The sequence below is a fragment of the Sminthopsis crassicaudata genome, chromosome 1, assembly GCF_048593235.1.
Source record: "Sminthopsis crassicaudata isolate SCR6 chromosome 1, ASM4859323v1, whole genome shotgun sequence".
In the NCBI taxonomy this organism is placed as follows: domain Eukaryota; kingdom Metazoa; phylum Chordata; class Mammalia; order Dasyuromorphia; family Dasyuridae; genus Sminthopsis; species Sminthopsis crassicaudata.
Window position 1 is genome coordinate 132,606,094 of NC_133617.1, and position 1,129,665 is coordinate 133,735,758.

Here is a 1,129,665-nt window from a genome sequence, read left to right on the forward strand (position 1 = left end):
AATTATAGATATACAATGTACAGATTCTATTCTAAGACCATAAACTTTACCTAATCTTTGATCCAGGATATACAAGCAGGATAGTCTCCAGAAGAGAACATCGATCAAACCTAAAGCCTCTCTAAACCCTGCCTTACCCTCTTACTCTCTATCATCTCACTCTCTGCTGTATTCAAATTTCAGAATCAAATTTTAGAATTGTAAGAGACCTCAACAGTCACTTAATAGAATCTCAATTTTTTTATCTTGGGATCTCTTAAGAATTTCTAAGGACACCCTCCCATGGAGGCTGTGCCTATGTAGGTTATATTTATTGAGAATTGAAATATTAGAATTTAAAATATCTTAATGTTATGAAAAATAGTTTTGACCTTATGTACCCCAAAAAATAAAAGGTCTCAGAGACCACCAGGGATCCCTGGACCATAGTTTGAGAATCACTGAATAGTTTATATCCATAAAGGAATCTCAGTTATAACCTAATTTATAAGTGATTATTCATATTGTTGAAGACTACAAATGAGGGAGAAACTGCTTTTTGCTTTTTGAATTGTTAAGTAATTTTGCTTGTTTCCAAAGGAAGGTTATGAATTTGTTTCTTTGTAGTTTTTATCTATTGTCTCTGGTTCTGCTTTCCAGGATCAAATAATACAAATTTAATACCTATTCTTCTTTCAAATGTCCTTCAAATGTTTGAAAATATTTAATACATTTCTCCTGATTGTTCTCTTTTCTAAGTTCCATATTCTTGCATCTTTAAATCTTATATTCATCATGAACTCAAGGGCAGTTACCATCATTATTCCCCTGGATGTTTTCCACTTTATCATTATTTCTCAAAAACCATTGTGAAAGAACTAAACAAGATGTTCTGGGGATAGTGTAATAGGTTTGGAGGTAGGTAGATGAGGCAGTGAAAAAATCTCATGGTTGGACAAATTTATATCTTGCCTCGGATACTAATATACTATGTAACACTGAGCAAGTCACTTAACCTTTTGCAGCTGAATTTCCTATTCTGCAAATTGAAGGGATTGAACCCGTCTAGCTCCAAATCTAATTTCTTATGAATATTAACTCATTACAATTGCAAGCTATACCTCTCTAATGCAGCTTAAGATAGCCCTAGACTTTTTCATTGACATTGCTTTGTAATCGTTATCAATTCACAATAAATTATCAAAACTTTTTCAGGCAATATTTTATCTAGATGCCTTTTCCAGTCCCTACTTGTAAAATTGATTTTTTAATTCAAATGTTAAAATTTATATTTGTTCTAGACCTTTAAAATCATCTCCTTAATTTCTTTTATTACTCAGATTGAGTGGATTTGTTACTGTCCTAATATTCTTCTATAGTTTCATTTTTTTTGCTTCTCTATTCTTTAAAGGATGTTTCAAGTAAGCTTTTCAAAAATGATTTATATATGCATATATACATACACACATATATGATATATATTAGCAAAAATATGTATCTTCTCTCTTTTCACAGCCCAAATCTCACCAATTGAGAATGAAAGAAAAACGAACTATTTTAACAAACATGAATATCTAAACAAGGCAATTTTTCACATTGTCCCCCTCCCAAAGTCTCATTCTGAACTCTGAATCTTTTACCCCTCTACCTGAAGTTATGTAGTGTTTCAATATTAATCCACGGTTGATCATTGCATTGATCAGAGTGTCCAAAATTGTTTCTTTTTATTATATTGCTCTCACAGTAAAAACTATTCTCCTTGTTTTGTTTATTTCACTCTGCATCAGTTCATGTAAGTTTATGAATTTTCTCTGAACCCATCTCCTTTAGTCTTTCTTTCAGCACAATAATATTCCATTATATTTATGTACTACATACAACTTGTTGAGTCATTTGTTAGTGTGTAGACATCACTGTGGGTTCCTATTTTTTATCACCTCAGAAAAAGTTATAAAAATTTTTGTATATCATTTGTTTTGATGAAGATTAAGCTCTGCCATATAATACTCCCCTTCCAAAAATAAAATCCTCGTTGCATTTTTTTTCATTTCACTATTGAGTGAGATTTATTTTTATATCCAACTGTGTGTGCATTCTTTCCTTCTTTGAATAATTAATATGAAATTAATGGAAATTAAAATGAAAGTGAAATTCAAATGCCATTTACTCTCCCCACCACTTGTAGTATTTGTTTGTATAAATACCTTCTTATACACTGTGATTATGTGAGGTTTTCCTTATCCTTCCTTTCACAACCACCACCCCCATCAATTGCTCTTTTCATTGTTCTCTTAAGATCATTATGACATTTTAAAAATGCCCTCTTTGCCACTTGATATATTCAGTAGAAACATTTATTATCTCTTCATATTTGAATGTAGCCCTTAATCTTTGTTTATTCCTTCAACATTGCTAGTTCATATTTACTTTTTTGTGCTTCCTTTAATTCTTGTATTTGAATGTTAAAGCTGCTGTGAAGCTATAGTTTTTTCTTAAGAAATACTTGGAAATCTATTTCATTATGGGTCCATCTTTCTCATTAAGACAATATTTTGTTTTGTTGGGTAAGTTATTTGTGGCTAAAAGTCATATCCTTTGTCTTATGGAATATAGTATTGCAATCTTGAAGGTTAAGGCTTCTAAATCATATGTTATCTTCACTGTCACTCCATGGAACTTGAACTATTTGTGAGATATATACATGTATGTGTGCATACATGCATATATGCATGTGTGTGCATATATACATATAATTTATAGGTGTGTATGTATGTGTTTGCATGTATGCATGCACATGTATATGTTTGCATGTGTGTGTATATGTGTGGGTGTAATTGGAATCCTTGGGCTATAATGTTCCTGAAACTTTCTTCTCTGTTTTTACTTTCTATTCTGGTTTTAAGGGCTCTCGGCTGGGTTTTTTTTCCTAACATGTTTTTAAAAATATGATGACTAAGCTCTTGCTTTAGTTATGACATTCAGGTAATCCAATTGTTCTTACAATTTTTCTTTTATTTTTTCAGTATTTTTTAAAAATGAGATATTGTATTTTCTATTCTTTTCAATATTTTGATTTTGTTATTTCATTCTGTGTCATGTAGCCATTGGCTTCTATTATTTTCAAGAAATGTCTTGCTTAGGCAAAGTTTTGTACCTCTTGTGACAAACTATTAATTTTAACTGTCTTATGCAGTTCTAATTCTTTTTTCTTTTTTTCCATTTTTTGCCTAGTGCTCTCATTTCACTGACAAAATTTTTTTCATTCTTTTATTTTTAACTCTTGTTTCATATTTTCCAAGAATCTAGTAAAAATCTTTGCCTATGCTATGTTTTTTTTTGTTTTGTTTTGTTTTGTTTTGTTGTTGATACTTTGCTTTGGAGTCATTCACTTCTAGATTTGTCTTCCTGTCATCAAAATAACTTTTTATGATGAGATTTTGTTTTTATTTGCTTCTTCTTTCATCTTACTTTCTAATTTGGGATCTGCTGTTAGTACCAGATTCTACACATCTCAAGAGAGAAGATCCTTTTGTTGCTCTTTTCGGTTACTGAATATTGCATTTTTCCACGACCTCAGAAATAGTTATTTGAGGCCTGATAAGTGTTAGTGCTCCCAAAGTGGCATAATCCAGGATAAATTCTGATCAGTATTTCCTGTTTGAGTATTGAAATTTCCTCATCTAGATTTGGTCGAATAATAGTAGACTTTTTCCTGGACTCAGCCACTATTAACCATATGAAAAACTCTCCTAATTCAAAGGGAAAGAACTGCAGGTTCCCTTTTGGTCTGAATTTTTTGCTCCAATTATTTCTCTGCAGACTTCAGAGACACAATTTCTGCCTACTTCTGATTTTTTTTTTCTTTCTTGGGATATCATCCAAGATCCCCTTATTCAAAAAAATCTCTACCTAGGTCCCCTCATCAGTCCACCCTGAATCTGTAATTCACCATTGAAGAGTGGGCAATAAAGAAGCCAGTTGCTACCTATCAAAAGTTCTGGGAACTTTTTTATTCTGCTATAATCTCTTTTTTTTCATTGGAATATTCTGCTACCAGAACTCCTGATCACACTCTGTTCCCAGTGTCCATAGACCTCTCTGTCTGTCTCCCTTTAACAAACTCAGCTGGAAAAATTACTGACTGTGACTTGTGACGATTCAGGCTAGTACAATTTCTATATCTGTTTGGAAGAGTTTTAATATAGAGCTTGCTAAACTACTTCTGTGCATTCTACCATCTTCTACTTCTCCTTAGTATCAAAAAAAAAAAAAAAGTTAAAACCCTTTCTCAGTGGAAATACAACAATAAAATTCTAGGTATTCAAGTATGCCAATTTCCTTGGTATTGTCCATGAGAGTGCAATGTCTATGAAGATAGGGGATATTTTCTATTTTTCCTCACATTCTGCAGAGCTTAGGTTAGGGCTTACCAAACAGTGAGTAATTTAAGTACTGGTCAATTGATTGACTGAAGTAATTTTGCCTGTTAGTACTAAATAACTGACAGTAGATATTTGGATGAAAATATATCAATTACACAAGTATTTTAAATATTCAAATATTTGACATTGTTAACAAATATCCAAGTATATTTGGAGATTGTTGCTTTTTTCAGCACATTTTGCAGTTTTGAACAGGATAGTTGGCTTATCAGACACACAAAAAAGAAAATCTTTTCAATTTCTCATTGCTGAGAAATAATTAAGCCACTAAGAACAGTTTCAAAGTGGTGCATGGAAGACAAGAAAGTTCCTTTCCAAGAAGATTGACTTGGAATACTTAAAATTCTAATAGAAGTCTAAGTGTCTGAAAACCCAGCTGTCTTTAGTTAGCTACTGTGTGCCTCCCAAGACACACACACATACACACACACACATATGTACTCATACCCTCTATCTCCCATTGCTTTGGGATCTCAAGAGATAGAACTCTACTAAGAAAGCATGTTTGTTTTCCTGGTGCCTTGAGTTCCTAGGATAACTGTGGTAACTTAAAACAAGGTAAACTTAAGCCAGGTTTCATGGCATCAAGATGCAAAAGAGAGAAAAAAACATTTGCACTTCTGCAAATCTATTCAAGTTTTGTTTCTTTTTCTTTTTTATATATATTTAGGGAACTCATTTAACCTATGACCAGGATTATCCTTTTCCTCCTGGCTGACAGGAGCCAACATTTTCTTTGACCATAAAGTGCATTTTACTTTCCTAAGCTTATACTGTGCATGATCCATTCTTACATTTGAGATGAGCAATGTGTCTTTGTTTCTATTTTTAGAATGTCAGAGAAAGGCTAAATTCAACTGTATCCAATGAAAGATAGAACCTGTTTGTGAAGCACAATCCTTTTAAAATTAAGTTCCTTTAAGATGGATAAGGATATCCAGAGGCTTCAAAACCATATTGTTGAACACTGAGGAGAAGAGTATTACTAATTCAGAAAAATGGAGGAAGGAAAAATAGGCTGAAAATTGAAAAAAGCAGTTTAAAAAGTGAAAGCAGGACATAACATCAAGAAATTAAATTCTTACAATGTGAAACCACAATAAGCTACAAGACATTCAAACAAAGAGACGGAAATTAAGAAAATAAGAGAAAGATTTCTTTGAATGTGAGAAGAAACCACTAACAAATGAATGAAAAAGGTTACATTTTAAAATAATATTTTAGTATAAAATAGTTGCAGCTAGTTGAGATAGATATCATATGTTTCATTTAATGTTATAATACAAATTTAGGAATCAATAGAAGTAAAACTAATGTAGTAAATTCCTATAAAAAAGTTAGAGAAAACTATGTGTCAATCTGGCTAGAGTGCTATATATGAAATAAGGAAAATCTGAATCCAGATTCCATCTCATTCATTTATTGTATGACTCTGAAAATCACTTAAACTGTCTCAATTTTATCATCTATAAAATAGGGAAAATAATAACATCTATCTTCTAGATTTACTGTGAAGAAAAAAAATGAAATTTGTTCACTACTTTGCATACATTAAAGCCCTATTTAAATACTGTTATTCTTAATATTATATTATAGCAAGAAAACAAAAACTAGTATCTAATAACCTTTCACCCTAAAGCATAGGTCTCAGTGGTTAGACTTGGAACAAGGAAGATTCATCTTTGTGAGTTCAAATCTGGCTTCAGACACTGTGACTCTGGACAAGTCACCTAATCTCCTGTTTACCTCAATTTTGCATCTAAAATGAACTGGAAAAAGACATGACAAACCATTGTAGTATTGTTGCCAAAAACATCCCAAAATGGAGTCAGGAAGAGTCAGACACAATTAAAATAATTGAATAACAACAATACCCTCAGCTGACTTTTAATATTACAAAGGTCCATGATTTAGGCAGGAGAAGAACCATAAGATTACATAGTTTAGTGTTCTTTTGATCCAACTGTCCTTTTTATCATGTACACAAAATTTAAATTTTGGATATCTAACTTTATAATATAGTAGTATTTGAGAGTCACCATGTGGGTGGCTTTGTGAGCAAACTAAAGCTTTCAGACAGTGAGACCTCAGTTCTTTCTATCACTTCACTAATGTTCTACCGATGCAGATTCAGTACTTGACAAGAGATGACAATCACTTTAAGGCTACATGTATATAATCGAAGTGTTTTACTGCTATAGCATGCCTAACAGATTTGGTAGGTACAATTTTCTGTTGCCAATTATGTGATTTTCTTGATCACCCTGAAGTATACTTTCCTCCTATACATCAAGCAATTTTCTAAGCTCCAGAAGATAGAAGAATTATATATAGATGATTGTGGGAATAATGGAGTACAAAAACACATTGCAATTTTCATGTTAGAACAAGTGTTTATTGTCATCTTCCTGGTCTATTGCAATCACCTTCTTACAGGCTTTCTGGTGTCTTTTTTCTCTGCTTCCAATATTACTATCAGAATAATCTTTCATTTACATAGGAGTGATGGCACTCTTTTGTTCAAATGATTTTTAGTTTCTTTTTATTATTTAGAGTGAAGAAGCAATGTATTATAGTAGAAAGAAGGTAATTTTTGCTATTAGATATTGAGAAGAAAAGAAGGGTGAGGATTTAAAAAACATTAAATTTTGCAATTAAGAGATTATTAATGACAGGGGAAAAGATAGTTAAAGTCGAATCATGAGATCAACAGCTAAACTGTCAAGGGTTTAGAAGACTATGAAAAAAGAAGTGGAAGTGATGATGGTGGATGATTTTTATAAGAAGTTTATCCATAAAAAAAGAGAAATATACAGTATGATAGCTGACAGGGAAAAAACATAAAATGAGGGGTATTTCTTTAGAAGATAGTAGACATGAATGTATTTGTAAGTACAGAGAAGTAAATAGTATGGTATATTGATTAGGTAATTATAAAAGCATTGCCTTGCTTCAGTGAGGGCTCTTTGAAATTATGCAATGTGAAATTATAGGGGGAACCAATCAGGCAGTTTCATGATTTTCTCAAACTTGGTGTAGCAGCATATGAATAGGAGTGATGGGTAATAATGAGGGGTAAAATCCAAAGTGAGATTTTTAGATGTATGATCAATGATAAGATAAGGAAAAAGTACCTCTAGTTTAGAGGACAGTGTAGAGTTGAATTGGTTCAGCGAGGCGTCATGTTAGAGAAGAGAATAGAGTATGGCCCTTGAAGAGATGATGACCTGGGAAAAAACTGAAAGAAAGATGAATTTAAAGTCAACACTATTCTGAAACTGCCATACAAACCACCTGTTGAAAGTCTCTTTAACAATTCTGTATTGCTTTGAATGAAGATCATATGTAGATTCTTAGCACACAATTAAAAGCAACCAGGGATAATCAGGAATTAAGGGGAAATGGTTGAAAATAATGTTTGGAGGAAAGAAAGAAATTGTTTGTTGGGGACATAAATAATAGACTTATAGAACAATTTGATCAGCATGATGGGAAATGAAATTGATATTAAAGTCATATTAATAGAAACTTTAGACAAAATATTTTTATACTAGAGAATGACGGTTCCATGCCTAAAATGCTTTAAATCACTTCAGAAGTCAATCTATTCAAACCTGTATCATTATTCTAGAAGAATAACTACATCATATTAGAAAGATTTGTTTAAAAAAAAGATAGCAAGATCAAGGAAAGGCTTCCAACCATGGAAATTCAGAAATAAAGTAAGCATCAGAGCCAAGAAGTTAAAACATTAAAGAGTTGCTAATAGTATGGGCAGGAATAGTGCTAGTGAGCTAAATTTGTGCATTCAGGATTTTCTGATTTGTGAAAAGATCGCAAGTGAAAACATCATCAGTAGTTGTGCTGGTGCTTCTATCATATCAATGGGGCCTAAAAAAGAATTAGCAAAGTCTTTCCAAAATAAATTATGAGTCAGAAGAAAATTACCTTGGATTATATGCAGTGAAATGAACTCCTCTTGTAATCAATAGTATTTGACATCTGTCCTTGCTCGAGATTGCCTTTGCCATTGATAAACGGGGCTGTACAAGTCACATCTAATGTTGCTTCACTTGCGTAGTTCTGGTCTTATTTGATACCTCAAATGACCTGTTATTGATCTGAAAGAATCAATGCATTTCTATGGATGACATTTGCTACTGTAGTGTCACAACGTGGGGAGAATAGAACCTTTTGTGTTTCTGTTTTACTTGAGATAAAATAATTATAATCTCTTCAGCAACCTCATAGTATGCTGGGTTTTTGTTTAATAGCAGCTGACTGAGCTATTTTGGAAAATGCTATGTCTCTATGGAACTAAGGGCAAACCATGTATTATTGTACTAAGACATTTTTCCTTCTAATGAAGTCTTTTTAGGCTCATTTGTTGGTGTCCTTCCAAGAAACATAATCTATGAACAAAATGTGTGCTTTCTCCCAAAGGTCAGTTTAAGATTGCACAGAATGTTTGTGAGTACATCTAGTGGAGAATTGGAGGATGTTTCCTGAGTTATGTCAAGTCATTCTCAAGACTGCTCATCCCAGAACACAATGGAGATGAGTCCAAAGAATATGATTTTCATTTCTCTGAGATCTAATCTTCTGCTATCCATAGCATAGTTGTTAACTAACTACTATTGAAGGTTTGGAAACTGTATTTACCTAAGAGAAACAAGGTTAAACAGAAATATAAAATCATAAGAATTTAGATAGAATACAAGAACCAAAATATGCAATAGCCATATTTTTTGGAAAGAATAGAAATAAATATCTATGGATAACTTTGCATAAATATTTTTAGAAAATGAAAAAATAAGAAAGCATAATGTGATGTTCCCCAGGAAAGAGCTTACTAATAGAAACACATTTTAATACTTGAAATAGATTATTCCCATCAGAGGAAATAATGGCAACTCAACCTGTTAGGATTACTAGGTGCTAACTTGGTTGTCTAATTTAGCATGGTATTAACAATTCTCTAGCTCAGAATTCACACCTTTTGTTCACACCTTTAAAAGGAGTTTCCACCTTTAGTCTTCTGAAAGGAGTTTCCACCTTTAAAGGAATTTACACCTTTGGAATACCCACAAACCCATTCTCTGGGAGGATAAAAAGAGCCAGGATTCAGGAAGAAGAGGATTTAAGATTCTACCTTCGCACTCCAGAAGTCTCTCAAGAAACCCGCTCACAGAGAAAAGGATTTACAGAAAAGAAACCTTCTCCCAGAGAAGGATTACAATTGAGAGACAACAGGACACTACATCAACCACTGCTCATTCTATGTTAATCTCCTCCATAAGGCCTCCCTAGGGGAGCCATCCACAATACCGTGAACCTTTCCTCATCATCTTTTAATACTTCATGGATAGCTGGCTTCAAAGAAAATGACATAAGAAGACACTACATCCCCATGTGGCAATTACACACTTTTTCAAGTGTTTTTCAATGTGTTGATCAGTTTTGCTAATTTCTTTCCTTTTTTGTACTTAAAACGTTTTTATATTTAAAATATTATGTTAAATGTTATGGGTCTCTAGAATGAAAGAAAGAAAGGGTATAGGGGAAATTTTTGGTGAAATTAAAAAAGATGCATCAATAAAAATGTATTTTAAGGACTATTCAGTGGACATCAATATAGGCCTAAGGATTTTGTATGCCTTATCTCTCTCCTTACATCCATATATAGTCAACATAATGAATTTATGCAGTATAGAATTGAGCTTCTGAACCTACAATTCTACTATCTTTCCATTGCCTCATCCATCAAGAGGGTAAATGGCAGCAGGGAGCAGCTTCCTGTGGCTATGTGAGTTGGAGAGTGGGTTAGAGAGAAGGGAGACACCATGAAGAAGGGAGCTGGGGAGGAGTTGCTTCCTGTGGAGTTATGACCCTCTCAGCAGAGAGAGGAATTCAGAGAAAGAGCTTACCCTGGTCATTTTTTCTGCCCTTTAAAACTCCTAATTAAATTATATACAATATGATCCAGAGTTTCAACAGTTTAAAAAACAAGAACATTGATTTTTTTTTCCTAAATAAGGGACATTTTCAGACCTCCTACCTGAAACCAAACCTTGCAACTACCAACAGAATTGCAGAGGTAAAGAAAATTACTATGCAATTGATATCTCTAGTTATTCCATGTAGACCAGTGTTTCTAAATTTTGAAAAATAATAACTAACATTTACATAGTGCTCTAGGTTTTATAAAAAATTTCAAAGACTTACATGTGAATTCTACCAAATATATAAAGAACAACTAACTACAATGCTATATAAAATATTTGAAAAAATAGAGATTGAAGGAGTCCTACTAAATTCCTTTTATGACACAGACATGGTACTGATACCTAAACCAGGTAGATTGAAAACTGAGAAAGAAAACTATAGACCAATCTCCTTAATGAATATTGATGCTAAAATCTTAAATAAGATATTAGCAAAAAGACTTCAGAAAATCATCCCCAGGATAATACACTATGATCAAGTAGGATTTATACCAGGAATGCAGGGCTGGTTTAATATTAGGAAAATTATTAGTATAATTGATCACATTAATAATCAAATTAATAAAAACCATATGATTATCTCAATAGATGCAGAAAAAGCATTTGATAAAATCCAACATCCATTTCTACTAAAAACGCTTGAGAGTATAGGAATAAATGGACTATCCCTTAAAATAATAAGGAGCATATATTTAAAACCGCCAGTAAACATCATATGTAATGGCAATAAACTGGAACCTTTCCCTGTAAGATCAGGAGTGAAACAAGGTTGCCCACTATCACCATTATTATTCAATATAGACTAGAAACGGTAGCCTTGGCAATAAAAGCTGAGAAAGAGATTCAAAGAATTAGAGTAGGAAATGAGGAAATCAAACTATCACTCTTTGCAGATGACACGATGGTATACTAAGAGAACCCCAAAGACTCTGCTAAAAAATCTATTAGAAATAATTCAGAAATTTAGCAAAGTGGCAGGATACAAAATAAGTCCACATAAATCCTCAGCATTTTTATACATTACCAACACAATCCAAGAGCAAGAGATACAAAGAGAAATTCCATTCAATATAAATGTTGATAGTATAAAATATTTGGGAATATATCTACCAAAGGAAAGTCAGGAATTATATGAGCAAAATTATGAAATACTTGCCACAAAAATAAAGTCAGATTTAAATAATTGGAAAGACATTCAGTGCTCTTGGATAGGCCAAGTGAATATAATTAAGATGACAATACTCCTTAAACCAATCTATTTATTTAATGCTATACAAATCAGATTCCCAAGAAACTTTTTTAATGACCTAGAAAAAAATAACAGAATTCATATGGAACAACAAAAGGTTGAGAATTTCAAGGGAAGTAATGAAAAAAAAAATTAAATGAAGGTGGTCTAGCTGTACCTGATCTAGAACTATATTATAAAGCAACAGTCACCAAAACCATTTGGTATTGGTTAAGAAATAGACTAGTTGATCAGTGGAATACGTTAGGTTCACAGGGCAAGATAGTGAATAAAAATAGCAATCTGGTGTTTGACAAACCCAAAGATCCCAACTTTTGGAATAAGAATTTATTATTTGACAAAAACTTCTGGGAAAACTGGAAATTAGTATGGCAGAAACTAGGCATGGACCCACATTTAACACCACATACTAAGAGAAGATCAAAATGGGTCCAAGATTTAGGCATAAAGAACTAGATCATAAATAAATTAGAGGAACATAGGATAGTTTGCCTCTCAGACTTGTCGAGGAGGAAGGAATTTGTGTCCAAAGGAGAACTAGAGAGCATTATTGATCACAAAATAGAAAATTTTGATTACATCAAATTAAAAAGTTTTTGCACAAACAAAACTAATTGAAACAAGATTAGAAGGGAAGTAACAAATTGGGAAAACATTTTTACAGTTAAAGGTTCTGATAAAGGCCTCATCTCCAAAATATACAGAGAATTGACTTTAATTTGTAAGAAATCAAGCCACTCTCCCATTGATAAATGGTCAAAGGATATGAAGAGACAATTTTCAGATGAAGAAGTTTAAACTATTTCCACTCATATAAAAGAGTGTTACAAGTCACTATTGATCAGAGGAATGCAAACTAAGACAACTCTGAGAAACCACTACACACCTGTCAGATTGGCTAAGATGACAGGAACAAATAATGATGAATGATGGAGGGGCTGTGAGAAAACTGGGACACTGATGCGTTGATGGTGGAGTTGTGAAAGAATCCAACCATTCTGGAGAGTAATCTGGAATTATGCCCAAAAAGTTGTCAAAATGTGCATACCCTTTGACCCAGCAGTGCTACTACTGGGCTTATATCCCAAGGAAATACTAAAAAAGGGAAAGGGACCTGTATGTGCCAAAATGTTTGTGGCAGCCATTTTTGTGGTGGCTAGAAACTGGAAAATGAATGGATGTCCATCAATTGGAGAATGGTTGGGTAAATTATTGTATATAAATGTTATGGAATATTATTGTTCCATAAGAAATGACCAACAGGAGGAATACAAAGAGGCTTGGAGAGGCTTACATCAACTGATGCTGAGTGAAATGAGCAGAACTAGGAAATCATTATACACTTCAACAATGATACTGTATGAGGATGTATTCTGATGCAAGTGGATATCTTCAACATAGAGAAGAGCTAATCTAATTCCAATTGATCAATGATGGACAGAATCAGCTACACCCAGAAAAGGAACACTGAGAAATGAGTGTAAACTGTGAGCATTGTTTTTTGTTTTTGTTTTTCTCCCCAGATTATTTTTACCTTCCGAATACAATTCTTCCTTTGCAACAACAACAACAAAATTCGGTTCTGCACATATATATTGTACCTAGGATATACTATAAGATATTTAATATGTATGGGAATGCCTGCCATCTAGGGGAGGGGGTGGAGGGAAGGAGGGGAAAAATTCAGAACAGAAGGGAGTACAAGGGATAATTTTGTAAAAACAAAAAAACCTAGGCATATGTACTGTCAAAAATGTTATAATTATAAAATTAATAAAAAATAAATAGATTAAATTAAAAAGAATTCAAAGACAAAAAGGAAGAATATCGGTTTAGGGCCTTCTATGTGTGGACCTCTGTGCTAAGTAATTTACAGTTATCTCATTTGACCCTTGTAATATCCTATGAAGTAGGTGCCATTATTCTTCTTATTTTATAACTGAGCAAAGAGACATAAAGCTCAGGTTCTAAGTATCAGTGGCAAGATTTGAACTCAGGTCTTCTTGATTTGAGTGTTCTATGCACTATGCCTCTTAAAATTATTGTTTCAGCAGCAGGGGAAAAATTCCAAACAAGATGCAATCATCCCAACAATTGCTACTAGGAGTGACATTCGTCAATAGTATTAAGAAATTGGGTTGAAACTAATAAGGTGATATTGAATGAGGATAAATGTAAAGTTGTACCATTAAGGTAGAGAAGTCAATTACACAAAAAACCTGTAGATAGTGGAGTCATGACTAGAAAACTGAGGATTTTCATGGATTCCAAATACTAAATAGGATAGCAGCTTGTTATGACAAATAAAATTAATTAATAAAAAGATCATGAGAGACAATTTTCAGGAATAAGAAAGTATTCTATATTGTACTCTGATTTGGTCAGATTATGTCTAAAGTATTATTTTTTTAACTCTGGGTAACAAAGTGGTTTCTCTAAATCCCAGGTCCTATTTTGTTATTACTCTACTTCATAAGCTACAAAGACTTCTTGTGACTTCTAGGGCCAAATATAAAGTCTTCTGTTTATCATTCAAAGCCCTTCAGAAGCTGACTCTCAACTAACTTTACACTCTATTTATTCCAACCCTCTTTCTGTTGCTGATGCACACTCCATCTTACAATACCATAATTTTACAGTTGCTCTGTCTCTAATCAAGAATACAGTCCTTCCTTCTATCCACCTATTAAGACCCATAATTTCTTTCAATGCCACTATAATATTATACATGAGGTCTTACTAGATCTCAAATAAAGTTTTTACTTTTCTCCAAACAATTATTTTTATATAAAGATAGTTTGTATCTAGAGATCATTACTTATCATAAAATAGATAATTTTGATTATATTAAGTTTAAAAGTTTTTGTACAAACAAAACTAATGCAAACAAGATTAAAAGGGAAGCAATAAACTGGGAAAACATTTTTACATCCAAAGGATCTGATAAAGTCCTCATTTCAAAAATATATAGAAAATTGGCTCAAATTTATAGTAGATCAAGCCATTCTCCAATTGATAAATGGTCAAAGGATATGAAAAGACAATTTTCAGATGAAGTTTAAACTATTTGTAGCTACATAAAAAGGTGCTCCAAATTATTATTAATCAGAGAAATGCAAACTAAGACAACTCTGAGATACCACTACACACCTCTCAGATTGGCTAAAATGACAAGAAAAGATAACAATGAATGTTGGAGGGGTTGAGGGAAAATTGGGACACTGATACATTGTTGGTGGAACTGTGAACAGATCCAAACATCCTGGACAGCAATTTCGAACTATGCTCAAAAAGTTATCAAACTGTGTATACCCTTTGATCCAGCAGTATTTCTACTGGGCTTATATCCCAAAGAGATCCTAAGGGAGGGAAAGGGACCCACATGTGCAAAAATATTTGTGGCAGCTTTCTTTGTAGTGGCAAGAAACTGGATGCCCATCGATTGGAGAATGGCTGAATAAATTATGGTATATGAATGCTATGAAATACTATTGTTCTGGAAGAATTGACCAACAGGATGATTTTAGAGATGCTTGGAGAGACCTACATGAACTGATGCTAAGTGAAATGGCAGAACCAGGAGATCATTATACATGGCAAAAAGAAGACTATACAATGATCAATTCTTATGGTAGTGGTTCTCTTCAATATTGAGATGATTCAAACCATTTCTACTCGTGCAGTGATGAAGAGAGCCATCTACACCCAGAGAGAGAACTGTGGGAACAGAGTGTTGAACACAACATAGTATTCTCACTTTTTCTGTTGTTATTTGCTTGCATTGTGTTTTCTTTCTCAGTTTTTCTTTTTCTTCCTTCTTGATCTGATTTTTCTTGTGCAACAAGATAACTATATAAATATGTATACATATATTGGATCTAACATGTATTTCAATATATTTAACATGACTACCTGCCAAGAATAGGGGATGGGGGGAAGGAGGGGAAAATTTGCAACAAAAGGTTATGCAAATTCAATATTGGAAAAATTACCCATGCATATGCTTTGTAAATGAAAAGCTTCAATAAAAAGAGAGAAGAAAAAGAAAAAAATAAAAATAAACAAACAAACAAACAAATAAATAAATAATTAAATAATTAAAAGACTTTATGACCAAATGGATATGATCATCAAAAGAGAAAAAAAAGTCAAGCATGCTTCTTAGGATGTACACCTGGAATCTTGAAAACATTGTGTTTCTTTAAGTAACAATGAGGAAACTTGGAGAAAGGATGGATATGGAGGAGGGAAGATAGGAGTCTTTATATATATATATATATATATATATATATATATATATATATATATATATATATATATATATATATATATATATATATGTCTGAAATGCCTCTGGCACATTTGAGTAAGCATATAGCCTGCAATTAGTCATACACAATTAGAGCAAAAGCAATCTGCTGGCAGCTACTTTCCAAAATTTGTCTTTAAAAAGTCTACACCTTTGACCCCTGACTCTCTATCCATAGTAATAACTTGGTAACATATATTAAAATACATTAAATAACCTTGTCTTAGCTGTATCCTAGAGCAGCAATGTAGTACTATACCTGGAATTAAAAAGACAAGTTCAAATTTGACCCCAGATAATTGCTAGCTGTTTGATCCCAGGCAAGTCACTTAATATCTGTCTGCCTCCATTTCCTCAACTATAAAATGGGGACAATAATGGCATCTACCTCCCATCATTGTTGTGAAGATAATATTTGAACAAAGCACTTAGTTACTCTCTGGCACATAGTAGGCACTTAATAAATGTTTGTTACCTTATCTTTATTCTAGAGCTACCACCTGCAGAATGGGAGCATAGTTGGAATTCAGAGGACAATGATCTCCCTTAATAAAATATAATCTCAAGATCAGATATTGTTTTCACTTACTAAAAGTTTCTGTGTTCTTAATATTAATGTCTGGCACATAGTAGATGCTTACTAAATGCTCATTAATTGTTTTTTTGACAATAAAAAACCCTCTCTATATCCCCTTAAAGAAGAAGCATTACAAGGTCTGAGATAACTTTCCAGATAATTTATCCAGTAAGAAGCAGTTCCAAATGGAAAATTCCTCCAAGCAGTTATTCCAAGAAGCACAGTTTCAAATGGGGCCAGTTCCTATAGATACAACTACATATAAGTAGTACTTTGTGTGTTTAGTGTCCTGTACTTAGAGCATTTATCTCTTCAGTCATTCAAATATCTTAGCATCTTGTCACCTGCACTGTGAAGTCTGGACTAGCTCCCTGGAGGCCTCAGGGTCAGCCAGAGTCAGGATAAGCAAAAGTCCTTGGTCTTTAAGGGGAGGATTGAAGGAGATGGAAAAAACTGCAAGGAGTTTTGCCAAGGATCTAGAGTTCAGAATCTCCACACTTTTCTCCTCTCCATACTGTAACCAAGTGATTCTGGCTCTTCTCACTCCACTCTCTAATCCCTCCTATGATTATCTATATACACCAAAAGATGGAGCCAGCCCAAAATAATGAGAAGGGCCATTTTTATAAGCATATGTTAATAGAGTTATTGTCCAATAGGTAATTAGCCTTAAATGCTTGGTTATCTGATTCAAGAACACCTTTTAAGAGTTTCAGCCCTTTACACTACACATACGGAAAAATAATAAATGCTATTAAGCTTTTTGAGTGCTTTCTTCTAAGAATGCATAAAATTTCACATATATAATAGTTATATTATTTATTAACTTTAAGCAGGATGACATTTATCTCTTTGATAAAGTTTGATAAAGTAAACTTTATAATTTTATTATGGTTATTTTTGTTATTGTTTTATTCATTCATTCATTTATTTTTCAATGATTCCCTTGAACATATAGGTACTTTCTTTAATTCTTTCTCTATTTGTATTATTGACACTAAGAAAAATTATCCTAAAAACATACCTACCTCAAAGGAGTTAATACTGTCATCTTATAACCCAGGAATTCTTCTGAAACTTAACCCAGAGCAACATCCTCTGACAGAAATCTAACAGGCTAGTCATTCCAATTTATTTATAATATGAGAAAGCCCATAAAAACTACACTCAGAAAATAAAACTTCCTAAAGAGTCTTTTCAAAGAATCAGTTGTTCAAAAATAGTTACACAAAACCAAGCAACATAATGTTTTGTTTTCTTTTGGTTTGTTTTTAGTGTGAATTCAGCCCAGTAATTATTAATACAAAATAAATCTTTCAGTCCCTAAAGCAGAGTAGCCAGTCAATAAGATTTAGGGTTTTTTTTTTTGTTTGTTTGCTCCCATTAAAGATAATTTCATGCAGTTAAATAATTTTTCTGATATTATTTGCTGTTTGTCATGCCTAGCATTGCTTGGTCCTTCCTTAAAGATAGAATTCTTAAGAAACAGGTACACAATTTCTATCTTAAACACCTTTGCCTCTTTCATCTTTTGCTCCTGAGTTACATTTGCAGGTATATTCCCCATCCTCCCCTCCATTTTCCCTTATGTTTCCATATTCCCTTTCCATTTAGAATGGAGAATGTTGACAATTTTACAGGTCTGATCAAGTTCTTTATCTACATTATGTAATTAGTCACTTCAACAGCATTTAGAACATAATCTGCCAAAATACGAGTAGTTTTTACAACTGCTTATTATGCTAACTACCACAATAAGGCAACCAAGAGTCATATAAAAAGTTATTTTTGGTTGTCTCCAGATATATAATGTCATCTCCTTTATTGGCCTCTTAAAGCAATTACCTACAGAGGAGTTTCTTCCTGTGCACCATTAGGCAAATTGCATAAGTGCCCAGAGCTTCCAATTCCTCATTGGTAAAACAAAGAGTTTGCATTAGAAATCCTGAGGTCTTCTTTCCATTCTAGTTCTGTAATGTGCATTAGTGAACATTTCTCTATTTAGCTATAACCTCCTTTTTGCTTTCTAGTTTCCCTTATAGTGAGAATGGCAAAATTAATGTGATTTAATTTTTCTAATTAAGGTCTTCTAATACAGGAGTTTTTAACCTAGGGTCTAGATTCTTTGAGGGAATGGATTCTATGGAGAGATTTCAAGTAGTCTGTAAAATGCATTTTATTTTCATTCACCTGTGATTTCCTTTGTTATATCATATATTTTATTTTATTCATTTAAAAACTTTATTTTTGAAAAAGGGTTCTAAAGTGGCACCAGACTACTAAAAAGAGATAAATGATACACAAAGGATTAAGAAACCCTGACCTAGTAGCATGCCCATTCATTGATCACTGAACAAGGATGTCCAGACTACAGAAAGTTAATTAAATGTTACTAAGTGACTTTAAAAACAGGGTCTTATTAATGTTTTCTGTCCTGTCTTTTGGATTTCTGCAACTCTTATTCTGGAAGCATGTAAGTGCTTCATAGGACTAAAGGTTATTTTGAATATTTTTCTTTTTTTCATATCAAATCATTCATCTTTGGGTCACCAGATTACTGGTGATGAACTTTTTTGTATTCAAGGAGTTTGATCCTCAAAAATTAGGCATGATCTTTTATCCCATATCATTTCTACTTTCTCCCCTCAAAAACTCTTCCCCTGAATTCACCCTGAGAGGTCTGCTTTGGCTTGATCTTGTCTGGATTGATGCCTCCACAGCATTTTTCTAGGATTTATATGCTTTCCCAGGGCACAACACCCTCCAGCCTTCTATTCCTAATTATCTCATCTATTTAAGCTCCTTAAGTACAAGGACTATCTTGCTTTCTTGTTTTAATTTCCCTAGAGCTTAGCATAGTTCCAGCACATAGCAAGTGCTTAGTGAATACTTACTCTTTCACTCACTCTTTCTATACATCTTTAACCCCAATTATTTTATATATGTGAAAAAAAATGAGAATCAGACTGAAAAACACTGAAGACCAAGATATTAGATGGAGAAATAACACCCCTCTCTTTTCTCTTTCTCTCTGTCTCTTTCTCTATGTCTCTGTCTCTCTCTCTGTCTCTATTTCTCTATCTGTGTGTGTGTGTGTCTTTCTGTGCCTTTGTCTACCTCTGTCTCCATTTATATGATTTTCTTTTTTTTTTCCAATTTGTTTTCTCTCCATATTCTCTGATCTTTTTCCTACATTGCTTTACCTTGTCTTCAGTAGTACTGACTTTAATACTGAAATGACAAGGTTCATATATGAAGCAAAAATTTGCTTGGTACTTCAAGGTATTATCCATTGAGGGTCCATAAGCTTATAGGAGTCACTGACTCTCCTTTACTTTTGTTAGTGAACTAAGGTCTTATTGATTTTTTTATTATCTCTAAGCTTTTAACTATTTTCAACAAATTCTGCTGCTCTAGCTCTTTCTACCTTTTTTACTTTCATCCAAGTTCATACCATGTATAGTAGCTGATCTGATTTATAGGTAAATGAGACATTACTGGTCAATAAGACTCTAAATTTTACAAAGTGGTGGGAGGGAACATTTTATAGTTGGTGATTTTTTTTTTTAATTGGGCATAATAGGACCATACAAACATGAAAGAAATTTTCTCCTAAGAAATGTTGTTTTTTTCAACATTTAGTGATAGAAAAAAAAAGCATCCCCCCCATAACTAGCTTTGATGTCTAAAAGACTTGCCATCTTCTCTTTCATTAGCATTCCATTTTACAAAATGACTTCTTAAAAAGATTTCTTTATTTTAGAATGTGTACATCTGTAAGTGTAATCAGATGCCTTGGGGCATTTTACAAAATCCTTGGGGGAAGGGGTGTCTTTTTTTTTTTTTTTTTAAGGAAAAGAGCAACCACAAGTAAGTAAAGCAGCATGCTTGTGACAAGAGTCCTCAGTTTAAGAGCTATGCCAAGTCAACCACCTGTCAACTTAAACAAAACTTCCCAGTCAACAGACTTCCTCCAGTCAAAATTCTAATTAACTGTGACCTTGCTTTCTTCCTTTCCACTCCTTATTCACTTAGAAAGAATTTAAAATAATTGGCACAAAGCCATTTATTGGTTCCATCTACTCTGCTACTATAACTATCACGGACAACCCAAAGAACACCAAAATTGAAGAAAAATGAGACATCTTTACATAGTGACATGGATTTAGGATCCCAGGAAGACGATGCCAAGGCAGTTCTCTGTCCACATAGAAAAATTGCCTAGAAAATATATATACAAAGTAAATATAGCTGTTTAGTGAGAGGGCACTAACATTTGGGAGAGTCAGGAAAAAATTTCTTGTTGGGAATCTGTGAATCTATGACATGTTGGAACTAAATCTTTGAAGAAGAAAAAAAGTCAAGGAGAAAGGGCATTCTAGGAATGGGGGACAGCCTGTGTAGATGCATGTATATCTAGAACATAAAATGTGTGAAGGGAATAAAAATATAAAGTAAAACAGTCTTACAAGACTGAAGAGTAGCTAAGTGATGCAATGGATAGAGTGTTGTGTGTGGCCTGAGTTTAAATTTGGTTTCAGACACTTACTTGCTTTATGACCATGGACAAATGACGTAACTTTGCCTCAGTTTATGTCAGCTATATATTATTATTTAAATAATAATATAAAGTTTTAAAATATATATAAATTATCTCATTATCAAAGAAATGATAAACCATGCCAATATCTTTTTCAGTGACTCCAAATGAGGTCATGAAGAGTTGGATACAACTAAAAAAATAATGACTAATCAACAACAAAAACAAGGTTGAAAGGACAATAACAATAACCCATTAGTCAATCAGTAGTCTTTGCACAAAACCTGTCAGCTAAGTGATTGCCTTTTAATGTGTTTGTTTTTTTTTCACAAAGAATTGATAAATTCAACTGGAATATGTCTGGAATATTTGTCTCACTCTTTTACTATGTGTTCTTATGAAATATTGAGGAAAAATAAAGTTCCAGAAATTACAAAACTTGACTATAAAATAAACAAAGAGCAAATATGTCCACATTGGCATATGGGAAAACAAATCCTCTGACCTTTGAATTTTTAGCCACTGTCTCATAGAAATAATTTATCAATTACTCCAACACTGTATCTAAGAAAAAGAGATACGCAGAGAAACAGAAAGAGAGAAAAAGAGAGACACAGACAGAGCCACAGAGAGAAAAGCTCAGAGAAACAGAGATAGACAGAGATCAAAAGAGGCAATTCTTCCCAATAATTGAATTCTCTAACCCACTCATATTTTATAGTAATCATGAAACAAAGACAAAATTTCATCAAAAAGATAAAATAAGATTTCAAGTTTCAGCTTTAGAGCTTATAATTTGCTTAATTAGAATGATATTCATTTTGATTTTGCAAACCTCTTGGAGAATTATCTTCCTGAAACCATTTAATCTGATCAAGAGTGAACAATATACTATCCTTAAATGGAATAATCAAAATATGTTCTTGGTCTTAGTTTTGTCACCATTCAAATCTTAGTTTCAGTGAGATAGGATTCCTGTGAACTGACTTAACTGTGTACAGCAAGAATCAATTAAGTAAAGGACATAGGAGAGAAGACACTCTCTGCATCTACAGAATTGATAAATAGAACTTGTATAGAATTATATATATGTATATAAACATATATACATATATATAGTCACACATTCACACACATGTAATACACACAAGCAATCCCAGAAAAAAGTAATATGGCAACTGCTCCTATATGTGCTACAGTCACAATAATAGAAGACCCTGAAAAAAAATGCTTTCTCTACCAATGACCTTGATAATATCAAATAATTTAATATTAGACAATGATATTATTTATTTGGAAGAAATCACACTAAAGAAGAGGCATTATCACTGACTTTTGCCACTGTACAGTATGGACTATCAGAATTTCCACCCAACTTACAGTTGAAGGACAAGCTTTAGCATATGTAGTTTCTCAAGAGAACATTGTACACAGCAACAAGAAGATTGTACGATGATCAATTCTGATGGATATGTCTCTTTTCAACAATGAGGTGGTTCAGGCCAACTCCAAAAGACTTGTGATGAAGCGAGCCTTTTGCATCCAGAAAGAGCACTGTAGGTTCTCAATGTGGATCACAACATAGTATTTTCATATTTTTTGTTGTTGTTTGTTTGCTTTTTGTTTTCTTTCTTATTTTTTCCTTTTTTGATCTGATTTTTTTCTTGTGCAGCATGATAAATTGAAAATATGTATAGAAGAATCATACATTTTTAATATATATTGGATTACTTCCTGTGTAAGTGATGAGGTGGGGAGAAGGGAGGAAGAAAAATCTGGAACAAAAAGTTTTGCAAGGATGAATGTTGAAAACTATCTATGCCTATATTTTGGGGAAAAAAAGCTCTCATTAAAAAAAGGATATGTGGTTTATCTTCTGATGGAATCTAATTTTCTTAGATGCAGGAACTAATTTTCTCTTGATACTTCCAATATCTAGCACAGCGCACAGATACAGAATAGGCACTTTATAATTATTTTTGGCTACTAAATTGATTGGTACATCACTGTATGTGTATCCCAAACTACACTCCAAAACAAAGATTCATCTTTTAAAGTAATAAATCTCTCTGAAAATACCTGAGTTTTGTCTATTCCCCTTCAAAAATTAAAAAAAAAAAAGCCCTTACATGCTGGAGAGATGTATGGTTGATGTGAGTGAGCATTGATCCATAATCAAGAAAAAATTGAGCAACAACAACAACAAAAAATCATCAAATATGTTATCAGAAAAATATATAATCAGAAAAAATGTCAATAAACTATGTACAAGAACACATGGCCAATGAAGAAAACCATGCAATTCATGGTTATCCATAAAATGTCAAGACATCTATAGGAAGACTGTGAATATTGCGAATAACTACCATTTTAAGCAAAGCAACTAAGGCGTTCCTGAATCCATAGACAGCAATGATTAATACTTTTCTGAAGTGTTTGCCAACAGTGTTGACAGGTATAATTCTTGATATGTAAACAATGTTGAAGTGTTGCATGTCAGAACTTAATATTTTTGTAAGAAAAGAAAAATTACACCATCAAATAAAACTGCCTGGCAACTCTCACCCATTTGCTCTGAAGACATACATTATTTTAACTGACATGAAATCCCTGTTGTTCAAAACAGCTTCTTGAAGACTCCATATATTTGCTGTTTGCTCAGAAAGATGTGTAGATATAGACTTTTTCACCTCCTTATCAATCATTTCATGAGCCAGAATTTTTTAGCATTTAATGCTATCTTGAATCATAGCCACACAAAATGTATTCCCACCCCACCAGTCTTCCTCCTGCACTCTCTTTCTCTCTGTCTCTGTCTCTCTCTCTCTATCTCTAGGTCTTTCTGTCTCTCTGTCTCTGTCTCTGTCTCTGTCTCTGTCTCTGTCTCTCTGTCTCTGTCTCTGTCTCTGTCTCTCTGTCTCTGTCTCTCTGTGTCTCTCTCTCTCTCTCTCTCTCTCTCTCTCTCTCTCTCTCTCTCTCTCTCTCTCTCTCTCTCTCTCTGTTTCTCTGTCTCTGTCTCTCCCATACACACACAAATATATATACACACACTTGCCATATGTGAACAGGACACTGATGAAATGAATGTTACTATTCTTATGCATGATACGTATTTGTCATAGCCAAGTCCAAAGTATGCCTGATTTATAAGGCTTTCTGGCTTTGCTATGTCATTCATTTACTGGCTAGTAATTTTTTTAAAGAGCCCATTGTTGTTTCTTGGGGCTTTTTCTCCTTGATTCACAATCTGAAAACTTAATTGGCTATAAAGTAGGCTGGTCACTCCTTGGCTGTTACTTCTCAAAGCTTCTCTTGAATGGTTGATCTTTTGGAACCTCCTCTTTGGTAAGTTCCTCCAATGTTTCTCTAACATAAATCCAACCACTTTTATCTTGAAATATTGGAGCTATTCTTAAATATATGTCAAGCTCATCAAATTTGGATTTTAGTCAGCATGGGTAAGATTCTGGTATACTGGCTATGATCCAGGACTTCAATTTCAATAATACCATTCTGTAACCTGATGTTAAGTATATTATGTAGATGATAGTGACAAAATGACTCAAATCCCTGGATATTTCAACAATGACATGGAAATACTAGCCTTCACAATTTATTACCATTAAATTTTCTAGAAGTTTATGCATCTGGACACATCCAAATTTTGCTTCCTTATTTAAAGTGCAAATATGGATTACCATCAATGCATTCAGTTTTACTTGGCTCACAATTAATTTGATTCAAATTTACACACACACACACACACACACACACACACACATATTCACTATCTACTGTGTGTCAAACATCATGCTAATTCAACAGAATCGATAAATGGACTCTATTGTGCAGAACCTTGAAATCTAATGGGAAGATGAACCTTTGATTCAGAAAATGAATCCAAAATATACATAGAAATATATCAAATATATATATATATACACATTATATATAAATATACACATAGAAATATATCAAATGAAACAAAATGTGAGACATGTACAATAGAGGTATAAAGTACCATGATAAACTTGCAGCTGGGGAAATCATATAGTGCCTTCAACTTTTATGGAGGTAATTTTAAAAATTATATTTGAAGAATATTTTTGGCTCTTTTACAAAGTTTTCATCTGAGTCATTGCTCATAACTTAACCTACTAACACTTATGTAAGGATGCACATGATAAATTCCTACTAGAATTCAATGCCAGGAAAAAGTCTCTTTTTAGACAAAATTGTATATTTTCTTTCATCAGACAATGACAACTACATAACCAAGATATTTATATTTTGCCTTAGTTTCCAGGAAGAAAATGTGGCACTTGACTTCAGAAACTAACTCATCCCAGGTGCCTAGTACATCTATATCTTTGCTCTTCTTGGTTTGTTTGTTTTTTCAGTATTTAATTAAATAGTTTGAAGTCCTTTCCTGGAAGCAAGCTGACTACATTTAAGAAAAAGAAAACTTTCTAACAGAGGTATACAAAATGAAGTTCATCAAAAAGAAAGAAATAGGTATTCTATTCACCCTTCCCCTTCTTCCATTATAAATGTTCAATCAAATAAGTATTTATTGGGTATTTTATAATAGAGAGTATTTTCCAGGTATAGATTGGTATAGATAACTATGATGTTTCTTTCACCTCTGAAATCCTAAAGAAAAAAAAGGTTTTGGGGAAATAGATGAAAACATAAATTATGCAAATATTTAAACATTTATATACATACACACATATATATGCCTTTCTGAAAGGCAGCTCATAGAACTGAACCTAATGGGCCTGTTTTGGTCTGCTGACAGACTTCAAGTCTACCTCTATGTAAAAACTAGCTAGTCTAATAGAAAAAATCAATTCAGAGGTAGTATTGAGGATATAACTAACTTTCTATTTAAGGATTCTCAATATCATCTTATAGATAATTGAGAAAGTAGTAAAAGTTTTGAAGTAACATGATGAAATCAATGTTTTTGTAAGAAATCATACTAGCAAATATTTGCAAATGAAATTGGAGAAGAAAGAGACATGTTAGCCAGTTTTTACAATAATACAGCAATGGCATTGATGAGGGTCTGGACCAGACAAAGGAGATAAAAAGAGAATACTCTTTAAGAATTAGTGAAATTATGGGAGTAGTCCCTGCTTGTTAATACTCTTAACTCATTTTATACTTGACCATATGGCAACAAAATAGGAGGTAGACATAGAAATATAATATCATTAGTTATAAACCTAACATATGAACATCAAGAGATAATGAGAAAATATGTGAGAGAGCTTCAATAGGGAGCTGTGATTCTAATAAGTCATTTATATCCTTTCTCCTTATGTTTTCCTTTAACAAAGATCAGTATCAGCTGTACCTTTTCTTCCACAGCATTATGGATCTTTCCCGCTTAAGTCAAGGATCGTTATAGCAAATGTAGAGCACATTTACAAAAAGTATCTAGCATAAATATAACCATCTGTGCTAGTCATTTTATTTTATCTAATGACTATTTTGTGAATTATTAAATGCATTTGCCATAACACATGGCACTAGAGAGTATTCATCTTACCATCTAGGAGAAAAACTATAGACTTAATAAAAATGATTTACTAGAATTAGCTTTATATTTCTTAAAATGTTCATTGTTATAACCCTAATCTTCCATAGAAAAATTATTCTCTCGTGCTTTTTCTTCCTTTTAATTTCTCAATTAAATGCAATTTTGTCAATAATAACTGAATGTGAAGCTAGAAGACATCACAATATTCCGTTTTAAAGTGAGGTGATTTTTTTAAAAAATTAACAAAGTTTTTTTTTGAAAATATCTTTAGACATTACACAAACTAATTCCCAAATTTTCATAAAGCTACTAAAATATGTTATTTTCTGGGGAGAGGGGAACAGGACATCATTTAGAATTTCCAAAATTAACATTAAGAAGTATACAATGTTTAGTTGTAGGTTAAGTATTACACCTCTGAAGAAAATCCTACTGTCCCAAGATGTAAATTTTATGTTTTTCATTGTACAGAGCCATCTCTAATTATGAAGAAACAATTTCTACTTACAAATTTCAATATAAAGAAATGAATGTTATTTCTGTTTTTACTGCTTCATTTCTGTTATATCCAATCCTATTCCATATCATTTTTGATGAGATAATCACTTAAATGTTTCTATAATTCTTCTTGTTCTCTAAGACTTGGAATTTATGTCACCAACCTAAATGTGAATATACAACAGCTCAGTGAGATAAATGACTACTTCCTAGAAATTTCATATAAAAGAAATATGTATGTCATTAAGGCAGCTTAGCTAACTTTCTGGTTAATGTTAAGCACTAATCTGTTCAGAGCCTCTTCATTGGATAAGCAGTCTTATTGAAAGTCAGTCCTCCCAAACTAGTGTTCATAATAATAAAAAAGCAAATACTTGAAAATCAAAGGCCTCTTTTAAAATCTTATTTGAATCAACTAAGCTGGTTATCCCATGGAAGAAATGCTTCTGAGACTAGAAGGAAACAAGAAGAGATCAGAAAAATGTATACATTAAAAATAAAACTTACTTATTCATATTTTTGTTTGGGGTATGTTCCTGTGTAAAATAGATAGAAGCAAACAATTTAACTAATTTTCCTCCCAGTGATCTTTCTAAAAAAAGAAATGATTATCAGTACCAATGACTTGATATCTGTCAAATGATCTGTTGGAATAGTTTTCAATACTTAAATATTCATAGAAGATAACAAAGGTAAAAAAACTAATTAGAATAGGATTAAGAGATGATGTATAGTTAAGCAATCAAAACTCTATGAGATTTAAATTTTTGCTTTTGGGTTGACAGGATGAGGCCTAGATTGAGCAATAGGAAATTGAAAGGAAGATATTTTAAGAATTAGCAAAAATGATTCATGCAGTCATTATTTTGCTAATAAAACTTGGTTCATTTATTATTATTCTATCTTATTGATAAAAGTATGCTAGAGTCAACTTGAATGATCTTAGAACAACTGATTGTTAAATTTTCTCTTTGGAATTTAAGAGATGCTGATCAAGATTTGATTTATTGTTTTGCTGATTGTCTATATTTAAGAAAGTAATGGAGAAAATATTAATGCAGATTAAATTTAAAAGTGTTATCGTAGATATATTTCCCCCCCTTGGAGATACAGTTGTTAACACTTACCAGTATACTCACAGAGGGTTGTTAAGAGGATCAAATAAGGTTATTATCATTAACTAAACTAGTAATTAAAATTAGTATTGACTAATAAGATAACTAGAAAAGTAACTAATTATAATGCATATTCATCTTTCAATGGAATAGCATGCAACTTTATATTTCATTAAATTTTATTAGAATTACAAAGAGCACACTGAATAGAAGCTATACCTGAACAGAAATCTCACGAACAATATCTCAAAAAAAAAAAATGATCAATTAAGATGCACTGAAAGATATCTAATTAAAGAGAAAGTTGATATTCCCTAAGGCTCCCATCCTGCTTTAAGATGTTTCCAACTTTAAGATGGAGTTTTCTAACAAACTCCTCATATTAAATTAAATCTAGTTTAAACTAAATTAAACTAAATCTAGAGGAGAATTTTCTCCTCTTTGCTACTTTTTACAAATGGAACCAAGAAAAGCAGGCTAATCCCCTTCTCACAAGAAAGTACTTCAAATTCATGAAGACAGGTATACATCTTCATTTCTTTCAACTATCCATCTCCATAAAGTACAATGTGCAAACACTCTGATACTTCTGCTGGTCACTACCCTTCTGAAATGTGATGCCCAGAACTGAATATAGTATTCCATGAACAGGGAAGGATACAGTCGAAATATCATTTCCCTAGCTTTGGAAATCATACTTTTAATAATTGTCATTTGATATTACATTACTTTTAAATTTTGTATGGTACCTATCAAGCTTGAAATCCAATAAAACTCACAAGTCTTTTTTTTTTTTAAATCTTTATGGAAGATTAATATAATACAGAAATAATATAGAAATCTGATTCAAATGCTGTCCAAATCAATGCATTAGCATGCAATATAATCTCAGACAGAGAATATATTAGTCTGTGTTCATATGTGAACCAGGTAGAAAATACAGGAACTTGTTAGAACTATCCACATACCAATTAACAGAGAGAGACACAGACAGGCAGATAGAGACACGGACTCAAAGGCAGAGAGAGACAGGCAGAGACAGAGAGACACACACAGAGAGAAACAGAGACAGAGACACAGAGAGAAAGACAGAGACACAGAGAGAAACTTATAAGATTCTCCTACCAAACACCTATATGAGCATGTGATTATGTTGCAAATTGGAAGAACTTCTTCCTCTTCTTACCTCTTGAACTCCACCCACAAAGAAATTATCACTTCCTTCAAATGCACAATATTTTGTATTTCATAGCAATAGCCAATAAGTGACTTCTTTGAATCCTCCATTGCAGTAAAGCACATTAAAAATAAACAGGGAATTTCAAAAAACAAAACAAGACAAGACAAGACAAGACAAGACCAAAAAAAAAAAAAAAAAAAAAAAAACCTGAATTGGGCTATATTATATCTTCAGTGGGTGGTGGATAATTGCATATAAAATGTTCTGCTCTCATCTCCCTCTATTAAATGTACATATTAATCCATTTCCCTTTAGGGTGGGGAAAGAACTAGATGATAAAGCAGCCTTTCAAAACATCTGGTATAGGAAAGTTAAGTATCTGGAATTGTTACCTAAGGTGTAAAATCATCCACTGCCATGTAATACAATCAGGATGGCCATGGGAGAAACTTTTCTAGCTGATGGAACTTTGGAAAACACTACTGAGTCAATCAGACAAAAGAACATACATGTTCCCCTAGACCTACTGAGTAAAGCAAATTAAATATATTGGCCTAGTTCAGCATCCTATTTTTTGCCCAGAAAAGACCTTTCACAGCTTGAACTCTAGATCTTGATTCTTGTACCCCTCTTCCTAGATCTTTCAATGGTAACCAATTTTGATTCTCCTTACAATCTATACGTAACCTTCTACCAGTACCCTTACAACTCCCTGACCATTTCTCTCTCCTTATTTGTTTCTCTGAAATTTTAACATATACCTGTATATAAGTTTTAGTGTGGGACAGACATGGAGGATAGTATATAAATCACCAAGGGTTGTCCAATTATTACTCATATTATATCATATCATTTGAAATCATTTAATCATATCAAGCTAGATAAAATCTAGTAGTAGTAGTTTAATAAAAAACTGCCTATGTAGTGCTAAAAGGCAACCATCAAACACCTAAGGTGATCTGGAATTCATTTGAGATCACCAGAGACTTGTTAAATGATGGTCTTCAGGACTGCTGGAGATTTCTGAGTTAACACCCTGCAGGAAACTGACAGGGGACAGGTTACACACAGCTTTATCTTCAAACAGGTTTTAGAAGGAAGGAGAAGTAGGAGGGAGATTACAAACACCTCTGGTGAGAATTCTTGATATGTAAGAGAGTTTCTACCCTGCTGTCAGAACTTTCCATTCCTGACACTTTACCCTATCAAAATAGAGTCTTCTTTAGAGTGTAAAAATGACAGGATATGGTGTTTCTATCAAAGAAAGGGGGTAAATCTTGGCAGAGACCCTCAATTCCTGCAATCTGACACTTAGCCAAAATTTAAAAAGAACCAGTCCTAGCATTAAAAAGTGGGGGCTTTTGGGGGGTTGGCACATGAACGAATTCATCCTGCTAACATTAAAGTTAGCCAAAATAAATACCAACTCTCCTCTGCCCTATACCTCTCCCTATCATGTGTGATTATACTGAAAACCAAGAAGAATATACCATCTTTCCACCTAATCTCTTAAAATCACAAATGAATCTTTCACTTGGAGGAGGCAAGAAGTTAACTTTACAGTGGCTTTACTTACAAAAAAAAAATGTTTGTCTTTAACTTCTCATTGTTAGTACTATTGTCAAAAGAGAAAGGAGATACTATTACATTGCTTGCAGCAACCTGAATTAAGGCTGTGTTTACAAGACAGAAAACATTCTAGGAAAATATAAAATGATGTGATTGAATATGGATTTGCATTGTCTAAACCTGCTTTAGTATTCTCTCATTTTACTCCCTCTGTGACCTTCTGAGTTCCAGAAAAAAAAAAAAAAAAACAACTTCACGGTTAGTTGACAGGGGGCCTGGTCCACATTCTGCCTCATTTTTCTCTCTGTTTCTAACTCCACAGAACAGAAAGTTTCTACCTTGTAATTGTTATTTCAGCAAATGATGATAATGATGATGATGGTGATAATGATGATACTTATAAACTAAACCTAATATAAAGCTTAGTGAACTTTATATCTAATATCTGAATAGAGAAACTCATTAAAAACCTAAAAGAATGATGATGGGATAATAGTTTTAGAATTGGAAGAACTTTAGTGGCTATCTCATTGGATCCCTTGATTTTACACATAAAATACCTGAAGCCCATGAGAGTTGAATGAGTTGCCTAATGTCCCACAGGTAGTAAGCTGTAGAATCAGGATTCAAAGACAAGAATTCTGATTCCAAATCCAGCACCAATACTTGTCTTTGATGTCATGAAGCATTTGGAGATATGGCAATAGGTACTCAATTGATTTTTTTAAAAGTATTTGAATAGGTCAGTAAAATACTAGTCAAAACTGAAATAACCAATTTCCTTACTAGTATGAGTTCCTTCATACCCTTCTCCATCCTTTTTTCTATAATCTTATTTGATTCCAACTAGTTTATTGATCCATGCTCTGTTTTGTTAGAGAGACAAGAAGTGATTAGGATCAGTAACTGAGTCATATGTAAGGAAGGAAAATAGAAGAAGAGGGAGCCTGACCATTCTCTACCCTCAGTCTTATTGTCTTAGCTCAGTTCTCACCTCTGGCAAACATGAAGACCTGAATCTCATGAGGAGATTAATTGAGAAATATTTATAATAAGACATCTTAAGGTTAAATATTTTTGAGATTGAGTAGCATAAATAAAAAGACCTGGATTTAGGAATGGAAGGCTTTATATTCTGTCTTTTTGGTAACACTATGTATTAGTCCCAAGCATAGTCCCTGTGCCTATTATCCTAGAAAACAACCATGTGAAGATATAGGCCACAAATTACTTCTGTGGATACTGCAGTAGCCACAGCTACTGAAAATCCAGAAAACAAAAATTTTATCTCTATAATTCTCGTTAACCAAAATTAGTGCCACTATTAAATTGTTCAGCATTAGAAACAGATATGATCTTATTAGCAAAAATGATGCTATAGATTAATAATTGTTTGCTACTGCATCCTAAGCATCATCAGGATTTCCTTCTGGCTTATATATGGAACCTTCCAATACATACTATCCTTCTCATTAGAATGGGAGTTCCTTGAAAGCTAGTATTGTCCTTCTCTTTCAACTCCAGTATTTAACATAATGTTTTGTGGATAATAAGAATTAATTCATTTATTCATAGATAATTCCACAATGAGTTTTTAAAGTTCTTGCCTATTCTTTGTGTTCTTAATTTTGACATCCTCAAAAAAAGCATTTGTTGATTAGGATAGAGCAGGGGTTCTCAAACTATGGTCCGTGGGCCAGATGCAGCTCTCTGTGGTGGGCCGGGTTATGGCAAATGGGCTGAGGGGTGGAGACAGAGTGGGAGGTTTGTTTTTACTATAGTCTGGCCCTCCAACAATCTGAGGACAGTGAACTGGCCCCCTATTTAAAAAGTTTGAGGACCACTGGGATAGAGAATAAGCATTTATATTGCACCTAATATAAGCTAGACATTGTGCTAAGTGCTTTTTTGCAAATATAATTTCATTTGATCTTTACAACAATCCTATAAGGTGGATGCTGTAATTATCCCAATTTCAGAGTTAAAGAAACTGAGATATGCTGAGTGAAACGAGCAGAACCAGAAGATCATTATACACTTCAACAATGATACTGTACGAGGATGTATGCTGATGGAAGTGGATTTCTTCAACATAGAGAAGAGCTAATCCAATTCCAATTGATTAATGATGGACAGAACCAGCTACATCCAGAAAAGGACTGGGAAATGAATGTAAACTGTTATTTTTACCTTCTGAATCCAATTCTTCCTGTGCAACAAAAAATTCGGTTCTACACACATATATTGTATCTAAATTATACTGTAATATATTTAACATATATAAGACTGCTTGCCATCAGGGGGAGGGGGTTGGGGGAGGAAGGGAAAAAATCTGAATAGAAGTAAGTGCAAGGGATAATGTTGTAAAAAATTACCCATGCATATGTACTGTCAAAAAATGTTATAATTATAAAATAAAATAAAAAATTAAAAAAAAAAAAAAAAAAAAAAAAAAAAGAAACTGAGATAGACAGAGGGTTAAATGATTTGGTCATGGTCACAAAACTGATAAGTGTCAGGTCTTGTTATATTTCAACTCAGATCTTGTTAACTTTAGGCCCTGAGTTCTCTGTAGTGTGCTACAAAGCTGCCTTTAAACAGAATGAGTTTTAAGGCCACTGTCACCTAATCATGTAAAGCATCTTCAAATGTACCATTAAAGATGATCAAAGGATCCTGGTTTTCTTTGGTACCATGGGAAAAAGAAGTATTCTAAACTACCAATGAACAAATTGAGGTAGGGACTAGAATGATGTTGTTGGGGTAGAGAATTCCTAAATGATAAACCCTCTACAATAGTAGCTTGGCTTCTTCTTTACAGCTTATAGAGTTGCCTCCTAATGAAATAATTGCCAACATAAATGTGATTTTTGTTTACTTTAAAATGGACATAGAAAGTGGGGAGGTAAAAGTTTTATATTTTGTGAAAATACTGTGTGGTCTATGTGACTCAAGGCTATAATGGAGAATGACAGTCCTTTAAAGCTAATGCTGCCATGATGTCTCTAGGTGTAAATCAGCAACATGAATAGTGAGACCAATAATTCAAGAACTTTAAGAATTTTTTAAAAAGGAAGTATTAAGCTTTTTCCAGCTCAAAGTCCATGGTCCTTTGATTGATTGTTTCTTTTCTCCTTTTTGTGTTTACCTTCTTGTCATTAGCTCTGAATCTTAGCAGTGAATTGGCTCTCCATCCTGGCAAGAGAAAGAGATATTTGTTTCTGTTTAGTGAACAACAGGGCAAATTTTTCCATTTTATATTAGTTACTTTTGGCTTGAAGTTTCTCATAAATCATTTGAAGGAAAGGATTTTAGAAGCTTCTAGATGACACCACAGTGAATAGAACATTGAATTTAGAGTCAGGAAGGTCTGAGTTAAAATCAAGTCTAAAATACTTGTTAATGGTATTGATCAAATTATTTTAAATCCCTGGGTCTCAGTTTCCTCAATTATAAAATAAACTGCAGTTGAATTAGATGGCATCTGATATCTCTTTCAGTTCTAGATTTTTATTTCTATATTTCAACTTTAAGAGTTCTACCAAGTTGAAAAGGCTTCAAATATAGTCCTGGTGATGAGCTTTATGAATAGCTATCATCTGAGATTCAGTTGAGCTCATTTCATAAATGTTCATTACCAAGCTGGTTGCAGGATGATGAATGTTTGATCGAAGAGCCTCTTCTGATCTCTCTTCCAGGATCATAAGAGAGTTATGATCCACATTGGTAGAAGGATTATCCAGACCAATACTTGTTACTAAAAATCCTGAAATATTACAGGGTAAAGATATATCATAAAATCTTGAAAGGGACCTTAGAGGTCATCTAGTTTGACTTGAACCAGAACAAAAATCCTCTTCTTCATTATACCATGAAAGCTATTGAATAATCTATTTCCTGAAGAATTCCAGTATGTGAAAATTCACCAACTCCAAAGACAGGCCATTGACCCTTATGGCAGCTATATCTATCTGGAAGTTTTCCCTTTAATTAAGCTGAAATCAGCCACATCTTGGGAAATTTTCACCCATTGCTTCTATTTTTGTCTTCTAAAGCAAAGCAGAATGAAGCTATTTCTTCTTCCATGTAAGTCCTCCAAATGCAAGAAGACAACTATTCTGTCTCCTTTAGTTCTTTTTGAATACATTTTATTTACCTATTTTCCCCCCAAATTAAGCCTCATATCATGATTTGGAAAGTATAGATATATCTTTGAGAGGGCTAAAATATTTTATTTTATGTTTTTTACAAAATAGGAGTTAATCCTACACATTTCATAAAATCCATCTTTAACATCCATAGTTCTGTGCTGTCATTCATGACTCTACTCTCTAATAGGAAGTACAGGTTATACCTTGATGGCTTCTACTACAGGAAGCAATAGTGGTTATAGTGCTAAATGTGGAGTGAGGAAGATCTGAGTTTGAATTCTGCCTCAGACATGTACTAGTTATCACATGACCTCTCAATTTAGGTTTCAACATCTATAAGATGAAGATAATAGTAGTGTCTACCTTACAGGATTGTTATAAAAATCAAAAGAGTTAATGTGTTTAAAGTGCTTTACAAACCTTAAAATGATATAGAAATATATTTTAATATAATGTCACATCATTCAATGCAATACAACATAATGTACTGTAACATAACATTATAATATGATACATGATATTATGTGACATGTTTTATCATTAATATATATGCTGTAACTAATAGTATGATAATTATTTTTTAGTTATATGGTCCTTGACTGCATAAATCATGTATGTAGCTCTGTATTCCAGCACACTTATAGTTCCATGATCTTAGAGGATTCTCAATAAGTATTTCTGGAAGGAACAAATGAATGTTTGGTCTTTGGTTTAACTTCTAAACTCTCTTACTATTATCTAGCATCTGGTTTGTTTTACCCCTTTAGCATTTTTCATCTTGACCTTCATGTCTCCCTTGTCACAGAAGGGCAGCCTGGTAGACAGTATCGGACAACTATCTAGCAGGGGGATTTCTGAGTTGTTGTCAGAGGCTTGTATCCAGCAGCTTAGTTAGACACTCAGTCTGATTAGCACCTTTGGACATTTTTCCGCACATCTTTTTATTGTCACTGCAATGCTGGTGAGGTCCTGCTTCATGTCTTTTGAATGGTATGTAAGTGATGAGAGGCCTCTTCTCTTTGAGGTATAGTCACATATCACACAAAGGCACCGGGTTTCTGATATTAACATAGTCTCACTGAACTGAAAATAACTGATTCAATGCTGTTAAGCCTAACTCAAGCTGAGCCAATCAAGACTCAGTCAATTAAGCTAAGGCATATGAGAGCATTTCCTTCCTTTGGAAATGCCAGAATGTCTTCTTATGCATATAAAGGAATGATAGAATTATTTTGCTATAATTTACACTAAATAATTCCTCCAAGGGATATAAAAAGTTTTTGAAGGTCTTAATTTTAATATATACATATATATTTAAACATATGTACATACATAAATACATAATATATTCACATATGTTTTATGCATGTGTTATATATGTATATATATATATATATTTTGCAACAAACTGTGACATCATGAATTATTCAATCTAGGATTGCATTTTGATTCAGTGATAGTGCACAGTAGTTAGAGTAATACTTGGAGTCATGCTTACTAGTTAGTTTAAGTCCTTAGGTGTGTAATCACAAGAAAGTCACTTGGACTCTATAGACATCAATTTTTCATCAGTAAAATGAGAATAATACCTACAGCATTTACCTTGTGGGGTAAGACTCAAATGATAGAAAGAAGGGAATGTGCTATGAAAGCTTTAACATCATATATTTCTACTGTGCCCCAAAATTTAGTGCAGTTTTAACCTATTAAATTAGATACCTTATTAAGAACATAAGCTATTGATGTTTTAAATTGCACTGAGACTTTTGGGACACTCCATATAGCACTTTATATAAGTGGCCAATTATTATTAGTAACATCTGTTGGCTATTGTTAGTGGTAGCAGCAGTAGTAAGCACTAGGGATGAAGACTGTTAAGAAACCACAGGAGGGGAAAAAACAACAAAGACAAATGAATAAATGACTTCCCACCTGCTGGATTCATCTACCACCTCATTTATTTTTGCTTTTGCTTGTTTTCTGTAGTCTGGAGAATAATTATGTTATAGCCAATTACTGTATGTCTCCTTTTCATTGAAAATTTCCACAGACAAGGAAGATTGGGCTTTCCATCTGTAAAGCAAATTTAGTTTGGAGGATATTGAAGAGAAAGAAAAAAATATCTCTCTAAAGTAATTTAGGCCAGCACAAAAAGAAAAATTAGAAAACTAAATTTCAATTGATCTGTGAGTTCTTGCCTCACAGAGTTGTTGTGAGAAAATAAATGAGAAAATATTTTTTAAGTATTTATGCCAGTGCCTGGAACATAGCATTATATACTTGTTGCTTTCTCTCTTTCCAATTAGTTGTTTGAATCCATGAATATCATAGCAGATACACCTGTCCCATAAGTTCATCACTTGAAATCTCATCATCTTAGAGGTTGATTAATCTTTCATCTGCAACACTTTCTTATCACCCTCAGTTCTCTCTCTTCTGATTAGAAAACTGAAAGGCAGAGCAATGAATTCCTGCCAAGGCCTTCCTTTATACAGGGCTGAGACTTTTCTAGCTAACTTTATTATCTATCATCTGCTCTGCTTGATTTCAATTGTATAAATATCATAACACCACTACCACCATCATATCCTCTAACTAGTGTCCTCTGATGGTCCCCTTCAAGCCTTTTTTCATCTTCCTTTTGTGTTTTTCTTGTCACATTAGATTACAAGTTTCTTGAGGGAATAGTTCCCTATCTTTCTTATTTATTTCCTGGAGTACTTAGGATAGGATAACTTCTTAGTCAAAATCTTTTAATTTTTTTCTCCTTCAACAATAGTTGAAAATACAGCATGGAGTATTTGCATTTTATGCAAATAAATAGAAAGGTATTATCTGAAAAATAATTTGTGAATACTAGACTTTCAAGAATAATTATCTTGCCCCTATCCAAATTGATCTTTCAGGTTCAACATCATGGTTCTTACTAATTCCATATGAAATATATACCTTTATCTTTAAGATCATCTGCTATTTGACCATCACATTTACCCAACAATATATGTAATTCAAATGTCACTTGTCAAATGATGATGTGGATTACTCTTCAAGTTCAGAATAGTATAATTATCCTCCATGTAATGACAGGAAATTCCTCATTAATCAACAAAACTCATGGCATTAATAGAAAAAATTTAGTATGAGTTGAATTGTAGTAGTCTTACTTCCCATCTATCTTACAAAAGTTTGCAGTATTTCCCAACAATCATATATTTTAAATAAATAAACAAGAAATGTACCAGGAATACAACCTTCCTGGAAGCATGGCCACCCTGGTTGTTATAGTACCCTTCCCAAGTCTTGACATATGAACAAAACTAACTGAAAAACAAAATTTCAAACATTGGATGAGATGAAATGAGTTAATTAAAAGGAAGGTATTTTAATATTTTGATGAATCTATCATGTTGTTCTTGTCATAACTCATCTATGTCTCTCTTCCTTCCTGGTTTCAGAAGGCTTTCTAAATTGCTTTTCTATTGCCAAGAAGGTCAAACTACTATCACCACTTGGCTGCCATCTCCTCTTAGACCCCAGTAGTGATAGTTTGGGGCCATGAACCCAAAAACTTTAGGAATCATTATATTTTTGACTAGTGTCCTTTACCTTCAAACTGGGAAGCAAATGGCTCTACTAAAGAGAACTGCCTCAAAAAAAAACTATCTGTTATCTTCTCATACTTTTATCAAGAATAATTTTCATTCACAAATAGGTTATTCTCATTAACATTCTATAAAGTTGAAAAAATAAGCAATAGGTCAGTAGTATTTTATTCTTTTCCTTTGTTTCCTTCCACCCCTCTTTTTCCCTCCTTTGCTTACTCCCTCCCTTCTTCCCTTCCTTCATTCCTTCTTTCTTTCTTTCTTCCTTTGGTAATAATGATGTTTAAGATTTTTTTCTCATTTATTTAAGGGGTAGTTTTAGATCACCTAAATTCTCTTGATGAATTTAAGTCATTTGACACAAAGAACTATCTTAAGGTACTGAATGAACTGGAAGTTGACAATTGCTGTATCATCATGGTCAATGATTGTGAAGAAAGGGAAAGAAAGAACTGCAGAAGACAAACTTTCTATTTTTTTTCAAAGGTAGAAAACAGAGTAATTGGAATAATCCAAGTGTTGCAGATGCCTCAGGATGAAGTACCTTCCTATAATTTGAAGTTTTCAAGCAAAATCTTGAAAGATGTGATCGAAAAAGTTTCTGTGTTGAGTATGACTACTTAGGTCCTTGTGACTGTGAGATTCTTTGATTACATGTTCTTTGCTCTTTGAAGTATTTCAAATAACTAGGCCTACTTGCTGTTGCTCACAGATTGCATGTCCTGTCTCCTTTGTACTAATTGTCCTTCATGCTTAGAATGTTTTCACTCCTTACCTCCACTTCTTAATTTTGCTGCATTCTTTCAATATTTAGCTGAAATTTCATCTTCTGGAAATTTCTTCTGTTACTTAATGCCTTTAAAACTGTGTCAAATCAAGCAGAATAGAAAGGGGGAAATGCTATAAAGGACAATGTGAAGTATTACCATAAAAGACAACTGTGGAATTCTGAGAAACCAATACCAACAGACAAAAATGTTTAAAATTAAGGCCTTAGAAACTAGAGCACTGTTTTTAAGCAACAGTAAGAAGGCCTCAAATGAGCATCTATCCATTAAACCAGTGGTTTTTGATTCATGGACCTCTTTTTGTAGTCTAGTAAATATACAGATCTTTTTCACAAAAAATATCATTCATTGCTTATATTCATAATTGATGAAATGCTTAATTTCAGTTAGAGGTTAATGAAAAAAGGTATATTTTTCCCTATTCAAGTTGACAGCCTCCCTGAGATATATTCATGTCTCCAGGTTATGAACCTATACAATGCCTTGAACATAATAGATACTTAATGGTTTGTAGACATGACTTGATAATAATAAACCATTGGGGAAACTTCTATGTAGATGCAAATTAGCTAGCTAAATAGATCCATACATTCCATACATGTGGAAATGAATACATATATGTATACACATGAGCATGTGTATATCATTTACTTAGCACTTAAGGTTTGCTAACTACTATACTAAGGACTGGAGATATATTTACAAGCAAGATAGCCCCAGCCCTCAAGAAGTTTATATCCTTTGAAGAATGAAAGAATGGCAATATATAAAAGGATAATTAAAAAGATGAGTCAAAAAGTAGGATTGATGGCTTAGGTCTCCACAAGGTAAGACAAGTGGTGGCAGAGCTAAATTCTGGTAGAAGATGAGGATGATATAATGTATTGTTCACACATTAGTCATTAACATCATTGTTACCACAACCATCATCCTAACAACTGAAATATATGTGTATAGCCTTAAACCATTCTTTTCTAATTCCTTACATCTCCTGACACTCTTTGAGACTTGGATAATTTCTGAAGATATTTCTTCCTTTGTCAACCTTTCCAACCCATCCCTTACTTTCCCATCTTCCCCAGATTTAGCTCATTTTCTCCATTAATCATATCTCACTATCTAATAACTTTTTCTTTCTGCCAAAAAATATATCAATGTGTCCTACAATCTTAAAGAACCTTTACTGGGTTCTACCATCGTTTTTATGTATCATCTTATCTCTTTTTTCCCCTTTGTAACTAAACATTTAATGAAAAAAGTATTTCAATTGCTTCTCCTTTTAAACTCTTCTAAACTCTTTACAATCTGGTTTCTGGCTCTTCAGCTAAAGCTATTCTTTCCAAAATTATCAACAATCTTTACTCCCCAAATCTAATGAGAATTTAATCTCATCATTTTCTTAATACCCATTCTTCTTAACCTCTCTGTAGCCTTTCTTACTCTTGAGCACCTTTTTCTGCATGCTATCTTCTCTTTAGGGATATATGACCTAATCTATCCTGATTTTTATTCAATCTGAACATTTTTTCAGTTTCTTTTGTTGATTCGTCTTTGTCAGGCTCAATAAAAATCCTCCTGGCACCTTTGTCCTGGGACTTTTACTCATATTATTGATATTATTGTATTATTATTATTATTTAATTATTATTATAGAAAAGATAATGTATAAAATACATAGGATTACCAAAGAAATGATTGAAATACAAATTTCAGTGTATTTATTTGAAACACAAATAAGAAAATAGTAAAAACAAACAACAAAAATGCACAACTCCCTTGAAATATATCAACAAATTCTCTGTGTGAACTCTGGCTAAAGAGCCATGATATAGTCTATCTCATGTAGTAATCTAATTTAGTACTCATTTATTAATTATTATCTCTATTCAGATGATTCAAAGATTTCTTTTTCTAGTTCTATTCTCTCTCCTAAGCTATCATTCAGCATTAATAGGTATCTTTTGAATTTCTCAAATAAGACATTCTATAAGTACCTCAAACTCAAACAAGATGAAACTCATCTTTCTCCTCAAACTTCATCCTCTTTCAAATTCCTTTATTAATAATTAGCATCCTCTCAATTATTCATAACCTTTCTATCATCCTTGACTCTTTAGTTTGACTCACTCCTGTTTACCAATTCTTGTTGTATATATCTTCACAACATCTCTACTATATACTCTCTTCTCTCTACTTAACCTTGTTTAAGTCACCACAATGATAATCTCTATAAATATTCTCTCATTTTCTGCTAGTGCCTTCTTTATTTACATAATGTTTCTCCATTTAAACTTCCTGCCCTTTGAGAGAAGGAATTATTTTTCTCTTTCTTTATATCCCCAATGATTAGCATAATGCCTGACATATAGAAAGTGATTAAAAATGTTTATTAACTGACTGACAATCCATCACAACAACCCTATGAAATCAGGTCTTAATCCATTCAGTGATAATACAACTAAAAGTAACATGCCTGAAAACTAAGCAAAAATTGTGTACATTTCCCCACAGTAATTACAATGAGACTCAAGATTTGAGATTTTCTCAGTGGGGATACAGATTTTAATCTTTTAACAATCATAGTGATATAGAGGATTCCATATTCTCAGAATCTTAGAGATCATTTAATTGTACCCATATTTGAATATCTCCATGACAGATTGGCAAGTGGTCAAGCCAGCATTTGCTTAAAGATTTTGAGGGAATATAAATCAATTAACTTCCCTACGCAACCCATTGGACTTACTAATTATGTATATTGAATAATGTTTTGTTGCAGAGCCTATATAAACTTATCTAGAGTGGACATGCAGTATATAATTCTACTCCCCTATGATTCTACTTACTATCTCTGTAGTTTTACATACTAATATTCTCTTTCTAGGCCACTATTCTTCCATATATATATATATATATATATATATATATATATATATATATATATATATATATATTTCTCCTCTTTAGAACACAAACTCAGGGACAGGCACCAGCTTTTATTTATATTTTTATACCTAGTGCTATAATAGTAATTACATAATAATAATGTAATGAATTTTTTTCTTTTATCCATTTTAGTTTTCAACTGAATCAAAGATAATTATTTAATTGGATCACTATTTCAAAAGCAATTTGCAGTCCCTTTATTCAAATGAACAGGCTTCCCTTACATATGTGGAAACAACTAATTTGGACGTTTTTATAACTGATTCAGTACTAGCCTAAGACATATCTTTTAGCTATAGCAGCAACGGTAACATTTACTTCAAGAGGTAATTGTGTGTATAGGGAATCCAGCATAGAATGAACAATGTCAGTACGACATCTGGTGGTTCCCAGATAATGTTACATCCACCTTTTTGGGAGTCTGAGCAGTGAGGCTGTAATGTGAGCACATTAGCCTGAACTCTTTGTCAACTTGAATTCATGTATAAAATGAACCCAGCCAAGTCTATGTATTAGGGCTGTGAGAAGGGCAGTGACTGCAGTTGACTATACTACCAACTGTGATGAGCATAAGTGCCCCTAGTTTGCAAATCCTTTGATTTATACTACTTGCAGAGTAATAACATCTAGCCAATTAGGCAGTCCATATCTGGGCTTCTGGCCAATTCTATGTCAAGGAAGGTGATAAGACCTATTAAACACAAGTTTTAAATTAAGCAGGAAAGATGCCAATAGAATAACATTGTCAAAAGTGTTATTTGTCCCCCCCATACATCCCCAATTCCAACAATCCATTATCCTGCCACTCTTATAATCTCATTCCATCATTTATCCCAATGATAAAAAATTATCTTCATTACTCTGTTGATTTATGCCAGAAGTTTTGACTAGTCCAGATAGACTTAGAGAACTAGCATATTTCTGACAGATTTTTTGGTTAACTACTGATGAAATTCAATAAATGAGATATTTTTAAAAATAAATACAGATAGGATAAAATGTGGTAAAGATTTATACAGACATCCAATATCCATGAAGCAGAAAAAATTTGAACAAGTGTGACTTAATAAGATATGATACTTCCATATATGCAGAAATCACTAAATCCATATTCATGTCTGTGGACATGTGAATCCATGCTCACCCATGCTCAGGATATGATATTGATGATAACTTTTAAAAAAATAATGATATTAGCTTTTATTTTTGTAGCACCTACTATGTCCAGGCACTAAGTGCTTTCTATATATTATTTCTTTTTAATCTTTGCAACAACCCTCTGAGGTAAATGCTAATATTATCCCTGTTTTTAAAGACAAGGAAACTAAAGGTTTATATAGGTTAAGTGGGTTGACCAGGTTCATATAGCTTGTAAGTTCTGAGGCAAGATTTGAACTCAGTTCTTCCTGATTCTAGTTATGGTGTTCTGTCTACTATACTATCTGGCTGCCCCTAACACATGCTGAGGACCAATTCTTTTGACCTATTAATAAAAATGTTTGGAAAAAAGAGAAGTAAGTTTTAAAGTACATCTTTGTGTACATGGCTCTTTTCAACAATGAGATAAACCAAATCAGTTCCATTTGTTCAATAATGAAGAGAACCAGCTATACCAAGCAAAAGAACTATGTGAAATGAGTGTGATCCACAACATAGCATTTCCATTCCTTATGTTTTTGTCCACTTGCATTTTTGATTTCCTTCTCATGTTATTTTTATGTTATTTCTAAGTCCGATTTTTCTTGTGCAGCAAAATAATTATGGCTATGTATACATATATTGTATTTAACATATATTTTAATATAGTTATCATGTATTGGTCTACCTGCCATCTAGGGAAGAGGGTGGGGGGAAGAAGGGGAAAAGTTGGAACCGAAGGTTTTACAAAGATCAATGCTGAAAAATTACCCATGCATATATCTTGTAAATAAAAAACTATAATAAAAATAATAATTAAAGTACAACTTTGCCTTAGGTCTCCAAATAATTAAAATAAAGATCTTGGGAGAATGAGGAAGGGGGAATTGAGTTGAATAACTGGATTTCATATTTTCCTTTCCATTCAATCCCAGCTTTAGTTGGACATTGAGTAGAAATATTTCTAGAAAGAACTGATGATTACAGATGGTACATAAGACTGGTGAGTAGGGAGGAAAGATCCCAAATTCAAATTTGAATAAAGCATGAAAAGTTCTTTGGGACTACATATGAAACAAAATTTCCATTACGTTAAAAATATATATGCTTTTCCTAGCTATACATAATTGTAATGAGTTACATTTTTCTTGTTTTGTCAAGAAATGGGGAGTGGGAAATGGAAGAGAATTTAGAACTGAAGAGAGAGTAATAGTGAATTTTTCAAACAATAGAGAGTGTACATGTATTTTAGGATGGTCTATAACAATATGAAACTGTAGCTGTATTTTTCTAGTATAAATTCTCAAAAATAAGAAGTGACAAAAGGGCTCAATAAATTAAAATTCCTATGAAAATCTGAGCAATTTTATTTATTTTAAAGTATAGAGTATAAGGTGATTAAAGTGAACATTAACATTCCAGAAAGAAGGCATTCCGTGTTTCTAATACTTAAAGATGAATTGATTTTCAATATGTTTTGCTGACAAAATATTCAGTATAGTCTTGTTCCATTACATTTTTGTAATATGAAAAATAATATTTTTAATCCAAATAGGTTGCCTGGAAATGACATCTTTATTAGTTTTCATCTGGACACAAGGAATGTCTGAATTAGCATTACTAGAATTGATTAAACATGGTTCACAGAAAAACCCAGAGGTTTTCTTGGTCTAGTGGTAAGTAGGCTCAAGTTACCTTAAGTCATTTTATTCAACTTGATTTATGAAGACTCACAAATAATCTCATGACTACAGAGTTTGCTATAAGAAATTCAGTTAGTCAAGAAAGATATTAGACCACATTATTTTTGTTTCTAACGATAATGATACTCAGCATATACTTTGCAACTTTTCAGTCTTTTTTTTTTTTCATGTCTATAGTCCAGACTTTTCTCCTATCAATTTTTGTATAGAGATTAACATCTTTTTCAGAGATGTAAAATTTCCTTTTTTGGAAAAAATGCTTATAAACTTGAAATTCATAAACTTATAAACATTGATTTGTATTTATAATTTTCACACTTTATCTCATATAATAAAATTTTCCCACTAAAATATATCTCTCACAGACAATAACATTCAGCATAACAATAATATTAATGTGAACTTTTTAAGCAGAAGTAAAGTACTGTGGAAGAGACCCGGCATGCAAAGAGATATAAGATACAGTAACTACCATGAAGGAGTTTATAGTATACTATAGAGAGATCAGGCATATGAATGAAAAGAAAATAACAATATGAAATAACTATGTGTCAGCCAATCTGGCAACAAGTTACACATTAAATGTATACCACATGCCAGGAACTGTGCTAAGTGCTGAGAGTATAAAAAATAAACCTGAAAATGTTGTCTATTCTTAAGAAGCTGAGAGTCTAGTGAGGGAGATAACATTTGTTTAAAGATATATACATTTAAGCTATATTCAGAAGAATTGAAAAATAATCTTAAGTTGGGAAGGGGGTAGGGATATTTAAAAATCCTCTTGCAGAAATTACGTTTTGAATTGAGTCTTGAAGAAAATCAAAGAAATGGAGAGACAAAAAGAAGGGAACTCCAACAAGGAATGACATATCAGTGCAAAAGTGCTGATATGGGCAGTTGATATGTCTTAGAAAAAAAAAAAAAGGAAAAAAGCAATTGTATCTATATTGGAGAGCATATGAAGAGAAGTAAAAGTAAGAAGTTTGAAAAATAAGAAGGAACCAGGTAACCAAAGATCAAATATATATTCTTTATGACATTTAAAGCTCTTTATAATCTGGGCCTTAACATTTTTTAAATTCAGGAAATGGGTGATATAGACAGACGTGAGCTTTATGTCTTTGGCAACTGAGTGAAGGTTGGATTGGACTAGGCAGAGACTGAGATAGGGAGACCAATAAAAATGCAGTATTAGATGAGAGAAGGATATTTATAAGAAAGATGTTCAGGGAGAAGTAGCACAATTTAGTAATGGCATGGACATGTTGGATGAGTGAGAACGGAATCTAGAATGACATCAATATTGATCCTGCATGACTAAATGAATTATGGTACTCTTGACAGTAATGGAAAAGTTAGAAAAAGGAAAAGTTTTAAGAGAGTAAAATAATGGATTTTGTTGAATTTGAGATGTCTGCAGCACATGCAATTCAAGATGTGCAAAAGGCAGTTGGTAATGCTGGATGGAAGGTCAGGAAAGAAACTATAGTTGAATATATAAATTTTAGGAAAAATGTATACACAAAAATTAAATTCATGGGAGTTTATAAAATTGGCAGAGGGAAAAAAGAAGTGAACTCGGGACAAAGACATGGAGGGCATCCATCATATATAGGCACAACATGGATGAGGAATAGCAAAGGAAGTTGAGGAGTAGTCAGATAAAATCTAGAGAGAATAGCATCATATAAACATTGAGAGAAAGTGGACAAAAGTGTCAAGATGTCAACAAGGATGTGGAGAGACAAAAGATCATTAGATTTGTTAATTAGGAGATCATAAGTAACATTGAAGAGAGAAGTTGAGTTGAATTATGAGGTCAAAAGCTAGACTTCAGAGAGTTTTGAGGACAATAAGAGGAGAGAACATGAAGGCACTTGTATAGATGGTTTTCCCAAGAATTTTAGTCAAAAAGAGAGGAAAAATATAGAAAAATAGCTGTTGGAAATAAGTAAGGATTGGGGAAACATAGTTATATTTTTAAACAGCAGTGCAAGAGCTGGTTGAAAGGGACAAATTAAAGATCAGAGAGAAAATAGGGGTGGTGGCACATATGATCTGATGAAGAGGGGATGATATCAGGGGTATATATAGATGACTTGGCAAGGAGACATGTAGATAACTTGGCAAAGAGAAGGAATACTTTTTAAGAGAGAAAAAATGAAGGAGGTGGTAATGGAGAAAGATTACTGAGCTATGTTAAAAAGGCAAGAGGGAGAGAAAAGAGAGCTCACAGTAAAAAGTTTAAAATCTTTTGAAAACGTCTTGCCTAAAATGGTGAGTGAAAGAGATGCTGTGGGAACTTAGAGGAAAGAAAACAAGGTCTGTAACAATTTTTTTCTGGTGAATGAGTTAGAACATAAATTAGGAAATAAAAAGATTGTCTTGTTACAGTGATAGCCCTATTGTGATTAGGAAATATAAGTATATAGTAGTTACATTTAGAGATATAAGTCCTGAGGGCAATTGAGGGAAAATTCATCAGGCCCCTCTGGTAACCTAGAATAGATAGCATCTACATCTGGCATAGATATCCAGTTTTCTCTAACTAAAGGATTTAATTACCCTAAAAACTAGAGAAACAAATAAAGAATTCTGGGACATTTTTGCTTCAGTAGTACTTTTGAAAAATCAATAGAATTAATCAGAAACTTGTTTTCTATGGCTTCTGGTATTGTTATGTTCTTTTCTATTGTTATCTTACTCACCATGTTTGTAGCTCCCTTTGGCCAGAACTCCATTTTTATCTAGTGACACTATTGATCTTTCATTCCCATACAATTTGTGTGAATTCAGAAATGGAAATATGTTGTGCAACAATACACATACATTATGCATATACATGTTTCTTTAAACAAAACTATTTGTAATGTTTGATAATATATTTATAGAAATCATTTTGGAATGACACATAATACTTCTTTCATGAGACTTTTCACAATTTTCCTAGTTCATTACCCTCCCCCAACTAAATTTATTTTGTTTATAACTTTATTTACTTACCTGTAAATGTGCTCTATCCCAAAAATAGAATGTAAACTTCTTCAGAGCTATGATTGTACCACTTTTCTACATCTATACTTAGTGCCTTGTATGGAAAGATACTTAATTGAAGCTTGTGCTTTTGTATACATACTTGAATGTGTGCATCTACATGTAAATACAAACATGTTTATGTGTGTATATATATATTGCCCTGTAATGTTGGTGCCTTCCCTTTGAGATTATGCCTAATTTATCATGTCTTGTCTATACCTAATTATTTTCCTATTGTCTCAATCTGTGAGCTCCTTGAAAGAAAGGATTGTCTTCCCCCCCCTTTTTTTTTTGCATCCCTGGCATTTATCATAATACCTGGCATATAGTAAGTACTTAATAAATGTTTTTTGGCTGATACAGAAATACATGTATCTTTATATACAAATATACATAAATAAATTTGCTATTTATATGCATAAATTTCCTTTAAGCTAAACATTCTTTCTTTAGATGAAATCTCCAGAAGTTAAAGTTTTTGATTATCTTTAAAAAAAAAAAAAAATGAAAATATCTCTGTCAATTTTCTAAAATTAATAACAGAATCACTTTAGATTTTAATCTATAAAATTGAGACTGACTTCATGATAGTAAATGTTAGGGAGTTATTTTATGGAGTGTCAGAGTGATAAACTAAAATTCTATTCATTTTAACTAGATTTACAATAGCTTTTACTGTACTTTGTATCTGGAAACCATTTGAAGGAATTTATTAACTCTTTTGATTCTTAGTTTAGAAACAGGACTCCAAATAATTATCTACACCTCATCTTCTCACATTGTCCCAACATTCATAACAACTACAGATCTGGAACATCCTTTGAGATTTCTTCTAATCAAATCCTAGAATGCTTGTGTGCATGTCTTTTTTTATTTATCTTTATTTAAAAGTGGCTAAATTTTGTTCCACTTTTGTAAAAATACTTTAAGGATAAGAATGCAATGCAAATCATCTCCCATTGTGAGAGATAAAACTGTGGATTACATGTCTAAGTAACATTGGAAAGAAATTAGTCCCATCTATACATAACAAATATGCATGTTTTCTTTTAGTGATAAAATTTATCATTTAGAAAATTGGAAATATTTTATTTGCTATTTTCATTAATTTGGCAATAATGGTTAAATGTGTATCTACTAGAATTTGTCAGGAAATATATTATTGAAATGAGGAGAATGTGCACAAAAACATAGAAAATGGTAATAGTAATATGAATATAAAGCTTTACAAAAAGACTGCTCACAACATTTCTGTGAAAGAGGTAGAGCTGATATTATTTATATTTGAGAGGTAATGAGACTGCAGCTAAGTGAAATTGTTTCTTACAAAAGCACATACAGAATATGTGTAGCACACAAGATTTAATCCCATTTCTGACCTCACATTCAGTTAAATTCCATAAGCATTTTTTCATAAGATTGTAGATTTAGAATTATGAACAACCTTGAACGTGATTTGATCTAATCTCTTTTTTTAAAAAAATCAAAGAAATTGTAATCCTTACTAAAAGTTAAATGATTTGTCCAAGTCATAAATAGAAGCAGTCAGAATTTCAATACAAATCCTTTAATTCTACAATTAATTCTCTTTCCACAGTATCTTGCTACCTTTGTTTGGTTCCCTAAGATAGAAGCAGGACCATATGATAAAAATTGCAAAAAGTTAAGTATAAGCTTGATGTAAAGGGAAAAATTAGTAATAATTTGATTTATCCAAAGTGGAATGAGCTTCCTCAGGAATTCACTCTACTAAAGGCTTTCAGGCAAAATCTGGATGACCACTTGTTAGATATGTTATAGTTTATTGTTTAGAGTTAAATTATGGTTCTGTTCTTGGATCTCTTGTCTTTCTCCACAAACTCTCTCTTGATGATCTTGGTGACTATGGATTTAACTTATACTATTATACATATGACTCCCAGATGTAGATCTGTAGTACCAATTTCTTTCCTTAATGCTAATCACCCATCATTAATTCCTGTGGACACTTTTAACACATTTCAAATTAAACATATATAATAACTACTTCAATGCTTAATATACAATATGCCCTTGATAAATGATTATTTAATCAAGATGTTTAATTAAAACAAATAAAGTGGAATTATAAAGATGGCAAGAGAAGGAATATTTCCAGATTATTATCACCACATTTTAGAAACTGATTTGATATAAAGAGAAAGACTCAGGGAGAAATCAAAATGAAAAATTCCTCAATAATCAGCTTGTAATTCTTATAAAAAGCCATCATCTTTATGCCCTTTGTTATTTTAATTCTAAATTATTTTATGATGATATAAAATGAGTTAGAGCCTATATCTCTAGGCTCCAAATGAAATGAATAGCTGTATGTGATCCACTCATTCCAATCATCTTATTCCTATAGATGGATTTCTGAATAATCATTTTAATCACAGAGTTTGAGGTGGATAAAGAAGCAAGTCTTAGAGAGATTAGCTTTGGGGAAGGAAAAACCTCCTCTCACTGCCAGAAATGTGGATCTGACTAAATCATTTTTGTCCCCAAAATTTTACCCCAATGGAAGAAGAAAATTTTATAATTTTATGAAAAGCTTAGACATTACAAATAATTCTTGTGCTATTAGTACATAATTGTCCCACTGCTATTTATTCTACAATTAAAACTATTTCTCTTTGGTCTTTTCAACATTGAGGGTTGAAGTCTATTTTAGAAGTCTATTGAATATCATTAAAGGACATAAGCAAATGACATTAGGTTATAGTGTTGAGGAAAGAGCTTTGTAGAAAAAAAAAAACTGCAATGTAGGACAAACTTTTTTTTTTTTTCAAATTCACAGGTGTTAATTTATGTAAATTTGTTTACATCACTTACTACCTGTCTCTTAAAACCCAGCCATCTCCTATTTTCCATAGTTCTATCTAGGGCACTATCATCTTTTAATAAGCCAAGACTACAACTTTGACTGCTGTATCACCTCCACCCATATTTAATTTATTGGCAAGTGATGTCCACTGTATCCTAATAGCATCTCATTTATCCACTTCTCAACCTTACATGACAATCTCCTAGATTTAGGCCACATTTGCTTTGACCTAGATTACATCAACAATCTACTGATTGATCTCCCTGACTCCATGTTCTCCTCCCTCTAATCCGGACAATTGCCAAATTGATAATGCTATAGACCCTTCTGACTACATTGATCCCCTACTCAAGAAGTACTGTTCGGTCATGTTTAATTCTGTGACTTTATTTAATGTTTTCTTGGAAAAAATATTGCTCTGCTACTTCCTTCTCCAGCTTATTTACAAATGAGTAAACTAGAGTAAACAGGATTAAGTGACTTGCCCAGGTTCACACAGTTCTGCCTGTACCTGAGGCCAGATTTGAACTAAAGAAAATGAGTCTTCTTGACTAGGTCTGGAATGAGTGCCAGCACACTCTATTCACTGTACCTCCTATTGACTAATAAAATAAATAGAGCAAAATAAAACTTTTTCTGCCTAGCTTTTTACTCTTTTCAATATGTTTCTAGGTTGTCTTTTCAGTCTGATTTCATATTAGTCATCCTCACAAATTCTACATTTCCCAAACTGGTTGGCTTGCTTTTCTATTTACATAATATTCAATTCCCCATGTCTACAATTTTGTTTAGATTGTTCCCCATGCTTAAAATATTATCTATCTTTGCTCCTGTTTCTTAGATTTACTAATCCCCTTTAAAGATGAACCCAAACAGGCCATCATTGCTTGATTCAATCTATACTTATTTTATATAGCATTAACTTATCAATTGGTTAATTTGTTAACTAAATTGTTTGTTTCCATGTTCTTTCCATCTAGGGAATTATCCTTGAAGACAAGGATTGATCTCCCTTTTCTTCGATTTAACCTTAAGTACTTTATATAAAATATTATCAAATTGAATTGATGTGGGAAAGTTAAAAATGACTCGATTATTTCATAAGTTGAAAAAATATCATTAGAGTAAAAATCATTATGATAAATAAGAATCAATGGCTAGAGAGTTGGTCTAAGATTCAGATTCAAGTAACATTTCTAACATATACTGAATGAATGATCCAACATAAATCACTACACTCATTATTTCCCTAAAACTACTGATTGCAGAACAACTGTCAATCTGTGTAGATAAACAGAATTTCTTCACTGGGAGTCTATAATACTGATAAAATTGAAAAGCTATACCAAAAGAAGGAAATACAAAAAGCATTACCCAGAGTTTTCTGGTCAGATACCAGCAATATCTAAAGCTTTTACCTGGGGATAAAGGCAATGCTTATCAATGGGAAACAATCCAAGAAATCAGTACCATAACTCCTAGTCTTTTATTGCAAAACCATGAGAAAAGTTGATTATTTCATCAATAATGATACTTCCCTCCTTGGTTCTCATATAAAAACTTCTTTGAATCTCTCAGATAAACTTTTAAAATGCTTTTAAAATTTGCAAAGTAACTTCCTCACATATTATAGTTAGTGTAAGTTTCATTCTGCACCAAAATGTGTCCTTGAAAAAGAAGGAATGATCACATGCCATGATTGAACAAACAAACAAAAATGGAAGATAATTATTGGACAGACCTAATTGTAGGCTAGTGTTTTAGCAGATAGGAAAAGTTAGGAAGGCCACTACCACATTTACTAATGACCTTGTGTCAAGCTTAAGAAAGCACATGGGCAGTAGTTACACTGGATGGGCAGAGCATGGCTGGGTTGTGACCCTCCTGGTCATTCAGAATGATGAGTTTATAGACATATTTGAGTATTTGAGATTTCAGAATTTATCACAGTGCTTTATGCCGAATAAATGCTGTTAGGTTTGATTTCATCTGTGCTCACATTTGTATGACTCTTAACAGGTATTCCTCTGGATCAATCCTAATAAGTACATTCAACTTCCTTGGAGGCTTTTGCTGGTCTCCAGATAATGTGTGGCTAACAATGGAACAAATGGGCTGCTCATTAGTGAACATGCTAAGAATCTTGATTTCAGGATGGCAAAGAAACACCATATAGCCAGTTCTCATTGTCTCTCTGGATTTCAGATTCAGAAGAGGGACAGGGAAAGTAGAAAAAAAGCATTGGTTCTGAAGTCAAAGAACATGAATTCAAAATGAAAGGATTTGAACTCAATCCTTGCTAACCATGTAATACATGGTTGAGTTAACTTAATCTCGATTTTCCTGTTTCTTTATCTTTAAATCAAGGATCTCTAAGGTCTCTTCTTGATCTAATTCAGGTCATTATAGGCTGGATTCAAATTCCAATTCAGCTACTAAATACCTGTGTGACCTTGATTAAATCACAATCTCTTTAGCTTCAGTTTTCTCATATGTTGAAAAAAAAAAAATTGGATTACTGTGGTTCCATCTAGAGCTAAAGTTATCATTCTATTGGAGAATTCAGACTAATTCTCTCAATCTACAAAATTTGAAGCTTTATGTAGCAAATACACTTTGGAGAGCCATCATTTTGGAATCTGAAAAATAAAATTTAAAGGAGCAGAAGAAATACAATTTCAGCTTTTAGGTGAGATTGACCTTGTTAAAAATATATATGCATTTTAAGTTTATACTTATTGTAGTCAGTTATTTTTCAAGATAATCGTATATTATCTTTATTTTAATGGTTGCTTTTTAAACTATTTGATATATTTTTGCTGAATTTGTGGAAAATATAATGGCATATGAATGCTAATCAAGAAATCTGCTTCCCATTTCAAAGGAATTTGGTTCTAGCCTAATGTAGGTTATTTTTTGTTTTCTATAAGTTTTTTTTCCATCACTAAGAAGATTATAGATAATTATTTTATAATAGAAAAAGGGTTCAAATGATGAAGAAAATCACCCCTATAAAATATTTATATGAAAATATGAAGTTTATACTATATCTGTATTTGAGGCAAGTAAGCCATTAAGTTATCATATTGAATTAGAATGAATTAACATTAGCTTGTTCTCTTGAGGATTCATAGATAACCACCAAATATGGAAATTTAAGCAGAAGAAAGTGACTTGATCAGCTGCCAGACACTAGATCACCATCATTTGATGATTTTATTGACTTTTTTTTTCCAATTTAGCTAGGCATTGCATCAGATTTGCTAAGGTTGAAGAGAATCTAATATTACCAAATCTCAAACCATAATATTCCAAACCATATTTAAAGTAGTAGTCATCAATGTTTAAGAAGGGGTGAGGGGGGTAGATCAGTGGCACATACTAGATAAGCAAGATGCAGAAGTAAACAAACATATGGCACAGTATTTAATAATGCTAAGAATACATATTATTGGGAGTGATTCCATTAATAATTCTTGAGGGAAAAGGGAAAGAAAATTGACATTATATAAATTTAGATCAGTATCTTTCAATTACCATTATTGTTGTTGTTCAGTAATTTCAGTTATGTCCAAATCTGTGAATCTATTTGGAGTGTTCTTAGCAAAGAGTGTTTTGATATTTCTTTTTTCTGATCATTTTACATATGAGGAAACTGAGGCAAAAAAGATTAAGTGATTTGCCCGGGGTCACAGAGCTAGTAAGTGTCAGGTACCAAATTTTAACACAAGATCAGACTTCCTGACTCCAATCCCAGAGCTCTATCCACTCTATCTAGAAGCCTATTTCTTACATACCATTAAGTTCCAAATTGATTCTTGAATTTAAAGCAAAAGGTTAAATAATATTTTTTCAATGAAAGAATATAGAATATGATTCCCTACAGATGTTTGGTTAGGGAGAGAAATTTGAACCAAACATATGATCATCTAATTTTCTAACTGCTGCACTCCTTTTGGACATTACCTTCTCTACTATGCCCCAAGCAACTTCACCATTGGGAAATCTTATCATCTTGTAAAATCAAATCATCATTGACACACACACCATCAGCATCTTCTATCCTTCTGGTTGGAGAACAAAGTCATAAATTCCAAAAACCTCTATTTAAGAAGAGAGCTCAGGATACCATCTCCTCATTTTCCTATTATTTATGCTCCTTCTAGATTTGGACTTCTCCTGCTATCTTCTAACATCCCCTCTCTTGTTTTTAAAGTTTTATTTTGTGTGTCATTTTCTCTCATTAAAATGTAATCTTCTTGAAGACAAGGAGTAAGAATTTTTTTTCACATTTATAGCCATAGTACCTTACACAATACCTGAAACATGATAGGTTCTCATTATTGACAATTGTTAGAAATGACTGCCTAATTGCCAATTTAAATAGTCTTTAATCAATTCCATATTTCTTGACCTTTCTGTAGCATTTGACATTTTTGAATATCTTTCCTCCTGTAGACAGTTTCTTTACTGGTCTATGTATGTGACATTGCAAAACTTATTCTCTTCCTATTTTTCATATAATTCTTTATTTTGTGGTATCTTCACATATCATTACTCCTATGAGCATACTATAAGAGTCTATCTTGGGTTCTCTTCTCTTGGTGATCTCATCTACTTCCAAGGATTCAATTAACAATACTATGCAGCTAACTTCTATATCTACATACTTAAATCCTTCATCAACAACTACCTATTAAGTATTTTTCAACCAGATGTCCTTTAAGGATCTCAAGTTCAACATTTTAAAAATATCATCTATTTCTCTGAAATCCTTACCTTTCAGAACTTCCATATTTGGAGCTGAGGGTTTCATAACTATTATAAAGGTTCATAAACATGTTGTCATCCCTCCATCATAGCTTTTACTCATCCTGTATATTCAATCTTTGTTGAATCCTGTTATTTCTACACCCAAAATTTTTTTTGCATATGACCCCTTATCTCAACTCATTCAGTTATTAGTTTTCTTAAAGCTTTCATCACCTTTCACATGTCTCTAATTGGTCTCCCAGCTTCAAAATCACTCCCCTTTTCAATCTATCCTATACAAATTTGCTAAAATTATTTTCTTAAAGTTTGTGTGGCCATGTCATCCCTTACAAACACATAAACAAGCACTCAATAAACTCTAACAGGTTTTCATTATTTCTAGGATAAAAAATAATGATCTCTGTAGCTTAAAGTTCTTCATATCTCTGCCCCTTCCTACTGTAAGAGGATTGTCATCATGCATAGATATCTAATTTGTGTAACTAACAAGATTCTCCATGGTCTAATCTTTATCAGTTTATTATGCCTTTTGGAGTGAATTACAGAATCAATTAACCAAAGCTGAAAATAGATGTGAACAATTCCTAGATATCTCCATTAAAACATTCAAATAAAGGTGTAAACCAGATACAAACAAATCTTCTATCAATTTGGAAATTGACTAGAGTCATTGAATGAAAGTAAATTATGACTATGGCAGAAACTAGGCATTAACCAACAGCTAACAGAAAATGGGTCTATGATTTAAACATAAAGCAAGATATTGTATATTAGGGGGAAAAAAAGGTAAAATATACCTTTCAAATCTGTGGTGAAAGAAGGAATTTATGGCCAAAGAAAACTAGAGTGCATTATGAAATGCAAAATGGACAATTTTGATTACATTGTTTACATTACATTAAAAAGTGTTTGTACAAACAAAACCAATGCAGAAAAGATTAGAAGGGAAGCAGAAGACTGGGAAAACCATCTGCACCCAAAGAGAAAACTATGGGAACTGAGTGTAGATCATAGATCAGTATTTTCATTTTTTCATGTTGTTTTTTGCTCTCATTTTTTTTCCTTTTCTATCTGACTTTTTTTTGTGCAACATGATAAATGTAGAAATATGTATTAAAAAATTACACATGTTTAACATATATTGGAATATTTTTCATCTAGTGGAGGGGGTATTGGGACAGAAGGGAGAAAAAAAAAATATAACAGTTTTATAAGGGTGAACATTGAAAACTATGCAAATGTTTTGAAAATAAAAAAGCTTTAAAAATAAAAAATCACATCAAAATTTTAAAAATCATATAAATATTATCTATGTTCTATTATGTTTTTATTTACCTTGTTAAATTCAGTATATATTTCTCCTGCTCTGATAAAAACAATATTTGTTTTTAAGGTAAAAATAAAATGAAATGAAATGATTATTCGAAAGACAAGACCAGTCTTTTCTCAGACTTATCAAATACTCTCACCAGTTAAAATTATTAAACAGAACATTTTATTTTTCATATGTGCTCATTATAATACTGTACTTATTGAATGTTATTATTTAAAGATGTGACTCTTATGTATATTGTAGTTACTCTCTATTCAGTTTCACATTCTCCCTTTGAGAGGCCAGCTGATGCAGTGGGAACAGTACTGTTATGAGGAGTTAGAGAAACCGGGTTCATTACTGCAATATTTACTCTTGGGGAAGTCACAACACTTTGCTTTAGGATCCTCAATGATGAACTAAGAGAGTCAGATTAGATGACCTCAGATGTTTTTTCTGTTTCTTTATGGTTTTTTTCCTGAAAATTGTTTAAGGGCATAATAAATCCTAACAGATGTGATTTTTAAAAATCTTTATGTGTATATATACACACACACACACACACACACACACACACACACACACACACACTCATATACACACACACATACATGAGGAAGGAAAATAATTGATTTTACATTGACATTTCACAGCTAAGAAATTAGAAGTAAAATGGCTTTGAACTGGCTCCTCATTTAGGAGTTTCCTATATCAATGAAATTACTTGTCTAGTTAAATACTTATTATGAAGTAGATCCATATTTAACAGTACTGCCAGCTTTGGATTTTCCTGCTTATGTGGCTAAAATATACAATAAGGTAAGTTTCATGAGAAAAATGATTTTTTTATTCCCTCCATGGTGTGAAATATGCCTCATTTACAGAAGATTATTAATTTATATTTGTTGAATTGAATTAAATCAAACTGAATAGAATTGAATTGTTGGTGTGCTAACAGGTCCTGTTCATTACTATAGTTAATACCACAGGCAGATTTGGGGTCAATGAGCTATACAATTACACTAAAAGAAGGTGGTGTCTTAACTGGAATATTTTCCATTAAGATGAAATATATAAGGAGGCAAAATACTAAATCTGAAGTAATTTCTACTGTAATGAATGTATCAGGTACTAATACATAAATCATGTACTTAGATATATTTTTAAAACTTCTGAATTCGAGTCTACAAGCAAAAATTTCCATATGGCTACTTTTATTGGGTTTCTTCCAAGAAAAGTATGGACATTCCCAATTTGGAACTAATTTAATTGTTGCATTCCCCTCTTAAAAATTTTTGGAAATCTCTCGGCATTCTATTGGAATAAAATCCAAGCTTTGGAATAGGATGATCTTAGTAATGTTACCACATTAATAAAATCAAACAATAAGACATATATAAAGTTATTTGAAGTAAAGAACAATGGCTGCTGCTAACAGATGGTGCAAAAATGTGATGACTTAACTAAGAATATAAACTACTCTTTTCCCTGGATATCAAATCATGAGGGGCAAAAAACTGCCTTTATTTGCACTAAAATTAAGATTCATAAAGTCTAAAAGTTTCAGGGCTACTCATGGGTCTAATGCCACTACTGTTGATCATTGGACCAGATCTTTGATCAGCTCTTACCTTCACTATTGGTCTCTCCTTAGGCAATCCTGTGGCTCCTACTTGTCTGATACTCACCATACTGATACCAAATTTATTGTAAACTCTTGTTCAATAGAGCCCACTGTGGTCTAAAATCTTTAAGCTCAAGAAATTCATCAACTCCCACCTCTCAGTAGATATTTGAGATTGCAGATATCTGTTGCCACATGTAGTCCAAAAGAGTATTCTTAATGATGATGTTTTTTTCTTCATATTAACATTTTTCATAAGGTGAAGCAGTTTAAGAACATTCTATAATACTATATGTATCCTAAATGCCATTCATTTATACTTCTGAAAAGGCAAATATGCAAAAAAAAAAAAAAACACTAGCGTTTTTAAATAGCTAAAAATACATGAGCAAATTGGTAAATATCTTCTCACTTTTTCTTGTCATAATTCTTTTCAGGAAATGTCAAAGCATATATATTTTTAATTCTCTGCTTTCAGCATTAAATTAGGTAATATATATATATATACATATATACACACATATATATAAACACACATACATTTACATATATGCATATACATATATATATATATTCATATATAAAATGTCATCTAGGACCATAACATCTTAGACTACCACAATACATAGAAGAACTATTACTCTGATCCAGAAAATATGTGGAGAGAGCAAAAGGAACAATGAGAAAAACTCAGTGTAAGCATATATAGAAGCACATAAATATTTAGTGGTTTTTCAACATGTAATAACATTAAACTTCTCTGAACATTCAGTTTTAGAATTTAACCTAGACACAATCATGTATTCTGAGAGGAAAGATGCTGAACCCACAAGTTCTTGGCACCAGTTTTGGGAAATAATATTGTAACCTCTAAACCTGAGAACTGGCAACTACATGAGATATAACAATAGTTAAGTGATGAGAGTTCCTGATCTCTTGGCCTTCTGGAAAAGGAAAGGAAAGGTCCCATGAAAGTACAATCTCAGGATCGAAACTTATAGGAAAAAGAATTATTTCCTGGGCTATGCCAATCTTTTGGAGAAAGAAGAATACACATATACAATAAAAGTAATTGTATACATAGGACTGATGATTAATGGTGGGCAGGGTAATTAAGGAAAAGGGAAAGACAGGGGACTAAAGACATAAAATGAGAGCAAAGACCTGGACTTTTTCTTCTTAAATTACCCTGAATAATTTGGACATTGAATTCTGCTTGTAAAGGAGGATGCTTGTCTAGTAACTCTAAATTCACTTCCCATCTGAAAATAGGCCAAACCACATGGTAGTACCATAATAAGCCTGGAAGGCTTTATGCCTTTGGGATAAATAGAGGGATTTGCCAAAATGTCAAGTGGTTTCTTGTTTAATAAGTCTGATTTCAATTCTTTTAATTGGGGAGTCTTCATAGAAATACATAAGGCTAGACTTGTGTAGGTTCCTGAGGTAAAAGGTGAGATTCACCAGAATGAGGGAAATGGTTTGACCCTCTAGCAATTACAAGTTCATTTTTCTTCAACAGCAAAGTTCAATCACAAAGAGAGTCACTTAAGAACAAAAGAAAAGTATATCAATTATGTATAGTGAACTGTGAGTCTCTAGGTGTTTGTTTTGGATTTTTTTTAAATTTTATGTAGGGTAGAATCAACAGTCCTATTACTTCCATAAACAATATTTCCTTCACTACATAAATGATATCTGTGGTTTTTCAGTTATGTCTTACTTTCTTCATGACCTCATTTGTGATTTTCTTGGCAAAGATACTGCAGTACTTTGATATGTTATTCTCCAGCTCATTTTACACAAATGAGGAAACTGAGGCAAACATATTCATGTGACTTGTCCAGAGTCACACATCTGATAAGTAGCTGAGTTTAGATTTGGAGTCATGAAAATGGTTTGTCCTGATTCTAAGTCTACTCCACCATTTTTATCCATATTTATCTTCAGAGATTTCATATAACCAACTCTGAATGGAAACAATATGTGCCAAGGATTGAGTGTTTTTGTAGGTGGCATCTAAGATTAAACACATGTAAAACTAACTTGGGACACTAGACTATGGATTACAGTTGAGATATCAATATTTGAAAGTTGTTCTTGAGAATTTTGGAGTTTTGTGAATTTCAGGAAACAAGAAGTATCAAGGTAATATGATTTTCAGTAACAATATTTACTCCTTTGGTTGATTTAGTTGATTCTTTATTTAATTCAATTCAACAAATATTCATTTAGTCCATAATTTTAGTTATGGACTGTGTTATGTGCTAGAAATATGAACAAAGGTTCATTTCTGTTCTCAAAGATTTTTACTATTTATTAGAAATCATGGGAGGTGAAGTTTACAACATGTACACAAATCAGTGGCGTATAAAGAAAATTAAAGTGAGACTAACCATTAACACTAAAGAGTTTGGAATGACATGAAGAAAAACTTGAAATAAAAGATGGGATGTGTCATACAAAGTTAGCATTAGTTTATGAGATTTCTGATATATTATCTTAAACTAATCCCATTTCATGACAAAAAAAAATCCATCTGATCCACTTTCTTAACTTACATAGTATTGACTTGGGACTTCTATTTTCAGACTTTCCCATGATTAGGGCCATTATGCCTTTCTTCTTTCTAAGTTTCTTCTTCTTATAGCATAATACTAAATTAATCAAGAAAGTGTCTCTGAAATTTTATTTGTTTCTTCTAATATAATATCATAAATCATGAATCTTTACTTTGGCACTTCAATAATAAAGGATTTAAAATATCTTAGCAGGACTTTTGATCCTTTATTTTTTCTACTACTAGTGTTCATGATATTCTTTCTTTATTCATTAATATTTTATTACACTCTGATATTACTGATTATTACATATATAAACATGTATGTGTAATTTTCCTAATTTGTTATACATATATGTATATATTATGTATACATGTGTCTATATATAAAAGGAATTTTCTAAACAACATAGCTGTAAAGGGCAAGAACTCTGGAGAAATATACTTGAAACAAGGATACATACAACAATGTGTTAACTTCTCTGTTTTTAAAGAGTACTATAAGCACCTTAGGTTATACTTCATATCCTAAGCATTGAAAAGGAGCTTGTCTTTGAATTTTTTCTGGAGTTATATGCAATTCATAGTTCCTTAGTGTTTCTATGATATTTTGTAGATATGCGTCTAACATTTGCCCCTCAGGTGCACACTCCAAGATGTCATCCATGTAATGTAATAAAGTAACTTTTGGAAATGCTTTTCTTACTGGAGTAAGAGCACAGCAGCAACACAGATTTGACACATAGTAGGGCTATTCCTCATTCCCTGTCGCAAAACTGTCCATTCATATCTTTTATAAGGCTCAGCTAAGTTAACACTGGGCACTGAAAAGGCAAATCTTTTCATATCCTCCATCTAGAGGGATAGAATAAAAAGTGGAGTATGAGAGAAAGAGAGAGAAATGCATACTAGCCACCAATTTCACAACTGATAATTTTTTTTCACAAAAATGGGAAAAGCACTACAAAATAACACTTTGAAAAACATTTAGTATAATGCTATAAGTTGAAAAGATTTGAATTGGTTCATTGACTAGAGGCCACTCAAATTAAGACTTTGAGTAATCATCTCTTTTTCAAAGTTGGTTGCTTTTTTTTAAGCCATCATTACAAATTGGATTTTTTAAAATTACTGAGTGTTAATTAAAAGAAAACAAAACACATAGACAATAATATTCCTTCATTGATGTAGTTATCCCACAAAAATTAAATATCAAATTTTGTTCCACCTTAGTATATTTTTTCTATTTTTTGTTGGGATGAAGTCAGGAAGTTACCAGCTGTTATGATCCAGGGCATGTTGTTAAACTCTCAGGCTCAGTTTCATGTTAAATGGGAATAATAGGACTTACCTCACAGGGGTATCTTAAGGATCAATAGTATAATGGGCATTAAATTCTTTGCAAACTATAAAGTGCCCTATAAATTTTAGCTATTACTATCAGTATTATTTATTCAACATTCCATGATCTTTCATTTCTGTGATAAAAAGAGCATTGGACAGAATGTAAGGAAAACTGGTTTCTAGGCCCACATTGTGAATTAACAAGTTTTATGACCTTGAGCAAACCACCATCTCTGAGAACTTCATTTCCTCGTTGATTAAAGGACAGTAGATTAGATGCACTCTATGCTTCCTTCAGCTCTAAAAATGTTATGTCACTATTCTGAATGACTGTCTTCTCTTTTTTTTTTTAGTATAATCGATGAAAATTATATTTTTTTTCTTATATACAATCCTAGATTTAGAATCAAGAGTAAGCTCAGAGTTCATTTAATCCAACTCCCTCATTTTGCAGATCAGGATATTGAGAGACAAAAAAGCAAATGATTTTAGAAAAACGTGGAAAGACTTGCATGAAATAATGAATAAAATGAAAAGAACTAAGATAACTTTGTATATAGTGAAGTATATATTATACAATATTGTTTTAATATTGAGTTTGAGTGAATAAGATATTTCAATTATTATAAACACCCAAATTAACTACAAAAGTCATATGTAGAAAGACATTATCTGCATCCAGAGAAAATATAATTTTACATATCTATATTTATGTCTAAATCTCTCTTTCATATATATGTGTATGTATATTTATACATACATATATATGTACATGTGGGTGTGTGGGTATGTGTGTATATATATACATATATATATATGTGTGTGTGTGTGTGTGTGTGTGTGTGTGTGTGTATACACACATATACATCCTGATGCTTATTTGTATCTAAATGGTGTCCATAGCAGGAAGGAGAAATGAAAATAAAAAAGAAATTTACCTGATAACTTTGTTGTATGTTTAAAAGAAAAAAGCAAGTTGAGCATAATATATTTGCAGTTTCATGTGCAATCATTTTTATTATGTTGTTATAGCAATCCATGTTTTATTCCATAAATTAAAGTTTAAAATGGATCATCCAAAGTATAAGATTACAGGTCCTATGTAAGATTTAGGTTCTCTGACTCCAAACCCAGTGCCCATTTCACTTATAGTATAACACACTATAACACAGAAATCGGCAGCAAGTTTTTGACAGATGTAGCTACCTCACACTAATGTTGCTGTCAAAATTGGTTACTGAAGAACCTGACTTTAAAGAAAGTCTGAAAAGTTTTCATTTTGAGCACTTATGCAAAAAAAAAAAAGAAATATATTTCAAATTTATTTTAAAGCAACTAAAAACAATCCTGTTTCACTTTTACCAAAAGCCAGGAAGGACAAGATGTCAGCAATTGCTAATAAAAGACACAAAGCAGGTTTTGAAAAGAGCTCTTTCACACTGAAGAATAATAGCAATGAAATTTAAGTGAAGTCAGACATGTGATAAAAAAGTGAAAAAAATGACAAAAATATAAATGAATGACAATGCAATATAATACAACATTTTAGAAAAAAAAAGAATTAGAAAGCCAACAACAACCAAAAAAAAAAATTAAATATAGCTGTATTTACACAACTCACAGTAGCTGATTGTGAGAGATTTACCAGAAATACTGAACTAATCCGCAATGTGTTTATCAGCCTACTTCTTCATTGACTCATCTGTCTGGAGTCTGACTTGGACTCTTATAAATTTAATTAGGATTCAGGAGTTCAAAAGAGACCTTTACTACATCAAATAAAGGGATTTTTATTAGACTAAATGCATTCTGGAATGAATTAATAAGTTTTATCTGCCTTTCTGTTTATTAACTAACATTTTCCAATAATATCAAATTTCTAAAATAAAAATACATAATTTTAAGGAAGAAGAAAAATGTAAACCCCAAATAGAAACTTCCACTTAAGATCAATAGCAACGGCATGGACAAAACTCAACACCAAACTCTGTAATTTGGTTTGTTTGTAGGCTAGGCAAATTGGAATTTTTGTTGTTGCTAATTAGAGAGCTGAATTTTCATAGTAAAAAAAAAAAACTATCAAAATCTTTATCTATGCATCAGTCTGTATCTGTTGTTCATATTACAGAGTTACTCGATGGTTTTGACAATGATATTCTTTTTGCCCTGAAAATGGTAGGTTTTATATGCACTCTAAACCAGTCGTATGGCATAAAGCCAATCTAAGGCAAGAAGAAATTAAGTTCTAGTTGAATATCATTTTCCTATCATTTGCCAGTAAATGATCTTCATTTCATCATGAAAGTCAATGAAGTAATAACAAAAAAAAAGCCATTATACTTTTTTCTCATGTATTGCAAGTTTTTAATCAACCATGCCTATAGATCCAAGCACTAGTGGAGGGGCAGAGGAAAGAGAAAGTAGTTAAGAATAAAGCTGTGGCATTTTCCCAGTGATTGCCTATTATTTTAATGTGTTTCACCCTTTTGGGTTTCCACATGGATCTCTTAACACCATTTAAGACTTGGAGGTTATTTACTTAATGAAGTAGCTAATTCATCTAATTCAATGCAATAAACATTTGGTAAATTCCTATTGCTATTTATAAAATAATGGGGCTACAGTTTGTCTGCTGATAAGCAAATACAAGATAATTCTAGGATTTATTGGACTTGGAGTCAAAAAACTTTATTTCAAATCTGACTTCAGACATTGGCTATGTGACCCAGAATAAGTCAAGCACCACTGTTTGCCTTGGTTCCTCATCTGTACAATGGGCATTATAACAACACTCACCTTGCAAATTTGTTATGAGGATCAAATAGATCTTTTTAAAAGTGCTTAGCACAGTGTCTAATATATAATAGGTGCTGTATAAATAATAATTATTTTTCCGTTTCTCCCTCACGAAAAAGATATATAGGAGGGAAAAAAAAAACAATTTCCAAAGGTAGGGAGGAGGTGGATGTTGGATTGTTGAAGCTTTAAACATTTGACTAAGGATTTTATATTTTGTCCTAGAAATAATAGGGAATCACTAAAGCTTTTGGAAGCCATGTGGAAGAGGTCTAGAAGAACACAGAAACTAGATTAATTAATTAGCAGGTGAAAAGCAATGGACACTTAAGGAAATGGACATATGAGTAGACAGAAGGGATCAAACACGAAAGATTAGAGTAGACAGAGACAGAGACAGAGAGAGACCAGAGACAGAGAAATATATAACCTACAAGGAATATCCAGAAGAAAAGAATGGTTGAAAGTGTCAAATGCTGCAGAAAGGTTAAATAGTGAGAGTTCCTAGGATATATAAAATTTGAGAACACTGGTTACCTTAAAAAAGGAAGGAAGGGAGAATGGAATGGAAAGGAGGAAGGAAGAAGTTTAGCTGTAACATTCAGAAGAGTAAAGAATTATTATTGGGATACTACTTGAGAAAATTAAGTAGAAATTTATTTTGTTTTACTTTGTTTTGAGATTAAAAAAAAAGCAAAAACAAAATTTGAGTGTGCTTACAGGTATCAGAAGAAGTAGATAAGGAGAAATTGAAGATGAAAAAGGGGAGGAACACTACAGGGAGAATCCTCCCAAAGAAGACAGGAAGGACCTGGATAATGAGCACAAATAGAGGACTTGACCTTGGAAAGCAAGAGTCACTTAATTTAAAATTTTAAAAAGCTTTTTGACATTAAGTATTAATGCAGATTTTTAATATGATTGAACATTTTAAAAAGCTTTGTTTCTATTGACAGATATTATCATATCATGGGAAAAGTAGTGTGGATGAAGTTAAAGTATCGCTAAGATCATGTTCTGGATATTTATTGACCTGGAATAAGCCACTTAACCTATTTTTCCTTAACTCATTTTTCCTCCTCTTTAAAATTAATAGATTCAAATAGAAAAATTCCATGGTTCATTCTAGTTACAAATATAATGATTTTTCCTTAAATTTAAATTAATTTGACTCAGAATTACAGAATTCAGGAGTTGTAAGGGACTTTCCAACTCGCACTCTAAAGGCATCCCCACTAAAAGATACTTGACAAGTGCTCATCCAACCTCATATTGAAAATCTCCAAGGAGCAGGAACCCACCCCTCATGAAGTAGTCTGGGTCAGACTATGACAGACACAGATTGTGAAGGAAACAATAAAGACTTTGGACTCTATTCTTTTTTTTCCCCTCCTTCTCCTCCCCCACCCCCCCACCAATGGCAGGTTGACCAATACATGTTAAATATATTAGAGTATAAATTAAATACAGTATACGTATATAGTCTTCTTGTTGCCATGTATAATGATCTCCTGGTTCTGATCATTTCACTTAGCATCAGTTCATGTAAGTCTCTTCAGGCCTCTCTGAAATCATCCTGGTAGACGTTTCTTACAGAACAATAATATTCCATAACATTCATATACCATAATTTATTGAGCCATTCTCCAATTGATGAGCATCCACTCAGTTTCCAGTTTCTTGACATTAGAGAGGGCTGCCACAAATATTTATGGACATGTGGGTCCATTTCCCTCCATTAGGACCTCTTTGGGATATAATCCCAGTAGAAACACTGATGGATCAAAGGGTATGCACAGTTTGATAATAACTTTTTGAGCATAGTTCCAAATTGCTGTCCATAATGGTTAGATCTATTCATAGTTCCACCAATAATACATCACTGTCCCAGTTTTCCCACATCCTTCCAAAATTCATCACTATCTTTTCCTGTCATCTTAGCCAATCTGAGAAGTGTATAATAGTATCTCAGAGTTGTCTTAATTTGCATTTCTCTGATCAATAGTGATTTGGAGCACCTTTTCATATGACCACAAATAGTTTCAATTTCTTCATCTGAAAATTGTCTGTTTATATCCTTTGACCAAATGGTCAAATCAATTGGATAATGACTTGAACCATTATAAATTTGGGTCAATTCTCTATATATTTAAGAAATGAGGCCTTTATCAGATCCTTAGGATATACAAAAAAAAGTTTTCCCAATTTATTGCTTCCCTTTTAATCTTTTCTGCATTTGTTTTGTTTGTACAAAAACATTTTAACTTAATGTAATCAAAATTATCCATTTTGTGATCAATAATGATCTATGGTTTTTCTTTAGTCACAAAGTCCTTCTTCCTTCACAGATCTGAGAGGTAAACTATCTTATGTTCTTCTAATTTGTTTATAATATCATTTGTTATATCTAGATCATGAACCCATTTTGACCTTATCTTGGTATATGATGTTAAGTGTGGGTCTATGCCTACTTTCTGCCATACTAGTTTCCAATTTTCCCAGTAGTTTTTGTCAAATAGTGAATTCTTATCCCAAAAGGTCAAATATTAAATTGCTATAGTCATTAACTATTTTTTTATGAACCTAACCTATTCCACTGATCAACTGCTCTACTTCTTAGCCAGTAGCAAATGGTTTTGATGACCGCTGCTTTTTAATATAGTTTTAGATCAGGTACAGGTAGAGTACCCTTTATTTGCTTTTTTCTCCATTAATTCCTAAAATTCTTGACTTTTTGTTCTTCCATATGAATTTTGTTGTTATTTTTTCTAGGTCAATAAAATAGTTTCTTGGGAGTTTGATTGGTATAGCTGTAAATAAATAGATTAGTTTAGGGAGTATTGTCATCTTTATTATATTTTCTTAACCTATCTAAGAGCACTTGATATTTTTCCAATTACTTAGATCTGACTTTATTTGTGTGTAAAGTATTTTATAGTTTTTGTCATATACTTAACTGACTTTCCCTTGGCAGATAGATTTCCAAATATTTTATACTATTGACAGTTAGTTTAAATGGAATTTTTCTTTGTATCTCTTGCATCAGATTTTGTTAGTGATATATAAGAATGCTGATGATTTATGTGGGTTTGCATCCTGCAACTTTGCTGAAGTTGTGCATTATTTCAAATTGGTTTTTTTGTTGATTCTTTAGGGTTCCCTAAGTATACCATCACATCATCTGCAAAGAGTGATAATTTGATTTCCTTGTTACCTGCTCTAATTCCTTCAATCATTTTTTCTTCTCTTATTGTCAAAGCTAACATTTCTAAGACAATATTGAATAGTAATTGTAATGTTTGGGCTAGCTTTCTGAAGGTCCTCTACCAGGCTTTTGTTTCAGCAGGATAGTCACCATGACGATGGACAAGAATAGAGTCCAAAAAACTACATGGATGCCCATCAATTGGAGATTGTCTGAATAAATTGTGATATATGAATATTATGAAATATTATTGTTCTGTAAGAAATGACCATCAGGATGATTTCAGAAAAGCCTGGAGAGACTTACATGAACTGATGCTGAGTGAAATGGGCAGGACCAGGAGATCGTTGTATACTTCAACAACAGTACTCTATGATGATCAATTCTGATGGATGTGGCCATTTTCAACAATGAGATGAACCAAATCAGTTCCAATAGAGCAGTAATGAACTGAACCAACTACATCCAGCGAAAGAACTCTAGGAGATGATTATGAACCACTACATAGAATTTCCAATCCCTCTAATTTTGTTAGCCTGCATTTTGGATTTCCTTCACAGGCTAATTGTACAGTATTTCAAAGTATGATTTTTTTTGTACAGCAAAACAACTGTTTGGACATGTATACGTATACTGTATTTAATTTATACTCTAACATATTTAACATGTATTGGTCAACCTGCCATTGGTGGGGGGGGGGCGGGGGAGGAGAAGGAGGGGAAAAAAAAGAATAGAGTCCAAAGTCTTTATTGTTTCCTTCACAATCTGTGTCTGTCATAGTCTGACCCAGTCTCAGTCTGATCCAGTCTCCTCCAGCAGTCTGGCAGTCTGACAGTCTCAACCAGTCTCAGTCTGAGTCTGACTTTGTCCCCAGTTCTCTCAGCCCTAAAACACCCTATTACAATTACAACATTACAGTATACTGAGTATAAGCCAATCTAGAATGATTAAATCATTATATCAAACTAGAGTGACTATATTATTATGTCATACTAGATATATGTGAACTAGAGAACCATTATCTCATCAATTCCACTGAGTTAACACCTTGTTTCAAGCATATTTCTTCCAAAAATACTTCTCCAAAGTTCTGGCCCTCTACAGTAATGGTGATAGTGGGCAACCTTGTCCCACTACTGATCTTACTGGGAATGATTCCATTTATGCCCATTACATATGATGCTTGCTCTTGGTTTTAAATAGATGCTACTGGCACTGGCTGTGTTTTTTTTTTAAGTCCATTTATTACTATACTCTTTAGTGTTTTTATTAGGAATGGGTGTTGGATTTTATCAAAGGCTTTTTCTGCATCTATTAAGATAATCATATGGCTTTTTGTTAATTTGGTTATTTATATAGTCAATTATGCTAATAGTTTTCCTAATATTGCACCAGGCCTGCATTCCTGGTATAAATCCTACTTGGTCATGGTGTATTATCCTGGGGACAATTTTCTGTAATCTCTTTGCTAATATTTCATTTAAGATTTTAGCATCAATATTCATTAGGTAGATTGGTCTATAATTTTCTTTCTCTGTTTTCAGCCTACCTGGTTTAGGTATCAGTACCATGTTTGTGTCATAAATGGAATTTGGTAGGAGTCCTTCAATCCCTATTTTTTCAAATAGTTTATATAGCATTGGAGTTAGTTGTTCTTTAAATGTTTGGTAGAATTCACATGTAAGTCTTTGAAATTTTTTATAAAACCTAGAGCACTATGTAGATGTTAGTTTTTATTTTTCAAAATTTAGAAACACTGGTCTATATGGAATAACTAGAGATATCAATTGCCAGAATAATTGGGCAGGGTCATCCTCCAAGCATATGTTAATAGAGTATTGTCCAATTGGTAATTCGCCTCAAGTGCTTGGTGGGACTCAGTGCAACTCAGATTTTCAGCCCTTTACATATATCCATAACAGAAATACAGTTCTCAAGAGTTCTTTTCTTTTTACCTTTTTATGCTTCTCTTGAGTTCTATATTTGGAGGTCAAATTTTTTTCTTTAGCTCTGGTCTTTTCATCATAAATAAATGGAATTCACCTGTTTCATTGAATATCAATCTTCTTCCCTGAAAGAAAATGCTCAGTTTAGCAGGGTAATTTATTCTTGGCTGGAATATCAGATTTTAGGCCCTTAGGCCTTTAACATAGAAGCTGCTAGGTCCTGGTTAATCCCAATTGTGGCTCCTTAGTATTTGAATTATTTCTTTCTGGCTGCTTGTAATATTTCTTTTTTGGTTTGATAGTTCTGTAATTTAGCCATAATATTCCTTGGGGTTTTAATTTTGGGATCTCTTTCAGGAGGTGTTCAGTGAATTCTTTCAATAGCTATTTTACCTTCTGATTCTAGGACATTAGGGCAGTTCTCTTTGATGATTTCCTAAAAAAATAGTGTCTAGATTCTTTTTTCATCATAGTTTTCAGGGAGTCCAATAATCCTTAGATTGTCTCTTCTAGATCTATTTTCCAGGCCAGTTGTTTTCCCAATCAGATATTTTACATTTTTTTTTCTATTTTTGCTTGATTGATTCTTGTTGTCTCATTGAGTTATTCATTTCCATTTGTTCAGTTCTGAATTTTAATGAATTTTTTTTTCATTTTTTTTGGTATTTCTTTTTGTGTTTGTCCAATTGAATTTTTAAATGAGTTGTTTTGTTCTATGGATTTTTTTCCATTTCACAAATTCTATTTTATGGTGTTATTTTCTTTTTCTCTTTCACAAATTCTGTTTTTTAAGAAGTTAGTTATTTTCTTTTTCTGTTTCACAAATTCTGTTCTTCCATAAGTCGTTTTCTTTTTCCATTTTATCAAATCTTTTATATGCCTTTTCCAAACCCTCTTTTGCAAGAGATTTTCATTTCCTTGCCCATTTTTCATCTAGCTCTCTTTTAAGATCCTTTTAAATTTCTTCTGGGAGAGCCTTATGTGATTGGAACCAGGTTATATCACCCTTTGGGGCTTCATCTGGAAACAATCTGCTTTTAGTCTCCTCAAGGTTTGCTCTCTTTCATCAGAAAAAACTGTCTATGGTCAGAGTTCTCTGTGCTTTTTAACTCATTTTTTTTAAAAGTTAAGGTCTGCTTTTAGGGAAAGGCAGATTTTCCATACTTCTTCCAAAAACAGCTTTAGCTGCACTGGATCAGTGCTGACTCACTCACGGTGCTGGGTGGACATGGCCAGGTCCTGTGAAATTATAGTGTTTTGGGGTTCACTATTTATCTTTTATGTTTGTGTTAGATATTTTATAACTTCTCTGCTGATTTACTAGGTTGCAGCCATGGCAGGTAGCCAACATTGCTGCCGATTTCATCCCATAGATTCTCCGACCCACAGAGTCTGCACCACCCTGAGACTCTGTGCTGTCTGTGCTGGTGTCTGTGCTCAGTCTGCTTGCTCTTGGCCTGCCTCTCTCCGTTCCTGATTTAAATAGACTTTTTCTGGAGATCTGCAAAATTATCTTCTGCTGGTAATTTGTTGTACTCCCAATGTTCATGGATTCTGCTAGTCCAAAACTAATTCAGAGACTGGATTTGCTAATTAGTCTGAGAGTTGTAGGAGGTCAGAAAGAACCATGTGTCCTCTCCACCAACTTAGCTCCACCCCCAGAAGTCCCTAAACACAATTTTTAAGTAATATTTGATTTGGGTAAAATATAGTGGGCTATCAAGTCCTTATTCATCTAAGTAATGTGCCTCTTAATATAGCTATTATCTATACATGCTTTACCCATCTTATACTTGTGAAATGGTATTTTTTTGCACTTGAGTTTAAATCATTACATTTGTCCCTATTCAGACAGTCAGCAAGCATTTGTTGAGCAGCTTCTTTGTGTTAAGGACTATATCAAGTGCAAGGGATACAAAATAAAAATGTCACTTCTCAAGAGTATCATAATCTAAAGAGGGATACAGAATAAACAGAACAAATAAGAAGTAATCTCAGAGGAAAAGCACTATTGAATTTTATCTAATTAGATTCAGCTCAATGCTCTCCCCTGTCCAAAAAAAAAAATTTTTTTTGAAACCCAACAACCTCATAGGATCTGCAGATTGAATGAATTTGTCATTTATACTTTTAGTCAAGTCATTGATATAAATGTTTAAAAGCACACACCACAGGAGTCCTCCTTCCACATTAGCATTGAACTATTAATAACTATTTTAAGAGAATTGTTTTTCTCAACTGACAAGTTCCTTCTAAGACTTTACACTTAACATTGTTTTATAACTTGTGTACTTTTAAAAAATATTTTGTATTATAATTATTTTGATGGTGTTTTATTCTTCTGCTAGATTATAAAAATAACTTAAAAGGAGAGTCCATGTGTTAGCTATATTTTATATATTTCTAAATCCTAGAACAGTGCTCTATACATAATAAATGTACTATAAAGATTTCTAGAGGAAAGAAGGAAAGAGATCTCTCCATAGTCTGGTTTCTTTGCTGCTAGGAATTATTTTTCTTGGAGATTTGCTCCTTTGTCTATCTTTCTGATCTATGTCTGCTACTTGAGAATGTGTCTCTATTTTCTACTGCATGACGTGTCTCCTGCTAATCAAGCAACTTTCCTTTGAAGCAACATGGCCAATGTGAGAATAGAAGAAAAAAAGAAAAAAAAAATCATCTTCCCTTATTCTCCTCTTCACTTCCCCTTCCTACCAAGAGCTATCCCTTCTTCAGGGCTTGATTCTTCCTCAAATTCTTGTTTGAATTGGAACTATCCAGTGATCTACTCTATAAGTCCTTCAAGATGTGGTTGGCTTAATTACTCAAGTTAGTGAACCTGTTCCCTTTTTTGACCCAATTAAAAAAATGATTGAAGCTGATAATGGATCAGAGCCTTAGATATATCTTAAGATTTCACCATATGTGACTACATTTCTTGACTACATCAACTAAGGTAGGGAGTAGAATTCCCTGACATACTGGTTATATTATATGTCTTCTGTAAGTCTATGAATATAGACTGGAAAGGGAACACTATTCCTCTCTGCCTTGCACTATCAACTGAAACATTATGGTTACCCAAAACACTAGACCAATATTCTCCTCACTACACGAATTGGTGCCTTTGGTCAGCTGAAGCATATTAGAGAAGTTTAGCCTAGAATAATAGAATCAATGCTATTGATACTAGAGGTATTTAATTTAACAAAAGAAGTAGTAAGAGTAAAAGTAAATAGGAAATTTTAAAGTGATAGTTAAGGAATATAATATTTGACTGTAGATGAAGATTTTTCTAAACATATCTACTATAATTAAATCAAATTAATTGCTCCACAGAGTTTAGACATCTGTATGTCGGTACAAACACTGAAAAGACATTTCCTCTACCTTCACTGCCACAGGAGCAGAATTCACTTTCTAGTATGAAAAAAGTCGTTGTCAGAACAGTACAGAGAACCAGTCTGTCACCACACCTGTAGATTCAAGCTATATCAAAATAAATCACGTTGGCTGTATGTTAAATCTCTGCTTTCTCTTGTTCTTATTATACATGCTGAAGTGATTAGTTGGTTATATTCTAAATGGAATTGGGGAAATTCTGTTACAGGGAGTTGATTTTGAAGTTTTCCATATGGCAATAAGTCAGAGAAGACTCCTTAAATGTTGATCAGGCACGATAAAAGTGCTTTGTAAAAGATAGATCACAAATGGCTTGTCTAATGAGACTCTTCTTTTTCTTTCAGTAGTTTCTGCCTTATAGTTCTGGCCTTTAACTGTCATGAAGATATTTCCAAGATCATACCTTCACTCAGTTTTTAAAGCCATATTTCCTCTGGAGGAAGAAAATATTTAGGGAATAGGAACCTTCCTTACCTCCTATTCATTTATCTCCTAAATGTCCTTACTTAGGCTCTATATTAAAATTTTCTAGGGCATAATCAAAGAATTGATTATTCAAGCATGCTGTTTCTTTTGGTTGAACTAGATAGTCTGTTTGCCTTTCCAACTCTGAGATTCTGGTATTCTGTGAATAAGCAGAAATGTTCAGGGTATGCAAACACATTATTTCCCTTCTCTGAGTTCTTGCAAGGTTCAACTGTGTACCTCACTGAGACATGGTATCAACAATGATCAGGTTTAGCCATAAAGGCCGGAAGCCAGCAATTTCCTGGCTAAGACAGATGAAAGAGTGTGATTCTGCATGTTTCTCATTACTTCTTGGCTCTCTATCATTGTCCATAGCACCTTTTCCCAGCCCCTGAAATACAATGGCACCAGAAAGCTATGATTCTCAGAGATACAACACCATTAAAATTTAATTCTCTTTCTTGAATTCATGCTATGGGACATGATTCTAAATCATTTACTCTATTTGACATGCAGAAATTTTTTGTAAATGGATGCTAAAAACACCCATCCTGAGTATCGATCCTGTTTCTGTTCCACATAAGAAATCAAACCCACTATATTCCACACCATAAACAAAAAATATAAAATTCACTTCATGTTAGACTCACAAGGTGTTTCCTAAAGAAAGAAGAAATTCATACCATTGGAAACTTCAAGGAAAATAAATAAAGTTAAAATCTTGATTAATTCAGATGTTGAACAAGAGAAGGCCAAATGCTAATGTAAGAACTATAAATTTTAAGGGCAAAGCTGCCAGAGGAATTCAATTTTAAAACTAGTGTTGACAGGAGACCAGCAGTGCTAGATCACAGGAAGCAAGCAAGCATATAATTAGATATTTGATCTGTAACATGGTAAACTAAAGTAAAGATGATGTTAACCAAGTTATGGCATAATATTTGACAGGCCTACCAGGGAACCAGGGGCAAGAACAAAGGAATCTCATCACTGAGAATATCAAAAGCAACAGATAAATCAAAAGCTATTCTAGAAACCAAGAATGATGTTCCTGCTGGTAAAGAGGCACAGGTCACTATAAAATCCCCACTGATTCCCTGCTAACCTTTACTCAGATGTGTATGTTAAAAACAAGCCCATTTCCTTCAGACTTTAAATGTAAGAACTTCTATTTCAAATCGACCCAAAACTTGTAGCCTTAGGAAAATAACTGCTTTGTGCTGAAGACTAAAGTTTAAAAAATACCAAACCTTAATATGAAACCAAGTCACTAGATCCCAATGCAAGTTAAATCATAACATATGTAGCAAGTAAAAACTTGAGGTGTCTTCCCCCAAAAAGTCACAGAGCTGGATTTTGGATGAGCAACAAAAATCAGATAATTTTCTATAGAGAGTAAGCACTTATGAGCAGAGCTAGAATATTCACCTCCATAAGAGTTCAAGAAGTATATTGGGAGCACTTAAATTTTTTAGTTGATTCATTAAGTGGAAAAGAGTTTCTCACTTGAGTTGGCTTTAAAGGCCTTACCAAGAACTGAGGCACTAACATGTGTAACTATAATAATAAAAAGGAAAACAACACTGAAATGCAGCTAAACTCAGATCCATTGCAATGATCATTCTTGCTCCCAGAGAAAATAAGAAGTGTTAGGATTACTAAGTGAGAACTCGGGTTGTCTGGATAGTGACAAGGTGAGAATTCAGGTTGGACAATTACAAGGTGAGAACTCAGGTTGACTTGATGGAAGGAGCAGGCTCATTGGCTGAGGTGGTTCTTCCCAGAAGCCCTTGCATTATCCCACGCCCATTCTCTGGGAGAATAAAAGAGAGGACTCCCAGAGATAAAAAGAGACTCTCTGCATTGCATCAGGCTTGACGGGGCTCTCTGCAGGAAGGGAAGTCACTTCTCTGGACAAGAGTTAACAGCAACTGCCTGGAAACAATGGTTCGTTACAGGAAGAAGAATCTGTCGGAGAGATTTGAGTAGAAGACACAGCAGATCTCTTCCCAGAGAGTGATCCGGCAGCTTCTGGAGACGACAGCTCGCTACAAAGAAGAAATATATTTTTCTTTATGCAGAGAGGTGGACGATCCTGAGAGGATTCAGATTACCTTGAAAACCAAATGTAATAGCAAACTACATCAAATGGATGGGAATAGGGATGGAGAGAGGATCTATAATGTGAATTGTTATTTCACAATTCTGTGGGGGATTTTTTTTATCTTCATCATTTGGGTCAGGGTTCACTCTCATTTAACAGGTTTTGAAATAGAAATTGATAAGAAGCAAAGATATTTTCTTTCAAATATACATTCTTCTACTCTATATGTTTTATACATGAATTACACTTGAGTCTATAACTGTAGATAGTAAAGCAGAGTGTGGGTTTAGAGTTAGAAGTTCAGGGGTGATGCATAGTTCTACCAAAATGTCACAATCATTGCTTTCTTGGGGCATTTTATTCATTTGTTGTTTTTTTTGTTTTGTTTTGTTTTGTTTTTGTTTTTTGTTTTTTTTTTTGTTTTGTTTTGTTTTTGTTTTGTTTTAATACCAAGAGATTAACTGGTTAGATAACAGTACATGACTATGAAGTTAAAAAAAAAAATCATCCTCAATCACTCTCTCTCATCCCATACATCCAATCAGTTGCCAAATCTGATCTTTTATACTTTTATTGCATTTCTCATATATGTATGCTTTTTATCAGAAATATCACATAAATATTTATATATAAAATAAAACATAAAGTTCTCTTGCATTTAAAGTTATTCATAAGGTAACTCTATCTTTCCAGGCATTTATACTTTCCTTTCTTCTATATACTCTGAAATTCAGCTACACAGACTTATTTGCTGTTCTTCATATAGGATACTTAATATCCTTTCTCCTGGATATCTTCCACACCTAGAATGATTATCTATTTCAGTTTTACTATTTAAGGTCCTTGTCTTTCAAGCTTCAGCTCAAATCTCACCTTCTTGTTCTCCATACTGTTATTATCTGAGATTTCCTTCTATCTACACTGTAACATTTTGTATGTGCCTGGTTCTTATATATTGTTTTTCTTCTTAGACTATGAATCCTGTAAGGTCATGAACTGATTTTTCATTTTATATATATGTATTTATATATATACATATATATGTATATAATCCTAGTGCTTAGAATAGTGCAATGTTTATTAAGTGACTCAATTTACCTTTAATACAATGGATTCAATATTTTTTTAAAAATAGCTAGGAATATCCTGTCAAATATTTAATGACAGTCAAGTCAATAAGTTTTAATAACTTTAATAAAAAGGAATATTAAGGAAATTTAATAGATATATTTCTGAATCCTTTTAGCCTAGAAACTTAGCAATGGAATTAAATGAAAATGAATCCCTTTGGACCTAAATATAATATAGAATCATGTCTTAAGAGTCAAATCCTCAAGGCTACAAATGAAAAGGAAGCACTTCCTACAATTCTAGAAGGTAGAATAATCTAATTCTGATTCTTTTTACTTTTTAAGTCCCTTTCCCCACAGAGCAAAATGTAACCACTTTCTATAGCAAATATATTACAGTCGATAGCTGCTAGCTAACACCATAGTGCACAGGGCACTAGGCTAAAGATAGGAAGATCATCTATGTGAGTTCAAATCTAGCCTCAGACACTAGCTGTGTGACCCTGGGCAAGCCATTTAACCCTATTTGCCTCAGTTCCTCATTTATAAAATAAGATGGGGAAGGATGGCAAACCCATCCAGTATCTTTGCCGAGAAAACCCCAAATGAGGTCAAGAGTCAGACATAACTGAAAATGACTGCACAATTTGAATTAGCTGCAAACAGTATGTTCTCATCTGTGCTCTGCTGGGTGATAGAAGAGTAATGCAATATGATTTCAGCCTTCAAAAGAGAAATACAATAGAAAGAAAACCTCATTAAAATAATGAGCCCTAAACCAACACAAGTTTTATGACCTTAAACAAGACTCTTAAGGTTCCTGGATTGCTTCAAAGGTAAAAATAAATAAATAAATAAACATAGGACATAAATGGGATGGGGACTAAGGTTCCTTTCAAACTTCAAGTTTTGTGACTTCTCTGAATCCACTTCATTATCTCCATAATACAATAAATAGAGATATTCAAAATGACGACTGAGACACCACAAGATTATAAAATGCTTTTTATTGTTTGTCCTTCATTATCCAACAGGTCAAAAGGATATGATATCAGAGAAGTGATGCCATAATTTGTACATGAATTGGATTTAAGTTAAGGAAGGCTGTGCAAGGTCACCTGCCTCATTTTCCTCTCCAGAGTCATCTGAGTCCAGTGACCAAATTTAGATCTTTTGCCTAAAATAGAAGCTCTTGATATTTACATTTACTCTGAACCAGTCCAGGCTCAAACAAAGCTCAAAAGGGTCATGGTTTGGAACCTATTGTAGGTCCATCAAAGACAACCACAGTGACTTGAATTTAAGGCAAAATCCTTAAGAAAGAAATCTAGCCAATAAACTTCAAGATATCTTAGTATGTTTAGTGATCAAAAAATAAAATGTATCTTCTCTAGGATAGAATATCTGAAAAAGTACTATTCTAATAATCAAAGAAAGGTTATTTTAGTATTGTGTATTTTAATGTACTTTTTCAAAAATTGGGATCGATATGATATATTTAGATTAACACTACATTGCCTAAATATTTGATTAAAAGAGAAACTTCACATTCCCCAATAATGTCAGGTAACTGAAAAGAAAACAAAGAGAATACACCTTTGAATTTCAAAAATATAATCATCCAATCTAAGTAAATAATAGGGCCATTTAGTAGATGTCAGTATAGAAGAATAGTGACAGAGCAGCACTATTCCCCCATTCCTTTGAGGAAAAGGATGAAATTGGTTCTTCTTAACTATACAATCTCCACCCACTGGGGGCAAATGGATTTTGACTTTCTTTGTAGGTTGAAGATCTCTTCTACTTCCACTCCAATTTCTTGCCTTAGGGTTAAGAGTAGAAATATAGAGAAAAATCAAAGGTTTGGGGGCATAGTAGGCCTGCTCAAGGAAAGTTTTTAGCATAACAAAAGGGTATCAGCTTCTTATAGTTTCTGTCCTCTATGAAATAAGAAGCCTAAAAGTGCATATAATTAGTAAAATTTATAAAGCTCTATTCCCCTAGACAATATTTATTGCCAGGCCAAAAAGATGATTTCTTGGGCAATTAAATTTGGTCAATCATTTATCCACAGATCTCTCCCTTTTATCACATCCTCTACACCAAAACAAACAACTTGGGGCACAGCTCAAATTACCTTAGTTTCATCTATAAAATCATCATTAAAAATACAAATAGCTAGTAAGCAAATGTTAAAATATCAGAAAAATACCTAATGAACCATGCTGCCTGTTACATGCAATATTAAGACAAGGCATAAACAGAGAGTGGAATAAATTCAACATTGCTCAAATAGAGAAACAAACATTTCTCTAGGTAAACATAGTTTAATCATTCTCTGCTATGTTCTTATAATAATCTGTATGTTGACCTGGGAGAAGAAAATATTCCAACAACCATGAGTCTTAGAGTAATTTCCATGGAAAGATCCTTCTTCTGCTACTACTCCCTGCTGTTGCTGCTGCTGTGTATTGTCTACCTTTTTCAATGCATCTCTCATCAAAAAGATTTTAAAACTGCTGTTTCAGTTGAAATTTTAACCTCCACTCACAATCCAATAATTGTTTTTTTTTTCCTTCTTTACATACACAAGCACACACACACACACACACACACACACACACACACACACACACACACACGTGTGGCAAAATACCTATTATACTAGTAAAGTAACTAAATTCCAGTGAATCTAATAAGGAAATAAATCCAACAGAGGCCCACCAATGAACTGATAACTGATATAGAAAAATAGGAAAATACATTCCTCTAGGGCTTAGCATTTACCATAGTTTAAAAAATAGGAAAATATACAAATATAGCATAAATAGTCTTTCTAAAAGCAATGATTCTTTATGGAAACAGTTGTACAGAACAGAGCTAAAAGGTCACATTGCCAAAGCAGAGATGGCATTGATAACAAACAAAAGAATATTTTATTCCCTCATTTTCCTCAGGTCTTACAAGCTTATAGGTTTTGGTAAAGCAGTTGAACAGGGAATGGTCAACTTTCTCAATAGAACACCTTTTTTCCCCTTTAAATTCAAGCTTTATGTTTAGCATTATTATTGCTATTCATTTCTGATCTGTTCTTAGATCAATCACATTCCAAAATAATTTGGGACTAATAACGGGAGATAGAAATGCATATGAGAGAATTCTTACTTTTCCCCACTACTGACATCTCATTAGGAAAAGTCAAAGTGGGGTGTCTTAATTTCTGAGTGCCTAGAGACAATGAAACCTTGTATCTTGTATCATCTCCATATTTCTTCTGTATCTCCATGAATTTTTAATACATATCTATTTAGAATATTTATTTAATACATACATATACATCTTAACATGCAATTGTAGCATTGGATATATAGTGGTATTTAGTTTTCTTTTGTTCCACTGAACATATTCATATTTGAATTTTGTTTACCATCTTTTCAATTTTCAGAGTTCAGTAAAATTCAGATTAATACAAGAAGTATGGAAAGTAATGGTAATTATGCTATATGAATGAGGTACGATAGCAAGAACCAACACAGAGGAATGAGATGGGAGAGAAATGCTGGAAATGGGTTAAAAAGGGAATGATGCTCTTGGACACACACACACACACACATACACACACACACACACACACATACACACACACACACACACACACACACACACACACACACACACACACACGCGCGCGCGCGCGCACGTAAGAAGGGTATAACTCTCTCCAAAATCTATAAGAACATAAGGGGGTAGCGAATGGGATAACGTGAGGTATGGAAGAATGTTTAGATTAACTGGAGTGAGGAAGGAAAGGATGGGGGGGAGAAGATGAAAATTCCAAGGATGAGAGGGATGGCAGAGAAGCTAAATAATATCAAGACAAGTCAACCCCAGAAGCAAAGTAGAAGAGTTGGCATAGATAGGAAATAAAAGATATACACAAACATAAAAATAATGATGAGTAGTAGAGTTAGTAATTATTGAGCTCAGACGAAGTCAAACTTTAAAAACATTCAATCAATGGGGTAGTTAGGTGCTATAATGGATTGAGCAGCAGGTTTCAAATCAGGGGAATCTAAGTTCAAAAGTGGCTTCAGACACTTAACAATTACTAGCTGTGTGACCCTTGGCAAGTTACTTAACCCCATACAAAAAAAGGAGAGAAAAATCTACATTACACATCAGCCATATTAATAATGTTTTAGATGCATGTGTATATCTGTATAGCACATGTGTATATATAAGTGTATATAGGCATGTAGGTACAAATATATGTATATATGTATGTATGTGTGTATATAGATATGTGCATATGTATATGTATATATAAATCTATCCATGGGAACAGCTAGCTGATGCAATCAATAGGGTACCCATCACTGGAGTCAAGAGGTTCTGAGTTTAAATATGGTCTCAGACACTTAACACTAGTTGTGTAACCCTGGGCAAATCACCTAAACCCAATTGCCTCAAAAAAAGAAAAAAAGGAAGGAAGGAAAAAAGGAAGGAAATATCTGTGCTTAACTGTAGCCTACTTGGGGGAAATGGGGAAGGGGAGCAGAGAGGAAAAGGGAGAAGGGGGAAAAGAATAAAATAAAAAGTTCCCAATAGAAAACAAAAGAAAACCTACAAGGAATTAAGATGGACAGCAATGAATACAACTTCTGCTCTTATATATGTTTCTTGAAATGGAAATTTATTGTTATATATTTTGAATCCTTCCTGATGTTTTTCTGGACAAATGACAATTTTGGTTTGTTTGTTTTTTTTTTCTATTTTTCTTTTGCTATTCATTTTCTTATTTTTCATTTGAAGTTTAAATAATAAATACAATTAAAAATTTAAAGAAAAAAACTTAAAGAAAAAAAGAACTAGGGAAAATGGATTGGCTTGATTTTAGGATAATACAAATGGCTTTGAGCTACATCCCCAAGCTTTTATTGGAAAAATGTGGCAAATATTGAGAAATGACTACATTGAATAAATAACACGTCCATCAGAATATCAGACTTCTCAGAAACCATAAAACATTAAAAATATATCATATATATTATTTCATGCCAACATAAAAGACTACTTTGACTCACCCTACCTAAAGGCTAATAACATTTATTTTTTACCAGTCCACCCAGGATCCTCCAGGATTCTTAAGAAAGTTTGAGGATGCAAGATTGCCATTGGCTCAAAGCCCCATGAGTCTTGTTTCCCCATTTGGTCTTCTATATTTCATGCCAGTTCCATTTAATGACTTAATAATAAGATTTACACAGGAATATTTACTTCAAAACTATATCAAGAATAAACATGCAAAAGAATCACCCTTTTCTCCAATATAAGGGGGACATAATTCCCACATACATATAACTTTAGTCATTATGGAGGGGAAATTGGATCACCTTCATGGTTTGGCTCAGTTTCTTTATAATTTGATCCCACAACTTCTGGAAACTTGGTTTTATAAATATTTAGCTATTTCATAGGCAAGATAAGAAAGAAAGTGGTTATTAAGCATATACTATATGTGGCTTAATGGATAGAGTGCCTGAGCCTAAAGTCAAGAAGTTGCATTTTATTGAGTTCAAATACAACCTCAATCACTTGCTAGCAATGTGACTCTGGGCAAGTCACTTAATCCTGTTTGCCTCAGTTTCCTTGTCTATAAAATGAGTTGCAAAGGAAATGGCAAAGCACTCCACTATCTTTGCCAAAAAAAAGTGAAACAAAACCCAAATGACTCAGGAAGATTCAGAAATGATTGAATAACCAAAGAAAAAAAAAGTTAAATTTAAGCTATAGCAAAACTCTTAAAGAATTTCTGTTGAGATTCAAAAAGAAGATTCCAAAAAATTGAGGTCACAGATTGTGTCAAGGAGGAAAGTTTATTGTAATTGAATTGAGTTAAGTTGAATTCCCTATAAATTTGACTTCTTTCTCTTGGTTGTTTGCTAAATTCTTTTGGAACTTAACTTGCTTCAATTGGTATTACAATAACAATAAACTTTGTCCCTTTACTTGGAGAGGGTTCAAACCTGCATTTTTTTTTTTTTTGGCTGAGACAATTGGGGTTAAGTGACTTGCCCAAAGTCACACAGTTAAGAAGTATTAAGTGTCTGAAATCAGATTTGAACTCAGGTCCAATCTGATTTCAGTGCTGGTGCTCTATCCACTGCACCACCTAGTTGCCCAGGAAATTCTTTTGAGACACCTCATGACACTGACCTATGATCCCAAACTTTTTGAGTCTCCTTTCTGAATCTTAACATTTCTTATGGATCTGTTTTCTCATCCAGCATTTTTGTCTACTAGTCATTATTATAAATAGATATAGACTACTGATAACAAAGCAGTAATGACTAGAGTTGATTTTCAGAAGGAAATCTCACCTCATCAAAACTTACTCTTCATCCAAAAAGCTTAATTTTTCCAATTAACTAGCCTTCTTTCTCACATTAAACTGTATTTGTTATAGTACTCATTAGGGTGCCAAACTGGCCTTCATACTATTCTTTGAACTTAACATGATTATCTTTTGCCTCCACACCTTTGTAAAGGTTTTTTTGTTTGTTTTTTTGTTTTTTGTTTTTTGTTTTTCTTTATTACAAATGCATTCCCTCCTGGACTCCACTACTTTAAATCCCAGGCTTCTTTCAAGATTGTTCATGTGTCACCTCTCATGTTCACATGAAATTCCCCATGATTCCCCAAATTGTTTTTTCCCTGTTCCAATAATAACCAGGTACATTTTTTAAACATGTTGTATCTCCCCTGTTAGAGACAACCAAGATACAGTGAGTAGACATGGAGCTAACCTCAGAGTCATAATAACTGGGATTTTTGCCTCTGACACATACTTTTGTATTATTATTGACAGCTTTTTAAGACTATAGAAGTTGTAGTAAAAGTGTCCAATTTCATTGGAAAAGAAGTTTCCTCACAGGGAGTTGTCTAAAACTTGAAATTCCAGGTTCCCTTCCTTACCCTAGAGAATACAAACTCCTTGAAGACAGGGACTGCTTTATTTTATATTTGCATCCCCTATCATTTAGCATAATGCCTTGAGTGTAATAGTCAGATAATCATTGTTTGTTATATTGGTCTGAGTTTTCCATAAAAATATGTAGAGGGTCGTAGATAGAGGGGGAACTATGGGTGAGATAAAAGATCTTCCCCAGACCAGCAAGGGAACCTGCTGATGTAGCTAGTTTGGCTCCCATCACTCCCAAGGATGTCTCAGACTTCCTAAGAAGTCAGGGGGCATGAAAACCTGTGTTGTAATTAAAGCAGAATTTTACTAAAGTGGCAAGTAGACATCTGCACACAACAGCAAGTTGTTTATGTGTTCCTGCATGTGCAATGTGCTATAGTTATGTATGTATTAGGGTATATAAGGTTGAGAGAATTTTGAATAAAAGAATTCCTGTTTTGATCATCTTCAAGAATCCCCCCCCTTCACTCCTCACCCATGATTAGGATTCTGGCTGGTACTGAAATCCTCCAATGAGTAGGTCCTTTCAAAAATATGCCTTAGAAGCTCCTACATTATCCTAGAAAAAAATAGCCTGATATAAAGAAGATTTTTTCCCTAGGGTTGCTTCATACTCTTGTGATCATATATGATCTAAAGATAAGTAAAACCCCATGACCACTCACCTTGCAATTCCCCTGTTAAGTACCATCTAAATTGATTGATAAATGACACTTGAACTATCCATAGATCAAGCCTATATGTGACATAAAAAACTTAACTCTAAATTGTCTATCAAAACTTATCAATTGTCTACTCTAGCAACACTCCCGTGTTAACTGCATCTAGAATTATTTATGATTTCTTCCTACATATTGAGAACTTTTTTCCATGTCATTTACTCCATGGAATAAATGACTAGCTTCCACTCACAAGAAGGCTGGTATTGTGAGCAATCAGGTTTTTTTGTTTGTTTTAGACAGATCTAAGAAAAATATTTCTATGCGCAGATATTCACAGACAGACATTAATCTCTTTACAAAGCCCTAGAAATGACTCCTAGTAACAAGGCTCCTCTATCTTAATTCTTCCAGAAAAGAGCTACCATAAAAGAGCTGTCACTAAATTGTTTCAATTGATACAACAACTCAGTGTTTGTCTCTAAAAGGCATTAAACACTTCAGCACTACTAAGTGGAAATGATTTCCAACCTCTAAAAAAGAACAATAAAAATACAATAGAAGTTCACATTGTAACTTGCAGGAAGTTTCATTTATTAGCACCCTCTCACAATTCTAAAATGAATGTAGTATAAACATAAATATTGTCATTTCATAAGTTGAAAGAATTTAAAGCTGGATTTAAGTCTGGAAAGGGAACTTGGACAATATCTACTATAAACTATCTAATTTTAATGATACGGAAACTGAGGCTCTAATCTTATTGTAAAATAGCCCAGCCAAAATTTTCAAGCCTGGAGTAGCTCAGAGCATGTACCAAGCAAAACTTGGTTTATTGTTTTTTTTTTTTTTCCAACTCTTAAGAATGGCCTATGACCAAGTTTATTGGAAAGGAAAAGAAATACAGTCTTATCCTGAAATCCATAAAGAAATAAGTGAATAACAGCCTTTCAAGACACTGACTTCATCATTGACAAAATGAGTTCCTTACCATTGGTACTTTCCAACAGAAAGTTAACATTGGTATAACATATAGTGTCCAAGTTCAATAATATCATGATAACAAACAGAAGGGTTGAAGTTGGAGGCAAGGAAAAGAATTATGATGTAAGATCAATAAGACAAATTATAAATTAGCTTTAAAATAGGTCAGTTAAAATATAATCTATGTAATAAGGAAGCAAAATATAATCTCAGAAAATATACAAAATTGAAAATTACACTGATTATAAGTTCTTTAACTAAGTAGTAACTTCCATAAAAGAAAATATTATTTCTTGATTCTCTTTTTATCTGTTCAGCTATCTAACAATGTTTTGTACGTGGTAGGTATTTCATAAATGATTGAAGAATAAATGAAAAATGGAAGAAAATATTTCAAGTCTGATCAATGGATTAAATGAGATTTGAATCATTGATTAGAAAAAAATTCACTTAAAAATAATATTTAAATTGTTAGCACTACTGTCTATCTACCCAAGTTCCTTATATCTTCGGAATCTAATACTTAATGTGCAACAAGAAAATGGTATTTACACACATATATTGTATCTGGGTTATATTGTAACATATGTAAAATGTATGGGATTGCCTGTCATCGGGGGGAGAGTGTAGAGGGAGGGGGGGATAATTTGGAAAAATTAATACAAGGGATAATATTATTTAAAAAATTACTAATGCATATATACTGTGGAAAAAATCTAAATAAAAAAAATAATAATAATATTTAAACCCAAAGATTCATCTTTGTGTGAATTTATTTGAAATTTATTGGGGGGGGTACTATTTCCCAAATGCTAAAGGTAATACATTACCTTTGAAAAGAAATTGATTCATATTGTTTTGTACACTCTATCTTCCTGTAGAGGGAAAGAAAGGTAGGAAGAAAGAGTCAGAAACAGAAAGCCTTGATTAAATGCTCACTTTCTGCTATGTTTACAACAAAAATTAAAAGAGAAGTTCATCATATTACTTTTATATCTCTGGGTAGGAGTGAATTCTGAAGCCAAAAAGGAATACAGTTATTAGAGATAAATTACTTTTGTTACCTAAAATTGAAAATTTTCTGTGCAAATAAAATTTATGCATCTAAGATGATAAGCATCTAAATGATCAATATTGAAGCTATATTAGAAAAACAACTGTTATTTACAAAACCACAAGCCATTTCCTGATAGGAAAGTTGTACAATGATAGGAACAAACAATCCTCAAAAGAAGTATTGCAAACATATTAATAGCTATATGAAAATGTTATCAATAACAAGAGAAATAGAAAACAAAACATGTGCTATTATACCATCATTAATATCCTTTCTATTGGAGGAAAAGTAAAATTCTTTTTCTTAATTGTTCTGTGATCTACTAATACCTCATTTCATTCCAGTATTCAATCTGAATTGGCTCAAATCAGATCCAAATTTAACACACTGCCTTTTTTCTCATTTGAAATGGTGACCAATCATTGATAAGGAACACTGCACATAACAAAGGATATTTTTCACTATGTTGATTGTTTGGGTTAAACATATTTTTCAAATTTGAACTTATATCTTCCTGACTCCAAGCCCAGTGCTCTATCTACTATGCCTACTAGCTGCCTTTATATTATTCTATTACTGTAGCAGTATAATATATCACTTTGTAGTACAGTTTGAGCTGTGCCAACCCCTGCATCCTAATTTTTTTCACTTTATGTCATGATATATTTAACCTTTTATTCTTCAAAATGACTTTTTTTATCAAATTCATATAAATATTCCTTTGATAATTTAATAATTTAAATTATAATTTAATAACATTAATTTTTATATTTTAATAGTATCATCATTTTTTATTATATTGGCATGATCCAGTCATGAATATTCAGTGACATTCCAATTATTGAGGTTTTCTTTGACTTCTATAAAAATCTATTTATGGTTGCTCTTACAAAAATATCAAAAATGTCTTGCTAGGTTAATTCCTAGGAATTTAAAGCATTATGTGTTTCTAAATGGAATTATTCTTCCTTTTTGTTTTTGCTAGCAACAAAAGCTTCTGATGTTTGATGGATTTATTTTGTATCCTACTTTAGAAATTTATTAATCATCTCAATTTCTTTCACTGATTTGAATTTTATAAACAAAGCACAATAATTATGCAAATAGGTATAACTGTGGCTATTCTTTACCTATACAAATTTTCTCAAATTATTTTATTATCCTATTGCTATAACTAGCAATCCTAATATTGTGAGAAATAAAATGTGGGGGAGGGAAAGATCATTCTTTCTCTTACTGCAAAATATTCCTGTATTTCTAGAATACAACTAATGCTAAATTCTTTTGATCCTGCTAAGTTGTGGGCCACTATTCTAATATTTTGGTATTTTAACATGAATAATTCAAATATTTTGTCTAGAATTTTTTTTACTTTTATAAAATATAATTATTTTAATATATAATGTCAAACTTCATATTCTAGTATAAATTCAACAAGGTTTTAGTGAACAGTTCTAAACATTCAACTATAGTTTTTCTTGCAAATTTTTTGTTAAATGCTTTTATTAGAGGTAGCTAGGTGGCACAGTGAATAGAGCACCAGCCCTGAAGTCAGGAATTTAAATCTGTACCTCAGATACTTAGCACTTGTGACCCTGGGCAAGTCATTTAATCCCAATTGCCTAAGCCAAAAAAAAAAAAAAAAAAAAAAAAAAGCTTTTGTTATATACTTAAATCTCTGTGAAATATATCTCAAAGTTCAAATTCAATCTACCATATATTTTTGTACAACCTGGCTAGCCAAGAATAGTTTTTGCAACTTCAAATAAAATTAGACATTATTTTATGTTTATATGTTATTATGTTTGATAGAATTCACTTATAAAATAATCTTAAGCATAGTTTAACTATTTTCACCCTTTTCATTGCATTTCTGATTTCTTCAATTTCACTTTCTGAGATTAGGTTTTATTTAAATTCTTTATCTCTTAATATGTTAATTTAGTCATTTAAAATTTTATAACCATTGATTCCATTTAAGTTTACTCTTTGTAAGCATATATCATGGTATAAAAGTTTCTAATGATTATCTTTTTTTGATTCTCAAATAGTTGTTAATCTTCCATTCTCATTTTAATAATTTCACTTCTTTTAAATAAATAAAATTAGATGCTTAAATGAATGTTTTAAATATCTTTCAAAAGGTCATGCCATTTGTTACACACACACACACACACACACAAACACACACATATATATAATTTTTATATTTTTGATCAGCAAGCATTTAATTTATCTATTTCTTACTCTATGATACCATGAATCTAATTAAAATAAGATAACCTTTAATACATAGCTATATAATAAAACCAATTCTTTTTTAAGCAAGATCAAAAATATGTTTCAGCATTTAAAGTTCATCATCTTTGTCTGGAAATGTGTCATATTTTATCTTTTTATTCTTGTAGATTCATGGTTTATCATATTGCACAATTATATTCCACTACATCCATATACCACAATATGTTTACCTATTCTCCAATACAACAACATTCTCCTAGTTTGCAATACTTAGCTATCACAAAAACACATGCTGTAAATACTTTTGTATGTAGAACATTTTTGTATATATAATTCTTTTTTCTTTTTTGATACCATTAGAGTATAGGACTAGTCATAATATAACTGTTTTAAAGATTTTGTGAACAGTCTGGTGACTTTCTTGCCACAGTTCCAAATGATTTTCCAGAAAATTGGACCAATTCACTGATTGAACAACCATACATGGTATGCTTAAAAGCATGTATGTTGAAACATTTATTATTTTCCACTTTTACCTACTTTGCCTAAAAGTACTTGTATAGTAAAACAAAAAAGCCACTTAATTAGAATTTTTGTAATTTTTAGTAACAGAATATTTTTTCTATGGTTATAGATCATTTAGATTTCTTTTGAAAAGTTGTTCATATACTTTGAGCATTTATCTGTTTGAAAATGGCTTAGTCAGAGAAACTTTTTAGGTCTTCTCAGTTAATTGTTTCCTTTTTGATTTTTGCTATAGTACATTGGTTTGTGCAAAATCTTATTAATTTTACATAACCAAAATTTTTTATTTTTTGTGCTATCCTCTCTGTCATTGTTTACTCATGAACCCTATGCCCATTCATAGATCTGAAAGACACTTTCTACCTTGATCCTCTAATTTTTTTATGATGTGATTTTTTTTACATCTGGTTCATGGCTCCTTTTGGCATTTATCTGGCTAAATGGAATGAAGTGTTGATCTAAAGCTAATTTCTGCCAGATTGCTATTGAGTTTTTCCAGCAGCTTTTTTTTTGATCAAGTAGTGAGTCCTTCCCCATCAACTAAGGCATTTGGGTTTATAAAACATTATGCTATTATACTTGTTTGCCTCTATCTATTGTATACCTAACCTGTTATACTTACTGACTTCTCTTTTTTTTTTTTCTAACCAGCACCACATTAAAACAAATATTACTGCTTTGAAGAATAGAGAGAAACACAAACAAAGGAATCCTGATAATCTTTTGTGGATTTCTCTTATATCAAAATTTATTTGAAGTTTTTAATTATTTCAATTAATTTTAGTTAGGTTATCTAAGTATATTATCATATTATTTGCAAAATGTATTTCCTTTTCTCCTTACCCATGTATATCCCATCAATTTTTTTTCTTGTCATATTGTTTTAGTTAGCATTTAAAAGCTGTATTGAATAACAGTGATGATAATAGTTATTCTTGCTTTTCCTCTGATTTTATTGGAAAATTCACAAAATTTTCTTCATTAATATAATGTTTGCTTTTGCATTTAAAAAGATATTATTTATTTTATTAAATAAGAATTCATTAATTACTATGATATCTAGAGTTTTTAATAGAAAAAAATGTTGGATTCTTACCAAATGACTTTTCAGCATCTAATGATATAATCTTATCATTTTTATAATTTATAACTGGAAACAATGCTAATATTGGCATTATTAACATTGTTTCCAGTTTTCTTCATGTTGATTTAATTCTAAATTCTTGACAATCCTAACTTCTTTATGGTATATAATTTTTCTAATGTGTTAACAAAATCTACTTGCTAATATTTTATTTAAATTTTTCATCAACATTCATTGGGGATAGTCATCTAGATTTTTATCTCTATTTTACATTTTCCTGATTTAGGAACACAGATAATATTTGCATCATAGAAAGATAATGAAAAAATGTTTTCTTATTATTAAAAGGGATTGAGGTAGTAGTAAAATTAATTGTTCTTTGAACAGTTAATACAATTCACCTGTAAATGCATCTTTTTCCTGAAGTCCTTCCCCCAAATGTATTACTTTATGACTTATTTTATTTCCTTTTGTATAATTGGATTATTTAGAAGTCTATTTTATCCATTTCCTCTAAATTATCAGTTTTGTTAGCATATAATTGAACAAAATAGTTGCATAAGTATTTAATGTAGTAGTTACATCTTATGGTGAGATCAAGTAAGTATGCAAAGGTAAAATTACATATAATGGAAATTATTCTCTCTCCTGGAAAATTCCCCAAGGCAAATAGTCTTTGATATATTAAAACAAGATAGGAAAGGGAATTAGGCAAGAAATAAAATTTTTAAAAGTAAAAAGAATTGGTCTAAAGCACAGAATCAATTGGTTAAGTGTGAAGGAGGCAGGGCAAGACATAAATGAAATGGTCTTTTAATATTTTCTTACTTTGTGTCTTATGTTATCTTCTTCTCCTCCTTCTCAATGAGAGGCCCTAGATTAAAGAAAGGTTATCAAGGTTGGGAGGGTATACTGAAGATTGGTAGCAGATACATATTCTCTGCTTTTTACTTATTTCAGTTTTATGTTCATGACTGGTAAAATGAACAACATTATAAATTGTTCTACTACTCCTCTCCATCTCTGTCTCTTTTTCTCATTCCTTTCTTCTTCATCCTCCTTTTCCCCTTCTTTTAGCATTTATAAGAAAAAAATGTGTTTATGATGTGACTTGACTAGATATTACACATTTGTTAAATCAGGCATGGTGACTTTAAGTGAAGCACAATTTATCTATTTTCCAATATATCCTTATCTAATCTGGTTTTGTGATTGACGTTCCTCTCTGCTTAGATTCATCTAAGGCATAATAAATTTTATTCTAGCACTTAATTTTCACAATGTTTTAATATGTCTTATTTATATAAAATTTTCTAATCATTCTATAATTCTTTTTTATTTTATGGGTGAGTTCATTTTAACCAAATAATATTATAATATTCATTTCCTCATTTCTGATATGTAGTCTTGAATAATTATGACTAGTACTTCTTATCACATGGTATATTGTTCTTTTTCTTTTTTTTTTTTTTTTTAGGAGGGGGAAGTGGGATGATTGGGGCTAAAGTGACTTGATGATGGTCCCACAGCTAGGAAGTGTAAGTGTCTAAGGCCAAATTTGAACTCAGATTCTACTGAATTCAGGACCTTTTTCTATATTCACTATTCCATCTAGCTACTGCTGATGTTTTTCACAACAAACTTCAGTATATTCTCTTTTACCTATGAATTCTGGAGTTTAACAATTACATTTCTTAGTGAATGTCAAGAACTCTGGTACATAATGGTGATACAAAAACAAAAATTAAACTATTGCTACTCTTAAGGCATTTACATTTTGAAAGAATACAAAATATATATAAATATGTTTTGAAGAAAGTTCAAGAAAAAGTTTCTAGCCACTGTCTTGAGGAAGGATTAATAAGACAAAAAGTGATATGTAAGTTTATTCTCAAAAATAAGTTTCCTAAAATGATTATCATGAAATTATAAATTTTAGAGCTATAAAATTAACTAGAGATTATTTAGGCTAACCTCTTCATTTTTTCTTTTAACCGATGAGGGACATGAGTGATGAGGGTTGAGGTCCCTTTAAGATTCCTTTCTGATTCCCAACCCCACCATGACTGAAGAAGCTAGGATCTTTGAATTCACAAATCCTGGTCAAAAAGCATCCTTTTTGAATTCCAATGAACTTGGGCTTTCCAAGCCCCCACCAGATCTGAGCTAACTTGGGCTTTCCCAGCCCCCCACTATCTGCTCAGGTTCCCAACCCCCACAAATAGCTTCTTCCTTATCTAAAAACCCATTGAATTCTATTCAATGCTGACCCTGGCCAAAACCAGCCAGGAGCCTGGGATTCCACCCACCTTCAAGATTATAAAAACGGGAACCCTGGAAGTCCACTCTTTGTAGGAGCCCCCCCAAACATGGTATCCTTCCAGCCATGTAAGGGTTCCTGTCTGCCTGGCAACCACCTCTGGTCCTGGAATCTTTCTACCTTTACCCTTACTTCCAAACTCCTACAATAAACCTTTTTTATCAATCTAGGTTTTGGGGCCTGTAAATTCCTTTACAGGGGACTCTGAGCCATCACTAGACTATCCTGCCGAACCAAAAGTGGTTCCCCTTTTCCTGACTCTTATCATGTGGTAGCCCGCACAGTGAACCCTGAAAACTGAAACCCTGAAAAATGGAACCCTAAAAACTAATCTTAACCATTTCAGGTCTCTCAGAACCAATCTGGGTTCTCAGCTGCTCCCACAGTATTCTTCTGAGAAATCTATGTACCTACCAGGGAATCCAGAACTCTGGATAAGGTAAAAGACTTTTTTTTTCTTTCCTTGTCTTTGAGTGAACATCCAAGCCACTTTAGGCTTGGGTCACTGTTAGAGCTCTACCTCACTCCGGCACAATTCCTTACCAATTGCTGTGGTTGACAAAAGGCTTCCTTTTGTCTCCCTCTTTGTCTCTAGAGATACAAGAAAAGCTGCAAGAATTTGGAAAACTAAAAGCTTTTACCTGTCCACAATCTAGACACACCTCTGCCTCTTAAAAAACCCTTTCTTAACAGATGCTTGCTTTGAAGAAACTCCCTCCAAAAGACAAAAGACCTTCTTTTCCAAGGCATTTCTAATCCCTTTTCTCTCACCAGAAAGCTGGCTCCAAATTCTGAGACACATGGGAGAAAGTGTCTCTTCTTCACCCTCCCCCCCACCACATGGCCATTCTGAGGACCCCATCCCTCTTGGGGGTCCCAGGCCAGCAGTCTCTTTGATCTGTGATGGGGGAGAAATCTATGTTTGAGTCCCTCTTGCACTCCACTGTAGTGATCAGGCTGTAGCCACATAAAGAAAGGTCTCTGGATCGGGGTGAACTTGGAGATGTGTCTCTACCCGGCACAAAAGTACAAGCTACCCTGAAGTTCTGGCATGAGCCCTCACCACCACCATCCAGAAAGCATTGGGTAAGATAACATCTCTCCCTTCCCCCATCCTCTCTCTTCTCGACCCTCTCCCATGTGGCTTGGCAATCTGCCATTTAACTGTACATCAGGGAATTGGGGATTCAAAACTTTTAAAATAGGAGCAGAGGCTTTCAGCTCTCTCAGAAATCAAGCTCATCTCGTACATTATAAAGCTTGCTACATACATTTTAAAATGGGACTCGGTTTCCCTGATTTGGTCATCCTGCATTAGAGCAATGCCTCCCGTCATAGCTTTTCACTATAGAAGGCTTAGAATTACGCTTTTCCATGCTCTCCAGGTTGTCTACAAAGATAAAGGATTTTAAAACTGCTCACTTTTTTTTCCTTAAGCCTCAGGGCACTTGAGTGGACAAATAAAGCCTAGATATCTGTTCTGCCTTTCTCTGTCTCACTAACCTTGCAGGTGGGAACCCCTGACTTTTCTCTGAGTCCAGGACTTTTAGATCCTAGCACACTCTCCTATTTTCTCGATTGGCATTCTATGCCCCCTGCTAACAATTAAAGCTTTCTTTTCTAAGCTTCAGCCTTGGCCACATTGTAGCTTCCAAAAAAACCTTTGTAATGTTGGCTGGGGAACAAAATTCAAAATCAAGGCAAATTAGATTGTTAAGAGAGTAAATATGACTTCTGTCTCCATCTTATTCTCTGAACTGCAGTAGTGAATAACTTGGGAAGACAGAGACTATTTGAAACTCCTTAACTACTTTCAATTTGGCACCTCTCTAGAATCTTTCTCTGTTTTGTTCTGCCACAGTTCTCTTTTACTGCCTCAGTTTCCCTAAACTGATTTCTATTTTGCCTCAGCTTCTCTGGCATTTCAGTCCAAGGAGCCCAGGGACTATAGAATATGAATAGATTCTTCTTTAAGCTGTCTATTAATGCAGAGACAAACTGTGGGCTTGAGGAAAATAGCTTACTTAACACCTGAACTCTGGGTAGAATTCCAATCTCTCTCCTCTCTCTCTCTCTCTCTCTCTCTCTCTCTCTCTCTCTCTCTCTCTCTCTCACCCAATCCCCAACTTTCTTTTCGGGAGTCACGTATCTCCAATTAGGATCTGACTTTTCTAAATGCTCCAACGCCCCCACACTCAACCCACTAAAGGTTGGGTGAGACAATCTTTTGTCTTTCAACTGACTCACTGTTCACTAGTCACTAGACTATCCTTGCACCAAAACAAAAGGGGTTCTCCCTTTCCTAACTCTCATCATGAGGAGTTTAAATAACCTGCCTAAAGTCACAAAGGTAATAAGCATCAGGGCATTGGTTTGCACCAAGTTCTCTAACTACAAATCTGAAGAGAGTGCATTCCAGGAATGGGGATGGCTATTGTGAATACAGAGAAGAAGGATAAGAAGTAATAGGATCTAAGAGTTAATAGTTCACTTGGGCTATAATATGGAGTTCTTAAAGGGGCATAGTGTAAAATAAACTTGAAAATGTAGATTGAGTTCAGATTGTATCAGGTCTTAAATAACAAGTTAAAAAATAAATGAAACCAAAAAAATTTATTGTCCTTTTCACAAGGCATATAGTACTAAACTTGATAGATTAAATTTTAATTTAAAAATGTATAGAGATAAATTGACATCCAAGTGAGATGACTATGATTGAAGCTCACAGGGATAACAGTGGAGCACAGGGTTAATGAAATAATCAGTATTTTGCTTACTAACTGCTAACAATTCAGAAGTCTATATTTATCACAGAGATAGACCTATATGAACTGCATAAGCAACTTTGGCCTTGCTGTGAACTTTTTCCAGGCCAAAAAGTGACCCAACTTTGGTTTGAGAGACTTCAAATCAAACGATGGTTGTCAATGATTTGAATGTGTTTAAGAGATTTTCTTTAATTATTTTAGCTGAATTTGTATCCAGAATCTCAAAAAATGACAAAAATAAATACTTTTAATATAACTTTTCTGACCTTTTCAGACTTCCAAAAGGGTTTCCTTTTGAGTTAGACTGCAATTCTAGCCCCCATAACCACTTGGATTCAATTTTATTTTCTCTGAGCCAGTTTCATCTAATTCTAACTCTGAGAAGCAAAAGGAGAAAAGTCACAGTAAAAGATTCCCAGATTCCTTACTGCAAAGAAAGGAATGATTCTAGTTGAATTAATTTCCAGAAACTGAGAACAAGGAAGACATATAAACATTTCTGGAATCAATAACAAAATGTATTTTAACAACATATAACATGAGAAACTTTTAATGTAGCCAACTTGTGATGTCAGCCAAATATTGCACAATGAGGAAAGGGGCAGTAAAGTTTTAAAATGAAAATAATAGATGTCATAAACAAAAAGAGAACATACAAGTTCCCATAATCTAATTAGATCTGAGAGAATGTAGATAAAAAGCAAAGAGTAAAAAACAGTGATCTTAGATAGCACATTTGTATATGTTAACTATTATCAAAGTATGTACATTTTAAGAAATAGATATTACAGTTCAAATTTCAATTCAACAGAACATTTGTTTTGTACCCATAACATATTAAACATTGTGATAGGTGCCAGAGAGTCACAAAGGTGAATAAAAAAGGGTCACTGCTCTCAAGGAACATATTTATAGGGATTTAGGGATAAATATGTGGAGAGACTAAGGTTTTCATTGACCAAAATATACCAAGGAAAGCTAATAAAAACCACAAAACAATCAGGTTTTACTATTATATCTTGGCCAAAAATTTATTTTGGATACAGAACAATGGAAAGAGAATTGGATTTGAAGTCAGAGTACCTGAATTCAAATCTTACCTCTTTATGTATGATTCAGGGCAACTGAATTACCTGCTCTAGGCAGTCCAATGGAAAGAGAGTTGGGTTTGAATTCCTGAGTTCAAATCTGACCTCTGATACCACTAGCTGTACAATCCTGGGAAAATCACATAACCCTGTTTGCCTCAGTTTCCTCAACTGTAAAATGAGCTAAAGGAGGAAATACCAAACTACTCTTATGTCTTTGTCAAGAAAACCCCAAAATGAGATCATAAAGAACCACATGTGACTGAAAAAACTGAACAACAACTAAATGAAAAGATTGTAAAAAATGGATTCTAAGTCTCCTTTAGCTTTAGATATATGGTTTTAATATAACATAGCACATATAATTAGCAAGAATGATAAAAAATGGGAAAAGTGTCTGTAATAAGACAGGCTTCACTAATACACTATGGATGTTTTTGTGAACTGATGCAGCAATTCAGGAAAACATGTGGGGATTCTGTGATAAAATTGAATAACTTGTCTATATTACTTGATAACAGAAAGTTCCCTAATGAAGACATAGTCCACTGAGACTATAGACAAAAAGATAGCCACCCCGGTATAAGACAATATTTAAAGAGGCAAAGAACTAGAAATAAAACAAAGTCCATATATAAGAAATGGATTAAGAAAATATGGTACCAAAATGCAATGAAATATTATTTCATGCTAAAAATGACAATTATGATGAAGCTAGAGAATCATGAGAATATTTGTATTTATAAAATGATACAGAGTGAAATCAGAAAAAAAGAAAAACAACATGAACAGTGGGTATAACAATGAAATTAGAAAAATATTAAAAAAGAAAGCTGAAGTCTAGATTTAGTCTTGAGCATGAAGAAAACATAAGAAAATAAAAGCACATCACTCCTTTTATTGATGAGAAACTACTCCAGCAAGTGAGGTTGCATTCATTTTTTAAAACTTTTTCATTGCATAATAAAATTCTTTGAGTAGAGGGTGAAATAAGGAGAAATTTATAGGGAAATATCTGTGATTTGAAAACAAATGTTTTTAATAGTAGAGATAACAAATAGTATGGTATGAGAATGACAAAGAAAGTAAGGTGTTTTTTTTTTTGGACTAGAATAAAATAAGAAGGTTCACTTAGTAGATGGCATCTAATCCATGCCTTCAAAGATGGGAAGATAGAGATGGAGGAAGAGATGGACTGAAGAAGGCATTCCCTCCTAAGCCATAATGAGCATGAATAAAAGGATGGGGAAAGGGCAAAAAAATCTTAGATGATAGAAATTAATTCAGTTTGAAAAGTTATGTAAGATAAGTCTGGAAAAGAAAAGCCAGATATTTAGAACTGGCAAATGCCACATAGTAGTGATGAGGAAACTGAGACAAATAGAAGTTAAGCGAGTTGCCCAATATTGTTCAGCTAATATACCCATGGTGAAATCTGAATCCAGATCCTTCTAATTTCAACTTCAGTGCTCAATCTAATATACCTGATCACCTCTATTAGACTGAATATTCATTGTAGAAAGCTATGGATACTAGACTTAGGAATCTGAACTATGTTCAATGGGCAACTGGATGCCATTGAAAGTATTTTAAGAAGGAGAATTATCTGATGAGAGCTGTACATGATATACTAGTAATAATATGATTTTTTTTTTTGCTGGATTTACTGGATTGGAGTGGAACATGGAAAAGGAGGTAAAAAAAACTGTTAAGGCTATTTAAATAGTTCAGAGAAGAAGAAATGAGAGCTTGAACTTTGGAGCAGTGGTGGGAATGAAAAAGAGAATGGAAAAGAAGGATACTTCAGAGACAAAATCATGTTATATAGGTGACAGGGTTAACATCTCATGAAAAACATATAATTTTACATTTTAGATTGAAGACTTGGAAAAAAATCTTTAAGGCTGAAGTTAATCCATGATCTTATAAAATCTTTTAATTTGAAAAAATGGATCCATAATATTTGTTATTTTGTTTTTAAGTTTTCTTTCTCTTTAAAATTTCACTAAGACTGTTTTCTGGACAATCGTTACTTCTCAGCTGCTTACCTCAGTGGGGGTCAACTGGTTTCTTACCTTCCCCAGGTCTTTGGATGTCTCCGGCTCTGATTATCTGAATCAGAGAGCTACCTCTTTAGAGGTTCCCCCCCAGAATATCCGACTCACTCAAGTATGCGGCAACAGGTCTTTATTCTAACTCTTTACATAGTGTTCCCTAACTCTAGCCTTCCTTCTGGAGTTCCGATATTTCTTCCTCAGAGTTCTCTCCAGTTCCCTCCAGTTCCCTCCAGTTCCCTCTCCCGCCTTCTGCAACCTCCTTTTTATAGTCCCTGGTCACATGACTGAGAATGCCTGAGTTTGAGCATGATCAGCAAGAGTGAGGAGGCTTTTCCTCATTAATGAGGCTTACTCAATACCTTTAATGCCCAGTTTATTAGGCTCAGGCAGAATAAGCCTCCAAATGCCTCTTATACTCTGTTCTTGAGATCTACCCCTGATTCTAATGGAAAATAAAGAACAAATGCTATTTATTATACATTTTTAGATTTCTCTATCATGCTTTGAATTAATAATAACCAGTCCCTCTAGAGAGAGTTATAATGCAAGGAACATGTCATCTTAGAGGGTTACAGAATTGAGATTCTTCCTCATCCCCAATCCTTGTTCAATCCACACAGCAAAGTAACAAAGAGAACCTAAAAAAAAATCTTCCATGTCCATATACACATGCTCTATCTTACATACCTACATACCCCATAGCACACATACACTATCACTTCTGTACTATAAACAAGATTCTGAAAATGAGAATTTGTGCCATCAAATTCTACCTTGGAATTGAAAACTCAGAAAGTCCATAATCTAAAGCACATTTACCAGAAATCTATCCTTATTTCTCTCCATTTTCACCCTGTATAATATTTATACATTTGTGGAATCAGCAAGATAACATGCAATAGAACTCAAGTTCCAAGTTAAATCCAGCTTTCTCCATTTAGATTGATTACAACAAAGCCTTTGAAGTAACTGAATGGGAAAAAATACAAAAACAAATTCAGCAGTATACTTCATTCCTTTCATTTGTTTTTTTTTTTGTTTTTTTTTGTTCTTTTGGTTACATTCTCACTTTGATTTTTCTTTAATAATGACCACATTAAGGAGAACAGTTTTTGGCAAGGGTTTTCTCTTCTTTTTTCTATTACTTTAGATTATCAAATACAAGTCAAAAGTATCCCCCAAAATTATTTCTCCAGTAATGTTATTTAATTGAGATGGTAGGGAAGGGGGATTCCAATGAGTAAACTTCCTCTACCAATACAGATTGTGGATTATATTGCATTTCCTATGCTTGGATTCTTTCTCCTTTGCTTTCTCATTTTGTAGCAGATGGTTGATATAATCACTTGATTAATAGTCTTGAAGTATAGGGAATTGTGGGTGCTTCTGGTTTCAGGTACTCCTTCAGTTATCCCCTTTGGCTTGGATCCCAAAGAACTCCACTCTTATGTAAGTGCCTGCAGTGTTTCTGCTCCATGGCTTCTGCACTCACCAGAGTGCTGGTTTCTTCATATCCAAAGCCACTACTTGACAGCACAGCTGGGTCTGACATTTCTTATCTGCAGTGGTTCCCTCAAGTCTTTCCTGGCTTAGAATCTTACCCTCCACACTATTCCAGAAGTGAAAATTTCTATGGCTGGGGCCAAGAGTACTTCCCAGCCCAGCTAGCCCAAGGACTCCCTGCTCACTTTTTCAGGGGAACTAGCTTAGAGGTGTTTACACTTTACTGAGGTCAAATCTCATTCCTGATATTTTTCTTTGGATCTTGCATTGTCTCAGGAGTAGCACCATTCTGCCCCAACTTTTATTTGTTTTTGTTTTGTTTTGTTTTGTTTTTAAACATTCTATATTCTCCCTGAGGCACAATTTTGACTTGTTTGGGGGAAATACAGAGAGCTTGGAATTTTTTGATTTACTTGACAATCTTCCCAGAATCCTCCTCCCCCAATTTCATGATAGGAAAATGATTACATAGACATCGTAATGCTATTATCTGGTAGCCACTGTGTCTATACATTATAAAATAGCACTCAAGCAAAAGAGGAAGTTTTATAATCAAATAAGACAACTCAACTACTACTTCTATGTGACTGCCCTTCTAGAGCTTGGAGTCAGTTACTGTTCCTCCCCTATATCTTCTCTTCTCCAGGCTAAACAAATGCTCTTCCTGTGGCATAAGTTGAACACATATCACTACCCATATCACTCTCCTCTGGGTCCTGTCCAAAATATCACAATCATTCATAAAATATAGTGCCTAAAATTAAACTCAAGGGTCCATGTATGATTTTATCAGGGCAGAATACAACAGATTATGACCTCAGGTATAGCTTCCTTAATGAAGCTTAAGCTTTCTTGACTGACTCATTGACCTTTTGGGATTTTGTTTTGCTGGGTAGGACCAGTGATTTTATTGAAATAAGGTACTGCTGGTTAATAAATTACCTGTAACAATGTATTTTGTTTCTGTTTTGTGACAGTGTCTTTCTTAGAAAATTGCCAGGATCACTAAGAAAACAAGTGCTTTGCCCAAGATTACAAAGTCAGAATGTTTCTGTTAGCATTTGAATTTAAATATTCCTGCCTGGATACCCAAGCAGCTAGGTGATGCAGTGGATAGAATTCTGGCCCTGAAATCAGAAAGATTTGTCTTTCTGAGTTCAAATATGGCCTCAGATGTATCTTTGCCAAGAAAAATCCTAAATTGGGTCCTGAAGTAAAAAATAACTGAAAAACAAACAACAAATGCCTATCTAAGCTCAGCACTCTTCCTATTATAAATTCTTCTTCTCCTATCGCACTTCTTGTTTAATTAATTGAATGTTGCTAATTAGCTCATGCAAGGAACTGAATGAAATAACAAAAATTGTTTCTGACCTTCAAAAATCCATATGTGCATAAAAGAATAAAATGAAGAACAGTATGTGATAATGAGTTTAAATGCTTCTCTCAAGTAATAAATGTTTATAATGTGTTTTGTTTATAAGGAGAAATTAATGTAGATTAAAGTAGCTTTTGGAAGATCAATCAAGGAATTTTAACTTAGCCCTAAATTCTGGGAAAGAGTTGACTAATTTGGCAAAAGGTAGAGATATGGAAAACTGGAAAAGATTAGTAAAATGAACAAATCCATGGAGTTGAGAATGAGAAAAGCATATTTAGAGAATGGTAAGGACATAATTAATTAAGTAAACAGGCAAGGTAAATAAATTGGGGAATAAAATGAAAAATTATATAGGAAAGCTCATAGCATATAAGATCCAAAGTGATAAGTTAAAGAATTTTAAGTTTATCCTATAGGTAAAAGCTGCTAGAGAGATTTTATAATGAAATTGATATTTTAAAATGACTGGTGTAGTTTATAGAATGAATTGGAAAGAGAAGCTAGAAGTGAGATGTCATTTCCTAACCCTGATGACCCAAAGAAATGGCCATCAGATAGATCCCAGACTCAGAGAATCCCTATCTAGTCTTTCTGCTAATTTGTTAGTCACCCAATTCATTGCAAAAGTCAAGACTACTCACAAGGCTTCATTTGGCAGTAATATTCAACATCTTCTACACATAAATATATATATATATTTGAATATTGGATTCTCTAACTAAAAAGAAGAAAGTAAAAAGTACACAAATGCCAATTTATAAGTTCTCATAACAATGGAAGAAGAGAAAAAACAAAAGAATGAACAAAGGAATGAAGAGAGGAAGAAGTAATATGGAAGGAGAGAGGGAGGAGAGAAATTTCACTTCTTTTCTAAAAAATACTAGTAAATAATATGTGATTAAAATAGAATCAAAGATGCATATTCTTATTAATATAGCGGTCTTAATTCATGATAGTCATCTGTCTCTTAAGCATTAGGCATGTTGTGTGGGAGAATGGGAGGGAGATAGAAAAGGAAGAGGAGAGTAGGGAATTTTAAAAAGATAAATCAAGTTTGACATAGAGCTAGGAAATCTGGATTTAAATCTCAGTTCCAATACTTTTTAGTTGTGTGATGTTCAATTAACATCATTTCTCTGAGCCTATTCCTTTTTTAAAATTAATAATAATAACAATAATAATGATAATATCTGGCCTGCCTATCTACTTCACAGAGGACTTGTGAAGATAAAATGAAAAGTTATGTAGGGCTTTTTGTAAAGCACAAAGTGCCTTGTAAATGTTAACTATTATTTGAAAGGGCCTTTTGAGATCAGATTTTATTCTGATTTGCAATCAGAGAAAGATATCACCAGAGGAAAGAAGTTGATGACAGATGAGGTAAGTCTCTTATCAGAAATTTCGAGTTTTGGCTATGGACTGACCTGAAGCCTAAGTGGCACTAGGGATTTGCACCACAATAAGACAGGAAAAGCCAAAAAGAACAGATCCAGGAACTTAACTAGACTATGGAGAAATGGCTGAGACTACAGGCCAAATGGGTCCAAAGTTAATCCCAGAGAATACAAAAAAAGGCAGGTAAAAGAAAGCAGCCATCACATGTTCAACAGCAAAAACACCAGGGAGATCAGGCAATAGGGATCATAAATATAAGCTAGAAAAGGGGAGAACAAAGTGTTAGGGACTCAAACAGAAGTTAATATTAGTTCAGAGGTCTTAGTCAAAGATTCTGGGCAATGAGTCAAAATTCAGGCAGGGGAGCTGAGTAACATTCATGGGCCACAAGCAATCATAAGAATGGGGCTCAGCACTATGAGCAGAATCTCTGAATCTATGCCACATTCCTTTAAATATCTAAACTTTTAGTAAGTTAGTATCCTTTGATGGAATATTTGGATTTTAGAAATGCAAAAGCATATCAAGTCTGGTGAATTAAAGTTGTTAATGAAGCAAGGCAGCAACATTTTTTGGTTTAGAAAAATGAGGTTTAACTATAATAAAATGGAATTTTTTGAGTGGTTCATAAGCAGGCTCTGAAGGCAATTGCAAAGGGAGTTCCAGAAGCATCTTGAGCAATGACCGCATCAGTGGAATGAGTGAGAAGCCAGCTGAGGATTTTGATGGATAATACTTATATTTACAAGCTCTGGTTCATTTGCTTCAGTCCTTTTGGTTTATAATCATATTTCTAGACATATTACTTGTTGCTCAAAATAACCTTCCTTTTTATTCTGTTTAAAGTTATGCCACAAAGTACCATAATTCATTACACACCTACTAGGTGACAAGCACTATGTCAAGCCCTGGAGAAGCAATTAGTGCCCCTGAAGGCATTTTACTCTAATCCACAAAAGTAATGAGTGACAGTTTTTGATATTTGGGCCATGGCAATATTTTGGAGCTGGTTTGAAACAAGTTGCAAAGGCTCAAGATGACAGCAGCTGGTACTGAGAAATATAAAATCTCTGTTCTCTGTTCTAAGAAACAAGGTATTCCCTTGAACAGTTTGTCTCGATAGTATAAGGACCTGAAAGTTCTTGCAACTTGCACATGTAGTCTTTATGTCTCTGGAAGAAAACAGAAACCTATGAGCAATATTCTAACAGTGATATAGCATTAAGACAGGCTATGTAGGAATCAGAAATCTTCCACATTTGAAAGAAAGATTTCTCTGGTTATGTTTTCCTGCAAGGATCTATTTATACTAAAATTAAGTAATGCAAACAAACTGCCTAAGAACTATAGGTTTTAGCAGGGAAAAAAGACATCTAAAATTATGCTTATGCCTTAAGAAGACCCATAGAATTTTCTTTTATCGTGTTATGGATCCTTAGACTTAAGAAAAAGACAAAGATAAGGAGAAATACTAGTGCATTCATGTAATTCCATTAATGATACTACTACAGGATAAATCTCATATTTGTTGCTATTGAGACAAGAGGCACATTTCATCTTCTAACACTGCGTTTTTGAGTCAAGGATGTGGAAAATATTGTCATCATCCTAGTAGCATTTATGTAGCATTTTAAGATCTTCAAAGTGCTTTACAAACATTATCACATATTATCCTCTCAATAATTCTGAAAGATAGATACTATTGTCCCCATTTGATAGATAAGGAAACTGAGGCAGGCAGAAGTTAAGTGACTTGCCTAGAGTCACACAGCTTATGAGCATTTGAAAATTGATATGAATTTTCAGAGTCTTCTTCACTCCAAGTTATCTATAACCTATGACAGCCAACCACTTCTGACTTAATGTTATCTAAAGACTTGCATAGACTCATAATGAGTATGCCTTTCTTTTGAGAGATAGCTTATAGAGTCTTTTCATCTAGCTATGATCTCAATCAGAAAAATTCAGTGAAATGAAAGTGATATGTTGCTGAAATTTTCTGTCAGAAACTCTACCAGGAGGATAGTGTTCTACCTAGGAAACTGGTAAAAAGGTATTCAGGAAAAACACAAAATAGTGAATTACTAAAAAACTATCTCATATCAAGTAATTAAAAGACTTGGCAATTGAATAGCCTAGAAAATAGTTCCAGTGAACTCCCAACACCTTCAAATATAATGTGACTACCTGACGCCAATATAGAATTAATCAAATTTCACCAAAATCATCAGGAAAAGGGCAATAAGAAAATCACACATATAAGAACATATAGTTATATATGAGGGAGATAGGTCAGCTATCATTTTCTTTTTTATTTTACAGATGAGGAAATAGAAAAATGGTGTTAATCCAAAATTATTCACCTAAAAAGTGTTGGAAGTGAGATTTCTTGACTTTATGTCTAATACAATTTTTCTAATTAAAATTCCCCGCTCTTCTCTTTCTTTTCTATCTCCTTCCCTTTTATGTGACCAACATGGCTGATGAATAAAAAGAGAGATCACTGTTTTATAAGTACATATATCATATAAGACCACCCATCACTTGTAGATGTACTACATAATGGCTCACATATGTAAGATAAGATCTATGATTCAAGTAAAGAGGAAATGTCATGCAGGGACTCTACTAAGGATTAGGAAAGTGAAGAAAGAGTTCTCTAGACTAAAGATAGAAAAGGATTGAATTCAAAAGATAGCTCCTTTCCCTGACTAATACTCTTGTTACTCAGGCCTCTAACACTTAGTTTTGTTGGAAAGATCAAGGATAGTCTAGGTTAATCTCATAAACCTTTAATAATCAATATTATATGTTCATGATTATTTAATAATTCTCATCAATTATTATCCCACTGATATTATGCCAATAGATATAAATGCACAAAATATGTATAACAAATAAGATAAGTAAGGCATCTTTCTCTGTATAAGTTGGTAAATTTAAACTCATAAGTATCCCAATGAAATCTGGTAATATGAGATTCATGGCTGGTATATGTATCTGGAAAGTTTTATTTAGTTCAAGAACAAAATAGGAAAATGATAGAAATTCAATTTAATACCTAATATTAAGAAATAATATGATTATGAGGAAATCCAGAAATCAAAAAAGAGGTATAAAAATGAAGGAGAGCATTTAGATTATAAACAGTAAAGTCAGAAGCAGATATGATATTATCAGGCACTAATATAGACCATACAGGCAGAAAGAAGAAATAAACTTAGATTTTGTGAAACATATTAAAAATTTGTCACATACATGGGGGCTTTAACTATTTGGACATTTGTGAGGATTCTTTCTCTGTCAAAAGCAAAGCTGTTAATGATGTCTTTATTTGCCTTGATGATAGTTCCATCTTTCAAAAAGTAGAGAAAACAAAGAATAATTACATTCAGCACTCAATTCTCACCAACAAGGAAAAACTGTTAGTTATGGAAGAAATGATAGAAACTATGGAATGAAATGATTAATTGATCTTATAATTTGTGATCAAGAGCATGAAAATTAGATAATGATCTGACATATACTATATATTTTGAAGGAAACAAAAAAAAACAGATTTCAGAAGATTTGACAGGATAGGAAAAATACCAATGGAGTAAATTCTACAATTAAAATAAGTCCAGGAAAAATGGGAACTCTCAAAAATACAATTTTAACTAGACAAAAAGGAACAATTTCAGTGAAAATATAAAAGAGAAGTTGTATAAAGAAATTAACATAGATAGATGTAGTATTCACAAACCAGGTTAGTTTGTATAAAAAAAAAAAGGACAAAAGATGGAAACAATGACAGATGTTGAAAGAGAAGTACAAAAAAAGTGGCACAATTCTATATAAATGTGTTAGGAAACGAAAACTCAAAATCAGTTGAGCTTGGCTAGGAAACTTAAGACAAGTTGCCCAAAAGGGCATTATTCAAAAGTTATAATGGAAGAAAAAAAACAAAAACCAAAAAAAAGTTATAATGGGGGAAAAACACCCACTATTCACAGTATATGGGAGGATGCTAAAAGACAACAGATTACAACTTTTTCTTTGCTTTGTTTTCTTCTTCCAAAGAAAATGATCTCTGGACTGGAAAGGATAAAATAAAAATGACTAATACATAACTAATATCTCAAATTAGTAAGAATCATTTATTGGTTAAATACAGAACTCTAAATGGCAGATACAAAACTTTTTTGGAAAGCTGGAAGTATTCTCCAAGTAGGCAACCTGGGAAGGCACTGTCTTAAAAGAAGACATGGGTACAGGAAAGCATAAGTGGAAATTTTAAAAAAAAAATTTAAACCCATCAACTGGATATAATGGAAACCTGGAAGATGGAAAAGAAAAAGTTTAAGCAAAAAGGCTAACCATGATCTAGTTCTGAATCATATCCTTGGCCAAGTAATCCATAACCACTGGAAAGGATGTGGTTCATACATTGCTAACACTCAATGCAATATCTATTTCTTTCATGTGCCTATGTTTGATGTCAGTTTTGTGTATATGTATTCTGTTTCTCCACTAGATTATTAGCATCCTTGTATTATTTGTTTAAAGTTAATCTACATAATGAATACTGAACAGAATTATTAAGGTAGGAAACTAACTTTTTTGTAGAGTACCTGAAACTTGAACTAAAAAAAAGTTTTAGGGTACAGTGGAATAATCTGCATCACTAGTTCGAATCCCTTATTCTATAATTCAGGAAAGTGAGGCCTAAAGATATTAAATGACTTGACTGAACTCACATAAGTAGTAAGGGTCAGAATATAGACTTAAAGAAATTAAGTAATTTGCCCGGGTTCACATAGTCCGTGATATCTCTGACTAAAGCTGGCTTTCTTTGTCTGATGCCTGTTCAGTTAAGCATTAAAGACGTTTTGTTTACAGGAGGAGAAAACTGATGACCTAAAACTCCTAGTATGGAAGCAAAGAATCTACAGGCATGGGGGCGGGGGGGGGGGGGGATGGCTATTGGCTCTTTGTTATGAGCAGAATCAGAGGAATCAAAATAAAGTTATGCTCTTGGTGTCAAGAGAAGCCTATAAGGTCTGAAACTGCTACCAAAAAAATCAATGTATGTAAATGAATATCATTGTGCTACAGAAAAAATATATATATATATATATGTAGGATATATATGCATAGGAATATACACTCATATATACATATGAATATATACATATGAAAATACAGAAAATCAAGAGAAAACTTCCATGATCTGCTGGAAACTGCATTTGATTATCCCTCAGGCAATAACTATCTATATAACACTGGGCAAGCTACCTAACCTCTTTAGGTCTAACTTTCCATGAAGGTAAAATGGAATTGAACTTAATTGTCTGAAAGATCTCATCTAGCTCTATATCTATGATCCTATATACTTATGAAGTAAAGAGAACCCAGAAAGCAAAATACATAATGATCAGGAGAATAAATAGAGAGAACTACACAACACAATAAACCAGGCTGAAGGCTGTGAGATTGTTATATCCCATTTTCCCATCCACAACATCTTCTAATATCTAATTCCTTTCCTCTGCTCTCACAGACACTACTTCAGTCCAGAGCCCCATCACATCTCACCTAGATTATTACAATGGCCTCCTAAGGGGATTCCTCACCTCCAGTCTCACCCCACTTCAATCCAGCCTCCACAAAGCTAGCAAAAAGAATGACTTTAAACAAGCTCTGAGGATATGACTTTCTTACTAAGTCAATTCCGTTGCCTTACAATTGCCTTGAGGAAAAATCAAAATACTCTATTTACTTTTAAAACTTTTAACAATAAATCTTAACCTATTTTTTTCAACCTTCTTATAGATTATTCTCCCTCCCATACTGTATTCTAGTTAAATCAGCCTCTCAACGTTCTTCTTTCAGGATATTCCATCTGTCCTCTTTGAGCTTTTCATTGGCCATCCCACATGACTGGAATATAATCCCTCCTTAAAAATATATCTGACAGGGGCAGCTAGGTGGCACAGTGGATAGAGCATCAGCCCTGAAGTCAGGAGGACCTGAGTTCAAATGTGTTCTCAAACACTTAACATTTCCTAGCTGTAAGACCCTGGGCAAGTCATTAAAAATATATATATATATATATATATGTATTATATATATATGTGTGTGTGTGTGTGTGTGTGTATTCAAATACTTATTGACTATATGATCCTGAGAAAGTCACTTAAATTCTGTCTGCCTTAATTTCCTCATTTATAAAATTGGAATTAAAGAAACACCTATTTCCCAGAGTCTTGTGAGTGTAAAATGAGAGATTGGTAAAATATTTTGCAATGATATGTGCTAGATATTATGATTAGCTTAAACACCATCTTCTGCATGAAACCTTCCTTCATTTCTCCAGCTGATAGAGTCTTTCCCTTGCATTTAACTACTTTGTATAAATTGATGTTTATCCAAATATAATTTTATATACATTTATATTCTGTATATGCTCTTAGTGTCCAAAGAAAGCTACAAGATCTGAAATGGCTACCAAAAAACATCAATGTTTGTGAATGAATATCACTGTGCTATAGAAAAAAGTTAATATAAATAATACAGGAAATGAACCTGAAATCAGGAAGACCAGAATTTGAATTCCCCCTCAGATAATTACTAGCTATGTAATACTGGGCAAGTTACTTAAACTCTCCAAGTCTGATTTTCCATGAAGGTAAAATAAGAAGGCTGAAAGATCTCTTCTACCTCTATACCTATGATCATATGAACCTACAAAGAGAAGCAGTAAAGCAAAATGCATAATGATTAGAAGGATAAATAGAATTACAGCAAAATAAGCAAGCCTGAATGCTGGATGTATGTGTGTGTATGTGTGTGTGTATGTTTAAATATGTACTTCTGGTCTCTGACATTAGAACATGGGAATTGTTTCATTCTTTTATCCACAGTGTCTAAAAGAATGCCTGCCACATGGTAATCACTTTAAAAATGCTTGTAGATTTATTGATTGATTGATTGAGAAATAAATTTAACTACAAGTTCACAATACTAAATTGTGTAAAACACTTTTAAATGTGAGCTATTATGATGGTGATCAATGCATACATATTTATAAAATATGTAAAGTATATAATACATTCTCTATTCCAGGTATATAAATAACCTCTTTGTTTATGGGTTCTGGATAAAGTATCTCCAAATTTAAAGTACAGAAGTCATTTGTTTTTGCTAATGTTTAATGCAGTTGTAGAATATGTATGCAGATGCTCATATGCTTTCAGAAAGTGAATAAAAAGGCTACTCTCTACCTAAATTATCTAGTAGTACTCTCTGATGATCTTTTGTCTTTCCTAGGACATTTCCTGACAATAGTCATCATAATAGTCACAGCTTACGTTTGTATTAGTATCATAAGGTTTTACTAACTGCTTTCTATATAGTAACTCAATTGATTCTCACACCACACTCTGTGAAGTAATTCTCTCTCTCTCTCTCTCTCTCTCTCTCTCTCTCTCTCTCTCTCTCTCTCTCTCTCTCTCTCTCTCTCTCTCTCTCTCTCTCTCTCTCTCTCTCTCCCTCCCTCCCCACCCTCCTCTCTCTCATTCTCTCTTTTTATAAATGAGGAAACTGAGATTTAGAAAAATTAAATAATTTGCCCAGTTACAGAGCTGGTAAATATCTATGTCAGGATTTGAAATTCAGATCAATGTGCCTATAAGTTTAGTCCTATACCTACCTTATTATGATATCATTCTAAAGCAAGAGTTTCTTAAACACTTTATCCCTATCTAAAATTGATATATTAAGAATCATTAACTTGATCTTTTTTAATATTTTTCTATCGTTTAAGATATTTACCTACTTAAATATTTAATTCAATATTTTATTAAATATTGAATTAAATATCATAAATATTCAAAGTACTTATTTCTTTTTACTATTTTGATAACAATTTTTCGATATAATTGGTTTCCCTTGTAGTGTTATGAATCATTTTACGTATTTAAATTATTCTGCTGAGAACGAATCCATAAGTTTCACCACAAAGTGGTCTGTGAGACAATTAAAGGTTAAGAACCACTGAGACATGATAAAGATTTCTGCCTCCTATGCAAACCTCATTAATTGCCACCTCCTTGCTTGTGATGTCAGAAGTCAAAGACCATTCAGATATATTAAGTTCCTGCCCCATCTATACAACTTCTGATCTTCTGCATCCCTGAGCTGCCCTGATACTCCAGGTGACTATGTGTCCAGCAACCTCACTCATTGAATCTGGGCTGTTTTCAGAGGAAATAGTGTGTCAAGTATGCCAAAGAGCAGCCTCTTAAAAAACAGTAATGAATGCCTCCTTTCAAATCTCCACCCTTACCATACCCTCATACCCTGATGATCTTTTTTTTTTTTTCCCTGAAGCTGAGGAATTATCCCTGTTAATATCCATTCCCCCCTATATTTTCCTGTTCTGATTTTAGAAGTATATAGTTTCGTGGGAGGGGAAATTAGGTGGCATAGTGGATAGAACACTAGGCTTGGAATCAAGAAGAGTTATCTTTCATGAATTCAAATCTGGCCTCAGACACTATCTGTCTGGCGCCAAGCACCTTCTTTGCCTCTGTGTCTTCAGTGTAAAATGAACTTGGAGAAGAAATTGCGAAGCACTTTAGTATCTTTGCCAAGAAAACCCCAAATGATATTACAAAGAGTCAGACATAACTGAAAAATGACTGAACATCCTCATCATTTTCATGGAACCATAGAAACAAAGATCTAGAACTTAAAGGAATCCTTCAGTTTGATACAGTCATTTTACAGATGAACAAATTGAGGGCTGGGGGGGGGGGTTAAGGAATGTCCCCAAAATGACACAGATTGCAACATTAGAGATGGAATATGAGTCAGGGTCCTCTGATTTCAAAGCCAATATTCTTTACACTCTTTCATGCTGCTTCCCAGAGGCAAACTTGTCAATCCTTATCTTCTCATGCTTACCTCTATTCCCAGTTTTGAATTTAAAACCATTTTTTTCCTTAAGTGAATGAGATAACCACATACAATGGAAACCACATCAGATTTCCTTAATACTAAATATTGGCTGATACCTATAGTTTGAGAACTGAGTGAAGCCCTTACTTTTTAGATAAAAGCCATGTCATATTTTGGAGGGTGGGTGTGCTCCTAATATTCTTCCCTTATGTCTTATGAATCATATATACTCCCACCCCTCAGTGTCTCAAGGAAACCAGATAGCCTTCCCCTGGATATGATAAAAACATTGTGTTTTCAGCATTAACTGTCTGGTCTAACTCTTCTAAGCTTCCTTTAAATTCTAAAACCTTTGCAAAGTAGGTCAGTGCCTATTAAGGAATATATAGAGTCTACCTATATCTATGTCTTTCTATGTTTGCACATACATACACACATATGTATACATGGATATATACATGTTTTTTTCTGTGGATCTAGGTAATGTAGACACTCCCTTCTCATCATGTATTTAACAAATCCTTACCTCTTCTCAACCTATGTGATTCTTGTCCACATCTTTTTTTTTTTTACAAATCCCTAATAGAAGAATCCAAGCCCTAGTTTTTTGGGTTTTTTTTACTATTTTGTAAATATCATTTCAACACTCAGACTGACTTTCTAGTATCCTTTTTTTCTCACTATAAAATGTTATCCTATGAAACAGAATCTATACTACTTGTAAAAGCTTTCCTAGCTTCCAGGGGAAATGGGAATGTGAGGTGGGACAGAGTTCCAAAAAAAATGATCTTTTTCTGATTATATTTTGAAAGAAATAGAAATTCAAGAAAGTATTCTCAAATCTTCAGAACCATTTCACCTGCAATCATCTGTCATTGCTAGGGAATCTTAGTTGGCCCTTTTTCCACCTGGACAAGTAATGAAAGATAATTGCCCTGTGGGTGTTCCAAATGCAGATGTGCAATTCAAGATGGCTGTTTCATCAGTGACAAATTGGCATCAAGGGAAACACGACCCCATTGGGAAAATGCCAGGTATCCTTAAAGTGCCAACAGTATTCAGTTTAAAGTATTTCCCTATCCTAAATATCTAAGTAAATTCTGTTAAAATAAATATTGGGAGAAAATTATTTCACAAACCCTTACCCCAAACACTTTCTTAATTGGATTTAAAGAAATCCCCTCTAGGATAAGATTACAGTTTTAAGTAACCCGCTAATCAACTCTTCCATTTTTTATGGCAATAAAATTATTGGCAGTCCTTTGCAAAATTTCTCCTTGGCATGAGCCATAAAGCTTTGTTTATAACTGCACATTATCACATTAGGGGCATATTGTTTTGATTTGGAGAAGATTCCATTGAAGTCCTAAAACTGCCCTGATCTGATTATTATTTCTCTTCTTATAGGGATTTCACTCCATTTTCAACAATACTCGATGAGATCAGTGTAAATGTTCCATCTAAGACCCAGGACAGTAAGTACTTGTGATGAGTGTTACAAGGAACAACAAGACCAATGAGAAGAATGGGGGGAAAAAAAGACAAAAAACAGGAAAGGATTTACAGTCATAAAAGGATTATCTATATCTTCTTCCAAAGTCCCCATAGTCTCAACAATGGCCCCTGACAGAGACATAAGCAGAAACTTAGTTCAGGAATTGATTATAAGCATGTCACTTATGCTCTCTAGAACTTAAGTTTCATCATCTGTAAAAAGGCTGGAATAATAATGACTATCTCAATAGCTTGTATAATGATCAAATGATATATCACTTTTTTCTATTTATTTTCAATATATTTCTCTCTGTACATGTTATTCTCCAGTAGAATGAAATTTCCTGGATGCTAAACAATTTTCTCTTTGTCTCTCTAGAACCTCTCTTAGTCCCTGGAACAAAATAATATGTTTAATAAATGCTTGTTGAATTGAACTGAATTGCAATAGATTTTATAGACTTTTCACCAAGGAAACATGCTTACCCCAAGGCCATATACATCAATCACGTTACCTACTATTGATGGATATTGTTGAGAAATTAGGGAAGATTTTCTCCAATGGGAGGGGCTATACATGTCAATTATCAGATTATATATAGTTGATTACTTATTTGATATAAATGGATTGCATGGAAATGACCTGCTTCATTCTGAGTAAACTCCCAATGTTCTTTTTTTTGATGGGCCAAGTATTATCATGGGTCATCATAAATAGAAAGAAGTGTGGGAACAGGATTTTTTTTTTTTTTTGCTTTATATTGCTGCAAAAGGCTCTGGTATAATGCCTTCTGGGAAAATGCCTTTCTCCTGGGAAACTTGGCTATTTCTAATTAGATTAGAGGAATATACCTGTGCAACTTGCTGCAACCATTTACTATTATGCCTTTCTCCAGACATGTTCCCACCACAGGCTGGTCACTGTGCCATATTAATCCTATTCTGCATTACTGTCATTTGTTTTCTTGTCTTATCTAGCCAGTGACTGTAAAAAGCAAATTTTTACGCAGCTAAAGAACCTGGTAATGCTTTCTGCACTATATCTGTAGTCTACATCTTCCCCTACAACTGATAGAATAAAGAATACTTTGCCTAAATAAGAAACACAGTTCATGTTTTGTTCTTCTATAGGAGACAAGCAAGCTGAATTATATAGAAGCATGATATGGGATGATATACTGAAGAAAAAACTGGACCTAGACTCAAATTCAAATTCAGTCTCAGAAACTTGCTAACTGTGGGATCCTGGGTAAGTCATTTAATCTCTGTGTTAGTTTCCTTAATTTATAAAATAGAGTTTATAATAACACCTATCTGCCAAATGTTTTGTGATGATAAAGTAAATATTTGTACAGTGCTTTGCAAACCTTAAAGCACTATATAAATGAGAACTATATTATTATTATCAAGATATCAAGGGATGCTGCTCCCTAATACAAAACATCAACTTCATTATATGCCAATAGTTTTCTAGTGATGCAACATATGGCTGTGAATCATGGAGATCCACAGTCTCTGAAGAATAGAGAGCATGGATTATTCAGAAAGTTATGGAACACATGGTAGCATCCCACATACATGTATCATAATGATAACAGAAAATGTTATATAAAAGATATGTAAGACTAGAAGAAGTGGGCCACTCACACAATGAGATTGAAGAATAACAGATAGGCAGCCCAAATACTATACAAATATTCCCTTTTTTTTTTTGCTGAGGCAATTGGGGTTAGACTTGATCAGGGTCATATCACATTATGTTTAAAGACGGAGAAGGATCTCCAGCAAGTTTCATCTGTCATCTGTGGATTTTTTAAAATAGTCAAGAAGCACGAATTTCAATTTGCACTATAATAGCGATCCCAAATCAATGAAATAGCAGATGCATCAAAATGTCAGAATAATTGTCATTTCTTTGAGGTTATTATTTGAACTCAGAGAAAACTTCAATCCAGTTCAATTCATTGAACATTTATAAAGTTTCTATTAGATCTACAGCATTGTGTAGGTTTTAGAGAAGATAAAACATAAAGTCATGAGAAAAATGTCACAGGAAATTTGAGGGAAAGCTACATGAGCTCTTCCTCAAGTCAACCTGAACTCTTACATTCCTATAGCTAAATATTAGGCAATTCTTGTATACTCTACCTCTCTTAGATATGCCTTGCTGCCTAGTTTAAGCCATTGCCATTAAGTTCTTGGGTGAACTAAAAATCTACAAATTAGTTGTCCTTCTTTCAATCCCTCTCTCTAAAACATCTTCCATACTACTGCTAAATAACTTTTCTAAAACAGGTCTGTCTATATCACTTCCCTGCTAAAGAAGCTTCAGTAGCTTCTTATTGCCTCTAGGATAAAATATGTTACTTTGTTGGGAAATTAAGGACCAAATGATAATACACTATGTCAACCTGGAGATATAGTGTATCACCAATAAAACTACCAAGAAGATGTTTTACAAAACTAGAAAAATAATCCTACTCATTTGATTATACAAATATTCAGAATATCAAGTGGTATAGTAAGAATGTAGGAATTAAGTATATTGACAATTATAAAATCATGATCATCAAAATTGCTAGTTGTTAGTTAAAAACAGAAATATCAAGAAAGAGATCAGACAAGGAAGAATGAGAAATAAATGTTTAGTAAATCCCAAAGCATAATTCTCTAGAAAAAATTTCCCTTTTAATATGAATTTCTGGGAGAACTAGAAAGCAATTTGGCAGAAATTAATGTTAGACCAACACCTTTTACCACACACTAAAATAAATTCAATATATATAATATACATACACAACATGAATATTGAAGATCACACAATTAAAAATCTGGAAGACAAGCATATCATTTATATCTTTTATACCAAGGCTTAGAGAGGTAAATCCCAAACAAAACAAAGAGTAGAAGTCACTACAAAAATAAATATTTAAATTACTTGAAATTGAAAAGTTGTTGCATAAACAAGTACAAAATAATGCAATTATGATCAGAAAAGAAGAGGTCAATTAAGGGAAAAGGCTACATCAATTGTCTTTAGTAAGGGCCTCATCTCCAAGACATATAGCCAAAAAATTTATTTTAAATCCAAAATCAATTTGTGAACAAAGTTCACACAGTAATTACAAAGTATTAACCAAATAAAATAATGTTCCAAATCACTAGTAAGAGAAATGCAAATTAAAATTACTTTACAGCAAGCAATTGTCAAAAATGACAAATGATGGAAGTATTCAATGGAGATTGTGGAAAGTACATTCATTCTTGGCAAAGTATGAATTTTTCCATCCATTTTATAAAATAATTTTAAATTATTTGAAGAAAATAACTAGAATATCCATGCCCTTTATGAGATCACGTTATTTGGCTTATAACCAAGAAGTTCAGTGACAAAAAAAAGACCAATGTTCCAAAATATTCATAACAGCAATTTTTTGTGTACTAGCAAAGAACCAGAGATGAAGTAAATGCTTATCATTTGGAGAACAGCTAAGCAAATTGTGGAACAATAATATGATGGGACTATTAGTGAAGAAATGATGAAAACAAGGAAGTGAAGAAAAAGATAAATGAAGTAATGTAAAGCAAAATAAGTAAAGACAAGAAAATAATATACATAAAAACTATAGCAACGTCAAAGAATACCACAAAACCAATGAAAATTGAAAACTACAAAATTGTAATAACCAAAATTGGTCCCAAAGAAGAGATTAGAGATGACATTCTCTTCTTTATTTGACAGGATGGGGAACTTTAGAATGCTGTATATAATGTTAGGATTTTTTTAAATGTGTTGATTAGTTTTGCAGAACGAAGTACTACTCTTCTATTATTCTTTATTTTAAGGGATGATTCTCTGGGATAAAGTAAGAGAAGAAATATATTGAAAAATGTAAAGATTGTAAAAATAAAAAAAAATCAATAAAATTTTCTTTCAGAAAATAAAAAATTTTAGCATCTTTCCAAAAATTATGTTAAATATTCAAATGGCTACTTTTAGGAAGTTGAGTATTTCTGGTATAAATAATTCTCAGTTGTTGTTATTTTTAATAAAGACTTTTTTTTCAGGCTCCATTGATTTTTTTTTTATAGGTGTGTGTGTGTTACTTTAGAAAATGAGCAAACATAAAACTTTCTTCTTCCTGTTTAATTGTCTCTGACTCTTTGTGACTCCATTTGGGGTTTTCTTGGCAGAGGCAGAGATATTGGAGTGGTTTGTCATTTTGTTTTCTAACCCATTTTACAAATGAAGAAATTGAGGCAAATAAAGTTAAGTAACTTTCCTAAGGTCACACAACTAGTGTTTAAGAGTGAATTTGAACTCAGGAAGAAGAGTCTTCCTGACTGCAGTCCAGGTGCTCTCTCCACTATGCCACTTAGGTAAAAACTTTCCTTCTTGATAAACCCATTTTTCAAGAATTGTACAAACAGATAGTATAAACAAGAGAAGAGGAGGAGATACTTTAAGTACTTAATAGGGAAATTGTTTTCAGATAATTAATTAATTAATGAGCATTTGTTAAGTGATGTGATGTCATATTCCAGATACTGTTCTAGCCTCTGAGGATACAAAGACAGAAATGAAACAGTACCTGTCCTCAAGGAAAGTACATTCTACTTAGAGAAACAAAATGGCCAGATAGTATATAAGAATATAAAGAATGAATGCAAAATATATGCACGCAAAGTAGCAACTAGTGGATCAGAAAGGGCTTTACATATATATATTCATATATATTTTATTTTCTCCAAAATATTTTCTCTTCATTTAAATTCCATGAGAACAGGAAATGTTTTTTTCCTCCAACCAACCTCACAATATCTGGCACATAGTAAGCATTGATTTAGTGTTTACTGATTGAGTCTTGAAGAAAGCAAAAAGTTTGGTTTTGTTTGGTTTTATTTTTTGAGGGAGAGGTAAAGAAGGAGGATATTCTAGGTATGGAAGACAGCTAGTGTAAAGACACAGAAATGGAAAATGGAGTTTCATGTGTGAGGATCTGTCAGATGTCCAACTGAGCAAGAAATCAGGAAAATACAGTCAAGTACTTCCGAAGCATCCAGAGTCACACACAACTGAAATTTAACAATATCTGAAGAATCCATCAAATTCTTTCAACCAATGCAAATTGAAACTGATCAATGATTCATTATATACTAAAATATATATACTAAAAGTTCAACAGTATCAGCGGCAGTATTTAAACACACATAGCTCTTAATCTACTAAATCACATCGCCTTTATAAGTGGAATTATAAAGGAATTATAATTCATTTTAATCTGTTCTTTGAAGCTAATTCCCTATGGAGTTCTATGTGAAAATCCATTTTGAGCCATTACATGAACCTAAAAGTAATAAAACATTGATTTTTTTTTTCAAATCCAAGATTCAGACTTTTCACTAAATTCAATAGCTTTTTCTCTGGGCAGACCAAATCGATTAAGACTTAGCATAGTACTTTCCAAAATACAGCAAGAGCAATGTGAAATAATCTCTCTGGCCTCCATTTCCCCTGATAATCCAAGCACATAGACTGAGAGCACCAAAATCATGACAAATTTGTTCCATGGCTTATATAATTATCTGAAAATATTGCCAAATTACAAAAATCTTTCAATTTAACCCAACCCTGATCTCCAATACTGTGTTAGTATTATACCTCCCAATATTCTAGAACAATAGATATCTTCATTTTACAAATAAACTCTCCTCATTCTTGTTTGGGGCAAGGAAGGGAGAGATATAGAAAGTCTTTCCCCTTCCACAATGTTTTACATCAGATGAGTTTTGATTAAGTTTTTTCTTTTGACAATATTTGGCAAAGTGCCTTCAAAAGAAGTTTATAAGACTAACCAGATGATTTATTTGCTGTGATATGTCATTCTCTAAAAAAAGATTACCATACGTGCATTTGTGATGAAAATAAATGCCAATTGGGAACTACAGATGAATTAACAAATGCTGATCCATTTGTGTCTAATATTCACATGGAAACTCAAATCTCCGGGGCCCAAAGTATCTTTCAATAGATTTTTAGCCTAATAAGAACTAAAATGAAAGCTTTTGGCTTTGTTAAAGTGAAATATAAAAAGAATAATGTTTGGGGAAAATAATATTCTGTCAGAATTTTTAAAAATGTTGATCCTAAGAAATGAATTCTTAAATAGTGTATTTAAAAGACAAAGAGGATTTGTTCATGTAAAAATTCATAGGAAAGATAAGCAAAGACAGGAGGAACCACTGGATTTTCCTCTGCTTCCTAAAATATATCCAAATTTCCTCATTTTTAAAAACCTCACTATGGCTCTCTAAATTTATCTGTTTCCCTCTTCTCTCTGTGTGCCTCCATCTCCTTCTCCCTACCAGTCAAAGTGTGTCTCTGTCTCTTTTTGTATCTCTTTATCTCTCTTCATTTTCCCCCTCTTTTCTTTTTTTCCTCTCTTTGCCTCTTTTATTGTTGTTGTAAATTTGACTCTTCAAATTTATCAAGAAATCATCTTATAGCTCTCTTCCATTTCAGATTTGAACTCTTAGGAGAAAAAAAAAATAAATTAGGTTTGGCTCCTAATAGGTATTAGTTCTTACTTTACCAGAAAAGTAAAATACATTGACTAAAATGAGCAATAAGGAACATACCTATTCAGGTGAACCGTGTAGATGATTATTTGGTCCTCTCCACCTCCAAATCCTAAGATTCTATAATGAAAAATATGAACCTTTAAAAAAAAAAATAATTCAAGGAGGCAAATACATTGATTAACTTTCTTAAGAAGGATATGAATAAGCTAAGTCTATATGCACCATTTGAATTATCTGAATATAAACCCAGATGAATAATTCAATTCAATAAGCATTTATGAAACAAACATTTAGGCAGGTCAACATTTTGACCTATCCTATGAAAGGCATTTTCGGTAGATGATGAAAAACACAAAACAAATACCTCAAAAGGTCTTACATTTACGGAGTTTTAGAGAGAGATTATCAATGACAAAGATAATATATATAAATAAAAACAAGATAATTTGAGAAGGAAAAAGCATTGATGATTGTTAGGAAGTTTGGGTGGGGTTTTAGTTCCCCTTTACATCTGATTTAATTCTACTTCTTTGCAACTTCTACTAATTGCTCCTTTTTTCATTTTGGAGTTGAGAAACATGCCCAAATCTCATGAATGAATGAAACACATGTATTAAGTGCTTAGTAGGTACAAAGTACAATGTTTAGCTCTGAGCATTCAAATAGAAAAGTGAGACAATTCCTGTTCTCAAGGGGCTCACTGTAGAACAATTATCATGCTCCTTTTATTTATTCTTTTGTCCAGATTAAACATTTCCAGGTTCTTGAACCAATTCTTGGAAGGCCTGACCTCCATTTCCCTTCTACCTTAATATCCCTCAACACCAGAGATTGCTTGTTAATATATCTCCTAAAATATAACTCCCAGAAATTGAAAGCCAGAGTGGGGAGAGGGTTTTCCCAAAGATACACGGATTAAAAATCTCAGAACTGGACTTAAAATCTAGGTCTTTTAGATTCAAGTTCAAATGAGCCAAATGACTAAAACTAATTAAGGGACACATTGCTCATCTGTAGTATAAACTCTTCTTGATAGTTTTCTTTATTAATCATTTCTGGCATACAAATATCTCTACCAATGTTAGAAAATCTGGTTCTAGGGAAAAAAAAAAAAAAAAAAAAAGCTAAAAAGTCATAAGTACTTAATTAATGTCCTTGTGTTTTTTTTTTTCAATTTGGTTACATCATTAATGTCAATATTATTTCTGAAACATCAAAAAAAAAAAAGTTTGACTCATTCATATTAAGAATAAACAACTCTGGCATATTTGTAATCTTTAATATAATTTACTCTACCATGATGGATTAAATTTCTTTCAGTTGGTCATTTTACTTAATTTGTTGATGATTATCTTAGCTTAATTTAAATTTTCTCCTGAATGTTTGTTCAAATCAAGTTGAAACCTTTTTTATTTGCTTGTTTTATTGTTCCATAGCTTTTATTTTTTTTAATTCCATTATTAAATTTATTAAATACTTGGAATGTCCCATAATGTTTGAAAACTTTGCAAAAATCTTTTCAAATTATGAACTTCTATATTATGAAATATACTTGGAAAGAACATTTTAAAATAAAACAAAATATATACTAAAACCCACCCAACATTGTTTAACCAAGGATCTATTTATTCTTTTTTCTTACCAAAGATGGGAGAAATTCATCTTAGTGTCTGCAATAGTTTTAACCTGGAAATGTTAGCAAACTCAATACTCTCCATTTTCCATCAAGATTCCATCAAGATACTAGAAAGACTGCCAAAGCTCAGAGGGGAGTACACTTGCAGACTTCTCTAGATACAGAAAGAGTTTCAAATCAGAGTACTGCTAGTTTAATTCTCCTTTTTTGGACAGAGAAACAAAACACAGTATATTGATACATATATAAAACAAATAAACTACTAAGAAGGCAAGCTTCTACAATATGCAAAATAACAGAACTGAAACATTTTTACAGAAAATCAAATTAAAAACATAGATCCTAAAAAATTCAGCTATTTGAAATGGAGTATTCTTTTTTTTTTAATTATTTTGATTATCCATACAAAATTTCCCATGTACATAATACATGGGAAGTACATAGAAATAATAAGAATATAAATCTATAACTAGAAACAATCTAATCCAACACACAATTTTCAGTCACATAGTAATTGGTTCATAATCACTGCTTTTTCCTGACTCATTCAATCTGACAAAACACAATCATGATATATAAAGTAATGAATTTAGAATCAGAAAGTCTGGGATTCAAATCTCTCCGCAGATATTTTCTTACTTTCATCTTGGGCAAGTTATTTAACATCTCTTTACCACAATTTCTTCATCTCTAAAATTTATATCCCTTTAAGTTCTGTATCTATAACTCAATGACAATGTAATAATAACTTTTATGTGGAATTTTAAGTTTTGCAAAATTCTTTACAAATATCATCTCACTTGATTTTCACAACAATTCTGGAAGAGAAATGCTTTTATTATCCCCATTTTACAAATGAGGAAACTGAATCAAATAATGGCTAAAGAATTATCTACTACATTTGAAAACAAGTCTTTTTGATTCTGGGGGTGGAGCCAAGATAGTAAAGAAAATTCAGGAAGCTGTTTGAACTCTTCTTGCATGTGGTTATGAATGAACTCTGATGTGATGACATCAAAGAAAAAGGCATTAAGGGATGAGAAAAGGTCTGCACTGGAAAAACAGGAAAAGGGAGGTATAATGGGACAACTAGTTCACATGAAGAGGTACAAAAGATTTTTTATAATGGAGGGAAAGAAGGGAGGAGGATAAGCATTGTCTGAAGCTTGATCTCATCAGTTTGGGCTTTAAGAGGGAATAATTTAAACATTCAATTGGGTATTTATTTATTTTATATATAAGACATATATATAATATTTATTTATATGTTGGGCAATTTATTTATTTATCTAATCCTACAAAGAAGTAGGAGGAGAAAGAGAAAAAGAAAAAGGAGGGGCTGGATAGAAGGGAAGGCAAAAACACTAGGAAAAAAGATAAAAGAAGATGGAAGGGGTGATAGAAGTTAAGGTGGTAGATGGAGTGGGTTACAAAAAAATAGTAAGAGAAGGGGTGTTAAGGACCACACCTATGAAACCCAGAAAGTTTGTAAAGGTTTAAAGGGGACTGTACTATTTAGGGAAAGGTAGGTTCTCCAAAAGTCCCCAGATCAGTGAATCTTAGCACACTTGAAGGAATTGTAAATCAGCCTTTACTTATGCAGATATTGCTTGTGAATTAGGAATGAAATAAATTGAAGTCTAGAGGGAAGAGGAGATCCCCAACAGCCACTAGTAGGTGGTTCCCATAACAAAGGGAGGAGGGGTGATAGGAGATAAGGTAGTGGGTAGGGTGAGTAAAAAAAAAAAAAAAAAAATGCGGGCCCCCCCCCCCCCCACAAGCACAGACACACACACACACCACTAATGACAGGATGGAAAGAGAGAATAAAAGAATATACAAGGGAGAAAATAGAATGGAGGGAAATATAGAGCTAGTAATCATAATTGCTAATGTGAATAGAATGAATTCTCCCACAAAACAGAAGTAAATAACAATAGATTAAAAATGAATCCTATATTATGCTGTTTATAAGAAACACATTTGACAGAGAGACACATATAGAATAAAGGTAAAAATCTGAAACAAAACTTATGTTTCAGCTGAAGTAAAAAAAAGCAGGGGTAGCAATTCTGATCTCAGATAAAACAAAAGTAAAAACAGATCTTATTAAAAGGGATTAGTAGGAAAAGTAAATAAAGGGTATAGTAAATAAAGAAGTAGTAATGAAACTAAATGTGTATGCACCAAGTGGTAGAGCAACCAAATCACTAGAGAAGATTTTAAGCCAGTTACAGGAAGAAATAGACAGCAAAAGTATTCTAGTAGGGAACCTCAACCTTCCCTTCTCAGAATCAGACAAATCAAAACACAAAATAAACAAGAAAGAAACTAGGGAGGTTAATAGGATCTTAGAAAACCTATATATGACAGACCTCTGCAGACAACTGAACAGGGACAGAAAGGAATACACCTTTTTCTCAGCAGTATATAGCATCTTGACAAAAATTGACCATTAGGACATAAAAACTTCACAATCATAAGCAAAAAGGCAGAAATAGTAAATTCTTCCTTTTCAGACCACAATGTAATAAAAATTATATTCAATGAAGGACCAGGGAAAGATAGATTAAAAACCAATTGGAAATTGAATAATCTAATTCAAAAGAATGAGTGGGTCAAACAATAATTCACAGAAATAATCTGTAATTTCATTCAAGAAATGATAATAATGACAAAGCATAGCAAAATCTACAAAATGCACCCAAAGCAGTTCATAGGAGTAATTTTATACTTTTAAATAGCTAGATAAATAAAGTAGAGAAAGAGGAGAATGATGAATTAGGCATCTAAAAAAGCTAGAAAAAGAACAAGTTAAAAAAACCCCATTAAATACCAAATTAGAAATTTTGAAACTCAAAGGAGAGATTAATAAAACAGAAACCAAGAAAACTATTAAATTAATAAACAAAACTAAGAGTTGATTTTATGAAAAAAAAATTTAACAAACTAGATAAACCTTTAATTAATTTCATCAGAAAAAGGATAGAAAAAAACCCAAATTAGTAGCACCAAAAATGAAAGGGGTGAACTTATCACCAATTAAAAATAAATTAAAGAATTAATTAGGGATTATTTTGCCAAACTCCATGGCAGCAAGTATGACAATATAACTACAATGGATTAATATTTACAAAAAATATTAATTCCCCAGGTTAAGAGAAAAAGAAATAAATTATTTAAATAGTCTTATTTTAGAAAAAGAAATTGAACAAGTCATTAAAGAACTCCCTAAGAAAAAATCTCCAGGGCCAGAGGAAATAAAACTATCACTCTTTGGAGATGATATCATGATATACTTAGAGAATACTAAAAAAAATCATCCAAAAATCTACTGGCAATAATTCATAGCTTCAGCAAAGTTGCAGGATAGGATGTAAAATAATCCCACACAAATCATCAGCATTTCTATATATTACAAAGTCCACCAGCAAGAGATATCTGAAAAAAGAAATTCCATTTAAAATTACTGTAGACAAAATCAAATATTTGGGGGTCTACCTGCCAAGACAAAGCCAAGAACTATATGAACACAATTATAAAACATTTTTCACACAAATAAAGTCAGATCTAAACAATTGGGAAAATATCAATTGTTCATGGCTAGGCTGAGCTTATAATATAATAAAAATGACAATTCTGCCTAAATTGGTCTACTTGTTCAGTGGCATACCAATAAAACTGCCAACACATTACTTAACAGAACTAGTAAAAATAATAAGAAAATCCATCTGGAAGAACAAAAGGTCAAAAATGTCAAGGCAATTAATGAAAAAAAAAATACAAAGGATTGTGGCTTTAGCAATATCAAATCTAAAACTATATTATAAAGAAGTCATCAAAACCCTTTGATGGCTAAGAAATAGAATGATGGATCAGTGGAATAGATTACATACACATGGCACAATAATCAAGATATACAGCAATCTAGTATTTGAAAAACTCCTGAACTCCAGCTTCTGGAATAAGAGCTCACTATTTGACAAAAATTGCTGGGAAAACTGGAAAACAATATGCCAGAAACTCAGCATAGACATACATCTCACATCATCTACCAAAATAAGGTCAAAATGGGTACATGATTTGGTCATAAAGGAGGATACAATAAACAAATTAGAAGAACAAGGGATAATTTCCCTATCAAATTTTTGGAGAAGGGAGAAATATATGACCAAAGAAGAACTAGAGAACATTATGAAAGGCAAAATGGACAATTCTGATTACATTAAATTAAAAAGGTTTTGCACAAACAAAACCAACAGAAACAAGATAAAAAGAGAAGTATAAAGCTGGGGAAAAACCTTTACAGATAGTATTTCTAATAAAGGTTGCATTTCTAAAATATATAAAATAAAATATATAAAGAACTGTATCAAATTTATAAGAATACAAGTCATTCCCCAATTGATAAATGGTAAAAGGATATAAACAATTCTAAGATGATGAAATTAAAGTCACTTATATTTTTAGGAAATAATGCTCTAAATCACTATTGATTAGAGAAATGCAAATTAAAACAACTCCAAGGTACTACCTCACATCTCTCAGATTGGTTAAGATGACTGGAAAAGAAAATGATAAATGTTGGAGGGGATATGGGAAAATTGGGACACTAATGCATTGTTGGTGGAGTTGTGAAGTGATTCAATCTTTCTGGAGAAAAATATGCCCAAAGGTCTTTAAGACTGTGCATACCCTTTAATCCAAGGAAATCATTAAGGGGGGAAAAGGATCCACATGTGCAAAAATATTTGTAGCAGCTCTTTTTGTAGTAGCAAAGAATTGGAAAAGTAGTAGATGCTTATCAATTGAAAAATAACTGAACAAGTTGTGGTATATGAGGGTAATGGAATATTATTGTTCTTTAAAAAATGATAAGCTGATTTTAGAAAACCCTGAAAAGATTTACATGAACTTATGCTGAACAAAAGAAGTAGAATCAGGAATACATTATACATAGTAACAGCATAAATGTGTGATGATCAACTATGAAAGATTTGCTTCTTCTCAGTGGTTCAATGATACAAAGAAATCCCAATAGACTTTGGACAGAAAATGCCATTTGCATCCAGATAAAGGGCTTAGACTTAAGGTAAATCAACACATGCTAGGGTTCACTTCTTTTTTTCTGTTTGTTTTTTTTTTAATCTCTTTCAAGGTTTTTCCTTTTTCCTCTGATTTTTCTCTGCCAATATGATTCATAAAACAATGTGTATTAAAAATAAATAAAATTATTGCAACAAAAAAGAAAACAAGTCTTTATGATTTAACTGCTTGTACTACTCAATCTCTGTAGATGAGAGCTACTAGGATATTTTTCAGATAAATTTTATTATACATATAAAATTTTCCCTAAGGACTCACTAATTGAAATAAAAATATCTCTAACAATTTTAATTCAATAATTATTTACTAGGTACTTATCATTCAGAATTATATTAACATATGGTCCTACTACTGGTACCATACTAAGATTAGAGTTTACAAAGACAAAAATCAAGTCAACAAGCATTTATTAGGAATTTATTCATTCCAGTTACTATGCTGAGCACTAGTAATATAAAGAAAAGCAAAAACAAAGTTCTTGCCCTGGGGGAGTTTACAGCCTAATAAGGGAGGCCACATACAAGCAATTAAATGTAATCAAAATATATATAGAAAAAATTGGAAATAATCTCAGAGAGAAGCAAAATGAATAATCCCTGCATCAAAAATTGTCTGCTCTACTGGAAGTGTTAATGAAGCATAGTAGGCATATAAATAAGTTTTTAAAAAAAGTAACACCATGAGGGAAAGAATATTAACAATGCAAGGAACAAGAAAAGCTTCCTGTAGAGCTCAGAACTCACTAGACCTGAGACATGAAGACAGCAATTCTAAAAAGAAGAATTATTTCAGGCATGGATGACAGATAAAAGATGACATGGTATGTCCTAGAAACAATTAACATGCCAAATTTGGATGACATGTAAAATATATGAATGAGAATAATATGAAATGTCTAGAAGAATAGATGGGAATCAATTTATGGAGATCTAAAAGATGAAGGATTCTTCATTCACATGATAATTTCTAGGTGATCATTATTTCAGCATTCGCTAACTTTAAACCCTGAATCAGCCCACTGTACACTCAGAAGACAGCAAAAGGAGAAAAATTTTAATTTATACTATTACAGAAGAAAGATACAGGCTAAACAATAATCAGGAATCTAAAGAAAAGTATAAATTCTATTTCATAGTCACTGGAAGGGTCACAAAGAAAACTTTACTGTCATAAAACTGAGATTCCTGAAAAAGACTAGAGACAAATAGAACTTTAGAACAGAGGCAACACTATTCTACAGTTAAATATATAACAAGGAAACTTATTCTTAAGGAGTTTACAACTATAAATGCTATAGCTAAATTATACAATTGTTTCCATTATTATTCCCTCCATTACCTCAACTTTCCAAATTTTCTTTGGGATTGGAAATTTCCAAGATTTTTCTCAGCTCAAAATGATTATTTTTAGAACATTTTGAAAAATAAAATTAAGCAATACTTGTTAGGAGAATTTGATTGGGGGTAAAAGTAAAGAATAAACTGTATTGGACTTTGTTGTAGTTTATTTTTTGCTTTTTAGAGGGCCTTGCAGGGCTTTCAGTCTTACTTTCTACTTGGGTAATTCAACATTCTCTAATATATATTCACTCTTCATGTCTCTAACTCTGACACAAACACACTTTGAAAAAGCTAAATTTAAATAATGACCTACATATTAAGGTCAAATCTTTGCTGTTCATAGAATCTAGAGAGAGAGAGGTATTCTTCATCATTCACACTTCATAGTTTAGGACTGAGAATAGAAACTTTAAAGCTGATTGATCACTCCCTCCCTATTCTTAAAAAAATAACTTGGGTCCAATTGGCATTATTTGTCCATGTCCTCAATGTGAGACCAAAACATATCACTCTTATGTGTTTGCCCTTTTTTAATGAAGGGAAAGTCACTTTCAGAATTATTTTCTGTTTTGTTTTCTTTTTGTTTTTGTTTTGTTTTTTGGTGAGGCATTTGGGGTTAAGTGACTTGCCCAGGGTCAACAGCTAGGAAGTGTTAAGTGCCTGAGACTAGATTTGAACTCAAGTCCTCCTGACTTCAGGTCTGATGGTTACTTTCATAATTAAAAAAGAAAAAAGAAAAACTTTATCCCTTTCTAGTTGCTTTGAGGGTAAACTGAGTTTTCATGGAAATTCCCTTGGAGAACTGGAGGCTTAAATTACCAAACTAGAAAATTTAAGGATAACATAACTTTTCAACCAAAAAAGTTTACTTCAATTACCTTCAAAATAAAACTCTTAAGGATACCACCTATGCCTTTACATCTGTCTCTCCTTGTTGAATGATCACAGACAGTTTATTCTCTAATCTCCCTCTAGGTACCTTTGAGGGGTAGAAGTCTTCACCAAAAATGCCACCAGAAAAATGAGGATCAATGTGGACATAGCTTCTTCTGTATTGCCCATTCTCCACTTCATTGAGATCATCTTGTTCGAAACCTTCACAATTATATCAATTTTTGTAGGGTGAGGGTAACCAAAATTAGTCCACTGATTGTTGATATTTGATATCAAAATGAAATGAGATGTTATATGATGATCCAACAGGTAACAAATGGAATTTTAATAAGCCATAGAAGACAGATATTTAGTAAGAATTTGTATTGAGAACATGGCAAGTTGAATCAGCTCAGTGAGACTCCTTTGCCTGAGTTGCTCATCATGTTCTAGAACCCAAGCTTATAGAAGAGCTTTAACTCATTCCAGCAGTTTTGTACTAAGACAATCAGGAAGTGGTCATTATCATAATGCTCATTATCATGATCCTTAGGAATTCCCTGAATTAAACAAGTCTTGAGAATGATTTCAATATCTACTAACTGTATAACCCAGAGCAATTCATTTAACCTCTGATTGTGTCAGTTTCCCCCTCTGTAAAATGGACATAATAATGACATTTACTTCGAAGGTTGCTGTGAGAATTAAATGACATAATAATTATTAGGAAAGCACAATTAGAATCATGCAAGACCAGCAACAACTACATTAAAAAACACTAAATCAAAGAACAAAAGAACTAGGGTTGCAGCTAAAAATAGCATACTAAGCAAAGTTAAACATAATACCAAATTTTAAAAATAGACATTCAATTAAGTGCTAGACTTTCTGGATTTTGTTGCAAAAAAAAAAAAAAAAAGACCTGAACTTAATAGAAAATTTGACCCTACAAATTCAAAGATAAACATAAGTTAAACATCAAAGACTAATCACAAGGGATTCAATAAGGACAAATGGAAGAAATATAGACTGTATGTCTAAGATTATTATTAGTAATTGAATAATTTGAGAAAAAAAAAAGATTGAGGTAGATCTGAATATGTGATTCTAAGAATTAAAACCATAAACAAGAGAGTAAAAGGATGGACAGCTCTGAATACAATGTATTATATTGATTATGTAGGATTTTTTGAAATGGAAATTGTTGCTTTATATGTTGAATACTCATGTGTTCTGCTATGCACATGGCAATGTGTTTTTTTTTTTCTTTTCCTGTTTTCTATTTAAGTTTAAAATTAAAAAAAAAGATTTTTAAGAATATGATAATAATTATAAAGCATTTAACACAGTGGCTGACACATAGTGAATGGTAAATAAATGTTAGCTTTCTTTAACATTAAAGAATAGCCTAACTTGCAGAAGATTAGGGATTGTATATTGCTCCCACTATACTTTTCTATCAGAATGAGATAAGGCCTTGACTCTAAAAGTTTATACATAATCAACAAAATGAAAATAGTTAGTCAAATTACTATATTATTAGATTCTTTAACCTGGGAAGGGAGTATCAAAATCCTGTCCCTCCCTTCCTCACTCCCTTTCTCTCCATTTCTGTCTCTGTCTGTCTCTGTTTTTCTGTGTCTGTCTTTCTGTCTATCTCTGTCTCTGTGTGTGTCTCTGTCTCTCTGTGCTTCTGCTTCCCTCTCTCTCTCTCTCTCTCTCTCTCTCTCTCTCTCTCTCTCTCTCTCTCTCTCTCATCTCTCTCTCTCCTCTCTCCTCTCTCTCTCTCTCTCTCTCTCTCTCTCTCTCTCCTCTCTCTCTCTCTCTCTCTCTCTCTCTCTCTCTCTCTCTCTCTCTCTCTCTCTCTCTTTCCTACACAGTAGGTTTACTTTCCCTTTTGAGTCAATAGTGTCAGAGGATTTGGACCCCACTGGAAGGAATGGAATTCAGGCTTTCAATAGGAAAAAAATCACTATATTCCAGAAACAATCTCTTCCATTAAATATTCTCAAGAATTATATTGCCACCTAGTGGTGTATACTCCCCTCAAAGATAAATACCTTTTGGGGGCCATGGAACAGATATCTAACCTATCACACCTGCACTTTCCAAAAAACAATAGCTATCATTTATATAATGCCTTAAGCTCTTTTTAAATATTGTGTTGTTTTTATCCTCATAATTTCTCTGAAAGTTGTTATTATATTATTATTATCCCCATTTTGCAGATGAAGAAAATTAAGGCAGACTGATTCAGTCCATCAATCATTGAATAAATCCCTACTTAATATCAAGTACATTATCAAATAAATACTGGCATAGGTGAAATGACTTATTCAGAGTCACATAGCAAACAAATATGTGAATCAAGATTTGAAATCTTCCTGATTTCAGGTCTAGCACCCTATGCACAAGAACCACATAGTCTTTAACTCATAGGCCCAGTTGGCCAATTCCTCTATTTTACAAGTTCAGGTTTGAGGAAGTGATCATGTCAAATATGTTAATACACTCATCCCTCTTCAAACTTTGCTCCTATTTCTCCACTATGCTCCCTCATAATTATCTTTATCTACCTTTCAGCTTTTTTAAAGTATTGTCTTCCTTGTTAGAATGTAAGTTCCTTGAAGATAAAGATTGTCTTTTTGCTTATATTTGTATTCTAGGTGTTTAAATCAGTGCCCAAGACAAAGCATATGATTAATAAATGTTTAATTATTTGACTTGCCTATAATATTGGAGGACAATGTCCATGTTCTCTGTTTTGCAATATTGTGGATTTAATCCCTTACAGCTTTTGTAGAACTGTACTCTAGTTCCAGTTTTGAAGAACCACATTGACAAATCTTATTTTTTTCAAGGAAATGGTTCTTAGGACCATCCTTTCTATCTCTAGAAAGTCATATACTTGTTCAAGGATCAAACTGACAAGGAAACCCTGAAAGCTACAGTTGTCCCAGAATTGTCCTTCTGGCTAGAAGGCTAAAAAAATCTGTTTGACACCATACTTTCTAGGAAATCTCTCATAAATAGGAGATCGGCATTTAGGAACAGAATTATCCATGAAATTTCTTCTCAGGTCATTTGGCTATCAAATTCATCAGCATGTGCCATAAGGCAATAATGTGCCTCTAAGAATTCTTGGTATTCCATTCATTTTCTTGCTGTTGTCATCTCTTAGACAAAGAAAGTCCACTCTCGGGAACATTTCAGTCTAGCCAGGTGGGTAAACACAGGTAGTTCCCATCCACTTTTGCCCCAAAGCCATCATTAAAAACTTCTAGAGGAAGGGAATTATTTCTCCCCATGCTTTCTATCATTTTCTCCTTAGCATCTGGTTTTTCCCTGTTGGTGATTATCAGACCCAGGATATATTTTTCCCTTGTTAGTTCTCTCGCTTCTTGATGAATGATATTATCGTGAAAGCAACTCCAGTATAAGAATTTTAAAACTGAGAAGATTCATTTCTTTAGGACTGGGACAGAGATTCTGGAAGTCTAATGTAGAGAATGCTGTATCAAATGATGAAAAGGAAAGCATATGATTAGATGACTCCATTTAATGTGTGCTTTCCAATGTTTCTCTAATTCTTCATACTTGTCATTTCTTATGGCACAATAATATTCCATTATATTTGTGTAGGATAATATTTGTGTAGAATAATTTATCTAGGCACTTACCAGTCATTGACTACATTCTTTGTTTTTAGTTCTTTGGTACACTAAAAAATGATTCAATGAATGCTTTGTGTACATGGGACATTTTTCATTTCCTTGGGATATATACCTAGGAGCTGAATCTCCAAGTTAAAGATCATAGACAAATGACGTTCCTTTTTAGAATTTTAATAAAAAATTAATATAAAATTTTATCCAATTTATAGCTCCACCAACAGTGTATTAGTCCATTGACTTTTCACAACCTCCCTTCCTTTGTATTATTTCCATTTTTTGTCATCTTTGTCAATTTGCTGTAATGTGATGTGAAAGCCTAGAGTTATTTTAAATAGGGAAACAGAAACAGTGGGAGGAGGGGTGGGTTAGGTCAAAAGAAATGAATTACTAATATTACTATATATTAGATAATCTAAGTTATTTCTATATACATTTTTTTTAAACCTGAGTAGTTTTCCTTGGAAAAAATGGAGCCCATTTTATGAACCCTGAACAATATAGTGAAACTATATATTTTCCACCAAAGATTTCTAAAGTCATTTTGAACTCAGAACAGCACTAAAATTTTTCTGGCTGTATCTTAGAACTTTCATGAGAGCAAGAAAAAAGGGGATAGAGGGGATTACAAAAGTCAGACATTCCAATATTTGAATGAACAAATTGTGGGAAAGAGGAACTAAAATTTTACTGTGTTTTTCTGGGTTCTTATTAAACAATAAAAAGTCTATGTAAATATTAATGTTTTTCTACCATTATAATGATAATACTGGCAGTACATTAGTTGTTATTGCATGGCAATGCTTTGTTATGATATTGAAAAATATCTTACTGTGAAATTATCAACCTATTTATCAACCTATATTGATAAATATATCAACCTATATATATATATATATATATATATATATATATATATCTCCAAATCTCTATATGGAGAGCCTTCTTTGTACACCTGGCTTGCTCCAGAATGAGCAAGTATGGCTTCTCTAGAATGGGGGAGAGTGGAAATGAGCCCTTGTCTTTGTAGCTTGATTTTAAAAACTGCATTATTAGCTTTGAGAGAACTCTACCACTGTGCCAGTATTCAAACATTGCTGCTGCCTACTCCAAAGCTCACTTAGCCCCTTCAAATTTAAACATTTACCTTTCATTTAGTCCTTATCCCAGGCCAGTTAGGCTGAAAAGTATTGCCATTTTTAAACATCTGGGACTCATCATACCAGTCCTTTTAACCAATGGACCTGGGTAATCAGTTCCAGATGTTGAAGAACTAAAGTTACACAGGCATTGTTAGCATTTTTGAGTTACAGGCAAATCTTGCTTCCCATATCTTGAAAGAGCTTAATTTAAATAGGTGGGAGTTATATTTACAGTCGTCATCTTTTTTTTTTTTTAAACTTAGCAGAGATGATCTAGATGGATTCATCCTGAAAGAGAATAGATACTTTTAAATAACCAGATATCAATGGAAAGGTGACATATTTAGTCCCATTCATTCAAATATATGGTGGGAACTATTTACAAAAATGATATTGTATTCTTGGAAAATGGGATCAGGAAGTAAAGATTTAAGAATTATTTTTAATTAACTATCCATCAGATTGCCTCAATACTGTTTTCCCAGAAGACAATCACTAAATTAAAAAGCCATCTCTATTTTATTATTTCATTTCTATTAGTGTTTGAATTGTTTCCAATGTGTTTTTCTACATGTTGGAGGAAATAAAACTCAGAGATCCAAGTTTTCACAAAAGCACCCAAAGATTCTACAAGTTAATAAGATTGTAAAAAGGAGAGTATCTTGTCACTGCAGTTGCTCCTGCTTAGTCCAATATGTGGAAGGAAGTCTTCACATCTAGTGATGTCCCTTTACTTTTCTAATAAACCTGTACTTGCTTTTCAGAGGAGGCAAATTGAGTTGATTTAGTAGACAAGTATTTGGTCAAAAGGTGAAAGTCAGTAATTCTCTTATCAAGTAATGTATAGAATCGGTTTGAGAGTGTATAAAGTAAAGTTTTGTTTTTTTCCCCCATTTCCTGAAATAAGAATTAAGTGATATTATGAAAAGAAAGCAACACATAGCAATGATATTTGAGGAGTTTAAGTAGATTCTGTATAGACTTTTGTTGTACCTAACTTTCAGCTCATAATCACCTGCAGTTGTGTTAGCAAATTATTTTGCAAACCTTATATGACCTGCAGAGTGGGTGTTCCTCACCCCCGTTTGATTTATCTGGTCTAGGAAGGTGATATATAGTCCCATTGCAATCTTCCCTAGTGAGATTACATTAGGAACATGGTGCTCAATTCCAAGGAATTTATTTTAGAAGGACATTGAGAAGCTAATACATAGGAGAGCAATCAGGATAGTGAAGGGCTTCAAGAATATGCTATACAAGGATTCTTTGAAAGAAAGTTAAAGTTTTTATTTGTTTGAGACTGGTTCTACTTATTTCACTTATAGGCCAGCAGTATAGCTACTACTTATGGATCAATTCTATCACTAAAGGATGCAAAAGCTGTGACCTTCTCTATTTCTGTCCTTGAGTATTCTACCTCTTCTTAGGCAGTCTAATTGATTCTTCATCCTTGGGATACTAGAATTAATGATCAGCTTTGCTCATTGCAATTCAGAAATCCTGAGCTCAAACAATACATCAGCCTTAGACTCCTTGGGAACAAATATTATAGTTCTATACCACCACCATGCCCAATTAAACATTGACCTCTTTTCTTAATGTCCTCAGCTGCAAGTGCCATTCTTCTCAAGCTATCTTATACTTAACCAGTTTGTACTGGTTAAGTACAAACTATTTGTTCTGTCTATACTTATGTCCATCCTTCTTTCTTCACAAATGACAATGCAGATTCCTTATAAATAGGGATTGTAGCATCTGACATTTTGCAAGTTCCTGGAGAAGAAAAGATTTGGGGTAAGGGGTAGCTGTAAAAACACAGTTTAAGTATTTTACAGATTGTGATTTGAAAGGGATATTTGATTTGTTCTGTTTGGCCCAGGGAGTAAAACTAGTAGTAATGGGCAGCAATCACAAAATGGCAAATTTATGCTTTATAAAAGGAAATATTTCCTAATTGTTATCATAGTTAATCAAAAGGGCTGTCTCTAGAGGTAGTATATTCCCTCTTATTGGCTATCTCCAAGCAGTAGCTGAAAGGTCACTTGCAAAGAATATGATAAAAGTTGCTCCTGCTCTGGTATGTAAAATTGAATCTATGAGTTCTGAGATCCCTTCCAAACCTGTGTTAGGAGACAACTGCCTACTAATTACAATCACATACATTACAAGAGACATCACTAGTCAACAATGTTTTCAATAATCCACAGTTTTGATGTGTACAGATTCAGTATATAAAGTCATAGCTGGGCCTCTCCTTAGCAGTGAGAAAACTTGTTTAGTCTTGGGAATTTTGGCTCTGTTATCATTAAATTGCTTTTAGAACTTTTAAATGATTTTCCAACTCTTGGAGCCAGGAGTTCCTAGAGCTAGATTTCTACTCCTTCTCTGTTCACCATGACTCTCAAAGCAAACTATTAAATATTTAACTACTTAGATGATTTTATTGTTGGAATAAACAGGCCTTTGGTGAGAAAGAAAAGGTAGGGAACTGAGAAGAAGGCACAATAATTTATGAAGTTGGGAGAAGGCACAACAATTTATGAAACCATCTATTAAGGCAAGGATGGATGGCTATCTGCTTTGGTGGAAGGAGTATTAATGAAGAGATCATGAATGCTTTCAAGTATTGAAGGAAGTATGCCAAAGAAGCTGTTTCTTTCCTGGAAATTTGCCATTATAGATTTCACTAACGCATAACTGCCCATTAAGTCACATCGCAAATTCCTTTCTCAAAGGTAAATATAAGTTTGTCCCTCTGAATTTTGGTCTAGGCAAAAAGCCAAGCCTAGACTAAGAAAAGCCATCTGTATCCATTTGAGACAAAGTTTCCTAAACAAACAGGGATATCTTCAGCTAATGAAACTGACTTCTTCAATCTGTCTTGATGGATAGTGAGAATGAAATGGTTAGACTGATTTTTTTTTTATTTCCAAACACTGCTTTGTAAAAGAAAAAACTAAAAAATTACAATATTTTAAAAATTCCAAAGTTAACTTAAAACCTTTTAAAGGACAAAGTATTATAATAATATCCTCTGACAATGTTTAATAGTTTTCTGCTCATTAAAAAGTGCTGAAATTGTACTTATCAGATTCCTTTCCATGAAAAAAGAAAGAATATGGGAAAGAAGAGAAGAGAAGGAAAGGAGAGAAGAAAGGAGAGGAAATGAAGGGAGAGAAGGTGAAGAAAAAAAGGAAGGTAGGGCCTTCCTGCACTTTTTCTTCCCAGATCCTATCAGATCAAAAACTTCTGGATAGGGGAAGAGCAGCAGCTTTACCTATCTCAGCTCCCCTCCACATGTCACACATCCCTGAATGCAGAGTTTCTGTTTGTGTTCTGTTTATTCTTTCCTAATCTTCATTAAAGGAGTTTTATGATATGGGAGCATCAAGGCAATCAATATTAGGAGATTCATAAAAAGCATCAGAGATCACGCCAACCATCTGATCACTCAAACTAGTTGCAGCAGTAAAATTCAACGAAGAGAAAGCACAGATAGCAATCTGTTTCACTCATTCTGGACATGGATTGATCCATAATCCAGAATTCTGAGGCCCATGAAACAATTAATCTGAATAAGAGAGCAATTTATTCTTCAGATGATATCACACATAGAATTAAAGTTGATGGGAACTCCAAGAAGAGAGAAAATTACTTCTCAACCGAAAAGCCTCCTCAGCTTTTTGTTCCCTTAATAAATAAATGCTCCAACACCTTTGTACTTTAACTTTGAGCCTACTTTCCCTGAGGATCAAGTATACGCAAGTATACTGTTATATCCTTGCTTATACTGAACTCATTATTAGAAGATTTTTTGCTGTAATTTTTCTTCTTGCTCTTCTTCTCAGTAAGTTTCCATTTGAAAAGGTAGATTGAAATAAACTGATTACTCAATGTGGGAAAGATATAATTAACTGATATTAGGGAGAAAGCACCGAATTGGGGCTATGGCCTATGGTATTAGAAAGCCTAATCCCTAAAGACTGGCCTCAGAATTCCAAAGGAAAAAGCAGTCTCTTTGAAGACCTGAGCTAACAGTTGAGTTGAGAGTTAGCCCATAGGAATTTCTACATAAAATGAACATATATACACATGCATGCATTTTTACACACATATGGCATTTATATCCTTTATCCATTCTGGTCTCTCTTTGAGCCTAGAGAAAATGCAAATGACCAAGTTTCTATAGAGTTAGTTTTAGGATTCATCTTTGATTTAATTACACTTGGTAGCCCACCACAAAAAAAAAAAAAAAAAAAAAAGATTATTTACATTTAATCACAGAAAATAAATTGTCAAGAAAGCACTCATACAAATCTATAATTTTCTTTTCTAGGAAAGCATTTGAAAGTTTCAAGAATTAAAAGCTCTAAAGAACTATGAACAATGTTTAGTGAACTAATTAGCATTTCACTGGGTAATAAGAACCCTAAAGTACAGAACAGGGTGGAAGGAACAAAAAAGCCCATGAGCTCTCCTTCAGGAATTTACCCTTTATATCATTTTTTTCACACTCTCTTCTTCTCTGTCTCTCCCCTTTCCCAAGGCTTTCAGATGGGGTTGATTCCTCTCAGGAGAGGCAGTGTTACACAGGAAAAAAGAGCATTAAAGCTAGAATCAGAATCCCACCTCAGATGCTTACTACTTCTACAACCCTGGACAAGTCCCTTTGCTCCAAAATCTTCAGTTTATCCATTTGTAAAAAATGGGAGAAGGCTGAACTAGGATGAAATTATATCCTAGCTTCCTTCCAAGAATAGATCTGAACTGTGTTTAGCAGAGGGTGACCTAGATAATAGCAGAATTAGAGACAGTGCCATAAAAGGCTCCAGGGAAAGAACTGGGAATATTTAGCATTAAAAAGAAATATTAAGAATATGTATTTGCAGTCTTTAAGTATCTTAAGGGCAATGATAAAATTAAGGAATTTTACTTATTCCATTGGACTACAGAGGGCAGAATAAGGAACAATGAATGGATGTGACAAAGAGGCAGATTTAGGCTTGATATAAGGAAAAACTTTCTAATAATTTAAGCTTTCTAAAACCTTCCACAAAGTTGTTTTGGGAGACAGTGTGATCTAGCTATAGGTTGTTTGGATAAAAATGAAATGATGTCTTTCTGTGACCATGGGAGAAAGAATTATTGCTCTGGTACAGGTTGGAGCCAGATGGTGACTAGATGGTCCAGTGGATCTATAGAGTTATATTTGGAATCCAAAAGACTTCTTTTCTGTTCTTGCCTCAGACACTAGATAGTAGACTCCAGGCAATTTCTTTAATCTCCCTTTGCTTTGATTTACTTATCTGTAAAATAGGAATAATTATACTATTTAGATCATGGATGAGATTGTTATAAAGCTCAAATAGGATAGCATATGAAAAGCATTTTGCAAATTCTGAAATCCAAATTAAAAACTAGGTATTATTGAAATATTAATTATGATTTCTGAGTTGTTTTCCAGATCAGATTTAATGATTAATGACCTTATTTTGACTGTAACAACTTTTGCCTTTTAAAAAAAAAGAGAGAGGTTCATGAATGGAATTTAGAAAAAATAAGCTTATGTGATTATTCTTGCCAAAATTTTAAACTCTATTGTTAAAGTACGCTGAGCAAACAGATTGAAAGGAAGTAGTGATCAAAAAGAACCATCATGACCTCAAAAACAACAGGGTTATAAAGGCTAAGTTTATTTTGTTTGTTTTTTTTTACAAGGTTGACAAGGTAATGATCATGACAATAGTGAAGACTATTCACCATTTATTAAGCAGATTGCACATGCTATAGATACTTAATAAATGCTTGTTTAAGTAATGTAAAAGTATTTCCTGTTATTCCTGTTGAAAAGCTAGAGAAAAATTGATTACAAAATAATACAGCCAGGAGTTTTCAGAATTGGGTAATTGATTGAGCTAAGAGTAGTTGTTATTATTCTGTCAACTTGGAAGGAAACATCCAATAGAGTACCCCAGGGATCAGTTTTTTTTTTTTTCTATTTGACACTTTTATCAATGCCTTAGACAAAGATATAGATAGCAAGCTTGTCAAATTTAAAACTATAATGGAGAGGGAAGAGTTGTTATAAAACTATAATGAAAAGAGCCCTGGCTCCAATATCAAAGGATCTGAGTTCACAGCCCAGCTATGTAGTTACTACATGTGTGGCTTTAAGCAGGTCACCTGTTCTCCCTTCCTGGGCTTCAAATTCTTCATCTATAAAATGAGACTTAGAACTAAGTGGCCCCTGGGTTCCTTCCAGCTCTTCATAGCTTCTAGCTACAAGCCTATTAGCTACTGAGGAAGATGTACCATCTAAAGTAGCTGGTTCTAATTGTGCAAAGTTTTGGTCTTTCAGAAGTCTTGCCCTATACCCAATCTACTACTTTGAATTCCACCCCTTGCTTCTTGATTTGCCTTCTGGGACTACGTGGGACAGGTAGCCTCTTCCATATAATGATCTTTTCCAGTATTTGAAAATGGCTGTATGGAGGCAGCTAGATGCTTCGTGGATAGAACACGACAATTGGAATCAGGAAGACCTGAGTTCAAATTTGGCCTCAGACACTTACCACCTATGTGATCTGGGCAAGACTTTTAGCCTTTATTGGAGAAGAAAATGGCAAACCATTCCAGAATCTTTGCCAAGAAAACCCCATGAACAGTATGGTCCATGGAGTCACAAAGAATCACACATGACTGAACAGTAACAACTGTGTCCTCTGGGACTGTTTTTGTCTTTGTATACCTACCTGTACCTAGCACAGTTAATACATGGGTGGTATTAAGATTTATTGAATACATTTGAAGCAAGCTCTTAAATTTAAAATCATGTCAGCAATCTATTCTTCTCTCTGTCTCATCTCTCTGTTTCTCTGTCTGGATCTTTCTCTTTGTGTGGGTATATTTTGCATGTGTTTCTTTGTCTCTGCCTTTTTCCCTATTTCTCCCTGTGTCTCTCTGTCTCTATCTCTCTCTTTGTGTGCATGTATTTGCATGTGTTTCTGTCTCTGTCTCTCTGTATGTGTCTTTTTCTCTGCCTCTCTGTCTCTTTCTGTCTCTCTGTGTGTATGTTTGCATGTGTGTGTATGTTTGCTTTGGTTTCTGTTCCTATCTCTGTTATGTCTGTTTCTCTCTATATATCTCTTTCTCTCCCCCTCCCTTCTTCTTCCCTCTTCCCTTTTCCAACAAGTAAGCATGAATTACTTTTGACTGAGTTTTCCCATGGGTATTGGAAGGCAGTTTAGAAAAGTTTCTTCAGTCCTAGCCTAAAAAAAAAAAAAACAAAACCTTACGTTACAAACAGAAATAAATTGAGAAGGGCAAGTTTAATTTGGGGATAGGAAGGAAGTGGGAAATGGAATAAAAAAGCTTGGGATTTTGAACAAGTACTCCCCCAGCACACTCTTGTTTCAGCCAAACTGATCTACTTTCTCTTCTGCCTACATAACCTTCTTTCTCCTGCCTCTATTTTGCACAACCTGTTCTCTGTGTCTGTTGTTTTTTCTCCTCACATTCCCCATCTTGGAATCTTTATATCTCTTCAAGGTTCAGATTGTAAGATGTCCTACAAGAAGTCTTTCTTGATTCACCCAGTTGTTACTACTTTCTTTGAAATGTGTGTGTGTTATTTAACATGTATGGGACTGCCTGCCATCTAGGGGAGGGGGTGGAGGGAAGAAGGGGAAAATTTGGAACAGAAGTGAGTACAAGGGATAATGTTGTAAAAAAAATTACCCATGCATATGTACTATCAAAAATTATAATTATGTAATTAATTTTAAAAATATCTTAAAAAGAAATAAAAAAGCATTTTTATGTGTATAAAGAGAGAGTGGATGGAGGACAGCTATAGAAGACACAAATTTCTAACAATCTTTGTTAGCACATGTGCATGTTCATTGAAGTATACATATAAATGTATACACACATGTGTATCAACATATTTCTGTGTATATGTTTTGTCACATGTATATACACACATATATAAACACTTATACATTGAAGTTCATTAAAAAATGTGTATGTGTCCACAGAGTATATGTATAAATTTATTTCTTTGCACATGTTCTTTTCAGTAGAACATAAGCTTCCTGAAGACAAGGAAATGTTTGTTTTTTGTTTTGCAACTCCAGTACTTAGAGCAAAGTTTCACACATAGATGCTTAATAAGGGCAGCTAGATGGAGAAGTTGTTAGAATGTAGGACCTGAAAACTCATCTTTGTGAGTTCAAATGTGGTCTTAGATAATTTCCAGTTTTATGATCCTAAATAAGTCATTTAACACCTCATCTATAAAATAAATTGGATAAGGAAATGACAAATCCTGTATCTTTGACAAGAAAACCTCAAATGTAACTACAGAATTGGACATAACTAAAGAAACTGAATAACAACAAAATGCTTTATAAATATTTGCTTCATTGAATTGAACATAATAAAGACCACCCAGAAAAAGCTTCTTTCCCCTTACCTAGAAAGTATTTCAATAAAGCTCATTTTTCATCATCTGAAGAACAAAGAGCAATGACCTAAAAATATTAGAATGTGAACTGGGAAAAGAATGCAATCAGGTTATGGCATGTAATACCAAAGGACATGATCAGGGTTCCATCACACTGCTAATAATTACTAGTAATTATTTAACTTCCTCTCTTATCAAGGCCCTTTGGCAATGGTTATAAATAACAGTCAGGTAACATTAATGTGTAGAAATCTCTAGAGTGAATAACACCATCCATTTTTTTCCTGAATAACTCATCTGTTAATTTCAGAGCTGTATGGTACAATATAATTGATGAATTCCTTGGAGAAGTCTGAACAAATTCAAAAATTGTTATCAATGATCACTTGTCTATGGTAATTAAACTGAAAATTCAATAAATATTATGTGAAATATATTTTATTATAAGTAGGAATAAAGAGATGAAAATCTGATCAAATGACTACTCAAAAGGAGTTTAAAATGCAGCGGGATGCTAGGATATATACATAAATAATTCAATGCAAATTATAAGATGAATAAGTGTCAAATGAAGTAGTTTAAAAGATTTACAATGAGAAGAGTCATTCTTGGCTCAACCCTGGGTGGTCATAGAGAAGAAAGGGGGATGTTTTATAATAGAGAAGGTAATACTTGAGCCAGGCTTGAAGGAAGGAAAGGAGGTCAAAAGGTAGAAATTAAGGGGGAGGGCAAGGGAAGAAGAGAGGAATTCATTGCTAACTTAGATGATATAACACTGCTTTACCACCAGTAGTCATGTCTTATGACACTCCCAACTTCCTAACTCTAACTCCCATTCTAGGCACATTGGCTTCTGACTGATGAAGGTTCTCCATGTCTATCCCAGACCCCTGTCTGCCTCCCTGCTTTTTGGCCATCTTAATGACCCTCCTATCTAGCTAAGTGAAACAATAGACAGAATGTTGACTGAGGGATCAAGAAAATCTGAATTCAAATTCTGCCTAGATAACTTACTGTCCATATGTCTGGCTAAATCATTTAACCACTCAGTCTCAGCTTCCTTATCTGTAAAATGGAGGTAACATTAGTACCTCAAAGGGAACTTATGAAAATGACATATGCAAAGTGCATTGCAAATCTTAAAACACTATAAACATATTAGATATTATTATTATATTGCCCCATTCTTATATTTTCCTGCTCTTCTGTACCTCCTAGGGGTAGTTGTCTACCACTAATTCTGATTTAAAAAATAACCAAATAAACACTTTCTGTACTAGAAGGAACGAATTAGTCTCTCCACTGCTACAACTTTTCAGACCAAAACACACCTCTAGCCACTTCTTCTGTATTGTATCTTCCCTAGTTAGAATGTAACTTTCGTGAGGGTTGAGATTGTTTTGATTTTTATGTTTGTGCTCTCAGCATTTAGTAAAGTGCCCAGCACATAGTAAGCACTTTTTGCTATTGTTTTATCAGTTACTTGTACCTGACTTTTCATGATCTCCCTTGGGTTTTCTTAGCAAAGACACTGGAGTAGTTTGCCATTCCCTTCTCTAGCCATTTTGCAGATGAAGAAACTGAGACAAAGATGGTTAAGTAATCATACAACGAATTAGTATCTAAGGTCAAATTCAAACTCAGGTCCTCTTGACTCTAGGACCAACATTTAAACTACTATAATAGTAAGCAGCCCTAGAAAGCATTTAATATATGCTTTTTCATAGTAAAAGAGAGCATATCAACTAGTCTTATTTGTTTATAATTTATGAGCTTAAGGAGAAGCACCAGAAAGTTATGTTGGAAAGCTAAATTATAGAAAGATTGAGTTGGGCATTAAATGCCCTAGTAAAGAATTTGCATTTTATCCCCATTGAATGCTTTTTGAGCAGGGGAATGAAGTATACATTCAGAAAATTACTTTGCTATAAACGATGAGCTGGAAAGGGGTGAGAATGGAGGCAGAGAGATCTGTCGGGAAACTATTAGAATAGTTCAGGAGTAAAATTATAAAGGCCCGCATTAGCCTTCTGTAACAGCATGAATGGAAAGGAAGGAAACAGATGTATAAGATATTATAAATATATGATAAATAGGACTCATGAATGGTTGGATGTAGAGTAGATTGAGGTAGAGGAGAGAGCTTATGTAATTGAGAGGGGGACAATTCAAACCAAAGAAATAAAAAATAGTAGGGAAAAATGGATGAATTTAGTCTTGGAAAAGATATCCTACATCTGTAAACCAAAAACATAGGAAAAAGGAAACCAGATTGAATTCATTTGAAAAATACTGTAGTAATTTGAATGGTACCAAACTCTCTGTCATTAAAAAAGTCCATTTTTTAAAAATTACGATTCTCTTAACAATGCTACAGGGATACTAATCATAATATGTAATTATTACATAGATCCAAAACTGCAAATACAATAGTGAACAATTAAAACAGAGATTGTTTCAGCATATAATCCTTGACAATTTATGCATAAGAAGAATATTAAAAGATATTACTGAAGCCATATTTGACCAGAAAGGGAAGTGAGCTTGTTATATAGCCAGAATATAGAAAATGAACCCTTGTATCATTGTGGTAGAAAGAAAGAACAATAAAGTCTTCAGAAAATTGGGAGGAATTTCATATTGAAAAGATACGGGTGACTTGAAATATGTTAATGAAGAAAGTATCCCACCAAAGAAATCAGAGATTATTACAGAAATTTTCTAAATAGTTTTTGTTTGTTTCCCAAGAGTAATACAAAATGGAAAATTGAGGTAATTCTGGTTAAATCTACTCAAGTAGCTATTTTCAAAAATAAATTCTTAATTTAAATTCTTTTGTTGACTCTGTGTGTGTAGCCAATGTATCATTTCAATTCATCATTTACCTGGTATAATTTAAACAAATGGACACTAATTTCTTCTTATCACAAACTTTTCTTGACCATTGAGTAAAACCATCTCTAGACTTGCCAATACTATGCTAATACTACAGACATCATAAAGCTTAGATGAGGAAAAAAGAAAACCTAATTAGTGCTACTGTCAAGATGAGAAGCCTTTAAATCATAATAATTGCTAGAGGATTGCCAGAAATTTAGGATTTGTAGTTCAGATTATGCTACAGTTGTAAATCCAAAGTACAGAGCTCAGAAAGAAGATCTAGGAAACTACCAAGAAAAGTTATTGCAGCCTGCAATAAGCATAACAAAGAAATCTGCTAAAGATACATGATCCCAGGAATTCTGCATGCTGGAGCAATGAGCAGCAGATGGTATTCAATCCAAAGAACATCTGTAAATAAAAATAGCCAATGGTTTCAATCATATGAAAAACTGGAATGTTACTTCAAATTTTATGTAAAACAGTTTTTCATAGTTTTTTTTTTAACAAGTAAAAACATATTTGCATTTATATGACACATGCCTTCCTAGCATCTCAAAGCATTGACTCTCAATAGTCCAGGAGCATATTTCCTGTGTAATAGGTCATCCAGGTCAAACTTTGCTTTCAAGGCTTTATTCTCATTGTCACCTAATCATAAACCATTTTTGTTAATATAAAGAGCACATCTGTTTATGTTTGCCCAGCATGGATTAGAAAAAAAAAATACTTTAAAAACCAAGCAATCTATGTGTTGAATTCCCTACCCTTAGAAAGTTATACCGCACAGAAATCAGAGATGGGCTAACTCTGCTTTGGGCTGGTGTTTTGGATTAGTCTGAGTTAAGTTGTAGCTACTTCTTGCATGGGAGGTTTCTGTGGAAGTACAGATCATGGCCTTCAGATGGCACAATAGTGCACAGAGTGCCAGGCCTGAAATCAGGAAGATTCATCTTCCTGAGTTCAAATCCTACCTCAGACGCTAGCTATATGTCTGGGAAAGTCACTTAACCATTCACATCAGTTATGTCATTTGTAAAATGAGCTGGAGAAGGAAATGGCAAACATACTCTGCCAAGAAAACCACGGAGTCACAAATTCAGACACAAATGAAAAATAATTGAACAAAAGTGGAAAAGGAAAGCTGGATCTTCATAGAGGCAGTCTCATTTTTTTGTCTGACATTATAACTAATATCAGACACATCTGATTGCATGTCAGATATATAAAGGCAAATACAATATATTTGTGAACATATGTTTTATATACATAAATACAAACACAAAATATATAAACATAAATACAAAAACTATTTAGCATTGATTATAAATTAGTTATGGATACTATGTTATTTTCATCAATTACTGTTCTCATTAATGAACACAGGAAATCCATTCACCCTATATGATATATATAATATGTAAATATATATATATATACATATGTATATGTATATATATATTTATATGTAGGATATTAACAATTAAGAGCTAGAAAATCTTACCCACTCATTTTACAGATGAAAAAAAAAAAAAAACTGGGACCCATGAAGATAAAATGATTCACACAAAATAAATACAGGTAAGTAACAGAGTCAGAATTTAAAAATAGTCAGAGGACTATTTTATCAATAATTACTTTTTCCACAAGACAATATTTCTCATTATAATCATCTTGGTGTTTCTTCCTCCCTTAAGAGTTCCATGGAGTAGACATATATACTTTTTAAATTCAATTTTCTGTATCTTCCATATTTTTAAAGATGGTAGTATTCACATTCCTGCCTTCATGTGACGATCAACCTCTTGCATTCCATTTTTAACAAGGTAAGATGTATGCAGCATTTCATTGACATGAATTCATATGACTCAAAAGCATCCTTGAGAGATGGGTGTGCCATTTAACAGATGAAGAAACTGAGGCTCAGAGACATTGCCATTCATTTAGAATCTCATGGCTCATAAATGTCTAAGGCAAGATTCCATCTTGGGGCTTTTAAACTCTTAGATCAGTTCTTTATACATACACTACACATTAAGTTTATCTAACATTTTATCATTATTTATCTGTCCATCTTAATTTCTTGAGTGGCAAAGAACTTTAGCTCATATAGAGAATGCAGACTTTGAGAGGACTGTATGACGTGTTTGACCCTTCCTGCATATACACACAAGTTTCCAGCTTATGAATTGGTTCTGCTCCAAAAGTTCACTTGTGAGTCAGTTGTTTAGATCCCAGAGTACATTTTCCCATAGAATCAATGTTATAAATGGTGACTAGGTTCCCAGGAAAGTCTACAAAAGTCTACTTAACCTATAATGCTCCCGAAATCATGACCTTTTATAATTTGAAAAAAATCACTGGAAACCATTTCATGGAATCACCTTTTGCTTTTAAGCATCATAAAATGTATTTGAACATATGGAACACATCGAGAGAGTTTTTAAACCTATATACAGTAGTTTTCCAGTATGCTACACTAGGAATAATAAAACAGAAAACAAGAAAATTCAGTGAGGAATCCTATTTTTATTCATTTTGAATGATAGTCCTTGAGGTAATAAAGGTTAAAGTCAAAAAAAGAAAGTGGGGGTTGGCTAAGAACTGAGAACATTCTGAAAGGACTTCCCAGAACTGAGAGTTTTAAGAATCTGCATACCCTGTTCCATTATAACATTTAACTCTACTTTAGATTTGGAACGGGATAGGATACTTGGTGATCCTCTAATCCAAACCCCTCATTTTACAGAGTGAGAGTGACTGAGACCCAGAGAGTCCAAATGTCTTGCCCATAGTGACAAAGATAGCTGACAGGGAATCTGGGTTTTGAAGCAAGTCCATTTGACTCCCTATCCAGTGCCTATTCCACTATTCCAGCTGTTTCCCATTGCATTTATCAGTCAAGATCAAACTTCACTCTCTCTTTTTTTTTTAAGTTTAATCTACATTATTAATATTTTCCACATCACTTTTTTATGTCTAGACAATTAAAAAACAAAACAAAATAAAAAACAACAAATCAATAAGTCAAGTCCTGATTTCTTAGTGTTTAACAATTTCAGAGATATAAATGCCTGCACTGAAAAATTTAATAATGGCTCTCAAAAGCCAGTTTGAGCTGGCTCCACATATATCTTCCTGTAACCACCTAGATATAACATTGATTCATAAAAATTTAATAACAGCATTTTTTCTCAATAGGATTTTATTTTTCCAAATAACAAATAGTTTCCAACATTCATTTATGTAAAACTTGTATTCCAAATTTTTCTCCCTCTTCCTATACCCTCTCCTCCAAGACAGCAAAATTTTATTCTTATACTTGCAAATAAGTGAACTTATTACTCTCAAGCAAGCCAGTTGATTTCTTTAACCAACTCTCAAAGAAACTATTTACTTTTGTAGAAAAATTACTGAAAATGTAATCAAAACAGTTCTTTGACATTTCTTATTCTTTAATTTATCAGTTCTATGACTTTGGGCAAGGGATCTAAGTTTTGAGCCTGTTTTCTTATCTGTAGTATAGATATAATTGCATTATCTACATTAATAGTATACTATTAACTAGCAATGTTGGTGCCTTGAGAAAATAGGAAGAAATCCATTCTCATATCAGATTTGTAATACTTTTGGTAAAGAGTGAGCAAATAGTAATTAAGACAAAGTCAGTTGAGGAAAAAAGGGAATTTTTTAGTATATCTTCTCAAGGAGCTATGACAAAAAAAAAGGCAAACATTCTAATTAAAAGATAACACAAGTAATATGAAAATATGTTTAACATGATTGTATATATATATATGTATGTATGTATATATACATATATATATCCTATATTAGATTGCTTGCTGTCTTGGGGAGAGGGAAGGGAAAGGAGGAAGGGAGAACAAGTTGGAGTTCAAAATCTTAAAAAAATGAATGTTGAAAATTATCTTTACATGTAATTGGAAAAAATGAAATATTTTAAGTAAAAAAAAGAATCACAAAAAAATTTAAGTAATTAATTGATCGTCTCAATCTAATAAATTATAATATTGGACTACATGTGCTATTTACATGTAAATAGTATAAATTTTTTAATCACATAATATTTAATATTCATTTTTTAAGTTTTATGCCCTTTAAATTTCATTGATCTGGAGCAAAGAATTAATCTAAAACTAATCTGAAATTACAAACAATCCAAATCAAATGTCTTTTCCTCAATCCATATCCTTCTTGATCTCTCTTTGCCTCTGACTCCCTTGATCACCCTTTTCTCCTGGCTACTCTTTCCTTTCCAGATTCTCACATTATTCTGCTCTGGTTTTCATCTTAACTATTTTATTTCTTCTTCTCAGACTTTTATGCTTCATTTTCAACAATGCCAGATCCACTAACTGTGAGTGTCCTCACTATCTGTCCTGTACTATCTTCTCTTCTCCTTCTACTATATCCCTTAGTGATATCATGTGCTTTTATGATTTCAAATGCTATCTCTATGCAGCTAATTCATATATATATATTGCAAAATTAATTAGAACTCAGAATCCAACAATATGTTGTTAAGAAACACACTTGAAATAGAAAGATAAACAAAATATTAAAATAAGACATGAATGTAAATATACTTTATCTGAAGCAAAAAAGCAAGGGTAGAAATTACTATTTAAGACAAAGCAACAACAAAAATAGACTCAATTAAAAGAGATAAATAGGAAAACTGTATATTTTAAAGGTTATCACATATGATGAATTAATACTTATTCTAAACATATATGTACCAAATGACATAATATCTAAATTCTTAAAGGAAAATTTGAGTTACATTGACCAATAAACACTGGAACCATTTATCCTTCTCAGAACTAAATAAATATAACCAAATAATAAATTTAAATGTTATTTGCACATAAGTATTGGTATACTACAAATACATATTTATTACATGTGAATATGTATATGTATATATATAAATTTATGTATATACACACATATACACACAAAGCCATTTTTAGTCTAACTTTAAAAATAAGTGTAATCCCAAAAAGTAGCTCATATTAGAGTGTCTTACTCAAAGTGGCTGATAAGGGGCACTCTGAGCTTTCCCTTATACCCCTACTTCAGGGTATCACAGACACGTAAACTTCTTTAAATATTCAGAGATTTTAGCTTCTGGAAATCACCATTCACATATTAAGATTCTATGTATCCTAAAGGTCTTTTTCAAGGATCTTTAGGTTTTCTTTGACAACATTAAATACCAAGCTAAGTTCAACCAAAAGATCATTTCACTTCCTGGTAGCTTGCTGATACCTATGTCCAAGTCCCAGATGATCTTATAAATTCATTAAGAACTTAAAGAAAATGCAGGTTTTCAATAACCCTTCAAAAAAGACTTACATAGAAAGTATTCTTTCTTCTATGATAAAGGAAGTGAAAAATTAAGTTTGTAATATTTTCTATGGAATATTACAAACTTAATTTTCCACTATTATTTTACCATAAAAGAAAATATAATCAATGAATCCCTTTAAAATAACCAAACAGGAATAGCTAGATGGTATAGTGGATAAAGCACTGACCCTAGAATCAGGAGGATCTGAGTTCAAATTTGGCTTTAAATACTTGATACGTTACTACTGCATGACCCAAAGCAAGTAACCCTGAAAGAAAGGAAAGAAGAAAAAACAATCAAAGATTCCAAATTAAGTGCAAAACTGAACAAAGTATTTTAAAGGTTTTGGAGAATGGAATCTCCAAACTGCCTTATTACTTTTGTTTTGGTCATTTAATTGATGATCAACTCAAATAATATACTATGGTATTCTCTTGCTATTCTCAATTATATGTTTTAGATGATTAAAAATTATAGACATCTAAGTCTGGCTGTAATAGCATAATAAATGAAAAGGATTTGAAACTGAGTTAAATTTATTGCTTTTCTATTTAAAAAAATGAAATAATGATGGATTCCTCTAATACATTTTGTCATTATGGTTTACAAATACTTCTACTAGACTAACATGTACTTTCTAAAATTACCAATGTTTGGTTTCAGTCCAAATATTATCTCTTTAAATTCTAAGAGCCAGAGAGACATTATGAATGAAATATTAAATTTTAATAGTTATCATTTTTATAATGCCCTAAGCATTTTAAAATATCTCATTTGATTGATAACAAAAAAATAAATATTCAAAGAGTTTAAGAAATACTTGTTTAGAAAATTAGTTTGGCTGATCCAACCATTCTACACCCAAAGGACTCTAAAACTATATACCCTTTATCTGAAGTTTCACTACTAAACCTGTATCCCAAAAAGTTCCCTCTAAAGAGGAGGCAGATGGAAAACCTATTTATAGAAAATATTCATAACAGCTCTTTTTGTGTGATGGCAAAGAATTGGAAATTGGTAGATGCCCAGCAGTTTGGGAATAGTCAAACATGTTGAGTTATATGAATGTAATGGAATACTATTGTGTTATAAGAAATGACAAGCCGGATGATTTCAGAGAAACCTAAAATAACATCATGAACTGATGCAAAATGAAGTAAGAAAAAATAAGAGAACATTGTACAAAGTAAAAGCAATATATGATGAACAACTCTGAATGACTTAGCTATTCTCAGCAATACAATGATCCAACACAATTCTAAAGGACTTATGATGAAAAATATTATCTACCTCCAGAGAAAGAATTAATGGAATCTGAATGCAGATCAAAGCATACTTTATTTACATTTTTTCTTTCTTTTGGTTCAAGTTTTTTTTTCACCAAAATGATTAATATGAATTTATGTTTTATATGATTACACATGTATAACATATCAGATTGCTTACTGACTCAGGGAGGAAGAAAAAGAAAGATAGAGTCAGAGAATTTGGAAATTAATTTGTTTTTTTAAAAATGAATGTTAAAAATTGTTTTTCCATGTAATTTGAGAAAAATAAAACATTTAAAAGGCAGCAATAAACCCTTTTAAAAAGGAAAATGAGTTTAAATGCATCTCTCCTCTCTTAATCTCTATCTCTATTTCTGTCTCTGACATTCTGGGAGTTTTAAGTACCCATGTCTAGACTTCCACACACTTGTTTTTTCCTTCATTCTTGGCCACCCTTGCCATATCCTTGTACTTCTATCATGACATGAGGTTTGGAATTTTATTTATATCTTGTCAGAAATTTCTCAATCTAATAGCTACCAAAACCAACAAACAAACACAAACAAATATCTATCCTGGAAGGAGGCTGGGGGGAAATCCAATTGTTTCCTTCTCTTCCTGGGCAGGAGTTTCTCCTTCACTGTTTCTTTTTTCCCCCTGCAAAAAATAATGAGGCTTCATTTCACATTGCCTTTCAGTAACTTTTGCCCAAAACTCTCCTCATGTACAAAGAGCAATCTTCCTGGTTTGCCCAGCAAGTGATGAAGAAAGCATTATCATTTCAATGTTGCATTTAGGTGGGTCAACAGAGGTTAACAATCTTATACCCGCAGCAAAATAAAATATTTTCATAGTACATTAATGTTACTGAAGGAGTTTGCTGATTAGAAACAATTGATTATAAGAAATCCCCTTGCATCATATTCCATATTCAGAAAATTAAGACTACTATATCCTGTCAATGACCTATACCCATAACATCTAAAAAATCTTTTAACAGCTCTTCTAAAATATTTTTAACAATTTCTTTACAGTTCCTGTGGAACAAGAAGTCAGTGTGCGCCTCACTAACTACTTAGAGTAACTATTTTTCCAGTTGTCTTATGTTAATTATCTCTTTCACTATAATTGCTTGGTTCTCTTCTCAACACTCCCCCTTCAATATGTTTCTGTCATTACTGGTCAGAAGGTTCAGTCTGTCTACCTTCTATAGACATTCACCTTAGAGTGAACAGTAGCCAGAGTGGTCAAAGTTTTACTTGCATTGGTCTAAAAAATTTCCAAGGGTGGGAAACCCCTTAGCTCCCAAAGCAGTCCATTGAAATTTGAGACAGCTCTAAATATAAATTTTTTCCCTGATATTGGCCTAAATTTTCCTCTTTGCAAATAATCCTGGTTCTATGCTTTATTTTAAAACAGAACAAATTTATCCCCTTTCAACATCCAGGGATTCTCAAACTACGCCCGTGGGCCAGATGCAGCCCGCTGAGGACTTTTATGTGGCCCGCCGGGTTATGGCAAATGGGCTGAGGGGCAAGATAGAGTGTGAGCTTTGCTTTTACTGTAGTCCAGCCCTCCAACAGTCTGAGGGACAGTGAACTGGCCCCTATTTAAAAAGTTTGAGGACCACTGTAAAATAATCCTATCTATTATGATTCCACTGAGTCTTTTCTTCTATAGGCTATAGTTCTCATTTGTTTTTTTGGTTTAAATATTACTGAAAACCGCAAAAGTACAAGGAAGAGAGTGGACTATATATGCTGTATCTCTTAATGTTTTCTATATTAGAAATATTTATTGATATATTGATAAATATTTAAAATATATATTTATTAATAAAATTTTAAATAATGCAAACTGTTGTGCCCACGTTAGTACCCTGGATCTTAAAATCAGCCAAAGTTAGGATAAACAAAAGTTTTTATTCTTGGTCTTTTGATGTTGCCATCAGGGGATTAGATATAGGAATCTCCACACCTCCTTTCTCTCTCTCCACTGCCAAAGAATGATCCTGCTTGTCCTATTCCACCCTCTCATCTCTCTCTTTTCCTACTTTGTCCACACCCACCGATCAATGGATCAACACAGAATAGTTGGAGAGGGTCATTCTCCAAGCATATGTTGATAGAGAATTGTCCAATTAGTAATTAGCCTTAAGTGCTAGGTTATTTCCGTTAAGTGCATCTGCTCAGTTCTAGCCCTTTACAGCAAACATATATATTAATACAGGTAACAGAATTTATGAAAAATTTCTGTATTTTTAGAAACAGAAAAAATTGTGCTAAGAATAGCACTGTTTTCCGTATTTTAGCAGATCTCTATAATGTCTGGCCTAATAGAAGATGGCCATATCCTCAAATCTGCTTCTGCATTTTATCTGTTGTGATAAATTGTTTAGTTTGAAGTATATGAAGAAAATCTGGTCTTGTAAAGATGTAGTTGAAAAAGAATATTTAAGTAGGCAGATAATGTGTAAGTACTGTTATAAAAATAGTTTTGACCCTGGGGATTCCCTGAAAAGTATCTTAGGAACCTCCAGTGGTTTGCAGACCATATTTTGAGAATCACTGTTTTAATTTAAATTGATCTTCATGTGACATGGACTCAAATCTTTTCCCCATTTTACCATATATCCTGGCAGATTAACAGGAGATGGAACTGAGAATCCCTCTAGCATATGATGGGGGTAAGTGGTGAGTGGTTTTTATACTCTTTGATCCTTAGATCAAAAACACTTTGTAGCAGTTCTTTACTAAAATGTCTGGTGCATCTAATCCTGATATAAAGTTAATACTTCCCATAGAAAGGGTTGGAATATTCTGATCCTGTATGGACTTAAGAGATTTAGAGGACTTTTTTCATCTCCTCAGACAAGGAAATTTGTTGTGTTTACAACTCAGGCAGGCCTAAAAGGGGAGCCCAAGACAGAGAAGGAAAGAGAATACATTGAGAGAAAGGAGGCAGTAGGGTTTCCATTCTCTGGATGATTAGTGAATAAAAGCTAAAGGGGAAAACAGCATGCTATAAAACTTTTTTTTAAATTAAATAACTAGCACTAGGTCAGGTGGTTGGAATACTGAGGAAAGAAAGAAAGAAAAAAGAAAATAATTGTGTTAAGGAGAACTCCTTAACCCCCTTGACTTTTTCAGGTGCTGCTGGTAAACTTGTCCTTTACCAACTTTGTCCTTTCCAAACTTGTCCTTTACTTCACTGAATACTATATCTGACAGATCTAACAGTATTTATCATCAACACTATAGTTGACCATGTTAGTTGCATTTCCTTGTGTTCCTGTGTTCATAGAATCTTTCAGGAAGCAATGTGGCAGACAATGGCCTTTCTTAGCACAGGACTAGAATCCAAATATGCCAGTTAATTGTTAGAGAGTCTTCTCTCTCTAGGGGGTATAATCAAAAGTTCTTCATGTGAATAATAACTATATTTTGAAAGGCAAAATTACTATACAATAGGGGCCTTTACATCTGCTCCATCAGAATGTCTAAATATGTTATGCTCCCTCGATATTGCACAAGAAAGGACTAGACTCAGAAGAGAGGATGAGAAGAACTAAACATTTAAATTTTACCAAAAGAAGCAAGATGCTAATTAATTAAATTTTAAAGCCATTATATTTTACATCTGATTTCAACTTTTAATTTATATTGAGAAAGAAAAAAAGTTTGGGTAAGTGAAGGCAATAGAAACCAAAGAGAGTTATTATTTTAAAGATAAAGTGATTCATAACTCTACTTATACATACAAACCTATAACATTAGGGATTATCCAAAGATAAGAAACCTTGGACAGTATATAATATTGATAGAACTGGTGTGTGCTCAAGTTGTTTGAACTGTTGTAATACAAACTTCAAACACCACCTGGTGTCTCACACAGGTTTTACTAACATGCTCCAGCTGCTCAAGAGCTCATTTCAAGGGAGAAACATCTTGCATGAAAATCACAGATTCTGCACATTAGTATCATGAAAGTGTTTCACAATAAATGTTTTCTTAATTGAAATAAAATTGAAAATGAATTGAAGATTCATTTCCAGCAAATAAACTAAAAATAACTGAATTTATTTTGCTAAGTAAAGCAAATATTGGTTTAAGTTGCAATATATCAACAAGTAATGTAACCACTTGTTTTCAACAAGCTCTTAAGACCAAAAAAAAAAAAAAAACCCAAAAAAACAAAAACAAAAACAAAAACTCTTGGCAACCTATTATTGGGAAATATCATTTCCCAAGAACATTGAAGTAAAGCATTAACAGCAGATTTCTGCAAAAGATTGAAAGGAAAAACTTTTGAGTTTTACATGTATTTATATATTCTTTAAAACGAATCTTATCTTATCTAAATAAAGGCACCACTTCTGTGAATTTGTTCTATCCCCTTCGCTGCTAGTATCCTTTGCTTCCTCAAATTATTTTATATGTATTTATCTGCTTACCTAATGTACACATTAGAATATAATAAGTAAGAATGTAGACTTGTTGAAAAAATGTAATGCTTTTCATTTTTTGATTAAATCCCAATCATTTTGCATATTACACAGTGTCTTGCTTGTTGCCAATCTTGAAAGCTTGATGAATTGAATTTAATCAAACTATATTCCAACAATGAGGTGGCTAATGGTCCATTGGGTAGAGTACTGGGGATTGGAGTCTGGAATGTCTAAGTTAAATCCAATCTTAGACATATATAAGTTGTGTGAAGCTGGATAAATCATCTTTAAAAGATTTCTTTGCCTCAAGTTCCTCAATTGTTAAAAAAAAAAAACAAAAAAATTGGGGATAGAAATGGTACCTTCCTACCCTGCAGGGCTATCAAAAAGATCAACTGACATAATATTTGTAAGGAGTGCTTAGTACAATGTCTGAAACATACTAGGTGCTATATATATGCTAATTCCCTCATCCCTTCCCAAAGTATAATCTTCTTCCCCAAGTTCTTTTTCTATAACTAAGTGGTAAACATAGATGCACTGAATTAATCGCATTGAGGTGGGCCAATGTCAGATCATGCATGCAGTATGGCCTGCCCAAGTCAAACTAGAGTCTACATAAAGTCTACATAAATATATAAGATTTACATCGAACCAATCAGCATCAGAGTAAATATCAATCTTGCTTGTGTTGAGTGAATATTCAGTATCACAATTATTCCATTGTGGAGAGCCACTGAAATCAGCACTCATTCTCCCAGTGAGCATTTTAAAATAATAATACTTATTGTTGTTAGAATTTATATAGCCCTTTAATGTTTACAAAACATTTTATAGATTTTGCCCCATTTTACTTCCACAATAGCCCTGGGAGATAAATATTATTATTCCCATTTTATAAATGAAGAAAAGGAAGGAGGCAGAAGTTAAATATCTGAACGGGTTACATAGATAGTAAGTGTCTCAAGCCAAATTTGACTTTAGATCTTTCTGACTAAATGTCCAGGCCTCTGGTATGCCATTTTGTGATTGTTGCTGAGTCCTTTTTAAACTTATCTGACTTTTCATGACCCCATTTCTTAGCAGATACTAGAATGTTTTGCCATTTCCTTCTCCAATTCATTTTCCAGTTTGGGAAACTGAGACAATCAAGGTCAGGATTACAGTTAGTATCTAAATGCACCACAACTACTTTCATTATTTCAAATAGTTGTTTCATTTAATTATTTAATCAACCAATCAACCAGTATTTATCAAGTACTTGCTATTTGTGAAGCACTGTGCTGAGTACTATGAAAACAAAAAGTTGGTTTCTAAAGGTAAGAGAGGAGATAAGAGTGATGAAAGTATGTATATAAATAGATGTATACACAATATACAAGAGTAAATGGAAAGTAAGAGGAAGGCATTATCAGCTAGAAAAAGTGGAATTAAATTCTGAAGGAAGTCAAGGATTCTATGAGATAGAAAGAGATAATAGAACATTCCCAACATGGGAGAGCAACTGTTACAAAGGCAATTATAAATGGGTTATTTATCTCATATATCACCAGTATATGGTCTATGAGAAAAAATGGCAGCATAGTGCTTGAAAATGAGTAATTGAAAAAATAATTAGTGTCCAGGTTGTAAAAAGCTTGAAATACCCCCAAAATAACATATTTTATCCTAAAAATAAAAGAAAGCTACTAAATTTTATTGTAAAATTTATTATGCTGCATATATATGCACACATAGTTTGTATATATTCACATATATAGGCATACATATTTATCATGTTATACACATAATTTACATATGTACATTATATATGTAAATATATATGTTTATAAAAGCAAGTTATAAAAAAAATAAAGATCCAGAATTCCACTCATAATCATCTTTTTTTCTGTTCTACTTTCTGTTACTTTGCTTGAAGATGATTATGCATGTAATGCAACTTTTGAGGTTGAAATGCAGCAAAGTATTGATTCTCTGTCATTTGTGTTCATTTTGGTCTAATAATGCCAAGGACAAAAGAGGCTCTCCACCAGCCAGCACCATATCATCCATACATGGAATCACCTGTTCCAGTAAATGGAGAAATTTTGAATGCTGTGAATAAGTTCACTTACTTTGGCAGAATACTTTCCAGAGATGTTACATATAGATGATGAAATTAATGCATACATTGCCAGAGCTAGCTCAGCATTTGGGAGACTCCAAAAGTATATGTAGGAGAGAAGAGTTATTATACTGCTTATCAAACTGAAAGTATACAGAATTGTTCTGACTTCACTATTGTATGCCTTCGAGACCTGGACAGTCTACCAGCACTATGCCAAAAATTGAACTGCTTCCATTTGAAGAAAAATTCTGAAGATTCCCTGTCAGAGTAAGGTACTAGGGGAAAAATATATCAGTAAAAATCAAGCCTAAAAATTGGAGAACATTGCTTATTAACATCAAAGAAGAGGGTTTCCTCATCAGGAATTCCATACACTGATTAAAATACAAAATCAGAGAAAGGGAAGGGAGATAAGATAGAATAATAAAATTAAGCATTAGGGATGAAATTAAAAACCAACAAATTTATGGCTGGAAGAGTATTCAAGTATCATAAACCCTAACCTATTAATTATTTCTTATATGTGAACAAACTGAAGCTCAGATAAATTAAATAACTCACTTGAGATCACATAATAGCAATGTCAAGATGTAGATCTAAAATATGTGACTTCAAATTCATTATTCCCACCATACTTTGTAATGCATTGTTAGAAAGGCAGTTAAGTACATTGAAGAGCCTAAATATTTATTAATTATTTAAGTTATCATTTATAACATCTAGAATACCATTGTTTCCAAAGAACCAAACATAGAGATAAGTGAAGAAATGTACCATAACTGTGATAAACTGGAGCATATAACCAATGAGGAATTCCAAAGAAGAACAAAAGTAAAGAACATTCTCAAGGAACAGTATGACAGAAAAAGAAGATAGGCTGGTTATGTGATAAGAGTGAAGAAAGACAGGTAGATAACCAGTGCTCCACTGGTAACCTTATGGTGTCAGGGGAAATCAAGTACCCCTTAAGGCAAACTTTCAAGAGAATGAGAAGAAATATCCCAAATTATGGGCAATCATGGATGAGCCTTGATCTAAATCTTTAGAAGGACCTGGCAAATTGATGAGTTCACAGACCTACTTGAATATTTGAGAAAGAATTAGTAATTATTCTAAGAGGTAAAAAAGCTAGGTAATAAAAATTTTTAATTGATGGAATGTCTGATAAACCAGCTTTAATTTAAAGCATATCTTTGGAATTAGGATAAGATATCAATATTAATGAAGAAAAGTATAAAGCAAATGTTTTTATAACCTCTATATTAACAATCACACTCATTTCTAATAGAAGTCAACCAATATTCTCAAAACATGCAAATTGAGCTTAAATTAGCTCATTTGTAACCTTTAAATTATGCATCACAAAAGGAATCTCCTTAAAAATTGCTTCAATAACTAATGAAGTAATCAAGTCTAATGATAATGGTCCATATTCTCAACCCAGTCAATTTTATGAGTATAAAAGATTTATTATATTATAGCTATCATTTTCTAGGTCAACAGTGATTAATCAGGAGTAGGGAAGAGACAGAAGTTACTCTAATGATTGTTAATTATCTTCCATTTTCCCCCTCAACCTCCTAAATATCCAGGAAGCAATTTGCAAAGAAAACAATATGTTTAATATATAAGAAAATAACATCCCATTACACAAAATTCTTCATCAGTCCTATATAACATTAGCAGAAATCTAAAGTGTTTTAAAAACAAAAAAAGATAAAGGGACTGCCTTAAAAAACATGTAGATATGAATAAAAATAAAAGCCTAGAAATGATAATTGTCAGATATTACATTTGTAAAAGGGAACTATAATGGATAATACTTAATGATTTCACTGATGTGGGTACTTCCTCCAACAATGAAGATTGTAAACTCACACCATGCCTGGCAATTCTTGTCCAGATCAGGTAGGTGACACAGTGGATCAAACATCAGGCCCAGAATAAGAAAAACCCAAGTTCAAATCTGGCCTCATATACTTATTAGTTTTATTATTTGGGGAAAAACACAACCTCTGCTGCCTCAGTTTCCTTATCTATAAAATGGGGGTAATAATAGTACCTAACTTTCAAAATTATTTTGAAGCTCAAATTAGATAATATTTGTGAAATGCTTAATACACTGACTGGCACATTATACATGGTTTATAAATATTAACTATTATCATATCCTCAAGTAAGGAAAATGTTCAATATGCTCAATACCACTCAGATATCTTCAAATTTTGTCCCAGAATAATTAAAGTTATATATCACAGATTTCTCACTTAACATTGTATCTGATGTTTTTACTGATGTCAATTTATTTTTGCACTGCCTTATAGAGACAACAATTTTCAGTCTCTATTTTAATGTGGCTAGAGGAAAAAACTCCTTGGTCAGTTGTTCTAGAATAGTGCAATTTCTTTCATTAATAATTCTCTCTTCGGATGTATTCTGATGGAAGTGGAAATCTTCAACATAAAGAAGATCCAACTCACTTCCAGTTGATCAATAATGGACAGAAATAACTACACCCAGAGAAGGAACACTGGGAAGCGAATGTAAATTGTTAGCACTACTGTCTATCTACCCAGGTTACTTATACCTTCGGAAGCTAATAATTAATGTGCAACAAGAAAATGGTATTTACACACATATATTGTATCTAGGTTATATTGTAACACATGTAAAATGTATGGGATTACTTGCCATCGGGGGGAGGGAGTGGAGGGAGGGAGGGGATAATTTGGAAAAATGAATTTAAAAAATAATAATAATAATTCTCTCTTCCTTTCCTTCCTCCCCTATTTCCTCTCTTCCTTCCTTTCCTCCTTCTATAATTCTTTCCTTTGCTGTTTCCTTTCTTCTTTCCTTCTTTTCTGGATCTTTTTGGGATGTAGACATAGTAGCATTATTGCTAGATCAAAGGAAAGATTATGGTTTTTATGGCATAGTTCCAAATTTTTCTCCAGAATAGTTGGATCAGTTCACTATTCCACCAATATTGCATGATCAATATATTTTCCAAAGATTAATACTATTACAATTATTCATTTAATATATATATAATACATATTAATATATATATATAAACATAAAGAGCAATAACCATAATCAAATATGAATGTTCCAAAAATTGAGCACAAAAGAACTCAGGCACAAAAAAGAGATAATATGGGGTAACATACTATTGTGGAGGGATCCATAGGTATGAAACACTATATGTAGTATTGTTGTTTGAGAAAAGGAAGAAGGAAGTGAGAATAAAGATTGTTTGATATAAACAATTGTGAGAAAATCCCTTAAGATTTATGATTATCAGAAAATCCATGGCATCCATCTTCAGATCTGATTGGATGTTGCTCAGCCTAAGTAGGGTCTTTAGTTAAGGTAGAAGTGAATTAGCTTCCCAATTATTCAGGGTTATGTTCAAACAGTGTAATAAATAAAAACCCATAATGGAATGCAACTTTTCCCAAGACAGAAAGTTGAGTAGATGGTAAATAATTGAATAGAAAGGGAACTGAGGTAGTTCCAGTTGATGCCAATGTTACTCCATTGAGTCACAAGATGGAGCGAGAGTAGTTCACTTACTTCCCATGATTCCCTTAATTGGGAGAATGGGCCATGTTGCTTTGTTCCTGCCTTTCCTAGGGAAGAAAAACTTCTAACATTTCTCCTTTACATATACTTTTTAAAAATAATTTATTCAAATAAATGACGTGAAAAGCAGATCTAAAATGCCCTCTTAGCAGTCCATTATGAATCAGAATTGTTATGTTTATTCAGTCCCCACATTTCTTAAAATTAATTGAATTGAATAATGATGTGTTCTTTTTTGTTATTTATATTTTAAAAGTTTTATTAATGCCTTTTGTTTTTATATTATACTCATTTTCTAATATATCTATTTCCTTTTAAATTGAATTTCTCCTTATAATAATAAATAATAATAATAAAGAAAATAATAAAGCAAACAAAAGGTTACTATATTGGGCAATGTATACAACATTATACACAGACATGCAAAATACTTCTCTACCAAAAAAGGAGAGGAGTTGCATCATCTTTTCCCTAGGAACAAGATTGGTCCTTATAGTTAATTAAAAACCAATTTTTCTACTTTTAATGTTGTGTTTGCTTAAATCTTGTGGTCATCATGTTAATTTACTATTTCTATTTATTCATGTATTTTGCACCATTACATTGAAAGAAATATGAGAAAACTTAAAGCAGAGCTGGTGATGAAGACAAATAAAAATAGGAAGGATTAATAATGTCTTCCCATACCTTGGACATTTGAACATTCTTTTTGTAATCCTATAAAAATTAGTATTAAGAAGAATACATTTTTTTTCAAGATTGGTCAATTTTGCCCCCATTCGCAAGATATCATTTGGTGAAATTGCTATTGACCTCTGATAGTTCAGACAATTATTTTGCTTTGCCATTCTCCCTTACATTATAAAAAACTTCAAGCCAAAAAATATTTAGAGAGTCAATGATAAATCTGCTGTCATACCTACAAGTAGTTCATTACCAATACCATCTATTGCTGTGCTTATCCTCTCCAAAGAAGGCAATTTTCCTGATTCCTTCATTTTTAACAAATCTTAGCTTTCAAGAACATTCTCCAAGACTTTTTTTCTCTTGTTCCATCCCACTATGTTAGTACTCTTTATTTTTTTTTTTGCATCTCTTTATTATCTGGGATTCTGTTAAATAATTTCTACTCTTTACCACTAGAAACAGGAATGTGCTGATAATCATTTAACAACCAGCTTCCCCACCCCTAAAAAGAATAGTACAAACTATACAGGATAGACTTTTAAGTGTAATCTTAATGCTTCTCCATTATTTTTTTTAATCTAGAAATCAACAAAACTATAAATCAATCCCTGATTTATAGTGTTTGTAATGTCTTCAAGTGTAAATATTCATACTGAGAATTTAACAATTGACTCTCTGACTATCCCAGCTAGTTCAACTTTATATCAGATTTGCCCAGAGAACATACAAAGCATTGAGATACACAGATAAAAATATAAAAATATATTTGTCTACAGGGGCAACTAGGTCATGCAGTGGATAGAGTGCTGGCCCTGGTGTCAAGAATACCTGAGTTCATATCTGTGCTCAGATATTTGACATTAGCTGTGTGACCCTGGGAAAGTCACCAATTGCCTTGCAAATAGATATATACCCACATGCACAAATATAAACGCATATGTATATAAATAGGTAGATAGATAGATAGATAGATAGATAGATAGATAGATAGATAGACAGACAGACAAACAGACAGATAGATAGAGGGGTGGTTACTATTTATTCTTTGTAGTCAATTCAATTCTATTAAAAAATTTATCAAAGGGTACCACTACACACCTCTCAGATTGGCTAAGATGACAGGAAAAGATAATGATAAATGTTGGAGGGGATGTGGGAAAACTGAAACACTAATATCTTGTTGGTGAAGTTGCACTCTGGAGAGCAAACTAGAACAATGGCCAAAGGGCTATCAGACTGTGCATACCCTTTGATTCAGCAATGTTTCTATTGGATCTATATCCCAAAGAGATTATATAAAAAGGAAAGAAAACTCATATGTGCAAAAATGTTTGTAGCAATTCTTTTTGTAGTGGCAAGGAACTGGAAACTGAGTGGATGCCCATCAGTTGGGAAATGGCTGAATAAGTTATGCTCTATGTATGTTATGGAATAACATACATATTCTGGATAAGAAACTATCAGCATGATGATTTCAGAAAGGCCTAGAGAAACTTACATGAACTGATACTAAGTGAAGTGAGTGGAACCAAGAGAATATTAAAAACCTAATATCAACAAGAAGAATATGTGATTATTAACTCGAATAGATGTGCTATGTGCAATTTCAACAATGAGCTGATTCAAGCCAATTCTAATAGACTTGTGATGGAGAGAACCGTCTGTATCCAGAGAGAGGACTATTGGGATGAATGTGGATGGATAACATAATATTTTCACCTTTTTTGTTGTTTGCTTGCTTTTTTCTCTTTCTTTTTTTCTCTTTTTTTCTGATTTTTCTTGTGCAGCATGACAAATGGGGAAATATGTATAGAAGAATTGTGTATGCTTAATATACATTGGATTACTTGCTGTCTAGGGCAGGAAGAGAGGGGATGGGAAGGAGAAACATTTGAAACAAGGATTTACAAGGGTGAATATTGAAAACTTTGCATCTATTTTGAAAATAAAAAGCTATGATTTAAAAAATTATCAAGGTTTTCCTTTATTATATATGAGATGCCATACATGGTGGATACAGATTTCTGTCTCAGAAAAGCATACAATATATGCCCAGAGAAGTAAATACAAAAAAAAATACCAACTAATGTAAAGAAAAATAAAGCATTAATTGGGAAGAGAGAAAGATCTGTAAAAAAAACTTATACAGAAGTTATTAGGAATTCCAAAAAATGGAGATAAAGAAAGAATGCATCCCAGACTTGGAGAACTGTCTGTTCAAACGTATGGATAGAGCCATGAAACAGAATTCAACGCATGAGGAAAAGCTAGCTGGCCAGTCTGAAATGGAATGGAGAGTATGTGAAGTGGATTAATAGAAAATAAAATTAGAAAAGTACATAGAAACCAGATTTTGGAGATCCTTAAATAACTACTCAAGGATCTTTTTAAATTGTGTCTAGTGTATATGGGGAATCACTGATGATTTTTAAAAAAGGGTAAGAAGAGGACAAAACCAAATGTATATTTTAGGAATAACAGTTTGACACCTATGCAAAGGATGAAATGAATACAATAGTATTACTATTGTGTAATACTACCTACACAAGGTAGAATAATCAGTGAGGGCAGAGTATGGATACTGGACAAATGTATTTCTCACAATGTCAAGCTAACACAATAACAACTAGTAGGGAATATCCATCTCACAGAAGTGTTTGACTGCCAAGGTTGAATTGACAGGGTATTCAATCCACTCAATGGATTGAACACGCTTTACCACAAAGTCCTCTAATGGAAAACTTGGAAGAAAAGAAGAAATTGCTAGAGAGATTTTTAAATGAAACTAGATAAGGAGGAAAGTATATGGTTTCAAGTATCACAGACCCTAAATTTGAGCCTGAATTGCCAAGAGCTTAACCCAAATGTACCAGTCCCTCCCTGCTCTCTGATTTGGAGTCATCAATTCATTAATGCAGGTAGAGATTCTGCTTAGCTTAGCAATCTGGATGACCGTGACTTGAAACGAGGAGGAAGGCTGTGGTTTCAGTTTGGCAGTCTTGTTTGAATACCAAATGCTGAATTGATCTTGGTGCCAAAGCTTTTACACATAAGTGGATGGGAAAAATGTCTGGAGGATCACTTCTTTCTCCCTTCCCCACCCCCTCCTCAACCAACAGAGAGGTTGTCCATTTCCAAAAGCATTTGTGCTTCCTCATCTAGTAGCCTTCTATCCTTTTGCATGCTTTGGGACAAATTGAACTCTAAACAAGGTAGATTCCTCAGATTACAAAAGGAGACTTTCTTTAAAGTAGCTACTAAAACAGAGCTGTAATTTCAGAGACATTATCAACAACAACAAAAAAGTGTTGCGTCTCCATGCACAGAGCTAAATAAGGTAACAACTAAGAAATCACAGTCTCTGTGGATGTTCTATGGGAAAAGGCATCCCAAATGCATACATATAACCATCTCTTTTATTTCTTTTTCCTTTTTCAGATGCTGCCTTAAAAAGAGAATGAAAAGGAAATTAGAGAATAGTTGCTCTCTGAAATTCTGTTAGAGAATCACATACTGAAATTTCTCAAATTTTCATTGTTAAATAGGGTTTCTCAACAGAAAAAGGAGAGAGCTTTGCAAGATTTTTCAAGATTTAATTTGTGGAAAACTACAGCTATGTGCAATTCAATAAGTTCCCCTCTCTGAAGTCCTCCTTGATCACTCCAAGTGAACATGACTTCTCTTGCCTTTGAACCCCTACAGTTCTTTGACTGAACCACTAGTGTGATATATTTAAGTTAACACATTCTGTCTTTCTGTCTGTCTGTCTGTATGCATGTATATATGCATGTATGTATGGTGTTTATTTGTATGTGTCTTGTCTTTACTTGCTTGGTCATACCAATTAATGAGGTTAAAGGATGAAATTTTGGAGAGGAACTTTGATTAAATCTACTTGAGAGGTGCAAACATTCCCCATTACACATCATGTAGGACTTTGGTCAAAAAGAAGTAGGAAATAGCCTTAGCCTATGTAAATCATGATTGTCTCTAGTTCAATTTGATTCTATACAATTCTATATTCTATTCACCTTTATTAAGCAGCTTCTAGCTATGCTAGTTCTGGGATCAAAAGAAACAGTCAAAAAATTCTTGGTTTTTAGATGCTTTCTTTCTATTGGAGGGAATCATTAAGATTATTGATTAGAAGTTCTAAATTCTGGAATGATTTGTTTGAGTAGTTGTTGTGGTTGAGTCATTTCACTAATGTCTGACTCTTTGTAACCCCATTTGGGGTTTTCTTGGCAAAGATACTGGAGTGATTTGCCATTTCTTTCTCCAGTTCATTTCACTGATGAAGAACTGAAACATAGGGAATAAGTGACATACAGGGTTATACAGCTAGTAAGTGTGGAAGGCATGATTTGAAACCAGGAAGATGAGTTCTCCAAGCATTGAGTTCTATTCACTGCATCATCTAGTTGTCTACTTGATTAAGTTAGGTTAAATTAATCTGAATTTACCCTGAAATTCAGATATATTAAATGGGACAAAAAGATTTGCCAAAGAACCAGATGGAGATTAATGAAAGCACTGACGGAGAGTGGGAACAGAAGTTGTTTTTCTGGTCCTACATGCAGCATTTATAAACTTTGGAGGTCAGTCATAAAGTCATATAATAATTTGAATCTTTCATACTGCTTGGCTCAATAACTGATACATAATTAATGAGAGCTCAATAAATATTTATTGAACAGATTAATGAATCACTCACAATCCCTGATGCTTTCCCTCTGCTGGCCTTCACCAGTCATATAATGAAACTGTTCTTTAAGATTCTGTACATCATGGACAACTCACAGCTGATTCTGCTATAGTAGAGAACCTCTCCTCTTTTTTCTCTCCTCTTCCTTCCTTCATCCACCCACTCAGATACTGATGGGTTTCTAGCCTTGTCCCCTGAATTTCCTTTCCCCTAAGGATACAAAGGAGGGAAGTGATAGATCAGAGTTCAGGATCTACTCAAAACTGCTTATCTAGCTAAAAAATGTGGAGCAATTAAAAAATCTTCTTATCTGTTGCTTCTTATTTGTGTCTTGCAAAAATCCCATCCTATCTGATTAATAATTCCTTGCTGAAAAGATATCCTGGCCCCTTACTTGGATAAAAAGATCTCCTGGCTTCTCCTTTATCTGAACCTTGTCTTTCCCAGAAAGACTGTTTTAACTGCTAGCTAAGTCCCAATTTTCAGGGTATACAAACTTCCAAACTTCCTCTAATCGCTAGTTTCTTAAGAGACTAGTCCATCACCCATGGCATAAATAAACTCTTGTGACCAAAGGAGAATGATTCTGAATTCTTTAAAACTAACTATGAACCATGACTCTCGTACCCTTCAATATTCTGAAATCAAATGAGGTTACAAAATGGAGATAACAAGAAGAAAAAGATCCAGACAAATATTGTTCTAAGTGCCTGAATTCTCTTCTGTCAGACCACAATGGAGGAGCTATAGCATCCATAAATAGTACCCAAGACCCCATAAATGTTCTTGGCACATATCAGACGTTCTCATGGAATTTATAATACTGACAATTACAATACGCATATAACTCTTGAGGCGTGGAAAAATAAGGTTCCATGGTTCAGCCAAAAGAGTTTGGGGTTGGAGATATGGGAAGAAAGGGAGTAAGTGTAGGACTATTAGTAATTTCAAAAAGTACCATCACCAGAAAATTGATTCACTTTCCTTAACCTCAGCTGACCAGTACAAATCCCTGACAATCATACCACACATAGAGCAGCTGAAATTGAATAAAATCTATGCACTCTTTCTAAAGATTTCTGCAGTTTACATTAGTATTCTTGGACTAAACATCTGAGCAAGAGTCTATTGAGTCAGAAGGAAGGGTCTGACCACTTGCAGTGATGGGAATTCTCAGGTTTCAAAGACCCTGAAACATAGCCCATCCTGAGCACAGAGGAACATGTCATCGTCACTCTACCAACATTACCAGTGTACATCATGTGGAATGTGAGGTTAACTGGACCTTTCCTCTAACCACTAATGAAGTCTGTACTGTCTGTACTATGTTACGGTACTAGCTAAGATAAAGCAGAGTAAGATATATGTCAAAATTCTCTGTCTCACCTCCCTACTGCTTAGTATATTCATGGCAGAAAGGAAGATGGCAAAGCTATCAATTAGGAATGGAAATTGAGACTAGAAAAAAGTATTCACTGTTCAGTAGACTAGTGGTGAAGCCTGCCTTTCACCACTTGTTGGGGAGTTGTTAAACGATGGGTAAAGAAAAGAGCATTTCTTAAAAAACAGGATCACTTCATCTATTTGTTTTGCTGGACTATTTGTTTCAAGGGATAGAACAAATATCTGTTAAATGCCTATAATAGACCAGGCACTTAGCACTTTACAAATTCTACCTCATTTAAATCTCATAATAATCCTAGGAGGTCAGTATTATTATCATCTTTATTTTACATCTGAGGAAACTAAGGTGGACAAAAATTTTAGTAACTTGTCTGGAATCACACAGCCACGTAGTTTCTGAGGCTAATTTGAATTCAGATCTTCTTGAAAAGAATAATTATTGAAGTCAGGTCTTTAATAAGAAGTCATGGGAAGTAACAGCAAATTTGTATTTTAAAGATAATAAATTAAATATTTTTAAAGAAAATTTAAAAAGCACTGTGGAAATATAAGAAATGCAAACATTTCTTCTATCTTTCCATGGATCAAGAGACTAAGGAACTTTGCCTAGCTCTATGACCTTGGCACAATAATTTAACTTTCAGAAGTGCCATTTATTCAATCTGTTAAGTAAGAATGGCACTTTTCCATTTTTTCCTTCCCAGTGATGCCATAAAGATTAATTAGGCTCTATCTGCCAAAACAGCTTCAATTTCAGCTTCAGGGATGAGGGAATGTTTAAATGCTAAAGTACTCTACAAAGTCATATACAAAAAAATATGCCCACCTGCTGTTTAATTTTTTTGCCAACTGACAGCTAGCAGGAGGCCTTGGAATTGGGGAAATTTTGTCAGAAAGCTGCAGGGGTCCAAAGTCATGCAACCTCAGCACCAGATGCTTCCTTTTAACTATTGAAAATAAGTTAAATTCTGACCTCCCAAGTAAAGCATTGGCAAGGACCTTCTTTAATGAGGACTTAGTAAATAGAGGAGAAAATATGGTATAGCATAAAATACACTGGACCCATAACCAGAAGGCCTGCTTTAAGTTCCCAGTTCTGCCATTTATTATCTGGGTGAACTTGAGCAAGTCATTTAACTTGTTGCCTTCATTTTCTTCAACTAAAAATTAAGGTTTTGGATTATATGGCCCCTAAGGTATGTCCCAGATCAATATTTCTGGTCCTACATTTTTTTTTCAGATAGGCTCTGAGTTGCTGTAAGACCTAGTGCAACAACATAACTATACCTATACTTGTGGCCTTGGCAAAATACATTGTAAAAAAACAGGAGCAAGGCCATTGCAATTAAGAAACATTTTCTGAATCTCTCCTGTCTGGAACCGAGACTGTTTGCTTGAAAGCATTAAGATGAAATCTCTGTAAAGAGAAAGTATTGGCTCCATTGGATTGTAGATTTAAAGCTAAAAAAGACTTTAGAGATCATTTCATCTAATTTTTTATTTTGCAGATGAGGAAACTGAGGCCCAGAGTCATACCTACATTCAGCCAGGTAGTAGTACATAGTAATTTTTGTTGATTTTCAATGTTTTGATTATTTGATTCTTCATGACCCCATTTGTTTTGTTCTTGAAAAAGTGCTCAGGGGGCAGCTAGGTGGCCCAGTGGATAGAGCACCAGCCTTGAATTCAGGAGGACCCGAGTTCAAATCTGATCTCAGACACTTAACACTTTCTAGCTGTGTGACCCTGGGCAAGTCACTTAACCCCAGCCTCAGGTTAAAAAAAAAAAAAAGAAAAAAGAAAAAGTACTTTGCACTTTCCTTCCCTATTGCATTTTACAGAAGCAAAAACTGAGTAAACAGGATTAAGTAGCTTACTCAGGGACACACCACTAGTGTCTGAGGCTAGATTTGAACTCAGGAAGATGAATTCTCCTGATTTCAGTCCCAGAGCTCTGTGCACAAATGCCCATATAACAGTGGTTGGTTTTAAACACGGTGCCCCACTCTGATTCCCTTTGATTGCTGGAAATCCCTTCAAGATTTACAATGCTAGCACCCTGATCTATCAACATGTTGTAAAACAAAGATCGGGCACTGGAAATCAGCATCTATTATTATATTACTCCCTAGACATAACAAATAGGCCAGGGCTTCTAGGAGACATGGCGCCTCCTTTAGGCAATTAAATTTCAAAGTCTGGATCTTGTTTCTTTTTTTTATTGAAAAGAAACTATCTTGTATCTCCAAATTTCTGTTGCTGATTACATCAACATCCTCAAAAGTCTCTGCAGACCAGAGCCAAGCTTTAGCTTAGTATATTTTCTTTCTCTGCTCACCTCTGTGATCACTGGATGGGGCCTCTAGAGAAAAAAAACAAAAACACCATAACAGAACAATACAAATCAGGTGGTCAAAAATAATAGTCAAGAGCCTTCTGACATCTGTTTTATGTCAGAAAGAGAAAACAGTCATTGAATCCCAATCACAGCTCTGTCAGTTCACTGTACTAACAGCAAATTTTCCAGCACATAAGCCAAGCATGAGGACAGAAATTCACATCAACCCTCCCATCAACTTGTGACCTATGTGTGTGTCCTGGGATGCTCAATATATCTGCTAGTTCCCTATCTTCTTCCAGCAAATCTTTTCACAGTCTTTTTGGTTTGAAAAGTTACCATCTTAACCAACAGATGGGTTAAGAAGAAGAAAGAGATTGGGAGCCAGGAAATAAGTCATAAGACTCTATCTGGATCCCACAGTCTATATTTTCTGCTGAAAGTACATCTGTATATACTTTATGTATATATTGTAGACAGATTCACCTTACTCGAAAACCCATAAAATTTTTCTTTCATAATAATCAACACTTTATAAAAATGTATTTGATATACTTAGACACTTTTAGACCACACCTATGAGTTCATTGGTAGAGGAAGTTTCTGATAAAGTACTTCCTAACCTTAATCCAGACTTCTTATAATTTATAATCTTGGGCACATAGATATCAAATGATTTCCATAGATTTACTTAGCCAGTTATGTATCAGAGGTGACAACTGAACCCAGATTTTCCTAACTCCAAGATTAATTCCTTATCTACTATGCCATGCAGCCTATATTAGACATAAGTTGTTAATATGTTCTTCCATGTTTTCATTCCTTCCAGTTCAGCCATAGTTTCTCATATGCAGTTTTTACTTATGACCCCCCCAAAAAAATCCTCTCCAAGGGATCTGTCCAACATGTTAAGCAGTTTCTTACCTCTCTTGACATATGGTATCAATGGATCCCATGAATGCCCACCAGTAATCTTTTATTTTCATTCCCTGACTAGTCCACTTTCCTTTCTCATACCTCTCATATCAGAAAAAGTTCATCAGAGAGGTTCATGAATATTAAAAATAGATAAACCCACACAATTTCATCTACCAAATACTAAGTGAGGGATCCATCATTTCAGTGAGATTCTTCAAGGAGACAATTATTAAATGTAAACTTCTAAATAATTTAAGAATATTAATTGCACATGCTAAAAAAATCATAGAATAAAACCTGTATTTATAGTGGTAATCAAGTCATACTGACTAACTCTGACTATAAGTCTCATATTAGTTGCTGATTTGCCTTGGTAAAAGAAAAAGGAAAAAGAATAAGTATTTATTAAGCACCTACTATGTGTCTGGTACAATGCCAAGCATGTATTATCTCACTTCATTTCCATAACCCTGTGAGATGGGGGTTATTATTATTATTATTATCCTCATTTTATAGCTGAAGAAACTGAGGAATAATAACAGCTTACACTCATATAGCCCTTTATTGTTTACAAATTATTATGTACATATTATGTATCATCAGAGTACCTTGAATATGTTGCCATGATTGCAAAATAGCTTTGTAGACCATACAAGAACATAAGCATCCCATAGCTGATTGACTCACTCTTCATAGGGTGAAAGACTATCTTGGAGCTATTTTGGGGGATCTTGATTTGATTCATGCATGCTCTGATTGATATTCTGGGAAATTTAATCTTGCACAATATTTCCTTCAGCTAGTTTTATTAAATTTCACAACTAATCTCCCTACTAAGTATTTCTACTACATTCCAGCTTCTTCTGTATTTTAGACTCTTCTGACAAGATATGTAGAGTTATGATTTTTTGAAGATAGTCTAATGTAGTTATAAGTCAAAATATTAATGCATTATATCATTGCAATAACCTTCATAAAATTTCTATCTGTTGGTCACCTATATTACCTCTCTTGGTTTGCCTCACTCTTAAGTTAATAACATTGGCAATGCTAAGAATAACAATTCACATTTATGTAGTGTTTTTAAAGCTTTCAAAGCACTCTTTGTAATGATCCCTCAAGGTAGGTTAGTTAAGGATAGATGAAGACATATGCCTTTATAATAAGCCATAAGTTGTTTTAAAATATCACCTTACATCAATTATCAAGGTCAGGATAACGGCAAATAGGGAATGGAAAAGGAACTGCAGTCTAAAGCATCCAATTATCAAATCTTTTCAGTAATTATAGATCATTGAATTTATCAGTGAGTTCCACAAAGCACTCTATGATAAATAGCAGAGTTGTACAATTGTCCTTCTGCACTTTGGTGAATATATGGGGTTGGAGAGAGGAAATAAAGGGCTAGTTTAGTAGTTATTGTGTTTTCAGAGGGCACTTCTGTAAATACAACCAATTTTGCCTTCAAGGGTGTAAATGCATGAAGTGAACCAGATTTGTTGATTGCAAGACTGGAAAATTTTTTCCAACTCTTGGGAGGTACTAATAGGCTCTATTTTCATCTTACATACCTTTTATATTAGAATAAAAGAAATACAGAATACATAAAATTAGTCACATTATCATAAGAACAACAGGGGAAATAGTGAGGCATTGAGTAATGGGAAGAACAAGTAGAATTAGAACTCAGATTTTCTTAATTCCAAGTCTAATACTCCACTCTAATTACTGCTCTCCAGAGTTGTCTATATGTAAAGCATTTTCCAAGTCTTAAAACTTTATATATAAATATTAGCTATTATTATTATCATCAATAGTAATATATCATAATAAAGTTTTTTAAGATTCTAAGGTGGTTCTGATTCCCTAAGGATAACTAATAAAATTTTCCAGTGACCTCTAAACTTCACACATTAGCCTTTCAGATAGAATAGTGAGGAGGACTAGCAATTCTTGTGAGAGGGCTGCTCATCTGCTTTGGTGTCCATCTGATACACAATTCTCATCTGTGGCTACAAGAAGCTGTAGCATGCACAATAGCAAATACAGTAAAACTTCTCAGCAGATAAACTAACCCAGGCTAAGGATAAACAATAGGCCTCAAATGTCAGTAAATTAAGGGATATCTACCCCAAACAAGTGAACATTCCATGAATGAGAACATTTTGTCCTAGGGCCACTGAATGAAGGAGCTTCTTTGGAGTACCTAGAGCTAGGACAGACACCAAGGTCTGCCCAGCATCTTGGGCAATCTAAATGATTAGTATCACCTAATCTTTTGTCTTGCCAATGGATTTTTATGATTCAGGAAGAGATAATAAGGTAGAAAACTATGTAGTCTGCCTCACTTAAATCCAATTCATATGCAAGTTAAGACATCACCCAATAAAGTCATTGGTCTTTTTTGAGAAAGAAGGACAAAAAACAGCCTTATAGATAATACTTACTTTGGCAACTTTCCTTTTTCTCCAGGACATTCAGGAAATATTCATTGAACTTAATATTGTTTTTATCTGCAAGAAAAAAAATGAAAAAAAAATGGACAGCTGAAGTAAGGGACTTTCCAGGTGTCTCTTTTTTCTTTTCCTATAGAAGTAAATGATGACCAAAGAGAGAACTGAAGAACTCAGTGGATACTAAACCATACTTTTCCTCATTTATTTTATTTTTTTTGCATTTTTTTGCCAACATAGCTAATATGGAAATATATTTTGCATGACTTTATAATTAATAATTTACTTATAATTTATATAATTGTTTGCCTTCTCAATGGTTATGAGAGGAGTTGGAGGAAGGAAGAATATTTGGAACTCAAAAATTTAAGTGTTTGTAAAAATTATACATGCATTTGGAACATAATAAACTAAATAAAATTATGTATAAAAAGAGGAAAGATAAAACTCTCTTTAACATCAGGCCAATATGACTGACAACATGAGAAGCATACCACACAGTTCCCATAAACCTTCTCTAGAAATATCTTGAAATTTGCACCAAAATAAAAAATGGTCAGGAAATCCAATAAGAAACTTACAGTGAATTCTACCTTCATAGAACTGACTAAGAAGTCAGCCAAAGACCCAAAGGAAATAGGAAGAAAAAAAGACTGCTAGTAAATCCAGCATCAACTCAGAGAACTGTCAGCAAAAATCAGAGACAGACCAGGAATACATTTCTGAAAAGGAACTGCAGTAGGAGCTCTATACCCTGTCTTGAGACTCCAGAAAGCATCCTGAAGATGCAGTCTTATGAATCTTAAAGTTCTAGGGGGTACTAACATTAGAAGGTAGTAATCAGAGAAAGAACCCAAGGGACCCAAGGTGAGACCATAGATGGACAACCATCCAAAATGTACTGCAGGGGATAGAATCTGGCTCTAGCACAAAGTCCCTTTTCAGTAATTAAAACTAGAGAGACAGGTAAATTAAAGAAAATAGTATGAAAAAATTACAGTAAATCCAGTACTAGATAAGACTGAAAAAGAGTGAATCTGTAATAACTATAATTAAAAACTCAAACCTGGTGGGAGGGAGGAGAGAAAGTATACTTTCCACAAGGAATTTGTGATAAAGCAAGAACTGAAAAATGAAATATAAGCTTTTGAATTGTGGATTTGAAGGAGAATAAATGACTTCCAAGAGAAAGTAGTAAATCTTGCATAAGTAGCCAACTCCCTGAAAACTACAATAGAAATCAGTGATTCCATGAAACAAAAGGAAGCATTAGAATAAAAGAAAAAGATTGAAAAATAGAAGAAAATGGAAGATATATTAACCTGGAAAATAGGTAAAGGAAGAAAAAGATTATTTAATGTTATGGGCCAGAACTCTGAAACAAAGACTCTTACAAGGTGTTGTCAGTGGAATTGATAAAGGCAATGGTTGTTTAGCATGGTACTTAATAAGTTCTCTAGTTCAGTACATGTACTTAGTACTTAATATAGTTCCACAAGATTCACACCTATATGATAATGGAGTATATAACCGCCAGCAAAGGCTGAGACAGACTCATTCCATAGTCCACCTTTGTGATGGTTAGAGGCTGAAGCACAGGCCCTTGGATTCAGAGAGATTCAGAGAGCAGAGAAGACAGTTGAGAGTTCAAGCTCTCAGAACCAAGGAGAGAGGTAGGCCTCTAAGAAAACTAGCTGAGCCTCAAGTGAAGGAAATAAGAATTTGTAAGATATAAAGGATTTGGACTTTAACCCTTGGCTATTCATGTGGTGATTACTGAATTGAAATGAAGACTGCTCCCAGAGTCCCCAAGAAAACTGAACCAGAAAACATTACAATTTAAGAATTATTGGACTTGTTGTAAACTATGATTTTATAATCCAAAATTAAAACTTCTTGTATCTATTAAAAACCAAAGAGAATATTAAATCACTTCCTAAAAGAAACCCCCAAAAAGAAAAGATATAGCAACATTATAGGCAAAAAAAGCATCTCAAAGAACTCCAGGTACAAGTAACAACTGGTCATCTAATATAAATTTGGTAGCCTCTAATATAAATATAAGGGTAACTCAGGTGGTTAACTGGATAGAATACCAGACTCAGAATCAGGAAAACTCATCCTCCTGAGTTCAAATCCAATCTCAGACACTTAATAGCTGTGTTACTGAGCAAGTTACTTAACCCTGTTCCCTCAGTTCCTCATCTGTAAAATGATCTGGTAAAAGAAATGGCAAACCACCCTAATAGTTTTATCAAGAAAACTCTAGAAAAGGTCATGAAGCATTAGTCAGTACTGAAATGACTGAACAACTACAAAATACAGAAAAATGACAGAAGATACTGGAAGACAGTATTCCAAAAAGCAAAAGATTTAGGCATACAACCAAGAATAACTCACTGTGCAGCGCTGAGTATAATACTATTGGAGTCGAGAGGGTGAACCCTTAATGAAACAGAAGATGTTCAGTAATCTCTGATAAAATTCCCATAGTTAAGTAGGAACTTTAAAAATAGAGTTCAAAGAACCTAGAGCGGCTAATTTGTTTGAACAAATAAAGAATTGTATGATGATACCATGTTAACATTCTAATGGTGGAGCCAAAATATTATTCCTTCAAAATCTTAATATTTCCTTAATGTAAGAATACATTAAAGTAAAAGAAAAGCTTGGATCAGAGGGGACTTGAAAGGAAGAGAATATAAGAAATGAACTAAGTGCATAAACTTCCTGAGATAACTATAAAAAGGGGAAAATAGGAAATCAAAAGAAGTAGAATTTAAAGAGAGGGAAAGTTGCCTTGGATTACCTCTTAGATAACTGGAGAAGGGTGAACAAACTGTGATATCTGAATATAATAGAATAGTATCACACCATAAGGAATAAATTTCTCATAAGAAATAATTAAGATCTCAGAGAATCTTGAGCTATATGAATTGATACAAAGTGAAAAGACTAGAATCAGGAGAATTGTAAATAGAAGGATTCCAACATTGTAAAGAAAAAATAATTTGAAAAACTTAAAAATTCTAATCAATGAAATGACCAACAATATCTCTAGAGGATGCATGATGAAGCATATTATCTCTATGCCCTGACAAAGAAGTAATGTTCACATAAAGTACATACATTTTTAGACATAATCAATATGTGATTTTACTTGTGAATGATTTTTTTTTCTTTTTTTAAATTAATTTTTATAGTTATAACATTTTTTGACAGTACATATGCATAGGTAATTTTTTTTACAACATTATCCGTTGTACTCCCTTCTGTTCTGAATTTTTCCCCTCCTTCCCTCCACCCCCTACCCTAAATGGCAGGCACTCCCATACATATTAAATATTTTATAGTTTATCCCAGGTACAATATATATGTGCAGAACCGAATTTTATTGTTGTTGTTGTTGTTGCAAAGGAAGAATTGTATTCTGAAGGTAAAAATAATCTGGGAAGAAAAACAAACAAACAAACAAAATGCTCTCAGTTTACACTCATTTCCCAGTGTTCCTTTTCCAGGTGTAGCTGATTCTGTCCTTCATTAATCAATTGGAATTGAATTAGATCTTCTCTTTGTTGAAGATATCCACTTCCATCAGAATACATCCTCGTATAGTATTGTTGTTGAAATGTATAATGATCTCCTGGTTCTGCTCATTTCACGTAGCATCAGTTCATTTAAGTCTCTCCAAGCCTCTCTGTATTCCTCCTGCTGGTCATGTCTTACAGAACAATAATATTCCATAACATTCATATACCATAATTTACCCAACCATTCTCCAATTGATGGGCATCCATTCATCTTCCAGTTTCTGGCCACTACAAAAAGGGCTGCCACAAACATTTGGCACATTTCCCTTCTTTAGAATTTCCTTGTTATATAAGCCCAGTAGTACCACTGCTGGGTCAAAGAGTATGTACATTTTGATAACTTTTGGGGCATAATTCCAGATTGCTCTCCAGAATGGTTGGATTCTTTCACAACTCCACCAACAATGCATCAGTGTTCCAGTTTTCTCACAGCCCTTCCAACATTCATCATTATTTGTTCCTGTCATCTTAGCCAATCTGACAGGTGTGCAATGATATCTCAGAGTTGTCTTAATTTGCATTTCTCTGATCAATAGTGATTTTGAACACTCTTTCATATAAATAGAAATAGTTTTAATTTCATCATCTGAAAATTGTTCATATACTCTGACCATTTATCAATTGGAGAATAGCTTGATTTCTTATAAATTAAAGTCAATTCTCTGTATATTTTGGAGATGAGGCCTTTATCAGAACCTTTAACTGTAAAAATGTTTTCCTAATTTGTTACTTCCCTTCTAATTTTGTTTGCATTAGTTTTTTTGTGCAGAAACTTTTTAATTTGGTATAATCAAAAGTTTCTATTTTGTGATCAATAATGGTCTCTGGTTCTCCTTTGGACACAAATTCCTTCCTCCTCCACAAGTCTGAGAGGTAAACTATCCTATCTTCCTCTAATTTATTTATGATTTCGTTCTTTATGCCTAAATCTTGGACCCATTTTGATCTTATCTTAGTATGTGGTGTTAAATGTGGGTCCATGCCTAGTTTCTGCCATACTAATTTCCAGTTTTCCCAGCAGTTTTTGTCAAATAATGAATTCTTATCCCAAAAGTTGGGATCTTTGGGTTTGTCAAACACTAGATTGCTATTTTTATTCACTCTCTTGCCCTGTGAACCTAACCTATGCCACTGATCAAGTAGTCTATTTCTTAGCCAATACCAAATGGTTTTGGTGACTGTTGCTTTATAATATAGTTCTAGATCAGGCACAGCTAAACCACCTTCATTTAATTTTTTTTCATTACTTCCCTTGAAATTCTCGGCTTTTTGTTGTTCCATATGAATTCTGTTGTTATTTTTTCTAGGTCATTAAAATAGTTTCTTGGGAGTCTGATTGGTATAGCACTAAATAAATAGATTAGTTTAGGGAGTATTGTCATCTTAATTATATTCGCTCCGCCTATCCAAGAGCACTCAATATCTTTCCAAATATTTAAATCTGACCTTTTTTTGTGGCAAGTGTTTTGTAATTTTGCTCATATAGTTCCTGACTTTCCTTTGGTAGATATATTCCCAAATAGTTTATATTATTGACAGTTATTTTGAATGGAATTTCTCTTTGTATCTCTTGCTCTTAGATTGTGTTGGTAATGTATAAAAATGCTGAGGATTTATGTGGATTTATTTTGTATCCTGCAACTTTGCTAAAATTCTGAATTATTTCTAATAGCTTTTTAGCAAAGTCTTTGGGGTTCTCTAAGTATACCATCATGTCATCTGCAAAGAGTGATAATTTGATTTCCTCATTTCCTACTCTAATTCCTTGAATCTCTTTCTTGGCTCTTATTTCTGAGGCTAGTGTTTCTAGTACTATATTGAATAGTAATGGTGATAGTGGGCAACCTTGTTTCACTCCTGATCTTACAGGGAAAGGTTCCATTTTATCGCCATTACATATGATGTTTACTGATGGTTTTAAATATATGCTCCTTATTATTTTAAGGAATAGTCCATTTATTCCTATACTCTCAAGCGTTTTTAGTAGGAATGGATGTTGGATTTTGTCAAATGCTTTTTCTGCATCTATTGAGATGACCATATGGTTTTTAGTAATTTGATTATTAATATGGCCAATTATACTAATAGTTTTCCTAATATTAAACCAGCCCTGCATTCCTGGTATAAATCCTACTTGATCATAGTGTATTATCCTGGGGATGATTTTCTGAAGTCTTTTTGCTAATATCTTATTTAAGATTTTAGCATCAGTATTCATTAAGGAGATTGGTCTATAGTTTTCTTTCTCAGTTTTCAATCTACCTTTTTTAGGTATCAGTACCATGTCTGTGTCATTGAAGGAATTTAGTAGGACTCCTTCAATCCCTATTTTTTCAAATAGTTTATATAGCATTGGAGTTAGTTATTCTTTATATATTTGGTAGAATTCACATGTAAATCCATATGGTCCTGGGTTTTTTTTCTTAGGGAGTTGGTTAATAGCTTGTTCTATTTCTTTTTCTGAGATGGGACTATTTAGACTACTTACTTCTTCCTCTGTTAATCTGGGCAAGTTATATTTTTGAAGATATTCTTCCATTTCATTTAAGTTATCGAACTTATTGGCATAAAGTTAAGCAAAGTAGCTCCTAACTATTGTTCTAATTTCCTCTTCATTAGTGGTGAGTTCTCATTTTTCATTTTCAAGACTAACAATTTGCTTTTTCTCTTTACTTTTTTAAAATCAGGTTTACTAAGCGTTTTTCTATTTTGTTGTTTTTTTCATAGAACCAACTCTTAGTTTTATTAATTAATTCAATAGTTGTTTTTTTTTTTTTTACTTTCAATTTTATTAATCTCACCTTTTATTTTTAGAATTTCAAGTTTTGTGTTTGTCTGGGGTTTTTTAATTTGTTCCTTTTCTAGCAATTTTAGTTGTAAGCCCAATTTGTTGGCCCTCTCTTTCTATATTTTATGCAAGTAGGCCTGTAGAGATATAAAACTTCCCCTTAATATTGCTTTGGCTGTATCCCACACATTTTGGCATGATGTCTCTTTACTGTCATTTTCTTGGGTGAAGTTATTAATTATGTCTATGATTTGCTGTTTTACCCAATCATTCTTTAGTATAAGATTATTTAGTTTCCAATTATTTTTCGGTCTATTTTTCCTCTGGCTTTTTATTAAATGTAATTTTAATTGCATTGTGGTCTGAAAAGGATGCATTTACTATTTCTGCCTTACTGCATTTGATTTTGAGGTTTTATGCCCTAGTATATGATCAATTTTTGTATAGGTTCCATGAACTGCTGAGAAGAAAGTGTACTCCTTTCTGTCTCCATTTAGCTTTCGCCAAAGATCTATCATATCAAACTTTTCTAGTATTCTATTTACCTCTTTTACTTCTTTCTTATTTATTTTGTGGTTTGATTTATCTAATTCTGAGAGTGCAAGGTTGAGGTCTCCCACTATTATAGTTTTGCTGTCTTTCTTCTTGCAGTTCTCTTAATTTCTCTTTTAAGAATTTAGATGCTGCACCACTTGGTGTGTATATGTTTAATACTGATATTGCTTCATTATTGATGCTACCCATTAGCAGGATATAATGCCCTTCCTTATCTCTTTTAATTAGATCAATTTTTGTTTTTGCTTGATCTGAGATGAGGATGGCTACCCCTGCTTTTTTTACTTTGCCTGAAGCATAGTAGATTCTGCTCCACCCTTTTACTTTTAGTTTGAATGTATCACCCTGTTTCAGGTGTGTTTCCTGTAAACAACATATAGTAGGATTCTGACTTTTAATCTAGTCTGCTAACTGCTTCCTCTTTATGAGGGAGTTTACCCCATTCACATTTATGTTTAGAATGACTAATTCTATATTGCTTGCCATCCTGTTAACCCCTGCTTATGCTTTTCTCCTTTCTTTCCCTCTTACCCCCCTACCCAGTATTAAACTTGTGAACACCACTTGTTTTTCACAGCCCTCCCTTTTTAGTATCCCTCCCCCACATTAAAGTTCCTCCCCTTATTTTACCCCTTTTCCTCACAATTTCTGTATTCCTTTCCCCTTAGCTTACTCCTTCCCTCTCACTTTTCAATGAAGTAGAAGAAGTTTCACCATAAATCGAATATGTCTATTGATACACACTATGTTCATCTCCCTCCTTTCTTTCTCTCAGATATAATAGGTTACCTTTGCCTCTTCATGAGATGTAGTACCATCACTTTACACTTTTTTATGATATAATTTCCTTTCCACCTCTAGTTTCTAGGACAAATTATACATGTGTTCTTTACATATCTTTATGGCAGAAATATAGTTCTCAAGATTTCTTTTTACCTTTTTAGAAATCTCTTGAGTTCTGTATTTGAAGATCAAACATTTTGTGTAGATCTGGTTTTTTCATCAAGAATAGATGGAATTCATTTATTTCTTTAAATGTCCATCTTCTTCCCTGGAAAATGATGCTCATTTTTGCTGGGTAAGTCATTCTTGGCTGCATACCAAGTTCCTTAGCCTTTTGGAATATCATGTTCCAGGCCCTTCGTTTTTTTGATGTGGATGCTGCTAGATCCTGGGTTATCCTTATTGTGGCTCCTCCATATCTGAATTGCTTTTTTCTAGCAGCTTCCAGTATTTTTTCCTTTGTCTGATGGTTCTTGAACTTGTTCACTATATTTCTTGGCATTTTGATTTTAGGGTCCCTTTCAGTAGGTGATCGATGAATTTTTCCAATGTCTATTTTACCCTCTGTTTCCAAAACATTTGGGCAGTTCTCTTTAATAATTTCCTGGAAAATAGTGTCCAGGCTCTTTTTTTCCTCACATTTCTCAGGGAGTCCCATTATTCTCAAATTGTCTCTCCTGGATCTGTTTTCCAGGTCTGTTGTCTTTCTAATAAGGTACTTGACATTCTTTTCAATTGTTTCATTTTTCTGGTTTTGCTTGACTACTTCTTGGTTTCTCCTTGAGTCATTCATTTCTACTTGTTCAAGTCTAATTTTCAATGATGTATTTTCTTCACTCACTTTTTTTATATCTTTTTGTAATTGTCCAATTGTGTTTTTAAGTGAGTTTTTTTCTTCTATGGAATTTTTTTTCTTTTCATCCATTTTATTTTTTAGAGAGCTGTTTTCTTTTTCCAGCTCACTAATTTTGTTTCTCAATGATTTGATTTCTTTATCCACTCTGTCTTTAAATGCATGGAATGACTTCTCCAGACTCTCTTGCCAAGCTTCCCTTTCATTTTCCCATTTCTCTTGTAGCTCTCTTGTGAGAGCCTTTTTGATTTCCTCTATCAGATTCTTTTGTATTGAGGAGCAGATCATAACACCCTTAGGGAATTCCTCTGGAGACAATCTGCCTTTAGTCTCCTCAGGGTTTGAAGTCTGCTCTCTCTCCATACAGAAGCTGTCAATGGTTAGAGCCCTTTTGAATTTTTTGTTCATTTTGTCAGAGCGGGAATCAAAGAAAAAAAATTGACAAGAGAAACAATTGGTCTGTTTTGGGGAGGGGATGGGGCTGGATGTTGTTAACGAGCTTCCTCTACAGACAGGGGGGAGGGAGGCAGCAAGCCACTAACAGGACAGTGATGGCTGTGCTGCGTCTGCGCTCTGAGGCTCTGAGAACTCTAAGAGTCACTCCTGGTGTGGGTGGGGGTGGCCAGGTTCCAAGAGACGCTAACTTTCCAGGGTTTTATTCTTCACCTCTGGTGTTACACCTTCTCTGCTGCTCCTAGCTTGCTGCCAAGACAGAGTATCCACACTGGGGTAAAAGTCTTTTGGCAGAAACAGAAGAGATCTCACCGCTCCCCCTCTGGTCTGACCTGTGTGAGCTGCCTCCCTTGCTCTGGCTTGCCTGCCCTCAGTCTGCGCCCAGTCTGTTCGACCCTTCCCCGAGCAAACACAGACCTTCTCTGGCGAATTTCAAGGATGTTGTCTGTTGGTGATTATTTGTGGGTTTCTTTTCCGGTCAAGCATTAACTCCGAGGCTTGTTGTGAAGTAAGTCCTGAGAGAAAAGGCAGGGCTGAAGCAGCTGTCTGCCTCCACGCCGCCATCTTGGACGGAAGTCTGATTATTTCTTATTAGATCTTTTTTTTTTTCTTTTTCTCAGTTAATGGACAAAAGAGGCCAAGTTATTAACACTACTTATATTGAAAAAAGATCATTGATACTTTTTTAATGTACAGAAGAGAACAGAAGGAAGTTCTGAAGATAATGTGTAGAATGTTTATACATATGTATATATATATATATATATATATGTATATATTTATATATGTATGTGTATATATATTTATGCACATAGACATATATATCAATATGATCTAAAAGGAGAGGTATGAAATGAAGTTTTATAATTTCATAGTTTTCTAAGTGTGGAATATTCTATAAGTGGAAATATTCTTTCTTCAGTATATAAATTTAGAAATAAAACATTTTTTAAAATATAAGACAGTGCTATTATTTCAGGGGAATAGATATAGAGAGGCAAAGGTACAATAACAAAGGAGTATGTTTAAGATGATGGTTTTGCCCATTAATTTTCAAATCTCCTCATTTGATCACCAAAAGACCTCCATTTCTAAAATATACAGGTGAATACCAACTATGTGGCAACCTTATCAACTATTCAAAGTTGCCCCACCAAAATTATATATTATACCTTTAAATTGTGGGGAGTATCTAAAGGTAGAAAATGTTTGGTTTTTGGAAGGTTCTTGAAGGTATGGATTTTAAAAAGAACCAGAAAAAAGAAACAAGACAACTAGAGGCAGTTAAGCCAATTTTTGTAATAATAATAAATATTTATTACTTAAGAAATTTCATATGTAATATTTTATTGATCATAGTCTCATAGTTTTAGAATTAGAAGAGATTTTAGGACTTTTTATTGTTTTTGGGGGGGTTGTTTGTGTGTATTTGGTTTTGTTTTACAAATAAAGATATTAAGGCACAGAGAGGTTAAAAAATGCTAAGATCACAAAAGTAATAAATGACAAAGACACAATTTGAACTCAGGTTCTCTTACTCTAAACTCAGTATATTTTTTGTCTTCCCATTTTTCCCTTTCTTCTTTTTCAGAAATAAGAATACTTTTGAGTGCTAATTTCATGGAAACAAATTTGAAGTCTGTTTCTACACACTGTAAGCACAAAGTGACCTATTGTTTGGCCTTATAATATTTCCCTTCTACTGTGAGCATCCAAATTTAATGTGAACAAATAACCAAAGAAGAAAAACAAAAACAATGAACAATTTGAGAAGGAAGGCAAAGATCTATTTCACAATATATAATTGCTTAAGATGTGCACTATACCACAGTTGGACCCCATCTGCCCACATTTCATTCCATTTGCACAAAGGAAGCCTTGTCATGGACAAGTGTGAACAATTCTAACCAGTAAGTTTTCATGTCAGCCCTGGAGCATTCTGGGATATTTGATTCATCCATAATGGCCACTATTCAGAGAAAGTATTCTACATCAAATCTGTCTCCAGTGACATGTGCTAAAGCAAATCTACATAGTCCCTAAATTAGACACATAAAATCACAAGAATCTCATGTATATCTCTCTGCTCCATTTAACAAACATAACTTTTTCTACCTTCTGAAAGACTGGTACTTGTTTCATTTTCTCCCTGCCTATCAATCAGCCCTACAAGACAACTGCAATTGTATTGCCTTAATAAGGACATAAATCTTGTCAGCATTTCCTGACATTCATCTCAAGTACTGGGCTAAATTGCCTCTGTCGGACTGGAAATAGAGAAAAAAAAAAAAAAAAACTCCATTCTCATTTAATTAAAGCAAGGGATTTTCCAACAAGTTAGAAGACTGAACATCTTGTCCATTTGAATGCCTCACTGGCTGCACTTTACTCAAAAAATAAATCACTAATCAATTCTTGACGCCATCTCTCTTAATTGCTATCTTTATTTTCTTTGCTTTCATTCATACTGTCTCTTGCAGATAAGAAGGGAAAGTATTCGTGATTAGCTCTTAGATTGATTATAGGACATGACATGTTGCTACAATGTCATAGCCCAACAATGATGCCACTTTTATTTGAGGTCCAGGCCAGACTACAGATTGAAGGGACTATACTTCATGTGGTCTTCTCTAGGATATTTTACAATCCAAGTTTTAATCCACATAAGAGCCATTGGGACACAATATCTCAGTTCTAAACACTATATAACCACAAAAAAATTATTTTATTTCATACTTTCCCTGAAGCCTAACTTGTTTGTTTTTTGTTTTTGTTTAAATCCATAAAGAATTAAATTGAGGATTAATTACATTAAATGAAAGAAGCATGGCATACTGGTCAAAATTGAGATTGGGAAATTTTGGGTTCAAATTCTATAACTAATATTTAGCTGTGTGATCAGAAGAAGTCATTTAATCTCTATTAGCCTTAGAAAACTCTTGGGTGCTCCCAATCTATGAAATCAGTGGTTCTTAATTTGCCAATTCATTTTTACCAAATTTTTAAAAAAGTACCATTTTCTTGATTTGTTTGCCACTCTGAAACCAGAAATCTAAATCTGCAAATCGTATTCACACTAGAAGAAAGTAATTTACCAGAAAGTTCTTATATCATGAGATTGATCCACAGGATCACAAAGTCAGAGCTCATGGGGCCTCAAAATAATTTAATTTGACTGATGAAGAACTGAAGCTCAAGGAGATTTAAAGAGTTGTATAACATTTCTCCATATAAATAAGAGTCCAATGAAGTTTTTCTGATTAAAATTATTTTGCCTCCAATAGGAAAGAAATGATTACTAAAGAAGGGGATGAATATAATCTAAAAAAGAAAGTAAGAGACCATTTTAGAATTTGTGGATGGATATAAAAGAGCAAGTTAAGAACAGTGTGATACATGCCCCAGATTTTGGTGGAGGATAGGGTGAGGTGGAAGGTTTAAAGAATTTAGAGGCAATATCCAAAAGCTACCTTGACCTAAATTCTACATAGGGTAGTAGCTAAAGGGGGAGAAAGTGATCCCAAGATCTATATTTGATGGCACTAAAAACCAAAAATTGTGATTAACTAAAAAGAGAGAGGATCGTCTAAAATTGCCAACATAAGTTGCGCATGAAATTCATTGACCAATTTAGCTTTATTTTTTTAAAGTTATGCATAGAAAATAGAAGAAAAGGTAGATAACTGAGGATGTATATAATGGAATGATATCATCTTATATCAGGAAAATTAAAACAGGCACAATAAAAAAGCCCTTTTTTAGCTATGCTTTGAAAGATTCAATTAGGGAACGGAACTCTTGGGATGGAAATGTTAGGATAATGGATAAGAATAAGAATAAATACAAAGTCCTATTCCTGGATTCAAAATATCAGCTATAATTATAGGATGATAAAGGAGGCAAAATTAGACAACAATTCATGTGAAAAATAATCTAGGTGTTTAATGATCTACAAAATCATCTCTAAATCAACAGTCTTGTGGAGAAGTCAAAAAAACAATGTCATGTTTGACTCCATTAACAGACCCTCTTTTGTAGCAGGCATACTTTTCTGCACTGGTCAGAACATATCTAATATATTATCTTCAGTTTCGGGCAACCACATTTTTCACAGATTCACAGAATTTGAAAGCTAAAAAGAACCTCAATAATTATCTAATCTAAAATACACACCAAAGAATCCCCACTACAACACATAGAAGCAGAAACTATTAGTTCATTCCACTTTTGGACAATTCTAATTGTTAACAAATTTTGTTATTGTTGCTGCTATTGATTTTCTTTCTGACATCAAACCTAAATGTGATTTTTTGCAAGCCCCTTCCATTGTTCTTCATTCTGCTGGGGCCAAACAGTGCAAATTTAGTTTCTTAAGGAACACCTTACTTGGAGATAACTATCAGTCTCATTGTATCTTTTCTTCTTAAGGCTAAACCAATCCTCATGAGATGTGATTTCAAGCTCCTTCTGCACCCTGCTTACAGTCCTCCAGTTGCTTTCCAGATTCAAAGTATTTTTTTTGCTTTTTTTTTTTAAGTGAAAAACACAGATTGAATGAATACTCCAAAATAGGTGTGATAAAAACAAAGTACAATGAGGCTATCACCTCACTTTTCCTAATAGGCCAAGATCTAGTAAGCTTGTTTGACTACCAAGTCACATTGAGATTGCAGGCTACCAAATTCTCTAGATTGCTTTCTGAAGTAATTATCTTATTATTCCTACCATATCTTTTACTTGTGAAATTCTGTGTGTGTATTTGTATATCTGTATCTGTGTGTGTGTTGTATGAGTGTGAGAGTGAAAATGAATTTGTTAATGATTGCTATGTGTCAGGGCTGTGCTAAGTACTAGAGATACATATTAAAAAAGATGTAATACTTGCTCTCAAGTAGCTTATATTTTATTAAGGAGACATATACAGGATTTAGAATTGAGTTACCATTGAAAATCTGTTTTGACTCAGACCAATCTAGTGGTTCGCTTTTGGACAGAAAGAGATAGTTTTATTTCTATCAGAAAATCAAAGAAAGTTTACTTAATCATAACATATAAAGGCTTTAAGTATAATTCATTGTTTAATTGGGCTTGATTTCCATTTCTTTTACTGGCCATGCTGTTAGAGTAGTCAAAAGCATGAGATAGGAGAACCTGGTGACCACTGTACTTAAGTCACAAGGAAGTTACACCAATGGTCTAAGTTAATCCCCTGAGTCAATTTAGTCTTGAGGACAATATCATTGACTTTTTAGGGAGCAACTTGTCTAGTCCAAGACATAGGTGTTGGAATATTATTCCTACAATATCCCACTTCTTCATGTCAAGATCCTAAAATCTTTAATTAATTAAATAGTCTTATTGTTTTTACTTAATGATCCTGATCTTAAGGCATAGGTAGCACAGGAGGAGGAAAAGAAAAAAAAACCATAAAGATAGCAAAAATAATAGATGATGTAATGATTTCCTGAAGGAGCAATGATGGACAAAATGTGAAGGAAACAAAAATTAGATATCCTAGATTTCATCTCTCTGCTTCATAAGGTCCAAATTCTAAATTTTAATAGTACATGTGTTTACCAGATAGATAATGTCTAATATTTACAATTAACATATGTCCCCTAATATAAAACAATGACATTGAGCAGGCTTAGCATCAGGAATTTTAGGGCCAAAATGCAGATGGTGGTACCTTTGAAATGTATCAGAATCAACCCTATTAAAGAAGTGAAGGGGTTATTAGTGTCTTGCAATTCAGTTCGTCCTGGTGACTCTATCAATTCTGAAAGTCTCCTTGTATCACTCCTACTAAATGTTTCCTAATCAAGCAATCAGGACTTCCCCTTTATTGGGCTCCCACAGAAAATACCAATCAAGGGCTATTCTGTTTTTTCCTCAGAGCTTGGGTAGAAAATTTTGCCACTCTCCCCTTTGGTTGCCAGAAAGTAAAATCATTCCAATATTTCTGACTTTGGTCCTCTAAACCATCCCTAGAAGGAACTGTCTGTTGATCAGTGCATTAGCAGCAAGCAGTACAGATAATAGAAGAGCTACAATGGTCCTATTTGTACTGATGTCCATGCTAAGACCCACTCTTTTAAGTCCTATCTTGCTATCCTCTAACTAGCCCATTCTTCTGACTCTGGGGCCCACTGCTTCCTGTAGTTAGGGCTCATGACACTGCTCATTGCTGTCATAGTTAGTTTATGGGTGCTGCTACTGCTCCCTCTGCCAGGACTTGAGTATTGTCCATCTGTAACAGGTTCATGCATTTTTCCTTTGTATTGTGGCCTAGAAATGGTCTCCAAAGGGTTAGGTCTAAAGATTATTGTGCAAATGTTGTAGGCCTGGTGTGACACACTGCCAGTCAGGTGATTCAGGATTGAGATTAGAACAGAAAAAAAAAGTCACTTGTAGATCATATAACAATTAACTAGAAACAGTTTTCTTAACCATAGTATGAAAAGGACACTCAGGAAGAGTTTCTAATTGGCAATGCAGGTATGCCAGTCAGACAACACAAGACAAGAGTTCATTACTCCTTCTGCAATGGTTTTTACATTTAGGCCAAGAGGGAACTACATTAATGTCTGCTGGTGTGAATTGTTTCAAGAATAATTTTACTACCTTTATACCCTGTATGTCAGGGACTTTAATATGTCAATTAACAAGTTTACTCTCTTCTCTACATATCTATGCCTATCACAGATATGTAGAAAAGAGATTAAATTTGTTTTACTCAAACCCAGAAGGACAAACCAAAAGCAATGGTTAAAGATTGCAGAGAAGAAAATTTTAGTCTAATATTAGGGAAATTTTCTTAATAATTAGGTTTGCCTAAAAGTAAAATATTCTCCTTCAGGAAATAATAAGCTCCAAAATAGTACAAAGGCATCCAACTTAATCTGAATGAAGATTTACTGTGGAAGTTGAAACGAAGAAAGTCCTGACCTCTCAGATCATTTTCAATTGTCAATGTCTCCGGGTCTTTGTATTGTTCTTAAGTACTTGAAAATAAACTATTTACCTTTTACACTATATTTACACTATATATGTGTTTGGGGCAAGAGGATAGGAGTTCTCAAATCTAAAGTGTTATAAATCCTTGGTGATTGAAAATATAGAAAATGAAGAAAAAAAAATGACTCCCTGAAATTGAAACTCAATGGCAATAAATAATTATTCTTTCCCTCTCCTACTCTGGCCCCATTTTAACTTTAGACATACTGAAAATGTCACTGTAGGGAAAGAAATAAAATATTTCACTTTATTTTAATATTTTGCTGATTTAACTGACAAGACATGAAAGATGAAAAAGATGATTTTGGAATGATAATCCTTAATAACCTGGAGAAAAAAATAATTTAGATTATATTGACATCCTGTGACATATGGTTTGGTAGAGCATCACTGATTTATTTTCTCTAAAGTATTCCCCCTTTCAAATGTAAACTCAGTTTCTTCTTCTGAATGAAATGGGGATAATAATAAATTATATGTTTTATGTGGCTGTTTTGAAGACTTAATAAGGTAACACATAACTATAAAGCACAATGTAATTTTGTTTGGTATTGAAAGCAACATGACATTGATTCCAAGAGTCTTTAGTTTCAGAAGATTAATATTACAGTCTAGGTTCCACCATTCCTTATGTGATTTGGGGTAAGGCCCATAATCTGACTAAACCTTAGTTTCCTTGTGTGAAAAATGGAATCTGAAATCATCACACCAAATATTAGGGTTAGGATGAGGGTCAAATGAAATAATTTAAGCAAATCCACATATCATAAATAGTGATGAAAATGTAAGTAGTTTGGTTTAGTTTGATCTGAAACTGTGATTTCATTAATAGAGGAAATTCCTAATGTAGAAATTCCCTTCCTTGGTACAGAAATCATTCATTTAAAACTAGAGAACCACATAAAACACAGGGGCTTTAAAGCAAATCTATTTCTACTATGACACTCTGCCTCTTATAAATTATAATCCTTATATATTTATTGCAAAAATTAAGTTGAAGCAAATAAATATGTTGTCTTGAATTATAATTCTCTCAAATCAAAATCTCCACACAAGTGCATTACTATTTATGAAGAATAGACAATCTTTAGCTACATGTTGATTGAATTTAGATTTTAATTATGTTGGATATTCTCAGGTTCATTAAAACTCAAAACATATTTTTGTCAAATGTTTTTTCCATTTCATTTTTGAAACCATGTGTATTTCAAAGAGAAGCTCAATTCCTCTGTCTATGTAGCTAGAAAACAAAATACAATTTGTGTTACTTGCATAAGTGTTTTTAGAAACCAATTAGAATTTTGTCCCCCCAAAATTGTGTTGGATAAGATTATATAGAAAGAAATTTTAATATTCTACAGAATGTAAATTTCCTGTGGATAAGGCATTATTTTGTTTCTGCTTTGACATTTCAGGCCTCTAGCCCAGGTGGTGTTTCATAAACTAGAAATGAATTTAATTAAGTTGAAACTAGCAGATCAATTAGTTGACTGGTGAAATAATCTAAATGATAAAGGCTTAAACTAAAGTGGTAGTTGTGTGAGTAGAGAAAAGGGGTTGAATTCAAGGCATATTTTGAAGAGAAAAGCAGGCATTAAAAACAGAAGTCATCTGAGATAGAATCTAAGTTTTCTGTTTAACTGAACATGTTCAGGGCAGTGATGAAATATGAAATTGTTAATTAAGAGAATTAACAAGGAAGGAAACAAGCACCTAATAGGTGACAAACATTGTGCTAACCAATTTTCAAATAGCATGTTGTCACCTGATCATAAATTCTGAATTCTGTATAAATTATTCTGTTAAAGCATGTTATACTCCTTTTATTTTTAGCATACTTTTTTCAGTATAGTAATGAACTACCAATCCCAGGGGCACCTTGGTGGTACAATGAGGAAGACTCATTTTCCTGAGTACAAATCTGGCAGCAGATATTTACTAGCTTTGTAATGCTAGAGAAAACACAATCCTATTTGCCTCAGTTTTGTCATCTGGAGAAGAAAATGGCAAACTATTCCAGTGTTTTTGCCAAGAAAATTACAGATGGGGTCAAAAAGAGTTAAATATGACAGAATAACAATAACTATTCTATATATGACTAATGTTTATAAATTGGTTAGTTTGTTGTTGTTTTTTTAAATGGATTCCCACTTAGAGAAACTCTAAAATGAAGTTCTAAATAGAATTGTCCTAAACATAACCAGGATTGGGCTGATGTGCCAAGGAATATGAAAATGGAGAGTGCAATCCCTGGAGAAGTCAGGATTCCTTACCATTGAACCCCAGCACACCAAAACACAGAAGGGTACTCAACTCCCTCTAAGTCCCAAGCAGCAACTGCCTTACACTATTCTAGACAGCTTATCTAAAGACTAACTTTAATATACGACTTGTACATATACTTAAGAATCTTGCATTCACTAAGATGATAACAGAAAATGTGGTCATTTAATAATCTCAAAACAGCAGGTGTCATTAAATATTTGGAATCTTGTGAATCATCTTGTAATATAGACAACATTAGCTTCATTCACTGGGTCAGGAAGGATAAAACAAAGAAAAAGAAATAAAGAAAATCATGCTATATGGACTAGGCTATATACTTAGGAGCAGAATTGGGGTACCAGTTTATCTATTAATGTCTCTCAACCACCCAGCAATGCTCAATAAATGACTTTTGAATCAATGAACTAGCTTATAAGCCAGAATGATCTATGTGGGATAAAATCATTTTCCTTGTATAAGGGTAGGGCTTGAGGTATCAGTCAAAGGTCTCTGACTTAGGACTTTCTTACATGACCTGACCCATTTTATAAATGCAAAAGTAGTTCTAACTTAAAATCAACTTCTTTTACTACATGTTCTCTGGTGGGACGTAGTAACAACTAATTTATTTTAGCAACATTTATTAGCATGTGTTCGATGAATGTGTTATGGTTTTACCTCCTAACCTTAACCCATCTATTAAATACTAACAATGCCACATAATGATGTCTCCTATTTAAGGGCATCTTCATGTTGAGTATACACTCAATTGGGTATCCTACCAATTTGAAACGGTACTGTTGAGATTCCTAATCAGTCTATGTTAGACTAGATGATCATTGAAATCCCTTACATTTCTGAGATTCTGTGATTTTTCTGTAATAGTACAAGTGAAAGGGAATTAGGCCCTCTTTTAGGGTGGTGGCAATGTGAATAGAGAGGAAGAAATATATTAAAGAGATGGGGCAGACACATAATTGATAGTACCTGGTACTTAATTGTATACGAAAATATACAAGAAATAAATAAAAAATTAAAGTTTGTCCTGGAGTTTAATATTTAGAAAATAATTGCAAATTTTAGCAAATAGTTTTGTAACTGCTCAGTTCTACAATATATTCTTGTTTGTACTTATAATCCTTGATATGCAAACCACAGTAAGTACACACAATGGAATTGTCATGAAAAAGTCTATTTCAATAATTCAAGGGATCTGTCATCTTATCAATGTGTGTATTACCTCTGGTGATTTAGTTTTAGTTCCATCCATTGGAACTCATCAATGCTATCCCATTAAGGTCTCATCTTTATGTTGAAATGCCAGTGGGTTTCAAAAGGTTATGCCTATAGATTTGCAAGTTTAGACAAGTTCTACTAAACTGGAATAAATTCAAAGTATGATCCCAGCAGCAAAAGTGCTTCATTTTCTAGAACCAGAAATAATTTGTTCAGAAAAAGTTTCTCTCTTATACACCAGTCACTTATTGATGTATTCTTTGGCACAGGTAACCCAAATTTCCATTTAAAACTAGATTTAGTCCTTTTTTTCTTTAAGTTCTTTCAATAATTCCTGGATTTTCTGTTCATCTGGGCTAGGACTTTCTATTTATCTGAATGACAGTTTAAATATTAGCAATTAGATGGCACAATGGATAGAGCATTAGACCTGCAATCAGGGAAAACTTGAGTTCTTAACTGGCATTAGACACTTGCTTGCAGTATACCCCATTAATTTTTCTGGTCTGTAAAATGGTGATAATAAAAGTATCTATAAGGATAAATGCTATTACAGCAGAGTTGATGTGAGAATCAAATAAGATAATAGTTGTTAAGTGCTTAACACTGTGTCTGACACATAGTATTACATAGCTTTTAGCTATTACTGGCATGTCCTTCAATGGGATGCTAGTTCTTTTCCTTCCTTTTGCATTAAATATATTTGTATTTTGTTTCTCCAATTAGAGGGTAAATTCCTTTAGGGCAGGATCTATATTCTTTTCTTTCTTTGTATTTCTAGTATTTAGAATAATGATAGATACTTATTATTTAATATATTTTTCTTGAATGCCTTTCCATAGTTACAACAATTTTCACAGAGTTACTATGAGGCAAATGAAATAGTGTAGGCAGCACTTAGTAAGTGCTTATTGACTGAATGGTTCCCTAAACCTTCGATTTTGCCATCTTTGTGTTATAATGATATTGTGTATACCATTTATGAACCAAAACACAAAGTTCAAAATTGAGTTCCAGTTGACATAATAAGTCGAGTTATTATGAAATAAGAATTGTTGAAGAGATTTTAAGTCTTTTTTTAAAAATTTCTATAAATTCAAACATTTGCAGAATACTCTCTTCCTTCCTAAGAGTAGTTGTTTTTTCAGTGGCTTTACATGCTTTCTTTTCAGCATCCTGTTCCTGGTTTCTAATTCAGTTGTTTTCATAGGCATCTCCAATTTCATGGTTGTTTGTTTTGATTTTATGAAGTAATTCCTTGGGATCCCTCTCTTCATTCTGTAATTGATAAATGACTAGTTGTACCCTTTATTTGATATGGAAAACATTTGGCATAGGACACTCTGTTCTTAATTAGTGGTGCAATCCATTTACCAATACCCTCTATTTACATTCATTTGATGAGCATGGTATGATATTATCTTCCATTGTTTCATTGCCACAACTGCCTCTGGCTGTCCTGGTCACCCTTGCTCCCCCTAGTATTTTCAGTGTGTCCTATCATAAGCCTGATTCTCAGTTGGTGTCATCAGTCAACAATAATCTCCAGAGAAGCAAGAGAAGACTAGAATGTCATTCAAATCTATGAGTGCATGCGTAACATTCTCTTTAAAATATTATACATGGCCTGGCTTGGTATAGCAGCCATCCAATGCCACAATGAATTTACTGCAATTCAATAAACTTTTATTGAGTACCTACTATTTGCAAGTCAGGTCAATAGGCACTATGGGATTTAGAAAGATTAATACCACATGGCCAAAGCACTCAAGAAGTTTATTGTCTATTTCAGAGAAATAAAGCACAAAAACAAATATAAGACAATGTAGAAAGAAATAAACAATATAAGAGAGTTACAAAGTTATATGGAAACTTAGGCAGATCTTGAGTTCTACACTATTCATTTATGAAAATTTTCTTACTCTTCTTATTTGAAGTCATCCCAAATTTCCTCTTAAAAATATCTTTTTGAACATGAATAGTTTTCAAATGATGCTATGTGGGGGAGTCAATGAAAAACACAACCTCCAAAGAAATCAGTTACAAGAGTGGCCAAAGAGCAGCAGAGAGAAAGATGGTGACCATCAAGACTGTGCGCATTACCAATAATGACTTATATGCAATTAGTGACAACAAAACATAGCACCTGGAAAATGTCCAATGAGAAAGTGGTAGGGAAATGATTATAATAAGGAATGTTACATGTCTTGTGGAAATAAGACATATAATGAGAATAATAGAGAATGGTTAGACAGTAACAGATATTCAAAGACTCTCGATATTTATAATCAAAGTACCTTGGCTGAATACATTCCTATGGTGAGGTCATGGAAGGATTGGCTGAATAAGAAAGTATAGATGTTTTACAACCTTCACAGTTGGAGAGCATATTCAAACTCTCCAAGTATATCATATTTCAGGATATATTTCATTACCAAAATATCTTTCAATGGATTGATGATCCCATCAGTGTAGATATTTCCCCTGGATAATGAAGATCATAATCTTTATCCAAATTATTTTAGAAAACCCTCTATAAGAAGATTCACTCAGTGCACTTAATGCCTTCATAATTATCAATTACATCATACTTTAAAGTTTACAAAACACTTTAAATGTTATCTCATTTGATCTTTATAACAATCCTGAGATAAAAATGTTATTGTTTCCTATTTGAAGATAAGGAAACTGAAGCTGAAAGAAATTACATGATTTGCAAAGGGTTGAAGTCCCTAAATATTTAAGCCAGAAGTTGAACTTAGGTCTTCCTGATTCCACATCTAGTCTTCTATTCACCATCATCACCATACTACCTCCCATACAATTCATTTTACTCTCTTTTGTCACACAATAAGCATGTCCCAATTCAAATGTGATTTAGTATGAGAACCTCACTTTAGAAGAGGGAGAGGAGATATTGGATAATATTTCATAAGTCAGAGTTACAAGTGGCCCAAAAAGTCAATATCATATACTCACATTCCCTATTAACTAATGTTTATAACATGCATTGAGCTGAATTTAAGAGAAGTAGATTTCTGAACACAAAAATTAGAATCATGCAATTTTATAGAGGGACTTTAGTAATCAACTAGTTTAATCCCTTCATTTTTATAGGACCCAATGAAACCTGATTTGAGTCATACAGTCTGGTGAGAGAAATAAGGCTATAAGTCATAGACTAGTAGATTTCAAGTTAGAAAGAATATGAAAGGTCTTTGAGTTGTAAGAGTGGGAATAGTTATTTACTTGAGTCTATCCTTCTTAAAGTAAATCAATCAATATCATAATTTTAGTCTATGTGTATAAAAGTGACTTCTTCAATTTTTACACAAGAAATAGATTTGTGGTCAAAGAAACTCAGCCATGCATCTATGGTTATTATCACAATAACTAGTGTCATTCATTCAAAATGGGGGGTTTTTTTGGAATTTTTTTTGTTTGTTTTATGTTTGTTTTAAGCAAATATGGCTCTCCAACACAATTTTACAGAACAAAGGAAGGAACTGCATTATGGCACAGAAAGGAGATATTAAGGAGATATCTATAGATTTCTTAGAAGTAAGGGAAGACCAGAGAGCTCTAACTCTGTCCTTTATCTGACTTTTTTTCCTGGTGCCCTTTTCTTCACAGATGTTATACTATCATCTGATGCTTTGTTACCCAAACATTTCCAATAAACTGAATTTTGTCTCAATGACAGAGGCCATAGATTAACAAGGGATAGACATAAATGTAAAATTAAGCAGAGAGCTCAAACTTTGCCTAAATATTAGGAATTTTACTAACCAATGGCTTGAGTAATTTTGATTGGACTCATAGCTCATCATCTAAAATAAACTCCCTAAAATTGAAAATGCCAAGTGATATTTAACCCCTCCCAGGTTTAAAGTAAATTAGTTATTGTAACAGGATATTATAGTATCCAACCTCTTTCTTTAACATACAAGGAAACTGAAGCCAAAAGGGATTAAATGACTTTCCCAGAATTACACAGAATTAATATCTAAGGCTGAGTTCAAACTGAGGTTTTCCTGCCATCAAATTTAGCATGATTTTCATGTCAAGTAATTAAATATAAAGAAATTTTAGAAATATTTATACTTGTTACTTTTGTAACTTTTATAAGAAATACCTATACTTGTCACTTTTTAAATTTGCCACAAAATATCTATAAAATTATCATTTAATTTAAAATGGAATATAATTTTAATTAAAGAGCATCAGAGTTGGAAAAGACCTTGATAGCCATAAAACCAATTCCTTACCAAAATAAGAATACCCTCTATTTCATGGTTAACAAATGGTCCTTGAAACTTTCCTTGAAGACCTACAGTGATAGGATACTCACCACTTCACTAAACAGCTCATTTTATTCTGGAATCCCTAATTCCTTGGAAAGTTTCCTCATATAGAGCTAAAATTTGCCACTGTATATTCTACCCCTTCCTCTTAAGCCTGACATTTAAGACCAAGTAAAATAAGCCTCTTCGCATTTTACATGAAAACCCTTCGAACATTGTAAAACTTCTATCATACTATACTTGTCTTCTTCAGACAAAACATTTCCACTTCTTTCAATAACTCCTTCTAAGCAACAGTTTTATCTGTTACTTCCAGGTCACCCTTCTCTATTGTTCAACTTGTCAATGCCTTGTCCTCAATCTGGCACTTAGAACTAAATCCAATGTACCAGATGTGATTCTATCAGATTTTGTACACTAAAGATGCATCTATCAGTACATCTAAGAATCTTTTAGGTTTTCCAACCGCCTAGTTCTTAACTGATAATGAATTTGTATTCTACCAAAATCTCCAAATTCTGTTTTCATTAAGATTAGTTCTCCAAGTAAGAAGAAATTTATTAAAATAAAGTTGTTGGTGTTCCTATTTTCAGCTTGGTGTGTTATATTTCTCACAGAACTCATGCTGAAATTCTGCTAGTGTTCCTGAAATGTATTTGTTCAAATCTTTATCATGTTCTGTGTTTATAGAAATAAAGACCCAAGAAAATATGAAGACTGATTTTTTTTTTAAATCCCACAGTTTACAGACATTTATAGAAGACTTTTATATGGTACATTTGCTTTGACCATCCATTTTTTTTTCTTTTTGGCAGACAGAAATTTGACTAGTTGAGATATTTGTTCTCTGACCAAAAGTTCACTTAATAACAGTCGAACTTCAACATAATCCAAAATTTTTTGAGTAAATGTAGTTATTTACAGCCCCTATTCTGAAACATGGAGTTTTGTCTCTAAGATACATGGAATAAATGTTTCCTGGGTGTTACTCTGAATCAGAAATACCTTGTAGCTCACTAAAAAGCATGAACTCAAGAAAATTCAACCTGGAAACGAACACATATTTGAAAGTTCTTCCATTTATGTATGGTAGATCTGGTCATATAGGTTCAATATGTATGTAGAAACCTAGTTCAGTGATGACATGGAATAAAAAGATGCAAAGAAAGAGTGACTTTGCGCAAAAAGCATTGAGATACAAATGGAAAAGAAAAGCAGTGTTGAGATTAAATGATATTACTGAAATATTCTCACATGAAGAGTGACAAATTTTATGACTGCAATACATTTTCAAAAACACTCAACAGGGCAGGTAAAATGCTTTGTAAATAAGAAAAATGGCATAAAATGCCATTCTACACTTTCTAAATAATTGGCTTCAAAGTTTACAATCCTTCATTGCATTTAAAATATAAAGTGGGTTCTTTTAAAATAGCTTCATTTTGTTGAGAACCTTTGATTCTTCCTTTCCACCAAAGTGTATACCAAGGCTTAAGAGTGATTTTTAGAAAATAGCTTCACTAACTATTCACAGCACCTTCTGTTAGACCAGGTGTCTCTGAGTTGGTACAAATTATAAAGAAACTGCTATTTTGTTGATCCAGTTCTGAATTAGAAGCCTAGCTAATTGCTCAGTAATGGTACTTTTCACCATCTGAGATCATAAATGTCAACCATCTGTTCAGAATTTGTCAGAAAAATATGAGAAAGAAAAAAAAAAACTACCCTAGGGGCTGGCATGACAATTCTGAACAAATTGTGACCATTTCTCTCACTCTCTTTTTTCTTAATTGTTTATGATATTCCATGCTTTCTATTTAATTTTTAAATTTTAATTTCTTCATACATATAGAGAAAGAACTCTTAGAAAGACTGATGAATTTCATTATTCATAATAAAAGTGGAAAGAGAAGCAATATGGCATAGTGAAAAAGACCCTAGTTCTAGAAACAGGCAGTCTTATGCAAGACATTGAAATTATTTGGACCTTCATTTCCTAATTCATAAAATGAGAGGATTGAACTGTAAAAAATTCTTGAGATTTCTTCAAATTCTAAATTTATAATCCTATAAATGATGTCTAGAATATAGAAATAGCTAAATCAATGCCTAGGAACCAGATGAGAAGATACTGGGGCAGAATGTCAAAAAAGAAATCTACTTTTAAAAAATAAACAGTTATAATTGTATCAGTCCAGAAAAAAATAAGCAACAGTAAGAAAAAAAAAACCAGGAAAAATCAAAGAAACATGGGACAAGTGAAACTTCTCCTAATTTTTTTATTTAGAAAATTTTGTAGAAAGATGACTTATTGGTTCCAAAATCCACTGCAAATCTAAATTGTGTGTGTGTGTGTGTTCTGCCATCATTTAAATTCTTATTTTCTTTGTTTTTTCAGAAGTTCCTATAGAAGATGGCTATCTATGAATGTATTGTTCCTGCCATCAGCCAGAGAAAAATCTCACACTAAATTCAGCCTTGGCCTGAGATTGAAAACCATTCATTTGTTCAAGAAGTATAAATGATTACCCTTTATCTTTAGAATAATATATAAATCTCTCCTTTCACATGAAAAGCCTTGTGCTATTTCACTCCAAGCTATCTTTCTATGATAATCACATATATCTCTTCATATGTTGTTCCTCACGTATGACATTCCATCTCCAAAATCTGTAATTTTGCTCAGACAAAATTCCCTTACCTGGAATATCTCCTGTTTTTTTCTGCCTCTTGGAACCCCTAACTTATTTCAAAATTAACCTCAAATGTCACTTTCTTCAAGGTACTTGGTGTTTCTCTCCAAAACTAAACATATGTCTATTTTAGATATACCCAATATTGACTTATTTGTAAGCAGAATGTAAGTTTCTTGAGTATTTGAATCCTTTGAATCTAGCAATGTGCATGGCACAGTCTTAATAAGTTATAATTGATTAATTTGCTGATTGATTATGTTCATCCAAGCTGGGTACTGATAGGGCCCCTGTAGTCATAAGGAAGAGAGGGAAGAAAAGAAGAGGAGAGGGAAAGAGGGCAGGGAGAGCTTAATTTATTGTTTTGTTCATTTTCTTGAAAAAAATAGATAGAAAAATATTAATAATACAAAATAAACTTAAAATTATGTACTTTTGGGGAGGTATCATTTAAATGTTTACCTGAATATCTCTTTATACAGGACAAATTAGAGACAATCAACATTATGGGAGATTGGGAAAGGCTTTTTGTATAAGATAGTGTGGATTTGAAGGAAGAGGGAGGTAAAAATGAGAGAAAAGGGAATTCCAATCATGGAGGACAGCCAGTGAAATTCTGTCAGGAAATGGGGTATCTTGTGTGAGAAGCAGCAGAGGCCAGTATCTCTGCTGAGCAGAATAACATAAAAGGAGACTGGAAGGTAGGTCAGGAAATAAAGGGTTTAAAAACAAAGTAGAGGATTTTGTATTTAATCCTAGAAGTAATAGGGGGTCACTGGAATTTAGGATGGGTGGGGGATAAACTGTTGATATGATTAGACCTGCTCTTCAGGAAGCTGAAAATTTTAATAGAAAATGGACTGGAACTGGGGGAGAGGGAAGGGGAGCAAGAGTCAAAGTGTGATATAAAGTGGATTAGAAAGGAAAGAAGCATTTATATAGCTTCTACAAAGTGCCAGGCACCATGCTAAGCATTTTACACTTCACAAAAGACCTCATTTGATCTTTACAACAACCCTACAAGGAATGTGTTGTTATTATCCTCTTTCCTCATTTTACTGAGGTAAAGAGATTAAATGATTTGCCAGGGATCACACAGTCACTAAGAAGCTGAGGCAGGATTTGAACTCAGTCCTTCCTGACTCCAGGCCCAGAGCACTAGCCATTGTACTACCTGGCTGCTTGGAGTAAGGGATACAAGAGTACAGGTAAAGAAGGCCTGCACCATGGTGTCAATTATGTCAGAGAAGATAAGAGGGTACAGATAGAAGTAAATTTAAATAATCACTTAAATGAACAATAAAGTTTAAAAATAAAACAAAGCAGCATTTCTCCATATTTTATTAATGGAATTTGAGAGGTAACTTCTTAACCTTCAATACAGGAATGTCAATGAAAGTGCCAAAAATTGTCCACTGGGACAGTAATTTGCAATAGGTTATATTTTATACTGTCTCTCAACTCATAGTCAATAGGTCTTAAGTTACTGAGAAGGCAATAGAATCAGCAAGATTTCCATGGACCAATAAAGTTGTCTTTCACGTAAGTGATTACCAGAATATATCTAACTCAAAATAAATTAAAAGTGACAGAGACCAAATAAAAGAGTAACGTTGATAATGGCATACTAACTCTCCTCAGATTGCCCCCTGAGATTCAGCTTCTCTGAAGTAAAGCCAGAACTTCCAGAGTGGTACTAACCTGACATAAGCAATAGATGAAGGCTAGAAATGCACCCAAATATATCTATGCCATAAGGAGTTAGATAGATGACAGTCAGAGAGAACACTTAGTTTAAGCTCCTTTCAAGCATTGTGTTTGGCCTCTTTTGGAGGCTACATTGTTTTTACTAAGGATGCATGGAAGCATGAGAACTGAGCCTGCTGATTCTAAGGAATGGCAAAGACTTGACTAAATTCTACTGCCTAAGACTGCTGCCTTCATAAAAACTTCATATTTTCTCCTAAACATGTTAAGGCATTTTTATTCCAAATGGAAATTTAATCATTGCTTATTTGTTGTTGCTTTTTCTAATTTAGTATTATCAACAATTTTTTTTAAAAAGTATCATAGTTGATTCTATTCAAAGACAGAGTGTACAATTTTGTATAAAGTGTGACATGAAGGTCCATCTGTGTTCAAATATACTACCTTATCACCTGGACCAAAGTTTGTCATTTAATTCACTGCTAGAAGGATACTAGCAAAATCCAAATATCACACAAACACACACTATAATGGGATAATTCTTTATCACAATGCATGTCAAAGAACCTTGAAATCAGGAAATCCTAGATTTAAGTCCCACCTCTGAGACTTACGACTATATGAAAAGTGAATGATCTCTCAGAGATCTAGTCAATAATAGAAGTTTCAGAAGAGTGGACAATCTGTGCTGATAGAGGAAGTTTCTTTACTGAGAATCAGTGTATCTTTGGTCAGGTCACTTAACCTGAAACAGAGAAAGAAAGAGAAAGGGGGAGGAATGAAGGGAGAGAAAGGCAGAAAGGTGGGGGGAAAGGGGAGAACAGAAAACAAAATGGGGAAGAGAAGGGGAAGTCTCAACTATATAAGTTCAGTTGTGGCTGTATGATATTTCTTGTGAAAAAAAAAAAAACTCTAGGGGTTTAATGAACTTCCAGATAAGTAAAATCCACATGAAGGTTTATAAAATTCTGTATGCACATTATTTCATCTGATCCTGACAATGACTTGATGAAGTAGATTATTACCATTTTATGGATGAAGAATGAAAAGCTCAGAAAGGTTAAGAAATGTGCCCATAAGCACAGTCAGATTTCAAGCCCTGAATCCTCCTGTGTCCAAATCTAAACTAATCTGACTCTCTAGGAAATCAGCACTGACAGCATGGTGGCCATAGCAGCTGACAAGAACCGAAGCTGTATTAATAAGAAGGCTGTGTCCTGATCCTAGAAACTATATTCCTTTCTTCACTATGGTGAAAATACTTCTCAAATATTATGTTCCATTGTAGGTACTGCCTTTTAGGAAGGTCTTTTAAAAAATGTTAGACAATGACTCAAGGATATTTATGTACTACTTATGTAGTTGACTTTTTGAACCTATATATTAGCATTGACATTTATATACATTACATTTTTATATTATAAGATTTAGCTAACAGTATAGCATATTGAGATCTTCTGGTTACCGATTTTTCTGACAAATTAGAAACCCTTTCTAATTTCATATTACATGTAATATGATAAGCCTGACATTTTTCATTTATCTGACTTATTGATTGACGTATTGAACAACAACAACAAAAGACCAGGAATCCAATAACTTCATAGGAGACAGTGGTAGGAAAAGTGAAGGAGCTAAGGAAATATATAATTTAATTGCAATAGTAAGAGAAAAGTGATGAAAGGAAGAAGAAAATGGACAAATTATATTGGCAAGAGTTGTAAGAAATCAGAATGGAGACTCAGAGGACATTATTTCATTTGTCTCAGATCTGTTTTGTTCTCCATGTGAGGTCAACCTTATACAAAATATCAGAATTGAAAGAGGATTAGGAATGAGGGACATAGAATAATCAGTTGAATTAGAGACATTTAACCCGAGGAAGAGAAAACTTAGGAGGGACATTATAGTTATATTGAAACTTTCAAAAGGTCATTATGTAGAAAAGTAATTAGATTCTTTTTGTTGAGTCAGAAGAGTCAGAAGAAAAGAAGGGTGCATAAAATAAAAAATATAAAAATTTTAAAATTTAAAAAATATAAAAATTTATAAAAAATTAAAAAAATAAATAGAATTCAGCTCCTTATTAAGATCAACCTCCTAAGTTTTAGAGTAGTGCATAAGCAGAATGGGATTCACCAAATGATAGGGGTTCTCCTTAATTTGAAATCCTCAAGCACAGATTTGACTAAATTACTTCTGAAGTCCTTTTTAGTTCTTTGATATTGTAGACCTGACAGATCAAAGAATCAATAAATATCTACTAAGCAGCTTCAGTGAACCAGGTTCTGTATTAAGCACTAATAGAAAGACAAAAGTAAAAAAAAGTCCCTGCCTTCAACAAGCCTGCACTGTGTTGATGGTGCTTTCTTGAGTATTTGTATATGCATCAACATGCTCTGAACTTACTCTCTCACCCACTCATTAACAACACAGGTCCCCATTGGGTGACTAGTTACATTTCTTCATCACTATTCTAAGGGGTACCTTAGAGGACATGAAGGGTTCTTCTGGTATAAGAACTAGTAGAAGAATCTATTTTTTATCTTTCCAAGTCTGAACTCCCAATATCAATCACCAAGTTATTAGTGCCTCTGTTCCCTCAAAATTATTGAGAAGTAAAGTTAGTTTTTACAAAGGAATATTTACAGAGAAATTAAAGTAAAAATCTGAAGAATTAAAATATCTCAAAAAATCTAGTTACAATCTTCCCTTTACCACATATGCCTCTGAGGACAGCGGGCTTAAAATTATATTGGTTGCCAATAATAATAGCTAACCTTCATATAATACTTTCTATATGCCAAGCATTGTGCTTTATAATTATTATTTCATTTGTTATTACAACAACCATAGAAGATAGATGACATTATATCCCCATTTTACAAATGAGGAAACTGAGGTAAACAAAAGTGACTTGCTCAGGGTCACACAACTGGTAGAAATCTGAGATCATATTTAAATTCAGTCATCTTAGCTTCAAGCCCATTGCCTTATCAATAGTGCCACCTAGCTGCTTTCAAATATCTTCATAATTGCATTCACTCCCATATATGGCATAGCCAATGGATGAGTAGCTCATTTAAATACATGGTCTTTCAAGTGTCAAGTTGATTCATGCTAAGGTCAATTAGATCACTCGCTGAGACTTACATTGTCTCCTTTTTAGGCTAAGCTACTGGAACTTTAGTTTTCTGAACTCTTAACAATGTATCATGAAAGAAAACACAGATTTCAGTCCCATTAGAAACAGACTGGTTTTAGACTTATATATACTCACTAATCAAGGCAGTGATGGGGAAGGGCACTCTCTTCAATGATCACCTCAAAGTCAGAGACTCGTGCTTACATGTTGTGGCTAATAAAGGAAAAACAATTTGATCAGTTCATCCCTTTCGTATACACTCAGTTACAGCTTAGTTAAAAAGATTTGGCATAATCCCACAGTAAACCAACAGAAAAGAGTCACAGAATACCTCTATATTTATAGAAGTGAAGGCCAAGCCACTTTTTCCTTTTTTTTTTGGGGGGGGGGGAGATCAGTTTCCTCAAGCATCCATAGTGGTTGACACTAGGCAAGTCAGATTTTGCATGTTCCTGAGACAAGACACTTATTTGTCAGTCCCCATTACAAAAAGATAAATAAAAAACAAATACAAGGAACTTTTTAGCAGGTAAGGTATTAACAAATGTGAGAATTCACAGTTTTTTTGCTGCTAAATAATTTAGATTAACTTTGGATAGGGGAAGAATAATTTAGTACAGTGAATAAGAAAGTTAGATGGCACAGTGGATAGAGTACTGTCCCTGAAGTCAAGAAGATTCATCTTGATGAGCTCAAATCAGATACTTATTAGCTGTGTGATCCTGGGCAAGTCACTTAACTCTCCTTGCCTCAGTTTCCTCATCTATGAAATAAGTTGGAGAAGGAAATGGCAAACCATCCAGTGACTTTGCCAAGAAGATCTCAAATGGGGTCAAAAACATTTGGGCTTGACTAAAACAATGGGACCACTATGGAAGAAAAGGGAATCACAATCATAAGAAGTCTGACATGTCAAGTAGGAAAGTCAAATCAACAAGCATTTATTAAGTATTTGCTACATGTTGAGCACTGTTCTAAGTATTAGAAATACAAATACAAGCAAAAATAAAGATAACCTCTTGCCTTAAGGTATTTACATTCAAAAGGCTTACACACAAAAGGAAGCTGAAAAGTATAAGTGAGAGGAGAAAGGGGAAGATGGTAGCAAAGTCCAAAATCAGGAACAGAACCTACAGATGAATGAAAGAGTGGACATTGCTTGCATGAGGACTTTATTTAAGACTGAAATTCTAAGAGAAACCAACCAATCAAAGGAAGGAGCTATTGGGAAAAATGTTCTTCCTGGATGAAAAGGCTGGTTGGGGAAATGGTAATAAGTCAGTATTGGAGACTAGCGAAAAATGTTTAAAGATCCTGAGAGGCTGGAGGCTAACCCCAACCAGTTCCTACCCAGTTATGCCAATGTACAATAGTACTATCCCTCTAGAGTTTTTGGTTCAAATAGAAGATTAGTCTACTGCACCAGAAATAAGGGATACCTAAAAGGGAAAGGAATTCATTGCCCTTCTCTTTTTTATGCCACAGATAAGAGAATGAGTAGAGCTCTGATGACATGATGATGAATGGTTCTTAGTTACCCTTTCACTGACTAAACTGCATGACCTTTGAATAGTTAAGGCTACTTTTAGAATCTGGATTTTTAGAATTCTCAGTATCTTGAACAAATACCAAGAACCAAATTCATAATTCCCAGAATGAAAAGCACATGCTTGAAAAATTCCTGGTGCATTTACCATTCTCCAACCCTGGGCAGACTCTTTAAGCAGAATAATATAACATGGTATTTTAGTGCCTATTTTGCTAAGCCCAAGAGTGGATGAATATAAAATGACAGAATGATGGATTTGAAAATGATGTTTTAAAAGAAAAAAACTACCAGTATAGAAGTTTCATTCAAGATGTACACTAAAAATAAATAGTTTATTCTTCTGTACTATATTTTAGTGACATTCTTTTAAAAGAGTTGAGGGAGGCAATGGGAACTCATTCTGATGATGTCCAGTCTTTGGTAACAACCCTATGACCAGGTTCTTTTGAAGAGTTTGAGGGAGACACATATGGACCACATAGATTTAAATACAGTTTTTTCAATTGGTGGAGTTCTTGAAATGCAACAAAGTAGCACTTATTTTAAAGAATGCCTTTTTTAAAGCAATATATTTCTTTCCCAATCTGGTTTTAGAGAACAAAATTGGGAATTAAGTATTTCATTTTAAAAAACCTGACCAAATTTTTGAGAAAAAAATAAATTCCCTGTCCTTTGAAAATGTTGACATCTTTCTATGGTAAAGAAAACTGAAGCCATATTTGAGTTTGATTTGCCATAGTCAGGTGAATATCTTTTAAATCTACTTGGCTTTATCTTTGTAAAAACCCTCCTCTTGAAAGTATTTCACTAAATGTACTCTATCATGTAATTTTCATTGAGAAAAAAACATTATGGGGCTGATATTTTCTTGTAAAAATTATAGGAAAATCACGTTTCACTTAAAAGTGCTGAAATTCTCATTGAAAGCACACTTTTTAAAAGTACTTGGACTGCTGGAAGCTCTTCAATAACTTGAAACTGGTGAAAGTTCAGTTTCTAACTGGCCCCCTGGGATCAACTTCACATTCAAAAAATCCAACTGTGTTATGTGAAGTGAAATCCATTTATATGTCAACCTTGAAGAGATGGCATTTTTCATTTGGCTTGGGAATCTGATAGGAAGAACATAAGCTGGGAACGCATTTTAACCCAGTTCCCACCCTAAAGTTTTAATCCAAATGAATCCCTCCCAAGTCTTTATCTGACTGGTACAAGAGAGAAACTGTCAAATTAAAAGAAACTTGTGGCATGAGAGAGTCTGAGCTGGATCCTCCCCCAAAGGAAGAATGAAAGTGCCAAGATATTGGCATTCTACTGGGATAACTCTAGTTCACTCCAGTACTTTTCTGTCATGCTCCCTTTCTCTGCTCCCATAATCCCTCTGTGTTCTGAAACTTTTCAGAAGACACACTATTATATCACTCAGGAATCTGACCACTGTCAGTTTCCAATTCCTCCTGAAAAATCATTCTTTCTTTCACAATCCATCTGTTCCATTTCACCTGGCAACCATTCTTTCCACTTCCCTACCTCCTTTCTTACATTTTTTATCCCCTTTTTTAATCCCTTTGGATATTGGATGACAATTTTCCTCATTGAGAAGGGTGATGAGAGGCAGAATAGGAAGTCTAATTGCCAGATTTTGCATCACACTTTATTCATAACAATTCTCTGTGTTAGATATTAATTACCGTTAATAATAATGACAATAATAACAGACATTTATGTGGCAGTTAAAATTTTGAAAGGGGATTTGCATATGTGAATCTATTCCATTCTCATAATAACCCTGGGAGTCCCACTTTGCAGATGAAGAAAATGAATCATATAGAGTTTAAGGGAGCTGTCCTTGGACTACAAATTGATAACTATCTAAAGCAGGATTACATCAAGTTCTTCTTGACTCCAAATCCATGTTCTGGCTGCATGCTATCTAATTTGCCCTAAATCATGCAAATAATATTGTGTTCCTTTTTACAGGTAAGAAAAAAAGTTCCTAAAAGTTCAACTAACTTTCCCAGTGTCGCAAGATTATAAGTACCAATTTAAAGACAATCAGTCAATAAGAATCTATTCAGTATATAGCAGTCATTTTGAGTAAAAATAGCAAAAAAAAATAGCAAATATTATAATCCCTACTCTTAAGGAACTCACATTCTGGCTAGAGAAATATTACACCAATAATATTGAAAACACAAGGTCTGTACAATGTGAACAGAAAGTATCTTAAAAGGAAAGGCACTGGATGAGCAAGAGAAGGGGAATCACAAGAAGTCTCTTTCAAAAGGTAGGATTTGAGCTAAGCCTAAAAGGAAGATAGGGAAATTATGTGCCTCTATGTAATTCAGTTTCTTCATGTGCAAAATGGAACTAATAATAACACCTATATCTAGGGTGTTATGAGGATGGAATGAGTTAACATATGCAAAGCATTGAGAGTAGCCAGTGCAAATGTACAGAAATGGTGAGAGGATGTCATATGTGAAGAATAACAGGCCAGTGTTGCTAGATTGTAGTATACATGAAGAATAAAATGTAAGAAGGTTGGAAGGGTGGAAAGGGATCATTATATGAAAGATCTCTGGAATTTGTTTAAAGGTTGAATCTACAGGTCCTGTTAGAATACAGTCTATGAGACAAGTAGGTACTAGGTTTTCTGAAATCAGCTTGCTCATCATTTCTTATAAAACAATAATATACCATGACTTTCGTATACTATAATTTATTCAGCCATCCCCCAATTTATGGGCATCTACTCAGTTTCCAATTATTATGATCCTTTTTAAAGGTGAGAAAATTTTTGTGATATGTCAATAATAGTATTCCAAAGAAAAAAGATGCTATTATCATAGCCATAGATATGGTTATCTATGAATTGAGCAGGCAGGAAAGAGATGAAGATATAGGGAAAGAAAGGCTTCAAGTAGCTCTTTAGCCATTACAACTGACATTTCTATTCACTACTACTCTTCCATAGTAATTTCATAAATTCATATTCCTAATATACTTTTCAGGTTGCAAAGGGATTTATCCACAATAATCCTGTATAGTAGTACAAATAGTAACATTTAAAATTTTTTCAATAGTATTTTATTTTTACAAATATAAACATAGTTTTCAGCATTAATTTTATGAGATAGTTTTCTAAATTTTTCCCTCCCTTTCTTACCAAGACAGTAAGAAGTCTAATATCAGTTAAATATGTACAATACTTTTAAACATATTTCCATATTTGTGATGTTGTACAAGAAAATCAGACCAAAAGGGGAAAATAGCACAAGAAAGGAAAAAAATCACAAAAAGTGAAAATGCTATGCTTCAATCCACCTTCAGATTCCATAATTCTCTTTCTGGATGTGATTGGCATTTTCTGTCCCAAGCCTACTGGAATTGCCTTGAATCATTACATTGAGAAGGGCCAAATCCACCACAACTGATCATCACACAATTTTGCCATTACTATGTATACTGTTCTCCAGCTTTTGCTCACTTCACTCAATATCAACTCATAAAAATCTTTCCAAGCTTTTCTGAAATCAGCCTGCTCATCATTTCTTATGAAACAATAATATTTCATGACTTTCATATAACATAAGTTATTCAGCCATTCCCCAATTTACAGGTATCCACTCAGTTTCCAGTTATTGTGCTCCTTTTGAAAGGTGAGAAAATTAAGGCTCTTAGAAGTTAAATAACTTTTCCAAAGTCATTAAGAATTTAAGTGGCAGTTTAAAGAAAGGAACTTTCAGATTCACAGTAAGTGAATTACATTGCTTTGATCAATAAACATTAAGTGCCTACTGTGTGCCAGGTATTATGCTAAGCACTGAAGCTACAAAGAGGCAAAAAGCAGAACCTGGCCTCAAAGAACTTACAATCTAATGAAAAAGACAATGAACAAATATACGTGCACAAGTTATATTCAGAAGAAATAAGAAATAATTTACAGAGAGAGAAAGCATTAGAATAAGGAGGATTTGGGGAAAGCTTCCTATAGTGGTTGGCTTTAGTTGGGATTTAAATGAATACCAAGAAGCCAATAGGTAAGAGATAAGAAGGAGCATTACAGGTATAAAGATTTAAGTTCACCAATCTTCAGGTCACAGAAGAAAGAAATAGTGGAGTTGCCCTCCCGTTCATCTTATCTAGTCTAAACCAAGTTCCTACTATTAATCTTGTTCATGGATGGATAGGAATCAAAGTCTTTTGTTACTTCTTCCTCGGGTTCTCTGAATGAAACAGTTGTAGGCTGTAGGTTTTATGGTGAAAAGTCAGGATCACATTTAGGTAGGTCAAAAGTTGATTTTTCTAATATCATAGGAAAGGAAATATAGAAACTGACCATTTAAAGACCCTACTGTGCAAATATGAGACATGAAATTTCAAGGACAGGTTAGGATTATGGAAAGATGTTCAGAAACAGGTATTCATTTTAAATTGTTATTGATGCCTTTTGCTTTTTTTTTTTTTTCAGTTTTCCCAATTATATACCTTTTTCAATCTCCCCATTCAGTAAGCCTCATCTAGTAACAAAGAAAAAATATTCAGCAAAACTAACCATAAGAATGACCATGTTTGGCATGTGTGCAATGTTTTGTTCTCAGAGTCCTTCAGCTCTTGCAACAAAAGGAAAAGGGTACAAATTCCATGTCCAAAAATGTATATTTTATTTTGTCTCTTGAGTACCTCACTTCTCTGTCAGGAGGTGATACTTCTCTGTTCAGGGAGCAGTTAGATGGCACAGTGAATAGAGTACTGGCTCTGAAGTCAGGATGACCTGAGTTCAAATCGGACCTTACACATTTAACACTTCCTAGCTGTGTGACCCTGGGTAAATCACTTAAGTCTGATTGCCTGAGAAAAAAGAAAGGGAAGGAAGAAAGGAAGGAAAGAAGGAAGGAAGGAAGGAAGGAAGGAAGGAAGGAAGGAAGGAAGGAAGGAAGGAAGGAAGGAAGGAAGGAAGGAAGGAAGGAAGGAAGGAAGGAAGGAAGGAAGGAAGGAAGGAAGGAAGGAAGGAAGGAAGGAAGGAAGGAAGGGAGGGAGGGAGGGAGGGAGGGAGGGAGGGAGGGAGGAAGGGAGGAAGGGAGGAAGGGAGGAAGGGAGGAAGGGAGGAAGGGAGGAAGGGAGGAAGGAAAGAGAGAAAGAGAGAAGGAAAGAGAGAAAAAGAGAAAGAAAGAAAGAAAGAAAGAAAGAAAGAAAGAAAGAAAGAAAGAAAGAAAGAAAGAAAGAAAGAAAGAAAGAAAGAAAGAAAGAAAGAAAGAAAGAAAGAAAGAAAGAAAGAAAGAAAGAAAGAAAGAGAAAGAAAGAAAGAAAGAAAGAAAGAAAGAAAGAAAGAAAGAAAGAAAGAAAGAAAGAAAGAAAGAAAGAAAGAAAGAAAGAAAGAAAGAAAGAAAGAAAGAAAGAAAGAAAGAAAGAAAGAAAGAAACAACACATATAGAGTAGTGATTTCCAGATAGAAATGTTTTGGACAGGGAAGTCATATCTACAGTATTTGACATTATAGGTCAATTGACTGACATTCTTTCTAGTGCAATAGTTTTGATCAGATTTCTTATCTTAGAACTAGAGTTGGAAAGGTGATAGAGGATTTATAATATATAAATGTATAAATATAATAACATGAAAATTTCTGAGAAGTGATATGGTAGGTCTGGAACCTGATTATATAGAGAATGTTCAGCAATCAAATCCTAAGGTGTCAGGATTGAACTTATTAGGGTGAAAATGTATACTGAAACCTTGCTGAGAGGACAAAAAGACATCTTATTAAGTGTCAGTGAATAGAGCTTCCCCCAAGTTGAATTATTTAATAAGGAATTGCTCTATGGCAACTCATTGATGAGAGTTGTTCCAAAAATGAATAAGTTGGCTCAAATTCTTATGAAGGTGGACTCTTTTTATCAAAGTTGTAATCCTCTTTCTGGCCTATGAAAGTCATTTTCATCCAGGACTTAGATGTCCTTTTCACTTTCTTTTTTGTACTTTATTTTTCCTTGAAAAACCAGTTAAAACGCAAGAGATCGTAGGGTAGGAGATTATCCCTCCAAAAGTCACTAATTTCTGTAATGCATGAGAAACCTAGAGAGTTTGAGTGAAAAAAATAGCTAATCACATCTAAAAAAATAGTTTTTTTTCCTTTTCTGAATACAGAGATCAGAGATATGAGAATAAATTTTATGAGTCCACAAGATTATAGCCTCTAGATCAGTGCTAGTGTCAAGTGTCTTGTGTTGATAACTTTGCCTAGAAAATGCCAAGCTATAGGACCATAGGCAAGTTACTTAATTCTCACAATCTATTTTCTCCCTAGTAAAATGATGATAATAGCACCTTCTTCACTATAATACAGATTAAGTGAGAAAAGATATGTAAAACACTTCACAAACCTAAAAAAGAAAGATACATGCACATATATACATATATATGCCTCAACTCAAGATCTTTGAGGGAAGTTCTGAGGATCATTTTCCTAGTGATTCCAAGTTCAAGAGATATTGAATCCATAGATACTTTACTCAGAGAAAGAAGATTTTTTTAAGTAATGTAATCTGACAATCTAGCCTTTTAACTAGGAGAAGAAGATTTTTAGGGGGAACTGCCAATCTTGCAAATTGCCTTGTGTGTAACCCAAATTTGAAAGTTTGGATATCTGGCATTCTATCAAGGGAAGGGGAAATTCTCTTATCTGTAGTTATCTTAGATAAAGGCATCTAAACTCTTCATCCCCTCTTAAAATAATTTACTTAATTGGTGTATGTTTAACCAGAAGGAAGGCTGCCAATCTAGTATCTCAATATATGTATGTCCTTGGGGAGCAGAGGATCAAAACTACAAGATTTTCAGTGTATTTTTAAAAGGAGAAGATGAATTATATGTATTGCTTATTTTAACATCAGTTCTTTTACATGTTTTTATACATTTGTTTATTGGATCCATCTGCATTTTTCTAGGTGGTAAAATGAAACCCATCCTGTACCTGATATGTACTTGTTAACTTGAATGTTTTTATAAGTTCTAGGAATACAATGCACATTTGGAGAAATCTAAACACAAGTTATTAATAAGCTATTTGTGCTTGTTTCCCATAGTAATTGCTGGGCAATAACATAAAAGTATAATTTTTTAGAATAGTATGTGGAAACAATTTTGACAAGTACCACAGTATTATCATACCCATTTTGTAGATCAGCAACCTTGGGCTCAATGAAATTATCATACTTTCCCATTGTTTCCTAGGTAGCATTCAAGTCAGAATTTAAATCTAGCTCTTCCTAACCATGCCATGGTACAATTGACATTTGATTCTTACGATGGTGGTGGAGATAGTGCTTGAAATTCACAGTATCATAGATGAGGAAAGGACCATAAATGTTTGCACCCTCATTTCACAGATGAAAATACTGAGGACCAGAAAGGTGAAGTGATTCAAATTCAGGTTGTATGACTTTAAATTTAGCACTCTGTAGCGAGCTGTCGTCTCCAGAAGCTGCTGGATCGCTCTCTGGGAAGAGATCTGCTGTGTCTACTCAAATCTCTCAGACAGATTCTTCTTCCTGTAGTGAACCGTTGTCTCCAGGCAGTTGCTGTTAACTCTTGTCCAGAGAAGTGACTTCCCTTCCTGCAGAGAGCCGACTTCCCTTCCTGCAGAGAGCTGTGTCAAGCCAGATGTAGTGCAGAGTCTTCTCCTCTTTAACTCTTGTCCTTCTCCAGTCCAATCTGCTCTCCAGGCCCAATGTTGTCTCTTTTATCCTCCCAGAGAATGGGCGTGGGATAATGCAAGGACTTCTGGGAAGAACCACTTCAGCCAATGAGCTTGCTCCTTCTATCAAGTCAACCTGAGTTCTCACCTTGTAATTGTCCAGACAACCTGAATTCTCACCTTGTCACTGTCCAGACAACCTGAGTTCTCACCTAGTAATCCTAACAGCACTCTATGTTCCAAATCACTACTGATCAGAGAAATGCAAATTAAGACAACTGAGATACCACTACACACCTGTCAGATTGGCTAAGATGACAGGAACAAATAATGATGAATGTTGGAGGGGATGTGGGAAAACTGGGACACTGATACGTTGTTGGTGGAGTTGTGAAAGAATCCAGCCATTCTGGAGAGCAATTTGGAATTATGCCCAAAAAGTTATCAAACTGTGCATACCCTTTGATCCAGCAGTGTTACTACTGGGCTTACATCCCAAAGAAATACTGAGGAGGGGAAAGGGACCTGTATGTGCCAAAATGTTTGTGGCAGCCCTTTTCGTAGTGGCCAGAAACTGGAAGATGAATGGATGTCCATCAATTGGAGAATGGTTGGGTAAATTATGGTATATGAAGGTCATGGAATATTATTGCTCTGTAAGAAATGACCAGCAGGAGGAATACAGAGAGGCTTGGAGAGACTTACATCAACTGATGCTGAGTGAAATGAATAGAACCAGAAGATCACTGTACACTTCAATGCTGTATGAAGAGGTATTCTGATGGAAGTGGATATCTTCAACATAAAGAAGATCCAACTCACTTCCAGTTGATCAATGATGGACAGAAATAACTACACCCAGAGAAGGAACACTGGGAAGTGAATGTAAACTGTTAGAACTACTGTGTATCTACCCAGGTTACTTATACCTTCGGAATCTAATACTTAATGTGCAACAAGAAAATGGTATTTACACACATATATTGTATCTAGATTATATTGTAACATATGTAAAATATATGGGATTGCCTGTCATCAAGGGGAGGGAGTAGAGGGAGGGAGGGGATAATTTGGAAAAATGAATACAAGGGATAATGTTATTTAAAAAAATTACTCATGCATTTATAATGTCAAAAAATTTATAAATAAAATTTTTAAAAAATCAGCACTCTATCCACTATAATTTATTACCCTAGTTGAGATACAAGAAAACTGAGGCTCATACTGGTTTTGTGACCTGTCCAACAATGAAAGAATTGGCATCTACTCAGATTTTCTGCACTCAAATCCAGGGCTCTTTCCTCTACATCAAAGTTGCCTCCCCATCAGACTTTAAAGTTTTGTAACTACATGACTTTAGCAAAATAGTTCATCACTGTGGTGACAATATGGCAGAAAAGTACTTTAGCATGGGCCCACTGAAGGCATGTAAGGACTTTTATAAAGAATTCCAAGAAAAGCAATACCTGAATTATTCATTTAGTTGCCATGAAATCTCATTTTTCTCTCTCTACAAGCAACATGACACATGTACACAGATACATCCATCATTTCATCTTTAATATCTGTCAGTATCTACTGATTGACCTTGAAACAATGTTCACTGAAAGGTGTGCTTTCATTTAAAGAGACCACTTGAAACATTACCTTTTCCCACTGCCTCCCCAATTCCATGAGAGCCCACACAAGTTCACCTTTTCAAAGAAAAGAGATTGACAAGGGCCTGATCTTTTCTCGAGTTCCCACCATAGGAATAAGAGAAAAGCCCCAGGAAGGTTACCTCAGATATGCAATCAATAACTGAGTCTAGAGGGTAAATGTCTTATCACCACTGACATTTTCCTCATTGATTATATTGCTCAGCCTCTAGTATAGTTCTCTCACTCTGACAAGTAGAGTACGCTACTCTGAGAGTAGAATAAGTATACTCTCTCAGGTCACATAAACACAACATTCTACCCCCTAGGTTTCTAAATAAGCCAAGCAAAGGCCCATAGAGGCAGAAACACAATAGAGCTAAGACCTGGGAATCTCAGACACCATTATATAACATTCTGGCAGGTCAACCCTGAAACTACTTCCCATGGACACATATGGCACCCAACCATTTTCTATATTTAGTCTTGTCAAGGGTCTAGAAAATTGCATTTACTGACTCTACTGTGTTAACTTGACTGAACTTTATTTTTATTTTTTCTTTGTTATAAGAAATTTCATTTTGAGGAAGGAAAGGAGATAAATGTGGAAATGCAGCAATATACAACCAAAGATATGAATTTTAAAGTCCCTAACAAACATGAAAAAATTAAACTCCAGTGGGTCCACACACTATACCTTCACAAGGCAGAGATGTCCACTAACACCTGGAGGAAAGCCTTATTGACACATGTATGTCAAAGAACTAAGAGCAAATTTGAATTATTCTCCAGGTGACTGAAAATAGCTCCTTATGACCAATGCTTCAACCATTAAAGCTATTTTAGGCCTGGCCCCATTTTACTAATGTGGTCACAGCTAATCCCCAGTATCCTCCTTGGGACTTTGTTGTATAGTCTGAATTTAATTTCTGCCTCTCCAGAGTGCAATTTCCTATGAGAATTATATCTACAAAAGAGATAACTTACTAGAGTCCATTTTACTTTTCCTATCCACAAAAAAAAAAAAAAAATTGTGGTAAAGGAACAAGAGTGTGAATTGAAAGAAGAAGCTAGGCTAAATTTTCAGGAGGAAATTGCTGTTTGCTGCCTGCTTATCAAAGAAACAATGTGGTATCTCAGTGGATAGGTTAATCCTGGGAATCAGGAAGATCCATAGATTCAGATATCACCTCTAAAAGTTGCAAGTTAATTTTTCTGACTCTCAATCTATTTATCTTCAAAACAATGATAATAATATCTGTAGTTGTAAAATTCAAATTAGATGATATATACAAAGTTATCCTTTTCATCAGCAGAAAGGTAGTTAGAATATAGCAAAGAGGATACAGTACTTAGAGTTAAAAAGACCTGGCTCAAATTCCACTTCTGATATTTATTTACTAGTTATATCATTATGAACAATCAAGTTGCTTAACCTTGCTAAGCCTCAGGTCATGTTAATATATGCTAAAACACAGTTATGACTGTGTTTGAATCTACCTTTATATAGGAAATTTCTAAACTGATAAAAATTAAGATCAGGATTAATCAAGAGTAATTCACTTCTACAAATATTTAAATGCCAACTATATACCAGGGAATGTAGGAGGCCTTGGGGATTCAGAGAAAAAGAGCAAAATACTCTAGCATCTTCCATTTGATTATTCCTTAAGGTATCAAAATATTTTTATCAATGAACCAACTCTAGTGAGTCAAGCACTAATATTTAATTATCAGTGAACTAGTTAAGCAAATCAGTCCCCATTTTCATAGGATATAAATCAAAGTAAATTATTTCCTGAGATACCATCAGTATTTTGATAAGTTTTTTTAATTTTTCATATATTATGTGGCAAAGAATATCATATGAAAACCATAACTTGAAATATTTCTGGGAGCACAAGATAATGTTGAGTCAATTAATTATTAAGTATTGACAGTAAGCAACTATACTATATGTAGGAACTAGACAAAAAAAAGCAAAAATGAAACATTATTTACCTTCAAGGAGATTAAATTATGTCAAAAAATAAATTGCATAGTGTGTGTATGTATTGTGTATGTGTCAATTTAGAGAGAAAGGCACTAAAAATTGGAAAAATTGAAAAATAACTCATGGAAGGAGGTTAGCCTTGAGCTAAGCTTTGAAGGAAATCAAAAATTCCAAGACATAGAGATGAGCAAGATTTTGATATGCTTACTCAATTCAAGTCAATTTTAACATACTGATTTTCATATGAAGATAACTTTATGAAAGAGAAAACAGAAGTCGAGCTCTTTTCAAAAATCTATAAATAACCTAGATAAGTTACAGCAATAAATTTTAGTAACAGCTCATTTTGGCCAAATCATACATGATAGATAAGGAATTTATTATCATTAATGGCATTATTTTGTAGAACATGACATTAAACATGATAAGAAAATGGGATCTGTGGAGCTGAAAGAGTTGACATCTCAAAACCACTAAATTTCATTTCTAGTTCTAGGTTCCAGAAATAATCAAGGAAAATGGCCTGGCCAATATGGCATCTATCTGATTTGCAACTTTAAACACAACTAATCCGTGTTATATCAAGAGCTCCAACATTATCTTTTAAATTTACCACCAAAATCCAATGATTGGCATTGTCTGCTTTCCAAGGAGAGATATGTATATCCAAGCACCAGCATGAGTGGTAATTGGGTACAGATGGGAGGATTATTTGACAAATAATCATAACAAATAATTGCCACTTCCTTGTTGAGAAACCACTAATTTAAAACATGTGCTCACTGACCTAACAGCACCAATACACATCCCTCAACACTGCAATTTTCAAAACTGCTATCTTTTTGACCAGAGTGATCTCCTTTATTCTCTTGTTTTAGCTATCCATCAATCTTCTGGAAGGAAGAAATGAGCTTCTGTTTTTTCAGTTCTAACAACCTCCAAGGTACATTGTGAAGAAAGATAACTTAGTAGGCTGCTGAAATTAGATGCTCATTGATTATGTTCTAGAAGTAATTGTTGCTTTGTACTCTTACCAGGTAAGGACGCATTGGAGTTTCCATTGGAGTTACCACATTTTAGAAAATACACTGTTAAACTAAAAAGTATCCAGATGAGGACAACCAGCATGCATTGTAGCATCATATGAGCATCAATTGAAGGGACTGAGGATATTGGATAATGAAATATCTTGCGTGAGGAACATCAAGAATGCCAGCAATCACAGGATATGAGTATGTAGAAGGAACAAAGGTCTACAAATAGTATGAAGGATCCAGGTCATGAGGGGCTTTAAAAGTCAAATAGAAGATTGTATAGAATCTTGGAGATGATAGGAACAGCTGGCTTTTGTTAAATGTGGAGTGGAGGGAGACATTATTGGGAAAAGGGAATCTAAGAAGAGATATGATCACTATCTCTAAGAATTTAAGACATTAATATTAAAAATGAGTTACACTTGTCTCAGGGGAGAGCTACAATAGAAACGAGATGAACATTTCAAAAATGTATATAAAAAGCATAAAAAAAGGAAAACTTTCCAAAAAATGAAATGACATGCATCTAGGATTAATAGGTTTGTTCTCATTGGAAGTCTTCAAGTAAAGGTGGTCTGACTACTTGTAAGGTTTGTTAAATAAAGGAATTTTAATAAACTACCTGGTCACTATAGGGCTTTACAACTTAGAGATTTTATGATTTAGGAATTATATGAGTTTCTTCCACATCAGTGAGAAATGTAACAACCTTCTAAAAGATCATCAAATGATAGATTTAGTTCCAAAAAGATCTAGAGAGAGTACAGTCCTGGCTTTGGAAACAGATGATCCACTTTGCCATTGTCATATTCCAGCTTTGCCATTCCTACCTGTGTGATATATGACAGATTACTTTGCTTCTCTGTGCTTCAGTTTCCTCATCTACAATAGTTTGTATCAATGATGTAAAACTCAAAGAGAAATGGAAAGAATCTCGTAGCTCTATATCTACTATGACTGTTGATTTTTAAAATAAGGAAACATAGACACAGATATTCTCCTAGTTACATAGCTAAGAAGAGTCTAAAGTGTGATGTGAAGCCAATTTCCCAATTACAGGTCCATTCTCCTCTCTACAGTTAAATATAGTTAGGCAAAATCATTCATTAGCTCTGTCTGACTAGAAAATGCTGTGTCTGGCATAAGCCAAATTTGATATGGGGATTTCAGTTTGGTATTAATATAATTTTATATGATAGTGTTTATGATAAAAATTATGCATGGAGTGCTTTTATTCTTTTATCCATTGGTTTTAGAGAAAAAATAGCACCCTGGGGTACCATCATCCTTCCAGTTACCCAGGCTTACAATTTAGGTGTCATGCTTGACTACTCATTCTTACAACCTCCATCTTCAATCAGTTGCTAAGTCTTGCTATTTCTACTTGCATAACATCCCTCATATAGAGATCCATTGATACTGCCACCACCCTGGCACAGGCCTTAGTTACCTGGAAATAGTCTTCTTATTGATCTCCCTTATGCAAGTCTCCCCCCCCTCCAGTCACTTTAGCTGTCAAATTAATCTTTCTAAAGTATAGCTCCGACCATGCCTTCACTGCTCCCCATTTAACAAATTCCAGATGTTTCCCATTATTTCCAAGATCAAATATAAAATCTTCTATTTAGCTTTTAAAGTTGTTCATAACTTGGCCCTTTCACATTATTCCTATGCCTAAGTTCCATATGCCCAGCTCCAGTGAGACCAGCCTCTTTACTATTTCTCACACAAAATACACTATCAACCAACTCTGGGCATTTCATTGACTGTTTCCCATCCCTGGAATTCCCTTTCTCCTCTTCTCTACTTTTTAACTTCCTTTGAAATCCAGATAAAATCCTATTTTCCCACAAAAAGCCTTTCAATTCTCCATAGACTTGTAACTTCTGTCTTGTAAATTATCTCCAAATTATCTTGTATATATCTTGTTTGTACATTGTTGTTTGTATTTTATCTCCCCATTACACTATGAGGTCTTTGAGAGTAGAGTTTATATTTTTATTTGTTTTACTTGCTTTGCCTAATATCCACCAGGAATTCTAGTTAAATTTGTGCCCAAACTATGTTTTCTTTGAAGCTTTGCTCATAGATGTTTTGGAGATATTTTCTTCTGGATTTATGTCTTGAATGTCCCTACCACCATAATAGTTTTTTATGTTGGGATTATTCTTTTGTTTTTTCATTCCTTTAGACTATTTCCTTAGTTCAGATTTAATGTTTGGGGCCAGATTCTGTGTACTTCTAGTGGAAAGACCTGTGCTTATTCTGTAGCTGCATTTTTGGAGTACTGAATGTTACGCTATTCCAGGATTGCAGAGGTAGCTCAGGAAAGGGACCTGCAAACTTTCAGTGATCCCAAATGATCTGATTGTTATCCACCCCTCACCCTGCTCTAAGATCTGCAAGTTCCTGACCTGATTCTGCAACTGAGCAACAATAGATTGATGCTGGACTCAGCCACTATCAAATAGCTGGGAAACTGTTGATTCAGAATGAAAGCATTTCAAGCTCTCCTTTGGCCTGAGATTCCTATCCTGGTTATTTTTAAAGAATTTTTAAAATTATAAAAGAAATAAAAATACTAGAGAAAAAAATTGAAAACAACTGAGATCTAGAGAAGCAAGAAGTTAAAAAGGAATTAACAGCTTGACACAAAAATAAAAAAAAACTTTGTCCAAGCAATAAACTCTCTGAAAATTAAAACTGGCCAAAGAAAAGCTAATTATTCCATAAGAAACAAAAAAATATATTAAACCAAAGTTAAAAAAAGAAAATGACAGTTACCTCAAAGCACAAAAAAATGACCTAAAATCAAATTGAGGGGAAAATGTAAGAATCATTGTACTACTTTAATATCATGACCAAAAAGAAAAAGATGCAGATGCAGACATTGGGTTTCAAAGAAATCTTAAAAGAGGGCAACTAGGTAGTATACTGGATAGATCATTGGTCCTGGAGTCAGGAGAACCTGAGTTTAAATTTGACCTCAAATATCTAATACTTACTAGCTATGTGAGCTTGGGGCAAGTCACTTAATCCCCCAATTGCCTCACCAAAAAAAAAGAAAAAGAAAGAAAAAAATCTTTAAAAAAAAAACAGACCAGATATCTTAGAAATAGAGGGCAAAGTATAAGTAGAAAGAATCAACTTATCATCTACCAAAAGAAATCCCAAAATAAAAATTCCTAGGAATATGACTGCCAATACTATTAAGAAAGGAAAAACTTGGAATATGATATTTCAAAAGGCAAAGGACATAAACTTAATAATACTGAATAACTTACTTAAGAAAACTAAGTAAGTTTCTTCAGGGGAAAATTGGCCTTTAATTAATTAGAGCAGAAATGACCATATGTTCTCTGCAAATAATGCCTAAACCAGATTAAAATGTATTAGGAAAATGTTTTTAAATTAATTAAAATACAACACAAAAAAGATGATATTGATTTGTGATTTTCTCAGTCAATATGTGACCTACAGATTTGTGATTCTCATTGATTTTGACATAGCTGAAATAAAAAACTTGCAAACATTTTTGATGAAAAAACCAAAACTGTATTGAAGCTTCAACATAGGAGTTAGGAGAATATAGACATGATACATGTGTTCTTTATGAACTATATTATACTCAGAAGTCATAAGAAGAGTCTAATAAGATCTGGGAATGGTACTGTTATGTCTGAATGTTCTTAAGAGAAGAATAGAAGGAAATGGGAAAGAAAAATGTATTAGGCAGGGAAGACGAAAAAAGATTAAGTAAAATTATTTCAGTAGACAATCATGAAAAAAAGAATAGGAAGTGGGAATGGATGATGAAGCTGTGATATAGAAAAGTTATGGAATACTATTGGCTATAAGAAATGGTGAAGGCTATGTTTTCAGAGCAATCTGGTAAGACTTATATGAATTGATATAGATTAAAGTGAAAAGAATCAAGAAAATCATTTTTACAATGACAATACAGTAAAGATGAACTTTGAAGAAATTAAGAATTCTGATCAATATAATGAACAACCGATAAGACCAATAGATTAATAATGGAAAATGCTACACATCCTAATAAGCAGGTGAAAGACTCAGAATTCAGAATGAGACATGTTTTGGGGGCATTGTCAAGATAAAAATGTGTTTTGCTGTGTTATACATATTTGTAATAGAAGTTTTGTTTTTCTTTTCATAACAATTGTGGAAAGAATGTAGAAAAAAAGAAAAAGTAGCTTTTTGCTGTTTGAAATGATATATATTTACTTAGTGAACCATTGATATTCAACTAATACAATTGAAACAATTATTGTCCTCAGCAAAGTAACTAGATAAAATATAAACTCATATCACTTTACCTAAAAAAACTCAGCAAGAAAATATGGAATGAAAAATCCCATTCAATATAAATACAGAATATGTAAACTATCTAGGAGTTCACCTACCAAGATACTCACAAGAATTATATGAATGCAATTATAAAACATTTTTTAAAAACTAAAGATAATAATTAGATACATACTGAGTGATCATACCCAATATACTATGCTAACATTACTATGTAAATTATATTTTTATTCAGTATCCTATCAATTAAGCTGCCAATTGGGTTGTTTTATAGAATTATGAAAAATAGCAGTCAAATTCATTTAGGGAAAAAGTTCAAAATGCTCAAAGAAAACAATGAAAATAGTGGGAAGTGAGGATGCTAAGTAATATGAGGTATGGAAATAAATTAGTTAAAAATAACTGTAAAAACTGTGGCACTGACTTCAAAATTAAAAAATCAATAAGCTGAATAGTTTTTAAACATAAGATCAAAAAGCAAACAGAAAAAGGAGCAAAATATTTAATAAACCAAAGAATAAAAATTACTGAATAAAGAATTTTTTCACAAAAACTACTAGGAATATTAAAAAAAAATTACAGAAATTGGGTTTAGACTAACATTTCATACCATATGCTAAAATAAGCTCTAAATGGATGCAAGATCTATATAAAATTACATATCTTAAACAAATTAGAGGGGAGAAAAGGGATAACTTTAAAAAATCTGGATAGGAAAAAATTATTCACCAAACAAGGAATAGAAAAAACCATAGAAGATAAAAAGAATTGTATAACATTAAGAGGGATTTATATAAACAAAATTAATTCAGATAAATTTAGAAAACATCACTGAGGGAAATATTTGGATTAACCTTCTCTTATACAAGATAATATTCAATTTATGTAGGTAATTTATTTGAACTTATTAAAACAAGAAACATTTCTCAAAATATAAATGGGCAAAGAATATGAATAGCCAATTCTCAAAATAAATGTAAGCAAATAATAATCATATAAAAAATCACAAAAAAATAAAAGAAATGAAAACCAAGATGATAGTTATAGCAACATTTTAAAAGGAGAGAAAAAAAATTGTTAATGAAATATAGATAAACCATTTATTAAGAGCTTACTATGTATCATTTATTCTGCCAAAGGTATAATTACAAGCAAATATCAGCGCTAACTTTCTATAAAAGAAGACATGATACAATGAAAAAGTAGGACTAGGAAAGAAGTGAACAGGGCTGTAGCCTTTCATTAAATTGTAATACTGGCTAAACACTCACTAATTGCGAGAATAATCCTAAGAACAGAGGCATTTATAAGAAGGCAACACTCCTGGTAAGATAAAGTCCACAGAGGGAAATGAACTGGGAGAGAAGTGAGCAAGGCTGGAGACCCTCTTGAAAGGGACCCAAATAAGGATTCACCAATAAGGAGACAGACATTGGATAGAAGAGGCTTGTCAAAGGGGACTAGGCTTCTACTTTAAAAAAAAATAAACAAACAAAAAAAAAAAAAGAAGAAGAAAAGGAAGTTCAGAAAAATATAAATAAGCATAAAGCCATTGGAATTAACATGTTAAATTTTTTTCTAGGCTTTAATAAACAAGCTGCACAAAAAATACATGCACAAGTAAATAAAAGCTATATGCAAAATACTGCAATGTGTTTGGGGAAGGGATTATTAAAAACAGAACAAGAAATGGTATATTGAAGGTAACAGTTAAACCAAACTTTAAAGAGGGGTAGGAGTTCCAAAAAGCAAGTACATTAATGTGATTTTTTCCTACAACCCAACCAACATTTATTTTCCTTTTTTATCACATTACAGTTCAGAAATGTGAGTTAGAATCTCATGATTGCTTCATTTGCATTACTCTAATTAGTAGTGATTTAAAGATTTTTCATATGAGTACAGATAGCCTTGTTTTCTTCCCTTGAGAATTGCCTGTTCACAACCTTAGACTATTTATCAATTGGAAAATGGCTTTTATTTTTTTTAATTTGAATTATTTCTTCACAGATCAAGTAAACAAAAAAGGCTTTATCAGAGAAATTTGTTGTACATTTTTCTTGTTTCCCCTCTGTTCTTACCTTTATTGGAGTTGTTTGTGCAAAAGCTGTTACATTTTATACAATCAAAATTAGCCATTTTATCTTCTGTGATCATCTCTAGGCTTTGTTTTGTCATAAACCCTAATAGGCAGTTTTCCCCCCATTTTTCTCCAATTTACTTATGATGTGATCTTTTTTATTTTTAATTTTTTTTTTATCTAGGTCACATTTGGAGCCTGTCACAAAATAAGATATGTGGGGTTGGATTAAAACTTTCTTCCATTCTTCTGTACAACTTTTTAATAGCTTTTTGTCACATGGTAAGTCTTTATCATAATAATTCTAGTCTTTTATGTTTATCAAATACTAGGGTACTAGATATATTTTACTCTGAATGTCACATAATCTAGTCCACTAATCAATCTCCATATAATTTTAACTAGTACCAAATTGCTGTTTTGAAGTATAATATTATCTGGCACTATTATGCCTCTTTCATGCTAACTTTTTACTATTTCCATTTATATTCTTGACTATTTTTGCATCTATATGATTTTTTTGACTTTTTTCTAGTTCTGTAAAGCAATCCTTTGGAAGTTTGATCAGCATGGAACTAAATAGGTAGATAGATAGGTAGATAGATAGATAAAAATGTAGTTTTTATTGTAATTTTATTGTCATGAATCCTACCTATGAACAATTAATATTTTTCCAATTTTTGTCTTTATTTCTTTAAATAGTGATTCATAATTGTATTTATATAATGCTTGTGTTTACATACTGTTAGATAAGTTTTCAAGTTATTTATATATTTTGAAGCAATTTTATATTGAATTTATCTTTGTACATTGCCTTTCTAGGTTTTCTTGGAATATACAAAAACTAATGATTTACATGGATTTATTTATAACCTGCCAATTTTGTTGAATGTGATGATATTAGTTAAAGTTTTAGATTTCTTTAAAGTAAACCATCATATAATGTATAAAAGAAGATAATTTCATTTCCTCTTTGCTTACCTATATTCCCTTCTTTTTCTTATTTTATTGCTATAGTCAATATTTCTAGCACTATGTCAAATAGAAATAGTGCTTCACCCTAATTTATTGGAAAAGAATTCTAGTTTATCTATAACATATAATGATAGCTCATCTTTTTTGTTATTCAGCTGTTTTAATCATGTTTAACTCTTCATGACTCCCTTTGGGGTTTTCTGGGCAAAAGATACTGGAATAGTTTGCCATTTCCTTCTCCAGCTCATTTTACAGATGAGGAAACTGGAACAAGCAGACTAAATAACTTGCCCAGAGTCACACAGCTAATAATTTTCTGAAGCCAGATTTGAACTTTCATCTTCTTGACTCTAGCTTCATACTCTACCCACTGCACCACTTACCTTTCAGGATTCTTATTTTAAATAAATACCATTTAAAACTTTAAGAAAAGGTCTATTAATTCCTATATTTTCTAGTGTATGTTTTTTTTTAAACAAAAATGGGTGTTTTATTTTGTCAAAAGTTTTTTTTTCCTGAATCTATTGATATATTGTCTATAACAAACACACTTGAAACACAGACTCACAGAATTAAAATAAAGGCATGTAGAAAATCTCATTTCTTATGAACACAAAAACAATGAGCAGAAAATATTATTTCAGACAAGGTAATAGAAAAAGTTTTGCTTAATAGAGATAGAAATGAACTATATTTTGCTGAAAGATAACATAGAAAATTAACTTATCTCAAAATTTAACATATATATCCCAAATAGCATAAATTCTAAATACTTAAAGGGAAAATTAATGAATTTCAAAAAGAAATCACTAAACTATAATAGTGAAGAAACCTAATTTATCCCAATAATCCCTCAATAAATCTAACCGAAAACTTAGCAAAAAAATTATAATGGCCTAAAGAGAATTTTAGAGAAATTGTTATGAAAGAACTGTGGCAATTATCCAATAGAAATAAAATGGAGTTTACATATTCTTCTGCTGTACAAAACACATATTCTTCTGCTGTACAAAACACTTAGATGAATCAGTAATGTTTTTTAAAGGACAGAAAAAGTCTCACAAACAAATGCAGAGAAGCAGAAATGTTATGCACATCCTTTTCTGGTTACAATGCAATAAAAATTATAGCAAATTAACTGCTGCTGCAAAAAAATCATTAAAAATCATTGGAAAGTAATCTAATTCTACAGAACTGGTAGGGTCAAAGAATAAATCATAAAAATGATAATTTCATTAAAGATAATGACCAACAGTTGTAGCCATACAAATTTTGAGAGGAGAGAAACACTTTCATATCAAAAAAGAAAAAAATGGATTAATGAATTGGGAATGTAACTAGTACATAAAGAAACAATAAATTAAAAAACAATTAACTATAACAATATAAATTTAAAAAACCAAAGAAGAGATTAACAAAATTGAAAAAAGATAAATATTAAATTAATAAATTAAACTAGGACTTTTAAAATAAATTACTACTATCAATATGAAAAAGGTGAATTCATAACAAATAAAGAATAAAAGGTGCTAGTTAAAATTAATTTTGTTCTACTAAATACCAGTAAAACTAAACAACCTAAATTAAATATTTATGTACATAAATTAACAAAACAAAAAATATGCATATACTTTTCTTATTGCAGTGCAATAAAATTATATCAAATTAAGTGCTGCTGAATTTTATTAAACAACTCTTTTCAAAGGAAGAAATTGAAGAAATTATAAATAAACTAAAAGAAAAATGCAGAACTAAGTGGATTCCATCAAACCTTTAAAACTATTGCAATTCTACATTAACTGTTTGCAAAAATATCAAAATAAGGCTTCCTTGAATATTCCTTGTATGATACAAATATGGTCATGAAACATAACCTAGGGAAAATCAAAACAGAAAAAGGAAACCATAGACTAATATCCCTAATAAGTACTGATTCAAATATATATAAATAAAATATTAGCAAAGCCTAAAACAACATGTCAAAACAATTATATATTATGATCAGGTTGGGTTTGTATTAGGAACACAGGGTTTATTTAAGATTAGAAAAATTTAATTTAAATATAACAATAGCAAAACCAAGAAAAGTAGTTCTGATAAGGTTTAAATATCAATTTTCCCAAGACAGTGTTCTTATAGTTGTCAGTAATGATACTAAATCTTGTTTTTTCTTTTTTTTTCTTTTTTTGGGGGGGGGTCAAGATAATTTTAGTTGTGTATTTTAGCAACACACTGAGAAAAAAAGAGTAGAGGAGTCACAGTGACCACTGTAGGTATGGGGCACAGAGCATGTTGATGTAAGAAAGAGCTGTTAGACATGGAGGAAGAGAATGAAAGTAGTGGGAAAAATCAAGAGAAGAGGGAGAATTCAGAAAGCAGGATGGTCCATAGTGTCAAATGTTGATGAGAAGTCAAGATGAATTAGCACTAGAAAAAGACCATTGGGTTTGGCAATTGAGAGATTTTTCTAGTTTTTGTTTAAATTCTATATAAGATTACTCTGTATACCAAGCCCTTCTTTAGCATTTAATGTAGTTTTGAAGTAATTCAATTCATATACAACATTTTCAAAGGCACACTAGTTATTTAAAGCAAGATACATTTTTTTCAAATACCTGTGATTTTGTTGATCCTCTATAAATAATGATTGACTAAGTGAATTTAATGTCTTGAATGAAAAACTTGATAGGAGATAGATCACACAACCTTCCTAAGTTTGAACTGGTCTTGAAATTTTGTCTCTAGCCATGGTGACCTCTTAGTGAGAACCACAGATACATCTTAGCATTTTTGGCTGAATAAATCCTGCCTGCCTTCCAGGCAAGTTAAAATAGAAGATCCAAATGGCTTGTCTGAAATGAAGTGAAGCATGAGACAAGAAAATGGAGATGGATTCTCATTTCCATCTCCACACTAAAAAAAAACAGCAAAATTTCAGGGAAGGTATAGCTCTAGGGTACTCCTCAGAAAGAAATCCAAGTATTTTTTAATCTCGCCCGCAACACATTTCTCTCTTTTCATAATAACCTTTTCCAGGAATGTTTTTCTGTCCATTTCCATGAATTGTTGAGGGGCCACTGAACTATATCATGGTAGGCAGCAGAACTCTTCCAAGTAGGAAAGAGGGAGATTGGGGAGGGGTAGTCTCTGCTGCTTGTCTTCTCTGAGATGTGTTCTGAAAGGGGAAACTGGCTACTGCACAAGGATCTAATGTCTCTGCAAAAAAAAAAAAATGGGGAAGGAAAGCACTTAGGGAAAAGTTTTGACATTTCTTGGCTTTTACCCAACAGGTGTCAAAGCAATACCTAGTGGAAGAATAAATAAAGTGAGTTTTTAATTTGGCACAATAGTCATATAAAATTGAGGAGTGAACATTCTCACAGAACCTAATAAATTATACTAAAAGGGCATATGACAGGATAACTAAGGAGACAAAAAGAAATAAAAAAAAATACCACTCATATCCCTCGAAGTTCTTATGGATAAAGTAGAACATTCTATAAACTCTGCAAATGCAAATGTTTGAATCTCATCAAAATCCCTGGCCTGTGGACAGGCTGCCTGTGTGGTGACAAATCTGGATGGGAATGTGTAATCGGCCTCAATTATTCACAGGGCTTTGCTCTGTTTGAGCAGCCTATGGAAAACGAAAATCCAATTATACACAGACTTAGGAAAACTAAGAACTTTTCACTCCCAGCGAGTCAATTCCTTTAAAAAAGTCAACTTTGTTATGCAATTGAGCATTGAAGTTTGGTTGGAGTGGAGAAGGGCAGACACAAAGGTCGGCCACTTGGACCTCAGCTTTTATATAAAATTTTGGTTTGATGGCATCAATTTAGATAAAAAAGAAAAAACAATAACCCTTTTTGTCAATCATTTGATAATCATGTTTATCCTTGCAGCTTTATACATATGCCTAGAAATAGTACTTGATAAAGTCCACCCAGTTTTTCAACTCGATATACACAGAGAGAAAATGACCTCAATATTTAAGACTCTTCATACATAGAACTAGGATATGATCCTAGTAAATGTGGTCAATATTGGTGAAAGTTTGCATCTTTATTCATACCAACTGATAGAGATTTTGAACAACTTAGAGAACTACAGGTATCTTGGCTAAGTATTCTTCACAGGAAGAATGGGAAGTAGAAAATAAAAAAATGCTACCAGTTTTCAATAGGTCATGATTTTAATGGGCAGGAGGTGGGTACCATTGGTAGGAGGATTGTAGGAATGTTTGTAACTATATAATGCAGAGCAATCATATACATAAATTGATAACTTATTCTTGAAGCTTTTCAAAAATTATTTTGGGCTCAATTATACAACTATATTTTATCTTTTTTTTTCAACAAACATTCAGTAACTCACTATAACAACAATTAAAAGCAGTTTTAGAATGTTTCTTCATCAACAGGAATTAAAGAAATACTTTTATTCAGACATTATTGTTGTTTAGTCAAGTCCAATTCTTTATGAACTTGTGGACCAACTGTCCATGGGGTTTTCTTAGCAAAGATACTATGTGGTTTGTCATTTCCTTCTTTAGTTTTAGGCAGGGTATAAGTGACTTTCCCAAGATCACACAGCTAGCAAGTATCTGAATTACTTCTTTCTGACAGGAAATGTCACCAGGGCAAATGTATCTCTCTGACACCAAGATCAGTGCTCTATCTATTGCACCACCTATAAGAAGACTGGACCTGTCTAGTGTCTGTGAGATAGTCTGTGAGACTGCTCCTAGACACTGTCAAACTAACAAGTCCAACCTAGGGATATTTGGACTTGTTAGTTTGGCAGTGTCTAGGAGCAGTCTGCATGTGATTGGATAAAGGGTATTTGAGGACCCAATCATCCCAATTTTCTCTTTTATAAGTGTTTCTATTAGGGAGGAGAGAGAACGCACCTTCTGAAATAGTCATATATAGTAATGGCCTTAATCACTGAATTACCTTAGCTTAAAAAGGCCAAGATCCCCCATTGCATTTAGGGCCATCTCCAGTGATCCATACCTAGCCACTGGACCCAGAAAGTTCTGGAGGGGAAAGTGAGGCAGGTAACCTTGCACAGTCTTCCCTCACTTAAATCCAATTCACTTGCATGTCATGGCATCACCTCCTTGATGTCATGATCTTTGAAAATGAATAACAAACAAACAACAATAACAACCTCTTGGAATAGACAGGACTACACTGAGAGTGAATAAAGTATCATCATCATAATAATAACAGCAGTCTTAGATAGCATTTATATGATGTTTAAAGGTTTGTAAAGTGCTTTATAAGTATTGTTTCATTTAATCTTTACAACAAAAGGTACTATTATTCTCTCTGTTGTTCTAAATGAGGAAATTAATACACAAATTAAATGCTTTCCCATACTCATACAAATAATAAGTATTTAAAGATATTGGAACTCAGTTCTTCCTAATTGCAGGTCCAGCACTCTACCCACTAGGGTATCTTTGATATGATAGACAGGATCCTGGAGGGCAAGAATTGTTTCCTTTTTTGTCTTCATATTCTTAGTAGATGGTTTAGTAGATGCTTAATTAAGTGTTTATTAAGTTGAATTGAAGAAGGCATCTTAGTGAATTAGTTGGGGTATTGAGATAAGATTTACAGTAAAACATGAACAAAAATTCCCCAAAGTAATATGGTGGCAAGGTTGTAGTCTGCATTGGTAGTATAAATATCCCTAACAGTGATATCACAGACTTATCAAAGTCTTGAGTAATTTCTCTAAAGGACAAAAAGAGAAGGTGAAGTATTACCAATACTTGGGTCATTTTGACACTAGTAATTCTCTTGTTTCCAGTCTTTTACCTCATTGGCTTTAGTTTATCTCTCACCCATTCCCTCTCTTCTTCCCTCTCTTTCTGTTATTCTCCTTCTTCTTATCCATTCCTCTCCTTTTTCATATGTAACACTGTGTTAGCAGAGCTTCCACCAGCTGCCTTGCAAGGTGACCTTGGTTGCTCAAGACCCTGAGAATTATATATCTTCCCATTCTGGAAGAGAAACTAATGGAAGGTCAGAATGAAAGAGCAGTGTTTTCCACTGCAGTATTATGGGGTCTTTTGTTTGTTTATTTTTAATCTCTTGAGAAAAAAGAAGGAAAGAGAAAAAGCACAAAGGAGGGAGATAGAAGAGCTTCCTCTAATTTCAAGGAGTAGTATAAGACTTTTTATCACAAGTTTTTACTTAGGTCACTGGAATATTGAGAAAAAAAGACCAATACAGAGGAACTGATGGTCTTCATCCTTTTCCCTTGCTGGATGAGACTAGTACCTATTTCTTTCATTCTACACCTGGGGAAACTAAGTGGTGCAATAGATAGAGGACTAAGCTTAGAGCCAGGAAAACAGGAGTTCAAATTCAGCCTCAAAAACTTGGCACGTGCTAGCTGTGTGAATCTGAGCAAATTACTTAATCCTGATTGCCCCACCAAAAAATAAGCAAACCTCTCTCCCCCTAAAAAAAAAAATCCCCAATAACCCTACCCTTGACTAACCTAATCTTTTTTTTTTCCTTTAGGCAGCTAGAGTAAGAAGACAAGCTATAGAGGGCTTTTGGCTAATATTAGACCTTACTCTTTGCATTTCTTTTCCCTTTGAGAGCATAAAAAAGCCCTGACAGCCAAACAGGAGAGTGCAACATCCCCATATAATTTAATGTCAAACCTGAAAGGCCCCTGGAAGGGGCCTAACAAATTGTGCACATGGATAGAAATCTCCTTTTCATCTTATTCAACTAATGGTCATATGAACTTTTGGGGAAGTCTTCTACTGAGGAGAAAGTCACTGCTTCTAACCCTAACCCTAACTCATTTCTCTTTGGGAATTTACAAATCAAAAGCAGCTAGGCCATACAGTAGTAGATAATGTTTGGACTTGTAGTTGGGAAAATTTGAATTCAACTCTAGCCTCAGACATTTGGCAACGATAATACTAGGAAAGTTACTTAACCTCCATATTCCTCAGTTTAATCATCTTTAAAATGAAGATAAAAATAGCGCCTACTTCCAAGGGTTGTTGTAAGGATAAAATATGATCATATTTATAAAGCACTTTACAAACATTAAATGCTATGTGAAAGCTAGCAAATTTTTTTTATTAGACTAAGCCTAAGTCTATCTTTTCTTCATTTCCACTCTTTTTTCCTTAATTCTCCCAGAGAACAAATTTAGTCCATCTTGAACATAATAGCCCTTGAAATATTTTTCATTTAGCACAGAATAGTATTATTTGCAAGCCTTCCACTGAAGCTTCCATTAGATTGTAAGATCCTTGAAGTTAAGCAATTATCTTTTGTCTCTTTTAGTATTCCCAGAGCTAACACACTGCCTGACATATAATAAATGTTTATTGCTTTATTGACTGAAATATCCTGAGTTTCATAAAGCCCTCTGATTTCCAAAAAAACTTCAATATCATAACATTAGCATCCAGAAACGAACATAATGTACCCAATGTAGCCAGAACATGGTGGGACCTGAGATTTATTATCCAAAAGTCCTCTATAGCTTATCTTCTTTCTCCAGCCCCAGCATGGACAGAACTAGACAGCTAAGAGATTCTGGCCTTTTGAATACATGCTGGGTCCCACTTCCTTAATATGTGATTTTGTCTTTTGGAAAGTAGGTTCACTTGCCCCTGACATTGTGAGTATTATTCCTATTTATGCTAATAATTCTGGAAATGAGATTTAATGTAACATTTCTTTGTCTTTTATAGATTCTTTTTACAATTATAAAATTATATATATTTAGAGTTGGAAATAATCCTAGGCAATATCATCTAACCTCCTCTTTTTTTACAGAAGAGAAACTGAGGCAAAATTGGTCAAGGTAACATGGAAATTAAATGGAAGAATACATGCATACTGAGGTCTTATGGTTTCAAACTAGCATTCTTTCCCTAGTACAACAGAGAAAATATTCTAGAATAGTCCATTATGATACAAAATGCTAGATTGTGATACTCAACACTGAGTCTGTCAGGGAGAGGGATCTGGAATGATCTTTCCATCCCAGAATCTGCTTGATCAGCTGAAATAACAACTCTATCAAAATTGTTAGGTGGAGAAGGGGATGAATTTTGCCTGGTTAATTGTACTCAAATTCTAGCTTCTAAGTCAAATGACAAAGAGTGTTAAGAGAAAAAAAGTATTTAAATAGAGGATAAAAACAAGCATCAACAGCTATAAAATGTCACAAGTACTAAAAGTTAAGGGGTATGTATTTGAAAAAGGCCTTCGAGATCAAGTCCAGGAAACCTAAAAGAGTCACTTGGCGAATAGCAGAATAAAGCAGAGCAGAGTGTGAATTTGTGTGTGAGTGTGTGTGTGTGTGTGTATGTGTGTGTGTGCTGTGTGTATGCTGTGTATATGTTATATGTGTGGGTATAGCAGTGAAATTTTATTTATTTATTAAAATCAGCTTAATGTAGAATGAAGAGTATAGAACTTATTGTCAGGAAGACTTTAATTTGACCTTGGCCTCTAGCATTTAATATCTGTATGGCTACTCATTATCATCTGTAAAATCTGTAAAAGTGTTATTAAAAACATGTGGATAATAATACTAATTGTATCTGGCTCACAAGGTTGTTATGAGGCTCAAATGAGGTAATATATGTTTTTAAGCACTTATATTACAAACCTGAAATAAATGCCAGCCAATATTATTGTTCTAGCCTGAGATAAAACTAGCTGAAATAGTAGATAGAAGACTTGATTTGGAGATAGGAAAACCTGAGCTCAAATAGAACCTCTCAAAAATATATAAGTCCTGCGACTCTAAGCAAGTCTTTTCATCATTATAGCACCTACCTCTCCAAGTTGTTGTGAGGATAAAATGAGATAATATTTGTAAATTGTTTTACAAATATAAATGAAATATATAAATACTAGTCATTATTTTTTAATCATTTTGATGGAAGGATAGATTTTCTTTTACTTTTTATTTATTTATTCTGAACATAAATGAGAAGTAGAAAAAAAACATTGCCATATACACACAGAACATAAAGACTCAAAATATAAAGCAGTATTTTAAGAAAGCCTATATAATAAATACTTATACATTGTGTGTTCAGAGCTGTTCATTTTTTCTTTGCTTTCTTATAGGTCATTTTGTTCTCTGCTATCCACTTTTTCTTTATTCTCTGTCTACCAAGGCTACAATTAAGTGCAGATATATCTTTGTGTGTACACACACACATACACACATATATGTATACACATAAACATATATACATACATATAAGCATATGTATAAATATTCATAGATATATACAGTCTGATACAGATATACACATATGCATTTATATGCATCTATAAAAACTGTACCGTGTCCTCTGTTTCTCTGTAACTGATTAGTATCTTCATTCATAAGTTCAAGTCTTTTCATATATTTCTAATTTTACCAACTCGTTTCCTAGAAAAATCTATTTTAAAAGCACTTATGATATTAAAAAATTTTGTGTTCTGACTCCCTTACTATGATACTCAGTATCTTAAAAAAAATCAGTATTTTATATGTCAATAAATGTGACATTATCACCTGGAATTTGGCCTTGAGAAAATGAGATTAAAAAGTAAATAACAAAGGCCCAATCACATATATGCCTTCTCAGCAACTCACCAAACTCCATTTCCATGGAGTTTATAGCTTCACTTTACCCATAAAGCTTTCTTTTTTAAAAATTTTTATAAAGCTTTTTATTTTCAAAACATATGCATGGATAATTTGACAACATTGATACTTGCATAGCCTTGTGCTTCAGATTTTCTCCTCTTTCTCCCCATCCCCTGCCCCAGATGACAAGCAATGCAATATATGTAAAACATGTCAAAATATATGTTAAATCCAATATGTATAAACATTTTTATACAATTCTCTTGCTGTATAAGAAAAATCAGATAAAAAGAAAATAAATGAGTAAGAAAACAGAATACAAGCAAACAACATCAAAAAGAATGAGAATGTTATGTTGTGATTCACATTCAGTTCCCACAATCCTCTCTCTAGGTGTAGATGGGTCTCTTCATCATAAGCTCATTGGAACTAGCGCCAATCATCATTTATTAGTCATGTTCATCAGAATTCATTATCATGTAATATTGATGTTGCTGTGTACAATGATCTCCTGGTTCTGCTCATTTCACTTAGCATCTTCATCTTGCTGATAGTTTTTAACAGAACAATAATATTCCATAACATTCACATACCATAACTTATTCAGCCATTCTCCAACTGATAGGCATCCACTCAGTTTCCAGTTTCTAGCCACTATGAAAAGGGCTGCCACAAGCATTTTTTCACATATGGGTCCCTTTCCCTCCTTTAAGAGCTTTTTGGGATATAGGCCCAATAGAAACATTGCTGGGTCAAAGGGTATGCACAGTTTGATAACTTCTTGAACATAGAAATTGCTCTCTAGAATTCTGGGTCCATTCACAGTTCCACCAACAATGTATCAGTATCCCAGTTTCCCACATCTTCTCCGACATTTGCCCTTGTCTTTTCCCATCATCTTAACCAATCTGAGAGGTGTGTAGTGGTATCTCAGAGTTGTCTTAATTTGCATTTCTCTGATCAATAAGAATTTATAGCACCTCTCGTGATTAGAAATAGTTTTCATTTCTTCATCTGAAAATTGACTGTTAATATCCTTTGACCATATATCAATTGGAGAACAGCTTGAATTCTTATAAAATTTAATCAATTCTCTATATATTTTAAAAATGAGGCTTTTATTAGAACCCTTAAATGTAAAAATGATTTCCCAATTTATTGCTTCCATTTTGATCTTATCTGCATTAGTTTTGTTTGTACTAAAACTTTTTAACTTAGTATAATCAAAATTATGTACCTGGTGTTCAATTATGGATACTCAGTATCTTAAAAATTAATGAAATAGCATTTCTAAAGTACTTTGCAAAACTTAAAATTCTAACTAAATGCTGTTGTTGTAATTGCTGCTGCTACTACTAATACTACTATAACAATCATTACCTACTAGTAAGAGTAGATAAGGGACAAGATAAAAAATAGGGCCATGGGAAAAGGCAAGTAAAGGGAAGCTGAAATTTTGACAGATTATGATATTTGGAGGTAATAGAAAAAATAGGCAAGATAGGAAGCATGCTATAATTGGTATAGAGTACAGAAAGGAAAATCCTATCTCTGCTTCCAATTGTATCTATGTCCTTAGGGACATTCATTTTCCTTCTCTGAATCTCAGTTCTTTGTCAGTAAATGAAGGGATTGAACTTGATAATCTCTTATGGTTCTTTTCTTGCTCTGAAACTCTATAATACAATAACTAACAATCATCCTAAGGGTTAATCACTTATACCAGGGTTTCTTAAACTTTTTTCCACTTTGTAGTCATTGTGAAATATATATATAATTTAAGGTTTCTACGAGGAAGGGGGACTATCAGCTACATTTAAAGAAAAGACCTAAAACAGAAGATGAACTTGGAGCTGAATTTTTGAAGAGAAGGAAGAAATTCTAAAACATGGAAGAGAGAAAGAAAGAAATCCCAGGCTAGATGACAGCTTGTTCAAAGGCAGAAAGATGACAGATCGAGTGCCATGCTTGATGAATAACAGAAATGCCTCTTTGGCTAAGCCATAGAGTTCACAAAGGGAATAATATGTATTAAAGCTAGAGATGTGGACTTGGGATGTAAGTTTAGGATCACACTTTAGGGAGCTTAATTCACTTAAGCTTGTTAGTAGGGTAAATAAATACTACTTCTTTTCCTGGCACTGGTACTGTGATAATTGAAGCATATGTACTGCTTGACTTTATACAAAATGTTTTCCACTTGAAGCTCTTCATAAACAATCATGCATGCTGTGGATGCTCCAGCATGCGTTCATGAGAAAGGTATGAAATTGACAGGACATATCTGCTCTGTTCCCCATTAAGGACTGACAAATCTGATTTGCAAATTTTAGGACCTGGCTCACTCTAAGGTCTTCTAGGTTGCCAGTGGTTTTCCATTTAATTCAATAAATACTTTTAAAAACCCACTATGTTCAAGGCACTGTGCTGGGGTTGGAGGTACAGAAATCAAAGAATATGTGCCTTCAGAGAGTTGTACTTTTCTATTCTAGCTCACCTTTTGAGGGCATCAGACCTGTGATAGCACTAATGTGGAAAATTTCTTGTGTGGAAACTGGCAACAAATCTTAGAGTAGTTTGGAGTAACTGAGAATCTTGAAGAGTTACTTAAGGTACTGAGAAGTTGTGGGAGGAGCAATAACATGAAGTCTTCCCTCATGTCATTTAAATTAATTTTTCCTTAAAGAATATTGAAACCATCTTTGAGATTTCACTGGCTGAGAAGCCTGAGGCTGGAATGACTTATTGCTTCCTGGTGTCCTAAATGTAAAAATAAGAAATCAGAAACTGTTGCTTAAAGGTTTTGACCAGCAGATTAGCACAGCCAACTTAGAAGCAGAGAAACTTCAAGCTGCTGAATCAATGTAATATTTTTTTCTTAATTACTTCCTATGACTAAGAAAATGCTCAGGTAGAGCCAAGATGGTGGAGTAAAGGCAGGAACTTCCCAATCTTTCCCCCAAACTGTTCCAAATTCCTTTAAAATAATGACTATAAGCAAATTTTAGAGCATCAGAACATCCAAAAAGACAGAATAAACCATTTTCAAGCCAAAGGAAATTTAGAAGCTCATCAGAAAAAAGTCTGACACCAGGGAGTCCAACATACAGTCCCAGTGCAGAGTATACCTGTGTAGCCCTGGATCCAGCTCTCACCGTGGACCCAGCTCCAGCCCCGGATCCAGTCCAACATCTGAATCAGCAGCAGTCCTGGTGGCTTCCAGACTTCTGGGGACAGAGACACCAAATAGGAGCTGGAAGATAGACAGAAAATTTCTATGGAATCAGGATAAGAGCCCAATGTACAGACCCAGCCTTGGCACCAGCTCAGCTAGGCAGAACTTCTGAATCAGAAGCAGTACTGGGATTTTCTGGACTTCTCACCCCTGAGACACCAGGGAGGACCTTGAAAGTCAAGGGAGAGGGTCTGCAGCAACAGGATAGGAGTCTGGTATATAGTTCTAGTGAAGCCCCAGTCAGAGTAGCCCCAGTCAGCACACTAGATCTTAGAGCTATGGTGGGGCAGGGATATACCTAACTCATCCAGGACAGAAAAGAATGTCTGTGGTCAGATCTCTGGAAACAGCTGCACAAAACCCCTAAAGTTTGGAACAATGCACCTTCCACCATGAAAAAAGAGCCCTACTTTAACAAAGAGTTAAAAGCAGAATATTAGGCTAGGAAAAAATGAGCAGAAAACAAAAAAAAAAAATCTGACCATTGAAAGTTATTATGGTGACAAGGAAGATCAAAATACACGCTCAGAAGATGATAACCAAGTCAAAGTTCCTACATCTAAAGAAAAATAAGAATTGGGCTCAGGCTATGAAAGAGCTCTCAAAAGGGACTTTGAAAATCAAGTAAGAGAAAGAGAAAAAAATAGAGAAAGAATTGAAAGAGGTACAAAAGGAAATATAAAAAGTTAATGAGGAGAAGAATACCTTAAAAGCAAAATAGGCCAGTTGGTAAAGGAAGTACAAAAGTTAATTAGGGAAAATAATTCCTTAAAAAATAGAATTAAACAAATGGAAGATAATGACTTTATGAAAAAATCAAGATACAATAAAGCAAATCCAAAAAATGAAAAAATAGAAAAAATATGAAATATTTCATTGGAAAACAGATACAAGAAAAATAATTTAAAATTATTAGTCTACTTGAAAGTCGTGATCAAAAAAAAAAAAAGAGCATGGACATCATTTTTCAAGAAATTATCAAGGAAAATTGTCCTGATATTTTAGAATCAGGGAGTTAAATTAAAAATTGAAAGAATCTACTGATCACCTCCTGAAAGAGATACCAAAATAAAAACTCCCAAGAATATTATAGCCAAATTCCAGAACTCCCAAGTCAAGGAAAAACCATTGCAAGCATCCAGAAAGAATCAGCACAAATATAGCCAAAGTAAGGATAACATAAGATTTAGCAGCTTCTACATTAAAGAACCAGAGGGCTTGGAATATGATATTCTGGAGAGCAATGGACCCAGGATAGCAACCAATAATCACCTACTCAAGAAAACTGCGTATCATATTTGACAGAAAAATGTATTCATTCAATAAAACAAAAACTTTTCAAGCATTCATAATGAAAAGGCCAGAGCTAAATATAAAATCTGATTTTTAAAGACAGAACTCTGAAGAAGCATAAGGAGGTAATCAGAAGTCATATCATAAGGGACATAATAACATTTATCTGTTTACATTCCTACAGGACAGGATGACACTTGTGACTCATTAATATGATCTCATTATTATGACAGTTGGAAGGAGTATATATAGACAAAATGTACAAGTGTGAGTTGAATATGAAGGGATGCTATCTTTTTTAAGTGATGAAATTAAGGGGTGAGAGAGGAATGTACTGAGATAAAGGGAAAGGAAGAAATAAAATAGTATAATTTATTTACAAGAAAAAAAAACAAGAAAAATCTTTTGCATTCGAGGTGAAAAGGGTAAAGCTTATTCTCATCAGAATTGGCACAAATAGGAAATAATATAAATATTCAATAAGGGTATAGAAATCTAAATTACACTGCAAGAAAATAGGAGAGTATAGGAAGGGGGGGAGGGTGATAAAAGAGAGGACATTTTGGGGAAAGGAGTGGTCACTAACAAAACACTTTTGAGAAGGAATAGGGTGAAAGGAAAGAGAGAATGGGGAGGAATACAAGCCACAATAGTAATTGTATAATTTTTTTAAAGCAAGTGTCTCTGATAAGGCCTTATTTCTCAAACAGAGGGAATTAAGTCAAATTTATAAAAATAAATAAATAAATAAATAAATAAATAAATAAGAGCCTATCTCTAGGATAAGAACTAGCTTTTTCCTGGGAAAACTGGAAAATAATATGCCAGGAACTCAGTATAGACACCCCAGAAATAAAGTCAAAATAGGTACATAATTTGGGTGTAAAAGGTGATACCATAAGCCAATTAGGAGAGTAAGAGATAATTTATCTATAAGAACTTTGAAGAAGGGAGAAATTTATGACCAAAGAAGAACTAGAGATTGTTATAAAATGCAAAGTGGACAACTTTGATTACATTACATTAAGAAGTTTTTGCACAGAAAAAAAAAAACCAGAAACAAAATTAGAAGGGAATCAATAAACTAAGAAAATATTTTTACATCCAAGAGTTTTGATAAAGACTTCATTTCTAAAATACAGAGAGAATTGACTCAAATTTATAAGAATACAAGCCATTTGATAAATGGTCAAAAGATATGAACAGATGATTTTCATATGATGAAATTAAAGTCATCTATAGTCATATGAAAAAAATGCTCTAAATCATTCTTGATTAAAGAAATGCAAATTAAAACAACTCTGAGGTACTACCTCACATTTTTCAGATTGGTTAAATGACAGGAAAAGATAGTCATAAATATTGGAGGGGATGTAGAAAAGTTGGGATACTAATGCATTGCTGGTGGAGTTGTGAAACAATACAACAATTCTGGAGAGCAATCCATAACTATGCCCAAAGGGCTATAAAACTTCTCATATGCCTTGATGCAGCAGTGTCAATACTGGGTCTATATCCCAAGGAAATTACAAAAGAGGGAAAAGAACCTAAATGTGCAAAAAATGTTTGTAACAGCTCTTTTTGTGATACCAAAGAATTGAAAAAAATATAAGTAGATGCCCATCAATTGAGGAATGGCTGAATAAATTTGCAGTATATTAAGGTAATAGAATATTATTTTTCTATTAAAAAATATGAGCAAACTGATGTTAGAAAAGCTTGGAAAGATTTATGTGAATTGATGTTGAGTGAAATAAGTAGAACCAGAAAAACATTGTATACAGTAACAGCAAGATTGTGCAGTAATCAACTATGAAAGACTTGGTTCTTCTCAGTGATTCCTGTGATTCAAGGCAATCCCAATAAACTTTGGATAGAAAATACCATCTGCATCTGGAAAGATAACTTTGGAGATTGAATGTAAATCAACACATGCTATGTTCACTTCTTTTTTTCTGTATTTTTTTCTCTCCTGTATTTTTCCTTTTGTTTTGATTTTTCTCTCTCAACATGATTCATAAAGAAATGTGTATTTAAAAATTTAATACACATATATATATATAAAACCAGAAAATGTTTTAAAAACAATCATGCCCCAATTGATAAATGATTAAAAGATATGATCTATACCCAAAAGGCTGTAAATTCATGCATATCTTTTGATTTAACAACATTACTACTAGGAATGAATACCAAAAGAGATTCAGAAAAAAAAAAAGAAAAATAACCTATATGCACAAAAAATATTCATAGCAGCCCTCTTCTTAGGATAAAAAGTAGTTGAAAATTGATGAGATACCCATCAATTGGAAAATGGCTTTAAAACTGCGGTGTGTGTTTGTAATGAATATTATTGTTCTCTGGAAATCTATGAGCAGGATGCTCTCAGGGAAAAAAAAAAAAAAAAACACCTGAAAAGTGCTCCATAAAAAAAGTGAAATATGCTGTATACAAAGTAATAACAATATCCTTGGATGACCAGTTGTAAATGACTTTGCTATTCTCAATAGTACAATCATCCACAACTACTCTAAAGTACTTGTGATGAAAAATCTTATCCATATCCAGAGAAGCAACTGATTTGTGAATGCAGACCAAAGAGTTCTCTCTCTCATTCTCTTTTTAACTTAATTTTTCTTTAAGGTTTTTACTTTCATTAGGGTGAGAGATGTATGTTTTCTTTCAAACAACTTTTATAGAAATGTCTTGCATAGCTTCACATGTGGTTTCTTAATTGTGGGTGGGGATAAGGGAGAGAACCTAGAACTCAAAATTCTTAAAAACAAGTGTAAAAACTGTTTTGAATATAAATGGGGGAAAATTAAATAATCATTTTTAAAAAGAAGAAAATGCTAAATACATTTATTTAGTTTGTGTCAGAGACAGAATTCAAATGCAGTTCTTCCCAATTGTGTTGGTACTTACTCCATTCTGTCATATCTGTCTCAATTTTATTGTATTTTTTAATTCTTAAAATATAAAATGTTATAGAATATGAAAGTCCCATAGAGTTGTAATTTGATAGAAAAGTCAAATTCTATTTTTGATTATTTCTGGCTATGTGGCCCTGGGCACATAAGTCACTTAACTTTTGTTTTTCACACACATTACCCAAAAATGTATCTTCTTAAGTCATAAGTGGTAGATGAAGGCAGTTCCTATAGTTCCCACAGTGTATAGAGTTTCCCTAGAATAAAGAAATTAAATATCCTTTATTTTGTTATTTCCAAAGGGTATTTGGGGCATAAAATTATATGGACTTTTAAACTAAGATTCTCTACTGCTTTAAATATGTATATATATGTAATATATATATTATATATATAGTGTATTGTTTGACATTTCAATTTTTTAAAAATTACCAGAAATGATTTTCCTAAATTTTGTTATTAATAATATATCACAAATATTATTAATAATAATGACAACAATAACAATAATAAATCATTTAAAAGATTGCAAAGAATTTTTAAAGTATTATTACATTTGACCTCATAACAACCCTGGGATATGTATGTTATTATTATCCCTGTTTTACAAATGAGGTGACTTAAAAGAAGAAAAAAGAAAAATCTAGATCTTTCATATTAACAACAAGAATATTTTTCATGTGTGGTAATCCTAAATTGTCCATAGATGATTATTATTTCCCTTTTTAAAGACTCAAAACTCTGTTCCTCTTTCCCCATTTTCTCATCAACTTGGTTTCACTCCTGTTTTTGTTGGTCTGAGGTGTTCTTCCTTCTGTCATTACCTCTTCTGTCCTCCCACAAGTACAGCCATTCTAGGCTTGCCTTTCATCTTTTCCGGATTGTTTAACTTGAGTTTTTGGCAATTCATAATCATGAGGGCTGCTTTCAGCAAAACTGAGTTTTGGGGCACTAACATAGCAACACTTGTTGGGGGACATCTACAGGCTGCATTCTGCCACACACACACTAAGAGAAGCAATATGAAGTTTGTGGATAATCAAGGATATTTCACACTCAACCCTTGCTCTCTTATCATCAGTGCTCCAATAAATCTTTCAACTTGTCATTTCTCCAAAAAGAAATAGGGACAATAAATCTTACATTCATTTATCATCCAAATTAATTTACAATCTCATTGCCGTAACTATTTATTACTATTAAAATAGTTTCCTGCAATGATTATGAACCACCACTAACTCATGCACATTTCAAATTAAACAAAGAATAAAAAGATTGATAACAATTTTTCTAAATGTAACATTAACATAGAATTTGATGTGTCATTTTTCATGGCCAAAATATCTTTCAGAGTTCAATACTAAATAATAATATAGTCTAAAATAAGAAATTCAGGAGGGTGAGGAAGATGCTTCCATATAAAATTGGAAAATATATGGGATTAGGTATTAAAAAAGTCCTTTTAGCTAGATGCTCGACCTACAGCAAAGAAGGATCTATTATATCTAGGTCCAGTGAGTGCAAATAATGAATCCCTTTAAGTGGTTGCATGTATTTGAATTTGCATTATTTGAAGTTATAATTATGTAAAATATGATAATTAGTTCCAGCCCAATGGAAATATCAACTACAAGTTAGAATAATGCAACAGCTTCAAGGGATTCATTATTTACACTAATCTGAACCAGGACCTTCACTGCATTAGACTAAGAAAGAACAGATCCTCTACTTGGAGATTCTTAATGATAATAATAAACAACAACTATAATAGCAACAATAATAAGATATAAAATCAAACTGATGTTGAAGTTATATGTAAATGAGGCAATAGGACCAGATACTTCTCTTCTATCTCCTTAGGATCATACTAACTGCAGAGAGAAAAACTAAATATTGATCCATGCTTAAACCTTCCCTCTGCTGGCATCACCCTCCTACCCATCAGCTCTATCCTTAATGATTACATACCTTCCTCTTTCTTGTTAATTCCCATGGCTGCAGGTTTCATCTTAATACAAATGACTTCCAAATCTTTATTTTCTATATCAGTCTTTTTCTAGCTCCACATTTCCAACTGCTTGGAGGATATCTCTATCTTGACTTTCTACAAACATCATAAACTTAAAATATCTAAAACTGAATCTACTATCTTCCCTCCTAATTTTATTTCTACTCCTTGTGGTAGTCTACTCATCCAGTCCTCTAAGTCTGAAGTGTCAAATTCATTCACCTGAGTTAAAATCTCACTTATTTACTTACTAGCTGTGTGACATAGGGCAAATCACTTAACCTTTGCCTTCCTCAGTTTCATCTGTAAAATGAGAATAATATAGTACCTGCCTCCGAGGCTTGTGATGAAGATCAAAGATGATAATTGTAAAGTGCTCAGAACAATACTTAGCATTTAGTATTAGTATTAAAAAGTTGAATTGAATGGCAATAACCTGTTTCTTAATGAATTAGTTGGAGGCTTTAGAGAAGATTTATAAAAAGACATGAAAAAAAATTCCATGAGGTGATATGGTAGCATAGTTGTATTTTATTAGTTATTTTCTTATTAATATTATTGTTAGTTCTACATCCACAACATTCCTTTCTTCTCCTTTCTAATTCAATTACCAACAAAATAATATAAACCTGATTCTTATAGCCAATAGCCTCCTAAGCAGGCTTTATCTCCCTGTTTTGCTGGGTATCACTTCTGAACCCTAAGTTTTCTAAAATTGGTGGTGGTCACCTAGAATATATAAATCCCACTTTTCATCTAGATTTTTTTTAAACCTGAACATGTATGTCCAGAATTTTAAAATTTCAACATCCTAGGAAAAGTTTTTGGCAGTTTGGTGGAAAGAGTTTATGACCCACATATGACTTCAATGAATTCTATTAGGATGTCTTCCTTGAACCCTTATAGATAATAAGTTTGACCTATTTGATTTAATTATAGAGAAAAATGATTTGTTCAACAAAAGAATGATCAGAACAGCAAAGATGTATTTCAATATATGAAAACTTTCAAATTCTATATAATAAAAGCACTATAACTGAAATAAAATGGTAGAAATATATTTAGAGTAAACATGATAGATAAAAGTTGAAATCTATAATACACAAAAACTTTTTTAAAAGTCACCATGCTAATTTCCAAATCATAATGGATAATGGTAAAAGGATATAAAATGTCAATTTTCAAAGGATAAAAACCCATATCATCTTTTGCTATTCATTTTCAAAAATTTAATAGTTGACCTATTTCTTTAATTATAACTTATTTCAAGATTTATCCCTCAAAGAGACATAACTTGAGGGAAAATGAAAAAAAGGAGCAATTTAGCAAAACTAACCAACAGATTGCTAAGAATGGCAATATATCCAATATTCTATCTAGTTTTCATTTATTGTATTTTCTTGTCTCTTCTTTGGGGATAAACTTTATCATTAAAAGTATATAGCAAAAACAGAATTGACTAAATGAATAAGGAAAAACAAAAACTCACTGAAGAAAATAAATCCTTAAAAATTAGAATTAGGCAAGTGGAAGCTAATTTCTCAATGAGACATCAAATAACAATAAAATCAAATCAAAAGAATGGAAAATGATAAAAGAAAATGTAAACTAGTAAATATTGATCCATGTTTTATGGAAAAATATTAAAGTATCCAGATCACCAGATCATATAGGCTTATCTAGTGTTCTTCTGACAATGGTTTTTCACATTCTTGAATTTAACAATTAAGTTTTATCAGTAGAAAGAAAGAATGAATGAATGGATAGATGGATGGATGGATGGATGGATGGATGAATAAAAAAAGAAAATGTCACTGGAAAAAAAACAATTTGAGGAGAGGTAATTTATGAATGTTTGTACTACCTGAAATACATTAGCAGAGAAAATACTTAGACATCATATTTCAAGAAATTATCAAAGAAAATTACCTTGATACTTGAGAATCAGAAGGCAAAATAGAAAGTGAAATGATCTAACCAATCACCACCTGAAACAGATTCCAAATCAAGAACTCCCAGGAACATAATAGCCAAATCCCAAAGCTCTCAGATCAAAGAAAAAATATTGTAAGTATCCAGAATGAAACAATTCAAATATTATAATGCCACAATCTGGATAACACAAGATTTAATCACTTTTACATTAAAGAATCAGACGACTGGTAATGTGAAAATCAGGAGGGTAGAGGAAATAGGATTACAACCAAGAATTCCCTTCCCAGAAAACATGAATATAATCCTTTGGGGGGTTGTGGGGAGTGGAATGGACATTCAATTAAATGATGACTTTTAAGAATTCCTGAGGAAAAGACCAGAACTGAATAGAAAATTTGATTTTTAAACTCAAGACTCAAGAGAAGCATAAAAAGGCAAACAGAATAGAGAAATCTGAAATAGTTCTATAAGGTCAAACTGTTTACATTTCCACATGTAAAGATGATATTTGTAAATCCTAAGCGTGTTATCTTTATGAAGATAATTAGAAGGCACACACACACACACACACACACACACACACACACGGCATGAATATGAGTTGACTATGATGAGATGATTTCAAAAATAATAAAAATTAACGTTTGATATGAAGGGATGCACTGGGAGAAATGGTAAGAGAAAGGTAGAGTAGGCTAAATCATTTCACATAATACAATGAAGGAGAAAATGGAGGCATAAAACTTGGACTTTGGTCTCATCAGAATTGGTACAAAGAGAGAATAACATTCAACTGGATAGAGCAATCTATCTTGCTCTACAGGGAAGCATGAGGGGTAAAGCATAAAAGAGGAGGTAATAGTAAAATCAAAGGATAGACAGGGGCTTTTGAAGAAGTACAGTAGGGGAAAAGAGAGAGAAAAGGAAAAATAGGAGGGATAGGAAGTAGCAAAATGGACAATTAATAATCACACTATGAATGTAAATGGAATGAACTTGACCATTAAATGAAAATGGATGGCACATAGATTAAAAATCAGAATCTGACAATATACTGTTTACAAGAAGCACATTAGAGAGAGAAACACATAAGTCAAAAATAAGGGGCTGAAGTAGACACTATTATGCTTTGGCTGATGTAAAAAAAAAGCAGCTAACAATTATGATCTATGAGAAAACATAGACAGAAATGGAGCTAATGAATGTAGTGGCATGAGTTGTACAGGAAGTTTTTTTCTGATAAATACCTCACTTCACAAATACATAATGAACTGGGTCAAATCCATAAGAATACATGCCATTCCCCAATTGGCAAAAGGTCAAAGGGCATAAACAGGCAGTCTTCAGAAGATGAAATCAAAGCTGTTGCTACCTGAAAAAAAAATGCTCTAAATAATTCTGATGTACCATCCTACATCTATCAGATTAGCTAATGTGCCAGAAATGACATTTGTTGGAGGGTATGTAGAAAAATTGAGACATTAATACACTTTGATAAAGGTGAACTGATCTGATCAATTTGGAACTATGCCCAAGAGCTATAAAATTGTGCAGATACTTTAATCCAGCAACACCACTAATAGTCTGTACCCCAAAGAGATTAAATAAAAAAGGAAATGATCTTTAAGTACAATAATGTTTATAGCAGTTTTGTGTGTGTGTGTGTGTGTGTGTGTGTGTGTGTATGTGGTGGCAAAAGAAAATAAGAGGATGCTTATCAATTAAGGAATGACTGGACAAATTCTGATATATGATTGTGATGGAATATTGTTGTGATATAAGAAATAACAAGCAGGACACTTTCAGAAAAACTTGGAAAGGCTTACATGAATTGAAACAAAGTAAAGTGAGCAAAACCATGACAACATTGTACACATAACAGCAATGTTGTAAAATGATCAACTGTAAATGACAACTATTCTCAGCAATACAATGATCCAAGAAAATTCTGAGTGACTTATGATGAAAAATGCTATCCATTTTACAGAAAGAAGTGATGAAGTCTGAATGTAGATGAAAGCATACTTTTTTACTTTATTTTTCTTGGACATTTTATTTTCAAAAACTGGCTAATATGGAAAAATGTTTTGCATGACTGCATATTATAATCTATATTAAATTGCTTTCCTTCTCAGACAGGGGTAAGAAAGACAGGGAGAGAATTTAGAATTCAAAAAAAATTCAAACAATGTTACAAATTGTTTTACATGTAATTGGAAAAAAAGAAAATATTTTTTAAAAATATGGCATTTTGTTTTAGGTGTACTGTTTTCCTGGCTCTGTTTATTTCATTTTACTTGAGTTCATAATATCTTCCCTTGCTTTTCTGAACTTTTCATAAATCATTTCTTGCATGTCTTACATCAGTACTTTCATGCACATAAACATTTTGTTTAGTCATTCCCTTTTCAATAAGCAACTACTTTGGGGAATTCCAATGGTTATTATCATTTGAAAATGTTCAGTCTAATAATTAAAGAGATAAAGAGATAAAAATTAAAACAATATTGAAGCATTCTTCACACCCATTAAATTGAAAAAATAAAATAAAAGGAAAAATTCAATCCAGGTAGAGTCACAGGCAAACAATGCACTAATTTATCTCACATGGGATTAAAACACATAGAATCATTTTCTATGGCAATCTAGTATTATATAATGGAAGTTACAAAAATATTCCTATCTTTTGGTTCAACAATTGACTTCCTGTGAATATAGTATACTGAAAAAATTATCAAAGCATTAGAAAGATATGTTTTCTAATATCTTTATAGAAATTCATAACTGTATTAACAAAAACAAACAAACAAACAAAAATCTTAGAAACAACATAAATGCCCAACAATGGAGGCATGATTAAATATGTGTATGTTATTACATTTACAAAACAGAATAATGGAATCTAATTAAAAGCTGCAACTATGAGAAATAACAAGAAGTCTAAAAAGTCTAAAAAGCCTTATGAATTGCCAAAAAAATTTTTTTTCAGAACTAGAAGATTGGTGTACACACTTAACTATGATCAAATGAGAATAAGCAAATGAAAAAAAAAATGGACAAGTAAATCCTGATGAGAATTTGTCAGGAGATGCACAGTGTTATTATATTTTAGCGTTATAATTTAAATACCAGTGGTTCCCAACCAAATATTATTGTCTTAAGTTCTCAAATGAAACTTTTTTTAAATTAAAAAATTAAATTCAAAGTAAGTTTTTAGGTTTGGGAGAGGGATGAGGATCCAGAAAAATTAAGTATTACATCTTCTTTGGAATGTGAGATGATTACCTCATAAAAGGATAAAAATCACCAATGATAAGTTCCCAATTTGTAAAGAGGAAAAACTAACAAAAGATCAGTACTAGAGGATGGTTTTTCCCTCTATAGCAAGAGTTTGGAAGATCTCTCTAAAAGGAGAAAAAAGAAAACATATGAAAAAGAGAGGAGTGGCAGTTCTTTCCAATAACATATGAGGGCAATACCATTACAGGGGCAATTGAGAGTGACATCTGCAGCTTCATACATCAAACTCACTTGATAAAAAAGACTTTGAAAGGTAGAAGCCAAATGAACAAGTGGCAAGTTTATGTCATTTTACTTGGTTTGATTTTTGGTTTTTTCCAATTTCCATCCATAGCTCTTCTTGGTTTCAGCTCCACAGAATAAAAATGTTCCTCCAAGAATAAGATCACTTCAAATCTCATTACCATGATGTTAACTAAGTGTTGGATACTCTTCTTAACATGGATTTGAAGGGAAAATTGAATTGAAACCAATTAGAATTGAGACTAATAGTCTAGGTAAGAAGCTAGAGAAGATCAGGGGACAGATTTCAGAGATATTGTAGAATTAAAACTTACAATTTTAGACAACTAATAAGATATGGAGAAAAAGACTGAAGAATAGATATGTCTCCAAGTCTATACACCTGGTTAATTGGGAAAATGGGAGAGACACATAATCACAATAGTTACTATTTTTAAATATCAACATTTTACCTCCTGGAATACTGTTTTGGAAACACAGGGGCTGAACCACTTTTAGGGTTTAATACAAAGGCAGAGAGATGCCAATGTGGAAGTGGAAAAAAAAAAAATAATCATGTAGTAAAGATTAATAAGGTTTTGAGTACCCTCTGGTGGCTAGTAGAGATGTTGCAGCCTGCTCGGAAGTTGATAGTCTTGCACGTTTCATAGACACAAAAAAACCATTTTAGCAAAGCTCCACCTGGTGGGATATTTAGATAATATACACTAAATTGAAGCAAACCCCTTCCTGAATTTTTATTTATGTAATTATACAAATAAGAAAAATCCAACATCTTTACCAATTGTGAATTTCACATTGGTAAAAAAGATGGACCTCTTTTTCAGAGAAATGTATGGGGTCATTAAAAGAACTTTGTTGTTTCCCATAGGCAATTCAATTTCTTCCGCCTGTTTTTTCTGCCTACTTTTCATCTGATGATGGTGATGATGATGATGATGATGATGATGATGATTACTAACATTAATATCTTATTTGAATTCTATGTGAAATCTTCATGAAAATGGTCTATGCATACAATATGGGTATTAATGAAAATAGGAAATGTTTACAGAGCATTTTTATAATAGATTACAATTCTATAATTACAGAAGTGAATAGAAAATATAAAATACCATAGTCTTTGTTTCAATAAATATAATGAAATATAGCTTTAAACATTCTCCGCAAACATATGTCCTTTTCTCCAACTGAACTATAACACATGCAAAGACATTGATAATTTTATTCAACCATTAGTTTGGGTACTAATATCAAGTGCAATGCAAAATAGAGATGATATATTCATTTCAAGTGTTTCTTGGTGTCACAGAACATATAGGATAATCATCCTATATAGGATAGATTTATAGATGGAAGGGATTTTAGGGACCAGTGAGTCTAACCCTCTCATTTTGCAGATAAGAAAACCAAAGCACATTTTAAATGATTTGCTCAATGTCACATAAGTAATACATTTAAACCTGAGTCTCCTCTTTCCAAAAGCCTAAATCTCAGTCCAATTCTCCATAGGTAGCATGATCAGGTAAAATAGATCAGAAGTAACAACTTCTTATTTTTGGAAGCTTTGCCTCTCTTAATATGTGCTAAGCACAATGCAAGATCATACAAAGCACTTAACAAAAGATCCTTGATTGATTAATTAGCTTTTTGGGGCTACCAAATCACACTCCTGATTCAAGTTTGAAACCTACCAAAAATCTGCAAGCCATTAAAAAAAAAAAAAAAAACTGCTACCAACCATGTTTCCCTTCATTTGAACTTGTGAGGTTATCTCTTTTATTATTTCATCCCTTTTTTTCTTCAAAAGTTTTATTAATCACTAAGTAAAGCTGAATTCTGTTCAGTGACTACTCAGATTGAGAAATGAAGGCAAAGGAATTACAGAGTATGATCATATCCCAGGGCAAAAGGAGAGGAAATAACAGAATTAAGGCTTCCAAAAAAACATATCTTTTAAAAAATAATCTATCTTGCTTGAGTTTACCTATGTATGCCTCACTAAAATTAGGTCTCATATATGTAGAATCTTCCTCTATACATAGGAAATTATAAAATGTTGTAGTTTCAAACTCTGGTTTTCAAGGTGTTGCCAATAAGTTTGCTTTCCTAATTTTAGCTTCACTGAACTTTGTTCTACTTAACTTTCTTATGTCATTAAGAGTGTTAACCTTGGAAGTTTGCAACTGAGATTTCTGAAAGGTAGAAAGAGGATTGTCATAAAGTGGCTCAATTTTTCCACCTCCTGAAGTCCATACAAACACAAAACCCATATTGTTTAAATATTCAAAATGAATCTTGGGCTACAGCATGATTATTTCATTAGTCAGATAAGTGTTATTGTTTGTCCTTCATTCTCAAAGAATCAGGGAGCTGTTGCCATCCACATGTGAGTAAATTAGATTTAATTGAGGAAGGGCTTTGCAAAGTCACCTGCCTCACTTTCTTCTCTGGAGCCATCTGGGTCCAGTGACAAGAAGTAGATCAGAATGACTAGAGATGGCCTTGAATGCAATGGAAGACATAGGCCTTTTTAAGCTAAGGTGTTTAACAGATCTCAGTTTGACTGAGGCAATGTCCAATCAATTATTAAGGTTAGGTAAGAAAAGAGATAGAGAGTGGTCTATTTTACCAGTCAATACATATATATGTTTTCCCTCAGGGTTTCTGGTCAACAGAAATAATTTCTATTTACATTCACTCTAAGCCAATCAGGGCCCAAATCATGACACAGTGGGCTTGGCCTAGGGCCAAGTGTTGGTCACTCAATAAAAGTCAGAGTGATTTGGTCTTAAGGCATATCCTTGTTTATAAACCCCAAGGTATTTTGCAAGGTTTCAAAAATCAAAATTTACATTCCTTTGAGCAAAGCATCCATAGGTAAGAGAATGATATTCTATTTGGGCAGAGGGAAGGGAAAGAAGAAGGAAAAAGAAAAGAAGAGGAGAGGTGAGGAGAGGAGAGGAGAGGAGAGGAGAGGAGAGGAGAGGAGAGGAGAGGAGAGGAGAGGAGAGGAGAGGAGAGGAGAGGAGAGGAAAAAGGAAAAGAACTGCATTGCCCAACTGATCAGCTCTAGTTGAATCCCCAATAGGGCAGCTCCTACTCCTACTGACAGAGATTGTTGTTTGTCCTTCATTCTCAGAGGACCATGACATCAGGGAGGTGATGCCATGACATGCAAGTGAATTGAATTTAAGTGAGGGAGGCTGTGCAAAGTTACCAGCTTTGCTTTCCCCTCCAGAGACATCTGAAACCAGTGATGAGATACTTAATGCAGCAATAGTAATGATGTTATCAAGAACAGACTTAAATTGCTTTGGGGACCCAGCTCTGACACTCTCAGAGAACAAAGCAGAAAGATAGGTGAACCACCCTTTTTGAAGCAGCCTTCCTTCTCCAGCAAAAACAGTCCATGACTTTAACATACTTTCATCCAGGAGGCTAGAGAAATGAGACTAATTTAATCATACATACAAGTTTTCAGTCTGGTTCTCATTTTTAACTGGCAACTTCAACTGACAAAAAGAAAAGAATACTTCTCACTTTCTACAGTTGGCTGCCCCCCTTGCATAACTTCAAATTTCCATTCCATGTCTATAAGTTGGTAAATCATCATCATCTGTCCTGCTGCCCATCTGGGGAGGATAGGAGAATTCTCTTTTTCATTCTTCAGGAAAATAAATGGCTTTCTTTTCACTGGTCCCAGAATAATGAAAGCTGCTCTGACCTGATCCATAGCCATATCTTCTTCAAGGAGCAACTAGAAACTAGATGACAGTTTTCCCCTCCATAATATTCTCAAGGATCCCAGTTTAATCTGGGGGCAAGAAAATCAGATGTTACCAAATAACTATTTCACCTTAATTGGGTTTTACTAGGAGACAAAAATGTACTTCAGTGTAAGTTGCACATTGTCTGATCTGTACCACACTAAAATGGATATAGCATTATGCTGAGCTCTAGAACCAAGTCTCACAAAATGAAGTGAAAGTATCTTATGACCATATATGACCACATTAAGCACAGACCTACTCTGTCCTATACATTCCTGATAAACTTAGTCACTGCATATAACACAGCCTATTTAGCAAATATCCTTTCAATATGTGCCATCTCAGTGAAATTCCCTCTTATAAAAGACTAAGCCCAATGTTCCAACCTGGCAAGTTCATTGGGAAGCTTGTTACCCCTTCCAGACATTCTTCTTAGCTATCCCTCCCAGTCTTATATGTATTACACATTTGATAAGGATGCAGTAGATACTTATCCAAACCATTCATAAAAATGTTACATTGGACCAAAAAGAGGTCTTTAAGGAACAATTCTACTGTAAACTTGATGACAAATTAATATGGAATCAAACCTTTAGTTTTCCTCATTTTACAAATGAAAAAATTTGACTATATAAAAAAAATTAATTACTTATCCAAGGTGATAAACTAGTATCTACTCAGAGCCAGAATTTATACATAATCTTCCCAGTTCACTGATCTTTCCACTGAAGCACCCTGTTTCTACGAAGACAAATTTCTGATTAATTTGTTATTGTTGTCATTAATTTTTTTGTTTTATTTTTATAATGTTTCAATTATCAAGGGATTTTAGATGAGTACGCCCTTTCATAGAATCATATCTTTAAATCTGGAAAGAATTTTGGAAGCTACTGAGTTCAACACTTCATTTTATATGTAAAACGAACTTCTCCCAGTTAATCCATTCAGCAATGCCTTAGCTTCTACAATGCATCCACCTCAGTAGGAAGGTATTATTTGTCAGGACTTTCAATGCCTAACTGCCCACTTTAACATAATCTACAGCTTTTCTTTTCCCCAATTACCAGCAATCTCCCTGATATTTGCAATAGATTGTCCACAATGGACATAATATCACATAAAATCATCCCTTAAATCCCATCTTCTCAGCCACAGAGTATCTTAAGAGATTTTTGGTATTTTGACATGATTTGTAAATTCATTTCCCTTCAATAATCATTTGTAAAATATTATGAGATGATTTAAGGGAATACAAAAACAATGAGAAAATGACCCAGCCCTCAATAATTTTATAGTGTATTCATAGTATGGAATATGTGTCCAGATAAGTACAGGAAAAGGAAAATTGAAGAATAAGAGAGGACCAACTAGGGAAGAGCAATGAGGGATGCATGGAAAAGATGATGCCTGATCTGTGCTTTGAAGAAAGATCAAATTTTTTATTAACAGATACAACAGGGCAGCAGATAGAGTACTGGACTTAGAGTAAAAAAGACAGGTTCGATTCACACCTTAGGCACGACAGTTGTTTGAAACTAAATAATTAATGTAATGTCTCTGAAGCTAACTTGCCACATTTATAAAATAGGATAACAATGTCATCAGCCAAGGATGTGCTAGAGTCAGCTTCAATGAGCTAATAGCTCTCCCTGATTCCTATTATGAATAAAACTGATCACCATGTAAGATAATATATGATGACCAGGAAGCTTGGTGCATAATGGATAGAATATCAGACTTGGAGTAAGGGAGTCTTACTTTCAAATTAGGCCCTAGATAACTTACTTGATGTTTCTGTGCCTTATTTATATAATACAATATACTAGATGGATAATGGTAGAATTAACTTATTAGGACTGTTTTAGATCATATTTGTAAAATACTAGCTTTTACTGTGATTGGGAGGTTGTTTTATACATTGAGTGATATTAATGGATACAGTAAAGAGGAAAATGATGAGCTAGGTACTAAAATCATTGAGAAGTTGAAAGTAGATCCTGGGAAGGTGATAAAGTAGGTCAGAAGTTCCAAGCTCTCCATATTTCCCCCACAAACAAAACAAAATTGTGCATCAGAGATGGGGTATAGAAAGATATATAGATTTATGGTAGTGGGACAAAGTAAGTAGATTAATGGGATAAATTTATAGAGGATGGGAAAGGATGGCAGAGGAAACAACAGTGGGAAGCAAGGTATATACCCATTGCTCAAAATGACCCTTTGATTTTAGAGGTAAATGGGACAAGAAGTGTCCTTCAGTGAAAAGAGTTACATGAAATATATAATCCTCAGGATTCCATTTCACTTAAAGCCAGGAACTTAAAAGAATGTTGCTTTTAACATTCATATCCATAAGGAAGTTTATTGAGAATAAATTGTAAATTTTAAAATGAATGGTAGAATAGGGTAGAAGGTAAGAAAATCAGGTAGGTAAACCAACATTGCATATACTATCGCAAGATAAAGTCAAAATAGATCCATGATTTGGACATAAAGGCTGATACTGTAAGCAAATTAAAGAAGCAAGGGACACTTTTACAGTCAGATTGGAGAAGAAAGTTATTTATAACTAAACAAGAAATAGAGAACATTATGGAATATAAAATGGATAATTTTATTGCATTGAATTAAAAAATTTTTGCACAAAGAAAACCAATGCAACCAAGCTTAGAAGGAAAGAAAAACCTGGGAAACAATTTTACAGCCATTGTTTCTGATAAATGTTACATTTTTTTAATAGAAAACTGAGTCAAATTTATAAACATACAAGTAATTTCCCATTTGATAAGTGAACAAAGGATTTGAACAGGCAGTTTTCATACGAAGAAATAAAAGCAATCTATAATCATATAAAATGCTTTAAATCACTCCATTAGAGAAATGAAAAGTAAACAACTCTGAGGTAACATTTCACACCCATCAAATTGGCTAAGATGACAGGAAAAGATAATGATAAATGTTGGAGGAGATGTGGGAAAACTGGATCTTTAATACATTATTGGTAGAATTGTGAACTGATCAAACCATTCTGAACAGATATTTGGAACTATGCCAAAAGGGCTATAAAACTGTGCATAGCCTTTGATCTAGCAATGTCTCTAGGTTTGCAACCTGAAGAGATCATAAAAAAGAGAAAGGAATTGACATGTGTAAAAATGTTTGTGGCAGTCTTTTTTTCAGTGGCAAAGAACTAAAAAGTGGGTGGATGCCCATCAATTGAGGAATGTCTAAATAAGTTATGGTATATGAACCTAATGAAATATTATTGTTCTATAGGGAATGATAAGCAAGCTCATTTCATAATAACTTGAGGGAGGATTTGAAGCAAAAGTCTGGGAAAATAGAGACATTCTTATTTTTGTCTCCAAGCAAGAACATATGTGGTTCCAGACTTTCTTTCGAACCAACGAAAGAGAGAGACAGAGACAGAGACAGACAGACAGACAGACAGAGATAAGAGTGAGAGAGAGAGAGAGAGAGGAAAGAGAAAGAGCGAGAGAATATGTATCATATATAAGCCTTTAACTTGATCTTGATTTCCAAAGTCTTCTATCCCTCTTCAAAGTTAATTCCAAAGAAAGAACATGTGCCATTTCTCAGAATAAACAGAAGGCTCTATTCTCCTGAGCACTCTTCCATCATGTCATATTAAATTACATCCTTTCCACAAATGAATAGGGTATTATGCAAATGGTCCTGGTTTGAATCTTGGGTTATACAAAATATATACAATATATTTTTCAAGAGGAAGATTCTAACAACTGAGGGGTTTAGGAAAGATTTCCTAAAGAAGAAAGAACTTTAACAGAGCTTTGAATGAAGTTAGAGACTCTGTAAAGTGAGATTAAGTGCATTCCCATCATTGGATATAGCTTATGCAAAGAAAAGGATGAAATGGTTTGCAGAGAACAAGCAATACAGTTTGGCTAGAATATAGAGTTCATGTAGAGTAGTATACATTAAGCCTAGACTAGAAACATATTGTGAAAGGTTTTAAATGCCACAAAAACATTTGTATTTTTATACTAAAATCTAACAAGAACTACTAGAATTTCTTAAGAAAATTTGTTTTGCTGAGACACTGCTGCATTGTTGGTGGAGTTGTGGAAGAATCCAACCATTTGGAGAGCAATTTGGAACTATGCCCAAAAGTTATCAAATTGTGCATACTCTTTGATCCAGTAGTGCTACTACTGGGCTCATATCCCAAAGAAATACTAAAGAAAAGATAGGAACCTGTATGTGCCAAAATATTTGTGGCAGCCCTTTTTGTAGTGGCTAGAAACTGGAAAATGAATGGATGCCTATCAATTGGAGAATGGTTGGGTAAATCATGGTATATGAATGTTATGGAGTTTTATTGCTCTGTAAGAAATGACCAAGAGGATGAATACAGAGAGGCTTGGAGAGACTTACATGAACTGATGCTGAGTGAAATGAGCAGAACCAAAGCAGAACTACTTCAACAGCGATACTATATGAAGATGTATTCTGATTGAAGTAGATATCTTCAACATAGAGAAGATCTAATTCAGTTCCAGTAGTTGATCAATGATGGACAGAATCAGCTACACCCAGAGAAGGAACACTTGGAATTGAGTGTAAACTGTTTGCACTATTGTCTTTCTACCCAGGTTACTTTTACTTTCTGAATCCAATTCTTATTGTGCAACAAGAAATTCAGTTTTGCACACATATATTGTATCTAGGATATATTGTAACACATTTAACATATATGGGATTGCCTGTCATCTAGGGGAGGGGATAGAGGGAGGGAGTGGAAAATTCAGAAAAGAAGTGAGTACAAGGGATAATATTGTTTAAAAAATTGCTGATGCATATATACTATCAAAAAATTATAATTATAAAATTAATTTTAAAATTTGTTTTGAAAATATCATTTTGGCAACTGTATAAAGAATGCATTAGAGTGAAGATAGACTGCAGATATAAACACTAATTAGGGGATGCCTCAATAATTCAGGTGATAAGTAAAAAAGTGTCCTGGTGAATAGAAAGAAAAGTAAATGCATAATAAATATTAAAGAAGTAGAATCAATAATTCTTTGCAATTGATTGGAAATAAGGGCTTAGGATCAGGTAAGAATTGATGATTATCTCTAAATTATGAATATAAGTGACTAAAAGAGTAGTGTTATCCTTAACATATCTAAAGAAATTAAGACATAGGAAGGATTTTGCCAGAAGGAATATATCTTTGGGATATGATGTGAGATTGAGTTGCTTATGGAACATTCATTTTGGCAATATCTAATAGACACTTGCTAACTTGGGATTGAATTTCAGGCAAAGACAAGAATGTTATTTGAGCTACCTGCACAGTGATGATAATAAACAATATGGAGTTTGATTAAATCATCAAAAATGTGAGTAGACAAAGGAGATGACATAGAATAAATTCCTGGAATATATTCACATATATGATGTTGCAAAGATGATTATCAAAAAAAGAAGAGACTGGAGAATAGCTAGGTAGGTAAAGCTAGAATTGGGAAAGAAAAGATAATGATAAGCCAGGAAAAACAGAAGAAAGATGTGGTCCTCAAGAGCAAATGCTACATAAAGATCAATAATGATGAACGCTAATAAAAAGTCAATGATTTTAAACATTAATAGATTACATTAATAATCTTGGAGAGAATAGTTCATTTGAGGGAAAGTTAGCTGGCTGGTTCAGCACTGAATTAGTGGACAGCACCACACCAATAACAGACTAGAGTCATTCCACAATCTTTGATGCACAATATGGGGCCAGTGTTTGGGAAAATATTCATAGAGAAGTCATTTCCTAAGTCCAATGTGAGTAATGAATCTGGCCAACTTTTGCACTTTTAGGCAGGTTATATTATTCATGCTGGGAGCTTCAGAATGAAGTGAATGTTCAGAGAACGCTGTTAAATGTTTAACAACCAGCTCTATGATACATCTAACATCTTTTAAAGTTTAATCTGCACTACTAACATTTTCTCCATCACTTTCTTAATTCTTATAATCAACAAAACAATAATCAAACCCTGATTTGTAATACTTGCCCACTTCCAAAGTACAAATGCTGTCTCTCTGTACCTTCTTTAATTTTTGCCTGATGTGATTTGGCAGCAACTGGCACTATGCCAAAGTAAAAAGTTCAAGGAAAAACCAAATCTATGATGAACAGTGCTTTCAGAAATAGGTTTAATAATATATCTGATATACTGCAAGCTATAATACTCCACCATCATTACACAAAGTCTATAGTTGAGAAATCAGAAGTATCAGAATGGATGTTAATATATTTGGGCATAATTACAACTAGTTAAGGGCAGCTAGGTGGTACAGTGGACAAAATACAAGACTCATTTGCCTGTGTTCAATTCTGACCTCAAACACCTACTAACTGTATAATCCTGAGTAAATCACTTAATCCTTTTTGCCTCTATTTCCTCATTTACAAAATGAGTTAAAGAAGGACATGACATACTACTCCAGTAATTTTTCCCAGAAAATTTCAAATGGGGTCTCGAAGAGTCGGACATAACTTAAAATGGCTGAATAAAACAACTAGTTAAAAGACTAGACAAAATATTAATAAATGGATTAAAATGACCTAGAGTTAGGTGGAGGCTGGGACTATACTGTAGTAAAGTGGAAAGAACAGTTCATTTGGAGATAGGATGCCTGATTTAAAGTCAAAGTTCTAGCTCTTATCATCTGTGTGACTTTGACAAATTATACAATCACATGTAGTGAATTATAAGGTACTTTAGAGATCATCAAGTTCAACTTTACATTGAAAATTTAAAATTTACAATGAGAAAACTGAGACACAAGTGATTTGACAAAGGTCATACCGATAATGGATAGCAGATCTAGGATTCAAATCCAGAACTGACTTCAAACAGAATTTTTTCACTACATCATTTTGTCTTTCAATATTTAATGAGAGTACTCTTCCAATACTTTGGACATCCATTCACTTGTATTTATTCTCCCTCTCTTGACCACATAAGTGATCTAAAGGTATAAAAGTAGGCTAATTATTCTGGATCTAATAGCTACTTTTTTTCTTCTTTAAATATCCCAAAATAATCATTTAATTTCTCCGAAGTTTAACTTCCCCACATGCAAAATTGGAATAATACAGACTATACTTTCCATTCACAGGGTTTCTATAAGAGTGGTTTATAGAAGCTATAAAATGGGGGGATTAATATTACTAGAACTAGAATGCAATAGCATTCTATTCTCATCTCTATTATGAATTTTTTTCAATGATTTGAATGCAGGCATACATGCCATGTTCATCAAATATATTGATGACAAAAAGCTGAAAGAGAAAACTAATTCTAATGTAAAAAGGTTTACAGAATTTTGCTAAAATGACAAGTTGATGCTAACAGGATTAAATTTAATTGGAGTAAAAGTAAAGTTTTACACTGAGGTCCCAAAAATCAACCACAAAGTTCAAGATGGAAAGTCATAAAGTAATTCATGTGATAAAAAATTCATATTGGGAGGATTATATATGTATCCAGGCCTATTTGTTTAATAAATTACATGTATACTGATATGTCATAACTGCTCTTTCAAAACATGTCCTTAACATGATAGGACAACATCTCAGAAATAATACTATAACAGAAATGGAGACCTTATTTTCTTTGAGAAACATACTTATCCAAATTGCCATTTGACTGAAACATTGAGAATGTCATAAACTAAGATTAAATGTGAAAAAAGATCTTGGACACTGAAAGTATAGAATAAGCCAAAATTGTGGCATAGCTTCCCTACAAAAGACTTTTAAACACCTTTCCTATTAACATTAAAATATTAGGATTGTATTTTTTTTAAATTTATCAAGTCTTCTGACTTCTTTCCTTGAAAATCAGAGACAGGTAGTGACAAATATCAATAGGGACAGTAGAAGTGAGAGAAACAAGATGGGAGAAACAAGAAAAGAAGGGGAAAAGAGGCATGGAGGTAGATGGGAAAAAACAGTATTGCCAAAGTCAGGAGAAAAGATGGTATATAGAGAGATAACCAATAGAGAGGATAAAAAGAAAAAAGAAATGAAAAGAGTTAGAGAAAATGAGAATAAAGAACAAAAGAATAAAGGAGGACAAGGAGAAATACACAAAATGCTAGGCAAAACAGTATTGGCTGACTTCGTCCTGTTCCTGTTTCCAATTGAAGCCACTGATTTTGTGTGTGTGCGTGTGTGTGTGTGTGTGTGTGTGTGTGTGTGTGTGTGAGAGAGAGAGAGAGAGAGAGAGAGAGAGAGAGAGAGAGAGAGAGAGAGAGAGAGAGAAAGAGAGGAGAGAGAGAGAGAGAGAATCTCACACACACATACAAACAACACACTTCCAAATCAAAGTAAAGATATTTAACCATTTTGGGGAGAAAGCAACTTAAATTCCAAGGAAGAATGATAATTTGCCATAGCAATAATTGCCTTTTCTTGGCAAAAATTATTTGGCAGCAATGACTACACTTTTTAGAAAGTGAGAGGAGCTAAGCACATGATTTTGGAGCAGTTCTTTCCAGTGACCTGGATCCTTGCATAGAGTCTTACTCTTGATGGGGGAAATGTCACATAGTTTATGTGCAGATGATGTGCTAGAAATAAAATGCCAAAATTTGCTTAGTGGAGTTGACTGGACACCTGGAGTTTTATACCAAATAAAAGCAAACTGTGTGGTTAGCTGATGCTTTTCTAAAATTGGATATATAAATATATTTCAAGTATTTAGGTCATAAAATGGAAAAATTTTGAAGGAAAATACCTAAAGTGAGTTTGGTAGAAAGAGCTAATGTGGAAGAAAAAGATGGAAAGAAGACAGTGAGAGTTAGAGTTAGAATAAGACTTATTAATCTAAACTAAAAGGACTGAAGATCTTTGACCTAGAATGACAATTAGCAAAAAAAAAAAAAAATCATGATTAATTGAGAAATAAGTGGTATGAATAATAAGAGGGATATAAAAGTTAATCATATAAAATCCAAACAGTTTAATAAGAAGTTATCTACACTTTTAAATCTAAGCAAGATGAATTTAGTGCAATAAAAGGAAATAATACTCTATAAAAAAAATAATTAATTCAGAATGCAATACTACAGATGACACAGAAAGAAAAATATATAAATGGATTTCAAATGGACTTAGAAAAAATTTCAAATTATATCAAAATAAAAGACTATTAAATGAAATTGCAGCATGCCTCTTCTTTGAGGTTCATATCAAGAAGTACCTTTGTGGTATCTTGCCATGGCATTGTTGGGTTCCTCTGCAAGAGAACAATGCAGGATTTGATGAATTATCAAAATGTATGATGCAGTTGTGGGTTTTTATGTTTTTCTATAAAAGCCAAATCATTCTTCATCACTGGGATTTCATGTCATTTCTAGAGATTTCTGGGTGTTCTAGCATATTTCAAAAGTTATTCTAACTGTAATAGGAAATTCGTCTCCAATCCCAACCTCTCAAATTTAAGGACCCATTTGGAACATTTTTGTAAGTTTCCTGGACTCCCATATATAGTAGTTGTATAATTTGTACACATTGCACATATTGATATAAAATACACATGATTTTAGAGATAACTATATATTCAGTAATTCTCCTTCAGTAAATTTTATTTTATAAATCACATCTACATAAATTTGAAAAATGATAAGATACATTTGGGAAGTTAAGTGGCCCAGTGGATATAGAACCAGGTCTAAAATCAGGAGTTCAAAACCAAACTCAGACACATATTAGCTGTCTTGCACTGGACAAGTCACCCAACTCTGTTTGCCTCAGCTTCCTCATTTGTAAAATAATCTGGAGAAGGAATGGGCAAACTGCTTCAATATCTTTGCCAAGAAAACTCCAGAGTCACAAAGAATCGGACATAAGTGAAATGGCTCAACATAACATATACATGTTCACATAAGACATATGATTGAACCTATAGGAAATGCTTTCTTGGTTATTTTATTAGGTAACACTACATTTTTTGTATGAACTACATGAAGATCAAGCTGACCAGTACTTGCTATACATTTAGATTCAATTACAGCTTGCAATAATCTTGTATCACTCACAAGTTAAAAACCAATCTTTATCAGGCAACTGTTAGTGTTGTGCGAAGGAGACAGTAAAAAGACAGAAGGCAGAATGTAGTACAGTCACAAGTGTTCTTATTTAATTTCAGTGGGTACTTTAATAAGATGTCTTTAAAATGCACAAACATGTGGCAGCCCTCTCTGTAGTGGCCAGAAACTGGAAACTATGTGGATGTCCATCAATTGGAGAATGGCTGAATAAATTGTGGTATGTGAATATTATGAAATATTATTGTTCTGTAAGAAATGACGATTTCAGAAAGGCCTGGAGAGACTTACACGAACTGATGCTGAGTGAAATGAGCAGGACCAAGAGATCATTATATACTTCAACCACAATACTATATGATGATCAATTCTGATGGATGAAGCCATCTTCAACAATGAGATGAACCAAATCAATTCCAATAGAGCAGTAATGAACTGAACCAGTTACATCCAGCGAAAGAACTCTGGGAGATGACTATGAACCACTATATAGAATTCCCAATTCCTCCATTTTTGTCCGCCTGCATTTTTTATTTCCTTCATAGGTTAATTGTACACTATTTCAAAGTCTGATTCTTTTTGTACAGCAAAACAACTGTTTGGACATGTATACATATATTGTATTTAACTTATACTTTAACATGTATTAGTCAACCTGCCATTGGAGGAGATGGGGAGGAGAGGAAAAATTGGACAAAAGTTTTAGCAATTGTCAATGCTGTAAAATTACCCATGCATATATCTGGTAAATAAAAACTATAATTAAAAAATAATAAAATAAAATAAAATGCACAAACATACAAATGCACAAATGTGTATGTGATATTCATTTATTCATTAGAATAAGCTGTAAAATATCAAGGAAATAGTTTTTTTTTATTTTTAGTACATGATATAACATAGTACTTATTCAAAATTTCACCTACATTTATGCATTTTATTCACATGAATTTTGAAAGATAAATCAAGAAAAATATTTTTCTTCCATCACTTCCATATTTAAACTCTTATTTCACTTGAAAAGACCAATTATTATAACTCTGCTTTTCTCCTTCAATAGACTTTGTTGCCTACTCAAAATAGTGGCTGTGAAAAGGGAATTAATGATGCATATAGAAGATCCAGGAGTCCAGCTGTGACCATATTGCCATGCTAGTCATAGGACAGATCATTTGAGACCTGATATTGGTGGTAAAAGACATGGGAAGAAACAGAGTGCAATTTGGAGAAAGTCTTTGGCAATTTGATTCCTAATGGGTCAGTAATGTGGCTTGATTCAATTTACAGATAAATTGTTTAAATAAAATACCACAACCACAGAATTAAAGCCAATTCCATTTTATTTACTTTGCATTTTATAAGGAAAATAGAGAATGAAAGTAGGAAACATCTGGAGAAGTCTCAAGTTTTTCTCTCATAAATTTTAAGGAATATTATTATGTCATTATTATGCCCATCAGGGCAAGTATACTTGGGGATTATAGCAATAAGCTCACCCACCCATAGCAAGAATTAATGGAACAATAAAATTGTCATGATGAGTCTTAATGATATTATAATATGCTTGCCAAGTTTTAATTTCAGACACTTTAAAAATATACAAATGTTTCCCCTTGTTCCCTATTTTCTTAAACATCCTTCGTCAACAATGGAAATGACTAGAAACAGTTTAGGAATTGACTGACACTATACTACAAAGGGGTGATGCTCTGCCCTTTTGTGGCTTCTGAAAGTTCTAAGGACCATGAGAAAATTCATCTCTTTGATGACTCAGCCCAAACTAGAGAGTATAGTCTACCCCATGGAGAGCCATTCACATATTAACACAATAGAAGGAAAATAGTTTCTTGAAAGGGAGAAGACTCAAATTGCTCTAAATTATTTATATCCCAGGTAGTTCACTTTAAAGATTCTAGAATCAGGTTCCTGATTTCTACTACTGCCACCATAGTTCAGAAATAAGAAAGGAAAAAGGGGAAATTTTGCAGTTAGTGCAGCTAAGAGTTTTAAGGCCCATTCCATTTTCCTTTTACTCACTAATTATATTGCTATTTTTATTATAAATTTGTTTTGCTTCTGTGGACATCGTCTTTCCACACATTAGATTCTATTTGGGAAATTCATTGTGTAATAAGTCTAATAGTAGGCAACAATTAGATGTATGCATTGAAAGGGTAAATGCTCAAAAGGTCTGAGAAAAGTATTAATTTATTTGTTAATTTGCAAACTTTCTCTATTCCCCTCCAAAGCACTTTCATAATTTCCTTTGAATTGCTTTATAGTCATATCTCTCACATTTTTATCTGTTGTTATTTTTTTTAATACAAGTGCAGGAATATACATTCTAACTATTAAATGTGATCTTTTATTTTAGTTTCACTTTGTTCTTTCAGTCTTAAAATGTTTTGGAGTTCTGACACTGTCATCTCTTGTTTAACATTACTGTCACTTTTAATGTTTATTGTTAGAAAACTATCAAAGGAGACAGAACATTGAACCTAATGTTGGGAAGACCTGAATTCAAATCCAGATTCAAAGATGTATGTGTGACTCTGGACAAATTGCTTAACTTTTGCTACCTTGCTTTCCTCATCAATAAAATGTAGATAATAAAACCACTTGCTTTTTAGGATTGCTGTAAGGATAAATTGAGATAACATTCATAAAGTACTTTACAAACATAAAAGCATCCTAAAATGCAAGTTATTACCATTATTATTGAGCAACTCATTACAGTGAATAATTTACAAGATTCGGCATATTTTACATCTATGTGAAAGACAAATATAGACTCTATGTAAAGGATAGAAATAAGACCTCAAAAATTTTAATATAATAGATTAGAGGTAACATAATGGAGTACTGGACTAAAAGTCTAGATGATTTTAGTTCAAATCCTGCCTGAGATATTTATAAATTCTGTGACTCTGAGCAATACCATAAAATGAAGGGCTTAATTTCAAAATGTCCTCTGTCATCCCTAATCTATGAGCCTATGAACTCATTCAGTCTTTTCTTTTAATCAAGTTCCCTTTAACATTCAATGGTATCTATTCTTAAAAGCTGAGTTCCCAGTCACAAAGTTTATCATGTTTTCTCTCATTCCTGTCAAGTCACTTGAATGTCTTCCATCTATTAAGAAGAAAGTTTAAAACCTCAAAATCAGCAGATTTAAAACCAAGCTCATTATTTTCATCCCAATATGTGTCTTCTGATTTCATATTGTCATCCTTGACCCAGGAAGAGCCTTTCCTACAAAAGGGATCTCCATCACTGAATATTTGTAATTAAGTACAGTGGTAGAGGAATTTGACCCAAAAGAGATAGAAATTAAGTTGTTTTCACTCCCTTTGATTCATTAACCTCGCTTGAGAGTTCTGGGGAAGAAAGGAGAAATTTCTTAAATAAATTTTCTATATGGTTTATTATTAGATCAACAATTACTCTTCAAGAGAAGCACTCAGTATACAAAGTAGATCACAAGTAAAAAACATTTATTTACTTCCTCCTCCACAAAAGAAACACAAATACAAGAGACTCCCAAGAATAAATATTTATTTTTTATTTTCTTTTTTTAAATTTTAAATAATAGCTTTTTGTTTTTCAAAATGCGCGCAAAAATAGTTTTCAATATTCACTCTGGCAAAAATCTTGTGAAAAAGAAACATTTGAAATATGAAACAATAACCCCTGTGATCTCCTGTGAGAAAAACATAATTTTGTAGGATTTTAGCATAAATATTTCACTTTCAATTTAAATCTGTCTAAATAAGCTACTCACATATCCAGCTCTCCTAACTTGGATTTTAACCTTTTAGATGCAAAACTCGCCTGGCTATAATTCTGTCTTACTCTATGAAACTATTATAGAAATCACCTTCTGATGGTCCACCAACACCAGGACTTAAGAATTCCTGGCTTCTGAAACTCAAAAAGCTACTGCCAAGACCAGAAATAATCCTCTCATAGAATTCTTCACCTGGGCTTGAAAGAATGAACCTAAATCAGAAAAAAAGAATAAGTGACAAATTCCTTCAGCCTCAAGCTTATCTAAGCAAACATATGCCATGTGCTCATGGGTCAGGCTACCATAGCTTCTTTGTTAAGAATGTGAGGGAAGAGAAGAGAAATCCCCTCTTCATTTCACTGAAAGTCTAAGGAAAAGCCAAATTCCATATCAGAAAGGACCCAAAAGTGAAGAAAGAGGAGTTTGTCTGAGTTCTTATAGCCTACTTCCTAGATCATTAACCAATTGTCCTCAGCAGACCCAATCTCATTCACCAATCATCTTCAACCCAATCCACAAGATTACTTAAAGACCCACCAGAAGTTCATGATTGCTCATTGCCTTTACCTAAGAGCCACAGCATCATATATCCTCATGAAATCCAGAGAGTAGTGCACATATGATTATCCTTTTTATAATTTTTGCTGTTGATTCATTTTAGTCATAGTCAACTCTTGGTTTTCTTGGCAAAGATACTAGAGTGATTTGCCATTTCTTTTTCCAACTTATTTTACACATAAGAAATTGAGGCAAACAGGGTCACATAGCTTGTGACCTTCTAAAACCAGATTTGAATTCAAAAACTCCTGACTCCAGGGACAGCACTCTGTCTACTGCACCACTTAGCTGTCCCATCATCATAATAAATTCAAGAAAACAGAGAATTTTATAAATGAATGAGATCTTAGAGACAATCTTTTTTAAAAGATGTGTTAATTGACACTTTTTTGTGACAAAGATTCCTTTGGTAGTCTGGGAAAGCTGATAGACACTTTCTCAGAACATTGTTTTTAAATGCATATAAGAAAAGATGTAAGATTTCAAGAATAAAATCAATTAAATAGAAATAAGATGTAATTTACTCCCCTATCCAATTTCATGGACCCCTTGAAATCTATTCACAGATATCTTAAGGATCTGTGAATCAATCTTAAGAACCCCTACTATTTCAACCCTCAAATTCTACAGAGAATAAAGTGGAGCCCCAAAGAGCATGTAATTTACCTTTGGTTATGTAGTAAATACAAAACAGAGATGGGATTCAAGAGTAGATTTTATAAGTATAGATTGGGTATTCTTTCCATCAACCCTCAAATCAGTATAGCTAAACTAAAAGATCTTACTGGGGACCAGCAATGAGAAAATAAAGCAGGGAGAGATGATAGAAGTCTCTAAATGCCAGAGTGAATAGTTTAGTTGAGTCTTTACCTTGACAAGCAATTCAGAGGCACTGACAGATTCTAAGCAGGGGAGTCAATGCTTTAACTACAGTATAGTATGATGTCCCATTGTTCTAATTTCAAATTTTACCAACCACCTAATTTTCTTGGTGGAAACTCTGACTCTGGAAAACAGTTTGATCCTCTTAGGAGGTATGTTATGATAGCACTGTAAAATAAAAATTGGATGAAACTGATACAAAAATAGGCTTTAATTGAGGCAATGCTGTTCAGGAGAAAAACCCATTTCTTTAAAACAAAGCACCGTATAATTCACTTTCCATTCTTCAAATAGTAGTTATTTTTTTTGACAATTTATACATCCATAAATGTCAGCTTCAGTCTCAGGATTAATGTTCTGTTTAATGTTGCCATTTTGCAGAGACAGGATGTTTTAAAGATTTCTTTCCATGGTTTCCAAACACTGTGGATGATGGTACCATGACTTAAGGCAATGAAAGAGCATTGCTCTGAGAACAGTGAAATTCTTGTTTAAAATTTAGAAGACCAAAGTCACTCAATCACCCTATTCTGACTAGCATTTAGATCATCTTTGAAAAACCACTTTAAGATTCAAAATTGTCCCAGAATCCCAGAAAATAATAGTGCTGGAAGGGATTCTGACCAGAATCTAGCTTGTTTCTTTTTTTGTAAAGTACATACTTAGAAGTTTAATTTTAAAAACAGTACTTAGCTATATGTACAGAAATTCTCCAATTATTTAAAAATTTCCAAATATTTAAAAATGGCAAATCAAAAATTTTAAAAATCAAGTTGTATTTGCATTAAAACTTTTCTTGATTATTATGAAAGATCAGGATTTCTTCTGCAGGAGAGAGGATGTAGTGTTAAATCTATTTAGATCTTACCCCCCCATTACATCTTTATACTTTCTCTTTTGTTTCTATTTCTCCAGAAATCCTCAATAGGGATCTAATGAAAGGATTAGAACCCTTCTCTTAATATCACAATGATGCATATAAATCACAAGGATGGGATTTCTATTTTTTCCTTTTTTTAGTCATGGAAAATCTAGATTTTGAGTCACATGATGCAGGTTTGCAGTTAACTGACTAATTCTTTGTAGGATCTTAGTCATTTAATCACTTAACTCCTTTGGGCTTTATCTACTTCTTGGATTCAAATCCACTCCTGCTGCTTATTACCCATGATACATTGGATAATTTTCCTGTCATGGTGCTAGTATACTCTCCAAGTTTTATAGGCATTCAGCAATGGAGTCAGTACAACATCTCTGCAGACCTTCAGTTTGGTGGTCAGTCTAATACCTCACCTCTCCCACACATTTCAAGAAACTGAATCACTTTTATTTGAATTGACTTAGGAACCTTCTGAAGATACTAAAAACTGACTGGTACTAATATTAGTATCTTAAATAAACTGTCAAGCATTCAAACTCTACCTTAGAGAGTACAATTCCATTGGGCTGGATACATTGTTAAAATGCCAAAGTATGTCTTCTAAAAAGACTTTTATATGAAGAATTTACACAGAGCAAGTGCAAATAAAGTGGTCAGAAAAAGCGATATAAGGACACTCTCAAAAGCTCTGAAGTTTAGAATTGATTGCATGATATGGGAGATTTTGGTGCAGGCCTACCCAGTATGATGTGCCTTCATAAGAGAAGGTGCTGTATTCTATGAGCAAAGCAGAATTGAATTAGCTAAGAAGAAACTCAAGATGCACAAAGTTAGAGAATCCACCCCAAATGTGCATAGGGACTATTTGTGCCTGTCTTGTGGCAGAGCAAGTCTAGCTCATATTGGTCTGATCAACTATAGTAAACATACTCCATTCTAGCACAGTGATGTTATTTTGGCACTCTTTAAGAAAGAAGAACAACAACCAACTGACATTGGACAAAACAATTCCTTTATCTGGACTTCCTTTTCTCATCAATCACTAAATCAATCAGTAAACATATATTAAGTACCTATTATATGGCAAGTACTTGGCTAAATGCTAGGGATATTAAAAAAAAGTAAAAGATGATTCTAACCTCAAGAAGCTTATAATCTAGTGGAGTGACAGCATGAAACAAATATATAGGAAATAAACTATATAAAGGACAAATAGTATGTAATAGAGGAAGACTCCCAGTAAAAGATGGGATTTTATTGGCATTTAAAGGAAGCCATGGAAATCAATGGTGGGAGGAGAGAAAGTATTCTAGGAAGGAGAGACAATCAGAGATATTTGTAAAATGACAAGGCTAGAATAGAGGACCTCCATTATCTCTTACTTTAACTATATGAACTTCCAGTTCTATATGCTACAACTCTAAATAAATCAGTTTAACCAATAGTTGGAAGATTTGACTTGATCCCCATTTCTTTACAAATGTCACATTTTTATATAACCTGAAAAAGAGAAAAACTGGAAGATGTATCTACCTTAAAGTATTTAAGGAATATAGTTTGAGTAAGATTCAGGATTTCAAGGTATGTTATTTGGAAAGGGGACAATATCTCTTATATGCCACTTTTGTTGCCAAAGAAAAGAGTCCTTGGAACACATAGTTGGGACAGAGCCCCAGTTATAGCCCTGGTGTCAAAGACAAGGGTGATGACAATCAAACCAATATGACTTGTAAAGTACAGACAACTGCCAAGATAATTGATCTAAGTCCTTGCCAAGGGCTGATACTGCCAAGGAAAAAAATAAGTGACTTAAAGGAACACAGCATGAGACAGGATTCAACACAAGATGATAGAGAGAAAGAAAAGCAAGAAAACTTCATTGATGGATGGTGCTCACAGTAATAAGAAGTCAAGGAGGATGAGAATGGGTCAGCTCCACTGAGACTCTAATAGAATGGTTTTGAATGGCTTTTTAAAAAGAGTCTTATCTCAGTCAAGCAGAAGTAGAGAAGTGAAACAGGGAGTCTCAACCTTCTGTACAAGTCAAGGTTTGCAGAATGGTGCTGAAGTATGCTGAGATGGTTGGGGGTTGTCCAAGTGGAAAACCTGGGCAGCTGGTGGCCAATTGATGTTGAAACTCCTTGTAATAAGAAACTGGCTTCCTCTTTACTACAAGCCTTATTTTGACAAGGTGACTCAGGAGATTGAGCTTCTTATCAGCTTCTTTATTTAACTGGTTGGAGAGGCTACTGAAGTCCTTACAGGTGAGTTAAATATCTGCTTTGCTCCAAAAGGCAGAACTAAGAGCACTAGGTGAAAGTTTCTGATAAGTAGGTTTATACTTGATAAAAGTACAAACTTTCTAAGACTTAGAGGTGTTCAAAATTGTTCCCTTCTCACCTCCCTGCCTTGTCCTTAGGAGTACTACCTTCTCCCTCACCAGGCTCCAAGTTTGGTATTTTATAAAGATGACTGTACATAAAGCTTGGGTTGTATTATCATAAGATGGTAGATTTGTAATCGGAAGAGACCTTAGAGACTATCTATCTTGTTTTGCTCTTCACTTTACAGATGAGGAGTGGAAGTCTGAAGTGGCTACCTGACTTGCCCAAAGCCATACAGATAATGCAGAAGTATCCCTTAGATTAATATATCGGTTTTCTATGAGTTACCTTCTCAGGCAGGTGCATTGGACACAGAGTAAGAAAGGAGCTAATCAGGAGTCTTCAGAGAGTCAAAGTCTTGCTTCACTTCCAGAAGTCATTGCTGGTGTTGGCTGGCTGACCTTGTGGAGCTGTTCCCCATACCCCCCACAACTGACCCAAAACAGTCTTGCAGCCAACTGTTTCTGCAAAATATCCCATTCCTGGGAAAGACTTTTTCCTAACCTTCTCTAAACCTCTTCTTTATGATTCTTGAGCATGAATCACCCCTGCCTCTCCTAGGCTATGGGGTCTTTTGTACTTAGTTCTGGAATGCCTCAGTCCTAATGTTTGATTTTCCTCCTAATAAAGCTTTTCTGCTTTAAATTAAGTTTAAATTAGATGCTTATCCAATCTTTTGAGGGGTGGGCTTTGCCAGGTTGACAGTAGCAACTGGTAGAACCCAAATTTGACCCCAGATCTTCTGACTTAAATCCAACACTTTTTCCAGTGAAGCACATATCCTCCCCTAGATGGCCTCTGAAGCCCTTTTCAACACAGAAACCAAATATTCTTCCCAATTCCAAGAAAAAAATAGCCTTTTCAAAAAAAATACAGCATAAACTGCACATTTTAAAGTAACAATTTATTTTTATGTTATTGTAATTACTGTAATTTTACAGCCACAGAAGAAAACTGAATGAGTATCTGTCTGCTTTTATTTACCAAAGATAATTGCAGCAGATATTTGTGAGTCATTTGGAGGTGAATCATCTCCAATTCAAAAGGTTAATCATGAATATGTAAAAACAGTGCACATGATCAGAGTTTGACCCCATTTTCCTCTTAAGAAGGAGCCTGTGCCCAGCATTTACTAACTCCCCTTAAAAAAGATTAGGGAACTTAGCAACCTTGAAGAAGTCAAATTATTAATAAGATTCTGATTTATTTTTCAGTGTTCTGGTTTATCTTGCTTTCTATGACTTCCATGGGTTGTTGGGTTCCAAAACCGAAGATCTTGATGAATCCCTGTTCTTTATGGATTATCATTTTTTCTGATCTTTCATCCTCCATTGCTATTTTTCTCCCCTCCTGTAACCTGATAATCATGTTCTTGATATTACAGTTGGACAGTTGGTTGGGTTTTATAGATGCAAACAAGTGGGTTGCTGCATTAAGAGTTGAATCTACCAAATACAGTAAGAAGTGAAATCATACAGGCATGCTGGCATATCCTGTAATTTCTGCTACTGTGGGAGCATGTCACTTGAGCTCAGGAGTTCTGAGCTATAAGTTTGGGATTGGTATGGTGAATCTTTATGAACAAGCTTCTATTAGACTCCTAAAAGAGGCAGCTAGGTGGCTCAGTGGATAGATCATGGGCCTAGAGTCAGAAATATATGAGTTCAAATCCACATCAGACACCTACTAGCTGTGTAACTGGGCAAGACACTCAACCCTATTTGCTTTAATCCACTAGGAAAGGAAATGCAAACTATTCCAATATTTTTGCCAATAAAATTCCATGGACAGCAAGGCCCACAGGATCACAAAGAGCTGGACATGATTGAATGACTGAATAACAGTTTATCCAAGAAAGGCTGAACCATACTAGGTCAAATGAAGTAGATCAAAGATACCACATCCATCAAATGAAACTGAGCAAGTGAATTTTGAGAAAGCCTTGTACTTCCAGGCCAGGAAAAATAGGGAAAACCAGTCTCAATAAAAAGAATTTGAATCATATTGAATATATTTTCAGTATTTTTAAATAATCTATAAAGGAACTTCTACTAACCCATTTAACAGGACTCATCATATTATTTATATATATATATCCTGTTATAAGGCAGTCAATAACTATTTATTAAGTGCCAACTTTATTCCAGGTACTTTGCTAAGCACTAGACTCAGAACTATGGAAAAAAATTCTCTGCCCTCAAGGAGTTTACAATCTAATAGAGAAAGATATTTTTGTTCTTCATTTTTAAAGACACTCAATGGCATTATAAGGTGATGCCTTGACTTACTTGTTACTTGGATTTAAGAGTTGCACAAAATCATCAGCCTTCATTATCTCTTCCAGAATCATTGAACTTCAGTAGTAAGACAAAAGTCTCACAATGACTCAGGATAAATGGATGACCTTGGCATCTTTGATATCTGACTAAGTTCTAAGTACTCCACAAAACTTGCTTCAACTGCCTTCATGGCCAATGAAACAAATTGTTCTCTTCTACCCATTCTACCAGGGGAAATCTTCACATGCTTGAAGTACACACTCCCTTAACTCGCTGCCTAGTTTGAAACCAGTCAGTTACCTTCAACCTGGTTTAGCCCATCTGCCAAGACAGTATGCTGAACTGTGGCTGTTGAGCACACTACAATGTATTGGAGTCACTGGTGATAGGAGAGTGGCAGGTAAATATCAAAGGTAGATAATCAGTCCCAAAAAGGGCTGGCAAATCCTCCCATCAGAGATACTAGTTCTCCTTGAACATCCCATGCACCAACTGGAGATGATAATTCACAACAGGAAGCTGAAAAATAGAGAGGAACAGAATTCCTATATAAATGGAGGCTTTGAGAGAAATTCATTGCTATCCTCTGGTCCTCTAATCAGAAAGTCAAAGGGTACTGATGCGGTGTGAAAAGTAAGACTGACTAATGAAATCTTACAGGATAATGAGTTCTTTGATGATGAGGTTCCTAGGGGCATTTTGGAGTACAGACAAAAGAAGTGATGTGAAGAGAGCCAAAGGGAACTCTTATGAACTATTTTAAACAATATCTCTAAAAATAAAATACTCTACTGCCATGATTTTTCTTTCTTCTCCCCTGACAACTTTACTCTGAAGAAAAGTGGAGAAATACTAAGTAAGTGAGACTCGGTCCATTTACAAATGTTCTACAAACATTATGAGTCTTTGACATTCTTCTCCCTATTACCAAAGGGGGAGCTAAGCATGGTTCACTGGACTGGTTACCAAGAGACATGGTCCCAAGCCCCAGTGTCTCCATTTATTAGTATTGTATCAAGTCGAAAATTTCTGAAATTCAGTTTCTTCCTCTATTGTACCACCTATCTAAAGGGGAGTGAAGAAAACTCTTTTAATAAACCCTTTATGGTTGTGAATTTTATCTTCATACTTATTGTTGCTATTTTGTTAACGAGTCATATCTAGTTCTTTCTGACCCAATTTGGGGTCTTCTTACTAAAAATACTGGAATGGTTTACCTTTCCTTCTCCAGATCATTTTAGAGATGAAAAACTAAAGCAAACAGTTAAATGACTTGTCCAGGGTTACACAAATAATAAATATCTGAGGCTGGATTTAAATTCAGATCTTCCCAGCTCCAAGACTGGTACTCTCTCCACTATGCCACCTTGCTGACCTCCTTGTTATTGTTAATAATATAATTAGCATCATTTTATAATATAATTTTATTTTAAATAGAATCACATGATTACATAAATCAAATGTGATAAGCAAATAAATATTGTTAATTTGAAGCTAATTAATATTGGCATCAATAATAATAATCAGACCAGGGATACTTTTAGAATAATGATATTAGTTCTAGAACTATATACTTAGTGTGAAAATGAGGCAAGAATAAAGGATGAATTTCAATAATATTTAACCTTAATGACAAAAATAAACTACATTTAGACAAGGAAAAACAACACATGGATTATTCGGAAAACATAGATTTAATTCTATACCTTGAGTCCTTACCTCTCTTCAAAGAGATGAGAGAAACATTTTATCATCTGTTTTTTAAAGTCATAATTAATTACTCTCAGAGTTCTGAGGTCTTTCAAAATGTTTCCCCTTATTTTTCTATGACAATTATCAGGTAAATTGTTCTGATTTTATTCATTTCATTCTGTATCACTTCAGACAAACCTTTCCAAATCTCTGTAAATCCCCCATATTCACCATCCCTTAACTATAACAAAATTCCTTCATATTTGTATGCCAAAAATTATTTAATCACTGCTTGATAGGCAACTGTTTTGTGTCCAGTTCTTTGTGACATTGAAGTACATCTATGGTATTTTCTTGTTTATATGAGATAAAGGGGGAAATTATTTATGAGACACGTTTCCCAGAGAAGTCAGAGAGATTTGGGATTAAGGGCCTAAGAAGCTTCCCAGAAAGTTTTGGGAAAGAGAAAAGGAATTTCACAATTTAAGATCATGCAGTTTCTGCAGTTTTTAGGTGATGATGAGATCTAAAATATGACCACTTGTAGATGATTGACATGGACTGAAGAATTAAATCATGGAAACTAAAGAAATTGATGAACTGGGAGCCCAGGATATGTAAGAGAATATTAACATGGATATTAATGTTCCCCAAATATGACAGCAAATGTTGAGGTAGAAAGACTGTAAAGAAGGAGGAAGATAATAACATGTTTAGACCAGGTGATATAAATAGTTGAAATGAGAACCTCAAAAATAAATAAATAAATATAAATGTGTAGATAATTGGATAAATAAGTAGTTAAATGAAAAGAGATTTCAGAATAAAATTCTTCATTGTATGCATGTTGGGGAAAGGGATAATTAGGGTTTATCATCAGAGAGTGTCTATGGAGATGGCATTAGCTATAAAAGTCACATCTCCTTAATAACAAGCTAGAAAGAGAATTTGAGGAAGAGATCTCAAAACCCTTTAACATCATTTCCTACTCTTTCCTCCTTTATCTCTAATTTCTGACAAGAAGTAGCTCTTCTTGCCAAAGTCAACTCTCCTATCCATATCCTTGATTCTATCCCTTCCCATCTTCTCCATCAGATGGAATCTCTCCTCCCACTCAAATCTTCAGTCCCTCCCTATCTACTGGCTTCTTCCCTAACATGCCTTCAAACATGCCAAAGTCTCTCATATCCTTAAAAATAAGCACACTATACCCTCAAACTATCATTCTATATCTCTCTTCCCCATTTCAGCTAATTAGAAAATATTCCTGTGAAAGGAACCACCATCCTTCCACTCTCCCAGGTTTATACTTTTGGCATTTTCAAGGATTCCTCACTATTTCCTCCTGTGCATAGTCAATCAATGGCCAAATCTTGCCATTTCTACCGCTATGTCTTTTTTCTTTATTCCTACAGCTACCACCTTAGTTCAGGCCCTCATCACTTCTTACCTAGATGATTACAGTAATCGTGTCTTTTCACTCTTCTGTTTATCCTACATACTACTGCCAAAGTAATTTTTTAAAAATTCTTTCATAATGCATTATTAACATTTCAATTTTACATAAGACAATAAGGTAATACAATATATGGGATGGAAAATAAGTCTTCACACATGCATGAGTACATCTTTAGGTTGCCATATATGGTACAAACTGTAGCAAGATGATTTTTTCATTCATTCAGCCATTATGAAGAGCCATACATATTCAACAATTTAAAATAAGCCCTTGAGTTCCCTTAATGAAAACTTATTTATCAACTATTTTCCATTTTCTTCTTGGCCTCAGTGATGACTTTAGTCTAACAGAATTTGGTGCGTCAGAGACAGGTTAGATAGGCAGGAGATAAATGAGGCAAAATGGTCAGAAGTGACCCAAGATCATGAAAAGCGAGAAACAACAGCTGGTTGTAAAAGTGTACAGAAGTCCATTGACAGTTTAGTGAATGCTGAGTCTGGCAGAAAGCAAGAGACTTACTGTTAGGTTCTTACTAAGTGCTAAGTCTGTACTTAATAATTCTCTAGTTCACATCTTTAGTTCACACCTTTAAAAGAAGTTCTGAAAAGGAGTTTACATAATCTTTAAAAGGAGCAAGTTCATTGGTTGAAGTATTTCCCACAAGCCCCTGAGTTCCCACAAGCCCATTCTCTGTGAGGATAAAAGAAGAAGGCAGTCTGAAAGGAAACACTCTGGATTGGGTCAAGGATAAGAGCTGGAGGAGATTCAGAGCCAGGATTCAGGAAGAAGAAGAGGCTGGCTGGAGGCTCCAGAAGCCTCCCAAGAAACCTGCTCACAGAGAAAAGGATTCACAGAGAAAAGAAACCTCCTCCCAGAGAAGGATTATAACTTAAGAGACAACAGAACTTTACAACTTACTTTATAGAACTGCCTGCATATAGTCATTGAGAACAATGAATCATCTAGATCCAGTGGAGAAGGCAGCGTCAATGGTCCAAAAAAATGGATCAAGAAAAGCCAGAAACTAATTAGATTGGGGAAAGAGACTAAGCTTGAGCAAAGAGATTTCCATGTTTTGTCATATTCATTGAATTGAAAATAACTAATTTGTAAATGGTCTATACAGAATTAGCTCTACCCTCTTCTTTATTCTTCCATATGAACTACAGTCATGGACAGCTCTCTCCAGCATATGGAAGGGAAGCAGTAATATTAGAATGCCATTACAAAGCCCTGCAGAGCCCATGGAATATTGATCATTATAACACAAAGATACTATTTGACAAATTAATTTAAAAACAAAATATGTAATAGAATACTTAATTACTTGTCACCTACCAAAACTTAAATCAATGATATCTCTTTAATGAAATTTACCTTGATTCCCTAGCTTGTTAGCATACTTCTACCAGCATTCCCATATATATATATATATATACATTCCATTCCTCCAAACAATAAAATTCATTTTGAATTTATTTTCTATATATTTTATATGTTACTTTTCTATGTACACATTGTTTCTGCTTCTCTCTCATAAAATGTAGTTTAGTTTATATAAGGACAGTTATAGCTTCATTTTTGTCTTTATTTGCTTAACACAAAACCAAGTGTTTGGGAAAAGTCAGGTACTTATATTTGTTGAATGAATAAAACTAATACTATCACCTATATTAGCATCTGCTTAGAAGTAAAATTTACTTTGAAAAAAAAATGGCTTTTGGTTAGATACAAAATCCCATTCATCAAACTAAAATATACTCTGTAACTAATTTCTTTACCAATATATTTTGTAGCCAATAGGACACTATAAATAACATTTGACCTATATCATATTTTATGAAATAACTATCTCCATTCATCTTGCATAATGGGAAAAGCCTTGTGACATTTAAAAGCCACTTCCTGATCCTTAATGTGATTGTGTCTCTAAAGTTCCAACTTTGATATACCAATAAATCTAAGTGAATAATCTAAGTGAAATAGATAAAATTTTGTGAAAGATAAATTGTGCAAATAAACAGAAGAGGAATTACAATAAACCAATCTTAGAAAAAGAATTTGAACAAGCCATAAATGAGCTAAGAAAAAACCCACAGGACCAAGTGAATTCTACCAAACATTTAAAGAACAATTAACTCCAATACTAAATAAATTATTTAGGAAAATAGGCAAAGAAGAAATTCTTTCAAATTCCTTTGATGATACAAAATATGGTTATGATACCTAACCCAGGAAGGACAAAAACAGAGACAGACAATTTTAGATCAATTTCCCTAATAAATATTGATGCGCAATTTTAAGTAAAATACTAGTAAGGAGATTACAGCAATACATCACTAATATCACATATCATAACTAGGTTGGATTTATGTTAAGGACCATACCTAAGTGAAGGGGCAGGTCAATAACTGTACATCATAACATCTGAAGGAATTGCAAAGTAGCCTTTACTGACATATGGGTGAAATGTGTGGATCTGGAATGAAATAAATTGGAGGCAGAGGGAAGAGGAGAGAGGTCAGAGAAGGCAACTGCCTCTCAATCTTCTTGTATCATCATCATCATCATCATCATCATCATTATCATCATCATTATCATCCTCTCATATGAAGGCATCCATTCTGCTGATCTGAGTTGGACCCCCAGTAGCCACTGGCAGGTGGCTCCCATAACATCCAGCAGCCACTGGCAGGTAGCTACCATAACATCCAGCAGCCACTGGCAAGTGATTCCTGTATCACAACAGATTTATAGAAAGAATGCAGGAGTAGCTTAATATTAGGGAAACAATTAGTATAATTGGCCATATCAATAATGAAAACAACAAAATCATACTATTATCTCAAGAGATGCAAAAAAGTCTTCGACAAAATATAACACATTTCTATTAGAAATTTCTATTAGAAACATTATTAGAAACATAGGCATCAATGGAATTTTCCTTAAAATGATATGTAGTATCTATTCAAACCATCCATCAGCAAGCATTATCATTTATGGGGATAAACTAGGAAACTTTCCCAATAAGATCAGGGGTGAAGTAAAAATGCCCATTATCATCACTATTAATTCATTATTGTAATAGATGCAGTAAGAGAAAATAAAGAAATTAAAAGAACTAGAATAAACTATTAGAAACTAAACTATAATTATTTGTATATGGTATGCCTGGAGAATCCTAAAAGATCAACTAAAAATTAGTTGAAACGATTAATAACCAGTAAAGTTGCAAGATATAAAATAAGCTGACACAAATCATCCACATTTCTATGTATTACCAACAAGGTCCATAAAATGAGATAGAAAGAGAAATTCCATTTAAAATAGCCACAGACAATATAAAATACTCAAATCTACCTGGGAGAAGAACTCAGCACGGGACAAAAATTGCTGGGCAATTTGACAGAAACTAGACCAACATCTCACACCATATACCAAGTTAGATCAAAATGGGTACATGATTTAGACATAAACAGTGATATCATAAGCAAATTAGGAAAGCATGGAATATTTTACATATATTGAAAGAATGTATAACTGAAAAAAAAAAGAAATAGAGAGCATTTCAAAATATTAAATGGATAATTTTGATTACATCAAAATAAAAGATTTTTGTACAAACAAAACCAATGCAGTCAAGTTTAGAAGAAAAGCAGAAAATGACAGGAGAGGAGACAAGAGAGAGAAAAGAGATTTTCACAAGTTTATCTTATAAAGTTCTCATTTCTTAATTATATAAAAAACTAAGTCATATTATAAGAATTCAAGTCCTTCCCCAGGTGATAAGTGGTGAAAGGATGTGAACAGGTAATTTTCAGAAGAGATCAAAGCTATCTATAGCCTTATGAAAAAAATGCTCTAAATCAATAGAAATACATATTAAAACAACTCTGAGATGCCACCTTAAATCTATCAAATTAGCTAAGATTACAGGAAAAGATAATGATAAATGTTGGAGGGGATATAAGAAAAGTGGGAAAATTTCCAATAAATCTGATAGATTTGAGATGGTACTCAGAGTTGAGAGAGAGAGCGAGAGAGAATCTGGAACTCAAAAAAGAATGTTAAAAATTATTTTTACACGTAGCTATAAACAAACATAAACCTACTTACTCACAGTTACTAGCTGTGTGATTCTAGACAAGTCATTTAACCCTCTTTGCCTGAGTTTCCTCATCTGTAAAATGAACTGGAGAAATAAAAAACTACTTTAGTGTCTTTGCCAAGACAACCTCAAATAGAGTCATAAAAAGTGGGAAATAACTGAAAATGAGCAAACAACTTTATTATGCTTTGGTATTACATATTACCTTGACTCCAATCACTACCACTTTTATCTTCCTTATGCACAAATCTGGTAATTTCTCTATTTTTTCTAAAAATTTGATGTCTGTTTTAAAAGTAAATTTTAAACTCTTCTATCTGCTAGTTAAGTACGGCATTCTATTACCTTCCTAAAATATGTGTCATATCACTCCTTTCTGGGTGCAGATAAACTTCTCTGTGCTTTAAATTCAAATGTTTTGAGCTTTCCTGCCTCTTTGAGCTTACTCATGTCATAGCCCATATCCAAGACATCCTCCTTTCTCTTTTTCTTTTGTAGAATTCTTACCTAGTCTTTAAGGTTAAGCCCAAATACTATCAAACCCAAGAAGCTTTCTTTTATCCCCAAGTGTATAATAACTTTTTCCTTCCTAGATTCAAGAAAGCACTTTTAGAGGGTATCTTTGTAATTTATCATGAATGACTCTAATGTCTTCCCCTCTCAAATTGCCTTCTATTTATTCTGTACCTAGTCATTTACATATTGCTTCGTCCATTAGATGGTGTGCTTCTTATTGTCAGGGTCTGTTTTTTTTTTTTCTTTCTTTTTATTCACAATAATTAACTTGGTATCCAGTAAAAAACATAGTAAATGGATGATAAATGTTGGTTGAGGGATTAATATATTGCAATCAATATAGATAGATAAAAAGATAGATTAATAAATAGACAGAATAGCTAGATAGACAGACAAATAGGTATATAAAATAAAATGCATGCATACATACATAGAATAAGATAAATACATATATAGATCAGTTAATAATTAAATGGTGTTTCTAAGGTTTGCAAAGTGCTTCACAAATGTTAACTTACTTTATCTTCACAATAACTGGCAGTTTAGATGCTATTATTATCCCATTTTACTGAAGAGGAAACTGAGGCACACAGTGATATTAATGTTTTGCCCAGGATCAAACAACTAGTGTCTAAGGTAGGATTTGAACTCAGATCTTCTTGACCCCACGCCTAGTTCTTTTACAATTGGTTGAGAGTAGGCTTCATACAATAAAGTGGGAAAACATTTTTACAGTCAAAGGTTCTGATAAAGGCCTCATTTTCAAAATATATAGAGAATTGACTCTAATTTATAAGAAATCAAACCATTCTCCAATTGATAAATGTTAAAGGATATTGAACAGACAATTCTTAGCTGAAGAAATTGAAACTATTTCTAGCCATATGAAAAGATGCTCCAAGTCATTATTAATCAGAGAAATGCAAATTAAGATTACTCTGAGATACCATTACACACTTCTCAGATTGGCTAGAATGACAGGGAAAGATAATGATGAATGTTGGAGGGGATGTGGGAAAACAGGGACACTGATACATTGCTGGTGGAATTGTGAATATATCCAGCCATTCTGCAGAGCAATTTGGAACTATGCTCAAAAAGTTTTCAAACTGTGCATACCCTTTGACCCAGCAGCGTTACTACTGGGCTTATATCCCAAAGAGATTTAAAGGAGAGAAAGGGTCCTGTATGTACAAGAATGTTTGTGGCAGCCCTCTTTGTAGTGGCCAGAAACTGGAAACTGAGTGAATGTCCATCAATTGGAGATTGGGTGAATAAATTGTGGTCTATGAATATTATGGAATATTATTATTCTATAAGAAATGACCAGCAGGATGATTTCAGAAAGGCCTGGAGAGACTTACATGAACTGATACTGAGTGAAATGAGCAGGACCAGGAGATCATTATACACTTCAACAACAATACTATATGATGATCAATTTTGATGTACGAGGCCTTCTTCAACAATGAGATGAACCAAATCAGTTCCAATAGGGCAGTAATGAACTGAACCAGCTACACCCAGCGAAAGAACTCTGGAAGCTGACTATGAACCACTGCATAGAATTCCCAATCCCTCTATTTTTATCCTCTGGCTTTTTTAGTTCCTTCCCAGGCTAATTGTACACTATTTCAAAGTCCGATTCTTTTTGTACAGCAAAATAACTGTTTGGACATGTATACATATATTGTATTTAACTTATACTTTAACATATTTAACATGTATTGGTCAACCTGCCATCTGGTGGGGGGGGAGAGGAGGGGAAAAATTGGAACAAAAGGTTTTGCAATTGTCAATGCTGAAAAATTACCTATGCATATATCTTGTAAACAAAAAGCTATAATAAAAAAAAGAGAGAGAGAGTAGGCTTCATAGATTTAAAGGACTTGGAAGGGGAAGTCTTCTCAGAATTCATTCTCCCTCTCATTTTACCAAAGAAGAATCTGAGGATCAGAAACAGGACTGAAATGATGAGAACTCCCATGAGGGTGGCAATTATATGAATGGAATAACCTATGAGAGAAGTTGCGAAGGTAGAAATGAAAAATTTCAGAGACATTAGATATGTGAGAGGAATGAGAGTGAAGAGTTATGACTAATATGAAAGTTGCAGGCCTGTGCGATTAGGAAGATGGCAGATCTAAAAAGATCAAAATATAATTGGAAAATATTTACAAAATTAAAATACAATAAAATATAAATAACATTACACTTTACAACTAAGTCAATATGCAGCTCACAGGAATATACTACTTACTTATTCCTATCTCTGCATTTGATATCACAGCCTTAGATCATAATAGGGAAGTTCAGAAAAGGTAAAAGTGGAGGAAGATAAGAAGTTCTACTTTGGACATGTTGAATTTGAGATGACCAATGGCCAGTTGATGAGGCAAGGGAAGTCAGGGAAAATTAGAGCTGGACAAATAGATCTAGAAAAACTTACATAGAGATAATAATTGAATCTATGGAAGCTAAGATCTTCTATATAGTTATAACAGTTAAAACCATGGAACTTTATGAGACTGCCTAGGAAGAAAATGTGGCTTCAAAAAAAAGGAAGAAAATGAGCATTTATAAAGTACCTATTATGTGTCAGTCATTGTGCTAAGTGCTAGAGATAAGACAGAATCCCTGTCCTCAAGAAACTTATATCCTAATTAGGGAAGACAATACACAAAAGGTTACTGAAAAAGAGTGTGGAAGTTGGGAGACATGGGGAATCTCTGCCTGAATTACATTCTTGATTACCAAATATATATAGTCAAAATATCAACTATTAATAAATAGTTCAACCTTAAAAGGACCTTCAGTCATCTGATACAACAACCTGGTTTTACAGATTGGGAAACTGAATTTTTTGATACCAGGTATGAACTATGACCTCTGCCTTTTTCTCAAAGAGCCCAACTGTTCTTTCAATGTCTGCTTGTCCCTTTTTTCTAAGCCTAACTAGATAGATTTGCCTGTTTTAATTACAACAATCCTTTGGGTAGAGGGATTCTGCTTGATTAATTAAAACTCTAGTCTATCCGGGCTCCAAACCAAGCCAAACTTCAATCTCTTAGTACTTGTCTCAGAATGACTCACTTAGTCATAAAGCTGCTTGCCAGGAAGTCATCTCTATCCTAAATGTCAAATCCTCTGGGTTTATGTAATAAGAAAACACACAGGGTAATGCTTTAAAAATTCCCAGTAGAACTACTGAAGCCCTCAAATAGAAAAGCAAGTTTTGAGGTGTATCTTTGTCAGAAATTAACAAGGTTGTTAGACTATCCCCCATATGGTATGAATTTATTAACAAATTGAAGAAAATCATCCACTTGTCTCTGTGCCTGCTATTATCTGTGCAAACATCATGAGACCAGGAGACTGGAACGGTAGAGAAAGCTGATCCTGCTGTTCAAAGTAGTAAACATGACCTTTTCAGTGGGAAGAACAACCTTTCCTCCTCTCAGGCTTGGGGGAAGGGGAGAGGAAGAGGAACTAGAACAGAATGGACTAATAAGATTATTTCAGCATCAGCACATATTCTAAATATTACTTTAGGCAAAAGTGAGTATTGAAATAAAGTTCTGGCTCTGTTGTATAGCTTCAAACAAATGATTTCATTCCTAATCCTCATTTGTAAAAAATGGAGCACAATGGAAGAATCACTTTTTTCTAGTCAAAAATTGGGGTTCAAAACCTACTTCTGTTGCTGTGTTACTCTGAGTCGGTCATTTAATTTGTATAGATGTCAATCAGTTTCACATTTGTAAAATGATATCAAGATGGATTGCCTTTGAAGTGTGTCCCAGGTCTAATTCTGGGATCCTATACCTGGATGAACTCAATGATCCCTCTCAGCCCTAATAGTAAAGATCAGTATAGTATCACAGAATAGAATTCATGGATTCAAGTCCCATTTTTGACAGTTTCTCTTGAATTCTCTGAATTTCATTTCTCTTACCTGTAGAAGGAAGAAAAGGGATTGGATAGCATTTAAATCCCTTTCAGCTCAAAATCTATGGTTTGCCAGTTGATTGACTGGTCTGATTCTGTGATCCCAATAAACTCCATTACTCAAGATTCAAAACTGCAGTTGGAAGGAAATATGTGATGTCGCTATAACAGTGAAAGCTACATGATATTTCACAGTATTTTTTATTTTTAGTTTTTGCAGTATCTGTCCTCAGGATCAAGTTTGAATATCTTCACCTTTTGCCAGGGAGTCAGGAAGTCGGAGTCAGATTAAAATGAAATTCAGTTGAAAGGCAAGAAAAATGTTTCCACCAGGTGTCAGTGTGAGCTAGAGAATAGAAGTCTGTCTCCAGGGAATCTCTAGAAATGACTCATCTAAATTTCCAGGGGATAAAATGTTCTGGTCAAGTTTAGAATGTGAAAAGAGTGCTTTGATCACAGAACCTTTCAATGATAATGAAAAATGTATATTTTGTCAGTGAATCTTGAATCTATATTTAGAGTCTTGCATGTATAATGGGCATTTAGGTAGTGCAATGAATAAAACTGAGTTCGGAGTCAGGAATTTAAATCCAGCCCCAAACACTAAATTAGCTATATGACTCTGGGGAAATCCCTTAACTGTTTGCCTCAGTTTCCTCATGTGTAAAATGAGCTGGAGAAGAAATCAGCAAGCCACTCCAGTTTTTTGCCAAGAAAACTTCGAATACAACTAAGCAACAATAATATTTGTAAGGCAGGTTCCATCTGGATTAGGAGTCCATCTTATCCTAAAGAGTTAAGGAAATACTATTTGTCTCTGTATACCCAGGACACTACATCTGCCCATCCTAAAGGAAATTAGTCCCTCTCAGGCAGCACCTACATTTCTGACTTTTTTCTGATAGTTCAGAAAGATATTATAAAGTGATGAAGCTTCTCCATCACTTCCTAGGATAGGCAGTACAGTTCAGTAGGGGAAAAAATCCTCTTTGGAATCAAAGGGCTTAAGTTCAATACGAAGATTACTACCTTGGTGAACTTGGGAAACTTACTTAATTTCCTTTAAAAATGAGCAGTTTGAAATGGATGACTTCTGATGCTAACTCATGTAAATTTTTCTATAGAGAGAACATATAAGGCTCTTATACATATTTGAATCAGTTATTATTAATAATGTCCCCAAAACCAATGGCTTAAAATAGGATGAAAAAAATCAGGTTTATCACAGACAGATGAAGAATATAAAAGGATAATATAAAAGAATGAAGTAGTGGGGAGGTGGGGAATAAATTCATGTTAATCAATGTTGCTTTCTCTGATTGAATGTAAACTCCTAGAGGGCAGAAACTGTTTCCTATGTTTATGTATCCTCGATGCCTAACATAATACCTAGCAGTTAATAAATGCTTGTTGAATGCTTTTTTGTTAGTGATGGTGGTACTATCAATCATTAGAATTTTCTTGGCACAGATATTGGAGTAGTTTTACGTATCCTCCTCCAACTCATTTTACAAATGCAGAAACTGAGGCAAACAGGGTTAAATTACATTCCCAAGGTTACAGAGCTAATGTGCTTGAGGCCAAGTTTGAACTCAGGTCCACCTAATTCCAGAGCCAGCATTCTAGCAGCAACTCATCTGAAACTTTTTGATGTTATTCTTTAAGGATTTCTCAAGTAATGAGTCTCACAGCCCAGTGCCTTATAGTTCATTTCCAAGGTAAGGGAACCCCTTATGGAGAACCAGAAACAAATGTCCCTGAGAATTTTCTCTGAGAAGTGCTGCCCTGTAGGTAAATGGTAGCATTTAAAGAAATCCCCCAAAGCATCCAGCCAGCCCATTTTTCCTCTTCTAATTTTTCCAATTCCTTTTTTCTATTTGCCAAATAGAAATCCCACACAAACAGATCCCCAGATTCAATTTTCTGCTGTGACTTTTCATTCCCTTTGTCAGGTTACCATGTTTTTACAGTAATAGCAAAAGCCATAATTCAGGTGACGCAATTCCAATCAAAATACTACAAAGAAATCTGTGAATTGCTTTCAGTCATGAATATATCTGAGAATTCAGAATTGAAAACAACTGCTCAGTTTTAAGTTAAATTTAAAAGATTTTTTTCCTCAAAGATTGACATCAAGTCAACAAGTCCATGAGCACTTATTAAATGCTATGTGCCAGGTACTATGCTAAGTGTTGGAAATATAACTACACGCAGAAAGAAAAATAGTCCATGCCTTTAAGAAAGTTACTCTAATGGGGAAAATAACACACAAAAGAGAGGTTAAAAAAAAGAGGAGGGAGGGCAAAAAGTACAGAGACATCTGGACATCATAGAGAAAGGCCTATGGAAATAAGTCAGCAATGCAGACTTGGTTGGTTGCTTAGGTTGCCTCCTTAAAATGGGGGTTCTAGGAAGAACAAGCCAATCATAAGAAGAGGCTCAAATTTCCAATATGAGCCATAGTCCAGGGGTGGAGGTGGACTTTGAGCATTAAAAGGTCTTTCTGACATGATAAAGTTCAGTACCACAACTGAAGATAAGGTGGACCTGGGCATCCTCCTTGAAATGGAGGTTCTTGAAAATAGGAAATGTCTATATCAAGTAAGTCATATTGGACTCTGAATAAGCCACTTAACATCTCTCAGTCTGAGTTTCCTCATCTATAAAATGGTGATAATAATAGAACCTGCCTCATAGGATTGTCAAGAGGAACAAATGAGATAATATGTAAAATGCTTTGCAAACTTTAAAATGATAATAAATGCAATAAGCAACAGCTACAGCATTATCATCCTCCTAACAGAACTACCAAACTGCCCCCTGGGATCCTGGACTCTGATGGAAAGGTTTTACTTTTTTTTTCTTGGATCCAAACTATCAAGTCACTTCCTGATCATTTACAAAATGTACCTTTAGGGGAACTATCATACATTGGGGAAAGAATATACATAGATTTTTGACATAGTAATCTCTTTTGAGGATAATAACTGTCAAGTTGGCTTGTATGTATGTATCCCTAGGCTTAGAACAGTGCCTCGAACACAGAAAGTGTTTATTAAATGTTTTTTTCCATTAATTCATTCATTCCTAGCCAGGTTCTAGCTGAAATGCCAAATTTTATCCCAATCGTCATGTTTTAGGAAGAATATTGATGAACCAGAAGTCTTCACAATAGGGCAACCAGATAGAAGTATCTGAAACAATGTGAAATAAAAATCTGGAGATAATTGTCCTGGGGGAAAAAGAAATTCATAAAAGAGATCTAATTATTGTTGTTATTAATCATTTTTCTATCATGTTCAATTCATCATGACCCCATTTGATGCTTTCTTGGCAGAGCTACTGAAATGGCTTGCCATTTATTTTCTTCTCCCATTCATTTTACAGATGAAGACCTGAGGCAAATAGTGCAATGTTACTTATCAAAGGTCATATAACTAATAAGTGAACTCAGTGTTGAGGGTGGGAAGAGATCCCAAAAGGTTGGGGTTCCAGACCAATATCACAAGGTATCTCAAAAGAATTTACAGGCTTTAATTCTACCAGACCTAAAACTATATTACAAAGCAGAGGTCATCAAAACCATTTTGTACTGGCTAAGAAATAGAGTGGTCGATCAATGGAATACGTTAGGTTCACAGGACAAAATAATCAATGACTAGTAATTTAGTTTTTGACAAACCCAAAGACCCCAGCTTTTAGGATTGACCCATATCTCTATATCAAGCTAAGGTCGAAATGGATTCATGATTTAGACATAAAGAGTGATATCATAAGCAAATTATAAGAACAAAGGGTAGTTTACCTCTCAGAATTTTGGAAATAGAAGGAATTTATGGCCAAAGACCTAGAGTTCATTGTTGAACACAAAATAAATTATTTTGATTATATTACATTAAAAAAAAAGTTTTTGTACAAACAAAACTAATGCAGACAAGATTAAAAGGGAAGCAATAAACTGGGAAAACATTTTTACATTCAAAGGTTCTGACAACGGCCTCATTTCTAAAAGATATTGAGAATTGACTCAAGTTTATAAGAATTCAAGTCATTTTCCAATTGACAAGCAGTCAAAGGATATGAACAGATAATTTTCAGATGAAGAAATTAAAATCACTATTGCTCAGAGAAATGTAAATTAAGACAACTCTGAGATACCACTACATATCTTTCAGATTGGCTAAGATAACAGCAACAGATAATGACTAATGTTGGAGGGGATGTGGGAAAATTGGGACACTAATACATTGTTGGTGGAGTTCTGAACTGATCCAACCATTCTGGAGAACAATTTGGAAGTATGCTCAAAGGGCTATCAAAATGTATATATCCTTTGATCCAGAAGTGTTTCCAAAGTTTCCCAAAGAGATCTTAATGAAGGGTAAGGGACCCACTTGTGCAAAAAAGGTTTGTGGTAGAACTTTTTGTAGTGGCGAGAAACTAGAAACTGAGAAGATGTCCATAAGTTGGAGAATGACTGAATAAGTTATGATATATGAATGTTATGGAATATTATTGTTCTATAAGAAATGATCAGCAAGATGATTTCATAGGGCTGGAGAGACTTACATGAACTGATGCTTAGTGAAGTGAATAGAACCAGGAGATCATTGTACATGGCAACAACAAGATTATACGATAGTCAATTCTGATGGACAAGACTCTTTCCAACAATGAGATGATTCAGGCTAGTTCCAATAATCTTATGATGAAGAGGGCCATCTACACCCAGAGAGGGGACTGTGGGAAGTGAGTGGGGATCACAACATAGCATTTTCACTCTTTTTGTTATTGTTTGCTTGCATTTTATTTTCTTTCTCATTTTTTCCTTTTGGATTTGATTTTTCTTGTGCAGCAAGATAATTGTATAAATATGTATGTATTAGATTTAACATATATTTTTATCATGTTTAATATATATTGAATTACTTGCCATCTAGGGGAGGGATGGGAGGAAGGGGAAGGGAGGGGGGATTAAAACACAAGGTTTTGCAAGGGTTGATGTTGAAAAATTGTCCATGCAAATGTTTTGAAAATAAAAAGCTTTTTTTAAAAAATTGCACGCTTGAACCCATATCCAAGTCAAGGGGCAAAATTTATTGTAATTGTAACGCCAATAGATGTGGTCTAGATTCCAAGAGAATTTATCAAGGAGCCTGGATTAAAGAGACAAATTTAACCAGTTCATGTAATTGATATGCTAATTTTATGGCCTAGAGATAGAACCAAGGAGTGGTCTCAAGAATTTGGTTATCACTGACCAACAGCCAGTAAAGTTTGTAGGACTATTCTAAGGCCAGAAGACTTGAAATCATTGACATTGTTAAAACAATAGTCCCAGGATCCCTAATATATCTTCCCTAAAGTCTAAAGGAAGAAATATTATTATATTCCTAGGCCAGAGGACTTTTATAATCATTGACAGAACAATAGTGTTCTTAGATCAGAGGACTTCAATATCATAAATTCCAAAGCCAGAAGATTTAGAATCATTGATAGATTGTTAGAACAGAAGCACCCTAAGGTCAGGGGACCTCAAAATTATTGCTGCCTCCCCTAGAAGCTATATTACATCATCAGGAAGATGAGTCTTCCTGACTCCAGGTCTAGAACACTTTCCACCATTCCACTTAACGATCCAAGAGAGACCTTGTAGTTGTCTTCAAATATTTGGAGTGCTGACAGGTGGAAGAGAAAGTCAGCTTGTTTTGTGTTCCTTCAAAGTGTGGGAATGAATGAGAAGAAGTCAGGTTTTGGCATAGTATAATGCAATTTTTTAAAGAATTAGAGCTGTCCAAAAGAAGGGAAGGACTCATAAAATCATATGATATGATATGAGATAATTGGACTAGATGAAGATCATCATCTAGTCCAATCATCTCATATCATAAGTGATAAGATTAAGTGGCTTGCCCTAATTCATGTCAACTGGAAATTAGAAGTGTAATTTGAACTCTGGTAAACTGATTCCAGAAGTGGTGGTCTTTCTATGATTTCATACTCCCTGTTATTAGAAGCATTCAGGGAAAGGCTAGATGACCACTCATCTGGGATATTGCAGAGATGGTTGTCTTACTACAGGTTTAGACCAAATTACCTCCCAATTCTGAAATTTCAGTGACAACAGATTAATTATATATGATTATACCCCAAAACCCTATATATATATTATCCCTAAAACCAAAATAAATAAAAAATTAAAAATGCATTTTTAATAAACTAAAAGTAGTATTTATGGAGCACTTTAAAAGTTCATAAAATATGTGACATGTTATTTCATTTTTTTTCTTACAATAAGGCTGTGTAATAAGTGATATTATTATTCCCATTCTGTAAATAAGGAACCTGAGTTTGAGAAGTGATTTGTCCAGGATTACACACTTAAATGTCAGAGAGAGCATTCAAATTTAATTATTCCTAACTCCAAGCAAGCACTCTATCCATTGTCACATAGCTAGCTACCTCAAATTATTTAGAAAAAGAAAGCTTTTTCATTGTTTTCTTGAACAGAAAAGAATAATTTTATGAGTCTAAAGACATTCGATTCCAATGTACTAGCACAGGCTCTGAAAGCCAAGAAAAGCCCAGCTTCCCCCACCAAGTTTAGCTAGTCCTGTGGTGCCTGCTCTTCTCAGGGGTTCTGAAGTTGGTTCAATTCTCTTTCATTTACATGACAAGAGAAAACTCTGCTTTGGAATGCTTTCACAATCAGTTCTCCCAGCAGCAGTGGTAATTGGCTATTTTGGGGAGAAAGTAAAATATCAGAAGACTATGAATAAAAAAATCTTTTACTGAAAGGTAAAAGCCATAAAATAAAAAATTTTTAAAGGACCATTTTCCATGCAGAGTTAATGCAAGTCATCTTCATGCATTCTCTTTAAGGAATAGCTGACAGTACTTGGTTAGATTCCTTTTAAGGGCCCCTTCAAGAGGCCTGGGAAGCTTTTTATTCATTCAAAGATGCAAAATGCAGTTAGTTAGCAAGCACTACTTGCTCTGGAAAACTAATTTACAGACCCCAATCAATGCAGCTTCAAAATACCAGCTATCAAAATCAAATAATCAAATACCAGCCTCAAAAACAGCCAGCATAACCTCTACCAAACCACAGTCCCTAAGGACACCACAGTTGAGGTTGGGAAGGAACCCCAAAAAGTTGGTCACAGACCAATGTTGTGAGGTCTCTCAAAAGAATTTGCAGACTTGAACCCATATCCAAGTCAAGGGGCAAAGTTTATTGTAATTGCAACATAGAAACGGGCTAAATTCCAAAAGGATTTAGCAAAAAACCTAGAGCAAGGAGACAAGGAGAGTGTCACTGATAAACTCATTTTATGGCCTAGAGGTAGAACTTAGAAGTGGTGCAGCAGACCTAGAACTATCCTAAAGCCAGAAGATTTTAGAATCATTGTCAGACAAGATTGTCAAAACAATAGCCTTCTAAGGTTAGAGAGTCTCAGGATCACTAATATATCTTCCCTAAAGTCTAAGGGAAGCAATATTACTATATTGCAAGGTCAGAGGACTTTTGCAATCATTGACAGACATTGTCAGAACAATTGTGCTCCAAGGTTGTGGGTGGAGAAGGGACCTCAGAATCACAGATTCAAAAGCCAGAAGACTAGAATCACTGACAGACTATTAGAACAGAAGCACCCTAAGGTCGGGGAACCTTAAAATTATTGCCATATTTCTCCTAGAAGTTGTCCCATATCTCCATTAACACATGAGGAGCAGGCCTCCAGGGAAATGGAAGGAAGGCAGCTGAGGCAATAGAAAGAAGAATTAGAAAGAATAGCATCAGATGTGTCTGGGCTCCTTCTAGGAGGAAGCTGCTTCTTCCAGATTTGCAGTCTTTATGTTGGCTTAAGGAAACTGTTTTGTTCACCGGATTAGTGCTTATGAAGGTTACAATAGTGAGGAAAAAAGCAGACAAAATCACCCAATGCTCTGTTTGCAGGAAGGGAAGTGAAAAGAAGGTTATGATCAAAGATCCCTGCCTGGCGGCATGAATTGACTGATAGATCCAAAGCACATAGCTGCAGGTAAGAGGCCATTGCATGCTGACTGGCTGGCTTTAACCTTGAGCAAGCTCCAGGAGCAAATTTTTAATGCAGCCATCTTTAGGCCCCATGGCAAGAAATCTCATCACTAAGAAGCTTGCTATATATACAGTTCATTTTTCATACATTCAATAAGGATCTTTTATGTGACAAGCACTGTTCTAGTTGCTGGGTCTTCAATGACAAAAGCTAAGCTGTTCCTATTGTCAAGGAACTTATACACAGCTGGGGGAAACAACATGTATGCAAATAAGTAAGCACATGTGATAGGCATGTCTAATGCCTCATGGAAGTGACTAGGGATAATAAATCAGTAAGATGTAAAGAAGGTACGATATATGTGTGGGTATACATTTAACACAATACTTGAGTTTCTGTTTACTTTATTCTTAAAGAGAATATGCAGGCTGAGACAACTAGGTGATGCAGTAAATAGAGCATCAGTCCTAGAGTCAGGAAAACATGAGTTCAAATCCAACTCAGAAACTTAATAATTGTGTGATCCTAGGCAAGTCACTTAACCCCTATTGCCTCAAAAAAATTAATTTAAAAGGGGAAAAAAGCACTAATCAATGCAGATCTCTCCTCTCTCTCTCTCTCTCTCTCTCTCTCTCTCTCTCTCTCTCTCTCTCTCTCTCTCTCTCTCTCTCTCATACACACACACACACACACACACACACACACACAATGCACACACTGTTTCTTCAGAGTGCATACTGAGGAAACCCTGTCAAGTTCCCAAATATGTATTCCTTATTGATCAGCTGGGAGACGGTAAGAGGAAAAAAAAAATTGATACTGAAAAACGATTTTAAAAGCTGGTTGCAGTAGGTTTTCCACACTATTGTTTTAGTCGTCTTACTATGTTTCAGAAAATCACATGTCTAATAAAAAAAGTTAACTTTTTATATACATAATGACTACAATAATATAAGATAGAAAAGAAAAGGTCAAACCATTCTAGTATCTTTGCCAAGAAAACTCTAAATGGGGTCATAAAGAGTCAGACATGACTGAAAAGAAGCCAACAACAACAACAATGTAAATTATTGAATAAAACCAAAAAATTAACACTGAATGATATAAAATTTTGCTGACCATCAAGCTTTGAAGCTTAGCCCCAAAGAAGACATGTGAAATATACCTCCTTCCCTTCCATGTAGTAATGGTGGGATGCTGCTGATATGAACTACCAAGTAGACTTCTGAACTTCATTAATGGTCTGTTGGTTAGGTTTCCTGGACTACAATTTTATTCTGTGTTGTAAAGATTGACTGCTCAATGATTCATGATGTCAGCAATCCTATGGAGTTTTTACATGCTGGGAGAAAGGCTGGGAGAATGACTATTGGCATGAACTGAGACAGGATTCTCCTGCCTCAATTTCCCCAATATGATATTTCTTGAATAGAAAATATTCCATCTGACTTGGCAAAATTGAACTTTTATATAACTTTTGCCTGGAATTGATTGACATCAAAATAAGGAAACATTTTCCCTTATGTCCCTATTCTTTTGTGGTAAATTTCTAAAATTATGTCAAATGACAAGTATGAAGACAATTTTAAAGTCTTTATCTTGTATGAGCTAATTTTGGGAGTCCATATGATTTACTATGTATAGTAAAATACAGGTAAAACATTTGAGGTTTTTGGCCTAGAATTTAATCCTTTATATATTCCAAAGAAGTAATTAAGTATTTAGCTCTGACATCTGTTACTAGCTATATATTCTCAGTTAAGTTAAGATCCTTTAATTTCTCAGTACTATGGGGATAATTGGGCAAATGATGCATAGGTTTGTAATGCCAGTATATTTTGTTATTTAGCTAATATGAGAACCTCTGTTCTGTATTAAGGAAAGGAGTATCAGTACAATTGTTTTATCTTGTAATACCTATTTTTGCTAAGGAATTATTCATTTCAACAGAGCTAGAATTTGAAATTGTCATAGTGTAAATAATTTCCTTGATAGGCACTATTTTAAAATGGGCTTATTTAAAATTTGTTACTCATTGTATTTATATATCCATCATAGAACCTTTTGTTACAACTGAAGTTATATCTGGCAACTTTTAGATAAATTCATTTTTGTATTAGAATCCATCTTATAAAATTGACTTCTGATTTTCATTTGCAGTTATAGATAATAGAGATATGATATCGATGATAGAGTGATAGATATAGATGACAGATATATTAGGTAGGTAATATATCAAGATGAAAATTGGCCAACCTGAAATTGTGGATTCCAATGATTCTTTTAGAGACATGAGGTTTGAGTTAACTTTCATTATCTCACATGGTTATTGTCAAAATAAAATTTTAAGTTTGTTAAGACCAATTTTGTAGGAAATTTCTACAAGTTACCTAACTTGAGTTGGAGAACCGAGATGACACCAGTACCACAGGACTGCACCAAATGTTTCTAGAGGCTAATAAATATCCACTTTTTTCCTTTGTATCCTTTGTTTGTAAGATCTATTTATCAAAGAGTATTGTTCCCTTTGACTCTTCTCAAAGTGTCATCCATCTTTCCCTTTTTCTCTTTCCCATTGTCTCCCCCTCATAAGTCTCATAGTTAGAAATGAACTGTTTGATGAACATGTTTGTCCATCATTGGCTAGTCTGATTATCTTTGGTCTAAAAGAGATGGCCAAATGGTCAATCTTTGCTAATGAAATAAAATTCCATTCCCTCCCTCCAAAAATAAGTGTTGGATGAGAAGGATGTGTTGAGAAATGAAGTGTTATAATAAAAAATATCAAGAAATTTTATCTGTCTAAACTCTACAAATAAGATCAATTAAGATCAAGAAGGAAAGATTTCACAAAGTGGGGAATGATTACTTAGAAAGTTTTTCATTTCTTTGCTTATTGATTTTTCTGTATATTCTGGGTCATACTTCTAGGGAGCCAAGGGAACCAAGGGAGAAATAAACTGTATGTACTTGCAACAGCATCTTATGAGTCAGTGAAAAAGTCCACACATTCACAACTAATTAGCAAAAGGCCCTCAGTTATAGGCCAATGTTAGAACAATTTTGTTGGCTAAAATAAATAACTACTTATTTATAGGAGTGATGTTCTCTATAGGTTCACATAGCAAGGGACCAAGCCATATGTATGTGGGCATAGTTCTGATGACACCACCATCTAGACATTTGACACCACCCACATCCCTTGTCACATACAAAGTAAATAGAAAGTCATTTCCATTGGTGTGAAGAATGAATATCTGAAAGAACCAAGAAAGTCCTCTTATAGGAGATAGTACCTGAACGATCATTGAAGGGAGATGAGATTTTCACAAGACAAAGAGGAGAAGGGGAGGCATTAAGTCTATGCTAGATACCCTGTATAAATAATAAATTAATTAATAAATAACAAATAAATAAATGAATGAATGAATGAATAATATATAAATAAATAAATAATGATAAATATAAAAAATAAAAATGTAAAGATATGTAATCCATTGTTTCCTCTAGAGAAGGGATGGGAGAGAAGAAACTAGAGATATCTATTCTGCCTCCCAAAGAGTTCTAACGATAGAGAGCCACTCTACTCTTGGAGTCTTTCCTGGGGTCTTTCCTTTCATATAGATAAGCACAAGAACATGAATACTAAATAGAAGAGTTTGTATTTTATTGTGCTGGTGAAATTATTTTCCTTCATTGAAACCTGGAAAATATGTCTTTATGACAAAATCATAGGATCGTAGATTTAGAGAAAGAAGAAACCTTAGGAATTGAACTCAGTTCCCTGAATGAGAGAACTTAATACCCAGAGAGAATCTAAGATTTGCTCTAAGTCACACTGGTAGACCTTTTATATGAGTTCTCTTATACAAATCCAGAGGACTTTCTATTGCAACATACTGACTCCTTGCTGGAAAGCTACATGACCACAAAGTATTTGGACATCTTCAAGTGTGCAGACTACTTGGAAGGGCATGGCTATTTTTATTCCTATCACCCAACCTTTCATAAGTTCATTATTTAAAGATAGCAACAACCAGCTTATGGGGAAACCAAAATTAGAATCTGGCATAATGGAAACAGGAGCACGTCCATCCACATTTACAACTGCAGCAAGAGCCAGTACCCTCCTTTTGTTTCCATTCACCTCCCATTTCCCTCACTCTCATCTTCTCAATAGCCCTGCCTGGTGCCCTTCACCTTTCTCAGAGTTTGGATATGAGTAGCCTAGAGATTAAGATTCATTAAAGGAGATGGAAGGTTCAGTGCTTTCCTCGCTGCCAGAAGCATAAAAGGGTCTAGCCTAGGGGAAACTGGCATTAGAAGTTTTATTGGAGCTCCCTCTGACATCTGGACAATTTCTTTGGATCTCTCGTGGCTGGTAGATACGGTATCTGTGGAAATGGAGGAGAATTGCATTTTATTGTTGTTTTTTTAAAAATAGTATTAATCACTTACTAGTAAAATTGTTTTTATTGCATTTTATGCTCCATGAGTGTCTCATTACATTTTAATTACCAAGCCTGAATTATTGGATTGGTCTTGATTAGACCCGGCCTAGAATTCATATCATCAGTGAATAATTTTAAGACCTCACATGATATTCAATTTTATTACAGCCAAAATAATTCATAAAACTTATTTATCCAAACTCACAGAAACACAGAATTTCAGAATTTGAATAGACCTCAGGCCCCAACCCATCTTAAAGATGTATCTTCTCTATAACATACTGAAAAATTACTCATCCAGTCTCTCACTGAAGACTTCTAGAGGAGAGAAATCCACCACCACTTGAACCACTTTACTTCCTTTCAGTTTATCTTTAATTGTTAGGAAGTTGTTTCTTTCATCAAGGTTAAATTTGCCCCTTTGTAATTTCCAGTAATGCTTCTGATTCTACCTTCTGAGACCAATCAGAACATGTCTAATCCCTCTTTTATCTGACAGTCTTTCCAATATTTGAAGACATTTCATTTCTGATTATTCTCTTTTGGGAGTTATACAAAGCTAATCTCCTTGCTAGAATTTGTCCATACCATATCAGAAAGATTTGAAACTACAAACCATGCAAATGTAAACATAAATTTGTTGCATATTCAAGGACACTGAAGTCCCTTTCAACTCCTAAATCCTGTGACTCTGTGCTTCTAGGTATGAAAAAAAGCAAATACACCCATTTTTAGATAAATAGTATTTGAAATCTATAGAATTTATTAAGATTAAATCAATGCTATAGTTTCAAACTTCCATTAAAGACTTTCTCCAGCGTAAAATTGACTGGATTCTCAAAGAATATGACAATAGAGTACAAACACTTGACATGAGTTATTTAACTGGAAAGACTTCAAGTTCAGGTTCACTGATGATGATGATGATGATAATAATAGCTAACATTAAATTAAACTTTAAATTTTATAAAGTAATTTTCTCTTTTGGTTTTCACAATGTTATAATATAGGTTCCAATATTTTCTACATTTTATAGATGAGGAAACTGAGGCAGTGAATAATATAGGTTCCAATATATTCTACATTTTACAGATGAGGAAACTGAGGCAGTGAGTTAAATGACTTGTCTAGGGCCATACAGCTAGTATCTGAGGAAAGATTTCTGATTCCAAGTCCATTCATAATTACATTAGCTATCAATATAATAAGCTTATCTTCCAAGGATCAGTTTAAGTTCAGAGAGGTTTATCTGAGAGCTCTAGCCACCAAGTAATGGTTTTTTAGTTTTTTGTATCTGGCTATAACAACTGATTAGACTTTTTATTAGTGCATGGATGATATGAATCTGAAGAATGATTTAGCCCACATAGGTAAAATCATCAATCATGAATCTACTGCAAGATTTATCTGAAATCTTGGCTTTTCTTTGCTATGTGCGATGGAGCAAGGCTTTAATATTTTTAGTCAGATAAAAACGGTAAATTGCTTTTATTCATTATTTTTATTTTACCAAGCATTTCAATTTTGTTGTTGCTTTTCTTACTTACAATTATTATGATTTCATTTTAACATCAAAGCTAACACTACGCAATTTATAAATGCTGGCAAGATCTTGAAAGGAGCATCCCTATAAATGGTTTTATTTCAGTCTTTCCTTGCTAGGATTTAGATAGCTATAATTTCTTCACAGAATAGTATTTGCTATATTATGCTATAAATGTCACTCAGGGTGTTATCCAAGAGACAGCTAAAAACAATTCCCTAGCAATTTAACCAATCACTTGTTTTATGCATACCACACACCGACAGCTAATTTGCCATTTCAATCAATCCATAAGCATTTATTTAATATGTACTATGTGCCAGGCACCTTGCTAGGCACTGGAAATTCAAATGTAAAGAATCCCTATTCTCGTTTTGTCCAAATATATGTTATACTTTTAAATCAGATGATAGGACCATAGACCATAGAGAGCTGGAAGGAATGTTAAAGGTCACTTAACCCACTTCACTTTATAATAAGGGAATTGAAACCCAGGGAAATTAACAGACTTCCTTGGATCATACAGATGGCATCTGAGGTATAATTTGAATCAGGATCTCTGACTCCAAAATCAATGTTCTTTCCTTTACAATATGCTATAAAACCTTCTTACCAGTCTTAGGACCATGATAGAGTTCCTTAATTTCTCTAACCATCAGTTTCTCTATCTGCAAAACATGAATAATCCCATGGTACGTACCTTAAAGGATTTTGTTGAGTCTCAAATGAGATATTCATGCAAATACTTTGCAAATTTGAAAATATTGGATAAATTTAAGTTATTATTATGACAGAAAAGGAAATTGTTCTAGAGAGGCTGTTACTTGTTCAACATTTCACAATAGCAGAATTGATCTTTAAAAGTCTGATTTTTCAAGTATAAATTCTGGATTTTTCTATTTTATCATATTTTCTTTCCTTTCAAAACAACAATCGAAAAATTAATAGATACCTAGGCGACAGAAATAGCTATGTGGGTTCATGAATATATGCATATGGATGCACATACAAACAACATATACACATCCATATGTGTATTGTATATATAATAGATATGCCTGGTCAACAAAATGATGAGCTCACCAAGGACCACAAGGTTTAAGTCCTACCTCTCACATAGGCAAGTTGTGGATCACTAGAGAAGTCATGCAACCTCTCAGTCCTCTAGCTAACAATTTAACATTATAAATTGTAATAAAAGGACCACTGTAAGAGTTCCTTTTCAGGCACTCCCTTCACCATTAAAATCATAGCATTCACTTCCTATCATATGTACAAATATACTAAATCATTACACTAAATATAGGTCATGTTTGGGATTTATGCAAGTCAAGTCTAGGGGGTTAGGGATTGGCATATATTTTCACCCATCCACACCCAGTTCTCAGTTTCCTTATCTGTAAAATGGAATTAATAATAATGATAATAATAATAAATAACATCTATCTCAGAGGGTTGTTGTCAGAATCAAATGAGTTAACATATGTAAAGCATTTTGCAAACCATAAACCTTTTTATAAATACTAGCTGTCATTATTATTATTATTTTCTTTATATAGAAATTGAATTTCATGGGAGTTAGATGGCTTTGTTAAGTTCCCATGTCTAATAAGTAGCAAAGAAAGAATTCAAACCCAAATCCACTGATTTCAAATCTAATTCTCTTTTCACTGGAAACAACTGCTTTAGTGAATTACTTTGCAGCATTAGAGAATTGAGAGTTTCTCTCTCACACCCAAACTGAAAATGCAGCAGCTAGTCAGAGATCTAGAAACTTTAACTCACACCATTTTTCCAGTGGGATCAAGTTCTTCCCAGCTAAGCAGCCTTGTGACTCTCTTCTCCTAAAGACTCACCTTATTGGATGCAAAAAACTGATAAGTTTAGCCTTGTTGCAGCTCAGAATTCCCAAACTCAAGAGATCCATTACCCTCAGCCTCCACAGTGCAAGGATGACAAGCTTATAACCACCATACCTGGCCAGATAAGTTCATTTTAATTTCACCAGAGAAGAATTTGAATTTTGCCTCTTCTCTCCCTTGCCCCCTCACTAATGAAGTTGCTTATTATACCATTATCTGCTCTCAGCAAAGCCAAAGGGGAAATGTTTAAATAGAGTAGTGATTTCCCTTTTAACTCCTCTTCCATTTATGTCTGGTTATTTTCAGAAGCTAGAGACTTGCCATACCCATAAAGCTTATCCACAACTGTTCCTAAATCCAGACTCTCCCAATGCTGTAATTAGAACAAATCAAGTAAAGGAATTGCCTCATCTTCCAAAGAATTCTATTATCTTGGAAGCAGAGACTGAAAAACACACACTTCATTATTAATTAGGGTTACCTTGTTCACCCTTCATACTTGAAGAGAACCAGTGACATCATGATAATGGAGTTAAGGTACAGTATGTTCAACGATGGCTAATCAGTACAATATGAGCTCAGAAGGCTCTACCACAGGTCAGGGACAAGTAGTTTGAACATCTGAGATGAAGTTATGTCTAGATTTGCACATCTCATATTTTCTTTGTGCTACTGAGATTCTACTTTGTTCATGGAGCAGAATTGTTTTTGATGCAGGCACACCATACTGACCAGTCCTGTAACAGCATCTCCCATGTCTCACAATCAATACTAAAGTTCTTCAGAGAGACCTTGGAAGTGTCCTTGTATCACTTCTGTTCTCCATGTGCTTCATTTGCAGTATGCAAGTTTTCAGTAAAATAGTAAGAATGATATTCGTACTTAAGGGGGGAACTGGACAAGATAACTTTTGGATTTCCTTCCACATCTGGGACACTGTGATTCTATAACAAAGATTTGTGGTGTAGTACAATTCTTTCACAAAGAATTTAATGCTGACTTAACATGTGGTTTCTGGTGCAGTGTGACACCACTCTGCTCCAATTTCCTTAAGGGACTAAAGAATGCACCCTCCATTCTTTCTTTGAACTTATATGCTATGTCTGTAATTGTCTAACTCTTTAATTTAATTGTTTGTTTTGTCTCCCAAGTATTACTAGGTAACATCTCAGGCTCCTTTTTCTCCTCATCCAAATCAGAGAGTTTTCCTTGGTTAATACCAATACAACCAGAATCAGCAAAATATTCCATAATAAAATATTCCAAAACTCAGTTAATTCCAAAACTCCAATCCTAAATTAGAATAGAATCAAAATGTGGCTTTTTGACTTATTACCTGTATAGATATGGAAATTGTTGGGCAAGCCAGAATACTCCGGAAAACTCAAGTCTCCTAATCAGAAAAATGATAAGAGTTGAAATAGATGAACTCTAAGAGCCTTAGAGCTTTTAATCCAATGATCTTATTTTATTTGAGTAGGTTTTTATAAGCTATAAGACATTTCACATTATCTCATTTGATTTTCACAACTATCTTGTAAGATATGGCAGATATTATTCCTATTTTACAAATGAGGAAACCGAGATTCAGCTGAGGCCATGGATAAATGTTCTTGACTTAGAAGTAAAAGATCTATGCTCAAATCTTGACTCAGCAACATTCTATCTAGGAAATTGTGGGCAAACTATTTTTTCTTGTCTTATACTCAATTATAAATGAGGAATTTGGATTTGATGACTTCAAAGATTTCTTCTATCTATGAATATATAATTTTACACCTAATCCGTTTGTCCATGGGTAAGTAGTACCTAACAAGGACTGGAGTTCACACAATCTGATTATCAGATTTACTGACTGAGAAATAGTGCCATATGATGCATGGTGGAAAAAGACCCCAGGCACAAAACTGGGGTTAAAATATCAACTTGGTTATGTACTATATGTGAAATCATGGGCAAGGATTTTACCTCTTCAGACCTCAATTTAAAAATGGCTAAATAATCTTTTAAGTTCTCTCTCAGTTCTAAGTCTGTGGTTCTAATATCAACCATTCCTATGAATGAAATACATATATCACGATGCTAATTATATTTCAGTCATTTTCCTTCATGTCTATTCCCCAGTTCTCTTTAGTCATTCCCACTTAAAACATTTCTTTCATCCTCTAAATTATTCATGCTAAAAGTGTGCATTAGGATTGATTAAAATGCTTCTATTAATAGAGGATTGTGTGTGTTGTGTGTTGTTAAAGAAAAATAAAAAGATATAGCCAGTCAAAAACTCTTAGGCCAGATTAAAGTTCAGTTTTTAGGCAGGTTCTCTTCTTTGAGCAAGAACCAAAAATTCATAGACAAGCTCTGGAGATTGGGATTCAAAATAAATTTGATTTAATATTAGTTTATTTGTATTCCTTGGACTGTAAGCTCCTTGAGAGAAGAGACTTTGTTTTTTGCTTTTGTGTTTTGGGTGCTTAACACATAGTAGGTATTTCATAAATGCTTGTTGATTGACTGTCTAATTTTGCCGTAGAGTTCTAAATATTTGCTAGATACTTTAAAACTGTTCTTTATACTACATTTGCATTTGCTTGCATTTTTTCCTGTACATTTGTGTGAGAGACAGAAAAAGATGGAAAGAAAGAGACAAAAACAAAGACAAATATCTCTTTAGTCCTATGTTGATTCTGGGGGATCAAGTAAAAATTCTGCCACATACCATCATGTACCATCATGTACTTCTATATACCCCAAACAAGTCATTTCTGTGGGTCACAGTTTCTTTGTATGTAAAATGAGGCTATTTCACTTGATAATCTCTGAAGTTCTTTTTGATCCTATTTCTCTTAGTAAATTGTGAGTAACTCAAAGGCAGAGGTTGGGTTCCTTGGTGAAAAAAGGGCTGACCCTAAAGTTGGAGGACATGAGGTCAATCTCATCTGTGTCCTTTAATATATCATCCTCAATTTCCTCATTTCTAAAATGGGGATGATTGTAAATCCTATGTCCAAATCATCTTTCTGGGCTAATGCCTGTCTTAAAATTAGAATAACAATGCTTGCACCTATCTCAAGAGGAATTTTGAAAAATAATTTGAAAAAATTTGAAAATTTGAAAAATAATTAATATTCTTTAGCAAATATAGTGCCCCTAAATAATATATATAACACATATATATATTTATATTTAGCCTACATTTAATTATATGTAATTTGTGCATGTGTTAATATATTTGTGTATATATGTATATATATGTTAATTATATAACTGTGTATTTTATATATATTTTTATTTAAGAGAGGCACTATATCTTTATACCTATAATTTGGATTATAGGTATATGAAATTTTGTTAAATATAAATTTTCCACAAAATATAATTTATGTATAGATTGCTAAATTCGACACTGCACTTAGCAGCAAAAGCTTATAAATTATACATTTTCAGATAAGAATGTTTGAAACACTTTCCCCCTTTCATTTTCTAAGAAGCTCAGGGTCTGCATTCTGTGCTTTCCTGGCAAGAGAGGGTGAAATTGGATCAGTTTAGGGTATGTAAAGACTCTGAATGGAAAATACTACGCCTAGTATTTATAAAAGCTCCTTGAAGAACATAAGTATTTGCTGAAATGAAACTTCGAAAGATCAAAAATCCTTTTGCCATTCATCTTTTTTAAAAAGTGGTCTTTTGTTTGAATTCATTCTGCATGATTTTTTCCTTGTTTGATTTCACTGAATTTCAAACATGAAACCTGAAGTGCAAATATGTCCCAACTAGAACAGGATTCTTGGTGAACAACGAAGGCTTAACTTGTCAAAATGATCTAAATATAAAACTATTTTATTATTTCACAACAGCAAGACCTTCAGAATCCGGTGGCATTCTATAGCCTCTGGAATTAATGAAAAAACATCTCTTTTTGGAATTTAAACCTCTTCATAATCTGGTCCCTCCTACTTTGTATCCATAAACATTATTCCCCTCCATATACTTTGTAAAAGAAAACCAATAGAAGGGAGAAGAGAGCTTATATGATATTTTTAAGTTTATAAAGACCTTCACAAATATTATTTCATTAGAGCCTCACAACAACCCTGTGAGATGGAAAAGAAAATATTATAATATGTTTTTTATATGCAGCAAACTGAGACTACACTGATCCCAATACATGCAGGTTTAGAGGATTGGCAAAGGTAGCTAGGGATGTATTTTTGCAAACAAAGTCTTGCAATTTTGTGATTATGTGAATAAAGTGATTAATATGGCATATCCTGTCAGATCTCAAAGAGTCAGACATAACTGAACCTCAAAGTTATATATAAACAAAAGACATCAATGAAATTTGTTTTCCTTTTTTTCAATATTAAAACATTTTATGTAATGTTTTGATTTCCAAATTCTATCCTATCCTCCTTCCTTTCGCTCTTTAAGCCTAAGCAATTAGGTCATACATTTGCAATTATGTAAAACATTTCCATATTAATCATTTTATACAAGATTCAAATAAAAGAAAAAATGAAATAAAGTGAAAAATTAACAGTCTACATTCAATCTATAGCAGTTCTTTTTCTGAAGATGGATAGTATGCTTCATCATTAATCATTTAGGATTGTCCTGGATCATTGTATTGCTGAGAATAGCTAACTCATTCACAATTCCTCATCAAACAATATTGTTGTTATTGTGTACAATATTTTCTTGTTTCTGTTCACTTCACAATGCATCAGTTTATATAAGTCTTTTCAGGTTCTTCTGAAATCATCCTACTTGTCATTTCTTAAAGCACAATAATATTCCTTCACAATCATATGTATCACACCTTGTTTAGCCAATCCCCAGTTGATGGGCATTCTACTGTTTTTCAATTCTTAACTACCACAAAAAGATGCTATAAATATTTTTGTACAAGTAGGTCCTTTCCCCTCTCTTTTGGATATCTTTGGGTTGTGGATCTAGCAGTACTATTATAGGATAGAAGAGTATGCAGTTTTATAACCTTTGGGCAAAAGACCAAATTGCCCTCCAGAATAGTTGGATCAGTTCACAACTCCACCAATAATACATTAGTGTCCCAATGAAAATGCTGATCTTAATTAGATTGCCAACATAATTTCCTAGAGCTGACATCCTGAGGCCATATGTGACTTTCCTATGTCTGGATTACTTGGTACTTGTTACTTAAAGATACTGGAGTGGTTTTCCTTTTTTTTTTTTTTTTTTCCAAATTATTTTACATATGAGAAAACTTGAGGTTTACAGGATTAAGTGACTTCCTCAGGGTCACATAATTAGTTACGTGTCTAACACTAGATTTGAACTCAAGAAGATGAATCTTATTGAAGCACTCTATCTACTGAACCATCCAGATGTGGATCCCCAAAAGATTGATCAGGAGTCACAGCTGGAATGAAGAAGCTTATTCTCAATTTCATCTTTAGATTCATTATACTCAAGACACAGTGACAATAAGTCTTTGCATTTGTCAATTGCTTTCTCTCTCTCCCTCCCTCCCTTCCCTTCCCTTTCCTTCTTCAGGTTCCCTCCCCTTCTTTCCTCCCCTCTGTTCTCATTCTCTCTCTCTCTCTCTCTCTCTCTCTCTCTCTCTCTCTCTCTCTCTCTCTCTCTCTCTCTCTCTCTCTCTCTCTCTCTCTCTCTCTGTCTCTCTGTCTCTCTCTCTCTCTCTGTCTCTCTTCCTTTCTGTCTGTTTGTCTCTGATTAACTCTCTGTCTCTTTCTGTCTCCATCTCTCTGTCTCTCTGTCTTCCTCCCTTTCTTTCTCCCTCTGCCTCTCCCCCTCTCTTTATCCTTCCCTCTTCCTCATTCTTTTCCTCTCCCTTTCCCCCTTTGCTTCTCCCTCTCCCTCTTTTTCCTCCCTCTCCCTCTAACTCTCCTCCCCTTTTCTCTCTTTTCCTTTTCCCTCCTTCCCTCCTTCCTTCCTTCCCTCCCTTCCTTCCTCCCTTCCTCCCTCCCCTCTCTCCCTCTTCCCCCTCTGTCTTTCTCTGTGTGTGTGTTTCTGTGTGTGTGTCTCTCTTTCTCTCCCTTCTCTAACTTTAACTCTCAGTCTCTGTCTCTTTCTGTGTCTCTCTGCCTTTCTGTCTCTGTCTATCTTTCTCTGTCTCTTTCTGTCTCTGTCTCTGTCTCTCTCGGTCTTCCTCTCTTTCTCCCCCCCCCTCTCTCTTTCTCCCTCTCCCCGTCTCCCTCTCTGACTCTTTTTCTATCTACCTGTTTCCTTTCCTCTGGTGCTGTTAAAACAGCTGAATTTTGTTCTATTCTCTCTTCAACCTGAGATTTCCAGCTCAGTTCACATCTGAAGCACTTTTGCCTGTCTATATAAATTTTGGTGTTCTAACTATATGTACTTAAGCACTATCTAATTAAGTACCCACCATGTTACTTATTGTGGAGGTTGGGAATCACCACATAGTTACCTCAGAGTTAAGAATTTTTGTATCTGGGAAAATACCACAGATCAGATTCTGAACCAAATTATACCAGGTGCACGCTCAGTGAGAAGACGGGAGTAGGATGCCATTCTTTGGAAGGAGAGACAGATGGACAGAGTTTTTATTGAGTATTTACTACTTGGCAAGCACAAGCCTCTCCTCAAGGAGTTTATATTCTAATGGAAGGGGATAAAACATAAAGGGGAGCCAGAAAGAGACTCCACAGTTTGAAGACAGCAAAAACAAATTATGGGACTCGCCTATTGAGCCCAGATTCACAGAGTAGGATCCAAGGCTATAGTGGGGGAACAAGACAGCTCGATAACAATGGGTAGAGTGCTGGAATCAGGAAGACTTGACTGTAAATCCAGCCTCAGGCACTTAACCCACTGTGGTAGGGAAAGTCACTTATCCCCTATTTGCCTCAGTTTCTTCATCTGTAAAATGGGGATAATAAGAGCACTCACCTCCCAATGTTGTGTCAGAAACTATTTATACAGTCCTTAGCACAGCACATAGCAAGTGCTACAAAAAATATTATTCTCAGAGAGACCTGCATTAAAAACATCCAGTAGAGATAAATTTTGCAAGGATAGGAAAGAAACACTATGCAAACATGGTTACTATACACATATAGCACTTTTTGCAATCTTGTTTTATAATGGGTTTGTTTCCTAGAACTAAAAAACCCAGGTGTTGTCTTCCTAACTATGTTGAAAATGAAAAGGCATCAAAGAAGGGAGAGGCATTTTGCTCTGTGACATCAAATACAGGCTTCCTAACTCCAAGGCCAGTGTTGTGTATATCCATTTGGACACTTCAGAACCTTTAGTCTGTTTTTTTTTCTTTAAGCCTGGCTTACCAATGTAGCAACAGTTCATTTACTTTCCCTTTACCTTGTGACTTATTAAAGCCATGTATGTGGGTGGATGGCAGGAACTCTGGGCTTTGCTTCCTTAGAGATAAGTACTGCCATCAACAACACTCTTATGGCTCTTATTAAAGTATTAAATGAAAGCCACATGGCCATTTCAAGAGGGCAAATTTGGTCACTCATTTCCTCACAAACTGAAACAGGCATCAAACTCCACTATCAAATATGATTGTGTGGACAGAATACAATAATGGAGCTTCTTCCTATGATTCCATCCCTAGGTTATGGTTACCAACTTTTCCCCTCTTTCCAAATAATCTAAGAGATTGTTTTCTTCAACTTGAGAGTGAATGATGTTTTCTGTCCATTTTTCTTGTTACAAAGGGAAAAACTCAAAATTCTATCAAACACTGGATCTCTTCTCCCAGGGCAGTTCACGTCATGTGTAAATAGCAGGTCCCAAGGGCTACCTCAAGTTCAGCTGAGCTAGATTGTAGACTCTGGAGGTATGATCCTGTGAAGTAACTAAGCTTATATTATGATTCCAACAACCTTTAGTGATTTCACTTGAAGAATACAAAGAAACCTCAATGCACAGAAATAATATTAAAAGTAGGCATTCACTGGTCTATAAGGATAAAAAGATGAATAAATTAAGGATGAGTATATTATGAAGGACATAGTGAACTGGGCAGGACTCAAGCAAGTATTTTGTTAAATTAGGTCTAACATTGAAACAAAAGGAGATACTTGTAAATCATTCAATATTCAATAATTAACAAAAGAGGTTTAATAGATTTAGTTTAGAAAGGATAATCATCACGGATACAGCTTTCAGTTCTGATAGATGTGAGGCAGGAATGTAGGAGAGATGGGGAGGTTCATCTCCATACTGAAATGCTTTTGCTCAGCAGGACAGTGTGCTAACTTGTTGGTTTTACAGCATCCACTAAGTCTAAATGGCATGACTCTAGGAAACAGGTCTTTTTTATGCAATTGGTTGAGAAGAAACCTACATAAACCATTTGAGCATTAGCTCCTTGAGCTGATAAAGTGTTGGAGATAGCTTCAACAGCTTTTAGGAAGAGAACTATCCTAATTTTCATGGTTCTGAGAGAGATAAATAGAAAACCCTGGCTTTATTAAATGCTGCAGAAAAAAACAAGGAAGATAAAAACAAAGTGCAGGCCATTGAATAAGAGGCAGTTGGATGACTCAGTGGATGGAGAGCAAGGCCTAGAGCCAGGAAGACCAGAGTACATGTTTTACCCTAGAAGACTACTGAGTAGACAATATCATCAGACCTATGTCTTAGGAAGACTTGTCGGCCAGATGTGTTTACAATAACTTTAATACAAGTTTAAATGTACATAGAAGGAGCCATAGAGAAAGACAGGAAAAGGAGAGGCAAGAAAGAAGGAATTTTAATAGCTTTTTTATTTTACCAGATACATGCAAAAATAGTTTTCATCATTTACCTTTGCAAAGCTTTATGTTCCAACTTTTTCTTCCTCCCTTCCCCCCACTCCCTCCTATAGAGAACAAGCAATCCAATATAGGTTAAACATGTGCAATTTTTCTAAACATATTTCCATATTTATCATGCTGCTCAAGAAAAATCAGATCATAAAACTATATTATAAAGCGGGAGTCACCAAAACCATTTAGTATTGGCTAAAAAATAGACTAGTTGATCAGTGGAATAGATTAGGTTCACAGGACAAAATAGTCAATGACTACAGCAATCTAGTGTTTAACAAACCCAAAGATCACAACTTTTAGGATAAAAAATCATTATTTGACAAAAACTGCTAGGAAAACTGGAAATTAGTATGGCAAAAATGAGATATGGACCCACACTTAACACCACATACTAAGATAAGATCAAAATGGGTCCATGACTTAGGCATAAAGAACGAGATCATAAATAAATTAGAGGAACATAGGATAGTCTACCTCTCAGACTTGTGGAGGAGGAAGAAATTTGTGACCAAAGGAGAAGTAGAGATCATTATTGATCACAAAATAGAAATTTTTAATTACATCGAATTAAAAAGCTTTTGTACAAACAAAACTAATGCAAACAAGATTAGAAGGGAAGCAACAAACTGGGAAAACATTTTTACAGTCAAAGGTTCTGATAAAGGCCTCATTTCCAAAATATATAGAGAACTGACTCTAATTTATAAGAAATCAAGCCATTCTCCAATTGGTAAATGGTCAAAGGATATGAACAGACAATTTTCAGATGATGAAATTGAAACTATTTCCACTCATATGAAAGAGTGTTCCAAATCACTATTGATCAGAAAAATGCAAATTAAGACAACTCTGAGATACCACTACACACCTGTCAGATTGGCTAAGATGACAGGAACAAATAATGGTGAATGTTGGAGGGGATGTGGGAAAATTGGGACACTGATACATTGTTGGTGGAATTGTGAAAAAATCCAACCATTCTGGAGAGCAATATGGAATTATGCCCAAAAAGTTATCAAAATGTGCATACCCTTTAACCTAGCCATACTACTACTGGGCTTATATCCCAAAGAAATACTAAAGAAGGGAAAGGGACCTGTATGTGCCAAAATGTTTGTGGCAGCCCTTTTTGTAGTGGCTACAAACTGGAAAATGAATGGAATCCCATCAATTGGAGAATGGTTAGGTAAATTATGGTATATGAATGTTATGGAATACTATTGTTCTGTAAGAAATGACCAGCAGGATGAATACAGAGAGGCTTGGAGAGACTTACATGAACTGATGCTGAGTGAAATGAGCAGAACCAGGAGATCATTATACACTTCAACAGTGATACTATATGAGGATGTATTCTGATGATGAAAGTGGATATCTTCAACAAAGAGAAGATCTAATTCAGTTCCAATTGATCAATGATGGACAGAATCAGTGATACCCAGAAAAGGAACACTGGAAAATGAGTATAAACTGTTTGCATTTTTGTTTTTCTTTCCAGGTTATTTTTACCTTCTGAATCCAATTCTTTCTGCACAACAAGAAATTCAGTTCTGCACACATATATTGTATCTAGGATATACTATATCATATTTAACATGTATGGGACTGCCTGCCATCTAGGGGAGGGGGTGGAGGGAAGGAGGGGATAATTCGGAATAGAAGTGAGTGAAAGGAATAATGTAAAAAATTACCCATGCATATGTACTGTCAAGTTATAATTATAAAATTAATTTTAAAAAGGAAAAAAAAAAAGAAAATCAGAGCAAAAGGTAAAAAAAATGAGGAAAAAAACAAGCAGACAAACAAACAACAACAACAACAAAATAAATAAATAAGGTGGAAACCCTATGCTTTGATCCATATTCAGACTCATGGTTCTCTCTCTGGATATGGATAGGTCTAGTGTTGGACAGGTTTTTGAGTTTTCTCTTTGTGACACATAAGAAAACATAAAACATCATTCACTCTCAAGTTGAAGAAAATCTCTTAGATTATTTTGAAAGAGGGGAAAAGTGGCTAATCATCACCTAGGGATAGAATCTTAGGAAGATGTTCCAAGTAGAAAGAATCATATTTAGCCAATAGAATCAGGGTAAGCTTCATTAAAGACTTATTACACAAGCTAGATCTTGAAATAAGGGAGGGATAGATGGAGCAGGTAGGTAACAGGCATTTCTAGGTATGGGAAACAGTATGTGTAAATGCATTGAGACAAGAGGGCATGGGAAGAAAAATAGGCACAGATAGATGTTCATTGTGGCTAGAATTAAAAATTCTTGAAAGAAATTAATATGAAATCAGTTTGGAAAAATTATGGAAATTTTTGAATTATAAACTAAACAGTTTGTATTTAGTTCAGTAAGTAATGGAAAGTCATTTAAGATCTTTGAGCGGGAGAGTGATGGGAACCAACCTGTGCATCATAGCAATTGCTTGACAGCAATAGGAAGCATGAATCAGAGAGAGCAGGGATTGAGGTAGAGAAATCAATTAAGAGTTTATTCAAATAATTCAAATGAGAAACAATGAGTGTCTGAGTTCAGAGCATCAGTGTGAGGCAAATAGAATGGTAGGAGTTAGAAGTATATCAAAGGTAGAATCTGAAATGGAAAGACTGATGAATTGAAGTCATCATACCTGAATTTGAGTCCCAGCTATATATGATCTATATATGATCACAGAAAAATCTCTTTGAATTTCTAGTTCTCCATTTCCTCCTCTGTATAAATGAAGAGATGGACTAACTTGTTTACAAGGCCTCCTCCCTGCTCTAGATCTGGGTACCTAGTATAGATGTGGCTCTTAATAAATATTGATTGCTTTGAGCCTATGAATGGAAGGTTTGAAGGAGAAGGAAGAGTCAATGATGACTCCAAATTTTTGAAGCTAAATGAATAGGGGGAAAATGAGTTGCTATCATAGAGATGGGAAACATAAGAGAACAAGCATGTTTGGACAGGGTGATTATAGGTCTCAATTTAGACATGTTGACTTTGAGATATTAGAAAAACTTCCAAATATTTTGCACCTTTGATAATACAGGACTGATGCTCAGGAGAGGGAAGGGTAGAGAATAAGATTTATTAAATGCCTATTATGTGCTGAGAGAGGGAGGTAGATATCTTAGTGATTAAAACATAGGGCCTCAAGTCAAAAAGATGAGTTCAAATGTAGCCTCAGACACTAGTTGTCTGGACAATTTACTTAACCTGAATGAACTAGCAAACTTTGCCAAGAAAAACCCATGGACAATATCATCCATGGGGTCTTGAAGAATTAGACACAATTGAACAATCACAGCAATAATTATGTGCTGGATGTTGTACTAAGTGCTTTACAAATTTTATTTCACTTGATTTTTATAACAAACCTGGGAGGTAGATGAATATGATTATTTCAATTTTATATTTAAAGAAACTAAGGCTGGATATGAATTCAAATCTGCCTGACCCAAGACTCAATGGTCTATTCCCTATGCCATCTTATTACTGCTAATACTGGGGCTAAAGAGATAACTTTGGGAGATTCAGATTTGCATAGAAACAGTTGTAAAATAATGTAGCATAGATCACCAAGGAAGAAGACTAAAGGAGAGAACTTTGAGGAAATGTCCAAAATTATTGATGGGAGGAGAAAGAGGAACCAGTTAAGATTCCTGAAGAGGGAATGGTCTAAGAGGCAGATTAATGAAAGTGGTGTCCCAGAAGTCTGGTCAAGGAGAGAGGCTCAAGAAGAAAGAGTTGGTCAACTTTGCCAAATACTGCAGAAAGATCATGGAGGAGAAACTAAGCAGAAGCCAATGGATTTGTTAAGTGAGAAATCATAGATGAGTTTGAAGAGAATACTGGTAAGAAAGGAATTGGATTGCAGAGAGCAAATGATTCCCACTGCCTCTCTGATGCATGATGATCTTCCAAATTATAGCAAAATGAGGTTTATAGAATCCTTAGTCCTTCCCACCCTTGGGAGAATTGAATGAAAGAAATGTGCATCAGACTGATTTATGATACAGGACAGCATTTCTTTCACATTCAAAAGGATTTATTCTGAAATATATCTTGGGCAAATTCCCAAACTTCTCACAGGGTTTTCCTCAGCTGTTGCCCTGTCCTGTGGTGAGTGTCAGACACTCTGGCGGGTGAGTTGTGTATCCCTGCTGTGGCCTTGGGTGTTGATATTTGTAAGCCAGCACATTTCTGTCATCGCCCACAGGCTGCGGCTTACAAGAGAGAGACAGTCTATACTGAAGGAATGGTGGCGGCAGTTGCCCCTGGAGAAAAGCACTATTATTAGGAAACCTTTCAACACAGAATTTTGACATTTTCACAGAAGAACAAAGGCAGAGGAGTCAGAAAGAGGGCTGTGGTCTAGTCTGGGAAATAATTTCACTTGGACTGGGCATCTCCTTCAAGACTTGAGTAGAGAATGAGGAGAACACAGAATCTCCCTTTGTTCTGATAAACCAAACTCCCTAACCAAATACACCAGAACCAGATCCCAATTCCTACCCAAATTCTTCACCTCCACACACATCTGACATGGAACTGAAGTAGAATTAATTCCCTATATTGTTAGGCCCACAGGATCAACCCAGAAACATTTCAATCAGGTCATATTACATAACCCCCATGTTTTAAATATGAAGAAACTGAGGTTTAGAATGACTTACTCAATGTCAACCAGTTAATAGCAGAACAGGGATTGAAAATCAGATTCTTGGGTTCTAAATTTGGAATTCTTTATACTGTAGCATACTCATATTACATAGACAGAAAGTCACCTCCTTTGAAAGAAGCAAGTAAATTGCAGAGTATACACAAAATAGATCATAGTTTAAACACAGGGGAGTAGTGCTAGCCACTATCCTGATCCTACTCAAGAAGAGGATCTAGAGAGTGAATTTATCTATTTCCCCAGTTATAATTCATATTCAAGTCCTTACCTTTGGCAAACCCTGTCTCTTCCCTGACCCTAATATTTCAGCAAGCCATAGTCACTTAACTTTGATATAATAGAGCCATTCCTTCACCAAAGCAGATAAACATGTCTTTATTCTTGACATGGAATCATTAAAAAACAAACAAACAAACAAACATTTAAACAATCCACTGAACATTCCTGCCAACTATAGCTGTGGAAAAAAGTACTATTTGGTTCTCTTCCCTTCCACCTATTAAATCAAGCATTTGTGACTGTTTTGGGGACAAGAGAAAATTAATGCAGCTAATAATTGCCTGAGATTGTATTTGAACTCAGAAATAAGTTTATTATCCTATTTGACATAGCACCAAAGAGAAAACAAAACCAATTGTGAAGGGTAAAAATTAGTAACTGTATGAAAAAACTATAGAATAGTAGATCCAGGGGGTCCTTAGAGATCACCGGTGCAAGTTCCTCCTTTTATAGTTGAGAAAATTGAGGCCCAAAGAGCTTAAACAACTTGCCTACACAAACCCCCTAGTGGCTAATTGGAGAGGGGGGGTATTTTCTTGTCTCCTAGAGCAGCATTCTTTTTACAACATCATAACACCTCATTTTAGTCAATATCTTTAAAAGGAAAACTCATTTCAGCCTCCACAGGAATCATATAATAAGGCATTATGATTAAAGTGAGCTAAATATATATCATTGAAGCTTTAAATCATCCTCTTTGCTATAGAGCTGAATTTAGAATAGAGTTGATGCATCCTGGGCCTCACCTAAGGAAGAAAATTTAGAATTGACAGGAAACATTAAATCTTTGCTATCAAAGCCTGCATTTTCTAGAGTAGAATTTGGTTTGAGGTGGGCTAAGATGAAAGTTGCCTACTAAAAATTCAAAAAATACTTTAAGGTTATTCAACCTACAAAATTCATTTGATTTTTAAGTACGCAGTTGTAAGGGACTTTGGAGGTCATCTAAATCAAAGTTCCTCAAACTGTGGGACAGGACTCCAAATGAGGTTACATAAGTGAATGTGGGGGTCATGAAAAAATTGACAATAGTAAAAGATATCAAACATTCCACTGTTTTAATTCTTTATGCAAAAATAATTAATTTGCTTTCATCTTTAGTAAATGGTAAAATTACATGTATACTAAATAATTATTTTAAAGTAAATCTCTTTATAATTTAATATCAGTAAATGTTTGATTTGTATAACTATTTTTAATACATGAATGCCCGGGGGCATGTGAAAATTTCTTGGGCAAAAAAGGATTGTGAGTAGAAAAAGTTTAAGAAGCTCTGATCTAGACTCTAGAATCATCTTTTATTTTATATATACTACACATGTATATGGGATAACCAAAAATATACCTTAGAACAAGAACAAGAACAAGAAGAACAAGAACAAGAAGAACAAGAAGAAAAGAAGAAGAAGAAAAGGAAGAAGAGGAAGAGGAAGAAGAGGAAGAAGAACAAGAAGAAGAAGAAAAGAAGAAGAAGAAAAGGAAGAAGAAGAAGAAAAGAACAAGAAGAAGAAGAAGAAGAAAAGGAAGAAGAAGAAGAAAAAGAAAAGGAAGAAGAGGAAGAAGAAGAAGAAGAGGAAGAGGAAGAAGAAAAGAAGAACAAGAAGAAGAAGAAGAAAAGGAAGAAGAAGAAGAGGAAGAGGAAGAAGAAGAGGAAGAAGAACAAGAAGAAGAACAAGAAGAAGAACAAGAAGAACAAGAAGAATAAGAAGAACAAGAAGAACAAGAAGAACAAGAAGAAGAACAAGTAAAAGAAGAAGAAGAAGAAGAAGAAGAAGAAGAAGAAGAAGAAGAAGAAGAAGAAGAAGAAGAAGAAGAAGAAAAAGAAGAAGAAGAAGAAAAAGAAGAACATGAACAAGAACAAGAACAAGAACAAGAAGAAGGAAGAGGAGGAGGAGGAGGAGGAAAAGGGGAAGGAGGAGGAGGAGGAAGAGAGGAAGATACACAAAGATTAACTTGATTTTGACTTCTGTATAATTTCTTAATATCAAATTGTACCCCTTTCAGAATCATTTCATAGATTACCCTTTTAACAAACTACCAGTGGCTCTCAGGAGCATCCTTGTGTTTTTCACCTGTTAGATTGTTTTAGTCTCTCATGAAAATGAAATTAAAGGGAAAAGGCAAAAGGACAAAAAAAAGTCCCTAGTGGTGCCCCCATCCCCACTACAAATGATTGTTCCAAATTTCTGCTCTTAGTATGTATATGAGGCAGAGAAGTAACAAGCCTCCCTAACATAAGTACATATGAGAAAGCCAAGCCCATATTGCTATAATGGCAAAGTCACTTATCCAAGGTCACACAGTAGCAAAAACAACATTCAGAACGAGGTTTTGTGAATCCAAATATAGTGCTATTAGTACTGATCCTCATTGCTTATTATTACTTGATGGAACTTTGGTTGTAATAAACTCATAATAATGCCTCACATTTATTAATCAATCATACATTAAGCACTTTCCACTTTATTCTTTTCCCCTCCCTTTCATCCTCCTACTGCCCCCCAGTAGGCTATAGTTAAAAAGGATACAGTTATGTATACACATGTAGATATATAAATACACATACATACACACACAGCCCCTCCTCATGTATACATACACATCTTTCCTATGCCTATTGACTCTTTGCTTTAATTCTGCTCCTTACCTTGCCTTACTATTATTTAACCTCCCTCCATCCATGGATCTCTCCCTTATCTTCTTCCCTCATCCTTTATTTCCCAGTCTGCTCGCCTCTCTCCCCTTATTTCTTTATAGATTTTGGAAGGTCTATACCCTACATATGTAGTGTTGCCTATTTTTGTACTCATACTCCCAATGTGAGTAGGTTTTCAGAACAATGAGCAGTCCTCCCCCCTCTAATGACTCTGTGTCTATTCTTCCTCTGTACCTCATTTAAACAACATAATTACTATTTTTACTTTAAATCTAACCCAGTCTTTCTTTTGAGTTACCCTATTGTTGATGTCAATCTTAAACATGACATTTATTTCCCATGTAAAAAAGTAAAAACATAAACAATATGTCCATGTTGAATTCCTTAAAATTGATCTTTGCTATTGGCTCTTATATGTTTAATTTTCTGTTTCTATGTTAAAATTTCTGTTTCGGTTTGGTTGATAGAAAGTCCTGAAAATCTGCAAATTCCTTGAATGTTCATTTTTTCTCATTCAATATTTTAGATAATTTTGCTAAATATGATATTTTTGGCCATAGGTTTAGTTCTTTTCATTGTTGGTAGATATGATTCTATGACCAGTGGCCTTTTATTGTGGCTGTTGATAAGTCCTATACAATTCTAATTGTTGCTCCTGTGTATTTGAATTGGGTTTTTTGGTTTGTTTCCTGTAAAATTTTCTCTTTGATCTGAGGGTTTTGAAATTTGGCAATAATGTACCTATGTGTTTTCCACAAAGAATCTTGTTGAAATGGTGATCGGTGGGCTTTTTCAATGTCTACTTTCCCCTCATGTTCTATTGCTCTAGGACAATTTTCTGAGTTCATTTATTACATTATTGTGTCAAGGTTCTTTTTTTGGGGGTCATAATTTTCAGGCAGTCCAATTATTCTTATATTTTCTCTGTTTGATCTGTTCTCCAGATCTGTCATTTTTCTTATATTTCACATTCTGTTCTCTTCTTTTAATTCTTTAGTATATTTTGATATTTCTTAGTCTCTCATAGCTTCATTAGCTTCCTTTTGTCCAATTCTAATTTTCAAAGAGTTATTTTCATCTTTGAGACTCTTTATCTCTTTTTTCTAGTTTTTTAACTTTTTTTATTCATAATCTTATTTTTCTTGGATGGTTTTTATTTTAGTTTAGTTTTGTTTCAGTTTTTCCTCCATATCTCTTACTTGATTTTAAAATTCTTTTTTAAGTTCTTCTATAAATTCTCTCTGGGTCAGGGAGCCATTTCATTTTACTCTTTGGGGTTGAAGAAGCTCTTTTTATTTCCTCTGAAGATGAACCCTGGTCTTCCCTGTTCCCTTAGTAGGTTTATTTCTTTGCTGATTCATTTTTTTAATAAGAGGTATTAATTAATGTAAGCACCTCTAGTCATAAAGAGGGGATAGTGCTTCTAGCTTCACTTGAGGTCCACCCTCCAACAAGTGCCTGCAGACAGCAGTGTACCTGCCCTACTGCCTCAACACTCATGGGTGTCCTTGTTCCTTCTCATCCAGGATATCTCTATAGCACAGCTGAGCCTGGTATTCCTAATCAGCCGAGGTTTACTCAGTCTTCATCGATTCAGATCCTGACTCCAACTCCACACAAGGTCCAGGAGGTGAAAGTTTCTGTAGTTCCTGCGGAGGTTCCAGCCAAACCAGCTCACTCAAGAGGTCCTCACTTGGTGGTTCTGTGGAGCCAGCCAGGAGATATCTACACTTCATGGGTTAATCCCCAGCCCAGCATCTTTCTTCAGATATTCTCAATGTATCTGGAGGATGTCTATTCTGCCCCAAGTCTTCTTAATTTGTCACCAGTCTATGTTTGTCCTGAGGCCCAAATTTGTTCTATTTGTGAGGAAAATCAGGAGAGCTTGAAATTTACCAACCTACTCTGTCATCTTCCTAGAATCCTCCTAAAATTACATTTTCAAAGGAATTAAGTTTGATTATACAATGCCTACCACTTATATAGTACTTTAAATTTTGCAAAGCACTTGACATAAATTCTCTTTTTTAATCTTCACATCAACTCTAGGAAGAAGGCATTATTATTATTCTCACTATACAGATAAGGAAACTTATCTGAAGTTTCAGATTCAGAAGAAAGGCAGAATGGGAATTCACAAATACTTGATTCTAAGTCTAATACTTTACCTACTGAGCCACCCAACCACTGGGTTGGGATACTTACTTACTAAGAAGTAATTGGGTAAATATTCAGACTTGGAACTTCTAAGCCCAGAGCTTAGTTCTACATACTACCTCCCAAAGAGAACCATTTAGAATAATAATTACAATGAAAATAGAAATATAAGAATGATTTTGGGAATATCCAAGGCTCTCAAAAATATGAAAGCAGTCTCATAATGAATTCTGCTACTTAAGAAAAAAAATTACTCTAAGATGTAGAGGGCTGAAACTCTGAAAAGATATGCCTGAATCAGACATCAGAACACTTAAGGTTAATTACCTATTTAATGTGAGATAATGGCTTTATATGCATATTTAGATGAGATGGTGATGTGAAAGGCTTTCCTCACCATTGGTGCTTGCTGAATGTTTTGGTGGTGAGATAATCACAGGCAAGGATTGGAGGGCTGGGAGAAAGAAGTCAGGGTCATTCAGCTGCAGCACGAGGAGGAGAGAAGCTGGAGACTCCAGTCTCTAGAACTGAGGATACATCTTTGGCAAGCCTCGTGGCAGCTTATCTGCCTCCTTCACTTCTCCCACTAAAGACCAAGAACTTTGATTAATCCTGGCTGATCCTGAGGCCCTCCAAGGAACTAGTCCGAACATTACACTAAGATAGGTATACACAGGGAGGGAACGGATAGATTTCATATGACTTTCCATTTTCTTGATTAGTCAAAAAAAATGAATAAATAAATAAAATCATCAAGTCTAGAAGCAGTCTGGGTACTGTTGAAATACTTTGACATCAAAATCAATTTCTAAATGTCTCAGGCACCAAAACTTTCTTTACTACTTTCCTTTTGCTCTTTTCTGCTTTAAAAATGAGACCATTTCCATGAGTCAAATCCTGTTCCTGAAAGATTAGATTGGAATGTTCTTAAAAAGGGATCATCTATGTGGCTTCACATTTAAGGGAATGGCATGTCTTCTTCAGCTGTCAAATGCTGGGACCACAAGTGACTGAGGCCAGCTTCACATTTCAGAACCTAGGGCTTCTGGGCAAGTGTAATGTGGCTGCAAAGGTATGACTAAATGTGCTATATACAAAATCTCATCAACTTTTAAATAAACAGACCAAACTCCTGGGGTTTGATGACGTCTGATTGCACAGCTTGTTCTATATAGCTCCATTCCCGGAAGAATTCTCATGCTAATTTGAGAGCCATGAGAACTCCTAGAGCTGTGTTTTCATTCTGGCAAGAAAGGCTAGAGCCAGATTGTGGAAGAAGTCAATGTATGTCAAATGCATGACTTGAATTTAGTCTTCCTGACAATTGTCTACTGAATCCTATTCTTTATCAATCATGCCATGCTAAAAATAAATAAAATATAAGAAGAAACAAAAATGCCTAAAAATTCACAGGACACAAAATCTAAGAAAGGAGCCAACAATAAAACTCAAAGGGCATCACATTCTATTTTAAAATGTTATTTTTTTTTAATCAAAAGACATGGGTTTAACTAGTTTCAGAAAAGCCTGGAGAGATTTGCACAAACTTATCTAAGTGAAGTGAATAGAACCAAAATAATTTTGTACATAGCAACAAGACTTTGTGATGATCAATTATGATGGATTTGGCTCTTTTCAACAATGAGGTAATTCAGACCAATTCCAATAGACTTATGATAAAGAGAGGAACTTTCAAGTTAAGGAGAAAATATTGCAAGCTTCCAGAAAGAAACAATTCAAATATGAATCCACAGTCAGGATAACACAAGATATAGCAGCTTCTACATTAAAGGACCAGAGAATTTGGGATTTGGTATTCCAGAGAGTAGTAGAACTAGGATTGCAACCAAAAATCCCCTACCCAACAAAACTGAGTATAATCCTTCTGAGGAAAAGGTGGTCATTCAATGAAACTGAAGATTTTCAAGCATTTGTGATGAAAAGATCAGAGCTGAATGGAAAACTTGCTTTTCAAATACAGGACTCTGGAGAAGCATAAGAAGGTAACCAAGAAAGTGATATCATAAGGGATTTAATAAGGTTTATCTGTTTACATTCCTACAAGGGAGGATGATACTTTTAACTTATTAGAATATTCTTGTTATTATGGCAATTAGAAGAAATATATGTATAGCTGGAGGGCATAGGTGTGAGCTGAATATAAAGGGATAATATTTTCTTAATGATGAAATTAAGGGGTGAGAGAGGAATGTACTGGGAGAAAGGAAAAGGGAGAAGTGGATGGTTCAAATTATCTACTATAAAAAAGAGCCAAGAAAAAAAAAAAAAAAAAAGCTTTTACAGTGAAGGGGAAAATGGGGAAGAAAGGGGGAGTGAGTGAACCTTACTCTCATCAAAATTTGGTCAAATAAGAAATAACAAACATACTCAATAGGGGTATAGAAATCTATCTTATCTTTCAGGAAAAGAGGAGGGGAATGGGGCATGGGAAGGAAGGGGAGGATGATAAAACAGAGGGCATGTTGGAAGAGACAGTGATCAGTAACAAAACACTTTTGAGGAGGGATAGGGTGAAAAGAGAGAGAGAATAAATAAGGGGAAATAGAATTAGCAATAATAATTATAAAAAGTATCAAAACAAGTTTCTCTGACAAGGCCTCATTTTTCAAACATAGAGGGAATTGAGTCAAATTTATTTAAAAAAATATAATTCATGCTCCAATTGGTAAATGATCAAAAGATATGATCTGTGCCCAAGAGCTGCAAATTCATGCATATTCTTTGACCTAACAACACCACTATTGGCATGAATACCAAAAGAAATTCAGAAAAAAGAATAAAAAAGGAAAATTGCCTATAATTACCCCAAAAAAAATCCATAGCAGCTCTCTTCTCACAACAAAAAAAATTAGAAATCAAGAGATCTAGAGGATGCCCATCAATGGGTAATGGCTCAATAAACTGTGTGTGATATGTGTTTGTGATGGAATACTATCATTCTATGGGAAATGATAAGCAAGGTTCTGTCACAAAAAAAAAAAAAAGGCTGGAATGTTCTCCATGAACAAAGTAAAATACACTGTATACAAAGTGATAACAATGTTCTGGGATAACCAACTATAAATTATTTTGTTATTCTCAGTAATACATTCATCTACAACAATTATAAAGGTCTTTTGATGAAAAATCAAAACTCTATACCCAGAAAAGAAACTGATTGTGTCTGAATACAGATTGAAGCATTCTCTACTTCTCTATCTCTCTATTTTCAACTTAAGTTTTCTTTAGAGTTTTTATTTTCATTATGGTGGGAGATCTATGTTTTTTTTTTTTCCCACAACTTGACTTTTATAGAATGTTTTGCATAATTTCACATGTGCTTTCTTATTTGTGGTTGTGGATAAAGGTAAGAATTTAGAACTCAGAAATCTTAAAAATAAATGTTAAATAATTTTTAATGTAACTGGGGAAATATTAATAAACATTTTTTTAAATCACAGGTATTAATTTCTACTACTATCCCATCCCAGTTCAATAAACTCCAGGGTCTCTCTATTGCCTTCAGGATCAAATATAAAATTCACTGACAATAAATTTTTGATTTCTTCATTGGAAAACTGCCTTGTTATATCATTTGACCATTTATCAATAATGATATTACATGTAGATATAGATATACATATTGTATATGTATGTATGTATATATATGTATACATGAATATTTTTGTCTAAGGTAGCCATCTCTTCAATGAAAAGGAAGGAAATAAAAAAAGAAATTTGCATGATAGCTTTATTATATATTTAAAAGAAATAGCAATTTCTGTATAATAGATTTGCAGTTTTGTATGCAATCTTATTCTACACTGTTGTGAAGATGCTTTTTTTATTTCATAAATTAAAAATAAAATGGGCTCTTTTTTAAATTATTTTTTAAGTTCTTTGGTTTTTAAGGCCCTTTATAGGCATGATCCTTCCTAACTTTTGAGTCTTCTTACACTTTACTCCCCTCCACATCCCTTGTAATCCAGTGACATTGGCCTCCCTGCTATTCTTGCACATGACACTCTATCTCTCAAACTCCCATCTCCAAACATTTTCACTAGCTGTCTCCCATTCCTAGAATTCTCTTCTTTTTCATCTCCACCTTCTAGCTTCCTTCAAGTCCCAGCTTTAGTCTCACTTTCTACAAGAAGTCTTTCCCAATCTTTTGGAATCTTAGTATCCAGTATATATCTTCTCTTCTATTTGACTGACTGTGAGCTCCTTGACATCTTTATTTTTTGCCTTTCTTCAATCCTCAGTGTTTAGCACCATGCCTATCATGTGGATGCTGAATAAATCTTAATTGACTGATTTATGATGTGGGTGATCTTTGATAAGTTGTTTAGTCAGCCACTCAGTCTTTCGGAGTCTTAATTTCTTCTTCCATAGAATGAATGCATTGGAGATGTCTTAGAAGTCTACCTAGCAAACATATTGAATTAACAGTACTAATACAAAGAAACATTTAAACACAAAGATATCACTGAGACTTGGTGGAAGCATTTGGGAATAGCCTCACTTTCTAAAGGGGAAAACGAAACAAAACAAAACAAAACAAAACAAAACAAAACAAAACAAAAAAAAAAAAAACAAACAAACAAACAAAAAAAAAAAAAACCCAAAACAAAAAAAAGTTCACTTGAAAAGTAATAAGGGACATTTAGCTTTAAGAGAGAAAACTTTGGGGAAAATATGATAGATATCATGAAATAGTTTGGGATTTCCAAAGAAGGATTAAACATGTTATATTTGGCCCTAGAAATCCAGAATGAGGATCATTGAGCAAAAGTTACAGTGACTAATTTGAAAGAAAGAAGAAAAAAAAGAAAAAAAATCTTCTATTAAACCAAAATATAATCCTTAGGTTTAAAATACATTATCTAATTGTATTATTTCTGAGGTTCTCATCAACTAATTACTCAAACAAGTATTAAACTTGGAATGAGCCAAATACTACTCTGTGTATGGACAACAAAGAAAAACTATGAAATAGCCTCTGCCCTCAAAGAATTTTCATTCTACTGAGAGAGGCAACATGTACACATATAAGAATATGGTAAATATACAAAATAAGTACAAGTTAATTTGCAACAATCAAAGTGATCGGGAAAGTTCTCTTTTCAGTATCATTGTCTAGGACACAAAGATACTGATCTGCACAGAGACTAGCAAAGACAACTGAAAAGAGGAACAGATTCTAGTCTGGTCACCTAACAAACTCCATATCACATTTTCTTAGAACAAAGTAATAAAATGTCATTTGTAGCTTATTCTAGTCTTCTATATCAGAAATATATGAAATTTGTATGGAATTTTAAGGATTAAAAAACATGCCATGTTTTCTCCCAATCTTATATTTGGTATGCATTACAGAAAAATAATGTATATATGTATGATGTATGTATGAATTTTTATCCAGACTAGTGATTTCAACAATATAAGGAACTCCCAATATGGAAATCACATTGAAACTAAATGACTTATTTCCATGTAAAATGGCAACTTGTGTAAAAGGCTTTGTTTTAGAATGTTTTCTTTATCATGTCTTCTAAGTCTCTACTCTCATCCCAGCTCTTCATGACTCCATTGGGAGTTTTCTTGGCAAAGACACTAGAGTGGTTTGCCACTTTCTTCTCCAACTCACTTTACAGATAAAAAAAACTGAGGTAAACAGGGTTAAGTGACTTACTCGGGATCCCATAGTCAGCTTTGAACTCAGGATGACTCATTTTCCTGACTGGGTCCATCATTTTTTAAAATAACTATTTTATTTGTATGTATATATGTATGTATGTATGTATACATATATATACATATAAAATCACCCCATTTTATAAATGAGAAAACTGAGGGTTATAGAAGTTAAATGGCTTGCCATTTTTACACTGATAAGCCTCAAAGGAGGCATTGGAAACCGGGCCTCTCTAACTCCCCCAGTACTCTTAGCTCCATACCCTAATCCCTTGTAGTTGGCATTAATAGGTCCTCTAAGTCTAAGTTATAATTGTGGCATGTAAGTGACAGAATTGACTTTCTGAACCTGCGAAGATGAGGATCCTGGCCTGGAAACCAAGCTGACACCTTCAAAGTTCAGCTATGGCATGAACACCACTCTAAACAACCCTTTAACTGTCATCTTTCTCTTTACTATCATGTGAGTTACAAAAGGCTCTGAGATCTGAGAGCAGGGACTAGCTTTTATCATTTTTGTGTCCCTCAGCTTAGCACAGTGCCAGGCACACAGTAAATACCTAAGTAATGTTTATTGTATTGAATTGAAATGGACTGTGTATGCATGAGATAAAATGTTGTTTATTCGTTTTGAATAAAGTAATAGTCTTTATTAAGGGAAGTGACAGTAAAGTTGTTTATAGCTTGTTAAAAGGTCAGCATATGAATTCACATGTAGTCAGCTTAAGTTCTGAAAATTCACCACACAGAGTGAAAAAAAATTAACTCACCAACCTACTTCTTCAATAGGGCTGGGAGGAGGGAAATTGCCCAAGGGGAAAGGGGAAGGGGCAGAAAATTAAGGAATCCAAACCCTAAGGCAAGTGAAGAAAAGCTACAGGAAAACCTAGGATCAGAAGCCAGAATTTCTCATAAAGCCCCAAATCCAAGGAGCTATGAGAGGCGTGAGAAAGCCTGAAAGCTGAAGTGAAGACATGATGGGTCGGATGGCCAAGAGTGCCAAGGAAATGACTTTTAGAATGCAATCCACTTCTCTTAAGATTCAGTCTTTTATCATGAAGGCACTAAGAACTTGGCTCAACTTGGGTTTTTTGGCACTTTCACTAAGCCTCAAAAGAATCTAGGGATTCTACTCGGAGAGGTTAAATAATTTCCCTCGGGGACATACAGCTACCAAGATTTTAGTAGGGAGTATAAAACACATAAACCTGTCATCATATTCTAGATTTAAAAAATTCAGATGTGTGTAGGATCTGAGTTCTTAGTAATGATGGATTGAACAAATTCTGTGTGTCAGTTTCCTCATGATGTTACAGAATACCAGTCAAAGGAAAACATGGAGCAATATAGCTTGTTTCATGGGTACCTTCAAGTCAGATTCTTTTTTTTTTTTTTCCTACCTTCTTCTCTCAGGTCCTATGAAGCCGCCACTCATTCCTTAGATCAGATCTAAGAAAACCTCAGCTAAACATGAGTAATGAGAAGCAGCGAGAGTTCAGTATGACATCATTTAAAGAATACAGAATGTCAGCTCCTTCACTGTACATATTGTTCAATCTTGGACAAGTCACTTTTGCTGGATGGATCTTAGTTTCCCTAACTCTAAAACAAGGGGGTTCAATTAAATGATTTCTAACATTTCTTCCAGCTCTAAATTCTATGACCCTCTCTGTTCCTAGTAAAATTCCATTATGATCATGTGGGTAATCTGGTTTCAAAGCATTCTGAAGGCTTATTTTATCTCATGTTGGCAGGATCCACACATGCTCACATAGTGACTCATCACACCCGCCAACCTCTTAGTTCTCTTTATCTTCTCCTGAAGTTAAACTTCAGCGAAACCGTATTCCTCTATTCATGCTTTACCAAGACTTTCCATGTGAGATAGATAGTAAAACGACCCAATCATCTTGTCTAACAATGACCACTTGCTTTATTGAACAGCATAGCTTGCTCCTTGCTGTTTCATTAAAAGACAATTAAAAGGTATGTACATAAAAATTAAATTTGGCATAAGTTGACAGTATTTTATATAGAGAGAAAGATAGAGAGACAGAGAGATGGATGGATGGATAGATAGATAGAGATATCCAGTGTGTGTGTATACTGGATGATAGATCAAAAAACTTACAGAAATGGGTCACTAGTATGGAAATATGGAATCTCAGGGCTGAACAAGACCCTAAAGGTCATTAATCTAACCCTTTCATTTTCCTTGTGATGAAACTAAGGACCATGTAGGTAAAGGTCTTACCCAAGATCACACAGATAAGTAAAGTTAGGATTCAATTCTATAAAATTTTATTCTAAATCCCATATTTTTGCCACTGCATTACTCAGCCTCCAAAGCGGAATGAGAGGTTGTGCAAAATATAGAATTAATGACTAAAAATCTAAAGACAAAGAAAGGAAAAAAGTTAAATAAAATTAGGGGATAGTTAGGAAAGAAAAAATATTATTAGATTCCTATTCAGTGTCAGGCATTGTACTATATTATCTCACTTGAGCTTCACAATAATCTTTGGACATGCTATTATCATCCACATCTTACAGTTGAAGAAACTGAGGAAGACAGAAGTTAAGTGATTTGCATAAATTGACACCTAGTAAATGTCTCAAACCAAATCTAAACTTAGATCTCTGACTTTTATGTTCAGTTCTTTATCTACTACACCACTTAATTGCCTCAGATAGGGAAAAAGACAAGTGGAAAGATATCAAGGGATCTTTGTAAATCATAAAGTATTATATGAATGAGTTATTAGAATTCTGGATATTAAAATACCCAATGATTCCATGATCTCACCAATCTGGTTGTCTTCTTCAGTGATACATATCACAATGCACTGATCTTGTCCATATTGAATCATTCTCAGCCTTGTCCTCTTATAAATTCACTACAGAGTCCACTAAACTGACTGGATGCCTTCCCTACTTTGTCTTGACATAATGAGAATAATAATGGAGTCACTCAGTCTGTCAATTGCTATGTCCTCCTCTTTTGTAAACTGCCTATATTCTTTTTTAGTCATACAGTTGCCAATGATATTTTATACCAATTTTTCTTCCAAATTCCTTATTTATGATAGGTGGCAGCCTGCTTAGATCTTCCATTTCCCCTTCCTTCAACCTCTATGTGATCCATATTTTTAATTCTTCAGAAGCTTTAGTGTTCCATGATTTGCAGCTATATAACACTGGAAGAATATTGGTATTAAAATAGGATGCCTTTTTTCACACAAAAAAAAGTTGGGGATGATTAAAGAAACTGCAATCTCCTTAAGGCAATCCAACCTCCTAGCTCCTTGAGAGTTTATTGACTATTATGTAACACAGTAGTGTTCGTTGAGCCCTCAGCTTCCTCTCCTGAGAAATTTCAGCTTTGAAATGAAAGCCATTCCATCACATGAGAAGTTTAAGGTAGATCTTAACTTTACTATATGAAGTGTTGCTGTAATCATTAGTGTGAGACATACTAGTACAGAAGCAGAGAAGTCCAAACCATTCTGGTGAATTGGCAAGTTGACTCCCTGTCAGGCCACTCCTATTCCAATGCATCATAGGATTTATTTAGCATTACTTGTCTTTGTTTATTTTCCAAAGAACCAATAGGCAATGTCATTCATGTGTGTTTGTGGCCAATTTCATCATTGACTAAAAAGCTTGTAGCTATGTCACTTATCTCTGGCATCCTCTAAGAAGTCATCCTGAAAATATTCCTGCCCTTCTCCAAGGGCATTTTAAAGTATCTATGGCTTCTTTTTTCAATCTCTGTTTTCTGTTCAGCAAAAGGTTTACCAACAGATATTAAGATCACTTGTCGATTTTTTCTCTTAATTTTTTTCAATAGGTTACTGACAAATATTTTTAGAAAAAAGTAGTTTCATTATACTGCATGAGAGAGTATAAATCTGGTCAACAAAGGGGCTGATTTTAGATGAAACACTTACCATGCTCCTGAGGCAATTCATTATACCTCTAAGTTTTTCTTCTATACACTACTTTGCTGACCTCACTGGTCTTATGAAGAGGAAATGATAATGCTTAGTCTTCTGAAGTCTTCACATAAAACTAGAATATGTATTATTTTTGTATCCTATCTTAGTACTTGCAATTAATTGTTTTTAAATTCATCCCAATTATTCCTTGACCACTTTGTCTGTAGGAAGCATTGTCTTAGTAGAATCTAACATATGTAGAACTTTTAGATTGTCAAATCTTTTTACATACATCATCTCAACCAGAACCTAGCACTGAGAAGTTTGAAAATGTAAATAAGAAAGGATCACAGAGTTTCAAAATGTCAAGACTGGAGCCTCAGAGGCTATTTTAAAATGTACAATGCCTATAAAAAGAATCTCCCTCTACAACTTATCCCACAATATTCATCCAATATTTTATTTAAAATCAATCAAAGGCTAACATATGCTCTTCCTTCTAATCCCCATCCCCAAACAAATCCTCTTATCTTCAGTTGAAACATGCGTAGTTGTTTCAATCAACCCTCATATGATGTCATTTCTAAGTCTTTTAAAATTTTGGTCATTCTTTAGTGGACATTCTACATTTTCATCTTACTAAAATTAATACCCAGAGTTAAGAACAATACCTCTGATAAGTTCTCTTCATGCCAAAGTACAATAGAATCATCACTTCCAGAGTTATGGAACTCTCAATCTACCTCTCAAATGTAGCCCAAAATTATATTAGACTTTATCATTTGCTATGTCACACTGCTGATTTATATTTCAATATATCATAACAGCTACATAGTATAATAGTTAAAATGTTAAATCTGGAGTCAGAATAACTTGAATTCAAATTATGCTTATAATATTTAATAGCTTTATTTTATATAATATTTAATAGTTTAATAGGCAAATCATTTGATCTCCCTAAACCACAGTTCCTCATCTGTAAAACAAGGATAATTATGGCATTTATCTCACAGTGTCATAATGAAGGTCAAATGATATTTACATATATATATGTACATATGTATATATATAAACATATTTTGCAAACTTTAAAATCACAAAAGGAATGCTTACTGTAATTATTTCATTAAATCCCTATATTTTTTGCACATTAACTGCTGTCACATCATGTAATAATGAAGTTGATTTTTTGAACCCAAATATAATTTGTCCTTATTAAATTTCATCTCCTTAGATTTGGCCCAATAATTTTGCTTGTCAAATTTAATTTTTTAATCTAACATATTTCTATGTCTCTATCACTCTCTCTCAATTTTGTGCTTTTTGGGAAAAAATTTCACCTAGACCTTTATTTAAAGCAATAAGGACAAGGTCCATCAAAAAACCCCAAGGCACTCCACTGTTGACATCAAACCATGTGACCAGTTTTGAATCTAATCCATTATACTGTTACCCAATCCCCACCTCTCCATGTTTTACATAAGAATTATATGAAGATATTGGCCAACTGATTTTCTGAATTTCTAAGGTTTTTCCCTAGTTTACCAGTATGGATAGCCCTATTAATTATAAAAATGAGATAAGTATTTTCTAGCATGACCTGTTTTACTTAATTGATTTTTTTAACAGATGCTTTTTTCTTTTTTATACAACAATAATTTCTAGATCTATGTCCTCTCCAAAGCTCCTTCTGCTAACCAATAGTGCCTGACATAACTGTACCTGCCAAGATACATACCACAGTATTTCTACCAAAAGAAACAAAGTAAAGATCATCAACTATTCATCTAGAACAATTTGGATCATGAATTTAATGAATTCAGAAGGCTCTTGTAATAAATGTAGTCTTTGTGCACATCAGTTTCCTGAGTCTGATTTTTGTACTCCACATTAGTTCAGGTAAGGAATCACCTTTGTTTAATGAAACTATGTATTTCTTTGTGACAACTATTTTCCTTTCTAAATGTTTACTAACAACTCCCTAAATTAATAAATTCTAAAGTTTTACGAGAAATTTGGCAAAAAGTTGAGATAATGAAAATTTCATTTTTTAAAAATAAAATAATACTAAAAAGCATCTTCATGAAATGAGTGGGTTATTCTTGGGTGTCCATATCAAGTTCTAAGGTAGCCTTTGTGTGTTTCCTCATCGTGATTATTTTTCTCTTTGTTTCTCTAGAATTTCATCCTTACCATCCCTTTTTGGCTGATTCCCCTTATAGAATATTAATCCCTAAGATTCTACCTATTTTGTTTCTAAAGCATTGAAATCCAGGATTAAAATCTAGGATACATGTTAGTAAATGTCAGACTTCCTCCTTACTGATCATCAGAAAATTAAAAGGTTTCCTGGCTGTGAACCTATTACAAAATAGAGCTTCAGAATACTTTTTTGTCTAAGAGTAAGAAATTAGAAATTTGAATTTGTTTTCAGTATTATTAAGGATTACAACAATAAAAGGTAAGATGTGGAAAAATTAAACATGTAATTTTGGAAAAATTTTTATAAAGACTTTAAATGAACAAGGTTGTAAAGTTCTGTTATTTTTCAGTCAATTGATTATCTCTAAAACTGACATACACTCTCCAAGTCAGAAAAGAATACTTTCAATTACTAAGAGCAATGGAAAGTTTTGGTTTCACATGTAGGTCCAAATTAATGAAAATACACTCACAAGTTTTTAAATCAGATATTGTCTTGACTGCATTTAATTATATAAATTCCATGGAGGTTTGGTTTGTCTCATTACATAGGACAAAACTTCTTGAAGGATAGTCACAGAAGTACATTTTATTATAGCATACAAAATAAAACAAAACACTGGAAACAGCAAATATACATCAAATGGGAAATGGCTAAATAAATTTCAGCATATGAATCTAAAGGTATATTGTTTTGCTGTGAGAAACAATAATTTTGAAGAATCCAGAGAAATATGGGAAGACTTGTATGAACTGATGAAGAGAAGAGTAGCCAAAATAGCCACAAAAATATAAAGGAAAATATACAACTACATTTGAATTCTAATTAAATACAGTGGTTAATATTAATCTAGAAAACTGAAAACAAAGCATCCTCTTCTTGATAGAGAGAACAGAATATGAAAGATAGAATGAAGTTTCTGTTGACTGACACAGTCACTGTGCTCATTTGTTACACTTAACAGTTTTTTTTTATTATATCAGGAGAGGTTTCATTGGAGGAAGAATTATTGAGATATGACAATCATATCAAAAAAAAGAATCAACAAAACATTAATCAAAACTTCCTGAAAAAAACAGAATGTTAATGTCCTCTATCAAGACTGCACATTATCTAATATAAGGTGGTTTACTATATATATATATATATATATATGTTTATATTTGTATATTATTGATATTATAGTTACATATTTCACATAATAAATATTATGAATATATTTATACATACATATTCAACATGATAAGGAAATTCCTGACCTCCCAGACTTTACCATCTAGGATTTCTTAAAGATTTTCAAAGTATCATTTTCTCATATGCAATTTTTTCCAATATATTCCATCCAAACCTCATGTTATATCTACTACACTCACAGGTCAAGCTGACCACATTCAGGTTGGAAAAGGTAAAGGAGGGTCAGTCAAATTCAGCCATGCAACATTATTGTTCTTTGTGATAGCAAATTTCCGGTATGGTTATATTTCTCGTTTTTCAGCTAGTTCCTTTGGCATGGTACACACAAAGACCCAGGCCCTGAAATAATTCCTAAAACAATATTTCCATTTTTTTTCCCTTTTCAAAAGCAAAGCCAATTGCTTTTGAATGGATGAAAAATATATGCCTGATCATCCCCCCTGAAATGCAAATACAGGAACAGAGAGTTTTCAATATACTGATACTTGCTTCCTCAGCATGGCTGAGATGAGAATAAACCCATTTGCATTGACAACAAAGCTTAAGCTATTTTAGTTGATAAAGGAATGAGGAGTTAAAGCATGGACCATGGGAGATAAAACTGCTTCTTTATCACACTATTTAATGGCTTAGAAAAGGTTGCTGAGGGGGGAAGGTAAGGTTGTGGGGATTTGGCTCCATTTACCAAGGATGATTTATGATAGTTCCATTGTAAGGGGACCATGTTTGTGAACTATTTGTAAAGCACCAAATATGAATACCTTTGGCATAATGGGAGAAAACTCTCATGAATCCACATCAAGTTTGAAAACAAAAAACCGACACCAACTCTGGCCCCCAACTCTAGGTGTTTCAAAAGGGCAATTTAATTAAATGTTTCTGAACCACATTTTAAAATATAATATGCAAGGTCAACCCAAGAGAAAGACTAATGGAGGACGTTATTGACAAAGATGGACAGGGACATTCAGAAAGATGTGGCCAGTGGGCTGCTATAGGCATATGAAGTGTCTTGCTGAAACTCAGACCTGACAAAAGAAAGACTAGAATTAGTTTCCCATCCTAATTTTTATTGTCATTATAAGTGCCCTCTTGACTGTCTTTTTAAATGCTTAGAGAATGACTATTGTCTACATATTACTTCTACCTATATCAGGAGTAATATTTGTCTATAGTCAGGAAATAGTTTCAGCCACTGAGGGAAAAAAAAAAAAAAATGATGGTTTCTTGATGGACAGAGCCCTTCTCAAGTAAAACACAAGAAAAAGAATCAAAGAAGGGATGCTTTGGGAAATGTCTACATAACAGAGTAAATCTTTTAAATGAACTTTTGCTTTATATCAGGGAATATGCAAAGTGAGTAAAACCTATATCAGAGTCAACATACCTGCATTTTAGTTGCATTTATGATTTTTCAAGGGTCCAAATTATGATTTTATCAGCATATGTATAAGTAGTCCTTCCACTAATGTAGACCAGCCATTTATCTGAAGCAAGCAAGGCTGAGTGGCACAATAGAAAGAACACTGGCCTTGGAGTCAAGAAGCCCCAAATTCAAATTTAATCTCAGATGATGAGTAGAGAGGTGATCCTGGGGGTAAACTCTTTAATCTCCCTCAGCCTTAGTTTTTTCATCTCTAAAATGAGGGTAATAGTAGCACCTACTAAACATCTGTTAGCTTTGTGCAAGGCATTGTGCTAGAGAATTGGGAACCAAAGACTGAAACAAAATAATCATTGCCTTCAAAGACCATGTGGGTGTTGTTGTTGTTTGGTGGTGGTAGTAATAATGGTGGTAGTGGTCCTTCATTTTCAAAGAAGACCAATGACATCATGAATGAGTGATGTTTTCATTTGTGAGTAAATTGAATTTAGTAAAGTAAAATTTAGTATAGTATTTATTATACTAGATAGTATAGAATTTAATACAGTAAAATTATTGTAGTGTTATAGAATTCATTATAGTAAAATTTAGTATAATATACTGTTTAGTATTATAGAATTTAGAATAGTAAAATTTAGTATCATATTATAGCATTATAGGATTCAGTATAATAAAATTTAGTACAGTATTATACTATATAGCATTATGGAATTTAGTGTAGTAAAATTTAATAAGGCAGTTTTACAAATTCTCAGCCTCATTTCCCTCTTGCAGAGTCATCAGAATACAACAGTAAGACAAACCAAAGACTGAGTGACTGACAATGGCCTGCAATGCAGTGGTTGACTTTGGCATCTTTGATGTCTTACCAAATTTTAAGTGTTCCACAGATCCTACATCTCCCACCTTCATAATTGTTTGAAACAAATTGTTGTCCATCCATTATACCAAGAAAACTTCATATGTTTGGGGTAGGCAGGCCTGTCAACTAACTCTCAATCTGGTTTAGCTCATCTGCTGAGACAATTTATCAGAAATTTACCATTGGGGATGCTATAGCTTCTTAGGATCACAGCTGAGATATATTTGTATTTTTGTAATACATATTTGTAATAATAGACTGGTCCTGGGAGGTGGAATAGGGTTGAGCACTAATTCTTTCACACTAAAAAGGCTCCTATCTCTGAATCTATAATTTGTGGATCTGAGTTGAATTCTAGGGGAGTCTGACTTTTAAAGAGAAGGATTAGGCTATTTTTCTCATTATCTCTAGGGAAAATCCCTTAAAGCTTAGGTTTGGCTCCTCTCCAGGATCTCCAAAAGGAAACAAAACTAATCAATGAATAGGGTACATTAGGATTAGGCAATCATTATTTCTCTAAACAACAGAAATGATTAAGATATAAAAGATTATATGTTAAATAGATATAGTAACCTATAATTCTTATTATGTTCCCCCAGAAAGCAAACATTTAAAACAATTAAAACATGGAACACTTAATAGGACTGCTGAATAAGCATCACATCTTCACCTGCTCTGAACTGTGTGAATAACTCTGGCCAGCCAAGGCTAGGTCTTCTCATCCTCTGAAAACTAGTATAGAAGTTATAAGGAGCAACTCCTATAGGGTAGCTATCTCTGACTAGGGGACCCAGACAGAGGCTTCCAAACTCTTCAGCTCACGAGTTTATTTCTCACACTGGAAAAATCTATTCTAGGATTACTGTTTAGTCACCTACCATAAGGAAAGAAGCATAAAGTAAAAGAAACCATGTCCTGGAAATCTTGATTGGGACTCATCTAGTCAAGCACAAGCACATAGTCTTGCTGCTATGTATAGCTAGTTACCCTTCCTACCAGAATGAGGAAAGGGAAGAAGAAATCTAGATTTGCTCATAATAATAATATATATATATATATATTTCCTAATTACATGTTAAAATAATTTTTAAGTTTGTTTTAAGTTTTGAGTTCCAAATTTTATCCCTTCTTTCTCCTCTACCTTCCCTGATATGGTAAGCAAACAGATAGATGTTATACATGTGTCACATGTGTTAGAGAGAAGAAAAGAGTAAGAACAGAAATTGTCTCTCCTCTTAAACTTACCTGAAGCAGTGAAGTGGCACAGTGATTAGAATGCTAGATGAAGAGTTAAAAAGACCTAGTTCAAATCCTGCCTCAGACACTTATTATCCGTTACCTTTATCTACTTCAGCTCCCTCACTTGTAAAAAAAAGAGAATAATGAGATTTCCCTCCCACCATTGCTGACAAAATGTTATATTTGTAAAGTGCTCTAACACCTTAAAATATTATATACATGCTGACTATTATTATTACTATTACTGATAGTCAGCTCTACTTGTAGGGCAACTAGGTAGCACAGAAGATAGTGTCAAGGTTGAAGACTCATCTTCCTAAATTCAAATCTGACCTCAGGCACTTACTAGCTGAGTTACCTGGGCAAATTATTTAATCTCGTTTCCTTATCTGTAAAATGAGCTGGAGGAAAAAAAAAAAAAAAAGACAAACCATCATTTTGGCCAAGAAAATCCCAAATGGGAACATGAAGATCAAATCCATGACTGGACAATAGTGACTCTAATTGGCTCAGTAGCCAATCTTTTCTGGTATTCTTTGGTATCCCCTTTCCCTGCTACTGCCATAGGGACCAAGGGATTATGCATTATCCCAAAGCACTATGGCTTTCAACACTAAGTGAGAATTAATGTAATTTACCAGAAGTGACCTAGAATCTGGTCAAGCTAGGAGTTCACCGGTTTACCCCTGTTCTTTTTGCAGGGAAACAACTTATTAGCCATTGACTACTTAATGTAATGTGCATCAAGTAACAGGACTACTATGGTTATGCTTCCTTGCCAGTAAAAATCAGAAAGTCAGACTGATTTCTTAGATTCTTTTCAGTTTTAAAACTTTAACTCTATGAATATAAAATGCAACATTATGTAATAAGACATAATGTAAAAGGTAATTTCTGGGAAGATGGGAAATATTCCATTTGTTAATAGAATATATGAATCCAAAGTGCACAGTGGGAAGGGATGAAGGATCAAGAAAGGAACACAGAAGAAACCTTATTTCCACACTACTAACAAAATGATGAAAGTCTCAGTGTATTATATGGGTGGGGGTGCGATAAAGAGGTAGGGAGAGAGTACAGATGTTATTTTATCAGAATACAAAATTGCTTCAGTATTGGTCACACTGTTCTACACCGTATAGTCTTAGAGAACTTCCTGGGGACACTGAGAAGTGAAGTGACTTGTCTGTGTTCATATAGCTATTATATATCAAATAAAACTCAAGCCAGATCTTTCTGACTAGTGAGACAATCTTATTCTCCCCTATGTGCTGCTACTTTATGGTGATGAGTTTGCTTTGAGAAATAAAATTTTTACTTGATGAATTAAATATTTCTACTAAATGAGATTTTTAATTTCTTTAAAAATCCACAATAAGATATTTCACCAATAAAGTGGGACCCTTCCTTAACTATATGGTAAAAAAGCATTATTTTAGGCCTTTTGTTATTCACAAAAAAAGTCAAAAATTCAAAAAAAAAAAATTCTGCAGCAGTAATCTCTCCAAGACAGAGTGCTGCTATCTGCCTTCTTTTAAAATGCTGCTCAGAACCTCACAATTTAAATTTAGCTCCATGACAGCCTTCCCCTTCTCCCTGTGAGGTACAAGTCATTTGAGATGACTGACAGATGTTAAATGAAGATACCTTGCCACATGGCTCTCTCTGACTCTTACAGCAATCACTAATCTTTAGAGGGGAAAAAAATCTGAAGATAAACCTGACAAGGCTCCCTGAAATTAACATAGCTCAGACCCCCTGCTAGTGTCTTAAGCCTATTTGTCTTCCTAAAAGTGGATTTCCAGTTGCCTACCAGCTACCTTCAAGAGTTTTTGAAAGAAAAGCTAGTGATTCAAAATCCCTGAAATCCTTGAGCAGTTCCTTTGGCTATATGTGGAAAGTTCAAGCATAAAGGGAAAGATAAATGATTCCCTTTTAAATGAAATATTAATGTGACAAGCTGACAACTTCCTGGTCCAAATTGCTGCATGTGGTAACCGCAATGAACTCATTTCTTCAAAGTTTCTAGTTGGGACAAAGCTGTCTATCAGAAAATCGACAGGCATATCTTGAGAATATAAAGGGGAAGATTTTTTTAAATCCAAAATTGTTTTAAATTTAAAAAGAATAATATAAAGAAGGCAAAGTTGGAGTGTAACATGATATTGAAACTAAAGTCAATTAAAAATCTTAGAGGAATAATTGAGTAAATAAAACTTGAAACTAGTTCTCTGTCCCCATCTAGATAATTTTAAATGTAGATATGGGAGCATAAAGAAAGCTTCAGAGAGTAAAAGATGCAAAAATCAGATAATGGCAAAATCACAAACTAAGAAGGGACCTCCTTGTCTAGGTAGTCCAGCTTTTATTTGAGCAAGAATATGTTTTATGATTAATAGTCATTCATCATCTACTTGAAGACTTCCAATAAGGGGAACCCCACCCCCACCTCTAAGGCAGTCCATTCTACTTTTGGATAACTCTAATTTGTTAGGGAATTTTTCCTAACATCAGGTCTAAATTTGTCCCTTTGCAATTTCCACTTATTACTCCTGGTACTGATCTCTTCAACCAAATAAAAGAAATCTAATCTCTATTTCATGTCATCCCTTCAATATTAGAAGGCACTTTGACCCAGCAGGAAAATGAAGCAAAGATTAAGTAATTTGTTTAGTCACACAACTAATGTCTGAAACCAAATTTTAACTCAGATCTTCCTAACTCCAGATGCATGACTCTATGCACTGTATTACCTAGCTGTAATATATATATATATACATATATATATATGATATGACAATGTTTAATAGCATAATAATATATTATATTAATGCTAATTGTTTTATTATTAATAATAAAAGGTATTTTACATGATGATTGGCATGTGATATTATAACAATTTTCATACAATATAATAATCAAACAATAAATGATTGTGAATGTATGCTAATACTGAGAAGATATGTTGGAGCCAAGACATGAAAGAAATGCCCAATGGAAGAATTTTGTTCAGTCCCACAGAAAGAACAAGCCATTAGATTCTACTAATGAAAAAAACAAGATGGTCAGTTTTACATTTTAGGAAAATCATTTTGGTATCTATGTGGAGAATGAAATAGAGACAGGAAAGACCTGAAGTAGAGAAATCAATTAGTAGCCTTATGGGTACCTAATGGTAGCTATGTGGATGGAGAAAAAAGAAATAGATATGAAAAATGCTGGGAAGTAACAATAATAATTATTAGGATTTGTAGTCCTTTAAGACTTGCAGGCACTTTGCTTATGTTATCGCATTTGATCCTCACAACAGCCCTGTGAAATAGGTACTATTAATGATCCTATTTTACAGTTGAGGAATTTGAGACTGGGAGAAGTTATAACTTGCCCAGAGTCACATAATAAGCAAATGTCTAAGGCAGAATTTAAATTCAATTTATCGTGATGCATCTCGCTACTGTTCTATTTAACTGATATCTAGAAGATTTAGCTACTGTAAAATATAGGTTGAAAATGAAGAGTACAGGATGACAAGATTATTCACCTGGATAATTAGAAGATGGCTATGCTCTCAACAGAAATAAGACAGTTTGGAAGAAGGATGGAGTTTGCCCATGAAAATCTTGAGTTAAAATACATATGGTATATCCAATTTGAAATGTGCAATGGGACTTTGTCACTGTGAAACTAGAACTCAAAAAAGAGACTAGAACTAGATATACATATCTGAGAATTACATAAGAAATTACTCAAAGCTAGACTATTTTATAAAAAAAAAAAGCAAAATAAAGAATAAACCAAAAAATTTTTCTAAACATAAGGGTGGAGCTCCATTGATTATTATTAAATATAATTACTATGTATAGGTATAGATATATATAAAATAAATTTTTCCTCCTTAAATTATGGGTTCCGATCCTGTATGGAATCATGTAACTATCTGTAAGGATCACAAAATTATGATTATTTGTTTATCTATCTTGTATATTTATATACCCAAGGTTGATTAAAACTCTCAGGAGAAAATGAGTTGGGAGTGGAAAAAATTTAAGAAGCCCTGTCCATTTAAAAGTAGCATACTTTGTTAGGTAAGAACACATCTTGATTGTCAGTCAATGAGAATCAAGTATGAACGAGACATGTATACTACTGTCTTAGAGACTTGGTTCTGTACTAATAAATTTGTATACTATACTAGATAAAGATCTAATACGCTACTATAGTATAGTATAAAACTAATTCCATACTAAAGACTCATCTATCTATCCATGAATATGCTAATGTAATCTATTGTTTCATTACCCAAATATTTTTCGTAACCTGAATTTTGCATCAATTAGAAAGAGGTCAGGAATAAACTAGAGATGGACTTAAATATAAATTTAGGCATAGAGCTCAACTTCTGCTTAAATATTAGGAATCTTCTTAACTGGTATATTTGTAATAATTATAATTTAACTCATAACTTTTTATCTAACTTCCAAAAGACATAAAAGAAAGATCCATGTGAACTTTTGGTAAAATGTTACTCATATGCTTAAAATAAGCTGATTATTGTAGGAGGTTGTTACATAAAGTTAGAATTAATTTGATCCTGAACTAAACTTTTGAGCCATCTCTGACTATATTGTTACCATTCTTCACCTTTTTCCTTTACCCTATCCAATGCCAGCTTTTATTTTCATGATCTGCCAAGTAGGATGAGAATAAATAATAGATACAGACTACTCTGAAATATATTTATATTCCATGTAGGAATGCTAAAAATTTTATATCATGGATTAAGACCCTCAGTATTTCAATGTTTAAAAGTTCTTGCTATAGAATCTCCTCATGATAATCAAAAGAAACTTGCACTGGTACTACTCACTTAATGTGATCAGAAAAGAGAAACAGGAAAGTACTGGAGCTACAATTGTTTTAATCCGAGAGGGTAAATTGAAGTCATTATGAGGATTAGAAATGTCAGCTAATCTTTGTAAAATAACTATGTCACAGTCACAGGTAACTACCCACCCTGTTATCTTTTATAGTCCAATCAGTCTGGCCTGGTTTTCAATCAGTACTCTCAATAGTTTGTCAGCGTTATTAGATGAGGAAGGAAATAGAAGGAAAAAAAGTGATTTTATTTGGTTTATGCTGTCAAATCATTCAGATCCTGAGAGATTTTTCTGTCAGCTGCAAATAACTAAACTGGAAGTGCTTTTCATGTAAAAAGCATTTGGCATAGGATCGTAGATTTATAGCTAGAATGGGGCCACATAATTCAATGCCCTCATTTCTATAGATGAGGAAACTTAAGTCTAGAGAGTTTAGATGATTTGCCCAGGTTGTATATCTGATAAGTACCAGAGGTAGAATCTAAACCCTCTAGCTTGCCTATGCATCAAGCCTCACTGACTCATTTTTCTAGTTAATTTTATCATTATAATTTGATTCTTATTTCATCTTCATCACAATCATCAATTTCTTCAAAATTCAGTCAAATTCTCTCCTTTTTGCTAGTTTTCACACACTTCATCTTCAGTCTCTAGGCCACTGGTGGCCCATCTTGCCTAGAATGAAGTCCCTTTTTATGTCTACCTCTTTAAATCCCTTACTTTTCTTAAGAATCAGCTCAAGTACTGCTTTCTCAATAAATTCTTTCTTGATCTCCATAGCTTTTTGTATTTTCCCTTTCTTAAAGCCTCTTTTTTGCTTATTTTGTAAATATTTGTGTAATTTATTATCACTTTAACATTTGAAGCTGAGTTGTTTGCTCAAAGTTCTAAGAGAATTACTAAAGTAGTTATCGACCCAAAATTGTAAGATAAGTTGTCAAATTTTTAATGTAACAAGCTATATATAGTAAATTGAAGAGATTAAGAGTCCAAAACTATTCTATGATTTGGGAACAAATATAATTTATTTACATATAGGTAAGATAAGAATTTGGTTACTAATGATAAAATAAGTTGAGACCATTTGTTGAGAAGACTCATTCTAAAGCTAGAAAGTCTAAAGCTAGAAAGATAAGAGAAGAGAGAAAGAGGTAAAAAGCTGGGTTTCAGAGTTGCATCAGCTGATCAGTGATAACTATTATATTCATTATTGAGGGCATGTCCACACAAGCAGAGGAGTAAATTGAGAGTAGAGAATCACCGAAGTCATTCTCAGATCAATTCATTTGTCTAAGATGTTATGACCAGTAAGGCATCAGTTTAGTAGTGAAAGCATCTATTCAGAACATAAACTCCATTCTTCAAAACTTTTTTCTAGATAGTTTCTGAGACAGGAAAAGGACACTGAGATTCATAGTAATCCTAAGAACATTACTTTTCCTCATTCCATGTGCTGGCAGATTTTTATAAGTACATTTTCACTTTTCTCCCAGAAACTGAGTGCATTGGTGGAAATGTGAACCAGGTTTATATATAGATTGTGATTATTTATTTATTTACACATGTGTTTTAATATATGAGTAACTATAATATTATTGTTATATTTTTCATTTACTATTAAGTAATATTTAAAATCTAGAAATGTCAATATTGTGAGTTGTTCACTATGTAAATAGAAATATACTGATGGGGGTTCAAGAGCTAACATGGTGATTAGGGAAAATATATTCCCTTTGGGAGAAACCTATTGAATCACCTCTTGGTTGTCTTTTTTTAGGAACCTATATTACTGATGTGAAACCAAACTAGAATGAGTGAAACAGAGTTACGTAGATATTTACATAGTCAAGGTGAGAAGTGTGATTATGTAACATATCATTCATAGCCATCCATCATACCTGTTATATGTGCATATATTATCTTTCTCATTAGAATTCAAAACCTTAATAGAAAGGAGTTTTTCATTTTTTTTATTGGGTCTTAAGAACTAGCTTACTTCCTGACACATACCAGGCACTTAATTAATGCCTGATGATTTCTTGATAGCAGAAATATCATTTTTTCCCAGATCATTCTCTTCAAGAAGTGAAATGAAAGCTTCTCCCTCATAAAACTAGGTGAAGAGAGGGTATAACGCTGAAAATATAAGATACAGATATAAACAGTTCTCTTTCGTGAGTGAACTCATCTGTATTTCCTTGATTCAATCAAAGAACTCTTACATAAGACTTTTTAAAAGATTCATATTAGTAGTTCAGGAATTCAGGAAGGCTAAAACATGTAGCCAGAATTCTCACCATTCTATTATGTAACTGAAATAATTTAGAAACATTATTATGTTAAACTGAAATCATTAGGAAAAGGAGAAATGACAGGAGGCTTGAGTTCTATCTCTAACACAGGATGCTTGAACCAAAAAAACCCTTCCTTCTAATACATATCACCTGTGTGACCACAACTTGCTGGCCCTTAGTTTCCTCATGTTAAATTCAAGGATAAGATGGGATGATCTCTAAAGCTCATTCCTACCTTATTATCCTGATTCATAAATTCTATAGCACTTCTCAAAAGGCTGAAAACAAAAGAAAATAATAGATTTTATTGTATAATTATACTAAAAGGTAATCTTCTAATACTAATATAGCAAGATCTAAGGAAAAGGAAATTATAATTTATTACTGAGTAAGTGCAAAGTCAAAGAGCACATGAAGAAGAGATTATCAGATCTCATAATTTCCACTAAGGCCCTTAGCACTTCTATGTCACCAGTATTCACCATCTGTAATATCCACCTGCTAGGATGAAATGCAAGTCAGGGTGTTTTAAAAAAAGAACCTGTCACAGCTAATCCACTGTAACTTGGAGAGAAATGCTTGACATAGTTTCCATCGTCACCAGATCCTCCTTCCCACCCCACACACCCTGCTTCTATTTAAATCCCACCCATACTAATGTGCTCAATATCATTCACTCAAGGCAATTGACAGGACTAAGATAGGAGAGAACAGCATGGCCCCAGAAGAAAAGTTAAAGGAGAAGCCAGCTCAAAGAGCAATAAAGAAGATCCGGACAGCCTCTTTAGTTATTAGCTTAGCTCGAGGCTGGCAGCAATGGGCCAATGAGAATAGTGAGAAGCAAGCCCAAGAACCTTCAGGGTGGCTGCCTGGAGGAGCTAAGGAGACAAGTGAGTCACCCAAAGAGAACCAAAATATAAAACCACTAGAGCCCCTCCACGAACAAGGCATAGGGGGAAGTCAGAGGTACCCATTGGCAAAGCCATTTTCAAACAGAGATAGGGAGAGTCTAAACAACCTTGCTCATGATGAATCTGAGGAGACCCACATTAAAAGAAAGGAAGTAACCAAAACAGTGGTCAACAAAGTCTATGAACGAGGACGGGACATTAGTCTTCTCAGCAACAGGTATGAGAATGATGGGACCAACTCTGAATCGTGGCAGGAAGGAAAAGACTTGGATCCCATTGACAAGATCCTGAATAGCCACACTTCCCCAACCAGGAGGAGGAAGTGCTTGAACCTGGTGTCAGAACTAACTAAAGGCTGGAAAGAAATAGAGCAAGAGGAACCCACTAGCCGCAGTGATAGCATAGATACTGAGGACAGCGGCTATGGAGGGGATTCTGAAGAACGGCTAGAGCAGGAAGGCAACAAGCAAGAAGGAGACCATGTGACTGCAGCCAGGATTAAAAGACCTACACCTTCCCAGTAAGTGAACTCTTGCTTTCTTTGCATGAACATTTTTCCCCCTGGAAAGAGACTCTTTGGGTCCACAGCTATATTCCTTTTCTTTTCCCTCCTTCCTTCCTTCCTTCTTTCTTTCCCTTCTTCCTTCCTTTCTTTCTTCTGTCCTCCATTCCTTTCTTCCTTCCCTCCTCCCTTCTTTCTTTCTTCCCTTCTTTTTTTTCTACCTCTTGCTTTGTCTCTTTCCCTTCTTTTTCTTTCTTCCTTTTTTATGTTTTCTTTTTTCTTTCCTTCCTTCCTCCCTCATCTCTTTCTTTTCTTTGTTTCTTCTTTTTCTTTCTTTTTTTCCTTCCTTCCTTTCTCAATGAGACAATGGTACTGGAATAGGCTCATGAATTAAAAATGCATGTATTATTATGCAACTGAGACAGCCTAGTAGATAGAAGTTTTGCCTTAAAAGCAGAAATTTTAAGGTTTGACTCCTATTGTTGATACATTAATACTGATAAATATTATGTCATTTGGTCCTCAACTCAGTAAATCTTGATACCTATACTTTTCAGCCCAATTAAGTTTTATAAGTTCAGGGAATTTTCATGCTGAAAGTTCTCTGCATTGATAAAACACAGGCTTAGAGGAAATGTAAGTACATGCATAGATTTATATATATATGCATTTATAATATATAATATACATGTGTATATATAGTTTACATTGTCATATATTATATTTCACATTTGTTTAGAACTCCAAAATTTTGAGAATACTTTTTCTCACAAGCACCTTGTGAGTTAGATATTCTTGTGTTTTTTTTATAAAGTTGAAGGTTTGTAAACTATCCAATTTTATACAAGTAGTATCTTAGGCTCATCTATTTAAAGGTGGACAGTCCCTTAGTCCAACTCTCTCATAATAAGGTCCAAAATGGTAAGTTCTCTGCTCAAGGTCATACACATATTAAATGCCAGCCCTGTAATTCAAACCCATATTCACTCAATTTCAAATTACTGTACTTTTTATCACTTTGAATTTCTAGGTCTCTTCACTCCAAACTTACTGCTCTTTCCTCAGCATTATGATGTTTTTGGTCTGGGTTCCCGTAAAGACATATATTTTATTGGTTGTTCAGTTGTTTTGGTTATGCTCAACTCTTCATAACCCTATTTGAGGTTTTCTTGGCAAAAATATTTTCTGGTTTTTCATTTCCTTCTTCAGCTCATTTTATAGATGAGGAAACTAAGGCAGAGTTAAATGACTTATTTAGAGTCACAAAGCTAATAAGTGTCAAAGTTCACATTTGAACTCAGGAAAATGAGGCTTTCTATATCAAGACCTGGCACTCTATCCACTGCACCATCTACCTGCCTGTTAAAGACATATACATGTAAAGAAGGGCCCATAGTATTGGGTTACAGCTTTCTATTTTGAGCCAAATCTCTAATTCACATTCTCAGCAAAGCTAAAGCCACCTGTGAGTGTAAATATTTCCCCTCAAGAAATAAAATATTTTCTTCAGTTTATAAAGAGAAGGAATAGATCTGTGATTTCACTGTTCTAAGGAATTCCTAAGAAAATTGTCTTACCATCAATTCAGAGTTCTTCTGTACCTTTATGGTCTTAGAAAGTTTCCAGGAGTACAAAGAAGTTAAATTACTTAGTTCAATAATTATTGTTGTTCATTTATTTCAGTTGTGTCCAACTCTTTGCGTCCCCATATGGGGTTTTACTGGCAAAGATAATGGTGTGGTTAGTCATTTTCTTCTTCAACTTATTTTATATATGATGAAACTAAGGAAAACCACATTAAGTCCAGGGTTACACAAAACCAGTTTTGATCTCACAAAGAAGAGACTTACTGATTGCAATCTGGGTACTCTACACCAAGTTCATGGACTTAAAAAAAAAAAAAAAGATTCATGTTCCCATAGTGTGTCAAAGTTATAATGTTTTCTTCACATAACATTATGCGGTAGGTGAGGGAGATAGTATCATTACCATTTTGTAGATGAAATTGAGATTGGGATCAAGGCTCAAAAATTTACTTATGGCAAAAGGCTTAACTTAATTAGCTAATTAAATGATTGGTTGATAAGTTGATTGATTAGTGTCTCAGGAAAATTCTAATTCCCAGTCTAGCATTCTTTATACTAAACTGTGATCCAAGCTATTTGGTTAATCAAAATCAAAATCAAAGGACTCAATTTTAACAAGATCCTGGATATACTAGATATTTGTCCCCCCCAAAAAAAGAGAATCAGATGAAAATAATTTTATAAAAAAAACATATCTTTTATTTTTATACAATTCTTCCATTTTACATTTCGGCTCTGGGTTCATAGTAGCTCAAAATATGGGAAACACACTACCATTTATATGATGTTACTAAAATTTTAATACTCTGAAGAAACATGAAAAACAAAATATGTCATCTTATTTAATGTATATACCTAAAGTTTCACATTTTTAAAAGTTTAAAAGAAAATCTTGATTTCTATAACCCCTCAAGGGTATGCTTTGATCCCTCATCATTGACACAGAGATGAGCCCAGACTGTCAAAGGCAAGGCTACAAATTTGGGCTTTTAGCTTAAAATGCACTGAAAACTCATTAAGGAATTCTACTGTCATACTAAGGACCAGCTTGCCTGAGCTCAGAGATATTTACTCATCATCAGGAGGTTGGGAAATAATTATTTTAGTGAGGTGATGACTTTTTTTCCAGCCCGAATAGTCCATGAAAGTGTTGTTTAATGGCTAGAGAGCTTACTTTGATCTGATATGTGATGGTTTTGTGACCCTGAATAAGTCACTTAACTTTTCAGTGCCTCTGATGCTAAGTTGCAGAGAATAAATAATTCAGCATTTACAGTGGAAGCTTGACCAGCAGTTCTCTATATCAGAGCTTCTTAAACTTTTTGTACTTGTGACCCCTTTTCACCAGAGAAATTTTTACAAGATTATGGGTATATAAATATATAAAATAGGTATGCAAATCAAGCATTTACTAATAATGAATCACAATTTCATACTCCCGACATTCAGTTATGAGACTCCAAATGGAATTTTGACCCACAATTTAAGTAGGTGAACTCTATAACAGTAAAACCACAGAGCAAGTCCTACTATAATAACCCATTAAGTTGTCTACTAAGGGACACATGCAAGACTGACTATTTCTTTATTTGTTTTTTCCTTTTCAATAGTATTTTACTTTTCCAATTACATGTAAAGATAGTTTTCAAACAATATGAGGTAGGTTATATATGTATTATCATTTTAAACATATTTCCATATTAGTCATGTTGTGAAAGAACAATCAGAACAAAAAGGGAAAACCATGTGAAAGAAAGGGCAAACAAAAAAAAGGTAAAAACAGTATGCTTTGATACACATTCAGTCTCCATCATTCTCTCTCTGGTTGTGGATGGCATTTTCCATAGAAAGTCTATTGGAATTGTCTTGAATCACCACATTGGTAAGAAGAGCTAAGTCTGTCATAGTTAATTGTTACATAATCTTGTTACTGTGTACAATGTTCTCTTGGTTTTGCTCACTTCACTCAGAAGTAAGTCTTTCCAAGCTTTTTTGAAATAGTCTGCTTATGATTTCTTATAAGGCTATTATAATATTCCATTACATTCATATATCATAATTTATTTAGCCAGTCCATAATTGATGGCATCTCCTCAATTTCCAATTCCTTGCTCCTCCAAAAATTACATTGCTTACAAACATTTTTGTGCATAAAGGTGGCTATTTGTATCAGTGGAAAGAGTATCCACATTGATGAACTTTTAGCTCTTATTGAAGCATGAAAAGTGCAAGAATACTAAGAAGTAAATTAAGAACTACTCCCAAGACAGGAAGATCAAGGTCCAAGTATTGCAGCTAATACATACTGGCTGTATGACTTGCACAAGACATCTTTCAACATATTCAGCAAATCTCTAAAACAGAAATTCTTATCATGGAATCTTTATGCTTTAAAAATTCATTTTTGATAATTTATGAGTGCATATATATACATACATATTTAATATAGTTTTTATATTTTAACATCTCCTTTGTAATATTATGTATTTTATTTTTCATATTTTGAAGCATAATTATGAGACAGTCCATAGGTTTTACTAGGCTGCCAGATGGATACAGACACACACACACATACATACACTTTTTAAGAACTTCTTATCCAAGACAAAACAGGAATCCAATCTGCCTTGGTAGATAACAATTCCTTTTATCAATATAATCATAAGTTTAGAGGGTCCCTAAAAAAATCCCTAAATATAATTAAACTCAAATAATATTCTCAGATGCTTTTGATCTATAGTTATGATAAGGAGGCACCATACATACATTGGTGAAAAGATCATTGGATTGAAGGTCTAGGGATATAGATTCTAATCTTAACGTTGCCAATAGCTCAAAGTATAAACTTTATAAAGTCTAACTTCTCTGAGACTTGGTTCCATTATCTGTAGAGTGAGCTAGAAAGGCTGACTACTCCTGTTCCTTCCATATCTAATATTCTATAGTTGTATAAGATCTGGACTTGCCGCCATTCTTTATATTAATTTTATATAGCATAATCAGTGAAAAGATAAAGCTGGCCCTGATACAAGGTCTACTATGGTTTAAAGATTATAAGTAGTATGAACCAATTACCATCTCTTTTTTTTTCTGTGTTGTTGAGATCTATGCAAAAGCATTGATTACCTTTAATCTCTTTTCTTATCTCTCTCTATTCCCCATCTTCTTCACTCATCTCTATCCTTAATGAGAACATGTATTAGAAATCAGTTTATATCAGCACCCCCTGAATGTCAGAGGTAATTCTGGCCCAGTCCAGGTTGCCTTTTCAGAAATCTAAATTCCAAGATTGCCTTTTGGAACTCTCATATAGTGCTTATAACCAGGATTACTGCCTACAGTTAGGAGCAGAGAGCCAACTATGTTAAGAGATCTACTCTGAAAAAAGCTTTCACTTCCATGACCCATCCCCTCCATTTCTCAAATAAGTGGAAATAAATCTAAGTAATATTGATTATTTAAGGAGTTCATAAATTTAAAATATCCAACCAAGAGAAAAATGGCTTTGGGATGGCTGAGATTTTCCTCAAATTGTAGAGAAAAACAAATTTGTCTCAAGTAAATGAAGTTAATTGTAATTTAAAGAAAACAGGTAGAGACCAAAAGAAACACTGTTCAAAAAGTGAAAATTTAGACTTGAATAGAGAGAATTCAGTTTTCTTATTTGCTTTATTCTAGTATATTTTGGCATCATCCTGTTCACTTTAAATTTCCATTATTTCTTTTCTAACCAAATGTGATTCTCACTTTTCCAGCTTAACTATGTCCCTACTGGCTATCTAAATTATCACTTTATTTCCTGTTAAAAGTCTAACCAAAAACAAATTATGATCTAATTTTCACTCTTCTGTCTCCTACCAAGTTCTTCTTAACTTTTTCTTCACACTTCAATTTTCCATTGTCTCCCACAGTTTTTTTTTGTTTTTTTTTTGCCTCCCTAGCTTTTTATAAATGCCTTGTTCTTGAGACCTTCCTGCTGGAATTTTAAATGTCTCTTCCACTAACTAGAGCTGTTTTTATCCTTCTACTTAATTTTTCTTAGAAAAATTCAAGGGAGTACATGAGAAGAGGTTCATCCAGATGGAAAGGAACTGACTTGTTTTTCTATTAAAAAAAAAAAAAAAAAGATGCTTTTTTTTTTTTTTTAAACAGTTTCTTTTGATTTTTATTTGCTTTCTTGTCTGACTGAAGAGTTGTGGGGTGAAGATGAGGGTGATTGGGAGCATATTTGTGACCTTGTGATTCACTTTAAAAATTAATACATTAAGGTTAAGGAGAAATTAAATGAGTCAACCAGGATCACACAACTAGTAAGCATCTGGATATAAATCCCAGCCTCCTTTTTTCAAGACCAATCTTTTCTTAATATATAAATATATAAAACTGTTTTTTTTTCATGTGCTGACACTAAGCAACTAAGTGACACTAAGCACTTTAACCTTTCTTAACTCCAGTTTTCCTATCTACAAAAATGGGAATAATAATAATAGTATTTACTTCACTGGATAGTAAAGAAGATTAAATGAGATAATACTTATAAAACATTTTGCAAACCTTAAAAACACTATACAAATTTTAGCTAGCCATAAGATTAAATGAAAAATTCTGAACTAAAATAGATGTGTTTGTCTCTAGTAGCATGAAATTATTTTGACATTATTAACAGGAAAGAAATTTCAGAAAGGAGTGGAAGAGTTTCTTGAATGAATAAAATATGAATTTCAAGATTTTTTTTGAAGAAGTTCCATAGTACAAAACTCTTTACACAACAGACTTTAAATACATGATGTTCAGTTAATTTAGAAATGTTTTGGTTAGAAGAGTCTGTGAAATTAGATGGCTGAACAAATAAATTTTTATGTACATTCAAAAAGTCATTATGAACTATATATAAAGAAATTCCCTGATTCTCAATATTTTATAGTTTTTCTGGTTACTTTTACCATTTTATTTGGACTCAAAATTCACAATACTGTTGTTTGTAAAAGGGAAATAATTAAGTCTTTTAACTGACCAAGAAAAAATCCAAAAAATCTCTTATTATTGAGTGGAAGAAAGGCTATTTCTTTCCTCAGATCCTAAGAGATTCTGATTGTGATACTGTAAAATATGTAGTCTATAGCAAATTTTATAAATGTAATTTAAACTAAGGAAAAATAAGTATAATATTGAGAGGACTAGATTTTAGGTTTTGAAAAACTCAACTAGATTTAGTGAAAATCTGCCATCTAGTGGTTATCATCCTCATTTGGACAGAGGTAAAAATATGGGTATTCCTATCTGACACTACATTGTCAAATGATATAAAAATATCAATGGAATAACAGTCCATTCTTTTTAAAAAATATTTATTAACATCTATATATGACTGAAAATTAACTAATCATAAATTGACCCATGTTCAGTTTTCTTTTTAGTCATGTCTAACTTTCCATGACCACGTTTGAGGTTTTCTGGGTAAAGATACTGGAATGCTTGCCATTTTCTCCTCCAGCCTATTTTATAAATGAAGAACTTAGGCAAACAGGGCTAAGTGACTTACCCAACATTACACAGTTAATAAGTGTCTAAGGTCAGATTTGAACTCCTGGCACCAGCTCACAACTCTATCCCTTGCATTCAAATTAACCTAAGCCATTCCATTAAATGAAACAAATACCAAAGCTATATTTAATATTGCTGTTATTTAGTAAATAAGAACTAAATACATAACTTAGAGAATTACTTCTATCTTTTCTAGGTTTGCTTGCACAGTTTTTGTATTGCCTAATATTTTCTAGGGCTTTTGGTAGTATCATAATTTTGTTTTATGGTGAACATTCTAATATCCTCCAGAGCAGCACTCATATTTGTTTAAGCTTTGGAGGATTGATAATCATGAATTCTACAAACCAGTGATATTTGTACAGGTGTGTGCCCTGGGTTTAGGAAAATCCAATATTAAAAAATATTAAATATTTAAAAAAAAATTTTTTTGACAGATACAGTAGAGGGAAGTTACAAAATCATTTGTAACTGCAAAAGGTCTTATCTCAAAGGTCAGGATAATTAATTTTTTTTTCTTTTTTTGCTGAGGCAATTGGAGTTAAGTGACTTGCCCAGGGTAACACAGCTAGGAAGTGTTAAGTGTCTGAGGCCAACTATGAACTTACGTCCTCCTGACTTCAGGGCTGGTGCTCTAACCATTGTAGTACCTACCTGCTCCATGGACCATGAATTTTTGAAGTAGAAGGGACATTAGAGGCACTGAGTCCAACTCCCTCATGTCATACATGAGGAAACTGAGGCACAGAGAGATTAAATGCCTTATGCAGGTCTCTTAAAGAGACCTTTAAAATTGATTTCATTTATAAAATAGATTTACATGTAACATTCAAAAATGCATTTACCTTGTGATTCTGAAATCAGTATTATAAAGCAAGGTTATCATCACAGGAGAGTCTTTTGATAACTTTGATATCCCTCAGTGTTAAAACTATTTCCTTTCTTACTTGTAGGGCAAATCGGTTTGCAGAGAATCTCAGCAGCAAGGCCCAAAGGAAATACAGTCAAGTGAACAGCATGAAGGGAAAATGGCAAAAATGGGCTGATGAGCATGTGCAGTCCCAAAAGCTGAATCCCTTTAGTGAAGAGTTTGATCATGAACTGGCCATGTCCACCCGCCTGCACAAAGGGGACGAGGGCTATGGACGTCCTAAAGAGGGAACAAAAACTGCTGAACGGGCCAAAAGAGCAGAAGAACACATATATCGGGAAATCATGGATCTATGCTTTGTCATCCGAACAATGGCTCGTCACAGACGGGATGGCAAAATCCAAGTCACTTTTGGGGAACTCTTTGACAGATATGTACGGATTTCTGACAAGGTGGTGGGTATCCTCATGAGAGCCAGGAAACATGGACTTGTTCACTTTGAAGGAGAAATGCTATGGCAAGGAAGAGATGACCATGTGGTGATTACACTCTTAGAATGATCTTATAACCATATGAATGGATCATGTGATCCATCTTATCTTGATATTAACTACAAATAGAGAAGAGATGTAAAGGAAAACTACTAGCTACCAGACTTGCAAATATTAAATTATTATTTATACAAATTTGCAGTAATTTGGATCTTTTTTCATCTAGGAGGGAAATCTTGAGACACTTGAGAAAATAGGTAAAATGGTTAATATTGTTTTATAATATCACTTATATTTGAAAAGCTATCTTTATCCAAATAGTATAGAACATTTGATGATCTAAAATTATCAGCTGTTTAGTGCAAAAATGAAGTGTTGGTGAGTTTTAAACAAAGGTATAAATAATAACAATCTAACAATAAGAAAAAACCAGGAATGTTAATAGCAATAACTGCAAACAACACCAAGAATCCCATTAAGAACAATTTACATTTCTACCAATCATGCCATCATCTAGTTAGATCCTCAAGATTACTCCTTTAAGCAAATATTTTAAAAAATAACTATTCCAGGTTAGACAATATAGGCTCAAAGAGGTTGTGATTCATTCAAGGCCATACAGCTAGTACTATTGGTAAACTGAGACCCAAATCTATTTTTCTGATGCCAAGTGCAACACTATTTCTAGAATCATAGATTTTGAGTGTGTCTATTTTTTTTTCCGGTATTACTACTGAAACATCTCTTATAGTGGTTAAAGTAAACCTAAACATGACCTAAATTATTCATTTTCTTGGAAATATAGCATCCCATAGACCCTAAAATCATTAAAATATGATTTTGACATCTTTAAAACTCCCATTATGAGTGGAATCCACTTAGCAAGTTGCAAGGAGTTTTGCCAGCTTCCTTTCATGTAGTCTACCCATTGGTGCTATGTAAGCCATACATTCAAACACAAACAGCTGGAGCTTTTGAACACTTTCCACTATTTGATGTTTAAGACATCAGGTTCAAACACCCAACAGAGCAAGGATAATTCTTCAATCCATTTCAATAAATATTTAATAAAGGACTATTATTTTCAAGAATAAGACACAAATACAAAATTGCCTGTCCTTAAATTTTGAAAATTCCCAGATCTTATGATTATAGAAATTTATGAATCATGAGAGAGAGAATTCTTTTATAATATCTACATAAAAATCTCACGAAACATAATATCCCATCATATTATCAGAAATGACTGAAAATTTTTTCTTGTGTTCTGTCTCCATAAAAGTTGACCAAAAATAAATGAAAATATTTTTTAAACTTCTACTTTTTCAATAAAACATTCTCAAAAATTTTTGAATAAATAGAAAAATGATCCTGTCACACTAATGTCCAAAAATATACCTTAAAAAACAGGACAGATTGTTTAAAACAATAGGACACAACCAACTTTAAATAGTGTTTAACTCATAGTAGATATTTCCTTATTAATGTAGAGATAATTTCATGTTATTATATCAAGTTCCAAGAATAAAATGAAAAGACTGAATTTTCCCTTGACAGATGGACATAAATGATGACAGGGGTAAACATCTGTCACATGCAGAGTGAAACTGCTGACATAACATGTAGGATTAAGATAATTCTACAAGGTTTAGCAAGTTACTAAAGAAGTGTCCAAGACCACCTTTATAGTATAACTTCTAGTATGAATAAAGAATATGTAAGTATTTCTTAATTATGAGGCTATGTAACCACAACACACTTCTCTTTGTAACAATAACCATTCACTCACAACAATGTAGCAAGGGAAAATACCAGTCTGAGTCAGAAATCTCTGGGGGATTATTTACATTTTTCTGTTAAGGAGATTCTCTTTCAAACTGAAAGTTCAAATGTCTTCTTAATGAAGAGAAGGTGTACATTTTTCTTTCAATGGAGTTTGAACAAAAAAAAAAAATTAACTACAATTTTTAAATCCATGTGTTTAATAAGATCAACAGAATGTTCCATTTTATCCTAATAATAAAACTTATATCAAACTTTAGCATCAAAATATTCAAGAATAAAAATTATTTTTCAACACATTCTTGTATTTCTCTCTTTCAATTTGTAAATAAAATATATAAAGAAAATTCTAAATTCTATACAGTTATCTTCTTGAATGAGCCACTTCACGTCAGAAAATATTGACGTGTTTGATTCTTGTAATTCCCTTCAGGTAAGCAAGCTTTGATGAAGATTTCTAATAACTGTATTTAATAATATCTGTCTTTTAGTACATAATGTATGGTCAGTTTAAGATATAATTGTTATTGATACCATGTAATTGAGATCAAATTCTGTATAGGAAAGAGCTAGGTTAAATTGAATAATATATGATTCACAGATAGACTGCAGTCCTGAAGCCCAACTAGTTTCACATTAAGAGAAGGATAAAACAGAAGGATAATCAAGATGGGGAGGTCTTTCAAAATCATACAATTAGGATTTGCCTGAGTAAATTGGAGATGCTTAGTTTGTAGAAGACTTAGAGGCTGGAACGTGTTCAAATTATAAGAATGGTTATCATATGAAAAAGGGATTTACATGTATGTTGCTTTGTACCAAATTTCAAACTCAGTATGTCTAAAACTTATATTACTTCCTTTCTCCCCTAAACCTGTTTCATCTTTTAACTCTATTTTGTCACTTTGTTGTAGTTTAGTCATATCAGTTGTGTCCTTCTCTTTATGACCCTATTTGGGGTTTTCTTTGCAAAGATACCAGGATAATAGAGTGGTTTACCATTTCCTTCTATATCTTATTTCAAACATGAGGAAACTGAAACAACAAGATTAAGTGTCTTGTCTGGGTTCACATAGCTATTAAGTGTCTGAATTTGAACCCAAGAAGATGAGTCTTCCTGATGATTCCTGGTCTTGTGCTTTAACAATAAAATTTATCCCATCATCTCTTATATTATAACCTTAGAGTTATCTTTTAACTTTCTCCTCTGCATTATTTCATAGTTACAGAGAATATGTATGTTGGAAACATTGTGTTGCTAGCAACAGAACATTTCTAGTTGGATTTGGTAGCCCAACAAATTGGATTTTATCATTGTAGGCATCAGTTACTCAATTAAACAGCAAGTGTTTATTAACTACTTATTATGTGACAAGTACTGTGCTAAGTGCTGGAGATTCAAAGAAAGACAGGCTATCCTTGCCTTCAGGCTGCTTACATTCTAATCCTAGAGATAACCACTATGAGATGGTACCTGAGAGTTGTTTTAATTTGTATTTCTCTAATTATTAGAGAGTTATTAATTATCTAGTTATTCTGTCATTCACAGCATTTAAAAATATGACTGTTTATAGTTTGTATTTCTTCTTCCATAAAGTACCTATTCAAAACTTTTGACAATTTAACATTTGCAGAATAGCTCTTTTTTAATATACATTTGAATAGATTTCCTATATATTTTAGAAATAAGAATTTTATAACTGTATGGACATGTATACATATATTGTATTTAATTTATACTTTAACATATTTAATATGTATTGGTCATCTAAGGGAAGGGGTGGGGGAAAGTAGGGGAAAAGTTGGAACAAAAGGTTTTGCAATTGTCAATGCTGAAAAATTACCCATGCATATATCTTGTAAATAAAAAGCTATAATAAAAACAAAATAAATGAAAACATTACACTAAAAAAATAATAATAATAATAAGGATTTTTTTTTTTTTTTTTGAGGCTGGGGTTGAGTGACTTGCCCAGGGTCACACAGTTAGGAAGTGTTAAGTATCTGAGACCAGATTTGAACTCGGGTCCTCCTGAATTCAAAGCTGGTGCTTTAGCCACTGCACCACCTAGCTGTCCCCAAAAATAAGGATTTTATAAAAGAAATTTGTTACTTCCCATCTGCTTACTTCCCTTCTAATCTGAGCTTCATTGATTTTGTTTGTTCAAAAATTTTAAAAAATATATTTATTCAAATGTGTTCACTTTACCTTCCATGAACCTCTCCTATCTCTTGTTTGGTCTTAAATCCTTCCCTTCTCTCAGAATCTGAAAGGCAATTACTTCTAACATTCTCTAATTAATTTATTTATAATATCCTTTTGCATAAATAATGTATCCATTTGGAATTTGTCTTGGTATACAGTTGGTAAGATGTTGGTCTATAATTAATTTGTCAGTTTACACTCCAAAAATTTTTCTATTAATTTTTGTTGAATAGTGAGTTTTTGCCTCAATAACTAGGATCTTCAGATTATGCTACTTAATCAGTAGCAAATTATTTTTGGCAATTATTGTTTGCAATCTTTTTCTAGTTTCCTTTTTCCATTCCCCTTGGTTTTGTTAATTGCTTTGATATTCTTAACATTTGTTTCTCCAGATGAATTTTGTTATTTTTTCCCTTAAACTTCAAAAAGTAACTCTTTGGTAATTTGAATGCTATCTATTTTAGAAAATTATCATTTTTATCATACTAATCCAGCCTTCCTGCATGAGCAATTAATATTTCACCAATTATTTAAATCTGGCTTTATTAGTACAGAAAGTAATTCATTGCATAGAGAGAATTTTGATGTGTGTTTTAGTGGGTAGAATTTCAAATATTTTTTACGTCCTATAACAATTCCAAATGAAATTTATTTTTCTATCTTTTCCTGCTGGATTTTATTGGTAATATACAAAAGCACTGATTATTTATGTGGGCTTATTTTATATTCTGTAATTTTCTTGGAAGTTGTTAATATGCTACCCAGCAACACTTCTCTAGACTCTACCATCTTATCCCAATAACTTCATCATTCTGCAAGACTTCTTCAACTCCAGAACTCACAACTTAGCAGACCCCTTCTTCTGGGGCCCATCCTTCTCAGAGGGTAGAAATGGAGAATGGAGAGTTTCAACTAGTAACTCCACTTAGGAGGTCAATTAGGCCAGTCATCTCTTCAGTTCCCAACTGGCAAGCTATGAACTTTGTGATTAGCCCACTGTGCCAGGTATCTTTCCCCTTTCCTTCTTTTCAGATCCTTTTACATGTTGTCTTTCCTTATTAGATTATAACTTCTTGAAGGGAGGAACTGTCTTTTTTTTTTTTTTTTTTTTAATTCTAAACACTTAAGACATGCATGTCACATAGCCAATACTTAATAGATGTTTATTGGATGTTACTTGTTTTAATATGTTTTTAGTGAACTCTCTAAGGTTCTCTAAATAATCATATTAACTGCAAAAACTAGTTAAACTAGTTTTGAGTCCTCTTGTTTATGCATATTTCTTCAATTTTTTTTCCTTGTCTTATTACTATACATACCAATTCTAGCATCATTCTGAATAACTATGATCATAATGAACATCCTTGCTTTATCTCTAATCTTATTGGAAAGATTTCTAGGTTATCTCCTTTAAGAAGATTCTAGTTCCTTATCTTAGATAGATCCTACTTATAATGTTAAAGAAAGCAGGGCAAATCATTTTACCCCAATTGTCTCCCCCATCAAAAAAAAAACCAGACAAGAAAGCATCATTTATTCCTTTGGTTTTTGGTGTTTTAAAGAAAATTAGTATTTTATTTTGTCAAAGAGCTTTTTGTTGATATAATTAGATGACTTTTATTGTTCTATTAATGTAGTCAACTACATTTATATTTTTCCAATTATGAATCAGCCCTGCATTAATAGTATAAATCCAACCAGTTAATAGTTTATAATCTTTGTGACATTTCTGTAGTCTCCTTGATAATATTATATTTAAAATTTTGCATCAATATACATTAAAATAATAGGTACATAGATTTCTTTTTCTGTTTTAGTTTTTTTAGGACAATATTTGTATTATGGAAGTCATTAGGGAGAACTTATTTTTCTGTGTTTTTATAATAGTTTATTTAATATTAGAAGTAATTGTTCTTTAAATATAAATAATAGGGGCATCTAGGTGGCACAGTGGATAGAGCACCAGCCCTGAATTGAGGAGGACCCGAGTTCAAATGTGGTCTCAGACACTTAACACTTCCTAGCTGTGTAACCCTGGGCAAGTCACTTAACCCCTGCCTGGTTTCAAGTTTTTGTTTTTCTTATTCTTTAGGAGTTCATTTATAGCTTATTCAATTTCTTTTTCTAAGACTGAGGGTTTTTTTTTTTTTTAATTTAATAGTTTTTATTTACCAGATATATGCACGGGTAATTTTACAACATTGATAATTGCCATACCTTTTGTTCTAATTTTTCCCCTCTTCCCCCACCCCCACAGATGGCAGGTTGACCAATACATGTTAAATATGTTAAAATATAAATTAAATACAATATATGTATATAAGTCCAAACAGTTGTTTTGCTGTACAAAAAGAATCGGATTTTGAAATAATGTACAATTAGCCTGTGGAGGAAATCCAAAATGTAGGAGGACAAAAATAGAGGGATTGGGAATTCCATGTAGTGGTTCATAGTCATTTCCCAGAGTTCTTTCGCTGGGTGTAGCTGGTTCAGTTCATTACTGCTCAATTGGAACTGGTTTGGCTCATCTCATTGTTGAAGAGGGCCAGGTCCATCAGAATTGATCATCAAATAGTATTGTTGTTGAAGTATATAATGATCTCTTGGTCCTGCTCATTTCACTCAGCATCAGTTCATGTAAATCTCTCCAGGCCTTTCTGAAATCATCCTGCTGGTCATTTCTCACAGAACAATAATATTTCATAACATTCATATACCACAATTTATTCAGCCATTCTCCAATTGATGGGTATCCACTTAGTTTCCAGTTTCTGGCCACTACAAAGAGGGCTGCCACAAACATTCTTGCACATATAGGTCCCTTTCCCTTCTTTAAGATCTATTTGGGATACAAGCCCAGTTACAACACTTCTGGGTCACAGTTGGATAACTTTTTGAGCATAGTTCCAAATTGCTCTCCAGAATGGCTGGATGTATTCACAATTCCATCAACAATGTATCAGTGTCACTGTTTTCCCACATCGCCTCCAACATTGAGCATTATCTTTTCCTGTCATTCTAGCCAGTCTGAAAGATATTTAGTGGTATCTCAGAGTTGTCTTAATTTGCATTTCTCTGATTAATAATGACTTGGAGCATCTTTTCATGTGGCTAGAAATAATTTCAATTTCTTTTATCTGAGAATTGTAAGACGTAGTTTTTTAAATTCTCTATTTCTAGTTATGTTAAGCAGGGAATTTTATATTTATGTAAATATTTGTCCACTTCATTTAGATGGCCAGTTATATTAGCAAATAATTGGGCAAAGTAGGTCCTAAGAACTTCCTTTATTTCCTCTTTGTTTTTGAATTCACCTTAAATTTTTGATACTTGCAATTTAATTTTTTTAATTTAATTTTGTTAAGTTTTTTAAAGCTATCTTCTGGTTTTATCTATCAATTCATTTTTTTCTTGCTTTCAGTTTTGGTCATTTCTTTTTTCAGCTTTAGGTTTGTATGTTTAATGGGGGGATTGTCTTTACATTTTTTCTCTCTATATAAAATTTCCCAATTATTATATGCCAAAACAATTTTAATTTGTTGATTTCTACTTTTTCTTTGTTTTCTTCCTTTTTTTAAGTGCATGATCCGTCCATTCATCTGTTCTTTTTGATTTATTGATCAAGTTGTTTAGAGATATAAATTTTAACCCAAGGATTTCTTTGACAAAATCCCCCAAATTTTTTATATGTGGCCTAATTGTTGTCATTATCTTTAATGAAAATTCTGTTCTTTGTTCTTTGACCTTTAGGATTAATTTATTGAGTCTCCAATTAGTTTAACATTTATTTCAAAGGTTCTTTATTGAATATGATTTTAATACCTTTTAAAATATGAGTATAATATTTCTGATTTTTATGCAGTTGCATGTAGGTTTTTATACCTTATGATCAGTTTTTGTGAATGTGTCATGCATAGTTAATACACACAAACACACAGACACACAGACACAGAAACACCCACACACCCACACCCACACTTTTTCCCTTGAATAAGTTATTTTTAGAGGTCTAAATTTCTATAATTCTATAAAGCTAAATTGAAGTCTTACTTTTCTTCCCAAAACTCATGTAACTTTAAGAATATAGATACTATGCCATACATTACATTAACTCTTTGTTATACCTTTTAGCAAAATTTAGCTTCCCTTCCCTTTTTATCTTTACTTAGGTCTATTTTTGCTATCTCTAATTTTTTTTTTTTTTTTTTTTTTGGTCTGATTGCTACCTCTGTCTTTTTTTTTTTTTTCATTCAGATGAAGCATAGTAGATTTTGCTACAGCCTCTTACTTTAACTCTAGAGGCATATTTTGGTTTTAGGTACATTATTTGTAAACAATATATTATTGAATTATGTTTTCACATCCATAGTGAAACGGGAAGCCTGAAGAAATTCTCTCAAGGAGAAAACTGCCTTGAACTTTACCTTCCTACCCCACCCAAATTCATAGCCCCATTCAGTTATCCCCCATTGATAATACCCACTACTGATTAAACTTTTTAATAGTTCCAAGCTCTGGGATCTGTCCATAAAACTAAGTACCCTCAACAAACCTCTTCATAAAATCTCCTAATTGTATTAGGGGCTTTTGTCCACTAAGGAAGTCTCTTTCTTAGTGATATTCAGAAATAAACTTTCCTATTCTTTGCGATAGAGTGAATTCTTTCACAAGAACAAGTGCTCATATCCCATCATTACTATCATCCTCTTAAATTGAATGAGCTCACCTCATTAACATTCACAATTCTGACTATTGATTGTGCATTTCCCTTCATCCTATTCATTTGTACTTTTGTTTCTTGCCTTCTCTTTAAGTTTGTTTTACTTAAAATTAAACCCCCTCAACCTATTCTCTTACTTTTCCCCTTTCCTCCTTTCCCCCTTTCTCCTATTTCCTTGATGAGTGAAATGTTTTTTTCTGAATCCAACTTTTTGTATATATGAGCTTTTCCTTCCTTTGATCTTTAAGAAACTAGTCCTTTCAGATTATTTATTCCTTTCTCATTCCCAAACCCTCCTAGCTGATGCATTATCAATTCAAGAAGATGTGGGTTTTGCTCCCTTTAAGAAACTAATCCTTTCAGATGGATTTATTCCTTTCTGATTCCCAGCCCTTACTAGCTGATGCATTATCAATTCAAAAAACTAGGACCTTTGATTCTAAAATCATGGTCAAAAGCACCCTTTTGAATTCCATTAGGAGATCTGGGCCTATCCCTGCCCCCAGTGGATCTGAGCCAACTTGGTACTCCACCTACGGGCCCCTTTAGCTAAATCTCTCATTATAAAAGAGCCAAGCTGGAGTCCTCTCTTTGCAGAGGTTCCAAACATGGCAGCCTTACACCTGGCATGCCAAGGATCTCTGCCCATTGGAACATTGATTCCAGAGCCCTCTTCTCTTTATCTAACACCTTTTACTAACTAGATTTTAACCTTACTTCCAAACCCCAAAATAAACCTCTTTTATCAATTTAGATTTTCGGGTCTGTAAATTCCTTTACAGGGGACTCTACGCTACCACCAGATCTCACTTATCCATAGGGATTGCAGGGGAGCTCTATTTGACTCCCTGTACCCCAAACCTGCCCTAGACCTCATTTAACTCTGTATTTTTGTACCAAATCCAAAGGGCTTGCAGGGAAGCTCTATTTGACTCCCTGTGCCCTGAACCTGCCACTAGACCTCAATTAAACCCTAATTTCATTTAGATATCCCAATTCTAGACCTCATCAATTAATTTCAAATGAGAATAAGGTTAAAGTATTGCCTGCCCCTCTACTAATTTCGTCCATATTGTCTGTATATTTGTGTACATTCTTCTTGAGCTTATCAATTTTATGAGATTCATTTTATCCATTTGTCCCCTACTTTTCCCCACCCAAGTGTGTTTAGTCCCCTCTCGTTCCATAGGTTTTTTAAATACTGATAACATGAAACCACTCCCTATATCTCTGCCTAATTTTGATTAGAGTTAGGAAAGGAGGACCCCCCTTTTGGATCGGCGTAAGGATAGTCCAGTGACAGTGCAAGAGTCCCCTGTAAAGGAATTTACAGGCCCGAAAACCTAGATTGATAAAAAAGGTTTATTGTTGGGAAGTAAAATTTTGTTAATAAAGTTGACAGTAGAATAAAAGGGCACCGGAATAGGTCCGGTGGGCAGAAACCCTGGACATGACTGACATAAGGATGCCATGCTTAGGACTTCTGCAAAGCGTGGACTCCAAAGCAGCCCATTTTATAATGGGGGCTCTTGGTGATCTTGAAGGTGGGTGGAGTCTCAGGCTCCTGGTTGGGTTTTTAGCCAGGGTCAGCATTGAATAGAATTCACTGGGTTTAAACTGTGGGGGTTGGGAAAACCTAAGTTAGCTCAGATCTGGTGGGGGCTGGGGAAAGCCTGGATATCATTAGAATTCAAAAGGGTGCTTTTTGACCAGGATTTGTGAATCAAAAGATCCTAGCTTCTTCAGCCATGGGGGAGTTTGGAAACCAGAAAGGAATCTTAAAGGGATCTCAATCCCCATCAATTTGACTCCCTCTGTGACTTTTGATGATGACAGAATTTTTAGGGGCACTTGCTCCATTTCCTCCTGATGAGGTTCAAATTGTGAGGTTAGTGATAGTGAAAAGGTTAAGAATTGGGGTGAAAAATACCTTCTGTTTAGAAGCACAGGTCCTGTGCAAAAAGAATTAGCAAACCTGAAATCTGTATAGCAAAAAGGGATTTATTGGCACTGAGAAGTCAGCCAGCTAGAAAGACAGATTTCTTAGTGGGTAAAAAGATCCTGTTAGGAAGATAACAAAGGTTAACACTGAGAAGAGAATATCTTCAGCAGTGGGCATAGTCTTTTAGGACTCTGCAAAGATATCTGGACATGTACCCCTATATATTGGGGCTTGCTTTGATCTTTGGCCCAGAGAAGGGAGCCAGTTCCTAAGAGACTGATTTTCAATTCAATTTAATATTGAATGAGATTACTTAAGTGGGAGTTTGAGCCACTGAGAATGGTTTGTGGCAATTCAATGGAGAGTAATTGACCAAGATTTTTGATTGAATGAAACCACTTAACTGGGAGTTTGTAGGGTTTTCCCAGGGTCTGAGAGCTTTTGGAAAGGCATACACATCTGGTCCCCCCAAAAGATCTCAGTTTATGTCATCCCCACCTTGAGCCTCTTTCAGAGGAGAGTTTGGACAGTTTCAGGGTTCCCCCCCCCCATCACTCCTATTAGAATAAAAATAGTTTTTCCTTGTTTATATGATTGCTCACATGTGTTCACCATTTTTGTGCTTCTCTTGTTTTCTGGGTTTGAATGTCAAATTTCCTACTCAGCTCTAATCTTTGCATTGTAAAATTTTGGAAGTAGTCTTCTTTATTAATAATCTATTTTTTGCCCCTTATAGGATTATGCTCAGTTGTCCTAGACACGTTTTCTTGGTTGAAAACCTCTATCTTTTGCATTCTAGACTATTATATTCATGTTCCTTTTATAGTAGTGGCTGTTAAATTATTTATGACCCTACTGTAGCTCTTGAATTCTTTCTGACTGCTTGTAATAGTTTTTCCTTAACCAAGATAATTCTTTCTATTTCCATTTTGCTCTTATTCTTTGAGATCTGGGCAATTTCTTCAAATTTCAATTTTTCTTGAAATATGATGTCCAGAACCTTCATTCATTCACTCATTCCTTCATTTTGTCATGTCTTTCAAGTATTCCAAAAGCTCTTAAATTACCTTTCTTTGATCTGTTTTTAAGGTCAATTATTTTTAAATATAAAATCTTACATTTTCTCCTATTTTTTCAGCATAGTTTTACTAGTCCTTCTTGTCTCAAGAAGTCATTACCTTCTATATGGTCAATAGTAATATTCAGTAAATTTTTCTTGATTCAGGTTTTGTACATTTTCTAAACTGTTAATTTTCTTTCTAAAATTCTCCAATGTTCTCACTTGGTTTTAAAAATAATTGCATTTCTTTTTTAGACAAGAAAAATCCAACCTCTTGTTTCATTTCTTCTAGTAATTTTAGTTGGACTTGTGACCAAGCAGTATTTTGCTTTGAGGCTTTATCTTTAGATAATTTAGAGCCATCATCTTCTTTTAGGTTTATATCATAGACCTTTCTGTCCACAGTTAACAGCTTTTTATGATGGGACTCTGTAGTTCTGCTCATTCTTCCAGTGTACTGCTTGACATAAGATTTATCTTGAGGTTGTGCTTTTCATGCTTCTGCAGGGAATGTTTAGGCTGAATTTTTGTCTTTTGGGGTCCTATATTTTTATATTATTCAAGGATATCAGGAACAGTTGAAGCTAGGCAGCTGAATGATAGCAGGGCTCTAAAAATGAACTAATCTAAAGTAATCCCCTAGTCTGAGTTTTGTATATTATTGACAAGGACTAGGTCCTGTAGCTGGTAAAGTTCCATAGTTTTAGACAGATTAAACTGAAGGCTTATTATTGGTCTGGGTTTCCTGTCCTGTTTATTTTTTGTTTGTTTGGTTTTTTTGGGGGTATTTTAAACCTCTACAGACTTCAGACTTGACTGGAGACTATAATTTAGATACTACTCTGCTACTGGGATCATAAGCTACGTAGCTGCTGCTTGTATTCAAATTTGCTTCTTGCTCAATGTATAGACAAACTCATTACAATTCCTTGATCAGGAGCATCAAATTTGGGCAGAGGTTCCCCATTCAGTCATCCATAATTCTGTGACTTGGAATTAGTTAGAAACACCCTAATGAGTTGGCACCTATTTCTATACCTCAGAACTTTTATAGGGTCTCTGTAAAGGGCTGAAACTCTGAGCTGAAGCATTGAGGTGGGACAACAGAGCACTTAAGACTAATTACCGATTGGACAATAGTCTATTAGAATTTGATTCTAAGGCATCCAGGATGCTAACTCAGTCTTCACAAGTCTCAGTGTCCCTGTAAGGTTTTGGGACCTCATTTTGTCTTTGTTCAATCCCTGAGATTTGAACTCTGTAAATATATGTGTGTACAACTGTAAGCTTAAAGTTAATGATTAATTACATTTTCCCAAAATTGTGGCTCCCAGACTAAATTTTTGACTTCCAAAAATGTAGGTAAGAGGTAAGAAACTTTATCAAACCTTCAAATTTGTTATATAGCATGAGGAAAAGCAAATTTCCATAATTTTTTTAATTGGTGAAATTCAAAATACTACAATAATAGAGTACAATTTTCTGTAATACAGGTCTACTAAGAATAGAAATCTGGTTTCTAGGTGGTTCAAAGTTAAGAGTCTCCTATCATCAAAACTGCAAATATTCACGTTAATGCTGACATGTAATGGGATTTATATATAGTATACTACCAAATATTAATATCAATCTATGATTTTAATTGGGTATATTCATCATTTGGGAAGCATTTGAAAGTTAGGTGGAAGCTTCTCAATTACAGAGTTAACACTAGTTTCAGCTCAGAAAACATATGCTCTGTAAATCTTTATGGGAACAAATATATTGCAAAGAAATGTATAAAGCAATTTAACATTATTTCTGATTCAAATGTTATTGAATTGACTTTATCACGATATATTTTGCATATAAATACTGTTTTGTCTTGAAGTTTTCATTTGAATTCACTGTAAAACATTATCCAATTTGCAGCAAAAGCTAATTTCCAGTCATTTAGTGTTTAGTAACAGTAGTTGAAAGCACTTCTCATGTGGAAAAAAAAAAATCCATCCCAGCCCTAGGCTCAAAAAATCATCATATTTTGTTTTCTTTTATTTTGATATTATGAGTTTGCACTGATAGGAAAAAATGTTCAGTATGTGTGTAAAACCACAATTGCTTGACTCTCATTATAGTGCAAAAGCTGTCAGATAATAAATAAATGAACAAGCACAGCTGTGCTGCAATAAAACTTTGTTTATAAATACCAAAATTTGAATTTCATATGTTAACGTATCAAATTATTGTTCATCTTTTGATGTTCTACAATAACTTAAGAAAGTAAAAACCATTATTACTCTCATGGTCTAAAACAAAAAAGGCAGAGAACCAGATTTGGCCTATAGGCCATAGTTTGCTTATCCCTAGTATAAGTTATTTGTGGCATCCTTATAGGCCAAACATTATGCTTAATGAAAGATTAATCAATAATCAATAATCAATTATTCAATTTGCTCCCTCCATGTAATCTCACCAAGCCTGACAATAGGGACAGAACAGAAGTTTTGTTCTATTAGCTCTCTATTGGATCTCTTCTCTGAGCTGCCCAACACCCTAAGAAGAAATAACCCTGACACTGAGTTCTGATGATATTGTTTCCTAAATTTATTCAGCAATGATTTAACAAACTTGTAACCCATTCCAGTGAATCTGAAACCCATTATGCCAACCCCATTCCCTAATTTTTTATTCTTTTCAACTAGCAAGAATCTTCCTTCTCATTTTCCTACCTCAACGCCTTTCCAACCACCCCCAATGAGAAAGAAAGAAAACAAAACCCAGTACATATTATCAAGCAAAACAAAATTTTTTTGTTGGCTTATACACACACACACACACACACACACACACACACACATACATACACATTTCTCATTCTGAGTATTTCACCAATCAGAAAGGGGTAACATTTTTGGTTGAATTTTCCCTTCCAGATGAATGTGTGTGTATATAAAATTTATAAATTTTTAGATGAGATAAAAGAGGCCATTTTTTGCCCATTTTTTACCTACCCTTAATCACTGATTGGGTGTTGGCTTCAATAAAACTGTGACCTATTAAACATCTTCCCTTAAGAAGGCCAAGGTCTCTCTCTCACTGCATTCAAGGTCATCTCCAGTTGTCTTAATCTGTACCTTGTCACTGTACCCAGATGTTAAGTTAAACTGGTGATTTTGCACAGCCTTCTCTCACTTAAATTCTAATCACACCTCCCTGAAGTGATGGTGCTCTTTGAGAATGATAAACAAACATGTTTCATTATCAGTCTTCTGGAATCTTGGCTAGGTCATTATAATTCTTTCATGCTGAATAAATTGTTTCCTTAATTTTACTCATTTTATTCTCAATCAATTCATATAAGTATTTACAGTTTTTCTGAATTTTTCATTTCTTACAATTATAACTTTTATCATTTCTTATAAAATAGGATTGTATCACTTAATATATCATACTTTCAGACATTCTCCAATTGATGGGCACCTCTTCAGGTTTTTGTTTGTTTGTTTTGTTGTTGTTTAAGTTTTTTGGTTATTTATTCATATAATCTGTAATGTTCTTCTCTAAAGATGTAATTTTCTATGACAGCCAGTTTCTTGGGGGGCTTCTGGGAGCAGCTTTAGTTTCAGTTCAGTTCAATAATCACCTCAAATTCAGACAAGTATTAAAGTCCAAATCTTTTCTCTTTCCTTCACTTGGGGCTCGGCTAGCTTTTCTGGAGGCCTTCCAGATCTTGCTTTCAGTGTTTTCCACAGGACAGCCTGCCACCACTTCTCTATCTTCCTCAGTTCTGCCCAACTGAATCCTGACTTCTCAATATCCCAGAGTCCCCTTTGGCCCTGAGAGCTTCTTGCTTATATGCTGCACACTGAGTATACTCCAATCATTACATCACTAGGAAACCATTATTTGTTGTAGGATTAAATCAATGCTAAATTAGATTTACCTATTGTCTCCTCAATTCCACTAAGTACCTTGTTTCAAGTTCTGGATCATAACATCGCCTTGTAGGAGGCAGATCAATCATACTGAACCATGCTAAATTAGATAATTATTAGGAAAATCTCTCCATTACTCCACATTCCCCATTCTCCCTTCTCCCTTATTTTCTTATCAAGTGAAATTTGTCATTGTGGCTTTCTCCTCACCCCATCCTTCTCCTTAATTTATTATTTGCATATAGATATGGGATTTTCTCAAACCTTCATTTCCCTTCCCTATAATTCCTCTTCCCTTCTCTTTCCATTCTTATCAAATCAGAAAAAATAAATAAATCCTGAGACCTCCTTTGATCCCTGTTGAAGAAAGCATTCACAGAGGACCATATATAATTTATACTTTACTCTCAAAATTGTTTGCTTCTTTAAATTTTTCTATTAACATTTCTGTTTAAGCTTTAAAGTTTCTATTCAGCTCTGATCTTTTCATCAGGAATGCTATTTAATGTCCTCTATTTAAAGTTCCATTTCCCCCTATAGAATAATACTCAGTTTCACTGCCTAAGTTTTCTTGAGTGTAAACTTGCATCCTTTGGAACATATTCCCAGATGTTCTTCTATATGGCTGCTGAATCACATGATCCAGACTATGGCTACTTAGTACCCATATTCTGTCTTCTTGTAGTATTTTACCTTTGATTTCAAGCTTTAGGTTTTCCTATAATATTCACAGGAGTTTTCATTTATGCTTTTCTTTTAAAAGATGACTGACCAGTGGATCCTCTCTCTTTGCACTTTGCTTTCTGGTTCTAAGAAATCTTGACATTTAAAAAAAATGATTTCTTCTAAGAGATTCTTGCTCATGTTGTTTGGGTAATCCAATAACAACTTTTTCTCTCAGATCTGTTTTACAGGTCAGTTGTTTTTGCTAATTTTCTTTCTGCTGAGGCAATTGGAGTTGTGACTTGCCCAGGGTCACACAACTAGGCAGTGTTAAGTAGCTGAGGCCAAATTTGAACCCAGGTCCTCCTGACTTCAGGGATGGTGCTCTTATCCACTGTGCCACCTAGCTGTCCCTACTATTAAATCTTTTTTTTTGCCCAGTCTTAGTTTGAACATTTCTTATCTCATGAAGCCATTAGCTTCTATGTGGTACATTTTGTTGCTTGAATCAGATTTTGTGCTGCTTCTAATAAGCTTTTCATTCCCTTTTGTTTCTTTTCAAGTTCTAATTTCTTTTTAGTTGTCTTCACTCATTTCATTAATAAAATATTGCTTTATCTCCTTCAGGAATTCATTGAATCCATACCTAAGCTCTATATCTTTTTTAAAAAATATTGATATTCTGAAGTCATTTTTTTTTCAGTCTTAAGCATCTCTATCATCCTAAGTGTTTCTGATTTTTTGTTGTTTGCTCAGTCTCACAGGTCTACCTTCTGACTTCAGACTTGATGGTGGGGGATAAGTGCACTTCTGGAGGGAAGTTCTGTTGCTTTCTTGAGTACAAATTTTGCTATTCCAAGACATTAGGAACAGTTTAGTCTGGGGACCTCCAAAGGCTTTTAATAGTTTAAAAGTAGTCTTATCCACTCCAAAATCTGATCACTAGCCTATTAATCTGCACCGTGCAAGTTCCTAATTTAGGTTTTGATCTAAATTGCTGCTAGATTCACCCACTATTAGCCAGATGAGAAACTGCTCATTCAGTAACAGAACTATAGACTCTCCTTTGGTCTGGATTCTTTACTTCTAGATCTCCATCTTTCAGAATTTATGTTTCTTAGTATACTGCCTAGGATCTGTGGCCATTCATTACGGCAGAATGCTAATCATTGGGTGTATGATTGTCCTGGATCTGTGACCCAGAATTAGGTAGTGGCCCTCAGGTGGCATCTATTTTTATTACAATTCTGTTCTACCCCTTCCCCATGAGTATGGGTTTTTAAATTGTCTGGTGTCCAGCTTCTTTTTGACTACCAGTGTATTTTCCTATGTACAATCATGGCCAGATGTGATCTCCTTATGGAGACTTAGGTAATCTCAATTGCACCATCAGTGCAGAAAGTCAAATTAGGAGAATGTTGAAAGATTGCCAATCTCACTCATTAAAGTGGCTTTTCCAAATCTTTGCATTCTTTCTCACATAACCCTTATTTCCCTCTCTATCTCAATTGAAAACTATATTTCATATTTCACTGAATAAAACTGATACCAATTGTGGACTTCTGCCACTATTTCAAATTCCACTTTTTAAATAATGAATGAGATAGTCTAAACCCCTTTGTATACAAATGATTCCATCGTATTTTTATCTTCTTCCAACAAACTGCCTCCTGTCATTCCCAATTTCACTATCCTTAGTCTCAATCTACTGCTTCCCCAATGACATCTCATCTTTTAAAAAAAAAACAAAAAAACCCTTCATTTGATCCACACATCCCCACAATTCCCCCCCCCTTTTTTTTTTTTGCTGAGGCAATCGGGGTTGACTTGTCTAAAGTCACACAGCTAGGAAGTGTTAAGTGTCTGAGACCATACCAGATATGAACTCCAGTCTTCCTGACTTCAGGGTTGGTTCTCTAACCACTGTGCCACCTAGCTGCCCCAATCATCCACTATTTCTTTCTCCCTTTTGTAGTCAAATTCCTTGAGAAGGCGATCTACAAACAATACTTGCATTTCTCACTAATTCTAGATAGATCATATCCTGACCATAGACATGTTCACTGGCTAACCCCTATGTATAAAATATTCTACTTCCTAATCTCAGCCTCCTTGCTTCCCTGTAGCACTGCTGGATCAAAGGGTATTCACAGTTTGATAACTTTTTGGGCATAGTTCCAAATTGCTCTCCAGAATGGCTGGATTCTTTCACCACTCCGCCAACAATGTATCAGTGTCCCAGTTTTCCCACATCCCCTCCAACATTCATCATTATTTGTTCCTGTCATCTTAGCCAATCTGACAGGTGTGTAGTGGTATCTCAGAGTTGTCTTAATTTGCATTTCTCTGATCAGTAGTGATTTGGAATACTCTTTCATATGAGTGGAAATAGTTTCAATTTCATTATCTGAGAATTGTCTGTTCATATCCTTTGACCATTTATCAATTGGAGAATGGTTTGATTTCTTATAAATTAGGGTCAGTTCTCTATATATTTTGGAAATGAGGCCTTTATCAGAACCTTTAAGTGTAAAAATATTTTTCCAATTTGTTACTTCCCTTCTAATCTTGTTTGCATTAGTTTTGTTTGTACAGAAACTTTTTAGTTTGATATAATCAAAATCTTCTATTTTGTGATCAATAATGATCTCTAGTTCTCCTCTGGTCATAAATTCCTTCCTCCTCCACAAGTCTGAGAGGTAAACTATACTATGTTCCTCTAATCTATTTATGATCTCATTCTTTATGCCTAAATCATGGACCCATTTTGATCTTATCTTGGTATATGGTGTTAAGTGTGGATCCATATCTAATTTCTGCTTTCAAGAAGACTTTCCAGATATTTTTTAATTCTAGTGCCATTCCTCTGCTGATTTACCAGTTTTCTTATATGTGTGTGTGTACATATATATATATAAAATACATATGTATGTATGTATATATATATGTACAGTTGTCTGAATATTGTCTCCCACTTGGTCTGTGAAATTATTGAATGTCTTTTGCCTCTTTCAGTACTTCCAGTACTTAATATAGTGCCTGGCACACAGGAGACATTTATCAAATAACAAATGAGAAAATTTAATTGACAAATCTTTCCAAATCTACAAATGATTATTGACTGACTCCAATAAATTGCAACTCAAATTTTTACACATATATTTTCATTTTATTTGCTATACATCACTATGACCTTATTGTTATTGAAATCCATTACAGGATTATTTAGTCTTAACTCCACAAAGACAATAATACTGCTGTGGAAGACCAAGGAAGAAAAAGGTGATATTTATTTACAATTCCTTACATTGTAAACATTTAACCTATATACTGTTACTAACTTCTAACAAGTATTAAGAGATTTACATAGATAATTAAGGAAATGATGTCTTTATTTCCATTCAAACTCAGCAATAGCATATTATAACAGAGCATCTGCTCTGATTAATTACCTTAGCAGTAAATTTTCTTCAGCTAAGTATTTAACTTTCAAAAGAACTAAATATACTAAAGTGCTATACCTCTACATCTACTTAAGCCCACACAGCTGGCTTTTATTCCATTTTTAGAATAATTTAAAGTGCTATAAGCAAACTGTCAATCAACACTTTCTATAATAACAAAACTACTTTTAAACATTAATTTACAAGATAATATACAATGTTCATCTGGAATAGCTGAAGTTTCAGCACAAAATCACTGTCACACGTATAACAGCAGTTTTTGTTTTTTTGCATAACATAGAATATAAGCTTTGAAGTGAACTGTTTTGATGAATTATTATTGCCACAATGGTTTATTACTGATTTTCCTACAAAAGAGGACAAGAACTACTGATATATTCTAGCCTGTCATTTTTTTCTTGAGGTCACGACAGTAAATTTGCATATTCCACGAATCTACTGAGTTACAATATTGTCTACTATAGTATATGACCCATGTTGTTGTTGTTTTTTTTTGTTTTTGTTTTTGTTTTTTTAGCGCTGGTGCTAACTGTAATTTACAACATATATCCACTCAATTTTTTTTTTCTTTTTTGGACAAGAATAAACTATACTTTTGGATTTGAAGTGCAACAAGGCTAAAACAACAAAACTATAAAATAGTATATTTGATATTTTATGCTGAAGAAATATGCATGTATTTCATAGTCTTTGTACTTCTGATAATGCCCTGCTAACCTACAAATAAGTTAATACTATATTTTCTTGCTTAATATATTAAACCAAATAGAATCATTAAGTTCTCATACTCCCTTGCAGTTTTACAAATCTTTAACAGAATCCATTAGTGTTGTTTCCCCAAACCTGCAAGTGTAATATAATTTAATACAACCAGCATTTTCTCCTCATTGAATTTTTCTAAAATGGAACTGAGAATGCCTTCTAAATTAAAAAAAAAAAAAAAAAAAAATGGTGCTGTTATACTCAGGTGAATTAAAACTAGACAGTATCCTTTAATTTGGCATACAGTTTTTTATGTATTGGTTCTACAATAGAAGTTGGTCACTTTCAACCTCAGCAGTACTGTAGTCTATCATTATTTATAACTTCAATCTATGCCCCACATATGCTATTCCTTTAAAATAACATAATTTTAAAAATTACTTAAGTGGAAGTTCAACATAGCAGCACTAACATCAGAGAGATTGTGATGATACCAATTTTTAAATGGAGTGGCCACTCATTTGTTAAAAATGCAGTCAAAACTGCAAGTAATTGTACTACATGGCACTAGTTTAAGTATTACACCTTAAGAACTTAAGCGGTAGGAACATGATTTTAAAAAACCTTCCAAAATTATACCTAAATAAATGGTGACACAGACTCATCTAAAATAGTTAGTGACATGCTATATTATATTGCTTCATGAACTTTCCCAACTATGCTTGTCCGTGTCAGGTTTGGGGCATTATCTTGGTAGGAACAGTAGTTATTCAAAAGCCCATATTTCAATGTCTTGAATAAAGAAATCTTCTTTTTTAGAAAGTGTATGGTTCCCAAATGTTTTACAGGAATGACTTCTACCATGGTAGAGATCCCCATCAAGCCAAAGTGCAAATTCTCCCCTGCAATTGGGAAAAAAAAAAAAAAAATTATTAGAATTCTAAAAATAGTTTCAAAAGTAAAATTACATACTTGAACTGTCAACAACTCCCAAAAATCTTCATTGTCTATTTTCAGTTTACTGTCATCCCTAATCCATTATTCTATACCTTCTTGCTGTTTCCATATCATGAGGCATTCCCCAATGATTAGGGGTCTGTTACGTGTATATGTTGGAAACATACAAAAGGATATAATCCCTATCCTCCTTTACATAGCAAATATAATATATATTCGTGAAATATGATGTAAGCACTGAAAGACTTTCCAAAGGTAGATTTCTGGGAGGGCAATGGGAGATAAGGCATATGGAATAACTCTTAAAAAAAACAAAAAAACACACACCTAGGGTTGGAAGCACTGGCCATGTACAAGACTGAGTGTTTAAGTTTGGATGGGGCAAATCACAGGGACTACTATGAGGATACAATAGTATGGAGGCATCAGATAATAAAAGGTGCTAAATGCCAAAATAAAGAGGTTGTATTTTATTTGGTAGGAAAAAGGAACCTACTAAAGGGTTTTAAGCAAAGACATGAACATATCTATGATAAATGAAGATTGATTTGAAAGAAATATGACAATGCTATAAAAAGAGAGTAGTACCTAATGTAAACAATCTGGTATAGGATCACTATGAAAAACAAAAATTATTCATCACCATATTATTTCAAAGTTGCTATGCCAGGGAATATTTATAAATAATATAAGCAGTTGCAAAGCATGGGCATTTTTGTTTCTTTTCTTTTCTTTTTTTTTTTTTTAATCCATAGACTTTCTTTTAGTCTGGGTTTAGTTTCATTTAGTCAGTGTAAAGTCAATCAACATTCAGTCAATAAGCATTCATTAAATACTTACTATGTACCAGACACTGAGCTAAACATGAGACATAAAAGAAGGTTAAAAACCAGTCTCTGCCTTTAAAAAGCACCCATTTTAATAAGAGATACAGCATGTAAATTCAGTTTCACAATACAATTATATGAAAGAGGAAGATAACTGGATTTAAGAACTGAATGAGTTAATCAGAATGACGAATTTATTCAGAAACAATGAACATATGTATATTTAATGTGATAAAGCAGTTATATGTTACATGTTAAACTACGGCACTTTCAGCCAGAACAGCAAATATACATAATTATATATAAAAATAATTCCATTAGCTTCTGAGGTAGAGGAAACCAGATGGCATTGTGTACACTGTTAGATCTGGAGTCAGTAAGACTTGAGTTCAAATCTAGCCCTTGTCACTTATGAGCTGTGTAACCATAGGCAAATTACTTAACTTGTATGCTTAGTTTAAATGTCTGTAAAATGGAGACATAAACTCCCAGGATTGTTGTAAGGCTCAGATTAAATATTATTTGTATAGCATTTTGCTATTTTTAAAACATTACATGTTTATTATTATCATCATATCTTGTGTCCCACATTGATGTTAAGCTCTTCTTTATTAAGGAATATGAACTAGGTTCATTTAATAATAAAGATATAATTGACTTATAGACTTGGAAGGCCCAAATCATTTAAGGTAAGGAAATTCGGGTATATCTCAAAAGAGTTAGATCAACAAGATTTATATAGATTCAGATTCAAGAGAATGCAGGTTTTTTCTGACACACCTGGCAAAAGCTAACTGCTTTTATTTTGAAATTTGAGTTTGATCTTACCAATATATTCAAAATTTTGTGAAAATAGCATTATCGTCTCAAGTCCTTAACAGAGAGAAGTCTTCAAAAATAGCTATTATTTTCAATAGGGAATGCTAAAATGTCAACAAAGTAAAAAAAAATCTTCCAAGTACGTAGATTGTAATAACAATATATGTTCAAGCCTGACTGATTTAGAAATAATCTAGGACAGAGTCTTAAAAAGAATAGAGAATCTCTTTTATTTGATGGTACAGAAAAACTCCAAATTTATGGAGTTTTATTACTTTTCATAGCAGCTATTTAAAAAACAGTTTTGTTAAATATATTAGTCAGGATATACAGCAGTTTACCAAAAATGCAATTGAGCATAATATACTTTTTATGGTACTGCAATGACTCTACAAATCTTAAAATGTATTAAAGGCTTCACATATAGACATTGTGATATTTTGTCTCTTAAAAAAAAAAAAAAAAAGATTGACCTAAATTAGTCCAAAGTGAATGAGAGCATTGCTACTAAGCGAACAATTTTGGGGGGCCCAGAAAATTATAATCTATATGGATGGAGATGGAGCTACTGAATAGAGTTGTAAGAAGTCATAACTGTACGTGCCAATTGGCTCCAGAGCAAATGTATGCCACTTAATCTCACTTGGGCCCTCATTAAAACTAGGCAGTCCATTTAACTTTCCCCTTTATGCTAGTGCTTCTTAAAGTTTTTCTACTTGCAACCCCTTTTCACCTGAGAAAATTTCACATGACTCCAGGTAGATAGATATATACAAGTTATACAAATCAAACATTTACTAATAATCATGAAGAAATTGATGTTAGAACAATTCTTTGGTATATAGACAATTTTACCATTTATTAAAGATGAAAGAAAATTTGCATACTGAGATGGATATGCTTGTTTATTTTTACATAATGAATTAAATCTTGTGGAATATTTAGTAGCTTTTATTATTGCCAAATATTTCACAACCCCCATATTCAGTTATATGACTCCATATAGGGTTGTGACCCACCCACAGTTTAAGAAACTTTGATCTATACCACTAGCCTAAACTGTCTTTACAAATCATCTTTTCTCTCATTTAAAACCTCTAAAAGCACCACTTCTCTCAAACTTCTTACCTGAGGATCTCTCTTTTTTTTAACTCAGAAAACTGAGCCTATTCACTACAAACTTGCTCTTCTTCCCTTCATCCTCCATGTCACACTACTTCTTCTTTTATCTAGTCTTTGAAAAAGTGGAAGTTTTTTCAAATCAAATCCTAACTAACCAAAGCTAACCTCTCTACATGTATTCTCCCATCATCCCCAGGAGAATTCTACTATCATTCTCCCACCTCTTTCTAAATCTTCTATTTCATTCTATCTACTGGGTTTTCCCCTGAAGTCTACAAACACCTCAAACATAAAAAAATACTATCATCCTGTCTCCTTCCTTTCTGACTATACTCCTTAAAAAGTCCATACATAATTTCTACATACTGCTTTCACTTATTCTCTTGTAAGGGGAAAAAAGAACTGCTTCAAAAGGAAGCTGATAACATGTGTGAATTTGGAGTGGATAAAAATGGGGGGAAAAAGAAGGGGGACAGAATAGTCTAAAATCCATTTTTCAGTCTTTTTAAAAATATATCAGTATTAAATAAATTAAAAGAAATTTAATTAAAAAAGTAATTCAAGTAAATTAAAAGTAAAATAAAGACTCATACCATAATGTTCAAAAATTGAGGGTAAAGGATAAATTATCTAGGTTATTTGCACATAAGCCACAATTTGGGAGACAGAAAAGACTCCTTTTTTTTTCTTTTTTTATTAAAGCTTTTTATTTTCAAAACATATACATGGACAATTTTCAATATTAACCCTTGCAAAGCCTTGTGTTCCAAATTTTTCTCTCCTTTCCCCCTACTCCTGCTATATTGTAATTCAATATATGTTAAACATGTGCAATTCTTCTATATATATTTCCACAATTATTGCACATGAAATATCAGATCAAAAAGGAAAAAAAAATGAGAAAGGAAACAAAACACAGCAATAACAAAAAACAAAAAAAATATATTGTGGTCCACATTCAGTCCCCAGAGACCTCTCTTTGAGTGTGGATGGCTCTCATCATCCTTGAAACTGGCCTGAATCATCTCATTGTTAAAAAAAAAAAAAAGAGCCATGTCCATCATTTTCACGGTATAATCTTGTTATTGCTGTGTACAATGATTTCCTGGTTCTATTCATTATAGTTCACATTAAGTTTCTCCAGGCCTCTCTGAAATCATCCTGCTGATCATTCCTTACAGAATAACATCCATATACTATAACTTAGCCAGCCATTCTCCAAATGATGGGCATCCACTTAATTTCCAGTTTCTAGCCACTACAAAAAGGGCTGCCACAAATACTTTGGCACATACAGATTCTTTTCTCACCTTTAAGATCTCTTTGGGATACAGGCCCAGTAGAGACATTGCTAGATCAAAGGGTATGCACAGTTTGATAACTTTTTGAGCACAGTTTCAAATTGCTCTCCAGAATGGCTGGATCAATTCACAGCTCCACCAACAATGCATCAGTATCCCAGTTTTCCCACATCCTCTCCAACATTTGTCATTATCTTTTCCTGTCATCTTAGCCAATCTGAGAGATATAGTTCCTCAGAGTTGTCTTAATTTGCATTTCTCTGATCGAAAGTAATTTAAAGCACCTTTTCATATGACTAGAAATAGTTTCAATGTCTTCATCTCAAAATTATTTGTTTATATCCTTTAACCATTTATCAATTTGAGAATGGCTTGTTTCTAATCAGTTCTCTATATATTTTAGAAATGAGGCCTTTGGGGGTAGCTAGGTGGCACAATGGTTAGAGGCACCAACCCTGAAGTCAGGAGGACCTGAGTTCAAATATGGTCTCAGGCACTTAACATGTCCTAGTTGTGTGACTCGGGGCAAGTCACTTAACCTCAATTGCCCCCTCAGCAAAAAACACAACAAAAATTAGAAATGAGAGGCCTTTATCAGAACCTTTGAATGTAAAAATTTTCCCCCCAGTTTACTGCTTCCCTTCTAATCTAGTATGCACTGGTTTTGTTTATACAAAAACCTTTTATTAATATAATCAAAATTATCTACTTTGTATTCAATCATGTACTCCAGCAGTTCTTCTATGGCCACAAATTTTTTCCTTCTGCACAGATCTGAGAAGTATACAAACTATCCTTTGTTCTTCTAATTTGGTTGTAATACCACTCTCTATAAGACTCCCTTCGTCTAAAGGGCCAATGAGGGAACAAAATCAGGAACACTCTAAGCTGATGGATATTCAAGCACTGGCCTGAGAAAAGAAAAACTGAAGAGAGAGCTAAGATGATAATTGGGTTATAGTAGAGAGCTGGAGGGGAAAAGACAACAGGAAAAAAAGCTGCATTTAAACTCAGGAAAATTGATTAGATGTCAGAAAAAAAGGGGAAAAAATGAAAATAAGCCTCAGAAATCTTGATACATAGATTATTAAAGTGCTCCTACAATGGCAAAATTAATTTCACAAATTTGGTTCTTGAATGCCACTTAAATGTTCACTTTCTTTATGAAGAAAAGTAAGCATCTGTGCTTACAATTGGCAACCAAGCCTTTAGAGATAATATAAAAACAATTCTGTCACTACAAAATAAATTTTGACCTTAATGATAGAGATTTGAAACTACAGTAAGAGATAATAGTACAAATACATAAAGAGAGTGAACTATTTAAACCTATATTTTGTACACATTTTTATTTTAATAGACCAAATATCTCACCCTTTAAGGTCTTTAGCCAAAAACAATAAAATTCGCACGTAAACAATGTCATCCTACCTAGTTACCTAAACACAATGTTCAGTTTTATTTAAAAAGAACTCTAGGAGACGACTATGAACCACTACATAGAATTCCCAATCCCTCTAATTTTGTCTGCCTGCATTTTGGATTTCATTCACAGGCTATTTGTACAATATTTCAAAGTCTGATTATTTTCATACAGCAAAACAACTGTTTGGACATGTATACATATATTATATTTAATTTATACTCTAACATATTTTAAGATGTATTGGTCAACCTGTCATGGGGGGGAGAGGGAAAGGAGGGGAAAAATTAGAACAAATGGTTTGGCAATTGTCAATGTTGTAAAATTACCCATGAATATACCTGGTAAATTAAATCTATTAAAAAAAAAAAAAAGTCAGGTTACCTATCCATGAGTATACTTCTATTGAATATTGCAGAAATTTATCTTAATAGGTTCAAATGTATTTGAAAAAAAAAATTATTTTTAAAAAACTCAAATACACATCTATATATTTTATAAAATTCCTAAAGTGAAAACCATTTAGTACCCTAGAACTAAGGTTTTTTTTTTTTTTTTTTTTTTTTTTAAATGATTCTTACCATAAATACTTTACATGACTTACCCTCCTCCACCAAAAGCTAGGGAATCCATATCTCCTTTGATAAAAAACATATTATCTCCAGTCCATTTAAAAACCTATTAAAAAGAAAATAATGACTTTTAAGTAAACTGGTTTTTTAAAATTAAGAATGTATAAACAGGCAAAATAGATAAAAAAAATCAGGAAATTTATGAAGTTATATAGAATTTTCAAAATAATCTCTGATAATAATTATCAGATAAATTATAGTATTGAATTTAATTAAGAAGAGGTTTGAAGATTGAAAACAGAGGAGGGAAAAGCCCTTTATAATCTTTCTGAATCTCTCAGAAAGTAACTCTCTTTCCTTCATTTGAAAGAGGTCATTCAATCAAAACCTATTCATTAAATATATTATAGTTGCCAAGCACTATGATAGAGAACAGCCAGATGTCAGTACCTCTCATGTTTTGATGTGTATTAGTTGCTTACGTATAATTTAATAACTGTAGGCTTTTTAGAAGACTGTCTGGGAAAGTACTAAGTATAGGGCACTGAACAATTTATATAGAAGCAATTAATCAGTACATTTTTATAGTTTGAATAATAACTGTTTATGATGTTGGGACAATAAAATCAATGAACAATTATATACTAAGCAACTACTATGTGTCAGGCATTGGGAATACAAAAACAGAATTGAGATAGTCCTTGCCTTCAAGGAGTGGACATTTTATGTCTGTTGAACCTCTCTCAATTTGACCACTACTTTGCTGTCTTCTTGACTATGGTCATTCCCCCAAGTTGTCCTGGGCCATTTTCTCTTTAAGTTATTTCATTAGTATGAGGTGATCTAATTTGCTTCCATGGATTCAACTGACATCTTCCAACAGATGATTCTCAGATTTTTATATATCTAGTGCTAATCTGATCTTTAGGTCTACATCACCAACTACCTAAAAAAATTCAACCCAACAGATGATTCTCAGATTTTTATATATCTAGTGCTAATCTGATCTTTAGGTCTACATCACCAACTGCCTAAAAAAATTCAACATCTCCAAAACAAAACTTTATTATCTATTCTCCCAACTGCTCTAACATTTTTAACGGCACTGCTATTCTTCTGATCACTTCAGATTTCAAGTTTACTCCACTAAGCAAGCAAAAGAATACCCCTGAAAAAATAAATTCAGAGTTACGAGTATCATTATTATCATTAAAATACCAATTATGCTCATTGGAGGCTTTTGAACTATTTATTTTCAGTTAATTTAGAAAAACCTAGAATTCGGAGAGCTATAAGTAGCAATTCTTATTATTGTACAGCTATTCCTTAAAAAAAAAAAATCTTTAATACTTTGGAAAACTAATTGATAACATTCTGCTATAAAATAAAGTTTGCAATAGTATTTAGTAAACAAAATTTTAACATATCTTTACCTCAAATTCTGGAGAAAATGTAAAAACAAAGGTCTCTCCAGTACCATAAAAGCAATCACTCACTTTAAATGGTTCTGATGCCAATGCACCAAAAACCTATAAGGAAAAAGAAGCTAAATTACCACAGGCCAATCCACATGTCAAGTACACTTATAAATTGTAAAGTAATTTATATTTCTCGGTTTACTTATAACATCACATACGGCAAATATGGTCAGAATATAACAAACTACAGATATTTTAGTAAATGAAGGAAAAATAAAATGTTTGTAGAATATTCTATGTTATAAAAATAATTGTAGTAGTAATAACAATAATTATTATTGTATAAGTAATAATAATAACAATAAACATTTATATAGTGTGCAGCAGGGACTGTACAAAATACTTTACAAAATAGTATATCATCTGAATTTCACAATCACTCTTGGAGACTAGTATGATTATTATGCTCATTTTACAGAAAATATATAAAGTTATATTTGAACTCAGGTATTCCTGACTCTAGGTTTGGCATTCTATTCACCTGACTCATATAAATAAAAATAAAATATAAGGAATAAAAACTAGTTATCCAATTCTGATCCTAAAATTCAAACCTTAAACATAAAAATCATTAAATAATATGTAACATTAGTATGCATAATATATACTAATAAAATACATGTGTAAGGAATGCCTTCAAATTTAACCACCCAGAATATAAAAATTGTGTTGTGTATACTCTTTCTATGGGGCCTAATACCATAGATATTCAAACATCAAAACTACACCAACAAAAAAAGGAACACCAGCACTTCAATAAAGAAATACCATTTTAAACAATAAATCTATCCATAGGCTAAAAACACTTAAAGGAATTAAAAAATGCAGTTTTATTACTGGATATAGAAAACGGAATCGCTATGTTATTGAATTATAAGTTGTTATAATATTTTACACTAACTGAAAACATAGGAAATAGAATCGAATGGTGAAGAATATTTTGGTATCTATATAGTATAATCTTAAAATCTGCATATTAAAAGCATCAGAAAAAAAGAAACCATCCTAATCATTCCTAATTCCAAAAACCTCAATTTATATATTTAGGCACAAGAAAAATTTTATAAGATTTTACATATTCTGGTAAGTAAAACAGAACTGTAAAATCAGAACAAGTAATTTTATTTAAATGAAGCAAATCACAGTAAAATAAAACTAAGTCAGATAAAGGGATATGCATCAGGGTGAAGCAGTCCTTCCCCTCACAAGAATTTTACATAAATTTTTACTAGCTAACTCTTGAGCAGTAAAGATACTAAATACCATGTAAATTATTCATCTGTTTATGGCTTTTTCCTTTTGTTTAGGAAAAAATATATCTATGGCTTTAGTTACCCTCACAATTTCTTCAAAAGGACTATTGTAATAATTTTAATTTTAATATATATACACATATATATTAAATGATTTTGACTATTTTTGCCTTTTTTCCTTTCAATATATTTTGTAATAAAACTAGGCTGTTCATCTGAATTCAAGTATTCTATTCTTTTATATGATATTTAAATCTGATTGTGCTGAATTTGATCGAGTATAAATTTGTTATTCTGTTTTATTAATGGTAGATTATAAAAGTTTGATCATAGAGGAGAGAGGAAAACACCTGGAATTGTATTAATAGGGGGGCTAAAGGGAGAGGGAAGGAATAGTGCATTACATGCTTAGAATTATGCTTTAAGAAAAATCACTTTAGGAGGAAAAGGATTTATATAGTATCTATGCACAAGGCAGTGTAAATACTAAATGGCTTACTATTTCCACTCTCGGAAATAGATGCTAATTAGATACATGCTACAGATAAGATATTATGCACCATGACTTTCGTACCTGGCCATCACTGTCTTTAATCACCATCAACACTGGTGTGTCCAAACCCAACATTGTTCGATATAGAGTCTTCAAACTTGTTCCATGTTTCCCAGTACCATAGACAAGAGTCCAAGGATACCCAATGGTTCGTGGTGGAAGATGCTTAGTGAGCTATGGAAAACAAAGCATTAACATTATTTAAATCATTATCACCTTCTGTTATGGTCCTGCTCCATATGCCATATGGAACTTATTGCCACCAGTACCCAATCCTTTTTAGCATTCCCATTTTCTCACTTATCTTCAATATTTCTCTTGACTACTGTCTCCTTCTGACTGCCCTCTTGCTTATCTTCCATCCTTATTAACTATCATCCTGTATCTTTTTTGCTCATTCTGACTAAAGTACTTGAGTTATTTTTTTTTAATAATAGCATCTATCTCTTTTATTGTTGTTTTTATTTTTATTTATTTATTTAATAGTTTTTATTTACCAGATATATGCATGGGTAATTTTACAGCATTGACAATTGCCAAACTTTTAATTCTAATTTTTCCCCTCCCCCCGATGGCAGGTTGACCAATACATGTTAAATATGTTAAAGTATAAATTAAATACAATATATGTACACATGTCCAAACAGTTATTTTGCTGTACAAAACAAATCGGACTTTGAAATAGTGTACAATTAGCCTGTGAAGGAAATAAAAAATGTAGGCGGACAAAAATAGAGGGATTGGGAATTCTATGTAGTGGTTCATAGTCATCTCCCAGAGTTCTTTCGCTGGGTGTAGCTGGTTCAGCTCATTACTGTTCTATTGGAACTGATTTGGTTCATCTCATTGTTGAAGAGGGCCACATCCATCAGACTTGATCATCATATAGTATTGTTGTTGAAGTATATAACGATCTCTTGGTTCTGGCTCATTTCACTCAGCATCATAAACTCCCCGAGTTATAATGGGGTCCTCTACTTTTCTCTCTTCTTACTCTCTTTATTCTACAAATTAACTGCCAATCTTATCATTCAACTGAAATTTCTCTGTCTAAAGTTATCAATGATCTCATTATTACTAAATCCAATAAGCCTATATTCTTTTTTTTTTCCCTTCTGAAGCTGGGGTTAAATGATTTGCCCAGGGTTACACAGCTAGGAAGTGTTAAGTGTCTAAGACCAAATTTGAACTCGGGTCCTCCTGAATTCAAGGCTGGTGCTGAGCCACCTAGCTGCCTCATAAGCCTATATTCAATCCTCATTCTTACTGCGCTCTCTGCATCCTTTAACCTTTCCAATCACTTCCTTCTCCTTGAAACCCTTTTCTTTCTGGGTTTTCATGATTACTTTCTCCTGAAACTTTCCTTCTCTGTTGCATCATCACTGAGGTGATCCTACTAACTATAGATGTCTCACAGAACTCTGTCCTAGGACCCATTCCCCCCTCTGTACTATTTTACTTGGTGATCTCATCAACTCCCAAGAATTTAAGATATCATCTCTTTGCTGATAGGTTCCAAATTTACTTATCCAGCCCTAACCTCTGTCCTGACTTTGAGACATGCAAATCCAATTGCTTTTCAGACATCTTGAACTGGATTGTCCTGTAGAATTAAACTCAACATTTTTGAAAACTTAATCCCCCCCAAAGCCTACCCTTTTCCCAACTTGCCTAACAGTATCCAGGGTACCACTATCCTCCCAGTTTATCATATTCACAAACAAATCATTCTTGACCTCTTACTCACTCACAGGTTTGTATCCAATCTGTTGCCAAAATATGTTGATTTCACATTTGCAACTTCTTTCAAATAGCCCTGTTTTCTAGTTTGATGAGACCAGCACCCCACTTCAGTTTCTTAATCTCCTTACACCTCAGAAAACTGAGAATTGTATGAACCAAACTGACTCCATTTTGAAATTTAAATTGCATTTTTCCTGTAAATTCCACCTCTCTGGAGGAAATGAGTGACATCCTGTTTCATTTCTAGTTAAGTCCATCTGTTCACTCTTCCTACTCCCAACTCCAAAAACTCAGGCTCATCCTCCTCCCCACTTATAAAGTCCCTAATCTTTCCTTCAATTATAAATTAAATTACCTAATCGTTTACCCTGGCTTGTATCATTTTTATTTTTAATGAAAAAACATTTTTCTCTCTCTGCATTCAGGGTTCAGTGTCAAACTACAATGCTTAATAAATCAATACGCTCAGAAGCTTGAACTTCTGTTTGTTTCTTCAATTATTTCAGATTTTATCCATCACTCAACTGATCACTAAACTAAAACACCAGCTGATTTGTCTACTGGCACAAGTATCTCCTTATTGCAGTGCATCCTTCATTCAACTTCCAAAGTGATTTTACTGAAAACTGATCATGTAAAAGACTCTTCCTTCCCATTATTCTTAGTTTCCCCAATTAATACAATTCCATATGTTTCCCTCTCGCTCCATAATCAAATACAGAATCCTCTGCTTGGTAATCTAGTCCCTTCCTAAGCTATTCCTTTTCCCTTTACTGCCTTCTTATATTTTCTCCCTAAATATTCTTTGATCCAGTGACACCTGTCTCCTTGCTTTTCCATGTTGAAGACAATCCCATTCTCTTGATTCCAGATGTTTTTTTCTCATTGTCTGCCATGCCTGGAATACTCTCCTGCATCACACCTTCACCTGACTTCTCTGGAGTCTTCTAAAAACTGATTAAAATCCCCTATTCTACAAGAAGCCTTTCTCAATCCCTATTAATTAGTGCCTTCTCTCCTTTTATTATTTTCTGCATGTTTTTTCCTCCATTAGAATTATGTCTTTTGTCTCTTTTTTGTGTCCCCAACACTTAGCAAAGTGCCTGTTACATAGCAAGTCCTTAATAAATGCTTAACTGACTGACTAAAGTGAATGAGAAGCAGCATGACATTATAGAAAGAGCACTGAAGTAGTCAGAAAAAGCTCAATTCTTGTCCCAATTACACCACTTGGACTAATGAGTCTCAGTTTCCTTTTTATAAAATGGGATAGAATGTCCTTTTTCAGTTTAAGTTATAAAGTGATATAGCAAAGGAAAAGCTGATGTAGGAATTAGAAAGAAAGTAGCTTAGGAAGCAAAGTACTTCCTGATTTGTATATTTATAAAAATACTGAAATAGTTGGCAAATAATGTCTTATTTTTCATAATTAATCATGAGTAAGCCTTTAAGTGGTATAGTTTTGTATAGATCATATATATTTTAAAAAATACATTCTCTCATTATCAATGTGATAATTCTGTAAATACCACAGGCATAGGTTTGTTATTTTTAATTATTAGGATTATTTTAATACTTTAACTTAAATTCCCATGTTGCTTCAGGAAATATCTCAATCCCTTTCTGAAAGCTTCTCCATCACTAATTGAATTATGTAAACTTCTCCAAACAGTTTAAGAATGATGATTCCTCTCCAATTTTCTAAGGGGGAAAAAAAAAAGATGTAAAGTTTCTAAAGAAGATATAAAAGCAAAATTTTAAAGCCCTCTGTGATGCAATATATTCCATGTGACATTGAATCTCAAGATGAATAGAAGTTGCTAATAAATGTCAAGGAAAATACAAAGTACTTTCTCATATGGGAAAATGATAAAGATAAAAGGAATAAGAGAATGGATAATTCAAAAGAACCAATAAATAAATAAATAAATAAATAAATAAATAAATAAATATATATTTTATACATACACATCACTTATTTAGCACAGGGTCTGGTACATATCAAGCACTAAATAAATGCCAATTGGCTGAAATATTTTACTTTGATTTCTCTCAACCAAAGGCAACAATCCTGAGACCTGGCTATCTTAGATTTCAATTTTTCCAGACATTTCTGATGCAAGTGTAGAAATCTTAAGAGAACAACAAACTGCCATAAGTTTGAAGTGAGTGTCCCTTTTAGGAGAACACTGTGCTGGGGTCCTGGATGTGGCATCAATGATCTCTGAGAAATCCAAGAAAAAAAAAAAAAAAAAGAAGTGGTCTACAGAGAAGTGGAAATAGGTACATTTTGAGTTCAAAAAAAGTCTATAGAGTATACCATGGGATGCCTGATCTTGATCTTTTTTATTAGTTGTTGGCAAAATCCTATAGACTACTGATTAAGGGATAAACTGTATTTTAAAAAGTGGTAGTGACTAAGAGAGAGCATGTTTTATCAAACATATCAGATTAGCTAATTCTCTATTTCTCATAATAACCAGATTGGTCAATACAGGAAACACTGTAGACACACTTTTCTCAGGAATCAATCAGCAAAGATCTTTAGATAGCTTCTCATGCTACCTAAGGGCTGAATCACAATAGTTTGGTGGTTTTGAAACTGAATCTACAAGTAGTAATATACTGATGTCAATCTGAAAAAAATCTATAGTAAAATATCTAAACAGATAATTGTTGTTGTGATGTTGTGAATTGATTCAACCATTCTGGAGAGCAGTTTGGAACTATGCCCAAAAGTATATTCTTTGATCCAGAAATACCATTACTAAGTTGTATCCCAAGAGAATATAAAAAAGGGGAGAGGAGCCACACGTATAAAACTATTTATGGCAGCTCTTTTTATGATGGCAAAGAACTGGAAAATAAAGAGATGCCCATCAATTGGGGAATGGCTGAACAAGTTGTGGTATATGAATGTAATGGCTCTATAAGAAATGACAAAAACCATGATTTCAGGAATCTCTGGACTTACATGAACTATTTTTGTGTGAAATGAACAAACCCAGGGGAATGTTACATGCAGTAACAGTAACATTGTGTGATGATCAACTATGATAGACTTAACTCTTCTCAGCACACAATGATCCAAGATAATTCCAGAGCCTAATAATGGAAAATACTCTACATTATGGTTCTTTTTCTATGGAGTCTGAATCTACATTGAAGCATACCATTTTTACTTTGTTTGGTTAAGATTTTTCCCTTTTGTTCAAATGCTTCTTTCACAACAAAACTAATGTGAAAATATGATTAATATGATTGTATGTGTATAATCTACATCAGATTGTCTGCTATCTTAGGGAACAGAAAGAAGGGAGGAAAATTTGGAATTCAAAATTTTATGAAAGTGAATGCTGAAAATTACAAAAGAAAAGGAAACCACAAAACTAAAAAACAACAACAAAAAAAAAAATCCCAATCATTAATACATACTTTACATGCTTATCAATTCTGAAGATGAAACAAAACTTAAGAGGTATAACTAACAAGTTACATGACAAAGTCAGATTCTAAAAATATTATACATTGCCAATTGGCAAAACCTAATAGGATGAAATTTAATAAATATAATTGTAAATTGTCCTATCTAAAATATGGGCTCAAAAAATAACTTATGAAAAAAATTTCTGTGATTTTAGAGTATATTGAAAACTAAAAATGAGTCAATAAGTTGATCCAGAAGTTTTACAAAAACTAAAATGATTTCAATATTAAAATAGAAATAGTGATCAGAACAAGTGAAGTTATTATTTTATTGCAATAGTGTTTATGTTTACACATAAAGGAAAGGCATCAACAAATTCAAAGATGAAATGAACAGGAATGCTGAAAGAACCAGAGAATGTTTAATTTAGAAACAATTAGACACTACTTTGAAATATCTGAATTGTATGTAATGGCAAAAAATTAGACTTATTCTATTTGACCCCTCGAGTACACAGTGAGTAGAAATTGCAGAAAGACTGATTTCAACTCAGTGAGAAAAAACTTCCCAACAATTATTCAAAAGTGAATGAAGTTAAGTCAGTTTCCCATCAATGAAAACAAGCAGTATTAATACTGTAGAGGAGATCAATGTCTGAGATGATCTAGATGATGTCTGAAAACCTTTCCAACTTTAAGATTATTTGGCATTACTAACACCACAACTCACTGTGGGTGTGTGTGTAGATACAAAAACACAAATGAATCAGTTCACCAATTCCTGAATTACACGTGGTAGTAATAACAAATTGCTTTAATTTTCATGTCAACAACAACAAAAGCAGTTATCACGAGCATAGATTTTCAGTTCAAGAATGTAAAAATTAAGTTCGGTGATCTGTAGTTTACCTAATAACATTTTAGGTCAATTTCTTACCTTTTCAATTTGATCTGGTAATAACAATTCACTTGGATCACTGAGATTTGGCCGAAATGCTTCAGACTCCAGTTCTGTCTTTACAGGAGTAGCTTGTTTTGAATTTACATCTTCCCTTGTGGTAATCTAAAAAGTAAAAAGCAAAGCATATTAACATAAAATAATAACATGCTCTTAAAATGTTTTTTCAGGCTTCTGGGAAAAAAAAAAATCTTTAATTTTGGTATTTAAGAATACTAACTCAAACTTTAAGATATTACATGACAAAATTATTTAAACAGCCACACTGCTAATAATAGTGGACTATACAACTGAATTTTCAAAACAACTTATCTCATTCTTTAATACAGGAGATTTAAAAAAAAAAATTATTTAGACAATTTTTTATACTCTAGTCCTTCAAGAAATATAAGTGGACTAGGCTATTTTAAAGTGCTATATTTTAACAACAGTTAATATTTTGGTGCTTCTGCAGAGTGGAGAAAGTTTACTTACTTTAAATGGAAAAAAACAAAAACAAATATTTACTCTTGAAAAACCTTACCTTAACTATGTGGATATTTCAATTCAATGTATATAAATAATATAAGCTTTCATTTTTATTTCCTCACCTTTTTTTTCAGCATAAATGTTTACAAAGTATATAAATCTCTTTCCTTTGAAAGCTAAAATATGTTAAGATACAGGTCAGAAAAAAAAATGGTTTTAATGGAATTTTAAAATTTTAATTTGACAACAGTATAACTTTTTGAAAACTATTATATACTTACTAGTTATTAACCAATTAAGAAGAAACTAAATCAGTTTTTAAAATGCAATAAATGTATTTTTCCTTAATAAAAATCTTACATATATTCCTTAAAAACATATTTTACAAAGCTATGATGTATATAGTTCAATCCTTTCTAAAAGTCCAAGACTTTACCACCAAACATTGCTACTTTAGAATGTCAAAATGTACTACCATTAGAAACTAATGTATACTGTTAAAAAGCTGCTTGAGCATAGTCTTGTTGACAATAATTTGTGAAATATACAGCATTCTATGTATGCAGATGACTAAAATGAAGCAATATTCGGCGAAGGTAATTGTGGAAAAAAAATGTTTTTTGACAAAAATACATTGGGATTAAAGTTGCTAAATTATGCTGCTCATTAAACACCCAATATAACTTTAATCAATAAATTTTCTAATACTATATTGTTTCCTGAATGAGAAACAATAACATTATGCCTTTCACACCATCATCATAATACTTCACCCTAATTTTGATGATGTGCTTTTAAAAACAAACACAAAACAACAAAAGTCCCAAACAAGCATTAGAAGTATTAGGAGAAAAAAGGAAAAAATCAGCAGAGGTAGCAAAGCCAGGAAAACATTCTTCTATTATAAAAAGGAATTACATACTACTTTAAGACAAAAAAGTGAATTAGAAATTTCATTATGTCACTTCTTAGTTCTTACAATTACAAGGACCATTTCATATAGTTTCAAATCATTTTTCTGGTTGTGGTATATTTATTTACATTTTAAGACTCTAAAATGTATCTACTGTCAAGCAGGCGAATACTCAAGAAATCTGCCAAAGAGAATGAGAAGAGGGAACCAGGAACATTTAATATCTTCCTCTTTGGATTCCTGGGAATCAGACTGATATATCAATATCAATATCTATCTTATCATATATTTTATTAAATTAAAAAGCAATAAACTTTAAAAGGCAAATGCAAATATTTAAATTTGACCGATGCATCATATAAAACTTAAATATAAATTTTGCTGTTTTGCAAAAGACCGTATCTTTTAGATGTTTTTCCCTGAGAGACTCATTCCCCAAAATCCAAAAGTATGATTCCAATATTAAACTAAAACTAAAAAAAAAAAAAAAAAAAAAAATCAACAAGTCCTCATCACTCTGAAGAGTAATGAAAACATCTCTTGATTGACAGAAAGTTCCTCTGACATTATGTATGAGTATTTTCAAAGTGAAAAGATGATAGAAAAATTAGTTCTACATCTCTTCAAGATACTATTGTGCTGTTTAACAAAAAGAGGAATTTTTTGCCTTTGTTTTTTTTTTTTTTTTTTTTTTTTTTTTAGTGCTGAAGTCAAAATAAATCTACTAAATATGGGACTTGTCCTGACAGAGGACACTAAAAACAGAGAATGTTTCTGTTTCTGAAAAATGGGTTTAAACTACTGAAGGGGGCACCTGGAGACGTCTGCATAGTGTGCGTAGTTCTTCAGTATTTAGAGCATCGATCCTGCGGTGATACTCAGCCACTGACACTACCTGAATATGGAGACAGGAAGACAATAATTCCACTGACAATTGAAGAAAAGAGGTGCCAGAAAAAAATGGAGAAATCATAATGGGGAGAAAGAGAAAGCTTTGCAATAAAAACAAAAAATGTTAGTAGTATCAGAAATATTTATTAATATATTTTCTAAACTGGAGCTCCATGAGCATACAGAATAGTTAAAACTCATGGTGAAATTCAAGATTTTCCCCACCTACACACTAAAAGCCCCTAAAACCAACAGCAAAATAGAATGAAACTATACATAATTAGGTATAAGGCCCATACCTAATTAATATTAAATTACTATAATGAGAATTTATTGTATAGACTATCTCATACACAGACTGCATTTAATAAATGGTATTTCAGCACTTTAAAAATGGAATCACTAAACAAAACATCACAAGTTTTGATATCAACATTAATTTTTTATGACCAAATATACAAATAGAATGGTATTTTAATTTCTTCCTTTGAAACCAATGCACTTTCACATAATGCATTCATTATGACAATTGGTAAAATGAATACTTTCAGAGAAAGATGCCAAATACACATAATCATACAAAAGATACTGGGAGGAAAAAGAGGTAGCAAAGGAAGAGAGTTATTTGAAAAGTTAAGTTTAAGCCCAAACTGAGAATGAAGACAAAGGAAAAAAAAAAAGTTAAGTAACCAGAATGAAGAACTAAATCTTTCAACAATAATCTAATAAACAGCTTTATTCCTTAAGGAGGGGAATGATTTTTTCTTCAGGTCAAACTGGAATAACAGCAGGCACTGATATCCCAAACAAATACCCAAAATAAACAAAAGTTAAATGAAAATAGTTCCTTCAAGTTAGTACAAAGAACCCATTTAAATTTCAGAAAGAAATGTGCTAGAAATGGTCATAATAAGCATTCAGTCTTTCTTGCTTTTCACTTTTCATTGTATCATAAATTCTAATGTGTGGTCCTAGCATTCTTCAACTACCATTTATTAATCACTAAGCACATGCCAAGGACTGTGCTAAGTGCCTGGGGATATAAAATAGGACAAAAAACTGGTCCCTGTTCTTAAGAAATTCACAGTTTAATAAGGGAGGGAAAAAATTATTTACAAATAAGTTAGATTTAGTATAAATTGGGGACAGTCTCATGAGAAACAGACAAAGCTTCTTGCATTAAGTAGGACTTTTAAATTGAGATTTGAAGGAGGCCAGAGGACATAGAAGATAGAGATGAAGCAGAAAACCATTCCAGGAATGGAGGACAACCAGTGTAAACAATGAAGTCAAAAGATGGGAATATCATGTGTGAGGAGAAGCGAGGAGACCAATATTAGGGCATGAAAGTTGGGGGAGGGGGAAGAAGAGTAAAGTTTAAATTTGGGGTTAAACTTTTTGGGCTAATGTTTTTCATACTTTTTTAACTTAAAATGAAGAAGGAGTTTGTGTGTGAAGAAAAGAGAAAATGCTTATTGGTCTGGATTGAACAGGATGAACGGTATGGCTAGAAATAAAGGCTGGAGCCAATTAAATAGGGATTTAAAATCTAAACAGAGGAATGTATATTTTATTCTAGTTAATAGGTACCCACTGGAATTGAAAGAGAAGGGTAGTGATATGGTCAGTTCTGTACTTAAGGAAAACTACACTGGCAGCAGTGTGAGGGACTGAATTTAGAGATGAGAAACTTGAAGAGAAGAGACTAATTAGAAGCTATTATTATTTCAAGCAATAGGTGATGAGAGAACATCAACTAATGTAAGTGAATGAGTAGAGAAAAGGACAAGAGAATGAAAAATAACTATCCAATAGGTAGAAGAAACTAAGAGAGAGTAACAAAATTTCAGAAAAAGAGAAGAGGAAGGTAGTCCACATGCTTTTAAGCTACAGATAAGATTTTGAGATTTTTAGAGAAATTTTCAGAAAAGGCCAAAGGTTTATAAAATTTCATTAAGAAATTTACTCTAACTGACTAGATCTCCCTAACTTGTCCAGGTTGAAAGTAATAGGGGTTACAGAGACCTGATCCCCAACCAGCAAGCTGGGTCTATTTCCAAATTGAGCCAGTCTGCCCTCCCCCCATACTTATATTAGGTAGTCTGGTGGCCTTCCATTCTTGAAGGGGCATACCATACTGACTGAACTTAATGTAGTTATCATAGTGATGTTAATTCTCCTATAACTCAGGTGATCTACCAGACTTAGCTTCCTTGACAGCAGAGATTAAAAGTCTATGCAGTTATTCTATACTTGAATAACGTTTTATCTACCAAGCATCCTTAGGACAGGGTAAGGTAAGAAATCACAGCATTTTAATTTTGCTTTGACATTGCTATGTATGTAATAAAAGTAAAAACTTGAAGGTTTTATTTGAGCAAAGAAAGATCTGTCAATTTCACTCTAAACAAAGCTAACAGTAGAAACTATCAAAAGTGGAAATAGCACTCAGTTGTCTGTGAAATTGGTCTTTGAGAAACAATGATAGATAAGAAGGTAGACAAACACTACAGTGTATCAATCTAACTAATCTTTCTCCTCCATAAGGATAAACAGTACAAATGACTATATAAACCCTGATGGCTCTTATTAATTAGATACTGTAAAATAGCAATAACACCACCCACCTCAAAACAACCCTGTAAATGTGTTTTGTAAACTTCAAAGTATGATAGAAATTTAAGTTATTTTTTGTATTATTTGTGTAATCTATACAGACAAGCACAGTGCTTTGCAAGGAAAAGGAACTACTTCAATAAGTGACTACTTTATAAATAAAAATAGAAGAAAACAAATCCCACACCATAAAAAGCCAAATTCAATGACAATTAAGCCTTCACTTAGAAACTGACATGTTCTATAACTAAGATAAAAAAGTAATATCAAGAAAGTATTTTAAAAATCCTATGTTTAGAGTCAGTCCTCTATAAAATTCACTCAGCTATCTTAAATATCTTTTATGTTAATAAGTATGATGAAAATGATAAGTTTTAATTTTCAAGAAGCTTATAAGAACCAGAAGATACTGAAATAAATCAAGGCTGAAATATTTGCTTAAAATTTTTTTTTAAAAGTATATATATATATATAAAACAATGTCAGTAAAGTAAAAGTGTTTTCAACAAAGGCTAAAACTAGATTATAGCTTTCTCTAACCATTCAAACTTATTAGTTTTGACTATTTAAGTATTTATTTCAGCTCTATTACTATATAAATGCAGATGATGGATTTCTGAATCTTAAAGAAGGCATTCCATGTTATTCTAGTTTGAATATTCATAGAAGACTTCAAAAAATTTCATTAATTATAAAATTTTGGAAGAACTAACTTTAAATTTTCTTCTTATAATTTCTCCAAACATTTAAGTACACAAATTATACTGTATTCTATTAGTCTAATGACTATCCTGCACTATGATGACTTGTAGAGTTATCCTTAAAAAAAATGCTTTGATTCTAAAATATGAAAACAGATTTATGATTCTTTTTAAAAAAATAAAATTCTTAACATTTTAGAGTATAAATACATTTAAAAAAAATTTTTTAAAACCACCACTAAAATAAATCAAAACAGAAATTCAGGTCTAGTTTTTTTTTACTCTTTGTAGAATGGATTAAACAATTATGTTAGCAAAATAAATTATATGCTGTATATCATTACATTTTAGCAGATATAAGAATGCAAACATTTTAACAGCAAAATTTTAAGTTATTATCAAATGACATTTTCTAAACATTATCCATGCTCAAACTTTCAGAAAATGTGTCTTATTTTGTATCACATTACCACAAGAAAACAAGCTAATATAAAAATCAAAATTCTTGGCTAAAATTTACCAGACTGTATTTATGATTAATTGATTGGTGTCTTCTTCCCTTCTTTCCATACCAGAATCGAGACATTTCCCTTTAAAGGCAAACTAAGTTAAATTACATGACAGCTGTTTTTAAAAGCACTCTCTAAGAAATATTCCTAACACAAGAATACCACTATAGTGACAAAACAGTCTGCTACACATAAAGGCTTGACTGACAAGACAAAGAGCTAATCAGTAAGTCATATCCCAGCCAAGCTAGTCCTGAGTGGTGATTGCAGAACTGGGGAGGGAGGGAATGACCATACTTAAGTTTGGTTGCACAGTACCATATGTTCAAAGAAAGGGCTAAAACGTTTAAAGAGACAGAACATTTATTTCTAAATAAGAGTATATGACAAACTTTCTAAAGATATCCATTTAGAATTTTCAACATTCCTAAAAGGAAAAAAAAAAAAAACTTTAGAAGTACATACATAGAAATATTATGCTCTACATGTTAAATTATATTGTTAATCACATCAGTAAAATCTGTTTTATTTACATCTGAAATAAGAAACCATGCACATTTTTGTTTTACTAGACCATACAGTCCCTTCTCTCTATGAAAACTCCCTTAACTGATGCAAATCAACACCTGCTCTGCAATTTTTAGTCTTAAATAGTGGCTGGGAATGCTGGTAGATCATGCAATTATCCTGTTTCATACAGTATGTGTCAGACACAGAACATAAAATGATTCAGATGGTTCTCCCTATTCATTATGCCAAGTTGTTTCTCAATTTGTTAAGATATTAAAATACCTTAAAAAGCTACTCTATGCAAGGATCAATTTTGAAAATTACCCATGAATATGTTTTGCATATAAAAAGCTAATTTAAAAAACGTTAAAAAAAAAAAAAAACTATTCTATCACCAACTTGCATATAAATTCAACATTTTATAATCCCTAAGAATGTGAAGTGGTTTTTTTCCAACTTTGTTCTCAAAAATATTTTTGAAGATATTCTCTAATCTCAGTTGAGAAGAGAAACTGTGTGAACTCCACACAGAAATGATAAATCTCTGACACTATTTTAATTACTCATAATCTAGTTGCAGAAAATATTAGTTCTTTAACATAATTTTTTGGCTAATCAACTAGCATCAGAATCAATATTTTCTAGCAGAAAAAGCAAATTATTTGTTTTTAATTTCCTAAGGGTTACTACAAACAATTCATGAACTGTCATGGTACTGTGAATAAAACTTATCAATGATCAAAATAAAATAGATCTATGAAAATCTTCAGGTGCCAGGCATTAAAAAGAATTAAGAGCATCCTTCCAGAATATTTTGATACAGAATTTATAATTGTAACAATAATTAGGAGTAAGATTAAATGGAACACAATATAATAAAACTACAAAGGCAGTAAAAAGGAGCAAAATAAAATAAATTTAAATTGAAAAAAATAAATTAATTTTAATTCATTACAAAGGGAAAAAAAAGCTTGCCCTTAAGAAGCCTTCCTTTTCTTCCTTCTTCTTCTTTTAAAAATGTTTTTTGTATATTTTCAATTTTTTTTTAGGTTGTACACATACACCTTAAAAAAAAAAATTCCATGTACGTTGTACTGGGAGAGAAAAATCATAACAAAAGGGAAAAACCATGAGGAAAAAAAAGAGAAAGATAAAAGATGAAAATAATGTGCACTGATCCACATTCAATCTCCATAGGTCTTCTTAGGAATGTGGATGGTATTTTCCACCCAAAGTTTATTGAGATTGTCTTGGATCACTGAATTGCTAAGAATCAAGCCAATCATAGTTCATCTTCACATAATATTCTTGTTGCTATAAACAACATTTTTCTGCTTCTGTTTGAAGCTTACATTCTAATGTATTTATATAATTATATGCCAAACATATCTCCCCCCCACTATATACATATGTAACTTCATGCAAATTGGCCCTTAAATCTGTGCATAGTGCTTTAGAAATATTAAGTCATTAACATTCACAAACCTAGGAGTTGGGTACTAATATTATTCCCATTTTATACTTAAAGAGACTGACAGCAGAAATTAAGTGATTTGCTCAGTTACAGCCTTAGTATTTATTGAAGGATAGATATAAACTCAAGTCTTCCCATTCCAGTCCAAGTCGTCTATCCACTGTGAAATAATGCTGTCTAAATTTTTGAATTTAAAGGCAATCTTTTCATATTAATTAAAATACCCAGATTATAATTGTGTTTGCTAAATGTTTGGTACAAAACCCACTAAGTTAGGCTAAGATTAGTATCAGAAAAATAATGTAATATTGTTTATACTTTAAATGAGTAATTTTTTAGTTTGAATATCAAATACAGAATAAAATGTCAATAATTTACATGTATGGGAGGAGAGAGGTAGAGAAGCCAGTTTGAATGAAACATCTAAATTTTAAATTTTTTGGAGAGAAGCCTTTTCACTAAGTTAAGATATATATATATATATATATATATATATATATATATATATATATATATATATATATATATATATATTCTATTGTACTATGTTATTTGAAGTTGTTTTAATCCATAAATCAAAAATTAAATAAATAATAAACACTGAAGAAAAAAAGACATAGAAGGTATTAACAGCCATTAAGATTTTGTTTTGCAGAGATCTTTAAATCTGACTTATACTTGAAATTGTTCAATTTATTATACAGATGTTTTACTTACAAATTAATTCAAAAGTAGCCTAATTTAAAATGTATTTTAAATATTTTATACTACTTTTTCAAGATTATAATACTTAATCAATTATTACAATTTTTAAATTGTTTTAACTAAGTACTGAATTTTCTAATAACATTTCTCACACAATCATAAATTTTAAAATTCATATTATTATGTAATTAATCTACAATCCAGGAAACCAAGGAATTTTATTTAAAATTTAAAGGATTAAAATAATTTGACTTACTTAGTTCTGTTTCTGTTTAATTGGCATAAGTAGCAAAGGGAAATAGAGTGTCTGACCTACAGTCAAGACTACTCATCTTTCTGAATTTAGAACTAGCCTCAGACACTTACTAGCTGTGAGTGTCTGGAGGGGGAGGGAAAGGGCAGGCACTGGATAAGTCACTTAACCCTGTTCACTTGTTTCCTCATCTGTAAAATCAGCTGAAGAAAGAAATGGCAAACCACTCCAGTACTGATCTTTAACAAGAAAACTACAAATGAGATCACAAAGAGTCAGACATGACTGAAACAGCAGCAAAAATTTTAAAGTCTTTATACGTTACTTTTACTATTAAAATTGATGAAACAATATGAATTTTGTACTTGTTTCTAACTGGACATGCTAGTCCAGTGCTAAGCAATTTGTAGTAAACACAATCCAAAGGTAAAACAATGCTCAGAGTAGTGATTAAAAAGCAAGAAAAATTTAATTTATATTATTTTAAAGATGTAAATTAGTGATACTGGGTTAAATATTTGTATTTGAGAGTGGGAGGAAAAATGTATGGAAGAGACAGCCCAAAGGAAATCTCATTGTTAAAGATTAAATAGGAAGGATCAATTAATTTTAACTACATAGATCAGAACCAAGATAAGTTTAGAAATATCTGTACTAACAAAACAAAAATTCCTACCAATTTTTAAAATTAGCTTAATGAGTGATAGATAATATCTCATTTGTAACAAAATCCTGCAAAGGTAACATTATTTATAAGTAACTAACTGCTTAAGGAACAATTTTTTAATTCTTTTTAATTTTATTTCTATCAATTACATATAAATATTTTTAAACATTCTCTTTTCCTCCTTACCTTCCTTGTAGTTGTCATGCTAAAAACTTCATATTACCCATGTTGCCAAAAGAAAAAAAGGCCACAAAAATCAAGAATAACAAAACAAAAAACAAAAAACCAATCATGATTCAATTTGCATTCAAACTCACTCAGATTTTTCCCCTGGAGGTGAAAAGAATTTTTCATCATAATCCCTTCAGATATATCTGAGATCACTGTAGTACTGAGAGTAATTATGTCATTCACAGTTAATCATGACACAACATTGCTATTGCTATGAACAACAATCTCCTGGTTCTGATTAATTCATCTAAGTCTTCCCAAGTTTTTCTAAAAGCATTCTGCCTATAGTTTCTAGCAAACAGTTTTGACACCATAAAAAAAGAAAAAGTTGCTATAAATATTTTTGTACATACACATTCTTTCCCTTTTTCATTGATCTCTTTCAAATACAGAACTAGTAGTATAATTGCTGGGTCAAAGGGCATATATAGTTTTATTTGTGCATAGTTTCAAAATGCTCTTCAAAACAAATGGATTAGTTCACAACCCATTTTTTCCACATTTCTCAGTTGTCATTTTCCTTTTCTGTCATGTTAGCCAATCTAATAGATATGAGGTAGCATCTCAACAGTTCTTTTAAATTCTATTTCTTTAAACAACAATGATTGAGAGTATTTTTTCATCATAAAACTACCTGTTTGTCCTTTGACCAATTATTAATTGGGGAATGAAATAAGCTTTTAAATTGGACTCTGCTGTCTATATATTTGAGAAAACAGGTCAATACCTGAGAAGTTAGTTAAAATTTTTTCTTGCTCAATATTCCCTCCTGCCCTCCCTCCAGTTGTCTGCTTTTCTTCTGATTTTGGCTACATTGATATTATTTATTTCTGCAAAACCTTTTTTAACAATCAATCAAATTTTATTGATTTTATATCCTTTAAAGCTTAGTCATAAAGTCTTCCATTATTCATGTCAGATGAAATGTTATATGCTCTCCTAATTTGCTTACATCATCTTTTTTGTCTAAATCACAAACCCATTTTGACCTTATTTGTTGTACAGTGTGAGGTATTGATCTGTATCTAGTTTTTGTCAAACTTCTTTCCAATTTTCTGAGCAATTTTTGTCAAACACTAAATTTTTGTCCCCAAAACTTGGACCTTTGAGTTAACCAAAAACTAGATAAATGAAGCCATTTACATCCATATATTGTGTACTGAATTTATTCCACTGATCTACCATTCTATTTCTTAGTATCAGATTATTTGGATTTTAACTATTATTAGTAATAATTGGAGATCTGGTACTGTTAGGCCATGTTCCTCCACATTTTTTCCGAATAATTCCCTAGATATACTTTGCCTTTTGTTAATTGAGTTAAATTTGTTATTCTTCTTTTCTAGGTCTATAAAATAATTTTCTGGCAGTTTTATATGTTTGTCAGTGAATAAGTAAATTAATTTAGATTGAGTTTGTCATCTTCATTATAGTGGCTTGGCCAATTAATATTTTTCCAAATGTTTAGATTTACTTGATTTGTATGAATAATCTTTTCTTTCTTTCTTTGAAAACAGTCACTTTATTATAAAAATTTTTTTGACAGTATATATGCATGAGTAATTGTTTTTTATACCATTATCCCTTGTAATCATTTTTCCAAATTATCCCCTCTCTCTCTCTACTCCCTCCCCTAGATGACAGGCAATCTCATACATTTTACATGTGTTACAATATAACCTAGATACAATATATGTGTGTAAATACCATTTTCTTGTTGCACGTTAAGTATTAGATTCCGAAGGTATAAGTAACCTGGGTAGATAGACAGTAGTGCTAACAATTTACATTCACTTCCCAGTATTCCTTCTCTGGGTGTAGTTGTTTCTGTCCATCATTGATCAACTGGAAGTGACTTGGATCTTCTTTATGTTGAAGATTTCCACTTCCATCAGAATACATCTTCATACAGCATTGAAGAGTACAGCGATCTTCTAGTTCTATTCATTTCACTCAGCATCAGTTGATGTAAGTCTCTCCAAACATCTCTGTATTTGTCCTGCTGGTCATTTCTTACAGAGTAGTAATATTCCATATACCATAATTTACCCAACCATTCTCCAATTCATCTTCCAGTTTCTAGCCACTACGAAAAGAGCTGCCACAAACATTTTGGCACATACAGGTCTCTTTCCACTCTTTAGTATTTCTTTGGGATATAAGCCCAATAGCAGCAATGCTGGATCAAAGGGTATGCACAGTTTGATAACTTTTTGGGCATAGTTCCAAATTGCTCTCCAGAATGGCTGGATTCTTTCACAACCCCACCAACAATGTATTAGTGTCCCAGTTTTCCTACATCCCCTCCAACATTCATCATTATTTGTTCCTGTCATCTTAGCCAATCTGACAGGTGTGTAGTGGTATCTCAGAGTTGTCTTAATTTGCATTTCTCTGATCAGTAGTGATTTGGAACACTCATGTGAGTGGATATAATTTCAATTTCATCATCTGAGAATTGTCTGTTCATATCCTTTGACCATTTATCAATTGGAGAATGGTTTGATTTCTTATAAATTAGGGTCAGTTCTCTATATATTTTGGAAATGAGACCTTTATCAGAACCTTTAACTGTAAAAATATTTTCACAATTTGTTACTTCCCTTCTAATCTTGTTTGCATTAGTATTGTTTATACAGAAACTTTTTAATTTGATGTAATCAAAATCTTCTATTTTGTGATCAATAATGCTCTCTAGTTCTCCTCTGGTCATAAATTCCTTCCTCCTCCACAGGTCTGAGAGGTAGACTATTCTCTGTTCCTCTAATCTATTTATGATCTCGTTCTTTATGCCTAAGTCATGGAGCCATTTTGATCTTATCTTGGTATATGGTGTTAAGTGTGGATCCATATCTAATTTCTGCCATATTAATTTCCAGTTTTCCCAACAGCTTTTTTCAAATAATAAATTTTTATCCCTAACGTTGCTATCTTTGGGTTTGTCAAAGACTAGATTGCTATAGATGTACCCTTTTTTCTCCTTTGTATCTAATCTGTTCCACTGATTGACTGATCTATTTCTTAGCCAGTACCAAATGGTTTTGGTGACTGCTGCTATATAATATAACTTTATATCAGGTACACCTAGACCACCTTCATCTGACTTCTTTTTCATTAGTTCCCTTGCAATTCTTGAACTTGTGAATAATCTTTTCTTTATTTTTTTTAATTTATTATTTTTTTTTATTCATTTTTCCAAATTATCCTCTCCCTCCCTCCACTCCCTCCCCCCGATGGCAGGTAATCCCATACTTTTTACATGTGTTACAATATAACCTAGATACAATATATGTGTGTAAATACCATTTTCTTGTTGCACATTAATTATTAGCTTCCGAAGGTATAAGTAACCTGGGTAGATAGACAGTAGTGCTAACAATTTACATTCGCTTCCCAGTGTTCCTTCTCTGAGTATAGTTATTTCTGTCCATCATTGATCAACTGGAAGTGACTTGGATCTTCTTTATGTTGAAGATTTCCACTTCCATCAGAATACATCCTCATACAGTATTGTTGTTGAAGTGTATAGTGATCTTCTGGTTCTGCTCATTTCACTCAGCATCAGTTGATTTAAGTCTCTCCAAGCCTCTCTGTATTCCTCCTGCTGGTCATTTCTTACAGAGCAATAATATTCCATAACCTTCATATACCACAATTTACCAAACCATTCTCCAATTGATGGACATCCATTCAACTTCCAGTTTCTAGCTATAACAAAAAGAGCTGCCACAAACATTTTGGCACATACAGGTCCCTTTCCGGTCTTTAATATTTCTTTGGGATATAATCCCAATAACAGCAATGCTGGGTCAAAGGGTATGCACAGTTTGACAACTTTTTGGGGCATAGTTCCAAATTGCTCTCCAGAATGGCTGGATTCTTTCACAACTCCACCAACAATGTATCAGTGTCCCAGTTTTCCCACATCCCCTCCAACATTCATCATTATTTGTTCCTGTCATCTTAGCTAATCTGACAGGTGTGTAGTGGTATCTCAGAGTTGTCTTAATTTGCATTTCTCTGATCAGTAGTGATTTGGAACACTCTTTCATATGAGTGGAAATAGTTTCAATTTCATCATCTGAGAACTGTCTGTTCATATCCCTTGACCATTTATCAATTGGAGAATGGTTTGGTTTCCTATAAATCAGGGTCAGTTCTCTATATATTTTGGACATAAGACCTTTGTCAGAACCTTTCCTTTTAAAAATATTTTCCCAATTTGTTACTTCCCTTCTAATCTTGTTTGCATCAGTATTGTTTGTACAGAAACTTTTTAGTTTGATGTAATCAAAATCTTCTATTTTGTGATCAATAATGATCTCTAATTCTCCTCTGGTCATAAATTCCTTCCTCCTCCACAGGTCTGAGAGGTAGACTATCCTCTGTTCCTCTAATCTATTTATGATCTCTTTCTTTATGTTTAAATCATGGACCCATTTTGATCTTATCTTGGTATATGGTGTTAAGTGTGGGTCCATATCAAATTTCTGCCATACTGATTTCCAGTTTTCCCAACAGTTTCTTCCGAATAATGAATTTTTGTCCCTAATGTTGGTATCTTTGGGTTTGTCAAAGATTAGATTGCTATAGATGTACCCTTTTTTGTCCTTTGTATCTAATCTGTTCCACTGATCTACCGTTCTATTTCTTAGCCAGTACCAAATGGTTTTGGTGACTGCTGCTACATAATATAGTTTTAGATCAGGTACACTTAGACCACCTTCCTCTGACTTTTTTTTTCATTAGTTCCCTTGCAATTCTCGACCTTTTATTCTTCCATATGAATTTTGTTGTTATTTTTTCTAGGTCATTAAAATAGTTTCTTGGGAGTCTGATTGGTATAGCACTAAATAAATAGATTAGTTTGGGGAGTATTGTCATCTTTATTATATTTGCTCGGCCTATCCAAGAGCACTCAATGTCTTTCCAATTATTTAAATCTGACTTTATTTTTGTGGCAAGTGTTTTATAATTTTTCTCATATAATTCCTGACTATTCTTTGGTAGATGGATTCCCAAATACTTTATACTCTCAACATTTGTTTGGAATGGAATTTCTCTTTGTATCTCTTGCTGTTGCATTTTGTTGGAGATATATAAGAATGCTGAGGATTTATGTGGATTTATTTTGTATCCTGCCACTTTGCTAAAATTCTGAATTATTTCTAATAGCTTTTTAGCAGAGTCTTTGGGGTTCTCTAAGTATACCATCATGTCATCTGCAAAGAGTGATAGTTTGATTTCCTCATTTCCTACTCTAATTCCTTGAATCTCCTTCTCAGCTCTTATTGCCGAGGCTAGCGTTTCTAGTAATATATTGAATAGTAATGGTGATAGTGGGCAACCTTGTTTCACTCCTGATCTTACTGGGAAAGGTTGCAGTTTATTTCTATTGCATATTATGCTTACTGAAGGTCTTAAATATATGCTCCTGATTATTCTAAGGAATAATCCATTTATTCCTATACTCTCAAGAGTTTTTAGTAGGAATGGATGTTGGATTTTGTCAAATGCTTTTTCTGCATCTATTGAGATGAGTGAATAATCTTTTCTAACTATTGTTCATGTACTCTCTAGGTTTGTTTAGGCAGGTATTTTCTATTGTCTTACGTTTTTAAAATGAAATTTCCTTTATATATAGCTTTTCCTATTCAATTTTGTTGGTAATAATAGAAATGCTGATGATTTTTGTAGGTTTAGTTAATTTAACATTCTGCAACTCTGCTGAAGTTGTGGGTTTCAAATAGTTTAGCTGATTCCTAGGGTTATCCAATTATACCATTATATCACGTATATATAAAGTGAAAGTTTTGTTTTTTTTACTTGTTATAATTCCTTCAATATATTTTTCTTCTTACTGCAACAGCTAGCATTTCTAATATTTTCAGTATGTTTCGATCTGCATCCAGAACCGTTACTTCTTTCTCAAATGGATATCGTTTTCCACCTTAAATCCTTAAGAGTTGTCTTGAATTATTGTATTGCTGAGAATAGTTGTTTCATTTACAGCTGATCACCTAAAAATATTACTCTTACTTTGGATACAGTATACATTTCACTTTGCATCACCTCATGGAAATATTTCCAGTTTTTTCTTGGAATAGTCTGCTCATAACTTTTTTACAGCACAATAGTATTCCATCATATTTAAATACAAAAATTCCTTCAATTTGTTATTCTTTTCCCCAGGGGGAAAAAAAAACTACTATAAATATTTTTTGTATATATAGGTCTTTTTCCTTTTTTTTTTGTAAATCTCTGGGGTTTTGTAAAACCATTCATACCCTATGATTCAATGGGATAGTTTCAAATTGCTCTTCAAAATGGTTGAATCAGTTCACAACTCTACTAATAATGCATTGTCTCATTTCCCTACACATTCCTTCCAATACTTGTCATTTCCCTTTTCTGTCCTAATTAGCTAATAGGTATATGGTAGTAATTCAGAATTGTTTTAATTTGTATTTCTTCAATCAATAGTGAATTAGATAACTTTTAAAATATGGTTATAAATAGCTATAATTATTTCATCTGAAAACTTATCTTTTGATTATTTCTCAATTGGGTAAAGGCTCTTATTTTTTTTATAAATCTGATTCTGTTCTCAGTATTTGAAAAATAAGGCCTTCCACATAAATCATTAGCATTTTTATACATCACTAACAAAATCCAACAGCAAGAGATATAAAGAGAAATTCCATTTCAATAGTATAAAATATTCCCTAACTGCCTTAGGGAAAGTTAGGAATTATATGAGCAAAACTACAAAACACTTTCCATACAAATAAAATCAGACCTAAACAACTGGAAAAATATCAAGTGCTCTTGGATAGATCGAGTGAATATAATAAAGATGACAATACTATCTAAACTAATCTCTTTAGTGCTATACCAATCAAACTCCCCAAAAACTATTTTACTGACCTAGAAAAAATAACAACAAAATTCATATGGAAGAAGATAAGGCCAAGAATTTCAAGGGAATTAATGAAAAAAAAAAAAAAAAATCAAATGAAGGTGGCCTAGCTGTACCATATCTAAAACTATATTATAAAGACGCGGTCACCAAAACCAAAAACATTTGGTATTGGCTAAGAAATAGATTAGTTGATCAGTGGAATAGGTTAGGTTCACAGGACAAAATAGTCAATGACTACAGCAATCTAGTGTTTACAAACCCCAACTTTTGGTATGAGAATTCACTATTTGACAAAAACTGATGGGAAAACTATTAGTATGGCAGAAACTAGGCATTGATCCACATCTAACATTCTAAACCAAGATAAGGTGGAAATGGGTTCATAATCTAGACATAAGAATGATATTGTAAACAAACTAGGAGAAAATAGGATAGTTTACCTCTCAGACCTGTGGAGGAGGAAAGAATTTGTGAACGTAGAACTAGAGATCATTATTGATCACAAAATAGATAATTTTGAGTATATTAAGTTAAAAAGCTTCTGTACAAACAAAACTATAGCAGACAAGATTAGAAGGGAACCAATAAACTGGGAAAACATTTTTACATTCAAAGGTTCTGATAAAGGCCTCATTTCTAAAATATTTAGAGAAGTGACTCAAATTTATAAGAATTCAAGCCATTCTCCAATTGAGAAATGGTCAAAGGATATGAACAGACAATTTTCAGATGAAGAAATTGAAACTATTTCTAGACATATGAAAAAGGGCTCCAAATTACTATTGATCAAAGAAATGCAAATTAAGACAATTTGAGATATCACTACACACCTCTCAGACTGGCTAAGATGATAGGAAAAGATAATGATGAATGTTGGAGGGGATGTGGGAAAACAGGGACACTGATACATTGTTGGTGGAACTGTGAATGGATCCAACCATTATGGAGAGCAATATGGAACTATATTCAAAAGGTATTTATAGTTTGATAGCTTTTTGAGCATAGTTCCAAATTGTGCAGACCCCTTGACTCAGGAGTGTTTCTAGGGAGATTTTATCTTATCCCCAAATAAGATTTGGGATCTTATATCCATCCCAAAGAGATCTTAAAGGAGGGAAAGGGACCCACATGTGCAAAAATGTTTATGTCAGCCCTTTTTGTAGTGGCAAGAAACTGGAAAATGAGTGGATGCTAATGAAGTAGAGAATGGCTGAATAAGTTTTGATATATGAATGTTATGGAATATTACAGTTCTGTAAGAAATGACCAACAGGATGATTTCAGAGAGGCCTGGAGAGACTTACAGGAACGGATGCTGAGTGAAATGAACAGAACCAGGAGATCATTATACATAGCAACAAGATTATACTATGATCAATTCTGATGGACGTGCCTTTCCTCAACAATGAGATGATTCAAACCAGTTCCAATTGTGAAGTGATGAAGAGAGCCATCTTACTTCCAGAGAATGGACCATGGGAATTGAATGTGGTTCACAACATGGCATTTTCACTCTTTTCATTGTTGCTTGCTTACATCTTCATCATCTTTTTTTTACTGGTTTGATTTGATTTTTCTTGTACAGAACAATAATTGTATAAACACACATTCATATATTGAATTTAACATACATTTCTACCATGTTTAACATATATCTGAATACTTGCCATCTAGGGCAGGGTGTGGGGGAAGGGAGGGACAAATGGAACACAAGGATTTGCAAGGGCTAACATTAAAAAATTGTCCATGCATATGTCTTGAAAAATAAAAAGCTTTAATGAAAAAATAAAAATAAAAAAAGGCCTTAACAAGAAAAACTTGCTTCAATCCCTCTTCCAATTACTCTTGCTAACGGTATTCCCCATTTATTCTATTCTTTCTCCTTTCTCCCTGACCCTTCTCAAAAGTGTTTTGCTTCTGGTTACTTCCTCCCTCAATCTACTCTACCTTTTATTCCCTCCCTCACCTTATCCAATTCCCTTTGTATTATCCTGGAGGGAAATAGAGATTTCTATGTCCATTTGAATGTGTTATGTTTCTCTCTCTTTGAGTCAATTCTGATGAGAGTAAATAAGGTTTATTCATTTCCCCTTATTTCCTCAATTTATTCTATTCTATCTTTCCCCTTTTCCCCGTACATTCCTCTCACCCCTTATTTTTTTTAGATATTATCCCCAACAATTCAATCAACATCTGTAGTCTCTAAATATATACATCCTTTCTAACCTGCCCTAATAATGAAAAAGTTCTTATGAGTCAGAAGTATCATCACTGTTCAACCTCATTAAGTTCTTTATGATTTCCCTTTCTTGTTTACCTTTTTATGCTTCTCTAGAGTCTTGTATTTGAAAGTCAATTTTTAAAATTCGGCTCTGGTCTTTTCTTTCATCAAGAATACTTAAAAATCTTTTACTCAATGTTCCATTGTTTTCCCCTGAAGTATAATACTCAGTTTTGCTGTGTAGAAGATTTTTGGTTGTTAAGTCTAACTCCTTTCCCTCCAAAAAAACTCTATTCCAAGTTCTCAGATAATTTACTATGAAAATTGCTAAATCTTTTATTATGCTGACTGAAGATCCAAGCTACATAAATGTTTTTTTTATGGCTGCCTGCAATATTTTCTTCTTAACCTGGGAGTACTGGTATTTTATTATAATATTGCTGAGAGTTTTCATTTGGTTATTGTTAAGGACCTGGCTTGAGTGAAAGGGCAGATCAATTCTTCTAGAGACTCTGCAGCTGTGGATTATGACACTTGAGGGAGTTGTGGGGCAGCCTTTGCTGAAGCAGGTGTTCCTTGTGGATTGGGAAATAAATTAGAGGCAAGAGGGAAGAGGAGGGAGGTCAGATAATGCAATTGTCTCTCAGGCTCCTTGAATCACCATCATCCTCTCACAAGAAGAGATAACAATTCCAGGTACTGATGTTTAGATTCTGGAAACCACAAGAGCAGCAGATAACATATGGCACCCTAACAGGGACAAGAACCAGCAATGTTTGAGAGATTTTCATGAGTAGGATCCTTCCAGAGTTCCCTCAGTAACCCGCGAGGAAGAAAAGGGAGAAGAGACTCAGTGAAAGTTGGGGTATTTAAATGGACCAACACATTAAAGGGCTGAGCCAGGAGACTAATGAGACACATAAATGCTTGTTCTGATTATAGTTCTCTTCTGTTTGAAAGTTTGCTTCCATGACATTTCACAAGATTCAACACCTGCCATAGTGCTGTTTGCACTCCCTAGCATGCGGAGACTGGAATAAAGAACCAGTAATGGCACTGCTGGATTAAAGGTTTTGTAACCCTTTGAGCATAGTTATAAATTGCTCTTCAGAATGGTTGGATCATTTCACAATTCCCCCAACAATGCATTGGTGTTCTGACATTGCCTACAACATTTATCATTATCTTTTCCAATCATCTTAGCCAATCTGGGAGGTATGAGGTATTACCTTAGAGTTGTTTTAATTTGCATTTCTCTAATCAATAGTGATTTAAAACATTTCTTCACATAACTATAGATGACTTTAATTTCATCATCTGAAAACTGTTCATATCTTTTGACCATTTATCAATTGGTGAATGACTTATATTATTATACGTTTTCCTGATTTCCTTGCTTCACTCTCATTTCTCTTCCTCATTTTTGTTCTACCTCTCCCAAAATATTTTTGAGTTTTTTCATGGCCTGAGACCAATTTATATTTTTCTTGGAGGCTTTGGATGTAGAAGCTTTGGTTTTGTTATCTTCTGAGTGTTTTGTTTTGATCTTCTTTCCTAACCACTGTAACTTTCGGTGGCCAAAATCTCTTTCTGTTATTTGCCAATTTTCACTTTTGTTAAAATAAGCTTCTATTTCCAGGTTAGAGGATGCATTGTCTCACGTTTCATGGGCTTTGTGCAGCTATTTTTAGAGATACTTCTAAAGACCTGTTAAATTCTGCAAGGCAGAGGTGGGGAATGTCAGGTCCATAAAATCATTTAATCTGGCTCTGACGAGGCAACAGCAGGGGACAACAACTTCTCACTATTTAAATTCTTTATATGTTGCTAATCCTGTATGGCTCATGAATAATGTTATAAACATCCAAATGGTCCCTGGCAAAAAAAAAGGCTCCCCACTCCTGATCTAAGGAGAAGGGTTTACTATTCTCCTGGCCTGTGCTCTGGTCTGTGAGTGACACCCATGCCCTCTTTTCTGCCCTGAAATTCTGAGGGAACCTACTCCACTGTAACTATAAGCTCTGATATGGTAGTGATCCTCCTTGCCCCTGATCCAACTATGGATGAAGTAAAAGAATCCTGATTCAAGTGCTGGTAAAGAGATTACAGTACTAGTTCTGCAAATTTTTTGTGATCATTTGTTCTGCCCCCTTATTGTCTGTGAGCAGAGAGCTGTTGCTGCACTGGCTCCCAATGCTTGCTCCTGATTTTCTGCACTGGCATAGCCTGCACTAGACTGAGTTCTACTGTCACCCAAGTATTAATAGTTCTTTCCTGCTGACTTGTCTTGGGCCAGAAAATCATTTCACTTCATTTTTTGTGGGTTTTGACACTCCATAACATTTTTTTTTAAGAGTCATTATTTAAAGAAATTTGGAGGGATTTGGCAGAGAGCTCAAGGGAGCCCCTGTTCTGACTCCACCTCCCCAATTCCAATTTTTAAGGAATTATTTTCCTCAGTGAACTTTCCAACCTCTTTTCCCATCTGGTTAATTCTACTTTTTAAGAAGTTCTTTATTTTTTTGAATTTTTATAACTCTTTTTCTACTTGGCCAATTATATGCTTTTTAAAGAGTTCTTTTCTTCAGTGGATTTTGTGCCTCTTTTACCATTTGACCAATTTTTTAAGATGCATTTTCTCCAGTTTGTGTATGTGGTGTGTGCATGCCTCTTTTACCAAGCTATTGACTCTCTTTTCATAATTTTCCTGTACTACTCTTATTTCCATTCCCACTTTTCCCTCCATATTGCTTATTTGATTTTTAAAATCCTTTTTGAGCTCTTCCAGGAAATCTTATTGGGCTTAATTTAGTTTACATTTTTCCCCCTTTGAAGCTATACTTGTAGCTGTTTTGACATCGTTTTCTTCTGTGTTTGTGTCTTGATCTTCACTGTCATATTCGTTTTGTTGTTACTGTTGTTATTTGTTTGCTCATTTCACCCAGCCCATTTTTTTGACTTTTAATTTTATGTTAAAGTAAGGCACTATTCTTGAGGAGAGGCATTAAGGATTTTTCTGCTGCTATTTTCAGAGCCAGTTCTGGGTTGTTTTTAAGTATATTTCTGATACTATCAAGGTCATATGATTTAAGGAGAAATGTGTTCAATGCTTTCCTAGACTCAGTTCTCATCTTTATCAGGAAGGAACCTTGTTCTCCCTGTAACCACAAGTATTTGAAAGCTTCTTAGTTCTGGATTTGCAATCAGTTCCCCAACTTTCCTGCAATCATAAGCACCACTACTCCTTTCTGCCTTGGAACTGAGACCAGGACCTCTACCCCTTGTGAGCAAACTCTCTTTTCCACCCTAGAATTTTGACCAGGGTCCCTGTTTCTCTTCACCTGCATATGTCCTTTGCACTGCAACCCAGAAATGTGCATGGGCAATACAACTGGGGTTGACCACAGAGACAGCAAAGGGTCATAAGTCAAAAAAGGGACATCAAAGGTCAATAAAAGTCATTGTGCTTCTAAATAGGAATCCCACCTACAACACCTAAGACAAGTAGCCATCTGGATGTCAAGTGAAGCTCTCCATGGATGTATAAATCTACCACTTTCTGAGATGGCCCATTTCACTTCTGACCAGTTCTAATTATTAGGAACTTTTCCCTCATAATAAGCCAAAATATATTCCCTTGAAAATTCTATCCTCACCCATTTACTTCTAGACCAAGCAAAACCACTCTAATTCTTCCTCCACATGCAGACACTTCAGATACTTGTATACAGTCTGTCCATTGCCCAAAACCTCATAATCTTTTCCATTCTAAGGAAATGAAAAAACTGACAGTGGCAATGAATGGAGTGCTCAGGAGGACTAGCACCTCTGGTATGAGGGCATGAAGAGACTTTTTCAGGGCTGCTCATTTATCTTTGGTGTCCCCCTGATCCATGCAAATCTTACCTATGGCTCCAAGAAATTAGTATGCAAAGCAGCCACAGCCTATAAAACCATTTCAGCAGACAGGCTAAACCTGGCTGAAGGTAAGCAACAGGCCTGAAAATCATCAGCACATGAGGCAGATATCTAACTATGAAGACTTTCCCTGGCAAAAAGGGTGGATGAGAACAAGTTATTCCAATAGCCATGAAGGCAGCTGAAACAAGCATTGTAGCCTGGTCAAAGATCGAAGACATCAAGGTCATCCACTGTCATTGCCAGTTGTATTGACTTTTGTCTTGACACTGGATTTTGATGATTCAGGAAGAAAGAGTATAACTTGATAACTTTGCACAACTCAACCTCACTTAAATCCAATCATATGCAAGTTAAAACATCACCCCATAATGTCATTTATCTTCTTCAAAAATAAAGGACAAGCAATAACAATAAGTGGCAGCCAGAACTTTAGACCTAGTAGAGATCTAACGGGCAAGAAAATCAGTCTGATTTCTATCATAAATGCTTTAAAAAAAATCTTGACAAGTTTATTACTTGAAGGAATGGTAAACTTCAAATAATTTGAAAAATTCATTCCAGGAATATAATTTCATTCCCCAATAAGGCCAGATAAGTATACTGAATTTGTGTTATCACAGTTTTAATAAGTTGATCAGGAAGATCTGAAATTCACACATTTAAAAGAATCCCTTGTACTACGGAAAATTTGGAAGAAAACAATTCCACATAGTTACTGCATCCACCTTAAAAATGATGATGTTCATTTTATTTATTAATTAACTACTGTATATACTTTTCTCTCAAAGTACTTAACAGTTTATTGGGGGTGTGAGGTATGGGGTAGGCTACACAGAAGTAATCATAATATAGATTATAAAGCTGCAAAACAAAATGTATTATGTGAGAGCCAAGGGACTCACCAATCTGACTAGAAGAAAAAGGTAAATTTAGTGAAGGAAGTACTTTATGATTTGGGCTCTAAAGAAGGAAAAAAGATGTCAGTAGTTAAAGAAGAGAATGAAATCACATCAGGTAGAGAGGAAAGTGCACAGTGTATTCTGGATAAAGATTGTCCACTGTGACCTGAAGGCTACATGTGCAGATAGGAATAATAGAAAGCTGAAAAGTGAAGAGTAGCGAAAGTCTGGGAGGTCAGTCACAAGAAGCTGAACTTTGCTCAGGAAACAATGGGGATTTGTTGGAGATTTCTGAGCAAGGGCTCACATGATCAGATGGATGAACAATATGGATGAAGAGTGGGGCTCTTAAAAAAAGTCCAGGCAAGTATTGATAAAGAACTGTACCAGGGAGGTAGAAATAGGGAAGAATTTAGGGATAAAAAAGCCACTGTGATGGAGGAAGACAGGACTTGGTAACAGTCTAGATAAGAAATATGGGGAGAGAAAAAGAAAAGTCCAAAAGAAACCAACAGACATAATATAAACAAAAGTAGTGAAAAAAACATGATTCATAATAATGAACAAAAACAAGTAATTTTTCATAACTTTATTTCACCAGAGTTGCTATCACGTATTATTTTGGTATAGGCAAAATAGTAGCCTTGCCACCAAAAAAAGGCATTTGATAAATATTTACTAAATTGACTCGTTTATGCTTTCTATTAGCAAGAAATAGAGAAAGACAAAATTGAGGGGTACTATACAATTTCTGTCCCCTCCAGATAAATAATTGTTCTGAAAGTGAAACAAAGTAACAAATGATCTTAAACACTTATGAGACCTAAATATTGAGAAATGCACTGAAAATGAAGAACAATTCTAGATCATTTTAAATTCCTCCAACTCCTCCACATTTATATCCAAAACATCTTTGTTCCTTTTCCACTCATGTATTATATAGTCATATCTTTTGCATGAATGTATTGAGCTACTCTGATGGAAGACACCCCCCGCCAAAAGCATCAAAATGAATATAATTAAATTCTATGACACCAAAGAAAATCAGTGCCTTTTAAGAGGGGGAAGGAATCTTTAAAAATATTTTAACTAATTACAAATAAGATGAACATTCACAACAGTTCATGATGCAGTTTCCTAATTGATATTTATGATGCATACAATAAACAGAATGAAACTAAATATTCTCAAAATTAGTGATTTAAATAAAAAAGGAACAAGCATAAAGACATATGCCTATATACACTAAAATACAAATAAATGTCAACACATAACACAAATACCAGCATTAACATGCATGAGAGATAAATGGTTTTTGACCACACATTTATTATCACATTTTAGTATCTGCTGTATATTTTCTAATGTAGCAATGATATTAATTCAGATAACAAAACAATTAAAGAACTGTTATTCAATAAAATTAAAAAGGTTTCTATTAGACCAACATATTCAAATTGGTAATCTTGATTCTTAAGACTAACTTTGTATAATAAATTTTCTAAAAGACTATGAACATAGGACTCTCATTTCCCATAGGTGGGTCAGATATTTAGGATATGTGATGTTAGTTAAGAATAAGTTAGCTTACAGATAATCAATAAAAACTTTAACATAGAAGATGCTTACTCCATAAAGAAATTACTTTGTAAACAAATTTTTTGATGACTTGGCAAAAATTTCACCCTTTCCTCTTTTCCATATCAGCATCTTAGGTTACAGAGATTTAAAAGGAAGGTTAATAAATTGAATAGCTATGTTATATATTAGTTATTCTCTTTGTATCTTTAGCATATTGCTACAACAAGTACTTAATTAAGCGCTTATGTAATAAAGGACTGAAATACATCATATGAGAAATCTAGTTCACTAGAAAAGATAAAAATAAAAATTGGTAAAATAAAATAGTTGACATTATTCTCATTTTCCTCCTGAAAAATATTCTCTAATTCAGCAAGCAATTTAAGAACTACACTGTTGTCCCAGAAAAGAAAGAATAAACAACAAACCAAAATATGGAGTCTAATAATTTACTTACTAAACTTCTACACAACAATAAAAACATAACTTTTTAAAAGCTAAACTTATCTAATAAATTTTCTTGAACTTCCACTGCTTTACAATTGTGGAAAGTAAAACAATTAAAGAAAATGTTTTGAAATTTTCCCTTACCTCCCACTCTCTGGCTGCAGCTTCAGAATCATCAGTAGTTTCAGGCTCTTCAATTTTTTTTACAACTATAAATCCTGGTTCTCTAGTAAATTCACCTGTATCTTCTGCATACGTTTCTGGACTCCACTGAATGAAGAATGCATATAAGTGATCTGTCCTATTAAGTTAAACACAACAGATACTGGTGTCATTAGCAAATTTTCACATCAATCTCAACTAATCTCTAAAATGAAATTCTCTCACAGGATAAATACAGATATGAAAATTATCTAAGTGCATAATAAACATGTAAATGTAATCCGAAGAGGAAATTAGGTAGCCCTGGAGTTGTCAGAAGGACCTGAGTTCAACTCCGACCTCAGAAACTTACTAGCTGTGTAATCTGAAGCAAGTACTTAACACCAATTGTCTTTAAAAAAAAAAGAGAGAAAGAAAAATGGAGTGTGTTTTTGTGTGTATGTACTCACTCTTACTCCAAAGAGTTCAAAATTAATTGAAACACAATTTTACATATTTAAGGCATTATGAAAAGACTACTAGATAATGTCACAAGATTTTAGATTCAAGTCATATCTCTGCCAAATCAATTAATCTAAAGACATACAATGCACTTTCAGTAAATAATCATCTATTAAAAAAATCTGTACTTCTGATTTGTTACTTCTAGAATTACTCATGATCAAACATTTAAAATGTAGATTTCTTTTTTTTTAAATGTGTTAAAGTATAAGTTAAATACAACATATGTATACATGTCCATAGTTATTTTGCTGTACAAAAAGAATCGGACTTTAAAATAGTGTACAATTAACCTGTGAAGGAAATAAAAAATGTAGGCGGACAAAAATAGGATTGGGAATCTTATGTAGTGGTTCATAGTCATCTCCCAGAATTCTTTCACTGGGTGTAGCTGCTTCAGTTCATTATTGCTCTACTGGAACTGATTTGGTTCATCAAATTGTTGAAGAGGGTCACATCCATCAGAATTGATCATCACATAGTATTGTTGCTGACATATATAATGATCTCCTGGTCTTGCTCATTTCACTCAGCATCAGTAGATGCAAGTCTCTCCAGGCCTTTCTGGAATCATCCTGCTGGTAATTTCTTACAGAACAATAATATTCTATAATATTCATATACTACAATTTATTCAACCATTCTCCAATTGAGGAGCATCCACTCTGTTTCCAGTTTCTGGCCATTACAAAGAGGACTGCACAAACATTCTTGTACATACAGGTCCTTTTCCCTTCTTTAATATCTCTTTGGGATATAAGCCCAGTAGTAGCACTGCTGGATCAAAGGGTGTGCACAGTTTGATAACTTTTTGAGCATAGTTCCAAATTGCTCTCCAAAATGGCTGGATTTATTCACAAGTCCACCAACAATGCATCAATGTCCCAGTTTTTTCACATCCCCTCCAACATTCTGCATTTTCTTTCCTTGTCATTCTAGCCAGTCTGACAGATGTGCAGTGATATCTCAGAGTTCTCTTAATTTGCATTTCTCTGATTAAAAATGACTTGGAGCATCTTTTCATATGGCTAGAAATAGTTTCAATTTCTTCATCTGAAAATTGTCTGTTCATATCTTTTGACCATCTATCAATTGGAGAATGGCTTGATTTCTTATAAATTAAGAGTCAATTCTCTATATATTTCGAAAATAAGGGCTTTATCAGAACCTCTGACTGTAAAAATGTTTTCCCAGTTTATTGCTTCCCTTCTAAACTTGTCTGCATTAGTTTTGTTTGTACAAAACCTTTTCAATTTGATAGAATCAAATTTTTCTATTTTGTGATCAATAAATAGTTCTTCTTTGGTCATAAATTCCTTCTTCTTCCACAGGTCTGAGAGGTAAACTATCCTATGTTCTTCTAATTTGTTTATAATCTTATTCTTTATTGCCTAGGTCATGAACCCATTTTGACCTTATCTTGGATTACGGTGTTAAGTATGGATCAATGTCTAGTTTCAGCCATACTAATTTCCAATTTTCCCAGCAGTTTTTGTCAAACAGTGAGTTCTTATCCCAAAAGCTGGAGTCTTTGAGTTTGTCAAACACTGGATTATTAAAGTTATTGACTATTTTGTCCTTTGAACCTAACCTATTCTACTGATCAATTAGTCTAATTCTTAGCCAATACCAAATGGTTTTGGTAACAGCTGCTTTATAATATAATTTTAGATCTGGTACAGCTAGGCCACCTTCATTTGATTTTTTTTTTCTTTAGTTCCCTTGAAATTCTTGACCTTTTGTTTTTCCATATGAACTTTGTTGTTATTTTTTCTAGGTTATTAAAATAGTTTTTTGAGAGTCTAATTGGTATAGCACTAAATAAATAGATTAGTTTAGGTAGTATTATCATCTTAATTATGTTTGCTTGCCCTATGCAAGAGCATAAAATGTAGATTTCTAGGCTGAAAAGAGAAGGGAATTTCAAAATAAGCAAAATACGAGTGGCTTTTAAACTATTTTTTTAAAGTAATTTTTTTTTCTCCTTAACAAAAACAAAGGAAAGAAAAAAAGAAAAATCAACAATGTGCAAGAACACTTCCATATACAATAAAAGCCAGAAAAAAGATTGTATATGAAACTTTGGATTTCTTGGTCAGAGCAAGTTGTAGTTATAGTATGTTATAGTAATAAAATTTAACAAGACAGAATCCACAGTGCCTTTACATTCTGTTCTTTTCAGAATTTCCTTCTGCTCTTTTAATCTATTTTAAACTGTTTTACTGATATAATTTTCTTTCTAGTATTTTTAATCATTATCACTAACCTCCACTATTATCTCCAAATAATCACCTCTAGAAATGGATTTTTTTGTAACATAGTTAAAAAAAAAACCCAATCATCCAAAAGGCCATTTCCAATTTCAATCTTATGATCTGATAAGTAATAGATAGAAGGTAATAAAACCTAGAGTCCTGGATGAAAAAAAGGATTAGTAAGCAAAATGAAACCAAAAAATCCAAAATGCTGATGAATTCAAGCATGAAGAAAAGTACATAGGGAAGTTAAGAAATTACTTTGGAAGTTCAAATAATCTTATTTGCATTTATATAAAATATAGTTTGCAATAACTTTCCTTAGAGATATTTAAATCATCTCCCTAACAGAATCAGACATGCCTTAGAGGTGAAGATAATGACTAGTACAACTTCATTTGATGAAGAACCAGAATAATGCCTTAAAAAAAATCAGATAATCATATAGTCCTTGAAACATTTTCAGAGTTTGAAAGCTCCACTAATCTGAAGTCACTGTCATTGCTGAATCTGGATTCATCAAGTATGAGTTCATATCCCACACCTGCCCCTCTATTATATTATCTGTGTGATCCTGTTTTCCCAACTACAAAACAAGGTTTAAAAGATCTGATGGTCCCTTCTAGTTCTAGATTGATTATTATTAATGTATGCAAATAGCATTTATCAAAATCAATTAACAAACATTTATTAGGCACTGGAATTACAAAGACAAAAAAATCATTAGCTGGGTCTTAAAGTTAGAGATCCTATGGAATAAAAATAAAGAAGGGGATGTGGGGGTGCAAAGGCAATAGATAGGAAATTGAACATCATGAATGAGGAATAGAGAGAAATCCATTATGACAGCACCACATTAGATAGGAAGTAGTATAATGTAATAATGAAGCTGCTGGAAGGCACCAAAGAGAATAAAATTTAATAGATTCAGAGATACTACAGATAAAATTATACTTATTTAAGATCAATGTTGACCAATACAACTGGATAATACTATGATTCTAATGCCTAGCCTTAAGTGAATTAAATTGAAGCCTTTATGTTTGTATAATAAAAATTTTGTGGGATTTTGTGCTTTATACAGTTTAAATGACAAGCAAACAACAAAACCAATACTTGTAAGAAATATAAAATATTGTTTAAATTTTAAAAATTATTAATAATGGACTAGAAAGAAACGTTAAGTTGTAAAGGATTTTTTAAGCCAAAAGGAGTATTTTGTCTGAATGGTAAACATAAGTAACTCAAATTTATTAAAAAGAAAAATGAAATTATAACATGTATACTTAAGGAAAATCACTTTGGTAGTTGTGTGGAAGCTGGATTTGAATGAAAGAGACTGGAGGCAAATAACTAATCAGAAGGCTGGCTATTAACAATAGTCTAAACATGAAGTAATAAAATCCTGGACTAAGGTGGTATGAGTATAGAGAAAAATCACAAGGTAAGCAATTTATTAAATACTTATTATGTATCAGGCACTGTGTGATCTAAGCACTGGGGATATAGATGAAAGTTTAAAAAAAAAAAAAAAGCACACTCCATCTTTAAAAAGCTTGCATTCTAATGGGGAAAAACAAAATATAAAGAAAATCCAAAAAGATACTTGGGGTAAGGATAATATATACGGCAGGGAGAAGAGGGAGGAAAGGATATCCCTATGGAGTCAAGAAGTCAAGCCTGTTGCTGCCAAAGAGACAGACATATTCCTGATACATCAGCCTGGGAGACGGAGAAAGACTGACTCCATCAGACAGGAGTTGAACCAAGAGACAGCAGTGTCAGAAAAATGCAGAAAAAGAAATGGTTTTAAGGAGCAGAAAGCAGCTAAAAAAAGTGTCAAATGGGGCAGAGCCAGTCAAAAAGAATGAAGTAAATGTTTTCTGATATAGAGATATTTAGGCATATCTGGAGATAGAGAAAGGACCAGGAGATAAGGAAAGGTTGAAATGAGAACAAGAGATGTATCATAGTACCTTCAGCTAGACATGAGGTGAACAAGAGCACATCTAGAAGGCTTGGCATTAGCAAAAAAGACCATCTCTTTGGGGGGAAAAAAAACAAAACTAAAAACGGATAAAAGAAGGAGAGAAGGGATGAAAAGGGATTTGGAGATGAAGAGACAGTGAAAAGAGGATAATGACAAATGGCCTTAATTTTCTAAGAAAGAGGCAACATCCTGAATTGAAAAGATTGGGAGGTGAGAAAGCATGAGGGTTCTAGAGACGAGAAGGTTTTGGACAGGTTCTATGGAGTACAGAATAAACAATTAGGAAAGAGCAAAGTGATTGCCTTATTTAAATTTATGGTGAACCCAGAGCTCAATTGTTATGATTTCCTCCAGCTCCATTCAATTGTAGGTAAGTAGAAGCAGAGACAGATAATAGGAATAACTTGGGGCTGGATTTTGGTAGGGACACATGGTATAGGACACAGGAGAGATAGATTCAGGATCAAAAATGATACAAATACGTCATATATACATAAAGATGTGTGTAAGTTTATGTGTATCTGTGTGACTGTCAAAGAAAGAGATATTCTTAACAGGTTATTTTTTATTAATTAAGAAGCGGAACAGCTAGGTGGCACAGTGGAAGGAGCATAGCCCTGAAGTCAGGAGGAGCAGGGTTCAAATCTGGCCTCAGACACAACACTTCCTAGCTGTGTGATTCTGAGCAAGTCCTTTACCCCAAGTTGCCTCAAAAAAAAAAAAAAAAAAAAAAAAAAAACAAAAAAAAAACAACCCCAAAACCTACCAGCTTCTAAACTTTCCTATAAACAATAAAGACACCAATATCTTTCTATTCATCTAAATTTACAATGTCTCCTGTCAGCTTTTTCTTCTCATTCTATTACTTATATATGTAATCAAATGCCTCACTTTGCCATTTATATATCGAAAACATATTTCAAAAAGATCCTTTTCTCTCTATTCACAGCAGCCCCTTATCACCTCTTGCCTGGACTACTGCAGCTTTTAAATTAACTGTTCTCCCTGCTTCAATTCAATAATCCAGTAAACACTTATTAAACACCTACCATATGCCAGTATCTATATTAAGCACTGGATACAAAAAGACAATTTCTGTCCTCCAAAAGTTTACAATGTAATACGATTTTTAATTTAAGCCTCAAATCTTGCCCCATATTCTAACGCATTTTCCATATTGAAGGTAAAGTGATTTTCCTTAAGTGCAAATGTAACCTTATCACTCTCCTCAATAAGTTGAATAGATCCCTATTTCTTCTAGGAAAAACAAAAATCTTGTTTGACAATTAAAGCTTTTTACAACCTGACCCCAATCTTTCTCATTAGCTTTCCTATTCATCACTTCCCTTCTTCTCTCTATGGGGTCTAGCTCATGTGGCCTTCCTACTTCTGCTCATACATATGATTTATGTACCTTTGTATTAGCCATCCCCCATACCTGGAATATACTTTACTTCAAATCTAATTCTTAGAATATTTAAAAATTCCTTCACACCTCAGCTCAAGATCTTTCTCATTAATCTTTTCTTAATTATGAGGCTCTAGGACATGGAAAACTATTTTGGGAAAACTACCTGACTCCTCTAGAACTTGACATCTTTATCTTTAAAATAAGAATGCTTTTTTTTTTTTTTTTTTTTTTGTAGTGGCTAGAAACTGAAAATTGAATGGATTCCCATCAATTGTAGAATGATTAGGTAAATTGTGGTATATGAATGTTATGGAATATTATTGTTCTGTAAGAAATGACCAGCAGGATGAATACAGAGAGGTCTGGAGAGACTTACATGAACTGATGCTGAGTGAAATGAGCAGAACCAGGAGATCATTGTACACTTCAACAATACTATTATGAGGATGTATTCTGATGGAAGTGGATATCTTTGACAATGAGAAGACCCAATTCAGTTCCAATTGATCAATGATAGACAGAATCAGCTACACCCAGAGAAAAAACACTGGGAAAGGAATGTGGACTACTTGCATTTTTGTTTTTCTTCCCAGATTATTTTTATCTTCTGAATCCAATTTTTATTGTGCAACATGAGAACTATATGGATCTGCACACATATATTGTATTTAACATGTATGAGACTGCCTGCCATCTAGGAAGAGGGTGGAGAAAGGGAAGGGAAAAGTTGAAACAGAAGTGAGTGCAAGAAACAATGTTGAAAAATTACCCATGCATATGTTCTGTCAATAAAAAGCTATAATAAAATAAACAAACAAACAAATAAATAAAATAAGACTGCTAAGCCAGATGACCCTAAGGAGGAGTAATGTTCTTTAACAGAAAGAACAGAACTCAGTTTGAATTCTGCTATTTACTATGTAATCTAGAACTTGATATTTTTACAAGTCTAATTTGTTTCCTCATATATAAACTTAAAGTATTAGAATAGATGAGCTAGTCTCTTTTAGCATTACATCCTACAACCTTTCTTGCTCTAAAGATATTGGATGTATTTTTTTCTTTTGCTTTTTGAGTTTTAAAATGAAGAAACTTTTTCATCCAATAATTAATTTACTTAATTTTAAATATTATAAAATCGGAAATGGACACACTGGATTAAGAATTAGAAAATGTAGATTATATTTCCAGCTTTACCATTCTCCCCACCTCTCACCCAGTTGAAAACAAATAAATAATGTGTTTATTTTGTATCTACTTTTGGGTGCTTATGTTATATCCCACTATAGAATACAAGATGAAAACAGGATTTCTTTTATTTTTATCTCTAATTTCCTAGCACAGTGCTTGCCACATTATAAGCACTTAATAAATACTTGTTAATTGACCATGACATGTAGATCAAGCTAAGTTCTCAAAGACTTGGCAAGCCCTAAAAACCGTGAACAACTTTATAACAAATCCAGTGACTGCGGAGATATTGCCCTACATACTCTAGCTAAGCTCTTCCCTATAAATATTTCAAGGATTTAATGTTCGTTAATGTAGATTATTGTTTTCTAGATTCAATGTCTTCTGAGCTGCTGTCCTGAAAATTTTACTACATTGCTAACCTGGATATAAGCTTTTTCAAAATAAGCTAAGCTACTATTCTGATAGAAACGGATCACATGACCAATCCCTCCCCCCTTTTTCAGAAACCTAAAAATATAGCCTACTAAGTTGTGGTGAGATAATATTCTTTAAGAGAATGAACATCCCTACTAAGGAAATCATAGATCCTTGATTTACATAATCTAAAGATTCAATTTGGAAAAATTATCCATGCATATATTTTGAAAATAAAAAACTTTAATAAAAAAAATAAAGATTCAATTTGGTTATAAAAATATGGATATTCTTTGTCATTGTTTTACTAATTGGAGGAATGATATGAGTCTTAGTGAGTCTTGCCTTACCTTTCCTGTGGCACAGCAAACCAGTATTCATGTTTTTTATCTCTTTGAGCATATTGTTGCATTGTGGCACTTGCTTGAGATACAAATGTTTTTCTCATTGGTTTTCCAACTCTAAGACATAAGAATTTATGCAATCGATGTCTTCTCTTTTCTTTTAAAAAACCTGATCCTGTAATTGATAAATAAATAAACTTAAGTCTAATCATCTCACATAATTTATTAAATTTGGAAAAAGGAGAGCAGAATGGTAGTATTTCATCACCAGTAATATCTGTTCAAAAGCATTTGTGTAAATAGGATTCCCATGTAACCATTATTTTGAAAAATCACAGATACGAGTTCCCAAGACCATCAAGATGTTCAAAGAACTATATGTTTGTATTCAAGGAGGGTCTGAAGCCAACAGACGAAACAGAAAATGTTCACACATGATGCTTTTTCAAAGACTTTTCAGATGCTTATTTCAAATATTAAGGGCCATAAAGTTTGCACAAATAGCAAAATCTAAGTTGGCAAATGTGAAAAAAGTAAGGCATCCTTAATCAAATTTTCATTCCAACAAAAGCATGAGAAACAAATATCTATTCACATTCTCTTCCATATTTTCGAGACCAGAAAGAAAAAAACAAAAAAACCCTTAGAAAATTACAAGAATAGGATAATCCACACAAACTATCACATAATGGGAAATGGGATTCTTTACATTCTGCAAAAGTTCTGTAAAGGGTGGATGAGCACATGTATGCAAGTGCATACAACATTTTAAACAACTTTTTAAAAAACCACTGAAAACAAAATATTTCCCTAACAACTTCCTGCTCCAGAAATTTGAAGTATTGATTTTATGGATTAAAAGGCTTACAATAGTCTCAATTTTCAGACCTTTAGAATGATAAATATAGAATAGATAAATAAAATAAATATATAGAATAATATAAAATATATAATATAAAATAAATATATAGAATATATATAGAATAGAATAGATAGATAAAATAAATATAGAATAGATAAAATGCTCAATTCAGTTTCACTGAATTCACTAGTGTTTTAGCACAACACTAAACAAGTGACTTAAGCTCTAAGCCTCAGTTTTCTCATCTGTAAAATTGGGATAATAGCAGCACTTAATCCACAGGGTTCTAGTGAGACTCAAACATCATCATATGTATATTTGCACATACATATGTGTGTATGTATATATGTACATATGTATAAGGCACTCTGTAAAACTTAAAATGCTATCTGTTAAAGTTAATATTTTAAAACAAGATTGTTCTTCCCATATATTACCATTAATATGGCAAAAATAAAATCTTCTTATTAGTGTAAACAAATACTTTACATACACAGTTTTATTTGATATTTAAAATACCCATGGCTTTCCAGAAACATCTTTTCTAAAAATTATCTTGGTCAAGTCACGTAACTTCTGTTGGTCTATAGATCACTACCTAGTCCTGGCAGAAGGGGTTGAAGAGTTCAGTGAAACTATGAGCCTGCAGAATTACCCAAGACTGAAAGATCCAGTGAATGATTCTGGCAAAAGATAAAACACTTAAGAAGGAAATGGCAAATCACTCTAGTTTGACAAGAAAATCTCATGGACAGAGTCCACAGGATCATGAAGAGTTAGAAACAATTAAAATAACTAACCAAATAAATAACAATTATTAATATTCTCATTACAAATATGATTTAAGGTACAGCTATTTCAGTCTGGTAGTTCAATACTACTCTCCCCTCCAAAGATGTGGATAAACACACAAAATTTATATAACTTATGTTATACAGACAATCAAGATTCAGTAAACAGTGAGATTTTTATCTTCTTTTGAAACTTTTGACTTGAGACTTCAAAATCTTTGGTCAGGATAAACTTCAGGTCATAATTCCAATGTCATTCTGAGTAGTTGAAAAAATACTAGAAATGGACATTGAGAGGGAAATGTAGGTTAATGTCAGAAAGGGGAAAGAAACTACTTAGCCAGTATAGAGTAGTGGAAGACAATTTTCTTCTTCCTCAGTTAGTAACAAGCATCTGATGACTGTGTGCTACTTAATTCTGGCACTAATGCATACATTAAGTTAAATGCAAAATGAATTATTAATAATATTTAGAGCGCTTAGAAAACCAGCATTTTTTGTTTAAATAAAGAAAATTTTTTAGAAAAGTCATTATAGCTATGACACATACTAGCTAGTTTTACTAGGAGTCATGTTTCAAAGAAGAAAATCTACAGTGTAAAAAATATATATTTTTTTCAATTCTGGAGAGAAATGGAAGGGAATATACAAATTATTCTAAAATCAAACTTCTAAAAAAGCTATGAACTTCGAAACAGTTTCATTCAAATCCTTCATAGAAGCAAATGACCAAAAGGAAAATTGATATGAACTTTTTAATATGACGTGTTTCAAGAGACAATAATCAATATTGAAAGCAAAGAATAAAAATGACCTCGAAGTATTAGAAATATATTATGTTCTGTAATTTTTTTCTTCAGCAAAGAACAATATAGCAATTTTTGAATGACTTTCTATTAAAAAAGAAAAATCTCTAGAAAAGTCTCCAAATAGCATGAGACAACTAAAGTATTATTGTTAAAAAAAAATAAAATAAAATTTTTGGCCTAAAAAAAACCAAAAACCAAAAACAAAACAAAAAACTTTTGACCTAAAAGCTGGTTTTATAAAGCTTTATATTAACTGAACTCAAGAAATAAGAATTCCAAGGATATTTATAGGTATTGGATATTATATAACGTCCTATACATTAATATTTCATTTTAATTTTAAGGAAAAAACCCAGAAATCTGTTCAGTGGTTTAAATTATTAAAATACGATAAAATTTTTAAAAGAAATTACTTAGTGAAAGTTAGAAATTTGTTTGAAGGACTATGGTTTTGATAACTTGTTTTTAGATCCTTGGTTACTTCAAAAATGAATCTGCTTTTACTTAGTATCTCAAGGAATCCCATCTCTTAGGGCAATTTAAAAACTAATGTTAATGATTCTAACTATAGTCATAATTTAAGAAACCCAATATGACAATGCATGAATAAATCAAAAAGCAATTACGCAATGCTATGTACTTGACATTAAACAAGGTACAGGAGATAAAAATGTAAAATTGAACATAAGGAAGTTTAGTGGCTAGGGAAGGGAGTTTGGGTCTGGGTCCATAGAATTATATGGACAATGAAGTACTACTGCCATTCATTTGACTGATTACTATTCTCAAAGAAAGAGATGAAAACCAAGAGTGGGATCAGGCAGTTTTTGCCTCCCAACTTCTAAATGAATTAAAATATAAAATGTTGGAAGCCAACTCTCTCTATATATGAACTCTATAGGTTCATATGCACTCTATATCCAGGTATGCATGACTTCTATGATTCAATAAATTAAATAGGAAAATTAAAGGTACCTCAGATGTTCAAATTTATCTTATTGGTAAAAATAAAATTACATCTTAATATGGCAAAACAAAAGCAAAGATATGAAGTGAATATAAGAGAAAATGGCCATTAATTTCATATTTTACCTCTAATATCCACAAACCTGATTAGTTCTGATAAGACTTATTAAGGACTTAATTTATGCCAAGAACTATGTTAGGTACTGAAGATACAAAAACAAAAACAAAATAATTCATGCCCTTGAGGAGCATACTAGTTGGTCAGGGATACCAATCCCTTGGGAAATCTCAATTCCTAAGAATATAAAACAAACTGGCTTATTTTTAGTGTAGGTCTAAAACTAGATATTTAGAAGGAACATTAATGGTGACCTCAGGTATGCCAGATTAAAACTAAAACTCCAGGGTCAACTGGAACTCTTGGGTAAACTGGAACTCTTATCACAAGGACTTATGAATTTATGGACACATCTGCTTATCATGAAGTTTTGGAAAACAAAAGGTTAACAGAGAGGCAACTAAACAAAAAAACTGTATTCTGATATATCTAAATAAAAATCACCTTCAACGTTAATATGTAAATATAGTCAACTCAATTATTCTACTTTTGGTTTTTCTTCTTGTATTTATCTACCTTTAATTTCACTATTTAGGGATGCAACGAACTGTAGAATAAGTTTCAAGTTCAATGAAATGTATTTTATATAGGAAAATTTGTTAAGGGCTGAATTTATTAGCAATTGATGAACAGGGATAGAGAACATTAAAAGCTGAAATCTAAATTAAGGTTTTTTCCATTTGTTGTCAATTTTGGTTAGGGAATTAGTTTGACAGGCAAGTAAAAATACTAGATAAAATGAGATTTAGGATACCAAAATTACCTAGGTGATCCCTACTTAGAATATTAATTATAAAAACTATAGTTTATTATTATTTACTTGATTTCATTATTTAAACTGATATGCTTTTCAATGATGCATTAAAATAAATATGAAGAATTTTGTAGATTAATAAATTTTAAAAGAGCATGGACACAAAGAACTTTACATGAACCAGATACAACCTTTAGTCAGAAAAGTTCAAAATAATTCCCTACACTTTTCCCTTCCCTAATTTTTTTTAAATAGACTGAATTATTATTTTCAGAATTTTTTATTATCTCCCAAATATATTTTAACATCATATTTTTAATTCTAACTTCTTAAAATTAAACATCAAAACTTTCTGTACATAGGCTCTGAGTTTTTAATAAGCTGTGCTTGTCCTATAAGGTAAATATTTTGCCTGGAGTGATTAGTTATTTGCAAAACTATTTAGCTAATGAACACAAAGGAAAGTTAAGTCTTCAGCTTCAAAATGCTTGCATTTATTTTAATAAATCTATCAAATAGAAATAACTAGATGGATTAGGCTTTCTGAGCCCTCTGAGATTTTTCAACAACAGAATTTTGTAACATCTTTCATCATGCTTTTAATTTTAGGAGGTATGTGGAAAAAAGGCCACCTACTTTTTTTAAGACATTCACAATGGACAGAATGCCAAAAGGACCTGAATTCAAATTCAGCCTTACATATTTACTAGCAAGAGTTCCTGAACAAGTCACTCCATTTGCTTCAGTTTCTGAATGAACTGAAGAAGCAAATGGCAAATCTAGAGGAGGGGGTGGGGGAAAGGAAGATAAAATCTGAAACACTAGGTCTATTCAAGGGTCAATATCAAATTATTCATGCATATGTTTTGAAAATAAAGATTTTTTTTTTTTTTTTTTAAAAAGAAGCAGCAGCAGCAAATGACAAACTACTCCAGTTCTCTTTTCTAGGAAAACCTCAAATGGAGTCATGAAAATTCAGACATAATTGAATAAATGAACAACAACAAATTAACTTCAGAATTGGAAGGTGTCACAGAAATCATATAATCCAAACTACCTGAACCAAATATCTCCTCCCACAATATGCCTGCTAAATTGTTATCTATGCTATACCTGAAGACTTCCATGAAGAAAAACTTAACCATTTCCTACTTTGTGACAGGACAATTTGCTAGGAAGTTCTCTAGACATATCTTGATTTGATTCTTAGAAACACTGATCCAAACAAAACTAATATCACTTCTGTAAGACATTTTTAATTACCTAGAAGATATAAAATATATTCCCAAGTAGTCTCTTCTAACCATTTTCAAGTCTTTCAACTGATCAAGATAACCTTTTGTTTGCTCTCCAGTTTATCAATATCATTCCTTTGCACAAAATTCCAGATGTAGTTTGACCCAAGCAGAGTATATAGATTTCCCAAATGAAATTCAGTTTCTCAAATATATTATATATTAACTTGTAGCTTGTTTTCATTGTTTCCATAGTTTTACATTAAGTTAACAGAATTTGTTCACACAAATTGGAATGATTTAGTTTCATAACAAATATTTTACTGTAACGTAAAATAAAAAATTTTTATCTAAGCACCTTTTTGTGGGTGCAATCCTACTTTTAAATCAAACTTTCTCCTTGGAAAGTATGTATACTGAAATATTTCATGAAGCTAAGAATAATTTTAGTCATGCTAAATTATGATAGTTCTCATTCAACCCTTAAGAAAAATTTATAGGAGTGGAACCTGAATCTAATGACTCTGTTTGTTAGATTATCTTTGGTAGTGTTTAAGAGACCTGAGCTTCAAATATATTATTCTATAAATTTAAATGTCTTGGATCCCACCAGAAGGTGAGGTGGAAGTTGGGTTAATTCTTCCTGATACTTAAGTTACATGAATACAAGGAGAAAGGATATATCCGCCAAAAGTTAACACTGTGGCAGCAAATTCCTGGATTAATAATATTAGATTCTTAGAAAACCTAAAGATTCTAAACTGCTTGTTGGGGACAAGGTTGAAATCCAATCCAATCCTTTAATATTGTTAAAGCATTTTATGATAAATATGATAGAAAAATAGGTGAATTCGAAATTAGAAGACCCAAGTCCAGTCTAGCAAGTGATGAGTTATAAGATCTTCAATCATTTAGCTTCCTAGCTTACTCATTTGTAAGTGATGAGTTATAAGATCTTCAATCATTTAGCTTCCTAGCTTACTTATTTGTAATATGTTTATGTCTCTGTGTATATATGTATTATGTTTACACATTCTCTTTCACCCTCACATAGACTACCCTGCCTCCTCTAGATGACTTCTTTCTAGTTTTAGAAGACTGAACCTTCCTTTATGACAAAGGAAAATAATTAAGGAAAGACATCTAATAGAGTGAACCAAAATTAAGATAATGTTATAAATTCCATTGCCTTTTGGAGTTGTAGCATGTTTTATTGAGGGTAAAAGTGTTCATTATCTGTTGACTAGTTGCTCAGAGTTGAGCTTCTATTGATAGATCTTTTTCATTTACATTAAATTTAGAATATTCTATACATTTATAAGTTTTTTTAGCAAATTCCCAATAGATGGGCATCTACTAGTTATTTGCTATCACAGTGATAATAGCTATGAATAGTTTTGTATGTATTGAACCTGGTTTCCATCCAACTTCCCTGGTATATATACCTATTAACTGAATAAAAGGGAATGGCCAAAGTAATAACCTTCTCTTGCCCAATTCCAAATTGACAGGCCAAACGACCAGAACATTTCACAGTCCCACTACCAGAAATTCAGTGTGTCTTTTTTCCCATAGTCTTTTTAACAGTATCTATTATTATATTTTATTTTTGCTAGTACTCAGGTGTTGAAACACAAGATTTAAATTTGCAGTATCTTATTATTTGACCCTATTTTTGTGTGGTCATTTATGCTTTATAAATCTTTTTAATCTGTTTATATTCTATAATCATTTATCTATTGAAAGTGGCTTAGACTTCTGTCAGTAGCTTGGCAAAATTATCTGTCTTTTCATTTATGATCACCTCATTTCTTATCCAGTTAAGAATTCCCCACCTAGACACAGTTGTAAAAGACCTGATTTTGTTAGTCCCTAATTAAAAAACAGAAATGACTTTTTATATTCATTTTCAGCTTAAATATGGTACAAGACACTAATCAAAATCAAATGTCTGCCCAAGTGCTTTCTATTTTTCCCAGAAAGCCAAGTCAAAAAGAGAATGCTTCTCCCAATAATGCATATTACTGAGTTTATGGTACTGTTTTTTTAACTGCTTCTAATTCTATTTATTGCTTATCCACCCTTCAATTTATCTGCTTTTCTATTTTTGTTGACTACTGACTTCTAGTATCATTGAGGCCTGGTAACAACTCTTCCCATGATTTGTACTTCCCTAAAATTCTAGATTTTTCATTTTTCCATATAAATTGTTATTTTGTCTAATTCTATAATTCTATTAAAGTAATTTAATCTCCAGTCATGATCAATGACTATTTCCTCAATTATTTAAATCTGACCTTCCTTCTTAAGTGTTGTCTAGTTGCATTTGTTTCATGTTAGCAGGTTAATTCCCAAGTTTTACATTTTACAATTATTTTGAATGAAATTTCTTTCTGGGGGGATGAAGAGTTATTAATAAAATTAGTTCTGCTATAACTTGATAATGCAAGATCACAAATTGTTGTCTAGTAGTTTTTCAGTCATATCTGACTCTTCATAATCCCTTGTGGGTTGGAGCAATTTGCCATTTCCTTCTCCAGCTCATTTTGCAAATGAGGAAAAAAGTAAATAGGATGAAGTGACTTGCCCAATGCTACATGTTAATGTGTCTGAGTCCTGAATTTGAATCTAGACCTTCCTGATTCCAGGTCTGATACTCCATTCACTGTGCCATCTAGCCACCCAAAAATTAAGTAATACAAACTATCAAAAAACCACAGAGCTAAACTGAAAATATGGTTATGGGCACAACATTTTAAAACTTCTTCAGGGACATGCACATAAAATGATAGGAACCTACTAAAATGATTACATGCTAAATGGTAAAGAAATACATAAATAATACAATTAGTGGCAACATGTGTAGGTTTGGGAACTGTGGGCCTCAGGGTTGGAGGCCATAGTGGAAGGGACATTCAAGGAAGGGATGCTGCAATATGGCTCTATTAAATCCTAATCACAGCTTCTACTGACCTAGAAAATTTAAAATAAATATGTCCCTTTACCTTGACAAGGACCTGAATTTGCTTGTGGAAGTAGGCATTGGAGGGGATGCAGATTGTAATTCATTTGGAGTAGTTCAGTTTTCTGCATCCTGTTTCTTAAGGAAGAAATTGTGCAGAAGGAAACTTGAAATTTACAGTATGTTTAAAATATTCCCTAATGGATCTATCATAGTGGAACAAATTTGTGTTTTAAAACGTGTTATAGCAGAAGTGACTGTAATAAACAAAAATGCTGACGGCTTGTGGATTTAATTTGAATATTGCTACCTTGCAATAATTGAATCATTTCAAACAAATTTCTCTGATTCTTTCCATTTTTATGGACAATGTTCTATAATCTACAAATAAGAATAATTTTATCTTTTCTTTTGTGAAAGTTATATTCAGGTTTTTTTTTTCCCAAATGCTGATCTTTAATATGTGAATGGAAGAAGTTTAGCCATGCAGTGAGAGGAATTACATGATAATAGCTTGAGTGCTTCACTGTATACACAAAATGTGTGTGTGTGTGGGGGGGGAGGCAGAAGATCTTAGGAAGGACAGCAGCAGCATTTTGTGGAAATTCATTCTTTAAAACAAGTGTGGGAAAGAACATGGACATAATTACTCTGACAAAGTATGAATAGATAGCAATGTGCATAACCATAAGATATAAATTCACTGATATAACAAAAGACAGACTACTATTAAGCCTCCAATCTCATGCCTAAAGCATGGTCATATAAAAAGACAGATGTAATGCGAAGAGAAGGCTTGCATCCACTGAGGCAGTAAAGAAAAGCTCTATCCAAGGCTGTTAAATCATGTCTGCCTAAAACTTTCTTTAGTTTCCCCATCCCTTATTTTGTTCTTTGTGGCCTCCCTTCTTCCCATTCTGCCCATGTTCTGGTATTTCATATAGGTTTTTCTAAGAGTCTAAAAACAGTTTTAATCTATTAAAACATAAAGCTGCAAAAAGACTTTTGGGACATTCTGGGCAATTTGAATTTCAAAAATACTTCATAAAAACATTTAATCTTTTGGTTTGCTAAATTGAATCCCTACCAGAAATGCGCAGGATCATTTATGTAAACACTAAGTATTATGATGAAAACAGCATCTATACTGGAGATAAGCAATATGTTTCTATTATAACTACTACTATTTTCAAATCACAGAAATTTTTGTAGATGACTAAAGGGCTAGTGTAACCCTACCTTGGACTTTGGTTTATTGTTCTACAAACCTTTAAGATGAAGTATCCAGACACAACAAATTTCTCTAACTTAAATCTACCCAATTCTACCTCACATTTTACTATAATTTCTTATTAACAAATATAAACCCATGACACAAATGCAAAAATAAAACCTTATAAGAAATAATAATCAGCAAAATTCAATTCAGAAAACATTCATTAAACATGAAAGAATGAGAATCTTGATATAAAAACAAAAAACTCATTAAGACTAAAGTTTTACTTCTATTGTTGATAATAATGATGATGATAACAATGGCTCTTATTTATAAAACACTTTTTAACATTTATTAACATAACATGTGTTATGTCATTTGATCCTCACAATAATCCTGTAAGGCAGGTCTTATTATCATCCCCATTTTAAAGAAGAAAGTACTCTCCTAAATGCTAAGTGACTTACCAAGGGCTACATAGGTGGTATTTGAAAGAGCATATGAACTCATATCTTCCAAATCCTAAGTCCAAACCTCTATCCACTTTATACCACTTAACTGTCTAGTAACTTCCTTTATTCACATAATATTTATTTGGCTCCATAACTCCCTTGTCTGTTACCTCTTTCTCAGTTTGGAAATCAAAATAACACTGTTATTACTGCTAGAAAGTATCAGTCTACTCCCTTATAGTTAGCAAGCCAAAATACTCCTTCTTCAAAAAGGAGTATTCAAAATCAGAGTGTAAGCCTATATTCAAAACCAAGTTCTATGAGGACAAAGGCAACTATCACTTTTGTATTACTATAATACAGTATTAGTACACAAAGTAAGTGCTTTATAGTTATTTTTTTCATTCACATATTTATTCACATGAATAATAGGAATGGTAAGGAAGACGCTAACTCTAAAGGGAAGGAATCCTAATTATAATATATTAGGGAAAAAACATAATTCTTAAGTTAGCTATTTGCAGCACTTAGGAAATATGAAAAAAAAATTACAAATGGGAAAGAGGTTTCCACATTAGTCAAATAAACTCCTAATGAAGTCACCATGTAGCTGAAATATTATAGGTATTCATTTAAAAATATAACATTTGCAATTCTATTAATTAAATGAAAAAGAAAAACAATAAAACAATTATATAGTATTTGATTCTGGATGTTAAAAGAAAGCAAATTTAATTGAAGACAAATAAAACAAGATAGAAGCATTGAGATTCTAAGGAAATTTTGGGTCACTCTAAAGAGCATCCAAAAGAGTGATAATTTTTTATATTATTTATGCTACTACTTTTTTATATTACTTATATTTATAACACTATTAGTATTTTTATATTATTCAAAATTATTTTTTTCCTTTGAAATATATATGTATATGTACACATACACATACATACATACACACACACAAAATCCTAAGTTACAAGCCGCAATCAGAAAGGATCTTTGTGAACAATACTTGAAATAATAAGGTAAGAAACTGAAGAAAGTTAAAGATTACTATATGTGTCTGTGTAGGTGAAAAAAGGATTATCAGCTATTAAGATATGACTGTGGAGAAACAGAGGGAAATGAGAAAAAAAAACATAGCTGTGAAGGATTTTCTCAAGGGAGAAAAAAAACTGAGCAATACTCCATATAATGCTGTTAGTGCCATCATAAGCTTGTCTAGTACCTAGAACAGATAGCTATGTGTGTATGGGTATTTTTTGTATTTGTGTGAGCCCAACATGCACTGGGGTGGGGAAGTTGAGGAGGAAAAAAGCAATATATCATCTGTCATTAAAAGGTGTATGTCTGGAATTTTTTTAATGTCTCTGGCAGAAGCTAAATTAGTTTTGGGTAGACCATAACACTTACCTTCTATATGTCCATCTGCAGGTGCTATTTTGTGCTTAATTTCTTTTTGTGACACCTGCTGAATATTCTCCCTTTGCTGTTTAGTTTGTTGCATAGTATGACTTTTCCAGAGTTTACGTAGCTCTTCCACCTCTGTCTCAGAGTCTTGAATTTGTTCCTTTCCTTGTTTCCCTTTGTTCATAGTTTCCTTTTTCTGAGATTCTGTTATTTCTCCAAAATGACTGTTTTCTTTCTCATCTTCAAATCCATGTACTGAAATCTGAGAAAGTGTAAGATCCTTGTTTGTGTTCATTTCGACCCCCATATTATTTTCCTTGTGGCACTTTGTTTCCTGTAAAGACTGCTGAGAGATATTTGTAATTGGATCTTCTTTTAAGGCTATTTCAGGATTGTCTAAATTTGTTGCATGACCTGGTAACCCCACGTCATAGGTGGGTTGTTCCATACCACCTTTTAAGTTGTCAGGAGTAACAGTAGAATCAGGAATGACTGTTAAACATGCTGCACTAGCTTGCACAGTTTGGACAGATTCTGATGATGCACCAGAAGATTTATCTTGACGTAGTTCATCTGAAGAAATGAGCTCCTCCCGTATTGGAGAGAGTTCTGATTCTGTGAACACATCTTCAGAGAGAGATTCCTCAGTGCTCCGAGGTGCAGTGCTGGCGCTGTCATTCCCTGTATCCCGAATTCTTGAGTCTATGTCATCAGTATTACTTCTTGTCATTTTCTTAAAATAGCAGAGATCCCTTACTGACAATTGATCTACCTCTCTGTCAGCAGACAAAAATAAAAGTTACTATACTTAAAAATATTTTCTCTTTATCTTAGACAAACTAATGAATGAATCAAAAACAATGAAAGCTTTTATGATTATATAAACATACATCTTGTTCTAATATTTAGTTGTCAACAAATTCCAAGTATCAAAACTTTTTATCACTTTCTTTTCCACCTAAGTCATAGGTATCAAAATATGTGAAATAAAACCTTTTTCTCCATGTGACCAGAGGAAATCAAGTATACTTTAGAAGGCTATCTACAGTTATGTTCATCTGCACATCTTCAAAATAACAGCTATAATATAAGTTTTGAATATCTCAGGCAGATAATTATAACTAGAAAACTAAATATAGCATGAAATTTGGACTTGCAAATATTTTAGTATTTCAAAACTTAAAGAGATATTGAGGTTTATTTAACTATAATATGAATCAACTGGAATGGTTCAAATATCATAGAACCTCATTTGTTTTTTCTGTTTTATTTTTAGATATATACAGTAGAAATGTTAAGGGTCTAATGTGGAAAATGAATGCTAAAGTATGACAAGTTATTATAAACTGAATAATATCATCAGTTAAGAGTTTAGTTTTTAAGAAAAACTAAGAACAGATGCATTTATTAAGTGAATAATCACACCCTCCAATTTCTCTATTTAGATTTTCATATCCTATTTTGCCTAAATTGATACCATAGAGAATGACACAACACAACCACCAATACATACATTAATTTTATTCATGTCAAACCTAAACAATCAATAATGATGTATTTTAAAACTTGATCTACCAGAGCACAGAAATAAAGATGTACAATGGTAGCTCATTAACTCCAAAGTGAATCCTGAGGTCAATTTGAAAATTGCAAATATGAATTTAATGCCTTATTAATATGATAAAAGATACAACTCTGGAAAAGAAAAACTAAAATGAATCCAGGATAACCTTTTAGTAAAAATTCTGCTACTCAACAGTCAAAATTTTAAAGCTTTATAGAATTCTCTATTTTGATTAGGAAAATTAATGCAACAGGTATTTTTTAAGTTAAGCCCTATGAGAAAATTATTTAGAAGTAAATCAAAAATGAATAGGAAAATATGCCAAATAGCATAAAGCATTCGCGTAATTGGATTAGAAGAAATATAATAAAACATTACAAGTTTTTACTATCTCTCTTTTTTTTCTGGCAGTTTATATATTTTAAGTATAACTATTTAAAAAAGATATTCTTAGAATATCAGTTTCAGGGGATGTCAGAAATAATTTAGTTCAACCACATCCGAAAAGATTCTCTTCTACAAATGAGTGATCATTTGATTTCAGCAGGAAGACCCTCAAAGGAGAATGTACTGCCTCCTAAAATATCTCATTCCATTATTTCATGTTTTAAATAGTTATATATATGTCACTAGGAAAACTTTAGTACTTGTTATAATCTAAAGCCCTTTGATTATAATATAAAGATTAAAATAGCATCAAATATTTGATTATAATATAAAGATTAAAATAGCATCAAATAGATTATATTAAGGAAAATTTCAGTTCTCCTAAATTAGGCATTTTTGAAAAAAGAAAAATCACCTACTAACTTAAATGAGCATATCCAAAATACTATAGAATAATACGAACCCTTTAATACTTGATGACTCTGTAATTTCATCAAAGTATTGCTTCTAACTAATAATACACAATCCCTTTGATTTACCTTATAATTTCTGAGAAATGTCATGGCAGAAAAAAAAAAATGTGTCAGCCAGTAACTAAACTTGTAATGAAGTCTCTCCAAAATCAAACTCCATAACTGGGTACAAAGCTTTTTAGCTTATTAGCCTGCTAGGGCTGTGCTCTGCTGATATAAAGCAAAGGCTATCCCTTACCTCCAAGACACAATTAAACACTGAAGCACACATTATTGAAACAAAGACCTTAAAAATTATAAAGAAATCCCTCCTGGATTTAGAACTCATTTGCAATATATAGAAAGTAAGACAAATTAAACTACCGTCACAATTTTGTCACAAAAACGCAATTTTGAGAAGACCTCAGAGGTCAGTTAGGTGATTTCATACATGATCAAGAAGTCTTTATTATAATCCATCTGATAATCATGTCTTTCAGATTTTGTTGCAAAATCTCCAATGGGGAGGAACCCACTAACTATGAGGTAGTCTATGTCATTTTAAATGCTTGGAAAGTTTTACTTACTTTAAATCTAAATACCACTTTTAGAAACTTCTACATTTTGCTTTTAATTCTCCCTCTAAGACCAAGCAAAAAGTCTAAATGCTCTTTCACAAGATAATACTTTAAATGTTTAAGATGACTATAAATCCTGACTGTTCTACTACAACCTGAACATCACCAGTTTGTTCAGTTTCTTCATATGGCCTAATCTCCTAAACTTTTCCCTTTTCCTGAAACCTTTTTTAAAACATTCTTCAGCTTATCAATGTTCTTCCTAAAATGCTGCTTCCAGAACTAAACATAAAACTTTAGACTGTGATCTATCCATGGCATGGTATAAGAGAATCAACACTTTATTGCTGTGTGTGCCATTGGTCTTGAACTCTTGACCATTCACTGAAGAAGTTCTACTACCTTTCTTGACCCCCTTATCACATTAATGACTGACTCATAAAGAATTTAAGTCAACTACAACTCTCCAATCTCCAATGCTACTTAACCATATCTCTCCTATCTCTCATATTCTGAAGTAGATTTTTTTTACAAGTACAAAATGTTGATTCATTGATATTAAATTTCTTTTCATCATACTCAATGTTCTTAGCTGTCCACATCTTTTAAAATTCTGATTTTGTCATTCAGCAATACCCAGTTTTGTGCCATCTGCCAAAGTGACTAAGCACAAGCCAAGATGAACCATATCAACCACCTAGTTATAAAAGCACTGTTCTACTTCTGAAATGTTCACTTTGTTTTGCTCCTCTCTCTAATCATAACTTCCAAACTAAAATTTGCTCTTCTCACACAGCTGAACTTTCTCTACTGATCTGCTCCTACATATATTACACTTTGTTTAAACTCCAATGTCAATAACTAGAATATTGACTTCCATACATCCATGACAGTTCACTCCAACTGCCTTGCTAATACAAAACCCCATATTGTATTAATTTCTCTAATCCTGATTTGAAATACAGAACAAAGCAAGTCAATAAGCATTTAAGAAGTCCCTATTTATTATACTAAACATTGTGTTGAGTGCTGGTAATACAAAGAAAGGAAAAAGAAGATTCCCTACCTTCAAGGAGCTTAGAGTCTAATAGAGAAGATCAATGCTAAAGAAATAGAAAGCATCATGTACTTGACCTACCAAAATATTCCTTTCTCCAACTTCAGTAGAACTATGCCACTGTTCAGCATTCTCTTTGTCCTACCAACCTCACAGATCTGTTATAAAGACCAAAATGATTATGTGAAAATATTTCCCAATCCCTCAAGCTACATGATTTTTTCCTATTCTCCCCCCAAAACTCCCAATCCCACATAAATACATGATTTGTTTCCTACTTCACTGAAAAATTTTAGGCCAACTAAGGATAGTATCAAATAAAGCAATTTTTTATCTCGTGGAAAGAGGATATGGATGTATGCTCCTCCAAAACTAACTCTTTTACTTATGCTCTAAATTTCATTTTTTCTTAACACCTTGATATTACATTTAGAATCACATTTCTTAATTTGTAAAGAGTACTTGGTTCCTCTTATTTTACATATGAAGGAATTGCTACACAGAAAACCACATGGAGCCAGGATGCAAATATACCCAATCTTTCCATACAGATTTCCATTCAGATTTCTGAATCTTTTTCTGCTATATCAAAATACCTCTAACCACCTTTTCCAGAATAATCAGTCTTTCACCCAACTGGGTCACTTTCAGCCTTGTAACATACACAAGCCTCCTCTATGATATTGATTAAATGGTTAATGAACCCTACTTGGAACTTTTAGGCAATTATTTCTAGCCTTCTTTCCACTGTCAAATTTTTTCTTCGAGTTGTCGACATCACTGGCTCACTCAAATAAATACAAGCACAAAGCACCACCTATGTGTTAGTACCTTTGTGTGGAAGTGCTACAAAGACAACAAAGAGGATTTCTACTCAAGAAACTCACCCTATCTTTTACAATTTATATTGTAGAGAAAAAATGTTTTTTTTTTTTTTTTCCTGAAATAGTTCTATTAAAAGTCATCACCAGCATCTGAGCCTACTGATAGGTATCACATACTGCATGAAATCCTCCCTTGTAATATCTCTCTGTATATAACTGTTTCTTCTGATAGTCAAACTACTTCCTCCTCTCTCCTTCCTGAGGTCCTGGATGGACTTTCTAAATCTATCAAAGAGCTTATAGGTCTTGTATTTCCATCTTGAAGATCTTGTAGTTCTATCTCAAGAACTTCACTTTACCACTCCAAGTATCATTATCAAAGGATATTTTCTCAATTCCTACAATTATTACCCTTACCAAATAATTTAGTTCTTAATTATATGTTGTTCTAAGTTCATGTGTGCTAATTTTGCCTTTCCAATTAGATTGAAAGTTCCATGAGTATAGAAACTTTATGTATTTATTCAGACACATATATAGTTTCCTTTTAAGGGAAAGTGTGTGAATTCTTAAGAATGTAAGATACTTGTAGGTTACATGACCTATAAAGGATATATGATCTTGATGACTTCTCAGTCAAGAATTATGTGTAAGAGGTATTAATAGAAGTTATTCCACAGGCAAAGACATCAACAATGCAAACAAAGTAACAAAAGCTGAGGATGATCCCCAATTTCTAACATGTTCACTCTGCAAATCCCTACTTTATGACTTCCCATGTTCTGATGAGACTCAAGAAGATGATTAACTGCTCTGGGATCCATTGAGCTGGATCCTGGGCTGTTGGCCAGTTTTTGCTAGCATTTTGCCTGCCCTGCCTTCATCCTGCAACTATGTAGCAGGAAGAAAACAAGGAGAAGGGGGGGGAGGGGAGAAAACTCTACTAACACCTTCCATTATGTGAAAGAGGCCTGAAATAAAGAGAATGGGTATCCCCAACTGAAGTGAATTTTAGCCCCCAAAAAGTTGTCTTAAACTGAGATCAAGGCTGGAAAAATTGAATTGCCCAAGTATCAGAGGAGATTGAAATCTATTTGAGTGCTTGGGAGAAATAGAGTTCAAAAGCAAATGAATAGGAATGTTCAGAATATGGGAAAATCAGGGAAAAAAAAAAAAAAAAAAAGACAGATTGCCAAAGCTCTCCGGAGGAAGAAAACTCAGTTAAAAACCTTAAGTACAAGCAGATATCTTAACTGGGAAGATATTAATAACAAGGAACTTGACATGAGTATTGAACGCAAAGGAAAATGAAGCAACATGTTATTAGATAAAGGTCCCTGTAGATTCCTGAGAGTTTTATAACATACCAAGATGTTGCCCAATTGTACAAAAGAGAAACACAAATTGTAAAAGCAGAATTTAAGGCTTCCACAACAGTATTAATTGGTAGAAATAAAAAACTGGAATCAGTGGTGGTAAATCTTACTTTTTAAAAAAAACTTGCAAATAAAATAGAGATAAAGAACAAATCAGAAGATTTTATGCAAGCAAAATATATCTAACTCAAAGACAAAATGCAGAGAAAAGATTTAAGGAATTTAGAAGAACACAAGTCAAAAAATCTGAACATACTGCAAGAAATAAAATAAGAAAATTGCTTAGAATTTCTAAATACAGAAAAAAGTATCAATCAAAAAATTATACATATTGCCTCAAGGAAAAAAAGAAAAAAAAGAAAAAAAAGGGGTAAACTTCCAGGAACATGATAGTTAAGCTCAATAATAAAGACAAATAATAAATTTTATAAACAGACAAAAACCCCCAAATATAAAGGAAAGGAAATCTTGAACACAAGATTATTTTACATTCACTAGAAAAGAAAGTAATGAATGAAATAATGTATTCTAAAGAATAAAGGGAGTTCACCAAGGTGACATACTCTGCAACTGTGAAATCTAATCAATAAAAAAAAAAAAAAGATAACTAAAAGATATTTGAAGCATTTCTACAAATGAAAAAAAAAATCAAATGTGAACAGATTATCTGTCTTGCAAAACAAACAACAGAAACATAAGGATGTTAAGGATGATAACAGGATGGCACAAGCATTGAAATAAAATTGCCTCAGGGGAAAAAAAGGGAAAAGTCAAGTCAACAACAAGTATGGAGCATTTATATGCCCACATTGTGTTAACTGTCACCAAGATTTTGCCTATAAAAGAGGAATTCATGATGCTGCATAATCAAGGCAGTGGTAAAAAATAAAAGTAAAATAATGCCTATAAAATCTCTCAGGAATAAAGCCTAGAAGAGAATGGTTGCAAGGACAAAGGGGATAAAGGGCTTTTCCTAAGAAAAAAAGAAGACAAAATCTAAAGCAAGTAAACTGCTTAAAATGACAAAACTAGAAATTCAATAACTTTAAAATTTTCAATCGAGAAGAAATTAAAAAAAAAATAAACAAGTATAAGGAACATGAAACAAAGAGTAAGTGGATAGGACAGGTAAGAAAGGGAAAAAGAAAATTAATGAAGAATACAAGAGAAAGAAATACTTTTCAAAAAGAGAAGGCAGAAAATGAAAAAAGAAAAACACTAATGAACAAGTAGATGAATGGGGAGTCAAAAATAGGTTATCTTATTTGACTGTTTAACTTTTTAAAATAAGAGAAGTAGATAGAAGGAAAGAAAAAAATAAATTATGTTAAATTCTAAAACTAGAGAAAGGAGATATCAATAGAAAGAAGGGAAAGGCTGTATAAATTGGGATAGTCTTAAAGGCGAATTAAGTAAAAAGACAGGAAGATATAAAGTAGGCAGGTAGGCTGAAGCATATGGTGTATAGGGTCTAGAGTCAGGAAGAGCAAAGTTCAACTATAGCCAGAGATGCTTTCTCCTAGCTCTTCCTTAGCAAATAATTTAACCTATTTGGCTCATTTTCTTCATTTGTAAAAGAAGAATAACAGCACCTATCTCACATGATTGTTGTGAGGATCAGATGAGATATTCAGAAACCTCTTAGCACAATTTATGGTATTTAGCATAGAGATCCTTATTCCCTCCCTCTCCTACTACTTTTACAAAAGAGAAATAACTAAAAAATAATTTCAGAAAAAAATACCAGAGGCAAAAGAAGGAATATATGTCTAACTCTCATAACTTTAATGTGAATGAATTAAATAATAGAATAAAAAGAAAATGAATGATAGGAAAATAAGAACTTCATTACTTTCAAGAAACATCTAAAAAGCAAACACGACAATAAAAATAAGGTGCTAGAAAAAAACAACTGACTGTGCATCAGATGTTGCACTCATGATATCAAATAATGGAAAAACAAACATTTACAACACAAAGATAAATAAAGAAACATTATGCTGAAATTATGGAAAATAATCTGTTATTAATATTAAACATGTTACAAATACTAATTTAGTAGATAAGTCCATAAAGGAAAAATTTGCTGAATTTCAAGATGCAGAAAGTAATAAAATAAAGACATAAGATTTTTTAATGTCCCCCTCAGTTTTCCATAAATCTAACAGAAAGATAAATACAAATACAGAATTTAATTAACTGCTCAAGAAATTAGAGCACCTTTCTAAATGGGTCCGTTAAAAGAAAATGTGGGTTTTAGACTCAAATAGCATTTTTGCAAAAGTTGATCATGTTTTAGGACATAAAGATATTAGAAATAAAAATAAAAAGGGAGAAATAGCAAGCACATCCTTTGTAATCCAAAATTGGAAAAAAAAAATTTTAACTTAAGGGATCACAAAAAAAAAAAAAACCAAAACCAGAATTAACTGAGCACAACAATGAAATCCTAAATTATGTGCAGGTCAAAGAATAAATCATAGAAACAATTAATAATTATGTGAAAAAAATTATAATGATGAAACAACATACCAAAATTTCTGGGATGCAGCTAAAAGCAGTCCTCAGGGGAAAAATTATATCCCTAAAAACATACATTAACAAAATAGAAAATGAAGATTAATGAATGGAATAAGCATTTTTTTTTAAATTAGAAAGCCAACAAATAAACCAAAAACAAGCACAAAAGGAGACATAGAAAATTTAATAAACAAAGTGGAAACCAAAGACTATAGAAATTACAAAACTAAAAGCTGATAATTTTGAGAAAATTAACAAAATTGATAAACCTTTAGCAAATCTGAAAAAAAAAATAGAGAAGAAAATCAAATTTAAAAAAACCTTCAAATGAACAAGGTGAAATCACAACAAAATCAAGAGAAATGAAAAGAATTGTAAGAATTTCCTATTCAATTACATGATAACAAAAGTGAAAAATACAAAGGAAATACAATACCTTCAAAATATAAAATATTCCATCTACCAAAACAAAATACAGAACTTAAATAATCCACTTTCAGAAAAGTAAAGAACTCACTATGAAAGATCCACATATTTCTCCTGAACTTTCTCAAAAAGTCTTGCTCTTGATAGACTTCAAAGAAGAATTTTATCAAAGCTTTAAAGAATAGTTAGTACCAATATTATACAAAATCTCAAAAACTGAAAAAAAAAAAAAAAAAAAAAAAAAAAAACACTCTACCAGTCTCCTTTGATGATACACAGTCCTAATACCAAACCAGAGAAGGAAAAGGTAAAGAAATATAAACCAGTACGTTAATGACTTATCAATTCAAAGATTTTAAATAAAATCCTGTCAGACTATATCAACATGTTCAAGAAGTAATTCATCATGACTATATTGGATTCATGCTAGTGAAACAGAGATGACAGAATCAATATAATTAATAAAATATAAAAACAAATAGCTCAAACTACTTCATTACTTCATAAAATGAAGGAAAAGTCTTTGAAAGAGAGCAACACTCATTTACACTAAAACCCCTAAAAAATACAAGTATGAAGAGACCTTTTCAAAATATCATTAAAAGTTATCAACCTAAAACCAAAAGCAGTGACATTTGTAATAGGTATACACTAAAAGCTTCCCCAGCAAATATAGGAATAAGGCAACTGTGCACCCTCATCTCACTTACTATTTGACACAGTTCTGTAAATGCTAGCCATAGCAACAAGTCAAGAAAAAAGAAATAAAATGTGTAACAATAGGAACAGGGGAGATAAAACTATACTTGATTGTTGATGTTAGAGTGGTTTACTTTAAAAATCCTAAGGAATCAGCAAAGACAACAACTAATAAATAACAGCTTCAGCAAAATTCATAAAAATCAATACCATTTCTATAATAAAATCCAAGAGGTAATAATAAAAAGAGCATTCCAAAAAGGAGGGCATGCACTATATAAACTATATAAGGATTTATGATAGATTAGGTCTGAGCTCATTTCTCATGTCAAAACATCAAGAAATAAACCCAATATGTTAAAACCGTAACAACAAAGAACCAACAGGGTATAGAAAAGAATTCATGACAGGAAAGGCAATGAAGAGAAGCTGGCAACAATTTTTTAAAGAAATGAATGAATAATCACAAAAATGATTTTGTAAGTAGTGTAGTACCAATACTCTCATAAATCTTAAAAATAACAATAGCTGTAAGGACCTCCAAAATTAACCAGAAAATCATTAAAGAATTGAAAGATATGATAGAAATTAAAAATCTGAAAGAAAAAATGTAGAGAAAATCTTAATTTTTTTTTCTAAAACAAATTTCTTTGAAAAGAAGATTTGTAATTCAAAAATTCAAAAGAAAAACAAAAACTGACTGAACAAAATCCAGAGATGAGAGACTGGAAGAACCCATGAAAGTTCTATAAGCCAAAAAAGTGATCTTAAAGATGTCATATGCAGAGATGATCTACAATATCTTTGTCTTCCAAAACAAAATAAAATGCAAAACCTAAATGACTTAAAGAAATCATACATAAAAAACGACCCAGAAGTAATAGAAAAAGTACAAAGACCACAGAATCAATAGGATACAGACAGAACAGTCTTAAATTTATAATAATCCTAACTCTAGAATTTTAACAGTAAACCACAAATATTACATGTAGTTATTAGAGATCCCTTCACATATTAAGGAAGAATATCTGGAACAGACCTAGAAAACTCAATTATGTAAAAATCTAGGGAAACCTAGAGAGGATGTTAGTTACCTGGAGTAGTAGAGCTACCCAAGGAAAGGATAAAATAGAGCTGAGTATTAGGGTGGGCTGGGACTATGGGAGTGTGGAGGATTTCCACAAAGAAGTGCAGGAAGGCAGGAAGACTCTACATTGAGATATTTAAGAGAAATTCTAGGAGAGACTAGTATTAAAAAAGTTATTCACAAGAAATTCTTAAAATCAGACTTGTGTGTGTGTGTGTGTGTGTGTGTGTGTGTGTGTGTTGTCTTCTATTATAGGTTTGCTTGTTTTGTGTCTCTGCCAGTCAGACCTCTTGATTCAAACTAACCAGAATTTTTCTTAAAAGATAAACTTTCTAGAGATAAAAGCATTCTCTAAGTTTCTCTCCCTTGAAGGGATTAGGGAGTGGTCAAGGCCAACCTCTGAAAGATGGTATGCCCAATCCAGCCTCTCAAAAAATAGTAAGCTCCCTAAAACCCCCATTCCATGCCCTGCAATTAGCCTCAGTTTCTCTCCCTTTTCAGTTCTCCTAAAAGTAAGAAATATTCCCTACCCTCTGTATGGACCCACAGGCCTTGGAGAACAAAATGGTAGTGACTTCAATCTCCCCTGAAAACTTGTACTTTCCCCCAAATTCACGTGAATGGTTTGTATTTTATTGCTTGTATAAAGAAGGACGATTTTAAAATGGATTTCCCTAAATGTACTCAAAATATGTGCTAGGAAAAAAGCTTGGTTACAGGTATTAAAATTCTCTTACACAATTGAAATAATTTTGAAATATCTCCACCTTTGAATTTCTGAAAATTTTTGATTAGGATTTTTGGGGAGTTAATTTGAAATTTAGGATTTAAAAATTGTATAATAGTTATTGCATAATTTCATAGTTTTATTTTAGATCAGTTGGCCCTAAAAAGTGAGGGCTTAGTTCACCTTTCCTTCCTACTAAGTGTGGCTGCTCCTTAGCCTTGGCTTGAGCCCTTTTTCCTGGGAAAGAATGAAAAAACAACAAAACAAACCCACTAACTCTGCTGCTGGTATTCTATGCACCCTGCTGGTAAATTTAAATTACTTCCATTATTTAAGGGGATAGATCATTTCTTTAAGGCTGAAGATAGACTTAGATAAGAACTCAGATAAGATTCAGTAATAACAATTATACTGCTTAGATGCAAGGAACTTCTAAGAGAAGTTTGTTAAAATTTCTGATTACCTATAAATTCTCTGAGAATGTTTATTTAAAAACCCATTATCTCTACCATGATCTCTGTCTTTATTAAATAATTTAATTAGGTGCATCATATAGGATGACTCAGCTTTTATTCTCAGCAGAAAGTGGTTTCAGAAGATAAGGTTATCACCTCATAATGCAAAGGATTTTTGGCCCCATTTGTTTGGGGGGACCTGGAACTGACTGGTGAATGGATCCCAAACTATCCATTGTCTAAATGGCTCCCCCAAGCAAGGAGTTTATTGATCCTAAGAAGGGGGAGTGTTAATGCCTAGTTAATGCTCTTACCCAACTACAATATTTGGGACTTAGACTGGGGGACAACAGGTTAAGATTTGGATGGTAAATATTACTGAAATACCCCACAAATAATTTAGTTTGATGCTTGTCAAAATTCTAGAATGCAGAGGCTTGACTAGTTATAGAAATTAAATAGTTAGAATAAACATTTGTGCCCTGAGAAAGAGGATTTTATAGAACTGCCTGTCCAATTTGGAATACTATGCTATGAGGGCAGGACATTTAGAGAATGCTGATCAAAGAATATGTCAAACACATGGTTTGGGAATAATGTAATAGGTTTAGATTTCCAAGGAAGATTTAGAGTCACAGTTCTTAAACCACAAATGAAAGTCAAGGCAAACAATAAAGACAAACAGGATTCAGAGGATAGAATAGGTAAAGTACTCTATAAAGAGTCTGACCATAAAAGCAATTTCTATACCTGTTACTAGTTACCCCATTGCCTAAATAGTACCATTCCCTTTAGGCATAGAAAGACATGAGAGTTAATTCAAGTGCATAGTTTTCCCAAAATAATAGCCCTGGGGAGAATTGCAGTGCTTTCCTTTCTGTGAGGGAATAAACCAGGTTATATTAGCCCTTCATCCCAGCTTAAATCACTTGAGCTTGCCTTTCATAGCAAAGTGAAAGATTCCAAGGTCTAGGAAATGTAGTGGCGGGTGCCTGAGTCTGGATTGTACATGAGGATAGCTCTGGCAATTTCTCAGAGATGAGCATATCCTAAGCACACCTTGGGTGGTATGATGGAGGTGGCACTTTGAAGCCTATTTTGTCTGGGAACTGAGTGAGTACTTGTGCACAGATCCAATTTGACTATTCCTTTAACCCTGGCATTTGAGGAAAAAAGTAAGAACAAATGAGGAAGAAGTAAGTCAAAGGTAGTATCTGGTGAATTCAAGGACAGAAATCAAATTTATTCTGGATTTAGGTCTTTCCTATTGTGGTAGATAATTACTATTGGATAAATTACACTAGGGATGCTGTGTTAGCCAACTGGATGCTACAAGTAGGATGGCCTTGGATATATTGTTGGAAGAAAAGGGAGGAATTTGTAAGATGATAGGAGAGAGTTACTATATTTTCATAATCAAACAATACTACCTTCAATGGTACCTTTACAAAAGCTTTGCAGGAACTCGCCTCCCTTTCTGAGGAATTAGTTTAGAATTTAGGAAGAGACATCTCTAACCCTATCACTGACTAGTTAGAATCCTGGTCTGGTAGAGGGAGAGGATGGTAGAATCAATCTTCACCTCCCTAATAGTAGCCATGGGAATCCTCACAGCTGTGGAATGTTGTATAGTTCCTTGCATTAGAGGATTGGTTCAAAGATGAATAGAGGGCTCTCTGATGAAGGTGACAGCAGTAGATCCATCCATCATGGGATTGGGTCATAAAAGGTTAATGGTTAAAAGAATACAGAACCAATTTCCCAATGATGAGGAATGTGAATTGATGCTAAAAAGATATGAAGGGGAGGCAACAGAAAAGATATGGAAACTAAATCCTTATTAAAAGAGAAATGAGATAAGTATAAGGAGTATGAAAAGTTGGGTTTCCACAATATCATCAAAACAGGATGAAGGAAGAGGTGAAATATCTTTTTAATATATTTCTAAACAATAACCTTGTGAGTCAAGAAACTTGCCAAACAACAAAGTTCCTGATAAAGGGGCCCAGAACTAAAATGAGAGTAGAGAGACACAAAATGAGCAAGCAACCAACAGGCTACTGTAATAATACATGCAAGAAGTAAAGAGAGTCTGCATCACAGTAATGGCAGCATCAGAGCAAAGTAAGTAAGTAGAGCTATTGAGGAAGTGAGATCAACAAGCCGTTACAACAGATGGGATATGGGGTGCAAGTGAGGATGAAGGTGGAGGGATGAGAGATAGTGAGGATTGGAGATAACCCTGAAGGACTGGGAGGATGTCATCTCCCTCTAAAGTAATATAGAAGGGAAGAAAAAAAGAATTTGCAGGAAAGATAGTGAACTCTGTTTTGGATATATCTGGTGTAAGATGTCTACTGGATTTAAAATTCAAGATGTCTGAAAGGCAAATAAAGATGTGAAACTGAAATTCAGCATAAAGACTGAGTCAAGATAGATACATCCAAGAATCATCAACACTGATAAAGTAATTAAATCCATAGGAGCTGATGAGAGTACCAAGGGAAGTAGTACAGACCCAGAATAGATCTGTGAAGAACATAGGGTTTTATTTGGCATGATATGGAAGAGAATCCAAAAAAAGAAATTGAGGACTGTTGAGATTGGTAGAAAGAGAACAAGGCGAGAATGGTTATCTTGACAATCTACAGAGAAAAGAGTATCAAGTAAGAGGGGGTGATCAATAGTATCAAAGATTGCAGAGAAATCAAAAAGAATGAGAATTGAGAAAAGGTCAATGGATTTGGCAATTAAGATCACCGGTTAACTTTGGAGAAAAGTTTCATTGGCATGATGTCAGAAGTCCTATTGTTAAAGGGTCAAGAAGAGAGGACACAATGGAGGGCACTTATTATAGACAGGCTTTTTGAGTTTAGCTACGAAGGGCAAAAGACCCAGTTTGATAAATGATGAAAATGATATGATAAGTTCTGTAATATATGAGACAAGGATTTCAGTTGAGAAAATTGGGTGGAAGCCACAGGAGGATTAAGAATGAAAAGGTTTGGAAGAATTACTGTGGAGAGTACATATCAGTGAGCTGATAAAAAAAAGGAGGTAAGAGGATAAGATTGTACTGAGAGAGAATAGAAGCAAATAGGGCCTAGCTGGTGTGGTACAACATAAATCTGTAGTGAACAAGATGAGAACATTTGCCTTTTTTCTCCAACTTTAGTCAGCAGTACATGTATAGAAGGAAAGGTGGGAAATGGTGGAAGTGATTCAAGGCTAAGTTTTGGCAAGGTATATTCAGTGATATAAGGTAGGGAGGGATTCAAGAAAGAAAGATGGTGTAGAACTGAATTTGGTTCATCAAAAGGTCAAGAAGAAGAAAAGAGTACCTAGTAGTGCAAAACAGAAGGCCTTGGAATTGAGAAGTCAAGGATTAGTGGACACAATGTATTTGAAAAGCAGGGTTTTATAATAGAATATAGATGGAAAGATGAAAAGTCAACAGATGATACTCTAACAAGGAACTTTCAGAATTCTTGAACATGGAGGTGTTGCATTAGTGACAGAAAAAAAAAATCAAACAAACAAAAAAATCTGTCATCTTTGGGGATGGCAGAGGTAGAGTGAAAGAATAGCTTATAGTTGATGAAGAACTAAGTGGTTAGAGTTCAGATAGTTAACTGAAAAGGTTAACACCCATTATCTTCAAAAGCAAAACTCTAAAACTGTATACTTCAGTAGAAATAGGAGCAAAGGCAGAGGAAATGCTTTGGGAAGGGTTGTGGTTTTTTTTGGGGGGGGAGGGGGAGTATTTTGCTACAATTCTTTCTGTAAACTTCATCAATATTGAAAAATATTCAGGATCTCAGATGATTATTTTAATGAAAGCAATTTAAAATCTGGCATTTATCTTCAGAGTATTTATGTCATCAAAGAGAAAATAAAATAAGTAGGATTTTTAGAGAATAAATTTTTGAATATATACTATTCTAATGTTACTTTATCACCTTTTAAAGTACCACACAAACCTCAAGATTTTTTTTTTTTTAAGGCACTGCTGAGAATATAGAAATTGTAAATACTCTTAAGCCCAAATGGAGATTATAAATTAATGGGTTTTGAATTTTTATTTTGGCTTGTTTTGGCTATTTTAAAATTGATTTTATTTTGTTGTCTATTTAAAAATCAACCTTATTATTACCACTTTGAACATGAATTACTTATGCTCCTACTAATTCAACTCATAAGAATTGTATCCAGTTACAAAAAAAATCAAATTTCTTAAACTTTCTACAAAGCCATGCTGAATTCAGATTTGACCATGTTTTTCTCCAAATCTTCACTGTCCCTAATTTTGAATTAATCCTTTTTAATTCTTCTAATCTTTCATTTCCTCCTTAATCTCCCTTTTCCTTTTTTCTTTATTACCTTTCCCTATTCTCCCAATTTCTCTATTATCTTAGTCACACATAAAACTTTCATAAACTTACTTTAGTTCACATTCATTATTATATTTTACTATTATACACAAAATACTTATCCTGGCTCTAACAAATTTTAATTATAAAATATTTGGTAGTGTGTTACAGAAAAAAAGGTTGAGGAAAACACTGAATTAAATGTCTTCTACAGGTAATTTTCAACATTTTTATTTATGATTACAGATGCAAATAGTAAAAGTAACCTATACATTCTAAAGTGTTTTATTAATATTCTTATAAATACTGCACAAAAAAATTGAGTTAAAATGAAAATAAAGTGCAAAGAATAATAACAAAAAGCACTTAAATAGAGTCATTTCTCAGGATGAAATGAAAGTACAAATATATAGAAATATTAATCTTACATGGGTAAAGATTCCTTTATTTTGCTATCCAAAATTTCTTTGTACATAGCAGCTGACATCACCTCTTCCATTGGACACATGATGCCATACTCCTCACAGCCATTCTCTTGAACCAATGGGTCAGTTTTATGTGGATCAAACATTATATTATTTGGCGTTACTAGCAGTACACCACTGACTGTACCCTAAGAGGAAAAAATAAAGTTAAGATTCAAATTATCAAATATTACTCTAGAAATTTTTACTAATAGCCTCCTTATCTTAAATATCTATAGAAAATGTAAGAAATGTGTTTCTTAAAAAGACAAAGTGCTCTTTATCATTGTTAAATAGACACCTTTAATTTTTCCTGAAAAATATTTTCTTTGGGAATAAAAGAAAGCAAAAATGGTAACTATATCCTTTACCTTAAAAAAAATAAGCTCAGGAAATCATATGTGCATTTTGAGCTAACGTCATACCTTAATTTTTGAAAAGCAAAATGATTTTGAGAATAAAATAAGGAAGTTTGTTTAATATAATTAAGGTCAGTAATGATACTTAATTTTTTTGAAACCCTAACAGTGCCAACACAATGGCTTGAATGTAAGGAATGTAAAACATAAGTATTTGTTGAGTTGTGGATCAAAAACACTTTATGGTAATCTCTTAAATAGACATTAATTTTAGTATTGCTACATTACAAATCAGCCAAGTGTAAGGTAAATAACTCTACGTCAATAAAGTATATTTACCTCTATATGAAGCAAATACATTTTCTAGGTAGACATGCTATCAGGCTTTGGTACAGATATATCCTGATATCCTAAAAGAGATTCCAGATTGTACGATTCCAGATTCAGCATCTAAGAGGTTAGTATCCTGCCCCCTCATCAACAAAAATTTTTCCTTATAAATAGTTAACAAAGAGTATTCACTCTCATGATTCATGATATGAATGACAAAATGCACATAGAGATATACATATATGTAGCCACTGCTCCTGGTTTGAGATTTTTAATGTAAGATTTAAGACAAAAGATGTATCTTTTAAAATAGTATAAGAAAAAATTTAGAAAAAGGTTTTTCAAGAGAAATAATGAAAATTTGCGTTTTCAAAATAATAATTTTTGTAAAAAACTTTCCAAAGCACCATCCATGATTGGCTCCCAGAAGAGGCATGATGGGGTGGATAATCCAAAACAAAAGATGAACTGCAACTCACTTATATTTGGTCTTATAGAATATTAGTTAATCCTTTTTTCTTTATCCTCCTAAATATGTAATTCTGAATTTTAAGCCAAACATATCTTATAATTCAAATTGCAGATCATCTGAATGGATAACAGTATTCAAATATACAAATTGTATAACATTTTCCTGAGACTATTAATGCCAAAATTTGATTATATTCTCATAGCACATTCCAAATGAAATTATGTTAGGTTGCTGGTGAAAGAATGATTACAAAGATAATTCATAAAATAGGTATTTCCTATGAAAGTAATTAAATATAGTAAATATAAATTTAAAAGTTTTCTTTTCAGTAACTTGTGTGGGCCCAAAATATATTTTTTATAGTTTGAGTTACATAAAACTGACCCCATTAGTGCTAGAGTACCTTCTTTCTGTATAGTAGAAATCACAGTGTTCATGTTATGTAGTGCCTAGGATAATTTTGTATCAAATTAATTTTTTTTCATATGTATTTTATGCCACTGCTGTATTGAAATGCATATATGTTTATCATATTTTATATATCCACACTGTCTCTCCATCAAAATGTAAGCAAACAGTAGAAAAGGATCAAACATATACGCTATTATCCAGCAACACCTTAGTCTTCTGAGAATTCAACACTAATATTGACAATAACCCAAAGCTAAAAGCTATTTACTACTAAATGATTATATACTGTTCTTTATAAGTGAATTATATTATAGTAAAACAGAAATATTCAATATTTCCTATCAGAATTTAAATAAAAGTCATTTAATACCTTGCCACTGGTAATGTATTTGCAATTAATTTTAAGAAATTTTTCAGTAAATGCTTCTTCTTCTTCAGAAGTAGAAGATACTACTCTTGTTGAGCGAACACAAGTAAAAGCAGAAGAGGGAGTTGCTTCTTTCTGATGGACTCCATCTGTATCCTACAAAAGAGAAAAAAATGCTGGACCACAAAATAAAAATATGTGCAATATGTGATCAAGTAAAAGTTTGATCAGAAAAATTAAATCTAGTAATAGAGGCTGGTACTTACAGTGATCTTTAAAGGTCTGCAAAGCACTTTATAAATATAATTTTTATAGAATTTTTAAGATTATTCTCTTAATCACTCTAGGAAGTTGGTACTACTACTATTCATATTTTACAACTGAACAAAGCTAGGCTCACACAACTAATAAATGAGACTAGATTTTTAACTCAGAAAAATGAATTTTTTTGACTCCAGGCCTGGTACCCTTATCTACTATACCACCTGTTTCTATAATTAAGCACTTTAAAAAGCAAATTAAAAGTTAATGACAATTTATTCTCTTTATGAGATACATAAATTCTCATTTAAGCTTTTACAGTTGTACAAAATTATGGTCAAGGCTGTATACAATGTTACTAAATTAGTAATTCTGCTTTTTTTACTTTGAATTATTTCTAATGCCTCTTTCCACAGTACTGTTTGTTTTTCTCATTTGTCATTTTTACATTATACTTCAATATTCTCAAAGGAGTGAGCATTTAGTTTGTTTACAGACTTTTCACAATTCCATATTAGCTCAATTGTAAATACCTTTATTAAAATTATTTTTTTTCTTTTTGCTATTTCCTTGGAATATATTTCCAAACATATTTTATTTACATAATTATATTTGAAATTTAGTTTTGAAATTGTACTCTAAATTTATTAAAGAGAATTAAAATATATTCTTCCTTATAGGAAGCATAACACACATGGCAATAAACAGGCATAGGAAACATAAATTATATTTAAGTTTTTCTTACTAATAATTGAGTACCAATCTGGTGCCAAATTGGCAGCAAGCAGGTGATCCAGGATTCTTGAAGTCTTTGAAAGTAGGTTAAGACAGGTTGTACCAAGCTAGAAAAAGTCTAGGTATGAAACTCAAGTCACTGGTGCTTTACTGCAATTACGTTGGCCATTTCTTGAATATTTCTTTGCGCGTTCCTCTCTGGACTTCTTCTACCATGTCCCAGTTCTCCATCATGAAGCCTTGGAATTTATAAACTGAGAGAACCAGCCTTTTGATCTTTGATCAATGGTTCCTCCCAAAACACCATTTGAAGATAGTGCCAAGCTAGTCATGTCTCAATCTTCTCCTGAATATACACCAGATTTCTTCTTCCTCTTAATTCTAGTACTTTCCCTCTCTTAATAATTTCCTATTTATCCTATACATAACTTGCTTTGTATATTTGTTTCCATGCTGTCTCCCCATTAGATTGTAAGCTCCTTGAGGGCAGAGACTACCTTTTCCTTCTTTCTTTATCCCCAGGTAAAACTTAACACAGTGCCTAGCACAAAGCAATCACTTAATAGATGTTTATTGACATACTGATCATGTGTCCAAGCCAATTACCTTCCTCTTACTCCCTAATCCCTTTCAGAATCCTTTTTATATGTTGCCTTCTCCCATTACAATTTAAGCTTCTTGAGGGCAGGGATTTTGTTTCTACTTATATTTTCAGTACACAGCAGAGTGCCTAGCATAAAGTAAGTACTTAATACTTTCTAATTGCATAAAACAAAAAGTGTACAATGAGATCTTTTATCTTATGCAGTCTTGTTTTGCTTCTGCTGTGATGATAGTACAGTGACAAATAGCACTAATGATCTCAGATAATTCTTTAAACTACGCAAGCAATTGATTAAAAAATTGTAACTCTAAATATGAATTCTTTGTCCAAAGATTCCCATACTAACATACTAGTAGAAAGGTTCTCAATGCATGATCCAGGAAATCCTGGGAAATACCTTAGGTCAAAACTATTTTTCATAATTCTACTAAGATGTTCTATTATGGTAAATATAAAAACTCTTTAGAGGGGGTCCTCAATAATTTTTAAGAGAACAAAGGACACTGAAAAGTATGAAAGCCATTATACTAGAAGTACAGAAACATATTCTTACTATAAATGAAATCGGTGAAATTTGTGGTCAATTCAAAGGTTCTCCTCAAATAGATGATCAAAGGAATTGGAGAGGCTGATTTCAAGAGTCATTTAATTGTATCAAAAAATATTCAGAGGTTACTTGGTCTTGTCACCATGCTGGGCTTCAGTAATATCTGGCACTTAGTATGTGGTTAATAAATGCTAATATGTAGCTAAAATGCCTAATTTTAAATTAAATCAACATATCTTGACATTCAATAACTTCAAAATAATTGGGAGATACAGAGAAAGTAGAAGAAAAACATGCTATGAAAGATAATTCAAGGAAAGGGTATAATTGAAAAGAACATTCAAGTGGAAATCAGACTTCAGTTCAATTCTAACTCTTACTTTAATATGTGTATGACTTGGAATATGTCATTTAATTTCTGTGGATTTCAACTTCCTATCTATAAAATATGGGCCATCCAGATGTCAAGATCCCAAAATCTCCTCCATCACTAATGTTCTATAATCCTAAGAAGTAAATGGGAAAAAGACAACCACTTACAGAAACTTATTGACTATGTATATCTTAAATACATTTTTCAATAAGAGAGTTGGTCACTCTCTTATAACACAGGTACCAAGGTATGGGGGGCACCAGACATCACCAAAGAAATAAAACTGACTATATATTAATGGACTAAAAATAATCAGATACATAAGAATCATATTAGAATCCAGCTGCCAGTTTAGATTATTTATTATTAGAACAAAAGTCAAATTGGATCAAGGAATTAGAGGTGTTTAATCTGGATACATTTGTGGGGGAAAGAGCAAGTGTAGGTAGAGAGGAAACATAATAACTGACTTTAACTATTTTGATTAATTTTTATCTCCTGTAAATTTCTGCTATATCTACTGCTATTCTAATTTCTACATTGTAGCTGCTCTCTATATTAGTTTTATTGATTATTTCATTTGGGAAGATAGCATGGTGCCGTGGAAGGTATGCTGCTTTTGGAAAAAAGAAGGCCTGAATATAGATAGTATATTGTTCTGCCACTTACCACCCAAGTAGACTTTTTATTTGGGGTGACTTGAACTAGATGGCCTCTAAAGTTCTCCCAATTCTAAATCTATGGTATTGTGATGAAATTTACAAGATTCCAGAAACATTCATTTCTACCAAATCTTCCATTCACCTATATTTTTAAGTATCCAATCAATATGAGTCTGACATTGTACTAGTGCTAGAATTACAGTGACAAAAACAGCTCATATTCAAATGCAAGGAAACAAGAGAGATAGTGATAAGCAAATGCAAAGTAATGAAGAGGCAAGGGGAAAGACTAAAAACTGGAGGAATAAATAAAGGACTTCTGTCAGAGGTATTATGTATGAAGAAAGGCAAGTAGGTTAACTTTGTTAGAATATGAGAATATGGTATGTAGTAAAGAGATGGAAATATATAATGTGATGGGCTGTAATAATGGCAATAGAAAAATACTGAAGCTTCATGAGAAGGAAAGGAAAAAAATGGTCAGATATATGCTTTAGGAATATCAATTTGGCAGATGTGTGCAGGATAGATTAGAGAGACTAGAGAATGGAAGTAGGGAGATAAATTATAAAGTTATTGCAGTAGTCTATATGAGAGGTGATGAGGGCCAGAAGCAGAGTAGTTGTGATGTGAGTATTAAGGAAATAGATATGAAAGATGCTATGAAGACTTAGCAACTGGCCAAATTGGAAGAAGAGTGAATAAGAATAAATACTTGAGAGTAGCATTTAGCTTCTTCCTATTGCCACTGAAATACAAGGATAACTCTCTAAACTCGGATGTTGAGGCAGAAATATCCCATCATCAGGTCACAAAACATAAGCTCATTGCAACTTAGACATATGTCTTGAATGGAGTAATCTCACATTTCTGTCGCCTTCTCTTTGGTACAGGTCCTTATGAGCTAAAATCCTAAGAGCTAAAAGAAGGGTCTTGAAAAATATCATTAAATATTTAAAACGTAAAAAGAAGAAAAGCTGAAGAAAGTTAAGGAGATGCAGAAATATAGGGCAATGTTACAGGCAAAAAACTGTGCTAAATTTAATATTAAAATTTAATCAAATTTACAAAATTAAAAAATTACACATCACAGATTTATGGTTTCATAGATATAATCTTCTCCCTGTTCTTTTTTTTGAATATGGAAGCTTATGAAGCTTGTAAGTTAATAATTCCAAAAACAAAACTTAAGAGGAAAAAATGCCTTAGAAGTAATTCAGTCAATCAAAACTGGAAGTAATATTCTGTATCTTAGCTCACTGAATTGTATTCCTCATCTTTTAAAAGTTTCATACCTGTCTAAAACTATATTCTGGGACTTTAAAAACTTCATGAGCTAACAAACAACAAGAGTTATCATGCCTTTAATACTTCTAGAGAAGTGAGCTCATTGATATGGACACTGCAACAACACAGGTTACAACCCATCTATAGCTACCTTATCTATGCTTCTTTTTTCTATGTTCTAACATAAGTCCATCACCTAGGGGCCCTCTTTCACACTCTTCACATTGTTCTGAAATTCCTCAGATCATAAACCTCCTGTTCTTTTGGTTTACTACACTCAACCTATTCTTTAACTTCATTTCAGCTTCTAGTAACCACATCCTTTTCTACTCTCCCAAATCATTATATCTATTTTAGTCCTAATTCCATTTATTTCCAATATTGATCCTATAGTTAACCAGTACAATGAAACAATATGCCTAACTTATAAGTTAGTACTTTGTCTCTTATTTGATCAACACTCACGGTTTGTCAAATTCCAATCCTGAGTTACCACTATTATTCATCTTCTCTTTCTTGTTAATACAAGATGCACATCACAAAAATAATCCAAATGACACTACCTACTGAATCCATCACTAATTTGTAATACAATTTTGGGAAAGCCCTCATTGCCACAAATCAGTAATTTTATGCTTTACTAATTAATTCTTTACAGCATTCCCTACAGCAGTTGCTGCTAATTTTCTCTCTTTAATCCTCCCACTCTCTTCCCTCCCTATCTCCTATAGTCCTCCAAGAAAAACAAGAGGCTAACAAGTACCTCCTTCACCAATTCTGTACCTCAAAAATTCTATTGCAGCATCTCTTCGCACTGCTAGCTCCCTGTCATAGATAAACCCATGACTTGTATTCTTGTTTTCATATTTTCATACCTTCATGCCTTCCTTTCTTCTTTGTTTAACCCTTTCAATTATCTTCTCCACTCCATAATCCTCCTCTTCCCCCTTACAAGTCTTTAAGCCTTTCTTTATCTGGCTCCTTCTAGCTGTCTACAAACACACATTTCCATCCTTTAGAAAATTTTACCTGATCCTAATGTTACTACAAGTAAGCTACTAATCTATCATTTCAGAATCTTAGAAGTGATCTACAGCTGCCTTCATTTCTTCCTTTCCATCGCACTCATCAATCCCTCAAAATATTGCTGACCTCACCTTTCAATTAAAGCGGTTCTAGGTTATCAATCATCTATCCTTGATAATAAAGATTTTTTTTTCCCCATTTTAGGTTGTTTTGCTGCACTTTTCTCTAGTTCATACTTATATGTTTATGGTTCCTATCCCTGAGAATGACCTTGTTTAGCTGGTTTTCTTGACTTTTATTTTTTACTTGTTCTTCCTTTTATTGTTTCTCATTGCTCAATGAAGCAAAAAAATCTTAATTTTCTACCATTCTTTTCCTTAAGATTTTACAAAAAATTAAACACTTTATCACTTAACAATATGCTTAGCAAGTCAAATACTTGGTGACTTAGGTCTTGCTTGTTATAACTGATTTATATTGATTTTAAGCTTTTCTACAAAAGTGAAAGGTCAAAAGTATACACACACCACACACACATATACACACCATATACAGTTAAACCCTTAATTTTAACCAAAAATAGTCAGTTTGCTTCCAGATCCCTTACAAATTTAGGCTTAATATTAATTTAATGCATTTTTTTTAAAAAAGATCTTTATAAGATGATAGATGATGAGTTTATGGGAAAAGCTACTTATTAGCACTTAACTATGTTTAAGGCATTACGCTAAGTTAAATCAATTCCTATAGGTTACATGACCATGACTTTCAAATTTTCCAATCAGAAGCATTTATTAAATGTGTACTAAAATCACCAGGCAATGGGGATACAAATACAAAAGTGTAAGTTTGTTTCTTCAAGTATCTTATGTTCTAAGAGGGAAGACAACACATTTTAATATGGACTATGTACAAAATAAATATTCAAAATGCACTAATATTGTTAAAAAAGGATGAAATTTTAGAAGAATATCAGGTTTAGATCTAGCAAACAGGAACTAATTCCTAACTTTAGAAAGAGCAATTTCAATACAAGGATAATTTTTTTTTTTTTTTTAAATTTGAGATCTCCTTACTATATACACTTTTTCTAAAGAGAGGCACACTTACTCTTGGCTTATCAAATTCAGGTTCTGATGAAGTTGGTGATAAGGGACTTATAGGGCTAAGTGATGGGGAACTCTCAACACTAGAAACATATTCAGGATCAGGAACATATAAAACCTGCAACAAAAAGTTCATACAAATATATTAACAAGAGAAATACTAACATTCTGTGTTCTCAAAAATATTTTCAAAATGCCATTTCCTCTTACTTTCAGGATTAAACAAAATCTAATTTGATAGCAATCAAAGCCAAAATTAAGTAAATCTGAATGACTATAATAAATTCTAAAAAAGGAGAATAATCTATAAATTAGCTGGGGCCAATCACAATTCTTCTGAAAACAGAAAGAATTTACAAAGAATCTGGCATATTAGTGAATGCATAAAACAAAATATCAAGTATACCTACTTTTTAAAAATAGCCATTATATATTTATACAAAACATTTGCAAGTTATCCGATATTTTATTGTCCTTCATGGAATCTTCTCTATAAACACAAATCAAATAACTTGGAATTTAAGCAGATGAATTTCAAATATTTTGATAAATATATACAAAAGTATTATATGATTTATATAGTTAATACATAATTAGTATGTAGCTATTATGGGCAAATGAAAATTTTCTAACAACTGAAATATCAACTTAATGACTCACCATTAAATCTTGCTTCATATTTTACCTTTTCTAAATAGCAAGGCATAAAAATAAATACTACCTGTCCAGTGACAACTGCTCGGGAAAACAGCTTATTTAACTGAACCAGTTCATTAGGTGTGGTATCAAATTTCAGGGCGATGCTATTCAAAGAATCCCTTGATTCAACCTGTTTCAAACAGAAATAAGTCCTCTGAATCTAATTAAAACAAAATCTGGAAAAATAGAGCTCAAAGAGAAAATAGGAAACTTTCTTTAAGTGAAGGAACTTTGATTTTATATATATACAATTTTTTTTACCAGTTCTAAAGGAATCCAAGTGAAAGTCAATTCCCTATTAAAGCTTACTTATGTACACATTCTCAGCATTCACAAAGACTATATAAAGCAAAAAATATCTTAAATGCATAAGAGTGTTGTGCCACAGTTCCCTTTTATTGTCCTGATTCAGTTTCCCTAATTGTTCTGCCTCAGTTCCTAATTGTTCTGTTCAATCCTGTAACACTACCCCTCCCTCCTAATCATCAGAATGTTTGACAAGGAGAAAGATCTTCTATCTTAGGCATCATGACCCCAGACCCTCCCTACTTATCAAAATGTCCAGTGCCTCTGTTATCCCAACTAACCAGAATGTTCGGTGCTTCCCCCCACCCTGTCAGAACCAGATTGATAGTCTGTTCCTGCTCTCAGTGCTCTGATTCTGCCCGACTTGGTCTACACCTGTAGCTGATCCACATGTGTATATACTTCATGGGAAGCACACATAGTAGCTGGATGCTTTGGACATCATTTATATACATTAATGCATGAATAATGACATGGGTCAGGAAAGTTAAATTTATGTTAATGTGCACAAGAACACTTGGCTAGCTTTGTGATTGGACATGTCACTTAACCTGATTATCTGTTGGACATTTCACAATAGTAGGTGATTCTTTCCCAAGTAATCTAGAAACTTTTCTTTAATACCAGATATGCTATATATATTTATTACTTTGTAAATATGACACAAAGTAAAAAACAGCTACATATTTTCCTACATCTGCATATTTACATGAATTAACATTACATACCACTTTTTAACTCACATCACAAACTACTGTGCTATACTTGGATACTTTGGATCTTTCAATTTTTCATAGAATTTGCAGAAAGGAGAGAGAACATGGAGGAATTATTGTGTTCATAAAATATTTTAAGAAAAATTTTGATAGCATAACATTTAGACACATGTTGAAACATTTTCTTTTAATAACAAGGCTTTTTTTTTTTTCCAATCAAATAAATGTCAAAAGCATTCCCATGTGCAAGGCATCATTATTAGGTTGAGAATTTGAGTCCCTGGCCTCAAGGAGTTCATATTCCATTGAGGAAATACAATTACTCAAATACATCTGTGATTTCAACCATTCAATACTGCAAATCTCACTATTCATGCCTGCCCATCCTGTGCAATTCTTTTCCATGTGAATGCTGGAAATTTTCCTCAATTTATCCTGAAAGAATATCAGTGGAGCATTTTAGACATCCACATGTCATATTTCATTCTTATCATGTGACCAGTTCATCTTATATAATTGCTTTCCTCTTTCTCCTTCTTCTTCTTCTTTTTTTTTGGATATTATTATCAACCACTCTAATCTTCCTTAAAACGAGGAGGAATTTTCAGGCTAAATAAATTTCCTACCTGACAATTCTATGATGATGTCTTTTACTCCTGTTATTTTGAGTTTTTCTTTGGTTGTATATTGTAACTTGTTTCCATTTGTAATAAACCTCTCCATTATCCTGAAATTTAATTCTGTACATTTATGTTCCATGTTTTGCTGCCATGTAGCAATACTAACAGAATATTAGCATAAATAAGGGGGGCTTTAGTTTTCATGGGAAGCTTGTCTTAGTAAAAAAAAATTTCCAAGTTTCTGAAAGCAATTCAGCCTGTTCTCCCATTCAACTCTGGGCCCAACTCACTGTTCAATGTACCTGCCCAGATATATACACATTGATGAAGAAGCTCTATAGGGTAAACATGTAAATGCATATTGAAATCTGGGCAGTAGACATTCTTCTTTCCCTTGGTCTTAATATGTGGGTGGGATTTTTTCACCTTATATTTTCTTGGAATATATTCAAAATGAGAGGTCAAAAATGATGAATTTCAAATTAAGTGACTATATACAGTAATAGGTTTAAAAGAATGATCCTAGTCTAAATAAATTTACAATTTTTCTACTTTAATTTATATTACTTGAAATGTTAATATAGGAGAAATAGTCTTTTTTAGAAGAAATATCTTCATATAGGACTTTTAAATACAATCCTATACCATGTTTGCATTCTCTTGTATTTAAATGAAATAGAAGGCTTAAACACAGTTGTATCATGCTTCAGAGATTTATATTGACAGATTTGAAATAAATTAATGAAATCTAAATATGCACTTGTAACTATCAATCAAATAAAAGCAACACATAAGATAGGAAAGAAATGATTCACGTCAGCATTCCATAGTAACCAGAAATGGAAAAAGCTGACTACAGGGAGACTTTTGAGGGACATTTCATGAATATAACTGTCAGAAAAAACAAAAAAAGTTCCATTTTGTTGGATACTGCTGTACTACTTTAGCTTTAAAAAAAAAATTTAGCAAAAAAGTGCCATAAACTAACTTATGATTAACATACTAAAAACATTATTTAAATTGACCTCTTACCTAATTCACCAATATTAAAGCTAAAAATTCAGGGAAGGGGTAGATTTCTATTATAAATTTCAGAATAAAAGAAGTCAATTTGGCTTATGAAAATAAGTATAGACCCCCAATATTATTGCCACTACTAAAACTGAAACCTAATGATAATTGTTATGAATATCTTTCTATTAAAAAAAATTCTGACAGGGACAAAAATATCCTACAATTAAAAAAAAAATTACTAAGGATTTGATTCTTATTGAGTTTTTAGAAGTGGTTTACAGATTTAAGAATTCAAAATAATTAATATCTTTGACGCATTTGTATTATACAAAGAGAGTCCCCCAAATCAATATATTCCAAAGCTAAATTAACATTTAAACAAGTAGGTTAACTCACAGTATATTCGATAGTCCCTTTAGGTTTCTGAAATGACATTCGTCTTCCATCTTTCTTGTCTAGGGTCTTCTTTTGGCCAGTGTCTGAAAAAAATTGAAGTAAAGAATATGTTAAATTCATTTTCCTCTCAGAATATTATCAAAGACTGCTGAATAAATAACCCCGTGGGAAGACTCTAATTCACCAGTTTGCTTTCTCCTTGTAGTCCCCAGTTCTCAAAGACAGCCATCTATGGAAATCAGAAATTCAGTCCCCTTCTTGCTTAAGGATTTGATCAGTATGAAACACAGAGAAAGCTAAGATCAATTAACCATACATACCTACCAGCAGAAAAGAAATTAAATCTAAAATTACTGACTTTCTCTTTCAACAATTTTTACCTCAATGTCTATTTAGAGAGTCAATGTTTCTAATTGTTTCTGTATCATGTAGCATATGCTTCAGTGCTTTTTAACAGCAGGCAATTTCTATATTTCTTCAGGTAAGATTTAATTAAAGATATCACTCCGATTATAATTTTTTTAAAAGAATTAAATTATTCTCTTGGTGTGACAAGGTAAAATACTATGTGCAAACTTCAGCACGAAAACATACTCATATCTTCATTTTGATTCTGCTAAAATTGTTTGCAATTGATGACTAAGTTGAAATTAAAGTTTGAGATCCCAATGGTTTAAAGCCTTGTTTACACTGTCTCAGTATAAATTTCTGAAATACTTTACTATAGTTTGTTATTTTATTTTGTGTTTCAGTATCTTCATTTAATGAATAACAACTAGTAAGTTCTCATTCAGAATAGACAATTTCATGACTAGCAACATATTAACCTTGTTAAGGCTTGCTCTTCTCATCCTAATGACCACTATGAAAAATAGTAATTAAAATATGCTTCTGAAAAAAATGCTTACTGAAAAGAAAATAAGCACATCTTTACTTAAATTTTGAAGGAAAAGTAAGATTATACTTATGAACTAAATTAATATTTAAACAATAACTTATATTGTATCTTATATAGTAACTTACAAAACTTAATGCATATATGGATTACTTAGCTGAGCTATTTATGTGGCACTAAAGTTAATGTAGATTTGAATTCCAGGTTATAAAGCTCTGCATGAATTTAACAATGATATTGTTCTATATATGTCAATAGTCACAATTTCTACTTAGAGATTTGACATAAAGGAAATATTAGGCAAGGAACTTGGGTCCCTCTCAGTAAACTGTCACTACTATTAGAGAAATAATCTTTACTATGCTTTGCTCTGGTTGCTCAAATTCTACTCTGAATAGAAAGCATATATAAATAAAATTGACTATTAACATTATATAGCCAGCAGAGGGAGCTGACAATGTTTCAGAATACAATGCTTTGGAATTAATATATATTTTTTTCAAAACTGTAAAATTCAAGCTAAATTTCCAGATTACTTTGGAATTAATATTTCTTCAACACTGCAAAATACAAGATAAATTTCCAGATGAAGTTATGTTTTTCTAGAATTATTTTAATAATGAGCCTCTGCCAGAATTGAAATATTTGTTTTGCTTAGGCAAACCATTCCACCCAATTCTCAGCTTTCTTGAGCTCCTAAAATTTGGGAATGTGATGTTGATATTTTTTATCATTTTTGAAGCCTTGTGAAATAACATAATGTGAAAAGTAATATAAAAAGTTACAATCAACTTTGGTTCTTGAAAGGAACAAATTATCTAAAACTACCAGAAAAATTATGAAACTGACAAAGAAATGACAACAAAAATAACTGACCTACAAAACAGAATTTGTTACAATAGCAAAGAAAAACAGAAGCATTAATATTATTGGCAGTTCAGGTTCAGTCACATCCAACTCTTAATGACTTTATTTGGGGTTTTCTTGGCAGATAACCAAACAAGTGTCATTTCCTTCAGCTCTCTTTACAGATAAGGAAACTGAGGCAAACAGAGTCACACAGTTAATAATTGTGTGAGCCCAGATGAAGTCTTCTTGTCTCCAGGCCTGGGGCTCTATCTACTGTAACACTTAGCTGTAGAGTTGTTGAGAAATGGTTTATTATCACAATGCTAGTAGGAAGTGTGGGATTGTTTTTGCTGCAAAGCAAATACGGCATCACTTCATATTCAAAAATTCCTTCACATTCCTACTTATATAAGCAAAGATATTTTTCAAGGTAAAGTGACGCATTTACCATATAACTTTTGGTACAGTAGAAGTTGCGGACACAGAAAAGATAGGCCACATATTACCATTTACAAACCCTAATCCCACTTCTATCATTCCAGACCTGACAGCAGATAAGACCTCAGATGCTGTCCCTATTTTATTAATTAAAGAATGACTTTTATAAATTTATTTCCTATATAATAACCATATAAGTTATTTAATAAACCTTTATTGAAAATATTTTGCTAGTTTTCCCCTTTTAATCAGATATCTTATTCCTCGATTGATCACAAACTTTTTGTCTATCCATATTCTGATAAGTATTTTTTTTCCTTCTCTAATTTATTTGTGATGTGACCTTTTACATATAGGCTGCATTTCCATTTAGGGCTTATCTTGTATGTGCCTTACACATACAGTAAGTGCTTAATAATAACTCGCCTTGCCATGTATAGGGCATGAGTTGTTACTCTAAATATGATTTCTTTCATTCTGTTGTGTAATTTTTCCTTCAGTTTTTATCAAATAATGAATCTTTAACCCAGCAGCTGAAGTCTTTGTGTTTATCAAACATCAGATAGTTAAGGTTCATTTGCTTCTGTATATTGTATACTTAATACAGTCCATTTATTGATTTTTTTTTAAAAGAGGACTAAATTGTTTTGAGAATTACTGCATTGTAATATATAGTTTGAGATCTGGTACTATTGGCCCCCTTAATCCTCACTTTTTCTCTCATGATTTCCCTTGATATAATAACTTTTGTGCCTCCATACAAATTTTTTTCTACTTCTATAAAAGCAATCTTTGGCATTGAATAAATAATTTATATAGTATTGTCTTTTATTGGGCTGACTAGTGCTCCTTATAAGCAATTATTTATTTATGAATGCTTATTTTGGTAAACAATTTTCTATAAATTTTTATATCATGGTCATATACATACACACATTTTTTTTTATAGGTAGCATCTTGAATATTTTATATATTCTATAGTTATTTTACTTAAATGTCTTTACAATATCTAGCAACACAAAAGGAAGAGTCCCCAAACAGGGAGTAGTAAATCTTTTAAGAATTTTCAAAATTTCCAAAGAAGTTTCTGCCATTATAACAAACTTCCTTCCTTTAGATTTGGTGGAAATTAAAAACTGGAAAAAAAGAATTTTGCTGACAGCATTTCCCCTACCCCTAATCTGTTCCAGAGGCAGCTAGGATAGGGTGCCAGGCTTAGATTCTAGGAGACCCATCTTCCTGAGTTCAAATATGGCCTTATAAACATATTAGCTGTGGGGCCAGAGTCAAGTCACAGAAAGCTGTTTGCCTCAGTTTCTCTTTTATAAAATAAATTGGAGAAGGAAAAGGCAAACCACTTCAGTATCTTTGTCAAGCCCCAAAGGAGTCATTTATAAATGGACATGACTGAAACTCAACAACAAGAAATCTGTTTCACCTCAAATACTATTTTTCTTCCATCCCCTTTCCTCTCTCTCATCTTCATTGATGTTCCACCTCCTGAATGATCTCTGATTTACACAAAGGTATTTTTTATTGGGAGGAAAGAAAAGGTAATTTTGGAAGAGGGAACATTTGGATGTGACAGATCTGGACACTTTGGAATGTCAGTGAAAAATATGCAGTGGTCCTCAAACTTTTTAAATAGGGGGCCAGTTCACTGTCCCTCAGACTATTGGAGGGCTGGACTATAGTAAAAACAAAAACTCATACTGTCTCCGCCCCTCAGCCCACTTGCCATAACCCTACAGCAACATAAACGTCCTCAGCAGGCCCCATCTGGCCCGCGGGCCATAGTTTGAGAACCCCTGATATAAAGGTTCTAGAACATTGTCACTGGTTGATAAAATATACTTTTTTGCTTTTGTTGTTACTCATTTTCAAACAAACATGCTTTAAAAATATGATTTAAAATTTTAGCACTTATAAATACTTTATAATAAAACAGAATATGATTTAATCTTTTTATCTCCAATGGTTCACTATAATTTCTTTTCTTCTTTTTTTTTTTTTTTTGGGGGGGGGGGGTGAGGCATGGGGTTAAGTGACTTGCCTAGCTTCACACAGTTAGATAATGTTAAGTGTCTGAGACCAAATTTGAACTCAGGACTGGTGCACCACCTAGCTGCCCCCACTATAATTTCTTTTAGAAAGCTGAAACTACTGAGACCTCATTCATATCTACATAAATCAATATAAATTAATAAGTTCATCTAGTTCATTTTTATTAGTATTCCAATTAAGACTGTTACATGATATGTTTTTCCTGAGGGATATACACTGAATCTCTATTCTATGGTCAAAATAGGTGAGAAGCTTAAGAAACAAACATACATATGCAACTAAGTTTAAGATATATTGGAAATGTCATATGTGTAGATTTTAATGCTTAAAATTTTAAATAAATGTGACACACAACAAATTTGTATGAAGAATTAGCTTGGCTTATTTCCGCTTTACTTTTCTCCTTAGAATCCCAAAAACTTGGATTCAAATACTGCCTTTGAAGTATGTAGCACAATGAAGAGAAACAAATTTCTTAATTCTTAAGTGGTCTCTTTCTTTTCTATTCTTTCTTTTTTTCAGAGGCAATTGGGGTTAAGTAACTTGCCTAGGGTCACATAGTTAGGAAGTGTTAAGTATCTGAGACCAGATTTGAATTTGGGTCTTCCTGACTTCAGGGCTGATGCTCTAACCACTGAGCCACTTCACAGCCCAGCATGGTCTCTTTCTCAAGGTTAAATTAGAGGCACCAATCCTTAGAGATAAGAAAATGCACAGAAAGGATGTTCCTCATGGATGAAACCATAGGTTTATATAGAACAAAAACACATGGAAAGTCAAATTATATAGTCAAATTACTACAAACCACTCTCAGTTGTAAAACACTACCACATTTCCAAAAGCTAACAAAACAAAAATCTCATTACTTTACAATCACATTATGATACTAAAATGGGAGTGAGAAAAATTAATTTCTGATAGGTATACTCAACATAAAACTTATTTTCATTATCTTAGGCTATTCTTAACAATATCACTCCATTGATACTACACAGAAGTGAATCAAGAAATACTATTTTCTTGAAAAACAGTTACACTAGGCATGTACAGGGTATATTACCAACAAAGACTCGTTCATTTTTTTTGAGATCTATTGGTTTACGAGTACTATAACTGAGTTAAGGGATAAGCTCCATACAGTAATTTTCAGGGCAAGGTTTCAAATTGCTTCCCAGAATGACTGGATGAACAGCATACATGTCATTCTCCTTCCCCCTTTTATCCCCTAATTTCCTGGTATGATAGATATGAAGTAAAACCTCAAAGCTGCTTTACTTCTCATTTACTTAATTATTTGAAACATTTTTTCATGATTAGAGAAAGCTTGTATTTATCATCTTTTGAAAACTCTGATATTTATATCATGACCATTTATTTACTGGAGAATTTTTTTATGTCTTTTAATACGAATCAGTTCCTTAATATCTTTGACATGAGATCTTTATAAGAAAAGCTTGCTGCAAAGTTTTTCCCCCCAGTTACCTGTCTCTTAATTTGTACTCCACTTGACTTGTTCATACAAAACCTTTCAACTTTTGTAATCAAAATTGTTCATTTTATTTTGGGTGATACTTACAAGCACACATTCAGTCATGGTCTCTTTCCTCTCCACAGACCCCTATTTCTTCATTGCTCCTCTAATTTATGACATGACTACGTAGAAGATTTATAAAATAACATGGGCCCCATTCAAAAGTGTACACGTAGATCTCCCAAAAAACCCTATATTTTCCTATCAAAATATTTTTTTGAGAATGACAGATATCCTTTCTTTCTTGGAAACTGGGACTAATTAATGACATAAGACATTACTCACATAGGCAAGTCAAATTATTACTTTTTGTCTACCAAAGAAGTTCAACTATTTAAAAAATAAATGCAATCTGCAATTTCACATAAAACCTTTAAAAAATTCGAAGATAGTATGATATTTATTTAACCACAATCTAACGGACATACATTTTGGCGCCCAAAGTGGGGCTCAAACCCACAACCCTGAGATTAAGAGTCTCATGCTCTACACCAACTGAGCTAGCCGGATTTAACAATTTGGTGCCCCACGTTGGGTGCCAAATGCAATGTTCTGTTGTCTCTCAAATTATAATCCTTCTCTGGGAGGAGGTTTCTTTTCTGTAAATCCTTTTCTCTGTGAGCAGGTTTCTTGAGAGGCTTCTGGAGCCTCCAGCCAGAACGAAGGTAGAATCTCGAGTCCCCCTTCCTGAATCCTGACTCTGAATCTCCTCCAGCTTCCCTGAAGTTCTTCTGGGAAGTCTTGTCCTTGACCCAATCCAGACTGCTTCCTTTCAGACTGCTTCTTCTTTTATCCTCCCAGAGAATGGGCTTGTGGGAACTACTTACAACCAATGAACTTGCTCCTTTTAAAGGTGTGAACTAATGGTGTGAACCCTGAGCTAGAGAATTGTTAAGTACTGACTTAGCACCTAGTAAGAACCTAACAATATCCAAAGGCTTCTATTATAAAAATGGCAATTTTAAACCCAATCCTCGCAGAGAAGCTAATATGCCATGCCAAGGAAACTCTCTCTCTTCCTGGCATAGCAAACTTTTGCCTGCTGGAATATTCTTTTTCAGCGTTATCCTTTCTTTATCCTCACTTATTTCCTTAATGAGATGTTATATCTCTCTATCAGGACTTTGCCACCTTTTTATTCATGCATAACAAAAGCTGACTTCCCAATGCCAATAATAAACTTTTTATCAGTCTAGCTTTTTGGGTTTGTAAATTCCTTTACGAAGGACCTCTGTGCCACCAGAAGGGGCACAGACCCATGCTCCAAATCCCATGGGGAATTAGGGGAGCCAAATCTCTTCATTTGGTTCCCTGAACTCTGAATCTGCCACTAACACTTCATCATTTAACTCCCTGACCACCAGGAACCCTAATCTCATCAAAAACACTAGATAAAATATCTATAGTTTCATATAAAATACATGTTTTATTGAAGAGGAAGCAAAGAATGTGAATGATGTTACCTAAGACTATGTCAAGAGTCTCAGGTTTGTGGAGAAAAATGGAATTTATGATAAAAAAAGAACTAGAGAACATTATGAATGCAAAATGGATAATTTGGATCATATTTAATTAAAACATTTTTGCACAAACAAAACCAATGCAGCCAAGATTAGAAGGGAAGCAGAAAACTGGGAAAAGAATTTTATATCCAAGATTTCTGATAAAGGTTTCATTTCTAAAATACATAGAAAACTGACTCAAATTCATAAGGCTAGAAGCCATTCTTCAACTGACAAATGGTCAAAAGATATGAACAATTTTCAGATGAGAAAATTAAAGCCATTTCTAATCATATGAAAAAAATGCTCTAAATCACTATTGATTAGACAAAGACTTTACTGAATTGAATTACTTAAGTCCTTTCAACTAATCCATTGCAAAAAAAGAGAAACTCCTGTTTTCTGCAAGTACAAGGCCTTTGACTTCTGCATTTTTAAGAGCTTTTAATAAGTTTAAAAGTAACCTACTAAATTTTAAAGAATAAAGAAATAAGATTAAATAACTGAAAAAGAAATGAATACTCATTCTCTTTTCCTAAAAGGAAGCCATCAGATTAACACATGGGGATAAGGAAAATAAAATAATAAGCATCTAAAATTAAAATTGCCAATAAGGACAAATATTAATTATTATTCCTTTTTATTTCCTATTTGTAACATAATTATACAGCATGACAACAAATAAAAAGCTAGCTTCAGTCAAGAAAAAATAGATTGTTGTCATTTAATACTAACTAAATCGTCCTGATACACACACACACACAAACACCACAACACAATACAACACAAGACAACACAACACAACTCTGAGAGCAAACTCAACTTCCTTCTACTCTAGAAAACTCTCCAAAACTATAAATTGTAGCAGGTGCCAATCTGCATTGCTAGGATGTGAAGTTTATCACTGAGAAATTCATCCAGGCCTTTCTTCCTTCCTATGAACATTTTTCAGATAGTGAGAACCTATTAAATAGAATGAGTTGAAGCATCCATCTTGGACACATTAAAAACTGGTATGATCTGATATTATCATATGAATTGAATAACAATTGCTTTAAACATATTTACATAATAAATACAAATTTGTGAAATGGTGGTGGAATCTTATTAATCTACTTAAGCTAAATTTTCTTATGTTTGCACATAATTATCTTGAAAGTCATTAATATATATTCATTTAGAAAAAAGTTATCAGCATCCAAGAGGCAATGATGACTAAGTATATATTGTAATAGAGCAAAAATGTAAACACAACTATGTAATAAGCAAAATTTGTCCTCCCTCCATTTTCCTAGAATACTTTAGTCACAAGTAATAACAATAATATTCACATGCTTAAAGATTTACAAAGCACACATATATTATCTCATTTAATCCTCATCCTAACAGCTATTTTCCCTTCTTGCAGATAAGGAAACTGAAAGGTCATGTGACCTGAACCTCATCCAATACCTTTTCTTAACTGGATCTAGTGAAATGATTCTTAAACAAAGCACAGGAGATAAGAAAAGAGGAAATAGATGAGTCTGATTAAAGAATTTACAGCGAAAAAGTAAAAAGAATGAAGCAGAATCAACTGCTAAATATTTATTAAGTGCCTACCTACTATGTGCCAGACACTGAGCTAAGCACTGGGGATACAAAGAAGAGGCAAGACAATCCCTTGCCCTCAAGAAGCTCACAATCTAATGGGGGAAATAACATGCAAATAAATGTAGACAAAGAAACCCAAGTGCAAGACAAAAAGGAAGTAACTAGCAAAGGGATGGCACTAGGATAAATAAAGGTTGAGAAAGACTTCCTATAGAAAGTTAGATTTACATCATTTAGTGGTGATGAGATTTTAATTATCCAGACATCTAATTATCTTGTTTGTCTCAGTTTTCTCAACCATAAAATAGAAATAATAATACAACCTACCTCCAAGGATTACTGTGAATTGCTGCTTACCAGTGTCTGGTACATAATAGGCACTATATAAATGCTAATTTCCTTCCCTACATTTTGAGAAACTAAGTCAAAAGCTAAGTAGATAATGACTTCTTGAACAGCTTTAATAATTCCTTCCTTCTAAAGGTTCTAAAGGTTAAGAAACCAACAAACAGGGGACTCTGTCCTGGATCTGATTATTACTAATAGAAGGAACAAGTTGCTAGAGTAGAAATGATGGGAACCTTCAAGTGAGTAAAGTGACCATAATCTGTCATTCATGGTTTATTTTAGGTAGTGGGGAATTAAAAGGTAGAGTAAGTAGGAGCCTACTAAAATACTATAGGGAAATTCAGTACAGAAAGAATGAACAGGTAACTCACAAGAATGAAATTCTGAAGGCAAAAATGTAAAGTATTCCAATAAAGAGGAAAAATGTGGATACACAAGGACCTTGCCAAACTCTTTTTAAAGAGAAGACAAAAGGACGGGGAAGAGAGGACAAACATAAGAACATAACAGGAGATAGTCCTTCTGAGGAAAAGACAAAAACAAAAAACAAAAACCTGGTTTAACTTATATATATTGGGAAAAGGAGTATAAAAGAAAGGATAGGACTCCAATTTAATTTTCAGATAAAGAAACTGAGGTGCAAGGAATTTTACGGAATTGTCCAAAGTAACATAAGTAGTGTACTATGAGAAAGAGAGATTCTCTAAAGCTGAGGTGAGGAAGATTATGGGAGAAACATCAGAGATGGAAGAGCTAGTAGAAATGAAGGAGCTCACAGTAATGAGATATAATAATGCTTCCATTTTCTTAGGAAAGTAAGAGGTGAATTGAGAGAGAGAGAGATAAATGTTTAGAAATGAATTTAATATAAAAACAAAATACTATTAAAAAAAAAAGGAACTGCTCTATTAACATAAGCTTTTTGTGTCAGTCTCCTTTGGCACTCTGATGAAACCTATCAACCTCTTCTCAGAATGTTTTTAAATATATAATTTAAGATATATGGAATTAGAGAAAAAGCCAATTATACTGAAATACAACTATCAAAATATCACAAGTAAATCTGTTTTAAAAGAATTCCTGTGGAATAATTACTGTGGTGAGAATCAAAAAGAAATGACTACTCCTTGCTATGCAGCAATATTAAGAGTGCAATAAAAATTAAATTAAAAAAAAATGCTTTGGACCCTGTGGAGAAGAGTTGTGCAGAGTTTATAGGAGCACGTTAAAAGCAAACAGAGGAGCCCAAAAATAACAAGAAAAGCAGAAATGCATTCTAGGAATGAGGGACATGTGGAGAAACATCAAGTAGGTCCATGTCACTGCATTATAGAGTAGGTGAGAATGAAGTACAAAAAGACTGGAAAGGTTTAGGGAAAGGCAAGGTAATAAAGGACTTTGAAGTCAACAGAAGGATTTTATATTTGACCCTGGATATAATAGGGTTTATTGACTAGGAGGTCTAGCAAGTGAGAAAGTGTATATGTTATGTTCTCTTTTGGTTTTCTGGAGGTCTTGGAGCAGCCTTCCTTTCAGCAGATTAATCATCAGAGAATAGCAAGTGTTAAAGTCCAAATCTTTTACTATCTCCTTCAAAATTTTGTTTCCTTGCCTGTGACCCTGGTAGCTTTCTTGAAGAGCCTTTTAGTGTAAGGGTTAAAAAGCTTCTAGGAGCAAGGAATGCAGTTCAAGGCATGTGGAAAGACCTGAGGGATGAGAGGTACCGGAGCAGGCAAGTCCTACATGGAGGCAGGGTATGGCCCCAAGAGGCGATGTATGACCCCATATCTCCCTCCTTAGAGCTCTCAAAACCTAGCCTGCCTCCCTCCCTCTTCTCAGGCCAATCTCATTATGCCATGTTGCTAGAGGATTTCCTTTTTCCCCAATCCTCAGTGGAGTATAAATATATGATATCTAAGAATGAAGTTCTCTTTCGCTTCACCCTGGTGGTCTGTCTCTATGTTATCCCAGTTGGTGCCCAAAGATGTCTAAGTGTGGCCTAGCAATGCCCTCCACGGATGGGCATTAAGAGGAGCTTTAAGGGGAACTACAAGGTTAGGATAGTGTTAAGAGACACTACATTCAGGAGTCTTGGTTTCAGTAGAGAAGTGAAGGAGGAGAGCCTGCCACCATGGTGGTGTGAGATGGAGTGAATGAATCTGTCTCTCAGCCATCACAAAAGTGGATGATGGAATAAATCTATCTCTCCTTGGCTCCAAGAGCTTGAGTTCCTGCCTCTAGTCTGCTTGTCTTCTCTATCTCTGACTCTGGCTGAGTTTGTCCCAGCTTATATGCTCTATTTTAATTACACTATCATAGGTGTGAATCTTGTAGAATTATATTAAGTACTAAGTACATGTATTAATAACCATGCTAAACTAGATAACCATTGTCTTATCAATTCCACTGAGTTAGCACCTTGTAAGAATCCTTATTTTAAATACAGAATTCTGGCCCATAACATGTATGTATATGAGACATGTGGTCATACCTGTACTTTATCAATAGTAGGTAGCAGAGTGGGGAGAGACTTAACCAGAAAGCTATTGCAGAATCCACATGTGAGAAGAGGACCTGTACAAGGGTGATAGCTATGTCTGATAAGAGAAAAGGGTATATACAAGTGGAAAACACTAACATTGTGAGTCTGAGTAAGTAGGAAGGCAATATTCCTATAAATGTAATTAGTAGGGGGGAATTGGGAGGAAAAGTAATGCGCTCTCCTTTGGATATATTGAGTTTGAAGTGTCAATGGGACATAAAATTCAAGATGTTCAAGAGTCAATTGGCAATGAGATAGTAGAACAAGTGAGGTACCTGTAAACAGACCTGAGAATTTTCCTATCAATGATAGCTGAACCTATGGGAAATGTTGAGATGGCCAAATGACTGTCAGAGGGAGAAGAAAAGAGGGCTCAGGACAAAGTCTTGGCATGTGAGCTAGAGGAACATCAAGCAAAAGAGACTTAAGAAGGAACAGTCAAACTTCAGACCCCAAGGAAAATGGCATCATGAAAACTTAGCAAGGAAAAAGTATACAGAAGAGGGTAATGAACAGTATCAAAAACTGTAGAAAGCTCAAGATGGATGAAGATTGAGAACAGGCAATTTAAGAGATCACTAGTAGAGAGCTAGATGACAATGTATACTCATTAAGACTGTAGCCTCAAACACCTATTAGCTATTTGATCGTGGGCAAATCATTTAACCTGTTTGTCTTAATTTCCTCATGTGTAAAATTAGAGTAACAGCACCTACCTTACAGGGTCATTGAGAGGATCAAATGGGATATTTATAAAGCATTCAGATGCAATATAAATACTATTATTATTACTTTGAAGAAAGCAATTTCATTTGAATGATTAGGTCAGAAACCAAATTGCAAAGGATGCATAGTGTGAATGAAGGCATCAAAACTATAGGGAAGACATGAATATGTTTACAGAAAGCAGGGAAACAGACAGTTGATGGGAAAATGTTGATGATACTCAAACTTCATTCTATAGGTATAATCTCATCTCACTGGCATTTACAAAAGACTAGATTATTAAAAAACATAAACTTACTTGAATTGTTTGTCATAAAAACAAAGAAAAGGCAGAAATGCTTGTACAAAGTAGTGCCTGGTGATTCTCTAATCAGGGTTAAGACCTACCACATATTAATCGAGATAAATATAAAAGGATTAAAAGAGATCACTGCCATAAATAAAAAACATAGAATGAAGCCAGTCTGCTAGAATGGCAATGATGTTCATTCTACTCTAATAGGATTATGTTGCAAATGACATATATTTTATAAAGAACTGGAGAATGTATGATTCCAAAATACTAAAATATGTGCCAAATGTAGAACTGAAGGACTGCCCCAAACAAGGGGTCAGGTGACAAATTGACTTGCTGGGCATGACTTTGGGGTCTTCACTGTCTGACCAAGCTCTAAGTGCTCCTCAGCCCAAGGCTCACCTGTTTTCATGGCCTTTGGAACAACAAATTGTTCTCATCTGCCCATTCACCCAAGGGAGTCTTCACATGCTGAGAGTAGACACCCTCCCAGTTCACCATAGGGTTTGAGATTCCCTGGTTATCCTGACTGCCAAAATGGTTTACCAGGATGCTGCTGCCCATGTTGGAGCTTCTTGGAATCACAGATGGGAGTAAGGTGCAACAGGTGGATCCTAAAGGTGGGGAGCAGGCCTGTAAGAAGCTCGGCAGCTCTCACCCAGAGGTACCAACCTTCCCTGAGCATACCCTATACCCTGGGAGGAATGGATTTAGAAACAGCAATGGCAAGGGTCACTTACTTCTGAAGGCTGGTGTACTCATGACCTCCTCATTATTAACACTGTACTCTATTTAACCTAAATGCAATAAGACATTATGGATGCATTCTTGCAGCAAATATTGGCATTTAATAATCTATGCAATTATAAGAAGGGACAGAGAGGATATGAGTGACCAAGGCAATGTGTGGTACAGAGTGGGGTGCTGGATTGATCAGACTTATCCTCTCCAAAATGAATAATGGTATTCAACTAAAGTAGCTGCTCCAAGGCAAAATAACTACCAGAAAAATTAAGTCAACAGATTAGAGCACTTCTCTGTAAGAGAAACTTCAGCCAGTTGGCAACAGTGGAGCAGAAAAGGGGTGGGAAGCTTTCAGAGATTTGGTGAACAGCACTGCATTTGCTCATACCAGTCAGGACACTCACAAACATGAAGACTGGCCTGATGAAAATGATGGGAAAATTCAGAAGTTGCTAAATGAAAACTCCTCAGGGTTTACCAGCAGTATAATTCATCCATCTCTAAAAAGGTAGCATTCAATTTCATCAAGAGAAAAATGCAACTGAAACTTAATAGAGATGCAGGATTGGCTAGTAAGAAGGCAGATAAAATTCAGTTTCATGTTGATAATAACAAGCCAAAGTGCTTTTATGATTCATTGGAGGTTATTTATGGCCCCAAAACATGGTGCATCTCAACTACTCAGTACTAATGAAACAACATTGATTAGTGATTAGGACATGACCCTATAAAGATGGGCTGAACACTTCCATAGTGTTCTCAACAGATCATCATCAATCAATACTGAAGCCATTGACTATTTACCTCAGGTAGAAATCAATGACTCTCTAGCTGAATCCAGCTAAAGAAGAGCTTTTGAATGCCACTAGGCTACTTTCATGTGGTAAATCACCTAGTGGTGATTTGATTCCAGTTGGGATTCACAAGATGGGGGATCCATTGCTCATACAAAAACTGACTGAAATTTTCCAGATTATATAGGAATTCAAGGAGGCCTCCATTATTCTCTATAAATGAAAAAGATTGACAATCCATAGCATGTTGTGTCTCTCAGTCACTGCTGGCAATTTTTGCCAGATTTTTCCTTGATAGGATGATCCGACAAATGGAAAAAAGTCATCTATCTACCTGAGAGCCAGTGTAGCTTCAGAAGAGGCCAACAAACAGCTGATATGGTATTTGTTGTCAGACAACTCTATGAGAAATGTCAGGAGCAGAACAGAGGTCTGTATAAAACATTTGTATATCTAACCAAGGCCTCTGATGCTGTCATTTGCAAACTTTATGGAAAATTATGTCAAAATTTGGTTGTACAGAGAAGTTCATCAGTATAGAACATCAATTTGATGATGGCATGGTAGCAAGGTTCTTGACAATGAACAGTGCTCTCAAGCTTTCCCAGTCACGAATGGAGTGAAATAAGGCTATGTGCTTTTTCCCATTTTTTAGCATGATGTTTTCAGTCATGATGCCAAATGCCTTCACAATGAGAACAAAATCAACTACTATACTGATGTGAAGATAAATTCTTCAACTAGAAAAAGCTAAAAGTCAAAACTAAAGTAGAAGGAGTATTGGTGCTTAATATTTTTGTTTGCAAATGATTGGGTATTCAATGCTGCCTCCAAAGCTCAGATGCAAAAAAAAAATATGAATCAATTCTAACACCAAGAAAATACAGACACTCCATTAACCAGTACTACACCATTCTCTTATGTAGAACCATCAGTTACAGCAAATGGAGAAGTTGTGAATGTTGTGGATAAGTTCATTTACCTTGACAGTATACTTTCCAAGGATGTACACAAAGACAATGAAGTTAACACGTGCATTGTCAAAGCTAACTCAGTGTCTGGCAAACTTCAAATTTTAAATACCTCTCCTTGGTAGAGGAGAGGCATTAGATTGATTACCAAAATGAAGATATACAGCCATTCTGCTGACCTCATTGTTGTATGCCTGTGAAACCTAGACAGAAACCAGTGCTGTGCCAGGAAACGGAATCGCTTCCATTTGAATTATCTTAGGAAGATTCTGAAGATCACCTATCAGGATAGGATAAGATACCAGACACAGAGGTCCTTTCTCAAACGAAACTGTCAAGCAATCAAACTCTACTATAGAGAATGCAAATCCAATTAGCTGGCCACACTGTTTGAACGCCAAATGTATGCTTGCCAAAAAGACTATTTTATGGAGAACTCATACAGAACAAGTGCTCACAAGATGGTCAGAAAAAGCAATACAAGGACACTCTCAAGGTCTCAAGACTTTTAAAATTAATTGCACAACATGGGAGACCCTGGCACAGGATCACCCAGCAATGCATGACTTTCTCAGAGAAAGCGCTGTGCTCTATGAGCAAAAGCAGAATTGAATTAGCGCAGAAAAAAATGAGAGTTGTGAAAAGCTAGAGAATCCACACCAAATGTTTACAGGGACTATTTGTGTTCAACCCATGGCAGAGCTTTCTGAGCTCAAACTGCTCTGATCAATCACAGTCGAACACAATTACTTGACTCTAACATAGTGATAACATCTTCTTCAAGAAGAAAGGGCAACAATCAACCAATCACAAACAAAATGGGGAGAAGTTACACAGAATAAACACACCCTTAGAGAATAACTAGACACTTAATTCAAGGACAGGTTATGAGACCAGCAGGATGACAAACCACTAGGGACAAAAGGCTTTTTTTTTTTTTTTTTTTAAAGCAGAGAATTATGACTAATCATGACTCTAAGAGACAATGTCACAAACAGTACCAGATGCCTCAAATACCATTATACAAACATGAAGTAAAATCACAACCTCAAAATTAGCAGGGATATCAGAGGCCATCTAATCCTAAACACGGATTAACAATAATATAACTTAGAGCAACCTCCAGTCCTCAAGTCTTCTCTGTATACTGATAGTGGTAAACAGCTGATTATTTCTTGAAGCTGACCATTACAGTTCTAGTAGGAAATTCATGCAAAAATTGTTTTTAAAACCTGACTTCCTACTCTTTCCACTTATAGTTAACTTATTTTCTCTTCTGTGGACAAAAAACAAGATCATTCTCTCTTCTACAGGCCAGCCCTTTAAGAATTTTAACAGCTATCCAATCCTCCCCAAGGATAGTCTCCTCTCTAAGATAAGCTATCTCCTGTTCCTTCAACTGATACTCAAATGGCACTGTTCCAAATTCTTTCACTATCCCTGATAACCTTTTATATGATTTGCTTGTTTTTGCCCAATATATATTTGTTTAATCAATAAGTAATTCTAGAATTGATGAAAATTCTCATCATCAATCAGCATTTTTAAGGCCTTCCATAAGTACAGAACCATCACAACTGCTGTTCTAGACTTAAGTTTTTGCTAGTGAAAAGGGACCTACTAGCTGAATAAATGATGCTCCCAAAATGGAAGGCTTTATTTTAGATTGGAAGCACTTGTAAGTTTCCTTTCAAAAACATATTGCCCTGAACAGAACACAACAAAAAAGGGTCCTCATTACCTTTCTAGCTAAGTCCCCAGTCACAAGATTGCATTTTGTTTTGCCCTGAACGTAAGGTTCCATTTTTGTAGGAAACTTCTACTTTGGAAAATTCTATCAAAGAATTTATAAACTTTTCTGCACTCCAGCCTTACCAACTTCAAGGTACTATTATTATGCAGTTAAGTGACTTGCCCTGAACTAAAAAGCCAAGTCAAGTAAAGCCTATACTTGAATTAGGTTTTCCAACTCTCTACCGCATTGCAAAGTTATCACAACATGAAAATATTTATATATAACAAATATAAAATTAGGTCCTGCTCAAATATACACCTCTCTGTTTAATATTAAAGTGTCTAGCCAAACTCATCCTGCTATCTGTCTGTCTGTCTTTCTGATTAAGCTGCTCTTTTCAGATTTTATATCATTTAACAACAGTTCTATGATTTTTTCAAAATAACCATGAATTTAAAAAATATATATTATTGATATAGTTTTTCATAGTATCAAATGAAAACATTGCTTGACCTGAAGTTCATCATTTTTTAAATGGCAGATCAACATTTTGTGTTCTCTTCACATAGGAAAAAACTCTTTATATTATCCAGAATAAAAAGATTATTTAAATCAAGGTTAAACCATTTTGAGGCAAGATTAACATGAAGGAGTAATATCTTAAAATTAATGGATCCACATCAATCACAGAAGCCTGAAAGTATGGCCTTATCTAAGGAAATGCTAAAATTACATAAGGATATTGGAAAATGATTTGGGATTGAACTCATGGAAATAATGTTTGCTGGTGGGAAATGCAAAAGGCAACCAAAAACTAAAGTCTTGTACTTACCTATGAGCAAAAATCTGAACGTTCCAAAAACAAAAACAAACAAAAAACCTGAAGGTTTGCTGCTGCTAAAACAGAAATCACAACATAAAGCAGGAATAAAAAAAAAAAAAAAATCTTTTGACACTGATTTATTAAGATTTTTGCACTGAAAGTTAAAAAATACAAAGAGGCTAAAAATTTTAAATTCAAGATTCTTTTTTATTTTATACAATACCATAGTACTTATCCTCAACAATGACTACTTTGTCAAATGATAAAATGATAGCTAAAATTACTAACAACAAAAGACAAAACCATCAACAATGATAACAGCAGAGATGCAATGGTTGAACCTGATTTGGACTTAGAGACCCAAGTACAAATCCTGCTTCAAATGATTGCCAATTTGTGTGACCCTAGACAAATCACTTATCATTTTCAGGCTTAGCCACTTCATCTATAAAATGGGAATAATAGAACCTACCACACAGGATGGCTGTGGATAGCAAAAAAGATGGTAAATATAAAACACTTTGCAAACTTTAAAGTATTATAAAGACCATTATTATATGAAAGGGATCTTTGATTATTCAAGGGTTAAGTCTTAGAAAAAACTCATGGAGCACTCAGAGTTTTGCAGCAATTACTTTTTATAATTGGCAAATTTGACATATGAAATAAAAGATATTTTACTATGCTATTGCATAATTTTGTTTGAAATATTACCACACACACAAAAAATCCTCAACATTTCATTCACTTTTATATATTTTGAAAAATATACTCCAGGGGCAGCTAGGTGGCGCAGTGGACAGAGCACCAGCCCTGAAATCAGAAGGACCTCAGTTCAAATAGAGTCTCCTTCCTTCCTAGCTGTGTGACCTTGGGCAAGTCACTTAACCTCAATTGCCTCAGCAAAAATATTAAAAAAAAAAAAAAAAAAAGAAAAAGAAAAGAAAAATATAATCCAAACCATAGTGGCAAACACCTTTGGGGAACATAAATCTATAGATATTAATCAATAGATTTATGTTCCCCAAGGTGTTTGCCACTATGGTGCCACTATAGATATTAATCAATGTTGCATTATGCTCAATAGAGTCAAAAGCTTTTCTGGAAATAAACACAGCAAAATCAAATATTCTCCTTTCAACCAACCTTGTGACTAAAGTTATGACTGTTACAGAAAGAAATTTGAAAAAACCTAACTATTCCCTTCTAGCATTTTCAAATTATTCAATAAACATTCATTAGCCACTTAACTATATGAGCAAGCATTATATTAAACACTGGAGATTAAAAAAAAAAAATCAAGAGATAGTCCCTACACTTAAGGAACTAACTTCATGGAGAAATAAGCAAATAAAAATATGCAAACACATTACATACAGAAAAAATAGAAAAAAATTTTTGAAAGACAAGGCACTAGAATTAAGAGAGGTTGTAAAAGGCTTTCTGTAGAAGACAATTTTAGCTGGGACTTGAAGTCAGGGAAACTGGTAAGCAAAGATCAGAAGGGAAAGCATTCTTGGCATAATGGATAGCCAGAGAAAATGTCCAGGGTTAAAGATGAGTATTTCTAAAACTGTCACTGAGTCAGAGTATATGTTGGAGGAGGGCAGAAGATTTAGAAAGGTAGGAGAAAGTTGGATTATGAAGGACTTTAATGTCAAACAAGTCTTTTTGGAGTATTTTTTCTTATTCTTGTGTTATTTTGCCCTCTTGGATCCTCTCCTGTATTATCTGTGCAACATATAGATATTATGCTATGAAACAAAACAAGCATAATTAAGATTCATGAAAGTGGGAATTTGAATAGGATAAGAATTCAGTAGGCAAAGCTACTAAAGAAGACTATTCCAGACATAGGAATAGTTGATAGCATTAACAAAACTATAAAGGTGAGAAACTGTCAGTCACATTCAGTAGACAGAATAAACCAGGTTGGGTGTTTTATAGTGAAATATTGTATTTTTATGAATACAAAAATATCCATTACAGGGACTGGCAACTGAAATGGGAAGCAGATGAAGGCATGGACACTGACACAGACTATAATCATTTCCTAAGTAAATTTAACCAATGTAAATCAACTGCATAAAAGAGTTCATATTTTTAAAGCTAAAATATACAAAAATCCAACCTCCCCATTTTTGAGATAACTAAAGACTCTGCTAAATTAAATGACTTTACTAAAGTTACAATTAACAGGACTAGCATTTAAATAACTCCCAACTCTTAATTCTAAAGCTCTTTCTACTGCACCAAAAGCAAAAGAACATAGAAACAACTTCAGCCACTTAATACTTGATCTCCTTGCCAAGCAGATTGATATGGCAGCCAAAGGCAACACTGGCAAAGAATACAAACTTATTTATAAAATCTAACAGAAGAGGATATTGAAAGATTATGGTGGGATGGCGCAGTGGATAGAGAACCAGCCTTGAATTCAGAAGGACAGGAGTTCAAATCTGGTCTCAGACTCTTAATACTTCCTAGCTGTGTGACCCTGGGCAAGTCACTTAACTCCAGCCTCAGGGGGGAAAAAAAAAATTATGGTACTATTGCCTCACAAGATTGTAAGAAGCATCTGAAAGAAGAACAAGTTTTTGCCTCACAAGATTGTAAGAAGCATCTGAAAGAAGAACAAGTTTATAGAAAACTTGCCAAGAGATCCAAGTAGTAAAGCCATTCCAAATACATTTAAGAGTGAAACCATTAGTACAACAGAAAAAATCTGTAAAGTTTTTATAACAGAAATTTTTAATGAGCAAAGGATAAAAATCTAGAAGCATCACAATACAATACTTATATTTCTATATGTGTGTGTATATACATATAGGTTATATATGTGTGTGGCACGAACAAGTAAATATAGCACTGAAAGAGACAGGAAAAATAGTAAGATTATACCAATTATTGACCAGGTTGGTTCAGTGCTGGTGGCAATAAAATTTTGAAGATGCCATAGGACTGATTCTCAAAATATCTGAAAGAATGGAAAACGTTAAATGACTTGGAAAAATTCTCAAAATCTGTTAACCAAATAAAAGAGAAATCAAGCAAACTAGGTATCTATTTTATTCCTCTCTTTAAATTTCTTGTGATAATTAACTCATGCACTTTGATGGCACTCTTGTTAAAAGTAAAAAGAAAGGAAACTGCAAGTTTTTTCAAACAAAATTCTACAGCAAACCAAATCTTTATTCACACAATTTCACAAGAGTGAAAAAACAAATGCATATTGTTTACTAACCACAAAAGTAACTGATGGAGTAGATAAATAATGCCTTAACTGTTTTCCTTCAAAAAGACAAAAATTATCTTTCTTTGAGAAGATGTATCAGAAATATTATTTTGTTCTATAGCTTTATCATTGTCAACATCATGTGAGACAGGAAACAGAAATATGGATGCTCAACAAGTGACAACTATCATGAAGGATTCAGAGTCTAAAAAAAAGGGATTCCTCATAAAGAAGTTGAAATCCTCCAGGTGTTTCTGCTCTCACATGACTGCTAATTGCATACAACTATGGGAAATCAGAATCTTCTAAATGAAACTTATAAGCACTTTAAAGATTTCAGAAAAATAATTCTCACAGGGAAAACTAAGTCTTTTGTCCAGATTATACCAGATAGACATTGCAAATAAGCAATGAATATGAGAAACAAACTGAGTTGCCCTTGGAAAACTTTTAAGTACTTCCCCTGAGTCCCCATATCTTCTTGAAACTTTTTTTTCAATTCCTATCTTATAACATTAATTAGTTTTTGGTCAGTGAGTCAGTCAGCAAGCACAGAGCTGTCCTTCACAGCTGGGATTTTTCTTTTTCTGCCTATGGATTTCATCAGCTAACTTCAAGAGTTTTATATATATATATATATATATATATATATATATATATATACACGTTTTTGTATGTATATCTTTTATGAACAAATACAACTTAAGCTACTTCAGAGCAATGACTGGGTTTTGCCTCTTTTCTGTGACCATAATGAGTGCTTACTTATTACAGGGCCCAGTATAAGTGCTTATCAAATCCTTCCAAGCAAGTCTTCCAAGAACTAAAATCAGGGATGACTCAAAAGTTGATAAAAAGGCATATCATTGGTAATGCAACACTTTACATGGCCCATTTAAAGGTTTTAATACTATCTAAGCTATATCAAGAGAGTGAGAAAGAAACCAAGTATAGCAGATTTATTGGAGAATATGGAAAAGTCATACAGGATGGTTTATAATCTGCATTCATGTAGGGAATATCCAAATAAATATTACAATTCTACTGCAGAGTAAATATGTCATTATTTTGTTAGACTACTTATTTATATATGAATATAAGAAGCAAATGAATGGAAAGAAAGAATGGCTCCAGATTTCTGGGTCATTTGGAGTAAAGTTTCAGAATTAAAGCAAGCAGATTAGCTTAAACTAGTGACCATATTAAAGTCGAGAATTCCATCCCATCCAACAAACTTTTCTTTTAAATGACTCTACTATGTTCAAAGTACAAGAGAAAGTCTAAAAATAATTAGAAATTCTGCAGGTATCAATATTATCATCTAATGGTTGTGAATTAATTCAAACTATTAATAACTGACACTTAAGAAATTTATTTAAAGGAAGAGGTAGTTGAGCCAATCAGTAAAAGATTAATAGAGAAGAATTTTTTGCATATTAGACCACAGAGAATAAAACCTAAAGAAATGAAACTAGACTTAAATTTATTTTATATAGAGACTTTCTCCAATTTCCTCAAAAGCATAAATACTGTTATACTAAAATAGAAAGAAATGGAAAGAGCCATTGTGATGAGAGAATTGTGGCAATAAAGTCTCCATAGTTGTCACTAACAAATGATAAAAAGTGTTGAAAATTTTAGTCACTGCAAGACAGTAGGACTCATTTATACCTTTATCATTTATACAATCAGAGATACTGTGTATGTACGAAACTATGTCATGGACCTATTTAACAGTCTGGTGAAACCTATATGACCCTCCTCAGAATAATGAATTTAAATTACTATATAATAATTGAATTGAATAATAAATGAATATTAAATTAAATTGCAATCCTTTTGCAAAGGAATTAACTTTTATTAAAACACAACTATCAAAATAAAAAACATAAACACATAGGTGTATACACACATGTATGTAGCATATGCATTTACATGTACACATATACATTTGTGTATATGTAAGATCAAGGACCCTTATATAATGTTCAAACTTTTAAAAAGTTAATCATAACTAAATATTTTAAGATTCAAGTTGAATAAATTTCTCCAGTGGCAAATACCACATTGAAAAGACTGGACAAGCTGCACAATGAATGCTGAGAGAAGAAAGAATATCAGAGATAAACAGCTAACAGGCACAATTGTTTACTCTGATTTCAAAGGCCTCAACAATTTCTTTTCCTATTATCCTTAGACTGAGCTTCCTAAATAAAGCCTTTAAAGTAGGAAAAGCAGAACTATTGTGGGGGGGGGGGGGGGGGGGAGGAATTAGCAAGCAATGTGTTTGATCTGAGGGTTTTTTTTGGTTTTTTTTAAATACTTTTGTGTCAATGATGGCTTTGAAAGTCGGATTAAGTCTAAAGCTCACTTTTCAGAATGCTATTTTAAGTACTATAAAGAATACTAATCATAGTGAATACAAACATACATAGACAATTGTGTGTATGTATGGCAAGAACCCTCTTATTAAATATCTTCATACAGAGGGTTTGCCATGCCCTCCCCTCAAACCTGTACTTTAACAGGTTCCTTTTATTCCTCAATACCAGACAAACCCTGCAGGTCAAGAACCTTGCGCGCGCGCGCGCGCGCGCACACACACACACACACACACACACACACACACACACAAACACACACGCGCGCGCTACAAGTCCTGCACATGTATACACAGACAGACATTTGGTGGCTAGGATTCCTGTACGGATATACACACGGACAGAAACGAGACAAACAGTATTTCTGCATACACATACACACCCACCTGGTGGCCAAGATTCCTGTTTCTACACACGCACCAATATCCCCCCCCACACACACACACACACACAAATTCCTGTACCAACAACCGGTCCGCGTCGCACAACATCCCGACATCACAACCTGGGTGAGGGGACCTCCCCTCCCCCACCCCCATTTCTCCCCCTCCTCCGGCCCATCCCGCCTCTCACCAGATCCTGGGAGAAAAGGTGAGGTCCCCGCGGAGCCGGACGCGGGCCCCAGCTCCGAGTCCCCCGGCCCCTCGGTCTCTTCCCTCAGGTAGTCCTCGAAGCGCACCTGCCGACTCCCGCCGCTGGCAACCACGCCACTGCCAAGCCCCCACAGGCGGTTGGCCGTGCCCCGCAGCAGGCGCCCGCCCTTGCCCGTGAACGTGCTCAGGTACTCCATGGTGGCGCCCCGGCTGGGAGGGCGCCGCCGCCGTCGCGGGGCGAGCCCGGGCCGGGGGCGGCCCGGCCACCAACGGTCTACGCCCAGGGGGGTCGGAGGAAGATGAGATCAGGAAGCGCCGCGCGCCCCGGGAGAGGGGCTCTGACACTGCTGTCCCGAGCGGCGGCGGCAGCGGCGCAGGAAACTCGGCCGCGGAGGGGGCGGAAGCGGCAGAAGTTGTCGAAAAAGTTTTTTAATTGTTATTACCCGCCCAGTTCCAGGCGCCGGAGGGGCCTGGGCTTCTCTTTTAAAGGGCCCGCGTCCCGACCCGAAAGTTCCGGTGGTGGGAACCGGGAAGAAACTCCAGCGAGCCAATCCGATCCCCCGCTCCTTCACATACCGCTTCTCTCCCCCTCCCCTGCGAGTGGAGCTTCCCGGACTCCCCGGGGCTGCACTCGGCCCCTCCCTCCCCGAATGGGAGCTGAGGACCCTGGCCGAACTGGAGAGGAGAGAGGGGCGACGTCTAGAGACTCCGGCCTAGGCGCGGGCAGGAGGCTCTGGTCAGAATTGAGTCTTTGGGAAGGGCTGGCGGCCGGGGCATGGTTAAGCAAGGCTTTTCTTTCTCAATTTTCGCGCAGCCTGCCAATCCTCATGAAATAGTTTTTCGAGGTTCAGAAAACAACATCAGCCCCAGCTAAAGTCGAACTTTAAAAACTAGATTAATAAAATCAGCTGTCTTTCTCAAGTCAGCAATAATATATTAAACGCCAAACTTGTCAATCCTTTTATTTTTTATAACTCGCAACAGTATGTTTGAATTAATATGGAGTTTATTTTTAATTCCTTAAATAATATCCTGAAAAATCTAATTTTGTCATTTGTAAAGCAGCCTACTAGGGGCAACAGAGTAGCCCTTTCCGTCAGAAACATGTAATCGATTTGTCTCCACAGTTTCTCTTTTAGAAAGGGTTTCTGGTCTTTCCTCACCGCTTGTGTGAGTGTTTGCATTTTTACTTAATTTTTTGCTTAAAGGATTTTACTACACTCTGGTTGTTTGAATTTTTATTAATTTTTTTAACTTTTTGGTTAAGGTAATTACCAGAAATCTTCCTGTTTTTTAAAAGGGAAAGTTTCCCTGCCCCCAAACATTTCAAGAAAAATAAAATTTAAGTTTCAGAGATTTTTAAAATTACATTGTTGTTGAAGCTCTCCTGAGGTGATCCTGAGCTCTTGAAGACTAGGCCAGTCAAAAGCAAATTCTGACAAGTCCTATCAAGTTGGAAAAGCTATGAATTATGATTCAGTGAAAACCATCGGAGTTCAGTCTCTGAAAACTCAAGAGATTCTCATTATCAAATTGACCACAGGAGGATGAATTTTTCCATCTCCAACTGCTGAAGTGTAAAGCAGGAATGGTTACCTTCGTTTTTGGTCTTTTGTCTCATACTCTTTGGCCAGTCTATGACACCTTCCTTCCAAGGAAAGTCAAAGTCAAACATTTGTTAAACACCTACTCTTTTTGCCTGGGCATTTGTGTATACAAAGAAAGGCAAAAATGATCCCAGACATCATGAAGCTTACAATCTGTTGGAACAGACCACAAATAAAAGATTTTAGAATAAGATATATAAATATAGGGATAAATTGGAGGTAATCTTGGAATAATATTTTCAAATATATAAAATAAAACATTATTAGAAAAGCAATATTTGCATTTAATTAAATAAATTGAAAATAATTATGTTCAGTTATGCTCAATATAGCTATCAAAATATTAACAACAAATAAAGTTCACAGACCCTTGATGTGTTAGAACTAAGATATAAGTTATGAGGAATCACATTGTGAAATTCTGAAGTTGTTGAAGTCACAGAAATCCAAGAATCTTGATTGGATATTGGAGCTTAGGTCTGGAGTTCCAAGGAACCTCAGAAGCCAAGGAGAAGGAGGAGGTGCTTACTTATATATAAGATACTATGTTAAATGCTTTACAAATATTTGATCCTCACAACCACCTTGGGAAGTAGGTACTATATTTACCCCCATTTAATTAGTTAAGAAACTGAAATAGACTAAGATAGACTGAGGCTGGATTTGAAGTCAGGTCCTGATTCAAGGCCCAGGACCTTAGTTATCTGAGCTTCAGGAAGGATGTGACTCAGTTATTTATGGTAACTAAAAGAATAAATATTCTCCAGGGGTTCTCAAACTATGGCCGGTGGGCCAGATGCGGCCTGCTGGGGAGGTTTATGGCAAATGGACTGAGGGGTGGAGACAGAGTGTGAGGTTTTGTTTTTACTATAGTCCGGCCCTCCCACAGTCTGAGGGACAGTGAACTGGCCCCCTATTTAAAAAGTTTGAGGACCACTAGAATCTAGGCAGTCCAGTCAAGAAAATCCTTTAAAAAATTTTAATTCCTAGCCCAAATTTTTAATGCAGTATTTTCATTTCACCTCTCTAACATTTTATCTTTTCTTCCATTTTACAGTCACTCCCTTCCATCACTTTCATCTTCAGTTATTGTTGGATTGGTTGCTTCCTTAACCTTTGCTTTCTAAGTTAAAGATAGCAATGTTACTTTCTTGATTTACAACTACAGCTATTTCTAAATCCTTCTTTCATAGGCTTAATAAGCTTAAGCAATGATCTTAAATTTCCAAAGTAAAATTTTGAATAACTGAGGTGATATTCTTGTTCCTAAAATTATGTTATTTTGGTTTGGTTTGGAGTTTTTGTTTTGTTTTGTTTTCGTCTTAGCAAAAAGCTTTATAATATTCTCCAATCAGTTAGATCTTTCAAACTTTTGTTATATACAATTCCATAACAAAAAAATCAGTGCTATTCTCTGTGAAATAACAAATAATACATTTATCAAAAATAATATGTAAAATGGAGCTCAAAAAAGTTAACCAAACAAACAAAAAAGCTATGTGGTCAAAAATTTTTTTCATAGTCAGGTGTGCTTCAAAACCTCTTCAGGCTTTGCTTGGGGGTATATCTAGATTTATGAAAGACCAAGAATGTGGCTGGGATGGTAGAGATTATGGATTTTACCCTCCTGGGCTTAATCTCTGTTTCTGCTTTGGGAGAAGGTGGAGTCTGGAGTTGGAACACCTGTTACTGAGTTGCATGATCATTACTAGAAGAATAACATGTTGAAATAATGACCATCAGATTTAGCCTATATTTCAGAAAGTAAAAGTAGGAGGCACAAAATGGATCACAAGTTCTCTAAACAAGAAATTGCAGTGTCCTAGGTTCAGTGTGGAAATATCTTATTACAACTTCTCTTACAATGTCTTTTAATTAATTATTTTTGCTTTGAATTCATGAAAATATTTTCAAGATTATTAATAGTAACAGTATTGCTAATGGCTCTTGACTTACAGGTTTAGTGGATTTGGATGTATATGCTACTTTAAACTCTGGTAAAGTGTATCTGAGGTACCCACCCTGCAAATTGAGGATATCCTGATTGTGTGTGTGTGTATGTGTGTGTGTGTAAATATATATATAAATGAAAAACTATCATTCAATTAAGAAAACAAATATGAAGAATAAAAAAGAAATCATGAATTCCTCATTGGACTTCTCATTAACAACCTCTTTTAGCAGAGTAGAAATTGCCTTAGAGGATTCCAATATTTCTCATACTGCTTTCCCACTCCTCAAACAGTTGTCAGTTACTTCAGTACCCTATGACATCTAGATCTGGCTCCAAGAATTCTCTTCTTCCTTTCTTCTTTCTCAGGAGCTACCTTGCCTCTGTACTGTGCTCTATGCCACCCCTGCCTTCCTGTTTTTCAACCATGATCAAATCATATCTGTCATAACTACAAAGAAAGATGTCAGTCCATTTCACTATAGCACTACAATTTTCCAAACCAAGTATATGCATCCCAGTCCATCAAATACCTATGTGCTTTGTCACTCCCATTGGAATGTAAGTTTCTTCCAAGACAAGAACCACAGTGTTTATATTTGTTTGTGCCCACAAGTATTAGCAGAATGCTAGGCATAGACTTAGTATTCACTGAATACTTTTTCATTTCTTTTTTCTTTTCTTTCCCCCCCCCCCCCTGAGGCTGGGGTTAAGTGACTTGCCCAGGGTCACATAGCTAGGAAGTGTTAAGTGTCTGAGACCAGATTTGAACTCGGGTCCCCCTGAATTCAGGGCTGTTGTTTTGTATAACAAGAGACTGGTGAATGTGTAAAGCATATCATTCTAATTCAGTTTTCAAATGTAAATACATAGTTAATAAGCAGCCTTCTAAGTTGGTTGAGGTGAATATCAATATTTAAGTTTTTTAGAAAACATTTAATAAAAAATGTTACATTTGGAGCTATGGAAATAGACTTAATTAGCCCCCAAATTTATCCCTTATTTTTATTTTCTAAGGAATATGCTTACCCCACCCCCAAACATCCTCAGGTCAAGTGTTTGTAGGTTATCTGTATTTTTCAAAATCCCATATTTGTTTTTCAACTTGTTGCACTTGATTAAAGTTACATTTTTATAGCTACCCCAATCTTTTATAATAAAAGGAGAAAAATACAAGTTAGAGCCCATAGTCCATAGGGTTATGATTAATCAACTGTTTTTACTGTAGGACCCATTATCTACCTAAATAGTCACTTCTGTATAACCAGTTATTAAGAAGTGAGTTTCCACAAATCAGTGAAAAAATAAAATGGCTAAGTGGCAATAACAAAATTAATAAAGCAACAATATTTTTAAAATGCATAATGTATTTACCCTTCCCTCTCTGTTTCACTCCTTCCCCAGTTTACCCTTTACAAGTTTTAATATTTGTGTGTATACTTTCTTCCTTTTGTGCAGATTTTACTGACAGAACACTATTTGGGGGCCAGTTTCTCTAATCTTTTCCACTTATTACAGATGGTCTCAGAGTCAATTCTATTAATTTTCAGACATATCAATAACAAACAATTATTTGAACAACAATTACATGAAAGAGGATTATACAAATACAAGTAATTTCCAACTCACATATTTAGCTTGCATACATTTCAAGATCTTTTTAAATAGCAGATGAAAAACTAAATACATTCAGTTGAGCTGCAGGAATGCTTTTGATTTCGTGATTTTGATGACCTGTTAGTCACCCTGTACCAGTTTCTTCCCTCACCTGTAGCCAAAATTATTTGTCAAAAGACACAGGTCTTGAATGTGTATTCCTGGCTTAAAAACATCTAATGGTACCCTATTTCCTCCAAGCATTTGTATAGGACATCCCCTATGACGCAAATGAAATCAGCTATCTCTGATTAATAAAATATATCCTTCCTTCAAATCCCAAATCAGGGTTTTGAAGTTTTCTCAGATACAAGTATACTTTCTTTTCAGATTTTCCCAAATCACTTTGTCTGAATCTTTATTTTGCTCTTTTCCACATTCTACTTAGAATGATATGTAATGAATTGTGAATGACATCTCTCCTAGTACATTGTAAATTTTTTGAGGGCAGGACCTATTTGCTTATTTTGGTATTTAGTACAGTGCATAACATAATCAAGTACCTACTAAAGACTGATTTTGCTAGTTTAACAAGAGGATGGTGAATGTGCAGAGCCTATCAGCAGGCTCAGCTAATGCAAATTCCCCATGTGAGAGAGGCAGGAGAGGCTGCTCCCAAGAGTTGTGATGATTGTTATATAATGGAAGTCCTTTGAAGAGACCCTGGAGAACATGTAGGTATCAGTAAATGGTTCTGGTCTGTTAACAGTGTGGATTAGAGAAGGGTTTCTTGACCATAATTGACCAGAATCTTAGTTATTTTCTCTTTGATGGTTTGGTCTTTTGTTTGACCCTGTTGTTGGTGTCAGATACAAGATAATGCCTAGTGTCCTTGAAACTCCCCACTGAGGTTGACTCTGTGATCCTGTGAAGAAGGCCTTGATTTCTGATTTTGTTCTTTTCTGTTTTAAGTGGAGAGATTGGCAGTGATGACCTTAGAAGTTTCAAAATGACAAGAGAAAGCACCTCAAGGAGCCAACAAAGATGCAGGCAACCCAGAGACCCAGTACCAAAGTTCTGCAAACAGCATTTCCCTAAGAAGCAAAGAGTGACCCTTTGGAGTAACCTTGACTTAATTAAAATCATTGCTATATTTAGAGGTGAACCTGATGGAACCAATGCCATTTAGTATAACCCCACTTACCCTTGATACTGAGGTAGTATAGCAGAGAGTGTACTATCAAAATAGGAGAGGAGAGAATAAAGTATGTTTATAATTTTATTAATGCCATATCTTTGAATATTTGTTAATGCCACTTAATTGCCCTTACTAATTTATGACAATTCAAATGGAAGGAAATTTCAGAAAAGTCAAATTAGGGCATTATTATACTAGCCACCAACAGCAGTTCTATTATGCCATATAAATATTCCTTTATAAAATTTAATTTATGTTGAGTTGCTAAATGAAACTAAATTACTATTCCCTGGCATGTAGTAATGTGGGGAATACAACAGGTGGGGAGGTCAAGCTAAAAGCAGTAAAAAAGAAATACCTTCCCCCAAACTCCCTCAGGGGTATCCCTAGAGCCCTGAAAGACAGATGTGAATGGCCTTGATCTAAAGGGATGTCAGAGCACATGAGTTATATTTGATATTACTTGTTTTTGAGTAATTTCAATTCCCAATTCTGAGTAACTTGATTCCCAAGCTTTGGTTTACTCTGTGCAAAGCACTACATAGATAATGAGGATAAAAAGATTTAATTTAGGACTTGTTCTCAAGGAGATTACATTTTAATGGCAAGAAGAGAATGGATACAAATAACTATGACATATGGGAGTGGATAAGAGTGGATATAGGGGAAAATTTAATGGAAGAGGTCACTTTCAAGGAAGGCCTAAGGGAGAGTATATCATTTTTGACAATAAATGTTATCCTGAAGGGATTAAGGGAATTGAAGTCTTATTAGAGGATGGAGTGAGTTCATTCTAGGCAGAGAGATTAGAAAGGAAAAGACAAGAATGGGAGGGAAAGGGCAGTCCTATCTGGCTAGAACATTGAGTACAGCAAAGCTAACTGTATGAGATAAGGTTGGACGTCCAAGTTAAATCTAGTTTCAAGGCCTTGAATGGAAGGTTAGGAGTTTCTATTTTGTCTGGTAAAATGGAAATCATTACCATGTTTTTGAATGGAAAAATGAAAAGACCAGGACAAAATATTGGATAGAATGTAGAAGAAAGATTGAAGAAGATATAGGCTAGAGTTAGGAAGGCTAATTAAGAAACTATTACAATCCTCTAAGCAAGAAGAAATGAGAGCCAGAAACTAAGATAGTTGTAGAGGGAGGGATCTGAAAGAACCAGTCGTGAAAAATCTGGTAAAGATCAAATCAAAAAAAGTGGGAACTTGGTAATAAACTAAACCTTAGGCCTTAAAGATTTTTTAGTTATCTGTTCTATATTGAACATTAGCTAAGACTCTAGGCTAGTACTGAGAATTAACTTTAAAAAAATACACACACATACACACACATATTTATCACAATATGTATTAAGCAATCAGTAAATTCATCCTTATTTTTTTTTATCTTTCTAAAAAGATGACTTTTAAGTGATTTGCTTATTAATAACTGCTCCGTGGCTTTCTTCCTAGTTACCAAATCCTTCTACAGTAGCTACCACATTGTATTTATTATTACTTACAGAAAATTCCTTTTACAGGACCTTTAAATATAAAATAAATGGATCTTTAAAAATAAAATGAGATTCCAACTGTAAGTACAAATATCACATATTAAAGAACCCAAGAAGCTGAATGAAGTAACATTAGCTAGAGAGGAATTTGAAAAATATTTCATGGAAGTGGTATGGAGGAGGGAGAAAGGATTAGACCTGTTTCTGTGCATAAAGTGACAACATAAGTATGTCTAATATTAATCGTATATAATTCATTTTTGCAATAAAATGTGAACTTTGAGTGGGAAGGGCTCTAGTTAGTAGGAATATGACTTACACTCTGATTTAGAACTTTAAAACCCTATTACACTGACAAAACTTGGCGAAAAATGACTGAGTTATGAAAGGATTGATATTCACTCATTCCTCAATTGTCTCAGACTCTTTATGACTCCATGTGGGGTTTTCTTGATAAAAAATACTGAAATGGTTTACCATTTCCTTTTCCAGCTCATTTTACAAATGAGGACTCTGAGACACTGTTAAGTGACTTATCCAAGATCACATAACTAGTAAGTGTCAGATTGGATTTGAATTTAAGTCTTTTTTATTCTAAACCCAGCATTCTATCCACTCTACTTAGCTACTCCTGCTGATTTATGACAATTCAAATGGAAGGGAATTTCAGAGAAGCTAAATGAAGGCATTACTATACTAGTTACCTGCAAATATTTCATTATTTGAAAATCCTACAACTTGAATTATTGAACTCTTTGCATTTTTTCTAATGGATACAATTAGGGAAGTAGAGGGGCAGTTAGGTGGCGCAGTGGATAGAGAACCAGCCTTGAATTCAGGAGGACCCGAGTTCAGATCTGGTCTCAGACACTTAACACTTCCTAGCTGTGTGACCCTGGGCAAGTCACTTAACCCCAGCCTCAGGGGGAAAAAAAAAACAAAACAATTAGGGAAGTAGATTTGTTGATTTTGTTGGTAATCACATTGTTTTTGTCATAGACACTGAACAAATGAACCCAAAAGATCTGGGATATATATATAAAACTGCTTGATTTCATTGTGACATCTGCCAATCTGTAGATGAGCTGTCACTATGATACTCTCTGGGAATATTAGGATAGGGCACTAGGGATATTAGAAAGATATTAGAAAGAACACTAACTTTGGAGCATTAATGGGCTCATCTCTCAACCCTTCTTTATTTACTGTCTATATGACCTTACCAAGCAAGAACATCTCTCATTTGCCTCAGTTTTTTCATCAAGTAAAATGAGGATACGGGAATTGCAGAATTACAGAATTTTCCATGTCTCCTTCCTCCCCAATACTAGTGGCACTGGTTTACTTAGATTCCTATGTGAAAGAATTTTATAGTTGACAGCAGGATCTAGTCCTCTACTCCAATTAGGGGTTTTATTGCCAGCATTTCTACCTGTCCCATGGCCCTTAGTCAATTGCTCTAACTCCCCTTCCAGTCCTTTAGGTTGCCAGGAAAGGAAAGAATAATTCCTTCCCTTAAAAGACTTTCTGTTACAACTTTCATATATAGCTTCATCCTTATATTAATTTAAAAATGTCTTCCAAAAGGAGTATCCACTCTTGTTCCAAATAAACATGTGTAATCATAAAGACAAAGAAAGAACAAATCCTAAGGATTATAAAAGCCATTCTATATGGCTTTTTAGAATGATAAAGGTTTCATAGTATCACTTGTGATTACTACTTTTACAAATGCTAGCCTTAGATAAAGCACTTATAGCTGCCTGTAAGTAAATTATTTCACTAATTCATTTAAGGAATATCTGGTGCATTGCAAATCTTTGCAAAACACAGTACAGATACAAAGAAAAGAATATGCTAAATATGGGAAAATCACATAAGCACATTAGGCTTCTACTAGGACTAGGAACAAACCAAATAAGCAATTGAGTAATTTAATATGAAAATGAACCCTCAATATTAGCTATATCATGGTATTTTAATGAAAATATTAACACAGCAAAGGATTGCACAATTATTTTCAATGTTTGTTTAATATAAGGGACACTAATATAAGCTGTTTACAAGGAAAATAAGTTTAAGGAATCTAACTGCTATAAGTTATTAAGGACAATAAGTTTTTAATATAAATAAATAAAAACATAAGTTTAGCTAAAGCAGCTGGTAATTTCTTACCTTTCACTATCCATATTCTAGAATAGCATTCTTAGAATATATTAAGAATAAAGCCTAAAATCCTGTGGCTTCCACCTGGGGAGTATTGCTAGAAAGGTGTCAGATTCTGGAACTAGAGAACAGACTTTGTCCCGGTGAATATCAATCTGGGATATCTTTTTGAACTTAAATTTGGAGGTGTTGGGATAGAATAATACACTAAACAGAAGAAAAAGTGGTAGCTAGGGCTGGACTAGTCAATTTACCTCTGGACATTGCTCTTCTGTCCCAATCCCTCTGAAATTTTTGTGGGTAACTAGTACTAAAAAAAAAAAAAAAAAAAAAAAAAATAGCAATTGGAATTGAGGGACCCCTCACTGCTAATTCTGTCCTATCTTCTGCCATGTTTCAAGAAGAGATGAGGTTCTGTGTAGCCCCCCCAAAAGGTGTGTATTTATACTAGTTACCTTTTAATTGGCTCTTCCCCACTTCATACACATTATTTGCATATACTCTACATAATTATAAACATGAGAAAAAAAAAAAATCATGTAGCAGCCAAATCTTTGTCTATCATGATTAATGGCAGGAGGTGGAGACTTGGAAAGAGTTCTTGACCCCTGTAAGGAAATGGCACACACTATTCCTGATTCAGCAAGATAAGGTACAGTCAAGAGAAACTGGTTCCATTTAGATTTTTTTCCAAAAGCAAGAGGGACATATACCATAGCCATGCCTTCAAGCAAATGTTCCATTAATAGTAAAACAAATATTTTATATGAAAGAAAAAGGGGAGAGGAGAAAGAAAGGGGGAGGGAGAGAGACAGACAGAGAAAGAGGGGCAGGCCTAGATATATACAAACTTGATGCAAAGTCAAGTCAGAACAGGCCCAGTTTTCCATGGAATGCTTCTATAAAACAATTGAAGAGACCTACAGGTTATATGAATAGATCTTATGTATAGTTATTTGAACAATGTATTCTTTTAATAAAATGTAATTCAGATGGCTTGTAAAGAGGTGGGAAAGACAAAATCATCAGAAAGGAAGATAAAAAAGAACACTCTTTCCATTCCTTTTACCATCCTTGCCTTGTAACTAACCAAAAAATTAACAAAATACTATGCAAACATGTTTAGCACGAATATCCTGTTAGTCTTTTTGCATGGCTCTCATTATGCTCCCTGAACAAATGAAGATTTAACATATACTAAATATTACAAATATCAGATCTGTGAAGTGTTGAAGTACTAAGCCAGCACTAGCAATACTATCTTCTTAGAGAATGTAAGCTCAATGAGGACAGCGATGCTTGAGTTTGAATGTGAATTTTTCTCTAATGAATGTAAAATAGATGTACGGTTATTCATATTATGTCAAAATTTAGTCCACTGTAGTAGTGGCTTTCTTCATTGCTGCTTCTACCTTCAAAAAATGAAATTGTCAGCACAGCAAATCAGCAATTTACAAATGCTATTTTATTAAAAGAATTAGGCTTCAAACAGATATCCAAATAAATTAATTCTTTAGTCATAACTACATCTTATCTCTTTAGTAATTTTATAATGAGTATTTAAGAGGTAGTTATATCTGGCCAGGTAATTTATTGCTTAGTTATTTTCAATGAAGTCTGACTCTTCATGATCCCATTTGGAATTTTCTTGGAATGGTTTTGCCAGTGTCTTCTCCAAGTTATTTTTCCAGGTGAGAAACTGAAGCAAACAGATTAAGTGCCTTTTCCAGGGTCATAGCTAGTAAGTATCTCAGAGCTTTATTCATTGCACCATCTAGCTGCCTTGAGACCAAATTATTACTTTGTATTTATCAATTAACTTGTTTTCAAAATGGTGTAACCAGTCATATGTTTTTTTTTTTTTTTCTTCCTATTCTTTATCTGACTCTTTCCTTGATCTTTATTTTAAAGGGAAATGGTAACAGAAAATACATTAGGACAGATTCTCCCCACTCCTTGACATGATTTTTAGTCTTCAGTTCTGCATTTTCACTTACATTAGTAAAGCACAAATAGACCCAATTAAGACACTTTAGTCCCCAGAGTGTGCTACATTTAACACAAAGAAATCAGGGTGTAAGGAAAGGTGTGATAAGGATCCATATGGCAGAAGGAGAGTTTCCTTGCCTACAAAATGGTTTCCTGCCAGAAGAATAGCACTTATTACTTAACTAGTATATTTTTACATTATGAATGTCATTAACAAGTCAGCATGAATTTGATGACTGCTAAAGCTTCAATTCTCTATTAAACACCTATTCAGATATTTCATTGTGATATGGAGGTACCCTGGGGTTCTTGAAAGTCATGCCAGTAGAGTCCAGGGTATGACAGATTTTACTAAGTAAAGTGAAAATCATAAAATCTCAGTTAAAAAGGATCTCTTAGGCTGGTTAGCCCAACTCGTACCTTAACTAGAATTTTCTTTTATAACATCCTCAGTAAAAATATATAGTCCCTTCTTAAAGGTCTTTAGGGAGAAGAAACTCAGTACTTTTAGAGTCAGGCTTTTGAATTTTGGATAAATCAAATTTTTTAGAAAATGTTTTTATTAAACTTAAAATTGCCTAATTTTTTTTTAAACTTTCATTCATTGTTTTTACTTTTGTCCTGGGGACCTAAGCAGAATAAATCCCTCTTCTCCATAATAACCTGTTAAATACTTCAAATACTAACAATGAGTTCTACAATGGACTACATATTTTTTTATGTAATGATCAGCTTAGGTAATATTAAAGATCATATTTAGAAAAATGATCATCAAATGCTTTAAAAAAATTATCCATAACAATTCATGAAGCTGTGCTTAGTAAATATTTAAGTTGCTACTATGTGCTAGGCATTGTGCTAAGCATTGGGGCTATGAAGAAAGGCAAAAGATATAATCTCTGATCTCAAGGACCTCACAATCTAATTGGGGAGACACACCGACCAAGTACAAAAATGTAAACTACCTAGATTAATAAAACAAAAAAATAAAATATCTAAATAAACTTTTTTTTTAGAAAAAAAGAAATTAGAACAGGCTATAAATAAATTTCATAACACAAAATCATCAAGACCAGATAGATTTATTGATATATAAATGAATTCTACCAAACATTTAAAGATAAATTAATTTCAATATTAAGCAAATTGTGTGGAATAATAGGTAAAGAAAGAGTCCTACCAGATTTTTTTTTTCTGAAATAAATATGGTACTGATACCCAAATCAGGAAGACTAAAAAGAGAGAAAGAAAATTATAGACCAGTTTCACTAATGAATATGAATGCAAAAATTCAAAATAAAATTCTAGGTAGAAAACTAAAGCAATATATCACAAAGATTTTATACCTCGTGACCAAATGGGATTTTTACCAGGAATGCAGGAATGGTTTAACATGAAAACAGTTAATATAATTGATTTGATCAATAACATAAAAGTACCACAAATCATGTGAATATATTAATAGATACCAAAAAGCTTTAGACAAAATAAAATATTCATTCTTACTAAAAACCTTGAAAGCATAGGTGTTGATGATTTTTTTTTTTTTTTTTTATATATAAAATGGTAAGAACCATCAACCTAAAACTATCAGGAAGTATTATTTGTAATGGATATAAGCTGGAAACTTTCTCCAAAAGATCAAGTAAATCAAAGATGAATATTGTTACCAATATTATTCAACATTTATATTTAAAATATTAACAATAATAGAACGAGAAATTGAAAGAATCCGAACGGACAAAGAGGTAATAAAACTGTCTTTTTGAAAATAATGTGATGTTTATAAAATTCTAGAGATTCAACTAAAAAACTAGTTGAAACAATAATTTTAACAAATTAGCAGGATATAAAATAAAGCCACATATATCAACATTTCTAAACATCACCAATAAAACCCAACAAAATAGAGAGTAAGAGTATTTGGATTTTTCTATTTTACATGTTGCTCAGCTGACTGTTTCCTTGTTTGATTTGATGTCTTTGAAAGATCTGCTTATATTATCATGGATTTAAAGGCCAGAAGAAACCTCAAGCGTCTTCTAATCTGTACTCATCTTACTGAAGAGGAAATTGGGACCCAGAGAGGCTAACTGACTTTGGTTATAGGTCCTTCCTGTGACTTCAAATTCGTTGATATTTATAGTGTTCTCATTGCCTAAAAATCTAAGGGAAAAAACAACTATGAACCATTAGCCAATTTCATTCAGATTTAAACAATTTTATAACTATGAAATTTGGAATTTTGATTTTAGACCGAGTTAAATTTATATATATATTATGATTACAATTTATGTTAACTAATTAATTAAATTTTTATTTTTAGGAAAGTAGGTATTTACACAATGTCACAAAAGAAATAAAGGCTTGAGATTCTGCTCTAAATAAACCTTTTTTCAAAATATAGGTGTTTCCTAAGTCACTGGATTAAAATGATTCTCATGATGATAAAATAGATCACTAAATCAACATGAGGGTAATGGAGAAATTCAGTGAATGTAAGTAGATGTCTTTTCTTGATTTATCTTGTTGATGATTTTAGTATTTAGAAGTCAATGTTTGGAGTCTGATTCTAAATAAGTAGGTATGTTAGGATAATGATAGGAAGATTGGAAAATTAAAACCTCTTGAGTTTCAAAGTAATCATGTAGAAGAAATAAGATATTCCATTTAGACAACCAAGGACAATTAAATTATGAAGACTGTCATCTTGTGCTTAGTAAAGAAATACTGAAAAACTACACAAGTGTGGGAAGCTTTTCATAATAATGAAGACTTGGGAAATACATTTTACTGACTCTACTTATTGCACAACCAGCCTGATACAAATATTATTATCAAGAGTTATCTTTAACTCTTGGGGAAAAGGTTACTAATATATGTTCTACATTGTTGTTAATGGGAGACCCTTCTCTGTTAGATAAAATAGCATTTGCCTACATCACAGAGTTGAGATAAAAAAGCAAATGAAATTATGTGTACAAAAAGCATTTTGTGAACCTTAAAAGCAGCCCTCGTCATTTTAAAACACATTAACCTGTCAACCTTTCTAGACTGACTATGCTTGACTTGAGGAAATTAAATAGAAAAGATTTCTGTCTTTTTTTTTTTTTTTAGAAGAGAAAAAAACTAGACATTGAAGCTGTACTAGATCTTCATGTACATGTCCTTGTATTAATCACAACACAATGGAATAATGAACAGGTAGTTCATTGCAGTCAGGAAAAGTTGAGCAAGACATTTTAAACTTTAGAATGCTATGGAGATAGAGTGCTGGGCCTGAATATGAGTTTAAATTTGGCGTCAAAAATTTACTGGCTTTGTGCCTGGGCAAGTGACTTAACCTCTTGTCTATCTCAGTGTTCTTAACTATAAAATGAGGATAGTACTTAGCTCCCAGGATTCTTGTATGGATAAATGAGAATATTTATAATATTTATAAAGCACATATTTGGTACAATACATTTTATTTCCTTCTTTCCTATTTCTAAGTGACTCCAGACAATTCTTTTTTTTTTTTTTTTTTTTTTAACTGAGGCTGGGGTTAAGTGACTTGCCTAGGGTCACACAGCTAGGAAGTGTAAGTGTCTGAGACCAGATTTGAACTCAGGTCCTCCTGACTTCAGGGCTGGTGCTCTATCCACTGCGCCACCTAGCTGCCCCCCAGACAATTCTCTATGACCATATCTGTAGAACAGTTTGTATTGGGAAAGTTTCCTTTCCTCTTTGGGAGGAACTTGCAGGTCCAGATAAATAATTACAGATAGCATTGGTACAGTGTTTTAAGATCTGAAAAGAGGTTTACGGAAACTCATTCAAACCTAAAAATAGTTCTGTGAGAGAGAGTTCTATTTTCTCTATTTTACAGATGAGAATAACTCTTAGATAACTTGTTAAAAACAGTTGCTCACAATACTTTACTCATAATACTTTACAGTTTACAAAGCACTTTTCTCTTAACAACCACTTTAAAAAGGCAATGAAGGTATTTATTCTCTATTTTACAAATGAGATCTCTGTATGTCAGAGAGGTTGTAACTTGTCTAAGATCAAACAGTTGGTAAGTGTTCAAGCTGGAACCCTCAAGGTTCCCTCCACAATATTAAGTGGTTCTCTATGAGACCAACAAAAATCATGGCAGAATCCAAAACCTGAAAATCTTAGAGATAAATAGTCCAACTTCCCTTGTTTTTACAGATGGGAAAAATGATGCCCAGAAAGATTAGTGACTTGTACAAATTTTGGCAGCCCTACAATTAGAACACAGGTTTCCTAATATGTTACCCAAAACTCCATTTCAGAAAGTATGTTCATTTCTGTTCCCTTCCTGAGGATCTAAGACAAATAATACTGACATAAACAGATGCTCAGTATGGATGGACAATTGTACTCTTCTGAATATTTTATCTTTTTATCAAATTCAAAATTATATAAATTATTATAAAGCTTTGAGACACAGTCTAAAATTTATATCCACAGAAATACTATTTCTAAATTTCATATCATTGGAGAACCTAATTCCTTTACCCTGTCCTCAGAAAAATATCATATAGATAGATATAAATATATGTGTGTATAAAATATATAAGTTCTTTAATAGCAGTGTTTGTTTTCTGGTCTTTGGATCCTCAGGAGTAAAAAAAAATTAAAAAGTAGTACATAGTAGGTGCTTTAAAAAAATGTTAATTGGAATAGCAAAGTTGTGTGGTCATCAACTATTTAATAACTTCGCTCTTCTTAGTAATATAATGATCCAAAACAATTTCAAAGGACTTAAGATGAAAAATGCTATCCATAACCTGAGAAAGAAGTGATGGAGTTTGAATGCAAATCAAAGTATAATATTTTCACATTTATCTCTTTCATTTTTTTTTTTTTCCTTTTGGTCTGTTTCTTCTTTCACAACATCTGTCTTACAAGATTGCCCAAATGTAACATATTTAAAATTTTTACCTTTTTAGGGACAGAGGAAGGAAGGAGGGGAGGGGGAGAGGAAGGTGAAAAGAAAGAGGAAATGGAGAAAATTTGGAACTGAAATTTTTAAAAATCGTCTTTACATGTAGTTGGAAAAAAAATACTATTAAAACATTTAGTAAACTGAAATGAATTACCCTCTACCAAATGTCATTTCTCCCCAACACTCTCTCAACTGGTCTATATCTATCAATATTCCTTTTCTATATGAGTGTCAGACTTCTTGTGTCCTAAAACTGCTCTAAGCTTTGGAAAAGAAATTGTGGAACTCAGCTAAATATCTAATTAATACCCCAAAAGCCAAAAGTGAATAAATGTCTAAACATAATATACTATGTTAACATTTTATATTATAAAAACCACGTGTCAAATACCAAAAAGACTCTATTAATGTTATACATTATATTAACATTTTAATGCTATGAATAATAAAAAACACAAAATTTCATCAAATACTGATAAATACTTATTTCTGCTGGGAAAAAAAATACTTCCTTAAATCAGACAATATCTATCTAAAACCAAGAACAAGTAAGATCAAGAATGAAGAAAAGATGCTCATTGTCACAACTATCATTTAACACAGTATTAGAAATGCTTGCATTGTTTTACAAGACAAAAAGGGAAAATCAAAAAAATAGTATAGGCAAACAGAATAAAAATGATCACTTTTTACAGATGGTATAATGATTTTTATATTAAACTTTAACTAAAATTAATTGAAACAATAACTTCAGCAAAGTTGCAGGATATTAAATATAATCCATATACATCACTAGCATTCCTATATATTACCAACCAAAATCAGCAGGAAGTGATAAAATGAGAAATTCCATTCAAAATTACTTCAAAATGCATAACATATTTGGGAGACTATTACCCAGGAACTGTTCAGCTCCACAGCACTTTATAGAAATCATTATAAAACTAAATTATTACAGAAATATTAACTGATCATGGTTAGGCCTAGTCAATATAAAAAACACAAAAATAAAAACCCAATACTAGCTAAATTAACTTTTTCAGTGCTATGCCAATAAATTACTAGTAAATTATTTGGTAGAAATATGAACATCCAGAAGCTTAAGAATCTCAAAAGAAATAATGAAAAAAAAAAAAAAAAAAAAAAAAAAAGGTGAGGGGAGAGAAGTATGTCTAGCTTTATTTAGTTCTTAAATTATACCACAAAGTACAATCATCAGAATGATTTGGTACTGGATTAAAAAATAAGCCCATCATTGGAAAAGATTAGATACACAGCATAGATAAGCAAACAAACATAGCATAATGTTCCTGGGATAAGGAATGTGGGGTGTGTGTGTGTGGGTGTGTGTGTGTGTGTGTGTGTGTGTGTGTGTGTGTGTGTGTGTTGTAATCAATATCTTCAGCATCTTTACCAGTATATACTTGAATTCCATAAATACTGCCATAGATCTGAAAAGCTAAGGATATCTTAGGATGTCTATTTTTATTTTTTCCAGTTATTCTAATATTGTGTCATTCTATGTGACTATATTGGGCAAAAAACACCAAAACACTCCATTTCTTTATCACAAAATGATGGAGTTGACTAGATGGTCTCTTCTAGCCCTAATTACATATGTGATACTATTAGGTTCCTTCTGACCTTTAGTCAATAGTTTTCAAATAACTGGTTAATTTTCAAATGACCTTTTAATAATAACATAATAAAATGACAAAAGAGATTATGTATCAAATGATCATGGATGGCACATAACTGCTCATGCTTAATTTTACCTATTGACCTTCCTGACTTCTGCCAGTGACATGGTCTTTAAATGTAACATTATTCTCTTTTTATATACCAAATTCAAAAGTGGATCCCTTATGTAAATATCATACTATACACTCTGTTAAGTTTGCTCCAAGCATTTAAATGTCTATTCCCACAATTTCTTATAGTTTTGTATGAGATATAAATATTACAACATAATACAGTCAAAACTAATATTGTTGAAAGCAATAACATTATTGTTGTATTGTGACAATATTATTCTTATTATAAAGTTATTAAAGATAATCATGTAAAGATCTTTTAATAAGTTTTTGACTCGCACAAATTCTACTCATCCCATAAAACTTAAAATGGACTGGGATCTGTTTGCTAATTTCATCTCCTTACCATTTCTATTTTAGTCAACAAAAGATCAATAAGTGCACCTATTATGTACCAAGTACTGTGGCAGATACTCATGTAGGAATGCAAAAGTAAAAAATTATTCTTGCTTTCAAGATGCTTTCTACTAACTTCTACTGGGGTAAGGGAAAACAATAAGCTGATACCCTCAGACTTCCCTCAAAAACAGAAATCCATAAAAATTGGGCAAAAGTATAAAAAACTTATTAACTTGACAATGTGATTTATTTTAAATCCTAAACACATGGACTTAAGATTGTGACTCCAGAAAATCATGTGTTATTCTGGAATTTATTTGAATAGGGAGAATTTTAAATAATAGCTTAATATATATTTAAGAATGTATATGAATGCATGTGTATAATCTTTTTCCCATAAAGTAGTCTATTTGAAATATACTCCATTTATCCTTGAACACAGTCATATTCTTTTAAATAGCTTACCTGATTTCCTATGATTGGTATAAGGTTACAGCAGCCATTTTAAAATGACAAAATACTTGGATTATATTGGTATTATTTTTGTCAGAATATAAAGGCCCATAGAAAAATGATAGGGAATATTGAGCCATCCTATCAATTTTTAAAAATTTCATCTCAATAGATTTATCCTAAACTTTGATTAACCCTTGAAGTAAAAAAAAATACTATATACGTAAATACATACATATAATCCACATATAAATGTTGTTCAGTCATGTCCGACTCTTTGTAACCCTGTGAACCATATTATCTATGGGGTTTTCTTGGCAAAGATACTAGAGGGGCTTGTCAAATTTCTTCTCCAACTGAAGTAAACAGAGATTAAGTGAATTACCCAGAATCACATAGCTAGTAACCATATGATCATATTTGAATTCAGGTCTTTTTGACTTGAAGCTTAGCACTGTATACACTAAGTTATCTAGTTGCTTCTACTGTGTGTGTATATGTGTGTGTGTGTGTGTGTATGTGTGTGTGTGTGTGTGTGTGTGTGTGTGTGTGTGTGTGTGTGTGTGTCTGTGTGTGTAGATAGACAGAAACAAAGAGAGAGAGAGGTAGAGAGTAAAAGAGACAGACAGAGAGACAGAGAAATGTAGTCACTCAAGAGGTTAAAGGCATCTGGAGGGTCAGGCAAAAAGCTTGGACAGGAGAGACAGAGAAAGAGAAGGGCTTTTCTGAAGACCTTCAACCTTCAGTGCAGGTAGGAAAGAAGGAAAAACTCAGACCTACTACTCCCTCATGTAGCTTATTTCATTCTTAGAGGATGAAAGTTTTTCCTGACTAAGCGTAAATTTGCCTCTTTGCAACTTCCATCCATTTACTATGAGTCATCTCTCAGGAGGCAAACAATAGTTTAACCCATCTTGCAGGTAAGAGATCTTCAGATATGTGTAGAAAGTTACATATTTCCTAAATGTTCTCTGTTGCAAGTTAAACATACCCATATACTGCAACTCAGTCTTCTATGGCATGAATTCATGACCTTTCCCTATCTTAGTTGCATTCCTTTGAATATTCTCCAGGCTATTAATGCTCTTTCTAAAGTGCAGTGCAGAGAAATGAATACCCTGATTGCAACAGAGGACAACTGGGCTATTATTTTCTTTCTCCTGAAAGTTATGTGTCTCTTAATACTATCTAATATGAAATCTTAATTTTTTGGACTCCAAATACTTGTTTGGTCATCTTATATTAAGAAAAATTAAGATTTAGCCTTTGGAATTCTGTTCTAAGTTTTTTGATTGAAGGATGCTTAAGTTAGAACATCATCTAAAATGAGGGAAGGGGGGGCAAGCTACATGAGCTTATCAAAACCCCTTTTTCTAGAGTATTAAATCTGGTTCAGTGGTCTACTAATCATTAGGAAACTTAAAGAAGAGAATTAAGAGAACTGTGAGATAGTCAAAAGAATTCAAAAATCATCTAGGTAAATTAAAATGAACTAGGACTATTTATAAAAGTTTAAAGGTGGATTTTGTCACTAAAACAATTATCTTGTTCCAGTTAGAGTAAATGACAAGGTGCTACAGCTTGATGTCAAATAAAAACAAGCAATTATAAGGCTTAAATACATCTACTGAATCAAACAGTAAGGGACTTTAAACTGTGGAGGGGGAGGTAGTTATACCAACTACTCTTACTAAACCATCTTAATAAGTACTTCTTTCTAAAAAACTAGTTTCTAGAGGACCAGTTGATATTATTGAGGAGGGAGAAACAGACCAGAAAATGTCGCCCTAACCTATCAGGGCTACCACTGGGGTCTGAGGAAAGATGTAGCATTTGACCCTTAGAAATTTGAAAAGGTAAGAACTAGGAGAATATCTCTTAAATCATGTGCTTTATTCAAAGGAAAAAGTTGAGTATCTTAATCTTCCTTATAAAGTATTATACATTTCTATAGAAGATAATACAAGCTCATCATTTCTATGAGGATAATTAAAAAAGAAATGTATATATGCTGTACCATATTATATTATGGGAGCTAGATAAGTAAGGAAGACACACCTTCCTGAATTCAAATCTGGCCTCTGACACTACCCTGGGCAAAACATTTTACCTTACTGGACTCAGTTTCTTCATCTATAAAATGATCTGAAAAAGGAAATGGCGAAGTACCCCAGTGTTTTGGCATGGACTCCCCAAATAGGAGTCATGAAGAGTTGATATAGTTCAAATTAATTACAAGGACTTATAACTTAGAGTTGTTAGCAGCATAAGAAAGGCTATAGGATTTTCTGAAATATGAACGTTTTAAAAAGATGATTGATTTAGAGTTGAGAAGCCTCTAGACATCATCTAATATAGAAGTATCAAACATGATTCACAAGTGCACTCTGAACCAGACTAAATGGAATCAAGAAATATTTAGCAAAATAAAGCTATAACATATTGTTGAGTCATTTCAGTCATGTCCAACTCTTTGTGATCCCATTTGAGATTTTCTTGGCAAAGATTCTGGAGTAGTTTACCATTTCCTTCTCCAGCTCATATTATTGATGAGGAAACTGAAGCAAAAATGGTAAAGTGACTTGTCCAGGATCACATAGCTAGAAATAGATTTGAACTTAGGAAACTTAATCTTCCATACTTCAGGCCTAGCACTCTATCCACTGTGTCACTTAACTGCTCTTATAGAAAATGTTAATGTGATTTTCTAAGTCTGTACATGGCTTGTAGGGATTTTTATATGTAGTTCAGTGTACATAATGTAAACTTCTCTTTATTTCAACTTGATTTAGATACCACTGATCTAGAACAACATCTTCTTTATATAGATGAGGAAAAGAAAACTATAGAAATATTTTACTCAGGGTCACACATGAATGTAAGTGGCAGAGACAAAATGAACTTGAAAGAATCTTTTTTAAACTTAAGATTCAATAAACATTTCTTCTATTATTTGTGTTAGACTTAAGTGTTAAATTGAAGTCAATATCCCTAACTAAACAATTCACACAGAAGACATTTTAAAGGTTTGGGTTTTGTTTTTGCTTTTGTTTTGTTTTGTTTTTAAAGAAAAAAGTCTTTCCTACCCTTGTGATTCTATATCTCATCTGACTTTTTATTAGGAAAAAAATCTGCTTAAGTGGTTGCTAGCTGAAGTTTCTAGACTCTTGCCCATCAAAATTACAGCTTTTAAAAGAGAGCCATTAACTTTTTTCTGCTTTATAACCTATGTTTATGACAGCAGTCTGAGACCTTTTGCTGTTATATAATCAATAGAAAAGCCTTTCAGCAACTTAAAAGCTTATCATATGAAAAGCATTCCCTCCAGAACATAAATACTGGTAATGCATTGCACATACATTAAACTGACCCATCATTTGTTTCTAATAGAGGAACAATGTTTTCACAGGCTACTGAAACAACTTCTGCACCAAGTTAAGTTGTAGACCTAACGGTAATATGTTCTGTACTTGCTAGATTTTTCATATAATGACATCAATCTTCTTTCCTAAAACTAATTATTAGATTTTCCCAACTGCTTAAGAAGTATGTTTTTAGATGGATGGAATAGAACCTGAAAAACTGACTGCCTCACATTTGTAGAGTAAATCAGTGAGAGGACAAGAAATTGAAGCCAGAAATTTGTTCTGGTACCGTTCTAGGTAACAAAAACTTCCATGAATTTATATACATGAACAATGAAATGCATATACATATACATTCACATGGATATATGTACTTATGCTTATAATACATATTTGTATATGTATATGTACATATACATCCATCACATGTTATGTATTGGTATCCTGATTTACTTTAGTGAAAATTTTGGAGGGAATCTGTTATACTTTAGATGAAGTTATTATAGAAATAAAATGACAGAATAACTGTGTTCTATATGGAAGGAAGAAGAAAGAAATCTTGTTTTTATTTTATAATCCAAGGTGAGTTGAGTGACCCCTATCTGTTTTCCTCCACCATTTTGTAGCTATGTACATTCAGGTACTGCCACCTTCCAACTCTCTTGAACATTCAAGGATAGGCTGCTAAAATGCCTAGATTTTGTAACAAAGTTGAATTTTTTATTGGTCATCAAGCATTATTTTTTCTTCTCCCCTCACTCCCAAAGTTGTTAAATTTATTTCTAAAATAATAATAAGATAACATTTAAATAGAACTCTAAGATCACAAAATAAAAACATTTTATATTAATTTTCTTTTATAAAATGTTCTTTTTAATTGTGAAATGAACAAAAAAGATTATATACGAAAGTACAAACTTCTGTTACATCCAATTTTAATACAATTAACTAATTGATTCAATTAAATCAAATAAAGTAGTAACAAAATCACCCTGTTTCAATTTGGAGTAATTCTTTTCTTTGTAATGCATGTCCCTTCCCACAAGAGGGCTCTAGCTCTGGACTCATACAGACAAGATTCAGTTCTGTGGGAGTTTGAGCTCCAAAAGAGGAGTAATTCAATATATATTTTTTTTAAATAAAAACATTTTATATTAATTTTCTTTTATAAAATGTCCTTTTTAATTGTGAAACGAACAAAAAAGATTATATATGAAAGTACAAACTTCTGTTACATTCAATTTTAATACAATTAACTAATTGTTTCAATTAAATAAAATAAAGTAGTAACAAAATCACCCTGTTTGTATCTTTCAATTTGGAGTAATTTTTTTCTTTGTAATGCATGTCCCTTCCCACAAGAGGGCTCTAGCTCTGGACTCATACAGACAAGATTCAGTTCTGTGGGAGTTTGAGCTCCAAAAGAGGAATAATTCAATTTTTTTTTTTTTAAAATCTCACATTCTAAAGCTTATCACTTCTCTCCCCAGTTTGTACTAGGAAAATCTCTTAAATAAAAATTAAATATAGCTCCATTTCTATGACCTCTCCTAAAAGGAATTGAGTCCCTCCCTTCTAGAAAGTTACTCAACATATCAAGTATAAGACAACTATGTATTTCCTCCACCACAAAGGAAATGCTTAAAATACAAAAGAATCTTACGTGCTCATAAAACATGAAAAATTTTATGGGACTGCTGAACAGGTATTTCAAGTTCACTTCTGACTTGTAATGTTGATGCAACTCTCAAAAGTTCAAATATCCTAGCAAATCAGAGCATGGCTTAGACTTCAACCTTTTGATTATGCAAACCTCCTGGGGGAGGGGAGGAGAGGAATGTGTCTTCATTGAGAATTGATTTTGTCACAGGAAAAATCTCTGGTTAAACAATCAGCACCAATTTACAGAATCCCAACCTTTCAAATCCATGAGATAAGCACTATATCCAGAACTATCAATACGAATATCATTACTCATTGACTTGTGCTTAGGGAAAGAGACACAAAGCAAAAGAAGCAACCAGAACCTTGAGGTCCTGGCTTAGGCTGACCTAAGAAAGCTTACATTCCTGCTGCCATCCATACTTAGTCACAGTAGTTGCTGGAGAAGAGAAATCTCATCCCCCTGCTGGAAATCCAAGAGAGATCTAGCTTTGGCTCTGTCTCAGAGACCACCTCAAAAGAGACTAAAAGTTATCTCTACTTGCTCTTTATAGTCCAGAGAATGATCAGCATTTTCTCATTCAAGTCCCCAGTGATAGGACCAAGAAGGGACCAATAAGGAACCTGTAATCACACATGTCCTTCAACAACAGCTAGAGCTCCCCGTGGAGATAAATTATGTGTGCTTAGCTCCATGGAAAATATTCAGATCCAAACCCATCTACATATGCTTTATTGGTGTTTTCCTTTTAAAAATGCATTTTATCCAATCTAATTCACTTCCTTCTCCCATTTCTCCCTCATTTAGTAAATAAAGTACAACAAAACATTGAACACATGGCCATGTTTGAAAACAAGCTTCATTATTACAATTCTAACTTGTCACCTCTTTGTAAATATGTAAGGATGCATGATTTATCATTAGTGTTCTGAAGTCAGTATTGGCCACTGCTTAGTTACACATCTCTACCTCTGAAAGTATTCATTACACACCCCATTTTTACAGATGATGAAATGGAGGGTTAGAGAAGCAGCTGGTAAGAGGCAAACCTAGGACCTGAATCCAAATCCTCCAGTTTTCTTTTCAATATACCCAGATGTCTTAGGGTAGTAATCTTGGTAAGAGAGTATTGACAGAGACAATAATGTTCATTGAGTCTGGATAGATAGGTTGAGATCAAATTGTGTAGCGCTTTAAAAGCAAAATAAGAAGTTTGATCTTAATAACAATAGAAAGCCAGTAGGATGTTTGAATAGAAGAGTCAGATGAACATATATGTCATAAGGAAAATTGGTTACAATGTATTGAACGATATATAAGAGATGTGGTGATGGTAGAAATGACAGAATTGGAGAAATGAGTCAATCTGGGATAAAAGAGTGAAGAGTCTATGATAATATAAAAGTTATATAGAGACTGGAAAGACAGTAGTGTCTGACAAAAATAGTAAAGTTTAAAAAGAGTAAACAGTTTGAAGGGATTATAAGGGATTTGGTTCTAAACATACTGAGTTTGTATTATCTCTGGCTCAGCCAGTTTGAAATGTCTAATAGGCAATTAGTTATGTGGAACTGAAATTCAGGAGAAAGACTAGGAAGATTAATCTGGACATATCCATATCTTTTAATCAGATGCATATTCAGATTAAATTCCATGGGTTTAATTTTCAATCTCTGGGATGTGTGTGTGTGATAGAATTTTATGACATTACTAAGAGAGAGATGAATGTAAGGGTAAAAGAGAAAAAGATTTAGGAGAGAAGTTTGGAGAATATCCACACTTTCACTGAAGGAAGCATTATTAAATATCTATTGTATATCAGTCATTGTACTAAGTGCTTTACAAATAACTCATTTGGTTCTCACGACAACCCTGGGATATAGATGCTATTATTATCCTTATTTAAAGTTGAGGAAATTGAAACAGAGATAGGACTAGAGAGTAAAGTAAAAAACAAAACAAAGCAAAACAAAAACAAAAACAAAAAACCCCACTCCTCCCCAGCCTTCCTTTATATAAGATTCAGCATTTCTATCTCTTTATTTACCACCACTTGCTTGTACCTTCTGTCAGCCATACCCCCTTTTCAGCTTGTTTTTGTGCATTATTCTCTCCTATTAGATTGTAAGCTCCTTGCATGCTGTTTTAATTTTTCTTATTTGTACCCCCAGCTTAGTACAGTGACTGACCCACATTAGACATAACAGCTACTAAATGTCTGAGGCTAGATTTAAATTTAAACTTTCCTGACTCTAGATTCAGTGCTCTCTCCACCTGCCTGGTTCAAAAGTATTCAAGGCATAATAAACTAGTAAAGAAAGCTGAGGAACAGTCAGACAGACAGAAGAAGAACCAGAAGATAATATAATCAGGAAATGGTCAGAGATGTCAAATGCAGCAGATAGGACAGGAAGATTAAAGATTGAAGAAAGAACATCAGTATTAGCAATTAAGAGATAGTAACATTGGAGAGAGATATTCTAGTCAAGTGATGCAACATGCTAAAAAACAAGAAAAATTAGAGGATCCAAGTATATACAGCTTTTTCAAGAATGAATGAGAAAGAGAAGAGGAGGTAGCTTAAAAGTTTGTGGGAATGGAGTGCTATAGTAAAGGTTCTTTAAGGATGGGGTACACATATGTTTGAAGGCAGTAAAAAAAGAACTAGTAGATAGGAAGAGGCTAAAGTTTCAAAGTAAAAGGAATGATCAAAGATGCAATCTTTTGGAGAAAAAGTAGGAGGGTAAGATCAAGGGCACAGGTAGAGAGTTTGGCCCTGGCAAATAGAAGAGCTATTTCTTTTTCAGAGCCTGGGGAAAAAAGAGAATTGGAGACAATGGCAATATTATAATAGCTAACATTTTAATTACACCATAAGTACTTTACACACATTATGTCATGTTAACTTCATAAGAATACATTATTAGGTACCACAGGTATCAGGAACCCTCATTTTACTAATGAGGAAATGGTGTTTAGGTTAAATGACAATGGATATAACTGTATTGGGAAAAATACATTATTACAAATAATGATATACTTTTTTATAGCTATATTTCCAATTCAGTGTTTCTAAAATCTCTTCAGTTTTGTAATTTGTGAAGGAAATCTACATTAATTGAAATTGAATATCGGAATAGTCATTTGCTTTTAGGCTGGGAGAGAGCCTAGACCTATGATTTCATTAGTATAGAGATCTTTCTACTACCAATGTAGTTTGGTATTTGCTCTTCAACTTTTAGGCTTTGAGCCCTGCCTACATTAAGTGATGTGCACAGGTTACCCAGACAGCAGTGTCTAGAGTAGGATTTGAATTCCAGTCTTTCTGTTTTTTTTTTTTTTTTTCTGAGACAATTGGGGTTACGTGACTTGTCCAGGGTCACACATCTAGGAAGTATTAAGTGTCTGAAGACAGATTTGAACTCAAGTTCTCTTGACTTAGGACTGGTGCTCTAACCACTGAACCATCTAGCTGCTCCAGAATTCCAGTCTTTTTGGCTTGGGCTGATTTTCCACAATAATTCCTCTCGATTTGCTTTTATTGTTAATAAAACTATTAATTTCTTTGATAAAAGAAATAGTGATGAAAGAGATTTTTTAAAACTATGGCTATTATAAAAACTCTGGCAGGGCTGAAGAAGCTAGAAAGGGCTTGGAGTATATAGGCATGGTTACAGATTATATCTCTTATTAGAGGCACAATGGAGAAAAAATTGGCCTGTAGTTAGGAAGACCTGAGTTCAAATATGCTTCAAGTACTTAACAGCAGAATGACTTTAGGCAAATCACTTACTCTTTGCCTCAGTTTTCTGAATTGTAAAAATGGAGGTAAAATTTATACTTGCCTCTCAGGGTTGTTGTGAGGATTCACTGATAATAGTTGTAAAGCACTGAGTACAGTACCTGGCACATAGCAGGTGTCAACAAGTAATAGCTTCTTCCTTTTCCTTACTCCTGTCAGAGAACTAGCCTAGTTCATTCCATAGTTGTTTATTGTCAGAATATTGTCTACCAGGAAATGAACTTCTTAGGGGCACAGAAATTCATGAAAAATTCCTGTTAAAGCAGAGAAGTTATAATCTGTTCTGATGGAGTATCTATGCCTCTGAAATAAAGATGCTTGAAATATAGAAATATAATTTAAAAAAAAAATCTTTTTGTTACTTTGATTCTGACCTCACAACACATATCTTTGGAGTTTTTTTTGTTTTGTTTTGTTTTTTTGTTTTTTGAGGCTGGGGTTAAGTGACTTGCCCAGGGTCACTCAGGTGGAAGTGTTAAGTGTCTGAGACCAGATTTGAACTCGGGTCCTCCTGAGTTCAAGCCTGGTACTCTATCCACTGTGCCACCTAGCTGTCCCCTCTTTGGAGTTTTTTACATTTTTTATTTATTTTCTAATTTATGGAATGAAACAAACCTTTCCAGAACAATATTATAAAATCCACAAATCTACCTCGTACAACTTGTTATTCCCTCTTAAATACATAAACAAAGTTAACATGTTCTTTCTTTTTTTTCCCCTCTCTTCCTCCCTCCCAGCCCTAGAGGTGGTTGTGTCTTTTGACTAAGAAATATTTCCAAATTAACTATATTGACATGAATCTTTGCATAGAGTAAACAAGATATTATTCTTCTAACTTCACATCAACTGCTATGTCACTCATTCAGAAACCAAGCTCTAGAGGTTTTAATGTATTCATTACCAGAACTCTTATACAAGCCCAAGGTGGGGCTGCATATTAATGAGATCACTAATACTACTGATAGCTAACATTAATACAATGCTTACTTTGTGCCAGGCACTGCAAGCACTTTACAATTATTATCTTATTTGATCCTCATAATAACCCTGGGAGGTGCTATTATTATCCCCATTTGACTTCAAGGAAAATGAGATAAACAGAAATTAAGTGACCAGCTCAGAATTAACAAATATTTAAGAAGCACATTGTATGTACTAGGTACTCTGAGTGAAAGACAATATTATCAAATGAGTGAAAGACAATATTATCAAATTAAGAAAAATGGATCCCTGCAAGCTGCATATCAATTCAGGAAATTAAAATTAACATTTATTTTGCACAATGTTTTTATTTATTGGGTACAGTATTCCCAAATTACATTATAATCTAGTTCAGGAGTCTTTCTGGAAGAGGCTTTTATAGGTGAGTGGGGCACCTCTGATTTAAGACATAGACAGTGCCTTCAAGAAATTTAGAACCTACAAGCTCATGAGGAATCTAAAACTATACATGAGCATAAAGCAAAGATGATCCTGCCTCTCCCAGTGCTCCTCTCCTTCCTCTCTCTTTAATCTCTATTCTACATCATTCCAATTATCCATTTATATCCCTCTTATCTGCATTCTGTATTCTCACCCTATTATCATTCACAGAAGTAAATAATAATCCTAGAGTTGAAAGAGATATTAGAAATCCTCTGGTCAGCTCCCTTATTATAGAAGAATGATCATAATAGTAATTATTATCATTTTAATTTTACAGATAAGGAAACTTAGGCAACTTGACCATGATGATGATGGTGATAATGATGATGCAGACTACATTAGAACAATAAGCATGATTTGACTCCAATTTAAAATTCTCATTGTTGATTATTGTTTTAATTATTGCTCCAAATTCTTCTTTTGCTTTCCCCCTCACCTTCAGTCCTGGGAATCCTCCACTTTAATTTTCTTACCACTTATTCATTCCCTCCTACTTTTTGGCACTCTCATTTGGGCATACTCTCTACTCATGCCTTATGATCTAGTTCCCCTTTTCTTCAAATAACCTCCCTCTCAGGGCACCAGACTACATCTCCCTCCTCTTTAAAGCTCAGATGTTACTTCCTCTAGGAATATCCCCTAATTTGAAATGGGATTTAATGAGAGTTAGTTTGTTCTTGAAATTCCCTACAGTATTATATATTTAATTCTGTATTTAACTTTCTATACATTTTAACTAAATTTATCATTAATCTCACATAGCATAAGAATGACCTGTATAAAGGCAAAGGGATCAGGTCTCCTTGGAATTCTCTATCTCCTAACTCACTGAGCCTGTCCTTTGTGGATATACAATATATACAAATTGAATGAATTAATACAGTCCACTTTAAGAAACTATTACAGTACAATAAATAAATCTTTTAATTTCTACAAATTATGAAGAGCTATTCAGAAATTTCAAAAGGCAAATTAATCATTTATCATCTTTACAAATCTCATTTTTATTATAGCTTAGCAGGAGAGACAGTTTCCTATGGATTATTCTATTTGGTTTGATTGTTTCTAATATTTCTGCCTGATAAACAAGGGATTTTTGCTACATAGAAAGTTATTATTTGGGGCTTAACACATTTCAGTTGACCTGCAGGCCAACAGGAGGATACCTCCTGTTCTCTTAAACTGAGACTGGAAGCATATGTTATTGATGGTTTTAAGTCCTGACTTAACTGTAAGAGTAAGTAGCTTGGGTAATACTGAGAAATTTTACTTAAGCAATTACGAATTTAAACATTAAAAGCTAGATTGGACTAGGTATTTTTATCTCAAATACCATTAACCTGTCCCAATAGATTTCTTTTCTTCTTAGCTTCTTCTTTAAAGTCAAATCTGCCTTTATCATCTGGAATAGATATCATCTGGAACTGATAAGCAATATTACCAAATAAGGCTCATCTTAATATGTAATTTAACACTTTGATTAAAAGAGGGAAGAGGCAATTTTGCTCTAAACGGCTATTTTTTTTTTTTTTTTTTTTTGTAGTGGAGACTTGGAAATATGGACTTTCACTATCATGTTGACTTATAACAACAAATATATTTGACTAAACTTTAAATATAAGAATACAGAATTAGAAAGGACCTTAGAGCTCTTTTGATCATAGCAGATGAGAAAACTTGGGTGCAAGGATTGTATGAAATTTGTCCAAAGTCACACAGCTAGTAGGGTGCAAAACTGGGAGTTAAACCCAGTTACTGCAAATCCAAATGTGGGGCTCCTTCTGCTTTATCATGGTGTTTCTATGATATTTTGATATAAAACACCTGCTGGTTAATTTCTTCAGAGAAAATCAGATCACCATTTTGGGGAGAAATAGCACTAATAGAACTAAAGGGTGCATGCTATGAGTTTAAAATCAGAAAACTAAGAAGGGAGACTTCTTGGCTTCACTTGGCATCTACAAACATACATTAAAATTTAGAAGAAGCTATTTAATACTATATTTTGGATTGTTAATTGCTGCCTATAAAATTCAAGAGTTCCAAATTCTTAAGAACCTTGAATCCCAAAATTGCTTAATCTACTGCAGTGATAGACAATTTCACTTCAGAGTTTTTCCCCCAAAGTTAAGAAAGACCTCAGTACTCTGACACAACAACAACAAAAAAATTCTAGAGAACTTGAATAAGAATGATAAGTTTTGCCCTGCAAGGTTGCAGAAAGATTGAGCAAATATTTAGATGGTTAAACTACCTAAGAAATGCTTTGGCACAACAGATCAATGCACAAATGGGTTTCTTGCATTTATGGTTAGGCTATAAATCCTGAAGCTCCATTTCTATATGATCTTATGAAGAAAGGAAGGTTAGTTCAGATTTATAGCCTCTTTAAATAATAATCAATAGTACTTAGCCAATTTGGGATGGCAAAAAAAATTTAGTGTGAAATAAAAAATGCTTATAAAAGGAAACAATCTACTCTGAAATCTATTTTATCTTTTACTTATACTAAACTCATGAAAAACCAGCATGGTCTGGTGACTGGAACATTGGACTAGTAGTCAAAAGACCAAAAATCTATTCTTAGGCTTTTCACTAACTTAATGTATCCATGTGCTTATCACTTGATTTCCCTTCCCTTCTCAGATGTTAGAATTTAGGAGTGTTGCTCATTCAACAACTTCACAGAAATGCTGTGAGGTTGAATAATGTGACTGTGTTTGTAAAATGTTTTAAAAAGTTCTCAGGAGAAAAGGTATCATGCTTGGATGTTAAGATGTGAGAGTTAGGTTAGGATGGCATTCTATTTTTTTTTTCTTCCTGGACCTAATTTTACTATCTACTTCTAAGTGGTATATAGGTGGGAGAACTTTCTGGAAGTCTCTTTATTAAAGTTCCTATTCCCTTTCCCCACGTTGGTACTCTTCTTCCTATTTTCTTTTTCTGTTTCATCCTGGCAGGGGGAAAAGATGAAACCAAAAAAAAAAAAAAAAAGAGGAAAAGGAGAAGTATCTTTCCCCTTCTTTTGCTTCAAGCATGTGGGTTTGCTGACATCTGCCAGGGTGAACTTCCTCTGGGGTGAACTTCCTCCTAAGCATTTCATAGTAAATAACCAATACATTAACATGTCAGAAGCGACTAAACTGTCCAGAAAAAGAAAACATATATAGAAATACATCGGTAGATGATCAGAAAGAGCGATCCCTACAATTCATGTTCCAAGTTTCATTAACATTTTTTCTTTTAGCTATTGAAATGGGGATAATGAGGTTGGGGAAAGGAGTCCCCTTTTCTTTTCCTAACATACACATTATTCATTGGCAAGAGAATGGAGTAACAATTTCTGTGCCTTCTTCCTTTCTTTTTTAGTCCAGTATGCCAGCATGGAAGATTGCCTTTAGTATAGTGTTCAAAGTGATGTATCTCACCAGTGATGGTGGCATTCTGGAATTATTTTTTTAACTTTACTAAGAAATAAAAAGATGATGTTAATGTCTGCCAAAATGCAACAGGTTATTTCTCTGTATGCAGGAAGCAGCATTGTATCATAGAAAGGATGTTTTATTTGGAGCCTAGAAAGCCATGGGTTAAAATCCCATATTCCACAATTACTAAATTGCTTGACCATGAACACAGGCTTATGCAAGCCTCGGTTTCCTAATTTTTAAAATGGGTATAAGAGTGTCTTGCCTTGTCTACCTCACAGCATCAAATGATACAATGTATGCCATAAATTACACACACACACATACACACACACAGTACTGTATATATACCTTCTTTTATTGATTAATTCATGAGAAAATGTCAGAATAAGAGAAACTAACCAAGTTATTGAAATCTTGGGATATCATTTCAATTTGTAGAAATTTTAAAACTTGTACTAATTTTAAAATGACATTTTTGCATAACATAAACAGGAAACATGTTACTCTTTTTAGATATGACTATTATTAATAATATGATTATTAAGTTATAGTTACATTTATGTAGCCTTTTTAATGTGTACAAAATGCTTTAAGTCTCTTACAGTTACCGTGAGAAGTAAATCCTGCAAAGTATTCTTATCCATGTTTTACTGATGAGGAAAAGCATAGGGAGGTTCAAAGCTTCAAAGAACTAAACTTGCAAAGGACCCAGAGCCCACCTGATCCAATGTCCTCATTTTATAGATTAAGAAACAGGTACAGAGAGGTTAGTTGACTTTCCTAAGATCACGAGGAAGCCAATGTGAACCCCAAACCAGTGGTTCTGTTCACTGTTGACAAATGCTAAAAACTTTTTCCAAAGTATTAGACACCGGAAGATTCAGAAACTAAACCTATTTCTACTTCCTATGATTAATACATCATTTGATCTCTGAGAAACCACTTCTAGGAAAAAAAAAAAGAGTATAATAAAAATAATTCTTTCCCTCTAAAATATCACCTTTTCCCTCATGGATTATTTTCCAATTTGTTTTACTCTACCCCCCTTGCTAATTCTTCTCAATCAATTGTGTTTTTCAAAAGACATTTTATCTCACACAATTTGTCTGATTTCCATTTGCTTCCATAATTTGTATGCATGCCATAGGTCTGCTGACTTTACATGATTATACAAAAAATGCATTAAATGTATGGAAAGAGGAGGGAAAGGATTATGAAAACAGGATTTTCCCCCATGTTTAAGATAATTAAGATAATTTTAAAGTAACACAAAATATAGCAGTGCCACATAATACTAAACACTTTTTAAATTAAAATATATAGGTTTAGATATAATTCAGAAAACCATAATGCTTCAAAATTAAAGGTAGTATTTATGCTGAGGACTAACTTACTGGAAATTCCTGTGTAATAATTTCCTGATGTTGAAGATGAAATATGCTAAACATTTATCTCTCTGTACCTCAGTATCCTCATATGTAAAATTAAAAGATTGAACTAGATGATCTGTAAAGGTCACATTTTATCTCTAAATCATATGGCATGGTCCCATCGGTTTTTAATATATGGAATTTTTTAAAAATGAGAAAACCTGTAATCTTATGATCATTATGTGAATAAATAGCAATCACAATATTTTGCTCAACTTTATAAGCTGACTTCTTCTATCACCAAAATCTGATTGTTAAAGCAAGAAACCAGTCTTGAGCTTGATGGAAGAAGAAAAAAGTCACAATCAATTTCTAATCTAGGTTTCCTTGGAAATGCTCAGACAGTGTCTAATTAACAAATTTAGAGAAATCAAAGTCTAAGAAAGTCTCTTGCTCCTAGTCAAGAGCATTAATTTAATTGTCTAGGGCTAGAGGAAGATCTGTTGAGACATTGGTTAAAGAGATGAGGCTAGAGTTAGGAAGATGAGTTCAAATACAGGCTCAGATATTTACTAGCTCTATGAAGCTGGACAAGTCACTTAACTTCTGTTTGCTTCATTTTTCTCAACTGTAAAATGGGGATAATATCTTGCAAGGTTGTTGTGAGGATCAAATCAGATAATATTCATAAAGTAGTTAGCACAATGCCTTGGTCATAGTAGGTGCTATATAATTATTATTATTATTCTTGGGAAACTGTAAGAGACCTTCATAAACTAAGTAGGCCAAGCTCCAAACCAACTCTACAATTGAAATGAAAGATCAAATTTACATAAATATTTTATAAAATAATATTTATTGATAATGATAAAATTAAGAAGCCTGAACAAGCATAAAGACAACTGAGGAAATTTGGAAGAAATAGTTAATAACTCATTACTTTTTATTAATTTTTTAAAGCAAGGTAACTGATTAAGTAGTGGTACTTAGCCTCCCCTGTGATGATTAGGTTGAATCAAACTAGAATAAGGGAAAAAAATTTAAATAACTTAGAAAATTGCATTGTTTTCAAAGACTTGGAAAAAATGGTCCATATCCTAGAGTCCTTATATAATTTCTCTTTTCTTTTTATTAAAACATGAATTTTTTTTTTAAGAATTCTAGTTTATAAAACTAGGAGACAGAAAACATATCATCTTTCATTAATAAAGGGTTAAAATTAAGGATATAATTATTGTGTGGAAAGATTAGACAAAAACAATTAAATCTGAAAGCATTTATACTAATATGCTAGGTAGCATTTCATCAGGATTCTAGGGAAAAAAATACACAGAAGAGGCAAAATGTCCAAATAACATTATTCTTGCAAAGGGCTGAAATTATGTTTATATATTCATGTACTTATATGCAAATATATCAGAGGAGAAAGCAAACATCTTAGATTCTGTGAGTTTTAAAATTTTTATATATATGTAATTATCAGCATAAAAAAAGGAATGTGACTCAGAGTAAAAAGCTGATGAAGTAACTAAGCTAGAGGAGTCTAACAAAGATTGCATATGTATATAACAATAGCTAACACTGATATAGCACTATATGCCAGCACTAGACTAAGCACTTTACAAATAATATTTCATGTGATCATACTATAACTCTTATGTTGTTGTTTAGTCATGTACAACTTTGTGACCCCATTTGAGGTCTTGCCAAAGGTACTAGAATGATTTGCCATTTCCTTCTTCATCTGATTTTACAGATGAGGAAACTAAGGAAACTGAGTCAAGTGACTTTCCAGGGTTATCTAGTTAGTAAGTGTCTGACTCCATATTTGAATTCAGATCTTTGTGAGACCTGGAGCTCTTAGCTACCTACCTTTCCCATAACCCCAAGAAGGTAGTGCTATCATTACCTCCAATTTACAGATCAGAAGACTGAGGAAAACAGTAAATATCCAATTCTGTACTTGAATTCAGGTCTTCCTAATTCAGGTCTACTTTATCCATTGTACCATTTAGTTGCCCCCGATTCCTTTATCATGTTGTAGAAGTAAGCCTGAATTCTTGAAGATTCTGCCAGTGGCAAGTAAACTCTGCCAGGTCCTATGGTACCAAGCTAGAAAAACACTTAGTCTGTGTCCCATAATGGACTGTGGCTCCTTTGTCATGGGTCCCTGTAGTTAAATTCACAGTATAACATGACCATATTGACTGCTAAGTAATCCATTTTATTTTAATTATTTTTATTTTTCTACATTAGCTCACAAAAGGTGTCTTTCAAGGCCTTTAATCTATGTCAGTGGAAGATGCACATACACAGTCAAAAATTACAGATCTTTAAGGTATGTTTAAACTTAGCTCTGCCAGTTACTCTAAGAGCCAGAGAACCAGCACTTTTGTGTATGAGATGGGCGGGGTTTGAAACCATCAGAGATTTAAATGATATCAAGGACCAGGGTCAGTGTTGGACAGAGCTCAAATGATGAACATCATTCCAAAACCTGATGTATCCTTGGAATCAAAGACTTTACTGAAATTGACAAGTGATTGCCTCCAATAAGATGAAAGCCCTTTATGGCATAGCTGTAGCACATGTGTCTCTCCTCCTCCCCTCCCAACATCTTGACAGATGATGGAAACAGAGCACTTAAGGAGCAATGCCTTATTTCCAAATTCTGGCTTAAATGAATCAGATTATGTTAGATGTACACAGATATGAAGCAGTGAATAGCAAACAATCCCATTGTTCAAATAGATCAAATTGTATCTTCAGATTAGGTAGGTCTATTGTTCTCATCAAGAAACAGGTAAAGATATTTAGTCTGTGTAGGACAATATGCTATATCTTTGGCAATTTAGAAATGAAAAATAAATTTGCTCCATTAGTCTACAAATACAACTTAACTACACAGTATTGCTAATTCTTTGGAAAAGAAAAAAAAAAATATATATATATATATATAAGTGACCTTGAATGGAGATAGAAAAGTCTTTTTCATTATTCTCTTTATTTTAGTGTCTCCCCTACTGTCACCCTTAGCCCTGTTCCAAACCTGTTTGGTATCTTTTTAATAATCATTACCTCATGTCCCATTTCCCCCAAGCCCTGATGTCAACTCACTGAATCACTAGAAAAGTGTAAGCTGAAGATATTAACCCTCTCAGGGGTATTCAATCATAGGGCACTAGGAAAGAAATTTTCAGAATACAAAGAAATGAAACTTTAATGAAAGTATTTCAGGCACCATGCCAGGCAGTGACTTAGATATTTCTAGCAGTGAAACCTGCATATGATCCTTCAGTTTATATCACATAAAATTTCACTGTTTCAAGTTATTCACAACTCACTTCTGCCTTACTAACTGCAATATCCTTATACAATTAGTTCTTGATCTTATGTATGAGTAGAGAAGAGAATTATAACAAATTACAAAAGGCAGATTAAAAAACATAACTATTTCTAGCCATATGAAAAGATGCTCCAAGTCATTATTAATTAGAGAAATGCAAATTAAGACAACCACTACACACCTGTCAGATTGGCTAGAATGATAGGGAAAGATAATGCAGAATGTTGGGGAGGATGTGGGAAAACAGGGGCACTGATACATTGTTGGTGGAATTGTGAATACATCCAGCCATTCTGGAGAATGATTTGGAACTATGCTCAAAAAAGTTATCAAATTGTGCATATCCTTTGACCCAGCAGTGTTACTACTGGGCTTATATCCCAAAGAGATCTTAAAGAAGGGAAAGGGACTTGTTTGTGTAAGAATATTTGTGGCAGCCCTCTTTGTATTGACCAGAAACTGGAAACTGAGTGGATGCCCATCAATTGGAGAATGGTTGAATAAATTGTGGTATATGAATATTATTGTTCTGTAAGAAATGACCAACAGGATGAACTGATGCTGAGTGAAATGAGCAGGACCAGGAGATCATTATATACTTCAACAACAATATTATATGATGATCAATTCTGATGGACGTGGCCATTTTCAACAATGAGAGGAACCAAATCAGCTCCAGTAGAGCAGTAATGAACTGAACCAGTTATGCCCCGTGAAAGAACTCTAGGAGATGACTATGAATCACTACATAGAACTCCCAATACCCTTATTTTTGTCTGTCTGCATTTTTTATTTCCTTCACAGGCTAATTGTACTCTATTTCAAAGTCTGATTCTTTTTGTACAGCAAAATAACTTTTTGAACATGTATACATATATTTTATTTAATTTATACTTTACCATATGTAACATGTATTGGTCAGCCTGCCATCGGGGGAGGGAAGGAGGGGAAAAATTGGAACAAAAAGCACTGTCAAAAAACAATTGTCAGTTCTGTAAAATTACCCATGCATATATCTTGTAAATAAAAAGCTATAATAACATTTTTTTAAAAAACTTATAAAAATAATTCTATTAAATACCAAAGTTAGGTAATAAAATCATTCACTTATTTGAATCAGTATGGGAAATATATAATTTCTCTGTGATTGCATAATTGCTTACTCAAGTTACCTAACTGATATTTCTGTAATAATGACAGATATTTGGCCTTATTTTTTCACATCTGTAAATTAAAGAGCTTGACTAAGTGATCTTTAAGGTGCTATGCAGCTCTATTAGCCTAACCAAAATTCTACTGAAAAATTATAATGTAAAGCAGCAGAGAATCTCCACTGTCTTACTTTTTTTTTTTTTTTTTTTTTTTGATTCTTTGTGACTACATTTAGGGATTTCTTGGGAAAGATCCTGGGATGGTTTGGCATTTCCTTGTACAGCTCATTTTACAGATTAGGAAACTGAGGCAAACAGGGTTCAGTAATTTGCCCAGTGTGTCTGAAGCCATATTTGAACAAGGAAAGTTGAGTCTTCCTGACTCCAAGCCAAGCACTCTTTAGCTAGCTAGCACCACCTAGCTGCCCTGAATTTATCAACATAGATACATAATACTGTTTTCTATGGTACTGGTATTAACCATTTTCAAAATGTTGCTTCTGTCCTCATACTGTTTTTGTCTAACACAGCATTTTCACCAAACCAGTTAATGTAAGCAGAGTATATCTGTACATGCCAAAATGAGCATATTAAAATATGAATGTTTTAATCAAAAGTAACAAGTAGAAAAGATATTGGATACTTGACTAATCCTGATGAATATTCTTAAATCCTAAAGACCTGTGTAAATCTTCAGAGTGCTCCTTTACCTCTCTTCTTATATGAGAGAATTATATGGAAATTCAGTGTAGTGAAATAGTCCACTGCATAGGTTCAGTCCTAAATATATAGTTAGCTATGGAAATCTTAGCTGTAAAATCATCTAATCATCCCTTGCCAAATAAAAAGGCTTAACAAAAGGAGTAGTTTCACAGAGACTATTTTGAGTTTTCATTCTATTTCTTAAACAACTTGTCTTACATCTGGGTTCCCCTTTGGGATGTTTGTGGAACATTATTTCCAAAGAAGTCTGAATTTACATCCAATTCTCATTTTGGTTGGGATTTGAATTAGAAGATCAAACTACTCTTAGAAGTAAATGGTTCCAAGAGAGAGTTCAGGAAGCAGCATAATTATATATTACTGCCATAAAACTAAAGGCTTTAGTCCATTTGAATGGAATTTAAAGGTCATTTCTTTGATGAAGCCTAATTTACCAGAAACTGTCTTGTTAAAGTATATTTTGGCTATTGGTGATGACTCAAGAGGAAAATGTACTAAGCAGTTTTGATGTTTTGAATGAAGGAAAAAAAAGATCTATAATTATTATATGATCACAGAAATTGTAATATAACTGTGATAGGATGGGGAGAGGAACTACATCTGTGATTTCATTAGTAGTAGAAAATCTCGAGTGAGGAGTTCTGCTAATGAAGGCCAGAGCAACTTTTCAGCAATTTCATCTTAGAGAACTATCTGGAGAACTGAGAGGTTAAGTAATTTGCCCAGAGTAATACAGCTAATATGTATCTGAGGCAAGAATTGAACTCAGATCTTATTAGTTATTATGTAACATAACATTTGGATATATATTAAATGTCTTATTCTGGGGATCTGGATTGTTGAAATATAATAATCATAATAGCTAACATTTACATAGTGCTTACCATGTACGAGACACTGTTTCAAGTGCTTTATAATTATCTTATTTAATATAAGTGCAATTATTATTCCCATTTTACACCTGGGGAAACTAAAGCAAATAGAGATTAAGTGATCTACCTAGAGTCACAGAGCTAGTAAGAATTTGAAGCCACATTTGAATTCACAACTTCCTAAATCCAGCCAGGTCTAATGCTCTAGACACTGTATCAACTAGCTATACATCTTTATAAAAATTTAAATACCCAAAACTTAGCCTTTACTATATAAAACACCATACATAACATTATATGTAACATATAAACATTATGTAACTATAATTATTTATAGTTTATCATGATTTTTGTAGGTTTGCATATTATATGCCATTTTAAAAAGTCTAATTTAGGCATGAGATTTGTGACCAAGCATTTATTAAAGGCCTTCCAGTGCCTACAATACAAAAGATTGCTAAGGAAAAAAAAAATAATCCAGTTAGGCAAATTATTTGTGAAATATTATTTTATGGTTTTCCTATAGACAGAGGTGCCAACTAGTGAACAGTGAATAAATGAAACATAAAATCAGTTGACATATCTAAGGGATTATGGAGTAAAGAGGAATTAAGATGCATTTATTCAAGAAATTTTTCTAAGAAGGACAGAACAAAAAGAAAAAAAAAGATAGGAGAAGTATTTTTTAAGTTTAAGTTTTAAGTTTAATGTTATCCTTATGCAAAAGTAGTAGGAATTCTGAAGAATTGGGAAAAAAACTTCCAATTTTCATTGTCTCTTTTTCTTAACATTTTAAAGCATATGATTTCAACGAGGGCAATACCTATAAAAGTATAACAGATATAATTATAGTCTTAAATCTAATACTAGGGATTTCATTACTTTGCTCTATTTCTCTAAAACACTAAAATTAAAATATTAAAAGATTTAGATTTTAATAACTCAAAACTCTGATTCAATCTAAATAATATAAGATTTTAATCATATTTTATTTTTAAAAACTTATAAAATTTTAAATAAACTATATCTGGACATTACCTTTTGTTTTATCAATATTTACCTGTTAAAATTTTATAGAAATCTGAACTTAAAACAAAAAAATTAAGCTAAAATAAATTATCTGAATTGTTAACTCAGAATCTTTCACATTCATGACATCAGCACATTTAAACAATAAGCTATAGGAATAAAATGTGACTATTTCTAATTAAAAACATTTCTGTTTAAGCATTTAGACATCTATAATATTTTGTCCTATAATGGGTTATAATTGTTTTCAAAATGGGCAAAATAAAAGCAGAGATATTCAGGTGCAAGACTCTAGATATTAATTACATTATTTTATTATTAAATTGAAATTAATCACGTAAATATTATTATGCTTTCATCACTATGGTAGTATATATACCACCCTATATGTTAGTGTTGTCCTCACACAGCTGCAATTATGAAAAGCTAACCTGGTAATGGTAATTACTTCATTTGACTGACAAGACTTTATAAATAAATAATAATCAGTGCATTTTCATTTTTAAAAGTCAATAATGAATTCCATCTGCTGCATGCCATTAAAAATCAAAGAGGTTACTTACATGCCCCAGTTCTTTTTATATCTTTAGTTCTTCAATTTAAAAGAACAAGTCGATCCATCAATTACAATGATGCTTCAGCTTTTTTGACCAGCAAAGCTCTTTAAAAAAAAAAAAAAAAAAGCCTGCCTATCCCCACATTTCTCCTGAACCCATAGAACTTAAAGTAATAAACTTCAAAAGGAAAAGGAAGAAAATTACACAGCTTTTAAAGGGTTGGCAATTAAGAAGGCCTTAATGAAGTCTATTAATAATATGGGATCCTAGTACAAGTCAATTAAAAAGCATACTCAATAGTCAACGCTGTTATGATCATATTTACATCTCAAAACTTGAAGATAAGGCAATTAAATTAAATTCATTTTTATCATTTCTGATCTAGACTAAGAAATCAATTCCTTTGAAAGTAAGAAAAGCACCCCTTGCTAATGATACACCCGGAAAGGGCTATTAACAAAACAATGCAGACTTCAAAATGCCCTTCTCAGGCTATTTCTGGGAATCGCTCCTTACAGAATTGCAATCATTAGTAGCACCTGCATCGTGCAGTAGGACTAAGGAAACAGCTTGGAAACTTTTTTTTTTTTTTTTTTTTCCCTGCTCTAGAGAAATCATTTGTATAAATACAAGCATATATTTTTATTCTATTTTCTCTCCTGACAGATTTAACTTACTTCTCAGTATTCTTTCACTGGAGGCAGAAAGCAATAGGCTTATCTATTTGCTAGGTTTCGATCACATAACACTTCTGAAATCACATTGACTCATCTGACTTCCCAAAATCACTTTGTGAAATGTTGAGAACACTCATACATACCTTTCCTTGTGCAGAACATTTCTAAAGTCCTCCTTTCAACTCAGACTCAGCAAGCCATATGCTGATCCTCCGAGGAGGAGCCGTTTTCAGGAGCTTGTGGGTTTCCCCTGGTAATACAGTACTGTACTTCCTTCTCCGGCCCAGCCCCCAAACCCAGGACAGAGTGTGCAAGATTCTGAGGTTTCTGTTTGGCTTGCAGGAAACCTACTGGATATCTTGTGTGCTTGCTCTTGGCACGTGGAACTTTTTGGAAAAAAAAGTTCTATCGAGTGGCAAAACAGGGAAATCAAGGGGAGTTCAACTTCTTCTTTTGACCGTGCTTTTTGTGACCTTGATTCTAGGCTTTGTGAAGGGATCTTTGGATCCCTTCACAAACATAACATGGTATGAATTTTTATTTCAGCTGGTATTTGCTATCTCTGTGACCTGGACCTTGATTTTTCCACCTGTAAAAGTAAAGATTCCACTTCCAACATTCTAAGATTTTCATATGATTATCTACTTGACTCATTAAAAAACAAAACAAAACAAAACAAAACAAAAAAACCCAACCTCTTAAATAAAACATAACAACCTTTTTAACCTTAAAAAAAAAAAAAAAAAAAAAAAAAAAGCTCCATTTCAAACAGTTCTAATAGCTCAGGTCCCCAAGGTATCTGATAGCTAGAGAGTTAAGTATACTGGGGTTGTGTATCTCTACAAGTAAGCAAATGCTACCAGTTCTTAAAAGTATTGAAACAAAGTCCTCAACTCTTAATTGGTAAATCAAACTTTTTTTTTTTTTTTTTAATTAAATGAATAAAGAGATAAAAGGAAGTGGCATATTCCAGGTCAAATTTTATCAGATAATTTATATTTTTAAATTTTTAGGTCTCTACTTGTACACAATGCTTTCCAGGATATTTTTCTGCTTATGTGTCTTACCTGTCCTAATAGATGCTATAATAGATCTTAATATTTCATCTTAAAATAAGGGACAATTTTATTATTAAAAAAAAACTGACACTACATAATAATCCTATTATTTATTATTATCTAAATATAATATTTTAAAACTCACAAGATTCTTGCCTCGTAAATGAAATCTGTTTCAAGTGTTTTATATATTTATAATATTCAGATGTGGAAATTAAGTGGCATTCTCAGTTCACAAAGACAGCCAAGTGTCAGCTGGCATGAAAATTCAGGTCTCTTGATTATAATCACCATAATTTATTATATCATAACTGTCTCTATTTATCTTTGTATTCTTTGTATTGTCCAGGATGGTGTCTTTGTAGGTACTCAGTAAATACTTATTGAATTAATGAATGATATCTTTTTTCTTCTATCTGGATCATAGGTTATTCATTCTTTGTTGTAGCAGCAACATTTATGTTCTAGCTTTGCCTTACTGAAATTTTTGCTTCAAAATATCCTTAAGAATCCTGGCTATTTTCTTCATTGTTCTGTCATTTTATCACATTATCTATGGGATTTAACAAATTCATATTACTGGAATCTCCCAAAACTGTACTTGGTAAGGATCAGTGATCAATATCAGAGAAATCTTGAGTTCTTCCTAACCATATGCTCTTACATTTAATTTCCACAGAATTGATTAAAGATAATCAACTATTGAGAACAATTGTATGCTAATGAATGAATGAGTAAAGAATATAGATAAGAAGGCATGTAAATAATTATGAGTGACTTTGCCTTACCGGGTAATGAATTGTTGATAACATTAAGACGACTCAGGTTACTTAGCACTAGTCATTACTAGTTCAGTCCTATAAATAATAATGCTCTAGTCCTAATCCAAATGACTCATTGTAGTCTGGAGGTGGCCTATTATAAATAACTAGTATATAGTTATAGTACTTTAAGGATTTCAAGTTACTTTACATATAGTATCTTCTTTAAGCCTCCTCACAACTACCCCATAAAGTAAATGTATTTAATCCCATCTTATAGATGAAGAAACTGAAGTTGAGAAGTTAAGCAGTTTGCCCAAGTGGATCACACAGCTAGTAAATATTAGAGGTAGAATTCAAACTCAGTTCTTCTTTACTCCAAGTCTACTATGTTTATACAACTTAGCATCCAGATGACCATGGCAGCAAAGGTTATCCTGTAGCAGATCTTACTCAACTAGCAGGCTTGAGGATTGAACAGATGTAGGGGGAAAAAACACTGAATTTAAGGGTCACAGGAACTAGGTTCAATCCCAGCTCTGCTACTTAATACTTTTGCGACTTAGGGCAAGTGACCTTTCTCTCTGGACCTCAAGCTTTTTTGTCTACAAAATTAAGTAATCAGATTAGATGACAAATAGCATCCTTCTGAATTCTAAATAAATGATTCCATCATGTTACGAACTATTATACAAGAACCAGCCTAAGTTTGGAGAGACATTTCCCAGAAGAGGAAATCACCAAGTGGTTCAATTCAAATGAATGAAAGTTTATATGAATTTGATGATGGTTGAGGTCCCTTTAAGAAACACTACCCCCCATGACTGACCTTTGATTTACAAATCCTGGTCAGAGGGCTTTCCCCATGCCCCACCAGATCTCAGCTCAATGATGACCCTGGCTGAAAGCCCGCCAGGAGCCTGGGACTCCACCCACCTTCAAGATCATTATAAAAGGGTCTACTTTGTAGTCCACTTTGCAGAAGTCTTAAGCATGGCATCCTTATGTTGGTCATGCCAAGGGTTTCTGCCCACTGGAACTAATCCGGTACGCCCTTTTATCTTTACCCTCAACTTTACTAACTAAACCTTACTTCCAAATCCCTACAATAAACCCTTTTTATCAATCTAGATTTTCGGGCCTGTAAATTCATTTACAGGGGACTGCACAGTCACACAAATATCTTTGGGCTGACCCTAAAGGGGGTTCCCCTTCCCTAACTCTCATCAAATTCATTAAATATCTACTATTTTCCAAGTACTGTCTTAGGCACTGGATATATAAAGACAAAAATAAAACAACCTCTGTTTTCATGTAACTTACAGTCATGTAACTTACAAGGTTTGGAGTGATGAATTTTCTGTGAAACTATTAAAATTTTTGGAGACGGGAGAAGATCTACATTGGTAGAATGAATAACACTTTTGAAATCACAAATGTTTTACACTATTTGCAATATAACAATAACAAGAAGAAAAGAAGTAGGAAAAGGAATAGGAAAAAGAGGGAAAAGAAAGAGAAAATGAGGAAAATTATTTTAATTGACCATGCAGAGCCAAAGGCAGCTACCAATAGATAGAGAGCTAGGCCTGAAATCAGGAAGACTCATCTAGCTGTGTGACCTGGGGCAAATCACTTAATCTTATGAAAACTAGATAAGGGGTACCTAAATGAAATTAGGTTTAATTGAGGTCTAGTGACAGGTTTGGGATACAGGGAGTCAAATAGAGCTCCCCTGCAACCCTTTGGATTCGGCGCAAGGATATAGCGTTAAATGAGGTCTAGTAGTGGCACAAGAGTCCTCTGTAAAGGAATTTACAGACCTGAAAACCTACATTGATAAAAGAGGTTTATTATGGGGGTTGGAAGTAAGGTTAAAAGGTAGGAAGACACCAGAGCCAGGGTTGGTTCTGGTGGGTAGAAATCCTTGCCATGACCAGTGTAAGGATGCCATATTTGGGACCTCTGCAAAGAGTGGACTTCAGTTTGGCTCTTAATAATAGGGGGTTTGGACAATCTGAAAGGGATTCGGGGTGGGTGGAGTCCCAGGTTGGCTTTCTGCTTGAGTTTCAGCCAGGGTTAGAATTTGAATAGAATTCAATGTTTTTTTTAGATAAAGAGGAAACTGTGCTTGGGGTGAGGTCCCTTCCCTGAGGCAGAGTCCAAGGAGGTTTTAAAAGTTTTGGGGTTTCCTTATCAAATCCAGTTTACCTTAGTTGTAAAAGGATGGAGAAGAAAATGACAAACCAATTTAGTAACTTTACCAAGAAAACTCTAAATTGGGTGACAAAGGGTAGGACAAGACTGAAACAGCTGAACAAGAAAAATACAGAGCAAGGATTGTCATCAATTCTTTAGGTCAATAAATGTTAATTAAGCCATTAAATGAACCAACCAATATGCTAAATGCTGAGGGCACAAAGTCAAAAATAGTCCTTGTCCTCAAAGAACTAACAATCTAATGAAGATATGGGATGGAGAATAAAATACCTGGCTGGGATTATCAGTTGGGCATCAAAATATACATCAAATTGAAGAGTACAATTTGTTATATTGCTCCTATATGTCTACTTCATCAATTACAGTTACATATCTAACAACTTTTACACACTGCTCATTGACCAGACTGAATACATTTATTCATTTATTCAGCAAGCAAAAATTTCAGTTTACCTCTAATGAAATGATGCTAGAACCAATAGTTCTGGAAAAAGGAATAAGTGGAAAGGGAGGGAATTTTCAATAGTATTCTCATTCTGATGAGGGTTGAAGTCCCTTTAAGATTCCTTTCTAATTGCCCAACCCATGGCTAACCTTGATTCACAAATCCTGGTCAAAGGCACCCTTTGAATATCCGTGCCCAGCCCCACTATCAGCTCAGCTTCCCCCAGCCCTCACCTGATCTGAGCTAACTGAAAAGCCCACTGGAACTTAGGGGTACCGCCCATCATCTTTTGGGTATAAAAGAGGTGAGCCGGACCACCCTCATTGCAGGAGCCCTCCCAGCCAACACATGGTGTCCTTCCAGCCATGTAGGGGTTCCTGCCTGCCTAGCGGCCACCTTTGGCCCTGACATCTTTCTAACTGAACTTTACTTCCAAATTTCTACAATAAACCTTTTATTTATCAATCTAAGTTTTTGGGCCTGTAAATTCATTTTTACAGGGGGCACTGCGCCTCATGGGATTATCTATGCGACGAAAAATGGGGTTCCCTCTTTCCTTTCCCTCATTAATTCAAATTTTGTATAATAAGAGGATTGGGCCAGAGAAGGGTTAAAGATTCCTTGACTTCAAATAATATGACATAGTTATGGACTTCAAGAGAATCAACAGGAGTAGGCAGACCATTTTGGTGAGCATGAACCAGAAATAGTTTGATTCTTTTTAAAAAAGTAAAGACTTTAAAAAAGGTGCCTAAAGAGGTGACTCCAAACAACAACAGGAGTCACAAATCAAAGAGCCTTCACAAGGTTTAACTAAAAACGAAGTGCTTATAATGTAACAGTTTCTTTAGTAGTGTTTGGGTACAGAATTCTAGAACTCAGAAATGGAGAGGACCTTAGAACTCATCTAGTCTGGCCCTTTTGTTTTGCAAATGACAATGCAAAAAAGTTAATTTTCTATGGTCACACAGGTAGCAAGTGTCAGGTCTCCTCACTATAAATCCAATGCTTTCAAAAGACAAATAGGCAGATACACAACATTTTGCTTCTCTGATCATTTACTGTCTACAAAAAGATAGGCAGAGTCTTGAAGCATCAATTTTGAATAACAAAGGGTTTATAGTAAAATTCTCTTTAGGAATTGGGAGTGGGGAGAGTGGGGTAGTGAGAACTGGGGATGTTTGAAAAAAGACAACTTTAAAAAAAAAGCCCAAAGAATTAAGTCTTGAGAAGATTGGAGGGGGAGGGGAAGACAATTACCAGTGGTTGAATTTAAGTTTGGTTTGATCATTAAGACTACTAACTAAATCTACTGTTCTCTATCCCTCCCTGTGCCCACTTTTAAAATATCCAATTGATTTTTATCAACATTTGAACTCTTAAAACACCCTTCCCTTGTCATAGAATTTTTAATTCTTTGGTCATGAATGTTTCCAGTAGTCTATAATCAAGAATCGGTTGACTGGTATTATCCAAAGGCCATTTTTTATATTATAATACCCTTGGTGGCTAATACCCAAATATACTGTAAGTTTCATGGTGGTGATTCTATCACCTAAATTTCAAACCTCCCCCATATTTATATACACACATATATGTATGTATGTATATAGTACCTTACTCAGCAAAATAAACTAACAAACATTTGTTGAATTTAATTTAAAATGACAATTAGTGACAGACACTTCCTCTGATTTTTATTGAATGCTCTTTAAAAAAAATTAATATAATATAGATCTCTATTTTGTTTAGATTCTCATTCCCTCTGTTAATACAGATGCTAGAACTGACTAATTTATGACATGTATTTCTAAAATACCAAGTTTTTTATGAAATTATTAAAAAAAAAACTTGAAGGGACACAAGTAGGTGGCACAGTGGATGAAATGCTAAGCTTGGGTCAGGAAGATTCATTTTCCTGAGTTCAATTCTGGCCTCAGATACTAGTTGTGTGACCCTAGGCAAGTCATATAACCCTGTTTGCCTCAGTTTCCCTATCTAAAATTAGCTGAAGAAGGAAATATGAAACTACTGCAGTATCTTTGCCAAGAATATCCCAAGTAGAATCACAAAGAGTTGTACATGACTAAAAAATGATTAAAACAATAAAAAAGTGAAGGAGCCAATGGGATTATGAAAGTTAGACAGATCTATCAACATCAGAATACTCTTTTTTTGGTATAGGGAACAAACCCTATTGCAAAAAACCAAACGTTTATCTACTTTTTGTATTTTTGGAAGCAAGTGGTCTTCCTATTTATAGGGTTTTAATTGTTGGCAGGTATGATTACAAAATCCCATTTGCTAGTATCATATTACACTGCCAAGGAAATTGTCTTAATTGGAGATCTGCATTTCATGGTTAGGGTGTGCTGCCAAGAAAAGAAAAAAAAAAAAAAAAAAAAAAAAAGAGCAGTTTTCTTCCTAGTTAAATGTCTATTTAAGCAATGCATGGGACAACCAAAGGGTCCATTGAGCCAAAGCTGTATCAGCTCTAAAACAGATGCATTTTCTATTTATGATGATAATGTTACAGATGCATTTCCTATTGATGATGGTAATGTCATTTGGTGCCAGGCCGTCCTTGAGACCAACTGGTTTATGAAGTGGAGAACAAATGTTTCCATACTAGAGAAGTGTTTAGGTGGTGCTCTGGGAACGTGATTGATACTTTGTGTTCTGGCACTGGTCCCAAGGGTTGGGCTTTGGGAAAAGCATATATCCAATATAATTCCTGCTCTCCAACTTTGCTCACCAAACTGAAATGGTGAAATATGATCTTTGTGAAAATCTATATCAGCCAGTAAACAAGCACTAATCAAGGCACTGTACCAGGAATTGCGTTAAGGATTAATGATACAACATATATTGTATTTAACATATATTTTAACATATTTTACATGTGTGGGACTACCTGTCATCTAGGGGAGGGGGTGGAGGGAAGGAAAGAAAAAGTTGGAACAGAAGTTTTTGCAAGGATCAATGTTGAAAAATTAGCCATGTATATATATGTTTTGTCAATAAAAAGCTATCATAAAAAAAGAAAGTTAAAAAAAAAAAGGATTAATGATACATAGGAAAGCAAGAACAAGATGTATGTCCTCATGGGGCTTAAATTCAAATGGGGGAGTCAACATGTAACTAACGATATGCAATATATATTTGTTTTTGGTCCCTCCAGCAACCATCAACTTTTAAATTAAAATATTAATATATTTTAGTTTTGAGCTTTATTCTTGCAAAACCATCTCCATATAATTGAGTGTTCTCCCTAAGAAAAGAGTACATTCTGTAAACGGACCTAGCTTACAAGGGCAAGCTAGCATCCTTTACTCTTGTTCTGTTATATTAGCAGTTATCAGTGAATAACTGCACCTCACTTTGTATTTAATCTTTTAGGTGGTAGGTGAAACCAAATGGGAGAGTGAATACCATCTTGATAATGATGATGGAGATGATTGTGAGAATTATATGAGGGTTTAGTTTCCACAGAATTATAAAAATTGAATTAGAGAAATACAAAGAAATGAAACTTAAATTGGAAAAATAAAATTGAAATCTAAGAATTGGAGGCTAAGATGCTAGGTGATGCAGAACAAAGAAATAAAAAAAATAATAAAAGGAAAATGTAATAAAGTGGGAGATTCAGACTTGAAAAGGAAAGGAAAATGTAATCAGGAATGAGAGTTTATCATTCTCTCTTAGAGAGGACCATGACTTCCAGAAGGTGAAGCCATGACTTGCAAATGAAGCAAATTTAAGTGAGGGAGGGCTGTGCAAAACCAGCTTCCTTTTTTCCTCTGGAGTCATATGGGTGCAGTGGCCTCAGTTTGACTGAGGCTACACCCATTTAGTGAAAAGAGACAGAGACAGAAGGGGAGAGAGAGAAAAGGAGTGAGAGAGAGAGTGAGAAAGGCAGAGAGAGGAGGGAAGGAGGGAGGAGGAAAGAGAGAGAGAAAGAGAGGGAGAGGAAAGAGAAGAGGAGGAAGAAAAAGAGAGGAGGAGGAGGAGGAGAGAGAAAAGAAGGAGGAGGAGAGAGAGATAGGGAAGAGGAGAGGGAAGGAGAAAAGGAAGAAAAAGGAGGAAAGATATAGAAAAAGTATAAGGTAGGGAAGGAAGAAGGAAATGTTGTCCAACTTCACTTGGGTCCCCCGTGGGGCATGAGTTCTACTACACATAGGTTGTTTGTCCTTCATGAAGAGGACTATGACATGCAGATAAAGAAAATGAGGCAGAAGTCAAATGACTTGGCATGTAAATATCTATTATATTTGAGTATTAGCCTTCCTTACTCCAATTACTCTATCCATTGTAAGAACTAGCTGCCTTAATTGAGAAGCTCACAAATCTGGAAAGTGGATATTTTAGTTCCTGAAAACAATTTACTGTATTTACTCTCTTGCCATTGTAATACAGAGGGGATTAGTAAATCATTTACTCTTTATTGCCCTCTACTGTCTAGAAATAAAGCTAAATATAAAGGCTTTTTAATTTTTTTTCTTCTATGATTTTTCTTTCTAACAAATCAATTAGAAATTCTTGAGCCAATTTCCCTATTTTTGTTGAAAGTCACTATTCAGTGAGGATACCCTTAATTTCACGTCTACAACAAAAGGTATTGGCACGACTTTTGTACATTTGTACAAAGTACCAGATTTTGGAAAATTGAGATATATGTAAGATACCAGTAGGACATGGTATCTGAAAAAAGAAAAAAAAAAAAGACATTTTACTTATGTACTTCTGGATTGGGCTACTTTCTCTCATCTTCCATCCCTTTGTTGGTAGGTGCTGTTGACAAAAGCAAAAGATCCTGTCTATATAGCCCTTAAGGCAGGTCTGAAACAAAAGTATTTGTACTGAAATAGTGTTCCCATAAGTAAGAAACAGCTTGCTGTGAAGTATTTTAGTAGAGAAGTGCATAGAGCATTGGACTTGAGCCAGGAAAACCTGAATTCAATTCCAACTTCATACCCTTACTATGTGTGTGACCTTGGGTTAAGTTACTTAAGTGCTTTCAGCTCAATTTCCTCATCTGTAAAATTGGGAGAATAATTATGCTCACCTCCCAGGAATTTTGTGAAGCTCAAATAAGATTGTAATCTTGCAAATTTTGGATCTCTCTTCTCTGTCTCTCTGTCTCTGTCTCTGTCACTCTCTCTCTCTCATTCTCTCCCTCCCCCTCTCCCTCTCTCCCTCCATATACACAAACACATATTAGCAATGATGATGATGATGATAATGATATCAGTGCTAAAGTCAGAAAATCTTACCTGGATTCAAGTCCAGGCTCTGACACATTCTAGTGGAATCAGAAAACTTGGATTTTCAGATAAATTATGTGATTATGATATTATCACTTAACTTTCAATTACACTGAGCAATTCCACAAGACTATAAATCTGTAATTTATACAATTTAGTTGCCCTATTGGTAGAAGGCATTTGTGTTCCGAAAGTAAACTAAACTGTGGAAATCTTAGGTTTTATCCAAAAATATAACTAAAAACATCTAAAGCTTAGTATTACAAGCTATAATTCTCTTTAAGACAATAATTATTCAGGGACCAATTCTACGGGTTATAAATTATCCAGGATCATTGCTTCTCCAAACTTCCTTTCTTATTTATTATCTCATTGTATATAAACACAACTCTGTGGGAAGGGGACAATAAAAATTGTTGATTAATTTATTTTCAATTTATTTATCAATGCTCTAATTTTTAAAAAGTAGTTTAAGAAAAAAGAAGCTGAAACTATTGGTTAAAATGAGTTTTAAGCATAGTCTTTGAGTTTTCATGATTCATTCTTCAATTACTCATTTTCTTTTATTTCTGGACTACATTAGAAGGCACTATCATGTCTATCCATAATAACAGAAAGCAGAGGATACAATCCTCTCCGTTAAAAGTCATTTTTTACTTCAGTTGGATTCCTTTCTATTACATTGAGTTTATCTTTTCACAATGTCACACTTTTCTAAAGGCTAAGTATAAAGGCACATAGTTCACAGACCCTTGGTTAAGAGCCCGCCCTTTTATATACTTCTTGTCTTAGGGATGAGTCACTAAGCAGTGTATTTTTTTAAAGTTATCTAAACTGCTCTCCTTGTAGGATGTCAATTTTTTCCTCCATTCAAAAAAGTTATATGTCTTGTCAGGGGTCATACAGCTAGTAAGTATCAAGTGTTCTGAGGTTGGAGTTGAACTCAGGTTTGCCTGAATCCAGGACCAATACTCTTGGATAGAGTATTTGCATTGTCTAGCTGCCAACGGAATTTCAAATCTGTAGCTTGATTAAGGCCTAGAAAATTTCAGGAGATAGAAGTTATATCTAGAAGTGGTCCTAGAAATCAAAGCTGATGATGGTGTTAGAAAAAAATCTACTTAGGTTAATCTGGTCTCACAGATTTAAATTTGGTGCTTCTATCATTGGGTAGGAAAATTTTAAATGTAATAATTGTAGCTTATGACACAATGTTTTGCTGGGGACTTTACACTCAGAAAGTCCTTCATAAATTTGCCCCATATTCCAGTCTTCTTACTTATCCCACCCCTCAAGGATGCCATGTACTCTTCAACCTAGTAATACTGGCTTCCTTGCTAAACTTTAAACAACACTCCAATTCCTATCTGAGTGTTTTCCTTGGCTGTCCCTCAAGCTTGGAAACACTTTCCTTCCTCATCTCCATCTCTTTCTTTCCCTAGCTTTCTTCAAGTCACAGCTAAAGCTCCACATTCTATAGGAAGTCTTTCTTAATCTCCTCAATGCTGCTGCCCTTCTACTAATTATCTGATTATTTCTAACTTTGCTTATCTATCTATATCTATCTATATCTATCTATCTATCTATCTATCTATCTATCTATCTATCTATCTATCTATCTACCTATCTATCTATCTATCTATCTATCTTGTTCATCAGAAGTTTCCCCTATTCTGAATTCCTTGAGAACAGAGACTGTGGTTTGGCTTTTCTTTGACTGGCACATAGTAGAGGTGCCTACTAAATGTTTATTGACTGATTGACAGATCTTTAAACAACCCTATCAAGCTAAGTACTAAATTTAACAGAATCTCTATTTTCAAAATCGATATTAATTTAAGTGAATAAGTCTCACTTATAGTGTGAAATATTTTAGGATTGGTTGGAGGGCCCCCAAAATATAACCTCAATTGTGGCCTTCCAAGTCTTTATTGATAAAATTTGGGAACTAAAAAGGGGATTATTAATATATTTTATTCTTATATCACAATTATTTCCAGAAATGTACCTTCAAAATTTAACTTTCTCTAGAACAAGCACAAAAAAACCTGACAGACCAGTCTCTTCCCTACCTTCCAACACCCCCTTGTCCCCTACTTCATACATAAACACATTCATTCTAGATAGGTCAGGCAAATTATTTTCCATGCATATTGAATTTGAGGCACAAAATTTCCCAAAAGGATCAAAGTTCAGTTTTAAGCTTTAGAGCTTAAAAGTACACTAAAATTTTAGAACTTAAAACTAAACTCATGCTTGGGAGATGTTATTTCCATATAGAACTGGAAGAGGAGTGTGTTTATCCAATATAATTATCTAAATGTAAGTAAACCTCCTTTTATTGCCTTTTAAGTGACATGCAAGTATTTGGTTTCAAAATTACACCTAAACTAATTAGAGTGGGTAATTAAGTGGCATGGTGGATAGAGTGCTGGGCTTGAATTCAGGAACACACATCTTCTTGAGTTCAAATCTGGCCTCAGACAGTTATAGCTATGTGATTCTTGACAAATCACTGAAGCATGTTTATCTTGGTTTCCTCATCTGTAAAAGAAAGCTGGAGAAGGAAATGGCAAGCTATTGTATCTTTATCAAAAAAACAAAAACAAACAAAAAATCCCAAATGGAGTCACAAAGAATCAGACATGACTGAACAACAAACTCAGAGGTCTATCCTGACCTGATCCTAAGCCAGGATCAACTCATCTCAGTACCTAAATACAATGACTATGTTGAACAATTTATGCAACATTTTTCTCTAGTGAATCCTTACTTATCTTCTGAAAGGAGTGAGATATATTTCATTCTCTTTTCATTGTTCATTTTTCCAATTACAGTTAAACTTCCTTTTAGTGAGCTACATTACAATATTATAATATTTACATTATTGCGACAATATTATTTCCAAGCTGGCAAAGAGGATGCCCAAAGTTAACGCGAAAGAATTGAGGGGGGGAAGCCAAAAGTTGTTTCATGAGGTATTATTGTTGATACTCTTAAAATTACTTATAAAGAATTATCACAATTAGGAGAATTGAAAAGCATTGGAAAAATACTACTGGAGGTCACTTTTCTGGGTTGGTGGTAAAAGCAGAGTCTTTAAGAGAGCAGAACAAGATAAAACCACCAGCCTGGAAACACTTCTCTTACCAGAGTCATACAATGGGAGACTTTATTTACAGTAAGCCTTTTGCACCTGCTTGACAAAGCTGCCAAACAAGTTTCTATTTCACGTTAAGGACTTTTATGACCATCTTGGCAAAAGCAACCTGGTCATGTTTTGGCCTGTTCACTGGGTACTGAGGGCATTTGATCTATAATGGAGAATAGATTTATCAGACTTATTCTTCCTTGGTATCAGCCCAAATTCAACAGGGTACAGAATGTACTTACAGTATGTACATCCCCACAAGAGAACAAAATCATACTAATAAAGTTAAAGAAATTCTGCTGAAGGAATTTGATTGATTGTGTATGTTGGTATATGTATATGTATATATATCATATTACATATGTGTATCTGTATTTATGTATGTATATATGTAAATGTGTATATATATATATACATATATATATTATATCTGTGTTCACACACATGCATTTTATTCTCCAATTCATTTTATCGATGAGAAACTGAGGCAGCAAAGTTAGACATATACATATACAACCACATATTTTGAACATGATAAACACCAGCAGACATGAACATTTCACATACAAGGAACAACAGAAAAAGGACTATTCATGACATCAAGAATTTCCATCATGCAGTTACTTCTCCCACTTTGTTTCCTTAAGCTAAACAACTAATTTAGGTCCTATAATGTAATGTTAGGGCTAGTTTTCTGGAGGTACTTCGGACAGGCCTTGTTCTTAGCAAGATAGACACCATGAGAATGATCAAGAATAGAGTCTAGATTCTTTATTCTGGCCCAGTCTTGCTCTTAGTGTAGGAGACATGAGAGCTACCAAGAGGCTGGTCAAAGTTAGAATGTCTATCTTCCAGTCCTTCTTAGCCCCTTATATACCTTATTATAATTACATCATTACAGCATACTGAATATTTGTGAACTTAGAGAACCATTACATCATCATACTAAGTACTAACTATATATGTGAACTAGAGAACCATTATCTCATAAATTCCACTGAGTTAACACCTTGTTTCAAATATATTTCTCTAGAGTTCCAGCTCTCTACACTATAATTTTCATTTTAGGCAGAGAATTGTTCAAATTTGGCCTGAGGCACTGACTAGCTAGACAAAGCAATTAACCTCTGTTTTCTTGATTTTCCTTGGTTATAAAATAGAAATAGCAATAGCACACTACTTTGTCGAATTATTGTAAGGATCAAATGAGATGATATTTGTAAAATGTTTATCACAGTACCTGGCACATAGTAGGTGCTATGTAAATGCTAGCTATTTTCCTCCTCATATTACCCTTTGTACCCTATTTTATATGAGGGGTAGGACTTTTTGTCAAATCCAAGTTTCTCTGACTTTTATACAGAGTAATGATGCTAAGATTTTGTTTTGTTTTGTTTTGTTTTGTTTAGTTTAGTTTTGTTTTCTGAGGCTGGGGTTAAGTGACTTGCCCAGGGTCATACAGCTAGGAAGTGTTACGTGTCTGAGACCACATTTGAACTCAGATCCTCCTGAATTCAAGGCTGGTGCTCTATCCACTGCGCCACCTAGCTGCCCCTGATGCTAAGATAGTATAGAATCTGCTCATATTGAATGTTAGGCTAATAAGCTTTCTTTATTGATCAATGGAACAACAACTAAAGGGATTAAAAGAGATGCTTGAAAATGAATTGACATGATTGAAACTGCTTTAAAAAGCAGGACAGGAAATGCATATTGTAAGACTAATTAGAGGTTACAGTAATATGGAAAGAGGTAATAAAGTCCTAACCAGAGAAATAGAAAAGATGTACATGCTCCTTCACACCTCCTCCAAAAAAAAAAAAAAAAAAAGAGTTAAGAGAGAGAAAAGAAAGAACAAAGTTTTGATGAACCATTTAAAATAATACCTGGAAGAGAGCAGAAGGTTCAAAAGCATTTAGGGGACTGTTGGTGCTACTGAGTTCAATTTAATATATACTTTTTTAAAAAAAGCTACCTATAATAGAGATTCATGGTGTCACATATAATCCTAATTTTCTGCTCTTATTAGATGAAGAAATACTGATGTTTATTAACTTAATAATAAAAAGAAAACTAAAAGAAGAAAATATGGATACAAATTGACAATATGGAAGTCACATTGGCAGAACTGATTGGTTGTAGAAGAGGCATTAATTTAGAATTCATGAACTTTTTGAATTTAAATGACAGAGAGAATAGGGAATTCAGAAGGAAGAACTGATTTAGTGTGGAAGATGCTCAATTTTGTCTTGATTACATTGAATTTGATGTATTAGCAGGATATCCATGTGGAGATGCTCAAAGCAGCTGGGAATAAAGATTAGTTATGTTTGATGTTGACAAAGATCAGGGGAAAAAAGGCCAATGACAGAATCCTGAGCAGCACTTATGTTTAAAACAAAAGCCCCTGGTTTTTTAACCACATCACTGGGATGGTGCAGAAATTGAATGTAAAATACACACTGTCACTATAATAATGTAAAAGAAAATGTAAAGAATGATGACCAGTCTTAATGGCAGGGAGGGGAAAGAAAGGAATCAGCATTTATTAAATGCCCACTCTGTGCCAGGCACTACTAAAATATATGAAATATATAAATTAGTAAAAATACTAAAATATAAAATATAAAAATATGATCTTAGTTGTTCAACTCTGGGATGCCAGTGCTATTATTATCCCTTTTTCACAGTTAAGGAAATTGAGGCAATCAAAAGTTATGTGACTTTTCCAGCATCACAGAATTAGGAAATGTCTGAGGTTGGATTTGATCTTAGGTTTTCTGGACTGCAGACCTAGTGCTCTGTCCAGAGCACCACTTATCTGTCTTGGTTTAAAAAATACACCACCTTCCCCTTTTGGTAGAGAAACTATTATTGGTGCAGAATTAAGCATATAATATCATACTTGTCAAATGTGTTTGTTTTGCTTCTCCATACTCCTTTTTTATAAGAGAGGAGGTTGGGGCATTTCAAAGTGACAGCCCTATCTATTTTTAAAAAAGCATTAATAAAACATTTAAAAATAAAGTTCCTTAAAATTCTTAAAATATATGTACAACATAATGCTGGCTAATAGCACATGGCCATCTGATCTTTCATTACTGACAACATACCATGAAAACCAGAGTTTCTTTTATTTGGATCCAAAAAGTTAACATCTCTTTCCCATAATACCCCTAGTCTTCCCTGTGTATATAGAGAATCAGCTGTTTTTTCTTTCCTTAGGAAATTCCTCAGTCTTGTTTTGTTCATTTATTGATATTTGATATGAGAGGAGATGAAAACCTTCTAGTATAAATGTATTAACCATAAATAATGATAAACATATAAAAGGGGCAAAATCAGACATAAATACTCAAGCCTTTAAAAAGGCAGAACCAAAGTAATTAACAAACAAAGAAAAGCATCAACATTAAACACTATACCACTTAGCTGTCCATTAGAATAGGATAATAGAGCTTGAGCTAGAATTCAGAGATTATGTAGTTCAATATCCCTATTTTACAAACAGCAAAACTGATGTCCAGGGAAATTTACCCAAATACAAAACAAGAGTTTCCTTACTCCAAATGAAGAACAATATTTTCCATTTTCTCCCTTCTTCCAATTATATTCTTTAAGGAATCTAGAGTGAAAAAAGCAAATGTTATTTTAGATCTATTAATGGTTGGCAGTAATTGTATTTTGTTTCAACCAAGGGAGCAAATGAGTTACTGTGGTAAGACACTTGTCTGATTCAATATACATTTATTTGGGTAACTGGATTAAAAGCTACTTTCTTATGTAGGCCTCTTGGGCCTATTATATAAACTTTTGCAAACTACTACAGGACAAAAAAAAACTACCTTACCTAATAGCTATTTCATGCTCTCAGAAACAGCTGTTATCTATTTACTGAACAGCTGTGCATTTGAAATGCTGTAACAGATTTTTTTTTTTTGGGTTCCATTATGCTTCCTAATCTATCCCACTCTATTTAACCATCTAATCCAGCAACCAACTAGGTAAACTAAGACACTTTGTGATTTATACCAATAGTTGAAATAATTTTTATTCAAGTACTGACTAGTGGTATGTTTGAAGGAGACAATTTCAATTCCTATTGAATTTTCAGAACAGTGATAATTTATAATTTATAAGTTATTTATAATAATAAACCAAAGCAAAACAAAATATGGTATATGAAGGTAATGGAATATTGTTATTCTATAAGAAATGATGAGGAGACTGGTTTCAGAAAAGCCTGGAAAGATTTACATGAACTGATACTGAGTGAAGTGAGCAGAATCAGGAGAACATTGTACACAATAAAGAAAGATTGTGTGATGACAAACTCTGATAAACCCTATAGTTTATAGATGAGGAAACCTAGGCCCATAGAAAGGAAAAACAACCAAAGACACATATGTGGAACAGACAATATACTAGCTGATGCAATTATAATCCTAGTATTCCAGTTTGGTCCTATAAAGCACTGCTACTTTTTTTAGTTCTACAGACTAATATTCTAATAGTTTAAACTCTAATTAAATGAACTAAGCAGATTAAAAATAATTAGTTCATGTCTACTGATATACATGATTGATAGAGAATAATTATCCATTGAAGGGATAGCTTTCTATTGGAAGAGGTATGACGGTATCCTCAAGCAACCATGTACTTTACTTGTAATTGAAGTACATATTTTCCCCTAAATTTACCTTTGTTTTCTTTGTCTTTATGAGGTTTCCTCTATGGATACTCAGCATGTTGCTTTTATGACCCTCCTTTCCCAAATTAATGACTCTCAGTGAGAGTAATGGACAGGGCTCCTTGTCTCTTATATTTGTACTTCACACACATCTTATGGTACTAATTCGAGGGAAGGGAAGGGAGAAATGAGTATTTCAGTGAAATGACCTGTAAAAAGAAATTGAAGATGCTGAACCATGGGCAAGTAAATAAAAATTAATAGGGAGAAAATAAATGTTTAGGAAGAGAGTAAGTTGAGTAGCATCAATGTTACCTATTCATAGTTAATAAATATGAATTTAATTATGGAGTAGCATAATGTTGCCCAGTACTATTTGCTACTGATAGAATTCTAGCTCACCTTTTAATTTTATCACATATCCAATTATCACTACATAATTCTTTTTAAAAATACTACTTTTAGAAGGGAAAGAGACCTGTATGTGCAAGAATGTTTGTTGCATCCCTCTTTGTAGTGGACAGAAACGAAACTGAGTGGATGCCCATCAATTAGAGACTGGCTGAATAAATTGTGGTATATGAATAATATGGAATATTATTGTTCTGTAAGAAATGACCAGCAGGATGACTTCAGAAAGGCCCGGAGAGACTTACATCAACTGATGCTGAGTGAAATGAGCATGGCCAGGAGATCATTATACACTTGAACAACGATACTATATAATGATCAATTCTGATGGACATGGCCCTCTTCAACAATGAGATGAACCAAATCAGTTCCAATAGAGCAGTAATGAATTGAACCAGCTATACCCAGCAAAAGAACTCTGGGAGATGACTATGAACCACTACATAGAATTCCCAATCCCTCTATTTTTGTCTGTCTGCATTTTTGATTTCCTTCACAAGCTAATGGTACACTATTTCAAAGTCTGATTCTTTTTGAACAGCAAAATAACTGTTTAGACTTGTATACTAATATTGTATTTAATTTATACTTTAACATATTTAACATGTATTGGTCAACATGCCATCTGGGGGAGAAGGTGGGAAGGAGGGGAAAAATTGGAACAAAAAGTTTGACAATTGTCAATGCTGTAAAATTACCCATGCATATAACTGGTAAATAAAAAGCTATAATAAAATAAAAATAAAAATACTTCTTTTAAAAAAAGGCAAATCATCATACATTTAATATATATTTTTAAAAGATATCATAGTATGCCTTGAGGTCATACTTGGAGAAAAAGTAATCCTAAATTAACTAAATGTTTTCTTCCCAACTCGTTAAGTTCTTGAATATAATATATTCACATATTTAATATTTTTTACTAGTACATTTTAATTACTGGTTGTTTGAAGGACATACAGTAGAAAACTTACTTCACATTCAAACTAACTTTTTTGTGAGAATAATTTGTCTGTTAAACACTACTTAAAAATAGAAAGAAACACAGAAGGAAAATGTTTAAAAAGATCCCCAAAAGTAAACTTCCTTTTTTTATTTCTGTTCTTCTGGCAGCTAATTTTTTTTCCAGCAAGCAGATATTTTAGATGAGAATTAATTTCACAGATACATACTCTATTTCAAGGTTAAACTCTTTAAAAATATTGTATTAGAAATGTCCTTGTGTCTATAAAGGAACTTTGTGTAATATCACTGTCTGATTGAATCACTGACATGAAGGATCAACTAGTAGAAGCACCAGGGTATAGATATTATATATAGATATGTAGTGTTGGAAGGATCCTCAGGTGACATAAAATCCAATTCATATTTAAAGAGGAATCTCATCAATAGTTTTGACAAGTGGTAAGCTTTCTAGTGATGGATAACTGCTGAGATGAAAACAAGAAGACATACTTAAGCTTAACATCAAGAAATAAGGTTTTATCATATAAAGCCCCCAAACCCAACAAACACAATTTTGGGTCTCTTCTATATAGCCTTGGCTTTTTTACCTTTTTCTCTCAAAGAAGTGTTCTTTAGAAAGTATCCAAAGGTTAGAATCTTGGGAAATGTCTTTTAAAGGTTTGAGGGGAACTAATAAACAAATGAACACTTTTGAGTTATTTTTCTGTAAACATTTGGTGTACAAATATTGAGTATTTGTCATCTGGAGAGAGATTTTATGATTTAGGCATTGTATAGTCCACAATTTTAAGTGGACTAGTTCTCAAGTAGTAGGAACAAATCAATGTATTAGATTTCTGCACTATAGAAAGAGTATTAATGGTCATTCTTACTATATTTTAGGCTATATTAACCAAACATTTTGGAGGATTTAGGGTTGAGAATTAATTGATGAAATAAGTTTTTCCAAGGATAAACTCCATCTACCATTGCAAATTGACACACCCTTCTGCCATTTCATGTCTTAGGGAGTTACCTGTGGTACTTAGAATTTAAGTAGTTTAATAATAAGAAGAAGATAGTAAGAGTATGAACCAACATTTTCCTGACTTTGAGATTGGCTCTTTCTGGCTACTTTATCACACTGTCTTTTGACAGAGGAACATTTTGGATTGCTTTTAATTTTTTAAAAAATTTTCCCAGTTATAGGTAAAACAATTTTTTACATTTGTTTTTAAAACTTTGAGTTCCACCTTTTCTCTTTTTCTCCCCACCTCCAACCTCTTTTAAGAAGGCACATGTGAAATTTTGCGACAAATTTCCATAAAAGTCATGTTGTGAAAGAAAACATATATCTCTCTATGCCCAAAAAAACTCTCAAGAAGAATAAAGGGGAAAAAAAAAGTATACTTCAATCTGTATTCAGACACAATCAGTTCTTAATTTGGGTATGGATAGCATTTTTCAGCATAAATCCTTCATAGTAATTATGGATCACTGTATTACTGAGAATAGCAGTCATTTGCAGCTGATCATCCCACAACATTGTTATTACTTTATATACAGTATATTTCTCTTTGTTTAAGTTCATAGAGGACTTTCCTGGTTTTTCTGAGAGCATCCTTCTCATTATTTGTCATAGAACAATAATATTCCCCCATAATTATATACCACAATTTATTCAGCCATTCCCCAATTGATGGGCATTCTTTCATATTCCAATTATTTGCCCTAAGAATAGAGCTGCTATAAATAGTTTTGTACATATAGGTCCTTTTCCTTTTTTTAAACCTTTTTTGGGATTCACACTTAGCAGTGGTATTGTTAGGATATACATAATATTATAACTCTTTGAGCATATTTCATATCTTTTGATCATTTCTCAATTAGGGAATGGCTCTTGAGAGGAATAGTTTCTAGGAATAAATAAATATCTTATGATCCTGTTCTACTCTGTACCAGTCAGATCAAATCTAGAGTTTTATATTCAATTCTAAAGGCCTGCATTTAGGGAGAAATTTATTAGATGGATGATGACATCCAGAGTAAAGCAATGAAAATAGTAAAGGATTTTGAATCCATGTCATAGAAGGAGACTAAGTATATAAAAGGCAGTAATATGGAAGAGGGAGTAGGTAAGTTCTGTTTGGCTACTTGAAGAGAAGAAACAAGTGAAAGTTGCAAAGAGATCTATTAAAACTAATTAAAGGGGGGAAAATGCCTTAACAATTAAAGATATCTATTGTTGAAATGGGCTTTGGGTGGTGGCAGGTTTCCCTTATAGCAGGTCATTATACAAAGATTGGATGACTACAGGTTGAGTGTATTATACAAATTAGCATTTTTTTGGGTAAGGGTTGGTTAAAATGACAGCTGAGGTCCCAGCCAACTTTGACATTCTGTGATTCTTTAATTTTTGAGTGTCTTTGAGTAGCACAACATGATAGCATCTTCTAAGAATGAGAATTGAGAGAATGCTTTGGGTTTCCGGCCAAGAACAGAAATTATCTTTTGACAGACTACAAATTCTTTTCATCTTTGGCATCTTATTCTTTGAAATGATGACTTCTAACTATAACTCTCCAGTTTGCCAAATACATTGCTTTTCTCAGAAGATTTTCTACTTTCAAAATATAAGCTTAACACTTTTCCAGTAAGAAACTTGACAACAATCCACAAACAATAAAAATCTTTAAAATATCTCCTTTTTCCTGGTTAAATAATTAAAATGACAGTTCTGATGGAAATCAGAATAATTTATAGAAAACAATTTTCTCTAATCCTGACGTCTGTTTAGTAAATTCTGAAGTCTTCAGGTTCAATCTGACTTCCTCCTCATGTTCCCGCCAGCATCAGGACATTGATTTACAATTATATTCTATTAAAATCAGGTTACTTTCCCTCACTTTGTATTCTATCACCAGTTTTTACTGTTGGAAATGCTGAACTTGATTTCTCTTGTCTGATGAGAAAAGAAAAAAATAAGCAGCACTTTCAGCAATAAATTATAACTGTGAAGAAAGAATGGTATTTTCCCGTCATAGGAGGAAAGAAAGGCAGATGCAATCTAAAGCCAGACCCTCATAATAATACTGCTAGTAATCAATGCTCTTTTTTATGTGGAAAAATGAAAAACTGCATATATGTGTATGACTGTCATGATATTTTAATCATATTCCCAGAACTACAGCCCCTGCCATGTTCTTTTTAAGAGCATTACTGTCCTTTTTCACTCTTGTGATATCTAGTTTTAGTCCTGTAAAATGTGACTTCTAAAAAGCATGTGCCCATTCCTGCCTGATTCTGATTAATCATACCTACAACTCAGGATTTGGGTGAGTCTGAAATGACAAACTTCCTGGCTAGCAAGATGAACCAGTGATAAAAGGGCTTGGTGTTTTAGTACGACATTGTGATCCCATGGTCTTTTCTGTACTCCATGACAGTAGCAAGGACCAAGGTGCTATATCACTTAAAGGGAAAAATAGCTAACAGTTTAGTCTCTTCCTTTGACCCTATAATCTATTGCTCTCACTTGTCAGGTAGAGAAGGGGACTCAAATAGGAATTTGTGTCTGGGCTTGGTTATCTTTTCCACTTTGTTTCCTTTCTTGAATAAGTATTCAAATTATCTGCCTTGAGGTGAATGTGTCCAGAATTAGTTAGCTGTTGCTGACTATCAGGGTGGTGGTTGCTGAAAGTTAGGGTAGCTGGGGCAATTTCTTAAAATAAGACAACAATGAAGTTTGTCATATTGATTAATTTTCTCTTTTACTTAAACTTTTAAAGATCATTGTAGGATTATTAATTGGTCCAATTTCAATATTGTTGTATCTCAGGGAATTAGGGAAGCTACAGGAGAGGAACAGAGACAGAAGAGTTAAGTGGGTGAAATAGTTAGAATACACACAATCGTTATGATTGTTTGCTATTTTATATGGAAAGGATTTGTGATGCCCGCAAACAATTGATGAGAACTAGATAAAGGGTACCTAAATGAAATTAGGATTAATTGAGGTCTAGTGGCAGGTTTCGGGGTACAGGGAGTCAAATAGAGCTCCCCTGCAACCCTTTGGATTCAGTGCAAGGATACAGAGTTAAATGAAGTCTAGTAGTGGCACAGGAGGAATTTACAGACCCAAAAACTTAGATTGATAAGAGATGTTTATTATGGGGTTTGGAAGTAAGGTTAAAAGGTAGGAAAACACCAGAGCCAGGTTTGGTTCTGGTGGGCAGAAATCCTTGACATGACTGGCGTAAGGATTCCATGTTTGGGATGTCTGCAAAGAGAGGACTCCACTTTAGCCCTTTTTATAATGGGGGGAAAGGGGGATTTGGTCCATCTGAAGGGGCTTGTGGATGGAGTCCCTGGTTGGCTTCCTGTTTGAGATTCAGCCAGGATTAGAATTCAAATAGAATTCAATGGATTTTTAGATAAGGAGGAAACTATTTGTGCTTGGGGTGGGGCAGAGTCCCTGAGGGAGTCCCTGAGGCAGAGTCCAAGGAGATTTTAATAGTTTGGGGGTTTCCTCATCACAATTACAATAGTAAGATCAAAAATCACTGATCATAGATCACCATGCAAAATAAAATAATAATGAAAAACTTTAAAATATTGTGAAAATTAATAAAATGTGACTCAGAGACAAAATGTAAGCATGTGTTATTGGGAAAATAGTAATAATAGTCTTGTTTGATGCAGGATTGCTATAAACCTTCAATTTATAAAAACACATTAACTGCAAAGTGCAATAAAGTGAAGCACAATAAAACTTGGTATTCCTATATAGAACTCCAAAACAGAACTCATTATCTTTCCCACTGACACTCCTTCTCTACCTCCACCCCCCAGCTTCTTCCCAGGCAATATCATCCTCCCATTCCCACAGGCTGGAAATCTAGGAGCTATCTTGGATTCCTCACTACCTTCCTCTACTTCCTGCTACTGATCCCTCTCCCCATAACCAAGTTATTGCCACTGCCTGAAAATTTCACCTTTACAACATTTCTCTAATACACTCCCCTGTTTCCTGTTTTACTGCCATCTCTTGTGTGTAGGCATTCAACACTTCATCCCTGAATTGTTGAAATATCCTGCTGTGGGGCTGCTTGTCTGGAATCTCCCCATTCCAATCCATTCTTCATTGATTCATTTGACTGTCCTAAAGCCCAGGTCCAGTTCTGTCACTACCCTTCCTTTCTGCCTCCCTCCACTACCCTCCCCCAATAAACTCCCCCTATTGCCTCCAGGAACAAATACAAAACATTCTACCTTTCTATTCTTCTTGTACCTTACTTCCTGCAATATACTTGTTGATCTAATGACACTAGACTCCGGATGTTCAATGAACAAATAATTCTATCTTGGCTTTGGATATTTTCTCTGGATTTTTCCATGCTTGAAACACTTTTCCTCTTCTGTTCCAACTGTTTATCTGCTCCCTCCCCTTAAGTTCCAAATAAAATTCTACCTTCTACAGAAAGCCTTCTCTAACCCCTCTTAATTCTAGTGCCTTTTATCTGGTAATTATTTTCTATTATTCCTCTCTCTCTGTCGCCCTCTGTCTCTGTCTCTCTGCTTCTCTGTCTCTGTCTCTCTGTCTCTCTGTCTCTGTCTCTCTCTCTCTTTATACATATATATATATATATATATATATATATATATATATATATATACACACATATATATGCATTTCCTGTATATCCTCTCTCTCTGCTTGTTTTGTATATATATATATATATATGTATATATATATATATATATATATATATACATATATATATATTTATTTATATATAAAATGTATGTGTGTGTGTGTGTATTTGTGTGTGTTTTTGTCTCCTATTAGATTGTAAACTCCTTGAGGGCAGGAACTATCTTTTGCCTCTTTCTGTATCCCAAGCACTTTGCACAGTGCCTGGCCCAAAGTTGGCACTTAATGTTTATTGATTGATACCTAATTTGCCCAAATTTCACATTACATTATCCTTTAAAAGTTTGCTGTAGCAAGATTCAATTACTTCTGATAGCTTAATTGGAATCTAATGCAATATTTTGTTGTATGTATATATTTGTGTCATATGTGTGTGTGTGTATGTGTTTTTAATAGACTGACTTCAAGATGTTATCATTAGAAGTAAAATCTGGCAAAAGAAAAAAAAAACATATTTTAATAACACATCTTGTTTTCTTCCTCCCTCCCCTGCCCAATTGAGCTTTGATCACTAAATTTCATGACAGAAAGGAGAAAAAAAGTATTTAGGATTCTTAATGTGAGAATTATTAGATGATAACTTGTCAGTTTTATTATCTGTTATGAGATGGGAGGTATATTGTGAAATGGCTTTTGAAAATGGTCTTGCTTTGTTGACCAAGAAGACCAAAATTTTCATCTTGGTGAAAAGACAAAATATTTTAATAGACATTTATATTCATATGGGAATCTGGAGATCATTTAATTCAACCTTTGCAGATAAGGAGATTGAAACTTAGATCAGTTGTCTTATCAAAAGTCATTCCACAAGTTAAAAGCTAGAAGGTAAGTCTCCTGATGCTCAATCTAGTGTTCTTTTCATCACACAGTGGTATCACACTATCACTAAATTAAGGGCAAAAGAGCTTTATATATAATTCAACTCCTTCATTTTTGTTTCTTTTGTTTTATTTTAATGCATAGACAAATTTTGGGCCAAAAAATTGTGGCTTGCTTAATGTTATGCCTGTAATTAGAAGCATAGTTAGAATTTAAACCCAGGTCCCACTGACACAAACCCTGCATCATATTATTTTATTTTATTTAAAAGTAATAGAGCCTACCAAATGAACTTTTTATCTTTCTGAAGACTTACATTTTCAGAGAAAAAAGTTGAGTCAGCTCTGAGATGACACATTTAAAAAGTTGTTTGGTCTTGGGTTTTGTATGGAGAGGGCATGTATGAGAATAAGGAAATGGCTTGGGAAGGGGTAAGAAGGGGAAAGGGCTTTCTCATTGACTTTATGTTTTAAGAATCCTCAAACTCAGCTTGCTTAATTCCATTCAGTTGAGGCCAAGCAGTGGAGAAAAAAAGGTAACAAAATCAGTGTTGCCATTTTCCCCACATTATGGGGGAGGAGGACAGAAAATGGAGACCTTCCATTTCTTGCTGATTTAATCTCTCTCACTTAGTCTTATGGGTAATGAAAAGGGTGTAGGCATGGAGTTGGGGAAGGGGAATGGAAACAATGAACTGTGTTGAATTCTCATCATTTATAATGACCTTTTAACTGTCCATGATCTGAAATAGAATAGAACAAGTGAACTATGTCATATGTTACTACCGGCTGCCAGTGAGAAAGGGAAGGCTCTGTGTACCTGGGTAGAGTGTGGGTGTAGTAAGCATACAAAAAGCAAGGCTGAATTTATAAAATTAGTTAGGGGAACAATTGAAAATAATGGGCAAGCTGACATTTTGGAGCATGAGTGGATTTTTAAAATTAGCTTTAAAAATATGATGTAATAAATTTCCAGTAATTTGATCCCTAGGAGTCATATTGATCACATTTAGAATTAGATCTAAAAGGTACCTTAGAGATCACTTAAAATTCAACATCCTCTTTTTACAGATGAGGAAATTGTGGTCTCAAACAGTTAAATGACTTACTAAGGTCATATAAATTATAACGATCAGAGCTAATTGAAAAAAAGTCTTTGGATTCTTAATTTAGCTTGAGTAGTTTATTGGATAGAGTGCTGGAACTTGGACTCAAGATCTTAGTTAAAATCCTATGTTACATGTTTAATAGATGTTTGATCTTAGTCAAGTAATAAAATTTTTTCAATTTTCTTCAGCTGTAAAACAAGAGAAATTATACATGGGGTTGTGAGAACTAAATGAGATAGTAAAGGATGGTTACTCTGAAAAGGTGTATTTGAATCAGACAGCAGAGCACTTAAGGCTAATTACCTATTTGATGTGAGATAATGGTTCTATATACATATATTTAAATGAGATGGTAATGAGTTGACTTTCCTCACCATTGGTGCTTGCTGAATGTGTGGTGGTGAGGTAATCAAAGACAAGGACTGGAGGGCTGAGGGAGAGAGGTCAGAGTCGCTCTGCTGAAGGACAAGAAGAGAGAATTCAGGCTCCAGACTCCAGTGTCCAGAATTCATCTTTGGCAAGATATGTGGCAGCTTGCTTGCCTCCTCACTTCTCCTCTTAAAGACCAAAGTCTTAGATTGATCCTGACTCTGACTGATCTTGAGGCCCTCCAGAGAGCTAGCCCAGACATTATACTCCTTAGAAGAAAAGCTGTGGCAAATCTGGACAGCATCCTAAAAAGCCAATATATCATTTAGCTAACAAAGGTCTGTATAATTAAAGCTATGGTTTTTTCCAGCAACAATATATGGCTAAGGGAGTTATAAAGAACGAAGAGTGCTACAGAATCAATGCTTTGGAACTGCGGTACTGGAAAAGACTTTTGAGAGTTCTTTGCTCAGCAAGGAGAACAAATCAGTCAATATTTAAAAAAAAATAATTCAGGCAATTCACTGGAAGGTCAAATTCCAAAACTGAAGCTTAAATATTTTGGCCATAGAAGATGAGACTTATTGGAAAAGACCTGGGTGTGGAAAAAGATTAAAGGCTAAAGGAAAAGGGGACAACAGAGGATGAGATGAATAGATAGTATTGTGGAAACAATGAACAAATTAAAATGAGAGAGGGGAGTGTAACATGCCCTCCTGGCAGTTACTATTACCAGTCTGTCCTAGGCCCAACATAGTACCTTTGACCACTGACCTTTGCAGTGTCAACTCTACCCAGCTAGCCTCCTCTGAGGCCTTCAAAGGTCTCTGGCTACGATTTCTTGAATAGTATTTTAATAACCAGTAGCACACTCAAGAACAGCCACGTGTAATCTTAAAAGCCTTTATTATACTTACTCACATAATGCCCTGACTTAATGCCCTGACTTGTCAGCTCCCTAGTGAACACCTGGTCTGAAGAACCACATGTTCACTACCAAACTCCTTACCTCTCTGGGTTATCCATTAGCTTGGCTCAGCAACCCCAGGCTAGGGAGCAACTGGCTGCAAGCAGTGGGCTTATAAAGGGCTTGTGAGGTCACACACACAGCCAACCAGCAAGAGAGCCATCACCCATTACGAAGCTATCTCTACATGGCCAGGATCCCACCCACAGGGCAGTCCTATATCCACAGAGATTACTTCTGGGACACTCAAATCTCCTGTTGCGCTGTGGCTGCCCATTTAAAGGACCCTTACAGAGAGGATAGAAGTACCTAGCATGCTATGGTCCATTAAGTCATGAAAGTCAGTCAGGACTGAATAATTCAAAAACAACAATTATGGTGCAGAAATTAAAGTTCAACATAAATGTTAGATGCAACTATTATCTTTCTTTCCTGTCCTGATATTGACTCATTGTTTATCAGCAATTGATCAATTCAGAACTTTATAGATCATCTAGTTTGATCATCACAATTTACAGATTAATAAACTGAGGTCCCAAAGAATTACATAATTTGACTAACGTCTTACAAGTAAGGGTCAGAACAGAGCTCTGAAGTGAGGTCCTTTAACTTGAAATCCAGAATGCTTTGTGCTGTACCAAAATATTTATATATTTATATACATATATAAAATATCAGTAAAATACTTAATGCAATTTTCTCTCTCTTAAACTACAATTTGCCCAGAACTCATTCTGTTTAAATGTTATGAATCTTAAGTGAAGGGGACTTCTTTCAGGGACAAATAGAGAGCTTTCTCCAGTGCCCAGAAGTGAGGGTAACCTATTCAAAGGCTTAGTATAACTGCTTGATATTATGCATGTGATTTTTGCTCAGACTTCTTTCTTAATTTATTCCATCTGGAATGTGCAAGGATGAATATTAAGCATTTCAAAATTAGGAACAATTTTGCTCACAAATTTGTTTTTATAAACAATTTCTTATGCTTCCCCAAAATACTCCAAACTGCTAAACTGAAGTCACTAAGTAGCCACATAATTCAGATAATAAAAGTTATTCTTTGACTTTTATACAAGCAATTAATTTTGTTTGTCTCATAGATGCGGTAGAGAAGGTTCAAAACTCTTATTCTAAGGACAATTCTGACCACAGATACAAAAAAAAATAATCTTGAGAGAATGGAGTTATATTTAAACAATCTAAAATACAATTTCACTCACCAATATCAATCACTTTCTGAGTCCTAAATATTGGTTCAAAGAGAATCTGCTAGAAGACCTAATTACTTTTCAGAAAGTTGCCTAATGAGGAAATAGAAAGGAAACATAGCAAAGAACCCAGATCTTGGCCATGTATTTGGAGGACTTTAGTTGCTTATTATAAAACTTGCTATTTGTAATTTTTTGGTTATCAGTATTTCCCCATATAATATCCCAGAATATTAGCCATAACATCCTTGAGAGCAAGAGCTATTTAATTTTTCTCTTTATAATCTCAATGATCAGCACAGACTTAATAAATACCTGGCACAGAATGTTTGACATTATCTCCATATTACATATTAAGAAACTAAGTCAAAATGATTATTAGAACTGCTCACAACAGATTTTAAATAATTTCCAATCAATTCCATAAACATTTAATAAGTACCTTTTATGTACCCAGCATGAGGCCCCACTGTCCATTCTCTTTATAAACCACTGAACTATTTCTCATTAAATGATTCAGCAAAATTTCAATCAACCAGATTATTACCTTTTCCCTTTGTATTGCTTCTGGGAGAAAGAGGTGAATCATAAGAAAACAAGAAAAGCAAACAAGGTTTAAATTAAGAAAACAGTGATCTGTATCTTTTATATTCTAGTTAGAATATTATATAAACATTAAAGACATCCACGGGATTACAGATTTAGGGATGGAAAGAACTTGGAGGTTAAAAAGTCTTTCTTTTTTTTGAATAATAGGAAAATGAAGCACAGTTAAACTATCCTTCCCAAGGTTACAGAGCTAATTAGTTGTGTAACTAAGACTAGTCCCTAGAACTCCAGAATTTTTTTAATACAGGAGTTTTCCTGGATATAAATCAGGACTTGGAGGCTGGGAAAATGAATTCAAATTCAGTTTTAGATGGTTGTTAGTTGCATGGCCCCTGGTAAAATCACTTAAATGGGAGTTTTGGACTCAGTGATCTCCAAAGTCCCTTCCAATTCTAAATCCATTATCCAGTGATCTAAATTGTTGTTCTCTTCATAATGAGGTTCCTGAGCACTCCCAGGTTTTTGTTATCTGGAGTGATTAATTTTTAAGACTGCAGATTGCATTTTTTAGAATGATTTTTCATGAGACTATCCATATTTTTTAGGGGATTATCCCTCAATTGATCAAAAATTCAATTACAGAAATAAAACACTCCTTAAAGAGGCAGGGTAGATAGTTTAGTAGATAAAAGGCTGGCCACAGGTGTCAGAAAGACTAAGGTTTAAGTCTCACTTCTGACATATTTTGTCTGTGAGACCCTGTTCAAGTTACTTAACTTCTCAGTATGCTTGGGCAAGTTTATAAGACTAATTTGGAAAGAAGTTGTTGGTCTCCATTGAGGGTGGAAATTTCCACACCGATGGTTCTCCACATCAATGCAATCATTTCTGCTCCACTCACTGTATAAACAATAATTTCAAAACATTCTTAGCATTCAGAATAATTAAGCTTTATGATATAACAAAGACTACTTCAGAATAATATAACATTTAGATTAAAAATTAAAATATGAATTATAATACAATTCATATATTGAAACCAAAGATATTATGATATTAATATTGAGAAGGAAATCTATATTGGACTACTTCTTAGAAATAACAGCTCGTGTTTTTATACTACTTTAACATTTAGAAAAGATTTTCCAACAAAAACCCAATGCAGTAGATGGCACAAATATACTTTGGTTGGGAGTGGAGAGGGAATTTGAGTTTTTGGTTTCATGAGGAGAACTCCCAGAGTAGAAATTAGTACCAGCAACTCCTCTATAATTTACTTTATAGAATAATTGCCTGAGGAATTGAAAGGTAAAGTTAATTATCACAAAACTAGCATGTGTCTGGGATAGCATTAGAACCCAGGGTTTCCTAATATCAAAGCTAGTACTCTTATCTCCTATGTTATGGTGCCATTCCAAGTATTGTTCCACCCATTTTCCTGGGGGAAAGTAAGTAAATTAATAAAGTTACTAAAATTAAGTCACACTTTTAGCATAAGGCTAAGTCTTTTGACCTCCAGATCTCTTTCTACCTCATAGCAGCTGTCTTTTTGCAAAGTATGACACAAAGAGTGTGGACCACTGACATAAATAACTTTGTAATGAAAATAAATCAGTTGCTATATGATAATCCAGTGTGGCAAGAAATAAAAGAATTAATGAAATGATATTAAAGGTCTAAAAATAACACCTTGGATAAGACAGTAATCAATAATGAAAATTCCTAACAATAAAGTAGAATGATGAAAGAAAACTGGAGGTGATAAAGACCAAAACAATGGCCTCTGACTCTCCATAGTCATATATACAACAAATTGGAAAACATAATCGGATTTTAGATTGTGAATATAAATTCAATGCATCATGAAGCCAGAAGGTGACAGCGTGATAGCCTGCTTCATTTTTTATTAAAATTCTGTGCTTAAAATTATAGAAGTATCATAAATATGCATGAAATCAACAAAGAACATTTGAAGAAAATAAATTGGTATCTGTTCGTCTAACCAAAGACACAAATGGTTTAAATTATCCTCATTCTTCATACTCCTGCATTTTAGTTTTCCTAAATCTTAATCTTTATGCCACTTTGTCCTATTCACCTGGAATGACTTCTTTCCTCTAAGGAATAGGAAGGAAGGAGGGCTGTATAACCTGGAAACTAAAGACTATATTCTCTACATCAAAATGTTACCAAATCCCTCTAATTGAGAGGCCTCATGGTGAACTGCATATTCTTTACAGCCCCAAAAGCCCTATGTTCATGGATGTTAAGTAACAGTATGTTCTCAAGAGAGTAGCAGGAGGGACTGCTTGTGCAGAAACTAAAAAAAGATAAAAAGGAACAAAATGAATCTCATGTGGCTATGCAGGTAAAGTAGTATTTTCAAATCTTTACTTAAGCATAGCTTCAAAAGAGGGTAGACATAGATGGGGGCAACCAGAAAATCACAGCATCAGATTGAACAGGTTGTACAATGGGGTAATTTGGAATGGAATGGCTTTGGGGAAAGAGTAGAGGGAAAAACTCAAGCCATCTAGCATCAGCCATTGCAAGTGGTAGCTATAAGTGCAAGGGAAAAGATAGACTCTTTTCCTTTGCTATTTTTTAAGTCAGGGGAAGTGAGTTAGCTCAGTGGTTAGAAATAGCAAATGCTTATTATTAAATCCTCTTTAAATTAAAAATTGACTCACTGTTATTACCTGATGAAAAGTCCAATTTGTGATCAGCATTTGTTTCCACACTGAATAGAGTTGGACACAACTGAACAACAAAATTTTTAAGGAACTGTGCTAGATACACATATAGGTAGACATAAAATAAACACGGAATACATACACAATAATTTCAATTAGAGAAAGCATTTTGATACTTGGAATGAGCTTCCTTGTCACTTAAAAACTCAGCTCAAGTACACTTTCCCAATTGATCCCCTAAGCTGCTTGACTTTCTCTAATTGAAATTATTGTGTATGTATTTTGTGTTTATTTTATGTCTACCTATATGTGTATGTGTGGTTGGGGCAGCTAGATGGCATAGTGGATAGATAGAGCCTGAGTTTTAACTCTATTGTGTGATCCTGAGTAAGTAATTCAATATCTTATCTTAGTATTTCCTTAGTTATTAGTTTTTTTTCCCCTGAGATAACTGAGCTTGAATGCTTTGCCCAAGGTCACACAGTTAGGAAGTATTAAATGTCTGAGGTCAATTTGAACTCAGGCCCTCCTCTAGACTTCAGGGCTGGCACTCTATCCACTGCACCATCTAATAGCTCCTTCCACAGTTTTCTTATCTGTAAAATGGAGGAAAAATAGACCTATCCTTCTGGGTAGTTATGAGAAAATATATGAAAAGCATTGTATAAATATTCTCATTATCATCATTATTATTTTTTCCAAATGAACTAGAAGCTTCTTGAGGATGAGTGCTTGATTTTTGCCTCTGAATCTCCAATGGTTGGTAGAGTGCCTGGCATATATTAATAAACATACATACTGATTTTCTTTGGGAAGAATGATGATGTTTTTTGATTGATGTGAAAGGACTGATGTTTCTCATAACATTTTAAGAACTGCCATTAGAGCTTTTGATTGATTCTTTTGAATTAAGTTACTGATAAATGTATGTGTGGTTGGGGCAGCTGGATGGCATAGTGGATAGATAGAGCCTGAGTTTTAATTCTATTGTGTGATCCTGAGTAATTTAATATCTTATCTTAGTATTTCCTTAGTTACTGATTAAGTTACTGATAAAGTTTCATCTTTTGGAGGGCATATTTATGTTTCAGAAAAAAACAAAAGATTTTGGAGCTAATAATGGACAATTGGATGATTGTTTCACAGAAAACTGAGGGAGAAATAAAATACTACAATTTTTCTTGTGTGGTTTATAACCTCATACTGAATGTATGATATAGTAAAAAGAGAATAGTCCTACAAGTGCCATCTCTGCTACATATAGCTGAGTCCCTATTAGTATGAATAATCTCTTAAAATAGAATATTAAAAATCATATTCATATTTCCATCAGGTTGGAAGCAATGACCATATTTTACATAACCATAACTTTGAATAGTGTGAATTTGAATATATGTTACCACTTCAAGGAATTCATTATTCACATTAATCAGAACTTAGTTGTGCTGATGATATGACCATAAGAAAATCATTTAACTAATTAGTACTCTAGGAAATTCTCTTGACTATAGGTTGCAGAAAAGACATAAACCTGAATTGTTCATGGGAATTCCTTATATGGGAATTTTCTATGCCAATGAAAGCACAATTCCAGGCTCTTTTACAATCCTTATATCTCTGAAGATAACTTTCAAAAGAGGTATTCTCCAAAAATTCCTCATGATTTCTTGGTCACCATTATAGTGTCTATTTTGAAGCATGTCACTTATTTGGGTATATTATGGAATTTAAAAAAATATAATATAACATTCATACCCCAATTGATAAATGATCAAAGGATATGAACAGACAATTTTGAGATGAAGAAATTAAATCCATCTATAATCATATGAAAAAATGCTCTAAATCACTATTAATTAGAGAAATGTACATTAAAACAACTCTGAGGAATGACCTTACACCTCTCAGATTGGCTAAAATGACAAGTAAGGACAATAATAAATGTTGGAGAGAATGTGGGAAAACTTGAACACTAATGCATTGTTGGTGGAACTGTGAAATGATTCAAACATTCTGAAGAGCAATTTGGAAGTATGGCCCAAGGGCTTTAAATTGTACATACTCTTTCATTCAGCAGTGTGTCTACTGGGTCTGTATCCCAAAGAGATGATTTTTTTAAAAGGGGAAAGGATCCATAGGTGCAAAAATGTTTGCAGCACCTCTTTTTGAGGTAGCAAAGAGTTGGAAAATGAGTAGATGCCTATCAATTGGGAAATGCCTGTTATGATATATGAAAATAATGGATATTATTATTCTATAAAAATGATGAACAGGATAATTTCAGAAAGGCCTGGAAAGATTATTTACATTCTTTGCATTTTTATTTTATCCTTTGGTTCTAGAATATCAGGGCAATAATCCTTGATTACTTCTTTTTTATAGTAACTTTTATTTTTTAACATATATTGCTTTATGAATCATATTGGGAGAGAAAAATCAGAGCAAAGGGGAAAAACCATGGGACAGAGAGAAAAAAACAGAAAAAAAGAAGTGAACATAGCTTATGTTGATTACATTCTCCTTAGTTCTTTTTCTGGATGTCGGTGGCATTTTCTGTTCAAAGTCTATTGGGGTTGCTTTGGATCACTGAACCACTGAGAAAAATCAAGTCTTTCATAGTTTATCATTGCACATTCTTGCTGTTATTATGTACAATGTATAACTGGTTCTGCTTGTTTTACTCAGCATCAGTTCATGTAAATCTTAGGCCTGGAAAGATGTATATGAACTGATGCTGAGCAAAATAAAAAGAACCAGGAAAATATGGTACAAAGCAATAGCAAGATTGTAGAATATCAACTATGAAAGAGTTGGTTCTTCTCAGCAATTCAGTGTTCCAAGGAAGTCCCAATAAACCTTACATCCAAAGACAGAACTATGGAGACTGAATGTAAATCAACACCTGCTATGTCCACTTTTTTCCTTCTTTTTTTTTTTTTTTTAACTTCTCTTGGTTTTTCCTTTTTGTTTTGATTTTTCTCTCCCAACATGATTCATAAGGAAATATGTAAAAAAAATACACATGTATAATAAAAAGTTGTCTTTACATGTAACTGGGGAAAATAAAAATTTTAAAAAATAATAAAATAACAAAATACATAAAGTCTCATTACATTTTAGTCAATCCTAATCTTCCAACTTAAAAAAAAAAAAAAACAACAACTTTTCAAATAGTGTTTAGTCATCATTCCTTGAGCTAATTTCCTATAATCATTCAGTTGGACAAAAAGGTCCTTGTAATTCCTCATTCTTTACTGCCCTGAATCTAAGAACAATTTTATTTATATTACTGGGTTGTTAGTTTAACTTGATTTAATTCGGAGATTAACTTGTATGACTCAGTACTTTGAATATAAAATGAATAAAGAGGGAAGAAATAATTACAAAATTTTATGGAGTCCAAAAATTTAATTTGAATTTGATTTAGGTACAAAAATTTAGTAGCCCGTGAAAACCACTAAACACTAAAATTGCTTTCTTTCTGTATACCCCAAATACAACAAATTTTTTTTTGTCTCTGGGAATGATAACATATATAATCAGTGCTTAGCACAGTGCCTGCTACACAGAGGCACTTAATAAATGCTTGCAGTTTACTTACTTATTAACATAAGCAGTCCTGATAATTAAAAGGGAAAAGAAACATGAATAGTAACTAATGGAAGCTGACTCTGCTTACTTAATTGTAGAATATGTTCCCAATTAGATGGATAGATAGATAGCTAGATAAGTAGCTAGATACAGATTTGATAGACAGACAGATAGATAGATAGATAGATAGATAGATAGATAGATAGATAGATAGAGGGATGGATGGGTAGATCCTGCTCAATTTCTCATTATGAAATTGGGAGTGATCCTGAATCATTGTAGGCTAATATAACACTTCTCTGGCAGATGCAATTAATCTAGAGAGAGAGTTCAAGTATGGACTCACTATTGTTTGGACTTAAAAGACCAGCTTAACAAATTGTGGAGAACTTACTGACCAGTTTGGCTGCAGGGGCATAAACCCGTTTGATCACTGGAACTCTAAACAACAAGTTGTAGAGGATGGAGACCTGCATTAGTAAAGGGGATATACCAAGGAAATCACAGATTCTTGCTTGTAAGCCCAACATTACATTCAAAGATTCATATCAGGAGATCACTAAAATTTGGCATATTAGGCACACAATGTTAAGCACTGGGAATACAAAGAAAGGCAAAAACACAAAATACTCTGCTCATGAGCTGCCATTGACAGGTATTATTTAGCCATTTTCAGTCAACTTTAGTAGACAGTGAAGCAAGTTTTATTATCCCCACTTTACAGATGAGCAAACAGACTCAGAAGGTTTAGGTTAGTTGCCCAGTGGCACACAGAGAGTACATAGGAGGGCCAGAATTCCAACACAAGGCTCCTGACTTAAAAGTCTCTTGCTTTTTGTACTACGTCTTCTTGTGTCTACATTGACAAAGTTCTGTGCCATTTCTTTTGCCCATAAATAAACATTAACTAGGATTTAAATTGGTAGGAATGTATAAAACCTAAAATTTAGCAACAGAATACGGACATATCTTACTAAATGTCTTTATGTGGTTCCTTAACACATGCCTTTCAATGAACTAAGATTCAGAGACTTTAAATATAGCATAAAATAGAGCCATACAATTGGGGAATAGAACTACATTTGACCGGATTTCAAAGGAAGGTTTAGCTAGAATATGTTAATGATGTGACTGTGAAATAATATGGTTGAGGCAACCTCCGGTATAATGGGGATAAAAATTCTATTTCCTATAATATAAAGAGCTTCAAAAACCAGAGTATATTCAAGTCAATTCATAAACTAATTTATCATTAGTATTCCTGGAAAAAATACATCAATTTATTCACCTATGATTTAATTTATTAATGCTATAAGTTTCCCAACAAAAATATTTCTTCCTGGCCACAACTGCCCTCTGTGTGCTTCTGAATCCTATTGAAATGTGAGCTTCTTGAGGGCAGGAAGAGTATTCATTTTTATATTTGTATTCCTAGTGTTTGGCACACTTAGCTTACTGCTTAACAATTGTTTCATAATAAGTTTCCATTAATTACTTAATAATACATTTTTATTAATTTCATTCAGAAACATTTAACACCTAGTATGTAAAAGGCTTTGTCTCTAAAAATTGCTATACAAACCAATTACTGAGAGGACATACAAAATAATCTGGAAAATTATTTGGTTAGAAAAGTTAGTGAGTCAATCTTGTAACAAGAACAAGGAATAACTGACACATAGGTTTCATATTCCATTGGTAGCACCATGTAATATGAAGAGATCTAGAGCCTCTACATAGTCAATGGATCTTGCTGTGGATGATATAAGGGAGGAGATAGGCAAAAGATCTATAGAATAAGATGTGGATGGATTATGATCTCATGATAAAAAAATAATAATGATACTTGCATTTATTTGTGCTTTAAGGTTTGCAAAATACTTTATAAGTATTATCTCATTGATCCTCACTATAATCCTGGGAGATAGATGTTATTATGATCCTCATTTTACAGAAGAGGGTAATATTATAAGTAGCTAGCCCAGGGATTCACAGCTAGTAGTAAACTGGATTTGAACTCAGGTCTTCTTGATTCCAGTTCCTGTATTCTGTCCAAAATACCACCTAGCTGATTAGATCATGGAAGGGAACATTCTCATCCATGAAATAACTAAAGCATTCAAATATCTAAGTACATGAATTTGGGTAGAAGACAGTGTGGGAGAGCTGATAGAGTGCTGAATTAGGAAGCTGGGAGACTTGAGTTCAAGTACTAGCTGTCATTTACTACCTAGATAACTTTAGGCAAGTCACAACTTCTTTAGGCCTTCATTTTCTAAACTGTAAGAACTGAAGATGTTGATCTCTTATATTCTCTGAGTTTCTCTTCCAGCTCTAAATCTATGATCTTATAGTATGTATTTCCTCTGTGCCTATTCAATCTTTCTAATACTATGATACTGGTTAAATCATATATACTTCTAAATGATGTGATTACATGATATATACATCTAAAATATCAATTGGAATCGGAAGGCAAAAAAAATAGTAAATTGGAGAAATTATTAAGTCTACTTGGATCTTACTTGTTAACTACATTTGTAGTTAACAAGCTATAGCATAGCAGATCCAGAGCTTTATACTGATTAATAATTAATATGGTAGAGGCAATTGGTGGTACAGTTTTGAGCCTGAAATCAGGTAGACTTGAGCTCAGATCCAGATGCAGACATTTACTAACTGTATGATCTTAGGCAAGTCATAGAACTTCTGTTTGCCTCAGTTTCCTATGCTGTAATATGAGGATAATGATGACATTTACCTCCTGCATTAGTTGTGAGGATGAAATGAGATAAGATTTGTAAAGTGCTCAGTACCATACCTACAGTATGATATTATATAAATACCAGGTAGTAGTAGTAGTAAAGTGAATCCTATCAATTGGTTCAAATGATCAAAATTATTAAGTCAGCTATGGTTACATTACAGATGTAAACTGGACCATATACTGAAAAGGAATGAGAGGAAGCAGTATTTTTAGTCTGAAGGCACTAATCAAACCTCTAGTAAGTAAATGGAATAGGGCTGTTCCTACTGAGAGAGATGCTGAAGAGTCACAACAGGTCTGAGAATTGCCAAAGACTGGTAAGTAATTACCAAAACAGCAGGAACTCCCAGAGAACTAAAAGACATAGGAGAGAGAGGGTGCCAACTGTGAGGATGGATCTATCATCAGAATGGGAACCACCTGGCCAAGGAAAGCTGAAGTTAGCAGCAAGCAATAAATCGGCAGGGATCTGGGAAGAATAAAGGAAGAAATAAGGAACCATTTAGAGGGGATGGGACCAAGAACACAAGGGACAAGGCCCACTTCATCAAAGGCTAGAGCAAAGGAGTTTGAAATATCTGAAAATGAAACAAGATATCAGTTCTGAATAGCTGTGAAAAAGCTGCTAATTACATTAGACCTGGCTATCCATTGGCTTAATAGTATCGAGGATGGTACTACATTCACAACGTAGATTGGGTGTATATTCCTAAAATCAGCCTTAGAAAAGGATTTTTATCTCTACTTTCTTACATATTGGCTCCCCAAGGAATAGAGAATATTTATTTATCTGCGCCAATATGTTCTTGGGTCAGGAAAGAACTATAGAAGGATGGAGAATGTGGCCACAATTCAGTATTTTGAAGATTTTCAAATACAACCAACCATTTCTCTCTGAGTACCTTAGAAGACTAACCTCAATGAAGTCAGGGATTCCATCTAATACTTTTTTTTAAGTACCTTTCATAATATTTAACATAATTATTGGAAGGCATAAAGTTCTCAGTAAAGAATTGTTTGGTTTCTCTAGGAGAGAGAATGGGGTGAAAGGAAGGAAAAAATTTGGAATACAAGGTTTTGCAAAGGTGAATGTTGAAACTTATCTATACATGTTTTGAAAATAAACTTTAATCAAAAAAAGAAGTGTAATCTAATATTTTTTCTTTCCTTCTCTTTTTAGACCTAATCTCCATTATTTAGTCTTTCTATATATAGTTTTTTCAAGAATTTTCATATTTACCACCTCCTAAGTTGGGCTTTAAAGGAGAAAACAAAATGTTGGAAGAATAGATGACAACTATTGGAACAAACTGTACAATGTACAGAGATGGAAGAGGACAAGGCAAGAAGGAGGAAAAGTGAAGACTCCTATTTGGAAAAAAAAAAGAATCCTATTTGGTTAGAATGTAGAATGTATGAAGGGAAGTGATATATAATGATATAGGTTGGAACTAAATTGTAGAGGGCCTTGAAAGCAAGACTATGTATTCTAAGAGAATCAGTGAAGCTTGTTGAGTAGGAGAAAATCAGGATCAATATATTAGGAGGTTTAATTTGTCATCACTGGCTGGATTAGAATATCAGAAAGACTAGATAAGATGATACTATATAATATTCTAGATGAAAATAATGAATTGAAAAGTTCAAGATATGCAAGAGATATGCCAGAGGTAAAAAGACAGAATAGATGAACAACATTCCAGGTATTAAAAGAGCTGGTAGATGTGAATGCTGAGCCACTGCCAGAGATCCTGAAAGATGCAGAAGAAAGGAAAATTGACACAGGAGAAAATGAGGGAAAATATGGTTCCAATTTTCAAAAATTAGGAAAACAATGGAAATAGATCATTGAACTTGGTTTAGATTCCTAGAAAAAAAATTATAGCAAGTATTATTTGAGAGCTGGCTACTGAACAAGTAGCAAAGGAAGGAATGATGAAGAAAACCAGGATGACTAGAAGAAATGGTATCCAGATTAAAAGAGACTTAGGAGTGAGTTTGAGAGAGAGAGAGAAGAGAGAGAGAGAGAGAGAGAGAGAGAGAGAGAGAGAGAGAGAGAGAGAGAGAGAGAGAGGAGAGAGAGAGAGAGAAGAGAGAGAGAGAGAGAGAGAGAGAGAGACGAGAGAGAGAGAGAGAGAGAGAGAGAGAGAGAGAGAGAGAGAGAGAGAGAGAGAGAGAGAGAGAGAGAGAGAGAGAGAGAGAGAGAGAGAGAGAGAGAGGAAGAGAGAGGAGGGAGAGGGAGCGGAACAGGGAGAGGGAGGGAAAGAGAGGGAGAGGGAGGGAAAGAGAGGGAGAGGGAGGGAGAGAGAGGGAGGGAGGAGAGGACAGGAGAGGGAGAGAGGCAAGGAATAAAAGACAGAGAGGGAGACAGAGATAAAGACAGAAACAGATATAGAGACAGAGAAACAGAGACAGAGAAAGACAGACAGATGTAGAGACAGAAACAAAGACAGAAAGAGAAAGACAGAGATAGACACAGAGAGAGACAGAGAGACAGATAAAGAGAGACAAAGACAGAAATAGAGAAAGAAAAATTCAGAGACAAAGACAGAAAGAGAAAGACGGAGACAGAGAGAGGCACAGTGAGAGAAACAGAGAAAAACACAGAGATAGAGATAGAGAGAGGGAGAGAGAAAGACAGAAGACATAATTGACGGAGCAAGGTTCAGGGAGTAGATGACAGGATTATAATAGTTGGGAGAACATGTACCTCAACCCCTTCATTGTATAGTTAAGGAAATTGAAGCCCATTATTGTCAAGGAGGAAAGTCTCCTTATTCTTTTTCACTCTCACTTCATATTCTACAATTCTGGAATGAAATACCAATGCTGATATGCCATCATTCAACAACTCTTCAATGACTCTTATTCACATACCTTGAATATTTCTATCCTCTATGTTATTTTTGAGGAGCAGTCAAGCTGGAGATCATTTTACTTCCCTAGGATGGAAGTCTCTTATATCTATTCCAAGATATTTTTCAGTTTTTCTTCCTTCAAAGGACAAAGATAAAAACTTATCAGGGATACTTAAGTCTGTGAAACAGTTTTTATTTCATTTCTTGTATTTTTATCCTACCATTCAGTCCTGTGGATTATTATCCCTTTATTATCCATGTGGAAATTGGGGTCCAAAGAGTTTAAGCATTTAAAGCTTTTCATAGCCTGGTTCCAGTCCAAAATTTCAGATATTAAACATTCCTCTCCTTCCTGATCTCCATGGTCCAGCCATTTTGGCCTCCTTATATTCTTAAGATATGACACTCTGAATCCCATCTCCATACCTTTGCCCATAGCTAGAATGTACTCTCTCCTTACCCATCCCTATTTAGTTTTCCTGGCTTCTCTCAAGATTCAGGTGAAATCCCACTTTCCTACATCAGGTTTATTCCAGCCACTTCTGCAGTTATAGCCTTAATCTCTGAAAATGTTATAAATCAGGGCTTAATTTATTGTTTAGTTATCTAGATTTTAAAAAGTGATAGAAAAAAGTTTAATGCAGCTTAAACTTAAAAGTGTACTTTTCCTTGCCAATTATGAAATAAACATTTAACAGCTTGTTATTATATAACTATTCTGTATGCTTATACGTTCCTGCTTATTTACATTTTGTTGTCCTCTTTAGAATTAGAGTTTCTTGAGGAAAGAGTGTGTTTTTTTGTCTTTCTTTGAATCCTTAGGGTTTAGTACAGAGTCTGGCATATATAGTAAGCACTTAATAATTGCCTGTTGAAGCCATTCCCTAATTCTCTAAATGGTCAAAGGATATGAACAGACAATTTTCAGATAAAGAAATTAAAGCCATTTCTAGTCATATGAGAAAATACTCTAAATCACTATTGATTTGAGAAATACAAATTAAGACAACTCTGAGGTTCCACTATACACCTCTCAGATTGTCTATGATAGGATAAGATAATGATAAATGTTTGTAGGGAAAACCGGGACACTAATACATTATTGGTGGAGTTGTGAACTGATCCTACTATTCTGGAGAGTAATTTGGAACTATATCCAAAGGTTTATCAAATTGTGCACACCATTTGATTCAGCAGTGTCTCTACTGGGTCTGTATCCAAAAGAGATCACAAAAAAGGGAAAAGGAATCACATGTGCAAAAAATGTTTGTAGCAGCCCTTTTTTGTAATGGCAAGGAACTGGAAACTGAGTGTCTATCAACTGGGTAATGGCTGGAATATTATTGTTCTATACTAAATGATGAGCAGGTTGATTTCAAAAAAGCCTGGAAAGACTTATATGAACTGATGATAAGTGAGATGATTAGAACCAAAAGAACATTATACATAACAACAAAATTTTGTATGATCAGTTGTAATAGACTTGCCTCTTTTCAACAAATAGTTCATTCAGGGCAATTCTAATAGCTGTGTGATGTAAAGATCTGCATCCAGAAAGAACATTATGAAAACTGAATGTGGATAACAGCATAGTATTTTCACGTTTTTTGTTGTTTGTTTGTTTGTTTTCTTCTTTTTCATTTCACCCCTTTGATCTGATTTTTCTTGCATAGCATGATAAATGTAGCAATATATTTAGAAGAACTGCACTTGTTTAACCAATATTGGATTACTTGCTGTCTAGGAGAGGGAGCAAGGGGAAGGGAGTAGATAAAATTTGGAACACAAGGTAAGTATTGAAAATTATCTTTGCATGTATTTTGAAAAATAAAAAATATTGTTATAAAACAAAAAAATTGTTTTTGGCCAATTAGCCTCATTCCTGGAATTAGCTTTTTTCTCAAACCTTCTACTTAGAATCCCTAGTTTCCTTCAAAGCTAAACTCAAAAGTTGCTCTCCATCAGACCTTTTCTGAATCTCTTTCTAAGGTATAATTGCTACTCTTCTCTCCATTATTTTGTATTTTTAGAATATGTTTTACATATAATTATTATAATGCATTATATACATTGTCTCCTTCAATAGAACATACATTTATTTGTTGAGGACAGGAACCATTTCATATTTGTCTTCATATCAGAAGCACCTAGAATTTTCTTGGCACATAATAGAAAAGAAACAGGAAGGAAACAAATATTTATTAAATGTCTACTATGTGCCAGGCACTGTGATAAATTCTTTACAAATATTATTTCATTTGATCCTCACAACAATCCTGTAAGACATGTGCTATTGTTATCCATGAGAAAACTGAGGCAGAAAGAGATTATGTGACCAAGGTCATTCAGCCAGGAAATACCTGAAGCTCTATTTAAACTGAGATCTTATCTGATTCCTGGTCCATCACTTTATTCACCAAACCAATTAGTTGTCAAATTAATGTTTATTGATAGCTTGATTGACCTAGCATAATACAGATTTTAGGCTTTAAACATAGTTTCTAACTCCTAATTCAGTGGTCTTTCCATAATATCTAATACTATAGATACTATACTTTAGTACAGTACTATACTATAGAGTCAGATATAAATTCTTTCAAAAAGCAAGACAAATCAGGAAAGAAAAGAGAGTGGTGATGATTTTTAAAACAGTAGGATTAGAAAATTATTGGAGATGAAAGTATGGATTCTAGAGTAAGGAAGATGATATCTGGTTACAATTTCACAGTTTCATTTAAAAATGCTTTCAAATCTTTAAAGTGACAAGAAATGGCTCTATCAATATTATTTACTTAAATGCTAAATGTATAGTACATTGTAATATGAAAATGAAATGGAGACTTTGAATCATACTTAAGACTTTTCACTTACTATTTTTATTAAATGTACCTCTTCCTTATCAAGTCTCTGGAGTTAATGATTTTGAGTAAGGATGAAAATAATTGTTTCCAGTATCACAATAAAAAAAAAAGATTTCTCTACTTGTTAAATGTAAAGATGTCTCTAATATCCATCAGTGATCAGTTTGGTTAATAGGAATAAGGATCAGTTATGCACTTGTAGGCTAAATTTCTTTAAATTGAAAGAATCAGAGGCCACTGAAAAGAGGTGCTAAAAATATTCAGAATTAGAAATGGAGTTATTTAATTTATTGGGCGGGAGGGGGCAGCAGTGTGCCAAAAATGTATACCTAACACAGTACTTTGGAACTTCTGACTTCGGGATATTATACTTCACCAAACACAAAGAAAAACAAGCACAAACATATTTGTTCAGATCCATACATTTCCTGAAAAATTAAATTATTTTTTCAAAGAAAAGTAATAATCATAATTCTTTTTCCTTCAAGTTTTTCCTTCCTTTCTTGTTTCTCTTTTTCTTTGTTTTTTTCCTTCCTTCCTTCCTTCCTTCCTTCCTTCCTTCCTTCCTTCCTTCCTTCCTTCCTTCCTTCCTTCCTTCCTTCCTTCCTTCCTTCCTTCCTTCCTTCCTTCCTTCCTTCCTTCCTTCCTTCCTTCCTTCCTTCCTTCCTTCCTTCCTTCCTTCCTTCCTTCTTCCTTCTTTTCTTCCTTCCTTTCTTTTTCTAGACATTTATTTTGTCATCGTTTAAATGATGGAGTTAATCATCACTAAGGTCCCAGTCAATTTAAATGTCTGAAGCCTTGATCTAGAAGAAGCAAAGAAAAAAAAACCCCTCTACCTCCTAATTAAAGATTAACTTCATTAAAAAGTAACCCATATCATAGAATTGGTTTTTAGTTAAAAATACCAAATGGTTGGCCCTTGAACTAGGGACTCACGTCTGGAAGCAATGAGCAAACTACATTTATATTCTGCTTTGACACACATTCGGCAACCTCTCCTGACAAAATGTAGAAGTAGTTCCAAATGTAGTGCAGAGAACCCTGGGCATAGAATCAGAAAAAGTGTCTTTGTATCCTACCTTGGACAATTAATAGCATGTGATACAAGTAAGTCTCTTGCCTTGCAGTTGCCATAGGCAACTCTAATATAGAGATTATTGAGGTGACAAACTATATTTGTGGATGGACATTTCCTCACTCATATATCATAGGCCCATTCCCTCTAGCTACACTCACAGATAACGCCTCTCTATGATCTGTATTTTTTGTATGTATTTTGAAAACATTTATATGAATATTTTTGTGGTATGTTGGTAAATGTTTAACCACCAATTCTTGGAGAGTGTATTTGTATGTGTGCGTGTGCATGTGTATGTGCACATGCTCATGCATTTGTGCATGTGCACATATGTGTAAACAACATACTTTTATATTTGATCTGCATCATTAACATTTTTTCCATCTTCTCAAGTCTAGACTATCATCAAAATAAGAAATCATGCCTGAGGTATAAAAGATCATAATGACAATTTAACAATTGTTAAGAGTCATGTTCCAGATGGCTTCATCACACACTTGGGACAAGTTGTCCTTTGACAGACTGTAATCTCCTTAAGATCAGGGATTGTTTTTAGTTTTGTCATTTTAACTCTATATCCTACCATAGTGTCTGGTCCATAATAGGTTGTTAATATTTGTTGAAGGATCTATTTTAATTCATGTGATTCTAATCCATAACTTTCAGGATGTTTTGCATAACAAATTCTTCCCCCCCCCCACCATAGTGGAGGTCTCCCTCTGATTTTTTTTAACACTAAAACTAGAGTTTTACATTGCTTCTGAAGTGGAGTTACTTTTTCAACAACAAAAAAAATTATAACCACATATCTTTCTTTTTAAAAATTAAGTTTTGAACTCACTGAAATAAAAAAAAACCCAAACTTTTGACTTTTGATTGTTCATTTTTCCACAAAGGTAGAAAAGGCTTAAATAAACATTTTCTGAATCTACTCAACAGAACTGACTTCCCCCAAAATGAATCAATCTATACTCCCAAATTTAGAATTCTTTCCTTTTTATATCTTCTTTTCTGATGCACTATTCTTACTTTGAAATTTATTTCAAAATACTAGCACTCTAATCAATTTGATGTCGCTGGAAAATTTAATACCAGACCATAAAACTTCCACAGTCTCCTCAGAATCATTATCACATCATCAGTTTTCTGAATTTCACAAATCTAACTGTGACAAGGGAGATATTATAATTTAATTGTACCCATTATGTTTATTATTCATATAACCTAGATGAAGGTACTCACAATATATTTGTTTCTAATACCTAACATTGAAAGGAAATATAGAAAATACCTACAGTAGGCCAAAACAAAATACTTTCTAAAAATGTTAAGTTTTTCCAAGTTGCATAAAGTAGTTCATCTGGGAGACAAATATATTATGGGGATGCATGACATGACCTGTGTATCTTTCCCTGGGGGAAAAAATGAAATTAATCAAATTTTCTGATACTTACTCAGCAGGAATGCCACTAGAGAGACACTCAGGTGTGTTATTCCACATTGGCCCAATCTGTTCTAGAGCATTCAGTAGTCATAGCACAATTAGAAAAAAAGACAAACAAAAACAAAAATCCCTTTTTCCTTCTCCAGCATATATTAATTGCCATTGGGAGCAATATACAGATATAGTACAGGTTTGGAAAGACCTGAAGTTTATTTCCCAGCATTTGACATTTTTTCTTGACTTTAGCCTTCTGGAATAGGCTTGTGAGTTTTTCTTTCAAATATTCTTGTTACTTTGTTCAATGCCATTTCATCCTGAATTCAAATTTCCCAGACAAGGAATATTTTTGAACAGCAGCATTTTTGCCTCCTTGAGTAGGCTAGTGATATGAGGAGCCTACACCTCATTTTCTCTGGAAAATTTTAACAAACCTTTAGATTAGATTAAGTCAGTTGAAATAGTAAATCAACAGAAATACAGCTCAAGTTCCAAATAATGAGTTATTCATTCACTTAAGGAATGCTTAGGGACATGGTAGCTTCTACAATCATTGACCCTCAGGGCATTAATGGAATTTTTTTTTTTTTTAAATCTTGGGTATCACTCATACTTCAATGGAGTCCTGAAGCCTGAAAGGCTTGTAACCCAAGCCTTTTGATTTCAAATTCAGTTAGGTAGTGAAGTTTCTTCCTTGTTTCTTTCTTCCCTCCCTCCCTCCCTCCCTCCCTCCCTCCTTCCCTCCCTCCCTCCCTCCCTCCTTTCCTTCCTTCCTTCCCTCCTTCCTTCCTTCCTTCCTTCCTTCCTTCCTTCCTTCCTTCCTTCCTTCCCTCCCTCCTTCCTTCCTTCCTTCCTTCCTTCCTTCCTTCCTTCCTTCCTTCCTTCCTTCCTTCCTTCCTTCCTTCCTTCCTTCCTTCCTTCCTTCCTTCCTTCCTTCCTTCCTTCCTTCCTTCCTTCCTTCCTTCCTATTTCTTCTTTCTTTCCTTTCTACACTCACTCTACAACTCAATAAATTTCAATGGCTTCCTGTCACCTTTAAAATGAATTTTAAAAACCCTCTGATTTTTAAAGACACTCACATTCTGACCATTGTCTATACCCCTAAAATCATCTTTCATGATTCAATGACAAAGGAATGATTTCTCCTACTTGCAAAACCCTGTTTTCCAATTTTCTGCATTTTTTGCTAACTATCTTATGCCTAAAATCCTTTCCTTCCCATCATTTTCTCCTGGCATCCCTTGGCTTTTGTGGAGCTTCAGTTTAAATCCCACTTCTTGTAAGAGGCAATTCTGGGACCCCCCTCCCCAATATTCATATCTTCCTTCTAAGATTGTCTTTTCTTTATACTGTACATAACTTAGATGTAGACTCTTTTTTTTGCATGTAAGTTGTATTTTGAATGTGAATTCTTTGATGGCAGGGACCTTGTTTTTGTCTTTCTTTGCATTCCTACCACTTAATACAGCATCTAGACTGTGATAAGTATTAATAAATGCTTATTGACTTACTGATACTTAATTAGAATGGCAGAATTAAAATTATTCCTACAAAGGTTAGGTGAAAGACTACTTTCATTTAAAACCTGTTCAGTGTTATTTACATTGACCCATAGAGCAATATTTCTAACTGATTTGAATTTTCAAGTTTTTTCCTAGAAAAGTAGATCATTAACTTTTACAATGCTAACCTGTTCTCACTTTAAGTAAGTTAATATCCACATGAACATTTAAGATATATATATATATATGTTTATATATATATATATATATACATGTATATTTCTCACAGTTAATATAACTTGGTATATAATCTTATGAAATCTTCTAAAGGAAATCAGAGAAATAGTATTTAAAAATTTGCCTGGAAGTAATGATTTAAAAACAGTTGTGTCTATATTGACATTTATATGACACTTTAAAGCTTGTGAAATATCTAATATATATAAAAACTTCACAATTGTATGAGATAATTATTCCAGGTAGTATTTCTGTTTTATAGCTGAAGAAATTAAGATTTAGAGAGATTAGTAAACTTTTTTACTGTAATAAAACGGGTACTAGTGAAATTTGAACCCAGATCCTCCTGTTTCAAAGTCTGGCCCTTTATCCTATATTTTTTCACACCACTCTCAACTCTTAAAAACTTCAAATAATGATAATTCATATTTATTTCATGCTTTTACAGAGTACATTCCTCCCAACAGTCCTGTAAGATCCAGAAATTCTATTGCACTAAAACTGAGCAATTTTCATGTGTAAAACCTATTTGGAATATAGCAATGAAAAATGCTATTTCATGAGTCCCTCTCCCACCCCATCCCTGCTTTAAGACATTCTAAATTCACCTAACTTTTCCTCCAATTTTACATGAACAGTTTGTCTTGTATAGTAAAACAGCATCCCAGAGATAAACAGCCCCAGCACAATATTGGGAAGATTGTGATTTTGTTACCTCCAGGTACATATACTTTATCCTCTTCAATCAATCAAAAAATTGATTAAGTACCTATGATATGCCAGGGAATACCAAGACAAAAGTGAAACAGTACCTGCCTCAAAGAGCTTATATTTGAATAGGGAAGACAATATACATGTACAGTATATGGGTATGTACAAGACGCATGCAGGGTGGTAACCTTAAAGGCAAAGGCAGTAACAGCTATGCAAATTAAGCAATACCTCATGCAGGAGTTGGAGTTTGAGCTGAGTCTTGAAGGAAGCCAGGGATTATAAGAGGCAAAGGTAAGAAGAAAGAGCATTCCAGGACAGACACTTTCAAAGTCACAGGGATGAGAAATGGAATGTTATGTTCAAAGAACAGTAAGTAGACCAGTATGATAAGATTGTAAAGTGCAAATAAAATAATGTTTGAAGAAGCTTGAAAAAGCTGGATTGGGTCAACTGTGAAGAATTTTAGATGCCAAGTGGCAATCAATAAAGATACTGATTTTTGATCCTAGATATTAGACAGAAAGAGCTCCATCTGCTACCACCTAATAAACTAATCAAGTCATTCCCAAACTCTGAGACTCAATTATTCATCCTGAATGAGATGTGAAGGGGCCAACAATGTTAATTTGAATTACCATCTTCATTATTCTTATTACTCTATCCCTTTTGCTATTTCTTCCTTTTGTATTCCTAATTTCTTCCACCCATTCTTGAGATCTAAACATATACCTCTATCCCTCAAATGCAAATGTATGCATAAGGTTGAAGGCTGTGATTTCTGAATATGATGTAAAGCAAATAGTATTCTGTGGCTGTAGTAACAATGAAATTAAAATATTCAAGAAAATATTCCATTCTAACACTTTTAAAACCACTTAAATGAAGATGAATCACACCTTTAACTATAGGAAAGAGAAAACAGAATTTTTCAACTCCTTCAAGAATCTACAAAGAACTTTCCTAACAAGTTTTCAGACTTGGATCTATAAGGATTTGCCTATTATTGTTGATATTCAAATTAAACTTATTAGTGTTATTTGATTAACATAAGTAAGGAGTATTACAATTAGAAAACAGAAACAGGTAAGGTCTTAATCATGTTACCACTGCGCAGAATGGGAAAAAGGGAACTGGCTTCACTTTTATTTCTTGTTTTACTTAATCCATATTAGAATATATAAGCATGAGCAAAGTTTTTAAAATCTTTATTTTCCGATTTTTTTTCAAAGTCATTTATTAGGTAAATATATTAAAGAAAGCAGTAGACAGGCAGGGAACTCAACTTCTGTGAATACAATATTTATAGTGGATTATAAACTACTTGAGGATAAGGGATGATATTCAACTTGATGAAGCCTAATAGTGTGTCCTGCACTTCACTGGTGTTCACTTAGTGCTTGTTAAATTAAGCTGATTTACCTAGTGGTCTATACTACCTTGAAATGGAGAAATCTTTAGATGCCAGAAAGTTGCATCTCATAGAGGATTTTTTTTTTTTTGTTACTTAAAAACATATTTTGATATTCAAAGGCTTCTTCTAATTGAACAAGGCCTTCCCAATATGGATTTTAAAAAAATAACAAAAACAAAAACAAAAAACAAAACAAAGACCCACCCTCAATAATTCTATTTCCTTTCTATTACTTTGATCTGCAAGTAAGTATAGACATCTTCTCCAGGATTCAAATTCCCAAATAATCCAAGTATATATAAATTAAAGCCCATGCAGAATAAAATGAGATCAATTTATAAGTAACAGAAAGCAGTCTGGTATAATTTTTATACTCTTTGAGTTTATTTCTTTGCTCTCCTTTAATCTGAAGAACTAGGGAAATAAAGTTCAGTTAAATAGACTAAGTGGCTAATAATGCTTAACTAATCCTGAACCCTCCCCCAACCAATAAATATTGGGATAATTTTCATCTGACTACATGAAAATATTCGCATTTAATTGCAAAAGGCTGCATTATGAATATAAATTTCTTTAAATGACATCAGGTCACTTATCATGAAATTAAAACAACCATGGAATATGTGCTGTCCGATATATTTTTACAACTAAGTTTCTCTGTAAATATATGGCTCACTGTAATCTAAGCATTTCTGTTGAGGGTCATCTCCAGTTTTCCTATTCTATATCTTGCCACTGGACCCAGATGGCTCTGGAGGAGAAAGTGAGGTTGACGGCTTTGCACAACCCTCCCTCACTTAAATACAGTTCACTAGCATGTCATAATCCTCTTTGAGAACAAAGGACAAACAACAAGAAGCACATCTGGCACATGGATATACTCAATAAAGGCTTGCAGAATAATCGATACTCAATCAAAGCTTATGATTATGGCATAAAACACTGACAAATAAATGTGGGGAAAGACCATAAGGAAATACATAAAACAAAGTACACAAATACTTCAATGAAAAACTTACATGTCATCTTCCTAAGACTGCGTATTATGCTTATGTCCTTAATTCCTAGGGAAGCATGTATAAAACATTTAACATTTTCATTATTTTCATACCTGATTTGAAGATGCTATTATACAGATTAATTTTTGAATCTTGAAATTTTTACCGCAGTACTAATTTTCATTAGGCTAGACATCATGCAAATTAAATGTATTTTTCATTGATATAATTACAAAAAAAAAAAAAAGGTGCATCATGAAGATATATGTGACTTCAGATTATTTATCATGAAATTATAGCCATTATGGAACGAATGCTTTGCGAGAAAAATATCTTTTTAAAAACTAAGCCAAGGTATATTCACTTGTCTCAATGGCTTATATATGGGCTTAATGGAAATCTAATTCCTATTAGAGAAGATGTAATAAGACATTCTGTTTTAGCCTTCCAAATATTGTACAATTGCATATCTCTGCATTTTCTATCAATAGTTCTGCTTGGTTTCTGCTCCATGGAACATCATGGTCTCACACATATCTCCCCAAATACTTTTCAGCTCCCTTTTTCATGTTGCTTCACCCACTAGGTTCTATGTTTCTTGAGGGCAGAGACTATCTGTTTCTTGACTGTATCCCCAGCATTTAGCACAGTTCATAGTACACAGTAGGTGCTCAAATCATGTATCTTGAATAGAAATTTAATTGAGTATCATATTTATATATAAAAAGCTCAATAGCCCTGACTCAGAAATTTGTTTTTGATTTGATAATGCAAATAATTTCCTTAGTAGTTAGAAATTATGATCGTGGCTCTTCAATGGATACATCCTTCAACAATAAAGAGAATAACTTGTCCATACCTGCTCATCTAGTATAAATATTGTTATTCTTGATTTTCCATAGATTCTTTATAGTGTAATGCTGGAGAAACTGAGTCAAGACAGAGCTTAGAGGTTTTTAATATTTTTACATTGGAGAGTTGGACTAGTGGCCAAACAGGATCCATGTCCAACCCCTAGCCTGCTAAAAGGGACTCTTGTCTCAAAGTATGTAGTGACAAGCAAATAATTCCAGAGATTTTTATAGGGCTCCAGCGATCAGGGAAACACAGTCAAGGGATGGGTGGCAGAACACTGGTGAGTGAAATTCCAGGAAGGATCATAACTTTTTAATTCTGATAGGTTGGGAGTAAAGAAGGAAGGCTCATAAATTCTGATAAGAATGAAGAAGCTAGGAGACAAGAAATCTGAGCCAGAAAGATAACCAGGGGTTTGAGATAAGCCATCTGGAATTTTATGATTCTTTGGAATGCTAGAGTAGCTAGAACTCTGCAGGCCTTATTATCTCAGTTCTAATGGCCAGGAAAGGTGGGGAGAGGTTTGCTACTGGGGAAAATGAAGCAGAACAATTCAGGGAAACTGAGGCAGGGAAACTGAGGCATAATAATAGAAGATCTAATAAATGTACTGGCAGCTTCCTTATAGGTATTTTATTCTTTCAATATAACTAATATTTGGTAGGGCTATTTTTCTATTTCCTGTTTGGGTGGGTGGGTGGGGTCCAGTTTTGTTTTGTTTTTTTGGTTCACTTCCTTTTCAGAGCATCTTGGAATTTGAAGGGGTCTAAGAAGATCCTTAAACTTATCTAAACAAAAACTCTGTCTATAGCAAATTATGCATCTACTCAAGGTTAATGCATGTTTCAAAGCAGTCCTTGTTACTTTTTGGAATTTCTAATGATTGAAAAATATTTTACATTTAGCTAAAATATTCCTGTTTGTAACTTCTACTCAATGTTTTACTGCCTACCGGATGAAATTAAGTACAATAAGTCCTAATCATGTAAGTTTGTTGATGCATTCCTTAAGATGGGATTTCTTGAACTTAAGACTCTACTTTTCATGTGTTCTAAGTAGAGCAAGATATGGTTATTTCTATTGCTCTGGATACTATATTCCTTTAACATATTCCAAGATTACATTAGCTTTTAGGGCCTTTCATGTTGATTGATCAATATCAGCTTGCTGTCCACTAAAAAACTTATTTTTTTCCTTTCCTAAGATCTGTTGCCTCTTCATACTGCTTTATTCTGTGCTTATAAAATTGATTTTTTAAAAAGCAAGTGGATATATATATATATATATATATATATATATATAAAAATCACTATGAAATCTCTTCTTCCTATAAAATATAATCTTTTAAAATCTGGTCTGCTGTAAAATCTTTTGCATTTTGACTTGGTTATCCAACATATTAATTCTCCTTTGCATATTTAAAAAAACAAGCACCAATGAGTGTCAGAGCCAAGATATGAACCTGGGTCTCATGACTAAGTTCAGTGATATTCTTTCTATTGTAACATGTTTTTTGTTTTTTTGTTTTTTTGTTTTTTTTCCCCTAAGCAATTACAGATTCCTGGAATATTTCACTTGAAACTTTCTTATTAGTCTATTAGTGGACTATTTTAAACCCAAATCCAATTACATTATCTAGTTTATAATTCCTTTTTTCCATCAGATCAGCTTATAGGAAGTTCTCAAGTATTTTGCCGAAATCTAGTTATTGGATATTTATGACATTTCCTAACCTTTCAATTTATTTTTTAAAGGAAATGAGAAGATTCTGGCTTGACTTGTTCTACCTTTTAAGGATTACCACTTTCTGTTCTGAATACTCACAAACTATCATTTTATTTTTATTTATTTGTTTTTTGGGGTAAAATAATTGGGGTCAAATGACTTGCCCAGAATCACACAGCTAGTAAATGTTAAGTGGCTGAGGTCACATTTGAACTCAGGTCCTCTTCCCTTCAGGGCCAGGGCTTCATTCACTTTGCCAACTAGTTCCTCCAACTATCACCAACGATCTGAAAGACCATTGGTATTAAGTGATGAAATTAGGAATCAGTTTGCTAGGGGTTGAGAAGAGAAACAGAAGTAGAGGCAAGGAGTGAAAAAAGTTTTGTTTCATTTCTTTTGGTAATTTGGCAATGAAAGAGAAATATGAAATGAAAGTTTAAGAAGATTATAGGATCAATGGAAGGGTTTTGTTTTTTGTTTGCTTGTTTGTCTGTTTTTTGTTTTTTTTTAAGATGATGGTGTTTTAGTCTTTCCTAAAACTTGATCCTATATTTCCTACTCTTTATCTCCATCCATTCCATGAATCTGTCTTTTTTATACCACTGGTTTACCCTGGAGATTTATCAATGAATTGTAGCAGAACAAGCCATGAGCTATAGGAAGAAAAAGGTTTATTCTAAAAGTGTTCAAAGGACCAAAAAAAAAAAAAAAATCACCAGTCAAGGAGGCAGTAACAGTAAAACATTAAAAATGTGAGTCATCAAAGCTGGGGAACCAAAAATATCCGAAGGCCAGATTTATGTTATTAATTCATCCATGAGAGAATGAAGTGAGTAGGAATCATTTGTTGACTGGGGTCCAAAGCAGAGCAGACCCCAGAAATATGCTCTGACTCTACTTTGCTAAGAAAACAGAAACTGTCAAGTTTATATAAGGTTGAATTTAGATATACCACTGTGTCCTATAAAACATGAACACTGGCATAATTGGTGATTTTATACCATCTAATCTCAGAGCAATAAACAATAACCTCATTACTTTGGAAAACAAAATATCCCATGGAAACGTTCCACAAGTCTGACCACACCACTCACTCTCTTGCTCAAAAAACTTCAGGGGGCTCTCCATTGCTTCTAGAATTAAAAAACAAAACAAAACAAAACAAAACATTGCAGCTAAGCATTTAAAGGTCTTGACATACCTCCATCCTACTTTCTTAGACTTATTTGATGTCACTTCTTTCCCCCATTCTATGCTCCTGCTAAATGGGACTACATGATATTTCCTGAGCTAAGCTTTTCATCCCCTGCTTTCCCACATTTGCCTTTGCATACATTGTTCCTTGCCTAGAAGAACTGGAATTCATTTTCTACTCACTATAGCACTTAGGCTCTCTGACTACCTTGAAGGCCCAGCTCATGTGACACCTCTTGTAAGAAGCCTTTCCTGATCCCAGTGGTTACTAATATTCACTCCCTCTTCCAATCATCATGCATATAATTTATCATTCAAATAATATACAGACTCCCTAAGAACAGAGCCTGTTTTCTGCTCTGTCCTTGTATCCTCCCTATCTGGCACAGTGCTTTGTATATAGTAGGTGCTGAATACATACTCCTTAGATCAGATTGGATGTAAAAGTAGAAAAAAAGTACATAGCCCACAAATAATTCACAAGGCTTTTCACATTTTTTATCATAGTTTGGATTAAATTTAATTGGATATTGTCAAGTCAAGCCAAACATGAAATAAATTACTGGAAAATTATTAGAATATAATTTGGTAACCTATTTCTGAATTCTGACATTGCTATGAATATAAAAGTATATTTGTCAAATCTTTTCCATAATGTTTCCTGAATTAATTGAACCAGTGAAACTTGTGACACAATTCTACCCCAACTCAAGTACATCAAAACCTCCATGATTCCATGATTGTAGATACTTGGTCCTCACAAATGCTAATCACAACTTCTCCATTCCTTAGGTCATGGCTTTTTCAGTTGCTGTATCCAAATAATTTAATCACTTGATGAAGAAGCCTCTGTTGATGAGACTTGCTGAAGTTAGCAAGACTTAGTACCAAGCATTTCATCTGCCATTAAACCTGCATTTGGGCTTTTCAGCTTGATAGAATTTACAAGAGCATGTGTTCTGATGACATGGCTATTTAGAACCCAGAAACACTCCAACCTACAATAAGGCATCAAATGGCAGGGATTTATGGGACTTCATTGGGCCTAAGAGAAAGAGTGCAGAAAACTGTCTATGTCAACCATATTGGTTGGCAACATAAACCCCAAACTTGATTATTCCTTTGCTATTGATTCCATGGTATAATGTGCCCTGTTTTACAAAAAATGATGAGAAAAAGGAGAAGTGTGTAGAAAAGGGTCTAGGATTTTTAAATAGGCAGATATCATATGGGTGACATATTTCAAAATGAAAGAAAAAGAAACGATAGGCAGGATGACTGTTTTCAAAGTCATCATTTTTTCCCAGGATAAGTCAAGAGTAAAGGAAGAGTTTTTCCTTCCCTTGGCTCTGCACTGTGAGCCCAATAGTTCGATTTTGTAAGCACCATAGATCACTGTAAAATAGCTGCACTGTAATTAATTCTGTAGAGAGAACTACTATTTTTGTGGAATGTATAATATGCAAAAAGAAGTACAGAATAAAATTTAACATAGAAACTACCAGCTGTGGTATCTAGAGACAAGTTGCAAGAATCAGATTTTATTGAAAAAGCATGTTATTAAACATTTCTAGCAATGATCCCAAAAGAGTATCACAGACTATTGTAAAAAGGGAAGTAAATAAAAGTTATATATAATTTTTGTTGTTCAGTCATTTTTTAATAGTGTCTGATTCTTTGTGACAACATGTGGGGTTTTCTTGGCAAGGATACTGCAGTGGTTTGCCATTTCCTTCTCCAGTTCATTTTACAGATGAAAAACCAGAAAACAGGGTTAAGTGACTTATCCAGAGGTTAAACCACTAGTAAGTGTCTGAATCCAGATTTGAATTCAGGAAGACAGCTTTTCCTGATTCCAAGCCTAGGGCTCTATTTATCAAAGTATTTATATGTAATAATAATAACTAATATTTATATTATATATGCTGTGTGTTGGGTAGAATGCTAAACGCATTTCAAATATGATTTCATTTGATCCTCATAACAACTCTGAGAGGTAGTTATTATTAATATTCTCATTTTTCAGTTGAAGAAACTGAGACAGAGGTTGTGACTTGTCCAAGATTACAGAGTTAGGAAGCGTCTGAAATTAGATTTGAACTTAAGTTATACTGATTCCAGACTCAACACTCAGTTCATGAGGATGTATATATCTCCTTGAAGCAATGATAACAATAAAGACAACAATAATAAAGTATTAGAAGTCTTAGATCTGGAAGAGACCTTAGAAACCATTTCATCCAACTTACAGATGAAGAAACCAAGTCATAGAGAGGTAAAGTGTATTTCTTAAGGTCACAGTGAACTTCTCTCTCTTGCCTTGGAGGAAAATTATTTTTAAATGATAATCAAAATATTACCTGTGAAGCAATAATTTCTCCTTTTGGGGCTATTGTTCAATGACTGGTAGCAGTTTATTCAAATATGACATGTCTTTCAGATAGATTGCTTCAAGGAATGAATTCCATTTCCATTTTAATTGAAGATACAGTATTTATTAACAAATAAAAATAGGATAAAACAGGAAATTATTTAAAACTTTATTCAGCTGGCATTACTTTTATCAGTATTCCCAGAATAAACTTCTGTGAGGGGTTTCTATTTACTTAATTGTCTGTTGCTCTGCCTAAAGGATGCATAATAACAGGGCTTTCTAATTATGCAAATTAATTCCCTGGGTAGTAGGACCAAGGTGGAGTTCCAAACAGCCTCCATTCTTACATCACATGACTTCTCAATGTGAAGTACTTCTAAAGACTCCTTTACATAAGACCTTATGCTTATTTTTTGTAACTATGGGAAAAAAATAATTCTAGATTCAGCTAATCCTTCTATTAAGCAAATACAATGACCAGTCTAATCCCTAGAAAACAGAGTAAACAGATTAAACTAAAAGATGCATTTGGAAGGTTTCTCTGCAAGTAAGCACAGTGGGCCACTGATGGCACCAAACCAAGTCTCCTTTCTCAACAGCATTTCCTCCAGCAACTAGTGATGATCAAATCACAAACCATCTGCTAACTCGATGAGTAATGCTTTTCAAAATCTCAGGTGTACACCTCAAGCCTTTTGTGACCTGTTTTGAACTTGAAAAATTATGAAGTAGATGCACTTTTTTTTCCCAGAGAAGTTAAGTAAGATAGATGGAGGAAGTATGATTCCCTTTTACCTTTCTTCTCTAATTCTATAGAACAATGCAAAGAGTAGGTGCCACAGTGGATAGAGTGCTGTGCTTGGAGCCAAAATGAGTTTTTATTTTTAATGTGAATTCTACATTAGATACTGAACTGTGTGACAATGGGCAAACCACTAAATCCTATTTCAGTCTTCTCATTTGTAAAATGGAAATACGAGCTACTACTTCATGTAAATGGTATAAGGATCAAATGAGATAAGATGAAAAAAGGGCAGCTATTTAACACAGTGGATAGAGCACTATTCCAAAAATCTGGCCTTAAATATTTAAGAGTTGGGACTTGGAGGGACAAAGGGTAGAGTCAAGATGGTAGATTAAAATCAGGAAGTTGCTCATCCTCCCAGTTTCCCTGGAAAACCACATGAAACCAAGCCTCTAAAGAGTTTGATGAAATGAAACCATTCTCCAGCTCAAGACAGACTGAAAAAACTTCAAGAAAGGTCAGTCTTAGTGGAGTGAAAGGGATATCCAATCCAGGTCACACAGGCTCTGGGAAAGCCAGTGAGAAGGTCTTAATCATAGCAAATCAGCAAATTAAGACTCTCAGTCCTAGCTCAGCAGAGAAGCAAATCAGTGGGGCAGCTTCCAGTCACAGCTCAGAAAGCAAACTGGAAAGCCAGGTTGTTTCCTGAACAGAGCAGGCAAAGCTACCCCCTGAAAACACAAGGAGCACCTGTGCTCAAAGGCAAGCTTCAGAGCAGCAAAGAAAGCTTGCAACAGGGCCACCTTTACCCTAGGAGCAGATCTCCACCTTAAAAGTAAAAAAAGAAAAAAGGAAATACCAAATAAAAAAGGAAAGAAAATGAGCAAGAAAGAAAAGGATCTTGACCTCAATAAACTACTATGATGACAGGGCAGAACAAAACACAAATTCAGAGGAGGACAGAATGTCCACAGAAGAAATATCAAAGAATGATATAAATTTGTCTCAAGCTCAAAGCGGCTTCTTGGAAATGCCCATAAAAGAATTTAAAAGAGTGGTAGAAGTAAAAATGAGAAAAGAAATAGAAATATGCATGAGAGAGTCAACAGCTTAGAAAAAAAAGGAAAAAAGAAATGTCTGAAGAAAAGAATTCCTCAAACATTAATTAACCAAATGGAAAAAGAGATACAAGAGCTAATTGAAGAAAATCACATTAAAAACGAGGACAGGGAAAATGGAAGCTAATGACTTTAGGAGATGCCAGAATCAGTCAAAAAAACAAAAAAAAAAGAAAATGTAAAATACCTTATTGGAAAAACAGCTAACCTGGAAAAGAGATCCAGAAGAGACAATTTAAAAATTATTTTCCTACCTAAAGACCATGACCAAAAAAAGAGCCTGGATAGCATTCTACAAGAGACCATTAAGAAAAACTGTTCCAATATTCTAGAAAGAGAAAAGGAAATACTCATTGAAAGAATTCATCAATCACCTCTGAAAAGAGATCCCATAAGAAAAACTCCAAGGAACATTGATGCAAAACTTCAAAACTACAATCTTAAGGGAAAAAAATACTGCAAGCTGTCAGACAAAAACAATTCAAATATCAAGGAACAACAGTCAGAATTACCCAGCACCTGTTAGCCTCTATAATAAAGGATCAGGGGGCCTGGAATACTATATTCCAGAAGGTGAAGGACCTGGCCCTTACAAGGAAGAATTAACTACCTAGTGAGCCTCAGCATCATCTTTCAGAGAGAAGATGGAGCTTCAATCCATTTCTATTAAAAAAATCAGAACTAAACAGAAAAATTAACCTATAAACACAGGACTCAAGAGAACCATAGAAAGGTAAATAGGGGGAAAATATATTATTTAAAGGTTAAACTGTTTAAATCTCTAGATGGGAAAATAATATCTATAACTCTTGAGAACTGTTTCTGTCACTGGAGCAGACAGAGGGGGGCATCACATGGACTGAGATGGACTCTGATGTGATGCCATTAAAGAAAAAGACATTAAAGGGTAGATAAAGGTCTGTATTGGAAAAAGGAAGAGGGAGTTATAGTGGGCCAACTAGTTCACATGAAGAGGTGCAAAAGGTCTTTTATAATGGACGGAAAGAAGCTTGATCTCATCAGTTTTGGCTCTAAGAGGAAATAACTTAATCATTCAGTTAGGTATAGAAATTTATGGAACCTATAAAGAAGTAAATATAAAGAAGAAAGCAAAAAGAGGAAAATAAAAGGGAGGAACTAGATAGAAGGGAGGGCAGAAGCACTAGGGGAAAAAGGTAAGATGGGGAAGTGGAGATAGAAGATAAGGTAGTGGTTGGTGAGTGGGTTAAAAACACTAAGAGAAGGGGGGAGAGATGATTGGAGATAAGGTAGTGGGTGGTATAGAAAAAAAACACTAATAAGAGAAAGGGGAGGAGTTGATAGGAGTTAAGGTTGTGGGTGGGGTGGGTAAAAAAAAAAACAAAACTACATACCACTAAGGACAGGGTAGAAAGAGAGAACAAAAGTATATAGAGGTGAGAAAATAGGATGGAGAGAAATACAGAGATGATAATCATAACTGGGAATGTAAATGGGATGAACTCTTCCATAAAACTGAAGGGAATAGCAGAGTGGATTAAAAAACAATCCTACAATATGTTGTTTACAAGAAACATATTTGACACAGAGAGACACATACAGAGTAAAGGTAAAATGCTGAAACAGAGTTTATTATATTTTAGATAAAGTAAAAAAAGCAGGGGTAACAATTCTGATCTAAGATAAAGAAAAAGTAAATATATATCTTATTAAAAGAGATAAAGAGGGAAAGTACATCTTGATAAAGGATACTGTAAATAATGAAGTACTAATGATAGATACTTTGTATACACCAAGTGATAGAGCAGGCAAATTCCTAGAGAAGATTTTAAGCCAGTTATGGAAAAAAGGGACAGCAAAACTATTCTAGTGGGGAACCTCAACCTTCCCTTCTCAGAATCAGATAAAGCTAACCACAAAATAAACAAGAAGGTTTATTAAGGCGCAGGTCAATTCTTCGAGAGCCTCCACAGCTGTGGATCATAGCATCTGAGGGAGTTGCAGGGCAGCCTTTGCTGACACAGATATTATGGACTGGGAATGAAATAAATTAAAAGCAAAGGGAAGAGGAGAAAGATCAGAGGTCAGACAAGGCAATAGCCTCTCATTCAGAAAGGTCAGAGAACATCATCTGCCTCAGTCTCTTTGTATCAACCACTAACACAAGGAGATCCATTCTGCAGGTCTGGGTTGGATCTCCAGCAGCCACTGTCAGGTGGCTCCCATGTATTCCAACAAAGGTTAATAGGATCCTAGAAAACCTAGATATGATAGACCTCTGGAGAAAACTGAATAGTGACAAAAAGTAATACACTTTTTTCTTGGTAGTACATGGCACCTATACAAAAACTGATCAAAATGGATATACAAAAAGGAGGATGCCATAAACAAATTAGGAAAAGCAAGGGATAATTTACCCATCAGATCATTGGAGAAAGGAGGAATTTATGACCAAAGAAGAAGTAGAGAACATTAAGAAAGGCAAAATGGACAACTTTGATTACATTAAATTGAAAAGGTTTTGCACAAACAAAACCAACAGAAACAAAATTAAAAGGAAAGTATAAAGCTGGGGAAAATATTTACAGCCAGTATTTTTGATAAAGGTCATTTCAATATATATAAAGAACTCTGTTAAATTTATAAGAATACAAGTCATTCTCCAATTCATAAATGATCAAAGGATTTTTAGATTAGGAAAGTAAAGCCATCTCTAGTATATGAAAAAGTGCTCTAAATCACTATTGATTAGAGAAATACAAATTAAACTAAATTAAATTAAATATAAATTAAATTAATCATTCAGTTAGGTATAGAAATGTATAGAACCTATAAAGAAGTAAAGAAAGAGGAAAAGAAAAGGGAGGAACTAGATAGAAGAGGGGGCAGAAAAACTAGGGAAAAAGGTAAGATAAGTGGGGGGAAGGGGAAATACTACCTCACATCTATCAGATTGTCTAAGATGATAGGAAAAGATAATGATAAATGTTGGAGGGAATGTGGGAAAACTGGGACACTAATGTATTGTTGGTAGAGTTGTGAAATGATCCACACATTCTGGAGAGCAATCTGGAACTATTACAAATGGCTATAAAACTGTGTATTTGTAGCATGTTTTAAACAGAGAATAATTACTATTACTATATCTACCAGTATTATTATATAAAGACTATCATAGAAAACCCTTTCCTAGTAATTCTCAAATACTGAATATGAGAGTTCAGAATGATATAGGTTAAGATTCCTTTCTGATTCCCAACCCCCATGAATTCCAGTGGGAGACATCCTCGCTCTCCCAGCCCCCATTGGATCTGAGCCAACTTGGGCTGTCCCATACCCCATTCTAATGATCTGCTCAGATTTCCCAACCCCCACCCCAAGCACAAACAGCTTCCTCCTTATCTAAAAACCCATTGAATTCTATTCAAATTCTAATCCTGGCAAAAGCCCAACCTGACACTCCACCCACGAGACCCCTCAGATTACCAAAAGCTCCCCTATTATAAAAGGGGCAACACTGGAGTCCACTCTTTGCAGAAGTCCCAAACATGACATCCTTACGCCGGTCATGTCAAGGGTTTCTGCCCACCAGACCTATTCCTGTGCCCTTTTATCTCTACCCTCAACTTTACTAACTAAATTTTACTTCCAAACCCCACAATAAACCTCTTTTATCAGTCTAGGTTTTTGGATCTGTAAATTCCTTTATAGAGGACTCTTTGCACCACTATTAGACCTCATTTAACTCTGCATTTTTGTGCCAAATCCAAAGGGGTTGCAGGGGAGCTCTATTTGACTCCCTGTACCCTGAACCTGCCACTAGACCTCAATTAAACCTATTTCATTTAGAGACTCCTTATTTAATTCTCATCAAGAAGGTCATTTTTAGAACAGAGTCAGTCCTTTAATTCAACTTCTTATCCTTCAAGAAAAACCCAAGTATAGAATAAGTTATTGGGGGAATCATTACCCTGAACAGTGTTTATATAATTAATATTTTATTTTTAACTGTCTATTAACATAGTGTACTGGATGCAATTTTCCCCCATGTTTTGGAATCTTAACAAAGGCAAGAAATTGAAATGTTTTCAAGTATCATTAAGGGGAAATGTTTTATTTAATCCTGATGATCAGTTTCTGAGGTAATGCTCTTCTTAAAGATCAAAGCAATTGTAATCAAACTAATTGATTGAAAGGTTTTGGTGTTAACAAAGGGTCATTTAATACTGACTTTTTCTGGTTCTACACAATCAAACAGAATAGTAAAAAATGTAAAAGGAAGTCTTCTAGGTGATGGGAGGAAAAATGGAAAGAATATATGTTTTATGTATATAATATACACAAACATATGCACAATCTTTTAGAAAAAAGACAACATGGATGCGTTTTAGCTCAGTTTTTTTATATACCTTCAAGGTTATTCAGTAAAGGATTTGAGGACATTGTTTCAGTTGATGAAACATAGAGCAATGGCCTGAAACAAAGGAAACAAAGCTTAGAATGGTTTTAAAAATAATGCAAAGTAGAAAGAACTTTAGCAAAAATACACACATGACAGAAGTGATAGAATAAAGATATTCCAGAATTAATAATTAGAAATTTTCTAGGGTATGGGCATGGGCTCTCTCCTATGCTTAGGATTCATTTCACCCTCATATAAGTGTCTTAGAATTCTTAGGGCAATAGCCTTACATTATTGGCAAATTCCTATTATATATACAACAGGAAGTCACCAATAGCAGAAATGCTCCTACCAATGTCTTCCTGACAAATCTAAATAAATAAACAAACAAACAAACAAACAAATAAAGTCTTCGATTTTCCCTTGTTTATGATTATTTTCCATAGAAAAATTTTAAGTATCCTAGGCAAGGATAAATGTTAACATTTTATTTTGAAAAGTTCCAAGTACATTTCTTCTGTCCTATAGTAATTATAAAAAAATAATAAATTTTTAATAATATGGCTTATCAACTGCATCTTTTTCATGATATTTCCCCAACTATACTTGCTATATCTTTAACACTTTCTGAAACAATTTCCTTCCTGAAATCATCCCACTGGCAGTAAAACAACTGGCTCTCTAGCTTTATTCCTACACTTTGTCATGCTGACACTACAGCTTATTCCCAATAAATAGACAGATGCCCTGCAAATCTTCCTCTGAGGCAAATATCAGAATTGATTTATAATATATCAGTAAAAGTGCATCAGAAACATGACAACTTTCTTTCTTTCTTCTAGCTATCATTCACAGATCTTTTCTCTTCACAATACCAGGGCCTTCCAGTATCCTGAGCAGAGGTAATTCCAAGGTTTCAGAGAAGTGAGGTTGGCCACTTGAAGGTATGACTTTTTTCTTTGATCTGCACTTAAAAATGGAATATTCACTTGTATCTCACTTATACACATTCAAAAAGAAGGGATTTAATAAAATGTGTAACAAGAAACTGATCAATGAGAAGCCAGACCTCATAAGCATGCACAGTATGCTCAACCTTATGAAATTGCCCATGTGGAATTTGGAGCATGTGTAGATATTTTTGACTCTTTCTAATCAGTTTGCTGATTGGTTTCTTGATTGGCTGTTGTGTTAGAACAAATAAGCATATAAAAAACTTCCACCGAGACAACACAATTTCTTTCCTGCCCAGCTGTCTTGAAGTAAGGATGATCTGGTAACTGCTATAAACATCTAGGTAGGGAAAATAGATTTGACAAGAAGAAGAAGCCATGGCTCTATCATTGCTTCGGTTCCTAGTATATCTATTCTTTGCCACCAGAGGTGAAGGAGTATTAGAGAAGGAACAGATTAATCTGGGATCTTGTGAAGTTTGAAATATTGCAAGCAGAGTTCATGTCAGGATTCACACATAGCTGAGTCTAGTGATGGGTCAACCTGATTGAAGCAACTTAGCAATACATTAACATGAAGACAATGGATTACTACAAGTAGGGGTTTACTTTGTTCAAAGAGAATTTGGTGGGACAAATGTTTTGAAGTAGTTCTGAAGTATTCAGATTTGAGACTACTTTTCCCAAAGACAAAGCTGAGAAAAGGGAAAATTTATCTTCTACTCTTTGGGAAAACATTTATACTCCGTGGTATATATTTTCAATAAATATCCCCTTGTAAAAGCTGATTTCTGTTATTTGCTTAAATTATACAGAGATGATAATCACTGGATTAAACAATGATATGTGATATAATAACTAACACTGGGTTATTGATGTTATGGAAAACATACTGGAATGGGGGCTTAAGCTAACAGCATAAGAAAAATAACCTAACCTCTCAGAAGTCCCCATGAATGGAAAATATAGCCAGCCCTTTTCTGGGGAAACCTGACTCATTGTATGAATGGGAATTGAGATAAGAACTCTTAGAGTCTATAAGGGCTTCTTATGAATCACTCTGTTAAGTAGAAGCTCATGAGAATCATAAGCTACCAGTTGAAACTTTGTTGAAATAAATAACAGATAAATTTTCACAGGAAATGTTTTAAAAGACCATTGCTATCCCAGGACTTTTAATAATAATTTTAGAAATTATGTAAAACATTAGTACTATATTTCTGTTTTCTCACTTATCATCATTATAACCATAATCTGAATCAAAAACAAATATTAAAACATATGTTTGCAAAAAAAAAATGCTTTACTATAAACTCTATAGATTGAGTTAGCTAGAACTGGTATGATGTTGACAAATAAAAGATTTGATGAAAAGTTTTTTTTTAATCATAGTTTTTATTTACCAGATATATGCATGGGTAATTTTATAGCATTGACAATTGCCAAACCTTTTGTTCCAATTTTTCCCTTCCTTACCCCCACCCCCTTCCCCAGATGGCAGGTTGACCAAAACATGTTAAACATGTTAAAATATAAATTAAATACAATATATGTATACATGTCCAAACAGTTATTTTGCTGTACAAAAAGAATAGGACTTTGAAATAGTGTACGATTAGCCTGTGAAGGAAATCAAAAATGCAGGCAGACAAAAATAGATGTTTTGGGAATTCTATGTAGTGGTTCATAGTTATCTCCCAGAGTTCTTTCGCTGGTTCAATTCATTACTTTTCTATTGGAACTGATTTGGTTCTTAATGAAAAGTTTTGAAGAGCTCCTAAATATTTTTTAGTTATGTATAAAGGCTTTTTATGCATATGCAAGGTATTTTGTATAATAATAGTGCAACAATTCATAAGCAGAGATCACATTATCCCACTCATAATATCTATTGTCACACATGTTAGTAGTAAGAATCAGACTTTATCAGTGATCAAATGTAGACACCAGTTACAGGGCTACCCTTACTAGCCTTCATCTTAGCCTAGGACCCATAAAAACTCAAAAAAGTACAAACTTTGGGGATTTTCATTTTCACTCTACCTTTGGGGGTGTCTTAAACAGTAAGACTAACATGATGTGAGGATCACAAATCCTAGGACAATTATGTCTCTAATTTATATTTTATTATGATTTGACACTCTAGATCAATCTAGGCTCTGAGAGTAGCATGTTACAGATCTGAATTTTCCTTGGTGATCTTAGAACTTCATTTAAATAAGTTTGCAGTTTGTATCAGGACATAAACATGATCATCAAAGTCTTTAAAAATAAATTCTTTAGTAAGTGAACTTTTACTTCAAGTCTCTAGACAACTACTGCAGCTATTTGTTAAAATAGTAGCTGATATATTCTTCACTTGGCTTGGTGATAATTTTATTGAATTTGAAAGAATGGGAGAAGCAAAACAGGGCATTTGTAGCTTTCCTAACAAGGGAATGCTAGTTGTCAAAGTAGAAAGTTTGAAATTAGAAATGTACAATGTTTATTGATAATAAATTTTAAGTGCGAATTCTTGGAAATTGTCAAACATGTACCTAGAAAGGAGACTAAATTAATATGCTATAGTCCCAACATAGGAAAATATGGCCCAAAAGTAATGAGATGATTGTAAGTGGAAAAATTTGATAATATAAATACAAACAATTGCAGTGAAGTAGGAAAAAAGGTAGTTTTCTGAAGAGACATATATAGATTCATAGTATTTTTCTGACCTATGTCAGTTCTTCAGGGAATGACTTAATTTTTTTCAAAGATGCAGAGAAGAGGAAACAAGAGGGAAAAAAATTTGAGACGAATACCAAATGGTGGCATAATTCAGTAAGAGGAGAGACAAAGATATAAAAGCTTAGCACAAACCATGAGTAGTAACCAATACTAAAGAAAAACCCAAATAGATACTTCTTAGCAATGTTGTAAGACAGGAGCAATGGGTAGAGGTGAGAGACAGAGAGATTTCAATTTGATATAAGGAAAAATTCTCACTCCAAAACAAAACTAAACAAACTAGAGACATCCCCTACTGGTAAGGAGTTTCCCTTCACTTAGGGTCTTCAACTGTAAACTAAATGATAACATATCAAAGCCAACAAAGTTATAATTGAAAGAACATTCATTTAATTTGGAATCAAAGGACCTAGATCCAAATCCCATTTTTTCTGATTACTTTACTACCTGCATGGCATCTCACTTCTCTGAATTTTACCTTTCTCACCTATAAATTGAAGGGGTTATATTAAGATGGGACAACTAGATGGCAAAGAAATCTGGACTCCCAAAGAATCAATCTTACTGAATTCAAATCTCAATTTACTAGCTGTACCATTCCAGACAAATCATTTAACTCTGTGTGTTTTAGTTCCTCATCTGTAAAATAACTTGGAGAAGGAAAAGACAAACTACTTCAATAGTTTTGCCAAGAAAAGCCTAAATGGTTCATGAAAAGTCTGACACAATTGAAAAATGACAACCATCTCAAAAGACTAACATATCTTTTAAAGTCTTTTCTAGTTTGAGTTCTGAGACTTTAATCCCATGAGTCTGTCACATATGTCACTCTTATTTAAGTATCTATTTAATGAGATGAACTTTAAAGTCCCTTCCAATTTTCAGCATTTATGATAATATTTAATTTTAAGAAACTTCCCTTTGAAAACATGAGACAATGTGTTTGACTGATATTTACTCCAAAAATGTGCCATGAAGTTATTGATATGCAATGGCTAAAAAAACACTTCAACATGAATTCAACTGAAACATTTGGAAATAGCTTTTTTTTTTTTTAAGCATTTTTTAAAGAAGATGGTAATGTGATCATTTGAGAAAATAATATCATTACTAAGTACTATATAAATATAAAATTAATATATACAACCTAAATTAATGCAAACACATTGATTGTGAGCCTAAAGAATGACAGGGTATATAAATATTCTCTATTAAAGTAATATGCTCAACTACTGTGCAGCTAATTAACTTTTTCAGGGCAAGAGGCACCATGTGGTAAATGACTTCCTTGCTATCCTTAATTTATAATGGCATTGCCCTGAAAGAGTGAATTTACCTGGCATCTTGATTACCCAGAAAACACTTTATTCACCATGGAGTTTCAAAGGACCATACTGGTAATGACTATTTGTATTAGTATTAATTAGAGAATCTGAAGTATGGCTATTTAAGATCTGTATTGGTCAACTGGATTTGAGGAGAGATGAACTCAACAAATGTTTACTCAAAAAGAACTTATTAAATACCTCCTCTATATGTGAATAACTAGAGTGTTTCCATGTAGCCAAAGAAAATGGGGAGAAAGCAAGGAAGGCCTCTAGCACATTGAATGGATCCTCTGCAGTGAAGCTTGGGGAAGAAATGGTTTAGAATAGCACTAAATAGACAGTCATGGACAGACTGTGATTTATATCACTGGGAGGAACTCATGAATCAATCAGGTCATAATTCACATTCAAAGCAATGTGCTGCCTCTATTTCATAAAAATAGAAAATGCTAAAGAACCAAGGGACTAATTAGCACTATGCCAGTGTAAATCTAAAATCAGTGCTTTTACAAAGAAAGGCAGAGCCTAGGAAGTGTGGACTTTAGATTTTTTTCTGTGATGAGGATAATTATTTTATCAGTTTTTAACAGGATGGGTAAGGGAAAACAGAGGTGTCTCAGCTTCCTAAGCTTCATTCACAGAAAATAATGGGAATATTTCTTACTATTACATATCAAAGCCTTATCCAAAAAACATTGCAACAAGTGAATTTTATTTTTTTTTTGCTTTCCATTTTATGTCTAAATGCTGTAGATGTTTTAATATGTTCAAAGGAATCATGCTCACTCTTTGATAGATATATTACCATGATTCACAGTAGACCTTGATGACTAAATACAAAAATGCATATACGTCCTGTGATCATGAAGAAATAAATGTCCGTGATGCTGCTGAGGATGTTGATTCTCAGAAAGCTTCCCTCTGAAAATGCCCTTCTTTCTTCCTAATAATATCGACATTCTGTGATCTTTGCTTTTGAAGAGACCAATTCCCACCTGCCCTTCCCCAACTCCACAAAGTTTATGCACAGGAATGAGAGAAACAAGTACAAAAGGAAAGGCACAGACAATGTCCTCATCGCTCATTCAGCTGGATTGCCACAAAAGCCAGCTTCTCTGCATGTACCTTCAGACTAATGGACTCACTTTATTTACCAACTCTTCTGGTGACTTACATCTGGGGAAAAGGGGAAGAAGGGTCTTGCTGTAAAATGCAGCCAATAAGATGAATAAATAAAACTCTGCAGATGTCCATAGAAGCATCCTGGGGAGTAGCCAGACCCTGTCTAGAAGAGGGACTGCAGACAGTCTATCATTAGATATCACAGATGGGAGGGAGCTGGAATGGCTGCATTCCAGGAGGAGGGAGCTCAGCCTCTGCAGGTGTGTGATTTAATGAGTGGTTAATGGAGAGGCAGGTGCCCAGAAGCAGGAAGCTCTGAGGGTGGGCTCAAGGCAAAAGACAGAACACTTTGGAAACCTGGGTTGGGTAAAATTCTCTTCATGCTTTCCTCAATTATTCATTTATATTTTGCCTTCAAGTATTTATTTATAAGAGCTCAAAGAATTATAGAAATATTAATGTTAACTGTTAAGGTCAATAATTAATGTTCCTGTTTTCTTAGGGAGATAGGTACATCAAATAGAAAGCATGAGGTAATTCATTGAGAAAACTACTTCATACTTATGGAAACAAATAACCTCTGAAAATTCTTACTCTATTTTGTTTAAAATCCTTTTATTCTGAACTTAAACATCACCTAACCTGAGCATTTGAGAGAGAGAGAAAGAGAGAGAGAGAGAGAGAGAGAGAGAGAGAGAGAGAGAGAGTGTGTGTGTGTGTGTGTGTGTGTGTGTGTGTGTGTGTGTGTGTGTGTGTTCGTCCTATTCTGGTCTAGGTATGGCCAGTTTGGGTAACATGGCTTACTTGAAGGATTATTAGTATTGTCCAGATTGCCTACCTTGAAGGCCTCTGGTCCTTTGAGAGTGATGGTAATATCTTTTGATTGACAGTCTGTGTCTTCAAAACTGTCAATAATGAGATAGTCACTCCTCTTTTCCATTTTTTTTTCTATTGTGATCTTTTGGGCTCTCTTAACTATTGCACGTAGAAGATGAAAATCTCAATTCACTTACAGTGATTCTGTGATTCATAGGGATTCTATGAACTGAATTGGGGAGAGACAAAGGATATTCGTTCTCCTGGTGTTCCTTCTTTTACCCCTGGTTCTATTTACTGTTTTGTGTGCTTCTCATATTCCCAAAAGTTGCTTCTCTATGCAAATTCATGTGGGAGTGGAATGAGAGGAGAATGAAATACATAATAGGTAGCATTTATATAGTTCTTTTAGATTTGTGAAACATTTCATACATATTATCTCATTATATCCTTATAATAACCCTATGAAACAGGTGCTATTCTTATCTCCATTCACAGATAAGAAAACTGAGTTTTAAAGAAGTTAATTGCAGAAATAGTAAATATATAGATAAGATTTGGTTTTACCTCTAATTGACTCCAAGTTCAACATAGTCTAACGAGATACCCATCTGCTTGGATACATCATACAATAGAATTGTCATAAAGATCCATGAATATCAATAGAGCCACCAGTATAAATTTTTTTACTTTTAGGAACTGCAGAACTATTCCATACCTTGAAATATGATGTTGAATTTTTTCAATATGATGAAAAACTTCCAAACAGCCTGTCCAAAAGTAGAATGTACTGCCTCCAGAAATGAGTTCCTAATTGTTAGAGGGATTTAAGTAAAAGCTAGATGCCCAAGAAATGTGAATATTATAAAGAGAGAAATGCTTCAGGTAGAGATTAGATCAGATGACTTCTAAGAGGCAGTCCAAAATCTGCTTGTCTCTAGGATAAACATTATTCCCTAAGCTAGGGTTTCTTTATCTAGGGTCTGAGGAGCCCAAAGGAATCAAAGGGAGAGGGTGAACATGGATAGAAAAAAAAATTACATTTTTATTTACACTAACCATTAACTGAAATTAAGGATTTCTTTTAATATATTAATATAATTAAAAAGCATAGTAGTATCAATGTTTACTAGACTACTACAGAGATCTATGAACAAAAAAGTTGTGTTCTGTTCCTTCACTTTACTGATCTCAGTTTTCTAACTATATTTATGCATAAAGTGGCCTAAGAGTCTGGAAATAGACCAGAAAACACTCATAGGAACACTATGCTTCAGAAGTGTTAACTGTTGTACAGTTATTTCAGTCATATCCAACTCTTTGTGAACCCCTTTAAAGTTTTTATTGGCAAAGGTACTGGAGTGGTTTGCCATTTTCTTCTCCAGTTCATTTTACAGATAAGCAAATTGAGGCAAATGCAGTCACACAGCTAGTGTCTAAGGCCAGATCTGAACTTAGGAAGAAGAATCTTTCTCATTCTAGGACCTGTGCCCTATCTCCTTCACTGTGTAACTGCCCTAGTTGCTCCCTTATAGTAGGTATTTTAAAATCTTTAAAACCTAGTCTCTGACTCAATATCCCCCTAGCACTATCAGCCCTGACAGAATTAATTTTTAAAAATGCATTCAGCTGTTTTTCTGGGTTCCGGGTTTTCTGATATCTCAGAGCTTATTGGTTGCAATTGAAGGATTCATCAATTGATGAGCACAATGGTGAACATCAATTGATAAACACAATGCCATTGTGTTAACCATCTTTCCTGTTCTCCCCCAGATGAAAAAAATACAACCCATGAAACCCCTTTTCTAGAACTTCAGCCTATAGATTTATACCTTGAGTTAGCTCTAGAGTTCCTTTGCTGTCTGTTGATCCTTTTCTACTGTATCACAGTGGGGAAGCAGAGGTGGTTATAACAATCTGCAAGACACCTGCACACTAATCTATAAAGTAAAAGCAGAGGAGAGTTCATTTCTGGGTATTGCAACCTAAATAACAGTTGAATTCCAAGTAACATTTTTAAAACATTCAAATTAATATATAAAAAGAAAGAAAGGGAAGACAAAAAATTCATATAATTATAATTCCATATAAATGCTAAACTTTGGTTTTTGTCAGGCTTAGGATCAGAGGATCAGAGATTTAGATCCAGAAAGAATCTTGGGATCAGAGAATTAGCCCTCGACAGAAGTTTAGGTTAATTCCCTGATCCTGAAGTTCTTTCTGGATTATCATTATAAGATTTACAAAGCACTTTCCTCACAACTTTATCAGGAAGGTAGTACAAAATTATGATTGTCCCCCTTATATAGATGAAGAAATTGAGGTTCAGAGACAGTAAGTGATTTTTCCATGGACATCATTTTAGCAAGTGTCAAACAACCTGTTTTCCTGAGTGAAAGGGATGAAAGAAGAGGCACTCTAAATTATCATTCTACACTCATGCCAATTTTGTTGCATTGATATTTCTTTTAGCTTTCCTAAGCCCTGTTGTTTAATTAAGTTACTCCAATTCTCTAAAGAAATTCTAAAGAGATCTCATTTCTTGCAAATTGACAACTTTGATATATCACTACACACCTTTCAGATTGGCTAGGAAAAGATAATTATAAATGTTGGAGGGGATGTGGGAAAACTGGGATACATTGTTGGTGGAATTGTGAATGTATCCAACCATTCTGGAGAGCAATTTGGAACTATGCTCAAAAAGTTATCAAACTGTGCATACTCTTTGACCCAGCAGTGTTACTACTGGGCTTATATCCCAAAGAGATCTTAAAGAAGGGAAATGGACCCGTATGTGCAAAAATGTTTGTGGCAGCCCTTTTTGTAGTGGCTAGAAACTAGAAATTGAATGGATGCCCATCAATTGGAGAATGGCTGAATAAATTGTGGCATATGAATATTATTGAATATAATTATTTTGTAAGAAATGACCAACAGGATGATTTCAGAAAGGCCTGGAGAGACTTACTTGTACTGATGCTAAGTGAAATGAGCAAAACCAGGATATCATTATATACTTCAACAACAATACTATATGATGATCAATTCTGATAGACATGACTATTTTCAACAATGAGATGAACCAAATCAGTTCCAATTGTTCAGTAATGAAGAGAACCAGCAACACCTGGCAAAAGAAGTCTGGGAAATGAGTGTGGACCACAACATATCATTTTCACTCCTGTTATTGTCTGTTTGCATTTTTGTTTTTCTTCTCAAGTTATTTTTACCTTATTTCTAAATCCAATCTTTCTTGTGCAGCAAGAAAGTATAGTGTATAAATATGTATACATATATTGCATTTTAACATGTACTTTTTAACATATTTAACATGTATTGGTCTACCTGCCATGTAGGGGACAGTGGGGAGGAGGGGAAAAGTTGGAACAGAAGGTTTTGCAAGGTTCAATGCTGAAAAATTACCCATGCATATATCTTGAAAATAAAGCTATAATAAAAAACAACAAAAATGAAGTGTAAAAATATTTTTAAATGAATAAAGCATCCCTAGAGTAATAATTCCCTTAAAAAATCTCATTTCTGAAAATCTAAGGGAAAATTAGTAGCTCCTAATATTTACACATTCCGTTCACATCCCCAAAATCTGATCCCCTTTGTCTATAATCCCTTTGGCAGAGGAAGGCCATGAACTTTAGTTTATGCAAATTGAAAAGAGCAAGAAACAATGTGCAAGGCATAATAACTAGATTTATTGGACTCTGAAAGCACTTCTTCCCTGTAATTTCCAGAAACATACCTGGCCAATTATCATCTAAATATACCAAATGGTATCTTTTGGGAGTACTGAATATTTTATGTTGGTAAAGCCCTGCAGATTCTTAGAAGCCAGAAAGGCACTAAAATTAACTGGGAATCTTATAGTTTCAAATCGTCTTAGAGTAAAATCCACCTATACAAGGCACCTTAGTATAGAAAAAACTTACATAGAATATTTAGTAAGTAGGGAGCTAGCAAAGTTAATTTGCTTGTTATACAGAAGTGGAGCTATTTGAATGCATGAAGAGAAAAGGAAGGTGCTTGGTAATTCTTGTTCAGCTCACCAAGAAAGCCTTTCAGTTCTTTCTTTACTGATTTCGTCCTTCATTCATGGATTTCATTGTTGAAAGATACTAAAGGGTGAACCCAGAGACCGCATGTTTGAAGATCTATAGTACCTTCCTTCAATCTAGGGCAATTATTGTTTGGGGCACTTTTTTTCCCCAGAAAATTGTTGTTGGGGAAGAAACAGGAGAAAATAAAATTCTCTATGGTATGGCAAAAATAAAAGATCAGAATGACAAAGGTAATTTTATAGGTTCATAGATTTAAAGCTAGAAGGGCTAAGAGCACATTTTGAAGATGAGGAAAGTAAATTTCAAGCCATTATGCCATTATTTTAAACTAGCTAGTTTGCATAGTTGTAAGAGTAAACCAGGTATTAAGCTGAATAAATAAATGAAATATAATCAACAAACATTTATGAAGCACTTATCATGTGCCAAACACTGTACTAAGTGCTGAAAATTATAAATAGAAAGAAAAAGACATCCAAGCCCTCAAGGAACTTTCATTATAATAAGGAAAATATCACCTAAAAGGAAGCTAAAAAGGATAGAAGGGAATGAAATAACTTTATAATTACTTCTAACAAAATTGAGTGAGTTCACAGCAATATTAGCAAGCTTCAAAAAACAATAAATAGCTTTCTTTTCCATTTAATATTTTAAACTTTATCCCAAAGAGATCATAAAAAAGAGAAAAGGATTTATGTGTAAAAATGTTTGTAGCAGCTCTTTTTGTAGAGGCAAGAAAATGGAAATTGAGTGAAAGTTCATCAGTTGGGAAGTTATGGTATATGAATGCTATGGAATATTATTATTCTATAAGAAATGATGAGCAGACCGATTTCAAAAAAAAGCCTGGAAAGATTTACATGAACTGATGATACTAAGTGAAGTAAGCAGACAGAGAGAAATTTGTAGACAATAACAAGATTATGTGATCATCAACTGTAATGGACTTGGCTCTTTTCAAAAATGACATGATTCAAGGCAATTCCAATAGACTTGTGATGGAAAGAACCAATAGCATCCAGAGAGAAAACTATGAAGAGTGAATGTAGATCAAAGGATAGTATTTTCATCTCTTTTTTTTTTTGGTTATTTTTGCTGTTTGTTTGCTTGTTTTATTTCTTTCTCTTTTTTTCCTTTGATCTGATTTTTTTTTTTTTTTTGTATAGCATGGTGAATATGGAAATATGTTTATAAGAATTGCATATATTCAACCTATATTGGATTGTTGTAGGGGAGAGGAAGAAAAATCAGGAACACAAGGTTTTACAAAGGTTAATGTTGAAAATTATCTTTGCATACATTTGGAAAAATGAAAAGCTATTCTAAAGAAAAAAAATATTTTAACTTCAAGGCCTAAGTCCAAGAAATAATCTTTATTATAATAGAGATAATGAGTGATATTAACTTATATAAATTAATCCATTATTCACTAGGGATAGTTGGAGGATTAGGTTTTCATAAGATTATAATTTATAGTTGGAAGGGGCCTCTGAGTCTACCTACTCCCATCTTCTCATTTTACAGATGAAATAAATGAGGTACAGAGAAGTTAATAGACTGCTCCATGAAATAATATTTGAATGTAGATCTTTTTAATTTTAGATTCAAGACTCTTCTATATTTGCCACTATTTTCCCCCTATATAACACAGTTTTATCCCTTTAAATATTACCTTAAATGTTAACTTTTTTGAACAAAAGTTTTGAAATGATATTAGAATAAGTCCTCTTGAACTTGATTGGTCTATTTTCTCCAGTCACCCTCAATCACACTGTATTTATATGCTTCAAGTTTTATATTTGCTTATAAGTATAAAAGTTATTTATCCTCATAGAATGTAAGATCCCTGAGGCCAGGGGCTTTCATTCTGCCCCCCCCCCCATATTTGGCATTCTTAGTGCCTAGTATGTTGCCTAGCACACAGTCAGCACTTAAATTTGTTTCCAGAATGAATGAATGCCTTCCTAAATAGATGACACTGATCAAATATCTTGAATTTTTCTTGATAATGCTATTTATTATAATATTATGGGATTATACTAGAATACACTGATACCTTCAGGGCTTCTGAGGTATGTCCTTTGGTTGCTCCCTACATTAAATGACCTAGACTGCTGTGCTTTTCTCATTAGTATTCCTTGTATCTTCCTTCACTGTCAGCTCAGATGTCTTTCTCACTGATGTACTGAGTCTTCTCAGAAGTCCACATGCTGATTTCAATATGCCACTGGATAACAGGACTGAAGATTGTCAGAGAAAATGGGATAGGGGAATTTGGTAACTTTAGTAAATTAATTTTTATTTTTTAGTTAAAATATTTAATATGTTTTGCTTTAAATAACCTTGGTTTCCAAATACAGCTGAATAAAACTAGTCAACATATCAACCAAATCTGACAGGAAATGTAATCTTCAATACTTGAGTCTCCCACTTTTGCAAAGAAGGAAAGGAAGCATATTTTCTCATATCTTCATTGGGCCCATGCTTAGCCATTACAAATACAGTGTTCAGTTTTGACTAATTTTAAATTTAAACACATACCAAATTAATATGTTTGGGCTAGGGGTGACAACTTTCGTTCTGTAGAGTTAAAGTACATGGACCTTGGAAAAGTAGTTTTCCATATTGCTTAGAGATTTTTTTTCCATTTATTTCTAGGTTCTTATCCAATGTTCTGAATTGCATGAGGTGAATACATGGTTGAAATAAGTGGGAGTCCTGCCATTGGATTAAATGAAGCACTCTTCTACATAGGAAACTTATTATTGAACTCTTTTCACATATAGAACTAGTAGGTTTGTGAGAATTGTGACTGTACCATCTTGTTCTGCAACATGATGGAGGTATGGTTAGTATTTGGTAGAGACCTGTATATTACATAGTTATATAATCTAAGACAGAATAAAGTAAATTTAGCATTGTAAGAGAAGGATATGAATTCCTATCTTCTATCCCTTACTGGAGGTAAGATTACCTTTCATCAGAAGTTAAATCAATATTTTACTAAGTATCTACTACAGTATGTATGCACGAGGAATTGGCTAGATAGAGATACAAAGATAGAAGACTTATGGTTCCTGTTCTCAAGACTTAATTCTAGAATAGGAGGGAGGGAGTTTATATGTATATATATATATATATATATATATACATATATATATATATAAAATTATGTATTTATATATGTATATGTACATATGATATTGTGTATGTATATGCAAAAACACACACACATGCATATCAACTAGGTAGCACTTAGAATTTTCTTGATAGAGATATTGGAATGAAATACCATTTCCTTCTTCAGCTCATTTTATAGATGAGAAAACAGACAAATAAAGTTAAGACTTGCCTAGGATCACATATTTAGCTAGTGTCTATGATTTAGTAAGAGTTTGTGACTAGATTTGGACTCAGGAAGATGAGTCTTCCGAAAGTCTTCCAGATAAAGTATGTTTAAGAGCCTTCTATGTGGCAGAACTGTGCTAAGTGCTTTCCAAATGTTGTCTCATTTGATCCTCACAACAATCCTGGAAGGGAGGGGTTATTATTTGGAGATGAAGAAACTAATGCAAAATTAAATGACTTGTCCCATGTCACATAACCTGTAAGTGTTTCAGGTTTAATTTCAACTCAGGTCTTCCTGATTGTAGGCCCAGATCTCTGACCACCCAGTGCCTCCATAGCCATTCTGACTTTTCTCATAAATAAACATAATACAATTTAGAATATACTTGGAGCAAAGAGGATTTTATGACAAAGTTCCTACCTTGGAAAAGAATAAAGGTGGTTCAGGGAAGGCTTTGTTGAACAATTTGTAAATGATTCAGAAAAAGATTTCATCAAATGAACATTTGAAATAAAGATGTTGAAGTCTCTAAAGCAGGAGCACAATTGAATGTCTGGTTTGACTAGAATAGAATTAATACCTGCAAGCAGTGCTTAGACTTGAGAGACCAAGATGCCCTAGAATTCCCAGATGAAACAGCATCAGATGAAGGATTTTGTTCCCCATGCCCCTCCCTAATGATATCCGTGTTGTTATTGTTTTTAGTCAGCACTTAGATTTTCTGTCAATTTTATTGTACCAGAATTTCCTTTGCTTCCAGAAGTGTATTCTAATCAATGTGCTCAGATTCCCTACAGGATGAGGCAATTCACATTTTACATTGTAATCATTACTGCCTATTTTCCCAGGTGGCCGTTTAATAGGCCACTTATTATATTAATATTATATTATGTTAATTATCATATTATATCAAATGTGATTATTAGTAATTATTGTATTATCATATTATATACAATATATTGTTATCATATTATAATCACTATAAGCAACAGATTAATTGTGAATATTCTCAATATATTCCTAAAGATTCAGATATTATTTGGTTGGTTGTCCTCAAGTAATTTTAATTATTTGGAACAGAGTATATATGAGTGGCTGTTCCATTTTTCTTGAGTGTCATAGGACCTTTAGGCAATTTGGTAAAGCCTATTGACCTCTTCTCAAAATAATGCTTTTAGATGCATAAAATGTATATCATAAAATAAAAATAAAAATAGATTACAAAGAAAACCAATTACATTGAAATATAGTTATCAAATCATTTTTTTAAAAATCAAGTCCATAGATCCCAGATTAAGAATTCCTATACAATTGACTGATACAGCCTACAGACTGATAGCAGTTCAAGGTTAAAACTGATAGGGAGAAGGATGATTAAGTTGGACAGCAAATGACCTCTACTTAAAGATTGTTCTTGTTTAGTCAAAGAGTTGTTGTTAGGATCAAATGATATATTAATTATAATGCACTTAGCACAGTGCCTATAATATATGTATATTTCCCTTCTTTCCCCCTTATTTTATTGAACTTTATAAACCTGTGGTTGCATTATATCTTGTTATCTTGAAGAAACATGGGAAAACAGGTTTCAAAGATAAAGAAAGTTTCCTCTAGGCAAGACATTAAAAAAGTCCTGCTCAATTTGTTGATCTGTTGCATGCCTTGGTTCTTTCCTTGTGGTTTCTAGTTATAAAAATGACTTTATTCAAGCCAGAAAAATTCACAGTACTGATTTATTTGACACAATTATTTGACACAAGGCTATGATTTATCCAAAGTCGTCAGTGGTAGAATAGGATTTACCATTGTGATTATTACTATAATTCAAATAGTGTTTTAAAGTTTGCAAAGCTATTTTACATGCACAGAATGCTCCTAAAGCCTTATTTGAATTTTAATAACTTAAAAGTGTACTAAGATTCTTGGGATACCCTATATTACTAATTTTATTCTTATAACACACTTGGGAGATAAGTGCTACTTTGATTCCCATTTTATAGATGATAACATTTAAGCTAAAAAAAGATTAAGTGGTTTTCCTGTTACTACATAGCTGGTGGGTTGGTTCCTATCTTTTGTTCTCAAAGTGGATCAAAATGACATCACTATGTTAAAGCCAAGTTATACTGTATATGACTGTGGCTAGTTAGCTACAAAACGAGCTCAGAATGCTTTACACAGATCAGGTATAAATAGTCCATGTGAACACTTGAGGTGGATTCTTTAAATGTATTCATCTCATGTTTCTTTTGAACTACTTCAAATTGCTTTGCTCATAGAGTACATTACCTTTTCTGATGGCAGGCCGAAGCTGGGTATCTCCCACATCACATAGTGAATTCCAAGATTCTTTTTTTTCCTCTCTTTTTTTATTATAGCTTTTTATTTACAAGGTATATGTCTGGGTAATTTTTCAGCATTGATGACTGCAAAACCTTTTGTTCCAACTTTTCCCCTCCTTCCCCTCGCCCCTTCCCCCTTATGGCAGATTGACCAATACATATTAAATATGTTAAAGTATAAGTTAAATACAACATGTGTATAAATGTCCATACAGTTATTTTGCTGTACAAAAAGAATAGAACTTTGAAATAGTGTACAATTAGCCTGTGAAGGAAATCAGAAATGCAGGTGGACAAAAATAGAGGGATTGGGAATTTTATGTAGTGGTTCATAGTCATCTCCCAGAGTTTTTTTGCTGGCTGTAGCTGGTTCAGCTCATTACTGCTCTATTAGAACTGATGTGGTTCATCTCATTGTTGAAGAGGCCACATCCATCAGAATTGATCATCATATAGTATTGTTGGAATTCCAAAGTTCTTAAGAGAAACCTTGAGAGTGTCCTTGTATTGCTTTTCCTGATCACTATATGAGCATTTGTCTTATATGAGTACACTTTGGCAAGTGTACATTTGGCATTCAAACAACATGAGCAGCCCATTGGAGTTGTACTCTCTGAAGTAGAGTTTGAATGCTTGGCAGTTTAATTTGAGAAAGAACCTCAGTGTCTGAAATCTTGTACTTCCAAGAGATCTTCAGAATCTTTCTAAGACAATTCAAATGGAAGCAATTCAGCTTCCTATCATGGTGCTGGTTAACTATCCAGATTTCACAGGAATACACAGATCAGCACAATGACTCTGAAAACTTTCAGTTTTGTAGTCAGTCTAATATTTCTTCTTTCCCATATTTTCCTTGAGATCTTCCCAAATACTGAGCTAGCTCTGGCAATGCATGTGTCAGTCTCATTATCAATGTGTACATTCCTGGAAAATATACTGCCAAGATTAGTGAACTTATCCATAGTATTCAAAACTTTTCCATTTGCTGTTACTGATGGTTCCACATATGGGTGGTAGGGTTGTGGATGATGAAGAATCTATGTCTTTTTGGTGTTATTAGGCCAAAATTAGCACAAGTATCAAAGAATTGATCCATACTTTATGGCATCTCAGCTTCAGAGACAGCATTGAGTGCACAATCATCTGCAAACAAAAAATCACATACTTATACTCCCTCCATTTTAGTTTTGGCTTGTAGCCTTTTCAAGTTGAAGAATTTATCATCAGAATGGTAGCTGATCATGATGCTGTATTCATTCTCATTGAAAGTATTTGACAATGTGGCTGCAAAAATATATACTAAAAAGCAAAGGAGCAAGCTTGTTTCACTCCATTGTTGACTGGAAAAGCATGAGAGCATCATCCATTATCCAGAATCTGGACAAGAATGCCATCATGAAATCGACATACAATACTGCTGAACTTCTCTGGGGAGCCAAATAAGGATTCTATCAATTTGTTGCCAGCAAAAGAGATCATCCTTTGTGATTGTCACAGGACAATCTATTTCCTTTATCTTTATAGAGATGGAAAATGAAGGCCTCCTTGTGAACTCCTGGGATATAATCTCCTCTTGACAAATAACCTGGCAAATTTCAGTCAGTTTTTGTATGAACAATGGACCCTCTTCCCTACCTTGCAAAGCTAAGTTGTAAAAAAAAAAATCAGCTCTGGGTACTATGTCACAGAAGAGAAGCCTAATAGCATTCAAAACTTCTTCATTGGAAATTTGTGGAGAGGGACTGATTTCAACCTGAGGTAAATGATCAATAGTTTCAACATTGATTGATAATGGTCTGTTGAAAACACCATGGAAGTGTTGAGCCCATCTCTACAGGATCATGTCCTTAACAATGTGTTTCCATCAGGACTGAGTAGTTGAGATGCACCATGGATCTTTGGGGCCATAAATAGCCTTTCAGGGTATCATAAAAGTGTTTTGAATTATTACTATCAACATGAAATTGAATTTAATCTGTCTTCTTACTGAACCAAGAATCCCGCATCTAAACTTCATTTGTACTTTACTTTTGATGGAATTAAATGCTGCCTTCTTAGAGATGGATGCATTATTCAAATGATAAACCCTGTAGAATTCTTGTTTTTTATTTAGCAGCTTCTGAATTTCCTCATAGTTTTTGTCAAACCAGTCTTGATGTTTTTGATTGTTCTGACCCAGATAAGCAAATGCAGTGCTGTATTCTTTTTCTATTCCACTTTTGCCAACTGTGTGCTGGCTCAACTTTTCCTCCAAGTTAGAAACAATTTTTTTTTATTTTTATTTTTTAGCTTCTCTGTTCTTTTTTTTAAACTTTATTTTTTAAAATTAATTTTATAATTATAACTTTTTTTTGACAGCACATATGCACGGATAATTTTTTACAACATTATCCCTTGCACTCACTTCTATTTTGAATTTTCCCCTCCTTCCCTCCATCCCCTCCTCTAGATGGCAGGCAGTTCCATACATGTTAAATATGTTATAGTATATCCTAGATACAATATATGTGTGCAGAACCGAATTTCTTGTTGCACAGGAATAATTGGATTCAGAAGATAAAAATAACCTGGGAAGAAAAACAAAAATGCAAACAGTTTACACTCATTTCCCAGTGTTCCTTCTCTGGGTATAGCTGATTCTGTCCATCAATTGGAACTGAATTAGAATTTCTCTTTGTTGAAGATATCCACTTCCATCAGAATACATCCTCATACAGTATTGTTGTTGAAGTGTATAATGATCTCCTGGTTCTGCTCATTTCACTCAGCATCAATTCATGTAAGTCTCTCTAAGCCTCTCTATTCATCCTGCTGGTCATTTCTTATAGAACAATAATTTTCCATAACATTCACACACCATAATTTACCCAACCATTCTCCAATTGATGGACATCCATTCATTTTCCAGTTTCTAGCCACTACAAAAAGAGCTGCCACAAACATTTTGGCACATACAGGTCCCTTTCCCTTCTTTAGTATTTCTTTGGGATATAAGCCCAGTAGTAGCACTCTGGGTCAAAGGGTATGCACATTTTGGTAACTTTTTGGGCATAATTCCAGATTGCTCTCCAGAATGGTTGGATTCTTTCACAACTCCACCAACAATGCATCAGTGTCCCAGTTTTCCCACAGCCCCTCCAACAATCATCGTTATTAGTTCCTGTCATCTTAGCCAATCTGACAGGTGTATAGTGGTATCTCAGAGTTGTCTTAATTTGCATTTCTCTGATCAATAGTGATTTGGAACACTCTTTCATATGAGTGGAAATAGTTTCAATTTCATCATCTGAAAATTGTTCATATCCTTTGACCATTTATCAATTGGAGAATGGCTTGATTTCTTATAAATTAGAGTCAGTTCTCTAGATATTTTGGAAATAAGGCCTTTATCAGAACCTTTAACTGTAAAAATATTTTCCCAGTTTGTTACTTCCCTTCTAATCTTGTTTGCATTAGTTTTGTTTGTACAAAAGATTTTTAATTTGGCCTAATCAAAATTTTCTATTTTGTGATCAATAATGATCTCTAGTTCTCCCTTGGACATAAATTCCTTCCTCCTCCACAAGTCTGAGAGGTAAATTATCCTATGTTTATAATTTATTTATGATTTTGTTCTTTATGCCTAAATCATGGACCAATTTTGATCTTATTTTGGTATGTGGTGTTAAGTGTGGGTCCATGCCTAATTTCTGCCATGCTAATTTCCAGTTTTCCCAGTAGTTTTTGTCAAATAATGAATTATTATCCCAAAAGCTGGGATCTCTGGGTTTGTCAAACACTAAATTGCTATTTTTATTCACTATCTTGCCTTGTGAACCTAACCTATTCCACTGATCAACTAGTCTATTTCTTAGCCAATACCAAATGGTTTTGGTGACTGCTGCTTTATAATATAGTTTTAGATCAGGTACAGCTAGACCACCTTCATTTGATGGTTTTTTCATTAATTCCCTTGAAATTCTCGACCTTTTGTTCTTCCATATGAATTCTGTTGTTATTTTTTCTAGGTCCTTAAAATAGTTTCTTGGAAGTCTGATTGGTATAGCACTAAATAAATAGATTAGTTTAGGGAGTATTGTCATCTTGATTATATTCGCTCGGCCTATCCAAGAGCACTGAATGTCTTTCCAATTATTTAAATCTGACTTTATTTTTGTGGCAAGTGTTTTGTAATTTTGCTCATATAATTCCTGACTCTAGGAACAATTTATATTGGCTTAAAGAAGTACACTAATCTGTTGACATTTATTCTTATAGTGATTTTGTCTTGGATCCTCCACTTCTGTTGAATTTAGGTTGGAGAGGATAAGTCTATGATCAGTCCAATACTTTGCTCCACACATTACTTTTGTCACTTTCACTTCTTGTCCAACTATTCTTATAATTACAAAGTCTATTAAATGCTAGTGTTTGCTGCAAAGATACATCCATAGAGTTTTATTAAGTTTAGATAAATGGAAGACAATGTTAGACAAGAGAAGGTCATGAGATGCATAAGCCTTCAGCATTAAGTGAACACTGCTGTTGCTTTTTTCACTTTGTAACTCCATTTGAGTAACCCAAGATATTGGAATGGTTTGCCATTTTCTTCTCCAGCTCCTTTTACTAATGAGGAAATTGAAGTAAACAGGGTAAGTGACTTGTCTAGGATCACACATAAGATGAGCTTTCCTGATTGTGTGATTTATTATTCTTCTGCATAATGCTCATAGGAATGCTTGTGGTTAGGGTAATGGGTTATTGTTGAGAATTAAATGCAATCATTTAAATAACAGTTTGTTAAAAGTGGCAAAGCATTATAACAAGTGATAGTTATCAAAATCATCATGATTATCATCTATAAACCTATAAGAAGTATTATAGCAGTGTTTGGAGAATTAGTTTTGAAGCAAGGAGAACCTCTGCCAGTATCCAGAATGATACATCACATTGGTCAATTACTTAACTTCTCTGCTCTAAACTTGGTAGCGCTTTAAAACTGTGAGTTCCAGTGGAGTAGTTAACTTATATCAGTAAAGAGACTTTACTAGCTCAGGGATTCCCTATCACCAGGAAATCAGTTCTGCCTTTTATCTCAATAAACATAGAAAATGGATAAAATTATATCGGCAGTGTTTTTAGGTCTAACATGGTGTGATACTGTGTGCATAAATTATCCCTAATTAGATTTGAATTTTCAGTACTGATAGTAAGACTATATTATTACCTTGGAGACTAAAATACCAAGAGGGAATGTTTTCTTTTGCAGAGAAATACCTGAGAAAAGTCACTTAACTTAGTATGTTTCAATTTCCTCATCTGTAAAATGAGGATAACAATACTTGCCAGGGTTGTTAAAAGGATCAAATGAGGTAATCTTTATAAAATTTTCTGGAAACCTTAAAGCATTATGTAATTGCTAGCTAATATATATTATAAACTCTAACCATCTAGTCAAAATATTAACAGGGAAATAAAAGAATCCTTAAAATATATGACTGTAAGAACATACCATTTGGTGATTCTGTTTTCTGGTATAACCATAGAATCATATGTTTAAATCCTTCTAACCTTTTGACACCCGAAGGATTTTGAGAGGTCAGCTAACAGGACAATTGTCCCCAAGTAGGACTAATCTTGAGTGACCTCAAGATGGCCCTAGATCCACTTCTGAAAAATCTACAAAGATATTCTACAACCTCCTTTCAATAGTGTATGTCTATATTTCAACAACATGAATTTAATAGTAATATTCTCAGGAAAAGAGGTCAGCAAGTTAGAAATCAGTATTAGTTGGGAACTTCAAAAAGGAGCATATAATTTTCAAAGAATAAGAAAGATTTACAGTCAATAGAAGAATAGTTCTGAGTTCTTCCTAGACTCATCCTAGGACCTTCTCTCGATATGTGTATATATGCTTATCATTGATTGATCTCATTCATTGAAGTCAAATTAAATATACCTTAAGAAAGCATTACTATGCTAATAGCTTTAACCTTTACCTTCTAAAAGTAGAGAAAATAAAAATATTAAAATCTTTTCCTCCTTGTTTCACCTTTCAGTGTGATCAGAATCTCTATCGCATAGTCATATAAAAGGTAAAGAAAGACTGAGAGTTTCACATAGTGACTGTTGCTAAGGAACCACTTCCTCATTATCCATGTCTTGCACAGATCTGTTTCACTTTGCTTATCAGCCTTTAACAGAGATGCTGTCCATCATGAGAGTGGAAAACACAGAAATGACCCTTTCTTTCTTCTGCTTTGGAAACCACATTAAAAATAAAGCCAAATAATTGAGTGATAAAAGCAATAGCTTTTGTTCCCCTTTTCTAAACCATGGAGGCAAAAACAATATGTGCATTTAAGAATGTGATTTGGCAAAGGTCACAATTCTGCTTTCCCGAGCATCTGCAAACCCATGTAAGACTCATGTGGGATATTCTATACTATTATTATTCTGTACTATTACTCAACTGATGAATGTTCCAGCAGGAGAAATTAGCCTGTGATTACAGAAATAAATACACTAGAATCACAGATAGCAGCTTTTCAATCTTAATGCAATTACAAATTTATACCAGACTAGCAATTGCTATAAAGTTCTCTCTTTTGTGTTTGCATAATGTTAAATAATCTTAAATAAGAACGCATGTTATAGATTGGAGGAAGGCAGATGTTGTCCAGATACTCAAAAAAGGAAAGAGTACACTCCACAAACTAGTAGTCTAGAATTAATGATGATGGTAATGATTATAGTAATAACAAGCATTCATATAGTGCTTTAAAGTCTGCAAACTGCTTTATAAATATTATCCCATTTGATCCTCACAACAACCCATTAGAGTAGTAGTACTATGGTACAAGAGTAAAGGTACTAGTATTATCATTTCCATTTTACAGAGTAAATTGAGGCCAACAAGGGTTAAATGATTCATTGCAGGCAAAACAACTAATAAATGTTTGAGGTTGGATTTGATCTTCTTGGATCCAGTTCTACAACTCTATTCATCTGCCACTTAGCTGGAGTAGATGGGGGAGTCCTGTCAGTATAGTTTACCTATGTTTTAGTAAAGTTTTTGATAAGAATCTCATATTATTCTGTAGAGAAGATGGAGAGGGGTAGATCCAATAACATTTTATCAATGACTTGAACAAGTCTTAAAATTTACAGATGAGGCAAGGATGATTCTCTTACTGATCTGAGATAGGCTGTCCAAGTTATCCTTATTTCTATTTTATAAGTAAAGAAACATTTTCAAAGAGTGACTTATTTGCCCATGATCCTGTAGTTAGTAAGTAATCAGAATGGGATTTGAATTCAGAACTTAAGACCACAAAACAATAACAAACTAGAGAAAAGTTTTTCTTATTTTGTACTAAATATGTTTTGAATCATTTCCAATTTGGACTGTACAATAATAAGAAATAGGTATTATTTTTTTTCCAGTTCATGTGTTCTTCACTAAAACCCTACTCTGGGGCTTCACTATGGGTAAAATGATAATCCTGGGTCCTTCATCTCTATGCTAGTTCAGCAAAAATTCTGATATAGCAAGATGTATAACAAAATATAAAGCAAGCTATAAAGGCTTGAAGTATGGGGTTGTTTGGCTGCTCTCTGAAGGCCAGTCCTGATGGACTTCAAAATGTCTGTGCAAGGTAAAGAGGGATAAAGTTTGTGGCTATACAATCCTTAAGCCCATCTACTGAGCCATCTTGGAAACAGGGAAGAATCAGAGTCAGTTACAAAAGCTTTTAAGATGAAGCTTTGGCCCTTGGAGAAGGGACACTGGAGAATTTCTCTCACTGGTTCAGTAATTTAGCAAATCTCTCTACAGTAACCTCTTCCTGTAAAGAAACCAAGGAAAATTATAATGGAAATTGGATCTTTGACTTCTGAGGCACAAATAAGAAAGCAGGGATGCTTTCTGCTATCCACATCAGGAGAAAGGAGTTGTCTGGAGGGAAAATATGCTGTAATAGAAAAAGAGTCCAGGCTTCTTTCAGAGTCAGCTCAAATCCTAACTCTTATAGGAGGCCCTTTCTGGTCTAACACAGATGTAACACAGATGTAATTTATACATCCAATCATTTGCATGTTGTGTTTCTCACTAGAATGTGAACTCAGGGACCATATTTTTGCCTCTGTTTGTATCTCCAAGGCTTAACACAGTGCCTGGAACACTTATGAAATACTTACAGATTGATTAGCTGACAGAAAAGAACAAAAAGGGGTCCCATGATATATGAAACCTCTCAGGTTTTGGTACAGATTAGTTAAAAGGGCAAGTTCTTATGATTTACAGGGCTAAGTTCTATTGGATTCCTTATAGTGTATTCTATGACCCTCGGCCTGAAGCCAAACTATAAGAAATTGCAGTAATATTGGTCTCTGGTTATTACTAGCAGCATGATATATCTGAAAACTAATTTATTTAATCTGAATCTATTTATATGCAGTAAAGCTACCATAATTTTATTTTATGGGAAGGGAAGAGGAAAAAAACATACAAAGAAATATTAACTCATTCTGCAAATTTATTGGAGTTAAGATAAAATAATAATTTTAATTCTATGCATATGTAAATGATTTTCACAAAAATTTTGAAAAAATAGATTATAAAATTATTTTTTCCTCTTCAAAAGCTATGTAATGTGAATTTTTAGTTATCTATCAGAGTCTCATGTTTATGTAAGATTTGGCTGCTATATTTCTTGAAATTACTTTTTGAAGGTGAACAACAAAAATAAATATGCTCAAGAATCTTCTTCCAGCCAGACTCTGCTACACATATAGGCATTCCAAATGTGTCTGCTGCCAAATTACTTTTGAATTTAGGCTATTCCATTTGCTAGTTGATCCTGACAAACTCTGCTTTATCAGTCACTGGGCCTCCATGCTAATTTGTCTGGACTTCAGATATAGGTAAAATCACAAAAAAAAAAATTAAAATAGCCTTAGCCCATAAATATCTCTTCCCAATCTGAAATATTATTTGAAGAAAGCTTGGAATGATCCATTTGCTGTTACTATGTTTAGGATTATAAGATAAGGCAGTCTAAACATTTTTTTCTTTCAGGTAAAAGAAAGAATCATTTCATTCCAGGAAGAATAAAGGAGAAATTTTCACATGTACAATTTCTTCCTACTTTCTTCTTTTATCTTCTTTTACCACTCAAAGCCCCATGGCTGTCCTGGATATCTCATTATCCTTTTAGATAAAAAAATGCTATCTTCTGATCTTAAGGCTCACAACTCATAAATTAACAAGCATTTATTAAACACTTACTATATGCTAACCACTGTGCTGAAAAAAGATATTCCCGTGGATATCTTCAACATAAAGAAGATCCAACTCACTTCCAGTTGATCAATGATGGACAGAAATAACTACACCCAGAGAAGGAACACTGGGAAGTGAATGTAAATTGTTAGCACTACTGTCTATCTACCCAGGTTACTTATACCTTCGGAATCTAATACTTAATGTGCAACAAGAAAATGGTATTTACACACATATATTGTATCTAGGTTATATTGTAACACATGTAAAATGTATGGGATTGCCTGTCATTGGGGGGAGGGAATGGAGGGAGGAGGGATAATTTGGAAAAATGAATACAAGGCATAATATTATAAAAAAAATACTCATGCATATATCCTGTGGGAAAAAATTCTAAATAAAAAAAAAGAAAAAAGATACTCCCTTCTTTCAAAGAGCTTACATTTTAATGGGGGTGAACAAGACATGAAGGAGAGGTAGAAGTGACAGAGGAGAGCAGGAATAAGTACAACAACACGGTTTGGAAATGGTTAAGAAGTGAGATGGAGACCTAGTTTGAGGCAAGATAAGGTAAAAGTTCTCTTACCCAAGTCCAGAAATGGCTTTATGAAAGGTTTACTATCTGAGGAAAATCTTAAAAAGTAAGTAAGATTTTAGACAGATTCAGGACAGCAGTGATTGGGACAGCAGTGTGAACAAAGGAAAGCACAAGGGAATGTTGAGGATATAGTGACTAATAAACTAAGATTCATGCATTAAGGTTTTTCTGTATACACAGGTACTGTTAGGTGATTAGGAAAATACCAAGCTGAGATAATTCTTGGCTTTCCAGGAAGTTACAGTTGAATGAACATAATAAATAGGAGAATAAATTATCAACACAGATTGCTATAATATATAATATCACAATATAAGTTCATCAAAGAATTATGGAACAGAACTAAGTTTTGAGTGAGAATGTTGCTACTAGCCAGAGGGCCAAAGAGAGATCAGAGGATTCTAGATTTAGATCTGGAAGAGATTTTAGAGATCATGGAATCCAGCCTTCTGATTTTATAGAGAAGGAAACTGAAACTAAAAGGGATTAAGTGATTTGGTCAGGGTCATAGGCCAGCAAATATCTGAGAAGGGATTTGAACTCAGGCCTTCCTGAATGTCATTCCAGATTAAGTATGGCATTTGAGTTGAGGTTTGGCTAAAGCATATGGGTAAATGTGAGTAATAGGAAATAAGGCTGAAAAAAAAGTTTGATAACACCTCTCTAAAGAATTTGTGTACTAGTATTTAGGTTGCAAAAAAGCCATTGAAGTTTTTTGTACAGAAGAAAAACCTAAAGTTATTTTTTTGAGGAGAATAGCTAAAAGTGGTGTTATAGAGGATGGATTGAAGGGTTTTTTTTTTTTTTAAAGGAAATTAGATTAGTTTGATATGATCTATTCCTAATTAGTCTATACTGGTATGCAGTCATCACTACTTTCAAATAATCTGATTAATATTAATTATGCTGTAAATTCTTTTCTAGGGAATCAGTATCTTACCACTGTAGCTCAATTTTGCAAACCACTACATTTTAGAACAAATGACTAGAACATGAAAAGCATGTTTTAGGATTTTCGATGTTTTTATTGAATTAAATGACTCAAAGAGTTTCCTAGTTTGCTTTCATAATTAGTCTATAACATCTCAAAAAAGTCAGTTTTCTCCCCAAGTTTCTACTACAGATACATAACATAATTAGCCATAAATCAGAATTTTATCAGAATTTTTTTGAAACACCAAATATAAGAAGTGACATTTCACTGGCAAAGATTTAAGCATATACATGCTTCCAAGTCATTCTATAGTCACTGTATCATAAAATTTTAGAAATGTGAGGGACTTCCCAATTCTAATCTCCATCCAATCTAGACTCCAATCTAGTCTAATTCTATCTTAATAATTCTCTCAACTCCATTTCTGACAAGTAGTCATCTAGTCTTTACTTGAATATTCCTGAATGAGGGGGAGTCCTAACATCCCTCCCCAACACTATTCCTCTTTTGGATAGTTCATTATTAGGATGCCATTTCCTTACATTAGGCTTATATTTGATTCTTTGCAATGTGTACCCATTGTTCTGTCTTCTATCCTCTAATAGTGAGAAAAGCCAAGAATAGTTCTAATGAATCTGCCTTCCTAATTGACCCTTCAGTCTTGGGTGGTGTGTGTGTGTGTGTGTGTGTGTGTGTGTGTGTGTGTGTGTGTATTTATAAATGATTAAATAATCCTTAAGGAATAATCACAGAGTTTTCAAAAGAATATAACTTGCTCTCTTAGAGAAGTTTAAATATAGAAAACATAATTCTATCTTTTTTACCATGTTGAACTTTTACTGTGGTAGCTAGTTAGCAGCTAGGATGCTCAGTCTTCAGAATGCTGAACCTGGAGTTAGGAAGTTCTGAGTTCAAATACACCCTTAAACACTAACTATGTAACCCTGGGCAAATTTCTTTTATCTGCCTCAGTTTCTTCAACTATGTTTATATTCAGGCATTTCAGTCATATCTGCCTCTTCATGATCCCATCTTTAGGTTTTCTTGGCAAGGATACTGAACTCATTTTTCATGTCCTTTTCCAGGACATTTTTTTTTTAAATAAATGAGGAACATACCAAAACAGGGTTAAGAGATTTACAGTTTCACAGCTAGTGTCTGAAGTCTAATTTGAATTTATGATTCTTTCATCCTTTTACTCTGCCTCCCTCCCTCCCTCCCTCCCTCCATTCCTTCCTCTTTTCCTTCCTTTTTTTCTTTCTTCCTTCCTTCCGATTTATTTCCAAGAAGTACCTATTTTTAACTTGTTCTCATTCTGCTGCCTTTAGTAATGCTAGTCTGGAGTAACCAAACCAAATAAAAGACTACATTTGGTACTAGAACATTCTTCTTCCTACTAAGATTTATTTCTTATAAAATCAGTTCCTTAAAAGTTAAATGGCTACTAAATTGGGAGCTTCAGGAAACATCAAGGAAAAAGAACAAGTAATGATGAAAGATCAAGAAGGTTAGAATTATGGAAAGGAAATGAGCAGGTCCAACTTGGAACTGGTACATTTTGGCAAAAGGAAGGATTAGGAACAAAAACATTTAATGAAAGGAAGCACTGAAAAGGAGCTGTGTCAAAATGGGAGAGAGAGCAGACAGTAATTTAGATATATTTTTGCAATGTGATAAGTCAGCCTAAAAGGCAAATGCTATTTTAGGCCTTATTTATAAAGGTATCTTTTCCCAAATCAAGACCTAAATTAATCCCCTTGCATACAATGATTAATGAAATCCACCTGTCTTATAAACATTAGAATCACACAGTGTTACAGCTGGACATACCCCAAAAGTCATAAAGTTACTCCCTCCTGAATTCTTTCTTTCTTTCTTTCTTTCTTTCTTTCTTTCTTTCTTTCTTTCTTTCTTTCTTTCTTTCTTTCTTTCTTTCTTTCTTTCTTTCTTTCTTTCTTTCTTTCTTTCTTTCTTTCTTTCTTTCTTTCTTTCTTTCTTTCTTTCTTTCTTTCTTTCTTCCTTCTTTCCTTCCTTCCTTCCTTCCTTCCTTCCTTCCTTCCTTCCTTCCTTCCTTCCTTCCTTCCTTCCTTCCTTCCTTCCTTCCTTCCTTCCTTCCTTCCTTCCTTCCTTCCTTCCTTCCTTCCTTCCTTCCTTCCTTCCTTTTTTCTTTTAAACAAATGAAGGAATAGAGGCAAGCTGCATGACAGCACCCCAAGGCCACCAAGCAATGCACAAATTCCCTAGAACCTACATCTTTTACATCTGCATGTCTTATAGATCTAGACACCTGCCAACACTAACTGAACAAAATTCAGATTTAATTAGTAAGTTTGTGGCATAACATTTACATACTGCAGTATGGTAAAGAGCAGAGATCATGTCTATCTACTACATTCTTTTGGTCAATGCTGGAAGATGATAAAATTTATGATAAGACATGTGTGAATGGCTCCAAAGCCAGTCAACAGTAACCCCCTGGCATGAACACACACAAAGAAAAGCCTTGCCTCTGCAGCTGTGGCCAATTAATTCGAAGGGTATCTGACATTTGCAGGACTGCCTCCTCTTCTCCTACTCCTCTGTGCCCTTTGTTCCTCTTAAAATCTTTTTTTTTTTTTTAGCACCAAATGAACCAATCCATTCCTTACTGAAGCATGACAAATTACATTTTTGTTGATGCTTTCTAGAGATTCGTGGCTGTGTTTCATCTTCAGATACTGTACCTAAGAGTTCATGCAAAGTATTGCTTCTCCCCACCTAAATGCATTGTCTTATTTCTCCTGACCATTCAGACCTAGATTTAATCTAGGAAACTTTTGCTAGAGTATGTATGTAATATAAACATGTATTTTGATATATATTTATTAAACTTAAATATTAGTTATTATTTATTTAACAATTTTAATACAACTACCAATAAATTTGTTTAATAGATTTGTTTCTTTAATATTAATTAATTTATTTAATCTTTTTCTGAAATCTCACTATTTTTTCCCAATCTATACATAGGTATTAAAGTAATCTTTTTTTGTTTTTGTTTTTTTTTTTTTTTGTATTTAAAATGTAAAAAAAATTCTTATTTTAATATACATTTTTTTATGAATCATATTGGGAGAGAAAAATCAGAACAAAAAGTAAAAACCATGGGAGAGGGGAAAAAACATCAAAGAGAAGTGAACACAGCATGTGTTGATTCACATTTAGTTTCCTTAGTTTTTTTTTTTTTGGATGCAGATGGCATTTTCTGTCCAAAATCTGTTGGGATTGATTTGGCTCACTGAACTACTGAGAAGAACAAAGTTTTTTTATAGTTGGTCATTGCACATTCTTGCTGTTATTGTGTACAATGTATTCCTGGTTCTGCTTATTTTTGCTCAGCATAAGTTTTTATAAATCTTTTCAGGCCTTTCTAAAATCAGCTTGTTCATAAATTACATAGAACAATAATATTCCATAACCTTCATATAGCACATTTTATTCTGCCATTCTCCAGTTGATGGGTATGTATTCATTTTCCATTTTTTTTTTTTGTTATCACAAAAAGAGCTGCTACAAATATTTTTGCACATGTGGGTTCTTTTCCCTCCTTTATGATTTCCGTGGGATATAGACCAGTAGGGGCATTGTTGGGGCAAAGAGTATGCACAGTTTTATAGTCCTTTGGCCATAGTTCTAGATAGTTCTCTAGAATGGTTGGATCATTTCACGACAATGCATTAGTGTCCCAGTTTTCCCACATCTCCTCCAACATTTATCATTATCTTTTCCTGTCTTAGCCAATCTGAGAAGTGTGAGGTGGGACCTCAGAGTTGGTTTAATTTACATTTCTCTAATCAATAGTAATTTAGAGCATTTTTTTCATATGACTATAGATGGCTTTAATTTTTCCACTCAAGGGGCAGCTAGGTGGCGCAGTGGATAGAGCACCAGCCCTGAATTCAGGAGGACCCAAGTTCAAATGTGGTCTTAGAGACTCCTAGCTATGTGACCCTGGGCAAGTCACTTAACCCCAGCCTCAGGGGGGGGAAAAATTCTGCTTGAAAATTGTTCTTATACTTTGACCATTTATCAATTGGGGAATTACTTATATTCTGTTGGTTTTGGTTGTGCAAAACCTTTTTAATTTAATGTAATCATCTGTAATCAGAATTGTCCATTTTGCCTTTTCACAATGTTCTCTAGTTCTTCTTTGGTCATATATTACTCCCCTTCCAAAAATCTGATAAGTATATTATCCCTTGCTCTCCTAATTTGTTTATAGTACCATCCTTTATGCACAAATCATGTACCCATTTTGTCCTAATTTTGGAAGTGGTTATGAGATGTAGGTATATATCAAGTTTCTGACATATAATTTTCCAGTTTCTTCTTCAATTTTTGTCAAATATTGAGTTCTTATTCCAGAGGCTAAAGATTGGGGATTTGTCAAATAATTACTATAGAACTTTATTATTGTGTTATGCCTATTAAATCTAATTTAATCTATTCTGGTATGTGTATTTAATCTATTCCCACTAATCCACCACTGTACTTCTTAGTTATTACCAAATGGTTTTGATGACTGCTCTTTATAATATAGTTTTAGGTTTGGTACTGCTAAGCTACCATACTCTGTATTTTTTTTCATTAATTCCATTGATATTCTTGATCTTTTGTTCTTCCAGATGAATTTTATTATTATTTTTCTAATTCTATAAAATAATGTTTTAGCATTTTGGTTAGTATGGCACTGAATAAGTAGACCAATTTAGGCAGACTTGTCATTTTTATTATATTAGCTTGGCCCAGCATAAACAATTGATATTTTTCCAATTGTTTAGATCTGACTTTATGTGTGAGAAGTGTTTGTAATTGTGTTCATATAATTCTTGGGTTTATCTTGGTAGGTAGACCCCCGAGTATTTTATTTTATCTACAGTTATTTTAATTGATATTTCTCTTTATATTTCTTCCTGATGGGATTTGTCAATAATATATAGAAATGCTAATGATTTGCATGGGTTTATTTGGTATCCTGCAACTCTGATAAAGCTGTGAGTTGTTTCCAGTAGGTTTTTGGATGATTTTCTAGGACTCTCTAAGGATATCATCATATTATCTGCAAAGAGTGATAGTTTTATTTTCTCATTGCCTTTAATTTGCTTTTCTTTTCTTATTGTTGAAATCAACATTGCTTGTATAATGTTGAGTAATAGTAATGATAATGGGCATCTTTGTTTCACCTCTGATCTTATTAGAAATGTGTCCAGCTTCTCTCCATTACAAATAATGCTTGTTGTATGTTTTAGATAGATAATGCTTATTATTTTAAGGAAAACTCCCTTTATCCCTAGGCTCTCTAGTGTTTGTAATAGGAAAGGAAGCTGTATTTTGTCAAAAACTTTTTCTGCATCTATTGAGACTATCATATGATTTCTGTTGGTTTTGCTTTGATATGGTTGATTATGGTAATGATTTTCCTGACCTTGAACCAGCCCTGCATTCCTGGTATGAATCCTACTTGTTCATAGTGTTTTATCCTGCTGATAAATTGCTGTAATGTCTTTGCTAGTATTTTATTTAAATTTTTTGCATTAATATTCATGAGGGAGATTGTTCTGTAATTTTTTCCTCTGATTTGGTTTTTCCTGGTTTAGGTATCAGTACCATATTTGTATCATAGAAGGAATTTAGCATGATTCCTTTACCTATTTTTTCAAATAGTTTAATTATTTTTCAAATGTTTGGTAGAATTCACTTATGAATCCATCTGACCTTGGGGATTTTTTCTTAGGGAGTTCATTGATGGCTTATTCAAATTCTTTTTCTAAAATGGAACTATTTAAGTAATTTATTTACATTTCTGTTAATTTTGCAATTTATATTTTTGTAAATATCCATCCATGTCAGTTAGATTGTCAGATCTGCTGCCACAAAGCTGGGAAAAATAGCTCCTAATTATTTCTTTAATTCCTTTTTCATTGGTGGTAAGTTCACCCTTTTCATTTTTGATGCTGGTGACTTTTTTTTTCCCTAATCAAATTAGTCAAAGATTTATCTATTTACTGTTTTTTTTTTTTCATAAAACCAACTCTTAGTTTTATTAATTAGTTCAAAAGCTTTCTTAGTTTCAATTTTATTTATTTCTCAGAATTTCTAATTTGATATTTAATTGGGGGGCTTAATTTGTTCTTTTTTCTAGTTTTTTTAGTTGTATACCCAATTCATTAATCTTCTTAGTCTCTATTTTACTCATATAGCTATTTAGAGATAGAAAACTTTCTTTAGGAACTGCTTTGGCTGAGTCCCATAGGTTTTGGTATGTTGTCTCATTATTGTCATTCTCCTGGAGGAAATGATGGATTGATTCTGTGATTTGTTGTTTGACCCACTTATTCTTTAGAATTAGATTATTTAATTTCTAATTGATTTTAGTCTATTTTTCCCTGGCCTTTTATTAAATATAATGTTTATTTTGTTGTGTTCTGAAATGGAAGCATTTACTATTTCTGCCTTTCTGCATTTGATGGGAAGTTTTTGTATCCTAATACATGGTCAATTTTTGTGTAGGTGCCATGAACTGTTAAAAAAATGTATTACTTTCTGTCTCTATTCAATTTCTCCAGAGGTTTATCACACCTAGACTTTTTAGGATCCTATTAATATCTCTAGTTTCTTTCTTCTTTATTTTATGATTAGATTTTTCTAATTCTGAGAGGGAAAGGTTGAGGTCCCCCAATAATATAGTTTGTCTGTCTATTTCTTCCTGTAACTGGCTTAATATCTTCTCTAGGAATTTGTATGCTCTACCACTTGGTACATATACATTTAAGATCCTTACTAATTCATTTTTTATGGCACCTTTTATCAAAACATACTTTCCTTCCTTATCTTTTTAAATTAGATCTATTTTTACTTTTGCTTTCTCTGAGATCAGAATTGCTACCCTTATCTTTTTTTTTTTTTTTTATTTCAGCTGAAGCATAATAAATTCTGTTCTAGCCTTTTACTTTTATTCTGTATGGATTTCTTTTGTTCCTTATAAACAACATATTGTAAGATTCTGTTTTTTAATCCAAACTACTATTCACTTCCATTTTATGGGTAAGTTCATCTGCCATTTATGTATTTCCCTCCAAGCTATTTTTCCCCCTTTTTACACTTTTATTCTTTCTCTTTCCTCCTGGTGCCTCCTTAATAGAGTTTGGTTTTTAGCCCACCCCACCACTATCTGCCCTATCTTCTATTATTCCCCCCTTCTTTTACCCCTTTCTCTGGGTATTTCTGTCTTCCCTTTTATCTAACTAGCCCTCCATTTTCCCCTCCTTCTCATAATATTTAATTATTGGATTAAATAAATTTCTATACTCAGCTGAATGATTAAGTTATTCCCTCTTTGAGCCAAAATGGATGAGATTAAGCTTCAAACAATGCCTATCCTCCTCCCTTATTTACCTTTAATGTAATAAGTTTTTTATGCCACTTTATGGAATCCAATTTGTCCCATTATACCTTCCCTTTCTTTTCCCCCAATGGAGTTCTTTTTTATATCACTTAATGTCTTTTTCTTTGATGTCATCACATTCACAACCATACCCTCCATGTAATGCCCCACTCTGTCTGCACCAGTAAAAGATACAGTTCTCGACAGTTAGTTATTATTTTCCTATCTAGGAATGTAAACCATTTAACCTTAAATAATATATAATTTCCCCCTGTTTACCCTTCTATGCTTCTTTTGATTCCTATGTTTGAAGATTAAAATTTCTATTTAGTTGTTTTTCCCCCCAATAGAAATGATTAAGTCTTTTACTTTATTGAAGATCCATTGCTCAGTCTTGCTAGGTAGTTAATTCTTGGATGTAACCCTAGATCCTTTACCTTCCAGAATATGGTATTTCAGGGCCTCCAGTCCTTTATTGTAGAAATTGCCAGATCCTGAGTAATCCTAACTGTTCCTCCTTGATATTTGGGTTGCTTTTTTTTCTGACAACCTGCAGTATTTTTTCCTTGAGATTATAGTTCTAGTGTTTCACAACAATGTTCCTCTGGGTTTTCCTTATGGGATCTCTTCCACAAGGATTTTTCCAATGTCTATTTCCCCCTTTGTTTCTAAAATATCAAGGCAGTTTTCCACGATGATCTCTTGGAGAATGCAATCCAGGGTCATTTTTGGGTCATGGCCCAAAATCAATAATTAATAATTTTAAAATTGTCTTTTCTGGATCTGTTTTCCAGGTCAGCTTTTGATTTTCAACAAAATATTTTACATTTTCTTCCATTTTTTCATTCCTTTTAGTTTGACTGATTCTTGATGTCTCATAGAGTCATTAGTTTCCATTTGCCTCATTCTAGTGTTTAATGTGTGATTTTCTTCAGTTAGTTTTTGAATGTCTTTTCCATTTGGTTAATTCTACTTTTGAAAGTGTTGTTCAGTGTTTTTTGGTTTTTTTTTTTGGTTTTTTTTTTTTTTTTGTTGTTTTTTGGGGTTTTTTTTTTGCATTTAGTCAATTGTATTTTTAAGGAATTGCCTTCCTTTTGCAAGCTGTTGACTCTCTTTGTATGCTTCTCATTTCTTTTCTCATTGTTTTCTTCTACCTCTCTTATGTACTTTTAAAAGTCTTTTATCAGCACTTCCAAGAAGCCTCTTTGGGCTGGAGACCAATTCATATAAGTCTTTAAGATATCCTCTGTGGACATTTTGTCCTCTGAATTGGTTTTTGGATCTTTCTAGTCATCAGAGTAGCTTTTGATGGTCAAGATTCTTTTCTGATTTTACTCATTTTCTTTCCTTTTCTTTTGGTCTTTCTTTCTTTCTTTCTTTCTTTCTTTCTTTCTTTCTTTCTTTCTTTCTTTCTTTCTTTCTTTCTTTCTTTCTTTCTTTCTTTCTTTCTTTCTTTCTTTCTTTCTTTCTTTCTTTCTTTCTTTCTTTCTTTCTTTCTTTCTTTCTTTCTTTCTTTCTTTCTTTCTTTCTTTCTTTCTTTCTTTCTTTCTTTCTTTCTTTCTTTCTTTCTTTCTTTCTTTCTTTCTTTCTTTCTTTCTTTTTTTTTTTTTTTTAACTTTTAAGATCAAGCTCTGCTCCAGGTGTAAAGGGGGCACTGTCTGAAGCTTCCTTTGTAACTAAGAGCCTTGGCTTTGAGCACAGGGGCTCCTTGAGTTTGCAGGGGATAACTTTATCTGCTCTTTCCAGGAAACAGCCTGGGTTTACCAGCATTTGCTTTCTGAACTGGGTCTGAGGACTGCCCTACTGGTTTGCTCCTCTACTGAACCAGGACCAAAGGTCTCAGTTGCTGATCTGTTATGATTAAGACACTCTCACATGCTTTTTCATGTCTGGACTGGGCTGAACACCCCTTTCATCCCAGTGAGACTGACATTTCTTGAAGTTTTTCTAGTCTATCTTGAGCTGGAGAGTGGTTTAATTCTCTCAGACTCTGTTTAAAGGCTCAGTTTTATGTGTTTTTTGAGGGAAACTGGGACAGCTCAAGCAGCTTCCAGGCTTCAGTGTGCCATCTTGGCTCCATTGTGTTCATGTCTTGTAAAAGATTGTAATCTTCTTGAGGGCAGGGATCACAGATATTTATTTATCATTTTAAGGCAGTGCCAAGCCTAGTACCTTACATTCAAAGATCTACTTAATAAATGTTCAATACTTGTTGAATATTTTTCTTTGTGAATGCATATCACAGTGTATGCTTCTAATTAATGTTAAAATAAAAGATATGCATATGGTATATTAGAAAATATCCTGGATTTGGAGTCAAATGATCTGTGATTTTAGATCTGGAGCAAGTAAATTCTTTCTGTAGCTCAGTTTCCTTATCCATAAAATGAAGGCATCATACTAGATGACCTCTAAGGCATTTTCCAGCTCTATTTAAACCAATCTATCATCTTTGGAATGCATGAATAACTGTGACAGCCCCAGGTCTTGCTCTTTTTTATGATATACAATTTGATAGGGATTATGATTATCTATTATATCAACAACCTCCCAAAGAATATTTCCATCTGCTGTACTTATTTTGTATCTTCTCAAGTTTTCAAACTCAAGTTTCAAAGTATAATTTCAAGTACAATGACTGGAATTTTGCAATTTAAAGAGGCTTATGTTAGAATGAAACAATAAAAAAAATATGGGCATTAGTAAATGAATCCAGGAAAAATAAAACTTAATGAATATTAGGAATTTTGTAAAAGGAAATTGTACTTCATTTATGTAAAAGTGAAGAAAAATATTACTTTAAATTATTATGGACAATTTGGTAGAACCCTTCCTACTTTTTATCTTGTAGATCTGATATTTATAAAAAGTTAGTCTGGTTGTCTATATCAATTTAACATGGCAATAAGGTAAATATACTTTTTTGAAGATAACTTCATTTACTTTTGCTTTTCTCAGAATCTTCTTTTATCTTACTCCTAATTTTCTTTTCTTAACTAACCAAATCAAGTAACACTGAACATTTCCTTCAGTTCTTAGTCTTAGTAATAATTCTTTAATCTTTCACATTTGTATTGTTCACAAAACTTTCAAAAAAATTTATATTCATTATTTGATGTTCAAATAACCATTGTAAATTAGACCGAATAGATATTATCATGTTATCAGTGAGGAAGCTCATGCTCAGAGAGACTAAGTGTCATCCTCAAATTTATAAACATAATAAATAGTGAAGACAGAACTCAGAGTCCAGGCCTGGCTCCAAGTACCTTGTTCTTTCCATAAAAAATTAATGGGAGGTTGTGGATGTGGCGCCAAGATGGAACTTGGCTGAACTCTCCTGACATTCCCCTACAAACACTTTAAATCAAATTTTGGAGTGATAGAGCTAACAAAAGGTTAGGGAGAGACATTTATCCAGCTAAAGACAATTTAGGAAATCCACAGAAGGGTCTGATATATGAGGGTGGGCACAGGCTCAAAGTGCTACTGTAGTATCAGCAGTGGGCTTTGGAGGTGACCAAGATAGTAGCAGCAGAAGAAGCTCAGCTCAAGACAGTAATGGAGTCACACAATTTATCAGAAAAAGGAAACCTTTGGCTTGCATGGGTGCAGCTGGTGCTGACTGACAACTTTATTGACTATAAGCAGTTCTGAATCACACTTGCATGACAAGGAAGTGTGTTTATGATCAATCATGAGAGCACGGATCCTGGTCACAGTTAACAGAGTTAGGAGGAGGAGTACTATTTGCACCTATTGGAGAGCAGAGGTTCTTCCTGAGTAAAGACCACAGCACAAACTAGGAAAACAATGATCATACTTCTCCCAGGACAACGTTGGAAGCACCAACAACTTGTAGATTTCCACAACTAGCTCTGATACCAGCATTATGAAAAAGGCTGAAGTGTAGCACAATGCTTCCCCATACCTAAGTAAGCAGAACCCAACTTTAATGTAAAATTTAAAATAAAGAAATAAGCTTGAAAAATGAGCAAACAACAAAAAAGAATTTGACCATAAAAAGTATGATAGGGAAAACTAAGACATAAATGTAAAAGAAAAGAAAAAGAAATAGAAATAGTTTTATGCAAAGCAACAAATAAAAAGGTCATCAAGAATTCCTAGAAGTGTTAAAGAAAGAGATAAGTGTGGTAGAGGAAAAATGGGAATAAGAAATGAGAATGATATAGGAAAATTATGAAAAGAGAATTAACAGTTTAGTAAAAGAACCATAAAAATATTGAAGGTAATATGACTTTAAGAAAGATAAGTGTTCTAATGATAAAAGAAACAAAAATTCACTGAAGAAAAAAAGTTCTTAAAAAGCAGAATTGACTAAAATGAAAAACAGTTAGAAAAACTCACTGAGGAAAACAATGCTTTAAAAATTAGAATTGAGCAAGTAAAAGCTAATGACTTCATGAGACTTCAAAGAACAACAAAACAAAGTCAAAAGAAGAAAAAGAAGAAGAAAATGTAAAATATCTCATTGGAAAAGCAACTGATCTGGAAAATAGATTTAGTAGAGAAAATCTAAAAATTATTGGACTATGAGAAAGGCATAATCAAAAAAGAGCCCTGATATCTTATTTCTTTTTTTAAACTGATAATAAAAAATAAAGAAATTTATTTTAAAACAATTTTTGGCATATATATATATATATAATTTTACCATTTATTAAAAATGAAAAAAAATTGCACACTAATAAAATGGATGCTTATTTTTACATAAATAATTAAATCTTGGTAGAACATTTGATACCTTTTATAGTTGCCAATTTTTTTCCCAATCCCCACATTCAGTTATGTGACCCCATATGGAGTTGCGGCCTACAGTTCACGAAGCTTTGGCCTAGTGGATAGTGAACTGGTATTGGAGTCAGGAGAACCAGAATTCAAGATGTCCCTCTGATATATCCTGGCTGTGTGACCCTGATCTGATTTCTTAATCTTTCAGTGTTCTTAGCAACTTTCTACAATTACAAAATGCAAAGAAGATGCTAACTTATGTTGATAAAGAGAGTTTCCTTAAGTGGACTACCTTATTCCAGGGAAATCATAAATCCAGTCTCTATGGCTATCTATATCACTCCCTCTTTGAACCAATTTCATTGAGTGTGAGGCTTAAGGATTGCCTACCCTCATTCCCCATATTTTTTCCCTCCACTACCTAAGTTTTTCTTGTATACCTCATTTATTCGAGAAAATCTGTACTATTCTTCCTCCCTTTTCCCATCTTGCAATACAACCCTTTTTCTTTTTTAAGAGACAATCCCAACATAATTGACTCATACCTATGACCACTGTCTATGCAGACTGTGAATGTGAATGTGATAAGCTAATCCATAGAACAGAAGTGGATAGCAGAATGGATTGTTAACCAGAATCCAACAATATATTGTGTATAAGAGACATATATTGGGACAAAAAAGACACATACAGACTCGAAATAAAGGTCTGGAGCAGAGTCTATTATGTTTTAGTCAAAGTGAAGAGAGTGTTTTTTTTTTTTATCAGACAAAGCAAAAGCAAAATTAGATCTAATTAAAAGAGATAATTAAGGAAACTACATTTTTCTAAAAGGTATCATAGACAATGAAATAAAAGCAAAAATATTTTACAGTAACTTTCTCTGATAAAGGCCTCATTTCTCAAATACATAGGGAACTAAGTCAAATTTATAAAAATAAAAGTCATTTCCCAAATGATAAATGATCAAAAGTTATGAGTTGGTAGTTTTCAGAAGAAAAAAATCAAAGCAATTTATAGTCATATAAAAATTCTTTAAATCTTTATTAATTAGAGAAAGACAAATTGAAAGAACTTTAAGGTACCAACTGACGACTATCAGGAATGACAAATTCTGGAGAGATGAAGGAAAATAGGTAGATTAATGAACTATTGGTAGAGTAATGAACTGGAGAAATGAACTTCATTCTGAAGGACATTTTGGAACTATGCACAAAGGATTATAAAACTAAAAACAAGATATCCAGAAATATCACCACTAAGTCTGTACCCCAAAGTGATTAAAGGAAAAAGAAAAGAAATATATGTACACAAAGATTTATAATAGCTCTTTTGTGGTAGCAAAGTATTGAAAATTGAGTGCATGCTCATCAAATAAGAAATAGCTGGAGCAGTTGTGGCTTATGATTGTGATGTAGTAAGAAATGATGAACCATCTGCATCTGGAGAGAGAACTATGGAAATTGAATGTGATCAAAGCATATTATTTTCCTGTTTGTCTTCTCTGTGTGTTTGCTTTTTCTTTCTCATGTTTTTTTTGGTCTGATTTTTCTTGTACAACATGACAAATATGAAAATATTTTTTAAAACTGCACATATTTAATTTATATCAGATTGCTTCCTGTCTTGAAGAGTGAGGAGGTAAGGAAAGGAGTCAGAAAAATTTGAAACACAAAGTTTTACAAAAACAAATATTGAAAACCACCTTTACATGTATTTGGAATATGAGAAAAATTTTAAGTAGAAAAAAGAAAGAAAAAAAATGAGGAAGGTAATTTCAGAAAATAAACAAAGCAAGACCAATATGAACTGATGCAAAGTGAAGTGAAAAGAATCATTTCTTTGTTTACAAGATAGCATTGTTCACAAGAATAGCAATATTATAATTATGATCAACTGTGAAATACTTTGCTACTATGGTCAATACAGTGATCCAAAAAAATTACAAAGGATTCATGGTAGAAAAAAGTGTCTATCTCCAGAGAGAAAACTGATAAACTCTGAATGCAAATTAAAGTACAATTTTTTTTGCTTTCTTTCTTTTTTCTTTTTTTTTTTGATATGTTTAATATGAAATATATTTTGCATGATTTCCCATGTGTAAATGATATATTGTTTGCATTCTCAGCAGGCAGAATATAGAACTCAAAATTCAAAAAGGAAAAAAAAATGTTCTTAATAAATGAATGAACAAAAATCAATGCATTGTAATTTATCTTGTAAAAAACTAAATTCTCTTGGTGGTCAGTACTTTGTCATTTCCCAAAATATTTTATATTTCTTTATGTGTGCTAATTTGTTTAAATTTCCTCATAGGGAATAAATTTTCTTATAATTAACAAAAAGCATTAATTAATCACCTACAACTATTACTATTGCTAGCATTTATATAGAACCTACACTGTGTTGTTTTCATTTCATTTCCTATAACTCTATGATATAGATAATGTTGTTGCTTTTATTATCCCAACTTTACTGAAGAGAAGACTAAGGCAAACAAGTTAACTGATTTGCCCAAGATCACATAGCTATTAAGTGTCTGAGGCTAGATTTTGACAGAAGCCTCCTTGACTGAGACCAGCACTCTATTTTTTCTGTTGCCTAGCTGCACATATAGGTCATAAATTATGATAAGAGTTTGAGATACAAAGTAAGGCAAAAACTTGATCTCTTTCTCAAGAAGCTAAGGGTGCTAACAACAAGCAAAGAACTATGCACTTGACTAACACTTAACAACCTATATCAAGAAAAGGTCGAAATGGATTCATGATTTACACATAAAAGGTGATACTAAAGCAAATTAGAAAAACAAAGGATATACTCTTAGATCTGTAGAAAAGGAAGTGAATTGTGACCAAAGAAGAAGTGGAGAACATTAAGAAATGTAAAATGATTACATTAAATTTAAAATTTTTATACAAGCAAAATCAATACAGCCAAGATTAGAAGGGAAGCAGAAAACTGGGAAAAATTTTTTTACATCCAAGGTTCTGAAAAGGACCTCATTCTAAAATATATATGGAATTGACTCAAATTTATAAAAATAAAATCTATTCTCCAATTGATAAATGGTTAAGTGATATAAAACAATTTTCATATGAAGAAATTTTTAAAAAAATGTTTATTAATTTTTATAATTATAACATTTTCTTTGACAGTACATATGCATAGGTAATTTTTTTTTTTACAACATTATCCCTTGTACTCCCTTCTATTCTGAGTTTTTCCCCTCCTTCCTTCCACCCCCTCCCCTAGATGGCAGGCATTCCCATACATATTAAATATCTTATAGTATATCCTAGGTACAATATCATATGAAGAAATCAAAGCCATTTATGGTCATATGAAAAAATACTCTAAATCACTATTGATTAGAGAAACGAAAATTAATATAACTTAGGTAACACTATACATCTCTCAGATTGGCTGAGAAAACAGGAAAAGGTAATGACAAATGCTGGAAGGAATATGGGAAAACTGGGACAGTAATACTTTGTTGGTGGAGTTGTGAACGGATCCAATCATTCTGGAGAACAATTTGGAACTAAGCCTAAATGGCTGTGAAACTGTGCACACACTTTTGATCCAACAGTGTCTCTGCATCCCAAAGAGATCATTAAAAAAGGGGGAAAAACCCATATGTGCAATAATGTTGTAGCAGTCCTTTTTGTAGTGGCAAGGAACTAGAAACTGAATGGAAGCCCATCAGTTGGGGAATAGCTGAGTAAGTTATGGTATATGAATTTAATGGAATGTTATTGATCTATAAGAAATGACAAGCAGAATGATTTCCAAAAGGCCTAGAGAGACTTACATGAATTGATGCTAAATGAAATGAGAAGAACCAAGAGAACATTATACATATCAACAATAAGATTATGTTATAATCAACTGTGATGGACTTGGCTCTTTTCAATATGAGGTGATACAAGCCAATTCCAATAGAGTTGTGATAGAGAGAGCCATCTGCATCCAGAAAGAGGATTATGGGGACTGAATATGAATCACAGCATAGCATTTTCCCCTTTTTTGTTGTTATTTGCTTGGTTTTTTCCTTTTTTATCTGATTTTTCTTATGCAGCATTATAAATATGAAAATATATTTATAAGAATATCACATCTATGTTGGATTACTTGCTGGAGGAGAGGAGAGAGGGAAAATTTGGAACATAAGATTTTGCAGGGGTGAATGTTGAAAACTATCTTTGCATGTGCTTTGAAAATAAAAAGCTATTATCAAATTAAAAAAAAACTATGCATATACAAAATATATACAATATAAAGGAAAGGTAATCTAAAAAAGGAAGGCACTAGCAGTGGTAAGAACTAGTGAACATCTGCTGAAGGAATCTTAAGGACAGAGATTGTTTTTCTATTTGTTTTTGTAGTTAACCCCTGGCATTGAGTACACCTAGGCAGCCTTTAAAAATGCTGAGTAAATTGAAATTAATTGAATCTCAGGTTCCCTTTCTTTCTTTAAGACTTTCTAATATCAGAGGCAGAGGGAGTTTTGGATGATCTGTTTTCGAGAAAGCAGGACAAACTTCTCAGTCAGTTTTTGGTCTAGGATGTTAGCCAAAACTAATGGAAGAATTCTGCCAAGTGCTGAAAGCCTTCCGGTGCTTGAAAATATATTTAAGAACATAAAGTTTCCCTCTGGATGCTGCTCATGAAAATTAAAGCCAAAATTCCTCTTTCTCAGCATTAGCAAGTTTTTAAGTGTTCACTTAGGGAGCCTTCTTTAGACCCTGAACTACAACCCTGACTGATGATGCTAGCCCTTGCAATTTTCAGCAACTCCCGAAATAACCTCAGAGAAAGTTCCTGGACCATCTGATGTGATATGACTCTGAAATAAATAGAGTGTTTAAGTAGAATGAATCACAAGTGTGATTTACACTAAGCACATGGGCCTGGTGAATACTGAAAAGGATTTTTCAGTTTTCAGACACACTGATTTTTCCCTGCATCAGATAAAAAGGCCATTTGGCTTTAAAAAACAAAAGGTTTCCTATGATATACTTTGGCATCCATCCCAGTTTCTCACATTTTTTTTTCTTGACAGATTTTATTACTTTGGAAAATTAAAATGGTAGGTGAAGACCTTGGCAGAGTCTTGACATGAAAAAATCCCTCTGTAAAGAAGATATGTTGAATTTTTGTTTTCTTTTATTTTGACAAGATTATGGGATTTGAGGTTTTTTGGCAAGTTGTCTAGAGAACCCATAAAATCCAGTGACCCTAATTGCTCAAAGCTCATCTGAACACTGTTTCCTTGTCATTCTAATTGCAAAAGAGTAACACTGAATTTTTTCACTTAGGAAGGTTTTCATTCATTTAGAGGTGGGAAAGACATTGAGGCCTAAACCAGTCTTGCAGGCAGGAAGACCTATCTTCTCTCTAACAATACTGTAACTCTTGGCTGCATCATTTAGGACCTCTGAAATTCCAAGTTACAAGTGAGCTACTGATTTTTAGCAGGGAAGGCTTAGCACAAAGCCTAGCACATAGTAGGCATTCAATAAATATTTATAAACTTGGATTGGAGTGTTTCCACACTAATGGTTTACAGTGAAATCAACAAGAATTCATAAATCTTTATTAAGTGACTGCTCTGGACAGAATTCAAAAGTAGGCTGGGAGAAATATAAAGTTTAGAAAAGACTCCATCACTGTTCTCATTGAATTTATTTACTTTATATAATCAAAGAGTAAGTTTAACAGAATTTGGTGATGGTAAAGAAAAGAAAACTCATTTATCGACCTTTCAGCAATGTTTCATTAGTTTTGTACACAAGAACATGAGAGAGATTTAAAAATATAAAGCAATAAATTTCCATTCCATGAAAGTCAACATAATAAATACCACACAGTGCAATCACATCTATGCACCTTTGCTACCATAATCACACACACACACACACACACACGCACACACACACACACACACACACACACACACACACATAAGAGTCTTACATATAGGTATATGAAATATTGTACTATGTTTATTTCCAGTTGTCTTTTGAAGATAGATAGCATCTTCCTTCACAAGTCCAAGTCTTTCCATATTTTTCTCAATCCACTAGTTCATCACTTTCTACCCCATAGCAATATTCCAAAAATATGTCTAATTAATTTAAAGTCTAAAACAATAGTGATTAATATGACTGACATACAGCTATTTTAGTTTTATCTTTGTCTGAGATCATGATTACTATTCCTGCTTTTTTTATGTCATATGAACTCTCTGAATATGAACCCTGATCTTCTTTATCCCCATAGTTACTTTCCATGATTGGGTTCTTTCTTCCTTGGCTACTCATCTTTATTTATTTATTTATCCCTACTCTATTTGGGGTGGGGTGGGGAATGTCACAATTCTATTTTATTATTGTGACAGTGTTGACGGATACATTCAAATTTCTACATCAGTATGTATCTCTCTACTTTGGCATATTTGACAGACCTCTAATATTGTTGATATTTCACTTCTGATTATTTTTTGCAACTTTAATTACTAGCTAATGACTAAGCTTTATTTTGAAGACCAGTGAAAGCCTTACAAATCATGGACATTCTCCTACTGAAATAATTTGCATTTTTTCATTTAATTTATTTTTCTCAATAGTATTTTATTTTTCATTTTCATAAGATTTTGAGTTTCAAACTTTTTCTTCTTCTCTTCCTTACCCTCCCCCTCTGCAAAACACAAAATTTGATATTTGTTATACACATGCAATCACTTTTAACATATTTCTATGTTAGTCATGTTGTGAAAGAAACATCAGAACAAAAAGTAAAAGCCATGAGAAAACAAAAGCAAACCAAATAAAAAGTGAAAATAGTGTGCTTCAAACTTCATTTAGTCTCCCTTGTTCTCTTCTTTTAAAATTTTTAGCAGCTATTAATGTACACAAATTCTAGTCCCAATAGATGGGGAGCATGGCTCAAGCCTTAGATCCTTTTAAATGTTATTTTCTGAGGTTTGTTCAGGGACTCAACCTTGAGCTCTTACCACCATTCTTAGACCATGACCACAACCCGGGGCCACACTATCCTGCCTGTGTTCTTACTTCTTGTAGTCCCTCTGGTGGCTGTAAACTATAGCTCTCCTGTTTTTCCTGGAACTGAAACCAGGGACTCTGCTTTCCTGTAAGTGCCCACAAATACAGGGTCCCCATCCCTCTATTATTGCACTCACCAGGTATATGGGTACTCCTCCCCCACAGTGGCAGCTAGCTCAGGATGCATCTGGTCAGCACAGTTGTACTTGGTGTCTCTAAAGAGTGGAACATCCCTTAATCTTCCACTCTGCTGTAAGATCTCCACACTGTCTAAGAGATGAAAGTTTCTAGGCCTGAGGCTGCCTCCCAACACTGGCACCAGGGATTGTTGTATGTTGATTCTGCAAAGTTAGCCTGGAGGTATTTGTACTTCACCCAGGCTGAACCTCTGCCCCCAGAGTTTAAGTGTTTCCTGGGATCTTCTTGGGTTGTCTTAGGAGAACAACTGACTTTTAGTATGACTTTTGTTTATTTCTGCAGCTCTTTAGTCTCCTTGAGACTATGTTATGTATTTTTCTGTGGAGGAAATTTGGAGAACCAAAAATTCCCTGATTTACTTTGTCATTTCCATGGGAGAATCCTCTCCCACATTCTTATTATTTTGTACTCAGTATTAATATGGTACAGTGGAAAGTTTTGGATTTGGATTTAGTGGTCCTAGGTTCAAATCTTATATATGCTCCTTACTACTTTTATACCTTTGGCTAGTCATCTATTTTTTTCTAATATAAAAAAAGAAAGGATTGTAAAAGACCTCCAAGATTCCTTCTGACTCTAAGTCATGAGCCTATGGAACAGCTGCTAGTTCATTCCCTGGACAGGAGTGAATAGAGAATCTAAGAATTTATGATGTTTGAGGAAGAGCTATCAAATTACTGAAGGCTAAAACACAATATTGTAAAATGATGGAATCACAAAATGATCTGGGTATTTGAAAATAATATATCCTTATAATACATATCTTCCAGATTCAGTATTCCATATGTTATTAGCTCAGTACCAAAATAAAAAAAGATGTGAAGTTAGATTTAAAAACAAGTTAGATTAGATCTGAAAGATCAAAATTGTATTTCACCTAGGAAAATAAGAGAATCAAAAAGTTAAACACCATCTGGCATAATCCTTTATTTTACAAATAAGGAAATGGGTTTAAAAAGGTTAAACTAGGAGTTCTTCACCTGGGGAAAATTATTCTAAACTTTTTTTGATAATTGTATTTCAATATAATTGTTTTCTTTGAAATCAAATGTAATTTATTTTATTCATAAAAAATTTTATTCTAAGAGATCCAGACTGCCAAAGGAGTTCATGACATGAAAATGGGAAAGTGATTTGTCTAAGATCACATTGGAGGAACTCAGGTCTTACTGATTCCAAGTCTAGCACTGTAAACATTATTTCATTTAGCTGAAAAAATAATGCAAACTAAAGATGTCAAGGAGAAGAATATTATATATAATATAGGATATCATAAACGTCTTGGTATAGCTTTAAAAGTTTTCTTTTTTTTTTTTTTCCCTGAGGTTGGGGTTAAGTGACTTGCCCAGGGTCACACAGCTAGGAAATGTTAAGTGTCTTGAGACCAGATTTGAACTCAGGTCCTCCTGAATTCAAGGCTAGTGCTCTATCCACTACGCTACCTAGCTGCCCCTAACTTAAAAAGTTTTAATTTAAACTTAAGTTTTAAATTTAAGATTTTAGGGACATTGTATGTTATATACACATACATAAATACATAGATACATATAAACATATCAATAAGGAACAATGCAATTTCTGGGGAGGCAAACTTAACCTTTTTGATTAACAAAAGCATAATGGTTACAGTATCCTGGGATAATAAATCTAGAAAGCAAAAAACCTTAAAAGATATTTAGTCCTACAAATACATTATTGGTGGAACTGTGAATAGATTCAGCCATTCTGGAGAGTAATTTGGAGCAGGGTTCAAAACCTTATCAAACTGTGTGTACCCTTTGATCTAGCAGTGTTTCTATTGGGGCTATATCCCAAGAGATCTCTTTTTTTCCCTAAGAATAGATTTTTTTAATTTCAATTTTTCAGTTAGGAATTTGATTATTTCTAGTTTCTTTTTTTTAATAATAGTTTTTATTTACCAGATATTTGCATGGATAATTTTACAGCATCGACAATTTCCAAGCCTTTTGTTCCAATTTTTTCCCTTCTCCCCCAGATGGCAGGTCGACCAATACATATTAAATATATTAGAATATAAATTAAATACAATATATGTATACATGACCAAACAGTTGTTTTGCTGAACAAAAAGAATCGGACTTTGAAATAGTGTACATTTAGCCTGTGAAGGAAATCCAAAATGCAGGCAGATACAATTAGAGGGATTGGAAATTCTATGTAGTGGTTCATAGTCATCTCCCAGAGTTCTTTCACTGCGTATAGCTGGTTCAGTTCATTACTGCTCTTTTGGAACTGATTTGATTCATCTCATTGTTGGAGAGGGCCACATCCATCAGAATTGATCATTATACAGTATTGTTGTTGAAGTATATAATGATCTCCTGGTCCTGCTCATTTCACTCAGCAGCAGTTCATGTAAGTCTCTCCAGGCCTTTCTGAAATCATCCTGTTGGTCATTTCTTACAGAACAATAATATTCCATAATATCCATATACCACAATTTGTTTAGCCAATATCTAATTGATGGGCATTCACATAGTTTCCAGTTTCTGGCCACCACAAAGAGGGCTGCCACAAACATTCTTGCACATGCAGGTCCCTTTCCCTTCTTTAAGATCTCTTTGGGATATACGCCCAGTAGTAACACTGCTGGGTCAAAGGGTATGCACAGTTTGATAACTTTTTGAGCATAGTTCCAAATTGCTCTCCAGAATGGCTGGATGTATTCACAGTTCCACCAACAATGTATCAGTGTCCCTTTTTCTCCACATCCCCTCCAACATTCTGCATTATCTTTTCCTGTCATTCTAGCCAATCTGACAGGCGTGTAGTGGTATCTCAAAGTTGTCTTAATTTTCCCAAAGAGATCTTAAAGGAAGGAAAGGGACCCACATGTGCAAAAATGTTTGTGGCAGTCATTTTGGAATGGCAAGAAACTGGAAACTGAGTGGATGCCCATCAATTAGATATTGGCTAAATAAATTGTGGTATATGGATATTATGGAATATTATTGTTCTATAAGAAATGATCAGCAGGATGATTTCAGACCCGAATTGATGTTAAGTGAAATGAGCAAAACCAGGAGATCATTGTATATAGCAACAACAATATTATATAATTATCAGTTCTGATAAACATGAACGACTCTTTCCAACAATGAGATGACTATTGGTAGTTGCAATGATGTTGTGATAGAGAGTACCATCTATACCCAGAGAGAGAACTGTGGGAACTGAATGTGGACCACAACATAACATTCTTACTCTTTTTATTGTTGTTCACTTGCATTTTGTTTTCTTACTCATTTACTTTCTTTTTTGATCTGATTTTTCTTGTGCAGCAAGAGAACATATAAATATGTTTATACATATTGGATTTAACATATATTTTAACATGTTTAATATATACTGGATTGTTTACCATCTAGGGGAGGAGATGGGGGAAGGAGAAAAATGCTGAAACACAAGGCTATGCAATGGTCAATGTTATCAAATTATCCTTGCATATATGTTTTGAAAATAAAAAAGCTTTAAAAATTAAAAAAATATATTTTTAGTCCAACCTTCTCCTTTTAAAGATGAGGAAACTGAAGTCAAGAAAAGTTATGCAACATAGTGAAATGACTTTTCCAATATAACAGATAATATGTGGTATTTCCAAGAGATAAATCCAAGTTCTCTGTCACAAAATCCAGTATCCTTCTCATAATAGTGAAGCAAAGGGAAGTATACATGAGGGCTAATTATAATAACATGGTATGGCTAGTGAAACTTTTTGATTTGATGGTAAACTTCAATAATCCAAATGAACTAGATATCAGAAAGCACTAAATCTAGATTACTGAAAAGTGTACATTACAGAACTTTTAAAAATAATTGCATTTTTTTTACTTTTAAAATATTGAGGACTTATAAGCAGGTAATTTCAAGCACAGTTCTTTAGTGTACTGGATAAGACTAATTTAGAACTGGTATTTGACATAAAAGTAGATCATTTTAGATATTCAAAAAGTTTATTCTCTCAAGTGGATTGAATCTTTTCTATTTCTGCAGCCTTGTTTGCCCACTTAATTTGTTTGACTAATCAACTGTTCATACATGGATCATGCAAACACAGAGAAGCTTCTGCTCAGCTATTTTTCTAGATTATCACCAATCCTGATTTAGTGGGGACCAAATTAATAAAGCTTAACTACACATAGCATCTGTAAACTATAGAGTAGCTTTTACCCAAATGATGATTGAAACCCATTTCCTCTATAATTTTATTTATTAAGCATTATTAAGCATTGCATCATAACCTATGTCAGAGACAACACAGACTGTTACCCTTCCCACTGTATGATAGAATTACATCCCTCTGCTTACCCATTCTCTAAATAAAATCCTTTCCCTACATGCTGTGGAAGCAATAATAATTTTATGGAAGATTATAAACCACTGGACCAGAAACATGGCTCATTAGCTAATAGAGAAGGGCAAAGTAAACACAGTCTCAGCAATAGCTGTATATTCCAATGCACACAGAGTGTTGGTACCTCTTTAGAAACACAATTTTCTTGAAAAATGAAAAATATTTAAGAAATTCAAGCATTCTCCAACATTTTTGCACTATCAGGTTTGCCACTAATCTTACTGGTAAAAGCTTAAAATACAGTAGTTTTCCTCAATAACCTAATATTTCCCTCCACAAATGATGTTTCCATAAAACTGACTGATGCCTCATAGTTTGAATATTTGCATCTTGGTTAAAAAGATGTTACCAATATAGCCTTGGAATAGGCTGTTCAGCAGTTTTTAAAGATATCACTTTTTTAAAAAAAGTATCTCAATTATTTTTTATTTGTTTTTATCTTTCTTCCAAATCAAGGTTTCTTAACCTGGGGTTCATGAACTTACTTTTTAATATTTATATATGTATAGGTATATACTTATTATAATCATATGTTCAGTTATATAACTGTATAACTTAGTTCAGTATAGTTTTTCCCTTTATGTTTTATTTTAATCATTTAAATATGTCATCCATAGATTTCACAGGATAATAATATAACTTGTATTTATGTAGCATTTTAAAATTTGTAATTTTAAAATCTAAACTTTACAAATGTTATCTCATTTTCCCCCATTATCATTAACCACAAAACTGGCTTAAGAACCTATGTCAGTGAAATATGCCATGGGGGCTCACCACACACAAAAAAAGGTTAAAAACACCTGTTTTAGGTCTTCAATAGCAATTACAAACAGAATCACTGATTTTTTCTCAACCATGAAACAGAATCCCTCTTAATTATTCCATAATTTCAACATCCATAAGAATATTCTGAGCAATCTGGTCATTTATCCATAAATTTAAAAGATTAATTTATATAAAAAGAAACAGGACCAACCAGCTCAAACTAAACACAGTACTACTAAGACAAATGGCCAGTGAATTCTCTTCATGATAGTAATTTCATAATCTGTTCATCATGGCTGGGCTTAAGCTGTACATCTTGATTCTGTCTTGATTACTTCTGACAGAGAACAATCAAAAAATGAGATCAGGGCAAGGCTAACCTTCTAAGCCAGTGTAGTGCTGTCCCAATTAAATTACTATGCCAAACATGCCTACTTTGGAAATGCTATTAAAAAGGAGTGAAAAGAAAATCATATTTTCCTCTCTGAATCCATATTTTGAAGATTGTCACTCACTGCTAAGCAAATCAAGTCTTTGTTAATATCAAGCCTGATTGGTTAAATCTATGTTTTTTCCTTCTTAAATTGCCACTGCCTAGTTTCCAAAGAGAATATTCGATTGAGATAAATTTATATATATATACATATATGTAAATGTATATATAGGTAATTTAATGTATATAATAAAATATATATGTACATGCACATGTATATTTAATAACATATATATGTACACACACACACACACACACACACACACACACACACACACATATATATATATAATTTATCTCAGTCTAGTATTCTCTTTGGAAACCAGGCAATGTCTATATATAATTTATATATCTCATCCTAAAAATGAAAATAAGAGAAACTCCAAACCTTATTTTTCAAATTCTAAAAAGAGACCAGAAAGAAATTTGGACAAATTAGTTAATAAAGTCAACTTTTACTTCTTTAAAAAATATTTCTTTTACATTTGTACATATGAAATTTACTTCCTCAACTCAATATATCTTCTTTCCATTGCATAAACATACATAATCTTTTCAGAAATTCCTGAGTCCCCTTAGAGTATTACAGATTTCATAAAAGGCCTGGAGAATGGACACACAATGATTTTTTTCTTAGAGAAATTTCTTAAACTTCAGGGCCATTCTTATGATCTAGGATATACGTCATCAATTTGGCTGCCTCAAACAGAATTAACTTAATCTCTGAACTGAGTAATATTTTTCAAAAATGTAATTTGATGTGAGCCTACAATTGGTTTTCCATTTTAGCTTCTGTCCTTATAGAAACAAAACCTATATAAGCAGGCAGTTGTGTTGATTCAATTCCTTGGTCTCATTGCTTTTATATGAAGAGTTTTCTGAGGACGAAGGGTCTGGTTCAGCAGTGACCTAGTTTATGCTACAAAACATCTTGCCTTGAGCAGGATTAGTTTTTTTCCTCTCCCTCCTCACCCCAACCCACTGCTTTAATATTTTCATTTAGGGTGTTCTTTTCTATTTTTATAGTTTAAAAGTCATCCTTCAAAATGAGGAGATAAATTATAAGATGACATCTTAAAGAGTCAGGTGTATTGTACACTGTAATAGTTAACTTGAAGTTTTCCTTACTTCTTTTTTAGATTTTCCAAGTTAGTTCTTTTCATTTTTAATTCTGCAAACTATTAAGAATTCCCTTGACATTCATCCCAATCTATGGAGTGCTTGTATGTTAAGAGATGAAGATACTGTTTGTTCAATCATATTTGATTCTTCATGACCCCATAAGGTTTTTTTATTTTTATTTATTTTTTTTTGGCAAAGATATTGGAGTCTTTTGTCATTTCCTCTTCCAACTCATTTTACAGATGAGAAAATTGAAGTAAACACAGTTAAGTGACTTGTCCAGAGTCATATAATTAGTAAGCATCTGAAGTAAAATTTGAATTCAGGTCTCCCACAAATTTGTAAGTAACTAAACATGATATAGTTTAAGTAGGGAGATGCAAACTTCATAGCTAAGAAAAGGGTAATACTTGGAGATATATATATATATATATATATATATATATATATATATATATACATAATATATATATTTATAGTATTTTTAGTATTTATTTTTTAACAGAAAAAATGCTCCCACAACTATCTCTTGAGAAGTATTTTCAATCATATATTTAATAACTTTTATTAGGTAGTTTTCATTTTATACTACAGTTATTATCCCTTAAATCTCACCCCCACATCAAAGCCTCCTGGTGACAAATAAAAACAAGTAAGAAAAACTAACATAAATGGTGCCCCCATTCATTGGCATATATGAAAGTTCATTTCTATAGTCTTCTATATCTCTAAAAATAGGCATCTTATTCATATATCATCAAAAGTTCTCTGATATTGAGTTAGGACATTTCAATTAAGGATGAATTGCTTCTTTAAGTTTTGGTTGATATGTTTGTAAAATGGAAATAATAATGGAATTTTCTAGATTCTTGTCAGTATCAAATGAGATATACATATAAAATACTTCATAAAAGTACTTTATGAAGTACATTTAAAGTAGTCATAAAAAAAACTACTACTCCTATTGCTATTAATAAAGTTCCAGATCTTTTAAATACTTTTTTTCATTTACATGGCTTATAGGCATATCTTTCTTGGGGTTATCTTTGTTTGTTCTGCATCAGTTCACATCAGTTTTCCCTATGTTTCTCTAAATTTTTAATACATTGGGAATATTGAAAATTGAGTGATCTGTTCAGGGTTATACTGATGTCATGGGCAAAAGATTTGTATCTAAAATTCTCTGGCTTTTTGTCTAGTTTTCTGAAAAAAACTATGTCATTGCCTCTGACATAAAAATGTTCCCTTAAATTATATAACACAATTTGCTCATCTATTCCCCAAAAGATAGGCCTCTACTTGTTCCCTCCCCACTTTCCAATTTTTGATTTTGTTTTTTGCTAATGGAAAAAAAACCTTCTACAAATCAGAATATATGAAGACCTATTTCTAACTGTTCTAGGATATATTCCCAATTGTGATAAATAGTAACAAATTCAGAGAGTATGAATTCAGTCACTTTGCTCACAGAATTCCAATTTACTTTCCACAATAGCTCCACCAATTTTTTGGTGGAGTATATGTTTGCTTATAGTATAAGTATATACTTATAGTATATAAGAATCTTTGCCTTCCAATAGCTTCACTAATATCTACTATTTTTATTGTTTATGCCTTTTGTCCCTTTGACACTTGGATTGTTTAAATTTATATTTACTTTACTAGTAATTTAGAACAATATTGCTTGTTATTATTTTGCAATTCCGCTTCTCAAAATTGTTGGTTCCTTCATATTTTTTTCAAAAACATTCATGAATGTGAAAATATTTAGCATTTTAGCACTAAGCAATTAGTTGAAGTTCATTAATATTTGCTAAAGGATTAAATATGGTCCTCAAAATTTCCCTGTGAGATAGATATTAAATGTTTCCTTGTTTCCATTTTATAGATACAGAGACTAAAGTTGAGAATAAGTTGCCTGACCAAAGACAACCCCTAGTTTCAGTACTCTTGGCACTACAATATATTTTCAAGTGAAACTCATTCTAAAACCACATGAGCAATCAAGCTTTTCATGAAATCAATATAAATACTTGAGAAGTTATCTAAATTCACCATCCCTTTTGAGGATACAAAACTAAATTATTTCAAGTAGAATGCAATCTAATTTTAAAGATTTCAAAGATAGCCATGTTCAAGTACTTCAAAGTCTCTCAAGCAGAAGAAGAGTTAGCTTTGTTCTTTTTGGCCTCAGGGGCAAGACTTGGAGCAGATGAGTAGAAGTTACAAAGTTTCACATTGAATGAAACTCCATCTTAATCTTAATAATCAGAGTTTTCCAGAATGGAACAGGTTGCCTCAGGAGGTAGTGGTTTCTAATTCTTGGATAAATTACATGAGGTTTCTCTTTTGGGCAATTTATAATGATTGCTGAAATTTAAAAATTCTGATACATTGGGTCCAGAACCTGTCTATCAACTCGTCTCTGTCAGTAAATTAAGGGGGAATACTGCCCTGCAGAAAGAAATTTGTGGGAATTTCAAAAGATAACATAAGATTTGGATAGAGAGAAAAATTCAGTCTTTTAAGTATTTTAAAGCAGAATGAACACAGGCTCACAGTATTAAAGATCACCAGGCCTCGTAGACATTGGCCAAATAGTGGGAGATTTTAATAAAAATGATTCTAGATTGTAAATTTAGGTTTATAGATAAAGAAATGGAGATACATCTATAGATCCAGATTAGCCACATCAGTTGGAAAATGCATTGGCTTTAGTCAAAGCATCAGGACAAAGAGTTCTTTCTTCTTTTCCTTCCTTCCTTCCTTCCTTCCTTCCTTCCTTCCTTCCTTCCTTCCTTCCCTCCTTCCTTCCTTCCTTCCTTCCTTCCTTCCTTCCTTCCTTCCTTCCTTCCTTCCTTCCTTCCTTCCTTCCTTCCTTCCTTCCTTCCTTCCTTCCTTCCTTCATTCTTTCCTTCTTTCCTTCTTTCCTTCCTTCCTTTTTCTTTCTTTTTCTTATTTAAAGATTAAACCAAAGGTATCTTTTCTTTTGGGATTCCTGGCTTTCCACACTTTCTCTACAATGCCACAAAAAAAAAAACAACCAAAAAAAAAAAAAAAACCCAAAAACAACAACAAAAAAAACAACCCTCTTCCTCCAGGGTTTCTCACACTAGAACTATCTTCTAGCCCTGTAGCCTTTCCTTGACTGGTTTGTCCCAGAACTGCCATTTAGTTAAAGCTGATTAGGCTAGCCTTCTCTTCATTTCTTTCCAATATACACTCTTTTTAAAATAGCTTTTTATTTACAAGATATATGCATGGGTAATTTTTCAGCATTGGTCCTTGCAAAACCTTCTGTTCCAACTTTTTCCCTCCTTCCCTCCACCCCCTCCCCTTCTTTAAGATCTCTTTGGGATATAAGCCCAGTAGTAACACTGCTGGATCAAAGTTTGATAACTTTTTGAGCATAATTCCAAGTGTATCAGTGTCCCAGTTTTCCCACATCCCCTCCAAATTTCAGCATTATCTTTTCCTGCCATTCTAGCCAATCTGACAGGTGTGTAGTGGTATCTCAGAGTTGTTTTAATTTGCATTTCTCTGATTAATAATGATTTGGAACATCTTTTCATATGGCTAGAAATAGTTTCTATTTCTTCATCAGAAAATTGTTCATATCCTTTGACCATTTATCAGTCCACACTCTTGACTCTTTGAATTTTGTTCACAAAGCCTCATGTCACCCCCCTTCATTTCCCAACTTCTTTTTCTACTTCTAAAAAATTAGTCTTCCCTTTTTAGAACATAAACCCCTTGAAGATGGGGATTGCAAGCAAATATAAAGAGATATCCCCAATACTTCACATAGTGTTTGGCATTTACTAAGCACTTAATAAATGCTTGTTGACTAGATTTGATTTGAGAGATTCCCCCCTGATTCCTGTTAAGATCAGAGACTGTACATCTCCTTTGTCCCCTGTTTTTTGTTTGTTTTTAAACTTTGCATATCCAAAGCTTTACATAAATGTCTTTGAAATGATATATACTTACTGAATGTTGGAAAAATAACTAGATAGGATAGAAGTTGGAAAAAATATATTATTCCCTTCAACCAAGAGAAGTGAGTATGGAGAGGACAAAGAGGAGGAGAAATCAATAGCTCAGTGTGGTAAGATTATTTGAATCTAAGAATAGCAGTTTGTAATCTAGAGGAAAGAATTATACAGAGAAATTCAAGAGAGGCTGGTTCCATTCTCTAGTGCTCTTTCTTCTCTCTATTATTACCCTCACATTTAGATCATCCTTATTCCTTTCTGGTCCTTTGATTATGAAGTAAAAATTAAGGGGAAGAGAAAATCTCTTTGCTCTTGTTAGAAGCAATCAGGATATAAATGCTTCATTTTAGCCACAAGGGGGCTCCCAGGCTTTTCCACAATGCTCCAATTGCAGGAACTGAAAAGGCACATTTATTTTGGGGAAGGTGATTGAGCATGAGTCATTGTATAACCTCTGGAAAAATCCTTTAGGGGCTTTCTGTAGGAGCTGGTATTATAGTAACAAATATTTGGTGGATTTAAAGGTATTCCATTCTAATCCCAAGTAACTGAAAGGGAAACTTGGACAAATTTTTGTTCTTCATCTACAATGCTAGAATTGTTTCAAAGACATTGATTAGTTTAAAGCACTAATACATTCAGTGGAAGGAGTTCAGCTATATGTTTCTTTTCCAACATAACTATTAAGGAAATGTTTTGCATGACTGCACATGTGTAAACTGTACTGAAGTGCTCACAGTCTCACTGAGTGGGGGACAGAGAGAAGATAAGAAAGAATCTGGACCTTAAAGTTTTAAAAATGAATGTTAAAATTGTTTTTACATATATCTGACCAGACTAATGCTTTCAAGCAATATGGTGAACCAGCAATTCAACAACAATGAAAAAAAGACAGAAACTTGTAATAAATGAACTGTATGCAGTAATCCCTATTAATAGGTCCCAGCTGAATGTTTTAGTTTTCAGAATATTGTAAAAATTCAGATTGACTCAATGAATGTAGGTCCTGAGAACAAATGAATAAGGAATCTATTATGACAGCATGGCCCAATTGAAAGTGTTGGATTTAAAGTCAAAGGACCTTCATTTGTCCTGGATCTTTGCCACTTATTTCAATAACCTTGGAAGATGTTGATCGCTTCCTTAGAGCAGAAAAACACAGGAATTGTATTTGCTGTTACATCCATGTCATTTTAGAGGAGAGCTCTTGGACCCTAATTCACTTCTCTCAAGCTTGTAGAAGCCATGGAATGAATATCTGTCTCCTGATATGGTTGTCTTAAGGCAAAGAAACAGAAGCAGTGAAAGTGAAGATATAGTGGCAACTGGTGGAGTATTAATCATTGCACATGACAAAGTAAAGGGATACATGTCAGCCTTTTCACATCTATGAAGAAGGGAACCTCATGTTCTGAGTACACACAGTATCTAAAGCTCAGCTTCTGGAAAAATATTCAAAGTTGTCTTTCTAACAGAATTCTAGAATTCTAGAAAATTCTACAATCCAATTTCTATCACAGAATTTACTGATCATTAGCAGGTCTCAGAAGGTATTTTTATAGCAATTCCAGGTCTAACACTATCTTTAAATTTAGCCTTCCTTTGAGAGAAAAAGAACACCAAGGATAGAATTTCTAGAAGTTTCTAGAAGAAGATAATAATAATAATAAAGAAGAGAAGGAGAAAGATAATAAAACAGCAAATAATAGTGTTTTAAAGTTGTCAAAGAATTTCACATATATTAGCTCATTTGATTTCATTCTAAGAACCATTTTTGTGACAAAAGTGTTATTATCTTTTCATTTTATAGATGAAGATACTAAGAGGGGTTAAGTCATTTGCTTAGATTTGCCTAGAGTGTCTGAGAAAGGATGTAAAGTCAAGCATCCTTGACTCCAAGCATTCTTTCTGTTATATGCTGCAAAGGTAGATCACACTTGGAAAAGTGGACAGAAAGCCACAATATGGAAACAAAGCAACCTGTACATTGCATTATACTCTTACTATGAATTATTTAGATAGTATGAGTCCAGTGGAAAGTTTGATTTCCTGCCTCAGGCCCACACATTTTTTATCAGAAAGTGTCCAAAGTTTCAAGGAAGTATCATAAGGTTCCATATTTAGATAGTTAGTAAAAAATGGGACTCACTAATGTTGGGTGCTTTTTTCTAAAAAGAATCCAAACCATATGGTGGTGTTATGAGTATAAGTGACTACATGCATCCCTGTAGAAAGTAGAATTCATCAGAATTCATTTTCTTTCTGAGAAAAGTCCAAACCAAGGCTTCACTGAAAAGGAAGAATTTGTATTGATTATTTATGGACTATTGTGAGTTATTTTAGTTTTACTACATTGTTTTTGAGTTATTGTAGGCACTTTGATGTTTCTGCATTTTCTGTGGGATAAAATAAAAGCAATCCTACATATAAAATATGTATTATTACTTTAAATGTTTGTTTGAGATTTGGGAGACTCTTTTAGCCACAAGAGCTATTCAGAGATTTTTTTTCCCCCCAGCATACTCTGGATGGGGACATAAGAAGTAAAAGAAATAGTAACTTCCCTAAAAAACTAAATCTAGTCTATGTAAGCTCAGAAATTGGTATTCTGGCTCATAGTAAAAACTAAATAAAGAAGCAGAGCTAAGATGGTGAAGTAAAGGAAGCATAGGCTGCATTTTCCCAATATTCCATTTCAAATAACTTAAAAATAGTATGTCAAGTTGAATTCTGGACTGATAACTAACTAACAAGAGGTAGGAGTGAGACATTTTTTTCAGTCAAAGACAACTTAGAAAGTTAAAAGGAGGACACTGGCATAGTGGCTGACTAGGAGAGAAGCATTGTGGCAGCTTCAGTTATGGATCTTGGAGATGGCAGTAACAGCAATAGCAGCAGCAATTTTGGGAGCTTTTATATCCAGAGATAGGAAGAGAACTGGATAAACAGTCAGAAAAAGATTACAAGGGATTACTGTGCTGATACTGGTTGCAGGACCAATTGATATTTGTCAAATCCCTTTCTCAACAATCAATGCCAGGTCTTTAGCTTCAGGGTAGAAAAGAGTGCTCATGGTTGCAAGGGAAGAAAGTCCCAATCTGGTTAAGGAGCAGAGAGCAAAGCAGGAAAGCAGTGATCATACTTCTAGGATCTTGCCACCTTAGAAGCACATTCGGACAACCCAGAACTAGTTTTGAAAATATAAGGTAAAAACAAACAAACAAGCAAACTTGAAGATTGTGACAGTGATTCCCTTTCCTACTCTTGGTTAGAAAATCCCAAATTTAACGCATAGTTAAAATCAAAAATAGGCTGAAAAATGAAGAAACAGTGAAAAAATGAAAGAAAGAAAGGAAGTTAGAAAACAAAAGAAGAAAGAATCTTAAAATAGAAAGCTATTATGGTATTAGATAAGCTCAAGACACTCAGAAGATAACAAAAAATTATCTACAAGCAAAGAAAGCTTCAAAGAAAAATGCAGACTGCACACAAGTCAAAAAATAATTCCTAGAAAAACTTTAAAAAATAAAATAAAACATTATTTTAAAAATAAAATAAGAGTGATAGAGGAAAAATTGGGAAAAGAAATAAGAAAAATGCAAAAAATTAAGAAAATAGGATCAATAGCTTCATAAAAAGATACAAAAAAATACTGAAGAAAATAACACTTTAAAAACCAGAATTAACCTAATGGTAAAAGAGGTAGAAGACCTCATTGAAGAAAAGAACTCTTTAAAAATCAAAACTAGCCAAATAGAAAAGAGATTAAAACAAACAAACAAACAAACAAAACTATAATTTATCAAGGGGAAGACAGTGGCCCGATGAAATATCAAGAAACCATAAAATAGTAAAAAAGAGTGGAAAAAAACCCCATGAACTATCACATGAGAAAAATAATTTATTTACTTGAAAGCTATGATTAGAGAAAGATATCATATTTAGAGGTAATATTTCAAGGGAAAAAAAACTGCCCCAATATCTGAGAACCAGAGAGCAAAATATAAATTTAAAGAATCCACTGATTATCACCTGAAAGAGATCACAAAATGAAAACTTCCAAGAATATTGTAGCCAAATCCCAGTGCTCCAAGATCAAAAAGAAAAGCCAGAAAGAAAACATTTTAAAAAAAGAATTAATTAGTATCACACATAACTTAGCAGCTTCCTTATTAAAGAAGCAAAAAGTTTAGAACATGTTATTCTGAAAGGCAATGGAACTAGGATTAAAACTAAGAATAAATTTTTCAAGAAAACTGAGTATAATCTATTGAGGAAAAAATGGATGTTTAATGAAATGGAAAGCTTTTAAGAATTCCTGATGAAAAGACCAGCGCTGAATAGAAAATCTGACATTCAAATATGAAACTCAAGGAAAAAAACACAAAAAAGGCAAACATGACAGATAAACCATAAGGGACTTAATAAATAAACTTTTTGCATTCCTGTTTGGAAATAATGTAGCTTATAAGAACTTTATCACTATTATGGCAATTAGAAGAAATCTAGATAGACAGAGGACATACATACAAGTCCATTATGTTGAGATCTAAAAAAATGAGAATAAAGAAATTCACTAGGACAAGGGGGAAGGTAGAGGGAAAATGAAGATAATTCACATAAAAGAGGAATGAAAGGAAGAATTTTTACAGTGAAGGGACCCTCTATAAAAGAAGGCTTTGGGAGAAATTTAGTACTCAAATTAGAGGACAGAGATACCTATGGAGTTGAGAAGGGGGTGAGTATAAAAAATGGAGTCAATTAGCATCATAATAGGAATTCATTTTATAAGATACCAAAAAAAAAAAAAAAACAAACCCAACAACAACTATAGAATTTATAGGAAATGATTTGGTGACAATAGTATAGGACTCATTATAGTTCCCCAATTAATATGAGATGATTTTTAAGCCCAGTTCTAAATTAAGCCAACAACTTACTTATAGAATGCCGAATGTATTTGTTTATAATTCGATTGATATAAAATTAGCAATTAAAATAGTAGCTAAGATTTATATAGCATTTTAATGTTTACAAAGTTCTTTACAAATATCACATTTAATCTTCACAACAATCCTGGGTAATAGAAACTACTATTTGTCCCATTTATGGGATAAGTCCCATTTAAGGGATTAATTGATTTAAACCTGTGGGATTTATATGTGGGATTAAGTACCATAGCCAGTGCTGTGTTTGAACTCAGACCTATACTGACTGCAGGTCCAATATGCTATTCAATGAAATACCTAGCTATCAAGTGAGGCATTCACTGAGAAATGGAAAGGATGCCCAAGTACCCAGTTGTGTTCAAATGGCATTAAGATTGAATTTTTCATGAAATTATAAATAATAGAATTCATATGATTTTGTCAACTCATTTTTATTAATCTCTGAAAGATTGCTATGCTGTGTAAGATATTATGCTGTGTAAGACACAAACTCTCTTGGCTCTGGTTCTCCAAAATGTAAAACAGAAAAATTTAAACAAGAAAACCTCTAATGCCCTTTCCAAAAATAAAATTCTATAATCCTGTGAAATGCAGAGTGGCAACAACGTCATCTATATATATTTGTAATACTCTATCCTAAATGAATTATAAATTGCCAGTGGTGACTATGAAATAAATCCTTTTATTTGTAATTTCTAATTGTATTTCTAATCAGCAATTAATAACTAGAGAAAACTTGTTCACAGAACCATGAATGAAGACACTGGACAGAGAAGAACCTAGATTTTGACTTAGAAAATGATTAGTAGATACATCTGTAAACAACTGAGGGATATAATAATAATAATAATAATAATAATAATAATAATGATAATAAACATATATATTGTTTACTATGTGTCAAGCACTATGCTTTATTATTAGCATTTGATCCTCACATCAATTCTAGGAGGTAGGTGCTATTGATATTCATTTTACAGGTAAGAATATTAAAGAAGTTAAGTAACCTTCCTAGCTAGTTAAGTGTCTAAGGCTGGATTTGAACTTAGGCTCAATGCTACAAGATCAGTGCTCTAACCATGTCACCATGTAGGTGTCCTGTGTTTGTAAATAAGATATAACCTGGCAGTATCTATAGAGATATGTAACATGTCTCTAATATTATTTTATTTCATCATATAACAGGGACTATGGCCAGTTGAAAAAACAAAAACAAAAACAAAAAAATTAAGCATTTGCATAACTATCTATTTAGGATTTATATTCTATATACTTTTTATATAAAATTTTATTTTCCTCCTATTTACATGTTAATTTATCTTAACATTTTAAGAAAAAAGTATTGTGTATCCATCCACTTAAAAAAAATTATCTGAGGTAGCTTACAGGTAAACACAAATAAAACAAGACAATTGAAAATAAAAACAATGACCAGTTGAACAGCAGTGACACAGATGTTAAAAGACATTGAGATGAGTTAGTTATTGTGGCTGAACACTGAATTTAGCTCTGAGTCTCTTGGACGATAAGACAAAAAGGAAAACACATTCAGTTACATAATTTCCACAGTGAGATAAAAAAGCTTACAAGTTCATCCGGAAAGAAAAACCTTTCTTTTTCACACAGAAGTCTAGGAGAAATGTATCATGTGAGTTCTTATATCATAGATAACAAAACAGGCAAAGTGTTTGCCAAAAAGTACTGAAACCCTAACTCAGCCAAGACATTTCTCTAGAGAATAAAGATGATGTTGGTCTAAGCACTTTACTTTCTGATGATCTAACTTAACTGAGGGATAGAAACTGGAGACACTAGTAGAGAAAAAAAACTAACATTCAGCAAACTCCCTTGAACCTTAGCTGTTTCAGGCTAGTATTCGAGTACTCAATCAAAGTCAATACATAGATGGATTTCTGATTATGTGAAGTGCCAAGATTCTGTGGTTATTTATTATTTTTTTAATTATAGAAGAGTCCACATGCTTTAGATCCTAGAGCTAAGACCATTAAGGGATATTCTTTTGCTGCTGTTGTTGAATTGTTCAGTCCCTTCTGACTCTTCATGACCTTGTGGACCATAGCACAACTTGACTTCTATCCTTCACTATCTCCTGAAATCTGACCAAGTTCATATTCCTTGTTTCTATGACAATATCCATCTCATCTTGTGCCATACCTTTTTTGGCTTTTGGCTTCAATCTTCCCCAACATTAAAGTCTTTCCCAGTGAGTTCTGTCTTATTATTATGTGGCCAAATTATTTAAGCTTCATTTTTAGTATTTGACTTTCCCTTAGATTGCCTTTAATCTCTTTCTATCCAAGGGACTCTCACAAGTCTTCTCTGGCACCACAATTTGAAAGTAGCAGTTCTATGGTGCTCAGTTTTGTTTATAGTCCTACTCTCACAGCCATACATGGCTACTGGAAAAAACCATAGCTTTAATTTTGACCTTTGTTGCCAAATTGATGTCTTTGCTTTTTAGTATGCTGTCCAGATTTGTCATAGCTTTCCTTCCAAGTAACAAATATCTTTTCATTTCAGGGTTGCACTTGCCATCTGAAGTGATCTTTGAGTCCAAGAATATAACATCTCACAATGCTTTCATTTCTTCTCCCACTGTTTGCTAGGAAATAATTAACCTAGTTGTCAAAATCTTAAGAGTTTCTTCTTTTTAATGTTAAGATTCAAGACAGTTTTTGCACTCTCCTCTTTTTACCCTTATCAAAAGACTTCTTAATTCTTCTTTGCTTTCTGCCATCATAGTGGTATAGTCTACATATCTGAGAGTGTTGATATTTCTCCCAGCAAACTTTATTTGGGCTTTTGATTCATTTAGCCAGGTATTTCATATGATGAACATGCATATAAATTAAATAAAAAGTGAGATTATCAGCCTTATTCTGTCTTTTTTTTATGTGTGAGGCAATTGGGGTTAAGTGACTTGCCCAGGATATCATGGCTAGTAAGTGTTAATGTCTCAGACCAGATTTGAACACAAGTCTTCTTAATTTCAGGGCTGGTGCTCTATCCATCATGCTATATGCTTGACCCTTTGTATACAGTCTTGTACTCTTTTTCTAACCTTAAATCAATTGTTTCCATATTTGAACCTAACAATTGTTCCTTACCTGCATATTGGTTGCTCAGAGACAAGAAAGATGATCTGGTACTTCCATCTTTTTTTAGGACTTGCCACATTTTGTTATGATCCACATAAAGGGTTTAATACAGTCAATGAATCATAAGCAGATTTTTTTTGAACCCTCTTATTTTCTCTTCAAGCCACCAAATATTGGCATGCTGGTCTCTGCTTCCTTTCTTTCTTCAAAATTTAGCCAAATGATGAATTTAATATCTTTTTGATGTTATTTCTAGAGGATGTTGTACATTTTCATAGAATTTATCAACTTTGGCCTCTTTGGTGTCAGTGGTTGGCTCACAGACTTGTATTATTGTGCTGTTGAACAGTTTGCCTTGGATTTGAACAGATATCTTTCCATCATTTTTGGAGATTATATCCTAGTACTGATTTTATCATCATTTTATTGACCATGATGGCTACCCCATTTCTTCTAAGAGATTATTACCCACAGTAGTACATATCACAGTAATGATCACCTGAATCAAATTCATTCATTCCTATCTATTTAAGTTCACTGATATCCAATATATTGTGATGAATTTTTCCATTTTCTTTTTGACCACATTGAATGTACCCTGATTCATAGATCTTAAATTGCTATGAAATATTTATTTTTACAGCTTGAACTTTCCTTTAGTTACCACAGATACCTGCAGCTGACTTCACTATAGGCTTTAGTTCAGCTGCTTCATTTTTTCTTTCAGGAGCTACTTGTAATTAGCTTCCACTCTTCTCCAGTAAAGTTTTTGATACCTTCTAACTTGAGGGATACATCTCTCAATGTCACATCTTTTATCATTTCAGTACTGTCCATGAGGTTTTCCTGACAAAGATAGTAGGTCCATCTTGGGTAACCCAATATGTTAAAGCTCACAGTTTCAATGAATTATGTAAACCTCTCTGCCACAACAGAGCAGTGGCTCCTGCATTTCAGCTATTTTAGAATCCATCTAATTATACTATTAGCCCACATGTCTCCAGGTTTCCCCCAAGAATAACATGTGATATTTTGTCAGCTACTTTGTTAAAAATATATGTAAATTATACTAATAGCACGATCCACTTAAGTTGATTCTTTGAAGAAAGAAAGAAAGAGAGGAAGAGAGAAAGAAAGAAAAAAAAAGAGAAGGAGAGGAAGAGGGAGAGGGAGAGGGACAGGGGAAAGAGAGAGGGGGAAGAGAGGGGGAGGGAGAGGAGGAATGAAGGGGGAGGGGGAGGGAGAGAAAGGAAAGGAGATGAATCTGGCAAATATTGTTGCTGACTGGCTCAAGGTGATCACTATTTCTTTTGGTATATAAATTAGTGATTCCTTCAATTACACATTTTAGAATTTTGTCAACAGTTGAAATCAAGTAAACTTATCTCAATTTTCATATTCTTTCTTTCCCTTTATGAAAAGTGGGGCAGCATTTGCCCTGAATCCAATCATGTCATACTCTTATTCTTCAAAATTTTTCAGTGATTACTAATAGTGATTCAACATTCATATCCATCTATCCTTTTTTAAAAAGGGATATATTTCCTTTAGATCTTTGGAGATCAACTCATTTCAGTCAGTTAGAAGCTGTCTTATTATTTCATTCTTTTGAATGTTGATGCCCTGTTGGTCATTTTTGCTGTTCTGGGCTGTCTAAAGACTATTTTAGAAGCAGAAAAAAAAGTTAAATAAGAGCAAAGTACCAGCCCCTTCTCTTTGTCATCTTTTATCATTTTCTCATCCAAGAAATGATCCAACTTCTTTTTTGAGCATCTTTCACTTTCAATATAAGATGGAAAATTCTTTATTTTGTTCATTATCTTTTGCATTTTTTCCCAGCTTCAGTTCATGAGTGCTAATTCTTGTGGAATCATTTTATTGACAGAGAAGGATATTTCTCTTTCTTTTAACAGAGCTGAGAAGCTTAGATTCAGTCCATCTAGTAGTGGTACCAAGTTATTTGAAGAGAAGTTAAATAGAAAAGTTAAAATACAGCTTTATTTTATGCCATTTAGAACTGGAATTTTATCTGTCAAAAGCTGGTTCCTTACCATTTTGATTTTGGCAGCAGTATTATGACAAAGACTTTAAAGAGACATTAATAATCTGAGATCTATATTGATATTATTCAGTTTGATCTGTAGGCCATCTGTCTAAAAAGTCAAAGGTTCAACAGAGATTTATGAAGGCTGTGAAAAGTCTTAAATTGTTCTTAACAGTTTTTTCAGTGAGATAAAACAGTATAGCAATAATCAATAATGGAGTGGTTGTATCTAAAACTGCTTGCTCTTTTTGAAAGCTATTAGATTGAGAGATACAGTCTTGCAATATATTGAAAAGAAAAGCAGTTGTAGTTTTTTAGGGGACTGTCTAACAAATTAATTAATCTATAGTTTAAAGGAAATGGTAGCTTTCTTTTTATAAAGCAGACTAGAATTTATCTGCAGCATTTTTTTCTTTAAAAAAAATTACATGCTAAATGTCAGAAATTCCCCAAACTTATATTTGAATTCTTTAATGGATTCATGGGTATTTCCTTCACTAGTGTATCTTGTATCCATCTATCCTGTGCAATTCTTGTCCATGGCCTTTCATAACAATACCCATCCATCTTATTCTCTGCTGTCCCTTTTTTTTTTTTTGCCCTCAGTCGGTCCCAGTATCAAGGCCTTTTCTAATGAGTTCTGTCTTTTCATTATATGACCCAAGTATTAAGCTTTAGTTTCAGTATTTGACTTTCCAATGAGTAGTCTGAATTATTTTCTTTAAGTAATGAAATATATCTATATATTATCTATATACATCATATAGCATAATATAATATAAAATAACAACATATTAAATATAATATAGTATAATATAATGTAACATAGTATAGTATAGTATAAAGAAGCCTAACCTAACTTTACAAATAGCACAGCAATAGTTCTGAGCATAACAGCATGCCAGGAAGACTAGATTACCTAGGCAAAAAAAGTAAAAGATAAACACAAGGAAGGATAACAAGATAAAAAAGGTATTTAGGAGACTATTCTTAGAAGGTGATAAGGCCTGAACTGTTCTGTTATGACTGGAACAGGAAGGGATAAAAGTGCTATATTGTTGTATTATGGTATGCTATACTTTTGCTGTGTTTTACCGAGATTTCTTGGAGTAAGAAAATATAAAAGGGTTTTGACCTTAATCCATGGAGGAAGCACCACTTCAGAAATACCATGATCCACCACAGCTAAAGTATGATAGGATTGCATCCAGTTAATTAGCATTTATTAGCTACCTACTATGTGCCAGGTACAATGCTAAGTACTAAAGATACAATGAAAAGCAAAAAACAGTCCCTGATCTCATGGAGCTCACAGTGTAAAAGGGGAAGAGGTAATAGTTATGCAAAGAACTATATGCAAATATTATATATATATATATATATATATATATATATATATATATATATATATATATATATATATATATATATATATATATATATATATATATATATATATATATATATATATATATATACTTACACAGAGTGAGAGATATTTCAGAGCCTAGGCACTGGAGAAACAAGTTGGAGAGACTTCATCTAAAAAGAAGATAATACTTTAGCTAAGATCTGAAGAAACTCAAGGTAACCAGAAAATGAAGAAGAGGAAAGGAATAAGCGAGAGCTACGATATGGGCCTGGATTCAGGAGTTAGTGTCATCTTCAAGAAGCAGAAAAGAGGTTAATGGCACTAGATTGAAGAATACAGTAGGAGGAATAGTGCTAAAGAGTGAAGCCTTCTTAAGGACTAGGTTATGAAGGGTTTTAAAACCTAAACAGAGGGGCAGCTAGGTGGTGCAGTGGATAGAGCACCAGCCCTGAATTCAGGAGGACCAGAGTTCAAATCTGGTCTCAGACACTTAACACTTTCTAGCTGTGTGACCCTGGGCAAGTCACTTAACCCCAGCCTCAGGGGAAAAAAAAAAGAAAGAAAAACCTAAACAGAAAACTTTTCATTTGATTTGGGAGGAAATAGGGAACCACTGGAATTGGTTAAATAGGGAGGTCACATGGACAGATTTGTACTTTAAGAAAATCTGTTTAATAGCTGAGTGGAGGATGGGTTAGATGAGGTGAAACTTGAGAAGAGATAAACCACAAACTATTACAAAAGTCCAGGTGTGAGGAGATGAAGGTTTACACCAAGGTGATGGTGTCAGGGTCAGATAAGGGGAGAAAATACAAAAGAGAGAGGTTTCTAAGGTGAAAATGAAAGTACTGAGCACTATTTGGATATGGTAAGATGAAAGACAGGGAGGAGTAGAAGATGATACCCAGGATGTGATCCTGAGTAACCATAAGGATGGTGGTATACTTGACATAGTAATGGAAAGCAGCCAAGAGATAGGGAGAAAATGAAGATTAGGGAGAGAATGGGGACAATTGAAGCAGCAATCTTCAGGGGAAGAAGAGGTGGATGTAAATGTAGAGAGAATTACTTTATCAAAGAAAAAGGTCACTTCTTCTCCTGAGACAGGAATGAAGGAGGAGAAAATGATAGAATAAATCTCAGTGAAGAGAAATCAACAAGCAGGTGTAAAAGGCTTACTTTGTTACAATAAGGGCCCCGTTGAGATTATACAACATAAATGAGTGCATCCAGTCATCAGCTTCATAATTTTCTCCATCTTTGTTATATAAAACAGACTAAAGTAGAAATATGAACACTATTTCTGAAATTGATTCTAGGACTAGCTTTAAAAATAGAAGAGGACCAAAGATCCTTTATGCAAAGGTTAAATAATACAAGTACCTCAAATAGGCCCAAAATTTATTTATATTAATTGTTGGTAATTCTGCAGTAGAAAGAAAAGTCCTGATTATGTTTTCCTTTACTGGTTCCATTTTCTCAGTGTTTAAATTCTACATCTAATATGTTTTGAGAAAAAAATGCTTGACAAGTTTTTTTCATTGCCCAGAACAATGTATGATAATTTCCCCCATACAATCTTAGGATTCAGTCTTCTGAAATGAAGTTAAAGGAAAACAGACTCAGAATTTAAAGACTCTACCTCAGAGCACAAGTTTCTAGTTTCTATATAACTTTTTCTAGCTACAGACTGACAGCAATATTTAACTTAATAAACAGACAGACTGTGAGACTGGAGAGAAAATGTAAAGGACAAAATTTAAAAAAAGAAAAAGTACCTACCAAAGCAGGACTGAAATGAAAATAGCATCAATAAGCTTAAAAGCTAGAAAACTTAGCTAAAGGTGTCTCAGTATTTTTTCCTCCCACATACTTATGAACTTTAAATATAGGAAATCTTTCAGCTGAGCCATCATGAAGATATAAAAACCCATTTTTTAAAAATAATTGAGGCAAGAGTAAATTAAGAATACCATTTGTACACAGGCTCTTTGCATGAAGAATGTATTGTGCTCACCAATTGTATAGAATCTCTTGAGTTCACTTCTCGTGGATTACGCTTTTGGGCATTGTCTGTGTTGTTCTCCTCTTCCACAATGGTTGGTGTCTTGGCAACAGATGGCACCTTACTGGTTTGTGCTGCTGGTTTTGCTGCTCCTCCCAGAGGGTTAAATCCTGGTGCTGTGATATCCACAGATTGGGATTTTTTCTTCAACCTACAAGTGAAGAATATAATATGCTATGATTTTTGACTTAAAAAAATACCTATTTCTCAAGAAATGAGAAAATGGAATAAGTAACACATTGCCTTATATTTAGATCTTTTAAGTTTTGTAAACCTAATGGGATTTTCCAGAAAAAAGAACTCTTTTCCTTATACCCTCACATTAAAAACTTTAAAAGAGAGAGAGAAAGATATTAGGAAAATACTTAGCCTTCTACTCTTAGGAGGAAATAGTTAAAAGAATGAATTTATACCACACAGAAAATATATTAGAAGAAAAATCTTATGTTTTTCTCAGAGCATTTTAAGTTGTGATATTAGATAAATATCCCGTTTTGTTACATTTTATTCTGATGACAAAGATTCTTTTTATTGAAACATTAATACATTGTCTGAAAATAAGGTAACTTCAACTCAGGTGTCAGTAAATGAAACAAGACATTTAATATCTGGATAGTGTCACTACTTGTCTATTTAAGTAAGTTATGTCACCTTGGCTACATTTTTCTCATATTTTAAAAAGATAAAGGCTGTAAATAATTAAGTCATTAAGGGGTTGAGGGAGTAGAAGGAAGGATTACTTATTTACTGGGATTATGAATTCCCTGATACTTTTTTTTCTGCTAATGTTTATCAGTAATTCCCATGCCACATGTATTTTAGAAAGTGGTCTAGGAGCACTGAGGTGGTGAGTTACCAGCCAATGGTTGCATAGTTACTATAGGTTAGAGGTGGGACTAGAACCAAGGATTCAAATTCCTGTCTCTTGAAGGTTACCATCTGTGTGATCTTGGGCACATTAGGACAAAAGATCATCTGAAATCTTTCTTCCTGTACTTATGATCTTATTAACTTATCCAAGGATAAGCCTCTGACATATCACAACACTTCCCAATTAAGTCTAATTGACACTTACCCTACCTGGATCTAAATTGTCTCATTTGTAAAATAAAGAAGGCTGAGATAGTTCACCTCTAACTGATCTGAGGTCTAAGGACTCTTACAGCTTTGGGTCCATAACCCTATGACTTTCTAATGCCAAGACTGGCCCATTCTCCAGTATGACACATGGTCTTCCAATGAACTCTTCACAGAAAATTAATGAATATTCCAATCTCTTAGCCTAAGATAAACTTCCTTAATCAGGTAGTGAAAGAGCCAGCAACCTATGTGAACACTTAGAATAATAGCTCAAGAAACTACTACTTCTGAAACACTTGAAAAGATAACTGGTAAAATAAAAGTAATGAAAAAAAATTAGCTAAAGCTTATTCAACAGGAAACTCACTCATCAGTAGAGAGAAGTACTAAAGATAATAATTATAACATTATTCCATCACTATTTAATGTTTTAGCCCAAATCTCCCCCAGAATAAGCAGAATGCTGGTTCTAAGAGCAAAAAGAAATGTATTAATTACATTTCCAATCTCTTCCAGTGCATATTTCCTCCAAATTATTCTGATTCATTGTTCTTCACTGTGAGACATGGGGATTAGGGATTAGGAATAAAAAGAAGAAAGAAAAAACCATCTATTAAGCATCTACTGTCTATTATGTATGAAGTGCTTTTAAATACATTTAAATTTTCACAACAGTTTTAGTAAGGAGATTATTATCCCTATTTTATTATTGAAGAAACTGAAGCATAAAAGTGACATGCTGAGGGTCAGACATCTAGGAAGTATCTGAAGTGGTATTTTATCTTAGGTCTTTATTTTCTACTTCAACTGAAGATTAAGGTAAATATATCTTTAATATAAGATATACAAAAAGGAAGCATTGTAGCAATGAAGCCTTCTGTTCAAGAGGAATGCAATTTACATCACTTTCTATTTACAAAAGTCCTGCTTTAAGTTTTCAGATTTGAACTGAAAGCCTCAACACACACTTTTTTCTTTTTTTTCTTCTTCCTTATTCTTTTTCTTTTTTTATCTTCTTTTCTTTCTTTCTTCTTTTTCTTTTATTCTTTCTTCTTCTTCTTCTTCTTTTTAAAGATCCTGTTTCTGCTTCCTCTTGCCAGATTGAGTTAAATTCCCTGTGGCTGATACAGAAGTGCAAAGTAATAAAAGAGGATTTACAAAGTGCTCTTGATGGCAGAGATTAATGAAGTGTCATTTTTCAGGAAAGAGAGTACAGCAAACAAAACCTAATTGTTGATTCTAATGAGACATTGATAGATTTGGCCAAAATTGTCTGTGGTTTGATGATTGACTGTGGTCTCAATAGTGATTGTGTAATGACAGGTCCACTCCCAGCAGAAGATCCATTTTCTTTTTACAGAGAACACAGATTATCATTCTGTAACAATTCTTGTCCAACCCATAATTGCTTCAGCTGTAGACTGCTATATGAAGGTTGTATTTTTCTTCATGTTTGGACAGGATAGTTTTTTCTTTAGAGTTCTTTTTTGTTTTTTTGACTATCGTTATTCAGTTGTTTCAATTGTATCTTTGTGACCCCATTTAGGGTTTTCTTGGCAAAGATACTGGAGTGATTTGCCATTTTCTTTTCCCACTCATTTTACAGATTAGGAAACTGAGGCAAACAGGATCTTACCCAAGGCCACACAGCTACTGAGTGTTTGAGGCCAGATTTGAACTCAGGAAGATAAGTCATCCTGATCCCAGGCTTGGTACCTAATTCAATCATGCCACCTGGCTTGCCCTTTTTTAGACTGAGTCTTCTCATTTCATCCAGGCTAGAAGTACAGGAATGAATCACAGGATTGATTTCTCTCACTGATTAGTATGAAAGTTTTGACATGGTCTATCTTCAAGCTGCCTTGTCTCTTCCTACATTGACTTGGTGGCACTCTACTCATAGGGGCTCACCATGATGATGTAAGATAGTATAGATTAAAATTGGTATATCCCACTGTAAACCAGAACTCCTAGTTCAAGAAGTCCACCAACCTCAGCCTCCTCAGTAGCTGGTGTGCATAACCATACCTATCTATCAAGTTTTTAATTTTGTTTCTGAATTTCCTCTCAGATTCTCTTCTCCTCCAAATACCTATTGCTACATTATTGAGGACCAGACCAAAACCCTATGTTTTATCTGGAGCACCATATTAAGTACCATGTATAGGGGTCTAATCATTTTGTAGGCAAAAGTGAATTCATTTTTCCTAAATTCCTAAAGAGTCTATTAATGTTTCTTCTTATCACTGATGACTTTATGCTTCTACTTTTTAAAATGAGAGTGGTATTGATGTCCATCCATAAATAGTCCTTTGAATTACAAGATGGATTTTGCCCATTTCCTTTCATATTCAAGCTTAGTCACCATATGACTAGCAATATGCATCTATAAGAAGTCAGTGGTCAAGTATGCAGTCTATGAACTCAGCTCAATTAACTAATATTTATCAATAACTTGTTATATAGACAAGATAAACACAGATGTATAAGAGATCAGATAGAGAGTTGGCAACTAATTTAGGTGGGAAATGAGGGGGAGAAAAGTGTCAAACAAAAGATTTTGGGAAAAATTGATAAAGATTTGATAATCAAATCAAGAGAAATACAATACTTAAAAGAAAAGTCATGTTTTATAGGAGAGAAGGGAATTAGTTTGGGATATATTCAGCTGAAGATAATGATGAAATATTCAAGTGAAGATGTCTAACAAATAGAAGAAGTAAGCTAATATATGTAAAGCACTGTGCAAGCCTTCAAAAGCTGTATAAATGTTAGCTATTGCTATCACTTTTAGTTGTATAAATAAGACTGGAGCTTAGGGAAGTGGTTAGGAAAGTCTTTTTATAAAATCTTAGTGGATATCCATATTTATGACATGAAGGGAAAAAAAGCTGGTGAAGGAAAAAGAGTACTCAGAAGGTTAAAGGATATAGAATAATGGAAGCTAAAGAATAACAGAGCATCAACTAGATTGTGGTTAACAGTAGGAAATGTAGAAGAGTTGATATAGTATAAAAACTGAGGAAGGGAGGACATAAAAGTGGTAAGCAGGTTATTCATATTTTTTAAGAGAACAGTTTTAGTTGATGAGTAGAAGAAATAGTAGAGTATAAAGGATTGAATGTATACTATAGTATAAGAAAGAAATGGAAATAATGAGAATGGATCAAGCTTTTAAAAATGGTAATGAAAGGTAGGAAAAGGTAGAAAAATGGTATTAGGGGCATTACTGTAAAAGGAAGGTTTTTTCCTTGCCTTAAAGAAAGGAAATACATAGGAATCTTTGTAGACTAAGTGAGGAAATAATAGAGAAGGAAAAAAAAAATTAATGTTGCATGAGAAAGGGGATGATTGATAGACCAAATTCAGGAATTAAAGGATGAGACCTGGGATAAAGGTTATAGACTTAGAGGGGTTTGCCTTGACAAAATAAGAAGCCATCTCAACTTCTGGGATAGGAGGAAGGGGAAGGATGAAGAAAGATTTAGGAGAAGGCAGAATTTAAAAATTCAGATTGAATGGCATCAATCTTCTCAGCAAAGTTCAACAGAGATTATCAACTGAGACTAGGGTGGAGACAGGGTGAGAAGTTGAAAGAAGGAAAGATTTGGAAGAACAGATGAACAAGGGATGACTGAAAGAGTTATAGAAGAGTGGTGAGGACTCAGATGAGGCAGAACAAAGTCAAGTAGCCTCTAAATGGTTTGAGCATTTACCTCATAAGCAAAGATTTCTAATTCAAATCTTGAGCTGTATCTCTGGTTCATGTTAAGAATTGGTAAACTTGTTAAAATTCTGGTTCTTGATTCTACCAAAATGTTGTTTCTATTTTTCCTAATGACATAAGTTTCTAAGGAACTACTTCATTAACATTTCACTCTTAAGGATCCTGGAAAAGAATGTGTCCTTTTGGTCTTGAATATATGGAGAAAGATGGTAATGCCTAACCTAGAAATAGGTATTATTTGGTATTGGATAAACCACGTTAAAATTAATAATTAATTTATTTTAACATATTTTTATTTGAATAGTATTTTATTTATTCCAATTTTTTAACATTCTTTTTTTTAAATAAAAATTTGACTTTCAAATTTTCTGCCTCTTTCCCTTCTCTCCTCCCTAATATAGTAAGCAATTTGATATGTTATATATGTGCAATAATGTAAAACATGTTATGAAAGAAGAAACAGAATGAAAAAGCAAAAAAAAACTCCCTAGAAAAAATAAAGGAAAAATAGTATGCTTTGGTCTTCATTCAGATCCATCAGTTCTTTCTCTGGATGTACATAACATTTTAATGATGTATTTATTAGGGAGCTAGGGTAGACCTAGAATCAAGAGATATGAATTCAAATGTGATCTCAGCCACTAAGTCTGACCTTGGCCAAGACACTATTTACCTCAGTCTATTCACTTGTAAAATGGGGACAGCAATCATAGTTACCTCCCAGAGCTCTTGTGAGCATCAAAGGAGAGAGTATTTGTAAATGTTATGTTAATGTCAGTTATCATTATTATTCCTATTTATAATCAGGAAATTAAAGATTTATAGATAGAAGATTGGTAAGAGCTGTGAATTAAAACTCTAATCTTTACATTTAACTTCAAATTTAGTGGAACATAATCTTTGGGTAATTCATTATGCTTTCACCAATGTTAAATTTAGAGTCATTCCCAAATGTGCTTAATCTTGAAGAACAGAAATTGGTTATATTTTGTTTATATTACCATAAGAAAAGGAAACAAACTTATTAAGTTTGTTGGTAGAATGAGCATTACTACTAAAATGTTCCATTAAAAATCACATTTTAAATATATAGCATATAAAATTATTACATTATATATTATTATATATAATATATGTCATATATTATGTATATTAAAGCATTATAAAATGCTTTGTTCTCCATGACTCTATGAAAGAGGTAATAAAAGTATTATTTCCTCCTTTTTATAGATGAGAAAACTGATACTCAGAAAATCAGATCAAAGCACTATAGGATCACAGCTCTAGTGCTGAAAGGGAACTCAGAGGCCATCTGTTGCAACTTTCTCATTATACAATGTAGAAAAGGAGATTGGGTGATGTGCCTACAGAGAGATAGAGCCACAGAAACAGAGAGAGATAGGCAAAGAGACAGAGACACATAGAGAGACAAAGAGAGACAGAGAGAAGAGAGAGAGAAGAGACAGAGACAGAGATAGACAGAGAGGCAAAAAAGAGAGACAGACACATGGAGGCAGGAGTGCAGGCACTCACACACACACACACACACACACACACACACACAGAGGTGATTTTGTTTCATATTGATATTGCTTCCAATTACTACAGCTGTGCTATGGAATATCAGTCACAAAGCTTCTAGAAATTTCTAGTGACTAAATGCATTTTTACAGGAATTTCTAACATACTGATAAATCCCTAAAATCCATTTATCCTCTGGGGCACTTTTGAAATTAGCAGGATAGCTTAAAGCCCTAAGATCTAGCAGATAAGAACTTTGATATTCCTTTCCCTACCCACAAACTTTCCAAACATCCATTGCGATATTGAATCAGAAGGAAAAGTTGTCTGTGAAAGTGTTAGAACACCTCATCGAGGTTCCTTGATTTGCAGGGGGGTAAATTCCCTTTTGTATGTTCTTAGAAAGCAGACTGTGTGGGTAATTGAATTACTTACTCCCTTCAGATTCTAAAAATGATTCTTTTCTGGTTGACAAGGAAACCTTCTAAACACTACCCCAGTTTTCAAATTTCATGAAAGGGGAAATCTTTCTTAAATTTCAACAATAGTCCTAATTAGATGTGTTAAGTACATGTAAATATAGCATAATGAAGTATGTAGGTGTATGTGAAATTAAATGCCCATTGATAAGAAGTAAAACATGATGAAGAGAGAGGCAAGTGTGATCCCTCAATTGAAGTTAAAATAATTTTAGCTTAAGGTATTTTATATTTCACTCCAAAATGAAGCTGTTGTCATGAATGAGAAACAGAGAATCCCTTACAAGATTTATTATGAGTTGTAGTTTACAATGATATAATGTTTTTAAATGAGCATTCTCTAGACATGATCTCCTTTGGCAACTAGGCAATGGATTGAGTTGAATGTATAATCAGGAAAACCTGCCTTGAAGAGTCACTTGAAACACTTATTAACAATGTGATCCTAAGCAAGTCACTTAACCTCAATTTGTCTCAGTTTCCTCATATGTAAAATGGGATTAATAATAGTAACTGCCTCAAATGATTATTGTGAAAGTATTTGAAATGAAATACTTGTGAAATGTTTTGCATAACATAATTATCATCATCATTAATTATTGCTTCATAATACTCCTGAGGCAATGCATTATTCTCATTTTATAGATATAGAAAATGACACTCAGAGAATGAGAAATGACTTACTCAATATCAGTCATAATCAGTTATATAGGAAGTTCCATGACCTTTATTCAAGTCTTTTGGCTTATAGTCTAGAATTCCTATGAATATACAGTTAATCTCTTCCTGAACATTGCTGGAGTTAGGGGCACAGTGCCCCTCTGATATGGAAAATATGAGTATAATTCTTTGAGTCTCCCTCTGCACCAGCTAATGGTCTGGAGGGTGGAGCCAAGATGGTAGAGTAAAGTCAGAAAGCTGCTTGAGCTCTCCCAGTTTCCCTGGAAAAACACATAAAAACAAGCCTCTGAACAGAATCTGATGGAATAAAACCACTCTTCAGCTCAAGATAGGCTAAAAAATCTTAAAGAAAGACCAGTCTCACTGAGATGAAAAGGGTGTTCAGCCCAGGTCAGATCAACTCTAGGAAAGCTGGTGAGAAGTATAATGTCCTAGCTAACTCCCTGGAGGGCCTCAGGATCAGTCAGAGTCAGGATCAATCAAAGTCCTTGATCTTTAGGGAGAGAAATGAAGAAGGCAGGCAAGCTGCCATACCACTTGTCAAAGATAAATCTTGGACTCTAGAGTCCGGAGCTTCAAGCCTCTCTCCTCTTTGTCGACTCTGACCTTTCTCCCTCAGCCTTCCAATTCTTGCCTATGATTACCTCACTATCACACATTCAGCAAACACCAATGGTGAGGAGACCATCACATTACAATCTCATCTAAATATATGAATATAGAACCATTATCTCACATTGAATAGGTAATCAGCCTTAAGTGCTCTGCTGTCTCAGATTCAAGTACAACTTTTCAGAGTTTCATTCGTCTACAGAGAAGGTTTTAATCACAGCAAATTAACAACTAAGACTCTCAGTCCTGGATCAGTAGAGGACCAAATCACAGGACCAGTCATAGAAGACACAGCTCAAACTCTGGGAAACCAAGCTGTTTCCTGAACAGAGCAGGCAAAGCTACCCCCTGCAAACACAAGGGGTCCATGTGCTCAAAGCCAAGGCTCAGAGCTTCACATTAAGTTTTGGACAGCATTACCTTTACCTTAGGAGCAGAGCTCTACCTTAAAAGTAAAAAAAAAAAAAGGAAATATCAAAAGAAAAGGAAAGAAAATGTGCAAGAAACAGGAAAAGAACCGTGACCATAGAAAGCTACCATGGTGCTAGGACAGATCAAAACATAAACCCGGATGAAGACAGAATATCTACAGAAGAAATCTCAAAAAGTGAGATAAATTGGTCCCCCCAAAGAAGCTTCTTGGAAATGCTCATAAATGACTTCAAAGGGCAACTAAGAGAGGCAGAAGAAAAATGAGAAGTATACATGAGAGAGTCAACAGTTTGGAAAAGGAAGGAAAAAAAAATGATCTGAAGAAAACAACTACTTAAACAGTAGAGTAAACCAAATTGGGGGGGGGGGGAGAGGATACAAAAGCATAAAAGACTCTTCCTCTGTATCAAAGAAGAAATCTGAGTTTTTTTTTTTTTTTTTTTTTTTTTATAATGAGGCAATTGGGGTTCTGTGACTTGCCCAGAGTCACACAGATAGAAAGTATTAAGTGTCTGAGGCCAGATTTGAATTCAGATCCTTCTGACTTCAGGACTGGTGCTCTATCCACTGTGCCACCTAGCTGCCCCTGAACTTTTTCTTTTTCTTTTATGGTAGAAACAAATATTTTGTGCATTTCTAAGTTTCTGAACTTTTTCTGTGACATCTGTTATCCTTCACTTGTCATCTGCAGTTTCCACAAAAACTCTCCCCAAATTTCCACTTAATTTCTTATGCTGACCCACAATATATTGAAACTACAATGAAGAAAGCAGCTATGCAAAAGGGATAATTTTATATACCTTTTGGCCCAGTATCACACTGAAAGCAAGAGACAGATATGGAATTTGAGTCTAGCTGTATTGACTGCAAGTTGCTCATTCTTTCTTTTATACCCACATTCTGCAGATTCTTGCCTCCTTTATCTGTGTTTAAATAAAGGAAATTAAAAATTGATACTTCTCTCTCTTGATAGCCTAGAGAGAGACAAAGTATCTGTATGATATTCCCCAAGTTTTTCTCACTACTTGTGGTCACATGTAAGAAAATCCAATCAAATATATCTTTCAAGCTTCACTCCTGATTCTCTGGAATCTGCTTCACAACCTTATCCACCATGACCACCTGCAGGCATCTTTTTACCATTCCTTCCCATCCCATAATCTATGCTCAACTCCATTTCCATTGTTCCTGGATGTGTTAATCCACCCTCTTAAAACCCTTTTCCTATCTATCTCAGTGAATATGGGATCAAAGTACCATTTTACAAATCATCTTTTCCAAAGTGGTCTTCTTTAGAAAGTAAGCTTCTTGAGGTAAGGGGCTATTTTTGCTTTTGAATTTGAATCCCAAGTGGTTAGAACAATCTAAGTACTCAAATACTTCTATTCATTCATTCTTTGTTGTTATTTTGTCCATCTTTTGAAAAGGATCAATGACATTACAGGTGATGGAAATGGATTTAGGTGAGGCAGAGTTGCACAAAGTCCTCAGTCTCACTTTCTTCCTGAGTCATCAAAGTCCAGTAGCAGGACAAAAGTCAAGATGACTAGTAATGGTCCAGGATGAAATGGAAACCTTGGCATCTTCAATGTCTAAGTTCTACATGCTCCACAGCACCTGTTTCAGTTGCCTTCATGGTCATTGGAATGGATTGTTCTGATCCACCCATTCCAATGGGAAGTCTTCATATGCTTGGGGTAGACATCCCCCTAACTCACTTATGAGTCTGAGGTTTATAGATTATTCTTGACCTGGTATATAGCCCCATCAGCCCTAATGGTTTATTGGGGTGTGGTGGTTACATATACAAGAAGCTGTAGCTTCTTGTAACCACAGATGAGAGCTGGATGACAAGTGGACACCAAAGGTTAATAAGTTGCCCTGAAAATGGCTCAGCAAGCCCTTGTAATAGCTTTGCACCAATCCTGAATACCCCATGCCCTCTTATACTTTCCTCTTTGTTAATAATTCTACAGTCATTTCTTCCTACCCAAAGAATTGGAGGTGAAAATTCATACCTTCTTTGTTAACACTTCTATAGTCAGTTCTTCCTATCCAAAAAATTGGAGGCAAGATCAGGTCATATTCTAGGTCAGATCATATTCTAGGTCTTCTAATCAAGACTTGTCTTTCAAGCATATCTCACTTTTTTAATAGAAAATTTAATTTGAATCAAGAAAGTTTTCTTTGCTAGCAGCATAAGTCTGCTATCTCAGTCTAGTCATATGCCCTATAAATGTATGTCCTTGTCTCCAAAATCTAATGTTCTGATTGAAGAAGTGAGGGGTGTCTCACATCCTGATTCCAATTAGCTAGAAAATAATGAGTTATTGATTAAGAGCTATGATACTGGGTCCTGACAAGTTAATTTTTTTCTTCCTTTATCCTTGTAAGGGTAGTTGATGTGACATGTTTCAAAAGATTACTTTAGTTGGAATATGAAATCATAGAAATTAGAGAAGATAAGGAAGACATATACATACATTATCAACTACCTAAGTCAAGGTTAAGGTCCAGAGTCATTCTAGAGCAAATTGGTGGCACAGTGAATAGAGTGCTGGACTTGGACTCAAGAAGCACTGAACTTAAATCCAGCCTCATAACCTGTTCTGTAACCTTTGGGGAAAGCATTTAATCTTTCTCAGACTCAGTTCCCACATCTGTAAAATGATAATGATAGTACCTATCTCCCAGAGTTGTTGTGAGGATCAAACATTAATCTTAATATGATGTATAAACCTAGATATTATTATTAATCATTATTTTACTATTATTATTATTACATTTTATTTAACTTTGGGGGTTAGCAAATGATGTTCCATTCCATTCTACTATTTATTTTCATATTGTCTATGATTTTAAAATGTATTCTTTCCCCATAGTTTTAGCTTGTGGGACATACAAAAATAGAGTAGGCAGATTTGTCCTACAAACTATAGCTTGCTGATTCCTAGAGTAGCTCATCCCCTCATGGGTATGAATACTTTGGCAGCTAACTAAAATCCCAGATGTGCAAATTTAATTTGATACATATTGAATTAGTTCCCTAAAAATAATTCTGCTAGTTTAAAGTTGTACATATTAGATCCTTGTAAACATATTCTTTAATAAAGATACAAATTACAATATACAAATATAGTAACTAGTTTTTAACATATACAAAGCCCTTGAACAGGTTCCCTCCTGAAGCCACTATTCCAGCAAATATATCAAGGTTGAAAGTAGTTAAGAATAATCCCCTGCACTCATCACAGCCATACCAAGATGGACTTGGATAACACAACAAGGTGACCAAAATACTTTTACATTCCCAAGTAATTCCTCTTAAGCAAATCATAGGGAAACTTCCTGAAGATACTGTATATTGTCTTGTTCTTTCCTCTATTCAATATTTGTCATGCAGGAGGAATTTATAGACGGAGTTATAGATTTATAATATATATATGTATTTATACAAACACACACACACATATATATACATTATACATATAAACAGATATGTATGTATATATATATATGCATATGCACATATGTGTATATGTGTGTGTGTATATGACAAGCTCAAGGAATTAATTGTATTGTTGTTTCAGTCATATCTGACTATGACCCCATTTTGGGATTTTCTTGGCAAGGATACTAGAGTGGTTTGCCATTTCTTTCTCCAGCTCATTTTACAGATGAGGAAACTGAAGCAAATAGGGTTAAGTAACTTGCCCAGGGTCACAAAGCTAGTAAATTTGAACTCAAGAAAACTTATCTTCCGGATTCCAAACCAGTGCTCTGTCTATTACACCACTTAGCTGATCAAGGAAGTGGCCTCCTGATCTATTGTTCTATACAATTTTCACTCTGTAGATCTCTGTATCCAGCTGAAATCTCTTCAATCATCTCTGAGCAAAAGATTTTCCTTTTTTATCTTCCCTTGTCAAGTGTCCCATCTCTTAATAATTTTTAAGCTTCACTTTCGAATGCTTTCCAATGTGCCCCCCTTATAAAAGTTCATAACAGACACAGGGTATTCCTGAAATGTTACTGAAGTTTTAAGCTATTAAAGATCAAAACTGCAATAAAGACTCTATAGATACTTTGTATGAGCACTAAACTAATTTTTCTTTGGTGAGGAAATTGGAGTAAAGTGCTTTGTAAACTCAATCTTAAACTAAGGTGTGACTTCATTTTGCAGGGGATTGACTCCAAGTTGAAGCAGTAAGAGCCTAGTTCAATTCCTGCCATACCACTTGATGAAATGATATTTGATATTTATATGTTGTATTGAAGATCTCTTACATTTTCATTTCATTCTCAAAATATCCTTGTGGCAAAGGTGTGATTGTTATTCCTTTTTATATAAATGGGTCTTAGAGAGTCTTAGAGAAATCTTAGAGATTTCCTCAGGGCAACACAGCTAGTTAATAAGTGAGAAAGAATTCAAAAATATTCTTGACTCCTTCTCCAATATACTTATGTATCTAAATTCAACCTCAGATGTATACTATCTATGTGACCTTGTATGGGGATAATAATTGTAGCTACTTCAATGATTGTTGTAAGAATCAGCTAAGGAAATATTTATAAAACACTTTGCAAACCTTAAAAAGTGTTATATAAATGCTAGTTATGATGATAATGACAGTTGTGATGGTGATGATGGTGGTACTAATGATGATGGTTTAGGGTAGTAGTAGTGATGATGAAGATAATGACTGATGATTATGGTGATGATGATGTCATACTTCCATTCATTGTGTAATTTTAGGCATTCACTTTCATCTTTCTTGTTCTTAGTTTTCTCTTTTATAAAATGAGGGGCTTAGACCAAATGAGCTCTAACATCACTTTTAGCTCCGACATCCTATAATTCACTCAGGAACAAGAGAAAAACATTTTTTTTCCCTTTTCATTCACATTCCACAAATCATAATCAGTTCTACTGTTACCTGTAATTAGGTATGAGTAGCTGTACATCTTTATTCCATATGTAAATTTAATTTGATATATATTGAATTAGTTCCCTAATAAATTAATTCTGCTAGTTCAAAGTTATACATACTGCATCCATGTAAACATAAAAATTGATTACCCTACTCCTTTCTTTGGTAGGCACTACACATGTTTGCAAAATTCCTTCATTCATTCTAAAAACAGATATATGCATTACAAAGGGATAGCCAGTCATACAAAATCACTGATATCTTTTGTTATCTGCAAAACTGGTGGGTGATGCTGTCATCTCATTTGAATCAGCAGGTTTAGAAAGCCAGGACATTCAGTTCTTCCCACAATGGGTATGCCAGGCATAAAGTCCATTGTTTGGTTTGCAGCTGTAACTTTAGTTTGTATAAAGTACTGCTATTCACAGAGGTTCTGTCTCTTCCCCTTATGGGTTTGTGTGATTCCTATGCTTAGAAATAGCCTTTGCCAAGGATCTTATTAAAAAGTAGAAAAGATGCCGAGACTGCAAGATTTTTAGAGTTGGATTCAGTGGCTGCTGAAAAAATTTCACATTACTCAAGAAAAACAAGACTTTTGAGATCAAAAGCCTCCTAATTTTCATGTTTAAAATGAAGGGCTTTTTGTCCCCCCTACTATGCTGCTTAACATAAAGTCAGCCGATTAAAACAAAACAAAACAAAACCCAAATGTAGAAAATACAAAATCTGCTAAAAACTAACATTTTAAGAATTTCAATAGTAGAAGAAATAACAGATTAAAAACATATGCATCAAAACAAGGCAACAAATCCCTCTGCATGAAAAAAGTGCCAAATTATACCCTAATCTATCATTGCTGTCCTCCAAAGTGAAACTTTCCTATACCATGGAATCAATTAGAATGAAAATCTCACTCTTCCTTTGAGGATTAATTTAAAGATTTTATGCAAAAGCCAATTTATGTTTTAAGAATCAGTATAAACAGTCATCAATTTGCCAGTAAACACTACTATGCTAGGGACTGAAGATTCAAAAACTAAAAAAAAAAATTAATTCTTATCCTCAAGGAGCTGCCATTCTGTTGAGAAACATATATTAGAATAAAGAAAATTTGAACAAAATAAACACAAGGTCATTGATGGGGAGGTTGTAGCATGTAGAGTATTAGGAAAGGCCTTGTGTAGAAAGTCGTACTTAAACTGAGTCTTGAAGGAAACCCAGGATTATAAGAAGTACAAGGAAGGAAGGACTGTATTCAAGACATGCAGGACAGCCAGCGTACAAGAGATGGATTGTAATATGTAGTCATATAATGGAGATTGATTTGACTAAGCTTAGCTGTTGGCTGGACATGTGATAGAGAATGAACTGACTTTGCCACTCAACTGAAATTGCTCTCTCAGTAATTTTTTTAATGGCCAAATCTCCTGGTTTGTTTCAGTCTTCATCTTAGCCTTCCCAGCTAGCTTCCATATCTTTGTCATTGACTTTGTCATCACTACTCTCATCTTGGAACATCTTTCATCACCTGGAATGGTTTGCCATTTCCTTCTCCAGCTTATTTTACAGATGAGGAAACTAAGGCAAATAGGATTAAATGACTTGTCCAAAGTCATACAGCTAGTGTTTAAAGCTGGATTTGGATTCAAGTCTTTGTGATTCCAGGGTCAGCACTCCAACCACTGTGCAACTAGCTGTCCTTGTTTCTTATCTCTTTGCATAGAGAACACAATAATACAAAGGAAAATAACACTAAAAGGTGTCATGATTCGGATAAATTGCAATGCTCAATCTTTATTCCAGAGTATGGAGAATGCAACCAGCTTCCTTCCTTTTAAGAGGGAGGTTATGGATTATAGGTGGAGATTTCTGCATATGCTGCTACACAGAATTATGCTGTCTATTTACTTTGTTTTGACATTTCAAGAAAGGGGCTTAAGGAGGAAACACTGGAAGGTAACTGGGATAAAGGACAAAAATCATGAATAAAACATTTAAAAAGAAGTAAATATTGCAGTTTTGTAAACTGCTTTTGTAAAACACTTATGAAGGACACATCTCTCCACAGAAAACAGGATCTGCTTATTTTCTCTTTTGGAAATGAGAGGCTGTTCATTTCTAGTGAATATGTCTTCTGTCAAACAAAAAAGCATTAAGCAATGGACCCAGGGATATTTGTTTTTCTGTTATACTTAATCTAATTGTTTCCATGTAAGGTTCTCCTAACAACAGGACACAAAATGATGGGCAAAAATAAACATCAATTCATGAGATACCATAGGATGACAGACAGTGAAGGTAGGAATCTTGAGATTATCAATTCAAAAATGTTTTTAAAAGAATTGTTTTATGAAGAAATTTTTTATAAGATGAAGAGATAGGAAATACTGGATTAACTGATAAAGTTTAGGATCCTTCATCTAGGAAATTAGAGATTTTAAGTGACTTGCACATATAAACATATATATACACACACATCACATACACACACAGCCCTGGGATCTGAGTAAAGTTAACTTCTAACTAAGGTTTAAATCTTGTATTTAATAATTTCTAACATAAAAGAGTAATATTTTCTCCTGAATTTTAGCTGTTTTTTCTTATATGAAAGGACTTAAGATTTTTTAAAATTCCTGTCTTTGATTACAAAGCAATCTAAGTTTTAAAAACGTTATAGGTATCTTGTTTCCTCCCCCATATTTGGCTAACACCTCTTCTCTACCCCCCCCCTGAAAAACTTTATATATATATTTTTTGCTATATTGTTCCCATCCTCTCTATTCCCTTCCCATTTACATCCAGTTCCATTCAAAAGGAAGCTTGTGCCTCAGTCCTTCCAGGCAAAGAAATCTTAGTCAATACTTCCAAGACTAAAAAAGTCAGATCAGGTCTCATAGCAGTTAGGGGAGGAGCTTAGTGAACAATTTAATACACCCACTTGCCTTTTCTATTAATTATAATACTATGCAAACTATTTGGAAAAATAGAAAAAGAAAAAATTCTGCCAAATTCCTTCTATGACACAAATATATGGCCCTGATAGGTTTATCTACTGGTTGGTTTTTTTTCATAAAAATTTATTAATTAGTTCAATAGTTTTCTTAGTTTTAATTTTATTAATCTTTCCTTTGAGTTTCATAATTTCTAATTTGATATTTAATTGGAGATTTTTAATTTGTTATTTTTCTAGGTTTTTTTTAGTTGCATGCCCAATTCAATGATTTCCTCTTTCTCTATTTTTCCATGTAGCTATTCAGAAATATAAATTTTCTCTAAAAATTGCTTTGGTTGTATCCTATGGGCTTGGGTATGTTGTCTCATTATTGTCATTCTTTTGAATTAAATTATAGATTGCTTTTGTGATTTGTTATTTGACCCACTCATTCTTTGGAATTAGATGATTTAATTTCCAAATGGTTTTTAGTCTATCTTTCCCCAGAACTTTACTCTATATATGTCTCTCTCTATCAAATGTGTTTTTTTTTTAATCCACTCTGTTATTTGCTTCCATTTTATGGGAGATTCATTTCATTCACATTCACAGTTATGATTACCAGTTCTAGATTTTCCTCCATTCTATTTTCTCCCCTGTATATATTTTTGTTTTCTCTTTCCACTCTGTGCTTAATAAGGCCTTGTTTTTTAACTCACTCTACCCATTACTTTATCTTCTATCACTCTTATTTTCTCTTAGTAGTGTTTTGTTTTTTTTAACTCATCCCATCCACTACTTTATCTTCTTCTACCTTCCCCCCTTCTCTTACTTTGCTTTCCTAGTATTTCTGCCTTCCCTTCTATTCAGCCCCTCCCTTTTATTTCCTCTTTCTCCTATTACTTCTTTATAGGGTTAGATAAATTTCTACCCAACTGAATAATTAAATTATTCCCTCTTTGAGCCAAAACTAATGAGATCAAGCTTCAGACAATGAAATAATTGTTTTCAACCACGTATTTAGTGATTACAAATGAGAAAGGGGAAATATGAACAGAAAGTTCACTGACAAATAGTAGCTGAAATAAAAATCAAATTTTCATGACGAAATAGACTCATTTGGAACCACTTTTAAATATATATATATGTATATACATACACATATTAATTGTAAGTGTTAAATACATGGTAGGAAATTTAACATGAACAATTGTACTTTCTTCAGTTTTTTTCCCCTGAGGCAATTGGAGTCAAGTGACTTGCTCAGGGTCACACAAGCTAGGAAGTGTTAAGTGTCTGAGGCCAGATTTGAACTCAGGTCCTCCTGACTTCAGGGCTAGTGCTCTATCCACTTCACTACCTAGTTGCTCCCAAATTGTACTTTCTTGTTTGAAAAAAGCAGTTTGTGCTTTGGGAGTTCTCAATAAATAATTATTATTGATAATAGTACTTGTATCAAAATAATTTCCAGTTTTTTATGTGACATATTTCCTCTCATTTGTTTACAGCTATTTTAGTTTACATGTAGGAAATGTGAAAAAACAAGTTTTCAATTTGCTTCTTTTTTACATTACAGTTTTAAAATTTAAGTTGGATATGTAAATTCAGGAAACATTTAAACAAAGCTTTTTTAAACAGGAATTCCAGAGAACTGGATTCTATTTTGCCACTAAAGAGCCATGTAATTCTGGATAATCACAATTCCTGTGAGCCTCACTCAGTTTCCTTATCTGCAAATTGAAAGTCTTGAGGTATATCTCTGAAGTCACTTCATCCAGCTCTAAAATAGGATTCAAATGTGACTATCAACATGTTTCTAAACTCAATAATATTTTCCCTCTTCTTTCCCTTCTGTCAATTAATATAGGAAAATATTATTTTGAACAATTGAGAAGCCTTTTTCAGTTTATGGCAAGATTATGAAAATTTAATAACTAGAGGGTGATGAAATTATTCTTTATCTGAAAAGACATCAAAGAGAAGTGGTATAATTTATACTAAAAATCTTAAAGCATTTGATTTTAAAAAGGCAAAAATATACTGTCTAATATAATTGATAAGTCCTGAGAAAATAATACTAATCAGAATTTAGTTAGCTTTTTAAGGTTTGCTAAATGCTTTAAAAATGTTATCTCATTTGAATTTCACAACAACTTTGAAAGACAGGGACTATGATTATCCCCATTTTACAGATGTGGGAACTAAGGCAGACAGAGATTAAATGACCTGTCCAGGGTCACGCACTTCGTAAGTATCCAAGACAGAATTTGAACTCATTGTCTTCTTGACTCCATATTCTGGAGAAGCAGCACTGTGGCATTTAAGTAGCCTTAATACAATTTTAGGTGAAATATTGTTGCAGTAAAAGTGTTGTTTATCCTTCATTTTTGAAGAGGACCAATGACAATAGAGGTGATGTGTTGACTTGTACATGAATTGGATTTAGGTGAGGCAGAACTGAACAAAGTTGGCATCTTCACTCTCTCTTCCTGAGTTATCAAGTGTGATGGCAGGATAAAAGTCAAGATGACTGGTGATGGTTCAAGATAAAGTGATGACTTTGAAGTCTTTAATGTTTTACCAATTTCTAAGGGCTCCACAGCATCTACTTCAGTCGCCTTCTTAGTTATTAGAAGACAGTAAAGTTTCATAGTAATATTGTGATGGAATCCCAGAATTTCATGGCTTTGAGCAACTAAAAGCAAAATTCAAATTATTTCATTCTGTGACTGTATGTTTTGAATCTTCCACAGAGTCCACTGAAAACACCGAGGACTTAGGGATCTTGACATAATATATTAAAATATGAATGAAAGACAGCTATTAAGATGGTATTTTTCTCTAATAGATTTCAATTGTGGTTTTTTGTAGTCAACAAAAATAAAGATATAGGGAATCTTATATTTTCTACAACTGTTGGTCAATATATAGATTATCTCCTTCTTCTTAAGGTTTATCCAAGATATGTATTGATTGATTAACTCTATAGGCAGTGAAATTGAATAGCATGGTCTGAACAAAAATTATTCTTCACCTACCTTGATTTTTTTTCTGACTAATTAGGGTTAATTCTTTTGAATTATTAGGGATTTCACTTAGTGGGCTCTGAAACGATTTAGAGCCTGATGCAATGACAACACTATCCAGGAACAGGGAGAATCTGGAGGGTCTTGGCATCTATAGAGAATCTCTCTTCCATTATCATTCCATGATAAGAATAAATACCTCTTTCCATTTATCCCTCATTGGATGCTAATTATTAAAGAGCCAAAGTAACATATTCCTGTTGTTATTCATATACATTTACATACATGTATGTATATATGTATTTAGGGAATCTTATGATTTTAACATATGCACAGGGCATATCTCACTAGAGAATAGTTTTTAAGGGTATACTTTGCTCTAAAACATTGATTGTCTTCTTGTAGTCATCAAAAGAAATAAGAATACTGAGATTTTATATTTTCTATCTTTATCATGACTGTAAAGAATTATTGTAAAAATGTTATTGTGTGCTCCAAAACATCATATATGAAAGCCTGATTGTTCCCTTCTTGTGCCTCTTTTAAATGTCAGATAGATAGATTATAGTTTGATAGATAAGTCATAGACCGATATGTATATCTATTATGTATATCTATCTATACATACTTGTATAAGCTATTTTTATAAATTTTTAAAAGATAAAATGGGCCCAAAAAAGCAGTATATTTTAGTGGATAGAAAGTCCTCTTTGAACCAGCTTCTGATATATCCTGAAGTATGACTCTAGGCAAATCATTTAACTTCTCATTGCCCTAGGTAACTCCTCGAGTCTGTAAGTTACAGAGAACCTGTCCACCTAATTCATAGATGAGAACTCCCTATTTCAGTGAAATCACAGATTCAATTCCTATTCTTAAAGTACTAATATGAATCAGTAGTTATCCATATTTTCATGATTACTTTTTGCATATAATAAATTCTATATTTTCCCAAGAGTCTGTTGTCCTCTGTCTCTTTCTGATGTCATTTTAATTCAATTCAATAAACATTTATTAAATGCCTGACATGTGCCAGGCACAGTAGTAAGCACTGAGGATACTTATAAGAATGAAGCTTACAATCAAATGGGCATTAGGAGGGGTGAAGAAGCTGAAAAGTAGTAGGGGAAAGGTAGGAGGCCACAAGGAGATATCCATATGATACTCCATGGAGTCAAAACTAAGTAAACCTGCTTTTGGGGAATAGAGAGTTACTATGGAAAGTCCTGAAAGTTCAGAACCCTCTATAAAAGAAGACTTTGGGAGGAGTTTACTTTTCTACACCCCCCAAGGTGGAGGGGCTGAGAAGCCTAAGAATCAATCATGACTTCACTTTCAAAATTATATTGCTCTACTGGAATTCCTCTGGGTATACTTGATATGATAACTCAAGCTAGTCTTCCTATTCCTCTTTTCTTTAGTGAATTTTCTATTTCTTTATGCAGCATCACTAGGACTATGATATTAGATTCCAAATGTGGTAGCTTCACTGTCACTGATGGAGAAAAGAATTTGTTATGGGAAATCTATCATATATTTATTTCCATCTTTTATTTGTGCAATGTGATGTTCTGTTCTCTAAATTGTAATCGTTCTCTGGGAGCAGATCTCTTGGGGAGCTTCTGAAAGCAGCCTTAGTTTCAGTTCAGTTCAATAATCCCAAATGCAGCCAGGAGTTAAAGTCCAGATCCTTTATTTTCTCCTTCAAGTTTTATCTCCTTCCTTCTGCCGGGTTAGCTTTCTTAGAGGCCTATCTCTCTCCTTGGTTCCTCGAGAGCTCTTGTCGCTAGTCCTTTGTCTCTGCCAGCTTCAGCCTCTTGTCCTCTCAATGTCTCCAGCCAGCACAAAGGTGGAAGTTGGAATGAATCTTGACTCTGAATCTCCCGAAGTCCCTAGAAGTTCTCCAGAAATCCTCCTTGGCTAAAATCCTCTCCCGAAGTTCTCCCAAAGTCCTGAGCTTCTCGTTTATATGTTCCACACTGAGCATACACCAATCATTATATCATGAGGAAATCATTATTTGTTGTAGGATTAAATCAATGCTAAACTAGATTTAACCATTGTCTCCTCAATTCCACTCAGTACCTTGTTTCAAGTTCTGGCCCATAACATCTTGTAGTATTAAATTAATCATAGTGAACATGCTAAATTAGATAACTATTGTCTCTATCAATTCCACTGACTTAGCACCTTGTAAGAATCCTAACAGTGTAAGGTCCTTCTTACAATTTATATCTATGGAATGCTCTAAGGATGATGTTGTTTAATTAGATCTCTTGTCAAATTATATATATGTGTGTGTGTGTGTGTGTGTGTGTGTGTGTATGTATATATATATATATATATGTGTGTGTATATATATGTATATATGTGTGTATATATGTGCATATATATGTATATATACTTATATATATATACAACTGAGAGATATTACAGGTTCAGTTTCAGACTACCACAATAAGGTGAATATACCAACAAAGTGGGGCATGTAAATATCTTGGGTTTCCCAATACATATAAAAGTATGTTTCTACTACATTGTAGTTTATTGAGTGTACAATATTATAAATCTAAAAAAACCCCACATAACTTATTTAAAAATATTTTGTTGCTAAAAGTGCTAACCATCATCTGAGCTTTTAGTTGGTTGTAATATTTTTGATTACAACTATATGCCTGTATGTTGATGACAGCTGATTGATCAGAGTTGTGGTTGCTAAAGGTTGGGTGGTTGTGGCAATTTCTTAAAATAAGAAACAATCAAGTTTGCCATATTGACTGACTCTACTTTTCACTTGAACACTTAGAGACCACTATAGAATTACTAATTGGCCTCATTTTAATATTGTGTCTTAGGGAATTGACATTCAAGGAAAGGCAGAGAGAAACAGGAATGGTTGGTCTAGGAGGCATTCAGAATACACAAATTTGTAGATGAAATTCATCATTTTAATATGGATGTGGTTCGTGTTATCCTAAAACAATTACAATAGTAACATTAAAGATAACTGATCAGAATTCACCATAATATATCTAATAATAATCAAAAAGTTTGAAATAGTGTGAGCATTACAAAATGTGACACTGATATGATATGAAACATGTGATATTGAGAAAATGACACCAATAGATTTGCTCAATGCAGGCTTGCCACAAATCTTCAATTTGGAAACAAATAACCCCACTACTAGCACAATAAAGCAAAATTCAATAAAGCAAGTTATTACTGTTTCTTCCTGTTTTAAAATGTGATACTGCTTATACTTAATCACTCAATTACTTATATCCTCCTTCTTAAGATTTTACAAACAAATGAAATGCTTCCTTTGACACTATACCTCTCTCTTCACATAATAACTAGATAAAATATTATTTCTATCCTTTTTTTTTGTTTCCTTTTTCTGGTGACTTTCACAGATTAAAATTTCATAGGAAATGTTAATTGAATTATTAGGTTTTTGTCCATTTCCTATATGCATAAATTGGTTGTTCACACTTATCAGGTTGGCATTTCCTCAATCATATACCATGTATGTCTTCTCATTTTTACTTTTTATTCTTTTTGGCATTAATTTTAATCTTTTAGCTTACATATCAATTATTTGATTACAAAATAGCTGATTCAGAAATAACTACATCAGTAACCATTTTGCTGTATTACTGTATAATAAAATGTAAGCTCATTAAGTAAGGGGATATTTTCTAATTTCTTTGTTGTCCAGTGCTTAGCACAGGTCCTAGCACTTAACAAAAGCTCAAAAAGGCTCATTCTTTGATTCTAAAACAGTTAGATGATACTATGAAGTTTATGTGTCATGACCAGATTGTATAAAGTGCTTTATATCTTGATACTTATAAACTAAGTTAATAAAGCCACAAAAATGATTTAGTGAATAGAGAAGTTTCCCCTCTGATATTCACTGATGGTGTGATTCTAGACAGATACTTAAATCTCTCAGTGCTCTAGGAAACTTTTTAAAATTATAAGTTTATATATATACACATATATTAGTATTATGAAGATATAAACTCAAATGTTTTTTCTAATATAAAAATAAAATCTAAATCTAATGTCCTTATATATCCATGTATGTTTGCTGTTTTTATTATTATATTTATTATTATTATTTACTATAAACATGCCAACCTGCATTAGTAGAGGAAATTTTTTTCTTCTGAAAATTTCTTATACTAATGGAATCCTGCTTCCAGCTTCTATGTAAGTAGACAGAATTGGACAGAAGAAATTGATAGTGAAGAACTGATCTTAAATTGGTGTTTAATCATGATGAGGAAGGAAATAAATATTTATGTAGGACTTAACTATGTGCCAGTCACTGGGCTAAACACTTTTTACAAATATTATCTTATTTTTTGCTCACAACAATCCTGCAAGTTAGATGCTATTATTATCCTCATTTACAAGAGAGGAAACTGAGGCAAACAGAGGTTAAGTGATTTGCCCAAAGTTACATGTCAGTAAATATGTAAGGCCAGGTTTGAATTATGGTTTTCGTGATTCCAGATCCAGAACTCTATCCATTGTATCACCTTCCTGTAATGCATTATCAATGTTACCGTGGACAATGATTGACATAACTTTTTGTAGTACAGAATAAATAAATCCATTTTAATTACATGAAATATTAACCTTTTTATTAAATAAGCTTTTAATGATTTTTTATCATCCCATTATTATGAAGGTTCAAAATATTAAGCTATTATCTCAAGGACAATAATAAAAATGATTCTTATAGATTGCAAATATAATGCCATTGGTCTGTGAAAGTTATCACTGGAAAAGGAAAATGTCTGTTTGTTTCTTATTGATTCCTTAAAAACCCTCAAGTAAGATCCTATAACTTGAAAATCCTAAAGGGAGAAAAATACTCAGTAAATTCAGTAATCAGGATTTGGAAGATAAATCCTCATAAATGTTAAACTGCATTCTGCAAATAACTCAGAGCTAAAATTTAATTTCATTACCTTTGATAAAATGATTCACAATCTGCTATTTTCATGTCTACTGCACTGTGTTTATTCATTTTTAGGAAGGAGGCATAGGAATAAGTCAGAACATTGCAAGACTCTAGGCATCTTTCCAACATTGCTGATTAAAGAAGTCTATTTTTGACAGGCACTATTAGGAACTATCTGATTAAAGCATATGGACTAACTAATTAAAACAGAGTTTTGCTTACACTGAGCATAAGCTAACTTCAAACCTAATTAAGGAGGGTACTGCAGGTACTGCTAACAAACCTTTACATTTTTAAAAAAGTTGCAGTAACAACAACAAAAAAGAAACCTATAGCTTAGTTTACAATATGAAGCTGTGCCTAAATTAATCTTCCTTGTGGCTTATATCATCTTAAATCCTACGTTAAGTTAGTCAACCACAGAAATGCTGACTAAAGACTGTCAATTGCAATTAAGGGATACTGGCAAGCATCATTATATCACTGGTAAGCTTCATGAAGGCAGGAACTACTTTATTTAGATTCTGAATTTCTCCTAGTGTTTAGGTCAGTGTTCAGCACACAGAAGCTACTTTAGAGATATTTGTTAAATTGAACCAGAGCGGCATGTATTTGGGAGATAAGGAAGCTTAAGTCCATATGAGTAAAGTAGGGGGGATGGGAGCAAGGGGAACTAGTTTTATTAAAGAGAAATGATCAAATGAATGTAAAGTAGACATATTTGAGTTGTCATGTTCATCAATGGAGAGAATGCACATTAAAGTCCATTTTCTGTAGTGACTGCAAGAAAATCCAGTGACAAAGTTTTGATAATCTAAGATAGAAATGTTGGAGCTAAAGGACCTATGTAATTTCCTGTTTTCTTTGTCTGTTACTCAAAGAAATAGCTATCTTAATTACATAATATATTGACTCAAAATAGAAATACAAGAAATATGAAGTATAGTTAAAATTTCTAGCCTTCCAGAGTGTCAGTATCTAAGCATGTTTGCTCTTTCTAAAATATCTATTTTAAGGAGGGCCTCAGCCAATCATCTCTCTTTCCTTCTCAGATGTGCCTTCACACCAAATAGCTTGTGCTTTTCTGTTCCCCTTCTCCTTCCAACTTCTTTTTATATGGTCCTCCCCTCATTCCATTGTTAAGTTCATCAAAAGCAGCCCCGAACTATCTTTCTTTTATTTCTTTTTCTTTCCTTCTTTCTTTTTCTTTCCTTTTTTCTTTCTTTTTCTTTCCTTCCTTCTTTCTTTATTTTTCTTTCCTTCTTTCCTTTCTTTTGTATTGAGCTTAGAAGAGTGTCTTAACACATAATAAGCACTTAATAAATATTTGACTAACTTATGAAACATAACCTGGCACATTTTATACATCTTTCAGTGATTATGAATCCTAAATTGCTTTCATTCACAACAGAAAGAAGAAGGTTTGGGCCAAATTATCCATTGAATAATATTACTTTTCCCCCATGATTTTCTCTTATTCAATTAATTTCTATCAATAGAACTTTTAAGGGAGGAGGGGTTATTGTACTCAATAAAGAGGGATATTTTGAAGAGAAAACAACAAACTTATGGGTCTTAATTAACAATTTTAATAACAGATTCAAGTAACACAAAACAGTCCAGAGGCAAATGTATGAAATATGCCCTGAAGTAAAACCATGGAGGTCTTTTTGAGGATGTAAAAGGCAAAATTGAGGGAGTTTTCCCTGAGTACATTTGCTTTAGCTTCCTATTTTATTTAATTATTCTTTCTGCCTAGGTGCTAAACTTGATTGTTCATGTCCTCTAAATTGTTTTTTGGTACAAAGCCTTGGTTGTCCTACTCTAACTATATTCTGAATCAATTTACATGTATTAAACATGTATTAAAATCCTACTATGTGCCAGACACTGTGCTAAGTACTGGAGATACAAAAAGAGACAAAAAAACACACACACAAAAACAAAAACAAAACAAAAAACCTTCCCTCAATGAGCCTAAGAAAGTTTACATGATTCTAAGAAAATCATGGAAAATCATAGGGCTAGATAAGCAAATATCATCTTTTATTTGGCCAATGAAGTGAACATGGCAGCCCAATATGTATTATCTTATACCTGAGTTTATTAAAATCAGAACTGTGCCTTAAAATTGTAATATTTCTTTTAAACCATACTCCCCTCAAATTCCTCAACCTCAATCTCTAATATCTTCATTTGTATCTCATACTTTGGAGAAAGATAGTGCCTTTCTCCCCTCTTCTTTCTATCAATATGTATGCATTAGACTTTATTACTTTTATATTTATATTTCCAATAGTTAGCACAGTGCCTGTCATATAATATATAATAAATGCTCATTTATTGATGATAAGAGTTGGTATACAAAATCCTTTAAAAGAAAGCAAAGCTATTTTTTCTTGTTTTGTTTTGTTTTTCCTAAAGAAACTCTGTCCTGAATTTCCCAGTTCTCTGCTTCCTCAGGTGGTAAATTACATCAAGAGAAAAATCATATGGAGATTTAATACACTGGGTGGAGGTGTTCCACATTAATGAGGCAAATTAGAAACAAATAAGAGCTGTGGAAATATATTTATCCATTAAGTCAATTTGTGCTTCTAATCCATGAAGAGCTGAGCTGAAGTTTATCCAGATACATATTTAAAATTTTATATCTTGCCCATTAGCATGTATGAATTAAAACAAACACACACTAATGCTAGAAATTGGCAACAAACCAGAATTTTTTTCACCCCTAGTGAAGACTGATAGGGAAAAAGTAAAAAATATAATTCTGGACTAAACTATGTAGCTTTAGATTTAGGCTTGGGGAGACTTTGTAACATTAACTAACAGAGGCAGGCCTTCTACAGAGCATTCTCTGCCTTGAGGAGAGACAGCGAAGAAAGGAAATACAAACACTCCCATAGATAATACTGCTGAATTCCAGTTCTTTAGATGAAAATTACTTTAAATGCAAGAAGACATTATGCCTCAAGTGTAAGGAACCTTTTGGCCAAAGACCTATGAGTGATTCTTTCCCCTAAAGGATGAGAAAACAGTGAGCATACACAAAACACTGCATTGGACACAAAAAGGCAATGTACCACAATAGTGAAGGCACACCTTCTTGTCATCAATCAAGGTCTCTGGGTTATTTTTATATCTCTCTTTGAACTGCTGGGAAGCCATTTGCTTCTGAAAGATGAATGTGTGATATAATTTCTGATAAAGGAAGGGAAGTGTAAAATAACAGATAAATCAGAATTTACCTACATATTTATTCCCTAAATGGTAATGTTCTTTGGAGTTATTGATACTCATTTTTTTCCTTTCCTTTTCCCCTTATTCCTAATCTTCTTCAGTTGATATTTTAGGCTTTCTTTTTCTCTCACTCCCCATTAGTGTTTCATTATAATTTTTTCATAATAGAAGATATAGTAAGGAAAGGAAAAGGAATCCTGTAGTGAAAATGATAGAAAAAAGTATACATATACACCCAAAATGCATATAGGTGGGTGTATATGTGTATATAAACACACAGACATGTGTGAATATAGATGTACACATGTATACACATCCTGTATGCACTATAGAAGTCATATGTATGTATATACATTTATACATATTTGTGTGTATATTTGTATATATGCATACACATAATAAATTATAAATCATCACAGAAAGAAAATCATAGTATAAAGCTGTATTTGGAAAGGTTTCTTATAGAAGATGGGATGCTAGTTGGAACTTGAGGAAAGTCAGGGAAACCAGGAGACAGAGATAAGAAAAACAAAAAGACAGTTTATGACCAGACCTTTTCAATTTGGTTGTTTTGCAAGGAGGAATTATGCTATCAACACCATATCTTTGTCTGAATCTATAATAGGAACAATAATTTAAAGTTGGAAGTGTCTTTAGAGATACAATCTCCTCATAGATCAAATCATTAAAATCCAGCTTAAAAAATGAGGCACTGTATTTTTAAGCATTTAATGGTGTCTAGCACATAGTTGTCACTTCATAAATGCATGTTCTCTCCCCGTCCAAAAGTACATATATAGTAAATTACAGAGGTAGTATTTGAACTCAGGCTACCTGATTTTAAATTGAGAATTCTTATCACTATACTGTGCTGCCTCTCTCCACTAAACATGATCTTTTGTTTGGATTTCCCACATGCTCAAAAATTTTGATTGGCTGATGGCAATTGATGGATAGATTTCTTGGGTTAGTCAATTTTTGTGGAAAACTGTGCAACAGGTTTTTTCATATGAACATAAATACATACATACACACACACACTTTGATGCATAAAAGATTTATGATTTTATTGGTGTGAGTACTCCTACAATTTAATTCACTTTCATAGGTACATGTTAAATGTCTAATATATATGAAGAACTATGCTATATCTAAGGCTATAAAGACATAAATGAAACAATCTCTTCTATCAAGGAACTTAACCTCTACCAGGAGGATATAAGAGGAATAAAACTTAGCAAATACAAAATAGTTTGGAGAAGTAGAATCTGGAAATAACTAGATTTGGAGTTCTAAGCCTTTTTTGTGTTATGGGAAGTCTGTAAAAACTTATAGACTCCTTTTCAGATTAATATTTTTAAATACATAAAATACATATGGTTGCAAAGAAAATAAAACATTACTATATATGTATATGTCTAAAGATGTATAGATACATATATATAATATGTACATATGAATATATGTGCATATGTATGTTTATCATGGATCTAGTTGATCTCTCAAAGAAGCTTTGGTTTAAAAAAATCATTTTCCTATAGGTAATTTAGGGATAAGTGTCTAAACTTACTTCAATTGGTCTGAAGATCTGTCTCCATTCCCAAAGGCTTTCTGGAATCTGTCAATAAGTGAGCTTCACTAACATAGCCTTTGAGAACCCAGAGACCTATCCAAAGACATCAAAGCAAGAATTTTTTGGAGGCGTAGCTAATTTATTTAGTTTATGTGTTATTTTAATTGGTGGCTCTCAACTTACAAAATATAATGAAAAGATAGCATCAGTTAACTCATCGAATAAATAAATCCTAATATGCTAATGAGGGAAGTCAAAGGTACAACATATCCCTTTCCTTCAAAGATAATATATGTACATTTTAGTATACACATTTTCTGGATATTTATCTCTCTTTCATTGTCCACACCATTAAGTCATGATAATAAATATTTTTAATCAGTTGTTGTTGAGTCATTAAAGTCATGTACAACTCTTCATAACCCCATTTTTTTTTTTTTTTTGGCAAAGATATTGGAATGGTTTAACATTTCCTTTTTTAGTCCATTTTACATATGAAGAGCTGAGGCAAGAAGGGTATGTGACTTGCCCAGAGTCCCACAGCCACTGAGTGCCTGAAGCTGGATTTGAACTCATGAAGATTAATCTTTGTAATTCCAAGCCCAATGCTCTATCCACTGCACCACATGCAGAAGGACTTTTAATAATGCCAAAGTCCCATTACCTTAATCTTCATAGCTGCTTATTCTGCTTTTGTGTAAGGTGAACCATAAATTGCTGTTCGGTTTTCAGTTATGTCCAACTTTTCATAACCCCATTTGGGGCTTTCTTGGCAAAGACACTAGGGTGGTTTGGGACTTCCTTCTCCTACTCATTTTACAGATGAGGAAACTGAGGTAAACAGCTTAAGAGACTTGCTCAAGATTACATAGCTATGAAATATCTGAGGACAGATGTGAACTTAAGAAGATGAGTCTTTACTCCAGATCCAGCATTTTACCCACTGTGCCATTTAGAAGCCCATAGGGCATAGGACCCTATACATAGTCCATATAGCAAAGTTATGCTAAGACTACTTTCTCCTCAGTTTATTATTTTCTTATATGTGGCTTCAAAGGGACTGATCAGCACCAAGAAGCTATGAGGGATCAACTGGCTTATTAATTTCATGAGAGAGCAAAGTACATTAAATATAAGTGGCATGACTATTAAGTTTGAAGTCAAAGGATCTGGATTCAACTTCTACTCTCCTTCAAGTGGAGATTTGTATGACACTGGGCAAATCACTTTAGTTTCCTTCTTTTGAAAACGGGGAAGTTGAATTAAATTGCTTTAAATCTATGATCACATGACCCCCACAGTCAATATTTGAAATATGTTCTCTGTTTACTTTACTTTATTGCATGGCACTATATTTTTGCCCTGAAAGTAGAAGAAATAAGAATTGACAGTATTTTTTAGAATGTGTTCTGTCGGAAATACAAAAACAACATTAAAAACAAAACCTAGAAATGCCCCTCAAGAAGACAAAATTTAGAATCAAATTAGGTTAGAGAAAATTAAATTTAATACTTTTATTAAGTTTATAAATATATTTGGAGTTTTCTCCTTTTGCTGCAAAACAATATGTTTATGAAGCTAAGACAATAATCTAATTATCTTTTGTTTATTTTTAAGCTGGGGTTTGGCGAGGCAGCATGGCATAATGGAAAAGCTCATGAATTTGAAATGAACACCCAGTTTCACATTTTGAGTCTATTTTTATAAGGTTGATTAAAAAAAAAAAAGAAAGGCAGAATACTTGTAAAGGGAGGATAGTAGTAATCACTTAGATCCAGCAAAACCTTAACTAGCAATTTTAGTATCTCAAGCAAGGAGTGCAAATTCCCCCTCAAATAAATTTTTAAATATATAACATGAAAATGATGGAAGAAATAATTAAGACAATTTCCAATGATAGAGAAAAGCAATTAATTAAAATGAGTTAACAGCTATTAACAATGCTCTAAAACTGGTACCTTTCTATTTTAGCAAATTATTTTTTCTAACTGAGGTGATAAATGTCTAATTAGTAACTAGATGCTTCTAGAAAGTGGAGGAATTGAGTACTCTCTAGATTTTAGCACTATGGGGGGGGAGGTCGAAGTCCATATTGCTTTGCTCTTGTTCTAGCTCTTAGAGTCAGTGTATTTTTAATTAAGAAAAGATTATCCCAAACCAACCACATTTTCACTCCTCCCCCTTTAAAAAGATTTACTAGTCAGCTGAAATGTTGATAATACTAAGAATATAATATTCCTTTTATCTATCAAAGCAATGTGTATCCTGTCACAAAATCACAGAATACCAGAGTTGGAAGGGACTTAGAAATTAGCTAATTTAACTGCCTCACTTTACATATGAAACAGTCTCAAGGATATCCCTTGTTCATTTTCACAGTTAGTGATATTTGACACTGTCTCATGTTAAACTTGTGGAAATGATGAAAGAACTTTTAGTTTAATTTAAAATTAATTGAATTTACCTGACCCAAAGAAATAAAAAGGGATTTAAATTAATTTAAAAGTCTCTAGTATAGAGCCCAAGAGATTGTTCTTTTACCCTTTTCTTTTCAGTTAACTCTAGCCCAAACCCAACTCCTTAAAAATATCTACTTTTGACTGCTGTTTCTAGTAATAGAAACCACTGGTAGTGGTCTTACCTAACAGCTCCATTTTTATACTGTTTCCTGAGCTCTTGGCTCCTTGCTGCCATCCCCAAAAAATAATTCTTCAAGGGTTGCTTTTTTTAAAAATGATGTTTCAGCACCCAGAAAATATTGATTAGCTGGCAACAAACCTCAAAGAAGTTAAATTTCTAAGATTGACATTTGGGGCTGAAGCCTCCTTTGTTAGCTCTGAGTAAACCCTATAGGACTTGGCCTATCTTAGCCCCAGAGTAAGCATAGATCATGAATTTAAATGACTTCTACTCCTGGCAGTTCAAGTTTCCATATTCAGCATATTAATCTTTGTATCTGTGGTTGCCTTTAGAGTGAAAGAAGAATGTCCTGTGAATGTGTAATTCTATCACAGTCAGATGTTTCAAAATAAGCTCTGCTGGAGGGAAAAGAATCTATGCTTTCTGGGAGGATTCTAGCAAAAACCACTGAAAATCCAGGGCAGCAGTGAGTTAAGGTGCAAGTCTGGCCCCTGCCCATTATCCCCACCAGCTTTCCACTACAATATTGCTTACAGAGACTTCTGATAAAAAAAGAGAGCAAGAATGGAATCCCTTCTGCAGTAGGAAGTCTCTATGAAAGGCAGAAAATAACTATCCTGCTACTTCTTCATATACTTTTCATTGAGTCCTGCCTTCTTATCCCCTTTCCCTCCAGTAGCTTCTTTCTGAGGCAATGGGTGATGCTGGGTTTGGAGTTAGGAAGATCAGAGTTCAAATCCAGTCTTGGACACTTACTAGCTATTTGACCCTGGGCAAATCATTTAGCCCCTCTCAGTTTCCTCAACTATAAAATGGAGATCATAATAGCACCTACTTCTCAGAGCTGTGAAGATGAAAATATTAATATTTGTAACATATTAAATACGGCATCTGTCACACAAACAATAACAAAGGAGGCTTCAGCCCCAAATGTCAATCTTAGAAATTTTAAGTTTAGTTCATCAATAACCAAAGGGCTATAAAATTGTGCATACTCTTTGTTTTAATAGTATCACTACTGGATCAGTATCTCAAAAGAGATCATAAAAGAGAGACGCATAAAACATGTGCAAAAATATTTGTAGCAGCTCCTTTTATAGTGACAAGGAACTGAAAATTGAATGATGCTCAATAGCTGGGGAATGGGTAAGTTATGGTATATTAATATAATGGGATATTATTGTTCTTTAAGAAATTATGAACAGGCTGTCAGAAAAATCTGGAAAGAATAACATCAACTGATGCTGAGTGAAGTGAGTAGTACCAAGAGAACATTGCATACAATAACAATATTATGTGATTATCAACTGTGATGGACTTCATTCTTAGTAATACAATGATTCAAGACAATTTCAATAGACTTGGGATGGAAAATGCCACCTGCATCCAGAGAGAATGCTATGGAGACTGAATATGGATCAGGACATACTATTTTTACCTTTTCTGTTTGTTTCTTTTCTTTTTCTTTCTCATGATCTGTTTATGTTTTGCTTTTTTTTCCTATCACAATATGACAAATATAGAAATATGTTTGAAATGATTGCACAGGTATAATCTATATCAGATTGCTTGTTATTTTGGAGAAGAAAGAGATAAACAAGGAAAGGAGAAAAAAGATTAGAAATAAAAATCTCACAAAAATGAATGTTGAAAACTACCTTTACATGGAATTGGGGAAAAAAAATAGGATTAAGTGAAAAAAAATTTCAATGCATATGAACCTTCTTAAAGATGCCTTTTTTTGTTGCCCCACAGACAATGATCCTGCCCCACAGATAATGACCCTGCTCTCCGGATTAGTTATGTACTTATATTGCATATGTCTTAGAAAAAGCAGGGAAGTACAGATTAAAGAAAGCTGAATCTTCAAATTCTATTTCTGCCACTTAGTCCCTATATGATTTTAGGCAAGTGTTTTAACTTCTCTGGGCTAAAATATGATTTGTAAAATGAAGGGGCTGGACTAAAACCTCTAAGGTGTTTTTCAGCTCTAGCTCTTTTGAGCCTATATTTATTTATCTATAAAGATGTTATGTCTCCTCCTTCCTTCTTCAAATTGAGTGAAAGGTCTAAGCTGGCAGAATGACTCTTTCTTCTAGATTTACATCCCCAGCATTCACTGCACTGAAAGTGCTTAATAAATACTTATTGATCAAGATGGCAACTTTATTAGGACCAAATATCTTTTGTGCTAACTAGCCCCACAATGTCTGGAAATGCATCAAATAACTTTGATCATTTAGAAATCATACTATGCCTTTGAAGGTTTAAATTTCCACCTATCTATCCTAAGTCTAGGACATTTTTTGAAAGGGATTTTAAAGATCAATTTTCATTTTACAGAACAGGAGCCAGAGGACAAGGGAAGTCAAGTCCCTTGCCCAGAGTCACACAGGTGTTGTTGTTTAGTTGTTCAGTCTTATCTGACTCTTTGTGATTGTATTTGAGGTTTTCTTGGCAAACATACTGGAATGGTTTGCCATTTGCTTTTCCAGCTCGTTTTATATGTGAGGAAACTGAGACAAACAGGGCTCAGTGACTTGCCTAGAGTCACAAAGGTATTAAGTGTCTAAGGCCAGATTTGAATTTAATTCTTCCTGACTCCAGGCCTGTTCATTGTACCAACCAGCTGCCCCAAATACGGGATTTGCAAACAGTCCTATAGCTCCTGAATCAGCGTTCTTTCCACAGTAAAATATTGCCTCCCATATAGACTTCTACAATCATGGAGGCATCAAAATATTAACAAAATGAGAGAAAGATGACACTTTAATATTAAACACTTAAGATCTCTCAAAAACGCTTTCCTGACTTTCCCACTACCCTTCTCTTCTTCCTCCTCTCCCCCCAACCCCTTTGTTGGTAGGATTTAGTTCTAGGTGTTAACTCATTTAAATAATTTAGTCAGGATGCCAATTTGCACTTAGTGAACTGCACATAGCTATCACATGGAATTAGCAGGTAATTAGAATTCCTGGACCTTTTCTTTATTCACAACAAATGGATGAATGTTAAATATTCAGCATTAGTTTTCTGAGATCACTAGGCAATAGTAATTCTTCTCTATTATTTAGATACATTCATTTAAGGAAGAAAATCACAGCTATAGAAGCCAATAAGGTCTATGTTTGGATGGAAAAAACACAAACAAACAATAAATGATTAATTTCTCCCCAGAAAATATTTACCCATGTTCTTTCAAGTTATTACTGAAATTGGGACTTAATTCAAAGCTTCATAGATTTTATAGCTAAAAGGAATCTTAAATGTTATCTAATTTAATTTCTTCATTTGATGACTGAATAAATGAAGCTGAGTAGTTTACCCTAGGTCACAAAGATATTAAGTGGCAGAGATAGAGATCTAACTCATGACTCTAAATACAGACCTCTTATTCAACAGTTATTAACCATCTATAGTGTACAGAGAACCATATCAAATGCTAGGGTTATTTCAATTAGGATTAGTTAGTAGCTGACATTTAAATGATGCAATGATGTTTAGAAAGCACTTAGACATTATCTCAGTTAAATAGTTTAGGGATCACTATATTTGTTGTACAGATGAGGGAACTGAAGTAAGCTAATTGATTTGTTTATAGACACTCTTTTAATAATTATCAGATGCAAGATTCAAACTCAGTTCTTTTGTATGCATATCATCTTTCATGTTGGGTTTTTTTTAAACTGCTATGCATATATGAAGTAATTTGCAATTGTCTAGATGAGAAGTGATGAGAGACTGAACTATGTAATGAGAATGGGGTTAATTGAGAGAAAAAATCCTTGTTCATTAAAAAAATTTATATAGATAGATATAGATATACACATATATGTATATGTATATTTCTATTTTGTCTTTAAAGTCACACACATATCGTATACATAAACATATATATGTATGTATTTGTTTTGCCTTTAAAACCCTTAAAAACCAGCTCCAAATCTACCTTTCCATTATTCATTATTCCCTTTCCCACACTCTACAATCTAGCCAAATGGATCTTCATAATATACCTCAAACGTGATATTTCATTTCACCCTCTACATTTTAGCAGTTGCTGATCCCACACTGTAGGACTCTCTCTACCTTCTTACCCATATCTCAAGGAATCCCTTTAAGACAACTCAAGCACCACCTTCTATATAATGCCTTTCCCCCAATAGCTTGAGTTCTCCTTTGAATTTATTTATCAAAGCTTCCTTGAAGTTATCACAAAATTTCCTTGAATTAATTTATCAAAATTTCTTTGAATTTATACATCTAAACTTCTTTATAGAGATAGGTAGGGGGTACAGTGGATAGAATACTGGCTCTGTATTCAAGAGGATCTGAATTCAGGTCTGGTCCCCAATGCTTACTAGTACTATTATAATCCTGAGCAAGTCATAAACCTGATTGCCTCCAAAAAACCCCAAACAAATAATAGCTTTAAATTTATTTGTATGTACTTAAAGATTCACATGTTTCCTCTGACAGAATATAAGTGCTTTGAAGGCAAGGAATGTTGCATTGTTGTTTTTTGCATTATGAGCAGCTAACAGTTCTGGCACATAGTAGTGATTTAATCAATGCTTGTTGATCTAAGCTTTGGAGAGCTTATAGTGGTTTTTCATTTAAGTGAATTAATTAAATTAGTGACATGAAATTATGGGGAACAAAAACCAAGTTTTATGCTCTGCCTTAGAAAAAGTCATTATTATTATTCACTTCAACTTTTTTATAGCCCCCTCTTTTTTTGTGAAACACTGAAATGGATTCACAGAATCTAACCATTACCATTATCTAGAACAAATTCTAGGGAAAAAAAAATAAACTAGATAAAGAACATCTGGTCCAATGAGGTCCTTTCCTTTCAGGATTTGTGCAAATGAATAAAGGACCCATCAAAATATGTTGCATTGCTGTTATATAAAGATCTCTATGGTTACATAAAGAGCTTTGGAAATTTCAAAATTTTAAAACAATGATTGACATTCTCAAGAACATTGTGACCAAAAAGAAAACAGGTATTTATTATTTCTGTTAACATTGTTTTTTTCTGGTATGTTTTCTTAACATACTTGAATTGCTCATTCTGTTGATTTATTTAGAAGAGGTAGTATACTGGGATTTATGTTTAAAACTAATACAATGTTCAGAAACATGGACTAATGGCCTCCAGGGCCCCTCCTATCTTGGAGTTTCTGATCCTCTGATTCTCAAATCTGGAGTTTAGAAATCAGAAACTCATTAGTTAAAACTATTTGTCCTTACAGAACTATAAAATCTAATGTTTATGAAACAGCATGCTCTTTGCAAATTCCCTTATTAGCAAGATTGTATTCACAGTGCAGTAAATATTATAGCTTGAAGAAATTTTAAAGGTACCATAAAGTGGAAAGAACACTGGCTTTGAGGTCAAAAGACCAGGATTCAAATCCTTTTTTATTTTCATAAGTGTGCAAGTGTAGTATGTTAAGGGAACACAGTACTTCTGGTGTGAGGGTAGCTGTCTATCTTGGTTGTCTACCTGATCTATCCAATACTCAGCTGTGGCTCTAAGAAGATGTAGCATGCACAACAGCTTCATTCTGGATAATCTGTTTTGGCATATGGGGTGAAAAGGAGTCTCGAACATGAAGTGTCTACCGTAAGCATGGTAGAATGGGCAGATAGGGACAATTCATTGCAAAGATCATGAATGAAGCTGAAGCAGCTGTGGAGCACAAAGTTTGGTTAGATATTGAAAACACCAAGGTTATCAACTGCATCTAAAGCCATCACCAGTTGTTTCTACTCTATTCTGCCACTAGACTATGATAACTCTAGAAAAGAGTATGAGATTGATTACTTTGTGCAACTTTGCCTTACTTAAATATAATTTATGTATGAATAAAAATACATCACCCATACCTACCTATCTCAAAGTTCAGTTGGGACAGGCAAGTGACAAAGCAGCAGGTACAGATATAGTGGTAGCTATAATTACAACCTAGCATATAGGCAGTCTAGACCATAGGGTCATCTTCTCACTGTAAGCAGCAATGGGATTCAGAAGCCCCCATCAGCCTTTTAAGGACTTCATTGCTTACCTCCTGTTGTGAGAAAGGGTCTAGAAAAGGTGCCTTAAAAATTGTCCACTTTAGTAACCCTAGATTGATTTCTGTGGCAGGTGGGGATCCCATCCTGCTGTTGAATCAGAAAAAAAAACGTACAAAAACTTCTGTTTGTGAGTGGTCCCACTCACTTTCTATACATGGAATGTACATACACTTATAGAAAATACAAATTCAAGTAGACCTGAAAGACAAACAGCTTTTGTTGTGAGAGAAATCATCAGTAATCACATCCAAATAATAGCCCTGAGTGAAACAAGGCTGGTAAATAAGCTTTCTGAAGACAGTCAGATATACATTTTTCTGGAGTGGTCATTGTGAAGGGCAGTGACATGAAGCTGGTGTAGATTTTGCAATCAAAACTAATCTAATCAACAGACTTGTATGCATACCAAAAGGAATGAATGACAGCCTCATAATAATGTGCATTGCTGTGAAGTCCAAGTTAGTTCCCTGTTGACTTCGGAATCAGCCAGAGTCAGGATCAGCAAAAGTCCTTTGTCTTTAGGGGGAGAAGTAAAGGAGATGGACAAAAACTCCACGAGCTCTCCACAACCTCCTCTCTCCTCCTTGTCCACAGCCAAAGTGACATGGCTTGTCTTACTCCACTCTCTAATCCCTCCTACAATTATCTGTATGCACCAAAAGATCTTGTCCATATCTATAAAAATAAAGGGAATAGATTCTTTTGCGATAATCAAAAGAATGGGGGTTAGGAGGATGTCTCTCTCCTAGTCACTGTTGGAAATATTCTTTCCAGAGACCTTCTTAATAGACTGATCCTTTGGAAGATGGTCATTTTTATGAAAGCCAGTGTGGCTTCAGAAAGGGCTACAAGCCAATATCAAAGTGGATTGAGTGTTGGTGCATGATTTTTTCTTTGAAGATAATTGTACATCTCTGAAACTAAGGTGCAACAAAATATAGATTTATTCTCTGCTGCCTGTGCTAATTTTTCCCTAACAATTAACACCAAGAAAAAACAGGTGCCCCATCAGCTAGCATCACACCATCCATACATAGAACCATCAATTACAGCCTTGGGCAAATGACTCAACCACTTTGAAGCTCAGTTTCCTGACATGTAAAATGAAAGAGTTGGCCTAAACAGTTTCTGACGTCTCTTCATTGTCTAGATTCATGATTCTGTAATCCTTTAGACAGAAAAATAAGGCCCAGATTTCATCCTCATAGTGAGCAACTAATGTAGAACTGATAAAGTTTGGGCATTTAGGTGGTCCAGTGGATAGAATAGCAGGCCAGGAAACAAGAAGATTTATCTTAATAAATTCAAATCTGATCTCTGAAACTTATTAGTTGTGTAATTCTAGATAAGCCACTTAATCCTATTTGCCTCAGTTTCTTCATCTGTACAATGAACTGAAGAGGGAAGTAGAAAACTGATGTGGGTTGTTGTCCCTTTAAGATTCCTTTCTGTTTCCCAACCCCCATGGCTGACCTTTGATTCACAAGTCCTGGTCAAAAGCACCCTTTTGAATTCCAATGGGAGATCTGAGCTAAGTTGGGCTGTCCCAGCCCCCATTCTAATGATCTGCTCAGATTTCCCAAACCCTACCTAGCAAATTCTAGCCCTCGATGAAACTCAGCGAGGAACCAACCTGGGACTCCACCCATAGGTCCCTTTAGCCAAATAAAAGAGCCAAGCTGGAATCATCTCTTTGCAGAGGGTCAAAACATGCTGGCACCATGCTTTGCATCACAGACTCTCTGTCCATCAGACCTTCTGGTGTATTTCTCTCTTTATCTAACACCTTTTACTAACCAGACTTATGCCTTGCTTCCAAACTCTACAATAAATCTCTTTTACCAATCTAGGTTTTCGGGCCTGTAAATTCCTTTACAGGGGACTCTGCACCACCACTAGACTGCATTTAACTCTGTATCCTTGCGCAGAATCCAGAGGGAATGCAGGGGAGCTCCATTTGACTTCCTGTAGCCTGAACCTGCCACTAGACCTCAATTAACCCTAATTTCATTTAGGTACCCCTTATTTGGATCTCATCAAAACTAGTCTCTTTACCAGGAAAATCCCAAATAAGGTTATGAAGAGTCAGACACAACTGAAAAACGACTATACAACATAAAATACTTCATGTTTTGCAAAGAAATTGACAGATACATCATTTGCTCCTTATGACAACTCTGAGAGGAAGATGCTATTATTATCCTCATTTTACAGATAAGGAAACTGAGACAGATTGAAGTTAAGTGGCTTGCTAATTACAAAGATTACAAAGCTAATAAATAACTAAAGCTGAATTTGAATTCAGGTTTTCTTGACAGTAGATTTCAGCATTCTATCCACTCTAATCTATGTAAAACAGCAAATAATTTAGAATCAAAGTAAAGGTTGTTGTGAGTTTCCTGCCCTCATTATAAGGGTGTGGAAATGGTTATCTGGACAGTTTCAGAAGGATGGCATATTTAGAAAGCTGGTATATTCATACTAGTGAAGAATATGCCACTGGGACTCAGTCCTAATTATAGATGATGACTAAACTTATGAGTAAGCCATCTTGGGAAATAGATATAAAATGTAGGAATGGGATAACAAAATGAGTTGGCAGAAAGAAGAGGATATATAATGGATTTATAATGAATGTGTGGCCATTATTCCACTGTTTTATGTCTGATTCTTTTTGGTCATCAGTGAAGATGATGAAGGTTGCAGGAATATTGCCTTATGTTCACATAAGGCAAAGTGATGGTAGCTCTGCAGGAATGAAGCTCTCATTTAGTAACCAGCCAAATGACTCAACCAAAGTGACAATATTAGGCTGGACTCAAACCCAGGTCTTTTGACTCCTGTTCTAGTTTCTCCCTCTTTGTGATATAAAGATCTTCACATCCCATATCTCATTAAAGACATATAGATTCTTTAGCTTACTGCCATTTTACTTCTCTGTGTAACCTAGAGAGCTACTAGAGAGACTACTAATTAACACAAACTTGGCTTTGAGGCCTTGGATCTTGACTTTCCTATTTTCAGTGGTTTTTTTTTTGTTTGTTTATTTGTTTTTGTTTTTGTTTTTCTTTAAAGGGAACAAAATAACATTCCTATGCTGTAAGGTCAGTGCTCTTATTCCACCCTTGCTTTGGTGTATCCCTGTTGCCACCTGCTTATTTATATATGTCATTGAGAACTCACATTGGTTGCTGGATGCAAGTAAGGAGATTGAGACAGAACAATTAAGGAAACCAAGGTAGGACCAATTAGGGAAACTGAGGCAGAACCAATAAGGGAAACTGAGACAGAACCAATTTAGGGAAACTGAGTCAGGACCAATTTAGGGAAACAGGACAATTAAGGAAACTGAGTCACGCCAATAAAAGAGAACTGTGGCACAACAAATCTTCCATTTCTTCAAATACATTAATCCCTAAGGATCCTTATTAGAGGCTTATCATTGTGTGTGTGTGTGTGTGTGTGTGTGTGTGTGTGTGTGTTTATTGAGAGGGAAGAAGAGAGGTTTGGGAGGGGAGAGCTTGATGTGGTAAAATAATTCAAAAAATAATGCTTTAAGAGAGCAGGAAAGCATAGTACATTTTAAGTTTTCCTTTCCTACAACATTAAATGTTTTTGTACTTTTCTCTCAACTATATAAAAAATATAGCTATCAGAAGAATTCCCATATTGGAGAATGTTGGAACAGAACACTATTAACCATTCTGCCAACTTGTTAAAATAAAAATAAAAATAAAATAAAAAGATCTTACTATTACTATTAAATTACTGAACCTAGACTTCCAGGAAGCCAAGAATTCTGCTCTGAAATGATAGCAGTTTGAACTGAGGAAGTTGGTTGTATTTCCAAAGATGCCCTAAAGGTAGCAATTAAACCTATATTCCAGATCTGAAAGATAATAAGGGGAAATGCTGAATTATTCTTTTTTTTCCCCCCTGGGCCTGAAGGAAGAACCTTAACATACAATAGTTTCATTCCTCTTATACAAACATTGTTTATGCTATCCTCAGGTAACTTTAAAAAAAAAAAAGTATCTGAGAAGAAGAGATCCTAGGCCATTAAGTTATAGTTACACAGTATCTCTAATTGTGATTGACAGTGTAGATTTACTAAAGGATTTAGCCTTCATTTTTTTTTGGGGGGGGGTGCTTTTTAAGCTTAACTTATAAAGCAAAAAAAACCAACCAAACAAAAAAAACCCCTGATAATTTCCCTATAAGTCCATTGGAAATTTTAAAGCAATAACTTTTATTGTTTTGTTTTAAATGTTTGTATCTCTAGCACAGCATACTATACACTCCTCCATCCCCACCCCTAAATAAATTTGTTGTGCTACAGTTCTCTTTTATTGTCCTGACTCAGTTTTCCTAATTGTCCTGACTCAGTTTCCCTAAATTGTTCTGTCTCAGTTCCTAATTGTTCTACTCAATCCTTCAATACCATCCCTCCCTTCTAATCATGATGATCCAAATAAGGAGAAAGACTTTCTATCTTAGACATCACCAGACTGTTGGGTGCCTTTCCCTATTCTGTAATCCCAATTTATCAGAATGTCTGGTGCCTCTCTCCACCCTGTCAGAACTGGATTGATAGTCCCCTTCCTGATCTTAGGATTCCAACTCCACCCTTGCCTCGGTACCCCTGTAGCCACCTGCTTATTATATATATCATTGAGAACTCACATTGGTTGCTGGATACTTTGGACATCAGTCCTGGGGGCAGCATGCCCCCAGCCCTTTCAAATAAAATATTAAAAACTCTCTAATCTCTATCTTGATTTGTTTCTATTGTTCATTTGGGTCTATTTGTGACCACATTTGGGGTTTTCTTGGCAAAGATACTGAAGTGCTTTGCTAATTCTTTCTCCTTTTACAGTGAAGAAACTGAAGTAAATAATGTTAAATGACTTGTTTAGGGTCACAAAAATAAGTTCTGAGACCGAAGTTGAACTCAAGTGTTTCTGACTCTAGACCCATTCCTCTAACTCCTATGCCACTAAACTGTCTTCAATTGATACAGAGCTACAATTCATCTGCTTCTTAGAAGTCTTAAAGAGTTGCTTTGGTCACTGAAAGATTAAATGGTTTGTCTAGCTCATAAATAGCATCACAGACTGGATATGCATCCAAGATTTAACTCCACTACCATTCTTCTATCTGCTAGATCATGTTGTAATTAAATATGCTGCAAAGGACTCAAGAGCATATGAAGTAAATTTATTTATGATTTCTGAAAGAAAGGAGTGATCCACCCAGGGGCAGTCCCTGGACTGACCTGCATTTGCAGACATAAGAATGAGCCTTTTATTTCCTATCCTGAAGTGCAAGATCCCTCCCTTCCCAACTGGCAGGAGATGATGAAATTAATAGATTTCTAGGTCCTCCTGATTTGGGTTGCAGTCCCTTTAAAAAACTAGTTCTTTCAGATTGATTTATTCCTTTCTGATTCCCAGCCCCTCCTAGCTGATCAATTCAAGAAGCTAAGACCTTTGATTCACAAATCCTGGTCAAAAGCACCCCTTTGAATTCCAATAGGAGATATCTGGGCTCTCATAACCCCCACCAGATCTGGGCCAATTTGGGCTGTCCCAGTCCCCATTCTAATGATCTGCTCAGGTTTCCCAACCCCCACCTAGCAAATTCTAGCCCTCCACGAAACCCATTGAGGAACCAACTTGGGACTTCATCCACAGGCCCCTTTAGCTAAATCTTTCCTTATAAAAGAGCCAAGCTAGAGTCTTCTCTTGGCAGCACCATGCCTCTCTCTCTGCCCACTAGAATCCTATTTCTGGTGCCCTTTTATCTCTACCTTCATCTTTTACTAACTAGACTTTAACTTTACTTCCAAACCCCATAATAAACTTCTTTTATCAATCTAGATTTTTGTGTCTGTAAATTCCTTTATAGAGGACTCTTGTGCCACCACCAGACCTCATTTAATTCTGGATCCTTGCGCCAAATCCAAAAGGGTTGCAGGGAGCTCCATTTGACATCCTGTACCAAGAACTAGACCTCATTTAAGCCCTAATTTCATGTAGGTACCCCAATTCTAGACCTCATCACTCCCATTGCATGTTCTTCACATATTCTCTTTCTCTCATAATACAATCCATGTTCAAAAATGACAGAAAACTCCTTTGGGGAGAAGTTAATATAAATTAACTCATTAAGCAGTGCTTGCAGTTATCTTTAACCCATGGCTCAATATCTTGTTTTGTACAAATAACCCAGTCATGTGACCTTTCTCTAAGTCCTAAGTCCTTGTCTCTATATGGAAAAACAACTCTATAGAGCAACCTATAGGTTGCTCACATTGCTTAGGTGATTAGTAAATGTTATGTTGAAGAGATAAAAACAACCTATTTATCTTTAACTTTCCCCCCACTTCTTTAAGGCTTTTAATGAAAGGCAGGTAGACCACAGTAGAAATACAATAATTTAGAGATTGAGGGCACAGATTTAGTTCCCCCTCTCTCCCACTTACTATCTACATGACTTTTTTTTAACCTCTCTCAGCCTTTTTGGTCATCAATAAAATAAGGGGATTGTGCTATGTGGTCCCTTAGTTCCCTCCATATTGATGAGGGTTGGGGTCCCTTTAAGATTCCTAATTGCCCAACCCATGACTGACCTTGATTCACAAATCCTGGTCAAAGGCACCCTTTGAATATCTGGGCCCAGCCCCCACTCTCAGCTCAGCTTCCCCCAGCCCTCACCTGATCTGGGCTAACTGAAAAGCCCTCCAGAACTGGGTACTGCCCATCATCTTCTAGGTATAAAAGAAACAAGCTGGAATGCCCTCTTTGCAGGAGCCCTCCCCGCCAACACATGGTATCTTCCAGCCATGTAAGGGTCCCTGCCCGCCAACGGCCACCTTTGGCCCTGGTGTCTTTTTAACTGAGCTTTACTTCCAAATTCCTACAATAAACCTTTTATTTATCAATCCTGACACTGTCCCTGGAGTGGGTTGCCACAGCCTTGGTTTTGGCGCCAGAAGGGAGAGCCCCTTGGGGCTCGGCCTCCCCCCACCCCCTACTGGGGTCAGTGAAAAATTGCTCCGGGGAAAGTGTCAGGTGGGGAGTTTGACTGGGGCAGTACACCTGTCAAACCACCTTAATCACATAGAAATTAAGTAGCACAGGTGAGATTTGAATGCAGGCTCTTTGACTCCCAAATCTGTTTAAAACTTACAAAGTACAATCAATTACTTAGATTGGCTAGTTCCTCCATTTTAAGGAAGGACCTAGGTCTTCCTTGTTCCTTCCTTCCTTTCTCTCCATTGCCCCACCATTACATACTTGGGTTCCTTTGACCATTTCTGCCAATTGCATTGTGTGAACCGAGCCCTGACTGGTTGGGAAACTAGTCCAGTTTCTTAGAGACTAGATTTCTTTAATGCTTATCTCAGGGTCTAGGTTACAGGAGACAAGAGACCCAGTGAGATCTAGTCCAACACCTTCATTTTATAGATGAGAAAATTGTGTCTTGCTCAAAGTCAAAAAGTGAGCAGAAAAAATAATCAATTCTCCCACTACTGAAAAGGAGAAGACTCAACATTTCTACCTCAATCAATCAAGATCACAGATATTGATGTAAATGGTGTCCCCTTTAATCTTGGGAGGAAGAAGGGTTGGAAAAGAACTTTTTAAGGGAAGGGTATTTCTGAGTCTCAAACCCTGGGAGAGACACACCTTTCCCATACAACTCCCTTCCCAAGATAAGTAATCTCATTCAATTGGAAATCTTATCTTAGCCTGGAGCATAATCAATTTCCTCTAATTTCCTCTATTGAGTGGCTCAAACTGCTCCCCAGCTCCAGACCAACATTGGCCCTATATAATGGGGGTGAGGTTGTCAATCTATCTTTGCAATAGTCCTAGCTGGACGTTGTCCACTAAGAAAGTTGTTTTCTTAGCATACTGTCTTCTTAGTGTAAATACATCCCATTTTCTTTTTTTGATTACAATCCTTGTGCCTGTATTTATTGGGGTTTGCGAATTCTTTCACAAAACTTGTGCAACTGGCCAGGGGGATCCCATTGCTGTTAGGAGATCTTTTACCCTCAATTTTGGAACCTCAACCATATGATTAGGTTTTTTAAATATGTAAATAAGATTTTCAAAGTCCTGTGATTTTTTTTTTTTTCTTATAAGGTATGGACTCTTTTTAAATTAGATAAAGAAGGGAACAGTATAACTGGCTAACCAAATAAATTAACTATATCCTTGGGGCAAAATAAGGGAAGAAAGTTCCGTAGTGGTTCAGTCAAATTATGGAGTGGTCCAGTACTGAAAAATTTCAATTCAGAGGAATCTAATTATTGCTTCTGAGAGGGAACTGCCCTCAGAGAAGGAAGAAGGTTTTTTTTATTGTGATTATTATTAAAGCTTTTTATTTTCAAAACTTATGCATGGATAATATTCAACATTCACCCTTGCAAAACTTTGTGTTCCAAATTTTTTCCCTCCTTTCCTGCCATCTCCTCCCCTAGATAGCAAGTAATCCAATACTTATTAAACATGTGCAATTCTTCTAAACATATTTCCACAACTATCATGCTGTACAAGAAAAATCAGCACAAAGGAAAAAAAAATGAGGAAGAAAACAAAATACAAGCAAACAACAAAAAGAGTAAAAATATTATGTTGTGATCTACATTTAGTTCCCATAGTCTTTTCTCTGGGTGTAGATGGCTCTCTTCATCACAAGATCATTGGAACTGGCCTGAATCATCTCATTGTTGAAAAGAGTTATGTCCATCAGAATTTATTATCATATAATCTTTTTGTTGCCATGCACATTGATCTCCTGGTTCTTCTTATTTCACTTAGCATCAGTTCCTGCAAGTCTCTTCAGGCCTCTCTGAAATCATTTTGCTGATTGTTTCTTATAGAATAATAATATTCCATAACATTCATATACCATAACTTATTCAGCCATTTTCCAATTAATTGATGGGTGTCCACTCAGTATCGAGTTTCTTGTTACTACAAAAATGGCTATAACAAACATTCTTGAACATATGGGTCCCTTTCCCTCCTTTATGATCTCTTTGGGATACAAGCCAAATAGGGACACTGCTAGATCAGAGTATGCACGGTTTGATAGCATTGTGGGCTCTCCAGAATGGTTGAATCAGTTCACAATTCCACCAACAATGTATCAGTGTCCCAGTTTTCCCACATCCCCTCCAACATTCATCATTATCTTTTCCTGTCATCTTAGCTAATCTGACAGGTGTGTAGTGGTACCTCATAGTTGTTTAAATTTTTCTAATCAATAGTGATTGAGAGAACCTTTTCATATAATTAAAAATGGTTTCAACTTTTTCATCTGAAAATTGTTTATTCATAATTTTTGACCATTTATTAATTGGAGAATGGCTTGTATTCTTATAAATTTGATTCTCTATTATCTATATATTTTAGAAATGAGCTTTTTATCAGGATCCTTGAATGTAAAATTTTCCCCCCAGTTTATTACTTCCCTTTTAATCTTGTCTGTATTGGTTTTGTTTGTACAAAAAAATTTTAACTTAGTATAATCAAATTTATCTATTTTGTATTCAGTAATGTGCTTCAGTTCTTCTTTAGCCACAAATTCCTTCAAGGAGAAGGTTTCTTGTTCTGTCTTTACCCACTGACCATATTCTCAGAGATAGATCAGCAATAGACAATGCTCCAGAAAATAGACTAAAGATAATCACAGAAAATAGAAAGATCTCCTTCTGAGGGAGGAAGGAACTTTAAGAAGGGCAATATACCAGAGAAAAACACTAGCTATGGATGCAAAAAAGGAATTGTAACTAGGAGTTATGAGTTTATTTTTTGGCCATAGTATTTTCTATACTTGTACTTACCACCATCAAATTCTAAATTATGTCTCCCTTTCCCCTGGAAACTGTGTTTTTGTCGGAGAGCATACCCCAAGTTTGGAGGATACATTTTGTACTAAATTGTCTCACTATAGAATCTTAATAAATTCTTTTTTCTAAACAACAACAACAACAACAAAAGAAATGGAGCAAAACTGAGAGAATATTATATAGCAACAATATTGTTTTAAGAATGATTTTGAATGGGAAAACAACAATGCTGTATGAGGATGTATTCTGATGGAAGTGGAAATCTTCAACATAAAGAAGATCCAACTCACTTCCAGTTGATCAATGATGGACAGAAATAACTATACCCAGAGAAGGAACACTGGGAAGCGAATGTAAATTGTTAGCACTACTCTCTATCTACCCAGGTTACTTATACCTTCGGAAGCTAATAATTAATGTGCAACAAGAAAATAGTATTTACACACATATATTGTATCTAGGTTATATTGTAACACATGTAAAATGTATGGGATTACCTGCCATCAGGGGGAGGGAGTGGAGAGAGGGAGGGGATAATTTGGAAAAATGAATTAAAAAAAAAAAAAGAATGATTTTGAATGAATAAAAATTTTTGACTATTATAGAAATGCAAGTTAGCTATAAATGACATATAAGGAAAGACACTATCTGCATCCAGAGAAAGAACTGGTAAGTAGAAGTATATGTAGAATAATTATATATGTGTCTGTGTGTCTATAATGGTCTAATGGTAGCCATCTCTAGAGAAAGGGGTAGGGAGGGAAGAAAAAGAACAAAAAGAAAAAAAGAAATTTACTTGATAACTTTATTATATATGTAAAAGGAATAGTAAACTGGGTATTACCATTTCATATACAATCTTTAAAAAAAAATACTATGTTGTTAGGGGTCACTGCCCCAATTCCCCAATGGAACAGGCCTTATGTGACCTGCACTGCCTATCCACTTGAATGGCAAAGACTGTGAGCAATGAGGAGTGAGAGCTAAGTTGGTGTGAGACTCCGTTTACTACAAAGACTACAGGTCTTTTTATCATCTTGGTGCTTGTTGCTAGTTACTACTTCATACACAATCACATTCTAGCCTATAATAGATACATGATTCTCTACAGAAAGCTACACATAGATATGTCTGCATTCCTTTCCTAATAACAATATTCAAGGTACTCCCCTCTAGGGTCTGGCACGCCTCTCCTGGGAACTACTATGTTGTTCTTTAGGGTGAGACCCCTTTCCTCCCAGCACTATCTTGTTCACTCTTACAAGGCTACCCTCAGATTACCTGAGCCCTGCCCTGTGCGATGTCCAAGGCTGTGGCAAGTCCTCTTATACTATGTTATGGAAATGCTTGTTTTATTCCATAAATTAAAAATAACTAAACAAACAAACATAAATAAATAAATCATTGAAGCCTGGTTCATTATTACTAGTGGGAAGCATAATTCTGTAAGTTTGTAAATAACAGAAATCCAGCCCTTCAGATTATTGATAAAACCCTAATAGTAAATACTGGATAGAATTCCAATTGATAGATAGGAATCTCTAGGAATTCCAGTCTATGAATCTGAGTTAGGTAAATGGGTTCATTATGGGATGTTAGCCACAGAAGATGAGGAAGGAGAAACATTATGAAAAAAGAAATTTAGCCAGCAACCATCATCAGACTTTTTTGTCTCATTCAGATATATGCATACAATATAAGAATAGAATATGTTATTTGGAATTTTATAGCTTATAACATAGAAAGACACATGTATTTTTCCTTCAGGACATATATACAAATGCATATATGTATGCATTGTATGTATATAAACTCCATTACATATAAATATGTAAATCAAAGAAGAAAGACTTGCTCCAATTCACCATATAATTTACCTATAAGGTAATGAAATGGAATGAGAGTTGTGGTGCAAGCACAAAAAACAAAAACAAAAACAAACTGTGGTATAGAAGTTAAACAACTTCCTTAAACATCCACTAAGAAGCAGAGACAAATTGGGCTCTTGAACTGATAACTCTCAAATCTGCAAAAGGCAGCTGGCTTTTTCCTTATGAACCTGAGGCTATTATTCACTTGAAGAAATCTTGCTGAATCACATTTTTACTCAAAAGTTACAAATCATTTTGAAACTATCATTCTCTTTTACCATGCTCAGAAAAAATGTTCTTGGAAAATAATTATGTGAAAATTTGGAGACAATTTTTAATGTCGTTGCCAATTTTTCTAGGGTAGCTAGGTAGTGCCACAGTACATTGAGTGGCAAGCCCAGAGTCAGGGAGATTTATCTTTCTGAGTTCAAATCTTTTCTTAGATATTTATTACCTGTATGATCCTAATCAAATCACTTTACCTTGTTTTCCTTAGTTTCCTCATCTATAAAATGAATGGAGAAGGAAATGGCAAACCACTCCAGAATCTTTGCCAAGAATAACTACAAATGGGGTCATAGAGTCAGATGACTGAAAAATGACTGCACAACAATTTCACTAGATAATTTTTTACCTAACTAATATTATATATGCAATGTATTTTATACATATTTTATATATAACAATATGAAACTACAGTCAATTAAATTCAACAAGCATTTTATTAAGTGGTGCTAGGTACTACAATAGGCACTGAGAGGAGATATAAAAATGAAAAATAGCACAGTATTTTAACCTAGCTTATGGAAAATATGCCAGGTACCCAAAGAAATATAATAGATAATAATAGAAGTAAAGATGGGATCTAGGTTTTCTGCTCTGGGATAAGTTGAGAAAGATTACAGCGAGTACTGAGAAAGAAACAAAGGTTTTGTGGAAGAGGTGTCATTTTAGTTGGACCTTGAAGGAAGAAGTGAATTTTAACAGGTAGAAGGGAAGAGGGAGTATTTGTACCCTATTTTAAGAAGAGGGAGAGGGAAAGATGAGATCAAGGAAATACAACCTACCAATTTACTGAACATGTAGTACATTCAAGGTACTGTACTATGCTGTGACAAGGAGAGAAGAAAAAAAAAAAAAGCATAAAATTGGTCCTTTACCTTTCAGGAAAATCTACTGAGTATAAAAGTCTCAAATATGAAAAGATAGTTGACATGTAAAGACAATTGATATTACAAGGCAGTATTAATAAAATAATGATTGTATAGTCAGTGTTCTAGAAACAATCCATGTGAGCTAAAGTCACTAACATGATTTTGGAGGATTCTGGGGCACAATCTCACACATGACACTTCATCTCTCCACCTCTCTACTGATTGTCCTCTCATTCTAAGAATGTTTTAATTCCTCTCTTTTACCACTTAGAATTCTTGGTTCCTTTCAAAATTTAGCTCAAGCACTACCTTCTATATAGATATTTCCCTGATGCATCCAATGACTTTCCATGCCTGTTACATTGCATTAAGTTTTTTTTTTTTTTTTTTGGCTGAGGCAATTGGGTTTAAGTGACTTGCCTAGAATCACCCAGCTTGAAATTTTAAGTGTCTGAGATCACATTTAAACTCAAGTCCTCCTGACTTTAGGGCTGGTGCTCTATCCACTACACCAACTAGCTGCCCCTACTGTATTAATTAAAAATAAAAACAACCCTCACAGATCATTAAAAATGGAAAAAGGACTTTCATGTGTGAAAATATTAATAGCAGCACTTTTTGTGGTGGCAAAGAATTAGAAATTAAGGGGATTCCCCACTAATTGGGGAATGACTGAACAAATTGTGGTATATCAATGTAATGAAATACTATTATATTATAAGAAATGATCAACAGGGATTTCAGAAAAACCTGGTTTTATGTGAACTGATGCTGTGATATGAGCAGAATCAGAATACTATACACAGTTATAGTAAAATTGTACAAAGATCAACTTTGATAGACTTAGCTCTCCACAGCAATACAATGATATAGACAATTCCAAAAAATTCATGTTAGAAAATACTATCTAGAGGAAGAATTATGAAGTATGAATGCATATGAAAGTATACGATTTTCATTATTCTGATTCTTCTTTCATAATATGACTAATGTGGAAATATGTTTAATATGATTATACATATATAACCTATATTAGATTGCTTGTCATCTTGGGGAGGGAAAGGAAAAAGGAGGGAAGAGGAAAAAATGCAACTCAAAATCTTATAAAAGTCAATGTTGAAAACTATAAAATACTATTAAGTAGGGAAAAATAAATTTGTCTAAAAGATAAAAAAATTAAAATGTCTCATATATAATCTAATATATGTACATACTATTTACTCTGTTAGAATGTAAGTACCTTAAAGGCAAGGTCTAAGCCCATGTAAATTAAAGTTAGTTGACTGTCATCAGAAAATCAAGGAGGCTTCACAATAATTGGAATCTTTGTTACCTAGAAACCTTTGAAAGCATATTTCAATTTCTGACCAGCAGGAGGAATACAGAGAGGCTTGGAGAGACTTAATGAACTGATGCTGAGTGAAATGAGCAGAACCAGAAGATCACTATACACTTCAACAACAATACTGTATGAAGATGTATTCTGATGGAAGTGGATATCTTCAACATAAAGAAGATCCAACTCACTTCCAGTTGATCAATGATGGTCAGAAACAACTACACCCAGAAAAGGAACACTGGGAAGTGAATGTAAATTGTTAGCACTACTGTCTATCTACCCAGGTTACTTATACCTTTGGAATCTAATACTTAATGTGCAACAAGAAAATGGTATTTACACACATATATTATATCTAGGTTATATTGTAACATATGTAAACTGTATGGGATTGCCTGTCATCAAGGGGAGGGAGTAGAGAAAGGGAGGGGATAATTTGGAAAAATGAATACAAGGGATAATATTATAAAAAAAATTACTCATGCATATATAGTGTGAAAAAAATTATAAATATAAAAACAAAACAAAACAAAACAAAAAAAAGAAAGTATATTTCAATTTCATATTTTAGGATCCTCAAATTTAATGATATTTAAGTAAGTCTACATTATTAACCTTCTTGTGCAATATAATTTCAATGTCTATCAATATTTATACTGTGATAGTTTATATGGACATAAATTTAAATCACTCACTTTTCTGCCACCTCTTACATATATAAGAATAATTCCAGAATATTAATGTAAGCTAAATAGAAATGGAGAAGAGAAATAACAATTTTTTTCATAAGTGAAAAAATTATGTCTTTTTTTTAATATCTAATCATCTAAAGATATAAACATTTATATTATTAGGCTATCTCAAAGGGTTGTAAAGGAGAACAAAAAAAGGCTATAACAACCAAAGATCAAATGAGATAATGGACATAAAATCCTTTGCAAACCTTAAAGTGCTTTGTACAGGCCAGCTAACATTATTATTATCTGTACACTGAAAGAAGTCACTAAATAATCTCTAGAAAAGCCCCTTTAAGCTCCTAGATCCTGTGAATCAAATTATATCTACAAACTTTATTGAGAAGCATGAAAAATTAAGACCTAATAAGGTCCATGTTTATTTTGTAGATCCTGTGGCTTGAATAGATTTAAGAAAGGATGTTTTTGAGGATCTTTATAGAAAACCAATAATACATTAGTAAGCTTTACTTCTTTGCCATAGGTGGCTCAGAAACGTTGAAGGTTAAAGCTGAGAAGGTACAGATATGCTTAATTTCCCAGAAGAAAACCAGTCTGAAACAGGGGGAACAACTTCCATCAACATTAACTAAATATAGCACAGGAAAGCAGAGGCAATTAGAGGTTTGTGAGGGAATGAATATCTCTTCGATTTTATAAAACAGGTGCCTCCATCTTGTAGCCTCAAATAGCTGTCGGGTTTATTTCCATTTACTGTTTCATATATTTTTCTCCTGATAGATTTAATTTGGTTCAGATTACCTAGGAGCTGAAAGGGCCCTCCTTAGAGATTATTTAGTGATTCCTTTCATAGTACAGATAATAATAGTTATCTAATACTTATAAAATGCATTAAGGTGTGCAAAGGATTTTACATACACAATCTCATTTTATCTTTTCAAAAATCCTGGAGGATCCATGCTAATGAGGATGACTGTAACTTATCCAAGGTCAATCAATCCAACAATAAACATTTATTAAGGGACTACTACAACTAAAAACTGTGCTATACATAGGAGATGCAAAAGATAGCAAACAACAATTCCTGCCTTCAAGGAGGAGTGTGTTTGTGTGTGTGTGTGTGTGTTGGAGGTAGATACAAAGAAATGTAAGAAATGGTATGATCTCTCTTCTCCCTCTCCCCATAATCCCTTACATACAGCAGCTACTTAATAATGATTTATTGACTACTTCTTCAAGATCTTCCAGACCTCAACATTTTCAATATTATTCCCCAACACTTAATAGCATTTACAATATAAACAGCATAAGCCCTCTGAATCAACTATATCCATTACCAATAGGGAAGCCTAAATGAAAATGTCTTATTTTCTAATGGCAGAGGATGAGGAGAGGGCATTGTTATAGAATGTGCTCAAATTCAATTCAACCAGAAATTTATTACAGTACTTACTTTGTGCTGGGGACAATGTTAGGCATGGGAATACTAAAACAAAATGAAACCACTCCATAAATTCAAGGGACCTATATTCTATTGGTTTATAAAGGTGGGTATAAGGTTTTGGTACTCACAATAGTCTAGCTCAGATAGAGTTATTCAATTATAACCATACCTTGATAACCCAAGACAATGTGATAAACACCAAACTGGAGATGAAGATCTGCAGAAAGAGATCATGGATCTTCACCTCCCCTAACAGGGTAGACCTTTGGGCTAGACTTAGTATGGATAATTCTAGAGTGAGTGAATATGTTTCTGACAAATATTTCTCATTTATGAACTTCTAGGTTTAAGGTTTAAGAAAGAGAAAGGGAAGAACTATCAAAATGAAGAATTAGAGTGAAAAGTCTCATCCACCAATGGAGATCAGGAAAATAATCATAACTTTTAGTCTTACAGAGTTATCTGGGGTAATAAGGGTTTATAGAATTTGCCTGTGGTCAAATGTTCTGTATGTTTTGGAGGCAAGACTTAAAATCCCAGGTTTTCCTAATGAAAACTGACTCTCCATCCAAAATATCATGCTACTGTCTGTGATAATACTTATCAAATTTATATTACTCTTTAAAATTTATCAGTCTTGGGCAACATATTTCTTAATCTCTGATCCTCATTTTTTATTGTAAAATAATGAGATTGAACAAAAAGATTTTTAAGGTCCCTTTTAATTGTAACATTGTAGGATTTGAGATGATCCTTTTACCCTAAAATAGTACATTACCCATGCTTCATCTGTTTGGATTTATACTTTGTACATCAGTTGAAAATAAGCTTTAAGAAAACATTTGTTTTCTGTGTTAATGGAAGCTACAAGGGAAATACTACCACACACATACAAAAAGCAAAGATTATGCACATTAATTTTAACTCAGAACATAATCATTTGCTTGAGCTAGTTGTGACTAGAATACATTATTAGGTATTTATTTTATTTTTGTATCATAGCCAGTGGCTGCCTCTGACAAATCTACCAAAGAAAATCTAGTGTGAGAACCTTCAGTTCATAAAAGGGAGGACATGGAATAATCTGAAGAAAATGCATTGCCTTTCTTTTGTACTATGCAGCAGACTCCCAGTTTTAAAAGTTGAGAAATTCTATATTTGGATCCTAATGTCTGACAGACAAGGCAGCCAAAATGGGAATGACTCTTTTCATATGTTTGGCTCTCTCAGGGCAAAAGATCTTTTAGCTCAGTTAGAAAGCCAATGGATAAGATTAAGGTTTAGTTTGACTGAAAAATACCTGGTTTAAAGAGAGTTGGGCAATATATTTGACTCAAAACACCTGATTTATGAGGATAGCTTGAGCTATATGGCCATCTAGCAAGGCAAGCCTCTTCCTGAAACAAGTGATGCAGATCTCCTTTCCCACTACAGCAATTAATCTGACACTTTGGGTAGAGAGTTGTATTAACCATGTGGCATTTTAATCAGCATGATTGCTCAGTTGTTGCTAAAGAAATACTACATCCAAGAAGTAATGTTAACAGCTTCTTTAACAGTCATTCTTAAACTCTTGAAAAGGAAAGTCAACTATGTTTTTAAATTACTATGAAATTTTCAATAAGCAAAAAGAAAGATGGAATTCAAATGAACTGCATGTGCAAGTTTCTCATTAGCTGTACCAGTTGTATTGCCTCCCAGAGTATAGATCATGCCTTTGAGGTTATAATCATTTCCCTTTGAAAACTTCTGTCTTTCTGATGTCCCTACTTAGATGATGAATATATTTCCTTGGCTACTATTTCAGGAGAACCCCAGCCATGTTTTACTTCACTTCCCACCACTATGTATATTGTCTCTTTCATTAGAACATAAGCTCCTTCAATGCAGGGATTGCCTAATTTTTTATTTGAATCCCCAATGCTTAGCCCAATGCTTTTCACAGAGTTAAAATTTAATTGATGTTTTCTTTTCCATTCATTTATTTATTCATTTATTTTCATTCATTCTCACTAATTCATAATTTCAGACATCATTTGAGTCACATAAATGGTATGGTAATCATACTATATGGGAAGACTGTGAATGTGGAAGACAGGATAATTGATTGTTGAAGAAGGAAGTTTGTAACAGCTCAAAAGAGAGACCAGGGCTTAAGATCTAGATTTGGGATCACTGCCACTTAACATTGGCTGACTTTTGATGCCATGAGAGTAAATATATGGAGAAAATTATCTTCTCTACCATTTTCTCCTATCTAGTCAGAAAGGAAGAAGATTTTTCTTACTTATCTAATGGAAAGAATAAGAATACCTGAATTCTTAGAAATCTAAAAGCAACAAAGTAGACTTGATTTAGTTTTTCTAAAACTCTTTTGGGGAAAAGAGGATTATCAAAAAAAGATATAAATATACTATTGGGGAGGAAAAGATGATAACTCCAGAGAGAAAAGAAAGGTGTTCAACTTTGACTTTGTTCCATGTGCTCTTGCCAGAGAAACTAATCTTTGAACTGGGAAGGACAGATAAAAGTGGGTAACATGGAGTTGACACTCAAGAGATGTGGAAACAGTGGGAGAGCAACTAGGTGTCTTGAATGAGTTCTTATCAGAAGGCCCAAAGAATGACTTGTTTAACATTTATGCACTGAATCAAAGCTGGAAGAAATAGCTAACATATTTATTGACAACGTCATGATCTAAAAAGATTTTAGGCTATGACACTGGGCCAAATATAAAATTAAATTTACAAGAAATAAAATTAAAATTCTTACAATTTAAGTAAAAAAATAAGTCAACTTCCCAAGTACAGGATGAGCAAAATGCAATTATACAGCAGTTTGCTTCAATAAAAGCTGGAAGTTTATTAAATCACAAAATTAATATGTGTCAGCAATATATTATAAAAGTCAAAAAGTCAATGCCATCTTTAGGGTATATTATGATGATGGGATCATATGAAAGGCATGGTTTCACAAAAATCTGGGAAGACATATGAACTCATGCAAAGCAAAGTGAGCAGAACATATACAAAATAATAACAATATTGTATTAGTAATCAACTAATCAAATATAAGATTTAGCTATTTTGATAAATATAATGATCCATGATAATTCCAAAGGACCCATGATAAAAAAAAAAGCTATCTTCAGAAAAAAATTAATGAACTCTGAATATAAATTGAAGAATACTTTTTCACTTTCTTTTTTTTCCTCCCCACCTCCCTTCATTCCTTTCACTTTTCCTTTCTTTCTTTTTTTCTGGCAACATAGCTAATATGGAAATAGGTTTTATATGACTTCACAGAAATAATGGGAATCATATTATTTGTTTTCTCAATGATTGGTAGAGGGATAGAATTTGGAATTAAAAGTATTTTAAATGAATGTTAAAACTTTTAAAAAAGATAGTGAGATCATAGATGAAAGAATTTCTATTGCAACCCCTTCATTTTACATACAAGAAAACTGATATCCAATGAGGTTAACTGTTTATGTAATGGAGATAAGGAGTGGCTAAATTATGATTAAAATCCAAGTTTTTTCCCTAGTCTAACATATATCACCACCTTTCAATGTCCAGGATTGTAGAAGTAATAATCTTGTTGCTTTCTGTAGTCCATGGTCTGAAACAGTATGTTCAATTCTGAGTGCCACATTTTAGGAAGAACATTGATATGAAATGGAATAAAAAGAAAAGGGCAATTAGGATGGCAAAAGAAAAATACATCATATGAAAATTATTTGAAGGATCTGAAGATATTCAATCTGGAGAAGAGAAAAAGATGAAAATGGGAATAATTAGGACTAGCAGGTAGAAATGGTTGAGAGGTGAATTTAGGCTTTCTAAAAGGGGAAATAGTAGCAATGTTAGAAATTAGAAATCATCCTAAAGTGAAATGACCTGCCTTTAAAGATAATAGATTTCCTCTCAGTGAAGATCTTCAAGAAAATGCTGGATGATTACTTTGAGGTAGGTAGTGGAGAGATTTCTTATTCAGGTATGAGTTAAAATAGTTATTCTTTGAAATTCCTTTCAACTCAGATCCTGGACTCTATAAAAGCTACTCTTAGCTACAAGGCTATGAATAAGTCATTTAACTTCCTTGATTTCACCTTCACTATTAACAAAATAGGTATAAACAACCTTCAATCCTTTTTTTTTTTCCAATTTATGTATTTCTTGTTTTTGACAGAGCTGGGATTAGAACTCAAAGATTTTTTTAAAATTATTTTTTATAATTATAACATTTTCTTTGACAGTACATATGCATAGGTAATTTTTTTTTTTTTTTAACAACATTATCCCTTGTACTCCCTTCTGTTTTTCCCCTCCTTCCCTCCACCTCCTCCCCTAGATGGCAGGCATTCCCATACATATTAAATATCTTATAGTATATCCTAAGTACAATATATATGTGCAGAACCAAATTTTGTTGTTGTTGTTAACAACCTTCAATCCTAAAACATATTACAGGCCAGGTGTGTCCAGGATCATATTAATACTTCCATCCAATATCTTTATGCCTCACCATTCACTCTCTCCATAATCTCTTGCAACCTAGGTTCCCTCTAAAACATTCTAATAAAATTGCTCTCTCAAAAAAGTCACTAGTTACCTCCTTTTGTACAAAATAATTTTTTTTTTTTGTTTTTCTCATCTTTCATGACTTTTTTCTAGTACTTAATTTCTCTCCAGATACTTCTCTCTTAATTTCTGAGACCACACTCTTGTTGTGACATAATAATCTCTTTCCACACTGTGTGGGAGGACTATGGTTTTAGTGTTGACATTTGGTCATTCTGTTTTATTCCACTAACTCACTAAAAATATATGTTGTTTTCCATATCTGTGACTATGATCTGAGTTCATCTATCTAAACACATTTCTCAAAGTATAATAGAATATTGTATATAGTATAACTTGTTACAAGCTGCTAGCTACTAGCCTGAATTTTTTGAAAGTAGCTTTTAAATAAAAAATGACTCCATGATGTTAATAATATTCATAAAGAACTATCATTATCTTAGATAGGGATAGGGATTAAACCTGTGATTTCAGGAAATCATTATTTAAATAAGGATCAGTCATGAATTAAAAAATGGCTTCTAATAATGGAAAATTAAACATATTGGTGATTTTTTACTAGCTTTTTCACTAACTACATCTCTTTTAGCAATTTTCTTCAAGTTTAGTTTCCATACCTGTAAAATAAAATAGAACTCTATGATCTCTAAGGTCTTTTGCAGATAAAAAAATTCAACAATTCTTAGATATATCATGACTTCAATTTATTTCTTTGTATCTGACTAGATCACTTAATTTAGTGCTGAGGAAACCCCAAAACTCTGAAAAATCCTTAAAGGAGAAAACCTCCTTGGACTCTGCCTCAGGGAGGGGACTCCACCCTAAACACAAACAGTTTTATCTTTGTTATCTGGCTCAGTCCCGAAACCCATTGAATTCAATTCAAATTCTAATCCTGGTGGAACCACAGCCAGGAGCCAACCTGGGGCTCTACCCACAGCCCCTTTAGCTAAATCTCTAAAAGAGCCAAGCTGGAGCCCTCTCTTTGCAGAGGTCCTAAACATAGCATGCCCAGGATCTCTGCCCACTGGAATTCTGGTTCCGATGTCCTTTTATATCTACCTTCAACTTTACTAACTAGACTCTATTTCCAAATCTCATAATAAACCTTTTTTTATCAATCTGGGTTTTCAGGTCTGTAAATTCTTTTACAGGGGACTCTTGTGTCGCTACTAGACCTCATTTAACTCTGTACCCTTGCACCGAACCCAAAGGGGGTGTAAGGGAGCTCTATTTGACTCCCTGTACCCTGAACCTGCTACTAGACCTCAATTAAACCTAATTTCATTTAGGTACCCCAATTCTAAAACTCATCAGTGCCATCATCATACCAAAGTCATGTTAAATGCTTATTATCAGCTGGTTATACTTTGCATCATTTTATAGCCAGAAGACTATAAATTGCTGGAAATAATCAGCTATTATCCTTAATCAGGAGAATAGGAGTAGAAATCTACAAAAGAGTATAAATTTATTACCATTATTAGAAAATAACTTAAAGCACATATTCTACTGAATGAGTTAGCAACGCACTTGCATATAAAAGATATCATTAATTACTAAATTAATATTTTAATCTCTATATAAATATTGTAAAAAAAAATACTAAAACCTAATTAGAAAATGTTATAATCTAAGAAGCTGGGAAAAACATCAAATCAACAACGACAACCAAGGATAAACTGTTTGAGACAAGGAATTTTAAAAAATCATCTTCAACTTTTATGTCTGTGATTTACAACCTGATATGAATTTCAATTGTAATAATATCATGGATTGCAAATAGAAGAACATAAAAATGAATCCCAGTTCTGCCTCAGTGGAGTCCCAGATAAGTCTCTATTAATGACATCACAGGTCTAGAGCTGTCTCCCTTCTCTCATGAAGAACATGGAGAAAACACACACACACACACACACACACACACACACACATGCACACACACACGTATTTATAATAATATTGAAATGAATGACACAAATTGGTTTGTGGTTCTGAGACATAGATGCTTATTTAATGTTAGAATGCATAAATTGTACTCACATTCCCAATATTAAATTGGTACAAAACAATTTAATCTGGGGAATTGGCAATAAAGGTTTTAAATGGAAAAGATGCTATGGACTTTTTCATTCACATAAAGCTACTTGGGATCCATCTTACTTAGAAATGTCAATGAAGGAAGACAAATTCATACTTGTGTCAATATAAAAGACCCATCATCCTTTCTGCTAAGCAGCTCAGTTCATTTTAAATTTTGCCACAGCTCACTTGGTTCTACTTTATCTTTCCAGATTATTTTTTTTCCCTCTCAGGTCTAAATACTAGCCATTTGTTCTATTTTCCACTTCTAAGTATTTGCAAAAGCTGTCCTTTATACTTAGAATATACTTCCTCCTCATCTCTCTCTTCAGAATCTTTATCTCCCTTCAAAACTCAGCTCCAGTGCTATCCTCCAAGGCAAAGCTTTTCTAAAATGTTCCTAAAAAATTATTTCTCCCTCTTAAAATTATTCATCTCTGTGCTATATTTCACTTCTCTCTCTCTGTCTCTCAAAGAATGTAAACTTCTTGAGAGCAGAAATTGCTATGAATTTTTTTTTTAATATCTCTAGAATTTAACATAGCACCTGGCATATACTGTTGTTCAATCTTTTCAGTTATGCCTGGCTTTTTTTGATTCCATTTAGGGTTTTCTTGGCAAAGATAATGGAGTGATTTACTATTTCCTTCTCCAGCTCATTTTATAGATGAGGAAACTGAAATAAACAGGGCTAACTGATTTGCCCAGGATCACATAGCTAGTAAGTGTCTAAGGATAGATTTGAATTCAGGAAGATGAATCTTTCTTTGGGCCTGGCACTCTTATCAATGGTACCACCTAGCTGAATTCCAAATTCATTCCCTCTGGCTTTTTTAGCTTTTCTCATAAGTCTCTAAAATGAAAGGATGTCATAAGTTTTGGAACTGAATGTCCTCTACTTGAAATATGAATCCACATTATAATATTCCCAACAAAAATTTCTCTAACACCAAATTAAAGAACCCCAAAGATAAGGAATTCACTGCCTTGGAAAATAGGAAGCTCTTTGGAGAATACCATTTAACTACAATTAACATTTGAGGTTTGTAAAGTTCTTAAGTTATTTCCTTCAGTCCTTACAAAGACAGGCAAATGTTGTTATCCCCATTTTACAAAAAGGAAAACTAAGGTAGACAGAGATTACATGACTTTACTAAAGTCTTGCAGCTTTGGCCTGAGGTCAGATTTGAATCCAAGCCTTCCAGACTCTATATCCAGTCCTCTATTCATTGTACTACCTTGATGTTTCTACATTAAAGAGGCAATTGTGAAAGATTAAGCAGGAATAGTTTACGTTCATAAAAGATTCATCAAAAAACTTTCCAATTTTGGGTTTTTTATGCTTCAATACTAAGTTCTACAAAATATCAAAAAATTAAAACACGTATACACACATGCAAAATATCATTTTAGAGTTTATTCTTAAAGAATCCTTTATTTATGTATGTGCAAAAACTAAAAATATCCCGTTCCCATTTTAAATCTCTTATTTGTTCACAAATTTTTCTCTTCTCCACAAATCTGACAGTTAATATTTTCCCCATAATCCACCAATTTACTTAAGATATCACCTGTTATGTCTAATTGATGAGGTTAGAGTGGTCTAGATTCCTAGTGGTCTAGAGGTCACTGGCTATAAGAGAGTTATTAAAAATCCCCATTAAATTGGCCGCAGGTTTTAGGAGTGAAAGAATTCACTCATTTCTGAATATTAGTTGCAAAATGAAAGTTTCTTGTTAGATAGAAATCAGCTTTCCAAGAGACCGGCTTCTATAGTGGCAGATCTACAGAAAATGGAGTTTTGCACTGAGAATGCAGTTCTCAGTGGACAGAAAGTCCTGGCAGCTGAGTGAGCTACCAAGATCCATCTGCAAAGACTTTAGTTGATGGAAGCTCATTATATTGGATATCTTGGTGGGGGTTGGGAAGCCCAAGCAGATTAGAACCAGTGGGAGCTGGGACAAGCCCAGATCTCCTGTTGGAATTCAAAGGGATGCTTTTTGACCAGGATTTGTAATTGAATCAAAGGCTCTGGCATCCTGGAAAGACAACTTGTCTGGGGAGGATGTGCCTTAGCCAGGAGGGTCTAAGAATCTGAAAGGAATAACAGATCAATAGGAAATACAGTTTCTTTAAGGGATCCCAACTGGATTCATAATCACTTACCCATTTTGATTTTATTTTGGCATATGGTGTGAGATGTTAATCTATGTTTAGTTTCCATCAAAATCTTTTCCAAATTTTCCAGCAATTTTTGTCAAATGGTGAGTTCTTACCTCCCAAAACTTGGATTTTTGAGTTTATCAATCACTAGATTTCTGTAAGACTTGAATTTTTAATTCAACTGAGTCACAAAAAAAGTTGGGTCACCTTTAACAGTTCACTTCAGCTACTACTTCATCTATGAGATAAAGAGAATGAACTAAATTATCTTAAAGATGTCTTACATTTAATATTCAATGAATAATGATCAAAGAATGTCTGAGTTGCAGTCTACTGTCAATCATACTCTGTTCAATTTTTATTTGGTTAGATCTTCTTAACTATAAAGGCATTCATTGTATTCATAGACACAGAGACTAAAAATATCTCTTGATATGCCAGATATCTAGGGACAGGAACAAGAGAAATATTCTTCACCAACACCAAAATCTCTGAATTTCAGAGTTGGAGGGAACCTCAAATACTATTTAGTCCAAATTATACCTGAATAAAAAAACTCCAGCTTCTTAAACTGTGGTTTATTATCCCATATGGGCTCTCGTAACTGAATGCGGGATCAAAAATTATAATTTATCAGTAAATGTTTGATTTGTATACCTACTTTATATGCCCATGTACTTGGGGTCACATAAACATTTCTTGGGTGAAAAGTGATCATGAGTTGAAAAAATTTAGGAAATTATGCTCATAGCACTTTTGACAAATGGTCATCTCTTTTGCTTGAATATCTCTAGTAAAGAAGAAATGTACAGCCATTCCCTCCCCACATATATACAAATGTATATGCTTGAAATTTTATTATAATAAAAGTTATATGAGTTAGCATTTCAATTAGAAATTAATGTAACTAACATGGTTACATTCATTAGCAGCAAGAGAGACTAAATAAAATGTTGGATGAAAGATATTGGTATGAAAATTATATACAAGTGTATATGTCAAGGACCATTGTGACAAGGATTTTCACTTTATATATGTCTATCATCCTACAGAGTGAGTACCTTATGTATGCATTTAATAAATGTTTAGCTAATTACATTATTGGGTGATTGGCAGATTCCAACAAATTAGCCAATTTTTCTGGGCCTTAATTTTCTTGGTTGTTTTCCCCATCTGTAATTTCTTTCCACAATTTATCCCAACAGCTGAATACTAATAAATATTTTTTCCTTAGTAATTTGGACTTCAAAAGCAGAAAGGTATTTTATCAATGTGAATTTGTTGTTACTATAGTTACTAAAAATATAGAAAAATCAAGGACTGGGACAGTGCTCAAAATATAGACAATAACAATTCCTATAGCATCTTCCAACAAAGCTAGCCAATGCCAAAATAAAAATACTGCACTATGAAAATAATATAACTATTTATAATTCCCAGTAAAATCTAAAGTTTCTCTTTATGTTGAATTAGAGAATTGATTTCTTTTTAATTTTAGGCCTTGTGTCCATTCTAAATTTAGCAATTTGATTCAATAAAAAAATATTAAATGTGTATTCAGGGCTCAGTACTAAATACTGGGGATAGGAAGATAAAAGTTACATAACCCTTGACTTCAAGGAAGAGGCAGTCTGGTAGAGTTAGTGGATTATGAGAATCTAACATGTACACAGATAAATGTCTTCATATTGATTATTATTATATTGCTAAATCATTATATAGCACTTTAATATATCACTTTTGCTTCCTGAATAATTAAGGTTCTGTGATAAATACCTAATCATGATTAAAAATAACAGACTATATCAAAGAGTTTAATTACAGCCAATAGATAATGTAACTAAGTAGATAATAATTTTTCAGAAACTGGTCTCTTATCTTGTAATTACTCTCTGATACTTAAACACAGTAGATGCTTCACAGGATCATTTTCAATACTAGAATGTAAAAAGTTTTTTTTTATGTTTTATTAACATTTGGTATTCTATATATAGATAGGAAAAAAAATCAAATCATCCAAATGTTTAATAGAGCTATATGATTTGTATGGAAAGTTTTAACCATATTTCAATTCAGTTAAAAATAACCTTTCTGGTAGAAGTTGAGGAAATATGGCAATTAAGAATGTTGATTTCAGTATAGACTCATTAGGCAAGTGAAATTTTGCATGGAGAATGTGAATAGCATGAAATATTTTGATTCATGACTCTATTAGAGCAAGAAACAAAATATACACAATGATCACTAAATAAATGCCCATCTTTTCATAGGTCTACACAATGCAATTTAGACAAAAATACTGAGAAATTGACACTATATAAATAACTCAATAAATATATTAAGCATCTATTAAATTCAATGCTTAGTCTTTTATCATGTGCCGTATACAAATATGAAAAAGATATAGTTCCTTCCCTCAAAGGGCTCATATTGTTTTGGAAAGTGCATTAAATATTTAATTAAATTAAAGAACAAGTGAGAAGGAAACAATTTATTAGATACCTACTTTGTGCCAAGTGGTAATGCTCAGTGCTTTCCAAATGTAACTTATTTAATCAAATGAGATAATTTTCTCATGTTATCTTCAAGGCAACAATATGAGCTAGGTGCTATTATTATCCTTATTTTATAATTGAGGAATCTATGTTAATAGAGGTCAAGTGACTTACCTAGGGTCATACAACTAACTATTAAATGTCTAAGACTAGATTTAAACTAAGGTCTTGTTGACTTCAGGCTAAGTGCTCTACCCACAAAACCACCTAACTACTTGTAGCTAGCATGTATACAGTGTTTTAATATGTGCAAAGCACATTACATGTCATCTCATGTGATCTGTGAGGCAGATACTATCATTAACCCCATTTAATAGATGAGAAAACTAAAGCAGAGAAATCAAGTCAATTGCCAATGGTCATATTGCCATATGTATCTGAATCAGATTTGAAATCACATTTTCTTAACTCCAATTTCTTGACTACAATATTCTATTCCTGAGCCACTAAACAGAATTATATAAAAGAAAAGGAATGGGTAAACCATAGGGTGAATTCAACTTAACAGATATTTATAAAGAGTTACTTATGCAAAATATTTTGCTATATTCCAGGAATGCAAAGATCTAATTGGGTATATGTTCTATATGCAAATAATTTTAATACAAGTTATAAAATTATTTTTATATTTATTTTTATTTTTTCAACAGTATTTTATCTTTCCAACATTCCAACATTTTCAACATTTTTCAAATTCACCTTTGCAAAACCTCGTGTTCCAATTTTTTCTTCCTTTCAGTACACCATGCTGTCTGAAATATGGTGATAGCAGTGGAAAGCAAGAGGCAAATACAGAGGAAGCAATTATTGTGGAAGCTGAATTAGATTTGTCAATTTAAGGTCTATGAGTTGTGTAGGAGAAGGAAGAAGCTCTCAAGTTTTTAACTGTGGTCATCAGGAGAATTGTGGTATCATAACAAAAAATAAGAAATTAAGGAAGAGAAGCATTTTTAGGGGGTATGAGAGTGGTAAAGAAGTGGGTCACAATGAACAGTTTTGAAAATTATAAATGAAAGCAGAAAATCTCGATCAAGAGGGCAACTAGAAATTGGAGAATGATGATTAGCTGGGGAAAATATAAAGATTTGGGTATCAATTACATGAAGATGGTATATTTAGATATCATTTAGAGATATTTAGATATCATTTAACTATTTACTAAAAATCTTCCCCAATGTCTTTTAAAGTAGATAATGTCCTATTCTCTTTTATACAGGAGGATAGTGAAGCTGGGGGATTTCTTCCTGATTGCAAAGCTAGTGAGTGTTCATAACTGTATTTAAACTTAGGTTTTCAGACTACAAGCAATGAAAGAAAATGAGATCATCAAAGTTTATAGGGAGGAAACAAAACAGAAAGCAATGAAGGAGAGAGCTTTGAAAAACACACATTCTTGGGGAATAAGAAGATGAGCAATGAAGAGACTAAGATGGAGCAACCCAAGAAGCAAGAGGCATGCTAGAGCAGAATATTATGACCAATTCTAAGAAAAATAAAGAAAAAAGAATTAACAACCAGTGTTAATAAAACAAAACAAAAACCTCTTGCAGGTCATGGAAGAAAAGAACTAAGAAAAAACTAGATTTGGTGATTAAGGATCATTGGTGATTTAGAAGAAAGCTATTTCATTAAAGTGGTAGTGAAAGAAGTCAGGTATTGAGGAATGAGTAAGCAGTGAGAAAACACAGGCAATGAGTTTAGATGATTATAAACAGAAACAATAAAACAGCCATCAATAAACACATTTGTTAAATGCTTATACCGTGCCAGGAATTATGCTAAGCAATGGATATATAAAAAAAGGAAAAAGACAGTGTCAGGGGTTTCACATAATAATTAGGCTTTCTGATTAAATACAGTAAGATTGGGTTACCTAAGACTTGAACAGAGATGGAACTGTGGGGTTGAGCTGATCCCCATGAGTGCCCTCCCTGTTTGTCTGAAGGAGTAATCTGATCAGTACTTCAGGCTTTCTCTGTATTTCCTTGTGTAATTTGTACTACTTATAGAAATCCTCAGTTTATAACTCAACTGGATGGCACAGTGGATAGAATGATATCCTTGGGGTCAGCAATACCTGGGTGCAGGTCTTGAATCAGAGATTTCCTAGCATGTGACCATGGGAAAATCACTAAATCTTTCCTAGATTCAATTTCTTAACATATAAAATTGGGATAATAATAGCAACTTCTCAGGGTTGCTGAATATCAAATGAGATAATAAATCATAAAGGTCTATTACTTTTCCTAACTGAAGTCATGTAGCTTGGGTTAATGAGTAACCCATCATTTTGTTTTCAAAGTGAAGCTAGTTAACAGTTACTAAAAGCTGACAGAAACTTTTTTGGAAAGCACAATGAAATTCTCTGAAGCAACAAAGAAAGATACCTGGGTTTCAAGTAGTAAAGTTTCCTATCATACTAACAAGTTTTTCCATTTAGTTTACTTTTAGAAAATGAGAGAAAACAGGCTCCAATTCTTTACTGAAAGCTGACTTAAAGCAGGAAAAATTAATATAATTTAGCTGAAGGAAAACCTTCAGCAGTGACCTTTGCAAAATTGTGCTTTGAAACATCTTGTGCTACTTAGTGGCACTTAGATCTGTGGCAGACCATGAGGGCAGAGGACTCTCAGAAGAGCTGAATTGTTGACATATATGCAGTAAGCCAATATCATATTCTGGGTAGTTAGAGCTAGAAAGTAGACTAATAAGGTTTCTAACTAAACAAAATGATCTATTACTATTTTCTTTTTCTTTATTGGTAAATATTGTAACTTTATTACTTTAATAATTTTTATTATGAAAACAAAACAAAAAGATGATGATTAGAACTGAATTACTTGGCCTTTTGTCAAAGTCATCAGCTTAATTCTCTCAAAGCCATCAAAATCCAGTAGTAGGATAGAAATAAGGAAGATAAATTATAGTCTGGGAAATATTGGATAATCTTGGTGCCTTCAATGTCTGACCAACTTCTAAATCAACAGCAATATGTCAATTCAATATAGTGGGATCTTTCTCAGCTTTTCTTGTCATCTGGGACATATCAGTTATAGCAGCACTTTGGATACCTTCACTTTCAATACAAGACCAAATCTTTTTTCATTGTACATTTCTTTTTTTATTATAGCTTTTTTGTACATTTCTTTAATGTCATTCTTTGCTCTCAGTCTTCCTTCTTTTCCCTTCTTTTCTTATTCATTGATTCATTCATTCCTTTGCTTATTTATTCATTCATTCATTCTTCCATTTAATTTTTTATTTGTTCATTCATTCATTCATTCAATTTACTTACATATCTATCTATCCATTTATTTATTATATGTTGCCCATATTTTGACACCTCTCCTCATTTCCAGAGTCAGCCAGTTAGTTGAATAATCTTCTGTATATCTGTTTTTAAGTTTTGCTAGCTATCAACAATAAACCTTATAAACTTGGGAACCAATCTTCAAACTAATCCCTTCTAATATTCTGCTTCAAAATTTTTCTCTATCATTTTGTTTATAGCCCTCAAAGAAAGAATAATGCAAATTACCCCCATAACTAACTTAGAAATTTAAGGAGACAGGATAATTTTCTATCAAGAATCTAGTGGCAGCTAGATGACCCAGTGGATAGAGGATCTGATTTTAAGTACAGCTTTAGACACAACACTTACTAGCTGTGTGACCCTGCTCAAGTCCCTTAATTGCCTCATAAAAAAGTTGAAAGGCCTAAAATGTCAGTGACTAGTCATGAACCATTGACAAATAACATGGATTGGAGAAATTAAATTATCAGGCAAAACAAACAACTATCAGAGGTGGTATGACATACTAAATAAAAATCTAGGATCAGAGCCAGAAAGACATGGATTCAGGTCCCACTACTGAAACATATCTATATCTCTATATATCTATATCTATATCTATATCTATATCTATATCTATATCTATATCTATATATATACACACATATTTGCTTTATGACTCTGAGCAAGCCACTTGTCAACCTCTAGACAATTCTTTACAATTATCACTGCAAAAGGTGCCAACCTGCATCAGTAAATAGAATTTCCTAAACAAGGAGAATTCCTGATTCAGGTGAAATTACAGCTCCCTGTCCATACCCCTATCCATTTCTAACATTTATGTTGCACAGCAAAACAAAAACACCACAAAAAACTTTATATAAGATTTCAGTTATGTATGATGCTGAATAGATAGAACTTTTAGTATCAAACTGTCATTCCAGAAGATCTGAGTTTGGCACATAACCAAAGAACCATACCATGTTTGAGCTAGAATTTAGAAGAAGCATGGGGACCTACATTTCTTTTTCAGTAATCAGTTGTATCATATGAACAAAAGCTTCTCTCCTTCCCCATTTCTCCACCTCTCCACATTGTATAAAAAAAGGAAAAAAATCACAGCACAGCAAAATAACTCCTGCATTGCCCATGTCCAAAATGGAATATATTTGAATCTGTACTCTAAGTCCACCAAATCTATATCAAGAGATGTGTTTTATATTTTATGAGTTCTCTGGAATTATTTAGTCATTGTGTTGATCAGAGTTCCTAAGTCTTTCGAAATTATCATGTTTACGAGATTGTTCCTATTACCATACCCTTCATCAATTCTTATAGTACAACAGTATTTCATCACATTTAATATATCATAACTTCTTTGATCATTTCCCAAATGAGGTTACACCTTCAGATAAACATGCTATACATATTTTTCCTTATTTGTCTGCTTCTTATTTAATTTAAGCTACATTGGTTTTATTGGTACAATATGTAAATTTTATGTAATCAATATTGTCCATTTTAACTTTTCACACTGTCTCTTTTTGAGTATAAACTCTTCCCCTAGTCATAGATTTGAAAGGTAATTTCCTAGATAATGCAGAATGTTGGAGAGGATATGGGAAAACTGGGACACTGATACATTGTTGGTAGAACTGTGAATACATCCAGCCATTCTGCAGAGCAATTTGGAACCATGCTCAAAAAGTTATCAAACTGTGCATACCCTTTGATCCAGAAGTGTTACTACTGGGCTTATATCCCAAAGAGATTTTAAAGAAGGGAAAGGGACCTGTATGTGCCAAAATGCTTGTGGCAGCCCTCTTTGTAGTGGCCAGAAACTGGAAACTGAGTGGATGCCCATCCATTGGAGAACGGCTGAATAAATTGTGGTATATGAATATTATGGAGTATTATTGTTCTGTAAGAAATGACCAACAGGATGATTTCAGAAAGGCCTGGAGAGACTTATATGAACTGATGCTGAGTGAAATGAGCAGGACCAAGAGATCATTATATACTTCAACAACAATACTATATGATGATCAATTCTGATGGACGTGGCCCCCCTCTTCAACTATGAGATGAACCAAATCAGTTCCAAAAAAGCAGTAATGAACCGAACCAGCTACACCCGGAGAAAGAACTCTGGGAGATGACTATGAACCACTACATAGCATTCCCAATCTCTCTATTTTTGTCCACCTGCATTTTTGATTTCCTTCACAGGCTAATTGTACATTATTTCAAAGTCTGATTCTTTTTGTACAGCAAAATAACTGTTTGGACATGTATACATATATTGTATTTAACTTATACTTTAACATTTTTAACATATATTAGTCAACCTGCCATCTGGGGCAAGGGTGTGAGGGGAAGGAGAGGACACGTTGTAACAAAAGGCTTTGCAAAAAAATTGGAACAAAAGGCTTCAATGTTGAAAAATTACCTATGCATATATCTTGTAAATAAAAAGCTATAATAAAAAAGGTAATTTTCTCCTTTTTCCCCTAATTGATTTTTTATGCTACCTTTTATGTCCAAATCATATCTTATGTATAATGTGAAGTGAATCTATACCTTGTTTCTACCTGATTGCCATTTAGCTCCTTAACAGTTTGTGCAATAGTGAGTCCTTGAACCAACAGGTGGGATCTTTGAGTTTATCAAATACTAGGCTACTGTGCTCCTTTGTATCTGCTTATTATGTATCTAATTTGTTCCACTGATAAACCTGATTATTAGTACCAAAATTGATGATCAGAACTTTGTGGTATAAAGATCTCACACTGCTAAGGTTCTCTTCCTCCTAATTTTTTTTTTTTATGAATTATTTTGGGATTCTTAATATTTTCTTATTATTTGAATTTTATCATTTTTCTAGCTCTATAAAGTATGAATTTTCTTACTTTAAAAGGAATTCTGAGCAGCTAGGTAGTGCAGTGGATAGAGCACCAGTCCTGAAGTCAAGAACCTGAGTTCAAATCTGGCCTCAGATGCAACACTTCCTAGCTGTGTGTCTCTGAGCAAGTCAGTTAACCTCAATTGCCTTAGCAAAAAATAAAACAAAAAAAATCCTTTGGTAGTTTGATTGTTAAGTTACTCAATAAGTAAATTAATAGACACAGTATTGTCATTTTACTGTATTGATTAAGCCTATACATGAGCAATTAATATTTCTTCTAATATTTAGATCTTTGTGTAAATTGTGTTTTGTAGTGTGTTCACATAGTTCCTGTAAAAATATATTTATCGGGTAGATTCCTAAGTATTTTAAACTTTCTATGGCTATTTTACATGTAGTTTCTTTATCTCTTCCTATTGGGATTTGCTGATAATATAGATAGAAATGCTGATAATTAAGTTTATTATTTCAATTAATTTTTCAGTTGACTCTTTAAGGATCACCTAGCACATTATATCATCTATTAAAATGATTTCCTTCTTTTTTTTTCTATACTTATTTCCTTAATTTCTTTGTCTTGCTTATTCCTATAGCTGGGATATCTATCATTACACATTGAATAATAATGCTGATGATAGGCACTCTTACTTTACCCCTGATCTTAATGGAAGGCCACTATTTTATCTCCATTACAGACAATATTTTCTTCTGGTATTCAGTTAGTACTACTCATCTATGAATAAGAATATTTTTTGCCTTGCGATAGCTGGATAACTTTATTTCAAACTGTTTATATATTTTTTCCATAAAAATACAAGTATATATGCAAGTACATATTTATTACTTAGGATTTTATAATTGCAAGTGCAATTGTTCTTCAGGGAATATAAATGAAATGATATTGCTTGCTGGAGAATACATAAATATAGATATATTTATACATAGCCACATTAAAAATTGAGGCTATTTCCCCCTCATGTTAGCACACTTCTATATTAGTTTATTTTGTTCCTACAAATTCTAAGTTAGTATTCATATGCAGAATACAAATGAAAGCTTTAAATAACTCTACCAAGGCCTTTGTCCTCTCAGTTGAAAAACATCTGCCCAAAGCCATTCTTCCAGTAACTGCCAAGCTGATTTAGAGATTGAGAGATCTCCTTGGGAATACTCTCACACATAGCGACTGTAGACTGATGCAGTTTTAATTGCTTCTGTCTAGTTTTTGCCCTATTCCCTTAAAATAATCTGAGAAGGTCACCTTCCATCTTCACAATTATGACTTCAATGATTATGTGCCCTAAGTCCATATCACTATTTTAGAAATGTGAATTTTTATATCTGTCCTCCTTATACTAATGAATGTGATGATGTCCAGTTTAAAAGTATTCTGTTTTCTCAAGTTTCATTATAACATCTTGTAGGGATCTCTCCTTTGTTTTTAATCACAATTTATCTTCTAGTAAAAATATCTACATACATGTTCTATTCTCCCCCCCCAATCCCTCAGTCCTAAACCCTATACATACGTGTAAATTCTTTGAGAGCATGTGTTGTATGGAAAGGATACAAGAGAAAGAAGAGACAGGCCTATCTTTGAAACCTTTTTTTGATACTTTTAAACTGGTTAGATGCTACAATTTAGCCACCTCCTTTTCTCTTCCTCCAGTCCACTCCTCTCCCTTACCATTTCACTCCTCCTTCCATTCCCAACCCTCCCATTAGTCACTTAATCTCTTGATTTCCTGGAATCATATCTGTAGTGAAAATTGGGGTTCAGAGAGAAAAACACTTTCTTTTGGTGTCCGGGGACTGAGTCTGAAATCTGCCTCTGTCACTTACTACCTTTAAGACTTTGGCCACCTCACTTAAGGTCCCTTTTGTACTTGTTCAGTCATGTCTGACTGTACATGACCCCATTTGGGGGTCTTGTAGCATAGATACTAGAGTGGTTTGCCATTTTCTTCTCCAGCTCAGTTTATAGATAAGGAAACTGAGGTAGAGTTATGTGACTTGCCCAGGGTCACAATGCTAGTTCGTGTGTGAATTTAAGAATGTGAGTCTTATTGATTCCAAGTCCAGTGTTCTTTCCACTATGCTACTTACTTGCTCTAACATACCTTGGCTTCAGTCAACTTCTTTGTAAAATGGGGGATTGAGGGGTAAGGCAGACAATGTTTCCATCTATTTTTTTTTGTAAGGCTTAAATGAAATCATGTATCAAAGGCATTTTGAAAACATTAGTGCTTTTAAAATGACAGATCTCTTGAGAGTTCTTTTGGTTTAAACTTCAGCCTTGTATTATAGATACACAAAAGTAAAACCTGTACAGATACTTCCAAGTAAGACTTTAATAAATGCTGAGTGTGCTGCCTGATGAGGACATAAAGCTTCCCCAGACTCCCTCTGCCCTATTTGCCTCAGGGAATTTACAAATACTCAGGGGATATAAGACAGACACATCTATTTATATCTATCTGTCTTTCTATCTATCCAAAGACAAAGAGAATAGTGTTCAGGAAGACTACCATCTTTGCTATAAAGGCTTGCTGAACTCTTTTCAGAGCTATTCATCCATCTTCACCCAACTCTCACCTGTGGCTCCAAGAAGTTGTAGTATGTACAGCCACACTCCAGCAGACCATCTAGGAAGATGAGCTATGTTAAAGACCATGCCTAGGTGAAGGAGCAGGTCGATTCTCCGAGAGCCTCCACAGCTGTGAATCATAACACCTGAAAGAGTTGCGAAGCAGCCTTTGCTGACACAGGCGTTGCTTGTGAACTGGGAATGAAGGCAGTGGAAAGAGGAAAGGGGTCAGACAATCCAACTGCCTCTCAGTGGAGCGTCTGAGAACAGCAATTGCCTCTCAATCTCCTTGTAACATCATCCTCCTCCTCTCACATGAAGGGACCATTCTACAGCTCTGAGTTAGACCTCCAGCAGCCACTGGCAAGTGGCTCCTGTATCATAACAGAGCTACACATCAGATAAGGATAACCAACAGATCTCAAACCCATAGGTAAGTTAAGAGGAAGTTTACCCTAAGCATGTGAAAACTTTCCTGATAGGATGGGAAAATGAGAACAATTTGTTCCAATGGCCAAGAAGGCAGATGAAACAGGATATATAGAGTGCTTAGAGCTTGATCAGGTCATATACTCTATCCTGGGTCAATACCAGTCTTCTTAACTTTTGTCTTGCCACTGGACTTTGATGATTCTGAAAAAAAGAGATAACTCTGTGCAACTCTGCTTACTTAAATACAATTCACACAAAAGTCCAGACATCACTCTATTATATCATTGGTCCTTTTCAAAAATGAAGGAAACAGATAAAATAATAGGGGCTTAATGGATAGAGTTGGATTCAAGGACAAATCTAAGCCTTGAACCCTTGGAAGCTGTGGGACCTTAAACAAGATACTTAAACTCTGTCTCAGTTTCCCCATCTGTAAAATGGGGAAAACAATAGCACCTTTCTTTAAGTGTTGTGAGGATCATGTGAGATAACAATTATAAAAGGAAAATTCTTAGCATAGTGCCTGGCACATAGTTAAGCACTATATAAATATTTATTATTATTCTTATTACTAGCAGTGTAAACCTGGACAAATCATTTCATCTACATTTGTCTTAGTTTCCTCATCTGTTAAATGGTGACAACAAAAGAATTTACCTCCTAGGGTTGTCCTAAAGGTCAAATGAGATAATCATTATCTCAAATGACATAAAAATAGAGCTTTATACATGATAAGTATTGTTATTATTATTGTTACACCTACCATTACTATTACTACAATTAGTATTAGCTGTGCTACTTTGGGCAAGTCAATTCACTTATGTCTGCCTCAGTTTCTTCATCTGTAAAATAAGGATAATAATAGTATCTATTTCCCAGGGTTGTTGTGAGGATAAAATGTACTATTTGCCTAGCACTTTGCAAACTTTAAAGTGACATATAAATGCTAGATATTATTATTGAGTGTCTAGAGAAATATTCACACAATTCTGCTAATTGAACTTTTCAAGGAGGAATCATGCAGAAATGTTTTCTGATGTTTAATCTTTAGTTTGTAGACTGTCCCAGGCAAGGCTAAAGATGCCATTAAAAGGAACCGACTCATTAGGGCCTCTTACAAGAATCAGTCTGGTTTCTTTAGTAAGTCTAATTTAATCTCTCTGGGTTCTAACATTGATAGAGGCTTCTCTGTCCCTTTGAGAACTAATCAGTTAAAAGTAATCTTGTCTAAGTAAAGTGGTTGTGACTGCATTTCATTAAAATTATTTTAGAAAAGCTGTCAGCTCCCCTAAGAGCTTCTGCCTAATATAGTTATCATAGAAGTGCCACTCTGTTAGGAAGACTTAAAGGAATAGAATAAACAGGTTTATTTACCATCCATTATTTATTATGCTTTTATAAACACTTGACTCTCTTCTTTTTCTTCCCACTTCTTTTCACACCCAAGGCCCTCCTTGCAAAAGGAAATCCTGGTGCATCAAGAACTTCAGAGTATTGACTTCACAATCTTAGAGCACTCAGGGGAATGGGAATGACCTTAAGTGGTTTTCTTTCTAAAATGGACTATAAATGAAGGGTAACATTCCTCAAGTGGCTGGATGCTGTCAGTGAGTGATGACTTTGGTCACTGAATCTACAGGACACCTTCAGGAGATAGATGAACTATGGGAATACTCTGAACCATGACTAAGGGAGGCATAGAGAGGAAAGGCTTAGGAGGGGGAGCTCAAGAAGACTGTGTGTGTAGATATCTGCATTCCTTCCTTAGAAAAGGTGTAAATGAGCGAGTCAGACTTCAGTTCCAACCCTCATAAGAGGGATTTTTAATCATTTTTTTTGTTTCATGGCAAGCTATTGAAATCTATGGACCCTTTTTAAGAATAATGTTCTTAAACACAATAAAATGGGATATACAGAACTAAAAAGGAAGCTAATTATTTTGAAATAGTCATCAAAATATCAAAACCACAAATTTATTGACCCCCCCCAGAAATCTATTCTTGGACTCTTGATAATCTGTAAGCCCTAAATTAAGAGCTCCTTTTCCAAATGGAGGCTAAAGGAAGGCCAGGGAGTAGTTACCATCAGACTCATCAGGAATATGAAAAGAGGTAATGGTTTTGATCCTATTCCCTTCACTTATTTAAACTTGATTGAGATCACAAAATATGGAACTTTCATGTTTTGGGGTGCAAAGCCGTGCATGTGTCAGAGAAACATGTATGTATACTGGTAGATTTCTGAATAATTTATCTATATTATTGAATTCACTTTTGGGCATTACATTTTAGGAAGAACAGTAAAAAGCTAGAGAAATTCCAGAGAAAAGCAAGCAGGATATTAAAGAACCAAAGGTCTATGCTCTATGAGGATCTGTTTAAAGAACTAGAGATGAGACTAGATGGGAAAACTTGGGGAGGGGAAAGGATAGCTGACTTCAAGTTTTTAAAAGGACTGTTTAGTGAAAAAGGGATTAACTTGTTTTATTAGGTCCCACTGGGGAGACTCCTTAGGAATAATTGGAGAAAGCTGCAAAGAGATAAATTTAGGCTTATGGGAAAATTGTAACAATTATAGCTGTCCAAAAAGAAAATGGGTTGGTTTGGAAGTAGTGGACATCCCCCACTTATTAGAAATCTTCAAAAAAAAACAGGCTTACAAATTTGTCAAGAATATTATAGGGAGGATTTTTGTTCAAAGAATGGGAAACATATGGAACATGTATTTGCTCTAAATATAAGGGATTCTGTATCATGACTCACACCTTACAAATATGTATATAACTTGTCCAGAGAAAAATATGGAAATTTCTAGCTGGTGAAGCATTAATTTCTTTGTAAGCAGAAGTATGATATTTCATTGCTCTGTTGAAATTCTTTCAGGATCTTCAAACCTGGGTATTTAGGGATTATCAAGTGTTCTCAGGCCACAAGGAACATAGAATTAAGGGCACAGAAGCAGAGATGAATACACCAGAGTCAAATACAGTAAGTTATTTGATTCAGTTTATCTCTGAGTTTATTCAGTGAAATTAAAAAAAAATACTCATTATAATCAATTCTGAATTCCAACAAAATTAAATTAGTAGCAATTAGCATTTAACTTAATTAGTTTGGATATTTAAGAGTAGAATGAACTTTTGATTATTAAGGGGCTGATGACTGAGTTGTTTGATTATCCAGGCCTTTTGTTTCTTCTGAATGTTATCCTTTTGCTTACTTGTAGTGAAACAAGGGAATGAAAGCAAAGGTTAAGAAAGATATATTTTGTGTGGAGATATGTTTAGAAGAATTGCACATGCTGTCTAAGGGAAGGGGGAGGAAGGAAGAAGAGAAAAATTTGGAATGCAAGGTTTTGCAGGAGTGAATGTTGAAATTTATTTTTGCATGTATTTTGAAAAGTGAAAAGCTATTATTACAAAAAGAATTAAGAACTCAATTTAAAAAGAAAACTATGTTAAATTAAAAGTTAAAAGAAAAAAAAAGCCATTATTTAACTATCAGTCAAAAGGAAATTGAGCTGGATATCATCTGAGATTCTATTTTATATTAATAAGGATTAGTTTTACTTTAAAATGTTTCTAATTTTACTTAATATATTTTCAAATACTGATACCTCTTTTAGATAGCCTGAACTATTTAATGCAATTCATAGTTGTTATTTACTTTGAGGGTAATTTGACACCATTTTATGAAACTTTTATTTTATATTAGTTTATATTAGATTGGATTTGATTAAATATTTGTTAAACAGATTCAATGTGTCAGTGACTATGTTAAGCACTAGAATGCAAATAAAAACAAAAAAGTCTATTTTGTTCCTTTAATCCTTCAATAAATTTTCACTGAATGCCAGCCATTTATGAGTGGTATGGAATTATGGAGAGCAATATGATTGAAGGCAATAGGAATTATGCTTGTGGGTAAAAAAGCTTACCAGCTAGTATGGACACAAAAGAGTAAGAGATCAATAAATTTTATCAAATCTTAATGTCATTAATCATAAGTACAAAAAGAGCCAGAGATAGGAACAATGGTGGGCCATATTATACGATGGGGTATAGCTTGTATAAATCTAAGAAGATAAAATAAGAACTAGTCACTATTCACCATGGACTTCATGTATTCATGAAGTCTTTTATTTTCTTTTACTTACTTTCTTTCTTTTTCTCTTCCTTTTTAAATAATAGATAACTGAGATCTTTGTAAAAGGTCTGGCAGTTTTTCCTGAATTTGTTTTGTTTTATTTTCTTTTTTTCTCCCCTTCCCCATTATTGGCTTTTAAAGAAACAACTAGATTATAAATAGAATATTTTGTAATGCTGTTGAGCATTCATAATAACATGCTTTAACTACAAAATGCTAAAATTGCAGTTAAGAGTAAATCTTTTTCATTTTCCTTTTCCTCTAAATCTATGTATTTAGAGGAAAGCAATAATAGTTTACTTCTCAACAATAGGAAGAAAGCTTACAGAGGTTTTTATAGGAATTTAAGTGGAAAAAGTACCTCATTTCATCCATTATAAATAAATCTGAGTCCAAAATAAAACATTGAAGTTGTTTCTTCAAACTGACATTTCCAATGTATCTCCTGTCTTGAAGTCATTGTGCTGGATTTGGAGTCTCAAGACCTTACTAAATGATCCCTGAAATCCTCTGTCCAGATTTAATCTATAGTACTAGTCATCCTATAGTTATCATTTGCAGGGCTCGTCTATATTTTTTTCCCCAGATATACAAATTTCTAGAACAGTTTCTTAAACTTTTTCCATTTGCAACCCCTTTTTTTCCAGAGAAATTTTTACATGACCCCATCTCAAATCTGAGTTGAGGTATTTCTGGCAGTATTTTTCATGCATAGTGCAAAGTGTTCCGAACCAAGGCTTCTATGAAGTAATGAGTTACAACATGGACAAGTGCTGCCAGAAACATCTTGTATTCATATGTTTGATTTTGAATAAATATTTGGTTGTTGTTCTACAACATGGTTAAACTGAAGAATGTACAATTGATAGCTGGTGCTTAGCTACACTTACTCTAAACCCGCCCCACTCCATTTCATTTGCTTTACGTAGCATAATCACTGGTTGCTACAACATTGGGAAACTTGGTGTACTCTCAAAGAGGGTCTGGCTTCAGTAGCTATCTATCACACAGCACAAGGGTACTGGGTGTCTAGACAAGGACTAGACCTTCTCTTCTACTCACTTTCAAATCTTTCCACAGGTGTCTACATAAGTTATAATGTTTGGACAGTTCCTGTGGTCATGAGTCAAGCCTTCCTATCAGGGTACTCAAAGTCCATGATTAAAAAAATTCCTAGGGCATTTTTTTATATTACTTGTGTGCCTACTTCATTTTTAGGAAGGGATTATATTTTCCTTTTTAAAACCTTTCTCTTTACCCCAAAAGATCAAGAAGAAAATGGCATGGGCTCTTTAATGTCAAAGATAAGTGTCTAGGAACTCATTTTTATGTTATAGATGAAAAGTTTTATTTCAGGATCACATATAACCTTGCCTTCAAGCAGTTACCTTACAAGGGAACTGATTCTGTCTTTGTGCAAGATTGGGGTCTTTAGAAAACTGCTCTCAGGTACCACTTGGAGAATAATGATTATAATGATAATAATAGTTCCATTTCTATAGTGATTTAGAGTTTGCAAAGTGCTTTTTAAAGATTATCACAGTTTAGCCCTACCTCTGACCCAATAATGACTCAGGTTCTGTTCTTCCATCTTTGTATACAATTTCTAAAAGGCTAAAAGATAAATTGTTTAGACAGAAGGAATGAGAACAAAAGTCTCCCAGATTCCAGTCTATTGTTTGGTCTATTCTAGGTCTCTCTAGTGTCTATTTTATATCTTATAAAACTGCTCATGATGGTGATAACAGAAAACTTGAAGTTATTTTCAGATTCATAAAATAGCCTTGTGAAAATGAAAAGGGACAAACGTTGCCATCCTTATTTGGACATAAGGAGTAAGGACATTACTATTTACATTGTCAAAAAGGGCATGACATTATTGTGCCATTACTTTTGGGAAGATTCACAAACTCACATAGAGCTAACCTTGGCAGACAACTCATTACAAGTTACTTGGGTTGATAGTCAAGGTGATAATAGACTCATAGAGAATGGAGGAAAAGCAGTAGATGAGAGAAATCTGAAACCTGATTTTGATACCTCATTATGATACTGAGATATGATCTTGAACAAATAATTGTTCTCCAGGTCTCAATTTCTATATCTATAAGATGAAGTAATTAGATTGTAAAATCTCAAAGTTTTATGAGGAAAAAAATACTAAAGTGGTATACTAGGGACAGTAATAGATAGTGATCTTGGTTACCTTTATTCTTTCTTTTTGTTTATATGACATTTTTTAGCCTTTAAAAATTCTCTAATATTCTATAATTCTGTATTCAGAAACACAAGTAAATTGGAAGACCAACTAGAGGACGAAGTAGTTATTTGGTACCTCTGAGGAACTGTACTCTATTGTGGAAACACTTATTAAATTGACCCTGCATATTTGTATCTATGTGATTAATAAGTGGGTTAGTTATCATGTTTGATGTGTATCTAATTATGTATTTCAGGCTACAGCAATATGGCAGCATCTTATATCTTTTGAAGTTCCTGGAAAGGGCAGCCTCTAGTCAGAACAACAAAGCTGAAAAAAGAGAGGCATGCTACTATAATTTAGTTGTTTTGGTTGTAATTTTTTTTTTACTTTTGTATTTCTAGCATCTTGCATCATGTCTTATACATAGGCATTTAATAAATAAATAACTCTGAGCATTTCACTAAACTTTTAAGTCTTAGTTTTCTTATTTGGAAAATGGAAACAAATAAGCATACCTACTTCAGTGTGTTGTAGCAAGGCTCAAATGAAATAGTATATGTCACTTGTCAACCTTAAAGTTCTATGTAAGTGTTATTATTCTTTTATTGAATCATAGAGAAGGGGAAGGAAAATATTTATTAAATACTGTGAGTGTTTTACAAACATCTCATTTGATCCTCAAAACAACTCTGGGAAGTAGGTGCTATTATTACTTCAATTTACAGATGAGGGAACTGAGGCAAACAGAAATTAAGTGATTTTCCTGGGATTATATAATTGGTATGTATCTGAGGCTGGATTTGCCATCAGGTTGCTCTATCTATTTGTCCAACCTGACTGCCTATCCTTGTATAAAAGGTAAAAAGAGAAGAAGGATGTTCAGAGGCCATTGAGTATAATCTCCTGGTTTTATAGATGAAGAAACTAAAGAAATAAATTTTTTTGTAGCAAAAAATGTCAAAGTCCAGGCTGTTCTTCCAGACATCATTTTCTCCAGAAACTTTTCATCCTGTAAGATGACATTAACTCTGAAACTCAAACCTCCTCAATGCTCCTAGGGTCCTCCCTCCCCCTCCCCTCCTCTTAGTGGAGACTGTATTATATAGACATTGAAAAGCTCCTCCCAGATTCTCCATCTCCTCATTTACTATTCAGCTTCATAGTCATAGTCATAGACCTCTCTTTCCACCCCACCTTTTTAATATGTTGCCTTCCCCATTAGACTGTGAGCTCCTTGAGGACAGGAACTGCCTTTTTTACTTTTCTTTGTATTCTCAGTATTTAATACAGTGTCCGACCCAATGGCAAGCCCTTAAAAATATTTATTGACTGACTTTAAAAGATTTTGGAAATGAATTTCATGTTTAAATGGAAGCTCCAGATATGAAAGGTACAATTTTTGCTCTGCCCTGTGAGGACTGTGCTTTCTTGCTAATTCCTAACCTCCCAAATTCCCTAATTTATGAAGGCATTAGTCTGCCTCAGAATTCAGGAAGAGAGTAGAAAAAGGTTCTGGAGTTTCATTGTATTTGCCTTTCGTGGTGATTTGTTTTTGAAGCCTAAGCAGAGGATGTTTCTGCTAGAAGTGAATGATCATATCCGTCACTTTAACTAGATGTCATAGCAGAGTCTTCCTCCAATGGCACAGAGCCTAAAGAAGATCTTGTTTATAATCAATCTTCATTCATCCTCTTTGCAAGGACATAAGAATTCTATATTTTTAGGGTTTATATTGAGAGTTATCTTAAATTTATTGAAATTATTTTCAATAGATTTTTTTCTGATTGTATTTAACCAAAGCCTACATTCTACCTAGTGCTTTGGATGAATTAAATATATCAAGGTCATTCTGACCCTGAGGTCCTTTCATAAAACTTAGCAGTTTCACCCAGAGCCTCCATTTTATGAGAAGTGTCCAGACCAGCTATGTTTCCTGCTTCATTCCTTTCTGGGATGCCCCAATTAAATCATCCAAGAATTCATGCAATATGAGAGAGTGATGAATCCTGGAACATCTTGCTATTCTTAAAGATGTCAGCTACAATACGGGATTGGTAATAGCCCTTGTCCAAAATGTGCAATAAGTTTGTGTTAAGTAGTATATAGTATATTTTGATGTTGGTCTTGTGAATGTAACTTAAGCTGGAAGACTGATTTGAGGAAGAAATTTCTTAGTTCCCTTCTTCAGCCCCCAAAGGACTAGAAGATCTTTGACTTGGCCCAAAAGGCCTTCTTATCCTAAAATTTTATAGGAAGAAGAGAAATCAGAAGACTGGAGAATAACAATGATGAAGAGGGAAAGGAAAAAGGAAGAAGAAAAAAGAAAAGGGAATGAGAAAATGTGAGACAGGAGTAAAACCCACCAGATGAATTTTAGGTTTAGCCTAAATTCTAAATTATTGCTTTACATACTGATACAAACCATAAAAGGTGGTGATATCTACAATTGATGGAATACTTGTCAAGATTTTTGTTTTTGTTTTTATTTTTAGATTTTTAAAAAGTTACTTATTGCACTAAATATAAAATAAGAAAAAATAGAAAAAAGACAGAAAAGGAAAATAAAGAAAGTCATGAATCCAATAAAACATCAGGGAGGATTCAAAATACATACCTGTCAACTTTTTCAACCTAGGACATGTCCTCTTTTTATATCAACATCAGTGTCCACTAAACACAGAGAATTTCAGATAAATTCTTACAAATTTGAAGGAAATTAATTATTTGTGCCTTTCAATGAAAGAAATAAGGACGTATTCACTCATGGGCCTGTCAACAACTTGAACCTCTGAGAATGGTAAAAGTTGGCTTTTTTTTTTTCTTGAAATGTTTGGGATTGTGATTTTCTGGGACTTTTTCCACATTCACAAGCCTACTCCCACTATGAGGCAGTATTCTTAGAAGAGTTCCAAATAGCTTGAGGTTGTCATTCTGCCAGGCTTAGTGATACAGAGAATCAATGTGCAGCAAAACTGCTCTTTATGATAGGTGAATGGTCTATATTTTAAAAAAAAATTCCAATTCAGATGAAATCATCCACTGGAGAAAAGCAGCAATATATCAAACTAAATTCAATTTGTCTCTTTCCTTTTTAAGAAGGGTAAAGCTATTGAAAATGTTCAACTTCTATTATTTTATCGGTATGAATCAGACTAATGTTATTAGGGAGATCAAAATTCATTCATTTCCTCCATTTTTTTAAGTTTTTAAGTTTTCTTTTATTGCTAAAATAATCTAATGCTTTATAAGGTAATTAATGTTTTTGCTTCCATTGAAGACAATGGAATAAACCCAGAAAATCCCTAATGAAAAGATGATCAGGAAATAAAAATGAAGAATGATCATCTGATTCATTGAATGGATTTTATAATTGTCAGAGGAAGCAGGTTAGTGAACAAAGTATAAAAGGAAAAGCTCTGTGTTCAATTCTCTACTGAACTTTCTTATAAATCTTGGTGACTCATATCATTTTCTCTGCATTTTTAATGTTCTCTAGTGACTCAGAATTTTTTAAGTGGTCTCTTTATAATTCTTTGACAGAAATCTTTTTATCCCACACAATTCAATGGGATATTTAAAATTTTATTAGACTTATTCTATTTATTCTATAAAGTTAGTAATAAAAACCAGTGAAAATTACACATTCAAATTATTGTATAGTAATTTATATGCATTTTTAGTCAACTTTTCATAGTACTTCATAATACCTCAATACAATTTAAATGTTCCAATTAAATATTTTATATATTTGTATCCATGCTTTATTTCCCCTATTAGATTATAAATTCCTTAAGTTAAGGAATCATATTTATTTATCTTTTCATCTATCCTATACTGTTTTGCATATGATCCATAGTTAATATTTGTTGAATGCTGAAAAATGTATAACAGGATTTGACTACATTTATTTTCATACCCCTGAATTGTTTTCCCTGTTGAAATATCTGAGTAGGGCCCAGTCAGTCAACCAATACTTATTAAGTGCCTAATATTTGCCAGATACTGTGTTAGGTGCTGTTGTTGTTTACCCTTCATTCTAGAAGAGTGCCAAAGACAACAAAAAGATAATGTCTTGATTTGCAAGTGAGTTGGATTTAAAGGAGGCAAAGTTGTACAAACTCATCAGCTTCATTCTGTCTTTTGAAGCCATCTGAGTTCAGTGGCAAGTGCTGATGCCACAAGGGAAAACAAAAATAGTCCCTGTCCTTAAGGAGCACACAATTGAGAAGTGATAAAACAAAATATAGCTGTCCATTATTGTTCTGTTTTTTATAGAACTGTTGGAAATATTCAATGGTTAACTTATTTTAAATGGAACTGTATCTGGTAGATATTATTTTGAAGGATTAATCCAGAACAGGTCATTTCTTGTCCCTTTAGTAGCATTTCTGTCGATACTGAATTCCATGGGGTTGGTGCACATCATTGGAGATCAAAAGCAAAGCAGAATAACTTTATGCTTTATTCAGGAATGAGGAATCAGGGACTCTGGGGTCTGATTCTCCACAGAGCATTTAAAAATCAATTTAAAGAGGGTCATTTGGCACTGGCTAAAACTCCTTTCATAGTATATTAACCACTGATATTGAGATATGACTTTTTCAAAAGTAGTATTGGGATAGTCTGTCCCCTGAAAACTTGACAGCCCTTGGAGAGAATTGGGCACAAGTTCAGTAGTGGTTTCTTATCTACCTATCTCTTCATGTTTGAGGTACATTTGCACAAATGATCTAAGTTATTTTTGATTGATGAGTTTCAAGATCTTGTAAAGGGCTAGAACTGAGCAGATGCACTTAACGCAAGATAACCTAGCACTTGAGGCTAATTACTAATTGGACAATTCTCTATTAACATATGCTTGGAGGATGACCCTACTCAACTCTGTGCTGGCTCAATCTGTGGGTGTGGACAGAGAGGGGGAAGGAAGATCAGAGGGTGCAATAGGACAAGCAGGATCATTCTTTGGCGGTGGAGAGAGAGAAAGGAAGTGTGGAGATTCCTGTATCTAATCCCCTGACAGTGACCCCAAAAGACTAAAGCAACTAAAGACTTTTTATTATCCTGACTTCCGCTGATTCTAAGATATCCAAGGTTATTAACATGGTCACTACAAGATCTCTCTCTCTCTCTCTCTCTCTCTCTCTCTTTTTTTTTTTTTTTTGGTGTGTGTGTGTGTGTGTGGGGAGGAATTAAGAAGTGATTTCCTTGGTAAGGACATAGATCCTCTGAGAAGAAAACTATCTACCAATGTAAAAGCTGATCATCAATTTATAATCTATATAAAGTTGCCTGAGGCACTCAGAGGTTAAGTGATTTCCCCTCCCTAATCATAGACTACAAAGTGTCAGGATTTAAACTAGAGAATTCTTGAATTTTATGGTAAGTTCTCCAACCATTACTCTATGCTATGTATTTCTTTAGTTCAAATAAAATGATCTAGTGGCAGCGAGTGCACAGTGGATAGGGTACCAGGCCCAGAGTCAGGAAGACCTGTTTAAATCTAGCCTCAGACATTTCAGAACCTAAGTGAGTCACTTAAGCATTTGCTTCAGTTTCCTCATCAGTAAAATGAGCTAGGAAATCAGACTACACTAGGATCTTTGCCAAGACAATCCCAAATGGGGTCATTAGAAATAAAAAATAATCTAGACAAACATTAGCATACAAATATTTTCAAACACTTTAACCAATTGAAGTTTTTGCCTTGATTTTTTTCCCCTAGAATTAGCTAACTCATGTGAAACAGACAAAAACAATTCCTTTTGTAGTAAGTGGCTGACTATACCAGATTAAAAACAAACAAAAAAAAGTTAATTAACTACAAATTTAGAGTGACTCCAGACCATTGCCTCTTCTGCTATTTGACTACAAGCCCAGCTATATCCTTATCACAACTTGGATTATTAAAACAAAAAACAAATCACTTTTATCTAATTATCTTCATTATTACTCCAAGCCATGACTTCTACTTTATATTCTAGACTATCATTTTTATCTTCCTTGCAGAACCATTACTACAATTAATTTCAAATACTTCTCCACCTGGAAGAAACATGGCATTTATGAAAGGACCAATTATTAGTAAATTATTTCAAAATTGAAACAATTTCTTTTGATGTAAGACTCGTACAAAATGTCCATAAAACATAAGAATTATAGGTCTGATTCCTAATCAAGAGGCCATTTTCATTATATCCAACTGTATCTTAAAACAAAACAAGTGAATTTTAGAACAATTCCAATGAAAGAAAGTATATCATAATTTATGAAAATGTATTATGTGTTTCCAAAAAATATCATGAAATGCCTATGTTATTAATTTTTTTACTAGAACTGGCAACATAGCATAGCAGAAATGGTACCTAGACTTGGAGGAAAGATTTGGGTTAAAATCCAACTCCTGACACTTAGGCATATGACTCAATCTTTCATAGCCTCAGTTTTTCTATCTATAAAATGGAGATAATACAATACTCTCATTGAATTATGGTGAAATTCAAAGGAGAAAGTCTTGGAAAACCTTAAAGTAATAGAAGTCTATTGCTGTTATAATTCTAACTGCTAGAAAGATGTCTTTTTTGTAAATATTACATAACATATTGTGATAACATCATATCACTCACAAAACTACTAGAGGAAAATCCCTATCACTTTAGGGCTTATTTTCTATTGCTTCCTGGATGGCAGAAAATTGTCAGTTTTAGTTTGTTGATTTTTAAAAATACTCTTAGGCATATTTAATCATGAAAAAACAAAACAAAACACAATTGCCTTCTAGGCATGGGGTACAATTAGAGTTTAGAAAGTAGAATGCTTTGTGTGTGAGAGGGAGGCTGAGGGGGAAAGAGAGAGAGAAGGAGAAGGGAAGAGAGGAGACTAATATAGCTCTATTATAGAGTATCAAAAGGTCAATAACAAGACTGGGGGAAAGGAGAAGGGAGCCAGGTTGTGAACATTCTAAATCACAAAGACTTTATATTTGATCCTAGGGACCCTCTGTCTCTCTCTGACTTGGTCTATGTTTGTCTCTCTCTCAGTAGAGTGGAAGATGGGAAGGAGAGAAAATAGATTTCTCTTAATAAAATAGAATTTATAACAGACATGGAAGATGGCATGCACTTTCCAGTGAAGTCACTATTTTGGGGGGTGTTGTCATTGTTCAATTGTTTTTCACTTTTCATGATCTCATTTGGGGTTTTCTTGGCAAAGACACTGAAGTAGTTTGCCATTTCCTTCTCCAGCTTATTTTACAGATAAGGAAACTGAGGCAAACAGTTATGTAACTTGTTCAAGGTCACACAGATAGCATGTGAGGTCATTATTTTGTTAATTTTACTGTTTTGTTTTATTTTATTACGAGAGTATTGGCAAGTATTTGTAATGTTAAAAAAAATCAAGACAACTTTTAAAAAAGACTATATAAGGCATTATGTCATATACTAGGGATACAAAGACAAAAATGAAATAATATCCATTTCCAAAGACCTAAAATTCTCCTGGGTGATAAAATATGTACACTGAGGAATAAAATGATAAATCACTCAATCAGCATTTATTAAGAACCTATCACAAGTCAGGTGCAAGGGATGATTATTTAATCAGACCCAAGTGATTTAAAGAACTCCCTATGAGAAGAATTAACTCCATCAACACAGCTCAGAGAAATTAAATATTTTATTCTAAGTTACACAGCTCAAATGTATATGACATTAGATTTGAACACAGGTCTTCATGACTCAGGCCAGCTCTCTATCTATTATGGCAATTGGAGAGACAAAAATAAAACTACAACAGTGCCCGACTTTAAGGAGCTTATTCTTTCATAGTGGGACAAAAGAGGCACACATAAAATGATATGAGGTAATTTCAGCCATGATATCTATCTTTATCCAATGGGAAATTGTTTTATGGAAACATCATCCATAGTCATGAACGATTACAAATGTATTTAAAATACAGTTAAATTATAATTTTAAGACGGACCAATGTACCTTGGGCATCATTTCTAATCATTATTCCAAGCATTTATTAAAAAACATATTATTTTTCTTGAGATGTTAGAATAGCCTAGCAGATTATTTTTAGAAATTACCATTCACCTACATTTTGAATAACCCTGATAATATTTACAAATGCCATCCCCTCTTTCTTCCCTGTCTTCAGGCCAAGAAAATATGACCGAATTCTCCTAAGTGGAGGACCTTTGGGACTCCTTCAAGAAGCAGGTTTCTAGAAAAAAGGTATGGGGAAGACAATAGCTCAGTGCAATTGCTTATATTAAGTTACTTACAGCCTTGCTGGTTCTTTCTCAATAGGTTTGTTTCTTGAAGTACATTAAGAGCACTATCTAGTTTTTCATGACACTTGCTGTCTAACTTCTGCTAGACCTGTATGAGGTACTTAGGCTTCACCTATGTCTCTGGTACTTCTTTTAATTTCTCATATTCTTACAGTCAATCACATGTTCAAGGCATTTGAATGAAAGATTACACAACTAAGGCACCCAAGCTCTGAAATTTATTTTAGAAAGGGCAAATGTTGCAGATCAGAAGGCTGCCTATTTAACCTCACAAGGCCCTTACCCAATGCTTATTATCTGGCCAGCAAGAACCAGTGACCTTAGTGACAATCTTAGTTGACAGCCCAGTCAAAGACATCAAAGGACTAGGACAACACTAACGAAGTAAAGCATAAAACTGGGTAATTTAGGTCTATATTTGAGACGAAGCAAGCAACAAAGCTTTTGTATTCATTATGTGGTTAATTCAGGTTAAAAACAACAACAACAACAAAAAACCTCTGGCTAAATCATCAAGATAATTGACAGAATGTTTCACTTTTGTAGATCCAATTATAACAGTTCATTAGAATAGTTTAACATTAAAGTATTGATGATGTGCCTGCAGGGACTCCCTCTCTGACTCTTTACATACCCAGAAAAGAGTTTATTGTCAATATTTTTGAAGACCTAAAATACTATCTTGCTCCCCATTGCCTGTTGGAAACCCTAGTTCCTATGAGACTGCATTCCTTTCATAGATGTTTGTATACTTTCTCTTCAACTCATCATATGCATGTTTTGGAGTTGAATTTCTTTTTACATTTTTTATGTTTTCCCTCTCATCCAATTACATATTAAAATAATTTTTAAAATATATATTTTTTAAGTTTTGAGCTCCAAATTCTATCCATTTGTTCATCACTCCCTCTTTCCTCTTCCTTCTTCCCTCCTTTAAGATAGTAAGCAATCAGATATTGTTGTATGTCCTTCTTTCTCAATGAGAATCAGACTGTCAGGAAGATGATGTCTTGATTTGCAAGTGAATTGGATTTAAGTGAGACAGAGCTTTGTAAAGTCACCAGTCGCATTCTCTCCTCTAGAATCATCTGGATCTAGGAGAAGGAAGACATAGATCAGGACTACTGGAAATGGATCTAGATATAGTGGGAAAATCAAATATAGGTTATATATATATATCATACAGATGTTAATATGTATTTCTACCCAGTAGAATAGATCCTCCTTCAGGACAAGGATAGATGTGTTTTACTTTTATATATTGTGTAGCAGCATTGTGCCTTACATAAGAAAACATTTAATAAATATTTGGTGGATTAGAGTCTGTTATTACTTTCAACAAATATGAGATGATGTCTTTAAGTAAGTGCTAAATAGCATATTGTAAATAACAGGATATAAAATATGAATCTTGGGTTTTGTTATTTTTTGGAAGACTATACAACATATACAGTCCAAATTCAGCTAAAACTTTTCAAATAGCCATCCTAACTATAATTTTAAAAGTTCATATATTTATCTATGAAAATTCTGTGAAATTGTTTTAAATAATGGATGTGAATTCTTAAGAATGATTTACAAACAAATTTGGCATTTTTTTTTGCAAGTGATTTTATGTACAAAAATTTTCTCAAAAACTCCAAATAATATAATTATGAATCCTTGGGTCTGTTTTAATTGTTTAACTTTCATAGTGACTACATGCACAATGACGTCTATAACTTATGTATATCCCATTAGATAAAATTCAATTGAATAAAATGGGAAAAACTGATTTTGTAACATAATCTTGACTTTTCCATATTAATCATAGCATCACTGTGTTTATTTATCTAAGACCTGAAATTTCAACAATTAGACTAAACTGCTTCCAATTTTCATGCATTTAGGATATGGTCCTCAAACATAGAAAGATTACAGACACATGTTCAGAATATCAACAGGATAATTCTCTTTGTCATATTTGTTTAGATTTTAACCCCACCCCCCATTTGGCTAGATTGTTTTGCAGTAATTCCTGGAAAAATAAATAATAACTAAAATTTCAGAAAACCATAAAAATGTAGAGAAACAAAGCTATCATTTGATTCCAAGGTAAATAAGAAAAGAAACTCTTGGGATTTCCAGCTTTATGGAAAACCACTGAAACTAACATTTCAGAGCATTCTCATTTTCTCCCCTTCCCTTTCCCTGTGAGAAATGTCATTTTTTATATATTGCTTCACAGACACTATCAGGTTTTTGCATTTATTTAGATAAATTTGTCCAGTTCTGGGGGGAAAAGTTCAGCAAAAAGTCACTTCACAAGTCACTTAGCCTTTGTTTACTCATCTGCAAAATAGGGATAAAAATAGCACCTACCTACCTCTACTAGTTGCTAAGAGGATCAAATAAGATAATACTTATTATTTCATACATTAATAATAATTTGACATCAATATTTATATCTATAGTAATGTGTATTTTTATTATCTTAATTTGTATTATTTTTATTACATTGTATGTTTCACTAATTTTGTTTTTATATTATTAATAAATTTATATTAATTAATTATATTAATTCATATTTATTTTATCAAATAGTAATCTGATGTTTCAATATACATATATATGTAATTATTTTAAAAAACTTAAATTTTAACCATAAATGCTATTATTATTATTATGCTTTAATACCATGCTTATGACATGTTTTCCAAACTCCTCACCTATTTTTTTCTTTCTGTCTAGGCAATATATAGTACATTTCAATGTCTCCCTAAAAATGTTTTTAAAATATCAAATGAAACAGGATACCAAACAGCCATTACATTTCCCAAGTACCTCTGTCTCACTAGAACTTCTAAATTGAAACTTTAAAAACAATGAAGACAGATGTAGAGAACAGAGAGATTTTGTTGTACAGCATAGAAATATAGTTAAGGAATTTCAATTTGTTCCCCAATTCAAGACAACTTCAACTATACCAGAAGCACAGTTTTAATCTTTTAATCTCTGTGAAATTATTTGGGACTTAAATTCTGTATAAACTAGCACATACTCTCAAAATAACCTTCCATGTATATATTTCAAATATCAAAGATTGGAAAATTTGTTATTTAAATATGTAAACCATTGAGGCAGTATATATAGTATAATGAGCTTAGAAAGAGTAGAGAAACCTGGGTTCATTTCCTGCTCTGACACTTTTAAATTAAAGGACCATGAGAAAGTCATTTAGCCTCTCTAAATTTTAAGTTCCTCATTTCTGAAAAGAAGATAAGGATATTTTTAATATGTTTCTCATAGAGTAGTTGTGAAGATTAGATGGGATAATATATGTATATAAATGAAAGTATTTATGCTTAGCACATAATATGCTTTTATTCATTTACTTTAATATTGTTATAGTTTATAACAATTCTTTATGACACCTTTTGGAGGTTTTTCTTGACAAAGATTACTGGAATGATTTGGCATTTCCTTCTCCAACTCATTTCACAGATGAGGAAACTGAGGCAAACAGAATAGTGACTTGCCTGGGGGTCACAGAACAAGTATGTGTCTGAGGTCAAATTTAAAATTGGGAAAACAAGTCTTCCTGACACTATGTTCTACACTTTAACCACCGTGCTACCTAAGTGATCCATAATATTGTTACAAGCCATCATAGATACAATTTTCATTTTAAGTGTCAATAACTTTATGACAATCTAGTATTGTTACTAGTTTTCATAAATTATTGACAATTGAAAATTGCATCATTTATGTTTTTTTTAAAAAATTAAAAATTTTTTTCCTTTCATCCACTAAAGTCCTATTCTACTGCAATAAGGTATAGGAGTGACTGTTAATTTTTGAAAGCTCTACTTATGGAACACAAGCTCTAGAAAACTCTAATATGTTGGAAATATTTTAAATATAAGCTGGTGACTATGCATTTGTTGCCCAGGACTCACTATTCAAAAAGTCTTATCATTAAGTTGGATGATTTGTTTTCCCTTTTAAGTCACAGCAACTGTAGAAGACCATTTACTAAGTGCTAAAGACACCCACAGTAACTAAATCATATCTCTTTAGAATATTGGGGAGTATTTATTTCATCTAATCTGAGAAAACCAGTTGGTTTTTGTTGCTGTAGTAAAAACTGTTTAGGAGATATGGTAACTTCAATTCCCTCTGGAATCCCTACCTTACTCTCCCAGGAACTTTCTACAGAAAGTCTTTTGCTGAATAAGAAAGTAACCAATTAAGTAGATAACATATGAAATTTATATTTAAATTCTGGCTAAAAAAGAAAGTAAAGGAACAGTTTTATTCTCTTAAAGATTGGTGAAATGGTTAATACAAGAAACATTTATTAAGTGACAAATACATGTAAAACACTGTTCTAGGCTTTGGGGGAAAGTGCATTTTAATAAAGAAATAATCTATCCCAAAGAAACTCAGGCTTGGGGGATGAAAAGACTGCACAGAGACCTGAACTTGTAAATAGGAGGACTTGAGTTCTAGTCCTGTCTATGATACCGAATGTATAACTACTGGTAGGGCACTTAAACAATTGATCAGCAAGTATTTATCTTCCATGTGCTGGGCCTGTTTTAGGTACTGTTGATATAATCTTCCCAATCCTGTTTCCTCATTTCCAAAATGGATCTGGTCTGTCTGACAGAGAACAAAGTAATGCTGGCAGTTCTCCAGTGAATAGAGGGTATTGCTGATAACGTACATAATGAGATAAATATAAGTTACTGTTATCATAAGATAGCAACAAAAATATCTATCACACAAAATATTATAATCAAAATGCCTTTTCATACTATACAAGAAAAAAAATCATATTTCTATAGCACTTCAGAGTTTCCAAGGCATTTTCTTCATAGGAACTCAGTGAGGTAGTATAAACATAGGTATCTCCATTTCAGAATTGAGTAAACTGAGGCAGAGAGAGATGAGCTCACTTGCTTATGTTAATAGTTATTAAAAAATTGGGGATTCCAATCTAAGATTAGACTCCAATTCCCAGAAGTCAAGTTTTGAAGATAAACTGTGTAAAGTTTTTAGCAACTGTATTAATAATTCAGGATCAATTTAAAAGGTTAATATAACCAGTTATATGTAATACTTAAGAGTTATTGCAAAAGGGTGACTGCATCTGGAAAACCTTAGTGCATTATTTGAATTTAGCCCTGTGTGGCTCAGAGAATAGATTGGTTGATTAGAAACCAGAATTGTTTAATGTTTAACTTAGGACATTCAGGTTATTCTGACCTCAAAAATCTTCTAGGGGAGCCAAAGACTGATGCAAGAAAATTTCAATTTCTTGAAATATATATTTTCATCAATCTATGTGTCTTATCTGGAAATTATCCATATGTTGACAAATCAGTTTTTGTTTGCTTGTGCCTTTGTTTGAACTCTATATAATGTACAGGTTAGGGGCCCAGAGGGAGTTAGTAGCTCTGCCCTCTCCAGATGATTTAATAAACTTTCTAAAAAAAATCTTTTTTAGTTCTCCATTTGTTCTTTGTTGGTGCCTGTGTACTTTAATATACAAAGAAAAATAGTGATGCAATGGAAAAAAAATCCTTAATACTATTCTTCTACTCAGGAGACTTGAGTTTGAATCCCAACTGTGTTACCTGAGCAGCTTCCTTTATCATTCTGTGCTTCTGTGTCTTTAACTACAAAATAGGGATATTAATGTTTGCTATTTCATGGGGTTATTGTGAAGAAAGTTATAAATCTTAAAGTAGTATGGGAATATTATTATTTATGACTAGTTCATTTGTTGATTTTTTTTTAAAATTACAGATAAATCCAACTTTATTTAAAACTACATTTTAAGTTTAAAGTTTCTAAACAAATCACAATAAAAAACAAAGGGAACAATGCAGCAAGTCTGCAAACTAACAAGTGACTTGCTAGAGCATAAGTAAGCATTATCTATTCTAAAAGGCAAAAGCTATTTTACATTTTTATACAGATGGGAACAAGCTTATTTACTTCATTTATTTTTAAGAATCACTGAGGAATTTTCTAATTTGTGTTTGTTTAAACTTTACTGAAATCCAGTGTTTTGTTTTTATTTTTAAATAAACCAGGAAATCTGTGTTGTAACTTACTATAGGGAGTCTCAAGTAGAGATCCACTATCATGAATCACTGGAAAGTCATCATAACACAATGGAAAATACACTAACATTGGAATCGGAGGATATTGGTTTAATTTCCACCTTTCGACTATTTTGATGATTTAAGGCAAACCTCTTGACCTCAATTTCTTCCTCTCTAAAATTATGGGATTAGACTGGATGACTTTTATAACTTTCATTTCTAAATCTCTGATAATATGATCTCAAGTAAAGATTTATACTTTGGAATCACTAATGATGATCCAGTACCATCATCCCATACTTCAATAATAGTTACTGACTAAAAGGAATTATATTTCATAAATATAATACTAGTATCTTTCTATGGTATGACCCCCAATTTACACCATAATGTATCCTATAAATAGTTGTCCTATAAATAGTTATCCTATTAATAGTCTAATTTATTTTCAGACCTATTGATAAGAGAAGTGTTCAGGACTGAAAGAGTTATGGAGAGGCTCACAGAAGATGAATGAACAAATTTGATTACTATAAATATAAATAAAAGGTTTTGTACAAATAAATATAATGTACTTAAAACTAGAGATGAAACAGATAAATGGGAAAAAACCACCTTTGTAAAAAGTTTTTCTGATAAGGTCTCATCTCTTAGATATTTAAAGAACTAATTCAAATTTTAAAGATTAAGAAATGTTTCTGAATATAGTCAAAGGATAGGAACAGCTAGATTTCAAAGAAAGAGATCCAAGTTATCAATAATCATATGAAAAAAGAGCAAAATTTAAAATTTAACTTTGTCAGTTTAGAAATGTTTCTGAATATAGTCAAAGGATAGGAACAGCTAGATTTCAAAGAAAGAGATCCAAGTTATCAATAATCATATGAAAAAAGAGCAAAATTTAAAATTTAACTTTGTCAGTTTTGATGGATGTAAAATAGAAAATCAATGATGACAAGTCAAAAAGCATTTATTTGGTACCTATTAAGTGCCATTTTTTGTCAATGTGCTCAGAATTCTCTAACTCTGTTAACCTCATCTTTTGGATTCCCTGGACATATTCAAGTCTCAGCTAAAATTCTACCTTCTGCAATAAGAATTTCCTAATCCTCCTTAATGCTATTGCATGATTATCTCCAGTTTATCCTCTATATATCTTGTTTGTACACCATAGTTTGCAGGTTGTTTTCCTTGTTAGAGTGAAGTAACTTGAGAGCATTATTTTTGCATTTGTATCCCTCAAATTTAGTGCAATGGTTGGTACATAATATGCATTTAATAAAAGAGGGGAGAGAGAGATGGGGGGGAGGGGAAAGAAGTCAGAAAGGAGGGAAAGAAGGCAGGAAGGGAAGAAGGAAGGAAAAGGAGAGAAAGATGATTCTTTGCTTCCAAGAAGCTCATAGTCTAATGGAGGGCTTTGAATCGACAAGTTATATATATATATATATATATATATATATATATATATATATATATATATATATATATATATATATATATATAGGTGTGTGTGTGTGTGTGTGCGTGTGTATTTTTTTTTTTTTTGTCATTTAAAAAAATTTAAAGCTTTTTATTTTCAAGATATATGCATGGATAATTTGACAACACTAACCCTTTCAAAGCCCTGTGTTTCAGATTTTCTCTTCCTTTTCCCCACCCTTTCCCCTAGAGGCAAGCAACCCAATTTGTTATACATGTTAAAATATATGTTAAATTCAATATGTATAAACATATTAATACAATTCTCTTGCACAAGAAAAATCAGATAAACAACACAGAGTAAGAAAACAAAATGCAAGCGAACAGCAACAAAAAGAGTGAGAATGTTATGTTGTGATCCACATTCATTTTCTAGGGTCCCCTGTCTGGATGTAGATGGATCTCTTCATCACAAGATCATTAGAACTGGCATAAATAATCTCATTATTGGAAAGAGTCACGATCAGAATTGATCATTGTATAATATTGTTGTTGCAGTGCACAAAGATCTTATGATTTTACTCCGTTCACTTTAGCATCAGCATATGTAACTCTCTCTAAGCCTCTCTAAAATAATCCTCCTGATCATTTCTTATTTGTTTGTGTTGCTGAGGCAATCAGGGCTAAGTGACTTGCCCAGGTGTAATGGTCCTGTCGTCTCTAAGTTATAATCCTTCTCTGGGAGGAGATCTCTTTTCTGTAAAATCTTTTCCTCTGTGAACAGATTTCTTGGGAAGCTTCTGGAGCCTCCAGCCAGAGTGAAGGTAGAATCTTGAATCCTCTTCTTCCTGAATCCCGGCTCCGAATCTCCTCGAGCTTCCCTGAAGTTCTTCCAGGAAGTCTTATTCTTCTCCCGGCCTAAATAAACTCTTCTTCCAGACCACCGTCTAAACTCAATCTCCCAGTCAGACTGCTCCTTGCCCTACTGCCCTTCTCTTTTATTGTAGCAGAGATTGGGCTAGTGAGAACTCGACGGGGCTTGTGAGAAACACTTCAACCAATGAACTTGCTCCTCTTAAAGGTGCAAACTCCTTTAAACATGTAAACTCTCCCTCAGAATTCCAAAGGTGTAAACTCCCTTTAAAAGCCCAAACCAGAGGTGTGAATTCTGAGCTAGAGAATTCCCCAGACAACCTGAGTTATCACCTTGTAATCCTAACACCCAGGGGTCACACTGCTAAGGAGTGCTAAGTGTCTGAGATCAGAGTTGAACTCGGATCCTTCTGACTTCAGGGTTGGTGCTCTAGCCACTGCTCCACCTAGCTGTTCACTCCTGATTGTTTCTTACAGAACAATAATATTCCATAACATTCATATACCATAACTTATTCAGCCATTCTCCACTTGATGGGCATGGACTCAGTTTCCAATTCCTTGCCACTACAAAAAGGGCTGCCACAAACATTTTTGCACATGTGGGTCCCTTTCCTTCCTTTAAGATCTCTTTGGGATATAGGCCCAATAGAAACATTGGTGAATCAAAAGGTGTGCACAGTTTGATAACTTTTTGACACAGTTCAAATTGGTCTCCAGAATGGCTGGATCTGTTCACAGTTCCACCAACATTGTTGGTGTTCCAGTTTCCCCACAGACCCTCCAACATTTGTCCTTGTCTTTTCCTGTCATCTTAGCCAATTTGAGAGGTGTTTAGTGGTAATTCAGAGTTGTCTTAATTTGAATTTCTCTGATCAATAGTGATTTGGAGCACCTTTTCTTATGATTAGAAATGGTTTTAATTTAATTTCTTCATCTACAAATTGTTTTGTTCATATCATTTGACCATTTATCAATTGGAGAATGGCTTAAATTCATATAAATTTGAGTCAATTCTCTAGATATTTTAGAAAGGAAGCCTTTATTAGAACTCTTAAATGTAAAAATTATTTCCCAATTAATTGTTTCCCTTTTGATCTTGTCTGCATTAATTTTATTTGTACAAAACCTTTTTAACTCTATATGATCAAAATTACCTTTCTGGTGTTCAATTATGAGTTCCTTTGGACATAAATTTCTTTCTTCTCCACAAATCTGAGAGGTAAACTATCCTATGTTCTAATTTGCTTATAATATCACTTTTTAATGAATAAATCATGAACTTGGAAAAGTTATATTCAAGATTAATTTGAGATGATCTCAGAGGAAGACACTAACATTAAGAAGGTTTCTTGAAGAAAATAGGATTTTAGCTTAGACTTGTAGGAAATCAGGGAAGCCAGGAGATAAAGATGAGGAGGAAAAGAATTTCAGACATGAGGGAGAGTTAATGAAAATATATTGGATCAGGAGATAGAGTACTTTGTGTAAGGAGACACTAATGGCAAAATAGGTTGATTATATTTATTAAAATATAGTTTGAATATAGTTACTGGAAGATTAGAAAAGTAATTGGAGCCAGATAGTGAAAGGCTTTAAAAAGCAAAGGGAGAATTCTATATTTGATTCCAGAGATGATAGGGAGCAATTGGAATTTACTGAATTGGGGAGCAGCTTGGTCAGACCTGTACACTAGGAAAATAATTTTAATAGCAGCATGTTAGATGAAATGATGTGGAGAGACAGGAGGCAGAAGATAAAAGTGATGAATGTCGAAGAGGCTAGGGGAAAACAGGCACACTAGAGTACTACTGATGAAATTGTGAGTTGGTCCAGCCATCCTGGAAAGCAATTTGGAACCATGGCCCATAAAGCTAAATCAGTTCTGATCTACCTACTAGACCATCATTAGATATATCAGAGAAAAGAGAAGAGGAGAGGGAGAGGGAGAGGCAAATGGTATTATCCTCCCCATTAAACATGCAAAAACTGGCCAAAAAGGAGTTAAGTGATTAGCTTATGATTACATCTAGTTAGTGATTGTAACAGGAATCAAACTCGAGGCTTCCTGCCTTACTGTTCTATTAACTTATGCCCATCTAATTGCACATATAACATGTATTAATTGGCAGAGCATGTATTAAGTAATTTTTTGTAGTTAACAGTAAGAAACTGAAGTGACTATCTTTTGCTACTACTGAACTGGATGAAGCAGATAATCTCATCTACAATATCTGGTCTAAACTAGCTGACACAAAGAAAAGTGACAATGGTAGTTTTCCAATGAATTAACAGTGTTATTAATAACTTATACAAATCAGGTTAGTCAAAAACTCAATGCTCTAAATCACCTTGATAATTCCAAGTTAAGAATGTTTTTTAAAGTAATGACCTTTCTATATTATGGCTATGCTTCCACAGGGGAAATTCTCATTTTCTTGTAAAATTCAGCTCAAACTACATTAGTGAATAATCAGATCTACAGCAAAAGTGAATGGAGTCTTCTCTGGCTTTAGTATTTCATTGTCAGATTTCAAAAAGGAACAATTTTCCTCAAGTTACCCAATTGTGGGTCCTACTATAAAATACATAGCAAAAAAGGATTTATAATTTATAATGAATTTATAATATGTTCTAATGAAATCAAACTAATGAATTTGAAAATTTCAGCTAAGCTAAGTGAATAGCAGTCTCTCCCTCTTGTAGGTGGGAAAAGTAAAGGGGAAAACTATTTAAGTGATAAACAGCACAAATTGTCCTACTTATCTAGAGTATAGTCAGGGTCTCCAGAACACAGGTTTCTCCTTACATGCAATCAATACTCTTGCATAAATTCCCCTGAGCCTTCTCTGTTGCCCCAGGTGACAGCAAACCAAGACTACCATCAACCAGATCTCCACCACTCTCCAATTACAAAAACCACAACCTTTTTGAATGTCTTTAAAAATAAGTATTTTTCACTCTTTTATGTAATACAATATCATGATTTTTCCAGAGACTACATTTTTTTAGGGGGTGAAGGGAAAAGGGGTATTTAAATGTAAGAAGATACGCTAAAAGATAAAATGCAACTTATTTTCTATTATGTTCATGTCTATTCTCAAATATATAATGGTTGTCTAATGATGCATTGAACATTTAATCAGGAATAAAAATTAGAATCACCCCTAGTTCCATTTAAAATCTATTTAAATAACATAATTAGAGGCAGTAGGAAAATGTAAGCAATCCTGAGGTAACTATGAGGGGGAAAATGTCTTTTAAAAACAAGCTTAGTGGTTTTGAAAGAGATCTATGTAATTGAAACAGCAAGCAAAGCTTATCAAATAGGAGTTTCTTTCATTCAATACCTGGGGCATTCTGCAGTGTTCACAGTTCTATTTCATCAGGAATCAAAAGTTTATCAGAATCCACACCTTGACCCCATACATACAAAAGACAGCAATTCCCACTACAAAAATCAGAGATCAATTTCATCGAGGTTCTTAGAATAAAACAAGCAACAATAGAGGGGCTGCCTGAGCCCACCTACCCTGGGAAGAGGGTCACTGAAGAGGAGAAGCTGTTTTTTCCCTTTGTCATTTGTACAGACAGGAAAATTTGCCTGGAGAGATCCCTGATCCCCTGATCCCAGAAGACTTCTTCTGAGAGCCTGGTACCCAAGGTCTTGACAAGCCCCACCTCCCAGCTACAACTAGTAGCCAAGAGTTTAGAGAAGGAGGAGTTAGAATGAATAGGTGAAACATTTCAAATAGAAAAACAAACAGACCTGAAATAAAATAAAACTCCAAACAAACCCAGCCATAGATAATTTTTATTCTACTTTGAGATATCAGTTGGAGAACTGACTAGGCATGGTATGATTAGTTTTATGCAGTTTTAAAGTATCTTCTCTTCCTATAAAGATATGTGATAAGCATACAAAAAACTGTCCAGTGAAATCCAATGTAGCCAGGAAAAACAAGTAGCACTGTTTTAGAGATTAATGTCCACTAAAGAAACTGTTTAACCAGGCAAATGTAACTACCACTAAATAGTTCTCCCCCCAAAGCTATTGTTTTCTCCATCCACTTTTGAGAACAAAAGAGGTTGATAAGGTAGACTTTGTGAGTCAGTAGGATGTGAACTGAAAAGGGAATAATGATCAGTAGGGTTAATCAAGCCAAGCTTCTGAATAGCTTCAGAAACCTTCAAAGTGAAGGTTTCATAATAGTTAATAATTCAGCTATTTATTCAAATTCAGAAATCAGTAAAATCAGTGATGCTGTCATGTAGTAAGCCTTGGTAAACACAGAATATATTTGCAGACTACCCAGATATACAAAATCTCAGAGAAGTAATGAAAGAAATAAGTTGTTTAATTAGAGGGGGAGAGGGACAGATAGAGAATAATTTCTATTCTAACAGAAAATCATCCTGATTCTTTCACCTTCAAATATAGAAGACCTTCAGTTTTACAAAGTATTTTCCTCATACAACCACCTGGTTATAAATTATTATGAAGTCCATTCTGTAGATGACATAACTAAAACTCAGGGCAGTTACATGATCCAGTGGAGATCATAATTCCTTTCCTTACTCCCCCTCCACTACTGTCTGATCCAATGGCACTGGCCTCATTGCTGATCCTTAAAAAAAAAGAATCCATTTCTCAATCTGGGGCATTTTAAACTTTCTATCTCAGGAACCTGAATTTATTCTCCTCCATTAGGTGATGAACTCCTTAAAAGAAGGTTATGATTTTAGTGCTTTGTTCTGCCTTTCTCTATATTCTTAGCATGTAGCATAGTGCATGGCACTTAGTACATTCTTTTTTTTTAATTTTTAAAATTAATTTTGTAATTATAACTTTTATTTGACAGTATATATGCATGGGTAATTTTTAAAAACATTTATCCCTTGCAGTCACTTCTGTTCCAAATTTTCTCCTCCTTCCCTCCGCCCTCTCCCCTAGATAGCAGGCAGTCCCATACATGTTAAATATGTTGTAGCATATCCTAGATACAATATATGTGTGCAGAATCGAATTTCTTGTTGCACAGGAAGAATTGGATTCAGAAGGTAAAAGTAACTTGGGAAGAAAAAAAATGCAAACAGTTTGCACTAATTTCCCAGTGTTCCTTCTCTGGGTGTAGCTGATTCTGTCCATCATTGAGCAATTGGAATTGAATTAGATCTTCTCTTTGTTGAAGATATCCACTTCCATCAGAATACATCCTCATGTTTGTTGAAGTATATAATGATCTCCTACTTCTGCTCATTTCATTCAGCATCAATTCATGTAAATCTCTCCAACCCTCTCTGTATTCATCCTGCTGGTCATTTCTTATAGAACAATACTATTCTATAACATTCATATACCATAATTTACCCAACTATTCTCCAGTTGATGGGCATTCATTCATTTTCCAGCTTCTAGCCACTATGAAAAGGGCTGCCACAAACATTTTGGCACATACAGGTCCCTTTCCCCTCTTTAGTATTTCCTTGGGATATAAGCCCAGTAGTAGCACTGCTGGGTCAAAGAGTATGCACAGTTTGATGACTTTTTGAGCATAATTCCAGATTGCTCTCCAGAATGGTTGGATTCTTTCACAACTCCACCAACAATGTATCAGTGTCCCAGTTTTCCCACAGCCCTTCCAACATTCATCATTATTTTTTCCTGTCATCTTAGCCAATCTGACATCACCTAGTATATTCTTAATAAATGTTTGCTGACTTCACAAGTTAGTATCATAGCTAAAAATTAAACTATGAATCCGATTTCAAATAACAATGCTTTTTCTACTACATTACTTCTCCACCGCTAGGGAAACTATTATTTAGTAAAGCTGCTTGTTCTCCAGAACAACTTCATACTTTGTTTATACTCAGGATATACTCTCACTTCTTCAGGCTCTCCCTTTTTATTCTTTCCTTTCCTGTGGGTTAGAAATTGATCCAGGTATTCCTTATCACAAAGCAATAAAAACAAAAACAAACAAAACTCATCTGGCCCCACTATTCTCTCTAGCTATCTTCCATTTAATTGAGAAAAAGTGTATAAACATAGCATATGGTTGCTTCTTTTTCTCTCATTCACTTATCCCCTTAAAATCTGGCTTCTGACTTCATCACTTAACTGAATTTGCTCTCTCCAAAGTTACCAATGACTTCCTAATAGCTAATCCAATATCTTTTCTAAATCTCTCTGCAGCTGTTGTAACTACTGATCACCCTTTCTTTCAGGATACTCTCCATACTTTGAATTTTCATGCTTTACCTATCTGACTCATCCTCAGTTTGTTTTTTGTTTGTTTTTGTTAGCAGAGTATCCATAATCCACACTTTATTTGTAAGTATAGCTCAAATTTTGGTCTTGGAAATTCTCATTCTTCTCTTTCTACAATCTATACTCTCAGAAACTTCAGCAACCATAGTTTCTATTTATTATAAAATGTTGTTGTTGTTCAGTCATGTCTGATTTTTTGTCACCTTGTGGACATGTCATGCCAATACTCTCCATAAGAATTTTTTTTTGTTTGTTTTTTGGCAAGGATAATTGAGTGGTTTCCCATTTTCTTCTCCAGAAGCAAACAGAGGTGAAGAGACCTACCAGATCACAAAGTTAGTAAGAGTCTGAGGTTTGATCTAAATTCTGATGTTCTTGACTATAGCCCCAATGCTCTACTTACTGAGCCATCTACTTACCTATTATGACTATAGAGATGATCATATCCAGCCCTGGTTTCTCCTTGGAAAATCGATATCATTCACAACAGCCAATTGGATGTTTTTGAATTAGATGTCCTGTAAGCCTCTCAGACTTAACATATCCAAAACATCCCCTCTGTTTCATTCAAGTGGTTATCAGCAGAGTTCAGGCTCTTATTAGCTGGCAGTTAGTATTTTAATTGGTCTCCTTCTCTCAAGTCTCTCCTTTTCTCTCATTTTTCCTCTTCTTAGTTGCTAGTATGATATTTCTAAAGCACAGCTCTACTCAGGTCACTCTCTTGCTCAACATATTTAATACAATGTGAAGTTTTTAGCCCAAGATTCCCGGACTCCTTAGATTCCAGTGAATCCATGAATTTGAACAGGGAAAATTACACCTTTATTTTCACCTGCGTTCAAATCCAGCCTCAGATACTTACTAGAGCTATGTGGCTCTATGTAAGTCATATAACTTGTTGGTTTCAAATTCTTTATCTATATAAATGGGGATAGTAATAACATTTATCTCCCATAGTTGTTAAAAGCTTCAAATAGAATACTATTTGTAAAGTACTTTGCAAACCTTAAATAATATAAATTATCATTATTATTGTTTTTTGTTAATATTTTCATTATACTTGTTATATGCATTATTCTGAGAAGAGAGTTTATAGGCTTTATCAGACTATGAAAGAGATCTAAAACCTAATTCCCCCCCCCACACACACACACAAAAAAAATACCATCTCCATATTACCTCTAGGATATCTGTCTTTGGCATTTAAAAACCTTCCCAATTGGCTCCAACTATCTTTAAGATTGCTTACCTACTGCTAGCCTTTCAGTGCAATTTGGTTTAGTCAAACTGGCCATTTTGCTTTTCCTTGCATAGTGTATTACAGGGAAAAAAACTGTCTTTAGAGTCAGGTTTCAAACTCTGCCTTAACACTTATCTTTTTTTTTTTTTTTCCTTTTGAGGGTAGCACCTTTATTCAGCTCCTTATTCAGTGCTTAGCACACAGTAGGTGTTTAATAGATATTTGATTTACTGAAATATTAAACTTATAAAGATCATGAGATTTGAGAACCAGAAAGAGGACATAACTGCTGAATTACACGAAAGACATTTTATGTGATTTTACTCTCTTGTCCTTTATTTCCTCATTGGCTCTTTGCTGGGCCCCAGAAAATGGAATTTCTCCCAAGGGCAACAGGGTCCTTGGGCCTGTGAAGCAACTCTGCTTTTCCACTTTTTCCAAAAGGGAGAAAACAGTGTTTTTAATAGATAATATTATGCCTAGTAGTGTGATATATAAAAGATACTCCTGGTCAGTTGATGAAAAGTCAGTGAATCAACAATTTATAAGAATTGGACTATATCATTAGCAAAATTGTAACTTATAAAACAAGTCTTTGGTATTCTAGTGGGGAAGGGGGGTAGTAGGGAGATTGTCCAATGAGTCCAGTCCTTATATTTACATGGGCAGCTAGCTTACTTGATCCATTTCCCCATGTAGACTTTGGTGGGCAGACTTTCTGCAATGGGTTCCAGGCTGCTGGCCATATGGTGGAAGCCTTTTTGACTGCAAATAGAGCGAGAATCTAGACGGATTCAAAAGGCACTAGCCAGCCCAGGCAAGTTCCCTGCCTCTGATTCCTGTCTTGGTTGGTATATAAAAAGAAGAAAAATTGCTGTGAGATTGAAGAGCCTCGAGCCTTTTCTTCTTTCAAAAGGCATGAAGCACATGACCTTGCTTTCTCTGCCATGGCTGCTATTTCCTGCTTTTAGGTGAAGGAGACAGGCAGATGGCTATGGCTTTCCAAACGTCTAAGGGTTAGGGATTGTCCAGAAGCCAAATAGTGAGCAGGGAAGTTGCAGGGGACTTAGCTGAACCTGGCCCAGCAACAGGCAGTAATGCAGGCTCATTCATCCATCAAAGGCGCTGCATGTGGAAGTGAGCTCGGTGGGGTGAATGCTGAGATCAATTTGAGCCCACTCTCCCCAAAGACTCATGTGATATAGGGGAGAGGGTACCCTACTAGAGGCTGTGGCAGAGGGAATGTTTGTACTTCTGGTCTCTCACCTTTGTGAAAGCTACCCTGGAACTAGGGCACTAATTTCCACTGGTCATCATTGGAGGAAATACCACAGAGCGGGGCTTTGGCTAGGAGCATCACAGAAGAGAAATTCTCAATCCTTTCACTGATGTCCCAGGAAGCCTGGTTTTCAAAGAAAGCCTGTAAAGGGCTAGAACTGAGCAATGCACTTGGATAATGAAGCCCGTGAGACTAATTGCCAATTGGACGGTTCCCTATTAACTTGTTTGAAGGTTGACCCTCCCCAGCTGTTCTGTGCTGACTTGATTGGTGGGACAAGGAGGGGGAAGTGACTTGTGTGGGAGGAGTAGGAGAAACTTGGGTGGTGGAACTCACACTCTCTCGAACTCGTGACCTGGCGTTGGAGGGGACGGTAAAGATCTAGAATAAAGACGTTTAGTGATCCTGATTCCAGCTGATTTCTGGGAAGATAGAGTTCCAGCAAGAGCCAATGACATCACAGACAATATTTCAACTTTCTTGTGAATTGGATTTGAGTGAGTCTAAGTGGCACAAAGCCGTCAGCCTCACTTTCTTAGTCCATCAGCGGCAAGGTAAAAGTCAGGATGACTGCCTGCCTGACAAACTCACAGAGCTCCACAGCACCAGACTTCTTGGCCATTGCAACAAACTGTTAGGGTCTGCCCACTCTGCTAGGGAAAGTCTTCACACCCCCAGCACCAGCACATTTGAGCCCATCTGCCTCAATGTTTTTCTGGGGATGGCTGCTGCACAGACTACAGCTTCTTGATAGGTGAACCCCAAAGGGGGGATGAGCAGCTCGGAGAAGCTTCAGCAAGTCCTCACACTGGGGGCACTTGTCCTCCTTTAGCACTCCATATGCTTTCCGCACCGTTCGCAGTAAGAACCGATAGCTGCCGAAGTGACGGACTAGAGAGTGTGGGAATGCCAGCCACGCCATCCTGCACTATATTACATAATTGGAGGAGCGTCCTTTCACCTTTTCCAAAGACCAGAAGGCCTCTTCCCCCTAAGAAGCCCCTGATGCCTTCCTCCTGAGCTTTACAGGAAAGGAACACTTATTATCTTTAGGGGAGACCAGGGAAAACCTTACCTACTAGTTTTTGCAAAAACTTCAGAGACTGACTAAAAAGAAAATAGAAGGCTTATTCTAAGTTAGTTTAGGGAATCATACTTTAGAAGGTAACTCGCAAATAAAGAATAGTATCTCAAAGTCTAGCCTCCTTAGTAGCTGTTCATCATGTTTTCAGAAAATTCTAATGACATCTTGGGAGGATGTCTTAACTTTCATGTGAATTGGCTCTAAATGAGGCAGAGCTGTGCAGTGATCATACTCTCCTTCTCTTCCAGAGTCATCCTAGTCAATAGGAATGGCAATGGTCCAGGATGTAATGGCATCTTCAATGTCTGACCAAGCCCTAAACACTCCATAGCACCTGCTTCAGATTCAGCTGCCTTTATGGCCATTAGAACAAATTAGAATAAATTATTCTCATCCACCCATCCTTTCCAGGGAAATCTTCACATGCTTGCAATAGACATTCCTCTTAGTCAGCTATGGGTCTGATACCTGTAGATTTCACTTTATCTGGTTTTGCCTGTTTGCCAAGATAGGTTCCTGGGGTGTGGTCACTGCACGTGTGCTACAGCTTCTTGGAGCCACAAGTGGGAGCTTGGTGAAGGTCTACACCAAAAGGCATGAGCAGCCTTGTAATGGTTGCAAGCACCCCACTATAAGTGCTAGACTTCTCCGAACACCCCATATATTCAAGTAAAGATTACAAAGTGGACAAATAGCATTCTGTAGTACTTTAGGATAGATAAATAATACCTTTCATATGAGAGAGACAGACAGACACACACGCACATATATAGAAACAGGGTCAGAAAGATACAGAAAGAGACAAACACACAGAGACAGGTTCACCACAAAGACAGAGAAACACACACAGAGAGGAGAGTGACACAGATACATGAGAGAGACAAAGTAAGAGACAGAGACATACACAGAGAGACAAAGAAACAAAGACAGAGACAAAGATATTAAAAAACACAGAGACAGAGATGGAGAAAGAGAGAGAGGGAAAGAGGCAGAGACAAAGCCAAAGAGAGACATAAAAAGACACATAAAGAGAAAAGAAAAACAAAGAGAAAAGTATGGAGAGGGATTTTTCAGGAATATCTAGAATACAATTAGCAGGATTTGTAATTAAGATGATAAAACTCTCTCTTCAAGACCAGGGAAATAAAGAAAGTAATCAGAGAGTTTGCATTTGTTAAAGTCTATTTGATGACTTAAGAGTACAAAATTGATTTATTCATTAAGAGAAAGCTATAGTCTTCTCATGTCCAAAGATAAAAAGTAATTTTTAAAATAGTGGATGTCAATAAACTTTGGATGGAAAATGACATTCTCTTCCAGAGAAAGACTGAATGCAGATCAAAACATACTGTTTTTACCTTTCTTTGCTCTTCTTTGGTTTTTCTCTTTCCCGTGATGTTCCCCTCTTTATACTGATTTTTTCTTTCCCAGCACGACTCATATGGGAATATATTAAAAATAAATATATACATATAACCGATTTTATATTGCTTGCTAGAATGGGGATCAGGGAGGTAAGGGAAAGAAAGAAAAAAATTTGGAACTCAAAATCTTACAAAAACGAATGTTGGAAACCATCTTTACATGCTACTGGAAAAATAATATATTATTAAAATACAATTTAAAAATAAAATTATCTTTCATCTAAAAATAAGATAAAATAGTGGATGAGACCCTCTGCTTTACTGTGTTCTTGTTTTGCTGTGTATCCTTGGAAATGTCACTTCCCTTCCTGTTCTTTAATATCTTCATCCCTAAAATGAGGGCATTGAACTAGATAACTTCTGAGATTCCTTCTAGGTTTAGATCAATGATTCCATGATTTCGCTCCTCTATGTTTTTGCACAGGTTGTTGTCCATGTCTGGAGTAGTCTCCTTTCTCATCTTAAACTCAGAATTTCTAGTTTGCTTTTGAACTAAGGTCAGTTGCCATTTACATAAGGATTTTCTTAAGCCCTACTCCCAGCTACCAGTGCCTTCTATGCAAAATTTTCTTGTAATTATTTTATATATATTTTGCATAATTTATATATTTATACCTACACAAGTCATGTCTTCTAATAGAAGATAAGGTTCTAAAGGAAGGACTTCTTAGCCTTCTCTCTTCAACGGACACCACTGTCAATGTGGAAGACCTATGGATCTTCTTCAAAATAATGCTTTTTAAAGGTACCAAAATAATTCACACATCCTGGATTAAGAACACCTATTGTAGAGGGGAAGGGCTGCTTAATTTTCAATTTACTGACATTGTGATGTTCACAAAGACCTAGTAAAATATGTGGTGCATATATTGCTACACCAGTTTTATAGTTGAAAAAACAGGCTCAGGGAAATAAAATTCCTTGCCTTTAGTCATACTTAACTGTTTGGAAGGTTGGATTCAGAGTAGTTGTTAATAGATTTAATATTAGCATGGAGGTCTTCAGTGAAGTACCCCAGAGATCTGAGTTTGCCCCAGTTCTTTTTGACATTTTTATCAATGATTGGATAAAGACAAAGACTAAATGCTAGTGGTCTGCAGAAGACATAAAGCTAGGAGAAATAATTACTACATTGGATAATAAAGTCAGACTTCAAAAAAGGTCTTGTGGTTTAGCACATTGGGCTAAATCTAATAAGATGAAATTCAATAGAGATAAATGTAATGTGGGCACAAAAAAAATCAGTTTCACCAGGACTAATTGAAAGAGGAAATGGTAAAATGAATAATCATCCTGAAAAATATCTAGGGATTTTAGGGTACTACAAATTTAAAATTAGTCAGCAGAGTGATATGGTAACCAGAAAAGCTTTGGAAATCTTGGGCCTTATTAAGGAAGGCACATTTTCTAGGAAAGGAATATAGAGGTGAAAATGTCACCATACTCTGCCTTCATCAGACCTCAATTGGGCTATTGTTTTTAGTTCTGAGTGTCAGAGTTTAAGGTCACTGATAAATGGAGTGTCTAGAAAAAGGGAAAGAGGATAGTAAAACATCTTTAGCTCTTGTTATAGGAATAGAATAGCCCTTCTGGAAATCTCTGCATTGGCTTCTTGAAGAGGAGTAAGTTGCTAAAGACCATGTCAATTATAATTCTTAACAGTGCACAAGGAGAAAAAGCTAAAGAATTAGAACTGGAAGGCAGAATTCCCCCTCAATAGCTAGAGTTTTAAGGATTTTGTGAGAGTTAGATGAGAGAAGGGAGGTAGAAAGATTTTAATAATCCATACCCTGATACTGAAGGTAGCTATATGGTTCAGTGGATAGGGCACTGGAACGGCAATCAGAAAGATCTGAATTGAAATCCAACCTCAGACAATTATATATGTGAGACTCTGGTCAAGTCACTTAACTCTGTTTGCCTCAGTTTCTTCATCTGTAAAATGAGCCAGAGAAGGAAATGGCAAGTCACCCTGGTATCTCTGCCAAGAAAACCTCAAGTGGGGTCACAAAGAGTCAGTCACTGAACAATAACAAAAAAAAAAAAAAACACCTGAGTTTGACTTTTACATTATGCCTCCAAAGCAGAGAGTGAGAGATGTAAATCTAAAGGGCAAAGTGGCAAGATATATAACAGCACTTATTTTTTCCATTTTGCTATTCAGGAGCAATAAAAAAATACATTGAAGAAATGGTAGTCCTTATGTATCTATTCACTCTCCCTGCTCTTATTTTAAGTGAGTGTGACTGGTATTCATTTCTTATGAAATCCTTTTATTTCTATTAAAGACTGTATCTGACCAGTCTAATTTTTTAAAATAAATACAAAGACTTAACCCTGTTCTTTATGTTTCCTTGTCTTAGTAATATGAGGACACAGAACAACTTTGGAGGTTAAACCAGAAAATGACCTTTCTTTCCTAAGGCAGGGCTAGACAGGATCCCAACCTCAAAGCCTATTTTCTGAAAATTTTCACTCTTTAACTGTAAGCAGAATGACAAGCAATTTATGTTCCATAACTACTTTCCTAAGGGCAGAATTACCACAAACTTGAGGTCTTTTAAATTTGGCTCATTAGAACAGGAGCCAAACATTGAGATCCTTATGGTTACATGAAGATCAGCTGATGGAACTGGGCATATAGCTGGAAGATGAGACAACTTAGCTATAATGTGATAGAGACTGGATGAACAATGGAGATGGAGTATCTCCAGCTTATCCTGTCTCTATCTTGTTTTACACAATTTTTAAACATGTTTTCTCCCCCATTAGACTAAATTTTTGAGAGAAAGAACTGTATTTTGCATTTCTTTGTATCCTCAGCTACTAGCAGAATGCTTAGCACATAGTAGACACTTGGAATGGAACTGATTGACTAATAGGGATTCCTTTCATAAAAGGATTCAACAAAATGGTTACTAAAGTTCTAACTGGTATATGTATATGAACAAGTATATATATAAAATCATCGACCCAAAGTCATGAAATAATGTATAGGCAAGACATTTTTTTAATGTCTTGGTAAAGGTAAAAAAAGAAAGTCAAGAAATAAATCATACAAATTACATGACAAATGCAGACATATTTGTTTATGGCATCCAATTCATTCCCAATCTGACAGCAAGATGCATTTCAAAAAAAAAAAAGCCATTTAAAAGTGTCATCTTTGTTTCAGAATTTCCTTATGCATATATAAAGAAAAAAAAACAAATTTACCTTCTACTACATAATACACACTTCCTCCTTCTTTTGGTCGATTACTCAGTTTTTAAAAGATGCTTTAAAAAGTAAAATAGATATTCCCAAAGTGAAAAAAGGCTTTGTTTTCTTTACAAATGTCTCAAGGAGTTAGCTATTCTGAGCTATTGACTTTTCTTATACTCTATATATTTCTATACTACATGCAAAGCAAATAGGTGAGGTTTTTAGTTCAAAAAGTGGCATAATCATGCACATAGTGTTTTACATAGCACTTTGTAGTTTCAGATCAAATGAACAATTTCAAACCCCTTTAAAGTTAAATAAAGCTGTAAATAAATTAATAGAAAGTATATTAAACAGCCTATTTATTTGATCACTTCATATGTAAAGAGGCCCTGAGACAGAATGATATCCATGGAGACTAAAGAGTTAACTACCTAGAAAAGCAAGAGAGAAATCTAGAGGGGGAAATGGCTAAGATTGCAACCAGGCAGAGTTTGGAACAGCCTTAACCTTACCTGTCAGAAAGAAAAATTCCCAGCCTTACCATAGTGCACTGTGAGAGCTAAGAAGAGACACAGGAGAGGAATGAAGGCCCTTGGGGCTCTATTGCATTTCTGCTCTTCACTCAACTGTATGGCCTTAGACATGTAATGATCTCATCTATCATCCACTTATCTTTGGAGGCAGGATGGTAGTCACTGATCCAAGACTCAGGGGATTTGAATGTTAGTCACATCTCTGTGACTAACTCACACTATGTGACCTTGAACCAGTCTGTTAATCTCTGTGCCTAAGATTCTGGGGAAAAAAAATCCTATTTACTACCCCTTAACTCAGTGGACTGCTGTAAGGATTAATGAGCATATACTTAAACTTCATTGTAGTTCCTAAGGACAGAAGGCACTTTGTACATATGAACAATATACTGTTATCCATAGCATGCTAAAAGTGTTAGGTATTAATTACCTTACCTTTTCTCATACTGCCTTCAGTAGGAAACATTTCTCTATTACCGTTTCTCAATATGTTAAACTGAAAATGCTTTTCTCTCATATTCAATGGAAAAATGACATGCTTTTGTTTCCTACATCTTTCTAAAATATATTTGTGTTTGAAGGTATAAAACCACAGTCCTGAAGATCACAGGAATTAGAGGATTACCATTATTGAAAATATATATAGAAAATATCAACTTCACACCTTTCTCAAAAAAAGTACTGCATTTAAATGGAATTTTAGCTCACAAATGTGACAAAAATGTTTTGTCTTTAAAAAATTCAAAATAATTCCAATTTCTATAATTTTTCTCCAAGCAGAAGTGCTATTGCCCTTTCCACAAAAATCTCGTTTCAAGGATGTGAAGGTAATTTCTTCCTTAACATCAGTGATTTTTCAAAAGACTACAAAGCCCCTACACACTACAAATCCATTCATTGATCAGAATTAGCTTGACTTCCCACTGTGTACTTGGTGAAACTATCAGTACATAGAGATGACAGAATAACTTATTTTTTCAAAAACTTGATATACATAAAAAACCAAAACCATCAATCAGCTTAAATAAAACCTTTGGGTCAAGGAATTAAAAACTCTTATAGTGTCTTAGATATTTTTCTTATTGTTACCTTTTCTTTTTCTTCTTTTAAGGATCTCAGGTCCTGCCTCCTCAAAAAAAGTCCTCTTTTCCTTATCAAATTTTTATGAACATTTTATTTCCATCAGTCTTTTAATTCTAAGCTCATCACACATTGGATGTTCATCTATATTTATCTTATCACCCACTCACTATTCCTTCTTTAGGTATAATGCAATTCCCTTAAGTATGAGAATTTTTTAATCTTTGTATTCTCAGTGCCTAGTATAGAACCTTGTATATGAAAGCTTAATACGTTTTCTTCAAATGAATAGGTACATATGTGTTACTAATTTTATTAAGCTAAAGGCTATTGCTAATATAGCATCCACTTTGGGGCCACTCCCTCCAATTTGCTCTCACATTTGTGGTTTGGGATTTTTAAAGAGAGACTACTTGTCCTCTTGGGGTCCTATCGGCATCCTTGAAAGGACTAAGTTTCTAGAATTATTCCTCAAGAACTCCCTTTAGAGAGTTTCTCCATTGACAATGAGTAAGACAATTAGTTTTTGAAAAAGGTATTTAGTGAAAAGATATGGCAAGAAAATTAGTGACAAAAATATTTTCCCCTTTATATACAGATGATCCCTGAGGAGAAGGGACTCAGATTTACATATGATTGCTTTAAACCATACACATAGAGAACATATGTGGCAATGGAACACCACACTTAACTAAGTTACTGGAAGCTTTTTCTCCCTTTATGGAGTCTTCATGTTCCTCATAGGTATAGTTCTTTGCTGGGTTTGTATCCTTGGAGAATCATTTGATATTTTTCTACCCTAAAGGGGCTCCATGAAGTCACTTTTCTTCAGTCTATTTAGTTTATTTTTGGTGTTTCACATCCCCACCCCAGATGCAAACATTGGCATCAGCTTCTGATGCTAAAAGCAGATACTACTACTGATGCTAATAGTCCCAGGAAAATTTTCAAATTTTTTTCAGTTTACACAATTACAGCTTGATCAGGTGCCTAAAAATAAAATAAAATCAGAAAATCAATAAAATATACAAAGGCATTCAAGTGCTCATAGTTTCCATGACTACTCCACAGTTATTTCACCCTTCAGACTCCCTTAGGATATCACCCCTACTAAGGCTTCAGCAAATATATAGCTTCTCCTTTTTTCAGGAAACCTGTTTCCATCAATGTTTCTTTTTGTTCCAGAATGGTCCAATTTCTCCAAAAATATGGTCAATGGAGTTAAGGGAGGGAAAGAAAGAGTATGAGAGAGAGAAATAGATCAATAGATAGCTAGAGATAGAGACAGACAGACACACACACACACACATATACTCTTAAGAATATCTTCAAGATGGCAGAGAGAAGACACGACTCTCTGTGACCTCCTCTGACTTCTTAAACCAACAGCAAATTAAACCTCTAAATTGATTTTGGAATCAAAGAATCCACAAATATTTGGAGTACAACACATTTCCAGAAGAAGATACCTTGGAAGAACTTCAGAACAGGTCTGTTTCAAATGGGTAGAGGGACAGTGTAGTAAGCCTAGACTGCAATATAGGGAGAAAGGGCAAGGAGCTGTAATGGGGAGCGTTGAAACTTCCATCCACCTGGGAATCTTCTGTGAGCCTCTTAGGCTACTCTTTCCTGGTTGCAAGCAGGTGGTTTGGTAGATCTGTCAAATTTGGCAAACTGTAAAGCATTGAGCACTAGAAGAACACTGGACCTAGCCTCATTACCCTTCACTGGAAATCAGTCAGCATAACTGCCTCAAGGCAAATTAAAGCAGCTGTCCCTCCTTTGCACTGAACAGATCTCAAGCCTTGAAAATGAATTAAAAAAACAAAACAAAAAGAATTCTCCACAGACAGCTTTTATGGAGAACAGAGAAGAACAGGCCTCAAATCCAGAGGTTCCTAAAGGCAAAGCAAATCCAGATACAATCCCAAAGAGAGATATGAGCTTGTTCCCATTTCACAAAGCTTTCTCTGAAGATTACATAAAGGCTCTTAAAAAGTTAGAATAAAAATGGGGAAATGAAATGAGACCATTGCAAGAAGGAAATGGAAAATATATAATGCCCTACAAAAGAGATATGAAAGACACCAATTCACTGAAAAACAAAATTTGTGAAATGGAAAAAGAATGCAATGAACAAAAAAAGTTCAATTGTACAATTGCAAAAAGAGCTAAAAAAAGGTAACTGAAGAAAATAATACACTAAAAATTAGAATTGAACAAACAGAAGTGAATGACTCAATAAGACTTCAACAATCAGTCAAATATAAACAAAAAATAGAAGAAAATATGAAATATCTCTTAGGAAAAAAAAACTAAGCTGGAAAATAGATCTAGGAGAAATAGATCATGGCTTTCTCATGATGGAAAAAAAACCCCTAGACATCTTACAGGAAATCTTAAAAGAAAACTGCCATGGTATTTTAGAATCAAAAAGTAAAATAGCCATTGAAAAACTCAACTGATCATCTGCTAAAAGAGACCCCAAAATTAAATACCCAAGGAATATCATGGCTAAATTTCAGAACTATCGCACCAATGAAAAGATATTGCAAGCAGCCAGAAAGAAAGAAACAATTTAAATACCGAGGAGCCACAATTAGGATTACTCAGGACCTAGTAGCTTCTACTTTAAGGGATAGAAGAGCTTTGAAACTGATATTCTGAAAGGCAAAGTACTTGGATTATAGCTAGGAATAAGCTATCCAGCTAAAATGAGCATTATCTTTCAGGGAAGAAGATGGTTATTCAATGATATAAGTAAATTTCACTTATTTCTAATGAAAAGACAAAACCTGAACAAAAAATTTGACCTCCAAACACAAAACTCAAGAGAAACATAAAATGATAAAAAGGAAAACTCTTGAGAAGTATATTTCTGTTATGAGTATACTAAGAGAATATTATGGGTATACTTGATTTAATTATGATATGAAAAAGAAACTAAAAGTGGAAAACCTCTGGGAAAAGGAGGTAAAATAAGGGAAATTACATCTTACAAAGAAGCAAAGAATACCTATTAAAATTAAGGGAAGAAGGGAGGAAAATTGAGCATTATGTAAATCTTACTGTCATCAGATTTGGTTCTAAGAGAGAATATCAGACATATCTGATTTCACAGAGAAACTTGTATCACCTTATAGGGAAATAGGAAGGAAAGGCAGAGTAATAGAAAGAAAAGCAGAAGAATTAAGGAAAAGGTGTAAAAAAGGGGGAGAGAAGGCTCTAAAGGGGGAGGACTGTTTGAGGGAGGTAGTCATTAAAAGCAAAATATTAGGGAGAAGAAAAGAGGCAAAGGAAAGAGAAAAGCATACTTTAGGGTATATAAGATGGCAGGAAATACAGAATTAGTTATTTTTAACTGTAAATGTGAATGGGAGGAACTCTCCCATAAAATGGAAGCAGATAGTCTGGATTAAAAGTCAGAAACCTAAAATACGTTGTTTATAAGAAATGCATTTAGCAAATTAAGACCACTCTGAGATACCACTACACACCTGTCAGATTGGCTAAGATGACAGGAACAAATAATGACAAATGTTGGAGGGGATGTGGGGAAATTGGGACACTAATACATTGCTGGTGGAGTTGTGAAAGAATCCAGCCATTCTGGAGAGCAATCTGGAATTATGCCCAAAAAGTTATCAAACTGTGCATACCCTTTGACCCAGCAGCGCTACTACTGGGATTATATCCCAAAGAAATACTAAAGAGCGGAAAGAGACATATATGTGCCAAAATGTTTGTGGCAGCTCTTTTTGTTGTAGCTAGAAACTGGAAGATGAATGGATGTCCATCAGTTGGAGAATGGTTGGGTAAATTGTGGTATATGAAAGTTATGGAATATTATTGCTCAGTAAGAAATGACCAGCAGGAGGAATACAGAGAGGGTTGGAGAGACTTAAATCAACTGATGCTGAGTGAAATGAGCAGAACCAGAAGATCACTGTATACTTCAACAACGATACTGTATGAGGATGTATTCTGATGGAAGTGGAAATCTTCAACATAAAGAAAAACCAACTCACCTCCAGTTGATCAATGATGGACAGAGGTAGATACACCCAGAGAAGAAACACTGGGAGGGGAATGTAAATTGTTAGCACTAATATCTGTCTGCCCAGGTTGCATGTACCTTCGGATTCTAATGTTTATTGTGCAACAAGAAAATGATATTCACACACATGTATTGTACTTAGACTATATTGTAACACATGTAAAATGTATGGTATTGCCTGTCATCGGGGGGAGGGAATAAGGGAGGGGGGGTAATTTGGAAAAATGAATACAAGGGATAATATTATAAAATATATATATATATATATATATAATAAATAAAAAAAAAAAAAAAAAAAAAGAAATGCATTTAAAGCATGATGACACATACAGAATGAAGGTAAAGGGCTAGAGGAGAATATATTATGCTTCAGGAGAAGGGAAAAAAACAGGAATCAATTCTGATCTTAAATCAAGTAAAAGCAAAAATAGATCTAATTAAAAGATATAAGGAAACTATATCTTACAAAAGGGTACTATAGATAATGAAGCAATATCAATACTAAACATATATGCACTAAGTGGTATTGAATGGAAATTCCTAGAGAAGTTGAGAGATGCAAGAAGAAATAGACAGCAAAACTATACTATAGGGGGATTTCAACCTTGCTCTCTCAGAACTAGATACATTGAACCACAAAATAAATAAGAAAAGTTAAGGAGATAAACAAAATATTAGAAAATTTAGAAAATATTTTTGGAGAAAACTGAATGGAAACAGAAAGAAGTTGACTTTTTTTCTCAGCAGTTCATGGAATTTACACAAAATTGACCATGTGTTAGGGTCAATTGCAAAATCAAATGCAGAAAGACAGAAATGGTAAATGCATTTTTTCAGATCATGATGCAATAAAAATCATATGCAATATATATATATATATATATATATATATATATATACATATATATATATAAGACCAGGAGAAAATAGACCAAAAATAATTGGAAACTAAATGATCTAATCCCAAAGAATGAATGGGTAAAACAGAAAATCATAGACACATCAATAATTTCATCCAAGAGAATGACAATAATGAGACAACATACCAAAATTTGTGGGATGCAGTCAAAGCAGTAATAACGGGAAATTTTATATCTCCCAATGCTTACTTGCATAAAATATAGAAAGAGAAAAATCAATGAATTGGCTTGCAACTAAAAAAGTTAAAAAAAGAACAAATTAAAAAAAACCTCAAATAGCAAACTTAAAATCTAAAAGTTAAAGGAGATATTAATAAAATTGAAAATAAAAAAAAAACTATTGAATGAATAAATAAAACTGAAAGTTGCTTTTATGAAAAAAAACAAAATAGATAAACCTTTAGTTAATTTGATTAGAAAAAGAAAAGTGGAAAATCAAATTGTTACTCTCAAAAATGAAAAGGGATAACCTTCACCAATGAAGAAGAAATTAGAGCAATAATTAGGAGTTATTTTGCCCAACTTTGTCAATAAATTTGATAACCTAAGTGAAATGAAGAAATATCTACAAAAATATAGATTGCCAAATATAGATTGCCCAAATTAACAGAAGAGGAACTAAATTACTTAAATAATCCCATTTTAGAAAAAGAAATAGAACATGCTATTAATCAACTCTCCGATGATGGTCTTTTTTTTTTCTGAGGCAAATGACTTGCCCAGGGTCACAGAGCTAAGAAGTATTAAGTGTTTGAGACCAGATTTGAACTCAGGTCCTCCTGACTTCAAGGCTGGTGCTCTATCCACTGTGCCACCTAGATACCCCTATTAATCAACTCTCTAAGAAAAATCCCCAGGACCAAACTCCTTTTATGACACAGACATGATACTGATATTAAACCAGATAGGATGAAAATAGTGAAAGAAAATTACAGAACAATCTCTCTAATGAATATTATGCAAAATCTTAAATAAAATATTAGCAAAGAGATTACAGAAAATCATCCCCAGGATAATACAGCATGACCAAGGAGAATTTATTCCAGAAATGCAGGGTTGATTCAATATTAGGAAAACCATTAGCATAATTGACTATATCAATAACCAGATTAACAAAGAACATATTATTATCTCAATAGATTCAGAAAAAAACATTTAATACAATCCAATATCCATTCCTATTAAAAATTACTAGAGAGTATAGGAATAAATGGACTTTTCCATAAAATAGTCAGTAGCGTCTATTTAAAACTATTAGCAAACAACATATACAATGGTGATAAACAGCAACCATGCCCAATAAGATCAGGGGTGAAACAAGGTTGCCCACTATCACCATTACTATTCAATATTGTTTTAGAAATTCTAGCTTTGGCAATAAGGGAAGAAAAAAGAGATTAAAGGAATTAGAGTAGGCAATGAAGAAAACAAATTATCACTCTTTGCAGTTGATATGATGGCATGCTTAAGGGACCCTAGAGAATCAACTAAAAAATACTATTAGAAGTGAAGTTTAGCAAAGTTGCAGGATACAAAATAAACCTACACAAATCATCAGCACTCTTATACATCACTAACAAAATCCAACAGCAAGAGATACAAAGAGAAATTCCATTTAAAATAACTGTTGATAGTATAAAATATTTGAGAATATTTGCCAAGGGAAAGTCAGGAATTATATTAGCAAAACTACAAAACACTTTCCACACAAATAAAATCAGATCTAAACAATTGGAAAATATCAAGTGCTCTTGAATAAGTCAAGCAAATATAATAAAGATGACAATACTATCTAAAATAATCTATTTATTTAGAGCTATACCAATCAAACTCCCAAAAAACTATTTTACTGACCTAGAAAAAATAAATAACAAAATTCATCTGGAACAACAAAAGGTTAAGAATTTCAAGGGAACTAATGAAAAATAAATTAAATGAAGGGGGCCTAGCTGTACCAGACATAAAACTATATTATAAAACAGTGGTCATCAAAACCATTTGGTAGTTGATCCGTGGAATAGGTTATGTTCATGGGACAAAATAGTCAATGTCTATAGTAACCTAGCCTTTGGGCCCAAATTTTTGGGATAAGAATTCACTATTTGGCAAAAGATGCTGTAAAAATTGCAAAGTAGTATGGCAGAAACTAGGCAGTGATCCTCACCTAACATCATATACTAAGATAAGTTTAAAATGGGTTCATGATCTGGACATAAAGAAGGATATTATAAACAAATTAGAAGAACATAGGACAGTTTACCTCTCACATCTGTGGAGGAGAAGGAATTTGTGACTAAAGAAGAACTAGAGATCATTATTAATCACAAAACAGATAATTTTGATTATATTAAGTCAAAAAGTTTTTGTACAAACAAAACTAATGCAGACAAGATTAGAAGGGAAGCAATAAACTGGGAAAACATTTTTACATTCAAAGCTTCTGATAAAGGCCTCATTTCTAAAATATATAGAAAATTGACTCAAATTTATAAGCAATCAAGCCATTCTCCAATTAATAAATGGTCAAAAGACATGAATGGACAATTTTCAGATGAAGAAATTGAAACTATTTCCAATCATATGAAAAGGTGCTCCAAATCACTATTGATCAGGGAAATGCAAATTAAGGCAACTCTGAGATACCATTACACACACATTGGCTAAGATGACAGGGAAAAACAATGACAAATGTTGGAAGGGATGTGAGAAATCTGGGACACTGATACACTGTTGGTGGAACTGTGAATGTATCCACCTATTCTGGATAATAATTTAGAAGTATGTTCAAAAAGTTATCAAACTGTGAACTTTGACTCAGCAGTGTTTCTCCTGGGCTTATATCCCAAAGAGATCTTAAAGGAGGGAAAGGGACTCACATGCACAGAAATGTTTGTGGCAGCCCTCTTTGTAGTGGCAAGAAACTGGAAACTGAGTGGATGCCCATCAATTGGAGAATGGTTGAATAAATTATGGTATGCAAATGTTATGGAATATTATTTTTCTCTAAGAAATGACCAACAGGATGATTTCAGAGAGTCCTAGAGAGACTTACATAAACTGATGCTAAGTGAAATGAGCAGAACCAGGAAATCATTATATAGCAACAAAAAGACTATATGATAATCAATTCTGATGGACATGGGTCTCTTTGACAATGAGATGATTCAAACCAGTTTCAATTTTTCAGTGATGAAGACAGCCATATACACCCAGAGAGAGGACTGTGGGAACTAAGTGTGGACTATAACATAGCATTTTTACTCTTTCTGTTGATATTTGCTTATACTTTGCTTTCTTTCTCAGGTTTTTTTCCCTTCTTGATCTGATTTTTCTTGTGCTGCAAGATAACTGTATAAATATGTATACATATAGTTGATTTAATATATATTTTAACATATTATAATGTATTGGACTACCTGCCATCTAGGGAAGGGGTGAGGGTGAAGGAGGTAAAAATTCAGAACAGAAAGTTTTGCAAGGATCAATATTGAAAATGCATATGTTTTGTAAATAAAAGCTTTAATAATAATAAAAAAAGAATCTCTTTCTGTGAAGGAAGAATTTTCCATCATTGGGCTATTATTTTTATACATAGCTCAAGAAGCTTAACAACTCTCTGTAAGGAATCCTAGTGTATAAGGAATTCGAGTGAATCTCAACTATATCTTTTGTTTAACTTTTTGCTACGAACATGAGAATGTACTTGCAGTTATCTGATGGAATGGCAGGAAACATAAGAAAGGAAGACCACCTTTCTTGTGTATTGACTAATAAATTTCTTTTATTGCTGATCTATGATTGCCTTGGAAACCTGGGCAGTTCCTTAAGGAAATTCAGTCATTCTAAAGAAATGAACAAAGATTCTCCTTGATATGTCCCTTGAGATGGGGTACCCTGTATCTGGAACGCTGCTTCATCTCAACAGTCATGTATGAAATGAGAATAATTAGCACAGTGACTTCTTTATTCTCAGCCTATAAAAACCCCTTAGTGGAAAAGACCTTTGAATACAAGTCTGTACACTTGGCCTGCAAACTTTTCCTACTCAGAGACTCTGAATAGCTAAGAATTCTCCCAGCCAAGAAATTCAGATGTTGATGCTTCTTTGAAGTAGTGACGATGTATATGTCATTCGTTATATTGTCTTTATTATTATGGTGGCCACTGTGTTTGTTCACTGTATATTACTTTTATGCTAAAAATTTCCTCTTCCATCATGCCTTGTTTGAATCAAGATTCTGAGCAATAATAAATTTATGCCCACCCCCTTTACATCTGTGCCTCTTGAATGGAAATTCTGAATCTAGATTAACTTTACACCTCAACCACTTAAAAATATTTCCTACCTTTCATCCCATGACTTCAAATCTTATTGTTTTTTTCAAATCCACTAATGGATTAAGACTTCAAGGATAATTTAAAGAAGTATTCTAAGGTATTCTACAGCCAGAGGAACAAAAGAATATTTAAAAATGCAAGTATGAGGGAGATAGGTGATCTAATTCTAGAAGAGATTCTAGGTAGTCTAGGAAACAGACATTAGGAGGAAATACAGGGGGGAATCCAGTAATGTAGAATAATCTATACAAAGATATAGATTAAGGAGATAAGAGTGAGGAGTTCAGGAAATAACAAGAAAATCAATTTGGCTGGAAATTAAAATGCAAGAAGGGGGATAATGTGCAGTAAGCCTGGAATTGTTTCTTTGATTGACAATGTATAAGCAGCATATACTAACTAATTAGGAGTTTCACGCCAAATAATGTACTTTCAAACATCTGTAGATTTTTAATCTCATGCTATAACTACTGCCATTTATTAAGCTATTTCTACCATTCATATAATACTTTATGAATTTTATTTTATTTCTGTTTTGAAGAAGAAACAATTTCCCCAAAGTTTAGTTCTGATTTTCTCTATTCAATTGTAATCTGTTATTCCTTATCATTCTCAAATTAGATCTAATATGTTGTTTCTGCACAATCAGATAATTTATCATAAATCCTGCTTGTCAACTTTTCATATGATGTTGAGCTGGAAAGGGTAGGCAATGTAATACATGTTACAAATGGGCATCTACAAAGATCTTTGGCAAACTAGAATTTGAAGAAAAAGCTAAGAAAATAAAATTTAATAATGATAAATAGAAATCATATATTTCAGTTTTAAAAATAGTTGTGCATCTAAAGAAGCATTCCATAGAGACAAGAAGTTTGGAACATAAACATTTTAATGTAAAGGAAATGTCTTTCAAGTGCAAAGGCAATATTTCATACCTTAGAAAGAGTCTGATTATAATTGTACACTTAAAGTTATATCTACTCTTCCTCACACAAATTCTGTATGTATTTATGGGAAAGCAAACTATAGTTTTGGGAGTTTTTTGGGGGAGGTGAAGAGGGAGAGAAGACACACTTTTAAAGTAATTGATTCTATAGTGCACCTAAAAAAAAAAAGATGATGGGAGCTCCTGAGTTTCTATATTAGGAAATTAGTCACCCATAAAGTTACTCCTAGATCCTTAAGTAATAGGAACTACCCTGTAAGGATGTAGAATGCTAATTCCAATACAAACTGGGGAAATGATTTCAGAAAGGGTGCTGCACACAAGTATCAGATTGGGAAAAGATGTGTGTATATGTGTGAAAACTAGAAATTAATGGAAGATTTTTCACGTCAATGTAATAGGTTCCAATAATATGATAAGGCACCTCCTTTCAAAAAAGTTAGTATTATTTTATACTCTGTTAATGGAAATTTAACAAATAGAATGAATAACCTTTGCTTTGTTCTAATTAGCCTTGATCTGACTAGGTACTGCATATTGCATTCAGCTAACCTATTTTTGGTCAAGTCTAATTGCTAAAAGTTTTTTATTCCTGATGTCAGGCTTGAATCTGCTTTTCCAATTTGTTTCTGCTTCTGTCTTAGACTGAACTGGAATTTAATCCATCCTTTACAAAGTAATCCTTCAAATATTTAAAAATAGCTATAATATTTTCCTTGATTTTGCTTTACTCTAGGCTAAAAATGCCCTATGGCCTCTCATAAAATTAAGGTCTTTCACAATCTAATTACCCTTCAGGATTTTGAGGTAATTCAGTACCAAATAATATGAAGATCAGTTGAAAGAATTCAAGTTGTTTATCCAGGGGAAGACAGAGAAGCATTAAAAAAGGACACATATGACTATGATGTTTTAAAAATTTTGTGAACACATATTTTTGGTAATATAATTTTTTTCCTCTGAGGACTACTTTAAATGAATGCCAGAAATCTTAATATGTTTTCTGATCATTATCATTTTTTGGGATAATTTTATTGATATGTTAATATGTTTTTAGGAATGTCCTTTGCAATAGCAAAAGATTGAAAAGAATTTGTATTTTCCAGTTTTAGGATGGCTGAACAAATTGTGTATTTTCTTTTTTTTTTTTATTTTTTTTTTTTATTATATATATATATATATATATATATATATATATATATATATATATTTTATAATATTATCCCTTGTATTCATTTTTCCAAATTACCCCCCCTCCCTCTATTCCCTCCCCCCGACGACAGGCAATACCATACATTTTACATGTGTTACAATATAGTCTAGGTACAATACATGTGTGCGAATATCACTTTCTTGTTGCACAATAAACATTAGAATCCGAAGGTACATGCAACCTGGGCAGACAGATATTAGTGCTAACAATTTTCATTCCCCTCCCAGTGTTTCTTCTCTGGGTGCAGCTACCTCTGTCCATCATTGATCAACTGGAAGTGAGTTGGATCTTCTTTATGTTGAAGATTTCCACTTCCATCAGAATACATCCTCATACAGTATTGTTGTTGAAGTGTACAGTGATCTTCTGGTTCTGCTCATTTCACTCAGCATCAGTTGATTTAAGTCTCTCCAGGCCTCTCTATATTCCTCCTGCTGGTCATTTCTTACCGAGCAATAATATTCCATAACCTTCATATACCACAATTTACCCAACCATTCTCCAACTGATGGACATCCATTCATCCTCCAGTTTCTAGCTACAACAAAAAGAGCTGCCACAAACATTTTGGCACATATATGTCTCTTTCCGCTCTTTAGTATTTCTTTGGGATATAATCCCAGTAGTAGCGCTGCTGGGTCAAAGGGTATGCACAGTTTGATAACTTTTTGGGCATAATTCCAGATTGCTCTCCAGAATGGCTGGATTCTTTCACAACTCCACCAGCAATGTATTAGTGTCCCAGTTTCCCCACACCCCCTCCAACATTTGTCAAATTGTGTATTTTCAAGAATTATCATACTATAAGCAATGAAAAATATAAACGTATAAAGATGGAAATACACAGGAAGTGATGCAGAATGAAAACAGAGTCAAAGGACTTAAATTTATACCATATGGGGATATATATGAGATACTATGTAAAAATAACAAATCTGGGATGTATACAGTAAAAATTGGGTGACAGAAGTAAAGAAGGTGAATTTATTATCATTTTACATATTTTTGTTAAAGTCTAAATTATGTATTTTTCCCTTCTTATTTTATTTTTAATTTATGGGATAAAACAAGCACTGTTATAACATAGTACAATAACAAAAGATAATTGTACATGAAATTTCTAATCTATGCACAACTTGTTATTCCTTTCAAATATACACTGTCATATAAATTTCTTTCTTTTTCTTCTCCCTCCTACTCTGGAGATGGTTACTATAAGACACAAATAGGTATGTATGCATTTAAACATTTGTGTATATGTATAGCTATATGTGTACATGTGTATATGTGTGACATACACACACACACATATATCCCATACATAATTCTATAATACTTCTATTTACCAGTTCTTTCTCTGGATATAGGTAGCATCTTTCTTCATAAGTCCCTTTCAGTTAATTAGGGTATTTATAATAGAAAAAAATACTTATTTGCTCAAAGTTTTAAAAATACTATTGCTATTACTTTATACAATGTTTTCTTGGTTCTGCGCATTTTCCTTTTCATTATTTACAGCAAATCTTTTCACATTTTTTCTAAAATCATTGAGCTTATCATTTCTGATAGCATAGGAGTATTTCATCACAATCATGTAGCATATCTTGATTATTATGTAAATTTACAATTTTATAGATTTTGTTCCTTTTTCATGTATTTTAGGATTTGCATTTTTTAGGTGTTTTAAGCCTGTAATTAAAAAATATATATTTTTTTATTTTTAAAAATGTCCTTCATTCACTAGCTTACTCGGTGACTTTGTGACAATTGGGTAATGATGGATTTTTAACCACAACATGGACTAATAAAATACAAGAAGTAATGCAGCTACACCATAGTAGGTGGACTTTTTGATACTACCTATCCTTCTAGCATCAAGGAAACAATGAGAGTGAAAAACAATGAGAGTGAAAAGAGAAGGAAAAATTATGACAATAACAAGTGATAACAATAAATCACATTTACACAATACTTTTAAGTGCTTTTCACATATTATTCCATTTGGTTATAAAGACAATCAGTGATATAGATGTTATTATTATCTCCATTTTACTGATAAGAAAATCAGAATGTAGAGACCATTGACTTGTTGAATCCAATCCACAAGTATTTTAAAAATATTATTAAAATATATAAATAAATAATCAAAAGACAGCTTCTGTTTGCACTAAGGCTTTAGCACAAAAATGATAATTGCCAATAATAAACATTTGTTGCTTTTGTTGCTGTGTCAACTTTGCACTTTGCCTTTTAATATCATTACTACCAAAAACTTCCTGACATACAGCAGTACTCACTAATTAAATTGAAAACTTTCTGACTTTCAGAAAAGATGAATAAGAAAGTATTGCCATTCCATCTTCAGTTAAGAATATGCATTAATAATTCCACTGAAAATGAAATAAGTTTTCCTGAAAACAAGGGCTTAGATATAGCATACAGTATCTGCATGCTTTACTCAAAGTTATCACTGTTCTTTCTATTTCAACTTAGTGAAAAGTTATCATCTTAGGGGAAAAATATCAGGGAATGAGTATGCTCTGTTTTCTTTGAAAGGTCACATAAGGTTGATGTCAATATTTTCTGCCTCACCAGAGCTGAATGACTTCGCAAAGATTGACTTGTCATTCATCTTCTTCCTAGGGAACTATCATCCACATTGGAGCATAGTGTATTCACTGATTTGATTACCTTTTTCAAAATCACTTTGGCATACCAAAATTCATCAAATTTCCTTGTATAACTCAACCTTATTGGATTTCTAATTTCTTATTTATAAAAGAACAACATAATAGTATGGATTTAAAGTTGGAAAGGACCTTTATAAACATAATGAGTATTTGAGATAAAACAATTATAGGTAGAAGGCATCTTCATTTAGTAAGTGAGAAAACTAATGTCTAAGTTGTTAAATAACTTGGCCAAAGTCACACAGATAGTGAAAAACAGAGGCTGAATTTTTATCGTGTACTCTTTCATTCTAGAACTAGTGCTTTTTGGCTCTGAATCATATCTATCTATCTATCTATCTATCTATCTATCTATCTATCTATCTATCATCTATCATATATATGTGTGTATCAGATACATATATATAAGTATATATATATAGTGTGTTTGTGTGTCTATATCTATATCAATATATCTCTCTTTCAACTTATCCTATTATCAATAGCTACTATGCTGATTGCTATCCTCTAGGCAAACCTGTTCTTGTCAATTTTCTTTTTAAAAATGAGATGGCAGAAATAGAAGCAGGGTTTTCTGATCAGGGTAGAAAATTTTAAATATTTGAAGTATATCTCAGTATTTTTTGATTTCTAATGATAAATCTACTGAAATTGAATTAGCTATACCATTTATCAATTAGTCTTTACCTCTCCATCTTAAACACAAAGATATCAGGAGGTATTTTGGAAAATTTAGGTAGAAACTGTCTATGATACACTCAAGATATTTACCCAGTTTAGTAAATAGTAAAAAGAGAAATAAAATTAGCCTAGAATAAGGCTAATTTCTTCACAGGTCCTTAACGATCCCATGCTGGCATGGGCTTTATCATTTTTTCCTTTCAATCACTATGTAATAATCAACTCTAGTATTTATCCACATACTAATGTAAATCTTACCAATCTGTAGTATGAATATTTACCAGCCTATAGGGATTGAGAGCAGAAATTGTTTTATTTTTTGTATTTATATATCCAGTATCTAACAAAGTGCCTGACAGATAGTAGATATTTAATAAATACATGTTGATTGATTGAATCCACCTACTTATCATTTGAGAATCAGGCCATTTGCAGGTACTTAATACATCAGCACCTCTTCCTTTGTCAGAATGTCTCAAAGATCATCAACAGCATTTCAACACTCAAATAAAAAAAAAGGTTTCTATACTTCAGCTTAATTAATCTGTGCTTGAATCATCTTTACTCTGAAACTATTAGAAATTTTTTTTATAATTTCCATTATTTTCATTTTCTGTTGCAATTTCAAACTAATTATATTATTGTATTAATTAGTTAATTTGTTTATTGTTAACGTGACAGAGTTTCAAAGTATTTCTATTTTAAAATTCCTTTAAAAAGAGGCATTAAATATTTAGGATAATTTAATTATAATATAGCTTTAAAATTTGTTTATACCTTTTATTTCTATATCACCTATATTTCATTATATATCGCCCCCTATCAAATTAGCATCTTTATCTTTAAAATAAAGAATGAAATAGAAAGGAGGGAAGCTGTTCATTAAAAGCAATCAAGCAGGCTAAGGAACTTGGTTTGCAGCCAAGATTAACTTACCCAGCAGAAATGAGCATCATTTTCCAGGGAAGAAGATGGACATTTAATGAAATAAATGAATTCCATCTATTCTTGATGAAAACACCAGACCTACATAAAATGTTTGATCTTCAAATACAGAACTCAAGAGATTTCTAAAAAGGTAAAAAGAAGTCTTGAGAACTATACTTCTGTTATAAAAATATGTAAAGAACATATGTATAATTTGTCCTGGAAACTAGAGGTGAAAAGGAAATTATATCATAAAAAAGTGTAAAATGATGGTACTACATCTCATGAAGAGGTAAAGGTAATCTATTATATCTGAGAGAAAGAAAGGAGGGAGATGAACATAGTGTGTATCAATAGACATATTTGATTTATACTGAAACTTCTTCCACTTCATTGAAAAGTGAGAGGGAAGGAGTAAGCTAAGGGGAAGGGAATACAGAAATTTTGAGGAAAAGGAGTAAAATAAGGGAAGTAACTTTAAGGTGGAGGAGGGATACTAAAAAAGGGAGGGCTGTGAAAAGCAAGTGGTGTTCACAAGTTTAATACTGGGTAGAGGGGTAAGAGGGAAGGAAAGGAGAAAAGCATAAGCAGGGGTTAACAGGATGGCAAGCAATATAGAATTAGTCATTCTAACCATAAATATGAATGGGGTAAACTCCCTCATAAAGAGGAAGCAGTTAGCAGACTGGATTAAAAGTCAGAATCCTACTATAAGTTGTTTACAGGAAACACACCTGAAACTGGGTGATACATTCAAACTAAAAGTAAAAGGGTGGAGCAGAATCTACTATGCTTCAGGCAAAGCCAAAAAAGCAGGGGTAGCCATCCTCATCTCAGATCAAGCAAAAACAAAAATTGATCTAATTAAAAGAGATAAGGAAGGGCATTATATCCTGCTAAAGGGTAGCATCAATAATGAAGCAGTATCAATAGTAAACATATATGCACCAAGTGGTACAGCATCTAAATTCTTAAAAGAGAAAAAAAACTATATATATATATATATATATATATATATATATATATATATATATATAGCAAAACTATAATAGTGGGAGATCTCAACCTTGCACTCTCAGAATTAGATAAATAAAACCACAAAATAAATAAGAAAGAAGTCAAAGAGGTAAACAGAATACTAGAAAAGTTTGATATGATAGCTCTTTGGTGAAAGCTAAATGGAGACAGAAAGGAGTATACTTTCTACTCAGCAGTTCATGGAACCTATACAAAAATTGACCATGTACTAGGACATAAAAACCTTAAAATCAAATGCAGTAAGGCAGAAATAGTAAATGCATCCTTTTCAGACCACAATGCAATTAAAATTACATTTAATAAAAAGCCAGGTGAAAATAGACCAAAAAATAATTGGAAACTAAATAATCTTATACTAAAGAATGATTGGGTAAAACAGCAAATCATAGACATAATTAATAACTTCACTCAAGAAAATGACAATAATGAGACATCATACCAAAATGTGTGGGATACAGCCAAAGCAGTAACAAGGGAAAGCTTTATATCTCTACAAGCCTACTTGCATAAAATAGAGAAAGAGAGGGCCAACAAATTGGGCTTACAACTAAAATTGCTAGAAAAGGAACAAATTAAAAACCCCCAGACAAACACAAAACTTGAAATTCTAAAATTAAAAGGTATGATTAATAAAATTGAAAGTAAAAAAAAAAAACAACTATTGAATTAATTAATAAAACTAAGAGTTGGTTCTATGAAAAAAACCAACAAAATAGACAAACCCTTAGTAAATCTGATTAAAAAAAGGAAAGAGAAAAAGCAAATTGTTAGTCTTGAAAATGAAAAGGGTGAACTCACCACTAATGAAGAGGAAATTAGAAAAATAGTTAGGAGCTACTTTGCTCAACTTTATGCCAATAAATTTGATAACTGAAATGAAATGGAAGAATACCTTCAAAAATATAGCTTGCCCAAATTAACAGAGGAAGAAGTAAGTAGTCTAAATAGTCCCATTTCAGAAAAAAAAAAGAACAAGCTATTAACCAACTCCCTAAGAAAAAATCCCCAGGACCAGATGGATTCACATGTGAATTCTACCAAACATTTAAAGAACAACTAACTCCAATGCTATATAAATTATTTGAAAAAATAGGGATTGAAGGAGTCCTACCAAATTCCTTTTATGACACAGACATGGTACTGATAGCTAAACCAGGTAGATTGAAAACTGAGAAAGAAAACTATAGACCAATTTCCTTAATGAATATTGATGCTAAAATCTTAAATAAGATATTAGCAAAAAGACTTCAGAAAATCATCCCCAGGATAATACACTATGATCAAGTAGGATTTATACCAGGAATGCAGGGCTGGTTTAATATTAGGAAAACTATTAGTATAATTGACCATATTAATAATCAAATTAATAAAAACCATATGATCATCTCAATAGATGCAGAAAAAGCATTTGATAAAATCCAACATCCATTCCTACTAAAAACACTTGAGAGTATAGGAATAAATGGATTATTCCTTAAAATAATAAGGAGCATATATTTAAAACCTTCAGTAAACATCATATGTAATGGTGATAAACTAAAACCTTTCCCTGTAAGATCAGGAGTGAAACAAGGTTGCCCAATATCACCATTACTATTCAATATAGTACTAGAAACTCTAGCCTCGGCAATAAGAGCTGAGAAAGAGATTCAAGGAATTAGAGTAGGAAATGAGGAAATCAAATTATCACTTTTCACAGATGACATGATGGTATACTTAGAGAACCCCAAAGACTCTGCTAAAAAGCTATTAGAAATAATTGGGAATTTTAGCAAAGTCGTAGGATACAAAATAAATCCACATAAATCCTCAGCATTTTTATACATTACCAACACAATCCAACAGCAAGAGAAACAAAGAGAAATTCCATTCAAAATAACGGTCGATACTATAAAATATTTGGGAATATATTTACCAAAGGAGAGTCAGGAATTATATGAGCAAAATTACAAAACACTTGCCACAAAAATAAAGTCAGATTTAAATAATTGGAAAGACATTCAGTGCTCTTGGATAGGCCGAGCGAATATAATTAAGATGACAATACTCCCTAAACTAATCTATTTATTTAGTGCTATACCAATCAGACTTCCAAGAAACTATTTTAATAACCTAGAAAAAATAACAACAGAATTCATATGGAACAAGAGGTGGAGAATTTCAAGGGAAGTAATGAAAAAAAATTAAATGAAGGTGGTCTAGCTGTACCTGATCTAGAACTGTATTATAAAGCAACAGTCACCAAAAGCATTTGGTATTGGCTAAGAAATAGACTAGTTGGTCAGTGGCATAGGTTAGGTTCACAGAGCAAGATAGTGAATAAAAATAGCAATCTAGTGTTTGACAAACCCAAACATCCCAACTTTTGGGATAAGAATTCATTATTTGACAAAAACTGCTGGGAAAACTGGAAATTAGTATGGCAGAAACTAGGCATGGAGCCACATTAAACACTACATACTAAGATAAGATCAAAATGGGTCCAAGATTTAGGTATAAAGAACAAAATCATAAATAAATTGGAGGAACATGGGATAGTCTACCTCTCAGACTTGTGGAGGAGGAAGGAGTTTGTGTCCAAGAGAGAACTAGAGACCATTATTGATCACAAAATAGAAAATTTTGATTACACCAAATTAAAAAGTTTCTGCACAAACAAAACTAATGCAAACAAGATTAGAAGGGAAGTAACAAATTGGGAAAAATTTTTTACAGTTAAAGGTTCTGATAAAGGCCTCATCTCCAAAATATACAGAGAATTGACTTTAATTTATAAGAAATCAACCCATTCTCCAATTGATAAATGGTCAAAGGATATGAACAGACAATTTTCAGATGATGAAATTGAAACTATTTCCACTCATATGAAAGAGTGTTCCAAATCACTATTGATCAGAGAAATGCAAATTAAGACAACTCTGAGATATCATTACACACCTGTCAGATTGGCTAAGATGACAGGAACAAATAACGATGAATGTTGGAGGGGCTGTGGGAAAACTGGGACACTGATGCATTGTTGGTGGAGTTGTGAAAGAATCCAACCATTCTGGAGAGCAATCTGGAATTATGCCCCAAAAGTTATCAAAATGTGCATACCCTTTGACCCAGCCATACTACTACTGGGCTTATATCCCAAGGAAATACTAAAGAAGGGAAAGGGACCTGTATGTGCCAAAATGTTTGTGGCAGCCCTTTTTGTGGTAGTGTCTAGAAACTGGAAAATGAATGGATGTCCATCAATTGGAGAATGGTTGGGTAAATTATGGTATATGAATGTTATGGAATATTATTGTTCTGTAAGAAATGACCAAAAGGAGGAATACAGAGAGGCTTGGAGAGACTTACATCAACTGATGCTAAGTGAAACGAGCACAACCAGAAGATCATTATACACTTCAACAATGATACTGTATGAGGATGTATTCTGATAGAAGTGGATATCTTCAGCATAGAGAAGAGCTAATCCAATTCCAATTGATCAATGATGGACAGAATCAGCTACATCCAGAAAAGGAACACTGGGAAATGAGTGTAAACTGTTATTTTTACCTTCTGAATCCAATTCTTCCTGTGCAACAAGAAATTCAGTTCTACACACATTCTGCATTATCCTTCCCTGTCATCCTAGCCAATCTGACAGGTAGTGTAGAGTGTGTAGTATCTCAGAGTTGTCTTAATTTGCATTTCTCTGATTAATAATGACTTGGAGAATCTTTTCATATAGCTAGAAATAGTTTCAATTTCTTTGTTTGAAAATTGTCTGTTCATATCCTTTGACCATTTATCAACTGGAGAATACCTTGATTTCTTATAGAGTCAATTCCGCATTAGTTTTGTTTGTACAAAAACTTTTCAATTTAATATAATCAAAATTTTCTATTTTCTGATCTTTTTGTTCTTCCTTGGTCATAAATTCCTTCCTCTTTGACATGTTTGAGAGGTAAACTATCCTATGTTCCTCTAATTTATTTATAATCTCAATGAATAGAAAATGTTAAAAAAAATTCTTGGAGGGAGATGGAGGAGAAGGGAAGTGGTAAAGCCACAATGGCAGAGAATACACAGGTCTCTGTCTGAGCTCTTCTTAGTTCCCCTAAGATCAATACCAGATCAAGCCTCTCAACTGGTTTGGGAATGACAGAATCCACAACTATTTGGAGTGTAATAAATTTCCAGCAGAACATATTTTGGAAGAACTTCAGAAAAGGTCTGTTTCAATCGGGCATGGGAGTGGGGGTGGGGAAATGGGGGTGGTGGTGGAGTTGGCCAAGCACAGGAAAAGCACACAAACTTATGGTAGTCTGGCCTTTGTGCTGGAACAATCTACTGGGAAGTTCTTAGCCAAAATACAGAAGTGTTGGCTACTGTCTGGGTTCAGAAGCCAATGGCTTATCAGACTAGCTGTAAGACATGTAATGCAACTACAAAAGGCAAGTAGTGAACCCCTGAACCAATATCATGGGGTCACACCCACCCAGCATGGGAAGGAATCCAGTAGCACTGGCCCCAGGGCAGCATGAAACTGCTGTTTCCTGTAAAGGAAACTTGGGACAATCCCCTCTTTGTCTAATCTTTTAAAAATGAGCAAAAAACCAAAAAGCACTCTGACCATAGCTTTTTTGGAGACAGGGAAGAACAGACCTCAAACTCTAATGACACTAAAGGCAAAATTCTTCCAGAAGAAACCTCAAAGGGTAATATAAGATGGTCTGCATCGCACTAGGCTCTCTTAGAAGAATTCAAAAAGGATCTTAAAATAGAATTAGAAATAAAATGGGGGAAAATGAGAACTTTACAGGAGAGTTTAGAAAAAGAAATATGGAAATAATCTAAAGAAAATTCCTTAAAAATACATTTAGTGAAATGGAAAATGCATATAACTCCTTACAAAATAGATGGAATAAATGGGAAAAAAAACAACTCCTTGCAAAACAGAATTTGTAAAATGTCAAAAAAAATCCAATGAACAAAACAACTCCTTTAAAAGTTTAATTGGCTAAATGCAAAAAGCTAACTGAAGAAAATAGTTCACTAAAAATTAGAATTTATCAAATGGAAGTTAATGAATCAATGAAACATCAAGAATCAGTCAAACAAAACCAAAAAAATGAAAAGATAAAAGAAAGAAAAATACCTCATTGGAAAAAAAAAAACTGACCTGGAAAATAGATCCAGGACAGACAATTTAATAATTATTGAACTATCAGAAAACTATAATGAAAAAAAAAAGAGCCTAGATGGCATCTTTCAGGAAATAATCAAGGAAAACTGCCCTGATGTCCTAAAACCAAAGGATAAATAGTTATTGAAAGAAGTCACTGATCACCTCCTGAAAGAGATTCCAAAATGAAAACTCCAAGGAACATCACATCTAAACTTCAGAATTATCAGATCAAGGAGTAAATATTGCAAGCAGCCAGAAAGAAAGATTCGGATATTGAAAAATCACAATTAGGACTCCTCAAGACCTAGCAGCTTCCACTTTAAAGGACTGAAAGGCCTGGAATATGATATTTCAAAGAGCAAAGAAACTATCCAGCCAAATTAAGCATTATCTTTCAGGGGAAAAGATGAACATTCAATGAAATAGAGGAATTTCATTTGCTTTTTGATGAAAAAAACAGAGCTAAACAGAAAAATTGATCTTCAAATATAGAACTGAGGAGAAATACAAAAAGGTTTCTTTAAAACTTAAAAAGTTTACACTTTTTATATGTTTAACTCTTGAGAACTGTATCTCTGTAAGAGGTATACTTAGAGGGTCTAGGCAAAATTTGACTTTATTGTGATGATGTAAAAAAGAAGCTAGAGGTAGAAAAGGGATTGTAGTGAAAGAAAAGTAAAAGGGAGGTAAAATGGTATAAATTATATCTCATGAGGAGGCAAAAAAGACCTATAACAATTGTGGAAAAAAAGGGGAGAGGAGAATTGTGTGAATCATAATCATCAGATCTGACTCAAAGAGAGAATATCAGATATATTTAGTTTCATAGAGAAACTTGTATTACTTTATAGGGAAAAAGGAAGGAAAGGGGAAGGCTAATAGAAGAGAGTACAGAAATAAACAGGGAAAAGAGATAAAAAGGGGGAGGGGCCATAAATGGAGAGTGCTGTTTGAGGGAGGTGGTGGTCATAAACTAAACACAGGGAAGAAGGGGAAAATAGAAAGGAAAGAAAAGTATAACTTTGGGAAAATAAGATGGCAGGAAATACAGTATTAGTAATTTTAAGTGTGAATGTGAATGGGATGAACTGTCCCATAAAATGGAAGCAGTTAACACATCGGATTGAAAGTCAGAATCCTACAATGTTGTTTATAAGAAATGCATTTAAAGCAGAATGATACATACAGAGTAAAGGAAAAAGTCTGGAGCATAATCTATTATGCTTCAACTGAAATACAAAAGCAGAAGTAGTGATCCTGATCTTAGATCAAGAAAAAGCAAAAATAGATATAATTAAAAGAGATAAAGAAGGAAACTATATTTTGCTAATGAAGTAATATCTACACTAAACATATATGCACCAAGTGGTATAGTATCCAAATTCCTAGAGAAGAAGTTAAGAGAGCAACAAGAGCCAAGATGGCGGCGTGGAGGCAGACAGCTGCTTGAGCTCCTCGTTTTCTCTCAGAACTTACTTCATGACAAGCCTCTGACTTAATGCTTGACCCAGAAAGAAATCCACAAATTATCACCAAGAGAAGACATCCTTGAAAGTCGCCAGAAAAGGTCTGTGTTTGTTCGGGGGAGGGTCAATCAGACTGGGCGCAGACTGAGGGCAGACAGCCAGAGCAAGACAGGCAGCTCACACAGCTCAGACCTGAGGGGGAGGGGTGTGATCTCTGCCGTTTCTGTGAAAGGGCTTTTGCCCCAGTGTGGATGCTCCGTCTTGGCAGCAAGCCAGGAGCGGTGGAGAGGGTGTAAACACTGGAGGTGAAGATTAAAACCCCAGAAAGCCAGCGTCTCTCAGAGCCCGGCCACCCCCAACCCCCACCTGGACTGACTCGGTGCGTTCTCAGAGCCTCAGAGCGCAGACTCAGTACAGTCATTGCTGTTCTGTTAGTGGCTCTCTGCTGCCCTACCCCCAGTCTGTAGAGGAAGCCCATTAATAACATCCAGCCCCATCCCCCGCAAAACAGACCAATTGTTTCTCTTGTCAGTTTGTTTTCTTTGATTCCTACTCTGACAAAATGAACAAAAAATTCAAAAGGGCTCTAACCATTGACAGCTTCTGTGTGGAGAGGGAGCAGACTTCAAATGCTGAGGAGACTAGGAACAGACTGTCCCCAGATGTATCCCCTGGGAGGGATATAAGCTGCTCCTCAATACAAAAGAACCTCATAGAGGAAATCAAAAAGGCTCTCACAAGAGAGCTGGAAGAAAAATGGGAAAAGGAAAGGGAAGCTTGGCAAGAGAGCCTGGAGAAGTCATCCCATGCATTCAAAGACAGAATGGATAAAGAAATCAAATCATTGAGAAACAAGATTAGTGAGCTGGAAAAGGTAAACAACTCCAAGGAAAACAGGATTAATGAGCTGGAAAAGGTAAACAACTCCAAGGAAAACAGGATTAGAGAGCTGGAAAAAGAAATCAGCTCTCAAAAAAATAAAATGGATAAAATGGAAAAAAATTCCATAGAAGATAAAAACTCAATTGGACAATTACAAAGAGATATAAAAAAAGTGAGTGAAGAAAATACATCATTGAAAATTAGACTGGAACAAGTAGAAATGAATGACTCAAGGAGAAACCAAGAGGGAGTCAAGCAAAACCAGAGAAATGAAACAATTGAAAAGACTGTCAAGTACCTTACCAGAAAGACAACAGACCTGGAAAACAGATCCAGGAGAGACAATTTGAGAATAATCGGACTCCCTGAAAAATGGGAGGAAAAAAAGAGCTTGGACACCATTTTCGAGGAAATTATCAAAGAGAACTGCCCAGACGTTTTGGAAACAGAGGGTAAAATAGACATTGAGAAAATTCATCGATCACCTACTGAAAGGGACCCTAAAATCAAAACGCCAAGAAATATAGTGGCCAAGTTCAAGAACCATCAGACAAAGGAAAAGATATTGGAAGCTGCTAGAAAAAAACAATTCAGATATGGAGGATCCATAATAAGGATAACACAGGATCTAGCAGCATCCACATTAAAAGAACGCAGGGCCTGGAACATGATATTCCGAAAGGCTAAGGAACTTGGTATGCAGCCAAGAATAACTTACCCAGCAAGAATGAGCATCGTTTTCCAAGGAAGAAGATGGACATTTAACGAAATAAATGAATTCCATCTATTTTTGATGAAAAAACCAGACCTACATAAGAGGTTTGATCTTCAAATACAGAACTCAAGAGACTTCTAAAAAAGGTAAAAAGAAATCTTGAGAACTATACTTCTGTCAAAAAATATGTAAAGAACATATGTACAATTTGTCTTAGAAACTAGAGGTGGAAAGGAGATTATATCATAAAAAAGTATAAAGTGGTGGTACTACATCTCATGAAGAGGCAAAGGTAACCTATTATATCTGAGAGAAAGAAAGGAGGGAGATGAACATAGCGTGTATCAATAGACATATTCGATTTATGGTGAAACTTCTTCCACTTCATTGAAAAGTGAAAGGGAAGGAGTAAGCTAAGGGGAAGGGAATATAGTAATTTCGAGGAAAAGGGGTAAAATAAGGGGAGGATCTTTAAGGTGGGGGAGGGATCCTAAAAAGGGAGGGCTGTGAAAAGCAAGTGGTGTTCACCAGTTGAATACTGGATAGGAGGGTAAAAGGGAAGGAAAGGGGAAAAGCATAAGCAGGGGTTAATAGGATGGCAAGCAATATAGAATTAGTCCTTCTAACCATAAATGTGAATGGGGCAAACTGCCTCATAAAGAGGAAGCAGTTAGCAGACTGGATTAAAAGTCAGAATCCTACTATATGTTGTTTACAGGAAACACACCTGAAACAGGATGAGACATTCAAACTAAAAGTAAAAGGGTGGAGCAGAATCTATTATGCTTCAGGCAAAACCAAAAAAGCAGGAGTAGCCATCCTCATCTCAGATCAAGCAAAAACAAAAATTGATCTAATTAAAAGAGATAAGGAAGGGCATTATATCCTGCTAAAGGGAAGCATCAATAGTGAAGCAGTATCAATATTAAACATGTATGCACCAAGTGGTGCAGCATCTAAATTCTTAAAAGAGAAATTAAGAGAGCTGCAAGAGGAAATAGATAGCAAAACTATAATAGCGGGAGATCTCAACCTTGCTCTCTCAGAATTAGATAAATCAAACCACAAAATAAATAAGAAAGAAGTCAAAGAGGTAAATAGAATACTAGAAAAGTTTGATATGATAGATCTTTGGCGAAAGCTAAATGGAGACAGAAAGGAATATACTTTCTTCTCAGCAGTTCATGGAACCTATACAAAAATTGATCATATACTAGGGCATAAAAACCTCAAAATCAAATGCAGTAAGGCAGAAATAGTAAATGCATCCTTTTCAGACCATAATGCAATCAAAATAACATTAAATAAAAAGCCAGGGGAAAATAGACCAAAAAATAATTGGAAACTAAATAATCTTATACTAAAGAATGATTGGGTAAAACAGCAAATCATAGACATAATTAATAACTTCACCCAAGAAAATGACAATAATGAGACATCATACCAAAATGTGTGGGATACAGCCAAAGCAGTAATTAGGGGAAGTTTTATATCTCTACAGGCCTACTTGCATAAAATAGAGAAAGAGAGGGCCAACGAATTGGGTTTACAGCTAAAATTGCTAGAAAAGGAACAAATTAAAAACCCTCAGACAAACACAAAACTTAAAATTCAAAAAATAAAAGGTGAGATTAATAAAATTGAAAGTAAAAAAACTATTGAATTAATTAATAAAACTAAGAGTTGGTTTTATGAAAAAACCAACAAAATAGACAAACCCTTAGTAAACCTGATTAAAAAAAGGAAAGAGAAAAAGCAAATTGATAGTCTTGAAAATGAAAAGGGTGAACTCACCACTAATGAAGAGGAAATTAGAACAATAGTTAGGAGCTACTTCGCTCAACTTTATGCCGATAAATTCGATAACTTAAATGAAATGGAAGAATACCTTCAAAAATATAGCTTGCCCAGATTAACAGAGGAAGAAGTAAGTAGTCTAAATAGTCCCATCTCAGAAAAAGAAATAGACCAAGCTATTAACCAACTTCCTAAGAAAAAGTCCCCAGGACCAGATGGATTTACAGGTGAATTCTACCAAACATTTAAAGAACAACTAACTCCAATGCTATGTAAACTATTTGAAAAAGTAGGGATTGAAGGAGTCCTACCAAATTCCTTCTATGACACAGACATGGTACTGATACCTAAACCAGGTAGATCGAAAACTGAGAAAGAAAACTATAGACCAATTTCCTTAATGAATATTGATGCTAAAATCTTAAATAAGATATTAGCAAATAGACTTCAGAAAATCATCCCCAGGATAATACACTATGACCAAGTGGGATTTATACCAGGAATGCAGGGCTGGTTTAATATTAGGAAAACTATTAGTATAATTGACCATATTAATAATCAAATTAATAAAAACCATATGATCATCTCAATAGATGCAGAAAAGGCATTTGATAAAATCCAACATCCATTCCTACTAAAAACGCTTGAGAGTATAGGAATAAATGGACTATTCCTTAAAATAATAAGGAGCATATATTTAAAACCTTCAGTAAACATCATATGTAATGGTGATAAACTAAAACCTTTCCCTGTAAGATCAGGAGTGAAACAAGGTTGCCCACTATCACCATTACTATTCAATATAGTACTAGAAACTCTAGCCTTGGCAATAAGAGCCGAGAAAGAGATCCAAGGAATTAGAGTAGGAAATGAAGAAATCAAATTGTCACTTTTCGCAGATGACATGATGGTATACTTAGAGAACCCCAAAGACTCTGCTAAAAAGCTATTAGAAATAATTCAGAATTTTAGCAAAGTCGCAGGATACAAAATAAATCCACATAAATCCTCAGGATTTTTATACATTACCAACACAATCCAACAGCAAGAGAAACAAAGAGAAATTCCATTCAAAATAACGGTCGATACTATAAAATATTTGGGAATATATTTACCAAAGGAGAGTCAGGAATTATATGAGCAAAATTACAAAACACTTGCCACAAAAATAAAGTCAGATTTAAATCATTGGAAAGACATTCAATGTTCTTGGATAGGCCGAGCGAATATAATTAAGATGACAATACTCCCCAAACTAATCTATTTATTTAGTGCTATACCAATCAGACTCCCAATAAACTATCTTAATGACCTAGAAAAAATAACAACAAAATTCACATGGAAGAATAAAAGGTCGAGAATTGCAAGGGAACTAATGAAAAAAAAGTCAGAGGAAGGTGGTCTAAGTGTACCTGATTTAAAGCTATATTATAAAGCAACAGTCACCAAAACCATTTGGTATTGGCTAAGAAATAGACTAGTTGATCAGTGGCATAGGTTAGGTTCACAGGACAAGATAGTGAATAAAAATAGCAATCTAATCTTTGACAAACCCAAAGATCCCAAATTTTGGGATAAGAATTCATTATTTGACAAAAACTGCTGGGAAAACTGGAAATTAGTATGGCAGAAACTAGGCATGGACCCACATTTAACACCACATACTAAGATTAGATCAAAATGGGTCCAAGATTTAGGCATAAAGAACGAAATCATAAATAAATTGGAGGAACATGGGATGGTTTACCTCTCAGACTTGTGGAGGAGGAAGGAGTTTGTGTCCAAGGGAGAACTAGAGACCATTATTGATCACAAAATAGAACATTTTGATTACACCAAATTAAAAAGTTTATGCACAAACAAAACTAATGCAAACAAGATTAGAAGGGAAGTAACAAATTGGGAAAACATTTTTACAGTTAAAGGTTCTGATAAAGGCCTCATCTCCAAAATATACAGAGAATTGACTTTAATTTATAAGAAATCAAGCCATTCTCCAATTGATAAATGGTCAAAGGATATGAACAGACAATTTTCAGATGATGAAATTAAAACTATTTCCACTCATATGAAAGAGTGTTCCAAATCACTATTGATCAGAGAAATGCAAATTAAGACAACTCTGAGGTATCATTACACACCTGTCAGATTGGCTAAGATGACAGGAACAAATAACGATGAATGTTGGAGGGGCTGTGGGAAAACTGGGACACTGATGCATTGTTGGTGGAGTTGTGAAAGAATCCAACCATTCTGGAGAGCAATCTGGAATTATGCCCAAAAAGTTATCAAAATGTGCATACCCTTTGACCCAGCCATACTACTACTGGGCTTATACCCCAAGGAACTACTAGAGAAGGGAAAGGGTCCTGTATGTGCCAAAATGTTTGTGGCAGCCCTTTTCATAGTGGCTAGAAGCTGGAAAATGAATGGATGTCCATCAATTGGAGAATGGTTGGGTAAACTATGGTATATGAATGTTATGGAATATTATTGTTCTATAAGAAATGACCAACAGGAGAAATACAGAGAGGCTTGGAGAGACTTACATCAACTGATGCTAAGTGAAACGAGCAGAACCAGAAGATCATTATACACTTCAACAATGATACTGTACCAGGATGTATGCTGATGGAAGTGGATTTCTTCAACATAGAGAAGAGCTAATCCAATTCCAATTGATTAATGATGGACAGAACCAGCTACATCCAGAAAAGGAACACTGGGAAATGAATGTAAACTGTTATTTTTACATTCTGAATCCAATTCTTCCTGTGCAACAAAAAATTCGGTTCTACACACATATATTGTATCTAGAATATACTGTAATATATTTAACATATATAAGACTGCTTGCCATCTGGGGGAGGGGGTTGGGGGAGGAAGGGAAAAAATCTGAATAGAAGTAAGTGCAAGGGATAATGTTGTAAAAAATTATCCATGCATATGTACTGTCAAAAAATGTTATAATTATAAAATAAAATAAAAAATTAAAAAAAATTAAAAAAAAAAAAAAAGAGAGCAACAAGAAGAATTAGACAACAAAATTATACTAGTGAGCAATCCTATGTCAGAATTAGATAAATGAAACCACAAAATAAATAAGAAAAAACTTAAGAGGGTAAATAGAATTTTAGAAAATTTAGGTATGGTAGACCTTGGAAAAAATTGAATGGCAATAGAAAGGAATATACTTTCAGTAGCACATGGAATCTACACAAAAACTGACCATGTATTAGGGCATAAAAACCTCAAAATCAAATGTGGAAAGGAGAAATAGTAAATGTATCCTTTTCAGATCATGATGAAATAAAAAAATACGTGTAATAAAGGGCCAGGGAAAAATATACCAAAAATTAATTGGAAACTAAATTATCTAATCCTAAAGAATGAGTGGGAGAAACAACAAATCATCCAAGAAAATGACAACAATGAAACAATACCAAAATTTATGGGATACAGCCAAAGCAGTTCTTAGGGGAAGCTTTATATTTTTAAATGTTTACTTGCATATAAATATAGAAAGAGAAAATTAGTGAATTGGGCATACAACTTAAAAAAGATAGAAAAATAACCAATTAAAATGCACCAATTAATTACCAAATTTGAAATCATGAAAATAAAAAGGGGAGATGAATAAACTTGAAAGTAAGAAAACTATTAAACCAATAAACAAAACTAAGAGATGGTTTTATAAAAAAAATCAACAAAATAGAAAAGACTTTATTTAATTTAATTATAAAAAGAAAAGAAGAAAATCAAATTGTTAGTATCAAAAATGAAAAAGATCAACTTTTGACCCATGAAGATAAAATTAGAGCAATAATTAGGAGCTATTTTGCCCAACTATATGGGAATAAATTTGAAATCTAAGTGAAATGGATGAATACTTACAAAAATATAGATTGTCCAGATTAACAGAGGAGGAAAAAATTACATAGTCTCATTTTTGATAAATAAATCGAACAAGTTATTAATCAACTCCCTAAGAAAAAATCACCAGGGGCAGATGACTTTACATGGGAATTCTACCAAACATTTAAAGAACAAGTAATTTAAGCACTATATAAATTATCTGGAAAAATAGGGAAAGAACGGGTCCTACCAAATTTCACACAGATTTGGTGTTGGTACCTAAACAAGATGCTATACCTAAACAGAGAAAGAATATTATAGACCAACTTTCATAATGAATTTTGATGCACAAATCTTAAATAAAACATTAGAAAAAAATATAGTAAATCATCACCAGGATATTGCTCTATGACCAAGTAGGATTTATATTAGGACTGCAGGACTGGTTCAATATTATGAAGACTATTAGTATAATTGACTATATCAATAACCAAACTAACAGAAATCATATGATTATTTTAATAGAGGCAGAAAAAGCATCTGACAATGTCCAACACCTATTCCTATTAAAAACACTAGAAAGTATAGGAATTGGTGAAATTTTCCTTAAAATGACCAGCAGCATCTATTTAAACTATCATCAAGTGTCGTATGGAATGGAGATAAACTAGAACCATTCCCAATAAAATCAGGAGTAAAACAAGGTTGCCCCCTATCATTATTACTATTTAATGCTGCAATAGAAATGTTAGATTTAACAATAAGATAAAAAAAAAGAAATTGAAGGAATTAGAGTAGGTAATTAGGAAACCAAATTATCACTCTTTGCAGATGATATGGTGGTATACTTAAAGAATCCTAGAGAATCACCTAAAACCTACTAGAAATAATTTATAACTTTAGCAAAGTTGCAGGATAAAAAATAAATCCACACACCATCACCAACATTTCTATATGCTACCAATAAAGTTTAGTAGCAAGAGCTACAAAGAAAAATTCCATTTAAAATTATAATGTCCAGACTACTTCTTTGGAAGGTTTCAGGCTCAGAGTCAGGATCAATCAAAGTCCTTGATCTTTAGGAGGAGAAGTGAAGGATACAGGTAAGGTGCCACGTCAAAAATGGATCCTGGACTATGGAGTCTGGAGCCTGAAGTCTTCCCTCCTGAGTGCACTGCAGCAGAAAGAGTCTGACCTTCTCCCTTAGCCCTCCAATCTTTGCCTCCAAGTATCTCACCACATCACCTTCAACAAGCACCAATCATGAGAAGAATCACATCACATCACCATATCATCTAAGTATATGTCTATAGAACCATTATCTCACATTGAGTAGGTAGCCTTGAACACTCTGTTGCGTTTAGATTCAAGTACATCTTTTCAGAATTCTATACCTCTATAAAAATAACTGTAGATAATATAAAATATTTGGGAGTCTATGTGCCAAGACAAAGTGAGGAACAAAACACTCTCCACACAAATAAAGTCAGATCTAATCAACTGGAAGAATATAAAGTGCTCATGAGTAGGCTGAGGTAATATAATAAAAAGCACAGTTCTACCTAAATTAAGCTACTTATTCAGTGCCATACCAATCAAATTTCCAAAAAACTCTAGAAAAAAAATAATAACAAAGTTCATCTGGAAAAACAAAAGATCAAGAATTTCAAGAGAGTTAATGAAAAGAAATGCAAATGAAAGTGGCCTTCTTGTATCAGACCTAAAACTATAGTATAAAGCAAGGATCATGAAAACCATTTGGTACTGGTTAAGAAATAGACTAATAGATCAATGGAATAGTTTATATTCACAAGACACAATAATAAATTACTTTAGTAATCTAGTGTTTGATAAACCCAAAGACCCCAGCTTCTTGGATAAAAACTCACTATTTAACAAAAACTGCTGGGAAAATTGGAAATTAGTATGGCAGAAACTAGGCATTGACCCATACCTAACACTCTATATCAAGATAAAACCAAAATGGGTTCATGAATTATACATAGAGTAACACAATAAGTAAATTAGAAGAACAAAGTATAGTCTCCTCTTAGATCTTAGCTCCTTAGATTCCTTAGGTAGGGGTTTGTGGCCAAAGAAGAACTAGAATAAATTTTAGAACACAAAATGGATAATTTTGATTATTTGTACCAAAAAAAGTTTAACTTAATATAAACTAGTGCACATAAGATTTGAAGGGAAGCAATAAACAGAAAATTATTTTATATCTAAGGGTTCTGATAAATGCCTCATTTCTAAAATATATAGAGAATTGATTCAAATTTACAAGAATATAAGCCATTCTCCAATTGATAAATGGTCAAAGTATATGAACAGGTAATTTTCAGGTGAATAAATTAAAACCATTTTTAATCATATAAAAATGCTCCAAATCTTTTTTGATTTGAGAAATGTAAATTAAGACAACTCTTAGATACCCCTACACATTTCTCATATTGGCTAAAAATGACAGGAAAACATAATGACAAATGTTGGAGAGGATTTGGGAAAACCAGGACACTAATCCATTGCTGGTGGTGATGTGAACTGATCCAACCATACTGGTGGGCAAAAAGGAACTATGTCCATAGGACTATCAAACTTTAACCTAGCAGTGTCTCTACTGGGCCTAGATCTCAAAGAGATCATAAAAAAGGGAAAAAAGGACCCACATATGCAAAAATATTTGTAGTATCCTTTTTTTTTGTAGTGGCAAGAAACTAGAAATTGAGTGGATGCCCATCAGTTGGAGGATGCTGGAATAAATTATATTATATAAATGTTATAGAATATTACTGAAGTATAAAAAATTAGCAGGAAGATTTCAGAGAGGCCTGGAGAGTTTTATATGAACTGATGCTAAATGAAGTGAGTAGAACCAACACTATATAAAGCAACAACAAGATTATACAATGAGCAATTCTAATGGACATGGCTCTTTTCAACAGTGAGGTGATTCAGGCCAGTTCCAATAGTCTTGTGATGGAGAGAGCCATCTGCACCCAAAGAGAGGACTGTAGGGGCTGAGTATAGAATATTTCCACTTTTTTGGGTTGTTGTTTGTTTGCATTTTATTTTGTTTCTCTTTGTGTTTCTTTTTTGATTTGATTTTTTTTTGTGCAGCATAATAATTGTGGAAATACATATAGAAAAACTGTACATGCTTAACATATATTGATTGAACTAGTTGCTATCTAGAGAAGGAGAAAAAAAATTGGAACACAAGATTTTGCAAGGGTGAATGTTAAAACTATGCATATGTTTTAAAAATAAAAAGCAAAAACACATAAAAAGGAAAGATAAAAAATATAAATAAAAATCCCTGGACACTAGAAACCCACTAAAATGCCCTGTTATGGCATGGAGCTCTCATATCTATAAAATTATTACAACAGAAAGCAAGTTTGGATAAATTAATCAAGCTAGGAAGACTTCATGCATGATGAAAATAATAATGATGAAGATAGTTATAATAGCATTTTTATAGTGTTTTAAAATTTGCAAAGGATTTTACAAATATCATATTTGATCTATATAGCAATGCTGACTGGTATTAACATTATCTTCATATCTCAGCGTGGGAAACAAGCTTAGGAAGGTTAGGTGACTACTGAGCCATATGATTTATGTTCTTTAATATTCTTATTATTAATATTTTTCCATCATATATATTTTCTCAATTAGGATGAATATATTCAGATTTATGTCTAAAGCTGGATTTGAACTGAGATTCCTGATGCCAATTTGAGTACTCTATCCACTGGGCTACCTAGCCACTGAGTATTAATCATTTAGAGATAAATATAAACTTCAAAGAAGTGAAGCTCAGTCCTATAATTGGATATATGTAATGAATGCATTTTTTTTGCTTAACTTATTTTATTCTGAATTTAAGAAATAAAACAAGAATTTCAATAATAGGATAGGGGAGGAAAAAAGAGATCGCTCAAGAAGCTGCAAATCGATTACACACAACTTTCTATTCTTTTTAAATATATAATAACATTATCATGTAACTTTCTTTTTATTTTGTTTGCTTTTTCCCCCTCTCTTCCCCTCCAGCCCTAGAAATGGTCACCATTACACACACACATACAACACACCCATACACACAGAGAGAAGCTAAGGAAGTTTTCTAACAAGGTACCAAAATATTATCATCTGGATAAAGTCACAAGTACATAAAATATGGATATATAAAATAGATCATACAACAAAATATTTATCTTATTTCATTGGAGTAGGAACTTCTACACTGATGTGGCAACTTTCTAGATCAGAAAGCCTTCTACATATAACTCTAGGGTCACTAGGATATTGAGTTACTTTCCTAGGGCCACATGATCAATATGTATCATGTCAGAGGCAAGATTTGAACCAAGTTTTCCAATTCTAGGGTCATCTTTTTATATATTGTGCTGCAGTACCTTTCATAATACCTATCTTTCTTTCTATCTGTCTATACCCATACACACAAATATACATATTTTTCTCTAAAAGCTGCTATATGCAAAATAAGTTAAGTAAATAGAAATTTTTATAAACATTTCTTATCAAAGATAAAAAAGCACATAACTCCTAAAGTCAGGAGCTAAAATTTTCATGTTTTCTTATAGTCAATAGCAGCTGCTAAACAAAACCATTGAGAATATAATTGTTGTTTCCCCTTTTCTGGGAAGATATATTAATGCCAAAAGATGTCCAAAGCATAATGATCAGGAAAACAGATGGTACTGGCTTTTATGCCTATTGAAAACCAAAGGCATGTCCTGAATGTTTATGAAGGATTAAGGAAGATTTCAAGGGTAAAATGTAAATCATGTCTAGCTGGCAGTCAGAATGTCTTAAAACCACAGCAAAGCCCAGAAAGATGAGGGAAGTTCCTTTTGGCACATAGTTGTCACCTGTCACTTCAGATATCTGTTTACATTTTCTGAAGTCTCATCTCCAGCTGAAAGGCTAGCTTGGGTCACACCCAGGGCCATCATCCCTCACAGGCACAGGTTCACTAAGTCAGGAGCACAGCCCTTGGTTTCTGCTCAGGAACTGGCTTAAGGTAATATATTGTACTATTTATTAAGCCCAATTGAAATTGCTGTCATGTGGAATCAGCCTATTTTAAGTGCATCACAGAATTGCTATATTTAGCCATCTCCCCTTTGAAATTGAAACACAGAGTTCATGGCATTCTCACACCTGTCATATCAAATATATTGTGTGATTGGCCACATTACTGCACATTGTCAAAATCGTCACAAAGGTAAAAATTTTAGAAAGCAAATCTCCCAAACCTTAATATCACTGTTATTCATGAAATTCCTGATTCACCACAGAGATTAAGGTACACCTGTCAAATGGTCAATAAAAATGTTTATGTTAACTATGTGCCAGGCAACTATAATAAGTACCAGAGATACAAAAAAAGTACCACTCCTTTTCCAAAAAAAAGCAAAAGAAGAAATAGTAAAAGAGAGCAAAAGGAGATATTTCAAACATTTTCATCTTCATTAAATCCAAGTTGCCATTTAAGTTTTAGGCAATTATAACTAAGTTAAGGACTGGTCAGGGCATTCCTTCTATCACTGTATAGAATTATTTCTAAAAGTTTGCAAACAGGTATTAACTTTTTACTAGAAGTGATTCCATTTTGTTGGTGTGAAAAATATTTTTCAAAGACCTTGTCTACACATCTTGGAAATACTAAAAATCAATAAACAACAACCACAACAATCCCAAATTAAAATGTATTGAAACAACCAAAAAGGATAAAAATCTTATCAAAACCAACTTTCAGCGATATTGACATAAGTATTTTAAAATTGAAATAAAAAGTTGTATAGGTAGCAATTTTCTTCCTTCCTTCCCTCCCTCCTTCCTTCCTTCCCTCCCTCCTTCCTTTCTTCCCTCCATTCTTCTCTCCTTCCCTCCATTCTTCTCTCCTTCCTTCCTTCTTTCCTTCCTTCCTTCCTTCCTTCCCTCCCTCTTTCCTTCCTTCCCTCCATCCTTCCCTCTTTCCTTCCTTCCTTCCTTTCTTCCTTCCTTCCTTATTTTCTTTCTTCCTTCCTTCCAAAAGATCTCTTTAAAATATTTTAGAATCTGGCAAGGATAGATAGCTTACAGGAATGAATATGATGAATAGATGGTGTGAATCAATGAGTAAATCAGCATTCTTAAGGGCTTATTATGTAATGAACACTGCTAAATCCTAGAGATACAAATATAAATTTAAAGACAGTTTTTTCACTCAAGGAAGTCTGTTTATACTTCAGTATGGGGAAACATCACACACAAGGCACTTATTGGCTAGAGAGGAGGTTTTTGGTCAGGAAAGTAACCGATTATTAGCCCTCACTAGGAAAGATTAAAAAAAAATAGAAACTTTACTTTGATCAATGTAGCAAATTTGAGGGGGCAGAATGGACCACAGTTTAGAGCAATAATGAGCTGTGCATAAAAAGAAGGGAGATATGAAAAAAATATATAAATCCATGTCTACTAAGGTGCTAAAAATGTGCCCAAATATTAGGTAAGTAAAACAGAACCTATGACAGGTCAGAGTGGCCACTCATATAGCATTCATTTAATACAGTTCAATATCATCAGGCACTTACTTAATATGCATGTTCTATATATAAGCCTTTTTATATAAGCATCTACATAGGAGACAAAGGAAATAGAATTAATTCCAAAAAATGACAGGTACACATAGATCATAGGTTACTTAATCTCATTTTTCAAATTAACTTGTATATTAATATCTCTTTTCATGCTGTGTCTTCCTAGTTGGATGCAAACACATAAAACATGGGACTATTTCATTATTCAGACAGTACATGATACACAGTAGGTTCTTAATGTTTGTTGAGGTGAATTAAATTGACTATCAGGTATAATATTTAAATATGGACATCAGCAAAAAACATATATATGAGAAAACGTATTGGTGAATTTATAGATAAAAAATAAGAGTTGATCAATTTAACTGTATAATTTTTTAAAAGGTTAATATTTCAATGGGTTTTTCTTTTATCTGAGGTATACTTTTACTTATGTTCTGGACATGGAATCCAAAAGGCCTGAGCATGAATCCTGCCTCAGATGTTTACTAGTTATTAAACTCTGGCCAATTACTCTCAGTCTTAGTTTCCTCATCCAGAAAGTGGGAATATTAATAGTTTCTACTTTTCAGGATCAAATGAAATTAATATATGTGGAAGGCTTTGCAAACTTAAAATGTTACAAAAATGTTAACTATATATTGTTATTAAATTTTATCTTCCTAAAGTTCATTGTGAAAGAAATTTTATGGAACAGGAAGGAAATAGCTGGAAGCTTAATTCTGTGTCTTCTAGATCATGGTACAAGTTTTTTTATCAAAAATCTTCAGCACCTCCCTTTGGCCTATCACTTCAATTTTAAAGCCTTGTCCTTGATAACTTGTTAACACCCTACATTTCTATTATTATGTAATATTACATTCTACATGGAAGTTAAGCCATACTATCAATCTCCTATGGAATAGTGAAGAATTATAAAAACTGAGGCAGCTAGGTAGTGCAGTGAATACAGCACTACCTGAAATCATAAGGATCTGAGTTCATATTCAGCCTCAGATATTTGACTCTTACTAGCTATCTTTATGATCTTGGGCAAATCACTTAATCCCATTTACCTTGGAGAGAGAAGACAGACAGATTGACAAAGATAGAATTGTAGAAACATGGCACAGAGTAAAAATGGTCTAGATTTTGAGTCGAGGTCCTGGATCCAAATATCAAATCAGCCATTTAATACCAATGTGACCTTGAACAAAGGTTCTTATGTTTCCCCTTTCTCATCCTTCAGAGTTAGCCTAATAGTGATGGCACAAGTCTGTAATTCCTGTTCCAGAAAAGACTGAGGTTAACTGGTCTTTTTGTTTTGTTTTGAGAGGCTATGAATATCTCTATTAAATTTGGTATCAATATGGTGAACCTTATGACTGGTTATCATCAAATTAGCTAAAGAGAAGATGTCCTGGTCAAAGCGCTTTTCAACTAACCATAGTGGAACTAGACCTAAGAGTAACTCCTATACTTCTAGCCTGGGTAAGATAGCAAGAGGAGATAAAATCTTTTTTTAAAAAATTCAAACAAGCAAATATAGACAATTTAGTATAATCAGAATTAAAAAATATAAAGTAGGTCAACTAGGAAAAGTTTTCAGATAAATATTTCTGACAAAAGTACTGAAGTATTGAAGATACACACATACAAAATTTTATTTATTCATAAGTAAGGATTTGGCTTAGACCAGAGAATCATAGATCTAAAGCTAGAAGGGACCTTAAAAGCAGCAAGACCAACTATCTGATTTTATAGGCAATGAGGGCTTAGATGTAGTGACTTGTTTCAATGTCATACATTAAACCTTAGACTAATGATCTGAAACCAGGTCCTTTGACTTCAAAGCCAATGCTTTTCCATCGTACCAACACTTTCTCTTCTGCTAAGATTATCTCCTAATTCTTAATACCTTAAAGGCTAAGGTCCCTCACTGCTCTTGGACTATTGCCAGTCCTCCTGATCTATGTCACTGAACTTCTATGATTCTGGAGGAGAGAGCAGGGCTGATGACTGCACAACTCTGCTTCACTTAAATCCAATTCACTTGCAAGTGGAGACATTCATCTTTCTGATATACGTTGTCTTCTTTGAGAATTAACATTGATGAAAGCCTATAGCCTCATAATTGGTAAGTGTTTTCAGAGGCTATTTATTCTAACCTGTGTGTGAACAAGACCCATTTTGCAGTAGATTCAATAAGTGATCATCAAGATGGTGCTTGTAGTATCTAATGCCCTCTGAAGCAGCCCTTTTCATTTTTGCAAGAGCTTCTCTAAGTCAAACATTATCCCATTTAAAGGTCCCTAACACATTAGTTCCTTGTTTTAATAGCAAAATGTTACTGTTTATGTCTTAATAAAAATAAGATCACTGCAGGTTTGTGAATAAATATGATAATAGAGTCAGGGGCTGAAAAAATCTAGACATAAGGTAATTAGAATATGGTTTAAAGTAACACTTGTTAGGAATTCAATAAAACCCACAGATTTTATTACAAGGTAAATGTCGTTAAATTCGTGAATGCTAAGATATTTATAAATATGGTGACAATCTGGCTGGGTAAGAGATGGAAATTTTTTACCTAGATAGACCAATGCTCTTTTTATGTTGACAATAATGATAATATTAGCTAACATTTATATAGCACTTACTAAGTGTCAGGCATTGTGCTGGCAATTACAATTATTACCTCATTTTATAATTATTGATTTTTATAATTATCACCTCATTCTGGGAGGCAAGAGCTATTAATATTCTAATTTTAGAGATTAGGAAATTGAGGCTGAGAGAGGTTAAATTATTTGCCTAGGGTTATACAGCCAGTGGATATCTAAGACTGCATTTAAACTTAGTTATTTTTGAATCCAGTTCTAGCACTCTACCCACTGAGTCACCTGATTGTGTCTGACTGTATTTCAACTTAGGAATTAAGGATCATACCATAAAAAAAATTGGAAGAGAACCAGAATCAAATAACTTTCAGATCTGTGGCTAATCAAATAAGGGATAGAATGATTAGAAAAGATAAAGATGGTCAGCTGTGAAAAATTTTTGTATTAAACATTTTTATGAGTGAGATATCTAAATTATATAATTAATAAAACTCTATAAAAACAAATGTCATTCCCCAAGTTACAAGATATTAAACAGTTCTCAAAAAAATGCAAACTCTTAAAAACCATTTCTGAAAGAATACATACAAATTATATATTCATAAGAGAAATGAAAAGCAAAACATTTTTTAAGTTTTACCTTACATACAGCAATTTGACAAAAGGATTATCAAATAGTCAATGTTGAAGAGATTATGGAAAGATGAATACACCGATGAACTGTTGGTAGAACTGTAAATTCATCCAACAATTTTGGAAAGCGTTTTGGAAATATGCTACTAATGTGATTACAATATCCATGTTCTTCAACTCTTTGATTGTATTCCTAGACACATACTCCAAAGAGGTTAAAAGAAAAGTTCTATATACTCCATTAAAACAGCAGCACTTTTTGTAATAGCAAAGATGTTGTTCATCTTTCACATTTGGAAGAGGACCAATGACATTATGGAGAGATGTCTTGATTTGTGTATTAATTGGATTTAAGTGAGTAGAGGTGTACAAAGTTATTAGCATCAGTCTCCCTCCTACTATTATCAAAGTCCAATGGCAATTCAAAAGTCAAGATTACTGATGATGGCCAAAGATATAGTGGATGATATTGGTATCAATATCTGACCAAGCTAGAAGCTCTCCACAGTACCTGCTTCAGCCAACTCCATGACTCTTAGAACAAACTGTTCTCATCCAACCTTAGCAGAAGCTAAAGGAAGTTTTCACCTACTTAGAATTAACATCTTCTTACTCTCAACCTGGAATAGCTCAACTGCTGAGATAGATTTATGGGGTGTGGCCATTGCATCTGCTAATCTTCCCAGAATATCCTATATATCTTGGCAGCAAAGATGTAAAAAAAAAAAAAAAAAAACAAAAAAAAAAAACAAAAACCAAATGCTCACCAATTGAGAATGGCTAAAAAAGCTGTGGTAAAATGAATGTATTAAAAGAATCAATGAAGATGATGAATACACAAAAGCATAGGAAAATTTGTATGAAATGATAACAAAAAATAAAGTACAGAATCAGGAGTATAATATACTCACTGAATATACTCACTGACTATAATAGTATAAAGGGAAAGAACAAGAACAGAACAATTAAAGCAAATGCTGAAAAATGATCACAATCAAGCAAAGTCCTAAAGAAGAGATATGAGAAGTCATTGCCTAAAGCTATCTAGAAGAATTAGGAATCTATGGATATGGAACACTGCATATACTGTCAGAATTTTTTCCAATATGTTGATTAGCTTTTCTTCCTTGTCAAAAAATTCTTAATCATAAGAAATGACTTTTTAGAAGGAAGCATAGGGGAGGGACATATGGCAAAATGTAGGTGATGAAAAAGCAAAAGATATAAATACAAATTTATTTTTAATACAAAATAAAATATTTTAAAACATCTTAGATGAATTCTTGGAAGAATATTTTAAAATAAATCTTTGGAAGGAAATATTATTTTAAAGATTAAAAATCTCAATAGAGAATTAATTTTTATCCATGGTTAATTTAGCTGCATCAACAAGTATTTTTAAAGCAATGGCAATAGACAGAACTCTATGCTAGGTACCAAGGATGTTTGGTTGATTTTTGTTCTTCATTCTTGAAGAGCAACAAAATGACATCACTATATTGGAGTCACAATGTACAATTTGTTTAACTGTAGCTGTTCATACCAATAAAAGATCTACTTTAAGTCAGGTATAGTTGGTTCATATCAACATTGGGAGTGGAAACATCTCTAACTTTGCATATCTCATGTTTCTTTTGAGCTATTGCAATTCTGTTTTCCCATAGATCACAGTTTCTCTTTTAAAACGGGTAAACCATGCTGTTTGGTCCTTTGCCAGTATCTCCCATGTCACACAAGCAATTCAAAAGTTCTTCAGAGACTCTTTGAGAGTGCCCTTGTATCACTTCTTTTGATCACATATGAATGACTTTTTTGTGTGAGTTCTCTATAAAATAATATTTTAGGCAAATGTACATTTGACCTTCAAACAATATGGCCAACCCATTAGAAAGGCACTCTATAGCAGAGTTTGAGTGTTTGGTATTTTAGCTTGAGAAAGGACCTCTGTGTTCTGTATTTTAACTTGCCAGAAAATCTTCAAAATCTTCCTAAGACAATTCTAATGGAAGTGATTCTGTTTCCAGGCCCCACACTGAGCTGTGTCTGGGTTTCATAGGCATACAACAAAGAAGCCAACACAATAGCTTTATAGACTTTCAATTTGATGGGCAATTGAATACATCTTTTCTCTCCTATACTTTTCTTCACAGCCTCACTGAACTAGCTCTGGTTATTCATGCATTAACCTCATTTATATGTACATTCTCTGAAACTATACGGCCAAAGTAAATGAACTCATTCATAGAATTTAAAATTTCTTCATTTACTGTGACTGATATAACTAATGACATTGAGGAAGATACCACAATTAATAACATGTAGCCCCTTCTCTCATGGAACTCATATCTGATTGGAAGATAAGACATAAACAAGGGCAATTCTGATATTTTGTAGTACATTATGAAAAAAAGGATTTTGTGAACACAGGGAATGTGATTCTTGATATGAATTGGGAATCATGGAAAGCTTCTTTTGAAGAAGTGACATTTCAGTTAAATATTAAAGGATGATTCAAATTTCAAAAATTGAAGAAGAGGATACAGGCTATTCTTGGCACAGAGTGTACAACATAGACAAAGCAGAAGCAGAGCATGAGATTAGTCCAGTTTGATAGAACCCAGAATTTCTAAAGGGCATTAACACAAAGTTTTGGGAAAACTCAGGTTGTATGACTATGCAGAATCCCTGAAATGCCAGGGAAACTATTTGAACTTTAAATGACAAGTAACAGGATAGTAGTGAAGATTTCTAAGCAGAGATAACATAGTTTATTCTGGAAGCTATATTAAGGATGAATTGTGAAAAGGCTATTGCAAAAATCTAGACAGGTGGGAACATAGAGAAAAGAACAGATGGGAGAGATGTTGCAGAGGTGTTATCAACAGTACTTGGTAACTAATTAGAAAAAAAAGTGAGGGAGAGGGAAGAATCAAATATTCTTGTCCCCAAATTTTAAACGTGGAAGAATGGTTGGCTTAATAACATGGAAAGAAATTACAAAGTCAGAAGGACTGTCAGGGTTGAAGGGGAAAGAGGGAAATCAAAAACTTGGGTTTGAATATATTAAATTTGAAGTATCAGTTAAATAAACATGTGAAGACATGGGTCTAGAATGTAGAAGCAAGGTCAAAGCTAGGGACTTTGATATGGTAGTCATTCACAGCACAGCTACCATGGTTGTACTTTAAAGATTAAATACCCACTAAAAATGGGTATAAAGTAAAAAAAAAAGAAATGACCCAAGTATCTTTGGGGAACAGCTACATGGGGGGTCAAGAAAAGAGAGACAGACAAGACAGAGAATGTATAGTTGAGGAAATAAAATTTATGAACTACAGTATCTCTAAAGCCAATCTCTAAATAAAATATGAAATAATTATACATGTCAAAAGTTACAAAGATATCAAAGAGTATGAATACTGGCAAAGCTTTATTGATAATCTTTGAGAAAGAAGTAAAAAGGCAATTAGGTGGTACAGTGATAAGACCTGGATCTTGAGTAAGGAAAACCTGAGTTCAAATATGACCTCAGACACTAACAGTGTGAATCAGAGTAAGTCACTTGTCCCTATTTGCCTCAGTTTTGTCCTCTGTAAAATAAGCTCCAAAAGGGAATGGTGAACCATTCCAATATATTTGTCAAGAAAATCCCAAATAGGGTCACAAAATTGAAACATGACTGAAATGATTGGACAACAATAGAGAGAATATTCTAAGTATACTGATGGGTGTAGGAGTGAACTGATTGTAGTTTTTGAAAAAAATTAGTTTTAGAAGAGAGAAAGATGAGATAGTGTCTGGATATGATATAAAAGTCAAGAGAAGGATGTGATGGGATAACTAGGTGTCATAAAAAACTTTGAGGAAATGAACACCTGCACATGCTTGTAGGCAGATGAGGAATCAAGGAAAAAAGAGAAAAAGAAGAAAAAGTTTTGGTGCTTTAAGATGCATAAAAGAAAGGATAACTATAGCATCAAAGACTGGAGAAGATACAAGGAAACAGAAGTAATGTCACAAATAGTAATTACCCTCAATAAATATTAAGATTATCATTTCTATAACCAAATTGAAGGGAGAAGAGAGAGTTGAGAAATGGCAGAGAAGAGATGAGAGTTAAATTCAGAGATTCTGTCTGTCCAGCTAAGAAAGAGAATATCTATCACATTATTTTTAGCTATTGAAAGACTAGCAAGATTACGATTATCATGTGACTCCAAGTTCTATAAAGGAAAGAAAATAATAATAGTTAGCATTTATATATACTTTAACATTGGGATCAAACTCTCACTTTGACATACACTGGCTATGAGACTATAAACTTGCCCTCTTAGTCATGGGGTAAATTCTAATACATTGAAGGTATGGGGAAGGTTCCAACTTGAATTCATATAGAGACTTTTATCATTTGGAAGTTCCTGTTGCAGATAAAATAAGGTCCCATTCTGGTTTCTTAAACCACCATTAACTCAACAGGTCTAAAACTCATTTATCACCCCCCCCCCAAAAAAAAAGAAAACAAAACAACAACTCAACTTGTCCTTTTTCCTAAATTTCTAATTATTATTGCTGGCACCAGCATTCATCTAGTCACTCACTTATGCTTAAAGTATTTATGACAATATTGATTTTTCCTCCCCAGAGAGACTGATTTTTAGAAGGCAGACCATCCCTTGAAAAGTAATTTAAAACCACAACAAATTATGAATATTATAGGATCTAAAGCTATATGAGGCTTTAAAAATATCTAATCCAAGGATTATATTATTCTAGGGTCTCTGAACTTGTGTTTTTAAAAAGTATTTTAATAATCATATTTTAATATAATTGGTTTTCTTTTTAGTCCTATATGTTTAATTTTAATTAAATAAAAACAAAACCCACTATTCTGAGAAGGAATCCAAAGGCTTTCCTAGAATGTCAAAAGGGTCTATGACACACACAAAAAGATTAAGAAGCCCTGATCTAATCCAACTTTGAGTTTATAGATGAAATAACTAAAACCCAAAGGGATGAAATAATCTGTCCAAATAAACAGCAGAAAGCTAAATTCCCCTCATTCCCAAATCACTGTTTTTCCCCTATATGCAGCTGCTTTTGAGCTATCAAGGTATCTCTATCAAGTGGAGAGAGGATTTCTATAAATGAAATCATGGATTCTCTGAAGTCTTGAATTATGATCCTAGGATCACATATAGTTAATTATTCTGGCCATTTTACTTGCAATTAGCACCTACTGAGAAGGAAAGTAGCAGAAAGGAAAGGAGATATCATCTAAACCAATTAAGCTTACTGACAACTGAAAAAAATGCTTGACAACAAACCAAGGGGGTTTTTGTATTATTGATGTTTTTCCTTTTTTCCCCCTACTGACATAGATAATCAAGATTTTACAGTAGTTATTAACACTGCCATCTTTCTAATGATTTTTTAAAAAAGTTAAAAGTGGGATAGAAAAGAATCCTTATCTCTTCATTACCTAAAAATCATATTCAACAGGCAGTAAAAATTAATTTTATGCAAATACATAAGTCCTCAAATTCCTCAACACTAAAAAAAAGTAAGATTATTTTACATTTTTGTCTTGGAAAGCTTTATACTAAATCCTTATTTGGCAAATTTTACTACAAAATAAAGAAAAGCCAACTTTAGTATCCTCATCCACCAAATATACTGCCTCCTGAAAGTCTCTAAGAAATGACAACAAAATACTGAATTTCCAAATGTAACTACACTAGGAGAATAGTGACAAATTTTAGAAATGATACATATTTTCTTTTTTTTATTAATTTTTATAATTATAACTTTTTTTGACAGTACATATGCATAGGTATTTTTTTTTTACAACATTATGCCTTGTACTCCCTTCGGTTCCGAATTTTTCCCCTCCTCCCCTCTACCCCCTCCCCTAGATGGCAGGCATTCCCATACATATTAAATACGTTATAGTATATCCTAGGTACAATATATATGTGCAGAACCGAATTTTGTTGTTGTTGCAAAGGAAGAATTGCATTCGGAAGGTAAAAATAATCTGGGAAGAAAAACAAAAAAAAAATGCTCACAGTTTACACTCATTTCCCAGTATTCCTTTTCTGGATGTAGCTGATTCTGTTCATCACTGATCAATTGGAATTGGATTAGCTCTTCTCTATGCTGAAGATATCCACTTCCATCAGAATACATCCTCATAGAGTATCATTGTTGAAGTGTATAATGATCTCCTAGTTCTGCTCATTTCACTCAGCATCAGTTGATGTAAGTCTCTTCAAGCCTCTCTGTATTCCTCCTGTTGGTCATTTCTTACAGAACAATAATATTCCATAACATTCATATACCATAATTTACCCAACCATTCTCCAATTGATGGACATCCATTCATTTTCCAGTTTCTAGCCACTACAAAAAGGGCTGCCATAAACATTTTGCCATATACAGGTCCCTTTCCCTTTTTTAATATATCCCCTTTCCCTTTTTTAGTATTTCCTTGGGATATAAGCCCAGTAGTAGCACTGCTGGGTCAAAGGGTATGCACATTTTGATAACTTTTTGGGCATAAGTCCAGATTGCTTTCCAGAATGGTTGGATTCTTTCACAACTCCACCAACAATGCATCAGTGTCCCAGTTTTCCCACAGCCCCTCCAACATTCATTGTTATTTGTTCTTGTCATCTTAGCCAATCTGATAGGTATGTAATGATATCTCAGAGTTGTCTTAATTTGCATTTCTCTGATCAATAGTGATTTGGAACACTCTTTCATATGAGTGGAAATAGTTTTAATTTCATCATCTGAAAATTGTCTGTTCATATCCTTTGACCATTTATCAATTGGAGAATGGCTTGATTTCTTATAAATTAAAGTCAATTCTCTGTATATTTTGGAGATGAGGCCTTTATCAGAACCTTTAACTGTAAAATGTTTTAACAATTTGCTACTTCCCTTCTAATCTTGTTTGCATTAGTTTTGTTTGTGCAGAAACTTTTTAATTTGGTGTAATCAAAATTTTCTATTTTGTGATCAATAATGGTCTCTAGTTCTACTTTGGACACAAATTCCTTCCTCCTCCACAAGTCTGAGAGGTAGACTATCCCATGTTCCTCCAATTTATTTATGATTTCGTTCTTTATACCTAAATCTTGGACCCATTTTGATCTTATCTTAGTATGTGGTGTTAAATGTGGGTCCATGCCTAGTTTCTGCCATACTAATTTCCAGTTTTCCCAGCAGTTTTTGTCAAATAATGAATTCTTATCCCAAAAGTTGGGATGTTTGGGTTTGTCAAACACTAGATTGCTATTTTTATTCACTATCTTGCCCTGTGAACCTAACCTATGCCACTGACCAACTAGTCTATTTCTTAGCCAATACCAAATGGTTTTGGTGACTATTGCTTTATAATACAGTTCTAGATCAGGTACAGCTAGACCACCTTCATTTAATTTTTTTTTCATTACTTCCCTTGAAATTCTCCACCTCTTGTTCCATATGAATTCTGTAACGAGCTGTCGTCTCCAGAAGCTGCTGGATCGCTCTCTGGGAAGAGATCTGCTGTGTCTACTCAAATCTCTCAGACAGATTCTTCTTCCTGTAACGAACCGTTGTCTCCAGGCAGTTGCTGTTAACTCTTGTCCAAAGAAGTGACTTCCCTTCCTGCAGAGAGCCCCATCAAGCCTGATGCAATTCAGAGTCTTTCTTCTTGAATCCTGGCTCTGAATCTCCTCCAGCTCTTATCCTTCTCCAGGCCGATCTGCTCTCTGCACCCAGTGCTGTCTCTTTTTATCCTCCCAGAGAATGGGCGTGGGATAATGCAAGGGCTTCTGGGAAGAACCACCCCAGCCAATGAGCTTGCCCCCTCTATCAAGTCAACCTGAGTTCTCAACTTGTAATTGTCCAGAAAACCTGAATTCTCACCTTGTCACCATCCAGACAACCTGAGTTCTCACCTAGTAATCCTAACATCTCCCCCTTTCTTTTGATTTAGAACATAGGACAGTCATGACCTTGAAACACAAATCCATCAATATGGGAAGTATTACAGATAATTACATAAATGACCTTGAAACATAAATCCATCAATATGGGAAGTATTACAGATAATTACATAAATTACATAAGCACATAGTAACATAGTAATATAACACATGCTAGAAGTATATAACATAATCATAATCATAAATTGAAAATTTATAAATGTCCATAAGTCCATTGTCCATTAGTCTCATCTTGTGTGAGGAAGTCCAATGATTCCTGCTGGTTTTTAAAGTTCTTTAACAGTCTTCTTATTATCCATGATCTTTCAGTGTCAGATGTTTCTTAGATCTTCTCCTTTATTTTGAGGTCTTTCTCTTTTTCTGTCTCTCTCTGGTGGACAAGGCGAATATGACTCGTTGGCACCCATCTGATTCCTTCTCCTGCTGAAGAAATACAAGCAAACCCTCTCCCCCAGGCAGTTAACCTATCTGGTCCCTTCCATTCACCACTTTCTGGATCTCTCCACATCACCTGGCGATTATCTAAGGACAGTGGAGATGCTCTCACTGGACACTGCCCTTCTGGTGGGTTATAAAACCTGTCTGCTGGAGCCAGTGCATCTTTGTCAAAAATTAGAAAATTAATGGTATAGAGAACTAAATTTAGAAGTTCCCTAGGGCTACCTGTGGCTCCCCCTTTCTTTTGTTTTTGGAGGAGTGTCTTAATATCTCTGTTTCTTCTCTCTACTATTGCCTGCCCTTGAGGATTAAAGGGTATGCCCGTGGTATGTAAAATCTTATACTGTGCACAAAAGTGTGTAAAATGTTTGGACGTATATGCAGGTCCATTGTCTGTTTTTATTGCTTGTGGCACACCCATAATTGCAAAAGCCTGTATAAGGAATTCAGTGACCACTCGGGCTGTCTCTTTTGCTGCTGGCATTGCAAATGTGAATCCTGAAAAGGTGTCTACCACGACATGAATAAAAGATAGACGACCAAAAGATTTATAATGGGTCACATCCATTTGCCAGATTTCATTGGGTCTCAAACTACGAGGATTCTTCCCTGGAGGGAGTGTAGGAGCGTGGAAAGGAAGACAAGCTGTACAGCTTTTTACTATGCTCCTAGCTTCCTCTCTTGTGATTCCAAATTGTAAACGTAAAGCTCGAGCAGCCTGATGATATTTAGAATGAGATTCTTGTGCTTCCTGAAATAAAGGACTACTGGCTAACATGGTTAGAAGGCTATCTGCCTTTGAATTTCCATCAAAAATGGGACCTGGAAGTCCACTATGTGAGTGGACATGCAAGATATAAATCTTGCCTGGATGTTTTCTCACTTGCTCTTGAAGTTCCTTAAAGAGCTGATAAATATTGGAGGCTGCAAATTTTATTTGGGCTGTGGCAATTCTTTGTACTACACCTACTGAATAGGCTGAATCAGTAATTATATTTACGTCTCCTGGGTAATAAGTGAGAGCTAGCATGATAGCAAATAATTCATTCTGTTGAGTGGATTGAAAAGGAGTCCTGATTACTCTCTTTATGGTTAAATCATGAGAGTATATGGCACAAATATTTTCTTTGGAGGCATCTGTAAAGATTGTTGGTCCTTTAAGAGGAACCTCAGAAACCTTTTCTTCAAAAATCCATCGCCAATTATGTAGTAGCCGGGTAATCTTTAATGGAGATCCATGTGCAAAATTTGGAGCGGTGGCCAATAAAATTTGCCATTCTGGGATGGTCTCACAGCATACATTAATCTGTGCGTTAGTATAGAATGTGTATATTTTTTCAGGACTTATCCCAGATAATTGTGTTACTCTCTTAATAGCCTTTAATAAAATCCTAGCCACAAGCACTGGGTAAGGTGTGAGGCTTTGTTCTGGTTGTGCTGGGAGGTTCACCCACTCAATCACTCTGTCTCCTTGATGAAGGACTGCTGTGGGTGCCTCTTTTGTAGCAAAAACTGATATTTCCAAGGGTTTTTGAGTGACTCTTTCAACCACATTGGATAAAGCCAGTTCAACTTCTCTCAAAGCCTTTTGTGCTTCTTTTGTAAGCTGGCGTGGTGAATTTAAAGCACTGTCTCCCCTTAAAATGTCATATAGAGGTTGTAGTTGATTGGTAGTTAAGCCTAACACTGGACGCATCCATTGGATATCTCCTATTAATTTTTGAAAGTCATTTAAGGTGTTCAACTTCTCTGTTCTTAAAGAAAGCTTTTGTACTGTGAGTGTCTTAGGATATACTTCATATCCTAAATATTGAAAAGGAGCATGTCTTTGAATTTTTTCTGTAGCTATATGCAGTTTGTAGTACTTTAATGTTTCCATGGTCCTTTGTAGACATGCCTCTAACATTTGTTCCTCAGGTGCACATCCCAAAATATCATCCATATAATGTAACAATATTACTTTTGGAAAGGCTTTTCTTACTGGAGCAAGAGCAGCTGCAACATACATTTGGCACATAGTAGGGCTGTTTTTCATTCCCTGTGGCAAAACTGTCCATTCATATATACAAGCAAACCCTCTCTCCCAGGCAGTTAACCTATCTAATTTCCTTCTGTTTACCACTTTCTAAATCTCTTCTCATCATCTGGCAATTACATTGGAATTGTTTGCACTGGACACAGCCCTGTTGGTTTAAAAGGCCTGTATTCTCCCCAAGTGTAATCCATTTTTGCAATCTGATTGCCTTTTGGCTCACTTATCAGGTAATCCCTTTCTGCCATGTGATTGCTTCTCTGCTGATTGATTAAATCAGAGTCCTGGCCTTCTAAAGGTTCTTTGGGTGTAACATCAGCTGCCATCATGCCCCAAGTCTTTTTTGCCTGGGGCCCTGGACCTGGGCCCCTCATCCCATTTCCCTGAATTATTCTACACTCTGATGCCCAATGGAGTCCTCTGTTGCATTTTGGACATGGGGTTTTAGGTCTTCTTTCACCCTGTCTTCTCACTGTATCTCCATATCTACACTGAGCTCTTAGATGCCCAATTTTTCCACATTGAAAACATCGCCGAGTTTCTCTAGAAGGCCCTTGCCAGGAGGGACCCTGTCTTTCCACATTCATCATTGTCCGGGTGTAAAAAGCATTTGTTCCCACTGTAGCACAACGTCTTATGATCTCCTCTAAAGGAGCATCTTTGTCTAATCCCCATATAATTCTTTTGCAAATCTCGTTGGCATTTTCCTTAGCCAGATGTCTGGTCATTATTTCTGTAGCTGAATTTTCTCCAATAGTTCTTTTGACAGCAGTTTGCAAACGTCCCACAAAATCTGCAAAAGGTTCATTGGGACCTTGCTGTATTTTAGTGAAAGCCTCTCCACGATCTTTCTGTCCAGGAAGGACACCCCAAGCTTTTATTGCAGCCTTGGCAATTTGTTCATATATTGTCATGGTATAATTAATCTGTTCCGAATTCTCTCCATACTGACCTTCACCAGCTAAGTGCTCAAAAGTGAATTGTGTGTTAACTCCTATTTCCAAATTGCATCTGACTTGAATTTTACATAATTCATGAAATTCCGCAAGCCATAATAAATTTTCTCCAGGTTCCAGACATGTCCTTGCTATGGATTTCCAATCATTCGGGGTTAGGACTTCATAAGACAAACCATCTAGTAACATTTTGACATAAGCTGATGTAGCCCCATAAAGGGTACAACCTTTTTTCAAATCCTTAATTTTATTCAAATCTAAAGGTGCATATCTTCTCATTTTATGACCTACAGAATCAATATTTTCAATCACAGGATATGCATGTATAAAATCACTTATATCCTGTCCTTCTCTCTTAGCTTTAACCAATGCTTTTTCTAATCTTGTCATAGGCTTAGACTGCTTCACAGTTTGTTTTTCTGCCTCTTCCTCTCCTCCTTCTTGCTCCACCCCTGAAGGGTTAATTGAGGGAGAAGATGGGAGGTGCTCCTGTTGCTGTTGCTCAGAATTGTACTTAACTTCATTGTTATCTGATTCATCCTTTTCACCTAGTTTAGTTGACACTTCCCCATTTTGCTCCTTCATCTCTTCCTTTAGAATAACATTTTTTAAAGCCAATTGGATTACATTGTATATATGAATTGTATCTTTGGAAATTGAGTTTGGCCTGGAATTGTAGTGTTCACCTAATTGCTTTCCTACTAATTCCCATTCATCTGGATCCAATTCTTCTTCCAGAGAAAAAGAAGGACATATGACCTTCACAGTTCTTAAAAGTTCAGTAATCTCCTCTAAAATTATAATCAAGCCTTGGCTTTTCATAACCTTGATGATGCTCTCTAAACATTTTCCTTGAACAGAAGGTGTTTGCCCCATTTCACTATAAGAGATTGCTGGTTTATCCCTTAACAAGTTCCTTATTTATCTATTAGCACGCTCACTTAATCTTTAACAAAGTTTCCTCGTTACTCACGGTTCTGGGTTAGAGAGACTGAGATCTGGATGGGAGGCTTTTCCACTGGAATCAGGACTGTGTCTGTCCCTGTTCGGGCGCAAAATTGCGAAGGTCTGGTCTAGCTCCTCTTGTCAGGATAAGCAAAAGTCCTTGCCCCACGTTGGGCGCCAAATGTAACGAGCTGTCGTCTCCAGAAGCTGCTGGATCGCTCTCTGGGAAGAGATCTGCTGTGTCTACTCAAATCTCTCAGACAGATTCTTCTTCCTGTAACGAACCGTTGTCTCCAGGCAGTTGCTGTTAACTCTTGTCCAAAGAAGTGACTTCCCTTCCTGCAGAGAGCTTTTTTTTTTTTTTGCAGAGAGTTATTTTTTCTAGGCCATTAAAATAGTTTCTTGGGAGTCTGATTGGTATAGCACTAAGAAAATAGATTAATTTAGGGAGTATTGTCATCTTGATTATATTCTCTCGGCCTATCCAAGAGCACTCAATGTCTATCCAATTATTTAAATCTGACTTTATTTTTGTGGCAAGTGTTTCATAATTTTGCTCATATAATTCCTGACTTTCCTTTGGTAGATGTATTCCCAAATATTTTATACTATCGACAATTATTTTGAATGGAATTTCTCTTTGTATCTCTTGCTCTTGGATTGTGTTGGTAATGTATAAAAATGCTGAGGATTTATGTGGATTTATTTGTATCCTGCAACTTTGCTAAAGTTCTGAATTATTTCTAATAACTTTTTAGCAGTCTTTGAGGTTCTCTAAGCATAAAATCATGTCATTTTCAAAGAGTGATAGTTTGATTTCCTCGTTTCCTACTCTAATTCCTTGAATCTCTTCCTCGGCTCTTGTTGCCGAGGCTAGCGTTTCGAGTAGTATATTGAATAGTAATGGTGATAGTGGGCAACCTTGTTTCACTCCTGATCTTACATGGAAAGGTTCCAGTTTATCGCCATTACACATGATATTTATTGAAGGCTTTAAATATATGTTCGTTATTATTTTAAGGAATACTCCATTTATTCCTATACTCTCAAGCGTTTTTAGTAGGAATGGATGTTGGATTTTACCAAATGCTTTTTCTGCATCTATTGAGATGATCATATGGTTTTTATTAATTTGATTATTAATATGGTCAATTATACTAATAGTTTTCCTAATATTAAACCAGTCCTGGTATAAATCCTACTTGATCATAGTGTATTATCCTGGGGATGATTTTCTGAAGTCTTTTTGCTAATCTTATTTAAGATTTTAGCATCAATATTCATTAAGGAGATTGGTCTATAGTTTTCTTTCTCAGTTTTCAATCTACCTGGTTTAGCTATCAGTACCATGTCTGTGTCATAAAAGGAATTTGGTAGGGCTCCTTCAATCCCTATTTTTTCAAATAGTTTATATAGCATTGGAGTTAGTTGTTCTTTAAATGTTTGGTAGAATTCACATGTAAATCCATCTGGTCCTGGGGATTTTTTCTTAGGGAGTTGGTTAATAGTTTGTTCTATTTCTTTTTCTGAGATGGGACTATTTAGACTACTTACTTCTTCCTTTCTTAATCTGGGCAAGCTATATTTTTGAAGGAATGCTTCCATTTCATTTAAGTTATCGAATTTATTGGCATAAAGTTGAGCAAAGTAGCTCCTAACTATTGTTCTAATTTCCTCTTCATTAGTGGTGAGTTCTCCCTTTTCATTTTCAAGACTAACAATTTGCTTTTTCTCTTTCCTTTTTTTAATCAGATTTACTAAGGGTTTGTCTATTTTGTTGTTTTTTTTTCATAGAACCAACTCTTAGTTTTATTAATTAATTCAATAGTTTTTTTAAACTTTCAATTTCATTAATCTCACCTTTTATTTTTAGAATTTCAAGTTTTGTGTTTGTCTGGGGGTTTTTAATTTGTTCCTTTTCTAGCAATTTTAGTTGTAAGCCCAATTCGTTGACCCCCTCTTTCTCTATTTTATGCAAGTAGGCCTGTAAAGATTTAAAAATTCTCCTTATTACTGCTTTGGCTGTATCCCACACATTTTGGTATGATGTCTCATTATTATCATTTTCTTGGGTGAAGTTATTAATTATGTCTATGACTTGCTGTTTACCCAATCATCCTTTAGTATAAGATTATTTAGTTTCCAATTTTTTTGGTCTATTTTCCCCTGGCTTTTTATTAAATGTAATTTTCATTGCATTGTGGTCTGAAAAGGATGCATTTACTATTTTTGCCTTACTACATTTGATTTTGAGGTTTTTATGCCCTAGTATATGATTCATTTTTGTATAGGTTCCATGAACTGCTGAAAAGAAAGTATACTCCTTTCTGTCTCCATTTAGCTTTCACCAAAGATCTATCATATCAATCTTTTCTAGTATTCTGTTTACCTCTTTGACTTCTTTCTTATTTATTTTGTGGTTTGATTTATCTAATTCTGAGAGTGCAAGGTTGAGATCTCCCACTATTATAGTTTTGCTGTCTATTTCTTTTTGCAGCTCTCTTAATTTCTCTTTTAAGAATTTAGATGCTGTACCACTTGGTGCATATATGTTTAATATTGATACTGCTTCATTATCTATGTTACTCTTTAGCAGGATATAATGCCCTTCCTTATCTCTTTTAATTAGATCAATTTTTGTTTTTGCTTGATCTGAAATGAGGATGGCTACCCCTGCTTTTTTGGCTTTACCCGAAGCATAGTAGATTCTGCTTCACCCTTTTACTTTTAGTTTGAATGTATCACCCTGTTTCAGGTGTGTTTCCTGTAAACAACTTATAGTAGGATTCTGACTTTTAATCCAGTCTGCTAACCGCTTCCTCTTTATGGGGGAGTTTACCCCATTCATATTTATGGTTAGAATGACTAATTCTATATTGCTTGCCATCCTGTTAACCCCTGCTTATGCTTTTCTTCTTTCCTTCCCTGTTATCCCCGTACCCAGTATTAAACTTGTGAACACCGTTTGCTTTTCACAACCCTCCCTTTTTAGTATCCCTCCTCACCTTAAAGTTCCTCTTCCTATTTTACCCCTTTTTCTCACAATTTCTGTATTCCCTTCCCCTTAGCTTACTCCTTCTCTCTCACTTTTCAATGAAGTGGAAGAAGTTTCACCATAAATCAAATATGTCTATTGATACACACTATGTTCATCTCTCTTCTTTCTTTCTCTCAGATATAATAGGTTACCTTTGCCTCTTCATGAGATGTAGTACCACCACTTTACCCTTTTTTATGATATAATTTCCTTTCCACTTCTAGTTTCTAGGACAAATTATATATGTGTTCCTTACATATCTTTATGGCAGAAATATAGTTCTCAAGATTTCTTTTTATCTTTTTAGAAATCTCTTGAGTTCTGTATTTGAAGATCAAACATTTTGTGTAGGTCTGGTTTTTTCATCAAGAATAGATGGAATTCATTTATTTCGTTAAATGTCTACTTCTTCCCTGGAAAACGATGCTTATTTTTGCTGGGTAAGTTATTCTTGGCTGCATACCAAGTTCTTTAGCCTTCTGGAATATCATGCTCCAGGCCCTTTGTTCTTTTAATGTGGACACTGCTAGATCCTGGGTTATCCTTATTGTGGCTCCTCCATATCTTCCAGTATTTTTCCTTCATCTGATGGTTCTTGAACTTGGCCAATATATTTCTTGGCATTTTGATATTAGGGTCCCTTTCAGAGGTGATCGATGAATTTTTTCAATGTCTATTTTACCCTCTGTTTCCAGAACGTCTGGGCAGTTCTCTTTGATAATTTCCTGGAAAATAGTGTCCAGGCTGTTTTTTTCTTCACATTTTTCAGGGAGTCCAATTATTCTCAAATTGTCTCTCCTGGATCTGTTTTCCAGGTCTGTTGTCTTTCTAATAAGGTACTTGACATTCTTTTCAATTGTTTCGTTTTTCTGGTTTTGCTTGACTACTTCTTGGTTTCTCTTTGAGTCATTCATTTCTACTTGTTCGAGTCTAATTTTCAATGATATATTTTCTTCACTCACTTTTTTTATATTTTTTTGTAATTGTCCAATTGAGTTTTTAAGTGAGTTTTTTTCGTCTATGGAGTTTTTTTCCTTTTCGTCCATTTTATTTTTGAGAGAGCTGTTTTCTTTTTCCAGCTCACTAATTTTGTTTCTCAATGATTTGTTTTCTTTATCCACTTTGTCTTTAAATGCATGGAATGACTTCTCCAGACTCTCTTGCCAAGCTTCCCTTTCCTTTTCCCATCTCTTTTCTAGCTCTCTTGTGAAAGCCTTTTTGATTTCCTCTATGAGAGTCTTATATATTGAGGAGCAGCTCATATCCCCCTTAGGGGATTCCTCTGGAGACAGTCTGCTTTTAGTCTGCTCAGTGTATGAAGTCTGCTCTTTCTCCATACAGAAGGTGTCGATGGTTAGAACCCTTTTGAATTTTTTGTTCATTTTGTCAGAGCAGGAATCAAAGAAAACAAATTGACAAGAGAAACAATTGGTCTGTTTTTTTGGGGGGAGGGATGGGGCTGGATGGTGTTAACGGGCTTCCTCTACAGACTGGGGGGGGGAGGGCAGCAGTGAGCCACTAACAGGACAGAGATGGCTGTGCTGCCTCTGTGCTATGAGGCTCTAAGTATGCTCTGAGTCACTCCTGGTGGGGGTGAGGATGGCCACATTCTGAGAGATGCTGGCTTTCTGGGGTTTTATTCTTCACCTCTGGTGTTTACACCTTCTCTGCTATTCCTGACTTGCTGCCAAGATGGAGTATCCACACTGGGGTAAAAGTCTTTTCGCAGAAACAGAAGACATTGTACCCCTCCCCCCTCTGGTCTGGGTTGTGTGAGCTGCCTGTTTCACTCTGGCTGCCTGCCCTCAGTCTGCAAACAGTCTGTTTGACCCTTGCCTGAGCAAACACAGACCTTTTCTGGTGAATTTTAAGGATGTCTTTTGTTGGTGATTATTTGTGGGTTTCTTTTCTGGTCAAGCATTAACTCCGAGGCGTGTCATGAAGTAAGTCCTGAGAGAAAACATGGAACTCAAGCAGCTGTCTGCCTCCACGCCGCCATCTTGGCCGGAAGTCTACATTTTTTTAAAGTAGCATTCTCTAAAATGATGTAATTTAAAGCAAGAAATCAAAAGAACCCTTCTAGGCACATCAGAACCTGAATACTATATATTCCTTAGGTAGCCCTAGCCAGGATGTATTTTTTTGGCAGAGCTTTTGGCACTGGTATATTTTTTTCAATTACATATTTGTGCTCTGTGTTTAGTTCACTATGAAACACCCATAGAAAGGTAGACAGAATGGCAAAAGGGTTCAAGTTTATAAGAAGATAGGTCAAGTTATATAGCTATTAAGGTCTATTCTACTTGAAATATTATGGTTATGAAGAAACAGCAAAGAAATAGCTCATTAATGACATCTCATGCTATGGTGAAAAATTCAAACAATATTCAATTTTCTTTGCCAGTTGGACTTAGGCTTTCAAAATCCATTTTTCTATATCGAAAGCTTTTGCTAAAAATAAATAAATCTAATGGGAGGAGGAAAGGGCTTTTAAATCAATAACTCAAAGCCCATTCTGTGTTAAGTTAAAAATATACAGAATCACAACTGGGACAAAGTTTCTTAAACTGTGGATTAGATAATGAATGTAGGGGTCCTGAAAAATTTGGCAACTGCAATAGGTTTCTGAATGTAATGGCCAACAATTAATTCAAAATCAAATGCATAAGAAGTCTGAGGTGTTTCTGGCAGAGCTTGCCCACACTGAATCATGCAGCTTCACTACAGCATTGGTTCTGAATACACAACACACATACTTTTCACTGCACATGCATAGACACTGCCAGAAACAATTAAATTCCAGTCAGGGCCTTGTAAACATTTCTCAGGTGAAAAGGGGCTGCAAGTGGAAAAAAAAAGTTTAAGAAGCTCTGGTTTAGTAGAACTGAAATAGGATTGATTCCATTTTGGGAACAAGTAAAGGCTGAGGTCTATCTCCCAGCATGGAACTGCTCTAGAGTGGGAATTAAGAAAAAAACCCAGGGAAGAATGGGAGATCCCACAGGACAGAAAATAAAGCAATGATAAAAGAAAGGACGCTATCTTTGAGCTCAGGAAATGGTCAACCAGGTAATAGCCAATCCCCCAAAGAGGCCTGAGCTAATGTTGACATAATGAATTAGAACTTTTAAGATCAACTTAAGAGCCTATTGTAAGGCAAGGACATGGGAGATCAGAGAACTTGGAATTGAATTTTATATCCCTCACCATGTGTGAAACCTTCCACATATGTTTGCACTGGCCACTATATACTCATTTATAAAAGAAAGATGTTGGAATAGATTGGCAATGGAAAACTCAAACAGAATAGGGTCACAACTCTGTATGTAAGGATCTTTTCACCACATATTGACTGAGTTTTCAAAAGCAATGTTATCTATGGAGCAGCTAGATAGTGCAGTACACAGAGTTCCACGGCTAGAGTCAGGAAGATTCATCTTTCTGAGTTTAAACTAGTCACTATCTGTGTGACTCTGGGAAAGTCACTTAACATTCTGCCTTACTTTCCTCATCTATAAAATAAGAAAAGGCAAACTAACTTTGTCAAGTATCTTTGCCAAGAAAACCCCAAATAGAGTCATTGAGTAATGGACACAATTGAAAAATGACTCAACAATGTAACCTATAATTTAATGAATTTTTATTTATTTTATTAAATATTTTCCAGTTATATTTTAATCAAGTTCATACATTACTTGGGCATGTTGTAGCACATGGTCTATTTGACACCCCTGGGCCAGATAACTTTTGGACTCTTCCAGCAATATACAACATGTCCCCTAAGTCTTAGTGTGGTGCCTGCCTCAAGAAGCTTGAAACTGCACTCAGACTTTTGGGACATCCTGCTTACAGAATAATATCTCATTTAACATTATCTGTAAATAAACTATCTGTGATTTTTCCTAGATAATTAAAGTTTCCTTTTATAGATTAATATTAAGAAAGAGACCTTAGAGGTCTTTTAATCCAACTCTCATTTGGTTGATGAGGAAAAGAGAAATGAAGTGATTTGCAGTTAGATGGCGTAGTTTTCTTCCTGGCAGAGATAAGACTGATTTCTCAACTCCTGGCACTATCACTTTCCACTGCAGCATTACTTGAAACATTTATGTTTTTTAAACCAATTCTGGTGGAAATTCTTCCAAAAATTTTATTCTACTTCTGCTCTGTGTCTCTGGGCAATTATTTAATTATCTTAGATTCCAGGCAATTCTAAGATTATAAATTGTAAAACCTATCTGCAATTGGTAAGAAAACCCAGGAGTTCCTAATGCAAATAAAATCATAGGTCTAAATCCTTCCCCTATTCCCATCTCCAAAAACAAACAAAATTACTATTTCTGTGCTTGCAGGCAAATCTCAATCTCTTTCTCATCTTGTTTTTTCATTTGAAAAATAATACCTGTAATATTTATCCACAGGATCGAAAAGAGATCATAAATGTAAATTTTTATAAACTATAAAGAATTCTACAAATGCTAGTTTTCTTATTATAATTAATATTAATAATAGCTGGTCCTTATAAAGTACTTTGGAGCAGCTAGGTAGCACAGTGACAGAAAGGTTCATCTTTCTGAGTTCAAATCTGGCTTCAGATACTTCTTTGCTGTGTGATCTGGGCAAGTCACTTAATCCTGTTTGCCTCAGTTTCCTTATCTTTAAAAGCAACTGGAGAAGGAAATGCCACTTTGCCAAGTGTATCTTTGCCAAGAAAACCCCAAATGGGGCCATGAAGAGTCAGGCACTCCAGTCATTTCAAACTGAAAGTCCTGTAAAGTTCACAAAGTACTTTACAAAAATTATATTCATTTGATCCTTACAACAACCATGAGGGGCAGATGCTATTATCTTTGTTATAGATAAGGAAGCTGATGCTGAGAGATATGAAGGGACTTGTCCAGAGTCACACAGCTAAGAAGTTTCAAGTCTTCCTGATTCAAAGTTCAGTGATATAATCAGCTGTGCTACCTAGATGCTTCTTTTATAACGTACCTTTGATTTTCTTTGAAGAGTGGAATAGAATGATTATGTCCAATATAAATATTGCATCTTGGATGCAAAAATGAATGATGCTGGTCAATAATCAGGGATTTTAATAGGGTAGCATTCTGAAATATGTTTATGAAATTTTCAGTGAGTTTGGTGCTTTAAAAATGGAAGACTTTTTTGGGGATCATTTCTAATTAAGTTTGGGAACCCAAATTCATAATAATAATTTTTAGACTAATTATTTTACAATTAAACAACTGTTAACATTGACTGTCTTTTACTCATTTTATAGCTCATCAGTGTCTCCAAAAATCAGAAAAAGAGAAGAAATTTATATTTTTCAATTTCAGATACATAAAATTATTTAGCCAAATTCTAAGTCATAAAGAAGAGAGATTTCTCATACACTTTAATTGTTATTGTTTCTTTTTCCACTCAGTAATAATAGCTTTGTTAGAAACTTGTCTTTTTAGAGATAAGTTTAAATAAACAACTATTTCCATATTATAATTTCATATGATTTTTATAATATGATATTAATTATTACCTAATTTGTATTTTTTGTTCCTTACATGTGAATTAGGTTTATGTTATTGTTACACTACTCTGTGTAGTTTCTTTCCCACATTCTTTCCTCAAGTCAGTTACTTGCAAAGCATTCTCCAAGATACAGACTGAAGATTTTCCAGCATTTGAAAACAGTAGACATGTCAGCTAGTGCCTGAATGCTTTGTGATCAAGTCACAGAATGACCTCAGAAAAGTTCAAATATAGCTGATCCAAAGAGAAAATAAGAGAAAACAAAGAGCAAATACACTATAGCCTGTTATGAACGAAAGTAATACAGAAAAGACAAAGAAATAAACATTTATGTAGTACCTACTGTGTGCCAGGCATTTTATAAAAAACAAAAAACAAATATCTCATTTGATCCTTATAACAACTGTCCAAGGGAGGTATTATTGTTTTCATTTTATAGTTGAAGAAACTGAGATAAATAGAGCCAGGGTCACAGAGCCATTAAGTCTATCTCAGTACAGAATTGAACTCAGATTTTCCTGACTTCAGGTCCAATACTTTATCTACCATACTACCAGTAGATAACCAAAATAGGTTAGACATGTAGAAAATGGGGTATGTTTTTGTATACAGTGTTCTCTTGGTTCTGCTCATTTTGTTTTTCATTATTTCAAGCAAATGTTTTTCTAAGATCATTGAACTCATCATTTCTTATAGTACAGTTGTATTCCATCAAAACCATATCACAATTTGTTCAGGCATTTTCCAACTGACAGATTCCTTCAATATCTAGTTCTTTGTTCCCACAAAGAAGTTGATACAAATATTTTAGAATCTATAGGCTCTTTTCCTTTTCCCTAGTCATTTTTTTGTAAATAGACCAAGTAATGGTATTGCTGGGTCAAAGGCAGTTTAATAATTCTTTGATTATATTTTCATATTGCTCTTCAAAATGGTGAGATTGATTGACAATTCTACTGAATTTCCACAATGAATGTGTGTCCCAATTTTTCCATATTCCTTCCAACATTTGTTGCTTCCTCTTCAATCAGTTTAGCCTAATCAGCAATATTGTTTTAAGAACTACTTTAAGCACATAAGTGATTTTGATTATTAAAAATACCAAGATAAATATTAAAGGACATATGAAGGAAGATACTATTTTCATCCAGAGAACAAACTGAAACATAGAAGTATCTATAGACTAAGTTTATGTATCTATACATATTTATGTCTAAGGTAGCCATGTATAGTGTAAAGGGTGAGGAGCAGGAAAGGAAAAAAAAAGGATAAAAAGAAAACTTACATGATAAATGTATTATACATTTAAAAGGAACAGTAAGTTCTACACAATAAATTTGCAGTTTCATATGCAATCATGCTTGTGAATTATACTATGTTAGGGAAAAACTTGTTTTATTCTATATATTAAAAGTAAAATAAAATATAAAAAGAAAATGAGGGATTAACATGACAACATGATGAACAGGACAATGCCAAACTTAGAAGGATACAGTTGACTATTAACAAAACCAGAGGAATACTTCCAATAAGTAGGATGGCACCCCTATGGACTTAATACAAATACACTTTAATTATATAGAATAGAAGGAGCAAAAGTATTAGGAAGAATACGCAAACCAATTAAATGTCTTTGGGTATGGTCTGCAATGTATTCTTGAATATATAGACCTCTAAGATTACTCCATTTCTTAGGTTTTGTGATTTTTTTAGCTTTCTTAAAAGTCCGGTTCACATGCTACTTTCCTACATGGGGCTTTTCTTCATCCTCCCAGTGGTAGTTTCTTCTCCTGAAATTACTTTTTATTTATATTCATATGTATATACATATACATATATATATACATATATATATAAAATCATATATGATTATAATTTCCTCTAATATAAACTCCTTGAGGGCAGGAAATATTAATGTATAATAATAAAAACCAATAATTTAAATTTAGAATTTAAATAACAAATTTTGCCTTTGTTCTTAGCACTTATGTTTGGTACTTAATAAATTCTTGTTGACTTGAACATGCACATCTTTATATGTCCTAGGACACTGATTTTAAAATTATTATACTTCAACAGACTTTCCATCCGTAGAAATCACAGCAGCACAAAATTTGAGAATTGGAAAGGTGTTTAGCAGCTTTGTAGTACAGAAAAGAATTTCCACTATACCATACCAGAAAGTGGTTATCTGGTCACTGAAGACCTCCAAAGACGGTAAACCATTTCCAAAGAATAAGTATGCTTTAATTTCATTTTAGTAGCAATGAGATTTGTGCTGATCCATAAATCTTCTATTGTCCTAACCTCCTCATCATATCTATTGGAGAATAGTTAACATGGCACACTTAATAGAGCATTAGACCTTCAAGGAAGGAAAACTTATAGTTCAAATTCTCTTTAGTTCAAATTTTGGTGAATTATGATGATGCTGGGCAAGTTACTCAACTGTTTCCTTAAGATAATAGCACCTACTTCCCATGGTTCTTGTGAGCTCAAATTGGATAGTACTTGTTAAGTATTTTGCCAACTTTAAAGCATTATATTAAATACTAGTTATTATTACTACCAGTATTAATATTGATGGTGGCAGTAATAGTGGGATAGGAGTATAGTATGTAATTCTGGGAAGAGTTAATGCAACATTTTCCTAGTAGTCATGGAGAATATTTTAAAATAATATGAAAGTAGCTATGTCAATGTTGACTACTAGTTCCCCAGATCAATTGTTCAATATTCATTAAGTATCTATTATATACCAGGCACAGTGCTAAGTGCTTAATTGCAGACTTTAAGGTGCCTAAATACAGAGTTCAAGCAATTAAACATTAGGTTGTAAGCATGAATGTGATGTTTCACAAGCAGAATAAGTCAACCAAACCCTTTTGAGAAATGAAAATGCTGCTGAAGAAAACAAACTATAATGCTCTCCTTTAATAAGAATGAGAAGCATGTGTGAACAGCACTACTTTTCAGAGAATTGATAAGACCTACAGATGATGGTTTCTGAAAACAATACCTAGATTCTTTGGAAACATTTTGAATTGCCACTTAATTTTTTCTATATGGTCAGTCACCATAACTTCTTCCTTTGAAATGTACTTTTATATATCTCTTTATTTTCTGATTGAACTTCTATCACTCTAGTAGAAGTCCTCATCACTCAAATCTGGATGGTTATTATAACTAACAGTCCTCTTTGCCTTCAATTCATCAGACTAATCTTTCTACCAATTTAACTGTCACTCTCTTATTCCTTACTAAGAAATAATCCCTCTTTCCTATGAATTCTCACAGCACTTCATCACTCTTATTGTATTTTGCAATAAAGTTATGTCTGTAAAGCTTATCTTATAATTGAAAAAAATTCTTGAAATAAGATACCATGTCTTATACTTCTTTGTATTCCCCAAAGAACTTAATACAATGTTTTGATTACTGAGAAGGTATAAGTCACATTTTAGTGAATGAATGAATGTTCAAGAATACAGTGGTTTTATGTTACTTTCCATACCAAGTATAAACTCAAGTATGACATTCAAGACCCTATCCACAATCTGATCTATATTGTCCATACAATTTTTCCCTAATCCTTAGCATTAGCCAGTTATAACTGTACTTGAGTTTTTGGAAATACATCATGTCATTTGGGAATGTGTGGCCTTAGATAGAAGGTTCTTGCCTTTATACCTGTCCTTATCTACTTACATATAAAGTGTTTACAAAGAAAAAAAAGTCATAGATTTGAGAATTCAGTCAGGTCAGTTGTTGCTCTAGCATACTGAAAACAATGCCAGATACTTTGTATTTTAGACTGTTGCGTGGACCACATTTTTATTGTCTTTAATCAATAAAAGGGATGAAGAAAACAAGGATAATATTTCCTAGTATTTCTGATGGCTTGCCATTGGCTAACTGGACCAATCTACAATTATATAACAGCCAATTAAAACACCACAGTCTCTGGTTGGCCATATACAAATGGCAAGTCAGCCAAAGAATATAATTTTTCTCTCTTCATATTTTTATATGTGTTTGCTAACATTTTAGGAATTGAATGATATAAAACTCTTGCATTAAACTATAATAGGACACTACTGCAAATGGTGGTCAAAATCAGGTAGGTTTGTGCCAGCAAAAGCATTTTGATCCATTTTATATCTCCCAGTAGAATATAAGTTCCATGAAGGCAGGGCCTGGTTCCTGTTCCTTGCAGCCCTAGCACCTATGACGTAGAAGCTTAACATATTAGAGGCAATTAATACAAGTTGGTTATTTGTTTCTTTTTTTCCTTTTTCTTCCCATTTCCTCTATTATCTATTTGTCTATTGTGTAAATTTTGTAAAAAACAAAAGTTTAAGCAAATGTCAATGAGCTAATATTTTATAACCTTTCTAGTTTAAAAATTACTACAAAATAACAAATTGCATAACAAATTAGTAACAGAAAATATGAGAATAAGGAAAATTTGACATTAAAAAACCTTTCTCAGAGCAACATTGTAATTTTACCCACAATAACTTCAAATATTAGGAGAGTATCTTTAATGCTTTGTTCACCCTTTCTCATGTCATCCTTGTTCCTTTTTCTGTTCTTTACACTAACATATCCTCTCTCCACTCAGTGGTGTACTAGATATGGAAGTATGGATACAAGCATGTGCATGCATACGAAAACTATTTAAAGTCTCTCAATTCTAGAGGAAGTGGAAGATCTGCTTATTTTGAAGTGGGAAGATGTGGGTTTGGATCCCAGCTCTGACACTTAGCATTTGAGTGGAATTGGACAAGCCCGTTATCCTTTCTGGGTTTTACCTTCTTTTACCCTAAAATAAAATGGTTGAATTGGATGAAAGGAACCTTTGATGCCATCAAGTCCAAGAGCCATCACAATGTTGTTGGGAGAATCAAATGAGATATTCATAAAGCTTTTAGCACAATGTGTGATCTATAGTAGGTTCTGATTAAATGTTTATTTCCTTTCTTCCTTCTCTCTTGGTTCATTAAGTGAGCAAAGAAAAATAATCTCTTATTGAACTTTTCTTAAAAAACATGAAATTATTTGTGAATCACTCAATATTTACTTATATATGATCGATCTTTTCCTGTTGCTTCTCCTTCATTCTTTTGATCAGAACACTTATGATGAGCTTACATAACTGAAAGAGAAATAAATTCTAAACAACATATTTGCTTTTATTCAACTGAATGTTTCTGCTGAGTTTACTTTTCTTGATCTTTTGCTCCTGTAATGATCATAAAGCACTTTGGAGAATGAAAACATTGATAGATTGGCTCTTCTAGTCTTTCCCTCCTTGAGAAAGTCTTCAACATGAATGACTTCACATTCTTTTATTTTATGATGACAGCAATGTAATCAATCCAAACTAAGAACTACACTCATGATTACAGGAACAAGGACAAAGCAAGGGATCCTGAGATGTTTGATTGCTACTTCATTTCTGATGGATTATTCAAGACTCAGAAGTATAACTAACAGATGTTAAAAAATAGTGATTCCCCCAGGGTTTTTTCCTCTTCCATCATTTTCAGTTAATAGTGGAGTGCCTTAATTTAGCTATAACTTCATAAAATATAATTTAAGCCTCCACAGGATATACAAGCTATTATTTCGACTATAATTCGATTTTGTCATCAGGCTAATATAAGAAAAATGAATAAACATGTGAAAGAAAAAAACTTTTATTAAATACTTGCTATGTGTACAGCACTGTGCTAAGTTCTGGGTATATAAATACAAAAGCAAAGAAACTCCCTGCCTTCAGGAAGCTTATATTTCAATGTGGGAATAGCAATGTAACAATGGATATAATTCTGGGCCCGAGATCAGGAAAATTCACCTTCTTTATTCAAATTCCATCTCTAAAATGGACTAGAGGAGAAAATGACAAACCACTCCAACATCTTTTCCAAGAAAATTCCAAATGGGGGTCACAAAGAATCAGACATGACTGAAACAACTAAACAATCTCAAAGAGAAAGATAACAAATAAAAGGGAATTGATAGCCAAATGAGACATTTTGATCATGAAAATCTCAGTGATAGTTAATGGGACCATAGGGGAGTAGATTGATATACTTCTACAAGGTAATGTCTAAAATGATTTAATTATGATTCCATAGCCATTTGACTTACTTGGGTAAGGGAAATGGTCATTGAATAAAGAACAAGGAAAAGTGTGACCTGAAATGGTGTTCAGGGTATCTATCACCAATTAGAACACCAGGGTCTCAGAGTAGAAGTTCTCAAGGTCATTGATGAATATATCAAGACTAACAATGGGAAGTGAATGTTGTTTTATCTGACCAGCCTCTCCAAATAACTTTGATTAAATTAATGAATTGTACAGTCATAATTAAGATATGCCAATGAACAATCTGTTCAGGCTAGCAAATATTCAAGAAAGAGACTTGTGATGGCATAAATCAGTTAGTTGTCTATGAAAACAATGGGGTCAACTACAATATGACATTTTGATCCAGCTTTCATCATACATCTAGGAATTTTCAAGATAAATAAGGCATATTTCAGGAAGTACTGAATTGTTTTAGCCTCAAACTTTTTTGTTGGAAATCTTTATAAAACATATGGCAAGTATAATGATCCAAGACAATTACAAAGGAAAATATCCAGAGAGATGACTGACACCCTGACTATAGACAAAATGCTTTTTCCCCCACTTACTTAAATTTCATTGTTCTTCTCCCCCTTCCCCCATCATGGCCTAATATAGAAATAGATTGTCCTTTCCTTCTCAATTGGTTGAGGAGGGACTAGGGAAGAAAATAATTATGAACTCAAAAAAAGTTTTAAATGAATGTTAAATAAAATATTATTATTTTTTAGACTGATAAAAAAAGTTTATTGTAGGCATTAGGAAGTCAGCCTTTGTAATACATGAATAGAAAGGCTGAATTCCTTAGTGGCAAGGTCCCAACAGAGAGATATAAAGTCTTGTTACGGAAATAGATGAGGAAGATAAAGAGAGGGTAACACTGAAAGAGAATATCATTTCAGTGGGCAAAGGTTTCCTTGGAATAGCATGGCACAGCATGACTTGGCATGGCATGTTAGATCCTCTGCAAGGAGTTAGTATAAAATCATCATTTTTATAAGGAAATCTGAGACAGAAGTTTCCCTCAATGCTGTCACTGCCCCAGGCCTAGATGAGACCACTTACTGGGAGTGGTCTTGAGCCAACAACAATTCAATCTTGGAACTGAATACTTCAACTAGTCCCACCAACATAAACCACTTTATCTTGGTTCCTTGGAGTGGGTCTCACAGATGCAGAATTCAAGGAGACTTTCTCCTCGAAGGAGTTTTAGAGAGTTTCAGGGTCCCTTGTCATTTCCACCCACCCCCTCATTCATTTGGGACAAAGCGGCAACGGTCTCCTCTTCAATAGTTGCTTCTAGCTGGCAAGGGTCATAAGAGATTTTGGAGGTCTTGCCAGAAGGTAAGATGTGAGGTGTGGAAATGGCAGCAGAGCATCTAAGAGGTGTTTATCCCAGTCAGCCATCCCATGTTCTCCTGGCTGAAGGGCCATTAGAAATCCAAAGCTTGTAGCCTAGAGAAAACAGATCTCAGGAGCAGATTAAAAGTAGAGTGTCATCCAGGGTTGAGATAGTGACATTTGAGAATGGGGTCTTTTGCAGGGAATGCATCAGGTCCTATCTGTGGGCTGCCTTTAAGAATGCTGATAGCTCACCTAACAATATTCAATGCCCCTACTGCCCAAAGATCTTCCCAGCTGAAGGTAGTTAAGGAGTTAATTGCTTGAAGGGTATACCAAATCAAAGAAAATTGGAGGGAAAATGCTAGGAGCAAAAAGTTCTCATATATAGTAAAAGTAGTAAGTGGCCTAGAGTTTAAATCACCCTTTCATCTGATTTCCAGGAAAGCTAATTTCTCTGCTTAAGTGGAGTCAGGGTGGCAGGGATCAAGGAGGCCTTGATAGGTTTCAAGGTAGGTTTCAAGATAAGAGTGCAGTTAAGCTTCTTCAAATTTCTTAACTGTCTGTCTAAGGGTTTGTGCTCTTAAAAAAAATTCCTCTTGGGGGTCTGAGAAAGAGAGTTGGGTCACATCAGAAAATTACTAAGCTGACTTAGGTAAAGATCCTGAGCCCACCCTGCCCCCTGCTATTCCCACTCTAGGGAGGAGGGGTGGAGAGACCAGAGGGCCAGAACAAGAGTGAAGGAAAGCCCCATCCATATTACCAGCCACCAGGTATCCGGACTGTGTGGTGAAGCAAGAGGAAACTTGACCAAGCCCCAAATTCCTACCAGAGGGTAGGATGTTGGGGGGGACAGCAGCTCGACCCTTGTAGTAGCCCCCAGGTGTTGACTGCTGGAAAGGCAGTCTCTCCAGTGCTCCTTCTGCTCGAACTTGGGACAGGGACTGAGGAGTCTTCTCAGACAGTTTCCATGAGACCTACAGCAGGAACCTCTGGGGTTCCTGGCCTAAATCTGGAAGGGGTTTGCATTAAAGAGACACCTCTGCTCTGAGTATCTTTCCCAGGAGGCAGAAGTTGCCCTGAGGAGAAGAAAAAAAGCTGGGAGTCTCAGATTTTAGTTCAGGTGAGAGAGACTTAAAAAAGCCACAGCTGTTATAAACAGCAGAGTGGGAGAAACATGAGGGCTCAAAATTGGCTCTTCCAGTTTTCTAGTAGCCAGGTTTCTCCTCTAAAATATAATTTTTTGAATTGTGAACTTCTTTGTCTTCTTCAATGAAGTATAGGGAATATTCAGTAGGATATTTCCTTGAAAGCAGAGGTTATTTAAGTTTCATCTTTTATCTTTAGTATTTATGACAGTCTTTGGTACATAGTAGATAATTAACGTTTAATGAACATAATTTCCTCTTTTCTTATTAATTCTGTGTCATTATAAGTAACACTTACTTTTGTAGGCTACATAAATACACTAGGAGTTTTTGAGCTATATAGGAATGTTTCCTCAATTTATTAAATGGTTATAGACCTAAAGCTATTTTTTTTGGCCAAGTATTGGTTATCACTTCTTTCTTTGATCAATACATAGTATCTTCTCCCCTTTATGTTTGTGACTTCCAAGCTATGGTGGGCTAAGAAACCACATATGAAAGTTATATGAATGATGTTTAAGATTAGAATAGACTATAAATGAAAATCATGGGGACTTTCTTATAAATTAAAGAACTCTGGCATATGGAGCTCTCAGACAATTTTTTTAGCAGTAAAGTACAGTGGAAAAAATGTTGACCTTGGTAACACTGAGACTGAATCCTTCCTTGCCCTCTTAATAGTTTTGTGACCATGGACAGGTCAGCTTCTCATCTACAAATATTCTCATCTACAAATGGTAAGAGATCAGTAACAATATGTGGTGCACATATTGTATAGAGTTGTGAGGATTTCCTATCTATATATATGGTGCTCTGCCTCAAAGCCTTTGTAAATATCAACTATATTTATATTAGCCACTAAGGTCTTTCTGTTTATTTACTTCTAGTTCTCAACTGTGACAAAATAAATAATCACTAGATAAAGGAGGTGTTGCTATGTGATTCCATTGTCCCAAAAACTAATGCTTTACTATGTATAGCTTTTGTCCGTGCTCCTTCAAATAATAAAACATTGGATCATGATGAATGCCCAAAGGAAACTTAATTTTTTCTGTTACCTGTACCTTCAAACTCATGTTACTTTGTATGATTATTTAATTTGCAACATTTGGCCTTCAATAACCCTGCTGAAATTAAATTTCAAGAAAAGCTCCAACACTAGATTTGAGTTGCTTTGTATCTTTTTTTTTAATTCATAATTTTCAGTGAAGGGGAAAAAGTTATTTTGAGTTCTATTGGTGACTCTTGGGGTTTTCAATTATCTGCAAAGCTGTTCCAAAGCCATCTTAGTGTTGTTACACAGAAATTTGAAAGAGAAACAAAAACTGGAGAGAAAATTACTTGCTTCCCCTCAAACATACTCAAAAATAAATCAAGGCACTCTGTTCTCTATTTTGAGCCCAGAAGCATACTAAATAACCTTCTACAAGGCAGAATGCAGAATACCAATCATTTCCTCACTCCAGTTTTCTTCTAAATTATACCTGGGTGAGGAAAGGGAAGGAGGAGGAATGTTATACCAATCACAATTCCCTTTGTTATATCAATGAAAATTACTATAGTAAGAAAAGAGAATTACTTGGAAAGGATAAACTTTATTCTCCCAAAGAAGTACCCATCCTCAGTAGAAATGGACTGGAAAGATTACTGCAACAATCTTGGGAGACTCATCTCATCTTACCTTTTCTTCTCTTTTCTCTTTCCCCTTTCTCCTTCTTGTCTTCTCTCTCCTCTTCTCCTTCTTCCTCCCTCCCTCTCCTCCTTGGCTCTCCCTCCTTGGCTCTCCCCCCTCTCTCTCCTTCTCCTTTTTTTCCTCTCCTCTTTTCTCCCCTCCTCCCCCCCTCAGCTGTTTGACCAAGGTATACATGAGGTGCAATAGAAAAGACTCCAATTCAAATTGGGGATTTAAAGGGTTCTTTTCTGTGAATAATGAGGCATTCTTTCCACTCCTTATTTTTGTGAAGTTGCTAGAATACTCTCCAGAAGCTCTTTAAAATCATCTTTCTTTTCACCCTTTTTGTGTTGGACACTTAACTAGCTGATCCTTCTGGAAACATTATGCACCTCTGAATTTTTATAACACTACTTTGTTATGTTGTTATCCCAATTTATTATACAAGGTCTTTCATGTTGTTTTGGCTTTTAATTATTTGTTTAAAGGATCATCATCAATGCCCTGCTGTCTATGTACATATGATCCTAAGACTCTATCTAGTACCTTATCCTCTTCTCTATCTGTATGTTCTCTCTTGGCATATAATCAACACTGTTGTATACAGCGTCATTTTTATGCAAATGATCCCCAAATTTCCATATCCAGGATTAATATCACATCTGAGCTCTAGTCTTAAATCTCCAAATGTCTGCTTGTCATCTTCTCTTGGTATTGTTCTTTGCACTTCAAACTCAAAATATCTATTTTTTTTCAAATCAACATATCTAAAACAGAATTCTCCCTAAACTCAGCTCCTGTCATATCTTCCCTATTTTTGTCAAAGGTATTATAATCATTCCAGTCATCCAGATTCACAATCTTGGAGTTAGCTTCACTCTTTACTTCCACTCATGTCCCCTATTCCAATATCCAATCACTTATCACGTCCTACTGATTGATATCTAAAATTTATCCATTCCCTTCTCTCTACTTCACTAAAAATACTCTAAAACAGTTCCTCATCACCTTTTACTTAGATATTTCAATAACTTCCTAATTGACACTCCCAAATCCCTTCCTTTTCCATCTCTGATCTATTCTCCCAATAGCTGCCAAATTGTTTTCCTAAAGTACAGGTCTGACTGTACGTTATCACCTTCAACAAACTCTAAGGGGTTTGCCTTTACCTTTAATATGAAATAAAAGTCCTCTGCTTAACATTTAAAGATCTAGTTCCAACCAACATTTCTAGGTTGATTATACTTTTATTCTATGCTCCAACTGAACAATATGCCATGCCTATACATGACATTTCAATCTTCTGTATTTTTGCATAAACTGGCATATTCTCACTCATAATCTCCATTTCTTGACACTCCTATCTCCTGCCAAGATTCAGCTCAAGGGATGAATTCTTCTGGTCATCTAATCAAAGATCTAGTACTAGACAGGATCTCAGAGCGATCTAGTCCAACCCTCTTCATTGTACAAATGAGAAAAGTCCATGAAATTTTAGTGACTTGTCTAAGGTCACACGGGTAATAAAAATCACAAGTAATGACATACACAGGTTCTCTGTCTCCAGAGCCAGTTTTATTACTTCTTCATTACTTTATTTTATATATATCTTGTAATTACATATCTGTTACTATATATTATTTTCCCTAAGTATTATCTAACTTTTTGATGAGTAGAGATTATTCCATTCTTCTCTTTTTATCATCAAGCTTTGTATAGCCTGGCATATAATAGGTGCTTCATAAAAGTTTCTGCATTTATCAGTTGATTGAATCTGTAAGCTTCACATTCACATAGTATAAGCTTAAATCAAGCTCATAGTTTTTCCCCCAAATTCTCAAATCTTCTTTGGGTAAACTGGTATCCAATGCTGTGTCCCTTTTAGCTCTAAGATCTAGAGCTTACTGCTATATGCCTAAGTCCAATCTTTGTGCAAGATTGAAAAAAAAATAATTCTGGAGATTCCATAATAGAAGTATAAGTGGATGAAATCACAGATCCAAAAAAAAGAAAAGAAAAGAAAAGAATTTCAGTAGTGATTTTCACTGCATAGATGAGGAAGAGGAAAAAGAAAACATATTACCCCTTTTGAAGTTTTTATTCACCTAAAAGTACACAACTCAGGAAAATGGGGCTTAAGAGCAGTGCTATATTGGCCTATGGATCCAGAATAGTCCATCAACAAACACATATCCTTTCCACCTTCTATATATCTGGATTTCAGTAATACAATTTCCCTGTCATCATTCTTAATTGATAAGTTGGAAAAAAGCCTTATTAACTTTATGGGAAACATCTTGTTGTTTTCTAGAGTTCCCTTTAGTTGCCATGATGAGGTTCTCAGCAGTTTGCAACCTCTACCTCATTCTCACATTTCTCTTATCATAGGAGTCAGTAGCATAGCATTGTTGGCAGTGACATTGCGTTCCCTATCCAACATGACCCTTTGCAGGACCTGCTGAAAATGTTCTGAGGTGTGGACTCAATAATGATCCTAATTCTGTAAAATTCATGGAAAATTCTCTAATTAGAGACATTTAATATAATCTTTATCATGTGGCTTAATTAAAACACTGATCAAAGTTGTTTTTGCCTCATTATACCATCAGTTTATCAGATGATTACTGATTGTTTTATAGTCACTTATTGTGAACAATAGTGAAATACAATTTTCATAAGAATAGACATTTGGAATAGAAAATAATTATAAATGCAGGAACATGATGTGGATGTCAATCCTTTTTAGTATTATGGTATCTTCCCCTTTATACCATCCAGGGGTTTATCTCATTCAGGGGCTAACCAACACACTCAAGCGATTCACTACCTTAATTTCTGTGATCCCCTCTACCAAAAAGGGGGAAAATTGGCCTACTGCTCTGAGACGGAAATATTGGAACTAGAAAGGGTAAAGATGGGATTTTCTGTTCCATTCTGGATGGATTAAATTAATCCTGAAGACTCTTCTAATACTAAGTGGGAAATAAAGCAGAGAAATCAGAGACCTATTGATTTGGATAACACCACATGTAGGCTGAAGGAAGGTCAAAGTCATCAACACAATCACAGTCATAGATGTCAGGGCCAAAAAGGATTATAGAGATTATATAATTCAATTCTTTCATTTTATAGATGAAAAAACTATGACCCTAAAAACATCAAATAATTACCCAAGGTCATATAAATAGTAAGTAGCAGAGGCTAGAATTTAAACTCATCTCTTCTGATTCAGAGCCATTAATATAGTCTATAAAATAATATGTGGGAAGGAATGCAGCTGGAGCATTGTATCAAACAAAAATTGTACTTTTTTTGCTGTAGCTGTTTTCTTTTCCATGAAGAAATCCTGATGATATTTCTTGCGTACCTGAAGTAATGAAAATGAGGTGATTATCAAGACTTCTTTTAATGTACATTCCTCTAATTATTAGTGATTTTTAACTTTCTTAAGATTACTGATAGTTTGGATTTCTTCTTTTGAAAAAAATCCATATTCTTCCCCTATTTGCCTAATTGAGAAGAAATCAATTCTTAGAAATTTTGATGTCAGGCTTTTATCAGTTTTTTAATGCAATATATGTCTACAACATATGTTTATACAAACATATTCTTGTTTGTATAAATCCACAACTACACCAACAAACAGTGCAAGAGTCTGCCTAAAGTCCTTCCAGCATTCCTTATTTTTCTTTTTTGTTATCTTTGCCAATCTGATGGGTATGAAGTGCAACCTGTGAGTTGCATTTCTGTGATTAGTGATTTTGATATTTTTTTTCAAATGCTTGTTGATAGTGTACATTTATTCCTTTGAAAACAGACTGTCCATATCCTTTGAACATTTATCTATTGGAGAATGGCTCTTTGTTTCATAAAATTGAAACAATTCCTTATATATCTCAGATACAAGATCTTCAGAAAAACATTATCTCAAAACTTTTTCCAAGTTACTTCTTTTCCTTCTATCTTCTGTGATATTTTCTATTGCTCATTTAATCATAAAGTCTTCCTAATCATGAAATCTGATTTTAAATTGAAATCAAAGTGCACCAATCCTCTTTCCTTCCTACTTTTCTATTCCTTCTATTCCTTGATATTCTTGGCTCCTTATTCCTTTAAAAGAATTATGCTATCATTTTAACCAACTCCTTATAGTATTTCTTTAGCAGTTTTACTTGCATAGCAATGACTATGTAGAAGAATTCAAATAGTTTCATTGTATTATGCCGATGTGTACTTGCCATGACCATGCAATAGTTCTTCAATTATTTAGGTACAAGCCAGTGTTTTTACAAAATAGTCTCTGGTCTTATAATCAAAGAGATAAGTTGTACTTTCTCTACTTTCAAATTGGCATTCTCCAGAGCTCCACTTCACATCAGGAAGATGTAATTTTATACATAAACTGCTCTTGATAGGCAACACATATCATTTGAAGTTGGTAGTTTACATAATAAGAAAGGGCTCAAAATCATCAGCAACTAGATTCTAGTTAGAAAAGAATTTCATGTATCCAAATGTTTTCTGTAGATATCCATAAGTAAATGATTGACATTTTTTAGGATAGATAAGGAGTTATACATTGAAGTAAAAAGCATAAAAGTTAAGGCTGAAAATAAAATATAAGCATAACTCTTCAGAATATTCCTATGATAAAATTTGATATGTTACATCTATCCTTCTTATGAAAATAATGTAATAAAAGATATTACTATACTATTAAATAATATCTAATCAACAATCTAATGACAACTGGAAACATCAGAAAATTTAAATATCCATATCATGTAAGTTCTATCTTTCCTTTCTTTAAAATGTCTCTATAATTCAAAAAATTAAAGAATTTTTGGAAGGGACTTCAAAGGCCTTCTTGTCTAATCCATACCCAAGTATGAATTCCCTTCAGAATATGACAAATGGTACTTCAGAATATATTTGAAGACTTCTGGTAGAAAGAAGACAGTGGGACTGACTGTGGATCACAACACAGTATTTTCACCTTTTTAATTGTTTGCTTGCTTTTGTTCCTTTCTCATTTTTTTCCTTTTTGATCTGATTTTTCTTGTATAGCATGATAAATGTGAAAATGTGCATAGTAGATTGTACATGTTTAATATATATTGAATTACTTGCTGTCTAGAGCAGGCGTAGGGGGAAGGGAAGGAGAAAAATTTGGGACACAAGGTTTTGCAAGAGTGAATGTTGAAAAAAACTATCTTTGTATATATTTTGAAAATGAAAAGCTATTATTAAAAAAAAAGATTTCGGGCAAGGGGAAACCTACTACTTTCTCAGCAAGTCAGTCCATTCTACTTTTTAACAACTGATAATTATCCTGGCATCTAACAGATATCTGCCCCTCTGAAATTTCAACTAAATATAGCATATAATTGTTTTTAAAAAAGCCTAAGAATTGGAGTCAAAAGACATAGGTTCAAATCCAATGTCTCCTACTTGCCTGAAAATTCTACTGGGACCACAGAAAATGACTTCAATCTCTCTGAGTCTCACTTGCTTCAGATGATTAAAATTGAACTAGATGCTCTCTAAGGTTACTTTCAACTTTAAAATTCTGTGATCCTTTGATCTATTCTGACTACTATTACTTCAGTCCAGAACCACATGCCCTCACACTCAGGTTTTTTCTGCCTTCAGAATCTTACCAATCTTCCCTGATGACCAGTACTATAATAATCTTTGTAATCAACCAAATAACTAGGATTTATTAAATACTTATTTTATGTCACGTACTATGACATGTAGTATTGAGTACCTTGCTTTACAAATATATATATGTATATATATATATATATCTGATTATGTATTTATATGTATCAACCATGTGTATACATATAGATGCATACATTACTGTGTGTATACATGTGTGTAATGTGTTGCTTTTTTTGCTCATTTAGATTATGTGTGTTCATATGAGTCTCTTTAGATGTGGCTCACAGGGAGATAAAAATATACTCCTCTAGCATTTACTCCCTCCATCCTTCTCCAAAGGAGATTTTGATTTCTGCCAGGAAGAGAACAAAGAGGTTGGGGTTAGAGGGTACTTGGCTCTCCTCAGAAAGAGGAAGGAGAGATAATGAGAGAGAATATATGTAATTGCTTTCTTAAATATTATTAGCCTAACAGAAGCATTGTTGTTGTTGTGCAGTTATTTTCATGTCTGATTCTTTGTGGACCATAGTAATAGGCCTTGTTATTCTCCACTATCTTTCAAAGTTTATACAAGTTCATGTTCATTGCTTCCATAATATTATCTATCCATTTTATCCTTTGACATTCTCTGTTAGTTTTGTTTTCAATCTTTCCCAATATCAGGGTCTTCCAGTGAGTCCCATGTCCTCATTATGTGGCCAAAGTAGTTTAAGTTTTAGCTTCAGCATTTGTCCTTTGAATGGATAATCTGAATTAATTTCTTTAGGCATTGACTAATTGATCTCCTTGCTCTCCAAGTGCTCTCAAAAGTCTTCTCTAGCACTATAATTTGAAAGCATCGATTTTATGATTCTCAGCTTTTCTTATAGTGCAACACTCTGAGTCATACAATGCTACTGGGGTAAAAAAACCTATAGCTTTGACCATACAGACCTTTGCTGGCTTGACTATCTCTGCTTTCCTTCCAAATTTTCCATAGTTTTCCTTCCAAGGAAATATTTTGGCTTCAGGGATCTTTGAGCCTAAGAAAACAAAATTTGACACCACTTCCATTTCTTTTTCCTCTGCTTGAGAGGAAGTGATGGGATCATAGTTACAAAGATCTTTCTTTCTTTTGATGTTGAACTTCAAGTTAGCTTTTACATTCTCTTTTTTCACTATTGGCGAAAGGATTCTCAATTTTTTGCTTTATATTATCAGAGTGGTATCATCTGCCTAGATGAGATTGTTTATATTTCTCCTGGTAACTTCAATTGTGATCTTTGATTCTTCTAGCCTGACAGTATTGTTAGGATTATTATTAGATGCTAAATCAGTTGTCTGATACACAACAATTCTCTAGCTCAGAGTTCACACCTTTAAAGGAGTTTACACCTTTAAAGGATTTCACTCATTGGTTCCTTAAGGAGTTCCCACAAGCCTATGGAGTACTCACAAGCCCATTCTCTGGGAAGATATAATGAGCCAACATTGAGTGGGCTCAGTCAGTCTGATGTCAGTCAAGGGGAGAAATTCCGGGAAACTGGAGGAGATTCAGAGAGCCAGGATTCAGTGTATTTGCAAGTCCAACAGATTCACAAGTCTAAAGGAAAAGCGTGCTCATGGACTTCCGGGAGATTCACAACTAGGATTGACTTCTGGGAAACCCACAATCCCACACTCTTGTTGGAGGCAGAGTCTGATTCATTCCCACTTCTGCCTTCCTGCTGACTGGAGGCTTTGGATTCAGAGGGAGCTAGAGACTGAAGGAAAAGATTCAAGACTTTGAAGGACACAATATAGGATCTTGGGGATTATTGAACTGAAACTAAAACTAAGGCTGCCTCCCCAGAAGCTCCCTAAGAAACTTGCCCCCAAGAAAATAATTACAATTTAGAGACAACAGTACATTACAAGTATGATGTACTCTGCATATAAGTTAAATCAATAAGGAGATAACATACAACTTTGTAATATACATTTTCCAATGTTAAATAGATTAATTGTTCCATATTTGGTTCTAACTGTTGCTTCTTATTTTATTTTTGTTTTTTATTATTATAGTTTTTTAATTACAAGATATATCCATGGGCAATTTTTCAGTACTGACAATTGCAAAACCTTTTGTTCCAATTTCCCCCCTCCTCCCCCCCAACTCCTCCCCTAGATGGCAGGTTGACCAATCCATATTAAATATGTTAAAGTATAAGTTAAATACAATACATGTATACATGTCCATACAGTTATTTTGCTATACAAAAAGAATTGGACTTTGAAATAGTGTACAATTAACCTGTGAAGGAAATAAAAAATGCAGGCAGACAAAAATAGAGGGATTAGGAATTCTATTGTAGAGGTTCATACTCATTTCCCAGAGTTCTTTTGCTGGGTGTTGATGGTTCAATTCATTACTGCCCCATTGGAACGATTTGGTTCATCTCACTGTTGAAGAGAGCCACATCCATCAGAATTGATCATCATATGGTATTGTTATTGAAGTATAATGATCTCTTGGTCCTGCTCATTTCACTCAGCATCAGTTCATGAAAGTCTCTCCAGGCCTTTCTGAAGTCATACTGTTGGTAATTTCTTACAGAAACACAATTTATTCAGCCATTCTCCAATTGGGTATGCACTAAGTTTCCAGTTTCCTGCCACTACAAAGAGGGCTGCCTCACTGTTGTTTTTTGTTCCACAACAGGTTCCTCAAGAGATAAGTAAGATGGTTAGGCACTGCTATCTCTTTGAGGACTTGCCACACTTTGTCCACACAGTCAAAGGTTTTAAGGTGTCATTGAAGCAGAAGTAAATGTTTTTCTGAACTCCTTTGCTTTCCTTAAAATCCAAATGTTGTCAATTTGGTCTCTGGTTCTTCTGCCTCTTTGAAAGCCAGTGTACTGTTCTGGCAATTCTTGGTTCACATATTGCTGAAGCCCAGCTTGTTGAAATTTAACCATAACTTGCTGGTGTGTGAAATGAGTGCAATTATGTAATATGAATGTTTCTCAGCATTGCCCTTCTTTAGGATTTTGATGTAAACTGCTCTTTTCCAATCCAATTGGCACTGTTGAGTTTTTCAAATTTGTTGGAATATTAAGTGCAGCACTTCAAAAGCATCATCTTTTAGGATTTTGAATAGCTCAGCTGGAATTCAATCACTTCCATTAGCCTTATATTAACAATTCTTCCTAAGGCCACTTGACTTTATTCTTGAGGATATCTGGCTCTAAATCAGTAACCACATCATTGTTTGAATTAAATTCTTGCTCTCTATTTCTTAACAAGTTTTACATACAAGGCTTTACCACCTTCTTGTCTGATGCCAATTTGTAGTTAACATATAAAGAATTATCCAAGCTAATAGCAAAACAAAAATGAGAAAACATACATATAAGAATTATATAGATGTAGACATATGTTGTATGTGTATAATAATCAGACAATACACATTTAGTAAGCTAAGCTCCCTTTTGAGAGTGAGATCATTAGACTCAACCAAGAGAGAAAATTATAGATCTCACAAAAGGGGAAATTCCCCCAAATATCTATTACATTAAACTGGAGATAGGGATATGATAAAGATTGCCAAATCATTTCTTTTTAGTTTCTTCTCTGACTCTTTTTCTCCCTTCTGTGTTCTGATGAGAAATTGAAATAGTACACGTTCTTTCTTAGAACTAGAACCAAAAAAGCCCAGGAAAGGCATAAGGATTTCTTCTCTTCTCTCTAGTTCTCAACAATTCTACCTAGCTCTTCACACAGGAACAGAGCACTGAGCAATTGATATCATCTGTGAGGAGAGATTCTTATTCCACTGGCCCTTTGAGTCAAAGGTTACACACATATGTACACTTGCATGTACTTCTTAAGCATTTAAGGCTTTAGTTGCTTTAGGTTTTGTTTAATTTTTTTTATTTTTAAGGTCATATAGCATCTGCAATGTGAAGCAGGTTGAACAGTGACAAGATATAAACCCATTATGTACACTTTCATTTTAGTTAATGGAAAATACTATCCTGGACTGACAGCACCTCTTCCTCATCTCACAAAATGAGTCCTCCAGAGAATACCTAACCCAAATTCAAGATATCCTAAGAATCTCTAATCCAAAAAATACAGCTCATAAATCCCTATTGATATATTTAATCTTAATAGTCATTCAGGACACCATAACTCAAAATAGAAACATTTATTCAAATTAAATAGTAAGAAAAGAAGTAACAAATTATTTTCCCTATAAAGCTGGAGCTCATTTTTTCTAGCACCAGCAGAAAGACACTAGTAGAGGAGCATACCATGTAGGCAACAAATATGGCAGAGAAACAGATAAAGACAGTACTTAAAAGTTAATCAGATTACATCAGAGGCTGCACCAAATATATGCCATCCTTTATATATTTGTTCCCTGAAAAAAAGATGGAGAAAAAAGAGATGGAATGTGAAAATGGCATTTGATTTATTCACAGTTTGAGCATGAGAAAGTAGCCAAAACAGCCAGGATAATGGGAAATCTCAGCAAAAGGAAGTATGGGGGAAACATTTTAAAAGAGAGATAAGCAAACACTACTTCTAGCACAAAAATTCTCTATAACATAGTGTTCTTGGATTTATCCATATGCCAGCTTCAAAAAAACACTTCCTATGAGCTTTCTCTAATTCCTTTCATGCTAGTGCCATTCCTGTTAATTATCTCTGAATTACCTTGTGTGTATCTTATTTTAAAATAGATGTTTGCACACTATCTGCCCCACAAAACTGTAAGCTTTGTGAGATCATGGATTGTTGTTTTTTTAAAAAAACTTTCCTTATATTTGCATTGCTTAGTGTAGTATCTGGTATACAGTAGGTGCTTAATAAATCCTTCTTGGTGTTGACTGAGACTGTCATTTTTATCTTTGTAATCCTAGCACTTAGAAAAACATTTTGACCAAAGAAGTATAATAAATGTTTGTTGAATTAGATGTCAAAGTATATGAAACTAAACAGCATAAAGTAATCATAACTATAATCTATAGAATATTTACTAAATATAAATATAGAAAAATAACAAGCAAGTCTTTCATTAAATATCCTCATCTTGTAAATGCATGGCCACATGAGAAACTTTTCACAATGCAATCAAACTGACGTGTATCCTTTTCCATTCAAATTCTCACCAAGAACTGAATAAGTTATCAGTACATATTTGAGTTACAAAGAATTAATTCTTTAGTTTCATTAGGGTATACATATCATTCCCTATCACCTCCCCAATACTTTTACCACTCTTCATGACATTTGCATGAAATATTAAAAGTTCTATTAAAGATACCTATAAAGGGTAATCAAGATATGTGTTACTTAGACTCTCATTAAATGCCACATATGATTCTTTAAAAATAATTTTATATCTCAGGCTTTTTATGATTGTTCCTCATGTCTGGAATGTTCTTCATTCTCATTTCCACCTATTGATTTCCTTGGCTTCCTTTAACTTTTAACTAAAATCTTAGCTTTTACAAGAAGCCTTTCCCAACTATTCTTAATTCTAGTGTCTTCACTTTGTTAATCATTCCTAATTTATTCTGTACACAGCTTGTTTTGCATATTTTTGAAGCATTTTCTCCCCTATCAGACTTTGAGCTTCTTCAGATCAAGGATTGTCTTTTGGCGCTTTTTTGCATGTCCTATGCTTAGCACAGTGCTTGGCACATAGCAGGTGCTTCACAAAATTTTACTGATTGACTATGAAAACTTTGGGCAAAATCTCTGACTGCAAATACTAGTATTGCTATGTAGAAATATATGATTTAACTTTATATTTCAATTTTTTCAAAGCTGGATTAATGGGGAAAATCTTACTAATAATCTGGAACCCCACAGAAGTTAAACTCTTTCTGCTCCATTCCCTCACCTATTAACATCATTAAAAAAATCAAGGAAATTAATGAGATTATTTTTGCAGACAGTGTGGTAATCTTTCTACAATAGTGGTTTTCAAAATTTTGGTCTTAGGACACTTTTATACTCTTAAACATTACTAATAATCCCAAGTAACATTTTCTAATGTGGTTTATGTCCATGGGTATTTACTATGAAAGTATTTTAGTGTTATTATGAAAATAGATTTGACCTTGAGGATCCCATGAAAATATCTCAAGGTCCCTACACATCCCTAAAACACTCTTTGAGAACCACTGCTCTAAAATAATAATTTGCCTCCTAAAAAGAAGGTTGGGGTTTAGAAAAATGGCAGGAGACCTCAACACACCTTCACACAATAACTACAAAGTAATGCTTTTTAAGTAAATGTCTGTAGTAAGTTACTTTATATGCTTGCAAATGCATTCTATGTATGTAAGAAAAAATAATGACTGAGGACTTCTGGAGGTAAAACCAAAATGGCAGAGTGAAGCCAGGAAGTTGTTCAAGCTCTCTCATTTCCCTTGAAACCACATGAAACCAAGTCTCTGAATTGACAGAAAATGAAACTACACTCTTCAGCTCAAGATACATTGGAAGTACTTCAAGAAATGTCAGTCTCACTGTAATGGAAAGGGTGTTCAGCCCATCTCAGATGGTGTCCAGGAAAACCAGAGAGTGGAAGAGCCAGCAGATCAGCAACTAATACTCTTGGTCTTGGCTCAGTAGAAGAGCAGACCAGTGGGGTAGCTTCCAGTCCCAGCTTTGGGAAACCCAGCTATTTCTTGGAAAGAACAGATAAAGTTCCCTCCTTCCTCCCCCTAGCAAACACAGGGGCCTCTTGTGCTCAAAGTCAAGTCTCAGAGCTGGGAACAGTGCCTCCTTTACCCCAGGAGCAGAGCTCAATAATAAAAGTAAAAAAAAAAAAAAGGAAATAAGAAAAGAAAAGATAATGAGCAAGAAACAGATAAGAACCTTGACCACAGAAAGCTACTATGTTAATGGGAAAGACCAAAACATAAACTCAGATGAGGACATCTACAGAAGCGTGATAAGAATAGTCTCAAGCCCAGACAGACTTCTTAGAAGTTCTCATAATATATTTTAAAAAGCAAATAAAAGGTAGAAGAAAAAATGAAAAAGAAATAAAGAGTAATGCAAGAAAGTCAACAACTTGGAAAAGAAAGGCAATTCCTTAAAAAATACAATTGACCAAATGCAAAAGAAAATTGACAGAACTTATACAAGAGCTGAAACGATATATTAGGGGCTACTAGACAAGGGAAGATTAAATTAGGGGATCATAAGGGTGCTGAATTGATCTAAAGGGAAGTAATTTGACATGCCCTTTCCAAAAGCAATGATACTATTGAAATTAGTATCCTCAATGACCCCATTGTTTTCAGTCTGGCTTGTCTTCCAGGACATATCTGCAAGTCAGCATATAGCATTAATCAGTCCATCATAAGAGATGTCAGCCAGTCTGCAGCCATGAACTTTAATCCCACCCCCTCCCTGAGAATTTGTACACAATGACAAGGGCTTTCAACCCATTCCTCCTCTTACATCTAAACTCATTTCCTTATGATATGACAATGAAGAACAAACTGAGACAAGATAGTCATCCCCTTTTAGAAATCTATATCTATCTGGATTGTAAACTTGTCTCTAAGGTAACATTACTCCGCCCCCTTTTAAATTTTATCTATCAGAATTGTTTTGTTCTTATTACAGAAAGTTGTCTTTAAAAGCCACTGGTTTGAGGCCCATGTTGGTCCCTCATGGCCTTTACACCAATGCATTTTGGCCTTGGTGTTTTTAATTAACTCCTTTTAATTTTGTCTACCTGAGTATTGCCTCTTTAATCAGGGTGAAGGTCAAAACAAAGATTTTCTTTTAACAGTGGCATTGATCTGATTACTATGCCCAGAGAAAATATGGAAAGTGTATGGGTGAGGGAGGGGGAAGCACAGGAAAGATGGCATAATGGCCACAGTAGAAAACTAGTTAACTAGATGAGATATAGGGAAGGCTATAAATATTGGACTAAATAAGTTTGCACTTGGCCCTCAATCAGAATACCTCAGCTGGTAAGTGTTCTAAATCACAGCAACAACAAGACTATATGATGATCAATTGTGATGGAATGTTGCTCTCTTCAGCATTGAGATGATTAAAACCAGTTCCACTTGTGCAGTCATAGAGCCATCTACACCCAGAGAGAGAACCGTGGGAACAGAGTGTGGAATCAACATAGCATTCTCACTCTCTCTGTTGTTATTTGATTGCATTTGTTTTCTTTCTCAGTTTTTCCTTTTCTTCCTTCTTGATTTGATTTTTCTTGTGCAACAAGATAAATATGTACACATATATTGGATCTAACATGTATTTCAACATATTTAACATGTATTGGAGTACCTGCCTGCTAGGGGACTAGGTGGAGGGAAGGAGGGGAAAATTTGCAACAAAAGGTTATGCAAGGGCCAATGTTGGAAAAATTAGAAGCTTTAATAAAAAATTTTAAACAATTAAATTGAGTGCATCACTTTCCCCAGGCACTGGCACATAGATGCCAGAAGTGTGGCATGGAGGTTGCTGGTCTAGGTAGAGAGAAGCAGAATAACAGCAGGGCAGATTATTGGAAGACAAGGTGAAATGTATACTCGAGTTTAACGTTTTAAGTATAAAAACTATGGGAAAATCAGAAATATGTTGGGTAATCTCTAAAAATATTTTAATGAGGACAGCTAGGTAGTACAGTGGATAAAACATTGGCTCTGGAGTCAGGAAGACCTGGTTCAAAGACAGCCTCAGAGGTCCTATTAGCTGTGTGACCCTTGACAAGTCACTTATCCACAACTGCTTTCCTCTCAAACCAAGAAACAACAAAAATAATGATAATCATACTCCTATGCTTTTTCATATCTATAAAGTTATCTGAAATCATGTTTGATCTTCTTTATCAGGTGAAAAAGAATTCAAAATAAAACATTAAGCAGCAGCATAGCATGATGGATAAAGGGCTAGCCTAGAATGTTTCTGAGTTCAAGTTCTGCCTCTAACACATATTGAGTATGTAATCTTGGGTAAATCAACCTCATGAGGTTCCAGGCATCTCTGTAAGATTTTAACAATCAGAGGAATTGCTGTTAAGCATTGAAAGAGGGAATTTTCTCATCAAGAGCTCCTATCTATACCAGTAAAGTTAACAAATTCAATTTTTAAAAATGCATATAAGGCATATATACATAAATTAATGTATGTATCTCTGATGGGCCTATGAAGCCAAAGTTTAAGCTCTAAGTTACACAATTTCTTAGTATGATCAATTTATACCTGAACAAGCCATTGGTCAGATAAATTAGCTTCCTACCTTACGAGTAGGAAGAGTCTTCGAACAGCCTCAATAAAGATTGAACTTTGATGCATTAATTAGATTAGAATTAGAATTAGATGATGGAATTAAAAATTGGGTTAGAAGTACAGCATGAGCAATGCTAGCATTTGATCTCATGCAAAGTAATTACAGATAAAGGAAAGAATGCTGCGTTTGCAGTCAGAAGACCTTGGCTTAAATTTAGCTTTGGTGAGTCTGATTGCATGTCCTTAGCATTAAAATGAGGGAGTTGGATAAAATGACTTCCAAGGTCTATGCTCTTGCTCTAAGTCTGTGATTTTATGAATTCTTGAGCACTAATTTCATAAGAAGAAGAATCAAAGCTTTTTATTGGTCATGGAAAATAGATAATTTGTGCTACTTTTTAGGTGATTCATTGGTTGGTGAATTCAAAGTTAAGAAAAATGAAGCATACCAACTCTAGAATATCATAAAATGGGACCATTGGATTAACTGAACTTAGACATCTCCATACAGGGCATCTTGGGTCTTTTAAAAATACATAGGAAAACTCATGGCAATAATTACATCAATAGTCATAGCCCTTGTCCTTTCAAGGCCTTGACTGTCAAATCAAACAGGTGTGAAAGAGTTTAAAAAGAAACATCAAATATGGGTTGGAAAATTAGTTACAATTTTAGAAACTTAGAAGGAAAATATATGAAGTATTTAGAATTTGGAATGTGAAAAGAAACCTTCTTGCATATTAAGTAATTCTTTCAATTTCAATCTTTCAAATGTATCTGTTTTAACAAAAACATTTGTATTGTGTTTTATTTTTCTTTTCATTTATTTTATTAGTCATGTTTCAAATTCACTCTATTCAAATCTAAAACTTGAAGGCCACAAAACAAATTTAAAGAAAACAGCATATTGAATTCTATTTAAGGTTATATTGTTTTAATCCATAGATGATAATAGATTATGAGACTGATTAACTTGAACAATAACATTTGTTTTTCTAATTATATTTAAATTGATTCTCTCTCTCTTTATATATATATATATATATATATATATATATATATATCAAATCGAGTCTCATATTCCTCTAACAGATGAAACTAATTTAGCATAAAGATAGTCCAAAACTTCTAAAGATTTGTGGTATTAGGTGACATAGTGGATAAATACTGGAGTTGGCATCAGAATGATCTGAGTTTGAATCTTACCTAATACTAGCTTTGTTATCCTGAGCAATCAGGACCATTCAGCTTTAGTTTCCTTATGTGTAGAATGCAGATAATATCATTTATCTTCCAGGGTTATTATTTGGATCAGGTGATATAACAGATAAAGTGCTTTGCTAAACAAAAAAAAATGCTATATAAAGAAATGCTATTTATTATTAGTACTCTTTTAATCAAAGCAGATAAAAGTCTCTTTACTGCTTAGTAAATGTTACTGTGCCCCCGAAATACTCATCATCTGGAAGCCAACATTCTGATCATCCTTCTCTGAATCTGGCTAGGCTGGTCTCTAGACAACAGTCTAGAAGTGGTCCTCAAACTTTTTAAATAGAGGGGCCAGTTCACTGTCCCTCAGACTGTTGGAGTGCCTCACACTCTGTCTCAACCACCTCAGCCCAGTGCCAGAAGTGTGCAGTGCTAATGCGAATTTAGGTCAAACTTCCAGTCTGATTTTGCCATAAGCCGGAGGGCTGCATAAGCATCCTTAGCAGGCCGCGTCTGGCCTGTAGGCCGTAGTTTGAAGATTCCCTGGTCTAGAGTCACTAGCTAAAATAAATTGAAAATTAAAGCAAAATATTTGAGAACATACAACTCTCCAGTGGCCTAAGGATCCATTAATAACCATTTGAGTTAGGAAGTGTTTTTTTATTAAAGTTTTGATAACTAAGTGGATTTTTACAGTGTGAAATAAGAGTAGTAATAATGATAAATTAAGAAGCTGACTTTTAGACTATTTCAAAATTTGTAAAAATTTTACTTACATTATCTCATTTGGGAAACACAATAATTCAAAAAGGTAGATGCTATTTATTATGATCTTAGTTTTATAGATAGAAATGCTGAGACTTATGAATGTGACTTAGGTCACTTTCCCATGAATTCAGGTTCATTATAGAATCTTGAAATATATTGTACATACTCTGTATCAAAATTTAACACATTAGCAGTAACATTTTAAGATCAATTCCAATCTAAATTATAAGAACCGTTCAAATAAAGTCATTTGATGTACACAAAAATTTTTACAACTAAAAAAGCTAGTGTGTTCTTTATTTGGCTTTTATTTAGTTGCTTTATTCACCTCCCTCCAAAACATTGGGCTGTAGTTAATCTAACTCTGTTGAGTATCAAAAGACTTAAGAATATGACCTGAATTGTAGAAAATTATTTATTTTATATTCTCAGTAAACAGTGGCATGAGTACTCATTGTTTTACAAGAATGGATTTTTATTCTTTGCCATAATCTAGAGTGTACAGAGTCCTAGATGACAACAGAAAAGACCATGACATTAGTATCTTTCTCTCAAGATCAGAAGGGCATGTTTTGAGATATGTTTGCCCAGAACTTATGAAGGATTCTTCTGAACCAATAAATGCCCTTTGTCACCGCAACCAATGGTGAATATTTGGAAATGGGCCAACCAAGGTTAGAGGTACAGCTTTTGGCCAGGAAACATAGTGAAGCTAATTGGGCCCTTTGGGAACTGAACATGCAACCCTAGTCTCATTAGCACCACATGAAAACGTAATGTAGGAACTCATCACAACTTACTGAACAGTAGTTTTCAAAAAAAAGCAATCTTTGCCTTATTGAAATTTGCTCTCAAGAACAAATAGAAAATTGATTTCTTTTTTGTTAATAATTTGATTACTCCAGGAAAATTTTATCATTGGATATTTTGAAGTAGATATATTGAGAAAAATATCTGATATTTTGCATTTAATTTTGTAACAACAAGAACAAGAGCAACAATTAAAAATTATAACAAATTTACTTCTAAATATGTGCTATTTCTACTTGCTGGGCAATGAAGAGATCCAAGAATGGAGACACTACTTTAATAATACAGAAAATATATAGCAGTAGTGAAAGGATGATTTCAGAAAACTTAAAAATGGAATCTTCCTGTAACTAGAATACAGAAAACCATTAGGAAACCTTTGTTTTTCATTGGTAACTGATAACAAAAATAAAAACAAAGACCTCAGCTTCTACAAAAGACTTTTTCCTTTTGGTGTTTGGTATCCTCTTTCCATTTACTCCCATTCTCCTTCCTCGATAATCTTGAATTTTTGCATTCATTTTGTATATATTTTATGTATTCTTATTTTTGTCTATGCTCAGATAGAATGAATATAAATTTCTTCAGGGCCAGGACTGTGGGTTTTTTGTTTTGTTTTGTTTTTGGTCTCTGTATTCATAGCAAGTAGTAGGCATTTAATAGCTACTTGTTGATTGGGTAAAAAATAGCATGGAGGAAGGGAAATATGATACAGGACTATAGTTTAAGCACTAATAGAGTCTAGGAACTATTCTTTTTTTTAACTTAAGAATAGGGTAGACTTGAACCTATTGAGGAAGAAAAGAAGGAATCAAAATTATCAGTGTGTGTTCCAATAATCTGATTCTAGGATCAAGAAAGCCATTCATGATTACTGAATGCTCAGGTAACAGTATTTAAAATATTAGCAAATTTTTCACTAGAAGCAGCACATCTCATAATATTCGATAAAGGAAAAAAAATCTCTTTCCTTCATGGCTAATTCATTAGGAAGGTACACATTTTAAACTTCATTGTGTCTTCCAATCTGTGGATATAGATAAGAGAGGATTCTGTAAAAACAGCAAATGTAATCACCATTTGAGTTTAGTGATAAATGCAGAATTTGTTTTTAAAGTCAGATTTAGATTATAAGATATTTGGTTCATTTTGAAGATTTGTTAAGTTCTTGATGAATGGTCACTATCCTTGCCAAATCCTTTTAGGTTATTTCAACAGTTATTTATTATTTATTTTATTTTTCTGATAATCTTGTGACTGTAAAATGGTTAGCAACCAGTAGATGGTGAGTATACCTTGGTTAATAGATCAGCAATTCTACCCTAGGCATTAATAATAGTTCCTAAGATTTAGATAAATCAAAACTATTATGATAGTTAAAGCAATAAATTGGCTGGAGGGTTACTGTGAGCTAGGTAAGGCTGGACATAAACCATCTGAATTCCAAGGGTATGAAGTACAATAAGATACTTGGTAGCATAAAGGAAAATGCAATCTCTCATTCTCTGTCCAAATATAACAATATTCAAAGGAACAGATTTCTAGTGGTTTTCTGGAACTAAGACAAATTAGTCCATTGAAAAGTGTATTACTATTCAAAAGAGAAGAAACAGGTCTTGGGAAAGGAATGGCAGAACAGCTGCTATTGATGAAGAGATGAGATGAAGAAATACTAGGCTGTAAAGTAAGGAGGTCTAAGAAGCAAGAATATAATAATTGCCTTGAAGTGTTAGGTAAGAGCCTCCTGTCACTAGAAAATTCCATGCTCAAAGGCAGGCACATACATATTTAATGAGTATTTACAACTATGTAGAGGACAAGAGTGTGTAACAAGAAAAAAACAACAACGTATAAACAGTGTGCTGGCACTTTGGTGGTTAATGAGGAATGGTGTTTAATGTTATATAGATCCCATCAATGTCCAGATTAGCTGAGCACTAGGTTCAAAGACAGCCTTGGGTCAGTCCTGTAGTGAGGCAAATAAAGTTGCATTAAGTGCTTTCTTCTTTAGATGTTGAAGTCATTTGGTACCTCCAGGAACACAATTACATGAAAAGGTGGCAATGTCTAATCCACCACATCAGAACCTGTAAGAACTGGAAGGAAACTTGGAAGTATAGTCAGATCCTGCATTTTGAAGATAAGGAAGTCTGTGCTAAACTGACTTTTTCAAGGTCACAAAGTTAGAAGTAGAGCAACTAAATTTTGATTACAAAATATAACTAGCATCTCAGAATAGATTAATAAGATAAAAACCTTTCATCTAACAATATAAAAAAAACAATCCATTGGCTAATTCATTGGACAACTGTCTTACTTTACTTTATCATTTAATTATATCTTAAAGGACACATTTCCCCTTTCTCTATTAAATTTTGTACCTATTCCTGAGAATTTAAAAAAAAAAAAAAAGCTGCCTAAGGTCTTGTCTGTGGTACTTAGGAAGTATGAGACCAGTTAAGACTTTAATTAAATGTTTATCTTAACATCTGACTGGGGATGTAATTTATTTGCATATCATTTATTCCAAAGATCTGCCTTCTGAAAAGGGAGCCTGTTTTTCATTGCAGTTTTTCCCTTAATCCTTCTTTCATTTTGTCTTATAGTTGGCTTTAATGAAAGCATAATAAATCCTTCTCTTTCCTTCCCTCAGTCAAAGTGGTCGGTGTCTCTTTGTGGCAATTCTCTGTTCTTAATGATCTGTGAAGTCATACATATAGATATTCTTTCCAATGAGGCTGTTCACAACCTTTTCATAATACACTGTGCCCAAAATTATGAAGGTCTTCCTCAGGTACTCTGGAGATTTGTATGAATATAAATAGAGAAATGTCATTACATGAAAAGGCTATTTTTCTCTTTTGGGCCACAAGATCATAGAAATGAAAAGGACCTCCAAAGGTCCTATAGTCCACCTATCCCCATTTTTAACAAAATGATAACTGGGGTCCAATAGAGATTTGCCCAAGATTAGATCAATTATGTTGCAGGGTAGTATTCAATCAGTATTCAAATGCAGGTCCTCTTTTTCCAAATACATAGCTGCTTCTATTATATCACACTGCCTTTCTCCATGTCTTTTAGATTCCTCCTCTTTTATATCAAGGCTTCTTAAATCTTTTCCACTCTCGACTCTTTTTTAACCAAAGAAAATTTTACTTGATCCTAGGTATAAAGGTATACAAATTCAACCCCCACCGTTAGGTATACAATCCTATATGGGGTCATAATCCATGGTTTAAAAATTTTTGCTTAATATGAATATTTCTTTAGCATTTTATAACCCAATAAACAGCTCACAGAAATTTTTCAGTTTATAGTTTCTGCTTCAAGTGATCAACTCCACCCCACTCTTACCACCATGTACAGATATACATATATATATATATACATATATACATACATATATATATATATATATATATATATATATATATACACACACACACACATATATATATATATATATATTCCACCCCCTTTCAGTACCTTATTTGGAGAAAAAATTGAGATACAGAAAGTATTTCCTGAACATTCAAAATCTTAGTTTCTTCATATTGGGATATTAAGAGACTGAAATTCTTTCCATGTTTGAATAAATATAACAAATTAAAATGAATCACTGAGCCTTAGAGTTGTTTTTGCCAAAATGTGGACCAGAAGGCACTCTGAACCAAATAAAAAAGGAAAGAGTCTGTGTACGTGTGCATGTGCATGTGTGCATGTGTGTATGATAGGTGTAGGCTAGGAAAGAGAGCAGAAAGCAATCCAAAAAACTGAGAGCTGATTTTATATTAATGTACATATACACCTATCCACGTGTGTGTGTGTGTGTGTGTGTGTGTGTGTGTGTGTGTGTGTGTGTGTAATTTTTTTTAGGAAAGAGGGATTTAAGATTTTCTTCATTTCATATGTCCCTGTCCTGTTTAGATCAGTATGTACAGAGGAATTCTGGGGCTTCAGAACACCAAACAAACCTCAAGACAAATTAAAGGCATCATTAGGGTGAACAGGCATAATAGGATATCCAGGTAACAGAAATTGATTAGGAAAATTGTAGCATGAACATGTTGGTTGTACTTAAATGTTATCTTAGTCATTAAATTAATTCAAATCACATTAAAGCATAAAAAGTAAATGAAATACTCATCATTTCAAAGGCAACTTAACTTAAAAAATGCAGCCCATTCTCAATGCCCACCAGAAGTTTTCAGTTTACAACAGGAGAATCTTTAACATTCCATAATTAGGATGAGATGTAGATTAGCAAGTTGGCTTTCAGTTCCTTTACTTGTTTGTTCTGCTAAGCATATACAATTATCTAGCAGTAGCTAGATAACTTTGAGAGATGATACTGCTATGATAGATGTGATATTACCAATAATATACTGGAGCAAGTTTCCATTTGACGAATATATCCTTAGGGACCACTGACTGGTACATTTGTTAGCTAATGTTGTCACTTACTCTGTCTATTCTTTTTTGGCATACAGCCAGCCTCAAGTTCATGAGAAGCCATAATGGAAAAATGATGCTCTCTTTTTTTTACATTCATTCTTAGCTACCAATTAAAGAAAACTCTTAAGCCTAATTGACATTGTTCTATACATCAAAGAGACTAAAGAAAGAAGAAAATAGCTGTCATAGCTCTTTTTGTTACGGCAAAGAACTGAAAACTAAAGGGATGTTTATCAATTGGAGAATGCTTACAAATTATGGTATATGAATATAATAGAATACTATTGTGGGTTAGGAAATAGTGAAGGGGATGGTTTCAAAGAACCCTGGAAAGACCTATATGAACTTTTGTAGAGTAAAGTAAGCAGATCAAGGAGAATCATTTATACAATAACAAATTCTAAAGAGTTTAGAATTGATCAATGCTATGACTAGTCATGATCTCAGAGAACTCATGATGTAGAATGTTACTCTCCTTTTTAAGAGAGGTGATGTCCAGATGCAGAATGAGACATACATTTTTGTGTATGGCCAGTATGGAATTTTTTTGTTTGACTACATTTCTTTACAAGGACATTATTTCCTTTTTTTTCTATGTAAGTGGGAGATGGGTGGCTGGCAAGAGAGAGAAAAAAACAAATAATTATTTCACTTGTCTCTAAAGGAAACTAAACCAAAACCATTTTTGTTGAGAAAGTACAGCTAAGTTTAGGCCAATATCTTCTGTTAATCTGAATATTTATGATTTTCATTCTCAGCATACAATGGTAAGAACATTGTAGAGTTAAGCAGAATCTTCAGGTGGGTAAATGGAAAAACTTTTCAGTTTTTCCTTGATGCTTTTTCTCCACATTCAGCAAGTTACATAATTTTGCTAGACACACTGTGCATACCTAAAATGGTTCTCACAAACTTTCTCTAAAAATGTAATATAATTAGTTTCATCTAATCAAATATCAATTATTACTAAATAGGCTATGGTTTAGAATTCTCCATGCCATTCATTCTCAATATTAGCATAGGTAACTTGTTTCCAAATACCAAATGACTTAAAAAACCAAAAAGTATGGAAAGCCAGAGAAAAGAAATCCAGATATCCAAAGGTTTTAAAAAGAATATTCCCCTCAAAGTCTGAGTTCTAATCATTTTCACCCTAGATTTTTCTATAGCAATACAAGGTCTAGATTAAAAGAGTACTCAAATATTTTCTAATTTGTATCTTTCAGTTTCATACCAAAACGGGTTATAAAATGAGAATAAAAGATAAGGAAAAATGGGGGACCACCTACACTGTTTCTAGTCCCCTCTTCTCCAGAGAAGAAGTTTCAATGACGCTTAGTATGTACCAGGAGCTACCAGCAGATGCCTGAGGCTGGGTTCTGCCTGACTGTTATCCTGGAACAAATATTTGCATCCTTTCTTCCCACACTAGTCCAGGAAGTTACCACTCAACATTCTAAGAGAAGGTGTTCTGATTTCTAAGCACAATCAACCAAAATCTCACAAAGTATTAGCATCATACAGTAGTTACATTCAAGATTTGACAAGCAATCTATTTACCATGATAGATTGGATGCAGACATTCTTATGTAACGTCAGCAGGTCCTTTCCAGTGTCCAAAATAGGTGATGAAAAGTCAAGATTCCTGGGTATTGCTCTCAGTTTTGCCTCAGGCACTCTATGCACGATATTTCAGTTGACCTATATGGAAAATTGATATAATTAAGTTTGAATTACTTGGGGCACAGAGCTTTTCTGAAACTTACCTTAATAAATACTTTGAGGTATATCACAAGACAGGGCAAAATATCATAATGTTATCTATTACTTGCTGTAGCATAAATAAAAAAAAGCACTCTGAACACCTTATTTGTGTGTATGTGTGTGTGCGTGCATGTGTGTGTGTGTGTGTGTGTGTGTTTAAACTAACATCTCAAATCTAAAAAAAAAAAGTGGCAGTACAACTTCTTCATGAGGAAAACCTAGCTTAGCTTTTTATTCCATCTTCACATATCAAATCTAAAAGAAAGTAAATCAAAGATCTTATCCTATATACATACAGGAGGCAGTCGAAGTACATATAATGATTGAGTCAAATGAATGGAATGAATCCCTGGGAACAAACATCAAGGAGCATTCAATACATTACTGTCAATTGATTATTGCAACTATTTACCCAGGGAAGTAGTAAATTGCCATTATTTCCAGTTTAACTCTTTGGGAAGGAAATTAGGTTCACACCCTCCTCACACCCCACTCCTACATATAATATATACATATATATATATATATTATACAAATACATATAATATATATAAATGCATATAATATATACATAATATATAAATACATATAATAAATATAAATATATAATATATGTATATAAATACATATAATATACATGCATATAAATACATATATAAATACATTATATGTAGGAGTGTATGTACATGTATGTATATACATATATAAACATATATAGTAGGTATGTATGTATGTATATACACATGCATCTATGTCTATCTCTAAATATAAAATCCTCAATAACCTTATTAAGTCCATGCTATTGTGCCAATTACCCAGGAAGCATATATTTGCAATTGGCAAAATTGAGTCAGATTCTTCCCAGGGATTTGTTGTATGTTAAGCAATTTAGGAGGGACATTTATTCACTCAGGATGCTGAGTGCCTCTTAAGGAGTTACCAATAAGTAATAAGTGGGAAGTAGTGCCTATTAAGCCTTTGAATTTGTTCATTTAGTAGATTTATAAAATTAAAACATAAATATTTCATTAGCTGTTGGGGGACTCTGTCAAATTAACATTTAATCTCACAGAATTTGGATCTAATTTTTTTTTTCAGAAGAATGTGATACAAATAATGAAGCTTGGCCACACCACTTGATAACAGGACACATTTATATCCCATAATTCTTTGGGGGTGATTTCATTGATAGCTGGCATGATGCTAAAAAAAAATACATTTCTTCCAAATCACTTATATAGAATGACTTTCAAATTAGATATATACTAGAAAAATCCCTCTACTAAAACAGGTTAACATTTATCTCTAATTTGTCATCCTAGAGGGTTGTCTAGAGCATTGAGAAATTCATTGACTTGTCCATGGTCAGATATGACAATGTTTGTGTCAGAGACAGAATTTGAACCCAAATCTTTCTTACTCCTAGACCTTCTATCTCCTGTACCATATGTATTTATGTATGAGTGTATTTGTGTGTGTGTGTGTGTGTGTGTGTGTGTGTGTGTGTGTGTGTGTTTGTATATATGCATCTTAGCCAAAACTGAATCTTGGGGTTTAATTTGATAATTCAATATTCACATCCAAATCTGAAACCAATGTAAAAATTTGTGAATAGATTAATGGCTTCACACACAATGTTGTTAATTCAACTCAATATTTATTAACAACCTATTAGAAACAATGGATGGTAATAGTATTTTGGAAACAAAGATGAACCAATAAAAAGTCCCCAATATCAAAGAGCTTAAAATCCAGTTAGGAAAAGAAGATAACTCTGACTATTATGATGATATGAAAATATGTAAGTGCCCAGAAGAAGTCCTGAATGATATAAAATATTTAAGAAGGAAGAAATCAAACCTCTTAGCTGGTGAAATCAGAGAAGCTTTAAAGGAAGTTTTTAAACTGAGATTTAAAGGAAGAGAAAAATTTCTTGGGAAACTATGCATTACAGACATGGGGAATATGTAGCACAAGCACATAGGACAGTTAGTGTAATGATTTAAATAGAAATGGAAGTGATAGGAAATAAGATTAGCAGACTAAGTTGGAGCAGAAGACCTTGCATTTTATTGCTTGAGAATGAAAAGCCACTGAAGGCTTTCAGCCATGAGAGGGCTGTGACTGAGCCCATACATGAATCCTAATTCAGGAAAGAATGGAAAAAAGTAGAAATGTATTAAAATAGTCCAGATTAGCGTTAACTCTACCAAAGTTTTCCATTTATTCCATAATACCACTGTTCTTCCCAGTCTCCCAGCTTCATATTCTCAGTATCATTCTGAAGTCTGTGATATCTCTAACACCATATATTTAAGCAGTTGCCAAATCCTACTATTTCTACCTCCTCAACATTTTTCATATCTGAGCCTTTCTACTCACAAAGCAACCACTTAGTACAGGCTTCCATCAACTTTTACATACATTATTACTGGAATGGCTTCCTACTTGGTCTTCCCATTCCATCTATCCTCCACACAGCTGCCAAAATAATGACCTTCCAGTGCTTACTTAATTTACTCTTTCTTAATTAACTCTAATGGTTCCCTATCATCTCAAAGTTAAAATATAAGCTAATATGCTTAGTTTTTAAAATAGGGATACACTTTTTTCTTTTTTTTTTGGCTGAGGTAATTGAGATTAAATGACTCGCCCAGGGTCACACAGCAAGAAAGTGTTAAATGTCTGATACCAGATTTGAACTCAGGTCCTCCTGACTTCAGGGCTGGTGCTCTATCCACTGTGCCACCTAGCTGCCCCATATGTTTAGTTTTTAAAGACTTTAAAAAAACTAGCTCCAACACACTAGTTTTTTTGCAGGGGTGGGTATGAGAGGAGGCAATCAGGGTTAAGTAACTTTCCCAATCACACAGTTGACAATAGTTGGATTTGAGGTTGGGTCCTTGTTAGGATTTGAAATTTGAACTTGGTACTGATTACTCCAGGGCTGGTGCTTTATATATTGCACCACCTAGCTGCCCCTCCAACCTACTAAGATTCTAGCCTTAGTGTATACTGCTATTCAATACATTTTTTATTCTAGCCCAGCTGGCTTTCTCTGATCCTCAATCAGAGGACACTTTATTTCTTAGTCTTTACCTAGAAAGTTGTCCTCCTCTGCATCATAAACATCACTTTGTTCCTTCAAGCTGAGTTCAAACATCACCTTTTATATGAAGCCTTTCCTAATCCTTTAAGTACTAATTACCTTATATTAAACTACCTTGTATGAATTTGGGTTTATTCCCTTTAGGCTTATATTATATATGTTTACAAATGTATCTGTTATCTCCCTATTTGAATATAAGATAACTTGAGAACAGAGAATTTTCACTTTTGTGAAAGGACCAGCATGTGGAAGGTGCTTAATAAAGACCTATGGATTAGTTGATAAGAACAATGTGAATCAGAGAGATTTTATTAAGAGTAGAAAACAGAGCTAATGATAGATTTGAAGTGACTGGGGTGATAAGAAGTTGAAAATGACAAGACAATGTTATGAGTTCAGGCCCAAGATGGGAGAATGGTGGTGTCTTCAACAAAAATATAGCATCTAAGAAAAATTTCAGTGGTACAGCAGTACTGGTAGTATTTGAATATGACTAGAATATCTGGAAATTTTAAGTAAAAATTTTAGGAGCATGTAATGTACGCATACATACACATGTGCTGTTATATGTCCATATAGAAACACATGCATACACACACACATGTATGTATATATATTGAGCCCAAAAGATCTGGATTCAAGTTCTGACTCTCTTTATATGTGTGTATATTTATATTATCTCTATATTATATAACTATATATATATAATATAGATAGCAATAAAGATATTGATATAGGTAGCTTGCTGATCTCTTTGTGTATAAGTCCAGGTAAACATAACTTGTCTATAAGGCAAGAGTGTTGACTTCACCTTCAACTTACATTTTTCAAAATTTCTAGATTAGTTAACTCAAGTTTGGGAAGATCACTTCTCTGGGTCTCACTTTGATCATCTATCTAACAAAGAGGTTGTGTCTGATGAACTCTAAGGTCCTGTCCACCTGTGAATCTATGCTCCTTTAAACAAAGTTGCTCTCAGGACTTGACATTTTTCTAGAGATTGATTTGCTGGGTTTTCAGTATCATCTTCCTCTTCCTATCATCCCTTTTTAAAAAGTTTCTGTGTAACTTTTATTTGATTTTTGAGCATGTTTCCTTTATGGAATACTGCTAATCCTAGCAAGATGAACTTCAGAGAGCCATTTTTTCCTCAGTAATATGTGTATACAGAGATGGATGAAGGTAGGGTTTAATTAAGGATTTAAAATTTCATTAAATGCTATTCATTTTTCTCTATTTTTTACCTTTCCCCTCTCCCTCATCCCCCCCTTTTTTCTTTTCATTTGTTCACCCCTTTGCCTTCTTAACTCTGAAATATTTCTTGTCCAGCTGAAGATCATGTGCCTTCAGCTGATTATTAGTGGAGAGTGACAGTGCTTTGTAGCAAAGATCTAAACCAATCATTACAAAGAGATTAATTAGGTTACCTGAGGAGTAGGTGCCAACCTCTTTTCCAAATACATGGCTCATCTCATTCTTATTCAGACACTGATGGGCTTTTTAGACTTATCTTTCATAATAATAGACTACCTACTTCCATCACCTGGGTTTAGATTTTCTAGGTTTAAACCTGTGTCCAATCCTAGTTTTTGACCTTGAACTTAATAATGTCCCTTAAAGGGTAAATAACAATATTCCAAGAATGGTTTAGATGAAAGATGAGCTGGAGTGAGAGTGTATGAGTAGAGCAGGACAAATGCCCTGCCTATACCTTTCCTCGGTGCTGTGATTGCACCCTGGATATGCCAGGCTAAAAACAAGCCTTTGAACTGGCTTAAGAACTGCTATATATTTGGCCTTCAGATGAACAGACATTGTGTGTCACCTTGGATACTAACTAAAGCAAGGCTTGATGTGTTCTTTCTCTGCAATACAGCTGTCATCTTCCTTGCATTAAAATCTTTCCAAGGGAGCTATTAGTATTCTATAGAGCACATCAGGAATTGCTAGAGGCATTTATAACAGTGTCTTGACTGCTTTTTTGATTACTGAAAGCACCTACTTCAGAAATACTCCCTCTGTTCAAATTTCTACAATCACTTTTATAGTAACCAAAGAAATAGGGGACTATATCTTATAAAGATTTCTGCATATTCATTTAACACTTGATAAAAATATTTTCCAAATATATGTGTTTTAGATTTCATCTTGTTTTTTCCTCAATCTAAAAATTCCTGAGAAATTGCTAAGCAATGTCTTGAGAAACTTTATTCAAAGGAAAGTAAATAAAATTTTCTATGCAGGGGAAATACTGAAAGAAGAACTGCAACAGAAAGAAGACTGACTTTGAAGTCATACATAAGTTCAAATCCCATCCCTGGTGCTCATTCTCAGGCAAATCACTTTAACTTTTGGGGATCCAGTTTAATTTGCAAAATAAAATGATCAACCTAGATGACTCTGGAGTCCCTTCTAATTTTAATTTATTAGTTTACAGTCAATACTGAAACTGCTGGTCCATAGATTTTCACACAACCTTCAACAGGTTTGTTTATTTTTAAATTTGTCTCTACAAAATAGTTGTCCTTTTTTTAAAAACATGTTTAAACAAACATGTTTGTTTTTTAAGTAAACCTTTTAAATTCCTTGAATTTTCTATAAAAAAGTAATTAATAAATATAATTAAGTTTAATGTTCAAAATAAAAATTCTCATCTCATCCAAAAGTTTAATAAAAAAATAAAAACCCCACAGATTAAAAAATGAGATTAGTTCAAAAATTGTTATAATAATATCAAAGTAATATATTATTAGAACTCACAAGTTATTTTATATTCTATCTTCCCAGAATCACAAAATTTTTATAATTGGAAAGCACCTCAGTATTGGTTGTTGTTCAGGGATTTTTAGTTGTGTCTGACTCTTTAAAACCCTATTTAGGGGTTACTTGGCGAAGATGCTGGAGTGGCTTGCTATTTCCTTCTGCAGCTCATTTTATAAATAAGGAACAGAAGTAAATAAGGTTAAATAACTTACTCAGAGTCACATAGTTATATATCTGAGGCCAGGTGTGAACTCAGGTTTTCCTTGACTCTAGGCCTTATGCTCTATTCATTTTGCTACCTAACTCTTCCAACAGACATCTCATATAATCCATATCTGAAAGAAATTCACACTAATTTATACCTGCACGTGAGCATGCAGCCTCTATATGTTTTTTATGTTTAGTTATTTAACCTCCATTTTTATATTCTGAGTTCCAAATTCTTTTCTTCCCTTTAGTCATTCCTTTTCCACTGAGAAGGCAAGCAATATGATCCTCATTATATACGATGCAACCTCCATGTGGAGATGTTCAGTGAAGCAGAATTCATATCCAAGGCAGATAATTTTCTTGTTACACATTTCTAATTTTTGGAAGTTTGTTCTGATATCAAGTCTCAATTTATTTCTTTGAACTGTTCCTGGTTTTTCCACCAAGGTACAATAGAACAAATCTAATCCTTTTTCTCTATGGCATCCCCTAAATATTTGAAAAGGGTTATATGTTTTTTTTTTCTCCAGGCTGAACATCCTCAGTATCTTGAGTCTCTCTTCATATATATGGACTCAAGATTCTTCACCATCTTCGTTACTATCTTCAAAGCTTTTCTTAAACAGTGATACCCAGAATTAAATGCATCTTTCCAGAAGTCATCTGATATGGATATAAAAGTTCCGTCACTTTTATATTCCTAGAAACTTGGCCTTTCTTAATGCAATTCAATATTTCAGTCATATTTAGCAGGTATGGATTAAGGAAATAATATTTGAATAACAAATGTGAATAAAATATCTACAGGCCACAGCTTATTTTTTCTATTCAAGTAATATTAGAAGTGCTGAATTAATTTAAATTAATTTTCTTCTCCTTGAAAAGTATGTCTTCAGTGAATCAATAGAAGAGTAACTTTCCCTAAGAGAGCCTTTTATTTTCATTTTGCATGCACAGATGAACTTAATTATCAATTTTTATTAGATTGCCATCAAATAGTCACAGAAGGCATACTAAGTTACAGTTAGTCTTTGCGTTTAGCAAAACAAAAAGGAATTTAAATTGCTGCAGACCATTGTAGAGATGACACCTACCCATAATGAGGCCTTAAGTTAAGTGCTAAATTTTATTGAACTCAAATACTATCTTCTCCACAAAGTCTTTCCCGATCATCCTTTTCTCCATTCCCTAGCTTACCACAAATGCACACATGTGGATGTACATATATAAAAGCACTAAAACTATAACAATTTTCAGCTTCTTTAAGACACATATAATGTGACACATTATGTATGTTGAAGCCTTAAAAAAAAAGTAGGTAAATGGAATATCTGGACTAGCTTTCTGGAGGATTTGGTACCAGCCCAAGTCCTTGATTTTAGGAGAGGAGTGAAGAGGTGGTACTCACATGTATGGTCAAACATGGAGTCTGTTTATTCCAAATTTTCTCTGCCTTATATACCCTAATACCCTTACATAACTATAGCATACTGTGCATGCACTGTCTACATACTGCGCACATAGACACTGTAAATTGCCACCTGGTGTCACTCTTCCATTTGGTATCACTTTGCCTCAATCACAACACAGGTTGTCACTGCCCCCGGACTTCTCAGGAAGGCTGAGAGCCCTTAGGGGAGATGGGGAGTTGAACCAGACATTATCAGCAGGTTCCCTCTGGGCTGAAGGGTCTTATACCTCACCCAGAGTTCCCCCACTGTCTGTGACCCTCTACAAGTAAATAAGATCAATGGGGAAGAAGTACCACAAATTCATGCATTGTGTTTATACTTGTATTTTAATTGCATGAACCTGAAATTTCTTGAATTATAGAACAATGGGTGGAACAATGTCCTCCCAAAATATGGCCTTACTTAGTCTGGCTTTGTTGTTATTTGTCCTTCATTCTCAAAGAGGTCGCTGACATCAGGGATGTCATATCCAAGTGAATTGGATTTAAGGGAGGGCTGTAGAAAGTCATCAATCTGTTTTCACCTCAGGAGCCACATGGGTCTAATGGCAAAATATAGGTCAGGAGACTGGAGATGTCTCTGGATACAGTAGGAGACCTAGCCAAAGGGTGTGTGTGTGTGTGTGTGTGTGTGTGTGTGTGTGTGTGTGTGTGTGTGTGTGTGTGAAGGAAAGACCCTCAAGGTTTCTGATCAAAGCAGAAACAATTGCTATTTACAATATTATACACCAAATAGAGCCCAAACAATGACCAAGTGGGGCTTGACATGGGACCGATTATTGGTCAATCAATGAAAGCTATAGTAATTTGAGTTTAAAACAGGATTCTAGCTGGTAAACCCTAGAAGGTTTCAGTGATCCAAATTTACTCTTTCCCAAAGGAAAAGTACTCGATATGGACAGAGGGATGAGAAGGGAAAAAAGAGAAAAGAAACAATATAATAAATAAACAAACAAATAAATGAATGAATGAATAAAGATAGATAGATAGATAGATAGATAGATAGATAGATAGATAGATAAACAAATAAATAATAGAAAAGAGCTGGGTTATCCACCTGGCCATTTCCAGTTGGGTCACCAGTGGGGCAGGTTCTACTTCTACTCACAGAGGTTGTTGTTTGTCCTTGACTTCAAGGTGGTGATGCCATGATGTGTAAGTTAAATGCATTAAAATGTGGGGAAACTGTGCAAAGACTAACCTTATTTTCTCATTTGGGTTGTAAGATGTAGATTTAGGAAGATTGGAGATAGCTCTGCTAGTCTTTGTGGTGTGAAGTTCAAAATCATTTATGAAATGAAAATACAACTTCACTGAAAAGTCATTAATGTCCTTTAATTATATAATGGACTTTAGTCTAAAGATAAATTGATTAAGTAATGGCTTCCAAATTACTCTTTGTAGTCTTGCTAAGAATCAAATGAAAAGTTTGCCCTTTGCTAACTGTATAGTGTTGTGCAAATAGAAGGTTATCATCATTATTAATACTCACAAGGAAGATTAGTTAACTTTGCCAGGCCATTAGGAGGCCATTAGGAATTAGACAACTATGGGGTTGATTTAAAGTGACAAGGGTAGAGAGGAGAGAAATTCCTTGATGTCTATATGTCTTCTAATGGCCCATCATTATCATTAATATTCATGCTTTAATGTTATTTTATTATATTTTAATGTTAAGGTATTATGTTTAAATAACTATACTGAATAAACAGATTAAATTATGCTTATCTTAATTCATATGATTGATTCCTCAACATAGCTGGGAAGGAAAGGAGACTTTTTGGAAAACTATATATGGCAGATAAATTTGACAAAGACAAGTTAAGTAAAGATCATAGTCCAAAGTACAGATATGGTTATGGACAACAGGTTTAGGAAGATCATTCTTGATACCAAAATTTTGGGAAAAGGTAATAAAAGGAGAAATGGGAAGCCTCAAAAATAACATATCTTCTCCAATTTGTTAGGTCCAGCCCTAGGACCAATGACTTTTTTTTCTTTCATGTTGTGTATACTTCCTTCCCTGTTACATAATGCTATACTTTTGTATAACTTGGCATCCTGTGTAAGCCCCATCCATACCTTTCCAGAAATCTTCCATATGACATCTACTCCAATGTGCCAAATAATTATTCTTTGATTCTTTTAAATATCTTGGGGATAGCAGTGTAGTGATTGGCTGTCCATCTCTATTCTCTCATTATAACTAGGCCGAGCAGTTAACAAAAGTTTGTTGTTCAATACGTGTGTACTTATTCTCATTTTCCAGTTATATTTGCCCTCAAAAATACTTTTATGACACTTCTATCAATTAATTAATCAATAAGGTTTTATCAAATGCCTACTTTATTCTAAACTCTATTGCTAACTGTCTGATGACAAAAATGAATACACCATATCCTCAAGGAACACACATTTTATTGAGGGAAACATGAATACTTATAAGTACATGTATAAGTGCAGCTTAGAGGGATCAGGAAAGGTTTCACATTGTAAGTGGCATTTGAGTTAAGCTGTGAATGAAACTATAGACTGGTAATATATGGCAGCTAATTTTTGCCTATACCAAATTTTGCCTTTCCATTATCCTTATTGAATAACTTGCAGTGGCAAATATTTACAATATTTGTACTTTTAAACATCACCACGAAAATATTAGTGTAGCGAGCTGTCGTCTCCAGAAGCTGCTGGATCGCTCTCTGGGAAGAGATCTGCTGTGTCTACTCAAATCTCTCAGACAGATTCTTCTTCCTGTAACGAACCGTTGTCTCCAGGCAGTTGCTGTCCAAAGAAGTGACTTCCCTTCCTGCAGAGAGCCCCGTCAAGCCTGATGCAATTCAGAGTCTTCCTCTTGAATCCTGGCTCTGAATCTCCTCTAGCTCTTATCCTTCTCCAGGCCGATCTGCTCTCTGAGCCCAGTGCTATCTCTTTTATCCTCCCAGAGAATGGGCGTGGGATAATGCAAGGGCTTCTGGGAAGAACCACCCTAGCCAATGAGCTTGCCCCCTCTATCAAGTCAACCTGAGTTCTCACCTTGTAATTGTCCAACCTGAATTCTCACCTCGTCACTATCCAGACAACCCGAGTTCTCACTTAGTAATCCTAACATCTCCCCCTTTCTTTTGATTTAGAACATAGGACAGTCATGACCTTGAAACATAAATCCATCAATATGGGAAGTATTACAGATAATTACATAAATGACCTTGAAACATAAATCCATCAATATGGGAAGTATTACAGATAATTACATAAATTACATAAGCACATAGTAACATAGTAACATAACACATGCTAGAAGTATATAACATAATCATAAATTGAAAATTTATAAATGTCCATAAGTCCATTGTCCATTAGTCTCATCTTGTGTGAGGAAGTCCAATGATTCCTGCTGGTTTTTAAAGTTCTTTAACAGTCTTATTATTATCCATGCTCTTTCAGTGTCAGATGTTTCTTAGATCTTCTCCTTTATTTTGAGGTTTTTCTCTTTTTCTGTCTCTCTCTGATGGACAAGGCGAATATGACTCGTTGGCACCCATCTGATTCCTTCTCCTGCTGAAGAAATACAAGCAAACCCTCTCTCCCAGGCAGTTAACCTATCTAATTACATTCTATTTACCACTTTCTAAATCTCTTCTCATCATCTGGCAATTACATTGGAATTGTTTGCACTGGACACAGCCCTGTTGGTTTAAAAGGCCTGTATTCTCCCCAAGTGTAATCCATTTTTGCAATCTGATTGCCTTTTGGTTGACTGATTGGGTAATCCCTTTCTGCCATGTGATTGCTTCTCTGCTGATTGATTAAATCAGAGTCCTGGCCTTCTAAAGGTTCTTTGGGTGTAACATCAGCTGCCATCATGCCCCAAGTCTTTTTTGCCTGGGGCCCTGGATCTGGGCCCCTCATCCCATTTCCCTGAATTATTCTACACTCTGATGCCCAATGGAGTCCTCTGTTGCATTTTGGACATGGGGTTTTAGGTCTTCTCTCACCCTGTCTTCTCACTGTATCTCCATACCTACACTGAGCTCTTAGATGTCCAATTTTTCCACATTGAAAACATCGCCGAGTTTCTCTAGAAGGCCCTTGCCATGAGGGACCCTGTCTTTCCACATTCATCATTGTCCGGGTGTAAAAAGCATTTGTTCCCACTGTAGCACAGCGTCTTATGATCTCCTCTAAAGGAGCATCTTTGTCTAATCCCCATATAATTCTTTTGCAAATCTCATTGGCATTTTCTTTAGCCAGATGTCTGGTCATTATTTCTGTAGCTGAATTTTCTCCAATAGTTCTTTTGACAGCAGTTTGCAAATGTCCCACAAAATCTGCAAAAGGTTCATTGGGACCTTGCTGTATTTTAGTGAAAGCCTCTCCACGATCTTTCTGTCCAGGAAGGACACCCCAAGCTTTTATTGCAGCCTTAGCAATTTGTTCATATATTGTCATGGTATAATCAGTCTGTTCTGAATTCTCTCCATACCGACCTTCACCAGCCAAGTGCTCAAAAGTGAATTGTGTGTTAACTCCTATTTCCAAATTGCATCTGACTTGAATTTTACATAATTCATGAAATTCCGCAAGCCATAATAAATTTTCTCCAGGTTCCAGACATGTCCTTGCTATGGATTTCCAATCATTCGGGGTTAGGACTTCATAAGACAAACCATCTAGTAACATTTTGACATAAGCTGATGTAGCCCCATAAAGGGTACAACCTTTTTTCAAATCCTTAATTTTATTCAAATCTAAAGGTGCATATCTTCTCCTTTTTTTACCTACAGAGTCAATCTCTTCAATCACAGGATATGCATGTATAAAATCACTTATATCCTGTCCTTCTTTCTTAGCTTTAACCAATGCTTTTTCTAATCTTGTCATAGGCTTAGACTGCTTCACAGACAATTCTGTTTGTGTTTCTGCCTCTTCCTCTCCTCCTTCTTGCTCCACCCCTGAAGGGTTAATTGAGGGAGGAGATGGGAGGTGCTCCTGTTGCTGTTGCTCAGAATTGTACTTAACTTCATTGTTATCTGATTCATCCTTTTCACCTAGTTTAGTTGACACCTCCCCATTTTGCTCTTTCATCTCTTCCTTTAGAATAACATTTTTTAAAGCCATTTGGATTAAATTGTAGGTATGAATTGTATCTTTGGAAACTGAGTTTGGTCTGGAACCAAAGGGTAAAATGTCACAAAGACAATTGTAGTGTTCACCTAATTGCTCTCCTACTAATTCCCATTCATCTGGATCCAATTCTTCTTCCAGAGAAAAAGAAGGACATATGACCTTCACAGTTCTTAAAAGTTCAGTAATCTCCTCTAAAATTATAATCAAGCCTTGGCTTTTCATAACCTTGATGATGCTCTCTAAACATTTTCCTTGAACAGAAGGTGTTTGCCCCATTTCACTATAAGAGATTCCTGGTTTAGCCCTTAACAAGTTAAGTTCCTTATTTATCTATTAGCACGCTCACTTAATGTTTAACAAAGTTTCCTCGTTACTCATGGTTCTGGGTCAGAGAGACTGAGATCTAGATCGGAAGCTTTTCCACTGGAATCAGGACCGTGTCTGTCCCTGTTCGGGCGCCAAATTGCGAAGGTCTAGTCTAGCTCCTCTTGTCAGGATAAGCAAAAGTCCTTGCCCCACGTGTGGACGCCAATTGTAGCGAGCTATCGTCTCCAGAAGCTGCTGGATCGCTCTCTGGGAAGAGATCTGCTGTGTCTACTCAAATCTCTCAGACAGATTCTTCTTCCTGTAACGAACCATTGTCTCCAGGCAGTTGCTGTCCAAAGAAGTGACTTCCCTTCCTGCAGAGAGCCCCGTCAAGCCTGATGCAATTCAGAGTCTTCCTCTTGAATCCTGGCTCTGAATCTCCTCCAGCTCTTATCCTTCTCCAGGCCGATCTGCTCTCTGAGCCCAGTGCTATCTCTTTTATCCTCCCAGAGAATGGGCGTGGGATAATGCAAGGGCTTCTGGGAAGAACCACCCTAGCCAATGAGCTTGCCCCCTCTATCAAGTCAACCTGAGTTCTCACCTTGTAATTGTCCAACCTGAATTCTCACCTCGTCACTATCCAGACAACCCGAGTTCTCACTTAGTAATCCTAACATATTAGTTTTAAAAAAAGATGTCTTTCATAGGAAGCATTATTTTCCAAATGCAAAACAGTATCATCATATCCTCCTACAAATTTGGGGCCTAACTCACTGCTTCTCTATGGTTCCTTTTCAATGTCAGAACTACAGCTATATTCATCTTATATATATCCCATCTTTCCTGATGGAATTCAGATAGAAATTTTCTGAGGACAAATCACCAGCTTGCTATTGTATTTCTATGCTTAATATTCTGCTAAATATTGTGCTGATGGACAAAATTACTTTTGAAAATTGAATGAGTATTGAGATGGAAACTTATTTTCTGCAGACTTGCCAAAAGCACCTTTAAAGCAACTCTAATAGCACACAGTATATGAGGGACAACACGTACCTCATCCTTTTTCTACATGGCTTTAATTTTTTCCTCTAAGTTTGAATATTTCAAATATTTTCATTTCATTTTGGAAAGTGAGATAATTTTTATGGTGACATGTATGGTGACTAAATTGATTAATTTTTTCTTGTTTTATTTACTCAGTTCTAAACCTCAAATTCTCTCCTCTGTCTAATTTACTAGTAAACTTGCCACTTTCCTCCAAGACATCTTACATATCCAGTCTGTGGCCAGTCTGGTAGTTTTTCCCTTCACAAAATCTCTCATGTATGTGTCCTCTTTCCTCACACACTTGAAATCCTGGTGCAGGCCTTTGAATTGATCTCCTTGTCTCAAGTCTCTAGTATTGCAATCACAATTTTTCTGGAAAACAGAGCTTTAACTGGTGGAAAGAATCTCCAGATTTCTATAAAAGAACAGTAAAGCTGCCTACAAGACATTGAAATGAAGTATTGGAACCTGTATATTCACAATTTAAAGTCACAAGATATTGATTCATTTTTAGTCTATGGAAATTTCCCAAGGGAATAGGGGAAAATATGCCAGAATTTTCTGGTTCCTCTTGTCTTTAAAGATATTAGCCTTTCTAAAAACAGAAATACACAAAGAAACAGGTGTAGTTAATATCTTATTTAAAAATTCTTTATTCAGTACATAAAAGAAAAATTCATGATTTCTGTCCTATGGTTGCAAAGTTACCTCATGTTACGTCACCCATTTTAATAGGTTTTAAGGATGGACTGCTTGTGAAAACATGATTTATGGTGTTATTTGTACTGTGTAGTTTATCATTTCAGCTACTTTCAAAATCATAATTACACTGATATTTATAGTTTGATTTATTGCTAGCAACAAACCTATCAACTAGAAAATAAATTTATTATTTCTAGGACACCTTTAAAATACTATAATTGCAATGAACTTACCAAAAACATGCCAAATTTAATTCTGTAAAGTGCTTCAGAGTAAAAAAAAATGGGGATATGGATTGGATCTATGACTTCATCAGAGTGGAGAAATGCCAATGAAGGAAGTTCCTTCTATTAATATAGATCTGCATCTTCTCTTCAACTTAAAATTAAAGAGATTTGCCTAGAACACTGAGGTTAAGAGATTTGCCCAACATCACTCAGCTAGTACATGTCAAGAGGCAGAACTTCCTGGCTTTGCAGTCAATTCTTTATCTACCACATCAAGCTGCCAAAATAAAGGAAAATGAAAACATTCACTTCTTAGAAGCTTATTTAAAAGATTACTATAAAGTTCTCATTTTAAACAGAAAGTAATTTGAGTTGTATCAAGTAAGTTAATTTAAAATATTTTGATTAAATTCTTCCACTGTTATCCTAATTTGATGCTTCATTATGCCATGGGAGGCGATCTAGAGTTCTGGAAGCCTTTTCCATTGGAACTCTTCCAGGTTCTATAAGACTGAAAAGATGAACTCTGACAACTGATGGAAACCTGTAGAATGATGATTTTATTTTGGTGCTATGACAACTCTCAAAAACTTTCTAAGTTATAGGGGCTTCAATGTTTTCTTGTGGAGGAAGGTATCTCCATTTGTCAGAAAGAATAGCAATGTGATCTCACATTGATACACACCAATGAAATTATAATCCTTGAGATACAACATAAATTGCAAAAATAATATATAGCATGATTTTATTTCATCCTTGGAAAAGATGTTATTCTAAGAAATAGTCAGTTTTTTTCAAATTTCCTTCATATCATGCTCCATTTTTTATCTGGTCATATTTACTTTTTGTATCCTGAAAATCAAATAAATTAAAATTAAGATGAGATGATAGAATGATAACAACAATGGCAATATCTCCTTTGAAGTCCTCTTTATTTGTAACCTTAAGATTTCACATGACTACATTCAATTTCATAATTATTGGTCTAATGTATCTTCCTATATATAAGGCATATGAGAGATGCTGTGCATGCAAAAATGAAGAAGAATAAAAAATATTAATTAGAAAAGAAATAGATGGAGAGAAGACTGGTGGTTGTATGAGTCAGGAGAGGAAAGATGGTAGAGAAAAATATGTATAATCACTTCATTGGATTTAGTGCCTTAATATATCTATAAACACAGATCTTTGCATAAACATTCTAATATATAAAGGTACCAAATCCAATGAAATGATTTCTTTGAATTCAGTATTATTGTGTTTCTGTACTTTCAGCTTCAAGATAAAATCTCTATGGGATGACTGACTCAATAAATTTCTGTTTTTCTCATTTATATATATATATACATATATATTCATATATGTGAATATATATGCACATATATATATATATATATCACATATATGTATAAATACTTTTAAAAGTTAAAAACTGAACAAAAATATCAATCACTTAATTTTTATTAAGCACCCATTATATGCCAGGAAGTTTGCTAATGTATATTTTTTCATTATTGATCATTTGCATTTTGGGTTTGTTCTATTGCTCAGACTCTTTGTTTTTTGAACATCTATGGAGAAATCAAATATTCCACAAGATGAGACAGAGAATCCCAATGTATTTCTTTGATTTTTTAATGTAATTTTACTCAAACTTTGAAAAAAATCCAGATCAATTGTACAAGACCTCTCCTCCATATACATATACATATTGAGCCCTCCTTTGAAATAAATACACACTCCAACAAAATAATCAAACACAATAGTTGCATATAAAAACATATGCCTCATTCTGCATCTGTAGCCTCCTTTACCATCAATGCTCTTAAGTAATTCTTAGTAACACTATCCCAGAAAATTGTGAAATCTTTCAAAGTTTTTTTGTCTTCAGTGTTCTGAAATAAATTTTGTTTTTATTTTTTAAAAATAAGAAAAAATAGTGGCAAATAAAGTAACTGAAGATGGAATGTAAAAATCTTGCCATGAAGCTCACTAGTTAAATAGATACAAAAAGCAGTATAGAGTGAGGCATTTAGCTGGAAATATTTTCATTTGGAGAGGTTGGAAAAGTGCTCTTGCAAAACTTGCATGAGCCTATGGCATGAATTATGCATCACATCAGAATCTCATTTGGTAAGCACACTGACCTCTGCTATTTCCAGACTGGTATCCATTGTACACTCAATTAATCAGGAAGAAATTAGCATGGTAGGTAACAGATGATATTAGAATGAGAGACAACAAGGTGAAAACATTTAACAGCTTTAACTTCTAAAAGCATGGAATCCTATTTTAAATGAAAATGAACCTGAGGGGGGGCTTTCCTTTTATTGGTTTAAAGATTTTAGATTAAACTCTCTATAAAGGTAAGGAAGGTTTTCTTTCTAGTTCAAACTATAATAGGAATAGGGGAATTAAACTGCTTTTTCCCTCGGTTTTTATTCTACTCAAAAAGCTGGTTCAAATAAAAATGATTCAATCAATACAAACCATGCATATAAATTGAATATTGCAGTCCTCAGAAATAAACAAATCTAGAATCCAGTGAGAAAAGTATACTCACAACATAATGTCAAGAAGCAACTTAATCTCAGATTGATAACTGGGTCTTGTTCAGCATGGTTGAAAAATAACATATGCACTATACTGCACTCGTTTTGTTGGAATTTATTATGTATTTTATAGAGAATCATTTAATAGCTTCTCATAAATAAGACAATTTGTTTTGTTAGTTTTCCATATACACTGTATGCTTCTATTTTTGTTTTTTTTAAAAGCAACTAATAATAGCCATGAAGGCTAAAAGCATCAATCATTACTTTCTTACTAGAATGGTTTTGTGATCTCATCAACAAAGGTACTTTGTCTACCAGTTTGTTATAACACAATCTTTCTTTCTTATCCTATGCCATTTTTGAATATATCTTCCCATACATATTTTCTACATTTTTCTACCCAAAGGGCTAAAGTGGATCTTCTGGTTCTCTCAATATTTTTTGGATACCAATGTAGCACTTTTTTTTTTTTTTATTGTGGTTCATGTCTTACTCTTTGTGACCTCATTTAGGACTGAGTATCTGAGGCCAGATTTGAACTCAGGAAGATGAGTCTTTTTGACTTTAAGCCCAGACTCTATTTACTCTGCCACCTAGCTTCCCCCAGTAAAGCACTGGGGCTATCCATTTATTCTCCCCTTACCATTTCAAAGACAGCCCATTTCATTTTTGCAATGATGTGTTCACCATTGTTTCTATGCCATTTATAATGCAAGTCATCTTCAGTTACTTGCTATAGAAACACACACACACACACACACACACACACTATCTTTCTATTGCTTTTGAGATACCTAAAACTTTAATTCTTCACCACTCATAGCATTCTATGATTCTAATGTATTTTCTTTCTATAAATGGCCTTTAAGGACCACCCTTAACATTAGATTGTGCTTGCTTGATTACCTCCAATTTATCTTGTATATGTAGAAGCTTAGTGGATATAGTGCTAGACCTGGTATTAGGAAGACTTTTCCTGAATTCAAAAATGGCTTCAGTCACTTATTAGCTGGCTAAGTCACTTAATCCTATTTATCTAAGTTTTATTATCTACAAAATAAGGTAGAGAAAAAGTAAACCATTATAGTATCTTTGCCAAGAAAACCCTGAATAGGCATAACTTGTGAGTTCCTTGAGAGCAGAACTTCCTCCTACCCTCTTCTCTGTATTTCTTAGCACAGTCATACAGAACAGATAATTGGATGAAAACCAAGGTCCCTTTGAGCTCCTTAAAACTGGTTTGGTGAACCCTCTGGACTTCATTCTAATCATCACTCTTAGATATTTTTATCAAACAGCTCTAAGGAAATTACCATTTACCTATGTAAAATTATTTGCATTCAATTCCTTTTATTTGTAATGTCTGAGGCCAAAGCTCAATTTATAAATTGTTGGAGATTTCTTATAAGGCAACTATATGGAAAATTGCATGTAACCTTAGACTTGAAATAAGGCAAAGCAAAGAAAGGACCCAGTGATATTCTCCTCAAAAGAAAAAAAAGTATCATAATCAAAATTTAGAGTTTTGACATCAAATACATAAAGAATCCAGGAAACAGTTAAGTACCAAAAACTTATAATCAGGATCACATAAGCTTCTTCTATAAAAAAAGGAAATATTGTAATATAGCAATTCGAAAAAACAAAAGATATGGGTTCATGAACAAGAATAATGTATCCTATAAAGCTGTCATTATGGAGGGTTAGGGGTAGGAAATGGACCTTTAATTTAATGGAGAATTTTCAAACATTTCTAATGAAAAGACCAGAGACGAATATAAAATTGAAGTATAAAAAATTCTGGAAAGGTAAATTTATCTGAGCAATTTGGAAGGAGCTATTCGATGACAGAGTGCTAATATTCTAATAACTGGAGATGTAGTTAGCATTAAACATATTAAGAAAGTTAAATAGGAAAAAAACAGGAATCCTATAAATAGATTGGCTCAGTTCTGAAGATTTAAAGAGGGAAAGAAGAGTTAAAGGAATATAATAGTATAGAAAGGAGAGAGATGTACAGGGTAGAACTTATGAAATTGTAGTACATGAGAAGAAAAGTAAATAAATATGCAGGAGAGGTTAAAAAAGTGGGCATCAGAAGATCCTCACTCTTATCTAAAATAGACAAAGGAGCACTAAACACACACACACATACACACAAATTGTATAGAAATAAATACAAAGGATTCAACAGGCAGAGTTTGGGGACAGGATTAAGTTAAAGGGAAGATGATACTAGGAAGACAAAAGACAAAAAGGCAAAAGTTATAAGCGTATAACAAAAGTTATAAGCAAAACAAAACAGACTTATTAATCCTAAAGAAGGAATTAAAAGGGGATGGGGAGAAAAAAATCTAGAATCGGGGTAGGGACAATATGAAATGCTTCTTTGACAAATGAGGAATGGCTGAATAAACTATGACATAAAAATATACTGGAATATTACTGGGCCCTGAGGAATACTAAGGGATGATTTTGGAGAATCTTGGTTAGTAAAAATTGATGTGATCAAAGGTACCTAAACCATCAAAACGATTTACACAAGGAGAGTAACAATGTGAAGAAAAACAACTTTGAAAGACTTTAGGAACTTAGATCAGTGCAATTAATATGTTCAGAGTACTATGATGGAGTCATAGTACCCCAACTCTGACTGAATGATAGAAAAGATACATTTTTTGGACATGACCACTATATAGATTCATTGTGTTACATGAAGTTTTTGTTTTCTTTCTCAAGGCTTTTAAAGGGGATGGAAGTTGTAGGGGGAAAATTGGTAGGAATAGAGATGCCAAAAATATTTTAAAAATAAATTTTAAAAAGAGGGCTATTGAAATAAATTTTAAAATACACGGAACAAAAGTTCAGAAGGAAACACAATACAGATAAGCAGGGTAGTTCTGAAAGTAACATTTTTACAAAGAAAAAGGTATTGCTTCACACAAAATCTTTTCTGAGCCATGTGTATTGGAAGGCCTTCTGTTGAAGTTAAGAATAAAAATCATTTTTACAAAATGACAAAACTCAACTATATCATATTGGCCAACATGGCAGAAAAGGAAAGACAAATGTTGGAGGGGATATGGAAAAAGTGGAACACTAATGCACTGTTGGTGGAATTAATATTGTGTCATAAGTTTCCCGAAATTGTCCTGCCTCAGTTTCCCTAAATTGTTCTGTCTCAATCTCCTGGTTGCAACCCCCTTCCTAACCATTAGGACTGAGATAATAAGGGCTGGAAGCCCTGACCATTAGCATTCCATAGAGCCATAAATTGCAGATAAGTTACTTAGGGACATGTAAACATATTTCTTATTCCAGACTTTGTCTTTTTGACTACCCTCTTCATTCCCAACATATCAGAAATTATGGCACTCATCCTCCCCCCATAACCTGTCAGAACCAGATTTATGGTCTGTTCCTGGAAATTCCCGCTGACCATTTTGGACTCCACCCCTTGTCTTTCTCTCCCTTTTTGTGGTAGCAAAGAATTGGAAATTAGTGGATGTCTATCAATGGGGGAATGGCTAAACAAATTGTGATATAGGATTACAAAATAATATGACTGTGCAATAAGAAATGATGAGCAGTATGGTTTTAGAAAAAAAGACTAGGAAGATACAAAAATTTACCCCCAAATACAAAAATGATAAACTCTGAGTTTGGATTGAAGCACACACATTTTTAAAAACCTTTATTATTATTATTATTTTTTGATTTATGTAGGTATGTTCTTTTTTATATTGAAGTTTTTTATTTTTAAAATATATGCAATGATAATTTTTCAACAAAACCTTTTATTCTAATTTTTCCTTCGCTTCCCCCTGCCTCCTCCCCTAGATGGCATGTAATTCAATATATGGTAAATATATATGTTAGATCTAATATAGGAATACATAATTATACAATTATCTTGTTGCATAAGAAAAATCAGAAATCAGAAATGAGAAAGAAAATAAAATTCAAGCAAACCACAACAAAAAGAATGAAAATGCAATGTTGTGATCCACCTTCAGTTCCCACAGTCCTCTCTCTGGGTGTAGATGGCTTTCATCATCACAAGACCATTGAAACCAGTCTGAATTATCTCATTGTTAGAAAGAGCCACATCCATTAGAATTGATCATCGTATAATCTTGTTATTGCCATGTACAATGATCTCCCGATTCTGCTCATTTCACTTAGCATCAGTTCCTATAAGTCTCTCCTGGCCTTTCTGAAATCATCCTGTTGTTCATTTCTTACAAAATAATAATATTCCATAATATTCATATACAATAATTTATTCAGCCATTCTTCAACTGATGAGCATCCACTCAGTTTCCAATTTTTTGCCACTTCAAAAAGGCTGCTATAAACATTTTTGCACATGTGGGTCCATTTCCGTTCTTTACGATCTCTTTGGGATATAAGCCCAGTAGATACATTGCTGGATCAAAGGATATATGCGGTTTGAGAACCCTTTGGGAATAGTTCCAAATTGCTACCCACTATGGTTGGATCCATTCACAATTATACCAACAATGTATTAGTGCCCCAGTTTTCCCATTTTCCCTTCAACATTCATCACTATATTTTCCTGTCATTTTAGCAATCTGAGAGGTATGAAGTGGTATCTCAGAACAGTCTTAATTTGCATTTTTCTGATCAATAATGATTTAGAGTATGCATATTCTTTTGCAACATGGATAATATAGAAATATTTTGCGTGACTTTGCAGGTATGATTTGTATTCTTGGAGGGCTGCATAGATGGAGAGAATTTTGAACTTTTTTTAAAAAATGAATGTTAATTTTTAAACATGTAACTGGGAAATATTTAATGAAGTAAAACAAATATTTTTTTTTAAAGTGGCTGGGAAATAGGGGAGAAAAATGACTGGTTTTTAAGTCATAGGATTTGGTTATAGCCCCAATTTGATACTTAGAATGTAACTTCAGCCAATCTTAGTTTCCTCATTTATAAAATAAGTGTCTGGACTGGAAGATTCTTAAGATATCTTCAATGATACATTTTAAATACTTTATAAACTAAATTTAAGAGTTCTATGTCCACTTCCTAGAGAATGAATCCAGTAGAATTTATTGTTTTACATGGAAAACTAGTTGGAAAAATTATTTTATTCCATGAGAAAAGAGTGTATAGGTAAACTTAAGTTGCTTAAACAGGACATGAGGGAAAAAAGTGGAATAAAAACTTAGTTATAAACTAAATAAGTGAGAGAAATGTAGAAAAAACCCTTGTAATTCCAAAGTACTGTCTTCCTTCATTGAATACAAAGAAAAATCCACTTAAATTGTTAGGAGTACAATTTAGTTTAGCAGAGATGAACTTTTTTTTTTTTCCTTATCCTACTTTCCTCCTGCTTACATAACTTTAAAAAAGTGAATGGACATGATTTTCTTATGAGTAAATTTGCTTCACCAATGCTTTTTGTCAACTCTTCTGAAATTTAATAGTCTTAGAGAGGTGCCTGAGGCCTAGGCAGCCTGTTAAGTAGCAAAACACAACCAAGTTTAGTCCTGAGAAAAAACTAAGGAAAAGTACCTGCCTCCCTTCCTTGGTGCAGGAGAAAGGGCACTATGGCCCCATGGGTGAGAAACACTGCATATATTTTCAGAATTACTTGATGTGTTGGCTAAGTTTGCAAATTTTTTTTATGACCCTTTTCTCTCTCTCTCTCTCTCTTTTTTTTAAACAGAAGATGATTCTTTGGGTAGGGAAAGATACAGACATTCTCTTTCTTTGCACAAATATATATACACACGCATACACAAACACACAGACATATATATATATACATACACACACACACATATATATACACACACACACACATGCAAATATATACATATACAGATACCAAGTTCTGAAATAAATCAAAGCCATAAAGAATAAAATGTCTTTTAATGAGATAACAAGATTGCAAATCTGCCACTCTTAGAGATGTTCCGTGGATTTCCCAACTCCAAGACCAATGTAAAAGCTTTAGGAGCAGAGGGGGAAAAGACAGTCTGAAGTCATGAAACCTCAATGGCTCTTAGCAATCCTAGAAAGAGAATCACTTCTAGGTGTTCTACTTTTCATGCCATGAATCCCAATGGAAGGGGGAAAGAACACTAAAAGTTGAGATTAATATGATAAAGTAGAATTTATACTAAGAAGGCAGAGATGGTTTAACAGAAGGAAAACAATTAATATAATTTAATATATGAATTATAAAAAAATAAAATTCATGATTTAGTTAATAGATGCAGAAAACACTCATTTTTATTAAAAACAAAACAAAACAAAACAATCCTTGAAAAGCCTTCCAGGAAGATCAGATCTGAAAAAAGTATGCCTACTATCACCAATATTATTCAATATTCACTGGAAATTCTAGCAATAGCAATAAGAAAGAAAAATGAAGTAAAACAAGTATTTTTTTAAGTGGCTGGGAAATAGGGAATCAGAATAGGGAATAAGGTAATAATATCTGGTTTTGGTAAGGATATGATGATATATTTGGAATATCCCAAAGACTCAACCATAAAGTTAGTTAAAATAATCAGTAACTTTAGCGAAGTTGCATATATAAAGTATATATATATATATGTATACATATATATATATATATATATATATAATCATTTCTATATGTTGCAAGCAAGATTCTGCAAGGAGAGAAAATAAAAATAAAAATAACATTATTTAAAATAGTCTAGACAGTATAAAATACCTGGGAGTACACTTCCCAAAACAAACCCAGAAACTATATAAATAAATTTATAAAAACAGTTATGTAAATAAAATCAGATTTGAATAATTAGAGAAATATGAACTGTTCATGGATAGGTAAGGATACTATAATAAAAAGACAATGTAACTAAAACTAACCAAAACTAAATATTCAATACCATCCCAATTAAATTAACATTTAAAAATTTTAATTAAAAACAAACAGCAATAAAATTCATTTGAAAAAACAAAAAGTGAAGAATATCTAAGTAAAAAAAATAATGTAAAGGAAGGAGGTTTAGCAGTACAAGATCATAAACTTTATTCTAAGGCAGTAATTATCAAAACTATCTGGCGATGGTTGTCATAGAAAGACAGATAAATGGACCACAGCAGACATACAATTTACAGTAGCAAATAAATACAATATTGTATTTGACAAGTACAAAACTTAACATTTTGGTAAATTTGGTAAAAATTATTTGGTAAAAAAAATTGGGGGAATACTGGAAATTAGTATGAAAGAAACTAGGCATAGACCAATATTTTATATCATTTGTCAAGATAAGGTCAAATGGAAACATGACCTAGATTTAAAAAAAAACAAAAGAGATTTTACAAGAAAATTAGAAGAACATAGAACATCTTACTTATCAGACTTATGAATAGCTGAACATTTTGTGAACAGATAAGAAAAAGTGAACAAACATATATAAAGGAATAATTTTGATTACATTCAATTAAAATGTTTTTGTATATATAAAACAAATGTAACAAAGATCAGAAGGAAAACAGACAACTGGGAGGAAATTTTATAGAGAGTTTATCAAATAAAGGTCCCATATCTAAAATATAAAAATAACTTTGTTAAATCTATGAATGTCTTTCCCCAATTGGTAAGTGGTCAAAGCATATAAAATTTCCAGTGAAGAAATGAAAACAGTTTATAGTTATATAAAGTTGCATAAAAATTCTCTAGATCATTATTGATTAGAGAAATACAAATCAAAGCTACCTTGATATATTATTTTATACCTACAAGATTAGCTGAAATGATAGAAGAGGAAAGTGAGAATATTGGAGGGGATATGAAAAAATTGGGAGACTAATTCATTATTGGTTGAATTGCAAACTGGTGCAACCATTTTGAAGAACAATGTGGAATTACGCCCAAAGAGTTACTTATACCCTTTGACCTAGCAATACTATCACTTGATCTATTTCTGAAGATAATTAGGGAAGAAGCAAAAGAACCTATATGTTCTAAAATGTTTACAGCAACTCCCTTCATGATGGCAAAGAAGTGGAAATGGCAGGGATGCTCATCAACTGGGGAATGGCTGAACAAGCTATGGTATATGATTGTGATGGACTACTATTGTGCTATAAGAAATAATGAGTTCAATGACTTTAGAAAAACATAGAAAATTTGCATGAAATAATGAAAAGTAAAATGAGCAGAACTCAGAATATTGTATACAACAACAGCAATTTTTTAAAGAGTAACTTTGAGAGAATAAGTTATTTTCACTATTATAAATATCCAAATTAACTAAAGGATATATGAAGAAAGATGCTATCTGAATCCAGAGAAAGAATTGATGAATGAATAGAAGTTTTGTAGAAGAATTTTTTACACACACACACACACATACACACACACACACACACACACACACACACGCATTTTTGTGTTTAATAGAAGCTATCTTCAGGGAAGTGAAGGGTTTGGGGAGAGAAGAAAAAAAGGAGAAAACATTTTACATGATAATTCTTTTGTGTATTTGAAAGAAATGGCAAATTGTACATACCTTTACAGTTTCATTTGCAATGATCTTTTTTAATGCATAATATTATAGAAATGCTTGTTATTCCATCAGTTAGGAATTAAATTTTAGAAAAAAATAAAGTTTGATTCTGAGTGAAATCTGAGGTGGATTATCTCAGGAATCTATACTTGACAAGTATATTTCTCTGTCCCTTACTTTCCCCCCTCCCAACCTCCACTTTCTCTCCCTCCCCTTAAGATTTTACAATATCTGAAATGATATAGGTTAGTTAGTTCAGAGCAGGTAGGAAATAAACTGTTGATCCACAGTTTGAATGTATAGCCTTTATCTTCATTCATAAGAAGCAAACATTGCTCTTTCAGTTCTCTGCAAAGATTAGAAGAGATATTCATTATTCAATGTTCTTTACTTTATTAAAAGCACATATCAAGGTCTACAATGATGGGGAAATTTACTTTACTGCTTTATTAAGGATTCAGTATGGCATTATTTCCTCCTTGCCTTCTAAGATAAAACTTACTAGATATCCATAAGGAGAAAGTATGGGGATCTTTAAGCAGATTTGCAATTTAATTTCATAGAACAGCTTAGACTTAGAGGATCCAAAGTTCAAGAGATGTTAGTGGTCATCTGGTGCAACTCTCAGTTCAATGACTGCCTTATTACTGCAATATCTTGCACAAGTGGTCATCAAACCACCGCCCAAGCCCTTCTCAGGGGACAAAAACATGTTACTTCAGGACACAGTCCATTTTAGTAAAAGTTTGGGGGTGGCTGAGTGAATAAATCAATCAATTATCTTAGACCACACACATTAAGTAGCCATAAACAAAAATCTGATATCTCCCTCAGAAGAGAACAGTCAATTAGAGGCATGAATTCAATGTGACTTAGAAGTTTTTGAAAGGCATTGGATAAACTGAAATGACCTTGCTTAAGATTGCTCTACAATCAAAATGGTTTAGGAGACAAGGTCACCCTCTGTGGGTTTTGCTTAAAATAGCAAACCAAAACATAATCCATGAATTTGAGAATCTGTTAACTTAGTGGTGGAAACAACTCAAAAACCACAAGAAGGAATCAGTAGAGGTAAGGGAAAGCTCATCTCAGCAACATGGTGATCCAAGACAAATCCAATAGACTTGGGATGGAAAATGCCATCCACATTCAGAGAAAATAGTATGGAGACTAAATGTAAATCAAAGCATACTATTTCATTTTTTTAAACCTTTCTTGTGATTTTCCCTTTTATTTTGATTTTTCTTTCACTGTTAAGGACCATGCCTAGGTGAAGTGGCAGGTCAATTCTCCCAGAGCCTCCACAATTGTGAATCATAACACTTGAAGGAGTTGCAAAGCAGCTTTTTCTTACACAATGTTCCTTGTAAATTGGGAATGAAATAAATTGGAGGTAAGAGGGAAGAGGAGACAGGCCAGAGAATGTAACTGCCTTTCAGTCTCCTTGAATTATCATCATCCTCTCACATGAAGAGATCCATTCCACAGGTCTGAGTTAGACCTCCAGCAGCCACTGGCAGGTGGCTCCCATATCACAGTATTTCACAATAGGACTAACAGGGAAATTCGTGCAAAATGATTGTACATAAATCATCTATGTCAAATTGATGACTATTTTAGGGAGGGGAGGTAAAGTAGAAGGGAGAAAAAATATCGGAACTCAAAATCTTATCAAAATAAATGTTGAACACTATGTTCATATGAAATTGAAAAAAATAAAATGCCGTTGAAATAAAAATAAATAAATAAATAAGCAGGTAGCCCTGCCTGCCTTTAGTCTTTCCCCTTACAGCTGTCAAACTTACATCCCTAAAACATAGACCAGATCATGTCACCATATGATTCTGTGCTCAAAAAGTCTTAATGGCTCCCTTAGGGTCTGAAAGATAAAATACAAACTATTTTTTAAAAGTCCTCCATAATCTAATTTTTACTTAACCTTCCAGTTTTATTTCCTATTATTTCCTTTTATTCATTCTACTTTCCAGGTAAATAAACCTGCTAGCTATTCTCCATATATGACATTCCATCTCCCACCTTGTATTTTGCACAAATGAATCACTATATATGGAACACTTTTAGCCTCTGCCTTGTAAAATCTGGAACTTCTTTCAGAGTATAATACAGATGCCAATTGTTTTATCTCCCTTAAAATCAAAACCCCTTAAAGTTTTTAGCATATAAATCATGAAATCCACAAGGCAACAAGCTTTTAGTAAGTACTTACTGTATGCAGATAACTTTATTGAACACTGAAGATAGATACACATGTAAGCAAAATGAAGGATCCCACTAATCATTACCCCTTCCTTCCTCTTTAAATTATTGTGAATTTGTGTGTATATGTATATATGACCAAAAATGTGGTTTGATTAATATAAAGGATTTCTGACAAAGAAACTCCTTCTACCAATATCAGTTCCTGCCCTGAAACTTACAGAGAATAGAACCTCTTTGTCATAGGACTGGAGATCTAGGACTGAAAAGGATGACAGATGCCATCTAGTTCAAAGTCCTCATTTTACAATTAAGGAAACTGAGGCCCAGGGAGATTGAGCAGCTTGTCCAAGCTCCCATCAAGTAGTAAATATTAGAGGCACAATTTTCCAGGTTCTCTGATTCCAGAGTCACTTTCTACAATGCTACTCTTTATATATATATATATATATATATATATATATAGAGTAGTTATTCATATGCATAGAGATGGTATATTTCTCTCAATAGAATTAAAAATCCTTGAAATCAAGGACTGTTTCATTTTTGCTATATCCAGAGGCCTTGAGACAGGGTCTGGCACATTATAAATGGTCACTAATTTCTTTTTGATTAATTGATAGGACATTGAACTGATTTTAAAGAATGAAATGCAATAGCAATAATTTGAAGTTTTATATTGGGTTTTAAAAGAATAAATTTTTTGATGAATTACCCTAAAAAAATCCTGCAAATTTCCATGGTCTATAATCTCAATGTGAATCAGAAGCATGCCATGGAAAACAAATTATAAAAAAGTGATTCAATATTAGGCACCACTGAGAAGCAAAACATTCCCAAGGAAGGAAGTGATATTTTTACTATCAGAGTTCTAGAGTCACTGCTCTGGTTCAGACTATAGCTGGGGTATTGTATTCAGTTCTGAATACCTCATTTTAGGGAGAACATTGTTATGGATGAAACATTCTTGGAGATTGTCCAGAGAGGGCATCTGCATTGGTGATAGATGTTCGGTTCTTGTTCTATAAGAAATGGTTGAAGGAACAGGGGGTGTTTGGTCTGGAGAAGGTACTTAGAAGAACATTGATTTTGCTCTGTTGGCACTAGAGGGCAGTATTGAAAGCAATGGGTAGAAGATACAAAGAGACAGAGTTGATGTTAAGAAAAATTCGGCATTAGATCTATTTGAGGAGTTACTGATCTTCAAACAAAATCAGGATGACCAGTTCCCAGAAGATAGAATCCTGGACTTTGAATCAGTTCAGTCTGAGTCTAAATCTTGCCTCAAGATAACTGGAAATCATTTACTCTCTCTAAATCTGTTTCTTCAATTGTAAAATGGGAATAACATCTATTTCACAAGGTTGTTGTGAAGATCACATGATATTATGTAGGTAAACTGTTTTGTAAATCCGAGATCACTATGTAAATGTTTATTATTATTATTAATTTAATACTCACTTGTTAAAAGGCAACTATGTACAAGGCAAGGAACAGTGTGCCCTAGTGGATAGAAATGGCCTTGGACTTTGTTTTGTTGATTGTCTAGATTTAAGAAAATGGTAGAGAAAATGTTAGTGATGAGATTAAACTTAAAAGTGTCCTACATACATTTCCCCTCTGGAGAACTGCTGATTTAGCTTTTTGAAATATGCTTCTGATAGTATGCTTTAATAAGTTCAGCCTTTAGACAACTAAGACTCTGTGCAAGTCAAACTTCTGTTTCCTCAATGTAAAATGGGAATTATGGTAGTTAACTACTTCATAGAGTTGTTTAGTTAAACAGCACCATCTGACCAAAATACACACTAAAAAAACCCATTAGCAAAAACTGTCACAGTAGATAATAAACACTCCATTCAACAAACTGAAATCAATTTGTTGCTACCATTCTTCTCAATCCTTACATTACAACCATCTTGACCAGGAGACACTTTTGTCATTGTGAAAGTAATGCACTTTCAAGTCAAGATATCACTCTTCTGATGTCATTGGTCCTCTGAGGATAAAGGACAAATAACAAACTTTTATTACTGTGAAGATGACAGCTCCTTAGTAATCAAACAGCATTTTTTTAATGCTCTGTAATTATGATAATACCAGAAAGAAGTACTGGAAATACAAAGGCCAACAGGGTCTTTTTCCTTGAGACACTTAACATGGGGCCCCAGTTCATAACTAAGTATGAATAGAATAGAACAAACTAGGCACCAAGTGCATACAGAACAATTTTGAGAGGGAGAGAATTAACAACTGGGGTAATCTGGAAAGGTTTCATATGGACAGTGTATGTTCATAGTCTTGAAGGAAATCAAGGATTCTAGTTGGTGAAATTGAAGAGGAAAGGTATCCTAGGCTTGAAAGATAGCTAGTCCAAAGGCAGAGTATGAAGACAGAGAGAACAGCATGAAAGCTGGTCTAACCAGATCAGAGAACCGCATGAACAGAGAGAGGAAGATGTAAATATGTACAATATTTAGAGATACATGAGAATGTATAAAAAAGAGTAGAAAGAAATGGAAGAACTGACCAGATTATAAAGAGTTTTAAATCTCAGACAAAGGCAGTCTGATCATGCAAATGGCAAGTTTTTATATTCCTTGTTTTATTAGTCATATTTTAAAAGGGCATTTTAATTCAAATACTGCCGGATTTTTAGTATGTATTCAATCTCAGGTTATGAAACCAAGGGGGTATGAGACAGATTTAGAGATTGTTTAGTCCATCACTCTCATATGACATATGAGGGAAATGACTCAAAAAAAAAAAAAAAAACTGGAATAATTTGCCCAGAGCTACAAAGCCATTCAATGGTAAGGAGAGGACTCAAATCCAGATCTCCTTGACACCCAAATCCAATATTATTTCCATTATTCTACAATGTATCTGTCCTGTAGCTAATAAATGGCAAGAAATATTGAAAAAACAAATAGCAACAAACTTTGTTCTCTGAATTGTAAGCTCTATAGATTTGCTTTTCTAAATCAAACACCAAGTTTAATCAACACTTCAGCTGTCATAAAGCCAGAAGGAAGCTATTAATAGGTGTAGATAATTTACTCCTGAGACAAAGAAAAAGGGTGTTAAGATCTTTCTATAATTATTCATCTTCTAAACCAGAGAAGGTATTCTTCCAACCGAACACAAACTGGGATTTGATAATCCCAAAATGATAGGTTTGTGAATCAGTTGAATTAAAACAATTAGTAAGCCCCTAACAGTACAAAATCATAATATGATACAATCACAAAATCAAAATCTAACACCTCACTGTAGCTTGAAGGTAAACTCCAGTTCTTACGCTGGGCTCCTAAAGGCAGCTAATGAAGATTACTAGATCCGAAATTAGAAAAATCTGAGTTCCAGTCCTGCCTCAATTGTTGATCACAGACATGCCATTAATAACCTTTCTGCCTCAATTTCCTTATTTCTAAAATAATAGCATCACTAAATTCACAGTTCTGATAATTCCATCAAACTGAAAAGGTAGAATATCACTCAATGCAAGGTATGCCTGTTGTCTGAAAGGTCCTTTGCTAAGTTATAAGAGACTCAGTACCAGATTGGTTTACAAATGATTAATTTTTTAATAAGAATGAGACAAACACAGAGAGACAGAGAAGGAGACTGACAGAGAGAAGGAATGAAGGAGGAAAGAAGGGAGAGAGCAAGTATTATTGACTGAAAATTACAAATTATAGGAGCATTGCTTATTGAATCGATGAAGAGAGTATCCAGCACAATATCTGTCATTCTGAAGGTGTTTAAAAATGCTTGCCAATTGATTAAATGCTTATGCCAAGGAAATGATAGATTTTAAAAAATAGTTTTGTATTTTTCCAATTACATGTAATGATAGCATTCATTTTTGTAAGACTTTGAGTTCCAATTTTCTTCTCTCTCTCTCTCTCTCTCTCTCTCTCTCTCTCTCTCTCTCTCTCTCTCTCTCTCTCTCTCACACACATCTCTCTCTCTCTCTCTCTCTCTCTCTCTCTCTCTCTCTCTCTCTCTCACATCTCTCCCTCCTCAAGACAACAAGCAATCTTCTGTAGATTATACATATACAATCATTTTAAACATAGGAAATGATAGAGCTACTGAAACATATATAACTGATTTATTTCCTCTTCCTCTCCTGTACTTCACTCTCCCTGATGATTAAGTGGAATCTTGAATATGCACATATATCCTCAGCCTGCTTCCACAGATAAAATGATACTTTAGAAGTAAAGACCTGCCAGTCTAATTTCTTCATTTTACAGATGAGGAAAAGTGAGGCTCCAAAATATACAAAGACAAGATTTAGACAATTTTTAGGACTAAAATTCTAAGAGAAATATAAGGAGGGAGAGATAAGTTTCAATGGAAGAAGAATCAGGGAAGGCTTCATGTAGAAGAAATTTTGGATCAAAGAATCATAGGTGAATATAGAAAATAATGTAGCCCAAGCTCCTCTTTTTACAGAAAAAGAAACTAAGGTCTAAAGGAGATTAAGAAATTTGTCCAGTCATGATGATTTGAAAGAAATCAAAGAGATTCTCTTAAAGGCACAAAAGAGTTTATTTATGCCGTAGCTGATGGGTTAATCTCTGAACTGAGTATATCAACTTAGAAATAGTTCAGGGAGAGTTTTATATACTGAAAATTTGGGGCTTAGCTAGCAAACTAACAGCCTACAAGATTGTAGAGAATAAAAGAACGATAAGGAAGAAGCCAAGATGGTTTTTTATACAGTTAAGGAGATAAGATATTTTTTAGCAAGGTATTGTCAATCAGACAGGATGGTTTTTTTGTTTTTGTTTTTGTTTTTTGCAGAGGAGCAACAGGTATTGCTCCACATTCCCTGGCTAGGTAATAGTTTTGAGCAAAGCCTCAGCTCTGACCAATCAGTAACAGAAATAGCATTTGAACCCAGAATCTATATCATGGATCTAAAGCTGAAAGACTTTAACTCTCAATTTTGTAGATGAGAAAACAGGCTTAGTGAGAGTAAGGGACTTGATCAGGATGACCCTTGTACTAACTGCCAAAGCTGTGTTTAAACTCATGGACTGATGTTTGTTCCAGGGAGGGGAGTTAGTTCTAAAGGTGATGTCAGGGGGAGAGGGTGATCTGGAAGAGAGGAAGATGAGAATTCTAGGCAGTGAGTAATCCAATTTAGCCAAAAAACAATGTTCCTGGAGAAGCAGAGAAAACTGAAATAAGGCTGAAGTTGAGAAAATGATTCTGATTTTTTCAGTGGTTTGATGTAACAACTGTTTTTTTTTCCCTTTTTGGCAGTAATGTGGTCACAAATAACTTTGTAAAGCTGCTCTACTGTTTAAACTGAGTCCCATGAAATGTCAGTGCCCTCCCTGTTGTGAATCTTCACTTTCACACATGACTGAAATTAAGCATGCCTGTGATCACAGATGACAGACACTCCTTTGGAAGACCAATTGAAACTGAAGACAATTTTGCAGGAAACAGACATCAAGTTCTCAGTTCCCAACAAGAAAATTAAGAAAAAAGTTCAATTGTGTTTGCTTCTTTACCATTTTTAAAAACTAAATTTTGGTAAATATGAAGAAACGTATTTTATTCCATTGACTTTTGCATCATGAGATATGAATAATAAGGAATATTCTGTCATTTTTCTATTACTATTACACATACAACTTCTACTAATTATGAAATTGTGTGACTTGATGAATACCTCTTGGAATGTTTTTTTTTTTGTTTGTTTGTTTTGTTTTGTTTTGTTTTGTTTGCCATCTCAGGAATACGGTTTTTCAACGTATAGTCAATATTCACATTGTATGAAACTGACTGAACATTACTCTTACCAGTCTCACTCAAAGTACCACAAAATTCTATTTGTTTCACAACTTTATAGATAAGCACAATTATTTCTAGTCAGGGTACTCCAATGGGTGCTGAAATTATAGATTCTAGAACCCACCTCCAGTCCATTCTACTATCTGTCAACGGAGGCAAGATATTAAAAAGGCCCCCTCCTGGGTGTAGGCACAAACAAGAAAAACAGAATTATAAAGGACTCAGAAGTCAATTAGTATGATCAGAATTCCCTCTCTAACATGTGACCCATGGAGGTAAAGAAATTATAATTTATCAGGAAAATGTTTGATTTGTTTATCTATTTTAAATACCTATGAAAATTTCTCAGGCAAAAAGGCATCACAAATGGAAAAAAAAATGTTTAAGAAGTGCTGCTCTAGAACATGTCTTACAAATGATCATTTAATTTCTACCTACAGGGAAATTGCTCATTTCAAAGATGGGAAAACTGAGGTCTAAGAAGGCAATATAGCTAGTAAATGACAGTAGGTAGATTTGAACACAAGTCTCCTGACTCCAGAATCCTCCATTCATTTCACTGCCCTAAAGTTGTTGCTCAAGTAAGTTCTGGAAATTAAATCAATCACTTATCTTATAAGAAGTAGCTGGGTCATCCCCGTTATTCCCTCAGCCAGCTATAATTAGCAACGATGTCCCTCAGGCCAAATAGCACAAAAAGTGCCTGAGTTAAATGAACCCTTAAATCAACCATAAGGGCAGAGCTGGGACACCCATTTTATAAGAAGTGATATTATGCTATTCAGCTCCTTAGGGAGTGAATAATTTGCTCAACTATATAAGGAGACCCTGAATATAGTAACCCTTATCAAGGAAGGGCATCATGATGTTACTTCTGAGGGGGCTGCCTCTTACAGAGAAACCGATCTCTGCCTAGAGAGACTAAGGACTGGAAACAGTAATTAACTTCCTAATTAAATAATCTTCTCTAATTACTTCCTATGCTGCTAAGTGAAAGTTCTATCAAAGTATAATAAAACACATTATAAATTCACACAAGTTTAGAAAAATCATTCTTTTAAATTAGTTTTCCCTCTAAATGTTGGTGACCTAGAATGAAATTCTGACCTCTCTACTCTAGTTATTCTTTTCTTGCTTTATTTTTTTAAGTTGAAACCTTCCACTATTCCTTTTGTATAATTCCCTTATTTTCAAGGGACAGGACAGAGAACACTAAGAATATCCAACAACAGAGATATCCTCCCTCATTCTATAGTCTTGCCACACCTTGGCCCATTATACAGTTATGTTCATATAGCATTTAAAGATATAGGATGTACTAGGAATCATCATTTCAACTAAACAGCAACCATAAGCATCATCTAGGAGGAGACCTTCATAGAATTTCTTAAGTTTATGTCTTGTTGGCCCAGAAAAGACCTTAAAGGCCAGTAATTTTGGGACTCCCACATTGAACAGGGCTTTCAATCACTAGACAAATTCTGGAAGGTTAAGTAGCCCCAGGGTAAAGAGCTAAAGTGCTGGCTTTGTTCTTTTAGCCAGAGGCTACAGCACGACCCATTTATCTCCAAGGACATTATCTTCTCACATACTTTCCCCAGAATCCTGCTGAAGGGCACAATACTGCAGATGGTTTTGGGGGGACAAGTTGTATCAGGAAGATAAGTTTTCTCTTTGAAAGAGTAAAGGAAAGATCTCTAAATGTTGATCAACTGGATGAGAAAGAATCTTAACACAAAAAACAACAAAAATCATTGCAGAAGTTTCTATTTTCCTCTCAGAAAGATATGCCAACACATAAATTTGGATATGCTTCAGACAAAGAATTCTAAAAATGACTGGCATAAATATAGAAGAGGGAGTAGGTATTTTATTATGTTTTTTTCTTTATTACATTATTACTATTATTATTACTACATTATTTATTATTATATTTAATTATTCTTACCCAGCAGAAAAATAACTCAGTCTTAATAATCAGCATCTGGGTGGTACAGTCTAGGCAGCTAGGTGGTACAGTGGATAGAGCACAGGGTTTAGAGTAAGGAGGATCTGATGTCAAACATTTATTGTATGGGTTACCCTGGGCCTCATTTTCACTCAGTTTCCCCATCTATAAAATGGGGTTGATGATAACAATACTTATCTCTCAGGATTGATTTTTTAAAAATAATTTATTAATTTTATAATTATAATTTTTTTTTTTTTGACAGTACATATGCATAGGTTCTCAGGATTGTTAATGAAGATTGAGTGAAATGAGAAACAGAGGACTTCTCAGAATAATATCTTGGAGAAAAGCAAGATTCAACACCAAGGGTCTGTTAAGGCTCTGGGAAGAAGAACAAAAGACTTGCTCTTCTAGAAGAAATATCTGAGATAACCTTCTGGATCTTTACTTAACTGCTTAGAGAAAAACATGACTAATTGTTTAATGGCCTGGAGATATTCAAGAGGCCTCCAAACTAGCTATCTCTATTTGTTGATTGAGGAAGCTTGAGGTAAACTAAGTCTCTTTGATTACTCTAGTTTATGGATTATTTACCTCTAAATAAATCTCCTTATTATGAGGGATTATATGGTTTCTCATAAAAATATTAACTTAGACTGAACCTATAACCTAAATTTAGTTTATGAAGATCTGATGAGTTTGGAATATGATTTTTTTTTGTACAAATCTTATAATAGAATGCTCATATTAGCTCAAGTAAGCATTTGTAAACCTTGTAAGGCTGACCACCATAAACCCATAAATTTAGGCAAACACACCAGCAAACATTTGTAAACCTTGTGACACTGACTACCATAAACTTAAGTAAACATCTGTAATAAGCCAACTATATCTGCTTGACTAGACTATAACAAACCTGTGCTATTTCCATCTAAGCAGGCAGTGAAAATTAACCAGATAAGGGGAGGGGGGGTCATGGATTCTTGTGGTTTATGACTATATAATCACCCTTAATTTCTGTGAAAATTGGTCTCCTCCCACTGGAGAACTCCAGTGAGTGGACTGTCTGCTTCTCAAATCACTCCACTATCTTTATCAAGAAAACCCCAAATGAGACTGTGAAGAGTTGGACATGACTAAAAACAATTGAACTATAACAACCCTATTCCTTAGGGACTGGTTTTAGTGCTCTGTTGCCTAGAGACTAGGAAGGGAGAACAAGGAAAAATGCTATTTCAAACCATTATTAAATACTTACTGTGTGCCAGGCATTATGCTGCAGTATTTTATAAGTATTATCTCAATTGATTTTTGCAACTTACTGTTACCCAAAAATAATATCACAAATTATGAGAGACTGCATTGCAACTAGATTTATTACAATAGAAATGAACATACATGTGAAACCCTAAGGAGGAGAAATCATGTATAATTATGATGGCAAAAACAGCATTATTTTCCCTTAAGAACTGCTAGACCACGAAGATAAATAAGATGGTTTACTTATCTAAAAGGGTCCCAGAAGCACAAGTATTTTCCCAGTCTAGTATAGACCGACTGGTGCCTGCCTTGACTCCCAAGTTAGTGATACAAACAACAAATTATGTTGTCTTTGATACATTGAGGGCCTCCTGCATCCTCTAAATGCAGTGTTACTGGAAAATATGGCAACTCAAAAAAACAAATTCAGGGAATTTCAACATTCCTTAACAAATCTCATGAGATAGATGACATTATTATCTCCATTTTGTAGATGAAGCAACTGAGACAACTGCACCAAATCACATAGCTAGTAAGTATTTGAAGCTGGATTTGAATTCAGGTCTTCATGACTCTAGGCCCTGAACTCTACTTTATCTAAGTGATTGATGCGGTCATTCAATATGTTAGCTATCTGTCTTACACCTTTACATCATCTGAAAATTTGTAGTTATATCTTTATTACAGGTTATGCACAAGAACAAGCTAAATAATTACTTATAAAAATAAAACAAGATGACATTTTAAAAATGAGTATTTAGTCTAGGATGTTAAAGATAACATTCATGCTTTGGATAAATATTGGCTTCTATGACAACCAAGAGCTCTTAGAACTCTGATTTTTAAGAACCAGGAAGCCCCTTCCATAGTAGATATTTCCATCACCCACATATTAAAGCTCTTTACTAAAAGAATCCCTTTTTTCTCATCCATAACCTATTTATGCAAATTGCTCACTTAGTGGTATGAGTACTAGATTTTTATTAAAATTTTCTGTTCCCTTATAACTTGAGGAAAGTCACTTCATCTTTTTGTATTATAATATCAAAATAAATTTAGGGAAAGGAAAAAAAAAGGGGGTGGAGAAAGTTACCAGGTAATTTTATTATATATTTAAAAGTAATTGCAACTTTTAATAGATTTTCAGTTTCATGTAGAATCATCTTTTTCTCCTCTCCGTTATGTTATGGACATGGTTTGCTTATCAAAAATGGTCCCAGAAGCACAAGTTATTTTCCCAGTCTGGTGCTGGTCTTGATTCCCAAGGTTACACAAGAAACCTTGGTTAGGGATACAAACAACAAATTATATCAGTTCAAACAATAAATTATGTCATCCTTGATACACTGAGGGCCTACTGCATCCTCTAAATGCAGCGTTACTGGAAAATATGGCAACTCACAAAAAGTTCTTTGCTTTGAAAAAACCTAAATAAAAATCTATTCTACTTTTAGTTATCTTTTAGTTTTCCCTTTATGCCTATTCTTTTGTAAAAAAAATATTCAGGACTACAGGTCTCATTTATAGAATATTTTAAGGCAAAAAAAATAGTTTTACTTTTTTGATTCCTACAACAATCCTATAAGAAATTTAAAGCTTCTCTGACTTTACAAATGGGGAGCCTGAGATTAAGAGTAAATAACTTATGTAAGGTGACCCAGGTAATAAATTATACTATAGAATTTAGGCTCAAAACCAAATCTTCTTAATGTAACTTACTCTTCCTGCTAAAATATGCATAGAATCAGAATATGCAGAACTGGAAGGTCATTTACTACAGATCTTTTAATCTAACCAAGAACAATCACTTAATATTTGATTTAAAAAAAAAAACTGAGACCCACTAAAAAGATGTGAGAAATACACACTAAAACACTAATAACTACAATAGGAAGAAGCTACTGGTGTAAACCTAGCAGAATTTATTGGTGATTATTTTCAATGAAGACAAATAAACTATTTTTTTTTTATTAAGGCTATATAGGCCATTCTTCTTCCAGACTTCCCAAACTGTGAAACTACACTTCTCTCCAACTGTTTTTCCATTCTATATTTGTCTGTACTTGACATAGTGAAAAAGCTGGAAATATATGTTTCATAAATATAACCTTATATAACCATGAAGATTACCAAGCTTAGGTCATAATTCAATTTTCAAACCATAATTTCCTTCTTTAAAGTTAGTTACATAATTGAACAAATTTCCTATAAGACAGAAGTGAAATGTATCATGTTTAAAAATCTTCTTTATGAAATACTACATTTTGCTAACTCTAAAAATTAATTTAAATATTATGTATTTCATACATAAGATTATAGGGAGATTTGAATCCAATTCATTTAAAACTTTCCTCCATCCTAAGATTACAACAGACTCAGATTCTCAGGTCAATAATTATCCAGAATGTTAAAGGACTTCAAGAAAATTGATTTTATACTCCTCTTAATAGTTTTTCCAATATTTAACATCTCTAAATGACAAAATCTTTTCTGTAACCTACATTTTTTTCTTTTTTAAAAATTTGTGGTGGTTTCTTTCTCTCTCTATGTGTGTATAGGCACACACATATATAATATGTATATATATAAATATGTTTTAATAGTAATTTATTTTATTTTTCCAAAAACATGTAAAAATAGTTTTCAACATTTGTAAGACTATGTATTCCAAATTTTTCTCCTTATCTCTCTCCCCCCCATATAGCAAGCAATGTGATATAGCTTAACTATATATAATCCTTTTACTATATTTCCATATTTGTCATCTTGTGTAAGAAAAATTAGGAAAAAGGAGAAAAAATCACAAGAAAGAAAAAGCAAGCAAGCAAACAATCATACAAATGAAGGTGAAAATACTATGCTTCAATCTTTATTTAGTCTCCATAATTCTCTCTCTAGATGAGGATAGCATTTTCCATCCAAGTCCAATAAACTTCTAAAAATGGATTGGACTTTCAATTTCAATGATCTAGGAAACTTGGCCAATGAGGAGTTAGTACAGTTCAATGGAAAGAACAGTTTAATGAATCAAATCCACTCAAAGTATAAGATATCAGGGTCAAATTGTTGGTGCATATCAGAAGCAGGGCTTAAATTCTGGTTTTGCAGATGCTCTATTATGCCATTCATATGACAAGTTAGATAGGAGATATGTGGATATGGGTATATATGCATATATACTTGATAGAAACAGATTACATATACACACATATATGCATTTATATACACACACTTAAAAACTATATTTTAAGTGCAATATCCTTTTTTAGTGTAAATAATTTTAGCTTCATTCATCTTTTCCTGTAGATCTTTTTTATCCTCTGACAACTCATTTTTTGTATGGCTTTCTTGGTTGTTCTTTGAATTTTATTTAAATGAATCAATTTTAGAACTTGATATTAATCTTTCAGCATTTTCTGAATATAGTAAAAATATAAATTCAATGTATATTATCTTCAGATTTTGTGTATTCCTTTAAAATATGTTTTAAAGCAATGAGTATTTTACAAGTTCTTTGTAGAATCTCAAGAATTGAAAATGCCTTCAGAGGTCACTTGTAGGCTCTTTAATTACAGGAAAATTTCTATTATATCATTCTTGGCCAAAGATCATCTGGCCCATGCTTCGAAACTTCCAGTGAAGGAGAACTCTCATCCTCCTAATGCATCTTATTCCACTTTGGGGCAAGTTTGTTATAAAGTTTTTCCTCCCATTTACAAGTTTTTTTCGTTCCCGTAGGATATCATTAGGTTAGAACAAGTGGCTTGAATCCATCAGGGCCATCTAAGTGCTCTTCAGTTTGACTTCAAATACAAAACATTGCCATTTCTGTCTTATTATTACTATTTCATTCATCATCTTGTTGCTTCCTCTTATTAGAATGTAACCTTCTGAAAGCAAGGATTGTCTTATATTTCTACTTTAATCCTCCATGCTAAATATAATGCTTTGAACATAGTAAATGCTTAATAAATGCTTTTACATTAATTTTCCTTGGCAAAAGTGGCAGACAATATCTTTCCATGATTATTACTCTAACATCTATTACCAAATGGCAGTCCAATGTCTTCTTTGATCTTACTCCAGCTTTTAGCATAGGGATAAAGAAAAGCTTTCCTGGTTTTTTGCTTGTTTTTGTTTTGTCTTTAGCATCCATTGTCAACATAAATTATCAAAGCTGATTATTATTTTTTTCAAATAGGATTAGACCACTCTGGCTTCTATCTTCCATTATTCAATTTTTCTTTATATTTATTTTTTAAAAGTCTCATTGGTTGACAAACTTCCTGTGTATCCACCATGTTTCTTTTGTCCTGATTAGAACTATTTGTAAAATTGTGATAATATATTGGAAAACATATGACTCCTTTTAGGCTTATTCTCCTAGATCCTTCCCAACCTTTCTTTGAAGTTGTAAAATCTACTGTCCCCAAATCTTTAGCTCACATTAGGCTGCACAATTTTTTTTTCTGCTCCAAAATGGAACAGTAACTTCCCCCTGAGCTTTGCACTCAGTAAGTGTTTGATCAATCTTTGGTATATTGTAGTGTAAAGTCCCCATCATTTCCTGTATAACAGTTAGTTACTTTTTATTAATTAACATCATATAAATTAGAAGCTCAGTTTTAAAGAATGAAATCAACATTAAGGCAAAACAAGAATTTAACCAATTCTGCTTTTGACTGAAAGAGTATCCTGATAGATGTCCAGTTGTTTGAAGTCCCATATCATGGCCAAATCATGCCATTCTTCACACTTTCTCATTAGTTACGTGTAGTCTATAGCATACATCTACAAAAGTATTATTGCTCTTTGAACTTCACTGAAATATTCTCTATCATGCCTATTTCTTTTAACTGATTTATTCATTTAACGGGTTTCTTCATTTAGGTGTCTCTTTTTTTCTTTCAATGTGTAATATAATCTTGTCATCTTTTTATCTACTCTTTTTCTCTTAAATCAGTCATTGATTGTTTGATTCCAATCTCTCAGGTTCAATTCTAACAGCCAAGGAATCATCCTTTTCATAGACTAGTTAATTTTGAATCAAAAAGGGTCTTGGCCTATAACAAACAGAATGATGTCTCCTCAGTCCAGTCACTGAAATGGTATTGGGTTTTCTCTCCTGAGATCTACTCTTCTGGACAGAGCCAAGTGAGGAAAGGTAGAGCTATCTGTACTGCTCCCCCTATTCAAACAGATGGAGGTTAACTGGGTATCACTTCATAAATTCATTGACTTTGGATAAAATAAGCAACTAATAATGTTAATATATATATATACATATACATATATATATATATATATATATATATACATATACATATCTCCTCATACAGTAGTACATGAGCATTAGAAAGTAGAACTGCACTACCATGAACCCTTAGTAACTTCTCAATTACAATATCATTAAATATGTGAGATATTACAATGACCTATATAAATGTGGTATTGATTCTACTTCTTTGGCAAGACTGAAGATTTAGCTTAACTTCTTAACATTTTCAGAATATGGCCATTAAGACCAAGGTGTTTAATGCACAAAGGTAAAGGAATAAACTTTAAGTAATGAGCGAATATAAACTAAATAGGCGAATTTTGCATGATGGGAGTCATGGTAATGAGGAGTAAACTGAGGTCTAAACCAAGATGGGTCAGTTGCTTTTCTCTCTCTCCTTCCTTCCCCAAAGTAACCAAGGGCGGGTTCGGCAGCAAAGGAATTTGCTACTTAATGCTGTATGGAAACAAAGTCTTTATTGATTAGAATGGAAACACCGGAGAGCCGGTGGGCAAAATGGCTGCATGGTACAAGGCCAATTTTTGCAAAGAATACATTTTTGAGGACTCTGTTTTATACAAGAGCACAATCATTCAGATGCAGTGATGTAAGGAGGTTCCGGAGAGTGATGTAAATAAGATAAGGATTCTCTTGTTATCTTTTGGGGACAGACAGAAGTCTCTTCCCAAAAAGGAATTTCCTGCTGGCATTTGGTCTATCTGAGCAGATTAAAATGGGGGCTGTAAAACCCCAGCCAGCTCAGATAGCCCAAACTAGTTTGACCAGATCTTGTATCAAAGGTCCAAGTCCCAAAGGAAGTTAGAGATCAAACAAGGAATATCAAGGGGTTACTGCCCTCAACAATGATACCAGGACAAGTGCCCTGGGACAAGCTTTTAAAGGGAGAAATCATAGTCACTATCATCAGGGACTAAAATTAGAGGATGTGAAAGAAATTCATCTGAATAGGTTCCCATTGATAATTACTAGGAAACAGATGATAGAAAACAAATCCTGATGTGGGTACAGTTTTCTCACTGCCTCATAGGGCTACATAAACAAATCAAAATGTTTTCTTTCCCACCTTATATTAAGAAGAACTGGCTGCATTATGGGGAAAATGCCCAAAAGTATATAGCATGTTGGTCAAAAAAAATAAATAAATAAGACAGTCTCGGCAAACCCCATTTTACCTAGTTGGTTAAGTCCCTGTGAATCCTAAGAAAGCTTATCTTTAAAACAAGCTAAGTTTTGCACGGGCTAGAAAGCCTCAGAATTAGAAAAATCTAGGTTCAAGCCCAGTCTCTAACATATGTAGCCAGACTTGTTATCAAATGACCATTTTCTCTGGCTGACCTCAGGCCTATTATGTTCCCTCTCCTCGTCTCCATCAGGCTGTTGCACTTGTTTTATATCGTGATCTCTAAAGGCAAGAATTTCTGTGGCAAAGAAGGAAGAAGTAAGGCTTTGCTTCCTTTAAAGTCCCAACTAAAATCTTATCTTTTAAAGAAAGCCCTTTCCCAACTCTTCATAATTCTAGTGCCTTCATTCTGCAAATTATTTCCTACTTATCCTGTATATAGCTTGTTTGTATTTATTTGTTTGTCTCCCTCCCTATGAGATTATAAACTCTGAGGGTAGTGACTTCTTTTGTCTCTTTTATTTTGGAAGTTCTTAGGACAATATTCAGCACATAGTAGGTGCTCAATAAATATATAATGATTAAGTAACCTAGTAGCAAAGAGAGGGGATGGAAAACCAGGATAATATTGACAATTTACCTGAAAACTGATTGATAATTAATTTTTTTAGTGAGTCACATAGTCAGAAGCCAAGTCAATATTATTATTCATCCATCAGAAAGTCTAAGTATTTCTTCCCCTCCTAAGCCACTTTATGAAAAAAAATATTCAATGCTATGTTGACATTTTTATACTAATTGATATAACAAAACCTAAAGGGCCTACAAAAGCCTCAGGTGCCTTCTAAACAATAACAACAACAATGTTTTAAAAGGTGAAATAATAATTTATGATGGTTGTTGCTGTTGTTTTTGTGGCACTACAGGTGGTGGCAAATCTTCAAGCTCCTAAAGTGAATAACAAAAAGGAGTATTTTTTCTTTTGATGACATCTCACCTTTCTTTCTTCCAGGAAATGAATCCCTACTTCTAGAAACCACTTTCTTCTTTTTTTTTGCCAAAGAAATTCTTGCCCTTATGATCACCACAGAAAGCAAATGCATTCCTAGGGAATTTTTGCATTTTGAAAAGATTATGTTAGCCCAAATTACTAAGACAGTAATTGTTGACCCGGGACAGTCCCTGTATGCCTTGCTTCCTCTTTTCTTTCTCCACCTTCAACTTATATATCTGATACCAGAAAAAACTGGGGCCACCAACTTAAATACTGGAAGATTACAAACTTTGATATTCATAATAATTTCCTATTAACCAGAAGATATAATTACCTGACCACCATAGAGGACAATCTTACCAGTAGCATATAGCACGAAAGAAGAAATGTACTTTCCCAAAGCAACTAAATTTTGGTTTAAATTGTGGGTAATATTCATTAAGTACTTTTATTTAGAATATCCAGGGACAGTAGGACAATAGGTGTTTTGATTATCAAATTGTCTTTCCAGTTACAGTACAACTTCATACCATTCCTCCTCCATTTAGCAATGGACTTGGCAAGGTTAAGTTCATGTGATATTTGGTCTAAATCCACCATGTTCTAAGAATTAAAAAGAATGACACTTCAACTTTTAAAAAATCAAGGGTGAAAATTGACCTAGGAAATGAGGTCTAAAATAGATAGAGAATATGAAGACATAAGCAACCTCTGTTTAACATCTAATGAAAGTCAATTTAATATTCTTATAGTTAATACTTTTTAAAATATCTGAAAAATATTACCAAATTCATCTTTCAGTCTTCAGAAAGATTCTGTTACAGCCTTTAAAATTCCAATTAATTCAGTGTTGTAGGCTACAAGATAAATGCAACATATGGGAATGAGTCTTACACTTCCTACCTTTATCAACTGTGTTTAGTTCCATAGATAGGCTTTAGTTTTATTTTATTTTTTTGGCAATGTATTTTTTTTGGCCACAGGTCTATATCTTTATGCTGTGAGACCTTGCATATGAAATGAGAAATTTATCATATTTCCAGGAGAAAACAAATTCACTAATATTGGGAAAGTCCATTACTTAAATAGTATTGTATCTTGTAATGGCTAAAAAAAAGATCATGAAAGGTAACCACTTCTGCCATTTATCAAACAACCAGTGTCAAACTATGCAGGTCATTCATTTAGGAGAAGCTCATTAAAATCAAAACATTCCACTGGAAACTGAAAACATGTAAAATCGCTTTCCTTATTTGAATTGCTTCTAAAATGCCCTGAAAAAAGGAATACAACTATAACCTGGCTACATTTATTTCCAGTTGATTTAAGATAACTGAAAATGATACTCCCTCAAAACAGTATAAGAATTGGTCTGAGGTGTGATAAACAGAATTCAAAGTCTTTAGTCTTCAATAATCTTTAAGGATGCCTTGCAAGTTTGTGCTTATTTTTGTCTACATGAGAATCAGTACTATCCTCTTTATTCTTTTCCTTCCAGCCCCATGCTGTCCTATGAATACAATCCACCATCTTGTCTATTGAGAACACCTTGGTTCATACAGTTCAAATCAAGCTCCTTCCTCCCTATCTCCAATGAAAAAAATAAGACCTTTCCTCAATTTATTAAGGATAATCCCCCAAGAAACAAAAGGGTCATCTGTTGCTAATGAACAACTAAAAGGACTATGGGAGATAAATTTCTGCTCTTGCATGGCTGCAAGAACATTTCACAATGCTACATTTCAATGTCCTTCATTTCCAAGGAAAAGAGTCTCTAGACTAGAAGGCCTTAACATCCTTTAGAACATATACTGCATAATGAACTGAACCAGCTGCATCCAGCAAAAGAACTCTGGGAGATAACTATGAATCACTACATAGAATTCCCAATCCCTCTAATTTTGTCCGCCTGCATTTTGGATTTCCTTCTCAGGCTAATTGTACACTATCTCAAAGCCCGATTCTTTTTGTACAGCAAAACAACTATTTGGACATGTGTACATATATTGTATTTAATTTATACTTTAACATATTGCACATGTATTGGTCAACCTACCATTTGGGGGCGAGGGGGGGCAGAAGAGGAAAAATTAGAACAAAAGGTTTGGCAATTGTCAATGTTGTAAAATTATTCATGCATATATCTGGTAAATAAAAAATATTTAAAAAAAAGAACCTAATACTGCAGTAATAATAGTTGTCAAGGTACACATTTTTTCGTTTCCAACTCTTTGCTACAAAAAAAAGAAGCAAGTAAAAACAAAAAGCAAAGTAATGAGACTATAAGCTTAACACATAGGATCATTTTAACATATTAAAGGATTAAAAATAATGCTGGAGAATTTTGGGAGCTAATTCTCATTACTATTATCAAACACTATTACCATGTTTTGGCTTATTTTGGTACAGAAAGACATATGTATGTTTATATATGAATAAAAATGAAGAAAAATCAATGAGAATTCTTCTTCTGATGAAAATCATATACCTGATAAATGGGTTTTGATCACATATCTTTAGATAGAAAAATATTTTTGTTATGGTCTAAATATGTGATTTTACAGAAAAAAGAATATCTCTTTTTAAATGCAGATGCAGAAGAGCAAAGGTCTTAGCTAACAGTGGCTTGTGGAGGGTTGCACTGCCAGTAGGGATCTGAGGTGAGATTTGAATCCAGGTTTTCAAAACTGAAGATTATCTTTTTGGCATGAATTTCATACCTAAAATAGTCCCTTTGCTAATACAAAATAATTAACAAATGAAACTAAAATCAAAACTGTATTAAGAAATGAACATAATCAATGAAAATGTGACAATATGTTTCGATAGTTTTGTAACAAATTTAAAAGACTTGGGTGTGCAGCAAAACAGAAGCTGACTATAGGAAAAAAATGTATTTTGTAGTGGCAAAAAACTAGAAATTGAGTGGATCCTCATCAATTGAAGAATGGCCAAACAAGTTATGGTATATGAATGTTATGGAATATTAGTGTTTTATAAGAAATGATCAGCAGGATGATTTCAGAGAGGCCTGGAGAGACTTACATGAATTGATGGTAAGTGAAATGAGAAGAACCAGCAGATTATTATAGACAGCAACAGCAAGTTTATACAATGATCAGTTCTGATAGACATGGCTCTCATTGACAATAAGGTGATTCAGACCAGTTCCAATGGATCTTGTGATGAAGAAAGACATCTGGCAGACTGAATTCAGTGGGAACTGAATGTGCATCACAATATTATATTTTCACCCTTTTTGTTATTGTTTGCTTGCATTTGTTTTCTTTCTCTTTTTTCCTTTTTTGATCTAATTTTTTCTTATGGAGCATGATATTTGTGGAAATATGTATACAGGAATTGCATGTTTAACATATATTAGATCACTTGCCAATTGGATGAGGGGGTCAAGGGAAAGGAGGGGAAAATTTAGAGTATAAAGTTTTGTAAGGGTGAATGTCAAAAATTATCTATGTATTAAAAAAAATTAAATAAAAAATTTAAAAAGAAAGAAAGAGATCATCAGCCTAGGAAACTAAAAACCATAATTCAAAGGGAATCTTGTGTAGAGCCCTAGTCTGGAAGCTAAACAAACTGAATTCAAATATTAAGTTGGCTACGTCTATATTCAATTAATAAATCAGTGGGATTACCATCTAGGTATCCTAGCTAGAAGCAAGAATCTGTCTCATCCAATTCCATATCTTATGAAAGTCTAGTCACAAAAGAGCCCAGAGCTACCTAGAGCAAATAAATAAATAGAACTGGCTGAGGAAGGTTTGTGGAAAACAGGGAATAGAAATATAGGTAGATTCTGACATCTTCTGAACCTAGTTTAGGTCTGTTTACTATTAAAACAGAAGTTCTTCTAGGAAACAGTTCATGTCTATGTCATCTTGCCTTTCCATTGCCATTAGTACACTGCTTCATATATGGTACAATCCAATATTTTTGTTTCATTGATTCCAACATCATGATGCTTCCTGGAAGCCCATTAAAATCTAATTCAGGTAACAGTCAAGATTTTGCTTTGCTAACATTTTCTTTTAAAATAATAAGAGCTTACAGAAAGAAACAAAAAGTCTAGGAAGACAGTAAAACTGCTTTTAGAAAAGGTATATTTATACAATTGTTCAGTTAACTACAAATTGTATTTTTTATGGAGCTTCCAGTACAATGCCATATATGCTAGGAAGCTTCATGGTTAAGCTAATAAGGACAAATACTTTTCCTGCTTCAATCAATAAAACATTAGGTTAGAGAGTCATTCATTTATTCTAACATTTATTAAGTACTTTTTTTAAGGTTCACAATATATTTAGTATTGGAGGAGATGCAGAGTTTAGCTATGACACTAATCCTTCCCTGATGAAACCTAAAAACTTTTTGGTGAATCAGACACAAAACCAGAAATCACATTATTATTTCAATTTATAGTAAAGATAGAATCTAGATGTTAATAGAAAGTAGATGTCAAAGCCAAAAATTTTTGGATTTAAGCCCTGTCTCAGACATATTATAGCTGTATTATCCTACACATAACCTCTCAATTCTTTGGGCAACTATGACTACAATTTGTGGAGATGGTGCCAGGCTGCATTAGTAGAGTTTCCTCATCTGAAATAAAAAGCCATCTTATATCTGTAATATTTTCTACACTGAATACATTTCTTTTTAAAAAGGTGCTTCTGACTCCCTTCTGAGGAAGATCACAGATATACACCATTCATAAACTTTAAGAGAATTCCCTCCCCCATTTAACCCTCCTACCCCCACCCCAAATTATATTCTGGGAAATTGATATTATATAAACTAGAGAATTTAAGATGAATCTGGTCTTGATGGAGGTGTGAAATTGTGTTCCCTTTAATCTTTAAAATTAATACTCTAAAATTGTGTACCCTTTGATCTATAAAGAAGGGAGATTGGAGTCTCAGGCCCTCCTGGGAAGCATGTCTTCCCATATTCCAGAGAGTCTATGAGAGGAAAGCATATCCTCCTGGCTGGTCTTCTCTAAAGTAAATCACTCCAATGATACCCTTTTCAGGAAATTCCAAACTCCATAAGCCTTCAAAAGTGATTTCCCATTCAATTGGAGATCTAGGCCTGGGGACTTTGGCTTCTTTTCAACCTGAAACTGAAGCCTCAAGATTCTCTATTAAAGGGCAATTTTAAACACTTTTTTTGCAGAATGTCCAAAGCAGAACTATGTCCCTTGGTATAGCTGCCTGTCAGGACCCTGCCCACTGAGAAGACATTTACTTCTCAGTGCCAGCCTCCATTTCCTTAAAAGGCCTTTGCTACTATGAAGTCAGTCTCTTAGCAAAGCTGACTTCTCATCCAACAATAAACTTCCATTTTTGCCACCTAAAACTCTTCAGTTTCAAATTCTTTCACGAAGAACCTGCACCCCGACCAAAAGGGGATTTAAATAATTCTCTGACTACTACTACAACTCCCTCAAGCTTCATCAAAAGAGAAGGGAATGTGAATGTATTATGTATAATTCCAGAACTGGAACTTCTTGGAAGAGGAATCTTCACTCTTCTCCCTCATTCCCACCACCCTGGGGAACCCCAAATTTTACATATGTAGATAACATAATTGAAGAGAAATACTACTTAAATTTTTGCAATGAGGGAAGAACAATTAGTTCCAAAATGTCAGACCTGGAAGGAAACTGAGATCTTCACTTAAAGGCTTCATTCATTTAACATATTTGGTGACTAAAGCTCTGAAAAGTTAAAATACTATAAAACCCCTGTTCTTTTTACTATGCCAGTTAGTCATAATAGTGACTCTGTCTAAAACCCACTTTTGTCTAAATTAAAGATTGATAGATTTGCTAGCTTATTTTCCTTGATCAAGGCTTTAGCACATGAAAGCATAGTTGAAGTACCTGTTTGTATTTCACAAATCTTACATTTTCCATCAGGAAGCTATTCATTCCCTTAAGGCAATAATCTAGGCAGAAGTCCTACTAAAGCTAATTAGTCTTGGGAATAGGCAGTTAAACTGGTACACATACACATTCCTGCAAATGGTTTTTCCACACTGTGTACATTACCCAATGTTTGATCTTAAGCTGTTAACTATTTATCTACATATATTTATAAAGCTATGTGCAAAGAGAGATTTCAGTCAAGGCCATAACTTGCCTGATGACCTTTAAGTATTATCAAAATTTTTTCTTTAAAAGAGAAATAAGTAAACAATAAAAATTCAAGCTCACTCAATTTCCCCTAAAACCAAAGGGAGTAAGAGGGTGACAATATAGAAAATTCAATTCAATCAGTGCTAGATTTTTGGGATATTAAAAAAAAAGTACTGAAAGCAGTCCCTCTCCATAAGAAACATATCTGCTAAAAATGAGGAAAATCAAAGGCAATCAAAAATTCAAAGGACAGGTAATCAAAACTGGAACATAATAGAGATGGAAAAGAAAAAAATAAACTAAGGAGCATCAGAAACAGCAGAATAGTGTTAGAACCATAGCCCCAAACACCCCAGGAAAACTGGATTTGAAAACTTAAAATGACCCAGCAATCCCAAATTCTATTTGTACACCCAAAAGACCCTTCGTCTCCTTCTCTTCTACATAATAATTGCTGTGGAAATCTCATTGAAGAGTGCTATCTTTTTGCCCTGTTTTTGATGTATTCCCTTAAGAAAGGTTCAAATATGTCAGATAAGGAAGCAAGGTAACCTGTTTGCTGGTTTCTGTCAATCCTATAAAAAGTCCTAAGTCCTTTTGGTCAGGGCCACATGATTTGGATACTAATCTCGTGTGACCAAAGTGAACTTTAATAAATTCTCCACTTAAAACTTAGTATTCCTCAATTCATTGGCACAACAATAGGTTTCTGACCTTGGAGTCAGGAATGGTTCAAATCCTGCTTCAGATAGTTACAAGCTGACTCTAGGCAAATCTTCTAAGTTCCCTTTGTATTGGTTATCACATCTGTAAAATCTGTTGGTCTTGAATATCCCTTTCATCTCTAATTTTATGATCTTATGACAAGGTGGATATTTTGTTATGTTCTCATGTAGATTTATGGGTTTCTCTACATTTTTAATATGCTTGAAATACTTTAGGACCAGTTTTACACCTAAGCAATTGTTAATGTAGGAAATACAATTTTTTTTCCTGTTCTCTCCACCAAAACAACAAACCAAACCATACAAACAAACAAACAAAAAACCAACCCAAAACCCCAACCCAAAACAAAAAAAACTATAAACATCTTAGATACTAAAATTTCCATAAGGGGGGGAATAGTCTCTTAACATCATCATTAGAGATAAAGTATTGAAAACATATATCTCTAAGAGAAATAATACACTGAATAGACTCACCAGGTATACACATTTAATTGGCATAAAGTGACTCTATATCCTCCTATCAAGGAACTGCCTTACAGTCATATTTTAAAATCAGTAACATTCTGCCTTTTATTTTGAATTTATTGTAAAGGCTTGCCTTCAGAAGCAACATCTTACGATACTTAAGAGTAAAGATAATTATTGCTAAAAACATGCAAAAATATGTGGTTCAATTTTATGTTTATATAAGGCAAAGAATACTATCATGCTAGCTTCTTGAGGCGATACCCTGACTAACATTTCTGAGTTCTTTTTGATTGGTAATCTTTTTGGTTCTGTCCATGTAATTCCCTAGTGTTAACAGCAAAGTAATTTAAGGCTATGAAGCCTCTGACTCTAAAATATTTCAATAGTTTCCATATAGTCAAGATCATAGTAAATGTTTGCTTCAATCAATCAATAAACATTAATAAAGCAGTTGTGATTTGCTAGGCTCTGTGCAAACTAATTCTTCAACATTATTATACTATAATTTGAGACATTTAAATATTGAGACTGTGGTGGAATAGGAAATACCTTGGGCTAGAAGTCAGGGAGACCTCTATTTTAAACCCTATTCTGTCCTACAATTTGCTTTGTGATTTCAGATAAATCATTTGGTTTCCTCCAGTGAAAAATGAGAAGATTGGATAAAGTCTTTCCCAAATATAATATCCTATAATGTAACCAGATAATAATTTTGAATAAAAAATTAATAAACAGAAAAGAGAGAAAGCAAGAATTTCCTAGATATTTAATAAGAGGGTGCAAGAGAAGAAGTATAATGGGGAGGAGGGAAGAAGAGAAACTCTAAGGAAATAACAAAGGGAGAAAAAATATAAATAGCAAGCTCTTTATCACTAAGCATCTACTTTATCATTTTAATGGGAACCAGTCACCTCATCTCCAATTCTAATACCACACAATCCCTAAGGGCCAGTTTTTTGATATTGGCAAAGTACAATGAAACATAATTTTAGGTAATGTTAGAATTCTTTTCGAAATTTTTTTCAAATTGCAAAGCATTTGGGCTACCTGAAGGAGACTATTTCTAGGCGTTGGCATTTTCAGACACAATCAAAGAGCTGTTTTCAGCTATCTTAATTAAAAAACCAATCAGTCAATAAGCATTTATTAAAGTTATGTTAATATATTAAGACTATGTTCCAGGCACTGTACTAAGCTCTAGGAATACCAAAAAAAAATTAGGCAGAGGAAAAGCAAAACAAAAAGCAGAACCCACTCTCAAGAAGCATACAATTGAATAGAGGGGACAACATACAAACAACTATGTACAAATAATATAAATTAAGAATAACTTCAGAAGGAAAATATTAAGCTGAAAAAAAACTTCTTGCAAAAGACAGTACTCCACTTCAGGAGGAACAGAAGCTAGGGAAACCAAGAGCTAGGGATGGAGAGAGATCCAAGTCTAGACATAAGGGAAAGTAAATAAAAAAACATTCAGTCAGGAGAGAGTATAATTTGTGAGAGGGAACGCAAAAAGACCAGTGTCACTGGACTGCAAAGTATACAGGGGATTAAGGGTATAAAATGACTAAAAAGCTGTTTAATTCTCAGTATCTATAGTCTATCATTCCCTTGGCTCCAGAACACAATTTTCCATGGAATTTTCCCTGTAATACATACCAACTAGTAGAGGTTATTAAATATATCAAAGCCACAACAAAAAGCATTGTTAAATGAGTTGTTAAGAAGCATGCTGTTTTCTATAAATGACTCTCTGGTTCTGAGATTATGTATTTGTTTGTGTAGAATATGTATGTGTGCATATATATATATATACATTATTATATATAATACATATATGTGTATAAGATATCTTTATATGTGTATTTTACATCTCTTTTATATATTTATGTATGTTTATGTAATAATATATTTTTATATATATAGTTTATATTCTTTATATATATATTATATATATACATACATGTATATATATCTATCTTTATATATGTGTGTACACACATACACACACACAAGCTGCTAATCTTCAATTTAGATATCCAAGTACTAGTTAAAACACAAAAGTATTCCATTTAATCCAGAATAAGTTTTCTAACACATAACCTAGAGATATTTTCTTGTATATTTGTAAAAGGCAAGTGAAAGGACTATGAAGTATTTACTTTTCCCTAGAGAAATAAAAAGATGTTAAGTCCTTCTTGGCAGCCAGTTAAGAGATTAAAAAGAGATGGAATGATTGAATAGTAGCACAGTAACAAGTCTTTGAAGTGGAAAGGATTTGATTTAAAACCATTAAAGTCAAATTGTGATTTCAATCACTAGCCAGAGACAGGATTTAATCAACCCTTCCTACTTAATGTATCAGATACATGTAAGTTTTATTTCTTTAAAAGTGAATTTCTAAAAAAAAATTAAAACCCAACAGAAGTGAATATTCTGTATATTAGAGAAATGATTTTTTAAATTACTAAAGAATTTTGTAGAATAAGTTCACTAAAGCATGATATGAATCTGGTGGAAAGATGAACCATTTTAAGTTTAAAAGTATGTATATATGTGTAAAGAGGGTATAAAGTTCATGTATTGGAGATGAATCAACAAAGGATTATAGATTTTGAGCTGATCAGGAATTTCCAATAAATAAACGAATGAAAAAGTATTTAGTAATATGTATGTGATGGGTACTATGCAGAGTGTTGGAGAGGTAAATACAAAATTAGGACAGTTTCTACCCTCAAGGAATTTTCCTACAGATAGGAAGGGATAATATAAATGGTCTAGTTTTTGGCCAAGAAAGGGAATTTTTGCCCCTCAAGTCAGAGGAATGATGAATAAAGTCACCTAGTGGTAGCCCACAATAGTAACATACCCCCCCTCAGAAGCAATGATTATATTGATTTGATTATTCTGGCCAAAGCAAGAAGTGAAAAAGGGAAGATGGTAAGATGACTGGCTTGGATGTGATATGAAATATGATCTGATCTGTGGTCGGTGACATGTAAGTAGCTAGGTGAAATTAATCTTACTCATTTATCAATCAAGAGAGCTCAGCGCCCACAGCAAGAATTCCAAAGTTTGCCAGATGAATTTCACAGGCAATGTGATGATTGGTCAAGAGAGTGCAATTGGAAAAGTCCAATTATCTAAGTTTTTCAAATTCTACACAAATGTAATAAAACCTTAGGGAAGTCACATCAATTCTTTTTATGTCATTTCTTTATCTTTATTTTTTTATTTATAAAGCCTTTTATTTTTAAAACAAATGCACAGATAATTTTTCAACATTGACCATTGCATAGCCTTATGCTTCAGATTTTCCCCTTTGTCCCCCACTTCCTCCCCTAGATGGCAAGCAATCCAATAGATGTTATACATGTTAAAATATATGTTAAATCCAATATGTGTAAACATATTTATACAATTCTCTTGCTGCACAAGAAAAATCAGATCAAAAAGGAAAGTATCATTTCTTTATCTTTAAAGAATAATGTTGGACTAAAATAATCTATATAAATTTTAAAGCTCTAATGAATCTATGTTTTTTATAATTGGAATAGGAAAAAGAATATTATCCTGGGGCAACAGATATACTTGGATTTTAATCCTAATTTGATTACTCACAAGCTGTGTAATTGTGGACAAGTTATCTGATTAGGAATAGAGCCTTTAAAATGTCTTCCAATTCTTATATTCATTTTATTATTCTAGACATAAAAATCAAAAGGTCTGTGTGGATATATCCAATTTCCTAATTTGTAATTGGAATTTCCATTTGGGTTGTAGTAAGGGGAAATTGTAGGCAATATTTTTGTTGATCAGTGGAATTAGTAAGAAAAATAATAAGTGTAAGTTTGTTCTCTTTGCAAACTTCTGAGTAAAGACTAGATGAGCATTTGTTGGGGATGTTGAAAAGGGGATTCTTACTATGTTTTGAGCTATATTAGATGGCCTACAAAATCTCTTTCTAGTCTGGGATTCCATACCCAGTGATCTCAAACTTTATAGTAAAAAAGGTATAGTCCACCATCTGTCCACTAAAAATGACTAAAACTATACTAATCACCATTATTTTTTTTTTTCTTCCTTCCTTCTTCCTCATCTTCCTGTGCCCAGATAAGAGATTTCATCAGTACAAGGAACTTTAGATGAAGTGATTCCCTATCCCTGTTGTCTCTACAATCATTCTTAACCTTTTTTTATGTATCTCTTTGGGTGTCTGTTAAAACCTAAGGACCTTTTCTTAAAATTCTGTTTATAAATTCATAAAATACAAAGATTACAATGGGAAATGAATCATATGGAAAAATAGCTTATTGTAAAGAGCTGAAACTCTTGAGTTCATGCACTAAGGTTCAGACAAGCAAGCACTTAAGGCTAATTACCAATTGGACAATATTCTATTAGCATATGCTTGGAGAAAGAATGGCCCTGCCCACTACTCTGTGCTGGCTCTATCTGTTGGGGTATAGAGAGTTTGGGAGGAGGGATTTGAGGGTGGAGTAAGACAAGCTAGGCGACTCCTGGCCCAGAGAGCAAGTAGAGAAATGTGGATATTCCTATGCCCATTCCTCTGACTTCTACAAAGAATAAAGATCAAGAACTTTTGCTTATCCTGACTCTGGCTGATTCTAAGGTATCCAGGGTATTAATTCGGTCTTCACAGTTTATTTTAAAAATTGTTTTTATTTTACACACTAGTAACTCCTGTCTTAAGTAGTTAACCAGGAGCACTCAGAAGTTAAGTGACTTGACAATGCAAGTATTTATGTCAGAGTCAAATACCACTGACATTTTCTCAGTCTCTATGCTCCTTGACCTCTATACAATTTATTATACTGTTGACTGGGTAAATAAATGACTCATATTTTTACATGTTATATGGGATTTCTAAACTTCAGTGGATATTTTTTCAGATAAATTTAGCAAAGACATGACCATCATTACTTCCATGCAAACTTTTCTGTACCTGAATAGTTGACCCTGATAACTATTAACAATATTGGGGAAATGGCTTAGAGAAAGTAAATTTTGTCTTCTGACAAATATATCAATATTTTATAAAAACATTAAATGATTTCTTAAAAGAATTATTTATTTAAAAAGTTGAACATATTGCTTCATAAGATTATCTTAAAACTTTTTCTAAAAACTAACAAAAAGGCATTTTTACAAATAAAATGCAAGACAATTTAAATTTTCATCATTTTTTGGATCAATTCAATCCCTTTTCTTCTTCTTAAAGTTTACCTGTTAAACAAATAAAGCTACAACAGGAGTTAGTTTGGATGGATGGTCATGACCATGATAGCTGAATACGTGTAATCTAATGGTTTTTCATTTTATTGGCTGTTTTTGTTTTGTTTTGTTTTGTTTTTTTAAAAAAGGCAATAAATTTCACATCCTTTTAGAAATTATCCATTGCATATGGAGTATGGGAATTTTGTTGTTGTTGTTGCACTATATGGAAGAAATAACAAATTGGTAATTGGTTACCTGCTAATAATATATTCTTAATAGAGATATTTTTGTTTTCAAAGTCCCTGATGATCAAATTAATTCCCAGACATGGTAGTGTCTATGAAATTTACATCTTTTTTTCTTAGAAACAAAACAAAAAAACCCAAACAACCACTGTAGCAACATCAATCAGATTACATGGCTACAATCCTACCTTTCGAACTTTCTTATATATATTTTCCCTACATATACTTGAAGATTCAAACCATTTTGCCTATTTTCTGTTATTCTTTTATGATACTCTAATCATTATCGATCTCTTTTTGTGTTATCATTCCCTCATCTCTGCTTCTTGGAAGTACTGGTTTCTTTTATGACTCAGTTTAAGTGCTTCCTTATGAATGAAAACTTCCCTAGTCCCCTAGATGCTAATACCTTCTACTCCAAGGTTACCTTGTATTTATTTGATTTAAGTATTTTTTTGGGGGGGGCTAGGGAATTGGGGTTAAGTGACTTGCTCAGGGTATTAAGTGTCTGAGGCCAAATTTGAATTCAGGTCCTTATCTTCTGACTTCAGGGCTGGTATCTACTGTGCCACCTAGTTGCCCCACTTTAAGAATTTTACATACCTGCATGCTATATCTCCCAATATAATATGTTCCTTGAGGATAAAGGATAAAGACTTTGCTTTTATCTTTGTATTCCTAATCACTGTCTGGTATATGGAAGATGTTTAATAAAGGATTATGAGATAAGAGTTCCCACTCAAGGAAGAAGTTTTAAAGCTAAACTTAAATAATCACTTGTTAGGAATGTTTGTTGAGAGGATTCTTAACCAGATAAAAGCTGGCTTAGGCAGCCTGTAAGCTTCCTCTAACACTGAAATTCTATAGCCCTATAAAGGCTAATTGATAAAACCACCATTTCCCCCTAGAATACTGTATGTTATTCTCTTTCTAACCTGACTTTAATTTCTTCCAAAGGTATTAAAAAAAGGAAGATTAATTTGTGGTATCTCATCATTGATTTTTAGAAAAGGGTATCAGTACTAGGTTTGATGGCTGTTTTCTCATTGGTTCCTGTTTTGTTCCATTTCTGAATGCTTTGACATTAACTTTTTTTACGTAGCATATGAGTCACTGAGATTCTATTTCCAGAACCCTCAGAAGTAATGTCAATGATACTACTCTTGTTGACAAGTGTTTTTTCATCACTTTAAGCTTTCAAAATCATTCATATTTTTCAACAAAATGACTAAGATATTCAATATTTCTACATCATCAGATTTCTGAAAATATTTTACCATAAAAATTTATTTCAAAGAAAATCACTTCATGACAAAGCAAAGTTCTATAATACAAATTTGGAAAAATTTTCAATTCCATTTCATTTTGTCTAAAAAAGTATTCATTTTGAAGAATTGCCACTATGTCCAAGAAACTCCCCCAGAATGATCAGTGCTGATTTTTTTTTTTTTTTTTTTTTTTTGCTGAGGCAATTGGAGTTAAGTGACTTGCCCAGAGTCATATAGCTAGTAAATGTTCAGTTGTCTGAGGCCAGATTTGAACTCAGGTCCTCCTGACTTCAGGACTGGTGCTCTATCCACTGAGCCAACTCGTTGTCCCATGCTGATTGCTTTTCCACAAATTCCACTCAACCTGAAGACAGCCTTCCCAGAACAAATATCTCCAATCTCCAAGAATGTTGTATTCATCTGTTATAGCATCCTTAGCTTACTGTCTGATGTCTATCAAATTTTAGTCTGTAGATATCTGAATGTTAGTATTATCTCAGATTATAAATGTTAAGTCAGAGATCAAGTCTAAACTGTTATTTTGGCATAAATGTATGTCTAGATGTAAACAAACATGACAATCAAGGGAAACCAATGAAATCATTTAAACTTAAAAAAAAACCTTGCTCACAAATCCTACATATTTTTTATACATACACAAATCCTACATATTTTAATCCTAATTATTTTTTTAGAATCATCACCCAGTGATATGTGATATGTGATATGTGAAATGTGGAACATTTTGTCTTGAAACCAGTTCTCAATATAAAGGGGGGAAAGAAAGACACAAGAGAATGAAAGTTCAATTTATGGAAAAAAAATAATATAGTCTCCCAGGAAGAAGGATTGAAAGTAGACTTCATTCATTCATGAGCTAAACATTCCAATGAGTAGCCACTATTTATAAATAGCTCTCCTAGATAGGATGTTATAAGACTCAATATCTGCTTTTGAGAAACATATTTTTGAAAAGATTTTAAGACTGCACACAGAAATTTCCCAAGTCTGCAGATGACACAAAGCTCATCATTCATCTATCTGTTCATTGAATATGCCCTATATGTAGGTGGGAAAAAAATTTCTCTCATCCCTTTTTGTGCCAGTCAACAAAACTTTTTTCTGTTTCCTTATTTGGAGGTATCCAATAACCAATGGTTCCATCAAATCTGGATGTTCCATCTCTATGCTGCTCCATATCAAGACTATATTCCAGAGAATTGTGGTTCACCCAATGTGAATGAGCTAACAAATTTAATGCTGGTGATTTTTTAGTCTAAAATGGTGAAATAATATGAAATACATAAATAGAAAATACTTATGTGCAATATAATTTTTATTATAGTTTTAATTTACCTGATATATGAATGGGTAATTTTACAGCATTGACAATTGCCAAATCTTTTGTTCCAAATTTTCCCTTCCAATTTTTCCCCTCGTTCCCCCCACCCCCTCTTCCAGATGGCAGGTTGACCAATACATGTTAAATATGTTAAAGTATAAATTAAATACATTATATGTATACATGTCCAAACATTTATTTTGCTGTTATGTGCAATATTTTTGATACACCTTATCTTTTTGTTCTTTTCCTCACATATATAAAACACCATTAAATAATGTATTTAAGTAATAAGTACATTATTTACAACACTTACTTATAACACCTTCTTTAGCATCTCTAGAAATAGAAACTATATTGATTTTGATTCACTAATCTCTTGGAGCTTCCCACTGTGACACTTTGTTTCGCACTCTGCACTGGTATTAATGTCCTTCAATTCAATAAGAAGCAGAATGTTAAAACCAGAGGCAGATCAGCAAATCATGCTTATTGCAAACAGATTTTGTTGTCCACCCACCAAATTTTATCCTAGTCTTCTTCTGCAAGGTTTACATTTGGAATGTTAGTCCAATGCCTAATCGCTGCCTCCTACAATGATACATTTAATATATTTGCCAGTGCTGCAGCATGAAGCCAAAAGATCTGTTCTTCATTCTAAGCATCTGTTCTGCATTCTCCAAGTATCATATTTTTATTATTTTATTTTTTATTTTTTATTTTTTTGTGGATGGGTGGTTTGTTGTGTCTCCTCCAAGATTTGAGTATAGAGACTGAATTAAAATCAATAATAAAAAGAATCACATGAATATTGTAAAGTCTAAAATTCTTTTAAATACATAATCTCCATTAAGGCACAAAATAAACCAGTGAAACCATTAGTAAAAGATTGAAGTAGTTCTATTTTATATATGAGAGAAAGAAAGTTGAGATGAATTGTGACTCTGACATACCCAAAAGTATAAAATTGTGATAGTCGTTCATTCGAGTTGTGTACAACTCTTTGTGACCCCATTTAAGGTTTTCTTGGCAAAGATATTGGAGTGCTTTGTCATTTCCTTCTCTGGTTTTATTCAGGCATGACTAAGTGGCTTTCCAAGGATTACACAGTATTTGAGGTTAGATTTTTGAACTCTGGTCTTTCCAACTCCAGGCTCAAGAGTCTATCCATAGGCCACTAAGGCAGGATTCTAATTTACATCTCCTTGGATTCCAAATTCCACATTCTATCTGTACCACACTGCTGCAAAGTTATTCTCTCTGTAACCTAGAATCACAGGCCTATTCAGGACCTGCATAAAATAAAGTTCAGAGAGTTATCTTGGCAGCTTGGTTGCACAGTGGATAGAACACAGTGCCTGGGATTAGGATGATCTGAAATCAAATTCAATATCACTTTACCAAATAATTGCATTTTTAACAAGGATAGTTATGTTAAACTTATTTTCCTTCAAAAATATGAAGATCAGTATGGTTGTTTTGGTGGGATACTGTTATATTATCAAATTGAATAGTTCTGAATTAAATGGAGACAACTCCAAATTTGAGGACTATAATAAGAAAATGAGGCAAATTGAACATGCAAAGAAAGTAAAGGATAACCAATAGCCCAAAAGTTATTCATGTAATATTTAAAGATATAGAATGGGGTTCTTATTCTGGAGTCCATGAAGTAAAAAAAAAATCAAATACTATTAAAATATCATTGGCTTCCTTTATAATCTTATACAATTTTATTTTTTGCATTTAAAAACCTTATTTTGAAAAGGGTTCCATTAGGCTTTACCAGACTGTCAAAGGTATTCGTGAAGGAAAAAAAAAAAGGAAATAGAATTTCTGATTAAAGGAGAACCTCCAGTGCATTTGGTTGCTCTTTTACAGACAATTTTTGGTAAGATGGACAAAAATTGCCCAGGAATCTGGGTGAATGGAATGTGACCTATATTTAAACATTTTTATAAAAAAAGTTCTCATTCATACAACAAATGCTACCACCCTACTTTATTTCTGCCATTGCTGAAAATTAAAATTTTGCATTATTTCTCACTAAACTGCAGAAAGTACAAAGGTAAATTGTTAGTTAAGAAGCTATGGAAGCTACTTGAAATCTTTCAGTTCCTACAAAGATGGATTTTCCTTGCCAATGGAAATTACTATGGTTAAGTTAGATATGTCCTCTGACACCTTAGTGATCAGCTTTTTTTAGCCAGAGAAGCTTATCTTCTAACCCTTATTAGCTGTAACTACAGCCCATGGAGTAGAGAGGCACACCAGACAAGATAAAGGGAGTGATAAAAAACAACAAATCTCTTAGCTCTCTGCCAACAATACCATTTTCACACAGATGTCACATTAATCTAACTACTGTCTTAATAGGAAATCTCTGGTTTTTATCTTTTGCAATTTGAAATAGATGGCCTCCTGAGTTATACTTTTTAGTATTCATACATATGGTACTTCAACCATGCTAATAGTCTCTCCCTTGAATAACTACCTTACAATGACAAAGAGTGAAAATTAAAAAAAATAAAAATGATCTTAGCTATGCTGACAGTTTTACCACTTGAGGACTAAAAGTCATTCATAGTCTCATTTAGGCTCATTAAATATCTAGAAGTTATGCCATGATGACTTTCCCCTTTGCATTCCAAGTACCTGTTCCCTAGGGCATCCTCTTTTTCAAGTCAGCAGGAATTGTTTGTATGAAAGAGAAATAACATGGTATTGTGAGAAAATGAAAGTTTATTTTAAATGTACTCTGAAACAAAGAATAAGTGGTTGGATGGTTCTTTTAACTGAACAATTATGTAAAACTCTACATTTAAATACAATTTTAAAATAGCCATATTTTATTATGCTAAGGGTATTTTCTGAGGAGATAACCACCACGGATTGGATACCTAGTTTGAAGAGGCCATTAAAGCAAGAAACATAGAAAGAATAACACATACACTTGTGTGCAGGTGTATATGCGCACACACACATGTGGAGGATGACTGAGAGTACAATCAGTTGAGAATAGCATCAAATGGCTGATTGTGTCAAGGAGAATACCTCTTGAGAGACTGAATAAAAAGAGGAGGGGATGGAGATAATGAAAAGGGGCATAAAAAGATGAAGATAAGTATAATTGGGTACTCATTGAGAATAATCCCTGAAAGTATGAAACAAGGAAATTTGTTGAATACATATGCCTATAAAAAGTAGGAAAAAGTACATACTTAGGCAGCTAGATAATGCAGTGGATACAGTACCCATCTTGGAGTCAGGAAGAGCTGAGTTCAAATCCACCCTCAGATACTTAACACTTTAATAGATGTGTGATTCTGGGCAAATCACTTAATGCCAACTACCTTGCCAAAAAAAAAGTGAAGAGAAAGGGAGGAAAAGTCCATACTAAAATAGCTGCCTTTGCACCTGAGCCCAAGTGCAATTTAATAAAGATGTGTTACATACCAATTGTGTGAAGAATGTTATGCTAAAGATTAAAGATTATGGATAGGACATAATCACTTTACTCATGAAGTTTACAAACCAGTAAGGTTATTTAGCACATTATCATAAGATGTTTGGTATACAACTGAGTAAATGATGAAGCAAAATGATCTGAGAAGGAAAAAAGTTCCTTATGGGTAGCATGAACGAGCAAGGTAAATCTGAGGAATCAATCCAGAAAAAAGTATTAATTTTTTTATTTTCAAAACATATGCATAGTTTTCAACATTCACCCTTGCAAAACCTTGTCTTCTAACTTTTCTCCCTCTTTTTCTCCTTCCCCTCTCCTAGACAGCAAATAACCCAAAAATATTAAATGTGTAATTTTTCTATACATATTTGCACAATTATTTTGCACAAGAAAAATCAGATCAAAGAAGACAAAAAAGGGGAAGAAAGCAAAATGCAAACAAATAACAACAACAAAAAAAAGTGAAAATACTATGTTGTAATTCACACTCAGTCTCCACAGTCCTCTTTCTGATGCAAATAATTCTCTCCATTGGAAATAGTCTGAATCACCTTCCAGCAAAAATTATTGGGCACCTATTATGTGTCAAGTTCTGCACTAGATATTGATAACACAGGTATGAAAAATGAAATAGTTCCTACTCTTAAGGAGACATTCTAACAGAAAGCTTCATGGAAGAAAAATTGCTATTAGGAGTGGGTTTTAAAAGAAGAGCAAAAATTCAAGAAAGAGAAGAAAGATATTCTACACATAAAAGACACAAGCAAAAGTTTTAAGAAAACTCCAGGGAATGAACAAAAAGACAAAGAGTAATCCAGTTTGGCCAGAATATGCCAATGAAGAGTAATATTAAAAGGCTGAAAAAGATGGGGGGCATTGGGATACATTTTATCAAGCCTTGAATGCCAAGAAAAATGTGAATTAGCACTTAATACTTTGACTTATGAGGCCAAAGCCCTCAAGTCCTCCACAATAAAAGAAAAAAAAACATTTAATTCTTTCAAAGAGGACAATGGAAAACTTTGTAGGCTAACCTGAGAACTATCATTTATATAACACTGCTTTAAAGCACTATATTCCAAGTAGACACTCAAATGAATTTTCAGAGTACAATCTTTTCATAAATTAGAAACAAATTCTAATTAATATAGTCAAGTTTCAAGTAATCACTAGGGATCATTTATAACAAACATTCCATAATGGGTTTTCCCCTGCACCTTATATATTCCTAGATTATCTCACCTCTTAATCACTCTTGCTGTGTACTCAGAAAATGGAAATTAATGTTAAATTTGCCTAGCTAAAAAATAAATTAAGTAAATCTACTGGAATAAAAATCATAACTAAAGCTGAATATAAAGTTATTGTAATATCCTTTTACAAAATACAAAAAAGGTGGATCTGGAGTAGATTAGGAGGAGGAGGGTGGGAACGTTTGCATTTAAAAAATTGTGTAGAACTTTCAAATAATCCCAAAATGCCCAAGTACATCTTTTTAATACTTACAATCTCCCAGTGATACTCTGTGATCACAAATCATGGCATACCATGGTTTTAGAAGAATCAAAATCATGGGTAGATCCAAAGGTAATGAAAAGACATGGTAGGTTTAAATATACCACTCTTCATGACCCCATTTAGTGTTTTCTTGGCAAAAGTGCTGGAATAGCTTGCCATTTCCTTCTCTAGATCATTTTACATATGAGGATAATGCAAACAAGGTTAAGTGACTTGCCTAGGATTACACAGCTAGTGTCTAAGCTGTAGTCAAACTAAAACACGGTCTCTATATTCCCATCTCCCATGACTTTATTCAAATTATTTCTGAAGCTTAGAATGTCCTTACTCTTGAATTCCTATTTATCTTTTGAAGTCTCTTCTTCCATAACATTTTCCCTGATTGAATTACAACCTTTCCCCTGGATCTTGTATAGAATTTTGTTTTGCAATCTCTAATGGACATAGTAATTAGGAGTTTTTGCATTAGTACTTATCTTTCTAGACAATAGAACCCAATAGAACAAAGTCCAGGTGCCATGTAAACATTGTGTTATATGTAAACAAACTCAAAAAGTTTAAGTTTTTTGACCAAGATCACAGAGAGCTAAAAAGCACTAAAGATGTGGTTAGAACTTAGGAAAGAGCCTATGTTCTTTGCCATTCCACTTTATATGCTGTTTTCTGTATAGACACACACACACACACACACACACATATACACACTGCACAAATATATATGTTTGTGTATATATATATATATACACAAACATAAACACATGTGTATATAATATATAAAGATTTTTGTTTCTCCTTCATTCTTGAAGAGGATCAATGACATCAGGGGAGTAATGTCTTGACTGGCAAGGGAACTGGATTTAAGCGAGGCAGGGTATTACAAAATTATTAACCTCACTCTGTCATCTAGAGTCATCTGAGTACAGTGACATGATAGGGATGAAGACCACTGGAGATTACACCAGATACAGTGTGAGGCTTTGGCCTTTTTAACCTGAGGTCTTTCTAATGTGTCAGTCTGTCTGAGATAATTAAGCACCTACTATGTGTTAAGCACATATTAAAAATATCTCATTTGATCTTCACATAAACGGAGGGAGGATAGATAATCCCCTTTTACAGTTGAAGATTTAAGGGTAGATGGCCTAAAAAAATAAAGGTGGCCTAATTTGCCCATTCAAAAAAAAATCAAACTGGAAGGGGAAGACCCTCAGTGTTTGTAGCCAGAACAGAGACAATAATTATTTACACTCATTCAGAATGACCAAGTAAGATTTGGATTGGGATCTATTATTGGTTTTAGTGAGAGCTAGAGTGATTTGGGTTTAAGGAATGGCCAAATAGCTCCATTTGAATTCCACTGGGCTTTTTAAAAGTCTGATTTTCCAAAGCAATACATGCATAAACAAATCACTCACACATGCACACACTCACACACACATGTGCACAATGCAACATATTTGTGAATAGTACTAGAGTTGTTTAAATATATTTCTGCAACTTGAAAAGATACTTTGCTCCTACTTAGTAGTTAAGGAAGAAGGAAGGAAATAATCATTAATTTAGCACATATTGTGTGTCAAGTACTGTGCTAAGTGTTTTTTTTTTTTTTTAAACAAATATTATCTCATTTGATCTTCACAACAACCCTGGGAAGATTATTCCCTTTTTATAGTTGAAGAAACTTAGTCAAACAGAGGCTAGATGTCTTGCTCTTGATCATATAGCTATTAAGTACATTTGAATTCTGGTCTTCCTGACCTTCCCTAAACCTAAAAATCCCTAAAGCCTTAAAGGAGGATAATCTGATTTAGTTGAGGAATGGATTTAGGGCTGGAAAAGATCTCAGAAACCATGTGGTCCAATCCTTTCATTTTATGTGAGGAAGGTAAGGACCAGAGAGGTTAACAGGCTTTCCTAAATTTGCATTTGCTATAAACTTTAGAGTTGGCATCTGAGCCTGGGTCAACCATCTCTAAAATCATATTGTTTCTGGTGTTCTGAGTCTGCCTTATAAGGTAAGACTTCTGCCTTCAAGTAGTCTTTGTTCCAATTCCAATTTTCTATCCCTTAGTGGCAATCAGTAATGATTACTTTCATGGTTGGATTTTTAGGGTTGGGTTTTTTTTGTCTGATTCCCCCCACCCAATTTGATAAAATAACTACAGATAGCATAGAAAAGGGCAAAGTCACTGGATCAAGACATATTTTATTGAAATCATTAAAGTTTTTCAGTAAGTTACTTACAGTCTCTTGTTACCATGAAAGTTGCTATAATAGAAAAAATGCTTGAATTTAAAATTCCTTCTCTGAAACAAGAACTTTCTAAACTAATATTGAAATCCATACAAGAAGTCATTCAACTACTAAGATGGATGATGAAAACAATATTTTCTTTTACTAAGAGCTCCACATTATGGCAGTTAACATTCTTCTGTTAAATGTGTGATACTCACTTGGGACATTTTGTCACAATGATCTATTAAAAGATTTGAAAACAATTCTAGGGGAAAGAATCTTGATTAGACTCTTAGAATTCCCTCTCATTTTTAGCTCAACAGTTGACATTTTGACATCCCTGTTTCACTGAAATAAAATTCTATTCCTTTTACTACAGATCACCAATTATTCTCCAAGCATTTTAATAACAACTCATAAATTGCAAGTGGCAAAGTGTTTTGTTCAAACAACCCTGTGAAGTTGGCAGAACAGCCATTACTACTCTTATTCTAGAGAAACTAAGATTCTAAAAAATAAAATAATTCTTAACACGTGGTTCCTAGTGGGGATGGCAGGGTGGGGGGTGGTAATCTGTACACATTTTGGGGGACCTATTTAACTTAGATGGGAAAAAATTAATATTTCATTATTGTCCATTTCCTTTGTACTTTCAAGCATTTCATTTTATGCACTTTATTATTTGGAGAATAATCTACAAACATTATTTGGAGAAGAGATCCATAGGTTTCAAACTATCAAAGAGGTCCAGAACACACAAAAAGTTATCTAGTAATCTATCTATATCCATATTTATATATACACATATATATATATACACACACACGCACATACACACACACATACACACACACACACACACAAACACATATATATATATATGACTCTTTATGTCACTTACTAGAATGTTTATTTAGAGCATTGCATATATATTATTAGGCATAATGGAGTCAGGATATGGCAGATGAAAATAATATCTACTTCAAAATAGAGAAAAGAGCTTAGAAAAAGATAAGACACTCAAGTATGTAAATAATCCTTTTGGCTGAAAATAAAAAAGCTATGTGTGAATAGAAGATAAAAGTTCTCTAAATTGTCAGGAAGTAGCTATTTTGCATTATAATTAGAATCCCATAAGCAGTACTATTAGAAATCATAATAAGGTGAATGACACTGTAAAGGTGGAAAGATCCCATAACTAACAACAAGGAATAATTCAATAATGTCTGATCAAAAACATGACAGCATTTATCTATGACTGGACAAACAGGTTGAGAAAATCTAGAGAAAAATATATGTATTTTTGGATATCAGAAAACCAGTCATTAAAAAAAAATTCTGCTGTGATACATGCTTTATCTTAGATCAAGTGAAAAATATCACAAAGCTGTTATTCTTCCTTTTTGATAAAGTTTTATAAAACTTTATATGCTATATATATATATGTTAGCATTGTTTCATGCTCACTCTTGCTACTAATATTAATTATACATGATAATTCACATTTTGAAGAATTCTAAGGTATTTGTAAAAAGATACCTTAAGGTAAATACTGTTATTATTCTTATTGAAGTAAAGGAAAATGAGATAAACAAAGATTGACTAGGAACACAAAGATGGTAAATGTTTAAAGCTGCATTTGAACTCAGGCAGCTAGCTAGGTGGCATAGGGGATAGAGAGTTAGCCCTGGATTTCAGGTGAGGGGGTATAGAGTCATCAAGTACTCTCATTTAAGAGTTATGACTTGGACCCCTGAAATGACTTATTTGATTAAGTTATTTGAAAGCACAAGGAAAATCAGAATTATATTTATTGCATATGACTGAAGTTCAGTGTTTTCTATGTAGTCTCATTAATTAAGACACAGCTTACTGTAAAAATTTGATCTTTGATGAAATAATTCTATTTAAATTCCTGACAGCTCAAAAATTAATTCCAACTCCTTGAATTATATACCTTTGCTCTTCTAGGAAATAAGATAAATCTCTTCCAAGCTATCAGGATAGGTTGAAGTTGGTAGATCATTTGAGTTTAAGAGTTCTGCGCTGCAGCAACTTGAGAGCAAAGGTCAACCAATCAAGTATCCAAACTGTCATGTACCAGTATAGAGACTTTCCTTTTCCCTGAGTCCATTCTGGGGGTGCAGGAGTTGGAGCAAGTCCATGATGGGAACAGAGAGGGATCAAAGTTTCCCAGATGATTTGTGGTGGGGTCAACCACAGGGAGACCCAGTCACAGAATCAAATAAACAAAACCTCTCCAAACAAGGTTGAAGCAGGATTCTCATTTAATTCTTGCTCCAAATTTGGAATTATGCCCATAGGGCTATCAAACTGTGTATACTCTTTGATCTAGCAGTGTTTCTACTGGGCTGGTATCCTAAAGAAATCATAAATGAAGGAAAGGGTCCCATATGTGCAAAACTGTTTGTGGCACCCCTTTTTGTAGTGGCAAAAAAACTGGAAACTGAGTGGATGCCAATCAATTGGAGAATGAGAACAAATTATGTTATATGGATGTTATGGAATATTATTGTTCTATAAGAAATGACCAGAAGGATGATTTCAGAGAGGCCTGGAGAGACTTACTTGAACTGATGCTAAGTGAAACTAACAGAATTAGGAGATCATCATACACAGCAACAGCAAGATTATACAATGATCAATTCTGATAGACATGGCTCTCATCAACAATGAGGTGATTCAGAGAAGTTCTAGTGGTCTTGTGATGAAGAAAACCATCTGCACCCAGAGAGAGGATAGAGGGAACTGAATGTGGACCACAGCATAGCATTTTTCCTCATAGTTTGTTTGCATTTTGTTTTCTTTCTCATTTTTTTCCTTTTTGATCTGATTTTTCCTTGTGCAGCATGATATTTGTGGAAATTTGTATAGAGGAATTGCACATGTTTAACATATATTGGAACACTAGCAAACTGGGAGAGGAAGTGGGAGAAAGGGAGGGAAAAAAACTAGAACATAGGGTTTGTCAAAAATCATTCATGAATATATTTTGAAAATAAAAAGCTTCTATTTAAAAATTTAAAAAATTCTTCCTCCATCCTGGTAAGAGCCACATAAATGAATTTCACCCATTTTCTTTTTTTCCCCTTTCTTTTGGTACTCTTTCAACAAAGTTTTTATCCTTGTGTTAAGTCCAGAGTTTGAGCCACAGCTTTTGACTCTTCTATGTTTTGGTGGAAGTAAATTTTTAGCTTAGTTTTAAAAGACTAAGTATCCAAGAAAGTTTACAATTGCAAAATTATTATAACTCTATAGTTCATCACTGCATATATTTAGATACATATTGTATCATTAGCTACTGTTTTAAATAGCAATTAAGTTTTTCTTCCCTTTCCATCAATGTAGCACAAAGCATTATACACAGCATTTTTATTACCCAAGGAATCATTATTCTACTTATATAAACCAGAACATTATTGCAGTAAGATCATTTAAATTTTTTGGGGGGGTGGTGCAGGAAGACAACAGTGATGTGAATATTAACTATTTATTAAGCAGAAACTATGCATTAGTTTGGATGAAAAGTTTAACTAAAATAATGTCTCTGCTCTTGTGAAACATAAACTAGAAAGGAGAAATATGCACACACACACACATATATATATACTCATGCATATACTCGTGCACACATAAACACAAAACAAAAGAATATATATTAAGTACATCAATGAAGAAAAGACTATTCTTATTTGCAGGCTACATTATAGTGTAAATTACTGAAATGATTAAAAACAAATCTTTAGGATATAAGGTAAATCCACAAAAGTGATCAGCATATCTAAAAGTACTAAGAAAAGCCAAGAAGAAAAAAAAATAAGATAAATTCAATTCAAATAGCAACAACTTTCACAAACTAGCTGGGAATTTACTAATTTATATAAACACCACTATATAACACTTTATCAGTAATAAAAAAGTGCCAAATTAATGAAAAGATAATTATTGCTCATGGTTGGGTTGTGCTGATATAAAAATGATAGAAACTGATTTACAGATTCAATTTTATGACATTTAGATTACTGAAGGGATATATTTTAGAATTAGATAAAAATAAATTTATTTGGAAGAAAAAGAGGTCTAGAATCTCAACTAAAATAATAAAGAAAATAACATCACAATTCTTTGTATTATAGAGCTATATTCCTCAAAATTATTTGGTTTTGGTTAAAACAAACATTGGAAATAGACAAACGAGACAAAATAGATAATCAAGAAACAGAAGCAAATGGAAACAATAATTTAGGGTTAAAAGCAAGTAGGAAGATCTAACTCAGGACATTATGTAAAGCATGAATAAATGAATTAAAAAGGAAAAAACTAATATGAGAGTCCTGTAAAATCAATAGGATTTAGCAAATAATTTGATAGGGGAGGTCAAAAGAAAGGAAGAATCAAAGATAACCAAAGATTTGGAACAAAGGAGACTGAATGAATGGTGATGTCAGCAGCAGCCCAAAAAAAAAAAAGGAAGAACATATACTAGGAAAATTATGAGCTTAGTTTAGATTTGAGGTCTCAACGTACTGTAACAATAGACAGGTCCAGAAGGCAATTTGAAATGTAAGTTGAATGTTTAGAATGTAGGTTGAATGTTTAGAAGAGATGTCAAATTTTAATGCATTATTAAAGACTGTTTTGCCTCATCTCAGTAGTTGGAAGGGATTGAAAGATGGAAGAGTTCAATAAAGCATCAAGTTTTTACTAGTATTCTTGTTCCTTAGGCAAAGAAATAACCAGTATTAGAGTGCTTGATTATTAAAAAGAAAAACATATGATCACTTGCCAAGCATCTTACAGAAAGGACTCTTTTCCTAGGAATAGGTTGGTTTAAGTGACCTCTGAGGCCCAGCTCTGGTTTATATGATTAGTGAATTTTAAGGGGAGTGTCAATAAAGATATTCCTTCAATTAGGATTCAGAAGAGAAGATAGTCATACACTCACAGAAGAAGTAGAAATATCAGCAACTTCACTTCAATATCTCTGGACCTCAGTTTCCTAAATCTGTCAAGTTTGAAAATTAATTTCTTCCTAGTTTAGAGAGAACTATATAATAATGATCTAAATGGGTATGATTATAGGCAGTATAGTAGATAGAGTGACAGGTCTAGAATTAGGAAAACTCATCTTTGCGAGTTCAAATCTAGCTTCAAACACTTACTAGCTGTGTGAACTTGGACAAGGCACTTAACCTCATTTATCTCAGTTTCCTCATTTTTAAAATGAGCTGGAGAATGAAAGAGCAAACAACTCTAAAATATTTGTCAAGAAAACTCTAAATGGGGTTATGAAAACTTAGACACAACTAAAATGACTGAACAAGAGTGAAGTATGAGTAAGAAAATCTAGCTTCTAGTTCATCCTTTTCTTCTCTCTAAATGTACTAGAAGAATTCAATCAAAATAAAATAATTATGACCTTCCCTAAATTTCAAACATTAGACTTCTTTGGTATGTCTATGAAAAATTTCCAACAGCTTGTCATTTATCAGGCAACATGTATTTTATCAAGTACTTACTGTGTGCCAGGTTATATACTGGGAAGAACACCTTTACTCCCTTAAACTATTTCTTTCCACTAACACATTGTAGAGGCATTGCTCTCTGCCACCAAATGTAAAACTTTTTATTGATAAATGCTGTGGGGACAAGGGCATACAGACAAGGATACTATATAAGTTTTCTCTTATTCCCCATTTCAATGTTTCAGTCATAGTGGGTCCCTAGGCTCTCCAAAGCTTCTGCAAAATGAGAGAAAACATTAGCAGGTATCTTACATGCTAAAAGCTTCCAGGTACCATTAAATGCATCTGGGCATTTAAAATTTAAAATCTGGCCAATGAAGAAGGGTGCTTTCCCAGAACCAGCCTAGGTAAGGAAATAAAGACTCATCATTAGTAAGCTGGTTATATAGTGATGAATTACTTTACTGTAGCAATCTATAAAATAAAATATAAAAACAAAAGGGTCCATGGTGTTACATGGTCTGCAAATGCTTCTTTAGTGATAGGGATGACGTAGTAGAAGGAGAAAATGAGGGTGCTACAAATCAAGTTTTTAGGTCACTATAAACATTAAATACTACTCTAAATATAAAGATCCTTGTCCCAAGATCAACAAGTTGTTATACAAGAGGAAATGAATCTTACTATGAATGAAATTACAAGACAATTAAATGGAAGAATTATTTGTAGGTCATCTTAAAGGAGGCTCTATAAAGAGCTGTTTTGATTGCCTATAGCAAGGCAAAAGAAACATTTTTCAAGATCCACTTGGTCCTCCCAAATTGTGATGCCAGTTGACTCCTTATTTCAAAAATACCACCATAATGATAATTGCAGCTAATGTGCCAAAATAAGTTGCAGAGATTGAAGGAGTAGAACATTTACTTGATGAGTACTTTATGAGACTCTCAAATTAAATCCATTAAAAAAGACTCCAAATTTCTAAATTTAATACATATTCATTGAATAAAAAAAGGTGGGCAAAAGAGAGAACAGAGGCAAGCAAACATTGGAAAATATGGCTCACAAAATAAAAGAAGTCAAAGTCTTTTATGCCTCACAAAAGCCCCATGGTTATTTACCATAAACATTTTCTTCTAGAATATAGTCAGCATGTACTAGCACATGGTTAGAACTAAGCAATATCATAAAAGAAAACAAACAAAATTTTAATATACAGGAAAGACTGGTTCCTGAAGTGGGAGTCATTTCTGAATCATCTGTCACAGTGTACCATCTGACCACTGACTTGTTAAAATAAGGTAAAAAAATTTTTTTTCGACTAGAAAAATTAAAAGCTATTAAGGCTATTTAGATAACTCAAAATGAACAATTTGTAAATAAGGTAGTGATACTTAAAAGGGGGAATTAATATTAATGCTTAAATAACAGAAATTGGCACAGACTGCCAATTTTCCCTAAGGAAGCTTGGTAGAAATCAATCACCACAACAAAGAGACTAAACCTGCCTAGAAATCACTAAGAAAACACTTAATCTCCTTGTCAAGTAGAGAAAAGATAGCAGCTACGGGTAACAGCAGTTTAGAATATAAACTAATGTGGGAAAATATCATAGAGGAAGATGGGGGAAGAAAATGAGCAATACATCCTCAAACTGTAAGAATCTATATCTGGAAAAACAAGTTTATAAAGAAACTCAGTTAAGTAAGATCACTCCAAGAACAGTTAAAAATAAAACTGGGCAGAAATTAACATATAATTGAAAAATAAAAAAGAATCATCTAGATTTCTGCAATAATTTTTTTTCTTCATAAATTAGAGTAAAATATTTAGATTCTAACATCGAGGTCCCAGATGTGTTGTATAAAAGTAGAAATGATATTGTGAGGAAAATAGAAATATCAGCTGAACCAGAAGAAAGATAAACTTGCTCTGTATTAAACATAATGCAAATGTCAAGGAGTTAAAAGGATCAGTTCTCAAGGCACATGTGAAATCTGAGAGAATAACAAAAATTTAGAAAAAAATGTGGTAAAAATTAACATTAATTATGAGTCAGAAAATATCAACAATCTCTCAATTTGCCCAACTCTAAAAATGATTTTATGAGAATAGTTACATACATATCAACAACATCCTTGCTACAGGAATAAGAAGGGAAGAGGCAGGTTGTTCACAGATGATATTCTACAAAAACAAAATCTCTACAGTAATATAATTGACTGAAAGGCACAGAGAATACGTGATCCCACAATGCTTATTTCTTGTTGACTAAAAAAGAGCATATGATTTGTTAGAGCTTATTTCCAAGAATCTATCATTCATATGCTAAAGTAGTGTAAGGTTCTTTGAAAAGATATAACAAGAGTTAACTTGGTTCAGTGATTTTCTGATGATTAATATCAAATAAAGTTAAGATATAAGAAAGGAAGGCAAAAGCTAAACAAAATTATCTGCTACTCTTATGGAGGGCATCCAGCTAGGACGACAAATGGAAAAAGTTTCCCCACAAAAAGATCCTGTTGGAAGGTTATATTGTACTGATTGAGTAAGCCCTGAAACTCTGCTGAGGTTTCTAAATAAGATCCATGATTATTCAAAAATTTTTGAACTATTCACATAAGGAAACTCTAGTGGATTAATGTCTTATTTTCTAACCCATCACATACATTAAATAAGTAGCGCACAGCACAAACATTGCAAATGCACAATAAATTGGGTCTTGAAGAAGGGATGAGGAAAGAAAGCTGAATTGCTTACAATGACTCCAACTTTTCACTGAAAAAGGCCCATTTTTTAAAATAACAACATTGGGAATATCCAGTGGTTATAAGTTTCAAAAGGACTAAAATAAGATGAAGGGGTAATAAAGAGATATCTAATAAGGATAAATAAACCCCAACACAGTGCCAAAGATAAAGGAAAGGAGATGAGCCAGCCATTTTAAGGTTGTTTTGAGTTACAAATGGGATGCTTGCATATTCCATTGTAATGATCAAATAAGATATGTGTATAGCACTTAGCAGGTGCTAATAATAATAAAGGCTTGTCCTATACCCCTCCCCTTTATCATACCCATCAAAGAAACTTTCAGTGTTTAGTGCAACACTGTTCACCAGCAGTAAATAGTAGAAATAATTTGTTAAGTGACTGAGAGGTAGAACAATGCTTGACTAAAAGTCAAGAAGATCCAAGTTCAAATCCAGATTTTGGACATTTACTAGATGTATGACCTTTTTTATTTTCTCATTTATAAAATGAAGATAATAGTAGTACTTACCTCCCATGGTTGTTATGAGGATAAGTGAGATATTTGTAAAGTACTTTGTAAAACTTGAAGCACTATATAAGTGCTATAATTATTGATGTTATTATTATTTCTGATAGTTTTTAAGAACCTCCCTCAACTCTGGGGGAAGTAATAATAGCACCATTAAAGTCATTTTATAGATCAGGGAACAAGTCCAGAGACAGGATATGAGTTTCTAAGAATGACATAATTGTTAAGAATCAGAGCAGAACTGGAATTCAATGCTCTTCTGACTCCCAGCTGATTATTCTTTCCCAATCAATACTGCATAATTAATAAATTATTTGGGAACACACTTTCCTAGTGTGAATGAAAAGCCTGGATGCAACTGAAACCACCCTGTATTCAGAGCTGCACAGAAACTTTAGCCATTTTTTATTCTTGACCAGGCCTGCTTCTATCTCAAAAGTTAAGTGACATCTCTTTGGCTATCCATCAATACATTTATTAGATGCCTTCTGGGTGTCAGATACCATCCTAGGGAAAGATGAAAAAAATGGCACACTTCCTAACTGCAATCAATCTAGTAGTAGAAAGAGACATTTACATAGAACAATAATACAACTATCATAGAGATTATATTATAGGAATATATATATATATATATAATGTAGGTATACCTACATATGTGTATGTATATGTAAAATATAGGAAAGGTTAAATAAAAGAAAATGAGAGATTCAATGGAGGCTGGATAATTTTAGTTAGGATACGAGATCTAGGAAGGCTTCAAAAGGACATCTGAGTTGGATCTTAAAGGTTCATAAAAGGTGGAGATGGGCTGTGAGGCAGGGGTATGTTACAGGATTTGGACTGGATGTATCATGTGCCTAGAAAGAGGAAATATTAAGATAAGATGGGGTAACAGTAAATCATTGATTCTGGCTAGAATGTAAACATGACATTAATTTCATGGATCATAGATTCAGAAATTAAATGGTTTAATCCCTTCATTTTATAGATGAAGCAACTAAGGCACAGAGAAGCTGAGGTATTTGCTTTGGGTCACACAAAAAGTACAACTAGACCGAAACATGTAATACAGGAACAAATATAGGAACATTCCTATAGAAAAATAAGTTACAGGAGCTACCTACCACTGCTCCACCAACAATTAAAGGTCTCAAGGACTTTTCAGGAACCTCAAGACCTTGGGAAAAATTAGAAAGATATGGATGATTATCCAAGTGAAATCTTTTCAATATCAGGCCTTCTCTTAGAAACAGATAAAAATTCTGTGAGCTGGGAAATAAAGACCCAACTATTATTATTTTAATATCAAGAAAGAAAATAAACATTCAATTTGATATTTTGCATTTAACAGGTCAATGTACTTATTTAAACAAATCACAAGTTAAAAAAAAAGACTTCAGGTTCCTAATATTTGATTCCATTTGACTTGTTTTTGTTTTTAAACCGTGGGGAGGAAGGCAGATCTGATTGATGGCTACAAATAATATGAAACTTTTCTATTACTTACAGTTTTACAGAGTTGTCTAGATTTTTGAGAAGTTAAAGGACTTGCCTAAGTTCATTTTAGTCATATCTATTACATTTGGAACTTGAACCCAAGTCTCCCTGTTTCTATGACAAATCTTCTATTTTGCTGAAGTGCCCCTTATTTTTATCTAGTACTTATCTTCATTTTGCCCCTTCACCCTGAAAGCCGAAAACAGGAGGAGACACATAGTTTTGGTTGTTACTATTACTGTTTATTCAAGTATTAATATCTTTTGGGGATAACATAATAATGTCCCATTGAGGACAGTGGGATTAAGAAGAGCCCTAAATAACTAAGGTCTGAGTTTCTTCAATGATACCAAATCAGATTCTGAAAGAGCAGAATGATTGTGCCAACTAGCCTCATCTTCCCACAAATGTAGAAATATACTCCACAGCGTCCTCCACAAGTGGTTTAAAAAGTTTGCACTTTCTATGATGAGAACATGCTGTCTGACAAAGTAAACCATTCTGTTTTTAAAGATTAATTTTCTTCCCTGAGTACTCATGTACTCCCATGCAACTTTCATCAATACTTTGCTCTGCTTTTTGAGACTACTTATATTTTAAAGGTGACCTTATATATAATCTTCTCTCTGATAAAACTAAATTAGTCCTCCAACCACATGATTTTCAAGTCCTTTACTAGCTTGTAAACACTCCTCTTAAAAGGTATAATCCAGAAGTGAATTATTCTATCTAAAACCTGACTAGTACAACATACAGTAGACAAATTATCTCATCTCTGTCTGGGCACATTTCAATGAAGAGATTTCTAATAGTTTGCTTCCTTGCATTTTGGAAGAAGGTCACTAACCATATGGAAGGTCTTTACTATGTATAAAAGTTTCTGGGTGCAAACAACTGCCAAGATTGGGGGATTTGAGGGGAGAGGACAAGTAAAAGAGAAACAGAAGGCCTAGGTTCAGATAGAACACAGCCAAGTATTAACAGTTTTAATGTAGCTCTATGTTAGGATATCTAGCATTTGTCAAAGAACAATAGGTAATCTGAGTCAGCACTCCTGGAAGATCTATGGGAGAAGCCCTGGAAGCCTAGTCTTTGAACCACAACCACTTTCACAGCATCCAATTTGCTCCTGAGAGGAGAGAAGGTTGTGGTGAGGAACAGAGAGCTGCTGTTTCTTATTCCCACATTAAAGTTAAATGAATGGTCAGTTTCCAGGCATGTGCCTTTGCATGCATGTATGTGTTTGTGTATCTGTGTGTGTGTGTATGTGTTCACGTGTTTGTGTTTTAGAAGAAAGTAAGATGGGAAAGAGATGAGAAGGGGTGTGAGCTGAGAAAAGAGATGAGGAAAAGAAATATACAAAAAAAAATTCATTTTATGATGTCCTACCCCAGCATCTCATTAACATGGAGAGTACAGCAGATGGATTCAGCCAGAATCTCCCTGTCCTCAACACACATATACATGCAACTTGAGAGTTATATGCACAGAGTTCTTTCAGCTCCACTCAGTGGATGAAAGATCTAGAATTAGCCTAAGAGATCCCGATGATAAAAACCAAATACTATCCCTACCACACTTCCATAGGAGGAGCTGTTATCACCTTTGCAAACGACTATCCTTACATTACTTTCAAAGGTAAGTTTAAAGAGGCCCTGTACAACATCAACACACCCCATAGAGGAATCCAATTGTGGCCAATATGGTCTGGGAAACATGGAGAAGAAACATGCTCAGAACAAATAGTAAGTGAGTATTTAAGGAGAGGTGGGATCTTCCTTCTTGACTTCAGCCAGCTCTATCTCCCCTCCAGCCTACTTCATTACCTTTTCGATCACCCAACCTCCCATCTCTGCAGACTCACACCCACTGCATCAGTATTTTTTTGCTCTACTTTTCACATTCCTGACCCAATGCCCCCTGACTTCAGCCAGTTTTATCACCTATACTCGGCCAATCCAGATATCCCCAAACCTCTCTTCATCACTAAGTCCCAAAACGACAGTCACTAGTCTGAAATCCTAGCTGTCCCCTATGATCACCGCCTAGCACTTATTCCCTTCTCCCAGCTTCCTTTCTCTAGAATTCGGGTCCACCTTCTACACGTTCTGTTCCTCATCCATGAATCGCTGGAAAATCCCTACCTCCCCTCCAAGCATAGTACTCCTTTGCCTCTACACCTGTCCATTCATAGATCTTCAGATCCGGCTTCCTCGGCTTCTCCCTGGCCGAGTTCGTTTATCTATTTGGTCCCTTACTTTTCCCCAAGGTTTCCCTCTGCCCCTCCCACTGCCTAGTCCTTTCTACCTAAGACCTTGTTCTTTTGCCCCGCACAGATTCACTCTCTTACCTGCCCCTTCTCTGTACCGTTTTTACTCCCTTTCCAGATGTCCTTCTTCTCTAGCATCTTTCCCTAGTTCCCATGTTCCCTTCCCCCTTCCAATTGTTCTTCCTTTCTACAGCACCAACCTCTTTCTCCCCAACCAATCTTTCCCAATCCCCATCAGCCCTCCAAAGTGTCCAAACTGCTCCCAGAGCTTGGAGAAGGACCGGGGAGGAAGTGGAAAGGGGGAGCGCGGAGCAGTAATGCCAGCTCTCTAGTCTGCCAGCCGCGCCTCCTCTGCCGCAAACCCGGGCATGCATCCATCTGCTGTAGGGCACGGGACTCACCCGGCTGCCAAGCCCTTGCCCCACCACCCCAGCAACCTCAGAAACTTACTTGCTGGTCTCCAGGAGGTGGAGGTGGAGGCGGCTACAGCTGCGGCTGCGGCGATTGCGCCCCTCTTGGCTGGGTGAGGCGGAGCGCGGCGCACTCCCTGCGCTCCTTCAGGCCCCTTCCCAGTGAATGGGATCAGCTTGACGCATCCCCCGCTCTGCCCCCGCCGCTGTGGCTGCCGAGCACATCCAGACATGCTCAGTTTTCTGACCTTCTCCGTGTGGAAGCTACCAAGAGCTGCCGAGAAAGGGGGTGGGGTGGGGGTGTAGGTAGGGGTGATGGTGGAGGATTGGCAAAGCTGAAGAGGAAGCAAGTGAAGAGCTACTGAGAGGAAACACCGATCCGGATGCTGCCACAGCTGAGAGAGAGAGCAAAAGAGAGAGAGAGAGAGAGAGAGCAAATGAGCGAGCTAAAAATAGTTCCTGCGGAAAGAACAGCTGGAGCTTAAAAGGACACAGCAGAGCGCTCGCCTCCTTCTGACTCTGTGAGAAGCCCAGAGCTCTAGGCTTTCTTGAGCCTTGCTAACCTAGGAACTCGGGAATTCTGGGGCTGCTCAGCCGCGGGAAGACATTTGTGCCTAGGATTCAGGTCCCCTCATTTCCCAATGGAAAATTAACTCAATGAAGTTCCCTTCCCCCTAGCTGCCTTTCTGAAAAGCCGGAAAACCTCCTGAAAAGGGGTATATATTTATATGCAGCTCCAGTTTCAGGCGCTCTCACCTGCCTACCGCCCCAGAGTTCACGCACTCCAGATTCAGGGTCCCTAGCCACTAGCATATTACCAATCCCCGGGAATCCCCATCCGCATCAAAAAGGGAACACGGATGGGCTGCAGGCATTGCGAAAATCTCAGATAAATCCTGTCTTCACAACTGCGCAGACCAGCTCAGAAGCTGGAGTCACAGAGGAACTGTGCTAACTTGCCCTTCTTCCGAGGCTGATAGGGGAAAGAAAAGCTATCTCGTTCAAGCCAGATGAAACCTGAAAAGAGGTGAAGCAGGGCAGGTGTGCGGTTGGTTATGGGAGGGAGGATGATAGGAAATACTATGACTTTAATGGAGCTAGAAGCTAGATGAGTCTGTAGATCATGAATCCTAAGTCCGCACGTGATTTCATCTTGTTCACTCACACGCGCGCACATAGCCACACAACCCCCCCCCACATACATACACACATAAAACACATTCACAACTGAATATACAATGTTCCTCATGCTTCTGGATAATTAATACATATTGATTTTTCCTATCAGTTTTTCCTTTTATTTTCCTCTTATCCGGTCCTTACCACACAGGCTTCAAAAATTGAAACATGGCTTACTGAATGATCATGAATGCATGGTCAAGTTTGATTCCACCATTGAAACCTCTTGGGGTTTCCTGAACTTTTCTAGTCACTCCAACTATTGCAATTTAAAAAAAAAGGAAATAAACAAAAAAACAAAACAAATCAACAAATCTTGGAGTAACCACTTGAAGTAACTTTATCTTCCTCAGAAAAATAGCTGCTGAAATGCAAAGGGAAAGATGTGGGTTCAAACCTTGACTTTGTGACCTTGGACTTGGACTAGTGATTCAACATTTCTGGACCTTAGTTTTCTCATCCGTAACATAATTTCTCCTCTGCCTACATTATAAATTTGCTGTAAAGGTCAAAATTTATATATGTATATATATATATATATATATATGTGTGTGTGTGTGTGTGTGTGTGTGTGTGTATGTTTTTTACATCTATATATGAAGATAATTATTATGAACTTTAATAAAGTGTAATTTGGGCAACTCATATATAATATATATTCTCTTTATAGAATAAAGCATTCAAATGTTAGGGGTTTTTTGTTGTCGTTTTTGTTGCAAAGTTTCAGTCTTTTTTTTTTTTTACCTCTTATTTTTTTATTTAGAATTTTTTTCCCACAGTATATATGCATGAGTAATTTTTAAAAATAATATTATCCCTTGTATTCATTTTTCCAAATTATACCCCCCTCCCTCCACATCCTCCCCCCCATGACAGGCAATCCCATACATTTTACATATGTTACAATATAACCCAGATTCAATATATGTGTGTAAATACCATTTTCTTGTTGCACATTAAGTATTAGATTCCGAAGGTATAAGTAACCTGGGTAGATAGACAGTAGTGCTAACAATTTACATTCACTTCCCAGTGTTCCTTCTCTGAGTGTAGTTATTTCTGTCCATCATTGATCAACTGGAAGTGAGCTGGATCTTCTTTATGTTGAAGATATCCACTTCCATCAGAATACATTTTCATACAACAATGAAGTGTACAGAGATCTTCTGGTTCTATTCATTTCACTCAGCATCAGTTGATGTAAGTCTCTCCAAGCCTCTCTGTATTCCTCCTGCTGGTCATTTCTTACAGAGCAATAATATTCCATAACCTTCATATACCATAATTTACCCAACCATTCTCCAATTGATGGACATCCATTCATCGCAAAGTTTCAGTCTTACAAGTGAAGTGAATATTTTTGAAATAAATAGCTTTTTTTCAAAGGAAGAGCCCAATAAATTTAGGATTACTTTAATTTGGAAGTATAATAAGCAATTTCAACATGTTAAAAGCCTTTTTTTTAATAATTTTCCCATTTTCTTTCTTAAGTATTAATATAATGGCTAATAATAGTATAGTGATGGACTGACCAGTCCATGTGCAGATATTGCCAGATAGCTTAAGGCTTTTCAAATATACACAGATATTCTTAGCCTGGATTCAATCAGAGCTTATGTGGAAATTGGGAGAAGCTGGTTTCTAGCTATGATGATTTAGAGATTGTTACTATGTGCTGATGAAACATTTTGTAGTTGACTGCAGAGACTGAAAAAAAGACTGACTCAGTAGTTTGAAAGTTGAAAGGGGGTGACTTGCCTGTCTCTTAATCTCTTTCCTTTAGCAGCTGTGGGGAGGCAGAATGATTTTTGAGCTGCCTTCCTGGAATCCTAGACTAGGAATGCTATCACAATTATCTTCTAGCTGGCTATAGTGGCTATGAAAACATGATGACTTTTCACTCTTTGTATTTATTCTTTTTTGAACTTAGATGAAGGAATATTCTTTTTTATTAATTTTATAATTATAAATTTTTTGACAGTACATATGCATGGGTATTTTTTTTACAACCTTATCCTTTGTATTCATTTTTCCAAATTTTCCCCTCTCTTTCTCTACTCCCTCCCCTAGATGACAAGCAATCCCATGCATATTAAATGTGTTACAGTATAACCTAGATACAATATATGTGTGTAAAACCAAATTTCTTGTTGCACAGTAAGAATTGGATTCCAAAGGTATAAGTTACCTGGGTAGAAAGACAATAGTGCAAACATTTTACACTCAATTCCCAGTGTTCCTTCTCTGGGTGTAGCTGTTTCTGTCCATCATTGATCAACTACAACTGAATTAGATCTTTATGAAGATATCCACTTCAATCAGAATATATCTTTATACAGTATCATTGTTGAAGTGTATACAGTGATCTCCTGGTTCTGCTCGTTTCACTCAGCATCAGTTCATGTAAGTTTCTCCAAGCCTCTCTGTATTCATCCTGCTGGTCATTTCTTAGAGAGTAATAATATTCTATAACATTCATATACCATAATTTACCCAACTATTCTCCAATTGATGGACATCCATTCAACTTCCAGTTTCTAGCCACTACAAAAAGAGCTGCCACAAACATTTTGGCATATACAGGTCCCTTTCCCTTCTTTAATATTTCTTTAGGATATAAGCCCGGTAATAGCACTGCTAGGTATGCACAATTTGATAACTTTTTGGACACAGTTCCAAATTGTTCTCCAGAATAGCTGGATTTTTTTATGACTCTACCAACAATGCATGTGTCCCAGTTTTCCCACATCCCCTCCAACATTCATCATTATTTGTTCCTATCATCTTAGCCAATCTGACAGGAGTGTAGTGGTTTCTCAGAGTTGTCTTAATTTGCATTTCTCTGATCAGTAGTAATTTGGAACACTCTTTCATATGAGTGGAAATAGTTTCAATTTCATCATCTGAAAATTGTCTGTTCATATCCTTTGACCATTTATCAATTGGGGAATTGTTTGATTTCTTATAAATTAGAGTCAGTTCTCTATATATTTTGGAAATGAGGCCTTTATCAGAACTTTTAACTGTAAAAATATTTTCCCAATTTGTTACTTCCCTTCTAATCTTGTTTGCTTTAGTTTTGTTTGTACAAAAGTTTTTTAATTTGATGTAATCAAAATCCTCTATTTTATGATTAATAATGATCTCTAGTTCTTGTTTGGTCATAAATTCTTTCCTCCTCCACAAGTCTGAGAGGTAAACTATCCTCTGTTCCTCTAATCTATTTATGATCTCATTCTTTATGCCTAAATCATGGACCCATCTTGATCTTATCTTGGTATATGCTGTTAAGTGTGGGTCCATATCTAATTTCTGCCATACTAATTTCCAGTTTTTCCAACAGTTTTTTTTTTCAAATAATGAATTCTTATCTAAAAGTTGGTATCTTTGGGTTTGTCAAACACTAGATGGCTATAGTTGTACACTATTTTGTCCTGTGAACCTAACCTGTTCCACTGATCAACTAGTCTATTTCTTAGCCAATACCAAATGGTTTTGGTGACTGCTGCTTTATAATATAGCTTTAGATCAGGTACAGCTAAGCCACCTTCATCTGATTTTTTTTGAATGAATATTTTTAAATGGAAATATGCCTAAATGAGCTGAATTACTTTTCTTTGAAATTCTTCTAGGATAGGGCTTCTTTTTTTCCCACTTATGACCCCTCCTTTCTCCCCCCAATTTTCACATAAGTCTAGGTATGAAGATATAGGTATGCAAATCAAATATTTATTAATAAAATCATAAAAATTCAAACAATTCTTTGGCATACATATAATGTATAACTTCCTTCATGTACCTTGTTCACAAGTTCAAACTTCCTTTTGTGCCTTTCACACAAAAACTTTCTTGCATGGAATCAATATGAAGATGACTAAAGTCTTAATATTATCTTTAAGTTATATAATGAAAACTTACAATTTACAGAGTACTGTCATATCATTTGAATCTTATAATAATCCTGTGACATAGGAAAAGCAGGTTTTGTTGTTCACATTTGACATATAAAGACCCCAAAAGATTAAGCAATCAAATAATGACTGAAGGCAGCTGGGACTGGAACTTTTGATAATGTAACCAATGTTCCTCAGGAATGCCTAATAGCCAAGAGTATTTTGGAAATCTTATACAACTAAAAAAAAACTTTTATAATATTTTTCCTATATAAAGATTTTCTGTTGGCATATGATAGAATTTCCTAGGCCAATTACACAGAAATGATAAAAGATAGTGTATACAAACCAAATCTGAGCAAAATTCCATCAGCAGGCCAGCATCATGACCAGTGACAATTTAATAAACATTACCTGAATGTTAGTAATTAATTATACATAAAAATGAATCAGGCCCTTATTTTAAGCTGTGTTTTAATGTTGGTAGCATTATTTGAAGGTAGGCTATTACAATTGTATGTAGTATAGTTCCTAAAAGCATCCATAAGCCTACTGCTCAACTCAATACTCAATACAACAACATAATAAATATGGAAAATGAAGATTTTTCCAGGTTCCAGAATAACATAGGAATAAGTTTGGCTATTTCCCTACTATTAACTAAAATCACATCTATCTCATTAAATAATTAATTCTGGGTTTACTCTTAAGGTAATTTAATATTGCTTATTTAACACATTGGAGAAATCATTCTTTCTCCCCCCAAAAAGCAATGAATCATCTCTATCTTTGTCTCTCTGTCTTTCTCTCTGTGTATGTTTATGTACATATAAATATATATACTTATATTGCCTCTAATCTCCTATGCATAAATAAATATAAAAGTTATAAACTATATAAACCATTAACAATTTTAGGCAATAATAGAACAAATTACAACATATCAACTATGAGAAAAATCACCTCATTTGAAACTTCACTTCACTTCTGAAACATAATCCCATTATTCAGCTCCAAGGATGGAAGCCAAAATCTTTCAGGAATCTTCTCAGTTATTGACAGTACAGTTTAAACATAGATCTTTCAGGGAATAATACCTCTAAACGTCTCTCTTCAACTGTGACAAATGATTCTCCAATACAACAGTTGAATCTCTACACTCTCCTCAAGGAATTTTCTTCATTATGTTACAAGATGAGATTTAAAAGTTATCTCGGAAAGCAATTTTTCCCCATCCTTTTTCTATCTTTTCATAGTTTCTTTCAAGCCATAACAATATCTGTTGAATGACAAACAGCTAGTTTCTCAAAATTCTACAACCTCTTAAAGATCAAGTAAATATCTCTAGTATCTAGTGCTAGGGGCTATTGAAGTTGCTATTACTCTGTATTTTATAATATTATAAGATATAAGAGCTAACTAATATTTGGATTAGTTACTTGAATGGAAAAATAAGGAAGCAAGTTTACATTATATGACAGTACAGAGATAGTTAAATTTAATGAAAGTAGAAGCAACCCCTCAATTCAAGTGCATTCATTCTGTTAATTATCTCTCATTTATCCTATCTACAATGTGTTTGTGTATATTTGTTTAAATATTGTTTCCCTTATTAAATTGTAAACTTCTTGAAGGCAGGACTGCTTTTGCAGAGCACAAGACCTGCCACATAATAGAAGCTTAATAAATAATACTGGTTTAATTATTTCAACTCTTACAAAGGCTTTCATATTATTTTTCTTCTTCCTTCTTTAATCCTTATTTCATACTTTTCTGTGCCCCCAAGTAAGAATGGCTAAAAAACTGTTACATCTTTTAACTTGTGCTTCTAAACTTGGAAACAAGAATTGGAAATCAATTTATCCAAAGAAAAGAATGGTTGAAGGAGTGATAATATAAAAGCCTAGGGCTGTATTTTTCTGAATCCTTATCCATATTTCATGATGTCATAAAAGAGCACTAAATCTTAAGTATTCTGATTTCAGGATTGCTACTATTGGTTTCTCTTTTAAAAGAACCCATCATTTATATTTTCCACTTATTTTATCTCTTTGAATTCCCAAATTTTGATTTTTTTCGTTTCAAAATATCTCAGACAAATAACTTCCAAAATTTTCCAGGACTACCTGGCTCTGAGAATTACAGTCTTTGATGAGATGCCAGGACTTAATTCCATTTCTTAATACCAACTTTATGTTCTTACTATCTTGGGTGACAATACGGAGAAAAATTAGAAAAGCTACTTAGGCTGATTACAGGAGATATTCTGCACATTAGACGATCATGCCCCCTGCTTCTGTGGAAGTAGGAACAAGACTCAGAAAATTCTTGCCATCAAAGTCCTTGGCACTATCAAATGGTTCAACTTCAGAAACTAATATGTTTCTGTATGGGAATGACATTAAAGATGTATCCTAAAGGCATCAGACATTTATATTGGGAATTGCAACTAAAATATCCCATGAAGAATCTCCTTCATTAGAATGTAAGTTCCTTGGAAGGAGAATCAGTTTTAAAATTTCTGTTTGTATCCCTAACATTTAGCACAGTATCTGGTAATGTGCAACAAATACGTCTTTTTTCTTATTAATTTATAAAAATTGATTGACAAAACCATTCTTCATTCTTCTCCCCCCTCACCCCCCCCAAAGGGAAACTCTAGAAGAACTATAGAGAAAACAGGATGTGATGCAAACAAAAACAAAACAAACAAACAAACCAAGAACATTAAAAAGCCCAAACACTGGATTTAAATCAAATCACACTAGATGTGTGTCACTGGGCAAGTAATTTCAGTTTTCTCAGTTTTCCCATTTGTAAAATGAAGTGATTGGATAAAATGTTTTCTAAAATATCTATTGGATTAAAACATATGATCCCTATTTTCTCCAGCTTCCTTCCCGCATTATTTAAAGGATCAACTTCATGGAATTGAAAAAAAAGAAAAAGGTTCTCATTGAGCTAAGTGGCTCATTTTAAAGATGAGAATACTGAGGGCCAAAAGAATTACATGATTTAACAAAAATCATGTGGGGGAAAAATCAGAATTAGAACTTCATTCCTACCTCCTAAGTGGCTAAACAACACTGGGTCATGCTCAGGAACCAAGAATAGGTTCTCAGCTTATGATAAATATTTCTGCTCTCTACTTCAGTATTGAGTTTGGAAAACTACACAGGACAGGGATCATATTATCAAGCCTCAATTTTTCTATGAATAAAATAAGGAGACTAATCTATGCTTTCACTTCCCCTAGGAGAATGAACCTTTATATAGTACTTTGAATTTCCTGGAAATTAGCAAAAGGAAATGTAGTTTTAAGATCATTTTCTCTATATAGAGACACAAGTACAACAACTTCATATTTTGTCTTATCTTTTATATGCTATTTTAGAACCAAACCTGTTTTGAAGTGTCACACTGGAAGTCTTCCAACATACCACTCTAGTTGAAGTCTCTAGAAAATATTTCTTTATAAAGAGATTCGTTATTTAAGATGACAAGATTAGGAAAGCTAGTTCTAGAAGCAACTGAAGTCAAAGGTTTAAGATTTCACTTGTGACAGTGAGAAAGGGAAAAAAAAACCTGCTGGAATAGCAGTTTTAGGCCCAGTGATGGAATATAATTCATGATCTCCTGAGTGCATTTCTTTATGCTCTAAGGGCTTAGGGTCTAACATTCTCCTACTATTAGAACAGTTAAATTATAGGAAATTTTCAACAGAATTTTCATATGGTCTTCAAATGGAAGTTCACTAAGAGCACATACTACTACTTCATCTGGATTTAGCCATTGCATTATTTTCATTGGAGAGCCAAATATGTGCTTTTGGCTCATGGGGTAAAAAGAAATCCAAGCATCTAATTAAACAAGGGGTCTTCACATCAGTTACAGTAGACAGGAACAATTGTACTAGGACAAAAGCCTAATAGGATAGTGAGACGTTGTGAAGAATACAAGAATTGTCTTATTAACAAGTAGTTCTCATGTCCAGTCCCTACAGCTAAGCAATTTCTTTCTGATCTTACTAGGGTGAAAACATCTTTGCAAAATTTGACCTTTCCCAAGCAAAGCAACTAGAGCTTGGTTAATGTTCTAATCCAAATACTGGCTTTTAATCAATTTCATCTCAAGATTCATCTCCGCTAACGTCTTCCTCTCTTAGTGTCCTAAATTTTCCTCCTTTAATTATGACAATAGCAGTAATAATATTTTTGTAGAACTTTATGTGCAAATAGTATTTATATAGAACTTAAAGTACAAAGTACTTTACATTTATTAGCTAATTTTAACTTCCTCATAACCATGTGAGGTAGATGCAACTATCATCCTTTATTGATAGGAAACTGAGGCTGAGAGAGTTTAAGTGACTTGTCCAAAACAGCATCTGAGACTTGATTTGAACTCGTCTTTCTGACTCCAAGTTCAGCTTTTGACTCACTTAAGTTACCTAGTTGTATTAATATCTAGCAATTGAACATTTTGGGAACAGTTAGGATACATGATGGATAAAATCCTGGGCCTGCAGCCAGGAAAACTCATTTTCCTGAGTTCAAATCTGGCCACAGACTCTTATGAACTGTGTGACTTAAGTATGTCACTCAACCCTGTTTGCCTCAGTTTTCCCATTTTTAAAATGAACTGAAGAATAAAATGGCAAACAATTAGTATCTTTGCCAAGAAAATCTCAAATAGGATGACAAAAACTTAGACATGACTAAAAAACTATATAACAACAAAGATTGGATATTTAAAACATATGTCCCATAGACATGTCAAATTCACTCTCTCAGAAATAGAATTTATTATTTTTCCTCCCCTCACCTATCCCATTTCCAGACTTCCTTATTTCTTCCATAACATAACTATTTTTCCAGTCCCCTAGGTTTGCAATCTCACTCATCCTTGACTCTTCATTATTTCCTCATGTATCATTCAGTTGACAAATCTTGTAGTTTTTTTTCCTGTACACCATCTCTATTGTCCTTCCCCTCCTCTCTACATGCAGCTTTCTTGTTTAAGACTTCATCACTTCTTTCCTGGATTGTAATATCCTCTTCATTGGTCTCCCCACCTTAATTCTTCCTCCATTCCAACTTATCCTTCACAAATGCTCTTTGACTGCCTGAATGACAGGGATATAACTCCCCAAATAATTTTTTTCTAAAATATAGAATTGATCATGTCACTCACCTACTCAATGAACTTAAGTGAATAAACTAAATTAGTTATTGTCTAATATATGTTTTTTGTTTAGCATTTAAAGCCTTTCACAAGTCAACCCCAAGTTACCTTCCCAGTCTTATCACACACCTTCTACCTCCCAGACAAACTGGCCTTGCTGGTAGTCACCCACCAATCTTAGTCTTCTTTCTCTGGGCCTCTGTACTGACTCCAGGCACTAGAATGCACTCTCCTCATCATATTCTGCCTCTTGTAATTCCTTGTTTTCTTCAGTAGTCTGCTGAAAAGCACCTTTTACATGAATGCATGTCTGATTCCTGTCAGCTCCCAGTGCCCTCCTTCCCAAAGTTGCCAATGTTTTATCTTGAATATATCATTTTGTAAATATTTATTTATATATGTATTGTCTCTATGATAACAATATGAGGGTATTGAAGGAAAGGATTTTTTCATTATTTCTAAGACAGTACCTGGTGCTTAATTAATGTTTGTTGATTGATTAATGATTTTCTCTTAAGTTAAAAAACTTATCTAATATTTATGTCTACCATTCATATTACATTATATTATTAAAGCCCTCTTAACTCATATAAAAACAATCATAGGAAAATCAAGAAGTTTCATAATTGAATTCTTTGAAAGAAAATGTCATGAAATGACAAAAAGCAATTAAAATCTGTAATTATTCTGTAATATTTAATATTTTCCTATTTTAAAAAATTGAGATTGAAATGGGAATAATTCAATGTTATTTACCAATGTTATTGGCCAATGCCAATGTTATTCTTATATTCTGAGTGAAGAGAAATATCATAATATATCAGTTAATGTTTTTTATTTTAGATGTAAATGTTAACTTCTTTCTTAGCCCTTGCACTTTAAGATTGAAACTTCTCCATATCACCATCATAGGACAGACATGAAGATCTTCTATAATGTTTTTGAACGGAAGTTATTGATTGATTGGAAGAAAGAGCTAGACTGTACCTTTTCTTAGGGAAGAGACATATGGAGAAATAATAACATGAAAATATCAATGTGAAAATAAAATAGAAGCAAAATATCAATGCATTCCTTTTTTCCTAAATGTGTTAGAAACACATTTTAATTGATAAATAGAAAAGACTTAATACAGCTGTAGCTTCTTTAAGGAAAATGATTTGTCATCTCACATCTTATATTCTCCAGGATAACAAAATGTTTTATAACCATTAATTCATTCCTACTATTCTTTTAGGAACAATCTTAATTTTAAAAAAAGAGAAAACCAAGAATAATAGAACTAAAGTGGGAAGGGGTTCAATGAAGAGGAATCGGTAGTGAAGCTAAAACTAAAACTGAAAGCATTGAAAATTAATTCTGCTAATGTGTATGCAATCTAACATCTTACTACCATATGTACTTAGTGTTGCCAAAATACAGAAGCCAAGAGTAAATAAGCTAGCTAGAACAGTGGATAGAGCATTAAGCCTGGAATCAGAAAAACCTAAGTTCAAATCTGACCTCAAACATTTACTAGCTCTGTGACTCTGGGGAAATCACTTAATTCTTGCTTGCTTCAGTCTTCTCATTTGTAAAATAAGGATTACATTAGCACCCATCTCCCAGGGTTGTTGCCAGAATCAAATTAGATAATAATTATGAAGCATTTACTACAATACCTGTGCTACATAAATATTAGTTATCATCATCATCATAATCATCATCATTATTATTAAGCCAAATGCACCTCAGCTTCTTCATTTGTGGAAACAGGAGTTTGGACTTGACCTCAAGACCATAACTAAATATAAAATCTTATGATTTATGCTCCAAAGGTCTAATTGTTATTTTGATAGTGCTCTCTATATAATTCAGTCCATCAGCACATAACTCTTAGATGGCCTCTGCAGAAGAATGATGAACTTGCCAGGCCTCAGAACTGAATAGAAAGAAGGGATCAGGTTGGATGGCATTTTGCGAATCAAGGAGCCTGTCCAATACATCCAAACTGTTTGTTGTCACAAAAATCCAGGTTTTTAATGACAATATTTTTGATGTTTGCAATTAATAACTGTGATTTTGGAAGAATAAAATTGCAAATCACCCAAGGAGCAATGGAAAGATATCAAATTGCATTATAACTTTGGGTGTCACTCAAACTTCTCTGAACCTCTTCAGTTTCTTCAAATCTGTAGACTGGGAATAATACTTACCATCACTGCAACCATGGGGATGTTATGAGGAATTAACTTAAAATTCTTTGTTGTTTTTTGTTAGAATCCTTACTAGGTGCTAAGTCAGTACTTAACAATTCTCTAGTTCAGAGTTCACACCTTTAAAAGGAGTTTACACCTTTAGACTTCTGAAAGGAGTTTATACCTTTGAAGGAATTAACACCTTTAAAGAAGCTAGTTCATTGGTTTTCTAAGGAGTACCCACAAACCTTTTATCCTCTGGGAGGATAAAAGGAACCAAGAGTCAGGGAGAAGGATTCTATATTCTACTGTGGTGCTGACTGGGGACAGTTGGACAAGAGCAGATTCACAAGTCTAAAGGAAAAGCCTGCTCATGGAGATTCACAACTAGGATTGACTTCTGGGAAATCCACAATCCCACACTATTGGAGGCAGATTCTGATTCATTCCCACGTCTACCTTCACTCTGGCTGGAGGCTCCAGAAGCCTCCCAAGAAACTTGCTCCCAGAGAAAAGGATTTACAGAAAAGAAACCTCCTCCCAGAGAAGGATCACAATTTAGAGACAACAGAACATTACATTTTGGCGCCCAACATGGGGCAAGGACTTTTGCTTTTCCTGACTCTGGCTGATTCTGAGCCCTTTAAGGAGCTAGCCCGGACATAACAGTTTTTGTTGTTACTTTGCTATATAGCATTACCAGTGAATTGAACATGAAAAGGGTCATTAAATATATTAAGAATATGTATGACTGGAAAAGAGGTGGAATCAATAGTGATAGTAAAGCATAATTCATGGCTAACCCAAGTACAGCAATGATATTAACAAAATATTAAATGAATCAGAAGACAGGAATACATATGAATCACACAAAATGAGGAAGATTAATGGGTTGCAATCTGGATAGATATACCATTAGATTAGTTGAAATATTCTAAAGAAGCAACAAATGAATAAGTCTTTGAAATAGTTGAAATGACAGTATGACAGCTAGATATCTTATTCTTTATTTTGTTCCTAGTTATATTTCACTGAATCATGAAAAATAATCACAACTCATATCTTTTTAATCTCACTCTGATATCTCTATTCTTTGTGCTTTTCATTAGAAATTTTTCATTTAAAATTATCTCTATTTTCTCCTTGCCTCCATTTCCCTCTAATTCTCAAGTACTCTTTGACTTTTCTCCTCTCTTCCCTTTGACTTTATCTCCTCTAGTTATCTTCTTCCATCTTTCACTCACGTTTCTCAGCTCCAAGAAGTATATACAATGATGGTCTCCATACTTAAACATGAAGCATGTCAAAGTTCTAAATTAGAGTTCGTGCCTTGATACTTTAAAATTTTTAGTTGGAAAAAATATACTATTACATAGACTCATGGAAGAGTTTTCCCCCCACAGATATGAATGTGCTGCTATGTAGTGTTCATAACACAAGATTATATGGATAACAATTTTTCCAGAGATATCATAGCACTATGAAGAAAACAATTCTTAAGGAGTATGAGTCAGGGTTAATTAAAATATTAAATACACAGTAGTCAGACTGATCTTAAGTTCACTGGAGGTGAATCATATTGGATAACAAAAATAATAATAATGATTATTATAATTATGCCTATGTGCCAATACTGATAGAGTGTTGTTAAATTGTTCCAAAAGAACTTTTATTCAAAGTGAGGGTTTTCAGCCAATGAAGGCATGTACACTCATAACTAAGCTTGTTTCTTGGCAAGGATATTTGACAAGAACCCATCTATTTTGATAGCAGCCATTTATAGCTCCAGATTCTAATGTACATTGGTATGTCATGGAACAGTACTGGATTCAGACCTGAATTCATGGTCTTTCAGAAATAGTATTTAGTATATTTAGTATTACTGCTTTCAGAGTGGTATAGATCTAGGTGTAGTACTCTCAGCATTATAGCTGAATCTCAAACACATTAGCAATCCATACTGATAAGCATAAAATTCTAGAACTTTCAAAAAAGGTCAAGTACTATAAAATTCTCAAATAGGTTTTCTATGTGTGTGTGTGCTGGCATAGAACATATTAGACATAGACCAATCAGGGGAAAAAGAGGTGGGAATTTTAACATCTAGTTTTAAGCAGAGATTCTTAACTGGATCAGATATCTGATTTAAATAGAGCCATAATTGAAAATTCAGACACCCAAGTAAAGGATTAACAAGTATAATCCCAGTCACACAGCAGGAAATGGCCTTTAAACAAAATCAAATCAACTTAATTTTTTTTTTCTTATTTTTAAATTGTGAAATAAAACAAGACTTTCCATTTCTTCTTGTCTCCAGACCTAGTATTTTATCTATTATGCTACCTATGTTCCTCTGATAGGATCTGGCAATGCCGATATTAATATATCTTCTTTAATGTTATTAATACAATTTTTTTTCTCAATAGAATTTTATTTTTTCAAAATACATGTAAAGATAGTTCTCAAAATTCATTTTTGGTTTTTTTATCTTATTTATTTTATTGTGTTAGTGGTATTTTTATTTTTATTTTTTAGGTAATATATGCATATTCATATTTTACATATTTCTATTTGAGTTGTGTTAGAAGAGAAAAATCAGAACAAAAGAGAAAAACCACGAGCAAAAATACAGAAATAAAAGGTAAAAATTGCATGCTTTGACTTACATTCAGTTTCCACAGTTCTCTCTGGATGTGCATGGCATTTTTCTACCCAAAGTTTATTGAAATTGTTTTGGATCACTGAACTGCTGAGAAATGTCAAGTCTATCATGTTTGATCATCACACAATCTTGCTATTCCTGTGCACAGTGCTTTCCTGATTCCGCTGTTTCACTCAGCATCAGTTCATGTAAATCTTTCCAAGCTTTCCTAAAATCAGCCTGTCCCTCACTTCTAGTCTTGTTTATTTTATTTTTTCTTTATTAAAGCTTTTAATTTTTCAAAACATATGCATGGATAATTCTTCAACATTAGCCCTTGTAAAACCTTGTGTTCCAATTTTCTTCCCCTTCCCCCACACCCTCCCCTGGATGGCAATTAGTCCAATATATGTTAAACATGGTAGAAACATATGTTAAATCTAATATATGCGTACATATTTGTACAATTTTCATGTTGCACAAGAAAAATCAAATCAAACCAGTATAAAAAGAGAAACAAAATAAAATGCAAACAAACAACAAGAAAAATAGTGAAAATGCTATGTTGTGAACCACACTCAGTTCCCACAGTCTTCTCTCTGGGTGTAATTAATACAATTTCGACTGATAAAATGATGTTTCTGATGTTGAACCATTTGATGATGAGAAGGGCTTTAATACCAAGAATTTTCTTTCTGAATCTTCAGTAGCTGCAGGAACAGTTTTCAGGTTATGTTTTTACAGGACTTCCTTTCCAAGAAATAGCTGAAGCCACTACTCTGGAAATATTGCTATTTCCCCCAAGATTTTTGTATTTATAGGCCTGAGCAATCCTCATTAAGATTGGTGGAGAGATGATGGTTACAGTCATAGTGGGTGGTTTGACTTGCTGACACATACTGACTCAAGGTCAGCCAGCCTGGTTTGGTTGCCCTGTGTATGGAAGTTGGTTTGCAGCTGATAAGGATGTCTGATTCCTTCTGAAGAGCAATTGTTTTCTCAAATGATAGCTATGAGTGCTAAGCTGGAAACAAGAATAGTGATCTTGAGGGGGTGCTACTCCCCCCAAGTTTCCTATGACTTATCTACCTATTGGTGATAGTTCATCACCAGTTATTGTTGGTAATTTTGAGGGCTAGGATAAAAGCAGGTCTGGTTGTTTGAGAGCCATGGATATTCCAAAGGCTTTTTTTTTTGATTGTTGAGGCAATTGGGCTTAAGTGACTTGCCTAGGGTCACACAGCTAGGAAGTGTTAAGTGTCTGAGACCAGATTTGAACTCAGGTCCTCCTGACTTCAGGGCTGGTGCTCTATCTACTGTGCTACCCAGCTGCCCCCAACGTCTCTTGAAGTCAGAATCCTGAGCTATCTATCAGATGTGAAATGATGGTCAAAGTGGTGAGTTGATTTGCCTGGCAAATGTTTCTCCCTTAGGGTACTTGTTGTTTCAGTTCCTTTCATTCTTCCTCTATATTATCCATCACTTGGTAAACTCATCCAATCATGATCTCCATTATGAATTATTCTCATATATATCCCTTTCTCCAGTCTTCAGACTTCTCTTGATATCCAATCTCACATTTCCTACTGTTTATTGGATGTTTCAAACTGGGTCTTTCTTAGACATCTTAAACTCAGCATCAAAAATAGAACCCATTGTTTCCTCTAAACCTGACCTCTTCCTAAATCCCCTTTGAGGATTCCACAATCATTTCAGTCACCTTGGCTTACTATTTAGGTATCATCCTCTATTCTCACTCATCCCCATATCAAATCAGTTGCCAAATCCTATTGTTTCTAACTTTATAATATCTCTCAAATTTGCTATCTCCCTAACAGTGCCACTACTCTGGTCATCTCACATATGTACTATTGCAGTAATCTCCTGATTGGTCTCCTTGTCTCAATTCTTCAAGCCTTACTCTAGCCCATTTTTTATTAAACTGATCTTCTTTAAGTATGGGTCTGACTAGGCCATCATCTCCCATTCAGTGGCTTCCTATTGCCTTAAAATCAAATATAAATATAAAATCATCTGTTTAGCTTTTAAAGCCTTTCACAATTTACCCCTTTCTACTCTTGTTTTTCTTTGCACATGATATTTCATCTCCTCACTCCAGGCATTGCAATTGGCTCTCTCTCTCTCATGCCTAGATCTCTCTTCCTCCTCAGCTTTCCTTCCAATCTTCCTGGTTTCTCTTAAGTCTTATTGAGAATCATATTCTCTACAAAAAGACTTTAAGAGTTCCCCTTTATCCTATTGCCTCCTCTTTGCAGTTATCTATAGCTTTCTCTGAATATCTTATTTGTGCATAATTTTTTTTTTTACATTTTTTGCTTGATCTGAGATAAGGATGGCTACCCCTGCTTTTTTTACTTTGCCTGAAGCATAATAGATTCTGCTCCAGCCTTTTACCTTTACTCTGTATGTATCTCCCTGCTTAAATGTGTTTCCTGTAAACAACATATTGTAGGGTTCTGACTTTTGATCCAGTCTGCTCTCCACTTCTGCTTAATGGGAGAGTTCATCCCATTCACATTTACAGTTAAAATTACTAATTCTCTATTTCCTGCTATCATAATATCCCGGATTATGCTTTTTTTTCCCTTGCCCCCCCTGAACCCCCTCCCCAGTATTAAACTTATGGGCCTCACTTGTGTCATGCAGCCCTCCCTCTTTAGTATCCCTCCCTCCTCCCTTTAAATCCCTCCCCCTTTTTTGTACCCATCCTTTATTACTCTTTTCCTTCTCCCTTTTTCTCTCTCACTTTTTAATGAGGTGAGAGAGTATTCTCTGTAAAACAAATATGTCAATTATTTTCTCTTTGAGCCAACTCTTATGGGAGTAAGATTCACACAATGTTTCTCTCCCTCTATAACTTACCTCACATATGATAGGTTTTCTTTGCCTCTTCGTAGGATGTAATTTCCCTCTTTTTATCTCCCCTTTTCCCTTTTTCTGATACTATCCCCTTTCCATTTCTATTTCCCTTTTTTATGTTATATCAGTAAAATCAAATTATACATGTAGACTTTATGTATAGAGTTCCTTTTACTTTTTTTCTGCTTCTCTTGGTTGGTGATCAAACTTTTTGTTTAGATCTATTTTTTTTCTTAGAAACAAATGAAATTCATCTGTTGTATTAAATGTTCATCTTTTTCCATGGAAGAAAATACTCAGCTTAGCTGGGTAGTTTATTCTTGGTTGCATTCCAAGTTCTTTTGCCTTTCAGAATATCAGATTCCAGGCCCTTTGATCCTTTAATGTCGATGCAGTCTGAGTGACTCTTATTGTGGCACCTTGATATTTGAATTGTTTTTTCCTGGCTGCTTGTAAGATTTTTGCCTTGGTCTGATGGTTCTGAAATTTGGCCACAATATTCTGTGGAGTTTTTTTTTTTTTAAGGGTCTTTTTCAGAAGGTGTTTGATGAATTCTTTTAATGCCTATTTCCCTTCTGGTTCTGTTACTTCTGGGCAGTTCTCTTTGATGATTTCCTGTAAAATAGTATCTAAACTCTTTTTTTCATCATAATTTTCTGGAAGTTCAATAATCTTCAGATTATTCTCTCCTAGATCTATTTTCCAGGTCTGTTGTTTTTCCAAGTAGATATGTAATATTTCTTTCTATTTTTTCTTTTGTTTTGGTTTTGCTTGACTGATTCTTGATGTCTCAGGGAATCATTCATTTCTATTTATTCAGTTCTGATTTTTAATGAGTTATTTTCTTCATTAGCTTTTATATTTCTTTTTGAATATGTCAAATTGAGTTTTTAAATGAGTTGTTTTGCTCTATGGAATTGTTTTCCATATCATTAATTTTTTTTAATTTTTAGTGAGCTAATTTCTTTTTCTAATTCACAAATCCTACTCTCCTGGGAGTTTTTTACCTTTTCCAATTCACAAGTCCTGTTTCCCTGCACTTCCTGTGAGATTTTTACCTTTTCAAGTTCACCTTTGAGGAAGTTGTTACTTTTTTGCATAGCTTCTCTTTCCTTTCCCCATTTTTCTTCTAGTTCTCTTTTAAGATTTTTAATAGTCTCTTCTAGGAGAGCCTTTTGTGTTGGGGACCAACAATTGTCTGGAGACTGTCTGCTATTAGTCTCCTCGGGGTTGAAAACCTGCTCTCTTTCTGTATAGAAGCTATCAATCGTCCTTTTAATTTTTTTACTCATTTTTAAAGTCTGTAGGGTCTGACTTCAGGGCCAGAAGGTTATCAGCTTCCTCTGCAGAACAGGGATAGGTGTATGGACAGCCTGTCAACTGGCTACAAAGAGTGGCCAGGTATGGGAGTTCTCTGGGAAAAGGTTCCCCACTGGAAGTCACTCAGGCCTGCATAGCTGAGCTGCAGAAGTACTCTGCTAAGAACCCCTCTGTGCGGATTAATGACTGCCCTGAGGCAAGAGTCAGTGTGGTGAAAGTGCAGAAAGTGCAATCCAAAGCCAGCTGTGGAACTGTGGGTATTAGCAGCTGACCAGCTGAATACCCCTGCTTGGGACTGGAAGTGTCTCTGCCCTAGAAGTACAGGCGGGTTGTGGAAGTTCTGTTGCCCCAGGCTGAGCCCCCCACTGTGCAGATTAGGAGGCTGCTCCAGGCTGCACCCCCCTGCCATGTAGATTTGCAGCAGCCAGGGCCATACTTCAGTGTTCAGCTACACAGTTGCACTGGTCTATGCTGAATCACTTCCAGTTTTTTTGGGGGTACAATGTTTTTAGAGTCTCCTGTACCTCTGGCTCTAATCTCTGTGTTGGTCCCCTGCTTTACAATCAAGGCAAAGCAGTCAGTCTATGGCAGGGTCATTTCCACTGCTCTTCTAGCCACAGAGGGTATCCTGTCCCCAGGATAAATCCCTAGACTTCCCTCTTTCCCTACCTGTCACTGATCTGTTCCCACCCCTCAGGACAAACCTGCTTTGGTGGTCTTCCAGATTATCTTCAGCTGGTAAGTCGTTGCACCTTTAATCTTTGTGAATTTCACCAGTCAAGCACTATTTTTGAGGCTAAATTCAAGGATTAGTAGTGAGGGCATGAGAGGAGCTTAAAGAGTGTGTGCCTTCTCCCCCATCTTGGCTCCACCCCCCTATAGTTGTGCATAATTATTTACATGTTTTTTCCCTATTTAACTGTAAATTCTATGATAGAAAAGAAAAAAAAAATGCCTTTCTTTATAGTCACAATACTTAGCACATAGTTCTTGGCACATAGTGGGTCTTTGTGATAAATGAAGATTGACTTGAGCCTACTTGACATAGTAATCACTTAATAAATACTTTTTCATTTGCCCTTTTGTAAAGTTCTTGAATTGTGAGGGTCCCGTCATCTGCTCAATTATAATCCTTCTCTGGGAGGAGATCTGTAAAATCTTTTCCTCTGTGCGCAGGTTTCTTGGGAACTCTGAATCTCCTCCAGCTCTTGTCCTTCCCCAAATCAGACTGGTCTCCTTTCAGCCAGCCTGGAATCACAACTCTATCCCACAGTAGATACTCTCAGACCCAATGCTGCCCTTCTTTTATCCTCCCAGAGAATAGGCATGTGAGAACTCAATGGGGCGTGGGGAAATACTTCCACCAATGAACTTGCTCCTCTTAGAATTTCTAAGGTGTAAACTCCCTTTAAAGGCCCAAACCAAAGGTGTGAACCAGAGAACTGTCAAGTCAACCTGAGTTCTCTCCTTATAATTGTCCAGTCAACCTGAGTTCTCACCTTGTCACTGTCCAGACAACCTGAGTTCTCACCTTGTCACTGTCCAGACAACCTGAGTTCTCACCTTGTAATCCTAACACCCTTTCTTCCTTTTCTCTTTCCCTTCTTCCATCCATTTGTCCTTTCATTGTTACTCATACATTCCTTCTTAAAGTTCATGTAATCTAATCCCTTCATTTATTTATTTATTTATGAAATCCCTGGGTTTCAAAGGGATTCATAACTCTCCCAAATAACGTAACTACTAAGTTATAGGACCTTTAACTTAAAAGCCAGTTCTTTTCCCAGAGGCATTAGGGAAATAGGATGATCTGGGACAACTCTGAAAAATCACAGATTCTCACCATTTTTAATGGAGTATGGTGCAAAAGAGAGCTCCTATTTATGAAAAGTGAGAGTACATTTACTAACATTTGGGAATATATAGAAAGGTGTTACCGAACCTTAGCAATCCACAGGGAAATGACTATTATGCACTGGCTATTTGATTTTGCTATTTAATTTTTAAAAAAAACATACAATATGCTTACTTTGTGACCAGATAATTAAATAAAAAGTTAAACTGGTAAGGAAAGGGAGAATATAAAGATATGATATTAGACATATAACCATGGATAAAGTTTTATAAAAATCACTAAAGAGGAAAGTTGAAATGTTTTTGGTCTCTAATAATGCCAATTGCTCTTGTATTCTATGGAGTACTTCTGCCCATGGAAAAATGCATTTCACTTATCTTCTTTGGCAGGAACAGCACTACTTGAAATATGTCACAACAATGCTTCTTTTCTCCTAACCCTGAATGCAACAATGGCAACAAAAGTCACATTTCAGATCAGGCAGGATGTTGATTAAAAGCAGATTTTTTTTTCCTTTACAAATTGTAGGACAACTATCTTGTAAGAAGAACAAATAAGGCATGTTAGCTGATGGTCAAGGGACAGGAAAAAGAACTTAAAATCCTATGTCTAGCTTTTGTTGCTTTTAAGCATTATACATTGTCTTTCTGTGTAACTGAAAGGTTATAATGTTGTCTCATGCATTATTGTTATATAACAATTTGTTCCTCTTTTATACATTTGGTGTGCTGTGGGTTTTATTATAGTTATTTGTGTATGGATACCAATCCATGTAATATGTAATATACCATATGATATTCAGTTCAGCTAAGTTGAAAGAAGCTAATTGACCTCTCAAGTTGCCTTCTATGGAATGATTTATGTGTGTATGCATATGCATGTATGTATGTATGCATGTATTTATGACCCTAATAATAAAGATTACCTACCAAGTTGTAGAGAGATAAACCACTATGATGTAGAGGGAGTGCCCACACTTATGAAATCATAGATTCTTGAAGTAGTAAATATTATATTCATGTTTATGTGTGTGTGTGTGTGTGTGTGTGTGTGTGTGAGAGAGAGAGAGAGAGAGAGAGAGAGAGAGACAGACAGACAGACAGACAGAGACAGACAGAGAGAGAGAGAGACAGAGACAGAGACAGAGACAGAGAGACAGAGAGAAAGATAGAAAGAAAAAGAGAAAGAGAAAGATATTTCTCTTAATATTTACATACATACCAATTTGTTTTGTCTGAACTTTTACAATGACAATCTAATCAGTCTCCTTGCCTAATGTGTTTCTCCACTTCAATAAATCTTCCACATAACTACCAAAGAGATTTTCTTTAAATTGAAGCCTGACCATGTCATTCCTCTACTCAATAAATTCCAATGTCTCCCTGTCACTTCTAGGATCAGATATAAACTTCTGTGTTTGGTATTTGATATTGCAAAGCTTTTTAACAACCTGCTCCCATCTTCTAAACTGTATTATTACTTTCCTAGCATGATGATACAATCCATCAAAACTATCTTCCTTGCTAATGCATTCTATCTTCCAATTTCAAAAAGTTGATGAATATAATTTAAAGGATGGAGAGAATAATACAGATTTGCCCTGTAAAGACACAAATAAGAGCATGCTCTTATTTGTGGAACAAGGAAGCCTCTTGCATATGGAGAGGCCCAAAGACTGTAGAAAATCTGTTAAGAGATGGAACCATGGACAAAACCTTGTTTCCTAAAAAGGTAATGTTATTATAGAATATAAGCAACTAAGGCAACCACTCTGCGAAGAGATATCTAGAAGGAAAAATATACCCTTTTACACAACTTTGGTAAGGGTCACAGGACAGATGGGCTTGTGAAGAGAATGAAGTTTTGCTATTATAGAAGCTGAGACCTATAGGACCAGAATTGGGAAAAGAAGACCTGGCCAGGGAAAGAGATTGGCTTGGACCCTGAAAACACTCCACATAATCTAACTACATTGAGTATAACCTGGAGGTCCAGTCATCAAATGACACAGAGGAGAGGTCAGACAGGTAGGAGGAGAAGCAGGAAAGATTAGTGTCATGGAAACCCAGAAAAAAGAGAGAATTCATAAGATTATAGTCAACAATATTAAAAGAGAAAAAAAGATGGATCTATAAAATTTTACAACCAATATATAAAACAAACATTTTTGAATGACTTAATAATGCTGGTTAACCAAATGATCAAAGATTCTTGAGAACTTATAAAAGAATACTCTTTATAGAGATAATGGACTGATAATAAGAATAAGAAAATCCTTTTTGAACATGACCAATATGTAAATATGTTTTGTTTGTTAATGCTTAAATATTACAAAAGGTCTGTTTTTTTTTTTTTTAACAGATCACTGATAGTTTTGGACAAAGCAGTTTCAGGAATTTGGAGTAGAGTGGGAGGAAAGAAGCAATGACTGTAGGCAGCTTTCTCTATGAGTTTAGCTATAAAAAGGAGGAGAAATATAAAATGATAACAGGTAACAGAATGATCAAATAAGTTTTTTGTTTTTTTTTCCCCCCTGAGGCTGGGGTTAAGTGACTTGCCCAGGGTCACACAGCTAGGAAGTGTTCAGTGTCTGAGACCAGATTTGAACTCAAGTCTTCCTGAATTCAGGGCTGGTGCTCTATCCACTGCACCACCTAGCTGCCCCTGATCAAATAAGTTTTTAAGAATTGTGAAGATATGGGCATGTGTTTAGACATTAGGAATGAAATCAATAGACAAAGAAAGATTGAACATTGGCAAGAGTGGCAGAGAAGGCAATCTAATGGAGAAGATTGAATAAAATGGGATCAAAGATATATGTATAGTACTTTCCTTAATTAAGGAGAAAGGCAACCTCTTCATGTAACAAGAGGTGAAGGAAGACATAATGGGAAAAACATTTAAATCAGGGGTTCTCAAACTACCTCCTGAAGGCCACATGTGGCCAGTTGAGGGCATTTATGCAGCCTGCCGTGTTATTGCAAATGGGCTGAGGGGCGGAGACAGAGTGTGAGTTTTTGTTTTTACTATAGTCTGGCCTTCCAACAGTCTGACAGTGAACTGGCCCCTTATTTAAAAAAGTTTGAGGATCACTGATTTAAATGATGAGATATGAGAGAGAGGGTAGAAGATGCCAATGGATGCATTTTTGGGGGGAAATTATGAGGCAAGGCTGCCATAGAGTAAGGACAAAGGATACCATCAATGAGGAAAGTATAAAAGTATTGCCATGAAACAATGAAGGTCCTGTTGAGTTTATGTAATAAAATGATAATAAGTCTAGTTGTGATTTCCTCTAGCTCCATCAAACAGCTGATTCTATTTGAAGTAGATGAACTCAGAAATCATTTCAAAGACCAATTGGTGAATGCTATTATTGTATCTATCATTGATATTAATATGTATCACTGATAATACTGGTAGCTAAGAAGAATAGAAATATATGGATGTTTGTAAATTATTGAACTTTGAACAAAGGAGCTGAAATAGATTAGTATACCATGGTAATAGTTCCTGATACTGGACTATCTAGTATGTAATTCTTAGTCTTGGACTTATGCAGTGGCTACTAGCAGATTCCTGCTGCAGAAAAAGGTAAGAATGATTTTCATTCTTTTATCAGTCCATCTGGGTCTCCCACAGTTTGAAAAAAAACATGTTGGGGTACCTGCTACATTTCAGTGACTTATTGGGAAAACAGATCAAGACATGAAGTACTTGAAAGTATTAGTATATCTTGATGACATTACTATCTTTTGGAGAAGAATATGGGAAGAACATGAAGAAAAAAAGTTGGATTGGGTAGAGGAAAATAACCAAAAGCTTTCAATGAATAGAAGTAAGTTTTAAAAAATCTATCAAAATGTGATTCATATAGTATCTCAACCAGATATGATCATTGATGTCTCCATAGAATCTTCTAGAACATTTGAGACCTAAGGACATTTTAAGGTTTTAGAGATTGTTATCACAGTTTCTTCCTTCCTTCCTTCCTTCCTTCCTTCCTTCCTTCCTTCCTTCCTTCCTTCCTTCCTTCCTTCTTTCCTTCCTTCCTTCCTTCCTTCCTTCCTTCCTTCCTTCCTTCCTTCCTTCCTTCCTTCCTTCCTTCCTTCCTTCCTTCCTTCCTTCCTTCCTTCCTTCCTTTCCCTCTCTATCCTATGTTTATAATTTATTTATGATCTCGTTCTTTATGCCTAAATCTTGGACCCATTTTGATCTTATCTTAGTATGTGGTGTTAAATGTGGGTCAATGCCTAGTTTCTGCCATACTAATTTCCAGTTTTCCCAGCATTTTGTCAAATAATGAATTCTTATCCCAAAAGTTGGTATCTTTGGGTTTGTCAAACACTTGATTGCTATTTTTATTCATTATCTTGCCCTGTGAACCTAACCTATTCCACTGATCAACTAGTCTATTTCTTAGCCAATACCAAATGGATTTGGTGACTATTGCTTTATAATATAGTTCTAGATCAGGTACAGCTAGACCACCTTCACTTAATTTTTTTTTCATTACTTCCCTTGAAATTCTCGACCTTTTGTTGTTACATATGAATTCTGTTGTTATTTTTTCTAGGTCGATTGGTATAGCACTAAATAAATAGATTAGCTTAGGGAGTATTGTCATCTTAATTATATTTGCTATTCAAGAGCACTTAATGTCTTTCCAATTATTTAAATCTGACTTTATTTTTGTGGCAAGTGTTTCATAATTTTGCTCATATAATTCCTGACTTTCCTTTGGTAGATATATTCCCAAATATTTTATACTATCAATCATTATTTTGAATGGAATTTCTCTTTGTATCTCTTGCTGTTGGACTATGTTGGTAATGTATAAAAATGCTGAGAATTTATGTGGATTTATTTTGTATCCTGCAACTTTGTTAAAGTTCTGAATTATGTCTAATAGCTTTTTACCAGAGTCTTTGGGGTTCTCTAAGTATACCATCATGTCATCTGCAAAGAGTGATAGTTTGATTTCCTCATTTCCTACTGTAATTCCTTGAATCTCTTTCTCTGCTCTTTTTGCCGAGGCTAATGTTTCTAGTACAATATTGAATAGTAATGGTGATAGTGGGCAACCTTGTTTCACTCCTGATTGTAGCATGCTATTGTCTCTAGACGCTGCTGATCGCTCTCTGAGGGGAGATCTGCAGTGTCAACTCTAATCTCTCGGACAGATTCTTCTTCCTCTAGTGAACTGCTGTCTCCAGGCAGTTGCTGTTAACTCTTGTCCAGAGAAGTGACTTCCCTTCCTGCAGAGAGCCCCATCAAGCCTGATGTAGTGCAGAGTCTTCTCCTATCTCTGGAGTGGTGTCCTCTTTTATCCTCCCAGAGAATGGGCGTGGGATAATGCAAGGGTTTCTGGGAAGAAGTACTCCAACCAATGAGCTTGCTCCTCTTATCAAGTCAACTTGAGTTCTCACCTTGTAATTATCCAGACAACCTGAATTCTCACCTTGTCATTGTCCAGACAACCTGAGTTCTCACCTAGTAATCCTAACACCTGATCTTACGGGGAAAGGTTCCCAGTTTATCGCCATTACATATGATGTTTACTGACGGTTTTAAATATATGCTCCTTATTATTTTAAGGGATAGTCCATTTATTCCTATACTCTCAAGTGTTTTTAGTAGGAATGGATGTTGGATTTTATCATTCTGCATCTATTGAGATGATCATGTGGTTTTTGTTAATTTGGTTATTGATATAGTTGATTATGCTAATAGTTTTCCTAATAGTAAACCAGCCCTGCATTCCTGGTATAAATCCTACTTGGTCATAGTGTATTATGCTGGGGATGATTTTCTATAGTCTCTTTGCTAATATTTTATTTAAAATTTTAGCATCAATATTCATTAGGGAGATTGGAATATAATTTTCTTTCTCAGTTTTCAGCCTACCTGGTTTAGGTATCAGTACCATGTCTGTGTTATAAAAGGAATTTGGTAGGACTCTTTCAATCCCTATTTTTTCAAATAGTTTATATAGCATTGGAGTTAGCTATTCTTTAAATGTTTGGTAAAATTCACATGTAAATCCATCTGGTCCTGGGGATTTTTTCTTAGGGAGTTGGTTAATAGCTTGTTCTATTTCTTTTTCTGAAATTGGACAATTTAGACTATTTACTTCTTCCTCTGTTAATCTGGGCAAGCTATATTTTTGAAGGTATTCTTCCATTTCATTTAAGTTATCGAATTGATTGGCATAAAGTTGAGCAAAGTAGCTCCTAACTATTGTTCTAATTTCCTCTTCCGTGGTGAGTTGTCCCTTTTCATTTTTAAGACTAACAATTTCCTTTTCCTCTTTCCTTTTTTTAAATCAGGTTTACTAAGGGTTTGTCTATTTTGTTGGCTTTTTCATAGAACCAACTCTTAGTTTTATTAATTAATTTAATAGTTTTTTTTTTTTACTTTCAATTTTATTAATCTCACCTTTTATTTTTAGAATTTCAAGTTTTGTGTTTGTCTGGGGATTTTAATTTGTTCCTTTTCTAGCAATTTTAGTTGTAAGCCCAATTCGTTGGCCCTCTCTTTCTCTATTTTATGCAAGTAGGCCTCTAGAGATATAAAACTTCCCCTTATTATTGCTTTGGCTGTATCCCACACATTTTGGTATGGTGTCTCATTATTGTCATTTTCTTAGGTGAAGTTATTAATTATGTCTATGATTTGCTGTTTTACCCAATCATTCTTTAGTATAAGATTATTTAGTTTCCAATTATTTTTTGGTTTATTTTCCCCTGGCTTTTTATTAAATGTAATTTTCATTGCATTGTGGTCTGAAAAGGATGCATTTACTATTTCTGCCTTACTGCATTTGATTTTGAGGTTTTTATGTCATAGTATATGATCAATTTTTGTATAGGTTCCATGAACTGCTGAGATGAAAGTGCACTTCTTTCTGTCTCCATTTAGCTTTCACCAAAGATCTATCATATCAAACTTTTCTAGTATTCTATTTACCTCTTTGACGTTTTTTAATTTATTTTGTGGTTTGATTTATCTAATTCTGAGAGTGCAAGGTTGAGATCTCCCACTATTATAGTTTTGCTGTCTATTTCTTTTTGCAGCTCTCTTAATTTCTCTTTTAAGAATTTAGATGCTGCACCACTTGGTGCATATATGTTTAATATTGATACTGCTTCATTATCTATACTACCCTTTAGCAGGATATAATGCCCTTCCTTATCTCTTTTAATTAGATCAATTTTTGTTTTTGCTTGATCTGAGATGAGGATGGCTACCCCTGCTTTTTTGGCTTCACCGGAAGCATAGTAGATTCTGCTCCACCCTTTTACTTTTATTTTGAATGTATCACCCTGTTTCAGGTGTGTTTCCTGTAAACAACATATAGTAAGTTTCTGGCTTTTAATCCAGTGTGCTAACTGCTTCCTCTTTATGAGGGAGTTTACCCTATTCGCATTTATGGTAGAATGACTAATTCTATATTGCTTGCCATCCTGTTAACCCCTGCTTATGCTTTTCTCCTTTCCTTCCCTCTTATCACCCTAACCAGTATTAAACTTGTGAACATCACTTGCTTTTCACAGCCCTCCATTTTTAGTATCCCTCACACACCTTAAAGTTCCTCTTCCTATTTTACCCTTTTTTCTCACAATTTCTGTATTCCCTTCCCCTTAGCTTACTCCTTCCCTCTCACTTTTCAATGAAGTGGAAGAAGTTTCACCATAAATCAAATATGTCTATTGATACACATTATGTTCATCTCCCTCCTTCATTTCTCTCAGATATAATAGGTTACCTTTGCCTCTTCATAAGATGTAGTACCACCACTTTACCCTTTTTTATGCTATAATTTCCTTTCCACCTCTAGTTTCTAGGACAAATTAGACATGTGTTCTTTACATATCTTTGTGGCAGAAATATAGTTCTCAAGACTTCTTTTTACCTTTTTAGAAATATCTTGAGTTCTGTATTTGAAGATCAAACATTTTGTGTAGATCTGTTTTTTTTCATCAAGAATAGATAGAATTCATTTATTTCATTAAATGTCCATCTTCTTCCCTGGAAAATAATGCTCATTTTTGCTGAGAAAGTTATTCTTGGCTGCATACCAAGTTCCTTAGCCTTCTGGAATATCATATTCCAGTCCCTTTGTTCTTTTATTGTGGACACTGCTAGATCCTGGGTTATCCTTATTGTGGCTCCTCCATATCTGAATTGCTTTTTTCTTCCATCCAATATTTTTTCCTTCGTCTGATGGTTCTTGAACTTGGTCACTATATTTCTTGACATTTTGATTTTAGGGTCCCCTTCAGTAGGTGATCGATGAATTTTTTCAATGTCTATTTTACCCTCTGTTTCCAAAACGTCTGGGCAGTTCTCTTTGATAATTTCCTGGAAAATAGTGTCCAGGCTCTTTTTTTCTCACATTTTTCAGGGAGTCCGATTATTCTCAAATTGTCTCTCCTGTATCTGTTTTCCAGGTCTGTTGTCTTTCTAATAAGGTACTTGACATTCTTTTCAATTGTTTTGTTTTTCTGGTTTTGCTTGACTACTTCTTGGTTTCTCCTTGCGTCATTCATTTCTACTTGTTCAAGTCTAATTTTCAATGATGTATTTTCTTCACTCACTTTTTTAATATCTTTTTGTAATTGTCCAATTGAGTTTTTAAGTGAGTTTTTTTCTTCTATGGACTTTTTTTCCATTTCATCCATTTTATTTTTTAGAGAGCTGTTTTCTTTTTCCAGCTCACTAATTTTATTTCTCAATGATTTGTTTTCTTTATCCACTCTGTTTTCAAATGCGTTGGATAACTTCTCCAAACTCTCTTGCCAAGCTTCCCTTTCCTTTTCCCATTTCTCTTCTAGCTCTCTTGTGAGAGCCTTTTTGATTTCCTCTGTGAGAGTCTTATATATTGAGGAGCAGATCATATCCCCATTAGTGGATTCCTCTGGATTTAATCTGCTTTTAGTCTCCTCAGTGTTTGAAGTCTGCTCTCTCTCCATACAGAAGCTGTCAATGGTTAGAGCTCTTTTGAATTTTTTGTTCATTTTCTCAGAGAGGGAATTGAAGAAAACAAATTGACAAGAGAAACAATTGGTCTGGTTTTTTTTTGGGGGGGATGGCGCTGGATGGTGTACTGGGCTTCCTCTACAGACTGTGGGAGACAGCAGTGAGACACTAACAGGACAGTGATGGCTGTGCTGAGTTTGTGCTCTGAGGCTCTAAGAACGCATTGAGTCACTCCGGGTGGGAGTGGGGGTGGCCAGGTCCTGAGACAAGCTAGCTTTCTGGGGTTTTATTCTTCACTTCTGGTGTTTACATCCTCTCTGCTGCTCCTGGCTTGCTGCCAAATTGGAACATCCACGCTGGGGTAAAAGTCTTTTCACAGAAATGGAAGAAATCGTGCCCCTCCCCCCTCTGGTCTGAGCTATGTGAGCTACCTGTCTCACTCTCACTGCCCGCCCTCAGTCTTGGCCCGGTCTTTTCAACCCTCCCCTGAGCAAACACAGACCTTCTCTGGTGAATTTCAAGGATGTCTTCCGTTGGTGACTATTTGTGAGTTTCTTTTCTGGTCAAGCATTAATTCTGAGGCTTGTCATGAAGTAAGTATTGAGAGAAAATGCAGAGCTCAAGCAGCTGTCTGCCTCCACTCTGCCATCTTGGCGGGAAGTCCCCACATGGGTAATTTTACAGCACTGACAATTGCCAAGTCTTTTATTCCAATTTTTCCCCTCCTCCTCCTACCCCCCTCCCCCAGATGGCAGGTTGACCAATACATGTTACATATTTTAAATTATAAATTATATACAATATATGTATACATGTCCAAACAGTTATTTTGCTGTACAAAAAGAATTGGAATTTGAAATATTGTACAATTAGCCAGTATAGGAAATAAAATGCAAATAGACAAAAATAGGGGTATTGGGAATTCTAAGTAGTGGTTCATAGTCATCTCCCAGAGTTCTTTTGTTGGGTGTAACTGGTTCAGTTCATTACTGCTCTATTGGAACTGATTTTGTTCATCTCATTGTTGAAGAGCGCCACGTCCATCAGAATTGATCATCATATAGTATTGTTGTTGAAGTATATAATGATCTTCTGGTCCTGCTCATTTCACTTACCATCAGTTCATGTAAAGTCTCTCCAGGCCTTTCTGAAATCATCCTGTTGGTCATTAAGAACTATAGTTCTTAATACTTAGCAAAAACTGGAAACAAAGTAGATGCTCATCAATTGAGGAATAGTTAGGCAAATTATGATACATGAATGTCATGGAATATTACCTTATTATAAGAAGTGATGAATATGTTGAATACAGAGAAACACAGAAAGAAAGTGAAAAGAGTAGTACCAGGAAAATTATATAGAAAATGACTCAGAATAACTGTGAACATTTATATAATACTCATATGCCAGGTCCCGTTCAAGGTAGTTTAAGCAAGTATAAAAAATAATAAGTCACTAATATTTGTGATGAATAATTATTAATAAATAATACTAATTGTTATTATTATCTTATTTTGAGCTTACAGCAATCCTGGAAGATAGATGGTATTTTCGTTATCTTCATTCTTTTAGCTGAGGAAACAAAGATGAACTGATTTGCCCCACTAGGAAGTGTCTGAGACCAAATTTGAATTCATATCTTTCTGAGTGCATCAATTTCCAATACAATAATGTAGATGGAAAGAATAGCAATCAGGAAACAATAACAACTGAACGTGTAACTATGAAGCATAAACTTGTTTCCAAAGCCAATATATAAGAAGATACCTTCCCTCATTCCTTTGTAGAGATAGGGATTCATTGATCTTTATTATAAGGGACAGCTCCCTGAAAAGCAGAAGAATTTGGCTCAATGGGGAAATCTAGATGATATAAAACAAAAAATATCAATAATAATCTATTTTAAAAATAAATCTATCATTAAATCTCTGAATCATTTCACAGATGCTTACAAGATTAAAAGAAGATGCAGAAGGATAAAAGTAGCCAGATTATGCTTGCCCATTGATATTTCTCCTTTTCCAATCAGAGAAACATACATACTTTGTAAAGAAATTACACCTTGTGTTAACATTAACAACACCTCACCAGCAGTTATTATATCTTGTTACTATATATTTTGAGCTTTGGATGGAAGTGGGGCAGAACAAAATTTTTCTTCCTTACATATATGTATATATTACTTTCTATAATATTAATAGTACAATATACTACTCTAGAATATAGAGGACCATAGTAAGTTCTTAATTAATGCTCATTGATTTATTGGGACAATATTGAACATCTTGAGGAAAAGCACAGTATTTTGGTTGTTTATTATTTTTTTGATATTAGTACCCAATTCAGACTTTGAACTTAGAGAAGGCTTAATAAATTATTCTTTATTAAATGAGTGAAGCTAATGTGGGTGATTCCACCAACCATTGTTAGTAACTAAGTAATAGTGGTGGTCTTTCATGAACTTTTACTAAATCTTGAACTTTTTGTTTTTTGTAAACCTTGAAAATTTTATTTTTATATTAGCTACAGATGCTACATCTTATTAATGCCCTGTCCAAGTCTGGGGAAATTCATTCCTAGGGAAAATGCATATAGTATAGCATAAAATGTAATAGAACAGTTCTGCTCAAAACAAACAAAACATCTAACCAACAAAAATAAAGGTAGTGGAAGACAAATTTGAAATATATAAAAAATGTAGAAGTGAAAAAATGGAAAATATTAGAGACTGTAACTGAGTAAGAGGAACTTTCTATTTCTCTGAATCCCAATCATTCAAACTTACAAGATACTCTATTTCCATATACCTTTATCAGGTGAGTATGCCTCTTTGAATATATTATAGAATCAATCCATCAAAAGTGTGAGGGAAGTGTAAACAATTTCTTGTCATCTTTATTGAATCAATCCATCAATTAAAGTGTAAACTAGATACAAATTGAATGAAAATAGATGACACCATACAAATGCCTTGTGGCTGGTTAAAGAGATTTAATCATGCCATGCAGTGCTTGGATAAAATAGCAAGTTGATTTGGAATCTGACATTCCAATAGTAGGCCAGCCTATTAGTGGAAGGGCTCCAGTTGAGCCCTTGAAAGATAATCACTTAGTGGGGAAGAGTTCTCTTTCTCCCCAATCATTATTGCCTTTGATCAAAAGATGACTCTTCTGAACTTTGAAAAGTTATAAAATGTGGACTTCCTATGTTGTCCCTAGCAATATCCTCGCAAAAAAACAGTGGCTAATAGCAACAGCTGCATTAGTTAACAAGCATTTATTAAGCACCTACTATATGCCAGACATTATTCTGAACCATACAAAGAAACACTAACTACAACCCCTACCCTCAAATGGCTTACTATCATTGGGGAAAGGAGTAGGGGAAAGTGGAAAAACATGCAAACAACTATGGACAAATAAGATATGAATTGGATTATTTGGAAGTGATCCCAGAACGGAGACTATAGTACTGAGAAGATCTGAGAAAGATATTTTGCAGAAGGTAGGATTTCAGCTAAAAATAAAGCTAGAGAAGTCAAAGACAATCTATTTGCACCAAGGAAAACCAGAGTCAGGACTTGCAAATGCAGGTCCTCAGAGGTCAGCAGATAGATTTACAGACCAGAGGGAAACTTCTTGAGAATTCCAGTGCCAACTCCACTGGAATCAGGAAGAACCTGAGTTCAGAGACTTAATTGGCATCCTGGACAAGTCATTTAGTTGCTTTGTGACTCAGTTTCCTCATCTTTTAGTGAGGTTAATAACTGATCTTATAGGGTTGTTATAAGGATCAACTGAGATAACATGTGTAATGCATTACCAAATATGAGATGGCTATATAAATGTTTGCAATTTTGATATTTTCTACAGGTTCTATATATGATCTATAGAACTCACTGGAAAGGACAAATCCAAGTATTCTCTAAGGATTGGGACCTCATTACAGCCCACCTATTAACATTAATGCTGTTCAAAAAAGTGCTAGCTTTACATAATCATCTAAGCAATTCATTTGCTCTGTTTACAATTTGAGCACAAATTCTATACTAAATGAGATCCAGAGCACTTGTGGAAGATAGATTTAAGGGATCCAGACAAATTAAGGTAGTCTAAAACTATGATACTGTAACCTACTGTGGGAAGGGTAGGAGTGGAGAAGTATCTACCTCCTTTTTTACCTGTCATCTGCTCTCTTCTCTCCAGAATGTGGATGCAGACACTAAGTTAATTGGGAAGTCTGGACTTGGAAAATTGGAACAATCTAGGAAAACCTGAAGTTTCTTTCATTTGGGATGACACATTTTGGTGTGTGTGGGGGTGACTTTTAAAGTTTGAAATATTGAAAAATTAGTAGGAGGAAGAAGATTGTAGAATCAGGCAGGTATTATTATTTTAGTTGTCAATGATGTGAGATGAGAGGACTACTGAAAAAAAATGAGCAATGCCCTGAAACATCTTAGTAATTTTTTCATGAGATCTGTAATTTGCAATGCATAAGATAAATGAATAAATACCATTATGTGGCAAGCCTATATAAATATTGTCATTTCTCTGCCATTTATTACCTGAGAGATTCTTTTACATATCAATATACCTGCATGACATTTAAAATTTCTAATTTGCTTTGTAAGAAAAACGCAGTCAAGTCTGACATGTCCATAGGATAAACTATGTGGAAAGGAGGAACCTATATTCAGCACTGAATGCTGCTTTAGGAAAGATGAAGGGGGGAGAAGACAGAAAAAAATAAAATGAGGGAAAAATATGAGATAGGAAAGAAGAGTTTAGAGAAATATACTTTAGCACTAAAATACTGATCTATAGATATACATATACATACATACATATAGATAGATAGATAGATAGATAGATAGATAGATAGATAGATAGATTATATGTATATGATGAGAGTGAAACCAGACAGCCCTGTAAAGTTATGTCACCAACAAAACATTATACAAAATTAAATAGACTTACATTCTTTGGAGAAAGACTCCTTTCTTATATAAACTTAAATGGCCCCACATCCTCTGAAAGCCAGAAGACCTTTTCAGATATTAAGTCGTCTTGCCTATTCTGTTTCTGTATAAAGTAGGCCTTCAGATTATGTTTCTTTGCAACATCACTTCTCTCTTGAATGTGATCTTGCCTCCCAAAACATCTTGGCATTTTTCCTAACCAATAAAGGTTTTCTTATCACAGCTTTGAGTATGTGAAATTCTTTTGCTACAAACCTACCCAAAGACTTTGGAGACCAGGGACAGCAGATCCATCCCTATCCTATGCCACCCCCTCATCATATATATTGTTTCTCTCAAAACAACCCTGGGATAGAGGTAGTGCAGGTGTTATTATTTCAGTTTTACAGAGAAGGAAACTGAGGAGGTGAAAGACTTGTTCACCTGAACAAGTGATAAATGTTGACTTGAAGCCAGGTTTTCTTAGCCTTGCCAGTTTTGTGCACTTATCATGGTGTTGACTTTGCCTTGATGCCTGACCTGTGATAAAACTTTCTGTACTTATATAGGTCTCATCAGCCACAGTCAGATACATTGCATCTTGATCCCATAATAGTGATGTCATGTTGGTCCTCTTTTAGAACACACAACAACCACTTTATATATGTGTGTGTGAATTCTTAACTACTCAGCTATACTTTAAATTCCTTAATGGCAGACAGGGTCTTCTTTGTATTTTTCATTGTTGCAAAGATTCTTACATATAATAGAGTTCCCAATTGGTTGATTAAAACATAAATATAGGACAGGAAGTGATTTATAATTTTGTTCTTTTCTCGTTTTCCTAATAGTCTTTATTATGATAATAGCTCCCAAAGGCCTGATTCTACAATCTTCTTCCCCCCACTAAATTTTCAATATCTCAAACTTTTAAAAATGCATCCCCACCAAAATGTGTCATCCCAAATGAAACTTCAGATTTTCCTCGATTATTTCAATTTTTCCAAGTTCACACTTCCCAATCAATTTAGTGCCTGCATCCATATTTTGAAGAGAAGAGAGAAGATGATAGGTAAAGATGTTATTGTGTTCAGATTTTCAGTCTGAGGACCTATATTCAAAATTCTGGCTCCTCTATTTGTATGATCTTGAACAAGTCATTTTCTTGTTTCAGTTTCCTCATCTGTAAAATAAGGGAATTGGACTGAATGATTGCTAGAACTATATCTAAAATCTTGTGGTTTTTCTATCTTTCCCCACTTTTTTTGATATTCCATTAACCCTTTGATTTTAATTGTCATGTCCTGAAATTACAATTTGCATTTTCTTGTATATTCTTGTAACACCTCAACAGGAGTTCTTCCTTTCTCAAACTCTACTTAAAATTAAGTTGGGTGCCCAGAAGGTAGCTGACTACTTCACCCCTCTTTGTTCATGCTGTAACCCAGAGGGGGTAGAGATGCATAATATTATTCATAAGCTCCAAACAGGATGTTCCCACATTATTAACTGGCCATAGTTAATTAAATTTTAATAAAGCTACTTTTCTGACTTGTATAATAAAAACAGTTAATACAAAAACTTAGATGATCAGATTTATTTTCATACAATTGGGCAAAATAACTCCTAATTATTGCTTTAATTTCCTTATCATTGGTGGCAAATTCACCCTTTTCATTTCTGATACTGGTAATTTGGTTTTCTACTTTCTAAAATTTTATTCACTATCCTTTCTTACTTATTTTGTGGTTAGATTTATCTAGGTTTTGATAGAGGGTTCCACTACTATAGGTTTGCTAACTATTTCTTCTTGCAGCTCACTTAACTTCTCTTAAGAATTTGGATGCGATACTACTTGGTACATAAATGCTTATTACCTATAGTACTATTTAATAAGTTGTAGTTTTCTTTTTTATCTGTTTTACTTAGATCAATTTTTGCTTTTGCTTGATCTGAGATCAGGATCTCTTAGCCATGGTTTTTAATTTTTTTTTTTAATTTTAGCTGAAGCAAAATGCACTCTGCTACAGCCTTCTACTTTTACTCTATATGTGTCTCTCTGTTTCAAATTTATTTCTTGTAAACAACATATTTTAGGATTCTGGCTTTTAATTCACTCTATTATTCATTCTTGTTTTATGAGAGTGTTCATCCTCTTTCACATTCAGTTAAAATTACTCTCTGTTTCCTGCCATCCTGCTTTTCCTAGATGATACTTTTCTCTCTCCTTTTACCATTTTCCTCTTCACCAATGTTTTGCTTTTGACCACCATCTCTTACAATCTGCCCTCCTTTTTTCAACCACCCTTTTCTTATCTCTTTCCCTTTAACTTCTGCCCTCCCTTATATTAGCCTCCTCCTTTCCTTTCCCCTCCTATTTTCTTATAGGGTAAGACAAATTTCTATACCAAACTAAATGTGTGTGTGTGTGTGTGTGTGTGTGTGTGTGTGTGTGTGTGTGTGTGATGTATGTGTGTGATTCCCTTTTTAAGCCAAATCTGATGATTCTTACTACACATTCAGGTGCCATTCATGCATCCCTATTCACGTGCCAATGTAATTTTCTGGTTTAGCTTTCTGGAGGTCTTTTGACCAGCCTTAGTTTCAGTTTTTTTTTATGCTTCTTTTGAGTCCTATATTTGAAGATCAAATTTTCTATTCAGCTCTGATCATTTATCATAAATGATTGAACATCCCCTATTACATTGAATATCCATGTTTTCCTCTGAATGCTCATGTTTAATTAAATTGAGTAGTTCATCCTTCGTTGTAGATCAAGCTCCTTTGCCTTCTGGAATATCATTCTCCAGGCACTCCAATCCTTTAATGTAGAAACTGCTAGATCCAAGGTAATCCTGATTATGGCCCCTTGATATTTGATTTTTTTTCTGATGAATAGTGATTTAGAGCACCTTTTCAGTTAACTAGAAATAGTTTCAATTTCTTCATGTGAAAATTGTTCATATGCTTTGACCAGTCAATTGGAGAAGGGCTTAAATTCTTATAAATTTGAGTCAATTTTCTATATATTTTAAAAATGAGGTTTTTATCAAAATCTTTGAATTAAAAAATGTTTTCCCAATTTATTGCTTCCCTACATATCTTGATTGCATTAGTTTTGTTTTAACTTAATATAATCAAAATTATCTATTTTGTGACCAATAATGATCTCTAATTCTTCTTTGGTCACAAATTCTTTCCTCCATCATAGATCTGAGAGGTAAACTATTCTATGCTCTTCTAATTTGTTTATAATATCATTCTTTATGTCTAGATCACAGATCTATTTTGACCTTATCCTGGTATATGGTGTTAGGTGTGGATCAATGCCTAGTTTCTGCCATATTAATTTCCAGTTTTCCCAGCAGTTTTTGTCAAATAGTGAGTTCTTATTCCCAAAGCTGGGAGCTTTGTGTTTGTCAAACTCTAGATTGCTATTGTTATTGACTATTTTGTCTTGTGAACCTAACCTATTCCACTGATCAACTACTCTATTTCTTAGCTAGTACCAAATGGTTTTGATGACTGCTGCTTTATAATATAATTTTAGATCTGCTATAGCTAGGCCACTTTCATTTGCTTTTTTTCATTAATTTCCTTGAAATTCTTGACCTTTTGTTATTCCAGATGAATTTTGTTATGTTTTCTAGGTCAGTAAAATAGTTTCTTGGGAGTTTGATTGGTATAGCACTAAATAAATAGATTATTTTACATAGTATTATCATCTTTATTATATTCACTGGACCTATCCAAGAGCACTTGATGTTTTTTCAATTGTTTAGATCTGACTTTATTTGTGTGGAAAGTGTTTTGCACTTTTGCTTATATAATTCCTCACTTTCCCTTGGCAGATACATTCCCAAATATTTTATACTATCGACAGTTATTTTAAATGGAATTTCTCTTTGTATCTCTTACTGTTGGATTTTATTAATGATATATAAAAATGCTGATGATTTATATGGATTTATTATGTATCCTATAACTTTGCTAAAGTTGTGGATTATTTCTATTTGTCTTTTAGTTGGTTCTCTAAGAATACCATCATATCATCTGCAAAGAATGATAATTTGGTTTCCTCATTACTTACTCTAATTCCTTTCATCTCTTTTTCTTCCCTTATTGCCAAATCTAGCATTTCTAATATAATAGTTTATAGTAATAGTGATAATGGGCAACCTTGTTTCATCCCTGATCTTATTGGGAATGGTTCCAGTTTATTACCACTGCATATGATGCTTGTTGATGATTTTAAATAGATGCTACTGAATATTTTTTTGGAAAAGTCCATTTATTCCTATACTCTTCAATGTTTTTAATAGAAATAGATACTGGATTTTATCAAATGCTTTTTCTGCATCTATTGAGATAATCATTTGTTTTTTGTTAATTTGGTTATTGATATAATCAATCATGCTAATAGTTTTCCTAATATTGGACCAGCCCTGCATTCCTGGTATAAATACTTCTAGCTGATGGTGTATTATCCTGGGGATATTTTTTTGTAATATCTTTGCTAATATTTTATTTAAGATTTTTGAATCAATATTCATTAGGGAGATTGGTCTATATTTTTCTTTCTCTATTTTCATCTTACGTGGTTTAGGTATTAGTATCATGTCTGTGTCATAAAAAGAATTTGGTAGGAGTCTTACAATGGGACTATTTAAGTAATTTATTTCCTTATATGTTAATGTGAGCAATCTATATTTTTGTAGATATTCCTCCATTTTACTTAGGTTATCACATTTATAAAGTCGGGCAAAATTACTTCTAATTATTGCTCTAATTTCTTCTTTATTGGTGAAAAGTTCTTCCTTTTCATTTTTGAGATTAAAATTGTATTTTCCTCTCCTTTTTCTAACCAAATTTACTAAAGGTTTATCTATTTTTTTCATAAAACCAACTCTTCATTTTATTTACTAATTCAATAGTTTTTTTTTTTTTTTTACTTTCAATTTTATTAATCTCTCCTTTTATTTTTAGAATTTCAAGTTTGGTATTTGGGGGGTTTTAATTTGTTCTTTTTCTAGCTTTTTTACTTGCAAGCCCAATTCATTTCTCTTTCTCTATTTTAGGCAAGTTTAAGTATCTAAAGATATAAAATTTCCCCTTATTACTGCTTTGGCTGCTTCCCACAAATTTTGGTATGTTGTCTCATTGTCATTCTCTTGGATGAAGTTATTAGTTCTGTGTATGATTTGCTGTTTTACCCATTCATTCTTTAGGATGACATTATTTAGCTTCCAATTGCTTTTTGGTTTATTTTCCCTTGGCCTTTTATTGAATGTAATTTTTATTGCATCATGATCTGAAAAAATGTATTTACTATTTCTGCTTTCTGCATTTGATTTTGAGGTCTTCATGTCTTAATATATGGTCAGTTTTTTTTATAGGTTCCATGAACTTCCAAGAAGAAAGTGTACTCCTTTCTGCCTCCATTCAATTTTCTCCAAAGCTATCACACCTAATTTTTTCTGGCATTCTATTTACCTCCTTAACTTCTTTCTTATTTATATTGTGATTTAATTTATCTAGTTTTGAGAAAGCAAGGTTGAGATCTCCCACTATTATAGTTTTGCTGTCTATTCCTTTTTGCAGCTCTCAACTTCTCCTTTAGGAATTTAGATGCTATACCACTTAATGCATATATGTTAAGTATTGATATCTCTGGTATCTTTTAGCAAGATATAATTTCATTCCTTATCTCTTTTAATTAGATCAATTTTTGCTTTTCCTTGATTTGAGATAAGGATAGCCATCCCTGATTTTTATACTTCACCTGAAGCATAATAGGTTCTGCTCCAGCCTTTTACCTTTACTCTTTATATATCACTCTGCTTTAAAAGTATTTCTTATAAATAACATATTGTAGGATTCTGGCTTTTAATCCAGTCTGCTATCTCCCTCCACTTTATGGGAGAGTTCACCCCATTTACATTTATGGTTAAAACTCCTAATTCTGCCTTTCCTACCCACTTATTTACCCCAAATTATATGTTTCTCTTTCCTTTTCTTCTTTCCCTATTCCCCACTATATTATTTATGAACACACTTGCCTGAAGCAGCCCTCCCTCTTTAGAGCCTCTTATCCTTTTTTATACCTTTTACCTACTATTTCTGTTTTCTTTTCTACTAGCCTACCCCTTCCCTTTTCCCTTTCTCCTCCCACTTTCCTATTAGGTGAGACAAGTTTCTCAGTGTAACCAAATGTCTAATATTCTCTCTTTGAGCCAAATCTGAAGAGATTAAGATTCACACAATTTATATTCCCCTCCCTTCTTTCCCTCAGTTATAATAGATTTTCTTTGCCTCTTCATGAAATGTAATTTTGCTCTTTCCCCCTTTATTTAATTTCACTCCCATTTCCCCCTTTAATCTCCTATGGCATAATCTTCTATTGCCCTTTAGTTCTTTTTTATATTATAACAGTAAAATCAAATTATACATGGACTATTTATATATACCATAAAAGAGATACATTTCTCTAGAGTGTTTTTTTTAATTAACTTTTATGCTTCTCTTGAGTTCTATATTTGGAAGTAAAAATTTTTGTCAGCTCTGGTCTTTTCATCAGAAATAAATGTAATTCACTTGTTTCATTGAATGTCCATCTTCTTCTCTGAAAGAAAATGCTCAGTTTAGCAGAGTAGTTTATTCTTGGTTACATTCCAAGTTCCTTTGCCTTCCTGAATATCAGATTCCAGGCCCTTCGATGCTTTAATGTGGAAGCTGTTAGGTCCAGGGCAATCCTTATTGTGGCTCCTTGGTACTTGATTTTTTTTTCTGGTTGCTTGCAATATTATTTTCCTTGGTCTGATAGTTCTGAAATTTAGCCATGATAGTCTGTAAACTTTTAATTTGGGGGTTTCTTTCAGGAGGTGTTCAGTGAATTCTTTCAATGGCTTTTAACCTGATTCTATGAGATTAGGGTAGTTCGCTTTGATGATTTACTGAAAAATAATGGCTAGGCTCTTTTTTTTCCATCATAGTTTTCAGTAAGTCCAATAATCCTTAAATTGGCTCTCCTAGATCTATTTTCCAGGTCAGTTGTTTTCCCAAGTAGGTATTTTACATTTAATTCTATTTTTTCCCTTTTTTTTGGTTTTGCTTGACTGATTCTTGATGTCTCATTGAGTCATTCATTTCCATTTGTTCAGTTCTGATTTTCAGTGAATTATTTTCTTCATTTACTATTTTTGGTTATTTTTGTATTTGTCCCATTGAATTTTTAAATGAGTTGTTTTGTTCTGTGGATTTTTTTTTTCATTTTACAAATTCTGTCTTTTAAAGTATTATTTTCTTTTTCCATTTCACAAATTCTATTTTGGGAGTATTTTTTTTTCTTTTTTCATTTTGTCAGCTCAATTTTTAAAGGAGTTATATGCTTCTATTTCCCTGTCTATTTTGTAATGTATTTTCTTCAGCTTATTTCTGTGTTTTTTTTCCCAAACCCTCTTATAAAGTTCTCATTTCTTTTCCCCATTTTTATTCCAGTTTTCTTTCAAGATCCTTTATAATTTCTTCTAGGAGAGCTTTGTGTGATGGGGACCAATTTATATCATCCTTTGGGGTTTCATCAGGAGACAATCTACTTTTAGTCTCCTCAGGGTTTCTTCTCTTTCCCCATAAAAACTATCTATGGTCAGAGATCTTTTTGCTTTTTTACTCATTTTATAAAAAAAGTTGAGATATGCTTTTAGGGCAAGGGAGATTGTCCAAGCTTCCTCTACAAGTGGCAGTGGCTGCACTGACTGACTTCGGTTTCTGGGTGGGCATTGCCAGGTCTTGTGGAATTCTAGCATTTCAGTGTTCAGTATTCACCTTTTTTGTTGGATGTTTTATAACTTCTCTGCTGATCTACTGGATTGCATCCAGGGCAGAATAGCCAACTCTGCTGTAGATTCTTCCCCACAGATTCTCCAGCACACAGAGCCCCCACTGTCCCAAGTCAGCACTGTCTGCATTTTGTGTCTTACTCAACTTGCTAGCCCTTGGCCTGCCTCCCTCTGTGCCCAATTGAAACAGACCTTTTATGGAGAGATTCCAAATTATATTTTGCTACTAATTTGTTGCACTCCCAATATTTGTGGGTTTTGCCAGTCAAGAATTAATTCAGAGGCTGGATTTGTTAATTAGTCTGAGGATCATGGGAGAAGGTCAGAAAGAAATGTATGTCCTCTCCACCACCTTGGCTCTGTCCCCTAGATGATTTCTTAAAATATGTTATCCAGAGTCTTTTTTTTTAAATCATGGCTTTCAGTTAATCCAAAAATTCTTAGATTATTTCTACTGTATTTATTTTCCAAGTTATATATATATATATATATATATATATATATATATATATATATATATATATATATATATATATATATATATATATATAATGTAAATATATACACACACACATATATATATGTATTTGTTATGTTTGACTGATTCTTGATAACTAAGTCATTCACTTCCATTTGTCCAACTCTTATTTTTAGTGAATTATTTTCTTCAGTCAGTTTTTAACCTTCTTTTGCATTTGTGCAATTGTACTTTTAAAAGAGTAGTTTTGTTTAGTAGGTTTTTTGATTTTGCCAATTTTATTTTTTAAGAAGTTGCTTTCTTCACTATATTTTTCCATTATGGCAAATTTATTTTAAAGAGTTGTTTTCTTCAGTTAATTTCTGTGCTTCCTTTTTCAAGTTGTTGGTATCCCTCCCCCCAAACTTTGATAATTCTCCTGCATAGTTCTCATTTCTTTTCCTTATTTTCTTCTATCTCTCTTTTAAGGTCCTTTGTGAACTTTTCCAAAGGAGCCTTTTGAGCTGCAAACCAGTTTATATTCCACTTTGAGGCTTCACTTGAAGGCATTTTTACCATTGCTGTCCTCTTCTGGGTTTGTGATATCATCTTTACTTTCTACATAGTAACTTTCTATAGTCATAGCTCTTTTTGCTTTTTTGATCATTAAAAAAAGTTGTACTCTGCTTTTAGGGCACAGGGGAGATTGTTCCAAGCTTCTTTTGCAATGGGACAGGGGCCTTTCTCTGATTGCTTTGGGGCTAGGTCTAGTAATACTGCAGGCTTTCCCAATGAGCTGGTTGGGCCTGTCTAAATCCTGTGAAGGAGTTTGGGGCTCACAATTTACTCTGTGGTTTTGTTGGAAGTCTCAGCTTGCCTGCTGATCCACTGGTCCTTGGAACTAAGATAGAATAGCAATGCTGTTATATTTTGATTAAGGGCCTCCCATTAGATTCCCCATGCTTGGCCTCTCCATGCTAGAGTCTGGGTGCTGTGCCTGCCCTGGACCTTGATCCTCCTTGCCCAATTGGAATAGACATTTCCTGATAATCTTCCAAGACATCTTTTTTTTTTTATTATATATATATATATATATATTTTATAATATTATCCCTTGTATTCATTTTTCCAAATTACCCCCCCTCCCTCTATTCCCTCCCCCCGACGACAGGCAATACCATACATTTTACATGTGTTACAATATAGTCTAAGTACAATACATGTGTGTGAATATCATTTTCTTGTTGCACAATAAACATTAGAATCCGAAGGTACATGCAACCTGGGCAGACAGATATTAGTGCTAACAATTTACATTCCCCTCCCAGTGTTTCTTCTCTGGGTGTATCTACCTCTGTCCATCATTGATCAACTGGAAGTGAGTTGGATCTTCTTTATGTTGAAGATTTCCACTTCCATCAGAATACATCCTCATACAGTATTGTTGTTGAAGTATACAGTGATCTTCTGGTTCTGCTCATTTCACTCAGCATCAGTTGATTTAAGTCTCTCCAACCCTCTCTGTATTCCTCCTGCTGGTCATTTCTTACCGAGCAATAATATTCCATAACTTTCATATACCACAATTTACCCAACCATTCTCCAACTGATGGACATCCATTCATCTTCCAGTTTCTAGCTACAACAAAAAGAGCTGCCACAAACATTTTGGCACATATATGTCTCTTTCCGCTCTTTAGTATTTCTTTGGGATATAATCCCAGTAGTAGCGCTGCTGGGTCAAAGGGTATGCACAGTTTGATAACTTTTTGGGCATAATTCCAGATTGCTCTCCAGAATGGCTGGATTCTTTCACAACTCCACCAGCAATGTATTAGTGTCCCAATTTCCCCACATCCCCTCCAACATTTGTCATTATTTGTTCCTGTCATCTTAGACAATCTGACAGGTGTGTAGTGGTATCTCAGAGTGGTCTTAATTTGCATTTCTCTGATCGGTAGTGATTTGGAACACTCTTTCATGTGAGTGGATATAGTTTCAATTTCTTCCTCTGAGAATTGTCTGTTCATATCCTTTGACCATTTATCAATTGGAGAATGGTTCGGTTTCTTATAAATTATGGTCAGTTCTCTATATATTTTGGAAATGAGACCTTTGTCAGAACCTTTGTTTTTAAAAATATTTTCCCAATTTGTTACTTCCCTTCTAATCTTGTTTGCATTAGTATTATTTGTACAGAAACTTTTGAGTTTGATGTAATCAAAATCTTCTATTTTGTGATCAATAATGATCTCTAGTTCTCCTCTGGTCATAAATTCCTTCCTCCTCCACAAGTCTGAGAGGTAGATTATCCTCTGTTCCTCTAATCTATTTATTATCTCCCTCTTTATGCCTAAATCATGGACCCATTTTGATCTTATCTTGGTATATGGTGTTAAGTGTGGATCCATATCTAATTTCTGCCATACTAATTTCCAGTTTTCCCAACAGTTTTTTCCGAATAATGAATTTTTATCCCTAATGTTGGAATCTTTGGGTTTGTCAAAGATTAGATTGCTATAGATGTACCCTTTTTTGTCCTTTGTATCTAATCTGTTCCACTGATCTACCGGTCTATTTCGTAGCCAATACCAAATGGTTTTGGTGACTGCTGCTATATAATATAGCTTTAGATCAGGTACACTTAGACCACCTTCCTCTGAGTTTTTTTTCATTAGTTCCCTTGCAATTCTTGACCTTTTATTCTTCCATATGAATTTTGTTGTTATTTTTTCTAGGTCATTAAAATAGTTTCTTGGGAGTCTGATTGGTATAGCACTAAATAAATAGATTAGTTTGGGGAGTATTGTCATCTTTATTATATTCGCTCGGCCTATCCAAGAGCACTGAATGTCTTTCCAATTATTTAAATCTGATTTTATTTTTGTGGCAAGTGTTTTGTAATTTTTCTCATATAATTCCTGACTTTTCTTTGGTAGATGGATTCCCAAATATTTTATACTCTCAACATTTGTTTGGAATGGAATTTCTCTTTGTATCTCTTGCTGTTGCATTTTGTTAGTGATATATAAAAATGCCGAGGATTTATGTGGATTTATTTTGTATCCTGCCACTTTGCTGAAATTTTGAATTATTTCTAGTAGCTTTTTAGCAGAGTCTTTGGGGTTCTCTAAGTATACCATCATGTCATCTGCAAAAAGTGATAGTTTAATTTCCTCATTTCCTACTCTAATTCCTTGAATCTCTTTCTCGGCTCTTATTGCCGAGGCTAGCGTTTCTAGTACTATATTGAATAGTAATGGTGATAGTGGGCAACCTTGTTTCACTCCTGATCTTACTGGGAAAGGTTGCAGTTTATTTCTATTGCATATTATGCTTACTGACGGTCTTAAATATATACTCCTGATTATTCTAAGGAATAATCCATTTATTCCTATACTCTCAAGAGTTTTTAGTAGGAATGGATGTTGGATTTTGTCAAATGCTTTTTCTGCATCTATTGAGATGATCATATGGTTCTTATTAATTTGATTATTAATATCAATATTCATTAAGGAGATTGGTCTATAATTTTCTTTCTCAGTTTTCGATCTACCAGGTTTAGGTATCAGTACCATGTCTGTGTCATAAAAGGAATTTGGTAGGACTCCTTCATCCCCTATTTTTTCAAATAATTTATATAACATTGGGGCTAATTGTTCTTTAAATGTTTGGTAGAATTCACATGTGAATCCATCTGGCCCTGGGGATTTTTTCCTGGGGAGTTGATTAATAGCTTGTTCTATTTCTTTTTCTGAAATGGGACTATTTAAGCAATTTATCTCCTCCTCTGTTAATCTAGGGAGCCTATATTTTTGGAGGAAGTCATCCATTTCACTTAAGTTATCAAATTTATTGGCATAAAGTTGGGCAAAGTAACTCCTTATTATTTCTCTAATTTCCTCTTCATTGGTGGAAAGATCCCCCTTTTCATTTGTAAGACTATCAATTTGATTTTCCTCTTTCTTTTTTTTGATCAAATTTACCAAAGGTTTATCTATTTTATTGGCTTTTTCATAAAACCAACTCTTGGTTTTATTTATTAATTCAATAGTTTTTTTACTTTCAATTTTATTGATTTCTCCTTTTAATTTTTGTATTTCGAGTTTAATTTTTGGTTGGGGGTTTATAATTTGGTCTTTTTCTAGCCTTTTAAGTTGTAAGCCCAATTCGTTAATCTTCTCTTTCTCAATTTTCTTCAAATAAGCCTCTAAAGATATAAAATTTCCCCTTATTACCGCTTTAGCTGCATCCCAAAGATTTTGATATGATGTCTCATCATTATCATTATCTTGGGTGAAATTGTTAATTGTTTCTATAATTTGCTCTTTCACCCAGTCATTCTTTAAGATGAGATTATTCAGTTTCCAATTACTTTTTGGTCTATTTACCCCTAACTTTTTACTGAATGTAGCTTTTATTGCATTGTGATCTGAGAAGAAGGCATTTATTATTTCTGCCTTTCTACATTTAATTTTGAGATCTTTATGTCCTAATATATGGTCAATTTTTGTATAGGATCCATGAACTGCTGAGAAGAAAGTATATTCCTTCCTATTGCCATTCAGTTTTCTCCAAAGGTCTATCATACCTAGTTTTTCTAATGTTCTATTTACTTTTTTAATTTCTTTCTTGTTTGTTTTGTGGTTTGATTTGTCTAAATCTGAGAGTGCAAGGTTGAGATCTCCCACTATTATAGTTTTACTGTCTATTTCTTCTTGCAGTTCTCTTAACTTTTCCTTTAGAAAGTTAGATGCTATACCACTTGGTGCATATATGTTTAGTATTGATATTTCTTCATTATTTATGCTACCTTTCAGCAGGATATAGTTTCCTTCCTTATCTTTTTTAACGAGATCTACTTCTGCTTTTGCTTGATCTGAGATAAGGATAGCTACCCCTGCTTTTTTGGCTTTACCTGAAGCATAATAGGCTCTGTTCCAACCTTTTACCTTTACTCTGTATGTATCTCCCTGCTTTAAGTGTGTTTCCTGTAGGCAACATATTGTAGGGTTCTGCTTTTTGATCCAATCTACTATCCGTCTCCGTTTGATGGGATCGTTCATCCCATTTACATTTACAGTTAAAATTACTAATTCTGTATTTCCTGCCATCGTATTATCCCCAGATTATGCTTTTTTCCCTTGACCCCCCTGATCCCCCTCCCCGATATTTAATTTACAGACCCCCCTTGTGATGCGCAACCCTCCCTCTTTTTTTTTTTTTTTAGGATCCCTCCCCCCTCCCTCCAAGTCCCTTCACTTATTCTCCTTTTCCTTTTCCCTTTTCCTCTCCCCCCTTTTAATGAGGTGAGAGAAAATTCTCTGAAAAACAAATATGTTAATTATTTACTCTTTGAGCCTCTTCTGATGAGAGTAAGATTCACACAATGATTCTCCCCCTCACTAAGTTCCCTCAGATATGGTGTATTTTCTATGTCTCTTCCTGGGATGTAGTTTCCCTCTTTTTATCACTCCTTCCCCTTTTTCTGAACCGACCTCCTTCCCTTTACTACACCCCCCTTTTTTTCTTTTATATCAGTAAAATCAAATTATCCTTGAGTATTTTTTATATACCCACAACAGAGTTACAGTTCTCAAGGGTTCTGTGTACCTTTTTCTGTTTCTCTTCAGTCTTGTGGATGTAGATCAAATTTTTTGTTTAAGTCTGGTTTTTTTCTTAGAAACATATAGAATTCCTCTGTTTCATTGAATGACCATCTTCTTCCATGGAAAAAGATGCTAAACTTAGCTGGGTAGTTCATTCTTGGTTGCAGTCCTTGATCTTTTGCCTTACGGAATATCAGGTTCCAGGCCCTTCTATCTTTTAATGTGGAGGCAGCCAGATCTTGGGTGACCCTTATTGTGGCACCTTGGTATTTAAATTGTTTTTTTCTAGCTGCTTGCAGGATTTTCTCCTTTGTGTGGTAATTCTGCAGCTTAGCCACAATATTCCGTGGTGTTCTTTTTTAGGGTCTATTTCAGAAGGAGTTCGATGAATTCTTTCCACATCTACTTTCCCTTCTGTTTCTATTATCTCTGGACAGTTCTCTTTGATAATTTCCTGTAAAATAGAATCTAGGCTCTTTTTTTGGTCATAGTTTTCTGGAAGTCCAATAATCCGCAGATTATCTCTCTTAGATCTATTTTCCAGGTCTATAGATTTTCCCAGTAAGTATTTGACGTTGTTCTCCAGCCTCTCATTTTTTTTGTTTTGTTTGACTGATTCTTGGGTTCTCTGTGAATCATTCATTTCTATTTGTTCCATCCTGACTTTTAAGGAGTTCTTTTCTTCTTTCACAGTTTTTAGTTCTTTTTGTAAATGCCCAATTTCGTTTTTAAATGAATTATTTTGCTCTATTGAATTTTTTTCCATTTCCCTAATTTTTTTTTTGAGAATTATTTTCTTTTTCCAATTCACAAATTCTATTTTCTTGAGACTTTTTTATCTTTTCCAATTCAGAAATCCTACTTTCCTGTGTTTTTTTTAACCTTTTCTAATTCACTAATTTTGTTTCCCTGCATGTCCTGTGAATTCTTTATTTTTTCCAACTCCAATTTCAGGACGTTGTTATTCTCTATCATAACTTCCCTTTCTTTTCCCCATTTTTCTTCGATCTCCCTCAATTTTTTAAGAGCTTCTTCTAGGAGAGAGTTATGTGATGGGGGGCAGGAATCGTTCCCCTTTAGGTTGTTATCTGCTGACTCTCTGCTGTTAACTTCCTCGGGGTTGGATACCCGCTCTTTCTCTGTATAGAAGGAATCTATGGTTTTTCTTGGCTTTTTGCTCATACTTAAAAAATCTTTTGGGGTCTGTCCCTGGGGTAGGAAATTATTTACTTCTTTACCAGCTTCCTCCCAGACTGGATGGATGCAGCGGCTCCTGAGCCTGAGCTAAGAGAGAGCTCTGGGAGAGAGTTCCCCACCCCCTCCCTGGAAGTGCCTCAGAGGTGATTAGCACTACTGTGCTTCGAGGGCGTAGAATAGTGAAGACTGCAGGAAGCCCAGCCTATGTGTCTGGGTGGGGAGTGGATGTCTGCAGCAGGTGACGTGAGAAGCCCCTGTGCTCAAACTGGAAGTGTCTGCCAGAAACCGCGGTCCCTAGTTCAAAGGTTCCGCTTCTCTGGGACTTCCTGGAGCTGAGTTCCACTCCCTCCAGCTAAGCTAGGCAGTGTGTGTTGCCTTGGGCCGTATCCACCCACTTGTCAGTCTCTTAACTATTCTCAGGAGGTAGCTGAGGCCACACCCCCGGTGCCGATTCTCTGCTGAGTCACCCCCCAGGATCAGGGAAAATCTAATCTGAGTTTTAAAATATTTTGGCTTTCTCTTCTGAACTGCTAAATAATTAGCAGAGAAGAGCTAACAGCCTGTGCCAGATTCCTTTACCTCAGTGGCTTCTCTGATCCCAGAGCCCTTCCCAGCGCAATGGGCGCAGTGTGCCCCTACCCCACCGTCTGTGCTGGTCTTTCTTATTCCTCCCCTGAGAACTGACCTTTCCTGTTGAAACTCCAGATTCTCTTCAGGTGGTAAGTCGTGCTTCCAGTCCTTATGGTATCTATCAGTCCTGAGCTAATTCTGAGACTTAATTTATCTAATTGGTTGTGAGGGAGTGAGGACGTTCACAGAGACGTGTGTTTCTTCTCCGCCATCTTGGCTCCGCCCCCCCCTTCCAAGACATCTTAAGCTGGGAAATGATCATGCTCCCAATGTTTGTGGGTACTCCAAAACTCATTCACAGTCTTGATCCAACACAGATTCCGAGGGCAGCTGAGAAGAGATCTGGCAATGTATTGTGTGTGTTCTCTGCCTTCTTGGCCCTGCCCTCCCTTCAACTCTTTAGGTGATATAATATAACTGTTGAATTCCTAATGAAGTTTGGGAAGGGATGACCTTATATATTTCAGGCTGCATAAATTTTCACAAATGGCAGCCAGAGTAAAAATTCAGCTGTGTAAACTGACTCTGGGCCTTGAGTCACAGGTTCCTTTCCCCCTTTGTGCTACCTTTCTTGAATAAAGCAACTGAATAGTAGATAGACATGTGCAACCTTGAAGACAATTTTGGAACTTATTGTCTTATAGAAGGTGTGCACTTTATCCATTATAGTGCTCCTTTAAAGAGAATAAAATCACTACTGACAGGAAGATGAGCTTAAGCTCTACCCTGGCTTGGCAGGAGACTTGGACCTAGAGGGAATTGTTTGGACAGTGCAGAGCTAAGATAAAAGGTAAAATGTCTGTTCAGCAGTACCATAAACTGCACATGTCTTGGTTTTATAATGACTATAAAGAATGTGGCATGTCTTGTCACTGAAAAACTCATATAGCCTACAGTTTTTTAAATTTTGTTTTGCTAATCATTTTCCCTTGTATGTATTGCCATATAATGGGGATAATTCAAAATGGCAGAAATTCTAAAAAATATTTATATTTTGTTTGGGTGTTTTAAAGCAAATTTGACTCATTTACTTAAATATAAATTCATTGAATATTATGGGAATTAAAATTAGCATAAGGCCAAACTCTGGAATTATGCTGTGAAAAATGAATGAGAAGATGCTGCAAATTCCTCTATTCTCCCTATCAAAAACAACATTTTCCTAATCTCTACTCAGTACTAGAAATTATTTTGTGAAATAAGTCTACAAAGAGAAATATTATTTTCTTAAATTTCTGGTTTTCTGTTTCATATTTTCCTGTGACCTGGGAAGTGACACAAACATTTTAAAATTAAATCTTCTTCCTGAGACAGGTTGCATAGCAAAGTAAAAATAAAGGCTGTAAAATAATAACAATAATAATAAGCATTGTTTAGTTCTTTAAGAATTGCGAAGAACTTTACATTTAGCATGTATAGAGCAGCCAATGATATCAACTAAAACCTTGAAAACAATATTTGATTGTATTTCAAGCCTTTTGATTCTTAACAAGGAACTGATCTGCTTGCTTTTGTCTTTGTTTCTTTCCATCATATCACTAGAGTTGTAAATTGCTAAAAATAATCAGGCCTTTATGTAAAAATATTTAATACAAACAAGTATTTGGGGAAATTCATGCTCCCTTTTTAATCTTTTTATTATTCTGGTTCATTCCTCTGGGCTTAGAGGAGTTGTTATGGGGAGTTTATATGAAGGCAAGGGTTTTCTCTGTATAAGTTATTCATAAGCTCACCCATAATTTGTGGAAGAAAAAACACAAACTGAAAGGAACTTCTTCAGTGTAAAATTGAATTAGAGGAATTACTTGTGATTAGGTTCACATTGGTATTATTCTTCAATGTGAGTACAGACATATGTGTATATGTATACATATGTGTGTATATATGTTTCTATCATACAAGTATTTCTATAACAAATTAGCACTAGGCATAGATATTTTAAGTTGATGTTTAAAATGGCTAAAAACTAAGAAATATGAGACATGCAAAATAATAAATCACACTTTTTAAAAAAATAGTGTGTTATGTCCTATTTGATTACATAGTCACATTGAATATGTCTATATGCCTAGTGCTAATTTGCATGATATATACTCCTCAATAATTGTAGATCTAAAGGCAGGAACTCATTTCTCACATAATTTTTTACTATTTGACTCACATTTGATGGCAAATTTATACTATCATGGATACTGGAGAAAGGACTTTAAAGAAACAGAAGCATTTTTTAGGATAGTAGATGTAAAGTTTGAAGGGGTTTCAGAGACTTGTGAACAAAATTCAATTCTGCACATATATAGTACCTAGGATATACTATAAGATATTTAATATGTATGGGAATGCCTGCCATCTAGGGGAGGGGGTGGAGGGAAGGAGGGGAAAATTTTGGAACAGAAGGGAGTACAAGGGAAAATGTTGTAAAAAAATTACCTATGCATATGTACTGTCAAAGAAAATGTTATAATTATAAAAATTAATAAATAAAAAATTTAAATGACAAAAAAGATCAATAACAAAAAACAAAAAACAAAAAATAAAAAAAATAAATTTAATTACTTTCTCAAAGTCATAAGAATGATACTAGGTAGTTTTTCCTTCTATTAACATGACTTTTTGTATTTCTATCTTACTGATAATACTTTAACTAGAGTTATAGTGTGTAGCAAGTTAGGTTAAAACTTCCTCAACTCCTAGACCTACCTTCATTGGTAACAAAGGAGAAGAAGACAATTTTAGATCTTTGTTCATATTTTCCTCTTAGTAAATTCTAACAGCTAGATATGTTTTTATATTTATTTTATCAGAAGCCAGATGAGGATAAGTATTGAAATGTCGAATAGAGCTTAAATCTCTGAAAAATCTTCCACTGTGTGTGTGTGTGTGTATATATATATATATATATATATATATATATATATATATATACATATATATATATATATATATATACACACACATATATATATATACATATAATTAAAGAAATATTTATTTATCTCTATTTCAATAGTGCTAAGCTACTGTTGTATGTAATACAATAGATCTAGCATTATGATATATGTAATTGATTTAATAGACCTAGTATTAAAGATATGTCTAGTTATATAAAGTATCTGATGTGTCATTTCATAACTTATCATTTTTTTCCACTCAAATGACCATGTATATATTTGCATAAATTGTCATGGAACTCTTTAAGTCTGATATCATAGTCAAATGTCATCTGCTTTAAAAGCAAAACAAAACAATTGTAAAGGATATAGTTTCCTATTATAGATTTTTAAATATAATTTTTAATCCTTTGTTTTGAGTTTTTTCTGTTTTAATTTGTTCTACAGTTCATTGCATAAATTTTACAAAAGGAAACAGAGCCATCTGTATATGAAGAAGTACCTATCACATGATGGCAGAGCTGAGTTTCTTTCCTTAGGAAATCAGGATGTTTTGTCCCTAGATTAACCCCAGGACATCCAATAGGGCTCAGCTATTTCCTTTTTTGGCAGAAGCAATTTCTACTAGGATGCTGGCCATATAGACTGGGTTAGTTTCCTCCTAAAGTCAAGGAAACTTTGTCTGATATTTGACTGGTCCGTGACACTAGAGCTCCAGGTATTGGACTTCTGGTCACTCAGCACATGAAAATGACAGCCTTCAAGAAATCAGTGCTCTGACTTGCAACAGTTGTCACACTGTCCTATGGATCAACAAATCTTTCTGAACCAGCAATTTCTTTTGACTAAACACATTTTTTTTTTGCATAAAAATAAGAAGGGGTAAACTTATCTGAATTAGTACTGTATTCTTGCTGAGTATACTTTATAGGATAATGTTAAATAAAATTATTATATCTTTGTAAGTGCTGGTCAATGAGAGTCTCATTTTGCTCCAGTACTGAACCTGAACTCCTGGAGTAGCCTGTGACAAATATAGATTGGAATACCTGTCTTCATTAAGTCCAACATAAAAAGGTGCCATTATCTGTGTAAATGACACATATTAATTGATTCAGACAACTTGGGCAAAGTGCTTAAAAATAGGGAGAATTTTAAAAAAGATATAAAATAGTTGAACAGTTTAACAAAAAAGGACAGCTTGAAGTAAAACTTTTAACAACTATTTTTGGAGGTCTTCAAGTAAATGCTAGATAACCACTTGTTAGGTATATTGTATAAATGGAATCAGGAATGGAATAGGGGTCTCTTCTAACTCTTAGTTTCTGTGATTCTGTGATTTGATTAATTCAGCTCTCACTTATTTCTCCATTCTGGATCTGTCCTTTATTCCCTGTATAACTTCGGACAAGTTACAACCTCTGAAGGCCTCAATTTCACCATCTGAAAAAATTGAGGAGGTTTAGCTAGCTGTCTTCCTAGCTTTCAATTCATGTTTCTATGAACTTCAGAAATCTTTGTTTGTATCATTCATTTTGCCATGCACAATTGGCTGTCTTGTGACAGTTGGCTGCCTAAGTTTCATTCGTATATATCTTCTCTCCCCAAAGAGTTAATATGATTTGGGTAAAAATAATACATCTTTCAATATCTTCTCTTAGTGCCACCTTTATCACTTTTACCTCCTTGTTTTCTTCAAGCCTCAAATTAAACCCTTTATTTGGCAAGAAACTTGTTTCCATCTTTTACTCCTATAGACTTTCCTGAGATTTCCTCCTATTAACCCGGTTTATATATCTTGTATGTACATAGTTGTTGGCATACTGTTTACTCTCTAATATAAAGTGAACTTCCTAAGATCATATATTTTGGGTTTTTTATAACTTTCTATTTACAAAACATTTGCATAGATAATTTTTCAACATTAACCCTTGAAAAACCTTCTGTTCCAAATTTTCCCCTCCTTTCCCCCACCCTCTCCCCTAGATGGCAGGTAGTCTAATACATGTTAATTATGTTAAAATATATATTAAATCATATATATATACATATATATACATACACATATTTATACAGTTATCTTGTTGCACAAAAAATTGGAAAATATCATATATTTTGACCTTTCTTTTTGACCATACATTTTGCCTTTCTCTCTAGTCCCAACATTTAGCACAGTACCAAGCACATTATAGGGGCTTAATAAGTGTAGTTAGCACTTATTGATTGAGTAGTACTGTATTATACATAGAAATTGTTCATAGAATACTTGTTTAAATGAGTGAATGAGTTCTAAAATTAGCATTAAGTGAAGACATAAAGTAACAAAAATAACTTTGTTGTTATTTAATTTTTTCTGACATTAAATGATGATATTGATTTTGGGGTTGTGTTATGGGCATATCCAGGAGATTCTTTTCATCTAAACTTTCAGCAAAAAAAATTGCCTATAACATAATGAATATCACTTTGAAAGTTATTTTGGTAACATTTGATTTTCTGAGATTTAGTGAGAAAGTACAGGTTTTCACTTGACCTATTTCAAAAATTGCTGAACAGGAGATAAAAGGAATTCATTCACCTTTTCTTAACAGGCAGTTCTTTAGAAATTCAGTGAAAAAGAAGAGGAATAGCAAAATCATAGAATCATAGAATTTCAGAATTGGTAGGACTCCCACAGAGGCTGTCTAGTCTAATACATATATAGACTCTACAACGTGCCTTACAAGTGGTCATCAGCTTTTGCTTGAAGACCTCTAATGAGAGAAAACCCAGTGTTCAAAAGTATCTTATTCTTTTTTTAGATTGTTATGCAGTTTTTTCCTTATATTAGGCTGAATCTTCCTCTGCAAGTTTTATCTATTTTCCTTAGTTCTCACTCATGGATCAAGCAAATCTAATCTCCTTTCATGTGGTAGTCCTTCATATTCTTAAAGACAATTATCAAACCTCCTTTTGCCCTTCCCTACCTCTAATCATCTCTTTCTCAGATTGAACACCTCATTTCCTTCAACCAATTCTCATAATATGGCTTTCTTTGTCTTGCCACTCTGATCATCCTTCTATAAATGCACTCCAATTTTTGAATCTCTTTTCCTAAACGTGGTATCCAGAAATGTGCACAGTACAAAGTAACTGTAAAAATAGTATATGTCTTCACTTATTTTTTATTGGATTCTGTATTTGCATTATTCTTCTAAATTATATATTTTTTTGGTAATTTACTTGAGATGGCATTGAATGTATCAATTAGTTTAGATGAAACAGTCATTTTATTATTCTAGCTCTGCCTACCTATAAACAATGACTGTTTCTCCAATAATTTAAATCTTACTTTCTTTGTATAAAAACGTTTTTATATTTATATTCAAATAGTTCTTACATTTGTTTTGGTAAGTATACTTCCAGGTATCTTAGTCTATAGTTATTTTAAAAGGAGGTATCTCTTACTATCTCTTATTGCAGGGTTTTGTTGGTTATATATTAAAAATGCTGATGATTTATGTGGGTTTATTTTAAATCCTGTTACTTTGCTAAAATTATTGTTTCCTCCTACTTTTTGGTTGAATCTTAAGGATTTTTGAGGTATATCATATCATCTGCAAAAGGGATAGTTTTATTATCTTACTTCCCATCCTGATTCCTTCAATTTCTTTTGGTTTTCTTCTTTTTATTGCTAACATTTTAAAAATGCAATATTGTTTTTTTATTCCTTAATCTTGCCTTTATTTTTTAAATAATTTTTATAATGATAACATTTTCTTTGACAGTACATATGTATAGGTAATTTTTTTTTAGAACATTATCCCTTGTATTCCCTTCTGTTCCAAAATTTTCCCCTCCTTCCCTCCACCCCCTCCCCTAGGTGGCAGGCATTCACATACATATAAAATATCTTATAGTATATCCTAGGTACAATATATATGTGCAGAATTGAATTTTGTTGTTGTTATTGTTGTTGCAAAGGAAGGATTGTATTCAGAAGGTAAAAATAATCTTGGAAGAAAAACAAAACAAAACAAAACAAAAACAATGCTCACAGTTTACACTCATTTCCCAGTGTTCCTTTTCTGGATGTAGCTGATTCTGTCCATCATTGATCATTCGGAATTGGATTAGCTCTTCTCTATGTTGAAGATAGCCACTTCCATCAGAATACATCCTCATACAGTATCATTGTTGAAGTGTATAATGATCCCCTAGTTCTGCTCATTTCACTCAGCATCAGTTGATTTAAGTCTCTCCAAGCCTCTCTGTATTCCTCCTGTTGGTCATTTCTTACAAAACAATAATATTCCATAACATTCATATACCATAATTTACCCAACCATTCTCCAATTGATGCACATCCATTCATTTTCCAGTTTCTATCCACTACCACAAAAAGGGCTGCCACAAACATTTTGGCACATACAGGTCCCTTTCCCTTTTTTTAGTATTTCCTTGGGATATAAGGCCAGTAGTAGCACTGCTGGGTCAAAGGGTATGCACATTTTGATAACTTTTTGGATATAATTCCAGAATGGTCGGATTCTTTCACAACTCCACCAACAATGCATCAATGTCCCAGTTTTCCCACAGCCCCTCTAACATTCATCGTTATTTGTTCCTGTCATCTTAGCCAATTTGACAGGTATGTAATGATATCTCAGAGTTGTCTTAATTTGCATTTCTCTGATCAGTAGTAATTTGGAACACTCTTTCATATGAGTGAAAATAGTTTTAATTTCATCATCTGAAAATTGTCTGTTCATATCCTTTTGACCATTTATCAATTGGAGAATGGCTTGATTTCTTATAAATTAAAGTCAATTCTCTGTATATTTTGGAGATGAGGCCTTTATCAGAACCTTTAACTGTAAAAATGTTTTCTCAATTTGTTACTTCCCTTCTAATCTTGTTTGCATTAGTTTTGTTTGTGCAGAAACTTTTTAATTTGGTGTAATCAAAATTTTCTATTTTGTGATCAATAACGGTCTCTAGTTCTCCCTTGGACACAAACTCCTTCCTCCTCCACAAGTCCAAGAGGTAAATGCAATATTGAATATTACTGGTAACAATCAGCATCCTTGTTTCATTGCTGATTTTATTGGGGAAAACTTCTGGATTATCCCATTACAAGAAATGCTTAATGTTTTAGATAGATGTTTCTGATAATTTTAAAGAAAATTCTTTTATACCTATATTTTCAAATGCTTTTAATAGAAATGACTATTGTATTTTATTAAAAACTTTTTGGGCATTTGTTGATGTAATCATAAGATTTTTGTTACTTTTGTTAATGCAATAGATTATGTTAATAGTTTTCTTTATATCAAACTATCCCTGCATTCCTGGTATAAGTCTCCCTTGGTCATATATTGTTGTAGTCTTTAAATTAGTATTTTATTTAGTATTTTTGCATTCATATTCATTAATGAAATTGTTCTATAATTTTCTTTCTCTGTTTTTGCTCTTTCTGGCTTAGGCATCAGTAACATATTTATTTCATAAAAAGAGTTTTGTAGGACTCCTTTCCCTATTATCATAAAACATTGGAATTAGTTCATCCTCAAATATTTGATAGAATTCATATGTAAATATACCATGATGTTTTATCCTCCCTTAGGAAACTCATTTATGAGCTATTCAACTTTTTTTTTTTTCTAAAATAGAGTTGTTTAGATATTTTATCTCCTCTTCTGTTGACCTAAGAAATTTATATTTTTGCAAATATTCTTCCATTTCACTAAAACTATTAAAATTATTTCATATAATTGGGCAAAATAACTTCTTATAAATGTTTTGATTTCACCTTCATTAGTGTTATATTCAACCTTTTCCTTTTTTAATACTGGTGATATTGTTTTCTTCTCTTTTAAAAATTATATTAAACAGTGTTTTTTTTTTTAATAAAAGCAATTCCTAGTCTTATTAATTAAATGATTTTCTTATTTTATTTTTTATTAATCTCACCTTTCATTTTTAAGATTTGAAATTTAATTGGGGATTTAAAATTTGCTCTTTTTTAGTTTTTTTGATTATACATGCAATTCATTGATTTGCTTCAATTTATTGATATAAGCATTTAGCAATATAAAATTTTCTCTGATTACTACTTTTGTGACATCTCTTATATTTTGATATGTTGTCTCATTAAACTCTTTATCTTTAAATAAATTATTGATTGTTTCTTAAGATTTGTTCTTTAAGAACCTAATTCTTTAATATTAGGTTATTTATTCTCATTAATTCCTTGTTTGTGTTTCCATAATCCTTAATCGATTATCACTTTTATTGCTTTGTGATCTGAGAAGGATGCATTCAATGTTTCTGCATTTAATTATAGTTTTTATGCCCTACTATATAATTAATTTTATAAAGGAATTATGTAACCCCTGTAAAAAAAAAAGGCATATTCATTTCTATTCTCATTGAATGTTCTTCATGTATCTAGGTTATTTAAGATTTTATTCACCTCCTTAATCTCCTGCCCCTGTTAGATTTATCTAATTCTAAGAGGGGAAGGTTAAAAATCCCCATTATTATAGGATTGCTATTTCTTTTTTTCTGTAATTAATTTAACTTTTCCTTTAAAAATTAGTTGCTATAAGATTTGGTGCATATAGCTTTTGTATTGATATTGCTTCATTTTTTTATGGTACATTTTACCATAATGTAGTTTTTCAATCTCTTTTAATTAAATCTATTTTAGCCTTAATTTTATCTGGGATGATGACTGCTACCCCTGATTTTTAGAAGACTTTTAGACCCTCCTAAATTGGTTCTGATGATTATTTATTTACTGGTTATCATTTGTATGAAACAATTGCTTCATTTCATCTTTCCTTACCCAATTTTACTTTTTAGAATCATCTCATCATACTCAATGCAAGCCCAAACCAGGCCTTCTATCTATCTATAACCATTCAAACTATCCATATAATGATAACATTGTACCCCAACAATTTTTATATTATCTTGTTCCATTTTCTAATTACATCTTTCACATTCTCTATTTTTTATTCTTTTTATTTATTTATTTATTTATTTTATAATGTCATTAACTTCTACTTGCCAAACATTAATTTTTTAAGAGTCATTTTTCTTCTTTAAGTTTTTGGATTTTTTCCAGTTGGCTGAATTTCTTTTTATAATTTTCTTGTATTGCTCTTTTTGTTTTCTCTAACTTTTCCTAACTTTTCTTATTTGGTTTTTAAGCCTTTTTAAGCTCTTCTATGAACTCTTTTTATCTTGTGACCATTTTCTTTGAAGAATGATAGACTTTTTAAACTCTAATTTTATCTGAGAATGAACCCAGATCTTCACTGTCCCCATAGTATCTATGAACAAATTCTTTCGCCTTTGCTTATTCTTTTATTTTTATTTTTTAGTAGCTTATTATTGTAGTCAGGACCTAGTCCTGGAGGATGATGCTTCATACTTCTGGGTTTTTTGGTTTGTTTGTTTGTTTGTTTTTAGTGTTGTTTTCTGAGCTTTGTCTGGAGTCTCAACCTCAGTTGCTCCTTTCTACCCTCAGCTCTCTGACTCCCTCATTGACCTAAGATGAACATTCCTAAAGATTAGGCTACCTCTCTCACCCAGCTGCCCCCAGAGATTTTTTGATTCAGCAAGAACTGCCTGGAGATGCTTGTTCTTCAATGGGGCCAAATCTCTACTCTTGGAGATCAAATCTTTTTGAGCTCCCTGCAATCTGTCTTAGAATGACAAACTGCTTTGTCCTGACTTTTAATTAATTCTGCCACTCAAAATTCATGTTGAGGTGATATTTAATTTATCTTGTTTGTGGGAGAATTTTGAAAAGCTCAGTGTTTCCTGTCTTATTCCTGTCTTCCCAGAATTCTCCCCTATTTTTTTTTTTATAAATGCTCAGAAGCTATCCCTTTGATAATACATTCTAAAACTTTAAAAGGAGCTAAATATATGTGCATCAGCCTAAAAGTTGAAGAATCACTTGATGAATATTTTATTAAATGTCAATTCTGCACAGATACTTTGTTGGGGATACAAATATATATCCTCAATGAATTCCACTAGAAGACACAATAATTTACAGATAAAGTAAATATAGATAATATATATAAAGATGATACTTGGTTCAGTCCTGAGGGGGAGCTTGGCCTCTAAAGAAAGGATCAAACTCTTTCTCATGATCTGTTTTTTTTTTTATATCCCCACTCTAGAATTACAGGAAAAAATTCTAAAGTTTAGGTTTTTTCCTATCTTTGGGATCTCTGCAAAAGGCAGTAAAAAATATTCCATGTAAAATATACATCATGCATGGGATAGAGATTTCTGTCCTCTACAGAGAAGAAAGGCTTAAAACAAGACTCATAAGCACTCTTCAATAGACATTTAAAACATAATATAGCAGCCTATATTCCTTTTGCTTTCCTAGCATACTTACAGCATGAAAATGTGAAACATCTAGCAATATTGTTGAATAGACATATTTCATTCTCAATTCACCTTTCACTAATGAGAGAGCTAGCTACCTTGAGGTCCATATCTTCTAGCAAGCCAGTCCAGAGCTTGTACTCTTCTTTCTATTGGTAGTCATTTGCTCCTCTGAGAAGTGTTGTTCTAACTGCAGAGAATTACTTCTGCAGTGAAGGCAGCAGTGACTGGGGACTTATGAAATGAGCCTTAAAGGGATCTAGGGATCTCAAGAGGTGGTAATGAGGAAGGAGAACATTCCAGATAGGAGGCATATCTAGAATGAGGCCTATGCAAAAGCTGAGAAGCAGGAGGTAGAATGTGATGTATGGGATGTAAGTCAAACTAATTGTAAACATCTTTTGCATTAAACTAGACATTCTTCTCCTTAGTTTCCCTAATTCTGTTGAAGGTGCCAACATTTTTCTAATTAACCAGGTTTGTAGAATAGAAGAAACTTATCCCTTTCTAATTAACTGGTTTGTAGAAAAGAAGAAACTTGTCCCTTTCTTATCTCTTATATTCAATGAATTGACAAGTCTTGTCGGTACTGCCTCCTTAATATCTTTCATCTTGTCCAGTTCTTCACATACATACCTAGTTCAGATTCTACAATAGCTTCTGAGTTGATTTCCCTCTTTCCAATTTTTCATCTCACTGTCATTTTTTCACATACTGACAAATAGATGTTCCTAAAGGTTGTCATTCTGCAGCTCAAGAAGTGTCAAAGCTTTCCCATTACCTTTAGTATAAAATATAAACTCCTCTTTTGGGGATTTAAATTCTTTAAAATCTGGCTCCAAACTACTTAGCATTCTCCAGAACCCTTATAGTTAAGTACTTACTCAGTGTGAGATAATGGTTCTCTAAACACAAATTTAATGTGATAGTGTGATGTAATGGTTGCACATGCTCAGTTGCTGTAGTGATGTAATCATAGTGAAGTATTTAAGGGCTGGAAGGACTGAGAAGGAGCCTCTCAGCCACAGACACAGAAGAGTCCCAGATACAGACATAGAGAAGATACTGGGCTCCATCTTTGGCCAGCCTCGTGGTGGCCTTCCTGCCTTCATCACTTCTCCACCTAAAGACCAAGGCCCATCCTGAGACCCAGAGAGCTAGCCTGTACATTATGCCTAGCTGAACAGCATTGGATCAATGACTTTTTATGCCATTTGGTGGCAAGATCATTAAAACAATAAATGAAATTGTAGTCCTATTTTTCCTTATTTTTTATTTCTTCTTCCTTTTGCTATCTATCCAAAATTCAAAACTGTGTGTGTTTGTGTGGTGATTAAAATTTTTAAAACGTTTATTTTATTTGAAAAAACAGTAAGAAAAAAAGAAAAAGAGAAAAGAAATACAAAAAAGAAGCAAAACAAAAGAGAACATTGTCATATATCCTGCAGAACATCAGGGAGGATTCAAAATATATAACAACAAATTACCAGATCTACAAAGTATTTTACATATATATATATTGTTTATATATATCTATCTATATATATATATATATATATTAGTAGAAGAAATTATATTCATGAATGTACATTTTTCTTTACTTCCTTGTAGATTGCTCTTTGGTTCTCTGCTGTGCATTTTAATTATTGTATTCTTTTTTTTTTCCACTTTCATCCTCCTCATTACTAATTTCAAGCAAATTAGTTAAGAAAAGATATATTTATGTCTACATATATGTAGATATATACAACATATGCATACTTATACCCATACACACCTTAAACACACACACATCTTTTTCCTATCTCTGCTGCCTTTTTAATTAAATTCTGCTCCATAACTTGCCTTGTTACTTAACTTCCCCCCACCCAAGGATCCCTCCCTTGTTTTCTTCCCTCACTCTTTATTCTCCATTCTCCCATCCCGCCACCCCTTATTTCTTTTTTTTTTTTCTTTCTTTCTGTCTTTCTTTTTTTTTTTTTTTTTTTGAGGCTGATATTAAGTGACTTGTCCAGGGTCACACAGCTAGGAAGTGTTAAGTGTCTGAGATCAAATTTGAACTCAGATCCTCCTGAATTCAGGGCTGGTGCTCTATCCACTGTGCCACCTAGCTGCCCCCACTCATTTCTTTATAGATTTTGGAGGGTGCTATATTCGTTATGGTATATCTGTAGTGTTGCCTATTGAACCCATTCCTGATATGAGTAGATTTTCAGAACTATGAGCCCTTCTCTCCCCTCTAATACTTTCATGTATATTTTTCCTCTGCATTTCATATGTATAAACTTATTACAAATTTTAACTTAGCTCTGCTCATTTTTCTTTTGTACTATCCTATTGTTGAAGTGAATCTTGAACATATAGTATACATTTTCCCATGTAAAAACAATAAACAATTTGTCCATGTTTAAACAGCTTGTCTATGTTAGGTTCCTTGAAATTGATCTTTCATACTGACTCTTATATGTTAAATTTTCTGTTAAGTTGGCTTTGGTTTATAGACAGTTCCAAAAATCTGCAAGTTCATTAAATGCCTATTTTTTTCTCATTCAAAATTTTACGTAATTTTGCTGGATATAATATTTTGGCTGCAGGCTTAGTTTTTTCAATTGTAAGTAAAGATGATTCTAATACCTGTAGTCGTTTATTGGAGCTGTTAATATGTCTTGTACAAGGCTAATTATAGCTTCAGTGTATTTGAATTGCTTTTTTCTTTTCTTACAAAATTTTCTCTTTCATCTGGGGGTTTCAAAATTTGGCAATAATATTCCTGTGTATTTTCCATAAAGGAGCTCTTTGAGGTGATGATTAGTGGATTTTTTTTTTCTATTTCTACTTTACCCTTATGTTTTATTCACCTACGATGGCATAAAGCTATACCTTACTGAAAAGACAACAAAGCCATACATTATGGTGCCAACATAGAATGGAGGAAATGCATTTGAGTAGTATCATACTTAATATTTCATGTATCTGGGAATTTCATTGATGAGTAATTCCTCTGAATCTGTAGGTAAGTAACAATTGAATTATTTTCATCAAATAAAGCCCTTGCACATGCCCTCTTTCTATTGCAAATCCACTTGATATGATAGGGGTCTTCCTTTAGATCTCTTGTATCTATTTACTCTTCTTGTATTTAAGACCCTTTATTCTGGTAATCTACTTCTGTGATGGTAACTATGATATGTTGATACAAGCTAAAAGGAAGCAGGAACATATGGGGATGTCAAAAATAGTGGAACAACTACATTCCACTAAGCTCCACTGAAATCTGTGAAACTGAATTAAACTCACATTAAGATCTCTAGGGCAAAGTCTACAATTGACTTTGTTATCTATACAGTATTCTAGATATTTGCATACAAACACTTGAGGTCATTAGCTTTGTTACTGCTCTTTAATTTTTTTTTTATACTGTTATTCTATTCTCTTTATATCATTTGCTATTTCTAAGATAACTGATTTGGTATCTATAGCAGGACACTTTTCCTTCTTTACCTCAAGTTTTGGTTTAAAATAGTCAGATTTGTACATTTGTACATATATATTTTTACCATCTTTGGTAAAAATGCACCCCATCCCTGATCAAGCTCCTGTCATTTTCATATATTAAACCCTAATCCAATAATTAAATTCTAATTTTCTGCTACCATTTTCTAAACCACTTGTAAAATTCTCAAATCTGCCTTTCTCTTCTGAAGCCCTTAATTTCAATTGACAGCATTTATTAAAAAATATCACCTGTACCCCCTAGACCTTGAGTTTTTATTCTTTGCCTAGAAATTTATAATTTATGGCAAAGTTTCCTAACTTCCTTCTATTGGAATAACTTGTTCCTACATGAATCACCAGTGGAGAAGGCTTTATGAAACTAACTCTAGCTGGAAAAATATTCTACTAGAGGATACATGATTTTTCAACTTGACTTTTCAGGTTGAATTTCAATTTTGCTATACTGATGAAGAATGACCACTTTTGGGGAATATTATACAATTCTGGTGTCAAATCCAATATTTTTATTACTGACTGAATTTAATGTTCTAAATATTTAGTCCTCAACTAAATAATATATTGCATAGAAGTCATATTTTGCCAATGATCATGATTCCTATTCTTTAAACTAATAAAAGAAAATTTATTTCAGTTTAAAAATATTATTTATTCAATATATCCAATATCCAAGTCATTTTTATATCTTTCAAATTCCGAATCCCTTTGCAAAGTATAAATAATTGGCTTTATTTTATGTTTTGGAAAGATATCTTGTTGCTAAAATTTGAATTTGAATAGAATGTAAATACCATGATTGTATTTCATTTTTTGTTTCTCTATCCTTAGTGTCTAATATCAACTAGCAGGTTCTTTATAAATGCATGTTGATTGATTCATTACATTACATAGTGACAGATTACATGTAGTAACAATTGAATTAAAAATCATTTAGCATTCTCTATTATATAAATTATAGATGATTACAGTTAGAGCTGTTAGTGACTTGAAGATCATCTTGTTCAACCCCTTTATTTTTACAAATGAAGAAACTGGGATCCAGAGATAAAACATCCTGTCCAATGTTACTTAAGCAATAAATGGCAGAAAAGAGATTTCATTAACTTTGACATGGTAAGTAGGCTTATATCTGGGGAAGAATGAGGAATGTGGGAGCAAAGGAAAAAGTTCATAGGTTCCCAGATTTAAGCCTATTCTCAGCTGAGTCCCTGTGTGTATTAGGTGCTATAGGTGATGCAAAGTGGAATGAGATCCACATAGGACAAACATACAAATACCTAACATATGAGTAAGATTACAATTTTTGTTGTTCAATTGTTTTCCAGTCATGTTTGACCTCATTTGGTATTTTATTGGTAAGGATACTAGAGTGGTTTACCATTTACTTTTCTAGATCACTGTATAGATGTGGAAACTGAGGTAGAGTTAAGTTCCCAGGATTATATAGTCACAGTCTAAGGCTAGATTTGAACTCACGTCTTCCTGATTTCAGGCTTGTCTTTAGTCACTGGATCACCTAGCCTAAGAATATAATTAAGAAAATTTGAGAAATTTAGTGTGATAAGTGTCTGAAAGAATGCAGGAATGATGAATAAGGGAAATGTGTGTATACACTACACACACACACACACACACACACACACACACACACACACACACACATATATATGAATATTTATATGTATATGAACATATGATATATGTGTATTATGTATATACATACATATATATTTAATATTACTGAATTTATCACATTTTTCTAATTCTAAAAATTATGCTAATATATGATTACCCACATGAGAATAGTTCATATCACTGAGCCTTTTATCCAGTTGTATCAAAAATTCCCTGAAATCACTAATGAAAGATTGTTTCAAGAAGATATTTTGTTGTAATTATCTTATAAGAGCAAAAACAAACATTAAAAAGTTGAGGGAAAAGGAGAGTTAAAGAAAAAAAAAACTATATTAGGTACTATATATAAAGGTACCATAGACAAGAAACAATACCAGTGACAAACTTATATACTCCAAATGCCTTAGCATTCAATTTTATAAAGGAAACCTTATCTTGGTTTTAAGAAAATACAGAGAATAGCATAATAGTGACAGGACACTTTAATATACTTCCAATATTAGATGAGCTTAATAGGAAGATTAACAAAATGAAAATATTAGATAAACAAAATGAAAATATGGAACTTACAATGGCAAATAAGAGCTGGGCAGTCTATTAATGTCCAAGTATATACTTGACAATATGAGATCTACAGCAGGGCCTCTAACATGTTGGGTCAGCAACCCCTTTCCAATGGAGGATTAATAGTTGAACATGATTGAGTTATATAGAATGAGAAAATACAGTGGGGTTGTAACCTAGAACATTGAGGAGGTTACCCATTTCCATGGAGATCAAAGAGTAATTAAAATATCAGAAAAGTACAAATGTAGAGGAAACCTTGATTTATATAGTCCTTTAGTAAACATATCCAGCTTTTGCTAAATTTATGATGAATGAATGGACTTGCTACTCAAATATATACTTAAATTCAACTTCCTGTTTTTGAATCCAGGACCCTCTGTTTATTATGCCAACATACATTCTTCTTCTTTTCTATGATAATGACAAAACATTTCCTCTTTGCCCCTCCACTCAAACATAAGTTATGGATGTTACAATTGCTTTTCATGGTAATTTGCTTAGCTTTGTGTGTGCCCAATGTGAATTCAAATTCTAGTCTTCATAATCTTATATTAGATCACATATGTATATTTTTGTCTTAGTTCATTCTGGACTTTCAAAAATGGTGGCATCTCCCTCCCCACCTTGCATAGCTCCTTTGCTTGGACTGTTTCAGTGGTCATAGGACTTTGATGAGAAATCAATCAATAACTCTATTTCTTGTAACAAGATGGAGGACCATCAGACCTTTCCATCAGCTCTACTGCTCTCTCCTAACATTATCCAGGTTTTATTATTTATTCTACCTCTCTGTCCTATAACCTCATTTAAAATAGTCTAAGAACTTTTGAGCCTTGCTATTTGTCCCATCCCTGAAATCCTAGGGCTTTGATGTCTTTTTGTTTGCTTTGCAATTCAATTTTCTTTTATTTATTGTCACTCCAAATTCAAATATGAATTACTATAGAGGAGAGGCTTTCATTTTCTTTCTATTTAGACCAGAGCCTGGTACATAAGCATTTAAACAAGTCTTTTATTTATTCATTGTTTGGCCAGCTATCTTGATTTTCACTGATTTTGCTTTCATGTTGTTTTTGTGGTTAGTTTTCCATTAATGCCCTCCCCTTACACATGTTTAGTATAAGGTAAGTTTAATGGATTTTACTTTCTGTTTCTTTTACATCCCTAAAATTTCATGCTTAACCACTTGTGGAGCTGTGAAATGGTCCAACCATTCTAGAAAGCAATATGGCATTGTTCCCCCAAAGTTATTAATCTGTGTAAATCATTTGTCCCAATGATAATATTGCTTTACCTACAAAGAAAAATAAAAGAGGTTGAGAGGGCTCTTTTATACATGAGACAGGAATACTTTTAAGATAAGCTTTGGTAGGTATCTCTCTAGGATATTAGGGAAAGCAATGAATTTTTGATTGCAACTGATCAGTCCTATGGAAAAAATGTAAAAAGGTAGAGATAGTGAATTCATGAGTATCATTCAGAAGGGATGTCTTGTGATTGGTTATTTCCAAAAGGCAACTGACTCCAAGAACAAAAGGACTATGTTTATTTCCAGTCTTGATTAAGGAAGGATAAACCTTGCTGGTTTTCCAGCAATTCTAGATGAGAAGGTCATCCAACTTTTCTAAATGGGGAACTCTAGAGGCCATTGCATTCTTTTAAAAATCACTTCCTATTGTGGCTGGCCATAGGCTAATCCCATTTCCTTTGGCTTCTCTTTTTCTGAGATTTCCTGGTTTTGATTTGGTCTGAACCCCATAACAGGTATCAGACTGGTAGAGTGGTGGCAACTGGATTGTGAAATACCTTGAAATGTTTACTTTTTATGGTAATCAAATTCAGTTAGTAATTCGCGCACCACCTCATCTTGAATGCCTACAGGCAGTTCACCTCATCTTTCATCTGGGTAATTTCATCATCCTTAATGGCCCTGGAGAGGAGTGAATGATCATCAATGTTTTTTGTTGACCTGTTGTATTTCATCGGTGGTGTTTTCTTCTTAGACAGTTGCTTTCTTATTATTTACTTATTTTCTTTTTTATTTTATAATTATAACTTTTTATTGACAGTACATATGCATGGTTCTTTATCCCTTGCACTCACTTCTGTTCCAATTTTTCACTTCCTTCCCTCCACCCTCTCCCCTAGATGGCAGGCAGTCTTATACATATTAAATATGTTATACTATATCTTAGATACAATATATGTGTGCAGAACTGAATTTCTTGTTGTACAGGAAGAATTGGATTCAGAAGGTAAAAATAACCTGGGAAGAATATTTACTTATTTTCAATAGAGGTTTTGTTTGAGTTTACATATTTTTCCTTTTTCAATTTGGATTTCAGATCACAAAAATCCCCCAGTCTTCTCTACCTTCTCTAGATTCTTAAAAAAATCTTCAGTAATCAAATGGCTTTTTAACATAAGAACTCATATTTAACCAGTAGTAAGAATTTTGCCAAAGACTACAATTTCCAAGTTGATCATATTCATTCCTGAAAACTTCAGCTTTTGATGACTACCAGTATAGTCGAAGTATGACTCCATTTGAATCGTTAAGTTGTGGTTCAGTTTTTATAGTAGCCCTCTAGAATTAGAGATGTTAAAGAAAACCTAGTTTCATAAGTATTTTTCTGGTAATACATAATTCAAATTAATGTTATGAGGAATTTGTCTGAGCCTAAATTGATTTTCCTTTGTTTGAGTCTTGACATATTCCAGCTTTTGACCATTCTCTGTCAGTTAGTTTCTTTTTTACCAAATGAGGTAGAAATATGAAAAAAATAGAAACTAAAACATGTAAAGTTTCTTTCCTGTTAGCACATTATCATCATTGACATCACCATTCTAGCTAACATTTATAGCACTTTACATATGTTCCTCATCTAAACCTCACAACAACCCTGTGCTATTATTATCCCTATTTTACAAAGGAGAAAAGCATTACTGAGAGAGTTTAAGTGACTTGCCCAACATCATACATTTAATCTGAGGTTGGATTTGAACTCAAATTTCCCTGATTCTAAGTCTTCTACTCTGCCCCATACAGTCTATTAGGTGCCAAATGTTTGGTAAGGAGAAAGCCTAAAACTATTGGCTGAAATTAGGTTTTGTTTTTTAAATCTATGGCTTTGTATTTGTTTTACTGTCTTAGATTATCTCCTGTCTACTTCTTGTTGTTCAAGCCAGATCCCAAAATAAAACATATATCTTCTTACCCAGAATGAGAATTCCCTATTTTCTCTACTCAACCCTTTACTTAATATGAATAATTAAAACCATGCAACCAAGAACATTAGAGGACTCACAATTAAGCTAATTTCTTTTAATGGAAATTTGATGCACAGAATCCAAATTGGGACTCAGAATAATCTGTTACTTTTTGAATTCATCTGGGAGATTGGAGGAGAAAGTTAATGGATCCTAGAGCAAAGGTTATCTGGAGTTTTCTAGTGCTGACAGAGGATACAGCTGACTTGAATACATTTGGTCACTGGCATCAGGACTGTCCTTATAAGTAGGCAGTTATCTGCATGGTATGATTTGAGGGGGTGCTAGACAAGACTTCCTGACCAAAATTATCTCTCTCCTCATCTATCACAGTGCTGAAATTCTCCTTTTCACAGAACAAATGACTGGAGACTCGGAAGGAGGAGTGGAGAAGTGGGAAATATAAGGGCCTCAGGAAGGAGGTGGGAAAAGTGCCACAAAAACACTGTCTACTTTAGAGTTGCCTAGGATTGGCCCTGACTGGTATTATTACATTTGGCTCATCATAAACATATACTAAATAGAAAAGCCTAGATAGCACTTATATACAGTACATCCTGATAATTTGTGGCTGGCACTTAGTTCATTAAGAAAGTATTTTCCAATCCCTTTTAATACTATATTCAATACTTTGGGTTTGTCAAAGCTCTTTATACTTTCATAAACCTATGGTCTTATATATAAATGTTACATACATACATATACATATATATATATAGAGAGAGAGAGACACATATGAACATTCAAATAGAATAATGTGCAAACATATTTACTCTATGTATAATGTTTATATATATACATATAAACTTACATACACATGTACATATTCATACCTAACTATACCTATAAATACACACTATCCCAATAGTTTTTGTGTAATTTTAAGCTTTAATAGCTAAAACTGTATGAAGACTTTTGGAGCACCCTACATATTATCTCATTTGATTCTTCAAATAACCCTGCAAGGTATATATCATACGTATTATTATCCTAATTTACTGATAAGGAAATTGAAACTCATTGAAGTTGTGACCAAGTTAGAGTCATAGAATCATTAAATGTCAGAGGTAGAATTCTAGTCCAATGTATCTTGATTTTAAGTCTACTGCTCTTTCTCGTAGGTTGTGGCTCTTCACTTTCTATAATTCATATACACTCCTGATATGCTGGACCACAACTTCAAAGTGCTCTTTCTTTGCTCATCTTGGCACCCATCCACTTATAACTCACACACCAAGAGTATTTCACACATTTACATGCATACCCACAAACATACATGTTCACCCAAACCAGTAATCTTCCCTCTTATATTTATCCACCCCACCCCCCACCGATCAAGAGTTGGCAAAGTTGAATAAAGAAACACCAGATGTCCTTCCATAAGGCATCTAGATGTTGTGACTCAGGTGTTGGGAAAAAGTGGATTGAAGAACATGTTAATGACATGATGTCTTGGCTGTAATCATCATTTAATGTACTTAGCTTCTTTTTCACTGCCAGAGACTTCAGTCTTAATTCCAATCAATTATTATATGGAACCTCAGGAAATGATCAGTGTATTCTGCTGACCTATGATGGGTATTAAAACAGAAGATCAATTCCATCCTGGGGAAAGATGGAGTCTGAATTGGATCTATAGAAGCTTGAAGTAAAAGGTCAATCAAACTTGACAGTAGGATTTCCTTGGAGTTTCAACAAAATCCAAGGTATTGAAATAAATGTGAAAATCCAGTCATAAGAGCAGAGATTGAAGTTAGGATATCAATACAAGAGTTAAGATATCAATACAAGAGTAGGAGACACAGTACAGAGAATAGCAATGATTTGAACATTAGACTGACCCAAACTATTTCCCCAGAGCTTGCGCCTTTTTTTATGGTCATTAACTCTCTATCTATGATTTTTTTTTTTTGGCTGCTCACATCTACCACATAACTCAACAACAATTTTTTTGTAATAAGATACTCATTTGCAATACCTCAAAGATAGTTGCATTCCATTTCTCTCTACTGTAGAGCAATAGTGGTAAGATGTATCAAAATATAGGATGTATGGATGGGACAGTAAGCATATAAGTCAGTAACTATTTATGTTCTTTCAATGATTTTTTTTTCTTTTTGGTAGTAATAAGGTCTGATATTTTTCATCATATTTTTGGTATCTTCTCTCCAGAACCATTACAATTATGTCCCGAATTATTCTCCTTAAAATACAGCTGGCTCAATCTGTCTGCTTTTCCTATCTTCTTTTTAAAACTACATTTCTATCACCTTTATAAGCAGAAATTGTACTATGATGCCAGAATCCAAGTGTGGTGGTTTCATTATACTATATGAAGAGCACAATTTGTTTAAATTTATTTGTAAATCCTTTCTACTTTTTCTTTTGGTAATTTTCCTTCTGTTGTCATCCTTGAATTACTTTGGGATGACTTTGCTTCGTTGTGAATCTTGCCAATCTTCCTCTAAATTGGTTTTAGCCACATTTATTTGGGTATTTTATTAGATGATACTGTTCATAATCATCCATCAATTTTTTTCTAAGATTTTGCAAATGAATTATAGTCCAACCCATTGTTGCCTTTGGCTGCTTTTCCCCTCCATTTGTCAAATAAGGCAGACACTTGCAGGCTAAGGTGCTTTCTGAGCTCCTTTGGTCTCCTTGTTATGGCAATTGAACTTGGCTAAACTAATAAATAGAATTGTATTAATATAATTTCTGCTGTCCGTTTCTCATTTTAACTTTTAATTACTTCTTTTTAAAATGTAGGGCTATTTCAATTTTATGCTACACATTTTTCTTAATATTATTCTTCCCTCTTTAAAAACAAATAAACAAAACTGTAAACTTAATTCTGAACTTAGCTCTGAAGAGACAGTGGTATGATGGTACACAAACAGCTGACTCAGTATTAATTCCCACATCAATAACAAATCATTTTCTGTTTGTTAAAACATAATCTATCTCTCTACATTGCCAGTTCCATATTTCTAATTTCCTGATGGATATCTACACTAGCATACCTTGTTGGCACCTCAAACTTAATATAATCTAAAATTGGACACACCATTTATACTTTCCTCTTTCTTCTAAATTTTCTACATAGCTAGAAAAATGATTTCTTAGGCACTTATTGTGTGCCAGGTACTATATTAAACACTGGGGAGACAATTGCAAGCAGGGAAGAAAATCTCACAAGAAGCTTACATTCTAATTTATAGATCAATGTATGGGAGAGTCTATCAGTCAAAAAGGAGAAGTTGGGAGAGTACATGTGAGACTGGGGAGAAGTGTGGCTGAGGTCCTTCTCAAAAAGGAGGTCTTGAGGAGAGTTTCACCAATGAGGAGAAAATAACCTAATATGAAGTTTTCTTTGGGTGACAATGTAGCTAGTAAAGAGCAGAAAAGGAATCTGGAGAGAGTCGAGATGAGAGTAAAATTTCTCTTTTATGATTATTGGGATCCCTTTAGTCACCCAAACTTTTGTTCATCTTTTATTCTTCCTCTTCCCACATTTAATACATCTACTCAATTCCTGTTTATTTTATGAAAAATCTCTTAAAGATTGCCCTCTACTCTTGTCAGCCATTTCTTAAATATGTACTATGGTCTAGGTACTGAGCTAGGTACTGTGGATATAGGCACAAAAAAATTAAACAATCATCACAATGATCTTAAAATTCTTATCTATTCTCACTTAGATTATTATCTCCTTGACTATCTCTTCCTCAATCATTTACATTGCAAATCTTCCAAATATAATTATCTTTTGATTTTGTACTAAAGAACCTTCAACTGTTTTTAATTGCTTATGAAATTATAAAATACAGATCCTGATCTTAAAGACTCTACAGAATGACACAAATTTAGTGTCCCAAGCATAGCATGCAGACATTTCTTTTCAACTTACACATTTCTATCTATCTACATCTGTATTATCTCTCTGAATCTATATAATAATTATAGATAGGTTTATATCTATGTATATATCTATCATTGCCTCTAAGATTTCATCAATATAGGGAATTGTCAGTGGGAACTTTCCTTTAATAAATAAGTTTTAATAGCCTTTCTATTACTTATAGCCCTAGAGAGTGACTTGGGACTTTGAGAGGATCTTCTAGTGTTTATAAAGACTATATATATAATAGTCCTTCTGGCACTTAAAGACAGTTATAATTTTCTTTTAAAATGTTTTTTAAGGTATTAGAAATAATCTACACCTTTAGCAAAATTGCAGGATATGAAATAAACTCACATAAGTAATCAGCATTCTTATATATCACTAACAAAATCCAACAGTTAGAGTTACAAAGAGAAATTCCATTTAAAGTAACTACTGATAGTATAAAATATTTAGAAATCTATCTGCCAAGGGAAAATCAAAAACTATATGACCAAAACTACAAAACACTTTCCACACAAAGTCAGATCTAACCAATTGGAAAAATATTTAATGCTCTTAGATTGGGCAAGCAAATATAATAAAGATGACAATACTACCTAAACTAATCTATTTGTTTAGCACTATACCAATCAGACTCCCCAAAAACTATTTTAATGACCAAGAAAAAATAACAACAAAGTTCATATGGAAAAACAAAAGGTCAAGAATTTCAAGAGAATTAATGAAAAAAATCAAATGAAGGTGGCCTAGCTGTACCAGATCTAAAATTATATTATAAAGCAGCAGTTACCAAAACTATTTGGTATTGGCTAAGAAATAGACTAGTTGATCAGTGGAATAGGTTAGGTTCAAAGGACAAAACAGCCAATGACTTTAATAATCTAGTGCTTGACAAACCCAAAGACTCCAGCTTTTGGGATAAGAACTTGACAAAAATGCTGAGAAAATTGGAAATTAGTATGGCAGAAACAAGGCATTGACCCACACTTAACACGGTACTCCAAGATAAGGTCAAAATGAGTTCATGACCTAGACATAAAAAATGAGATTATAAATAAATTAGAAGAAAATAGGATAGTTTACCTCTCAGACATGTGGAAGAGATAGGAATTTATGACAAAAGAAGAACTAGAGATCATTATTGATCACAAAATAGAACATTTTGTTTATATCAAATTGAAAAGTTTTTGTACAAACAAAACTATTACAGAAAAGATTAGAAGGGAAGTAATAAACTGGGAAAACATTTTTTACAGTCAAAAGTTCTGATAAAGGCCTCATTTTCAAAATATATAGAGAATTGACTCTAATTTATAAGAAATCAAGCCATTCTCCAATTGATTAATGGTCAAAGGATATGAACAGACAATTCTTAGATGAAGAAATTGAAACTCTTTCTAGCCATATGAAAAGATGCTCTAAGTCATTATTAATTAGAGAAATGCAAATTAAGACAACTCTGAGATACCACTACACACCTGTCAAATTTGTTAGAATGACAGGGAAAGATAATGCAGAATGTTTGAGGGAATGTGGGAAAACTGGGCCACTGATACATTGTTGGTGAATTGTGAATACATTCAGCCATTCTGGAGAATGATTTGGAACTATGCTCAAAAAGTTATCAAATGGTGCATAACCTTTGATCCAGCAGTGTTACTACTGGGCTTATATCCCAAAGAGATTTTAAAGGAGGGAAAGGGACCTGTGTGTGCCAGAATGTTTGTGGCAGCCCTCTTTGTAGTGGCTAGAAACTGGAAACTGAGTGGATGTCCATCAATTGGGGAATGGCTAAATAAGTTGTGGTATAGGAATATTATGGAATATTATTGTTCTGTAAGAAATGACCAGCAGGATGATTTCAGAAAGACCTGGAGAGACTTACATGAACTGATGCTGAGTGAAATGAGCAGGAACAGAAGATCATTATACACTTCAACAACAATACTATATGATGATCAATTCTGATGGATGTGGCCATCTTCAACAAGAGATGAACCAAATCAGTTCCAATAGAGCAGTAATGAATGAACTGCTACACCCAGCAAAAGAACTCTGGCAGATGACTATGAACCACTACATAAAATTCCCAATACCTCTATTTTTGTCTGACTCCATTTTTTATTTTCTTCACAAGCTAATTGTACACCACTTCAAAGTCTGATATTTTTTGTACAGCAGAACAACTGTTTGGATATGTATACATATATTATATTTAACTTATACTTTAACATATTTAACATGTATTGGTCAACCTGCCATCTGGGGGAAGGGGTGGGGGGAAAGAGGGGAAAAGTTGGAACAAAAGGTTTTGCAATTGTCAATGCTGAAAAATTACCTAGGCACATATCTTGTAAATAAAAAGCTATAATAAAAATGTTTTTTTTTCTTTTAGATCTTTGGATTATTTCTTTCAATGGATTCTCTTGGGGTTTTCTATTAAAACTACTCACTTATTATACTGTTTGCCTTACCTGGAACTCTCTTCAGGTTAGTAATGATCAGTTTATAATGTGGTGCTCAGAACTGAACTCAGCATTTCAGATGTGACCTAACTATAATTGTTGTCCTTCTTTCATTTTTTTCTTTTTATTAATTATAGTTTTTTATTTACCAGATATATGCATGAATAATTTTACAACAATGACAATTGCCAAACCTTTTGTTCCAATTTTTCCCCTCCTCTCCCCCCATGGCAGGTTGACCAATACATGTTAAATATGTTAAAGTATAAGTTAAATACAATATATGTATACATGCCCAAATAGTTGTTTTGCTATACAAAAAGAATTGGACTTTGAAATAGTGTACAATTAGCCTGTGAAGGAAATAAAAAATGGAGTCAGACAAAGATAGAGGGATTGGGAATCCTATGTAGTGGTTTATAGTCATCTCCCAGAGTTCTTTCGTTGGGTGTAGCTGGTTCAGTTCATTACTGCTCTATTGGAATTGATTTGGTTCATCTCATTGTTGAAGATGGCCATATCCATCAGAATTGATCATCATATAGTACTGTTGTTGAAGTATATAATGATCTCTTTTTCCTGCTCATTTCATTCAGCATCAGTTCATGTAAGCCTCTCCAGGCCTTTCTGAAATCATCCTGTTGGTCATTTCTTACAGAACAATAATATTCCATAATATTCACATACCCCAATTAATTTAGCCATTCTCTAATTAATGGGCCTCCAGTTTCTGGCCACTACAAAGAGGGCTACCACAAACATTCTTGCACATACAGGTCCCTTTGCCTTCTTTAAGATCTCTTTGGGATACATCCTTCTTTCATTTTTGAAGAGAATTATGGGTAATGTCTTGATTTGCCTGTGAATTGTATTTAAGTAAAACAGAGTTGCACAAAGTTATCAGACTCACTGTCTTTGAGTCTTTAAAATCTAGTGGCAAGACAAAAATCAGGATAACCTGGAATATAGTAGATGACTTTGGCATTTTCAATGTTTGACCAGGCTTTAAGCATTCATGGCATCTGTTTCAACTACCTTCATTGCCATTGGAACAAATTGTTCTCATGTGCCCATTTTGCTGGGGGACTTCTTCACATGCTTGGATAGACTTTCCCCTCTAACTACAGCAGAGTTTTTTGGTAGCATCACTTTCCTAGGCTTGGATGCTATGCCTCTCTTAATGCATCCTGGGATAGGATTAGGGTTTATTTTGTTTTATTTTTGCTACCACATCAGTCTTTTGACTTAGGTTTAGCTTAGATTCCACAAACACTCTTTTTTATGCAAATTGTAGTGTTATCTCTGTCATCTCCATCTGATACTTTTGAAGTTGATTTTAATCCAAGTACAAACTTTTATAACTTATCTTACTCACCCCAGCATTTAGACAGTTCAATTTCTGGAGCCAGAAACATCTGAGTTGACATACACTAGCTGTGAGACTCTGGCAAGTTATTTAACCCTTGCTGGAGTCAGTTTTCTCAGCTATGAAATGGAAATAATAATATCACCTACTCAAAGGTTTGTGGGGATCAAATGAGATATTTGTAAAGTGCTTAACACAATGCCTAGCATGTAATAGTTGCTTAATAAATATTTGCTTCCTTTTTTATAATTCTTTGAAATAGTTTGTAACCTTTACTCGGTCATCTGATATAACAACTATCCTTTCTCATTTTGCATCATCTAAAAATTGAATAACATATTTATATTTATGTCTTTATTCAAGACACTGACAATAAAGTAAAGCCTCACAAGTTCAAGGACAAATTGCTGAGATACTCTGCCAGATTTCTTCTTCCCAGTTGATAGTGAAACTATTTTGAGGTTCTATCACCAATTTATAATCTAACTATACTATTATGTACTCTATAATTTTTCATCTTATTGGTAAGAAATGATTGAGGATTTTTTTGTCAAATGTATTGTTTAAAACCTGGGTAAACTATATTTATAGTATTCCTCTGATCTACCTCTCCAGAAAGTAGCATGGCCTGGTGTAACTTCACAAAATCATGGAATCATCTAACAACCTTTAGTTCAACTCAAATCTAAAAAATAATCTGGACTATAAAATACTAGTCAAGTGCACATCAAATCTCTGCTTAAAGAACCCCAAGTATGGTCTAATATCATCATAAGAAATGCACACACATATATACATATAAGTGCATATATATATATATGTGTGTGTGTGTGTGTGTGTGTGTGTGTATGTGTGCCTAATGAAAAAACATTAGATTTATTTATTTTTATTTCGCTAGCTTAGGGGGATAATAGCAATTTTCTGTATACTGATAAATGGGAGGGTACATGTTAGAGAAAATCATCTGGAAATACTGTACATGGGTATGTATAGTACCATAATTTTTTTTATTATTATAGATTCATAGATTTGGAACTGAAAAAAATTGTAGAGACTCATTTTATAGATGAGAAGAATAAGTTTAAGAGAAGCTAAGCGATTTGTCCAGGATAACATAGATCCATCAGATGAAAGCAATGATATAGTGGCCCAAATTCTTAGGTAAGGTTCAAAAGCCAATGCAATGTAGCAAAAAAAAAATCTGATCATCTAGTTTAACTATTCCTTTTGAAAATCAGAATAATTGTAGTAATTAAATCCTAATAGTGATCATAGTTATAGTTATTGGAGCCCAGTAAAATATCATGTCCTAATTTTTCAATCTATTTCATCCTAAATCCTTATGGCAACACTAGGCAATCAGACATTCAAATCCCTAATGCTCTCTGTCACTGTCTATGAGCCTAAAGCATTTTCAGATTGCTTTAGAATATCCAGAAATTGATTGTCCCCACTGAGTGAATATTTCTGGACTGAGGTGTAACCTGTCAGTTTCTATCCATATGGATTTCCATATTTTTCAAAACAGCTTAAATTGGATGGAGTCTCTTAGGATTTTAGATTAAGTCCTTTTTGGTTTGTTTTTTTTTTGGCAGACATTAGGAAAAGAAATTGAGCCAAATATTGGCAATAGATAAACCATACTTTTTATTACCATAAAAATAATTAGGTCCTTTAAAATTATGCTGCATATGAAAAATGTATTTCAAAGCTAATCTGTTTTATATAAAAAAAATAAACAAAAGTAGCCAGTTATATATTCCATGACTAAAGAATAAGCTCTTAAATGATGTTATAGAGATGTTGGAATTGGAGCAGAAGAAATTTGTGTGTGAATACTGCCTTTAATACTGTGTAATTTTATACTAATTACTTAACTTCTCTGAATGTCAGTTTCTTAACTGATTAAATGTACAAGGGTTATGATTGCTTCTTAGAATTTTGTAACTGTGAGAGCCATATTTCTTGTGGGAATGTGAATGAATTGATATAGTTTGCTACAGAATACACACACACATACACACAAACAGAATCACACAAGTGTGTAGATACACTCATTTAGACATAGCTATATTAATTAAAGCATTTCTTCCCTGTTTGGATTCTTGTTTAATACAAGCTGATTTCTGCTCTCCAATGAAATTTGAGTTACATTTATATGTAGAATTTTAAGGTGGGGGAGTGTGAAGTTATAAGCATCTCCATATTACCTTTGACCTCACTCTGGGAAAACAACTGGAGGCCCTCTTTCTGGCATTAACCATACAATTTTGAATTAGCTACTGTCCTGTGTACTTATGTACTTCTAATTGCTTCTTGACTTTTTTGCTTCCACCTTTGAAACAGTCAAAAAAAATCTATCCCTATTTCCTTAATTACAGGCTTCTTAGTTTAGTGTCCATCTAGATTCAAAAAGCCCTATTACATGTAGGATCATAGATAAGATTTTCCATATCTCTTTCTTAGCCAACTTAATGAGGAAGATTTCCTATATTCTTATGATCTTCAACTAATTACTATTATCAGAGATCCCAAAAATAACAATATGGAGTCAAATATAATAGATAATAATTTGCTTACCACTAATTGCTATCCTGAAACCCTAAAAAGAAGGAAGCATATCTTACACACATTTGAGATGTGACCATCTTAGACTGAGCCATCACATTATATCCCAAACTGGGTGTTGGTCTCTTTGGAACATCTAAGTCTTGTATATTCATTTTTTTTGCCTCTACCTCCATTAGTACAGATCCTGAAATATTCTCATTTGAAGAGGCATGTTCCTCCAAATGCCAAAATTAGGAAAACTTTCTTTCCCTCATTTAAAATTCTCAAAATCATAGAGAAAGCTCTTTCTACTTGCTGTATGAGTAGCCCAGCTTAAGCTTATGAGATTGGAGTAACTGTTCACTAATGAGGTGCTAAGCACCATACTTCTATATATTTATAATTCCATGGAGGACACAATTATTCTATTTTTATATTTTATAGATTTGTAGAATACTCTAATAACATTTTATAAGTGTCTTTTATCATTTGGGGTCATGGAACTGCTCCTGATGCTGTTGATGTAGGTTTTTTTTTTGAGCCCTTTTCAACATGTGGTTAGAATTTTATTTATTGTGATGAATTCTTCTGTTCAAATGAACATCACTTATTGAACTCATAGCTGGGGGTATCCTGGGGTAGCATTAAAAGCATTTCCAGTTTTCCCCTTTGTTTCTCATCTTCTTTTTAGCAAATAGATTTTGACCAGTAGAGTGCCTGTGATTATTTTGAAAAAAATTTGTAAGCTAACATTTTAAGTACATTTCTTATGCTTTTGTGTTTTTTTTATGAATATAAGTCCCACTGTCTATGTACCATTTCTAATAATGTACATAAACAAGAAAGTAGAATCAGTCTTTAGTTTATAATCAATGGGAAGAAATGCAGGATTCTATGCTTTAGGAATAAATGTTATACAAAGAAAAGAAGGTGGAACTACCAGCATGAAGCCTGGTATAATAGATAGTGAATAGGCTTCAAAATCAGGAATACTCATGTTGAAGTCCGGCTCACAAAGTGTTTGACAACCACTGTCTTTGTGATCCTGGCAACTCAATTTATCTCTCAGTAACTCTGGTATCTCCTAAGGGTATAAATTACAGAAGGTGCCAAGAAAGTTCCATCTGCTGTAGTTCCTTAAATCAGTGAAATCACAGATTTGAACTACATAAAAACCTTAAACAAACAAAAATTTAATTACTATACACCTGCAACTGTCACCAAGGTAACTTGGATAGGACTAGGACTGGCTACCTGGCAACAAAGACTTACTTCCCCTTTCCACACACCTGTTTCAGGCTTCAGAATGTGTTATTGTTATCTCTTCCTCTTTAGTTGCCTCTTTTCCCTTGCATCACATTTTTTTTTACCTTCTACAGGTCCTAATATGAATACACTACATAAGGGAGAGCTTGAAGTTCAATATCAGTTGGGCAAAATTGTTGTATAGCAAACAAATCCCTTACTTAAGATTTATAGTTAGATAAAAATCTTAGCTCTTGTTTTGATCTTGACCAAGTTATTTTTTAAAAACCATTTTGGGCCTCAGTTTCCTCATCTGTAAAATGAGACAGCTAGACCAGCTATTCTTTAAGCTTTCTTCTAATTCTATCAGTCTAAAACAATCTATGACAATAGATATCATTTGTTTAAAAACAAGGGATGGGAGAGAGGGGTAATGTGAGAAGAAGAGTGTTGGTGAAGAAAGAAGTACAATGTGATCTCTCCTGAGATTTTAATCTCCCTAAGGCCACATCCCATTAGGGAGCATCAGAGATACTATTACTGATTGTTATTATTATTGCTAAGCAGTATTACTAACTACTTCTAGTGCTACTATTGCTACTACTTGCTATGACTGCTACTTAGTATTATTGCCACACTTACTTACATTGCTGCTGCTGCTGCTACTATGGTTACTACTACTATCACTATTAATTACTATTGCTGCAGCTACTATCACTACTATTTATTAGAACAATTGCAATTACTACTAATAATTACTGGCTGCTACTGTTGCTGCTACTATTATTTTGACTTACTACTACTGATTATTAGCACTATTGCTACTACTTACTCCTATTGCTGCTGTGCAACTATGGCTACTGTTTACTACTATTATTAATTACTGTGGCTGTAGCTACTATTGCTACTACATATTAAGATTATTGCAATTACTATTAATTACTTGCTACTACTGTTGCTGCTACTATTACTATGACTTACTACTATTGATTATTAGCACTATTGCTACTACTTACTACTATTGCTGCTGTGGCTATTATGGCTACTATTTACTACTACTACTACTAATTACTGTTGCTGCAGCTACTATTGCTACCACATATTAGAACTATCGCTATTACTACTACTAAGTACTTGATACTATTGCTTCTGCTATATTTGCTTTGACTTATTACTACTTCTTATTAGTACTATTGCTATTACTATAATTAATAATTACTGCTGCTATTGCTGCTGCTGTTCCTCTTCCCCCTCCTCTTCCTGTTTCTCCTCTTCTTCTTCCTCCTCTTCTTCATCCTCTTCTTCTTTTTCTTCCTCCTCCTCCTACTACTATAATAAATGAATAGCTTAGTGTCAAGATGATGGAAGGAGCTCTGAAAGCCTGAAGTTATCAAGAAAATTAATGAATTTTTCCCTATCACTTCTTCTGATTCCAAGCATTTTTACTGATTGATCTCTATTCCTAGAACTTTCTTTCCTCACCTCTACCTCTTAGCTTTCCTGGTTTCCTTCAAGTGTCACTAAAAGCCAGATCTTTTACAAGAAATATTTCCTAGACTTTCTTAAACTTAGTACCTTCCCTCTGAGATTATTTCCAATTTGTCCTATGTGTTTTTTGTTTGAATATTGAAAAATAAGTTAAGCACTCTTGTTTTAGATTTAGACCTATTATCACATGAAATTAGAAATTCCAATTTCAACCTGGATAGGGAAAAGCAAGACAAATAGATAACTTACCATTAAAAGTCTCTAAAATCTGAATTCTGGCTTCAGAAATGATGAAACTCATATCTGACTAAGATGTCCAGGTAAATATAGGCATTGATTTAATTTTTGAGCAAAATTAGGGCTATTCCCAGGTACACACCAATTTCCCAGTATGAATCTGTTATCTGTTGATTTTTCTAAACCTTTTCTAAAATATTTTCATACTATATCTGAAGAGTCTCCTTTCACTAAGTTTAGAATCTGCTGTATGAAGTAATATCGCTTTCTATTTTATCCAAAAGAGTCTTTTAAAAGATATGTTGAATTTTATTTATTTCTGATACACCAGGATTTGTGAAAGAGCTATGCACATATTTCACACCTTTGTGGAATTTATAGATATGTCTTCTTTCAGCCTTGTGTTTGCAGACTGAAGTCACAGACTTTTGAGTCTGATATCATTTGAAAGCCTATTTTGTTGCCTTGCCTCAGGCTCTAGGTTATTTTATCACCATGATTTAAGAACTGGAAGGAATTTTAGAAGTTATATAGCTCAAACTCCTCACTTTGCAATGGAGGAAATAGTCTCAGATAAAGTGATTTGCCTAAGGTCACATAGCTAGTAAAGTAAAAGAGTCAGGATCAGAACTCAGGTTCTATGATTTCAAAAACAATATTCTTTACTCTGTATAACACTACCTCCTAGTAGAGTCAGGAAGACCTGAATTCAAACTTAATCTCATACATTTACTGGCTATGTGACACCTAGTAACTCACTTCATTTCTATTTGCCTAAGTTTCCTTTAAACTTTATCATCTTTAAAATGGGGAATAATAATAGCACCAATTCCCAAGGGTGTTGTAAGGATCAAATGATATAATAATTGGAAAGTGCTTTACAGTGTCCACCACATAGAGACAGATAAATATTAGCTATTATTATTGTTGTTTTTATAAGTCACATCCTGTCCTTTTTCATTTCTCAATCAATGGAAACCAGAGTTGTATTTGACTTTCAAGTAGACCAGGTGTCTCATTATTTTTGCAATGATGAGGTAGGTTTTTCATTTTGTTTCCAGTACATTTCTTTTTTTTTAATTTTTTAAAAATAATTTTATAATTATAACATTTATTTTGACAGTACATATGCATAAGTAATTTTTTTTACAACATTCTCCCTTGTACTCCCTTCTGTTCCAAATTTTTCCCCTCCTTCCCTTCACCCCTTCCCCTAGATGGTAGGCATTCCCATACATATTAAATACATTATAGTATATCCTAGGTACAATATATATGTGCAGAACCGAATTTTGTTGTTGTTGCAAAGGAAGAATTGGATTCGGAAGGTAAAAATAATCTGGGGAGAAAAACAAAAAATGTTAACAGTTTACACTCATTTTCCAGTGTTCCTTTTCTGGGTGTAGCTGATTTTGTCCATCATTGATCATTTAGAATTGGATTAGCTTTTCTCTATGTTGAAGATATCAACTTCCATCAGAATACATCCTCATATAGTATTGTTGTTGAAATGTATAATGATCTCCTAGTTCTGCTGATTTCATTCAGATCAGTTGATATAAATCTCCCCAAGCCTCTCTGCATTCATTCTGTTGGTCATTTCTTACAGAACAATAATATTCCATAATATTCATATACCATAATTTACCAAACCATTCTCCAATTTACCAAACCATTCATTTTCCAGTTTCTAGCCACCACAAAAAGGGCTACCACAAACATTTTGGCACATACAGGTCCCTTTCCCTTCTTTAGTATCTCCTTGGCATATAAGCTCAGTAGTAGCACTGCTGGATCAAAGGGTATGCACAGTTTGATAACTTTTTGGGCATAATTCCAGATTGCTCTCCAGAATGGTTGGATTCTTTCACAACTCCACCAACAATGCATCAGTGTCCCAGTTTTTCCATATCCCCTCCAACATTCATCATTATTTGTTCCTGTCATCTTAGACAATCTGACAGGTGTGTAGTGGTATCTAAGAGTTGTCTTAATTTGCATTTCTCTGATCAATAGTGATTCGGAAAACGTTTATATGAGTGGAAATAGTTTCAATTTCATCATTTGAAAATTGTCTGTTCATATACTTTGACCAATTATCAATTGGAGAATGGCTTGATTTCTTATAAATTAGAGTCAATTCTCTGTATATCAGAACTTTTAACTGTAAAAATATTTTCCCAATTTGTTACTTCCCTTCTAATCTTGTTTGCATTAGTTTTGTTTGTACAAAAGCTATTTAATTTGGTGTAATCAAAATTTTCTATTTTGTGATCAATAATGGTCTCTAGTTCTCCTTTGGTCACAAATTCCTTCCTCCTCCACAAGTCTGAGAGGTAAACTATCCTCTGTTCCTCTAATTTATATATGATCTCGTTCCTTATGCCTAAATCATGGACCCATTTTGACCTTATCTTAGTATATGGCGTTAAATGTGGATCCATGCCTAGTTTCTGGCATACTAATTTCCAGTTTTCCTAGCAGTTTTTGTCAAATAATGAATTCTTATCCCAAAAGTTGGGATCTTTGGATTTGTCAAACACTAGATTGCTATTTTTTTATTCACTATCTTGCCCTGTGAACCTAATCTATTCCACTGATCAACTAGTCTATTATTTAGCCAATAGCAAATGGTTTTGGTGACTTCTGCTTTATAATATAGTTCTAGATCAGATACAGCTAGGCCCTTCATTTGATTTTTTTTTTCGTTACTTCCCTTGAAATTCTCGACATTTTGTTCTTCTATATGAATTTTGTTGTTATTTTTTCTAGGTCATTAAAATAGTTTCTTGGGAGTCTGATTGGTATAGAACTAAATAAATAGATTAGTTAAGGGAGTATTGTCATCTTGATTATATTCGCTCGGCCTATCCAAAGCACTTAATGTCTTTCCAAATATTTAAATCTCACTTTATTTTTGTGGCAAGTGTTTTGTAGTTTTGCTCATATAATTCCTGACTTTCCTTTGGTAGATATCTTCCCAAATATTTTATAATATCGATTGTTATTTTGAATGGAATTTCTCTTTGTATCTCTTGCTGTTGGATTGTGTTGGAAATGTATAAAAATGCTGAGTCTTTATGGGGATTTATTTTGTATCCTGCAACTTTGCTAAAATTCTGAATTATTTCTAATAGCTTTTTTAGCAGAGTCTTTGGGGTTCTCTAAGTATACCATCATGTCATCTGCAAAGAGTGATAGTTTGATTTCCTCATTTCCTACTCTAATTCCTTGAATCTCTTTCTCGGCTCTTATTGCCAAGGCTAGTGTTTCTAGTACAATATTGAATAGTAATGGGGATAGTGGGCAACCTTGTTTCACTCCTGATCTTACTGGGAAAGTAAGTTTATCGCCATTACATATAATGTTTACTGACAGTTTCAAATATATGATCCTTATTATTTATTCCTATACTCTCAAGTGTTTTTAGTAGGAATGGATGTTGGATTTTATCAAATGCTTTCTCTGCATCTATTGAGATGATCATATGGTTTTTGTTAATTTGGTTATTGATATAGTCGATTATGCTAAGAGTTTTCCTAATATTGAACCAACCCTGTATTCCTGCTATAAATACCACTTGGTCATAGAATATTATCCAGGGGATGATTTTCTGTAGTCTTTTTGCTAATATTTTATTTAAGATTTTAGCATCAATATTCATTAGGAAGATTGGTCTATAATTTTCTTTCTCTGTTTTCAGCCTACCTGGTTTAGGTATCAGTACCATGTCTGTGTCATAAAAGGAATTTGGTATAACTCCATCAATCCCTATTTTTTCAAATGGTTTACATAGTATTGGAGTTAGTTTTTCTTTAAATGTTTGGTAGAATTCACATGTAAATCAATCTTGTCCTGGGGATTTTTTCTTAGGGAGGTGGTTAATATCTTGTTCTATTTTTTTTTTTTCTTAAATGGGACTATTTAGACTATTTACTTCTTTGTCTGTTAATCTGGGCAAGCTATATTTTTGAAGATATTCTTCCATTTCATTTCAGTTATCGAATTTATTGGCATAAAGTTGGGCAAAGTAGTTCCTAATTATTGTTCTAATTTCCTCTTCATTAGTGGTGAGTTCTCCCTTTTCATTTTCAAGACTAACAATTTGCTTTTTCTCTTTCCTTTTTTAAATCAGATTTACTAAGGGTTTGTCTATTTTGTTGTTTTTTTTTCATAGAATTTAGATGCCGCACCACTTGGTGTGTATATGTTTAATATTGTTACTGCTTCGTTATCTATGCTACCCTTTAGCAGGATATAATGCCCTTCCTTATCTCTTTTAATTAGATCAATTTTTGTTTTTGCTTGATCTGAGATGAGGATGGCTACCCCTGCTTTTTTTGCCTTTACCTGAAGCATAGTAGGTTCTGCTCCACCCTTTTACTTTTATTTTGAATGTATCACCCTGTTTCAGGTGTGTTTCCTGTAAACAACATATAGTAGGATTCTGACTTTTAATCCAGTCTGCTAACTGCTTCCTCTTTATGAGGAGTTTACCCCATTCACATTTATGGTTAGAATGACTAATTCTATATTGCTTACCATTCTGTTAACCCCTGCTTATGCTTTTCTCCTTTCCTTCCTTCTTACCCCCCTACCCAGTATTAAACTTGTGAACATCACTTGCTTTTCACAACCCTCCCTTTTTAGTATCCCTCACCCACCTTAAAGTTCCTCTTCCTATTTTACCCTTTTTTCTCATAATTTCTGTATTCCCTTCCCCTTACCTTGCTCCTTCCCTCTCACTTTTCAATGAAGTGGAAGAAGTTTCACCATAAATCAAATATGTGTATTGATACACACTATGTTCATCTCCCTCCTTCATTTCTCTCAGATATATTAGGTTACCGTTGCCTCTTTATGAGATATAGTACCACCACTTTACCCTTTTTTATGATATAATTTCCTTTCTACTTCTAGTTTCTAGGACAAATTATACATGTGTTCTTTACATATCTTTGTAGCAGCAATATAGTTCTCAAGATTTCTTTTTACCTTTTTAGAAATATCTTGAGTTCTGTATCTGAAGATCAAACATTTTGTGTAGATCTGGTTTTTTCATCAAGAATAGATAGAATTCATTTGTTTCGTTAAATGTCCATCTTCTTCCCTGGAAAACAATGCTCATTTTTGCTGGGTAAGTTATTCTTGGCTGCATACCAAGTTCCTTAGCCTTCTGGAATATCATATTCCAGTCCCTTTATTCTTTTAATGTGGACACTGCTAGATCCTGGTTTATCCTTATTGTGGCTCCTCCATATTTGAATTGCTTTTTTCTAGTAGCTTCCAATATTTTTTCCTTCATCTGATGGTTCTTGAACTTGGCCATTATATTGGCGTTTTGATTTTAGGGTCCCTTTCAGTAGGTGATAGATGAATTTTTTTCAATGTCTATTTTACCCTCTGTTTCCAAAACGTCTGGGCAGTTCTCTTTGATAATTTCCTGGAAAATAGTGTCCAGGCTCTTTTTTTCCTCACATTTTTCAGGGAGTCCGATTATTCTCAAATTGTCTCTCCTGGATCTATTTTCTAGGTCTGTTGTCTTTCCAATAAAGTACTTGACATTCTTTTCACTTGTTTTGTTTTTCTGGTTTTGCTTGACTACTTCTTAATTTCTCCTTGAGTCATTCATTTCTACTTGTTCAAGTCTAATTTTCTTTTTTTTTATTATTTTTTTTAAATTTTTTTATTTTATATATATATATATTTATAATATTATCCCTTGTATTCATTTTTCCAAATTATCCCCCTTCCCTCTATTCCCTCCCCCCGATGACAGGCAATCCCATACATTTTACATGTGTTACAATATAGTCTAGGTACAATACATGTGTGTGAATATCATTTTCTTGTTGCACAATAAACATTAGAATCCGAAGGTACATGCAACCTGGGCAGACAGATATTAGGGCTAACAATTTACATTCAATTCCCAGTGTTTCTTCTCTGGGTGTAGCTACCTCTGTCCATCATTGATCAACTGGAAGTGAGTTGGATCTTCTTTATGTTGAAGATTTCCACTTCCATCAGAATACATCCTCATACAGTATTGTTGTTGAAGTGTACAGTGATCTTATGGTTCCACTCATTTCACTCAGCATCAGTTGATTTAAGTCTCTCCAGGCCTCTCTGTATTCCTCCTGCTGGTCATTTCTTACAGAGCAATAATATTCCATAACCTTCATATACCACAATTTACCCAACCATTCTCCAACTGATGGACATCCATTCATCTTCCAGTTTCTAGCTACAACAAAAAGAGCTGCCACAAACATTTTGGCACATATATGTCTCTTTCCGCTCTTTAGTATTTCTTCGGGATATAATCCCAGTAGTAGCGCTGCTGGGTCAAAGGGTATGCACAGTTTGATAACTTTTTGGGCATAGTTCCAAATTGCTCTCCAGAATGGCTGGATTCTTTCGCAACTCCACCAGCAATGTATTAGTGTCCCAATTTCCCCACATCCCCTCCAACATTTATCATTATTTGTTCCTGTCATCTTAGCCAATCTGACAGGTGTGTAGTGGTATCTCAGAGTGGTCTTAATTTGCATTTCTCTGATCAGTAGTGATTTGGAACACTCTTTCATGTGAGTGGATATAGTTTCAATTTCTTCCTCTGAGAATTGTCTGTTCATATCCTTTGACCATTTATCAATTGGAGAATGGTTCTGTTTCTTATAAATTATGGTCAGTTCTCTATATATTTTGGAAATGAGGCCTTTGTCAGAACCTTTGTTTTTAAAAATATTTTCCCAATTTGTTACTTCCCTTCTACTCTTGTTTGCATTAGTATTATTTGTACAGAAACTTTTTAGTTTGATGTAATCAAAATCTTCTATTTTGTGATCAATAATGATCTCTAGTTCTCCTCTGGTCATAAATTCCTTTCTCCTCCACAAGTCTGAGAGGTAGATTATCCTCTGTTCCTCTCATCTATTTATTATCTCCCTCTTTATGCCTAAATCATGGATCCATTTTGATCTTATCTTGGTATATGGTGTTAAGTGTGGATCCATATCTAATTTCTGCCATACTAATTTCCAGTTTTCCCAACAGTTTTTCCGAATAATGAATTTTTATCCCTAATGTTGGAATCTTTGGGTTTGTCAAAGATTAGATTGCTATAGATGTACCCTTTTTTGTCCTTTGTATCTAATCTGTTCCACTGATCTACTGGTCTATTTCTTAGCCAATACCAAATGGTTTTGGTGACTGCTGCTATATAATATAGCTTTAGATCAGGTACACTTAGACCACCTTCCTCTGAGTTTTTTTTTTCATTAGTTCCCTTGCGATTCTCGACCTTTTATTCTTCCATATGAATTTTGTTGTTATTTTTTCTAGGTCATTGAAATAGTTTCTTGGGAGTCTGATTGGTATAGCACTAAATAAATAGATTAGTTTGGGGAGTATTGTCATCTTTATTATATTCGCTCGGCCTATCCAAGAGCATTGAATGTCTTTCCAATTATTTAAATCTGATTTTATTTTTGTGGCAAGTGTTTTGTAATTTTTCTCATATAATTCCTGACTTTTCTTTGGTAGATAGATTCCCAAATATTTTATACCCTCAACATTTGTTTGGAATGGAATTTCTCTTTGTATCTCTTGCTGTTGCATTTTGTTAGTGATATATAAAAATGCTGAGGATTTATGTGGATTTATTTTGTATCCTGCCACTTTGCTGAAATTTTGAATTATTTCTAGTAGCTTTTTAGCAGAGTCTTTGGGGTTCTCTAAGTATACCATCATGTCATCTGCAAAAAGTGATAGTTTAATTTCCTCATTTCCTACTCTAATTCCTTGAATCTCTTTCTCGGCTCTTATTGCCGAGGCTAGCGTTTCTAGTACTATATTGAATAGTAATGGTGATAGTGGGCAACCTTGTTTCACTCCTGATCTTACTGGGAAAGGTTGCAGTTTATTTCTATTGCATATTATGCTTACTGACGGTCTTAAATATATACTCCTGATTATTCTAAGGAATAATCCATTTATTCCTATACTCTCAAGAGTTTTTAGTAGGAATGGATGTTGGATTTTGTCAAATGCTTTTTCTGCATCTATTGAGATGATCATATGGTTCTTATTAATTTGATTATTAATATGGTCAATTATATTAATAGTTTTCCTAATATTAAACCAGCCCTGCATTCCTGGAATAAATCCTACTTGATCATAGTGTATTATCTTGGAGATGATTTTCTGAAGTCTTTTTGCTAATATCTTATTTAAGATTTTAGCATCAATATTCATTAAGGAGATTGTTCTATAATTTTCTTTCTCAGTTTTCGATCTACCAGGTTTAGGTATCAGTACCATGTCTGTGTCATAAAAGGAGTTTGGTAGGACTCCTTCATCCCCTATTTTTTCAAATAATTTATATAACATTGGGGCTAATTGTTCTTTAAATGTTTGGTAGAATTCACATGTGAATCCATCTGGCCCTGGGGATTTTTTCCTGGGGAGTTGATTAATAGCTTGTTCTATTTCTTTTTCTGAAATGGGACTATTTAAGCAATTTATCTCCTCCTCTATTAATCTAGGGAGCCTATATTTTTGGAGAAAGTCATCCATTTCACTTAAGTTATCAAATTTATTGGCATAAAGTTGGGCAAAGTAACTCCTTATTATTTCTCTAATTTCCTCTTCATTGGTGGAAAGATCCCCCTTTTCATTTGTAAGACTATCAATTTGATTTTCCTCTTTCTTTTTTTTGATCAAATTTACCAAAGGTTTATCCATTTTATTGGCTTTTTCATAAAACCAACTCTTGGTTTTATGTATTAATTCAATAGTTTTTTTACTTTCAATTTTATTGATTTCTCCTTTTAATTTTTGTATTTCGAGTTTAATTTTTGGTTGGGGGTTTATAATTTGGTCTTTTTCTAGCCTTTTAAGTTGTAAGCCCAATTCGTTAATCTTCTCTTTCTCAATTTTCTTCAAATAAGCCTCTAAAGATATAAAATTTCCCCTTATTACTGCTTTAGCTGTATCCCAAAGATTTTGATATGATGTCTCATCATTGTCATTTTCTTGGGTGAAATTGTTAATTGTTTCTATAATTTGCTCTTTCACCCAGTCATTCTTTAAGATGAGATTATTCAGTTTCCAATTACTTTTTGGTCTATTTACCCCTAACTTTTTACTGAATGTAGCTTTTATTGCATTGTGATCTGAGAAGAAGGCATTTATTATTTCTGCCTTTCTACATTTAATTTTGAGATCTTTATGTCCTAATATATGGTCAATTTTTGTATAGGATCCATGAACTGCTGAGAAGAAAGTATATTCCTTCCTATTGCCATTCAGTTTTCTCCAAAGGTCTATCATACCTAGTTTTTCTAATGTTCTATTTACTTTTTTAATTTCTTTCTTGTTTGTTTTGTGGTTTGATTTGTCTAAATCTGAGAGTGCAAGGTTGAGATCTCCCACTATTATAGTTTTACTGTCTATTTCTTCTTGCAGTTCTCTTAACTTTTCCTTTAGAAAGTTAGATGCTATACCACTTGGTGCATATATGTTTAGTATTGATATTTCTTCATTATTTATGCTACCTTTCAGCAGGATATAGTTTCCTTCCTTATCTTTTTTAACGAGATCTACTTCTGCTTTTGCTTGATCTGAGATAAGGATAGCTACCCCTGCTTTTTTGGCTTTACCTGAAGCATAATAGGCTCTGTTCCAACCTTTTACCTTTACTCTGTATGTATCTCCCTGCTTTAAGTGTGTTTCCTGTAGGCAACATATTGTAGGGTTCTGCTTTTTGATCCAATCTGCTATCCGTCTCCGTTTGATGGGATCGTTCATCCCATTTACATTTACAGTTAAAATTACTAATTCTGTATTTCCTGCCATCGTATTATCCCCAGATTATACTTTTTTCCCTTGACCCCCCTGATCCCCCTCCCCAATATTTAATTTACAGACCCCCCTTGTGACGCGCAACCCTCCCTCTTTTTTTTTTTTTTTTAGGATCCCTCCCCCCTCTCTCCAAGTCCCTTCACTTATTCTCCTTTTCCTTTCCCCTTTTCCTCTCCCCCCTTTTAATGAGGTGAGAGAAAATTCTCTGAAAAACAAATATGTTAATTATTTACTCTTTGAGCCTCTTCTGATGAGAGTAAGATTCACACAATGATTCTCCCCCTCACTAAGTTCCCTCAGATATGGTGTATTTTCTATGTCTCTTCCTGGGATGTAGTTTCCCTCTTTTTATCACTCCTTCCCCTTTTTCTGAACCGACCTCCTTCCCTTTACTACACCCCCCTTTTTTCCTTTTATATCAGTAAAATCAAATTATCCTTGAGTATTTTTTATATACCCACAACAGAGTTACAGTTCTCAAGGGTTCTGTGTACCTTTTTCTGTTTCTCTTCAGTCTTGTGGATGTAGATCAAATTTTTTGTTTAAGTCTGGTTTTTTTCTTAGAAACATATAGAATTCCTCTGTTTCATTGAATGACCATCTTCTTCCATGGAAAAAGATGCTAAACTTAGCTGGGTAGTTCATTCTTGGTTGCAGTCCTTGATCTTTTGCCTTTCAGAATATCAGGTTCCAGGCCCTTCTATCTTTTAATGTGGAGGCAGCCAGATCTTGGGTGACCCTTATTGTGGCACCTTGGTATTTAAATTGCTTTTTTCTAGCTGCTTGCAGGATTTTCTCCTTTGTGTGGTAATTCTGCAGCTTAGCCACAATATTCCGTGGTGTTCTTTTTTTAGGGTCTATTTCAGAAGGAGTTCGATGAATTCTTTCCACATCTACTTTCCCTTCTGTTTCTATTATCTCTGGCCAGTTCTCTTTGATAATTTCCTGTAAAATAGAATCTAGGCTCTTTTTTTGGTCATAGTTTTTGGGAAGTCCAATAATCCGCAGATTATCTCTCCTAGATCTATTTTCCAGGTCTATAGATTTTCCCAGTAAGTATTTGACGTTGTTCTCCAGCTTCTAATTTTTTTTTTTTGTTTTGTTTGACTGATTCTTTGGTTCTCTGTGAATCATTCATTTCTATTTGTTCCATCCTGACTTTTAAGGAGTTATTTTCTTCTTTCACAGTTTTTAGTTCTTTTTGTAAATGCCCAATTTTGTTTTTAAATGAATTATTTTGCTCTATTGAATTTTTTTCCATTTCCCTAATTTTTTTTTGAGAATTATTTTCTTTTTCCAATTCAGAAATTCTATTTTCTTGAGACTTTTTTATCTTTTCCAATTCAGAAATCCTACTTTCCTGTGTTTTTTTTACCTTTTCTAATTCATAAATTTTGTTTCCCTGCATCTCCTGTGAATTCTTTATTTTTTCCAGCTCCAATTTCAGGACGTTGTTATTCTCTATCATAGCTTCCCTTTCCTTTCCCCATTTTTCTTCAATCTCCCTTAATTTGTTAAGAGTTTCTTCTAGGAGAGAGTTATGTGATGGGGGGCAGGAATCGTTCCCCTTTAGGTTGTTATCTGCTGACTCTCTGCTGTTAACTTCCTCGGGGTTGGATACCCGCTCTTTCTCTGTATAGAAGGAATCTATGGTTTTTCTTGGCTTTTTGCTTATACTTAAAAAATCTTTTGGGGTCTGTCCCTGGGGTAGGAAATTATTTACTTCTTTACCAGCTTCCTCCCAGACTGGATGGATGCAGCGGCTTCTGCGCCTGAGCTAAAATAGAGCTCTGGGAGAGAGTTCCCCACCCCCTCCCTGGAAGTGCCTCAGAGGTGATTAGCACTACTGTGCTTCGAGGGTGTAGAATAGTAAAGACAGCACAAAGCCCAGCCTATGTGTCCGGGTGGGGAGTGGATGTCTGCAGCAGGTGACGTGAAAAGCCCCTGTGCTCAAACTGGAAGTGTCTGCCAGAAACCGCGGTCCCTAGTTCAAAGGTTCCGCTTCTCTGGGACTTCCTGGAGCTGAGTTCCACTCCCTCCAGCTAAGCTAGGCAGTGTGTGTAGCCTTGGGCTGTATTCACCCACTTGTCAATCTCTTAACTATTCTCAGGAGGTAGCTGAGGCCACACCCCCTGGTGCCGAGATCTGCTGAGTCACCTCCAGGGTCCGGGGAAAATCTAATCTGAGTTTTAAAATATTTTGGCTTTCTCTTCTGAACTGCTAAATAATTAGCAGAGAAGAGCTAACAGCCTGTGCCAGATTCCTTTACCTCAGTAGCTTCTCTGATCCCAGAGCCCCTCCCAGCGCAATGGGCGCAGTATGCGAGCACCCAGCCCTCTGTGCTGGTCTCTCTTCTTCCTCCCCTGGGAATTGACCTTTCCTGTTGAAACTCCAGATTCTCTTCAGCTGGTAAGTCGTGCTTCCAGTCCTTATGGTATCTATCAGTCCTGAGCTAATTCTGAGACTTAATTTATCTAATTGGTTGTGAGGGAGTGAGGACGTTCACAGAGACGTGTGTTTCTTCTCCGCCATCTTGGCTCCGCCCTCAAGTCTAATTTTCAATGATGTATTTTTTTCACTCACTTTTTTTATATCTTTTTGTAATTGTCCAATTGAGTTTTTATCTTCTATGGAATTTTATTCCATTTCTTCAATTTTATTTTTTAGAAAGCTGTTTTCTTTTTTCAGCTCACTAATCCTGTTTTCCTTGGAGTTGTTTACCCTTTCTAATTCACTAATTTTGTTTTTTCAATTATTTTATTTCTTTATCCACTCTGTCTTTTAATGTGTGGGATGACTTCTCCAAGATCTCTTGCCAAGCTTCCCTTTCCTTTTCCCATTTCTCTTCTAGTTCTCTTGTAAGGGCCTTTTTGATTTCCTCTATGAGAGTCTTATGTATTGAGGAGCAGATCATATCCCTCTTAGGGGATTCCTCTGGAGACAATCTGCTTTTAGTCTCCTCAGTATTTGAAGTCTGCTCTTTCTCCATATAGGAGCTGTCAATGGTTAGAGCCCTTTTAAATTTTTTGTTCATTTTGTCAGAGTGGGAATCAAAGAAAACAAATTGACAAGAGAAACAATTGGTCTGTTTTTTTGGGCGGGATGGGACTGGATGGTGTTACTGGGCTTCCTCTACAGACTGTGGGAGATAGCAGCAAGGCACTAACAGGACAGTGATGGCTGCCTTGTGTCTGTGCTCTGAGGCTCTAAGAACTTGCTGAGTCCCTCTGGGTAGGGGTGGCTGGATCCCAAGAGAAGCTAGCTTTCTGAGGTTTTATTCTTCATCTCTGGTGTTTACATCCTCTCTGCTGCTTCTGGCTTGCTGCCAAGATGGAACATCCACACTGAGGTTAAAGTCTTTTTGCAGAAAGGGAAGAGATTGCACCCCTCCCCCCTCTGGTCTGAGCTGTGTGAGCTGTCTGCCTCCCTCTCACTGACTGCCCTCAGTCTGTGCCTAGTCTGTTCATCCCCTCCCCCCGAGGGACCTTCTCTAGTGAATTTCAAGGATGTCTTCTGTTGATGATTATTTGTGGGTTTCTTTTCTGGTCAAGCATTAATTCCAAGACTTGTCAAGAAGTAAGTCCTGAGAGAAAACTTGAAGCTCATTTTGGCCGGACGTCCTCCAGTACATTTCAAGATAATACATATCAATACCTTCCTTTTTGGGAGGGCAGAGCAGCACATGAAAATCATGGTCTTGAGAGACTAATGTGTATTAATAATTTGGCGGCCTATTGTTATATAAATAAAATATGCCCATTATATTGTGCTTACTGACATTAAATGTAACATCATTTTTTCTTTTTTTCTGCCCAGTCTCACAAATTTGAAAGGTTTCCTATTATTTGTTCATAGAAGTCTTTTTTTTTAATTCATTTTTCCAAATTATCCCCTCCCTCCCTCCACTCCCTCCCCCCGATGGCAGGTAATCCCATACATTTTACATGTGTTACAATATAACCTAGATACAATATATGTGTGTAAATGCCATTTTCTTGTTGCACATTAATTATTAGCTTCCGAAGGTATAAGTAACCTGGGTAGATAGACAGTAGTGCTAACAGTTTACATTCACTTCCCAGTGTTCCTTCTCTGGGTATAGTTATTTCTGTCCATCATTGATCAACTGGAAGTGAATTGGATCTTCTTTATGTTGAAGATTTCCACTTCCATCAGAATACATCCTCATACAGTATTGTTGTTGAAGTGTATAGTGATCTTCTGGTTCTGCTCATTTCACTCAGCAACAGTTGATTTAAGTCTCTCCAAGCCTCTCTGTATTCTTCCTGCTGGTCATTTTTTACAGAGCAATAATATTCCATAACCTTCATATACCATAATTTCCCCAACCATTCTCCAATTGATGGACATCCATTCAACTTCCAGTTTCTAGCTACAACAAAAAGAGCTGCCACAAACATTTTGGCACATACAGGTCCCTTTCCACTCTTTAGTATTTCTTTGGGATATAATCCCAATAACAGCAATGCTGGGTCAAAGGGTATGCACAGTTTGACAACTTTTTGGGCATAGTTCCAAATTGCTCTCCAGAATGGCTGGATTCTTTCACAACTCCACCAACAATGTATCAGTGTCCCAGTTTTCCCACATCCTCTCCAACATTCATCATTATTTGTTCCTGTCATCTTAGCCAATCTGACAGGTGTATAGTGGTATCTCAGAGTTGTCTTAATTTGCATTTCTCTGATCAGTAGTGATTTGGAACACTCTTTCATATGAGTGGAAACAGTTTCAATTTCATCATCTGAGAATTGTCTGTTCATATTCCTTGACCATTTATCAATTGGAGAATGGTTTGGTTTCCTATAAATCAGGGTCAGTTCTCTATATATTTTGGAAATGAGACCTTTGTCAGAACCTTTCCTCATAGAAGTCTTGATTGCAGGCTCAGGTATGTACCATTGCCTGGTTGAGGATTAATCCAGAAGCTTGCTGGAAAAATACCCAGAATGAATCCTAGGATACATTTACAAGCCAGGAGTCAAGCTGAAGTAAAGCAGAGTTTTGAAACAATCCTGGTCAGACTTAGCTGGATGAGAAAAGATCCAAGAGGATCCTCCTCAAAGAGGAGAAAATAGTGATATGGAACTGAGCAATGGAATTTGTATGGTAAATATTAAAAGATAAAAACATAAATTTAAGAGAAAACTTGGGGACAGAGCCAAAATGGAGGAGAGGAGACACCTTTTTTTCTGACCTCTCCTCTCAACCTTCACACTGACAGGAAATTCAGCCTCTGAACTAGTTTAGGAGTAACTGAACACACAAATATTGGGAGTGTAGCAAATTAACAGCAAAAGATAATTTTGAAAATCATCAAAATGTGGGTACAAAGGAAAGCAGACCAAGAGCAAGGAGGCTGACCACAAATGCCTTGTGTAGGCAGTACAGCATCCTGGAGTAGTGTGGACTCCATGTGCCAAAGAATCTGTGGGGAGGAATCCACAGCAGGTTTGGATACTCTGCCCTGGTTGCAAACCAGTAGATCAGCAGATTAATTATAAGAAATCCAACACAAACACAAAAGACAGATAGTGAACCCCCAAATGCCAGAATTTCATAAGACCTGGCCATATCCAACCAGAACTAGAAGTCAATCAGCACTGACCCACATCAGCTACTGCCATTTTTAGAGGAAGCTTGGACAATCTCTTCCTTGCCTTAAAAGCAGACCTAAACTTTAAAAAAAACGAGCAAAAATAGCAAAAATAACACTGACCATAAATGGATTTTATGGTGAAATAGAAAAACAATTCAAACTCTGGGATCACTAAAAGCAGATCATCTCCAGATGAAACCCCAAAACATGATATACATTGGTCCCCATTTCACAAGGCTCTTTTGGAAAAAATTAAAAAAGGATCTTAAAGGAGAGATAGAAAAAACAATGGAGAAAAGAAAGGAAAACTTTGCAAGAGGGTTCGGAAAAGGAACCCAGAAATTATATATAGTATATATATATATATACATATGTATATATATATATATATATATATATATATATATATATATATATATATATATATAGTAAAATGGAAGAAGCATATAACTACTTACAAAATAGATTTGATAAAATGTAGAATTTGTGAAATAAAAAAAACATATAACAAAACAATTCATTTAAAATTTTATTTGGCTAAAAACCAAAAGAACTAAAAAAGGTAATTGAAAAAAATAATTCACTAAGAAACCAGAACTGAATAAATGGAAATGAATGACTCAATGAGACATCAAGAATCAGTAATGCAAAACAACAAAAAAAGAAAAAATAGAAAAAATGTAAAATGCCTACTTGGAAAAACAACTGACTTGGAAAATAGATCTAGGAGAGGCAATCTAAGGATTTTTGGACTTCCTAAAAAGCATGATGAAACAAGAGCATAGACATTATCTTTCAGGAAATCATCAAAGATGTCCTGATGTCCTAGAATCAGAAGGTAAAATATTCATTGAAAGAATAACCTTCTGAAAGAGACCCTAAAATGAAAACTCCAAGTAATATTGTGGCTAAATTTCAGAACTATCAGAGCAAGGAAAGAATATTGCAAGCAGTGAGAAAGGAACAATTCAAATACAGAGGAGCAATGCTCAGAATTACCCAGGACCTAGTAGCTTCCACCGTGAAGAACTGTAGGTCCTGAAATCTTATATTCCAAAAGGCAAAGTAACTTGTATTAATAGCCGCCAAGAATATACTACCCAGCTAAATTGAGCATTTTGTTTCAGGAAAGAAGGTAGACATTCAATGAAACAGATGAAATTCATTTATTTCTGATGAAAAGACCAGAGCTGAACAAAAAATTTGACTTCCAAATATAGAACCCAAGAGAAGTATAAAAAGATAAAAAGGAAAAAAAAACTCTTGAAAATTATATCTGTTATTGGTGTATATGGAGAGTGTAGGTATAATTTTATTTTATTTTCATAATATAAAAAGAAATTAGAGGTAGAAAGGAGATTGAACTGGAGAAGGGAAAATGAAGGTAAAATGAGGGAAAGTACATCTCAGGAAGAGGAAAAGAAGACCTATAATAATTGAGGAAAGAAAGGAGGGGGATGAATATTGTGTGAATTTTACTCTCATCAGATTTGTCTCAAAGAGACAATATTAGACATATTTGGTTTCACAGGGAAATTTGTCTTACCTTATAGGGAAGTCGGAGGAAAAGGGAAAAGGAAAGGGCAAAGCTAATAGAAGAGAAAACAGAAATAATAGGGTAAAGGTATAAGACATCTATAGTTATATAGCAAAATGCTCTAAATCATTATTGATTAGAGAAATGCAAATTAAAACAATTCTGAGGTACCAACTCATACCTCTGAGATTGGCTAAAATGATGGGAAAAGATACTGATAAATGTTGGAAGAGATGTGGGAAAATTGGGACACAATGCATTATTGGTGGACTTGGGAAATGACCCAACCATTCTGGAAAGCTATCCATAACTATCCCAAATGGCTTATAAAACTGTGCATATCCTTTGACCCAGCAATGATTTTATTGGGTCTTTATCCAAAGGAAATCATAAAGGAGGGAAAAGGACCCACATGTGCAAAAATGTTTGTATCAGCTCTTTTTGTGGTAGCAAAGAATTGGATGAGTAGGATCCCATCAGTCAGGGAATTGCTGAATAAGTTGTGGTATATGACGGTAATGACATATTATTGTTCTATAAAAATGATGAACAAGCTGATTATAGGAAGGCCTGGAAAACCAGGAATACATTGTACACAATAACAGCAAGAATCTGCGATGATTAACTATGAAAGGCTTGGCTTTTCTCAGTGGTTTAGTGATCCAAAGCAATTCCAACAGGCTTTGGACAGAAAAGTGCCAACTTCATCCAGAAAAAGAACTAAGTAGACTGAATGTAAATCAACATATGCTATGTTCACTTCTTTTTTCTGTTTTTTTTTCTTTTTCCCATCTTTTTCCCTTTTGCTCTTTTTCTCTTCTAACATGATTCATAAAGCAATGTATAGTAAAAGCAAATAAACTTAATATTATAAAAAATGAATTATAATTAAAATGAATTGGCTGCTGGATGATTTCAGAAAGGCCTGGAGAGACTTACATGAACTGATGCTGAGTGAAATGATCAGGGCCAGGAGATTATTATATACTTCAACAACAATACCATATGATGATCAATTCTGATGGACATGGCCCTTTTCAACAATAAGATGAACCAAATCAGTTCCAATAGAGCAGTAATGAATTGAACCAGCTACGCTCAGCAAAAGAACTCTGAGAAATGAGTATGAACCACTTCATAGAATTCCCAATCCATCTATTTTTGTCCACCTGCATTTTTTATTTCCTTCACAGGTTAATTGTACACTATTTCAAAGTCTGATTCTTTTTGTACAGCAAAATAATTGTATGGATATGTATACATATGTTGTATTTAACTTATACTTTAACATATTTTATATGTATTAGTCAACCTGCCATCTGGGGGAGGGAGTGGAGGGAAGGAGGGGAAAAATTGTAACAAAAGGTTTTGCAATTGTCAATGTTGAAAAATTACCCATGTATATATCTTGTAAATAAAAAGCTATAATAAAAAAATCTAGAAACATTAAAAAAATGAATTGGTTGCTGAGTTTCTTTCTTCCACTAATGATATCTGCTCACATTTATTTATTCTCTATCATTGGTTATATGGAAATCTGTGGGTGAGTGTAGTCTAGAATGTTTATTAGCAGGGAGATGAGAAAGGAGTACCTTGTCATATATCTGTCATGCTCTAGAGTTAAATTATCTACTACACAAAGTTATTTTAAGGATCATAATATCCTTTATATATCCTGGATCTAAAACTGGAAGAAATTTCAGAATTAGTGGAATCCAATCATCCCCCTTTATAGATGAAGAAACAGAGGCCTAAGAAGATAGACTTGATGAAAACTATACAGTTAAACAATGAAGATAGGATTAAAATTCAAGTCATATGACTCTAGGAGGGGTAATATTTGTACATCTTAGAGCTTCAGCTTCTTGTCAGTGAGAATCATTTCAGTCTTTGTATTTTGTGCCTCTGCTGCTTAGCATGGTACCTGGCACATAGTAAATGCTTAATAAATATTTAATAACAGAGTTGTAAGCTGTTAATACAATGATAGCTACTATAAGAGTTGCTAGTGTTTCTGTCAAGTTCTCTGCCTAATGACTGATGCCAAACCTTATTAATATCATGGTTTGTCCCCCAGTGCTATATTTTGCTAGGAAATTGTTATCTAATGCAACTTTCTAGGACCCAGCCATTCGCATTTTCCTACCTAAGACAACAGGAAATCTTGGTTAGAATAAGCATAGCTTATCTATTTACTGTGATTTAATTTGGTGCCTGTCAATTTAAGGAGACAATTTAAAAACAGGAATATCCCTCATACCTTCAATAAAGAACAAGGATATATGCTGTATGCTACCTTTTTAAAAATTATTCCTGACTCTGCCTTTTGCATTGTAGTCTTAAAGTGTTATTGCTAATTCTCTGATTTCTTTTCTCCTTTATTTAATTATATTGTTAGCTCTGGAGATCCTTGCAAATTTTACTCTGATTTCATTGGGTCCACTTATTTTCTAGCTTGCCCAGTTCTGAGGGGCTCTGTTATTATTCTGATGTGCATTATCTTTCTATTTTTGGAAAATTGTCTTTTCCCTTTGATAGCTCTTTGCCAGCTTTGTGTGCCTGTCTTTTTCAGAGCATCTGGTCATTTTAATCCTCAGCACACATTTATCCTGGTTTTTGGTGGAATATTTTTAAATAGCCTCCAAGCTTACTGTGTGTTTTTGCTTTAAAAAACACAGAAATTAAACTCCATTCCTTACATTTTCTTCTAACTAATAATTAACCCTTATTTTGTCAAACCAATTCTTAATTGTATTATTTTCTGATAATTATTAGACAGACAGTTAAATTGACAGAAATCAGATCAGGAAAATTCTAAACCCAAAATTTATGTAGATTTTATATTTGTGTGTGTGTGTGTGTGTGTGTGTGTGTGTGTGTGTGTGTGTGTGTGTGTGGCATTTAGGCATTTGCAACTGCAAATCCTTGGTTAGGAAAACTCAACCTTATGGCAGAAGATAAACCAAAACTGAGTAGATAAACTTCCACAAAGACTGAGGGTATGGATCCTGGACAATCAGTGCTCAGAGTTATGGTCCAGGTGAAGAGAAGTAGAGGCAGTGTTAGCAGAGAAGATGGCAAGACGGTCTGGAGAGATGGATGGATGTTGTGTGAAACAAAGTCTGGTTGAGGCTCTTTTTGACCTTTAATTATATGTTAAAGTTGAGCTTTCTTCCAATGGTGGAAGATGAGAGCACTGTCCCAAGCTACAGACTTTTATGGGACTCTTTTTAGAGCTAGTTCTGTAAATTTAGGTGCTTCCAAGGTAGTGTGATCCAGGAACAGTTTTGTTACTGTTCTCTTGGTTTGCACTCTGGTCTTTATCCAGGAAAGACCTCTGTTCTGCAGTAGATGCAAATAGTAATGCTCCTATTGACCCTGGAACTGTGACCAAGTTTCTGAATCCTGCTTCCCTGTGAGTCCAAGAACTATTGCTTTTTTTGGCCCTGGAATTGTAACATTGAACCAGAGATGAACAATCCAATAGGGTTCTGAGTGGAACAAAGAGCTCCCTATAATTTCTTTCTGACCATTTGTCTGACTATCTTTGATATAAAAATTCCTGAAGTTTGAATCACTATCTAAGCTGCCTCAAATGTCTGCTGGTAATTTTATAGCCTGTGTGCTCCAGGATGGCCTCCACTTCAGTGTCTATCTGTCTTACTTCCTAAGTTGTCTTAAGTTAGAAAAATGGCTCACCTTGATCTTTTGTTGACTCAGCCACTCTGGAATTTAATTTAACAGTAATTTTTAAGTTTTCTAGTTGGGAATGTTTGGAGAGTTGGGTTAGATTATTGCCTCAATTGTGCCATCTTGACTGTGATTTAACATAGCTGATGGAGAGGTAAAGGCAAAGTTCCTAGTATGATTATCATTTATTGGTTTTTAAAGATTCAATCTAGGAAAGTAAAAAATTATACTTCAGAGGTTTTTCTAAGACAGAGACCTTATTTATTAATCTCTTTATATCATATATTATTATTATAATAGTCATAATATTATGTGACTTCACAAAGAAAGTGAAGACATTATTTTATGTAAATTCCTATTAAATATAGACAAGTAGTATATTTAATAAGGTTTTGCTAATATCATAGAAAGTATCCTGCTAAATATCCAGATAAAAGTAAGCAAAAAAGCATTTATTATGTACACTCCATATATTAGAACAAAGCAAATCTAGCCTCAGGAACTTCCTAGCTATGTGACCTTGCAAGTCACTTAACTCTGTTTGCCACTTGATAAATAAATTATAAACTGCTCCAGTATCTTTGCCAAGAAAATCCCATGGACTGAGGTCCACTAAGTCATGGAGAGTAAGATACAAGTTAAATGACTAAACAAGAACAAATGTATCAGAAACTAACTAGAGGACACAAAGAAAAGTTAAAATGGTAAGTTCTGCCATGTAGCTTAATACAAAATATAATGAAAATAGATGAAATATAATCTCCAAGAGAAAAACACTAACAGCTGGGAAGGACAGGGAAAGGCTGATTGCAAGTGATGATATTTGAACTGACTTGAAGGAAGCTTATCTATCTATCTATCTATCTATCTATTTGATTACTTACTTATTAATTTATTTTTGGTGATTCATTTCTCCAGTCACTTTTCTTTGCAGATGACCTCATGTTAATTGCAGTGAACCTGTGAATGCCAAAGATCTTTCTTAGTGGATTAAACAGTAATGTAAAATTTTTAGTGTATGCTAAAAGAAAGCTAGTGAAAAATTTATCTTGCCATATCATGATAAAAGACTGGAAGTGTGTTCTATTCATTTAAATTTTGCATCTTGGACAAGTGTTGAAGTCAGTCAGTCAGTCAGTAAGCTCCTACTGTATGCCAAAGACAAACTCTGCTCCTAAGGAGCTAACATGGAAGGGGGGAAAAACATCTGTAAGCAACTATGGATAAACAAGATATAGACAGATAGATAAGGAAAGGGCAGAGATATAGACATATATATCATATCATATATAAACTGGAGATAATGGGAAAAGAAGGCATTATATTAAGTGGGATTTGGAAAGGCTTTTTATATAAAGTGAGATTTCAATTCAAAATTGAAGGAATTCAGAGAAGGCTGGAAGCAGAAATGAGGAGGGAGAGCCTTTCAGAAGATAGTCAGTGAAAAGAAGGCAGGGAGCTAGTGATGAAATAGTTTGTTCAAGTAATAGTAAAATAATAAATGCACTGGTGGTAAAGCATAAGAATACTGAAGAGATAGGAAGGGACAATTTGTGAAGGGCTCTAAAATTCAGACAGAGAACTTCATATTTATTCATGGAGGTAACAGGGAGCACTGGAGTTTATTTAATAGAAGGGTGATATTGTCAGACCTATGATTTAGGGAAACTAAGGTGAAATCTGATTGGAAAGTACACTAGATTCAGGAGAAACTTGAGTCAGAGAGACTATTAATTAAGCTACTGAAATAGTCCAGGCATGGGTGTATATACATACATATATGTATGGAATATGTCATATATACATATAATATATGCACATGTGTATACAATAAGTTATATGTACATATAATATGCATTTAATAACATTGGTGTATACATACAAATATATATGCATACACACAATTACATATTTATAATATACATGTTTAGATGATCTGGTTATGCTCTTTTGAGTGCTTATATATTTCTTCCAGGAGTTTCTGCAGTGTTCTGTACCTAAATACAACCAGAATGTTACTTGCAAATAGGATTATCTGAACTATATCATCACATAAAGAGGATTTATTTCCAATAGAATTCTGCACTGTATCTCCTCTATCAAAAAGTAAATACTTTTGCTAGTATATAGTTCCCTTTATTTTTTAGTTCACTCATCATTTAGGATCAGAAAGTTATTGAATAAGAACACTATTATATTTTTCAAAAATCTTTTATCATTTTAATTTATGAATGATTAATAATAGCTACTATTTATGTATATATAACTAGCATTAAATATATAAATATTTAAATAGCTAATATATAGCTGTAATATATAAATATATAAATACTAAATGTATATGCTATATATAAATAGCATTTATATAAAGCTTTATATAAGTTTTAAGGTTTGCAAAAAAAAGCTTTACAAATATTGCATCATTTCATATTCACAATACTCCTGGGAGGTAAGTATTATTATTATTTCCATTTTACACATGAGGAAACTGAGACTAAAAGATGTTGATTGATTTGACCAGCTTAGTAGCTAATAAGTCTGAGGCAGTATTTGAACTCAAGGCTTTCTGACTCTAGGTCTAGAGTCCTTACTATTAAGAGATACTTCCAAAAAAGGCCTTTTGTTCTATGAAATCAGATGCTATTAATAATAACCAAATAATAAACACAGTAGGATCTTTTATTCACTTTATATTCCAGTTAACTGTGAAATCATAAAGGTATGGTCTATTGTTGAATACTACTTGCAAAAGATTGTTTTTCCCCACTAATATACTCATTGAGATTGTTCTTAATTAAATATAGAGATGACTCTCCTAAATATAGTTTTAAACTTAATAGCATAACACTATTCTAAGACTTTTGTCTTTTGTCAAATAGGAAAATAAGCATTTTCTTCAGATTAGTAGCTGGTGGTGTTTTTGGTTACTTTCCTTTCTACCAGTATTAATAAGGTCCATTATTTCCCCTTGCAATTGGTATTTTCTTCTCCTTTAAATATTTTGTGAATCAATCCCTAAGTGTCTCCTAATTATGTTACTTTCAGAATGTTTATCTTCTGAATTCTCTTGTTCCAACCTGATGATTTTTGACATTTTTTGTTATTTTTAAGTCAAAATAACATATTTTAAGTTAAAAAATTATAATGAACTGGTCTGAAGAGATTGGGCTGGTTTACATAAAGATTTTCCTAAGGGTTTAACAACTCCAGTCACACTATTAATCATATTAAGCACATTTTAGAAAGGACAACTAATTCTGTAATGTGACCTTCACATTAAATTTGTCACTGGAAAAAGTGCCATAAGGTAAAATGAGTTGTAAAATATGAAAAATCAGCCGAAGCAACAAATATTCCAAGTATATTACAATCAAAATGTAGGCATTTAAATATCAGTGTCTATTGTATGAAATTCACCATAATATAGAAGTTGGGAGATCACATGATAATGCTACTTTGGAGATTAATGATAGGAAATATATGATACAGATACTCATGATATCTTAGTGCTAAAGGAATATTTAGAGATAGAATTAAACTAAGGGGTGAGGTTTGAGGGTAAAAAAAATATAATTTCTTATGCTTCATAGACCCCAGTGCAGATATGCCAGGTAAGCTAGCAGGAAATATTTCTGCCATTCAGATTCCTCAATAAGGTACAGATGGCCTGGCAGATGGTATGTTAGGTCATTCATTGCTTCCATAGGGAGCTTAAAGTCCTTTGCAGAGGACCATTGATGGCTTTGCTCATAATATTCAGATATTTAATAAATGTTTTTTGAATTGAATTGAATTGTTTTAAATTGAATTTTGTCAGTTATCTTCTGGGAGTCTACGAGAAGTATTAAGGGATAGTTAGTGAGCTACAGAATAGTTAATTAAGGAGATGTCCATGCCTAAGCCACCTGCATGAATTGTAACTGTTCAAGGGTAAAACATATCAGTGGCTTGAAAGTTGTCTAGACCTGTAAGTTAAGGTGAATCACATCATAACTAAGCTTTGGAAATAATACATCTTTGGACAATCATTTACAATTTGCAAGGGCTTTGCTTCTAGCAGTGCTAATGAAGAAGATGGAACAATTATTATCATCACCTAACATGTTCTGAATCTTCATGGTTAAGTGATCTGCCTAGAATTTTTATAGTAGGTGGCAGACCCTGGACTTTGAATGCCAGTCTTCGGAGACTAAGTCCAGTGCTCAGCAACCCCTGAGACCAACCTCTGTATTAGTAGACTTTTGAGTATACAAGGATGCCATAACATAAATATGATACCACTTTAAAGCAATGACAACAATTTAATGTAAATTTATATATTATATATGGGTATGTATGTGTGTGTACATGCATTTATGTATTTTTCTTTTAGACTGAGTCTCCCTATTTTGCCTAGATTTCTCATTGACCTAATTCCATATCTGGCCAACATGCGGACTTTGACCTGCTCCTTTTCCAACCAGACTTACTTTGCCCTTTTTTATGCAGTCTGCTTCCCCTTTCTTTTAATAAGGGCTCACTATTTTGGTGCCAGATTCAAGATCAGATTTACCTACTATAGTAGGACTCCCAGGCCCAAGCAATCCATTAGCCATGCCTGGAAAAGTCAGATAATTTCTTGCATTTGAATTTGATAATCTCAACAGTTAACTATAGCCATAGACAAGTCATTTCATATCTTTGAGTCGCAATTTTCTCACTGGTAAAATGAGGAAGTTGTACTATATTAGAGGTTTTTAACATTTTTGTGTGTATCATGGACTCTTCTTAAAATAATGTTTTTGAATGTGTAAGATATAATACAGAGAATTACAAAGGAAACCATTCATATTTTCCTAAGAAAATATTGTGATTATATATATGTGCATATATATGATTCTAGAGTAAAAATCTCAATGTCTCCAGGATAAATTTTAATTTTAACATTTGTGGTAATCTTCATATGAAATGCAAATAGACTAAATATCAAAATGCTACATAAATTATGTAAATCATATTCTTTATATTGGTTGGTTGGTTGTTGTCCTTTGTTCTTGAAGAGGATCAAAATGGCATTTTAATGTTGGAATTAAGGTAAGATATGTCTGACTGTGACTAATCAGATAAATACAAGGCTCTATCATAAGTCAAGCACAAATAATTCATTCAATTTAGAGGGGAGTTGTTTCTAAATTTGCCTATCTCAAGTTTCTTATGAGCTATTGCAATTAAACTTTGTTCATAGAGTACAGTACATTCTTGATATGGACATACCAGTCCTTTGCCCGGGCCTCCCATATCATGCCATTTATTTCAAAATCTTTCAGAGAGACCTTGATAGTAGTGTGTTATTATTTCTTTTGACCTCCATGTGAGCAAAATTTGCTGAAAACACCATGCTAAAAATCATGGAAGCACAAATAGGTCCTTGCTTCATTCTATTTGTGACTAGGAAAGCACAAAAGTATTGTTTATTAGCTAGAAATCACATATGCATGCTGCCATGAAATTGACATACAAAAAATAAACTTCTTTGGGCAATCAAATTTTGAAATAAATTCCCATAAGCCCTCACAAGTGATAGTATCAAAGGCCTTGGTAAGATCAATGAATGCTCTATTCTTGGCATTTCTCCTTGAGTGTCAAGCAACAAATACTCTATTGACACTATTGACATATGACTGGCTCTCATGATCAAGTTCCAGGTGAAGGATGAGCTTATAAAGGAAAATTCTGGCCAGAATCTTCCTGACAATGACTAAGAAAGAACCACCACCTCTTTTGTTATAGGACAATTCTCTATCTTTATAGAGATGGACATTGGAAGCATCCTTGAAGTCCTGCAGGATAACTTCCTCTTGCCATAAAAACTGGAAAATTTTGATCAGCTTTTGTATGAGCAGTGAATCCCTGACTTGTAAATATAAGCTGGAATAGAATCAGTACCAGGTCCTTGTTACACGAGAGGAGCCTAATAGCATTCAAAACCTCTTCTTCAGCTGGAAATTTGGCAATAGAGGGATTCACTTTAATCTGAGATATATAGCCAACAGCTTCAGCTTTGATTCAAGAAGGTCTGTTGAGAATATTATGGAAGTGTTCAGTCCATCTCTTTAGGATCATATCCTTATCAGTAATCAATGTGGTTTTATCAGTACCAAGTGAATTGAGATGCACCTATATTTGGCCACAACGAGATTTCAGGACATCATAAAAGTGCTATGGATTGTTACTATTTTTATGAAACCAAATTTCATCTGCCTCATTACTTAGCCAAGAATCCTACATCTCTCTAAGATTCACAAGCACTTTACTTTTTTGAGATAATTTTTTTCTTTTTTTAAAGAAGGGAGGGAGAAGAAGAGGGGAAGAGGGAGAAAGGGAAAGAGAGAGGAAGAAGAAAAGGGAAAGAGAGGGAGAAGAAGAGGAAGAGGAAGAGAAAAAAGGAAAGAGAAAGGAAGAGGGAGAAGGAGAAGGGGAGAGGGAGAGGGAGGATAGAAGAAGAGGGAGAGGGAAAAGAGAAGTAGGGAAAGAAGTAGAGGAGAGGGAGGGGGACAAGGAGGGGGGAGAGGGAGAGAGAGGAAAAGGAAAAGGAAAGGGGGAAAGGGAAAGAGAGAGGGGGGAGAGAGAGGAAGAGGGAGAAAAAGATGGGGAGAGGGAAAGAGAAATGTGTGATTTATGATTAGAAAACCAGTTTTGTAGCCATGAAGACCCAATTTAAGTCTGAATCTCTGAGACTACAGTTTCACATTTGGTGAAGTCCCTGCTCCCCAAGGCACTGTTCAACTGCTTAAGACTAAAAGTTTTAGAGAAGGTGCCAGACTACATTGGTAGAGGTGGTTTTCTCCTACAGGAGTTCCTTATAACAACAATAACACAGGGCAAGTGTCTATCCCTATTGGTCAGTTACTCAGTAAATAAACATTTATTAAGGGCCTATTATATACTAGGCAAATTACTAAATCCTGGGAGTTTTAGAAAAGCCAAAAATAGTCCTTGCCCTCAAGGAGCTCACACTCTAATAGTGAAAAGCAACATAAAAAAGAAGCTACAAAGCAATTGGATAAGAAAATGGAACCCATTTGGGGGAATGAGTGAAGCCACATGGGAAATTATGATATGGCTACAAATAGAGGAAGAGAAGGGCCTCAGGGAAACCTGTTGAAGAATGGAATTGAGGATTGATGTGATCTTCTAAGATCATAGTTTGATAGTGGGCTGCTGAAATCATAGAAACAGCTTTAGAGATTAAAGAGACCTTAGAGGCCATTAAATCCAACCTCCTCGGTTTTTTATTTTTATTTTTTTGTTTTGTTTTTTGTTTTTTGTTTTTGTTTTTGTTTTTGTTTTAGATAATAGAAGGGAGGTTTAGAGAACTTAAGAAACTTTTCCCAGTGTCATATAGTCATTCAGAACCTGGGCTGTCTACCTTGCACTAGCTACTTTTCCTTCTTTTCCTGATCTTTACCTCTGGGTTAATAAATTCAATTCTATACTGTCTTTCTCTCTTGAATTTCTAGGCCCCTTAGCATATTGCCAATTGCATTCTGTCAAACCTCAGTCTTAGATTATTCTCACTATTCACCACTTTTGCTCCTCCACATGTGATGCTGAAAAAAGGTGAAGGAAATCACCCAGCTATTCTAAGTTAACTTCAAATTTATGTAATACAACTTGAACTGGGCTCATTGCTGAAAGGCAAATCTTTTATAGCTCCCTTTTCAACTCCCTATCTCACTCTCCAGAACAGCTTTTTAAAAATTTTTCATTCTTCTTCTAATGTCCCATAGCTCTCCTTTTCTCTATTCTCTCAGAAGAGAATCTTTCTGAAAAAAAATTTTTTTAAAATGAGACCATTTAGCATGAATTCCCTCTTCTCTCTTCTTTCTCATATCAGATGCCTCCCATAACTCTTTCATTCCTGTCTCATATGCAGAAGTTGCCTTACTCTTTACCAAGGCAAAACCTTCTGATACACAAATAAACTAATTCCATTGTATCTTCCACATCAATCAACCCCTTGACCCCCTGTTATCCTCTCCCCCCATCACTTATCTTCATTTTTTTCCTGAGTACTTGCTTTCCTTACTGTCCAAAAACCTGTCCCTGTCCTTAAAAAAATGCTTAAATTGTCTATCCTACTGATGAGGTAACATGATGAGTTAACAGGGAACCAAATAATTGAGGTAAATACCTAATGGTGAGGTAATCCTCAATAGGATTAATTGAATTCTAGTGGCAAGATTGGGGTACAGGGAGTCACGTGGAGCTCCTTTGCAACGCCTTAGGATTCGGCACAAGGATACAAAGTTAAATCAGGTCTAGTGGTGGTGAGAGCCCCCTGTAAATGAATTTACAAGCCAGAAAACCTAGATGGATAAAAAGAGGTTTATTGCAAGGTTTGTAAGCAAGGTTTAAGTCTGGTTAGTAAAAGGCATTAGATAGAGGAAGAAATACACTGACAGCAGCGGTGGGATCAGAGCGTCTCTGATGCAAAGCATCTTGGCTGGCATCTTTCAACTCTCTGACCAAAGACGACTCCCCCTTTGCTGCCTTTATCTGCTTAAAGAAACATAGGGTGGAGCTCAGGTTGATTCCTGGAAGGCCAGATTTTTGGCAGGCTTTTCAGATAAGGAAGAAACTGTTTAGGGAAACCTGAGCAAATAGTTGGGGGTTGGGTTATCTGAGCAGATTCAAGCCAGCTCAGATCTGGTGTGGGGCTGGGTACAAACCCAAACTGTCTCAGATACTGATCTCTCCCCTTGGGGTTTTGATCAGATCTTGTAAATCAAAGGTACAAGGAATTTTAAAGGGGGCTACACCCGCATCACTACTATTGTCCTATATCTCTTTTGACATTTGTGACTAAACACCTTGAGAAAATTTACAATTAATGCTTTCATTTTCTCTATAAAAATTCTGCTTCTGACTTCGTTTTACTGAAAATATTTTCTTCAGTTTTTAATGATTTCTTAATTGCCAAATCCAATGATTTTTTAAAATTTTCTTTTAATTTATGGATTAAAGCAAGCATTTCCATAACAGTATAATAAAAAGGATGATTGCTTATGAAACTGCAAATCTACAATGCTTAAACTATTTCTTTCAAATATACAACAAAATTATCACATAATTTTTTTTTCTTCTTTTTGTCTCTTTCTTCTCTCTTCTCTCTGCCATTTCTCTTCCTCCAGAGTGGCTACCATTAGACACCCACTTGTTTGTTTGTTATCTCCCCTGCAAACTCCTTTGTAAACTCCTTCAGGAAAAGATCTGTCTTTTGCCACATTTTGTATTTCCAATACTTGGTACATACTAATTGCTTAATAAATGTTTGCTGACTAACTAATTAATTGGCAAGAGTTGAACAAGCTGAGAAGGCATGAATGGGTTACAATTTGTTGAAACAAATACTAATATTAATGAGATCATAGTTCCAATATAGCACTGAAATATCATTTTGTAAACATATGAACTTATTCTACATAAATTTGATTGCTTTATTATTTTATAGATATGTTTTAAAATGATACGCATTAACTTTCAATAATTTCTTTGAGCATAAAATGGTTTCCTTGCTTTTATAATGCTCTCTGATATGACTTTTATGCTATCATAACATTTCAGATTTTCTTAAACTAGAATATTAAACTATTGTATGATCTTTAATTATTCATTATTTTTTATAATCCAGATTCTATTTGCATAATCCCACAATGGAATTTACATTCCTTATTTTAACTTATCCCATGATTTTTTTATTTATGAATATATTGAGTCTAGTTAAAATTATAATAGTTAAACCAATTTTCTACAACTATGTGTTAAAATAATATTAATTTTACAGAAGTTAATGGGTATTTTATTACCTTGTTTTTATCATAAATTCAAACAATATAACAACAAATAGAAATCCAATAATTTGCTAATTATAGAAATATTCCTAATATACAACTCTTTTGCCTTCTTGGGCAAGTCTCTTATGAACTCTGAGTCTCAATATCTTATGTAAAATGAGATATAGGGCTAAAGGGCCTCTGAGGTTCCCACAACTCTCAATCTATAGTTCTATGAATTTCATAGGTACCTGGGCTTGAACAAATGTTTAAAGAAGGTCTCTCTGCAGGAGATGTCTTATTTTAAAGACACTCAATAACTGATTTTCAAAAAGTCCCAAAGAGAGAAAGACTTCAAAATAATGAAACACTGAAGGAATTATTGTTAAAACAAGATGTTCAAAAAGATGACAAGAAGTACACATTTGTCTATATTTTCCTATTTATAAAATCTAGAGCTTTATAGTCCTATGAAGATTTTACCTTAGTGAAAACATGAGATGGAACAGGAAGGCTTTAAGGAATGATTTTTTTGCCAAATCCAGTACATTTTTATAACCATAGAGATGAAAGAAGGGCAAGAGGAATAAAAAAATCACAATTTGTTATTTGGTGATTATGAAAAGTATTTCACTGAATTGAATATTATCCAGCCTTATCATTTTTTTTCTCAAGCAAAGTTTCTCTGACACATATGCCAAGGTCCTATTAAATTCTAAGTTACACAACAAACAAATACAGTAAAGTAATCTGCTGAATATCAACATTAAGCCAGTGAAACCAACCTCAAAAAATAAGTACATTTGCTAAAAGTATTTTCTCATGGAATGGGCTGATGTGCTCTACAATCCAAAAAGAAGAGAGATTCTATATTTAAGAAGAGAGACTAGTGCTATTCCTGGTTGCTCCTCACAATATATTCATTTCCTCAAGTCTTGGCCATGAGAATACAATGAGTATGAATAGCATTTATTGGCACACTCTGGGCAAGTATTCCCATTTGCCCTGTAGGAAGGAGAAGAGCCAATGGGAATTCTCTCCCAGAGTATCCTAGGATTCTTAACTCAAATTCTATGGGCAGGATACAAGGCTTTTTTCAATTAGACCTACATCCTTTTGAAAATTTTTTATTGTATAATTATAACTTTTTTTGACAGTATATATGCATGGGTAATTTTTTACAACATTATCCCTTGCTCTCACTTCTGTTACACTTTTTCCCTTTCCCTAGATGGCAGGCAGTGTTATACATGTTATATATGTTATAGTATATCCTAGATACAATATAGGTGTGCAGAACCAAGTTTCTTGCTGCGCAGGAAGAATTTGATTCAGAAGTTAAAAAATAACCTGGGAAGAAAAACAAAAATGCAAACAGTTTACACTCATTTCCCAGTGTTCCTTCTCTGGGTGTAGCTGATTCTGTCCATCTTTGATCAATTGGAATTGAATTAGATCTCTTTGTTGAAGATATCCATTTCCATCAGAATACATTCTCATAAAATATTGTTGTTGAAGTGTATAATGATCTCCTAGTTCTGCTCATTTCACTCAGCATCAGTTCATGTAAATCTCTCCAAACATCTCTCTATTCATCCTGCTGGTAATTTCTTACAGAACAATAATATTCCATAACATTCATATACTACAATTTACCCAACCATTCTCCAATTGATGGGAATCCATTCATTTTCCAGTTTCTAGCCACTAAAGGGCTGCCATAAATATTTTGGCACATACAGGTCCCTTTCCCTTCTTTAGTATTTCTTTGGGAAATAAACCCAGTAGTAGCACTCTGGATCAAAGGCTATGCACAGTTTGACAACTTTTTGGGCATAATTCCAGATTGCTCTCCAGAATGGTTGGATTCATCCACAACTCCATCAACAATGCATGTGTCCCAGTTTTTCCACATCCCCTCCAACATTCATCATTATTTTTTCCTGTCATCTTAGCCAATCTGACAAGTGTGTAGTGGTATCTCAGAGTTGTCTTAATTTGCATTTCTCTGATCAGTAGTGATTTGGAACACTCTTTCATATGAGTGGAAATAGTTTCAATTTCATCATCTGAAAATTGTCTGTTCATATTCTTTGACCATTTATCAATTGGAGAATGACCTGATTTCTTATAAATTAGAGTCAGTTCTCTATATATTTTGGAAATGAGGCCTTTATCAGAACTTTTAACTGTAAAAATATTTTCCCAGTTTGTTACTTCCCTTCTAATCTTGTTTGCGTTAGTTTTGTTGGTACAAAAGCTTTTTAATTTGATGTAATCAATATTTTCTATTTTGTGATCAATAATGATCTCTAGTTCTCCTTTGGTCACAAATTCCTTCCTCCTCCACAAGTCTGAGAGGTAAACTATCCTATATTCCTCTAATTTATTTATGATCTCATTCTTTATGCCTATATCATGGACCCATTTTGATCTTATCTTGGTTTATGGTGTTAATTTCTGCCATACTAATTTCCAGTTTTCCCAGCAGTTTTTGTCAAATAATGAACTTGTATTCCAAACGTTGGGATCTTTGGGTTTGTCAAACACTGAATTGCTATAGTTATAGACTATTTTGACTTGTGAACCTAACCTATTCCACTGATCAACTAATCTATTTCTTAGCCAATACCAAATGGTTTTGGTGATTGCTGCTTTATAATATAGTTTTAGATCAGGTATAGCTAGGCCACCTTCATTTGATTTTTCTTTTCATTAATTCCCTTGAAATTCTTGAACTTTTTTTTCTTCCATATGAATTTTGTTGTTATTTTTTCTAGGTCATTAAAATAGTTTCTTGGGAGTCTGATTGGTATAGCACTAAATAAATAAATTAGTTTAGGTTAGGGAGTATTGCCATCTTTATTATATTCACTTGACCTATCCAAGAGCACTTAATATTATTCCAATTATTTAAATCTGAATTTGTTTTTGTGGCAAGTGTTTTGTAATTTTGCTCATATAATTCCTGACTTTCCTTTGGTAGGTAGATTCCCAAAGATTTTATACTATTGACAGTTATTTTGAATGGAACTTCTCTTTGTATCTCTTGCTGTTGGATTTTGTTGGTGATGTAAGAAAATGCTGAGGATTTATGTGAATTTATTTTGTATCCTTCAGCTTTGCTAAAGTTGTGAATTATTTCTAATAGCTTTTTAGTAGAATCTCCTAGATTCTCTAAGTATACCATCATATCATCTGCAAAGAGTGATAAGTTTGTTTCCTCATTACTTACTCTAATTCCTTTAATTTCTTTATCGACTCTTATTGTTGAGGCTAGTGTTTCTAACACAATATTGAATAGTAATGGTGATAGTGGGCAACCTTGTTTCACTCCTGATCTTACTGGGAAAGATTCCAGTTTATCCCCATTACATATGATGCTTACTGATGGTTTGATCTTTTTAAAAATTTTTAAATTTTTAATTTATTTTTTTATTATTAATTTTTATAATTATAACATTTTTTGACAGTATATATGCATAGGTAATTTTTTTTACAACATTATCCCTTGTATTCCCTTCTGTTCTGAATTTTTCCCCTCCTTCCCTCCATCCCCTCCCCTAGATGGCAGGCATTCCCATACATATTAAATATCTTATAGTATATCCTAGGTACAATATATATGTGCAGAACCAAATTTTGTTGTTGTTGCAAAGGAAGAATTGCATTTGGAAGGTAAAAATAATCTGGGAAGAAAAACAAACAAAAACAAACAAACAAAAAAGCTCACAGTTTACACTCATTTCCCAGTGTTCCTTTTCTGGATGTAGCTGATTCTCTCCATCATTGGCCAATTGGAATTGGATTAGCTCTTATCTATGTTGAACATATCCACTTCCATCAACTGATGGTTTTAAATAGATGCTTCTGACTATTTTAAGGAAGAGTCCATTTATTCCTATACTCTCAAGTATTTTTTTTTTATTAAGAATGAATGTTGGATTTTTTGAAATGCTTTTTTTGCATCTTTTGAGGTGATCATGTGATTTTTGTTAATTTGGTTATTGATATAGTCTATTATGCTAATAGTTTTCCTAATATTGAACCAGCCCTGCATTCCTGGTATAAAGCTTGCTTGGTCATAGTGAATTATCCTGGGGATGATTTTTTTGTAATCTTTTTGCTAATATTTTATTTAAGATTTTAGCATCAATATTCATTAGGGAGATTGGTCTATAATTTCTTTCTCTGTTTTCAACTACCTCGTTTAGGTAGCAGTACTATGTCTGTGTCATAAAAGGAATTTGGTAGAACTCCTTCAATCCCTATTTATTCAAATAGTTTATATAACATTGGAGTTAATTGTGCTTTAAATGTTTGGTAGAATTCACATGTAAATCCATCTGGTCCTGGGGATTTCTTCTTGGGGAGTTGGTTACTAGCTTGTTCTATTTATTTTTCTAAAATGGGACTGTTTAACCAATTTACTTCCTCTGTTAATCTGGGCAAGCTATATTTTTGAAGGTATTCTGTCATTTCATTTAAGTTATTGAATTTATTGGCATAAAGTTGGCAAAGTAACTCCTAATTATTGCTCTAAGTTCCTCTTCATTAGTGGCGAATTCTCCCTTTTCATTTTTAAGACTAACAATTTGATTTTCCTCTTTCCTTTTTGAAATCAGATTTACTAAGGGTTTGTCTATTTTGTTGGTTTTTTCATAAAACCAACTCTTAGTTGTATTAATTAATTCAATAGGTTTTTTTTTTACTTTCAATTTTATTAATCATTCCATTTATTTTTAGAATTTCAAGTTTAGTGTTTGTCTGGGGGTTTTAAATTTGTTCCTTTTCTAGCATTTTTAATTGCAAGCCCATTTCATTGACCTTTCTCTATTTTATGCGAGTAGGCCTCTAGAGATGATGTCTCATTATTGTCATTTTCTTGGGTGAAGTTTTTAATTATGTCTATGATTTGCTATTTCACTCAATCATTCTTTAATATGAGATTATTTAGTTCCCAATTATTTTTTGTTCTGTTTTCTCTTGGATTTTTTAAATGTAATTTTCATTGCATTGTGGTCTGAAAAGGATGCATTTACTATTTCTGCCTTACTGCATTTGATAGACCTACATCATTAAAAGAAATTGACATTCACACAGAAATAGAAAAGTCAATGAAGAATGCATGATACCCATATTATGGCAGCAGTTATATAAGCAACCTATGAAACCTTCATTACACAAATGTGTCTTGTTCATGTACAACAATGAATGCCCCTAATTGATTGGATTTAGAGTCCACATTCAAATCATATATGAGAAATTAAAATGTTTTCAAAAAGTCCTAACTGCCTATGCTTTATGATCTCAGAAAAGTCAAAATTAAAACTGAAGCTAAAAATAATGAAAAGATATGATTTAACCACTAGTATCCTCCACTATCTTGCCAAAAAGATGTGCAAGTGAGAAACTATGAAAAGGACATCATTAAGAATGAATCAAAACAGGTACAACATCCCTGGATGCTATATCATAAAGCAATAATCACCAAATAGACAAATTTCTCTGAGAATATTGATACAAAAATTTTTACAATGTTAGCAAAGAGATTACAAGTTATCCCCAGGATAATACACCATAACCAAATAGGATTTATACCAGGAATGCAGAGCTGGTTCAATATTAGGAAGACCATTAGCATAATTGGCTATATCAATAACCAAACTAACAAAAATCATGATTGTCTCAATAGATACAGAAAAAGCATTTGACAAAAATCTAACACTAATACATTATTGGTGGAGTTGTGAACTGATCCAACCATTCTTGAGAGCAATTTGGAACTATGTCCAAAGGGCTATCAAAATGTGCATACCCTTTTATCCATCAGTGTTTCTACTGGGCTTGTATACTTAAGAAATCATCAAGGAGGGAAAGGGACCTACATGTGCAAAAATGTTTATGATAGCTCTTTTTGTAGTGGCAAGAAACTAGAAACTGAGTGGATGCCCATCAATTGGATAATGACTGAATAAATTATGGTATATTAATGTTATGGAATATTATTGTTCTATAAGAATGATCAGCAGGATGATTTTAGAAAGACTTGGAGATATTTGTGTGAACTGATGCTAAATCAAATGACCAGAACCAGAAAATCTTTGTAAACAGCAACAGCAAGATTATGAAATGAACCATTCTGATAGACATGGCTCTCTTCAACAATGAGATGATTCAGACCACTTCCAATGTTTTTATGATGAAGAAAGCCATCTACACCCAGAGAGAAGATAGTGGGAACTAAATGTGCAACAAAACACAATATTTTCATTCTTTTTGTTGTTGTTTGCTTGCATTTTGTTTTCTTTCTCAAATTTTTTTCCTTTTTGAGCTTATATTTCTTGTACAGCATGATATTTGTAGAAATATGTATAGAGGAATTGCACATGTGTACTGGATCACTTGCTGACTGGATGAGGGGATCAGGGGAAGGGAGGGAAAATTAGAACACAGAGTTTTGCAGGAGTGAATGTCAAAAATTATCCATGTATATATTTTGAAAATACAAAGGTATAATTAAAAAAAAAAGAAAAAAGAATCATCTGCATGCAGATAATAATTAAACATATGGTAATTGATGAAATTCCCTGAGATATTATGGAAAGAAGAATGAAGAGGATCAAGAAAAGAGTATTGGAGAATACTCACTAGTTGGCAAAACCTAGAACAATATCCAGCAAAGAAGAATAAAAAGTTGTTAGATAAGTAAAAGAAACAGAAGAAAGAAGTTAGGAAAAACCTAAAAAAAGAAGAATAAAATTATCTTTGCTAGTAGAGATGTCAAGTCATTAAAAATAAAAAAGTCCATTAATTTGGCAATTAAGAAATCTTTGGTGAATTTTGAAAAAAAAAGTTTCAAATTAGTCATGAGGTTGGAAGCCAGAGAGCAGAAGATTTAAAGGGCAATGAGAGTAGAGGAGATATTGATTATAACTGATTTTCTTAGGCAAATTAGGCAAGAAAGGAAGGAGGAGATATGGAATGATAACTAATAGAGATGGGTATATCAAATGAGACTTGTTTCTTTTTAAGGAACATGGAGATATGAGCATATGTGTAGGAAAGCAAGAAACAGCCAGTATGTGGGAAGAGTCTGAAGAGAGCAGGGAAGTCTATTGGAGAGGATGGGAACAAAGGTACTATAGAGTTTTTTGTCCTGAAAAAGAAAAAAAAAACCTATTTGTTCAAGCTAAATAGAAGTGAAGGAAGAGATAATAGAAAATGGATGTTATATGAGAAATATGAGATAAGAAGAAATGAAAAAGAAAGCTTGGTGATTAAACAGTCTATATCCTTTGACTCAACAACACCATTTAAGATACATAGCCCAGTAAAATCAAATCTAGAAACAAGCAACTTTTAAGTAAAATACATCCTTAGCAGTAGTCTTAGAGGGAGACAAGGAGTAGTAGAAAATAATTGCAAGCCATACACATTGACTGAGTGATGGCTAAAAAAAGTATGGCATGTGAGTGTAATAAAATATTATTGTACATCAGGAATCAATAAATACAAAAGAAAATAATTTATTAAGCACATATTCAAAGAATTGTGTTAAGCTCTGCTATATAAAATAAAAAAGGATGATATCCTCTCCTTGGGGCAGCTAGTTGACATAATGGATAAAGAACTAGCTTTGGACTCAGGTGGTAGGAACTGAGTTCCAATCCAGCCTCACAGTTAATATATACTAGCTGTATGACACTAGACCCAAAAAACCCCCAAGCAAACAAAACCAAAAGATAGTCCTTCCTCTCTAGGAGCTAATGTATATATATAGGAGGTCTCAACTGCATTTCAGGTGGAAAGAATGAAATGATAAAACTGGTTGTTATACATTTTCCTAAGCATGAATAATTTAAAGAAATGGGAAAGTTTGTCTAGAAAGATACAATGTGAAATTTATAAGAAAAAAATATAATCAGTCACTACAATAATCAGTTTCTCACATATTGATTTTAATTTGGAGAAATATTTCACTTTTTTTTTCAATCAAGCCCCCCTACTAAGAACAATTATTTTAGTAAATATTTTTAAGTGAATTAGATAAAGAAGCATTATTGACATGTTATCTCTAACCTCCCCCAAAGGCATAAAGACTTCTTTCCAATTATTTCATCCATATTTCTCATTTTTTCTATTCCCCGCCTCAGTTACTCTTATTGTAGTTATATTTTTTAAAAAGTTAAAAAAAACTCTTTTAAAACTTTTGCTTTATCTCTTTTAGGAATTCTAGTACCCAAGCTGAGCCATTGTTTGTAGATATTTTGGAATCTTTTCTGCCTATGTATCTTGTATATTCCTGCCACCATAATAATTTATTTTGGTGGGATTCTTTTCTATTTGCTCATTCTTGCAGCCTACTTCCTGACTTTGGACTTAATGATATGGTTGGCATCTGACACAATTTTGGAGGATTGATTTCAGGTAATTCTGATACCAAGATTCTAGGACTAAGTTAAGAGATTGTAAGTTTTCAGTGCTTTCAAAAGGGTCTGATTGAAAAGTCAGATTGTTGCTTTATTATTCTGAATTCTATAAGCTCTTATCCTGGGTCTGGCTTGTGCAACAGTGGATTTTGCTAAGTTCTGCTCCATCAGCCAGCTGGAAAGTTCATTTAGAGTAGTAGAATTATAGATTCCTTTTTGGTATGAGTTTTTTTGCCTTGATTATTCCCCTGCAGGAAAGGCTAGATGCTGGAAGTGAAAATGTTCTCTGAGCTTGAGATCTGAGCTATATCGCTATTTCTGCTGGCTACAACTTCCTCTTTGTCAATACATTCATCCCTCCCAGGAGCTCCCTTTTTTGGAAAGGCAATGTCAGTCATCACCATGCTGCGAAAAGGTCCCTTTTCACTATAAGCTGGGTCTAAGATCCAGGATTGTATGGTGGTTATCAAAGCTGCCATTTGGCACTTTTCATCATTATAGGACCCTGATTTGTGTCTGAAGATGCTTTAGTAAGGGTATGGGACCTTTTACTGTGCTTTTGTGCAGCCTTCCTTGGGCACAGGAATGCTTTGTGTTTCTGCCCTAAGCCAGTCCTCCACATTTGTAGACATTTATCTTTCTTTCTATGTTCACCCTGTATGGTGGAGTTTTCTGATTTCATCTGACTTTAATCATCAATATTCAGTCTACCATTTTATTTTCAAAAGAGCAAAGTAATTGTGGTACTATTTGTTGTAACTTCCTCCCTTATTATAATAATTCACAGACTTCTGGTTTAGAACTGTAGAATATATTTTAGTCCATCTAGTCCAATTTCCCTACTTTGCAGATGAGGAAACTGAGCCCCAGAAAGGTGAAATGATTTGATTAAAGTCACAAAGTTAGTTAAGTATAAGAACCAAGACTTAAACCAAAGTCCTCTGGCTATAAATCTAGCATTCTGTTATGGAACCATGTGACATCTGGTAATAAGTACATGTTGCCATCAATACAATAAGATGCCATTAATAACTAAGAGTTGATACTCTTCTGACTATTGAAAAGAAATCTTTAATCATAATGGGAAACTGAATCTTTTAGTTAGGATTTTTTTGGGTGAAGAAATTTGGGCTCAAGGGAACTCCAAACAAGATGGGTCCTTGTATGTTTTTTTTTTAAGTATTAGGTTGAAATTATTTAAGCTTCAGTTGTTAAGTTCACAATTAATTTTATAAAGATGGGAATTTGCATCATATTATTTATACTAAAAATGAGATGAGTCAAATCCATAAAAGAAATAAATATTAATTGCAAGGGATCTAATGAAAAAAAACTCAGAGGAAGGTGGTCTAAGTGTACCTGATCTAAAGCTATATTATATAGCAGCAGTCACCAAAACCATTTGGTATTGGCTAAGAAATAGACTGGTAGACCAGTGGAACAGATTAGATACAAAGGACAAAAAAGGGTACATCTATAGCAATCTAATCTTTGACAAACCCAAAGATACCAATATTAGGGATAAAAATTCATTATTTGGAAAAAACTTTTGGGAAAACTGGAAATTAGTATGGCAGACATTAGATATGGATCCACACTTAACACCATATACCAAGATAAGATCAAAATGGGTCCATGACTTAGGCATAAAGAATGAGATCATAAATAGATTAGAGGAACAGAGGATAGTCTACCTCTCAGACCTATGGAGGAGGAAGGAATTTATGACCAGAGGAGAAATAGAGATCATTATTGATCACAAAATAGAAGATTTCGATTACATCAAACTAAAAAGTTTCTGTACAAATAATACTAATGCAAACAAGATTAGAAGGGAAGTAACAAACTGGGAAAATATTTTTAAAAGCAAAGGCTCTGACAAAGGTCTCATTTCCAAAATATATAGAGAACTGACCCTAATTTATAAGAAACAGAACCATTCTCCAATTGATAAATGGTCAAAGGATATGAACAGACAATTCTTAGATGATGAAATTGAAACTATTTCCACTCATATGAAAGAGTGTTCCAAATCACTACTGATTAGAGAAATGCAAATTAAGACAACTCTGAGATACCACTACACACCTGTCAGATTGGCTAAGATGACAGGAACAAATAAAGATGAATGTTGGAGAGGATGTGGGAAAACTGGGACACTAATACATTGCTGGTGGAGTTGTGAAAGAATCCAGCCATTCTGGAGAGCAATTTGGAACTATGCCCCAAAAGTTATCAAACTGTGCATACCCTTTGACCCAGCAGTACTACTCCTGGGCTTATATCCCAAAGAAATACTAAAGAGCGGAAAGAGACATATATGTGCCAAAATGTTTGTGGCAGCTCTTTTTGTTGTAGCTAGAAATTGGAAGATGAATGGATGTCCATCAGTTGGAGAATGGTTGGGGAAATTATGGTATATGAAGGTTATGGAATATTATTGCTCTGTAAAAAATGACCAGCAGGAGGAATACAGAGATTGGAGAGACTTACATCAACTGATGCTGAGTGAAATGAGCAGAACCAGAAGATCACTGTACACTTCAACAACAATACTGTAGGAGGATGTATTCTGAAGGAAGTGGAAATATTCAACATAAAGAAGATCCAACTCACTTCCAGTTGATCAATGATGGACAGAAATAACTACACCCAGAGAAGGAACACTGGGAAATGAATGTAAATTGTTAACACTAATATCTGTCTGCCCAGGTTACATGTACCTTCGGAATCTAATGCTTATTGTGCAACAAGAAAATGGTATTTACACACATGTATTGTATCTAGGTTATAATGTAACACAAGTAAAATGTATGGGATTGCCTGTCATCGGGGGGAGGGAGTAGAGGGAGGGGAGGATAATTTGGAAAAATGAATACAAGGGATAATGTTATAAAAATATATAATAAAAATTATTTAAAAAAAGAAATAAATATTACAAGTGAATATTTTTATATATTAGTTATTATTTTTAAGATATTAGAAATAGAACTAAAGCTCTTTTATAAAAGATGAATCACAATGAATCAAAGAACTAATTCTCATTTACTAATATATGAGAGAGAGTTAATGTAATTTGGGCTCCATGTTCCTTTCACACCCACACCTTTCTAAGTGTAGGCTGATTCAATTCTTTATTGGACACCTTGTGACACTCAGAAGAAAGGTATTTTCCTTTTTCAGAGCTACAGGGTAGCATCACTGCTGAATCAGAGAATCACTGCAGTTATAGCTAATAATACCTCAATAATATAGTACTTTACAATTCATAGGCTCACAGAACATAAAAGCTGGAAGGAATATCAAAGGAATCCTTACAAATCATACTTAAATGTGAATCACTTCTTTATCTTAAATGGTCATCCAGCTTCTCCTTGAAAGCCCTCAGAAAATAAGATCCACTACTTCCCAAATTAGCACATTCCACCCTGGGAAAGCTATAATTATTAGACATAATTAGGAATTATTCCATTCTATTTCTTTCCATTGCTCTTATTTCTGCCCTTTAAGGCCAAACAAAGCAAATCTAATCTTTTTCTTATGTGACAGCCTTTCAAATACATAATGACAGCTACAATATCCTCCCTATTTCCTCATCCTATGTATACTTTCTATTCTCCAGGCTAATTGTATCCAATTACTTAAAGTTATCCTCATATGAAAGTTTATATATTACTTTATCATAATAATCTTATTTGATATTCATAACTGGATAGTAAGATTATTGTCTTGATTTATAACAGATAAAACAATGTGCTATGTACTTGTGCAAGGTTATATACACTATAGTTATATGAATAGTTATGGTAGTCCTCTCAATATTTCTTTAATTTACTTTCTGTCTGACATGCACAGTCATGCTTCTTCTTTTTAAGCTATATAGGCCATATGTGTTTTGCCCAGTGAGATGACATATAGGCATTTTCTCTAGTATACAAGGATGTTAAAGGGAGCACAAAGGTAAGAGGTTGGATAATTTTGGTTTGTCAAAGTAAATACAGGCAGGAATCCCTGTATACTTCCCCATTTTGGGAGATGAAAAACATGGTTCCAAAAATGCTTATAAAATTGTATGGTATTATTATTTCCTCTATAAGCTAGGAAGAAAATCATGTTTCAAATTATTTTTATTTCCTCTATTCTAGTTTTATCCTTCCTTGTTCTGTATGAATCATGTTCTATATCAAGAACATGTTCTATTTTTCAATCTATATTTTTGCTTGACTTTATTTTCTTCAGTAAGTGTTTTACTGTTGGTTATAATTTTACTGTTGGTTATAATAACTCTTGATTGGGTCTTCCCCTCCAATTCAATTAAATACTTTCTTAAACTTTCAGGGTGAGTTTTTTCATTCATTCACCCATTCAAAAAGATTTATGAAATTCCTGCTATATAAAAAATGTACAATACAGGAAGAATAGAAAAAAAATTCTAAAACATGGATCTTACTCTCCAGGAACTTATTTCCAATTGAGGATACATGCCATAGATATAGGTAGGAAATAGGTAAAGAATAATTGTTCATTCATTGAATCATTATTTTAAATAATAATATATTAATTCTTATTTCATATACACACAAACACATCTATACTACTTTCTGTCTCTATAACTCTTTGTTTCTGAACTTGTGTCCCTGTTTTTCTGTCTTTCAGAATATCTATCTTTCTCCCTGTGGGGCAAGATTTTGTTTGTGGTTTGACTGGAAACCCTACAGTGTTATCAAAAGAGGTAGAAGTACAAAAAGGATTTCAAATAGGCAGATTATGAATAACAACATTCTATATTCCTTTTCTAACTATAAAACAAGTTGTTTATTGGATTAAGCATGCTACATAAATCTATAATTCATTGTATTATTTTCCCAATATAGGTTAAAAAGTGTCTCTGCATTATATGTAAATTTTATGTTCGTACAAGTTCTGCTTTAAGTCTTCACTAATATTTTTTCTTTTGGAGAACATATTTTTTCACTCCTATCCCACTCCTATATGGGAAGTCCTATACTTCCCAGATTCCTTCCAATGTTTTCCCCCATATCCTAAACCATTCAATGGTTCCTTTAGAACCTCTAGATTCCTTTATATAGTCAAGCTTTTCAAATAACACTATCTGCCAAACCTTTTCAACTAAAACTATGCTTCTTTCAGAATAACTGAAGATCTCTGGGTTAAACAGAAATCACATGAAATTCTCAAGGAGGCTTTTGGATGGGGAAAAAACAAGACAGGCTATTTAAATATAATTATTTATATTCATGATTGTCCAGAGAGTGTTTCTTTACTTCTTCATTTACATGACAAATTTTTCAACTGGCTTTCCAACTTCCCGATAGGCTATCTCTTGCTGTATGGATATGTAGCTATAGCCTTACATACTGTGTGGCAATGAGGCAGAAAAGAGAGGAATCTCTCTTCACTCACTCTCCATAGATGGTTACTGGTCTGTATTCATTGCAATTGCTAAATCTACCTACTTAAAGTTCCTTAAGACTATACTACAAAAGCAGAGGAAACTCTAAAGAAAAAAAGCAAAGTCTGAAGACACAAAGACAGATGATTCTAATCATTTAATCTAATCTAAAAAGGAGGCATTTGTAAAGAAATTGATATAGATGTAGAGATTTATACTAACTATAATTTGAATTTGAAAAAAATATGTAGAAAAGATGCAAGCAATAGAAGAAAACAAAGGATGAATACAAATGTATGGTGTGATCCTATAAAATAGTTCCTAGGCTCCTAAAATTTAAGAAGAAAGAAAACAAACATTTGTTAGGTACCTACTATATGCTAGAAATCAAGCATTTGCAAATATGTCATTTGAACTTTAGAATAATTCCAAGAATCAGGTCTTTTTATTATGCCTTTTTAATAATTGAGTAATTTGAGGAGGACTGATTTAATTGTCTTGCCCAGAGTTACACAAATAGTGAATGTCTAAGGTTGGATTTTAACTCAGGTCTTCTGGAGTATATATTTCGAGTTATAGATTTCATTAAAATCTCCAGATCATTTTTAGAAAAATTATTGCCTGTCCATTTTATCTATTGTTTCTTCCCATTTGTTCTTGTTCAATTTCATGTTATTAGATTCAAAGATGTAGCCTGTCGAGATATTTTTCCATTTTTTTATTCACATATTGTCTATCCTTTCCATGTCATATATAAATGTGAATAGAATGCCCTGTGTCTTTTTATATTAGCCATTAATAAAAATGTTTAATAACTTAGGATCACACATTGATCACATGGACACTTTCCCCCCCTAATATGACCTTGATTACTCTATGGATCTGATTATTAAATAGTAAATATATTTCTATCTATCTATCTATCTATCTATCTATCTATCTATCTATCTTTTTCACAAGAGCCTATATAACATATTTTCTTTCTATGATATTCTTGTTTAAGAAATCTGTCCAAAAAGGAAAAATACTAGTCTACTGTGCCCTGTTCTCCATTCTTGGTAATCAAAGTTTCCTTTTCTAAAAGCTTACTAAATATCCCATGGAGTAAAATATTATAGACTTTTATCAGAAATTGATGCTAGAATCACTTCAATGTGGTTTTTACTCTACATTCTTCATCTAAAAAATAGGAAAATCCTTTCAAGTAAAGAATAGCTCTTAAGGAATAGAGGATTCAGAGGAAAATTTAGACAATGCAAAAAAATTCTAAAATGGGACAATTGTTACCCTTTCAAAATCCTGTCATGATTTTTACCTTCTTTCATAATCTTTCAAATATTATTAAGAGGACTATAGCAATCACAATTGATATTTCTTTCAGAAATTATTCATATTTATAATATATATTCATATTCATTTTGCCACAGATGAACTCATCAATCAGCTAATAGCTGCCCTGTTCCTGTGTTCTTACTTAATGTAGCTATCAAATCCTTTCCAGCCATTTTGCCTTGGTCTTTCTAGTGAAAAATTCATTCTTTTTGGCAGATTAAAGAGAAGTCAAACAAACAAACAAAACATCCTAAACAGCTTTGCCTTATCTATCATTTTAATAGTATTTTATTTTTTCAGCTATATGAAAACCTTTGCAAAACCTTGTTTCCATGTCTTTCTCCCTTTTTTCTTCCTTTCCCCCTCTCCAAGATAGCAAGCAGTCCTTCTAAACATACTTCTATATTCATTATGCTGTGCAAAAAATAAACCAGATCAAAAAAGAAAAAAAAAACAAGCAAACAAACAACAACAGAGGTGAAAATATTATGCTTTGGTCCACATTCAGTTTTTATAGTTATTTCTCTGGATGTGGATTCTTATCTTTTGTCAGCTATTAACATATGTCTTATACTAAGTAGTGATATTATGCCTTCTTTGACCCAATTCAATTCAAGAAGCATTCTGCTATATGCCAGGTATTTTTTTTTCTTTTCTTCATTATAATTAAACCCATTTCATTACTTTAGATTTCTTTGCCAGTCTCAGACTGATTTTGAACATTAACACTTCTGGTACAATTCTTTCACCTTACTGGGACAGGCTACTGTATTTATTGGTGAGGATAAATCTGCCTTATACAAGTGTAGTGTGGGTAGGTGTGATAGCAATGGAGGGGTTTTAGCTAAGGCTGAAATTAGCAATTTTTCATTTGGAGCAAAAACTATTCAGTCTCTTAGAGTACAGAAGCATTGCACTGCAAAGCACAGATTGATTCTGGATACAGCCTCACCAAGAGGAAGTATAGCATTTCTGGAGAACATATAACTAGTTCATTCCTATTCCCTGGACATTGGGAAGAGAGGTTAGCATCAGGAGCTGCAGTAGGGACAAGATGTCTTGGACCGGTGGAGGACAGCAAATCCAGATATAATTGCAGTTTCAGGGATGGAACAACTCCACTTACCCTCACGTTGTATCCCAAGGGCAGTGTCCCATGGGAGTAGTAGCCGTAAATGTTTTGGTTTAATTGGACAGGTATCTCAGTCAAAAGTACTATGTAGAAAGCAACAAAGCTAATACAATCAAACGAATTCTAGGGAATGTATGCTTTTAGAGAGATATTTTATTTGTTGGCTTTCATTGATTTCAGTCCTATCTGATTTATTGAGCTTTAGGAAAACATCCTGGGGTGGTTTTCCATTCCTTCTCCAGTTTATTTTACAGATGAAGAAACAGGGTTAAGCGACTTGCCCAGGATCATATGGCTAGTAAGTGAGATCAAATTGAAACCTAGGTCTTCCTGATTCCAGACCTAGTATTTTATCCATTTACTGTGATGTTTTTGAGAAGAGTAATTAGGCACCAAATGATGAGATTGATGTAAGAACCAAATGTTGGGGTTTGGTCATATGAAAAATTCACAATGGCCAATTTCTTTGGCAAAAGGTAGTTTTATTTGAGAGAAGAGGTTATAGACAAAATGAAGAAATACAATAGCCACTGGGAATAGCAAATATGAAATAGATTTGGGATTACTTACTTACCATACTTACTTAGTATACTTGGCATAGAAGGGATTTTAACATTTAAAGGTGGAAAACACAAGTTTCCTAGTAGAACTGACAATTAAACTGGAGAAAAGGAATTCTCAATAAAGTGGGAAAATGCTTCTAATTGGCAGGCTAAATCTTAAAAGAGATTTAATACCCAAAAAGAATTAGGTATAAGAAGGAGAAAGACACTATAGGGCATTTTGAGGGGAAGATACCATGAGACATTGGGGTGAGGGGAAAAACACCAGGAGACAGTGCTATGGCAGGCTTAGGTATGAGCCATTGGCAGATTTATAGGGGAAATTTAACCTCAGGATTTTGACTTGGATTTCTGGCTGGAAACAGCAAGATAGGGCTATCCATGATCTCCACAGAAGATGGGACTATAAGATTTATCTAACTCCATCAGGGCTCTTCCCTTTTTGGCTTAGGGAGTAATTTTATCAGTACTCCAGTCTCAGTCTCTCTCCCAATTTCACCTGTGTCAAGACTTCATCAGTTGTACCACATATCTACCCTTAAGAGAGTTATCATGATCTACATGAAGGTGATCATTCTATTGTATTCTACAATATTTAGAACAGTAGGATTATATCATATTAAGAGTTGGAAGGGATTGCAGAGCTCATCTAGTCTAACTCATTTGCTTTAAAAGGAGATGAGGTTCAGAGAAATTGTGTCCATGTTCATACAGCCAGAAACTGGAAGAAGCAGAATTTGAATTTATAAATCCCATGTCCCTATCTACAAATCACATATACTTTCTGTATTAATTTCTGGTTATCAAATTTAAGGAATACATTGGCAATTTGGAGAACACTGAAAGAAGGATAAGCAAGAAAGAAAGCAAAAATAATATAATCTCTCTTTGTCTGGAGAAAGTAGTGATATGATTAGCCTAGAGCAGTAGTTTTTATTTATTTTTTTTTGTTTGTCCCTCATTTTCTTTTTTTTTTATTATATATATATATATATTTTATAATATTATCCCTTGTATTCATTTTTCCAAATTACCCCCCCTCCTTCTATTCCCTCCCCCCAACGACAGGCAATACCATACATTTTACATGTGTTACAATATAGTCTAGGTACAATACATGTGTGCGAATATCATTTTCTTGTTGCACAATAAACATTAGAATCCGAAAGTACATGCAACCTGGGCAGACAGATATTAGTGCTAACAATTTTCATTCCCCTCCCAGTGTTTCTTCTCTGGGTGTAGCTACCTCTGGCCATCATTGATCAACTGGAAGTGAGTTGAATCTTCTTTATGTTGAAGATTTCCACTTCCATCAGAATACATCCTCCTACAGTATTGTTGTTGAAGTGTACAGTGATCTTCTGGTTCTGCTCATTTCACTCAGCATCAGTTGATTTAAGTCTCTCCAGGCCTCTCTATATTCCTCCTGCTGGTCATTTCTTACCGAGCAATAATATTCCATAACCTTCATATACCACAATTTACCCAACCATTCTCCAACTAATGGACATCCATTCATCTTCCAGTTTCTAGCTACAACAAAAAGAGCTGCCACAAACATTTTGGCACATACAGGTCCCTTTCCCTTCTTTAGTATTTCTTTGGGATATAATCCCAGTAGTAGCGCTGCTGGGTCAAAGGGTATGCACAGTTTGATAACTTTTTGGGCATAATTCCAGATTGCTCTCCAGAATGGCTGGATTCTTTCACAACTCCACCAGCAATGTATTAGTGTCCCAATTTCCCCACACCCCCTCCAACATTTGTCATTATTTGTTCCTGTCATCTTAGCCAATCTGACAGGTGTGTAGTGGTATCTCAGAGTGGTCTTAATTTGCATTTCTCTGATCAGTAGTGATTTGGAACACTCTTTCATGTGAGTGGATATAGTTTCAATTTCTTCCTCTGAGAATTGTCTGTTCATATCCTTTGACCATTTATCAATTGGAGAATGGTTCGGTTTCTTATAAATTATGGTCAGTTCTCTATATATTTTGGAAATGAGTCCTTTGTCAGAACATTTGTTTTTAAAAATATTTTCCCAATTTGTTACTTCCCTTCTAATCTTGTTTGCATTAGTATTATTTGTACAGAAACTTTTTAGTTTGATGTAATCGAAATCTTCTATTTTGTGATCAATAATGATCTCTAGTTCTCCTCTGGTCATAAATTCCTTCCTCCTCCACAAGTCTGAGAGGTAGATTATCCTCTGTTCCTCTAATCTATTTATTATCTCCCTCTTTATGCCTAAATCATGGACCCATTTTGATCTTATCTTGGTATATGGTGTTAAGTGTGGATCCATATCTAATTTCTGCCATACTAATTTCCAGTTTTCCCAACAGTTTTTTCCGAATAATGAATTTTTATCCCTAATGTTGGAAACTTTGGGTTTGTCAAAGATTAGATTGCTATAGATGTACCCTTTTTTGTCCTTTGTATCTAATCTGTTCCACTGATCTACCGGTCTATTTCGTAGTCAATACCAAATGGTTTTGGTGACTGCTGCTATATAATATAGCTTTAGATCAGGTACACTTAGACCACCTTCCTCTGAGTTTTTTTTCATTAGTTCCCTTGCAATTCTTGACCTTTTATTCTACCATATGAATTTTGTTGTTATTTTTTCTAGGTCATTAAAATAGTTTCTTGGGAGTCTGATTGGTATAGCACTAAATAAATAGATTAGTTTGGGGAGTATTGTCATCTTTATTATATTCGCTCGGCCTATCCAAGAGCACTGAATGTCTTTCCAATTATTTAAATCTGATTTTATTTTTGTGGCAAGTGTTTTGTAATTTTTCTCATATAATTCCTGACTTTTCTTTGGTAGATGGATTCCCAAATATTTTATACTCTCAACATTTGTTTGGAATGGAATTTCTCTTTGTATCTCTTGCTCTTGCATTTTGTTAGTGATATATAAAAATGCCGAGGATTTATGTGGATTTATTTTGTATCCTGCCACTTTGCTGAAATTTTGAATTATTTCTAGTAGCTTTTTAGCAGAGTCTTTGGGGTTCTCTAAGTATACCATCATGTCATCTGCAAAAAGTGATAGTTTAATTTCCTCATTTCCTACTCTAATTCCTTGAATCTCTTTCTCGGCTCTTATTGCCGAGGCTAGCGTTTCTAGTACTATATTGAATAGTAATGGTGATAGTGGGCAACCTTGTTTCACTCCTGATCTTACTGGGAAAGGTTGCAGTTTATTTCTATTGCATATTATGCTTACTGACGGTCTTAAATATATACTCCTGATTATTCTAAGGAATAATCCATTTATTCCTATACTCTCAAGAGTTTTTAGTAGGAATGGATGTTGGATTTTGTCAAATGCTTTTTCTGCATCTATTGAGATGATCATATGGTTCTTATTAATTTGATTATTAATATGGTCAATTATATTAATAGTTTTCCTAATATTAAACCAGCCCTGCATTCCTGGAATAAATCCTACTTGATCATAGTGTATTATCTTGGAGATGATTTTCTGAAGTCTTTTTGCTAATATCTTATTTAAGATTTTAGCATCAATATTCATTAAGGAGATTGGTCTATAATTTTCTTTCTCAGTTTTCGATCTACCAGGTTTAGGTATCAGTACCATGTCTGTGTCATAAAAGGAGTTTGGTAGGACTCCTTCATCCCCTATTTTTTCAAATAATTTATATAACATTGGGGCTAATTGTTCTTTAAATGTTTGGTAGAATTCACATGTGAATCCATCTGGCCCTGGGGATTTTTTCCTGGGGAGTTGATTAATAGCTTGTTCTATTTCTTTTTCTGAAATGGGACTATTTAAGCAATTTATCTCCTCCTCTGTTAATCTAGGGAGCCTATATTTTTGGAGAAAGTCATCCATTTCACTTAAGTTATCAAATTTATTGGCATAAAGTTGGGCAAAGTAACTCCTTATTATTTCTCTAATTTCCTCTTCATTGGTGGAAAGATCCCCCTTTTCATTTGTAAGACTATCAATTTGATTTTCCTCTTTCTTTTTTTTTGATCAAATTTACCAAAGGTTTATCTATTTTATTGGCTTTTTCATAAAACCAACTCTTGGTTTTATTTATTAATTCAATAGTTTTTTTACTTTCAATTTTATTGATTTCTCCTTTTAATTTTTGTATTTCAAGTTTAATTTTTGGTTGGGGGTTTATAATTTGGTCTTTTTCTAGCCTTTTAAGTTGTAAGCCCAATTCGTTAATCTTCTCTTTCTCAATTTTCTTCAAATAAGCCTCTAAAGATATAAAATTTCCCCTTATTACTGCTTTAGCTGCATCCCAAAGATTTTGATATGATGTCTCATCATTATCATTATCTTGGGTGAAATTGTTAATTGTTTCTATAATTTGCTCTTTCACCCAGTCATTCTTTAAGATGAGATTATTCAGTTTCCAATTACTTTTTGGTCTATTTACCCCTAACTTTTTACTGAATGTAGCTTTTATTGCATTGTGATCTGAGAAGAAGGCATTTATTATTTCTGCCTTTCTACATTTAATTTTGAGATCTTTATGTCCTAATATATGGTCAATTTTTGTATAGGATCCATGAACTGCTGAGAAGAAAGTATATTCCTTCCTATTGCCATTCAGTTTTCTCCAAAGGTCTATCATACCTAGTTTTTCTAATGTTCTATTTACTTTTTTAATTTCTTTCTTGTTTGTTTTGTGGTTTGATTTGTCTAAATCTGAGAGTGCAAGGTTGAGATCTCCCACTATTATAGTTTTACTGTCTATTTCTTCTTGCAGTTCTCTTAACTTTTCCTTTAGAAAGTTAGATGCTATACCACTTGGTGCATATATGTTTAGTATTGATATTTCTTCATTATTTATGCTACCTTTCAGCAGGATATAGTTTCCTTCCTTATCTTTTTTAACGAGATCTACTTCTGCTTTTGCTTGATCTGAGATAAGGATAGCTACCCCTGCTTTTTTGGCTTTACCTGAAGCATAATAGGCTCTGTTCCAACCTTTTACCTTTACTCTGTATGTATCTCCCTGCTTTAAGTGTGTTTCCTGTAGGCAACATATTGTAGGGTTCTGCTTTTTGATCCAATCTGCTATCCGTCTCCGTTTGATGGGATCGTTCATCCCCATTTACATTTACAGTTAAAATTACTAATTCTGTATTTCCTGCCATCGTATTATCCCCAGATTATACTTTTTTCCCTTGACCCCCCTGATCCCCCTCCCCGATATTTAATTTACAGACCCCCCTTGTGACGCGCAACCCTCCCTCTTTTTTTTTTTTTTTAGGATCCCTCCCCCCTCCCTCCAAGTCCCTTCACTTATTCTCCTTTTCCTTTCCCCTTTTCCTCTCCCCCCTTTTAATGAGGTGAGAGAAAATTCTCTGAAAAACAAATATGTTAATTATTTACTCTTTGAGCCTCTTCTGATGAGAGTAAGATTCACACAATGATTCTCCCCCTCACTAAGTTCCCTCAGATATGGTGTATTTTCTATGTCTCTTCCTGGGATGTAGTTTCCCTCTTTTTATCACTCCTTCCCCTTTTTCTGAACCGACCTCCTTCCCTTTACTACACCCCCCTTTTTTTCTTTTATATCAGTAAAATCAAATTATCCTTGAGTATTTTTTATATACCCACAACAGAGTTACAGTTCTCAAGGGTTCTGTGTACCTTTTTCTGTTTCTCTTCAGTCTTGTGGATGTAGATCAAATTTTTTGTTTAAGTCTGGTTTTTTTCTTAGAAACATATAGAATTCCTCTGTTTCATTGAATGACCATCTTCTTCCATGGAAAAAGATGCTAAATTTAGCTGGGTAGTTCATTCTTGGTTGCAGTCCTTGATCTTTTGCCTTTCGGAATATCAGGTTCCAGGCCCTTCTATCTTTTAATGTGGAGGCAGCCAGATCTTGGGTGACCCTTATTGTGGCACCTTCGTATTTAAATTGTTTTTTTCTAGCTGCTTGCAGGATTTTCTCCTTTGTGTGGTAATTCTGCAGCTTAGCCACAATATTCCGTGGTGTTCTTTTTTTAGGGTCTATTTCAGAAGGAGTTCGATGAATTCTTTCCACATCTACTTTCCCTTCTGTTTCTATTATCTCTGGACAGTTCTCTTTGATAATTTCCTGTAAAATAGAATCTAGGCTCTTTTTTTGGTCATAGTTTTTGGGAAGTCCAATAATCCGCAGATTATCTCTCCTAGATCTATTTTCCAGGTCTATAGATTTTCCCAGTAAGTATTTGATGTTGTTCTCCAGCTTCTCATTTTTTTTTGTTTTGTTTGACTGATTCTTGGGTTCTCTGTGAATCATTCATTTCTATTTGTTCCATCCTGACTTTTAAGGAGTTATTTTCTTCTTTCACAGTTTTTAGTTCTTTTTGTAAATGCCCAATTTCATTTTTAAATGAATTATTTTGCTCTATTGAATTTTTTTCCATTTCCCTAATTTTTTTTTTGAGAATTATTTTCTTTTTCCAATTCAGAAATTCTATTTTCTTGAGACTTTTTTATCTTTTTATCTTTTCCAATTCAGAAATCCTACTTTCCTGTGTTTTTTTAACCTTTTCTAATTCACTAATTTTGTTTCCCTGCATCTCCTGTGAATTCTTTATTTTTTCCAACTCCAATTTCAGGACGTTGTTATTCTCTATCATAACTTCCCTTTCCTTTCCCCATTTTTCTTCGATCTCCCTCAATTTTTTAAGAGCTTCTTCTAGGAGAGAGTTATGTGATGGGGGGCAGGAATCGTTCCCCTTTAGGTTGTTGTCTGCTGATTCTCTGCTGTCAACTTCCTCGGGGTTGGATACCCGCTCTTTCTCTGTATAGAAGGAATCTATGGTTTTTCTAGCTTTTTTGCTCATACTTAAAAAAATCTTTTGGGGTCTTTCCCTGGGGTAGGAAATTATTTACTTCTTTACCAGCTTCCTCCCAGACCGGATGGATGCAGCGGCTCCTGAGCCTGAGCTAAGAGAGAGCTCTGGGAGAGAGTTCCCCACCCCCTCCCTGGAAGTGCCTCAGAGGTGATTAGCACTACTGTGCTTCGAGGGTGTAGAATAGTGAAGACAGCACGAAGTCCAGCCTATGTGTCCGGGTGGGGAGTGGATGTCTGCAGCAGGTGACGTGAGAAGCCCCTGTGCTCAAACTGGAAGTGTCTGCCAGAAACCTCGGTCCCTAGTTCAAAGGTTCCGCTTCTCTGGGACTTCCTGGAGCTGAGTTCCACTCCCTCCAGCTAAGCTAGGCAGTGTGTGTTGCCTTGGGCTGTATCCACCCACTTGTCAATCTCTTAACTATTCTCAGGAGGTAGCTGAGGCCACACCCCCTGGTGCCAAGAGTTCTGCTGAGTCACCCCCGGGGAAAATCTAATTTGAGTTTTAAAATATTTTGGCTTTCTCTTCTGAACTGCTAAATAATTAGCAGAGAAGAGCTAACAGCCTGTGCCAGATTCCTTTACCTCAGTGGCTTCTCTGATCCCAGAGCCCTTCCCAGCGCAATGGGCGCAGTGTGCCCCTACCCCACCGTCTGTGCTGGTCTTTCTTATTCCTCCCCTGAGAACTGACCTTTCCTGTTGAAACTCCAGATTCTCTTCAGCTGGTAAGTCGTGCTTCCAGTCCTTGTGGTATCTATCAGTCCTGAGCTAATTTTGAGACTTAATTTATCTAATTGGTTGTGAGGGAGTGAGGACGTTCACTGAGTCGTGTGTTTCTTCTCCGCCATCTTGGCTCCGCCCCCCGAGCAGTAGTTTTTAAAACTTTTTAGCCTCAGGATTTCTTTAATTTAAATTTTTTTGAGGACCTCCCCACAAAAAACCTAAAATTTTCATTTAGGTGGGTTATATCTATCTATATCTACCATTTTAGCAAATAAAACATTTTAGTGTCATTATGGAAATAATTTAACCTTAAAGATCCCCTGAAAGGGTCTTGGAATATAGGGATGCTTGGACCATACTTTGAGGTACACTGGCCCAGAGAAAGGAAGATTTGGAAGGAAGCAAATAGTTGTCTTCAACTGCCAGAAGGGTTTTCATATAGAAAATAGGTTAATTTTATCCCTCATATATCCCCCATATATCTACAAAGTTAATATTCTATGTAAGTATAATACTCAATTGCTTATTTCTTTTCCTTTGCATGTGATAAGGTTACTTAGTAACTGGGTGTGGCTGGTAGAGAAAGGCTGGAGCATTTATGGACTTGTCACTGGAGCAGGCTGACACTGATAGAGATCAATTTAACCTCTTGATCCCATGCTCTGTGAAAGCTCTCCCCTCCCCCACACCCTTGCTATGGGTAGCCCTTATTATGTCCTATAAGAAACTGGACTCATGTCCCTTAGTTTAAATTTCCCCTATCAATCTGTCTGTTGCTCATAACATCTTTGCTGAACCCCTCTTGGGATTATAGCCTACCAGAGCACTCTGTTTCCTGGTGTCTTTCCCTTCTCCCCTTACCCATGCCACATTATGTCTCTCCCCTCATTCCCTGACCATACCTCTTTTTCTTTTCAAATTCCCATGATGCCTCAAGATGTTTCTTTCCTTCTTATAGCTAATTAACTTTTTAAAGGTGTTCCAAAATTAATTGTTAAACTCCGTTCCTTACAATAATATGCTCTCCCAACTCTTATTTCATATTAACATTCCTGGTATCTATTGTTTTTCTTTATTTTATGTGTAATCTCTTCTAAATAAATGTACATTTTACCAATGAGAATGACCACAGTGAATTTTTCACATGATCAAACCCCAACATTTAATTCCTACATCCATCTCAACATTTCATGCTTTTGAAAATCACATCATTTGATGCCTTCAACCATATCACATGGGCTGTTCCCAATTTTTCTAATTCATTTCCATTTCTTGGAATTTCTAACCTCTTTCAAGTTTTCATTGAAGTGTTCTCTAAAATTGGCCTTTTCCTGATTTCCCTAGATGATAATGTCTCTTCAAGATAACTTTAGACTGATTTTGTTTTTATTTTATTTTTATTTTTCTATGAACATCTTGTTTTACCCTGTAGAATGAAAGTTCCTTAGAGGTAGAATTTTTTTTTTTTGTTTCTTTCTTTGTATCCCCAGTACCTAGTGCAATACTTGGCTGTCATAGTAATGCTTAATAAATATTCACCAGATTGAATTGAATTGACTGAAACTGGCAGTAGATTAAACAAGGGCAAACAAACATTTCCTCAATGTGCAGTAGATCTAGAGTTAGGGATGCCTGAATTCATACAGTTTTAGAATCTTGTCATGTGATCTTGGGTAAATTCCTTAATTTCTGTCTCAGTTTCTCAACATGTAAAATGTGGATAATACTAATAATACCTACTTTCCATGATTATTGTGAGGATAAAATAATATTTATAAAGCCTGTTCCAAATTGTAAAATATTATATTAACATATTGTTTTCTTCATCTTCATCATCATCATGATCATTATTTTTTGCTTCCTGATATTGAACTGACTTTCTGGTGTGAATACCTGTAGCATTCCCCTTTGGGCTACTCTAACTGCCCACCCATCAGTGGCACAGCACCAGTCTTTGGGCACCAACCCAAAGAGACAGACCATCATGAGGTAGGGGTGAAGCAAAAGAGAACTTTATTCTTAGGTAACACATATTTGTGCCCCCCTGTGGATCCAATTGGGGGAAGGGGAGGTCCTCTAGGAATTTGGACGGGCATGATGGGATTGGCCCGAGAAGAAGGAGGGAGGCATGCTAGGCTTTGAGAGCACTAAGGAGGGAGACATGCTACCTGGGATCAGATACTGCCTCTTGAGGCACTTCCATGTAGAACTCGCCTGTGCCTTGGTGCCTCTCATTCCTCAGGTCTTCCCAAATGTCTTGAACTACATTCCTTGCTCCTAGAGGCTTTTTAACCCTTACATCTCCCCCTCTTTTATTATAATAAGACCCAATGTTCTCATGTTGATGAATGAGAAGCTCTTTCATAAGCACTTCTATAGAATTCTTTTTAGGAGTATGTATAATGTATCCTAGGAAAGTAAGCAAAAGCAAAAGAAGCAACAATACAAAAATGGCTACATAGAGCCCATGGGATACAATAGAAGGGGATGGGAAAGGGACTATGTTGGATCCAATCACTAAGCCAGTCTGGCAAAGGTAATTATCTCTCTGCTATGGCACTGTTTATTGGGTCATCTCTTTCTCTTCTTTTTCAGCCCTTGTTTTAATATGGGGCAACTTTCCTTGTTCATCTTTCTTGAATCCAGCAGTTTTCCCCTTCAGGATCTGCAAGACATAAATATCCCAGCCATCTTCAAAGTACTAAAGATGGACCTTGCTGATGTTCTTCCTTGTCCTTCCAAAAGACTTTTTGAATGTTCTCCAGTGCTTGAATCACTGTTTTCTGGAGCTTAGTTTTCTGTCCTGTCTATAAGATTTGCCAAATGTATAATTCCTGGAGAGATGCTGGCATCCCTGTCTTGGCAGAAAAATTTGTAAGTATATAAGATCTTATACACATCCATTTGTGTGGGCCATCGGAGGTTCTGTCTACTTCCTCCCCCATTCTGTTTAACAATGATGGCCTTCAGAGTACAATGGGTCCATTCCACTAGGGCCTGACCCTGTGAACTATATGGAATCCCTGTAACATGTTTAATGGAGAATGTGGCGAAGAAGGTGACCATTTGCTTAGAGGTATAAACTGGATCGTTGTCGGTCTTTATGGTATTAGAAACTCCATGAGAGAAAAAGCAACTATATAACTGTTTAATGACCAAAGGAGTGTTCTCACAGGAAGCTACTGTGGCCCAAAGGAATTTATAGAAGGTGTCAGTGCAGATGTGGATGGTGACATGACTCACATCCATTTGCCACAATCATTGGGGAATAAACTGTGGGGATTAACTTCTTTACTAGGTGGAGGTGGGAGAAATGGAACACACTGAACACACTGTTTCACTATCTGTCAGGCTTGCTCACCAGCGAGGCCATAAAGGCAACATAGAGAACTAGCAGGTAAGTGCAGAATAAATCCTGAGGGAATGGTAAAAACAAATCTTTTCTTATCCTTTGGGGCCAGAGGGATGGAGAAGACACAATTTGTATGTCTACTAGCATTCTGAATTTTCCAGATTTTTCTTTATAATAAATACAGAGCTATTCCATGGGCTGGACTTTGGTTCTGTATGTTTGGCCATTAGCTGTTGTTGTATAATTTCACATAAGGTTTGGCCTTTGTCCACTAGGAGAGGCCATTGAAGTACCTAGACTGGGGTGTTAGATTTCCATGTTAATGGTATGAGCATGATATGAAAGGTGATGCCCAAACACTCAATGACTCCAATTAAAAATCCTATTAGAATAATAGCACAGAACTCAAGAAAAGCATAAAAAGGTAAAAAGGAAAGAAATCTTGAGAGCTATATGGATATACATACATACGCGTGCACACACACACACACACACACATATATATGTGTATACTGTTATGGGTATACTTAGAGAATGCAGGTATAATTTGATTTTATTATGATAATATGAAAAAGAAACTAGAGGTAGAAAGGGGAGCATATTGGAAGAAGAGGAAAAGGAGATAAAATAAGGGAAATTATATCTCATGAAGAGACAAAGAAAATTCATTATAATTGAGAGAAAGAAAGAAGGGGGAATGAGGATTGTGTGAAACTTACTATCATCAGATTTGGCTCTAAGAGAGAATATTAGACATATTTGGTATCATAATTGTCTCATCTTAAAGTAGGAGAGAAATGGGGAAAATAAAGGGAAATACTAATAGAAAGGAAAATAGAAGAATTAGGGGAAAAGTGTAAAACATGGGGAGGGGCTTTAAAGGGAGAGTACTGTTTGAGGGAGGTCATCATCAAAAGCAAAATACTGGGGAGGAGGAAAGGGGATAGGAAAGAGAAAAGCATAAGCATAGCTTAGGGTAAAAAGATGGTAGGAAATACAGAATTAATTATTTTAACTGTGAACATGAATGGGATGAACTCCCCCATAAAACGGAAGTGGATAGCAGACTGGATTAAAAGCCAGAATCCTACAATATATTGTTTACAAGAAACACATTTAAAGCATAGTGATATATACAGAGTGAAGGTAAAGGACTGGAGCAGAATATTGTATGCTTCAGATGAGGAAAAAAAAGCAAGGGCAGCAATCCTGATCTCAGATCAAGTAAAATCAAAGATAGCTCTAATTAAGAGAGAAGGAAGGAAACTGTATCTTACTACAAGGTACCATAGATAATGAAGCAATATCAATACTAAACATATATGCACAAAGTGGTACAGCATGTAAATTCCTAGAAGAAAAGTTAAGAGAGATGCAAGAAGAAATAGACAGCAAAACTATAATACTAGTAGGGGATCTCAACCTTGCTCTCTCTCAGAACTAGGTAAATCGAACCACAAAATAAATAAGAAAAAAGTTAAGGAGGTAAATAGACTACTAGAAAAGTTAGGTATGATAGATCTTTGGAAAAAATTTACTTTGCAAATAAAAAGCTATAAGAAATTTTAAAAAATAACCATTTAATGTAATCCAAGCCAAGAGTCCACAATACAATGATGCCTTTTAAGTAGGCAATTAGACTTTGTTCCATGATTCACTGTCCCTATGCACTGCCCATTCCCCTCTCACAAAGCTTTATTCTTAGGAAGTTTATTCTATCATTAAGCCTAATTACCCATTACTCTTAGTTTTGTCCTTTAAGGCCAATCAAAACAAATCAAATCCTTCTCCCTCCAAAGAATCTTTAAAGTTTTCAAAGACATCTAAGAAATGTTTCTCTTGAGTCTTCTCTTCTCCAAACTAAAAACCCCAATAATGCCTTCAATTTCCAACTCTTCCCCATTATATGAATAGCTATTTGAGGATTGGAACTATCTCATTTTTTTTTTTCATTATAAGCAACTCAGTGATCTAATAGATAGTTGTATTTGGAATCAGGAAGATTTGGTTCAAATCTTGATTTTCCCTTTGTAAACTTCAAAGCTTTGGACAAATTATTCAATATATTAAGCTCTATTTCCTTATCTATAAAATTAGTATTGGCTTATTGGGCTTATTGAAGAGATAATTTATGTAAAACTTTTTGCAAACCTTAAGTACTACATAAATGATAGTTATTATTGTCTATATAGTCTTAAGAAAAGGATCAGCCTAATTTGCTGTTCTGGTGTAGAGTTGTTTCCTACCTCCCTCAGCCAAAGCTGGAGAGAGCCAGAACAGAACTGTTCCTGAGACTGAATTGACCCCAGAAACCTTGGTACAATTTCCTCATTATTAAAAGAGCTAAGAAGTCTCAGTAATGTGGAATCTTATTCTCTCAGAATTAGTGCCTAAGACCATGGGAATCAATAAACCCTAATGACATCTAGATCATGGGTATTTTACAAAAGGAGTCCATTCAGAAAAGCTAGGTATTACTATATCTTTATTGCATATTCTCATTGTGTTAAGGCAAATTGAACTCTATTGTAAATGTTCAAAGACTTGAAAGAGCATCATTCACCCCAAAATAGAGTCTGGGCTATAGTAGTACAATAAGTAGAGCATGGGCCTAGAGTCAGAAAGTTCTGTGTTCAAATTCAAGGTAAGATACTTCCTTGCTGTGGGACTCTGGGTAAATTATTTAGCTTCTGTGTGCCTCAGTTCCTCAATTGTAAAGTGGGGAGAGCAGCAAAGTGAAATGACATAATTAAACAATATTATTTTATCAAGATAGTAGGATCAATTGGCATTGGCCATGAAAACTTTCAAGGAACTATTAAAAAGACATCAATAAAGAAGATAAGTTAAGAAAATGTCTGTAGCTATATGAAATCAGATGTAATTTAATATAAGTAAATGCTATGCATGAAAAGTTTAAAAGAAAAAAAAACCTAAAGTACAGAGGTACAATTTAAAAGCTTTTATTTTGAAAAAGAAAGACTATAGAGAACTCACCATTTTGTCTCAGTTACCTTTTTTTCCCTATAAAATGAGGAGATTAGCATAAAAGAGAGGAAAGAACCTACATATGCAAAAGTGTAGTGGCAAAGAATTGGAAAATGAGATGTCTATCAATTGGGGAATGGCTGAATAATTATGGTAAATGAAAGAAATGTAATATTGTTCTATAAAAAACTGAACAGATTGATTTAGAAAGGTCCCAAAAGCTTTATATGAACTATTATTGAATGAAACAAGCAAAGCCAAGAATACATTGTACACAGTAACAGCAAGATTGTGTGATGAGAAACTTAGTTCTTCTCAGCAATTCAGTGATCCAAGGTAATCCTAATTAACTTTGTGCAGATAATGCCATCCACATCCAGAGAGAGAACTATGGGGACTGAATTTAAATCAACACATGCTATGTTTACTTTTTTTTTTCTCCTTTATTTTCCTCTTGTGGTTTTCCCTTTTGTTTTGATTTACTTAACCTATATCAATCATTTTCTTGCACCACAAGATTCCCTGTATGTTGGAATACATGGAAGAGCTGTAGAACACACGGGAGCCATCTGACAGTGGCTGCTGGAGAACCAACCCAGACCTGTAGAATGGATCTCCTCTTATGAGAGGATAGTACAAGGAGACTGAGAGGCAGCTGCTATTCTCTGGCTTCTTTGACTGAGGAGCTGTTGCATTGTCTGACCTCCTTCCTCTTCCCTCTGCCTCCATTTTATTTCATTCCCAGTCCACCACACCTATGTCAGCAAAGGCTGCCCTGCAACTCCTTCAGATGCTATGATCCACAGCTGTGGAGGCTCTCCAAGAACTAACCTGTCGCTTAACACCTATATATAGCATTGACAAAGGTTAAGTAGGAAATTAAGAAATGGAAACTTCCATGGGTACATCTAAGATGGCTGAATAAGGATAGGAAGCTGCTTGAGTTATCCCAGTTTCCCTCAAAAACCAAATAAAGCCAAGCTTCTGAACAGTTTGACAGAATGAAACCATTATCCTGATCTAGATAGACTGGAAAAACTTAAAGAAAGGTCAGTCTTACAAGGATGAAAAGGTTATTCAGTTCAGCTCAGACAGAATCTGGGAAAGATGGTTAGAGGGTCTTAATCACATCATATCAACAACTAAGACCTCAGTACTGGTTTACGAGAGGAGCAGTAAGTGGTGCATCCTTCAGACCCAGCTCAGAAGGCAAACTCTGGGGAAACTGGCTAGTTCCTGAAAATAGCAGACAAAGCTACCCCTTGCAAACATAAGGGGCCTCTATGTTCAAAGCCAAGGCTCAGAGCTGCACAGGAAGCTTGGGACAGTGCCCCCTGTACTCCTGGAACAGAGCTTAATCATCGAAGTAAAAAAATAGAAAATAACAAAAGAAAAGGAAAGAAAATGAAGATGAAACAGAAAAGAACTTGACTACAGAAAGCTACTATGGTGAGAGGGAAGACCAAAACACAAACTCAGATGAGGACAAAATATCCACGAAATCTCAAAGTGATATGAATTGGCTCAAGCCCAAAAAGGCTTCTTGTAAGTGCTCATAAAATATTTTAAAATCCAAATAAGAGAGGTAGAAGAAAAAAAATGAGAAAAGAAATGATAGATATGCAATAGTCAATAGCTTAGAAAAGGAAGGAAAAATAATTGACTGAAGAAAACAACTTTGTAAAAAATACAATTGGCCAATACAAAGTCACTGAAAAAAATACCACCTTCAAAAGTAGAATTAGTCAAATGGAAAAAGAGACACAATGACTAACTGAAGAAAATCATACATTAAAAACTAGAATGGGGCAAATGGAAGTTAATGACTCTGTGAGACAGCAAAAGTCCTTCAAACAAGCTGACATGAATGAAAAATTGGAAGAAAATGTGATATACCTCATTGAAAAAACAGTTGATCTGGAAAATAAATCCAGAAGAGACAATTTAAAAATTATTGACCTATCTGAAGACCATGACCAATAAAAAAGCCTAGATAGCTTTCTTTAAGTGGTCATTAAGATAAAATACCTCAATATTCTAAAAACAGAGGGGAAAATTGTCATTTAAACTATCCATTGATTACCTTGGGAAAGAGATCCCATAAGGAAAATCCCAAGGCACATTATTGGTAAATTCCAGGATTATAATCTCAAGGAAAAATTACTGCAATTCAAATATAATTCAAATATCAATGAGCAAAAGTCAGGATTACCCAGGATCTGGAAGCTTCAAAGGGGCTGGAATACCATTTTCTGGAAGGCAATGGACCTAGGATTACAACCAAGAATTAACTATCCATTGAGGTGATGAATCTTCAATGAAGTAAGAGACTTTCAACCCTTTCTATTAAAAAAAAGAAAACTAAACAGGAAATTTATTCTACAAACACAAGACTCAAGAAAAGCATAGAAATGTAAACAGGGGGGAATATGTATTATATAAAAATTAAACTGTTTATGTCCCTTGATGGGAAAGCAATATCTATACTGTATCTGTCACTATAGACATCACATGGCATGGAGAGTATGGTTATGAATGGACTCTGATGTGATAAGATCAAAGAAAAAGAAATTAAAGGGTGGGAAAAGGTCTGAATAGGAAGAAGAGGAAAGGGGAGATATAATGGGACAAATTAGTTCACAAAAGACCTATTATAATCAAGGGAAAGAAGGGAAAGGAATGAGGATTGTCTGAAGCTTGATCTCATCAATTTTAGCTTTAAAAGGGAATAACTTAATCATTCAGTTGGGTATAGAAATTTATCTAATTCTATAAAGAAGCAGGAGAAGAAAGAGGAAAGCAAAGGGAGGGGCATGATAGAAGAGAGAGCAGAAACACTAGGGAAAAAAATTTCCCTTTCAGAATCAGACAAATTACCCACAAAATGAAAAAAAAAAAAAAAAAACAAACTAGGGTTGTTAATAGGATCATAGAAAACCTAGTTATGATAGATCTCTGGAGAAAATTGAAAAGAGACATAAAAGAGCACACCTTTATCTTGGCAGTACATAGCACCTTCACAAAAATTGACTATGTATTAGAACATTAAAATTGGCCATGTATTAGACCACATAAATTTCACAATCAAATGCAAAAAGGCAGAAATAATAAGTGCTTTTTTTCAGACCACAATGTAATAAAAATTATATTCATTAAAGGGCCAGATAAAGATAGCCTGAAAACAAATTAGAAATTAAATAATCTAATTCTAAGGAATTAATGGTTCAAACAACAAAGCACAGAAACAATGCATAATTTAATCCAAGAAAATGACAATGGGGTGGTTAGTTGGTGTAGTGGATGGAGCAGTAGCCCTGAAGTTAAGAGGACCTGAGTTCAAATTTGGTCTCAGACACTTAACACTTCCTATATGTGTGATCCTGGGCTAGTTGCTTAACCCCAATTGCCTCAGCAAAAAAAGAAAGAAAGAAAATTACAAGAATGAGGCAACATACAAAAATCTATGGAATATAGTGAAAGCAGTTCTTAGGGGAAATTTTATATCTGTAAATAGCCACATGAATAAAATAGAGAAAGAGGAGATCAATGAACTACGGTTCCAATTAAAAAAGCTAAAAAAAAAAGAACAAAATGAAACTTCCCAATTAAATATCAAATTATGAAAAAAAACTAACAATGTAGAAAATCTTTGGTTAATTTGATCACAGACACACACACAAACAAAAACCAAACCAAACCAAAACAAAACAAATCATCAGTATCAAAAATGAAACCACCAATGAAAAAAAAATTAAAGAAATAATGAGGAGCTCTTTTGCCCAACTGTATGGAAGCAAGTCTGAAAATCTAACTGAAATAGATGAATATTTATAAAAACATAAGTTGCCCAGATTAACAGAAAATGAAATAATTTCAATTGTTCTTTTTTATAAAAAGAAACTGAACAAGCTAATAATGAACTTTCCAATAAAATCTCTCCAGGGCTAGATGGATTCACAAGTGAATTCTATAAAACATTTAAATAATAAATAATTCCAATACTATGTAAACTATCTGGTTAAAGAAGGAGTCCTGTCAAATTCATTCTATTAAACAAATATGGTATGGATACATAAACCAGGAAGAGTCAAAACACAGAGAGAACATTACAGACCAATCTCCCTAATTAATATTGATACAAACATTTTAAATAAAATATTAGCAAAGAGATTTCAGCAACTAATCAGCAGGATAATATGCTATGACCAAATAGGATTTATACCAGGAATACAGGGCTGATTCAACATTAGGAAAACTATTACTATAATTAGCTTTATCAATAAGAAAACCAACTGAACTCATATAATAATCTCAATAGATGCTGAAAAAGTTTTTTAAGTTAAAGTTTTTTTTTTTTTAATTGTACCTTTTTTATTGACAGAACATATGCATGGGTAATTTTTTACAACTTTGTCCCTTGCACTTACCATTGTTCCAACTTTAACCTTTCCTCCCTCTGCTCCCTCCCCTAGATGGCAGTCTTATACATGTTAAGCATGTTAAAGTATACTCTAGATACAATATGTGTGCAGATCCGTACAATTCTCTTGTTGCACAAGAAGAATTGGATTCAGAAGGTTAAAAATAACCTGGGAAGAAAAAAACAAAAATGCAAGTAGTCCACATTCATTTCCCAGTGTTCCTTCTCTGAGTATAGTTGATTCTGTCCATCACTGATCAATTGGAACTGAATTAGATCTTCTCTTTGTTGAAGATATCCACTTCCATCAGAATACATCCTCATATAGTATTGTTGTTGAAGTGTATAATGATCTCCTGGTTCTGCTCATTTCACTCAGCAACAGTTCATTTGAGTCTCTCCAAGTCTCTCTATATTCATCCTGCTGGTCATTTCTTACAGAACAATAATATTCTATAACATTCATATACTATAATTTACCCAACCATTCTCCAATTGATGGGCACCCATTCATTTTCCAGTTTCTAGCCACTACCAAAAGGGCTGCAACAAACATTTTGGCACATAGTGGTCCCTTTCCCTTTTTTAATATCTCTTTGGGATATAAGCCCAGTAGGAACACTGCTAGATCAAGGGTATGCACAGTTTGATAACTTTTTGGGCATAATTTCAAATTACTCTCTAGAATGGTTGGATTCGTTCACAACTCCACCAACAATGAATGCATCAGTGTCCCAGTATTCCCACATCCCCTCCAACAGTCATCATTGTCTTTTCCTGTCATCTTAGCCAATCTGACAAGTATGTAGTGGTATCTCAGAATTGTTTTAATTTGCATTTCTCTGATCAATAGTGATTAGGAACATTTTCATATGAGTGGAAATAGTTTTAATTTTATCATCTGAAAATTGTCTGTTCATATCCTTTGACCATTTGTCAAATGGAGAATAGCTTGATTTCTTATAAATTAGAGTCAATTCGCTATATATTTAGGAAATGAGGCCTTTATCAGATCCTTTAACTGTAAAAATGTTTTTCCAGTTTGTTGCTTCCCTTCTAATCTTGTTTGCATTAGTTTTGTTTGTACAAAAGCTATTTAATTTGATATAATCAAAATTTTCTATTTTGTGATCAATAATGATATCTAGTTCTTCTATGGTCACAAATTCCTTGCTCCTCCACAAGTCTGAGAGGTAAACTACCCTATGTTTCTCTAATTTATTTATAATCTCATTCTTTATGCCTAAATCATGGACCCATTTTCATCTTATTTTGTGTATGGTGTTAAATGTGGGTCCATGCCTAGTTTCTGCCATACTAATTTCCAGTTTTCCCAGCAGTTTTTGTCAAATAGTGAATTCTTATCCAAAAGTTGGGATCTTTGGGTACTACTAGATACTAGATTGCTATAGTTATTGACTATTTTGTCCTGTGAAGCTAACCTATTCCACTGATCAACTAGTCTATTTCTTTGCCAATACCAAATGGTTTTGGTGACTGCTGTTTTTAGATTAGATATAACTAGGCCACCTTCATTTGATTTTTTTTTTCATTAGTTTCCTTGAAATTCTTGACCTTTTGTTCTTCCATAGGAATTTTGTTGTTATTTTTTCAAAGTCATTAAAATAGTTTCTTGCGAGTCTGATTAGTATAGCACTAAATAAATAGATTAGGTAGTATTGTCATCTTTATTATATTTGTTCAGCCTATCCAAAAGTACTTATTATTTTTACAATTGTTTAAATCTGACTTTATTTTTGTGGCAAGTGTTTTGTAATTTTGCTCACATAATTCCTGACTTTCCTTTGGTAGATATGTTGATATGCTATCAACAGTTATTTTGAATGTAATTTCTCTTTGTATCTCTTGCTGTTGGATTTTGTTGGTGATGTATAAAAATGCTGAGGATTTATGTGAATATAGTTTGTATCCTGCAACTTTGTTAAGTTGTGAATTCTTTCTAATATCTTTTTAGTAGAATCTCTGGGATTCTCTAAGTTTACCATCATATCATCTGCAAAGAGTAATAATTTGGTTTCCTCATTATCCATTCTAATTCCTTTAATCTCTTTCTCAAATCTTATTGCCAAAGCTAGTGTTTTTAATACAATATTGAATAATAATGGTAATAGTGGGCAATATTGTTTCACTCCTGATCTTACTGGGAATGGTTCCAATTTATCCCCATTACATATAATGCTTACTGATGGTTTTAAATAGATGCTTCTGACTATTTTAAGGAAGAGTCCATTTATTCCTGTACTCTCAAATGTTTTTTATTAGTAATGAATGTTGGATTTTGTGAAATGCTTTTTCTGCATCTATTGAGATGATCATGTGGTTTTTGTTAATTTGGTTATTGATATAGTTGATTATGCTAATAGTTTTCCTAATATTGAACCAGCCCTTCATTCCTGGTATAAATCCTGCTTGGGCATACTGTATTATCCTGGGGATGATTTTCTGTAATCTTTTTGCTAATATTTTATTTAAGATTTTAGCATCAATATTCATTAGGGAGATTAGTCTATAATTTTCTTTCTCTGTTTTCAACCTACTTGGTTTACGTATAAATATCATGTCTTTGTCATAAAAGAAATTTTGTAGGAGTCTTTCTTCCCCAATTTTTTCAAAGACTTTATATAGCACTGGAATTAATTGTTTTTTATAATGTTTGGTAGAATTCATATGTAAATCCATGTGGTCTTCGGGAAATTTTTCTTAGGGAGTTGATTAATGGCTTGTTGTATTTCTTTTTCTAAAATGGGACTGTTTAACCAATTTACTTCTTCCTCTGTTAATCTGGGCAAGCTATATTTTTGAAGGTATTCTTCCATTTCATTTAAGTTATTGAATTTATTGGCATAAAGTTGGGCAAAGTAACTCCTAATTATTGCTCTAATTTTCTCTTCATAAGTGGTGAGTTCTCCCTTTTCATTTTTAAGATTAACAATTTGATTTTCCTCTTTCCTTTTTTAAATCAGATTTAGTAAGGGTTTGTCTATTTTGTTGTTTTTTTTTCATAAAACCAACTCTTAGTTTTATTAATTAATTCAATAGCTTTTGTTTTTACTTTCAATTTTATTAATCTCTCCCATTATTTTTAGAATTTCAAGTTTAGTGTTTGACTGGAGGTTTTTAATTTGTTCCTTTTCTAGCTTTTTTAGTTGCAAGCCCAATTCATTGACCTTCTCTTTCTCTATTTTACACAAGTAGGCATCTAGAGATATAAAATGTCCCTTTATTACTGCTTTGGCTGCATCACACACATTTTGGTATGACATCTCATTATTGTAATTTTCTTGGGTGAAGTTATTAATTATGTCTATGATTTGCTGTTTCACCCAATCATTCTTTAGTATGAGATTATTTACTTTCCAATTATTTTTGGTCTATTTTCTCTTGGCTTTTTAATGAATGTAATTTTCATTGCATTGTGATCTGAAAAGGATGAGTTTACTGTTTCTGCCTTTCTGCATTTGAATTTGAAGTTTTTATGTCCTAATATATGGTCAATTTTTGTATAGTTCCATGAACTGCTGAGAAGAAAGTGTACTCCTTTCTGTCTCCATTTAGTTTTCTCCAAAGATCTATCATACCTAACTTTTCTAGTATTTGACTTCTTTCTTATTTATTTTGTGGCTTGATTTATCCAATTCTGAGAGTGCAAAGTTGAGATCTCCCATTATTATAGTTTTGCTGTCTATTTCTTCTTGCAGCTCTCGTAATTTCTCTTTTAAGAATTTAGATGCTACACCACTTGGTGCGTATATGTTTAATACTGATATTGCTTCATTATTTATGCTATCCCTTAGCAAGATATAGTGCCCTTCCTTATCTCTTTTAATTAGATCAGTTTTTGCTTTTGCTTGATCTGAGATCAGGATGTCTACCCTTGTTTTTTTGACTTCACCTGAAGCATAGTAGATTCTGCTTCAGCCTTTTACCTTTACTCTATATGTATTGCCCTGCTTCAAGTGTGTTTCCTGTAAAGGTGTGAGAAGTTTCTCTGTAAATCGAATATGTTTAATATTTTTCTCTTTAAGCCAATTCTGATAAGAATATGATACATACTATGTTCATCCCCCTCCCTTATTTCTCTCAGATATAATAGGTTTTCTTTGCCTCTTTGTGAGATGTAGTAATCCCACTTTATCCTTTTTCTGGTACAAGCTTAATTTTTTTTCTTTGTCAAAAGGGAGGGTTAATGACATAAAATTCCCAGTCCCTCTATTTTTGTCCACCTGCATTTTTTATTTCCTTCACAGGCTAATGGTACACTGTTTCAAAGTCCGATTCTTTTTGTATAGCAAAATAACTGTTTGGACATGTGTACATATATTTTATTTAACTTATACTTTAACATATTTAACATGTATTGGTTAACCTGCCATCTGGGGGAAGGGTTTGAGGCAAGGAGGGGAAACGTTGAAATAAAAGGTTTTGCAATTGTTAATGCTGGAAAATTACCTATGAATAAATTTTTTTGTAAAAATAAAAAATAAATAAATAAAAATTTAAAAAGGGGAGGGTTCAATTTGGATAATGATAGAAAATAACTGAAGTAAACAAAAATGATTCAATAAAATCAATTTTTAAAAATATATCAGTAAAATACAAATAAAAGATGTGATATCTTAGAGGCATGAGGACAAAAGGTGAGGGAAGATAAAAAGGTAAGATGAAAATAAAATATTTGGGGGTCTACCTGCTAAGACAAACCCAAGGACTATATGAACACAATTACAAAACACTTTTCACACAAATAAAGTCAGATTTAAACAATAGGAAAAATATCAATTGTTCATGGACAGGCTGAACTAATATATAATAAAAATGACAATTCTGCCTAAATGTTTCTACTTGTTTAGGGTCTTTTTAGCAAAAAAAAATTTTATATATATATATATATATATATATATATATATATATATATATATATATATATATATATATAACTAGAAAAAGATAATACAATTAACCTGGAAGAAGAAAAAGCCAAGATTATCAAGGGAATTAATGAAAAAAAGACAAAGGATGGTGATTTAGCAGTACCAAACCTAAAACTATATTATAAAATTGTAGTCATCAAAACTATTTGGTATAGGCTAAGAAACAGAATAGTGAATCACTGGAATAGATTAGATACATATGGCATAATAATCAAGGCCTATAGTAATCCAATATTTTATAAACTCCCAACTCCAGCTTCTGGAATAAGGATTCACTATATGACAAAATTTTCTTAAAAAAACTAGAAAATAATATGTCAGAAACTCAGTGTAGCCTTACATCTCATATCCTATACCAAAATAAGGCCAAAATGGATACATGATTTGGGTGTAAAGGATGATACCATAAACAAATTAGAATAAGGAATAATTTGCCTATCAAGTCTTTGAGAAGGAAGGAATCTATGACCAAAGAAGAACTACAGAATATTATGAAAGGCAAAATGGACTTCTTTGGTGACATTAAATTAAAAAGGGTTTGCACGAACAAAACCAATAGAAACAAGATTAAAAGGGAAATAAAAAGCTGGAAAAATATTTATAGCCAGTGTTTCTGACAAAGATCTCATTTCTAAAGTATATTAAAAACTGTATCGAATTTATAAGAATACAAATCATTCCCCAATTGATAAGGTCAAAGGATATGAACAGACAATTTTCAGATAATAAAATTAAAGCCATATATATTATCTTGATTATCACTCTGTTAATTATGCTTTACTTTTATGCTATTAGTTTTCTTCTTTTTCTTATATCTTATTTAAATCAAGGTTCTGAGCAATAATTAACTTATGTATTTTACTTTTTTTTTTAAAGTCTGTGCCTGTTGAATGTGAATGCCAAACTTAGATTAATCCTATACACAAATGTGCAATTTTGTATGCCAAGTAATTGTTCACTGAACAGTTTCCTCATGGCTTAAAATATTTAATACTGTTGCCAAAACAGACTAATTTAAAATTAGGGGGCAGGATCATACATTTAGAATCAAAAAGGATACCATAAATCATTTAGTCCACCTTTATAATTTTACAGAGAAAGAAACTGAGACTGTCCAAGGTTACATATACCAAAAAACTCATTGGATCACACTGTAGTTTAGGTATTATAATTAGAAATAAGATAATATCTACAGATGCAATCAGAGTAATAGTTTTGCTAAATTTATTTCTTTTATTGTTGGCTTTGATGAAATACATGGAAATAATTCGTATATGTGATTATTAATTAAGACTATTTGTATAACATACTTAATTTCAAAGATACTTTTAAAATGCATCCAAAAAGCTTCTGTGGACTATGAAAATAAGAAGGAGAGATTGTATGGTTTAACTATAATAATTTAGAATCAGCATTATTCATTGTATTTGACATGTTTTGTTTCATTTTAATATTTTCTTTATTTACAATTTTAAAATCATTATAAATCCTTTCTGTGATCGTGCTTTCTTTGCTCTGTATCTGTATATGTCTTCCCATCTTTCAGGGAATTTTTCATATTTTGTGGTAACCCTGGATATCTTAAAATCAGCTGGAGTCAGGATAAGCAAAAGTCTTTATTTGTCTTTTGAGGTTGTGGTCAGGGGATTAGATCTAGCAATCTCCACTCCTCCTTCCTCTCCACCACCAAAAGAATGATCCTGCCTGTCCTACTCCACCCTCTCATCTCTCTCTTTTCCTTCTTTGTCCACACCCACTGATCCAGCACAGAATAGTTGGGGAGAGTCATTCTCCAAGCATATATTAATAGAGAATTGTCCAATTGGTAATTAGCCCTACATGCTAGGTTACCTTGCATCTGCTCAGTTCTAGCCCTTTACAATATTTGTTGATCATTATTCCATGTTTATATTTTGTTAAATGTGTTAAACACAATTTATTCAAAGATCTATTTGTTGGTCATATATGTTTTACCAACTTTTTAAAAAAAGAAACATTACTGAAAAAATATGTCATACTTGATTGAATTCAATATGATAGCAATTTCTGCTTGGGGGGAGGGAGTTGGACTCTAAATGACACTTCTTGACACTAAAATGTTTCTACAGAAGCAGTGTTGATTGACAGCATAATAAACTATCAGTCAGTTGATAGCTCTTTTCTTATTTTGACTTTTTATTTTTAATATTTTTTTTGCCTTTTCAATTATCCTAACAAGTGTTTCTATTCTAACTTCTACTTATATCTCCTATATTTCCCTATTCACAGAATCCATATGTATAGATATGAATCCATATGTATAGATAGATCCCAGGATTCCAACTTAGTAAGATGAGTTTGAATTCTGCTTCAGATATTTAATAAATGTGTGTCCTTAAACAACTCAAAGACATTTAACTGTTTCCTCTTCTATAATGAGGATAATAAAACTACCTATCTCACAGGACAGTTGTCTGGATAAAAAGGAATAATAAATGTAAAGACATTTGCAAAAAAAAAAAAGAGAATAGAAATAAATTGTTTTTTTAAATTTAATTTATTTTATTTTATGTTTTTTGTGCTTACCTGAGCTTTCTTTGGTAGCTTCAAGGTAGGGAAAATATTCTCTCCAAATACACAATGACAACTGCTATGTAATTTATGTAGTCTTAGACAGTTGATGATCTAGAATCACACATTCAATATGTGTTAGGATCTAGGGTTGGACATGGTTTATCCTTATCCTCAGTCTAGCTTTCCTTTTTTCTTTAATTTTTTAAACTTTTCTTTTTAAAAATATATTTATTTAAAACAAACACAAAATAGAAAAAGAAAAAAAAATATTACTATGTATACAACAAAACATGAGATGATTCAAAATATGAAACTATGAATTCCCATTTTTAGAAAGGCTATATAATAAACACTACATATTGTGTTCCGAACTGTCCATTTTTGTTTCCTTGTGAATTTTCTTTTGTTTCCTTATGTTGACTTTTTACTTTATTCTTTTTCCCCCTTTAATTCCACAATTAAATGCAGGTATATTTATATATACATATATTTTATATGTATGTGTACATACATATATGTATGTATATATATATATGCATACATAGATACCTATAATTATACAATACACATTTATATACATCTATGTAAGACTATACTATGCATGCTTGTCCTTTGTTTCTCTCAAGGTAGATAATATTATCCTTCATAAGCCCAATGCTTTTTTTCCCTGATTCTACTACTCATAATTTACTACACTCCAGTAATATTACAAACTTATACTATCTAGTTATTTTAAATGGTATAAAATAATATTGATTAAAATTGCTGACATATACCATAGTTTCCATATTTTTCTTTTTTGATTAAATGTATTTTAGTTCTAACTTTGTTCAGGCTAGCATTATATCCATTATGTCATATCACCTTTTGAGACTGATGTTGTTTTTCAATCTGGTTAATATTCCCTGATCTCAGCCAATCTTTTCTATATTGCTATGGACATGTCTCTGTCTAATTCTTTCAAGTTTTCTTGTAATCTCTGACAATAACAAACACATTGCTGTTCTTATTCCTCATTTCTAATCTCTAACCTGTTCCAAAATTTGCTTCTACTTATTGTTGCTGACACCAAAATATGCTCCATATTGCTCCTAATATCTTAGATAATACAGTTTGGCTATTGCAAAGTTATCATAGAAAGCTCCAAGTATCAAGAAGGAAAATACAAAGTATCATTATAGTGTGATTATTAAGGACAGTGGTGTGATTCTAGGACTGGTGCTATCTATATGATCATTAGCCCATCAATCAATCAAGTATTTATTATCTATTCTGTGTCATGCACTGTGATAAGTGCTGGGGTTACAAATAAATGAATATGAAAATACCAAAAGGAATTTAAATAAAACACATTAAATTGCCAACTTCAAGCATTTCCAATTCTCACTCTATGGCCTGCACATCTCTTGAGTACTATGAAGTTACTGCAAGTGATCTATGAATCCATATGCCTAACAAGCTTTGATATTTTGATTTTATTTAGCAGTGATTAAATGTGCACCATGGCTCATAATAATAAATAAGTAAACATGCTCACTGTTGACTGAATTAGTAATAATGTCACATACACACACACACACACACACATATACTAGTACTCTCAAATGACTATACAGTGTTATACCAAATAAAATAAGAACTTATTTAATGCCATTACTAAATTTATAGTACCTCTGTCATCATATTTTACTCTCAATGCACAGATATTAATACTCCAATTGCTATTGTGTGGGAGTCTAAAAGATGTTTTGACATTTTGAAAAGAATCATCATACTGAAAAAAGGTTGGGAAATACTGATATACTCCATTTCACACGATAAATAGAAGTTTCCTTTTCATTTACATTTTCTAAAAGTACTAAAGCACTACATTGAAAAAGATGCTAATTTAATCTATTTTATTATCAATCATTAGGAACAGAAGTTCCATCTGGCATATATTAAATGCAATAGAAAATGTAGGTGATGCTAACATCATCTTCACTTTCTTATAATACCACATATGTTGTTAATCTAACAAAATGTTTGTATATAGCTGTTAGGCCAGGTACTATATTCACAAAGTGAAATGGAGAACTGACTATATGATCTAGATGTTTGAAGCTATTAAAAACAATTTGGTAGAAATATTTGGGAGTAGTAAGACTGCTAAAGTTTGGAATTTGAATTATCTGCATATTGGCTTGGTATGTCTACTTTTTTAAAGAATTAATTTCATACTTTCCCTATTATTACCATTTTTAAATATAATGGTGTTTATTAAGCAACAACTTGAATTTGGCTGAGCAAATAAATATTTATAAAAATATTTTTGTGTCCAAGGTATACTAATTGGCAAATCTCAGACTTCTTTTTTTTTAAATTTTATAATTATAATTTTTTGACAGTATATATGCATGAGTAATTTTTTTATAACATTATCCGATGTATTCATTTTTCCAAATTATCCCCTTCCTCCCTCTACTCCCTCCCCAGATGACAGGCAATCCCATACATTTTACATGTGTTACAGTATAACCTAAATACAATATATGTGTGCCATTTTCTTGTTGCACATTAATTATTAGCTTCCGAAGGTATAAGTAACCTGGGTAGATAGACAGCAGTGCTAACAATTTACATTCACTTCCCAGTGTTCCTTCTCTGGATGTAGTTGTTTCTGTCCATCATTGATCAACTGGAAGTGAGTTGGTTCTTCTTTATGTTGAAGATATCCACTTCCATCAGAATACATCTTCATACAGCATTGAAGTGTACAGCTGTCTTCTGGTTCTATTCATTTCACTCAGCATCAGTTGATGTAAGTCTTTCCAAACCTCTCTGTATTTGTCCTGCTGGTCATTTCTTACAGAGCAATAATATTCCATAACCTTCATATACCATAATTTACCCAACCATTCTCCAATTGATGGACATCCATTCATCTTCCAGTTTCTAGCCACTATGAAAAGAGCATTTTGGCACATACAGGTCCCTTTCCCTTCTTTAGTATTTCTTTGGGATATAAGTCCAATAGTAGCAATGCTGGATCAAAGGGTATGCACAGTTTGATAACTTTCTGGGCATAGTTCCAAATTGCTCTCCAGAATGGTTGGATTCTTTCACAACTCCACCAACAATGTATTAGTGTCCCAGTTTTCCCACATCCCCTCCAACATTCATCATTATTTGTTCTTGTCATCTTAGCCAATCTGACAGGTGTGTAGTGATATCTCAGAGTTGTCTTAATTTGCATTTCTCTGATCAGTAGTGATTTGGAACACTTTCATATGAGTGGATATAATTTCAATTTCATTATCTGAGAATTGTCTGTTCATATCCTTTGACCATTTATCAATTGCAGAATGGTTTGATTTCTTATAAATTAGTATCAATTCTCTATATATTTTGGAAATGAGACCCTTATCAGAACCTTTAACTGTAAAAATATTTTCCCAATTTGTTACTTCCCTTCTAATCTTGTTTGCATTAGTATTGTTTGTACAGAAACTTTTTAGTTTGTTGTAATCAAAATCTTCTATTTTGTGATCAATAATGATCTCTAGTTCTCCTCTGGTCACTCAGACTTCTAAGATAGTAAAATGGAAATAATTATTATGTAATATATCTTGATGCATGATTCTATCCCTCTCCCCCCAAACTTCATACAACTTTCTTCTTTTTGGAATTTTTCATTTAAGCTGATATTTATTTTCATGACTAATGAAATTTCATTATTTTAAAGCATTATAGTGTTAAATTAATTTTATTTCGTGGATATTTGAATTTTACAAAATACATATTCAGAGCTTTTAAAATTGATTTTTTCAAAGATTTTTGTTGCAAAAGTCTGAATTCTAAAACTTGTCCTCTCAATTTATGTGCTCCAAAGCCAGAGCTTATTGTAGTTTCAAAGTGGTACTCATAGAAATAACACCAATAAATCAAGCAAACCCAGGAAACTGAAAATAACTTCTTTGGCTATCAATATCTCACTAGTTATTCCTCTTATCTAAATATTATATAATACAGATGGCCAAGAAATGGGCTCTGTTTAAAATGTTATAAAATATATGAGACTTTTCCAAAGAAGTTCAATGTTCATGTCAATTAACCTAGCTTATATTTTAAATTTCTTTTTTTTTTTTTGGTTTATTTTCTTTCATTGATTTCATAATGTTTTAAACAATTAACTGGCTAAAACCTTTCTGGTCAAACATGCTACTCCCTATGCACTAGAAAATGACATCTGGTACATGAACATAGTCACTTACATTTCCTTTACTCCCTACTTTCTACCAAAATATTAACTGGATTGAATCTAAGCAGTATGAAAATGTAAAGTGAAGCCCAATAATCAATTTGGGAACTACTTTAACTTTGGATGAGGAATCTACATATCTTTTATAGGAGATCTTCTTGAATATGCAAGATATTTTGAAAGCCTGAATAATATTGAATTTTAAACTTTGAAGGGATGTTAGTTGCCATATACTCTGTTATCTTCCAAAAAGGAATTTATATTAAAACATACTTAACACTTAGTTATCCAGTTCCTTCTTGAAGAGCACCAATGAAAAGAAACATCTGACTTCTTAGTCAACCCATTTTTTTTGAGATGATCGTTTTTGATGCAATTTTTTTCCTGACAGTTTTGTATTGCTTCTTTATTACTTTTGCCTATTGTTCCCAAATCATATTCAAAAATACTATTGAATCATAGCCATACTGTGTTTTCAGAGTTTCAATTTTGATAATTTCCCCTTTTTTGACTTTTCATAGAGAATTTTAGTGTATGACATCCTACCTTCTTCACTTAGAGCTTATTAGACATTTTATCCCTAAATTAAGGTACATACCTACATTTCCAGTCCATCTGTATCAAACTGTGATATGAAATGGTTACTTCCCTGTGATTTCCTTACAATTCTCATCACTGACAAGTCATTTCTCCATCTTAGTAAGAATCAGATACAGTATAGAATTTTTTTTCTTTTCTTGTTTCTTTACTTTTTGAAAGGTGAAATTATCATTAAGATAAGGAAGTAATTTATCAACTCTTTTACTTTTGGTGATAGAGAATACAAAAAATGTATAAATAATTGAAAATGTCCTTCACTACTGTGGGATTATGATCTATTTCCCAAATATATCTCCTTTCTGTCTAGATCGAAGCATCAATGGCAGAATATTTTTATTTATTTTCATCCACATTTTCTCTATTATGATTATCTTCCTCTTTTCCTAGATTTTCTCATATGGTTATGACTTCTAAATACCTCCTTAGTTTAAGAATTTAGCTTGTCTTGCTTATTTTCTGAATTTCAATCATTTGTATTGTCAAGATATTAGGAGACACCCTGTTTTCTAGATAAACGGCTGAGCAAGTAGTCTGTGTCATGAGCTTAGCATAATCAGAGTCCTTTGCATTCACTCTCTGTATGATCTATCTCTCTGGCAAAATATATTGCTTTGACTGGCACCAGGCATCCTCTGAGAGATTTATGATTTTCATATTAATTGATAATTATTTGTATTTGTTGAACCTTCCCTATTTCACAGGAACCTGACAGCCTGAAGCAGCCAAAGTGCTGCAGCAAGAAGGGATCAATCACCTCTCCTAACACTCAGGACAACTCCTATGAGAACAACTGTTAAGTGAATAGAACAATTTTAATTCTGTTTCTATACTTCACTGAATAATCCACAAGACTCAATGACCTTAATGGGTTGAGAACATCACAAAGCTTAATGATTATAATAACTTAGAGACTAGTCCTACAGGACCCAAGAATGCCTTTAGTATCCCAAGAAATGCCAACTGTAAGAACTATATACTTAAATTTATATTGGGTCCCACCTTCTTGTGATTTTCATGTATAAAAGCCCTACCCTTGACATGTCATAAGCTTTCCTTAGGAAGGTGGACTTCTGCTTACAAATGGTTTCCTTACTTTGAAATTAAACTTCTGTATCATCCTGTAAACTTCCTGATCATTCTGTCTCTAGCATGCTTTGTTTTATTCCAGCTATTCATAGGTTAGAGACCAGTTTTGATTTGATGGTATTTAGGCATTTGAAGATAATTATTTTGTTTGTTTTTACTATTTATTCCTTGCTCAGCTTTTATACCCCATAAATTTTTGGTTATGTTTCATCTGTTATAATTCTTTTTTAACTATTGTCTAATTTATATGGTTTGATCCCACTGTGTAGGTAGTTTATGTTTCCCTTTCTCTCTCATACCTACCTTTTAATTTTGAAGTTACTTTGAAAAGGCTTGTTTGGCATTAGGACAAATATGTTCTTACTAGTTTTTGTTAATTATACTCAATACTTGGTCAAAAGTCTATCATTCATACATTTAAGAACATAACTTCTAGAAATCAAGCTTAATTTTCAGACACTTTTTTTTAGCCATATTTTCATTTTCTGAAGCAATTTTCATCTTTGCTCTCTTTGTCTTCAATAGACAGCAGGAGACATTTCATATTTATTTAGTGTGTTAAACCCTACCCAACATTTCCTTCACATTGTAAGACAGTAAAAATAATAATAACAACAACAAAAACAGTGGTTCTGGAGTCAGAGGACCATGATCAAGATCCTGCATCTAACTCTCATTTCCTGTGTAATTATTGCATAAGTCATTTAACCTTTCTGAGACTGAATTTCCTCATTTGTAAAATGGGGCATTAGATCAAAGATTCCTCTGAAGTTAGAGTTGCAAGACTAGGGTCATTATTTTATATTGTCCTCTTTACAGTCATATAATCTGAACAAATAAATATAATGGAACAAATAAATATAATTATTATCTTCTTCCTAGAGGTGAATCAACTGTAACTCAAAGAGGTTAAGACCTAGCATCAAAGAGCTATTCCAACTCAATTCTTCCTCATTTTGTGTTCAATTCTCTTTCCACTGTACCTCATTGAATTCTACTTCATGAAATAATCTTTGACTTCCTGCTTTAGTCTTTTTACCTTCTAAAGTCATAGCTAATTCAAGATCTTTATGAAGGGATTGGTATGACTAGCTACCATCACTATGTAACACTTTTTCACTGTTTTCCTTTCTAATACTCCTTCTTTCCCAATTCTGAGCTTAGAAATGAGAATTCAAAATGCGGAGACCCAAATTGTGGAGTGTGTGTGTGTGTGTGTGTGTGTGTGTGTGTGTGTGTGTGTGTGTGTACCAGCCTAAAGAAAAGTGAGCTCATCCTTTAGTTAAAATAGTACAGAAAACAGAGAACTCAGAATACCATGATTTATCAAAACCTGAGAGAAAATTGTTGCTTTTTTCCTTTTTTTTTTGCTTCACTTTGTTTTTCAAAACAATAACAAAGAAAACCTCAGACTTAAAAACATGTAATATCAAATTCTACTATGTACAATAACAAAGATTCTAATTTTATCAGCTAATTAATGACCTTCCAATACTAACTACATTTATTTGGTCAATACTCTCTATGATTCTAGTATTTCATAGCGAATTGCTTAATGTCAAGAAAGCTATAAGAAATATTGGTATTCTATATGGACAGGCCTCATAAATCAGAGAGACATCAATAAATTATTGAACATGAAGTGACTTGTGGATGAAGTCTTTTCAAAGATGTGATGTAAAAAATTGGCATAGCCTCCTCCACAAAAACAGTGTAATCAATTGTTAGGGATCACTCATCCAAGCCAAATTGGGCATTTTGAAATACTTTATCTGACCTCCAAGGAGAGAGACTGTTTTTATTTTTCTTTAACCCTGTAAAAATAAATGGTATAAATTTGGAAATGTTACTAAGAACTAGACTTAATTCTTAAAACTAGGCATTCTACTAAATGCTGTTTGTTGGTTTCCTATAGACTATTATCAGATTCAGTGTTCTCTTCCTCCAGGTAAATCTTGTTTCTTTGGTGATGATTCAATTTCTCAAACATTCAGCAAGTGGTTATCACATGCAGAGAGAAATATCAGCTTCATCTAAAACTTTTAGACAGAATAGGTGCTTTTCTTCATGGAGTTTATAGTCTAATAAGGGAATCAGATGCCTATATCAGAAACTCTATTATAAAATAATGCATGATAGGTATTGTGGAGAAACATTATTTATATGGGTAGCATTTCTCCCCACCTCGATAGTCTCCCTGGGAACATTTTATTCAGTTCTCATCAGCTCCTCTGATTGATTTCAACTCTTGTAGACATCATGTCTCTCCCAGGATAAATTTATCCTGTGAATTTTCATCATCCTGAACATTGGTTCCCCTATGATACTAAAAAAAGGTCTTCAGCATTCACTGTTACCTATGTCCTTCTGGTTGGATGACTGAAGAACAGAATAATTAATATCTTCCAAGGGCTCCTTTTACAAAAAGCTCAGACTTCTCCACCTAACTTTATTTACCATTAGTTGCCTCGCTTGGTTTTGACTTTATGAACATCTTGTCCCTGGCAGATACTTCTGGCTACCATCCTGCTTTTTCAATTTCCTTTTGTGCATTGCCTTTCCTGATTAGATTTTAAGGTCCTTGAGGGTAGGGACTATCTTTCTTCTATTTTTTGTATCCCTAATACTTAGCACAATGGCACACAATAGGTGCTTAATCTTTATTGATTAATCATTAAAAACTTGTAAGTATGTTCATTTTGCCCTGGCAAGTAATGAAAATTATCAAGGCTTTAAGTAACATAAATTCCAATACTTCAGTGGAATTGTTATTTTTTTTTCCTTTTTCTGAGGCAGGGGTTAAGAGACTTGCCCAGGGTCACACAGCTAGGAAGTGTTAAGTGTCTGAGACCAGATTTGAACTGGGGTCCTCCTGAATTCAGGGCTGGGGCTCTCTCCACTGCGCCACCTAGCTGCCCCCAGTGGAATTGTTATTACATCATTGTTGCAAAACAGATTACAACTCATCATGCTGGTCCTTTTCATGTAACTGTCATTCACATCTTCCCCTGGATTTATTGCAGACATCCACTCATTATACTGTGGCTTTACTGTGCTTTCTCATGAGAGCATAAAAATGAAAGTGAAATGTATTTTTGCTTTTGTCTTTGTATATTCAGTTTATCATAGTAATTGACACATAAGTATGTAATAAATGGTTTTCTTTGTGGATTGTTTCCTTCAGATGCCTTTAGTAAGCATATTTGGTACATGTGTAGATAAATTTTGTAAACATTTACATAAATAGGAAAGTAGGCCTATAATTCAGTATTTATTGATGTTTCTTTGATTGCCCTTTTTTGGGGGAGGGGTAGAATTAAGCCTGAGGTTTTCTCCATGCCTTTGACTTCTATCTCAGAAAAAGAAAAATTTTTTCTCAATACTCTCATAATTATATTAATTTAAAAACTGAATTCCATTTATATGCTCAATTTTGCTCAGCTGCATTTCCTGACTTCCTTTAGTTTCTTCAAGAAACATAATTTTAAGAAAAAAAATAAGTTTAATGAAAGTTTTGTCAGATATTCAGATAATCGTCAGAACAATTAAGGATGAGAATTGGCAGAGCGAAAAAATAGACAAAAGGTAGAAAATATATGGAAAGATTTTTTTACCGCAAAATCTTTTTGATCATTTAAGTATAATGGTGCTGCCATATTTGAATTCCACCATTAATATCTCATGTTACTACAGCTAAGTTCAACAAATGCACACATAGAAAAGGATTTTTACAGAGTCTAGTTAGCAAAGAAATGTTTACATATTCTACACCCAGATGGATGTACATTTTATCATTCCAAATACTCCAAAGTTTCTTCATTGGATTCCACATGACAATCCACAATGATTCAAACAGATCAATTTTTCTTGATAGGAATTTTACATATATACCATATGCATAAATATCAAATACACACATATATGTGCAAATAGATATATGTATATGTATAAAAATAATTCTAGGGCAGTTAGGTGGCACAATGGATAGAGTGCTGGACCAAGAATCAGGACTACTCCTCTTCCTGAGTTCAAATCTGGCCTCAGACACTTACAACCTATGTTACCTGAGCAAGTAGCATATACCAGTTTTCTGATAACTGTAATAACTAAGGTGCTATAATGGCTCCTAACCCCTTTCCATAATTTTACAATAGCTCTTAGGCTTTGATAATTTCAATATTCTGTACTGAACTGTTCACTGTACTAGCAATATTAGCAGCTGACAAATGCTATTATGGTGCTGGTAGCCCAGGCTATATGCAGTGAATCAAAAACAAATCATTTGAGATGGAGCACAGAAAATATAGTCTATAGCTCATAACTCTTTCCTGATTTCCTCTATAGCCTCACCAATCATCTGGAGAGATATCGACCCTGGGGTCCTACTCTTGATTAGTGACTTCTGGATGACTATTTCAGGAAAACAGCCAGACATGCTTCATTTCATTCCCTTTTCCTCCACAGCCTCAAGTGATTTGCCCTTATATGGATACTTTTCTTCCATATGATTCACAATTGTTCCTATCCAGATAATCTCTCTTGACCTGTCCAGCAGGTCTTCAACGTGGGTCAAAAAAGGAAGGACATAGACCGAAATTAAGGCAAAAGCCTGCGGGGGCTAAGACAGCCCGGGAACAGGATCTAGAGAGAGAGAGAGGGGAGACTACTCAAAGCAATGGTCAAGCATGTC

General features: G+C 33.7%; 2 protein-coding genes and 1 long non-coding RNA gene across 3 annotated transcripts; 1 reads left to right on the forward strand and 2 right to left on the reverse strand.

The window, feature by feature from the left end:
- The first annotated feature begins 347,736 nt into the window (after positions 1–347,736).
- On the forward strand, positions 347,737–359,100 carry ABRA (actin binding Rho activating protein). The gene is made up of 2 exons (XM_074267120.1): positions 347,737–348,497; positions 356,563–359,100. The coding sequence occupies exons 1-2, from the start codon at positions 347,782–347,784 to the stop codon at positions 357,038–357,040; spliced, it is 1,194 nt and encodes a 397-aa protein (XP_074123221.1). The 5' UTR covers positions 347,737–347,781; the 3' UTR covers positions 357,041–359,100.
- Positions 359,101–376,405: 17,305 nt separating this feature from the next.
- Positions 376,406–962,416, reverse strand: OXR1 (oxidation resistance 1). The gene is given in 19 exon segments (XM_074267139.1): positions 376,406–378,326; positions 384,478–384,551; positions 385,879–385,974; positions 387,751–387,903; positions 393,836–393,961; positions 396,052–396,132; positions 419,930–420,086; positions 428,063–428,231; positions 439,635–440,407; positions 456,582–456,766; positions 458,560–458,712; positions 465,162–465,275; positions 465,879–465,986; positions 468,909–468,991; positions 671,369–671,407; positions 671,410–671,567; positions 880,969–881,109; positions 961,529–961,883; positions 962,245–962,416. Coding segments are annotated over 17 exon segments (2,628 nt in total). The 5' UTR covers positions 880,992–881,109; positions 961,529–961,883; positions 962,245–962,416; the 3' UTR covers positions 376,406–378,190.
- LOC141542596 (uncharacterized) lies at positions 825,337–826,774 on the reverse strand. The gene is made up of 2 exons (XR_012482215.1): positions 825,744–826,774; positions 825,337–825,699 (listed from the first exon to the last, which is right to left on the reverse strand). It is a non-coding gene; the product is annotated as an uncharacterized LOC141542596 (long non-coding RNA).
- Positions 962,417–1,129,665: the final 167,249 nt, after the last annotated feature.

Coding starts and splice junctions, on each gene's coding strand:
- ABRA (XM_074267120.1), top strand. CDS start 347,782: ATGGCCCCAGAAGAAAAGTTAAAGGAGAAGCCAGCTCAAAGAGCAATA. Junction 348,498..356,562: donor AAAAGACCTACACCTTCCCA/GTAAGTGAACTC, acceptor TCTTACTTGTAG/GGCAAATCGGTTTGCAGAGA.